At 47.4% G+C, this 1068293-nt stretch overlaps 4 protein-coding genes and 1 long non-coding RNA gene across 31 annotated transcripts; 3 read left to right on the forward strand and 2 right to left on the reverse strand.

The window, feature by feature from the left end:
• Positions 1–6128: 6128 nt before the first annotated feature.
• HAX1 (HCLS1 associated protein X-1) lies at positions 6129–50423 on the reverse strand. The gene is made up of 7 exons (XM_069218109.1): positions 50259–50423; positions 26991–27208; positions 25451–25635; positions 24542–24602; positions 23228–23343; positions 19712–19865; positions 6129–7201 (listed from the first exon to the last, which is right to left on the reverse strand). Exons 1-7 carry the CDS (start codon positions 50306–50308, stop codon positions 7086–7088), a joined length of 900 nt encoding a protein of 299 aa, XP_069074210.1. The 5' UTR covers positions 50309–50423; the 3' UTR covers positions 6129–7085.
• Positions 50424–128269: 77846 nt separating this feature from the next.
• Positions 128270–884527, reverse strand: UBAP2L (ubiquitin associated protein 2 like). Of its 27 annotated transcripts, none has more exons than XM_069218117.1 (31): positions 883995–884083; positions 875038–875167; positions 873138–873215; positions 871020–871130; positions 852670–852838; positions 824756–824851; positions 822711–822756; positions 817738–817844; positions 816115–816189; positions 814383–814435; positions 792123–792208; positions 791609–791780; positions 773711–773912; positions 772554–772828; positions 756662–756834; positions 725069–725258; positions 724898–724952; positions 674432–674603; positions 654981–655050; positions 632343–632544; positions 581325–581413; positions 543242–543295; positions 486592–486673; positions 426821–427038; positions 320816–320921; positions 267794–267904; positions 240106–240173; positions 190975–191166; positions 190659–190709; positions 157793–157921; positions 129155–129288 (listed from the first exon to the last, which is right to left on the reverse strand). In XM_069218117.1, exons 2-30 carry the CDS (start codon positions 875125–875127, stop codon positions 157826–157828), a joined length of 3489 nt encoding a protein of 1162 aa, XP_069074218.1. In that variant the 5' UTR covers positions 875128–875167; positions 883995–884083; the 3' UTR covers positions 129155–129288; positions 157793–157825. The 27 variants fall into 27 exon arrangements, 22 of the variants coding, with proteins under 22 accessions (XP_069074225.1, XP_069074232.1, XP_069074230.1 ...); XM_069218118.1 differs by having other exon boundaries at positions 129176–129288; positions 157812–157921; XM_069218121.1 differs by lacking the exons at positions 157793–157921; positions 883995–884083 and adding an exon at positions 884406–884527 and having other exon boundaries at positions 129053–129288.
• Positions 884528–884589: 62 nt separating this feature from the next.
• On the forward strand, positions 884590–921852 carry C12H1orf43 (chromosome 12 C1orf43 homolog). The gene is made up of 7 exons (XM_069218140.1): positions 884590–884745; positions 907035–907136; positions 910567–910684; positions 911203–911256; positions 918602–918768; positions 919566–919624; positions 920323–921852. Exons 1-7 carry the CDS (start codon positions 884677–884679, stop codon positions 920510–920512), a joined length of 759 nt encoding a protein of 252 aa, XP_069074241.1. The 5' UTR covers positions 884590–884676; the 3' UTR covers positions 920513–921852.
• Positions 921853–937916: 16064 nt separating this feature from the next.
• Positions 937917–954387, forward strand: CFAP141 (cilia and flagella associated protein 141). Its single transcript, XM_069218141.1, has 4 exons — positions 937917–938456; positions 941683–941723; positions 952965–953094; positions 954145–954387. The coding sequence occupies exons 1-4, from the start codon at positions 938397–938399 to the stop codon at positions 954244–954246; spliced, it is 333 nt and encodes a 110-aa protein (XP_069074242.1). The 5' UTR covers positions 937917–938396; the 3' UTR covers positions 954247–954387.
• A 71404-nt stretch (positions 954388–1025791) lies between these two features.
• On the forward strand, positions 1025792–1031660 carry LOC138267662 (uncharacterized). The gene is made up of 3 exons (XR_011199842.1): positions 1025792–1026248; positions 1028257–1028344; positions 1031605–1031660. It is a non-coding gene; the product is annotated as an uncharacterized lncRNA (long non-coding RNA).
• The last annotated feature ends 36633 nt before the right edge of the window (positions 1031661–1068293 follow it).

The raw sequence follows: 1068293 nt of genomic DNA on the forward strand, positions 1-1068293 counted from the left end.
GGGAGTGGTTCCCAGTCTCTGAAACCATGCTCTGAAAACATTGCTTTCTTCTAATATGCCTTTATAAAACGATACATCTTGTAATTTTGTAGGTTGGTACCTGTTTAGTCAGGAGTTACGATTCCCTATATCACTGCTACTTATTTTATCCACCTAGGATGTCAGACTGAGCACTGTAAAAGAGCCAGCTTATGTAATCAGCTACCAGACGGGTTGCATGCACACATATCAGCAAATACATTAGCAAACTGAGCTTTTTTTCATACTTGTGGTACATGCATGTGCCATTTCCAGAAGCCAAATGGAGCCCAAACACAAAGTTTATAATTCTGCCCAGGGAAGTTTAATTCTTGCCATGGCTTGTAGGCCATCATATTTGGCCCAAACATGAAGGCAGGAAGGGAGCGCCTGCTTTGTGAAATTGTCATGCAGATGAAGCTGGTAAAGATTGATGTGTAAGAGGGTGTATTGCACCATTGCACGCTGCTATCAGCCATAATGACTTGCGACACATCCCTTGATCTAAGCCACCACCAAGTGTATTGCTCAATACCTATTGCTCGGAAAGGCAAAACTGGTCAAACTTTGGCTCAACTAGTCTTTCAGAAATTTTTGATTTAGGTGTGTTCGAAATTGTGAAAGTACACTTTCATGTCATATGTCGTTTGCCCGTATGTTCCATTACTTTTGTCATACAGTACTTTGATTTTAAAAGTGACCAGTGTCACGAGAAGAAGGCAGTTTCAAGCGGAACATGTCTCTTGGCGAGAGATTTTCTATGTAAATTCATGTCCTGCAGGAGAAAAGTACATGAAATCCCATAATGGATATTTTGAAAATTTTCCTGTGGCCCAAAATTCTTGAATTTCGTGATTTCTTTGGGATAATTTACATTTCGCTCAGGACTATATTTTTCCTGTTATGCAGGGTTTCTGATAATCTGGATGGTCCAGGGAGGGACTGCGCTGCATTTTACATAGTGCGATTGCGTTGCGTTTATTTTGCTTTACAACGCTAATAGCTCTAACTCGAACAAATGCGAGACCCGTTGCATTGAAAATGCTTGTTGTAATTGAGTGATCACTTGCAATGTTGTCATCTTGAATTTTTGTGTTTTTATAAACTTGTTTATGAAGGAGAGGTCTAAAATTGGTTGTAGTGAGTCATCTACTTTAGTCATTAGGAAACAGATTGACTAGTTTCCTTTGTTGAACTTGTTTGGAACCCTTTCTATTTCTCCATCAGTTCCTCCACCTCCTTGAGGAGGCATGTTGTTTCTTCTTTAGAGTGAATCTTTTTGTTTGGTCCTCTTGCCAAAAAGAATGAGAGATTCCATGAAATATCCGGATTTGATTAAATGTAATATTCATTTGTTTGATATTTTTCACCCATCATTTGGTGGCTTCATATATCAGCCGCATCCAAAGCTGACTTTAAACATGTGTTGGCAATGTTCTTGCCACTATCCACCAAGTGTGCTGCCCTTTTTCTGATTTGTTCTGGGAGGTGTTTCATCAGTTCTTCAAATTCAGTGTGCATTTGAATTTGTGATGCGCCACTGGATGACTGCAATGCACTACAATCTTCTCCCCATGAGCTCAATCCTCTTGTTCTCTTTTTCTGGGGCCAGCCCTACAGTTGATGGTACACTGGCCCTTTTCCTCGCAGTTGGCACAATGACAGAGCCTGTTGGAACTTATATATATATATATATACCGAATCTTTTGACGAATGCTTGTACTTTTCCTCTGCCCTTGGAGTCACAACTCAACAAGCTGCAGGCTCTTTGAATGCTTCTTTCCCTTGGTCCAGGACATTAGGTAGCTTGAATAGTGTAGGAAGCTGGCTCTGTATCTACTATATCAGAATGAGATATAGTGTGCACAGAGCCCTGGGGTTCCCCAGAGGCAATAATAGATCATATTAATGCTCTATTTGTAGTAGTGTGGTCGAGCAGTTAGGCTTATCAGAGGGAAGTGCCAAGCAGAAGAAACACACACACTCAATGACGTAACTCCAGACCAATATGATTTTATATAGAAAAATGTTTTCTTAATTTATTTCTAGAACCACAAGATTCAATTTGCACGTAAGTACATTAAATGAAAGCTACTTTGCATGGGCATAATCAGGACTTGGAATGGAATCAACAGTGTACACAGTTTTTCTGAAAGTGGCAAAAAGCTATTTTAAAAGTGGACACACTGCAATTTTCAACAGTTCCTGGGGGAAGAAAGTACAGTACAGTTTTGGAGGTATGTAACCCACTTACAGATCCAGTCTCCGGGGCATAGGTAGCCCACCGCTGAGGGCTCAAGATAACCCAAACACCCAGCACCAGCGACCCAGGTCCAGTTAGGTGCAGAGGTCAAACACGAGCCAAAATAACATGGGCCCCTATGGAGACAGGGGGTACTCCGGTCTGCCTGCAGTTAAGTACCCATGTTGTTGGAGGGCAGACCGGGCGGGCTTCAAGGCCTTTTTTTTTTTTTTTTTTAAAGTTTTTATGCAGGATTTAGATCTGAAAATGAATTTTGCTAAATGCTATGTAATGACAAGTGGCCAACTGAACACAAAGAGGAGCACTGGGGAGGGCCCAAGTAGGCACCAAACATGCACCCTTAGCGGCCAGGTGCAAACAGGGTGTCTGGTTCCCAATGGAACTCTATGGCGGGACCACGGGGTCACTTAGGTGCTGCAGGGGGGCACCTCGGGCAAGCCACCGACTGGATAGGGAGGAGGGTCGCCTGCTGGTCACTGCTGCACCGGTGGTTGGTTTCTCTCAAATCTGGAGGCTGCAGGTGAAGTGCTTCTCCAGGCGTCCAATATCTTCGTCCCGGGCAGTCGCGGCCAGGGGGGGTCCTCGGGATTCCCTCTGCAGGCGTCGTCGTGGAGGGGTGGGGAGGTCAGCCCAAGGTAGACACTGTCAGAATTGCCTGGGGATCCTCTCTGGATAGTTGGGCCACCTGGACACGGGCCTTGGGTGTCGGGTGCAGAATGGTTTTGGACTCACCCTTCTGGGGTGAGGTGGGAGTACCTTGGAAGTAGTTTCTTCTTCTTGTTGGACAGGTCCACTGTCCAAGGGAGTTTCTTGGTCCTCGGTATTGCAGGCAGTCCCCTGGAGGCTTTTCAGGTGTCGCTGGTCCTGCAGAACGCATCACTTTTCTTTTGCAGGGTCTTTGAAGCAGGAGACGGGTCAGTAGGGCTGGGGCCGAGTCAGTTGTTGTCTTATTTTCTTCTCTCTGGGGTTTTCAGCTCAGCAGTCCTTCTTTTCTTGAGGTCATCAGGAATCTCCCTAGCTTGGTTCAGGGAGCCCCTAAATACATGATTTAGGGGTCAGAGGGCAGTAGCCAAAGGCTACTGTCCCTGAGGGTGGCTACACCCCTCCTTGTGTCAGTATTTTGTGGGCATGGCACCCTGATGGGAATGCCATGTCTACTTTGCAGATTGTGTGTGTTGGTGGGGAGAAAAAGGCAATGGCAGTGTCCATGTGTTTGGTGAGGGGTCCCATAGGGTGGCACAACACATGCTGCAGCTCTTAGGGACCTTACCTGGTCACAGGGCCCTTGGTATCTTTTAGAAGGGAGCTATCTGTGTACCAGACGTGTGACAATTGTTTTAGGGAAAGAATACTGGGCCTAGTTAGAAGGATCCCAGCACACTCAGTAAAGTCAGTATCAGGCAAAACGTGGGGGGTAACTACAAGTGCCAGTTTTCTACAGGTAGGAACTGGTTCCTGGTTTGTGTTGGCATTAGGGTTTCTAGAAGAAAACATGATTGGAGTTTTTCTTGCTCAAGCTGAACCCCATACTTCTGTTTAATCACCGGGCTATGCGTGTCAATATCGTCGGGAGATGGTCTAGAGGGATAACTGTCTGCCCCTTCCTTTGTGGAGTCAGTATTTAGGTCCTGCCACTGCTCCACGTACTCAGCTTCTGATCCCCGCTATGTTTCAGCCAGCTCTTCTTCCTCGTCTTGGGATTCTGGAGTAAGGGGAGGCTCCATTTCCCTAACCTCTTTCTTCCTGTGATATTTCGACAATAAAGTCTTTGTGCCATATGTGGAAATACCCTCTCTTCTTCTGAAAGATGGCGGCCTTTTCAGCCTCGAGGCACCTGCTTTCTCTGTATCTCTGTCACTTTTTCTTCAGTGACTAGGTTTTTTTCTCAAGCCCTCCTGTGGCGTCTCCTTCGAGGGATCCGAGAGTCTCGTTTGGTCGAGGTATGCCTGCGGTTGGTGAGCTCTTCAACGCTGAGGCTCCCTTTGATGCCTTGGAGTCCGATTTACATGACTTGGGCAATTTTTCAAAGCTAATGACTTCTACCTCCAGTTTCTTTGTTGTCTGACCTTTGACGTTGATGATGTTCCATTCGAAGTCCGAAATCCCTCCTTCTGCCTCCCCAACGACATTGTCCTCCTCTTCATTGGAAAGGCCCATATCTGTTAAGGATGGTGGTATCTGCTGTCCCTGCATGCTGTGATGGGCAAGCCTCTGTTTCTCCCTCAGTGTCTTTGATGTGAAAACCAAGCAGGTGTTGCAGTCCTCGTTTTTTGTGGTTGATAGGCAGGCAGAGAATGTGGACTGGGTGTTATCCTTCTGAGAGAACTATGGTGGTAGTCGTCGCAAAACTGGAAGGGTGTCTTCTCCATTTAGGCCCTTCAGGAAGCCCCCTGAATAAGCATCCACAAAAAGTCTTACAAAACTCTTCTTCTCTGAAATGATTCCTCCTGTACCTTTTTATCGGTGATGGTAGGTAGATTGGAATTTGGCAATTTTCTGTAATCTTTTCCACAAATTTCTTCCTTGTGTTGGAGCTCTTTCAGCAAGCTTCCAGATCCAGAAAAAAATAAAAACTTAAGATGGCGACAAAAGGTGAGAGCTTCTGAAGGAGAAGATACAGCGTCACAGGAAGCACCAACTGGGCAGATCCATCAACGCCCAACAACAACAAAAAATAAATAAAGAAAGGACTAAGGAAACAGTAAGAAGTTTTAAAATTCCACGCTCACCCACTAAATAGCGGCATAATGCACAGCTTGTGAATCCAGAAACAATTCATGCTGCAAAATCCTACTGCTGTAAAATAGGGTTTGGTGAGAGTGGAGGACTCGCATGTTGAAAATCATGAAATCCCTCCCACTCCCTCGGTTGCATGCAGCATCCACATTAGCAGTAGACTAAATAAACACATTTATCATATTTATGGAAAGGGAATCTGTACATTACCTGTACAGAAATAAAAATCATCTGTGTCCGGTGGACTGCATTATCATTCCCCTTTAAAAAAGTGTATTGCTTGACTTTTTTTTTTTTGCTTATGAAACAAACTAATAGTATACAGTGAGGCTTTAAGAATGAGTTGGCAAATATATATATTTTTTTTAACACACCTGCAAAGTATCTCAAAATTCTCTATATCTACTATTTGTGTTGTTGTGAAGATTCCTGGTCAAAGTGTGGTAAGTATTTTTGCGGACTGAAAGATCATTTTCACTCTAGCCAAACATTGGGAAATATAAACAGAATTTTGTCTGCATGCTTTTGCAACATAAATTGTTGAAAACATCGCTATTTTCAGGCAATTTTAACAAAGGGCATGACTTCACAACCTTGTGAAGGTGCTGTGTTTTCCATATTTTGTTCTGAAGAAAAACAAATCGCCCACCAGTAGTTTTAAGGATATCCACAATGATTATCTATGAAAAAACTTAGTTATGTAACTTCGCAGAAGGATATGTGGATTTTATCAGCCATTCTGAAAACCTAATCCCAAAATGACTACAGCAGACATATTTCGAACACCTGCCCTTCTCATAAATCACTGGGTAATAAAACAGTATAACATATAGAGTGCACTAATGATAGAACAGACAATATGTGACATCCCCAAAGTACGTAGCATGGATTTTGTTTATGCAGTACCCGTTTTGTTTATGATGCATTTATCTACGAACATTTATGCTGGAACTAAACATTCTGTACAGATGTATGTTGAATATATTTCAGCTTATTTATCTCTAAAAAGATGAGAACTTTTCAACATGGCTAATGAAACGCACAAACACTTAAATGTTTAGGCTGTCACATGTAAATCTACAAACAAGGGTGCAACACAAACCAAGGGTCCAAACACAACTGTGATTAAAGCTTTAATGAAAACGTTTTCTACTGAAGTCTGTCATTCATTCATTCAAAATGTCAAACAAAGTTCTGCCGCTGGGCACAAGACACAGCTTCTCTTCACAGAGCGAATGCTCAAGACTTAATAAATAAATACTAAGCCAAAGGTTTGTGCCCGTTGTATCACAGAGGTAAAGTCGTTTTTATGAAGAAAATGGAAGTAAATGATTCCCATATGATGAGTAAGGATAGTTCAAAGTAGTTGTCTTTGTTCTGAACAATGGTGGTTGTGATTCAGCCATGTCTTGCTTGTTAGGCGGATGGGTGAGAGGCTGGACAGAATGCACGTTCCCCAAGTGTCACATAAAAGGCCTTCTATTTTGAGTACACTTTGATTCTTGAATCAGTTTTAGAATCCTGTCTGGTTTAGGGGCTAATCTAGAGTTTTGGTAAGAAAGGGTAGTGAACTACCTTAAAAAGTCCTGCTGGCTCAGGGCACAGCCATTTTGAACATCAGCTCTTGGGGCTGGGAAAAATATCAGCAAATAGGATCGTACAGGGAAAAAGCAAACAATGTGAATTGAGTAGCAACACATAGCAAAGAGAGAAGAGCTGCTGCTTAGAAGATATGCAGTTGGTCTGGACGCAAAAAAGATGCAACATTAGCGATCAACATCCAAAGAAAAACAAAAATGGATAGCGAGTGATTACTGAACCCCCATCTGAAGGACACCAGATGGGAAGGTTTCAATATCAGGTCCTTGCTGTGCTGACAGTCTGCTGTTCAGACTATAATTTCCACTTTGCATCCATGGCTTGCTTTCTTCTTCCTTGGAATTAGTAGCAAATTCTCAAGAGTTTTGTTTGTAATGAGCACTATCCACGGCTCAATAATTTTCTAAAAACACATGATCCTCTCAATAAAATGAAAGGCCAGGTGTTCACCTGGGTCGCATTGTAAAGTCTATCGATTCGAAAACCATCCTCGGAAGAACATGCCCAGAATAGATGAGGAATCCTTCAAATCCGTGCCAATTTGATCCTTGTTCTTCAAGACATCTGTGAATTGTTCAAGGTCCCCTGGAAGCAGAAGGGAAAAAAAGTTTTGTTTCTAACTGGCCGCACAGTAAGTAAATAAAATGACAATCTAAAACCTAAGATCAATGAATTTTAGACTTCATCACATGAGGTGAACAGCAACGGCTGTAGCATTGAGCTAAACTAACAAACAAAACGTGCGTTTCTTGAATGAATGTGCTATCAGAAACAAAGATTTTCAGGTTCTGAAAAAACATTGATTTTACCTCTTAAATGGCACTTGGATTTTGTACAACTGTCCATTGTAAAAGAACGAATACACCTCAATTTGTTTTACATCAAGCTGTACCAATTCTTTTTGTGAAGCAGTTTTCTAAACAGACAAGCAATTGATGGAGGAAGTAAATGAGACCTGCAAGTGTTAGCTCTTAATTATCCCATTGTAATCTATAAGGACTTTTAGGAAAATAAAGATTTCGGTCTGAGAAAGCTAGGAGTAGGCCGCCTGTTGGTCATTTACAAGCAACACAACTACAACTGGTCTCAAGCCCCAGAATCTAATTTGCATGGTACCAACCAAGCACTAGAGCAGACAAAAGTCAGAGGCCTCACCAAGACAGCATTTCTAAGTTATAGAGCATTTTGGTGATGTGAAGGATGCCAGTTTATCATTGGAAATGACCTCTCTTTGGCAAGTAGTAGAAGGTGCAAACCCAAAGTTGGAGGTAAAAAAAAAAGCTACTGCAAGCAGCTAAAAAGAAACCAAACGAATTTTAAGTGCCTCTGAACAAAGGGTTTAACGAGTTACTATGTAAATCTGTGAATTCTCTGTCTCCTCTATCCAGCATCATTATAGCTATGTTTACATTTTGAAGCAAGATCTACGGTAATCCTGTCAGCCGGCCTAAAAGTAAGGGTGACTTCACGGTGACTGTAGTGGCAAAGATCCTGGAGTTTGGGAATAACATTTCTCCTATTAGTAGTTTGTAGGAAGTTGGCTCTGTATGTGCTATTTCAAAGTAAGGAATAGCATGCACAGAGTCCAAGGGTTCCCCTTAGAGGTAAGATAGTGGCAAAAAGAGATAATACTAATGCTCTATTTTGTGGTAGTGTGGTCGAGCAGTAGGCTTATCAAAGGAGTAGTGTTAAGCATTTGTTGTACATACACACAGGCAATAAATGAGGAACACACACTCAGAGACAAATCCAGGCCAATAGGTTTTGTTATAGAAAAATATATTTTCTTAGTTTATTTTAAGAACCACAGGTTCAAATTCTACATGTAATATCTCATTTGAAAGGTATTGCAGGTAAGTACTTTAGGAACTTTGAATAATTACAGTAGCATATATACTTTTCACATAAAACACAAATAGCTGTTTTAAAAGTGGACACATTGCAATTTTCACAGTTCCTGGGGGAGGTAAAGTATTGTTAGTTTTAGCAGGTAAGTAAATTACCTACAGGGTTCAGTTTTGGGTCCAAGGTAGCCCACCGTTGGGGGTTCAGAGCAACCCCAAAGTTACCACACCAGCAGCTCAGGGCCGGTCAGGTGCTGAGGTCAAACAGGCTTCAATGGAGAGAAGGGGGCGCCCCGGTTCCAGTCTGCCAGCAGGTAAGTACCCGCGTCTTCGGAGGGCAGACCAGGGGGGTTTTGTAGGGCACCGGGGGGGACACAAGTCCACACAGAAAGTACACCCTCAGCAGCGCGGGGCGGCCGGGTGCAGTGTGCAAACAAGTGTCGGGTTCTCTGTAGATTTCAATGGGAGACCAAGGGGTCTCTTCAGCGGTGCAGGCAGGCAAGGGGGGGGGGGGGCTCCTCGGGGTAGCCACCACCTAGGCAAGGGAGAGGGCCTCCTGGGGGTCACTCCTGCACTGAAGTTCCGTTCCTTCAGGTGCTGGGGGCTGCGGGTGCAGGGTCTTTTCCAGCCGTCAGGACTTTAGGATCAGGCAGTCGCGGTCAGGGGGAGCCTCGGGATTCCCTCTGCAGGCGTCGCTGTGGGGGCTCAGGGGGGACAACTTTGGTTACTCACGGTCTCGGAGTCGCCGGAGGGTCCTCCCTGAGGTGTTGGTTCTCCACCAGTCGAGTCGGGGTCGCCGGGTGCAGTGTTGCAAGTCTCACGCTTCTTGCGGGGAGTTGCAGGGGTCTTTAAATCTGCTCCTCTGTAACAAAGTTGCAGTTCTTTTGGAGCAGTGCCGCTGTCCTCGGGAGTTTCTGGTCTTTCTTGAAGCAGGGCAGTCCTCTGAGGATTCAGAGGTCGCTGGTCCTTGGGAAAGCGTCGCTGGAGCAGGTTTCTTCGGAAGGCAGGAGACAGGCCGGTAGGACTGGGGCCAAAGCAGTTGGTGTCTTCTTTCTTCTTCTGCAGTGGTTTTCAGCTCAGCAGTCCTCTTCTTCTTGTAAGTTGCAGGAATCTAAATTCTTAGGTTCAGGGAAGCCCTTAAATACTAAATTTAAGGGCGTGTTTAGGACTGGGGGGTTAGTAGCCAATGGCTACTAGCCCTGAGGGTGGGTACACCCTCTTTGTGCCTCCTCCCAAGGGGAGGGGGTCACAATCCTATCCCTATTGGGGGAATCCTCCATCTGCAAGATGGAGGATTTCTAAAAGTTAGTCACTTCAGCTCAGGACACCTTAGGGGCTGTCCTGACTGGCCAGTGACTCTTCCTTGTTATTCTCATTATTTCCCCCGGCCTTGCCGCCAAAAGTGGGGCCGTGGCCGGAGGGGGCGGGCAACTCCACTAGGTGGAGTGCCCTGTGGTGCTGGAACAAAGGGGGTGAGCCTTTGAGGCTCACCGCCAGGTGTTACAGCTCCTGCCTGGGGGAGGTGTTAGCATCTCCACCCAGTGCAGGCTTTGTTACTGGCCTCAGAGTGACAAAGGCACTCTCCCCATGGGGCCAGCAACATGTCTCGGTTGTGGCAGGCTGCTGGAACCAGTCAGCCTACACAGATAGTCGGTTAAGGTTTCAGGGGGCACCTCTAAGGTGCCCTCTGGGGTGTATTTTACAATAAAATGTACACTGGCATCAGTGTGCATTTATTGTGCTGAGAAGTTTGATACCAAACTTCCCAGTTTTCAGTGTAGTCATTATGGTGCTGTGGAGTTCGTGTTTGACAAACTCCCAGACCATATACTCTTATGGCTACCCTGCACTTACAATGTCTAAGGTTTGGCTTAGACACTGTAGGGGCACAGTGCTCATGCACTGGTGCCCTCACCTATGGTATAGTGCACCCTGCCTTAGGGCTGTAAGGCCTGCTAGAGGGGTGACTTATCTATACTTGCATAGGCAGTGAGAGGCTGGCATGGCACCCTGAGGGGAGTGCCATGTCGACTTACTCATTTTGTTCTCACCAGCACACACAAGCTGGCAAGCAGTGTGTCTGTGCTGAGTGAGGGGTCCCCAGGGTGGCATAAGACATGCTGCAGCCCTTAGAGACCTTCCCTGGCATCAGGGCCCTTGGTACCAGTTACAAGGGACTTACCTGGATGCCAGGGTGTGCCAATTGTGGATACAAAAGTACAGGTTAGGGGAAGAACACTGGTGCTGGGGCCTGGTTAGCAGGCCTCAGCACACTTTCAATTCAAAACATAGCATCAGCAAAGGCAAAAAGTCAGGGGGTAACCATGCCAAGGAGGCATTTCCTTACATAGTTGACACCTACTTCTTTTCTGTAACCAGGAAGTATAATTCAGAGAAAAAGGAAATTACTACATCCTGCATGACCGCCAAAAATAAAATCTATTATTGTACACAAAAACGGTATGAAGTGGTGTAGATCACATTACATAGAAAAACGCCTTTTAGAGAAAAAACACACACATCTGGTTGAGCTTGTATTTACCAAATTAGCTACTTATGGTAGCTTACAACACGTACACCCTGTATTAAGTTTTTTTGCACAGGTTACTATGAGGTGATCTCAGCAGTCGTTTACAACCCTTTTCGACAAATGTGCATTTAAAGCTTTGTTAATTTTACTGGGAAAAAACATAAATCAAGCAATCGGACCCTTATGTTGGAATGTCAAACTCATTTCTTTAACCTGCTGTTTGTTGCACTTACTTGCAGGACATTTTTTTTATTTTAAAATGATGTTCAACTAACCAAGCAATTGCACAGAAACACACTCCTGTGTACTGACTGCCTGAATGGGCCAAAATGCTGAGTCTGCAGTGAAACTTCAAAAGATGATCCATCAGATTAGCAAACAGTGTTAAGAGCACAGAGATGAAGAACTACGACTAAGAGTAAGTTCAGAATGTTCACTCCACCAGGAACGGTGTTCAGTTTCACTGACTGGAGACAACTGGCTCAAATCGGGAAGTGGTTAAACTATCTTTTAAGCCCTTACACATTTAGTCAATATGTTGTGGTTGGTCTCTAATCCTAAAGTTCAGTCCCTACTGGTAACTGCAGAAGCACTGGGGTCGAATGAGTGTCTCCAGTCCCATGTTTGTTCCTACCCATTAAAATTTAAAAAGTGGTCTGCTGGTTGCTAGAACAGGTCCTATAAGTAACTATCCCGAGGCATGCCAGAGTGGGTTGCAATCCACGGCTACAAATGTTACCTTTTGAAAACATTACAACAGGTTAGGTTGTTTGCGGTCTTTGTCCAATACTGTTGCATACTGAATCTTGGTTAACTGAACCTGGTGACCACAGGAGATCCACAAGACAACTGTTCGCTTCTTGACACCATCATTATTTTCATCCTGGTGGGGTCCTTGTTTAAGAGGTTGGATATTGTTTTTTAGTAAGATTTTTGATTTTGAATCTACACAAATTTAATATCAACAAATGAGGCTTCAGCCCACTTAGTTTTCCAATTGAACCCAGAGTGCTAGACATAGTGCAAGATTGTTACCTCTCATCATTTTATCTGCTACACTTGAGCCATTAACTGGATGTCCAAAGACTATTTGTAAACACTATTCACTATAAGATCAAACAAATTTGCACATTCCAGTATGATCCGAGCACTTCACCATAACATAATACCAGCTATTGGCCTAATACTATAGAAGAGTGGTTCTTAACCTTTTGGAGAAGTGTGGCTCAATAGTGGAGAAGTGTGGCTCAATGGTTAGAGCGGCAGACCCTGATGCAGAAATCTGGCCCGGGACCAGGGTTCAATTCCCGCCTCGGCGGGTCTTGGGCTCAATTTCCTCGGACCTGATAATTCTCGCATCGGTGCCTAATCTAATTCATGGGTCCCACTCTGTAACTCTGGGCAATAGCTTGCTTAATCTCCACAACGGCCCCAACAGCGCTGGGATGCCTGGCTTCACCTTGGAGGTTGCCCAGGAGTGGGCACCTCACAGGGAAAAGCCAGGAGAGGGTCCACAGCGGTATGCGTACAGCGCCTTGAGACCCTAACGGGTGTACAAGTAAGAAATTTACAGTTTTACTTCTGTGTATCCCCACCTAATCATTACTGGAACCTGGGGACTCCAAGCAAATTATTATTGGAATCTGGGGTCCCTTATTGAGTCATTACTGGAAGCTGTGGACCAGACTTACATTTTCAATGATTTCAATTGCAAAACAATACACACAAAAAAATACAGAAACAAGCGTTTATCAAACAATATTTTATTAATAAAATGTAAACATTCAGAGAATGTTTTTTAAAATTTATGATTTTATATTTTGCTTCTTTATTCATAAATACTTTATTAATCTGTTAATATTTAATTTAAGCAGCAGCGGATCCCCAGAGTATGCTTTGCAGACCGCCAGGGTTCCCTGGACCACCAGTTAAGAATACTGCTACAGAAACAAGTTTCCTACAAGTAAACACTGTAAAAACATTCAAGGCCACATTTTGGCCTCAGTAGACTATAGCACCTTCTGCTTTTCTATAGCTTTTCATTAACTGCTCTTTAGCTTACCTATAAATAAAAGCCTATCGTTTCTAAAGATTGAGCACTGACTGCACAGTGTGTTTATAGGATGTCAGTCAATGTGTTGTGCTATAGCTGAGTTTCTAACCACTACCAGACTGTTTGACTTTAAAGCCCCCAGAGAGAAAGTGCACAAAATGGAGTAACTTGGATATCAAACTGGAGTACAGTGTTATAGGTGACCCATAGTGCAGTAGCATTGGTGGTTGGTGACTCATGGTCAATATTTGTGTGCTGTTTTGGAGCACTATTTGAAATGAGGGGGGTGGGGTATTTAAGTAACTATTTTCAGGTCTGGCATTAGCCAAGACCTTTTGATTTTACTGTAGAATATACTCCTTTATAATCTATTCCTCCACCGTCTGTTATTGTCTCATTCACATTTTTCTTCTACGGCATAGAGCATGGGGCAATAGGTCTGCCCACTTAAGCCACTTAATTTGTGAATGACAGTATTCTTCCTTTTCAAAAGGAGCACATCCACATAAAAAGTAGTTCCTTTAAAACTTAGTTACTGCTACAGCCATATGTGCGTTTTAATAATAAGTGTTTTTGAGACAACAACAAAAAAAAAAAAAAGAAGTTTTGCTTTTAGCCAAAGCGCTGCTCCTCGTTTATTTCGCCCTCTAAATTAGCAGCCGGTTCAACCCATTTTATTGTCTCATTTTTGTTTTTCCAATGTAGCTCTCAAACTAGAAGTATGCTCTTTTTGCACCCATAATAGCTGAACACACTACGCTTCTTTCACCAGTGGCCCTTTTTAAGCATTTCTGCACTGGGCCATTCCATTTTGGTCTCTGCGGTTCTTTCACTGTGTTCTACTAATCATGAACCCAGGTAAGCACTCGAACACCAAAGCTTTCACAATGCTTCTGGTGTTAGTTTTGGTGCATGTACACAGGCACTCTATTCTTGTCCAATCCAGTTGAACACGGTTAGGTGACGACTGTGCAGTGGTTGGGTTACATGCATCTTCCTTTTCATCAAACACCATTTGGTGTAATTTCTCTGTGTGGCAGCATTTTTAAGCATATCCTGTGACTGAGCAGCTTACCTCTGTTTTGTGATCTTAAAGAATCCTTACCATGCACTTGGGTATACTTAGGCATGGTCTTTAGTATCAGCCTTTACTGTCACATCTAACAACACTGTTTTACATTTCTTTGGCACAGTCGTATATTAGTTGCTCTGGATCACGCCATGTTTATATTTTGTCTTTGTAGCTTCTGGCTGCACAGTAGAAATCATTTTCATGGTCTACCCTCTTTTCTTTAGGTTATAGGCAACTTTTATCTAGTACTTCTACGCCACTAGGTAACTAAGGCTGGAAGATGGTTCTAGAGAAATTCCTATGTTCCCCTAATCCTAAGAATTCATGATGTCCTTCTCCTGGCTAGTCTTCTCCGGATTGGTTCTTACTAGTCTAATATATGTTGTGTATTGAGCTTGGCCATAGCCCTTTGATACTGAAGATAGGCTCACCATAGGCTAAAACGGTCTGGTCGAGTTTTACCCATGAAATGGGAAGCTAATCTGGACAAAAGGTATGGCCTATAGAATTCCACCCCCCACTCCCCCCCCAAAACACACACTAACACACACACACACACACACCTGATACAAAGATATCAGGAAAATAAACTAGAGTTTGGAAAGGCAGGCAAGTCCGAAATTAACCGAACCTTCAAAAAGGTTAAAAGGTCTCAAACACCTGGGTTCTAAATTGATCAACACCATTTAATGTGCTACTTAAGAACCACACAGCTCACCAACATTTACAAATATTCATACCTCATACAACTCCCAGACACGATGAGTACAAGAGACTCCTGAGATGAGGACAGAACAAACCTTTCATCCCAGGAGAGCTAGCGGGCAGCTCCCCCTACAGGGATAATGTTAAAAAGGACCATGCCACTGGATTAGAATCATGCTTGCACCAAAGCCAGTCATCTCATAACATGGGTTCAAGAGGTAATAGCTATATCCTCGGTCACAAAGGGAGTACACTGAGTGCCTCACCCTTTTGTTTTTAAAGCTTTTCTCTTACAAAGACAAAATACCTCCAACAGTGGGTTAGCATGACTGTAGAGCTCAGTGGAGGAGGACAGTGATGTTCAGAAAACATTACAGAGCAGGATGGCATTACTGAGGCTATCTCATAATAGTACCATTTTCCAATACCCTCCATTGATGTATAAATATCCCTGCAAGCAAAAAGGTGTAATTCATTTTTTTGAGGATCAATTATATTTTTGGAGGTAGAGTGTAAATTTTTTAGATACCCACCTTTGCATAAAATGCCTGTTATCTTGCTACTTGTATATTTCGCTGGAAGATTGTAAAAACACACATCCTAACATGACCTAGAAAAGCCATCCCTCTGTCCTTTCAGGCTTTTCAGACCTGCCTTGTTTTTATCCACAAGAAACATGAGGGGAGTCCACAGAATGTGCTCTTTCATTTCATTTTGCAACAGATACAAGGCTCAAATGCTTAGTAGCTTCACCAAAGCGCACATATCATTCCAAAATATGGGCAAAGGGCAATCCGCAACAGCATTCCAAAAAAAGAAATAAATAAAATAATCAGCAGCACAGGGTACAGCACTCTGTAGGGAAGATAAACTAATCTCTCATCTGTAAAATCACACCAGTGCCCCATGATTAGGTTCTTGTCTTCTTTATATTGTGGAACGTAAAGTATAAAGCCATAGGGGCTCAGTGTTTGTAGAACTAGGCAGTTATTTGCAGAATGAGTGGTGAACAGTGAAGACAGGCTTTAAGTCTGCAAACGATGGGTGTATCTGCAGGCTGTATCCCTCCAGTGTGGACATGTAAAATTATTGCCCTTTATTCCCTTGGGATACAACCTAATACTGTAGCTGTCTGGAGGCAACAGAAGAATAACAATATAGGTCCCTTTAAGCTGTCTTGCTCATGTGTTGCCCTCTCCACCGCATGGCTCTGTGTTCCTCTCTTACTCATGTGCTTCTCCCTTAGTCCGCCTGTGTTGCCTTCTTGCCCAAGTGCTTACTCCGCACCAGCTCCATGTTCCTCTCTTTCACTTCCATATCCTGTGCTGCTTTCGCCTGTCCACTTTAAAGACCAACCAACCCACTCGCTCCCCTGCGTTACTTCTGTCCATCAACCCGTGTTGCTTCCACCTCCTAGTCATGTTTCTTCCAACCCTCCACTTTAAAATAAAAGTATAAACAACTGGTACAGTGGGCAACCCACCCACTGTAGAGACTTGAGAGACACTGGCTTTGCACTCCCCAGGATACATCAATGGGCATGGAGCCCCCTCGTGGATCTGGCGTGGTGCACTCTCCGGCTGAGGTGCCCCCCCCTTTCCTTCCCCCTGAGGTGCCTGTTGTATTTCTATCTGATGCCCCTGCAGTGTTCTCTCCGTTTTGATCAGGTATCTAGTGTGGGCCTCGCCCATGCATTTTGGGCCCAGTGGTCCACGGACAATGAATGGTGCATTACCTGCACTACTAATCATGGTGTATATTTTGTTTAATGTGTGTATATATATATATATATATATATATATATATATATATATATATTTGATTACTGTATTTTGATATATTACAATGGTTCCACTCATTTCCTTTTGTCTTTGCATTCTTCCGGGGGGGGTTGGGGGTTGTTACTGTAATGTTTGGATATGCATTGGTGTGTGTGTTGTAGTGGGTGAGGGTCGGGGTGGGGGTTGGGATGTTGGTTGTGTGTGTCCCTGTGTTTTGCCTCCCCTATGTCGTAGGTGCAGTACTCACCGTGGTCTTCGCCGCTGGCGTTGATGATCCTTGTATAGGAGCAGGAAGACTATCGCTGGCAGAATATGGAGTTCCGGCTAAATGGTCTCGTCGTTCCTCTTGGAGTGTGTAGAGGTGAGCGTTTTCCCTTTGAAATGGCTGTTTCCGCCGTGTTTTTATCCGCGGTGAATCCGCCCCGGAAAAAATGGCGGATTGGTAGATTGTGATACTGTGGGCGGTACATTGTCCTCCGCCTGTCTGTTGGCGGTGACCGCCGCGCTGTTTGTCTGTACCGCTGTGGCGGTCAGAGTGGTAAAGTGGCTGTCTTTGTTGGCGGTTTCCGCCACGGTCATAATTCCAATTTTTTTACCGCCGGCCTGTTGGCGGTTTTACCGCCGCTTTAACACCATCCGCCAGGGTTGTAATGACCACCATAATATTTACTCTATGGGTGTGATATGGTATTATAACTCTGGATCAAAAAACATTGTGAAAAGTGTATATATTTTGGGGATTCAGATCAGATATCCAACAGCCATTGGGCTAAAAGCGATTCAGTCTTTGCCTAACCTCGTTGTGTAGCTTCTGCAACTTCCAGGACATACACAGTTCTTTAGCTGATGTGTGCTTGGCCACACCAGAAATGTGGCCCCAACCACAGCCTCGTACCAAGGATTTTGCAGTGCATCCACTCCCGATGTCTGTGTGTGTGTGTGTGTGTGTGTGTGTGTAACCAATCACAGAATTGAATTTTGGTTGGTGAAGCGATCAGGCTGCAGAAATGCACACTAGACACCAGGAATTTTGTTTTTTGTGTGTTTATTATTACATAAGGGGAGCGGCCCTTTTGGCAAGGGGCACTCCCCAGGGGGTCAATCTATTGTTAGGCCTTTTCTGCCCCCCTTGGGGCGGATCAGCCTATTTTAATTAGGCCGATCTGCCCCCAGGGGGTGCAGAAGCCACTAGACGCCAGGGATTTTTTTTTGTTATGAATGAACAGGAGCGACCCTGGGGGGCAATTTATTATTTGAATTAGGCCTATCTGCAGCCACTAGACGCCAGGGATTTTTTTCTTATGTTATGAATGAAGGGGAGCGACCCCTTGATCAAGGGTCGCTCCCCTGGGGGGCAGTTTATTATTAGGCCTTTTCTGCCCACCCCCGGGGGCAGATTGTCCTATTTTAATCAGGCCAATCTGTCCCCGGGGGAGGGGGAGCGGTGATGGCAGAACACACTAAACACAAGGGATCATTTTGTTGTTGTTTTTTTTTTTCTTTTGTTTTACAGGTGGGGAGCAACCCCTTAGGCAAGGCAGAAAGCACTAGACACCAGGGATTTTTTTTGTTTGTTAGTAAGTTTCACACAAGGGGAGTGGTGAACAGTGAAGACAGGCTTCAAGTCTGCAAACGATGGGTGTATCTGCAGGCTGTATCCCTCCAGTGTGGACATGTAAACTTCTTGCCCTTTATTCCCTTGGGATACAACCTAATACTGTAGCTGTCTGGAGGCAACAGAAGAATCACAATATAGGTCCCTTTGAGCTGTCTTGCTCATCTGTTGCCCCCTCCACAGCATGGCTCTGTGTTCCTCTCTTACTCATGTGCTTCTCCCCTAGTCTGCCTGTGTTGCCTTCTTGCCCAAGAGCTTACTCCAACAGCTCCATGTTCCTCTCTTTCACTTCCACATCCCGTGCTGCTTTCGCCTGTCCACTTTAAAGACCAACCAACCCAAACGCTCCCCTGCGTTACTTCTGTCCATCAACCAGTGTTGCTTCCACCTCCTAGTCATGTTGCTTCCAGCCCTCCACTTTAAAATAAAAGTGTAAACAACTTTTTTTATGTTTCTTTATTCTTTTTAGTTACCAATCCAAATTAGATTGGTAAAATTAAAAAGAAAAGTGGCTGCATCACTTTGTAGGCATGCACATGTGTGGTGCAATGCCTACAAAAGTACAAGACCAGCCTCATCAAATGCTTTATTTTTTTAATTCTTTAGCAATAAGGAACACGCATAGGGTTACGGTGCTCCATGGCCAAAACCATTGGCAAGGCCAAGAGGTTCTAAAGGCGAGACCTACTGGCAATGCCATTGTGCATTTGAATGATTTTGGCTTCCCACCAGTACAACCTAGGGTCCAAAATTACTGTCAACAGTTTGGTATTTGTTTGGCCACAAATAGACACCAGGGACAGAGACCTCCTACTGCTCTTTCCTCGAAGTCTTAGGACAATTCTTTAATTCGGGGAAACATTGTCAATGTTGGAGGAGTTGTAAGAAAAAGAAGCGTACTGAGTCAACAGCTGTACTAGTATAAGTGCAGCAACAGAAGGAAAGTTTATATATAATACTTTTCACAATATCAAGATCTGTTTTTATTAGCTTCATAGGAACCAAAACAAATAAAAGAAACGTAATGTTCGATTATTCAGCCCCCGATTAAGGGATTGCCAAATAATTCATTGGTGAATGGGACATAGAAGATTAAAAAAAAATATTCTCAGCAAGATATAAAAATTAACAATTAATTCTTCTTGAACAAAGAATTTGAGTATTTTAAAGTTCAGGTTATTTTTAAAATACTCAATAAAGAATACAACATTGACAAATGAATTTAGAGCCATCTCTACTGTAATTCACTGATTAAATTGGGGAATGCTATTGAGTACATCACTGCTAAATTGTGGGCTCTTAGATGGTTGTAATTTGAGGTCAGTCTAATTCAATCAGTCACTCTGCTCTTTTGACCACTACTTAAGGAGGACTGCAGTATTCTTTCAATTTAATAATAGCAAAGTATTGAACTTGAGACTAACTAGGCATACATCTCAATAAGTAAATTAAAAATGGAAATCTATGTTAGTTCCTATTCCGTAAAGACACTCACGATCGTCTATATTGATCATCTTCTCTGAGACTTTCTCTTTCCCTTCCTCATCTGTGATCGAGGTTCTTTCAAACACCTTTTCTCCTTTCCTTCGGGTCACAGTGGTCTCTACTGTTCCATGGCTGTCTTTGACAGTGCGATGTTCTTCGATTGTCTAAGGAAGCAATATGAGATGGCACAATGAGATAATCCCAAATTTGGTTTATGCAGGAGATTATCATGAGTGAAGCAGAAACAAGATTTATTTTTACATATACAATTTAAGGCACATACCAAAATAATATACAGTCTTTGAACAATCAGGTGTTTTCTTTTCGAGAGTGTATTCCTGGCCAATTTGGCCCCTTCTTGTGACCAACAGTCCCAGCCAATTCTGAGCTCACACATGTTTCGTCATCTGGGGGTATCCTTATGATTTCATCAGGGCTGGAAATAATACAAAACAACTACTATTGTAATACAACAAACAATCTCTCTAATGCCTTCACCAATTTTCTCTATCCATGTACAATGTCATGGCACCATAGATTATGCATGTGGAAACCCGTACACAGTTACAACAGAAACATTTAGTACCCAATTATTCTAAAATTAACAAAAAATTTACTTAAATCCCCCTATTTTCCATTTTATATATATATATATATATATATACACACACACACACACGTACATATACAGAGTGAAACTGTGCAGTCCACCTGTGTAATATTCATTGCAACATGCGCCATTCAAAATGAAAAGGTGTAATTATTATACTATCATTAGACCAAAATAAATTGGTCTAGTCCCACACAAACATGTGAAGTCCACAAGAACCCTAAATAAAACATTGTGCTAAGTCCATGCAAGAGTGCTCCCAATGTTAAACTTATACAGGATACCTGACAAATCAGTCTACCATGTAAACAAATCCTCAGTGCGCAGATTACATCTCCATCCAGACTGGCCCCCTGCCAAACAGTGTATCTCCAATCTTTATATAAAACATAGTAGAAGTGTGTTATTGAATTATATACCACATCCAGCTGATTATTACTGCTATAAGAAAATGGTGACCGGCCACTCACCAAGTGCTTGTCAATGCCATACAAACTAGCAAAATCTCCTAAATTATGTATGGATGTACTGTCCTCCCACTTGTATCGGGGCTCAAGTGTCTATGGCGGCATAACAATAATATAAGAGAAGTCAAAAGCATACCCGTTACACGCACCCCATATTCTCCTTGTATGCAAATTGCCAATAAAAATGCTGAATCTGACATACTGTATAAATCCCAGATCCACAAGAGCGAGTACGCTCAAGTTTGGCATGCAAGTCGAGTGCCATTATTAGCAGATATTTAATGGGGGCAAAAAGTAAAAAGCATTTGCAATGCAATGGGTCTCGCGTTTGCTCGAGTTAAAGCTATTAGCATTGTAAACTCCTAACCGTACTTTTCTTGCCACAAACTGAGAATGAAAAGTAAAGTAAAACAGTGTCACAAAAGCGAGCCGATGGCTGCCATGAGCAGAAAGCAGACACACAAAAGGAAACAAAAATTTACCTGGAGTGAAACGCATTGGCAAAAGTGCAATTATCCTTTTAGCTGGCAAAAGTGCATTTATCCATGTAACTGGCAAAAGTGCATTTATCCATGTAACAAGGTCGATGTAATGCAAAGCGCTCAAGTACTGCCGAGCGAGATCGTGTTGCCTACGAATTAAAGACGAAAAAGTAGTCCAGAAACCATACCGAAAACATGAAGTCTCTTATGTTTTCAGTAGTTGGCCGGTGCGCTTGAGGCAGGCTGACCACTGGAAAAGGCATGACATACGCATGTTTTTCACTAATTAAATCAAGCAAACTTTCAAAGGCAAGCCCACGATCCAACCAAACTGATGGGCATGGTTAATAGCCCATAGAGAGATTACACCAGGGACAGAGCTCTTTGCACTCAACTCTAAAAACGGACTACGCCCCAACGACCAGTTCGATGTGTCTCCATCTCTGACTAACTATAATGGCTGCCATCTTAAAATACACTGAATCATGCATACAAGACCCCTCGTTTTGGAGCTTAGGGGAGTTATATGGTCCCTTTCAAACAAAATGTAGTTGTTAGAAATCTTACATCATGCTCAAAAAATGGTTTAAGTGTGACGATAATCCAAATTAGACATAAATGGGGCCCACTCATGTCAAAAATTAAATCATCTGGTAAAGCCAGACACGCCTTTGTGTACCTGCATCTATCCGATATCTTTTGAATTGAATTCAAATGCGCAAAAATAAACTAGTCTGATATTCTACAGACGTAATTCTGTTACTATAATGGCAACCATATAATGCGTTGTTGCAAACAAATAGAATACAAGCTGACCTGATTTATCCCCAATATTTAATACTATTGATGTTCCAAAACCATTAACGTCCAAAGCCAAAGAAAACACCACACTTGTGTGGGACCAGAGTAAGTGGGATGGCCTCATAATAATATATACAATATCCATATAAACAGAATAAGTGAAAGCAAACATTTGATGATAAAGTAATCATAGTCATACCGAGTAGTCATTGCAATTGAATAGATCTGCCATGGGCTTCTTAATATATAAAATTCAGAATAGAAATATTAATTAAGTAATCCGCACTCAAAATGGAAAATAGTTGCAATTGTTACATTGTCTAATAGTGGATCCACAATAATCTCCCAAAAAAATACTATAACTAGAGATGTTAGTTTTGGAATAATTGGGTACTAAATGTTTTGGTTATAACTACATACAGGTTTCCACGCGCATGATCTATGGTACCATGAGACTGTACATGGATAGAGAAAATTGTTGGTGGTATTGCAGAGATACCTTTTTATGCTGTATTACAAAAGTAGTTGTTTTGTATTATTTCCAGGCCTGATGAAGTCATAGGGATAGTCCCAGATGACGAAACATGTGTTGGCAGAGAATTGGCTGGGACTGTTGGTCACAAGAAGAGGGCAGGAATAAACTATTGAAAATAAAACACATGATTGCTTAAAGACTGTATATTATTTTGACATGTGCCTTAAATTGTATTTGTTTGCTTGTCAATCTTCAGATTGCAGTTGGGGGAGTTGGGTGTATCTTCCCTTTTAAGAGCACTGCATTCTGAGATACAAATTTGTTAGGATTGGTTGCTGTGTTTTCTGTGAGCGCCTTTTTTTCTATCAAATCACAGGATTTACTTTTAACTTCTTTAACATCTATAAAATTATTGCACACAAAATTTGAATACATAGGAATAATCCTTACCATGGGCAACATGTAACATTATCTTATCGTTTTATAGCGTTCCAAATGAGCTTTTTACATATGAAATTTATCCATCTTACTATTATGTAATGAGTAAAGATTTTCTATAGAAGCCAACCCTGATGGATGCTGTAAATGTGAAAGGTAATTGTTTTTTATGGCTGAGACATATCTAAGCACTGAAAGAGGTCACTATTGTTCAGTCGAAGATGCATGCATATTGTTCACGAATAATACGTACCCCATCTGGTCCCATTACTTTGGTGACTGACACACTCTTGAAATAGGATTTTGTTTCCGGTTTTGATGGTCTTAGGACTGTGTCAAGGCCCTCAGATGACACTTGAGAATCTAGATCTACAAAATGAAACAAGATGTCTTACAAGCTTCATCAGGCTCAACACAGCATTATCTTCTTCTGTCTTACAAAAAATTTGTGTTTTTGACTTCATATCCTTCCAACACCAGAGATAACATGCGCTTAACAGCAGCTCTATCTCACAACCATGCTCAGAGCACAACACACCACATTCCTCTAACAATACCATGATTGCTATAGAGAGCTGCAGAAATCATCTCATTTTCTTCCTAGTGGTTTTTACAAATTCTCAACTCCACACTGAGAACCCTAAAACTCACTCCACCCCCCCTCCCATTACAAGGAGCCCTTTGATCTCCCCTTACATAAAGAATATCCACTTTCTTCTTACACTGTGTTTCATGTTTGTCACAAATCCTCCTAAACAGCTTTACAACTCGCCTTCTTCTTTACCTAGTGCTACAGTTCCCTTCTTTCTACTGGGAATTCTGCAACTCACACTTTCTCCATATACAGGGCTCTACAAATAGTCTTTCTTTACAACAAATATGTGAAGAGCTATGCTACCTACCACTCTCCTAGACTGACACTCTCTTACCTGCCCACCACTACTAGGTTCTACTGTTCATCAATCCCTAGAAAGCTTTGCATCTTGAATCCCATCTGCATCCCATTTGGATCCCATGTCAAGTAGCTTGCTTGACAGAGTGAGCTTTGCAAGTCACCGCCTGGCCATGAATGACAGCCGGCCTAACAACCGATTCTATAACTCACTTCTCCATACACATACCTCTACAGTCAACACCCTCCTAAACAGAGGGCACAAAAACTGAACAGTCTCTACGGCATGCTCTGCAACGCTATCTGTAAGGTTCAACTAGATGTTCTTTTTCCTGCCTTTAAGGCTTTATAAGTAACAAATCCCTCCTGGCCCTCTGGGCAGTCGCTCCAATTTTTTGAGACCCACAACTTTGTCACACACCTGTAAAGGTCCCTGTATCCTACTTCCTAGCTCTCACTGCCTGCATAAAGATGATACAACCATGTGCCTTACTCTTTTTTTTTCTTTCAGCCACTTCTTTCTACTATGGCCTGCTCTCCTTTCGAAGCTGGGTACTCTCACTCTCAAACAAGTCTCATTTCCAACTGGGACCAAACACCCAAGCTGCTTAATCATTAGATGGAAAATATCATGCCTCATCTCTACCATACCAAAAAAAGTAAAAAGGTTCTGACCTTGGTCTTCTAGAGCAACATCCTTTCCTGTAAGTGGCGGAGCCTTCCAGAAGTCTTCAATCTAAACATAAATAAAGGCATTAAGAGCATCACGACTTGTAAAGAACAATCACAGAATATTCCATATTACACACTCTACATTACTACCATTGCACACCTGTTGACGCACATTATTTTAGCACTTATCTTCTAAGACCAACCTTTTCTCAACACACTCATTGACCACGCGAGCCTTGCCAGCCTCCACTAGCAAAGGACTTCAAAAGCTCTCCTGATTACTCAGTTTATCCCTCCTAATCACAGTACACATGTAAACCCCACCACCTTCTGCCCTGAAAAGCAATGTGCTTCTGCAGCCTGTCTTGTGCACACATTTGGTTCTTTCAAAAAGTAAGTATTTTCCTGTTTCGTGTTCATTCACTCCCACCTTTACTTGTTCAATGTTCTACTCCTATCCCAAAGCACTTAAATCACCTTCCCTGCACACCTATGATGGTGCAGCATTCCTTGTATTGAAGCACACCAAAACCCCCCTATCTATACAATTAAAGTACACACCTTGAATACTCCTCGTGCCATCCTCCCCACCTACAATCTCTCACTCAGAATATGTAAAGGTACTCTTAAGGCCAAATTACCAAATGTCATCTATCTGAAACACTATAGTGTTTCTTTTATTTATACATTTACCTGCTGCCAGCTACAAAACAATATGCCACCATTTTCCAAAATGAAGTTCACTCCTAGGCCTAGTCTATCTAAATTCATCCACTCAATACACTTTTAGGATATCCTTGCATCCTCATGAGGTTCTACTCCTATTGCACTTATAAGTCCACCTTTCTTCAATGGATCCTACTCAACACCAATAAACTTTAGTAGGTCCTTCTATGCACAGCCCCCACATACCCTGCCAAAAGGCCTCCAAGGGGTTCTTCTCTCTGGAGACCTGAAACCAGGTATGTCCTTTGCTTCTGGACATAGGAAGCCTTCGCTGCTCTTAGGGGGGTCACTGTCAGGTTCCTTCAGCATGGAGTCTCGCAGAGACCGGCCTTTTCCTTTGTCTACCTGGTTCTCGCCAGCAGTAGGGAGCTCTGCATGAGATAACAGCATCAAGCAATGAGACAACCTCTAACAGTTGGAGAAATAAAGAGAGGAAGCAGAGAAGAATGAACAAGTAAAACTTAATCCAGTATGGAGATAATCTTCTCTCTCACATTGCTGCGTACTTTTGACAAGGGTGAAGAAATGAATATGTAAGAGTACCATTTTTCAGATATATATCTTATCTGCCTACAAGTCACTCTTTTATTTAAAAAAAAAAAAAAAAACAACAAAAAAGCATGCAATACACTGGATCGTGATAACTTTACAATATTGTAATGCAGATATTAGGCGACATAAAGAGCAGCTTTGCCTGAGGAGTAGATATCACTGACAAAAATAAATAAATGAATCAGCTCCATAACGGTGCATTTTAACCCATTGTGTCACTTCTGCCTTATTTGCCTGGGCAACACAGAAAACAAAACAAAAAATCAATCTCTGAAAGTGCCTAGAATAGAAGTATAAATACCCGTCTCTAGCGTATGTCTAGTGATATCAATAGTAATCCTTAATAAGAAAGTGACATCGCTGCTATAACATAAAAACTTACTAGAGGCGAGATGTGAGGTCACAATGCCAGCTGTCAAAACCAGCAGACTTTGTGAAATGCAGGTCACAAAGCAGAATTGCAACTGCTATTTAAATTACGAAAGGGAAAATAAGGGGTTTACTTCTTCTGAAATAATTTCTCTGAAATTAATCAGTTTCTAACTAAAAGGAGACATTTATGCCTGTAAGATTTTTTTTTGACTGGCTGGAGTTCATTAAATGGAAGCAGGAAACTCTCTGCAAATAAGACCCTCTGAACTGCAATTGTTACAAACAATAGGCTGCTTACGTGTTTGCAACACGTTACAAGCTTCATATTTAGTGTGTTTAATTTTACATTACAAATTCCGTCTTCATTAAATGTATTTTGAACTATACTATCTGCTTTTTGCAGAAATGGAGGTGGTGTGAGCATGAGTTACAATGAATAAAATATATTCCTCTATACAGTCTAAGGATATTGCAAGTCATCTTGGAGATCCATGACATTATAAAAGGAACTTTGCATTCAATATTGCTTCTCTGTATGGTCATGGCACATCTTTGGGACTTGCTGTAATGTATGATCGATGATATTTTATCTCATATGTTTGCCACTTACTTTTCTCCTGTTTCTCTATGTTCTGTCCTACTTAATTACATACAGAGGTCCTCATCCTATGGCTCTGTGTGTTCTATTGAAAATATCTCTTCATAAATACTCAACAAGTTTGAAGGCGTGGTATTGTCTGGCCTATTTAACAGAATACCATCTAAACTGAAGAACAACATGGTGTAAGCTGTGGCAAGATACCTATTGGGCTGGCTATCCATTTGTCAATATCGGTAAAGAGTTTGTTGAAGTCCTGGAAAACTTCCTCGAAGCCCAAACTGCCATGAAAAAAGGATCTGTCTGGGCCAAAACTGAATCCGAAACCTTCGGGTGTTCTACTACCAAAAGGGTATACACTGCCTTCTTCCTCGTCCTCTTCTTCATCCTCATCATGAGCGATGCCCCCAAAGAAAGGATCTCTGTGTTAAATAGAAAAGAAAAGGGAGATGGTTCGTATAGTGGGACACTGCAAAATAAGGCACAGACGCTTTCATTAAATATATTCTCCTTTAAATCCGAGTAGCAAGTGACCCAACTTTCCACCTTACTGTCTGCCAATCAATCTCTGTACTCGAGCACAGGAAGACAATCTTTTAGATGTTTTAAGTGATTCCAATCCAACACTAACTACTGCTTTCACTACATTATACAGCACAAAAGTGTACAAAGAAAGTTTATTATCTGAGACTGGTAAACCTCAGAGAAAGGTGCAAAGAATCATAAGCGATGGAGGTAAAAACAAAATCTTTTTAGCTGTGGCACAATGATTTATAACACCTCCCCTTTCCACGTGGAAATCCCACAGTAAAAGGAAACAGTTAATAAATGAACAGAAATTAAAAATGAACACATGGCAGAGAACAGATGGCATAGGGGTGGTGTATCTAAAGATTCTTTTAGAAAGACGGCGAGGGAGAATAGTGAGGATGTGGAATTAACATTAACAGTGTATGAGACATTTAGCTTAAACTTGTGTGAATAAGTAATGGCGGATGCTGTTTGACCCAGAGCAGCAGAGAGAAAAAAAAACACAAAAGGTGGAAAGAAAGAGGAGGACAAAGACGGACAAACAGTGACAAAGAACGTAAGGATGAAGATTACCTGAAAGAGTGAGATTAAAGGGCAGGGAGCGTCTGGTGTTGCATTAAAGAGGCATGAGGTGGTATCAAATTACATAGCTTTGTTATTTGGAACCCTCATCATTCAGCAGTGCCTGCCTTAGGCTTCTGGGGATAACTTTGGGCACTTGCACTTATGCATTCACTAAGCAGGACCAATTGGTGGTCGGTTACTTCCTATCTCCAAAAAGACTTCCAGAAATCTGAGTGTAAAGTACGATGTATGCTGCATAGATATTATCACATTTGACTTGGACATTTCCTCGGAGGGGGCTAATTTACGAGGGATAGATATGAGTTGCAAACCCAGTTGCCAAGTGCAGGATGCGTCTGATGACTTCCACTTTAGTAGACATGCCAGCACTTGCAGCACAGACAAGGAAGCCACATTACTGGAGCATATTATAACTGTGTGCTAAGTATGACCTCAGATTGCTTAAAATTCTTTATTTGGACTATATGTTGGCTGGACCTACTGAGTGCAGCCATTGAGGCTCCGTTCTATCTGTACCTACAAAGATGCTTGGGTGTGTATGAATTCTGCAATAACAAGTTTCCTATGAAAGAGCCTTTCAAGAGCCAAGCGATGTCAGTTGGAATATTTGACAGAATATGAGCACAGGCCATAACTAATGGTGATAGTCTACTCCAAGATTGAAGCACTAGTGGAATCAAACAGCAGCTTAGATGCAGCTGCCTCTATCACCAAAATAAAGAGGCCACAAGTGAGTGAGAAGGAGGAGAGTATCTAGAATTTACTAAAGTAAACATCAATACACACAGTGGCTCTTCGATGGGATACATGAGTTATGAGAACGATACAGCTTCAATCCAATCCTCCCAGCGCACAATAAACTTTTCTTAAAAAAAAAAAAGTAAAGCACCAACCTCAAAGATAAATTCAATGAAAAGTTGTGAACTGATTGGCGAGACACGGGTATCATTGTTCCTGTGGTCAAATATATGACAGAGGGCAAGTTGGGGAGGGCCCAAAACAACCCACTGTCATGAAACAATTTAGACAGATGATTCCTTATCAGTCTCCAAGTGTATCATCGGGTTCCTCTGGCTGACTAGGAAAGTCGGAACATTACACCAAAAGGCTTCCTTGGAGCAAGGAGTGGGGAATCCATACAAGACAGATGTGGAGCTCGAAATAAGTTTGCAAACTTGTGCAGACTTTCTTTTTCCTCGACACTACTTCTCTTTCCATATTAAACAACTGCCTCAAAGTCCATTCTATCAGTGGCAGAAAGGCTACTTATCATGAACGGGGAGCCAAGTTTCTATCAGATATTTCAGCTCTAACTGGACTTCCTGAGACACCAGATTTCGATCTTGGTGAAAGGCTCAGAAATGTCAACTGATGCTTGTTTGGTTAGATCCTCTACCTTTCTAATTAAGCCAGATCGTAGGACCACAATGTCTAATGACCACTGATAGAATTCCTTGCCAAATTAATACATTTCAGTTTTTATTTCCTGATCTTGATCTACATGCCCCTAAAAACTATACTCCTTTCCCTGGCCAAACAACCAGCTAAAACCTGTAGAACTGTATGGACAAACTGCAGAGCACTGGAAAGCTGCAGCCCGTAAGCAGTGTTTTGAATATCAGTTTGGTAACCTGAGCCCAGAGAGTTTGCACATTAACGGGGCTTTAACCATCAAACCTGAGAAACCTTAATAATCAGGGATATGAGTTTTAACACATTAAGCCATGCACTTAATACCAATCCACGAATTGCAGCCATTATGGTAAAACATTGTAAAAAAAATACTATACACAACAAAAACTGTCTCTCTTTTTGACCAAACATTCCTTGTCAGATATGTCAAATAAGTCAGACAAAAAACTATGAGAGGGTAGATGCAAGCAATCCAGCCCTCACACCTGGATCTAAAGATGCAGAGGAAAGGGCAGAAAGGTGGAATGTGCATGAGCCTTTCTACTGGGACCTTCCACCAATGCCGTATGCCCAAGGAAGAATCAAATGTATCAAGTCTGCACTTGAACGAATACTCTCTTAAGCATATAACCTCTAAAGGTTTCACAGAAAAGAGACATGCTAGGTTCTACGATTCTAAAAAACACAAGACCACGCCAATATTGGATACTCATGTCATACAGTAACACAGGGAATGAGGATACATATCACTGAATAATCAAGGGCCAAAATGAACATGATGTTACTTAACTCAGTGAGCAGTTGGTGAGCTTCATAAGAACTGGAATCATCCAATATCCTTGGCCAGAAAGGAGTAGAAGAGAGAGATCTTAAACAACAGATGATTTGTAGTTCAGTGAAAAAATGATTTAAAATTGACAGCTTGCTTTTTCTGGCTCCACAGCAGTCATATTACAGCCAGCTTGAGGAGTTTGGGATATCAGACTGAAACTGACAATACCCAGACTCTAGTAAAGTTTGAATAATTGGCAACTCGTTATGTCAGTCTCCAAGTCTTCCTTAAGGAGACGTATGCCTTGATCAACAGAAAGTGACTGATTCAACCTGACTAAAACAGAAATCATCGTATTTAGTTCCTGTTCACAGACAGTTAACAAAAAGTTGCTTTGTAATCATCTGCAGTATTAGGCAGATCATTATTCAAGTAGACAAGGTAAGGAATGTACACTTCTTTCTGCATATGGAGCTGCCCAAGAAGGAATGTTATTTTATGTGTAAAGTTTACTATTACCTGCCAGGGTATCCTGGTGAAGAGTGGGTGTGTGCACCTAGCCTTGCTTATGTTAGAGTGGTTCATTAAAAATCCAGGTCTTTATATTCTTGCTGAATTCAAGAAGAAAGGACGAGACCCTGATGTGAAGTGGGTGGGCATTCCACGTTTTAGGAGAGAGGTAAGACAATGCCCATCCTCCTGATCAGGTTCTATTTATGTGTGGACTGTTTGCAAATAGGAGTCCTGCGGCTTGTATCTTGAACGCAAGGTGTTCCATGTAGCTCATGAAGGTTTCCATGTAGGTGGTGCAGCTGATGGTGTCTTCGAATACGATGGTGACTCCACATTCGAGCTTCTGCTGACGGTCTTGTCTGGTAATATTGTAGCAAGCAGGGATGGCTGCAGCGAGGTCCAGTGCAGAGGTAGCGTGATAGTCATGTTTCCGTGAGGAAGAACGGGCCCTGAGCATGATCATGCATCAGCAGGGCCTACACTTCTGGGACATGTTTGGTGAGCGAGCAGGTGCTGAGGAGTATGAGTGTGCTGTGCTGTGTGGGTGATGTTTGGTCTGAGTGAGTGGGTGGCTGGTCTAAATGAGCGATACGGTTGTTGTTGGTACAGGAGTGGTGGGTGTACGGTGTGGAAGAATGCATATAAACTTGCAGAAGGGGCATGTGAACGCTTCTTCAGTGTTGTGTGGCAGCAATGCAGCGAGCGACAGCCTGTGTTGAGAGCACAGAGAAGCGAAGCAGGGTAGAGTTGGGGGGGGGGGGCCTAGGCCCATATATATATCAACCAATCCACCAGATAATCGGAATGGGTAAAACACTTTGATATATCAGGCCCGTAAATTATCCTTTCCGATCTTGACAGAAAGAATATCCAACTCATCCAAGCTGACTCTTACTTTTAAATTAGCAAGATATCTTAGCAGTAAGCGATAATCCCCCTGGCAGTAAATCATACAGGGGCTATTGCTGGTGGATAATATTGTCTTCTTTAATACAGTCCTTATTAAATGAGATGTTGAGTCTTTGAAAAGTTAAGTAAGCCCCCTATTTCACATCATTCACTTCCACTAGCACACAACCCACACACAGCTTCCCTACATTCATTTTTGGACACCAAGCAGCCTCACACACTTTAGATGTATCCAACATCTCCATCAAGCTTAAACACAGACTTTTACCTACACACCGAGGCTGCCCCAAAAAATATATATATATCACATCACACTAACCACACAATTGCATCTAACAGGCCACAGATACACCTAGGGAATATGTCATAACTGCCTAATGCAATAACTACAACTCATCCCCATACCCTCAGAATACATCTTCCCTCTGGGTGCCACCAAAAACAAAATCCCATAAACAGACACACCAAGGTCAAACCATACATCACTCCCAATTCTGCACTGCCCAGTACACTTAAAAAGAGGCACTAGCAGGACTACACTCTCCCAATCCCAACAAGCACATCTCCTCGTCTTACCTCCTCAGGGAAACCCTGCCCAATGCAAAGATCCCCTCTAGTATCTCCCAAGTACATTTTACAACACTCTCTTCCACTCTAAGCACAGTTGCCTTCTCTCATCCACACTTAAATGTCCAAGCTACTCCACTAACATATTCCAACCAATACTCACACTACTGAAACCCTGACAACCTCACTAAAACACACCACTGAAGAACCACTTTGATATCAGCCTTCTTTCAACCATCACTGCACCACTACACTCAATCACTGAAGGAAATAGCAGAATACCCCAACTATATTGGAAATGATCAATGACAAAAGGACCTTAACATTAAGGAATCTATTCTGAAATCACAAAATGAATCCAGCATAACTTATGCAACCATAACTGCAGGGAGAAGTAAAGAAGAAATGCAAGCTAGATAAGTTCACATTTCCTTCAGTCCCTTCATTTTAAATGGACAGTAGGCCATTAGAAACTGCCCATAAATTCAGAACCAGATGGTCCAGTATGATCGAATGCCAGCAGATGAAAATACTATGCGCGGCTTCCACAGAATCCAGTTTTCCCACTTACAAACTCTACTGATGTTAATGACTCCAAGTTAAAACAGTTTGGTAGGGAAACTAACAAGCTGAAAAGAATAAATCACCCTGAACCTCCGCCACCAAAACCTGTACCACTAGAGAAAATACTAGAACATGGCACACAGGCACTAAGGCCCGCGTTACGAACCTGGTGGTCCCATGAGTGCCAGGTTCGCTGATGGTGGTCGGACCACCGTCAATGCAGCAGTCTGAGCGCCATATTACGACTCCGGCAGTCCTGCAGTGGTCAGACCACCAGCACCGCCAGTTTTAGTCTGCCCGGAAGTCTTAATCCACCACTTGGCATGGGAAATACAGGGCCCCCCCCTTGCCAGCACCCTTGCAGTGTTCACTGTCTGCTTTGCAAACAGTGAAGATTGCGAGGGTACTGGTGCACCCTGCACTCTACAGCATTGCCGCTGTCTCGATTACAAGCCGGAGACAATGCTGTAAAGTGTTTCCCGATAAGCCGGCGGGCAGAAATTCAGGTTTCCACCCACCAACCTAGTGGGAAACTCGTAATGGGCCCGGCGGAGAGGTAGCCACATTGGTGGCAACCTCCCCGTCGTAATTTCGTCAGACGGCTTAAACTGTCTGCCAAAATCATAAAGAGGCCCACAATGTGAGGCAAAGCTCTTGTAACAAGTTGATGACTGAAGAAAGGTAATTAATGACTCTCCAAATTCCAGACAGTCATGTAGCTCACTAGAGACGCTAGCAAACTTGGAGCATACCCATCCCATCGTACTACTAACATCACAATATACTTCCAAAAACCTCATGAATTTTTTTTGTAATCAAGGTAATATTTTTAAACTCTAAAAGCATTACCCCAACTTCATACCTTTTCCAACTCATCTATAGTTAACATGGCATTTTTACTACCATAGGCCAGTGAGTACATTAAACAAGTTAACTGTTTGTAATCAAGAACAGCTTAAATAAACGTTAGCCTTCATGAATGTATTTGCCTGTTTTTAAAAGGTTTGGGAATGCCAGCATATTTAAATATACATTTATATAGTACCCTTTAAAATTAGATGCACAACACATCAGAAATGAGGCACTCATTAGCTGATTGGGGCATCACAGTGCCCACCCAAAAACCTGGACAATATCCAATTATCATCAAGTATCTTGAGAAACTAATACACTAGAGCCCACATATGGGACACTCACTCATCAAAATATAATTAGGCACAATATTGACATGGAAACAAAAAGTTCATTTTCTAAAACCATTCAATCTTCCTCTCCCAGCGTGCAAAACAAAATGGCAGCAGGTTCTTAAAATGGCAGTAGACCCTACATCAAACTACGAAAATATAGACACCTTGACCCTGGAGCCACTTACTCCAGTATTGGAACTTTCATAGATTCACATGCTTGAATCCTTCCCCGTCGTCGAGATGGGAGCCCCTGGTACATTAAAACAGCTATACACATAAGCTACTGCATGAGAAAAGGCCTAAAGGCTTTCACGTTAGCAGCCTATCCTTATCACTATGAGTAAAAGGACCAAAGCAAGGTCCAGCCCATCAGACTCCCCCACCCTCAGATTCTTTTACCGCAAATCGTGCTAGGGAGTCTCCATTGAGCTCTGCTCAGTCAACTCTTCAGAGAAGTTCATCTCTACTATTTTCTTCTCCAGAAAAGAGGATTTCCTACAGCAAATAAGGTGTCATATTCTTACTTTACTTAAAGGAGCTCTATTTTAAGAGAATTCATCATGTCTGATAAAGAAAAGAAAAGTATTTTCAGAGCCTGTAAGACCTGTGGGGGAAAAAAGACTTCACTTTGAAGACCCACACAAGGACTCCATTTATTGCCTCTATCCTGACCATGTAGCCAAAGACTGCAAGGTTTGCAGGACCTTTTCCGACAAAACCCTCAAAGACAGAGCGGGTAGGCTGCTAATTTGGCACCAGAAGTTGAAGTCCAGATCTAACCCAGTGTCTGGTTCTGACAGTGAGGACTCTTCAACTTCCTCCAGAAAACTACAGAAAAGAGGTAGATCTCCTCAAGCCCACCAATCTGAGGATCTACCTAAAAAGGCTCATAAAAAGACCAAACGGGTGTCTTCTAAACCTGGCAGTCCTTCCAGTTCTCCTCACAGGAGTTCTGTTTCATCTAAAAGACACTCTAAAGAACTATCTGTCTCCTCAGAGAACAGCAAAAGAGCCTTTTCTGAGCCTCCAACGCCACCTTCTGTGGTAAAACATGTCTTTACGAGGCCATTTGAAAAATCTGCGACGACAGTCGACGAGAGCACCATCGACGGCAGTGTCTAAAGGTGTCTTTACAGCCTCGTCATTGACTGCGACAACATCTACAGTCTCTACAGCGGCGTCTTCCTCATCGATTATCATCTCAACGACATCCTCGTCGACGGCTTTTGTGGTTACTTCGCCCATTGCCTCTCCTTCATTGATGCTACCGCCGGTGAGACCATCTACGTTCTACCGTCGTCAGCTTCCTCGTCGATGAGATTTTCTCCATAGTCAGTGATGTCTCCGTCAACGACCTCGTTGGCGCTGCCGTTAACGATACCGTTGACGATGCTGATACCGTCGACAATGCAGTCGGTGATGCCGACGACGATGCCATCCACGAACCCTTTGATGAGGGTTAAAGCACATAGGAAGTCTGATTTCCTTTCGCCATTGGTGACATCTCCAAGTAGGGTATCAGTCTTGGTACCTACACATTTATTGGAACAAGAGGATTCAGATGAAGAGCCTTTTGGGGTTGCACATAGCTCATCAGAACTGCATGTCAAGTGCCAGGATCTAGAGGAGGACACACAGGATGATCCGCACTCATATTATCCACAATCACACCAGTATCCCTATCAGGAGCACATGGTTTCTTTGCCAGGGTCACTCATAGTTGATTTGCAGCGGATGTTGGATGACTATAGGAGGCGGTTTCCACCAGCTGACTTGGAAGTTCAGTTGCCTTCTGTCATGCCCTCTGTGCCACTTCCTTCTACTCCGGTTCATCCAGGGGTCCAGCCATTACATGTGCCACCACAGACACCAATTTCGATCCCTACACAGGATTTGTCCTCTTCTGATGATGATGATGATGATGATGATGGAGAGGAGGGAGAATTGCCAGATGCCATAACAGAGTGGGACGACTATCAAATTCCTACTCCATCCTCACCCTCTCCGGTTCATGTGGATTACCCTCCTGGTGACATCAGCGGTTTCCACAACTTGCTTCAAAGAGCTGCGAAGAGGTTTGAGTTGCCCATGCCCACGAAGCAGATGAACTGCTTCTTGTATGATTTCAAGGAACCATTTCAAAAAAGTGTAAAATCCATGCCGATTGTGGACTATATCTGGGATGAGGGCATCATAGTAACGAAGAACCCGGCTACAGTCACCCCGGTTCTACCTCGCCTTGACAAAAAGTATAAGGCACTTGAAGACTCTCCGGCCTGTCTCACGGGCCATCCTAGACCGGACTCAGTTATTGCCCAGGCGGCACAGCGCAGATCTAGGAACCCTTCAGCACCAATCTCTGCCCCACCGGACAAGGAGGGTAGGAGGCTAGATAATATAGGAAAACGCTTTTCTTTGATGGCTTTGCTTATTATAAGGGTTTCTAATTCTTTGGCTATCATGGGCAGATATGATAGACAGCTATGGGCGGACACATTGCGCCCTATCTGGATCAACTGCCAGAGGATTCTAAATTAGAAGCCAATAAAGTCTTGCAAGAAGGGGAAAGGTCTTCTGCCGAAGTCATAGACTGTGCTATGGATATCGCCACCATGGCTTTCCGTCAGATGGTAGGTGCCGCGGTTCTCAGGAGGCAGGGTTGGCTCCGGGTGACTTTTTTTTTAGACCCGAAGTCCAGAACAAAATTCTAGACCTTCCTTTGATGGCGACGCCCTATTCAGGAAGCACATTGATGATGCGCTTCAGTCAATAAAGACGGACACTGACACGGCCAGGTCCCTTGGCACCCTGCTGTTTAAAAGGCAGTCTTTTCGAGGAGCTTGAGACCGGGGGTATTTATCGTATAGACCAGGCTTTCAACAGTATAGATACCCATCTGCGCCATCTCATTCCTTTCGCCCTCAGTTCCAATAAAGAATGCCTCCGCAGGCGGCTTATTCGAGAGCTTCACAGAGAGGAAAGGCCGGAAGACAACCGAAAGATACAGGCCGTAGACAATGATTTGCTACCGTCTCTGGCTACGAACCTTCCCTTGGACACAAGACTAGGGGGAAGGATTTCCCTCTACTTTCACAACTGGCAAAAGATCAGACCAATGGATCCTAAATCTCATTCAATTTGGCCATACTTTGGAGTTCCTGCAGTAGCCTCCTACAAAACCTCCTCTCCCTCGAAAGGTGAAGCACTTGCATCTGCTTAAGCAGGAGGTTGAGTCCATGCTTCTCAAGGGAGCTATAGAAAGGGTTCCACATCAGGACAGAGGAAAGGGTTACTACTCCTGATTCTTCCTAGTTCGAAAGAAGCAGAAAAGTTGGCTTCCAATCTTAGACCTCAGGGATCTCAACACTTATCTAAAAAAAAAACAATCATTCCGTATGATCACCTTATCAGACATTCTGTCCCTTTTAAATCCGGGGGATTACATGGCCACCCTCGATTTGCAGGACACATATTTTGATATCCCTATTCACCCTTCCCACAGAAAGTACCTCAGATTTGCAGTAGCCGGAGACCATTTCCAGTTCAAAGTCTTACCCTTTGGCCTGAAATCGGCCCCCAGGATCTTCACCAAATGCTTGGCTCCAGTGGCAGCTTTCCTCAGAAGGCAGAACCATCAAGTCTTCTCGTATCTAGACGATTGGCTGGTCAAAGCCAGATCTCAGGCGCAGAAGTCCACTAGCGCTTGTATCGAGCTATTCACGAGCCTGGGCCTAACGGTCAATAGTGAAAAGTCAGCATTCCACCCCTTAAAGAGGAGACATTTTTTAGGGGCAATACTGGACACCTCCACCAACAATGCAGCCCCTACAGAGGACAGACAGATAAAGCTCATATCCCTCGTGAGGCGTTTACAAAAAAAGAAAGTGCGTTTCAGTTTGCTTCTTCAAGTCCCTGTTAGGGATGATGTCCTGCATTCCTCTGGTACCTTTCTGTTGTCTAAAAATGAGGCCCCTAGAGGAGCAGTTAGATCTTCAGTGGACGCAATCCATGGGGTCTTTCGACGATATCATCAGAATAACGAAGCCCATGATATCATCTCTACCTCAGTGGACTCAGGAGTCTCACTTAGCGAGGAGGCTTTCTTTCTTCCCCATCAAGCACCTTGGTTGATAACTACGGACGCTTCTCTCGAGGGATGAGGTGCCTTCCTCCAGCACCTACGAGTCAGGGGCAAATGGAAGCCACATCAGAAGATCTTCCACATCAATTACCTCAAATTGAAAGCTGTTCGACTTGCGCTTTTCTCCCAAAAATAAGAGGTTCATCAGTTTTCATCCGGACGGACAACGCAACGACAATGCATTATATCAACAAGCAGGGAGGAACCAGGGGAACCAGGCCTCTGCTCTTATCGAGAGGATCTCAGCGCATTTGGGAATGGTCTATCAGCCACAAGGTAAACCTTCGAGCGGAACATGTCCCAGGCGTACAGAACATCATTGCGGATTCCCTGAGCAGATCCCGGTAGTCCAACCACAAATGGGATTTGGACCAATGAGTCTTGATTCAAGTCTTCTTCCGAGGGGGGAAACCGAACGTGGATCTCTTTGCTACCCTGCAGAATGCGAAATGCCGTTTCTTTGCAAGTCGGGATCAACATCGGGGCTCTGGGGGAATGTGTTTTCCATGGCATGGTCAGGAATTTATGCTTACGCTTTTCTTCCCATTCCCCTGATACCAAGAGTTCTGGCGAAGATCAAGATCTAACGCTGCAAGCTCCTTTGGATTGCTCCGGCATGGCCTCGTCAGTTTTGGTATATGGAACTCCTTCACCTATCGCAGAGCCGCAGCATCCCTCTACCAGTGATGCCCTCCCTGCTAACGATGAACGAGGGCCAAGTTCTCCACCTGGATCCACTTCACTTGACAGCCTGGGTCCTGAACACCATGAGTCTGCGCATCTAGATATACCTTCGGATTGCAGAGCCATCCTCGCCAAAGCTGCAGCTGAGAGTACCAACAAATGTTATCGTCTGAAGTGGAGGAGATTTTGCTCATGGTGTGCACAAGTTCAGGTGCATCCTTTTTCTTCATCACCGCAGCAGATACTAACTTATCTTCTACTCCTGGCCATAACGGGTTTGGCTATTTCCTTGATTAAGGTCCACCTGGCAGGGATTTCCCTTTATAGGCGTACAGAGAACGTGCCTCCTCTGTGGTCGGCAAGGGTCATAAAACTGTTTAAGGGTCTGTTCAGGTCCTTTCCCCCAGTTCGGCCTCCTCCTCCATCATGGCACCTTAATTTGGTCTTGTCTCAATTAACGAAACTACCGTTTGAGCCAATTCACAAAGCGGATTTGAAGTTTCTATCCTGGAAAGTCTCTCTTCTTCTCGCTCTTACCTCAGCCAGAAGAGTGAGCGAGATATAGGCATTCACTATCCAGGATCTTTTTTTACAATTCAAAAGGGATAAGGTAATTTTGTGAACAAATCCAAAATTCATACCTAAGGTCCCGTCGGATTTTCATATAAACCAGCCGGTGATACTGAACCCATACTTTCCTAATCCATTGACACCAGCAGAGCAAGCTCTGCATTCTTTGGACATTCAGAGGTGCCTGAAGTTATATCTTGATAGAACTAAACAATTTAGACAATCAAACCCACTTTTCGTGGCTTTCAGTGCTCCGCGTAAGGGATGAGCATTAGCTAAACAGGGAATTGCGTGGTGGATAGCCTCTGCGATTAACTATTGTCATACCGCGGCAGGAAAAAACTTACAGAATTCAGCGTGTGCACATTCAACAAGAAAAATGGCTGCATCCATGGCACTTTTTGCAGGAGTGCCCATTCAGGATATCTGCAGGGCAGCCACGTGGAAGTCAGCGCATACTTTTGCAAGGCATTACTGTTAAAGAGGAAACTCAGCAAGGTGATATGGCGGAAGGACAAGCGGTGTTACAACATCTTTTCCAGCAACGGTGAGCTGTTTTATTTCTTTATTCCTTTTTCCCCACCAGCCCAGTTTAATTTGCACACATTGTATAGGTTTGTTTCTTCCTTTTAAGGCTGTGATATTTCTTGTTTTACCTACTCAGAGTAACGTTCTTTTGTCATATTTTGTTGCTTATCTCATATGGTATATTTCCTACATAATCTTTTTCTTTAAGGATTTGGCTGATATATGTATGTTCCTGGATTATATACATACATATATATATATATATATATATATATATATATATATATATATATATAGATATATATATACACACACAACAGGTATACATATGGATTGATGCTATACAATGTGCTTCAGTACTGCTTGCTATTTTGATTCAAGCATGTGAATCTATGAAAGTTCCAATACTGGAGTAAGAAAATAAGTTACTTACCTGGAACTGTAGTTCTCTAGTATTGGAATCTTTCATAGATTCACATGTGACCCTCCCTCCTCCCCTGGGAAGCTCACCTTTTCCTGTCTTCTTCAGATACTCTAACACTCGTGCTTGAGAAAATCTGAGGGAAGGGAGCTCCTCTCAGGAGGGTTCTAGATGGAGGGGGAAGCCTGATTGGCTGGACCTTGCTTTGGTCCTTTTACTCATAGTGATAAGGATAGGCTACTAAAGTGAAAGCGTTTAGGCCTTTTCTCATTGCAGTAGCTTATGTGTATAGCTGTTTTGATGTACCAGGGGCTCCCATCTCGACGACGGGGAAGGATTTAAGCATGTGAATCTATGAAAGATCCCAAAACTGGAGAACTACAGTTACAGGTAAGTAACTTATTTTCTTACTGTAGAATCAAACAAACAGCTCTGTGCAATCAACATTGGACTTGGCTACCATCAATACTGCAGAAAAATTATAACTCCTACTAATGCAGGTCAAAATGGCTACACTATTCCTAACTACAAGCAACTGCAACCCCAGCCAGAAAATTTCCAACTTAAAAAAACTGACCAACTAAAAATTTGTTTCTACAGCGTAGCAGGATGGAACAAACTTCAAGATCACGAAGATGCTAGAAAGTTCTTCTTAAGTTTTTATATTATATGCTATGCCTCCATCAAACATGGGAAAGGATACGGTAAAGTGGATTATTTTTTAGGGTGGGTGGTCACCTACCTCAAGGAAGAATACTACTAAATTGTCAGGGTGAACTTTAAAGTCACTAAATTAACCTGTGCTCAACCCCCTGGTAGCTGTGGTACAGAGTACGCATGCCAAATTTAGGGCAATATGTAATCATTCAATCAATATAGGCAGAGCACGGCACTCTCACACTGGGGGCATCTGGGCACTGGGGTGTGAGGCCTCTGTCGAAAAGCCAGGTTTTGATTTGCTTTCTGAAGTCTGCAAGGGAGGGTTCTGTTCGAAGGTGAAGGAGAAAGTCGTTCCAGGTCTTGGTAGCGATGTAAGAGGAGTAGCCACTGCTGCGGCGGGTGAGCACGAGGGCCAGTGTGGAGCAGCAAAGGTATCTGGTGGCCTGATGGAAATTCAGTTGGTGCTTGATGTAAGGTCCTTGATCATGTAAGGCCTAGTAGGCGTGGGTGAGGATCTTGAATTGGCATCTCTTGTGGATGGGGAGCCAGTGGAGGTTTCTGAGGTAGGGGGTTATGTGGGTCCTTTTGGTGCGGTCCAAGATGAGTCTGGCTGCAGTGTTCTTTATGGTCTAAACATGTAAAGTAAAAAAGTCAAAACACCAAACAATAAAAATCCAAAACTGATTTAGACAAAATAAGTTTTAATAAACAAAACCATATAAAAATAAAAATTCCTTAAGGTTACCTGGAGATATGAATTTTTTAAGTTTTAAATTAAAACAGCACACTAAGCAACAGTGACAGTCCAAGGAAGCAATAGGCAGGATCTAGGCATGATTTCAGGCCAACTTTGAGAAAGTGAACGTCAGATACACCAAGAGGGTCCGTTCATTCTGGTCAAAGATTTTGCCTTCTGACTTAATCTTCTTTATGGAGCTCAAAATCCTCCAGCGGGTCAAGCCTGAAGCTGTATCTGAGGAAATATGTCTCTGTATTTGTATCTGTTCTCATGACGGCATCAGATGTTTTCAAAGTCCAAAACATTTTCTAAGTCTCCGCTTTTAAAGGTTTCTCGAGCAGCTTCTTTGGGTGCCGTCTAATGCTTCCAGTACCTCAGGGACAGCACTTAGGGTGCAGAACTAACTCCAGCAGATGCCACCATCAAGGTCCAGTCCAGGTGGTACTGATTACTGAAGACTTCAGTAAAAAGGTCTTTTGAGGTTTGTTATGTTCCTCTAGCCACACAGATGGTTGGAAAACTGAGTCTTGGAGTTCAGTTTGTTTATCCTGGTACAAGAGGTAGCAGGTCCGGTCCAGTCTTTCAGGGCTCCTCTCAGGTTGCAACAAACTGAGTCCAGTCATCTTCTGATCTTCCACACATTCCGAAAGAGGTAATACACAGTGGTAGCTATCTATAAATGTGCTTTATTGATTATGTTTTTTATTTTAAACTTCAAAACAATAAATAGAGGTCTTTTATGGGCAAACTATCTAAATGGGGAACCCCAGAAAAACTTTCAAAGGCCTTTTATATAAACCTTAGTCCCCACTTCAGTGTCTAGGTCTCCGCCACAATACTTCCCTCCTGGTACACTTCCACAGCCAGAGAAAACAACTTTATCCCCATCTTGGGCACAGGAACATACTGAGGGCTTTTGAAGTGGAATAGACGTCCCTTTATTACCGAGCATCATGTATACATATATCATCACACTGGCCACATGCACAACATAAACTTAGGATGTTAGTGCTAGGTGCCTTTCGTATCAGCGGTTTCTCTACTGTGCCATGTAAACAACATAGAATGGGATTAGGTAACAAAACATGGTATGAATCTGACTGCACATTAATTCACCTTTAGTGAGTGAGTGAAACAACCTATAATGCAGAATAGCGAGATAAGACCATTAAACAAGACTAAGAAGGTGTCTACGCCACCTATCCTGAGAAATGACAGATCCTGTACCAAGCTTGAGATACTCTGGACTATGTTTTAAAGGGCTGACCTGGGCTTGGCACACAGCTGCAGGCTAGCCTAGTCACGGCACACAGCATGCTGGGCCCTTAATGTTTAAATGATGTGTGCACTCGGGCATGAATGTTTAAGCTCTCTGCCCTGAACACGGAACACACACACACATATATATCTTTTGAGGAGTTAACCACTGTTTTACCTTGATCGTACATTTTATCCTTTAACAGTTTCTATCCTCAAATTACGTGTCATTTTAGAAAGCTTTCTTCCACAATACTCCCAAAGCCCTGCATGAAAAGTTGACTCACATCCTTCTGCTGGATTTTCTCTTTTCTTTCCTCCGAGAGACACGTCTTACAGTCCATACTCTGGGTGACTTCTATTTCAGAGTATAGCTTTCTCTCATTCTCATGCCTGTCTCCTTAATCTCTCTTGTAATTCTTCAAATGGCTGTCACCTAATTTCAAAAATCATAATTTCACCCTAATTTAAAACGTTGCCCCTTCAATCTAACACAACCTTATCCCTGCTAGCTCATTTCCTCATCCTTTTACCTAGAACCACTAAAGATCCCGCCTAAATGAAATTAACATAATCTATCACAAAGTAATTGGGGTACGTACATGAATGAATGAAAATCTTTATTTCGATTATAAAAAATAATCATAAAACCACAAGATCATGTCATACAATAACGATTCATATAATAGAATAAAAACTGCATGCTTAAAATCCATAAATCTCATCAGTACAAAAGGCACATTGGCATTAAAATTTTAGAACAAGCATCATGCTAATTAAAATAAATAAATAAATCCTCAGACAATTACAATAAAAAAAAAAAACACATTCATAATCTTATTACAGAAAGTGCAATCTTAAAAAAAAAAAAAAAAAAAAAAAAAAAAAAAGGAGGGGGGGCCCCGTGGCAACAATAGGTTTGTTCATCATTTGTAAGTATATAAAAGCAGGGCGATAATGGTAGAAACCCATGGCTTTAAAAACAGGCAGCAAAAACCTCCTTCTAGGTGGATCATAGTGACTGCAAAACAGGACCAGATGTTCTAAGGTCTGGGGCGAAACACTGAACAAGGACAAACCTTGATCAAGGACGGCTCATGCCTGGGAGGGTAACATAGGCTATATCGGACACAGCCTAATCTAAACCTGGTAAGGAGTCGTTTCTCCCATGGATTTTTAACAAAAGAAAGCTAGGGTCCCTAGCCAGGACTAGTGTTTAAAAGCAACAAAGCCCTGGCAGAGAGACTATCCAATGCCAGATTTTCTTTACCCTCTCTGGCTTGCTGAAGAAAAAACTCCTTCACAACCTTTCTGTCTGACCGTTTTAGCAATTACGGATTATAAAATCCTTCAGGACGTCCCAGTGACAAAGCCATAGATCTAAAATAACTAAGCCATTGGATTTTATGGCCTTGCTCGCACCCAAGGCAGTCCTCCATGACCTCCCTGTTAAATGTAGTGAACTCCTTACTCCAATCCACAGCATCATAGGGGCAATTTTAGCATAATCTTCTGCAAATTCCAGGCCAAGCTCCTCATGCATAAACAAACTTGGGCTGGCAGGACCCACCCCCAATAATTTCCTACAGAAGAGGTTTTCTTCTCAGGGTACATGCATTTCTTTACTGAGAGCACATTGCTAATTGCATTAACCAACAATAACCACTGAATTAACCATGTATTGCTGAGTAGCATGCTACTCACTCTAAAGTGCTTCAACGCCTCATCAGGGGTAGTATGCACTATATAAATGCAAAATTACAAACAGCTGAATCCAGTTAAAAATAGATGACAACACAACATTGACAGATAAAATCTATATAAAACAAAGGTGATCCGTTCTATCCACGCTTCTGTTTAACTTGTACCTACCCAACATTGAAGGAACACAAAAATAAAAAAAAGCTGGTCCCCCGAGCTAAAAGGGTGTCCTTTATGTATAATTCAGTTTGCAGACAATATAATCCTGCTAGAATTTACCTGACTTTGTTGACAACATATTCTAAACAAATTACGTTTGTACTACGTAAGAAATAAACTCAAGGTAAACTATGAAAAGACAAAAGTCCTAAGATACGCACTGAGAAAAAAATAAAATAATCCAGGCTACATTTGGAATCTAGGTAGCAAAACCATCTCAGGTGGTCAAACCTGCACATAACTGTGAGTTGAATTCCATGAAAGAGGACAATTAAAACCACAGCTGCAAGTCATGGAAAACAAAACGGCTGTACTAAGGTTCACTTTTAAAGTTATCTAGGAAACAAGATGTACCTGAAGAACTTCTCTATTTAACCCCTTTGCTGCTAAGCCTTTTACCCCCAGTGCCAAGGCTTTTTTTTGGCTATTCTGGGTAGTTCCCCCTTAGGGCTCAATAACTTTTTGTCCACATAGGCAATCCAAGCCTAATTTGTGTCCTTTTTTCCCCAACATCCTGCGGATTCTAAAGGTGCCCAGGGTTTGTGGATTCCCCTGGAGGGGACCAAGACAATAGGCAAATATAGCAAATTTTTGAGTTTAAAAAAAAAAGGGAAAAAATGCTTCAGATAAAAGTGTCTGTTTTTCCCCTAAAAATAGCATCCACGAACAGTTTGCTGTACTGAAGTCACCATCTTCCCAGCTTTCGGAAAATGCAGAGCTGAATCAAAAAGAAGCCTGAGCCTATATTCTGTCCCAGTCCGACCCTCCTTGCAATGATTTAATTTTGACATGTTGTAAAAGTACATAGGGTATTTTAATAAATAGATGTGTAATATATGACCTAACTCAAGAATCCTGGACAGGATGAAAATACTATCTTCTTTTATCTAATTATTATATCACTTACAGTGTTTTTATGCTGTTAGGATGGAAAGGCCCTCTGCATGGCAAGAGATGTGTACCCTGCCCTGATTACCTACCTGTATTATTGTCCAGATCACTAATGCTGATTTTTTTGTTGTAGGGGATTATGTATTGTGCATGTGCATCATGACATAGGCATGTCCCACAGAGTGCAGTCTTGTTAGACTGGAAGGGGCACCCAAAGTGCTAACTTCATAGTGCTGGAAGGCTTCCGCCTTCACCAGGAGTTAAGCAGCACAAGTGCGGTGGTGGTAGCATACCCAGTAGTGATCAGTAGGAATGAACAGGACCTTTTTACCCTCTCTCACTCATCTTTTTTAAAAGTTCAGCTTCTGTGGCTTAACTCACCTTCGGCCTACACAATGTAGATGTGAAATGCTGCATAGTGCAGGAGTAGTGACTGTGTGGTTGTACGTGTGCCCGGGAAGGGTACAATACAGGGATGGAACAGTTCTATGTAATAAATATGAGATTGATACATGTACTGAGTGTATGTATGCCTGAGAGTAATATACTACGAGAAATGTAGTGCAAGCATGTACCGGGTGTATGTATGCTTGCGTGAAGTACAATACACGAAGGGTGAAAAGTTGAACAGCACACACATGGTGCATTGGTGTGCTGGCAGTGCTTCTGTTTTAAAATAAGAACACTCGGTTGAAAATAAGAAAGGCTACGATGCTCAACAGTGCGCACAGATTGAATGTGTGTGCTGAATGTATTTGTACCTGTAATGGTACAATGCATGGAAGTGACAAAACTGTGCAGTAAGTGTGCTGTGAATGCACACGGAGTGCCAATGTGCCTGCATAGATATATTACAAAGAGGACCCTTGATTCCTATGTGGGAAGCCCAGGCATGCTAGGTGAAAACATGGGGAGGAGAGGAATCCCCCACAACAGATTTGTGAATTGCTGCTCTTCTGTGAGCTGACAGAGACACAAACTGTAAGGAATTGGGAGGCTCCCTCTGCATTTCAAAAGATTGTGCGTTGAGCCAGTGACAGATTACATAGAAGGGGGCTGGACACTTCAGACAGGAAGATGGGGCTGATGAGGGAGTCATAAAAAGGAGGGCTGGGAACCTGGGATTAAACTTTTGATGTCCAAATATCACTGTGGCTGACATTCAGGTTTAAACACTGGTCACCTGCATGAATTGTGTTGTGGATCGCTCAGCTTCTGAGTTGTGACTTCTGAGACAGACATCTTTCAAAAGGAAAGAAGAAAGATGTGTCAAAAGAAGCAGAATCCCAACATGAAACTTCATAGGCTAAGACTCTAAATCAATTTGGTTTCTGAAAAAGGACTATAAGAAGGGGGAGGTTGAGTCCCTAAACATTTTTTGTCTGTCAGGCAGCTAGACGGGCTGTGTGAGAAAGGGAAGCTCTGCAAGACTTCTGCCTATGACCAGGATTGAGGGCAAAGGCTTGTTAGTCTCCGCACTGGGTGAGGGGACTTCACCCAGGACACCAAAATTAACTGTCCTGGAACACCAGCACCTGCCTGCTTGCCAAAACAGTATGCCCTGTGAGGGAGTAGAGTGTGTTAAAGGAGCAAGGTCCAGTGGGGAGTTCTGCATGAGAATTCCCTGAGCGAGGTGTAAGGCTGTGCACTGACTAGGCCATTGCTTATGTACAATGTCAGCTCCAGGACCCTCAAATGCCAGGAGAGGGGCGTGCTGTTCTGAACTGTATCAGAAGCACTGGTGGGAAGCACCAAGCTACATCGCCACGCTGTTGTGATCCTGCATGGCAGAGTGGGTCACCGGTAAACTAAGTTAGGCCAGGTGCACAGGACCTGTAATGGCCAAAGTTGGCGACTCTGCATACCAGAAGGGGCCCCAGTACTGAGGGCGATCGCATAAGGAGAGACTGTGCCGAGATCAGGAGTACCGCACCAACCCCAAATGCCAGGAGGGACTGCCATTACCACTTTGGCCTAGGATTTGGGTTGTCGCCTAGACTGAAGGAGAACTGCTATGAGCTGTGTCGAACCTGCACACTGATCTGCATCTGATGAAGTCCCAGAGGCTCATCAAGACACCACTGAGGACGTTGTATCCATGTTGGAGCTACAGTTGGGACCTGGAGGATGACACCAGCACCCCATTCCTCTCTGCTAGGGGGAAGAGCAATTTACCTTCTTGTGTGTGCAAAGCGGAAGCAGCTCCATTCACTGGAAACCAACTGGCAGCTCACTTCAAGAGGAAGAGCATGCAACGCAGAGTGCTGCTGTGTTCATCTAGGGTAATTTGACTTCCTCACTCAGGATCCAGACTTGGGAGCACCCAAGGAGAGGGCATTTGCTGCACTGCCATAGCACAGGAGCGGTTTAGACTGAAACCAGGCCTTTGGGCTTTAGACTAGTGAGTATGGATTTAGACATTGATTTATTATGTGCACAGTTTGTATTTCGAGTCCTGTTCACTGACCTCTATCTACACCCCTCCAGCCCTTCATTGAGGGAGCCTTAACTGCTCGACAATGGCTAGCACTGAGTCAAGTGCAGAAGGGTTAGTAGGCCCAGTTGTTTAGAACCCATAGTAGGCCAGGCCACAAGACAGCAGGAGTAAAAGGCCCCAACCACCACGGTAGGTAAGTAGCCCCTGCATTCCCCCATGACCATCTGAAAGGGGTGCTGACCAGAGTTCCCTGTAGAATGTGCCCGTGCGTCATACCTCCTCTGAGCGCGCAATCTTAATTTCGAAGAGCGCACGCTTCACATATCACACTTGAAACCTTTGCAGCTGCTGTTTTTAAAAAGAAGCAGCGCAAAAAAACGGCCACCTACATGTAAGAAAGGTACAAGGAACAGCAGCGGTTTTCTCACCTGGAAGAGCAGACCACCGTGGAAGAGGAGAAAAGCAGTTTTGTATTCCTCTTCCAAGGCACTGTGTGTGGGCTGCAGAGGGTCAGAAGTATGCAGCAAGTGGCTCTCGCACAGGCTACTTTTCACTAGTTTTAGAAATAGCGGGCGGTGGCTATAGGAGCGGTGTCTCCCATTAATATATTTTTAGGGCTATATACACTAATTAGTATTGCTGTGCATCAAAAGGCATGACCTTGCTGTTTGCTGCATTCTATTGTTTGACCGAGGATGACTTTAACTAATACTTCCTTCAAACTCTGTGTTCTGGGCATTGTAAACTTTTACCAACAGACAGTTGATGCTGCAGGGATGTCTTTTGTCGGTTTTGGCCCACCCATTCCACTCCTGAGGGTGATGATTAATAAGATAAAGATGCCGGTAAATCATGCAATAAAAAGCATGTACAATGTGATAAAGTCTCTTAAAAATTCACAAAAGTACCTTTCTTTAGTACGCAGAAGCTTTGACATGAATACCTCACATTAAAGCACTTCACAGAGAAGCACTTATTAAAAGTGAGAGTTTTTAAACATGAACTTAGCAGCCCCACCTCTCCTTTGCCCTGGCAACATTTTTGTGAACAGGGAGGCAAGTAAGTTCTCATATGCATCCTGTATGTTGCCCAAAAGTATAGAGTATTAAATCAAACATCATGTTTGTCACCGCATACTCGGAACTAACCTATTTGAAGGTACTTTCATATGAGATAATAAAGAAAGCTCAGGACTTCTGAAATACAATATTTGCCTAACGTCACACTGTTTGACTAAGCGGGGAAGCCGGAATTAACTCTGGGTTTTTGGTCTCACTTTAAATAATCAGCCACTAAATGAGTATCCTTTTGTCTCCCCTTTGACCTCAAATGTTAATGCTAAGTTCTTAAATCTTTGTACATAATTTCTACATTACTTATCAAGCACTAGAGAGATAGGCGAGCTGCACAGCTTTATAAACCCATTTAATGCAATGAATGCTAATAAGGAAACAAATGAGCCTATATGCATAAACTGGAACCTAGGTAACTATCGCATTCATGGTCGGTTTCTTGGCTCACATAGCCTTGGCTGCACTGCACAAACACCCTACAGCCGCACACAGAGGAAAGAAATTAGAAGAGACATTGGTTCTGACATATACTAGGTAACTTTTTATACGCTTTAATTTAAACCAATAATCAAATGTGATTTGATTATAAAAGTATGTATTGTCTAAAAACACCTATCTTTGTAGTTTGCGAGAAATCGCAGTGGCTGAGTTACGTTTGGTCTTGGTGCAGGCAAGTCAGACCTTTCATTAGTTGCCGCCAGGACCACCGGTAGAGGGGTGGTCTACAGCGCTTCCCTCTATGCCAGGAGAGTAGGTAGTTCCGCCTATCCCAGGTGGGTGAACAGTGGCCTTTCCCACCAGAGGGTGTAGTAGCTCCCCCTCATTTCGAAAGTCATCCCATGCTAGCTCCCACCTTTGAGTCGATGCACTATGTGCGCGAGACTCTGCGTCAGCTGTTACCCCCCGCTCTTGGTGTGTCGGGGGGCTGGGGGCTACGTGTGGCCAACAGGGCTCCTTCAAAACCCTGTAGTTGGTCAGAAGGTAACCACATACCTTTGTATGTGGGTGGGTAGGCAAGCCGGCCAGGTGTGAGAGTTAAAAGCAGGAGCACTGGACCAGTGCGCGTCGCTCGTCCTTAGCAGGGTTGTGGGGGTCGATACAGCCTCTTACCTCCTTCCCGGGACTCCGAAGAAGCCCCTAAACAGGTCATAGACACTCATGATGAAAGCAGAGACCCTCGGGAAATGGCGTAGGTACGTCCCGAGGACACTGGAAGTACAGAAACCAACAGTGCGTCAGCGGAGACGGCTGGGACTGCCACACTGCCGGCAGACAGGCGGAGGCCGACGAATGTCGTAAAACCGCCACACTGCCGGAAAACGAGATGAGGTAATGAATGTCGCAAAGCAGCCCCATTGCCGTTGCTCGAGACAAGCGTAAGCAAGCAGCCGAGGTCAGACATCACTACATCGCTGTAAACGTATCGCTTGAGTTGGATGATTTTCAAATAATTTTTCTCCCGCTGTAATTTGAGCCTCTAATCAAAATGTTTCTTATTGGTTATTTAGGTCGAGGCTCGTGGGAGACTTGGGAGTTTCGGCCGATTTACTTCACCCTGTTTCTTGCGCTTCTTGTATTTCCTCTTTTTTGCTGGGGAATGTACGGAAGGAAACCTTGAACGTGGCCTCCAGTGATGAACAATCCACCTGTCTGCAGGCCTGGGCCATGAACAATTTAGTCTGTTACTCCAGGATAACTTTGGGGTGTATACTAAGATGGAACTCACAGGATTGAGTATCCTGATCCTATACTCCCAGCAGCATAGGCAGATGGAATGATGGACCATTATAAATGTCTGTCTGTCTCCCAATCCCTACGGGGCTTGCCGACCAAACGTTCGGGAGGAGACATCATACTGCACTAGAAATAATTTGTGTGAGGAAAACAACTCTCTGGGTAGAGCAAGGGTCGGATCAGTGTCAAAGGAGTGGAAAAAGGGAGGTGACAGTTGTGCCAGTAGGGGGCTATATGGCTTTGGTGATCGAGATACGAACCCAGCGACCCCCTAAACTGACTTTTGAGCTTTGAAGTTCCCAGATCCAGGCTGATATCTAGGATTACTTTATAGGCGAGGAATCTGCAGGTACAATTATCCATTAGAAGTTGCAAGTTGTTTTGGTTCAAAGTGAGGTTTCATTTTCAAGGCGACTTGTGATTTGTCCCTGAAACAAACCATAATGCTCCAGTACATAGACTCTGAATAGGTTTGCAGAGGGCAAGAACTATGGACCAAGAGAGACTGAAGTCCCACCCAGTGCAGATGCCACTTGTGATCAACTAAATGTAGACTGTTGAGTTAGTTTGTCCTGATGTTAAGGGACCCTGAAAGGTGACTGAAACCCTATGAAGGACCAGCGAATGTCTCAGAGCCCCTGACAATACTATATGATGCTCACATTATTCATCTGCACCTGAAATGATCTACCCCTTGTTGGAAAGCAAAAAGGCATTTATAGTCAGATACGTGGTCCACACCTTCAGAAAAATGTGATGGTGCTGGTTCATCCGAGACCGCTGATGCTCACTTCATCCAGGTGACCTACCCATTATGGAGATGATGCATCGTCACTACCATGAGCTTCGGAAAAGAAAGAAAAATGTCCTGACATACATCAGACTGGAATCAGTCATTCACCACCGAAAGCCACAGATGGTGTAGGAAGTTGGCTCTGTATGTGCTATTTCAAAGTAAGGAATAGCATGCACAGAGTCCAAGGGTTCCCCTTAGAGGTAAAATAGTGGTAAAAATAGATAATACTAATGCTCTATTTTGTGGTAGTGTGGTCGAGCAGTAGGCTTATCCAAGGAGTAGTGTTAAGCATTTGTTGTACATACACATAGACAATAAATGAGGTACACACACTCAGAGACAAATCCAGCCAATAGGTTTTTATATAGAAAAATATCTTTTCTTAGTTTATTTTAAGAACCACAGGTTCAAATTCTACATGTAATATCTCATTCGAAAGGTATTGCAGGTAAGTACTTTAGGAACTTTAAAGCATAAAAATTGCATGTATACTTTACAAGTTATTGACAAATAGCTGTTTTAAAAGTGGACACTTAGTGCAATTTTCACAGTTCCTAGGGGAGGTAAGTTTTGGTTAGTTTTACCAGGTAAGTAAGACACTTACAGGGTTCAGTTCTTGGTCCAAGGTAGCCCACCGTTGGGGGTTCAGAGCAACCCCAAAGTCACCACACCAGCAGCTCAGGGCCGGTCAGGTGCAGAGTTCAAAGTGGTGCCCAAAACACATAGGCTAGAATGGAGAGAAGGGGGTGCCCCGGTTCCGGTCTGCTTGCAGGTAAGTACCCGCGTCTTCGGAGGGCAGACCAGAGGGGTTTTGTAGGGCACCGGGGGGGACACAAGTCCACACAGAGATTTCACCCTCAGCAGCGCGGGGGCGGCCGGGTGCAGTGTAGAAACAAGCGTCGGGTTTTCAATGTTAGTCTATGAGAGATCTCGGGATCTCTTCAGCGCTGCAGGCAGGCAAGGGGGGGATTCCTCGGGGAAACCTCCACTTGGGCGAGGGAGAGGGACTCCTGGGGGTCACTCCTCCAGTGAAAGTCCGGTCCTTCAGGTCCTGGGGGCTGCGGGTGCAGGGTCTCTCCCAGGCGTCGGGACTTTAGGTTCAAAGAGTCGCGGTCAGGGGAAGCCTCGGGATTCCCTCTGCAGGCGGCGCTGTGGGGGCTCAGGGGGGACAGGTTTTGGTACTCACAGTATCAGAGTAGTCCTGGGGTCCCTCCTGAGGTGTTGGATCGCCACCAGCCGAGTCGGGGTCGCCGGGTGCAGTGTGGCAAGTCTCACGCTTCTTGCGGGGAGCTTGCAGGGTTCTTTAAAGCTGCTGGAAACAAAGTTGCAGCTTTTCTTGGAGCAGGTCCGCTGTCCTCGGGAGTTTCTTGTCTTTTCGAAGCAGGGGCAGTCCTCAGAGGATGTCGAGGTCGCTGGTCCCTTTGGAAGGCGTCGCTGGAGCAGGATCTTTGGAAGGCAGGAGACAGGCCGGTGAGTTTCTGGAGCCAAGGCAGTTGTCGTCTTCTGGTCTTCCGCTGCAGGGGTTTTCAGCTGGGCAGTCCTTCTTCTTGTAGTTGCAGGAATCTAATTTTCTAGGGTTCAGGGTAGCCCTTAAATACTAAATTTAAGGGTGTGTTTAGGTCTGGGGGGTTAGTAGCCAATGGCTACTAGCCCTGAGGGTGGGTACACCCTCTTTGTGCCTCCTCCCAAGGGGAGGGGGTCACAATCCTAACCCTATTGGGGGAATCCTCCATCTGCAAGATGGAGGATTTCTAAAAGTTAGAGTCACTTCAGCTCAGGACACCTTAGGGGCTGTCCTGACTGGCCAGTGACTCCTCCTTGTTATTCTCATTATTTTCTCCGGCCTTGCCGCCAAAAGTGGGGCCTGGCCGGAGGGGGCGGGCAACTCCACTAGCTGGAGTGTCCTGCTGGGTTGGCACAAAGGAGGTGAGCCTTTGAGGCTCACCGCCAGGTGTGACAATTCCTGCCTGGGAGAGGTGTTAGCATCTCCACCCAGTGCAGGCTTTGTTACTGGCCTCAGAGTGACAAAGGCACTCTCCCCATGGGGCCAGCAACATGTCTCGGTTTGTGGCAGGCTGCTAAAACTAGTCAGCCTACACAGATAGTCGGTTAAGTTTCAGGGGGCACCTCTAAGGTGCCCTCTGTGGTGTATTTTACAATAAAATGTACACTGGCATCAGTGTGCATTTATTGTGCTGAGAAGTTTGATACCAAACTTCCCAGTTTTCAGTGTAGCCATTATGGTGCTGTGGAGTTCGTGTTTGACAGACTCCCAGACCATATACTCTTATGGCTACCCTGCACTTACAATGTCTAAGGTTTTATTTAGACACTGTAGGGGTACCATGCTCATGCACTGGTACCCTCACCTATGGTATAGTGCACCCTGCCTTAGGGCTGTAAGGCCTGCTAGAGGGGTGTCTTACCTATACTGTATAGGCAGTGAGAGGCTGGCATGGCACCCTGAGGGGAGTGCCATGTCGACTTACTCGTTTTGTCCTCACTAGCACACACAAGCTGGCAAGCAGTGTGTCTGTGCTGAGTGAGAGGTCTCCAGGGTGGCATAAGACATGCTGCAGCCCTTAGAGACCTTCCTTGGCATCAGGGCCCTTGGTACTAGAAGTACCAGTTACAAGGGACTTATCTGGATGCCAGGGTCTGCCAATTGTGGATACAAAAGTACAGGTTAGGGAAAGAACACTGGTGCTGGGGCCTGGTTAGCAGGCCTCAGCACACTTTCAATTGTAAACATAGCATCAGCAAAGGCAAAAAGTCAGGGGGCAACCATGCCAAGGAGGCATTTCCTTACAGATGGGGATTTCTGTCCTTAAGACATTGAAGGGCCAGTATATGTCAAAGGGTATGAGGTATCAGTAAGCATTTATATGTCAAAGGGTATGAGGTGTCAGTAAGCATAATGCCAAGAACCCAAGCAACCTCAGAACCATCAAGGCTGTAACAGCGACTCTAACTTAAGTCATTAGAATCACAACTTGAATATCCACAACTCATCGTGGGGCAGGACGGCCTCAGGCAACAGTGTTAAAATAAGCTCAGACATATAGGCTGAGATGGCTGCTGCTCAAAATGCAAGACCCCGCTGTAGGAGGCTGGCCTGGCTTGTAGTGGGCACCAAAGGTACTTACACCTTGTGCCAGGTCCAGTTATCCCTTATTAGTGTAGAAGAGGTGTTTCTAGCAGCTTAGACTGATAGAAGGTAGCTATGGCAAAGCAGCTTAGGCTGAACTAGGAGACATGCAAAGCTCCTACTATACCACTTATATCATATACAGTATATCATAAGAAAACACAATACACAGAGTTACTAAAAATAAAGGTACTTTATTTTTATGACAATATGCCAAAAGTATCTCAGTGAGTACCCTCAGTAAGAAGGTAAGTAATAGACACAAGTTATATGCACACAAACAAAAATTAGGTAAGTAAGAGCAAGAAAAGTAATGCAAACAGTGTAGAATTACAATAGGTTGCACTAAGCAAGCATAGGTATAGGGGCAACACTAACCATATACTCCAAAAGTGGAATGCGAACCACAAATGGACTCCAGACCTATGTGAGCTTGTAGAGGGTCGCTGGGACTGTAAGAAATCAGTGAGGGTTAGAAAAATACCCCACCCCAAGTCCCTGAAAAGTAGGAGTAAAGTACACCTACTACCCCCAGAGAGCACAATAGTTGTGATAGGGGAATTCTGCAGGAAGAACAAACACCAGCAATGCAACAACAGTGGATTTCCGGACCGGAGTACCTGTAAGACAAGGGGACCAAGTCCAATAGTTGCAACAGTGTCGAGAGTGGGCAGGAGCCCAGGAAATGCCAGCTGAGGGTGCAAGGAAGCTGCCACCGGTTGGAAGAAGCTTGGAGTTCTGCAAGAAAGAAGAGGACTAGGAACTTCTCCTTTGGAAGACGGATGTCCCACGTCGCAATGAAGCTTGCAGAGGTGTTCCCACGCAGAAATACCGCAAACAAGCCTTGCTAGATGCAAGGGTCGCGGTAGAGGTTTTTGGGTGCTGCTGAGGACCAGGATGTCGGAGTAGGAGACAGAGGGGGTGTTCAGCAACTCAGAGAGCCCTCACAGAAATAGGCTGCACCCGCAGAAGTACCCCAACAGGCACTTGGAAGAAGAGTGAACCAGAGTCCACGCGAAGTTACAAAAGGGGGTCCCACGACACCAGAGGACAACTCAGAAGGTTGTGCACTGAAGGACGGAGTGCTGGGGACCCAGGCTAGGCTGTGCACGGAGGAAATCCTGGAAGAGTGCACAGGAGCCGGAGCAGCTGCAAATCATGCGGTACACAGCTTTGCAGTCTAGCGTTGGGAGGCAAGGACGTACCTCCACCAAACTTGGACTGAACAGTCACTGGACTGTGGGAGTCACTTGGACAGAGTTGCTGTGTTCCAGGGACCACCCTCGTCAGGATGAGAGGGGACCCAGAGGACCAGTGTTGCAGTCTTTTGGTGCCTGCGTTAGCAGGGGGAAGATTCCATCGACCCACAGGACATTTATTCGGAGCTTCTGGTGCAGGGTGAAGGAAGGCTACCCCCGGAGCATGCACCACCTGGAAACAGTCGAGAAAGCCGTCAGGATTAGGCGCTACAATGTTGCTGGTAGTCGTCTTGCTACTTTGTTGCGGTTTTTTAGGCGTCCTGGAGCAGTCAGCGGTTGATCCTTTGGTAGAAGGTGACGAGGGAGATGCAGAGGAACTCTGGTGAGCTCTTGCATTCGTTATCTGAAGAATTCCCCAAAGCAGAGACTCTAATTAGCCAGAAAAGGAGGTTTGGCTACCAAGTTAGGAGGATTGGCTACCAAGAGAGGTAGGAACCTATCAGAAGGAGCCTCTGATGTCACCTGCTGGCATTGGCCACTCAGAGCAGTCCAGTGTGCCCCCAACACCTCTGTTTCCAAGATGGCAGAGGTCTGGGACACCATGAAGGAGCTCTGGGCACCTCCCCTGGGAGGTACTGGTCAGGGGAGTGGTCACTCCCCTTTCCTTTGTCCAGTTTCACGCCAGAGCAGGGCTGGGGGATCCCTGAACCGGTGTAGACTGGCTTATGCAAAGATGGGCACCATCTGTGCCCATCAAAGCATTTCCAGAGGCTGGGGAGGCTACTCCTCCCCAGCCCTTCACACCTATTTCCAAAGGGAGAGGGTGTAACACCCTCTCTCAGAGGAAATCCTTTGTTCTGCCTTCCTGGGCCAGGGCTGCCTGGACCCCAGGAGGGCAGAAACCTGTTGAGGGGTTGGCAGCAGCTGCAGTGGAGACCCCGGAAAGGCAGTTTGGCAGTACCCGGGTTCTGTGCTAGAGACCCGGGGGATCATGGAATTGTCCCCCCAATACCAGAATGGTATTGGGGGGACAATTCCATGATCTTAGACATGTTACATGACCATGTTCGGAGTTACCATTGTGACGCTATACATAGGTAGTGACCTATGTATAGTGCACACGTGTGATGGTGTCCCCGCACTCAAAAAGTCCGGGGAATTTGCCCTGAATGATGTGGGGGCACCTTGGCTAGTGCCAGGGTGCCCACACACTAAGTAACTTGGCACCCAACCTCCATCAGGTGAAGGTTAGACATATAGGTGACTTATAAGTTACTTATGTGCAGTGTAGGTTATTTCACGCAGGCTGCAGTGGCAGGCCTGTGTAAGAATTGTCTGAGCTCCCTATGGGTGACAAAAGAAATGATGCAGCCCATAGGGATCTCCTGGAACCCCAATACCCTGGTGGGTACCTCAGTACCATATACAAGGGAATTATATGGGTGTACCAGTGTGCCAATGAGAATTCGTACATGTAGTCACTAGCCTGCAGTGACAAATTTAGAAAGCAGAGAGAGCATAAACACTGAGGTTCTGGTTAGCAGAGCCTCAGTGATACAGTTAGGCACCACACAGGAAACACATATAGGCCACAAACATATGAGCACTGGAGTCCTGGCTAGCAGGATCCCAGTGACACAAACACACTGACAACATAGGGTTTTCACTATGAGCACTGGGCCATGGCTAGCAGGATCCCAGTGAGACAGTGAAAACACCCTGACATATACTCACAAACAGGCCAAAAGTGGGGGTAACAAGGCTAGAAAGAGGCTACCTTCCTACACCTGCCCCCTCCCCCCCCAAGTATCTTTCAAACTGCCTTTATCCGTGATTGAACTGGCAAGGAGACACTAAAACATCAAATGAGTAGGTCACAGCTCCACTGTTTTTGATCTTCTCAAAGGCCACATCAGCCTTCTCACCAAAGAGCCATCAAATGGCATCTGCATTCCTCTCAGCACCTTTGTTTCATGTCATGCTTCAAGAGGCCTAGGTTATGCTTAAGCAGTTGGCAGTGGTTTAGAATATTTACATTAATTCCATTATCACCTTTGGTGTTTGATGTCCGAAGCAGGGACAGCCATACATTCAGGCATAGGGTACAGATTCACAGTGACCAGTCCAGAATTTAACATGCTTTCCTGCATTCTGTCAACCATTTACTGTCTGAGCCAAGCCTAGCAACAGCTGCCATATGCAAGCATAATAATGCAGGAGACAAAATGCATTCAGGGAGTGTAATGCCAAACTCAGATTAAAACACCTTATAGACCACAATGCCAATTCTGTCCAGTGGAGAAGTGGGAAAGGTATTTGGGTACGTTTTGCTCATGCAGGCCTGCATTACAATGTTCTCCAGGTTTAGATGTTTCTTCAAAGAGCAAGTTACTTACCGTCGGTATCAGCTTTTCTGGTAGAAACTAACCGTAGATTCCTTACCTTAGAATATTCTTCCAGGCATCAAACTCAATCTGGAATATCTTGAGCAGTACCTATGTAAACTGGTAAGTGGAATCAACCTGATCAGAGTCTGACACGTTGGACATGACATTGTGGTGCCCAAATAAGTGCCACACTGGCATCTGTTTCTTTTGTGACTATTTCTGCATAAAAAGAAGAGCCACGTAAAAAACACTGTTTTGATCAGTGTGCAGATTCTAATGGGATCTACATGGTGTAGAACAGCTTCACAAAGCAGGCAGGACGGAAGGGTTGTTGAGAAATTTGTGGTTAGTCTCTACCAAACGCATTAATGAACATAAAGTAACTTGTTCTTCTGATAGAGTTTTCTAACCACAGATTCATCTTAGGATTGATACCCAAGAAGTACTTCTCCGAAGGAAGGTCTGAGTACTGGCCCAAATCAGAAGGTCCTGGAAGACCGAATGGGCAAAATGCCCATCATGATAGACCGGACTATCCAAGCAGTAGTACTTCACAAATGTCTGGTATGATGCCCACATAGCAGCTTGGCAGATGTCCAGGACAAATACCCCACATGCTAACACAGTATTAGCAGGCTGCACCCTGGTGCACTGGGCCTGTAAGCCCTCAGGAGGCTGCTTCTTGGCTAGTGCTTAAATCTTAATACAGAGTACAATCTATCGAGGGCATGGTCCTCCCCTTTTACGCTCCAGTGAACCAGATGAAGAGCTGATTTTCTACCTGACAATCTTTGGTGCAATCAATGTGGAACAAAAGCACTCTAAGGGATCAGAGGCTGGGGTCCCTCCTACTTGGAAGAATGAGGAGAGCCAAACATTGAGGCAGATTATGGTCCAGCTGACATGGAAAGGGGTGACAGCAGGAAAGAGGCATGTGCCCTAAGAACCAGTTTCTCAGAGAATACACTGGTAGAAGGAGGATGGACAGATAAAGCTTGCAGTTCACTGACCCTCCTGGCTTCTGTAATGGCCACCAAGAAAATAATATTTAAAGTCAAGAGCCACAGAGGACAAGTGTGTAGTGGGTCGAAGGGAGAACACATTAGAAATGCAAAGACCGGATTGAGGTCCCACTGGGCTGTCACAAAGGGGGTAGGAGGAAATAAGTGCTGTAAACCTTTCAGAAAACCAATCACAACTGTTGATTTGCACAATGAAGGTTGATCTGGCAACCGCAGGAAAGCCGAAATGCCAGATAAGTAACCTTTAATAGTGCAGGGCAAGGGCATGCCGGGCCAAAGACAAAGCAGACATCAACACCTTAGACAGTGGTGCAGAAACAGGGGTCACATGACAAAAGCAGCACCACAAACAAATCCTAATGGCAGGTGCATACAGTTTTGGTGGAGGGAGACCTGTCAAGATGACATCACAGACCACAGGAGGGAGATTAAAGACTGAAATGCCGCTGGTCAATCTCCATAACATGAAGGATGAGCGTACTCCGATTCGGGTGCATGACCTCCGCCCAGCTGCTGTGACAGGAGGTCCTGCTGAGGGAGGACAGATGCTAATGCTCAGCAGTTTGGGATACCATACTTTGTGTCCAATTTGTAGCCACTAGGATGATTTATGGTCTGTCTTTAATGATCTTGAGAATGCGGGCAAGAGTGGTATAGGCAGAAAGGAGTACAGAAGTCCAAAGTTCCATTCTAAATGGAATGAGTGATTGAAAGCCACTTAGAGAACTACAATGCGCAGAAGAGGCAACACTGCACGTTCTCAGCAGTGGTGAGCGGATCAAGCTAAGGTTCTCCCCATTTTCGGTAAGACCTTGCGCCATCTCTGAATGTAGTTGCCGTTCGCGATCTGCAAGGCATGGACAGCTGAGTTTGTCTGCCCTGGCATTCGAATAGCCTGCCAGGTGTTGTTACACCAGGAAAACGTACTGGTGCTCCAGCCAAGGCCAGAGGCATAGAGCATCCTGGCATAGAGCCCAATACCCCAACCCGCAATGCTTCTTGCAATGCCACATGACAGTGGTGTTGTCCGTGAACGGAACTAGCCTCCCTTTGATGGATGGAAGGCTTTAAAAGCCAAGCAAATCACTAATTTTCAGAAGATTGATCTCCAATGGAATCTCAGCTTCCTATCTGAGTCTTCTGAACTCCACCATTCCCAGATGAACATTTCTCCAGCCATAGCTGACCATGGCCATCAGCAACCACTGTAGATCTTTCCCAATCTCCTTCAAAATCTGTACCAGGTCCGATAGGCTCCCCTGGTGCTGTGCCCACTAGAACTTAGGATCCCACTACAGAACCCACATGTGCCATCTGGGGTGCTTTACCAGCAGAATGCAGGAGGCCATCAGACTCAGCATCTTCAGTCAGTCTCACTGCAATCCACTATTGAGGTCGAAACATCGAGATTACAGTTCAAATATGCTGGACACAATACTCCAGAGGATATATGCGGAACTGCAATGAATCCAGAATAGCTCAGATGAAAGGGAGCATCTGAGAAGATGGGGGTGCCTTTGGCATGTTGACAGTGAACCCCAATGGGTGCCAAAGGTTCCCTGTAGTCTGGAGGTGGGCGATGACGGTCTGAAGCTAGCCTGCCTTCAGCAGGCAGTCATTAAGGTTGAGCAAGACTGGAACCCTCAACCTCTGCAGATGTGCCGCAACCACTGCCATTACCTTGGTGAAAACCCGAGGGGTGCTGGTAAGGCCAAAGGGGAGCAAGACAAACTGAAAGTGCTCTTGGCCTATCGTAAACCGCAGGTTATATCTGTGGGCTTGCAGCACAGTGATGTGAAAATGATGAGTCCTGCAAGTCCAAAGCCACCATCCAAACTACAGGGCAGACCATACAGGAGGCAAGGTAAGCTTTTTGAACATCTTTCCATAGAAAGGTGTTGCGAGGGCAAATATCTAGAACAGGACAATGTCCTCCATCCTTTTTCAGTCTGAGAATGTAGCAGGAATAGCAACCACAACATACTTCTGGCACAGACACCCTCTCAATGGCTTTTTGGGCCAAAAGTGCCTGCACTCCCCAACAGAACAAGCAGAAGTGGTCCTCAGTGTGCAGTTCTTGGAAATGTGGCAAATGTGGGAGGGGCGACCGGGCGGGGATGAGGGGCGGCAGCAGGGAGGGTTTTGCGCAAATAGGAGGGTGTACCCCTTCTGCATAATCTGAAGCACCCATTGTTCGAAAGTAATGGTAGGCCATTAGGGCAGGTGGTGCCTGATCCTGTCTGCCACCAATGGGATGGCTGTGTTGGACATAGGGTATACGGGGGCTTAGAGGTCGTGGCTGCCAGAGAGGTGGGGACATGACAGCTTGCTGGATCTTGCTTCCTCGTCCTTTATGGGATCTGCATTCCCGTCCATGAAAGGATTGGGTAGGTTTTTGTACCTATGGGTATAGCTGGTAGAGTGGAGGCCGAGGCCACAGCAGGGATGAAAGGACTTCTGCTGAGACAAGGCAGATAAGAAAAGCCCGAGCAATCTGGCAGCGACTCTGGTCTCTTGAAAGTGCATGAGCACCATGTCAGACCTATTGTTAAATAGACAGGAGCCATCAAAGAGCATTTCAATGATTGAAGCCAGGACATCCCCCAAAAACACAGTGAACCACAACCAAGCATGGTGATACCGCCACTGTGGAGGCCATGTCCCTTTCTAGGGAGTCAGTTTTGTCCAACCCTCACCAAATGGCAAACTTTGCTGAATCTCAACCATTCATTTACCTGGTGTCAATATGTTTTGGACTGTAGTACCCTGGGATCCTGCCAATCAGGACCCAAGTCCCAGTGCTCTCTCCCCTAAAATTGGTTTCTGGTAAACTCATTACACCCACAATTGGCATACTGGTCCACCTATGTAAGTCCCTGGTATATGGTACTTAGGGACCCAGAGCATTGGTATGCCAAGGGACCCCCATGTCCTGCAGCATGTATTATGCCACCCATGGAAGCCCATGCAAACTGTACCTGCAGGTCTGCCATTGCGGCCTGTGTTAACTGGTACATGCACCTTTCACTTAAGATATAAGACTTGCCTTATATCCAGGTCACTGCACTAAGACACTGTAAGTCATCCCTGTGGTAGGCCCTTCAGCCCAATGACAGGGTGCATGTCCCTAAGTGTGAGGGTACCCTTGCATGAGCAGGGTACCCCTACAAATCCAAGACTCCATTCCCTGGGCTTTGTAAGTGCGGGGACGCCATCTTAAGATATGTAGTGGACACTGGTCAACACGAATGGTCCAACTACATAATGGCTTCTCCAAACCTAGGCATGTTTGGTATCAAACATGTTGGAATCATGGAACTATACCCATTTCAGCTCTAGTTGCAGAATCCCCTGTACGCTGTAGGTTCCTTAGAGGATCCCCTAGTTCTGCCTCTGCAGCCTTATGGGGTCTGGCTGCTAATCCAAGCTGCTGCAGACCCCAGACACTGTTCTGCTCTCCTAGTGGTGGGCCGGACTCAAGCAGCCCAAGGCAGAACAAAGGATTTCCTGTAAGGGAAAGGTTTGACCACCTCCCCCTGTTTTTTGTGTCTAAGGGCTGGCCTCTGCGTACCACCAGACTGCTTTGAAGGGCACATTTGGGGCCCTCCTTGCATAATCCAGTTTGCACCAGTTCAGGAACCCCCGGATCCCGCTCTGGCACAAAAATGCACGAAGGACAGGGGAGTGACCATCCCCTTGTCCAGCTCCGCCTCTAGGGATGTGCACAGAGCTCTGGCAGGTGGCCGCTTGATTTTGCCATCTTGGAAACAAGATGTTCAAAGATCCATGGGAGCATTTGATTGGTTAGGCCAGGTAGATGACACCCTTGACCCCCTCTGATAGGTGAGAGGTCAACCCCCTTCAAGGGTAACTTAAGTGCTCCCTGCAGGTATGTAGGAAGTTGGCTCTGTATGTGCTATTTCAAAGTAAGGAATAGCATGCACAGAGTCCAAGGGTTCCCCTTAGAGGTAAAATAGTGGTAAAAAGAGATAATACTAATGCTCTATTTTGTGGTAGTGTGGTCGAGCAGTAGGCTTATCCAAGGAGTAGTGTTAAGCACTTGTTGTACATACACATAGACAATAAATGAGGTACACACACTCAGAGACAAATCCAGCCAATAGGTTTTTATATAGAAAAATATCTTTTCTTAGTTTATTTTAAGAACCACAGGTTCAAATTCTACATGTAATATCTCATTCGAAAGGTATTGCAGGTAAGTACTTTAGGAACTTCAAATCATCAAAATTGCATGTATACTTTTCAAGTTATTCGCAAATAGCTGTTTTAAAAGTGGACACTTAGTGCAATTTTCACAGTTCCTAGGGGAGGTAAGTATTTGTTAGGTTAACCAGGTAAGTAAGACACTTACAGGGCTTAGTTCTTGGTCCAAGGTAGCCCACCGTTGGGGGTTCAGAGCAACCCCAAAGTCACCACACCAGCAGCTCAGGGCCGGTCAGGTGCAGAGTTCAAAGTGGTGCCCAAAACACATAGGCTAGAATGGAGAGAAGGGGGGTGCCCCGGTTCCGGTCTGCTTGCAGGTAAGTACCCGCGTCTTCGGAGGGCAGACCAGAGGGGTTTTGTAGGGCACCGGGGGGGACACAAGTCCACACAGAAATTTCACCCTCAGCAGCGCGGGGGCGGCCGGGTGCAGTGTAGAAACAAGCGTCGGGTTTTCAATGTTAGTCTATGAGAGATCTCGGGATCTCTTCAGCGCTGCAGGCAGGCAAGGGGGGGGGTTCCTCGGGGAAACCTCCACTTGGGCAAGGGAGAGGGACTCCTGGGGGTCACTTCTCCAGTGAAAGTCCGGTCCTTCAGGTCCTGGGGGCTGCGGGTGCAGGGTCTCTCCCAGGCGTCGGGACTTTAGGTTCAAAGAGTCGCGGTCAGGGGAAGCCTCGGGATTCCCTCTGCAGGCGGCGCTGTGGGGGCTCAGGGGGGACAGGTTTTGGTACTCACAGTATCAGAGTAGTCCTGGGGTCCCTCCTGAGGTGTCGGGTCTCCACCAGCCGAGTCAGGGTCGCCGGGTGCAGTGTTGCAAGTCTCACGCTTCTTGCGGGGAGCTTGCAGGGTTCTTTAAAGCTGCTGGAAACAAAGTTGCAGCCTTTCTTGGAGCAGGTCCGCTGTCCTCGGGAGTTTCTTGTCTTTTCGAAGCAGGGGCAGTCCTCAGAGGATGTCGAGGTCGCTGGTCCCTTTGGAAGGCGTCGCTGGAGCAGGATCTTTGGAAGGCAGGAGACAGGCCGGTGAGTTTCTGGAGCCAAGGCAGTTGTCGTCTTCTGGTCTTCCGCTGCAGGGGTCTTCAGCTGGGCAGTCCTTCTTCTTGTAGTTGCAGGAATCTAATTTTCTAGGGTTCAGGGTAGCCCTTAAATACTAAATTTAAGGGCGTGTTTAGGTCTGGGGGGTTAGTAGCCAATGGCTACTAGCCCTGAGGGTGGGTACACCCTCTTTGTGCCTCCTCCCAAGGGGAGGGGGTCACAATCCTAACCCTATTGGGGGAATCCTCCATCTGCAAGATGGAGGATTTCTAAAAGTTAGAGTCACCTCAGCTCAGGACACCTTAGGGGCTGTCCTGACTGGCCAGTGACTCCGCCTTGTTATTCTCATTATTTTCTCCGGCCTTGCCGCCAAAAGTGGGGCCTGGCCGGAGGGGGCGGGCAACTCCACTAGCTGGAGTGTCCTGCTGGGTTGGCACAAAGGAGGTGAGCCTTTGAGGCTCACCGCCAGGTGTGACAATTCCTGCCTGGGAGAGGTGTTAGCATCTCCACCCAGTGCAGGCTTTGTTACTGGCCTCAGAGTGACAAAGGCACTCTCCCCATGGGGCCAGCAACATGTCTCGGTTTGTGGCAGGCTGCTAAAACTAGTCAGCCTACACAGATAGTCGGTTAAGTTTCAGGGGGCACCTCTAAGGTGCCCTCTGTGGTGTATTTTACAATAAAATGTACACTGGCATCAGTGTGCATTTATTGTGCTGAGAAGTTTGATACCAAACTTCCCAGTTTTCAGTGTAGCCATTATGGTGCTGTGGAGTTCGTGTTTGACAGACTCCCAGACCATATACTCTTATGGCTACCCTGCACTTACAATGTCTAAGGTTTTATTTAGACACTGTAGGGGTACCATGCTCATGCACTGGTACCCTCACCTATGGTATAGTGCACCCTGCCTTAGGGCTGTAAGGCCTGCTAGAGGGGTGTCTTACCTATACTGCATAGGCAGTGAGAGGCTGGCATGGCACCCTGAGGGGAGTGCCATGTCGACTTACTCGTTTTGTCCTCACTAGCACACACAAGCTGGCAAGCAGTGTGTCTGTGCTGAGTGAGAGGTCTCCAGGGTGGCATAAGACATGCTGCAGCCCTTAGAGACCTTCCTTGGCATCAGGGCCCTTGGTACTAGAAGTACCAGTTACAAGGGACTTATCTGGATGCCAGGGTCTGCCAATTGTGGATACAAAAGTACAGGTTAGGGAAAGAACACTGGTGCTGGGGCCTGGTTAGCAGGCCTCAGCACACTTTCAATTGTAAACATAGCATCAGCAAAGGCAAAAAGTCAGGGGGCAACCATGCCAAGGAGGCATTTCCTTACACAACCCCCCCCCCCAAACGAAAGAGGATGAGACTAACCTTTCCCAAGAGAGTCTTCATTTTCTAAGTGGAAGAACCTGGAAAGGCCATCTGCATTGGCATGGGCAGTCCCAGGTCTGTGTTCCACTATAAAGTCCATTCCCTGTAGGGAGATGGACCACCTCAACAGTTTAGGATTTTCACCTTTCATTTGCATCAGCCATTTGAGAGGTCTGTGGTCAGTTTGAACTAGGAAGTGAGTCCCAAAGAGGTATGGTCTCAGCTTCTTCAGGGACCAAACCACAGCAAAGGCCTCCCTCTCAATGGCACTCCAACGCTGCTCCCTGGGGAGTAACCTCCTGCTAATGAAAGCAACAGGCTGGTCAAGGCCATCATCATTTGTTTGGGACAAAACTGCCCCTATCCCATGTTCAGAGGCATCAGTCTGCACAATGAACTGCTTAGAATAATCTGGAGCTTTTAGAACTGGTGCTGAGCACATTGCCTGTTTCAGGGTGTCAAAGGCCTGTTGGCATTCCACAGTCCAGTTTACTTTCTTGGGCATTTTCTTGGAGGTGAGTTCAGTGAGGGCTGTCACAATGGATCCATATCCCTTCACAAACCTCCTGTAATACCCAGTCAAGCCAAGGAATGCCCTGACTTGAGTCTGGGTTTTTGGAGCTACCCAGTCCAGAATAGTCTGGATCTTGGGTTGGAGTGGCTGAACTTGGCCTCCACCTACAAGGTGGCCCAAGTAAACCACAGTTCCCTGCCCTATCTGGCATTTGGATGCCTTGATAGAGAGGCCTGCAGATTGCAGAGCCTTCAAAACCTTCTTCAGGTGGACCAGGTGATCCTGCCAGGTGGAGCTAAAGACAGCAATATCATCAAGATAAGCTGTGCTAAAGGACTCCAAGCCAGCAAGGACTTGATTCACCAACCTTTGGAAGGTGGCAGGGGCATTCTTTAAACCAAAGGGCATAACAGTAAACTGATAATGCCCATCAGGTGTGGAGAATGCGGTTTTCTCTTTTGCTCCAGGTGCCATTTTTATTTGCCAGTACCCTGCTGTCAAGTCAAAGGTACTTAAGAATTTGGCAGCACCTAATTTGTCTATGAGCTCATCAGCTCTTGGAATTGGATGAGCATCTGTCTTGGTGACAGAATTGAGCCCTCTGTAGTCCACACAAAACCTCATCTCTTTCTTTCCATCTTTGGTGTGAGGTTTGGGGACTAAGACCACTGGGCTAGCCCAGGGGCTGTCAGAGCGCTCAATTACTCCCAATTCCAGCATCTTGTGGACTTCTACCTTGATGCTTTCCTTAACATGGTCAGACTGCCTAAAGATTTTGTTCTTGACAGGCATGCTGTCTCCTGTGTCCACATCATGGGTACACAGGTGTGTCTGACCAGGGATTAAGGAGAAGAGTTCAGGAAACTGTTGTAGGACTCTCCTACAATCAGCTTGCTGTTGGCCAGAGAGGGTGTCTGAGTAGATCACTCCATCTACTGTGCCATCTTTTGGGTCTGATGACAGAAGATCAGGGAGAGGTTCACTCTCTGCCTCCTGATCCTCATCTGTTACCATCAACAGATTGACATCAGCCCTGTCATGGAAGAGCTTAAGGCGGTTCACATGGATCACCCTCTTGGGGCTCCTGCTTGTGCCCAGGTCCACCAGGTAGGTGACCTGACTCTTCCTTTCTAGTACTGGGTAAGGGCCACTCCACTTGTCCTGGAGTGCCCTGGGAGCCACAGGCTCCAGAACCCAGACTTTCTGCCCTGGTTGGAACTCAACCAGTGCAGCCTTTTGGTCATACCAAAACTTCTGGAGCTGTTGGCTAGCCTCAAGGTTTTTGGTTGCCTTTTCCATGTACTCTGCCATTCTAGAGCGAAGGCCAAGTACATAGTCCACTATGTCTTGTTTAGGCTCATGGAGAGGTCTCTCCCAGCCTTCTTTAACAAGAGCAAGTGGTCCCCTTACAGGATGACCAAACAGAAGTTCAAAGGGTGAGAATCCTACTCCCTTCTGTGGCACCTCTCTGTAAGCGAAAAGCAGACATGGCAAGAGGACATCCCATCTCCTTTTGAGTTTTTCTGGGAGCCCCATGATCATGCCTTTTAATGTCTTGTTGAATCTCTCAACCAAGCCATTAGTTTGTGGATGGTATGGTGTAGTGAATTTATAAGTCACTCCACACTCATTCCACATGTGCTTTAGGTATGCTGACATGAAGTTGGTACCTCTGTCAGACACCACCTCCTTAGGGAAACCCACTCTGGTAAAGATACCAATGAGGGCCTTGGCTACTGCAGGGGCAGTAGTCGACCTAAGGGGAATAGCTTCAGGATACCTGGTAGCATGATCCACTACTACCAGGATATACATATTTCCTGAGGCTGTGGGAGGTTCTAGTGGACCAACTATGTCCACACCCACTCTTTCAAAGGGAACCCCCACCACTGGAAGTGGAATGAGGGGGGCCTTTGGATGCCCACCTGTCTTACCACTGGCTTGACAGGTGGGGCAGGAGAGGCAAAACTCCTTAACCATGTTGGACATATTGGGCCAGTAGAAGTGGTTGACTAACCTCTCCCACGTCTTGGTTTGTCCCAAATGTCCAGCAAGGGGAATGTCATGGGCCAATGTTAGGATGAACTTCCTGAACAGCTGAGGCACTACCACTCTCCTAGTGGCACCAGGTTTGGGGTCTCTGGCCTCAGTGTACAGGAGTCCATCTTCCCAATAGACCCTATGCGTTCCATTTTTCTTGCCTTTGGACTCTTCAGCAGCTTGCTGCCTAAGGCCTTCAAGAGAGGGACAGGTTTCTTGTCCCTTACACAGCTCCTCCCTTGAGGGTCCCCCTGGGCCTAAGAGCTCAACCTGGTAAGGTTCAAGCTCCAAAGGCTCAGTTCCCTCAGAGGGCAGAACTTCTTCCTGAGAAGAGAGGTTCCCTTTCTTTTGCTGTGTTGCAGTTGGTTTCCCAACTGACTTTCCTGTTCTCTTGGTAGGCTGGGCCATTCTTCCAGACTCCAGCTCTACTTGTTCACCCTGTGCCTTGCATTGTGCTCTTGTTTTCACACACACCAGTTCAGGGATACCCAGCATTGCTGCATGGGTTTTTAGTTCTACCTCAGCCCATGCTGAGGACTCCAGGTCATTTCCAAGGAGACAGTCCACTGGGATATTTGAGGAGACCACCACCTGTTTCAGGCCATTGACCCCTCCCCATTCTAAAGTAACCATTGCCATGGGATGTACTTTTCTCTGATTGTCAGCGTTGGTGACTGTGTAAGTTTTTCCAGTCAGGTATTGGCCAGGGGAAACCAGTTTCTCTGTCACCATGGTGACACTGGCACCTGTATCCCTCAGGCCCTCTATTCTAGTCCCATTAATTAAGAGTTGCTGTCTGTATTTTTGCATGCTAGGCGGCCAGACAGCTAGTGTGGCTAAATCCACCCCACCCTCAGAAACTAGAGTAGCTTCAGTGTGGACCCTGATTTGCTCTGGGCACACTGTTGATCCCACTTGGAGACTAGCCATACCAGTGTTACCTGGATGGGAGTTTGGAGTGGAACCTTTCTTGGGACAGGCCTTGTCTCCAGTTTGGTGTCCATGCTGTTTACAGCTATGACACCAGGCCTTTTTGGGATCAAAGTTTTTACCCTTGTACCCATTGTTTTGTGAAGAGGCTCTGGGCCCACCCTCCTGTGCAGGTTTTTGGGGGCCTGTAGAAGACTCTTTACTATTTTTAGTTTTGGTTGTCTCATCACCCTTCCCCTGGGGAGTCTTTGTGACCCCTTTCTTTTGGTCACCCCCTGTTGAAGTCTTGGACACCCTTGTCTTGACCCAATGGTCCGCCTTCTTTCCCAATTCTTGGGGAGAAATTGGTCCTAGGTCTACCAGATGCTGATGCAGTTTATCATTGAAACAATTACTTAACAGGTGTTCTTTCACAAATAAATTGTACAGCCCATCATAATTACTTACACCACTGCCTTGAATCCAACCATCTAGTGTTTTCACTGAGTAGTCAACAAAGTCAACCCAGGTCTGGCTCGAGGATTTTTGAGCCCCCCTGAACCTAATCCTGTACTCCTCAGTGGAGAATCCAAAGCCCTCAATCAGGGTACCCTTCATGAGGTCATAAGATTCTGCATCTTGTCCAGAGAGTGTGAGGAGTCTATCCCTACACTTTCCTGTGAACATTTCCCAAAGGAGAGCACCCCAGTGAGATCTGTTCACTTTTCTGGTTACACAAGCCCTCTCAAAAGCTGTGAACCATTTGGTGATGTCATCACCATCTTCATATTTAGTTACAATCCCTTTAGGGATTTTCAACATGTCAGGAGAATCTCTGACCCTATTTATGTTGCTGCCACCATTGATGGGTCCTAGGCCCATCTCTTGTCTTTCCCTCTCTATGGCTAGGATCTGTCTTTCCAAAGCCAATCTTTTGGCCATCCTGGCTAACTGGATGTCCTCTTCACTGGGGCTATCCTCAGTGATTTCAGAGGTGTTGGTCTCTCCTGTGAGGGAACCAGCATCTCTGACTATTATTTTTGGAGTCAGGGTTTGAGGGACCCTGTTCTCCCTAGATAGGACTGGTAGGGGGGAATTTTCCTCCAAGTCACTATCCTCTTCCTCTGAGTTGCCACCCTCAGAGGGGTTGGCCTTTTCAAACTCTGCCAAAAGCTCCTGGAGCTGTATTTTGGTAGGTTTGGGGCCCATTGTTATTTTCTTTATTTTACAGAGTGACCTTAGCTCCCTCATCTTAAGATGGAGGTAAGGTGTGGTGTCGAGTTCCACCACAGTCACATCTGTGCTAGACATTTTGCTTCTAAAAGTTGGAATACTTTTTAAGAATCTACAACTGGTTCTAGAATCTAATTCAAACTTTTACAAACTTTTAAACTCTAAAAGAAATGCTAAACAGGATCTAACACAAGGCCCTAGCAGGTCTTTTAAGAATTTAGAAAACTTTTCAAATTGCAAAAATCAATTTCTAATGACAATTTTGGAATTTGTCGTGTGATCAGGTATTGGCTGAGTAGTCCAGCAAATGCAAAGTCTTGTACCCCACCGCTGATCCACCAATGTAGGAAGTTGGCTCTGTATGTGCTATTTCAAAGTAAGGAATAGCATGCACAGAGTCCAAGGGTTCCCCTTAGAGGTAAAATAGTGGTAAAAAGAGATAATACTAATGCTCTATTTTGTGGTAGTGTGGTCGAGCAGTAGGCTTATCCAAGGAGTAGTGTTAAGCACTTGTTGTACATACACATAGACAATAAATGAGGTACACACACTCAGAGACAAATCCAGCCAATAGGTTTTTATATAGAAAAATATCTTTTCTTAGTTTATTTTAAGAACCACAGGTTCAAATTCTACATGTAATATCTCATTCGAAAGGTATTGCAGGTAAGTACTTTAGGAACTTCAAATCATCAAAATTGCATGTATACTTTTCAAGTTATTCGCAAATAGCTGTTTTAAAAGTGGACACTTAGTGCAATTTTCACAGTTCCTAGGGGAGGTAAGTATTTGTTAGGTTAACCAGGTAAGTAAGACACTTACAGGGCTTAGTTCTTGGTCCAAGGTAGCCCACCGTTGGGGGTTCAGAGCAACCCCAAAGTCACCACACCAGCAGCTCAGGGCCGGTCAGGTGCAGAGTTCAAAGTGGTGCCCAAAACACATAGGCTAGAATGGAGAGAAGGGGGGTGCCCCGGTTCCGGTCTGCTTGCAGGTAAGTACCCGCGTCTTCGGAGGGCAGACCAGAGGGGTTTTGTAGGGCACCGGGGGGGACACAAGTCCACACAGAAATTTCACCCTCAGCAGCGCGGGGGCGGCCGGGTGCAGTGTAGAAACAAGCGTCGGGTTTTCAATGTTAGTCTATGAGAGATCTCGGGATCTCTTCAGCGCTGCAGGCAGGCAAGGGGGGGGTTCCTCGGGGAAACCTCCACTTGGGCAAGGGAGAGGGACTCCTGGGGGTCACTTCTCCAGTGAAAGTCCGGTCCTTCAGGTCCTGGGGGCTGCGGGTGCAGGGTCTCTCCCAGGCGTCGGGACTTTAGGTTCAAAGAGTCGCGGTCAGGGGAAGCCTCGGGATTCCCTCTGCAGGCGGCGCTGTGGGGGCTCAGGGGGGACAGGTTTTGGTACTCACAGTATCAGAGTAGTCCTGGGGTCCCTCCTGAGGTGTCGGGTCTCCACCAGCCGAGTCAGGGTCGCCGGGTGCAGTGTTGCAAGTCTCACGCTTCTTGCGGGGAGCTTGCAGGGTTCTTTAAAGCTGCTGGAAACAAAGTTGCAGCCTTTCTTGGAGCAGGTCCGCTGTCCTCGGGAGTTTCTTGTCTTTTCGAAGCAGGGGCAGTCCTCAGAGGATGTCGAGGTCGCTGGTCCCTTTGGAAGGCGTCGCTGGAGCAGGATCTTTGGAAGGCAGGAGACAGGCCGGTGAGTTTCTGGAGCCAAGGCAGTTGTCGTCTTCTGGTCTTCCGCTGCAGGGGTCTTCAGCTGGGCAGTCCTTCTTCTTGTAGTTGCAGGAATCTAATTTTCTAGGGTTCAGGGTAGCCCTTAAATACTAAATTTAAGGGCGTGTTTAGGTCTGGGGGGTTAGTAGCCAATGGCTACTAGCCCTGAGGGTGGGTACACCCTCTTTGTGCCTCCTCCCAAGGGGAGGGGGTCACAATCCTAACCCTATTGGGGGAATCCTCCATCTGCAAGATGGAGGATTTCTAAAAGTTAGAGTCACCTCAGCTCAGGACACCTTAGGGGCTGTCCTGACTGGCCAGTGACTCCGCCTTGTTATTCTCATTATTTTCTCCGGCCTTGCCGCCAAAAGTGGGGCCTGGCCGGAGGGGGCGGGCAACTCCACTAGCTGGAGTGTCCTGCTGGGTTGGCACAAAGGAGGTGAGCCTTTGAGGCTCACCGCCAGGTGTGACAATTCCTGCCTGGGAGAGGTGTTAGCATCTCCACCCAGTGCAGGCTTTGTTACTGGCCTCAGAGTGACAAAGGCACTCTCCCCATGGGGCCAGCAACATGTCTCGGTTTGTGGCAGGCTGCTAAAACTAGTCAGCCTACACAGATAGTCGGTTAAGTTTCAGGGGGCACCTCTAAGGTGCCCTCTGTGGTGTATTTTACAATAAAATGTACACTGGCATCAGTGTGCATTTATTGTGCTGAGAAGTTTGATACCAAACTTCCCAGTTTTCAGTGTAGCCATTATGGTGCTGTGGAGTTCGTGTTTGACAGACTCCCAGACCATATACTCTTATGGCTACCCTGCACTTACAATGTCTAAGGTTTTATTTAGACACTGTAGGGGTACCATGCTCATGCACTGGTACCCTCACCTATGGTATAGTGCACCCTGCCTTAGGGCTGTAAGGCCTGCTAGAGGGGTGTCTTACCTATACTGCATAGGCAGTGAGAGGCTGGCATGGCACCCTGAGGGGAGTGCCATGTCGACTTACTCGTTTTGTCCTCACTAGCACACACAAGCTGGCAAGCAGTGTGTCTGTGCTGAGTGAGAGGTCTCCAGGGTGGCATAAGACATGCTGCAGCCCTTAGAGACCTTCCTTGGCATCAGGGCCCTTGGTACTAGAAGTACCAGTTACAAGGGACTTATCTGGATGCCAGGGTCTGCCAATTGTGGATACAAAAGTACAGGTTAGGGAAAGAACACTGGTGCTGGGGCCTGGTTAGCAGGCCTCAGCACACTTTCAATTGTAAACATAGCATCAGCAAAGGCAAAAAGTCAGGGGGCAACCATGCCAAGGAGGCATTTCCTTACACAACCCCCCCCCCAAACGAAAGAGGATGAGACTAACCTTTCCCAAGAGAGTCTTCATTTTCTAAGTGGAAGAACCTGGAAAGGCCATCTGCATTGGCATGGGCAGTCCCAGGTCTGTGTTCCACTATAAAGTCCATTCCCTGTAGGGAGATGGACCACCTCAACAGTTTAGGATTTTCACCTTTCATTTGCATCAGCCATTTGAGAGGTCTGTGGTCAGTTTGAACTAGGAAGTGAGTCCCAAAGAGGTATGGTCTCAGCTTCTTCAGGGACCAAACCACAGCAAAGGCCTCCCTCTCAATGGCACTCCAACGCTGCTCCCTGGGGAGTAACCTCCTGCTAATGAAAGCAACAGGCTGGTCAAGGCCATCATCATTTGTTTGGGACAAAACTGCCCCTATCCCATGTTCAGAGGCATCAGTCTGCACAATGAACTGCTTAGAATAATCTGGAGCTTTTAGAACTGGTGCTGAGCACATTGCCTGTTTCAGGGTGTCAAAGGCCTGTTGGCATTCCACAGTCCAGTTTACTTTCTTGGGCATTTTCTTGGAGGTGAGTTCAGTGAGGGCTGTCACAATGGATCCATATCCCTTCACAAACCTCCTGTAATACCCAGTCAAGCCAAGGAATGCCCTGACTTGAGTCTGGGTTTTTGGAGCTACCCAGTCCAGAATAGTCTGGATCTTGGGTTGGAGTGGCTGAACTTGGCCTCCACCTACAAGGTGGCCCAAGTAAACCACAGTTCCCTGCCCTATCTGGCATTTGGATGCCTTGATAGAGAGGCCTGCAGATTGCAGAGCCTTCAAAACCTTCTTCAGGTGGACCAGGTGATCCTGCCAGGTGGAGCTAAAGACAGCAATATCATCAAGATAAGCTGTGCTAAAGGACTCCAAGCCAGCAAGGACTTGATTCACCAACCTTTGGAAGGTGGCAGGGGCATTCTTTAAACCAAAGGGCATAACAGTAAACTGATAATGCCCATCAGGTGTGGAGAATGCGGTTTTCTCTTTTGCTCCAGGTGCCATTTTTATTTGCCAGTACCCTGCTGTCAAGTCAAAGGTACTTAAGAATTTGGCAGCACCTAATTTGTCTATGAGCTCATCAGCTCTTGGAATTGGATGAGCATCTGTCTTGGTGACAGAATTGAGCCCTCTGTAGTCCACACAAAACCTCATCTCTTTCTTTCCATCTTTGGTGTGAGGTTTGGGGACTAAGACCACTGGGCTAGCCCAGGGGCTGTCAGAGCGCTCAATTACTCCCAATTCCAGCATCTTGTGGACTTCTACCTTGATGCTTTCCTTAACATGGTCAGACTGCCTAAAGATTTTGTTCTTGACAGGCATGCTGTCTCCTGTGTCCACATCATGGGTACACAGGTGTGTCTGACCAGGGATTAAGGAGAAGAGTTCAGGAAACTGTTGTAGGACTCTCCTACAATCAGCTTGCTGTTGGCCAGAGAGGGTGTCTGAGTAGATCACTCCATCTACTGTGCCATCTTTTGGGTCTGATGACAGAAGATCAGGGAGAGGTTCACTCTCTGCCTCCTGATCCTCATCTGTTACCATCAACAGATTGACATCAGCCCTGTCATGGAAGAGCTTAAGGCGGTTCACATGGATCACCCTCTTGGGGCTCCTGCTTGTGCCCAGGTCCACCAGGTAGGTGACCTGACTCTTCCTTTTTAGTACTGGGTAAGGGCCACTCCACTTGTCCTGGAGTGCCCTGGGAGCCACAGGCTCCAGAACCCAGACTTTCTGCCCTGGTTGGAACTCAACCAGTGCAGCCTTTTGGTCATACCAAAACTTCTGGAGCTGTTGGCTAGCCTCAAGGTTTTTGGTTGCCTTTTCCATGTACTCTGCCATTCTAGAGCGAAGGCCAAGTACATAGTCCACTATGTCTTGTTTAGGCTCATGGAGAGGTCTCTCCCAGCCTTCTTTAACAAGAGCAAGTGGTCCCCTTACAGGATGACCAAACAGAAGTTCAAAGGGTGAGAATCCTACTCCCTTCTGTGGCACCTCTCTGTAAGCGAAAAGCAGACATGGCAAGAGGACATCCCATCTCCTTTTGAGTTTTTCTGGGAGCCCCATGATCATGCCTTTTAATGTCTTGTTGAATCTCTCAACCAAGCCATTAGTTTGTGGATGGTATGGTGTAGTGAATTTATAAGTCACTCCACACTCATTCCACATGTGCTTTAGGTATGCTGACATGAAGTTGGTACCTCTGTCAGACACCACCTCCTTAGGGAAACCCACTCTGGTAAAGATACCAATGAGGGCCTTGGCTACTGCAGGGGCAGTAGTCGACCTAAGGGGAATAGCTTCAGGATACCTGGTAGCATGATCCACTACTACCAGGATATACATATTTCCTGAGGCTGTGGGAGGTTCTAGTGGACCAACTATGTCCACACCCACTCTTTCAAAGGGAACCCCCACCACTGGAAGTGGAATGAGGGGGGCCTTTGGATGCCCACCTGTCTTACCACTGGCTTGACAGGTGGGGCAGGAGAGGCAAAACTCCTTAACCATGTTGGACATATTGGGCCAGTAGAAGTGGTTGACTAACCTCTCCCACGTCTTGGTTTGTCCCAAATGTCCAGCAAGGGGAATGTCATGGGCCAATGTTAGGATGAACTTCCTGAACAGCTGAGGCACTACCACTCTCCTAGTGGCACCAGGTTTGGGGTCTCTGGCCTCAGTGTACAGGAGTCCATCTTCCCAATAGACCCTATGCGTTCCATTTTTCTTGCCTTTGGACTCTTCAGCAGCTTGCTGCCTAAGGCCTTCAAGAGAGGGACAGGTTTCTTGTCCCTTACACAGCTCCTCCCTTGAGGGTCCCCCTGGGCCTAAGAGCTCAACCTGGTAAGGTTCAAGCTCCAAAGGCTCAGTTCCCTCAGAGGGCAGAACTTCTTCCTGAGAAGAGAGGTTCCCTTTCTTTTGCTGTGTTGCAGTTGGTTTCCCAACTGACTTTCCTGTTCTCTTGGTAGGCTGGGCCATTCTTCCAGACTCCAGCTCTACTTGTTCACCCTGTGCCTTGCATTGTGCTCTTGTTTTCACACACACCAGTTCAGGGATACCCAGCATTGCTGCATGGGTTTTTAGTTCTACCTCAGCCCATGCTGAGGACTCCAGGTCATTTCCAAGGAGACAGTCCACTGGGATATTTGAGGAGACCACCACCTGTTTCAGGCCATTGACCCCTCCCCATTCTAAAGTAACCATTGCCATGGGATGTACTTTTCTCTGATTGTCAGCGTTGGTGACTGTGTAAGTTTTTCCAGTCAGGTATTGGCCAGGGGAAACCAGTTTCTCTGTCACCATGGTGACACTGGCACCTGTATCCCTCAGGCCCTCTATTCTAGTCCCATTAATTAAGAGTTGCTGTCTGTATTTTTGCATGCTAGGCGGCCAGACAGCTAGTGTGGCTAAATCCACCCCACCCTCAGAAACTAGAGTAGCTTCAGTGTGGACCCTGATTTGCTCTGGGCACACTGTTGATCCCACTTGGAGACTAGCCATACCAGTGTTACCTGGATGGGAGTTTGGAGTGGAACCTTTCTTGGGACAGGCCTTGTCTCCAGTTTGGTGTCCATGCTGTTTACAGCTATGACACCAGGCCTTTTTGGGATCAAAGTTTTTACCCTTGTACCCATTGTTTTGTGAAGAGGCTCTGGGCCCACCCTCCTGTGCAGGTTTTTGGGGGCCTGTAGAAGACTCTTTACTATTTTTAGTTTTGGTTGTCTCATCACCCTTCCCCTGGGGAGTCTTTGTGACCCCTTTCTTTTGGTCACCCCCTGTTGAAGTCTTGGACACCCTTGTCTTGACCCAATGGTCCGCCTTCTTTCCCAATTCTTGGGGAGAAATTGGTCCTAGGTCTACCAGATGCTGATGCAGTTTATCATTGAAACAATTACTTAACAGGTGTTCTTTCACAAATAAATTGTACAGCCCATCATAATTACTTACACCACTGCCTTGAATCCAACCATCTAGTGTTTTCACTGAGTAGTCAACAAAGTCAACCCAGGTCTGGCTCGAGGATTTTTGAGCCCCCCTGAACCTAATCCTGTACTCCTCAGTGGAGAATCCAAAGCCCTCAATCAGGGTACCCTTCATGAGGTCATAAGATTCTGCATCTTGTCCAGAGAGTGTGAGGAGTCTATCCCTACACTTTCCTGTGAACATTTCCCAAAGGAGAGCACCCCAGTGAGATCTGTTCACTTTTCTGGTTACACAAGCCCTCTCAAAAGCTGTGAACCATTTGGTGATGTCATCACCATCTTCATATTTAGTTACAATCCCTTTAGGGATTTTCAACATGTCAGGAGAATCTCTGACCCTATTTATGTTGCTGCCACCATTGATGGGTCCTAGGCCCATCTCTTGTCTTTCCCTCTCTATGGCTAGGATCTGTCTTTCCAAAGCCAATCTTTTGGCCATCCTGGCTAACTGGATGTCCTCTTCACTGGGGCTATCCTCAGTGATTTCAGAGGTGTTGGTCTCTCCTGTGAGGGAACCAGCATCTCTGACTATTATTTTTGGAGTCAGGGTTTGAGGGACCCTGTTCTCCCTAGATAGGACTGGTAGGGGGGAATTTTCCTCCAAGTCACTATCCTCTTCCTCTGAGTTGCCACCCTCAGAGGGGTTGGCCTTTTCAAACTCTGCCAAAAGCTCCTGGAGCTGTATTTTGGTAGGTTTGGGGCCCATTGTTATTTTCTTTATTTTACAGAGTGACCTTAGCTCCCTCATCTTAAGATGGAGGTAAGGTGTGGTGTCGAGTTCCACCACAGTCACATCTGTGCTAGACATTTTGCTTCTAAAAGTTGGAATACTTTTTAAGAATCTACAACTGGTTCTAGAATCTAATTCAAACTTTTACAAACTTTTAAACTCTAAAAGAAATGCTAAACAGGATCTAACACAAGGCCCTAGCAGGTCTTTTAAGAATTTAGAAAACTTTTCAAATTGCAAAAATCAATTTCTAATGACAATTTTGGAATTTGTCGTGTGATCAGGTATTGGCTGAGTAGTCCAGCAAATGCAAAGTCTTGTACCCCACCGCTGATCCACCAATGTAGGAAGTTGGCTCTGTATGTGCTATTTCAAAGTAAGGAATAGCATGCACAGAGTCCAAGGGTTCCCCTTAGAGGTAAAATAGTGGTAAAAAGAGATAATACTAATGCTCTATTTTGTGGTAGTGTGGTCGAGCAGTAGGCTTATCCAAGGAGTAGTGTTAAGCACTTGTTGTACATACACATAGACAATAAATGAGGTACACACACTCAGAGACAAATCCAGCCAATAGGTTTTTATATAGAAAAATATCTTTTCTTAGTTTATTTTAAGAACCACAGGTTCAAATTCTACATGTAATATCTCATTCGAAAGGTATTGCAGGTAAGTACTTTAGGAACTTCAAATCATCAAAATTGCATGTATACTTTTCAAGTTATTCGCAAATAGCTGTTTTAAAAGTGGACACTTAGTGCAATTTTCACAGTTCCTAGGGGAGGTAAGTATTTGTTAGGTTAACCAGGTAAGTAAGACACTTACAGGGCTTAGTTCTTGGTCCAAGGTAGCCCACCGTTGGGGGTTCAGAGCAACCCCAAAGTCACCACACCAGCAGCTCAGGGCCGGTCAGGTGCAGAGTTCAAAGTGGTGCCCAAAACACATAGGCTAGAATGGAGAGAAGGGGGGTGCCCCGGTTCCGGTCTGCTTGCAGGTAAGTACCCGCGTCTTCGGAGGGCAGACCAGAGGGGTTTTGTAGGGCACCGGGGGGGACACAAGTCCACACAGAAATTTCACCCTCAGCAGCGCGGGGGCGGCCGGGTGCAGTGTAGAAACAAGCGTCGGGTTTTCAATGTTAGTCTATGAGAGATCTCGGGATCTCTTCAGCGCTGCAGGCAGGCAAGGGGGGGGTTCCTCGGGGAAACCTCCACTTGGGCAAGGGAGAGGGACTCCTGGGGGTCACTTCTCCAGTGAAAGTCCGGTCCTTCAGGTCCTGGGGGCTGCGGGTGCAGGGTCTCTCCCAGGCGTCGGGACTTTAGGTTCAAAGAGTCGCGGTCAGGGGAAGCCTCGGGATTCCCTCTGCAGGCGGCGCTGTGGGGGCTCAGGGGGGACAGGTTTTGGTACTCACAGTATCAGAGTAGTCCTGGGGTCCCTCCTGAGGTGTCGGGTCTCCACCAGCCGAGTCAGGGTCGCCGGGTGCAGTGTTGCAAGTCTCACGCTTCTTGCGGGGAGCTTGCAGGGTTCTTTAAAGCTGCTGGAAACAAAGTTGCAGCCTTTCTTGGAGCAGGTCCGCTGTCCTCGGGAGTTTCTTGTCTTTTCGAAGCAGGGGCAGTCCTCAGAGGATGTCGAGGTCGCTGGTCCCTTTGGAAGGCGTCGCTGGAGCAGGATCTTTGGAAGGCAGGAGACAGGCCGGTGAGTTTCTGGAGCCAAGGCAGTTGTCGTCTTCTGGTCTTCCGCTGCAGGGGTCTTCAGCTGGGCAGTCCTTCTTCTTGTAGTTGCAGGAATCTAATTTTCTAGGGTTCAGGGTAGCCCTTAAATACTAAATTTAAGGGCGTGTTTAGGTCTGGGGGGTTAGTAGCCAATGGCTACTAGCCCTGAGGGTGGGTACACCCTCTTTGTGCCTCCTCCCAAGGGGAGGGGGTCACAATCCTAACCCTATTGGGGGAATCCTCCATCTGCAAGATGGAGGATTTCTAAAAGTTAGAGTCACCTCAGCTCAGGACACCTTAGGGGCTGTCCTGACTGGCCAGTGACTCCGCCTTGTTATTCTCATTATTTTCTCCGGCCTTGCCGCCAAAAGTGGGGCCTGGCCGGAGGGGGCGGGCAACTCCACTAGCTGGAGTGTCCTGCTGGGTTGGCACAAAGGAGGTGAGCCTTTGAGGCTCACCGCCAGGTGTGACAATTCCTGCCTGGGAGAGGTGTTAGCATCTCCACCCAGTGCAGGCTTTGTTACTGGCCTCAGAGTGACAAAGGCACTCTCCCCATGGGGCCAGCAACATGTCTCGGTTTGTGGCAGGCTGCTAAAACTAGTCAGCCTACACAGATAGTCGGTTAAGTTTCAGGGGGCACCTCTAAGGTGCCCTCTGTGGTGTATTTTACAATAAAATGTACACTGGCATCAGTGTGCATTTATTGTGCTGAGAAGTTTGATACCAAACTTCCCAGTTTTCAGTGTAGCCATTATGGTGCTGTGGAGTTCGTGTTTGACAGACTCCCAGACCATATACTCTTATGGCTACCCTGCACTTACAATGTCTAAGGTTTTATTTAGACACTGTAGGGGTACCATGCTCATGCACTGGTACCCTCACCTATGGTATAGTGCACCCTGCCTTAGGGCTGTAAGGCCTGCTAGAGGGGTGTCCTACCTATACTGCATAGGCAGTGAGAGGCTGGCATGGCACCCTGAGGGGAGTGCCATGTCGACTTACTCGTTTTGTCCTCACTAGCACACACAAGCTGGCAAGCAGTGTGTCTGTGCTGAGTGAGAGGTCTCCAGGGTGGCATAAGACATGCTGCAGCCCTTAGAGACCTTCCTTGGCATCAGGGCCCTTGGTACTAGAAGTACCAGTTACAAGGGACTTATCTGGATGCCAGGGTCTGCCAATTGTGGATACAAAAGTACAGGTTAGGGAAAGAACACTGGTGCTGGGGCCTGGTTAGCAGGCCTCAGCACACTTTCAATTGTAAACATAGCATCAGCAAAGGCAAAAAGTCAGGGGGCAACCATGCCAAGGAGGCATTTCCTTACAAGGTAGGTCCTCAGATTCGTAGAACAAGACTATACAAGGAACTCTAAGACACATCTTCCGCTCCTGGCCTCTGGAACTGCTGCTGGTCTGCTTTGGAACTGAAACAAGACTACTCCTGGTAGGAAGGCTCCCACTGCAACATTGTTTCTCCAGATCCTGCAAGAATTCTGCAACATCGAAGGCTGTGCATCCTCCAGGGTCACAAGGACGCTGCACCTGGAGGCACAAAGGAATCTCCCTTGGAGTGAAGGAGTCACTCCCCTGCATCCACATTGACCGGCTGGTGGGACCTGCTGTCCAATGGACATCGAAAGGCTCTGAATCACAGGTGGTGGGTCTGTGGCCTTCTCTGGGTCCTGCTTGTCTTCTGACCAACTTGGGAGACAGTAGTCTCCTGCTCCTTGCACTGTATTGGAACCCCTGAGCATTGTGGCTCTTGCTCTTTCCAAGGCTTTTTGACACTTCCTCCAGGAGATCTTCAGGCGCCAAGAAGCCCCAGCCTCCAGCACTCTGCAACTCTGAGATCAACTCCTGCCCGCAGCTCCCACGACATGGAGCTTCTGTTTTGTTGTCTGGCTGAGGTCTCCCTGTGTCCATCGCCTGAGGGTCACTTGTGGGGGCTCCAATGACTTCTGCTTGCTTTCCTGCGTGCTGAGGGCCAGCCCTGACTAATGGCCGAGCCCCCTGGACCTTGTTGGTCCCCAAAACTTTGCAAATCCATCTTCAGAGTCGGCTTGCATTTGCCAGTGCCTGTTGGGGACCTGGCTGGTCACTGACCCTCCTGTAATCCGGCAACTGTCAAGGGACTGCTCATAGGCTCTTCTGCAGCTCCTTGACGCTGCAGCTGGACTTCTCCTCTCTCCAGCCAGCAGGAACTCCATCTCGAAGAGGGTGGGCATTGCCACCTGCACCACATGGGCACCTGTGAGGGTACTTGACTCCGATGTTGAGTGGTATTGGCTCTAAGTCAAAGAGCAGGATCTGCTTTTTTTGCCCCAGGATGGAAAGAGCCAGTGTGGAAGAAGGCACCCATTGTCAGCATCAGGTCCAGAAGGACCAAATGGCATCTGGGGCAGACCCGCCAGCATAACCCAGCTGGGACATCTCATAGCTTTGTAGGGCCTAAAGGCAATGCAGAGGTAGTCGGTGGCCCAGAAATGGCATGCATGGCATTGGAGAACTCAGCTGGGTGGGCATCACTCCGGCTCTGGGAAAATAAGGGATCACAGAGTGGGCCCAGACACCAGTTTGGCAAGTGGAGTGCGGGAGCGGGACCTACAAGCACGACATTTGGAGGGTGAAGTTGAAGAACAGTTTAACTTATTTTTTGCGTTTCTTCGACTTAACCAACTTGGAGGAAGAGGTCTTAAAACGCAAAGACAGTGGTTCACAGGAATGGCTCCGAGAACAGGCACAGGAGCAGCACCAAGAGCGGCACAGTTATGTTTCTTTTGCCAGGAGTTTCATTGCCTGCTCGTAATCGGCTTGGTGTGCATGGACTTCCACTCTGCACAGGCCTTGGAGTTGTGACTCGACCTCAGAGACAGACCAAATTTGGATCAGGAACCAACATCTGTTGGTCACATTCCTCACAAGGCTTAAACCCAGTAGGTTTAGAATGGGACATTCCCTAGCATACTGAGAACTGCTCACCAAAGAGCAGGCAAGTCTCAAGCAATTGTTCAAAAAATGACAGAAGTAGCTCTCCAGACCTGCGTTGTTGGCATGGAAACGAACTGATGTCAGCGCATGGGGTGGTGCTTACTTGGGCACAGCAACATCACTTGTGATGTGGACTCAACTGATGCAGAGCCGATTGATGCCACCTACCGGCATGTAGACGTACTGCTCAAGATTTTCTGAATCCAGTTTGATGCCTGAGGAACATTCTAAGGTAAGGAATCTGCATTCCTCCATATGAGGCCACAAAGGCAAACTGCAGGGAAGATTTTGAAGTACATAACAAACCGTTGACATTCTGCAAATCCAGCTACAGGTCGTCTACATGATTAGGTAGATTCAATTGATCTGCCCCATCCTGTATGTTGGAAGCCTGGAATAGTATCTCGATCTGGACCAAAAAAAAAAAAAGAAAAAAACGTTATCCTACTGAAGAGCTATTGCCAAGGTAGGGGACTAGAGCTCACATGATTCCTAATGTTTGGTATGTGGTTCCAGCTCTCCCTGGTAGATTTGTAGGCAGTGCTGGGAGACTAGAAGGTGGCCCTGTGCACAGGAGCAGAGGCACGTCCAAATGCTGTCCACAGGCTAACTTCAGTCGTAATCGGTGCAAGAAAGGCCCACGGGCAGAAGTATGATCTTGTTGTCAGAAAGTACACCAGATGGAGCAGGAAGGACCTTAAATACCTGCAGCATGGCTCCTTGATGGCCATCACCTGCTTCGGAGCACACAATCAGCAGGGGAACTCTGGCACATAGGCTCCAAAGTCAGTACAAAAAGGACCACTCCAATAAACAGGATGATTTTGAGGCTGTGCATCTGTCTTAAGTAATGTCAATTTGACCATGCCAAATCTGATTATCGTCAAATCAGCTGAATCAATGGCTGTGGTTGGTTGGTACCAACGGACTTTCTAGTATTACCTCCAAGAAATCTTGACAGATGTTCCACAAATGAGGCCAAAGGTTCCCAGGAAGCCCTGTCCCATCATTGTAATATAGCAGAGGCATTTGCAGTTTTAAAAGCAGTTACTGAGACACACCTTTCTTCCAGCAGCATCCATTTGTTTAATCTTAAGTGTTACAGGGGTCACTGGAGTACAGAACAAGTTACTTACCTTCAGTAACGCCGTATCTGGTAGCCGGAAAAGCAACCATGACCTACTTCTGATGGAGGGATCCTTTTGATGGCTCCATTAGCCAGAAGAGCCTGTACTGCCTATCAAAAAAGCGAAAGGTGGTCTTCCATCAGCCAATCTGAGGATGGGGGAAAGGTGGCAGGATTTGTTGAAAAGGAAGAGCATAACCCCGCTGGAAAGTCTGAAGCCCTCATTTGTCAGAGATTATCTTCTGCCACTGGGGCAGGTGGAGCCATATTCTGCCGCCAACTGGTTGCCCATGGTTTTCGGAAGGCATATTAAAGAGGCTTTGAACTGTGACTGATGTTGGGGGTCCACGAAATGACTGAGATGCCTGTTAGCTGTGATGGCTAGGAATGAAAGGACGCCGCTGATAGCCCCTACCGTAGCAGCATAAGGAGCAGAAGGTGGATTGTGGGACCATGGTTAGCCCCAGCATCCTAGCTGTGGCCCTGCTATGCATAAAATGCTCAAGTGCCGAATCTGCCTTATCACCAAGGAGGTCAGTGCCTTCAAAGATGCCCGGACATCCCTCCAAAACCCAGTTGTCCTAAGCCAGGATTCACTGCTCTGGAGTATAAGCCTGAAACTGTGCTGTGTCCAGAACAGCGCCTATGAATGGGAGCATCTGAGAGGAGTTGGTGTGACTTTGGCACCTTTATAGTGAACCCCAGCGAATGCAGGAAGTTCACCGTAGTCTGGAGGTAGGGGAGAGCCTCGGGCGAGCTCATCTTCAAAATCCAGTCATCAAGAAAGGGGAAGACTGACACTCCCCCCGATCTCTGCAAATGAGCAGCAACCACTGCCATCACCTTGAACACTTGAGGGGTGCTGGTAAGGCCAAAGGGAAGCACAGTGAACTGAAAGTGCTCGTGGTCTACCATGAACCGCAAGTAACGTCTGTGGGAAGGCAAGAGGGGGGATATGGAAATAAATAGTCCTGCACGTCTAATGCTACCATCCTGTCTCCTGGGTCCAGGGCAGACAAGACCTGAGCCAATGTGAGCTTTTTGAACAACTTCTTGAGGAAGTGATGGAGGGTTCATAGGTAAAGGATAGGGTGAAGACTTTTCCTTTTTGGGAACCAGAAAGTTGCTAGAACAACAACCAGAGCCGCATTGTGGTACCAGAACCCTCTCTATGGCTCCTTTGGCTAAGGGAGCTGCAACCACCTTGCAGAGAAAGGACAGATGATCCTCCGTCATCTGCTCGTAAGACAGTGACATGGATGGAGGGGTAGTCTCGAAGTGGAGGTAGTTGCCCATTTGGACAATCTGCAAAACCCACCTGTCTAAGGTAACGGACTGCCAGCAGGGCAGATGATGGTGAATCCTGCTGCCAACTGTGTGCCCATGGTGGTAGAGAGGCAGACTAGGAGGGCTTAGAGGCTGCTGCCGATTTTGAACTTTGCTGTGTCTCTTCTGTCAGCAACAGCCTGAGAGAGTACAGCCCGGGTCTTCTCTGGGACATGTGGCAGCACTTGCACAATCATGTCCCACAGAGTGTGGGAATAACGGCCCAAAAGGCATGCAGTGTTCACAGGTCGTAATGCCAGGCCTATGAACTCAGCCGCCCTCCTCAACACCATTGTGTAAGAGGCTCACTCCTCCATAGCCAAGGAACGGGGAGACAGCGTACCAGTATCTGGAGATGTGCCAAGTCCACTGGCTTCACCCAAATCCTCACGCCAGTCCATTGATATTCTAAAGGGTCCGCTGACCCCTCCCAGTCCTCCCTGAGGCCTAGCCCAGCAGAATATGGCTCAGGATCTGATCTCGGAGGCAAATCTCCTGCTGGAGTCAGGTGACGCACATCCAGCTCCATGTCGGAGTCAGGGATGGCATCACTGGGAGCATCGGGACCGGCACTGGGGAAGGTCGAGGTGGTATAATTGGTGCCAGTCCAGATCCAGGGCTGGATCGCTGGGAGCCCATCTGTGCAGACGCTGAAGGTGTGGAACCCGATAGGGTCCCCTTCGACCCCGCAGGGCCCGAAGATGCGGCAACAGGGTCAGATTGCCCAAAATTGGAAACTCAGGCATGGAGTCGGCCTAGGTGCAGGTTCCAAAGAACAAGGCATAGATCGACGACACTCCCTTGTCGTGTCAGCTGATGGACAAAGAGAAGTCGAAGACCGCTTCGACTTCTTCCTCTTCTTCTTGTGGCTCGACTTACCCGATTGTCCCAAGGACTTTGAGTGAGATGAGTTGGGACTCTGTGAGTGGTCCCGGAGCCTTCCGCTTGACTGTCATTTGGACCTTCGTAGAGTTGTGTGCTGGGTCACTATCAGCTTTAGGGACCGCTCCGTCAAAGCCTTTGAATACATGGCCCATCGCCCGGAGCACGCCTTCGGGTCGTGGTCATGCTCCAAACACCACAAGCAGACTAGGTGCGGATCACTCACCGACATCGCTCGGTGTCAGGATCCGCATAGCTTAAAACCTGTCTTACGTGATAACATCGACACAGCAGGAGGAATAAACCTCAACAAGCATTTGCAATACAATGAGTCTTGCGCTTGCTAGACTTAGAACTATTACCGTTGTAAATTCCTAACTGGACATTTCTTGCTACATAAATTGAAAATTAAAAGTAAAACAGTTGACATAAGTGAGCCAATTAAAAACCCTACAGCCACCATAAGCGAGAAGGAGGGACACAAAAGGAAAAAAGTTTACTCGCAGTCAAACGTATTGTCAATCATGCAATTATCCATGTACTAGGGTCGATGTCCGAGGCAGTAAAAATCTGCCCACAAACGTAAAGCATTTATCAAGGATAAAGAATTTTTGAAAAGCAATCCCATGAACGAGTGATAGTGATGGGTGTGTGGTGGGCGTGCTTAAACACCTAAAGATAGATTTCAACAGTTCAGGGCTGTTGCGCGCACAACCTAAAAACGGATTGGCTTCTGCAGTACCATTCCTGAAGTCTTGGACATTTATTTCAAGGTGCTTTTTAGGAAGAATGTTTCCTATGGGGTGTGATAAATGCTGCTGCAAATAAGCATTATTTTTTTCATTTTAAATACATCTTTACTTTAAAAAGAAAAAAGAAAAAACCTAAAAGGGCTCATTGTGTCCTTACAATGCCAAAATAATATGCAGTGTTTCTCATGGCAGTTTTGAGCAGTGGTCGAGCAAGTGTACCTGAGGCTTATTACAAGCAATGAAAGCACCTATGTCTGTTTGGGCATTAAACACCAGCTACAATTGTATTGTATTGTAATTGTATTTATATAGCGCTTACTAACCCTGACGAGGCGTCAAAGCGCTTTTCGGTGAGTAGCACGCTACTCTGGAACCCAACAAGAATTAGTGATTGATTAGTATCAGGGAATAATGAGTACAGTTTTAATATTATGAGTTAATTTGAGCCACGGATATGAGAGTTTGTTAGTTAGATTGACTGAAGTAATGGAGGGGTGGAGGAGGAAAGAAATCCAGAAGTGTTAATTGGGATTATATCCTTAATTTACTCAACCACGAACATGCCAAGCACAGAAACATATATACATACATACATATATATACATACACAAACACATGAATACACACACATATGCACATACAATACATAATTAGAACCATGGGTAAAATATACTTAGTCAAACAGGTTTAAAGCGTGTGTGTGTATTTTATTGTTATGACATAGTAGCAATACATTGTTATGACATAGTAGCAATACATAATTTCTAAAGAAACTATACATAATTAGAAATATACACATAATCTGAAAAAAATATTTATCAACATAGGCATATGCAGTTCATAGTTGTTTGACTATGGTTGTTATCAGTCTCATGTGGCAGATACAAAAACTTCCATCATCCAAAAGGCCTCCCACTGTACCTCTATCATAAGTCCAAAATGTCAAGTTTGCCTTTAATGTGAGCAGCCGGAAGGTGAGTGAGCATAGGTATAAGAGACACTACTACAGGGCAACCTATGACTGCAGAGAGTGGAAGATTTTTTTAAAATCATTACCAAGAAATCAAGTCTCCTCTCTTACAAGTGACTAACCGTCAATCTGTGTTCCCTGTAGGTTGCACACACATGCACACCATCCTTTCCCCTAGCGCCCAAAATAATTTTGTAAGCGCACAGGCTGATCTAGGCACCAGAGAAGAAACTGCCATTAAAGCTAGTGTTCCTCTTGGTGAGCCGTACTGCTCGGAAAAGCACCAATCTCAGCGAGGAAAGGAGACAGACTTCTGATCAGATCCACTCAAGGAGATTTGCGAGGGCTGGAGCAGGGGGCTTCTTCCAAGCCCCATCTGCACCACGCTTGGGACCTTATTCGGGACTCGGCAGGCGGGCCACTCCGTCACAAGGGCGACGCATATCCTGTCCACTGACATCCAAATCCCATTATGACCTATGGGATTTAGATTTCAGCAGACGGGACATCCGTCACTTTTAGGACGGAGCAACCAATCTGCAGAGTCCTAAATCAGGCCCTTGGCCTCAGACGTGTGGTGCTAATCAGGAAAGTGTGCAAGGACTGGAACAGCCAGCACATGTCAATGTTGCCTGCTCTGCAGTTTATTTGTAGGGAAAACTGTGTTATTTTGCAGCTGGGAACAGGCAAGAGCCATGATGATCAGCTAGCGAGTCCAGCTGCTTCAAGGAAAAGAGAGAAATTAATTGTTGGACACTTTGCAGGCCAGAATATCAACAAGGGGTGACTGTCACCTATATTTTCTACCCAAATGGTAGGTGATGAGGCCAGCAGGGCACATGGATCCAGGCCAGGGCTTCTGATGACATCCTCTGCACGGCATAAATAGGCTCATGCACTGCAGCTATTGTATCTTTCAAGACTTCCATTACTAAAGTGGTACTGAGCGTGGGCATAGTGAACTCTCCCTGCCCACTCTGCTTCAGCAGCTACAGTGGGGAGGGACAGAGAAAAGCTCATAATTAAGGTCAAGAGGAATGGAGGATTGATAGAAAACCAAAAGAAGGACTGCAAAGTTGAAAATAAGGCGGGGTGATAGGAAGTAAGGATTGAGGAGAAGATAGATCGATGTGGGGGGATGAATGGCTATTTACTTTTTTCTCTTAACATACAGCTAACAGGACCTGCCAGCCAAAGTACATAGTCCCCAGGAAAAAAACATTGTTTGAAATGGTTATTCCTCGTTACCTGGGTCCTGTCACTGGACGGGGTTACAATAATTATAGAAGCCTTCAACTACAATGGAAAGTAAAGGACATAGGCCCTCATTCTAACTCTGGCGGGCGGCGGTTGCCGCCTGCCAGGCGGGAAGCGCCATTTGGCCGCCACGCGGCCAAAATACCGCTTCCCGCATTCTGACATTCCCGCTGGGCCGGCGGGCTCTAAGCAAGTTAGCGCCCGCCGGCCCAGCGGGAATGTCGGCCGCAACACAGGAGCCGGCTCCGAATGGAGCTGACGGTGTTGCGGCGGTGCGACGGGTGCAGTTGCACCCGTCGCGCTTTTCACTGTCTGCTAAGCAGACAGTGAAAAGCCGCCCTGGGCCCTGTTAGGGGACCCCTGCACTGCCCATGCCAGTGGCATGGGCAGTGCAGGGGCCCCCAGGGGCCCCAGGACACCCGTTCCCGCCAGCCTCTTCCTGGCGGTGAAAACCGCCAGAAACAGGCTGGCGGTAAGGGGGTCAGAATCCCCAAGGCAGCGCTGCTTGCAGCGCTGCCCTGGCGGATTCGCCCAGCCGGGGGTAAACCGGCGGGAAACCGCCGGCCCCCGTTTTCTGACCGCGGCTTTACCGCCGCGGTCAGAATGGGCTAGGAAGCACCGCCAGCCTGTTGGCGGTGCTCCCGTCATTCGCGGCTCTGGTGGTCTTTGACCGCCAGGGTCGGAATGACCCCCATAATCTGAATGTCAGAAAACAAAATTTTACACAAACGTGTGCACATCCATTATTCCTCTACAAAAGCAGGAAGTTTGTGTAAAATTTTCCTGTCAACCTCGACCATATTATGAAGGTGATTTTCAGCCATTCTTGCTTTTTAAGCCAAAAGCACTAAGCATCCTACAACTTGTAGGTAAATATTATAATTGGAAAATTCAAATTACAAATTGTATCATACTTAAGACTGTTTGATGAAAAATCAGACCTGGTTAAGACAACCAGGCAAGTTGGGTGTTAAGCATGTCACTTTATTCTTTATATTTCCCTGCTTCCCCAAATCAGTCTACCCTGCTAAAACACACGAGTATTAGAGAAGTGAGTTGCTCAGTGGTGCGTATTTGCAGTCCAACTTGAATAGAAAAAAAAGACAGCCTGTCAGAAAAGTACCCTAAACAAGGCAAAGGTAATCTGCAGAACATTTAGAGGAAGAATTGACATGGGCTGTTGTAAGGAAATGCCTCCTTGGCATGGCTACCCCCTGACTTTTTCCCTTTGCTGAGGATAACGTTTGATTGAAAGTGTGCTGGGCCCCTGCTAACCAGGCCCCAGCACCAGTGTTCTTTCCCTAAACTGTACCTTTGTTTCCACAATTGGCACAGCCCTGGCACTCAGATAAGTCACTTGTAACTGGTACCCCTGGAACCAAGGGCCCTGATGCCAGGGAAGGTCTCTAAGGGCTGCAGCATGTCTTATGCCACCCTGGGGATCCCTCACTCAGCACATGCACACTGCCTCACAGCTTGTGTGTGCTGGTGGGGAGAAAATAACTAAGTCGACATGGCACTCCACTCAGAGTGCCATGCCAACCTCACACTGCCTGTGGCATAGGTAAGTCACCCGTGTAGTAGGCCTTACAACCCTAAGGCTGGGTGCACTATACCACAGGTGAGGGTATATGTGCATGAGCACTATGCCCCTACAGTGTCTAAGCAAAACCTTAGACATTGTAAGTGCAGGGTAGCCATAAGAGTAGATGGTCAAACACGAACTCCACAGTTCCATAATGGCTACACTGAAATCTGGGAAGTTTGGTATCAAACTTCTCAGCACAATAAATGAACACTAATGCCAGTGTGCAATTTATTGTAACATGCACCCCTGAAACCTTAACCAACTACCCGTGTAGGCTGACTGGTTTTAACAGCCTGCCACACTCGCGACATGTTGCTGGCCACATGGGGAGAGTGCCTTTGTCACTCTGTGGCTAGTAACAAAGCCGGCACTGGGGGGAGATGCTCATCAGCTCCCCCTTGCAGGAACTGTAACACCTGGCGGTGAGCCTCAAAGGCTCACCCCCTTTGTTACAGCACCCCAGGGCACTCCAGCTAGTGAAGTTGCCCACCCCCTCCGGCCACGGCCCCACTTTTGGCGGCAAGGCTGGAGGAGATAGTGAGAAAAACAAGGAGTCACTGGCCAGTCAGGACAGCCCCTAAGGCAACCTGAGCTGACTCTGACTTTGACTTTTAGAAATCCTCCATCTTGCAGATGGAGGATTCCCCCAATAGGGATAGGAATGTGACCCCCCTCCCCTTGGGAGGAGGCACAAAGAGGGTGTAGGCACCCTCAGGGCTAGTAGCCATTGGCTACTGCCCTCCTAGACCTAAACACACCCCTAAATTCTGTATTTAGGGGCTCCCCTGAACCTAGGAACTCAGATTCCTGCAACCTAAGAAGAAGAGGACTGCTAAGACGGAGACACCAACTGCTTTGGCCCCAGCTCTACCGGCCTGTCTCCCCACTTCTAAAGACACTGCTCCAGCAACGCTTTCCCCAGGACCAGCGACCTCTGAATCCTCAGAGGACTGCCCTGCTCTAGAAGGACCAAGAAACTCCCAAGGACAGCGGCCCTGTTCACCCAAGACTGCAACTTTGTTTCAAAGGAGCAACTTTAAAACAACTGCGTTTCCCGCCGGAAGCGTGAGACTTGCTACTCTGCACCCGACGCCCCCGGCTCGACTTGTGGAGAAACAACACTTCAGGGACGACTCCCCGGCAACTGCGAGACCGTGAGTAGCCAGAGTTGCCCCCCCTGAGCCCTCACAGCAACACCTGCAGAGGGAATCCCGAGGCTCCCCCTGACCGCGACTGCCCGACTCCCAGATCCCAACGCCTGGTAAAGACTCTGCACCCGCAGCCCCCAGGACCTGAAAGATCGGAACTCCAGTGCAGGAGTGACCCCCAGGAGGCCCTCTCCCTTGCCCAGGTAGTAGCTACCCCGAGGAGCCCACCCCCTGGCCTGCATCGCTGAAGAGATCCCTTGGTCTCCCATTGATTTCCATTGGAAACCCGACGCGTGTTTGCACACTGCACCCGGCCGCCCTGTGCTGCTGAGGGTGTACTTTCTGTGCTAACTTGTGTCCCCCCCGGTGCCCTACAAAACCCCCCTGGTCTGCTCTCCGAAGACGCGGGTACTTACCTCCTGGCAGACTGGAACCAGGGCACCCCCTTCTCCATTGAAGCCTATGCGTTTTGGGCACCACTTTGACCTCTGCACCTGACCGGCCCTGAGCTGCTGGCGTGGTAACTTTGGGGTTGCTCTGAACTCCCAACGGTGGGCTACTTTGGACCCAAACTTGAACCCCGTAGGTGGTTTACTTACCTGCAAGAACTAACAAACTCTTACTCCCCCTAGGAACTGTGAAAATTGCACTGTCTAGTTTTAAAATAGCTATATGCGATTTGTGTGAAAAGTGTATTTGCTATTGTGATTATTCAAAGTTCCTAAAGTACTTACCTGCAATACCTTTCATTTGAAGTATTACATGTAAAATCTGAACCTGTGGTTCTTAAAATAAACTAAGAAAATATATTTTTTCTATACAAAAACCTATTGGCCTGGAATTGTCTTTGAGTGTGTGTTCCTCATTTATTGCCTGTGTGTGTACAACAAATGCTTAACACTACTCCTTTGATAAGCCTACTGCTCGACCACACTACCACAAAATAGAGCATTAGTATTATCTCTTTTTGCCACTATCTTACCTTTAAGGGGAACCCTTGGACTCTGTGCATACTATTCCTTACTTTGAAATAGTGCATACAGAGCCAACTTCCTACAATGTTTTTATGAAATCCTTATTTTTGCTGAGGTCATGCCCCATATTAGGTAATACAATCTGCTTTCTGCAGTTAGCACAACAAATTATTTAGATTTAATTTCTGACTCAGCTTTCGAACCTGATGGTCTTTAACCAGGATGGAACAACTTGCTATTTTGCAACAATGCTTCATTTTGAGCTGCTACCACATTCGTACAGCCTCAAAGCACTTTAGTGAAAGCTATTATTAATGATAATAATCCCAATAACAACTCACACGTACTTAGTGCAAATTCAATAATACAATTAAAGCCTGGCTGTTTGCTTTTTTTAACACTAGTTTTCATTTATTCACCATGTACATTTTCATTTTAATTATATCTTTTTTATATAAATATAAGCCATATATGAACCATAACACCAAGACTTTTTAAAGTCTGGCAGGTTTTATTTTTAAAGGACTTTCAAAGTCGACAAAGTCACAGATCTTGCACTTCGGGACTATGCACTTTTAGTCAGAGCGCTATACAATACAATTCACATACATTGAAAGTTAGATTTCTAAGCAACTGTTACAAAAACAAAACATCTTTTTCGTAGTTACTGGATTTTCCATAAAGTTCCTCCTCCGAAGGAAAGTGCTTTTGACAACAGCGCCCACATACAAAAAACAAACAAAATAGTATTTTTTACTCGCATTTTAACAAAGCTCTAATGAAGCTAGCAGAGCAACCTGAGAATATTTATGGCCCCATAAAGGTAGTACGCCCTGCCTTGTGTGCCATGTCGTGGGTGCTGGCAGGGAGAGGCCCTGGAGAGAGAGACACTCTGCAATGCAATTTGTTTAGTGAAATATGCTTTTTTTTTTTAGGAGAATAAGCTTATTTTAGGTGCAGGGTAGAGGACAGCACTGGAATAAAGCCAAAAGAAATGTCAGCGACATAGTGGGAGGAACGGAATGCTGCAATAAAACGCAGGCAGCTTCCATCCTAAAACACTGCACAGTGTAAGGGGAGCACCAAAGAAATGTCAAAAATAATCTGGCACAGCAACAAATAAAGAAACCAAAGTGGAATAATGCAGTACTTGGTCACTGCTCTGAAACAGAAAAAGGAGGGAGAAAAAGGTAGAACTGACTACTAGCAAGCAAGAATTTTTAAAGGACACAGCAACTAAAATTCAATTGCTTTAACCCACAGTATAAGAATACTTAAGTATAAATCAGATTGTATGCTAACGCTCAACCTAAAAAAAGTTCGACAACAGTTGAAAAAAGGCCAGTCAGAAAATGACTGAGGGAGTACTCTCTTGGATCAGCGCTGGCTGGTGCATAAAGAAAAGAACAGATGTTGGCGTGCCAGGGTTGCGCCTATATTGAAACCGCAGTGGTATTTCCGGCGTGGACAACACCAACGACAGACGGGGAGCCTATCTACACCTACCAGTAGTGCAGGGGTACTGCTCACGAAAAATCTTCCAGATCCAGTCTGACACCTGGGGAGAACGCAAAGGTAAGGAATCTGCAGCTAGAAGTGTCCATCAGATGTCGGTGACTAAGTTTGTGGTGGCACAAAAATCATCTTCCTTACAGGTAACAGTCAACTGCACCATGGATGGCCTTGGAGGCAAGATTAATGGGGCGAGCAGCATTTGAAGTAGGTCTTCAGCTGGGATCATCGTTCTGGGCACTCAGGATAATGGACCCTTTAGGAAGCTGGCTTCCTATACAGCGCACTAAAGAACAAGTTACTTACCTTCGGTAACAAATTATCTGGTAGAGACTCTGGCTGCAGATTCCTTACCTTAGAATTCCCTGGTGTCAGCTTCTAATCCGGAATTTTTCTGCTGAGCAGCAACCTGTGCACACCACCTAGTGGCGTCGTTCAGATCTGCTTGTGTCTTCTGGCTCCGTGTGGCATCGTCAGAGCCATCTGTGACGTCACAGTCTTCTATATAGGCACCACCCCGTCACGCGTACATCAGTTCTATTCCACAACTTCCCACGCCAGAAGCGCAGTCATGGAAGAACCAACAATTATTTACTTTTCTTTTTGATTGTTTGAGTCTAAAAACATGCCCTTGAGGAAGGGAAAAATCATGAAACACATAAGGCCTGGGTGGGTGTAAGTAATCTGCAGCTAGATAGAGTCTCTCCTAGATAATTCGTTACCGAAGGTAAGTAACTTCTTCATCTGATAGAGACTTCTAGCTGCAGATTCCTTACCTTAGAATAGATACTGTAAGGAAATGCCTCCTTTGGCATGGTCACCCCCTGACGTTTTGCCTTTGCTGATGCTAAGTTATGATTTGAAAGTGTGCTGGGACCCTTCTAACCAGGCATCAGCACTAGCACCAGTGTTCTTTCCCTAAACTGTACCTTTGTCTCCACAATTGGCACAACCCTGGCACCCAGGTACGTCCCTTGTAACTGGTACCCCTGGTACCAAGGGCCCTAATGCCAGGGAAGGTCACTAAGGGCTGCAGCATGTCTTATGCCACCCTGGGGACCCCTCACTCAGCACAGACACACTGCTTGCCAGCTTGTGTGTGCTGGTGGGGAGAAAATGACTTAAGTCGACATGGCACTCCCCACAGAGTGCCATGCCAACCTCACACTGCCTGTGGCTTAGGAAAGTCACCGCTCTAGCAGGCCTTACAGCCCTAAGGCAGGATGCACTATACCACAGGTGAAGGCATATGTGCATGAGCACAACGCCCCTGCAGTGTCTAGGCAAAACCTTAGACATTGTAAGTGCAGGGTAGCCATAAGAGTAAATGGTCTGGGAGTTTGTCAAACACGAACTCCACACTTCCATAATGGCTACACTGAAAACTGGGAAGTTTGGTATCAAACTTCTCAGCACAATAAATGCACACTGATGCCAGTGTACATTTTATTGTAAAATACACCCAGAGGGCATCTTAGAGATGCCCCCCCGAAAACATACCTGACTTCCAGTGTAGGCTGACTCAATTCTGCCAGCCTGCCACACACCAGACATGTTGCTGGCCACATGCGGAGAGTGCCTTTGTTACTCTGGCCAGGAACAAAGCCTGTACTGGGTGGAGGTGCTTCTCACCTCTCCCTGCAGGAACTGTAACACCTGGCGGTGAGCCTCAAAGACTCACCCCTTTTGTTACAGCAACACAGGACATCCCAGCTAGTGGAGATGCCTGCCCTTCCGGACACTGCCCCCACTTTTGGCGGCAAGGCTTGAGGAGATAATTAGAAAAACAAGGAGGAGCCACCCACCAGCCAGGACAGCCCCTATTAAGGTGTCTTGAGCTGAGGTGACTCCTGCTTTTAGAAATCCTCCATCTTGAGAGTGGAGGATTCCCCCAATAGGATTAAGGATGTGCCCCTTCCCCACTGGGAGGAGGCACAAAGAGGGTGTTGCCACCCTCGAGGACAGAAGCCATTGGCTACTGCCCTGCCAGGCCTAAACACACCCTTAAATCTAGTATTTAGGGGCTCCCCAGAACCTAGGAAACGAGATTCCTGCAGCCTAAAGAAGAAGGACTGCTGACCTGAAGCCCTGCAGAGAAGACGGAGACGACAACTGCCTTGGCCCCAGCCCTACCGGCCTGTCTCCCAACTTCGAAGAAAAGTGTAACAGCGATGCATCCAACAGGGACCTATTACCTCTGAAGCCTCAGAGGACTGCCTTGCACCCAAGGACCAAGAAACTCCAGTGAACAGTGGCCCTGTTCAAGAACCTGCAACTTCCATGAAACAAAGAAACAACATTAAAGACTTTGTTTCCCGACGGAAGCGTGAGACTTTCCACTCTGCACCCGACGCCCCCGGCTCGACCTGCAGAAAACCAACACTTCAGGGAGGACTCCCCGGCGACTGCGAGCCTGTGTGTAACCAGAGACGACCTCCCTGAGCCCCCACAGCAACACCTGCAGAGGAAATCCAGAGGCTCCCCCTGACCGCGACTGCCTGTAACAAGGGACCCGACGCATGGAACCAACACTGCACCCGCAGCTCCCAGGACCTGAAGGAACCGAACCTCAGCACAGGAGTGATCCCCCAGGCGACCCTCTGCCTAGCCCAGGTGGTGGCTTTCCCGAGAAGCAGCCCCCCGTGCCTTCCTGCACCACTAGAGTGACCCCCGGGTCCCTCCATTGAAACTAATACAAAACCAGACGCTTGCTTTGCATTCTGCACCCGGCCGCCCCTGTGTCGCTGAGGGTGTACTTTCTGTGCCTTCTTGTGTCCCCCCCGTTGCCCTACAAAACCCCCCTGGTCTGCACCCCGAGGACGCGGGTACTTATCTGCTGGTAGACTGGAACCGGGGCACCCCGGTTCTCCATAGAAGCCTGTGTGTTTTGGGCACCTCTTTGACCTCTGCACCTGACCGGCCCTGAGCTGCTGATGTGGTAACTTTGGAGTTGCCTTGAACCCCCAACGGTGGGCTTCCTATGCCCCAACTTTGAGACTTGTGTTATAATTACCTTCAAAACTAACCTCTACTTACCTCACACAGGAACTGTTGATTTTTGCACTGTGTCCACTTTTGAAATAGCTTATTGACATTTTTACAAAGACTGTACATGATAGTGTTCATTCAAAGTTCCTAAAGTATTTAAGTATTTAAGTATTACTTGTAAATCTTGAACCTGTGGTTCTTAAAATAAACTAAGAAAATATATTTTTCAATATAAAAACCTATTGGCCCGGAGTAAGTCTTTGAATGTGTGTTCCTCATTTATTGCCTGTGTGTGTACAACAAATGCTTAACACTACCCTCTGATAAGCCTACTGCTCGACCACACTACCACAAAATAGAGCATTAGAATTATCTATTTTTGCCACTATCTTACCTCTAAGAGGAACCCTTAGACTCTGTGCATGCTATTTCTTACTTTGAAATAGTATATACAGAGCCAACTTCCTACATTGGTGGCAGCAGTGGGATCTAAGACTTTGCATTTGCTGGACTACTCAGCCAATACCTGATCACACAACTAAATTCCCAAAATTGTCATTACAAACTGATTTTTGAAATTTTAGCTATTTTTCTAATGTTTTAAAAGTCCTGCTAGGGCCTTGTGTAAGTCCCTGTTAGCATTTCTTCTAGAGTGTAAAAGTTTAGTAAAAGTTTGGATTATAACTCCTGGTGGTGGACTGCGAGAATATACTTCACACCAAGAAGTCCTGTAGGACCGAGCGGGCAAAATGCCCCCTCTCCTCACCTGGCTATCCAGGCAGTAGTGTCTTGCAAACGTGTGCAAGGAAGCCCACGTTGCTGCTTGGCAAATATCAAGTACCGGCACGCTTCGAGCCAACTCAGTGGTAGCAGCTTTCCCTCTGGTAGAGTGAGCCCTCAAGCCCTCTGGAGGCTGCTTCTTAGCCAAAGCGTAGCAAATTTTTATACAGAGAATGACCCAGTGTAGAATGGTTAGTTTCTGGGCTGCCCGACCCTTCTTTGCACCAATGTACCCCACAAAGAGTTGGTTGTCCACCCGGAACTTTTTTGTGCGGTCAGGGTAGAATGGTAACGCTCTTTTTGGGTTAAGCCAATGGAGACGCTCCTCTTCCTTAGAGGGATGCGGTGGAGCTAAGAAGGTGGGCAGGGTGATATTTTGACCCAGATGGAAAGGGGTCACCACCTTGGGGAGGAAAGAGGCATGTGTTCTGAGGACTACTTTATCAGGGTATATCGTGAGATAGGACTGTTTCAGTGATGAGGACTGAATCTCACTCACTCTCCTGGCAGATGTGATCGCCACTAAGAAGGTTGTTTTGATAATGAACAGCCGGAGAGGACGGTTATGTAAAGGCTCAGAAGGAGCACACATGTAAAACTTTGCACTTGTATAGCGCACTACTCACCCGTTAGGGTCTCAAGGCTCTGTACGCATACTGCTGTGGAACCCCTCCTGGCTTTTCCCTGTGAAGCACCCACTCCTGGGCACCCCCAGGGTGAAGCCAGGCATCCAAGCGCTGTGAGGGCCATTGTGGAGATTAAGCAAGCTATTGCCCAGACTTAAAGAGTGGGACCCATTAATTAGATTAGGCACAGAGGCGAGAATTATCTGGTCCAAGGGAATTGAGCCCAAGACCCGCTGAGGCAGGAATTGAACCCTGGTCCCGGGCCAGATCTCTGCATCAGGGTCTGCCGCTCTAACCACTGTGCCACACTTCTCCACCCCCACATGAGAATTGTGAGTACTAGATTACGGTCCAACTGGGGCATAACAAAAGGCGTAGGTAGAAACATATGTACAGGCCCTTTTAAGAATCTCAGTACAATGGAAGGTTAAACAAAGATGGTTTTTCAGGCAAGCGTAGAAAAGCCGATAAAGCAGAAAGATAGCCCTTAAGAGTCCTTAAGGAGGAACCCTGTTGGGCGAGTGATAGAATGAACAAAAAGACATTAGACAGAGAAGAACAAAGAATATCAATAGACCTCTCTGTACAATATGAGACAAATCGTTTTTAACTGCAGGCGTAAATCGACTTAGTAGAGGGATGCCTGGCTGCCAGAATGACATCACAGACTTCGGGGGGGAGGTCATAAACCATCAACTGTCGCCGCTTAACCTCCACGCACGAAGCCGCAAAGTTGAGAGGTTTGGGTGGAGAACCTTCCCCTGCTGCTGAGACAGAAGAGCCTCCCGAAGAGGCAACCTGATTGGAGGACTGATGCTCATTTTGAGAAGCTCTGGATACCAGACTCTTCGAGCCCCATCCGGAGCCACTAGGATTACTTGGGCCCGGTTGTTCTTGATTTTCTTGAGAACCCTGGGCAGAAGTGGTATGGGTGGAAAAGCATACAAGAGGCCTGAACTCTGCTCGCGACAAAAAGCGTTTCCTAGTGATAGCCCCCTTGGAAACTCCAACACACAAAACTGCTGACATTGCACATTCTCTGCGGACAGATCTAACCAAGGCTCTCCCCACTGCTGAAAGAGATCTTGCGCCACCTCCGGTTGGAGATACCATTCGTTATCCGCTAAGCATCGTCGGCTGAGTTCGTCCACCCTGGCATTCAGAGTACCTGCCAGGTGTTGAACCCCCAGGGTTATGCCCAGTTGTTCCAGCCATGTCCAGAGACGCAGAGCCTCTTGACAAAGGGTTCACGACCCCACACCGCCCTGCTTGTTGCAGTACCACATCTTGGTAGTGTTGTCAGTGAACACCTGCACTACCTTCTCTTTCACAGCAGGAAGAAATGCTTTTAATGCTAGTTGGATCGCCCGAAGCTCCAACAAGTTGATATGGAGCCCGAATTCCACCAGAGACCTCTGAGCTCCACCTCTCCCAATTGGCTGCCCCATCACAGAAGTGATGCATCAATCACTACTGTGAGATCTGGTTGGGGAAGGGAGAGGAGTCTGCCTTTGACCCAATCGCAGTTCCCTCCCAGATCTGAACCCCGTCGGTAAGATTTCCCTGATGCTGTGCCCATTGGAACTTCAGGTCCCACTGCAGAACCCTCATATGCCATCTGGCATGCTTGACCAAAAGTAAGCAGGAAGCCATGAGTCCCAACAGCCTCAGAGTCTGTCTCGCCAAAATCCAGGACAGAGGCCGAAACATCAGTATCATAACCTGAATATTCTGGACTCGCTGCTCGGGAGGATAGGCCCGATACTGCACTGTGTCCAGAAAAGCTCAGATGAAAGTGAGCTTCTGAGAGGGAGTCAGGTGTGACTTCTGCACATTTATAGTGAACTCCTGCGAATGCAGGAGATTCGCTGTCGTCTGGAGGTGGGTGACAAGAGCCTGGGGCATCGGAGCCTTCAACAGCCAATCGTCGAGGTAGGGGAAGAATGAAATCCCTAACCTGCACAGATGAGCTGCCAAAACCCCCATCACCTTTGTGAACACCCGAGGGACGCTGGTGAGACCGAAAGGCAGCACGGTAAACTGAAAATGCTCGTGGCCCACCTAGGACCGCAAGTGACGCCTGTGGGCGGGGAGGATGGGGATGTGAAAATCCGCATCCTGCAAGTCCAACGCTACCATCCAGTCTCCTTGGTCTAGGGCAGACAAGACCTAAGCAAGAGTGAGCATCTTAAATTTCTCCTTCTTGAGGAAGAGATTGACGTCCCTTAAATCCAGTGTAGGAAGTTGGCTCTGTATGCACTATTTCAAAGTAAGGAATAGTATGCACAGAGTCCAAGGGTTCCCCTTAGAGGTAAGATAGTGGCAAAAAGAGATAATACTAATGCTCTATTTTGTGGTAGTGTGGTCGAGCAGTAGGCTTATCAAAGGAGTAGTGTTAAGCATTTGTTGTACATACACACAGGCAATAAATGAGGAACACACTCAGAGACAATTCCAGGCCAATAGGTTTTTGTATAGAAAATTATCTTTTCTTAGTTTATTTTAAGAACCACAGGTTCAAATTCTACATGTAATACTTTGCATGAAAGGTATTGCAGGTAAGTACTTTAGGAACTTTGAATAATCACAATAGCATATATACTTTTCAAATAAAACACATATAGCTATTTTAAAACTAGACAGTGCAATTTTCAACAGTTCCTGGGGGAGGTAAGTATTTGTTAGTTTTTGTAGGTAAGTAAACCACCTACGGGGTTCAAGTTTGGGTCCAAGGTAGCCCACCGTTGGGGGTTCAGAGCAACCCCAAAGTTAGCACACCAGCAGCTCAGGGCCGGTCAGGTGCAGAGTTCAAAGCGGTGCCCAAAACGCATAGGCTTCAATGGAGAAGGGGGTGCCCCGGTTCCAGTCTGCCAGCAGGTAAGTACCCGCGTCTTCGGAGGGCAGACCAGGGGGGTTTTGTAGGGCACCGGGGGGGACACAAGTTAGCACAGGAAGTACACCCTCAGCAGCACAGGGGCGGCCGGGTGCAGTGTGCAAACACACGTCAGGTTTGTAATAGGAATCAATGGGAGACCAAGGGGTCTCTTCAGCGATGCAGGCAGGCAAGGGGGGGCTCCTCGGGGTAGCCACCACCTGGGCAAGGGAGAGGGCCTCCTGGGGGTCACTCCTGCACTGGAGTTCCGATCCTTCAGGTCCTGGGGGCTGCAGGTGCAGGGTCTGTTCCAGGCGTCAGGATCTTAGAGTCAGGCAGTCGCGGTCAGGGGGAGCCTCGGGATTCCCTCTGCAGGCGTCACTGTGGGGCTCAGGGGGGACAACTTTGGTTACTCACAGTCTCTGAGTCGCCAGAGGGTCCTCCCTGAAGTGTTTTTCCACCAGTCGAGTCGGGGTCACCGGGTGCAGGGTTGCAAGTCTCACGCTTCTGGCGGGAAACGCTGTTGCCTTTAAGTTGCTCCTTTGGAAACAAAGTTGCAGTCTTGGGTGAACAGGGCCGCTGTTCTCGGGAGTTTCTTGGTCCTTTTAGAGCAGGGCAGTCCTCTGAGGATTCAGAGGTCGCTGGTCCTGGGGAAAGCGTCGCTGGAGCAGTTTTCTTCCGAAGGGGGGAGACAGGCCGGTAGAGCTGGGGCCAAAGCAGTTGGTGTCTCCGTCTTCTCTGCAGGGTTTTTCAGCTCAGCAGTCCTCTTCTTCTTAGGTTGCAGGAATCTGAGTTCCTAGGTTCTGGGGAGCCCTTAAATACTAAATTTAAGGGCGTGTTTAGGTCTGGGGAGTTAGTAGCCAATGGCTACTAGCCCTGAGGGTGGGTACACCCTCTTTGTGCCTCCTCCCAAGGGGAGGGGGTCACATTCCTATCCCTATTGGGGGAATCCTCCATCTGCAAGATGAGGATTTCTAAAAGTTAGTCACCTCAGCTCAGGACACCTTAGGGGCTGTCCTGACTGGCCAGTGACTCCTCCTTGTTATTCTCATTATTTCCTCCAGCCTTGCCGCCAAAAGTGGGGCCGTGGCCGGAGGGGGCGGGCAACTCCACTAGCTGGAATGCCCTGTGGTGCTGAAACAAAGGGGGTGAGCCTTTGAGGCTCACCGCCAGGTGTTACAGCTCCTGCCTGGGGGAGGTGATAGCATCTCCACCCAGTGCAGGCTTTGTTACTAGCCACAGAGTGACAAAGGCACTCTCCCCATGTGGCCAGCAACATGTCTCGAGTGTGGCAGGCTGCTAAAACCAGTCAGCCTACACGGGTAGTTGGTTAAGGTTTCAGGGGGCACCTCTAAGGTGCCCTCTGGGGTGTATTTTACAATAAAATGTACACTGGCATCAGTGTGCATTTATTGTGCTGAGAAGTTTGATACCAAACTTCCCAGTTTTCAGTGTAGCCATTATGGTGCTGTGGAGTCCGTGTTTGACAGACTCCCAGACCATATACTCTCATGGCTACCCTGCACTTACAATGTCTAAGGTTTTGCTTAGACACTGTAGGGGCACAGTGCTCATGCACTGGTGCCCTCACCTATGGTATAGTGCACCCTGCCTTAGGGCTGTAAGGCCTGCTAGAGGGGTGACTTATCTATACTGCATAGGCAGTGTGAGGTTGGCATGGCACCCTGAGGGGAGTGCCATGTCGACTTACTCTTTTTGTCCTCACCAGCACACACAAGCTGGCAAGCAGTGTGTCTGTGCTGAGTGAGGGGTCCCCAGGGTGGCATAAGATATGCTGCAGCCCTTAGAGACCTTCCATGGCATCAGGGCCCTTGGTACCAGGGGTACCAGTTACAAGGGACTTACCTGGATGCCAGGGTGTGCCAATTGTGAAAACAAAAGTACAGGTTAGGGAAAGAACACTGGTGCTGGGGCCTGGTTAGCAGGCCTCAGCACACTTTCAAAACATAGCATCAGCAAAGGCAAAAAGTCAGGGGGTAACCATTTGTCCTGCTTTCCTACATCTCGTAATCAGAGCTTACAGAACATATCAAGAATGCACTTCGGAGTTCAAAGAAGACTTATTGTTGTTAATTCTTCTAAAACCACAAGTTCGTAAGAGACGAATTAATAGATTTCAAGCACAAAACATATTGCAGCAATGAAAACAAAATATATCACAGTACTTTTCAGTTGCAATGTCTACAGCAGGTTATATTTATAAGATATTGAATGCAAAGCAAAACAAATACTTCACTGTGTGAGAAACTATTTACAGCTTCATCTTTCTGGGGTCTGCAAGTTGATGACTCAGGTCAACTGCGAGAAAGAGATTATCTACCCACACGGGAGACTGGCAACTGGTGCCAAGTTCCAGTCCGAAGTCAGGCAGAAAAGAATCTAATGCTCTGAAGCCAGAGTCATCCGTTACAAAAGTGTGCCCCCTCCTCTCAGACTCGGGAAAACAACGCAAGCCTTTGGAGACTGGCCAGATCTCCTAGACTGCTCCTCTTCCCAAGCTTGAGCAGGAAGGAAAAACACCAAATGTACCCTCTCTTATCAGTTCTAGTCTGGTGTGAGAAAAACAGTTTGGTTCATCTTGTGGAAAAAACATAGCTTGGAAAAATACAGCTTGGATTCTCAACTGCAATGTCTAACTCCACGTTAAAGGCAATAGGCAGCTAACCTAAATATCAAATGTAATGTCTAATGTCATGTCAAAGCCAATAGGCAGCTAAACTGAATACAGCATGTCAAAGCCAATAGGCAGAATACAGAATGTAATGCCTGATGCCATGTCAAAGCCAATAGGCGGCTAGGCTGAACAAAACATACAATGTGCTACTGATGAACATTGAGCAACTAATATGCGCAGTGGTGAAACACAAAGTCATTGGTCAAACATAATTATTATCATCACACCATGCCAAGGAGGCATTTCCTTACACAACCCCCCCCCCCCCAAACGAAAGAGGATGAGACTAACCTTTCCCAAGAGAGTCTTCATTTTCTAAGTGGAAGAACCTGGAAAGGCCATCTGCATTGGCATGGGCAGTCCCAGGTCTGTGTTCCATAATAAAGTCCATTCCCTGTAAGGAGATGGACCACCTCAACAGTTTTGGATTTTCACCTTTCATTTGCATCAGCCATCAGAGAGGTCTGTGGTCAGTTTGAACTACAAAGTGAGTACCAAAGAGGTATGGTCTCAGCTTCTTCAGGGACCAAACCACAGCAAAGGCCTCCCTCTCAATGGCACTCCAACGCTGCTCCCTGGGGAATAACCTCCTGCTAATGAAAGCAACAGGCTGGTCAAGGCCATCTTCATTTGTTTGGGACAAAACTGCCCCTATCCCATGTTCAGAGGCATCTGTCTGCACAATGAACTGCTTGGAGTAATCTGGAGCTTTTAGAACTGGTGCTGTGCACATTGCTTGTTTCAGGGTGTCAAAGGCCTGTTGGCATTCTACAGTCCAGTTTACCTTCTTGGGCATTTTCTTGGAGGTGAGTTCAGTGAGGGCTGTCACTATGGATCCATATCCCTTCACAAACCTCCTGTAATACCCAGTCAAGCCAAGGAATGCCCTGACTTGATTCTGGGTTTTTGGAGCTGCCCAGTCCAGAATAGTCTGGATCTTAGGCTGGAGTGGCTGAACTTGGCCTCCACCTACAAGGTGGCCCAAGTAAACCACAGTTCCCTGCCCTATCTGGCATTTGGATGCCTTGATAGAGAGGCCTTCTGATTGCAGAGCCTTCAAAACCTTCCTCAGGTGGACCAGGTGATCCTGCCAGCTGGAGCTAAAGACAGCAATATCATCAAGATAAGCTGCACTAAAGGACTCCAAACCAGCAAGGACTTGATTCACCAACCTTTGGAAGGTGGCAGGGGCATTCTTTAAACCAAAGGGCATAACAGTAAACTGATAATGCCCATCAGGTGTGGAGAATGCGGGCTTTTCTTTTGCTCCAGGTGCCATTTTGATTTGCCAGTACCCTGCTGTTAAGTCAAAGGTACTTAAGAATTTGGCAGCACCTAATTGATCAATCAGTTCATCAGCCCTAGGAATGGGATGGGCATCTGTCTTGGTGACAGAATTAAGCCCTCTGTAGTCCACACAAAACCTCATCTCTCTCTTTCCATCTTTGGTGTGAGGTTTGGGGACTAAGACCACTGGGCTAGCCCAGGGGCTGTCAGAGTGCTCAATTACTCCCAATTCCAGCATCTTGTGGACTTCCACCTTGATGCTTTCCTTAACTTGGTCAGACTGTCTGAATATTTTGTTTTTGACAGGCATGCTGTCTCCTGTGTCCACATCATGGGTACACAGGTGTGTCCGACCAGGGGTTAGGGAAAAGAGCTCAGCAAACTGTTGCAGGACCTTCCTGCAGTCAGATTGCTGTTGGCCAGAGAGGGTGTCTGAATAGATCACTCCATCTACTGAACCATCTTTAGGGTTTGATGAGAGGAGATCAGGGAGAGGTTCACTCTCAGCTTCCTGATCCTCATCTGTTACCATCAACAGATTCACATCAGCCCTGTCATGGAAGAGCTTAAGGCGGTTCACATGGATCACCCTCTTGGGGCTCCTGCTAGTGCCCAGGTCCACCAGGTAGGTGACCTGACTCTTCTTCTCTAGCACTGGGTAAGGGCCACTCAATCTGTCCTGGAGAGCACTGGGAGCCACAGGCTCCAGAACCCAGACTTTCTGCCCTGGTTGAAATTCAACCAGTGCAGCCTTTTGGTCATACCAAAACTTCTGGAGCTGTTGGCTGGCCTCAATGTTTTTACTTGCCTTTTCCATGTACTCTGCCATCCTTGAACGAAGGCCAAGTACATAGTCCACTATGTCTTGTTTAGGCTCATGAAGAGGTCTCTCCCAGCCTTCTTTCACAAGAGCTAGTGGTCCCCTTACAGGGTGGCCAAACAGAAGTTCAAAGGGTGAGAACCCTACTCCCTTCTGAGGCACCTCTCTAAGCGAAAAGCAGACATGGCAAGAGGACATCCCATCTCCTTTTGAGTTTTTCTGGGAGCCCCATGATCATGCCTTTTAATGTCTTGTTGAATCTCTCAACAAGGCCATTAGTTTGTGGATGATAGGGTGTAGTGACTTTATAAGTCACTCCACACTCATTCCACATGTTTCAGGTATGCTGACATGAAGTTGGTACCTCTGTCAGACACCACCTCCTTAGGGAAGCCCACTCTAGTAAAGATACCAATGAGGGCCTTGGCTACTGCAGGGGCAGTAGTCGACCTAAGGGGAATAGCTTCAGGATACCTAGTAGCATGATCCACTACTACTAGTATGTACATATTTCCTGAGGCTGTGGGAGGTTCAAGTGGACCCACTATGTCCACACCCACTCTTTCAAAGGGGACCCCCACCACTGGAAGTGGAATGAGGGGGGCCTTTTGATGTCCACCTTTCTTACCACTGGCTTGACAGGTGGTACAGGAGACACAAAACTCCTTAACTTTCTGGGACATGTTGGGCCAATAGAAGTGGTTGACTAGTCTCTCCCACGTCTTGGTTTGTCCCAAATGCCCAGCAAGGGGAATATCATGGGCTAAGGTCAGTATGAACTCTCTGAACTCTTGAGGCACTACCAATCTCCTAGTGGCACCAGGTGTGGGATCTCTTGCCTCAAGTGTAGAGGAGCCCATCTTCCCAATAGACCCTATGTGTTCCAGATTTTTTGCCATTGGACTCTTCAGCAGCTTGCTGCCTAAGGCCTTCAAGAGAGGGACAGGTTTCTTGCCCCTTACACAACTGCTCCCTTGAGGGTCCCCCTGGGCCTAAGAGCTCAACCTGATAAGGTTCTAACTCCATAGGCTCAGTTCCCTCAGAGGGCAGAACTTCTTCCTGAGAAGAGAGGTTCTCTTTTTGTTGTTGTGTTGCAGCTGGTTTCCCAGTTGTCTTTCCTTTCGGTAGGCTGGGCCCTTTTTCCAGACTCCAGCTCTACTTTTTCACCCTGAGCCTTGCACTGTGCCCTTGTCTTGACACACACCAGTTCAGGGATACCCAGCATGGCTGCATGGGTTTTCAGTTCTACCTCAGCCCATGCTGAGGACTCCAGGTCATTTCCAAGCAAACAGTCTACTGGGATATTTGAGGAGACCACCACCTGTTTCAGGCCATTGACCCCTCCCCACTCTAAAGTTACCATAGCCATGGAATGTACTTTAGTTTGATTGTCAGCATTGGTGACTGGATAAGTTTGTCCAGCCAGGTATTGACCAGGGGAAACCAGTTTCTGTCACCATGGTGACACTGGCACCTGTATCCCTCAGGCCTTCTACACTTCTCCCATTAATTAAGAGCTGCTGCCTGTATTTTTGCATATTAGGAGGCCAGGCAGCCAGTGTGGCTAAATCCACCCCACCCTCAGAGACTAATGTAGCTTCAGTGTGACACCTGATTTGCTCTGGGCACACTGTTGATCCCACTTGGAGACTAGCCATTCCAGTGTTAGCTGGAGTGGAGTTAGAAGTGGTACTTTTCTTGGGACAGGCCTTGTCTCCAGTTTGGTGTCCAGGCTGATTACAGCTACGACACCAGGCCTTTTTGGGATCAAAGTTTTTACCCTTGTACCCAAAATTGTTTTGTGAAGAGGCTCTGGGCCTACCCTCCTGTGCAGGTTTTTGGGGGCCTGAAGAAGACTTTACTATTTTTGTTTTTGGATGTCTCAACACCTTTCCCCTGGGGAGGCTTTGTGACCCCTTTCTTTTGGTCACCCCCTGTGGAAGTCTTGGTCACCCTAGTCTTGACCCAATGGTCCGCCTTCTTTCCCAATTCTTGGGGAGAAATTGGTCCTAGGTCTACCAGATGCTGATGCAGTTTATCATTTTAACAATTACTTAATAGGTGTTCTTTCACAAATAAATTGTACAGCCCATCATAATTATTAACACCACTGCCTTGAATCCAACCATCCAGTGTTTTCACTGAGTAGTCCACAAAATCAACCCAGGTCTGGCTCGAGGTTTTTTTTAGCCCCCCCCTAATCTAATTCTATACTCCTCAGTGGAGAATCCAAAGCCCTCAATCAGGGTTCCCTTCACGAGGTCATAAGATTCTGCATCTTTTCCAGAGAGTGTGAGGAGTCTATCCCTAAACTTTCCAGTGAACATTTCCCAAAGGAGAGCACCCCAGTGAGATTTGTTTAATTTTCTGGTTACACAAGCCCTCTCAAAAGCTGTGAACCATTTGGTGATGTCATCACCATCTTCATATTTAGTTACAATCCCTTTAGGGATTTTCAACATATCAGGAGAATCTCTGACCCTATTTATGTTGCTGCCACCATTGATGGGACGTAGGCCCATCTCGTCTTTCCCTTTCTATGGCTAGGATCTGTCTTTCCAAAGCCAATCTTTTGGCCATCCTGGCTAGCAGGAGGTCATCTTCACTGAGGCTCTCCTCAGTGATAACAGAGGTGCTGGCCCCTCCTGTGAGGGAAGCAGCATCTCTGACTATTATGTTTGGAGTCAGGGATTGAGGGTCCCTGATCTCCCTAATTAGGACTGGAAGGTGGGAATTCTCCTCCAAGTTACTATCTTCTCCCTCTGTGAGGTCATCCTCAGAGGGGTTGGCTTTTTCAAACTCTGCCAAAAGCTCCTGGAGCTGTTGTTTGGAGGGTCTTAAGCCAACTGGGATTTTCTTTATTTTGCAGAGACACATTAGCTCCCTCATCTTAAGATGGAGGTAAGGTGTGAGGTCGAGTTCCATCACATTCTCTTCTGCACCAGACATTATGTTTCTAAAAGTTGGAATACTTTTTAAGAATCTAAAACTAGTTCTAGAATCTAATTCAAACTTTCACAAAACTTTTTAAACTCTAAAAGAAATGCTAACAGGGACTAACACAAGGCCCTAGCAGGACTTAAGAATTTAGAAAAATAGCTCAAATTGCAAAAATCAATTTCGAATGACAATTTTTGGACTTTGTCGTGTGATCAGGTATTGGCTGAGTAGTCCAGCAAATGCAAATTCTTGTACCCCACCGCTGATCCACCAATGTAGGAAGTTGGCTCTGTATGCACTATTTCAAAGTAAGGAATAGTATGCACAGAGTCCAAGGGTTCCCCTTAGAGGTAAGAGAGTGGCAAAAAGAGATAATACTAATGCTCTATTTTGTGGTAGTGTGGTCGAGCAGTAGGCTTATCAAAGGAGTAGTGTTAAGCATTTGTTGTACATACACACAGGCAATAAATGAGGAACACACTCAGACAATTCCAGGCCAATAGGTTTTTGTATAGAAAATTATCTTTTCTTAGTTTATTTTAAGAACCACAGGTTCAAATTCTACATGTAATACTTTGCATGAAAGGTATTGCAGATAAGTACTTTAGGAACTTTGAATAATCACAATAGCATATATACTTTTCAAATAAAACACATTTAGCTATTTTAAAACTAGACAGTGCAATTTTCAACAGTTCCTGGGGGAGGTAAGTATGTGTTAGGTTTTGTAGGTAAGTAAACCACCTACGGGGTTCAAGTTTGGGTCCAAGGTAGCCCACCGTTGGGGGTTCAGAGCAACCCCAAAGTTACCACACCAGCAGCTCAGGGCCGGTCAGGTGCAGAGTTCAAAGTGGTGCTCAAAACGCATAGGCTTCAATGGAGAAGGGGGTGCCCCGGTTCCAGTCTGCCAGCAGGTAAATACCCGCGTCTTCGGAGGGCAGACCAGGGGGGTTTTGTAGGGCACAGGGGGGGACACAAGTTAGCACAGGAAGTACACCCTCAGCAGCACAGGGGCGGCCGGGTGCAGTGTGCAAACACACGTCGGGTTTGTAATAGGAATCAATGGGAGACCAAGGGGTCTCTTCAGCGATGCAGGCAGGCAAGGGGGGGGGCTCCTCGGGGTAGCCACCACCTGGGCAAGGGAGAGGGCCCCCTGGGGGTCACTCCTGCACTGGAGTTCCGATCCTTCAGGTCCTGGGGGCTGCGGGTGCAGGGTCTGTTCCAGGTGTCGGGATCTATAGAGTCAGGCAGTCGCGGTCAGGGGGGGCCTCGGGATTCCCTCTGCAGGCGTCGCTGTGGGGGACAACTTTGGTTACTCACAGTCTCGGAGTCGCCGGAGGGTCCTCCCTGAAGTGTTGTCTCTCCACCAGTCGAGTCGGGGTCGCCGGGTGCAGGGTTGCAAGTCTCACGCTTCTGGCGGGAAACGCAGTTGTCTTTAAGTTGCTTCTTTGGAAACAAAGTTGCAGTCTTGGGTGAACAGGGCCGCTGTTCTCTGGAGTTTCTTGGTCCTTTTAGAGCAGGGCAGTCCTCTGAGGATTCAGAGGTCGCTGGTCCTGGGGAAAGCGTCGCTGGAGCAATTTTCTTCCGAAGGGGGGAGACAGGCCGGTAGAGCTGGGGCCAAAGCAGTTGGTGTCTCCGTCTTCTCTGCAGGGTTTTTCAGCTCAGCAGTCCTTCTTCTTAGGTTGCAGGAATCTGAGTTCCTAGGTTCTGGGGAGCCCTTAAATACTAAATTTAAGGGCGTGTTTAGGTCTGAGGGGTTAGTAGCCAATGGCTACTAGCCCTGAGGGTGGGTACACCCTCTTTGTGCCTCCTCCCAAGGGGAGGGGGTCACATTCCTATCCCTATTGGGGGGATCCTCCATCTGCAGGATGGAGGATTTCTAAAAGTTAGAGTCACCTCAGCTCAGGACACCTTAGGGGCTGTCCTGACTGGCCAGTGACGACTCCTTGTTATTCTCATTATTTCCTCCGGCCTTGCCGTCAAAAGTGGGGCCGTGGCCGGAGGGGGCGGGCAACTCCACTAGCTGGAATGCCCTGTGGTGCTGGAACAAAGGGGGTGAGCCTTTGAGGCTCACCGCCAGGTGTTACAGCTCCTGCCTGGGGGAGGTGATAGCATCTCCACCCAGTGCAGGCTTTGTTACTAGCCACAGAGTGACAAAGGCACTCTCCCCATGTGGCCAGCAACAGGTCTCGAGTGTGGCAGGCTGCTAAAACCAGTCAGTCTACACAGGTAGTTGGTTAAGGTTTCAGGGGGAACCTCTAAGGTGCCCTCTGGGGTGTATTTTACAATAAAATGTACACTGGCATCAGTGTTCATTTATTGTGCTGAGAAGTTTGATACCAAGGGGGACAGCCCTAATCCAATTGGGGGAATCCTCCAAATTCAAGATGGAGGATTTCTAAAGGTAGGGGTCACCCCAGCTCAGGACACCTTAGTGGCTGTCCTGACTGGCCAGCGACTCCTCCTTGTTATTCTCATTATTTCCTCCAGCCTTGCTGCCAAAAGTGGGGGCAGTGGGGGGAGGGGTGGGCATCTCCACTAGCTGGGATGACATGGGGCTCTGTAACAAAAGGGGTAAGACGTTGAGGCTCACCACTAGGTGTCACAGTTCCTGCAGGGGGAAGTGAGAAGCACCTCCACCCAGTACAGGCTTTGTTCCTGGCTATAGCGTGACAAAGGCACTCTCCCCATGTTGTCAGCAACATGTCTGGTGTGTGGCAGGCTGGCAGAAACTGGTCAGCCTACACTAGAAGGCGGATTGGTATTCAGGGGGCATCTCTAAGATGCCCTCTGGGTGTATGTTACAATAAATTGCACACTGGCATTTATTGTGCTGAGAAGTTTGATACCAAACTTCCCAGTATTCAGTGTAGCCATTATGGAACTGTGGAGTTTGTGTCTGACAAACTCCCAGACCATATACTCTTATGGCTACCCTGCACTTACAATGCCTAAGGTTTTGCTTAGGCACTGTAGGGGCATAGTGCTCATGCACGTATGCCCTCACCTGTGGTATAGTGCACCCTGCCTTAGGGTTGTAAGGCCTGCTAGAGGGGTGATTTACCTATGCCACAGGCAGTGTGAGGTTGGCATGGCACTCTGAGGGAATGCCATGTCGACTTAGTCATTTTCTCCCCACCAGCACACACAAGCTGTGCAGCAGTGTGCATGTGCTGAGTGAGGGGTCCCCAGGGTGGCATAAGACATGCTGCCTCCCTTAGAGACCTTCCCTGGCACCAGAGGTACCAGTTACAAGGGACTTACCTGAGTGCCAGGGTTGTGCCAGTTGTGGAGACAAAGGTACAGTTTAGTGAAAGAACACTGGTGCTGGGGCCTGGTAAGCAGGGTCCGAGCACACTTTCAAATCATAACTTAGCATCAACAAAGGCAAAAAGTTAGGGGGTAACCATGCCAAGGAGGCATTTCCTTACAGGAGGGATAGAAGGAGGGAAAGACTGGAAGGGGGGGTGCGGGGGTGAGAGAAATAGCCCTTCCGTAAGATCTGCAAGACCTATTTGTCCGATGTGATGGATTGCCAGTGAGGGAGATGAAACTGAATCCTCCCTCCAACTGGACGGACATGGTCTTGCAGAACCACACTAGGAGGGCTTGGGCCCAGTGGAGCGGGCTGTGTGGTGGCTGACCTCTGGCCAGATCCTCTGGGGCATGTTGTGAAGCCGGAGGACGGTGACTAAGTTGTGGCTGGCTTGGTACCGTGCCCTTTCCAAAGCCTCGAAAGGGACGGAAGACAGACTGCTGGCGAGCTGACGCAGAGAGGCTCAAGGATCTGGCCGTAGTTCGAGAATCCTGGAACCTCAAGCGCAGAGTCTGCCTTCTCACCAAAAAGGCAAGAGCCATCAAAAGGCATAACCATCAAACTCGACTGGACATCCCCTGAAAAGCTAGAACAACAAAGCCAGGTGTGGCGACGTAGGGCCACTGTAGACGCAATCGCTTTACCCAGCGAGTCGGTCGTATCCAATCCATACTTGATAGTAAATTTGGCTGCATCTCTCCCATCGCTGACAGTCTGGGTGAGTGTCCCGTACGCCCCCTGGGACCTGGGGCAGCACCTCTGCTACCGTATCCCATAAGTATGGAAAAAACAGCCCAATAGGCAAGAGGTGTTTACTGACCTCAATGCCAGGCTGGAGTAAGAAAACAACTTTTTTCCAAGTTGGTCTATCCGGAGGAGCGGAGGGGAATGCACCATGGGAAGTGGAGGCTTGGACCACCAGGCTCTCCGGGGTGGGGTGTTGGGTGAGGAAACTAGGGTCATTTGGAGCAGGTCTATGGCGACGGGTGACTGTCCTATTCACAGGAACCCCTGTGCTGGGTTTGGACCATGTTCCCAGAAGGACGTCCGTAAGGGCTTCATTGAAGGGCAACATCGGCTCCGATGGAGTCACCCCCGGCTGAAGCACCTCTGTCAGGAGATTTGTCCCGACTGGCACTGTGGGCAAGTCTAGGTCCAAGACCTCCGCTGCCCTATGCACCACCATGGCATAAGAAGCCCCTCTTCCATAGCCACATTGGGAAAAGAGAGCATGCTAGTATCTGGAGAAGTATCCAGTTCACTGGCTTCTCCTAGATCCTCATACCAGTCCTGTTCTTGCTCCAGTTCACACTTTAAAGGGTCCTCAGACTCCTCCCACTCCTCTCCTGTGCCTGGCTGTTCAAAATAAGGCTCAGGCAATGATCCAGGGCCTAATTGGCACCGTCAAAGTCGTACTTCGCTGCTCCAGATAATTTGGGATGAGGACAGGGCTACCACCAGTGTGCGCCGTTGGTGGAGGAAGCATCAACGTTGGACCCAGTGCTGGAGGAGGTCGATTGTGCGAGACCTGTGCCGGTCTGGATCTGCTGTCGGATCCTGGGGTCCCCAACGATGCCGAGGCCGAAGCAGCCGACGTCTAATCTGATAGGGCCCCTGCGGGGCCCAAAGATCCACCAGAGGGTGCAGCCCGCTCAAAAACAAGGCGCATAGCCTTGTCAAATTCTTTAATTTGAGTGGGAGTCGCTCCGATCCCCGGAAAAGGGGGAAGACACAGAGTCGGCCCTGGCGACGGGGCCGCGGAACCGTGCTTGGAACATCGACGTTCCCTAGACGCCTCGTCGGCTGATGGCGAAGTCGAGGTCCGCTTGGACTACTACTTCTTTTTGGGCCTCTTACCTGAGTGCCCCGATGACCTCGAATGCGAGATAGAGCACTTGGGGTTCCGGGAGCGGTAACGTGACCTCCTCCTACTGCAGGACAGTGACCACCTCAGAGTCGCGCCGACCAAAGACTGCTGTCCAGCCACCAGAAGTTTGAGGGATCTCTCCCTCAAGGCCTCTAGAGCAATGGCCCGACAGTTGGAACACGATGTCGAATCGTGGTCCTTCTCAAGACACCAGAGACACTGTGCGGATCCGTGACCGACATGGTGCGATTACATGCACCACACGGCTTGAATCCTGTCTCTCAAAGACACCTCAAACAATCGAGAAAAAGCCTTGACAAACGTCAAAGAAAAAGGGAGGCTCTTCCTGGATCTGCGCTTAACCGGCATGGAAGCAAAATTACTGACATACGCGCGCTGGGGTGGTGCCTATATAGAGGACTGTGGCGTCACAGACGCCTCCAACGATGCGGACGCCTCCACGCAGAGCCGGATGACGCCACCAGACGGCGCACCCATGGGACTGCTCAGCAGAAAAATTCCGGATTCGAAGCTGACCCCAGGGAATTTTAAGGTAAGGAATCTGCAGCTAGAAGTCTCTATCAGATAAGAAGTACACCATTCAGAGTCCAGTGGACCCACCAATTGGTTTGCAGAGGCAAAAGAAGATAGGGCTAATGCTTTATTTGGTTATAGTGTGGGCGAGCAGTTATTTATTGAAGTGTAGTGCTAAGCATTTGTTGTACTCACAGAGGCAATAAATGACACTCAATTAATACATCTGAGCCCAATTTCGTATTTTTTATTTTTTTATAGATGCTTTAAACCCAAGAGCTTCGTTACAAGCTAGGTACATTTTCAAGCATAAATTCTTTTTAGTTAAAAAAAATAGGCAGTGCAATTTCAGAGTTCTTAAATGTTAAACTTATGAGGAAAGGAAAATGTTACTTACCAGTTGACATCTGTTCATGGCATGTATTGCTGTAGATTCACTTGCTATGCATAAGCTCGCCATCTAGTGTTGGGTTCAGAGTGGTAAAACTTGTTTCTCTGAAGAAGCTTTTGGAGTCACAGGACTGAGCGAGGCGCAGGACATCAAGTCCTTTGTTAGATTGCTTCTCCGCAGGCTGGAGAGTGAAGTAGTGAAAAGAGAGTAGGATAGAAAAGGTGTCCATGCAATGTATCTACACATGTACAATATTTACATGTTAATAAACTGCAACAGCCACACGTGTCAGGGGAGGAGGGAGGGTGCATGTGAATCAGAAATGGTTTTCCCCAGATATTCTACTCCTCGCGCCCGCACCTCTGAAGTGCTCAGGAAAGTATTGAGCCTGACATGGAGGTCACAGGCTTGCAGAGTAATGAGTATTCCCTGGGAGGTAGGGTTAAGTGTTCTCCATGTGTCTATCAAATGCCATTCTGCCTGCCAGTCTGAATTTTCTAGCAAGTGCATTAATTGGGGATTCCCGCAGCGGTGGGTGGGACCTGTCTTTGTCTGGGTTAGCCACACAATTAAAGTCTCCCCCTATCAGCACTGAATGGAGCATGTGCGGCACCAGCATGTCTGTTAACTTGTTGAGTAACGCGCCCTGGTCTGTGTTAGGAGCATACACGTTAATCAGTGTTATATCCCGTCCACCCAAGTGGCCGGTGGTTAATACGTAGCGTCCATCAGGATCTATTAATGTATTAGTGACCTGGAACAGGATCCCCGCCCTGATCCAGATTAGGGTGCCCCTTGCGTATGCCGAGTAGGTAGTATGAAAATTAGTTACTTTCCTGTAACTGCAGTTCTCCAGTATTGGTATCTTTCATAGATTCACATGCTTGAATCATCCCCGTCGTCGAGGTGGGAGCCTCACTGTAAGTTTAAATAGATAAAGCAGTAAGTCAGTAAAAGTAAAACCAGTAGGCCCCAGAAGGCCTCATAAGGTATTTTACAGTCTATCCACTTTGTTTTGTGAAAAGACCCAAACTTCAGTCTCAACCAATCAGGATTCAGCCCCTCCCAAACAGTCCCAACAGAGGCTGAATTCCCTCCGATTTTCTAGTAGGAGTGTGAAGTTTAATATCTGTATAATAGGGGAGCCTCTGAGGGGAGGAGGGTGGGTCGCATGTGAATCTATGAAAGATACCAATACTGGAGAACTGCAGTTACAGGTAAGTAACTAATTTTCTTCTCCAGTATTGGATCTTTCATAGATTCACATGCTTGAATCAGAATAACGAGCAGTAATGCTTTCTTAATTAGTGAATTACATTGACTGCAATTCTATTTGTAATTTCACAAATGATGTGAATCCCATCAGTTCAGCTTTAAAAACCACATACCTATTAATATATGTACATCAATAGACATTTGAATAGAAGAGCAATAACAGGTGTGTGGCAGAAAAAACCTGTACTCTTTTCATGATGATGAAGAGTACGACAAGCTAAGACATTATAAAGAAATGAACAATCTGAAGCAGAAATGTAGAGTAAAACACACTGTAGCTATTAAGAAGACTAAGAACCAATAATGAACATACCTTGAGTGTGGTGGTGGGATGTGTTAGAGGCTCACCTTATCGAAATAAATGCCTCAGCACTGCCTGCCCCACTGCTGTATTGACGTTGTTCGTTTCTTCGAGACAGTAATGCCTCGTAAATGTGTGTTGGCTGGACCATGTTGCTGCTCTACAGATGCTATGTAGTGGTATCCCTGCAAATAATGCAGCAGAAGTGGCCACCAATCTTGTAGAGTGGGCTCTGACCTTGGTGTGGAGCGGTTTTCCTGCTTTAGAATGGCAGAATTGAATTGCCAGACCAATCCATCTTGCTATAGTCTGTTTGGACACCGCGTGTCCCTTTCTTGTTCCTCCGAAAGCTACAAACAATTGATCCGACTGGCGGAGAGCTTGAGTTTTCTGCAGATAAAACTTTAAACATCGTTTAATATCAAGGGAATGTAATGTTTTTTCCGCTACTGTTTGCGGATTTGGAAAAAAGGTTTTTAAGATAACTGGTTCATTTAGGTGAAACGTTGAAGGAACTTTCGGGATGTATTTTGGATTTGTGCGCAAGATGACACCTGAGTTTGTGAATTGGAGAAAAGGCCGTTTGATAGTGAAAGCCTGAATGTCACTGACTCTCTTTGCTGAAGTAAGAGCTAGCAGTAACGCTGTTTTCCATGAAATGAATTTTTGGTCAGCTTTGTGGATCGGTTCAAAGGGGGCTTTCATAAGCTGCATCAATACCACATTCAATGACCATAATGGTGGAGGCTTTCTAACTGGCGGGAAAACCCGAAAAAGGCCCTTCATTAATTGTTTGACGATTCTAGTGGAACACAAAGAAACTCTGTCTGGAGATCTGCGGTATCTGGAGATTGCTGCCAGATGTACCCGAATAGAAGAATATGCAAGCCCTGATTTTGCAAGGAGCAGGAGATATGGAAGTATCTGTTCCGGAGTAGAGGACAAAGGATGTATATCTTGTGTTGCACACCATATACAAAAACGTTTCCATTTAAGTTGATAGGTTTTGTTGGTAGTGTCCGCTCTAGCTTTCGCCAATATGTCTCTACATTCCAGGGAAATGTTGAGATTCAAGTATTCATTGTATTCAGGAGCCAAGCTGACAAATGAAGAGATGACGGATCTGGGTGTCTGACTTGTCCCTGGTGCATCGTTAAGAGAGTCGGGCTCTGTCTGAGTCGTAGATGTGGTCGTTCGGAGAGCATGAGGAGCTCCGTATACCAGACTTGTCTGGGCCATTTGGGAGCTATGAGCAGAAGGCGACACCCCTCCGCCTTCAGTTTGTTGATGACTCTCGGAATGAGCGGGATCAGAGCCAAAGCGTAGGCATAAACTCCGGACCATCTCATCGAAAACGCATTCCCCCACAAATCTTTTTGGGGAAGCCAACTTGCGTAGAACTGGCATTTCTTGTTCTCGAGAGTGGCAAATAGATCTAAGTTCGGTTTGCCCCATAATAGAAAAAGGCTGTTGAGAGTTTTCTGGTCTAGTTCCCACTCGTGATAAGGAATCACTGTCCTGCTCAGGGTGTCTGCTAGAATATTGGTTTGTCCTGGCACATGCTCCGCCTTGAGTGAAATATTGTGCTTTATGGCCCATGTCCAAATTTGTTGGGCTAGCTGCGAAAGTTGTAGGGATCTTGTGCCTCCTTGCTTGTTTAGATAAAACATGCTGGTTGTATTGTCTGTCCTGATTAAGACGCTTGAACTCTGTATCTTTGGTAAGAAAGCTTTCAGAGCTAAGTGTATTGCCTTGAGTTCCAGATAATTGATGTGAAGCTGACGTTCTTTCGGATTCCAGATTCCGCTGATTTGCAGGTCCTGGCAATGTGCCCCCCATCCTGCAAGAGAGGCATCCGTTGTTACTATGTAACTTGGTGTTTGGAGAAGAAAAGACAGTCCGTTTGACAAATTGGTTAGATTTGCCCACCACCTCATGATGTTCTTCATTGGAGGCGTTATGCGAATCTTGTCTTCGAAGGAACCGTTGACCTGGGTCCATTGTATGTCTAATTGTTCTTGTAGGGGTCGCATATGGAGCCTGCAATCTGGGACTAGCGGAATGCATGAAGATATCATTCCGAGTAATGATTTGTAGATGCGGACTGAAACGAACCTTCTTCTGGAGAGCCTTTGTGCCAAGGAGGTTAACTTTTGTTTCCGCTCGTGAGATGTGTAGGCTTTGTTGCGGACTGTGTCCAGAATTGCCCCCAAGAAATTCAATTCCTGTTTGGGGTAGAGTTGAGATTTCCGATAATTGACTACGAACCCTAGGTTGTGTAGCAATTGAAGGCAATGGAAAATTTGATTTTCCACTTGCGATTTTGAGGGTGCCTTTATAAGCCAGTCGTCCAGGTAAGGGAAGACCTGGATCTCTGACTGGCGGAGATGTGCTGCTACCGGAGCTAACATTTTTGTGAAGATTCTGGGGGCTGATTTGAGGCCGAATGGCAGAACTCGGAATTGAAGGTGCATACTTCCCACTCTGAACCTTAGGAATTTGCGATGGTTGTGATATATGGGGATATGAAAATAGGCATCCTGGAGGTCTAGGGTTGCCATGCGATCTCCGGGATTTAACAGACGCTGGACATCCTGTAGAGTTACCATCCTGAACGATTGCTTCTTCAGAAACTTGTTCAGGGCTCTCAAGTCCAGAATGGGGCGCCAGTCTCCTGAGGGTTTCTTTACAAGGAAAAAACGGGAGTAGAATCCCCTGTTCTTTTGAAATAAAGGGACTGGTTCCACTGCTCCTTTTCTCAACATTATTCTTACTTCCCTGAGGAGTTGGTTCAACCTCGGAGGCGGTGGGCCCGATGGAGGAACAGTTGGTGGTGTTTGAGTGAATTCCAGAGTATGACCTCTGGCCACTACATCGAGTACCCATCTGTCCGATGTTATCGCCTTCCAGTTGGGGAAATAGGAAGTGATGCGACCTCCGACCCTCGATGTTGGTTGGTGGGGAAGCGTTGAGATGATCAGCGGGTCATTGTTTCCTGCCTGTATCTCTTCCCCGGGCAGCTCCTCGTCCTCTAGCTGGGTGTTTGTAAGCTGCGGCCGGAGGCAATCGATAATGCTGCTGTTGCTGATGGTATTGCTGTCGTGATCCTGTGGAGGAAGATGGATATTGTGACCTGTATTGCTGGTATCCACCTCGAAAGGAGTAATTACCTCTACCCCTTGCTCCACGAAAAGGTTGTTTTTTATATTGCAGGGTACCGAGGGATTTTGCCGTATCGGTATCCGTCTTGATAGCCTGCAACATGTCGTCGACGTGTTTGCCAAACAAACTCTCTCCATCGAAAGGCATGTCAAGAACACGAGTCTGGACTTCTGGTCTGAAAGATGTCGCCTTTAGCCATCCTTGTCTGCGCAGGACTGCTGCGCCAGCTAATTGTCTGAAGCCAGTGAGAGAAATGTCTATTGCGCTGTCTATTATTTCTGCGGAGACCCTTTCTCCCTCCTGCAAGACCTTCTTTGCTTCCACCTTGACGTCTTCTGGCAGTAAATCTAAAAAAGCAGACATGTCTGCCCACATCTGGCGATCGTACCTTCCCAAGATGGCGAGGGAATTAGCCGCCTTAACGGTGACTGCGGCCACAGAGGAGAATTTCTTGCCAATATTGTCTAATCTCCTTCCTTCTTTATCCGGGGGAGACGCAATAGGTGTGGAGGGGTTTTTGGAACGTCGCTGAGCCGCCTGTGATATCACAGAGTCAGGTTTCGGCTGTGAGACTAGACAGGCCGGAGAATCATCTGGGGCCTTATATTTTTTCTCTAGTCTTGGCATTTGTGAAGGCACTGTTGCTGGGTTTTTCATTGCCTTCAAACCCTCCTGCCATAAGAAATCGACAATGGGTATGGCTCGTACAGATCTTTTTGATGGCTCTTTAAAGTCGTACAAAAAACATTCGGTTTCATGAGAAACAATTGCAAGGCCAAAACGTTTCGCCGCTCGCTCTATCAGATTATGGAAACCTCCTATGTCCTCTGGAGGAGAATCTACTGGACCTGCTGGCGGTGGAGATGGTGTGGGGACGAGGTAATCATCCCATTCACTATTCGCCGAATCTCTTAGCTCACCCTCTTCCCTTTCGTCATCCGATGAGGGGCAAGTTTCCTGGGGTTGGCTAATTACAGGTATAGTAGCCTGTGGCGTTAAAGGAAAGGCTAGTAATATGAGCTTGCCGAGGTGTCTGGTAGCTCTCAGGTCTAGGTGGCGTGGACTGAGTTGACGGTGGAAACCTTCTATAGTAGTCCTTCAACATAAATTGAAGATCTGTTACTAATGTGCTAGGCATAGCGAGGGGCGATGGTTGTTGTGTCTGTGGATAAGATGTTGAGGCATAACTAGGCTGATACTGTTGATCCTCTTCCTCGTCAAACTCCTGGCATTTTACATTGAGTTGTGACGGGCTACTAGCTGCCCCAAACATTCCGTCGATCTGCGAGTATGTGTCGTCGTCCTCATTCTCTAAAAGATGTTGTGGTGGGTATGGCAACACTTTACTTGGTGAGGTATGCATCGGAAGAATATCAGACGCCTTGTCCCCTATATTAATAATTGAAAGGGGTAAGAATCTGGAGGAATCGTCCTGATGGTACGAGGAATGGTGAGGCGAAGTATCCAGGTAGGTGGATGGTTTGTATATTGTTAATGCTGTAGATATGATCGTCGACGGTTCCCTCGTCGACGGCTCTCTATTGGCCCGTTCTGTCGTCGACGGTTCCTTCGTCGACGGCTCTCCCGTCGGCGTCTTTACTAACGGGTCCTTTGTCAGCGAATGCTCCGTCGACGGTCTCTTCTTCGACGGGTACTTTATCGACGACGGTCGTGTAGGTGCCGTCGTCGGCAGTGCCTTCTTGAACCTCATTGAGAGGTGTTTCGTAGACGGGAGTGCCCTGGTTGATTGGTGAACCCAGGAGGCCTCCGTCGACGATGTGGTTGCCGACGAAGCTTTCTTAAAAAATGTTGCCGTAATTATCGTCGTCAATGACAACGGCGACGACTTCAATCATCGGTGAGTCTGGCGTTGTGAACGTCGACGATACCGTAGTCGCTGTTACCGTCGACACAGTCGTCGACGGATGTTTTTTCACCGAAAAGAGTTGTTCTGGCTCTTTTTGTGGTGACAGAGACAGAGATGGCTTTTTTTAGGTACTTTTGTGGTGTAAAGGCGTAGTAGGTTCCGAATGAACCTTTTTTGGCCCATGTTTAAATGTCTCTGAATGAAAAACATCCTTTTTCGTCCCAATAGAGACTTGTCTTGTCTTCTTGAGCACCTTCCTTGGTGGTTCATCCGACCCTCTGCTTCTCTCACCTGTTCTTTTCTGAGGGCGAGAAGTTTGTGATGATGCCTCGCTGTCATCTGAGGAAGGATGCTCTAAGGCTTTCTGTTTTTGTAGCCATAAGAGAAGTCTACCCTCCCGGTCTTTGAGGGTTTTTTGACTAAAGGTGCGACAGATTTTGCAGTCTCTCACCTTGTGGTCTGGATGAAGGCAATAAATACACTTCTTGTGGGGGTCATCAACATGCAGTCTCTTCTTCCCACAGGTGTCACAATCTCTGAACAGACCCTTTTTTTGCCTTTTCAGACATAGTGGAGCTGTAGCAATGTTTCCTGAGAGAAAAAAGTAATCTTCAATCAGAAAATAGGAAAAAACTGAGCAGAGCTCAGGGAGACTTCCTTCACACGACGTGCGGTAGAAAATCTGAGGGAATTCAGCCTCTGTTGGGACTGTTTGGGAGGGGCTGAATCCTGATTGGTTGAGACTGAAGTTTGGGTCTTTTCACAAAACAAAGTGGATAGACTGTAAAATACCTTATGAGGCCTTCTGGGGCCTACTGGTTTTACTTTTACTGACTTACTGCTTTATCTATTTAAACTTACCGTGAGGCTCCCACCTCGACGACGGGGATGATTCAAGCATGTGAATCTATGAAAGATCCAATACTGGAGAAAAAATGGTTTCCCCCCTCCACCTCCTTTGCAGTGCTGTACCCTCAGCGGCCGTCAGATGGGTCTTGTAACATTGCTATATGCACCCCTAGTCTGCGTAAGTAGGAGAATACCTTCTACCACTTGGTCGTACCACTTGGTCATATTATGCATCCTTCGTATTCCAGGAGATCACCTATATCCTTGCTGGTCACCCATAACAGAGGTACTCCATCCATCACCTCCAGTGCGACTACCACCCAACCAGGCAATCCTGACCAGCATTGCATAGGGGATGTTCAGTTGCTGTAGGTGCTTATTGATTTCAGAGTACGTTGTCCTTCGCCTCTGCACCTCTCTGGAAAAGTCAGGAAAGATACGGACCAGTGAGTTTTCCAACCTTATTTCTCAAGTCTTTCTGGCCTGTGCCAGTATGTGGTCCTGGTCTTTGTAGTGTAGTAGGCAAGCGATCACTGGGCGCGGTGCAGCCTCCGGTGGAGGGGCACTCGCAGGGACCCTGTGCGCCCTCTCAAGGGCGAAAAAGCACGACAGCTCTCAGGTGCAACTGTTTCAGAGATCCAACGGTCCAAGAACTCAGGGAGGTTACACTGACCACCCTGATCGGGGAGGCCTGATGCGGATATTATTTCTTCGGGACCTGTTTTCCACATCTTTGGCACGGACCACAAGAACTTCTGTTTGCTTCTCCAGCTTGGTAATGCGGGCCTCTGCTGCTGTCAGCCCTGGACTGAGGCCCCCCATCGTCTGCTCTGTTGCCGTTACTCTCTCCGCTAAGCGACGTTGGCCCTTACGGAGCTGGTCCAGATCAACCGCTAATGAGTTTATCTTTGTCTCTAGGCCCTCCCTGGTGAATGTAATGGCCTGCATGATATCACCCAGTGAGGGGTTCCCGGGTGGGTCCCCGTCCGTGCCAATCCGCGGCCTCTCAGTAGGGAAGGACAGAGCGCGGGTCCGCTGCGCATCCGCCTTGCCCACCACTTCCTTCTTCCCAGTTTTGCCCATTATACGTAGGGGTGGGAGAGATCTCTATTTTTAGGAGACGGTGTAAGTCCCTCGCTTCCAACCAGAACCACCCGGTGATGCCGCGCTGCTCACCTCATTGCGCCAGGATGGGTCTTTATCAGAGATCCCGAGCCGGAGCTCTTCCTCGTGGCTGCTCACTCCATGAGCACCAAGCCACGCCCTCATATCTGCTATAGGTATGTTATCTAAAAATGCCATATATGCACCTTTCTTCCTAGTGGAGTGTGCTCTAGGTGGTGTAGGTAAATGTCGTTTGGCTTTATCATAGCAAGTTTGTATACACTTCACTATTAATCCAGGTATACTTCCTTTAGATATACACTCTTCTTTATGGGGCATTTAAAAAGCCAGAAAAAGTTTTTTTGTTTTTCTAAAGTCTTTGGTTCTATCTGTAAAATTCATAAGAGATCTTTTAATACCAAGTGTGTAGACCCCTTTCTGCTACAGAATCTGGTTGGGGGAAAGAAAACTGGTAATTCTATGGACTGATTGATGTGTAGGAAGTTGGCTCTGTATATACTATTTCAAAGTAAGAAATAGTGTGCACAGAGTCCAAGGGTTCCCCTTAGAGGTAAGATAGTGGCAAAAAGAGATAATTCTTATGCTCTATTTTGTGGTAGTGTGGTAAGGTACTTCACTTAGATAGGAGAGAGGAGGGCAGAGCGAGAGAGAGTGTGAGTGTGAGTGTGTGTCCATGTCAAAAAGAGGCACTTTCCTACAGACCCTGAAAAGAAAGATGCCCACAAGGAGAAACAGACTACTGCTGTGTTGAAATGCCTTGATGTTGAGCCTCTCGGTACTTACAGTACCATCAATCTTCAAGCAACCGCTGTAACAGTGATTGATGCCTTTGAAGGCGCTTGCTTCGGTTAAAATATTGTCAGTGATAGTCTCTAAGTCACTAGTGTATGTCGATAAAGTAAAACGATGACTTACCTGGCTGCACTATTGAACTGGCCTTTGACGGTGAGCATGTTGATGCTGATTCCTGCCTCAACTTCAACCTGTTCTCTCTGATGTGTCTGGAGCAGTGATGGCTTCCTTTTTTTTTTTTTCCTTACATCTCCCGCAATGGGAGTCCTGACCCCAAAAAAAGTACTCACTTGAGGGATCTCCCTCCGACTTGCATTCTTTGCTTCATCTCTTTTGCACTCTGTCTCCCAGTTTTCTTGGTGAATGCCTTTATGAGCCTTAAGGCCTCTTTTTTGTCATTTTAGATCAGAACTCGCCTTCTTTGTAGAATATGTAAATGGTTGTAAAACTAGTTACTTACCTTAGGTAAGATTTTTTCTGGTAGAGAGTCTATTTAACCACAGATTCCTCAACATGTGAATACTCCACCAGGTGTAAGACTGGAGCCATGAAATCTTCAGCAGTACCCCGGAGTTCCAGCAGGTGGCACCGGATGTGATGTGCACAAGCCTATATAGGTCCCACATATACTTACATGCTCGCTGATAGTTGCTTACTCGATGATTCCACTCCTGCAGAGTCAATCAGATTGATGGTGACCAGTGTGCAGATTCCTAAATTGGGATCTTTGAGGTTCAAAACCAGTCCCCGGACCAGGGAGTGTCAGTGAAAATTATGCGGATAAGAGTTTCTAGCAGAAAAAGCATTGTTCTTCTGATTTCTCACCTTATGAATAGACACCCAAACAATACCTCCTAAGTGGCAAATCTGTGAACCGAAAAACTAAAAGGACTTCCCAAAGGACCTGCTTGTCTCCACAACAGTGCATTGTGAACATACGTAGTCAAATCTATGTAGCAGCCAGACCACGTTGAGGCCAGTCATTTCACATACCAATGGAGCGGTAGCAGACTAGCCCTGGTATGAGGTAGCAAGCCCTCAGGAGGCAACTTTTTTGGCCAGCACAGAGGTTAATGCGGCGGAAAATCCACTGTGAGCTTGACCTATTCTGCACAGCCTTGCCTTTTTTTACTACAATAGACCTAATAATGAACTCATCATCCACCCAGTGTTCTCTGGTGTGATCACTGTAGAAGCCGAGAGCCCTAGTCGGAACGAACAGGTGACATTCTTGCCTCCTCAGAGGGGTGAGGCTGAGCAAAGAAAGCCAGAAGGGTGATGTTTTGCTCAACATGAAAGGGAATCACTACCTTTGGGATTAAAGAGGCTCAAGCCCTAAGAACACTCTTGTCCAGATAGAACGTGGTGAAGAGTGGGTTAACAGAAAGGGCCTGTTGCACCAATGTTCTAGTGACAAAATGTTTCAGGGTAAGGAGCCTGATGGAACTGGTAGGGACTCAAACTGTGCTCAGACGGTGAATGTGAGGACCAAATTAACATCACACTGGGGCATAACAAATGGAAAAGGGGATGGACGATATATGTTGTAACCCTTTGATTAAACACTTCACAACAGGTGATTTATATAGCAATGGCTGGTCTGGCGACTGTAAGAAGCCTGAAAGAGCCAACAGGTAGCCTTCAACAGTACCCAAAACAAGGCCTTGCTCGATAAGGGACAAAAGAAACAGAAGTGTTTCAGACAGTTTGGGATGGACTGTTTAGCTGAACACCAAGCCACAAATATATGCTAATGGCAGCAGTACACAGATTTGCTATGGGGACGTCTGGCTTCCAAGATGACATTATGACTGTGTGGTAGGTCAAAAGAAGTCAAAAGTTGCTGCTCAATCCCCCAAGCATGGATGTTTAGGATGCCCTACTGCTGTGACAGGAAATACTCACTAAGAGGCAACTTAATCAGAGTAGAAAATGCTCAAGCTTGGGAGTTCAGAATACTATTGTCTCTGTGCCAATCCATTGTCCCTAGGGTCAACTGGGTCCTGTCTGTCCTGGTCTTCAGAACTTGGTGGAATGTGTCCAGGAGTCCAAAGTTCCACTCTACCCGGAAGGAGTCTTCAAATTTGAGGCACCTTGGAAACTCCAACATGCAAAATAGCTGACATTGTGCATTCAGTGCAGTGGTGAAAATATCGACCCAGGGCCCTTCTCATTCTCAAAACAGTCCCTGCACTACCTCTGTAAGTAACTGCCATTTTTGAATTTCTCTTTCCAGTCTTGAAAGTCCTTGAGGTGCATCTAGACGCAATCACATCAGGCATTTGAATGATGGTCTGACCACGGGCGCCACATGTATTTCAGTCAGAAACATTTGGTGGGAACATTCCTCAAAGGATTTAAACACTAGATTTCCGAGTTGACAATTTTTTCTAAAGGTGTTCAAGTGAGACGAGGGGTAGCTTCAAATCAGTATCGGTTGAAGAAAGAAGGGAACTGATGTCCGCACACATCCGGCTCAGAACGACTTGACGTGCAGCCACCTACCAGTGCCTAGGGATACTCCTGAGGATCTTCTGGATTCAGTCTGACACCTACAAGGATATTCATAAGGTGAGAAATCTGCTGTTAGAAGTTTATCAGAAAGATCAGAGTGTGGATCAGAAACAACATTCTTTTTCTCCCAGGAGGGGCACTTCACATAAAATGAAGGCATTTTGAAGGAAAAATTACATTGGAGGGGTAAAACCGAAATAACTTCTTCAAAGATGTATAAAACAATGAAGAAATATGGAAACAGTTCCTGTAGGCAAATCCTCAAAAATATGAGTTGCAAATCCCTAAAGTCTACTATGATCCAAGATCTTGTGTACAATAGCTGTACAGATGTTGTATACAAACATAAGCTAGGAAAGGAGTGAGTGACACTACAAACCCACCACTCATGCACACATTCTGTGGACTCCATCCCGCCCAACATGTTTAGAAAAGCTGCAAGTCTTCCTTCCATCTAATTCTGGATGTCTTCTACATACTTAAACCCTCAAACACTGCACCCACACAGAAAAATACAGGAGGCTGAAGAGCAGGTTATTAAAAAAATCCAGACATCACTGGGTGACCTTTATTTTCTTTAGTAAATAAAGACTTCATTTCTCTTGAAAGTGACTGGTTGAAAAAAGACGAAGGAAAGAACAGAAAACAGACCAAATAAAATAAACACTCCAGCTCAGTCACAGGATGAGAGGGGGTTAGGGAATTATGTAATGGAGGAAGGATCCTCCATGGGAGAAAGTGAACAGCTACAAAAAGAAGGGAACAGTGAGGTAAGGGATAATGGAAAGAAAGGGACTGTCAGTCGTGGAGGAGGGGCAGGATAGATAGACTTTTAGATGATGGGGATTTTTAGATAAAATAGGGTATTTTGCAGGAAATATATATATGTATATGCGTGCTCTCTTCTGTGGAAGGATTTTTGCTGTGGAGCACCGCCGAGGTAAGAAAAGCTCACGCCAGTTCTTTGTGGTGGTTTCTTTTTTTATATATATATACAAGACACATGTATCCATTAAATTTAGAACACAGTACAAAAACACTTCCACTAAACTCATCATACAATGGATACCTAGCAGTCATATTCCTAGTAATAAAGGGAATCTGGCCAACAGGGAGTGTGCCTGCTGCCACTCCTTCAAGCCATGGAAAGGAGGAAAAAAAACAAATAAAAACCACCCCCCCAATAAAGCATTGGGCACTTCATAATTAGGATGCAGAAAACAGACTGAAAGAATACAAATTCTATATTACATAAGAGTTCTGGTGAGTGGGTTCAGACACAGATGGATCCCACAGGCTGCTGCGCTTCCCAGAAACCTGCAGACAAGTTTCCTTTAAAGAGCAGTTTTGCAGACTTTCATTTTTTAACATCCTTTGTGTGTGTAGTTTGGTTGTCTTAATGTTTCCTTGAAAAGCAGGAGAGTAGATCAGAGCTGTATTCCGTTCCCGAGCTTTTCTCAGTTGGGCCCCCAGCTGTAGCTGTTGTAAGCAGATTTGCTGGCCTGAGTTTTCTGTGGGATTGTGTTGCCCTGCGTCCGAGGTCCAGCCGCACTCTGTCAAATAAGAAAAAAGATCATATTAATCTTGCACTTCACAGCAGAATAATATAAGCTTTCCACCACATCTGAGCCTTGTGGCTGATAACCCAATCCTAGTGACTACCCAACCACCCAAGTATCATCCCGCAAAGAGGTAAAGTAACTGATGTTAGGAAAAATATTATATATATATATATATATATATATATATATATATATATATATATATATATAGTTTGGTGCTCAAAACTAGGTCACAAAACGAATAGCTAGGACAAGGATATTATTAATTTCCTGTACTGCTTTACTAATATAGCAGCAGATCATTCTATCCACAAACTGAAGTAGGCACACAACCATGACAAGGCCAGTGAAACGGAGTGTGACTTGCTGTTATCACCATCTTACCCACGTGGGAGATGGAAGTCTGTAGGACACTGGACAGAAATGTAAGAATGACTGTACCTCTTCAGTTCTACCACTAAAGCCTAAAACCTAGATCACTGCAGTGGACTTAAGGCTAAAGAGTAACTTGAAAATGATATTTCAAACTAATGTTATCTTTTGTCACATGTCAAACCATAAGATCTAACACTGCAAACATACACTGCTTCGGATCTTAATGACCTACCAGAATTTCAAATTATGCCAACCATAAACTAGTGAAATAACCACATTAACTTTGGCACTTCTTCATATTACCAAAGTATGGAGACTTGAACAGCCATTCGATTTTTTTAAATACATCCAAACCTGTTAAATTAGAGTTAAGCCAACAACACACAAACGTACATTTTTATATCTGCCACCTGGTCCATTCAACACATTCACAAAGGGTTATTGTGTGGATGTTCTTGCAAGGTAGCTGAGCTAGAGTTGGTCAAACTGTCCTCTGGACTCTGTTTCAGACCTCTGCACCATTCACTCTATACCCAAAGCATAGGGGAGAACTGCTTTACAGTCGATACAGAGCATTTTTTTATAGCCACACACTACGAATTTAAGCATTTCTTGCCAATTTAGTTTCATCCTTAGCTCTAAATACTGGACAACTACACAGCCACCCAACAGCCTAAGCATACAGAGGGACTTGAGGAAAACTGCAGAAACATTTAGAATTACGGGCTACCAAATTAGTTACATTATATAAAATGACCCATACTCCAGCAGCTTTGTATTCCAAATAAACATTCAAGTTGAGACTGCACTAAACAGCTTTGTCTAAGATTTAATCTTGCAGTAAACAATTCTTACAGTATGCAAGAGGTGAAGCCTGCATGGCTGTCCTTCACTCCACACTGATATGGATATAAATGTGAAAATCCAAAGATGCCAATTAATTGGAATCTAACGAGTCTAGATACCTCAAGGTAAAGTAGAACTTGCAAATCATAGTAGTAGGAGAATTGCATGATGAAGAGTATTGGAGGACATAAGCTAACCTGCCACAAGTACTGTCAGCACAGGTGAAAAGCTTGGGTGCTACAAAACTCAGCAGCACAGTGATGCATAGCCATGCAGCTAATTTCACTTCCTAGCTGCAAGAGGCTTCCTAAGACTACATGGAATGCGACATACAACAAAAGCAGTACCTAGTTAACACTACCTCTTGAAGGAAGGGCAATTCAGTCACAACTTATATGGTAGAGACTATCTAGCTGCACATTCCTTGCCTCTGAGTTATCCCCAGGTGTCAGACTGGATCTGAAGAACAAGTTACTTACCTTTGGTAATGCATTATCTAGTACAGACTAGATAGCTGCAGATTCCTTTCCTTAGAATTTCCTGGTGTCAGCTTGGAATCCGGAATTTTTTGCTGAGCAGTACCCTGTGCGCCATCGGGTGGCATCGCTCTGATCCGCGTGGCTTCATTGGAGCTGTCTGTGAAATCATGCCACCACCCCGGCATGGGTACGTCAGTTCTTTTACCCACAAACTTCCACGCCAGAAGCGCAGAGTCATGGATTAAACTAACAGCTCGTCTGCGCAAAAACTAGGGCCCTGAAAGGGCTAAATCCTAACTCTATTAGACATATCCACAGTGCGGGAAGTCATCGGTGGGTGTAAGAAATCTACAGCTAGATAGAGTCTCTACCAGATAATGCGTTACTGATGTAAGTAACCTGTTTATCTCATAGAGACTTCTAGCTGCAGATTCCTCGTCTTAGAATAGCTACCCAAACTATAACCTCCTGGTGGTGGGCTGCAGATAATTCTTCTCACAGTAGGAAGTCCTGTAGGATCGAACGGGTAAAGTGTCCGTTTCTCCAGACCTGATTGTCCAGGCAATAGTGTTTTGCAAACATGCAAAGACGCCCACGTTGCTGCCTGACAGATATCCAGGACTGTAACACCTTATGCTAGTGCAATTGTAGCAGCATTGCCCCTGGTGGAATGAGCCCACAAGCCCTCAGGAGACTGCTTCTTCGCCAACGAGTAGCAGATTTTAATGCAAAGAATGGCCCTGCACGAAATGGTTTGTTTCTGCACTACCCAACTCTTCTTTGCTCCCCATACACCCCCACAAGGAGTTGGTCATCCACCTGGAACTCTTTTGTGCAGTCAAGGTAGAACAACAACACTGTTTTTGGGTCCAGTTGGTAGAGTTGCTCCTCTTCCTCAGAGGGATGCAGTGGAGCAAAGAAGGTGGGCAGGTTGATGTTCTGACCCAGATGAAATGGGGTCACCACCTTGGGGAGGAAATAGGCACAAGTTCTGAGAACCACCTTGTCTGTGAACATAGTGAGATAAAAGTGGATCAGATGAAAGAGCCTGCATCTCACTCAACCTCCTGGCAGATTTTATTGCCACTAAGAAGGCTGTCTTGATGGTGAGCAGCCAGAGGGGACAGTTGGGTAAGGGGTCGAACGGCGCACACATGAGAAATGTGAGGAAAAGATTTAAATTCCACTGAAGTATAACAAAGAGCGTAGGGGGAAACATATGTACAAGCCCTTTAAGAAATATATGTACAATAGGAGAATTGAAAAGTGAAGGCTGATCAGGCAGCTGAAGAAATGCTTATATGGCGAAAGATAGCCCTTGAGAGTACCCAAGGCAGAAACCTGCTGGGCAAGGAAGTATAAAGAGAAGGATATCAGAAAGAGAAGCAGAAAGAGGATCAACAGATCTTTCGGCACAATAATGTACAAAGCGTTTCCAACGGCAGGCGTATACCGTTTTAGTGGATGGACACCTGGCTGCTAAAATAACATTACAGACTTCGGGAGGAAGGTCAAAAGCCATCAATTGCTGCCGCTTTATCTCCACGCATGAAGGAGCAGAGGTGACAGGCTGGAGTGGAGAACCTTCTCCTGCTGCAGTGACAGAAAATCCTCCCAAAGGGGCAGCCTGATCGGAGGATCAATGCTTTTTTCCCCCCAGAAACTCGGGATACCAGACTCTCCGTGCCAAGTCTGGAGCCACTAGAATTACTTGCCCCGGTTGTTCTTGATCTTCTTGAGAACTCTGGGCAGAAAGGCATACAGGAGGCCTGAACTCCACTCACAATGAAAAGCGTCGCTGAGCGGTTGCTGCCTTAGAAACTCCAACGCGCAATATTGCTGACATTGCTCGTTCTCTGTGGAGGCGAACTAATCTAACCAAGGCTCCCCCCACTGCTGAAAGAGTCCTTGCGCCACCTCTCGGTAGAGACACCATTTGTGATCCACTAGGCATAGATGGCTGAGTTTGTCCACCCTAGCGTTCAGAGAACCTTTCAGGTGTTGAACCACCAGGGTTATGCCCTGCTGTTCCAGCCATGTCCAAAGATGCAAGGCCTCTTGACAAAGGGTGTACAACCCCACACCGCCCTGCTTGTTGCAGTACCACATTGCAATAGTGTTGTCCATGAACAACTGCACCATCTTCCCTTTTACAAAAGGAAGAAATGCTTTCAATGGCAGTCAGATCGCTCGTAGCTCCAGTAAGTTGATTTGGAGACCGGATTCTGCAAGAGTCCAGAGGCCTCTGATCTCCACCTTTACTAGATGGCCATCCCATTCCACAAGCGATGCATCTGTCACTACTGTGAGATCTGATTCAGGGAAGAGAGAGGAGTCTGCCTCTGACCCAATCACAGTTCACTAACCACTAACTGCAGGTCTTTTGCAGTTCCCTCCGAGATCTGAACCGTGTCGGTGAGATTGCCCTGATGTTGTGTCCACTGGAACTTCAGGTCCCACTGCAGAGCCTCATATGCCATCTGGCATGTTTGACTTACAGGATGCAGGAGGCCATGAGGCCCAACAGCCTCAAAGTCTGTCTTACTGAAAACCAGGATAGAGGCTGAAACATCGGTATCATAACCTGAATATCCTTGCGTCGCTGCTTGGGAGGATATGCCCGAAACTGCACTGTGTCCAGAACAGCTCAGATGAAAGGGAGCTTCTGAGGGAGTCAGGTGTGACTTTGGCACATTTATAGTGAACCCCAGCGAATGCAGGAGGTTCGCCGTAGTCTGAAGGTGGGTGATGGGATCCTTAGGCATAGGAGCCTTCAACAGCCAGTCATTGAGGTAGGGAGAGACTGAAATCCCTAACCTGCGCAGATGAGCTGCTACCACTGCCATCACTTTTGTGAACACCCGAGGGGCACTGGTGAGACCGAAGGGGAGCACAGTAAACTTGAACTGCAAGTAGTGCCTGTGGGCAGGCAGGATGGGGACATGAAAATATGCGGTACCATCCAGTCTCCTTGGTCTAGGGCAGACAAGACCTGAGCAAAAGTGAGCATCTTGAATGTCTCCTTTCTGAGGAAGAGATTGACGTCCCTTAAATCCAGAACAGGGCGAAGATCCCTGTTCTTCCAGGGAATCAAAGTCGCAGGAATAACAATCACTGCCTACTTTTAACAATGGGACTCTTTCTATGGCTCCCTTGGCCAAGAGACCTGGAACTTCCTCGTGGAGGAAGACTAAGTGTTCCTCCATCAGCCGTTCTTTTAATGGAGGCATAGAGGGAGGGTGAGACTGGAAGGAGAAAGGAATACCCCTTCTGTATGATCTGCAAGACCCATTTGTATGATGTTATGGACTGCCAGTGAGGGAGATGAAATTTAAACTTCTCTCCAATTGGGCGCAACTCGTCTTGCAGAATTATATTAGGAGGACTTGGGCGCTGCAGAGGAGGGGGGCTGGGTGGTGGCCAACTTCTGGCTAGACCCTCTGGGTCTGAAGGTACCACAACCTCGTCCTTGCACTGGATGCTGAGTTGACAGGATGGTGGCGTGGTACCACATTGCTTCCGAAGCCTCGAAAGGCAGACTGCTGGCCAACTGGTGCCAAGAGGCCCAAGGATCTGGCCGTAGGCCGAGTCCCCTTGAACAGCTCAAGCGGCGAGTCTGCCTTCTGTCCAAATAGGCGTGAGCAATCGAAGGGCATGTCCATAAGGTTGGCCTGAACATCCCCCGAAAAGCCAGACGTACGGAGCCAGGTGTGGCCACGAAGGGCCACCGAAGAAATCGCCCTATCCATCTAGTCGGTTGTGTCCAAACCACACCGTATTGTAACTTTGCTGCATTTCTCTCATCTTTAACAGCTTGTAAGTGTCTCACACGCCCTCCAGGACCTAGGGCAGCAGCTGTGCCACAGTGTCCGATAAAGTATGGGAAAAATGACCCAATAGGCATGAGGTGTTTACAGACCCTCAATGCCAGGCTGGAGGAAGAAAACATTCTTACCAAGCTGATCCAGCCTCTTGGATTCCCTATCTGGGGAAGTGGAAGGCAAGGCACCATGGGAAGTGGAGGCCTGGACCACCAAGCTCTCCTGGGTGGGGTGCTGGGTGAGGAAACTAGGATCATTAGGAACTGGGCTATGGCGGCGCCGATTGTCCTATTTACAGGAGCCCCTGTGCTGGGTTTGGATCACGTCTCCAGCAGGACATCAGTGAGGGCTTAAGGGTAACATTGGTTCCCATGTGAAAATCCCCAGCTGAAGCACCTCAGTAAGGAGGTAAGTCCTGACAGGCACTGTAGGCAAATCTTGGGGCAAGACCTCAGCTGCCCTACCCACCATCATAGCATATGAAGCTCCTTCCTCCATAGCCCCAGTAGAAGGTGAGAGCATCCCTGTATCTGGAGAAGTATCCAGTCCACTGGCTTCCCCTAGTTCCTCATACCAGTCCATATGCTCCAAACAATAATCTAAATGGTCCTGAGACCCCTCCCATTCCTCAACTGTATCTGGCTGATCAAAATCAGCCTTGGGCGCTGATCTTGACCCTGTTGGCGCCGTACAATGTTACGGCTCCGGATCATCTGGAATGGGGATGGGGCTGGCACAACCGGTGGAGCGTTGCCATCAGTAACGACGCCAGAGGAGTCCCACTGTGTGCACTGTCTTGTTCCTGCTCCAGTATCGGATATTTGTGTCCCCAACAATACTGAAGCCGCCAGTGTGGAATCCGATGGGGCCCCTGCTGCCCCTTGGGGTCTGAAGGCACACTAGCAGGGGTGGCCCACAGCATCTTAAAACTCTGAGCTGAGTGGGGGTCGTTCTGGCTCCCGGAAAGGTGGGATGGGAGGCTTGAAGTCGGCCCTGGCATTGGTTCCCAGGAACCGTGATTGGAATGCCGACGTTCCCATGAAGCCTCGTCGGCCGATGGGCATGGCAAAGTCGAAGTTTGCTTGAACAGCTTCTTTTTGTGCCTCTTCCCAGAGTACCTTGAGTGCGAAGAAGAGGACTTAGGGCTTCAGAAACGGTCCAGTGACGACCTCTTCGATCGTGACATGACCTCCTAGGAGTCGCAACAACCTCTCTCTAAAGCTTTTGGGCCATGGCCCACCAGTCGGAACACGACTTCAAGTCGTGGTCTCAGTCGAGGCACCAGACATATACCGGATGGTGGTCCGTCACCGCTATGGCACAATGACATGCACCACACAGCTTGAACCCAGTCTTCCTCGATGTCCTCCTCACAAAGACTTGAAAAAGCTTTAACAAAAAGGTCAAAAAAGGCCTGACCAAAAAAAAAGCAGAGGGTAGCTCGAATCCAGACCTGCACTTAACCGGCACAGAAGGAAAAGAACTGATGTACGCGTTCCGGGGTGGTGCCTTTATAGGCGACCTTGACATCAGGCGGCTCCAACGACGCCATGCGGATCCGAACACCACCAGCCAGCGTGCACAGGGTATTGCTCAGCAAAAAATTCTGGATCCAAGCTGATGGCAGGAAATTCTAAGGTAAGAAATCTGCAGATAGAAGTCTATCAGATAGATTTTTTGTGAGCAGCACCCCTGCGTGCTGTTAGGTGGGATCAATCAGCTCTGCATCCATCAGCGTTGTCCGTGCCAGAAATAACATCACGGTACCTATACAAGTGCCACCCAGTAGCATTGACGTATGTTCCTTTTCATGCCTTTTCATGCGAAAAGCGCAGTTATGAAAAACACGAACTACTGATGTCTCAAAACTAAGGCCTGAAAGGGAAGTCCCTGTCCCTAGAGTGGGGAGGATGGATGGGTCTGCAGCTAGATATTGTCTACCAAATAATGCGTTAAAGGTAATTAACGTGTTCATCTGACCGACAAATTGTTTTTTTTTTTTAAAAGATAGCTGGGCAATACTATCCCCGGAGATGGGTCTGTGAACCAATTTCAAAGGAGAAAGTCCTCCAGGAATTAGTGGGCAAAATGTTGACCTCTAAAGACCTGGACTTTACAGGCAGTAATGTTCGGTAAACATGCAGAGAGGCCCTCGTTGCTGCCTGGCAGATGTCCAGGACAGGAACTCTGCACACTAAAGCAGTGGTTGCAGCTTTAGCTCTGGTGGAATGAGCTTGCAAGCTTTCAGGAGATTGTGTTTTGGCCAGTCCGTAGAAGATATTGATGTAGAGTATGGTCCAATGAGAGATGGTTCGCTTCTGCATCCTGACCTTTCTTTGCTCCTACATACCCCACAAAGAGTTGGTCGTCCACCCAGAACTCACAATCAGGACAGAATACCAATGCTCTTTTTGGGTCCTAGCAGTGGAGTCTTTCCTCCTCAGAAGGATGTGGTGGCGTGTATGAAGTAGGCAGGGTAAATAATTGGCCTTCATGAAGCAATTTGTCAGGCTATACAGAAAGGTAAGGAAGCTGAGATGACAAGGCATGCAGCTTACTCAATGGGCAGATATGATTGCCACAAGGAAGGCGGTTATCAATGTAAGAAGCATGAGGGAACAATTGTGGAGAGGCTCGAAAGGTTCAAAACAAATGAAGGTCCCTCTGAAATATGATTAATGGGGAAGGAGGGAAGAGATGAGTAAGAGCTACGAGGAACCTAAGTGATCAGACAAGCACAAGGAGGCAGACATGGCAGATAAACATCCCTTAAGAGTGCCCAAAGAGTCCTGCTGGGCAAGGGCAAGAACGAAAAGAACAACGTTATGTAGAGGAGCATGAAGTGGTTATGTAGAGGAGCATGAAGTGGATCAACAGACTTTTCTATGCATCATGCCACAAACTTCTTCCAACGGCAGGCGTGTACTGTTTTGGTGGAGGGACCCCTAGCTGCCAAGGTGATGTTACAGACTTGGAGAGGAAGGTCAAAAGCAGTCAACTGTCGCCACTCAATTTCCATGCAAGAATGCAGAGATTGGACAGGTTCTGATGAAGAATCCTCCCCTGCTGCTGTGATAGAAGATCCTCCTGAAGGGGCAGTCTGACTAGAAGATCAATGGCCATGCTCAGTAGATTGAGGTACCAGACTATCTGTTCCCCTATCTAGAGCCACAAGTATGACTTATGCTTGTTTATTCCTGATCTTCTTGAGAACTCTGGGCAGGATTGGTATGAGCAGAAAGGCATCCAGGAGGCCTAAACTGCTTGAGATTAAAATAGTCTGAGCAAGAGCCACCTTGGAATCTCCAGCAGACAAAACTGCTGTCATTGCGATATCCCAGCAGAGGCAAACAGATCTAACCAAGGCTTCCTCCAATGCTGAAAGAGACTTTGCGCCACCTCCGGATGGAGACGCCATTCACCTTCTGCTAGGTATCTCTGGCCGAGTTAATCTGCTCTGGTGTACAACAAGCCCGCTAAGTGTTGAACCACCAGAGATATGCCCTGCTGATCCAGACATGTGCAGAGGTGGAGTCTCCCTTGAAAAAGGATCCATAACCCCACCCTGTTTATTGCAATAACACATGGCGGCTGTGTTGTCTGAACACCTGCATCAGCCTTCCCTTGATGGAGGATAAAAAGGCTTTCAATGCCAGTCAGATCATTTAAGGCTCCAGCAGGTTGATGTGGATTCCGGATTCCACCGGAGGCCAGATTCCACTGAACTCCACCTCTCCAAGATGGTCGCACCATCCCATAAGTGACATATGTCACTACTGTGAGATCTGGATGGAGAAGGGTCTGCTTCTTACCCAACTGCGGTTTATTAGCCACCAAAGAAGGTATTTTGCAGTTCCCTCCAAGATCTTGACCATGTCAGAGAGATTACCCTGATGCTGCAACTACTGGAACTTCAGGTTCCACTGCAGAGTCAGCATATGCCAACAGACATGGGTTACTAGCAGGTCTGTCTCACCAAAATACTGGACCGAGGCTGAAACATCAGTATCACAGCCTGAATATTCTGTACGTGCCGTTCGGGAGGATATGCCCAAAATTTCACTATGTCCAGAACAGCTCCAATGAAGGGGGAGCATCTGAGAGGGAGTTGGTGTGACTTCGGCATGTTGATGGTGAACCCCAGCAAATGCAGAAGATCCGCTGTTGTCAGGAGAGGACAGCTTGGAGAGAGCTTGCCTTCAACTGCCAGTCATCGAGATAGGGAAAGACTGGCACCCATGATCTCTGCAGATGAGCTGCAACTACTGCCATCACTTTGGTGAACACCAGAGGGGCACTGGTAAGGCCAAAAGGAAGCACAGTGAACTGAAAATGCTCGTAGCCTTCCATAAACTGCAGGTAACACTTGTGGGCAGGCAGTACGAGGATGTGAAGTCCGCGTCCTGGAAGTCCAACATTACAGTCCATTCTCCTGGGTCCAGGGTAGACAAGACCGGAGTCAACAGGAGCAATTTCAATTTCTCCTCCTTGTGGAAGAGATTGAGGGCTCGTAGGTCTAAAATAGGGCAAAGGCCTTTGCCCGTTTTGGGAACCAGAAAGTAGCAGGAACAACAACTACAGTCTACTTCTGGCACTGGAACTCTATGACTCCCTTGGTCAAGATCCACGACTGGCTCGGGGAGAAGGGACCGATGATTCTCTGTCATTCAGTCATGTAAAGGTGGCACAGAAGGAGGGGAAGTTTTGAAGGGGAGGGAGTAGCCCCCTTTGGACAATCTGCAAAACCCACCTGTCCGATGTTATGGACTGCCAGTGGGGCGGGTGATGGTGAATCCTGCCAAGTGGGTGCCCATGGTGGTAAAGGAGCAGAATAGGAGGGTTTGGAGGCTGCTGCAGTTGAGGGGGGCACACTGGCCATCTGACCCACAAAGTCTGCGGGTATCATGTCCTCGTCCACACAGAGGCTGGGGAAGCATGAGCAGCATGGTGGCTGAGCAGGAAATGACACAATTGAAAGCCCTTTCTGTAACCACAAGAGGAGCAAAAGGCAGAGTGGGAAGGAGGCGCAGGGGTGGGGCTTCTACATAGCTCAAGGTCCTAGCTGTAGCCTGAGAATCTGCCAAGTCTCCGAAGAGACAGGTGCCAGTAAAGGTCATGTCCATAAGGGAAGCTTGGACATCCCCCAAAATACCAGACTTCCTCAGCCAGGTGTCTTGCTTTAGGGCCACTGTCATGAAAACCCCTCTGCCTACTGAGTTGTGTCAAGTCCGCAACAAAGTGTGAACTTTGCTGCGTCTCTCCCATTTGGCAACCGCCTGAGGGAGTATGGGCCAGCCCTCCTCCGAAAACAGTGGCAGCAATTGCACAACTGTGTCCCACAGTGTGGGAGAATAATGGCCCAAAAGGCATGCAGTACTCACGGACCACAATGCCAGGCTGGTGGAAGAAAACATCTTCCCAAATGAGTCCAGCCTCTTGAATTCCCTGTCAAGGGAAGCTGTAGGGAATGCGTGGTTGGAAGTTGAGGCTTGGACCACCAAGCTCTCAGGGGTATGGTGTTAGATGATTAAGGTTGAGTCTCCAGGTATAGGGCAATGGCAACAGGCAATCATCCTATTCACAGAAGAGCCTGTGCTGGGTTTTGACCAGGTACCCAAAAAGACGTCCGTGACCGCATCACTGAACGGAATCAGGGGTTTAGATGTGGAAGCTCTTGGTTGCAACACCTGTCAAGAGATTGTGACTGCCACCGAGGATAGCTGAAGGTGTAGGACCTCAGCTGCCCTCCTCACCACCACTGCGTAGGAAGCTCCCACCTCTGTAGCCACAATAGGGGAAGAAAGCATACCACTGTCTGGAGAGGGGTCCAGTCCACTAGCTTCACCCAAATCGTCACACCAGTCCATTTCTTCCTCTTAGGGCTGTATTCCGAAGGGTCCAGCAACCCCATAGAAAGCTGGCTCTTGATAAAGTATCAAAATGATACATGTGCCGAGTGTTCAGGGGGTCCCCTACAAGCGAACAGGGGCTTGCTTTAGCAATTCCAAGGTGCTCTTTGTGGGTAGTGTGATCAACCAGCTTCAGGCTTATCAAAGAGGAGTATTAGACATCTGCAATTCGCAAAGTCAATGAGCAGAGACAACTCAAGAAGGAGATCCACACCAATTTACAAAAACAACAAGTAAATGGAAAATGTCACTTACCCAGTGTACATCTGTTCGTGGCATGTTCCACTGCAGATTCTCCTGCTGTGCATTATACTTCTGCCACCTAGTATGGGCTCAGAGTGTTACAAGTTGTTTTTCTTCAAAGAAGTGTTTGAGTCACGAGATCGAGTGACTCCTCTTCAGTTCCATTGTGCATGGGCATCGACTCCATGTTAGGTTGTTTTCCCGCAGAGGGTAATACATATGTACAAATGTTTTAAACTTAAACTCCTACAGGCTCCCGGGGAGGTGGGAGGGTGCATGTGAATCTGCAGTGAAACATGCCACGAACACATGTACACTGGGTAAGTGACATTTTCCGTTCGGTGGCACGTGTAGCTGCAGATACACATGCTGTGCATAGACTACAAAGCAGTTTGTCCTCCCATAAAAGCGGTGCTCAGCCTGTAGGAGTTAAAGTTGTTTGAAATAATGTTCTGAGTACAGCTTGACCTACTGTGGCTTGTTGTCTTGCTAAAACATCTACACAGTAGTGTTTAGGGAATGTATGTGGTGTTGACCAAGTAGCTGCTTTGCATATTTCAGCCACTGGTATATTTCCTAAAAAAGCCATTGTAGCACCTTTTTTTCAGAATGTGCTTTAGGAGTAACTAAGTTGTCTTTTGGCTTTAACGTAGCATGTTTGGATGCATCTTACAATCCATCGTGCCAACCCTTGCTTTGATATGGGGTTACCTGCATGAGGTTTTTGGAAAGCTACAAACAGTTGTTTAGTTTTTCTGAATGGTTTTGTTCTGTCTATATAGTACATTAGAGCTCTTTTATTGTCTAATGTATTTTGAGCTCTTTCTGCCACAGAATCTGGCTATGGTAAGAAGACTGGCAGTTCCACTGCTTGATTTATATGGAAAGGCGAGACGACTTTTGGCAAAAATTTGGGGTTTGTTCTTAGTACAACTTTATGCTTGTGTACCTGGAAGAACGATTCTTCAATAGTGAAGGCTTGTAATTCGCTTACTCTTCGTAAAGACGTAATTGCAACTGGGAAGGCAAACTTCCATGTTAAGAATTGCATTTGACATGAGTGCATAGGTTCAAATGGTGGGCCCATAAGTTGTGTAAGCACTATGTTTAAATTTGAAGAGGGAACTGGAGGTGTCCTGATTGGAAAGATGGGTTTTACACCTTCCATGAAAGCTTTAATAACAGGAACTCTAAATAAGGAGCTGTGTTGTATATTTTGTAAATATGCTGAAATTGCAGTAAGATGTATTGTATGGAAGAGAATGTTAAATTAGATTTTTGTAAATGAAGTAAATAGTGTACAATATATTGTATTGATGCTGTAAGAGGAGCAATTTGTTTAGATTGACAATAATATACAAATCTTTTCCATTTGTTAGCATAGCACTGTCTAATAGTGGGTTTGCTTGCTTGCTTAATAACCTCTATACATTCTGATGGGAGTTGTAAATATCCTAATTCTATGACCTCGGGCACCAAATCGCTAGATTTAGTGTTTTGGGATTTGGGTGCCTGTTTTTTCCTTTGTTTTATGTCAAAAGATCTGTTCGGTCTGGGAGTTTGGAGTGTGGTACTACTGACAGGTCTAACAATGTTGTTTACCACAGTTAGTGGGCCCACGATGGTGCTATGAGTATCATATTGAGTGAGTTTTGACGCAACTTGTTGACTAGAAATGGAAGGAGTGGGAGAGGGGGAAAAGCGTAAGCAAATATCCCTGACCAATTGATCCATAGAGCATTGCCCTTGGATAGAGGATGTGGGTGTCTGGATGCAAAGTTTTGGCATTTTGCATTTTCGCTTGTGGCGAACAGATCTAGGTTTGGTGTTCCACATTGTTGAAAATATTTTCGAAGTACATGAGGGTGACTCTCCCATTCGTGTGTTTGTTGGTGGTTTCTGCTGAGAATATCTGCCAATTGGTTGTATCCGTGGAATGTATTGTGCTAACAGGTGAATTTGGTTGTGGACTGGCCATTTCCAAATTGTTTGGGCTAGAAGGGAGAGTTGGTACGAATGTGTCCCTCCTTGTTTGTTAAGGTAATACCTGGGTGTCATGTTGTCTGTCTGATAAGGACATTCTTCTGTGTGAGAAGAGGCTGAAAAGCTTTGAGTGCTAAGAAGACAGCTAGCAACTCTAAGTGATTTATGTGTAGCTGTTTGTGTTTGGCATCCCATTGTCCTTGAATGTTGTGATTGTTGAGGTGAGCTCCCCAACCAATCATTGATACATCTAATGTAATTATGGTCTGAGGCACAGGGTCTTGAAATGGCTGCCCTCTGTTTAGATTTGTGGAATTCCACCACTGAAGGGACATGCATGTTTGGCGGTCTAGCAACACTAGATCTTGAAGTTGACCGTGTGCCTGTGACCATTGTTGTGCAGGGCACTGTTGTAGGGGCTGCATGTTTAGTCTTGCGTGTGGAACAATTGCAATACATGATGCCATCATTCCTAAAATCTTAATGACAAATCTGACAGTGTACAGTTGATTTGTTTGTATCTGTGTGACTATTTTGAAATGCTTGTAGTCTTTGTGTATTTGGACATGCTAGCGCTTTTTCAGTATTTAGTATAGCACCCAAATACTGTTGTATTTGTGCCGGTTGTAGATGCGACTTTTGGTAATTTATTGAGAACCCTAGCGTGTGCAAGGTTTGTATTACGTAATCCGTATGGTTTTGACACTGCGTATTTTATTAGCCAATCATCTAGATATGGAAAGACATGTGTATGTTTGACTTCTTAGGTGGGCTGTGACTACCGCTAGGCACTTTGTGAATACCCTTGGAGCTCTTGTTATTCCAAAGGGTAACACTTTGAACTGATAGTGCTTTCCTTGAATGACAAAACTGAGATATTTTCTGTGTGCAGGGTGGATGGGTATATGAAAATACGCATCCTTGAGGTCTAATGTTGCCATGAAATTGTGTTTTTGGAGTAGTGGGATAATATCTTGTAAAGTTACCATGTGTTCTGACAGGATGTAAAGACTGAGGATCCTGAGATCAATTGGTCTAAGGGTGCCATCTTTTTTGGGAATCAGGAAATATAGCGAATAAACTCCTGTCCCTATTTGAGCTTGTGGTTCGGATTCTATTGCTTGTCTGAGTAATAGATTGGACTTCTTCCTGTAACAGATTGATGTGTTCTGTAGATAGTTTATGTGACTTTGGTGGAATGATTGGGGGAGTTTGTATCAATTCTAGGCAATAGCCATTGAGGATAATTGATAGTACCCAATTGTCTGTAATAATGTTTTTCCAATTTGTGTGGAATTGTTGTAATCTTCCCCCCACAGGAGAGGTGAGGAGTGGAAGGGGATGAGACAAGTCACTGCTTAGGGTGCTGTGGAGGTTGCTTAGAGGTCTGAAATTTCCCTTTATTTCTGGGATACTGCCCCCTACATGTGCCCCTAAAGCCACCTCGTTGGTATTGTGGTTGGTAGGTTGGTTTTGACTGCAATGTGGATGCTTCTGTTGTCTGTGGTCTAAAACCACGTCAAAACTGCGTTTTCCGAAAGGATCCCCTGTATTGTGTGGAGTATAGTGCACCCACTGCTTTTGCGGTGTCTGAATCTTTGCGTAATTTTCAATGGCTGTGTCAACCTCTGGGCCAAAAAGTTGTTTCTTATTGAATGGCATATTTAACACAGCTTGCTGTATTTCAGGTTTAAAACCCGAAGACCTGAGTCATGCATGCCTTCGTATTGTCACTGCAGTGTTGACACTTCTAGCAGCGGTGTCTATTTGTAATGGCTTGCCCTTCCTCCACTACTTGTTGTGCCCTCTTCTGGTGTTCTTTGGGGAGACGCTGAATTATGTCTTGCATCTCATCCCAATGGGCCCTGTCGTATCGAGCTAACAGTACTTGTGAATTAGCTATCCTCCACTGATTCGCTGCCTGGGATGCAACTCTCTTCCCTGCCGCATCAAACTTTTTGCTTTCTTTGTAGGGTGGGGTAGCATCTCCTGACGACTGGGAGTTTGCCCTTTTTCTGGAAGTGCTGACCACTACCGAATCTGGAGGTACTTGTGTTAAGTAATCAGGATCAGAGGGAGGAGGATTGTACTTTTTCTCTATCCTGGGTGTAATTATATGTGCCTTAACTGGCTCATTGAATATTTGATTGGCGTGTTTAAACATGCCTTGGAGCATGGGGAGGCACTGGTATTTTGAATGTGTGGAGGATAGGGTATTAAACTAAAAATCCTCTTCCAGTGGTTCAGTGTGCATGGTGACCCCATAGTATGCTGCAGCCCTGGCTAAAACCTGATTGTACACAGTGCTATCCTCAGGTGGTGAAGGCTTAGAGGGATAGCTGTCTGGGTCATTGCTAGAAATGGGATCTGGATCATAAAGATTCCATGGATCTACATTGTCATGTTGTGAGTCAAAAGAGTGTGTGGGTGACTGCACCGGTGTAGGACTAGTAGGAGAAGAATGAGGAGGAGAAAATTGAGGAGGTGGTGGTGGTTTCTCCTTCGGCTTTGCCACTTTAGCTGGAGGCTGCATAGTGTCCAATTCCTCCTGAAAGGCTAGCTTTCTCTTTGGCTTTAGAGGAGGTGCTGTTAAGATCCTGCCTGTCTCTATGGATATGAATCCTGGCTTGCCTTTCGTCCGTAACTTCAAGTATTGGCTGTACTTGATACTCCTCTTCAGAGGGTTTGTGGCTTTCTTTTAGTCTCTTTGAAAGTCCATGCTCCTCTGTATATGCTGGCCTTTTTGTCTCCGAAGCCAGCTTTTTCAGGATCGAAAAAGATGATGCTGTGGATGATCTCTGCTCCAAAAGGGATTTCCGAATCTTCGACTCTGAAAAATGGTGTTTGCTCGAGTCGGACACGGAACCTTTTATTGCCTCCAATGGTTTGGGAGGTGTGGCCTTTTTCAGTGCCGAACTGGTAGTTTGGTCACCGGGAGTCTTTTTTCGGGCCGAGCCATGGCATTCTGGCAGTGGCGTACCAAAGGCCTTATGTTTTTGTGAGGGTGCAGGGGCAGGCGTACTCACATGCTGTCCTGCCGTGACCGGTCTGTCCTCCTCAGATTCCTGTTCGGAGTTGGAACCTCAGAGACTGCTGTCTGCGTGATTTCTTCCTCCTCCACATCGAGATGTTTGGTGCTTCTGGACGCCATCTCGAGTATTCGTGCCCTCCTGTCTCGAAGAGTCTTTTTGGAACGGAAAGATTGACAGGCCTCACAATTTTCTTCCTGATGATCTGGGGAAAGGCAAAGATTACAGACGAGATGTATAAGGATGTTTGGCGTGGCACCGAGGACAGAATTGGAATGGAGTCCGATCCATGAGGCTTCCACACGGTCGGCCCGACTAGGCCTGAGTTGGGCACGCACGCCCCAAAGGGCGAGTAGACTTGTCTTCTCAGACAATACCGATGGGTCGATGGAAGATGTAAACCTGATCGATACAATACTGACGAAAGAGAAGCAATTTCAAAGTTTTCCGATACGAAATCTCGGAGCGAGAGGAAACGTCCAAACCTGACGGAGGAAAGAAAACAATCTAATATGGAGTCGATGCCCATGCGCAATGGAACTGAAGAGGAGGAGTCACTTGATCTTGTGACTCGAAAACACTTCTTCGAAGAAAAACAACTTGTAACACTCCGAACCCAACACTAGATGGCAGAAGTATAATGCACAGCATGTGTATCTGCAGCTACACATGCCACCAAACATATATATTTAAGCACCAGAATCAACACAATCAGGTAAGTATATTTTGCAAGAGAAATACTTTTAGGTTTCAAAAGTCAACACTAATTGCTGCATCTAAAAAAAAAAAAAAAAAAAGCAATGTTATACTATGGAGGAAATCAAGTACTGCATACAAGTATAGTACAGCAACTTACGGAAACAATCTTCTGGACTTAAGTATGAGGCAGCGGTAATGGCCACACCAACAGATCACACCGGGAAGCAGTGGGGCCGCTGGGTGCAGAGGGGTAGTACGGCGACAAGTGCCCAATGTTAGTCAATGGGGATCAGTTTGGTTGAAAAGATGCTGCAGTTGAGGACTGTGTGTGTGTGTGTGTGTGTGTGTGTGTGTGTGTGTGTGTGTGTGTGTGTGTGTGTGGGGGGGGGGGGGGGGGGGGGGGGGAGGGGGGGGTGTGGGGTGTGGGGGGCAGTAATGTTGAACCAGCAAATGGGCTCAGTTTGTGCGATGCTTGGAGACGTAGGGACACAAGTGGTCCTCTTCTCCTTAGTCCAGGGTGTTCAGGTGCAGTGGTACAGTGGACTGTCTGCTTTCCATCACCGCAGGCGGTTGCGGCCGAGGGGGCCTGCAGCAACAGGCTTCAGTCGTGGACTGAAGGACCAGTCTGGCTGAAACAGGTGGGCTCAAGTTTCACAAGCCTACAGACACCAGTGGTCCTCTTCCTGGTCTGGGGCGCCCAGGTGCAGTGGACTGTCGGGTTTCTGTCACCGAAGGCGGTCGCTGTTGAGGGGGACCTGCAGAAAGATGCTGCAGGCTACGGCTTGAAGGTCACAGTGGCTACACCTATGATGTACTGTCTCTGGAGAAGCTAGGGACCATGCTGACACGGTTGGCCCATTTTGTAGGAAAGTAGCATCTTTTTTACATAGATACCGCCACTTTTTGCCTGGTATCAGTATGTTTTGACTATAGTACACTGGGATCCTGCTAAGCAGGACCCCAAGTGTCTGTGCTCGCTCCAGATTTGGTTGCTGATAAACTTTTTACCCTATAAGTGACATACTGGTGCACCAATGTAAGTCCCTAGTATATGATACTTGGTACCCAGGGCATTGGTACTCCAGGGGACCCCCCATGAGCTGCAGCATATATTGTGCTACCCATGGAAGTCCATGCAAAATTGTGTCTGCAGAGCTGCCAATGCATGAAATGGTGCAAGTAATATAAGGCTTGCCTTATATCCTGGTCACTGCACTTACACACTATAAGTCACCCCTCTGGTAGGCCCTTCAGCCCAAGGGCAGGGTGCATGTCCCTAGGTGTGAGAATACCATTGTAAGAGCAGGGTACTCAGTTTCCATTTCCTGGACTCTCAAACAGCAGGGAGGCCATCTTAAGGTATGTAGTGGACACTGGTCAACACGAGTGGTCAAACTACATAATGGCTTCTCTGAACCTAGTCATGTTGGTACCAAACATGTTAGAATCATGCAACTACACCCATTCCAGTGCTAGTTGTACGATCCTTTGTTGTGCTGCTGAGGTCTCCTAGTGACTATGTCCATCGCCTGTGGTAACTCATGGGGGCTCTGACGACTCCTGCTGGCCTTCGTGCGTGCTGGGGGCCAGCCCTAACACTCCTTCATGGGTAGAGTTCTCCTGGACTTTGCTGACCCTTGAAACTGCAAATTCCTCTTCAGTTCCTGCTTTTGGTTGCCTTGCTGGCCACTGACACTCCTGCAATCTGGCAACCTTTGAGGGACAGCTTGTAGGAGACTCCTGGGATCCTCTGCAGCTCCTCGACCCCGCTCCTGGGCTTCTTTCTCCACTGACTTGCAGGAACGTCACCTCTAGTAGGGTGGGCATTGACACCTGCACCACCTGGGCGCCTTCAAGTGTGCAGCACTCTGTTCCCTTCCTTTACAAGTCCTCCACGTTTGGAATTTGTCCCTGGGTTCCACCAGCCTGGTCCACGGGTCGAGACAGCAGCTGGACAATCCAAGGCTTCCACTGTCTTCAGAGAGTCCCTTCTCCCCTCTGCATTTGGGTCCCCTGTGTAGACAGCAAGCTGCTGATCAGGAGAAGGGAAATATCAGTGGCTCCCACAGGACCTACTGGGTGGAAGGTCTCCTTTTCACTGAGGCCAGAGACCTCAAACATGGTGCCACTAGGAGAATGGTAGTGCCTCAGCAGTTTAGAGTTTTTCTTCTCACTTTGGCCATAATATCCCCCTAGCTGGACCCCTCAGCCAGGCTAAAACATGGAGTGGGTTGGTGAACGTCTACTGACCAGATATATCCCAGAAGGTGAAGGAGTTTTGTATTTCCTGTGCCATCTGTCAAGCCAGGTGGCCAACCAAAGGTCCCTTTAATCCCTCTTCCAGTGGTTGGGGTTCACTTTGAAAGGGTAGAGGTTGACCCAGTTTGTCCGCTTGATCCTCTCCAACTGCATCAGGACCAGATTCATACTGGATGTAGTGGATCATGTAACTAAGTATCCTGAAGCAATTCCCTGGAGGACTACTACTGCCCATGCAGTACCTAGGGCTCTCATTCGTATCTTTACCAGAGTGGGCTTTCTAAAGGAGGCAGTGTCAGAAAGGTACAAACTTCATTTCTGGCTGCATGAAACACCTGTGGGCTGAGTGTGGCGTGACCTATATGTTCACTACCCCATATCACCCACAAAACAATGGCCTTGTTGAGGGATTTAACAATACATTTAAAGGTATGATTGGTGGACTCCCTGAAAAAGTCAGGAGATAGAATGTCCTAATTCCATGCCTGCTTTTTGCTTACAAGGAAGTGCCACAGAAGGGAATAGGGTTTCTCCCTTTGAACTTCTGTTTGGGCATCCTGTGAGAGGACCATTTTGTCTGGTAAAGGAGGGACGGGAGAGACCTCTCAGAGAACCTCAACAGGATACTGCGGACTATGTGCTTGGCCTTCATTCCAGAATGGCTGAATACATAGCAAAATCATCTAAAAACCTTGAGGGCAGCCAGGAGCTCCAGAAGCTCTGTTATGACCAAAAGGCTGCACTGTTGGAGTTCCAACCGGGACAGAAGGCATGGGTTTTGAAGCCTTTGGCTCCTAGGTTCCTCGAAGACAAATGGAGTGGAGACTACCCTATCCTAGAGAGAAAAGAGGAAGTAATCTGTCTGGTGGACTTTAGCTCTTGAACAAACACAAAGGGTGACCCATGTTAATCGCCTTAAACCCTATCACAACAGAGCTGATATGACTATGCATGGTCACTGACGAGGAACAGGAAGCAGAGATTGAACCTCTCCCTGATCTCCCCAGCAACCCTAAAGATGGGTCAGTGAATGGAGTGTTTTTTTCCAGACACCCTCCCTGACCAACACCAGACTGACTGCAAGCAAGTCTTGCAGCAGTATGCTGGGCTCTTCTCTTTGACCCCTGGTCAGACTACCTGGTGTACACAAGATATGGACACTGGGGACAGATTAGCTGTCAAAAATAAAATGTATATTATGTCTGATCAAGTCAAAGAGGGCATCAAAGCTGAAGTCAGCAAGATGCTGGAATTTGCAGTCATTGAGCACTGAGGGCCCCTGGGCCGGCCTAGCTGTCTTAGTCCGCAAGCCTAATTCCCAGGGTGGAAAGAAAGAAATTAGGTTTTGTGTGGAATATTGGGGCCTCAATGCTGTGACCAAAACAGATGTACACCCAATTTTTAGGGCTGAAGAACTAATTGACAGGTTAGGGGTAGCTAAATATCTCAGTACTTTTGATCTCACATCAGGGTACTAGCAGATAGGTCTGACCCCTGGAACAAAAGAGAAATCTGCATTCTCCACATCTGATGGGCATTTTAAGTTTACTGTTATGCCCTTTGGAATAAAGAAAGCCTGCGCCACCTTCCAAAGGTTGGTTAACAGAGTCCTTGCTGGGTTAAAATAATTTAGTGCAGCTTATCTTGATACTGCTGTCGTTAGCTCTACCTTTCAGGATCACCTGATCCATCTTGGAAAGGTCCTAGAGACTCTGAAAAGTGCAGACCTCACTATCAAGGTAAGCGAGTGCTAGATAGGGCAGGGACACTTTGTATAATTTGGTCACGTTGTAGGTGGAGGCCAAGTTCAACATTTAAAACCCAATATCCAGGAAACTCTGAACTGGGTAGTTCAACAACATTCCTTGGCTTGACTGGGTACTACAGGAGGTCCGTGAATGGATATGGCACCACTGCACCACCTCTTTCAGAACTGACCTCCAAAAAGATGCCCTTAAAAGGTAAACTGGACAGTGAGCTTTCAAAAGGCTTTTGACACCCTGAAAGAAGCAATCTGCTCAGCACCTGTTCTCAAACCTCCATATTATACCAAGCAGTTCATAGTGCATACAGATGCCTCTGAACATGATAGGAGCAATCCTGTCCAAAATCAATGATGATGGCAATGACCAACCTGTTGCTTTCATTGGCATAAGGTTACTCCCCAGAGAGCAGCATTGGAGTGCCACTTGGAGGGAAGCCTTTGCTGCGGTTTGGTCCCTGAAGAAGCTGAGGCCATACTTGTGTGGCCCTCACTTTCTTATTCAAACTGACCGCAGGCCTCTCAGTTGGCTAATGCAGATGAAAGGTGAAAACTCCAAACTAGTAAGGTGGTCCATATCGCTACAGGGAATGGACTTTTCAGTGGAACTGACACCTGGGACCGACTACACCAATACAGATGGTCTTTCCAGGTTCTTCCACTTAGAAGATGAAGAGACTCTTTCTTGGGGTTAGTCTCATTCTCTCTCTTTTTTTTTTGGGTGGGGTGGGGAAGCACGGAGGGGAAGGGGGGGGTCGGGGGAACTCGTGTAGTAAAGCACCCCTTTCTGGCATGGTTAACCCCCCACTTCTTGCCTGGTGATGTAATTTTGACTCAAAGTGCACTGGGTTCCTGCTAATCAGGCCCCCAGTGCCAGATCTCTTTCCCCAAAACTACACAGTTGTTCCCCTAGCTGGAAAAACCTTTAGCACCCCCTCTAAGTCATCAGTAAATGTCACCCCTGGTACCTAGGGCCTGGGGTACTAAAGAGGGTCCCTAAGGGCTGCAGCACAAACTGTGCCACGGTAAGGGACCCCTCAACATGGACATGACAGGCTGCCTTTGCTGGGTGCGTGTCTTGGTGCAGACAAGTGAAAACATGACACGGCACACAGCCTGTGTGCCATGTGCCCTATCACTGCAGGCAATATATTAAGTCAATCCTCTAGCGGGCCTTAAAACCCTATGGCAGGGTGAATTATATTACATATAAGGGCATATCTACGTGAGCAGATATGCTCCTGCTATGCCCGTCGATTCTCAGACATATTAAGTGACAAGGGAAGCCATTTTAAATACATGTGCTGGACACTGGTCATTACGAGTCCCCAACTACATGGTGGCTTTACTGAAGAAAGGGATGTTTGGTATCAAACAACTCATATCGGTAAACCCACACCTAGGTCAGTGTTGGATTTACCAATACATGCACCCAGAGGGCACCTTAAAGGTGCCCCCCTGAAAGCCTACCAGCTACTAGTGTGTTGACTGACTGGTCTTGACCAGTTCAGAAATCTTAGCCTCTAGCCACATTTCATACCCTTCTAACGTGAGAGCCAGTGCTCACAGAGGACAGACAAAAGCCTGCACTGGGTGGGGGGTGTTGACACTTCCTCCAGGCAGTATGGACATTCCAGGACAGGAAGAGTCAAAGGCCTAGCTGACTTTTAATGTGACCCAGGTTTCTCCAAATGGCAGAGATGACCAATACCCCATCCAGTCCCCACTTCTTGGCGGCAAAACAGGCAGGAAAATTAGTCAGATTAGGTGTGCCCACTTCATTCCAGTACCAACCCTAAGGTGGACGAGTGCTGGGGGAGGAAGGCTGGTTCTCCTAGGGTGGGGTGATGGCGTCAGGCAATTATGTGGTGCTCAGGAGTCCCTGTTCAAGGTTTGCCCATCACCCCCAGAACGTTGAACGAGGGTTTGTTGCAGGGAACAAGGTTTCAGATAGACCCAGTCCTGCATGAACCACCTTTGTCAGGTCGTTGGTTTTAACCGCAACAGGTGGCAGTTATAGGTCAGGGACCTCTGTGCATCAAGGGGACAGAAGATGTGCATTCCTCCATAGCCTGGCTTCTAGAAGAAAGATGAAAGTTAGTCAAAAACTTAGAGGTAGCTCTCAGCATCAGAACGAAAGCACCAATGGTCTCCTATAGATGCACATCGATATTACTTCTGATGCAGAGCCTAAGGATGCCACCTACTGGAATGCAGAGGTAATCCTCAAAATTTTCCAGATCTAGTTGGATGCCTGAGGAACATTCTAAGGTGAGGAATCTGTGGTTACAAGTGAAACCACAGAACGAAATGGTTACATACCTGCAGTAGTTTTACAGCTTGCAGAATTATCTGGATTCACATGGTGTGCATTATTCCACCATCTAGTAATTGTCTCCGGAATATTTGTCTGTCTTTTATCCATCATGGGTGTTGGTGACCACCACTGGGTAGTATGTCACCTTGTGACGTCAAATGTGCACCCTGGAAGCCACTGTGTGTGGACAACATCTTCAGATTTTTCCTCTCCTTATTAAACATATGTCTGAGGTATCTGGGAATTTAGTGTGCTGTGAAAGGGGTTTACCCATACTTTAGTTTATAATAAAACTCATTTCTGGGGTGGTGTGAAGGGTGCATGTGAATCCAGAACCAGATTCCTCTTGTAAGCTCCCCTAGTTGGCTGCTAGAAAAGCACGGCTATAGCTTTATTGCTTGGGTTGCACTGCCATTTCTTTCTGTATCTGATGAACAATCAATAAATCCTCAAGTTCCCACTGCCTGTGACCCCTGGGTTTGTATGCATTTTTGAATTTGCGTTGTATGTAGCCCGGCATGTGGAATTAATTGGATGCATGAAGCCATTATGCCCTTTAGTTTACCAACTATCCTCCCTGTCAGAGGTTGACCCTTCTGTCAATGCCAGGACCCTCCTGGTTGTGAGGAATGATTTGATATCCACGGAGCGAAGTCTTGATCCTAGAAAAGTATTTTCCTTCTCTGTATTGTACAGGATTTGCCTACGGTTTGAGAACCCTAGTTTGTGTAGTGTATGCTTGACCGTTTTTATGCTTCTTTGACACTGTCTAAGTGGTCTCACCTTTATCAGCTAGTCATCTAGGTGGGAGTATACATTTAACCCCTGCCTTTTCAGCTGTGTTGCTACTGGATCCAAACATTTTGTAAGCTGCCTGGGCATGGACTATATCCTAAAGAGAGGTAGTTTGAACTGATGGTGTAAGTGGTTCACAATAAATTGTGGTAATCTTTTGTGCAGTGGAACAAGTAACTTACCTTCGGTAACGCATTATATGGTAGACAATAGTTGCAGATCTCTTACCTTTGAAATTCCCAGGTGTCAGACTGGTTCCGGAAACTTTTGCGTGAGCAGTACCCTTGCGTGCTGCCGGGTGGCTCTGTTTGGTTCCACGTGGCATCGATAACATTAATGGTGTCGCAAGTGACAATGCGGTCACCTGTATGGAAGCCAACCAGGTTTGCGGATGTCAGTTACTTTTCATGACTTTCCACACCTGAAGCACAAATCCATGAAGTGAACCGACGGATGTGTCTCAAAGCTAGGGCCCTGAAAAGGACTGAATGGTTGAAACACCTGTCCCTGTGGGCCTGACTGTCCAGGCATTAGTGTTTGGCAAACATGTGCAGGGACGCCCACATTGCTTCCTGGCAGATGTCCAGGACTGGGACTCTACAAGCTAACTTTGTGGTTTCACCTTTGCCTCTGGTGGAATGGGACCCTAAGCCCTCAGGAGGCTGTTTTTTAGCAAGGATGTAGCAGATCTGGATACAGAGAATAACCCAGCGTGAAATTATTCCTTTCTGTACTGCCCAAACTTTTTTCACTTTAAAATACCCTACAAAGAGATGGTTGTCCTCTTGGAACCTTTGTATGGTCAAGGTAGAACGACCACGCCCTTTTTGGGTCATGACTGTAGAGTCGCTCCTCTGCTTTAGAGGGATGTGGAGGAGCGTAAAAGGCAGGCAGGGTGTCAGACTGCCCAAGATGGAACTTTCTGAAGGAAAGAGGCTTGGGGACGTACTCAGGGAACACATTAAGATGGGGAGACTTGAATGATAAAGCCTGCAGCTCACTTACCCTCTGGGTAGATGTTATCTCTACTAAGAAGGCCGCTTTGATGGTAAGTAGTCTGAGGGGACAACTGTGTAGTGGCTCGAAAGGAGCACACATGAGATAGGTGAGAACCAGGTTCAGGTTCCACTGGGGCATGATGGAGAAAACATATGTACAAGCCCTTTCAGAAACCTATAAATAAAAAGGGGACTTAAATAAATAGGGTTAGTCAGGCAGCCTCAGGAAGGTGGACAGAGCAGAGAGATAACCCATAAAAGTGCCCAGATCAAAGCTCTGCTGGGCAAAGGTAAGAATGAAGGAAAGAATATCAGAAAGAGGGTCAATAGACTTTTCTGTACAATATTTTACAATTTTTTAGTGTTTTTGAAACATCACAGGAGGATGTGGATACATCAAAATGATGTATAACAAACCTACTTCTTTTTCTGGGGGGGGGAGAGAGAAAGTCACCTGCATTTTTGGTCCCAGGTGTGTGCGGTGGTCATCTAAGGAAACTAAGGAAACCTACCAAACACTGACCTTTTTGAAAACTAGACACCCGGAGGAGTCCATGGAGGTGTGGCTTGCGTGGATCCCCCAACATTTTCTTACCCACTTTCCATTACCAAAATGTTAAGATTTTTTTTTGTTGCCAAATTAAGGTTTGCAAAGGATTCTGGTGAGAGCCCCACAAGTCACCCATCCTGGATTCCCCTAGGTGTCTAGTTTTAAAAAATACACAGGTTTGGTAGGTTTCCCTAGGTGCCGGCTGAGCTAGAGGCCAAAATCCACAGCTAGGAACTTTCGAAAAAGCACGTCACACTTCAATGTAAGAACGTGATGTGTCCGTGCTGCGTTTCTTGATGCAAGCATTAGGCATACCCACGCAAGTGAGGTACCATTTTTATCAGGAGACTTGGGGGGGGAACACAGAATAGAAGACCACGTGTTATTACCCCTCGTCTTTCTCTACATTTTTACCTTTCAAATGTAAGACATTGTGTAAAAAAGACGTCTATTTGAGAAATGCCCTGTAATTCACATGCTAGTATGGGGACCCCGGAATTCAGAGATGTGTAAATAACCACTGCTCCTCAACACCTTATCTTGTGCCTATTTTGTCAATACAAAGGTTTCCTTGATAACTATTTTTCACTCTTTATATTTCACCAAAGGAATTGCTGTATATGCGGTATACAATGAAAACCCATTGCAAGGTGCAGCTCATTTATTGGCTCTGCGTACCTAGGGTTCTTGATGAACCTACAAACCCCATATATCCCTGAAAACAGAAGATTCCAGTAGAAGTAACGTTATATTGCTTTTGAAAATCTGACATGGTAGGAAAATGTTAGAGTAAAATATGGAGAAAACCTGCTGTTTTTTTAACCTCAATTTCAATATTTTCTTTTATTTCAGCTGTTATTTTCTGTAGGAAAACTTTGTAGGATCTACACAAATGACCCCTTGCTGAAATCAGAATTTTGTCTACCTTTTAGAAATATTTAGCTTTGCGGGATCCAGCATTGGTTTCACACCCATTTCAGCCACTAAATGGAAAGAGGCTAAAAGCACACAAAATGGTACAAAAGGGGTATGTCCCAGTAAAATGCCAAAGTGGAGTTGAAATATGTGGTTTTCTGATTGAAGTCTGCCTATTCCTGAAATCTAGGAAGATGGTGATTTTAGCACCGCAAGCCCTTGGTTGATGCCATTTTCAGGGAAAAGCCACAAGCCTTCTTCTGCAGCCCTTTTTACCCCCATTGTTTAAAAAAAAAAAAAAAAAAAAAAAAAAAAAAAAAAAACATTTGCGCTGTATTTTGGCTAATTTCTTGGCCTCCAGGGGAACCCACAAACTCTGGGTACCTCTAGAATCCCTAGAATGTTGGAAAAAAGATGCAAATTTGGCGTTGGTAGCTTAGGTGAACAGAAAGGTATGAGGGCCTAATTGCAAACTGTCCCAAATAGCCAAAAAAAACAGGCCTGACACCTGAGGGGGAAAGGCATGGCAGCGAAGGGTTTAAAGAGGAGCAGTCATTTGCAAACCCACAATCAAGAACAGAACTTTGGTTTACTTTTCTCAACAAACTTTGACGTTTCTAACAAATCGATCTGTCCAACAACTAAAGCAGTGTTTTGAAAAAACAAATAATCCCAACAGTTGCTAGATTGCACATCATGTCTGGAGAAATAGCTGCATCAGAAAAGGTTTACACAATGGCCATTATTTACACCTTGTTGACATTACAAGGCTGCCCTGGAGTGAAACCCTCAGGAACGTACTCATGTGGAACACTTCCCCCTTTAAATTTTACACACAAGCAGACAGAGAAGAAAAAAAGCGGAAACATGTGGAGCAATGAAATAATGACATTAACTCAGTCAACACTTGGCTTCATTGTTTTGAAGGCTTGCAGTTCACGAGCTTGGCCAAAAGCTAGCACTATTCTAATACTTGGGTAATATGGTGGAGGCAAATGAATCAGCAAGACTTATCTTTTTCCAAAAAGCTGGAAGGCACTTCTACCAATTTCAAATAGTTTCATGCCTGAGAGCCACAAAAATCAGTAAATGTATGCTTCAAGATCAAATTCTCAAAATATTTCACACCCTGTTTCAAACATAACATATTTGTATTCACAAAAGGGCACAGTCGTTCCTGCTGTTTTGTATGTCTTTTTAATCTTCAATAGGAGAACCAGCAGTTATATGTATTTGCTAAAAAGTGCTAATGGTAATTCACCTATACCAGCAACTTACTGCCTTCAAAGCACTATATGATTAGTTCTCTTAGAAATATCACCTGCTCTTTAGAACAATAGATTCTCCAAGGATCAACCTATAGAATCCTTCTAATGATACCATGGTTCACAGCCATTTTTAAAAGCTCTTGAGTGAAGCAGACAAAACTTCTGCTTCAATAACTATTCTAGGAATTTTCTTCCACACGTATCTTTCCACAAACGCTCTTTAGATCCCTCAGGTGAGAGGTCATACCAGCACTTGAGTTCCTTGCCTGCGATAATGCATTTAAGTAGTGTTCTTCCAATCACTCCGGCGAAAGGATCTCTGTGTACCATTCTTCAGATATCTCCTATAGTAGCTCCCATTAGTACTGTAAAAATGCTTTCCAAAAAGAAGAAAAAAAGTAAATAAAATCTGTTGAATGCTAATCCACAAATCTTCCTATATACTACACGCTCGAAGCCCCAAGAAACATATTTATGTATATAAAAAAAAATAACCAAACACTATCTTCAAGCATCATTTAATTAACTGCTTCAAGCACTTAGTTTGTTCACAAAAGCAGCCATCGGTAAGTAGCCCCCAAGTTACTTAATACTTGACTGAATGTTCCTGTAATTCTCTTTTGAAAGCAGTGGCTCACTGGAATGCCAAGCCTCAAAGCGTTGAAGATTTTGTCACATGGTGTTCGTGCAGGTAGCCAAGCCACAACTGAACTAGCATAGGACAAAGCACAATCTAGATCATTTGCCGATCCAAAGCAATTCAAAGCGTCAGAGAACTCGGAACAATTATATGAGCTACACAATTAAATAGCAGAGGAAGAATATGTATAAAGTGTGGCAGAGGAGAGAGCAGTCAACTAATGACCACCAGTGCAGGAAGGTGTTTAACTAGAAATAAAGTAAAATGCTTGCCTCTTCAAGTACACTTTATATCATTAGAATAAACTGCAACTTTTTAGTATTCGAATACACTGCTATTTAGCATGTGTAACTGAGGATTCACAGTCGGACAGAATAAGTAAAACACTTTAATCTAGCCTTAGGCTGCAAACCAAGAATATAAAAAAAGCCCAAGCACCATGGGAAGCCAAATTCTGATAACACAAGTACCAATAAAAATAAAACAGCACAATATAAGTATACTGGGCCAAGCGAGGCAAAAGGAAAAGTGGTAGTCACAGGCAAAGAAACAGGATCAGTGCCCAATCCTAAAACAGAGAGAGGGACAATCACCAGCCCAATGGGCTTGGTACAGCAATGAAAAGCTGAAAAAATTAAAAGATAGTCAACAGTCAGCTCATCACATTGATCAGGACCCACAAAGCATTGTAAGGCAACAAGCTCAGATTATGACAAACACCACCAACCAAAGCACGCAACTACATCTTGGAGCCACAAATTCCATACATACTATAGCCAACATCTTTCCAATAATACACTTCATAAGTGCTTAAAAGTCTGATGCAAATTGGAGCAGTTTACAGCTTTATTGGAGATTCGAACAGCTACACAAATTCTGCAATACAATACTTAGCATAGACCAGTCCACCAGAGACCCCCAGAAAACCAGACAAACTAGGGAGAAAAAGCTGAAGAACAAGTTACTTACCTTTGGTAATGCTCTTTCTGGTGGGTTCTCCAACTGTAGATTCCTCAACTTGTAAATAACCCCCAATTACCAGACTGGATCCTAAGCATTTTTTCAGTAATTCCCTTGTGCGTTGGTAGGGGACCGTGGGGTTTTGCTTTGACTGTTCACGCCAGGAAGTGACAGCGATAATTCAACACCACGCAAATTCGTTTCTTTCTGAGCTCTGCCCGGACCACTGGATGCTGAATCATTGGCTATTCAAATTGGACAGTTTGCAGATCCTTAAATTGGGACACTTAAGAAGTAAAGAGTCTATTCCATAAAATGCAGAGGTGGGAGGATAGGTGAGGAATCTGCAGTAAGAGTATCCACCAGAATGAAAATGTCACTTACAAAGTGTACATCTGTTCGTGGCATCAGTCGCAGTAGATTCGCATGTTTTGCAATAGCTCGCCATCTGGTGTTGGGCCGGAGTGTTACAAGTTGTTTTTCTTCGAAGAAGTCTTTCGAGTCACAGGACCGAGTGACTCCTCCTTTTGTCTCCATTGCGCATGGGCGTCGACTCCATCTTCGATTGTTTTTCCCCGCAGAGGGTGAGGTAGGAGTTGAATTGTAGTAATAGTGCCCATGCAATGGAGTGACTAAGTATGTACCTATTTAAGGTTGAGATGATACATATACAAATAGTTGAAGGTAACTTCCAAACTGCTACAGGCTCCCGGGGAGGCGGGTGGGCACATGCGAATCTACTGCGACTGATGCCACGAACAGATGTACACTGGGTAAGTGACATTTTCAGTTCGATGGCATCTGTCGCTGTAGATACGCATGTTTTGCATAGACTAGTAAGCAGTTATTTCCCCAAAAGCGGTGGATCAGCCTGTAGGAGTGGAAGTAGTTTGAAATAATGTTCTTAATACGGCTTGACCTACTGTGGCTTGTTGTGCAGATAACACGTCTATACAGTAGTGCTTGGTGAATGTGTGAGGCGTAGACCATGTGGCTGCCTTACATATTTCTTGCATTGGGATGTTTCCTAGAAAGGCCATGGTAGCACCTTTCTTTCTGGTTGAGTGTGCCCTTGGTGTAATGGGCAGCTGTCGTTTAGCTTTAAGGTAGCAGATTTGGATGCATTTAACTATCCATCTGGCTATACCTTGCTTTGATATTGGGTTTCCTGCATAAGGTTTTTGAAATGCAATAAATAGTTGTTTAGTCTTTCTGATGTTCTTTGTTCTGTCAATGTAATACATCAATGCTCTTTTGACATCTAATGTATGTAGTGCCCTTTCAGCTACGGTATCTGGCTGTGGAAAGAACACTGGAAGTTCCACTGTTTGATTTAGATGGAACGGTGAAATAACCTTTGGCAAAAATTTAGGATTGGTCCTTAGGACGACCTTATTCTTGTGTAGTTGTATAAAAGGTTCCTGTATTGTAAACGCCTGAATCTCGCTTACTCTTCTTAGGGAAGTAATGGCGATGAGAAATGCCACCTTCCAGGTTAGGAACTGTATTTCGCAGGAGTGCATGGGTTCAAAAGGTGGACCCATAAGTCTAGTTAGGACAACATTTAGGTTCCATGAAGGAACAGGTGGTGTTCTTGGTGGTATAATTCTCCTAAGGCCCTCCATGAATGCTTTAATGACTGGTATCTTATATAGGGAAGTTGAATAGGTAGTCTGCAGGTATGCAGATATTGCTGCAAGGTGTATTTTAATGGAAGAGAAAGCCAGGTTAGATTTTTGTAAGTGAAGCAAGTAACCCACTACATGTTCTGGAGTTGTGTGTAATGGTTGTATTTGATTAATATGGCAGTAGCAGACAAACCTCTTCCATTTACTTGCATAGCAGTGCCTGGTGGATGGCCTTCTGGCTTGCTTTATGACTTCCATACATTCTTGGGTAAGTTGTAAGTGCCCGAATTCTAGGATTTCAGGAGCCAGATTGCTAGATTCAGCGATGCTGGATCTGGGTGTCTGATCTTTTGGTTGTGTTGTGTCAACAGATCTGGCCTGTTGGGCAATTTGATGCAGGGTACTACTGATAGGTCTAGCAGCGTTGTGTACCAGGGTTGCCTTGCCCAAGTTGGTGCTATTAATATGAGTTTGAGTTTGTTTTGACTGAGTTTGTTTACCAGGTAAGGAAGGAGAGGGAGAGGAGGAAAAGCATAAGCAAATATCCCTGACCAGTTCATCCATAGGGCATTGCCTTGGGACTGTTTGTGTGGGTATCTGGATGCGACGTTTTGGCATTTTGCGTTCTCCTTTGTCGCAAACAAGTCTATCTGAGGTGTTCCCCAGAGTTTGAAATAAGTGTTCAGAATTTGGGGGTGAATTTCCCATTCGTGGACTTGTTGGTGATCTCGAGAGAGATTGTCTGCGAGTTGATTTTGGATGCCTGGTATAAATTGTGCTATTAGGCGAATTTGGTTGTGAATTGCCCAACGCCAAATCTTCTGTGCTAGCAGGCTTAACTGCGTAGAGTGCGTCCCCCCTTGCTTGTTTAGATAATACATTGTTGTCATGTTGTCTGTTTTGACGAGAATGTATTTGTGAACTATTATTGGTTGGAAAGCTTTTAGTGCTTGAAAAACTGCTAGAAGTTCTAGGTGATTTATATGCAGTTTTGTTTGATGTACGTTCCATTGTCCTTGTATGCTGTGTTGATCGAGGTGTGCTCCCCACCCTGTCATGGAAGCATCTGTTGTTATTACGTATTGTGGCACTGGGTCTTGGAAAGGCCGCCCTTTGTTTAAATTTATGTTGTTCCACCACAGAAGCGAGAGGTAAGTTTGGCGGTCTATTAACACCAGATCTAGAAGATGACCCTGTGCTTGAGACCACTGTGATGCTAGGCACTGTTGTAAGGGCCTCATGTGCAGTCTTGCGTTTGGGACAATGGCTATGCATGAAGACATCATGCCTAGGAGTTGTAATACCATCTTTGCTTGTATCCCTTGTGTTGGATACATGCGTTGTATGATGGTGTTGAAATTTAGAATTCTTTGGGGACTTGGAGTGGCTACTCCTTTTGATGTGTCTATTATGGCTCCTAGGTATTGTTGTACCTTGCGCGGCAGAATGTTGGATTTTGTGAAGTTGACGGTGAACCCTAGTTTGAAGAGGGTTTGTATGATATGATTTGTGTGATTTGAGCACTCTATTAACGAATGGGCCTTGATTAGCCAGTCGTCTAGATATGGGAACACATGTATTTGCTGCCTTCTTATGTGTGCAGCGACTACCGCTAGACATTTGGTAAAGACTCTTGGTGCGGTTGTTAATCCGAAAGGCAGTACCTTGAATTGGTAATGTATTCCTTTGAATACAAACCTTAGGTATTTCCTGTGCGATGGGTGTATTGGTATATGGAAATAAGCATCCTTGAGGTCTAAAGTTGCCATGTAGTCGTGTAGTTTTAGCAATGGTAATACTTCTTGTAGTGTGACCATGTGAAAGTGGTCTGATTTGATGAGTGTTCACTACTCTGAGGTCTAGGATTGGTCTCAGCGTTTTGTCTTTCTTTGGTATCAGAAAGTACAGTGAGTAAACTCCTGTGTTTATTTGTGTGTTTGGCACTAATTCGATTGCATTCTTTTGCAATAGTGCCTGCACTTCTATCTCCAGGAGATTGGAATGATGTTTTGTCAAATTTTGTGCTTTTGGTGGTATGTTTGGAGGGAATTGTAGAAATTCTATGCAATAACCATGTTGGATAATTGCTAAAACCCAAGTGTCTGTAGTGATTTCCTCCCATGCTTTGTAATAATGACTTATTCTTCCCCCCACTGGTGTTGTGTGGAGGGGGTGAGTGACATGTGAGTCACTGTTTAGTAGTAGGGGTTTTGGGGCTCTGAAATCTTCCTCTATTCCTAGGGAATTGCCCTCCTCTATATTGTCCCCGAAAACCTCCTCTATACTGTCCCTGGTAACTGGACGGTGTTGCTTGTGAGGTGCTGGCTTGTGTGCTCTGACCCCGAAACCCCCCTCTAAAGGGTGTTTTACGGAATGTGCTGTAATTCCCTCTGCTCTGCGGGGAGTAGAGTGCGCCCATGGCTTTGGCAGTGTCCGTGTCTTTTTTGAGTTTCTCAATCGCTGTGTCCACTTCTGGACCGAACAGTTCTTTTTCGTTAAAAGGCATATTGAGAACTGCTTGCTGAATCTCTGGTTTAAATCCAGACGTTCGGAGCCATGCATGCCTTCTGATAGTTACAGATGTATTAATTGTCCGTGCAGCTGTATCTGCAGCGTCCATGGAGGAGCGGATCTGGTTGTTGGAAATGGTCTGTCCCTCCTCAACCACTTGTTTTGCCCTATTTTGTAGGTCCTTGGGCAGATGTTCAATGAGATGTTGCATCTCATCCCAATGGGCCCTGTCATAGCGCGCAAGTAGTGCCTGGGAGTTCGCGATGCACCACTGGTTTGCAGCTTGTGCTGCGACTCTCTTACCAGCTGCATCGAACTTGCGGCTTTCTTTATCTGGGGGTGGTGCATCTCCAGATGTGTGGGAGTTGGCCCTTTTCCTAGCTGCTCCTACAACGACAGAGTCTGGTGGCAGCTGTGTAGTGATGAAAACCGGGTCTGTAGGAGGCGCCTTATACTTTTTTTCCACCCTTGGTGTGATTGCCCTACTTTTGACCGTCTCCTTAAAGATTTCTTTTGCGTGCCGGAGCATACCAGGGAGCATAGGCAGGCTTTGGTATGAGCTGTGGGTGGAGGAGAGTGTGTTGAATAAAAAATCATCCTCGACCTGTTCTGAGTGGAGGCTTACATTGTGAAATTGTGCTGCTCTAGCCACCACTTGAGAATACGCGGTGCTGTCCTCTGGTGGAGATGGCTTCGTAGGGTATGCCTCCGGACTGTTATCTGACACTGGGGCGTCGTATAGGTCCCATGCGTCTTGATCTTGGTCACCCTGGCTCATGGTGGTGTGAGCTGGGGAGTGTGATGGAGTTTGTGCTGGTGAGACGTTAATCACGGGCGGAGGAGAGGGTGGTGGGGTAACTCTTTTCACCACTTTCGGTTGTGGTGTCTGTTCAGTTTGGAACTCCAACCTTCTCTTTCTTCTAATAGGGGGAAGGGTGCTTATTTTTCCTGTCCCCTGCTGTATGAAAATACGCTTTTGCGTATGGTCCACATCAGTTGATTGTAGCTCTTCCTCAAACCTATGCTTTTGCATTTGGGAGGTTAGCGAGTGCTCTTCTGTATAAGAGCCTGAAGCTGGGTCGGTTGCAGTTTGTTTCGGGCCCGAAACTTTGTCTGCGTCCTTTTTCGGCTCCGAGGTGACTTTTTTCTTTTTCGGGGCCGAAACCTGTCGGCGCCGATCTTCTTCGGGGCCGCTGTCTCGGCTTCGAGCTGTGTCTACACCGGCATCTCGGTGTCGATGCTTGTCTCCAGCACTTTCTCGGTCCCGAGAAGGCTGCGTGCCGGTGTCTCGACCGGAGTCGGACGATCTCGGCACTGTTTGGGCCTTTTTCGGTGCCGACGGTCGGTCACCGAATTTATGGGTGGAGCCATGGCCTGGTGGCAGTGGCGTCCCCTGGGCCTTGTAAATCTTCCTCTGAGTGGTCTTCGACGTCTTACTCACGGTTTGTGTATCGTCGAATCCTTCGGAGTCTGAGTCTTGGATCGAGAAGGTACCTTCCTCTTCTTCTTCCTCGAACTCTCAGTGGGCTGTCGGCGCGGACGCCATCTGAAGTCTTCTGGCTCGACGGTCTCGGAGTGTTTTTCGGGACCGGAACGCACGACAGGCCTCGCAGGTGTCTTCACTGTGCTCAGGTGACAGGCACAGGTTGCAGACCAAGTGTTGGTCTGTATAGGGGTATTTATTGTGGCATTTGGGGCAGAAACGGAACGGGGTCCGTTCCATCGGCGTTCTTCAGCACGCGGTCGGGCCGACCAGGCCCCGATGGGGGATCGAAAAACTACCCCGAAGGGCACCGGAGCTCTTCGATCCTTCGACGCGGTGTTGAATCTAACTACGCCGATCCCGAACGCAACAATACCGACTGAAATCTTCCGAAATTAGCTATCTTTCCGTTCCGAAACTCGGAGCGACAGGAACACGTCCGAACCCGATGGCGGAAAAAAAAACAATCGAAGATGGAGTCGACGCCCATGCGCAATGGAGACAAAAGGAGGAGTCACTCGGTCCCGTGACTCGAAAGACTTCTTCGAAGAAAAACAACTTGTAACACTCCGGCCCAACACCAGATGGCGAGCTATTGCAAAACATGCGTATCTACAGCGACAGATGCCATCGAACAGTGTGTTACCAAAGATAACTTGTTCTTCCAATGGCAGTCTAACCAAAGATTCCTCACTTTGTGAATATATACCAAAGCAATACCTCCTTATGTGGTGGGTCTGTAGAATGGCTCAAACCAAAACGTTCTGCAGGACAACCTGGCTATGAAGGTGGTAGCGCTTTGTAAACAGACACCCACGTTGCAGCCTGACATATGTCAAAGACAGGCACTCTGACTGAAAAATCAGTGGTCGCAGCCTTGGCCCTAGCAGAATGAGTCTTCAAGCTCTCTGGGGGCTTGCTTCTTAGCCAGCGCATGGCAGATTTTGATGTAACGGACTATCCACCATGAAGAACCAGTTACCTACCTTTAGTAACACTTCCTGATAGAGACTGTAACCACAGATTCCTCACTGTAGAATATTCCCCAGACGTGAAGACTGGATCTGGAAAAACTTGCAGTACCTCTGCGCACTGGGAGGTGGCGGTCTGCTCCACAACTACACTGTCCAATTTGGAATTATGTCACAGTGCCCACATACGCACCACTCCAGTACATCAAAACCAGTTGCCTCCATGACTATTTCTGCAGAGCTGCGCAGAAATCCAGTGTTAGACAAGTAAGCAGCATCTACATGGACTTTTCAGGGGAAGCGCCAATGCCCACAATTCCGCACTAACACGTTCTGCTCCAGAAATGATGTGCAGGGCCAATATAGTCACCACTCCCACGTGCTGACAGCTGCTTTTGGGACTGTCTGTGCCCCCAGACGCAGAGCCCTAAAAGCAAATTGGTAGACAGTGTGCAGAGTCCCAGACTTAGGTTCTTATTAATAGAGTCCAATCACACAACAGGGAGGATGGAAGTGTCGGTGAGGAATCTGTGGTTATATGAAGTCACTACCAGAAAAGTCGTTACCAAAGATAAGTAACTTGTACTTCTGATAGAGACTTCTAACCGCAGATCTTCAATTCAGAACATACACCCAAGCAATACTTCCCTAGAGGTATGTCGGCGAACTGGCTTGAACCAAAACTGGCTTGAACCAAAATGTCTGAACTGGCCTTTTCTTGTGTATCAGTTATTTTATTGACAAATTAATTATCAAAAAAGAACTATCAGCAAATTCACCGGCATGCAAGTCCAGTGTGAATCTATATTAAGATACTAATGTACAAGTTACCTACCTGCGGTAACGAAATATCTGGTAGAGACATTCTAGTTGCAAATTTCTTACCTTAGAATTTTCCCCCAGGCGGCAGACTGGATCCGGGGATTTTTCTTTGAGCAACACCCTTGCACGTCGGTAGGTGGTATCAGTCAACTCCGCGGACATCGTATTCACCGTGATGACTGGAGTAGTACATAGATGCCACCTCAGGGCAGTGACGTCAGTTTCTTTTAATGAATTTCCACGCCAAAGCGCAGAGGCGCTAAGAACACGGAGATTGGTGCGCCAGAGCCAAGGACCTGAAGGGGGAATTCTGGTCCCTAGAAATCAGTTCTTGCCTGAACTTGAATAAACTTGAATATGTCTCTACTAGATATTTTGTTACTGAAGCTAAGTAACTCGTACATCTGATAGAGACTTCTAGTTGCAGATTCCTTCCTAGAATAGATATCCAAGCAATGCCATCCTCGGTGGAGGGCTGCGAACCAATATCATACTAGAAAGTCCAGAAAGACCCAACGACCAAAGTAGCTGACCTGACTGTCCAGGCAGCAGTGTTTAGCAAACATGTGCAGGGATGCCCACGTAGCTGCCTGGCAGATATCCAGGACAGGAACTCCGTGTGCTCTGTGGAAGCAGCAGTTGCTCTGGTGGAATTAGCACACAAGCCCTCAGGGGGTTGCTTCTTGGCCTAAGCGTAGCACATCTTGATGCAAAGAAGTACCCATCGAGAGATGGTATGTTTCTGCCCCGCCTTCCCTTTCTTTGCACCCACATACCCGACAAAGAGTTGATTGTCCACCTGGAAATCTTTAGTACGATTAAGATAGAATGCCAACACTCTTTTTGGGTCCAAACGGTGGAGTCTCACCTCCTCATGCGAAGGATGTGGGGGTGCATAGAAAGAAGGCAGGGTGAAGGACTGGCCTACATGAAAAGGTGTAACCACTTTTGGAAGGAAGGAAGCCTTAGTGCGCAACACCACTTTCTCAGGGTGCACAGACAAGTATGGAGGTTTGGACGAAAGGGCCTGAAGCTTACTCACCCTGCGAGCAGAAGTGATGGCAACAAGAAAGACAGTTTTGAAGGTGAGGAGCTGTAAAGGACAATTGTGCATCAGCTCAAAGGGGGTACACATTAAGTAAGGACAAGACTGAGGTCCCACTGAGGCATGATAAATGGAGTGGGAGGAAATAAATGGGTAAGACCTTTTAGGAATCTAATCACAATAGGAGATTTAAAGACTGAGGGCTGATCAGGTAACCTAAGAAAGGGCGAAATGGCAGCTAAATACCCTTTAAGGGTGCCCAAAGCAGAGCCCTGCTGGTCCAAAGAAAAGAATGAACAAAAGAACCACAGATAGAGGGGCAGAGAGGGTATCAACAGATTTGTTGGTGCACCATGCCACAAATGTATGCCAACAATAGGCGTATACCGTTTTGGTGGAGGGACACCTGGCTGCCAAGGTAACATCACAGACTTAGGGTGGAAGATCAAACGTCGTCAACTGTCGCCGCTCAATCTCCACGCATGAAGGCAGAGATTGGACAGGTTCGGGTAGAGAACCATCCCCTACTGCTGAGACAGATCTTCCCAAAGAGGCGGTCTGAGTGGAGGATCAATGGCCATATTCAATAGCTCTGGATAATATACTCTCCGTGCTCAGTCCGGAGCCACCATGATGACTTGGTCCCAGTCGTTCCTGATGTTCTTGAGAACTCTGGGCAGAAGTGGTATAGGCGGAAAGGAGGCCGGAGTTCCACTCAAGACAAAGCGTCTCCCAGCGAGTGCCGCCTTTGAAACTCCAACACATAAAACAGCTGACACAGCGTGTTCTCTGTGGAGGCGAACAGATCTAACCAAGGCTCTCCCCACTGCTGAAAGAGACCTTGCGCCACCTCCGGATGGAGACACCATTTGTGATTGGCTGTGCATCGACGGCCAAGTTTATCTGCTCTGACGTTGAGAACCTGCCAGATGTTGAACCACCAGGTAATGCCCTGATGTTTCAGCCATGTCCAGAGACGTAGTGCCTATTGACAAAGGGTCCAGGACCCCACTCCGCCCTGTTTGTTGCAGTACCACATGGTGGTAGTATTGTCTATGAACACCTGCACGACCTCTTTGAGATAGGGAAAAAATGCTTTCAACGCAAGCCTGATCGCCCAGAGATCCAGAAGATTGATAAGGAGCCCAGACTCCACAAAGACCAGAGTCCTCTGATCTCCTCCTCTCCCATGTGGTCGCCCCAACCCAGAAGCGACATCTGTCACTATAGACAGATCTGGATGGGGAAGGGAGAGGGATCTGCTGTGGACCCAATACGGATTCGAAAGCCACCACTGCAGATCTTTCGCAGCCCCCTCCGAGATCTGGACCATGTCAGAGATTCCCCTGATGCTACACCCACTGGAACTTCAAGTCCCACTGCAAAGCCCGCATTTGCCATCTGGCATGTGTCACTAGCAGGATGCAGGAGGTCATAAGTCCCAGCAGCCTCAGAGTCAGTCTCACCAAAACCCAAGACAGAGGCTGAAGGACTGGAATCATAGCCCGAATATCTTGGACTCGCTTTTTGGGAGGATAAGCCCGAAACTGCACTATGTCCAGAACAGCTCTCATGAACGGGAGCATCTGATAGGTAGTCAGGTGTGACTTCGGCACGTTTATAGTGAACCCCAGCATGTACAGGAGGTTCGCCGTAGTCTGAAGGTGAGAGATGACTTTCTGGGCAAGTCCGCCTTTAACAGCGTCATCGAGGAAAGGGAAGACTGAGACCCCTAACCTTCACAGCTGAGCTGCAACCACTGCCATCACTTTTGAGAACACCCGAGGGGCACTGGTAAGGCCGAAGGTGAGCACGGTAAACTGATCGTGCTCGTGACCTAACACGAATCATAGGTAACATCTGTGGGCAGGCAGGATGGGGATGTGGAAATAAGCATCCTGCAAGTCCAACGCTACCTAACCAGTCTTCTGGGTCTAAGGGAGACAGAACCTGAGCCAGGGTGAGCATTTTGAATTTCTCCTTCTTGCGGAAGTAATTGAAGTCCCGAAGGTCTAGGATAGGACGTAAGCCCTTGTCCTTTTTCGGCACCAGAAGGTAACTGGAATAAGAACCACAACCTACTTCTGGTACAGGGATCTTCTCTATAGCTTCAAGAGAGGTGCGCCTTCCTGGCGGAGAAGTGCCAAATAATCCTCTGGGAGTTGGCTGAGTGATGGAGGCATGCCCAGTGTGGCAGATTTGAAAGGGAAGGAGTAGCCCTTTCAAATGATCTGCAAAACCCACCTGTCCGTAGTGATGGATTCCCAGTGCGGCAGGTGATGGCAAATCCTGCCGTCAACTGGATGGGAGTGAGGGGACGGTCTAGGAGGGTTTGGAGGCTGCAAACAGGGGCAGAGGTGTACAGGCAGACCTTTGGGTCCCTCTCCCACGTTGGATTCCACGTCCCCGGCCACCCAGCGGCTGAACGGCATGGGCGGCACGGTGGCTGAGCGGGGGGAAGCGACAGGGGGCCCCTTCCGTGGCCACGAAAGGGGCAAAAAGCAGACTGCTGGAGGTGAGGGGCAGCGGAAAGACCAAGGGACTGAGCTGTAACCTGGGAATCCTTGAACCTCTTCAAGGCTGAGTCCGCTTTGCCGCCAAAGAGATGGGAGCCATCAAAGAGCATGTCCATGAGACTGTTGGACATCCCCAGAAAAACCAGAAGTATGCAACCAGGCGTGGCATCTCAAGGCCACTGTCGTAGCAACCGATCTGCCCAGAGAGTCGGTCGTGTCCAGCCCACATTGGATCGTGAACTTCACTGCATCTCTCTGATCGTTGACAGCTTGGGAGATGATACCACAGGCCTCCTCTGGTATCTGCGTCAGGACTTGCACAACCATATTCCACAGAGAGTGGGTATAGCGGCCCAAAGGGCATGCGGTGTTCATGGACCACAGCACAAGACTGGAGTAAGAAAGCAACATTTTCCTACGATGTTCAAGTCTTTTTGATTCCCTATCCGGGGGTGTGGAAGGGAATGCACCTGAGGAAGAGGAAGCCTGGATGACAAAACTCTCAGGCGTGGGGTGTTGGGACAGGAATTTAGGTTTGTTCAGAGGAGGCCGATAGCGGCGTGCGATAGTCCTATTCACAGGAGCCCCTGTGTTGGGTTTGGACCAAGTACCCAAAAGGAAATCAGTGAGGGCTTCATTGAAAGGTAAAAGGTGTTCAGATGTGGAAGCCCCTGGCTGAAGCACCTCTGTAAGGAGGTTGGAGCTGACCTCTACAGTCAATAGCTCAAGGCTAATGACCTCGGCTGCCTTACTGACCACCATACCTTAAGTCGCTTCCTCCGCCGTAGCCACGGTAGGAGAAGACAGCATGCCAGCGTCTGGAGAAGTGTCTAGTCCACTGGTGTTGCCCAATTCCTGTGCCCAGTCCAAAGATGTGTCATCCTGGTATTTATAAGAGTCCAGGGACCCCTCCAATCCTTCCCCAAATTCGTACCCATAGGAAAAAGGGTCCACATCCGTCCTGGGGTGAGTAGGCCCCATCAAAAACAGAGGCAGCGTCGGCCAATGCCGCTCCAACTCGTCGGGGATAAGGATCGGGTCGACATTGATAGTGGGCACTACTGACGTCGGGAGCGTCGACAATCGACCCGGCACCAGGGAATGTCTCAGTGGTGCAACCAGCGCGGATCCGCAGAGGACCTCGGTGGCTGGAGCCGAAACCACAGAACCCAAAGGTCCCTCAACCGATCCCCTTGGGCCCAAAGGCACCGTATCGCAGTTGGCCCACCCAAAGATGAGGCGCATGGCCTCATAGAATTCTTTGGGGGTGGGGAGGGGGGGGGGGGGGGGGGGGGGGGGGCGGCGATCCGGCTCCCGGAAACTCAGGGAAGCATGGAGCGGTCCCAGAAGCAGGCTATGAGGATGGAGGCCTTGAGCCTCGATGCTCCACCTGCGTCATGTCAGTTGAGCTACGGGCTGAAGTCGAAGTGCGATGAGACCTCTTGGACGACTTCCTTTTCTTACCTGCACCCGAAGATTTTGAGGAGGACGAGTGGTGATGGCTCCGCAAACGGTCTTGAGACCTTCCTCTTGAGCGAGACCGGGACGTACGCGGAGTCAAGCGCCAGGCTGCCATGAGCTTGAGGGACCGCTCCTTCAAGGCCTTCGGTGCATGGCGCGGCACTCGGAGCACATCTTTGGGTCATGGTCGTGCTCGAGACACCACAGACAAACTTGATGCGGATCAGTTACTGACATGCTGTAGGAAAATGGCTCCCTGTTGCAGTTACCCCCACTTTTTGCCTGATATTGATGCTGACTTGACTGAAGTGTGCTGGGACCCTGCTAACCAGGCCCCAACACCAGTGTTCTTTCACAAAAAATTTACCATTGTTTCCACAATTGGCACACCTCTGGCACACAGATAGGTCCCTTGTAAAAGGTAACAGTGGTACCAAGGGCCCTGTGACCAGGGAAGGTCTCTAAGGGCTGTAGCATGTGTTGTGCCACCCTTAGGGACCCCTCACCTAACACATGCACACTGCCATTACAGATTGTGTGTGCTGGTGGGGAGAAAAAGGCAAAGTCGACATGGCATCCCCCTCAGGATGCCATGCACACAAAATACTGCCTATGGCATAGGTAAGTCACCCCTCTAGCAGGCCTAGGCAGGGTGCACTATACCACAAGTGAGGGCATAGCTGCATGAGCAATATGCCCCTACAGTGTCAATCTATTCTTAGACATTGTAAGTACAGTGTGGCCACATTAAGTATGTGGTCTGGGAGTTTCTCAAAAACTAACTCTCCAGCTCCATAATGGCTACACTGAATACTGGGAAGTTTGGTATCAAACTTCTCAGAATAATAAACTCACACTGATGCCAGTGCTGGATTTATTAAAAAATGCACACAGAGGTTGTATTTTACCCAATCCTTCAGTGCAGGGCTGACTGGTCTGTGCCAGCCTGCTGCTGAAAGACGAGTTTCTGACCTCCTGGGGTGAGAGCCTTTGTGCTCTGAGGCCAGAAACAAAGCATGCACTGGGTGGAGATGCTTAATACCTCCTCCCTGCAGGAACTGTAACGCCTAGCAGTGAGCCTCAAAGGCTCAAGCTTCGTGTTACAATGCCCCAGGGCACTCCAGCTAGTGGAGATGCCCACCCCCTGTACACAGCCCCACATCTGGCAGCAAGTCCAGGGGAGATAATGAGAAAAAAAAGGAGGAGTCACCCACCAGTCAGAACATCCCCTAAGGTGTCCTGAGCTGAGGTGATCCCTGCCTTGAGAAATCCTCCATCTTGAGTTTGGAGGATTCCCCCAATAGGATTAGGGATGTGCCCCCCTCCCCACAGGGAGAGGAGGCACAAAGAATGTGTAGCCACCCTCAAGGGCAGTAGCCATTGGCTACTGCCCTCCCAGACCTAAACACACCCCTAAATTCAGTATTTAGGGGCTCCCCAGATCCCAGGAAATCAGATTCCTGCAACCTGAAGAAAGAAGGACTGCTGACTTACAAGCCTGCAGAGAAGGAGGAAGACGACAACTGATTTGGCCCCAGCCCCACCGGCCGTCTCCAACTTCGAAAACCTGCTCCAGCGACTCATCCGACAGGGACCAGCGACCTCTGAAGCCTCATAGGACTGCCCTGGACTACAGGACCAAGAAACTCCAGTGAACAGCGGCCCTGTTCAAAACCAGCTACTTCTTTGCAACAAAGGTGCAACTTCCAAGGACTTCACGTTTCCCACTGGAAGCGTGAGACTCTACACACTGCACCAGACACCCCCGGCTCGACCTGCAGAAAACCAACACCTCAGGGAGGACTCCCCGGCGACTGCGAGCCAGTGAGTAACCAGAGTCGACAACCTGAGCCCCCATAGCAACGCCTGCAGAGAGAATCCAGAGCCTCCCCCTGACCGCGACTGCCTGTAACAAGGAACCAGATGCCTGGAACCAACACTACACCCGCAGCCCCAGGACCTGAAGGAACCGAACTGACGCATGAGTGACCCCTAGACGACCCTCTGCCTTGCCCAGGAGGTGGCTGTCCCGAGAAGCCCCCCCTCTGCCTGCCTGCACTGCTAGAGTGACCCCCGGGTCCTCCATTGAAACCTATACAAAACCCAACGCCTGCTTTGCACACTGCACCCAGCCACCCCGGTGCCTCTGAGGGTGTGTTTTGTGTGCCTACTTGTCCCCCCCCCTCCCCAGTGCTCTACAAAACCCCCCTGGTCTGCCCCCAGAGGACGCAGGTTCTTACCTGCTGGCAGACTGGAACCAGAGCACCCCTGTTCTCCATAGGCACCTGTGTGTGTTGGGCACCTCTTTGACCTCTGCACCTGACCGGCCCTGAGCTGCTGGTGTGGTAACTGTGGGGTTGGCAGAAAGGCATATATGAGTCCAGCATAGACTTGTGTCAGATTGAGTCTACGAATGAGATGCACTTTGGAAACTGCAGTGCGCAAAAATGATGAAACTGCACATTCAACTGTAGTGAACGGATGGAGCCAAGGTTCTCACCACTGTTGGAAGAGGCCATGCGCCACCTCTGGATGTAATAATCATTCATGGTCCACAAGGTTTTGAAGGCTGAGTTTGTATGCCCCGGCGTTCAAAGATCCCACCAGGTGCTGTATGGCCAGGAAGATGTACTTGTACGAGAGCCAAGTCCAGAGGACCTCAGCGTCCTGGAAAAGGGTCCAAAACCCCACTTCACCCTGTTTGTCGCATTACCACATGGCAGTGGTTGTGTCTGTAAACACCTGAACCAGCCTTCCTTTGATGGATGGGAGGAAGGCTTTCTATGCCAAGGAAATAGCCCTAAGCTCTAGAAGACATATGGAGCTGAGCTCCTGATGGAGGCCAGAGTTCTCTGATCTCCACCTCTCCCTACTGTCCGCCTAACCCAGGAGGGATGCATCAGTCCCCAATGGAGGGAGGAAGTGGTGGGGGGGAAGTAGTCTAGTGGTTGTGGAAACTGTTGCCTATCTGTGCAATACTCTGTCAGGTAGGAAATAAACTGGGGTGGTGGGTCCCAAACCAGAACACAAAATACACCCTCAACGGCACAGGGGCGGCCGCGTGCAGTGTGTGAATAAGGTGTCTGGTTTTGTATTGAAGTCAACTGAGGAACCCAGGGGTCACTCTGGCGATGCCAGCTGGGCACCTGGGAGCTTCCCAGGTCAGATTGGGCTAGGATGAGGGCTGCCTGCAGATCACTCCTGCACCAGTGGTTGGTTCCTCTCAGTCCTGGCGGCTGCGGGTGCAGTGCTTCTTCTAGGCGTCAGGTTCCTTTGTTACCAGGCAGTCGAAGTCAGGGGGAGTCTCTGGATCCTCTCTGCAGGTGTCTGTGGGGGTGCAGGGATGTCGACTCAGGGTGTCCACGTCGCTGGAGTCACCTGGGGGTCCTCTCAGCGGTGTTGGTTCCTATGAACTCTAGTCGGGATGTCGGGTGCAGATTGGGAAGACTCAGGCTGAAGTCTTCTTTAAAGATGGTTTCTTTGTTACAGTTTTAGACGGGGTGCTGTCCTCTGGAGTTTCTTGGTCCTTTAGGTGCAGGTCGGTACTCTGAGTCCTCAGAGGTCGCTGGTCCCGCTGGATGCGTCGGTGTGTAGGTTCTCTAAGTCTGGAGACAGGCCGGCAGGGCTGGGGCCAAGTCAGTTGTTGTCTCCGTCGTCTCTGTGGGGCTTTCACTTCAGCAGTCCTTTCTTCAGGTTGCAGGAATCTGTTTTCCTGGGTTCAGGGTCGCCGCTAAATACTCAATTTAGGGGGGTGTTTAGTTCTGGGGGCAGTAGCCAATGGCTACTGTCTGGAGGGTGGCTACACCCTCTTTGTGCCTCCTTCCCTGTGGGGTGGGGGGCACATCCCTAATCCCATTGGGGGAAGGGGAGGGAGGGGGGAGTGTAGAAAGCCTCCAAAACAAGATGGAGGATTTCCTAAGACAGGGGTTACCTCAGCTCAGGACATATTAGGGGCTGTCCTGACTGGTGGGTGACTCCTCCTTGTTTTTCTCATTATGTCCTCTGGACATGCTGCCAAACGTGGGGGCTATGTCCAGGGAGGGGGCACCTCCACTAGCTGGAGTGCCCTGGGGCGCTGTAACCCCAGGCTTGAGCCTTTGAGGCTCACCGCCAGGTGTTACAGTTCCTGCAGGGGGAGGTGTGAAGCACCTCCACCCAGTACAGGCTTTGCTTCTGGCCACAGAGTGACAAAGGCACTCACCCCATGTGGCCAGAAACCCATCTGGATGTGGCAGGCTGGCAGAAACTGGTCAGCCTAACACTAGTAGTTGGACTGGTATACAAGGGGGCATCTCTAAGATGCCCTCTGTGTGCATTCCTCAATAAATCCTCACTGGCATCAGTGCAGATTTATTGTACTGAGTTTGGTACCAAACTTCCCAGAATTCAGTTTAGCCATTATGGAGCTGTGGAGTTCGTTTTTGACAAACTCCCAGACCATATACTTAATATGACCACACTGTACATAACAATGTCTAAGAATGGACTTAAACACTGTAGGGGCATATTGCTCATGAAACTATGCCCTCACCTGTGGTATAGTGCACCCTGCCTTAGGGCTGTAAGTCCTGCTAGAGGGGTGATTTACCTATGCCACAGGCAGTGGGTTGTGGGCATGGCACTCTGAGGGGAGTGCCATGTCGACTTAGTCTTTTTCTGCCAACCTGCACACACAAGCTTTGAGGCAGTGTGCAAGTGCTGATTGAGGGGTCCCCAGGGTGGCACAATACATGCTGCAGCCCGTAGAGACCTTCCCTGGCCACAGGGTCCTTGGTACCAGGGGTGCTACCTACAAGGGATGTATCTGTGTGCCAGGGCTGTGCCAATTGTGGAGACAAAGGTACAGTTTTAGGGAAAGAAAACTGGTGCTGGGGCCTAGTTAGCAGGGTCCCAGCACACTTTCTATCATAACTAGCATCAACAAAAGGCAAAATGTTAGGGGGTAACCATGCCAAGAGAGGCATTTTCCTACAGTAAACAACTTTTACACACCACAATTTGCATACCGGTGTACCCCTGTAAGTCACTAGTATATAGTACTTGGGTACCCATGGTATTGGTACACCAGGGGTCCCTCATGGGCTGCAGCATGTATTATGCCGCCCATCGGAGCCCATGCAAACTGTGACTACAGGCCTGCTATTGCAGCTTGTATGAAATGTTGCATGTCCCTTTCATCCCAGATATAAGATTCCCCTTATATCATGGTCACTGACCCTACAAGTCACACCTAAGGTAGACCCTTCAGCCCAAGGGCAGGGTGCATGGTTCGAAGTGTGAGGGTGTCCTGCATGAACAAGGGCACCCCTGCAAACCCCAGATCCCATTATCTGGGCTTTGCAAGTACCTTTATTTTATTAACACTGTGCGGTTCTTTCATGTGTTATAATGCTGTGCGACCATAGTGGTATTGCATTAGATGTGCATGTCTCCTAGATAAGTCTTGGCTGCTCATCCACAACTACCTCTAGAGAGCCCTGGCTTTGTAGACACTGCCTGCACTTCACTAATAGGGGATACCTGGACCTGGTATAAGGTGACAACACCATAGGTGCTCACCACACACCAGGCCCGCTTCCTGTAGTTATCTGTAACATTTAGGGGTTGGAGAAGGCACCTCTCGAAATAGACCTTTTAATGTGCCCTCCTAGTGGATGAGGACTATATTAACACCATCAGGAAATGGATCCCCACTTTAATGAAAGAAAATACTGGGAGTGCCCTGGTTGGGGTTGTGTGGGATGCGTTTAAAGTTGGCATGCAGGGAAAACACTCTGCAAAGTGGAGGATTTCTCAAGGCAGGGGTCACCTCAGCTCAGGGCACCTTAATAGGGGCTGTCCTGACTGGTGGGTGACTCCTCCTTGTTTTTCTCATTATCTCCTCCAGCCTTGCTGCCAAAAGTGGGAGCAGTGGCCGGAGGGGCAGGCATTTCCACTAGCTAGGATGCCCTGGGGCACTGTAACAAAAGGGGTGAGCCTTTGAGGCTCACCGCCAGGTGTTACAGTTCCTGCAGGGGGAGGTGAGAAGCACCTCCACCCAGTACAGGCTTTGTTCCTGGCCACAGAGTGACAAAGGCACTTTACCCATGTGGCCAGCAACATTTCTGGTGTGTGGCAGGCTGGCAGGAACTGGTCAGCCTACACTTGAAGTCGGGTAGGTATCCAGGGGGCATCTCTAAGATGCCCTCTGGGTGTATGTTACAATATATTGCACACTGGCATCAGTGTGCATTTATTGTGCTGAGACGTTTGATACCAAACTTCCCAGTTTTCAGTGTAGCCATTATGGAACTGTGGAGTTTGTGTATGACAAACTCCTAGACCATATACTCTTTATGGCTACCCTGCACTTACAATGACTAAGGTTTTGCTTAGACACTGCAGGGGCATAGTGCTCATGCACATATGCTCTCACCTGTGATATAGTGCACCCTGCCTTAGGTCTGTAAGGCCTGCTAGAGAGGTGACTTACCTATGCCACAGGCAGTGAGAGGTGGGCATGGCACTCAGAGGGGAGTGCCATGTCGACTTAGTCATTTTCTCCACACCAGCACACACAAGCTGTGAGGCAGTGTGTGCATGTGTTGAGTGAGGGGTCCCCAGGGTGGCATAAGACATGCTGCAGCCCTTGGAGACCTTCCCTGGCATCAGAGCCCTTGGTACCAGGGGTATCATTTACAAGAGACTTAGCTGTGGGCCAGGGCTATGCCAATTGTGGGAACAAAGGTACAGTTTAGGGAAAGAACACTGGTGCTGGGGCCTTGTTATCAGCGTCCCAGGACACTTTCAATCATAACTGGCATCAACAAAAGGCAAAACGTCAGGGGGTAACCATGCCAAGGAGGCATTTCCTTACACTTTGGTATGTGGATCTGGTCTTACTCAGATGAAGATGCCAATCCCCTGCCCCAGAACACATCTGGCACTTGTCCATGTATCTATGCAGGAGTATTGGCACATTTCTAGGCTGGGCACACCCCTATGGTGTCCAGCCTGAAGTGGACACGACTTAGGAAATTCTGCAATCTTGTCTGTAGTGGATTTTAGGGACTCTGGACAGGGTGATGCCCACTTCCCTCAGGAAGTAGTCATCTAGGGGATGTAGTGACCCCAAGGGTAAGTAGCCCATTGGCTACTACCCTTCTCTTAACGCTCTCTCAATTGAGTACTTGGGGGACTCAAAAGAAGGAGTGGACAAGAAGCCTGCTGCACCCAAGAACCGAGGTTCACAACTGACTTGGCGCCAACCCTGCTGGCCTGCCTGCTGCACCCAACCCTCGAGGAGCAACTTACCTGTAATGCCACTGCAGCCTCTAAGGAACTGGCAAAGCTGGCAAATCGCCAAGAACTCCCTTATAACAGAGGAGCTGCTGCCCTGCATCCGCAGGCACCCAAGAAAGACCTGAGAGGACCAGGACCGCCAGAGACCTGATGCTGGACATCACCACTGCACCTGAGCCACCTTACCCATTTTGAAGTGGGCTAACAGTGTCGACGTGGTCCCCGGGTCTGCTAGAGACTAAGCCCATCCTGAGTTCGCCCACTGTGGACTTCAAAAAGGCGTCTGCAGCCTGTTACTGCAGACCCTCACCCTGCAACCGCAAGTGACCAGAAGACAGAAACCTGATGGCTCAAGACACCTCTATACCCATCCTACTGGGACCAAGGAGAAGAGAACCAAGGGTGTCCCCACATTTACCAGCCTTGTGAGACCTGAGCCCACTTGCTGGCTTGTTCAGACTGGAACCCCAGTCCACACCTGCCGACTGTCTTTGAGGGCCTCTATGCAGCCTCAAGGAACTCCAGCACTGGACAAGACGCCAGAATACACCACTGCACCCGCGCCCTACAGCCTGAGGAGAGGACCAGTGGTCCATTGTGCCAGAGAACCTCAAGGGGCGAGCCCCTCGTGGGTTCCCTCGGTCTGATCTTCCAGCCCATCTATGCAGTAACTTTTTAACTGGATCGATTACCACAGACTTTAATTTGACACCCAACATAACACCTCTGCACCAGGATGCACAACAGCCTGTTGGGGTGGCCCTGGACCTTGCCCCGTACTTGCCCTATATCCAGGAGATTAGACCTGTAAGTCACTGTACTCTACCTGTATGCAGTGCGTGTTCTTCCTACATAGTAGGATAACATTACTGCATCTGAAAGTTTTGCTGTGTCGACTTTTCAAAACTCCAAAAATCCATGTCGAAAAGTATTCCCTTGATTTTGGTGACCTTGGTATTGAAAATGTCACTTACCCAGTGTACATCTGTTCGTGGCATCAGTCGCAGTAGATTCGCATGTTCTGCAATAGCTCGCCATCTGGTGTTGGGCCGGAGTGTTACAAGTTGTTTTTCTTCGAAGAAGTCTTTCGAGTCACGGGACCGAGTGACTCCTCCTTTTGTCTCCATTGCGCATGGGCGTCGACTCCATCTTCGATTGTTTTTCCCCGCAGAGGGTGAGGTAGGAGTTGAATTGTAGTAATAGTGCCCATGCAATGGAGTGACTAAGTATGCACTTATTTAAGGTTGAGATGATACATATATAAATAATTGAAGGTAACTTCCAAACTGCTACAGGCTCCCGGGGAGGCGGGTGGGCACATGCGAATCTACTGCGACTGATGCCACGAACAGATGTACACTGGGTAAGTGACATTTTCAGTTCGATGGCATCTGTCGCTGTAGATACGCATGTTCTGCAATAGACTAGTAAGCAGTTATTTCCCCAAAAGCGGTGGATCAGCCTGTAGGAGTGGAAGTAGTCTGAAATAATGTCCTTAATACAGCTTGACCTACTGTGGCTTGTTGTGCGGATAACACGTCTACACAGTAATGCTTGGTGAATGTGTGAGGCGTAGACCATGTGGCTGCCTTACATATTTCTTGCATTGGGATGTTTCCTAGAAAGGCCATGGTAGCACCTTTCTTTCTGGTTGAGTGTGCCCTTGGTGTAATGGGCAGCTGTCGTTTAGCTTTAAGGTAGCAGATTTGGATGCATTTAACTATCCATCTGGCTATACCTTGTTTTGAAATTGGGTTTCCTGCATGAGGTTTTTGAAATGCAATAAAGAGTTGTTTAGTCTTTCTGATGTTCTTTGTTCTGTCAATGTAATACATTAATGCTCTTTTGACATCTAATGTATGTAGTGCCCTTTCAGCTACGGTATCTGGCTGTGGAAAGAACACCGGAAGTTCCACTGTTTGATTTAGATGGAACGGTGAAATAACCTTTGGCAAAAATTTAGGATTGGTCCTTAGGACGACTTTATTTTTGTGTAGTTGTATAAAAGGTTCCTGTATAGTAAACGCCTGAATCTCGCTTACTCTTCTCAGGGAAGTAATGGCGATGAGAAATGCCACCTTCCAGGTTAGGAACTGTATGTCGCAGGAGTGCATGGGTTCAAAAGGTGGACCCATAAGTCTAGTTAGGACAACATTTAGGTTCCATGAAGGAACAGGTAGTGTTCTTGGTGGTATAATTCTCCTAAGGCCCTCCATGAATGCTTTAATGACTGGTATTTTATATAGGGAAGTTGAATAGGTAGTCTGCAGGTATGCAGATATTGCTGCAAGGTGAATCTTAATGGAAGAGAAAGGTAGGTTAGATTTTTGTAAGTGAAGCAAGTAACCCACTACATGTTCTGGAGTTGTGTGTAATGGTTGTATTTGATTAATATGGCAGTAGCAAACAAACCTCTTCCATTTACTTGCATAGCAGTGCCTGGTGGATGGCCTTCTTGCTTGTTTTATGACTTCCATACATTCTTGGGTAAGTTGTAAGTGCCCGAATTCTAGGATTTCAGGAGCCAGATTGCTAGATTCAGCGATGCTGGATCTGGGTGTCTGATCTTTTGGTTGTGCTGTGTCAACAGATCTGGCCTGTTGGGCAATTTGATGCAGGGTACCACTGATAGGTCTAGCAGCGTTGTGTACCAGGGTTGCCTTGCCCAAGTTGGTGCTATCAATATGAGTTTGAGTTTGCTTTGACTGAGTTTGTTTACCAGGTAAGGAAGGAGAGGGAGAGGAGGAAAAGCGTAAGCAAATATCCCTGACCAGTTCATCCATAGGGCATTGCCTTGGGATTGTTTGTGTGGGTATCTGGATGCGAAGTTTTGGCATTTTGCGTTCTCCCTTGTCGCAAACAAGTCTATCTGAGGTGTTCCCCAGAGTTTGAAATAAGTGTTCAGTATTTGGGGGTGAATTTCCCATTCGTGGACCTGTTGGTGATCTCGAGAGAGATTGTCTGCGAGTTGATTTTGTATCCCTGGTATAAACTGTGCAATTAGGCGAATTTGGTTGTGAATTGCCCAATGCCAAATTTTTTGTGCTAACAGGCTTAACTGCGTGGAGTGTGTCCCTCCCTGCTTGTTTAGATAATACATTGTTGTCATGTTGTCTGTTTTGACGAGAATGTATTTGTGAACTATTATTGGTTGGAAAGCTTTTAGTGCTTGAAAAACTGCAAGAAGTTCTAGGTGATTGATATGCAGTTTTGTTTGATGTACGTTCCATTGTCCTTGTATGCTGTGTTGATCGAGGTGTGCTCCCCACCCTGTCATGGAAGCATCTGTTATTACGTATTGTGGCACTGGGTCTTGGAAAGGCCGCCCCTTGTTTAAATTTATGTTGTTCCACCACAGAAGCGAGAGGTAAGTTTGGCGGTCTATTAACACCAGATCTAGAAGGTGACCCTGTGCTTGAGACCACTGTGATGCTAGGCATTGTTGTAAGGGCCTCATGTGCAGTCTTGCGTTTGGGACAATGGCTATGCATGATGACATCATGCCTAGGAGTTGTAATACCATCTTTGCTTGTATCTTTTGTGTTGGATACATGCGTTGTATGATGGTGTTGAAATTTTGAATTCTTTGTGGACTTGGAGTGGCTACTCCTTTTGATGTGTCTATTATGGCTCCCAGGTATTGTTGTACCTTGCGTGGCAGAATTTTGGATTTTGTGAAATTGACGGTGAACCCTAGTTTGAAGAGGGTTTGTATGATATGATTTGTGTGATTTGAGCACTCTATTAACGAATGGGCCTTGATTAGCCAGTCGTCTAGATATGGGAACACATGTATTTGCTGTCTTCTGATGTGTGCAGCGACTACCGCTAGACATTTGGTAAAGACTCTTGGTGCGGTTGTTAATCCGAAAGGCAGTACCTTGAATTGGTAATGTATTCCTTTGAATACAAACCTTAGGTATTTCCTGTGCGATGGGTGTATTGGTATATGGAAATAAGCATCCTTGAGGTCTAAAGTTGCCATGTAGTCGTGCAGCTTTAGCAATGGCAATACTTCTTGTAGTGTGACCATGTGGAAGTGGTCTGATTTGATGAAAGTGTTGACTACTCTGAGGTCTAGGATTGGTCTCAGTGTTTTGTCCTTCTTTGGTATCAGAAAGTACAGTGAGTAAACTCCTGTGTTTATTTGTGTGTTTGGCACTAATTCGATTGCATTCTTTTGCAATAGTGCCTGCACTTCTATCTCTAGGAGATTGGAATGGTGTGTTGTTAAATTTTGTGCTTTTGGTGGTATGTTTGGAGGGAACTGTAGAAATTCTATGCAGTAACCATGTTGGATAATTGCTAGAACCCAAGTGTCTGTAGTGATTTTCTCCCATGCTCTGTAATAATGACCTATTCGTCCCCCCACTGGTGTTGTGTGGAGGGGGTGAGTGACATGTGAGTCACTGTTTAGTAGTAGGGGTTTTGGGGCTTTGGAATCTTCCTCTATTTCTAGGGAATTGCCCTCCTCTATATTGTCCCCGAAAACCTCCTCTATACTGTCCTTGGTAACTGGACGGTGTGGCTTGTGAGGTGCTGGCTTGTGTGCTTTGACCCCGAAACCCCCCTCGAAAGGGCGTTTTACGGAATGAGCTGTAATTCCCTCTGATCTGCGGGGAGTAGAGTGCGCCCATGGCTTTGGCAGTGTCCGTATCTTTTTTGAGTTTCTCAATCGCTGTGTCCACTTCTGGACCGAACAGTTCTTTTTCATTAAAAGGCATATTGAGAACTGCTTGTTGAATCTCTGGTTTAAATCCAGACGTTCGGAGCCATGCATGCCTTCTGATAGTTATAGATGTATTAATTGTCCGTGCAGCTGTATCTGCAGCGTCCATGGAGGAGCGGATCTGGTTGTTGGAGATGGCCTGTCCCTCCTCAACCACTTGTTTTGCCCTATTTTGGAAGTCTTTGGGCAGATGTTCAATGAGATGTTGCATCTCGTCCCAGTGGGCTCTGTCATAGCGCGCAAGTAGTGCCTGGGAGTTCGCGATGCGCCACTGGTTTGCAGCTTGTGCTGCGACTCTCTTACCAGCTGCATCAAACTTGCGGCTTTCTTTATCTGGGGGTGGTGCATCTCCAGATGTGTGAGAGTTGGCCCTTTTTCTAGCTGCTCCTACAACAACAGAGTCTGGTGGCAGCTGTGTTGTGATGAAAGCCGGGTCCGTAGGAGGCGGCTTATACTTTTTTTCCACCCTTGGTGTGATTGCCCTACTTTTGACCGGGTCCTTAAATATGTCTTTTGCGTGCCGGAGCATACCAGGGAGCATAGGCAGGCTTTGGTAGGAGCTGTGGGTGGAGGAGAGTGTGTTGAACAAGAAATCATCCTCGACCTGTTCTGAGTGGAGGCTTACGTTGTGAAATTGTGCTGCTCTAGCCACCACCTGAGAGTACGCGGTGCTGTCTTCTGGTGGAGATGGTTTTGTAGGGTATGCCTCTGGGCTGTTATCTGACACTGGGGCGTCGTATAGGTCCCATGCGTCCTGGTCTTGGTCACCCTGGCTCATGGTGGTGTGAGCTGGGGAGTGTGATGGCGTTTGTGCTGGTGAAACGTTAATCACGGGCGGAGGAGAGGGTGGTGGTGTAACTCTTTTCACCACTTTTGGTTGTGGTGCTTGTTCCGTCTGGAACTCCAACCTTCTCTTTCTCCTAATGGGGGGAAGGGTGCTTATTTTTCCTGTCCCCTGCTGAATGAAGATACGCTTTTGCGTATGGTCCGCATCAGTTGCTTGTAGCTCTTCCTCAAACCTATGCTTCTGCATTTGGGAGGTTAGCGAGTGCTCTTCTGTATAAGAGCCTGAAGCTGGGTCGCTTGCAGTTTGTTTCGGCATCGAAACTTTGTCTGCGTGTTTTTTCGGCTCCGAGGTGACTTTTTTCCTTTTCGGGGTCGAAACCTCTCGGCGTCGATCTGTTTCGGTGCCGCTGTCTCGGCGTCGAGCCGTGTCCACACCGGCATCTCGGTGTCGAGGCTTGTCTCCAGCACTTTCTCGGTCCCGAGAAGGCTGCGTGCCGGTGTCTCGACCGGAGTCGGACGATCTCGGCACCGTTTGGGCCTTTTTCGGTGCCGACGGTCGGTCACCGATTTTATGGGTTGAGCCATGGCCTGGTGGCAGTGGCGTCCCCTGGGCCTTGTAAATGTTTCTTTGTGTGGTTTTCGACGTCTTACTCACGGTTTGTGTATCGTCGAATCCTTCGGAGTCTGAGTCTTGGATCGAGAAGGTACCTTCCTCTTCCTGTTCCTCGAACTCCCGTCGGGCTGTCGGTGCGGACGCCATTTGAAGTCTTCTGGCTCGACGGTCTCGGAGTGTTTTTCGGGACCGGAACGCACGACAGGCCTCGCAGGTGTCTTCGCTGTGCTCAGGTGACAGGCACAGGTTGCAGACCAAGTGTTGGTCTGTGTAGGGGTATTTATTGTGGCATTTGGGGCAGAAACGGAAAGGGGTCCGTTCCATCGGCGTTCCTCAGCACGCGGTCGGGCCGACCAGGCCCCGACGGAGGATCGAAAAACTACCCCGAAGGGCACCGGAGCTCTTCGATCTTCGATGCGGTGTTGAATGTAAGTACGCCGATCCCGAACGCAACAATACCGACGAAAATCTTCCGAAATTAACAATTTTTTCTGTTCCGAAACTCGGAGCGACAGGAACACGTCCGAACCCGATGGCGGAAAAAAAACAATCGAAGATGGAGTCGACGCCCATGCGCAATGGAGACAAAAGGAGGAGTCACTCGGTCCCGTGACTCGAAAGACTTCTTCGAAGAAAAACAACTTGTAACACTCCGGCCCAACACCAGATGGCGAGCTATTGCAGAACATGCGTATCTACAGCGACAGATGCCATCGAACATATGTTTATATAAAAGCATGTGTTATTTTTTATAAATTTGTGTTGGATTCCTTTATTAAGTGTGTCTCCCTGTATGAGAGCGTGCATTACATGCTTTGCACTACCCTCTTACTCAACCACACTACCCAAAGAGAGCACTTGGGATGTTTGTACCTCGGTGAAACGTGGGGATTTGGTAGACTCTTTGCACAGTGTACCTCATGTTGGTCCACTATAGAGAGCCAGCTTCCTACAAGCGAAAGATGGGGCAGTTTGTAAAGGGACAGCAGAGCACAGCCTTTTAGGATCTGAAGGGCACATTTGTCAGATGTTGTATTTTGCTACTGTAAGGAAATGCCTCCTTGGCATGGTTACCCCCTGACTTTTTGCCTTTGCTGATGCTATGTTTTGATTTGAAAGTGTGCTGAGGCCTGCTAACCAGGCCCCAGCACCAGTGTTCTTTCCCTAACCTGTACTTTTGTTTACACAATTGGCACACCCTGGCATCCAGGTAAGTCCCTTGTAACTGGTACCCCTGGTACCAAGGGCCCTGATGCCAGGGAAGGTCTCTAAGGGCTGCAGCATATCTTATGCCACCCTGGGGACCCCTCACTCAGCACAGACACACTGCTTGCCAGCTTGTGTGTGCTAGTGGGGACAAAACGAGTAAGTCGACATGGCACTCCTCTCAGGGTGCCATGCAACCTCACACTGCCTATGCAGTATAGATAAGTCACCCCTCTAGCAGGCCTTACAGCCCTAAGGCAGGGTGCACTATACCATAGGTGAGGGCAACAGTGCATGAGCACTGTGCCCCTTCAGTCTCTAAGCAAAACCTTAGACATTGTAAGTGCAGGGTAGCCGTAAGAGTAAATGGTCTGGGAGTCTGTCAAACACGAACTCCACAGCACCATAATGGCTACACTGAAAACTGGGAAGTTTGGTATCAAACTTCTCAGCACAATAAATGCACACTGATGCCAGTGTACATTTTATTGTAAAATACAACCTAGAGGGCACCTTAGAGGTGCCCCCTGAAACCTTAACCAACTACCCGTGTAGGCTGACTGGTTTTAGCAGCCTGCCACACTCGAGACCTGTTGCTGGCCACATGGGGAGAGTGCCTTTGTCACTCTGTGGCTAGTAACAAAGCCTGCACTGGGTGGAGATGCTTATCACCTCCCCCTTGTAGAAACTGTACCACCTGGCGGTGAGCCTCAAAGGCTCACCCCCTTTGTTACAGCACCACAGGGCATTCCAGCTAGTGGAGATGCCCACCCCCCCCCGGCCACGGCCCCACTTTTGGCGGCAAGGCCGGAGGAGATAATGAGAAACACAAGGAGGAGTCACTGGCCAGTCAGGACAGCCCCTAAGGCAACCTGAGCTGAAGTGACTGACTTTTAGGAATCCTCCATCTTGCAGATGGAGGATCCCCCCAATAGGGATAGGAATGTGACCCCCTCCCCTTGGGAGGAGGCACAAAGAGGGTGTAGCCACCCTCAGGGCTAGTAGCCATTGGCTACTGCCCTCCCTGACCTAAACACACCCCTAAATTCTGTATTTAGGGGCTTCCCTGAACCTAGGAACTCAGATTCCTGCAACCTAAGAAGAAGAGGACTGCTGAGCTGAAAAACCCTGCAAAGAAGACGGAGACACCAACTGCTTTGGCCCCAGCCCTACCGGCCTGTCTCTCCCCCTTCTGAAGAAACTGCTCCAGCGACGCTTCCCCAGGACCAGCGACCTCTGAATCCTCAGAGGACTGCCCTGCTCTAAAAGCACCAAGAGACTCCCGAGAACAGCGGCCCTGTTCAACAAAGACTGCAACTTTGTTTCCAAAGGACCAACTTAAAGACAACTGCATTTCCCGCCAGAAGCGTGAGACTTGCAACTCTGCACCCGACGCCCCCGGCTCGACTTGTGGAGAAAACACTTCAGGGAGGACTCCCCGGCGACTACGAGACCGTGAGTAGCCAGAGTTGCCCCCCGTGATCCCCCACAGCGACGCCTGCAGAGGGAATCCCGAGGCTCCCCCTGACCGCGACTGCCTGACTCCCAGATCCCGACGCCTGGAAAAGACTCTGCACCCGCAGCCCCCAGGACCTGAAAGATCGGAACTCCAGTGCAGGAGTGACCCCCAGGAGGCCCTCTCCCTTGCCCAGGTGGTGGCTACCCCTATGACCCCCCCCCCTTGCCTGCATCGCTGAAGAGACCCCTTGGTCTCCCATTGATTCCAATTGAAAACCCGACATGTGTTTGCACACTGCACCCGGCCGCCCCGTGCTGCTGAGGGTTTACTTTCTGTGCTAACTTGTGTCCCCCCCGGTGCCCTACAAAACCCCCCTGGTCTGCCCTCCGAAGACGCGGGTACTTACCTGCTGGCAGACTGGAACCGGGGCACCCCCTTCTCCATTGAAGCCTATGCGTTTTGGGCACCACTTTGACCTCTGCACCTGACCGGCCCTGAGCTGCTGGTGTGGTAACTTTGGGGTTGCTCTGAACCCCCAACGGTGGGCTACCTTGGACCCAAACTTGAACCCCGTAGGTGGTTTACTTACGTATAAAAACTAACAAATACTTACCTCCCCCAGGAACTGTAGAAAATTGCACTAAGTGTCTAGTTTTAAAATAGCTATATGTGATTTATTTGAAAAGTATATATGCTATTGTGATTATTCAAAGTTCCTAAAGTACTTACCTGCAATACCTTTCATTTGAAGTATTACATGTAAAATTTGAACCTGTGGTTCTTAAACTAAGAAAAGATATTTTTCTATACAAAAACCTATTGGCCTGGAATTGTCTCTGAGTGTGTGTTCCTCATTTATTGCATGTGTGTGTACAACAAATGCTTAACACTACTCCTTTGATAAGCCTACTGCTCGACCACACTACCACAAAATAGAGCATTAGTATTATCTCTTTTTGCCACTATCTTACCTCTAAGGGGAACCCTTGGACTCTGTGCATACTATTCCTTACTTTGAAATAGTGCATACACAGCCAACTTCCTACAGCTACCCTTTGAGAAAATCTTTCCTCCCACAGGGTTGTCATGTCCCCTTAAGAAGCTGGAGGCAGATGCTAGGGGTGGGAGACGGGGATGTTTGCTGCCAGTGGTAGCTTAGACGTTGTCCGCTTGATCCCAGCCAGACAGGATTGGGATGCTTGTTGCAAGGGCAGTCGATCTTGGCATTGCCGTGCTCCAAACCTTTTGTGCAGCCTCAAAAGGGGGCAGAAATGTTGAGGGTACTGCCTCACAGTAATAATAAGACCGAAGGAACACACCATGACCCTACTCTCCCTGATGTATTTCAACGCTGAAATCAGCTTTCTCAAACAAGTGAGATCTGTCGATGGCATATCCATCAAAGAGGCCACTGCATCACCAGTGAAGCCCACGGATCCTGTCCAGGTGTGACACTTCAGCACCACACTATTGGTGGCTCTGCTCAAGCCACAGGTAGTTTCCAGTCAATATATAATGCATTATGCTGCACCTTGACCATCCCAGATAGTCTGAGCCAGGTTGGCTGGAAATTCCTATGGGACTGCCTGTAAGATCTTGTCCACCATGTCCAAAATAGCGTGGGAATATCTTCTCAGCAAATAGCTTACACTGACTGACCGTATGGCTAGGCTGTCCGAAGAAACCATTTGTTTCCCAAATCTTTTTATCCAGTTTGAATTTGTCTGGGTGAAGTTGTAGGGAATTAATTGTGGTTCATCCTGCTGATGGAAGCCTGAGCCACCAAACGTTATGTTGTATGGTGCAATGACAAATTAAGAGTTGCCTGGCAACCTGCCTGTTCAATGGTTGGCAGGAAAAGTATGTAGACCAGGTGCTTGTTAGGGTGTCAGTCAGGGCTTCATTAAATGAAAATAAGGGCTCAGAGGAAGTTTGTCCAGTTTTAAAACTTTTGTCAATACATTTATTTTGACTTCCATAGTTAGCAGCTGTAAAGGTAATAAATCTGCTGCCCGTCTCATCACCATAGCAAAGGAAGCACTCTTTTCCGTTGATGGTGAGAACACAACCCGAGAATCTGTTACACATGTTACAGTCCCTATCAGGATTAAACTGTCATTTTATGAGGGGACATATCCCCTTGCACACTAGAAAAAAACACTTTTTATGAAAAAAAAACACGTTAGAGATCAAAGGTGTAGAGCTCCAGACCTGCATCTTAAGGAGCAGAAATAAACAAAAGGACGTCAGCACACACGGGTGGCGCATATATGCAGCTCCGTTCATTTCCAGAGTGGAACAGTCAGTGCAGAGCTGTAGTGTGCCACCTACTGGTGTGCAGGAGTACTATCTGAGTTTTTTCAGACATTGTCTGACCTCAGGAGAATATTCATAAGGTGAGGAATATGCATTCGAAGGATCCATCAAAAAACATACGCTCAATATTATCTGCACACTTGTAAGCCTTTTCTTTGGCTATAAATGCTTGGAAAAAAAAGCTGTTGTAGCTAAGACTGGAGCTCCAGGGGTCAGCGGATTATACCAAACTAGTAATGACAAGGCAATGAATAATGTGGTTTAACCAGCAGCGGAACTAAGTGGAAAATTCTTGCTAATGACTGACTACATTTTGCCTGTATTGTTTCTGATATATGTTGAAAAAATAGACCATTAAGGAGACAAGATTGCCATGTATGTGGTATGGAAACCCAAGATAATCGCCATGTGGGTGTTGGGTGCAGCAGTGCGCTGTAGTGGTGGGACCCTTGGGGGCTTACAGCAATTCCAAGTGCATATGGCTGTGCCCTCAGTGTGTGTGTATATACCCGTGCACAATAAAGGAAATACATTGCAAGGGGAAGAGGATAAGGGAACCTCCCAAAGTGGATACTGCCAGCAGGGGAACGCTAATCTGTGCAGTGCAGGCCATGTGCAACCAGAGAGTGGAGGGAGTGGTACTGGGAAGTGCCTTGGTGAGTAAAACGGTTCAGAAAGCTTATTACCTGGTCTTCTTGCTGCAGGTGGCAACACAGAATCATCTGCAAATATGGCAGCTGATGCAAAGTGGCAGGATATGCAAAATAAAGGTACATACTTTGACAACAGAAATCCACAGTTCTAACTGTAAGCTACTACTGAGAATGGGGCCAAACAGTAAAAAACTGTATGTTAACCCAGGCATTTGTTCTCTAATTTATCACACATGTATGTATGAATGTGATTTCAGATGATTAGGAATGGGTTGATGTGGGGACACTCCAAGCAGAAAATCACAGGCTGAAAGGTGTGCTCTAGAAGAAGGGGGAGCCTGTATCTTACCTGCCCGTCCTGTTGAAGGTGATGGTGCAGGATCTGAGAGTGTGGCTGCTGATGTGGGGTCAGGATGTGCATGAAGGGAGCAGGGGGATACCCGGCTGCAGCATTGATGGGTCCTGCACTGCCCAGAGCGGAAGGCAAATTAAAGGAGGCGGCCGGAGTTCCAGTGTGAAATCCCTGCTTCTCGAATGATTGCTGCAAAGGAAAGATATGACAAGGAAGGAAAAACAAACAATGGGCAAAGAGGGAAAGAGACAGAAAAAACAAAAAGGGGACGAGAGATTAGAGTTTTTTGATAAACAGCTGAAGTCATACATACAATTCACATGGTATTTACATTTTCTGTATGCTTAGTGATCAGACGCAAATATATGAATTTTTAAAATCACACATATGAATAAGTTACTTACCTTCTGTAAAGCCTGATCTGGTAGAGACAATATCGAGCCGTAGATTCCTTACATTTGAATTTCCCCAGGCGTCAAACTGGACCCAGAAGATTCTTCATGAGCAGTACCCGTGTGCGCCTGTACGTGGTGTCAATCAGCTCTGTGCAGCGTCGTCCTCGCCAGAAGTGGCGGCCCGTCACCTATATATCCGCTACCTTGGCATGTACACGTCAGTTACTTTTCACGATATTCCATGCCAGGAGCGCAAAGCCAGGAGGTGCACTGAGGTGCATCAGTTGTCTCCCAGTTGCCCAGTATCAGTCTCAACTAAACCCTGCCCTGGGAGATCATTGTGCTTCTTGACAATTAAACTGTACTCGATTGACTCTCCCGGGCTCAGTGAACTTGGGTGCAACTTTGCACATCAGATCCTGGTTTCTGGTGCTGCACAGCAGTGGTCTGAAGATTTTGGGTTACCAAATTGCCCTAGCAGGCTTCTAAGCTGTTGTTTCCCTATGCTGTGAACAAGAGGTCAGCCAACTGACCCTTGGGGGTTTCTGCTTTGGCTGCGCTTCAGAGATGACTTCTCCACAAGCAGAACACAGCAGGCACAGTCCCTCTTCTTTGGTATCCACCAAGTTCAGCAGGGGCAGTACACACACAGATCAAAGGCAACAAACAGATTTTTTTAAAAAAGATGCGCACTGTTAATTGCCAAATTGGGCTTAATGTAATGAGTTGTTTGATACTTTGAAGTGGCAATACTTTGAGGTAGCAATTCTGGCGCACCCTTTAAGAATTAGCACAGCTATTCTATTATATTCCTGTAGATTTCTACAACACATGCCTCCCACCCTTGAGACACATCGATTGCATTGTCCCAAGCCTGCAAGTTAGCTGACAAGACCAGTCTTCAAATTTTCTGAATCTTAGTTCTGAGACAACCTTTATGCCTGTCTGAAGAGCGTTCCAGAGTTTGGGAAAAAGGAAAGCAAATGAGCATCCCCCACCCCTGGTTTACTTGATCCTAGGGACCGCAAATAGTTGCTGGTTTGTGGAGTTAAAATTTATCATAGGGTTGTAGGGTCCTACTCTGTGTCAGCCAAGGCCCCTTCTTGGGTATTGCTCAATGAGCAAGACAGCATGCCTTGAACTGGATTATTTTTGTTTACTGGAAACCAGTGCAAGCTCACCAGGGACGCTGCAGCCAACTGCTTCTTGGGGATTTTTAAAAAAATCTGTGCTGCAGTGTTTTGGATTACCTGGAGTCTTTTCACAACAGATATGGGACTCCACAGATTTAAAGAGTTTCCATAATCTACTTACGATTTTATCAGTCCTTGCACAACCACTCTCCATGAGGGTTCCGGCAACCATTCTAACAGTTTTCTCAGCATGGGGAGTAGGCCGAAACTGTTTGATGCTAAAATCTTGGCCTGAACCTCCATAGAAAGCTTGCTGTTGATCCAAAAGCCCAGGCTCCTGACTGCTGATTTAGGGTTGGGCTGAGTGGCAAAATAATCTTGTCACCTCAATTCCATCCAGTGAGCAGGATTGTTTCCAACCTCTAGCACATCCGTCTCTTCTCCATTTAATTTTAGACCGCTCGCAGACATCTAGTCTTATATATGCTTTAAGCAGTCATCAAGGTGGTTGGACGTCTTATTTGGGGAGATGACGATTTGTGTCATCTGCCTTACACACAAGTGAAAAACCACATGACTTCACAATCTCTGCCAGCATGAGAACATAGGTTAACAGAGTGGGGCTTAGTGACAAACCCTGGGGCACCCCACAGTTTAGGAGGTGGACTTTGGACAGCGGAGTTTCTTTGCACACCAGAAAAGTTCTATTTTCAAGAAAGGAGGCAAGCTATTTTAGCACCAACCCAGAGATGCAATCCTCTTCCAGCCTTTGAATCAGGACAGGATGGGATGGGAGATAGCATCAAAGGCTGGGCACAGATCTAGAAGAATTTAAGCCGCTGAAAAGACTTGATCTAGGAATGCTCTCCATTCCTCCACAGATGCAAGCAAATCTGTTTCTGTACTACTTTCTGGTCTAAAGTCAGTCTCAAAAGGATGTAAGATACCATTTGTCTCAAGAAATAAAGAGATTTACAAACATCTCCAAGGCTTTACTTGGCTCTGGAAGGAGGGAGACCGTTCTGTAGTTTTCACACTATGGGGGATCAGTGGAGGGTTTTTTCAGCAAAGGCTTCACAACAGCATCTTTCCATGCTGGCGGGACCATCCTGGACTGTAATGAATAGTTGAACATATCTGTCAAGATACAAAACACTGCTTTTACCCCTTTCATCATCATTTCTGGGGGGGGGGCTGGGTCCTGCGGGGTGCCTGATTTCACTGACTTAAGTTTCATCTGTGACCTTCAAGTTAATTTCTGGAAAGGCAGTTTTACTTAGTTGTGCTGATATCATGTGGCATCTGGAGAGACTGGATTATGCCACAATCCCCTGGGAGTATAAGGATGATATTATTTACCTTGCCTAAGAAGCAAGCAGGTTACATCAAGCCTCTGACTGAGTAGGACCTGACTGATTTTAGGTTTGGCTCTTTAGATAAGCTTAACGCATTATTAATCTTAGTGGAAAAGTAGGTAAATCTTACTTCCCAACGTGCTTAATATCTTAACTGCTTTCTAAGAATTCTCCTTACAGATATCATAGGTTTTCTCCACACACTTTCCAATTTTTTGGGTTCTTTTTTTCCAGTCGAGTTCCACTGAAAACCATGGTTCCCAGCATTCGAAAAGTCTGGCCTTCCTTGCCTCAGAGGTGCTAGGCTGCCCCGGGCGTTCCGCATCCAAGCCTCAATCCAGGTGTACTTATCAGCATTATCCTCTACAATTTCAGGGGAAGAGCTGGTAAATACTCTCCCATGATGCTGTGTCTAGCTTTGACCAGCAATGACAGTCTGGGTTGGTGTGGCATGATAATTTTACTTCCAGTTCTGCATAGTTGAAAAAGTATTCTCTTTTAGTCTGACCAGTAAATATCAACAGGATCATCTTTAACCATATTAGATAATATATTATATTTGTAAATATAGGGTCTATTAAGTGAACTTGTTTATGAGTGGGAGCTGTGACCTGTTGTACCAATTGCACTGCCGCTAAATCAGAAAGGTTTTTGCAAATTCATAATTTAATTCTCCAGGTGTAAATTTAAGTTCCCTAGTGCTGTGAAGTTTGCTTTTAAAAGACTGTTCTGGCACTATACCATGGAGAGCCTGTCATAAGCAGAGTTGTCTGTTTTTAGCCAATTGGTTGAACAAGTCTCTCCACAGTAAAAGAAAATTAGTTACTTACCTGTAACTGTAGTTCTCCAGTATTGGAATCTTTCATAGATTCACATGCTTTAATCATTCCCCGTCATCAAGATGGGAGCCCCCGGTACAAATTACACAAGTAGTGTTGAAATATATTAACAAAAGGGCCCTAGGCCTCTTCAATTTAACAGTCTATCAGAGTTATTTTAAGAAAAGGACCAAACTTGAGCATCCACCAATCAGACGAGGTGTGTGTGTGTGTGTGTGTGTGTGTGTGTGTGTGTGTGTGTGTGTGTGTGTGTTTTCTCCGGGGAGGTGGGTGGGTCGCATGTGAATCTATGAAATATTCCAATACTGGAGAACTACAGTTAAAGGTAAGTAACTAATTTTCTTACTCCAGTATTGGAACTTTCATAGATTCACATGCTTGTATCAGAGTAGCGAGCAGTACTTATGCACATTGTAACACTGTAACCAAGTGACAAAACACCTGTATAAATAATACATATGTATATATTTATATAAAGGAATACTTCAAACAAAATACCGTCTGTCAACCCCATCTTTACTTCTCTTCACTTTTCTGTTTTTTTTCCAAAAAACATGAAGTATTGAATCTGTAGCCGAACATAAGAGACAAACAATGTGCATACTTGATCTAGGATGGAGGGATGAAAGAGATGGCCCACCTTCACCTGAAGAGGTTCCTAAGGACTGCTTGACCCACTGCTACCTCTCCTTGAGATAGTGCTTCAAGCAGTAATGTCTTGTTAATGTATGGCAGCTCTTCCTTGTTGCTGCTCTGCATATGTCTTGCAGAGAAACCCCTGCTAACAGCACTGCTGAGGAAGAAACTGCCCGCGTAGAATGAGCGCGGACTGACGAATGCAGAGGTTTACCCGCTGCCTGATGGCAGATTCAAATGGCTGAGGCGATCCATCTGGATATACTCTGTTTGGAGAGCGGTTGGCCTCGTCTGGGTGCACTGTAAGCTACGAACAATTGATTAGAGCAGCGAAAGGACTTAGTTCTGTCCAAGTAGAATGGAACACATCTCTTAACGTCTAAGGAGTGTAATGCTCTTTCCGCAGGAGTAGATGGATGTGGAAAAAAAGGTTTTAAAAACTAAGGGCTCGTTCATGTGGAAGTCCGAAGGGACCTTCAGGATGAAATGCGGGTTTATGTGCAGCAGTAGTTTGTCTTGTTTAATCTGCAAGAATGGCTCTTGTATGTAGAGGGCCTGTACCTCACTGACCCGTCTGGCTGATGTGAGAGCCACCAGTAAAGCAACTTTCCAAGAAAGGAATTTCAGAGAGGTGCGATTAATCGGTTCAAACGGATACTTCATCAACTGTGCTAAAACAATATTCAGGTTCCACGAGGGAGGAGGAGGTCTGAATGGAGGAAAGACCCTGAAAAGCCCTTTTAGAAACCGTTTGATTAAACAAGAGGAATACAGCGAAGGTGAAGAGTCTGAGCGCCTGCATGATGCTATTGCCGCCAGATGCACCTTTATGGAGGAATGCGCCAGGCCTGATTGCGCTAAATGCAAGAAATACAGCAATATTTGTTCCGGCGGTGAGGACAGTGGATCAATTTGCCGCTGGTGACACCAGAAACAAAATCTTTTCCATTTGCAAGAGTAAGCCTTATTAGTGCTATCCGCTCTAGCTCTGGACAAAATGTCCCTACATTCCTGTGGGATATTCAGATGTGCAAACTCCCTCTGCCCAGGAGCCATGCTGACAATCGCATCGACTGAGGATCCGGGCGCGATATTTGTCCTTTGTTCATCGTTAGTAACTGTGGCGACGGTTTCATTGGAATGTGAGGCTTCATTGATAGAAGAAGAAGCTCTGCAAACCAGTGTTGGCGAGGCCAGTACGGAGCTATCAATATCAAGATGCATGGCTCTGCCTTCATCTTCGTGAGGACTCTTGGGATCAATGGGATTGGAGGAAAGGCATAAGCAAAGATGTCTGACCAAACTATGGAAAACTCATTCCCCCAAGATCCCTTTGGGTGATGCCAGCTTGCGAAGTACTGACATTTGGTGTTCCACTTGTTGCCGAACAGGTCTATGGTTGGCTTTCCCCACTGGGAAAAGATGTAGTCCACTGTGTACTGGTCCAGCTACCACTCGTGGAAGCTCGATCTTTGCCTGCTGAGCAAGTCCGCTATCTTGTTCTCTATCCCCGGCAAATGCACCGCTATGAGTCTGATGCCTTGCCGCAAGGCACAATTCCAAATTCTTTGGGCTTCCTTGGAGAGGGTGAGAGATCTCGTGCCTTCTTGTTTGTTGAGGTAATGCATCGTAGTGGTAATGTCTGTTCTTACTACGTCTGATCCTGCTATTTTCAGGGGAAAGGCCTGCAAAGCGAGAAACTGCTCTGAGCTCTAGCAGATTGATGTGCATCACTCTCAACTCTAGTGGCCACTTGCCACTTACTTGAATATCTTGCAACACGGCTCCCCAGCCCTCCAGAGATGCGTCCGTAGTGATGGTCCACGGAGCTGGACGATGTAGAAAGGAAACGCCGATGGACAGATGATGCTTTTGAGACCACCATGTCAGGGCTTTGGCTATTGCTGGGGTTATGTTTATCCGATCTTCGAAGATTCCAGAAATCTGGAGCCATTGATAGTTGAGTTGCTTCTGTAGCTGTCCCATTTTTAGTCTGCAGAGAGGAACTAGAGATATGCATGAGGACATCATACCCAACAAGTATTTGAACAGGTGAACAGAAATGCAGCTTCTTCCCTGTATTGACTTTGCTAGAGTCAGTAACTTCTGTTGTCTCTCTACTGGTGGATTGCGTGTCCAGATTCGCCCCTAAAAAGGTGATACTGCGTGCCGGTAGAGGTTTGGACTTCTCCCAGTTGACGGTGAGGCCTAAACTGCTTAGCAAGGAAACGCACCTTCTTGTTGATCTGCGCACTCCTGCATAGGTGTTTGCTTTTATCAGCCAATCGTCAAGATATCGAAATATCTGGAGTTTTCTCCTGAGGAAAGCTGCGATTGGCGCTAGGCATTTGGTGAATATTCTGGGAGCTGATTTTAGGCCAAAAGGGAGGACACAAAATTGAAAATGGCTTCCGGCTACCATGAATCTCAGGTACTGTCTGTGGGTAGGGTGGATGGGAATGTGGAAATATGTGTCTTTTAGGTCTAGTGTATACATGAAATCTCCCTGGTTCAGACGCAGGAGGACATCCTGCAGGCTTATGTGGAGCGACTGCTTTTTTAAGTAGATGTTTAGTTCCCTTAGGTCGAGGATCAGCCTCCCAATCTTTCCACTTCTTGCGAATGAGAAAGAACCTGGAATAAAACCCTCTTCCTCGCTGTGACCGAGGTACCTTCTCTATAGCTCCTTTGAAGAGCATCTTGTTGATCTCCCTCTTGAGTTGTTCTGGATACCTTGAAGGAGTCCTGCGAGGAGGATTGGAGTGAGGTAGTTTGATAAACTCCGGACTGTGGCCCTGTTTCACTAATTGGAGGACCCACTTGTCTGATGTGATGCCTTGCCATTGCTTGAGGAACAGGGATATCCTTCTGCCTAGAACCAGAGGAGGAGAGTTGGGTGTAGCCGGCGCCTCGGATGTATCAGGTTCTACAAACCGAGTCTTTAGAAGGGCGAGTTGAGCGTCCCCTAGTGCCAGATCTACCATAAGCTGCTTGGGGTGGTTGTCATTGTGGGTAGTATTGACGGAACTGGTGAGAGGAGGAAGGATAGGTTGAATATCTATATTGCTGATATCCTCCTCTATATGAAGGCTGACCACGTCCTCTAGCTCGAAAGGAAGGCTTTCGAAACTGGAGAGTCCCTAATGATCTTGCTGTATCCGTGTCGGATTTGATAGATTGTAAAGCCTCGTCAATATGTTTACCAAATAATGCCTGGCCATCGAAAGGTAGGTCTAAAATCTTATTTTGTACCTCAGGCCAGAATGATGCAGCCTTTAGCCAATGCAGTCGTGGCTATGTCCACTGCACAGTCTATGAGTTCCGCTGATGTGCGCTGACCTTCCTGCAACGTCTTCTTTGCCTCCGATCTTCCGTCCTCCGGCAACTGGTCAACATGTGGGGCGATGTCTGCCCATAGCCGTCTGTCAAACCTGGCTAACACCGCTAGTGAGTTAGCAGCTCTTATCACTACGCTAACCATGGAGGAGAACCTCTTCCCAATATTGTCTAGCCGTCTACCTTCTTTGTCTGGAGGTGCAGAAATCGGAGCAGACGGATTCTTGGACGTCCTCTGTGCCACCTGAGCCACCACTGAGTCCGAATGAGGATGACCAACTAGACATGCTGAGGCATCGTCTGGTGCCTTGTATTTTTTGTCCAATCGAGGCAGCACTCCTGTGACAGTAACAGGATTGTGCATCACTTTTAGCCCTTCTTCCTATAAGTAGCTTATCAGCAGAACAGAGCGCACATATTTCTGAAACGGCTCTTTAAAATCAAAGAAAGCAATCTGTCTGTTTTGACGGCATTGGCAAAGCGAAACGCTTAGCTGCTCTCTCTGGGAGATTATGAAATCCTCAGATGTCACAACCCAGGGTGAGTGATAAGTGCTTGTAATAGTCAGTAAGCATGTGTCTCAAATTGGTGACCAAAGAGTTAGGCACTAAGATGATATCCTCCCTTGATCCATGGTGTTCCTTATAGGGCTCTTCATCAAAATACTGCTTTTGGAAATAGTTAATACTGGGACATAGCCTGATGGAAAGAAGCAAAAGAATAATCTTCTGCCAGTTAGGCTGAAGTCACTGCTAGGGTAAAGAGCTAGGAGACAGACTGAGAAGATCCTTAGTTGAGAAGGGCTGTATGCTGAACCGTAAAGTCCTTCCTCTCCTGATTCCTCTGCCAAAAACCTACGGGCAACAGGGAGACCTTAGTTGGTGATAGTTGTATCTGTCTCGTCGGTGATGGTGCAGACAAAGAGGTGATCTTTTGACCGTTATGGCTACTGATTACGTATTGATGACAGATTTAAAAACCACCATCAATGGGATGGCAGTCATCAGCAAGGTGGTCGCCGTCAACCTTGTTGGAGTGATTGTTATCACTGTGGTGACTGGAAGCGACAGGGAACGTACCGTTGATGAAGGTCTCTGCAGCTGCCGTCGAAAATGGGTCCGTCAACTATCTAATGTTCACTGACGATTACTCTTTCTGAAGAGTGACGGGCACAGAAGAATTAGATCTCTTCCGAGTGTAACCTGAAGAACAGTCCTTAGTGCCTGATTTTCCAGACTCAGAGGTTTTGTCAGTAGCTTTCAGCCTTTTTAAGTCTTTGACACATGAGGTAGAGACTTCATTTTTGTGTTTACGCTCAGGTTGAGAGCGACTTGAACCCTCAACCTTATGAGAACCAGATTCCAATAGGGACATCTTGTTGAGTCATAAAAGTAGACTGACCTCGTTGCCCTTCAATGTCTTGGCAGAAAAGGTTCTGTAGTATTTACATTCTTTATGCTTATTATGAGGATGCAAACTGTGTAGACACTCCAGGTAGCTGGCACTCTATATGGTGCATTAAAAGGAAGTACATCGTGCACAGAGTCCACTAGATCCTTGTAGGTATCTGGCTCTGTATATACTATATGAAATGAGATAGTGCGTCCAGAGTCAAGGGGTTCCTCAAGAGGCTTGACAGGGGCAATAATAGATAATACTAATGCTCTATTTGTGGTAGTGTGGTTGAGCATTTAGTCTTATCAGGGGGTAGTGTTGAGCATTTGTTGTACACACAAGTAATAAGTGAAAATAAACACAATGACAACTCCAGGCCAATAGGTTTTTATATAGAAAAATATTATTTTGTTCATTTTTTATCAGAACCACAAGGTTCGGATTGCAGGTAAGTACATTCAATGAAATGTACTTTGCATAGGTATAGTTAGAACTTTGATTCAAAACAGTAATGTACACAGTTTTTCATAAAATGGCAATAAGCTATTTTAAAAGTGGACACTGTGCAATTTTCAACAATTTCTGGGGGAGGTAAGTACAGTTTAGTTATCACAGTAAGTAAAGCACTTACAAGTTCAGTCTCCTGGGCACAGGTAGCCCACCGTTGGGGGTTCAATGCAACCCCTAACACCCAGCACCAGCAACACGGAGCCGGTCAGGTGCACAGGTCAACCAGAAGCCAAAATAACATGGGAACCCATGGAAACAGGGGGGTGCTCAGGTCCCAGTCTGCTTGCAGGTAAGTACCCGTGCTGTCAGAGGGCAGACCAGGGAGGTTTGATAGAGCACAGGAGGGGCCCCAAGTAGGCACACAACACACCTTCAGCGGCACTGGGGCAGCTGGGTGGAGTGGGCAAACAGGGCATTAGGTTGTCAATAGGATTCAATAGAGGGACCTGGGGATCACTCAGACGCTGCAGGCAGGGCACGGGGGGCTTCTCGGACAAGCCACCGACTGGGCACTGATGAGGGCCGCCTGCTGGTCACTGCTGCACCGGTAGTCGGTTTTTCACGAGCCTGGGGGCTGCGGGTGCAGTGCTTCTCCAGGCGTCAGATATCTTCATCCCGGGCAGTCGCGGTCAGGGGGTCCTCAGGATTCCCTCTGCAGGCGTGGTAGTGGGGGTGCAGGGAGGTCAGCCCAGGGTGGACACATTGTCGGAGTTACCTGGGGGTCCGCTCTGGATAGTTAGTTCCTCTGGACACGGGCCTCGGGTGCAGAGTTGGGGACTGACGCTTCTGGAGTGAGGTGGGAGTCCCATTAAAGATGGTTTCTTCTTTCTTGGTTGGACAGGTCTGCTGTCCATGGGAGTTATTGATCCTTCTTAGGTGAGTCAGCAGAGGTCGCTGGGCCTCAGGATGTGTCGCTGGTGCAGGTTCCCTGAAGTAGGAGACTGGCCGGTAGGGCTGTGGCCAAAGCAGTTGTCTTCCTTCTCTGTGGGGTTTTTCAACTAAGCAGTCCTTCTTTGTAGGTTGTCATGAATCTGAATCTCTTGGTTCAGGGTCGCCCATAAATACTAAACTTTGGGGTGTGTTTAGGTGAAGGGGCAGTAGACAATAGCTACTGTCCCTGAGGGTGGCTACACCCTCGTGTCCACTCCCACTGGGGAGGGGAGCGCATCCCTATCCCTATTGGGCCTAACCCTCCAAAGCAAGATGGAGGATTTCTCAAGGAGGGGGTCACTTCAGCTCTGGTCACCTTAGGAGTGGACCTGGTGAGGGTGTGGTGACTCCTTGTTTTTCTCATTATCTCCTCTGGACTTGCCACCAAAAGTGGGGGCTCGTCCAGGGGGCGGGCATCTCCACTGGCTGGGGTGCCCTGGGGGCTTTGTGACACCAGGCTTGAGCCTTTGAGGCTCACCGCCAGGTGTTACAGTTCCTGCAGGGGGAAGGTGTGAAGCACCTCCATCCAGTGCAGGCTTTGTTTCTGGCCCCAGAGAGCACAAAGGCTCTCATCCCAGGGGGTCAAAAACTTGTCTTTCAGTGGCAGGCGGGCACAGACCAGTCAGTCCTGCACAGAAGGAATTGGTAAAATACAGGGGGCATCTCTAAGATGCCATGTGTGTGCATTTTATAAATCCAACACTGCCATCAGTGTGGGTTTATTATTCTGAGAAGTTTGATACCAAACTTCCCAGGACTCAGTGTAGCCATTATGGAACTGGAGTTCATTTTGACAAACTCCGTAACTGCAACAAGGAGCCATTTTCCTACAAACCTGATCTTGGGGTCAGAGGTGCCACCTAAATACTCAATTATGGGGCATTACAATGAGTGCAGGGTGGCAGAAATGTGTCTATGGTGGCTGAACTATTCAGGACCAGTCAGTCAAGCCACTAGTACCTGGTAGGCTTTCAGGGGGCACCTCTGTGTGCACTTAAAAAAAAAAAAATAACAACAAGTCTGCCGCCTGTTGATCATCGCTGCACTGGGTTTCGAATTCTCCAAAGCCTGGGGGCTGCAGATGCAGTGGGTCTTTTGGCGTCAGTTATCTTCGTCCAGGGCAGCTGCGGTCAGTGGGGTCCTCGGGATTCCCTCTGCAGGTGTAGTCGTGGAGGGGTTGAGATGTCAACCCAGGGTGGGCACTTGCTCGCCATTGCCTGGGGGTTCTCTCTGGTCAATTGGGCCACCTGGACTCTGACCGTGGGCATCGGGTGCAAAGTGGTTAGGACTCAAGCTTCTGGAGTGAGGTGGGATTCCTTTAGAAGCAGTTTCTTCTTTTCTTTTGGAACGGTCTGCTGTTCATGGGAGTTTCTTGGTCCTCTGTGATGCAGACAGTCCTCTGGAGGCTTCTCAGAAGTCGCTGGACCTGCAGAGTGCGCTGCTCTTCTTTTGCAGCTTTTTGAAGCAGGAGAAGGGCCGGTATGGCTGGGGCAGAGTCAGTTGTTGTCGCCTTCTCTTCTCTGCTGGGTTGTCAGCTCAGCAGTCCTCCTTGTGAGGTCGTCAGGAATCTCACTAGCTTGGTTCAGGGAGCCCTTAAATACAAGATTTTGGGGCGTTTTAGGGGGTAAGAGGGCAGTAGCCAAAGGCTACTGTCCCTAAGGGTGGCTACACCCTCCTTGTGTCTACTCTCTTTGGGGGGGGGGGGGGGGGGCACAGTCCTATCCCTATTGGTCCCTGTCCTCCAAACCAAGATGGAGGATTGTGCAGGGAGAGGGTCACTTGAGCTCTGGAAAACTTAGGGTTGGGTCCCAGCTGAAGTGGTCGTCACTCTTTTTCTTAAGTTCCCCCCGAACTGGCCACCCAAAGTGGGGGCTTGTCCAGAGGGCGGGCATCTCCACTAGCTGGAGTGCCCTGGGGCACTGTAACCAGAGGCCTGAGCCTTTGAGGCTCACCGCTAGGTTTTACAGTTCCTGCAGGGGGGAGGTGTGAAGCACCTGTTTCTGGCCTCAGAGCACAAAGGCTCTCGCCCCAGGGGGTCAGAAACTCGTTTTTTAGTGGCAGGCTGGCACAGACCAGTCAGTTTGTGGACTGAGAAATACATGGGGCATCTCTAAGATGCCGTCTGTGTGCATTTTTAAAATAAATTCCACACTGGCATCAGTGTGTGTAGGAAGTTGGCTCTGTATGTGCTATTTCAAAGTAAGGAATAGCATGCACAGAGTCCAAGGGTTCCCCTTAGAGGTAAAATAGTGGTAAAAATAGATAATACTAATGCTCTATTTTGTGGTAGTGTGGTCGAGCAGTAGGCTTATCCAAGGAGTAGTGTTAAGCATTTGTTGTACATACACATAGACAATAAATGAGGTACACACACTCAGAGACAAATCCAGCCAATAGGTTTTTATATAGAAAAATATCTTTTCTTAGTTTATTTTAAGAACCACAGGTTCAAATTCTACATGTAATATCTCCTTCGAAAGGTATTGCAGGTAAGTACTTTAGGAACTTCAAATCATCAAAATTGCATGTATACTTTTCAAGTTATTCACAAATAGCTGTTTTAAAAGTGGACACTTAGTGCAATTTTCACAGTTCCTAGGGGAGGTAAGTATTTGTTAGTTTTACCAGGTAAGTAAGACACTTACAGGGTTCAGTTCTTGGTCCAAGGTAGCCCACCGTTGGGGGTTCAGAGCAACCCCAAAGTCACCACACCAGCAGCTCAGGGCCGGTCAGGTGCAGAGTTCAAAGTGGTGCCCAAAACACATAGGCTAGAATGGAGAGAAGGGGGTGCCCCGGTTCCGGTCTGCTTGCAGGTAAGTACCCGCGTCTTCGGAGGGCAGACCAGGGGGGTTTTGTAGGGCACCGGGGGGGACACAAGCCCACACAGAAATTTCACCCTCAGCAGCGCGGGGGCGGCCGGGTGCAGTGTAGAAACAAGCGTCGGGTTTGTAATGGAAGTCAATGGGAGATCTAGGGATCTCTTCAGCGCTGCAGGCAGGCAAGGGGGGGGTTCCTCGGGGAAACCTCCACTTGGGCAAGGGAGAGGGACTCCTGGGGGTCACTCCTCCAGTGAAAGTCCGGTCCTTCAGGTCCTGGGGGCTGCGGGTGCAGGGTCTCTCCCAGGTGTCGGGACTTTGGATTCAAAAGAGTCGCGGTCAGGGGAAGCCTCGGGATTCCCTCTGCAGGCGGCGCTGTGGGGGCTCAGGGGGGACAGGTTTTTGTACTCACAGTCTTAGAGTAGTCCTGGGGTCCCTCCTGAGGTGTTGGATCGCCACCAGCCGAGTCGGGGTCGCCGGGTGCAGTGTTGCAAGTCTCACGCCTTTTGCGGGGAGCTTGCAGGGTTCTTTAAAGCTGCTGGAAACAAAGTTGCAGCCTTTCTTGGAGCAGGTCCGCTGTCCTCGGGAGTTTCTTGTCTTTTCGAAGCAGGGGCAGTCCTCAGAGGATGTCGAGGTCGCTGGTCCCTTTGGAAGGCGTCGCTGGAGCAGGATCTTTGGAAGGCAGGAGACAGGCCGGTGAGTTTCTGGAGCCAAGGCAGTAGTCGTCTTCTGGTCTTCCTCTGCAGGGGTTTTCAGCTAGGCAGTCCTTCTTCTTGTAGTTGCAGGAATCTAATTTTCTAGGGTTCAGGGTAGCCCTTAAATACTAAATTTAAGGGCGTGTTTAGGTCTGGGGGGTTAGTAGCCAATGGCTACTAGCCCTGAGGGTGGGTACACCCTCCTTGTGCCTCCTCCCAAGGGGAGGGGGTCACAATCCTAACCCTATTGGGGGAATCCTCCATCTGCAAGATGGAGGATTTCTAAAAGTTAGAGTCACCTCAGCTCAGGACACCTTAGGGGCTGTCCTGACTGGCCAGTGACTCCTCCTTGTTATTCTCATTATTTTCTCCGGCCTTGCCGCCAAAAAGTGGGGCCTGGCCGGAGGGGGCGGGCAACTCCACTAGCTGGAGTGTCCTGCTGGGTTGGCACAAAGGAGGTGAGCCTTTGAGGCTCACCGCCAGGTGTGACAATTCCTGCCTGGGAGAGGTGTTAGCATCTCCACCCAGTGCAGGCTTTGTTACTGGCCTCAGAGTGACAAAGGCACTCTCCCCATGGGGCCAGCAACATGTCTCGGTTTGTGGCAGGCTGCTAGAACTAGTCAGCCTACACAGATAGTCGGTTAAGTTTCAGGGGGCACCTCTAAGGTGCCCTCTGTGGTGTATTTTACAATAAAATGTACACTGGCATCAGTGTGCATTTATTGTGCTGAGAAGTTTGATACCAAACTTCCCAGTTTTCAGTGTAGCCATTATGGTGCTGTGGAGTTCGTGTTTGACAGACTCCCAGACCATATACTCTTATGGCTACCCTGCACTTACAATATCTAAGGTTTTGTTTAGACACTGTAGGGGTACCATGCTCATGCACTGGTACCCTCACCTATGGTATAGTGCACCCTGCCTTAGGGCTGTAAGGCCTGCTAGAGGGGTGTCTTACCTATACTGCATAGGCAGTGAGAGGCTGGCATGGCACCCTGAGGGGAGTGCCATGTCGACTTACTCGTTTTGTCCTCACTAGCACACACAAGCTGGCAAGCGGTGTGTCTGTGCTGAGTGAGAGGTCTCCAGGGTGGCATAAGACATGCTGCATCCCTTAGAGACCTTCCTTGGCATCAGGGCCCTTGGTACTAGAAGTACCAGTTACAAGGGATTTATCTGGATGCCAGGGTCTGCCAATTGTGGACACAAAAGTACAGGTTAGGGAAAGAACACTGGTGCTGGGGCCTGGTTAGCAGGCCTCAGCACACTTTCAATTGTAAACATAGCATCAGCAAAGGCAAAAAGTCAGGGGGCAACCATGCCAAGGAGGCATTTCCTTACACAACCCCCCCCCAAACGAAAGAGGATGAGACTAACCTTTCCCAAGAGAGTCTTCATTTTCTAAGTGGAAGAACCTGGAAAGGCCATCTGCATTGGCATGGGCAGTCCCAGGTCTGTGTTCCACTATAAAGTCCATTCCCTGTAGGGAGATGGACCACCTCAACAGTTTAGGATTTTCACCTTTCATTTGCATCAGCCATTTGAGAGGTCTGTGGTCGGTTTGAACTAGGAAGTGAGTCCCAAAGAGGTATGGTCTCAGCTTCTTCAGGGACCAAACCACAGCAAAGGCCTCCCTCTCAATGGCACTCCAACGCTGCTCCCTGGGGAGTAACCTCCTGCTAATGAAAGCAACAGGCTGGTCAAGGCCATCATCATTTGTTTGGGACAAAACTGCCCCTATCCCATGTTCAGAGGCATCAGTCTGCACAATGAACTGCTTAGAATAATCTGGAGCTTTGAGAACTGGTGCTGAGCACATTGCCTGTTTCAGGGTGTCAAAGGCCTGTTGGCAGTCCACAGTCCAGTTTACTTTCTTGGGCATTTTCTTGGAGGTGAGTTCAGTGAGGGCTGTCACAATGGATCCATATCCCTTCACAAACCTCCTGTAATACCCAGTCAAGCCAAGGAATGCCCTGACTTGAGTCTGGGTTTTTGGAGCTACCCAGTCCAGAATAGTCTGGATCTTGGGTTGGAGTGGCTGAACTTGGCCTCCACCTACAAGGTGTCCCAAGTAAACCACAGTTCCCTGCCCTATCTGGCATTTGGATGCCTTGATAGAGAGGCCTGCAGATTGCAGAGCCTTCAAAACCTTCCTCAGGTGGACCAGGTGATCCTGCCAGGTGGAGCTAAAGACAGCAATATCATCAAGATAAGCTGTGCTAAAGGACTCCAAGCCAGCAAGGACTTGATTCACCAACCTTTGGAAGGTGGCAGGGGCATTCTTTAAACCAAAGGGCATAACAGTAAACTGATAATGCCCATCAGGTGTGGAGAATGCTGTCTTTTCTTTTGCTCCCGGTGCCATTTTTATTTGCCAGTACCCTGCTGTCAAGTCAAAGGTACTTAGAAATTTGGCAGCACCTAATTTATCAATGAGCTCATCAGCTCTTGGAATTGGATGGGCATCTGTCTTGGTGACAGAATTGAGCCCTCTGTAGTCCACACAAAACCTCATCTCTTTCTTTCCATCTTTGGTGTGAGGTTTGGGGACTAAGACCACTGGGCTAGCCCAGGGGCTGTCAGAGCGCTCAATGACTCCCAATTCCAGCATCTTGTGGACTTCCACCTTGATGCTTTCTTTAACATGGTCAGATTGTCTAAAGATTTTGTTCTTGACAGGCATGCTGTCTCCTGTGTCCACATCATGGGTACACAGGTGTGTCTGACCAGGGGTTAAGGAGAAGAGTTCAGGAAACTGTTGTAGGACTCTCCTACAATCAGCTTGCTGTTGGCCAGAGAGGGTGTCTGAGTAGATCACTCCATCTACTGTACCATCTTTTGGGTCTGATGACAGAAGATCAGGGAGAGGTTCACTCTCTGCCTCCTGATCCTCATCTGTTACCATCAACAGATTGACATCAGCCCTGTCGTGGAAGAGCTTAAGGCGGTTTACATGGATCACCCTTTTGGGGCTCCTGCTTGTGCCCAGGTCCACCAAGTAGGTGACCTGACTCTTCCTCTCTAGTACTGGGTAAGGGCCACTCCATTTGTCCTGGAGTGCCCTGGGAGCCACAGGCTCTAGAACCCAGACCTTCTGCCCTGGTTGGAACTCAACCAGTGCAGCCTTTTGGTCATACCAAAACTTCTGGAGCTGTTGGCTGGCCTCAAGGTTTTTGGTTGCCTTTTCCATGTACTCTGCCATTCTAGAGCGAAGGCCAAGTACATAGTCCACTATGTCCTGTTTAGGCTCATGGAGAGGTCTCTCCCAGCCTTCTTTAACAAGGGCAAGTGGTCCCCTTACAGGATGACCAAACAGAAGTTCAAAGGGTGAGAACCCTACTCCCTTCTGTGGTACCTCCCTGTAAGCGAAAAGCAGACATGGCAGGAGGACATCCCATCTCCTTTTGAGTTTTTCTGGGAGCCCCATGATCATGCCCTTTAATGTCTTGTTGAATCTCTCAACTAAGCCATTAGTTTGTGGATGGTAAGGTGTAGTGAATTTATAAGTCACTCCACACTCATTCCACATGTGCTTTAGGTATGCTGACATGAAGTTGGTACCTCTGTCAGATACCACCTCCTTAGGGAAACCCACTCTGGTAAAGATACCAATGAGGGCCTTGGCTACTGCCGGGGCAGTAGTCGACCTAAGGGGAATAGCTTCAGGATACCTGGTAGCATGATCCACTACTACCAGGATATACATATTTCCTGAGGCTGTGGGAGGTTCCAGTGGACCAACTATGTCCACACCCACTCTTTCAAAGGGCACCCCCACCACTGGAAGTGGAATGAGGGGGGCCTTTGGATGCCCACCTGTCTTACCACTGGCTTGACAGGTGGGGCAGGAGAGGCAAAACTCCTTAACCATGTTGGACATATTGGGCCAGTAGAAGTGGTTGACTAACCTCTCCCACGTCTTGGTTTGTCCCAAATGTCCAGCAAGGGGAATGTCATGGGCCAATGTTAGGATGAACTCTCTGAACAGCTGAGGCACTACCACTCTCCTAGTGGCACCAGGTTTGGGGTCTCTGGCCTCAGTGTACAGGAGTCCATCCTCCCAATAGACCCTATGCGTTCCATTTTTCTTGCCTTTGGACTCTTCAGCAGCTTGCTGCCTAAGGCCTTCAAGAGAGGGACAGGTTTCTTGTCCCTTACACAGCTCCTCCCTGGAGGGTCCCCCTGGGCCTAAGAGCTCAACCTGGTAAGGTTCAAGCTCCAAAGGCTCAGTTCCCTCAGAGGGCAGAACTTCTTCCTGAGAAGAGAGGTTCCCTTTCTTTTGCTGTGTTGCAGTTGGTTTCCCAACTGACTTTCCGGTTCTCTTGGTAGGCTGGGCCATTTTTCCAGACTCCAGCTCTACTTTTTCACCCTGTGCCTTGCATTGTGCTCTTGTTTTCACACACACCAGTTCAGGGATACCCAGCATTGCTGCATGGGTTTTTAGTTCTACCTCAGCCCATGCTGAGGACTCCAGGTCATTTCCAAGCAGACAGTCCACTGGGATATTTGAGGAGACCACCACCTGTTTCAGGCCATTGACCCCTCCCCATTCTAAAGTAACCATTGCCATGGGATGTACTTTTCTCTGATTGTCAGCGTTGGTGACTGTGTAAGTTTTTCCAGTCAGGTATTGGCCAGGGGAAACCAGTTTCTCTGTCACCATGGTGACACTGGCACCTGTATCCCTCAGGCCCTCTATTCTAGTCCCATTAATTAAGAGTTGCTGTCTGTATTTTTGCATGTTAGGCGGCCAGACAGCTAGTGTGGCTAAATCCACCCCACCCTCAGAAACTAGAGTAGCTTCAGTGTGGACCCTGATTTGCTCTGGGCACACTGTTGATCCCACTTGGAGACTAGCCATACCAGTGTTACCTGGATGGGAGTTTGGAGTGGAACCTTTCTTGGGACAGGCCTTGTCTCCAGTTTGGTGTCCATGCTGTTTACAGCTATGACACCAGGCCTTTTTGGGATCAAAGTTTTTACCCTTGTACCCATTGTTTTGTGAAGAGGCTCTGGGCCCACCCTCCTGTGCAGGTCTTTGGGGGCCTGTAGAAGACTCTTTACTATTTTTAGTTTTGGTTGTCTCATCACCCTTCCCCTGGGGAGTCTTTGTGACCCCTTTCTTTTGGTCACCCCCTGTTGAAGTCTTGGACACCCTTGTCTTGACCCAATGGTCCGCCTTCTTTCCCAATTCTTGGGGAGAAATTGGTCCTAGGTCTACCAGATGCTGATGCAGTTTATCATTGAAACAATTACTTAACAGGTGTTCTTTCACAAATAAATTGTACAGCCCATCATAATTACTTACACCACTGCCTTGAATCCAACCATCTAGTGTTTTCACTGAGTAGTCAACAAAGTCAACCCAGGTCTGGCTCGAGGATTTTTGAGCCCCCCTGAACCTAATCCTGTACTCCTCAGTGGAGAATCCAAAGCCCTCAATCAGGGTACCCTTCATGAGGTCATAAGATTCTGCATCTTGTCCAGAGAGTGTGAGGAGTCTATCCCTACACTTTCCTGTGAACATTTCCCAAAGGAGAGCACCCCAGTGAGATCTGTTCACTTTTCTGGTTACACAAGCCCTCTCAAAAGCTGTGAACCATTTGGTGATGTCATCACCATCTTCATATTTAGTTACAATCCCTTTAGGGATTTTCAACATGTCAGGAGAATCTCTGACCCTATTTATGTTGCTGCCACCATTGATGGGTCCTAGGCCCATCTCTTGTCTTTCCCTCTCTATGGCTAGGATCTGTCTTTCCAAAGCCAATCTTTTGGCCATCCTGGCTAACTGGATGTCCTCTTCACTGGGGCTATCCTCAGTGATTTCAGAGGTGTTGGTCTCTCCTGTGAGGGAACCAGCATCTCTGACTATTATTTTAGGAGTCAGGGTTTGAGGGACCCTGTTCTCCCTAGATAGGACTGGTAGGGGGGAATTGTCCTCCAAGTCACTATCCTCTTCCTCTGAGTTGCCACCCTCAGAGGGGTTGGCCTTTTCAAACTCTGCCAAAAGCTCCTGGAGCTGTATTTTGGTAGGTTTGGGGCCCATTGTTATTTTCTTTAGTTTACAGAGTGACCTTAGCTCTCTCATCTGTAGATGGAGGTAAGGTGTGGTGTCGAGTTCCACCACATTCACATCTGTGCTAGACATTATGCTTCTAAAAGTTGGAATACTTTTTAAGAGACTAAAACTGATTCTAGAATCTAATTCAAACTTTTAACAAACTTTTAAACTCTAAAAGAAATGCTAAACAGGATCTAACACAAGGCCCTAGCAGGTCTTTTAAGAATTTAGAAAACTTTTCAAATTGCAAAAATCAATTTCTAATGACAATTTTGGAATTTGTCGTGTGATCAGGTATTGGCTGAGTAGTCCAGCAAATGCAAAGTCTTGTACCCCACCGCTGATCCACCAATGTAGGAAGTTGGCTCTGTATGTGCTATTTCAAAGTAAGGAATAGCATGCACAGAGTCCAAGGGTTCCCCTTAGAGGTAAAATAGTGGTAAAAATAGATAATACTAATGCTCTATTTTGTGGTAGTGTGGTCGAGCAGTAGGCTTATCCAAGGAGTAGTGTTAAGCATTTGTTGTACATACACATAGACAATAAATGAGGTACACACACTCAGAGACAAATCCAGCCAATAGGTTTTTATATAGAAAAATATCTTTTCTTAGTTTATTTTAAGAACCACAGGTTCAAATTCTACATGTAATATCTCCTTCGAAAGGTATTGCAGGTAAGTACTTTAGGAACTTCAAATCATCAAAATTGCATGTATACTTTTCAAGTTATTCACAAATAGCTGTTTTAAAAGTGGACACTTAGTGCAATTTTCACAGTTCCTAGGGGAGGTAAGTATTTGTTAGTTTTACCAGGTAAGTAAGACACTTACAGGGTTCAGTTCTTGGTCCAAGGTAGCCCACCGTTGGGGGTTCAGAGCAACCCCAAAGTCACCACACCAGCAGCTCAGGGCCGGTCAGGTGCAGAGTTCAAAGTGGTGCCCAAAACACATAGGCTAGAATGGAGAGAAGGGGGTGCCCCGGTTCCGGTCTGCTTGCAGGTAAGTACCCGCGTCTTCGGAGGGCAGACCAGGGGGGTTTTGTAGGGCACCGGGGGGGACACAAGCCCACACAGAAATTTCACCCTCAGCAGCGCGGGGGCGGCCGGGTGCAGTGTAGAAACAAGCGTCGGGTTTGTAATGGAAGTCAATGGGAGATCTAGGGATCTCTTCAGCGCTGCAGGCAGGCAAGGGGGGGGTTCCTCGGGGAAACCTCCACTTGGGCAAGGGAGAGGGACTCCTGGGGGTCACTCCTCCAGTGAAAGTCCGGTCCTTCAGGTCCTGGGGGCTGCGGGTGCAGGGTCTCTCCCAGGTGTCGGGACTTTGGATTCAAAAGAGTCGCGGTCAGGGGAAGCCTCGGGATTCCCTCTGCAGGCGGCGCTGTGGGGGCTCAGGGGGGACAGGTTTTTGTACTCACAGTCTTAGAGTAGTCCTGGGGTCCCTCCTGAGGTGTTGGATCGCCACCAGCCGAGTCGGGGTCGCCGGGTGCAGTGTTGCAAGTCTCACGCCTTTTGCGGGGAGCTTGCAGGGTTCTTTAAAGCTGCTGGAAACAAAGTTGCAGCCTTTCTTGGAGCAGGTCCGCTGTCCTCGGGAGTTTCTTGTCTTTTCGAAGCAGGGGCAGTCCTCAGAGGATGTCGAGGTCGCTGGTCCCTTTGGAAGGCGTCGCTGGAGCAGGATCTTTGGAAGGCAGGAGACAGGCCGGTGAGTTTCTGGAGCCAAGGCAGTAGTCGTCTTCTGGTCTTCCTCTGCAGGGGTTTTCAGCTAGGCAGTCCTTCTTCTTGTAGTTGCAGGAATCTAATTTTCTAGGGTTCAGGGTAGCCCTTAAATACTAAATTTAAGGGCGTGTTTAGGTCTGGGGGGTTAGTAGCCAATGGCTACTAGCCCTGAGGGTGGGTACACCCTCCTTGTGCCTCCTCCCAAGGGGAGGGGGTCACAATCCTAACCCTATTGGGGGAATCCTCCATCTGCAAGATGGAGGATTTCTAAAAGTTAGAGTCACCTCAGCTCAGGACACCTTAGGGGCTGTCCTGACTGGCCAGTGACTCCTCCTTGTTATTCTCATTATTTTCTCCGGCCTTGCCGCCAAAAAGTGGGGCCTGGCCGGAGGGGGCGGGCAACTCCACTAGCTGGAGTGTCCTGCTGGGTTGGCACAAAGGAGGTGAGCCTTTGAGGCTCACCGCCAGGTGTGACAATTCCTGCCTGGGAGAGGTGTTAGCATCTCCACCCAGTGCAGGCTTTGTTACTGGCCTCAGAGTGACAAAGGCACTCTCCCCATGGGGCCAGCAACATGTCTCGGTTTGTGGCAGGCTGCTAGAACTAGTCAGCCTACACAGATAGTCGGTTAAGTTTCAGGGGGCACCTCTAAGGTGCCCTCTGTGGTGTATTTTACAATAAAATGTACACTGGCATCAGTGTGCATTTATTGTGCTGAGAAGTTTGATACCAAACTTCCCAGTTTTCAGTGTAGCCATTATGGTGCTGTGGAGTTCGTGTTTGACAGACTCCCAGACCATATACTCTTATGGCTACCCTGCACTTACAATATCTAAGGTTTTGTTTAGACACTGTAGGGGTACCATGCTCATGCACTGGTACCCTCACCTATGGTATAGTGCACCCTGCCTTAGGGCTGTAAGGCCTGCTAGAGGGGTGTCTTACCTATACTGCATAGGCAGTGAGAGGCTGGCATGGCACCCTGAGGGGAGTGCCATGTCGACTTACTCGTTTTGTCCTCACTAGCACACACAAGCTGGCAAGCGGTGTGTCTGTGCTGAGTGAGAGGTCTCCAGGGTGGCATAAGACATGCTGCATCCCTTAGAGACCTTCCTTGGCATCAGGGCCCTTGGTACTAGAAGTACCAGTTACAAGGGATTTATCTGGATGCCAGGGTCTGCCAATTGTGGACACAAAAGTACAGGTTAGGGAAAGAACACTGGTGCTGGGGCCTGGTTAGCAGGCCTCAGCACACTTTCAATTGTAAACATAGCATCAGCAAAGGCAAAAAGTCAGGGGGCAACCATGCCAAGGAGGCATTTCCTTACAGTGTGGGTTTATTGTGCTGAGAAGTTTGACAAAGTTCACAGTATTCAGTGTAGCCATTATGGAACTGTGGAGTTCGTTTTGACAAGCTTCCAGACCATATACTTAATATGGCCACACTGTACATAACAATGTCTAAGAATGGACTTAGACACTGTAGGGGCATATTGCTCATGCAGCTATGGCCTCACATGTGGTATAGTGCACCCTGCTTTGGGCTTTAAGGCCTGCTAGAGGGGTGGCTTCCACAAGCAGTGTTTTGTGGGCATGGCACCCTGAGGGGGATGCCATGTTGACTGTCTTTTCTCCCCACCAACACACAGAATCTGCAATGGCAGTGTGCATGTGTTAGGTGAGGGGTCCCTTAGGGTGGCACAACACATGCTTCAGCCCTTAGGGACGTTCCCTGGTCACAGGGCCCTTGGTACCACTGGTACCTTTAACAAGGAATTTATCTGTGTGTCGGAGATGTGATTGGAAACAATGGTAAATTTTTAGGGAAAGAACACTGCTGCTGGGGCCTGGTTAGCAGGATCCAAGCACACACTGTCAAGTCAGCATCAATATCAGGCATAAAGTGTGTGAGTAAGTGTGTTTAAGTGTGTGAGTGAGTGGGAGTGAGTGAGTGTGGAAGGTGGGCAGGCTGATAGTCTGACCCAAGTTAAATGGGTCACTACCTTAGGGAGGAAAGAGCAACAAGGGTGAAGCACTACCCTGTCAAATCGCTAGATTGAGCATTGCTGGATTTGGATGCTTGATCAGTTGTTTGTTTTGTGTCAACAGATCCGGCATGTTTGGCAGCTTGATGTGTGGTGCTAGTTACAGGTCTAACAATGTTGTGTACCATGGTTGACGTGCCCACGTTGGCGCTATAAGTATGAGTTTGTTTTGACGCAGTTTGTTGACCATAAATGGAATGAGCTGGAGAGGGGGGGGACGGGGGACCTAAGCAAATATCCCTGACCAGTTGATCCGTAGAGCATTGCCCTTGGATAGAGGGTGAGGGAACCTGGATGCGAAGTTTTGGCATTTTGCGTTCAGGCTGGTGGCGAATAGATCTATGTCTGGTGTTCCCCATTGGCGAAAGTACCTGTGAAGTACCTCGGGGTGAATTTCCCACTTGTGTGTTTGTTGATGATCCCGGCTCAGAACATCTGCTAATTGACTGTGAATCCCTGGAATGTACTGTGCTACAGGGTGAATGTTGTTGTGAAATGTCCAATGCCAAATGTTTTGTGCTAGAAGACAAAGTTGTGATGAGTGGGTTCCTCCCTTTTTGTTTAGGTAGTACATTGTAGTCATATTGTCTGTTTTGATGAGAATGTGTTTGTGAACGAGAAGAGATTGAAAGGCTTTGAGTGCTAGGAATACAGCTAGCAATTCTAAGTGGTTTATGTGAAGTTGTTTGTGTTTATTGTCCCATTGTCCCTGAATGTTGTGACTGTTAAGGTGTGCTCCCATCCAATCATTGATGCATCTGTTGTAAGTGTGGCTTGAGGCACAGGGTCTTGAAATGGCCACCCTTCGTTTAAATCTGTGGAATTCCACCACTGAAGCGAGATGTGTGTTTGGTGGTCTATCAACACTAGATCTTGAAGTTGACCATATGCCTGTGACCATTGTTTTGCAAGGCACTGTTCCAAGGGCCGCATGTTTAGTCTTGCATTGGGGATAATGGTGATGCATGATGCCATCATGCCCAACAGTTTCATGACAAATTTGACTGTGTACTGTTGGTTTGGCTGGATTCGTGGTAATATATTGTGGAATGATTGTACCCTTTGTGGACTTGTGCTTGCAAGTGCTGTTTGGGTATTTAATGTGGCTCCTAAATACTGTTGAACCTGCGCTGGTTGTAAGTGAGATTTTTGGTAGTTTATTGAGAACCCTAGTGTGTGTAAGGTCTGTATTACATAAAGTGTATGGTGTTGACACTGTTTTAGTGTTGGATTTTATTAGTCAGTCGTCGGGATATGGGAAGACATGGATATGTTGCCTTCTTATGTAGGCTGCGACTACGGCAAGGCATTTTGTAAATACTCTGGGAGCTGTTGTTATCCCGAAGGGTAACACTTTGAATTGGTAATGTTTTCATTGTATTACAAAGCTGAGATATTTTCTGTGGGCTGGATGGATGGATTTGTGAAAATATGCATCTTTAAGATCCAGTGTTGCCATAAAATCTTGTTGTAACAGTGGGACTACATCCTGTAGTGTTACCATGTGAAAGTGTTCTGATAGGATGTAAAGATTGAGAGTTTTGAGATGTAGTATTGGTCTCAATGTTCCGTCTTTTTTGGGAATGAGGAAATACAGGGAGTAAACACCTGTTCCTATTTGATGATGCGGCACAAGCTCTATGGCTTGTTTGAGTAATAATGATTGTACCTCTGCTTGCAACATTGAAATGTGTTGGGAGGAGAGTTTGTGTGGTTTTGGAGGTATATCTGGAGGAATTTGTGCGAATTCTATGCAGAAACCATGTTGGATAATGGATAAGACCCAACTGTCTGTTGTGATGGGTAACGAGTGTGTGTGGAACTTTTGCAGTCTTCCTCCCACAGGGGAAGTATGGTGAGGGACGATGTGGAGCAAGTCACTGCTTTGTGTGTGTGTGGTTTGCTTTGAGGGCTGATATGTTCCCCTAGTTCTGGGAAATTGTCCCCTGTGGGTTCCTCAAAACCCCCCTCTTTGGTACTGTGGCTGGTAAGACGGTTTGGATTGGGAGGTAGATGCCTCAGATGTTTAGGCTCTAAAACCTCCCCTATATTGAGGCTTTCGAAATGAGCTTCTGTACTGTGTTGAGTAAAGCGCTCCCATAGCTTTAGCAGTGTTGGCGCCCTTTCATTTTTTCAATGGCTGTATCAACCTGTGTGCCAAACAGATGTTTTTCATTAAATGGCATTTTAAGGACAGCTTGCTGGATTTCAGGTTTAAAGCCGGACGACCGAAGCCATGCGTGTTGTCTAATGGTGACCGCTGTATTGATAGTTCTTGCAGCTGTGTCTGCGGAGTCTAACGCCGACCTGATTTGATTAATCGTAATGGCCTGCCCTTCCTCGACTATTTGCTGGGCTCTTTTCTGTTGATCCTTGGGGAGATGGTGGATGGTGTCTCATCTCATCCCAGTGGGTCCTATCGTATCTAGCCATTAGCGCTTGGGAATTGGCTATTCTCCATTGATTAGCATCTTGTGATGCTACTCTTACCAGCAGCATCACATTTTTTGCTTTCGTTATCTGGTGGTGGTGCGTCACGAGACTGGGAATTAGCCCTTTTTCTTGCTGCGCTGACCACTACGGAATCTGGGGGTAGCTGTTGGGTGATAAAAGCTGGGCCAGAAGGAGGCTGCTTATATTTCTGTTCTACCCTAGGAGTGATTGCTCTTGCCTTAACTGGTTCCTGAAAGATTTGATGTGCATGTTTGTGCATGTTTTAGCATGCCAGGAAGCATGGGTAGAGACTGGTACGTGGTGTGAGTGGAGGACAACGTATTCAATAGAAAATCAGCCTCAAGAGGTTCTGTGTGCATGGCTACGTTATGGTATGACGCTGCCCTAGCTAGAACCTAAGTGTATGAGGTGCTATCATCTCAGGGTGATGGCTTTGACGGATAGCACTCTGGACTATTGTCAGAAATGGGATCATCATATAAGGTCCCATGGGTCGACATCATCTTGGTGTGACTCTGCATTGTGTACTGGAGACTGTGCAGTGGGGGGTAATAGATGGAGAGAGAGTTGAGGAGAATGAGGAGAAGACCGGTGAGGTAAGAACTGAGGAGGTGGAGATTTTTGTCTGGGTTTTGGCACCTTAGCCAGTGGCTGGTCAGCTTCCTCTGTTTTTAGAAGAGGTGCAGTGAGGATCTTGCCAGTGTCTTTATGAATTTGAATTCTGGCCTGTTTTTCATCATATTCCTCTATTTGCATAAGTTCCTCCGCAAATCCATGGCTTTCTTTCAATTGTTTGGATAGTCCATGCTCCTCTGTATATATGGGTCTTTTCGGGATCGAAAGGCCTGGAGTAGACATTGGCCCTGGCTCTGAGAGGGATTTTCGAGGCTTCGACTCGATGGGTGGGTGCTTGACTATTTCGGAGCCCGTGCTTCGGCTCGAGTCCGAAGGCTTCGGTGGCGTGGCCTTTCTCGGTGCCGAAGTTGTTGCTTGGTCACCGGCAGTCTTTACGGGTGGAGCCATGGCCTTCCGGCAGTGGCGTCCCCGAGGCCTTGTGTTTGGGTTTGGACGGGGCAGGCGTACTCACATGCAGTCCTGACGTGATTGGTCTGTCATTGTCAGACTCGTGCTCGGAGTCGGACCCCCGAACGGAGACTGCGGTGTGCATCATCTCCTCTTCTTCTATGTTGAGACGTTCAGTGCTTCTCAACGCCTCTTCTTCGAGCGGAAGGATCTGCAGGCCTCGCAAGTATCCTCTCAGTGGTCTGGAGATAGACACAGGTTACAGATAGGATGTTGGTCCGTATACGAGAAGTTGGCGTGGCACCGAGGGCAGAATCAAAATGGGGTCCGGTCCATGAGGCTTTGGTCGGGCTGACCAGACCAGAGTTGGGCGCGGATGCCCTGAAAGGCAAGTATAGAGCTGTATCTGCTGGTACTGAAGTGTCGGTGATAGATGGTACGCGATTGAAAACAATACCGACGAATTTAGAGAATTTGTGGTACTTTTCAGACTCGAACTACCGGAGCGAAAAGAAACACGTCCGAACCTGATGGTGGAAAGAAAACAATCTAAGATGGAGTTGATGCCCATGCGCAATGGAGCCAATGCCGTGACTCGAAAAGACATCTTCGAAGAAAAACAACTTGTAACACTCTGAGCCCAACACTAGATGGCAGGACCTGAGCATGTGTATCTGCAGCTACACATGCCAACGAACATATATATATTATATTTCAACCCAGGTGAATAATTAATAACATGTAAAGAAACGTATTCAGAATTGATAATCAAATCACAAGAGTCAAGAAGCAGACAACTCTTCGTGTTAATGAACTTCTTGAAATAGTTCACAAATTATATCAATAATAAACATTTACACAGACAAGAGAGGCTAATCCTCCGGGAGCTCAGGGTGAGTATAACATTGGATGTCATAGAAAATTGTTTGTTAATAAAGTATAGTAACATATAATAGTGTCTCCCTAGTAATTGTGAATATGATTTTTCAGGTGCCGATATCCAGTCAAAACAAGACGATGGGGCAGACTGAGTATTTGACGAAAATCTCCCATTCCCCTTTCACCTTCGAGGGTGCTCAATACGGAGATTCTATTTCGTTGCTAGTAGTCTGGGTTGGGACTGAGAATTTATCTTCTGCTCCTGAGGGAATCAAATCAAGGTACCCAACAGCGAGTGCTGCCTTGGAAACTCCAACGTGCAATGCTGCTGACACTGCACGTTCTTTTCGGAGGCGAACAGATTTAACCCACGGCTCTCCACTGCTGAAAGAGTCCTTGTGCCACCTCCGGATGGGGGCTCCACTCATGATCTGCTAGGCATCGAGGGCTGAGTTAGTCTGCCCTGGCGTTTAGAGAACCTGCCAGGTGTTGAATGACCAGGATTATGCCATGCTGTTCCAACCATGTCCAGAGGTGGAAGGCCTCTTGACAAAGGGTCCACAATCTCATACCACCCCAGTTGTTGCAGTACCACTTTGCAGAGGTGTTGTCTGTGAATACCTGCATTACCTTCCCTTTGACAACTGTAAGAAATGCCTTCAGTGCTTGCTGGATCGCCTGGAGCTCCAGTAAATTGATATGGAGTCCGGATTCCACCAGGGACCTCTGATCTCCACCTCTCCCAGATGGCCGCCCCATCAGTGACACATCTGTCACTACTGTAAAATCTTATAGGGGAAGGGTGAGCAGTCGACCACTGACCCAATTGCGGTTCATTAACCACCACTGCAGAACTTTTGCACTTCTCCAAGATCTGAACCATGTCAGAGAGATTTCCCTGATGCTGCGCCCACTGGAACTTCACGTCTCACCACAGAGCCCTCATATGCCATCTAGCATGTTTTACTAACAGGATGTAGAAGGAGACCCAGCAGCCTCAGAGTCAGTCTCACCGAAATCCAGGATAAAGACCAAAACATCAGAATCATAACCTGAATATCCTGGACTTGATGCTCAGGTGATAGGCCCGAAACTGCACTGCCTCCCGAACAGCTCCGATGACAAGGAGCATCTGGGAGGGAGTCAGGTGTGACTTTGGCACATTTATAGTGAACCCCTTGCGCATGCAGGAGGTTTGCCGTAGTCTGAAGGTGAGTGACAACAGCCTAGGGCGAAGGAGCCTTCAAAAGCCAGTCGTTGATTTAGGGAAAGACTGAAACCACTTGTAGGAAAGTACCCTCTTCTAACCATGACCGCAGTGATTGTGCTCTCGCCCTCTAAATTTGGATGATTATGACTTTGCACACCCAGCAATTGGCATACTGGTGCCCCCATATAAGTCCCTAGTGTATGGTACTTCCGTACCCAGGGCACTGGGACACCCGGGGTTCCCCATGGGCTGCAGCATATATTGTGCCACCCATGGGAGCCCATGCAAAATGTGTCTGCAGGCCTGCATTGCAGCCTGTGTGAAAAGGTGCATGCACCCTTTTACCGCAGGTCGCTGCACAAGGCCACTGTAAGTCACCCCTATGGTAGGCCCTCCTAGCCCAGAGGTGCCCCTCTAAACTTCAGTCCTATTGCACTGCGCACAATAAGTGCAGGGAAACCCTTTTACCCATGTACGGGACACAGGTCATTCACTCCCCGTGTCCAGCTACATAATCCTAACTCCGAACCTTGGCATGTCAGTAGCAAACATGTCAGAATCATACCCCAATACTGTGGCCAGTATTGGATGTATGATTCAATGCACTCTAGGGGCTCCTTAGAGGACCCTCCCAGTATTGCTCGTATCAGTCTTCTAGGGTTTTCCAGGCAGCCTGCGCTGCTGAGACCCCTTCAACAGGTTTCTACCCACCTGCTGCTTGACTAGTTCAAGCAGGGGAAGGCAGAACAAAGGATTTCCTTGGAAATAGGTGTTACAAGGCTTGGGAGGGTTAGCCTTCATGAGCCACCAGTATGCTTTGAAGGGCACATTTGGTGCTGTCCTTGCATAAACCGGTTTGCACTGGCCCAGGGACCCCTGATCCCTCTTCTGGCACGAAACTGGACCAAGGAAACAGGAGTGGCCACTCCCCTGTCCATCACCACCCCAGGGGTGGTGCCCAGAGCTCCTCCAGGTGGCCACTCGATTCTGCCACCTTGAATCTAAGATGTACAGAGGCCACTGGGAGCATCTGAGTAGCCAGGTCAGTCAGGGAACATCACAGTCCCCTCCTGATAGGTGGTCCCCTTGTTAGGTGACCAATCTCTTCTAGGCTATTTAGGGACTCCTTTGCAGGTGGGTCCTCAGATTCAATGTGGAAGACTCCACCAGGACTCCTCTCCATCGTTTACTTCATCTTCTGGGCACTAGAACCCCAACTGGACTCTTGAGGAACCAATAAGCTGCAACTCCGGCAACCACTTAGCTTTCCAACATTGTTTTTCCTGTTCCTTCCAGCAACTGCAACACTTTCCAGGCTGTGCATCCTATGAGGTCAGCGAGACTTCAGCCTGCACCAAGAAGGAATCTCCCTTGCAGTGAAGGAGTCACTCCTCTGCATCTGCAGGCACCAGCTGCTACGACAACTGACTGCGTGGATCAGCTCTCCTTTGGAACCATGTGGATCCTACATCACAGGTGATGGTCTGGAGTGGTCTGCTTAGTCCTCTCTGCCAGCTGTCCAACTTGGGAGACAGTAAGCCCTTGCCTCTTCTGGCACGACGGTACCCCTGCGCACCGCAATTCTTGCCGCTACCAGGGCTTGTTTTCTCCTGCTCCAAGGGATTTTCAGGCTTCATGTAGGCTCGACCCCCAGCACTTCACCCTGCCAAGCAGAGTCTCCTCTGTGCTGCTCCCACAACATGGGACTCTCCAGATGTGCTGACTGGCCCTCACTGCAACTGCTGCCAGTGGGCTGCCTCTAGGGGGCTTCAACTGCTTCTGTTGGCTCTCCTGACTGCTGAGGGTCACCTCAGACTCCCCTCCCTGGAAGAGTACCCTGGGCCTTGCTGCTCCTCTTCAGCCCTGCAACTCTTATTTTGCTTCTCTTGCATTTGCCAAGGCTTGATGGTGGCTCTCCAACACCACTGACCATCTGCAAACTGACAACCAACGTGGCATATTATCTGCACTGCTCCAAGGACTCCTCTGCAGCTCCTTGGCTTCACATATGCTCTTCAACCTCCGTCGATCTGGTTCTTCATCCACAGAAGGGTGGGTAGTAGCTCCTGCAAGCACTGGACACCATTGTGGATTCGATTGTCCCCTTCTTTTGCAGGTCCTCTTCTTCCAGAATCCATCACTGGTTTCATTAAGACTGGTCCTGTTATTTTATAATCCGTTTTCTAGTTCCTCCTGTCAGTCCTTGGGAAAACCAGGGACGTACCTCTGGTCTCCTGGTCGCTGGTGGTCACTCTGGTACTCACCTCTTGGGAATCCTTGTTCCTCCAGCTCCCTTCTAACAACTCCACATCCTTGGGTGGGGGACTGTATCTTGCAATCCACTTTTAGTATGTGGATTGGCCCTCTCCTAGGGCCCTCACTATTTTCACTAATTATTACCAATGCGTGTTGTTTCTGTGCTAATTTCTGATTGCTATTGTGTATATTGGAAGGAAATGCCTCCTTAGCATGTTTACCCCCTGACTTTTTGCCTTTTGTTGATGCCAGTTATGATTGAAAGTGTGCTGGGACCCTGCTAACCCGGCCCCAGCACCAGTGTTCTTTCTGTAAACTGTATCTTTGTTCCCAACAATTGGCACAGTCCTGGCACCCAGATAAGTCCCTTGTAAATGGCACCCCTGGTACCAAGGGCCCTGATGCCAGGGAAGGTCTCTAAGGGCTGCAGCATGTCTTAAGCCACCCTGGGGACCCCTCACTCAGCACAAGCAAACTGTCTCACAGCCTGTGTGTGCTGGTGGGGAGAAAATGACTAAGTTGACATTGCATTCCTGTAAGGAAATGCCTCCTTGGCATGGTTGCCCCCTGACTTTTTGCCTTTGCTGATGCTATGTTTACAATTGAAAGTGTGCTGAGGCCTGCTAACCAGGCCCCAGCACCAGTGTTCTTTCCCTAACCTGTACTTTTGTATCCACAATTGGCAGACCCTGGCATCCAGATAAGTCCCTTGTAACTGGTACTCCTAGTACCAAGGGCCCTGATGCCAAGGAAGGTCTCTAAGGGCTGCAGCATGTCTTATGCCACCCTGGAGACCTCTCACTCAGCACAGACAAAACGAGTAAGTCGACATGGCACTCCCCTCAGGGTGCCATGCCAGCCTCTCACTGCCTATGCAGTATAGGTAAGACACCCCTCTAGCAGGCCTTACAGCCCTAAGGCAGGGTGCACTATACCATAGGTGAGGGTACCAGTGCATGAGCATGGTACCCCTACAGTGTCTAAACAAAACCTTAGACATTGTAAGTGCAGGGTAGCCATAAGAGTATATGGTCTGGGAGTCTGTCAAACACGAACTCCACAGCACCATAATGGCTACACTGAAAACTGGGAAGTTTGGTATCAAACTTCTCAGCACAATAAATGCACACTGATGCCAGTGTACAGTTTATTGCAAAATACACCCCAGAGGGCACCTTAGAGGTGCCCCCTGAAACTTAACCGACTGTCTGTGTAGGCTGACTAGTTCCAGCAGCCTGCCACACTAGAGACATGTTGCTGGCCCCATGGGGAGAGTGCCTTTGTCACTCTGAGGCCAGTAACAAAGCCTGCACTGGGTGGAGATGCTAACACCTCCCCCAGGCAGGAGCTGTAACACCTGGCGGTGAGCCTCAAAGGCTCACCCCTTTGTCACAGCCCAGCAGGGCACTCCAGCTTAGTGGAGTTGCCCGCCCCCTCCGGCCACGGCCCCCACTTTTGGCGGCAAGGCTGGAGGGAACAAAGAAAGCAACAAGGAGGAGTCACTGGCCAGTCAGGACAGCCCCTAAGGTGTCCTGAGCTGAGGTGACTTTGACTTTTAGAAATCCTCCATCTTGCAGATGGAGGATTCCCCCAATAGGGTTAGGATTGTGACCCCCTCCCCTTGGGAGGAGGCACAAAGAGGGTGTACCCACCCTCAGGGCTAGTAGCCATTGGCTACTAACCCCCCAGACCTAAACACGCCCTTAAATTTAGTATTTAAGGGCTACCCTGAACCCTAGAAAATTAGATTCCTGCAAACTACAAGAAGAAGGACTGCCTAGCTGAAAACCCCTGCAGAGGAAGACCAGAAGACGACAACTGCCTTGGCTCCAGAAACTCACCGGCCTGTCTCCTGCCTTCCAAAGAACTCTGCTCCAGCGACGCCTTCCAAGGGACCAGCGACCTCTGAATCATCTGAGGACTGCCCTGCTTCGAAAAAGACAAGAAACTCCTGAGGACAGCGGACCTGCTCCAAAAAGACTGCAACTTTGTTTCAAGGAGCAGCTTTAAAGACCCCTGCAACTCCCCGCAAGAAGCGTGAGACTTGCAACACTGCACCCGGCGACCCCGACTCGGCTGGTGGAGAACCAACACCTCAGGGAGGACCCCCGGACTACTCTCCGACTGTGAGTACCAAAACCTGTCCCCCCTGAGCCCCCACAGCGCCGCCTGCAGAGGGAATCCCGAGGCTTCCCCTGACCGCGACTCTCTGAAACCCAAGTCCCGACGCCTGGAAAAGACCCTGCACTCGCAGCCCCCAGGACCTGAAGGACCGGACTTTCACTGGAGAAGTGACCCCCAGGAGTCCCTCTCCCTTGCCCAAGTGGAGGTTTCCCCGAGGAAGCACCCCCTTGCCTGCCTGCAGCGCTGAAGAGATCCGTTGATCTCTCATAGACTAACATTGCGAACCCGACGCTTGTTTCTACACTGCACCCGGCCGCCCCCGCGCTGCTGAGGGTGAAATTTCTGTGTGGGCTTGTGTCCCCCCCGGTGCCCTACAAAACCCCCCTGGTCTGCCCTCCGAAGACGCGGGTACTTACCTGCAAGCAGACCGGAACCGGGGCACCCCCTTCTCTCCATTCTAGCCTATGTGTTTTGGGCACCACTTTGAACTCTGCACCTGACCGGCCCTGAGCTGCTGCTGTGGTGACTTTGGGGTTGCTCTGAACCCCCAACGGTGGGCTACCTTGGACCAAGAACTGAACCCTGTAAGTGTCTTACTTACCTGGTAAAACTAACAAAAACTTACCTCCCCCAGGAACTGTGAAAATTGCACTAAGTGTCCACTTTTAAAATAGCTATTTGTCAATAACTTGAAAAGTATACATGCAATTGAAATGATTCAAAGTTCCTAATGTACTTACCTGCAATACCTTTCAAACAAGATATTACATGTTAAATTTGAACCTGTGGTTCTTAAAATAAACTAAGAAAAGATATTTTTCTATAACAAAACCTATTGGCTGGATTTGTCTCTGAGTGTGTGTACCTCATTTATTGTCTATGTGTATGTACAACAAATGCTTAACACTACTCCTTGGATAAGCCTACTGCTCGACCACACTACCACAAAATAGAGCATTAGTATTATCTATTTTTACCACTATTTTACCTCTAAGGGGAACCCTTGGACTCTGTGCATGCTATTCCTTACTTTGAAATAGCACATACAGAGCCAACTTCCTACTTTGGTGGATCAGCGGTGGGGTACAAGACTTTGCATTTGCTGGACTACTCAGCCAATACCTGATCACACGACAAATTCCAAAATTGTCATTAGAAATTGATTTTTGCAATTTGAAAAGTTTTCTAAATTCTTAAAAGACCTGCTAGGGCCTTGTGTTAGATCCTGTTTAGCATTTCTTTTAGAGTTTAAAAGTTTGTAAAAGTTTGAATTAGATTCTAGAACCAGTTGTAGATTCTTAAAAAGTATTCCAACTTTTAGAAGCAAAATGTCTAGCACAGATGTGACTGTGGTGGAACTCGACACCACACCTTACCTCCATCTTAAGATGAGGGAGCTAAGGTCACTCTGTAAAATAAAGAAAATAACCATGGGCCCCAAACCTACCAAAATACAGCTCCAGGAGCTTTTGGCAGAGTTTGAAAAGGCCAACCCCTCTGAGGGTGGCAACTCAGAGGAAGAGGATAGTGACTTGGAGGAAAATTCCCCCCTACTAGTCCTATCTAGGGAGAACAGGGTCTCTCAAACCCTGACTCCAAAAATAATAGTCAGAGATGCTGGTTCCCTCACAGGAGAGACCAACACCTCTGAAATCACTGAGGATAACTCCAGTGAAGAGGACATCCAGTTAGCCAGGATGGCCAAAAGATTGGCTTTGGAAAGACAGATCCTAGCCATAGAGAGGGAAAGACAAGAGATGGGCCTAGGACCCATCAATGGTGGCAGCAACATAAATAGGGTCAGAGATTCTCCTGACATGTTGAAAATCCCTAAAGGGATTGTAACTAAATATGAAGATGGTGATGACATCACCAAATGGTTCACAGCTTTTGAGAGGGCTTGTGTAACCAGAAAAGTGAACAGATCTCACTGGGGTGCTCTCCTTTGGGAAATGTTCACTGGAAAGTGTAGGGATAGACTCCTCACACTCTCTGGACAAGATGCAGAATCTTATGACCTCATGAAGGGTACCCTGATTGAGGGCTTTGGATTCTCCACTGAGGAGTATAGGATTAAATTCAGGGGGGCTCAAAAATCCTCGAGCCAGACCTGGGTTGACTTTGTAGACTACTCAGTAAAAACACTAGATGGTTGGATTCAAGGCAGTGGTGTAAGTAATTATGATGGGCTGTACAATTTATTTGTGAAAGAACACCTGTTAAGTAATTGTTTCAATGATAAACTGCATCAGCATCTGGTAGACCTAGGACCAATTTCTCCCCAAGAATTGGGAAAGAAGGCGGACCATTGGGTCAAGACAAGGGTGTCCAAAACTTCCACAGGGGGTGACCAAAAGAAAGGGGTCACAAAACCTCCCCAGGGGAAAGGTGGTGAGACAGCCAAAAATAAAAATAGTCAAGAGTCTTCTAAAGGCCCCCAAAAACCTGCACAGGAGGGTGGGCCCAGAGCCTCTTCACAAAACAATCCTGGGTACAAGGGTAAAAACTTTGATCCCAAAAAGGCCTGGTGTCGAAACTGTAGTCAGTCTGGACACCAAACTGGAGACAAGGCCTGTCCCAAGAAAAGTTCCACTCCAAACTCCAATCCAGGTAACACTGGAATGGCTAGTCTCCAAGTGGGATCAACAGTGTGCCCAGAGCAAATCAGGGTCCATACTGAAGCTACTCTAGTCTCTGAGGGTGGGGTGGATTTAGCCACACTAGCTGCCTGGCCCCCTAACATGCAAAAATACAGGCAGCAGCTCTTTATTAATGGGACAAGTGTAGAGGGCCTGAGGGATACAGGTGCCAGTGTCACCATGGTGACAGAAAAACTGGTTTCCCCTGGCCAATACCTGACTGGAAAAACTTATACAGTCACCAATGCTGACAATCAAACTAAAGCACATCCCATGGCAATGGTAACTTTAGAATGGGGAGGGGTCAATGGCCTGAAACAGGTGGTGGTCTCCTCAAACATCCCAGTAGACTGTCTGCTTGGAAATGACCTGGAGTCCTCAGCATGGGCTGAGGTAGAACTAAAAACCCATGCAGCCATGCTGGGTATCCCTGAACTGGTGTGTGTAAAAACAAGAGCACAATGCAAGGCACAGGGTGAAAAAGTAGAGCTGGAGTCTGGAAAAATGGCCCAGCCTACCAAGAGAAAAGGAAAGTCAGTTGGGAAACCAACTGCAACACAGTCAGAAAAAGAGAACCTCTCTTCTCAGGAAGAAGTTCTGCCCTCTGAGGGAACTGAGCCTTTGGAGCTTGAACCTTATCAGGTTGAGCTCTTAGGCCCAGGGGGACCCTCAAGGGAGGAGCTGTGTAAGGGACAAGAAACCTGTCCCTCTCTTGAAGGCCTTAGGCAGCAAGCTGCTGAAGAGTCCAAGGGCAAGAAAAATGGAACACATAGGGTCTATTGGGAAGATGGACTTCTGTACACTGAGGCCAGAGACCCCAAACCTGGTGCCACTAGGAGAGTGGTAGTGCCTCAGTCGTTCAGAGAGTTAATTCTGACCTTAGCCCATGATATTCCCCTTGCTGGGCATTTGGGACAAACCAAGACGTGGGAGAGGTTAGTCAACCACTTCTACTGGCCCAATATGTCCCAGAAGGTTAAGGAGTTTTGCCTCTCCTGCCCCACCTGTCAATCCAGTGGTAAGACAGGTGGGCACCCAAAGGCCCCCCTCATTCCACTTCCAGTGGTGGGGGTCCCCTTTGAAAGAGTAGGTGTGGACATAGTTGGTCCACTGGAACCTCCCACAGCCTCAGGAAATATGTACATCCTAGTAGTAGTGGATCATGCTACTAGGTATCCTGAAGCTATTCCCCTTAGGTCGACTACTGCCCCTGCAGTAGCCAAGGCCCTCATTGGTATCTTTACCAGAGTGGGTTTCCCTAAGGAGGTGGTGTCTGACAGAGGTACCAACTTCATGTCAGCATACCTAAAACACATGTGGAATGAGTGTGGAGTGACTTACAAATTCACTACACCATACCATCCACAAACTAATGGCTTAGTGGAGGGATTCAACAAGACATTAAAAGGCATGATCATGGGGCTCCCAGAAAAACTCAAAAGGAGATGGGATGTCCTCTTGCCATGTCTGCTTTTTGCTTACAGAGAGGTGCCACAGAAGGGAGTAGGATTCTCACCCTTTGAACTTCTGTTTGGCCACCCTGTAAGGGGACCACTTGCTCTTGTTAAAGAAGGCTGGGAGAGACCTCTTCATGAGCCTAAACAAGACATAGTGGACTATGTACTTGGCCTTTGCTCTAGAATGGCAGAGTACATGGAAAAGGCAACCAAAAACCTTGAGGCCAGCCAACAGCTCCAGAAGTTTTGGTATGACCAAAAGGCTGCACTGGTTGAGTTCCAACCAGGGCAGAACGTCTGGGTTCTGGAGCCTGTGGCTCCCAGGGCACTCCAGGACAAATGGAGTGGCCCTTACCCAGTGCTAGAAAGGAAGAGTCAGGTCACCTACCTGGTGGACCTGGGCACAAGCAGGAGCCCCAAGAGGGTGATCCATGTGAACCGCCTTAAGCTCTTCCATGACAGGGCTGATGTAAATCTGTTGATGGTAACAGATGAGGATCAGGAGGCAGAGAGTGAACCTCTCCCTGATCTTCTGTCATCAGACCCAAAAGATGGCACAGTAGACGGAGTGATCTACTCAGACACCCTCTCTGGCCAACAGCAAGCTGATTGTAGGAGAGTCCTACAACAGTTTCCTGAACTCTTCTCCTTAACCCCTGGTCAGACACACCTGTGTACCCATGATGTGGACACAGGAGACAGCATGCCTGTCAAAAACAAAATCTTTAGACAGTCTGACCATGTTAAGGAAAGCATCAAGGTGGAAGTCCACAAGATGCTGGAATTGGGAGTAATTGAGCGCTCTGACAGCCCCTAGGCTAGCCCAGTGGTCTTAGTCCCCAAACCTCACACCAAAGATGGAAAGAAAGAGATGAGGTTTTGTGTGGACTACAGAGGGCTCAATTCTGTCACCAAGACAGATGCTCATCCAATTCCAAGAGCTGATGAGCTCATAGATAAATTAGGTGCTGCCAAATTCTTAAGTACCTTTGACTTGACAGCAGGGTACTGGCAAATAAAAATGGCACCTGGAGCAAAAGAGAAAACAGCATTCTCCACACCTGATGGGCATTATCAGTTTACTGTTATGCCCTTTGGTTTAAAGAATGCCCCTGCCACCTTCCAAAGGTTGGTGAATCAAGTCCTTGCTGGCTTGGAGTCCTTTAGCACAGCTTATCTTGATGATATTGCTGTCTTTAGCTCCACCTGGCAGGATCACCTGGTCCACCTGAAGAAGGTTTTGAAGGCTCTGCAATCTGCAGGCCTCTCTATCAAGGCATCCAAATGCCAGATAGGGCAGGGAACTGTGGTTTACTTAGGCCACCTTGTAGGTGGAGGCCAAGTTCAGCCACTCCAACCCAAGATCCAGACTATTCTGGACTGGGTAGCTCCAAAAACCCAGACTCAAGTCAGGGCATTCCTTGGCTTGACTGGGTAGTGAAGGGATATGGATCCATTGTGACAGCCCTCACTGAACTCACCTCCAAGAAAATGCCCAAGAAAGTGAACTGGACTGTAGAATGCCAACAGGCCTTTGACACCCTGAAACAAGCAATGTGCTCAGCACCAGTTCTAAAAGCTCCAGATTATTCTAAGCAGTTCATTGTGCAGACTGATGCCTCTGAACATGGGATAGGGGCAGTTTTGTCCCAAACAAATGATGATGGCCTTGACCAGCCTGTTGCTTTCATTAGCAGGAGGTTACTCCCCAGGGAGCAGCGTTGGAGTGCCATTGAGAGGGAGGCCTTTGCTGTGGTTTGGTCCCTGAAGAAGCTGAGACCATACCTCTTTGGGACTCACTTCCTAGTTCAAACTGACCACAGACCTCTCAAATGGCTGATGCAAATGAAAGGTGAAAATCCCAAACTGTTGAGGTGGTCCATCTCCCTACAGGGAATGGACTTTATAGTGGAACACAGACCTGGGACTGCCCATGCCAATGCAGATGGCCTTTCCAGGTTCTTCCACTTAGAAAATGAAGACTCTCTTGGGAAAGGTTAGTCTCATCTTCTTTCGTTTGGGGGGGGGGGGGGTTGTGTAAGGAAATGCCTCCTTGGCATGGTTGCCCCCTGACTTTTTGCCTTTGCTGATGCTATGTTTACAATTGAAAGTGTGCTGAGGCCTGCTAACCAGGCCCCAGCACCAGTGTTCTTTCCCTAACCTGTACTTTTGTATCCACAATTGGCAGACCCTGGCATCCAGATAAGTCCCTTGTAACTGGTACTCCTAGTACCAAGGGCCCTGATGCCAAGGAAGGTCTCTAAGGGCTGCAGCATGTCTTATGCCACCCTGGAGACCTCTCACTCAGCACAGACACCCTGCTTGCCAGCTTGTGTGTGCTAGTGAGGACAAAACGAGTAAGTCGACATGGCACTCCCCTCAGGGTGCCATGCCAGCCTCTCACTGCCTATGCAGTATAGGTAAGACACCCCTCTAGCAGGCCTTACAGCCCTAAGGCAGGGTGCACTATACCATAGGTGAGGGTACCAGTGCATGAGCATGGTACCCCTACAGTGTCTAAACAAAACCTTAGACATTGTAAGTGCAGGGTAGCCATAAGAGTATATGGTCTGGGAGTCTGTCAAACACGAACTCCACAGCACCATAATGGCTACACTGAAAACTGGGAAGTTTGGTATCAAACTTCTCAGCACAATAAATGCACACTGATGCCAGTGTACAGTTTATTGCAAAATACACCCCAGAGGGCACCTTAGAGGTGCCCCCTGAAACTTAACCGACTGTCTGTGTAGGCTGACTAGTTCCAGCAGCCTGCCACACTAGAGACATGTTGCTGGCCCCATGGGGAGAGTGCCTTTGTCACTCTGAGGCCAGTAACAAAGCCTGCACTGGGTGGAGATGCTAACACCTCCCCCAGGCAGGAGCTGTAACACCTGTAACGCCTCAAAGGCTCACCCCTTTGTCACAGCCCAGCAGGGCACTCCAGCTTAGTGGAGTTGCCCGCCCCCTCCGGCCACGGCCCCCACTTTTGGCGGCAAGGCTGGAGGGAACAAAGAAAGCAACAAGGAGGAGTCACTGGCCAGTCAGGACAGCCCCTAAGGTGTCCTGAGCTGAGGTGACTAACTTTTAGAAATCCTCCATCTTGCAGATGGAGGATTCCCCCAATAGGGTTAGGATTGTGACCCCCCTCCCCTTGGGAGGAGGCACAAAGAGGGTGTACCCACCCTCAGGGCTAGTAGCCATTGGCTACTAACCCCCCAGACCTAAACACGCCCTTAAATTTAGTATTTAAGGGCTACCCTGAACCCTAGAAAATTAGATTCCTGCAAACTACAAGAAGAAGGACTGCCTAGCTGAAAACCCCTGCAGAGGAAGACCAGAAGACGACAACTGCCTTGGCTCCAGAAACTCACCGGCCTGTCTCCTGCCTTCCAAAGAACTCTGCTCCAGCGACGCCTTCCAAGGGACCAGCGACCTCTGAATCCTCTGAGGACTGCCCTGCTTCGAAAAAGACAAGAAACTCCCGAGGACAGCGGACCTGCTCCAAAAAGACTGCAACTTTGTTTCAAGGAGCAGTTTTAAAGACCCCTGCAACTCCCCGCAAGAAGCGTGAGACTTGCAACACTGCACCCGGCGACCCCGACTCGGCTGGTGGAGAACCAACACCTCAGGGAGGACCCCCGGACTACTCTCCGACTGTGAGTACCAAAACCTGTCCCCCCTGAGCCCCCACAGCGCCGCCTGCAGAGGGAATCCCGAGGCTTCCCCTGACCGCGACTCTCTGAAACCTAAGTCCCGACGCCTGGAAAAGACCCTGCACCCGCAGCCCCCAGGACCTGAAGGACCGGACTTTCACTGGAGAAGTGACCCCCAGGAGTCCCTCTCCCTTGCCCAAGTGGAGGTTTCCCCGAGGAAGCCCCCCCTTGCCTGCCTGCAGCGCTGAAGAGATCCGTTGATCTCTCATAGACTAACATTGCGAACCCGACGCTTGTTTCTACACTGCACCCGGCCGCCCCCGCGCTGCTGAGGGTGAAATTTCTGTGTGGGCTTGTGTCCCCCCCGGTGCCCTACAAAACCCCCCTGGTCTGCCCTCCGAAGACGCGGGTACTTACCTGCAAGCAGACCGGAACCGGGGCACCCCCTTCTCTCCATTCTAGCCTATGTGTTTTGGGCACCACTTTGAACTCTGCACCTGACCGGCCCTGAGCTGCTGGTGTGGTGACTTTGGGGTTGCTCTGAACCCCCAACGGTGGGCTACCTTGGACCAAGAACTGAACCCTGTAAGTGTCTTACTTACCTGGTAAAACTAACAAAAACTTACCTCCCCCAGGAACTGTGAAAATTGCACTAAGTGTCCACTTTTAAAATAGCTATTTGTCAATAACTTGAAAAGTATACATGCAATTGAAATGATTCAAAGTTCCTAATGTACTTACCTGCAATACCTTTCAAACAAGATATTACATGTTAAATTTGAACCTGTGGTTCTTAAAATAAACTAAGAAAAGATATTTTTCTATAACAAAACCTATTGGCTGGATTTGTCTCCGAGTGTGTGTACCTCATTTATTGTCTATGTGTATGTGTATGTACAACAAATGCTTAACACTACTCCTTGGATAAGCCTACTGCTCGACCACACTACCACAAAATAGAGCATTAGTATTCTCTATTTTTACCACTATTTTACCTCTAAGGGGAACCCTTGGACTCTGTGCATGCTATTCCTTACTTTGAAATAGCACATACAGAGCCAACTTCCTACAATTCCCCTCAGAGTGCCACGCCCACCTCACACTGCCTGTGGCATAGGTAAGTCACCCCTCTAGCAGGGTGCACTATACCACAGGTGAGGGCATATGTGCATGAGCACTATGCCCCTACAGTGTCTAAGCAAAACCTTAGACATTGTAAGTGCAGGGTAGCCATAAAGAGTATATGGTCTGGGAGTTTGTCAAACACAAACTCCACAGCACCATAATGGCTACACTGAAATCTGGTAAGTTTGGTATCAAACTTACCCGCACAATAAATGCACAATGATGCCAGTGTGGAATTTATTGTAAAATGCATCCAGAGGGCATCTTAGAGATGCCCCTGAATACCAGTCCGACTCCTAGTGCTAGGCTGACCAGTTTCTGCCAGCCTGCCACAACCAGACGAGTTTCTGGCCACATGGGGAGAGTGCCTTTGTCACTCTGTGGCCAGGAACAAAGCCTGTACTGGGTAGAGGTGCTTCTCACCTCCCCTTGCAGGAACTATAACACCTGGCGGTGAGCCTCAAAGGCTCATGCCTTTTGTTACAGCACCCCCGGGCATCCTAGCTAGTGGAGATGCCCACCCCTCCAGCCACTGTCACCACTTTTGGCAGCAAGGCTTGAGGAGATAATTAGAAAAACAAGGAGTCATCCACCAGTCAGGACTGCCCCTAAGGTGCCCTGAGCTGAGGTCACCCCTGCCTTTAGAAATCCTCCATCTTGACATTGGAAGATTCCCCCAATAGGATTAGGGATGTGCCCCCTCCCCTCAGGGAGGAGGCACAAAGAGGGTGTTGCCACCCTCCAGGACAGTAGCCATTGGCTACTGCCCTCCTAACCTAAACACACCCATAAATCTAGTATCTAGGGGCACCCCAGAACCCAAGAAATCAGATTACTGCAACCTACACAAAGGACTGCTGACCTGAAAGCCCTGCAGAGACGATGGAGACGACAACTGACTTGGCCCCAGCCCTACTGGCCTGTCTCCAGACTCAAAGAACCTGCACAGCGACGCTTCTGACACGGACCAGCGACCTCTGAAGCCTCAGAGGACTGCCCTGAACCCAAAGGACCAAGAAACTCCTGAGAACAGCGGCACTGTTCAAAAACAGCAGCAACTTTCTTGCAACTTTCAAAGACTTCACTCTTCCTGCCAGAAGCGTGAGACTTCACACTCTGCACCCGATGGCCCCGGCTCAAGCTCCAGAGAACCAACACTGCAGGGAGGATTCCCAGGCGTCTGCGACCTCGCGAGTAACCTGAGACGATCCCCCTGGATCCCCACAGCAACATATGCAGAGAGGATCCAGAGTCTCCCCCTGACCGTGACTGCCTGGAACAAAGAACCAGACGCCTGGACCAAGCACTGCACCCCCCAGAACCAGAATGAACCGAACTTCAGTGCAGGAGTGACCATCAGGCGACCCTCTGCCTAACGCAATCGGTGGCTGGCACGAGAAACCCCATGTGCCCTGCCTGCACCGCTAGAGTGACCCCTGGGTCCCTCCATTGATTCCTATTGACAACCAGACGCCTGCTAAGCACACCGTGTGTTGCTGGTGTTGTGACTTTGGGGTTGCCTTGAACCCACAACAGTGAGCTGCCTATGCCCAGAAGCTTGAACTTGTAAGTGTCTTACTTACCTGAAAAACTAACCAATACTTACCTCCCCCACGAACTGTTGATTTTTGCACTGTGTCCAATTAACACCTGGCGGTGAGCCTCAAAGGTTCATGCCTTTTTTTACAGCCCCCAGGGTATACCAAAATAGCTTATTGACATTTTAACTAAAACTGTGTATGTTACTGCTCTAATTCAAAGTTTCTTACTTACCTGTGTAGAGTACCTTGCAATTTATGTATTTACTTCAAATCTTGTGGTTCTAAGATAAATTAAGAAAATATATTTTTCTATATAAAAACTATTGGCGTGGAGTTAAGTCTGAGTGTGTGTTCCTCATTTATTGCCTGTGTGTGTACAACAAATGCTTAGCACTACCCTATGATAAGCCTACTGCTCTACCACACTACCACAAAATAGAGCATTTGAATTATCTAATATTGCCACTATCAACCTCTAAGGGGAACCTTTGGACTCTGTGCACACCATCTCTCACATTGAGATAGTATATACAGAGCCAACTTCCTACATATATCTTTAGTGTTACTTAGTTCAAGTTGTGGGGATTGCCTATAAGTATGCTATTATTTGTGTTACCATACTAAAGTGCCTTTACTTTTGTAACACTGTGTGATTCTTTCATTTAAGTGGAAGTGCTGTGTGACCGTAGTGGTATTGCTTACGCTCTGCATGTCTCCTATCTAAGTCTTGGCTGCTCATCCACAGCTACCCCTAGAGAGCCCTGGCTTCCTAGACACTGCCTTCTCACTAATAGGGGATACCGGGACCTGAATAAGGTGATAACACCATAGGTCTTCACCACACACCAGGCCAGCTTTCTACATCCACCACAAACCAGGCCAGCTTCCTACACCCCTAACCTGTGCAGATGAGCTGTGACCACCGCCATCACTTTAGTGAACAACCAAGGGGTGCTGGTGAGGCCAAAGAAGAGCACGATAAATTTAAAGGGCTCTTGGCCCACCCTGAACTGCAAGTAACGTCTGTGGGCAGGCAGGATGGGGATATGGAAATACGCAACCTACAAGTCCAAGGCTACAATCCAGTCTCCTTGGTCTAGGGAAGGCAAGACCTTAGCTACAGTAACCATTTTGTATTTCTCCTTTTTGAGGAAGAGATTGACATCCCATAAATTCAGAATGGGACAAAGTCCCTCGCTCTTTTTGGGTATAAGAAAGTAGCAGGAATAACTGCCTACTTCTGATATTGAGACCCTTTCTATGGCTCCCTTTGCCAATAGTGCAGCAATCTCCTTGCAGAGCAAAAGTAAGTGATCCTTTCTCAGCTGTTCTTTTGAGGGAGGCACTGGGGGAGGGAAAGACCGAAAGGGGAGGGAATAGCCCATCTGTATGAAATTTAAGACCCATTTGTTCAATGTTATGGACCACCAGTGAGGGAGATGAACTTGAATCCTCCCTCCAACTGGACATACATGGTCTTGTAGAATTACACTAGGAGGGCTTGCATGCTGTAGATGTGAGGGGCTGGGTGGTGGACCACTGCTGGCCAGACCCTCTGGGTCTGAAGGCACAAAGACTATGTACCTGCACAAGCTGCTGGCCTTGCGCAGAACGGTGGCTGGCGTGGTGCCATGCCCCTTTCACAGCCACAAAAGGGGCGGTCGACTGCTGGTGAGGGTTCGCTGAGAGGCCCAAGGACTTGTCCATAGCCCAGGAGTCCTTAAAGCACTCCAGCGCAGAGTAAATAGATGGGACCCATCAAAGGGCATGCCCATGAGGTTTGTCCGGACATCCCCTGAAAAGCCAGACGTACATAGCCTAACGTGGCGTTGAAGGGCCACAGAGACAAATTTTTTTTTTTTTTTTTTAAAAAACGCTCTACCCAACAAGTCAGTCAGGTCCAAACCACACCTTATGGTACACTTTGCCGCATCTCTGCCGTCCTTAAATGCTTGGGAGAGGTTGGCCCGGGCATTCGCCGGGGCCTGAGGCAGCACCCGCGCCACCATATCCCACAAAGTGTGGGAAAAATGGCCCAATAGGCATGAAGTGTTTACCGACCTCAATGCCAGGCAAATAAAACACCTCCTTCCCAAGCTGATCCAGCCTCTTCGGTTCCCTATCCAGAGGTGCAGAAGGGAAGGTGCCATGGGAAGTAGATGCTTGGACTACCAAGCTCTCTGGGGTGGGGTTTTCTGTGAGGAAACTAGGGTCGCCGGGTGATGGCGGCAGCCAATTGTTCTGTTTACAGGAGCCCCTGTGCTGGGTTTTCGCCACGAACCCAACAGGACATCAGTGAGGGCTTCATTGAAGGGCAACATCGATTCTGATGTGTAAGTCCCTGGCTGAAGCACCTCTGTCAGGAGGTTAGTCCTGACCGGCACTGTAGGCAGATAAAGGACCTCCGCTGCTCTAGCACCACCATTGCATATGATGCAGCCTCCTTTGTAACCACCATAGGAGAGGAGAGCAAGCCAGTATCTGGAGAGGTGTCCAGTCCACTGGCGTTCTCCTAGTTCCTCATACCAGTCCAATGGCCACATGTGGGTACCTAGAGGGTCCAATGACCCCTCCTATTCCTCACCAGAGCCTGGCTGTTCAAATAAATGCTCAGACATTGACCTTGCACCTGTGGGCACCGCCAGCGGCATGCAACGCTGTTCGGTGTCATCAGCGATAAGGGAGGGGGGCTTGCGCCACAGGTGGGTGCAGAGAGCGGCGAAGTTGGGAGAGGCACCGAAGAAGGTCAACTGTGTGGTGCAGATCAGTCACCGACATAGCACGATGAAAGGCACCACACGGCTTGAAACCAGTCTCTCAAGGTCCTCATCGCACAGACAAAAAAAAAAAAAAAAAGTCGACTAAAAGTTTGAAAAAGGCCTGTCAAAAAAGACCAAGGGTAGCTCTGTTCCAAATCTGCGCTTAAGCAGCCCGTAAGGAAAAGAACTGAGGTACATGCATCTAGTGGTGCCTTTATAGGTGACTGTGATGTCAAAGACAACTCCAACAATGCAGACACGGATCCGAACTACACCACCTGACAGCGCATGCAAGGGTATTGCTCAGCAAAAGTTCTGGATTCCAAACGGACGCCTGGAAATTCTAAAGGTAAGTAATCTGCAGCTAGAAGTCTTTATCAGATCAATACTTTTCTGGTAACAGGCGGACCTTGTGGCATTCTGACTTCTTATATAGTGCTGGGTTTTGGATTTAGTTGTTTCCATAGTATACTACTTTACTGACAGTGCCTGCCCCAAACAGATCAAGGGCTGTTTCTTCACATGTGGTGTGGAGGCCAGAGCAGCTTCAGAGGTGATCTTACTAAGATGCTACTTACTAGGAACAGTGTCGACATGGGCAGTGTGTTAGAAAAGACCTTGGTGAATATATACAGCACTTCCTACTTGAAGACTTACTATAGACTTGCTTAATTTTAAAACATTCTGTGCAAGAGGAGGACCTTCTACAGGATGTAATGTCTGGACAATACTCAGATTTACAAAGCACGCAGTTATATGAACAGCAATTCTAGATGGCTTGGAATTTCTCACTTAACAGGGATTTGCACAACACCATACTTTTGAATCACCTGATTCCTCTCAATCGCCTTTCGGGCGATTAAGCAAAATGCTACTTCAGTAGCTAAGCAAGGATGCCACTTGCAGAAATGAGAGCGTGAGAAGTTCTTCAAAATGTGAAGTTGAAAGAAGCAACATGTAAATGACGAAAGAGTACTATATCTTCTATTAGTCCAAGATTCCACATTGGTCATAAAGATGGAAAAAGGACACAAAGAAGCAATTCCAGTTGTGCTCTTGTCAATAGGACAAGAATATTGGTGTCCGCTACATATAAATTACAAAGAAACTTGCCAATGGCCACCAGGAAGTGGTGTTTTGGCTCATCTCTCAACAGTCAAAGGCCCCAAACAACGTGGCGAGGCAACATTGGCTAATATACTAAGATCACGTCTCAAATTGCTTTATGTAAGGGACATTAGACAAAGGAGCAATAATTCAAGCACTTGAATCTCATAAAAGGAAGTGCTGGCTAAAGCAGCATACCATGTACCATTAACTAAGGAGTGTGCCAAAGGGAGTCTTGGTTTTTCTTTTTCAGCAAGCAACTTTCCCATCACAGCTCACCCCATTGGTCCTTCTACAGTTACAATGTCAAACTAACCCTTTGAACAAAAAAAAAAAACAATTTCTGATACCCAACTGTAAAAAGCCTCATCGCCCAACAACAAACCCGAAATTGGAGCCAACCTGACGGCTCCTTTACATGGACACCTTTATGATTACCCCAAAACTGGTTGCCTTTACTGGTTTGTTTAGGAGTTTAAGAAAACTTGCATGTACCCATATGTGTAACTGTGACATGTTCAAGCAAATGGATAAAGCAGTTGGCTGCCTACCTATATTACCACCACCGCAAGGTTGTTATCCACCTATTAAATCTCATCTGGGTGAGAAACCTCTGCAGAGCAACATGGGAGATGGCATCATGAAGCTTCAAAGTTGTTGAATAGACTACACCACAGATCTTCGAGCTTTTCAAGGTGGGTGGGATATGTTCCGACTGGGATGAAATTCTGATCTACTTTAAACAAACACCATCCTCCTCAACCTGCACTGTCCATCTTCTAATGCCTGGTTGAGAATACACTGCCTCTACATCTCTAAGTTAAACATCAAGCGCTTAATTACTGTCTCTTACATGCAAGACCACTCAACCTACTTTATGTGCTTCAATCGCAGTTCTGATCAGACATGCACTGTACATTTGTTGGTCTACTACACTAGGAACTCACTTGCAAACAGTTAGAAATACCACAGTATATCCTGTTACCTCATCAATCATACACACCCACACAAAAAACATTGGGATGCTGAAAAACATACCTGAGTTTTGGAGTAAACTGAGCCAGAGATGTCTGGCACTCCGGTGTTACTGGAAGTGACCGACACACCTGGGGGGCGAGACAAAAGAGAAGTTACTTACCAGTAACGATGATTTTATTTGGGTACTTTATCTCCTTACAGATTACCAACATCTTGACTATTCCCCTGTCATATTAAAAGACTATGACTTTAGCCTTGCACCAGCGAGCCACTGTATCCTAGTGCACAGGTTGAACAAATGTAAATTGCCAAAATATTTGATGCTACCTCCTTCAGTTCCCCATCATAGATGACTATCATGCAGTTTCAATGATACAGTAAGGAGGCTGGAGAGTTGGTAATCAGTGAAGATGGGAGTACCGTAGAGAACCAACGTTACTGGCAAGTAAATTCTCTCTTGTATATGGTCTACTCTCAGATTCACACCATCATGAATCAACAGCAATAATTAACAAATTAATAGTGAAACAATGAAATGTTCTAACCAGAGAGAATTTACAAAATATATTGTGGAACACTATTTTTAGAAGGATCTAGGGTTTTGCTACTCTAAAAAATTTCAAAATAAAAAAAAAGAATTTAAGAAATATCGAAGTTGCTCTTTATTCTGAAATGACACTCACTGGCCCTGAAAGATTCACATAATCCCTACTTCAAGCACTACAAACACATTTAACAAAAAGGGATGCTTCTAGTTAAATAGGAATACAAGAGCAGGTATGTTCATGAATTCATTTGGATTACTGTATATTATTGTTCACTTAAGGGTGAACTGCAGCTGGTGCCTCCATTTGATTTGCCTTTATAAGAAGTGGTATTTCTTTACTGGGAATGAAATTAGTTTATAAAGGCTAACAGCAGAGCTAGAGGTTGCCACAGTTAAAATAATCAAAACAAAACTGATGGGTAAATACCTACAATTTAGCCACGAGTAAATACAATGGCCCACATTATAGGCCATCATTGTTTCAGGACTTACCTCAGAGACCAGCCAAATGCAAAAAAAAAAAAAAAGTATTTGACCTGCTCCAAGAGGAACTTCCCACCACAAGGAAGGAAAAGCAAACCCCAGACTTGTTTTTGCCTCATCACTATAGTGCAGCTTGTTTCCATACTGGACATAGAACCAACATTAGGGCATCTCTGTTGCACCTGTATTGGGTGAATACGAGCATGGACACTTAGAGCTTTCACTTATATTAGAAATATATATTTCAAATATAGAATGCACTAGAGTGAAGTGCAGTACAATTAATAATGAATTCTTCTCTCTCAACCATCTGTACAGGATATATATTTCTTGAGAAATTCTTAAGTCTTGAGAAAGTCCTGGGCCAACTGGCCTTTTACTGGCCATCTGGTGCAGGCCTTTCTCAAGGCTTCTGTATATGCATGTTAGTCAAAAGTCTCATGTTCTCTGTATTTTCGGCTGCACTGTGTATTTTTAGGTTGTAATCTGGCTAATAATGGGCGAAATGAGTTCGCTGAACAGTTTCTCAAGTAAATGAACTATTGAACAGAAGACAGAAAATAAATTAATTTGCTGAAGCTAAAATATTTATGACCTCCATTCTGCTGAAATCTTAGTTAATTTTTACATTATCATGAACTTATAGATGTTCATAGTCAAACTAGCCAACTACTGAAGGGACATAGACCATTAACCTATGTTTTATGACAGATGCACATATAAAACAAAAATCTATAGAAAACAATTTAACAGAGGAATCCTAGACCCAAGGTGCTTACCCACAAAGCGTACCACAACAGTTACACCTTGCCTTGCAGTTCATGTTGGATTGTTCACAAGGGAGCTGAACAAAAACTGATTTGCATGCAGCTAGTCTGAAGTGGCATACTGGGCAAACAGATAGAAGGCTGGAGTAAAAGGCCAAGCAAGTTATTACCAGAGTCTGAGGTTACTTCAAGCATTTCATAAATACTATTTTGTTTTTCATACTTGGAAGTGTACACTTCTGAGGCTCCTGGTCTCTGCAATGAAACCTCCAACCTTTACTTATTTAGCTGGAGCCACGCCTTTGGGAAATTCTTATTGCCTCATTTTTTTTTCCAGCCATGGAGTCGAGATAATGGCCACCATTGCTACATTTACCTGTGTACTGACTGTGTACTACGAATACCTAAAGTGAAGATTCTGAATGCCTAAATCAAAGAAACAGAAAAAATTATCCTGGTTGTAAGACATTACCTAGAACTTTCACAACTTAGCTACATTAGTTAATACGTTTAAGCCAAACCTGGGTGCGACAATGAAAGTCTGCATCAACCACCCAATCTAGCATAGGTTCTAATTAAAAGTCACCTCCTATTGCTAGAGAAGCAGGCAGAAACCAAATTATACCTGAAAGAATATCTATCCAAAAGCAGTCAATATGTTCACAAAATCCATACCTCATAATCAATCTACACATCAAAATGTCATACCATTGTACACCAGTCAAATGTGTGTCCATTAAGCAAAGCTAAATAATAACAGCAGACTTGTAGGATTAAATGGGAAGAAATTCATAAGATGGAACTGGCACTTCATTTAGGATCCAAACACAAACAGTGAGACAACATATTTCACAAAATAAAACTCCGAAGCATTAAGAGAATCCAATCAGATATGTAGTTTTCAGACACTGGATATGCTAGTAAACCTCAAAGACAACACGAAGGACATAAAGCTTTCCTATTAGGTTTCACCACAAACAGGTTTTTGGTCATGTGTGAATGGATGGCTTTGCCTGAGGTACTGACAAAATAATTTAAGTAACACGATGTAGGAAGTTGGCTCTGTATGCACAAGTTAGCACAGAAAGTACACCCTCAGCAGCACGGGGGCGGCCGGGTGCTGAGTGCAAACACACGTCGGGTTTGTCGTTGAAATCAATGGGAGACCAAGGGGTCTCTTCAGCGATGCAGGCAGGCAAGGGGGGGGGGGGGCTCCTCAGGGTAGCCACCACCTGGGCAAGGGAGAGGGCCTCCTGGGGGTCACTCCTGCACTGGAGTTCCGATCTTTCAGGTCCTGCGGGCTGCGGTGCAGAGTCTTTTCCAGGCGTCGGGATCTGGGAGTCAGGCAGTCACGGTCAGGGGGAGCCTCGGGATTCCCTCTGCAGGCGTCGCTGTGGGGGCTCAGGGGGGGGCAACTCTGGTTACTCACAGTCTCGTAGTCGCCGGGGAGTCCTCCCTGAAGTGTTGTTTCTCCACAAGTCGAGCCGGGGGCGTCGGGTGCAGAATAGCAAGTCTCACGCTTCCGGCGGGAAACGCAGTTGTCTTGAAGTTGCTTCTTTGGAAACAAAGTTGCAGTCTTTGGTGAACAGGGCCGCTGTTCTCAGGAGTTTCTTGGTCCTTCTAGAGCAGGGCAGTCCTCTGAGGATTCAGAGGTCGCTGGTCCCTGGGTAGAGCGTCGCTGGAGCAGTTTCTTCAGAAGGGGGGAGACAGGCCGGTAGAGCTGGGGCCAAAGCAGTTGTTGTCTCCGTCTTCTCTGCAGGGTTTTTCAGCTTAGCAGTCCTCTTCTTCTTAGGTTGCAGGAATCTGAGTTCCTAGGTTCAGGGGAGCCCCTAAATACAGAATTTAGGGGTGTGTTTAGGTCAGGGAGGGCAGTAGCCAATGGCTACTGTCCTTGAGGGTGGCTACACCCTCTTTGTGCCTCCTCCCAAGGGGAGGGGGTCACATTCCTATCCCTATTGGGGGGGATCCTCCATCTGCAAGATGGAGGATTCCTAAAAGTCAGAGTCACTTCAGCTCAGGTTGCCTTAGGGGCTGTCCTGACTGGGCCAGTGACTCCTTGTTTTTCTCATTATCTCCTCCGGCCTTGCCGCCAAAAATGGGGCCGTGGCCGGAGGGGGCGGGCAACTCCACTAGCTGGAATGCCCTGTGGTGCTGTAACAAAGGGGGTGAGCCTTTGAGGCTCACCGCCAGGTGTTACAGCTCCTGCAAGGGGGAGGTGATAAGTATCTCCACCCAGTGCAGGCTTTGTTACTAGCCACAGAGTGACAAAGGCACTCTCCCTATGTGGCCAGCAACATGTCTCGAGTGTGGCAGGCTGCTAAAACCAGTCAGCCTACACGGGTAGTTGGTTAAGGTTTCAGGGGGCACCTCTAAGGTGCCCTCTGGGGTGTATGTTACAATAAAATGTACACTGGCATCAGTGTGCATTTATTGTGCTGAGAAGTTTGATACCAAACTTCCCAGTTTTCAGTGTAGCCATTATGGTGCTGTGGAGTTCGTGTTTGACAGACTCCCAGACCATATACTCTTATGGCTACCCTGCACTTACAATGTCTAAGGTTTTGCTTAGACACTGTAGGGGCACAGTGCTCATGCACTGGTGCCCTCACCTATGGTATAGTGCACCCTGCCTTAGGGCTGTAAGGCCTGCTAGAGGGGTGACTTATCTATACTGCATAGGCAGTGTGAGGTTGGCATGGCACCCTGAGGTGATTGCCATGTCGACTTACTCGTTTTGTCCTCACCAGCACACACAAGCTGGCAAGCAGTGTGTCTGCTGAGTGAGGGGTCCCCAGGGTGGCATAAGATATGCTGCAGCCCTTAGAGACCTTCCCTGGCATCAGGGCCCTTGGTACCAGGGGTACCAGTTACAAGGGACTTACCTGGGTGCCAGGGTGTGCCAATTGTGAAAACAAAGGTACAGGTTAGGGAAAGAACACTGGTTAGCAGGCCTCAGCATACTTTCAAATCAAAACATAGCATCAGCAAAGGCAAAAAGTCAGGGGGTAACCATGCCAAGGAGGCATTTCCTTACACGATTTCCCAGGTAAGAAAAGTTTGGTGTTAAGATTAAAGTGTCAATCACTATGACAAACGGTTTCACAATTTGGCCTTGTTGCTAGTGTCTTATATTTGGGTATTTGAAGCAGAGTATGAAATCCACAGAGTGTTAATACAGAGGACCAAGGTAAAATATCAGTGACAATTTTAAGCAATTAATACTGAAACATCAGCCTTGCAAGTTAGATTTATCTAGTAGCTGCTCTTATTAAAAAAAATGCCTAGATTAAAAAGGACATTAGATAAACACGTGGAAACCCTACACTACTTTCCACCTCCAGCGAAAGATTAAAAGAAATTAAATCCAAAGAAGAACAATCTACTTACCTTTGGTAACACTTCTGGTAAATACTCTAACTGCAGATTCCTCTACTTTGAATACTTCCGAGACTGTAACTAGAATAATTTTCTAGCACTGCTTCTGTATACTGCTTGGAGAATGTATTTATCCGCGCTGGCTCTATACTGCCTCAGAACTGATCAAGTGAAGAAGGGTAGAAGCACCACCAGTGCGCACTGACGTCAATTGCTTGTTTACCCTTTCTGCACCCTCTTTCAGGGTCACAAAGAACGTAGACAAGGTGAAAGATTGCATAATCTGGAAATGATTCTTAATTTTAAGCAAGAAGGCTGCCCAAGTTCCCAAAACCAATTTACCTGGGGAGAAAAGTACTTTCACCGACAGTGCCTGCAGCACAGTCATTCGAGGAGCTGAAATAATAGCAATGCCAAAGATAGTCTTGAAAGTCAAGAGACAAAGCAAACAGCTATGCATCAGGTCTAAGAGCATGCATATGAGAAACGCCAAGAACAAATTAAAGTCCCACTGTGGCATTCCAAATTGGTTTAGGAGGAAATGTGTCAAACCTTTAGAAGCATCAAAACAGGTTATTTAAAACAATGTTTGGTCCAGGAAACTTAGAAAGTCCCGACACATTTTTCACAGGGGCAAATGTAAGGCAGGTCTTGCTGGGCCAAAGACAAAACAAAAGAACACCCAGAAGCTTGACTTGTAAAGGGTCAATCTTGCAGAGATCACGCAATGCCACAAATATCTGTCCCAGTGGCTGGCATAAATGGAATCTTTTAGAAAGGTGTCTGGCAGGGAGATTGTCATCAGTGCAGGCAGCAGTTCAAACACAGTTAACTGCCACTGGTTAATCTCCATGCATAAAAGGTGTAGACTGTGCAAGTTCAGGTGGTGGACCCTGCTGCGCTGCTGCAGTGGTGATTGGATGGCAGATGCTCAAGCGTGGAAGGTCCATGTACCACAGCCTCTTTGACCACACCAGAGCCAATAGGATGACTTGGGCTTGGTCGTTCTTTATCTTCAAACATCAGGGAAGGAGAGGCAGGGACAGCAAGGCACACAATAGTCTCTTTCTCCAATCAAGCCACCATACAACTCATTGAGTTGAAACATTAGCACGCATAACTTGTGACACAATTCACTTTCAAAGGTGGGGAAAATATCCAGCCAGTGGTCTCCCCCTGACTGAAGGTGCCCTATGCCATTTCAAGACTGAGGGGCCATTCCTGATGAGGCAGATGCCACCTACTTAGTTTGAACGCTCTAGCATTCAAAATACCTCAAGGGGTTTTGAGATCAGGAAAATGCTGAAATTCTACAACTTTAGAGGGACAGAATTCGGGCAAAGGACCTAGGGCTGTCTTGTGCCCTGCTTGTTGCAGTATCACATGGTGGTGTTGTGCATGAGAACTTGCACTAGCCTCCCGTTGATAGGTGGCAAGCAAGCCTTCAGCACCAAATGAATGGTCCGCAACCCCAACAGACTGATAATGAGACAGATTTCCGCTGGAGACCAGAGTCCAATAAACCCCACCTCCCCAGATGACCTTCTTAGGCCAGTTGTGACCTGTCAATCACCACACACTGCTCTGGGTGGAGAACGAAAATTGGTCAGTCACTGGACCAATTGTGATCAAGCAGCCACCACTGCAAATTGTGAACCATCTCTTACAAAATCAGGATTCAGATTCTATTGTAGAGCCCCCATGTTCCACCTGGTATATTTGACCAGGAAGATACAGGAGGCTAAGAAGCATCAGAGCTGCTCTTAACGAGATCCAGGTCAGAGGCTGAAACATCGGAATCATAACCTGAATATCATGACCCTGCTGCAGCAAAGAACAAGTTACTTATCTTTAATCACATTCTTTCTGCGGGATACTCTGTTACCAGAGTCAGCAACTTTATATTAATCCCCAGGCACCAGACTGGATCTGGACATTTTCACTGCAGTGCTCTAGTGCGCTGCTAGGTGCTGTTGTGAGGCTCTGCACTAGTCTTGTTCCACCCCAGAAGTGACAGAACACAGTCTCACATAGATGCAAGCCCCACATCTCAACGTCAGGTTCTGAATGACTATTGAATGACTTTTCATGCTCTTTGGCTTGAAGCACACACAAGAGGTACAAGAGAGCAGATCTCTATTTTGGGACCGTAGTAAATGATGAGACCACTGCACAGAACGGACAGGTGGGAGGGCAGTGCAGAATCTTCTGATTGAGCATTATCAAAAGTAATTTGTTCTTGGATGGATAATTCTAACTGCAGATTCCTCTCCTTTAGGACAGATATCAAAGCAGAACTTCCTAATGTGGCAGGTCTGTGGAGGGGTCTCTGAGCACAAAGAACACATCACAAAAATGGACAACAAAATGCTCTTCCCCCAGACAAGGTAGCAATGCCTTTTGAGCATGGGCACCAAAGACCATGTTGTGGCATGGCAGATAACTGGCACTCCACTTGCCTATGGAGAGGTAGCCTTGGACCAGGGGGAACAAGCACTCAGTAGTTCCAGAGGCTATCTCTCCACTAATATGTAGCAGATCTCAAATCAGAGGACTATACACATTGGCTGAGTCCTTTGCTGCATTGCTTTACCTTTCTTAGCCCTAGAGAAACCCACAGCCACAAAAGTACTAGTGTGGCAGGGCCAGCACTCTGGTGTAGCCTCAGAAAGAGCAAGACTTGTAGGGAAACTGATAAACTGGGGAAAAGCCCAAGGAACTCACCAAGGTTCTGTTTTTGCTAAAGTGTTTGAGGGCTACCGTCTCACCAAATCGGTATGACCAACTGAAAGGCATATCCCATAAGTGATGTCAGCACATCTCCAAACATCCAGGGTATTGCTTCCAGGCATGATGGCAAAGCAGGTTAGTGGCCACTGCTGGCTCCAAGCAATAGGTAGCATCAAATATTTGGTGGCATCCAGGCAATCTTGGATGGTTTGAGCCATTGAGGGCCAAAACAACTGGGACTGCTGGTAATACCTCCCTGGCCATCTCCCAAAAGGAAGAAGAAAACATTTACTTACTGAATGTCTCAATCCTTTTCGACTTGCTATCTGGAGGAACTGTGGGAAACAAAATAGGAATTACTTTATGGTAGTGGCCTGGGCCACCAAACTCTCAGGAATAGGGTGATGTGTAAGAAAACTCAGGTCACCAGGTGCCAGTCTGTGGCATGTGGCCACTTGCCTTATCACTGGTGGTCATGAGCAAGGCTTAGCCCAAGTGCCTATATGGATGTCAGTTACAGCTTCAGAAAACACAAGTAAGCACTAGGCTGGGGCTTGCTGAGTGTACAAAATCCTAGTAAGGACATTTATCTTTACTTCAGCTGAAGGTAGCTAATGACAATGACATATGAAGCACACTGCTCTGTTTTAGGAGGGGTGGGGGTGTTATCATCCCAGTATAAGAGGCAGTATTAAGCCAACTGCCTTCCTGCAAATCCATGTATACACAGCAGTCATCAGAGCATGGGTGGTAAACCATCCACATCATTGTTGTGTAATGGAAAAGTCTGGTCATAATCTGAGCCAATAAAATGCTGGAGCCTCTGAGAAAGGCACTGTGGAAGTATTCAGTTTGAGTTAGAACTTCTAGGAGACAGGTGCACTGGAGTGGAGACACAGTGTGACCTTGGTCCGGGTTGAGACAGATTTGGTTCTTGGTCAAACATCAGTCAGTGAGGACTCAACCTCTGATGTCAGTGGGACCAGCATTGATGAGGAAGGAACTGTCATAGGGCAAGAATGGAAGAACGCACCAAAGTCAGTGCTCTACCAGAGGCAGGCTTGAGGGGCTAAAATGGCAGACAGGGTAGAACAGTCTCAGACCCCCTGAGGAGACTTCACGACTACCAGGGGTCCCCGGACTACATGTTGGGAACCAATGTAGTAGAGACTATCTAGCTGCAAATTCCTTACTGGGTCTGGAAATTTTGCTCTAGCAACACCCTTGCATGTGCCATCGGGTGGCTCCATGTGGCGCTGACACCGGAAGTGACGTCACAGTCACCTATATAGGCACAACCCAGGTACGCGGGCATCAGTTACTTTAATCATGACTTTCTATGCCAGAAGTGCAGAGACATAACAAGAACTGGAGCATGTGTGTGTCCAAACTAGGGCCCTGAAAAAGATCATCTTGACCCTAGTTAATAAGTCCGCAGAGCGAGGAGGCACGGGTGGGTGTAAGGAATCTGTAGGTAGAAAAAGTCTCTACCAGAGGTGTTACCGAAGATAAGTAAATTGTCCATCTGATAGAAACTTCTAGCTGCAGATTCCTTACCTTTGATTAGATACGCAATCATATCCTTCTGGCGGTGGGCTGCGGAAAAATGTTTTCAGACTAGGAAGTCCTGCAGGACCGAATAGGTGAAATGCCAATCCCAGCGGACCTGACTGTGCAGGCAGTAGTGTTTGGCTAAGGTGTGCAGTGACTCCCACACTGCTGTCTGACAGATGTCCAGGAATGGGTTCCAAAAGCTAACACGATGGTTGCAGCTTTCCCCCTGGTGGAATGGGCTCGTAAGCCCTCAGGAGGCAGCTTCCTACCCAGAGCTTAGCAGATCTTGAAACAGAACGACGAGCACAAAATAGTCTGTTTCTGTACTGCCTGACCCTTCTTTGTACCCACATACCCCACGAAGAGTTGGTCATCCACCCGGGACACACTGTGTGGTCAAGGTAGAACAAAAATGCTCTTTTTGGGTCCAGCCAGTGGAGTCACTCCTCTTCCTTAGAGTGATGTGGGGAAGCGAAGAAGGTGGGCAGTTTGACCCATATGAAATGGGGTCACCACCTTTGGAAGGAAAGAGGCATGGTTTGCATCACTACCGTGTCTGGGAACATTGTGAGATATGGTGGGGCATGGATGACCAGGCCTGTATCTCATTAACCCTCTGGGAAGATTTTATTGCCACTAAGAAGGCTGTCTTGATGGTAAGCAGCCACAGGGGACAACTGTGCAGAGGCTCGCAGGGAGCACACGAGGTCAATGAGAACTAGGTTAAGATCCCACTGAGGCATGATAAAAGTCGTGGGTGGAAACATATGCACAAGCCCTTTTAAAAAAACTATTTACAATAGGGGACTTAAACAGTGAGGTTTGGTCAGGTAGCCGCAGAAAGGTGGACAGAGCAGAAAGATGGCCCTTATGAGTCCCCAGAGCAGAGCCCTGTTTGGCAAGAGAAAACATGAAAACAGCATAACAGGCAGAGAAGCAGAAAGAAGATCTATATACTTCTCTGTACAATACTTTACAAATCCTTGCCAACGGCAGGCATATACGTTTTTGTGGAGGAATGCCTAGTTGCCAAGATAATGTTAGAGATTTCAGGAGGAAGGTCAAAAGCTGTCAACTGTTGTCACTGAATTTCGATGCATGAAGGCACAGAGTTGTCAGGTTGGGATGGAGAACCCTCCCCTGCTGCTGCAACAGAAGATCCTCTCAATGAGGCAGCCTGATCTGAGGATCAATGCTCATTTTCAGAAGCTCGAAATACCAGACTCTCTATGCCCAGTCCGGAGCCACAAGGACAACTTGGGCTGGGTCGTTCTTGATCTTCTTGAGAACTCTGGGCAGGAGTGGTACGGGTGGAAAGGCGTACAAGAGGCCTGAACTCCACTTGCCAGTTGAAGCGTCGCCTAGCGATTGCCACCTTGGAAACGCCAACACCTAATACTGCTGACATTGCTCGTTCTCTTCGGATGCAAATAGATCTAACCAAGGCTCTCCCCACTGCTGAAAGGCCTTGCACCACCTTCAAATGGAGATCCCACTCATGATCCGCTAGGCATCGCCAGCTGAGTTTGTCCACCCTGGCGCTCAGAGAACTTGCCAAGTGTTGAATCACCAGGGTTATACCCTGCTGTTCCTGCCTTGTCTGGAGATACAGGGTCTTTTGACAAAGGGTCCACTACCCCACACTGCCCTGCTTGTTGCAGTACCACATAGTGGTATTGTCTGAACACATGCACCAACTTCCCCTTGACAGAGGGAAGAAATGCCTTCAAGGCTAGTCTTATCACACAGAGCTCCAACATGTTGATGTGGAGTCTGGATTCCACTGGAGACCAGGGTTCTGTGATCTCCACCTCTCCCAGATGGCCACCCCATCCCAGAAGTGATGCATCTGTCATTACTGTGAGGTCTGGTTTTGGGAAGGGTGAGGAGTCTGCCTCTGACCCAATTGCAGTTCATAGTCCACCACTGCAGGTCCGTTGCAGCTCCCTGCGAGATCTGGACCATGTCAGAGAGACTTCCCCGATGCTGCGCCCATTGGAACTTCAGGTCCCACTGCAGAGCCTGCATATGCCATCTGGCATGTTTTACCAGCAGGGTCCATGAGGACACTAGGCCCAGCAGTCTCAGTCAGAGTCTCCGAAACCTAGGATAGAGGCCGAAACATCTGCATCATAGCCTGAATATCCTGGACTCGCTGCTCAGGGGGATAATCCCAAAACTTCACTGTGTTCAGAACAGCTCTTATGAAAGAGTGTAGGAAGCTGGCTCTCTATATAGTGCACTAACAAAGTACACTGTAGAGAGTCCAGTGGATCCCCAATTGGTATTGGATAAGCATAAGTAGATAGGACTCATGCTCTATTTGTGTTAGTGTGGGCGAGCTGTTAGACTTAGAGGGTAGTGCTAAGCAACTATAGTACTCACTGAAGCAATAAATGAGAACTCTGGGAGTTAAGGTAAGTACTGGGCAGTGGTCGGCACCACACCAACACATTACACCGGGTGGCCGAGTGCAGAGGTGCATTAAGGTGTTGGCTGCCCAATGGTTTCCTATGGGAGTTTGACCCTGGGACAAACAGGCTGCAGGCTCTGGCTGGTAAGCCAGTTAGGGACAACACACAAGCAGGTAGTAGACTTGAGATGATCGGGAATGTAGGTGCACTTTTGGTCCTATTTTCCTGTACCCAGGGGCGACAGATGCAGGGGTGTCTAAGCATCATGTTTTCACGTCTGGGAGCACGTGAGGTCAGGCGGTCCTATGTGTTGAGGCTGCAGGTGTTGTGGGGGGGAAGTCCAGCAGGGGTGGACTCAAGCTCTTAGGAGGTAGGGGATGCTTTTGGCCCCGATGACCTGCCTCATCTGGGGTCAGGGGTTACAGGCGCAGTGGTTGCTGTAGCTGTCTGATTTTCTCTCTCCACAAGCCTGTGGGAGAGGGGGGCTGTGTCTAGAGGCCGCAGGCATCTCAGGAGAGTCCAAGATGGGTGAGACTACACTGGACTCGGTATTTGGGCAGCTGGGGACCCAGGCTGGCACGTTGGTTGGCTTCACCTCAGGTAGTTGACATTAGGTGCCATGGTCCCTTCTGGTATCAGGTTTCCGGTGTCCAGCAGCTGCAGTCTTTTCTTTGGAGTTTTCTTCTTGCAGGGCCAGTCCTCTGCCCACAGGAGACTCGAGTCTTTATTGAAGGCTGGGTGAGTTGGCTTCTTGTGCAGGATCCTTCGAGGTCAGCAGGCAGGCCAGTGGGGCGGATTCCAGGTCAGCTGCTGCTTCTTTTCCTCTTCTACAAGCGCAACTCTTCTTTGTCTGGGCATTCTTAGGCTGTCGAACCCTAGTGGCCTAATTTCGTCTGAGCAAGATGGAGGAACATGAAAAGTAGTGTCCACTTCCACTTGTCCTCCTTAGGGGTGGGACTGACATGAAGTGGGCACTCCTAATTTAACTAATTTTTCCACCTGTGCTGCTGCCAAAAGTGTGGTCAGGACATGGGGGGCTGGTCATCTCCATTTGGAGAGATCCGGGTCACATTATACAGGTGGCAAGGCCTGAGAAGCACCCTGCCCTGGAAGGACCAGGCCCTCGAAAGCGCTGGCTCGTACCGTGGGGGGCGAGAACCGCGTCTGTGGTGGTTGAACTGGTCAGGACCAGTCAGTCAGAACACTAGTTGCTAGAACGATTTTAGAGGGCACACCTAAGATGGCCCCTTAGCATTTCTTAATAAATCCATCACTGCAATTAGTGAAGGGTTACCAAACATACCAGGGTTCAGGGAAATCACCATATGGCTGGGGAACTCGTAGTGACCGGTGTAGGAAGTTGGCTCTAAATATACTATTTCAAAGTAAGAGACAGTGTGCACAGAGTCCAAGGGTTCCCCTTAGAGGTAAGATAGTGGCAAAATTAGATAATTCTAATGCTCTATTTTGTGGTAGTGTGGTCGAGCAGAGGGTAGTGTTAATCATTTGTTGTACACACAGGGAATAAACGAGGAACAAACACTCAGACTTAACTCCAGGCCAATAGTTTTTATATAGAAAAATCTCTTTTCTTAATTTATTTTTGGAACCACAAGTTCAATATTTGAAGTAAATACATAAAATGCAAGGTACTCCACACAGGTAAGTTAGGAACCTTGAATTAGAGCAACATATACAGTTTTTGTTAAAATTGCAATAAGCTATTTTAAAAGTAGACAGTGCAATCAACAACAGTTCCTGGGGGAGGTCAGTATTGGTTAGACTGAGGTAAGTAAGACAAAAGTCTCAGTTCTTAGGCAGCCCACTTTTGGGAGTTCAGGGCAACCCCAAATTTACCACACCAGCAGCTCAGGTCAGGTGCAGTGGTCAAAGAGGAGCCCAAAACACATAGGTGCCTATGGAGAACAGGGGTGCTCCAGGTCCAGTCTGCCAGCAGGTAAGTACCCGCGTCATGGTGTCGTTGGGGGGAGGGGTGGGGGCGGCAGACCAGGGTTTTTTTGTAGAGCACGGGGGGTGGATTGAGGGCACAAGTAGGCACACAAAACACACCCTCAGTGGCACGGAGCTGCCAGGTGCAGTGTGCAAAGCAGCTGTTGGGTTTTGTACTGCTTTCAATGGAGGGACCCGGGGGTCACTAGCTGTGCAGGCATGGTACAGGGGGGCTTTTCGGGCCAGCCACCACCTGGGCTAGGCAGAGGGTTGCCTGGGGGTCACTCCTGCACTGAAGTTCGGTTCCTTCTTGGCCTGGGGGCTGCGGATGCAGTGCCTGGTCCAGGCGTCAGGTCCCTTGTTACAGGCAGTCGCGGTCAGGGGGAGCCTCTGGATTCTCTCTGCAGGTGTCACTGTGGTGGTCCAGGGGGGTCGTCTTGGGCTTCTCACAGGGTCGCAGTCGCCAGGGAGTCCTCCCTGTGGTGTTTGTCCTCTAGATCTCGAGCTGGGGGCAGAGTGTGAAGCCTCACTCTTCCGGCTGGAAAAGAGAGGCCTTTGAAGTTGAAGAAAAGTTGCAAGTTTGTTGCTGGTTGTTGAGCAGAGCCACTGCTCACGAGAGTTTCTTGATCATGGGATTCAGGGCAGTCCTCTGAGGCTTCAGAGGTCGCTGGTCCCTGTTGGATGCGTCGCTGGTTGCAGGTTTTCGAGTCAGGAGACAGGCCGGTAAGGCTGGGGCCAAAGCAGCAGTTGTCTTCCGTCGTCTCTGCTGGGCTTGTAGGTCAGCAGTCCTTAGTTCAGGTTGCAGGAATCGGATTTCCTGGGTTCTGGGGTGCCCCTAAATACTGAATTTAGGGGGGTGTTTTGGTCAGGAGGGCAGTAGCCAATGGCTACTGTCCTGGAGGGTGGCTGCACCCTCTTTGTGCCTCCTCGAGGGGAGGGGGCACATCCCTAATCCTATTGAGGGGAATCCTCCAATCTCAAGATGGAGGATTTCTAAAGGCAGGGGTCAGCTCAGGACACCTTAAGGGCGGTCCTGACTGGTGGGTGACTCCTTGTTTTTCTCATTATCTCCTCCAGCCTTGTCGCCAAAAGTGGGGCCAGTGGCCGGAGGGGCGGGCATCTCCACTAGCTGGGATGCCCTGTGGTGCTGTAACAAAAGGCATGAGCCTTTGAGGCTCACCACCAGGTGTTACAGTTCCTGCAGGGGAGGTGAGAAGCACCTCCACCCAGTGCAGGCTTTGTTTCTGCCCTCAGAGAGCACAAAGGCTCTCACCCCAGGGGGGCAGAAACTCATCTCAGTGGCAGGCTGGCACAGACCAGTCAGTCCTGCACTGAAGGACTGGGTTAAATACAGGGGGCATCTTCTAAGATGCCCTCTGTGTGCATTTTTTAAAATAAATTCAACACTGGCATCAGTGTGGGTTTATTATTCTGACAAATTTGATACCAAACTTCCCAGTATTCAGTGCCACCATTATGGAACTGTGGAGTTCGTTTTTGACTAACTCCCAGACCATATACTTAATATGGCCACACTGTTCTTACAATGTCTAAGAATAGACTTAGACACTGTAGGTGCATATTGCTCATGCAGCTATGCCCTCACCTGTGGTATAGTGCACCCTGCCTTAGGGCTGTAAGGCCTGCTAGAGGGGTGACTTACCTATGCCACAGGCAGTATTTTGTGGGCATGGCATCCTGAGGGGGATGCCATGTCTACTTTGCCCTTTTCTCCCCACCAACACACAATCTGTAATGGCAGTGTGCCTGTGTTAGGTGAGGGGTCTCTTAGGGTGGCACAACACATGCTGCAGCCCTTAGGGAAATTCCCTGGTCACGGGAGCCATTTTCCTACAACTGGTGTGTAGCACCTGCATTTAAAATAGCTACCCTGTACACTTAATATGTCTAGGAATCGACAGACATAGTAGGGGCATATTTGCTCATGCATATATGCCCTCACATGTAATTATGCACCCTGCCTGTAAGGTCTGCTAGAGGGATGGCTTACATATATTGCATGCAGTGTTAGGGGACATGGCACAGAGGCTGGGTGCCATGTCGTGTTTTCAAATTTGGGAGCACCTTGTCATGCAGCATGCAATGGCATTCTGCATAAGGTTGGTGCTGGGTCCTTCAGAGTGTCACAAGTTGTGCTGCAGCTCTGAGGAGCCCTCCTTAGTACCGAAACCCTAGGTAATAGGCATTCCATTTACTAGGGACTTACAGGGGGCTGAATGGCCAGGTCACCTGGGGATTAAATGACCAGTTGTCTTGTTTTAGGGAAGGAACACTGGCACTGGGAACCTGTTTAGCAGGAACCCAGTGCACTTCAGTCTAAGTTGCATCTAAAACCCAGGCAAAAAATGGGGGGCACTGCAGCCAGAAGCCAGCTCCCTACAGAGAGTCTTAGAGGGAGTCAGGTGTGACTTCTGCACTTTAGTGGATCCCAGCAAATGCAGAAGATTAGCCATAGTCTGGAGGTGGGAGACAACAGCCTGGGCTGACCTCGCTTTCAACAGCCAGTCATCGAGGTAGGGGAAGACAAACACCTGCCCTACGCAGATGAGCTGTGCTCACTGCCATCACCTTGGTGAACACCCGAGCGGAGCTGGTGAGGCCATATGGCAGCACAGTGAACTGAAAGTCTTCGTGGTCTACCTTGAACCGCAGGTAATGCCTGTGGGCAGGCAGAATGGAAATATGAAAATACGCATCCTGTAAACCCAGCACTACCAACCAGTGTTCTAGGTCTAGGGCAGAGAAGACCAGAGCCAAAATGAATATCTTGAACTTCTTTCTGAGGAAGAGATTTACGGTCTGTAGGTCTAGAACAGGGCGAAGACACTTGTTCTTTCTGGGTATTAGACAGTACCAGGAATAACCACTGCCTAATTCTGATATTGGGACCCTTTCTATGGCTCTCTTGGCCAAGAGAGCTGTAACTTCCTCTCGGAGCACTGACAAATGATCCTCCGCTAGCAGCTTGAATGTTGACAGAATGGGGAAAGGAAAGGATTAGAAAGGCAGGGCATTGCCCCTCCTGATGTTCTGCAATATCCATGCGTCCAATGTTATGGTCTGCCAGAGGAGGAAATGATGATGTAGTCTCTCCACACCTGGGTCAGCCTGTTCCTGCAGAGCCTAATTAGAAGGGCTTTTGAGGTTGAAGCTGCCGGGGGCTGGGTGGCAGACAAATTCTGGCCTGCAGCCCTTCTAGGTCTGAAGGAACCGTGTGCCATCATATAGCCTGGGTTGGTTGTGTAGGGCAGCCAACCGGCTGGCAAAGGGCTGGCACTGTACTACTTCTCTTCTGTTGAATCGAAAGAGGGAAAAGGCAGATGGTGGACAGGGGTTCCCAGAGGCCCAAAGACTTGGCCGTAACCAAGTGCTTAAAGCGCTTAAGCACCGAGTCTGTCTTCTCACCAAACAAGTGAGTGCCATCGAAGGGCACGGTTATCAGGTTTGCCTGGCCATCCCCTAAAAAACATGATGCTCTCAGCCAGGCATGGAAAGCCACTGTTGACAACCTGTCTGCCTAGCAGGTTAGTCATATCTAAGCCACACCGAATGGTGAACTTCACTGTGTCCCTCGTCTTTTGCTGCTTGGGAGAGTATGCCCCGGGCCTGTACCGGGACCTGATGCAGCACTTGCGCTACCATATCCCAAATGGTGTGTGAGAAACAGCCCAATAAGCACCAACCTCGGGGCTAGGCTGGTAGAAGAAAACATCTTCCCAAGATGGTACAGCCTCATGGATTCTCTGTCCAGGGAAGCGGAGGCGACTATGCCATGTGAAGTTAAGACTTGGACTACTAAGCTCTGAGGGGTGGAGTGTTGACTGAGGATGTTAGGGTCACCTGCTGCAGGGCGATGGCGGCCAAGGATCGTCCTATTTACAGGAGCTCCTGTGCTGCGCTAGGGGCAAGTTCCCAGCACGATGTCTAAGTGCTATGTTAACAGGCAGAAGGGGTTTGGATATAGAAGCCCCAGGCTGAAGCACTTCTGTAAGTTGTTCGTCTTGACAGCCGCTGAGGGTTCGAGGTTGAGAACCACCATTGCATAGGACGCTCCTTACTCTGTAGCCACAGGAGGGGGAAGAGAGCAAGCCAGTATCTGTAGACCACTGAGGTCTCCTAGCTCCTCATATCAGTCCAACCTACTCTCTAAATGGTATTATAAAGGGTCCAGTGACCTCCTCCCAATCTTATCCCATGCCTGGCTGTGTGAAAATAAGGCTCAGGCAACAATCTGGCAACTGTGGGCGCCAGAGAAGGTCACACAGGTATGTTAGGCGCTGGTCCTGATCCATGAAACCCCCATTGGAGTATAAGCCGATCCTGCTAGCGTGGAACCGGATGAGCTGCCTCAGACCTCACGGGGCCTAAAGGCATCCCAGAAGGGTCAGTCCACATGAATATGCGACGGATGGTCTCTAATATAAGCAGGTGTCTATCCGGCTCCCAGAAATCGGTTGAGGTGCAGAGTCAAACTGGGAAACGAGTCCGCAGAACCACGCCGGTAACGCCAATGTTTCCCTCTCATCTCGTCGGCTGATGGATGCGGTGAAGTCGAAGCCTTCTTGCACTACTATTATTTTATGTGCCTCTTCCCAAAGTGTCCTGAGGACCTCAAATGGGATGAAGAGGACTTGGGACTCCTGGAGTGTGTCCATTGACCTTCTCAACAAGGACCAAGGCCTCTGAGGAGTCAGGCGTGTCAGTGTCGTTGAATGCAGGGCAGCAAGCAACTTTAGGGACCCCTCCCTCAAAGCCTTCAACACCATGGCCCAGCAGTCCAAGCACAACTTGGAGTCTTGGTTGGGATCGAAGCATTAGAGGCAAATGAGATGGGGGTCCGTAACTGACATGGTGTGGTGACAGGCACCACACTGTTTGAACCCAGCCTTCCTCGACGACCTCCTCGACATACAAAGACAAACTCAGCAAAACGCTGACCAAAGGCCTGTCAAAAAGCGACAGAGGGGTAGCTCTCTCCGGATCTGTGCTAACTGGTGTGGAACGAAAAGAACTGATGCCCGCGCAACTCGGTGGTGCCTATATAGGGGACCGCAACATCACTTTCGGTGCAAACAATGCCACAGAGCCAAATGGAGCCACCCAACAGCGCCCGCAGGCATACTGCTCGGACAAAAGTTTCCAGATCTAGCCTGACGCCTGGGGAAAATCAAAGGTAAGGAATCTGCAGCTAGAAGTCTCTATCAGATATTCAGGGTGCAGTGGGACAAGTTGTGAAACTGGCTTCAAACTAGGGGTCGGGAGCAAGGCAGATTGGCACCAGACGGTGTACTGATTTCTCTTTGGTCAGAGCAGCAGAGCCATGCCTTGACTAATGTTTTTTAGATTCAGACTTCAAATCTCTGGAAGGCTTCGACACTGAAGCACACCTGTCATGGAAGCAGCATTAAAAGAAGAAAAGGCCCCCACAGCCGATTAGGAGCGGGGCTTGCAGGAAGTCTGCAACTTTTCAGTGTTCGCCAATATAAAGCTTCCTCTCACGGTCCTGGATCACTCTCAGGAGCATAATGCACATGATTTACACATCTAAGTCAAGCCGTTAGCCCAAGCACTAGATTGAGACATTGTGTGGGTCACTGACATGTTTTCGACATTTGTGGCACTGTTTGAACCCTGTGTATTATTTAGCTCTGGATATTATTCCCATGCACCTTTTAACAAAGACTTAAGAAGGGATTCATATACCAATGGAAAACAAATTGAGCAAATGCCAGATCATGCTTTCAAAGGCGTGGAAGGAGAGGAAAGAACATCAGCGTGCAGATGTGGCACCTATTTGTGGCTCTGCTCCACTACTTCCAGGGTGGAATAAGGCCAAAGCTGCATTACGTCACCTAGAAGCATGTGGGAACACTGCTGTGAAAACTTCCGGCTTCAGTCTGGAAAGTATTCTAAACGGGAGTAATCTTCAGTTAGAAGTAACCATCAGAATAAAAGATGTACTTCGTGAATCAGGCTTCAAATATTCCTCCAAAATGCTTTCTGGTGAGGAAGGTAGATAGGGAAGAGGAAAGAAAAGGTATGGTAGGGTGTAGCTCCTCTGAGCTATTTGCAAGACCTATTTGTTAGACATAATGGATGTCAGGTTGGGGAGTTAATGTTCAACCATGTGTCCAATCACTCTGGCATAAGCTGCTGTAGAGAAGAAAATTCAGTTTGTTAAGTGCTGCAGAAAGGAAGGCAAAATAGAAGATTGTAGTCCCTGACTCGCTGTGTAGAGTATTCCAGTGTCACATCAGTAGCCCTAAAACAACCCAAATGTCTGCTATACCACTGGTTGGGACATCTGCAGTTACCTATAAGCTAGCACCCTGTAACTGCCTCTCAATTTTCTGAACTGGAATTGTTTCACTGGTGTCAGTAAACCTAAAGAGCGTATAATGGTTTGTTTGCCTTTACATCTGTCTATTGCAGAGTCTGCTTTATACTACAAACCGACTAGATTAATGTTCATCTTGACAACCTTTAGGCTTCCCTTTCGAGCTTGAATGGCATTAAGTCGTCTTTGTCCTTCAACTTCCCATAAATACAACGGAAGTGGGACTGAGACCTATGCTTAGATTGCAACCTCTTCTTGTGTTCAGCAATGTAGAGCTTCATCTCCCATCACAGATTGCCATTGGGTGAATGAAGAAACAGGTCCCACAATTTAGAGTCATGAATGGTGTATGTGCACCTTAGAGATAGTCTGTGGTGGTCTGGAGCAGACATCTGCTTCTTAAAGTCTTGGAACAGTTTTAAGCCTGTAATTTTCTGGACGGGATATAGTAAGTCAGGTACCATATACATTAGTTTTTTAAATTGTCAGATAAACAAAGTTGGAAGCCGTGCCCTGGATATGCATCTGAAGGTGCAAAAATAAAGAACCTGAGGTAAACGCACAAAGGTGGCACTTATTTGACTCTAAAATTGTGCAGAGCCAATGAAGGACTGATCCGACACCTACAAGAGATCAGGAGCACTGCGGTTGAAGTTCTCCTCCGGAATATAAATTGTCACTAACCCGTGCATTTGGTGATTGTGAAAGTGTCGGAAAGAAAAAAAGTTGTTTGTATTGCCCGATAAATGGCTGGAATCACAAAATGGCGTAGAGCCCGTCTTTTTTTACTCAACCTTCCTTATTCTAGGAGTTTACTAATGCTACTCCTTCCTGTTCCCGAGTTAAATAATAGGCGAATCCTAAAGATATGGACGAGGTGGGCTCACTCACGTAATGTGACATGCTTCATCATCTGCCACCTCGTCCCACCCTGGTGAGACACTACCAGGGAAGTCTCAGCCTCAAGTGGGGATGTATGTTTGTGTGTCTCCCACAACACACATGCCACCATAACTTGTAAAATAATGCTTACATTTTTTAACCCCTTATAGAAACGGTAGGGGTGAGATGAATAACCACCAGAATGTAGGGTTACAATGGCGCTATTAAATCAGCCATGTTTCTGTTCCTTTTTGCTTATGTTTATCTCGACTTTACAGGGGACCTAACAGTATAAATAGAAAAACAGATCAGTGTAAGGAAATGCCTCCTTGGCATGGTTACCCTCTAACGTTTTGCCTTTGCTGATGCTAAGTTTTGATTGAAAGTGTGCTGGGACCCTGCTAACCATGCCCCAGCACCAGTGTTCTTTCCCTAAACTGTACCTTTGCTTCCACAACTGGCACTCCCCTGGCACTCAGATAAGTCCCTTGTAACTGGTAGCCCTGGTACCAAGGGCCCTGATGCCAGGGAAGGTCCCTAAGGGCTGCAGCATGTCTTATGCCACCCTGGGGACCCCTCACGTAGCACATGCACACTGCCTCTCAACTTGTATTTGCTGGTGGGGAGAAAATTACTAAGTCGACATGGCATTCCCCTCAGAGTGCCATGCCAACCTCACATTGCCTGTGGCATAGGTAAGTCACCCCTCTAGCAGGCCTTACAGCCCTAAGGCAGGGTGCACTATACCACAGGTGAGGGTATATGTGCAAGAGCATTAATGCCCCTACAGTGTCTAAGCAAAACCTTAGACATTGTAAGTGCAGGGTAGCCATAAGAGTATATGGTCTGGGAATCTGTCATACACGAACTCCACAGTTCCATAATGGCTACACTAAAAACGGGGAGGTTTGGTATCAAACTTCTTAGCACAATAAATGCACACTGATGCCAGTGTGCAATTTATTTTAACATACACCCAGAGGGCATCTTGGAGATGCCCTATGAATACCAATCCAACTTCTAGTGTAGGCTGACCAGTTTCTGCCAGCCTGCCACACCAGACATGTTGCTGGCCACATGGGGAGAGTGCCTTTGTCACTCTGTGGCCAGGAACAAAGCCTGTACTGGGTGGAGGTGCTTCCCACCTCGCCCTGCAGGAACTGTAACACCTGCGGTGAGCCTCAAAGGCTCAACCCTTTTGTTACAGCACCCCAGGGCATCCCAGCTAGTGGAGATGCCCACCCCTCCGGCCACTGCCCCCACTTTTGGCGGCAAGGCTGGAGGAGATAATGAGAAAAACAAGGAGTCACCACCCACCAGTCAGGACGGCCCCTAAGGTGTCCTGAGCTGAGGTGACCCCTGCCTTTAGAAATCCTCCATCTTAGTTTTGAAGGATTCCCCTAATAGGATTAGGGATGTGCCCCCCTCCCCACAGGGAGGAGGCACAAAGAGGGTGTAGCCACCTTCAAGGACAGTAGCCATTGGCTACTGCTCTCCCAGGCCTAAACACCCCCCTAAATTCAGTATTTAGGGGCACCCCAGATCCCAGGAAATCAGATTCCTGCAACCTAAAGAAACAAGAAGGACTGCTGACCTACAAGCCTGCAGAGAAGGAGGAAGACGACAACTGCTTTGGCCCCAGCCCTCCCGGCCTGCCTCCAACTTCGAAAACCTGCAACCAGCGATGCATTCGACAGGGACCAGCGACCTCTGAAGCCTCAGATGACTGCCTTGGACTAAAGGACCAAGAAACTCCTGTGAACAGCGGCACTGTTCAAAACCAGCTACTTCTTTGCAACAAAGAAGCAACTTTCCAACACTACACGTTTCCTGCTGTAAGCGTGAGACTTCACACACTGCACCCGACGCTCCCGGCTTGAGATTCCGAGAACAAACACCTCAAGGAGGACTCCCCGGTGACTGCAAGCCCGTGAGAAACCAGAGACGACCCCCGAGACCCACAGCGACGCCTGCAGAGAGAATCCAGAGGCTCCCCCTGACCGCGACTGCCAGTAACAAGAGAACCGACACCTGGAACCAACACTGCAACCGCAGCCCCCAGGACCTGAAGGAACCGAACTTCAACGCAGGAGTGACTCCCTGGTGACCCTCTGTCTAGCCCAGGTGGTGGCTGTCCCGAGAAGCCCCCGTGCCTGCCTGCACTGCTAGAGTGACCCCCGGATCCCTCCATTGTTTTCTACCTGAAACCCGACACCTGCTTTGCACACTGCACCCGGCCGCCCCTGTGCCGCTGAGGGCGTGTTTTGCGTCTACTTGTCCCCCCCACCCCCCGCTCTACAAAACCCCCCTGGTCCCCCCCCCCTCCCAGGACACAGCTACTTACTTGCAGACTGGAACCGGAGCACCCCTGTTCACCATAGGCACCTATATGTTTTGGGCACCTCAGCTGGGCACCTCAGCTCTGCACCTGACTGGCCCTGAGCTGCTGTTGTGGTAACTTTGGGGTTGCCTTGAACCCCCAACGGTGGGCTGCCTATGCCCCAGAACAGAGACTTGTGTTTTACTTACCTCCTAATCTAACCTTTACCTACCTCCCCAGGAACTGTTGATTTTTGCACTGTGTCCACTTTGAAAAAAGCTTATTGCCATTTTTACAAAGACTGTACATGATATTTCTTTTATTCAAGGTTCCTAAAGTATCTAAGTGAAGTACCCTACATTTAAAGTGTTTACTGTAAATCTTGAACCTGGGGTTCTTAAAATAAACTAAGAAAATATATAAAAACCTATTGGCCTGGAGTAAGTCTGAGTGTGTGCCTCATTTATTGCCCGTGTGTACAACAAATGCTTAACACTACCCTCTGATTAGCCTACTGCTCGACCACACTACCACAAAATAGAGTATTAGAATTATCTAATTTTGCCACTATCTTACCTCTAAGGGGAACCCTTGGACTCTGTGCACACTATTTCTTACTTTGAAATAGTATATATAGAGCCAACTTCCTACACAGGCCTTTAGATTTGAAATGTTTTATACTTTTTTGTGGGAAAGCTAGTCAATAAGCTGAAACCCACAAAGCTGTCACACCTTGCAGTGAGTCTTGCTACCCAACAAATGCAGACAAAATAGCTACAGCTAGATAAATTACTTCTGTGTCTAGGAAGTTGGTGCCAATGCCTGTGGGGGAGTAAATTATTAAATAAACAATGGACCCTAATTAAGAGATGGAGAAAATGTGTATATACGCATATGGGAGATCATACCGATATGCACAGTCCAATCAACACAAGATCTTTTTTATTAGCATCTAAATTACACAAAGAAATTTAAGTGGGAAAACATGTTCAATAAGAACAAACTCGGTCAAATTTGTGACAAAAATAAATACATCTCATTAAGTCACAATTCAACAAAGACAACACAGCACTTATACATGTAATTAGCAGTTCAGATGGGGTCAAGGTGTCAGTCAAGATTTCGGTCCTTCTAGCAATACAAAGACTAAAATAAAATTAAGCCAGAGAGTACTGAACATGGAAGGTAAACTACATTAATACAGACTGACTATGAGCAGGAAAAAAAGTTCAAAAAACACTGCCATAATAGTAGGACAACCAATAAACTTAATAGAAGGACAGCAGTGAAATTAACACGTCATGTCAACCCACGAGGAGAATCGGGCGGCAGTGGGAGTAAACAATGGTAAATCTGAGGTCTTTTGATGCTTACCAACTGAAGCACCCCATATACAAAAGTATCAACCCTAGGACCACCTGTTGTAAAAATAAATCACCTAGCACAGAAATTCAATTTATTCTACCACCTTATATTTTTGAATACATCATTTAACTGGTGAATAACAAACTTACTTGTTTAGAATTGTAGCTCTGACTGGGCAATCAATTATGTTTACTGTGCGACGCTGTATTCATTTAAAACTTACTACCACCCCCCAAGGTATGCCACAACTCAACTTCCCAATCCTGAAGAGTTAAGGTCTAAAAAGAAAACAACTATGTAGTTTGAAATCCATGATGGAGGGCAAGAATTTGCACCTTTTGAGGACTGCACGATTTTGGGTCCATCAGAAAACATATGGAAATGCATGACTTTGGATAATGGCTATCATGGTCTGCATGACCTTGACCTTCATTGAGGAGCATAAAGAACAAAAAGGGTGCATAAAAATACAACAATATCACAATATCTGCTGTTAGCATCTTCCTACAACCATTCTGCATTTTACAAGAGTGATTTGGTATTTTTTTTTTCTCTTTAAAAGGACAATCAGCCAAATAGCTATGTTAACCAAATAGCCACACTAAATACATTTTGAGCCTGGACACAAACTAGTAATAGGCTAGCTGAACTGTGGAAACATTTTGTAGGTTTAGCTTAGAAAGCTGAAACTGACTGGCAAATCAGAATCCACACTAAAAACAAGTCAAAAGATGAGAACAGTGCCCAAGAAGGTTGAAAAAGTGAAAGCACCCTCAGCAAAGTATTTTAGTTAACTGCTTTTCGCCTTAGTGAATGACTATTTAAAAACTTGCCTTTCCCAGCTCAGACAGATCTGTTGAATGCTCTACTTTCAGACATCATCCTTTCAATTAACCATGTTTGCTCAATGTGGTAATGTAAATTTATTTTAAAAAGTGCCCCCAATACCCACTGATATGCAGGTGTAATATATAAATCTGTTAAATAAACATGTTATGAACTACAGAGACAAACAGGTTGTGAATATCCAATTGTTATACAGAGCACAAATTACATTTATCTGTATTTAAAGAACGTGATAATTAGTTTATCTATTATGACCACGGGAGTTTGAAGACTTTCCAGCCTCTAAAGAAGACATCGATTTGTAACCTCCAAGAAACAGCCTTTACTGAAGATAAGACTAATTGTTACTTCAACTTCAGTCTGATAGGGTCATTCCTCACCAGTGCTTGATCATGTGACCTCAAGCGATGCAAACTGCACAACTACAGGAGAATCCTCTAACTAGGTGTCCACGCGAGCGAGTCTCCAGCACAGGCAGCATGACCATGTGAGAAGCATCAGTACAGGTAGCTTGTCCTGTGGAACACCTCCAAGCACAAGTAAACAGCTGTGTAAGGGCTGAAGAACCAGATATATGGACTAAAATCAATCAACTGCATATCCCACTTGCCTTCCCAATGCAATAACCCAGCTCATGGACCACATAGCTTCATTGCCAACTCTGCTACTTTAAGAGGCCCACAACAATATGCTACTTTAACAGCAAGGGAACTCAGAACAGATACTTTTCTCAGATGTGCAAATGTAGAGGAGCCACTTTACTAAATTAGGAATTAAGAGAGATATTTGACCTAGGAAGAGTAATATCCCATCTGAGGACAGGCTGCATGCCTAGTTTGTTAAGTCAGACTAGACATTTCAGCAGACCAACAGAAGTTTAACAAAAAAGAAAGTTGGGACAACAGTGGAAAAGGCATGAAGACATTCTTAAAAATATTAAAATCACTGCGAAATTCAAATCAAGCCAGCCTAAAGGAGAAAGCATTGTTGCAGACTCATTTCCACTGGTAGTCGTAAACAAGGAGAGTTGAATAATAATTTCAAACTGTCAATTCTTTAAAGGCTTAGCCGTCAACAGTCATCCTTCATGCCAAGACTCGAGACCGAAAAAGCTCAAGAAATACGGTAATTAGGAGTGGTCAAGGGGTGAACTCCCAACTGTTCGCAGTGTAACCACTTGGTTTTGTTGTCCATTACTGTTACCCTAACAACAAATTACCCATCAATCCTCAGAAATACAATCCTGAACTTAAGATAAAAAGTAGCCCCATATCATATCGGCACATAATGGATACTGTTCACAATGCCCAGAAGAATGCAACACTATAAGACACCCTGTGTGGTCCAAAAAGTTCACAAGTGGCTCTCAGTCACTTGGATGTCATTTTTTATACCAATATTTATAAGCAGTTTTGTCTCCGAATCCTTTCTCCGCTCCAAATTCCCAGTTACTCTTAGCAACAGATGGAAAAACGTGGACCCTCTTTAGAAATATTTCAGTTTTTGGCAAAACAGCTTATTATTGTTTTAATTGGCATGCTACTGTAGATTAGTTTAGGACGCTGGAATCCTTAGCAATCATGCATAAGAAAAATATCAGTTACTATTGAGCAAAACTGTTTCACCTCAGCACTTACTATATAATGTATTAACTTCACATGCTTTTTATAAGGGTCCTGTGACCCGTCACTACAATGAGGATCTGAAAGGTATGCACTTTATTTGGTTGTGACTAACCAGAGTAGGAAGGTAGAACACATCTTTATCTGATGCAGAGGGATATTCAAGAACTATCAAGGAGATAAAGTACTTAACAGAAGTACCTTTAAATAAGAAACGCCTCACCGATTGGCAGCTGCTCAAAAACCAGATGTGGTACATGTACTTTCTAGATGCATGACACAGGCATTCACTCTTCTCCATCCCTGGCGCTAAGCATTAGTTTAATTTATTACTTCTGGAATGCAACAATCCAAAAAGGCTATCAGCTTAAAGGCGCATTACAATACACTTTCAGACAACGCGCAGACCTTCAGTCATTCCACATCTGCTGCACAAAAGGAGGAAGGAAGTTTTAGTGGTGCAGACACACAAGCAAGAGACAACAGGGATGAGAGGCAGATAGGAAGAAAAACGCTAGAAGCAGAGTGCACTTACCGGCGCCTGGTCCGGTGGCAGCAGCAGGTTTGCTTTGAGCGGAAGCAGCCCCACTATATCCACCCTTACAGAAATCCCCTGTGTTGGGTACCTGGCTCAAGTCCTCATAGCCTGCGAACAGACAGACAGCCATAGCCCTGAGCTTCGGAAAAACCGCAGACATACACAACACAAAAGCAGTTGTACCAAGATTCCCACCTATCCCAGCTTACTTCCCAAATCATTAGTAAAAAGGCACTGGAATGAGCCATTTCAAAGCAGCGCGGGTGACTACACATTTGTGAAGTGGTGCAAACCCTGTGTTTACCTCACCTCGACCTACTAATGAAATCCAGTAGAGTTTAAGAGATCACTCTTGACAGAGCATGCTTAGGACTACTAAAGGGTTAGTAATGTTCAATTCATGAACATTCGCAGCCTGAGAGTTACAACATTTAGAAAACTAAACAGATTCAGTTTTCAGCAGCTTGTAACGTTTCACCCTCAGCTCTGAACTTCTATGCTCCCTTTTATCCACATAAAAAGCGAGAAAACAGCAAATGTTGCTAATTTCAAACACTGCAATTGTTCTTGGGCTTCACGTTCTTTCAGCCAAAAATCACGCTCATTCTACAGGGAGTGCAGAATTATTAGGTAAGTTGTATTTTTGAGGATTAATTTTATTATTGAACAACAACCATGTTCTCAATGAACCCAAAAAACTCATTAATATCAAAGCTGAATATTTTTGGAAGTAGTTTTTAGTTTGTTTTTAGTTTTAGCTATGTTAGGGGGATATCTGTGTGTGCAGGTGACTATTACTGTGCATAATTATTAGGCAACTTAACCAAAAACAAATATATACCCATTTCAATTATTTATTATTACCAGTGAAACCAATATAACATCTCAACATTCACAAATATACATTTCTGACATTCAGAAACAAAACAAAAACAAATCAGTGACCAATATAGCCACCTTTCTTTGCAAGGACACTCAAAAGCCTGCCATCCATGGATTCTGTCAGTGTTTTGATCTGTTCACCATCAACATTGCGTGCAGCAGCAACCACAGCCTCCCAGACACTGTTCAGAGAGGTGTACTGTTTTCCCTCCTTGTAAATCTCACATTTGATGATGGACCACAGGTTCTCAATGGGGTTCAGATCAGGTGAACAAGGAGGCCATGTCATTAGATTTCCTTCTTTTATACCCTTTCTTGCCAGCCACGCTGTGGAGTACTTGGACGCGTGTGATGGAGCATTGTCCTGCATGAAAATCATGTTTTTCTTGAAGGATGCAGACTTCTTCCTGTACCACTGCTTGAAGAAGGTGTCTTCCAGGAACTGGCAGTAGGACTGGGAGTTGAGCTTGACTCCATCCTCAACCCGAAAAGGCCCCACAAGCTCATCTTTGATGATACCAGCCCAAACCAGTACTCCACCTCCACCTTGCTGGCGTCTGAGTCGGACTGGAGCTCTCTGCCCTTTACCAATCCAGCCACGGGCCCATCCATCTGGCCCATCAAGACTCACTCTCATTTCATCAGTCCATAAAACCTTAGAAAAATCAGTCTTGAGATATTTCTTGGCCCAGTCTTGACGTTTCAGCTTGTGTGTCTTGTTCAGTGGTGGTCGTCTTTCAGCCTTTCTTACCTTGGCCATGTCTCTGAGTATTGCACACCTTGTGCTTTTGGGCACTCCAGTGATGTTGCAGCTCTGAAATATGGCCAAACTGGTGGCAAGTGGCATCGTGGCAGCTGCACGCTTGACTTTTCTCAGTTCATGGGCAGTTATTTTGCGCCTTGGTTTTTCCACACGCTTCTTGCGACCCTGTTGACTATTTTGAATGAAACGCTTGATTGTTCGATGATCACGCTTCAGAAGCTTTGCAATTTTAAGAGTGCTGCATCCCTCTGCAAGATATCTCACTATTTTTGACTTTTCGGAGCCTGTCAAGTCCTTCTTTTGACCCATTTTGCCAAAGGAAAGGAAGTTGCCTAATAATTATGCACACCTGATATAGGGTGTTGATGTCATTAGACCACACCCCTTCTCATTACAGAGATGCACATCACCTAATATGCTTAATTGGTAGTAGGCTTTCGAGCCTATACAGCTTGGAGTAAGACAACATGCATAAAGAGGATGATGTTGTCAAAATACTCATTTGCCTAATAATTCTGCACTCCCTGTATGGAGATAAACACTATCATTACAATAACTATCAGGTCACGGTAAAAGTGTTATTAAAGGACTGTACTCTAATGCATGCACTGGAAATATTTATGCAACCTGCCAAACCACCCTGCTTAGATTTTGATGAACAGAAAATATTAGAGAGTGAAGACTGACCAAAGTCTAATGGTGGAAATAGAGCTAGTACTATTAGTACAGTCTGTCTTTCCACATTGATGCTGGACAAAATGGAAAGTTGACCAAGTTTGACAGATAAGTGTTTCACGTTTTTTTTCTTCGAATAAGCTTTTTCAAGTCATGAGTATGAGTGACAACTCCTCCTGTGATAGTGCGCATGGGCATCGAGTCCTCTGTTAGATAGTTTTCCAGCAGGAGGGTGAAGTAAGGAGTGAAGAATATTATATGTACACCTATATCTATCTAGTAAGTAAAGAAGATGTCCATGCAATGTATATACACGTTAACACAACAGTACCACAGCAGCTACAGGATTCCGGGGAGGATGCATGTGAATCTGCAGCACTACATGCCATGAACAGATGTACAATAGGAAAGTGACATTTTCCATTCGATGGCATGTGTAGCTGCAGATACACATGCTTTGCATAGACTGAAAAGCAGTCCCCTCCTAAACTAAGCTGTGGCTAGCCTTTAGGAGTAGTTTGAACTAGTGTTTTAAGCACTGCTTGACCAACACTTGCTTGTTGGCGAGACAACATGTCCACACAATAGTGTTTTGTAAATGTGTGTGGTGTAGACCATGTGGCTGCTTTGCATATGTCTGCCAGTGGTATATTTCCTAAGAATGCCATTGAAGCTACTTTCTTCCAAGTAGAATGTGCTTTAGGAGTTACTAATAGTTGTCTTTTAGCTTTAAGATAACAAGTTTGAATACACTTTACTATCCATCTGGCTAATCCTAGTTTGGAAATGGGATTGCCTTTATGAGGCTGTTGAAAAGCCACAAAAAGTTATTTAGATTTTCTAAAATATTTTGTTCTGTCTATATAATACATAAGAGCACTTTTGAGATCAAGAGTGTGGAGAGGTCTTTCAGCAACTGAATCTGGCTGTGGAAAGAAGACTGGCAATTCCACTGACTGATGTGAAATGGTGAGACCACATTGGGTAGGAATTTTGGATTTGTCGTAAGTACTATTTTGTGTTTGTGAATTTGGACGAAGGGCTCTTCTGAAATGAATGCTTGAATTTCATGTACTCTCCTTAAGGAAGTAATTGCTACCAGAAAAGCAACTTTCCATGAGAGAAACTGCAGTGCGCAAGAATGCATGGGTTCAAATTGTAGACCCAGAGGCCTTGTGAGCACAATGTTAAGATTCCAGGCTGGAGCTGGTGGAGATCTAGGTGGAATAACTCTTAAGGCCTTCCATAAAAGCTTTTATAACAGAAATCTAAACAGAGAGAGAATATACTGATTGAGAAGTCGGAGATCGAGGACTGGTCAGAGTGCCATCCTTTTTTGGTATGAGGAAGTATAGGGAATATACACCTGTTCCTTGTTGATTGATGGGTACTACCTCTATTGCACCTTTGAGTAGAAGAGATTCTACCTCTTGTTTTAACAGAAAAAAGTGTTTGGGAGAAAGCCTGTGTGAACAAGGGGGAAAGTTTGGTGAAGTGGAGATGAGTTCTAGACAATAACCATTGTGGATAATTGACAGTATCCATTGAACTGATGTAATTTGTTGCCAATGACGGTGGAAATATTGCAGTCTTTCTCCACAGATGAGTGCTATGTGGGGATGGAGAGAAAGTCACTGCTTTGATGAGATGGAGGCACATCTTGTGGTAGTAGATTTGCCCCAACTTCTAAAATTGTGTCCTCTACAGGAGCCCCTGAAAGATCCCCTGGAATAATATTGTTGTCCCTGTTTTTGTTGGGCCATAGAGGTCTCTGATGTTTGGGGTTTAAAACTTCCTCTGAATTGAGGATTACAAAAAGTGCCCCGAAAAGGTGTTGTGTAAAGCGCAACCAAGGCCTTTGCTGTATCTGAGTCCTTTTTACATTTTTCAGTGGAGGTATCCAGCTCAGTGCCAGATAGTCACTGTTTATTAAATCGCATATTAAGGACCGCTTGCTGTATCTCGGGTTCGAATCCTGAGGACCGCAACCAAGCATGCCTTCTTATCATAACACTAGTATTAATTCCCCTAGCTGCGGTGTCAGCTACGTCTAGTACGGATCTAATCTGATTGTTGGCAAAAGCGTGTCCTTCTGCCACTACCTGCTGAGTCCTTTTTTGGTGTTCTGTAGGGAGATATTGAAGGAACTCCTGCATTTTGTCCCAATGGGCTCTGTCATACCTAGCTGAGAGCGCTTGGGAGCTGGCAATCCTACACTGGTTTGAAGCTTGAGTGGACGCTTTTGCGTGCTGCATCGAATTTGCAGTTTTATCAGGGGGAGGGGCATCCCCTGTGGACTGACTATTCACCCTTTTCCTAGTTGCACTGACCACGATGGAATCAGGTGACAATTGTTGTGATATAAAAATTTGATCTGATGATGCAGCTTTATATTTCTTATCCACCCTAGGTATTAGTACCCTAGCCTTTGCCAGCTCTTTAAAAATGTAATCAGCATGTTTTAACATGTCTGGTAACATCGGCAAACATTGGTAATGCTTATGTGTAGAGGAAAGGGTGTTGAATAGGAATCATCCTCTATAGGCTCAGAGTGCAGCTACACATTATGGTATGTGGCTGCTCTGGCAATGACCTGATTATACGCTGTGGTGTCTTCAGGTGGAGATGGCCTTGTGGGATACAGATCAGGGTCTTTAGATGGAACTGGATCAGAAATGTACATATCCTACAGGTCCATATTTTAAGGATTGTCACCCATATAAGCCCTGTGTGAGGAGACAGGAGATTGTGCCAAAGCTGTGCAGGTGGTGGTGGAATGTGAGGTGGAGGAGAAGTGGAAAGGAAAGATTAATGTGGTGGAGAAGGTTAATGCACTGTCTTTGGCTTCTTCTTGTGCTTTAACGTTTTTGCTGGTGAAGGGCCAGGTTCCAAACTTTCTTGGAATGACAGTTTCTTCTTGTATATAGGAGGAGGAGAGACAATTTTCCCCGTATCATTTTGGATCTGCATTTTCCTCTGCTTATGATAAATGACCTCAAGAACGGATTTATTATCTGCTAACTCCTCTGAGGATGGAACCTGTTTACTTCCCACAAATGAATGCTCCAAAATCTTGATCGACTGCTTTGAATGGGCTGAAAATGTGGTTTCTGAAGCAGATGGACGTTTTTTCGGCTCCGAAGAGGAGCTTGGATGTTTTGGCTCAGAGGTTGTATGTAGCCATTTCGGTTCTGACGTGGAAAGCTTCCATCTTACGACTTGATCCCGAGACAGGCGTGGCAGTCTGTTACAGGGGAGTGTGTTCTGGCCTTTTGACCCCAAACCAGAGGGTCGGTTGACGAGATGTAGTTTCAGGGTCCGACCATGGCCAACAAACAGTGGTGGACCCAAGGCTTTCTGTGGCTTTTTAAACTGTTTTTGGTGATGGGAAGGGGCTGGTGTACTCACGCACTGCCTCGCAGGAAAAACCTGGCTGTCCCCCTCTGACTCACAGTCAAGAGTCTGCGATGGAAACTGCAGTTTGCACCTGTTCCTCACCAAAAATGTCGGGTGTTTGTTCTGTCGACTTTGATGCCACCACTAGCAGTCTTGCTCTTCGATCCTGTAAATATTTCATGGAATGGAAGGATCGGCACACCTTGCAGGTTCCTTTCTTATGAACTGAAGAGAGGCAGAGGTTACACACTGAGTATTGGTCGGTGTAGGGGAACTTGGCGAGGCACTGAGGGCAGAAGTGAAATGGAGTCCGATCCATGAGCCTGTGCCACAGTAGGCCTGAGAAGGGCACAGGTGCCCGATAGGGCATTTAATCAATTCAGACACTCCAATCGGATTGAGTGTAGTCAGAAAACACATTCGAAAACAATACAGACATTGAAGGAAAAGAGAGAAGTTCATATAGTACCGAACCGAGATCTACCGGAGCGAGAGGGAACACATCCGTACTAAACAGCGGAAAGAAAATCTAACAAAGGACTCTATGCCCATGCACACTATCACAGAGAGGCGGAGTCACTCGATCTCGTGACTCGAAAAAGCTTCTTCGAAGAAAAACTTGTAACACTCAGAGCTCAACACTAGATGGCGGACTATGCAAAGCATGTGTATCTTCAGCTACACATGCCATCAAACACAAAAAAATGCTTTGAAGTAAGGCAACAGTTAATGTTTTAACCATCTGTGGAGCTGTACATCAGCACTTCATGCACCCCAAGAGCTCAAAGCCTCACTGTCAACAACAGCCACCTTCCAGAGTTCAGGAAATGAAGTTTTGTGCTTCACCATTAAACTACGAAGTAAATTCCAAGCTAACAAAATGCCTAAGGATTATGCTCAACCAAAGTAAACAAACCTAAATACCTCACTGCTGAAGTTGCCCTCTCTGACTCCAGGCACTTTAGCAAGAAAAGATGGCTGCTAAAACTGCACTGTGATTTCATAACATGGCACCTTGCTGAAGGGTACACTGCACATACCCTTCTAAATGCCTCCATAATTGGTTTAAGAAACAATATTTGCTTTTCATCAGAGCATTTAGCTTGAATTAGTTGGAGGACAAGCTTCATAAAACGCACCTAACACTTATTTAACTGTTTACTATTGTCCATCTGGCACCTAGCGGCATTAGCACAGTTTAAAAAAAGCAAACACCACAATAAGCATTCACGTGCTGAACATAATCAGGCAAGGACTGGGCAACACAAAACTATGGAATAATGCACAGAAGTTAAATCCACCAGTCTTAAAAACTTCGTGGTGTGGGAAGTGAAGTGATCTCATTGGACATCTAGTTCAATTCCACAGAACAGAAAATTTGGTTGCTTGGACCCCACACCCCACATTTGGCATACTGGTGCCCCCATATAAATCCCTAGTATATGGTACCCAGGGCACTGGGGCACCAGGGATTCTCCATGGGCTGCAGCATGTATTAAGCCACCCACGGGGAGCCCATGCAAAATATATCTGCAGGCCTGCCTTTGGAGCCTGCGTGAAAGTGTGCATGTACCCTTGTCACTACCTATGTCCAGCCACATAATGGTAACTCCAAACCTAGACATGTTTGGTATCAAACATGTCTAAATCATACCCCAATAATGTTGCCAGTATTGGTTGTATGATTCCATGCACTCTGGGGGCTCCTTAGAGAACCCACAGCATTGCTCCTACCAGCCTTCTGGCTTTTGCGGGCAGCCTAAGCTGCAGCCACCCCTCAGATAGGTTTCTGCCCTCCTGCTGCTTTAACAGCTCAAGCCCAGGAAGGCAGAACGGAATTCCTTTGGAAGAGAGGGGGTAACACCCTCTACCTTTGGAAATAGGTTTTGCATGGCTTTGGAAGGGTAGCCGCCACAAGCCACTGGTATGCTTTTAAGGGCACATTTGATGCCCTCCTTACATATACCAGTCTGCACTGGCTCAAGGACCTCTAGTCCCTGCTCGGGCATGAAACTGGTTAATGGAAAGGGGAGTTACCACTCCCATGCCCATCACCAACCCATGAGTGGTGCCCAAAGCTCGCCCAGAGAATCCCTTAATTCTGCCATCTTGAATCCAAGGTGGGAAGAGGTCAGGCAGGTGACGTCAGGGCCCCACTCCTGATAGGTGGCCACCTGCCTAGGTGACCAATCCCCATTTCCGGGGTATTTCGAGTCTCCCTCTTGGGTGGGTGTAGGAAGTTGGCTCTGTATATACTAGCTCAAAGTGAGAGAGTGTGCAGAGTCCAAGGGTTCCCCTTAGAGATCAGATAGTTGCAAAAGTAGATAATTCTTGTAAAGAAATGGCTCCCTGTTGCAGTTACCCCTCACTTTTTGCCTGATACTGATGCTGACTTGACTGAGAAGTGTGCTGGGACCCTGCTAACCAGGCCCCACCACCAGTGTTCTTTCACCTAAAATGTACCATTGTCTCCACAATTGGCACAACCCTGGCACCCAGGTAAGTCCCTTGTAACTGGTACCCCTGGTACCAAGGGCCCTGATGCCAGGGAAGGTCTCTAAGGGCTGCAGCATGTCTTATGCCACCCTAGGGACCCCTCACTCAGCACAAACACACTGCTTGCCAGCTTGTGTGTGCTGGTGGGGAGAAAACGAGTAAGTCGACATGGCACTCACCTCAGGGTGCCATGCCAACCTCACACTGCCTGTGGCATAGGTAAGTCACCCCTCTAGCAGGCCTCACAGCCCTAAGGCAGGGTGCACTATACCACAGGTGAGGGCATAGGTGCATGAGCACTATGCCCCTACAGTGTCTAAGCAAAACCTTGGACATTGTAAGTGCCGGGTAGCCTTAAGAGTATGTGGTCTGGGAGTCTGTCAAACACGGACTCCACAGCTCCATAATGGCTACACTGAAAACTGGGAAGTTTGGTATCAAACTTCTCAGCACAATAAATGCACACTGATGCCAGTGTACATTGTATTGTAACATACACCCCAGAGGGCACCTTAGAGGTGCCCCCTGAAACCTTAACCAACTACCCGTGTAGGCTGACTGGTTTTAGCAGCCTGCCACACTCCAGACATGTTGCTGGCCACATGGGGAGAGTGCCTTTGTCACTGGTAGTGTGGACGAGCAGTAGGCTTATCAGAGGATAGTGTTAAACATTTGTTGTACACACACAGGCAATAAATGAACACACTCAAAGACTTAACTCCAGGCTAATAGGTTTTAATATAGAAAAATATGCTTTTCTTTATTTTAGAACCACAAGATTCAAAATTCAATTAAGTACATAGATTGTAAGGTACTTGGCATAGGTAAATATGGAACTTTGAAGTAAAACAGTAATGTACACAGTTTTATCAAAAATGGCAATAAGCTATTTTAAAAGTGGACACTGAAAAAAAATCAACAGTTCCTGGGGGAGGTAAGTACAAGTTAGTTTAGCAGGTAAGTAAAGCACTTACAAGTTCAGTCTCCGGGGTATAAGCAGCCCACCGTTGCGGGTTCAAGTCAACCTCAAACACCCAGCACCAGTAACACACGGCTAGTCAGATGCAGAGGTCAAAGTAGGGCCCAAATAACAGGTGCCTATGGAGGCTGGGGGTGCTCCAGTTCCAGTCTGATAGCAGGTAAGTACCTGCGTCCTCTGGGAGCAGACCAGGCACACAAAATACACCCTTAGCAGCACAGGGGGCAGTGTGCAAAGTAGGTGTCGGGTTTTGCGTTGAAAGCAATGGAGGGTCCCGAGGGTCACTCTGGCGAAGTAGGCAGGGCACAGGGGGGCTTCTAGGGCCAGCAACCAACTGGGCAATGATGAGGGCCGCCTGCGTCACTCCTGCAAGGGTAGTTGGTTTCTCTCTGGCCTGGGGGCAGCAGGTGGTGTTTTACAGGCGCCGGGTTCTTTGTTACCAGGCAGTCGCGGTCAGGGGGAGCCTCTGGATTCTCTCTGCAGGCGTCGCCGTGGGGTTCAGGGAGGTCGTCTCAGGTTACTCACGAGGTCGCAGTCGCCAGGGGTCCTCCCTGTAGTGTTGATTCTCTGGATCTCGAGCTGGGGGCATCAGGTGCAGAGTGTGAAGTCTCACGCTTCTGGCGGGAATAGGGAGGTATTTAAAAGTTGCAAAGTTGTTGCTGTTTTTGAACAGTGCCGCTGTTCACAGGAGTTTCTTGGTCCTTCGGGTTCAGGGCAGTCCTCTGAGGCTTCAGAGGTCGCTGGTCCCTGTTGGATGCGTCGCTGTGCAGGTTCTTTGAGTCTGCAGACAGGCTGGTACAGCTGGGGCCAAGTCAGTTGTCTCCGTCATCGCTGCAGAGCTTTCAGGTCAGCAGTCCTCCTTTGTGCAGGTTGCAGGAATCTAATTTCCTGGGTTCTGGGTCACCCCTAAATAATAAATTTAGGGATGTGTTTAGGTCTGGGGGGCAAGTAGCCAATGGCGACTGTACTGGAGTGTGGCTACATCCTCTGTCTCCTACCTGAGGGGAGGGGGCACATCCCTAATCCTATTGGGGGAATCCTCCAATCTCAAGGTGGAGGATTTCTAAAGGCAGGGGTCACCTCAGCTCAGGACACCTTAGAGGCTGTCCTGACTGGTGGGAGGAGACTCCTTGTTTTTTTTTTTTAATTATCTCCTCCAGCCTTGCCGCCAGAAGTGGGGGCAGTGGCCTGAGGGGCAGGCATCTCCACTAGCTGGGATGCCCTGGGGTGCTGTGACAAAAGGCATGAGCCACTGGCTAATGCACTCCAGCCCTAAATACACTCCTAAATTTAATATTTACGGGCGACCCTGAACCCAGGAAAACAGATTTCCTGATGACCTGAACAAAAAGGACTGCTGACCTGAAAGACCCGCAGAGACGACGGAGACGACAACTGACTTGGCCCCAGGCCTACCGGCCCGTCTCCAGCCACAGAGAACCTGCAACAGTGAAGCATCCAGCGGGTCCAGTGACCTCTGCTGACTCAGAGGACTACCCTGCAACCCAAAGGACCAATAAACTCCAGAGGACAGCGGCTCTGTCTAATCTACAAAGAAGAAACTATCTTTAAAGGGACTCCAGCCTCACTCCTGAAGAACTAGTCCTCAACACTATGCACCTGACGCCCCAGCTCGTGTCCAGAAGAACCAACACTGCAGCGAGGACCCCCAGGCGACTCCCACAGCGTGTCCACACTGAGACAACCTCCCTGCACCCCCATGGCGACGCCTGCAGAGAGAATCCAGAGGATCCCCCTGACCACGACAGCCCAGTAACAAAGAACCCCACGCCTGGAAGAAGCACTGCACCAGCAGCCCCCAGGCCTGAGAGGAACCAACTACCGGTGAGGGAGTGACCAGCAGGCGGCCCTCATCTTTGCCCAGTCAGTGGCTGGCCCGAGACGCCTCCCCTGTGCCCTGCCTGCATCGCCAGAGTGACCCCCGGGTCCCTCCATTGCTTTCAAAGCAAAACCAGACACCTACTTTGCACACTGCACCCAGCCACCCATGGCCACTGGGGGTGTATTTTGTGTGCCTACTTGTGCTCCCCCGTGCTCTATAAAACCTGCTGGTCTGCTTTCTGAGGACGCAGGTACTTAACTGATAGACTAGAACCAGAGCCCCCCTGGTCTCCATAGGCGCAGATGTTATTTGGGCCCCTCTTTTAACTCTGCACCTGACCGACTCTGTGTTGATGGTGCTGCGTCTTTGGTGTTGACTTGATCCCCCCAATGGTGGGCTGCCTATGCCCCGGAGACTGAACTTGTAAGTGCTTTACTTACCTGTTAAACTAACTTGTACTTACCTCCCCCAGGACCTGTTGAATTTTGCACTGTGTCCACTTTTAAAGTAGATTATTAAAATTTTTGACAAAACTGTGTACCTTACTGTATTACTTCAAAGTTGCATATTTACCTATGCCTATGAGTTAAGTCTAAGAGTGTGTTATCTTTTATTACCTGTGTGTGTACAACAAATGCTTCACACTACCACAAACAGAGCATTAGTATTATCTATTTTTGCCACTATCAACCTCTAAGGGGAACCCTAAGACTCTGTGCACACTATCTCTCATTTTGATATTGTATATACAGAGTCAACTTCCTACAGGTGCCAACACCATGGGCATCCACCACACACCGGGCTAGCTTCCTACAGTGAGGAGCTGCAATGGACAATTATGGAGTGGCTCATCAAAAGGGGCACACAAGGTAGTTAAGGACCAGGTTCAAACCCCCCAGGGGCATTATGAATGGGGTATATCAGTACAAATGGGTGAGTCCTTTAAGGAACCTTCCACCAATGGGAGACTTGAATAGAGAAGGTAGATCTGACAATCTGAGAAAAGCTGAGATGGCAGGTAAGGATAAGTTTCTTACCTGTAAATCCTAGTTCTCTTCCAGGGGTATCCTCAAAGTCATAAACATTGAATATTCCCGCCCTCGTGCAGGGATCCCGGAGCATATATAAAAACACACATGTATAAGTATGAAATATATATGAAAAAATAACATTTTTAGTAGATCATTTCCATACCTGGGCAGAGGCAAATTCGCGGTTAGTGGAAAAGTGGAGCTGCCGGGGACTAGCGTGGCCCGGGAGGACTCAACCCAAGAGGGAGAATCAGGGGGGACCCTCAGCAACAGAGTCCACAGAAGCAAAGGCAGCACCCACAGGATGGAGCCACAGAAGTCGCAGAAGGAGCCCATGCAGCACTACAGAAAAGGATGCCACACTGCAGGAGAACCACGCAGAGGGCTGTGCATCGCAGGAAGTAGTGCTGGTGACTGGAGCTACATGTCGCCTGAAGATCCCTTGGTGGAGATGCAAACAAGCCTTGGCAGCTGAAAGACGTGGTGCACGGGGGTACTGTTCTGTGTGGGAAGACAAGGGCTTACCTCCACCAACGTTGGACAGCTGGCAGAGAGGACCAAGAGAATTACTCCAGACCACCACTCGTGATGCAGGATCCAGGCAGCTCAGGATGAGAGGAGATCCATGCAGTCGGTTGTCGTTGCAGCAGGTACCTGCGGATGCAGGGGAGTGACTCCTTCATCCCATGGGAGATTCTGTCCTCCTTCTAGTGCAGACTGAAGACTGGCCACCCTCAGAGTATGCAAAGCCAGGGAAATGTTGCAGAGGTTGCAAGGAGCCGTGGAAACAATGTTGCAATAAATGTCTTCTTCATGGATGCAGATTGTCAGTTCCTGGAGGGTCCAGTTGCGGTTCCAGTGGCTAAAAGACAAAGCAAGGTTGCAGAGGAGTCCTGCTGGAATCTTGTAAGCCGAATCTGAGGAACCACCCAAGAGAGAGACCATAAATAGCCCTGAAAGGGGGATTGATCATCTAGCTAGGAGTACACCTATCAGAAGTGGGTTCTGATGTCACCTGCCTGGCCACTCAGATGCACCCAGAGGTCCCTGCCAACCATGGATTCAAGATGGCAGAACCCAGGGACCCTCTGGAGGAGCTCTGAGCACCACCCCTGGGGTAGTGATGGACAGGGGAGTGGTCACTCCATCCTCCAGTGCCCAGTTTCGCACCAGAGCTGGGACTGGGGGTTCCTGCACCGCTGTGGAGTGGTTTATGCAAAGAGGGCACCAAATGTGCCCTTCTAAGAATACCAGTGGCTTTGGGAGGCTACCCCTCCCAAGCCCATCACACCTATTTCCAAAAGGAAAGGGTGTTACTTCCCTCTACCAAAGGAAATCCTTTGTTCTGCCTTCCTGGGCTTTATCAGATCAAGCAGCAGGAGGTCAGAAACCTGTCTGAGGGGTGGCAGCAGTTTGGGCTGCCCAGAAAACTCTAGAAGACTGGTGGTAGCAATGCTGAAGGTCCTCTAAGGAGCCCTCAGAGTGCATAGAATCACACTTCAAATACTGGCAACAGTATTGGGGTATGATTCAGACATGATCTCAGTAAACAGAGTCAATCACACTGATAACAGGCAGAGAATGGGGGTAACCATGCCAAGAAAGAGGGTACTTTCCTACAGAAGGGAGCTCTAGATTTACATTGAAGGAACAGAAAAACAAGAACTTATGTCGGTGGCCCTACTAGCACCCTGGTGTCCAACTGTGGTAAACCCTGGAGGTGAAGTATCCAGTGGTCATGTATAGGTGACAACGGTGGAAGAGACTGAGGGCGGGGGGAGGCGGGGTTGGTGGAGATGAAGGTGGCGGTTATGGTGGTGTAGGAGGAGGAGGATGGTAGTCAGGGCTGGTAGGCCTGTGCTTAGTTTTCTTCCTGGGAGGAAGGGGGAGATTTCAAGGCATCCTCAAAAGTCAGCTTCCTTTTTAAAGGTGGAGGAGAGAAAGGGGAATAAATTGTACAACCAGTCCCCACATGTACCTTCCTCTAAAGAATGTCCTTATCTAAAATGGGCTCGACAATGGGTGTGGAAGCCGAAGATGGACTCCAGTCTTTTGGGCCTGACATTTAGGTACCAAGTGTTTGTTTCGAGGGCTGAGGCTTCATCAGCACCGAGGGAGATGAGTCGGCTGCCAGGTCGAAACCAAGGATCGGGTCTATGCCGAAACACGCTCTCGGTCCGAGGAGGTAGAGGTCAGTACTGAAGTCTGGGCCTTTGTGGCAATCTTCAGGACCGGGCCAGACAGCAAAGCGGCCCAACCAGTCTTTTGGTTCCAACCATGGCCAGAAGGCAGTGGTGGTCCAGCATCACCAATAGTGGGGGTGGGGAAGCCACAGATTTCTTGGAGGGCTTGGGTCTTGGAGCAGGGGTCACAGGACTCGTGCTGGGCAGATGGTATTTCCTGCAGTTCCAGCTTCACATTGACATCAGAGCTATCCTATTGAGGAGGCCTTCTCTTCCTTAGCGGTAGGTTCTTCATGTGTGCGTTCCTCAATAAAGAGGTTGGGAGTGTTGTATGAGGCCTTTTGTGACATTGAGCCAGCGAGCTCTGTGGTCCAGAGGGTTCTTCTTTGAACAGAACAACTTACAGGCATCGCCATCAATCTTTGTGGTCAGGTGAAAGGCACAGAGTGCACACGAGGTGTTTTGATCAGTGTGTGGACATTTCGAGTGGCAATGCAGGCAGATTCTGAAGGGTGTGTATACCATCACCAGCAGTGCATTTTCTTAGGAACTGGTGACATGTAAAAAGGTAGCCCAGAACAGGCTGTGACCCACAGGGCGGTGGGTCGAAGGAGTCCAAACCATTGAATTTTGTGAGAAGCGCAGAAGTTGAAAAGCGCGATCAAAAACAATACCGTTGAAGACAGTAAAGAACCGAAGAAGTGCTCAGAACAATGTAGAAGCATGGAGCAGATGCACACACATTCAAACTTGGCAGCAGAGAGAAAGGAAAATGTTACTCACCCAGTTGACATCGGTTTGTGCCATGCAGTGCTGTAGATTCACATGCTTTGCATAAGTCCGCCATTTGGTGTTGGTCTTGAAGAAGGTTTGAGTCACGAGATCGAGTGAATCCTCTCGGTAATACTGCGCATGGGCATCGAGTCCTTTGTTGGATTGTTTTTCAGCAGGCAGGTGAAGTAAAGAGTGTGTACTTGTGTATACAAATAGATATAAGAAATTAGATGTCCATGCAATGTATATAAATATTTACAATATATGGAACTGCAAAGGTTACAGACTCCTGGGGAGGAGGGAGGGCACATGTGAATCTACATCACTATATGCCACGAACAGACATCTACCGGTTAAGTAACATTTTCCGTTCAATGGCATGTGTAGCTGTATACACACATGCTTTGCATAGACTGTAAGGCAGTTCCCTCCAAAATAAGTGGCGGTCAGCCTGTAGGAGTTGGAGTAGCCTGAAATAATGTTTCAAGTACACCTGTCAAACAATTACTACTTGGCGAGCTAACATCTACACAATAGTATTTAGTACATGTGTGTGGTGTAGACCATGTAGCAGCTTTACATATGCCTGCTATTGGTATATTGCCTAGAAATGCCATTGAAGCTCCTTTCTTTCTGTTGGAATGAGCATTAGGAGCTAGCGGTAACTCTTTTGGCTTTAATATAACAAGTGTCAACATTTTTGACCATCTATCTAGCTAATCATGTTTTGAAATAGGATTACCCTTGTGAGGTTCTGAAAATGCAACACAAAGTTGTTTTGACTTTCTAAAGTCTTTTGTTCTATTTCGTACATAAGAGCTCTTAACATCAAGACTGTGTAGGGCTCTTTCAGCAACTGAGTCTGGCTGTGGAAAGAAGCCTGTCAAAGCCACAGACTGGTTCATATGAAAAGGTGAAACTACTTTTGGTAGGAATTTTGGATTTGTTCTGAGGACTAGTTTGTCTATATGAATTTTAAAGAATGGTTCTTCCAAAGTGAAAGTTTGAATTTCACTAACTTCTTAGAGAAGTTATTGCTGCTAAGAAAACAACCTTCACAACAAGAATTGTAGAGAACAAGAATGCATGGGTTCAACTGGTAGGACCATAAGTCTTGTGAGTACAATGTATAAGTTCCATGCAGGAGCTGGAGGAACTCTACGTGGAATTACTCTCGAGTCCTTCCATGAATGCTTTTATAACAGGAACTCTGGTTGGCAATACTACACAGAACGTTACCATTTGGCTGCATAACATTGTCTAGTTGTGGGTTTGCGTGCCTCTTAAAATATCCATGCATTCAGATGGACGTTTAAGGTAATCAATCTCTGACTTCAGGAGCCATATCGCAAGATTGAGTGTCCTGGGATTGGGGTGTCTGATATGACCACTGTTTTGGGTCAAGAGATCTGATCTGTTTGGTAGCTTGTGATGAGGTATCACAGATAGATCCAGCAGTGTTGTGTATCAATGTTGACAAGCCCATGTGGGGACTATGAGAATCAAGGTGATTGAGGTTTGTCTCATCTTTCTTACCAGTAACAGAATTAGTGGGAGAGGCGGAAAAGTGTATCCCTGGCCAGTTCATCCATAGAGCATTGCCCTTGGATTGTGGGTGTTAATACCTGGGTGCGCAGCTTAGGCATTTTGAGTTTTCTTTGTGGCAAATAGATTTATGACTGGTGTTCCTCACATTTGAAAGTATTTTTGAATTACTTGGGGTGAATTTCCCATTCGTGGACTTGTTGCTGCATCCTGCTTAACAGGTCAACAAGCTGATTGTTCATCCCTGGGAGATGGTCTGCGATTATTTGAATGTGGTTGTGAATCGCCCATCTCCAAATTGACCGTGCTAGGCTGGATAATTGGGATGAGTGACTCTCTACCCCACCCCTTTGTTTTTGCAGATAATATATTGTCGTATTGTCTGGGCATATTAACACTACTTTGGGTGAAATTTGTGTCAGAAAAGCTTTGAGTGCTAGCAATACTGCTACTAATTCCAATTAATTTATGTGGTAAGTTTGTTGCATGGAGTCCCATTGTGCCTGTATAGTGAGGTTGTTGAGATGAGCTCCCTAACCTGTATGTGATGCATCTGTTGTGAACGTGGTCTGAGGCACAGGGTCCTGAAAGGTCGCCCTTTTGATAGGTTGGTATGATTCCACCATTGCAGAGAGTTGTAAGTCTGGTGGTCCAACACTAGATCCTGAAGTTGACCTAGTGTCAGACCACTGTTGAGATGCACTGCTGTAATCGTCACACCTGCAGTCTTGCATTTGGAACTATGGCTATGCATGAGGTCATCATTCCTAATAGTTTCAGCACTAATTTCACTATGTAAGTGTCGTCGTCATGCAGCTGAGTTACTAGATCATGAAATGCTTACATCCTTATGTTAATCCAGTGTTGAGAATTGCTCCCAAATATGGCTGTATTTGTAATTGTTTTAGAAGGGATTTGAGATAACTGTTGGTGAATCCCAACATCTGAAAAAGATCTTTTGTGTATTTAGTACGCTGTTGACATACTTGGCTTGTACTGGCTTTTATTAGCCAGTCGTCCAGGTATGGAAAGACATGTATGTGTTGTCTTCTGAGGAATGCAGTAACTACCCCTAAACATTTGGTGAACACCCTCGGTGCTGTTACTCCGAATGGTAGTACCTTGAATTGGTAGTGCTTTCCTGCAATAACAAATCTTAGGTACTTGCGATGTGCTGATGTATGGGAATGTGGAAATATGCATTCTTGAGATCTTATTCTGTCATGTAATCTCCTTTTTACAGTAATGGTATGACATCTTGTAGAGTGACCATGTAAAAGCTTTCTGAAAGAATGTACAGAGTGAGATGCCTGATATAGGAATCTGGCTCTGTATATACTATCTCAAAGTGAGAGATAGTGTGCACAGAGTCCAGGGTTTCCCCAAGAGGCTTGACAAGGGCAATAATAGATAATACTAATGCTCTATTTGTGGCAGTGTGGTCGAGCAGTTAGGCTTAATAGAGGGTAGTGATAGGCATTTGTTGTACACACACAAGCAATAAGTGAAAACACATACTCAATGACAACTTCAGGCCAATAGGTTTTTATATAGAAAAATATTATTTTGTTTATTTTTAGAACCACTAAATTAATTTAGCAGGTATGTACATTAAATGAAAGGTAGTTTGCATAGTAACAGTTGAGACTTTGAATAGATTTAATATTGTACACAGTTTTCATTAAAATGGCAAGAAGCTTTTTTAAAAGTGGACAAAGTGCAATTTTGAACAGTTCCTGGTGGAGGCAAGTACAGTACAGTCTCAGTGGTAAGTACCACACTTACGGGTTCAATCTCTGGGGTATAGATAGTCCACCGTTGTGGGTTCAAGGCAACCCCAAACACCCAGAAACACCGGGCCGGTCAGGTGCAGAAGTCAAACAGGAGCCAAAATAACATGGGTGCCTATGAAGACAGGGGGTACTCCAGTTCGTCTGCTTCCAGGTAAGTACCTGCGTTGTCAGAGGGCAGACCAGTGGGGGGGTTGGAGTACGGGAGGGGACCCAAGTAGGCACAAAAACCACACCCTCAGCGGCATGGGGGCAGACGGGTGCAGTGGGCAAACAGGGTGTCGAGTTCTCAATAGAACTCTATGGGGTGGAACTGGGGGACACAGACACTGCAGGCAGGGCACAGGGGGGCCTCTCAGGCAAGCCACCGACTGGGCAAGGGTGAGGGCTGCCTGCTGGTCGTTGCTGCACAGGTGGCTGGTTTCTTAGGGGCCTGGGGTCTGCAGGTGCAGTGCTCCTCCAGGCATCGGATATCTTCGTCCCGGGCAGTTGCGGTCAAGTGGGGTCCTCAGGAATCCCTCTGCAGGCGTTGTCATGGGGTGCAGAGAGGTCAGCCCAGGGTGGACAGGTCAGAGTCGCCTGGGGGTTCTCTCTGGATAGTTGGTTTCTCTGGACCCAGGCTAGAGGCTTCTGGTGCAGAGTAGTGGGGATTCACACTTTTAGAGTGACTTGGGAATCCCTTTAAAGTTGGTTGTCTTTTCTTCTGGTTGGGCAGAGCAGCTGCCCACTGTGTTCTTGGTCCTCAGTGTTGCAGGCAGTCCCCTGAAGGCTTCTCAGGGGTCGCTGGTCCTGTTGCAGAGTCTTTCAAGCAGGAGACAGGCCTGTAGGGCTGGGGCCAAGTCAGTTGTCTCCTCCTCTTCTCTGCAGGGTTTTCAGCTCAGCAGTCCTTCTTGTGAGGTTGTCAGGAATCTGATGATCTGGGTTCAGGGTCACCCCTAAATACTAAATGTAGGCGTGTGTTAGGGTCAGGGGGCAGTAGCCAATGGCTACTGTCTCTTAGGGTGGCTACACACTCCTTGTGCCTACTCCATCTGGGTTGGGGATTTCTCGGGGGGGCGGCACTTCAGCTCTGGACACCTTAGGGGTGGTCCTGGCTGAGGTGGTTACTCCTCCTTGTTTGGGCTCGTTCTGGGGCGGCCATCTCCACTGGCTGGAGTGCCCTGGGTCATTGTAACACCAGGCCTGAGCCTTTGAGGCTCATTGCCAGGTGTTACAGTTCCTGCATGGGTGAGGTGTGAAGCACCTCCACCCAGTGCAGGCTTTGTTTCTGGCCTGAGGAAGCACAAAGGCTCTACCCCCAGGGGGTCAGAAACTAGTCTCTCAGTGGCAGGCTGTCACAGACCAGTCAGTCCTGCCCTGAAGGATTGGGTAAAATACAGGGGGGCATCTCTAAGATGCCCTCAGTGTGCATTTTGTAATAAATCCAACACTGGCATCAGTGTGGGTTTTTTATTCTGAGAAGTTTGATACCAATTATGGAGCTGCGGAGTTTGTTTTGACAAATTCCCAGACCATATATTTAATATGGCCACACTGTACTTACAATGTCTAAGAATGGCTGACACTGTAGAGGCATATTGCTCATGCAGCCATGTCCTCACCTGTGGTATAGTGCACTCTTAGCGCTGCAAGCCCTGCTAGAGGGGTGACTTACATATGCCACAGGCAGTAGTGTGTGTGCATGGCACCCTGAGGGGGATCTAAGATGACCTCTGGGTGTATGTTACAATACATTGCACACTGTTATCAGTGTGCATTTATTGTGCTGGGAAGTTTGATACTAAACTTCCCAGATTTCAGTGTAGCCATTACGGAACTGTGGAGTTCATGTTTGACAAACATACACTCTTTATGGCTAGCCTGCACTTACAATGTCTAAGGTTTGGCTTAGATACTGTAGGGGCATATTGCTCATGCAGCTATGCTCTCACCTGTGGTATAGTGCACCCTGCCTTAGGGCTGTAAGGCCTGCTAGAGGGGTGATGGCCACAGGCAGTATTTTGTGTGCATGGCACCCTGAGGGGGGTGCCATGTCGATTTAGCCTTTTTCTCCTCACCAACACACACAATCTGCAATGGCAGTGTGCATATGTTAGGTGAGGGATGTAGCCATACAAGCTAGTGGAGCTGTCCACCCACTAGACAAGGCCCCACTTTTGGCAGCAAGTCCGGTGGGAAAATTAGGGAAACAGGGAGGAGTGACCACCTCAGCTCGAACCACCCCTAAGGTTTCCAGAGCAGAGGTGACTCCCTCCGTGCAAAATCCTCCATCTTAGTTTGGAGGACAGAGACCAATAGGGTTAGACCTGTGTCCCCCTCCCCAAAGGGAGTGGGCACAAGAACGGTGTAGCCACCCTCAAGAACAGTAGGCATTGGCTACTGCCCTCTGACCCCTGTAACACCCCTAAATCCAGGATTTAAGGGCTCCCCTGAACCCAAGTCATCAGATTCCTGGCAACCTCACAAGAAGAAAGTAGAAAGAAGGCCTGCTAAGCTGAAACCCCAGAAAAGAAGAATAAGAACAACTGACTTGGTCCCAGCCCTACTCCCCTGTCTCCTGCTTAAAAAACACCCTGTAAAGCAACCTCTACCAAGCTTCCAGAGGGCTGCCTGCATCAGAGGACCAAAAACTCCCGAGAACAGCAGCCCTGTCCAAGAAGAAAACACCCAAGGACTCCAGAGCCTCCCCAGATCCATAAGTCCTGCCCACTCTGCACCAGACCCCCACGGCCCATGTCTAGATGGCCCGACTAGAGAGGATTCCCCAAGCGATTCAGAGCAAGTGCCTACCCTAGGTTGACATCTCCTGTCCTCCACAACAATGCCTGCAGTGTGAGTCAAGAGCAGCCCCATGACCGCGACAGCACCGGACGAAGATACCAGATGCCAAAAGGTACACTCCCACCCGCAGCCCCCTGGCCTTGGGGAACCCGACCTTCGGTGCAGCAATTTTCAGCAGGCGGCCCTCCTACTTGTCCAGCCTGTGGTTTTCCAGAATCGACCTCCCTGAACCCAGCCTGCAGCATTTAAGTGACCCCCGGGGTACCTTCACAGGAAAGCATTGGGAGCCCAATGCTGTGTTTGCACCCGGCCGCCCCTGCACCACTGAGGATGTGTGTTTGGTGCGGACGTGCATTTCCCCCGGTACTCCTCTAAACCCCCCCCATATGTCTGCTCTCCGAAGACAAGGGTACTTACCTGCAAGAAGGCCTGGTTCAGAGTTCCTTCAGTCTCCATAGGAACCCATGTTAAATTTGCCTCACCTTTTTCCTCTGCACCTGGCTGGCTCCATGTTGCTGGTGGTGGGTGTCTGGGAGCAACTTGAACCCCAACCTGTGGACTTCCTAACCCCCGGAGACTGGAACTCTACTTATCAGTATAATAGATTAGCTTTTCTTCCACCCCCAGAACTGTTTCTGAAAATTGCACTGTCAACTTAAAACTACTGCCATTTATTCAAATCTGTACAACTTACCAATTCCAATTCCAATCAAAATGGTATTGTTAGATATGTGAACTGTATTTATGTACTTACCTGCAACTTGAATCTTGTAGTTCTAGAAATAAATTAACTAGATAAAGATATTTTTGCTATATAAAAACAACTGGTCTGGAGTTAAGTCAATGAGGGTGTGCTTCTGCTATTATCTGTGTGGGTACAACAAATGTGTTGCACTACATTCTGATAAGCCTAACTGCTCAGCCACACTACCACAAAAGAGAGCATTAGTATTATCTACTTTACCCTCTGTCAAGCCTCTGGGGAACCCCTGGAGACTGTATATATACTATATCAAAATGAGATATAGTGTGCAGAGTCAGCTTCCTACAGACGGTATTATCGAAAGGTAGAAAAAGTTCACAAGGCCCAAACCGAGATCCACCAGAGCGAGAGGAAACGCATCCAAACCAGACCGTGGAATAGAAAAAATAACAAAGGACTTGATGCGCAGTATTACCGAGAGGAGGAGTCACTTGATCTCGTGACTCAAAAACATTCTTAGAAGAAAAACAACTTTTAACACTCCGAGCACTCCGCACTAGATGGCGGACTTATGCAAAGCATGTGCAACTACTGCTACACATGCTATAGAACACAATGTAACATTGGAGTCTATGCCCCTACACAATATCACAGCCTCATGACACAAAAGACTTCAAGGAAAAACTTGCACTACTCCATACCCAACACTAGATGGCAGTAATATGCAGGGCATGTTTATCTACAGCCAAATAGGTCATCGAACAATGTTAATGGGAATGAAAGGTGGTCAATTGGGACAGGATACCTGCGTTATAACAGTCAAGTGGCCAGTTTACCCACATGTGAAGTCCCAGCCGTTCCTACTATTAAAGAGTGGAAAATTCCCAATATGTAAATCACTTTTTGGTGTAAATGGGGCAGATCTTTCAAATGAAGACAACATTCATCCTAACTAAAAAATACTCTTTAATATGGGAAATATCGAAATTTAGGTACAAAGCATTTCATCAGATTAGTCAGTTTTTGGGATATGAATTTTGTTTCTCACTGGTGCACATTTAGGCTTGGCAAACAGGCCTCAGCTACATTTACTCAACACAATCAATGGTATATGGTATTCTCTTCACTCAAAGCAGCCCCTACTATAATGAAAATAAGCTAGCCGGCCATTAAAGATCACACTAAGGTAGGTGAAGGAATCATCCCCAAATTACATGTCAAATGCAGCACTTATGCACTAGCTATGGAAATCCATATACAAGTTTATTGGGGGAGTGGTACAGGATATAGACCTGCTAACTTACAAATAAATTACAAAGAACCACACAAGAAAGAACCACACAAGAAAGAACCACACAAGAAAGAACCACACAAGAAAGAACCACACAAGAAAGAACCACACAAGTGTTGCAAAAATAAAGGAATCTTTATTACAGCACTAACTACTAGAACAGCATTGGTCTATCTCCAATTGGAGATTTCTACACACAATATATAAACAAAATAACAAGCAGAAATAGCATAAAATGTACAGGGCCCTATTGGGTGGCCAAATCATATACTAAGTAGAATACAAAATAGTGAACCCAACCAATGTTAGTGTGGTAGCTGGCTGGGGAAGGATGAAAACACCAAAGATAACTACAGTAAGTGTCTCCAGCGACCGGGTGCTTACCTACCCGGTCAGCCCATAGGCTAACAGGGAATTTGTGGTTGTAATTCGTGAGTTTCAGGACCCTTCTGAGTGGACCCAGAGAAAACTCAGACAAGAGAAATGTTGGAGAGATTCCCCACCCAAGGATATGCAGAAGACAGGAGTACCTACACCAGGGAAACCGGAAGCACAGGGGTGAAAGAACATCAGATACCATAGCTGAAGTCAATAGAGGCCTTGGTTGTCCAGCTGCTGTCATGGTCTAGGCCGATGGAACCCAGGGACGGATTCCGGACGTGGAAGACCTGAAAAAGAAGGGGACAGAGTCGACTAATCTGAGGACTCACCCACAGGGGATCCTTTAAGTAAACTTAAAAGGGGGTTTGTCACTCTCTGGGGTGACCCACCTATCAGGAGGGAGGGGGGAGGGAGGGGGTAGACAGTGACGTCATCTACCTGGCCTAACCAGTCAGATGCTCACAGGGGCCTCTATCTTGTTTCTGCTATGGCAGAATCACCCAGCCACCTGGCAGAGCTCTGAGCACCTCCCTAGGGGGACCCGGCGACTCCCCTGTCCCCTATGCAGTTTCACACCAGAGCAGGAACCTGGGGTTCCTGAAATGGTGCAAAGTGGGTTATGTAAGGAGGGCTCCAAATGTGCCCTTCTAAGTAGTCTGGTGGTGCTCTGTGAACACCCCAGTCCACAGACATCTAATACAAAGGGGGAGGTGATCACACCTCCCCCTTGCAGGAAATCCTTTGTTCTGCCTTCTGCTGCTTGAGTTCGGCTCACCAACAGGAGGGCAGAACAGTGTCTGGGGTTGGCAGCAGCATGGGCTGGCATGCAGACCCCGTAAGGCTGCACACGCCCTACTGGGGGAATCCTCTAAGGAACTTCCAGAGTACAGAGGATCATGCAACTTGCAATGGAATCGGTGTACTTGCATGATTCCAACATGTTTGATACCAAACATGCCTAGGTTCGGAGAAGCCATTATGTAGTGGGACCAACCATGTTGACCAGTGTCCACTACATACCTTAAGATGGCTTCCCCACACTTACAAAGCCCAGGGAATGAAGTCTGAGGTTTGTAGGGGACCCTGCTCATGCATGGGCATCCTCACACTTAGGAACATGCAACCTGCCCTTGGGCTGAAGGGCCTACCAGAGGGGTGACTTACACTAAGTGCAGTGACCAGGCTATAATGCAAGCCTAATTTCAGTGAAAGGTGCTTCCACCATATTTCCCAGGCTGCAAAGACATGCCCGCAGACACAGGATGCATGGGTTCCCCATGAGTGGTACAATACATGCTGCAGCCCATGGGGGTCCCCTGGTGTACCAATGCCCCCGGTACTCAAGTACCATATACAAGAGATTAACATAGGTGCACCAGTATGCCAATTGTGGGTGTAAAATGTTTACCAACAACCAAATTTAGAGGACAGAGCACAGGCACTGGTGTCCTGGTTAGCAAGATCCATCCACAGACTAAACACTGACATCAGGCAAAAAGTGCGGGTAACTATGCTAGAAAGATGGTACTCTCCTACACTCACTGCTCAGTGACATATTAGTAGACTGTCCACAAACAGCTGTCAGGAATGATACAAAGTATACAGCAGGTCTGTCCCAACCCTACTCTAATTTAGTAAAGATCTTAAGACTTGCCTCTTTAAATACTACCTCATACTACAGTAACTGTTCACAAACCAGGTACCCAACCTTTAACACAAACTGTGTTTTCACTTTTGACCCTATACAGCACAACAAACTAATTACTTAACACTCTTTCTGATGGAGAATGTTTAGCACCACGTTTTGCATCTTTTAAATGTACCCAAGGCGTCAGACTGCATCTGGAAACCGTTCACTAGTACCTCTACGCACTGTAAGATTGCTCCTGAAATGGTGAGCAGAGCCTATATAACAAACACTCCCACGTGCTGATGTCAGTTGAGCCATCAAGACTGTCAACGCACCTAGACACAGAGCCCTGAAATCAAATTGGTAGACAGTCTGCAGATTACTAGACTTGGATCTTATTAATGGATACAGTCCAACCACAGAACAGGAAGGGTGGGTAAGCAACCTTAGACTAGAGTCTCTACCAGGAAGTGTCCAAAGGTAAGTATCATGTTTTTCCAAGAGACTTATAGGCTCAGACTCCTCACCGTTTGAATAGGTATCAAAGCAAACACCTAATCGGATGTGGGTCTGTGAATGGAATCCAGCCAGAACTCCAGGACTCAGTGAGCAAAACACTCCACTTGGTCAACCTGACTGTCCAGGCAATAATGCTTAGTGAACATAAGAAGGAATGTCCTCGTAGCTGCCAAGGAAGTGTCTTGAAGAGGGACTCCATGTGCTAATACTGTGATAGCAGCTTTTGCCCTGTCAGAATGAGCATGCATTCCTTCCAAAGACTGCGTTTTGGCCAATGCGTACCGGATCCTCATGATCCAGCGGGAGATTTTTTCTCTTCTGCACTGCCTTATTTCGCTCTAGAGAATCCAACAAAACTGATCGTCCACCAAGTGGTCTTTGGAACAATCTATTTAGAAGCTCAGCACTCTTGGGGTTCAAGTAATAGTGTCTCCTCCTCAGAGGGGTGATGCACAGAACATAACACTGGCAGGGTAATTGACGTGGAATGGCGTTGCAACTTTCAGCAGGAAGGACGTCCACAGAATAGTTTGTCTCGGAAGTAGCGAATGGTTGATTAAAACAAAGCTATGAAGCTCAGTCACTCGCCCTGCCAAGGAGATGGGGATGAGAAACAGTCTTGATAGTTAGGCATAGTAAATAACTGAAGCAGCTTGAATAGAAGGCATTTCATGCAAATTGCACCAGATTAAGGTCACGACGAAGAAGGAGGAAGTGTGTTTTGCAGCCCTTCCAAAAATCTCATCCAACTCGTTACTTAGACAAGGGCTGATCTGGCACCCTTAAGTAGGCCAAAAAATAACCCCTAACTGTGCACAAAGCCTTGCTTGGCAAGTTAACAAATAACCGATCACACCAACAGAACAACGTGCCAAGTTGATCCCTGGAGGGGCCAATTTGAATGTTGCACCAAGTAACAAATTTGTCCCAACGTCAGACACAGTTTTTGTTAATGACACGTGACTGCCAGATGACAACTACCTCTAGAGGAGGAAGGTCAAAGGTCAATCACCTAGCATCAAGGTGGAGAGTGCTAAGGCTCGGGTACAGATCCCTGCTATGTTGCTGTGACAGTACGTCCTCCAAGAGTTGTAGCCTCAGAAGACATAGGTTCAAGCCTAGTAATTCTGGATATCATTCGCTCTGTGCCCAATCTAGAGTAACTATGATGACTTGAGCCCAGTCTGTCCTGATGCTCTTGAGAATGCTGGGCAGGAGTGGTATCACTGGAAAGGCATACACGAATATAGAGGTCCATTCAAGGCGGAGCAAGTGAGTGAGACACGCCTTAGAAACTCCAATGTGCAGAAGTATTGACATTGAGCGTTCTAAGTGGTGCAAAAAGATCGATCCAATATTCTCCCCACTCTCAGAAAAAACCTTGCACGACTTCAGGGTGTAAATGCCATTGGTAAAAAAGCAAGGCTTCGACAGGTGAGCTCATTTACCTCCGCATTCAATGATCCTGCTAGCTGGTCACTGTAGGAAGCTGGCTTGGCGTGTGTTGAGCACCCATGGTGTTATCAACTTATACCAGGTGTAAGAAAATGGCTCCCTGTTGCAGTTACCCCCCACTTTTTGCCTGATGCTGACTTGACTGAGAAGTGTGCTGGGACCCTGCTAACCAGGCCCCAGCACCAGTGTTCTTGCACCTAAAATTTACCATTGTCTCCACAATTGGCACAACCCTGGCACACAGATAAGTCCCTTGGAAAAGGTACCAGTGGTACCAAGGACCCTGTGACCAGGGAAGGTCCCTAAGGGCTGCAGCACATGTGGTGCCACCCCAAGGGACCCCTCACCTAACACATGCACACTGCCATTGTAGATTGTGTGTGCTGGTGGGGAGAAAAAGGCAAAGTCGACATGGCATCCCCCTCAGGATGCCATGCCCACAAAATACTGCATGCGGCATAGGTAAGTCACCCCTCTAGCAGGCCTTATAGCCCTAAGCAGGGTGCACTATACCACAAATGAGGGCATGGCTGCATGAGCAATATGCCCCTACAGTGTCTAAGTCTATTCTTAGACATGGTAAGTACAGTGTGGCCATATTAAGTATATGGTCTGGGAGTTTGTCAAAAACGAACTCCACAGCTCCATAATGGCTATACTGAATACTGGGAAGTTTGGTATCAAACTTCTCAGAATAATAAACCCACACTGATGCCAGTGTTGGATTTATTAAAACATGCACACAGAGGGCATCTTAGAGATGCCCCTTGTATTTTACCCAATCCTTCAGTGCAGGATTGACTGGTCTGTGCCAGCCTGCTGCTGAGAGATGAGTTTCTGACCCCCTGGGGTGAGAGCCTTTGTGCTCTCTGAGGCCCGAAACAAAGCCTGCACTGGGTGGAGATGCTTAACACCTCTAACCTGCAGGAACTGCAACACCTAGCAGTGAGCCTCAAAGGCTCAGGCTTCGTGTTACAATGCACCAGGGCACTCCAGCTAGTGGAGATGCCCGCCCCTGTAAACAGCTCCCACATTTGGCAGCAAGTCAAAGGGAAATAATGAGAAAAACAAGGAGTCACCCACCAGTTAGGACAGCCCCTAAGGTGTCCTGAGCAGAGGTGACCCATGCCTTGAGAAATCCTCCAACTTGAGTTTGGAGGATTCCCCCAATAGGATTAGGGATGTGCCACCCTCCCCACAGGGAGGAGGCACAAAGAGGGTGTAGCCACCCTCAAGGACAGTAGCCAATGGTTACTACCCTCCCAGACCTAAACACACCCCTAAATTCAGTATTTAGGGGCACCCCAGAACCCAGGAAATCAGATTCCTGCAACCTGAAGAAACAAGAAGGACTGCTGACCTACAAGCCTGCTGAGAAGGAGGAAGACAACTGCTTTGGCCCCAGCCCTACCTGCCTCCAACTTCGGAAACCTGCACTCAGCTACGCATCCGACAGGGACCAGCGACCTCTGAAGCCTCAGAGGACTGGCCTGGACTAAAGGACCAAGAAACTCCAGTGAATAGTGGCACTGTTCAAAACCTGCAACTTCTTTGCAACAAAGAATCAACTTCCTAAGACTTCACGTTTCCCGCTGCAAGCGTGAGACTTCACACACTGCACCCGACGCCCCCGGCTCAAGATCCAGAGAACAAACACCTCAGGGATGACTCCACAGTGACTGCGAGCAACCAGAGATGACCCCCCCCCGAACCCCCACAGCGACGCCTGCAGAGAGAATCCCGAGGCTCCCCCTGACCGCGACTGCCGGTAACAAGGAACGCAATGCCTGGAACCAACACTGCACCCGCAGCCCCCAGGACCTGAAGGAACCGAACTTCAGTGCAAGAGCGACCCCCAGGCGACCCTCTGCCTAGCCCAGTTGGTGGCTGTCCCGAGAACCCCCACTCATGCCTGCCTGCAACGCTAGAGTGACCCCCAGGTCCCTCCATTCTTTTCAATCTAAAACCCAACATCTGCTTTGCTCACTGCACCCGGCCGCCCCTGTACCACTGATGGTGTACTTTGTGTGCCTTCTCGTGTCCCCCCTGGTCCTCTACAAAACCCCCCTGGTCTGCCCCCTGAGGACCCAAGTACTTACCTGCTGGCAGACTGGAACCAGAGCACCCCTGTTCCGCATAGGCGCCTATGTGTTTTGGGCACCTCTTTGACCCCTGCACCTGACCGGCCCGGAGCTGCTGGTGTGGTAACTTTGGGGTTGCCTTGAACCACCAACGGTGGGCTGCCTATGCCCCAAAACTGAGACTTGGAAGTGTTTTACTTGCCTCCTAATCCAACCTTTACTTACCTTCCCCAGGAACTGTTGATTTTTGTACTGTGTCCACTTTGAAAATAGCTTATTGCCATTTTTACAAAGACTGCACATGATCTTGTTTTCATTCAAAGTTCCTAAAGTATCTAAGTGAAGTACCTTACATTTAAAGTATTACCTGTATATCTTGAACCTGTGGTTCTTAAAATAAACTAAGAAAATATATTTTCCAATATAAAAACCTATTGGCTTGGAGTAAGTCTGAGTGTGTGTTCCTCATTTATTGCCTGCCTGTGTGTGTACAACAAATGCTTAACACTACCCTCTGATAAGCCTACTGCTCGACCACACTACCACAAAATAGAAAATTAGAATTATCTACTTTTGCCACTATCTTACCTCTAAGGGGAACCCTTGGACTCTGTGCACACTATTTCTTACTTTGAAGTAGCATATACAGAGCCAACTTCCTACACCAGGTATCCCCTATTAGTGAAGTGAAGGCAGTGTTTAGAAAGCCAGGGATCTCTAGAGGTAGCTGTGGATGAGCAGCCAAGACTTATCTAGGAGACGTGCAAAGCTTATGTAATATCACTATAGTCACGTGGCACTATCACACATGAAAGGACCACACACTTACAAAAAATAAAGGTACTTTATTACTGAAGGAAGTTGGCTCTGTATGTGCTATTTCAAAGTAAGGAATAGCATGCACAGAGTCCAAGGGTTCCCCTTAGAGGTAAAATAGTGGTAAAAGAGATAATACTAATGCTCTATTTTGTGGTAGTGTGGTCGAGCAGTAGGCTTATCCAAGGAGTAGTGTTAAGCATTTGTTGTACATACACAGACAATAAATGAGGTACACACACTCAGAGACAAATCCAGCCAATAGGTTTTGTTATAGAAAAATATATTTTCTTAGTTTATTTTAAGAACCACAGGTTCAAATTTAACATGTAATATCTTGTTTGAAAGGTATTGCAGGTAAGTACATTAGGAACTTTGAATCATTTCAATTGCATGTATACTTTTCAAGTTATTCACAAATAGCTATTTCAAAAGTGGACACAGTGCAATTTTCACAGTTCCTGGGGGAGGTAAGTTTTTGTTAGTTTTACCAGGTAAGTAAGACACTTACAGGGTTCAGTTCTTGGTCCAAGGTAGCCCACCGTTGGGGGTTCAGAGCAACCCCAAAGTTACCACACCAGCAGCTCAGGGCCGGTCAGGTGCAGATTTCAAAGTGGTGCCCAAAACGCATAGGCTTCAATGGAGAGAAGGGGGTGCCCCGGTTCCAGTCTGCCAGCAGGTAAGTACCCGCGTCTTCGGAGGGCAGACCAGGGGGGTTTTGTAGGGCACCGGGGGGGACACAAGCCCACACAGAAATTTCACCCTCAGCGGCGCAGGGGCGGCCGGGTGCAGTGTTAGAACAAGCGTCGGGTTCGCAATGGAAGTCAATGAGAGATCAAGGGATCTCTTCAGCGCTGCAGGCAGGCAAGGGGGGGCTTCCTCGGGGAAACCTCCACTTGGGCAAGGGAGAGGGACTCCTGGGGGTCACTTCTGCAGTGAAAGTCCGGTCCTTCAGGTCCTGGGGGCTGCGGGTGCAGGGTCTTTTCCAGGCGTCGGGACTTAGGTTTCAGAGAGTCGCGGTCAGGGGAAGCCTCGGGATTCCCTCTGCAGGCGGCGCTGTGGGGGCTCAGGGGGGACAGGTTTTGGTACTCACAGTCGTAGAGTAGTCCGGGGGTCCTCCCTGAGGTGTTGGTTCTCCACCAGCCGAGTCGGGGTCGCCGGGTGCAGTGTTGCAAGTCTCACGCTTCTTGCGGGGAGATTGCAGGGTTCTTTAAAGCTGCTCCTTTGGATAAAGTTGCAGTCTTTTTGGAGCAGGTCCGCTGTCCTCGGGAGTTTCTTGTCGTCGTCGAAGCAGGGCAGAGGATTCAGAGGTCGCTGGTCCCTTTGGAAGGCGTCGCTGGAGCAGAGTTCTTTGGAAGGCAGGAGACAGGCCGGTGAGTTTCTGGAGCCAAGGCAGTTGTTGTCTTCTGGTCTTCCTCTGCAGGGGTTTTCAGCTAGGCAGTCCTTCTTCTTGTTGTTGCAGGAATCTAATTTTCTAGGGTTCAGGGTAGCCCTTAAATACAAAATTTAAGGGCGTGTTTAGGTCTGGGGGGGTTAGTAGCCAATGGCTACTAGCCCTGAGGGTGGGTACACCCTCTTTGTGCCTCCTCCCAAGGGGAGGGGGTCACAATCCTAACCCTATTGGGGGAATCCTCCATCTGCAAGATGGAGGATTTCTAAAAGTTAGAGTCACCTCAGCTCAGGACACCTTAGGGGCTGTCCTGACTGGCCAGTGACTCCTCCTTGTTGCTTTCTTTGTTCCCTCCAGCCTTGCCGCCAAAAGTGGGGGCCGTGGCCGGAGGGGGCGGGCAACTCCACTAAGCTGGAGTGCCCTGCTGGGCTGTGACAAAGGGGTGAGCCTTGGAGGCTCACCGCCAGGTGTCACAGCTCCTGCCTGGGGGAGGTGTTAGCATCTCCACCCAGTGCAGGCTTTGCTACTGGCCTCAGAGTGACAAAGGCACTCTCCCCATGGGGCCAGCAACATGTCTCTAGTGTGGCAGGCTGCTGGAACTAGTCAGCCTACACAGACAGTCGGTTAAGTTTCAGGGGCACCTCTAAGGTGCCCTCTGGGGTGTATTTTGCAATAAAATGTACACTGGCATCAGTGTGCATTTATTGTGCTGAGAAGTTTGATACCAAACTTCCCAGTTTTCAGTGTAGCCATTATGGTGCTGTGGAGTTCGTGTTTGACAAACTCCCAGACCATATACTCTTATGGCTACCCTGCACTTACAATGTCTAAGGTTTTGTTTAGACACTGTAGGGGTACCATGCTCATGCACTGGTACCCTCACCTATGGTATAGTGCACCCTGCCTTAGGGCTGTAAGGCCTGCTAGAGGGGTGACTGACCTATACTTGCATAGGCAGTGAGAGGCTGGGATGGCACCCTGAGGGGAGTGCCATGTCGACTTACTCGTTTTGTTCTCACTAGCACACACAAGCTGGCAAGCAGTGTGTCTGTGCTGAGTGAGAGGTCTCCAGGGTGGCATAAGACATGCTGCAGCCCTTAGAGACCTTCCTTGGCATCAGGGCCCTTGGTACTAGAAGTACCAGCTACAAGGGACTTATCTGGATGCCAGGGTCTGCCAATTGTGGATACAAAAGTACAGGTTAGGGAAAGAACACTGGTGCTGGGGCCTGGTTAGCAGGCCTCAGCACACTTTCAATTGTAAACATAGCATCAGCAAAGGCAAAAAGTCAGGGGGCAACCATGCCAAGGAGGCATTTCCTTACAATTACGGTAACACAAATACTAGAATACTAATAGGCAGTCTCCTAACTGGAGGTAAGCAATCACACTAATATATACACATTAGCAATTAGTAAAGAGCATAAAAATCAATAAGCATTGGCAAACGTATAGGTAAACAGTGAGTCCTATGGGAGGGCCAAACCATATCCTAAAAAAGTGAAATGTGAAAGATAGCGCGCCGCCGCCGCGCCCCCCCCCCCCCCCCCACCCAAAGTATGTGGAATCAGTAGAAGGGAGCTGGAGGACCTAGGAACCACAAAAGGTGAGTACCAGAGTGAACCCCCACGACCAGGGGAGCAGAGGTAAGTACCTGTTTTTTCCCAAAAACAACAGAATGACTTTGGAAAAGGATTATGCAAGACCCAACCAAGACTGGAAGAACCCAAAGACGGATTCTGGCAGAAGAGGACCTGCAAAGGAAGGAGACTAAATCCAGTTCATGATGGAGTGTCTGGTCATGGCAGGAGCCACAACCCACCCTTCTGTGGAGGCAGGACCAGGTCGACATGGGATGAAGCCCAGCTGCACAGCACAGGAGATGAAGAGGAGTTCCTAAAGTGATGCAGCTCGTGTCCCACGTCGTCTGTTGGGTTGTAGTTGGTCAGCGGTTCTGGAGAACCAGCAACAAGCCTTGGCAAATGCAAAAGAAGTCGAGTTGCAAAGCTGGAGAGGAACAGCAAGGTCCAGGGGACTCGACCCATGGAGGGGAGTCCAGGCCGACCCTCAGTCGGGAGAGTCACCAGGACAGCAGGCAGCCCACACAGGTAAGCCACTGGCAAGAGAGAGCAGACAAAGTGAAGCCCACTCAGCACACCTGAAGGGAAGTCCCAAGTCACTGGAGCAGCAGAGAGGAGACTGTGCTTGGCAGGAAGTAGTGCTGGGGGCCGGGGCTACACAAAGCCTGAAGATCCCTTGGAGGAGGAGCAAACAAGCCTTGGTAGCTGCAAACGTCGCAGTGCACAGGGGTACTGTCCTGCATGGAGAGGCAAGGGCTCACCGTCTTTCAAGTTGGACAGCTGGCAGAGAGGACCAAGGGGACCACTTTAAACCACCACCTGTGATGCAGGATTCACGCAGCCGATCGTCGTTTCAATTGGTGCCTGCAGATGCAGGAGAGTGACTCCTTCACTCCAAGGGAGATTCCTTCTTACTTCTTGGTGCAAGCTGGAGTCTCGTCGACCTCAGAGGATGCATAGCTGGGGAAATGTTGCACCTGCTGGAATGAGCTGGAGAAACAATGTTGCAAAGCGGATTAGTTGCTGGAGTTGCAGATTGTTGGTTCCTTAAGAGTCCAGTTGCTGTTCCGGTGGCCAGAAGATGAAGTAAATGTTGCAGAGGAGTCTTGCTGGAATCATGAATGTCGAATTGGAGGACCCACCCAAGAGGGAGGCCCTATATAGCCCAGAGAGCGGGATTGGTCACCGACAAGGGTGACCAACTATCAGGAGGGGGCTGTGATATCACCCGCCTGACCTGGCCACTCAGAAGCTCTCAGTGGCTTCTGCACATCTTGAATTCAAGATGGCAGAATCATGTGGCCACCTGGAAGAGCTCTGGGCACCACCCCATGGGTGGTGATTGACAGGGGAGTGGTCACTCATTTCCTTAGTCCAGTTTTGCACCAGAGCAGGAACCGGGGTCCCTGGACTGTGCAAAACGGTTTATACAAGGAGGACACCAAATGTGCCCTTCAGAGCATACTGGTGGCTTGGGGAGGCTACCCCTCCCAAGCCATGTAGCACCTATTTCCGAGGGAGAAGATGTTACCTCTCTCTCCCCCACAGGAAATCCTTTGTTCTGCCTTCCTCTGCCTGAGCTGGTCAAGCAGGAGAGCACAAATCTGTCTGAGAAGCAGCAGCAGCACGGGCTGCCCAGAAAACCCCAGAAGACCAGTAGGAGCAATGCTGGGGGTCCTCTAACGAGCCTCCATAGTGCATTCAATCATACAACCAATACTGGCAATAGTATTGGGGTATGATTCCAACATGTTTGAAATCAAACATACCCAGGTTCGGAATTACCATTATGTAGCTGGACACAGGTAGTGACCGGGGTCCAGTACATGGGTAAAATGGCTTCCCCGCAATTATGAAGTCCAGTGCAATGGAGCTGGAATTCGTAGAAGCAGGGGTACCCTCACACACAGGGACATGCACTCTGCCATCTGGGCTAGGAGGGCCTACCAGAGGGATGACTTACAGTGACCTGGTTAAGTGACTTGTAGTGAAAAGGGTGCATGCACCTATTCATGTGGCTGCAATGGCAGGCCTGCAGACATCTTGCATGGGCTCCCATGAGTGGCACAGTACATGCTGCAGCCTATGGGGAACCCCTGGTGCTCCAATGTCCTGGGTACCCAAGTACCATATACTAGGGACTTATATGGGGGCACCAGTATGCCAACTTTGGAGTGTGCAAAGTCCTAGGCAACCAAATTTAGAGGGAGAGCGCATAATCACTGGGGTCCTGGTTAGCTGGATCCCAGTGAAATCAGTCAAGGCATACTGATAGTAGGCAAAAAGTGGGGGTAACCATGCCAAAAAGAAAGTACTTTCCGACAGTCATCACCAGGAAGATTCCTTGGTGGTACAGACATTTCTGAGGCACAAGGCCTCCTGGCACAGGGTCCATGACCCCATAACCTCCCAGTCTGTTGCAGCACCATATGACAGTGATGCTATCTGCCAGCACATGTACCAACCTCCCCATGATGGACACTCCAACCCAGAAGCGACCATTGCTCACCACTGTCAGCTCTGGGTGAGGAATGGAGAGGCCTACTGATGACCCAATTGCAGTCAAGCAACCATCACCCCAAATATTTTACAGTTTCCTCTGAAACTGGAGTGTAGTTGGCGAGGACCCGTTGAGATCAGGGCCACTGGGAGTTCAGATTACAATGGTGTGCTTGAATAGCAGCCTGCGGGAAGTCATCAGCCCCAGCAGCCTCAGTGAATTCTAGGACAAGGGTGAAAGATGGGAATCATTGCCTGAATGTCCTGGACTCTTGCCTGAAGAAAAGGTATGTAACCTTACACCGTTCAGAATGGCTCTGATGAAGGGAAGCATCGGAGGAGAAAGGTGTGGCTTTTGCACACTGATATTAACTGTAAAGATGACGGGGTTGCCGCAGTAAGCAAGTAGTGTCAACAGCCTTGGGGCAACACTGCCTTCAACTTTCGTGAATACCCGAAGGGTGCAGGTGACAAAGGGAAGCACAGTGACGGGTATTTGGAAATAGGATTACTGCATGTCAAATGTCACCATCCATTGGGGAAGGAGGAGGGGGGTATTGGGACGGCAGGCTGGGCAGCATGCTTACCTTGCCTGCACGGGTGGTAGGCACGTCTGCCTCTACCACAAAACTGCTGGGTTCCCTGATGGGGCTGGACATGCTGGCAGTAAGGGTTGCCTCCGAGAAAGTCACAAAAGAAGCGATGGAACTGTTGTGGTTTGCAAGGGTGGGGCTAAAAGGGCCAGATAGCAAGTAGTCCTGCTCGCCTTAAAATGCTTTATTAGGAAGGACTGGACAACCCTGGGGAACCCAGTCAATCATAGCCATGCATGATATAGTTGGGGAATCCAGTCAATAATAGCCATGCAAGATGGAGAATGGCAAAGCTAGTGCCATTGGGCCACCCAATAGAATATGTGGTATCCAAGCCAAAATGGATCGTGAACTTGACACCATACGGAATTTCCTGAGATAGCACTGTCCTAAGGTTTTCGTGCACACCAGAGAGGATAAGGTATACATTAAGAATTTGCTGAAAGGAAGAAGGTGCTCCAGAAATGTCTGCCATGGTTTAAGGACCTCAGTCAAAACGTTCTTAACCTCCAAGGTAGGGAGCTGGAGGTCAACAACTTCAACTGCCCTGTGCTCACCCTGAGTCTGAGAAGTATACAAGGCTACTAGTCTCCTGTAAGGCTGTGCACTAATTGCCAATGTGGCAGGGTGAACTTATCCCCCAGGAGAGACATTATCCGAATCAGTCCCAAAAAGGCAAGGCAGTGTGTGTTGCCAACCTTGTGGTCAAACAAGTGGGGAAGCAGTGGTTCGGGTGGATTTAGGGGCGACGTCTGTCAAAGTCAGCTTCCGAACCTCCTCAGGCAGCGAAGTCAGCACTGGAGCTTAAGTGTCTGGGGCAGGTTTGGGTCATGATGTGGGAATCGGGATTGTATCAACAGCCAGAAGGAGGATAGGCTTGGGATGTTAAACTGGCACAGACGGCAAACCCGCAAGTGCTATCTTAAGTGGAAGGTCTCTCAAACCCTTGGGGCCCAAAAGCCTGCCAGAGGAAGTTGGGTAGGGAACCAAAGAGAAAGCACATCGCTCAGCAGAACTCTTTGATCTGGCATGTTGTGGCTGAAGGTCACGGAAACTCAAGATGTGATGCTCAAGCTGTGATGTAACCAGATGCGTAATGAGTTTATAAGTCGGCATACTTTTTTTTTTTTACCGAAAAATCAAGTGACTTAGAGCAACAAGACAGGAGCTCCAGACCCGGCTAGTGGGGCACCTATATTGGCTGCACTTGGCATCGCCTTCTGGCATGCAGCAATACAGCTGAAAAGTTACTTTTAAAAAAGTTTGAAGTCTCTGTCAGAAACTGCCTTTTGGTAGGTTTGCTATATACGCCACACAAACACACAAGGCTATCAGCAGGACAGTTCAGAAGAATGGAAGACACGAGGAGCAGATGCACATGACAAACTGGGCCACAAACTCCACACCAAATTGATTTCATAGACATTCAGTTTTGGTGGAAAAAACCTGGTCTGCTCTTTCAAATATAAAGGGCACAATAGGAATAAAGAGTGATGGTGGTCAATCATTACTAGGAAGGCTTGAGCTACCACCAAATGCTATTAACAATCTGTGTTCAAACCTTCCTAAGCATGAGAAACTGATTTGAACACTAATGCTTTGAACACCAAACTACAAAATATTTCCGAACGTACTCTTTGTGGATATTGCCTTGCTGTTTAAACGAGGATTTACATGTGTCATTTAAGCAGCAAGGCTTCCTGCTTGGTGAACACAGATTCTGATTAAGGCTTTTGCTAATTTAAGACCCCTCACTGTGTTTAATATGGTGTATCAATAGATCAATGCACGGCATCCATCTTGGCCATTCTGAGGCGGTGATTGAAAATCAGTCTTGACCCGGGTAACAAGGTCGAAACTGGTCCTAAGTGGCTTGTGTTCCAGTTCAGGAAGGACTTGGCCTGGCAGTTTGGGCTGGACTTTTCCCTTTGGAGCTGGGTCAGGACTGATTTGCATATAGCTGGGACCTTAATGAGGTGGCATGATGTGCAAAAAAAGGATGGTTGGATGCGGCCTAGAGCAATGGCCAGTGGCTGAGATTAATTCAAACATTCTATCCATCACTTTTTGTATAATTTAGCTGGTCTCCATGTCAGTCAGCCTCACATTACACGTAGGTTACAGCCTACCGTTTCCATAGACAATCCTTGGTGCTATTTAAACTTAAATCTTTTAAAGTTCTTATCTCTGATCCCTTAAAGGATTTTTCTCATTTTGGTCTCATTTTACTCCGTTTTCTTTATTCCATACTGGTTGTGAATGTGTTACGTTTTCTACTTTGTAAGCATTGCCTAAATCTTCACATATTGCCTTTGATTTAACCCAGACTACTTTGCGTCGCGTTACCAGGGATTGAGCACAAGCTCAGTTTGTTTAATTTGTGTGACATGCATCAGTTGGTGGCCTTATCATTAGAGGTGGACACTTGTCCACTCCAAATAACCTACTTTGACAGTACATAAGCAAGTTGGACTGCTACACCATTGTAACCTTCTAGTGGCTGGCAATGCAGAGCATCTATGCCTCTTCCAGCACTTAGTGATATGTGGTATAATGATGTGTGGGTAATTCAGCTCATGACTGCAGAAAAAAAATAAGCAAATCAGAAGTGGTGCGTTTCCTAACCTGCAATGTTAACTTTTTGGGAGGGATACTACTTAATCCACTGTGGCCCCAACCACCTAGTCACTTCCTTGAAGATACTTCTATAAAAACTATTCTAGACCCAGTCTATAGGCTAGGGAACTTTCAAAGAAGAGGATCTGTGGGAATTATGTTAGCGTGCGTTCAACAAGAACTCGGGATAGTTCAAAGACAGGTGATGGCAATCAAGGAACTGAGTACTGAAGGGCTGTGCCAAATAATAAAACCAATCTAAAAAATGGGATAGATTAAGATTCAATTAACATCATAGATGTGTCCACAATGACACTAGTTTGGTGAATATTTTCAGTACCCAATTAAGTTGAGGTGCTCCAATTAATAAACATCACACATTTTGGGGAGAAATCACAGATGTGGTGGCAAACAAATCTTGAAGATCTATGCTAAAGAGCAAATATTCATCAGGATTAAGTTTCAAGACCCTGGTCAACATGACATGTAGGTTTCTCAATCTGGACAGTCCCAACAAACGACCAAAAAGCATTTAGACATCCAGATTTAGCTAACTACTAGAATAAATCTTATCCTTACATATAGAGGTGCTTTACTTCAATTTATCTGAAGATAAGATCACACCTTCTTAAAAGCAGCATTCTGAATCTTTAACACTACTGAAGAGCCAGGGACTGTATGGATTATCTTTCCCATTTGTTCTCAAAAGTGGATGTTGGCTCCCTACCACCACAGGTTTTCTGGATGGTGATGGGAACATTGGTAGATGAAATAGTTAAAGCATGAGAATCACAAACATCAATGTTCTGGAGCCACTGCAGTATAGTCCTGGCTTTGATCCCCTGTGTGAAACTCTGGAAGTACTGCTTGGGCCAGATAGTGTAACAGACTTCAGTAGCTGGAGAATAAAGTACTTGCCATCAGTGCTAGCATGGCTTCTTTTAAAGAGTCGAGAGATCTAAATTTGCCCAATGCAGCTTTCAAACAGGCTACTGGCATTGTTTTTCCTCTTAAATGGGCTTGTGCCAACAAAAGAAGCTATAGTTGTGATCGTCCATTCATATAATGGAGAATTTGATAAAGTATAAAATGTAGTTATATGCTCACTAAACATAAGGACAGTGTGTTCTCCACATCCACTTATAAGTCAGTAAGCATTTTTCCATTCATTGGTATAATCCTGTAACATGTCTGCAGAGGTAATAGCACAGGTCATTGACCCCGCTCTAAAAGAAGATTAACAAAACGTCTATTTTCTCTTTCCATGGATCTTCAACGACAGTTGTATGAAATGGACAGTCTAGATGACTCACTGCACGATTAAGATTCTGGCTGACCCGTTAGTGGGTGGGTTTAGCGACAGAGGCTGAGAAGAAATAGGGTAAAAGACATCTGGGTCATCTAAAAAAACGAGGGCAGCTCAGGACTGCTTCCTGACGAGAAAGAATGGCCTGCTGCAAAGCACCTATAACAACACTTCCCTGACCTCACAGGTATCCATAAAAGCCTTAGGAAGAATGTGTTGTGTGGGCTCAACCTGGTGAAAACTCAGGCTTACTTACTTTTGCTTAGTAAAATGCCTTGAACTTGCTCACTATCTTTCTAATGACTTACATTAAGTCTTCGTCAAAAGGGAGAAAATGCTGCAAGCCTACTGTAATGATACCCTAAGCACCAAAACTGACTGACATTACAATACTTGTTAACTGTAACTGATAGACCATCGAAGGCAGCTTTTGTGGCAGCAGAGAGGCCTCATGGAATGCAGAGTGAGAACAAGGCAGGTATGGGAAAATCTAAAAAGAAATCTGCCTAAAGGCAGTCAACCCTGTGCAGGAGACCCTGTAACAAAAGCAGGGAGGCAGTGTGGTTGGGAAAGCATGAGGGTTAAACTTATTGTAAATCAGCTGTGGTTTTCTTTTTCCAATGGTTCATGTTGAGCTACAATCGACCTAAAAGATATCCTTTTTACAATAGATGTTCATGGATTACCTAAAATATGGGCTGCTTACATTCCTTTTTTAGTTTTAATATGCCTCTTCAACATGCAGGTACATTAATGCTTAATCTTATCAGACCCTCAATTCATACTGCTTATGGTCATGGGGATTCATTTATCAGTTCTTTCTAAAGCTGCACATTTAAATGTGGAACACTGTTTTGAATTTAAATGTTCATAATGAGTCACAATGGTGGTTGTGCTTCTTATATTGATAACAGTGTACGCAGTGACCTTAAGTGTGGGTTGTTTCAACACTCGGACAAAGGGCCATTGCTCTTTCCATAATCCGAAAACATACAGATCAGTCCCTGAAGTGTGTCCATGTCTCAGTCACAACAGATTCTTCTAGTCCTCAGGGCATGTTTTGTAGCTTAATTACTTTATCATCTTTTACTCCTGTGATGGTCCTACCAGGAGTGGGTTTCACTGACTGCCCTATACCTCACGGCCCCAAATGCTACTGGATTGTGAACTATACAAGCATGCAAATCTCGAGTTGATGACTAATGAAAATCTGGTAGTGTACAAAACAATGACTTTCCATAAAATATGTAGGATAGAGAAATTACTGCTCTCAAAATTACATGGTAGGCATCCATCACTTTGATTTCCTTAATATTTAAAGAGGGATTTTGGTAGTGTAGGAAGTTGGCTCTGTATATACTATCTCAAGGTAAGAGTTAGTGTGCAGAGTCCAAGGGTTCCCCTTACAGGTAAGATAGTGGCACAACTAGATAATTCCAATGCTCTATTTTGTGGTAGTGTGGTCGAGCAGTAGGCTTATCAGAGGGTAGTGTTAAGCATTTGTTTTACACACACAGGCAATAAATGAGGAACACACAGTCAAAGACTTAACTCCAGGCCAAAGGTTTTTATACAGAAAAATATATTTTCTTTATTTTAGAACCACAAGTTGAAGCTTTGAAGTAAGTACATAAAATGGAAGGTACTCCACATAGGTAAGTTAGGAACTTTAAATTAAAGCAGTGACATACACAGTTTTAGTTAAAATGGCAATAAGCTATTTTAAAAGTGGACACTGCAAAAATCAACAGATCCTGGGGGAGGTAGGTAAAGGTTATTTTTCAGGTAAGTAAGGCACTTACAAGTTCAAGTTCCTGGGCATAGGCAGCCCACCGTTGGGGGTTCAAGGCAACCCCAAAGTTACCGCACCAGCAACACAGGACCGGTCAGGTGCAGAGGTCAAAGGACGGCCCAAAACACATAGGTGCTTATGAAAACAGGGGTGCTCCAGTTCCAGTCTGCCTACAGGTAAGTATGTGCGTCTTCGGAGGGCAGACCAGGGGGGTTTTGTAGAGCACTGGAAGGGGGGATACAAGTAGGCACAGGGGCGGCCGTGTGCAGTGTGCAAAGCAGGCGTCGGGTTTTGTATTAGAATCAATGGAGGGGACCCGGGGGTCACTTCTTGTGGTGCAGGCCGGGCACAGGGGGCTTCTCAGGCCAGCAACCGACTGGGCTAGGCAGAGGGTCGCCTGATGGTCACTCCTGCATTAAAGTTCGGTTCCTTCTGGCCCCTGGGGGCTGCAGTGCAGTGCTAGGTCCAGGCGTAGGGTTCCTTTTTACAGGCAGTCGCAGTCAAAGGGAGCCTCAGGATACTCTCTGCATGCATCGCTGTGGGGGTCAAAGGGGGTCGTCTCGGGTTACTCACGAGGTCGCAGTCACCTGGGAGTACTCCCTGTAGTGCTGGTTCTGTGGAGCTTGAGCCAGAGGCGTCAGGTGCAGAAGGTGAAGTCTCACAGTTACGGCGTGAGTTCTTTAAAAGTTGTTAGAAAGTTGCAAAAATGTTGCTGTAGGTGAACAGTGCTGCTGTTCTCAGGAGTTTCTTGGATTTCAGGGCAGTCCTCAGATGTAGGAAGTTGGCTCTGTATGCACTATTTCAAAATAAGGAATAGTATGCACAGAGTCCAAGGGTTCCCCTTAGAGGTAAGATAGTGGCAAAAAGAGAGAATACTAATGCTCTATTTTGTGGTAGTGTGGTCGAGCAGTAGGCTTATCAAAGGAGTAGTGTTAAGCATTTGTTGTACACAGACAGGCAATAAATGAGGAACACGCACTCAGAAACAATTCCAGGCCAATAGGTTTTTGTATAGAAAAATATCTTTTCTTAGTTTATTTTAAGAACCACAGGTTCAAGATTTACATGCAATACTTCAAATGAAAGGAAGGTATTGCAGGTAGGTACTTTAGGAACTTTGAATTAGCAAAATAGCATATACAGTTTTCACATAAATCACATATAGCTATTTTAAAACTAGACAGTGCAATTTTCAACAGTTCCTGGGGGGAGTAAGAGTTTGTTAGTTTTTGCAGGTAAGTAAACTACCTACGGGGTTCAAGTTTGGGTCCAAGGTAGCCCACCGTTGGGGGTTCAGAGCAACCCCAAAGTTACCACAACACCAGCTCAGGGCCAGTCAGGTGCAGAGGTCAAAGTGGTGCCCAAAACGCATAGGCTTCAATGGAGAAGGGGGTGCCCCGGTTCCAGTCTGCAAACAGGTAAGTACCCGCGTCTTCGGAGGGCAGACCAGGGGGGTTTTGTAGGGCATTGGGGGGGGGGGGACACAAGTCCACACAAAAAGTACACCCTCAGCAGCACAGGGGCGGCCTGGTGCAGTGTGCAAACACGCTTTTTAATTGAAATCAATGGGAGACCAAGAGGTCTCTTCAGCGATGCAGGCAGGCAAGGGGGGGGGGGGGGGGGGGTCCTCGGGGTAGCCACCACCTGGGCAAGGGAGAGGGCCTCCTGGGGGTCACTCCTGCACTGGAGTATGGATCCTTCCGGCCCTGGGGGCTGCGGGTGCAGAGTCTTTACCAGGCGTCGGATCTTAGAAGCAGGCAGTCGCGGTCAGGGGGAGCCTCGGGATTCCCTCTGCAGGTGTCGCTGTGGGGGCTCAGGTGGGGGGGGGGGGGGGGGGGGGGGGGGCGCAACTCTGGCTACTCAGTCTCGCAGTCGCCGGGGAGTCCTCCCTGAAGTGACTGTTCTCCACAAGTCAAGCCGGGGGCGTCGGGTGCAGAGTGTCAAGTCTCACGCTTCCGGCGGGAAACGCAAGTTGTTTCAAAGTTGCTTCTTTGTTTCAAAGTTGCAGTCTTTGGTGAACAGGGCCGCTGTCCTCGGGAGTTCTTGGTCCTTCTAGAGCAGGGCAGTCCTCTGAGGATTCAGAGGTCGCTGGTCCCTGGGGAAAGCGTCGCTGGAGCAGTGTCTTTAGAAGTGGGGAGACAGGCCGGTAGAGCTGGGGCCAAAGCAGTTGGTGTCTCAGTCTTCTCTGCAGGGTTTTTCAGCTTAGCAGTCCTCTTCTTCTTAGGTTGTAGGAATCTGAGTTCCTAGGTTCTGGGGAGCCCTTAAATACTAAATTTAAGGGTGTGCTTAGGTCTGGGGGCTTAGTAGCCAATGGCTACTAGCCCTGAGGGTGGGTACACCCTCATTGTGCCTCCTCCCAAGGGGAGGGGGGCACATTCCTATCCCTATTGGGGGAATCCTCCATCTGCAAGATGGGGGATTTCTAAAAGTCAGAGTCACCTCAGGACACCTTAGGGCTGTCCTGACTGGCCAGTGAGTCCTCCTTGTTTTTCTCATTATCTCCTCCAGCCTTGCCGCCAAAAGTGGGGCCGTGGCCGGAGGGGGCGGGTAACTCCACTAGCTGGAGTGCCCTGTGGTGCTGTAACAAAGGCGGTGAGCCTTTGAGGCTCACTGCCAGGTGTTACAGTTTCTGCAGGGGGAGGTGTGAAGCACCTCCACCCAGTACAGGCTTTGTTACTAGCCACAGAGTGACAAAGGCACTCTCCCCATGTGGCCAGCAACATGTCTGGTGTGTGGCAGGCTGCTAGAACTAGTCAGCCTACACGGATAGTCGGTTAAGGTTTCAGGGGCACCTCTAAGGTGCCCTCTGGGGTGTATGTTACAATAAAATGTACACTGGCATCAGTGTGCATTTATTGTGCTGAGAAGTTTGATACCAAACTTCTCAGTTTTCAGTGTAGCCATTATGGTGCTGTGGAGTTCGTGCATGACAGACTCCCAGACCATATATTCTTATGGCTACCCTGCACTTACAATGTCTACGGTTTTGCATAGACACTGTAGGGGCACAGTGCTCATCACTTGTCCCCTCACCTATAGTATAGTGCACCCTGCCTTAGGGCTGTAAGGCCTGCTAGAGGGGTGACTTATCTATACTGCATAGGCAGTGTGAGGTTGGCATGGCACCCTGAGCGGAGTGCCATGTCGACTTACTCATTTTGTCCTCACTAGTACACAAAAGCTGGCAAGCAGTGTGTCTGTGCTGAGTGAGGGGTCCCCAGGGTGGCATAAGACATGCTGCATCCCTTAGAGACCTTCCCTGGCATCAGGGCCCTTGGTACCAGGGGTACCAGTTACAAGGGACTTACCTGGATGCCAGGGTGTGCCAATTGTGGAAACAAAAGTACAGGTTAGGGAAAGAACACTGGTGCTGGGGCCTAGTTAGCAGGCCTCAGCACACTTTCAAATCAAAACGTAGCATCAGCAAAGGCAAAAAGTCAGGGGGTAACCATGCCAAGGCGGCATTTCCTTACATCAGACTTCAGAGGTTGCTGGTCCCTGTCGGATGAGTCACTGCTGCAGTTTTGTTTGAGTCATGAGACAGGCCGGTAGGGCTGGGGCCAAAGCAGTTGTCTCAGTCATCTCTGCAGGGCTTTCAAGTCAGCAGTCCTCCTTGTTTCAGGTTGCAGGAATCTTATTTCATGGGTTCTGGGGTGCCCGTAAATACTGAATTTAGTGGTGTGTTTAGGTCAGGGGGGGGCAGTAGCCAATGGCTACTGTCCTGCAGGGTGACTACACCCTCTTTGTGCCTCCTGTCTGGGGGTGGGGGGGAGAGGGCGGGTAGGGGTGGGGGTGGGGGGGGGGGGGGGGGGGGGGGGGAGGAGGGCAAATTGGGCACATTGCTAATCGTATTGGGGGAATCCTCCAATCTCAAGATGGAGGATTTCTAAAGGCAGAGGTCACCTCAGGACACCTTAGGGGCTGTCCTGACTGGTGGGTGACTCCTTGTTTTTCTCATTATCTTCTCCAGCCTTGCCACCAAAAGCGGGGGGCAGTGGCCGGAGGGCAGGGCATCTCCACTAGCTGGGATGCCCTGGGGTACTGTAACAAAAAGGCATGAGCCTTTGAGGCTCACCGCCAGGTGTTACAGTTCCTGCAGGGGGAGGTGAGAAGCTCCTCCACCCAGTACAGGCTTCGTTCCTGGCCACAGAGTGGACAAAGGCACTCTTCCCCATGTGGTCAGCAACTCGTCTGGTTGTGGCAGGCTGGCAGAAACTGGTCAGCCTAGCACTAGGGAGACGGACTGGTATTCAGGGGGCATCTCTAAGATGTCCTCTGGGTGCATCTTACAATAAATTCCACCCTGGCATCAGTGTGCATTTATTGTGCTGAGAAGTTTGATACCTAAGTTCCCAGATTTCAGTGTAGCCATCATGGAACTGTGGCCTTCGTGTTTGACGAACTCCCAGACCATATACTCTTTATGGCTAGCCTGCACATACGATGTGTAAGGTTTTACTGAGACACTGTATGGGCATAGTGCTCATGCACATATGCCCTCACCTGTGGTATAGTGCACCCTGCTTTAAGGCTGTAAGGCCTGCTAGAGGGGTGACTTACCTATGCCACAGGCAGTGTGAGGTTGTCCTGGCACTCTGAGGGGAGTGCCCTGTCGACTTAGTCTTTTTCTCCCCACCAGCACACACAAGCTGTGAGGCAGTGTGCATGTACTGAGTGAGGGGTCCCCAAGGTGGCATAAGACATGCTGCAGCCCTCAGAGACCTTCCCTGGCATCAGGGCCCTTGGTACCGGGGGTACCATTTACAAGGGACTTATCTGGGTGGCAGGGATGTGCCAATTGTGGAAGCAAAGGTACAGTTTAGGGTAACACTGCTGGTGCTGGGACCTGTGTAGCAGGGTCCCATCACACATTCAATCATAACTGGCATCAGAAAAAGGCAAAAGGTCAGGCATTTACGTACAGGTAGAAATTTACTAAGTGTCCTTAATACTAGCATAATTGTATAATGATCCTAGTCTTGGACAGAGTACCTGTAAACGCCTTATTCGTCATTCTGTTGCACACCCATATTTCTGCAGTGGTCCTCTTGATTGTGATACACTAACCTGTAGAGACGGGTGCCTAAAATGTCTGTCCATTTTTCAGACAAAACATATCTACAATGCTGAAGACTCCCATTTTAGTATTGTTTGCTCCGCTTGTTTTGATATATCCAAGAACACAATTCTGGCAGTGGACAAGTTTTGTCTGCCCCATGTTCATATGTAATCAGCCTAACTTATTTATCAACATTACACAGAATACAGAGTGCAGAATGTACAAGTTACTTACCTTCGGTAACGTATTAACTGGTAGGGACATATTCTAGATGCATATACCTTACCTTAGATTTTTCCCCCAGGCGTCAGACTGGATTAGGATTTTTTTTCCTTCAAGCAATATCCTTGGGCGCCGGTCGACTCTGCTGGCGTCGTTGGCGTCTTAGTCGCTATGACGACGTCCGGAGTAGTACATTGACGCCACCTCAGCGCAGTGATGTCATTTTCTTTTAACGACTTTCCACGCCAAAGTGCAGAGCTGCTAAAAGCACTTTGATTGGTGTGCCAGAGCTAAGGACCTGAATGGGGAACCCCTGTCCCTAAAAATCAGTTCGCAAGCGGGGAGGATGGGTGGGCGGGTAAGGAATCTGCAACTAGAACATGTCTACCAGATATTTTGTTACCTAAGGTAAGTAACTTGTACATCTGATAGAGACTTCTAGTTGCAGAAACCTTACCTTAGAATAGATACCCAAGCAATGCCTTTCTCTGAGGTGGGCTGCGAACCAAGATCATACTAGGAAATCTAGGAAGTCCTGCAGGACCAAACGACCAAAGTAGCCGTCCCGACGGACCTGACTGTCCAGGCACTAATATTTAGCAAACGTGTGCAGGGATGCCCATGTAGCTGCCTGGCAGATATCAGGACAGTAACTCCGCATGCTAATGCAGTGTAAGCAGCAGTTCGGTGGAATGTGCGCGCAAGCCCTCAGGGGGTTGCTTCTTGGCCAAAGTGTAGCATATCTTGATGCAAAGAAGTACCCATCGAGAGATGGTACGTTTTTGCACCACCTTCCCTTTTTTCGCACCCACATATCCAACAAAGAGTCGATCGTCCACCCAGAAATCGTTAGTATGATCGAGATAGAACTCCAACGCTCTTTTTGGGTCCAGATGGAGTCTCTCCTCCTCATGAGAAGGATGTGTGGGTGCGTACAAAGTAAGCAACGTGAATAATTGGCCTACATGAAAAGGCATAACCTTGGGAAGGAAGGAAGGGAGGGAGGCCTTTGTGTGCAACACCACAGACAAGCATGGGGGCTTTGAAGAAAGAACTTGAAGCTCACTTACTCTGCGAGCAGAAGTGATGGCAACAAGAAAGTCTTGAAAGTGAGGAGCCGCAAAGGGCAATTGTGCATCGGCTCAAAGGGAGTAAATGGGTGAGACATTTCAGGAATCGTTGACAATAGGAGACAAAGAGTGAGGGCTGATCAGGTAACCTAAGAAAGGCCGAAATAGCTGATAAATAACCCTTAAGGGTGCCCATAGCAGAGCCCTGATGAGCTAAAGAAAGAATGAACAAAAGAACCTCTGAAAGAGGAGTAGAGAGAGGATCAACAGATTTGTTGGTACACCATGCCACAAATTTATACCAATCACAGGCGTATACCATTTAGATGGAGGAACGTCTGGCTGCCAAGATAACACCTCAGACTTCGGGTGGAAGGTCAAAAGCCGTCAACTGCTGCTGCTCAATCTCCACGCATGAAGGCGGAGATTAGACAGCTTCGGGTGGAGAACCATCCCCGGCTGCTGCGACAGAAGACCCTCTTGAAGAGGCAGTCTGAGTGGAGGATCTGTGGCCAAGCTCAAGAGCTCTGGATACCATACTCTCCATGCCCAGTCCGGAGCCACAAGGTAACTTGGGCCCAGTCGTTCCTGATCTTCTTGAGAACTCTGAGCAGAAGTGTCTCCGAGCAAGTGCCGTCTTCGAAACTCAAAAGCGCAAAACAGCTGACATTGAGCGTTCTGTGTGAAGGCGAACAAATCTAACCAAGGCTCTCCAGACTGTTGAAATTTACCTTGCGCCACCTTCAGATGGATACGCCATTTGTGATCAGCTGTGCATCGATGGCTGAGTTTGTCTGCTCTGCTGTTCAGAGAGCCCAACAGATGCTGAACCACCAGTGTAATACTCTGATGTTCCAGCCATGTCCAGAGGCTAAGTGCTTCCTGACAAAGGTTCCAGGAGCATACTCTGCCCTGTTTGTTGCAGTACCACATGGCAGTAGTGTTGTCCATGAACACTTGCACTACTTTCCCTTTGAGAGAGGGAAGAAATGCTTTCAACACAAACCTGATCGCACAGAGCTCCAGAAGATTGATATGGAGGCCTATGAACTCCGCCTCTCCTATGTGGCCGCCCCAATCCAGAAGTGTCCCATCTGTCACTATGGATAGATTTGACTGGGGAAGGGAGAGGGATCTGCCATGGACCCAATGCGGATTCAAAAGCAGCCACTGCAGGTCTTTCGCAGTCCCCTTCAAGACCTGGACCATGTCAGAGAGACTTCTCTGATGCTGCACCCACTGGATCTTCAAGTCCCACTGCAGAGCCCGCATATGCCATCCGACATGGGTTACTAGCAGGATGCAGGAGGCCAAGAGGCCAGTAGCCTCAGAGTCCGTTTCACCAAAACCCAAGACAGAGGCTGAAAGACCGGAATCATAGCCTGAATATCTTGGTCTTGCTTTTTGGGAGGATAAGCCAGAAACTGCACTGTGTCCAGAACAGCTCAGATGAAAGGGCGCATCAGAGGGAGCCAGGTGTGACTTTGGCACGTTTATAATGAACCCCAGCATGTGCAGTAGGCTCGCTGTAGTCTGAAGGTGGGAGACTACTTTCTGGGGCGAGTCTGCCTTCAGCAGCCAGACGTCGAGGTAAGGGAAGACTGAAACCCCTAACCTGCTCAGATGAGCTGAAGCCATCACTTTCATGAACACCCGAGGGACCCTTGTAAGGCCGAAGTGGAGCACAGTAAAGTGAAGGTGCTCATGATCTACCTCGAATTGTAGGTAATGTCTGTGGGAAGGCATGTTGGGAATGTGGAACTAAACGTCCTGTAAGGCCAACGCTACCATCAAGTCTCCTGGGTCCAAGTCAGCAAAGACCTGAGCCAGGGTGAGCATTTTGAATTTCTCCTTCTTGAGGAAGTAATTGAGGTCCTGAAGGTGTAGGATAGGACGCAAGCCCTTGCATTTTTTCTGCACCAGAAAGTAGCGGGAACAATAACCACAACATACTTCTGGCGCAGGAACCTTCTCTACGACTTGGCCAAGAGAGCTGCGACTTCCTGGTGGAGAAGTGCCAAATGATCCTCTGAAAGATGTGTGACTGATGGAGGCTTGGCTGCTGGGGCAGATTCGCACAGAGGGAGTAGCCCCTTCAAATTGTCTGCAAAACCCATCTGTCCGTAGTGATGGATTCCGAGTGGGACAGGTGATGGCAAATCCTTCTGCCAAGTGGAGTGAGGGGACGCACTAGATGAGTTTGGAGGCTGCAGCGGGGGCAGGGGTGGACTAGGCAGACCCCTGGTTCCCTGCCCCATGCTGGATTACGCGCCCAAGGCCACACAGCAGCTGAACTGCATGGGTGGCATGGTGGCTTGGATGGGGACGTGACAGGGAGCCCCATCCTTGGCCATAAAAGCGTCGAAAGGCAGACTGTTGGAGGCGAGGGGCAGTGGAAAGGTGAAGGGACCGGAGCCATAGCCCGGGAGTCCTTGAACTTCTCCAAAGCTGAGTCTGCATTATCTCCAAAGAGATGGGAGCCATCACAGGGCATGTCCTTAAAAGACTGTTGGACACCCCCTCCCGAAAAACTAGAATTACACAACCAGGCGTGGCGCCACAAAACCACTGTTGTCGCAACTGATATAGAGAGTCAGTCGTGTTCACCCCACATCTGATTGTGAACTTTGCCGTTGTCCCATCGGTGACAGCTTGGGAGGCAGTAACACGGGCCTGCTCCAATATCTGCAGCAGAAGTTGCAGAACTATCCTAGATAGTGGGTATAGCAGCCCAAAAGGCATGAGGTGTTCACAGACTGCAGCGCGAAGCTGGAGAAAGAAAACATCTTCCCAAAATTGTTCCAGCCTTTTTGATTCTCTATCCGGAGGTGCGGAAGGAAATGCGTCCTAGGAAGAGGAAACTTGAATGACAAGACTCAGGTGTGGGGTGTTGGGACAGGAATTTAGGGTCGTTCTGGGCGGGCCTATGGCAGCGTGCGATAGTCCTGTTCACAGGAGCCCCTCTGCTGGTCTGGACCAAGTACCCAAGAGGACATCGGTGAGGGCTTCATTGAATGGTAGAAGGGGGTCAGAAGTGGAAGCCCCTGGCTGAAGTACCCATCAGGATATCTGACCTGAACAGTAGGCAACTCAAGGCCAAGGACCTCAGCCGCCCAAATGAACACCATAGAATATGTTGCTCCCTCCGCCGTAGCCACAGTAGGAGGAGACTGCATGCCAGCATCTGGAAAAGTGTCCAGTCCACTGGCCTCGCCCAACTCCTGTGCCCAGTCCAAATTAGGGTCCATCCTGGTATTCATATCCTTCCCAGTATTCGTACCAATAAGAAAAAGAGTCTGAATCCGACCTGGGGTGAGTAGGCCCCATTGAAGACAGATGGCGTCAGCCGATGCTGTTTCAACTCTGTCGGTGGGGATGAGGATCGGGTCAACGTCAATGGTGAGTATCACAGAAGTCGGGGTGTCGACAAGCACCGGGGAAGGTCTCAGTGGTACGACCAGTGTCAGTGCTGATCCTCAAGCGGATCCGGAGGGGACCTCAGTGGCCGTAGCAGCAGAACCTTAAAGTCCCCCCCACCGAACCCCTTGGGCCGGAAGACGCCGTATCGGGGTCGGCGTACCCAAAAATGAGGCACATGGCCTCATAAGACTCAGTTGGGCAGGGGTTGCTCCGGCTCCCGGAAATTCGGGGGACGCGTGGAGCAGACCCAGAAGCAGGCTCAGAAGACAGACCTTCTGCGTCGACATTCCTCATGCATCACATCAGTCGAGCGACGAGCTGAAGTTGAAGGGTGACTGGACCGCTTCGACTTCTTACCTTGGCCCAAGGATTTAGAGGACGAAGAATGGTGGTGGCTCTGCGATGGGTCTCAACACCTTCCCCTTGAGCGAGACTGGGACCTACGTGGAGTCGAGCACCAGGCCACCATGAGCTTGAGGGACTGCTCCCTCAAGGCCTTCAGGTGCATGGCCCAGCACTCCGAGCACAACTTCGGGTCATGGTGACTGCTCCAGGCATCAAACAGACACAGTGCGGATCTGTCACCGACAATGCAGTGAGTCTTCACACAGCTTGAAACCGGTCTTCGGGGACATCGATGCACCACAAAACTCACCAAGAAACTCAATAAAAGATTTGAAATCGGTCAAAAAGAGACCAGGATAGCTCTCTCCGGATCAGCGTGTGGCGTGTAAAGACAAGAACTGACATCACTGCGTTGAGGCAGTATCTATCCACTACTCCCGACGACATCACTGCGACTAAGGTGCAAACGACTCCCACGGAGTTGACCGCAACCACCTACCGATGCCCAAGGGTACTGCTCTAAGAAAACATTTCCAGATCCAGTCTGACGCCTGGGGGAAAATTCTAAGGTAAGGAATCTGCAACTATAAGTCTATCAGATAATCCCATTGCTGCTTCTTACTTAATACTTGAGCACGCATCTAGTTCAACACCCCCCTCCCATTAAGTGGTCCAACCTAGACTCAACCAAGAAGTAAAGCCGCATTTATCCACAATAAAACCTGGACTGTACATTTACTACTGCAGACAAAATGTGTGAAAAAAGGTGTAGCAGTCACTACCTTACAAATAAGCTGTATTCCACTAAACGTTCCACAGCATGGACTACTAAAAGCGTAAGTTTAGATGGCAAACAGAACGGCCTGTAACAAATGATAAATAGAATCCTTTCCTCAACACGACGTTGAAAAGGAACTTATTAGGGGCAGTGCGCTACATACATCTAGTCAGTCAATAAACATGACAATATACAAGCTTATATGTGTCCTATAAAGGGAGGGACGACTTAATAGGCAACAGCCTGAATTGATAAAGCAGTGAGATCAGTCTCCTTGTGACCTCAAACCTACGATGTAATCCTGAAAGATAAATGTGATCCAAGATTTCCTCTTACCAGTGTTGTACGCGTGGGAGCCGTAGGCGCCGGCCTGCTGGAAAGCGGCTGCGGATGCATTTACACCGACGTTCACACCATGCTGCTTGGAAGAGGTAGGAGGGACCTGGATAAGAGAGGGACAGACAGACTGAGCCTCTGCACAGCTTCCAGAGCCCTGCAGGCACGTCCCAAACTCCCCCACATCTAATTTTAAATGTCAGGACAGACAACACGAATACACTATTTTGGGGGCAACCTGCTCCCGATAACGGCGACAAAGAAGTGGGTCATCCAAAGTAAATGCTGATCAATGAGAGGTGAAACAATGCCACAATATTAGGACAACCACTAAATATGTAAATGTTCACAGTTCAGATTATCTGGATGTTTATCTTGTGTGCTACCCAAGAAAATCTGGCAAAGCTACAGATTAACACTGAACACTTCTTAACTGAAAGAAGGATAAACACATTATCCAATTGTTCAAGTTGGCTGGCTGACGTAGCCAAAGTATCTGACTAATCAAAAATTCAGCACATACTAGGCAATCAAAGAAAGGGAGCAGTATTAGGGATTTGTTAGCTGGGACAGCACACACTTTTAAACAAGGCAGGACAACTAGCCCACGACTGCTTCAGATAATGTCTTATTAATCGAGTCTTACTCACTAATGACAATACTCATACCAAAATAACATCACCAACTTAATCCACTCACACCCACACTTTGTTCATGTTAATCACCCTGAAAGCATAAACTAAAGGATTCCAATTTCATACATATTTATTAATTTACTTTTAAAAGTTATTTTTCGTTACTCAGAGATGGTATGCATGAAGGAAATACCGAATTTCCTTTATGAAAAAAAAAGCATAGTATTCAGGTTGTGTCAGAAAAAACCCCAATAGGCATTGTCTACATACCAATTCCACAACATTGTAAGTTTTCTTATAATAGTCTCTGCCTGGTACAATAAATAAATGAATTCCTGTGTTAAAGAAAGTTCATGTAAATAATCTTAAAAGACAAATGTGTCACTCTGGGAGCAATTCAGCCTAAACACCTTCATGCACAGCTCAATATCTTACACAGAGTGAAGGGATTATAAGGCCAGAGGCCATATTGACGATGACTAGTGAAATAAGAGTGTAGTGGCTAGCAAGTGGCCACAGCAACCGGGGGCCGATCAGGGCTGAATTTGTGTCAGGCTCTACTGTATATGTGCTACGAGCCTCAATGGTGGGATCTACGTAATTTCTGATTTTATTTGTGACAATGTGTAAAGTCTTGAGTAGTGTATTTAGAGGAGTTACGGCTGCGTAGATCACCATAACTGGCAAATGTCCATGTCTTTGTTTGGGATGACCATGATGTCCCTTAAAAGTTTCAATGTTTCCATAAAGTCTCCTTGGATAAAAACAACACACTACTTCCCTTTTATAATGTTTTTAAAAAGTGAATTTATTGAACAAGTTACTTACCTTCAGTAATGCATTACCTGTTAGAGACAGGATCTAGCCGCAGATTCCTTATTTTAGAATCTTCCCTCAGGCATGAGACTATCTGGAAATTTTTTCTCCAGCACATCTGCAAGTTAGAAGAGGGCATCACAAATCCACGTTGACGACGTGCACCGGATGCGATGTCAGAGTGAAAATAACTCTCTTGCCGACGTCAAATTTTTCAGTTACTTTTTTGTGCCAAAAACATGGTACCATACAGAAAAACTGCCTATTTAAGCACAGTGCTAAAACAAGAGACTCCTTTGTATAAAAAAAATAATTAAATTTCCAAATAATGATGCTAAATTCCAACATGGAATGTTTGAGACTAAGCGGAACATGCCACAAACAGATGTACACTGGGTAAGTGACATTTTCCGTTCAATGGCATGTGTAGCTGCAGATACACATGCTGTGCATGGAATAAAAAACAGTTCCTCCCATAAAAGCGGTGGTTAGCCTGTAGGAGTTGAAGTTGTTTGAAATAATGTTCTTAATATAACTTGGCTTGCTGTGCTGCTAAAACATCTACACAGTACTGTTTAGTAAATGTATGTGGTGTTGACCAAGTAGTTGCTTTACATATTTCAGCCATTGGTCTATTTCCCAAGAATGCTATTGTAGCCCCTTTTTTACTTGCGGAATGTGCTTTAGGTACAACTAAGAGTTGTCTTTTACCTTTAAGGTAACATGTTTGGATGCATTTTACTATCCATCTTGCTAAACCTGGTTTAGAAATGGGGTCACCAGTATGTGGTTTTTGGAAGGCCACAAATAACTTTAGTTTTCTGAATGATTGTTATTGTAATAGATTAGGGCTCTTTTAATATCTAATGTATGTAGGGCTCTTTCTGCCACAGAATCTGGCTGTGGGAAGACGACTGGTAGTTCCACTGTTTGATTTTTGCAAATGAAGCAAATAGCATACAATGTCTTGTATTGATGCTGAAAGAGGGGTAATTTGTATAGATTGACAGTAATACACAAATCTTTTCCATTTGTTGCATAGTACTACCTGGTAGTGGGTTTTCTTGCTTGCTTAATTACTTCCATACATTCAGTTGGTAGTTGTAGATACCCAAATTCTATGATCTCAGGAGCCAAATCGCTAGAATGAGTATGTTGGGATTTGGATGCCTGATCTGCTGTTTGTTTTGTGTCAACAGATCTGGTCTGTTTGGTAGTTTGGAGTGTGGTACTACCGACAGGTCTAATAGTGTTGTGTACCACGGTTGGCGTGCCCACGTTGGCGCTATGAGTATTAACATGAGCGTGTTTTGACGCAGTTTGTTGACTAGAAATGGAATGAGTGGGAGAGGAGGAAAAGCGTAAGCAAATGTCCCTGACCAATAGATCCATAGAGCATTGCCCTTGGATAGGGGATGTGGGTATCTGGATGCTAAGTTTTGGCACTTTGTGTTTTTGCTGGTGGCGAACAGATCTATGTCTGGTGTTCCACATTGTTGAAAGTATTGGTGAAGTACTTGAGAGTGAATCTCCCACATGTGTGTTTGTTGATGATTTCTGCTTAGAAAATCTGCCAATTGGTTGTGTATTCCTGGAATGTATTGTGCTAACAGGTGAATCTTGTTGTGGATTGCCCATTGCCAATTATTTTGGGCTAGGAGGTAGAGTTGGGACGAATGTGTCCCTCCTTGTTTGTTTAGGTACTACATTGTTGTCATGTTGTCTGTTTTGATAAGGATATTGTTCCGCGTGAGAAGAGGCTGAAAAGCTTTGAGTGCTAGAAATACAGCTAACAACTCTAAGTGATTTATGTTTAACTGTTTGTGTTTGGTTTCCCTTTGTCCTTGAATGTTATGATTGTTGAGGTGAGCTCCCCAGCCAATCATTGATGCATCTGTTGGAAGTATGGACTGAGGCACGGGGTCTTGAAATGGCCACCCTTTGTTTAGGTTTGTGGAATTCCACCACGGAAGGGACATGTATGTTTGGCGGTCTATCAACACTAGATCTTGAAGATGACCATGTGCCTGTGACCATTGTTTTGCAAGGCACTGTTGTAAGGGCCGGATGTTTAGTCTTGCATTTGAGACAATGGCGATGCATGATGCCATCATGTCCAACTGTTTCATGACAAATTTGACTGTGTACTGTTGGTTTGGCTGGATTTTTGGTAATATGTTCTTTGGGTGTTTAATGTGGCTCCTAAATACTGTTGAACTTGCGCTAGTTGTAGGTGTGATTTTTGGTAGTTTATTGAGAACCCTAGTGTGTGTAGGGTGTTTATAACATAACGTGTATGATATTGGCACTGTGTTTGACTGTTGACTTTTATTAGCCAGTCGTCGAGATATGTTGTCTTCTTATGTATGCTGTGACTACGGCAAGGCATTTTGTAAAATACTCTGGGAGCTGTCATCCCAAATGGTAACACCTTGAACTGGTAATGTTTTCCTTGTATTACAAATGAGATATTTTTTGTACGCTGGATGGATGGGTATGTTGAAAGACGCATCTTTTAGTTCCAGTGTTGCCATAAAATCTTATTGTTGTAACAGTGGGACTACATCCTGTAGTATTACCTTGTGAAAGTTTTCTGATAGGATGTAAAGATTGAGAGTTCTGAGATCTAGTATTGGTCTCAATGTTCCATCCTTTTTGGGAATGAGGAAATACAGGGAGAAAACCCCTGTTCCGCTTTGATGATGTGGCACAAGCTCTAAGGCTTGTTTGAGTAATGCCTGTACCTCTGTTTGCAACATTGAAATGTGTTGAGATGAGTTTGTGTGGTTTTGGGGGTATATCTGGAGGAATTTGTTTGAACTCTATGCAGTAATCATGTTGGATAATGGATAAGACCCAATTGTCTGTTGTGATGGGTAACCAGTGGGTGTGGAACTTTTGCAGTCTTCTTCCAACAGGGGAAGTGTGGTGAGGGAAGATGTGGATGAAGTCACTGTTTGGTATGCGTGGGTTGCTTTGAGGGCTGATATTTTCCTCTAGATCTGGGAAATTGTCCTCTGAAACCCCCCTTTCTGGTATTGTGTCTGGTAAGAGGGTTTGGATTGGGAGGTAGATGGCTCAGATGTTTGGGGTCTAAAGCCTCCCCTATATTGAGGCTTTCGAAATAAGCCTCTGTATTGAGTTGAGTAAAGCGCCCCCATAGCTTTGGCAGTGTCAGCGTCTTTTTTTCATTTTCTCAATGGCTGTATCAACCTGTGTGCCAAATGGTTGGTGTTCGTTAAAAGGCATGATCAGAACAGCCTGCTGGATTTCAGATTTAAAGCCGGACGACCTAAGCCATGCGTGTCACCTAATGATGACAGCCGTATTATTAGTTCTTGCGGCTGTGTCTGCAGAGTCGAACGCTGACCTGATCTGATTGTTGTTGACTGCCTGTCCCTCCTCTACTACTTGCTGGGCTCTCTTCTGTTGGTCTTTGGGGGGGATGCTGGATAATGTCTCATCTCGTCCCAGTGGGCCCTGTCGTATCTGGCCATTAGCACTGGGGAATTGGCTATATGCCATTGATTAGCTGCCTGTGATGCCACCCTTTTACCCTCAGCATCAATTTTTTTGCTTTCTTTATCTGGTGGGGGTGCGTCCCCAGACGACTTGGAGTTAACCCTCTTCATTGCTGCGCTAAGGTAGCTGTTGGGTAATAAAAGCTGGGTCTGAAGGAGGCGGCTTATATTTCTTTTCTACCCTTGGAGTAATTGCTCTTGCCTTAACTGGTTCCTGGAAGATTTGATGTGCATGTTTTAACATGCCAGGAAGCATGGGTAGATTCTGGTAGGTGGCATGAGTTGAGGACAACGTGTTAAATAAAAAAATCATCCTCAAGAGGTTGTGTGTGCATGGTTACGTTATGATATGCCGCTGCCCTAGCTAGAACCTGTGTATATGAGGTGCTATTCTCTGGAGGTGATGGCTTTGATGGATAGCACTCTGGACTATTGTCTGAAATGGGATCATCATAAAGGTCCCATGGGTCAGTGTCATCCTGGTGTGACTGTGCAGAGTGTGTGGGAGACTGCAGTGGGGGTAACAGGCGGTGAGACAGTTAGGTGAGGAGAATGAGGAGACTGGTGAGGTGAAAAATGAGGAGGAGGCTGAGGTTTTTGTCTCGGTTTTGGCACTTTAGCAGGAGGCTGGTCAGTTTCCAAATGTCCTTGAAAGTCCAGTTTCCTCTTTGTTTTTAGAGGCGGTGCAGTGAGGATATTGCCAGTGTCTTTATGAATTTGGATTCTGGGCTGTTTTTCATCAAAATCCTCCATTTGCGTAAGTTCTTCCGCAAATCTATGGCTTTCTTTCAATTGCTTGGAAAGTCTATGCACCTCTGTATGTGTGTGTTTTTTTCAGCTCCTTAGCTGGTTTTCTTCGGGATCGAAAGGCCTGAAGTAGTTGTTGGCCTCAGCTCCGAGAGGGATTTTCAGGGCTTCGATTCAATGGGCCGGTGCTTGAGGATTTCGGAGCCTGTGCCTAAGCAAGAGTCCAAAGGCTGCATTGGTGTGGCCTTTCTCGGTGCCGAAGATATTGCTTGGTCACTGGTAGTTTTCTTACAGGTGGAGCCATGGCCTCCTGGCAGTGGAGTCCCCGAAGCTTTGTATTTGTGCTTGGATTGGGTCGAGGCAAGCGTACTCACGTGCTGGCCCACTTATCGGTCTGTTGTTGTCGGACTTGTGCTCCAAGTTGGACCCCGAACGGAGACTGCGGTGTGGATCATCTCTTCTGCGTCGAGGCATTCGGTGCTTCTGGACGCCATCTCTAACCTTCGCGCTCTTCGGTCTCGCAGAGTCTTTTTCTAGCGGAAGGATCGGCAGGCCTCGCAAGTATCTCTCGGTGGAGATAGACAGGTTACAGACTAGATGTTGGTCCGTGTAAGGATACTTGGCATGGCACCGAGGGCAGAATCTAAACGGGATGCGGTCGATGAGGCTTCAACAAGACTTTTGGTCGGGGCGACCAAGCCCAAGTTGGGCTAGGGTGCCCCGAAGGGCAAGTGGAGATCTGTGTCCGCCGGTACTGAGGTGTCGATGATAGATGGTACTCGATCAAAAACAATACAGACCAATTTAGAGAGTTTGTAATACTTTTCCGACTCGAACAACCAGAGTGAAAAGAAACACGTCCGAAGCCGATGGCGGAAAGAAAATCTAAGATGGAGTCGATGCCCATGCGCAATGGAGCCGAAAAGGAGGAGTCACTAGGTCCCGTAACTCGAAAAGACTTCTTTGAAGAAAAATAACTTGTAACACTCCGAGCCCAACACTAGATGGCAGGACCTGTGCATAGCATGTGTATCTGCAGCTACACATGCCATCAAATATATATGTATGTATACACGCACATATATCTCCAAACTGTCAGAGTAATGCAAATTGCCTGTGACACCACCATCAGAGCAATAGTAGCATAATGTTGAATAAGATAGTAAGTATGGAAAAGAAACCTAGTTAGCACAGCTAAAAAAGGTTAGCACTCGGACCTATAATAAGAGTACAGACCCCTCTACAGAAGATCCAGAAAAAGTAGTGTACACTTAAACGGAAAACTTAAACGATTCTATATCAAAGAGAACCCACTGATCTATAAAATAAAATTGTATATTCTGTCTCGGGACAAAATGTGAACCCAAACCACTAACAACTAGAGGCAGTTGAAAAATGAAACTAGCTGTCACCTAAGAGCAACAACCATTAAATATAGTATTTAAAATGGTTTACAACACATAGGAGACAGTACAAATCTAGGTTATGAGGCAAAAACCTATTCCCCTCATGTACAAACATATGAGCATCTTCTCTAGAAAAAGTAGACCATTAGAGAGTTAATTCCTTCAGAAAAGATGGCAATCTTGAGAACGCAAAAGCGTCATACCCGCTAAAGGGAAACAATTTTCAAAGAACATGTATAAACAAACAAATGTCCACATGAAGGTGTAGAATAGCCAACCAAACTATAATGGCTCTTGTAGGAAAGTAGCATATTTTTAACACGGTTACCCTCACTTTGCGTGGTGTCAGTGTCTTTAGACTATAGTGCACTGGGATAATGCTATTCAGGACCCCAGTGTCTGTGCTCCCTCCTCTAAATTTGGTTGCTGGTAAATTTATACCCGAAAATTGGCAGACTGGTGCACCCATGTAAGTCCCTAGAACATGGTACTTAGGTGCCCAGAGCACTGGTACACCAAGGGTCTCCCCCATGGGCTGCAGCATGTATTATGCCACCCATGGGAGCATATGCAAACTGTCTGCAGGCCTGCCATTGAAGCCTGCGTGAAATGGTGCATGCACCTTTCACTTTAGATATAAGGCTTGCCTTATATCACAGTCACTGGACTTGGACACTAAGTCACTCATCTGGTAGGCCCCTCAGCCCATTTGCACGTCTCTAAGTGTGAGGGTACCCTTGAATGAGTGGGGTCCCCTACAAACTCCAGACTCCATTCCCTGGGATTTGTAAGTGTGGGGAAGCCATCTTAAGGTATGCAGTGGACACTGGTCAACAAGAGTGGTACAACTTCATAATGGCTTCTCCCAACCTAGGCATGTTTGGTATCAAACATGTTGGAATCATGCCACTACACCCATCCCAGTGCAAGTTGTATGATCCCATGTACTCTGGGGGTTCCTTAGAGGATCCCACAGTTGTGCCTGTGCAGAATTACAGGATCGGTCTGCCAGCCCACGCTGCTGCCGACCCCAGACACTTATGCCCTCCTGCTAACTCAAGCCGGGTAAGGCAGAACAAAGGATTTCTGGCAAGAGGTGTGCCCACCTCTCCCTTTGAAATAGGTGTCTATGGGCTGGGGTAGTCTCTGAGCGCCACTACACTGCTTTGAAGGGCACATAAGGTGACGACCTTGCATAATCTGGTTTGCACCAATTCAGGAACACCCGGTTCACTCTCTGGGAGGGCTCCCACTGCAACATTGTTTGTACAGCTTCTGCAAGATTTCAACAACATCCATGGCTGTGCATCCTCCAGGGTGACAAGGACGCTGCCTGCATCCAAGAAGCAAGGAGGAATCTCCCTTGGAGTGAACAAGTCACTCCCCTGCATCCGCAGGCACCTCAAGACAACTGGCTGGTGGATCCTGCTGACACACAGAAAACGAAAAGGCTCTGCTCACAGGTGGTGGTCCTGTGGTCCTCTCCGGGTCCAACTTGCCTTCTGACCAGCTTGGGAGACGGCAGACCCTCGCAGCAGCCACTGCAATGACCCCCCCCCCATGCACACACAACTCTTGCTCTTGCCAAGGCTTGTTGGCTCTTCCACCAAAGAGTATCTTTGAGCTCCAAGATGCCTCAGCACTCTGCAACTCCAGCTTCCATTCTGCAGCCTATGCGACGTAGAACTCCTGTTTTGTTGTGCTGCTGAGGCCTCTCTAACTTCCTGTGCCTGCTGCCAGTGGGTCACTTGTGGGGGCTCCTCTGACTCCAGCTGGCTTTCCTTCCTGCTGAAGGCCTGCCCTTACTTCCCTTCAAGGGAAGAGTCACTAGGACCTTGCAGGTCCTTAAAAACCTGCTGTCTACCTTTCATCAGCTATTTCCATTTGCCAAGGCTTGTTGGTGGTCCTAAAAGCCACTAACCGTCCTGCAATCCAGCAACTGCTCGTGGGCAACCGTTCTTCTGCATTCCCCTGGACTCCACAGCTAGACTTCTACCTTCACCGGCCTGCAGGAACGTCCCATCGAAGAGGGTGAGCATTGCCTACCTGCACCTCCTGGATATCCAGAGTGGTCTGGACACTGTTGTAGGAAGCTGGTCTTGTGGACACCTATGGTGTTGTCACCCTATATCAGATACAGGTATCCCCCATTAGTGAAGTGTAGGCATTGTCTAGGAAGCCAGGGCTCTGTAGAGGTAGCTGTGGATGAGCAGCCAAGACTTATCTAGGAGACATGCAAAGCGTATGCAATACCACTATAGTCACACTTGTGTACTTTATTATGGTAACACAAATACCAGAATACTAATAGGCAGTCCCCTCAACTGGAGGTAAGTAAATACACTGTTATATACACATTAGAAGTCAGTAAAGAGCATAAAAAGTAATAAGCATTGGCAAAAGTATGGGAAAACATTGAGGGCCCTAGGGGAGGGCCAAACCATATACTAAAAAGTTGAATGTGAAAGGCAGTCCCCCACCCAAGTAAGTGGAATCAGTAGAAGGGAGCTGGAGGAACTAGGACCCCCAAGAGGTGAGTACCAGAGTAACTCCCCTCAGGGACTAGGAGAGCAGAGGTAAGTACTTGGCTTTCCCCAAAACCAACAGGAGGTCTTTGGAAAATAATTATGCAAGACCCAACCAAAACTGGAAGAACCCAAAGGTGGATCCTGATGGAAGAGGACCTGCAAAGGAAGAGTACAAGGTCAAGTTCCAGCTGGAGTGTCCGGCTGTGGCAGGAGCCATAACCCACGCCTCCATGGAGGCAGGACCAGTTCGACGAAGAAAGTCAGCAGTGCAGGAAACTAAGTCCCAGAAGTGATGCAAGTGATGTCCCAAATTAGCGGTCGAGGTGCAGTCGGTTAGTGGTGCTGGAAAACCACCAGCAAGCTTTGGCAAATGCAAAAAGCCAAGAAGGTTTGCAAGGCTGACGAGGACCAGCAAGGTCCAGGGGGCTCGACCCAAGAAGGGGAGTCTGGGGTGAACCTCAGAAGTCAGGAGAGTCACAAGAAGAGGCAGCCCCCACAGGTAACCCACTGGCAGTAGGCACAGGAGTCGCAGTGAGGCCCACGCAGCACACCTGAATAAGAGTCCCTCATCGCTGAAGCAGCAGGCAGGAGATTTAGGTGGCACCCATGAACCCTAGAACTCAGATCCTGATTACCTATGAAGACGGACAAGAAGGACAAAGAAGAGTCACCCCCACAAAAGATGAAGCAACTGTCCCTGTACCATCCCTTCCACCCTGCCTGCTGACCTCTAGAGACTCTGCACAAAGACCCATCCGGCAGCTGCAAGAAACCCAGGAAGCCTGTCACGCTTCAAAAAAAAAAAAAAAAAAAAAAAGAAGACACAGACTCCAAAACAGCAAACCTGCTCAGCAACAGTGTCCAACAAGGACTATGCAGTGTGGAGACCTGGCACCTGAAGTGAACTCTGCACTGGACAACCTCAACCCAGTGAGAAATACACCAACAATGCCAGCAGGGCTCCCCAGCTGTCCTAAACCTGAGTCTCACCCCTCCTGGACTCATCCAAGTTGCCTGAAGCCCCTGGACACAGGCCCCATCTCCCACAGCCTGGGGTGAGAGAAAACCCGACACCTACAGCAACCACTGCCAACTGAGGAGGGCTACAGGTGACAATGGCTATCTCCTGGCTCACCTGAGCTCAAGTCAACCTTGGTTTACCACCTGCTGGACTCCCCAACACCTGCAGCCTCAACGCGCATATCCCCCCCTGACCGCAAGTACTCCAGGATGGTGAAACCCATCACCAAATGACATCCCTGCATCCATAGCCCCTGGGCCCTAGATACTAGGACCAACAGTGCACCTACCTTCCTGGACACTTCAAGACTTTGACCCATCTGCTTGTCATCCCTGACTGGCTTCCTAGCCAGAACCTGCAGCCCGTCTTTGCAAGCACCAAACTCCCATAGGAAACCACCTTACTGCACCCGGCCGACCCAGTGCAGCCCGGAGGGACCTGTTGGTGCAGTTCTGATCAGTGCCCAGTACTTACCCTAACTCCATGAGATTGGCATCTTAGGACATTAACCCTGTGTTTGCTGAACATGGTTTTTCCTGCATAGGTAACATCAAGAGAACTCTGAAACTTGCACTGTATTTTCGAAACTGCAAAGTATTTAGGCTTGAAAGCCTATTTACCTGATAAGTTATTTGGATTTGAAATATATGTAAAAATAACTATTATTCAAAATTGGTGTCAGATTTATTCTTGGAGTGTCGTATTAATTGCCTCTGAGTACAACAAATGCTTAGCACTACCCTCTGATAAGCCTAACTGCTCGTCCACACTACCACTAATAGAGCATTAGTCCTATCCACTTTTGCCTCTCCAATACCAACCTGGGATCTACTGGACTATCTGCAGTGTAGTTCGTTTTAGTGCACTATGTAGAGCCAGCTGCAGGGAGCTGGCCTGGTGTGTGGTGGGTACCTAAGATACTTACACCTTATACCAGGTCTCCCCTATTAGTGTAGGCAGTGTCCAGAAACCATGCTCTTTAGAGGTAGTTGTGGACAAGCAACCAAGGCTTATTTAGGAGACATGCAAAGCTCATGTAATACCACTGTAATCACAGCACTTACACACATGAAAGAAAACTGACAAAAATAAAGGTACTTCATTTTATCCATTATTGGATCTTTCATAAATTCACATGCTTGAATCATCCCTGAAGTGGGAGTCCCACGGTATACTATAAAAGCAGTAAGCAAAAAAATTCCATAGGCTACAATGCTAGCAAAATCACACATATAGCCTATCCATGTCCTTTTGTAAAAAAAGAACCAAACTTGACTCATGACCAATCAGGCTCCAGCACCCTGTAGAATATTCCCCAAAGAGGCTCATTCCCTCAGATTTTCTACCGCATGTCGTGTGAAGGGAGTCTCCCTGAGCTCTGCTCAGTTTTTTCCTCTCAAGAAAGATTTTTCTTCAGAAATGTCTGGTTCTTACAGAAAAGGCTTTTTCCACCCTTGTAAGACATGTGGCAAGAAAAGGCTGCATGTGGATGATCCACATAAGGGCTGTTTATATTGCTTACATCCTGTACATCAGGTAAAAGATTGTAAGATGCTGCACCTTCTCTGCGAAGACCCTTAGAGACAGACGGAAGACTGTTAATCTGGTTACAGCCTAAATCCTGCACTTCTGGTTAGGAGAGTGATTCAGAAAGGCCTCATAAAAGGGCCAGATCTGCAGACCTGGGGCAGACTGAAAAATCCCGAAAATAAGCAGCACCATAAGGAGGCTGCCAAGGACATACAAAGCTCAATTTCATCTGAGCCATCCTTTCCTCGTCGCAAAAAGGAGTCCTGTCACCATTCTCCATCAGAGCCTTCCACTTCTAGAAAGGTTTCTCTTAAATTCAAGTCGACGACGACACTACTGTTGGCGACTGAGACTATCGTCGACAACAAGTTTCCACAGCTACCGTCTCATCGACAAGACCGGCATCGACTGCAACCACATCAGCGTCTGTTATAAAGGCTCAGACTCCTTCTGTTAGAGTCACGGATAAGTCGCATCCGCCAGGAAAATCGCATCCACTTAATCTTCACTTGCTACAGCAAGAGGTTTTCCTAATGCTTTCCAAAGGGGCGATACAGGAGGTCCCTGTGCACCACAGGGGACTCATTCTATTCCTGGCTCTTCCTAATAAGGAAAGAGCCGGGGGAATGGAGAGCAATCCTAGATCTCAAAAAATGTAACAAGTTTCTAAAGAAACAATCCTTTCGTATGATCACATTGATATCCTGCACCTGCTGAACACTGGAGATTACATGACATCGTTAGATCTCCAGGATGCCTATTTCCACATAACAATACATGTAAAGCATCGCAAATATCTCCGCTGTAGCCGGTACCCATTATCAATTCAAAGTCCTCCTATTCGGCTTAAAGTCAGCACCAAGAATCTTCATGAAATGTCTCGCTCTGATAGCAGCTTTCCTCCACAAGGGTTTTCAAGTCTTTCCATATCTGGACGACTGGCTGATAAAAGCTCCCACATCACAGCTGGTGTCCGAAGCTACTATCGCCTGCCTAGTACTATTTCACAATCTAGGTCTAACAGTAAACTTTCAACAATCATTCACTCTCCCAACACGCAAGATAGTCTTTTTAGGTGCGAAACTCAACACCATCAAGAGCAAAGCTTCTCTCTCAAGGGCGCGACAACAGAGTCTGTCCAACATGGCTATCAAGGTCTTAAAAAGAAGGTCCGTTTCAGTTTGGACGTTCAAGTCACTCCTAGGCATGATTTCCTCATTGATCACCTTAGTCCACTTTAGGAAGTTGGCTCTGTATGCACTATTTCAAAGTAAGGAATAGTATGCACAGAGTCCAAGGGTTCCCCTTAGAGGTAAGATAGTGGCAAAAAGAGAATACTAATGCTCTATTTTTTAGTAGTGTGGTCGAGCAGTAGGCTTATCAAAGGAGTAGTGTTAAGCATTTGTTGTACATACACACAAGCAATAAATGAGAAACACACTCAGACAATTCCAGGCCAATAGCTTTTTGTATAGAAAAATATATTTTCTTAGTTTATTTTAAGAACCACAGGTTCAAATTTTACATGTAATATCTCAACTGAAAGGTATTGCAGGTAAGTACTTTAGGAACTTTGAATAATCACAATAGCATATATACTTTTCAAATAAAACACATATAGCTATTTTAAAACTAGACAGTGCAATTTTCACAGTTCCTAGGGGAGGTAAGTAATTGTTAGTTCTTGCAGGTAAGTAAACCACCTACGGGGTTAAAGTTTGGGTCCAAGGTAGCCCACCGTTGGGGGTTCAGAGCAACCCCAAAGTTACCACACCAGCAGCTCATGGCCGGTCAGGTGCAGAGTTCCAAGTGGTGCCCAAAACACCTAGGCTTCAATGGAGAAGGGGCTGCCCCGGGTCCAGTCTGCCAGCAGGTAAGTACCCGCGTCTTCGGAGGGCAGACCAGGGGGGTTTTGTAGGGCACCGGGGGGGACCCAAGTTAGCACAGAAAGTACACCCTCAGCGGCACGGGGGCGGCCGGGTGCAGTGTGCCAACACACGTCGGGTTTTCAATTGGAATCAATGGGAGACCAAGGGGTCTCTTCAGCGATGCAGGAAGGCAAGGGGGGGGGGGGCGCTCTCCTCGGGGTAGCCACCACCTGGGCAAGGGAGAGGGCCTCCTGGGGGTCACTCCTGCACTGGAGTTCCGATCTTTCAGGTCCTGGGGGCTGCGGGTGCAGGGTCTTTTCCAGGCGTCGGGATCTGGGAGTCAGGCAGTCGTGGTCAGGGGGAGCCTCGGGATTCCCTCTGCAGGCGTCGCTGTGGGGGCTCGGGGGGCAACTCTGGCTACTCACGGTCTCGTAGTCGCCGGGGAGTCCTCCCTGAAGTGTTATTTCTCCACAAGTTGAGCCGGGGGCGTCGGGTGTAGAGTTGCAAGTCTCACACTTCTGGCGGGAAACGCAGTTTTTCTTTAAGTTGCTCCTTTGGAAACAAAGTTGCAGTCTTGGGTGAACAGGGCCGCTGTTCTCTGGAGTTTCTTGGTCCTTTTAGAGCAGGGCAGTCCTCTGAGGATTCAGAGGTCGCTGGTCCTGGGGAAAGCGTTGCTGAAGCAGTTTCTGCAGAAGGGGGGGAGACAGGCCGGTAGGGCTGGGGCCAAAGCAGTTGGTGTCTCCGTCTTCTCTGCAGGGTTTTTCAGCTCAGCAGTCCTCTTCTTCTTAGGTTGCAGGAATCTGAGTTCCTAGGTTCAGGGGAGCCCCTAAATACAGAATTTAGGGGTGTGTTTAGGTCATGGAGGGCAGTAGCCAATGGCTACTGTCATTGAGGGTGGCTACACCCTCTTTGTGCCTCCTCCCAAGGGGAGGGAGTCACATTCCTATCCCTATTGGGGGGATCCTCCATCTGCAAGATGGAGGATTCCTAAAAGTCAGTCACTTCAGCTCAGGTTGCCTTAGGGGCTGTCCTGACTGGTCAGTGACTCCTCCTTGTTTTTCTCATTATCTCCTCCGGCCTTGCCGCCAAAAGTGGGGCCGTGGCCGGAGGGGGCAGGCAACTCCACTAGCTGGAGTGCCCTGTGGTGCTGTAACAAAGGGGGTGAGCCTTTGAGGCTCACCGCCAGGTGTTACAGCTCCTGCAAGGGGGAGGTGATAAGCATCTCCACCCAGTGCAGGCTTTGTTACTAGCCACAGAGTGACAAAGGCACTCTCCCCATGGGGCCAGCAACATGTCTCTAGTGTGGCAGGCTGCTAAAACCAGTCAGCCTACACAGGTAGTTGGTTAAGGTTTCAGGGGACACCTCTAAGGTGCCCTCTGGGTTGTATTTTACAATAAAATGTACACTGGCATCAGTGTGCATTTATTGTGCTGAGAAGTTTGATACCAAACTTCCCAGTTTTCAGTGTAGCCATTATGGTGCTGTGGAGTTTGTGTATGACAGACTCCCAGACCATATCCTCTTATGGCTACCCTAAACTTACAATGTCTAAGGTTTGGCTTAGACACTGTAGGGGCACAGTGCTCATGCACTGGTGCCCTCACCTATGGTATAGTGCACCCTGCCTTAGGGCTGTAAGGCCTGCTAGAGGGGTGACTTATCTATACTGCATAGGCAGTGTGAGGTTGGCATGGCACCCTGAGGGGAGTGCCATGTCGACTTACTCGTTTTGTCCTCACCAGCACACACAAGCTGGCAAGCAGTGTGTCTGTGCTGAGTGAGGGGTCCCCAGGGTGGCATAAGATATGCTGCAGCCCTTAGAGACCTTCCCTGGCATCAGGGCCCTTGGTACCAGGGGTACCAGTTACAAGGGACTTACCTGGATGCCAGGGTGTGCCAATTGTGTAAACAAAAGTACAGGTTAGGGAAAGAACACTGGTGCTGGGGCCTGGTTAGCAGGCCTCAGCACACTTTCAAATCAAAACATAGCATCAGCAAAGGCAAAAAGTCAGGGGGTAACCATGCCAAGGAGGCATTTCCTTACATCCACCTAGTAAGGTTGAAAATGAGACCATTATAGGAGGAACTGCAGCTACAATGGACTCTATCTCAAGGATCCTTTGAGGATTCAATCAATATTACACCAAGGATGGCGGAGACACTGCTGTGGCGGTCCCAGACCGACCATCTCTCTCAGGGATTGACCTTTCTGACTCCAATGACAGATTTCATTATCACAACGGACGCTTCATTGGAGGGCTGGTGAGGTCATCCGCAAGATGTGCATTCAAGGGAAATGGTCGATTGTGCAGAGAAAACTGCATATAAATCTGCTAGAATTAAAAGCAATTTTTCTTACACTCAAAGCGTTCCTTCTGCGGATTGCAGGATCCTCTGTGTTGGTCCACACAGACAACACTACAAGCATGTTCTACATCAACAAACAGGGAGGAACAAGATCTCTTTCCCTCTCACAGAAGCTCAATCTGTGGGAATGGCACAAGCTTCACAAGATTTGTCTGAGAGTGGAATACTTTCCAGGTGTCAACAACGCCCTAGTGGACTCTCGGCAGGACGGCAGACAACTGCCACGAATGGGAACTCGATCAGAGCGAGCTAGACAACATCTTTCTGTGCTGGGGACCCTGGATCTCTTTGCCACCAATTAGAACACCAAATGCCAATTTTATGCCAGTCGGTACCCGTTCCCTGCGTCTTGGGGGAATGCCCTTTCGATGCGATGGTCCGGGATCTTTGCATACGCTCCCCCCCCTTCCCATTGATTCCCAGGCTCCTGAAGAAGATGAAATCAGAGCGTTGCAAGCTCATACTCATAACACCTAAGTGGCACCTAAGTGGCCCAGACAGTATTGGTACACAGAACTCGTATCAGTGGCCAATCCCTTACCTCTGCCCAGCAAGCACAACCTTCTAACGAAGAGTCAAGGTCAGATATTCCATCTAGACCCAGCATCTCTCCAATTGCACGCATGGCTCCTGAATTCCATGAATTTCAGAGCATTAGCATCGATGAAGAATGCAAAGTAATTTTCTCTAGGGCACGAGCTGTCAGTACAAACAGGATTTACAGGCTCAAATGGAAGAGGTTTTGTATCTGGTGCCATCAAAACAATTTGCATCCGTTAAAAGTCTTGCCATAGCAAATTATATCATACCTTTTCACTCTGTCAAAGGCTGGGCTTGGTCATGCATCTGTTAAAGTCCATTTGGCTGCTATATCATCTTATAAATGCTCTGCGAACTTTGGCTTTCTTAGAACAAACCAGAGATACATCCCTACGGTGCCTTCATCTTTTCATTTGAATGAACCAGTGACATCAAGAACCTTCTTCCTGAATCCATCAACAGTGGCATAAAGGACTCTCCACGCACTGGATATCAAAAGATGCTTGAAGTTCTACCTTCAGCATACTAAACAGCTCCTGGAGACAGACAAGTTCTTAGTCTCATATGCCCAAGGCCGTCAGGGTACAGGAGTCACTAAGGCTACGATAGCTCGTTGGACTGCATCCACCATCCAGTTTTGCCACACAAGGTGGGAAAACCAATAACTAACCGCCCGAAAACACATTCTACAGGGGCAATTTCCACAGCGGCTGCTCTATTTCAAGGGATCACCTTAGACAAGATATGTCAGGCTGCAATGTGGAAGACTATGCACTCTTACATTACTGTTTGGAATCAACACAAAGAGCTGAGTCTCTTGTTGGACAGGTGGTCCTACCTCATCTTTTTCACTGAGGTGAGATTTTTCCTTGAATGAGTATACCTAATTCTATATTCAATAAGTTTATAATTCCTATGCAACTATTGTTTGACATGTTTCACTTTATAGACGTAGATATAAATAAATATATATATATATATATATATATAATATATCTAGCTTGATATAGATATGTTATATAGTTCAATATTCAGAAGGATTACAATGCTCACACGGTTATTATGAGTACTGCTGGCTTTTCAGATTCAAGCATGTGGAATTTATGAAAGATCCAAAACTGGATAAGAAAACAAGTTACTTACCTGTAACTACAGTTATCCAGTATTGATATCTTTCATAAATTCACATGTGTCCCACCCTCCTCCCCTTTGAGGCTCACATTTCCTTTCCATTTCATACTCTTCACTCTAGTGCTAGAAAATCTGAGGGGATGAGCCTCTTTGGGGAATATTCTAGAGGGTGCTGGAGCCTGATTGGTCATGAGTCAAGGTTTATTTTTTTAAACAAAGGACATGGATAGGCCATATGTGTGATTTTGCTAACATTATAGCCTATGGAAATATTTTGCTTATTGCTTTTTATAGTGTACCGTGGGATTCCCACTTGGACGACTGGGATGATTCAAGCATGTGAATTCATTAAAGATACCAATACTGGATAACTGTAGTTACAGGTAAGTAACTTGTTTTCTTAGTGACAATTACCAAAAAGTACTAGAGATGCAACCCTCCAATAGGAGGTAACACACTAGATATGTACACTAATAATCAGAAATAGACATAAAAAGCAGTAGAAAATAGTGCGATAGCAATAGACAATAGTGACCCAAGGAGAAGCCCAAACCATATGCCAATAAAATGGAATGCGAATGTAGGACACCCACCTAGATAAGTGGTATGTGTAGAGGGGAGCTGGAGGAACTAGGAAACCCCAAAGTAAAGTAGCACAGTGCCCCCCGCGACCAGGAAGAAAGGAGTAAGTTACTGGATTTTCCCAAAAGGACTAAAAAGATGATAATGCAACACCCAGACAAGAAAACAAGAAACCAGCGATGGATTCCTGAAGAGAAAGACCTGTGGAAGAAGGGGACCAGGTCCAGAAGTCACAGAAGTGTCTGGTGGGGGCAGGAGCCACTACCCATCTGTCTGTGGTTGCAGGAGTTGGTCAACATTAGGACGAAGACGGTCAGCAATGCAGCCCTGGAGTCGGTGGAGAGTTCCTGGAGGATGCAGTAGACATCCCACGCCGGATGGGAGATTGCAGTCAGTCAATAACGTGGAAAAGCCACCAACAAGCCTTGGCAAAGCTCAAGTTGCAATGAAGCTGAAGTGGAGCTGCCGAGGACCAGCAAGATCCAGGAGGACTCAACCCAAGGGGGCAGTCCTGGGGGAACCGTCAGCAAGGCAGAGAGCCCACAGAAGAAAAGGGACTCACTAGGCAGATAGGTTGCTTCAAAGGTGGCCTTAAGGCACCATGCATGGTTTAGAATGTCTGGCTTTTCGGGGAGATGTCCACTCTACCCTTACAGACAAGCCTTTTGGCAACCATCTCTTTGGAGACAAAGTTGACTTTAAGGAGTCTGGGCTACAATTATGCCTTGCAGCTTCCCCTTGCCAACCTGTCTGCTTCTCACAGAAGAGGCTCCCAACCACGTCCATTCCCCTCCAGCCACTGAGCCGAGCATGCCGCCCAGCCTCTGAGACCAGGACGTGGTTTCCAACATCCTCACCATCACCTACCCTGCTGGCAGTCCATGTAATCACAGTAAATACAGTAACTACACCTTCAAGAGGAGAACAGATCCTATTTTAACTTTGACTGGGTGGGACGAGGGGGGGTGGGGGGAGAACCCACAAACAAATATTGGGCTCTCTGGAACTGCTTACAATTTTTTCTCCACCTTAGGTCTCTGCAGTATTTTACCACCTGGTCTTGGAAATTCTCAGATGAGCCATTAAACATTGCTGTAAGCGATAGGACGAGTAGTGTAGTATGCGTTTTATTTTTTATTTTATTTTTTATGAGTATAAATGTAAGAATTTTCTTACTCTTTCTCAGCATACAATTATACTTTATGATTTCTGGCGGCCTGAGTAATAACTGCAGGTAAAGCTAGAGGTGTCATCTAGCAGAGAACTCCTTACAGGATAAGGTTCCAAAGAATCTTGAACACCCACTCTATAACCCTGCCATGCATCTGGTCTAATTGATCTAGAAAGCAGTAGCCCTTTCTCATAATCTGAGGGAACAATGTCACTGCCACATCACAGCCCACCTGAGACCTGCATCGGCTCCCAGTCAACAAGAGAATCACCTTCAAACTCCTCACCCATGCTCACAAGGCACTGCACAACAATCAACTAGAATACCTCAACAGATGGCTCTCCTACACCCAGACAGCTTCGCTCCGCGACATTGCGCTCACCACCGTCCCATGCATCAGCAGAACCACCACCAGCGGCAGATCATTCTTGCACCTCACTGCCAAGACGTAGAACACTCTTCCCACTCACCTGCGTGAGACCAAGGACCTCCTTACCTTCAGGAGACTTCTCAAGACTTGGCTGTTCGAGCAGTAGTAGCCCCCCCTTCCCCCTCGCCTTGAGACCCTCACAGGTGAGTAGCACACTTTACAAATTCCCTCACTGTTTGATACAAAGGGTGGTTAAGAGGGCTGAAGTGATGTTACTGGTGTAATATCAATGCTCTATTTTTAAGTAAAGGGATGGTCTGATATCTTCCTAGTAAGATTTTTCAAAATCAAGTCTACAAACTTAGTGGTGGCCTAGAAACAATGCACACTATGTCTCATGGGTTTCAGTGGAGGAACAAGGCATATTGAACCCAAAAAAACCTTAGAAAATAAAATAAGCTGAACTGTATTAAGCGCTACAATAGGCTGGATTGCGTAAAGCTTATCTACAGCTACACCTAGCACAAACTAATTTTTCAATGGCAAACGAATCACAATCCATAGAGGGTAGGTAGAGGCTCCACATTGGCAACCCGTAAGGGAATTCTAGCAGCTCAACAAAGTCTCATCCAGGGCCTGAAAAAAATATGAGTACATCACATCTACCCTGATGTAACTCCACTGGGTCTCCTTGCCAGCCCACATCTTCACAACTAGCAGCATCATTTACAAAGCCATCACAACCATCACATCCACTTTTCTTGCAGACAAGCTCACCATCTCTGGTGGTCTCAGCACATCAATCACCAGGACACAGACTAGAAGTGTAAAAAAAAGAAAGAAAAAAAAACTGGCATGCCTTTATCCACTATGCACCCAGGATCTGGAACATCCCCGTATCCATCAGGTCCACCTGATTAACCATACTGAGCCGATCTTTTTTGTGAATTAATCTCAAGGAGTACCCATTCTGAACAGCTTTAAGAACAAACCTGCCTCCTGTTATCCTTTGCCACTCTTTACTTCATCTGACCTGTATAGCAGATCATTAAAGACAGACATCTTTACTGTGTCATGATTTTAATTTGCTACATATAGAAACAAATTAATCACACTAGCTCAAGAATTAATTCTTCCTCCAAAGAATGGAAGACTTCTAATCAACACAGTAGGAAGTGATGGGCAGTTTTGCACTGGAGCTTGTTTTGAGCACATATGTTAGCTAACTGCTCTGAAGCTGAAAGATGTGACAGTAGCTGTTCATTATGCCACCATTTCTGACAGTGTTGTGAGGTACAATACCTGAAAATTGATTGTGTATGGGAGTTGCAGAGGGCTCACTTCCATGAGAGTTGAGTGGGGTTCATTTTCAACTGTTAATGGATGTAAAAGATTGTGTTTATGAGGCTAAAATAGAATAGAATGAAGGGTTAGCTTAACTGCACTCACATTCATGAACTGATACTGTGTTTTCACCACAACCAATGCCTTATCAATTCGAAATCCTGTTGACGCGCTTTGGTCTTGAAAAGAAGGCATGTGCCACAACTACCCTAAACTGCAGGATAAAGAAAGAAAAGACACCACACGGCTGGAAACATGTTACCAAAAGAGACTCTTTAAAGAAAGCAGATGCCCAAAGGTAGTGCTGGTAGATTGTTTATCAAACTTTTCTTGCAGTTAAGGCATGCATAGGTGGGCAAAAACCTTTTAGCCAAAGAAATTCCTCAAGCACAGGGCTGAGTTTAAGACAGAACGGAAATTGCTCGTCTTTAAAGAGAAATTAAATTTCTGAGCTCATATTGAAGTCTCGCTGAAACAAAGGTTTGGCTTATGAAGAAAAAGTTACTTATCTTAATTAACACCCTTTCCGGTGGATACTATATCTACCTTCACATTCTTTGTCTTTTGAATACATTTCTCAACTTCAAGTATCCCAGGTGCCAATCTGTATTCAAAAACTCTTAACTCTCCAACGCCACTAGGGAGTGCCAGCTCCATCTCTGCACCGGCTTGAGAAGTCAGTGGAGTCAAAGCACCCCATCTGGTGTGAGATCAGTAAGGCAGATTACTTTTTTCATAAAAAGTTAAAGCTACATCAAGAGAACATGTAGTAAAATCAGGCATGCAATGGGAAAGTGGGTGGGTCGGTGAGGAAGCTGCAGGTAGTAATAGCATCTACCAGAAAAAGCGTTACCAAAGGAAAGTATTTTCTCTTCTGATGGATATTTCTACCTGTAGCTTCGTCACCTTCTGACTAGATTGGCCAAGCAGTACCCACACCAAAATGTGGGTGCATGGTCAGATAAACCAAGAAATTTTAAAACAGACAAAAGTGACCTTCCCTTTTCACTTCAGAGTCCAAACAATGTTTTACAAAGGTGTGGAGGGATGCCCAGGTCGATGCTTTGCAAATGTCTAACACTGGCACTCCTCTTAGAAGAGCTGATGGGGAGGAGATGGCTCTGGTGGGATGAGTGCAACTGCCTTTTGGTGGGTGTGTGTGCGCCACAGAGTAGCAGATCTTAAAGCACAGAATTATCCATTTCGATAATGCCCTGTTGGGCAGTGGATTGCCGTTCATCTTTCCAACGATAGGCTGGTTATCCAGTCTGAATTCATGTGTGCTATTCACAAAAAAGCGGACTGCTATTAGGTTCTCCTTCGTTGAGTGTGGAGGAGTGTAGAATGTTGGAATAAATTGACTGGGCAACGTGAAAGGGTGTAACCACCTTTGTCAGGAAGACAGCCCAGGTTCTTAACACAAGCTTGTCTAGAAAGAAATATGTAAATGGAGGTTTTACAGGTAAGGCATACAATGTATTAAACACATCTAGCTGACATGTTAGCAACCAGAAAGACAGTCTTTAAAGTAAGGAGTATAGAAGGGCAACTTTGCAACAGTTCGAACAAAAAAAACAAATAAGTCAGAACATGTTTGAGGTCCCATTACAGCATAATAAAAGGAGTAGGAGGAAACTCTGATAATGGGTGAACTAAAGGACTGCTTACCAGGCAAACAAATACCAATAAGGCTTATGAGTAACCTTTAATACTTCCTACCGTGCAACCCTGTCAACCCGCCGACACAGTGAATTCTAGGATGTCAAATAAACAGACCTGAAGAGGAATCTACAGTTTTGAGTATACATTGTGACAAATTGTCCCCACCTACTTGAACAGACAGTTTTGGTGGCCTGTCTTTGTAAGCATAGTATAACATACACAACCTTCAGGGGCAAGGAACAAAAAACTCTGGTTGCCCTACTCAATATCCAGGCATGCCAGTGCAGGCTCTGTAGGCTGGGATGAAGAACCTGCAACTGTAAGAGGAAGTCTACCCTGTGACGAAGAAGGAGCAGAGGTCATAAGAGAAGGTGAATTAGGCCTGCATACCACAAACCTTTGTGCCCAGTCTGGGAAACTAGGATTAATTGGGCCTGGTTGATATGAACCTTCCTAAAAATGTGAGGAATGAAGGTTTTGGGAGGAAATTCTTAAGGAAGCGCAAAGTTCCCCTTCAAACAAAACGTGTCACCCTAGATGCTCCCTGTATTGAACACTGGAGGGCTAAGAATTTCAGGCACTGAGTTCTCGTAAGTGGCCTATCTGATGAGTCTGTTTCTCTGCCAACCCCCCCCCCCTCCAAAAAGAAACAGCAGGAAATGTTCCTGACTCTCTCGGTATAAAGTTCCCACTCGTCTGCAAGATGACAATGACAAACTGCCCACTCGCACATTGAGCACTCTAGCTGGGAGATTTGCTATTAAACAAATCAGATAATCCTGATCTCAGAACCAGCACATTAGATGTGCAATGTCTTCTGGAAACCAGAGGCCTCTGATCTCCAGTGGCTCCAGGTGAGCTCCCCAACATAGTGAGGGGGAATGTGATCACTTGTCACCGGAGGGAAAGGGTAAAACCACTTCTCTTGTCCATACTCCACCAGCGTACGTCCACTGCAGTCTCTCTGGAGCTTGATACAGCTTTTGAGAACTTTGCTGTGTTGGAACCACTGTGAGAAGGTACCACTAGGAAGCCCTCCTGTTCAAACATTCATGGGTGACTAACATAAGGAAGCAGGTTAGCAGGCGTAGGACTGTCAGCACTTAATTTTCCCTCCACTCTGAAACATCATAATCTTAATATCGTGAACTCTGAGGAAAGGAAAAGGCTCAACTCAATGTAATGTCCAGTCCTGCCCCTATGAACTAGATGCACTGAGAGAGCATCAGGTGTAATTTGGGCTTGCTGATCGAAAAGCCCAGACTGAACAGCAATCTGGTTGTTGCCTGTAAGTGGAGAGACAACAACTATACTGTGCCCTGAGGGGGCAAGGTGAGAATTTTGAGTTGGGGGGCCTGCAGATAGTCTGAAAGGAGTATATCTGGACATGGCAGAAAACAAAGGGTGCTTATGGTGAGGAAGGGCATATCCCTGTCCTCAATTTGCAAGACCCAAAAGTCCAAAGTAATTACCCTGCAGGCCTTGTTGAAAGGAGGCTAGTGGTTCGGTAAGCTAGAACTAGGGGAGTTTCCCTGAGGTGGCTGAGGAAGACGAGGAGGGGGCATCTAGTCGAGATACAGCCAATGGGAGAGCCATCAGTGTTGTTTGTATGTCTTGAGAAAACCCGTTATTTCATAAGTAGGCATGTTGTGAGGAGATGCATGCCCCCAAGGCTCTTGCTATTGAATACACAGTATCCAGGCCAGGCTATGACCTGCACTGTGGCAACCTAACATTCCACACACAGTGCTGGAAAGTGTGCTTTTAGGATGTCCAATAGAGTGGGAATGACTGCTTGCTTTGAATACAACAGGTAAGTACATATCTGCCAAGACGACAGGTGGCATTAATAAACTAGAGAGTCATGTTCCTCATTGAAAGTTTCCTCTTTGCATACTATTCCATTTACTTTGATTCCCTGTCAGATGGTGTAGAGGTAAAGGAAACCAATGTTCACGTGGAAGCTGGTTTATATCGCCCAACAAATGGTCTTGAAATTGCAGTACAAGTCATTTACTTCACCCATATTGCTAATAAGGGCTCTTCTACAGCTTCACTTAACGCAAGAACCTACCGCCGCATAGAAGGTGGAATTCAGGACCTCTGGCAGACTGTTCCATTTGATGTCCGTGGATGACAGTTGAGGATGTAACATGAACCCAGCCGTCCAGATAAACATATGATGGGTCACCTTCTGTGGTGCAAGAACCATCTGACAGTTCCCCACTGTGGCAAGGTATCAAGCCAGGTTCCATCTTTCAATCCTCTAAAGTCCAGGTCCAATGAGCTGTTCTCATCTCTGCACTGGGATCATTTTAAGGGTCTATGCCCCCCACAATTATCTGGCTCCATCTATTAGTCTATTAGTCTCTTGGCCTCTCTTCCGGAGCAGAAGGATATCAGTCTCCAGAGTCGGATGTGGCATCATCATGTGCAGCGTTGGAGATGTAGAGAGTTTTGCTCTGAGGGAAAGGAACACGGAACAACTAATGGGGGTGGCATCACTGCACTGATACCCTGTGGAAGCACCGGGGTCAAAACTGCCCAGGATACAGGAGACAACAGCAGAATCTGAGGAGTGGTAGGGCTTTGGTAAACCTAAGGAGTAGGTCATCGGGACCTATGGGGCCAGCCAGTAACCATGAGGATCATGACTTTGCTGAATATTGTATTAAAAAATAATGATGTCTCCGTCCCAAGTGCTGGAGCTCATAACAGCTGAAAAGGCTGGGGTCCCCCCAATAGATGTTTTATCATCTCTACCTTCTTCCAGTGGTTCTTAATTAGACGTCAAATGAGGTGAAACCTAAGTTCATAAAAACTTGCTTCTACACACAACAGCTTAATTTGAAGGTGGAGACTCTGGAAACTTTGACTTCTGTTGAGATTTACAGAGTTCCCTGTCGTTCTTCCCACACTCTTCCCTTAAATAACTTGGCCTACCATTCTCTGAGCAACTTAGGGGTGCGTCTTCCTGCACTGCGCACAGGCACCAAGGTCATGGTTGGATCCTAAGCACCAAAGACAGATGCCATAAGGGTCTGTAGTGGAAGTTTGCTCAGTCTCAACAGCGTTGATCTGGATTGCTTGGGTGGCAACAATGTGAAGGAAAATGGCACCTAAATAGGATATTTTGGAGAAATCCCGAGGAATCTGTCAATAGAAGCAGCCATAAAAAACTGGTCACACTGATTTTATGTAGCAATAAACTGGCTGAATACAAATGCACTGTAATGCTTTCTCCTTGTCGACAATAAGGGACATTACCACTGGAAATTGTTTTCATAAAGCTGCAGAAACCTGCAATGATGGCTTTATATCATATCTGGCTGAGTGTAGTGTTTGAAGTAATATTTCATCTAATAGGCAACTTATTCCAAAACTGCTATGTGCATGTGCTCCAAATGAATGTTGAACTCATGCTTGTGTACAAAATGTATGCAAAATGAAGATTTGGCCACTAATACGAACAAAAATATATAGTATGAAGTCTTGATAAGGATAATATGATTTGGGAAGGTGTGCTTTCACCAAATTGAATAGAAACATTGCTGTATTTTTGTGAATGAAAGACTACTTTTGATTTGGGAAGATCAAAAAACCTAAGATGCTTTAGGGGTCTACGCAGAGAAAATACCTTTGTGCTGGTATCCATCCAAGAGCTAGTGGTTCTAGTAGCGGCCCTTCAGAGATTCTTAAAGATCATCAATTATTTTGGCACTAATACAGAAATGTGCAACTCTAAACTGAAAACATTTTTCCCACTGTGAACATTAGGCAATGTTTTGGGTTTAGTGTGAGAATATGAAAATGAGAAGGTTTGATTCAATGTACTGATTCATACAAGGCTGTGTAGGAATCTGGCTCTTTATATGGTTTATCAAAATGAGATATACTGTGCAAAGACTCCAGGGGTTGACTTACTAGTGGACAGGGGCTTGCTCCAGCAATCCCAATGTGTTCTCTTTAGGGGGCAGTGTGGTCAAGCAGCCTTAGGTATATCAGAGAGGAGTGTTAGACATTTGCAAATACACAGTGCAAGGAAGGTACCCTCTTTTTGGCATGGTTACCCCCACTTTTTGCCTGCTGTCAGTGTGTTGACTGTTCACGGGGATCCTGCTAACCAGGACCCCAGTGACTGTGCACTCTCCCTCTAAATTTGGTTGTCCCAGACTTAGTGCACCCCAAAATTGGCATACTGGTGCCACTATGTAAGTCCCTAGTACATGATCTGATACCTAGGTATCTAGGGCATTGGAGCACCTGAGCTCGTCATAGGCCGCAGCATGTCGTATGCCACCAATGGGAGTCCATGCAAAATGTGTCTGCAGGCTGGCCACTGCAGCCTACGTGAAAAGGTGCATGCACCCTTTCACTACAGGTCACTGCAAGTCACCCCTATGACAAGCCTCCTACCCAGAGGGCAGAGTGCAGGCCCCTGTGTGTGAGGGCACCCCTGCATGAGCAGAGGTGTCCCTACGAACTCCAGCTCCAATTTCCAGGACTTTGTAAGTGCGGTGAAGCCATTTTAACTGTGTACTGGACACAGGTCACTACCTATGTCCAGCTACATAATATTAACTCCAAACCTGGGCATGTTTGGTATCACATGTTGGCATCATACCCTAATACTGTTGGCAGTATTGGTTGTATGATTCAAATGCACTCTTGGGGCTCCTTAGAGAACCATACAGCTTTCCTACTACCAGTTTTCAGGGATTTCCCAGGCAGCCCTTGCTGCAGCCATCCTAAGGACAAGTTTCTGCCCTCCTGCTGATTGACCAACTAAAGCCCAGGAAGGCAGAAGAGGCAAAACCCTCTCCCGTTGGAAATAGGCGTTACATTGGCTTGGGAGGGGTAGCTTCCCCAAGCCACTGGTATGCTTTGAAGAGCACATTTGGTGCCCCTCCTTGCATAAACCTGTTTGCACCAGTCCAGGGACCCCCAGTCCCTGCTCTGGTGCGAAAATGGGCAAAGCAAAGGGGAGTGACCACTCCCCTGTCCATCACCACCCCAGCAGTGGTGCCCACAGCCCCTACAGGTGGCCACTTGATTTTGCCATCTTTAATCCAAGGTGGGCAGAGGCCTCTGGGAGCATCTGGGTGGCCAGGTCAGGCAGGTGAGGTCACAGACCCTCCTAATAGGTGGTCACCCTACTAGGTGAACAATCCCTCTTCCTGAGCTATTTAGGGTCTATCTCTTGGATGTGTTGTCACATCGAACATGCAAGATTCCAGCAGGACTCCTCTACATCATTTACTTCATCTTCTGGCCACAGGGACTGCAACTGGACCCTCCAGGAACCGACAATCTGCAACTCCAGCGACGACTCTGGTTTGAAACATCGTTTCTCTGGCTCCTTCCAGCAACTGCAACATTTCCCTGGTTGTGCCTCCTCTGAGAGTAACAAGTCTTCAGCCTGCACAAGAATGAAACTCCCTTGGAGTGAAAGTCACTCACCTGCATCCGCAGGCACCAACTGCAACGACAACCGGCTGCGTGGATCCTCTCTCCTCCGGAACTGCATAGATCCAGCATAACAGGTGGTGGTCTGGAGTGGTACCCTAGGCCCTCTATATCAGCTGTCCAACTAGGGAGACGGTAAGCCCTTGTCTCTCCTTGCAGGACAGTACCCCTGTGCACTGCAACTCTTCCAGTTACCAAGGCTTGTGGACTCTTCTTTAAAGTGAACTTCAGGCTCCGTGTAGCCCCAGCCTCCAGCACTCCTCCTTTCAAAGCGTAGACTCCTGCCTGCTGCTCCAGTGACATGGGACTAATATCCAGGTGTGCTGAGTGGGCCTCACTGCAACTCCTGTGCTTGCTGCCTGTGATTTGCCTGCGGGGGCTGCATCATCAACTTCAGACTCTCCTCACTGCGGAGGGTTGCCTGGAATAACCCTCACTGGGTTGAGCCCCCCCCCCCACCCGCAACCTTCCTAGTCTAAAAGCTATTCAACTCTTCATTTGCGACTCTTGCCTTTATCAAGGCTTGTTAGTGGTTCCTTCACACCACTGACGGACAGCAACTCTTCTTCTGATGTGGGACATCGACTGCATCACTCCTGGAACTCTTCTCCTGCCCTGAACAGCCGATGTAAGGAAATGCCTCCTTGGCCTGGTTACCCCCTAACTTTTTTGCCATTGATGATCCTAAGTTACGATTTGAAAGTGTGCTGGGACCCTGCTAACCAGGCCCCAGCACCAGTGTTCTTTCCCTAAACTGTCCTTTGTCTCCCCATTGGCACACCCTGGCACTCAGGTAAGTCCCTTGTAACTGGTACCCCTTGTAGCAAGGGCCCTGCTGCCAGGGAAGGTTTCTAAGGGCTGAAGCAAGTCTTATGCCAACCTGGGGACCCCTCACTCAGCACATGCACACTGCCTCACAGCTTGTGTGTGCTTGTGGGGAGAAAATGACTAAGTCGACATGGCATTCCCCTCAGAGTGCCATCCCAACCTCACACTGCCTGTGGCATAGGTAAGTCACCCCTCTAGCAGGCCTTACAGCCCTAAGGCAGGGTGCACTATACCACAGGTGAGGGCATATGTGCATGAGCACTGTGCCCCTACAGTGTCTAAGCCAAACCTTAGACATTGTAAGTGCAGGGTAGCCATAAGAGTATATGGTCTGGGAGTCTGTCAAACACGAACTCCACAGCACCATAATGGCTACACTGAAAACTGGGAAGTTTGGTATCAAGCTTCTCAGCACAATAAATGCACACTGATGCCAGTGTGCAATTTATCTTAACATACACCCAGAGGGCATCTTAGAGATGCCCCCTGAATACCAATTTGACTCCTAGTGTAGGCTGACTAGTTTCTGCCAGCCTGCCACCCACCAGACATGTTGCTGGCCACATGAGGAGAGTGCCTTTGTCACTCTGTGGCCAGGAACAAAGCCTGTACTTGGTGGAGGTGCTTCTCACCTCCCCCTGCAGGAAATGTAACACCTGGCGGTGAGCCTCAAAGGCTCACCCCTTTTGTTACAGTGCCCCAGGGCATCCAAGCTAGTGGAGATGCCCGCCCCTCCGGCCACTGCCCCCACTTCTGGCGGCAAGGCTGGAGGAGATAATGAGAAAAACAAGGAGAAGTCACCCACCAGTCAGGACAGCTCCTAAGGTGTCCTGAGTTGAGGTAACCCCTGCCTTGAGAAATCCTCCATCTTGAGTTTGGAGGATTCCCCCAATAGGATTAGGGATGTGCCCCCCTCCCCTCAGAGAGGAGGCACAGAGGGTGTAGCCATCCTCAAGGACAGTAGCCATTGGCTACTGCCCTCCCAGACCTAAACACACCTCTAAATTCAGTATTTAGGAGCTCCCCAGATTCCAGGAAATCAGATTCCTGCAACCTGAAGAAACAAGGACTGCTGACCTACAAGCCTGCAGAGAAGGAGGAAGACGGCAACTGCTTTGACCCCAGCCCTACCAGCCTGTCTCCAACTTCGAAAACCTGCTCCAGCGACACATCCAACGGGGACCAGCGACCTCTGAAGCCTCAAAGGACTGCCCTGGACTAAAGGACCAAGAAACTCCTGTGAACAGCGGCCCTGTTCAAAACCAGTTATTTCTTTGCAACAAAGAAGTAACTTTCAAAGACTGCACGTTTCCCGCGGAAGTGTGAGACTCCACACACTGCACCCGATGCCCCCAGGTCAAGATCCAGAGAACAAACACCTCAGGGAGGACTCCACGGCGACTGCGAGCCTGTGAGTAACCAGAGACGACCCCCCTGACCCACCCATAGCGACGCCTGCAGAGAGAATCCAGAGGCTCCCCCCCTGACCTCGACTGCCTGTAACAAGGGACCCGACGCCTGGAACCAACACTGCACCCGCAGCCCCCAGGACCTGAAGGAACCAAACTTCAATGCAGGAGTGACCCAGGGTGAACCTCTGCCTAGCCCAGGTGGTGGCTGTCCCGAGAAGCCCCCCCTGTGCCTGCCTGAACCGCTAGAGTGACACCCCAGGCCCCTCCATTGTTTCCTACCCGAAACCCGATGCCTGCTTTGCACATTGCACCCAGCTGCCCCTGTGCGGCTGAGGGTGTGTTGTGTACCTACTTGTGTCTCTCCCCCCCCCCCCCCCCCAGTGCTCTACAAAACCCCCTGGCTGCCCCCTGAGGACGCAGGTACTTACCTACTGGCAGACTAGAACCAGCGCACCCCTGCTCCCCATAGGCGTCTATGTGTTTTGGGCACCTCTTTGACCTCTGCACCTGACTGGCCCTGAGCTGCTGGTGTGGTAACTAAGGGGTTGCCTTGAACCCCCAACGGTGGGCTGCCTATGCCCCAGAACTGAGTAAGTGTGTTACTTACCTCCTAATCTAACCTTTACCTACCTCCCCCAGGAACTGTTGAAGAAAATAGTTTATTGCCATTTTTACAAAGACTGTATATGTTATTGCTTTCATTCAAAGTTCCTAAAGTATCTAAGTGAAGTACCTTACATTTGAAGTGTTTAATGTAAATCTTGAACCTGTGGTTTTTAAAATAAACTAAGAAATGAAAATGTCACTTACCCAGTGTACATCTGTTCGTGGCATCAGTCGCTGAAGATTCACATGTTGTGCATAGCCCGCCATCTGGTGTTGGGTCGGAGTGTTACAAGTTGTTTTTCTTCGAAGAAGTCTTTCGAGTCACGGGACCGAGGGACTCCTCCTCGTCTCCATTGCGCATGGGCGTCCACTCCATCTTCGATTGTTTTCCCCGCAGAGGGTGAGGTAGGAGTTGTGTTGTAGTAATAGTGCCCATGCAATGGAGTGAATAAGTATGTACCTATTTCAGGTTTAAATAATATATTTACAAATGAACAAAGCTTAAGCTAACTTCCGAACGGCTACAGGCTCCCGGGGAGGCGGGTGGGCACATGTGAATCTTCAGCGACTGATGCCACGAACAGATGTACACTGGGTAAGTGACATTTTCAGTTCAATGGCATCTGTCGCTGTAGATACACATGTTGTGCATAGACTAGTAAGCAGTTATCTCCCCAAAAGCGGTGGCTCAGCCTGTAGGAGTGGAAGTATTTTGAAATGAGGTTCTTAACACGGCTTGACCTACTGTGGCTTGTTGTGCGGATAGCACGTCTACACAGTAGTGCTTGGTGAACGTGTGAGGCGTAGACCATGTGGCTGCCTTACATATTTTGTGCATCGGAATATTTCCTAGAAAGGCCATGGTAGCGCCTTTCTTTCTGGTTGAGTGTGCCCTTGGTGTAATGGGCAGCTGTCTTTTTGCTTTAAAGTAGCAGATTTGGATGCACTTAACTATCCATCTGGCTATACCTTGTTTTGATATTGGGTTTCCTGCATGAGGTTTTTGGAATGCAATAAATAGTTGTTTAGTTTTTCTGATGTTTTTTGTTCTGTCAATGTAGTACATTAGTGCTCTTTTGACATCTAATGTATGTAGTGCCCTCTCAGCTACGGAATCTGGCTGTGGGAAGAACACTGGTAGTTCTACAGTTTGATTTAGGTGGAACGGTGAAATAACCTTTGGTAAAAATTTAGGATTGGTCCTTAGGACTACCTTATTTTTGTGTATTTGGATAAAAGGTTCTTGTATTGTAAACGCTTGAATTTCGCTTACTCTCCGTAGAGATGTGATGGCGATGAGAAATGCAACTTTCCAGGTTAGGAACTGTATTGCGCAAGAGTGCATGGGTTCAAAAGGTGGAACCATGAGTCTTGTTAAGACGATGTTGAGGTTCCATGAAGGAACGGGTGGTGTCCTTGGTGGTATAATTCTTTTGAGGCCTTCCATAAACGCTTTAATGACAGGTATCCTAAATAGTGAAGTTGAATGGGTAATCTGCAGGTATGCAGATATTGCTGCTAGGTGTATTTTAATGGCAGAGAAGGCCAGGTTCGATTTTTGTAAGTGTAGTAAGTAACCCACTACATCTTTTGGAGATGCGTGTAATGGTTGAATTTGATTATGATGGCAGTAGCAAACAAACCTTTTCCATTTGCTTGCATAGCAGTGTCTAGTGGATGGTCTTCTAGCTTGCTTTATGACTTCCATACATTCTTGTGTAAGGTTTAAGTGTCCGAATTCTAGGATTTCAGGAGCCAGATTGCTAGATTCAGCGATGCTGGGTCGGGATGCCTGATCTGTTGTTTGTGTTGTGTTAACAGATCTGGCCAGTTGGGCAATTTGATGTGGGGTCCTACTGATAGGTCTAGCAGTGTTGTGTACCAGGGTTGCCTTGCCCATGTTGGTGCTATCAGTATGAGTTTGAGTTTGTTTTGACTCAATTTGTTTACTAGATATGGAAGGAGAGGGAGAGGGGGAAAAGCGTATGCAAATATCCCTGACCAGTTTATCCATAGGGCATTGCCTTGGGACTGCCTGTGTGGGTATCTGGATGCGAAGTTTTGGCATTTTGCGTTCTCTTTTGTTGCAAATAAGTCTATTTGAGGTGTTCCCCAGAGTTTGAAGTAAGTGTTTAGAATTTGGGGGTGAATTTCCCATTCGTGGACTTGTTGGTGATCTCGAGAGAGATTGTCTGCAAGTTGATTCTGGATCCCTGGAATAAACTGTGCTATTAGGCGAATGTGGTTGTGAATTGCCCATCGCCATATCTTTTGTGCTAGAAGGCTCAGCTGCGTTGAGTGTGTCCCCCCCTGTTTGTTTAGATAATACATTGTTGTCATGTTGTCTGTTTTGACAAGAATGTATTTGTGAGTTATGATTGGTTGGAACACTTTTAGTGCTTGAAAAACTGCTAGCAGTTCTAGGTGATTTATGTGCAGTTTTGTTTGATGTACGTCCCATTGTCCTTGTATGCTGTGTTGATCGAGGTGTGCTCCCCACCCCGTCATGGAAGCATCTGTTGTTATTACGTATTGTGGCACTGGGTCTTGGAAAGGCCGCCCTTTGTTTAAATTTATACTGTTCCACCATAGAAGCGAGAGGTATGTTTGGTGGTCTATCAACACCAGATCTAGAAGGTGACCCTGTGCTTGTGACCATTGTGATGCTAGGCACTGTTGTAAGGGCCTCATGTGCAGTCTTGCGTTCGGGACAATGGCTATGCATGAGGACATCATGCCTAGGAGTTGTAATATCATTTTTGCCTGTATTCTTTGTGTTGGATACATGAGTTGTACGATTTTGTTGAAATTTTGAATTCTTTGTGGACTTGGAGTGGCTAACCCTTTTGTTGTGTCTATTATGGCTCCTAGGTATTGTTGTACTTTGCACGGCAGAATGTGTGATTTTGCATAGTTGATGGTGAAACCGAGTTTGTAGAGGTTTTGTATGACCTGATTTGTGTGGTGTGAGCACCTTGTCAGTGAGTTGGTCTTGATTAGCCAGTCGTCTAGATACGGGAATACGTGTATTTGCTGCCTTCTGATGTGTGAAGCCACTACTGCTAGACATTTTGTAAAGACTCTTGGTGCGGTTGTTAAACCAAACGGCAATACTTTGAATTGGTAATGTATTCCTTTGAATACAAACCTGAGGTATTTCCTGTGCGACTGATGTATTGGTATGTGGAAATACGCGTCTTTGAAATCTAAGGTTGTCATGTAGTCCTGTTGCTTTAGCAATGGTAACACTTCTTGTAGCGTGACCATGTGAAAGTGTTCTGATTTGATGTAGGTGTTTAGTGTTCTGAGGTCTAGGATTGGTCTCAGTGTTTTGTCCTTTTTTGGTATTAGGAAGTACAGTGAATAAACTCCTGTGTTTATTTGTGTCTTTGGTACTAGTTCTATTGCGTTCTTTTGCAATAATGCTTGATCTTCTATTTCCAGAAGGTCTGAATGTTGTTTTGATAAATTCTGTGCTTTTGGTGGTATGTTTGGAGGGATTTGTAGAAATTCTATGCAATAACCATGTTGGATAATTGCTAAGACCCAAGTGTCTGTAGTTATTTCCTCCCATGCTTGGTAATACTGACCTATTCTTCCCCCCACTGGTGTTGTGTGGAGGGGATGAGTGACATGTGAGTCACTGTTTGGTTGTAGGGGTTTTGGGGCTTTGAAGTTTTCCCCTATTCCTAGGGAATTGTCCTCTGTATTGGCCCCGAAAGCCTCCCCTTTGGTACTGTCCCTGGTAGCTGGACGGTGTTGCCTGTGAGGTGCTGGCTTGTGTGGCCTGACCCCGAAACCCCCCTCTAAAGGTTGTTTTGCAGAAGGTGCTGTAAGTGCCTCTGCTCTGGGGGAGTAGAGTGCGCCCATGGCTTTAGCAGTGTCAGTGTCCTTTTTGAGTTTCTCAATTGCCGTGTCCACTTCTGGTCCGAACAGTTGTTTCTCATTGAATGGCATATTGAGCACTGCCTGCTGTATCTCTGGTTTAAAACCAGACGTTCGTAGCCATGCGTGCCTTCTTATAGTCACAGATGTGTTAATTGTTCTTGCAGCTGTGTCTGCTGCATCCATAGAGGAGCGTATCTGATTATTAGATATGTTCTGTCCTTCCTCAACCACCTGTTTCGCCCTTTTTTGTAGCTCTTTGGTTAGATGCTCAATGAGGTGTTGCATCTCGTCCCAATGGGCTCTGTCATAGCGCGCAAGTAGTGCTTGAGAGTTAGCGATGCGCCACTGGTTTGCAGCTTGTACTGCGACTCTCTTTCCGGCTGCATCGAACTTGCGGCTCTCTTTATCTGGGGGTGGTGCATCCCCAGATGTGTGGGAGTTGGCTCTCTTGCGTGCTGCTCCTACTACGACGGAATCTGGTGGCAGCTGTGAGGTGATGAAAACGGTCTGTGGGAGGTGCTTTATATTTCTTTTCCACTCTTGGTGTTATTGCTCTACTCTTGACCGGCTCCTTGAAGATTTCCTTTGCGTGCCGAAGCATTCCTGGGAGCATAGGCAGGCTTTGGTAGGAGCTATGGGTGGAGGAGAGGGTGTTGAATAAGAAGTCATCCTCGACTGGTTCCGAGTGTAGGGACACGTTGTGGAACTCTGCTGCTCTAGCCACCACTTGTGAATATGCTGTGCTATCTTCCGGTGGTGAGGGCTTTGTAGGATACGCCTCTGGACTGTTGTCCGACACTGGGGCGTCGTATAAGTCCCAAGCGTCTTGGTCCTGGTCACCTTGTCTCATGGTAGTGTGAGCCGGGGAATGTGATGGAGTTTGTGCCTGTGAAACGTTAGTTACAGGTGGAGGAGAGGGTGGCGGAGTTACCTTTTTCACCATTTTTGTTTGTGGTGCTTGGTCTGACTGAAACTCCAGTCTCCTTTTTCTCCTAATAGGGGGAAGGGTGCTTATTTTCCCTGTTCCTTCCTGTATAAAAATACGTTTGAGTGTGGTCCACTTCGGTGGATTGCAACTCTTCCTCAAATCTATGCTTTCGCATCTGAGAGGACAGTGATTGCTCCTCTGAATAGGAACCGGTAGTTGGGTCGGTTGCGGGTCGTTTTGGCACCGAAACCCTGTCTGTACTCTTTTTCGGCTCCGAGGTGACCTTCTTCTTTTTCGGAGTCGAACCCTCTCGGCGTCGATCTTCCTCGGTGCCGCTGTCTCTGCGTCGAGCAGTTTCGGCTCCGCTATCTCGGCGTCGATCTTTTTCAGCAGCACTTTCTCGGTCCCGAGAAGGCTGCGTGCCGGTGTCTCGACCGGAGTCGGACGATCTCGGCACTATTTCGGCCTTTTTTGGTGCCGACGGTCGGTCACTGAATTTATGGGTCGAGCCATGGCCTGGTGGCAGTGGCGTCCCCTGGGCCTTGTCACTTTTCTTGTGTGTTGGCTTCGACGTCTTACTCACAGTTTTTTGGTCGTCTAATTCCTCAGAGTCCGATTCATGGATCGAGAATGTTTCTTCTTCCTCTTGTTCCTCGAACTCTCGGTGAGCTGTCGGCGTGGACGCCATCTGCAGTCTTCTGGCTCGACGGTCACGGAGTGTTTTTCGGGACCGGATCGCACGACAGGCCTCGCAAGTCTCTTCACTGTGCTCAGGCGACAGGCACAGGTTACAGACCAAATGTTGGTCTGTATACGGGTATTTGTTGTGGCATTTAGGACAGAAACGGAACGGGGTCCATTCCATCAGTGTTGTTTTACACGCGGTCGGGCAGACCAGGCCCCGACGGGGATCGAAAACTACCCCGAAGGGTACCGGAGCTCTTCACTCTTCGATTCGGTGTCGATTCTATTTAAGCCGATCCCGAACGCAACAATACCGACGTAATCTTTCCGATATTTAGCTAACTTTACGTTCCGAAACCCGGAGCGAAAGGAACACGTCCGAACCCGATGGCGGAAAGAAAACAATCGAAGATGGAGTCGATGCCCATGCGCAATGGAGACAAGGAGGAGTCGTCCCTCGGTCCCGTGACTCTAAAGACTTCTTCGAAGAAAAACAACTTGTAACACTCCGACCCAACACCAGATGGCGGGCTATGCACAACATGTGTATCTACAGCGACAGATGCCATCGAACATATATTTTTCAATATAAAAACCTATTGGCCTGGAGTAAGTGAGTGTGTGTTCCTCATTTACTGCCTGTGTGTACAACAAATGCTTAACACTACCCTCTGATAAGCCTACTGCTCGACCACACTACCACAAAATATAGCATTAGAATTATGTACTTTTGCCACTATCTTACCTCTCAGGGGAACCCTTAGACTCTGTGCACACTATTTACCTTGAAATAGTATATACAGAGCCAACTTCCTACAGCCAACTCCTAGTCTTCACCGTCAAACTGGACCTGCATCTCCAGAAGGGTGCGTAGTGGCTCCTGCCCCAACCGGGCACTCCAGCTCCAACTGGATTTGGTCCCCTTCCTTTGCAGGTCTTCTTCTGCCAGGATCCATCTTCTGTTTCTTCCAGTCTTGCTGGGGTCTTTCACAGTCTTTACAAAGTTTACCTGTGGGTTTGGGGAAAAAACAAGGTACTTACCTCTTCTCTCCAGGTCGCTTGGGGGTGGGGGTGAGGGGCACTCTGGTACTTACCTTTTGGGGTTCCTAGATCCTCCAAATCCCTTCTACAGATTCCACTTCCTTGGGTGGGGGACCGACTCTCGTTTTCCATTTACTTAGTATGTGGTGTGGTCTCCCCCTAGGGACTCTATTATTTTCTGTTATTTTACTGTTTTCTATTGCTTTCTATGCCAATTCCTTACTTCTAATGTGTATAAAACAGGGTGTTCACTCACCTGCTAGTGGAGTATTGCTATACAGTAATTTAGTATTTGTTTTACCATAATAAAGTACCTTTAATTTTGTAGCGGTATTGCAGCAGCTTTGCAGGTCTCTTAGATAGGTCTTGGCTGCTCATCCAAGGCTACCTCTAGAGAGCCCTGGCTTCCTAGACACTGCCTACACCTCACTAACAGGGGATACCTGGACAGCTTCCTACACAGTCAATAAATTAGACATGATTCCAACACCAATTTACAAAAATAACAAGTATCCCAAAATATATTTTGGCACCAGAATCATTATGATCAGGTCAGTAATTTCGCAAGAAAAAAATCTTGCTACAGTATAGGAAAGTCTACACTTAGTTAAATTCTTGAAAGCTTCAATGTTGTCTTATGGAGCAAAAACTAATACTGAATACAGGTAGAGTACAGCGACTTACGGGACCCATCTCCTGGACTAAAGGAAGGTACAGGGCAAGGTCCAAGGCCACACCAACAGGTCACAACGCAGCACTGGATGCCCAATGTTAGTCAATAGGGATCTGTTTGGTTGTGAAGAGGCTGCTAGTTAGGACAGGGATTCCAATCTGGGAGCACCACCAATTGGGCTCAGTTATGGTGATGTTTGGGTGGGGGGGTGGGGGGGGGGGGGGGGGGGGGGATAGACTTAGGGACCACAGAGGTCCTCCTTGCCTCAGTCTGTGCTTTTGGGGTCAGAGGATTCTTGGACCGTCAGGTTTCTGTGACCAGTGGAGGGGACAAACGGGCTGAAGATGTGGGCTGGGGGATTCCATCAGGGAGAACCAGTGAGTGGGCCCAAGTCTCACGAGCCTGGGGGATGCAGGGATTTGACACGGTTGGAGTATGAGCTTGGACATCAGATGCTGGAGCTTGGAGCTCTGGTGCAGTGTTTTCTCCCCTCCGCCTCCTCGCTCTGATACCAGGGCCCTCTCGGGCCTTCTCCCCAGTCCCCCCCCCCACACCCCGCAGGCCTCCATTGGACATAACCCGGCCTGGGATTTGCTGACTGCCGCGGCTCAGAGCAGCTGTGGAGCAGAGTGTGGCATGAGCAGTGAGGCAGGGCACCACTAGGAAGACCAGAACGTTGGAACTATCGAAGTGGCCAGGTGCTTGATTAGTGTCCTGTGGTGCCCTGGCTCCAGCTCCTCCATGTGTTTGAAGTGGCAGCATAGAGCCTCAAGACAAGATTCAGGCAAGCGGGAGCTGTGGGGCTGGCACAAAGCTTAGGTTGCAGGCCACTCGCATTGGGTGGAGGCTGCTGGCATTAAGCCAGTGCGGCTTGCACAGGCTGAGCTGTCCTGCCCCTACTTGCTCCCCATAACTCTTTAGAACTTTTTTATTTCCCCTCATTCGCAGGCAGTGTTGGGGATATCCTTTGGAGAGATCTGCAGGGTGTGCGAGTCTCCCCCTTGTAGCTCTTTGCCTAAGCCCTTAAGGAGATTGAAGGGGTTGTAAGTTATTTGAGGACCATGAGGTCTGGCAAAGCAGGAAGAGAACCTCCAGTTATTCAAAAGCGCAAGAAGTGCCAATGGAGTGGCAGTGTACAATGCCATAGACCAGCCGTTGCTGAATCAAGGAGACAAACTTCATACTTCAATCTCAAGCCCCATTGCGCCAGTGCTCACCTGGATTTCTGCACTAGATGATGAGCTGTTAAACACAGTAGCCTTGAAGCTTTGAACCCCGTTGTAATTAACACCCGATTGTCTGGCACTGCGCAGAGTTAGTCTGTCTCGTGAGTTACCCTTTTTGGCATATTTTTTAAAAACTCCTGTTGCTAAAAAGGTGGACAGCGGTGGCATTCAGCACTCAGTCTGAGTGCATGTCTGACAACTGGTGCCACAGATGCCATAGCAAAGGGGCCAGGTCATTTGAAACAAGCACAAGTGCATTCCTCTGTATTACAAACTAATTTTGTGGGTCCCCCTTGACCTAGAAAGTAGCCCAGAAGTCGAGGTGCTAGCTATTGATACATCAGCTTCTATAGAAAAATATAACCTCATTGGTGTCACAAGTGGTCAGCTTGGCCTCAGATTCGCTGAAGCATGAGGTTTCACCAATAGTTATCTCAAGTGACCTTTCCTTTGATGTCTTGGAGGTGGTTTCTTTGCCACTTGTTCCTTTGCAGCAGAATGTTCAAATTTGTCAAAGTCTTGTTTGCAGCAGGATAATAGTATGGACCTTATTACCAGCCACACAATGGACTGGTAGCATGTCATCCTTGCTTTCAACGAAATCACCAAGTGTGGCTGGTATAGGCAATTCTTGAATTGAATTTAATGGAAAACAGACAAATAATCAATCGCTTTTGGATTTCTCTTTCTTTCGGTCAGAATCTGCAGTGTGTTTAGATAGTAAGTCTAAGTGTAAGGAAATGCCTCCTTGGCATGGTTGCCCCCTGACTTTTTGCCTTTGCTGATGCTATGTTTACAATTGAAAGTGTGCTGAGGCCTGCTAACCAGGCCCCAGCACCAGTGTTCTTTCCCTAACCTGTACTTTTGTATCCACAATTGGCAGACCCTGGCATCCAGATAAGTCCCTTGTAACTGGTACTTCTGGTACCAAGGGCCCTGATGCCAAGGAAGGTCTCTAAGGGCTGCAGCATGTCTTATGCCACCCTGGAGACCTCTCACCCAGCACAGACACACTGCTTACCAGCTTGTGTGTGCTGGTGAGAACAAAACGAGTAAGTCGACATGGCACTCCCCTCAGGGTGCCATGCCAGCCTCTCACTGCCTATGCAGTATAGGTAAGACACCCCTCTAGCAGGCCTTACAGCCCTAAGGCAGGGTGCACTATACCATAGGTGAGGGTACCAGTGCATGAGCATGGTACCCCTACAGTGTCTAAACAAAACCTTAGACATTGTAAGTGCAGGGTAGCCATAAGAGTATATGGTCTGGGAGTTTGTCAAACACGAACTCCACAGCACCATAATGGCTACACTGAAAACTGGGAAGTTTGGTATCAAACTTCTCAGCACAATAAATGCACACTGATGCCAGTGTACATTTTATTGCAAAATACACCCCAGAGGGAACCTTAGAGGTGCCCCTTGAAACTTAACCGACTGTCTGTGTAGGCTGACTAGTTCCAGCAGCCTGCCACACTAGAGACATGTTGCTGGCCCCATGGGGAGAGTGCCTTTGTCACTCTGAGGCCAGTAACAAAGCCTGCACTGGGTGGAGATGCTAACACCTCCCCCAGGCAGGAGCTGTGACACCTGGCGGTGAGCCTCAAAGGCTCACCCCTTTGTCACAGCCCAGCAGGGCACTCCAGCTTAGTGGAGTTGCCCACCCCCTCCGGCCACGGCCCCCACTTTTGGCGGCAAGGCTGGAGGGAACAAAGAAAATAACAAGGAGGAGTCACTGGCCAGTCAGGACAGCCCCTAAGGTGCCCTGAGCTGAGGTGACTAACTTTTAGAAATCCTCCATCTTGCAGATGGAGGATTCCCCCAATAGGGGTTAGGATTGTGACCCCCTCCCCTTGGGAGGAGGCACCAAGAGGGTGTACCCACCCTCAGGGCTAGTAGCCATTGGCTACTAACCCCCCAGACCTAAACACGCCCTTAAATTTAGTATTTAAGGGCTACCCTGAACCCTAGAAAATTAGATTCCTGCAACAACAAGAAGAAGGACTGCCTAGCTGAAAACCCCTGCAGAGGAAGACCAGAAGGACAACAACTGCCTTGGCTCCAGAAACTCACCGGCCTGTCTCCTGCCTTCCAAAGAACTCTGCTCCAGCGACGCCTTCCAAAGGGACCAGCGACCTCTGCATCCTCTGAGGACTGCCCTGCTTCGACGACGACAAGAAACTCCCGAGGACAGCGGACCTGCTCCAAAAAGACTGCAACTTTGTTTCAAGAAGCAGCTTTAAAGAACCCTGCAACTCCCCGCAAGAAGCGTGAGACTTGCAACACTGCACCCGGCGACCCCGACTCGGCTGGTGGAGAACCAACACCTCAGGGAGGGACCCCCGGACTACTCTACGACTGAGTACCAAAACTGTCCCCCCTGAGCCCCCACAGCGCCGCCTGCAGAGGGAATCCAGAGGCTTCCCCTGACCGCGACTCTCTGAAACCTAAGTCCGACGCCTGGAAAAGACCCTGCACCCGCAGCCCCCAGGACCTGAAGGACCTGACTTTCACTGCAGAAGTGACCCCCAGGAGTCCCTCTCCCTTGCCCAAGTGGAGGTTTCCCCCGAGGGAAGCCCCCCCCTTGCCTGCCTGCAGCGCTGAAGAGATCCCTTGATCTCTAATTGACTAACATTGCGAACCCGACGCTTGTTCTAACACTGCACCCGGCCTCCCCCGCGCCGCTGAGGGTGAAATTTCTGTGTGGGCTTGTGTCCCCCCCGGTGCCCTACAAAACCCCCCTGGTCTGCCCTCCGAAGACGCGGGTACTTACCTGCAAGCAGACCGGAACCGGGGCACCCCCTTCTCTCCATTATAGCCTATGCTTTTTGGGCACCACTTTGAACTCTGCACCTGACCGCCCTGAGCTGCTGGTGTGGTAACTTTGGGGTTGCTCTGAACCCCCAACGGTGGGCTACCTTGGACCAAGAACTGAACCCTGTAAGTGTCTTACTTACCTGGTAAAACTAACAAAAAACTTACCTCCCCCAGGAACTGTGAAAATTGCACTGTGTCCACTTTTTAAATAGCTATTTGTGAATAACTTGAAAAGTATACATGCAATTGAAATGATTCAAAGTTCCTAATGTACTTACCTGCAATACCTTTCAAACAAGATATTACATGTTAAATTTGAACCTGTGGTTCTTAAAATAAACTAAGAAAAGATATTTTTTTATAACAAAACCTATTGGCTGGATTTGTCTCTGAGTGTGTGTACCTCATTTATTGTCTATGTGTATGTACAACAAATGCTTAACACTACTCCTTGGATAAGCCTACTGCTCGACCACACTACCACAAAATAGAGCATTAGTATTATCTATTTTTACCACTATTTTACCTCTAAGGGGAACCCTTGGACTGTGCATGCTATTCCTTACTTTGAAATAGCACATACAGAGCCAACTTCCTACACTAAGCATGTGACCAATGCTTAGCTAATCCTTGTTGCCCTGTTTGGTCTCAATTTTCGCAAACTTCACATTCCAATATTTTGGCTTTTAAACTATCACTCCTTCAAACTGGATGTGCAAGTTGACTTGCTAAATACATTTGCAACATATGTGGCAGGGTTTGATTGAAATTAGATAATTTAAACCAGGTAATCAGAGCTCAAGCTAGCGCTAATTTAGTCCAAGCAGTTTGTTGTTCCATGATTATAGAAAGTTTTTCATCCTTTCTATCTTTTGTAAGCTTAGTCTTGCCTTAAATCAAGTTTCCATCTCGTTCAGAGCCATTAGACAAGTCGGTGAATTTGGGGCACCATTATGAATTGGGCAGGAAAAAAATTAAAAACACTGGACAATTACTTCCTTCCGGTTAGGAGCTTAATAAATAACAAAATCGAGCCAACATGAAGTTGTTGGCGTTCCTGAGCAGCAAAGTACTAGGGTCACCTCACACTGCCAAAAGAGTCATTCTTCCGGAGTTGAGCCTATAGAACCAGTTTGGTCTCCTCATCACTGGGTTCCTTAAGCTGACTCATTAAAATCATCTCCATCAGTGCCTGAATCAGAGGCGCAGTGCACATTAAATAAGAGAAAAAGGAATAGGCTCCGTCAAAAGCAGAATAAAAGGCAGTGTCTCTCTTTAGCTGGAAATGTAAATAAATGTCAACAATTGATCCATTCTGACTTGCAACAGCATCAGTCAATGAATATGATTGTGCCAGTTGGTTAGTTTCTTGCTAATCGGGGTGATCTGCAACCATCAAGCGAGTCTGTGCAAAGCTTACCGGCCAATACCCTAATCAGGGGAGCAGGAATCACATTTGAAAAAGCATTGCCCCCCCCCAAAGTAAATTTGATGGCTCTACAGAATCAATTGCTAGAAGTCTTTTTTTTTTTGGGGGGGGGGGGGGGAGATTTGGGGTCATACTTATGTAATTACTCCAGAAACATCAACAAGCCACATAACGGCTAGCGGACTAATTAGTTGTGACATAGCAAGAACGAGAGTTAACATTTCTTCTGTGATGCTCCCTAAGATTCAAAGCAGCTTGCCTCCACCAGTAGATCCAATTTATCAAGATACTACCTCTCTTGTTGATCGCTTGAAATTGAGGCGAGAGGGCTCTAGAGGTGATTCTAGGCTGGCAGGCCGGATTAATCCAAGGCCACCAACCTGTCAGCTATCACCTCTTCCTGAGTACTTAATGTAGGAAGGTGGCTCTGTATGCACTATTTCAAAGTAAGGAATAGTATGCACAGAGTCCAAGGGTTCCCCTTAGAGGTAAGATAGTGGCATAAAGAGAATACTAATGCTCTATTTTGTGGTAGTATGGTCGAGCAGTAGGCTTATCAAAGGAGTAGTGTTAAGCATTTGTTGTACACACACAGGCAATAAATGAGGAAGACAGACAATTCCAGGCCAATAGGTTTTTGTATAGAAAAATATCTTTTCTTAGTTTATTTTAAGAACCACAGGTTCAAGATTTACATGTAATACTTCAAATGAAAGGTATTGCAGGTAGGTACTTTAGGAACTTTGAATTAGCAAAACAGCATATACAGTTTTCACATAAATCACATATAGCTATTTTAAAACTAGACAGTGCAATTTTCAACAGTTCTGGGGGGAGTAAGAGTTTGTTAGTTTTTGCAGGTAAGTAAACCACCTACGGGGTTCAAGTTTGGGACCAAGGTAGCCCACCGTTGGGGGTTCAGAGCAACCCCAAAGTTACCACACCAGCAGCTCAGGGCTGGTCAGGTGCAGAGGTCAAAGTGGTGCCCAAAACGCATAGGCTTCAGTGGAGAAGGGGGTGCCCCGGTTGCAGTCTGCCAGCAGGTAAGTACCCGCGACTTCGGAGGGCAGACCAGGGGGGTTTTGTAGGGCACCGGGGGGGGGGGGGGGGGGGGGGGGGGGAAACACAAGTCCACACAGAAAGTACACCCTCAGCAGCACCGGGGCGGCCGGGGGCAGTGTGCAAATTTTCAATAGGTTTCAATGGGAGACCAAGGGGTCTCTTCAGCAATGCAGGCAGGCAAGGGGGGGGGCTCCTCGGGGTAGCCACCACCTAGGCAAGGGAGAGGGCTTCCTGGGCGTCACTCCTGCACTGGAGTTCGGATCCTTCAGGTCCTGGGGGCTGCGGGTGAAGGGTCTTTACCAGGCGTCGGGATCTGAGGAGCAGGCAGTCACGGTCAGGGGGAGCCTAGGGATTCCCTCTGCAGGCGTCGCTGTGGGGGCGGGGGGCAACTCTGGCTACTCACGGTCTCGGCAGTTGCCGGGGAGTCCTCCCTGAAGTGATTGTTTTCCACAAGTCGAGCCGGGGGCGTCGGGTGCAGAGTGTCAAGTCTCACGCTTCCGGCGGGAAACGCAAGTTGTTTCAAAGTTTCTTCTTTGTTTCAAAGTTGCAGTCTTTGGTGAACAGGGCCGCTGTACTCTGGAGTTCTTGGTCCTTGTAGAGCAGGGCAGTCCTCTGAGGATTCAGAGGTCGCTGGTCCCTGGGGAAAGCGTCGCTGGAGCAGTGTCTTTAGAAAGGGGGGGGGGGGGGTGGAGACAGGCCGGTAGAGCTGGGGCCAAAGCAGTTGGTGTCTCCGTCTTCTCTGCAGGGTTTTTCAGCTTAGCAGTCCTCTTCTTAGGTTGCAGAAATCTGAGTTCCTAGGTTCTGGGGAGCCCTTAAATACTAAATGTAAGGGCGTGTTTAGGTCTGAGGGTTAGTAGCCACTGGCTACTAGCCCTGAGGGTGGGTACACCCTCTTGGTGCCTCCTCCCTGAGGGGAGGGGGGCACATCCCTAATCCTATTGGGGGAATCCTCCATCTGCAAGATGGAGGATTTCTAAAAGTTAGAGTCAGCTCAGGACACCTTAGGGGCTGTCCTGACTGGCCAGTGACGACTCCTTGTTTTTCTCATTATTTCCTCCGGCCTTGCAGCCAAAAGTGGGGTCGTGGCCGTAGGGGGCGGGCAACTCCACTAGCTGGAATGCCCTGGGGTGCTGTAACAAAGGGGGTGAGCCTTTGAGGCTCACCGCCAGGTGTTACAGTTCCTGCAGGGGGAGGTGTGAAGCACCTCCACCCAGTACAGGCTTTGTTACTAGCCACAGAGTGACAAAGGCACTCTCCCCATGTGGCCAGCAACATGTCTGGTGTGTGGCAGGCTGCTAAAACCAGTAAGCCTACACGGGTAGTCGGTTAAGGTTTCAGGGGGCACCTCTAAGGTGCCCTCTGGGGTTTATGTTACAATAAAATGTACACTGGCATCAGTGTGCATTTATTGTGCTGAGAAGTTTGATACCAAACTTCCCAGTTTTCAGTGTAGCCATTATGGTGCTGTGGAGTTTGTGTATGACAGACTCCCAGACCATATCCTCTTATGGCTACCCTAAACTTACAATGTCTAAGGTTTGGCTTAGACACTGTAGGGGCACAGTGCTCATGCACTGGTGCCCTCACCTATGGTATAGTGCACCCTGCCTTAGGGCTGTAAGGCCTGCTAGAGGGGTGACTTATCTATACTGCATAGGCAGTGTGAGGTTGGCATGGCACCCTGAGGGGAGTGCCATGTCGACTTGTTTTGTCCTCACCAGCACACACAAGCTGGCAAGCAGTGTGTCTGTGCTGAGTGAGGGATCCCCAGGGTGGCATAAGATATGCTGCAGCCCTTAGAGACCTTCCCTGGCATCAGGGCCCTTGGTACCAGGGGTACCAGTTACAAGGGACTTACCTGGATGCCAGGGTGTGCCAATTGTGGAAACAAAAGTACAGGTTAGGGAAAAAACACTGGTGCTGGGGCCTGGTTAGCAGGCCTCAGCACACTTTCACATCAAAACTTGGCATCAGCAAAGGCAAAAAGTCAGGGGGTAACCATGCCAAGGAGGCATTTCCTTACACTTAACGACAGTTGAGATGCTTGTGACATTTTGAACGGGGGGAACATTTTAAGACTATTCAAGGCTATTTTGGATTTTTGGAGGCACTGGATATGGTGATCCCCGACAGGGGAAGCCACTGTGCTGATACTAGTGTCTGTTGCCCTAGTGCAGTCAATTACCATTAGAGAAGATATATTTCATTCTTGGGGAATTACGATCTACCCCTTTAAGAATCCTGGCTACCCTGTATTGCTGTCTGAATCATTAAGTTGAAAGGACCTCCTTAAGTCAAAGCCATTCTCAACCTTGAAAGGTGCTCAGGATAGTTCCATTACACACAGCTGCATAAGAAGGAGTAAAGTTGGTAACCCGTTGGACAAACTGGGACTGGTTGCCCACAGCATTATTTCACTGGCAGCCCAAATGAATTTCGTTGGCGGCCACTTTTAAGCCAAAGTGCAAATCTTTGACATTATGCTCTTGGAACATTAAAGCGTTGCTCAGAAGATTCAATCTGTGGACTTATTGTCGTTTCTAAACTGCTATGAAATAATTTTGCTGCAGGAAACCTGGCGGGAGGCAAGTTGTCTGCTGTCAGGGTTTTCCGAATTCTGGAAAGGTGCATGCAGAGAGTATAAAAATGGTCGTGCTAAGGGTGGGCTATCCATCTATGTTGCTGTGAAATTAAAATGTTGTATCACACCACTTATGCTTGAGGAGAACTGGGTACAGGACATAAAAATCAGGAATTTGAAACTGCATCAAACCCTTTTTGATAAATGTCAATATTAGTCCTGAAGCAAAGGAAAGAAAGGGGGGGGTGTTAAATCGCCTGATACAGATTTTGGGTGACCAGCCCCATGCTGTTTGTTAACTGGGGACTTTAATACAAATTTGTTTCAAGATACCTCTCAACTTTGAGGGTTCCGATCTTTGAAATAATTTGTTGGTACGCGAACAGTCAAAGCCAAGGGAATGCTTGGGTGAACATGTGGTACTGCATTTAAACAGAAGGGGATTGTAGGAAGTTGGCTCTGTATGTGCTATTTCAAAGTAAGGAATAGCATGCACAGAGTCCAAGGGTTCCCCTTAGAGGTAAAATAGTGGTAAAAAATAGATAATACTAATGCTCTATTTTGTGGTAGTGTGGTCGAGCAGTAGGCTTATCCAAGGAGTAGTGTTAAGCATTTGTTGTACATACACATAGACAATAAATGAGGTACACACACTCAGAGACAAATCCAGCCAATAGGTTTTTATATAGAAAAATATCTTTTCTTAGTTTATTTTAAGAACCACAGGTTCAAATTCTACATGTAATATCTCATTCGAAAGGTATTGCAGGTAAGTACTTTAGGAACTTCAAATCATCAAAATTGCATGTATACTTTTCAAGTTATTCGCAAATAGCTGTTTTAAAAGTGGACACAGTGCAATTTTCACAGTTCCTAGGGGAGGTAAGTATTTGTTAGGTTAACCAGGTAAGTAAGACACTTACAGGGCTTAGTTCTTGGTCCAAGGTAGCCCACCGTTGGGGGTTCAGGGCAACCCCAAAGTCACCACACCAGCAGCTCAGGGCCGGTCAGGTGCAGAGTTCCAAGTGGTGCCCAAAACACATAGGCTAGAATGGAGAGAAGGGGTGCCCCGGTTCCGGTCTGCTTGCAGGTAAGTACCCGCGTCTTCGGAGGGCAGACCAGGGGGGTTTTGTAGGGCACCGGGGGGGACACAAGTCCACACAGAAATTTCACCCTCAGCGGCGCGGGGGCGGCCGGGTGCAGTGTAGAAACAAGCGTCGGGTTCGCAATGTTAGTCTATGAGAGATCTCGGGATCTCTTCAGCGCTGCAGGCAGGCAAGGGGGGGATTCCTCGGGGAAACCTCCACTTGGGCAAGGGAGAGGGACTCCTGGGGGTCACTTCTCCGGTGAAAGTCCGGTCCTTCAGGTCCTGGGGGCTGCGGGGTCTCTCCCAGGCGTCGGGACTTTAGGTTCAAAGAGTCGCGGTCAGGGGAAGCCTCGGGATTCCCTCTGCAGGCGGCGCTGTGGGGGCTCAGGGGGGACAGGTTTTGGTACTCACAGTATCAGAGTAGTCCTGGGGTCCCTCCTGAGGTGTTGGATCGCCACCAGCCGAGTCGGGGTCGCCGGGTGCAGTGTTGCAAGTCTCACGCTTCTTGCGGGGAGCTTGCAGGGTTCTTTCAAGGCTGCTGGAAACAAAGTTGCAGCCTTTCTTGGAGCAGGTCCGCTGTCCTCGGGAGTTTCTTGTCGTTTCGAAGCAGGGGCAGTCCTCAGAGGATGTCGAGGTCGCTGGTCCCTTTGGAAGGCGTCGCTGGAGCAGGATCTTTGGAAGGCAGGAGACAGGCCGGTGAGTTTCTGGAGCCAAGGCAGTTGTCGTCTTCTGGTCTTCCTCTGCAGGGGTTTTCAGCTAGGCAGTCCTTCTTCTTGTAGTTGCAGGAATCTAATTTTCTAGGGTTCAGGGTAGCCCTTAAATACTAAATTTAAGGGCCTGTTTAGGTCTGGGGGGTTAGTAGCCAATGGCTACTAGCCCTGAGGGTGGGTACACCCTCTTTGTGCCTCCTCCCAAGGGGAGGGGGTCACAATCCTAACCCTATTGGGGGAATCCTCCATCTGCAAGATGGAGGATTTCTAAAAGTCAGAGTCACCTCAGCTCAGGACACCTTAGGGGCTGTCCTGACTGGCCAGTGACTCCTCCTTGTTGCTTTCTTTGTTCCCTCCAGCCTTGCCGCCAAAAGTGGGGGCCGTGGCCGGAGGGGGCGGGCAACTCCACTAAGCTGGAGTGCCCTGCTGGGCTGTGACAAAGGGGTGAGCCTTTGAGGCTCACCGCCAGGTGTTACAGCTCCTGCCTGGGGGAGGTGTTAGCATCTCCACCCAGTGCAGGCTTTGTTCCTGGCCTCAGAGTGACAAAGGCACTCTCCCCATGGGGCCAGCAACATGTCTCTGGTGTGGCAGGCTGCTGGAACTAGTCAGCCTACACAGACAGTCGGTTAAGTTTCAGGGGGCACCTCTAAGGTGCCCTCTGGGGTGTATTTTACAATAAAATGTACACTGGCATCAGTGTGCATTTATTGTGCTGAGAAGTTTGATACCAAACTTCCCAGTTTTCAGTGTAGCCATTATGGTGCTGTGGAGTTCGTGTTTGACAAACTCCCAGACCATATACTCTTATGGCTACCCTGCACTTACAATGTCTAAGGTTTTGTTTAGACACTGTAGGGGTACCATGCTCATGCACTGGTACCCTCACCTATGGTATAGTGCACCCTGCCTTAGGGCTGTAAGGCCTGCTAGAGGGGTGTCTTACCTATACTGCATAGGCAGTGAGAGGCTGGCATGGCACCCTGAGGGGAGTGCCATGTCGACTTACTCGTTTTGTCCTCACTAGCACACACAAGCTGGCAAGCAGTGTGTCTGTGCTGAGTGAGAGGTCTCCAGGGTGGCATAAGACATGCTGCAGCCCTTAGAGACCTTCCTTGGCATCAGGGCCCTTGGTACTAGAAGTACCAGTTACAAGGGACTTATCTGAATGCCAGGGTGTGCCAATTGTGGATACAATGGTACATTTTAGGTGAAGGAACACTGGTGCTGGGGCCTGGTTAGCAGGGTCCCAGCACACTTCTCAGTCAAGTCAGCATCAGTATCAGGCAAAAAGTGGGGGGTAACTGCAACAGGGAGCCATTTCTTTACACAAGCCCCCCCCAGCCCACAGGCCAGGAGACTCAGCCCAAGCTGGGAGAGTCTTCCTAGTCTGTCAGGCGAGGAAGAGTAGGAGAAATAGGCTGGTTAGTTGCAGGGCCTACTCTGCCTTACATCCTTCTGTTCAGGTCATTCCCTTTGGGGAACTGACCTACTTCCACAGTGATAGGACCTAGTCTGAATTGCCTCTTGTCTGCCTCTTCAATGTCTCCACCCCTTCTTTCTATTTTGGTCTTAGAGGTATCCACCTCTGCTGACCTTATCTTGGCCAGGGTTACCCCTAGCTTACCCAGAGAGGTTACCCAGAGCTGGAGTAACCCCACCATGACCAATAGGGTCAGGGGGCCTAACTTGCTATTTGGCATGGGGTCAGACCACCATGCTAAGGATAGTGCAGCCATAAAGGCTAACACCCAGCAGAGGCCACTGACAGCTGTCAGTGCCCAGAACCACACCTTTAGCTCTTCACCTAAAAGGGAAGGGGCTAAGTTACAGGCCTCTTTGGGTTCAGGTTGCCTGTCTGCTGTATTAGAGTGGGGGGTTACCACATCTTGTAGTAAACACCCTTCTTCCACTCTTTCTTCTGTTAGCTGAGGAGCCACCCACTCAGGTTTAACAGTTGCCTGTCTAGCCAGGACTTCTTGTGGGTCAGGTTGGACTTTATCAGGGCCATTTTTGGAGTTCTCCCCTACTGGAGCAGAATCTCCTTGGCTTGCTGTAACCTTGGCTAAAGGTTGTCCACCCTTCCTACTCTGTTTTCTTTTCTTCTTCTTCTGGGGCCTGCTTGCATTTACTGCAGAGGCAGGACTTCCAGAATCCTTGGGAGAGGACTGGCACTGGACCAGTTCCTCTCTTGGGCTCTGACTAACCTCTGGGTAGTCATTTCCAAGGAGACAATCAAGGGGGAGGTCTGTACTGACTACTACCCTTCTCCAGCTAAGAGTGCCACCCACTTCTATGGGCACTAAAGCCACAGGCCTCTTAGTGACCCTGTCTAGGCTAACTCTTACCCTGGCAGTCTCACCTGGGATGTACTGGTTTGAGAGCACCAGCCTGTCATGCACAATTGTGTGACTGGCACAAGTGTCTCTCAGGGCAGTGGTTGGGATTCCATTCACCAGTAGGTGGTGGAAGTGTCTACTTCCCTCTGGAATCTCCAACTCACCTGTTGGGCCCTGTTTCCAGTTGAAGGCTAGGAAGACCTCCTCATCTGAGGAGTCATCTCCCATGGCTACACTGGTTACCCCTGGAATTTTGTTCTGGGGTTTGTTTTTGGGACAAGAAGTGTCCTTGGTGTGGTGCCCAGACTGTTTACAGTTGTGGCACCATGCCTTAGTGGCATCCCAGTTCTTACCCTGGTACCCACCTTTGTTTTGGGTTGTGTCTTGGGGCCCACCCACCTGTTCTGGTTTTTGGGGGCCTACAGAGGACTCTTTTTCTTTGTTTCTAGTGTCACCCACTTTCTCCTGGGGAGTTTTTGTAACCCCTTTCTTTTGGTCACCCCCAGTGGAAGTTTTGGTTACCCTAGTCTTGACCCAGTGGTCTGCCTTCTTTCCCAATTCTTGGGGAGAAATTGGACCTAGGTCTACCAGATACTGATGCAACTTTTCATTGAAGCAGTTACTTAAAATGTGTTCTTTCATAAACAAATTATAAAGCCCAACATAGTCACACACTTCATTTCCAGTTAACCAACCATCTAGTGTTTTTACTGAGTAGTCTACAAAATCAACCCAGGTCTGGCTCGAGGATTTTTGAGCCCCCCTGAATCTAATTCTATACTCCTCAGTGGAGAATCCAAAGCCCTCAATCAGGGTACCCTTCATGAGGTCATAAGATTCTGCATCTTTTCCAGAGAGTGTGAGGAGTCTATCCCTACACTTTCCAGTGAACATTTCCCAAAGGAGAGCACCCCAGTGAGATCTGTTCACTTTTCTGGTTACACAAGCCCTCTCAAAAGCTGTGAACCATTTGGTGATGTCATCACCATCTTCATATTTTGTTACAATCCCTTTGGGGATTTTTAGGATGTCAGGAGAATCTCTGACCCTATTTAAGTTGCTGCCACCATTGATGGGACCTAGGCCCATCTCTTTTCTTTCCCTTTCTATGGCTAGGAGCTGCTTTTCCAAAGCCAATCTTTTGACCATACTGGCTAACAGGGGGTCATCTTCACTGGAGTTATCCTCAGTGATTTCAGAGGTGTTGGTCTCTCCTGTGAGGGAACCAGCATCTCTGACTATTATTTTTGGAGTCAGGGTTTGAGGGACCCTGTTCTCCCTAGATAGGACTGGTAGGGGGGAATTTTCCTCCAAGTCACTATCCTCTTCTTCTGAGTTGCCACCCTCAGAGGGGTTGGCCTTTTCAAACTCTGCCAAAAGCTCCTGGAGCTGTATTTTGGTAGGTTTGGGGCCCAATGTTATTTTCTTTATTTTACAGAGTGACCTTAGCTCCCTCATCTTAAGATGGAGGTAAGGTGTGGTGTCGAGTTCCACCACAGTCACATCTGTGCTAGACATTTTGCTTCTAAAAGTTGGAATACTTTTTAAGAATCTACAACTGGTTCTAGAATCTAATTCAAACTTTTACAAACTTTTAAACTCTAAAAGAAATGCTAAACAGGATCTAACACAAGGCCCTAGCAGGTCTTTTAAGAATTTAGAAAACTTTTCAAATTGCAAAAATCAATTTCTAATGACGATTTTGGAATTTGTCGTGTGATCAGGTATTGGCTGAGTAGTCCAGCAAATGCAAAGTCTTGTACCCCACCGCTGATCCACCAATGTAGGAAGTTGGCTCTGTATGTGCTATTTCAAAGTAAGGAATAGCATGCACAGAGTCCAAGGGTTCCCCTTAGAGGTAAAATAGTGGTAAAAAATAGATAATACTAATGCTCTATTTTGTGGTAGTGTGGTCGAGCAGTAGGCTTATCCAAGGAGTAGTGTTAAGCATTTGTTGTACATACACATAGACAATAAATGAGGTACACACACTCAGAGACAAATCCAGCCAATAGGTTTTTATATAGAAAAATATCTTTTCTTAGTTTATTTTAAGAACCACAGGTTCAAATTCTACATGTAATATCTCATTCGAAAGGTATTGCAGGTAAGTACTTTAGGAACTTCAAATCATCAAAATTGCATGTATACTTTTCAAGTTATTCGCAAATAGCTGTTTTAAAAGTGGACACAGTGCAATTTTCACAGTTCCTAGGGGAGGTAAGTATTTGTTAGGTTAACCAGGTAAGTAAGACACTTACAGGGCTTAGTTCTTGGTCCAAGGTAGCCCACCGTTGGGGGTTCAGGGCAACCCCAAAGTCACCACACCAGCAGCTCAGGGCCGGTCAGGTGCAGAGTTCCAAGTGGTGCCCAAAACACATAGGCTAGAATGGAGAGAAGGGGGTGCCCCGGTTCCGGTCTGCTTGCAGGTAAGTACCCGCGTCTTCGGAGGGCAGACCAGGGGGGTTTTGTAGGGCACCGGGGGGGACACAAGTCCACACAGAAATTTCACCCTCAGCGGCGCGGGGGCGGCCGGGTGCAGTGTAGAAACAAGCGTCGGGTTCGCAATGTTAGTCTATGAGAGATCTCGGGATCTCTTCAGCGCTGCAGGCAGGCAAGGGGGGGATTCCTCGGGGAAACCTCCACTTGGGCAAGGGAGAGGGACTCCTGGGGGTCACTTCTCCGGTGAAAGTCCGGTCCTTCAGGTCCTGGGGGCTGCGGGTGCAGGGTCTCTCCCAGGCGTCGGGACTTTAGGTTCAAAGAGTCGCGGTCAGGGGAAGCCTCGGGATTCCCTCTGCAGGCGGCGCTGTGGGGGCTCAGGGGGGACAGGTTTTGGTACTCACAGTATCAGAGTAGTCCTGGGGTCCCTCCTGAGGTGTTGGATCGCCACCAGCCGAGTCGGGGTCGCCGGGTGCAGTGTTGCAAGTCTCACGCTTCTTGCGGGGAGCTTGCAGGGTTCTTTCAAGGCTGCTGGAAACAAAGTTGCAGCCTTTCTTGGAGCAGGTCCGCTGTCCTCGGGAGTTTCTTGTCGTTTCGAAGCAGGGGCAGTCCTCAGAGGATGTCGAGGTCGCTGGTCCCTTTGGAAGGCGTCGCTGGAGCAGGATCTTTGGAAGGCAGGAGACAGGCCGGTGAGTTTCTGGAGCCAAGGCAGTTGTCGTCTTCTGGTCTTCCTCTGCAGGGGTTTTCAGCTAGGCAGTCCTTCTTGTAGTTGCAGGAATCTAATTTTCTAGGGTTCAGGGTAGCCCTTAAATACTAAATTTAAGGGCCTGTTTAGGTCTGGGGGGTTAGTAGCCAATGGCTACTAGCCCTGAGGGTGGGTACACCCTCTTTGTGCCTCCTCCCAAGGGGAGGGGGTCACAATCCTAACCCTATTGGGGGAATCCTCCATCTGCAAGATGGAGGATTTCTAAAAGTCAGAGTCACCTCAGCTCAGGACACCTTAGGGGCTGTCCTGACTGGCCAGTGACTCCTCCTTGTTGCTTTCTTTGTTCCCTCCAGCCTTGCCGCCAAAAGTGGGGGCCGTGGCCGGAGGGGGCGGGCAACTCCACTAAGCTGGAGTGCCCTGCTGGGCTGTGACAAAGGGGTGAGCCTTTGAGGCTCACCGCCAGGTGTTACAGCTCCTGCCTGGGGGAGGTGTTAGCATCTCCACCCAGTGCAGGCTTTGTTACTGGCCTCAGAGTGACAAAGGCACTCTCCCCATGGGGCCAGCAACATGTCTCTGGTGTGGCAGGCTGCTGGAACTAGTCAGCCTACACAGACAGTCGGTTAAGTTTCAGGGGGCACCTCTAAGGTGCCCTCTGGGGTGTATTTTACAATAAAATGTACACTGGCATCAGTGTGCATTTATTGTGCTGAGAAGTTTGATACCAAACTTCCCAGTTTTCAGTGTAGCCATTATGGTGCTGTGGAGTTCGTGTTTGACAAACTCCCAGACCATATACTCTTATGTTTCCTTACAGCTACCCTGCACTTACAATGTCTAAGGTTTTGTTTAGACACTGTAGGGGTACCATGCTCATGCACTGGTACCCTCACCTATGGTATAGTGCACCCTGCCTTAGGGCTGTAAGGCCTGCTAGAGGGGTGTCTTACCTATACTGCATAGGCAGTGAGAGGCTGGCATGGCACCCTGAGGGGAGTGCCATGTCGACTTACTCGTTTTGTCCTCACTAGCACACACAAGCTGGCAAGCAGTGTGTCTGTGCTGAGTGAGAGGTCTCCAGGGTGGCATAAGACATGCTGCAGCCCTTAGAGACCTTCCTTGGCATCAGGGCCCTTGGTACTAGAAGTACCAGTTACAAGGGACTTATCTGAATGCCAGGGTGTGCCAATTGTGGATACAATGGTACATTTTAGGTGAAGGAACACTGGTGCTGGGGCCTGGTTAGCAGGGTCCCAGCACACTTCTCAGTCAAGTCAGCATCAGTATCAGGCAAAAAGTGGGGGGTAACTGCAACAGGGAGCCATTTCTTTACAGGGATTAAAAAGTACTGAAGGGTCATGTGCTGCAAGACACTCCCCAGAGTTGGATGAGATATGATGGGCTGACATGCTCCTTCATGGATTATACCATCTGCAATGTGGAAATATTCCCTTTCAAATAAGTTTTGATATCCACTCAGGTGGAGTGACCATTGCCCCCAGACCATGGTTATAAAATCCACCCTTCATCATCATGCTGTAGCTCGGGTTGTAGGTGGAGGAGCACATATTGAGACTTTAAAGCATATAAAACAGAGCTCCACCATTAGTTGCGTAGTAATGGCTAAATGTGTCAACTAACTAGAATCTGAAGCGGCTGTCAGTGTGTCTCCAACCAGCTTAACGACCAATTTTGTCTCCTCCTTATAGTTAAGATTTCAACAACCTACAAATAACTTTCAGTTATGCAGCCTGCCATTTTGAGGGAGTCTCTGCAGTTAAAGAAAGCCTCTAATAAAGCTGCTAGGGTCAAAGGTCTTACTGTCTATACTCAAGGAAATGCATAAGGGATATAGTAAGGCCATTTATGAGGAGAAACTGATGTTCTGACCTCTTTTGGGTTAAGCTTGTAAGTATCAGTAAGGACTAACTCAAGAAGATGATGGTCCCTTATTAATAAATCGACAAACGGTCAAAAGGGGTTTGGCAGCATTAACATCTCAGAGGGTGAATGGGCATCCTTCCTGGCCAACCACTTTTCTGCAAGAGTGCTTGATGAAGATCTACTGGGGAAGGGGATGCAGAGTCTCATTGTAGCACCGTTCAAATTCTCACATTTACCCTTGGAGCCCCTGCATTCTCAATCAGAATCTAGGACTTTACTCACATCGACTGTCGTATCATCTTCCAGGCAAAACGAGATGGGCCCCACGCCCCCAATGGCCTTCTGCAGGTATTGTGTGATGACCTCTAGAATTCCTGAGTCATAGTGTGGCGCTACAATTCATCCATTATATAAAGGTGGCTCAAGGTCAGATCCAGATAATTACAGGTTAATAGCACTGCTTGATAATGAGGTTAAGTATTAAGCTAGTCACCCATTAGAAGAGCTTAAATCAGGGGCAGTGTTGAAGGGGTTAATTCCAGCATGTCATACAGGATTTACTGCTGCATCTGGTACTTCAAACACTATTAGATCTATCTGTTTTGAAGGATAAAGTAAGGTTATCATGCGCTGTGCTGCAGTGCTGTTCTGTGGATTTTAAGGCAGTGTTTGATCTGGGGGATATAACTGAGTTACATTGGGTCTGCATTAAACATGGAGATGGTCACTCCTTCTAAAGGAATATCCCCACATCTCGTGGTGTGAAGCCGCAGTATGTGTTTGCCCCTTGCTTTTTAATCTTTTTATTGCGGACCTGTCAATTCTCCTTGATGCTGTCAATTGTCATCCCCCCCAAAGACTGGCGGTCTCTGGGTCAGTCATCTGCTTTATGCTGATTATTTGGCAAAGTTCAGCTACTCTAGGGTAGGCTTACAGAAGCTGCTTAACCAACTATTACTCTATACAACTTTGAATAATTTGGAAGTGAATCTGTTAAAAACAAAGGTAGCTTCCTTTGGTAGGAAAAGGGTTTTGGGAAGCAGCTGGTAATATGAGGGCAACATACTGACTGCAGGTGTGCCTTGAATTTTGCCTCTCAGACCAGCAGGCCGTAGGTGCTGGTGCCATTTTAAAATTATGTCAAGCTACGGAGGGCAAAAGTGGGCAGTCTGAATTCATTTTATGGCTCAAAATTAGTGCTACTGGGACAAAAAGGTCATACGCTCACTTTTTTCAGACCGTTGAGAGTAGAAGATCTTTGGGCTGATAATCCATCACAGTTGCTATTTAAAATTGGTATTAAAAAGAGAGTTCAGCTATGTTCTTTCCAAATAGAGCCCTTCTTGCTAAAGTAAACATGCTTGGGCAGTAATTAATAGGTATCGGCCAACTGCCCCAGTTGGCTATCTCTCTTGCACTTATAGTATTCATATGAAAGAGAAATGTATGGCCCTTAGGGAGACTGAACTTTTTTTGAAGCATTTACCTAACCGGCTGCTTCTCCCAGGGGAGAGTGTAATGTGTAGGGGTTGTGGCAGTTGGGAGGAATCTCTTGAACATGTGGTATGTTTGTGCCCAGCTTTGTTGAAGCAGTGCAGATCCTTGTTGCGGAATAAATGGAATTAACTGGGGGTCTGCTCCTGCAGAGAGGCAGTATTTGCATCTTTCGATCCAGAAAATAGGATAGTGAATGTTTCACTGACAAATTGTATTAATGTTGCTCAAATCAATTTCACTAGGGACACTGCGAGCAGTAACTAATGGCGCACAAAAACAATTTTCTGCTCTTGCTCCTTGGCTCCTTTGAATTCTGCACAATTCCTGACTTTTAGATTTTTATGGTTATTATCTTACTGATGGATAAATTAAAGCAAGCACTTTAAGGATTCATGTCGTTGCCCACACTGCGTACATGCACTTGAATGTGAATGTGTTTATCTCCTTTGAAGAGGGTATATGGCAGACACGTAAGCCCTTTAAGGACTTATTTAGTTGCTCTAGTAATTAATATGTGCAATGTCATTTTTCTACTGAAAATTGTAGTTTGGACTTTATTATTTAAATATATCTTTATGATGCAAATTTGTTTTGCTATCTTTTTGCTTCTCTTACATGTGTGTGTAATTAATGCAATTGAGTATTTGATTGTGATCACATTGTTTGGTATTAATATTACATCTTAATGGTAATAAGGTTTTTTTAAATCTGTGTATATGTCATGAAATAGATTTTTTTTATACTTAGTGACGAATCATTACTGGTTTTGAACTTAATCTACAGTGGTACTCTTCTCAGTCTGTGGCATCCGGGTGCAGTGGACAGTCTGGTTGCGGTCACCAGAGGCGGTTGCAGTTGATGAGTGGGGCTTGCACAAAGAGGCTGCAGATGTCTGTGTGAAGGTCGCAGTGAGAAAACCCACAATGTACTGCCTCTGCAGAGGCTGGGGACCATGCTTGTACCTTTGGCCCACTTCACCTCGGGTTCGTACGACATCAGGTTTTGGCAGGCTGAAGTTCTCTTCAGTGTTACTTGGGTGCCTGCAAAGGAGCACAGAAGCACCTCCTCTGCTTCACAGGAGTTTCTTGTACTGAGTTGACGGCTGTCAGTCTTCCTGGGCTTTCGGAAATCTCAGCACCTGGAGGACTAGGCGGCTTTCTCAGCTGTCGAAGTCAGAAGGCAGGGTGACAAGGTTGGCACCAAATCCTTCACTAGTCTTCAGTTCTTTCCTTTTGCATCTCTGGAGTGTCCTTCAGGTCAGCAGGATTTGATTTTACTTGTGCCAGGGGATCCCCTAAATACTGAATTTAGGGGTGTTTCGGGAAGTGTAGGGTAGTAGCCAATGGGATACTTAACCATGGGGTCATCACACCCCCTATATGATCACTTCCTGTGGGAAGTGGTCACAACCCTGTCCCAGAGATCCTAGCTCTGCCAACACCAAGACAGCAGATTTCTAAATGTTGAGTCTGTTAATAAATAATACTCCTATACTAGGGACTTACAGGGGTACACCTGTATGCCAATTGTGGGGTGTAAGTAGTACCTAACCACATTTAAGGGAGAGAACCCATACTCTGTGTCCCTGGTTAGCAGAATCCAAGTGTACTACAATTAAAACACATGGACACCAGGCAGAACGTGGGGGCAGCCATGTCAAAAATCCAACTTTCCTACATAACCCCCTCCCAAACGAAGGAGGATAAGACTAACCTTGCCCAGTTTAGTCTTAAATTTCTATGCGCAAATATCTGGAAAGTCCATCCCCTGTAGGGACAAGGACCACCACAAAAAGTTTTGGCTTTTCACCCATCATCTGTTTGAGCCATAAGAGAGGGTTGTGGCCTGTCTGAAGAATGATGCGAGTGCCAGACAGGTATGGCCTCAACGTCTTCCCGGCCCAGACCACATCAAAGTCCTCCCTCTCTACAGCTGACAAATGCTTCTCTTTAGGGGGGAGAGGGGGTAGGGTGTCAAACACTTGCAGATCAAAGCTACTGGTTGACCCTGCCTCTCTTCAGTAAGTTGGGATACCACTGCTCCTATTTCTGAAACGCGGGTCTGAACAATTAATTCTTTTGAGTTGTCCGGGCTTGTTAGGATGGGAGCTGAGCACATGGCCTTCTTCAGGGGATGCCACTGGCTTGACAGGTGACACTGGAGCAACAAACTCCTTTGTGTCTTGAGACATATGGGGACAATGAAAGTGAGTAACAAGTCTGACTCAAGTCTTGCTTTGCCCAAGATGTCTTGTGAGGGTAAAGTCATGTGCAGGGGTCAATAGAAAAAGCCTAAACCTCGGAGGTAAAACCAAACTCCTTGTGGCAGCAGGCTTGAGGTCCCTAGCCTCAATATTCAAGACCATCTTCCCAGTAAATCCCATGGAATACACTGACATCCTCCGCCTCTTCTGCGGCAGCTTGATGCCTGAGACATTCAAGAGAAGTACAGGATTTCTGTGCCAGACTCAAGTCGTCCCTGGAGACACCACCTGGTCCCAAAAGCTCTGCCATGTCAGGCCCCAGCTCCTGTGGGACAGTTCCCTCCCAAGGGGCAAGATCATCTCCCTGAGGGGGACTGACCCTCACTTGGACTTGCATAATAACCTTCTACCCTTCCTAGTTTTCATCTTGGGAGTTACCTGGGCCATTGCACCAAGCTGCACTGCTCTTTGTTCTCCCTGCTTCTTGGCCTGTGCTCTTGTTGCCACATGCACTCATGGATGCCCAGCATGGCTACATGGACCTGCAAGCAACTCCACTTCAGCCCATGCTGAAGTTTACAAATAATTGCTCATAAGGCACTACAGGAATAAATGAGGAAGAATACCACAAACTTTCTTAGGGCCAGTAACACCCCTCTCCCTCCAGCTGAAATTAACCACAGCCATGGGGTGGCATTTATTGATATTATCTGCGTTGGTTACTTGATTTGCATGACCAGGTACAAATTACTCAGAAGACATCAGTTTTTCAGCCACCATAGTAACACTTGCACCTTTGTCCCTGTAGACCTCTGCCTCAATGCCATTAATACAAGGGCGCTGCCTGTACATCATATTAGGAGGCCAAGCAGCCAAAGCATCAAGGCCAGTGCCACCCTGTGATACTAGGAAAGCCTCGGTGGTTTCTCTGACGAAGCCAGAGTCTACTGCAGTTCCCTAGGTGAACCCAGCTACACCTCTGAAGGTACCACTACTGGTGCTACTGCTAGGGACACTAGGGGAAGTAGTAGTACTAGTGCTTTTCGTAGGGCAACTGGATTCAGCTGTCATATGGTCTTCTGCCTTACAAGCAAAGCACCAGGGTTTCTTACAAAAGGAAGAGGAGGATTTGGACCCACCCTCAGAGAAACAGGTTTGTTGACCTGAAGAAGACTTCTTTTTATTCTTAGGTTTCTCACCATCTTTCCCTTGGGATCTGGAAGTTTTCCCTTTCTTATGGCCCAAGAGTGTTCTTACTCACCCTGGTGCGGACCCACTTGTCTGCCTTCTTTCCCAATTCTTGGGGAGAGGTCAGCTTAGGTGCCATCGGGTATTGGTGCAGTTTGGCAGACAGTTAAGAATGTGCTCTCATGATTAGATTGTACAGCCCTTCATAGTCATGCACATTACTACCATGTAACCAGCCTTCCAAAGCCTTAACTGCAGTCCACAAAATCAACCCACTCTTGAGAATACTCCAGAGTTTCTCTGAACTTAATCCTGTATTCCTCAGTAGTAAGCCCACACGCAATCTGTGCCTTCCTCAAAACCTGGTAGCTGTCTGCATCCTCTTTCCTGACTGCTAAAAGTTAGCCCCCACCTTTGTCAGCAAAGGAGAGCCACAGGATAACTGCCCACTCTCTCTGGTGAACCTATTGGACTCTACAGGCTCTCTCCAGAGTGATTGTAAGAAGGGGCTATCCTGCTGGGATTCCTAGAGTCAAAATGTTCCTACCTGACATTGGATTCTCTAGTGCTGCCACCATGGGGTTCTAACCCCAGATGTTTTCTCTTTTGCCACCCCTAGAGCTTTCCCTTTAAGGGCCAGCTGCTTAGCCTTCTCAAGTTTCAGCAAACCGTACCCTCCACCTAAAGCTGCCTCCTCTAAGTTAAAGTGGGTGGACCCAGCAGAAGATCCTATTTCTCTTTGGAGACCTTGTCTTTTTTGTTTCCCTGTGTATGTGAGCCCCCGTGCAAGAGCAGAGGTGCCCCTAGGAACTCCAGTTCCAGTTCCCTGGAATTTGTAAGTGTGGGAAAGCCATTTCAGCTATTTACTGGCCATAGGTCACTACCTATGGACTAGCTACATAATGTTAACTCCAAACCTGTGCATGCTTGGTATGAAAAATGTCGGTATCATATCACAATACTGATGCCAGTATTGGTGGCATGATTCCATGCACTCTGGGGGCTCCTTAAAGGATCCACCAATATTGCCCCTCCCAGTGTCTGTGAGGAACCCATGCTGCTGCAGCCACCCAGACAAGGTTCTGCCCTCCTGCTGCTTGACCAGCTCAAGCAAGGGAAGGCAGAACAAAGCATTTCCAGTGGGAGAAGGGTGCAACCGCCACTCCCCTGGATATAGGTGTTACAATGCTGAGGAGGGGTAGTCTCCCCAAACCACAGGCTTGCTTTGAAGGGCGCATTTGGTGCCCTCTTTGCAAAACCTGGTTTGCACCAGTACAGGGACCCTTGGTCCTACTCTGGGGCAAAACTGCACAAAGAAAAAAAGACTGATCACTCCGCTGTGTCACCACCCCAAGGGTGATGCCCAGAGCTCCTCCAGATGGCCATTTGATTCTTCCATCTTGAACTCGAGATGAGCAGAGGCCCCTGGGAGCATCTGACTGGTCAGGTTAGGCAGATGAAGTCAGTGACTCCCTCTGATAAGCGGTCAATGACCAAACTTTTTTTAGGCTATTTAGGGACTGTTGCGAGTGGGCCCCACAGATTCGGCGTGCAAGACTCCACCAGGGATCCTCTGCAATGACCTCTTCTGCTCCTGGCGCCACCGGAACCGCTGCTGGTCTCCACAAGAACCACACAAGACTGCAACACCAAGACGACCTCTCCTTGCAACATTGTTTCTGTGGCTTCTGTCAGCACTTTGCAACATTTCCACAGCTGCGCATCCTCTGGAGTCAGTAAAACTTGAGCTGCACCAAAGAAGCAAGAAGGAATCTCCCTTGGAGTGGAGTCACTCCCATACATCTGCTGGCACCTAAGGCAACGATGTCTGGCTGATGAAATCTGCTGTCTGCCGGACCAGCAAAGATTCTCCAACACAGGTGGCGTTTGAGGATTCCTTTGGGTCCTCTTTGCCTTCCGTCCAACTTGAGACTGAACTCTTCCTCCAGGACAGAATCCTTGTGCATTGCGACTGTTGCAGCCACTGAAGGCTTGTGGACTACTGCTCCAAGGGATCTTCAGGCTCCAAATAGCCCCTGCTCTCAGCACCCTAACTCTGCAAGGATGGTGTGTCTGCTGCTTCAGCGACGTGGGACTCTACAGGTGGTGCCTGGGCCTCACTGTGCCTGCTGCCAGAGGGTTGCTTGTGGGGGCTAAGACTGCTGACTCTCCTGTCTTAAGGCCAGCCTGGACTCCACTCCAAGGGTCAAGTCCACAAGACCTTGCTGGTCCCTCATCAGCCCCACAAATCTTCAGCTCCAATTTGCATTTGCTGGTTTATGGTCCTCCTGACAACTGACCGGTCTGCAATACAGTGACAGTCGAGGGACAGCTCATACACAACTTCAGGGCCCCCTCTACAGCTACTGGACTCCACAGACAGACTTCCTCCACCACTGTCAACCAAGATCTTGACCCACAGAAAGGTGGGCATTGCCTCCTGCCCCATCTGGACACTCCAGGGTGGATTGGACTCAGTCATCTTTTACAAAAAACTACCGTTCATCCGGAATCCACTGTTTTGTTTCACCAGCCTGATTCTGTCCTTGCATTATTCAATTATTCAAGTACCCATGTTAGATTATGGGATGACCATGTAACTTACCTTTGCTCTCCTGGTTTTTTGGGGTCCTCCACTCACCTGTTGGGGTTCCATACTCTCCCAGCCCTTGGATAACTACTCCATATCCTCTCATGAGGGACCCATTATCGCATTCCATTATTTTTTAGTATATGGTTTGGCCTCCCTATAGGGCCCTTCCTATTTTTTTTGCTATTAATGTATTTATGCTAATTCCTAGTACTTACCTGTGCTTAATTTGTATATACTGACCCCTAGAAAAGGGAGGGGGTTACCTAAAGAAATCTAGTTCAGTGTTCCAATAATTAAGCACTCTTATTTTTGCAACACTGTGTGGTTCCTTTCATGTCCGTTTCAAGTTACTGTGTGACTACTGTGGTATTGGAAGTGCTCCTAGATAAATCTTGGCTGCTCACCACAGCTACCATCAGAAAGCCCTGGCTTCCTGGACACTAACCAATAAGGGTTGACTCGACCTGGTATAAGGTGCCAACATCACAGGTGTCCACCACGCACCAGCCTAGCCTCCTACAACTAGGCACTTTCTTCTCCAACTCTGGATGTTCACCCCACTCATCACCATCTACCTGCCCTACAGAATTCTGGAGGTCATCCTGGATGAGCGTCTAGGAGAAGAATTTGCTAGGGTGACTACCTGTTGTCAGTTTTCTAGCTCTACAAGGGGACCTAAGTTCCTAAAACCTAAGGACACTATATCCAGACTCCTGAGTTTGTCTAGATTCCCCCACAGAAGACATGGAGCTAGTATGTTGTAAGTATATCTACAGCTCTCCTAGTGTTCTAAACTTAAGTGATTGGAAAAACGGCTATGCTAGACCCTTGACAAATACAACTTTTTATTATTTATTTTAGAAAATACCAATTTGTTACAAGTACAGTATGTACCCAAATAACTAGTGGGTTTCTTGTGGAAACTCAGTTATGACCAAGTGGTAAAGCAATGCAAGTCTTTATCCCAACCACTGCACCACCAGTGTAGGAGGCTGGCTCAACATATGGTGTACACCCTTAGGCAAGGCACCCTGCACTGAGTCTAAGCAACCCTTAGTGATAGTCTGAGTGGTTTCTAAAAAACAAAGCTCTCAAAGGGTAGCTGTGGAGAACAGGTGGGGCTTATCAGAAAGGGTGTAAAGCAATTGCAATATCATCAGTCAATGATTTACACACAAAGAACCCCAGGAAGTGTTAGAAAAATAGAGTATTATTTATTAACACAGGCATTAACTAACTTTGGTATATCTCCTAACCAAAGAGAGAGAGACAAAATATATTTAAAAAACAGGTAGGTAAAAGCATAAAATGACAGGAGCCCCAATTGTGGCGGGGGTGGAAGGGTCAAAGCATATACTAAACAAATGGGTTAAGTACAGTCCAGACATGACCTACTCAAGCATCCTAAGGGCTGGGGAAGTCTGAGAATACCAAAGTTAAGTAGCAGAGTTTCCACAGAAGCCCGTATTCAGAGGTGTTACTTCTCATTGAGTCCATAAGGTAACATAGGATAGTTGTAGTTGGAAAAAGGTTGCAGAAGGACACTAACCAGAGGCCCCGGAGGCAACCCGCTGGAGCAAGGAAGGTTCAAGAGTACCCTCACCCGTGGATACCCAGAGAAGTGGAGTATCTACACCAGGGAGCCCAGTTGCACAGGGGAGAAGTTGTGTTGGAACCTCCCTTTGAAGTCAATGGGGACCTTGGCTGACCAGCTGCTGTAGTGACCTGTGGACCAGGTCAGTGGAACCCAGGCATGGATTCTGGGCAAGGAGTACCTGAGGAAAGAGGACAGAGTACAAACTGCCCGGAGTTGCCCAGGGGGTGCCAGGAGGGCAATGTCTACCCTTTTTGGGGTACTTCTCTGTAGGATGGGTGTTGTGGAGAAGCAGCTGTGGTGTCCAGGAGATGTAGAAGGATCACAGGAGTCATCCACGAGCTGTCCCATGCCGGTCGTCGAATTGCAAAGGGGTCAGTGACTGGCAGGGCCACCAACAAACATTGGATAATGCAAGAGAAAGGATGCACTAACAGTTGCAATAGATGAAAACAGCACGGCCCAAGAGACTTAACCTTCAAAGGTAAGTCGCTACCATCCCTCAGCAGTGAGGCGAACCAGCAGGAATCGATGCAAGACCGAAGGAGGACCCTCTGGCAGCAGGCACAGGGAGTCACAAGGAGGCCTCAGCAGCAGACAGAAGATTGAGTCTGGAGGTGCCTGCACTTTAAGAAACAGTCCCTTCAAAGCTGTCTGGGGGCACTCAGGTGTCTCTGGGCTAGGTTGGGGGTGCTCCTATTTCTGAAGGAGAGGTGGTAACACCTCTCCTCTACAGGAACTCCTTTGATTTGCCTTCCCTTGCCCGAGTTAAGCTCAGCAGCAGGAGGACAGAACAGTGTCTGTGGTCAGCAGCAGCACAGTCTCGCAAGCAGACACTGCAAGGCGGCACAGGCAGACATGGGGAATCCTCTCAGGAATCCCCTGTAGCAAGCTGGCCTGGTGTGTGGTGGATACCTATGGTGTTTGCACTTCATACCATGTCCAGGTAACCCCTTTTAGTGATTGAGACAGTGTAAGCAGCCAGGGCTCTTGAGTGGTAGCTGTGGTGAGCAGCCAAGACTTATCTAGGAGGAGTGTAAAGCACTTGCAATACCACAGCAACTTCACACCTGAAGGGAACCACAGTGTTACAGAAATAAAGGTACTTTATTACAGTAGCACTGAACTAGATTAGAGAGTCTCCGAACTGGAGTGTGTGTGTGTGTGTATATATATATATATATATATATATATACACACACACACACACACACAGGTATATATGCATATACATACATATATATTTATATACAATATAGGTCACCCAGTGCACATCTGTTCGTGGCATGTAGTGGTGCAGATTAATATGCTGTGCAGATATCGCCATCTAGTGTTGGGCTTAGTGTTACAAGTTGTTTTTCTTCGAAGAAGCTTTTCGAGTCACAAGATGGAGTGACGCCACCTCTCGGTGATAGTACGCATGGGCATCGACTCCTTTGTTAGATTGTTTTCCTGCAGGGATGTGCACAGCATGTGTATCTGCAGCTACACATGCCATTGAACATATATATCTACATAAGTACAATGGCTATAGGCTTCCAGGGAGGATGCATGTGAATCTGCAGCACTACCTGCCACAAACAGATGTACAATAGGTAAGTGATAGTTCCCGTTTGATGGAATGTATAGCTGCAGATACATATGCTGTGCATAGATTGAAAGGCAGTCCCTCTCCTGAATAAGCAGTGGTTAGCCTGCAGGAGTTCAAGTAGTTTGAAATAGTGCTTTAAGCACTGCTTGACCAATATTTGCTTGTTGTCGAGATAACACAGCCACACAGTAGTGTTTAGTAAATGAGTGTGGTGTGGACCATGTGGCTACTTTGCATATGTCTGCCATTGGTGTATTTCCCAAAAATGTCATTGTAGCTCCTTTCTTTCTAATAGAATGTGCTTTAGAAGTTACTAATATTTGCCTTTTAGCTTTAAGATAGCAAGTTTGAATACACTTTACTATCCATCTGGCCAATCCTTGTTTGGAAATAGGATTACCTTTATGAGGTTGTTGGTATGCGACAAAAAGTTGTTTAGATTTTCTAAAGTCTTTCGTTCTGTCTACATAATACATTAGAGCTCTTTTGAGTTCAGGAGTGTGGAGAGCTCTTTCGGCAACTGAATCTGGCTGTGGAATGAAGACTGGTAATTCCACTGACTGATTAATGTGAAATGGTGAAACCATTTTGGGTAAACATTTTAGATTTGTCCTAAGTACTATTTTGTGTGTGTGTGTGTACTTGGAAGAAGGGTTCTTCTAAAGTGAATGCTTGAATTTCACTTACTCCTAAGGAAGTAATTGCTACCAGGAAAGCAACATTCCATGAGATAAATTGAAGAGCGCAAGAATGCATGGGTTCAAATGGTTGTCCCATAAGTCTTGTGAGCATAATGTTAAGGTTCCAGGCAGGAGCTGGTGGAGCTGTAGGTGGAATAACTCTTAAGCCCTTCCATAAGGACAGGAATTCTCAAAAGAGTTATGTCTGTTTTGGAGGTAGGCTGATAGATATTGCTGTTAAACAAATTTTAATAGATGAATATGCATACAGTATCCTATACTGATGCCTTAAGTGGATCAATGTTTTTAGGTTAGCAGTAATATACAAAACGTTTCCATTTATTTGCTTAGCACTGCCTCGTAGGTTTATGTGCTTGTTTTAGAATGTTTATACAATCTTAAGGTAGCTCTGGTTATCCAAATTCTATGACCTCAGGAGCCAAATGGCCTGGTTGAGCATACTGGGATTGGGCTGCCTGATCTGACCCTTGTTTTGAGTCAATAAGTCTGCTCTGTTTGGGAGCTTTTGATGTGGTACTAATGAGAAATATAATAGTGTTGTGTACCAGTGTTGACGTGACCACGTGGGAGCTATGAGTATCAGTGAGGGAAGTGTGACATCTTGTTGACAAGAAACTGAGTTAATTTGGAAGGGAGGAGGGGGGGGGGGGTGTTTGGGGTGAAGCCTAAGCAAACATCCCTGACCAATTGATCTATAGCGCATTGCCGTTGGCTTGAGAGTGTCGGTATCTGGACGCAAAGTTTTAGCATTTTGCGTTTGCTTGTTGCGAAAAGGTCTATGTTTGGTGTTCCCCACATTTGAAAATAATATTGAATTACATGTGGGTGAATCTCCTATTCAAATATTTGTTGTTGCGTCCTGCTTAAGAGGTCCGCTACCTGGTTGTGTATCTGTAGGAAGTTGGCTCTGTATGTGCTATTTCAAAGTAAGGAATAGCATGCACAGAGTCCAAGGGTTCCCCTTAGAGGTAAAATAGTGGTAACAATAGATAATACTAATGCTCTATTTTGTGGTAGTGTGGTCGAGCAGTAGGCTTATCCAAGGAGTAGTGTTAAGCATTTGTTGTACATACACATAGACAATAAATGAGGTACACACACTCAGAGACAAATCCAGCCAATAGGTTTTTATATAGAAAAATATCTTTTCTTAGTTTATTTTAGGAACCACAGGTTCAAATTCTACATGTAATATCTCATTCGAAAGGTATTGCAGGTAAGTACTTTAGGAACTTCAAATCATCAAAATTGCATGTATACTTTTCAAGTTATTCGCAAATAGCTGTTTTAAAAGTGGACACTTAGTGCAATTTTCACAGTTCCTAGGGGAGGTAAGTATTTGTTAGATTAACCAGGTAAGTAAGACACTTACAGGGCTTAGTTCTTGGTCCAAGGTAGCCCACCGTTGGGGGTTCAGAGCAGCCCCAAAGTCACCACACCAGCAGCTCAGGGCCGGTCAGGTGCAGAGTTCAAAGTGGTGCCCAAAACACATAGGCTAGAATGGAGAGAAGGGGGTGCCCCGGTTCCGGTCTGCTTGCAGGTAAGTACCCGCGTCTTCGGAGGGCAGACCAGGGGGGTTTTGTAGGGCACCGGGGGGGACACAAGCCCACACAGAAATTTCACCCTCAGCAGCGCGGGGGCGGCCGGGTGCAGTGTAGAAACAAGCGTCGGGTTTGTAATGGAAGTCAATGGGAGATCTAGGGATCTCTTCAGCGCTGCAGGCAGGCAAGGGGGGGGTTCCTCGGGGAAACCTCCACTTGGTCAAGGGAGAGGGACTCCTGGGGGTCACTTCTCCAGTGAAAGTCCGGTCCTTCAGGTCCTGGGGGCTGCGGGTGCAGGGTCTCTCCCAGGTGTCGGGACTTAGGATTCAAAGAGTCGCGGTCAGGGGAAGCCTCGGGATTCCCTCTGCAGGCGGCGCTGTGGGGGCTCAGGGGGGACAGGTTTTGGTACTCACAGTATCAGAGTAGTCCTGGGGTCCCTCCTGAGGTGTCGGTTCTCCACCAGCCGAGTCGGGGTCGCCGGGTGCAGTGTTGCAAGTCTCACGCTTCTTGCGGGGAGCTTGCAGGGTTCTTTAAAGCTGCTGGAAACAAAGTTGCAGCTTTTCTTGGAGCAGGTCCGCTGTCCTCTGGAGTTTCTTGTCTTTTCGAAGCAGGGGCAGTCCTCAGAGGATGTCGAGGTCGCTGGTCCCTTTGGAAGGCGTCGCTGGAGCAGGATCTTTGGAAGGCAGGAGACAGGCCGGTGAGTTTCTGGAGCCAAGGCAGTTGTCGTCTTCTGGTCTTCCGCTGCAGGGGTTTTCAGCTAGGCAGTCCTTCTTCTTGTAGTTGCAGGAATCTAATTTTCTAGGGTTCAGGGCAGCCCTTAAATACTAAATTTAAGGGCGTGTTTAGGTCTGGGGGGTTAGTAGCCAATGGCTACTAGCCCTGAGGGTGGGTACACCCTTTTTGTGCCTCCTCCCAAGGGGAGGGGGTCACAATCCTAACCCTATTGGGGGAATGCTCCATCTGCAAGATGGAGGATTTCTAAAAGTTAGAGTCACCTCAGCTCAGGACACCTTAGGGGCTGTCCTGACTGGCCAGTGACTCCTCCTTGTTATTCTCATTATTTTCTCCGGCCTTGCCGCCAAAAGTGGGGCCTGGCCGGAGGGGGCGGGCAACTCCACTAGCTGGAGTGTCCTGCTGGGTTGGCACAAAGGAGGTGAGCCTTTGAGGCTCACCGCCAGGTGTGACAATTCCTGCCTGGGAGAGGTGTTAGCATCTCCACCCAGTGCAGGCTTTGTTACTGGCCTCAGAGTGACAAAGGCACTCTCCCCATGGGGCCAGCAACATGTCTCGGTTTGTGGCAGGCTGCTAAAACTAGTCAGCCTACACAGATAGTCGGTTAAGTTTCAGGGGGCACCTCTAAGGTGCCCTCTGTGGTGTATTTTACAATAAAATGTACACTGGCATCAGTGTGCATTTATTGTGCTGAGAAGTTTGATACCAAACTTCCTAGTTTTCAGTGTAGCCATTATGGGGCTGTGGAGTTCGTGTTTGACAAACTCCCAGACCATATACTCTTATGGCTACCCTGCACTTACAATGTCTAAGATTTTATTTAGACACTGTAGGGGTACCATGCTCATGCACTGGTACCCTCACCTATGGTATAGTGCACCCTGCCTTAGGGCTGTAAGGCCTGCTAGAGGGGTGTCTTACCTATACTGCATAGGCAGTGAGAGTCTGGCATGGCACCCTGAGGGGAGTGCCATGTCGACTTACTCGTTTTGTCCTCACTAGCACACACAAGCTGGCAAGCAGTGTGTCTGTGCTGAGTGAGAGGTCTCCAGGGTGGCATAAGACATGCTGCAGCCCTTAGAGACCTTCCTTGGCATCAGGGCCCTTGGTACTAGAAGTACCAGTTACAAGGGACTTATCTGGATGCCAGGGTCTGCCAATTGTGGATACAAAAGTACAGGTTAGGGAAAGAACACTGGTGCTGGGGCCTGGTTAGCAGGCCTCAGCACACTTTCAATTGTAAACATAGCATCAGCAAAGGCAAAAAGTCAGGGGGCAACCATGCCAAGGAGGCATTTCCTTACACAACCCCCCCCCAAACGAAAGAGGATGAGACTAACCTTTCCCAAGAGAGTCTTCATTTTCTAAGTGGAAGAACCTGGAAAGGCCATCTGCATTGGCATGGGCAGTCCCAGGTCTGTGTTCCACTATAAAGTCCATTCCCTGTAGGGAGATGGACCACCTCAACAGTTTAGGATTTTCACCTTTCATTTGCATCAGCCATTTGAGAGGTCTGTGGTCAGTTTGAACTAGGAAGTGAGTCCCAAAGAGGTATGGTCTCAGCTTCTTCAGGGACCAAACCACAGCAAAGGCCTCCCTCTCAATGGCACTCCAACGCTGCTCCCTGGGGAGTAACCTCCTGCTAATGAAAGCAACAGGCTGGTCAAGGCCATCATCATTTGTTTGGGACAAAACTGCCCCTATCCCATGTTCAGAGGCATCAGTCTGCACAATGAACTGCCTAGAATAATCTGGAGCTTTGAGAACTGGTGCTGAGCACATTGCCTGTTTCAGGGTGTCAAAGGCCTGTTGGCATTCCACAGTCCAGTTTACTTTCTTGGGCATTTTCTTGGAGGTGAGTTCAGTGAGGGCTGTCACAATGGATCCATATCCCTTCACAAACCTCCTGTAATACCCAGTCAAGCCAAGGAATGCCCTGACTTGAGTCTGGGTTTTTGGAGCTACCCAGTCCAGAATAGTCTGGATCTTGGGTTGGAGTGGCTGAACTTGGCCTCCACCTACAAGGTGGCCCAAGTAAACCACAGTTCCCTGCCCTATCTGGCATTTGGATGCCTTGATAGAGAGGCCTGCAGATTGCAGAGCCTTCAAAACCTTCCTCAGGTGGACCAGGTGATCCTGCCAGGTGGAGCTAAAGACAGCAATATCATCAAGATAAGCTGTGCTAAAGGACTCCAAGCCAGCAAGGACTTGATTCACCAACCTTTGGAAGGTGGCAGGGGCATTCTTTAAACCAAAGGGCATAACAGTAAACTGATAATGCCCATCAGGTGTGGAGAATGCTGTCTTTTCTTTTGCTCCAGGTGCCATTTTTATTTGCCAGTACCCTGCTGTCAAGTCAAAGGTACTTAGAAATTTGGCAGCACCTAATTTATCAATGAGCTCATCAGCTCTTGGAATTGGATGAGCATCTGTCTTGGTGACAGAATTGAGCCCTCTGTAGTCCACACAAAACCTCATCTCTTTCTTTCCATCTTTGGTGTGAGGTTTGGGGACTAAGACCACTGGGCTAGCCCAGGGGCTGTCAGAGCGCTCAATTACTCCCAATTCCAGCATCTTGTGGACTTCCACCTTGATGCTTTCCTTAACATGGTCAGATTGTCTAAAGATTTTGTTCTTGACAGGCATGCTGTCTCCTGTGTCCACATCATGGGTACACAGGTGTGTCTGACCAGGGGTTAAGGAGAAGAGTTCAGGAAACTGTTGTAGGACTCTCCTACAATCAGCTTGCTGTTGGCCAGAGAGGGTGTCTGAGTAGATCACTCCATCTACTGTGCCATCTTTTGGGTCTGATGACAGAAGATCAGGGAGAGGTTCACTCTCTGCCTCCTGATCCTCATCTGTTACCATCAACAGATTGACATCAGCCCTGTCGTGGAAGAGCTTAAGGCGGTTTACATGGATCACCCTCTTGGGGCTCCTGCTTGTGCCCAGGTCCACCAGGTAGGTGACCTGACTCTTCCTTTCTAGTACTGGGTAAGGGCCACTCCATTTGTCCTGGAGTGCCCTGGGAGCCACAGGCTCCAGAACCCAGACTTTCTGCCCTGGTTGGAACTCAACCAGTGCAGCCTTTTGGTCATACCAAAACTTCTGGAGCTGTTGGCTGGCCTCAAGGTTTTTGGTTGCCTTTTCCATGTACTCTGCCATTCTAGAGCGAAGGCCAAGTACATAGTCCACTATGTCCTGTTTAGGCTCATGGAGAGGTCTCTCCCAGCCTTCTTTAACAAGGGCAAGTGGTCCCCTTACAGGATGACCAAACAGAAGTTCAAAGGGTGAGAATCCTACTCCCTTCTGTGGCACCTCTCTGTAAGCGAAAAGCAGACATGGCAAGAGGACATCCCATCTCCTTTTGAGTTTTTCTGGGAGCCCCATGATCATGCCCTTTAATGTCTTGTTGAATCTCTCAACTAAGCCATTAGTTTGTGGATGGTATGGTGTAGTGAATTTATAAGTCACCCCACACTCATTCCACATGTGCTTTAGGTATGCTGACATGAAGTTGGTACCTCTGTCAGACACCACCTCCTTAGGGAAACCCACTCTGGTAAAGATACCAATGAGGGCCTTGGCTACTGCAGGGGCAGTAGTCGACCTAAGGGGAATAGCTTCAGGATACCTGGTAGCATGATCCACTACTACCAGGATATACATATTTCCTGAGGCTGTGGGAGGTTCTAGTGGACCAACTATGTCCACACCCACTCTTTCAAAGGGAACCCCCACCACTGGAAGTGGAATGAGGGGGGCCTTTGGATGCCCACCTGTCTTACCACTGGCTTGACAGGTGGGGCAGGAGAGGCAAAACTCCTTAACCATGTTGGACATATTGGGCCAGTAGAAGTGGTTGACTAACCTCTCCCACGTCTTGGTTTGTCCCAAATGTCCAGCAAGGGGAATGTCATGGGCCAATGTTAGGATGAACTTCCTGAACAGCTGAGGCACTACCACTCTCCTAGTGGCACCAGGTTTGGGGTCTCTGGCCTCAGTGTACAGGAGTCCATCTTCCCAATAGACCCTATGCGTTCCATTTTTCTTGCCTTTGGACTCTTCAGCAGCTTGCTGCCTAAGGCCTTCAAGAGAGGGACAGGTTTCTTGTCCCTTACACAGCTCCTCCCTTGAGGGTCCCCCTGGGCCTAAGAGCTCAACCTGATAAGGTTCAAGCTCCAAAGGCTCAGTTCCCTCAGAGGGCAGAACTTCTTCCTGAGAAGAGAGGTTCCCTTTCTTTTGCTGTGTTGTAGTTGGTTTCCCAACTGACTTTCCTGTTCTCTTGGTAGGCTGGGCCATTCTTCCAGACTCCAGCTCTACTTGTTCACCCTGTGCCTTGCATTGTGCTCTTGTTTTCACACACACCAGTTCAGGGATACCCAGCATTGCTGCATGGGTTTTTAGCTCTACCTCAGCCCATGCTGAGGACTCCAGGTCATTTCCAAGCAGACAGTCCACTGGGATATTTGAGGAGACCACCACCTGTTTCAGGCCATTGACCCCTCCCCATTCTAAAGTAACCATTGCCATGGGATGTACTTTTCTCTGATTGTCAGCGTTGGTGACTGTGTAAGTTTTTCCAGTCAGGTATTGGCCAGGGGAAACCAGTTTCTCTGTCACCATGGTGACACTGGCACCTGTATCCCTCAGGCCCTCTATTCTAGTCCCATTAATTAAGAGTTGCTGTCTGTATTTTTGCATGTTAGGCGGCCAGACAGCTAGTGTGGCTAAATCCACCCCACCCTCAGAAACTAGAATAGCTTCAGTGTGGACCCTGATTTGCTCTGGGCACACTGTTGATCCCACTTGGAGACTAGCCATACCAGTGTTACCTGGATGGGAGTTTGGAGTGGAACCTTTCTTGGGACAGGCCTTGTCTCCAGTTTGGTGTCCATGCTGTTTACAGCTATGACACCAGGCCTTTTTGGGATCAAAGTTTTTACCCTTGTACCCATTGTTTTGTGAAGAGGCTCTGGGCCCACCCTCCTGTGCAGGATTTTGGGGGCCTGTAGAAGACTCTTTACTATTTTTAGTTTTGGTTGTCTCATCACCCTTCCCCTGGGGAGTCTTTGTGACCCCTTTCTTTTGGTCACCCCCTGTTGAAGTCTTGGACACCCTTGTCTTGACCCAATGGTCCGCCTTCTTTCCCAATTCTTGGGGAGAAATTGGTCCTAGGTCTACCAGATGCTGATGCAGTTTATCATTGAAACAATTACTCAATAGGTGTTCTTTCACAAATAAATTGTACAGCCCATCATAATTACTTACACCACTGCCTTGAATCCAACCATCTAGTGTTTTCACTGAGTAGTCAACAAAGTCAACCCAGGTCTGGCTCGAGGATTTTTGAGCCCCCCTGAACCTAATCCTGTACTCCTCAGTGGAGAATCCAAAGCCCTCAATCAGGGTACCCTTCATGAGGTCATAAGATTCTGCATCTTGTCCAGAGAGTGTGAGGAGTCTATCCCTACACTTTCCTGTGAACATTTCCCAAAGGAGAGCACCCCAGTGAGATCTGTTCACTTTTCTGGTTACACAAGCCCTCTCAAAAGCTGTGAACCATTTGGTGATGTCATCACCATCTTCATATTTAGTTACAATCCCTTTGGGGATTTTCAACATGTCAGGAGAATCTCTGACCCTATTTATGTTGCTGCCACCATTGATGGGTCCTAGGCCCATCTCTTGTCTTTCCCTCTCTATGGCTAGGATCTGTCTTTCCAAAGCCAATCTTTTGGCCATCCTGGCTAACTGGATGTCCTCTTCACTGGGGTTATCCTCAGTGATTTCAGAGGTGTTGGTCTCTCCTGTGAGGGAACCAGCATCTCTGACTATTATTTTTGGAGTCAGGGTTTGAGGGACCCTGTTCTCCCTAGATAGGACTGGTAGGGGGGAATTGTCCTCCAAGTCACTATCCTCTTCCTCTGAGTTGCCACCCTCAGAGGGGTTGGCCTTTTCAAACTCTGCCAAAAGCTCCTGGAGCTGTATTTTGGTAGGTTTGGGGCCCATTGTTATTTTCTTTATTTTACAGAGTGACCTTAGCTCCCTCATCTTAAGATGGAGGTAAGGTGTGGTGTCGAGTTCCACCACAGTCACATCTGTGCTAGACATTTTGCTTCTAAAAGTTGGAATACTTTTTAAGAATCTACAACTAGTTCTAGGTTCTAATTCAAACTTTTATAAACTTTTAAACTCTAAAAGAAATGCTAAACAGGATCTAACACAAGGCCCTAGCAGGTCTTTTAAGAATTTAGAAAACTTTTCAAATTGCAAAAATCAATTTCTAATGACAATTTTGGAATTTGTCGTGTGATCAGGTATTGGCTGAGTAGTCCAGCAAATGCAAAGTCTTGTATCCCACCGCTGCCACCAATGTAGGAAGTTGGCTCTGTATGTGCTATTTCAAAGTAAGGAATAGCATGCACAGAGTCCAAGGGTTCCCCTTAGAGGTAAAATAGTGGTAACAATAGATAACACTAATGCTCTATTTTGTGGTAGTGTGGTCGAGCAGTAGGCTTATCCAAGGAGTAGTGTTAAGCATTTGTTGTACATACACATAGACAATAAATGAGGTACACACACTCAGAGACAAATCCAGCCAATAGGTTTTTATATAGAAAAATATCTTTTCTTAGTTTATTTTAGGAACCACAGGTTCAAATTCTACATGTAATATCTCATTCGAAAGGTATTGCAGGTAAGTACTTTAGGAACTTCAAATCATCAAAATTGCATGTATACTTTTCAAGTTATTCGCAAATAGCTGTTTTAAAAGTGGACACTTAGTGCAATTTTCACAGTTCCTAGGGGAGGTAAGTATTTGTTAGATTAACCAGGTAAGTAAGACACTTACAGGGCTTAGTTCTTGGTCCAAGGTAGCCCACCGTTGGGGGTTCAGAGCAGCCCCAAAGTCACCACACCAGCAGCTCAGGGCCGGTCAGGTGCAGAGTTCAAAGTGGTGCCCAAAACACATAGGCTAGAATGGAGAGAAGGGGGTGCCCCGGTTCCGGTCTGCTTGCAGGTAAGTACCCGCGTCTTCGGAGGGCAGACCAGGGGGGTTTTGTAGGGCACCGGGGGGGACACAAGCCCACACAGAAATTTCACCCTCAGCAGCGCGGGGGCGGCCGGGTGCAGTGTAGAAACAAGCGTCGGGTTTGTAATGGAAGTCAATGGGAGATCTAGGGATCTCTTCAGCGCTGCAGGCAGGCAAGGGGGGGGGGGTTCCTCGGGGAAACCTCCACTTGGTCAAGGGAGAGGGACTCCTGGGGGTCACTTCTCCAGTGAAAGTCCGGTCCTTCAGGTCCTGGGGGCTGCGGGTGCAGGGTCTCTCCCAGGTGTCGGGACTTAGGATTCAAAGAGTCGCGGTCAGGGGAAGCCTCGGGATTCCCTCTGCAGGCGGCGCTGTGGGGGCTCAGGGGGGACAGGTTTTGGTACTCACAGTATCAGAGTAGTCCTGGGGTCCCTCCTGAGGTGTCGGTTCTCCACCAGCCGAGTCGGGGTCGCCGGGTGCAGTGTTGCAAGTCTCACGCTTCTTGCGGGGAGCTTGCAGGGTTCTTTAAAGCTGCTGGAAACAAAGTTGCAGCTTTTCTTGGAGCAGGTCCGCTGTCCTCGGGAGTTTCTTGTCTTTTCGAAGCAGGGGCAGTCCTCAGAGGATGTCGAGGTCGCTGGTCCCTTTGGAAGGCGTCGCTGGAGCAGGATCTTTGGAAGGCAGGAGACAGGCCGGTGAGTTTCTGGAGCCAAGGCAGTTGTCGTCTTCTGGTCTTCCGCTGCAGGGGTTTTCAGCTAGGCAGTCCTTCTTCTTGTAGTTGCAGGAATCTAATTTTCTAGGGTTCAGGGCAGCCCTTAAATACTAAATTTAAGGGCGTGTTTAGGTCTGGGGGGTTAGTAGCCAATGGCTACTAGCCCTGAGGGTGGGTACACCCTTTTTGTGCCTCCTCCCAAGGGGAGGGGGTCACAATCCTAACCCTATTGGGGGAATCCTCCATCTGCAAGATGGAGGATTTCTAAAAGTTAGAGTCACCTCAGCTCAGGACACCTTAGGGGCTGTCCTGACTGGCCAGTGACTCCTCCTTGTTATTCTCATTATTTTCTCCGGCCTTGCCGCCAAAAGTGGGGCCTGGCCGGAGGGGGCGGGCAACTCCACTAGCTGGAGTGTCCTGCTGGGTTGGCACAAAGGAGGTGAGCCTTTGAGGCTCACCGCCAGGTGTGACAATTCCTGCCTGGGAGAGGTGTTAGCATCTCCACCCAGTGCAGGCTTTGTTACTGGCCTCAGAGTGACAAAGGCACTCTCCCCATGGGGCCAGCAACATGTCTCGGTTTGTGGCAGGCTGCTAAAACTAGTCAGCCTACACAGATAGTCGGTTAAGTTTCAGGGGGCACCTCTAAGGTGCCCTCTGTGGTGTATTTTACAATAAAATGTACACTGGCATCAGTGTGCATTTATTGTGCTGAGAAGTTTGATACCAAACTTCCCAGTTTTCAGTGTAGCCATTATGGGGCTGTGGAGTTCGTGTTTGACAAACTCCCAGACCATATACTCTTATGGCTACCCTGCACTTACAATGTCTAAGATTTTATTTAGACACTGTAGGGGTACCATGCTCATGCACTGGTACCCTCACCTATGGTATAGTGCACCCTGCCTTAGGGCTGTAAGGCCTGCTAGAGGGGTGTCTTACCTATACTGCATAGGCAGTGAGAGTCTGGCATGGCACCCTGAGGGGAGTGCCATGTCGACTTACTCGTTTTGTCCTCACTAGCACACACAAGCTGGCAAGCAGTGTGTCTGTGCTGAGTGAGAGGTCTCCAGGGTGGCATAAGACATGCTGCAGCCCTTAGAGACCTTCCTTGGCATCAGGGCCCTTGGTACTAGAAGTACCAGTTACAAGGGACTTATCTGGATGCCAGGGTCTGCCAATTGTGGATACAAAAGTACAGGTTAGGGAAAGAACACTGGTGCTGGGGCCTGGTTAGCAGGCCTCAGCACACTTTCAATTGTAAACATAGCATCAGCAAAGGCAAAAAGTCAGGGGGCAACCATGCCAAGGAGGCATTTCCTTACAGTATCCCTGGGATGTATTCTGCTAGCAGGTGAACGTAATTGTAAACTGCCCATTTCCAAATTGTTTGTGCTAGAAGGGGCAATTGAGATGAGTGTTTTCCTCCCCCCTTTTTTTCGTTGTTGCAGATAATACATTGTTGTCATGTTGTCAGTCCTTATTAAGGATGTTTTGTGTATGATCTGTGGTAAGTTTGCTGGATTGAGTACCATTCCCCCGTACTGCAAGCTTGTGGAGATGGGCTCACCAACCCATCATGGATGCATCTCTTGTGATAATGGTCTGTGGCTCAGGGTCCAGAAATAGTCACCCTTTTGATAAGTTGGTGTGATTCCACCATTGCAGAGATTTGTAAGTTTGGCAGACTAACACCACTAGATCCTGTAAGTCACCATGTGCCCGAGACCACTGTTGCGAGAGACACTGTTGCAGTGGTCTCATGTTAAGACAAGCATTGGGCACTATTGCTATGCATGATGCCATCATTCTCAATAGCTTAATGACAAGCTTTACTGTGTAAGCTCGATTGACCTGCAATTGGGATTGAAGTGTGAAACGCTTGGATTTGTTGTGGATTCGGGTAGGCTAATGCGGACTGGGTGTTCAGAACTGGTCCTAGATAAGGTTGAATTTGTACTGGCTGAGGGTGAGATTTCTGATGATTGTGAACCCTAATTTGTGTAGGGTATCTTATACCCTGCATGTGCTGTTGACAGTTTCGAATGGTGCTGGCTTTTATTAACCAGTCAAGATAAGGGAAGACATGTATGTACTGTATTCTGAGGTATGCCGCAACTATTGCTAGACATTTTGTGAATACCCTTAGTGCTGCTACTCCAAATGGTAGTACTTTGAATTTGATAGTGCTTGCCTGCTATCACAAACCTTAAAAACTTGTGGTGTGTTGGATGTATAGGAATGTGGAAGTAAGAGTCCTTTAGATCCAATGCTGTCATGTAGTCTTGTTTTTGTAACAAGGGAATGACATCCTGTAGAGTGACCATGTGGAAATGCTCTGACAGGATATTTTTGTTTTTTAGAGGTCTGAGATCGAGAATAGGTCTTAGCGCACCATAGTTTTTCGGTATGAGGAAGTATAAAGAATATACCCCTGTCCCTTGCTGACTGATGGGAACCATTTATATTGCACCTTTGAGTAGAAGAGATTCTACCTCTTGTTTTAACAGAGCAATGTGTTCAAGAGAAAGCCAGTGTGAATGGAGTGGAATGTTTGGTGGAGTGGAGATGAGTTCTAGTGTAATTGGCAGTACCCATTGATCTGTTGTAATTAGTTGCCAGTGAAGATGGAAATATTGCAGTCTTCCTCCCACAGGAAATGTATGCTGTTTGGGGAAGCAGGAAAAGTCACTGCTTTGATGAGGAGAAGGCACCTCCGCAGGGGATTTTGCTTTAGATCTGAAAGTATGATCTCTATAGAAGCCCCTGAAAGATTCTCTGCAAAAATATTGTTGTCACTGTCTTTTTTGGGACATAGAGGCCTCTGACGTTTGTGGCTTAAACCCTCCTCTAAATTGAGGTTTACAAAATTAGCCCAGAAAAGGTGTTGTATAAAGGGCTCCCATGGCCTTTGCTGTCTTTTTTTATTTTATTTGTCAAAGGTTGTATCCACCTCTGATTCAAAGAGTTAATTCTTATTAAAAGTCATGTTAAGGGCCGCTTGTAGTATTTTAGGCTTAAAGTCTGAGGACCTCAACTAGGCAGGTCTAATTGTGACGCTAGTGTTTATTCCCGTAGCTGCAGTATCAGCTGCGTCTAGTGCTGATGGGATTATTAGCAATGGCTTGTCCCTCTTCCACTACCTGTTGTGCTCTTCTGATTTTCCTTTGGGAGGTATTGCAGGAACTCTTGCATCTCGTTGCAATGTGCCCCATCATACTTGGCTAAAAAAGCTTGGGAGTTAAAAATTTGCCACGGATTTGCAGCCTGAGTGGCTACTCTTTTGCCTGCTGCATTGAATTTGCGGCTTTATCAGGGGGAGGAGCATCCCCTGTGGACTGGCTATTTGCTCGTTTTCTGGCTGCACTAACTACGATCGAATTTCCTGTTAACTGCTGTGAAATAAAAACTGGATCAGTTGGTGGTGCTTTACATTTTTTATCTATTCTAGGTGTTAATACCCTGGCCTTCACTAGTTCTTTGAAAATGTCACTGACCTGTATTTACATACCCAGTAAAGTTAGCAAACAATGATTGTTTGTAAGATGAGGAAAGAATGTTGAATTGAAAATCCTCTTCTATTGGCTCAGAGTGCATCTATACACTGTGATAGGTGGCTGCTCTGGAGATGACCTATCCTCAGGTGGAGGCGGTCTTGTGGGATACAAATCAGGATCATTGGGTGGGATGGGGTCAGAGTCATACATGTCCTATGTATACATGTTGTAAATAGTACCACCCATATAGTCCCCATGTGAAGAAGCATGAGATTGTGTGGGTGAAGTTGGTGGTGGTGGAGCATGAGGCGGTGGAGAAGAACTAGTTAAAGCGAATGAGGTGGAGAAAGCTTTACAGTCTTTGGCTTCTCTTTATGTTTAAAGTTGTTTGCCAGTAAAGGGCCAGTATCCAAACTCTTGGAATGCTAGTTTCCTCTTTGTAATTGGAGGAGAGACAATGATCTTTCCAATCGGTAAGAAAATGCCTCCGATGGTATGGTTACCCCCTAAATTATTGCCTTTTGTTGATGCTAGTTATGATTTAAAGTGTGCTGGGACCCTGCTAACCATGTCCCAACACCAATGTTCTTTCCCTAAACTGAACCTTTGACTCCACAATTGGCACACATAAGTCCCTTGGAAATGGTACCCCTGGTATCGAGGGCCCTGTGACCAGGGAAGGTCCCTAGGGGCTGCAGCATGTATTAGGCTACCCTGGGGACCCCACACAGCACATGCACACTGCCTCACAGTTTGTGTGCTGTTGGGAAGAAAAAGACTAAGTCAACATGGCACTCCCCTCAAAGTGCCATGCCTACAACCCGCTGCCTGTGGCATAGCAAGTCACCCCTCTAGCAGGCGTTTAACAGCCCTAAGGCAGGGTGCACTATACCACAGGTGAGGGCATAGTTGCATGAGCACTATGCCCCTACAGTGTCTAAGCCAAACCTTAAACCTTGTAAGTGCAGGGTAGCCATTAAGAGTATATGGTCTGGGAGTTTGTCAAACACGAACTACACGGTTCCATAATGGCTACACTGAATACTGAGAAGTTTGGTATCAAACTTCTCAGCACAGTAAATCCACACTGATGCCAGTGTGGATTTAATGAGGAATGCACAGAGGGCATCTTAGAGATGCCCCTGTATACCAGTCTACCTAGTAGTGCTAGGCTAACCAGTTTCTGCCACTCTGCCACATCCAGACAGGTTTCCGGACACATGGGGTGAGTGCTTTTGTCACTCTGTGGCCAGGAACAAAGCATGTACTGGATGGAGGTGCTTCTCACCTCCCCCTGCAGGAACTAACACCTGGCTGTGAGCCTCAAAGGCTCAAGCCGTGTGTTACAGCGCCCCAGGGCACTCCAGCTAGTGGAGATGCCTGCCCCTCCGGACACAGCCCCCACTTTTGGTGGCAAGTCCAGAGGAGATAATGAGAAAAATAAGGAGGAGTCACCCTACACTCAGGACAGCCCCCAAGGTGTCCTGAGCTGAGGGGACCCCTGCCTTAGGAAATCCTCCATCTTGTTTTGGAGGATTCCCCCCATTAAGATTAGGGATGTGCCCCCTCCCCTCAGGGAGGAGGAACAAAGAGGGTGTAGCCTCCCTCAATGACCGCAGCCATTGGCTTTTGCCCCCCAGACCTAAACACACCCCTAAATTGAGTATTTGGGGGCAACCCTTTACCTAGGAAACCAGATTCCTGGAACCTGAAACAAGGACTGCTGACCTGAAAGCCCTGCAGAGACGACTGAGACAACTGACTTGGCCCCAGCCCTACCGGCCTGTCTCCAGACTCAAAGAACCTGCACAGCGACGCATTCAGTGGGATCAGCGAGGACTCAGAGGGCTGCCCTGCACCCAAAGGACCAAGAAACTCCTGTGGACAGCGGCTCTGTCCAAGAACCCAAGAAACAGCCATCTTTAAAGGGACTCCAGCCTCACTCCTGAAGTAGAAGTCCTCAGCACTCTCCACCCAACGCCCCTAGCTCGTGTCTAGAAGAACCAACACTGCTGAGAGGACCCCCCAGGCGACTCCCACGACGTGGACACCCTGAGACAGCCTTCCCTGCACCCCCACAGCGATGCCTGCACAGATGATCCAAAGGTTCCCCCTGACCGCAACTGCCTGGTAACAAAGGAACCAGACGCCTGGAAGTAGCACTGCACTCGCAGCCCCCAGGCTCAAGAAAAACCAACTACCGGTGCAGGAGTGACCAGCAGGCACCCCTCATCCTTGCCCAGTCGGGGGCTGGCCTGAGAAGCACCCCCTGTGCCCTGCCTGCATCGCCAGAGTGACCCCAGGGCCTCTCCACTGATTCCTATCTACAACCCAACACCTACTTTGCACACTGCACTTGGCCGCCTCTGTGCCATTGAGGGTGTATTTTGTGTGTCTGATTGTGAACATCCCCCCCCCACCCCCCAAGTGCTCTACAACACCCCCCCAGTCTGCTCCCCAAGGACAAAGGCAGTCCCCTGCTAGTACTGGAACCGGAGCACCCATAATCTCCATAGGTGCCTATGCTATTTGGGCACTCCTTTGACCTCTGCACCTGACCAGCCCTGTGTTGCTGGTGCTGGGTGTTTGGAGTTAACTTGAACCACCAAGGGTGGGCTACCTATGCCCCTGAGACTGAACTTTTAAGTGCTTTACTTACCTGAAAAACTAACCAATACTTTCCTCCCCCAAGAACTATTGATTTTTGCAGTGTCCACTTTTAAAATAGCTATTAGCCATTTTTGCCCAAACTGTGTACATTACTGTTTTAATTCAAAGTTCCATACTTACCTGTGTGAAGTACCTTACAATTTATGTACTTACTTGAATTCTGAATCTTGTGGTTCTAAAATAAAGAATATAATATTGTTCTAAATAAAAACCAAATGGCTTGGAGTTAAGTCTGAGTGTGTTCTCTCATTTACTGCCTATGTGTGTACAACAAATGCTTAACACTACCCTCTTATTAGCCTACTGGACGACCACACTACCACAAAATAGAGCATTAGTATTATCTAATTTTGCCACTATCAACCTCTAAGGGGAACCCTTAGACACTGCACACTATCTCTCACTTTGAGATAGTATATACAGAGCCAACTTCCTACAGTTACGTACTTGTGAAGCCTAGTTCTCTTCCAGCGGTGTCCTCATCTAAGTCAAACACTGAATATTCCCGCCCACGTGCAGGGACCCCGGAGTATATATAAACACACATGTATATGTATCAAATGTGTATGAAAAGTAATATTCTAGTAGAGAATTTTAATACGTATATATAAGAAATAATGCAGTCTATGCTGAAAAACAGGCTAAAATGCTTTATTTTTGTTAAAAAATTTTTGTTTTAATTAAACTCTTCAATTAAAGGTAAAACCTTTCTGCAATCAAGGGAGAGAGCACAGAAAGTATAAACAATTGAAAGTGATTCAACTACGAAGCAAAGGAATTTGTGGTGTTTTGCTGTCACCGGGATGTGACAATATGCATCTTGTAGATCTATGGAACACATCCAGTCCCCTTGATGGAGCTGAGGAAAAATCTGATTAAGGGCCAGCATTCTGCATTTCTTTCTTTTTTTATGTCTCAGATCCAAAATAGGTCTGAAAACACTGTCTGGACCTTTCTTTGGTACCAAGAAATAGCGGGAATACACTCCTCATCTCTGCGAAGGTGGAACTTTTTCGATAGGTCGTTTTTGCAGTAAAATGAGAACCTCTTTCTGCAGGAAAGACTGGTGATAATTAGTTTTTGTTGGTTACACCGGAGGAGGAGGTGACTTGAAATGTAGAGAATACCCATTCTCGACACTATTTAGCACCCATTTGTCATGGAGTGCCACTCGTTTACATAGTTCGCAATACTTCCCCCTCACTGGAGTGGTTGATCGGGGAAGTGAATCTTCTGTTTACCAGATGTTTTGGATGCAGACTGATTTTGTCTACTCGACCCACGCTCCCTTGTCTTTCTGGACTGGTAGAACGGTCGTCCTTGTCTTTGCTGCTGCCTTTGGGACCAATAAGGGGTTTGAACTCTGCTGGAATGGACGCCTATCATATAGCCTATACCTTCTACAGTATTCCTTCCTTTTGTCTAGTTCTACAGCTTACAGTGTGTCCAAATCAGACTTCATTTTGGCAATTTCGTCATCTGTGTAGGTCCCAAACAAAGTGTTTCCAGTGAATGGGAGGTTCAGGATGCGATGTGAAGCCTCCGGCTTTAGTCCTGTGAGACGAAGCCAAGATGACCTTGCACATATGCCATGTGCATACCCATGAGACGCTAGGCCGGAATCATCTGCAGCCGCACTGATCACCTGATTGACTACTAGGCCTCCTTCCTGTAGGATTTCTTGGAAATCCTGTGTCCTCTCTCAGCAGTTTGTCAACGAACCTCTTTAGAGAGTCCCACAAAGAACGGTTGTACTTTCCTAAAAGTGCAGAGGCACTAGATACCTTCATAAAGGATGCTGAGGTACCACACATCTTTCTAGCCAACGAATCCAGATGCTTGCAGCCAGAATGACAGAATCCGGTGAAGGATCACCTCTAAGAAGTAAAGGATCCTGGTCTGGGGCCATATATTTCTTTAGGATTTGAGCAGGAGCTGCACGCAGGCTTGCTGGTGTCAGGAAGGTATCCATGGCGGGCAGCAGAACCCCAGGAACAAACGGTAAAAGCTGTTGCGAAGAGGAGCAATGGTGCACGGTTTAAAAAATTACAGACGATGACGCTATAGGGTCTGGAAGGTCTATATTGAGTTTTTGGGCTCCTCTAACCAACACCTCATTAAAAGTGTCTGTTGTCCACTGGAGACACTTACCAGAGGAGTATTTGTTAGTGTGGGTGAATAGTCTGATGGAAGACGTAGAAGCCATGGACCATGAAGGAGATCTGCACCTCTGGTGACAGGATCTAGAGGCCCGGGATCTTGACCATCGTCTGGATGCCTGTGGCGACCTACTTCTTGCGTACGATCGAGAAGGACTGCGCCGTCGTCATGGATCGGGCCTTTCTAAAGATGGTACTGTCACCCGCTTGGCTGGAGATGTTGGGGATGGGGTTCCTTAAAAAGATGTCGAGAGAATATAATCGAGAATATTGCGAGTCCAGAGACTGATGAGCAAAGTCTTGTTAAGGCTTTCTAACCACCTTGCTGACAGATTTATGGGAGAGAGCTGTCCATGTGATGAGGCCCTCTAGGACGCTACAGCTGACCTACTTGGTATAGTTTCAACCGGGTCATAAGGCTGCACCACCGTCTCAGCAAGCAAAGTTTGACCTATTGCGGTCTTTGGACAAATTTGAGGAGAGCTGAAACGGTGGGAAGCTCGTTTTGACATTACTGGCAAAGGTGAGGAGTGTCTCGACGTCATACGACAATGTGATGTCAACAGAGACTGTTCAAACCTTGACGCCAAATGTGATCATTTTGACGTCACGAGTCTCGACATCGAATGCCCCGATGGCGAATGATGGTCCAACGTGGGGGGGGGGGGGTTTGTAGTGTCTCTCGACGTCGAACAGCACCTTGTCATCAGCAGAGACCTCGATCTTGTTCTTGAGGTGGTCTTCGACATTGAGTGTTTCGTTGTCAAAGGGTCTGGAAGCGCCCTTGACGGATTATCAGCATGCCTGTGCTTGCTCAACGTCGAGCGGTGGGTGGCCGCCGACAGATCTATCCCCCTGAGGTGGTTGCTTCTTCGACGTCATGCCCCTTGACGTCACCTGTGTCGCCGCTGACGCAGGTGTACTCCTTGACATTGGTCGAAGACAGTGATACAACAACAGGAGTGATGGCGTTGACTGAACAAACAGGAATCTTCCTACATGCTGAGGTTGATCTTGCTTGCTGCTTGTCAGAGGACAATTTCTCTGGAGATCTTATGAGGTGAAGATGAAGTTTTCTCCCTTTCATATAAGCCATGGAGACAAATTCTTTCTCGGTCTTTAAAAGTTCTTTTTGACAGGTTCTGGCAGTGTTTGCAGGTCTCAGGATAGTGGCTTTGTGGCAAACGCTATGCAGACTGCATGTGGGTCAGTCTGGGATTTCTTTTTTCCACATGTAGGGCATTTTACAAAAAGGGAAGGCATTTTCACAGAGAAAAATCTTACTTTACTCAGGAAATGAGAAAAGACTGAGTAAAGTAAAGAAAGTGCGTTTTTAGGAGGTTTTTGTTCTGGTAAAAAACTCAGAAAAATGACCGCTCAATGCTCCGGGATCCCAACAGAAGGAGCTGGAAAAAAAGAACTGACCTAACTGAAAAAACTGTCACCTCACTCCCACCTCTGAGCCATGGTGGGATACTGGAGGTGCTCAGGTCCTTAAAGGCACGGTGCCAGTTTTTTGGTTCTGTTATGTTAACTTGCATGCAGCCTATTGGCTAATAATGCTCTTTTATTTTCAATGTAGTTTTTTCTTATACAGTGAATTGTTTTTTTTATTTTCTATGCTCTCTCCCTTGATTGCAGAAAGGTTTTTCCTTTAATTGAAGAGTTCAATTAAAAAAAAAAAACTTCACAAAAAATAAAGCATTTTTAGCCTGTTTCTCAACAACCTGCATTATTGCTTACACATGTATATAATATATATATATATATATATATATATATATATATATATATATATATATATATATAAATATATATATATATATATATGTATTAAAATTCTCTACTAGAATATTACTTTTCATATACATTTGATAAATATACATGTGTGTTTAAATAAGCTCCAGGGTCCCCGCACATGGACAGGAATATTCAGTGTTTATGACTAATGACGAGGATCCCCTGGAAGATAATGTACCCCCTTCCTTAGTGCTGTAACGGTGACTTACATATTTTGCATTCAGTGTTCAGGCACATGGCACAAAGGCTGTGTGCCATGTCAGGTTTTCACTTTAAACTGCACCCAGACATGTAGCCTGCAGTGGCAAGGTGCATGTTCTAGGCGAGGAGCCCCTGAGGGTGGAACAATACATCCAGCAGTTATTGGGGAGACCCTCTTTGGTACCCATGCCGTAAATACCAGGGGAACCATTTGCTACATACTTACAGGGGTACAAAAGTTATGGTCAAATGGGGAACAACTGCACAGTTGTAAGGAAAGTCATCTGGCACTGGAAACCTGGTTAGCAGGAACCCAGTGCACTTTGTCATAATTGAATCAATTACCAGGCAAAAAGTGGGGGGGACCATGTCAAAAAGGGGCACTTGCCTCCAGGGTGGTGCTATCACCAAAAGCATAGCTAGCTCTGAGGTGTGTCCAATATGATCTCCAACTCCCCGAACTATCACTTTCAGATAAGTACGTGGAATATATGCCCCAATTCTGCTTCCGTCTCACTACCTACTCTCACTGTCCAAATCAGAAAGGGTTACATTGCTTGTATGTTAAATATAAACTAACATATCTGGGGAGCACCTTTCTGGAGGATATTTGTCACCCCTATGTGCATTATCATCGCTTTATGGTTGGATTATACTTAGTGAATGGGCAAGCTGCACAAATGGTTTAAAACACTTTACATTGTAATGGTGTTGGGCCCCCTCACTCCAGGATGAAGTTTGGCACTGGGAGCATTATACTGTTGGTACATACGTATGTATCTATGAGTGCCAGGCCAACACTGCAGACAATAACCGGATAAAAGCATTGTCTTCCCTGTCTGAAACAATCACTCCAGCTTAAACCAGTGATAAGTAGCACAGAGGCCAAATAAAACTGTTGCCCTTACCAAGCTCTAATAAGAAAGGGCGGCTCCGTTGGATATTTGTAAAAATTCAGGTACCTATTGATTGCCAGGTCAGTTTGAGTCTTATAAATTATCAAAAAAGTAGGTTAGCAGAGCAGTTATACTTTCAGTTGAACGATAAACAATTAACCAGAATAAGTGGTGCCTAATGACAGTTGTGATTTTCTTTCTGTAATCGAACTTCAGTGTGCTAACTGATCTCCACATTTATCTAAGAAAGGAAGTTACTTCAAGGATGCTGAATTTAATAAGATATCTACTTGTCCATGGGACAGGTTGCTTCTTAAATCTACTTGTCCGGTGAAAAAATCTACTTGTCCCTTTGATGCCATGTAGTGCAGCGACAAATTATAGCAGCAATCTCATTATTTAAGAGCATTGATAATAGCCTTTCTGATTATGCCAGGGCTATTACTATAGTAGGGTCTTGAATACTTGCAATTTTAATCCCTACTATAGTAATTTCATTATTTTTCCACTTTTCTGCAGATATACATACTGGAGGAAGCAGTAAGCAACAGTTCCAGGGCTGGAATGCTTTTGAGATGGCAAACCTACTAACCCGCATGTTTTAAGGATTTTCACCAGCTCTTCTCCAATCTTTTCCCATAATGATCAAGGTTGGAAATGTACTCCTGACAATGGCAGAAGTAGAAGTTCTTCCAGGGTTGGGAAAAGAGTGGTTGGAGGGAAAGTGAACTTGTAAACACTCAAGCGATTCTCACATGAGAGAATCTACACATGCATATTTGCTTGTGCTAAAATACAGTTCAAAAAATATTTTCTACGAGAATGATTTCCTGGTCTACTTCTGTAAGTTCTTGTAAATTCATTAAAGCCACTAATTCAAAGACAAATACCACGGGTGCAATTTTGTGACTAAGACTTGGGTCCCTAATTAAGTCTGGGGTTAAGGGCATTTTGTTTTTATTAAACTTCAATTTTTCTCTCTACCGGCTAGCTTTATGGTGAGTGATCGCATTCTGTTCTTCCACAAGGAAGATGTTGGAACACAAGGCAGTTATGTTCAGTTCCAGGAACTACTGGGGTAATCAACAGTTTAACAAAACTGGAGGTGCCCCCCCTGCAAAGAATATGGAAGGCTCCCCCACTCCAGACTCACTCAGGGCAGGTGCTGTGCTGAGGGGGCCCCCTGGAAGGGGGCTGTGGGGCCTTTGTTATGCCACTGGTGGCAATGTGTGCTTTTTGAAACCACATTTTATTTTCTGTTTGCCAGAGTTTGTTACAATGATAAAGGCCTGGCAGCTCCCACACCAATAAAGTCTTGCAAAAGCCATGTCAAAACAAGACGCGCATTGATGAAACCAAAAGACTCACAAAAAATGTCAGATCGGTTGGCTTTGTCAGTGCTTGTTTATTTTCATGCTTGCCATAATCTTGTTGAAAATGGTTACACTGATTTTCCATTAAAAATATTTTTTGAAAATACTAGCATGCTTCAACACATTTTACTAAATGACGCTTCAAAGAAATAGCACCTAAAATGTCATAGTAGCTAAACCTTTTCCTACTTGCATTATTTTCTGAACATTTTATTTTGAAATCAAAAAATCCCTCTTGATTACAAGCTTCTGTAAACATTAGCATATAATAAGAGAGCATTCTGGAAGCATTATATTTAGTCTCATATTGTTAAACTTTTCAAACGTGTGTACTTTTTTTTTGCTGGAACCAGTTACAGTAGTGCAGTGTGACAAACATTTATTTACAGCGCTCACTCTAATAATGAAGGCTTTTCATTAATGAACCATAAATACAAGTTCAAACAGCATTAACCTATGGACAAACATTACCTCAATGGCAGGCAGTTACCTTCTCTGTAAAGTGGCAGCCAAACGGTTTGTGCTGCAGGGGGTTGGGCCTACTTGTCCCAAGGACAAAATAAACATGAAAACTTGTTGCCTTTGGCCCCAAACAATATGTCCCAGGCGTTGGGCAATAGGAATTCCACATCCCTGTTACCTACCTTTAACCATAGTACTCCAGTTCTGGAATCTTTCATAGAGTCACATGCTTGAATCCTTCCCAGTCGTCAAGATGGGAATCCCCAGTAGTTTATAAAAGATAATGTCTCTGTAGACATAACCATAGAGGCTGAATGCCTTACTCTTAAGTAATCTATCCAAGTCATTATGTAAAAAAAGGGTCAAACTTTAGATTCCACCAATCAGAAGACCCCACCCTCTAGAACCCTCCTGAGAGACGACGCAGTCCCTCAAATTTTCTACTGCATGTCGTGCTAGGGAGTCTCCACTGAGCTCTGAACACTTTCTCCTGTTTGGAATAGATTTTACCACTACAGATCATACATACTTATTTGTCCTAGAGTGTTTTCACACTCAGAACACTTCTGGACTGACCTTATCTCTATAATGTCTGACAAAGAAAGAAAACATCTCTTCGGAGCCTGCAGTACATGTGGAAAGAAAAGACTTCACAATAAAGATCCACAGAGACTGCTTATACTGCCTCTATCCTGATTATTCTGCTAAAGAATGTAAGGTGTGTCGTACTTTCTCTTCCAAAGCACTGAAGGATAGAGAGGGAAGGGTACTAATATGGCTGCTGAAGCTTAAAACTAGAAAAAACCCTGTCTCAGATTCGGACAGCAAAGGTCTCAAAAAGGGAAAGATCACCTCATTCTCATAAGGATTCAGAACATCCCTTTAAAACTTTTTAAAAGACCGCTCAGGAGTCTGGTAAAGGCCGCATCTTTTCAGCATCACCTCATGAAGGGAATCTTCCTCTTCAAGATCAGAAAGAAAACACCAGCCTTCTATTTCAAAAAACGTTTCTAAGTCTTCTTCAGAACCATCGACACCTCCACCAAAGGTAATTCATATGTTTAAAAAACCTTCTTCAGCTCCTGCAGCTGACAGACCATCGGCAATTCCACCGCCGACAAGGTCGTCGTAGACCCCATCGTCAACGGAGAAGTATACAGCAGCTTCAGCAGCGACTAAACCCACTGTTTGCAGCCTCTCAACTATTGCCTCTTGCTCGTCTACGTTGACTGTATCCAAAACTAGACTGTCACTGTTGATGAGACAGTCACCTGAAGACGGCTCTGTCAACACGATCGTCAACACTCATTACTGTGACAACATTGTCGACAACATTGTCAACACCACCACCGACGATAACCAATGTCGACCCCTTACATACAGAGATGACTAGCTCCAATACTGGAGTTACTGCCGTTATTCTAAAGTCAGGCCTGACTTCTAAAGCATAAGGAAGGAGTCTTTTGGGGCTTTGAAATTTCCGCTTTATCCAAACAAGAAACCTAGAAGGTGAAAGGGCCTTCAGTGAACTCTCTGCCAATTGGCGCGTGATGTCAAGCACCTATAGTACATGTTTTCCAAGACAATTCCTCCATTAAACAAAATAACACAAACCAAATTGTATGTACGTTATGCCTGTGCACAGTTAGCCATACATAACGCTCTGCAGGTCCAGCAGGAACACAATTATGATTAGCATCTTAAAAGTGTGAGGGGATTTTTAGAAAAGGGAGGCAACCATGTAATTCTAGGCATGGTATACTAGGTTGAAGAGAAAGTGTGACGTGTGCGAGTAAAAGGACTTGGCTTTAGCCATGTATGCATCAAATCTTTAGAGGTAGGTAGAGGAACAACTTACACAGTTGTAAGTATTGTTGGTAGAATAGATGTATGCAGGGGATAACGTCTAAGTCATGTGACTGACGGGAAACCAGGATGAAGGTATCTTCTGCGGAAGGACAAGGTCTATCAGTATTGACTGACAATGGTGCACCGACACCACTGTAGACAGAATAGCTTTCAATAATCTGGTAACGGTAGCAACAGGATAACAAGGCACCAGTGGTGAAGCAATGAGGCGGCAAACATGACTTGCTACGGTAAAGATGGACATTGAGGGCTACAGAGCTGTTAACCGATCCTGAGCTGGCTTTTGAGAGGATTTGCAGCCCAGACCTTGCTAGAGTCCTTGAACTTGTCCCTTTTGACTGATAATGAAAATGTCACTTACCCAGTGTACATCTGTTCGTGGCATCAGTCGCAGTAGATTCGCATGTTCTGCAATAGCTCGCCATCTGGTGTTGGGCCGGAGTGTTACAAGTTGTTTTTCTTCAAAGAAGTCTTTCGAGTCACGGGACCGAGTGACTCCTCCTTTTGTCTCCATTGCGCATGGGCGTCGACTCCATCTTCGATTGTTTTTCCCCGCAGAGGGTGAGGTAGGAGTTGAATTGTAGTAATAGTGCCCATGCAATGGAGTGACTAAGTATGCACTTATTTAAGGTTGAGATGATACATATATAAATAATTGAAGGTAACTTCCAAACTGCTACAGGCTCCCGGGGAGGCGGGTGGGCACATGCGAATCTACTGCGACTGATGCCACGAACAGATGTACACTGGGTAAGTGACATTTTCAGTTCGATGGCATCTGTCGCTGTAGATACGCATGTTCTGCAATAGACTAGTAAGCAGTTATTTCCCCAAAAGCGGTGGATCAGCCTGTAGGAGTGGAAGTAGTCTGAAATAATGTCCTTAATACAGCTTGACCTACTGTGGCTTGTTGTGCGGATAACACGTCTACACAGTAATGCTTGGTGAATGTGTGAGGCGTAGACCATGTGGCTGCCTTACATATTTCTTGCATTGGGATGTTTCCTAGAAAGGCCATGGTAGCACCTTTCTTTCTGGTTGAGTGTGCCCTTGGTGTAATGGGCAGCTGTCGTTTAGCTTTAAGGTAGCAGATTTGGATGCATTTAACTATCCATCTGGCTATACCTTGTTTTGAAATTGGGTTTCCTGCATGAGGTTTTTGAAATGCAATAAAGAGTTGTTTAGTCTTTCTGATGTTCTTTGTTCTGTCAATGTAATACATTAATGCTCTTTTGACATCTAATGTATGTAGTGCCCTTTCAGCTACGGTATCTGGCTGTGGAAAGAACACCGGAAGTTCCACTGTTTGATTTAGATGGAACGGTGAAATAACCTTTGGCAAAAATTTAGGATTGGTCCTTAGGACGACTTTATTTTTGTGTAGTTGTATAAAAGGTTCCTGTATAGTAAACGCCTGAATCTCGCTTACTCTTCTCAGGGAAGTAATGGCGATGAGAAATGCCACCTTCCAGGTTAGGAACTGTATGTCGCAGGAGTGCATGGGTTCAAAAGGTGGACCCATAAGTCTAGTTAGGACAACATTTAGGTTCCATGAAGGAACAGGTAGTGTTCTTGGTGGTATAATTCTCCTAAGGCCCTCCATGAATGCTTTAATGACTGGTATTTTATATAGGGAAGTTGAATAGGTAGTCTGCAGGTATGCAGATATTGCTGCAAGGTGAATCTTAATGGAAGAGAAAGCTAGGTTAGATTTTTGTAAGTGAAGCAAGTAACCCACTACATGTTCTGGAGTTGTGTGTAATGGTTGTATTTGATTAATATGGCAGTAGCAAACAAACCTCTTCCATTTACTTGCATAGCAGTGCCTGGTGGATGGCCTTCTTGCTTGTTTTATGACTTCCATACATTCTTGGGTAAGTTGTAAGTGCCCGAATTCTAGGATTTCAGGAGCCAGATTGCTAGATTCAGCGATGCTGGATCTGGGTGTCTGATCTTTTGGTTGTGCTGTGTCAACAGATCTGGCCTGTTGGGCAATTTGATGCAGGGTACCACTGATAGGTCTAGCAGCGTTGTGTACCAGGGTTGCCTTGCCCAAGTTGGTGCTATCAATATGAGTTTGAGTTTGCTTTGACTGAGTTTGTTTACCAGGTAAGGAAGGAGAGGGAGAGGAGGAAAAGCGTAAGCAAATATCCCTGACCAGTTCATCCATAGGGCATTGCCTTGGGATTGTTTGTGTGGGTATCTGGATGCGAAGTTTTGGCATTTTGCGTTCTCCCTTGTCGCAAACAAGTCTATCTGAGGTGTTCCCCAGAGTTTGAAATAAGTGTTCAGTATTTGGGGGTGAATTTCCCATTCGTGGACCTGTTGGTGATCTCGAGAGAGATTGTCTGCGAGTTGGTTTTGTATCCCTGGTATAAACTGTGCAATTAGGCGAATTTGGTTGTGAATTGCCCAATGCCAAATTTTTTGTGCTAACAGGCTTAACTGCGTGGAGTGCGTCCCTCCCTGCTTGTTTAGATAATACATTGTTGTCATGTTGTCTGTTTTGACGAGAATGTATTTGTGAACTATTATTGGTTGGAAAGCTTTTAGTGCTTGAAAAACTGCAAGAAGTTCTAGGTGATTGATATGCAGTTTTGTTTGATGTACGTTCCATTGTCCTTGTATGCTGTGTTGATCGAGGTGTGCTCCCCACCCTGTCATGGAAGCATCTGTTGTTATTACGTATTGTGGCACTGGGTCTTGGAAAGGCCGCCCCTTGTTTAAATTTATGTTGTTCCACCACAGAAGCGAGAGGTAAGTTTGGCGGTCTATTAACACCAGATCTAGAAGGTGACCCTGTGCTTGAGACCACTGTGATGCTAGGCATTGTTGTAAGGGCCTCATGTGCAGTCTTGCGTTTGGGACAATGGCTATGCATGATGACATCATGCCTAGGAGTTGTAATACCATCTTTGCTTGTATCTTTTGTGTTGGATACATGCGTTGTATGATGGTGTTGAAATTTTGAATTCTTTGTGGACTTGGAGTGGCTACTCCTTTTGATGTGTCTATTATGGCTCCCAGGTATTGTTGTACCTTGCGTGGCAGAATTTTGGATTTTGTGAAATTGACGGTGAACCCTAGTTTGAAGAGGGTTTGTATGATATGATTTGTGTGATTTGAGCACTCTATTAACGAATGGGCCTTGATTAGCCAGTCGTCTAGATATGGGAACACATGTATTTGCTGTCTTCTGATGTGTGCAGCGACTACCGCTAGACATTTGGTAAAGACTCTTGGTGCGGTTGTTAATCCGAAAGGCAGTACCTTGAATTGGTAATGTATTCCTTTGAATACAAACCTTAGGTATTTCCTGTGCGATGGGTGTATTGGTATATGGAAATAAGCATCCTTGAGGTCTAAAGTTGCCATGTAGTCGTGCAGCTTTAGCAATGGCAATACTTCTTGTAGTGTGACCATGTGGAAGTGGTCTGATTTGATGAAAGTGTTCACTACTCTGAGGTCTAGGATTGGTCTCAGTGTTTTGTCCTTCTTTGGTATCAGAAAGTACAGTGAGTAAACTCCTGTGTTTATTTGTGTGTTTGGCACTAATTCGATTGCATTCTTTTGCAATAGTGCCTGCACTTCTATCTCCAGGAGATTGGAATGGTGTGTTGTTAAATTTTGTGCTTTTGGTGGTATGTTTGGAGGGAACTGTAGAAATTCTATGCAGTAACCATGTTGGATAATTGCTAGAACCCAAGTGTCTGTAGTGATTTTCTCCCATGCTCTGTAATAATGACCTATTCGTCCCCCCACTGGTGTTGTGTGGAGGGGGTGAGTGACATGTGAGTCACTGTTTAGTAGTAGGGGTTTTGGGGCTTTGGAATCTTCCTCTATTTCTAGGGAATTGCCCTCCTCTATATTGTCCCCGAAAACCTCCTCTATACTGTCCTTGGTAACTGGACGGTGTGGCTTGTGAGGTGCTGGCTTGTGTGCTTTGACCCCGAAACCCCCCTCGAAAGGGCGTTTTACGGAATGAGCTGTAATTCCCTCTGCTCTGCGGGGAGTAGAGTGCGCCCATGGCTTTGGCAGTGTCCGTATCTTTTTTGAGTTTCTCAATCGCTGTGTCCACTTCTGGACCGAACAGTTCTTTTTCATTAAAAGGCATATTGAGAACTGCTTGTTGAATCTCTGGTTTAAATCCAGACGTTCGGAGCCATGCATGCCTTCTGATAGTTATAGATGTATTAATTGTCCGTGCAGCTGTATCTGCAGCGTCCATGGAGGAGCGGATCTGGTTGTTGGAGATGGCCTGTCCCTCCTCAACCACTTGTTTTGCCCTATTTTGGAAGTCTTTGGGCAGATGTTCAATGAGATGTTGCATCTCGTCCCAGTGGGCTCTGTCATAGCGCGCAAGTAGTGCCTGGGAGTTCGCGATGCGCCACTGGTTTGCAGCTTGTGCTGCGACTCTCTTACCAGCTGCATCAAACTTGCGGCTTTCTTTATCTGGGGGTGGTGCATCTCCAGATGTGTGAGAGTTGGCCCTTTTTCTAGCTGCTCCTACAACAACAGAGTCTGGTGGCAGCTGTGTTGTGATGAAAGCCGGGTCCGTAGGAGGCGGCTTATACTTTTTTTCCACCCTTGGTGTGATTGCCCTACTTTTGACCGGGTCCTTAAATATGTCTTTTGCGTGCCGGAGCATACCAGGGAGCATAGGCAGGCTTTGGTAGGAGCTGTGGGTGGAGGAGAGTGTGTTGAACAAGAAATCATCCTCGACCTGTTCTGAGTGGAGGCTTACGTTGTGAAATTGTGCTGCTCTAGCCACCACCTGAGAGTACGCGGTGCTGTCTTCTGGTGGAGATGGTTTTGTAGGGTATGCCTCTGGGCTGTTATCTGACACTGGGGCGTCGTATAGGTCCCATGCGTCCTGGTCTTGGTCACCCTGGCTCATGGTGGTGTGAGCTGGGGAGTGTGATGGCGTTTGTGCTGGTGAAACGTTAATCACGGGCGGAGGAGAGGGTGGTGGTGTAACTCTTTTCACCACTTTTGGTTGTGGTGCTTGTTCCGTCTGGAACTCCAACCTTCTCTTTCTCCTAATGGGGGGAAGGGTGCTTATTTTTCCTGTCCCCTGCTGAATGAAGATACGCTTTTGCGTATGGTCCGCATCAGTTGCTTGTAGCTCTTCCTCAAACCTATGCTTCTGCATTTGGGAGGTTAGCGAGTGCTCTTCTGTATAAGAGCCTGAAGCTGGGTCGCTTGCAGTTTGTTTCGGCATTGAAACTTTGTCTGCGTGTTTTTTCGGCTCCGAGGTGACTTTTTTCCTTTTCGGGGCCGAAACCTCTCGGCGTCGATCTGTTTCGGTGCCGCTGTCTCGGCGTCGAGCCGTGTCCACACCGGCATCTCGGTGTCGAGGCTTGTCTCCAGCACTTTCTCGGTCCCGAGAAGGCTGCGTGCCGGTGTCTCGACCGGAGTCGGACGATCTCGGCACCGTTTGGGCCTTTTTCGGTGCCGACGGTCGGTCACCGATTTTATGGGTTGAGCCATGGCCTGGTGGCAGTGGCGTCCCCTGGGCCTTGTAAATGTTTCTTTGTGTGGTTTTCGACGTCTTACTCACGGTTTGTGTATCGTCGAATCCTTCGGAGTCTGAGTCTTGGATCGAGAAGGTACCTTCCTCTTCCTGTTCCTCGAACTCCCGTCGGGCTGTCGGTGCGGACGCCATTTGAAGTCTTCTGGCTCGACGGTCTCGGAGTGTTTTTCGGGACCGGAACGCACGACAGGCCTCGCAGGTGTCTTCGCTGTGCTCAGGTGACAGGCACAGGTTGCAGACCAAGTGTTGGTCTGTGTAGGGGTATTTATTGTGGCATTTGGGGCAGAAACGGAAAGGGGTCCGTTCCATCGGCGTTCCTCAGCACGCGGTCGGGCCGACCAGGCCCCGACGGAGGATCGAAAAACTACCCCGAAGGGCACCGGAGCTCTTCGATCTTCGATGCGGTGTTGAATGTAAGTACGCCGATCCCGAACGCAACAATACCGACGAAAATCTTCCGAAATTAACTATTTTTTCTGTTCCGAAACTCGGAGCGACAGGAACACGTCCGAACCCGATGGCGGAAAAAAAACAATCGAAGATGGAGTCGACGCCCATGCGCAATGGAGACAAAAGGAGGAGTCACTCGGTCCCGTGACTCGAAAGACTTCTTCGAAGAAAAACAACTTGTAACACTCCGGCCCAACACCAGATGGCGAGCTATTGCAGAACATGCGTATCTACAGCGACAGATGCCATCGAACCTGCTGTTCTGTCGATCCTTACAGTGAGGTGTGAGCAATCTGAACATCTAGTCAGTGGGAGACTTCAATCTGGATAAAGGAGGAACGAGAAACCTATGTTTTATTCCGATATAATGCAGTGATTAGTTAAATAAAAAACGTACTAATTTAAAAATATTTTATTAGGTGGCAGAGATGTCAATTCGGGTTAATACTGGAACATCCTCCATTGGTGATAAGTTTTTTTTTTTTTTTTGGGGCGGGGGTGGGTGTCGGGGTGGGGGGGAATAATTTCTTTAAGAATGATATAATGTAGGAAGGCCAGAAGTGTAATGTTTTGCTGGCGATTGATTACATATGTAATACACAAAATGAGCTCAAGACCATAGACTAACATACTCCAAATGCGCCTTTTGCCATAAAAGAAAGTTCCTTAAGTGAATTATTTACACAGCAATACTGGCATGGAATATTCAGCTGACAAAGGAAATGAATGAAAAGCAGACACTGATGGGGCACATGTTAAACATTGAGCCATGGCAATGGAGTGGGCATCACATAAGCAGATCTACAAACGTCCATTTTTTTTCAGCAATCTACAAAGATGTATAGATCTCTACACTGGCTCCGGCATGACACTGGGTGTGAAGTGATGGGTGTAGGAGTAAAATTAGTAATATCACATTTATACTTTAACACTGGTATTGTGCTGCACATTTTACTTTTTGCTTCCAACGTCCAGATTTCAAACACTCAAGTAACTTTCACAACAATATTTCTATGCAAACATCGCTGTCCATGCCCCTTAGACTTAACACAATGTGGCCTTCAATTTACTATCTTAATATCACATCAGCCAGTCTCTTGTACAACATTCCTTGCCTGAAAACACTGTTACTGAAAACATGATAATTAACAATGGAACAGGAAGGCATAAACCAACGACAAACTTGCAGAATGTAAGTCTAAGGCAGTTTAAGAAATTTACACCCAGTTACACCTGAACAGAACTCATTTACATAGACTGATTATGTAGACACCAATCCTGGATTGAAACTGGACATGGTTTAAGCATTGCATTTTCTTTCCATAATCCCTTCTATTGTATACAAAATGGCACGGTTACTTCCTCTAGGCGCTATATCAACTTTATATCTTTCAAGCCACAACTTTCCCCTAGACTCCTGCTCATCCTCCTAAATTCACAATTTAGATACTTTGAAAATCGGTCAAGTTGCTAGGGAATAAACCTTGAAATTCTCTAACCACTAACAGATAATATCCATCTACCCTGACAAAGCAAGTTGGATGTTTCAATATATTCGTGCATGACTGTAGCAATGTGTGATGACAACTGTCCAAATGAGTACACTGTGAGCAACTGAAATCTTAAAAGGACAATCACCGGGACAATCACCCCATGACAGCAATGGCTTCTGACAGCTTAGACACATTTTGAATTTCAATCATTTACTGGCATCAGAGGGTCTATTCAACTACCACACTACTGAAGCTTACGAGTGAAGGACTGTTCCAAAGAAAGTAAAAAGCAAAGGAAAAGCAAGAGTAAACATATTGGGACAGCTTTACGGCACAAAAACACTGCTTGCCAAAAACGCCAGACACAAACAGCGTGAAGGTTTTGAGAAGCATCAGATGCTGGGCAGTGCACAATTAGCAAGATGCCTAGGAACATAACACCCATGCACATTGCTTTGCATGTATAGAGATTAGGCCAAGGCCAATTATTAAATAAGGGGAAAAACCTGCAAAATTATCGGTAAGACATCTTATGGAAAACGGACAGTGGTTTGCATTTTACAATGAAATAAATTAAGTTAGAGACCTAAGACACCAACAAAATGTAATGGATCTCTAACACTTGGCAAATTCCAGTGAAACAGGTGTAGGAAATAAGATCTTACGGGGGTATTTCTCAGGAATGGGAAAAAAATGCTTTTAAATGTACGAGGTTTGCTGGTGTCAAGTGTATTCACTATAAGGATCGCTATAGCTATATTTTGGTTAAAAATGAAATGGGAAAAAAAACGTCTCTTTTATAAAACTAAATGTATACACAAACACCACCATGGATTCATCCTAGTGCACAAACTAAAAATCAATTAAGAAATTGAAAGTTGGTTCACTAGGTTTAGGTGCTGGTACTTCTGTGAAGAGATGGAAAAAGGCAGAACACAATCAAATCAAACTATGCAACTGTTCTTCACATTACTGGAGAACACCAAAGGAAATAAATACGCAAAATTCATAAAGAAAATTGAACATAAAAATATAACATTCAGCAATAAATACTTAAACGCAAAGGCTCTCTATTTGTCTAGTCGAAAAAAAAAAAAGTGTACTGCAGCATAATGAGTTGCTTAGCTAGACAGTGCACTAAACTTTAATTTCTCTAGTGAAAATTCAAGGACTGAAGAGACCCGAAAAAGTAGCAAGAAAATTTGAACTTAATTTCATCATGCAGCCTATATACAGTGCTGTCAATCAGAACTGAAAACATTTTGTGACTGTTTCGTCACTATTTTCAGATCAATCTATGACCTGCAGAATAAATATGTAATAATCAAAGAGTGCAGCACCCAGCAAGGTCTTCCAAATAAGTACAGTAAATGGAGAGAACCATATGCATGTGTATGTTTGGGTGTAAAACATACCAAAGTACATGTGCTGAACAATAAACAGCCTAAGTTGCACACTTTTCACCAGAATCTTTTCTGAAATGGCAGTATTTTCCAAGGTTCAAAAGAGAAAAGGAATTCCACTCACATTTGAAGCGCTGCATTATCAGGACCAATGGATGCCAAACGTGTTCATAGATTACTGAATTCAAATCTTTCAATCAAACTGAAAGCGCTGGAGCCTGATGAAACAAGTCCACGGTAGCAAAAGGCATGAAGGTATGATTAAGTGTTCACAGGTTCATCTTTACAAACTGCATTTGGTCAGAAGTGGTCCCATATGCCATATCCAAGTCAAAATATGAAGAAAAATCTGAACAGGTCTGCAAAGGTCAACTGAATGTACAGTTGTATGGCAAGAGAAATGTCCAGATTGAATGTGCAAGGCTCGGGTCCAACACGGGCGACAGAAAACCAGTTACTTCCTTCCCAATCCAATGATTTGTCACACTTTTAATCGTGCTCAGGCTCCAAAATGTTGACCTTGAGGTGATGAAACGGGGCGTACCATGTGATTAAACTGCTGACTGCTTCCAATTTAGGAAAACCTCAAACCACCTTGAAGGATTTCATGCAAATATGTGGTACAGCCCTCCAATTATGGTACCACCATGATCAATAATACAAAAGAGGCCACACCATGAAAGACAGCTCCACAGGTAGCAATCGCTGACGTAAGTCAGGCTTGGGTTATCCGTTTATTTATCTCAAACATGGAAGTACATTTTCAAACCTGTGTAACTGATATCTGGATATTTTGAAACAGGGAATTAAGAACAAACTGACTTGAGAAAACTATACTATTACAAGATCAGCCTTGCAAGGAACAAAATAGGATTCAGATCTAAAAATATTTTACGCTAGTGAGGTTTCCAACACTGCAGAAGTGGGGGTGTGGCTGGTCAAGAAAACATTGCTTTCAATGCTTAAGTGTAGCTGACAAGTAATATTTGCTAGACCGCTTTGGTTCATACATCTCCAGCAGCAACTCCGTGTTGGGAAACCCCCAAAAAGAGATGTCTGAAAATGGCAAGAAGCTAAAACAAGTAGGACAATCACTAGTGTTCAGAGCAGATTCAAAATAGGCAACAAAAAGTGGTAGATTTTCTTTCAAACAAGTAGCATTAGCGCAACAACCTGGGTCCTAAATGAGGCAAATGTTTGACAATTTAGCATTTGTAATTCGCCTAGGATGCGTGATTGCTTGTTCTAAACAGGTGGGTTGGGCTAACTAGTAACCAAACAATTAAATATATCTAAACTAAGGGGAATTCTAGATGTTTAATGAGTATTACAAAGAACTCTGTTCTGATTGATTTAAAAAAAAAAAAAAAAAAAAAAAAAATAGAACTCAAAAAGCAGCCAAATTCTATGCTAGGGATGCGTAGAGGGTAGTAGGAATACATTCCATCAAAAAGACTATATAAGTGATGCACAAAGTTTACAGAGTTCAAAAGTGATTTTTAAAATCCATGAAATGGCAAGTTATTTAGCTGTCATTTCCTAATAATTCTATGTTTTTAATGAAAATAAAAAATAAAAAAGGGGGGCGAGAGATAACCACTACCCTTTTCTGCGGCCTCAGCAATGTGATAACTATTAAGGGGCAACTAGAAAACTGGGTGAATCAGACAAATACCCTATTCTCTATTAACCCATACACTCAATTTTAATACCCAACAACCCCATTCTGCCCTCGGCCCAACAAATATAGTCCCAGCAAAGTTATTAACGGAGTTGAGCAAGTAGAGACACTTCACTTAGCACAATGGTAGGTATTGGTATCCACTTGCACAGACACCAGTTGAGTCTTGTCTAGTTTTATAGGCAAAGAACCATGTTTGAACACCCCTCTACACTATTACCACCTCCCCGAAACAGGTTTTGCAAATCACTGTTAAAAAATTATAGGTGGGTTCACAAGCTCTTTCTGGTAAGAGCTCCCAGAATCACACACCACAAATTACTGCTTTTACAAGGCAATCAACACCTCACTATGAGAGTCGCAAATGGTAATGTAATGGTGAACAGCTGACATCCCAAGAGTTCCCAGCCCCTGTTACGAATTTAGAACTCCTAAAATATGGTTAAATCACTCAGCACTCAATGCTAAATGCAAACAATGTTCTTCTGGTCTACAATCTTTATGTTGTGAAAGAAAGACCTCAAGAATCTATAACACAGTCACCGTGGCAGCAGGAAAAAGGAATCACTGTGTAAATGGAACACTAATGGCAGATGCCCGAGTTAGGAAAACTAACATCTACTTCCCATACCCAGCACATATCTCCAGTAAGAGCAATCCTTGAATATCTTGGGCAGTTTGATTCATAATCCTTTTATTGTTTCTTTACATATTTACAATCATAAAACAAAGTAAAATACATTAACAACAAATTACGCTCTTGAGAACAAGGGGCGCAGCTGGAAAATCTTTAATGAGGCTTGAAGCACAGGGAAAAAATATCCCCTACACTAAACCCTGCAAAATTGGCAGCCAGTGTGTTTGTGAAGTACAACCCATCCCAAGACAACCTGAAGCACAGATCTCCTATACTGAAGGGGGATGGGGAGCAACTCCCCGTTCCCAGAAAGGAGCAATTGTAGCAGCAGTGAACAGGTTCAGTTTCTTCTTGGGCTGGGCACGGGGCAGACAGCAAAACCCATTTAGAACGGAGCATCTGTCTAATGGCAGAGCTGCACAGCCCAAGCAGTTTGAAGGTGTGTATTTATGAGAGTGTGCAAAACATTTTTCTGGAAATCCATGGATCATGCCAGAAGCCTCTAAGCTGCATTTTGAAGTTTATTTCATGTAGCACTATATTAAAGAATTAAAAAGCATACTGTGCTTTTATGTCCCAGGAAGGCACTTAAATGGGATTGGAGAGGAGGACAAAAGAAAGTGAAGGGGCGAGTTCATTGAAAACTAACATCTCATTTTTGGAGAATTACTGATAACAGAATTTAGAAGTTTAGCCAAATCACAGCTGTTTACCTAAAGTGGCTATTTATATCACACTACATGATAAGATCAGCCCCCATGAGAAAACACAAGGCGGTTTGGGACTATTGCATTGCGAAGACCAGAGGAACTTGGCATCTATTGAAAGGCATGTGAGCTGCATCTAAGGCCCTTTGTCACCTACTAAGCCAAAGTGAATGAGAGGGTATCACAAGAGCCAGCCAACAGCCATTTCAGTGCTTATGTGAAAAGAGCAACCTAGAATTCCTGCAGGTTACTGACTGGATTACCTTGGCACCTACGTGAGATCACTGTATGCTTCCACATGTCAGCAGCCAAGTCCTACCGCCGCTGACTTCCCCTCAACACAACTATGCAACTGGAGTCTAACCAGTGTCAAAGTAGTAATTTGTGGGAAATTATTAGAGTGTGATAGGACCTTTCAATCATCTAGTCCAATATACAGACAGATGCACTCAGACAATTAAAAACTGATAGAGAACCCTGAATCTACAGGACCAGTAAGGTGCTCTTTGCTGGGGCTTTCTGGTGGATCAAAAACACACTGGTTCATTAACACATGGTGAGAAAAACAATTAGGCACGTGACCTTTATAAAGATACTGTTACAGAGTCCACTAAAAATTTCAGTCCAGGCCATCTCCACAGTAAGCCTCCCACATTTTCACAACAACCTGCTTGAAGGAGTTACCCCGACTTATTTCCACCCTGACCATTTCACAATTCTGGACAATCTTCGAAACTATTGGAAATGCAGACTCACAGGGAACATGGCGGGCCCGTACTGGAAGGTGCTGGGCAGCCCTGGTACCCCTGTGTAGTATGGCATGCTGGCGTAACTGTAGCCGGGTGGCAGAGCTGGGTTCAGGAATGTCTGTTGCGTTGTGTGGTGTGCCTGGCTGGGGCTCTGCTGGGGCTGGGCTAGAGTTGTAGCTGGAGCCGGAGAAGAAGCATCACCACGCCCAAACTTTGAGAGGTCACCTGGAGAACCATAAAGATAGAAATGCAATAAGAACACCAACTTTTTACCATACTCAATTTTAATGTACATATTGATATTATGCATGTTTGCATTATTTTATTGCACATAATTGTATGAAGCAGAATCCTTACATGATATATCAAAATGAGATATCGTGCAAAGAGTCCAGGTGTTCTCTTACTAGTGGACAGAGGCTTGCTCTAGCAATCCATGTGTGCTTGGGGAAGGGGGTGGGGGAGTCAAGCAGCTTTAGGCGTATTAGAGAAGTGTTAGACATCTGCAAATGAGACACGATTCAAGGCGATCCAACAATGTTCACAAATAAGTATCCTTACACATGTTTAGGCACCAGAATCAATACGAATTAGGTAAATACGTTTTGCAACAAAAGTCAGCAGTGTAATTTTTAGAAGCTGCAATGTTATCCTATTTGAGAAAAACAAGTACTGCATTTAAGTATAGTACAGCAACTTAAGGACCAATCTCCTGGTCTTAAGTATTGGGCAAGGGCCAGGACCACACAAACAGGTCACACCAGAAGGTTGGTAGGATTTCAGGGGGCACCTCTAAGTTGCCCTCAGGGTGAATGCATTAATAAATACATCAAATAGGGTTTATTAATACAAGATGTTTGATACCAAACAACTATTTTCACTGAAGCCATCATGTAGATGGGGAACTTGTACTGACCAGTGTAGGGGAGCAGAGGTCTGGTTTGTAGTACCCCCCACTTTTCGCCAGTTTTTTTAGACTCAACTTTGACTGAAGTGCACTCGAACTCTGCTAATCAGGTCCCCAGTGCCAGTCTTCCTTCCCTCATACATGACACCTGGTCACTTGATCCCCAAGTAACCAGACCCTTCAGCCCCCTGCAAGTCCCTAGTAATTGGTACCCCTGGTACCTAGGGTATAGACACTGGAGAGGGTCCCTCAGACCTGCAGCACTACTCGTGCAACCCTAAGGGGCCCAGCACCAATCTAATGTAGACTGCCACTGCAGGCTATGTGACAAGGTGCTACCAAAGGTGAAAACGCGACATGGCACACAGACTGTGCACCATGTAACCTAAACACTGCATGTAGTATTTGTAAGTCACCTCTACAGCAGGCCTAACAGCCCTCAGACAGGGTGCATTATATTACATCTGTGGACATATCTGCAAGAACAGATATGCTCCAATGTCTGACGATTCTCAGACAGTAAGTGAACAGGGAAGGCATTTTAACTACGTGTTCCCATCTACACGATGGCTTCATTGAAAAGAGGGATGTCTGCTATCAAACATCTCACTTTAATAAACCTTCATTGATACCAGTGATAGATTTAATAACACCTTAGAGGTGCCCCCTGAAAACCTACCAGCTGCTGGTGAGCTCACTGACTAGGTCTATCCAGTGTACCACCAACAGATGGGAATATGATTTCTCCCCCCCCCCCCCCCCCACCCCTCACCACACACAAAGGGTAAGAGCCTTTGCTCTCTGAAGGTCAGAAACCAAGTCTGCTCAGGCAGTGTTGATGCACACTCCTCCCCACAGGAGGGCCTGCAAAAAGCCCACTGCCTTCAGTATGTAGATCTGTGTAGGAAGCTGGCTCTGATTTTACTATATCAAAATGATATATAGTGTGCACAGAGTCCAGGAGTTCTGCAGAGGCTTAACAGAGGCCAAATTAGTACTAATGCTCTCTTTTGTGGTATTGTGGTCAAGCAGTTAGGCTTATGAGAGGGTGGTGCAAAGCATTTGTTGCAAACACAGAACAGAAGAAGCACACATTCAATGACTTAACTCCAGACCAATGGTTTTTATATCCCAAAATGAAAATGTCACTTACCCAGTGTACATCTGTTCGTGGCATCAGTCGCAGTAGATTCGCATGTTCTGCAATAGCTCGCCATCTGGTGTTGGGCCGGAGTGTTACAAGTTGTTTTTCTTCGAAGAAGTCTTTCGAGTCACGGGACCGAGTGACTCCTCCCTTTGTCTCCATTGCGCATGGGCGTCGACTCCGTCCTCGATTGTTTTTCCCCGCAGAGGGTGAGGTAGGAGTTGAATTGTAGTAATAGTGCCCATGCAATGGAGTGACTAAGTATGCACCTATTTAAGGTTGAGATGATACATATATAAATAATTGAAGGTAACTTCCAAACTGCTACAGGCTCCCGGGGAGGCGGGTGGGCACATGCGAATCTACTGCGACTGATGCCACGAACAGATGTAAGTGACATTTTCAGTTCGATGACATCTGTCGCTGTAGATACGCATGTTCTGCATAGACTAGTAAGCAGTTATTTCCCCAAAAGCGGTGGATCAGCCTGTAGGAGTGGAAGTAGTCTGAAATAATGTTCTTAATACAGCTTGACCTAATGTGGCTTGTTGTGCGGATAACACGTCTACACAGTAGTGCTTGGTGAATGTGTGAGGCGTAGACCATGTGGCTGCCTTACATATTTCTTGCATTGGGATGTTTCCTAGAAAGGCCATGGTAGCACCTTTCTTTCTGGTTGAGTGTGCCCTTGGTGTAATGGGCAGCTGTCGTTTAGCTTTAAGGTAGCAGATTTGGATGCATTTAACTATCCATCTGGCTATACCTTGTTTTGAAATTGGGTTTCCTGCATGAGGTTTTTGAAATGCAATAAAGAGTTGTTTAGTCTTTCTGATGTTTTTTGTTCTGTCAATGTAATACATCAATGCTCTTTTGACATCTAATGTATGTAGCGCCCTTTCAGCTACGGTATCTGGCTGTGGAAAGAACACTGGAAGTTCCACTGTTTGATTTAGATGGAACGGTGAAATAACCTTTGGCAAAAATTTAGGATTGGTCCTTAACACGACTTTATTTTTGTGTAGTTGTATAAAAGGTTCCTGTATTGTAAACGCCTGAATCTCGCTTACTCTTCTTAGGGAAGTAATGGCGATGAGAAATGCCACCTTCCAGGTTAGGAACTGTATGTCGCAGGAGTGCATGGGTTCAAAAGGTGGACCCATAAGTCTAGTTAGGACAACATTTAGGTTCCATGAAGGGACAGGTAGTGTTCTTGGTGGTATAATTCTCCTAAGGCCCTCCATGAATGCTTTAATGACTGGTATCTTATATAGGGAAGTTGAATAGGTAGTCTGCAGGTATGCAGAAATTGCTGCAAGGTGTATTTTAATGGAAGAGAAAGCTAGGTTAGATTTTTGTAAGTGAAGCAAGTAACCCACTACATGTTCTGGAGTTGTGTGTAATGGTTGTATTTGATTAATATGGCAGTAGCAAACAAACCTCTTCCATTTACTTGCATAACAGTGCCTGGTGGATGGCCTTCTGGCCTGTTTTATGACTTCCATACATTCTTGGGTAAGTTGTAAGTGCCCGAATTCTAGGATTTCAGGAGCCAGATTGCTAGATTCAGCGATGCTGGATCTGGGTGTCTGATCTTTTGGTTGTGTTGTGTCAACAGATCTGGCCTGTTGGGCAATTTGATGCAGGGTACCACTGATAGGTCTAGCAGCGTTGTGTACCAGGGTTGCCTTGCCCAAGTTGGTGCTATTAATATGAGTTTGAGTTTGCTTTGACTGAGTTTGTTTACCAGGTAAGGAAGGAGAGGGAGAGGAGGAAAAGCGTAAGCAAATATCCCTGACCAGTTCATCCATAGGGCATTGCCTTGGGATTGTTTGTGTGGGTATCTGGATGCGAAGTTTTGGCATTTTGCGTTCTCCCTTGTCGCAAACAAGTCTATCTGAGGTGTTCCCCAGAGTTTGAAATAAGTGTTCAGAATTTGGGGGTGAATTTCCCATTCGTGGACCTGTTGATGATCTCGAGAGAGATTGTCTGCGAGTTGATTTTGGATCCCTGGTATAAACTGTGCTATTAGGCGAATTTGGTTGTGAATTGCCCAATGCCAAATTTTTTGTGCTAGCAGGCTTAACTGCGTGGAGTGCGTCCCCCCCTGCTTGTTTAGATAATACATTGTTGTCATGTTGTCTGTTTTGACGAGAATGTATTTGTGAACTATTATTGGTTGGAAGGCTTTTAGTGCTTGAAAAACTGCTAGAAGTTCTAGGTGATTGATATGCAGTTTTGTTTGATGTACGTTCCATTGTCCTTGTATGCTGTGTTGATCGAGGTGTGCTCCCCACCCTGTCATGGAAGCATCTGTTGTTATTACGTATTGTGGCACTGGGTCTTGGAAAGGCCGCCCCTTGTTTAAATTTATGTTGTTCCACCACAGAAGCGAGAGGTAAGTTTGGCGGTCTATTAACACCAGATCTAGAAGGTGACCCTGTGCTTGAGACCACTGTGATGCTAGGCATTGTTGTAAGGGCCTCATGTGCAGTCTTGCGTTTGGGACAATGGCTATGCATGAAGACATCATGCCTAGGAGTTGTAATACCATCTTTGCTTGTATCTTTTGTGTTGGATACATGCGTTGTATGATGGTGTTGAAATTTAGAATTCTTTGTGGACTTGGAGTGGCTACTCCCTTTGATGTGTCTATTATTGCTCCTAGGTATTGTTGTACCTTGCGCGGCAGAATGTTGGATTTTGTAAAGTTGACGGTGAACCCGAGTTTGAAGAGGGTTTGTATGATCTGATTTGTGTGATTTGAGCACTGTATGAACGAATGGGCATTGATTAGCCAGTCGTCCAAATATGGGAACACATGTATTTGCTGCCTTCTTATGTGTGCAGCGACTACCGCTAGACATTTGGTAAAGACTCTTGGTGCGGTTGTTAATCCGAAAGGCAGTACTTTGAATTGGTAATGTATTCCTTTGAATACAAACCTTAGGTATTTCCTGTGCGATGGGTGTATTGGTATATGGAAATAAGCATCCTTGAGGTCTAAAGTTGCCATGTAGTCGTGTAGTTTTAGCAATGGCAATACTTCTTGTAGTGTGACCATGTGGAAGTGGTCTGATTTGATGAAAGTGTTCACTACTCTGAGGTCTAGGATTGGTCTCAGTGTTTTGTCCTTCTTTGGTATCAGAAAGTACAGTGAGTAAACTCCTGTGTTTATTTGTGTGTTTGGCACTAATTCGATTGCATTCTTTTGCAATAGTGCCTGCACTTCTATCTCCAGGAGATTGGAATGGTGTGTTGTTAGATTTTGTGCTTTTGGTGGTATGTTTGGAGGGAATTGTAGAAATTCTATGCAATAACCATGTTGGATAATTGCTAGAACCCAAGTGTCTGTAGTGATTTTCTCCCATGCTTTGTAATAATGACCTATTCTTCCCCCCACTGGTGTTGTGTGGAGGGGGTGAGTGACATGTGAGTCACTGTTTAGTAGTAGGGGTTTTGGGGCTTTGAAATCTCCCTCTATTTCTAGGGAATTGCCCTCCTCTATATTGTCCCCGAAAACCTCCTCTATACTGTCCCTGGTAACTGGACGGTGTGGCTTGTGAGGTGCTGGCTTGTGTGCTTTGACCCCGAAACCCCCCTCGAAAGGGCGTTTTACGGAATGTACTGTAATTCCCTCTGCTCTGCGGGGAGTAGAGTGCGCCCATGGCTTTGGCAGTGTCTATCTTTTTTGAGTTTCTCAATCGCTGTGTCCACTTCTGGACCGAACAGTTCTTTTTCATTAAAAGGCATATTGAGAACTGCTTGTTGAATCTCTGGTTTAAATCCAGACGTTCGGAGCCATGCATGCCTTCTGATCGTTACAGATGTATTAATTGTCCGTGCAGCTGTATCTGCAGCGTCCATGGAGGAGCGTATCTGGTTGTTGGAGATGGTCTGTCCCTCTTCAACCACTTGTTTTGCCCTATTTTGTAAGTCCTTGGGCAGATGTTCAATAAGATGTTGCATCTCGTCCCAGTGGGCTCTGTCATAGCGCGCAAGTAGTGCCTGGGAGTTCGCGATGCGCCACTGGTTTGCAGCTTGTGCTGCGACTCTTTTACCAGCTGCATCGAACTTGCGGCTTTCTTTATCTGGGGGTGGTGCATCTCCAGATGTGTGAGAGTTGGCCCTTTTCCTAGCTGCTCCTACAACGACAGAGTCTGGTGGCAGCTGTGTAGTGATGAAAACCGGGTCCGTAGGAGGCGGCTTATACTTTTTTTCCACCCTTGGTGTGATTGCCCTACTTTTGACCGGCTCCTTAAAGATGTCTTTTGCGTGCCGGAGCATACCAGGGAGCATAGGCAGGCTTTGGTATGAGCTGTGGGTGGAGGAGAGTGTGTTGAATAAGAAATCATCCTCGACCTGTTCTGAGTGGAGGCTTACGTGGTGAAATTGTGCTGCTCTAGCCACCACTTGAGAGTATGCGGTGCTGTCTTCTGGTGGAGATGGCTTCGTAGGGTATGCCTCCGGACTGTTATCTGACACTGGGGCGTCATATAGGTCCCATGCGTCCTGATCTTGATCACCCTGGCTCATGGTGGTGTGAGCTGGGGAGTGTGATGGAGTTTGTGCTGGTGAAACGTTAATCACGGGCGGAGGAGAGGGTGGTGGTGTAACTCTTTTCACCACTTTTGGTTGTGGTGTTTGTTCCGTCTGGAACTCCAACCTTCTCTTTCTCCTAATGGGGGGAAGGGTGCTTATTTTTCCTGTCCCCTGCTGAATGAAGATACGCTTTTGCGTATGGTCTACATCAGTTGCTTGTAGCTCTTCCTCAAACCTATGCTTCTGCATTTGGGAGGTTAGCGAGTGCTCTTCTGTATAAGAGCCTGAAGCTGGGTCGCTTGCAGTCTGTTTCGGCATCGAAACTTTGTCTGCGTGTTTTTTCGGCTCCGAGGTGACTTTTTTCCTTTTCGGGGCCGAAACCTCTCGGCGTCGATCTGTTTCGGTGCCGCTGTCTCGGCGTCGAGCCGTGTCCACACCGGCATCTCGGTGTCGAGGCTTGTCTCCAGCACTTTCTCGGTCCCGAGAAGGCTGCGTGCCGGTGTCTCGACCGGAGTCGGACGATCTCGGCACTGTTTGGGCCTTTTTCGGTGCCGACGGTCGGTCACCGATTTTATGGGTCGAGCCATGGCCTGGTGGCAGTGGCGTCCCCTGGGCCTTGTAAATGTTCCTTTGAGTGGATTTCGACGTCTTACTCACGGTTTGTGTATCGTCGAATCCTTCGGAGTCTGAGTCTTGGATCGAGAAGGTACCTTCCTCTTCTTGTTCCTCGAACTCTCGTTGGGCTGTCGGAGCGGACACCATCTGAAGTCTTCTGGCTCGACGGTCTCGGAGTGTTTTTCGGGACCGGAACGCACGACAGGCCTCGCAGGTGTCTTCGCTGTGCTCAGGTGACAGGCACAGGTTGCAGACCAAGTGTTGGTCTGTGTAGGGGTATTTATTGTGGCATTTGGGGCAGAAACGGAACGGGGTCCGTTCCATCGGCGTTCTTCAGCACGCGGTCGGGCCGACCAGGCCCCGACGGAGGATCGAAAAAACTACCCCGAAGGGCACCGGAGCTCTTCGATCTTCGATGCGGTGTGGAATCTAAGTACGCCGATCCCGAACGCAACAATACCGACGAAAATCTTCCGAAATTAGCTAATTGTCCGTTCCGAAACTCGGAGCGACAGGAACACGTCCGAACCCGATGGCGGAAAAAAAACAATCGAGGACGGAGTCGACGCCCATGCGCAATGGAGACAAAGGGAGGAGTCACTCGGTCCCGTGACTCGAAAGACTTCTTCGAAGAAAAACAACTTGTAACACTCCGGCCCAACACCAGATGGCGAGCTATTGCAGAACATGCGTATCTACAGCGACAGATGCCATCGAACATATATTTCCTTTATTTTTAGAACAAGATTCAAGTTGCAGGTAAGTACTTCAATAGATCTGTATTTCACAAAGGTATCAACAGTACTTTGTTTGAAATCGATAAGTTATACAATAATCTGTTTTAAAAATGAACAGTGCAATTTTCAGAACAGTTCTTGGGGGGGAGGGGGGGGGGAATGTTAGTTTTGATCTGCAGGTAAGTACAACAATTAGTCTCAGTCTCCAGTTTTTAGGAAGTCCACCGGTTGGGGTTCAAGTTAACCCCAAACACCTACTGTAGGAAGCTGGCTCTGTATCTCAAAATGAGAGTGTGCACAGAGTCCATGAAATCCCCAGAGGCAAAAATAAATACTAATGCTCCGAAGACAAACAACTTGTAACACTCCGAGCCTTAGGGTGGCACAACACATGCTGCAGCCCTTACGAACCTTCCCTGGTCACAGGACCCTTGGGACCACTGGTACCTTTTACAAGGGACTTATCTGTGCGCCAGGGGTGCCAACTGTGGAAAAAGTGGTACATTTCTAGTGAAAGAACACTGGTTCTGGGGCCAGGTTTGCAGGGTCCCAGCACACTGTCAAGTCAGCATCAATATCAAGCAAAACTTGGGTGGTAACTGCAACAAGGAGCCATTTTCCTACAAACCCCAACTCCGGAAGATCATCAACAGCTCCTTCGAGTCCACCATCTTCCCGGAGAGGTGGAAACACGCCAAGGTCAACGCCCTCCTCAAAAAACCCAAGGCGGACCCAAAGGACCTCAAGAACTTCAGGCCTATCTCCCTGCTCCCCTTCCTGGCAAAAGTGATCGAGAAGGCTGTCAGACAACTGACCCGCTTCCTGGAGGAGAGCAACACTCTGGATCCTTCCAATCCAGATTTCGCAGCAACCACAGCACTGAAACTGCCCTCATCTCCGCCACAGACTACATCAGAACCATACTGGACAATGGCGAAACTGCGGCCCTCATTCTCCTGGACCTCTAAGCCGACTTAGACACCGTCTGCCACCACACCCTACGCACACACCTTATCAATTCAGGAATCAGAGACAGATCCCTGGACTGGGTCACCTCCTTTCTCAGTGGCAGTACGCAGAAGCAGCCTCCCTCCATTCTGCTCTGAAGCCAGCAAAATCTGTGGCATACTCCAGGGATCGTCACTCAGCATGACCCTCTTCAATATCTAATGGCTCCTCTTGCTAACACTGACCGATCTCTCAACCTCCACATCATCTCATACACCGACCAAGCTGATCCTCTCCCTAACCAAGGACTCCGCCAAGACCAACCTCCACGAAGGAATGAAGGTCATCGCCGAATGGATGAATAACAGCTGCCTCAAACTCAGTTCTGACAAGACTGAGGTCCTCATCTTCGTCTCCACCCCCTCCGCATAGGATTACTCCTGGTGGCCTGCCACTCTCGGATCCACTCCTGGCCTCCCCACTATCCATGACCCAGCAAGTCAATGCTATCCCCTCCTCCTGCTTCAAGAACCTCCACAATCTCCGAAAGATCTACAAATGGATCCCCACAGAACCAGAAGAACAGGCACCCAAGCCCTTGTAAGCAGCAAACTGGACTACGGCATTGCCCTCTATGCAGGAACCACGGCCAAACTCCAGAAAAGGCTGCAACGCCTCCGCACTCCTCATCCTGGACGTCCCTGTCCATTGCCACATCACAGGCCACCTGAGACCTGCACTGGCTCCCTGTCAACATGAGAATCACCTTCAAACTCCTCACCCATGCTCACAAAGCACTGCACAACACTGGCCAGAATACCTCGGACACCTCTCCTACACCCTGACACGACAGCTCCGCCGACCTCTGCCTCGCAACCGTCCCACACATCCACAGAACTACAACCTGTGGCAAATAATTCCTGCACCTCGCTGCCAAGACGTGAAATACTCTTCCCACTCACCTGGGTCAGACCAAGGACCTCCTTACCTTCAGGAGACTTCTCAAGACCTGGCTGTTCAAGCAGTAGTGCCTTGAGACCCTCTTGGGTGAGTAGTGCGCTTTACAAATTCCTTGATTGAAAGGAAGATGTTACCACCTCCCCCCTCCTTCTCCCAAACGGAATCCTTTTCCTTTGTTCTACCTTCCTGGGCTTGCGCTGCTCAAGTAGCAGGAGGGCAGAAACCTATTTGAGGAGTGGCAGCAGCGTGGGCTGCCTGGAAAACCGCAGAAGGCTGGTAAGAGCAATTCTGGGAGTCTTCTAAGGAGCCCCCAGAGTGCATGGAATCATACAGCCAATACTGCCAACAGTATTGGGGTATGATTCGGACATGTTTGATACCAAGCATGCCTATGTTGGGAGTTACCATTATGTAGCTGGACATAGGTAGTGACGTATGTCCAGTACATGCGTAAAATGGTGTCCCTGCACTCAAAGCCCAGGGAAAAATGGAGCTGGAGTTTGTGGGGGACCCTCTGCTCATGCAGGGGTGCCCTCATACGCAGGTAAACGAACCCTGCCCTCTGGGCTTGGAGGGCTTACAATAGGGCTGACTTACAGTGACTGGTGCAGTGACCTAAAGTGAAAAGGTGCATGCACCTTTGCACGCAGACTGCAATGGCAGGCCTGCGGACACATTTTACATTGGCTCCCATGGGGAACCCCTGGTGCCCTAGTGCCCCTGGGTATTGTAAGGAAATGCCTCCTTGGCATGGTTGCCCCCTGACTTTTTTGTTCTCTTGGTAGGCTGGGCCATTCTTCCAGACTCCAGCTCTACTTGTTCACCCTGTGCCTTGCATTGTGCTCTTGTTTTCACACACACCAGTTCAGGGATACCCAGCATTGCTGCATGGGTTTTTAGTTCTACCTCAGCCCATGCTGAGGACTCCAGGTCATTTCCAAGCAGACAGTCCACTGGGATATTTGAGGAGACCACCACCTGTTTCAGGCCATTGACCCCTCCCCATTCTAAAGTAACCATTGCCATGGGATGTACTTTTCTCTGATTGTCAGCGTTGGTGACTGTGTAAGTTTTTCCAGTCAGGTATTGGCCAGGGGAAACCAGTTTCTCTGTCACCATGGTGACACTGGCACCTGTATCCCTCAGGCCCTCTATTCTAGTCCCATTAATTAAGAGTTGCTGTCTGTATTTTTGCATGTTAGGCGGCCAGACAGCTAGTGTGGCTAAATCCACCCCACCCTCAGAAACTAGAGTAGCTTCAGTGTGGACCCTGATTTGCTCTGGGCACACTGTTGATCCCACTTGGAGACTAGCCATACCAGTGTTACCTGGATGGGAGTTTGGAGTGGAACCTTTCTTGGGACAGGCCTTGTCTCCAGTTTGGTGTCCATGCTGTTTACAGCTATGACACCAGGCCTTTTTGGGATCAAAGTTTTTACCCTTGTACCCATTGTTTTGTGAAGAGGCTCTGGGCCCACCCTCCTGTGCAGGTTTTTGGGGGCCTGTAGAAGACTCTTTACTATTTTTAGTTTTGGTTGTCTCATCACCCTTCCCCTGGGGAGTCTTTGTGACCCCTTTCTTTTGGCCACACCCTGTTGAAGTCTTGGACACCCTTGTCTTGACCCAATGGTCCGCCTTCTTTCCCAATTCTTGGGGAGAAATTGGTCCTAGGTCTACCAGATGCTGATGCAGTTTATCATTGAAACAATTACTTAACAGGTGTTCTTTCACAAATAAATTGTACAGCCCATCATAATTACTTACACCACTGCCTTGAATCCAACCATCTAGTGTTTTCACTGAGTAGTCAACAAAGTCAACCCAGGTCTGGCTCGAGGATTTTTGAGCCCCCCTGAACCTAATCCTGTACTCCTCAGTGGATAATCCAAAGCCCTCAATCAGGGTACCCTTCATGAGGTCATAAGATTCTGCATCTTTTCCAGAGAGTGTGAGGAGTCTATCCCTACACTTTCCAGTGAACATTTCCCAAAGGAGAGCACCCCAGTGAGATCTGTTCACTTTTCTGGTTACACAAGCCCTCTCAAAACCTGTGAACCACTTGGTGATGTCATCACCATCTTCAAATTTTGTCACAATCCCTTTGGGGATTTTTAACATGTCAGGAGAATCTCTGACCCTATTTATATTGCTGCCACCATTGATGGGTCCTAGGCCCATCTCTTGTCTTTCCCTTTCTATGGCTAGGAGCTGTCTCTCTAAAGCCAATCTTTTGGCCATCCTGGCTAACAGGAGGTCATCTTCACTGAGAGCATCCTCAGTGATTTCAGAAATGTGGGACCCCTCCTGTGAGGGACTCACTATTTCTGACTAACACAGTTGGAGACAGGACTTGAGGGGTCCTGTTCTCCCTATTTAGGACTGGAGGAGGGACATTGGCCTCCAAGTCACTAATCTCTTCCTCTGTGAGGTCATCATCAGAGGGGTTGGCTTTTTCAAACTCTGCCAACAGCTCCTGGAGCTGAATTTTGGTAGGTCTGGAGCCAATGGTTATTTTTTTGATATTACAGAGAGACCTTAGCTCCCTCATCTTAAGATGGAGGTAAGGTGTGGTGTCGAGTTCCACCACATTCATCTCTGTATCAGACATTATTTTGCTAAGAGTTGGAAGACTTTTTAAAGAATCTAAAACTGTTTCTAGAATCTAATTTCAAACTTTTAACAAACTTTTAAACTCTAAAAGACAATGCTAAACAGGGACTTAACACACAAGGCCCTAGCAGGACTTTTAAGAATTTAGAGAAATTTCAAATTGCAAAAATGAATTTCTAATGACAATTTTGGAATTTGTCGTGTGATCAGGTATTGGCTGAGTAGTCCAGCAAATGCAAAGTCTTGTACCCCACCGCTGATCCACCAATGTAGGAAGTTGGCTCTGTATGTGCTATTTCAAAGTAAGGAATAGCATGCACAGAGTCCAAGGGTTCCCCTTAGAGGTAAGATAGTGGCAAAAAGAGATACTAATGCTCTATGTAAAGAAATGGCTCCCTGTTGCAGTTACCCCCCACTTTTTGCCTGATACTGATGCTGACTTGACTGAGAAGTGTGCTGGGACCCTGCTAACCAGGCCCCAGCACCAGTGTTCCTTCACCTAAAAGGTACCATTGTATCCACAATTGGCACACCCTGGCATTCAGATAAGTCCCTTGTATCTGGTACTTCTAGTACCAAGGGCCCTGATGCCAAGAAAGGTCTCTAAGGGCTGCAGCATGTCTTATGCCACCCTAGAGACCCCTCACTCAGCACAGACACACTGCTTACAAGCCTGTGTGTGCTAGTGAGAACAAAATGAGTAAGACGACATGGCACTCCCCTCAGGGTGCCATGCCAGCCTCTCACTGCCTATGCAGTATAGGTAAGACACCCCTCTAGCAGGCCTTACAGCCCTAAGGCAGGGTGCACTATACCATAGGTGAGGGTACCAGTGCATGAGCACTGTGCCCCTACAGTGTCTAAACAAAACCTTAGACATTGTAAGTGCAGGGTAGCCATAAGAGTATATGGTCTGGGAGTCTGTTTTACACGAACTCCACAGCACCATAATGGCTACACTGAAAACTGGGAAGTTTGGTATCAAACTTCTCAGCACAATAAATGCACACTGATGCCAGTGTACATTTTATTGTAAAATACACCCCAGAGGGCACCTTAGAGGTGCCCCCTGAAACTTAACCGACTATCTGTGTAGGCTGACTAGTTTTAGCAGCCTGCCACAAACTGAGACATGTTGCTGGCCCCATGGGGAGAGTGCCTTTGTCACTCTGAGGCCAGTAACAAAGCCTGCACTGGGTGGAGATGCTAACACCTCCCCCAGGCAGGAATTGTCACACCTGGCGGTGAGCCTCAAAGGCTCACCTCCTTTGTGCCAACCCAGCAGGACACTCCAGCTAGTGGAGTTGCCCGCCCCCTCCGGCCAGGCCCCACTTTTGGCGGCAAGGCCGGAGAAAATAATGAGAAAAACAAGGAGGAGTCACTGGCCAGTCAGGACAGCCCCTAAGGTGTCCTGAGCTGAAGTGACTCTAACTTTTAGAAATCCTCCATCTTGCAGATGGAGGATTCCCCCAATAGGGTTAGGATTGTGACCCCCTCCCCTTGGGAGGAGGCACAAAGAGGGTGTACCCACCCTCAGGGCTAGTAGCCATTGGCTACTAACCCCCCAGACCTAAACACGCCCTTAAATTTAGTATTTAAGGGCTACCCTGAACCCTAGAAAATTAGATTCCTGCAACTACAAGAAGAAGGACTGCCTAGCTGAAAACCCCTGCAGAGGAAGACCAGAAGACGACAACTGCCTTGGCTCCAGAAACTCACCGGCCTGTCTCCTGCCTTCCAAAGATCCTGCTCCAGCGACGCCTTCCAAAGGGACCAGCGACCTCGACATCCTCTGAGGACTGCCCCTGCTTCGAAAAGACAAGAAACTCCCGAGGACAGCGGACCTGCTCCAAGAAAAGCTGCAACTTTGTTTCCAGCAGCTTTAAAGAACCCTGCAAGCTCCCCGCAAGAAGCGTGAGACTTGCAACACTGCACCCGGCGACCCCGACTCGGCTGGTGCGATCCAACACCTCAGGAGGGACCCCAGGACTACTCTGATACTGTGAGTACCAAAACCTGTCCCCCCTGAGCCCCCACAGCGCCGCCTGCAGAGGGAATCCCGAGGCTTCCCCTGACCGCGACTCTTTGAACCTAAAGTCCCGACGCCTGGGAGAGACCCTGCACCCGCAGCCCCCAGGACCTGAAGGACCGGACTTTCACTGGAGGAGTGACCCCCAGGAGTCCCTCTCCCTTGACCAAGTGGAGGTTTCCCCGAGGAATCCCCCCCTTGCCTGCCTGCAGCGCTGAAGAGATCCTGAGATCTCTCATAGACTAACATTGCGAACCCGACGCCTGTTCCTACACTGCACCCGGCCGCCCCCGCGCTGCTGAGGGTGAAATTTCTGTGTGGACTTGTGTCCCCCCCGGTGCCCTACAAAACCCCCCTGGTCTGCCCTCCGAAGACGCGGGTACTTACCTGCAAGCAGACCGGAACCGGGGCACCCCCTACTCTCCATTCTAGCCTATGTGTTTTGGGCACCACTTTGAACTCTGCACCTGACCGGCCCTGAGCTGCTGGTGTGGTGACTTTGGGGTTGCTCTGAACCCCCAACGGTGGGCTACCTTGGACCAAGAACTGAACCCTGTAAGTGTCTTACTTACCTGGTAAAACTAACAAAAACTTACCTCCCCCAGGAACTGTGAAAATTGCACTAAGTGTCCACTTTTAAAGTAGCTATTTGTCAATAACTTGTAAAGTATACATGCAATTTTTATGATTTGAAGTTCCTAAAGTACTTACCTGCAATACCTTTCGAATGAGATATTACATGTAGAATTTGAACCTGTGGTTCTTAAAATAAACTAAGAAAAGATATTTTTCTATATAAAAACCTATTGGCTGGATTTGTCTCTGAGTGTGTGTACCTCATTTATTGTCTATGTGTATGTACAACAAATGCTTAACACTACTCCTTGGATAAGCCTACTGCTCGACCACACTACCACAAAATAGAGCATTAGTATTATCTCTTTTTGCCACTATCTTACCTCTAAGGGGAACCCTTGGACTCTGTGCATGCTATTCCTTACTTTGAAATAGCACATACAGAGCCAACTTCCTACATTTGGTATCAAACTTCTCAGCACAATAAATGCACACTGATGCCAGTGTACATTTTATTGTAAAATACACCACAGAGGGCACCTTAGAGGTGCCCCCTGAAACTTAACCGACTATCTGTGTAGGCTGACTGGTTCCAGCAGCCTGCCACACTAGAGACATGTTGCTGGCCCCATGGGGAGAGTGCCTTTGTCACTCTGAGGCCAGTAACAAAGCCTGCACTGGGTGGAGATGCTAACACCTCCCCCAGGCAGGAGCTGTAACACCTGGCGGTGAGCCTCAAAGGCTCACCCCTTTGTCACAGCCCAGCAGGGCACTCCAGCTTAGTGGAGTTGCCCGCCCCCTCCGGCCACGGCCCCCACTTTTGGCGGCAAGGCTGGAGGGAACAAAGAAAGCAACAAGGAGGAATCACTGGCCAGTCAGGACAGCCCCTAAGGTGTCCTGAGCTGAGGTGACTCTAACTTTTAGAAATCCTCCATCTTGCAGATGGAGGATTCCCCCAATAGGATTAGGGATGTGACCCCCTCCCCTTGGGAGGAGGCACAAAGAGGGTGTACTCACCCTCAGGGCTAGTAGCCATTGGCTACTAACCCCCCAGACCTAAACACGCCCTTAAATTTAGTATTTAAGGGCTCTCCCTGAACCTAGAAACTAGATTCCTGCAACAACAAGAAGAAGGACTGCCTAGCTGAAAACCCCTGCAGAGGAAGACCAGAAGACAACAACTGCCTTGGCTCCAGAAACTCACCGGCCTGTCTCCTGCATTCCTAAGAACTCTGCTCCAGCGACGCCTTCCAAAGGGACCAGCGACCTCTGAATCCTCTGAGGACTGCCCTGCTTCGACGACAAGAAACTCCCGAGGACAGCGGACCTGCTCCAAAAAAACTGCAACTTTGTTTCAAGAAGCAGCTTTAAAGAACCCTGCAACTCCCCGCAAGAAGCGTGAGACTTGCAACACTGCACCCGGCGACTCCGACTCGGCTGGTGGAGAACCAACACCTCAGGGAGGACCCCCGGACTACTCTACGACTGTGAGTACCAAAACCTGTCCCCCCTGAGCCCCCATAGCGCCGCCTGCAGAGGGAATCCCGAGGCTTCCCCTGACCGCGACTCTCTGAAACCTAAGTCCAGACGCCTGGAAAAGACCCTGCACCCGCAGCCCCCAGGACCTGAAGGACCGGACTTTCACTGGAGAAGTGACCCCCAGGAGTCCCTCTCCCTTGCCCAAGTGGAGGTTTCCCCGAGGAAGCCCCCCCTTGCCTGCCTGCAGCGCTGAAGAGATCCCTAGATCTCCCATTGACTTCCATTACAAACCCGACGCTTGTTTCGACACTGCACCCGGCCGCCCCCGCGCTGCTGAGGGTGAAATTTCTGTGTGGGCTTGTGTCCCCCCCGGTGCTCTACAAAACCCCCCTGGTCTGCCCTCCGAAGACGCGGGTACTTACCTGCAAGCAGACCGGAACCGGGGCACCCCCTTCTCTCCATTCTAGCCTATGCGTTTTGGGCACCACTTTGAACTCTGCACCTGACCGGCCCTGAGCTGCTGGTGTGGTGACTTTGGGGTTGCTCTGAACCCCCAACGGTGGGCTACCTTGGACCAAGAACTGAACCCTGTAAGTGTCTTACTTACCTGGTAAAACTAACAAAAACTTACCTCCCCCAGGAACTGTGAAAATTGCACTAAGTGTCCACTTTTGAAATAGCTATTTGTGAATAACTTGAAAAGTATACATGCAATTGAAATTATTCAAAGTTCCTAATGTACTTACCTGCAATACCTTTCAAACAAGATATTACATGTTAAATTTGAACCTGTGGTTCTTAAAATAAACTAAGAAAATATATTTTTCTATAACAAAACCTATTGGCTGGATTTGTCTCTGAGTGTGTGTACCTCATTTATTGTCTATGTGTATGTACAACAAATGCTTAACACTACTCCTTGGATAAGCCTACTGCTCGACCACACTACCACAAAATAGAGCATTAGTATTATCTCTTTTTACCACTATTTTACCTCTAAGGGGAACCCTTGGACTCTGTGCATGCTATTCCTTACTTTGAAATAGCACATACAGAGCCAACTTCCTACATTGGTGGATCAGCGGTGGGGTACAAGACTGCATTTGCTGGACTACTCAGCCAATACCTGATCACACGACAAATTCCAAAATTGTCATTAGAAATTGATTTTTGCAATTTGAAAAGTTTTCTAAATTCTTAAAAGACCTGCTAGGGCCTTGTGTTAGATCCTGTTTAGCATTTCTTTTAGAGTTTAAAAGTTTGTAAAAGTTTGAATTAGATTCTAGAACCAGTTGTAGATTCTTAAAAAGTATTCCAACTTTTAGAAGCAAAATGTCTAGCACAGATGTGACTGTGGTGGAACTCGACACCACACCTTACCTCCATCTTAAGATGAGGGAGCTAAGGTCACTCTGTAAAATAAAGAAAATAACAATGGGCCCCAAACCTACCAAAATACAGCTCCAGGAGCTTTTGGCAGAGTTTGAAAAGGCCAACCCCTCTGAGGGTGGCAACTCAGAGGAAGAGGATAGTGACTTGGAGGAAAATTCCCCCCTACCAGTCCTATCTAGGGAGAACAGGGTCTCTCAAACCCTGACTCCAAAAATAATAGTCAGAGATGCTGGTTCCCTCACAGGAGAGACCAACACCTCTGAAATCACTGAGGATAACTCCAGTGAAGAGGACATCCAGTTAGCCAGGATGGCCAAAAGATTGGCTTTGGAAAGACAGATCCTAGCCATAGAGAGGGAAAGACAAGAGATGGGCCTAGGACCCATCAATGGTGGCAGCAACATAAATCGGGTCAGAGATTCTCCTGACATGTTGAAAATCCCCAAAGGGATTGTAACAAAATATGAAGATGGTGATGACATCACCAAATGGTTCACAGCTTTTGAGAGGGCTTGTGTAACCAGAAAAGTGAACAAATCTCACTGGGGTGCTCTCCTTTGGGAAATGTTCACAGGAAAGTGTAGGGATAGACTCCTCACACTCTCTGGAAAAGATGCAGAATCTTATGACCTCATGAAGGGTACCCTGATTGAGGGCTTTGGATTCTCCACTGAGGAGTATAGAATTAGATTCAGGGGGGCTCAAAAATCCTCGAGCCAGACCTGGGTTGATTATGTTGAATACTCAGTGAAAACACTGGATGGTTGGGTAACTGGAAATGAAGTGTATGACTATGTTGGTGTAGGAAGTTGGCTCTGTATGTGCTATTTCAAAGTAAGGAATAGCATGCACAGAGTCCAAGGGTTCCCCTTAGAGGTAAAATAGTGGTAAAAATAGATAATACTAATGCTCTATTTTGTGGTAGTGTGGTCGAGCAGTAGGCTTATCCAAGGAGTAGTGTTAAGCATTTGTTGTACATACGCATAGACAATAAATGAGGTACACACACTCAGAGACAAATCCAGCCAATAGGTTTTTAAATAGAAAAATATCTTTTCTTAGTTTATTTTAAGAACCACAGGTTCAAATTCTACATGTAATATCTCATTCGAAAGGTATTGCAGGTAAGTACTTTAGGAACTTCAAATCATCAAAATTGCATGTATACTTTTCAAGTTATTCACAAATAGCTGTTTTAAAAGTGGACACTTAGTGCAATTTTCACAGTTCCTGGGGGAGGTAAGTTTTTGTTAATTTTACCAGGTAAGTAAGACACTTACAGGGTTCAGTTCTTGGTCCAAGGTAGCCCACCGTTGGGGGTTCAGAGCAACCCCAAAGTCACCACACCAGCAGCTCAGGGCCGGTCAGGTGCAGAGTTCAAAGTGGTGCCCAAAACACATAGGCTAGAATGGAGAGAAGGGGGTGCCCCGATTCCGGTCTGCTTGCAGGTAAGTACCCGCGTCTTCGGAGGGCAGACCAGGGGGGGTTTTGTAGGGCACCGGGGGGGGACACAAGCCCACACAGAAATTTCACCCTCAGCGGCGCGGGGGGCGGCCGGGTGCAGTGTAGAAACAAGCGTCGGGTTCGCAATGTTAGTCTATGAGAGATCTCGGGATCTCTTCAGCGCTGCAGGCAGGCAAGGGGGGGGGTTCCTCGGGGAAACCTCCACTTGATCAAGGGAGAGGGACTCCTGGGGGTCACTCCTCCGGTGAAAGCCCGGTCCTTCAGGTCCTGGGGGCTGCGGGTGCAGGGTCTCTCCCAGGTGTCGGGACTTAGGATTCAAAGAGTCGCGGTCAGGGGAAGCCTCGGGATTCCCTCTGCAGGCGGCGCTGTGGGGGCTCAGGGGGGACAGGTTTTTGTACTCACAGTCTTAGAGTAGTCCTGGGGTCCCTCCTGAGGTGTTGGATCTCCACCAGCCGAGTCGGGGTCGCCGGGTGCAGTGTTGCAAGTCTCACGCTTCTTGCGGGGAGCTTGCAGGGTTCTTTAAAGCTGCTGGAAACAAAGTTGCAGCTTTTCTTGGAGCAGGTCCGCTGTCCTCGGGAGTTTCTTGTCTTTTCGAAGCAGGGGCAGTCCTCAGAGGATGTCGAGGTCGCTGGTCCCTTTGGAAGGCGTCGCTGGAGCAGGATCTTTGGAAGGCAGGAGACAGGCCGGTGAGTTTCTGGAGCCAAGGCAGTTGTCGTCTTCTGGTCTTCCTCTGCAGGGGTTTTCAGCTAGGCAGTCCTTCTTCTTGTAGTTGCAGGAATCTAATTTTCTAGGGTTCAGGGTAGCCCTTAAATACTAAATTTAAGGGCCTGTTTAGGTCTGGGGGGTTAGTAGCCAATGGCTACTAGCCCTGAGGGTGGGTACACCCTCTTTGTGCCTCCTCCCAAGGGGAGGGGGTCACAATCCTAACCCTATTGGGGGAATCCTCCATCTGCAAGATGGAGGATTTCTAAAAGTTAGAGTCACTTCAGCTCAGGACACCTTAGGGGCTGTCCTGACTGGCCAGTGACTCCTCCTTGTTTTTCTCATTATTTTCTCCGGCCTTGCCGCCAAAAGTGGAGCCTGGCCGGAGGGGGCGGGCAACTCCACTAGCTGGAGTGTCCTGCTGGGTTGGCACAAAGGAGGTGAGCCTTTGAGGCTCACCGCCAGGTGTGACAATTCCTGCCTGGGGGAGGTGTTAGCATCTCCACCCAGTGCAGGCTTTGTTACTGGCCTCAGAGTGACAAAGGCACTCTCCCCATGGGGCCAGCAACATGTCTCGGTTTGTGGCAGGCTGCTAAAACTAGTCAGCCTACACAGATAGTCGGTTAAGTTTCAGGGGGCACCTCTAAGGTGCCCTCTGGGGTGTATTTTACAATAAAATGTACACTGGCATCAGTGTGCATTTATTGTGCTGAGAAGTTTGATACCAAACTTCCCAGTTTTCAGTGTAGCCATTATGGTGCTGTGGAGTTCGTGTTTGACAAACTCCCAGACCATATACTCTTATGGCTACCCTGCACTTACAATGTCTAAGGTTTTGTTTAGACACTGCAGGGGTACCATGCTCATGCACTGGTACCCTCACCTATGGTATAGTGCACCCTGCCTTAGGGCTGTAAGGCCTGCTAGAGGGGTGTCTTACCTATACTGCATAGGCAGTGAGAGGCTGGCATGGCACCCTGAGGGGAGTGCCATGTCGACTTACTCGTTTTGTCCTCACTAGCACACACAAGCTGGCAAGCAGTGTGTCTGTGCTGAGTGAGAGGTCTCCAGGGTGGCATAAGACATGCTGCAGCCCTTAGAGACCTTCCTTGGCATCAGGGCCCTTGGTACTAGAAGTACCAGTTACAAGGGACTTATCTGGATGCCAGGGTCTGCCAATTGTGGATACAAAAGTACAGGTTAGGGAAAGAACACTGGTGCTGGGGCCTGGTTAGCAGGCCTCAGCACACTTTCAATTGTAAACATAGCATCAGCAAAGGCAAAAAGTCAGGGGGCAACCATGCCAAGGAGGCATTTCCTTACACAACCCCCCCCCAAACGAAAGAGGATGAGACTAACCTTTCCCAAGAGAGTCTTCATTTTCTAAGTGGAAGAACCTGGAAAGGCCATCTGCATTGGCATGGGCAGTCCCAGGTCTGTGTTCCACTATAAAGTCCATTCCCTGTAGGGAGATGGACCACCTCAGCTGTTCAGGAAGTTCATCCTAACATTGGCCCATGACATTCCCCTTGCTGGACATTTGGGACAAACCAAGACGTGGGAGAGGTTAGTCAACCACTTCTACTGGCCCAATATGTCCAACATGGTTAAGGAGTTTTGCCTCTCCTGCCCCACCTGTCAAGCCAGTGGTAAGACAGGTGGGCATCCAAAGGCCCCCCTCATTCCACTTCCAGTGGTGGGGGTTCCCTTTGAAAGAGTGGGTGTGGACATAGTTGGTCCACTAGAACCTCCCACAGCCTCAGGAAATATGTATATCCTGGTAGTGGTGGATCATGCTACCAGGTATCCTGAAGCTATTCCCCTTAGGTCGACTACTGCCCCTGCAGTAGCCAAGGCCCTCATTGGTATCTTTACCAGAGTGGGTTTCCCTAAGGAGGTGGTGTCTGACAGAGGTACCAACTTCATGTCAGCATACCTAAAGCACATGTGGAATGAGTGTGGAGTGACTTATAAATTCACTACACCATACCATCCACAAACTAATGGCTTGGTTGAGAGATTCAACAAGACATTAAAAGGCATGATCATGGGGCTCCCAGAAAAACTCAAAAGGAGATGGGATGTCCTCTTGCCATGTCTGCTTTTCGCTTACAGAGAGGTGCCACAGAAGGGAGTAGGATTCTCACCCTTTGAACTTCTGTTTGGTCATCCTGTAAGAGGACCACTTGCTCTTGTTAAAGAAGGCTGGGAGAGACCTCTCCATGAGCCTAAGCAAGACATAGTGGACTATGTACTTGGCCTTCGCTCTAGAATGGCAGAGTACATGGAAAAGGCAACCAAAAACCTTGAGGCTAGCCAACAACTCCAGAAGTTTTGGTATGACCAAAAGGCTGCACTGGTTGAGTTCCAACCAGGGCAGAAAGTCTGGGTTCTGGAGCCTGTGGCTCCCAGGGCACTCCAGGACAAATGGAGTGGCCCTTACCCAGTACTAGAAAGGAAGAGTCAGGTCACCTACCTGGTGGACCTGGGCACAAGCAGGAGCCCCAAGAGGGTGATCCATGTGAACCACCTTAAGCTCTTCCATGACAGGGCTGATGTCAATCTGTTGATGGTAACAGATGAGGATCAGGAGGCAGAGAGTGAACCTCTCCCTGATCTTCTGTCATCAGACCCAAAAGATGGCACAGTAGATGGAGTGATCTACTCAGACACCCTCTCTGGCCAACAGCAAGCTGATTGTAGGAGAGTCCTACAACAGTTTCCTGAACTCTTCTCCTTAACCCCTGGTCAGACACACCTGTGTACCCATGATGTGGACACAGGAGACAGCATGCCTGTCAAGAACAAAATCTTTAGACAGTCTGACCATGTTAAGGAAAGCATCAAGGTGGAAGTCCACAAGATGCTGGAATTGGGAGTAATTGAGCGCTCTGACAGCCCCTGGGCTAGCCCAGTGGTCTTAGTCCCCAAACCTCACACCAAAGATGGAAAGAAAGAGATGAGGTTTTGTGTGGACTACAGAGGGCTCAATTCTGTCACCAAGACAGATGCTCATCCAATTCCAAGAGCTGATGAGCTCATAGACAAATTAGGTGCTGCCAAATTCTTAAGTACCTTTGACTTGACAGCAGGGTACTGGCAAATAAAAATGGCACCTGGAGCAAAAGAGAAAACAGCATTCTCCACACCTGATGGGCATTATCAGTTTACTGTTATGCCCTTTGGTTTAAAGAATGCCCCTGCCACCTTCCAAAGGTTGGTGAATCAAGTCCTTGCTGGCTCGGAGTCCTTTAGCACAGCTTATCTTGATGATATTGCTGTCTTTAGCTCCACCTGGCAGGATCACCTGGTCCACCTGAAGAAGGTTTTGAAGGCTCTGCAATCTGCAGGCCTCTCTATCAAGGCATCCAAATGCCAGATAGGGCAGGGAACTGTGGTTTACTTGGGCCACCTTGTAGGTGGAGGCCAAGTTCAGCCACTCCAACCCAAGATCCAGACTATTCTGGACTGGGTAGCTCCAAAAACCCAGACTCAAGTCAGGGCATTCCTTGGCTTGACTGGGTATTACAGGAGGTTTGTGAAGGGATATGGATCCATTGTGACAGCCCTCACTGAACTCACCTCCAAGAAAATGCCCAAGAAAGTGAACTGGACTGTGGAATGCCAACAGGCCTTTGACACCCTGAAACAAGCAATGTGCTCAGCACCAGTTCTCAAAGCTCCAGATTATTCTAAGCAGTTCATTGTGCAGACTGATGCCTCTGAACATGGGATAGGGGCAGTTTTGTCCCAAACAAATGATGATGGCCTTGACCAGCCTGTTGCTTTCATTAGCAGGAGGTTACTCCCCAGGGAGCAGCGTTGGAGTGCCATTGAGAGGGAGGCCTTTGCTGTGGTTTGGTCCCTGAAGAAGCTGAGACCATACCTCTTTGGGACTCACTTCCTAGTTCAAACTGACCACAGACCTCTCAAATGGCTGATGCAAATGAAAGGTGAAAATCCTAAACTGTTGAGGTGGTCCATCTCCCTACAGGGAATGGACTTTATAGTGGAACACAGACCTGGGACTGCCCATGCCAATGCAGATGGCCTTTCCAGGTTCTTCCACTTAGAAAATGAAGACTCTCTTGGGAAAGGTTAGTCTCATCCTCTTTCGTTTGGGGGGGGGGGTTGTGTAAGGAAATGCCTCCTTGGCATGGTTGCCCCCTGACTTTTTTGCCTTTGCTGATGCTATGTTTACAATTGAAAGTGTGCTGAGGCCTGCTAACCAGGCCCCAGCACCAGTGTTCTTTCCCTAACCTGTACTTTTGTATCCACAATTGGCAGACCCTGGCATCCAGATAAGTCCCTTGTAACTGGTGCTTCTAGTACCAAGGGCCCTGATGCCAAGGAAGGTCTCTAAGGGCTGCAGCATGTCTTATGCCACCCTGGAGACCTCTCACTCAGCACAGACACACTGCTTGCCAGCTTGTGTGTGCTAGTGAGGACAAAACGAGTAAGTCGACATGGCACTCCCCTCAGGGTGCCATGCCAGCCTCTCACTGCCTATGCAGTATAGGTAAGACACCCCTCTAGCAGGCCTTACAGCCCTAAGGCAGGGTGCACTATACCATAGGTGAGGGTACCAGTGCATGAGCATGGTACCCCTACAGTGTCTAAACAAAACCTTAGACATTGTAAGTGCAGGGTAGCCATAAGAGTATATGGTCTGGGAGTTTGTCAAACACGAACTCCACAGCACCATAATGGCTACACTGAAAACTGGGAAGTTTGGTATCAAACTTCTCAGCACAATAAATGCACACTGATGCCAGTGTACATTTTATTGTAAAATACACCCCAGAGGGCACCTTAGAGGTGCCCCCTGAAACTTAACCGACTATCTGTGTAGGCTGACTAGTTTTAGCAGCCTGCCACAAACCGAGACATGTTGCTGGCCCCATGGGGAGAGTGCCTTTGTCACTCTGAGGCCAGTAACAAAGCCTGCACTGGGTGGAGATGCTAACACCTCCCCCAGGCAGGAATTGTCACACCTGGCGGTGAGCCTCAAAGGCTCACCTCCTTTGTGCCAACCCAGCAGGACACTCCAGCTAGTGGAGTTGCCCGCCCCCTCCGGCCAGGCCCCACTTTTGGCGGCAAGGCCGGAGAAAATAATGAGAAAAACAAGGAGGAGTCACTGGCCAGTCAGGACAGCCCCTAAGGTGTCCTGAGCTGAGGTGACTAACTTTTAGAAATCCTCCATCTTGCAGATGGAGGATTCCCCCAATAGGGTTAGGATTGTGACCCGCTCCCCTTGGGAGGAGGCACAAAGAGGGTGTACCCACCCTCAGGGCTAGTAGCCATTGGCTACTAACCCCCCAGACCTAAACACGCCCTTAAATTTAGTATTTAAGGGCTACCCTGAACCCTAGAAAATTAGATTCCTGCAACTACAAGAAGAAGGACTGCCTAGCTGAAAACCCCTGCAGAGGAAGACCAGAAGACGACAACTGCCTTGGCTCCAGAAACTCACCGGCCTGTCTCCTGCCTTCCAAAGATCCTGCTCCAGCGACGCCTTCCAAAGGGACCAGCGACCTCGACATCCTCTGAGGACTGCCCCTGCTTCGAAAAGACAAGAAACTCCCGAGGACAGCGGACCTGCTCCAAGAAAAGCTGCAACTTTGTTTCCAGCAGCTTTAAAGAACCCTGCAAGCTCCCCGCAAGAAGCGTGAGACTTGCAACACTGCACCCGGCGACCCCGACTCGGCTGGTGGCGATCCAACACCTCAGGAGGGACCCCAGGACTACTCTAAGACTGTGAGTACAAAAACCTGTCCCCCCTGAGCCCCCACAGCGCCGCCTGCAGAGGGAATCCCGAGGCTTCCCCTGACCGCGACTCTTTGAATCCTAAGTCCCGACACCTGGGAGAGACCCTGCACCCGCAGCCCCCAGGACCTGAAGGACCGGGCTTTCACCGGAGGAGTGACCCCCAGGAGTCCCTCTCCCTTGATCAAGTGGAGGTTTCCCCGAGAAACCCCCCCCTTGCCTGCCTGCAGCGCTGAAGAGATCCCGAGATCTCTCATAGACTAACATTGCGAACCCGACGCTTGTTTCTACACTGCACCCGGCCGCCCCCGCGCCGCTGAGGGTGAAATTTCTGTGTGGGCTTGTGTCCCCCCCGGTGCCCTACAAAACCCCCCTGGTCTGCCCTCCGAAGACGCGGGTACTTACCTGCAAGCAGACCGGAATCGGGGCACCCCCTTCTCTCCATTCTAGCCTATGTGTTTTGGGCACCACTTTGAACTCTGCACCTGACCGGCCCTGAGCTGCTGGTGTGGTGACTTTGGGGTTGCTCTGAACCCCCAACGGTGGGCTACCTTGGACCAAGAACTAAGCCCTGTAAGTGTCTTACTTACCTGGTTAACCTAACAAATACTTACCTCCCCTAGGAACTGTGAAAATTGCACTAAGTGTCCACTTTTAAAACAGCTATTTGTGAATAACTTGAAAAGTATACATGCAATTTTGATGATTTGAAGTTCCTAAAGTACTTACCTGCAATACCTTTCGAATGAGATATTACATGTAGAATTTGAACCTGTGGTTCTTAAAATAAACTAAGAAAAGATATTTTTCTATATAAAAACCTATTGGCTGGATTTGTCTCTGAGTGTGTGTACCTCATTTATTGTCTATGTGTATGTACAACAAATGCTTAACACTACTCCTTGGATAAGCCTACTGCTCGACCACACTACCACAAAATAGAGCATTAGTATTATCTCTTTTTGCCACTATCTTACCTCTAAGGGGAACCCTTGGACTCTGTGCATGCTATTCCTTACTTTGAAATAGCACATACAGAGCCAACTTCCTACAGGTATCTTATATTAGGGACTTATAAGGGGGCACCAGTATGCAAAATGTGGGGTGAATGGTCCAAGCAAACAAATTTAAAGGGAGAGCGCACATCCACTGGGGTCCTGGTTAGCAGGATCCTAGTGAACACAGTCAAAACATACTGACAACAGGCAAAAAGTGGGGGTAACTGTGCCAAAAAGAGGGTACTTTGCTACAGGCATCACCCTGTCCCAGATTACCTAATTCCACCACACACAAGATGGCAGAATTTCTAAGGCTGTGTACATTTCAGTCTGGTCACCCTAGGGGTGTGTCCAGCCTGAAAAGGTAGCATGCCTCCTACATAGCTAATATTCTCAGTGGGCCCTGGGAAGGATGTCAGTATCTTCCTCCCTCTCCACCGTTTCAGACTCCATTAAAAGACCCATTCCTCGGAGTCCAAAATTTAGCAATCAGCTTCAGAGCCGAGACCTCCAACTACTTTTTCGGGACCGAAAAAACTACACACCTCTGAGCCGAAAACATAATCATACAAAGGAACAAGGACTCTCCAAAAAATTAAGAGAGATTACAAGGCCAATCATGAAATCTCATAAGACTTCTAAGGAATAGCCTGCGATTGAACGAATATTACAGTTTATGAATGAAAGACTGTCCAGAAGCCATATTCATAAGGAGACAGGAAGAATCATCACTGCACCTCCTTTAAAAACCAAAAGAAAACTGGCTTTCCAAGAGGAACTAGACTCTGTGCAACCACCAGCAGAGGTGCAAAAACAAAAGAAGCCACTACCTCTCCATACTTATTTTCCACAGCTCTTTCTCACCTCAAAAGAGCCAACCACCACTGCCTTCTCCAACACATTCTTTATACTCACATGGCGATACAGCAGGCCCATGGGATCTCTGTGATTGATCCCATCCCGGGCAATGATCAAGACATTTATCCATCAAAACCTTCTCCTCCAGAAAACACCACTGCATACACCCAAGTACTACCTAAGGCAGCAGTTTATCATGGAGTAACCATGTATTCTGAGCCATTAGAAGACTTTATTCAATACACTGCCTTCTACTCCTCCAGGTACCAGCGTCTCCCAATGTTACCAGGAATGGTTAAACATACAGAACAAATTTTTAATGAACAGATAAAAGCTAGGATTATCACCTCTAGAATTATTAAGTATAAGCCTGCCCCTACTGACCCAGATTACATCACTCATCAGGTCCCTCCAGAGTCAGTAGTAGTCAGTGAGGCAAGAAAGAGGGCAAACAGCCAATCAGGAGATGCACCGCCTCCTGATAAGGAAAGTAGAAAATTTGATGCAGTGGAAAAGGGTTTAAGGTATATACTATCTCAAAGCGAGAGAGTGCCCAGAGTCCAAGGGGTCCCCTTAAAGGTTGATAGTGGCAAAAGTAGATAATACTTGTAAAGAAATGGCTCCCTGTTGCAGTTACCCCCCACTTTTTGCCTGATACTGATGCTGACTTGACTGAGAAGTGTGCTGGGACCCTGCTAACCAGGCCCCAGCACCAGTGTTCTTTCACCTAAAATGTACCATTGTTTCCACAATTGGCACAACCCTGGCACCTAGGTAAGTCCCTTGTAACTGGTACCCCTGGTACCAAGGGCCCTGATGCCAGGGAAGGTCTCTAAGGGCTGCAGCATGTCTTATGCCACCCTAGGGACCCCTCACTCAGGACAGACACACTGCTTGCCAGCTTGTGTGTGCTGATGGGGAGAGAATGACTAAGTCGACATGGCACTCCCCTCAGGGTGCCATGCCAACCTCCCACTGCCTGTGCCATAGGTAAGTCACCCCTCTAGTAGGCCTTACAGCCCTAAGGCAGGGTGCACTATACCACAGGTGAGGGCATATGTGCATGAGCACTATGCCCCTACAGTGTCTAAGCAAAACCTTAGACATTGTAAGTGCAGGGTAGCCATGAGAGTATATGGGCTGGGAGTCTGTCAAAAACGAACTCCACAGCTCCATAATGGCTACACTGAATACTGGGAAGTTTAGTATCAAACTTCTCAGAATAATAAACCCACACGGATGCCAGTGTTGGATTTATTAAAAAATGCACACAGAGGGCATCTTAGAGATACCCCCTGTATTTTACCCAATTGTTCAGTGCAGGACTGACTGGTCTGTGCCAGCCTGCTGCTGAGAGACGAGTGTCTGACCTCATGCGGTGAGAGCCTTTGTGCTCTCTGAAGACAGAAACAAAGCCTGCTCTGGGTGGAGGTGCTTCACACCTCCCCCCTGCAGGAACTGTAACACCTAGCAGTGAGCTTCAAAGGCTCAAGCTTCGTGTTACAATGCCCCAGGGCACTCCAGCTAGTGGAGATGCCCGCCTCCTGGACCCAGCCCCCACTTTTGGCGGCAAGTCCAGGAGAGATAATGAGAAAAACAAGGAGTCACTGGCCAGTCAGGACAGCCCCTAAGGTGTCCTGAGCGGAGGTGCCTCTGACTTTTAGAAATCCTCCATCTTGAAGAAGGAGGATTCCCCCAATAGGGATAGGAATGTGACCCCCTCCCCTTGGGAGGAGGCACAAAGAGGGTGTACCCACCCTCAGGGCTAGTAGCCATTGGCTACTAACCCCCCAGACCTAAACACGCCCTTAAATTTAGTATTTAAGGGCCTCCCTGAACCTAAGAATTTAGATTCCTGCAACAACAAGAAGGACTGCCTAGCTGAAAACCCCTGCAGAGGAAGACCAGAAGACAACAACTGCCTTGGCTCCAGAAACTCACCGGCCTGTCTCCTGCCTTCCAAAGAACTCTGCTCCAGCGACGCCTTCCAAAGGGACCAGCGACCTCTGAATCCTCTGAGGACTGCCCTGCTTCGACGACGACAAGAAACTCCCGAGGACAGCGGACCTGCTCCAAAAAGACTGCAACTTTATCCAAAGGAGCAGCTTGAAAGAACCCTGCAATCTCCCCGCAAGAAGCGTGAGACTTGCAACACTGCACCCGGCGACCCCGACTCGGCTGGTGGAGAACCAACACCTCAGGGAGGACCCCCGGACTACTCTACGACTGAGTACCAAAAACCTGTCCCCCCTGACCCCCCACAGCGCCGCCTGCAGAGGGAATTCCGAGGCTTCCCCTGACCGCGACTCTCTGAAACCTAAGTCCCGACGCCTGGAAAAGACCCTGCACCCGCAGCCCCCAGGACCTGAAGGACCGGACTTTCACTGCAGAAGTGACCCCCAGGAGTCCCTCTCCCTTGCCCAAGTGGAGGTTTCCCCGAGGAAGCCCCCCCTTGCCTGCCTGCAGCGCTGAAGAGATCCCTTGATCTCTCATTGACTTCCATTGCGAACCCGACGCTTGTTCTAACACTGCACCCGGCCGCCCCCGCGCCGCTGAGGGTGAAATTTCTGTGTGGGCTTGTGTCCCCCCCGGTGCCCTACAAAACCCCCCTGGTCTGCCCTCCGAAGACGCAGGTACTTACCTGCTGGCAGACTGGAACCGGGGCACCCCCTTCTCTCCATTGAAGCCTATGCGTTTTGGGCACCACTTTGAACTCTGCACCTGACCGGCCCTGAGCTGCTGGTGTGGTAACTTTGGGGTTGCTCTGAACCCCCAACGGTGGGCTACCTTGGACCAAGAACTGAACCCTGTAAGTGTCTTACTTACCTGGTAAAACTAACAAACTTACCTCCCCCAGGAACTGTGAAAATTGCACTAAGTGTCCACTTTTTAAATAGCTATTTGTGAATAACTTGAAAAGTATACATGCAATTGAAATGATTCAAAGTTCCTAATGTACTTACCTGCAATACCTTTCAAACAAGATATTACATGTTAAATTTGAACCTGTGGTTCTTAAAATAAACTAAGAAAAGATATTTTTCTATACAAAACCTATTGGCTGGATTTGTCTCCGAGTGTGTGTACCTCATTTATTGTCTATGTGTATGTACAACAAATGCTTAACACTACTCCTTGGATAAGCCTACTGCTCGACCACACTACCACAAAATAGAGCATTAGTATTATCTCTTTTTACCACTTTTACCTCTAAGGGGAACCCTTGGACTCTGTGCATGCTATTCCTTACTTTGAAATAGCACATACAGAGCCAACTTCCTACAATACTAATGCTCGATTGTGGTACTGTGGTTGAGCAGTAGGCTTATCAGAGGGTAGTGTTAAGCATTTGCTGTACACACAGGCAATACATGAGAACACAGACAGGTGCAGGGTGGTCGACTCAGGTTGTCCACGTCGCTAGAGTTGCCTGGGGGTCCTCTCTGCAGTATTGGTTCTTCTGGACACGAGCTGGGGCATCGGGTGCAGAGTGTTGGGGACTCATGCTTCCGGAGTGGGGCTGTATTACCTTTAAAGTTGGTTTCTTCTTTCTTGTTTGTACAGAGCCACTGTCCTGTGGAGTTTCTTGGTCGTTTGCGCTGCAGGTCAGTCCTATGAGTCAGCAACAGTCACTGTTCACGCCAGATGCGACCCTGTTGCAGGTTCGAGTCTGGAGACAGGCCAGTAGGGCTGGGGCCAAGTCAGTATTTGTCTCCATCGCCTCTACAGGGCTTTCAGGTAAGAAGTCCTTGTTGCAGGAATCTGATTTCCTGAGTTCAGGGTCGCCCCCAAATACTCAATTTAGGGGGGTGTTTAGGGCTGGAGGACAGTAGCCAATGGCTACTGTCCCTGAGGGTAGCTACACCCTCCTTGTGCTCCCTCCCTTTGGGGAAGGGAGCACATCCCTAACCATATAGGGCTAAATCCTACAAAACAAGGAAGATTTTCCAAGAAGGGAGTCAATCAGCTCTGGTCACCCTAGGGGTGGACCTGGCAGAGGGGGTGGTGACTCCTTTTGCTCAATATCTCCCCAGACTTGCCGCCAAAAGTGTGGGCTGTTTCAGGGGACAGGAGTCTCCACTAGCTGGAGTGCCCTGGGGCGCTGTAACACCAGGCTCACAGCCAGGAATGAAAATGTCACTTACCCAGTGTACATCTGTTCGTGGCATCAGTCGCAGTAGATTCGCATGTTCTGCAATAGCTCGCCATCTGGTGTTGGGCCGGAGTGTTACAAGTTGTTTTTCTTCGAAGAAGTCTTTCGAGTCACGGGACCGAGTGACTCCTCCTTTTGTCTCCATTGCGCATGGGCGTCGACTCCATCTTCGATTGTTTTTCCCCGCAGAGGGTGAGGTAGGAGTTGAATTGTAGTAATAGTGCCCATGCAATGGAGTGACTAAGTATGCACTTATTTAAGGTTGAGATGATACATATATAAATAATTGAAGGTAACTTCCAAACTGCTACAGGCTCCCGGGGAGGCGGGTGGGCACATGCGAATCTACTGCGACTGATGCCACGAACAGATGTACACTGGGTAAGTGACATTTTCAGTTCGATGGCATCTGTCGCTGTAGATACGCATGTTCTGCAATAGACTAGTAAGCAGTTATTTCCCCAAAAGCGGTGGATCAGCCTGTAGGAGTGGAAGTAGTCTGAAATAATGTCCTTAATACAGCTTGACCTACTGTGGCTTGTTGTGCGGATAACACGTCTACACAGTAATGCTTGGTGAATGTGTGAGGCGTAGACCATGTGGCTGCCTTACATATTTCTTGCATTGGGATGTTTCCTAGAAAGGCCATGGTAGCACCTTTCTTTCTGGTTGAGTGTGCCCTTGGTGTAATGGGCAGCTGTCGTTTAGCTTTAAGGTAGCAGATTTGGATGCATTTAACTATCCATCTGGCTATACCTTGTTTTGAAATTGGGTTTCCTGCATGAGGTTTTTGAAATGCAATAAAGAGTTGTTTAGTCTTTCTGATGTTCTTTGTTCTGTCAATGTAATACATTAATGCTCTTTTGACATCTAATGTATGTAGTGCCCTTTCAGCTACGGTATCTGGCTGTGGAAAGAACACCGGAAGTTCCACTGTTTGATTTAGATGGAACGGTGAAATAACCTTTGGCAAAAATTTAGGATTGGTCCTTAGGACGACTTTATTTTTGTGTAGTTGTATAAAAGGTTCCTGTATAGTAAACGCCTGAATCTCGCTTACTCTTCTCAGGGAAGTAATGGCGATGAGAAATGCCACCTTCCAGGTTAGGAACTGTATGTCGCAGGAGTGCATGGGTTCAAAAGGTGGACCCATAAGTCTAGTTAGGACAACATTTAGGTTCCATGAAGGAACAGGTAGTGTTCTTGGTGGTATAATTCTCCTAAGGCCCTCCATGAATGCTTTAATGACTGGTATTTTATATAGGGAAGTTGAATAGGTAGTCTGCAGGTATGCAGATATTGCTGCAAGGTGAATCTTAATGGAAGAGAAAGCTAGGTTAGATTTTTGTAAGTGAAGCAAGTAACCCACTACATGTTCTGGAGTTGTGTGTAATGGTTGTATTTGATTAATATGGCAGTAGCAAACAAACCTCTTCCATTTACTTGCATAGCAGTGCCTGGTGGATGGCCTTCTTGCTTGTTTTATGACTTCCATACATTCTTGGGTAAGTTGTAAGTGCCCGAATTCTAGGATTTCAGGAGCCAGATTGCTAGATTCAGCGATGCTGGATCTGGGTGTCTGATCTTTTGGTTGTGCTGTGTCAACAGATCTGGCCTGTTGGGCAATTTGATGCAGGGTACCACTGATAGGTCTAGCAGCGTTGTGTACCAGGGTTGCCTTGCCCAAGTTGGTGCTATCAATATGAGTTTGAGTTTGCTTTGACTGAGTTTGTTTACCAGGTAAGGAAGGAGAGGGAGAGGAGGAAAAGCGTAAGCAAATATCCCTGACCAGTTCATCCATAGGGCATTGCCTTGGGATTGTTTGTGTGGGTATCTGGATGCGAAGTTTTGGCATTTTGCGTTCTCCCTTGTCGCAAACAAGTCTATCTGAGGTGTTCCCCAGAGTTTGAAATAAGTGTTCAGTATTTGGGGGTGAATTTCCCATTCGTGGACCTGTTGGTGATCTCGAGAGAGATTGTCTGCGAGTTGGTTTTGTATCCCTGGTATAAACTGTGCAATTAGGCGAATTTGGTTGTGAATTGCCCAATGCCAAATTTTTTGTGCTAACAGGCTTAACTGCGTGGAGTGCGTCCCTCCCTGCTTGTTTAGATAATACATTGTTGTCATGTTGTCTGTTTTGACGAGAATGTATTTGTGAACTATTATTGGTTGGAAAGCTTTTAGTGCTTGAAAAACTGCAAGAAGTTCTAGGTGATTGATATGCAGTTTTGTTTGATGTACGTTCCATTGTCCTTGTATGCTGTGTTGATCGAGGTGTGCTCCCCACCCTGTCATGGAAGCATCTGTTGTTATTACGTATTGTGGCACTGGGTCTTGGAAAGGCCGCCCCTTGTTTAAATTTATGTTGTTCCACCACAGAAGCGAGAGGTAAGTTTGGCGGTCTATTAACACCAGATCTAGAAGGTGACCTTGTGCTTGAGACCACTGTGATGCTAGGCATTGTTGTAAGGGCCTCATGTGCAGTCTTGCGTTTGGGACAATGGCTATGCATGATGACATCATGCCTAGGAGTTGTAATACCATCTTTGCTTGTATCTTTTGTGTTGGATACATGCGTTGTATGATGGTGTTGAAATTTTGAATTCTTTGTGGACTTGGAGTGGCTACTCCTTTTGATGTGTCTATTATGGCTCCCAGGTATTGTTGTACCTTGCGTGGCAGAATTTTGGATTTTGTGAAATTGACGGTGAACCCTAGTTTGAAGAGGGTTTGTATGATATGATTTGTGTGATTTGAGCACTCTATTAACGAATGGGCCTTGATTAGCCAGTCGTCTAGATATGGGAACACATGTATTTGCTGTCTTCTGATGTGTGCAGCGACTACCGCTAGACATTTGGTAAAGACTCTTGGTGCGGTTGTTAATCCGAAAGGCAGTACCTTGAATTGGTAATGTATTCCTTTGAATACAAACCTTAGGTATTTCCTGTGCGATGGGTGTATTGGTATATGGAAATAAGCATCCTTGAGGTCTAAAGTTGCCATGTAGTCGTGCAGCTTTAGCAATGGCAATACTTCTTGTAGTGTGACCATGTGGAAGTGGTCTGATTTGATGAAAGTGTTGACTACTCTGAGGTCTAGGATTGGTCTCAGTGTTTTGTCCTTCTTTGGTATCAGAAAGTACAGTGAGTAAACTCCTGTGTTTATTTGTGTGTTTGGCACTAATTCGATTGCATTCTTTTGCAATAGTGCCTGCACTTCTATCTCTAGGAGATTGGAATGGTGTGTTGTTAAATTTTGTGCTTTTGGTGGTATGTTTGGAGGGAACTGTAGAAATTCTATGCAGTAACCATGTTGGATAATTGCTAGAACCCAAGTGTCTGTAGTGATTTTCTCCCATGCTCTGTAATAATGACCTATTCGTCCCCCCACTGGTGTTGTGTGGAGGGGGTGAGTGACATGTGAGTCACTGTTTAGTAGTAGGGGTTTTGGGGCTTTGGAATCTTCCTCTATTTCTAGGGAATTGCCCTCCTCTATATTGTCCCCGAAAACCTCCTCTATACTGTCCTTGGTAACTGGACGGTGTGGCTTGTGAGGTGCTGGCTTGTGTGCTTTGACCCCGAAACCCCCCTCGAAAGGGCGTTTTACGGAATGAGCTGTAATTCCCTCTGCTCTGCGGGGAGTAGAGTGCGCCCATGGCTTTGGCAGTGTCCGTATCTTTTTTGAGTTTCTCAATCGCTGTGTCCACTTCTGGACCGAACAGTTCTTTTTCATTAAAAGGCATATTGAGAACTGCTTGTTGAATCTCTGGTTTAAATCCAGACGTTCGGAGCCATGCATGCCTTCTGATAGTTATAGATGTATTAATTGTCCGTGCAGCTGTATCTGCAGCGTCCATGGAGGAGCGGATCTGGTTGTTGGAGATGGCCTGTCCCTCCTCAACCACTTGTTTTGCCCTATTTTGGAAGTCTTTGGGCAGATGTTCAATGAGATGTTGCATCTCGTCCCAGTGGGCTCTGTCATAGCGCGCAAGTAGTGCCTGGGAGTTCGCGATGCGCCACTGGTTTGCAGCTTGTGCTGCGACTCTCTTACCAGCTGCATCAAACTTGCGGCTTTCTTTATCTGGGGGTGGTGCATCTCCAGATGTGTGAGAGTTGGCCCTTTTTCTAGCTGCTCCTACAACAACAGAGTCTGGTGGCAGCTGTGTTGTGATGAAAGCCGGGTCCGTAGGAGGCGGCTTATACTTTTTTTCCACCCTTGGTGTGATTGCCCTACTTTTGACCGGGTCCTTAAATATGTCTTTTGCGTGCCGGAGCATACCAGGGAGCATAGGCAGGCTTTGGTAGGAGCTGTGGGTGGAGGAGAGTGTGTTGAACAAGAAATCATCCTCGACCTGTTCTGAGTGGAGGCTTACGTTGTGAAATTGTGCTGCTCTAGCCACCACCTGAGAGTACGCGGTGCTGTCTTCTGGTGGAGATGGTTTTGTAGGGTATGCCTCTGGGCTGTTATCTGACACTGGGGCGTCGTATAGGTCCCATGCGTCCTGGTCTTGGTCACCCTGGCTCATGGTGGTGTGAGCTGGGGAGTGTGATGGCGTTTGTGCTGGTGAAACGTTAATCACGGGCGGAGGAGAGGGTGGTGGTGTAACTCTTTTCACCACTTTTGGTTGTGGTGCTTGTTCCGTCTGGAACTCCAACCTTCTCTTTCTCCTAATGGGGGGGAAGGGTGCTTATTTTTCCTGTCCCCTGCTGAATGAAGATACGCTTTTGCGTATGGTCCGCATCAGTTGCTTGTAGCTCTTCCTCAAACCTATGCTTCTGCATTTGGGAGGTTAGCGAGTGCTCTTCTGTATAAGAGCCTGAAGCTGGGTCGCTTGCAGTTTGTTTCGGCATCGAAACTTTGTCTGCGTGTTTTTTCGGCTCCGAGGTGACTTTTTTCCTTTTCGGGGCCGAAACCTCTCGGCGTCGATCTGTTTCGGTGCCGCTGTCTCGGCGTCGAGCCGTGTCCACACCGGCATCTCGGTGTCGAGGCTTGTCTCCAGCACTTTCTCGGTCCCGAGAAGGCTGCGTGCCGGTGTCTCGACCGGAGTCGGACGATCTCGGCACCGTTTGGGCCTTTTTCGGTGCCGACGGTCGGTCACCGATTTTATGGGTTGAGCCATGGCCTGGTGGCAGTGGCGTCCCCTGGGCCTTGTAAATGTTTCTTTGTGTGGTTTTCGACGTCTTACTCACGGTTTGTGTATCGTCGAATCCTTCGGAGTCTGAGTCTTGGATCGAGAAGGTACCTTCCTCTTCCTGTTCCTCGAACTCCCGTCGGGCTGTCGGTGCGGACGCCATTTGAAGTCTTCTGGCTCGACGGTCTCGGAGTGTTTTTCGGGACCGGAACGCACGACAGGCCTCGCAGGTGTCTTCGCTGTGCTCAGGTGACAGGCACAGGTTGCAGACCAAGTGTTGGTCTGTGTAGGGGTATTTATTGTGGCATTTGGGGCAGAAACGGAAAGGGGTCCGTTCCATCGGCGTTCCTCAGCACGCGGTCGGGCCGACCAGGCCCCGACGGAGGATCGAAAAACTACCCCGAAGGGCACCGGAGCTCTTCGATCTTCGATGCGGTGTTGAATGTAAGTACGCCGATCCCGAACGCAACAATACCGACGAAAATCTTCCGAAATTAACTATTTTTTCTGTTCCGAAACTCGGAGCGACAGGAACACGTCCGAACCCGATGGCGGAAAAAAAACAATCGAAGATGGAGTCGACGCCCATGCGCAATGGAGACAAAAGGAGGAGTCACTCGGTCCCGTGACTCGAAAGACTTCTTCGAAGAAAAACAACTTGTAACACTCCGGCCCAACACCAGATGGCGAGCTATTGCAGAACATGCGTATCTACAGCGACAGATGCCATCGAACTTACAGTTCCTGCAGGGGGAGGTGTGAAGTAACTCCACTCAGTAAAGGCTTTGCTCCTGGTCACAGGGTGCACAAAGGCACTCACCACCCCCCCCCCCCCCGCCCCGCCCCAAGTGGCCAGAAACCCATCTGGATGTGGCAGACTGGAATAAATTGGTCAGCGTAGTACTACTAGTTGGGCTGGTATACAGGGGGCATCACTAAGATGCTCTTTGTGTGCATTTCTCAATAAATTCCACACTGGCATCAGTGTGGATTTATTGTGCTGAGAAGATTGATACCAAACTTCCCAGTATTCAGTGGAGCCATTATGGACATGTGGAGTTCGTGTTTGACAAACTCCCAGGCCATATGCTTTTTATGGCTACCCTGGACTTCCGTCTAAGAATGGGCTTAGACACTGTAGGGGCACAGTGCTCATGCAGCTATGCACTCACCTGTGGTATAATGCACCCTGCCTTAGGGCTGTAAGGCCTGCTAGAGGGGTGACTTACCTATGCCACAGGCAGTGGGTTGTGGTCATGGCACTCTGAGGGGAGTGCCATGTCGACTTAGTCTCTCTCTCCCCAACAGCACACAAAAGCTGTGAGGCAGTGTGCATGTGCTGAGTGACTGGTCTCCAAGGTGGCATAATACATGCCTCGGCCCTTTGAGACCTTCCCTGGCCACAGGGCCCTTGTTACCAGGGGTACCTTTTACAAGGGACTTATCTGTGTGACAATTGTGGAGACAAAGGTACAGTTTAGGGAAAGAACACTGGTGTTGGGGCCTGGTTAGCAGTGTTTTGACTGTTCACTGGGATACTGCTAACCAGGACCCCAGTGACAGTGCTCTCTTCCTCTAAATTCGGTTGTCCCTGACTTAGTACACCCAACAACTGGCATACTGGTGCCCCCATGAAAGTCCCTAGAATATGGTACCTAGACAGTCAAGGCATAGACGCACCAGGGATTAGCCATGGGCTGCAGCATGTATTGCCACCCATGGGAGCCCATGCAAAATAAGTCTGCAGGATTGCCATTGCAGACTGCGTGAAAAGGTGTGTGCATTTTTTTTTTACTACAGGTCAATGCACGAGGTCACTGTAAATTACCCCTATGGCAGGCCCTCCTAACCCAGAGGGCAGGGTGCTAGTACCTGTGTGTGAGGGCATGCCTGCATGAGCAAAGGTGCCCCTACGAACTCCAACTCCATTTTCCTGGGCTTCGTAAGTGCGGGGAAGCCATTTTAGCTGATCACTGGACCCAGGTCACTACGTGTGTCCAGCTACATAATGTTAACTATGAACCTGGGCATGTTTGGTATCAAACATGCCTGAACCATACCCCAATACTGAATCAAGTGTTGGCTGTATGATTCCATGCAATATGGGGGCTCCTTAGAGGATCCCCAGCTTTGCTCCTTCCAGTTTGAAGGGTTTTCCTTGGCAGCCCACCCTGCTGCCATCCTACAGACAGGTTTCAGCCCCCCTGCTCCTCAACCAGCTCAAGCCCAGGAAGGTAGAACAAAGGATTTCCTTTGATAGTGGAAGGCAACACCCTCTTCCCTTTGAAATAGATGTTACATGGCATGAAAGGGGTGTCCTTCCAAAGCCACCAGAATGCTTTTAAGGGCACATTTGGCGCAATGCTTGCATAAACCGCTTTGCACCAGGTCCAGGGATGGCAGGTCCCTGCTCTGATGGGAAACTGGACAATGGAAAGGAGAGTGACCACTCCCTGTCTGATCACCACTGTAAGGAAATGCCTCCTTGGCATGGTTGCCCCCTGACTTTTTGCCTTTGCTGATGCTAGGTTTACAATTGAAAGTGTGCTGAGGCCTGCTAACCAGGCCCCAGCACCAGTGTTCTTTCCCTAACCTGTACTTTTGTATCCACAATTGGCAGACCCTGGCATCCAGATAAGTCCCTTGTAACTGGTACTTCTAGTACCAAGGGCCCTGATGCCAAGGAAGGTCTCTAAGGGCTGCAGCATGTCTTATGCCACCCTGGAGACCTCTCACTCAGCACAGACACCCTGCTTGCCAGCTTGTGTGTGCTAGTGAGGACAAAACGAGTAAGTCGACATGGCACTTCCCTCAGGGTGCCATGCCAGCCTCTCACTGCCTATGCAGTATAGGTAAGACACCCCTCTAGCAGGCCTTACAGCCCTAAGGCAGGGTGCACTATACCATAGGTGAGGGTACCAGTGCATGAGCATGGTACCCCTACAGTGTCTAAACAAAACCTTAGACATTGTAAGTGCAGGGTAGCCATAAGAGTATATGGTCTGGGAGTTTGTCAAACACGAACTCCACAGCACCATAATGGCTACACTGAAAACTGGGAAGTTTGGTATCAAACTTCTCAGCACAATAAATGCACACTGATGCCAGTGTACATTTTATTGTCAAATACACCCCAGAGGGCACCTTAGAGGTGCCCCCTGAAACTTAACCGACTATCTGTGTAGGCTGACTAGTTTTAGCAGCCTGCCACAAACCGAGACATGTTGCTGGCCCCATGGGGAGAGTGCCTTTGTCACTCTGAGGCCAGTAACAAAGCCTGCACTGGGTGGAGATGCTAACACCTCCCCCAGGCAGGAATTGTCACACCTGGCGGTGAGCCTCAAAGGCTCACCTCCTTTGTGCCAACCCAGCAGGACACTCCAGCTAGTGGAGTTGCCCGCCCCCTCCGGCCAGGCCCCACTTTTGGCGGCAAGGCCGGAGAAAATAATGAGAAAAACAAGGAGGAGTCACTGGCCAGTCAGGACAGCCCCTAAGGTGTCCTGAGCTGAAGTGACTCTAACTTTTAGAAATCCTCCATCTTGCAGATGGAGGATTCCCCCAATAGGGTTAGGATCGTGACCCCCTCCCCTTGGGAGGAGGCACAAAGAGGGTGTACCCACCCTCAGGGCTAGTAGCCATTGGCTAGTAACCCCCCAGACCTAAACACGCCCTTAAATTTAGTATTTAAGGGCTACCCTGAACCCTAGAAAATTAGATTCCTGCAACTACAAGAAGAAGGACTGCCTAGCTGAAAACCCCTGCAGCGGAAGACCAGAAGACGACAACTGCCTTGGCTCCAGAAACTCACCGGCCTGTCTCCTGCCTTCCAAAGATCCTGCTCCAGCGACGCCTTCCAAAGGGACCAGCGACCTCGACATCCTCTGAGGACTGCCCCTGCTTCGAAAAGACAAGAAACTCCCGAGGACAGCGGACCTGCTCCAAGAAAAGCTGCAACTTTGTTTCCAGCAGCTCCAAAGAACCCTGCAAGCTCCCCGCAAGAAGCGTGAGACTTGCAACACTGCACCCGGCGACCCCGACTCGGCTGGTGGCGATCCAACACCTCAGGAGGGACCCCAGGACTACTCTAAGACTGTGAGTACAAAAACCTGTCCCCCCTGAGCCCCCACAGCGCCGCCTGCAGAGGGAATCCCGAGGCTTCCCCTGACCGCGACTCTTTGAACCTAAAGTCCCGACACCTGGGAGAGACCCTGCACCCGCAGCCCCCAGGACCTGAAGGACCGGACTTTCACTGGAGGAGTGACCCCCAGGAGTCCCTCTCCCTTGACCAAGTGGAGGTTTCCCCGAGGAACCCCCCCCTTGCCTGCCTGCAGCGCTAAAGAGATTCCGAGATCTCTCATAGACTAACATTGAAAACCCGACGCTTGTTTCTACACTGCACCCGGCCGCCCCGCGCTGCTGAGGGTGAAATTTCTGTGTGGACTTGTGTCCCCCCCGGTGCCCTACAAAACCCCCCTGGTCTGCCCTCCGAAGACGCGGGTACTTACCTGCAAGCAGACCGGAACCGGGGCACCCCCTTCTCTCCATTCTAGCCTATGTGTTTTGGGCACCACTTTGAACTCTGCACCTGACCGGCCCTGAGCTGCTGGTGTGGTGACTTTGGGGTTGCTCTGAACCCCCAACGGTGGGCTACCGTGGACCAAGAACTGAACCCTGTAAGTGTCTTACTTACCTGGTAAAACTAACAAAAACTTACCTCCCCCAGGAACTGTGAAAATTGCACTAAGTGTCCACTTTTAAAACAGCTATTTGTCAATAACTTGTAAAGTATACATGCAATTTTTATGATTTGAAGTTCCTAAAGTACTTACCTGCAATACCTTTCGAATGAGATATTACATGTAGAATTTGAACCTGTGGTTCTTAAAATAAACTAAGAAAAGATATTTTTCTATATAAAAACCTATTGGCTGGATTTGTCTCTGAGTGTGTGTACCTCATTTATTGTCTTGTGTATGTACAACAAATGCTTAACACTACTCCTTGGATAAGCCTACTGCTCGACCACACTACCACAAAATAGAGCATTAGTATTATCTATTTTTACCACTATTTTACCTCTAAGGGGAACCCTTGGACTCTGTGCATGCTATTCCTTACTTTGAAATAGCACATACAGAGCCAACTTCCTACAACCACCCCATGGGTGGTGCCCAGCACTCCTCAGATTTGATGTGCTAGATTCCAGCAGGACTCCTCTGCATCGTTTACTTCAACTTCTGGCCACAGGGATTGCAACTGGACCCTCCAGGAACCAACAATCCGCAACTCCAGCAGCAATTTCTGGTTTGCAGCATTGTTTCTCCGGCTCCTTCCAGCAACTGCAACATTTGCCTGGCTCTGCATCCTCGGAGGGTGACTAGTCTTCAGCCCGCACAAGAAGCAAGAAGGAATCTCCCTTGGAATGAAGGAGTCACTCCTCTGTATCCGCAGGCACCAACTGCAACGGCTACCGGCTGCATTGATCCCCTCCTCCGGAACGACATGGATCCTGCTTCACAGATGGTGGTCTGGAGTGGTCCTCTCTACCAGCTGGCCACCTTGGGAGGCAGTAAGCCCTTGCCTCTCCTTGCAGGGCAGTACCCCTGTGCACTGCAACTCTTGCAGCTACCACTGCTTTAAACTCTTCTTCCAAGGGATATTCAGGCTCTGTGTAAGGAAATGCCTCCTTGGCATGGTTACCCCCTAACTTTTTGCCTTTGCTGATGCTAAGTTATGATTTGAAAGTGTGCTGGGACCCTGCTAACCAGGCCCCAGCACCACTGTTCTTTTCCAAACTGTACCTTTGCCTGCTAGAGTGGTGACTTACCTATGCCGTAGGCAGTGTGACGTGGGCATGGCGCTCTGAGAGGAGTACCATGTCGACTTAGTGAAGCAGTGTGCATTTGCTGAGTGAGGGGTCCCCACGATGGCACAACCCATGCTGCAGCCCTTCGAGACCTTCCCTGGCATCAGGACTGGGTGCCAGGACTGTGCCAATTGTGGGAACAAAGGTACAGTTTAGGGAAAGAACACTGGTGCTGGGGCGTGGTTAGCAGGGCCCCAGCACACTTTCAAATCATAACAGGCATCAGCAAAGGCAAAAAGTCAGGGGGTAACCGTGCCGAGGAGGCATTTCCTTACACCCCTACAGCAGGCCTTACTGCACTAAGATAGGGTGCATTATAGTACATATGAGGGCACATCTGTGAGGGAATATCTGTAAGAGCAGGTATGTCCCTGCTGTGTCTGTCAAGTCTCAGACATAGTAAGCAGCCAGGTAAGCCATATTAAATGCATGTACTGGAAAGTGATCGATACATGTTCCCATGATGGCTTCACGGAGGATAGGGATGTTTGGTATAGAACATCTCAGTGTTAAGCCCCCCCCCCCCACTGATTCCAGTGATGGATTTATCAATCAATACATGCATCTAGAGGACACCTTAGAGGTGCCCCCCGAAAACATACCAGCCTCTGGGGTACTTGCTGGGTGATTTCTGCCAGTCTGCCACCGCAACACAGGTCTAGCCCCCTAGGGTGAGCCTTCTGCTCTCAGAAGGCCACAAACAAAAGCCTGTCCGGAAAGCGGGTGTAGCACCACCCACAGGACGACCTGCTGATTAGCCAAACTAAGGCAGCAAGCCTCAAAGGACTGCCACCCTTGAAATACAAATATGGTTACCCTCACAGTAAAAGGAAGCCACCCCGCATCCAGAGCCCATTTGGTACCTGGAAAGGCGGGAAAATTAGCTAGTCAGGTAGGCATGCCAACTCCAGGCTAGTACCACCCCTAAGGTGGGCTAAGCCGCGGTGAACACGATTTTTCAGAGATAACCGTATTTTAGATGGCATTCCCAGGAATTCAGGGACAGGATTATGCCCACTTCCCATGGGAGGTCGTCATATAGGGGGTGGAGTGACCCCAAGGGTCCTTAGCCCATTGACTACTGCCCTACACACCCTTAACACCCCAAAATTCAGTACTTAGAGGAGCCCCTGGCACAAGATAAGCAAATCCTGACTTAAGATGACCAAGGACACTGATGAGCTGGGAAAGCAGAAGAGGAGATAAAAAAGCTGCTGACCTGGTACCATCCCCGTAGACCTGTCTGCATTCCTTGTTGATATCTGCACCAAAGTGGACTCGTCCTACAGCTATGACACCAGAAATCCCGGAAGACTGCCTGCCTTTGAAAAAGACTACACCTCACGTGAAAAGCAGACCTGTTCTCCAGTGGAGCCAACAAGGTTCGTCATCCCCTCCAGATTCAGAGTCCATTGTGGTGTCACCACTCCTGGGCTCGGATGCCACCTGCAGCCTCTGCACCCATACCCCTGTACCGCGACCACTCCAATCCGAAAAACCCAACACCTATGCACCCGTCGCATCCAAGCCGTGGAGACGATGACCAAAGGTGTCTACCTGTGCCTGAGCATTTTGAGGCCTGAGCCCCGCTGTTGGTTCAGCCCAATTTGCCTCCTGCTCAGACCCTGTAGCCTTTTCACAGTGACTAATTGTAGGAAGTTGGCTCTGTATGTGCTATTTCAAAGTAAGGAATAGCATGCACAGAGTCCAAGGGTTCCCCTTAGAGGTAAAATAGTGGTAAAAATAGATAATACTAATGCTCTATTTTGTGGTAGTGTGGTCGAGCAGTAGGCTTATCCAAGGAGTAGTGTTAAGCATTTGTTGTACATACACATAGACAATAAATGAGGTACACACACTCAGAGACAAATCCAGCCAATAGGTTTTGTATAGAAAAATATATTTTCTTAGTTTATTTTAAGAACCACAGGTTCAAATTCTACATGTAATATCTCATTCGAAAGGTATTGCAGGTAAGTACTTTAGGAACTTCAAATCATCAAAATTGCATGTATACTTTTCAAGTTATTCACAAATAGCTGTTTTAAAAGTGGACACTTAGTGCAATTTTCACAGTTCCTAGGGGAGGTAAGTATTTGTTAGGTTAACCAGGTAAGTAAGACACTTACAGGGCTTAGTTCTTGGTCCAAGGTAGCCCACCGTTGGGGGTTCAGAGCAACCCCAAAGTCACCACACCAGCAGCTCAGGGCCGGTCAGGTGCAGAGTTCAAAGTGGTGCCCAAAACACATAGGCTAGAATGGAGAGAAGGGGGTGCCCCGGTTCCGGTCTGCTTGCAGGTAAGTACCCGCGTCTTCGGAGGGCAGACCAGGGGGGTTTTGTAGGGCACCGGGGGGGACACAAGTCCACACAGAAATTTCACCCTCAGCGGCGCGGGGGCGGCCGGGTGCAGTGTAGAAACAAGCGTCGGGTTCGCAATGTTAGTCTATGAGAGATCTCGGGATCTCTTCAGCGCTGCAGGCAGGCAAGGGGGGGATTCCTCGGGGAAACCTCCACTTGGGCAAGGGAGAGGGACTCCTGGGGGTCACTTCTCCAGTGAAAGTCCGGTCCTTCAGGTCCTGGGGGCTGCGGGTGCAGGGTCTCTCCCAGGCGTCGGGACTTTAGGTTCAAAGAGTCGCGGTCAGGGGAAGCCTCGGGATTCCCTCTGCAGGCGGCGCTGTGGGGGCTCAGGGGGGACAGGTTTTGGTACTCACAGTATCAGAGTAGTCCTGGGGTCCCTCCTGAGGTGTCGGATCTCCACCAGCCGAGTCGGGGTCGCCGGGTGCAGTGTTGCAAGTCTCACGCTTCTTGCGGGGAGCTTGCAGGGTTCTTTAAAGTTGCTGGAAACAAAGTTGCAGCTTTTCTTGGAGCAGGTCCGCTGTCCTCGGGAGTTTCTTGTCTTTTCGAAGCAGGGGCAGTCCTCAGAGGATGTCGAGGTCGCTGGTCCCTTTGGAAGGCGTCGCTGGAGCAGGATCTTTGGAAGGCAGGAGACAGGCCGGTGAGTTTCTGGAGCCAAGGCAGTTGTCGTCTTCTGGTCTTCCGCTGCAGGGGTTTTCAGCTGGGCAGTCCTTCTTCTTGTAGTTGCAGGAATCTCATTTTCTAGGGTTCAGGGTAGCCCTTAAATACTAAATTTAAGGGCGTGTTTAGGTCTGGGGGGTTAGTAGCCAATGGCTACTAGCCCTGAGGGTGGGTACACCCTCTTTGTGCCTCCTCCCAAGGGGAGGGGGTCACAATCCTAACCCTATTGGGGGAATCCTCCATCTGCAAGATGGAGGATTTCTAAAAGTCAGAGTCACCTCAGCTCAGGACACCTTAGGGGCTGTCCTCACTGGCCAGTGACTCCTCCTTGTTTTTCTCATTATCTTCTCCGGCCTTGCCGCCAAAAGTGGGGCCTGGCCGGAGGGGGCGGGCAACTCCACTAGCTGGAGTGTCCTGCTGGGTTGGCACAAAGGAGGTGAGCCTTTGAGGCTCACCGCCAGGTGTGACAATTCCTGCCTGGGAGAGGTGTTAGCATCTCCACCCAGTGCAGGCTTTGTTACTGGCCTCAGAGTGACAAAGGCACTCTCCCCATGGGGCCAGCAACATGTCTCGGTTTGTGGCAGGCTGCTAAAACTAGTCAGCCTACACAGATAGTCGGTTAAGTTTCAGGGGGCACCTCTAAGGTGCCCTCTGTGGTGTATTTTACAATAAAATGTACACTGGCATCAGTGTGCATTTATTGTGCTGAGAAGTTTGATACCAAACTTCCCAGTTTTCAGTGTAGCCATTATGGTGCTGTGGAGTTCGTGTTTGACGGACTCCCAGACCATATACTCTTATGGCTACCCTGCACTTACAATGTCTAAGGTTTTGTTTAGACACTGTAGGGGTACCATGCTCATGCACCGGTACCCTCACCTATGGTATAGTGCACCCTGCCTTAGGGCTGTAAGGCCTGCTAGAGGGGTGTCTTACCTATACTGCATAGGCAGTGAGAGGCTGGCATGGCACCCTGAGGGGAGTGCCATGTCGACTTACTCGTTTTGTCCTCACTAGCACACACAAGCTGGCAAGCAGGGTGTCTGTGCTGAGTGAGAGGTCTCCAGGGTGGCATAAGACATGCTGCAGCCCTTAGAGACCTTCCTTGGCATCAGGGCCCTTGGTACTAGAAGTACCAGTTACAAGGGACTTATCTGGATGCCAGGGTCTGCCAATTGTGGATACAAAAGTACAGGTTAGGGAAAGAACACTGGTGCTGGGGCCTGGTTAGCAGGCCTCAGCACACTTTCAATTGTAAACATAGCATCAGCAAAGGCAAAAAGTCAGGGGGCAACCATGCCAAGGAGGCATTTCCTTACACAACCCCCCCCCAAACGAAAGAGGATGAGACTAACCTTTCCCAAGAGAGTCTTCATTTTCTAAGTGGAAGAACCTGGAAAGGCCATCTGCATTGGCATGGGCAGTCCCAGGTCTGTGTTCCACTATAAAGTCCATTCCCTGTAGGGAGATGGACCACCTCAACAGTTTAGGATTTTCACCTTTCATTTGCATCAGCCATTTGAGAGGTCTGTGGTCAGTTTGAACTAGGAAGTGAGTCCCAAAGAGGTATGGTCTCAGCTTCTTCAGGGACCAAACCACAGCAAAGGCCTCCCTCTCAATGGCACTCCAACGCTGCTCCCTGGGGAGTAACCTCCTGCTAATGAAAGCAACAGGCTGGTCAAGGCCATCATCATTTGTTTGGGACAAAACTGCCCCGATCCCATGTTCAGAGGCATCAGTCTGCACAATGAACTGCTTAGAATAATCTGGAGCTTTTAGAACTGGTGCTGAGCACATTGCCTGTTTCAGGGTGTCAAAGGCCTGTTGGCATTCCACAGTCCAGTTCACTTTCTTGGGCATTTTCTTGGAGGTGAGTTCAGTGAGGGCTGTCACAATGGATCCATATCCCTTCACAAACCTCCTGTAATACCCAGTCAAGCCAAGGAATGCCCTGACTGGAGTCTGGGTTTTTGGAGCTACCCAGTCCAGAATAGTCTGGATCTTGGGTTGGAGTGGCTGAACTTGGCCTCCACCTACAAGGTGTCCCAAGTAAACCACAGTTCCCTGCCCTATCTGGCATTTGGATGCCTTGATAGAGAGGCCTGCAGATTGCAGAGCCTTCAAAACCTTCCTCAGGTGGACCAGGTGATCCTGCCAGGTGGAGCTAAAGACAGCAATATCATCAAGATAAGCTGTGCTAAAGGACTCCAAGCCAGCAAGGACTTGATTCACCAACCTTTGGAAGGTGGCAGGGGCATTCTTTAAACCAAAGGGCATAACAGTAAACTGATAATGCCCATCAGGTGTGGAGAATGCTGTCTTTTCTTTTGCTCCAGGTGCCATTTTTATTTGCCAGTACCCTGCTGTCAAGTCAAAGGTACTTAGGAATTTGGCAGCACCTAATTTGTCTATGAGCTCATCAGCCCTTGGAATTGGATGGGCATCTGTCTTGGTGACAGAATTGAGCCCTCTGTAGTCCACACAAAACCTCATCTCTTTCTTTCCATCTTTGGTGTGAGGTTTGGGGACTAAGACCACTGGGCTAGCCCAGGGGCTGTCAGAGCGCTCAATTACTCCCAATTCCAGCATCTTGTGGACTTCCACCTTGATGCTTTCCTTAACATGGTCAGACTGTCTAAAGATTTTGTTTTTGACAGGCATGCTGTCTCCTGTGTCCACATCATGGGTACACAGGTGTGTCTGACCAGGGGTTAAGGAGAAGAGTTCAGGAAACTGTTGTAGGACTCTCCTACAATCAGCTTGCTGTTGGCCAGAGAGGGTGTCTGAGTAGATCACTCCATCTACTGTGCCATCTTTTGGGTCTGATGACAGAAGATCAGGGAGAGGTTCACTCTCTGCCTCCTGATCCTCATCTGTTACCATCAACAGATTGACATCAGCCCTGTCATGGAAGAGCTTAAGGCGGTTCACATGGATCACCCTCTTGGGGCTCCTGCTTGTGCCCAGGTCCACCAGGTAGGTGACCTGACTCTTCCTTTCTAGTACTGGGTAAGGGCCACTCCATTTGTCCTGGAGTGCCCTGGGAGCCACAGGCTCCAGAACCCAGACTTTCTGCCCTGGTTGGAACTCAACCAGTGCAGCCTTTTGGTCATACCAAAACTTCTGGAGCTGTTGGCTGGCCTCAAGGTTTTTGGTTGCCTTTTCCATGTACTCTGCCATTCTAGAGCGAAGGCCAAGTACATAGTCCACTATGTCCTGTTTAGGCTCATGGAGAGGTCTCTCCCAGCCTTCTTTAACAAGGGCAAGTGGTCCCCTTACAGGATGACCAAACAGAAGTTCAAAGGGTGAGAATCCTACTCCCTTCTGTGGCACCTCTCTGTAAGCGAAAAGCAGACATGGCAAGAGGACATCCCATCTCCTTTTGAGCTTTTCTGGGAGCCCCATGATCATGCCTTTTAATGTCTTGTTGAATCTCTCAACCAAGCCATTAGTTTGTGGATGGTATGGTGTAGTGAATTTATAAGTCACTCCACACTCATTCCACATGTGCTTTAGGTATGCTGACATGAAGTTGGTACCTCTGTCAGACACCACCTCCTTAGGGAAACCCACTCTGGTAAAGATACCAATGAGGGCCTTGGCTACTGCAGGGGCAGTAGTCGACCTAAGGGGAATAGCTTCAGGATACCTGGTAGCATGATCCACTACTACCAGGATATACATATTTCCTGAGACTGTGGGAGGTTCTAGGGGACCAACTATGTCCACACCCACTCTTTCAAAGGGCACCCCCACCACTGGAAGTGGAATGAGGGGGGCCTTTGGATGCCCACCTGTCTTACCACTGGCTTGACAGGTGGGGCAGGAGAGGCAAAACTCCTTAACCATGTTGGACATATTGGGCCAGTAGAAGTGGTTGACTAACCTCTCCCACGTCTTGGTTTGTCCCAAATGTCCAGCAAGGGGAATGTCATGGGCCAATGTTAGGATGAACTTCCTGAACAGCTGAGGCACTACCACTCTCCTAGTGGCACCAGGTTTGGGGTCTCTGGCCTCAGTGTACAGGAGTCCATCCTCCCAATAGACCCTATGCGTTCCATTTTTCTTGCCTTTGGACTCTTCAGCAGCTTGCTGCCTAAGGCCTTCAAGAGAGGGACAGGTTTCTTGTCCCTTACACAGCTCCTCCCTTGAGGGTCCCCCTGGGCCTAAGAGCTCAACCTGATAAGGTTCAAGCTCCAAAGGCTCAGTTCCCTCAGAGGGCAGAACTTCTTCCTGAGAAGAGAGGTTCCCTTTCTTTTGCTGTGTTGCAGTTGGTTTCCCAACTGACTTTCCTTTCCTCTTGGTAGGCTGGGCCATTCTTCCAGACTCCAGCTCTACTTGTTCACCCTGTGCCTTGCACTGTGCTCTTGTTTTCACACACACCAGTTCAGGGATACCCAGCATTGCTGCATGGGTTTTCAGTTCTACCTCAGCCCATGCTGAGGACTCCAGGTCATTTCCAAGCAGACAGTCCACTGGGATATTTGAGGAGACCACCACCTGTTTCAGGCCATTGACCCCTCCCCATTCTAAAGTAACCATTGCCATGGGATGTACTTTTCTCTGATTGTCAGTGTTGGTGACTGTGTAAGTTTTTCCAGTCAGGTATTGGCCAGGGGAAACCAGTTTCTCTGTCACCATGGTGACACTGGCACCTGTATCCCTCAGGCCCTCTATTCTAGTCCCATTAATTAAGAGTTGCTGTCTGTATTTTTGCATGTTAGGCGGCCAGACAGCTAGTGTGGCTAAATCCACCCCACCCTCAGAAACTAGAGTAGCTTCAGTGTGGACCCTGATTTGCTCTGGGCACACTGTTGATCCCACTTGGAGACTAGCCATACCAGTGTTACCTGGATGGGAGTTTGGAGTGGAATCTTTCTTGGGACAGGCCTTGTCTCCAGTTTGGTGTCCATGCTGTTTACAGCTATGACACCAGGCCTTTTTGGGATCAAAGTTTTTACCCTTGTACCCATTGTTTTGTGAAGAGGCTCTGGGCCCACCCTCCTGTGCAGGTTTTTGGGGGCCTGTAGAAGACTCTTTACTATTTTTAGTTTTGGTTGTCTCATCACCCTTCCCCTGGGGAGTCTTTGTGACCCCTTTCTTTTGGTCACCCCCTGTTGAAGTCTTGGACACCCTTGTCTTGACCCAATGGTCCGCCTTCTTTCCCAATTCTTGGGGAGAAATTGGTCCTAGGTCTACCAGATGCTGATGCAGTTTATCATTGAAACAATTACTTAACAGGTGTTCTTTCACAAATAAATTGTACAGCCCATCATAATTACTTACACCACTGCCTTGAATCCAACCATCTAGTGTTTTCACTGAGTAGTCAACAAAGTCAACCCAGGTCTGGCTCGAGGATTTTTGAGCCCCCCTGAATCTAATCCTATACTCCTCAGTGGAGAATCCAAAGCCCTCAATCAGGGTACCCTTCATGAGGTCATAAGATTCTGCATCTTGTCCAGAGAGTGTGAGGAGTCTATCCCTACACTTTCCTGTGAACATTTCCCAAAGGAGAGCACCCCAGTGAGATCTGTTCACTTTTCTGGTTACACAAGCCCTCTCAAAAGCTGTGAACCATTTGGTGATGTCATCACCATCTTCATATTTAGTTACAATCCCTTTAGGGATTTTCAACATGTCAGGAGAATCTCTGACCCTATTTATGTTGCTGCCACCATTGATGGGTCCTAGGCCCATCTCTTGTCTTTCCCTCTCTATGGCTAGGATCTGTCTTTCCAAAGCCAATCTTTTGGCCATCCTGGCTAACTGGATGTCCTCTTCACTGGGGCTATCCTCAGTGATTTCAGAGGTGTTGGTCTCTCCTGTGAGGGAACCAGCATCTCTGACTATTATTTTTGGAGTCAGGGTTTGAGGGACCCTGTTCTCCTTAGATAGGACTGGTAGGGGGGAATTGTCCTCCAAGTCACTATCCTCTTCCTCTGAGTTGCCACCCTCAGAGGGGTTGGCCTTTTCAAACTCTGCCAAAAGCTCCTGGAGCTGTATTTTTGTAGGTTTGGGGCCCATTGTTATTTTCTTTATTTTACAGAGTGACCTTAGCTCCCTCATCTTAAGATGGAGGTAAGGTGTGGTGTCGAGTTCCACCACAGTCACATCTGTGCTAGACATTTTGCTTCTAAAAGTTGGAATACTTTTTAAGAATCTACAACTGGTTCTAGAATCTAATTCAAACTTTTACAAACTTTTAAACTCTAAAAGAAATGCTAAACAGGATCTAACACAAGGCCCTAGCAGGTCTTTTAAGAATTTAGAAAACTTTTCAAATTGCAAAAATCAATTTCTAATGACAATTTTGGAATTTGTCGTGTGATCAGGTATTGGCTGAGTAGTCCAGCAAATGCAAAGTCTTGTACCCCACCGCTGATCCACCAATGTAGGAAGTTGGCTCTGTATGTGCTATTTCAAAGTAAGGAATAGCATGCACAGAGTCCAAGGGTTCCCCTTAGAGGTAAAATAGTGGTAAAAATAGATAATACTAATGCTCTATTTTGTGGTAGTGTGGTCGAGCAGTAGGCTTATCCAAGGAGTAGTGTTAAGCATTTGTTGTACATACACATAGACAATAAATGAGGTACACACACTCAGAGACAAATCCAGCCAATAGGTTTTGTACAGAAAAATATCTTTTCTTAGTTTATTTTAAGAACCACAGGTTCAAATTCTACATGTAATATCTCATTCGAAAGGTATTGCAGGTAAGTACTTTAGGAACTTCAAATCATCAAAATTGCATGTATACTTTTCAAGTTATTCACAAATAGCTGTTTTAAAAGTGGACACTTAGTGCAATTTTCACAGTTCCTAGGGGAGGTAAGTATTTGTTAGGTTAACCAGGTAAGTAAGACACTTACAGGGCTTAGTTCTTGGTCCAAGGTAGCCCACCGTTGGGGGTTCAGAGCAACCCCAAAGTCACCACACCAGCAGCTCAGGGCCGGTCAGGTGCAGAGTTCAAAGTGGTGCCCAAAACACATAGGCTAGAATGGAGAGAAGGGGGTGCCCCGGTTCCGGTCTGCTTGCAGGTAAGTACCCGCGTCTTCGGAGGGCAGACCAGGGGGGTTTTGTAGGGCACCGGGGGGGACACAAGTCCACACAGAAATTTCACCCTCAGCGGCGCGGGGGCGGCCGGGTGCAGTGTAGAAACAAGCGTCGGGTTCGCAATGTTAGTCTATGAGAGATCTCGGGATCTCTTCAGCGCTGCAGGCAGGCAAGGGGGGGATTCCTCGGGGAAACCTCCACTTGGGCAAGGGAGAGGGACTCCTGGGGGTCACTTCTCCAGTGAAAGTCCGGTCCTTCAGGTCCTGGGGGCTGCGGGTGCAGGGTCTCTCCCAGGCGTCGGGACTTTAGGTTCAAAGAGTCGCGGTCAGGGGAAGCCTCGGGATTCCCTCTGCAGGCGGCGCTGTGGGGGCTCAGGGGGGACAGGTTTTGGTACTCACAGTATCAGAGTAGTCCTGGGGTCCCTCCTGAGGTGTCGGATCTCCACCAGCCGAGTCGGGGTCGCCGGGTGCAGTGTTGCAAGTCTCACGCTTCTTGCGGGGAGCTTGCAGGGTTCTTTAAAGTTGCTGGAAACAAAGTTGCAGCTTTTCTTGGAGCAGGTCCGCTGTCCTCGGGAGTTTCTTGTCTTTTCGAAGCAGGGGCAGTCCTCAGAGGATGTCGAGGTCGCTGGTCCCTTTGGAAGGCGTCGCTGGAGCAGGATCTTTGGAAGGCAGGAGACAGGCCGGTGAGTTTCTGGAGCCAAGGCAGTTGTCGTCTTCTGGTCTTCCGCTGCAGGGGTTTTCAGCTGGGCAGTCCTTCTTGTAGTTGCAGGAATCTCATTTTCTAGGGTTCAGGGTAGCCCTTAAATACTAAATTTAAGGGCGTGTTTAGGTCTGGGGGGTTAGTAGCCAATGGCTACTAGCCCTGAGGGTGGGTACACCCTCTTTGTGCCTCCTCCCAAGGGGAGGGGGTCACAATCCTAACCCTATTGGGGGAATCCTCCATCTGCAAGATGGAGGATTTCTAAAAGTCAGAGTCACCTCAGCTCAGGACACCTTAGGGGCTGTCCTGACTGGCCAGTGACTCCTCCTTGTTTTTCTCATTATCTTCTCCGGCCTTGCCGCCAAAAGTGGGGCCTGGCCGGAGGGGGCGGGCAACTCCACTAGCTGGAGTGTCCTGCTGGGTTGGCACAAAGGAGGTGAGCCTTTGAGGCTCACCGCCAGGTGTGACAATTCCTGCCTGGGAGAGGTGTTAGCATCTCCACCCAGTGCAGGCTTTGTTACTGGCCTCAGAGTGACAAAGGCACTCTCCCCATGGGGCCAGCAACATGTCTCGGTTTGTGGCAGGCTGCTAAAACTAGTCAGCCTACACAGATAGTCGGTTAAGTTTCAGGGGGCACCTCTAAGGTGCCCTCTGTGGTGTATTTTACAATAAAATGTACACTGGCATCAGTGTGCATTTATTGTGCTGAGAAGTTTGATACCAAACTTCCCAGTTTTCAGTGTAGCCATTATGGTGCTGTGGAGTTCGTGTTTGACAGACTCCCAGACCATATACTCTTATGGCTACCCTGCACTTACAATGTCTAAGGTTTTGTTTAGACACTGTAGGGGTACCATGCTCATGCACCGGTACCCTCACCTATGGTATAGTGCACCCTGCCTTAGGGCTGTAAGGCCTGCTAGAGGGGTGTCTTACCTATACTGCATAGGCAGTGAGAGGCTGGCATGGCACCCTGAGGGGAGTGCCATGTCGACTTACTCGTTTTGTCCTCACTAGCACACACAAGCTGGCAAGCAGGGTGTCTGTGCTGAGTGAGAGGTCTCCAGGGTGGCATAAGACATGCTGCAGCCCTTAGAGACCTTCCTTGGCATCAGGGCCCTTGGTACTAGAAGTACCAGTTACAAGGGACTTATCTGGATGCCAGGGTCTGCCAATTGTGGATACAAAAGTACAGGTTAGGGAAAGAACACTGGTGCTGGGGCCTGGTTAGCAGGCCTCAGCACACTTTCAATTGTAAACATAGCATCAGCAAAGGCAAAAAGTCAGGGGGCAACCATGCCAAGGAGGCATTTCCTTACACTAATCCCTACAGGAATCCATTGGGTAACCAACACTGTTTTGCACTCTGCATCCGGCCGCCCCATGCTGCTGGGGGTGTACTGTGGGTGCTGCCTTGGACATTGCCCACTACTCACCTTAACTCCTGGAGACTGGTCCTTTAAGTCACTGTGCTCTACCTGTTTGCAGAACATGTTTCTCCTCTTATAAGATAAGATTGCAGAACTCAAATTGCACGGTGTCCACTTTTTACAGTGAAAAGAATTCCTAAATAAAGCGTTTTTACCTGAACGATTTTTCTCTACTGCCTAAACATAGTTAAAGATACTTGCTATTTTCATAATTTGGTGTGGATTTCCTTTTTCAATCGGGTGTCATTTATTTGACATCTGTCTATCTGTACATGTCTTGCACTCCTCTGTTTTAATCCTAAAGCTGCTTGACCACACTACCTCTAAATAGAGCACTTTGGGATTGCATAGCAAGTCCTGTCCCTGGACCTGTTACACAGTATTCACATACCACATGAAGGGCCAACTTCCTTCAACAGTTTAATGCTCAACCCCTTTCTTCGGCACCTCCAAACTTGGACGCTCAAACTTCAACGTCTATCAACTTTGAACGTTGTTGTCTCTTGGGGGTGAAGCCCCCTGTGGTGTTCTTGCTTTGGGGCCCAAAAAGTTATTTTGATTGCCTTAGGTCGACAAGGTTTGACACGCTAAGGCAGCCCTCTGTTTTAGAGTATGGTGTTCTACACTTACCCCCTGAATGGTTTTTGGGTTTTACCTCTGCTCTTTTTGCTTATGCTTTTCTCTCTCGACATGGATGATTCTCATTTAGATGTCCAAGACATCTTCTGCAATGTTATCCTACAACCCCAGGCCTTTAACTCATGGGGTCTGCTTCTGCCGCTGCCTAGCTTAGTGTGCGATCCTCTGCTGGTCCCTTGCCTTAAGAGACTTCGGTTTGAAACCCATGCAGGCCTCAGTCACTCTTGTGGTCGAGCAGACAAAGGTGACACCTGATTGTCCTTCTGGGCGAACTTGTGGTGGCACTTCAGGCATAATTGGAATGTAGTGTTCTCCATATTGAACAGAAAAGGGGGGTCTGCCTGGTACGCACTGAACATTTACAATCAAATTAAATGTCAATTCAGTATCTTTTTTCAGTGGCCTTCTTTTCTTTATGACAAAAAGTTGACTTATTTTCGTAGAGAAAATAATCTGAAGATAGTGACCACATGTGTAAGCTTTGTAATATGAGTTTTGACCACTGACTCCACGTTGCACTTAGCCTAGCAGTACACTGTCACATTAGTGACTACCAACTTCATTTTGCCTATTGACTCTATTTTAGCATTAGTCACTGCCACTTTAAAAGCTGCAAGTAGCTTTCCACATTGTACAATGTGCACGTATTTTTATTCTTTGTGTTTTTTCTCACCAGGGGCTTAGGCTGATAAGAATGTACTAAGACGGCAGGGACCAAGGGTCCCTTAGAGGTAAGATAGTGGCAAAAAGAGAATACTAATGCTCTATTTTGTAGTAGTGTGGTCGAGCAGTAGGCTTATCAAAGGAGTAGTGTTAAGCATTTGTTGTACACACACAGGCAATAAATGAGGAACACACACTCGGAGACAATTCCAGGCCAATAGGTTTTTGTATAGAAAAATATATTTTCTTGGTTTATTTTAAGAACCACAGGTTCAAGTTTTACATGCAATACTTCAAATGAAAGGTATTGCAGGTAGGTACTTTAGGAACTTTGAATAATCAAAATAGCAAACACAGTTTTCATATGAATCACATATAGCTATTTTAAAACTAGACACTTAGTGCAATTTTCACAGTTCCTAGGGGGAGTAAGAGTTTGTTAGTTTTTGCAGGTAAGTAAACCACCTACAGGGTTCAAGTTTGGATCCAAGGTAGCCCACCGTTGGGGGTTCAGAGCAACCCCAAAGTTGCCACACCAGCAGCTCAGGTCAGGTACAGAGGTCAAAATGGTGCCCAAAACACATAGGCTTCAATGGATAAGGGGGGTGCCCCGGTTCCAGTCTGCCAGCAGGTAAGTACCCACGTCTTCGGAGGGCAGACCAGGGGGGGTTTTGTAGGGCACCCGGGGGGGGGGGGGGGGGGGGGCACAAGTCAGCACAGAAAGTACACCCTCAGCAGCATGGGGGCAGCCGGGTGCAGTGTGCAAACACGTTGGGTTTTCAATTGAAATCAATGGGAGACCAAGGAGTCTCTTCAGCGATGCAGGCAGGCAAGGGGGGGGCTCCTCAGGGTAGCCACCACCTGGGCAAGGGAGAGGGCCTCCTGGGGGTTACTCCTGCACTGAAGTTCGGATCCTGCAGGTCCTTGGGGCTGCGGGTGCAGAGTCTTTACCAGGCGTCGGGATCTGAGGAGCAGGCAGTCGCAGTCAGGCGTCGCTGTGGGGGCTCGGGGGGGGGGGGGGCCAACTCTGGCTACTCACCGTCTCAGTCGCCGGGGAGTCCTCCCTGAAGTGATTGTTCTCCACAAGTCGAGCTGGGGGCGTCGGGTGCAGAGTAGCAAGCCTCACGCTTCTGGCGGGAAACACAAGTTGTTTTAAAGTTGCTCCTTTGTAACAAAGTGGCAGTCTTGGATGAACAGAGCCTCTGTCCTCAGGAGTTTCTTGGTCCTTCTAGAGCAGGGCAGTCCTCTGAGGATTCAGAGGTCGCTGGTCCCTGGGGAAAGCGTAGCTGGAGCAGTGTCTTTAGAAGTGGGGCGAAAGGCCGGTAGAGCTGGGGTCAAAGCAGTTGGTGTCTCAGTCTTCTCTGCAGGGTTTTTCAGCTTAGCAGTCCTCTTCTTAGGTTGCAGGAATCCGAGTTCCCAGGTTCTGGGGAGCCCTTAAATACTAAATTTAAGGGCGTGTTTAGGCCCGGGGGGGTTAGTAGCCAATGGCTACTAGCCCTGAGGATGGGTACACCATCTTTGTGCCTCCTCCCAAGGGGAGGGGGGCACATTCCTATCCCTATTGGGGGAATCCTCCATCTGCAAGATGGAGGATTTCTAAAAGTCAGAGTCACCTCAGCTCAGGACACCTTAGGGGCTGTCCTGACTGGCCAGTGACGACTCCTTGTTTTTCTCATTATCTCCTCCGGCCTTACCGCCAAAAGTGGGGCCGTGGCCGGAGGGGGCGGGCAACTCCACTAGCTGGAGTGCCCTGTGGTGCTGTAACAAAGGGGGTGAGCCTTTGAGGCTCACCACCAGGTGTTACAGTTCCTGCAGGGGGAGGTGTGAAGCACCTCCACCCAGTACAGGCTTTGTTACTAGCCACAGAGTGACAAAGACACTCTCCCCATGTGGCCAGCAACATGTCTAGTGTGGCAGGCTGCTAAAACCAGTCAGCCTACACGGATAGTCGGTTAAGGTTTCAGGGGGCACCTCTAAGGTGCCCTCTGGGGTGTATGTAACAATAAAATGTACACTGGCATCAGTGTGCATTTATTGTGCTGAGAAGTTTGGTACCAAACTTCCCAGTTTTCAGTGTAGCCATTATGGAGCTGTGGAGTTCGTTTTTGACAGACTCCCAGACCATATACTCTTATGGCTACCCTGCACTTACAATGTCTAAGGTTTTGCTTAGACACTGTAGGGGCACAGTGCTCATGCACTGGTGCCCTCACCTATGGTATAGTGCACCCTGCCTTAGGGCTGTAAGGCCTGCTAGAGGGGTGACTTATCTATACTGCATAGGTAGTGTGAGGTTGGCATGGCACCCTGAGGGGTGTGCCATGTCGACTTACTCGTTTTGTCCTCACTAGCACACACAAGCTGGCAAGCAGTGTGTCTGTGCTGAGTGAGGGGTCCCCAGGGTGGCATAAGATATGCTGCAGCCCTTAGAGACCTTCCCTGGCATCAGGGCCCTTGGTACCAGTTACAAGGGACTTACCTGGATGCCAGGGTGTGCCAATTGTGAAAACAAAAGTACAGGTTAGGGAAAGAACACTGGTGCTGGGGCCTAGTTAGCAGGCCTCAGGACACTTTCAAATCAAAACTTCGCATCAGCAAAGGCAAAAAGTCAGGGGTAACCCTGCCAAGGAGGCATTTCCTTACAGTCTTGTTTTGAATTGGCACCTTAGGATGGTGGCCAAGTCCTGATGTGTTATTTTCAAAGCAGGCCTAAAGCAATCCTCATTTTCTGAATAAACTTCTGCAGTGAAAGGGATGTTCCAGACTTTTCCTTTCTTGTTTGACCAAAGTATAAGAGGCCGAAACCAGATGGACCAAGGACAGAGTATTTGAAGATGTCAGGCATATCCAAGACGTTGGGGTGTGCAATCCTTCCCGTGAGGATAACTCCTCTCTCGCTCTCTCCTCAATCGATTCTGGGATCTGGCGATCTGATGCTGAACAGGAAGGAGTTGAAGCAGTGACATGCATTTCCATGAGAAAAGGGTATTTTTTGTTTAATTCATTATTTGCTTTGCATTATAATATAGATACATATATTTGCTGTGTATATTGCAGTGCAGAATCATTTGTACATTTTCATTTCATTGCTGTGACCATTTCTGAACTTGTGCTTTCAGCATGCTAATCTCCTTTTACGAACCCTGCGTATAGAAATAATAAATGTCTTCTTTGGACTAAGAAGCGCATTCCAGAGATTTTTGTCAGTGTACGAGTGTTTCAGCCTGGTCATTAGTGAAGCAAAACAAGCTTGCAGGGAGATGGTGTATTTCATCAGGAGAGGCTGGATTAGACATTAAATAGTTGTAAAGCCAATACCCCCCACCCCCAAATTAAGCCTTTCTTTTGGTTCAAATTCTCAAGCGTGCAATAGTGGACAGCACTTATCATTGCTCCTACCAGAATAGGGATTGTTTGTGAGCGATCCATCCCTCCCACTCATCTGTGTATTTGGTGTTGGAAATGGGATGCTGTAATAGTCCTGAAACAAAAACAACATTGTTAGGGTATTAATTCAGCGTGAAAACAAGAATAAAGGGTAAGCAGAATAGGTGCAAGTCTACAAGGTCTAAAAATATATACAGCACATCTCCACTTACAGCCACAGCCAAGCAGTCAATGATTATTTTGCGACTCACTCATTTATTTGACGTAATGTAGTCATGACAGTGGACAAACCATAATTACTGAAAATGTCTGCTTAAGGCACAGAATTGCCCTTCACCTCTCACTGCCCCACATATACTTGTATGCATCAATTACAATCTTAGTAAATGCTATACCGCCTCTCCAAGAAAGCATTTTCCCATGTTACTTATTCAAAAGGTGTAGGAAGTTGGCTCTGTATGTGCTATTTCAAAGTAAGGAATAGCATGCACAGAGTCCAAGGGTTCCCCTTAGAGGTAAAATAGTGGTAAAAAGAGATAATACTAATGCTCTATTTTGTGGTAGTGTGGTCGAGCAGTAGGCTTATCCAAGGAGTAGTGTTAAGCATTTGTTGTACATACACATAGACAATAAATGAGGTACACACACTCAGAGACAAATCCAGCCAATAGGTTTTGTTATAGAAAAATATCTTTTCTTAGTTTATTTTAAGAACCACAGGTTCAAATTTAACATGTAATATCTTGTTTGAAAGGTATTGCAGGTAAGTACATTAGGAACTTTGAATCATTTCAATTGCATGTATACTTTTCAAGTTATTCACAAATAGCTATTTCAAAAGTGGCCACTTAGTGCAATTTTCACAGTTCCTGGGGGAGGTAAGTTTTTGTTAGTTTTACCAGGTAAGTAAGACACTTACAGGGTTCAGTTCTTGGTCCAAGGTAGCCCACCGTTGGGGGTTCAGAGCAACCCCAAAGTCACCACACCAGCAGCTCAGGGCCGGTCAGGTGCTGAGTTCAAAGTGGTGCCCAAAACGCATAGGCTAGAATGGAGAGAAGGGGGTGCCCCGGTTCCGGTCTGCTTGCAGGTAAGTACCCGCGTCTTCGGAGGGCAGACCAGGGGGGTTTTGTAGAGCACCGGGGGGGACACAAGCCCACACAGAAATTTCACCCTCAGCAGCGCGGGGGCGGCCGGGTGCAGTGTAGAAACAAGCGTCGGGTTTGCAATGTTAGTCTATGAGAGATCAACGGATCTCTTCAGCGCTGCAGGCAGGCAAGGGGGGGCTTCCTCGGGGAAACCTCCACTTGGGCAAGGGAGAGGGACTCCTGGGGGTCACTTCTCCAGTGAAAGTCCGGTCCTTCAGGTCCTGGGGGCTGCGGGTGCAGGGTCTTTTCAGGCGTCGGGACTTAGGTTTCAGAGAGTCGCGGTCAGGGGAAGCCTCGGGATTCCCTCTGCAGGCGGCGCTGTGGGGGCTCAGGGGGGACAGGTTTTGGTACTCACAGTCGTAGAGTAGTCCGGGGGTCCTCCCTGAGGTGTTGGTTCTCCACCAGCCGAGTCGGGGTCGCCGGGTGCAGTGTTGCAAGTCTCACGCTTCTTGCGGGGAGTTGCAGGGTTCTTTAAAGCTGCTTCTTGAAACAAAGTTGCAGTCTTTTTGGAGCAGGTCCGCTGTCTTTTTGGAGCAGGTCCGCTGAGTTTCTTGTCGTCGTCGAAGCAGGGCAGTCCTCAGAGGATTCAGAGGTCGCTGGTCCCTTTGGAAGGCGTCACTGGAGCAGAGTTCTTTGGAAGGCAGGAGACAGGCCGGTGAGTTTCTGGAGCCAAGGCAGTTGTTGTCTTCTGGTCTTCCTCTGCAGGGGTTTTCAGCTGGGCAGTCCTTCTTGTTGTTGCAGGAATCTAATTTTCTAGGGTTCAGGGTAGCCCTTAAATACTAAATTTAAGGGCGTGTTTAGGTCTGGGGGGTTAGTAGCCAATGGCTACTAGCCCTGAGGGTGGGTACACCCTCTTTGTGCCTCCTCCCAAGGGGAGGGGGACACAATCCTAACCCTATTGGGGGAATCCTCCATCTGCAAGATGGAGGATTTCTAAAAGTTAGAGTCACCTCAGCTCAGGACACCTTAGGGGCTGTCCTGACTGGCCAGTGACTCCTCCTTGTTGCTTTCTTTGTTCCCTCCAGCCTTGCCGCCAAAAGTGGGGGCCGTGGCCGGAGGGGGCGGGCAACTCCACTAAGCTGGAGTGCCCTGCTGGGCTGTGACAAAGGGGTGAGCCTTTGAGGCTCACCGCCAGGTGTCACAGCTCCTGCCTGGGGGAGGTGTTAGCATCTCCACCCAGTGCAGGCTTTGTTACTGGCCTCAGAGTGACAAAGGCACTCTCCCCATGGGGCCAGCAACATGTCTCTGGTGTGGCAGGCTGCTGGAACTAGTCAGCCTACACAGACAGTCAGTTAAGTTTCAGGGGGCACCTCTAAGGTGCCCTCTGGGGTGTATTTTGCAATAAAATGTACACTGGCATCAGTGTGCATTTATTGTGCTGAGAAGTTTGATACCAAACTTCCCAGTTTTCAGTGTAGCCATTATGGTGCTGTGGAGTTCGTGTTTGACAGACTCCCAGACCATATACTCTTATGGCTACCCTGCACTTACAATGTCTAAGGTTTGGTTTAGACACTGTAGGGGTACCATGCTCATGCACTGGTACCCTCACCTATGGTATAGTGCACCCTGCCTTAGGGCTGTAAGGCCTGCTAGAGGGGTGTCTTACCTATACTGCATAGGCAGTGAGAGGCTGGCATGGCACCCTGAGGGGAGTGCCATGTCGACTTACTCGTTTTGTTCTCACTAGCACACACAAGCTGGCAAGCAGTGTGTCTGTGCTGAGTGAGAGGTCTCCAGGGTGGCATAAGACATGCTGCAGCCCTTAGAGACCTTCCTTGGCATCAGGGCCCTTGGTACTAGAAGTACCAGTTACAAGGGACTTATCTGGATGCCAGGGTCTGCCAATTGTGGGATCAATGGTACATTTTAGGTGAAAGAACACTGGTGCTGGGGCCTGGTTAGCAGGGTCCCAGCACACTTCTCAGTCAAGTCAGCATCAGTATCAGGCAAAAAGTGGGGGGTAACTGCAACAGGGAGCCATTTCTTTACACAAGCCCCCCCCAGCCCACAGGCCAGGAGACTCAGCCAACGCTGGAAGAGTCTTCCTAGTCTGTCAGGCGAGGAAGAGTAGAGGAAATGGCTGGTTTGTTGCAGGGCCTACTCTGCCTTACATCCTCCTGTTCAGGTCATTCCCTCTGGGGAACTGACCCACTTCCACAGTGATAGGACCTAGTCTGAACTGCCTCTTGTCTGTGCTTTTTATGTCTTTACCCATTCTCTCTATTTTGAGGTCGGAGGTATCCACCTCTGCTAATCTTATCTTAGCCAGGGTCACCCCTAGCTTACCCAAAGAGGTTACCCAGAGCTGGAGTAACCCCACCATGACCAACAGGGTCAGGGGGCCTAACTTGTTATTTGGCATGGGGTCAGACCACCATGCCAAGGATAGTGCAGCCATAAAGGCTAACACCCAGCAGAGGCCACTGACAGCTGTCAGTGCCCAGAACCACACCTTTAGCTCTTCACCTACAAGGGAAGGGGCTAAGTTACAGGCTTCTTTGGGTTCAGGGTGCCTGTCTGCTGCATTAGAGTGGGGGTTACCACATCTTGTAGTAAACACCCTTCTTCCACTCTTTCTTCTGTTAGCTGAGGAGCCACCCACTCAGGCTTAACAGTTGCCTGACTAGTCAGGACTTCTTGTGGGTCAGGTTGGACTTTATCAGAGCCACTTTTGGGGTTCTCCCCTACTGGAGCAGAATCTCCTTGGCTTGCTGGAACCTTGGCTAAAGGTTGTCCACCTTTCCTACTCTGTTTCCTTTTCTTTTTCTTCTGGGGCCTACTTGCATTTACTGCAGAGGCAGGCACTCCAGAATCCTTGGGAGAGGACTGGCCCTGGACCAGTTCTTCTCTTAGGCTCTGACTAACCTCTGGGTAGTCATTTCCAAGGAGACAATCAAGGGGGAGGTCTGTACTGACTACCACCCTTCTCCAGCTAAACGTCCCACCCACTTCTATGGGCACAAAAGCCACAGGCCTATCAGTGACCCTGTCTGGGCTAACTCTTACTCTGGCCATCTCACCTGGGATGTACTGGTTTGAGAGCACCAGCCTGTCATGCACAATAGTGTGACTGGCACAAGTGTGTCTCAGGGCAGTGGCTGGGATTCCATTCACCTGTAGGTGGTGGAAGTGTCTACTTCCCTCTGGAATCTCCAACTCACCTGTTGGGCCCTTTTTCCAGTTGAAGGCTATGAAGACCTCCTCATCTGAGGAGTCATCCCCCATGGCTACACTGGTCACCCCTGGGATTTTGCTAGGGGGTTTGTTTTTGGGACAAGAAGTGTCCTTGGTGTGGTGCCCTGTCTGTTTACAGTTATGGCACCATGCCTTAGTGGCATCCCAGCTCTTACCCTGGTACCCACCTTTGTTTTGGGTTGTGTCTCTGGGCCCACACACCTGGTCTGGTTTTTGGGGGCCTACAGGGGACTCTTTTTCTTTGTTTCTAGTGTCACCCACTTTCTCCTGGGGAGGCTTTGTAACCCCTTTCTTTTGGTCACCCCCAGTGGAAGTTTTGGTTACCCTAGTCTTGACCCAGTGGTCTGCCTTCTTTCCCAATTCTTGGGGAGAAATTGGACCTAGGTCTACCAGATACTGATGCAACTTTTCATTAAAGCAGTTACTTAAAATGTGTTCTTTCATAAACAAATTATAAAGCCCAACTGTAAGGAAATGCCTCCTTGGCATGGTTGCCCCCTGACTTTTTTGCCTTTGCTGATGCTATGTTTACAATTGAAAGTGTGCTGAGGCCTGCTAACCAGGCCCCAGCACCAGTGTTCTTTCCCTAACCTGTACTTTTGTATCCACAATTGGCAGACCCTGGCATCCAGATAAGTCCCTTGTAACTGGTACTTCTAGTACCAAGGGCCCTGATGCCAAGGAAGGTCTCTAAGGGCTGCAGCATGTCTTATGCCACCCTGGAGACCTCTCCCTCAGCACAGACACACTGCTTGCCAGCTTGTGTGTGCTAGTGAGAACAAAACGAGTAAGTCGACATGGCACTCCCCTCAGGGTGCCATGCCAGCCTCTCACTGCCTATGCAAGTATAGGTCAGTCACCCCTCTAGCAGGCCTTACAGCCCTAAGGCAGGGTGCACTATACCATAGGTGAGGGTACCAGTGCATGAGCATGGTACCCCTACAGTGTCTAAACAAAACCTTAGACATTGTAAGTGCAGGGTAGCCATAAGAGTATATGGTCTGGGAGTTTGTCAAACACGAACTCCACAGCACCATAATGGCTACACTGAAAACTGGGAAGTTTGGTATCAAACTTCTCAGCACAATAAATGCACACGGATGCCAGTGTACATTTTATTGCAAAATACACCACAGAGGGCACCTTAGAGGTGCCCCCTGAAACTTAACCGACTATCTGTGTAGGCTGACTAGTTCCAGCAGCCTGCCACACTAGAGACATGTTGCTGGCCCCATGGGGAGAGTGCCTTTGTCACTCTGAGGCCAGTAACAAAGCCTGCACTGGGTGGAGATGCTAACACCTCCCCCAGGCAGGAGCTGTGACACCTGGCGGTGAGCCTCAAAGGCTCATCCCTTTGTCACAGCCCAGCAGGGCACTCCAGCTTAGTGGAGTTGCCCGCCCCCTCCGGCCACGGCCCCCACTTTTGGCGGCAAGGCTGGAGGGAACAAAGAAAGCAACAAGGAGGAGTCACTGGCCAGTCAGGACAGCCCCTAAGGTGTCCTGAGCTGAGGTGACTAACTTTTAGAAATCCTCCATCTTGCAGATGGAGGATTCCCCCAATAGGGTTAGGATTGTGACCCCCTCCCCCTTGGGAGGAGGCACAAAGAGGGTGTACCCACCCTCAGGGCTAGTAGCCATTGGCTACTAACCCCCCAGACCTAAACACGCCCTTAAATTTAGTATTTAAGGGCTACCCTGAACCCTAGAAAATTAGATTCCTGCAACTACAAGAAGAAGGACTGCCCAGCTGAAAACCCCTGCAGAGGAAGACCAGAAGACAACAACTGCCTTGGCTCCAGAAACTCACCGGCCTGTCTCCTGCCTTCCAAAGAACTCTGCTCCAGCGACGCCTTCCAAGGGACCAGCGACCTCTGAGGACTGCCCTGCTTCGAAAAAGACAAGAAACTCCCGAGGACAGCGGACCTGCTCCAAAAAGACTGCATCTTTGTTTCAAGGAGCAGCTTTAAAGACCCTGCAACTCCCCGCAAGAAGCGTGAGACTTGCAACACTGCACCCGGCGACCCCGACTCGGCTGGTGGAGAACCAACACCTCAGGGAGGACCCCCGGACTACTCCACGACTGTGAGTACCAAAACCCGTCCCCCCTGAGCCCCCACAGCGCCGCCTGCAGAGGGAATCTCGAGGCTTCCTCTGACTGCGACCCTCTGAAACCTAAGTCCCGACGCCTGGAAAAGACCCTGCACCCGCAGCCCCCAGGACCTGAAGGACCGGACTTTCACTGGAGAAGTGACCCCCAGGAGTCCCTCTCCCTTGCCCAAGTGGAGGTTTCCCCGAGGAAGCGCCCCCTTGCCTGCCTGCAGCGCTGAAGAGATCCGTTGATCTCTCATAGACTAACATTGCAAACCCAACGCTTGTTTCTACACTGCACCCGGCCGCCCCCGCGCTGCTGAGGGTGAAATTTCTGTGTGGGCTTGTGTCCCCCCCGGTGCCCTACAAAACCCCCCTGGTCTGCCCTCCGAAGACGCGGGTACTTACCTGCAAGCAGACCGGAACCGGGGCACCCCCTTCTCTCCATTCTAGCCTATGCGTTTTGGGCACCACTTTGGACTCTGCACCTGTCCGGCCCTGAGCTGCTGGTGTGGTAACTTTGGGGTTGCTCTGAACCCCCAACGGTGGGCTACCTTGGACCAAGAACTGAACCCTGTAAGTGTCTTACTTACCTGGTAAAACTAACAAAAACTTACCTCCCCCAGGAACTGTGAAAATTGCACTAAGTGTCCACTTTTAAAGTAGCTATTTGTCAATAACTTGAAAAGTATACATGCAATTGAAATGATTCAAAGTTCCTAATGTACTTACCTGCAATACCTTTCAAACAAGATATTACATGTTAAATTTGAGCCTGTGGTTCTTAAAATAAACTAAGAAAAGATATTTTTCTATAACAAAACCTATTGGCTGGATTTGTCTCTGAGTGTGTGTACCTCATTTATTGTCTATGTGTATGTACAACAAATGCTTAACACTACTCCTTGGATAAGCCTACTGCTCGACCACACTACCACAAAATAGAGCATTAGTATTATCTATTTTTACCACTATTTTACCTCTAAGGGGAACCCTTGGACTCTGTGCATGCTATTCCTTACTTTGAAATAGCACATACAGAGCCAACTTCCTACACCAACATAGTCATACACTTCATTTCCAGTTACCCAACCATCCAGTGTTTTCACTGAGTATTCAACATAATCAACCCAGGTCTGGCTCGAGGATTTTTGAGCCCCCCTGAATCTAATTCTATACTCCTCAGTGGAGAATCCAAAGCCCTCAATCAGGGTACCCTTCATGAGGTCATAAGATTCTGCATCTTTTCCAGAGAGTGTGAGGAGTCTATCCCTACACTTTCCTGTGAACATTTCCCAAAGGAGAGCACCCCAGTGAGATTTGTTCACTTTTCTGGTTACACAAGCCCTCTCAAAAGCTGTGAACCATTTGGTGATGTCATCACCATCTTCATATTTTGTTACAATCCCTTTGGGGATTTTCAACATGTCAGGAGAATCTCTGACCCGATTTATGTTGCTGCCACCATTGATGGGTCCTAGGCCCATCTCTTGTCTTTCCCTCTCTATGGCTAGGATCTGTCTTTCCAAAGCCAATCTTTTGGCCATCCTGGCTAACTGGATGTCCTCTTCACTGGAGTTATCCTCAGTGATTTCAGAGGTGTTGGTCTCTCCTGTGAGGGAACCAGCATCTCTGACTATTATTTTTGGAGTCAGGGTTTGAGAGACCCTGTTCTCCCTAGATAGGACTGGTAGGGGGGAATTGTCCTCCAAGTCACTATCCTCTTCCTCTGAGTTGCCACCCTCAGAGGGGTTGGCCTTTTCAAACTCTGCCAAAAGCTCCTGGAGCTGTATTTTGGTAGGTTTGGGGCCCATTGTTATTTTCTTTATTTTACAGAGTGACCTTAGCTCCCTCATCTTAAGATGGAGGTAAGGTGTGGTGTCGAGTTCCACCACAGTCACATCTGTGCTAGACATTTTGCTTCTAAAAGTTGGAATACTTTTTAAGAATCTACAACTGGTTCTAGAATCTAATTCAAACTTTTACAAACTTTTAAACTCTAAAAGAAATGCTAAACAGGATCTAACACAAGGCCCTAGCAGGTCTTTTAAGAATTTAGAAAACTTTTCAAATTGCAAAAATCAATTTCTAATGACAATTTTGGAATTTGTCGTGTGATCAGGTATTGGCTGAGTAGTCCAGCAAATGCAAAGTCTTGTACCCCACCGCTGATCCACCAATGTAGGAAGTTGGGGCTCTGTATGTGCTATTTCAAAGTAAGGAATAGCATGCACAGAGTCCAAGGGTTCCCCTTAGAGGTAAAATAGTGGTAAAAAGAGATAATACTAATGCTCTATTTTGTGGTAGTGTGGTCGAGCAGTAGGCTTATCCAAGGAGTAGTGTTAAGCATTTGTTGTACATACACATAGACAATAAATGAGGTACACACACTCAGAGACAAATCCAGCCAATAGGTTTTGTTATAGAAAAATATCTTTTCTTAGTTTATTTTAAGAACCACAGGTTCAAATTTAACATGTAATATCTTGTTTGAAAGGTATTGCAGGTAAGTACATTAGGAACTTTGAATAATTTCAATTGCATGTATACTTTTCAAGTTATTCACAAATAGCTATTTCAAAAGTGGACACTTAGTGCAATTTTCACAGTTCCTGGGGGAGGTAAGTTTTTGTTAGTTTTACCAGGTAAGTAAGACACTTACAGGGTTCAGTTCTTGGTCCAAGGTAGCCCACCGTTGGGGGTTCAGAGCAACCCCAAAGTCACCACACCAGCAGCTCAGGGCCGGTCAGGTGCAGAGTTCAAAGTGGTGCCCAAAACGCATAGGCTAGAATAGAGAGAAGGGGGTGCCCCGGTTCCGGTCTGCTTGCAGGTAAGTACCCGCGTCTTCGGAGGGCAGACCAGGGGGGTTTTGTAGAGCACCGGGGGGGACACAAGCCCACACAGAAATTTCACCCTCAGCAGCGCGGGGGCGGCCGGGTGCAGTGTAGAAACAAGCGTTGGGTTTGCAATGTTAGTCTATGAGAGATCAACGGATCTCTTCAGCGCTGCAGGCAGGCAAGGGGGGGCTTCCTCTGGGAAACCTCCACTTGGGCAAGGGAGAGGGACTCCTGGGGGTCACTTCTCCAGTGAAAGTCCGGTCCTTCAGGTCCTGGGGGCTGCGGGTGCAGGGTCTTTTCCAGGCGTCGGGACTTAGGTTTCAGAGAGTCGCGGTCAGGGGAAGCCTCGGGATTCCCTCTGCAGGCGGCGCTATGGGGGCTCAGGGGGGACAGGTTTTGGTACTCACAGTCGTAGAGTAGTCCGGGGGTCCTCCCTGAGGTGTTGGTTCTCCACCAGCCGAGTCGGGGTCGCCGGGTGCAGTGTTGCAAGTCTCACGCTTCTTGCAGGGAGTTGCAGGGTTCTTTAAAGCTGCTTCTTGAAACAAAGTTGCAGTCTTTTTGGAGCAGGTCCGCTGTCCTCAGGAGTTTCTTGTCGTCGAAGCAGGGCAGTCCTCAGAGGATTCAGAGGTCGCTGGTCCCTTTGGAAGGCGTCGCTGGAGCAGAGTTCTTTGGAAGGCAGGAGACAGGCCGGTGAGTTTCTGGAGCCAAGGCAGTTGTTGTCTTCTGGTCTTCCTCTGCAGGGGTTTTCAGCTAGGCAGTCCTTCTTCTTGTTGTTGCAGGAATCTAGTTTCTAGGTTCAGGGAGAGCCCTTAAATACTAAATTTAAGGGCGTGTTTAGGTCTGGGGGGTTAGTAGCCAATGGCTACTAGCCCTGAGGGTGAGTACACCCTCTTTGTGCCTCCTCCCAAGGGGAGGGGGTCACATCCCTAATCCTATTGGGGGAATCCTCCATCTGCAAGATGGAGGATTTCTAAAAGTTAGAGTCACCTCAGCTCAGGACACCTTAGGGGCTGTCCTGACTGGCCAGTGACTCCTCCTTGTTGCTTTCTTTGTTCCCTCCAGCCTTGCCGCCAAAAGTGGGGGCCGTGGCCGGAGGGGGCGGGCAACTCCACTAAGCTGGAGTGCCCTGCTGGGCTGTGACAAAGGGGTGAGCCTTTGAGGCTCACCGCCAGGTGTTACAGCTCCTGCCTGGGGGAGGTGTTAGCATCTCCACCCAGTGCAGGCTTTGTTACTGGCCTCAGAGTGACAAAGGCACTCTCCCCATGGGGCCAGCAACATGTCTCTAGTGTGGCAGGCTGCTGGAACCAGTCAGCCTACACAGATAGTCGGTTAAGTTTCAGGGGGCACCTCTAAGGTGCCCTCTGTGGTGTATTTTACAATAAAATGTACACTGGCATCAGTGTGCATTTATTGTGCTGAGAAGTTTGATACCAAATGTAGGAAGTTGGCTCTGTATGTGCTATTTCAAAGTAAGGAATAGTGTAGGAAGTTGGCTCTGTATGTGCTATTTCAAAGTAAGGAATAGCATGCACAGAGTCCAAGGGTTCCCCTTAGAGGTAAAATAGTGGTAAAAATAGATAATACTAATGCTCTATTTTGTGGTAGTGTGGTCGAGCAGTAGGCTTATCCAAGGAGTAGTGTTAAGCATTTGTTGTACATACACATAGACAATAAATGAGGTACACACACTCAGAGACAAATCCAGCCAATAGGTTTTTATATAGAAAAATATCTTTTCTTAGTTTATTTTAAGAACCACAGGTTCAAATTCTACATGTAATAGCTCATTCGAAAGGTATTGCAGGTAAGTACTTTAGGAACTTCAAATCATCAAAATTGCATGTATACTTTTCAAGTTATTCACAAATAGCTGTTTTAAAAGTGGACACTTAGTGCAATTTTCACAGTTCCTAGGGGAGGTAAGTATTTGTTAGTTTTACCAGGTAAGTAAGTCACTTACAGGGTTCAGTTCTTGGTCCAAGGTAGCCCACCGTTGGGGGTTCAGAGCAACCCCAAAGTCACCACACCAGCAGCTCAGGGCCGGTCAGGTGCAGAGTTCAAAGTGGTGCCCAAAACGCATAGGCTAGAATGGAGAGAAGGGGGTGCCCCGGTTCCGGTCTGCTTGCAGGTAAGTACCCGCGTCTTCGGAGGGCAGACCAGGGGGGTTTTGTAGGGCACCGGGGGGGACACAAGTCCACACAGAAATTTCACCCTCAGCAGCGCGGGGGCGGCCGGGTGCAGTGTGGGAACAGGCGTCGGGTTTGCAATGTTAGTCTATGAGAGATCTCGGGATCTCTTCAGCGCTGCAGGCAGGCAAGGGGGGGATTCCTCGGGGAAACCTCCACTTGGGCGAGGGAGAGGGACTCCTGGGGGTCACTCCTCCAGTGAAAGTCCGGTCCTTCGGGTACTGGGGGCTGCGGGTGCAGGGTCTCTCCCAGGCGTCGGGACTTTAGGTTCAAAGAGTCGCGGTCAGGGGAAGCCTCGGGATTCCCTCTGCAGGCGGCGCTGTGGGGGCTCAGGGGGGACAGGTTTTGGTACTCACAGTATCAGAGTAGTCCTGGGGTCCCTCCTGAGGTGTTGGATCGCCACCAGCCGAGTCGGGGTCGCCGGGTGCAGTGTTGCAAGTCTCACGCTTCTTGCGGGGAGCTTGCAGGGTTCTTTAAAGCTGCTGGAAACAAAGTTGCAGCTTTTCTTGGAGCAGGTCCGCTGTCCTCGGGAGTTTCTTGTCTTTTCGAAGCAGGGGCAGTCCTCAGAGGATGTCGAGGTCGCTGGTCCCTTTGGAAGGCGTCGCTGGAGCAGGATCTTTGGAAGGCAGGAGACAGGCCGGTGAGTTTCTGGAGCCAAGGCAGTTGTCGTCTTCTGGTCTTCCTCTGCAGGGGTTTTTCAGCTAGGCAGTCCTTCTTCTTGTAGTTGCAGGAATCTAATTTTCTAGGGTTCAGGGTAGCCCTTAAATACTGAATTTAAGGGCGTGTTTAGGTCTGGGGGGTTAGTAGCCAATGGCTACTAGCCCTAAGGGTGGGTACACCCTCTTTGTGCCTCCTCCCAAGGGGAGGGGGTCACAATCCTAACCCTATTGGGGGAATCCTCCATCTGCAAGATGGAGGATTTCTAAAAGTCAGAGTCACCTCAGCTCAGGACACCTTAGGGGCTGTCCTGACTGGCCAGTGACTCCTCCTTGTTGCTTTCTTTGTTCCCTCCAGCCTTGCCGCCAAAAGTGGGGGCCGTGGCCGGAGGGGGCGGGCAACTCCACTAAGCTGGAGTGCCCTGCTGGGCTGTGACAAAGGGGTGAGCCTTTGAGGCTCACCGCCAGGTGTCACAGCTCCTGCCTGGGGGAGGTGTTAGCATCTCCACCCAGTGCAGGCTTTGTTACTGGCCTCAGAGTGACAAAGGCACTCTCCCCATGGGGCCAGCAACATGTCTCTGGTGTGGCAGGCTGCTGGAACTAGTCAGCCTACACAGACAGTCGGTTAAGTTTCAGGGGGCACCTCTAAGGTGCCCTCTGTGGTGTATTTTACAATAAAATGTACACTGGCATCAGTGTGCATTTATTGTGCTGAGAAGTTTGATACCAAACTTCCCAGTTTTCAGTGTAGCCATTATGGTGCTGTGGAGTTCGTGTTTGACAGACTCCCAGACCATATACTCTTATGGCTACCCTGCACTTACAATGTCTAAGGTTTTGTTTAGACACTGTAGGGGTACCATGCTCATGCACTGGTACCCTCACCTATGGTATAGTGCACCCTGCCTTAGGGCTGTAAGGCCTGCTAGAGGGGTGTCTTACCTATACTGCATAGGCAGTGAGAGGCTGGCATGGCACCCTGAGGGGAGTGCCATGTCGACTTACTCGTTTTGTCCTCACTAGCACACACAAGCTGGCAAGCAGTGTGTCTGTGCTGAGTGAGAGGTCTCCAGGGTGGCATAAGACATGCTGCAGCCCTTAGAGACCTTCCTTGGCATCAGGGCCCTTGGTACTAGAAGTACCAGTTACAAGGGACTTATCTGGATGCCAGGGTCTGCCAATTGTGGATACAAAAGTACAGGTTAGGGAAAGAACACTGGTGCTGGGGCCTGGTTAGCAGGCCTCAGCACACTTTCAATTGTAAACATAGCATCAGCAAAGGCAAAAAGTCAGGGGGCAACCATGCCAAGGAGGCATTTCCTTACAAATAGCATGCACAGAGTCCAAGGGTTCCCCTTAGAGGTAAAATAGTGGTAAAAATAGATAATACTAATGCTCTATTTTGTGGTAGTGTGGTCGAGCAGTAGGCTTATCCAAGGAGTAGTGTTAAGCATTTGTTGTACATACGCATAGACAATAAATGAGGTACACACACTCAGAGACAAATCCAGCCAATAGGTTTTGTTATAGAAAAATATCTTTTCTTAGTTTATTTTAAGAACCACAGGTTCAAATTCTACATGTAATATCTCATTCGAAAGGTATTGCAGGTAAGTACTTTAGGAACTTTAAATCATAAAAATTGCATGTATACTTTTCAAGTTATTGACAAATAGCTGTTTTAAAAGTGGACACTTAGTGCAATTTTCACAGTTCCTAGGGGAGGTAAGTTTTTGTTAGGTTTACCAAGTAAGTAAGACACTTACAGGGTTCAGTTCTTGGTCCAAGGTAGCCCACCGTTGGGGGTTCAGAGCAACCCCAAAGTCACCACACCAGCAGCTCAGGGCCGGTCAGGTGCAGAGTTCAAAGTGGTGCCCCAAAACACACAGGCTAGAATGGAGAGAAGGGGGTGCCCCGGTTCCGGTCTGCTTGCAGGTAAGTACCCGCGTCTTCGGAGGGCAGACCAAGGGGGTTTTGTAGGGCACCGGGGGGGACACAAGCCCACACAGGAATTTCACCCTCAGCGGCGCGGGGGCGGCCGGGTGCAGTGTAGAAACAGGCGTCGGGTTCGCAATGTTAGTCTATGAGAGATCTCGGGATCTCTTCAGCGCTGCAGGCAGGCAAGGGGGGGGTTCCTCGGAGAAACCTCCACTTGGGCAAGGGAGAGGGACTCCTGGGGGTCACTTCTCCAGTGAAAGTCCGGTCCTTCAGGTCCTGGGGGCTGCGGGTGCAGGGTCTCTCCCAGGCGTCGGGACTTTGGATTCAAAGAGTTGCGGTCAGGGGAAGCCTCGGGATTCCCTCTGCAGGCGGCGCTGTGGGGGCTCAGGGGGGACAGGTTTTGGTACTCACAGTATCAGAGTAGTCCTGGGGTCCCTCCTGAGGTGTTGGATCTCCACCAGCCGAGTCGGGGTCGCCGGGTGCAGTGTTGCAAGTCTCACGCTTCTTGCGGGGAGCTTGCAGGGTTCTTTCCAGGCTGCTGGAAACAAAGTTGCAGCCTTTCTTGGAGCAGGTCCGCTGTCCTCGGGAGTTTCTTGTCTTTTCGAAGCAGGGGCAGTCCTCAGAGGATGTCGAGGTCGCTGGTCCCTTTGGAAGGCGTCGCTGGAGCAGGATCTTTGGAAGGCAGGAGACAGGCCGGTGAGTTTCTGGAGCCAAGGCAGTAGTCGTCTTCTGGTCTTCCTCTGCAGGGGTTTTCAGCTAGGCAGTCCTTCTTCTTGTAGTTGCAGGAATCTAATTTTCTAGGTTTCAGGGTAGCCCTTAAATACTAAATTTAAGGGCGTGTTTAGGTCTGGGGGTTTAGTAGCCAATGGCTACTAGCCCTGAGGGTGGGTACACCCTCTTTGTGCCTCCTCCCAAGGGGAGGGGGTGACCATCCTAACCCGATTGGGGGAAATCCTCCATCTGCAAGATGGAGGATTTCTAAAAGTTAGAGTCACCTCAGCTCAGGACACCTTAGGGCTGTCCTGACTGGCCAGTGACTCCTCCTTGTTGCTTTCTTTGTTCCCTCCAGCCTTGCCGCCAAAAGTGGGGGCCGTGGCCGGAGGGGGCGGGCAACTCCACTAAGCTGGAGTGCCCTGCTGGGCTGTGACAAAGGGGTGAGCCTTTGAGGCTCACCGCCAGGTGTCACAGCTCCTGCCTGGGGGAGGTGTTAGCATCTCCACCCAGTGCAGGCTTTGTTACTGGCCTCAGAGTGACAAAGGCACTCTCCCCATGGGGCCAGCAACCTGTCTCTGGTGTGGCAGGCTGCTGGAACTAGTCAGCCTACACAGACAGTCGGTTAAGTTTCAGGGGGCACCTCTAAGGTGCCCTCTGGGGTGTGTTTTGCAATAAAATGTACACTGGCATCAGTGTGCATTTATTGTGCTGAGAAGTTTGATACCAAACTTCCCAGTTTTCAGTGTAGCCATTATGGTGCTGTGGAGTTCGTGTAAAACAGACTCCCAGACCATATACTCTTATGGCTACCCTGCACTTACAATGTCTAAGGTTTTTCTTAGACACTGTAGGGGCCCAGTGCTCATGCACTGGTACCCTCACCTATGGTATAGTGCACCCTGCCTTAGGGCTGTAAGGCCTGCTAGAGGGGTGTCTTACCTAAACTGCATAGGCAGTGTAAGGAAATGCCTCCTTGGCATGGTTGCCCCCTGACTTTTTGCCTTTGCTGATGCTATGTTTACAATTGAAAGTGTGCTGAGGCCTGCTAACCAGGCCCCAGCACCAGTGTTCTTTCCCTAACCTGTACTTTTGTATCCACAATTGGCAGACCCTGGCATCCAGATAAGTCCCTTGTAACTGGTACTTCTAGTACCAAGGGCCCTGATGCCAAGGAAGGTCTCTAAGGGCTGCAGCATGTCTTATGCCACCCTGGAGACCTCTCACTCAGCACAGACACACTGCTTGCCAGCTTGTGTGTGCTAGTGAGGACAAAACGAGTAAGTCGACATGGCACTCCCCTCAGGGTGCCATGCCAGCCTCTCACTGCCTATGCAGTATAGGTAAGACACCCCTCTAGCAGGCCTTACAGCCCTAAGGCAGGGTGCACTATACCATAGGTGAGGGTACCAGTGCATGAGCATGGTACCCCTACAGTGTCTAAACAAAATCTTAGACATTGTAAGTGCAGGGTAGCCATAAGAGTATATGGTCTGGGAGTTTGTCAAACACGAACCCCACAGCCCCATAATGGCTACACTGAAAACTGGGAAGTTTGGTATCAAACTTCTCAGCACAATAAATGCACACTGATGCCAGTGTACATTTTATTGTAAAATACACCACAGAGGGCACCTTAGAGGTGCCCCCTGAAACTTAACCGACTATCTGTGTAGGCTGACTAGTTTTAGCAGCCTGCCACAAACCGAGACATGTTGCTGGCCCCATGGGGAGAGTGCCTTTGTCACTCTGAGGCCAGTAACAAAGCCTGCACTGGGTGGAGATGCTAACACCTCTCCCAGGCAGGAATTGTCACACCTGGCGGTGAGCCTCAAAGGCTCACCTCCTTTGTGCCAACCCAGCAGGACACTCCAGCTAGTGGAGTTGCCCGCCCCCTCCGGCCAGGCCCCACTTTTGGCGGCAAGGCCGGAGAAAATAATGAGAATAACAAGGAGGAGTCACTGGCCAGTCAGGACAGCCCCTAAGGTGTCCTGAGCTGAGGTGACTAACTTTTAGAAATCCTCCATCTTGCAGATGGAGGATTCCCCCAATAGGGTTAGGATTGTGACCCCCTCCCCTTGGGAGGAGGCACAAAGAGGGTGTACCCACCCTCAGGGCTAGTAGCCATTGGCTACTAACCCCCCAGACCTAAACACGCCCTTAAATTTAGTATTTAAGGGCTGCCCTGAACCCTAGAAAATTAGATTCCTGCAACTACAAGAAGAAGGACTGCCCAGCTGAAAACCCCTGCAGCGGAAGACCAGAAGACGACAACTGCCTTGGCTCCAGAAACTCACCGGCCTGTCTCCTGCCTTCCAAAGATCCTGCTCCAGCGACGCCTTCCAAAGGGACCAGCGACCTCGACATCCTCTGAGGACTGCCCCTGCTTCGAAAAGACAAGAAACTCCCGAGGACAGCGGACCTGCTCCAAGAAAAGCTGCAACTTTGTTTCCAGCAGCTTTAAAGAACCCTGCAAGCTCCCCGCAAGAAGCGTGAGACTTGCAACACTGCACCCGGCGACCCCGACTCGGCTGGTGGCGATCCAACACCTCAGGAGGGACCCCAGGACTACTCTGATACTGTGAGTACCAAAACCTGTCCCCCCTGAGCCCCCACAGCGCCGCCTGCAGAGGGAATCCCGAGGCTTCCCCTGACCGCGACTCTTTGAACCTAAAGTCCCGACGCCTGGGAGAGACCCTGCACCCGCAGCCCCCAGGACCTGAAGGACCGGACTTTCACTGGAGAAGTGACCCCCAGGAGTCCCTCTCCCTTGCCCAAGTGGAGGTTTCCCCGAGGAATCCCCCCCTTGCCTGCCTGCAGCGCTGAAGAGATCCCGAGATCTCTCATAGACTAACATTGCGAACCCGACGCTTGTTTCTACACTGCACCCGGCAGCCCCCGCGCCGCTGAGGGTGAAATTTCTGTGTGGACTTGTGTCCCCCCCGGTGCCCTACAAAACCCCCCTGGTCTGCCCTCCGAAGACGCGGGTACTTACCTGCAAGCAGACCGGAACCGGGGCACCCCCTCCTCTCCATTCTAGCCTATGCGTTTTGGGCACCACTTTGAACTCTGCACCTGACCGGCCCTGAGCTGCTGGTGTGGTGACTTTGGGGTTGCTCTGAACCCCCAACGGTGGGCTACCTTGGACCAAGAACTAAGCCCTGTAAGTGCCTTACTTACCTGGTTAACCTAACAAATACTTACCTCCCCTAGGAACTGTGAAAATTGCACTAAGTGTCCACTTTTAAAACAGCTATTTGCGAATAACTTGAAAAGTATACATGCAATTTTGATGATTTGAAGTTCCTAAAGTACTTACCTGCAATACCTTTCGAATGAGATATTACATGTAGAATTTGAACCTGTGGTTCCTAAAATAAACTAAGAAAAGATATTTTTCTATATAAAAACCTATTGGCTGGATTTGTCTCTGAGTGTGTGTACCTCATTTATTGTCTTGTGTATGTACAACAAATGCTTAACACTACTCCTTGGATAAGCCTACTGCTCGACCACACTACCACAAAATAGAGCATTAGTATTATCTATTTTTACCACTATTTTACCTCTAAGGGGAACCCTTGGACTCTGTGCATGCTATTCCTTACTTTGAAATAGCACATACAGAGCCAACTTCCTACATTGGTGGATCAGCGGTGGGGTAAAAGACTTTGCATTTGCTGGACTACTCAGCCAATACCTGATCACACGACAAATTCCAAAATTGTCATTAGAAATTGATTTTTGCAATTTGAAAAGTTTTCTAAATTCTTAAAAGACCTGCTAGGGCCTTGTGTTAGATCCTGTTTAGCATTTCTTTTAGAGTTTAAAAGTTTGTAAAAGTTTGAATTAGATTCTAGAACCAGTTGTAGATTCTTAAAAAGTATTCCAACTTTTAGAAGCAAAATGTCTAGCACAGATGTGACTGTGGTGGAACTCGACACCACACCTTACCTCCATCTTAAGATGAGGGAGCTAAGGTCACTCTGTAAAATAAAGAAAATAACAATGGGCCCCAAACCTACCAAAATACAGCTCCAGGAGCTTTTGGCAGAGTTTGAAAAGGCCAACCCCTCTGAGGGTGGCAACTCAGAGGAAGAGGATAGTGACTTGGAGGAAAATTCCCCCCTACCAATCCTATCTAGGGAGAACAGGGTCCCTCAAACCCTGACTCCAAAAATAATAGTCAGAGATGCTGGTTCCCTCACAGGAGAGACCAACACCTCTGAAATCACTGAGGATAGCCCCAGTGAAGAGGACATCCAGTTAGCCAGGATGGCCAAAAGATTGGCTTTGGAAAGACAGATCCTAGCCATAGAGAGGGAAAGACAAGAGATGGGCCTAGGACCCATCAATGGTGGCAGCAACATAAATAGGGTCAGAGATTCTCCTGACATGTTGAAAATCCCTAAAGGGATTGTAACTAAATATGAAGATGGTGATGACATCACCAAATGGTTCACAGCTTTTGAGAGGGCTTGTGTAACCAGAAAAGTGAACAGATCTCACTGGGGTGCTCTCCTTTGGGAAATGTTCACAGGAAAGTGTAGGGATAGACTCCTCACACTCTCTGGACAAGATGCAGAATCTTATGACCTCATGAAGGGTACCCTGATTGAGGGCTTTGGATTCTCCACTGAGGAGTACAGGATTAGGTTCAGGGGGGCTCAAAAATCCTCGAGCCAGACCTGGGTTGACTTTGTAGACTACTCAGTGAAAACACTAGATGGTTGGATTCAAGGCAGTGGTGTAAATAATTATGATGGGCTGTACAATTTATTTGTGAAAGAACACCTGTTAAGTAATTGTTTCAATGATAAACTGCATCAGCATCTGGTAGACCTAGGACCAATTTCTCCCCAAGAATTGGGAAAGAAGGCGGACCATTGGGTCAAGACAAGGGTGTCCAAGACTTCAACAGGGGGTGACCAAAAGAAAGGGGTCACAAAGACTCCCCAGGGGAAGGGTGATGAGACAACCAAAACTAAAAATAGTAAAGAGTCTTCTACAGGCCCCCAAAAACCTGCACAGGAGGGTGGGCCCAGAGCCTCTTCACAAAACAATGGGTACAAGGGTAAAAACTTTGATCCCAAAAAGGCCTGGTGTCATAGCTGTAAACAGCATGGACACCAAACTGGAGACAAGGCCTGTCCCAAGAAAGGTTCCACTCCAAACTCCCATCCAGGTAACACTGGTATGGCTAGTCTCCAAGTGGGATCAACAGTGTGCCCAGAGCAAATCAGGGTCCACACTGAAGCTACTCTAGTTTCTGAGGGTGGGGTGGATTTAGCCACACTAGCTGTCTGGCCGCCTAACATGCAAAAATACAGACAGCAACTCTTAATTAATGGGACTAGAATAGAGGGCCTGAGGGATACAGGTGCCAGTGTCACCATGGTGACAGAGAAACTGGTTTCCCCTGGCCAATACCTGACTGGAAAAACTTACACAGTCACCAACGCTGACAATCAGAGAAAAGTACATCCCATGGCAATGGTTACTTTAGAATGGGGAGGGGTCAATGGCCTGAAACAGGTGGTGGTCTCCTCAAATATCCCAGTGGACTGTCTGCTTGGAAATGACCTGGAGTCCTCAGCATGGGCTGAGGTAGAACTAAAAACCCATGCAGCAATGCTGGGTATCCCTGAACTGGTGTGTGTGAAAACAAGAGCACAGTGCAAGGCACAGGGTGAAAAAGTAGAGCTGGAGTCTGGAAAAATGGCCCAGCCTACCAAGAGAACAGGAAAGTCAGTTGGGAAACCAACTGCAACACAGCAAAAGAAAGGGAACCTCTCTTCTCAGGAAGTAGTTCTGCCCTCTGAGGGAACTGAGCCTTTGGAGCTTGAACCTTATCAGGTTGAGCTCTTGGGCCCAGGGGGACCCTCAAGGGAGGAGCTGTGTAAGGGACAAGAAACCTGTCCCTCTCTTGAAGGCCTTAGGCAGCAAGCTGCTGAAGAGTCCAAGGGCAAGAAAACTGGAACCCATAGGGTCTATTGGGAAGATGGACTCCTGTACACTGAGGCCAGAGACCCCAAACCTGGTGCCACTAGGAGAGTGGTAGTGCCTCAGCTGTTCAGAGAGTTCATCCTAACATTGGCCCATGACATTCCCCTTGCTGGACATTTGGGACAAACCAAGACGTGGGAGAGGTTAGTCAACCACTTCTACTGGCCCAATATGTCCAACATGGTTAAGGAGTTTTGCCTCTCCTGCCCCACCTGTCAAGCCAGTGGTAAGACAGGTGGACATCCAAAGGCCCCCCTCATTCCACTTCCAGTGGTGGGGGTTCCCTTTGAAAGAGTGGGTGTGGACATAGTTGGTCCACTAGAACCTCCCACAGCCTCAGGAAATATGTATATCCTGGTAGTAGTGGATCATGCTACCAGGTATCCTGAAGCTATTCCCCTTAGGTCGACTACTGCCCCTGCAGTAGCCAAGGCCCTCATTGGTATCTTTACCAGAGTGGGTTTCCCTAAGGAGGTGGTGTCTGACAGAGGTACCAACTTCATGTCAGCATACCTAAAGCACATGTGGAATGAGTGTGGGGTGACTTATAAATTCACTACACCATACCATCCACAAACTAATGGCTTAGTTGAGAGATTCAACAAGACATTAAAAGGCATGATCATGGGGCTCCCAGAAAAACTCAAAAGGAGATGGGATGTCCTCTTGCCATGTCTGCTTTTCGCTTACAGAGAGGTGCCACAGAAGGGAGTAGGATTCTCACCCTTTGAACTTCTGTTTGGTCATCCTGTAAGGGGACCACTTGCCCTTGTTAAAGAAGGCTGGGAGAGACCTCTCCATGAGCCTAAACAGGACATAGTGGACTATGTACTTGGCCTTCGCTCTAGAATGGCAGAGTACATGGAAAAGGCAACCAAAAACCTTGAGGCCAGCCAACAGCTCCAGAAGTTTTGGTATGACCAAAAGGCTGCACTGGTTGAGTTCCAACCAGGGCAGAAAGTCTGGGTTCTGGAGCCTGTGGCTCCCAGGGCACTCCAGGACAAATGGAGTGGCCCTTACTGTAGGAAGTTGGCTCTGTATGTGCTATTTCAAAGTAAGGAATAGCATGCACAGAGTCCAAGGGTTCCCCTTAGAGGTAAAATAGTGGTAAAAATAGATAATACTAATGCTCTATTTTGTGGTAGTGTGGTCGAGCAGTAGGCTTATCCAAGGAGTAGTGTTAAGCATTTGTTGTACATACACATAGACAATAAATGAGGTACACACACTCAGAGACAAATCCAGCCAATAGGTTTTTGTATAGAAAAATATCTTTTCTTAGTTTATTTTAAGAACCACAGGTTCAAATTCTACATGTAATAGCTCATTCGAAAGGTATTGCAGGTAAGTACTTTAGGAACTTCAAATCATCAAAATTGCATGTATACTTTTCAAGTTATTGACAAATAGCTGTTTTAAAAGTGGACACTTAGTGCAATTTTCACAGTTCCTGGGGGAGGTAAGTTTTTGTTAGTTTTACCAGGTAAGTAGGACACTTACAGGGTTCAGTTCTTGGTCCAAGGTAGCCCACCGTTGGGGGTTCAGAGCAACCCCAAAGTCACCACACCAGCAGCTCAGGGCCGGTCAGGTGCAGAGTTCCAAGTGGTGCCCAAAACACATAGGCTAGAATGGAGAGAAGGGGGTGCCCCGGTTCCGGTCTGCTTGCAGGTAAGTACCCGCGTCTTCGGAGGGCAGACCAGGGGGGTTTTGTAGGGCACCGGGGGGGACACAAGTCCACACAGAAATTTCACCCTCAGCAGCGCGGGGGCGGCCGGGTGCAGTGTCGAAACAAGCGTCGGGTTTGTAATGGAAGTCAATGGGAGATCTAGGGATCTCTTCAGCGCTGCAGGCAGGCAAGGGGGGGGTTCCTCGGGGAAACCTCCACTTGGGCAAGGGAGAGGGACTCCTGGGGGTCACTCCTCCAGTGAAAGTCCGGTCCTTCAGGTCCTGGGGGCTGCGGGTGCAGGGTCTCTCCCAGGTGTCGGGACTTTAGGTTCAAAGAGTCGCGGTCAGGGGAAGCCTCGGGATTCCCTCTGCAGGCGGCGCTGTGGGGGCTCAGGGGGGACAGGTTTTGGTACTCACAGTATCAGAGTAGTCCTGGGGTCCCTCCTGAGGTGTTGGATCTCCACCAGCCGAGTCGGGGTCGCCGGGTGCAGTGTTGCAAGTCTCACGCTTCTTGCGGGGAGCTTGCAGGGTTCTTTAAAGCTGCTGGAAACAAAGTTGCAGCTTTTCTTGGAGCAGGTCCGCTGTCCTCGGGAGTTTCTTGTCTTTTTGAAGCAGGGGCAGTCCTCAGAGGATGTCGAGGTCGCTGGTCCCTTTGGAAGGCGTCGCTGGAGCAGGATCTTTGGAAGGCAGGAGACAGGCCGGTGAGTTTCTGGAGCCAAGGCAGTTGTCGTCTTCTGGTCTTCCGCTGCAGGGGTTTTCAGCTAGGCAGTCCTTCTTCTTGTAGTTGCAGGAATCTAAAATCTTAGGTTCAGGGTAGCCCTTAAATACTGAATTTAAGGGCGTGTTTAGGTCTGGGGGGTTAGTAGCCAATGGCCACTAGCCCTGAGGGTGGGTACACCCTCTTTGTGCCTCCTCCCAAGGGGAGGGGGTCACAATCCTAACCCTATTGGGGGAATCCTCCATCTGCAAGATGGAGGATTTCTAAAAGTTAGAGTCACCTCAGCTCAGGACACCTTAGGGGCTGTCCTGACTGGCCAGTGACTCCTCCTTGTTTTTCTCATTATTTTCTCCGGCCTTGCCGCCAAAAGTGGGGCCTGGCCGGAGGGGGCGGGCAACTCCACTAGCTGGAGTGTCCTGCTGGGTTGGCACAAAGGAGGTGAGCCTTTGAGGCTCACCGCCAGGTGTGACAATTCCTGCCTGGGAGAGGTGTTAGCATCTCCACCCAGTGCAGGCTTTGTTACTGGCCTCAGAGTGACAAAGGCACTCTCCCCATGGGGCCAGCAACATGTCTCGGTTTGTGGCAGGCTGCTACAACTAGTCAGCCTACACAGATAGTCGGTTAAGTTTCAGGGGGCACCTCTAAGGTGCCCTCTGTGGTGTATTTTACAATAAAATGTACACTGGCATCAGTGTGCATTTATTGTGCTGAGAAGTTTGATACCAAACTTCCCAGTTTTCAGTGTAGCCATTATGGTGCTGTGGAGTTCGTGTTTGACAGACTCCCAGACCATATACTCTTATGGCTACCCTGCACTTACAATGTCTAAGGTTTTGTTTAGACACTGTAGGGGTACCATGCTCATGCACTGGTACCCTCACCTATGGTATAGTGCACCCTGCCTTAGGGCTGTAAGGCCTGCTAGAGGGGTGTCTTACCTATACTGCATAGGCAGTGAGAGGCTGGCATGGCACCCTGAGGGGAGTGCCATGTCGACTTACTCGTTTTGTCCTCGCTAGCACACACAAGCTGGCAAGCAGTGTGTCTGTGCTGAGTGAGGGGTCTCCAGGGTGGCATAAGACATGCTGCAGCCCTTAGAGACCTTCCTTGGCATCAGGGCCCTTGGTACTAGAAGTACCAGTTACAAGGGACTTATCTGGATGCCAGGGTCTGCCAATTGTGGATACAAAAGTACAGGTTAGGGAAAGAACACTGGTGCTGGGGCCTGGTTAGCAGGCCTCAGCACACTTTCAATTGTAAACATAGCATCAGCAAAGGCAAAAAGTCAGGGGGCAACCATGCCAAGGAGGCATTTCCTTACACAACCCCCCCCCAAACGAAAGAGGATGAGACTAACCTTTCCCAAGAGAGTCTTCATTTTCTAAGTGGAAGAACCTGGAAAGGCCATCTGCATTGGCATGGGCAGTCCCAGGTCTGTGTTCCACTATAAAGTCCATTCCCTGTAGGGAGATGGACCACCTCAACAGTTTAGGATTTTCACCTTTCATTTGCATCAGCCATTTGAGAGGTCTGTGGTCAGTTTGAACTAGGAAGTGAGTCCCAAAGAGGTATGGTCTCAGCTTCTTCAGGGACCAAACCACAGCAAAGGCCTCCCTCTCAATGGCACTCCAACGCTGCTCCCTGGGGAGTAACCTCCTGCTAATGAAAGCAACAGGCTGGTCAAGGCCATCATCATTTGTTTGGGACAAAACTGCCCCTATCCCATGTTCAGAGGCATCAGTCTGCACAATGAACTGCTTAGAATAATCTGGAGCTTTGAGAACTGGTGCTGAGCACATTGCTTGTTTCAGGGTGTCAAAGGCCTGTTGGCAGTCCACAGTCCAGTTCACTTTCTTGGGCATTTTCTTGGAGGTGAGCTCAGTGAGGGCTGTCACAATGGATCCATATCCCTTCACAAACCTCCTGTAATACCCAGTCAAGCCAAGGAATGCCCTGACTTGAGTCTGGGTTTTTGGAGCTACCCAGTCCAGAATGGTCTGGATCTTGGGTTGGAGTGGCTGAACTTGGCCTCCACCTACAAGGTGGCCCAAGTAAACCACAGTTCCCTGCCCTATCTGGCATTTGGATGCCTTGATAGAGAGGCCTGCAGATTGCAGAGCCTTCAAAACCTTCCTCAGGTGGACCAGGTGATCCTGCCAGGTGGAGCTAAAGACAGCAATATCATCAAGATAAGCTGTGCTAAAGGACTCCAAGCCAGCAAGGACTTGATTCACCAACCTTTGGAAGGTGGCAGGGGCATTCTTTAAACCAAAGGGCATAACAGTAAACTGATAATGCCCATCAGGTGTGGAGAATGCTGTCTTTTCTTTTGCTCCAGGTGCCATTTTTATTTGCCAGTACCCTGCTGTCAAGTCAAAGGTACTTAGAAATTTGGCAGCACCTAATTTATCAATGAGCTCATCAGCTCTTGGAATTGGATGGGCATCTGTCTTGGTGACAGAATTGAGCCCTCTGTAGTCCACACAAAACCTCATCTCTTTCTTTCCATCTTTGGTGTGAGGTTTGGGGACTAAGACCACTGGGCTAGCCCAGGGGCTGTCAGAGCGCTCAATGACTCCCAATTCCAGCATCTTGTGGACTTCCACCTTGATGCTTTCCTTAACATGGTCAGACTGTCTAAAGATTTTGTTCTTGACAGGCATGCTGTCTCCTGTGTCCACATCATGGGTACACAGGTGTGTCTGACCAGGGGTTAAGGAGAAGAGTTCAGGAAACTGTTGTAGGACTCTCCTACAATCAGCTTGCTGTTGGCCAGAGAGGGTGTCTGAGTAGATCACTCCATCTACTGTACCATCTTTTGGGTCTGATGACAGAAGATCAGGGAGAGGTTCACTCTCTGCCTCCTGATCCTCATCTGTTACCATCAACAGATTGACATCAGCCCTGTCGTGGAAGAGCTTAAGGCGGTTTACATGGATCACCCTTTTGGGGCTCCTGCTTGTGCCCAGGTCCACCAAGTAGGTGACCTGACTCTTCCTCTCTAGTACTGGGTAAGGGCCACTCCATTTGTCCTGGAGTGCCCTGGGAGCCACAGGCTCCAGAACCCAGACTTTCTGCCCTGGTTGGAACTCAACCAGTGCAGCCTTTTGGTCATACCAAAACTTCTGGAGCTGTTGGCTGGCCTCAAGGTTTTTGGTTGCCTTTTCCATGTACTCTGCCATTCTAGAGCGAAGGCCAAGTACATAGTCCACTATGTCCTGTTTAGGCTCATGGAGAGGTCTCTCCCAGCCTTCTTTAACAAGGGCAAGTGGTCCCCTTACAGGATGACCAAACAGAAGTTCAAAGGGTGAGAACCCTACTCCCTTCTGTGGTACCTCCCTGTAAGCGAAAAGCAGACATGGCAGGAGGACATCCCATCTCCTTTTGAGTTTTTCTGGGAGCCCCATGATCATGCCTTTTAATGTCTTGTTGAATCTCTCAACTAAGCCATTAGTTTGTGGATGGTAAGGTGTAGTGAATTTATAAGTCACTCCACACTCATTCCACATGTGCTTTAGGTATGCTGACATGAAGTTGGTACCTCTGTCAGACACCACCTCCTTAGGGAAACCCACTCTGGTAAAGATACCAATGAGGGCCTTGGCTACTGCAGGGGCAGTAGTCGACCTAAGGGGAATAGCTTCAGGATACCTGGTAGCATGATCCACTACTACCAGGATATACATATTTCCTGAGGCTGTGGGAGGTTCCAGTGGACCAACTATGTCCACACCCACTCTTTCAAAGGGCACCCCCACCACTGGAAGTGGAATGAGGGGGGCCTTTGGATGCCCACCTGTCTTACCACTGGCTTGACAGGTGGGGCAGGAGAGGCAAAACTCCTTAACCATGTTGGACATATTGGGCCAGTAGAAGTGGTTGACTAACCTCTCCCACGTCTTGGTTTGTCCCAAATGTCCAGCAAGGGGAATGTCATGGGCCAATGTTAGGATGAACTCTCTGAACAGCTGAGGCACTACCACTCTCCTAGTGGCACCAGGTTTGGGGTCTCTGGCCTCAGTGTACAGGAGCCCATCTTCCCAATAGACCCTATGTGTTCCATTTTTCTTGCCTTTGGACTCTTCAGCAGCTTGCTGCCTAAGGCCTTCAAGAGAGGGACAGGTTTCTTGTCCCTTACACAGCTCTTCCCTGGAGGGTCCCCCTGGGCCTAAGAGCTCAACCTGATAAGGTTCAAGCTCCAAAGGCTCAGTTCCCTCAGAGGGCAGAACTTCTTCCTGAGAAGAGAGGTTCCCTTTCTTTTGCTGTGTTGCAGTTGGTTTCCCAACTGACTTTCCTGTTCTCTTGGTAGGCTGGGCCATTTTTCCAGACTCCAGCTCTACTTTTTCACCCTGTGCCTTGCATTGTGCTCTTGTTTTCACACACACCAGTTCAGGGATACCCAGCATTGCTGCATGGGTTTTTAGCTCTACCTCAGCCCAGGCTGAGGACTCCAGGTCATTTCCAAGCAGACAGTCCACTGGGATATTTGAGGAGACCACCACCTGCTTCAGGCCATTGACCCCTCCCCATTCTAAAGTAACCATTGCCATGGGATGTACTTTTCTCTGATTGTCAGCGTTGGTGACTGTGTAAGTTTTTCCAGTCAGGTATTGGCCAGGGGAAACCAGTTTCTCTGTCACCATGGTGACACTGGCACCTGTATCCCTCAGGCCCTCTATTCTAGTCCCATTAATTAAGAGTTGCTGTCTGTATTTTTGCATGTTAGGCGGCCAGACAGCTAGTGTGGCTAAATCCACCCCACCCTCAGAAACTAGAGTAGCTTCAGTGTGGACCCTGATTTGCTCTGGGCACACTGTTGATCCCACTTGGAGACTAGCCATACCAGTGTTACCTGGATGGGAGTTTGGAGTGGAACTTTTCTTGGGACAGGCCTTGTCTCCAGTTTGGTGTCCATGCTGTTTACAGCTATGACACCAGGCCTTTTTGGGATCAAAGTTTTTACCCTTGTACCCATTGTTTTGTGAAGAGGCTCTGGGCCCACCCTCCTGTGCAGGTTTTTGGGGGCCTGTAGAAGACTCTTTACTATTTTTAGTTTTGGTTGTCTCATCACCCTTCTGCTGGGGAGTCTTTGTGACCCCTTTCTTTTGGTCACCCCCTGTTGAAGTCTTGGACACCCTTGTCTTGACCCAATGGTCCGCCTTCTTTCCCAATTCTTGGGGAGAAATTGGTCCTAGGTCTACCAGATGCTGATGCAGTTTATCATTGAAACAATTACTTAACAGGTGTTCTTTCACAAATAAATTGTACAGCCCATCATAATTACTTACACCACTGCCTTGAATCCAACCATCTAGTGTTTTCACTGAGTAGTCAACAAAGTCAACCCAGGTCTGGCTCGAGGATTTTTGAGCCCCCCTGAACCTAATCCTGTACTCCTCAGTGGAGAATCCAAAGCCCTCAATCAGGGTACCCTTCATGAGGTCATAAGATTCTGCATCTTGTCCAGAGAGTGTGAGGAGTCTATCCCTACACTTTCCTGTGAACATTTCCCAAAGGAGAGCACCCCAGTGAGATCTGTTCACTTTTCTGGTTACACAAGCCCTCTCAAAAGCTGTGAACCATTTGGTGATGTCATCACCATCTTCATATTTAGTTACAATCCCTTTGGGGATTTTCAACATGTCAGGAGAATCTCTGACCCTATTTATGTTGCTGCCACCATTGATGGGTCCTAGGCCCATCTCTTGTCTTTCCCTCTCTATGGCTAGGATCTGTCTTTCCAAAGCCAATCTTTTGGCCATCCTGGCTAACTGGATGTCCTCTTCACTGGAGTTATCCTCAGTGATTTCAGAGTTGTTGGTCCCTCCTGTGAGGGAACCAGCATCTCTGACTATTATTTGTGGAGTCAGGGCTTGAGAAGCCCTGCTCTCCCTAAGTAGGACTGGAGGGGGGGAATTTCCCTCCAAGTCACTATCTTCATCCTCTGAGTTGCCATCCTCAGAGGGGTTGGCCTTTTCAAACTCTGCCAAAAGCTCCTGGAGCTGTACTTTGGTAGGTTTGGGGCCCATTGCTATTTTCTTTAGTTTACAGAGTGACCTTAGCTCTCTCATCTGTAGATGGAGGTAAGGTGTGGTGTCGAGTTCCACCACATTCACATCTGTGCTAGACATTATGCTTCTAAAAGTTGGAATACTTTTTAAGAAACTAAAACTGGTTCTAGAATCTAATTCAAACTTTTACAAACTTTTAAACTCTAAAAGAAATGCTAAACAGGATCTAACACAAGGCCCTAGCAGGTCTTTTAAGAATTTAGAAAACTTTTCAAATTGCAAAAATCAATTTCTAATGACAATTTTGGAATTTGTCGTGTGATCAGGTATTGGCTGAGTAGTCCAGCAAATGCAAAGTCTTGTACCCCACCGCTGATCCACCAATGTAGGAAGTTGGCTCTGTATGTGCTATTTCAAAGTAAGGAATAGCATGCACAGAGTCCAAGGGTTCCCCTTAGAGGTAAAATAGTGGTAAAAATAGATAATACTAATGCTCTATTTTGTGGTAGTGTGGTCGAGCAGTAGGCTTATCCAAGGAGTAGTGTTAAGCATTTGTTGTACATACACATAGACAATAAATGAGGTACACACACTCAGAGACAAATCCAGCCAATAGGTTTTTGTATAGAAAAATATCTTTTCTTAGTTTATTTTAAGAACCACAGGTTCAAATTCTACATGTAATAGCTCATTCGAAAGGTATTGCAGGTAAGTACTTTAGGAACTTCAAATCATCAAAATTGCATGTATACTTTTCAAGTTATTGACAAATAGCTGTTTTAAAAGTGGACACTTAGTGCAATTTTCACAGTTCCTGGGGGAGGTAAGTTTTTGTTAGTTTTACCAGGTAAGTAGGACACTTACAGGGTTCAGTTCTTGGTCCAAGGTAGCCCACCGTTGGGGGTTCAGAGCAACCCCAAAGTCACCACACCAGCAGCTCAGGGCCGGTCAGGTGCAGAGTTCCAAGTGGTGCCCAAAACACATAGGCTAGAATGGAGAGAAGGGGGTGCCCCGGTTCCGGTCTGCTTGCAGGTAAGTACCCGCGTCTTCGGAGGGCAGACCAGGGGGGTTTTGTAGGGCACCGGGGGGGACACAAGTCCACACAGAAATTTCACCCTCAGCAGCGCGGGGGCGGCCGGGTGCAGTGTCGAAACAAGCGTCGGGTTTGTAATGGAAGTCAATGGGAGATCTAGGGATCTCTTCAGCGCTGCAGGCAGGCAAGGGGGGGGTTCCTCGGGGAAACCTCCACTTGGGCAAGGGAGAGGGACTCCTGGGGGTCACTCCTCCAGTGAAAGTCCGGTCCTTCAGGTCCTGGGGGCTGCGGGTGCAGGGTCTCTCCCAGGTGTCGGGACTTTAGGTTCAAAGAGTCGCGGTCAGGGGAAGCCTCGGGATTCCCTCTGCAGGCGGCGCTGTGGGGGCTCAGGGGGGACAGGTTTTGGTACTCACAGTATCAGAGTAGTCCTGGGGTCCCTCCTGAGGTGTTGGATCTCCACCAGCCGAGTCGGGGTCGCCGGGTGCAGTGTTGCAAGTCTCACGCTTCTTGCGGGGAGCTTGCAGGGTTCTTTAAAGCTGCTGGAAACAAAGTTGCAGCTTTTCTTGGAGCAGGTCCGCTGTCCTCGGGAGTTTCTTGTCTTTTTGAAGCAGGGGCAGTCCTCAGAGGATGTCGAGGTCGCTGGTCCCTTTGGAAGGCGTCGCTGGAGCAGGATCTTTGGAAGGCAGGAGACAGGCCGGTGAGTTTCTGGAGCCAAGGCAGTTGTCGTCTTCTGGTCTTCCGCTGCAGGGGTTTTCAGCTAGGCAGTCCTTCTTCTTGTAGTTGCAGGAATCTAAAATCTTAGGTTCAGGGTAGCCCTTAAATACTGAATTTAAGGGCGTGTTTAGGTCTGGGGGGTTAGTAGCCAATGGCCACTAGCCCTGAGGGTGGGTACACCCTCTTTGTGCCTCCTCCCAAGGGGAGGGGGTCACAATCCTAACCCTATTGGGGGAATCCTCCATCTGCAAGATGGAGGATGTAGGAAGTTGGCTCTGTATGTGCTATTTCAAAGTAAGGAATAGCATGCACAGAGTCCAAGGGTTCCCCTTAGAGGTAAAATAGTGGTAAAAATAGATAATACTAATGCTCTATTTTGTGGTAGTGTGGTCGAGCAGTAGGCTTATCCAAGGAGTAGTGTTAAGCATTTGTTGTACATACACATAGACAATAAATGAGGTACACACACTCAGAGACAAATCCAGCCAATAGGTTTTTGTATAGAAAAATATCTTTTCTTAGTTTATTTTAAGAACCACAGGTTCAAATTCTACATGTAATAGCTCATTCGAAAGGTATTGCAGGTAAGTACTTTAGGAACTTCAAATCATCAAAATTGCATGTATACTTTTCAAGTTATTCACAAATAGCTGTTTTAAAAGTGGACACTTAGTGCAATTTTCACAGTTCCTAGGGGAGGTAAGTATTTGTTAGTTTTACCAGGTAAGTAAGACACTTACAGGGTTCAGTTCTTGGTCCAAGGTAGCCCACCGTTGGGGGTTCAGAGCAACCCCAAAGTCACCACACCAGCAGCTCAGGGCCGGTCAGGTGCAGAGTTCAAAGTGGTGCCCAAAACACATAGGCTAGAATGGAGAGAAGGGGGGTGCCCCGGTTCCGGTCTGCTTGCAGGTAAGTACCCGCGTCTTCGGAGGGCAGACCAGGGGGGTTTTGTAGGGCACCGGGGGGGACACAAGTCCACACAGAAATTTCACCCTCAGCAGCGCGGGGGCGGCCGGGTGCAGTGTAGAAACAAGCGTCGGGTTTGTAATGGAAGTCAATGGGAGATCTAGGGATCTCTTCAGCGCTGCAGGCAGGCAAGGGGGGGGTTCCTCGGGGAAACCTCCACTTGGGCAAGGGAGAGGGACTCCTGGGGGTCACTCCTCCAGTGAAAGTCCGGTCCTTCAGGTCCTGGGGGCTGCGGGTGCAGGGTCTCTCCCAGGTGTCGGGACTTAGGATTCAAAGAGTCGCGGTCAGGGGAAGCCTCGGGATTCCCTCTGCAGGCGGCGCTGTGGGGGCTCAGGGGGGACAGGTTTTTGTACTCACAGTCTTAGAGTAGTCCTGGGGTCCCTCCTGAGGTGTTGGATCGCCACCAGCCGAGTCGGGGTCGCCGGGTGCAGTGTTGCAAGTCTCACGCCTTTTGCGGGGAGCTTGCAGGGTTCTTTAAAGCTGCTGGAAACAAAGTTGCAGCCTTTCTTGGAGCAGGTCCGCTGTCCTCGGGAGTTTCTTGTCTTTTCGAAGCAGGGGCAGTCCTCAGAGGATGTCGAGGTCGCTGGTCCCTTTGGAAGGCGTCGCTGGAGCAGGATCTTTGGAAGGCAGGAGACAGGCCGGTGAGTTTCTGGAGCCAAGGCAGTTGTCGTCTTCTGGTCTTCCTCTGCAGGGGTTTTTCAGCTAGGCAGTCCTTCTTCTTGTAGTTGCAGGAATCTAAACTTCTAGGGTTCAGGGTAGCCCTTAAATACTAAATTTAAGGGCGTGTTTAGGTCTGGGGGGTTAGTAGCCAATGGCTACTAGCCCTGAGGGTGGGTACACCCTCTTTGTGCCTCCTCCCAAGGGGAGGGGGTCACAATCCTAACCCTATTGGGGGAATCCTCCATCTGCAAGATGGAGGATTTCTAAAAGTCAGAGTCACCTCAGCTCAGGACACCTTAGGGGCTGTCCTGACTGGCCAGTGACTCCTCCTTGTTGCTTTCTTTGTTCCCTCCAGCCTTGCCGCCAAAAGTGGGGGCCGTGGCCGGAGGGGGCGGGCAACTCCACTAAGCTGGAGTGCCCTGCTGGGCTGTGACAAAGGGGTGAGCCTTTGAGGCTCACCGCCAGGTGTCACAGCTCCTGCCTGGGGGAGGTGTTAGCATCTCCACCCAGTGCAGGCTTTGTTACTGGCCTCAGAGTGACAAAGGCACTCTCCCCATGGGGCCAGCAACATGTCTCTGGTGTGGCAGGCTGCTGGAACTAGTCAGCCTACACAGACAGTCGGTTAAGTTTCAGGGGGCACCTCTAAGGTGCCCTCTGTGGTGGATTTTACAATAAAATGTACACTGGCATCAGTGTGCATTTATTGTGCTGAGAAGTTTGATACCAAACTTCCCAGTTTTCAGTGTAGCCATTATGGTGCTGTGGAGTTCGTGTTTGACAGACTCCCAGACCATATACTCTTATGGCTACCCTGCACTTACAATGTCTAAGGTTTTGTTTAGACACTGTAGGGGTACCATGCTCATGCACTGGTACCCTCACCTATGGTATAGTGCACCCTGCCTTAGGGCTGTAAGGCCTGCTAGAGGGGTGTCTTACCTATACTGCATAGGCAGTGAGAGGCTGGCATGGCACCCTGAGGGGAGTGCCATGTCGACTTACTCGTTTGGTCCTCACTAGCACACACAAGCTGGCAAGCAGTGTGTCTGTGCTGAGTGAGAGGTCTCCAGGGTGGCATAAGACATGCTGCATCCCTTAGAGACCTTCCTTGGCATCAGGGCCCTTGGTACTAGAAGTACCAGTTACAAGGGACTTATCTGGATGCCAGGGTCTGCCAATTGTGGATACAAAAGTACAGGTTAGGGAAAGAACACTGGTGCTGGGGCCTGGTTAGCAGGCCTCAGCACACTTTCAATTGTAAACATAGCATCAGCAAAGGCAAAAAGTCAGGGGGCAACCATGCCAAGGAGGCATTTCCTTACACAACCCCCCCCCAAACGAAAGAGGATGAGACTAACCTTTCCCAAGAGAGTCTTCATTTTCTAAGTGGAAGAACCTGGAAAGGCCATCTGCATTGGCATGGGCAGTCCCAGGTCTGTGTTCCACTATAAAGTCCATTCCCTGTAGGGAGATGGACCACCTCAACAGTTTAGGATTTTCACCTTTCATTTGCATCAGCCATTTGAGAGGTCTGTGGTCAGTTTGAACTAGGAAGTGAGTCCCAAAGAGGTATGGTCTCAGCTTCTTCAGGGACCAAACCACAGCAAAGGCCTCCCTCTCAATGGCACTCCAACGCTGCTCCCTGGGGAGTAACCTCCTGCTAATGAAAGCAACAGGCTGGTCAAGGCCATCATCATTTGTTTGGGACAAAACTGCCCCTATCCCATGTTCAGAGGCATCAGTCTGCACAATGAACTGCTTAGAATAATCTGGAGCTTTGAGAACTGGTGCTGAGCACATTGCTTGTTTCAGGGTGTCAAAGGCCTGTTGGCAGTCCACAGTCCAGTTCACTTTCTTGGGCATTTTCTTGGAGGTGAGCTCAGTGAGGGCTGTCACAATGGATCCATATCCCTTCACAAACCTCCTGTAGTACCCAGTCAAGCCAAGGAATGCCCTGACTTGAGTCTGGGTTTTTGGAGCTACCCAGTCCAGAATGGTCTGGATCTTGGGTTGGAGTGGCTGAACTTGGCCTCCACCTACAAGGTGGCCCAAGTAAACCACAGTTCCCTGCCCTATCTGGCATTTGGATGCCTTGATAGAGAGGCCTGCAGATTGCAGAGCCTTCAAAACCTTCTTCAGGTGGACCAGGTGATCCTGCCAGGTGGAGCTAAAGACAGCAATATCATCAAGATAAGCTGTGCTAAAGGACTCCAAGCCAGCAAGGACTTGATTCACCAACCTTTGGAAGGTGGCAGGGGCATTCTTTAAACCAAAGGGCATAACAGTAAACTGATAATGCCCATCAGGTGTGGAGAATGCTGTCTTTTCTTTTGCTCCAGGCGCCATTTTTATTTGCCAGTACCCTGCTGTCAAGTCAAAGGTACTTAGAAATTTGGCAGCACCTAACTTATCAATGAGCTCATCAGCTCTTGGAATTGGATGGGCATCTGTCTTGGTGACAGAGTTGAGCCCTCTGTAGTCCACACAAAACCTCATCTCTTTCTTTCCATCTTTGGTGTGAGGTTTGGGGACTAAGACCACTGGGCTAGCCCAGGGGCTGTCAGAGCGCTCAATCACTCCCAATTCCAGCATCTTGTGGACTTCCATCTTGATGCTTTCCTTAACATGGTCAGACTGTCTGAAGATTTTGTTCTTGACAGGCATGCTGTCTCCTGTGTCCACATCATGGGTACACAGGTGTGTCTGACCAGGGGTTAGGGAGAAAAGCTCAGGAAACTGTTGTAGGACTCTCCTACAATCAGCCTGCTGTTGGCCAGAGAGGGTGTCTGAGTAGATCACTCCATCTACTGTGCCATCTTTTGGGTCTGATGACAGAAGATCAGGGAGAGGTTCACTCTCTGCCTCCTGATCCTCATCTGTTACCATTAACAGATTCACATCAGCCCTGTCATGGAAGAGCTTAAGGCGGTTCACATGGATCACCCTCTTGGGGCTCCTGCTTGTGCCCAGGTCCACCAGGTAGGTGACCTGACTCTTCCTCTCTAGCACTGGGTAAGGGCCACTCCATTTGTCCTGGAGTGCCCTGGGAGCCACAGGCTCCAGAACCCAGACTTTCTGCCCTGGTTGGAACTCAACCAGTGCAGCCTTTTGGTCATACCAAAACTTCTGGAGTTGTTGGCTGGCCTCAAGGTTTTTGGTTGCCTTTTCCATGTACTCTGCCATTCTAGAGCGAAGGCCAAGTACATAGTCCACTATGTCCTGTTTAGGCTCATGGAGAGGTCTCTCCCAGCCTTCTTTAACAAGGGCAAGTGGTCCCCTTACAGGATGACCAAACAGAAGTTCAAAGGGTGAGAACCCTACTCCCTTCTGTGGTACCTCCCTGTAAGCGAAAAGCAGACATGGCAGGAGGACACCCCATCTCCTTTTGAGTTTTTCTGGGAGCCCCATGATCATGCCCTTTAATGTCTTGTTGAATCTCTCAACTAAGCCATTAGTTTGTGGATGGTAAGGTGTAGTGAATTTATAAGTCACTCCACACTCATTCCACATGTGCTTTAGGTATGCTGACATGAAGTTGGTACCTCTGTCAGACACCACCTCCTTAGGGAAACCCACTCTGGTAAAGATACCAATGAGGGCCTTGGCTACTGCAGGGGCAGTAGTCGACCTAAGGGGAATAGCTTCAGGATACCTGGTAGCATGATCCACTACTACCAGGATATACATATTTCCTGAGGCTGTGGGAGGTTCCAGTGGACCAACTATGTCCACACCCACTCTTTCAAAGGGCACCCCCACCACAGGAAGTGGAATGAGGGGGGCCTTTGGATGCCCACCTGTCTTACCACTGGCTTGACAGGTGGGGCAGGAGAGGCAAAACTCCTTAACCATGTTGGACATATTGGGCCAGTAGAAGTGGTTGACTAACCTCTCCCACGTCTTGGTTTGTCCCAAATGTCCAGCAAGGGGAATGTCATGGGCCAATGTTAGGATGAACTCTCTGAACAGCTGAGGCACTACCACTCTCCTAGTGGCACCAGGTTTGGGGTCTCTGGCCTCAGTGTACAGGAGCCCATCTTCCCAATAGACCCTATGTGTTCCATTTTTCTTGCCTTTGGACTCTTCAGCAGCTTGCTGCCTAAGGCCTTCAAGAGAGGGACAGGTTTCTTGTCCCTTACACAGCTCCTCCCTTGAGGGTCCCCCTGGGCCTAAGAGCTCAACCTGATAAGGTTCAAGCTCCAAAGGCTCAGTTCCCTCAGAGGGCAGAACTTCTTCCTGAGAAGAGAGGTTCCCTTTCTTTTGCTGTGTTGCAGTTGGTTTCCCAACTGACTTTCCTGTTCTCTTGGTAGGCTGGGCCATTTTTCCAGACTCCAGCTCTACTTTTTCACCCTGTGCCTTGCATTGTGCTCTTGTTTTCACACACACCAGTTCAGGGATACCCAGCATTGCTGCATGGGTTTTTAGCTCTACCTCAGCCCATGCTGAGGACTCCAGGTCATTTCCAAGCAGACAGTCCACTGGGATATTTGAGGAGACCACCACCTGCTTCAGGCCATTGACCCCTCCCCATTCTAAAGTAACCATTGCCATGGGATGTACTTTTCTCTGATTGTCAGCGTTGGTGACTGTGTAAGTTTTTCCAGTCAGGTATTGGCCAGGGGAAACCAGTTTCTCTGTCACCATGGTGACACTGGCACCTGTATCCCTCAGGCCCTCTATTCTAGTCCCATTAATTAAGAGTTGCTGTCTGTATTTTTGCATGTTAGGCGGCCAGACAGCTAGTGTGGCTAAATCCACCCCACCCTCAGAAACTAGAGTAGCTTCAGTGTGGACCCTGATTTGCTCTGGGCACACTGTTGATCCCACTTGGAGACTAGCCATACCAGTGTTACCTGGATGGGAGTTTGGAGTGGAACCTTTCTTGGGACAGGCCTTGTCTCCAGTTTGGTGTCCATGCTGTTTACAGCTATGACACCAGGCCTTTTTGGGATCAAAGTTTTTACCCTTGTACCCATTGTTTTGTGAAGAGGCTCTGGGCCCACCCTCCTGTGCAGGTTTTTGGGGGCCTGTGGAAGACTCTTTACTATTTTTAGTTTTGGTTGTCTCATCACCCTTCTGCTGGGGAGTCTTCGTGACCCCTTTCTTTTGGTCACCCCCTGTTGAAGTCTTGGACACCCTTGTCTTGACCCAATGGTCCGCCTTCTTTCCCAATTCTTGGGGAGAAATTGGTCCTAGGTCTACCAGATGCTGATGCAGTTTATCATTGAAACAATTACTTAACAGGTGTTCTTTCACAAATAAATTGTACAGCCCATCATAATTACTTACACCACTGCCTTGAATCCAACCATCTAGTGTTTTCACTGAGTAGTCAACAAAGTCAACCCAGGTCTGGCTCGAGGATTTTTGAGCCCCCCTGAACCTAATCCTGTACTCCTCAGTGGAGAATCCAAAGCCCTCAATCAGGGTACCCTTCATGAGGTCATAAGATTCTGCATCTTGTCCAGAGAGTGTGAGGAGTCTATCCCTACACTTTCCTGTGAACATTTCCCAAAGGAGAGCACCCCAGTGAGATCTGTTCACTTTTCTGGTTACACAAGCCCTCTCAAAAGCTGTGAACCATTTGGTGATGTCATCACCATCTTCATATTTAGTTACAATCCCTTTGGGGATTTTCAACATGTCAGGAGAATCTCTGACCCTATTTATGTTGCTGCCACCATTGATGGGTCCTAGGCCCATCTCTTGTCTTTCCCTCTCTATGGCTAGGATCTGTCTTTCCAAAGCCAATCTTTTGGCCATCCTGGCTAACTGGATGTCCTCTTCACTGGAGTTATCCTCAGTGATTTCAGAGTTGTTGGTCCCTCCTGTGAGGGAACCAGCATCTCTGACTATTATTTGTGGAGTCAGGGCTTGAGAAGCCCTGCTCTCCCTAAGTAGGACTGGAGGGGGGGAATTTCCCTCCAAGTCACTATCTTCATCCTCTGAGTTGCCATCTTCAGAGGGGTTGGCCTTTTCAAACTCTGCCAAAAGCTCCTGGAGCTGTACTTTGGTAGGTTTGGGGCCCATTGCTATTTTCTTTAGTTTACAGAGTGACCTTAGCTCTCTCATCTGTAGATGGAGGTAAGGTGTGGTGTCGAGTTCCACCACATTCACATCTGTGCTAGACATTATGCTTCTAAAAGTTGGAATACTTTTTAAGAAACTAAAACTGGTTCTAGAATCTAATTCAAACTTTTAACAAACTTTTAAACTCTAAAAGAAATGCTAAACAGGATCTAACACAAGGCCCTAGCAGGTCTTTTAAGAATTTAGAAAATTTTTCAAATTGCAAAAATCAATTTCTAATGACAATTTTGGAATTTGTCGTGTGATCAGGTATTGGCTGAGTAGTCCAGCAAATGCAAAGTCTTGTACCCCACCGCTGATCCACCAATGTAGGAAGTTGGCTCTGTATGTGCTATTTCAAAGTAAGGAATAGCATGCACAGAGTCCAAGGGTTCCCCTTAGAGGTAAAATAGTGGTAAAAATAGATAATACTAATGCTCTATTTTGTGGTAGTGTGGTCGAGCAGTAGGCTTATCCAAGGAGTAGTGTTAAGCATTTGTTGTACATACACATAGACAATAAATGAGGTACACACACTCAGAGACAAATCCAGCCAATAGGTTTTTGTATAGAAAAATATCTTTTCTTAGTTTATTTTAAGAACCACAGGTTCAAATTCTACATGTAATAGCTCATTCGAAAGGTATTGCAGGTAAGTACTTTAGGAACTTCAAATCATCAAAATTGCATGTATACTTTTCAAGTTATTCACAAATAGCTGTTTTAAAAGTGGACACTTAGTGCAATTTTCACAGTTCCTAGGGGAGGTAAGTATTTGTTAGTTTTACCAGGTAAGTAAGACACTTACAGGGTTCAGTTCTTGGTCCAAGGTAGCCCACCGTTGGGGGTTCAGAGCAACCCCAAAGTCACCACACCAGCAGCTCAGGGCCGGTCAGGTGCAGAGTTCAAAGTGGTGCCCAAAACACATAGGCTAGAATGGAGAGAAGGGGGGTGCCCCGGTTCCGGTCTGCTTGCAGGTAAGTACCCGCGTCTTCGGAGGGCAGACCAGGGGGGTTTTGTAGGGCACCGGGGGGGACACAAGTCCACACAGAAATTTCACCCTCAGCAGCGCGGGGGCGGCCGGGTGCAGTGTAGAAACAAGCGTCGGGTTTGTAATGGAAGTCAATGGGAGATCTAGGGATCTCTTCAGCGCTGCAGGCAGGCAAGGGGGGGGTTCCTCGGGGAAACCTCCACTTGGGCAAGGGAGAGGGACTCCTGGGGGTCACTCCTCCAGTGAAAGTCCGGTCCTTCAGGTCCTGGGGGCTGCGGGTGCAGGGTCTCTCCCAGGTGTCGGGACTTAGGATTCAAAGAGTCGCGGTCAGGGGAAGCCTCGGGATTCCCTCTGCAGGCGGCGCTGTGGGGGCTCAGGGGGGACAGGTTTTTGTACTCACAGTCTTAGAGTAGTCCTGGGGTCCCTCCTGAGGTGTTGGATCGCCACCAGCCGAGTCGGGGTCGCCGGGTGCAGTGTTGCAAGTCTCACGCCTTTTGCGGGGAGCTTGCAGGGTTCTTTAAAGCTGCTGGAAACAAAGTTGCAGCCTTTCTTGGAGCAGGTCCGCTGTCCTCGGGAGTTTCTTGTCTTTTCGAAGCAGGGGCAGTCCTCAGAGGATGTCGAGGTCGCTGGTCCCTTTGGAAGGCGTCGCTGGAGCAGGATCTTTGGAAGGCAGGAGACAGGCCGGTGAGTTTCTGGAGCCAAGGCAGTTGTCGTCTTCTGGTCTTCCTCTGCAGGGGTTTTTCAGCTAGGCAGTCCTTCTTCTTGTAGTTGCAGGAATCTAAACTTCTAGGGTTCAGGGTAGCCCTTAAATACTAAATTTAAGGGCGTGTTTAGGTCTGGGGGGTTAGTAGCCAATGGCTACTAGCCCTGAGGGTGGGTACACCCTCTTTGTGCCTCCTCCCAAGGGGAGGGGGTCACAATCCTAACCCTATTGGGGGAATCCTCCATCTGCAAGATGGAGGATTTCTAAAAGTCAGAGTCACCTCAGCTCAGGACACCTTAGGGGCTGTCCTGACTGGCCAGTGACTCCTCCTTGTTGCTTTCTTTGTTCCCTCCAGCCTTGCCGCCAAAAGTGGGGGCCGTGGCCGGAGGGGGCGGGCAACTCCACTAAGCTGGAGTGCCCTGCTGGGCTGTGACAAAGGGGTGAGCCTTTGAGGCTCACCGCCAGGTGTCACAGCTCCTGCCTGGGGGAGGTGTTAGCATCTCCACCCAGTGCAGGCTTTGTTACTGGCCTCAGAGTGACAAAGGCACTCTCCCCATGGGGCCAGCAACATGTCTCTGGTGTGGCAGGCTGCTGGAACTAGTCAGCCTACACAGACAGTCGGTTAAGTTTCAGGGGGCACCTCTAAGGTGCCCTCTGTGGTGGATTTTACAATAAAATGTACACTGGCATCAGTGTGCATTTATTGTGCTGAGAAGTTTGATACCAAACTTCCCAGTTTTCAGTGTAGCCATTATGGTGCTGTGGAGTTCGTGTTTGACAGACTCCCAGACCATATACTCTTATGGCTACCCTGCACTTACAATGTCTAAGGTTTTGTTTAGACACTGTAGGGGTACCATGCTCATGCACTGGTACCCTCACCTATGGTATAGTGCACCCTGCCTTAGGGCTGTAAGGCCTGCTAGAGGGGTGTCTTACCTATACTGCATAGGCAGTGAGAGGCTGGCATGGCACCCTGAGGGGAGTGCCATGTCGACTTACTCGTTTGGTCCTCACTAGCACACACAAGCTGGCAAGCAGTGTGTCTGTGCTGAGTGAGAGGTCTCCAGGGTGGCATAAGACATGCTGCATCCCTTAGAGACCTTCCTTGGCATCAGGGCCCTTGGTACTAGAAGTACCAGTTACAAGGGACTTATCTGGATGCCAGGGTCTGCCAATTGTGGATACAAAAGTACAGGTTAGGGAAAGAACACTGGTGCTGGGGCCTGGTTAGCAGGCCTCAGCACACTTTCAATTGTAAACATAGCATCAGCAAAGGCAAAAAGTCAGGGGGCAACCATGCCAAGGAGGCATTTCCTTACAGAGGATTTCTAAAAGTTAGAGTCACCTCAGCTCAGGACACCTTAGGGGCTGTCCTGACTGGCCAGTGACTCCTCCTTGTTTTTCTCATTATTTTCTCCGGCCTTGCCGCCAAAAGTGGGGCCTGGCCGGAGGGGGCGGGCAACTCCACTAGCTGGAGTGTCCTGCTGGGTTGGCACAAAGGAGGTGAGCCTTTGAGGCTCACCGCCAGGTGTGACAATTCCTGCCTGGGAGAGGTGTTAGCATCTCCACCCAGTGCAGGCTTTGTTACTGGCCTCAGAGTGACAAAGGCACTCTCCCCATGGGGCCAGCAACATGTCTCGGTTTGTGGCAGGCTGCTACAACTAGTCAGCCTACACAGATAGTCGGTTAAGTTTCAGGGGGCACCTCTAAGGTGCCCTCTGTGGTGTATTTTACAATAAAATGTACACTGGCATCAGTGTGCATTTATTGTGCTGAGAAGTTTGATACCAAACTTCCCAGTTTTCAGTGTAGCCATTATGGTGCTGTGGAGTTCGTGTTTGACAGACTCCCAGACCATATACTCTTATGGCTACCCTGCACTTACAATGTCTAAGGTTTTGTTTAGACACTGTAGGGGTACCATGCTCATGCACTGGTACCCTCACCTATGGTATAGTGCACCCTGCCTTAGGGCTGTAAGGCCTGCTAGAGGGGTGTCTTACCTATACTGCATAGGCAGTGAGAGGCTGGCATGGCACCCTGAGGGGAGTGCCATGTCGACTTACTCGTTTTGTCCTCGCTAGCACACACAAGCTGGCAAGCAGTGTGTCTGTGCTGAGTGAGGGGTCTCCAGGGTGGCATAAGACATGCTGCAGCCCTTAGAGACCTTCCTTGGCATCAGGGCCCTTGGTACTAGAAGTACCAGTTACAAGGGACTTATCTGGATGCCAGGGTCTGCCAATTGTGGATACAAAAGTACAGGTTAGGGAAAGAACACTGGTGCTGGGGCCTGGTTAGCAGGCCTCAGCACACTTTCAATTGTAAACATAGCATCAGCAAAGGCAAAAAGTCAGGGGGCAACCATGCCAAGGAGGCATTTCCTTACACTTACCCAGTACTAGAAAGGAAGAGTCAGGTCACCTACTTGGTGGACCTGGGCACAAGCAGGAGCCCCAAGAGGGTGATCCATGTAAACCGCCTTAAGCTCTTCCACGACAGGGCTGATGTCAATCTGTTGATGGTAACAGATGAGGATCAGGAGGCAGAGAGTGAACCTCTCCCTGATCTTCTGTCATCAGACCCAAAAGATGGGACAGTAGATGGAGTGATCTACTCAGACACCCTCTCTGGCCAACAGCAAGCTGATTGTAGGAGAGTCCTACAACAGTTTCCTGCACTCTTCTCCTTAACCCCTGGTCAGACACACCTGTGTACCCATGATGTGGACACAGGAGACAGCATGCCTGTCAAGAACAAAATCTTTAGACAATCTGACCATGTTAAAGAAAGCATCAAGGTGGAAGTCCACAAGATGCTGGAATTGGGAGTAATTGAGCGCTCTGACAGCCCCTGGGCTAGCCCAGTGGTCTTAGTCCCCAAACCTCACACCAAAGATGGAAAGAAAGAGATGAGGTTTTGTGTGGACTACAGAGGGCTCAATTCTGTCACCAAGACAGATGCCCATCCAATTCCAAGAGCTGATGAGCTCATTGATAAATTAGGTGCTGCCAAATTTCTAAGTACCTTTGACTTGACAGCAGGGTACTGGCAAATAAAAATGGCACCTGGAGCAAAAGAAAAGACAGCATTCTCCACACCTGATGGGCATTATCAGTTTACTGTTATGCCCTTTGGTTTAAAGAATGCCCCTGCCACCTTCCAAAGGTTGGTGAATCAAGTCCTTGCTGGCTTGGAGTCCTTTAGCACAGCTTATCTTGATGATATTGCTGTGTAGGAAGTTGGCTCTGTATGTGCTATTTCAAAGTAAGGAATAGCATGCACAGAGTCCAAGGGTTCCCCTTAGAGGTAAAATAGTGGTAAAAATAGATAATACTAATGCTCTATTTTGTGGTAGTGTGGTCGAGCAGTAGGCTTATCCAAGGAGTAGTGTTAAGCATTTGTTGTACATACACATAGACAATAAATGAGGTACACACACTCAGAGACAAATCCAGCCAATAGGTTTTTATATAGAAAAATATCTTTTCTTAGTTTATTTTAAGAACCACAGGTTCAAATTCTACATGTAATATCTCATTCGAAAGGTATTGCAGGTAAGTACTTTAGGAACTTCAAATCATCAAAATTGCATGTATACTTTTCAAGTTATTCACAAATAGCTGTTTTAAAAGTGGACACTTAGTGCAATTTTCACAGTTCCTAGGGGAGGTAAGTATTTGTTAGGTTAACCAGGTAAGTAAGACACTTACAGGGCTTAGTTCTTGGTCCAAGGTAGCCCACCGTTGGGGGTTCAGAGCAACCCCAAAGTCACCACACCAGCAGTTCAGGGCAGGTCAGGTGCAGAGTTCAAAGTGGTGCCCAAAACACATAGGCTAGAATGGAGAGAAGGGGGTGCCCCGGTTCCGGTCTGCTTGCAGGTAAGTACCCGCGTCTTCGGAGGGCAGACCAGGGGGGTTTTGTAGGGCACCGGGGGGGACACAAGTCCACACAGAAATTTCACCCTCAGCGGCGCGGGGGCGGCCGGGTGCAGTGTAGAAACAAGCGTCGGGTTTTCAATGTTAGTCTATGAGAGATCTCGGGATCTCTTCAGCGCTGCAGGCAGGCAAGGGGGGGATTCCTCGGGGAAACCTCCACTTGGGCAAGGGAGAGGGACTCCTGGGGGTCACTTCTCCAGTGAAAGTCCGGTCCTTCAGGTCCTGGGGGCTGCGGGTGCAGGGTCTCTCCCAGGCGTCGGGACTTGGGATTCCAAGAGTCGCGGTCAGGGGAAGCCTCGGGATTCCCTCTGCAGGCGGCGCTGTGGGGGCTCAGGGGGGACAGGTTTTGGTACTCACAGTATCAGAGTAGTCCTGGGGTCCCTCCTGAGGTGTTGGCTCGCCACCAGCCGAGTCGGGGTCGCCGGGTGCAGTGTTGCAAGTCTCACGCTTCTTGCGGGGAGCTTGCAGGGTTCTTTAAAGCTGCTGGAAACAAAGTTGCAGCTTTTCTTGGAGCAGGTCCGCTGTCCTCGGGAGTTTCTTGTCTTTTCGAAGCAGGGGCAGTCCTCAGAGGATGTCGAGGTCGCTGGTCCCTTCGGAAGGCGTCGCTGGAGCAGGATCTTTGGAAGGCAGGAGACAGGCCGGTGAGTTTCTGGAGCCAAGGCAGTTGTCGTCTTCTGGTCTTCCGCTGCAGGGGTTTTCAGCTGGGCAGTCCTTCTTCTTGTTGCAGGAATCTAATTTTCTAGGGTTCAGGGTAGCCCTTAAATACTAAATTTAAGGGCGTGTTTAGGTCTGGGGGGTTAGTAGCCAATGGCTACTAGCCCTGAGGGTGGGTACACCCTCTTTGTGCCTCCTCCCAAGGGGAGGGGGTCACAATCCTAACCCTATTGGGGGAATCCTCCATCTGCAAGATGGAGGATTTCTAAAAGTTAGAGTCACCTCAGCTCAGGACACCTTAGGGGCTGTCCTGACTGGCCAGTGACTCCTCCTTGTTGCTTTCTTTGTTCCCTCCAGCCTTGCCGCCAAAAGTGGGGGCCGTGGCCGGAGGGGGCGGGCAACTCCACTAAGCTGGAGTGCCCTGCTGGGCTGTGACAAAGGGGTGAGCCTTTGAGGCTCACCGCCAGGTGTTACAGTTCCTGCCTGGGGGAGGTGTTAGCATCTCCACCCAGTGCAGGCTTTGTTACTGGCCTCAGAGTGACAAAGGCACTCTCCCCATGGGGCCAGCAACATGTCTCTGGTGTGGCAGGCTGCTGGAACTAGTCAGCCTACCCAGACAGTCGGTTAAGTTTCAGGGGGCACCTCTAAGGTGCCCTCTGTGGTGTATTTTACAATAAAATGTACACTGGCATCAGTGTGCATTTATTGTGCTGAGAAGTTTGATACCAAACTTCCCAGTTTTCAGTGTAGCCATTATGGTGCTGTGGAGTTCGTGTTTGACAGACTCCCAGACCATATACTCTTATGGCTACCCTGCACTTACAATGTCTAAGGTTTTGTTTAGACACTGTAGGGGTACCATGCTCATGCACTGGTACCCTCACCTATGGTATAGTGCACCCTGCCTTAGGGCTGTAAGGCCTGCTAGAGGGGTGTCTTACCTATACTGCATAGGCAGTGAGAGGCTGGCATGGCACCCTGAGGGGAGTGCCATGTCGACTTACTCGTTTTGTCCTCACTAGCACACACAAGCTGGCAAGCAGTGTGTCTGTGCTGAGTGAGAGGTCTCCAGGGTGGCATAAGACATGCTGCAGCCCTTAGAGACCTTCCTTGGCATCAGGGCCCTTGGTACTAGAAGTACCAGTTACAAGGGACTTATCTGGATGCCAGGGTCTGCCAATTGTGGATACAAAAGTACAGGTTAGGGAAAGAACACTGGTGCTGGGGCCTGGTTAGCAGGCCTCAGCACACTTTCAATTGTAAACATAGCATCAGCAAAGGCAAAAAGTCAGGGGGCAACCATGCCAAGGAGGCATTTCCTTACATGCTGTCTTTAGCTCCACCTGGCAGGATCACCTGGTCCACCTGAGGAAGGTTTTGAAGGCTCTGCAATCTGCAGGCCTCTCTATCAAGGCATCCAAATGCCAGATAGGGCAGGGAACTGTGGTTTACTTGGGACACCTTGTAGGTGGAGGCCAAGTTCAGCCACTCCAACCCAAGATCCAGACTATTCTGGACTGGGTAGCTCCAAAAACCCAGACTCAAGTCAGGGCATTCCTTGGCTTGACTGGGTATTACAGGAGGTTTGTGAAGGGATATGGATCCATTGTGACAGCCCTCACTGAACTCACTTCCAAGAAAATGCCCAAGAAAGTAAACTGGACTGTGGAATGCCAACAGGCCTTTGACACCCTGAAACAGGCAATGTGCTCAGCACCAGTTCTCAAAGCTCCAGATTATTCTAGGCAGTTCATTGTGCAGACTGATGCCTCTGAACATGGGATAGGGGCAGTTTTGTCCCAAACAAATGATGATGGCCTTGACCAGCCTGTTGCTTTCATTAGCAGGAGGTTACTCCCCAGGGAGCAGCGTTGGAGTGCCATTGAGAGGGAGGCCTTTGCTGTGGTTTGGTCCCTGAAGAAGCTGAGACCATACCTCTTTGGGACTCACTTCCTAGTTCAAACTGACCACAGACCTCTCAAATGGCTGATGCAAATGAAAGGTGAAAATCCTAAACTGTTGAGGTGGTCCATCTCCCTACAGGGAATGGACTTTATAGTGGAACACAGACCTGGGACTGCCCATGCCAATGCAGATGGCCTTTCCAGGTTCTTCCACTTAGAAAATGAAGACTCTCTTGGGAAAGGTTAGTCTCATCCTCTTTCGTTTGGGGGGGGGGGGGGTTGTGTAAGGAAATGCCTCCTTGGCATGGTTGCCCCCTGACTTTTTGCCTTTGCTGATGCTATGTTTACAATTGAAAGTGTGCTGAGGCCTGCTAACCAGGCCCCAGCACCAGTGTTCTTTCCCTAACCTGTACTTTTGTATCCACAATTGGCAGACCCTGGCATCCAGATAAGTCCCTTGTAACTGGTACTTCTAGTACCAAGGGCCCTGATGCCAAGGAAGGTCTCTAAGGGCTGCAGCATGTCTTATGCCACCCTGGAGACCTCTCACTCAGCACAGACACACTGCTTGCCAGCTTGTGTGTGCTAGTGAGGACAAAACGAGTAAGTCGACATGGCACTCCCCTCAGGGTGCCATGCCAGCCTCTCACTGCCTATGCAGTATAGGTAAGACACCCCTCTAGCAGGCCTTACAGCCCTAAGGCAGGGTGCACTATACCATAGGTGAGGGTACCAGTGCATGAGCATGGTACCCCTACAGTGTCTAAACAAAATCTTAGACATTGTAAGTGCAGGGTAGCCATAAGAGTATATGGTCTGGGAGTTTGTCAAACACGAACCCCACAGCCCCATAATGGCTACACTGAAAACTGGGAAGTTTGGTATCAAACTTCTCAGCACAATAAATGCACACTGATGCCAGTGTACATTTTATTGTAAAATACACCACAGAGGGCACCTTAGAGGTGCCCCCTGAAACTTAACCGACTATCTGTGTAGGCTGACTAGTTTTAGCAGCCTGCCACAAACCGAGACATGTTGCTGGCCCCATGGGGAGAGTGCCTTTGTCACTCTGAGGCCAGTAACAAAGCCTGCACTGGGTGGAGATGCTAACACCTCTCCCAGGCAGGAATTGTCACACCTGGCGGTGAGCCTCAAAGGCTCACCTCCTTTGTGCCAACCCAGCAGGACACTCCAGCTAGTGGAGTTGCCCGCCCCCTCCGGCCAGGCCCCACTTTTGGCGGCAAGGCCGGAGAAAATAATGAGAATAACAAGGAGGAGTCACTGGCCAGTCAGGACAGCCCCTAAGGTGTCCTGAGCTGAGGTGACTAACTTTTAGAAATCCTCCATCTTGCAGATGGAGGATTCCCCCAATAGGGTTAGGATTGTGACCCCCTCCCCTTGGGAGGAGGCACAAAAAGGGTGTACCCACCCTCAGGGCTAGTAGCCATTGGCTACTAACCCCCCAGACCTAAACACACCCTTAAATTTAATATTTAAGGGCTGCCCTGAACCCTAGAAATGAAAATGTCACTTACCCAGTGTACATCTGTTCGTGGCATCAGTCGCAGTAGATTCGCATGTTCTGCAATAGCTCGCCATCTGGTGTTGGGCCGGAGTGTTACAAGTTGTTTTTCTTCGAAGAAGTCTTTCGAGTCACGGGACCGAGTGACTCCTCCTTTTGTCTCCATTGCGCATGGGCGTCGACTCCATCCTCGATTGTTTTTCCCCGCAGAGGGTGAGGTAGGAGTTGAATTGTAGTAATAGTGCCCATGCAATGGAGTGACTAAGTATGCACTTATTTAAGGTTGAGATGATACATATATAAATAATTGAAGGTAACTTCCAAACTGCTACAGGCTCCCGGGGAGGCGGGTGGGCACATGCGAATCTACTGCGACTGATGCCACGAACAGATGTACACTGGGTAAGTGACATTTTCAGTTCGATGGCATCTGTCGCTGTAGATACGCATGTTCTGCAATAGACTAGTAAGCAGTTATTTCCCCAAAAGCGGTGGATCAGCCTGTAGGAGTGGAAGTAGTCTGAAATAATGTCCTTAATACAGCTTGACCTACTGTGGCTTGTTGTGCGGATAACACGTCTACACAGTAGTGCTTGGTGAATGTGTGAGGCGTAGACCATGTGGCTGCCTTACATATTTCTTGCATTGGGATGTTTCCTAGAAAGGCCATGGTAGCACCTTTCTTTCTGGTTGAGTGTGCCCTTGGTGTAATGGGCAGCTGTCGTTTAGCTTTAAGGTAGCAGATTTGGATGCATTTAACTATCCATCTGGCTATACCTTGTTTTGAAATTGGGTTTCCTGCATGAGGTTTTTGAAATGCAATAAAGAGTTGTTTAGTCTTTCTGATGTTCTTTGTTCTGTCAATGTAATACATTAATGCTCTTTTGACATCTAATGTATGTAGTGCCCTTTCAGCTACGGTATCTGGCTGTGGAAAGAACACCGGAAGTTACACTGTTTGATTTAGATGGAACGGTGAAATAACCTTTGGCAAAAATTTCGGATTGGTCCTTAGGACGACTTTATTTTTGTGTAGTTGTATAAAAGGTTCCTGTATAGTAAACGCCTGAATCTCGCTTACTCTTCTCAGGGAAGTAATGGCGATGAGAAATGCCACCTTCCAGGTTAGGAACTGTATGTCGCAGGAGTGCATGGGTTCAAAAGGTGGACCCATAAGTCTAGTTAGGACAACATTTAGGTTCCATGAAGGAACAGGTAGTGTTCTTGGTGGTATAATTCTCCTAAGGCCCTCCATGAATGCTTTAATGACTGGTATTTTATATAGGGAAGTTGAATAGGTAGTCTGCAGGTATGCAGATATTGCTGCAAGGTGAATCTTAATGGAAGAGAAAGCTAGGTTAGATTTTTGTAAGTGAAGCAAGTAACCCACTACATGTTCTGGAGTTGTGTGTAATGGTTGTATTTGATTAATATGGCAGTAGCAAACAAACCTCTTCCATTTACTTGCATAGCAGTGCCTGGTGGATGGCCTTCTTGCTTGTTTTATGACTTCCATACATTCTTGGGTAAGTTGTAAGTGCCCGAATTCTAGGATTTCAGGAGCCAGATTGCTAGATTCAGCGATGCTGGATCTGGGTGTCTGATCCTTTGGTTGTGCTGTGTCAACAGATCTGGCCTGTTGGGCAATTTGATGCAGGGTACCACTGATAGGTCTAGAAGCGTTGTGTACCAGGGTTGCCTTGCCCAAGTTGGTGCTATCAATATGAGTTTGAGTTTGCTTTGAGTGAGTTTGTTTACCAGGTAAGGAAGGAGAGGGAGAGGAGGAAAAGCGTAAGCAAATATCCCTGACCAGTTCATCCATAGGGCATTGCCTTGGGATTGTTTGTGTGGGTATCTGGATGCGAAGTTTTGGCATTTTGCGTTCTCCCTTGTCGCAAACAAGTCTATCTGAGGTGTTCCCCAGAGTTTGAAATAAGTGTTCAGTATTTGGGGGTGAATTTCCTATTCGTGGACCTGTTGGTGATCTCGAGAGAGATTGTCTGCGAGTTGATTTTGTATCCCTGGTATAAACTGTGCAATTAGGCGAATTTGGTTGTGAATTGCCCAATGCCAAATTTTTTGTGCTAACATGCTTAACTGCGTGGAGTGCGTCCCTCCCTGCTTGTTTAGATAATACATTGTTGTCATGTTGTCTGTTTTGACGAGGATGTATTTGTGAACTATTATTGGTTGGAAAGCTTTTAGTGCTTGAAAAACTGCAAGAAGTTCTAGGTGATTGATATGCAGTTTTGTTTGATGTACGTTCCATTGTCCTTGTATGCTGTGTTGATCGAGGTGTGCTCCCCACCCTGTCATGGAAGCATCTGTTGTTATTACGTATTGTGGCACTGGGTCTTGGAAAGGCCGCCCCTTGTTTAAATTTATGTTGTTCCACCACAGAAGCGAGAGGTAAGTTTGGCGGTCTATTAACACCAGATGTAGAAGGTGACCCTGTGCTTGAGACCACGGTGATGCTAGGCATTGTTGTAAGGGCCTCATGTGCAGTCTTGCGTTTGGGACAATGGCTATGCATGATGACATCATGCCTAGGAGTTGTAATACCATCTTTGCTTGTATCTTTTGTGTTGGATACATGCGTTGTATGATGGTGTTGAAATTTTGAATTCTTTGTGGACTTGGAGTGGCTACTCCTTTTGATGTGTCTATTATGGCTCCCAGGTATTGTTGTACCTTGCGTGGCCGAATTTTGGATTTTGTGAAATTGACGGTGAACCCTAGTTTGAAGAGGGTTTGTATGATATGATTTGTGTGATTTGAGCACTCTATTAACGAATGGGCCTTGATTAGCCAGTCGTCTAGATATGGGAACACATGTATTTGCTGCCTTCTGATGTGTGCAGCGACTACCGCTAGACATTTGGTAAAGACTCTTGGTGCGGTTGTTAATCCGAAAGGCAGTACCTTGAATTGGTAATGTATTCCTTTGAATACAAACCTTAGGTATTTCCTGTGCGATGGGTGAATTGGTATATGGAAATAAGCATCCTTGAGGTCTAAAGTTGCCATGTAGTCGTGCAGCTTTAGCAATGGCAATACTTCTTGTAGTGTGACCATGTGGAAGTGGTCTGATTTGATGAAAGTGTTGACTACTCTGAGGTCTAGGATTGGTCTCAGTGTTTTGTCCTTCTTTGGTATCAGAAAGTACAGTGAGTAAACTCCTGTGTTTATTTGTGTGTTTGGCACTAATTCGATTGCATTCTTTTGCAATAGTGCCTGCACTTCTATCTCTAGGAGATTGGAATGGTGTGTTGTTAAATTTTGTGCTTTTGGTGGTATGTTTGGAGGGAACTGTAGAAATTCTATGCAGTAACCATGTTGGATAATTGCTAGAACCCAAGTGTCTGTAGTGATTTTCTCCCATGCTCTGTAATAATGACCTATTCGTCCCCCCACTGGTGTTGTGTGGAGGGGGTGAGTGACATGTGAGTCACTGTTTAGTAGTAGGGGTTTTGGGGCTTTGGAATCTTCCTCTATTTCTAGGGAATTGCCCTCCTCTATATTGTCCCCGAAAACCTCCTCTATACTGTCCTTGGTAACTGGACGGTGTGGCTTGTGAGGTGCTGGCTTGTGTGCTTTGACCCCGAAACCCCCCTCGAAAGGGCGTTTTACGGAATGAGCTGTAATTCCCTCTGCTCTGCGGGGAGTAGAGTGCGCCCATGGCTTTGGCAGTGTCCGTATCTTTTTTGAGTTTCTCAATCGCTGTGTCCACTTCTGGACCGAACAGTTCTTTTTCATTAAAAGGCATATTGAGAACTGCTTGTTGAATCTCTGGTTTAAATCCAGACGTTCGGAGCCATGCATGCCTTCTGATAGTTACAGATGTATTAATTGTCCGTGCAGCTGTATCTGCAGCGTCCATGGAGGAGCGGATCTGGTTGTTGGAGATGGCCTGTCCCTCCTCAACCACTTGTTTTGCCCTATTTTGGAAGTCTTTGGGCAGATGTTCAATGAGATGTTGCATCTCGTCCCAGTGGGCTCTGTCATAGCGCGCAAGTAGTGCCTGGGAGTTCGCGATGCGCCACTGGTTTGCAGCTTGTGCTGCGACTCTTTTACCAGCTGCATCAAACTTGCGGCTTTCTTTATCTGGGGGTGGTGCATCTCCAGATGTGTGAGAGTTGGCCCTTTTCCTAGCTGCTCCTACAACAACAGAGTCTGGTGGCAGCTGTGTTGTGATGAAAGCCGGGTCTGTAGGAGGCGGCTTATACTTTTTTTCCACCCTTGGTGTGATTGCCCTACTTTTGACCGGGTCCTTAAATATGTCTTTTGCGTGCCGGAGCATACCAGGGAGCATAGGCAGGCTTTGGTAGGAGCTGTGGGTGGAGGAGAGTGTGTTGAACAAGAAATCATCCTCGACCTGTTCTGAGTGGAGGCTTACGTTGTGAAATTGTGCTGCTCTAGCCACCACCTGAGAGTACGCGGTGCTGTCTTCTGGTGGAGATGGTTTTGTAGGGTATGCCTCTGGGCTGTTATCTGACACTGGGGCGTCGTATAGGTCCCATGCGTCCTGGTCTTGGTCACCCTGGCTCATGGTGGTGTGAGCTGGGGAGTGTGATGGCGTTTGTGCTGGTGAAACGTTAATCACGGGCGGAGGAGAGGGTGGTGGTGTAACTCTTTTCACCACTTTTGGTTGTGGTGCTTGTTCCGTCTGGAACTCCAACCTTCTCTTTCTCCTAATGGGGGGAAGGGTGCTTATTTTTCCTGTCCCCTGCTGAATGAAGATACGCTTTTGCGTATGGTCCGCATCAGTTGCTTGTAGCTCTTCCTCAAACCTATGCTTCTGCATTTGGGAGGTTAGCGAGTGCTCTTCTGTATAAGAGCCTGAAGCTGGGTCGCTTGCAGTTTGTTTCGGCGTCGAAACTTTGTCTGCGTGTTTTTTCGGCTCCGAGGTGACTTTTTTCCTTTTCGGGGCCGAAACCTCTCGGCGTCGATCTGTTTCGGTGCCGCTGTCTCGGCGTCGAGCCGTGTGCACACCGGCATCTCGGTGTCGAGGCTTGTCTCCAGCACTTTCTCGGTCCCGAGAAGGCTGCGTGCCGGTGTCTCGACCGGAGTCGGACGATCTCGGCACCGTTTGGGCCTTTTTCGGTGCCGACGGTCGGTCACCGATTTTATGGGTTGAGCCATGGCCTGGTGGCAGTGGCGTCCCCTGGGCCTTGTAAATGTTTCTTTGTGTGGTTTTCGACGTCTTACTCACGGTTTGTGTATCGTCGAATCCTTCGGAGTCTGAGTCTTGGATCGAGAAGGTACCTTCCTCTTCCTGTTCCTCGAACTCCCGTCGGGCTGTCGGTGCGGACGCCATTTGAAGTCTTCTGGCTCGACGGTCTCGGAGTGTTTTTCGGGACCGGAACGCACGACAGGCCTCGCAGGTGTCTTCGCTGTGCTCAGGTGACAGGCACAGGTTGCAGACCAAGTGTTGGTCTGTGTAGGGGTATTTATTGTGGCATTTGGGGCAGAAACGGAACGGGGTCCGTTCCATCGGCGTTCTTCAGCACGCGGTCGGGCCGACCAGGCCCCGACGGAGGATCGAAAAATTACCCCGAAGGGCACCGGAGCTCTTCGATCTTCGATGCGGTGTTGAATGTAAGTATGCCGATCCCGAACGCAACAATACCGACGAAAATCTTCCGAAATTAACTATTTTTTCTGTTCCGAAACTCGGAGCGACAGGAACACGTCCGAACCCGATGGCGGAAAAAAAACAATCGAGGATGGAGTCGACGCCCATGCGCAATGGAGACAAAAGGAGGAGTCACTCGGTCCCGTGACTCGAAAGACTTCTTCGAAGAAAAACAACTTGTAACACTCCGGCCCAACACCAGATGGCGAGCTATTGCAGAACATGCGTATCTACAGCGACAGATGCCATCGAACATTAGATTCCTGCAACTACAAGAAGAAGGACTGCCCAGCTGAAAACCCCTGCAGCGGAAGACCAGAAGACGACAACTGCCTTGGCTCCAGAAACTCACCGGCCTGTCTCCTGCCTTCCAAAGATCCTGCTCCAGCGACGCCTTCCAAAGGGACCAGCGACCTCGACATCCTCTGAGGACTGCCCCTGCTTCGAAAAGACAAGAAACTCCCGAGGACAGCGGACCTGCTCCAAGAAAAGCTGCAACTTTGTTTCCAGCAGCTTTAAAGAACCCTGCAAGCTCCCCGCAAGAAGCGTGAGACTTGCAACACTGCACCCGGCGACCCCGACTCGGCTGGTGGCGATCCAACACCTCAGGAGGGACCCCAGGACTACTCTGATACTGTGAGTACCAAAACCTGTCCCCCCTGAGCCCCCACAGCGCCGCCTGCAGAGGGAATCCCGAGGCTTCCCCTGACCGCGACTCTTTGAACCTAAAGTCCCGACGCCTGGGAGAGACCCTGCACCCGCAGCCCCCAGGACCTGAAGGACCGGACTTTCACTGGAGAAGTGACCCCCAGGAGTCCCTCTCCCTTGCCCAAGTGGAGGTTTCCCCGAGGAATCCCCCCCTTGCCTGCCTGCAGCGCTGAAGAGATCCCGAGATCTCTCATAGACTAACATTGCGAACCCGACGCTTGTTTCTACACTGCACCCGGCAGCCCCCGCGCCGCTGAGGGTGAAATTTCTGTGTGGACTTGTGTCCCCCCCGGTGCCCTACAAAACCCCCCTGGTCTGCCCTCCGAAGACGCGGGTACTTACCTGCAAGCAGACCGGAACCGGGGCACCCCCTCCTCTCCATTCTAGCCTATGCGTTTTGGGCACCACTTTGAACTCTGCACCTGACCGGCCCTGAGCTGCTGGTGTGGTGACTTTGGGGTTGCTCTGAACCCCCAACGGTGGGCTACCTTGGACCAAGAACTAAGCCCTGTAAGTGCCTTACTTACCTGGTTAACCTAACAAATACTTACCTCCCCTAGGAACTGTGAAAATTGCACTAAGTGTCCACTTTTAAAACAGCTATTTGCGAATAACTTGAAGTATACATGCAATTTTGATGATTTGAAGTTCCTAAAGTACTTACCTGCAATACCTTTCGAATGAGATATTACATGTAGAATTTGAACCTGTGGTTCCTAAAATAAACTAAGAAAAGATATTTTTCTATATAAAAACCTATTGGCTGGATTTGTGTCTGAGTGTGTGTACCTCATTTATTGTCTATGTGTATGTACAACAAATGCTTAACACTACTCCTTGGATAAGCCTACTGCTCGACCACACTACCACAAAATAGAGCATTAGTATTATCTCTTTTTACCACTATTTTACCTCTAAGGGGAACCCTTGGACTCTGTGCATGCTATTCCTTACTTTGAAATAGCACATACATAGCCAACTTCCTACAGGCAGTGAGAGGCTGGCATGGCACCCTGAGGGGAGTGCCATGTCGACTTACTCATTTTGTTCTTACTAGCACACACAAGCTGGTAAGCAGTGTGTCTGTGCTGAGTGAGGGGTCTCTAGGGTGGCATAATACATGCTGCAGCCCTTAGAGACCTTCCCTGGCATCAGGGCCCTTGGTAGCAGAGGTACAAGTTACAAGGGACTTATCTGGATGCCAGGGTGTGCCAATTGTGGAATCAAAAAGTACAGGTTAGGGAAAGAACACTGGTGCTGGGGCCTGGTTAGCAGGCCTCAGCACACTTTCAATTCAAAACATAGCATCAGCAAAGGCAAAAAGTCAGGGGGTAACCATGCCAAGGAGGCATTTCCTTACAGCATATATATGTGTCCAAGAATCAAGAGGAAGTGGTTTGCACACCCGGCTTCCCTAGGATGGTTGATGAGTTGTATTCTAGTGGGTAAATGGTGTAGACTCCACAAGAGAGGTGGGTTCTGTTTTTCCAGCTCTCAGTCAGGTAGGGAAAAAAATATTCTCAAAAGTGATTGTGAAGCTGGAAAACCTTCAACTGATGTTCAATAAACCCTGCTATTAAGTGGCTTAAAGTGGAAAATAGGCATGGCTGTGATCTCAAAGTCGCAATCATGGGACAGCAACAATTAAACAGTGGTAATAGTAATAGTGCCCTATGGGATAACCGAGCAAATCGTGATCCTTAAATGAGCAAAGCAGTCTTATCTATATGTAAAGTAATAAAGCTCATGTGCCCCTCTCTTTAAAATCAGCAGTGGTGAATGTCGATCTGGAGCCTCTGACAAATCTGAATAAATTAGCTTACTTAAAATTAAAGTTGGGCATTCAAGCGGACATAAAGAGTAAAGAAAAACTTGCCTAGTTAAAAAGTTCACTAATAGCAGTGAGAATCAGATGACAACCTACTTCTATTAAACCTTTACTAATTCACCCAAATGCCAGGCTTCAGTCTGCCTTTACACACTTGTTAGCCACATGCACTCACCAAAGGAAACCTTGTCTGGAGCATTTGCAGATCCTCATAGCCATAGACCTGTGGCTAAGAAAAAAAAGACAAGAAACATTGGAAAATAAATTATAATAAAAATACCAGAACAATTGAAACTGAGGAAAGCTATTGTGCAGACTAAATAAAATCCAGGTTAATAAATGAGATTTAAAAAAAAAAAAAAAAAAAAAAAAAAAACACTGAGCTATCCCAATTGTCTATCACCATTTACTTCGCTATTCTAGGTCACACAAAGAATTACATGGGCAACACTGATTGTGCCCTTTCAAAGCATGCAAATTTTTTTCAACCCTCTAAAGTTTTCACTAGTACACCTAATTCACTTTGCCCATTCCTTCATTACACAAAAAAAGAAAATTAGTTACTTACCTGTAACTGCAGTTCTCCAGTATTGGTATCTTTCATAGATTCACATGCTTGAATCATCCCCGTTGTCGAGGTGGGAGCCCCACGGTAAATTTAAATACATAAAGCAGTAAGTCAGTAAAAGTAAAACCAGTAGACCTCATTGGGTCTTTTTCACAAAACAAAGTGGATAGACTGTAAAATACCCTAACTTCGACATCAACCAATCAGGATTCAGCCCCTCCCAAACACTCCCAACAGAGGCTGAATTACCTCAGATTTTCTATGAGTGTGAAGTTTAATATCTGTATAATGGGGGAGCCTCTGAGGGGAGGAGGGTGGGTCGCATGTGAATCTATGAAAGATACCAATACTGGAGAACTGCAGTTACAGGTAAGTAACTAATTTTCTTCTCCAGCATTGGATCTTTCATAGATTCACATGCTTGAATCAGAATAACGAGCAGTAATGTCTTCATAATTAGTGAATTACCTTGACTGTAATTTTATCGTAATTTTATAAGTGATGTGAGTCACATTAGTTCAACTTTATACCTCCACGTATATATCTATACATATATACCTATATATAACTATATATACATGCATACACACATCCATACACATATATATATTCACAGACATCTCAACAGAAGAGCAATAGAAAAGCTGCGTGGCAGAAAGTTTTGACACAATCTGTTTGACAAGTAAATAATCTGAAGCACATGGTTAGAGTAAGACACACTGTGAGATAAAATTAGATATGAACTAGGGTAAGAACCAGTATTGAACATACCTTGAGTGTGGTGGTGGGATGTGTAAGAGGCTCACCTTAACGAAATAGATGCCTCAACACTGCCTGTCCCACTGCTGTATCGACGTTGTTAGTTTCCTCGAGGCAGTAATGCTTCGTAAATGTATGTTGGCTCGACCATGTTGCTGCTCTACAGATGGTATGTAGTGGTACACCTGCAAAGAGTGCAGCCGAAGTAGCTACCGATCTTGTAGAGTAGGCTCTCACCTTGGTGTGGAGCGGTTTTCCTGCTTTTGAATGGCAGAATTGAATTGCCAGGCCAATCCATCTTGCTATAGTCTGTTTGGACACCGCGTGTCCCTTTCTTGTTCCGCCAAATGCTATAAATAATTGATCAGACTGGCGGATGGCTTGAGTTTTCTGTAGATAAAATTTTAAACATCTTTTAATATCAAGGGAATGTAGCGTCTTTTCGGCTACTGTTTGTGGAATTGGAAAAAAGGTTTTTAGGATGACTGGTTCATTCAAGTGAAACGTTGAGGGAACTTTCGGGATGAACTTAGGATTTGTTCGCAGGATCACACCTGAGTTTGTGAATTGGAGGAAAGGCTGTTTGACAGTGAAAGCTTGAATGTCGCTGACTCTTTTGGCTGAAGTAAGAGCCAGTAGTAACGCTGTTTTCCAGGAAATGAATTTGAGATCAGCTTTGTGGATCGGCTCAAAAGGAGCTTTCATGAGTTGCATCAACACAACATTCAGGGACCATAATGGCGGAGGTTTTCTAATTGGCGGAAAAACCCGAAAAAGGCCCTTCATGAATTGCTTGACAATTCTTGTGGAACACAATGAGACTGTGTGGTTGTGGTGATCTGCGGTATCTGGAGATTGCTGCCAGATGTACTCGAATGGAGGAGTATGCAAGTCCTGATTTTGCTAGGAGCAGGAGATATGGAAGTACCTGTTCTGGAGGAGAGGATAAAGGATGTATATCTTCTGCTGCACACCATATACAAAAACGTTTCCATTTAAGTTTATAGGTTTTGTTGGTAGTGTCAGCTCTACCTTTTGCTAAAATGTCTCTACACTCCGGGGAAATGTTGAGATTCAAGTATTCATTATATTCAGGAGCCAAGCCGACAAATGAAGAGACGGATCTGGGTGTCTGACTTGTCCCTGGTGCATCGTTAAGAGTCTGACTCTGTCTGAGTCGTAGATGTGGTCGTTCGGAGAGCATGAGGAGCTCAGTGTACCACACTTGCCTGGGCCATCTGGGAGCTATTAGCAGAAGGCGACACCCCTCTGACTTCAATTTGTTGATGACTCTCGGGATGAGCGGGATCGGAGGAAAAGTGTAGGCATAAACTCCGGACCATCTCATCGAAAACGCATTCCCCCACAAATCTTTTTGGGGAAGCCAACTTGCGTAGAACTGGCATTTCTTGTTCGAGAGTGGCGTATAGGTCTAGGTTCGGTTTGCCCCACAATAGAAAAAGGCTGTTGAGAGTTTTTGGTCTAGTTCCCACTCGTGATAAGGAATCACTGTCCTGCTCAGGGTGTCTGCTAGAAGATTGGTTTGTCCTGGCACATGCTCCGCTCTGAGTGAAATATTGTGCTTGATGGCCCATGTCCAGATTTGCTGTGCTAGCTGCGAGAGTTGTAGGGATCTCGTGCCTCCTTGCTTGTTTAGATAAAACATGCTGGTTGTGTTGTCTGTCCTGATTAAGACGCTTGAATTTTGTATTTTTGGCAAGAAAGCTTTTAGAGCTAAATGTATTGCCTTGAGTTCTAGGTAACTGATGTGGAGTAGACACTTTCGCATTCCAGGTACCGCTGATTTACAGGTCCTGGCAGTGTGCACCCCATCCTTCGAGAGAGGCATCCGTTGTTACTACGTAACTTGGTGTTTGAAGAAGGAATGATAGTCCGTTTGATAAATTGGCTAGAGTCGCCCACCACCTAATGATGTTCTTCATTAGAGGCGTTATGCGAATCTTGTCTTCGAAGGAACCGTTGATCTGGGTCCATTGTATGTCTAATTGCTCTTGCAGGGGTCGCATATGGAGCCTGCAATCTGGGACTAGCGGAATGCATGATGATATCATCCCAAGCAAAGATTTGTAGATGCGGACTGAAACAATTTTTTTTCTGGAGAGCCTGTCTGCCAAGGAGGTTAACTTTTGTATCCTCTCGTGAGATGGGTACGGTTTGTTGCGGACTGTGTCTAGTATTGCTCCTAAGAAACCTAATACCAGTTTGGGATGGAGCTGCGATTTCTGGTAGTTGACTACAAACCCCAGGCTGTGTAACAATTGAAGGCAACAGGAAATATGACTTGTTACTTGCGACTTTGAGGGTGCTTTTATAAGCCAGTCGTCCAGGTAAGGGAAGACCTGGATACCTGACTGGCGGAGATGTGCTGCCACCGGAGCCAACATCTTTGTGAAGATTCTGGGGGCTGATTTGAGACCGAATGGGAGAACCCGGAATTGGAGGTGCATACTTCCCACTCTGAACCTTAGGAGTTTGCGATGGCTGCAATATATGGGAAAATGAAAATAAGCATCCTGGAGGTATAGGGATGCCATCCGATCTCCAGCATTTAACAGACGCAGGACATCTTGCAGTGTTACCATCCTGAACAACTGTTTCTTTAGAAACTTGTTTAGTGCCCTCAAGTCCAAGATGGGGCACCAGTCTCCTGAGGGTTTCTTTACAAGGAAAAAACGGGAGTAGAATCCTCTGTTCTTTTGAGATAAAGGGACTGGTTCTATTGCTCCTTTTCTCAGCATCACTCTTACTTCCAAGAGGAGTTGGTTTATCCTCGGAGGCAGTGGGCCCGATGGAGGAACAATTGGTGGTGTTTGTGTGAATTCCAGAGTATGACCTCTGGCCACTACATCGAGTACCCATCTGTCCGATGTTATAGCCTTCCACTGGGGGAAATAGGAAGTGATGCGACCTCCAACCCTCGATGTAGGTGGGTGGGGAAACATTGAGATGATGTAAAGAAATGGCTCCCTGTTGCAGTTACCCCCCACTTTTTGCCTGATACTGATGCTGACTTGACTGAGAAGTGTGCTGGGACCCTGCTAACCAGGCCCCAGCACCAGTGTTCCTTCACCTAAAATGTACCATTGTATCCACAATTGGCACACCCTGGCATTCAGATAAGTCCCTTGTAACTGGTACTTCTAGTACCAAGGGCCCTGATGCCAAGGAAGGTCTCTAAGGGCTGCAGCATGTCTTATGCCACCCTGGAGACCTCTCACTCAGCACAGACACCCTGCTTGCCAGCTTGTGTGTGCTAGTGAGGACAAAACGAGTAAGTCGACATGGCACTCCCCTCAGGGTGCCATGCCAGCCTCTCACTGCCTATGCAGTATAGGTAAGACACCCCTCTAGCAGGCCTTACAGCCCTAAGGCAGGGTGCACTATACCATAGGTGAGGGTACCAGTGCATGAGCATGGTACCCCTACAGTGTCTAAACAAAACCTTAGACATTGTAAGTGCAGGGTAGCCATAAGAGTATATGGTCTGGGAGTTTGTCAAGCACGAACTCCACAGCACCATAATGGCTACACTGAAAACTGGGAAGTTTGGTATCAAACTTCTCAGCACAATAAATGCACACTGATGCCAGTGTACATTTTATTGTAAAATACACCACAGAGGGCACCTTAGAGGTGCCCCCTGAAACTTAACCGACTATCTGTGTAGGCTGACTAGTTTTAGCAGCCTGCCACAAACCGAGACATGTTGCTGGCCCCATGGGGAGAGTGCCTTTGTCACTCTGAGGCCAGTAACAAAGCCTGCACTGGGTGGAGATGCTAACACCTCCCCCAGGCAGGAATTGTCACACCTGGCGGTGAGCCTCAAAGGCTCACCTCCTTTGTGCCAACCCAGCAGGACACTCCAGCTAGTGGAGTTGCCCGCCCCCTCCGGCCAGGCCCCACTTTTGGCGGCAAGGCCGGAGAAGATAATGAGAAAAACAAGGAGGAGTCACTGACCAGTCAGGACAGCCCCTAAGGTGTCCTGAGCTGAAGTGACTCTAACTTTTAGAAATCCTCCATCTTGCAGATGGAGGATTCCCCCAATAGGGTTAGGATTGTGACCCCCTCCCCTTGGGAGGAGGCACAAAGAGGGTGTACCCACCCTCAGGGCTAGTAGCCATTGGCTACTAACCCCCCAGACCTAAAACCGCCCTTAAATTTAGTATTTAAGGGCTACCCTGGACCCTAGAAAATTAGATTTCTGCAACTACAAGAAGAAGGACTGCCTAGCTGAAAACCCCTGCAGAGGAAGACCAGAAGACGACAACTGCCTTGGCTCCAGAAACTCACCGGCCTGTCTCCTGCCTTCCAAAGATCCTGCTCCAGCGACGCCTTCCAAAGGGACCAGCGACCTCGACATCCTCTGAGGACTGCCCCTGCTTCGAAAAGACAAGAAACTCCCGAGGACAGCGGACCTGCTCCAAGAAAAGCTGCAACTTTGTTTCCAGCAGCTTTAAAGAACCCTGCAAGCTCCCCGCAAGAAGCGTGAGACTTGCAACACTGCACCCGGCGACCCCGACTCGGCTGGTGGCGATCCAACACCTCAGGAGGGACCCCAGGACTACTCTGATACTGTGAGTACCAAAACCTGTCCCCCCTGAGCCCCCACAGCGCCGCCTGCAGAGGGAATCCCGAGGCCTCCCCTGACCGCGACTCTTTGAATCCAAAGTCCCGACGCCTGGGAGAGACCCTGCACCCGCAGCCCCCAGGACCTGAAGGACCGGACTTTCACTGGAGAAGTGACCCCCAGGAGTCCCTCGCCCTTGCCCAAGTGGAGGTTTCCCCGAGGAATCCCCCCCTTGCCTGCCTGCAGCGCTGAAGAGATCCCGAGATCTCTCATAGACTAACATTGCGAACCCGACGCTTGTTTCTACACTGCACCCGGCCGCCCCCGCGCCGCTGAGGGTGAAATTTCTGTGTGGGCTTGTGTCCCCCCCGGTGCCCTACAAAACCCCCCTGGTCTGCCCTCCGAAGACGCGGGTACTTACCTGCAAGCAGACCGGAACCGGGGCACCCCCTTCTCTCCATTCTAGCCTATGTGTTTTGGGCACCACTTTGAACTCTGCACCTGACCGGCCCTGAGCTGCTGGTGTGGTGACTTTGGGGTTGCTCTGAACCCCCAACGGTGGGCTACCTTGGACCAAGAACTGAACCCTGTAAGTGTCCTACTTACCTGGTAAAACTAACAAAAACTTACCTCCCCCAGGAACTGTGAAAATTGCACTAAGTGTCCACTTTTAAAACAGCTATTTGTCAATAACTTGAAAAGTATACATGCAATTTTGATGATTTGAAGTTCCTAAAGTACTTACCTGCAATACCTTTCGAATGAGATATTACATGTAGAATTTGAACCTGTGGTTCTTAAAATAAACTAAGAAAAGATATTTTTCTATATAAAAACCTATTGGCTGGATTTGTCTCTGAGTGTGTGTACCTCATTTATTGTCTTGTGTATGTACAACAAATGCTTAACACTACTCCTTGGATAAGCCTACTGCTCGACCACACTACCACAAAATAGAGCATTAGTATTATCTATTTTTACCACTATTTTACCTCTAAGGGGAACCCTTGGACTCTGTGCATGCTATTCCTTACTTTGAAATAGCACATACAGAGCCAACTTCCTACATTGGTGGATCAGCGGTGGGGTACAAGACTTTGCATTTGCTGGACTACTCAGCCAATACCTGATCACACGACAAATTCCAAAATTGTCATTAGAAATTGATTTTTGCAATTTGAAAAGTTTTCTAAATTCTTAAAAGACCTGCTAGGGCCTTGTGTTAGATCCTGTTTAGCATTTCTTTTAGAGCTTAAAAGTTTGTAAAAGTTTGAATTAGATTCTAGAACCAGTTGTAGATTCTTAAAAAGTATTCCAACTTTTAGAAGCAAAATGTCTAGCACAGATGTGACTGTGGTGGAACTCGACACCACACCTTACCTCCATCTTAAGATGAGGGAGCTAAGGTCACTCTGTAAAATAAAGAAAATAACAATGGGCCCCAAACCTACCAAAATACAGCTCCAGGAGCTTTTGGCAGAGTTTGAAAAGGCCAACCCCTCTGAGGGTGGCAACTCAGAGGAAGAGGATAGTGACTTGGAGGAAAATTCCCCCCTACCAGTCCTATCTAGGGAGAACAGGGTCCCTCAAACCCTGACTCCAAAAATAATAGTCAGAGATGCTGGTTCCCTCACAGGAGAGACCAACACCTCTGAAATCACTGAGGATAACTCCAGTGAAGATGACCCCCTGTTAGCCAGGATGGTCAAAAGATTGGCTTTGGAAAAGCAGCTCCTAGCCATAGAAAGGGAAAGAAAAGAGATGGGCCTAGGTCCCATCGATGGTGGCAGCAACTTAAATAGGGTCAGAGATTCTCCTGATATCCTAAAAATCCCCAAAGGGATTGTAACAAAATATGAAGATGGTGATGACATCACCAAATGGTTCACAGCTTTTGAGAGGGCTTGTGTAACCAGAAAAGTAAACAGATCTCACTGGGGTGCTCTCCTTTGGGAAATGTTCACTGGAAAGTGTAGGGATAGACTCCTCACACTCTCTGGAAAAGATGCAGAATCTTATGACCTCATGAAGGGTACCCTGATTGAGGGCTTTGGATTCTCCACTGAGGAGTATAGAATTAGATTCAGGGGGGCTCAAAAATCCTCGAGCCAGACCTGGGTTGATTTTGTAGACTACTCAGTAAAAACACTAGATGGTTGGTTAACTGGAAATGAAGTGTGTGACTATGTTGGGCTTTATAATTTGTTTATGAAAGAACACATTTTAAGTAACTGCTTCAATGAAAAGTTGCATCAGTATCTGGTAGACCTAGGTCCAATTTCTCCCCAAGAATTGGGAAAGAAGGCAGACCACTGGGTCAAGACTAGGGTAACCAAAACTTCCACTGGGGGTGACCAAAAGAAAGGGGTTACAAAAACTCCCCAGGAGAAAGTGGGTGACACTAGAAACAAAGAAAAAGAGTCCTCTGTAGGCCCCCAAAAACCAGAACAGGTGGGTGGGCCCCAAGACACAACCCAAAACAAAGGTGGGTACCAGGGTAAGAACTGGGATGCCACTAAGGCATGGTGCCACAACTGTAAACAGTCTGGGCACCACACCAAGGACACTTCTTGTCCCAAAAACAAACCCCAGAACAAGATTCCAGGGGTAACCAGTGTAGCCATGGGAGATGACTCCTCAGATGAGGAGGTCTTCATAGCCTTCAACTGGAAACAGGGCCCAACAGGTGAGTTGGAGATTCCAGAGGGAAGTAGACACTTCCACCACCTACTGGTGAATGGAATCCCAACCACTGCCCTGAGAGACACTTGTGCCAGTCACACTATTGTGCATGACAGGCTGGTACTCTCAAACCAGTACATCCCAGGTGAGACTGCCAGGGTAAGAGTTAGCCTAGACAGGGTCACTAAGAGGCCTGTGGCTTTAGTGCCCATAGAAGTGGGTGGCACTCTTAGCTGGAGAAGGGTAGTAGTCAGTACAGACCTCCCCCTTGATTGTCTCCTTGGAAATGACTACCCAGAGGTTAGTCAGAGCCCAAGAGAGGAACTGGTCCAGTGCCAGTCCTCTCCCAAGGATTCTGGAAGTCCTGCCTCTGCAGTAAATGCAAGCAGACCCCAGAAGAAGAAGAAAAGAAAACAGAGTAGGAAGGGTGGACAACCTTTAGCCAAGGTTACAGCAAGCCAAGGAGATTCTGCTCCAGTAGGGGAGAACTCCAAAAATGGCCCTGATAAAGTCCAACCTGACCCACAAGAAGTCCTGGCTAGTCAGGCAACTGTTAAACCTGAGTGGGTGGCTCCTCAGCTAACAGAAGAAAGAGTGGAAGAAGGGTGTTTACTACAAGATGTGGTAACCCCCCACTCTAATACAGCAGACAGGCAACCTGAACCCAAAGAAGCCTGTAACTTAGCCCCTTCCCTTTTAGGTGAAGAGCTAAAGGTGTGGTTCTGGGCACTGACAGCTGTCAGTGGCCTCTGCTGGGTGTTAGCCTTTATGGCTGCACTATCCTTGGCATGGTGGTCTGACCCCATGCCAAATAACAAGTTAGGCCCCCTGACCCTGTTGGTCATGGTGGGGTTACTCCAGCTCTGGGTAACCTCTTTGGGTAAGTTAGGGGTGACCCTGGCTAAGATAAGATTAGCAGAGGTGGATACCTCTGACCTCAAAATAGAGAGAATGGGTGAAGACATAAAAAGCACAGACAAGAGGCAGTTCAGACTAGGTCCTATCACTGTGGAAGTGGGTCAGTTCCCCAGAGGGAATGACCTGAACAGGAGGATGTAAGGCAGAGTAGGCCCTGCAACAAACCAGCCATTTCCTCTACTCTTCCTCGCCTGACAGACTAGGAAGACTCTTCCAGCGTTGGCTGAGTCTCCTGGCCTGTGGGCTGGGGGGGGCTTGTGTAAAGAAATGGCTCCCTGTTGCAGTTACCCCCCACTTTTTGCCTGATACTGATGCTGACTTGACTGAGAAGTGTGCTGGGACCCTGCTAACCAGGCCCCAGCACCAGTGTTCCTTCACCTAAAATGTACCATTGTATCCACAATTGGCACACCCTGGCATTCAGATAAGTCCCTTGTAACTGGTACTTCTAGTACCAAGGGCCCTGATGCCAAGGAAGGTCTCTAAGGGCTGCAGCATGTCTTATGCCACCCTGGAGACCTCTCACTCAGCACAGACACCCTGCTTGCCAGCTTGTGTGTGCTAGTGAGGACAAAACGAGTAAGTCGACATGGCACTCCCCTCAGGGTGCCATGCCAGCCTCTCACTGCCTATGCAGTATAGGTAAGACACCCCTCTAGCAGGCCTTACAGCCCTAAGGCAGGGTGCACTATACCATAGGTGAGGGTACCAGTGCATGAGCATGGTACCCCTACAGTGTCTAAACAAAACCTTAGACATTGTAAGTGCAGGGTAGCCATAAGAGTATATGGTCTGGGAGTTTGTCAAGCACGAACTCCACAGCACCATAATGGCTACACTGAAAACTGGGAAGTTTGGTATCAAACTTCTCAGCACAATAAATGCACACTGATGCCAGTGTACATTTTATTGTAAAATACACCACAGAGGGCACCTTAGAGGTGCCCCCTGAAACTTAACCGACTATCTGTGTAGGCTGACTAGTTTTAGCAGCCTGCCACAAACCGAGACATGTTGCTGGCCCCATGGGGAGAGTGCCTTTGTCACTCTGAGGCCAGTAACAAAGCCTGCACTGGGTGGAGATGCTAACACCTCCCCCAGGCAGGAATTGTCACACCTGGCGGTGAGCCTCAAAGGCTCACCTCCTTTGTGCCAACCCAGCAGGACACTCCAGCTAGTGGAGTTGCCCGCCCCCTCCGGCCAGGCCCCACTTTTGGCGGCAAGGCCGGAGAAGATAATGAGAAAAACAAGGAGGAGTCACTGACCAGTCAGGACAGCCCCTAAGGTGTCCTGAGCTGAAGTGACTAACTTTTAGAAATCCTCCATCTTGCAGATGGAGGATTCCCCCAATAGGGTTAGGATTGTGACCCCCTCCCCTTGGGAGGAGGCACAAAGAGGGTGTACCCACCCTCAGGGCTAGTAGCCATTGGCTACTAACCCCCCAGACCTAAAACCGCCCTTAAATTTAGTATTTAAGGGCTACCCTGGACCCTAGAAAATTAGATTTCTGCAACTACAAGAAGAAGGACTGCCTAGCTGAAAACCCCTGCAGAGGAAGACCAGAAGACGACAACTGCCTTGGCTCCAGAAACTCACCGGCCTGTCTCCTGCCTTCCAAAGATCCTGCTCCAGCGACGCCTTCCAAAGGGACCAGCGACCTCGACATCCTCTGAGGACTGCCCCTGCTTCGAAAAGACAAGAAACTCCCGAGGACAGCGGACCTGCTCCAAGAAAAGCTGCAACTTTGTTTCCAGCAGCTTTAAAGAACCCTGCAAGCTCCCCGCAAGAAGCGTGAGACTTGCAACACTGCACCCGGCGACCCCGACTCGGCTGGTGGCGATCCAACACCTCAGGAGGGACCCCAGGACTACTCTGATACTGTGAGTACCAAAACCTGTCCCCCCTGAGCCCCCACAGCGCCGCCTGCAGAGGGAATCCCGAGGCCTCCCCTGACCGCGACTCTTTGAATCCAAAGTCCCGACGCCTGGGAGAGACCCTGCACCCGCAGCCCCCAGGACCTGAAGGACCGGACTTTCACTGGAGAAGTGACCCCCAGGAGTCCCTCGCCCTTGCCCAAGTGGAGGTTTCCCCGAGGAATCCCCCCCTTGCCTGCCTGCAGCGCTGAAGAGATCCCGAGATCTCTCATAGACTAACATTGCGAACCCGACGCTTGTTTCTACACTGCACCCGGCCGCCCCCGCGCCGCTGAGGGTGAAATTTCTGTGTGGGCTTGTGTCCCCCCCGGTGCCCTACAAAACCCCCCTGGTCTGCCCTCCGAAGACGCGGGTACTTACCTGCAAGCAGACCGGAACCGGGGCACCCCCTTCTCTCCATTCTAGCCTATGTGTTTTGGGCACCACTTTGAACTCTGCACCTGACCGGCCCTGAGCTGCTGGTGTGGTGACTTTGGGGTTGCTCTGAACCCCCAACGGTGGGCTACCTTGGACCAAGAACTGAACCCTGTAAGTGTCCTACTTACCTGGTAAAACTAACAAAAACTTACCTCCCCCAGGAACTGTGAAAATTGCACTAAGTGTCCACTTTTAAAACAGCTATTTGTCAATAACTTGAAAAGTATACATGCAATTTTGATGATTTGAAGTTCCTAAAGTACTTACCTGCAATACCTTTCGAATGAGATATTACATGTAGAATTTGAACCTGTGGTTCTTAAAATAAACTAAGAAAAGATATTTTTCTATATAAAAACCTATTGGCTGGATTTGTCTCTGAGTGTGTGTACCTCATTTATTGTCTTGTGTATGTACAACAAATGCTTAACACTACTCCTTGGATAAGCCTACTGCTCGACCACACTACCACAAAATAGAGCATTAGTATTATCTATTTTTACCACTATTTTACCTCTAAGGGGAACCCTTGGACTCTGTGCATGCTATTCCTTACTTTGAAATAGCACATACAGAGCCAACTTCCTACAGATGACCAGCGGGTCATTGTTTTCTGCCCGTATCTCTTCCTCGGGTAGCTCCTCTTCCTCTAGCTGGATGTTTGTAAGCTGCAGCTGGTGGTAGTCTATAATGCTGCTGTTGCTGGTGGTACTGATGTTGTGATCCTGTGGAGGAAGACTGATATTGGGATCTGTATTGTTGGTATCCACCTCGAAAGGAGTAATTTCCTCTACCTCTTGCTCCACGAAAAGGTTGTTTCTTATATTGCAAGGTACCTAGGGATTTTGCCGTGTCGGTATCCGTTTTGATAGCCTGCAACATGTCGTCGACATGTTTAACAAACAAACTTTCTCAATCGAAAGGCATGTCAAGAACACGACTCTGGACTTCCGGTCTGAATGAAGTAGCCTTAAGCCATCCTTGCCTGCGCAGGACTGCTGCGCCCGCTAATTGTCTGAAGCCGGTGAGAGAAATGTCTATTGCGCTGTCTATAATCTCCACTGAGACTCTTTCTCCCTCCTGCAAGATCTTTTTTGCTTCCACCTTCACGTCTTCTGGCAGTAGATCTAAAAAAGCAGACATGTCTGCCCACATCTGGCGATCGTACCTTCCCAGAATGGCGAGGGAGTTAGCCGCCTTAACTGTGACCGCTGCAACAGAGGAGAGTTTCTTGCCGATATGGACTAATCTCCTCCCTTCCTTGTCTGGGTGAGACGCTATAGGTGCGGAGGGGTTTTTGGAACGTCGCTGAGCCGCCTGTGATATAACAGAATCAGGTTTTGGCTGCGAGACTAGACAGGCCGGAGAATCATCTGAGGCCTTGTACTTTTTCTCCAGTCTTGGCATTTGTGAAGGCACTGTTGCTGGATTTTTCATTGCCTTCAAACCCTCCTGCCATAAGAAATCTACAATGGGTATAGCTCTTACCGATCTCTTAGATGGCTCTTTGAAGTCGTACAAAAAACATTTGGTTTCATGAGAAACAATTGCCAGGTGTAAGGAAATGCCTCCTTGGCATGGTTGCCCCCTGACTTTTTGCCTTTGCTGATGCTATGTTTACAATTGAAAGTGTGCTGAGGCCTGCTAACCAGGCCCCAGCACCAGTGTTCTTTCCCTAACCTGTACTTTTGTATCCACAATTGGCAGACCCTGGCATCCAGATAAGTCACTTGTAACTGGTACTTCTAGTACCAAGGGCCCTGATGCCAAGGAAGGTCTCTAAGGGCTGCAGCATGTCTTATGCCACCCTGGAGACCTCTCACTCAGCACAGACACACTGCTTGCCAGCTTGTGTGTGCTAGTGAGGACAAAACGAGTAAGTCGACATGGCACTCCCCTCAGGGTGCCATGCCAGCCTCTCACTGCCTATGCAGTATAGGTAAGACACCCCTCTAGCAGGCCTTACAGCCCTAAGGCAGGGTGCACTATACCATAGGTGAGGGTACCAGTGCATGAGCATGGTACCCCTACAGTGTCTAAACAAAACCTTAGACATTGTAAGTGCAGGGTAGCCATAAGAGTATATGGTCTGGGAGTCTGTCAAACAGGAACTCCACAGCACCATAATGGTTACACTGAAAACTGGGAAGTTTGGTATCAAACTTCTCAGCACAATAAATGCACACTGATGCCAGTGTACATTTTATTGTAAAATACACCACAGAGGGCACCTTAGAGGTGCCCCCTGAAACTTAACCGACTGTCTGTGTAGGCTGACTAGTTCCAGCAGCCTGCCACACTAGAGACATGTTGCTGGCCCCATGGGGAGAGTGCCTTTGTCACTCTGAGGCCAGTAACAAAGCCTGCACTGGGTGGAGATGCTAACACCTCCCCCAGGCAGGAGCTGTGACACCTGGCGGTGAGCCTCAAAGGCTCACCCCTTTGTCACAGCCCAGCAGGGCACTCCAGCTTAGTGGAGTTGCCCGCCACGGCCCCCACTTTTGGCGGCAAGGCTGGAGGGAACAAAGAAAGCAACAAGGAGGAGTCACTGGCCAGTCAGGACAGCCCCTAAGGTGTCCTGAGCTGAGGTGACTGACTTTTAGAAATCCTCCCCCAATAGGGTTAGGATTGTGACCCCCTCCCCTTGGGAGGAGGCACAAAGAGGGTGTACCCACCCTCAGGGCTAGTAGCCATTGGCTACTAACCCCCCAGACCTAAACACGCCCTTAAATTTAGTATTTAAGGGCTACCCTGAACCCTAGAAAATTAGATTCCTGCAACTACAAGAAGAAGGACTGCCTAGCTGAAAACCCCTGCAGAGGAAGACCAGAAGACGACAACTGCCTTGGCTCCAGAAACTCACCGGCCTGTCTCCTGCCTTCCAAAGATCCTGCTCCAGCGACGCCTTCCAAAGGGACCAGCGACCTCGACATCCTCTGAGGACTGCCCCTGCTTCGAAAAGACAAGAAACTCCCGAGGACAGCGGACCTGCTCCAAGAAAGGCTGCAACTTTGTTTCCAGCAGCCTTGAAAGAACCCTGCAAGCCCCCCGCAAGAAGCGTGAGACTTGCAACACTGCACCCGGCGACCCCGACTCGGCTGGTGGAGATCCAACACCTCAGGAGGGACCCCAGGACTACTCTGATACTGTGAGTACCAAAACCTGTCCCCCCTGAGCCCCCACAGCGCCGCCTGCAGAGGGAATCCCGAGGCTTCCCCTGACCGCGACTCTTTGAATCCTAAGTCCCGACGCCTGGGAGAGACCCTGCACCCGCAGCCCCCAGGACCTGAAGGACCGAACTTTCAGTGGAGAAGTGACCCCCAGGAGTCCCTCTCCCTTGCCCAAGTGGAGGTTTCCCCGAGGAACCCCCCCCTTGCCTGCCTGCAGCGCTGAAGAGATCCCGAGATCTCTCATAGACTAACATTGCGAACCCGACGCTTGTTTCTACACTGCACCCGGCCGCCCCCGCGCCGCTGAGGGTGAAATTTCTGTGTGGGCTTGTGTCCCCCCCGGTGCCCTACAAAACCCCTCTGGTCTGCCCTCCGAAGACGCGGGTACTTACCTGCAAGCAGATCGGAACCGGGGCACCCCCTTCTCTCCATTCTAGCCTATGTGTTTTGGGCACCACTTTGAACTCTGCACCTGACCGGCCCTGAGCTGCTGGTGTGGTGACTTTGGGGTTGCTCTGAACCCCCAACGGTGGGCTACCTTGGACCAAGAACTGAACCCTGTAAGTGTCTTACTTACCTGGTAAAATTAACAAAAACTTACCTCCCCCAGGAACTGTGAAAATTGCACTAAGTGTCCACTTTTAAAACAGCTATTTGTCAATAACTTGAAAAGTATACATGCAATTTTTATGATTTAAAGTTCCTAAAGTACTTACCTGCAATACCTTTCGAATGAGATATTACATGTAGAATTTGAACCTGTGGTTCTTAAAATAAACTAAGAAAATATATTTTTCTATACAAAAACCTATTGGCTGGATTTGTCTCTGAGTGTGTGTACCTCATTTATTGTCTATGTGTATGTACAACAAATGCTTAACACTACTCCTTGGATAAGCCTACTGCTCGACCACACTACCACAAAATAGAGCATTAGTATTATCTCTTTTTACCACTATTTTACCTCTAAGGGGAACCCTTGGACTCTGTGCATGCTATTCCTTACTTTGAAATAGCACATACAGAGCCAACTTCCTACACCAGGCCAAAACGTTTTGCCGCCCTCTCTATTAAATTATGGAAACCTCCTATGTCCTCTGGAGGAGAATCTACCAGGCCTGCTGGCGGTGGAGATGGTGTGGGGACGAGATAATCATCCCATTCACTAGCCGCCGAATCTCTTAGCTCACCCTCTTCCCTTTCGTTGTCTGACAAGGGGTGGGCTTCCTGAGTTTGGCTAGTTACCGGTATGCTAGCCTGCGGCGTTTCCAAAAGAGTAGTAGCCTGAGTTTGCCGAGGTGTCTGGTAGCTCTCAGGACTAGGTGGCGTGGACTGAGTTGATGGTGGAAACCATCTATAGTAGTCATTCAACATATATTGTAGATCTGCTACTAGTGTGCTAGGCATAGCGAGGGGCGATGGTTGTTCTGCCTGTGGCTAGGATGTTGAGGCATAACTAGGCTGGTAATTCTGATCCTCCTCCTCCTCAAACTCTTGGCATTGAGTTGGGAAGGGCTACTAGCTGGCCCAAACATTCTGTCGTTTTGAGAGTATGCATCATCGTCATCATCATCTAAAAGATGCTGTGGTGGGTATGGCAATACTTTACTTGGTGAGGTATGCATTGGCAGAATTTTAGACGCCTTGTCCCCCATGTTAATAAGTGAAAGGGGCAAGAATCTGGTGGAGTCGTCCTGATGATATGAGGAATGGTACGGCGAAGTATCCAGGTAGGTGGATGGTTTATACACAGTCAGTGCTGTCGACGATATGAATGACGACGGTTCCCTCGTCGACGGGTGTAGGAAGTTAGCTCTGTATGCACTATTTCAAAGTAAGAAATAGTATGCACAGAGTCCAAGGGTTCCCCTTAGAGGTAAGATAGGGGCAAAAAGAGATAATACTAATGCTCTATTTTGTGGTAGTGTGGTCGAGCAGTAGGCTTATCAAAGGAGTAGTGTTAAGCATTTGTTGTACACACACAGGCAATAAATGAGGAACACACACTCAGAGACAAATCCAGCCAATAGGTTTTGTTATAGAAAATGAAAATGTCACTTACCCAGTGTACATCTGTTCGTGGCATCAGTCGCTGAGATTCACATGGTATGCATGAGCTCGCCATCTGGTGTTGGGTCGGAGTGTTACAAGTTGTTTTTCTTCGAAGAAGTGTTTTCGAGTCACGGGACCGAGTGACTCCTTCTGTGCTCATTGCGCATGGGCGTCGACTCCATCTTCGATTGTTTTCCCCGCAGAGGGTGAGGTAGGAGTTGTACTATAGTAATAGTGCCCGCGCAATGAAAAATGTAAGTATGTACCTATTAAAGGATTAAGTAATATATATACAAATGTACAAAATTGAAGGTAACTTCTGAACTGCTACAGGCTTCCGGGGAGGTGGGTGGGTCCATGTGAATCTCAGCGACTGATGCCACGAACAGATGTACACTGGGTAAGTGACATTTTCAGTTCGATGGCATCTGTCGCTGTAGATACACATGGTATGCATAGACTAGTAAGCAGTTAGTTCCCCATAAGCGGTGGTTTAGCCTGTAGGAGTAGAAGTTGTCTGAAATAGAGTTCTTAATACAGCTTGACCTACTGTAGCTTGTTGTGCGGATAGCACATCTATACAGTAGTGTTTGGTGAATGTGTGAGGCGTAGACCAAGTGGCTGCCTTACATATTTCCTGCATTGGGATGTTTCCTAAAAAGGCCATTGAAGCACCTTTTTTCCTTGTTGAATGTGCCCTGGGAGTAATGGGCAGTTGTCTTTTTGCTTTAAGGTAGCAGATTTGGAAGCATTTAACTATCCATCTGGCTATACCTTGTTTTGATATTGGGTTACCTGCATGAGGTTTTTGGAATGCAATAAATAGCTGTTTAGTTTTTCTGATGTTCTTTGTTCTGTCAATGTAGTACATTAATGCTCTTTTGACATCTAATGTATGTAGTGCTCTTTCAGCCACAGAATCTGGCTGTGGGAAAAAAACTGGTAGTTCTACCGTTTGATTTAGATGGAATGGTGAAATAACTTTTGGTAGAAATTTTGGATTAGGTCGTAGGACGACCTTATTTTTATGTATTTGTATAAAAGGCTCTTGTGTTGTGAACGCTTGAATTTCACTTACTCTTCTTAGAGATGTAATGGCGATGAGAAAGGCAACTTTCCAGGTTAGGAATTGTATTCCGCAAGAGTGCATGGGTTCGAAAGGTGGGCCCATGAGTCTTGTTAGAACCACGTTTAGGTTCCATGAAGGAACAGGTGGTGTTCTTGGTGGTATAATTCTTTTAAGCCCTTCTATGAATGCTTTGATAACTGGTATCCTATACAAGGAAGTTGAATAGGTAGTTTGCAGGTATGCAGATATTGCTGCAAGGTGTATTTTAATAGAAGAGAAGGCTAGCTTTGCTTTTTGTAAATGGAGCAAGTAATTTACTATATGTTTTGGAGTTGCGTCTAGTGGTTGTATCTGATTATGATAGCAGTACCAAACAAATCTTTTCCACTTACTTGCGTAGCAGTGTCTAGTGGATGGCCTTCTGGCCTGCTTTATGACTTCCATACACTCTTGGCTAAGTTGTAAGTGTCCGAATTCTAGGATTTCAGGAGCCAGATTGCTAGATTCAGCGATGCTGGGTCCGGGTGTCTGATCTGTTGGTTGTGTTGCGTTAACAGATCTGGTTTGTTGGGCAGTTTGATGTGTGGTACTACAGACAGATCTAGCAGTGTTGTGTACCAGGGTTGTCTTGCCCACGTTGGTGCTATTAAAATGAGTTTGAGTTTGTTTTGACTCAATTTGTTTACTAGGTAAGGAAGGAGAGGAGGAAAAGCGTAAGCAAATATTCCTGACCAGTTCATCCATAGGGCATTGCCTTGGGATTGCTTGTGTGGGTATCTGGACGCAAAGTTTTGGCATTTTGCGTTCTCTTTTGTTGCAAATAAGTCTATTTGTGGTGTTCCCCAGAGTGTGAAGTAGGTGTTCAGAATCTGTGGGTGGATTTCCCATTCGTGGACTTGCTGGTGATCTCGAGAGAGATTGTCTGCCAGCTGATTCTGGATCCCCGGAATAAACTGTGCTATTAGACCAATTTGATGATGGATTGCCCACTTCCATATTTTTTGAGCTAACAAGCTTAACTGCGTTGAATGTGTTCCTCCTTGTTTGTTTAGATAATACATCGTTGTCATGTTGTCTGTTTTGACAAGGATGTATTTGTGGGTTATGATTGGTTGGAAAGCTTTTAGTGCTTGAAAAACTGCTAATAATTCTAGATGATTTATATGCAGTTTTGTTTGATGTATGTTCCATTGTCCTCTTATGTTGTGTTGATTGAGATGTGCTCCCCACCCTGTCATGGAAGCATCTGTTATTACGTACTGTGGCACTGGGTCTTGGAAAGGCTGCCCTATGTTTAAATTTATACTGTTCCACCATAGAAGCGAGAGGTAAGTTTGGCGGTCTAGCAACACCAGATCTAGAAGGTGACCCTGTGCTTGAGACCACTGTGAGGCTAGGCACAGTTGTAAGGGCCTCATGTGCAGTCTTGCGTTTGGGACAATGGCTATGCATGAGGACATCATGCCTAGGAGCTGTAGTATTGTTCTTGCTTGTATTGTTTGGTTTGGAGACATGTGTTGAATGACTCTTGTAGGAAGTTGGCTCTGTATGTGCTATTTCAAAGTAAGGAATAGCATGCACAGAGTCCAAGGGTTCCCCTTAGAGGTAAAATAGTGGTAAAAATAGATAATACTAATGCTCTATTTTGTGGTAGTGTGGTCGAGCAGTAGGCTTATCCAAGGAGTAGTGTTAAGCATCTGTTGTACATACACATAGACAATAAATGAGGTACACACACTCAGAGACAAATCCAGCCAATAGGTTTTTATATAGAAAAATATCTTTTCTTAGTTTATTTTAAGAACCACAGGTTCAAATTCTACATGTAATAGCTCATTCGAAAGGTATTGCAGGTAAGTACTTTAGGAACTTCAAATCATCAAAATTGCATGTATACTTTTCAAGTTATTCACAAATAGCTGTTTTAAAAGTGGACACTTAGTGCAATTTTCACAGTTCCTAGGGGAGGTAAGTATTTGTTAGTTTTACCAGGTAAGTAAGACACTTACAGGGTTCAGTTCTTGGTCCAAGGTAGCCCACCGTTGGGGGTTCAGAGCAACCCCAAAGTCACCACACCAGCAGCTCCGGGCCGGTCAGGTGCAGAGTTCAAAGTGGTGCCCAAAACACATAGGCTAGAATGGAGAGAAGGGGGGTGCCCCGGTTCCGGTCTGCTTGCAGGTAAGTACCCGCGTCTTCGGAGGGCAGACCAGGGGGGTTTTGTAGGGCACCGGGGGGGACACAAGCCCCCACAGAAATTTCACCCTCAGCAGCGCGGGGGCGGCCGGGTGCAGTGTAGAAACAAGCGTCGGGTTTGTAATGGAAGTCAATGGGAGATCTAGGGATCTCTTCAGCGCTGCAGGCAGGCAAGGGGGGGGTTCCTCGGGGAAACCTCCACTTGGGCAAGGGAGAGGGACTCCTGGGGGTCACTCCTCCAGTGAAAGTCCGGTCCTTCAGGTCCTGGGGGCTGCGGGTGCAGGGTCTCTCCCAGGTGTCGGGACTTTGGATTCAAAAGAGTCGCGGTCAGGGGAAGCCTCGGGATTCCCTCTGCAGGCGGCGCTGTGGGGGCTCAGGGGGGACAGGTTTTTGTACTCACAGTCTTAGAGTAGTCCTGGGGTCCCTCCTGAGGTGTTGGATCGCCACCAGCCGAGTCGGGGTCGCCGGGTGCAGTGTTGCAAGTCTCACGCCTTTTGCGGGGAGCTTGCAGGGTTCTTTAAAGCTGCTGGAAACAAAGTTGCAGCCTTTCTTGGAGCAGGTCCGCTGTCCTCGGGAGTTTCTTGTCTTTTCGAAGCAGGGGCAGTCCTCAGAGGATGTCGAGGTCGCTGGTCCCTTTGGAAGGCGTCGCTGGAGCAGGATCTTTGGAAGGCAGGAGACAGGCCGGTGAGTTTCTGGAGCCAAGGCAGTAGTCGTCTTCTGGTCTTCCTCTGCAGGGGTTTTCAGCTAGGCAGTCCTTCTTCTTGTAGTTGCAGGAATCTAATTTTCTAGGGTTCAGGGTAGCCCTTAAATACTAAATTTAAGGGCGTGTTTAGGTCTGGGGGGTTAGTAGCCAATGGCTACTAGCCCTGAGGGTGGGTACACCCTCTTTGTGCCTCCTCCCAAGGGGAGGGGGTCACATCCCTAATCCTATTGGGGGAATCCTCCATCTGCAAGATGGAGGATTTCTAAAAGTTAGAGTCACCTCAGCTCAGGACACCTTAGGGGCTGTCCTGACTGGCCAGTGACTCCTCCTTGTTATTCTCATTATTTTCTCCGGCCTTGCCGCCAAAAGTGGGGCCTGGCCGGAGGGGGCGGGCAACTCCACTAGCTGGAGTGTCCTGCTGGGTTGGCACAAAGGAGGTGAGCCTTTGAGGCTCACCGCCAGGTGTGACAATTCCTGCCTGGGAGAGGTGTTAGCATCTCCACCCAGTGCAGGCTTTGTTACTGGCCTCAGAGTGACAAAGGCACTCTCCCCATGGGGCCAGCAACATGTCTCGGTTTGTGGCAGGCTGCTAAAACTAGTCAGCCTACACAGATAGTCGGTTAAGTTTCAGGGGGCACCTCTAAGGTGCCCTCTGTGGTGTATTTTACAATAAAATGTGCACTGGCATCAGTGTGCATTTATTGTGCTGAGAAGTTTGATACCAAACTTCCCAGTTTTCAGTGTAGCCATTATGGTGCTGTGGAGTTCGTGTTTGACAGACTCCCAGACCATATACTCTTATGGCTACCCTGCACTTACAATGTCTAAGGTTTTGTTTAGACACTGTAGGGGTACCATGCTCATGCACTGGTACCCTCACCTATGGTATAGTGCACCCTGCCTTAGGGCTGTAAGGCCTGCTAGAGGGGTGTCTTACCTATACTGCATAGGCAGTGAGAGGCTGGCATGGCACCCTGAGGGGAGTGCCATGTCGACTTACTCGTTTTGTCCTCACTAGCACACACAAGCTGGCAAGCAGGGTGTCTGTGCTGAGTGAGGGGTCTCCAGGGTGGCATAAGACATGCTGCAGCCCTTAGAGACCTTCCTTGGCATCAGGGCCCTTGGTACTAGAAGTACCAGTTACAAGGGACTTATCTGGATGCCAGGGTCTGCCAATTGTGGATACAAAAGTACAGGTTAGGGAAAGAACACTGGTGCTGGGGCCTGGTTAGCAGGCCTCAGCACACTTTCAATTGTAAACATAGCATCAGCAAAGGCAAAAAGTCAGGGGGCAACCATGCCAAGGAGGCATTTCCTTACACAACCCCCCCCCAAACGAAAGAGGATGAGACTAACCTTTCCCAAGAGAGTCTTCATTTTCTAAGTGGAAGAACCTGGAAAGGCCATCTGCATTGGCATGGGCAGTCCCAGGTCTGTGTTCCACTATAAAGTCCATTCCCTGTAGGGAGATGGACCACCTCAACAGTTTAGGATTTTCACCTTTCATTTGCATCAGCCATTTGAGAGGTCTGTGGTCAGTTTGAACTAGGAAGTGAGTCCCAAAGAGGTATGGTCTCAGCTTCTTCAGGGACCAAACCACAGCAAAGGCCTCCCTCTCAATGGCACTCCAACGCTGCTCCCTGGGGAGTAACCTCCTGCTAATGAAAGCAACAGGCTGGTCAAGGCCATCATCATTTGTTTGGGACAAAACTGCCCCTATCCCATGTTCAGAGGCATCAGTCTGCACAATGAACTGCCTAGAATAATCTGGAGCTTTTAGAACTGGTGCTGAGCACATTGCCTGTTTCAGGGTGTCAAAGGCCTGTTGGCATTCCACAGTCCAGTTTACTTTCTTGGGCATTTTCTTGGAGGTGAGTTCAGTGAGGGCTGTCACAATGGATCCATATCCCTTCACAAACCTCCTGTAATACCCAGTCAAGCCAAGGAATGCCCTGACTTGAGTCTGGGTTTTTGGAGCTACCCAGTCCAGAATAGTCTGGATCTTGGGTTGGAGTGGCTGAACTTGGCCTCCACCTACAAGGTGTCCCAAGTAAACCACAGTTCCCTGCCCTATCTGGCATTTGGATGCCTTGATAGAGAGGCCTGCAGATTGCAGAGCCTTCAAAACCTTCCTCAGGTGGACCAGGTGATCCTGCCAGGTGGAGCTAAAGACAGCAATATCATCAAGATAAGCTGTGCTAAAGGACTCCAAGCCAGCAAGGACTTGATTCACCAACCTTTGGAAGGTGGCAGGGGCATTCTTTAAACCAAAGGGCATAACAGTAAACTGATAATGCCCATCAGGTGTGGAGAATGCTGTCTTTTCTTTTGCTCCAGGTGCCATTTTTATTTGCCAGTACCCTGCTGTCAAGTCAAAGGTACTTAGAAATTTGGCAGCACCTAATTTATCAATGAGCTCATCAGCTCTTGGAATTGGATGGGCATCTGTCTTGGTGACAGAATTGAGCCCTCTGTAGTCCACACAAAACCTCATCTCTTTCTTTCCATCTTTGGTGTGAGGTTTGGGGACTAAGACCACTGGGCTAGCCCAGGGGCTGTCAGAGCGCTCAATGACTCCCAATTCCAGCATCTTGTGGACTTCCACCTTGATGCTTTCTTTAACATGGTCAGATTGTCTAAAGATTTTGTTCTTGACAGGCATGCTGTCTCCTGTGTCCACATCATGGGTACACAGGTGTGTCTGACCAGGGGTTAAGGAGAAGAGTTCAGGAAACTGTTGTAGGACTCTCCTACAATCAGCTTGCTGTTGGCCAGAGAGGGTGTCTGAGTAGATCACTCCATCTACTGTACCATCTTTTGGGTCTGATGACAGAAGATCAGGGAGAGGTTCACTCTCTGCCTCCTGATCCTCATCTGTTACCATCAACAGATTGACATCAGCCCTGTCGTGGAAGAGCTTAAGGCGGTTTACATGGATCACCCTTTTGGGGCTCCTGCTTGTGCCCAGGTCCACCAAGTAGGTGACCTGACTCTTCCTCTCTAGTACTGGGTAAGGGCCACTCCATTTGTCCTGGAGTGCCCTGGGAGCCACAGGCTCCAGAACCCAGACCTTCTGCCCTGGTTGGAACTCAACCAGTGCAGCCTTTTGGTCATACCAAAACTTCTGGAGCTGTTGGCTGGCCTCAAGGTTTTTGGTTGCCTTTTCCATGTACTCTGCCATTCTAGAGCGAAGGCCAAGTACATAGTCCACTATGTCCTGTTTAGGCTCATGGAGAGGTCTCTCCCAGCCTTCTTTAACAAGGGCAAGTGGTCCCCTTACAGGATGACCAAACAGAAGTTCAAAGGGTGAGAACCCTACTCCCTTCTGTGGTACCTCCCTGTAAGCGAAAAGCAGACATGGCAGGAGGACATCCCATCTCCTTTTGAGTTTTTCTGGGAGCCCCATGATCATGCCCTTTAATGTCTTGTTGAATCTCTCAACCAAGCCATTAGTTTGTGGATGGTATGGTGTAGTGAATTTATAAGTCACTCCACACTCATTCCACATGTGCTTTAGGTATGCTGACATGAAGTTGGTACCTCGGTCAGACACCACCTCCTTAGGGAACCCCACTCTGGTAAAGATACCAATGAGGGCCTTGGCTACTGCAGGGGCAGTAGTTGACCTAAGGGGAATAGCTTCAGGATACCTGGTAGCATGATCCACTACTACCAGGATATACATATTTCCTGAGGCTGTGGGAGGTTCCAGTGGACCAACTATGTCCACACCCACTCTTTCAAAGGGCACCCCCACCACTGGAAGTGGAATGAGGGGGGCCTTTGGATGCCCACCTGTCTTACCACTGGCTTGACAGGTGGGGCAGGAGAGGCAAAACTCCTTAACCGTGCTGGACATATTGGGCCAGTAGAAGTGGTTGACTAACCTCTCCCACGTCTTGGTTTGTCCCAAATGTCCAGCAAGGGGAATGTCATGGGCCAATGTTAGGATGAACTCTCTGAACAGCTGAGGCACTACCACTCTCCTAGTGGCACCAGGTTTGGGGTCTCTGGCCTCAGTGTACAGGAGCCCATCTTCCCAATAGACCCTATGTGTTCCATTTTTCTTGCCTTTGGACTCTTCAGCAGCTTGCTGCCTAAGGCCTTCAAGAGAGGGACAGGTTTCTTGTCCCTTACACAGCTCTTCCCTTGAGGGTCCCCCTGGGCCTAAGAGCTCAACCTGATAAGGTTCAAGCTCCAAAGGCTCAGTTCCCTCAGAGGGCAGAACTTCTTCCTGAGAAGAGAGGTTCCCTTTCTTTTGCTGTGTTGCAGTTGGTTTCTCAACTGACTTTCCTGTTCTCTTGGTAGGCTGGGCCATTTTTCCAGACTCCAGCTCTACTTTTTCACCCTGTGCCTTGCATTGTGCTCTTGTTTTCACACACACCAGTTCAGGGATACCCAGCATTGCTGCATGGGTTTTTAGCTCTACCTCAGCCCATGCTGAGGACTCCAGGTCATTTCCAAGCAGACAGTCCACTGGGATATTTGAGGAGACCACCACCTGTTTCAGGCCATTGACCCCTCCCCATTCTAAAGTAACCATTGCCATGGGATGTACTTTTCTCTGATTGTCAGCGTTGGTGACTGTGTAAGTTTTTCCAGTCAGGTATTGGCCAGGGGAAACCAGTTTCTCTGTCACCATGGTGACACTGGCACCTGTATCCCTCAGGCCCTCTATTCTAGTCCCATTAATTAAGAGTTGCTGTCTGTATTTTTGCATGTTAGGCGGCCAGACAGCTAGTGTGGCTAAATCCACCCCACCCTCAGAAACTAGAGTAGCTTCAGTGTGGACCCTGATTTGCTCTGGGCACACTGTTGATCCCACTTGGAGACTAGCCATACCAGTGTTACCTGGATGGGAGTTTGGAGTGGAACCTTTCTTGGGACAGGCCTTGTCTCCAGTTTGGTGTCCATGCTGTTTACAGCTATGACACCAGGCCTTTTTGGGATCAAAGTTTTTACCCTTGTACCCATTGTTCTGTGAAGAGGCTCTGGGCCCACCCTCCTGTGCAGGTTTTTGGGGGCCTGTAGAAGACTCTTTACTATTTTTAGTTTTGGTTGTCTCATCACCCTTCCCCTGGGGAGTCTTTGTGACCCCTTTCTTTTGGTCACCCCCTGTTGAAGTTTTGGACACCCTTGTCTTGACCCAATGGTCCGCCTTCTTTCCCAATTCTTGGGGAGAAATTGGTCCTAGGTCTACCAGATGCTGATGCAGTTTATCATTGAAACAATTACTTAACAGGTGTTCTTTCACAAATAAATTGTACAGCCCATCATAATTACTTACACCACTGCCTTGAATCCAACCATCTAGTGTTTTCACTGAGTAGTCAACAAAGTCAACCCAGGTCTGGCTCGAGGATTTTTGAGCCCCCCTGAACCTAATCCTGTACTCCTCAGTGGAGAATCCAAAGCCCTCAATCAGGGTACCCTTCATGAGGTCATAAGATTCTGCATCTTGTCCAGAGAGTGTGAGGAGTCTATCCCTACACTTTCCTGTGAACATTTCCCAAAGGAGAGCACCCCAGTGAGATCTGTTCACTTTTCTGGTTACACAAGCCCTCTCAAAAGCTGTGAACCATTTGGTGATGTCATCACCATCTTCATATTTAGTTACAATCCCTTTAGGGATTTTCAACATGTCAGGAGAATCTCTGACCCTATTTATGTTGCTGCCACCATTGATGGGTCCTAGGCCCATCTCTTGTCTTTCCCTCTCTATGGCTAGGATCTGTCTTTCCAAAGCCAATCTTTTGGCCATCCTGGCTAACTGGATGTCCTCTTCACTGGAGTTATCCTCAGTGATTTCAGAGTTGTTGGTCCCTCCTGTGAGGGAACTAGCATCTCTGACTATTATTTGTGGAGTCAGGGCTTGAGAAGCCCTGCTCTCCCTAAGTAGGACTGGAGGGGGGGAATTTCCCTCCAAGTCACTATCTTCATCCTCTGAGTTGCCATCCTCAGAGGGGTTGGCCTTTTCAAACTCTGCCAAAAGCTCCTGGAGCTGTACTTTGGTAGGTTTGGGGCCCATTGCTATTTTCTTTAGTTTACAGAGTGACCTTAGCTCTCTCATCTGTAGATGGAGGTAAGGTGTGGTGTCGAGTTCCACCACATTCACATCTGTGCTAGACATTTTGCTTCTAAAAGTTGGAATACTTTTTAAGAATCTACAACTGGTTCTAGAATCTAATTCAAACTTTTACAAACTTTTAAACTCTAAAAGAAATGCTAAACAGGATCTAACACAAGGCCCTAGCAGGTCTTTTAAGAATTTAGAAAACTTTTCAAATTGCAAAAATCAATTTCTAATGACAATTTTGGAATTTGTCGTGTGATCAGGTATTGGCTGAGTAGTCCAGCAAATGCAAAGTCTTGTACCCCACCGCTGATCCACCAATGTAGGAAGTTGGCTCTGTATGTGCTATTTCAAAGTAAGGAATAGCATGCACAGAGTCCAAGGGTTCCCCTTAGAGGTAAAATAGTGGTAAAAATAGATAATACTAATGCTCTATTTTGTGGTAGTGTGGTCGAGCAGTAGGCTTATCCAAGGAGTAGTGTTAAGCATCTGTTGTACATACACATAGACAATAAATGAGGTACACACACTCAGAGACAAATCCAGCCAATAGGTTTTTATATAGAAAAATATCTTTTCTTAGTTTATTTTAAGAACCACAGGTTCAAATTCTACATGTAATAGCTCATTCGAAAGGTATTGCAGGTAAGTACTTTAGGAACTTCAAATCATCAAAATTGCATGTATACTTTTCAAGTTATTCACAAATAGCTGTTTTAAAAGTGGACACTTAGTGCAATTTTCACAGTTCCTAGGGGAGGTAAGTATTTGTTAGTTTTACCAGGTAAGTAAGACACTTACAGGGTTCAGTTCTTGGTCCAAGGTAGCCCACCGTTGGGGGTTCAGAGCAACCCCAAAGTCACCACACCAGCAGCTCCGGGCCGGTCAGGTGCAGAGTTCAAAGTGGTGCCCAAAACACATAGGCTAGAATGGAGAGAAGGGGGGTGCCCCGGTTCCGGTCTGCTTGCAGGTAAGTACCCGCGTCTTCGGAGGGCAGACCAGGGGGGTTTTGTAGGGCACCGGGGGGGACACAAGCCCCCACAGAAATTTCACCCTCAGCAGCGCGGGGGCGGCCGGGTGCAGTGTAGAAACAAGCGTCGGGTTTGTAATGGAAGTCAATGGGAGATCTAGGGATCTCTTCAGCGCTGCAGGCAGGCAAGGGGGGGGTTCCTCGGGGAAACCTCCACTTGGGCAAGGGAGAGGGACTCCTGGGGGTCACTCCTCCAGTGAAAGTCCGGTCCTTCAGGTCCTGGGGGCTGCGGGTGCAGGGTCTCTCCCAGGTGTCGGGACTTTGGATTCAAAAGAGTCGCGGTCAGGGGAAGCCTCGGGATTCCCTCTGCAGGCGGCGCTGTGGGGGCTCAGGGGGGACAGGTTTTTGTACTCACAGTCTTAGAGTAGTCCTGGGGTCCCTCCTGAGGTGTTGGATCGCCACCAGCCGAGTCGGGGTCGCCGGGTGCAGTGTTGCAAGTCTCACGCCTTTTGCGGGGAGCTTGCAGGGTTCTTTAAAGCTGCTGGAAACAAAGTTGCAGCCTTTCTTGGAGCAGGTCCGCTGTCCTCGGGAGTTTCTTGTCTTTTCGAAGCAGGGGCAGTCCTCAGAGGATGTCGAGGTCGCTGGTCCCTTTGGAAGGCGTCGCTGGAGCAGGATCTTTGGAAGGCAGGAGACAGGCCGGTGAGTTTCTGGAGCCAAGGCAGTAGTCGTCTTCTGGTCTTCCTCTGCAGGGGTTTTCAGCTAGGCAGTCCTTCTTCTTGTAGTTGCAGGAATCTAATTTTCTAGGGTTCAGGGTAGCCCTTAAATACTAAATTTAAGGGCGTGTTTAGGTCTGGGGGGTTAGTAGCCAATGGCTACTAGCCCTGAGGGTGGGTACACCCTCTTTGTGCCTCCTCCCAAGGGGAGGGGGTCACATCCCTAATCCTATTGGGGGAATCCTCCATCTGCAAGATGGAGGATTTCTAAAAGTTAGAGTCACCTCAGCTCAGGACACCTTAGGGGCTGTCCTGACTGGCCAGTGACTCCTCCTTGTTATTCTCATTATTTTCTCCGGCCTTGCCGCCAAAAGTGGGGCCTGGCCGGAGGGGGCGGGCAACTCCACTAGCTGGAGTGTCCTGCTGGGTTGGCACAAAGGAGGTGAGCCTTTGAGGCTCACCGCCAGGTGTGACAATTCCTGCCTGGGAGAGGTGTTAGCATCTCCACCCAGTGCAGGCTTTGTTACTGGCCTCAGAGTGACAAAGGCACTCTCCCCATGGGGCCAGCAACATGTCTCGGTTTGTGGCAGGCTGCTAAAACTAGTCAGCCTACACAGATAGTCGGTTAAGTTTCAGGGGGCACCTCTAAGGTGCCCTCTGTGGTGTATTTTACAATAAAATGTGCACTGGCATCAGTGTGCATTTATTGTGCTGAGAAGTTTGATACCAAACTTCCCAGTTTTCAGTGTAGCCATTATGGTGCTGTGGAGTTCGTGTTTGACAGACTCCCAGACCATATACTCTTATGGCTACCCTGCACTTACAATGTCTAAGGTTTTGTTTAGACACTGTAGGGGTACCATGCTCATGCACTGGTACCCTCACCTATGGTATAGTGCACCCTGCCTTAGGGCTGTAAGGCCTGCTAGAGGGGTGTCTTACCTATACTGCATAGGCAGTGAGAGGCTGGCATGGCACCCTGAGGGGAGTGCCATGTCGACTTACTCGTTTTGTCCTCACTAGCACACACAAGCTGGCAAGCAGGGTGTCTGTGCTGAGTGAGGGGTCTCCAGGGTGGCATAAGACATGCTGCAGCCCTTAGAGACCTTCCTTGGCATCAGGGCCCTTGGTACTAGAAGTACCAGTTACAAGGGACTTATCTGGATGCCAGGGTCTGCCAATTGTGGATACAAAAGTACAGGTTAGGGAAAGAACACTGGTGCTGGGGCCTGGTTAGCAGGCCTCAGCACACTTTCAATTGTAAACATAGCATCAGCAAAGGCAAAAAGTCAGGGGGCAACCATGCCAAGGAGGCATTTCCTTACAACTCTGTTGAAATTGTGGATCCTTTGTGGAGTTGGCGTTGCTACTCGTTTTGTCGTGTCTATTATGGCTCCTAGATATTGCTGTACTTTGCTTGGCAGAATGTTTGATTTTGCAAAGTTGACGGTGAACCCTAGTTTGTAGAGGGTTTGTATGACTTGATTTGTGTGGTTTGAGCATTGTGTGAGCGAACTGGTTTTGATTAGCCAGTCGTCTAGATACGGGAACACATGTATTTGCTGCCTTCTGATGTGTGCAGCGACTACTGCTAGGCATTTTGTGAATACTCTTGGAGCGGTTGTTAAACCAAAAGGCAATACTTTGAATTGGTAATGTATTCCTTTGAATACAAACCTTAGATATTTCCTGTGTGATTGATGTATTGGTATATGGAAATATGCGTCCTTGAGGTCTAGGGTTGTCATGTAGTTGTGTTTTTTGAGCAATGGTAACACTTCTTGTAGTGTGACCATGTGAAAGTGGTCTGATTTGATGAATGTGTTTACTACTCTGAGGTCTAGAATTGGTCTCAGTGTTTCGTCCTTTTTTGGTATCAAGAAGTACAGTGAATAAACTCCTGTGTTTATTTGTGTGCTGGGTACTAATTCTATTGCATTTTTTTGCAGTAGTGCTTGAACTTCTATCTCTAGAAGCTGTGAATGGTATTTTGATAAATTTTGTGATTTTGGTGGTATGTCTTGGGGGGAATTGCAGGAATTCTATGCAATAACCATGTTGGATAATTGCTAGGACCCATGTGTCTGTAGTTATTTTGTCCCATGCTTCGTAATATTGACGTATCCTCCCCCCCACTGGTGTTGTGTGGGAGGGGTGAGTGACGTGTGAGTCACTGCTTGTTGGTAGTGGTTTTGGGGCTTTGAAATCTTCCTCTATTCCTAGGGAATTGCCCCCCTCTATACTGGCCCCGAAAACCTCCCCTGTACTGTCCCTGGTAGGTGGGCGGTGCGGACTGTGAGGTGCTAGCTTGTGTGGCCTGACCCCGAAACCCTCCTCTAAAAGGTGTTTTGCGGAAGGTGTTATAAGATCCTCTGCTCTGCGGGGAGTAGAGTGCGTCCATGGCCTTGGAAGTGTCAGTGTCCTTCTTGAGCTTTTCTATGGCTGTGTCGACCTCCGGACCGAACAGAAGTTTTTCGTTGACTGGCATGTTAAGCACTGCCTGCTGAATTTCTGGCTTGAATCCAGACGTTCTGAGCCATGCGTGCCTACGGATGGTAACCGACGTATTAATGGTCCTTGCGGCTGTGTCTGCTGCATCCATTGAGGAGCGTATTTGATTGTTGGAAATGTTTTGACCCTTCTCAACAACCTGTTTTGCTCTTTTTTGCAGATCTTTTGGGAGATGTTCAATGAGATGCTGCATCTCATCCCAGTGGGCTCTGTCGTATCGCGCAAGCAGCGCTTGTGAATTTGCGATGCGCCACTGGTTTGCTGCTTGGACAGCAACCCTCTTCCCGGCTGCATCGAACTTCCTGCTTTCTTTATCTGGGGGAGGTGCATCCCCAGAAGTGTGTGAATTTGCCCGTTTTCTGGCAGCCCCTACCACCACAGAATCTGGTGGCAGCTGAGAGGTGATGAATACAGGGTCCGTAGGAGGCGCCTTATACTTTTTGTCCACCCTAGGCGTCACTGCCCTACTTTTAACTGGCTCCTTGAAAATGTCCTTTGCATGGCGTAGCATGCCTGGGAGCATCGGCAGGCTTTGGTAGGAGCTGTGGGTTGAAGAGAGGGTGTTAAATAAAAAATCATCCTCTACTTGTTCCGAGTGTAGTTCCACATTATGGAATAGTGCTGCTCTAGCCACCACTTGTGAGTAGGCTGTGCTGTCTTCCGGTGGTGATGGCCTAGTTGGGTATGTGTCTGGGCTGTTATCAGACACTGGTGCGTCGTACAAGTCCCACGCATCCTGATCTTGGTCATCGTGGCTCATGGCGGTGTGAGCTGGCGAATGTGACGGGGTGTAAGTTGGCGAAGCCGGAGTTACAGGTGGAGGCGAGGGAGGAGGTGTTACCTTTTGTGCTGTTTGTTGCTGAGGAGTAAACTGAAGCGTTCTCTTTCGTTTGACAGGTGGAAGGGTACTGATCTTCCCAGTCCCCTGCTGAATAAAGATACGCTTTTGCGTGTGATCCACTTCAGTGGATTGCAGTTCTTGTTCAAACTTATGTTTCTTCATTTGTGAAGACATAGAATGCTCTTCAGTATAGGAGCCTGAAACAGGGTCTGATGTCGCTTTTTTCGGCTCCGAAAACCCTGTTGATTGTTTTTTCGGCTCCGAGGTAACCTTCCTCTTTTTCTGTGCCGAAAATTCTTGGCCTCTATGGGCTTCGGCGCCACTGTCTCGGCGTAGATCCGTGTCAACACCGAACTCTCGGTGTCGATGCTTCTGTTTAGCACTCTCTCGGTCCCGAGGAGGCTGCGTGCCGGTGTCTCGACCGAAGTCGGACGATCTCGACACTGAATGGGCCTTTTTCGGTGCCGATTGTTGGTCACCGAGAATTTGGGTGGAGCCATGGCCGGTTGGCAGTGGCGTCCCCTGGGCCTTCTTTCCTTTTTTAAGTTCTGATCTCGACGTCTTACTCACAGTTTTTGTAGAGTCTAGCTCGTCGGAGTCTGAATCCTGGATGGAAAAGGATTCCTCCTGTTCCTCTTCTGTCTCGAACTGTCGACGCTCCTTTGGCGTGGACGCCATCTGCAGTCTTCTCGCTCGACGGTCGCGCAGAGTTTTTCGGGACCGGAACGCCCGACAGGCCTCACAGGATTCTTCGCTGTGCTCGGGTGACAGGCACAGGTTACAGACCGAGTGTAGGTCCGTATAAGGATATTTGTTGTGGCATTCGGGGCAGAATCGAAACTGGGTCCGTTCCATCGGCGTTGTTCTCCACGCGGTTGGGCCGACTAGGCCCCGACGGGGTGCCGAAATCTACCCCGAAGGGCACCGAAGCGCTTCGATGTTCAACGCGTCGTCGTATGTGTCTATCTCGAACCGGATCGCAACGATACCGTCGAAAATCTTCCGTTTTCAGCTATCTTTCCGTTCTGAAACTCGGAGCGACAGGAACACGTCCGAACCCGATGGCGGAAAGAAAACAATCGAAGATGGAGTCGACGCCCATGCGCAATGAGCACAGAAGGAGGAGTCACTCGGTCCCGTGACTCGAAAACACTTCTTCGAAGAAAAACAACTTGTAACACTCCGACCCAACACCAGATGGCGAGCTCATGCATACCATGTGTATCTACAGCGACAGATGCCATCGAACATATATTTTCTTAGTTTATTTTAAGAACCACAGGTTCAAATTCTACATGTAATATCTCATTTGAAAGGTATTGCAGGTAAGTACTTTAGGAACTTTGAATAATTACAGTAGCATTTATACTTTTTACATAAAACGCAATTAGCTGTTTTAAAAGTGGACACAGTGCAATTTTCACAGTTCCTGGGGGGAGGTAAAGTATTGTTATTTTTAACAGGTAAGTAAGTCACTTACAGGTCTCAGTTTTGGGTCCAAGGTAGCCCACCGTTGGGGGTTCAGAGCAACCCCAAAGTTACCACACCAGCAGCTCAGGGCCGGTCAGGTGCAGAGGTCAAAGAGGTGCCCAAAACACACAGGCTTCAATGGAGAGAAGGGGGTGCCCCGGTTCCATTCTGCCAGCAGGTAAGTACCCGCGTCTTCGGAGGGCAGACCAGGGGGGTTTTGTAGGGCACCGGGGGGGGACACAAGTCCACACAGAAAGTAAACCCTCAGCAGCGCGGGGGTGGCCGGGTGCAGTGTGCAAACAAGCGTCGGGTTCTCTGTAGGTTTCAATGGGAGACCAAGGGGTCTCTTCAGCGAAGCAGGCAGGCAGGCAAGGGGGGGGGGGGGGGCTCCTCGGGGTAGCCACCACCTGGGCAAGGGAGAGGGCCTCCTGGGGGTCACTCCTGCACAGAAGTTCCGATCCTTCAGGTGCTGGGGGCTGCGGGTGCAGGGTCTTTTCCAGCCGTCGGGAAATTAGAGTTCAGGCAGTCGCGGTCAGGGGGAGCCTCGGGATTCCCTCTGCAGGCGTCGCTGTGGGGGCTCAGGGGGGACAACTTTGGTTACTCACGGTCTCGGAGTCGCCGGAGGGTCCTCCCTGAGGTGTTGGTTCTCCACCAGTCGAGTCGGGGTCGCCGGGTGCAGTGTTGCAAGTCTCACGCTTCTTGCGGGGATTTGCAGGGGTCTTTAAATCTGCTCCTCTGTAACAAAGTTGCAGTTCTTTTGGAGCAGGGCCGCTGTCCTCAGGAGTTTCTGGTCTTTCTTGAAGCAGGGCAGTCCTGAGGATTCAGAGGTCGCTGGTCCTTTGGAAAGCGTCGCTGGAGCAGGTTTCTTTGGAAGGCAGGAGACAGGCCGGTAAGACTGGGGCCAAAGCAGTTGGTGTCTTCAGTTCTTCTTCTGCAGGGGTTTTTCAGCTCAGCAGTCCTCTTCTTGTAGTTTCAGGAATCTAAATTCTTAGGTTCAGGGGAGCCCTTAAATACTAAATTTAAGGGCGTGTTTAGGTCTGGGAGGGCAGTAGCTAATGGCTACTGTCCTTTAGGGTGGCTACACCCTCTTTGTGCCTCCTCCCTGAGGGGAGGGGGGCACATCCCTATTCCTATTGGGGGAATCCTCCATCTGCAAGATGGAGGATGTAGGAAGTTGGCTCTGTATGTGCTATTTCAAAGTACGGAATAGCATGCACAGAGTCCAAGGGTTCCCCTTAGAGGTAAAATAGTGGTAAAAAGAGATAATACTAATGCTCTATTTTGTGGTAGTGTGGTCGAGCAGTAGGCTTATCCAAGGAGTAGTGTTAAGCATTTGTTGTACATACACAGACAATAAATGAGGTACACACACTCAGAGACAAATCCAGCCAATAGGTTTTGTATAGAAAAATATATTTTCTTAGTTTATTTTAAGAACCACAGGTTCAAATTTAACATGTAATATCTTGTTTGAAAGGTATTGCAGGTAAGTACATTAGGAACTTTGAATCATTTCAATTGCATGTATACTTTTCAAGTTATTCACAAATAGCTATTTTAAAAGTGGACACTTAGTGCAATTTTCACAGTTCCTGGGGGAGGTAAGTTTTTGTTAGTTTTACCAGGTAAGTACGACACTTACAGGGTTCAGTTCTTGGTCCAAGGTAGCCCACCGTTGGGGGTTCAGAGCAACCCCAAAGTTACCACACCAGCAGCTCAGGGCCGGTCAGGTGCAGAGTTCAAAGTGGTGCCCAAAACGCATAGGCTTCAATGGAGAGAAGGGGGTGCCCCGGTTCCAGTCTGCCAGCAGGTAAGTACCCGCGTCTTCGGAGGGCAGACCAGGGGGGTTTTGTAGGGCACCGGGGGGGGACACAAGCCCACACAGAAATTTCACCCTCAGCGGCGCGGGGGCGGCCGGGTGCAGTGTTAGAACAAGCGTCGGGTTCACAATGGAAGTCAATGAGAGATCAAGGGATCTCTTCAGCGCTGCAGGCAGGCAAGGGGGGGCTTCCTCGGGGAAACCTCCACTTGGGCAAGGGAGAGGGACTCCTGGGGGTCACTTCTGCAGTGAAAGTCCGGTCCTTCAGGTCCTGGGGACTGCGGCTGCAGGGTCTTTTCCAGGCGTCGGGACTTAGGTTTCAGAGAGTCGCGGTCAGGGGAAGCCTCGGGATTCCCTCTGCAGGCGGCGCTGTGGGGGCTCAGGGGGGACAGGTTTTGGTACTCACAGTCGTAGAGTAGTCCGGGGGTCCTCCCTGAGGTGTTGGTTCTCCACCAGCCGAGTCGGGGTCGCCGGGTGCAGTGTTGCAAGTCTCCCGCTTCTTGCGGGGAGATTGCAGGGTTCTTTAAAGCTGCTTCTTTGGATAAAGTTGAAGTCTTTTTGGAGCAGGTCCGCTGTCCTCGGGAGTTTCTTGTCGTCGTCGAAGCAGGGCAGTCCTCAGAGGATTCAGAGGTCGCTGGTCCCTTTGGAAGGCGTCGCTGGAGCAGAGTTCTTTGGAAGGCAGGAGACAGGCCGGTGAGTTTCTGGAGCCAAGGCAGTTGTTGTCTTCTGGTCTTCCTCTGCAGGGGTTTTCAGCTAGGCAGTCCTTGTTGTTGCAGGAATCTAAAATCTTAGGTTCAGGGAAGCCCTTAAATACTAAATTTAAGGGCGTGTTTAGGTCTGGGGGGTTAGTAGCCAATGGCTACTAGCCCTGAGGGTGGGTACACCCTCTTTGTGCCTCCTCCCAAGGGGAGGGGGTCACATCCCTAATCCTATTGGGGGAATCCTCCATCTGCAAGATGGAGGATTTCTAAAAGTTAGAGTCACCTCAGCTCAGGACACCTTAGGGGCTGCCCTGACTGGCCAGTGACTCCTCCTTGTTTTTCTCATTATCTCTCCTGGACTTGCCGCCAAAAGTGGGGGCTGGGTCCAGGAGGCGGGCATCTCCACTAGCTGGAGTGCCCTGGGGCATTGTAACACGAAGCTTGAGCCTTTGAAGCTCACTGCTAGGTGTTACAGTTCCTGCAGGGGGGAGGTGTGAAGCACCTCCACCCAGGGCAGGCTTTGTTTCTGTCCTCAGAGAGCACAAAGGCTCTCACCGCATGAGGTCAGACACTCGTCTCTCAGCAGCAGGCTGGCACAGACCAGTCAGTCCTGCACTGAACAATTGGGTAAAATACAGGGGGTATCTCTAAGATGCCCTCTGTGTGCATTTTTTAATAAATCCAACACTGGCATCAGTGTGGGTTTATTATTCTGAGAAGTTTGATACTAAACTTCCCAGTATTCAGTGTAGCCATTATGGAGCTGTGGAGTTCGTTTTTGACAGACTCCCAGCCCATATACTCTTATAGCTACCCTGCACTTACAATGTCTAAGGTTTTGCTTAGACACTGTAGGGGCATAGTGCTCATGCACATATGCCCTCACCTGTGGTATAGTGCACCCTGCCTTAGGGCTGTAAGGCCTACTAGAGGGGTTACTTACCTATGCCACAGGCAGTGGGAGGTTGGCATGGCACCCGGAGGGGAGTGCCATGTCGACTTAGTCATTTTCTCCCCATCAGCACACACAAGCTGGCAAGCAGTGTGTCTGTGCTGAGTGAGGGGTCCCTAGGGTGGCATAAGACATGCTGCAGCCCTTAGAGACCTTCCCTGGCATCAGGGCCCTTGGTACCAGGGGTACCAGTTACAAGGGACTTACCTGGGTGCCAGGGTTGTGCCAATTGTGGAGACAATGGTACATTTTAGGTGAAAGAACACTGGTGCTGGGTCCTGGTTAGCAGGGTCCCAGCACACTTCTCAGTCAAGTCAGCATCAGTATCAGGCAAAAAGTGGGGGGTAACTGCAACAGGGAGCCATTTCTTTACATAAGGCAAAAACTGAGCAGAGCTCAGGGAGACTCCCTTCACACGACGTGCGGTAGAAAATCTGAGGGAATTCAGCCTCTGTTGGGAAGGGGCTGAATCCTGATTGGTTGATGTTGAAGTTTGGGTCTTTTTCACAAAACAAAGTGGATAGACTGTAAAATACCCTATGAGGCCTACTGGTTTTACTTTTACTGACTTACTGCTTTATGTATTTAAATTTACCGTGGGGCTCCCACCTCGACGACGGGGATGATTCAAGCATGTGAATCTATGAAAGATACAATGCTGGAGAAATGCCAATTTTCAAAAGAGCAATAGACAGAAGATTCTCATTCAGGACATTGCTCATATATGAAAGGACTCCCATGACCACACTTACAACCAGAAAGTAATGCATGTTACATTTCCACAATTCATAGTATAACCAAGGACTTGTCCACACTCTTGACCTCCTTACTCTACTCCTACAATATTCTACACTAACAAACCAGGACTTACCACAGTATAAGAATATACTTTAGAAAAACCTCCAACTGCATACAGATTAAATGTAATTGATAAAAAGACTAGTAGCAACCACTTTGCATATTTATAAGAAACTGGAGGCTTGAGTTGTAACCCACGCAGGAAGAGACTGACTGCACCTAGAACCACTTCCCATTTATTTTTCATGCTCTGTCCCCTCCCCCTTCATAGCGATGGTATTAGCTATTAAGGGTCTACTGGCATGCTGATGTCTTAATCTACACCTTACTAATCAGTCTTCAGGCAGAAAGACTCACCGGATATGGGTGAAGGAGACCCGGTGCCATGATGTATGGGTTTGGAAGAAGCGGTGGTACTCCAGGAGGAAGGTTGGGGGGTGCTTTGCCTAAAGTAAAAGCAACAATTAGAAAGTTGTAAAAAAAAAAAAAAAGGGTCACATAAGCTATAAAGGAAATCAGAAACGGCTTGAACAATATATACATTCGCAATGACTTTCCCAACAGAAGTTGCTTCTTCTTCAGTCATTCTTCAAAAGATACTCTATCTACATAAACTTCAATCCTCCTCTTGGCCCTCACTGCTAGGTATGAGTGGATGAGAGAAAACTAAGGAATTAAAGAATTAACTACATAACTTGACTGTCGGAAGTTGGCTCTGTATATACTATCTCAAAGTAAGATAGTGTGCACAGAGTCAAAAGGTTCCCCCTTGGAGGTAAGTGTAGGAAAATGGCTCCCTGTTACAGATACCCCTCACTTTTTGCCTGATATTGATGCTGACTTGACTGAGAAGAGTGCTGGGATGCTGCTAACCAGGACCCAGCACCAGTGTTCTTTCACTAAACATTTACCATTTGTAGGAAGTTGGCTCTGTATGTGCTATTTCAAAGTAAGGAATAGCATGCACAGAGTCCAAGGGTTCCCCTTAGAGGTAAAATAGTGGTAAAAATAGATAATACTAATGCTCTATTTTGTGGTAGTGTGGTCGAGCAGTAGGCTTATCCAAGGAGTAGTGTTAAGCATTTGTTGTACATACACATAGACAATAAATGAGGTACACACACTCAGAGACAAATCCAGCCAATAGGTTTTTATATAGAAAAATATCTTTTCTTAGTTTATTTTAAGAACCACAGGTTCAAATTCTACATGTAATAGCTCCTTCGAAAGGTATTGCAGGTAAGTACTTTAGGAACTTCAAATCATAAAAATTGCATGTATACTTTTCAAGTTATTGACAAATAGCTGTTTTAAAAGTGGACACTTAGTGCAATTTTTACAGTTCCTAGGGGAGGTAAGTATTTGTTAGGTTAACCAGGTAAGTAAGACACTTACAGGGCTTAGTTCTTGGTCCAAGGTAGCCCACCGTTGGGGGTTCAGAGCAACCCCAAAGTCACCACACCAGCAGCTCAGGGCCGGTCAGGTGCAGAGTTCAAAGTGGTGCCCAAAACACATAGGCTAGAATGGAGAGAAGGGGGTGCCCCGGTTCCGGTCTGCTTGCAGGTAAGTACCCGCGTCTTCGGAGGGCAGACCAGGGGGGGTTTTGTAGGGCACCGGGGGGGACACAAGTCCACACAGAAATTTCACCCTCAGCAGCGCGGGGGCGGCCGGGTGCAGTGTAGAAGCAAGCGTCGGGTTTTCAATGTTAGTCTATGAGAGATCTCGGGATCTCTTCAGCGCTGCAGGCAGGCAAGGGGGGGATTCCTCGGGGAACCCTCCACTTGGGCAAGGGAGAGGGACTCCTGGGGGTCACTTCTCCAGTGAAAGTCCGGTCCTTCAGGTCCTGGGGGCTGCGGGTGCAGGGTCTCTCCCAGGCGTCGGGACTTTAGGTTCAAAGAGTCGCGGTCAGGGGAAGCCTCGGGATTCCCTCTGCAGGCGGCGCTGTGGGGGCTCAGGGGGGACAGGTTTTGGTACTCACAGTATCAGAGTAGTCCTGGGGTCCCTCCTGAGGTGTTGGATCGCCACCAGCCGAGTCGGGGTCGCCGGGTGCAGTGTTGCAAGTCTCACGCTTCTTGCGGGGAGCTTGCAGGGTTCTTTAAAAGCCGCTGGAAACAAAGTTGCAGCTTTTCTTGGAGCAGGTCCGCTGTCCTCGGGAGTTTCTTGTCTTTTCGAAGCAGGGGCAGTCCTCAGAGGATGTCGAGGTCGCTGGTCCCTTCGGAAGGCGTCGCTGGAGCAGGATCTTTGGAAGGCAGGAGACAGGCCGGTGAGTTTCTGGAGCCAAGGCAGTTGTCGTCTTCTGGTCTTCCGCTGCAGGGGTTTTTCAGCTGGGCAGTCCTTCTTCTTGTTGCAGGAATCTGATTTTCTAGGGTTCAGGGTAGCCCTTAAATACTAAATTTAAGGGTGTGTTTAGGTCTGGGGGGTTAGTAGCCAATGGCTACTAGCCCTGAGGGTGGGTACACCCTCTTTGTGCCTCCTCCCAAGGGGAGGGGGTCACAATCCTAACCCTATTGGGGGAATCCTCCATCTGCAAGATGGAGGATTTCTAAAAGTTAGAGTCACCTCAGCTCAGGACACCTTAGGGGTTGTCCTGACTGGCCAGTGACTCCTCCTTGTTATTCTCATTATTTTCTCCGGCCTTGCCGCCAAAAGTGGGGCCTGGCCGGAGGGGGCGGGCAACTCCACTAGCTGGAGAGTCCTGCTGGGTTGGCACAAAGGAGGTGAGCCTTTGAGGCTCACCGCCAGGTGTGACAATTCCTGCCTGGGAGAGGTGTTAGCATCTCCACCCAGTGCAGGCTTTGTTACTGGCCTCAGAGTGACAAAGACACTCTCCCCATGGGGCCAGCAACATGTCTCGGTTTGTGGCAGGCTGCTAAAACTAGTCAGCCTACACAGATAGTCGGTTAAGTTTCAGGGGGCACCTCTAAGGTGCCCTCTGTGGTGTTTTTTACAATAAAATGTACACTGGCATCAGTGTGCATTTATTGTGCTGAGAAGTTTGATACCAAACTTCCCAGTTTTCAGTGTAGCCATTATGGTGCTGTGGAGTTCGTGTTTGACAGACTCCCAGACCATATACTCTTATGGCTACCCGGCACTTACAATGTCTAAGGTTTTATTTAGACACTGTAGGGGTACCATGCTCATGCACTGGTACCCTCACCTATGGTATAGTGCACCCTGCCTTAGGGCTGTAAGGCCTGCTAGAGGGGTGTCTTACCTATACTGCATAGGCAGTGAGAGGCTGGCATGGCACCCTGAGGGGAGTGCCATGTCGACTTACTCGTTTTGTCCTCACTAGCACACACAAGCTGGCAAGCAGTGTGTCTGTGCTGAGTGAGAGGTCTCCAGGGTGGCATAAGACATGCTGCAGCCCTTAGAGACCTTCCTTGGCATCAGGGCCCTTGGTACTAGAAGTACCAGTTACAAGGGACTTATCTGGATGCCAGGGTCTGCCAATTGTGGATACAAAAGTACAGGTTAGGGAAAGAACACTGGTGCTGGGGCCTGGTTAGCAGGCCTCAGCACACTTTCAATTGTAAACATAGCATCAGCAAAGGCAAAAAGTCAGGGGGCAACCATGCCAAGGAGGCATTTCCTTACACCATTGTTTCCAAAATTGGCACATCCCTGGCACACAGATAAGTCCCTTGTAAGTTACCAGTGGTACCAAGGGCCCTGTGACCACAGAAGGTCTCCAAGGGCTGCAGCATGTGTTGTGCCACCCTTAGGGACCCCTCACATAACACATGCACACTGCCATTGTAGATTGTGTGTGTTGGTGGGGAAAAAAAATGCAAAGTCGACATGGCATCCCCCTCAGGACGCCATGCCCACAAAATACTGCCTGTGGCACAGGTAATTCACACCTCTAGCAGGCCTTACAGCCCTAAAGCAGGGTGCACTATACCACAGGTGAGGGCATAGCTGCAGGAGCACTATGCCCCTGCAGTGTCTAAGCAAAACCTTAGACATTGTAAGTGCAGGGTAGCCATAAGAGTATATGGTCTGGGAGTCTGTCAAACACGAACTCCACAGCACCATAATGGCTACACTGAAAACTGTGAAGTTTGGTATCAAACTTCTCAGCACAATAAATGCACACTGATGCCAGTGTGCAATTTATTGTAAAAATACACCCAGAGGGTATCTTAGAGATGCCCCCTGAAAACATACCTGACTTCCAGTGTGGGCTGACTTTTTTTGCCAGCCTGCCACACACCAGACATGTTGCTGGCCACATGGGGAGAGTGAACTTGGTCACGCTGTGGCCAGGAACAAAGCCTGTACTGGGTGGAGGTGCTTCTCACCTCCCCCTGCAGGAACTGTAACACCTGGCGGTGAGCCTCAAAAGGCCTGGCCTCAAATGCTCACCCCCTTTGTTACAGGGCCACAGGGCATCCCAGCTAGTGAAGATGCCCGCCCCTCCGGCCACTGCCCCCACTTTTGGCGGCAAGGCTGGAGGAGATAATGAGAAAAACAAGGAGGAGTCACTCCCCAGTCAGGACAGCCCCTAAGGTGTCCTGAGCTGAGGAGACACTTACTTTTAGGAATCCTCCATCTTGCAGATGGAGGATTCCCTCAATGGGATTAGGGATGTGCCTCCCTTCCCACAGGGAGGAAGCACAAAGTGTAGCCACCTTCAGGGCTAGTAGCCATTGGCTACTAACCTCCCAGACCTAAACACACCCCTAAAATGAGTATTTAGGGGCTCCCAGAACCGAGGAAGATAGATACCTGCAACCTGAAGACGAAGGACTGCTGACCTGAAGCCCTGCAGAGAAGACTGAGACAACTGCTTTGGCCCCAGCCCTACCGGCCTCTCTCCCCACTTCAAGAAAAACTGCAACAGCGATGCATCCCCCCCAGGATCCAGTGTCCTCTGAAGCCACAGAAGACTACCCTGCATCTAAAAGGACCAAGAAGCTCCCGAGAACAGCGGCCCTGTTCAACAAACCTGCAACTTTGCAACAAAGAAGCAACTTTTAAAGACCACGCATTTCCCGCCGGAAGCGTGAGTCTTTCCACTCTGCACCCGACGCCCCCAGCTCAACCTGCGGAAAACGAACTCTACAGGGAGGACTCCCCGGCGACTGCGAGCCCGTGAGTAGCCAGAGTTGACCACCCCCCCCCCCGAGCCCCCACAGCGACGCCTGCAGAGGAAATCCAGAGGCTCCCCTGACCGCGACTGCCTGCTTCTAAGAAGCAGACGCCTGGTAAAGACACTGCACCCAAAGCCCCCAGGACCTGAGGGATCCAACCTCCAGTGCAGGAGCGACCCCCAGGTGGCCCTCTCCCTCGCCCAGGTAGTGGCTACGTCGAGGAGCCCCCCCCCCCTCCCCCCCTTTGCCTGCTTCGCTGAAGAGACCCCTGGATCTCCCATTGAACTCCATTGCAAACCCGACGCCTGTTTGCACTCCGCACCTAGCCGCCCCTGTGCCGCTGAGGGTGTACTTTTTGTGCTGACTCTTGTTGGGCACATGCAAATCTACAGCGACTGATGCCACGAACAGATGTACACTGGGTAAGTGACATTTTCAGTTCGATGGCATCTGTCGCTGTAGATACGCATGTTTTGCATAGACTAGTAAGCAGTTATCTCCCCAAAGCGGTGGCTCAGCCTGTAGGAGTGGGAGTAGTTTGAAACAATGTTCTTAATACGGCTTGACCTACTGTGGCTTGTTGTGCGGATAACACGTCTACACAGTAGTGCTTGGTGAATGTGTGAGGCGTAGACCATGTGGCTGCCTTACATATTTCTTGCATTGGGATGTTTCCTAGAAAGGCCATGGTAGCACCTTTCTTTCTGGTTGAGTGTGCCCTTGGTGTAATGGGCAGTTGTCGTTTAGCTTTAAGGTAGCAGATTTGGATGCATTTAACTATCCATCTGGCTATACCTTGTTTTGATATTGGGTTTCCTGCATGAGGTTTTTGGAATGCAATAAATAGCGGTTTAGTTTTCCTGATGCTCTTTGTTCTGTCAATGTAATACATTAATGCTCTTTTGACATCTAAAGTATGTAGTGCCCTCTCAGCTACGGAATCTGGCTGTGGGAAGAACACTGGAAGTTCCACTGTTTGATTTAGATGGAACGGTGAAATAACTTTTGGTAGAAATTTAGGATTAGTCCTTAGGACGACCTTATTTTTGTGTAGTTGTATAAAAGGTTCTTGTATTGTAAACGCCTGAATCTCGCTTACTCTTCTTAGAGAGGTAATGGCGATGAGAAATGCAACCTTCCATGTTAGGAACTGTATTTCGCAGGAGTGCATGGGTTCAAAAGGTGGACCCATAAGTCTAGTTAAGACAACATTTAGGTTCCATGAAGGAACAGGTGGTGTTCTTGGTGGAATAATTCTTTTAAGGCCCTCCATGAATGCTTTAATGACTGGTATCCTATATAGGGAAGTTGAATAGGTAGGCTGCAGGTATGCAGATATTGCTGCAAGGTGTATTTTAATGGAAGAGAAAGCTAGGTTAGATTTTTGTAAGTGAAGCAAGTAACCCACTACATGTTTTGGGGTTGCGTGTAATGGTTGGATTTGATTAATATGGCAGTAGCAAACAAACCTCTTCCATTTACTGGCATAGCAGTGCCTGGTGGATGGCCTTCTGGCTTGCTTTATGACTTCCATACATTCTTGGGTAAGTTGTAAGTGTCCGAATTCTAGGATTTCAGGAGCCAGATTGCTAGATTCAGCGATGCTGGATCTGGGTGTCTGATCGTTTGGTTGTGTTAACAGATCCGGCCTGTTGGGCAGTTTGATGTGGGGTACTACTGATAGGTCTAGCAGCGTTGTGTACCAGGGTTGCCTTGCCCAAGTTGGTGCTATTAATATGAGTTTGAGTTTGTTTTGACTGAGTTTGTTTACCAGATAAGGAAGGAGAGGGAGAGGAGGAAAAGCGTAGGCAAATATCCCCGACCAGTTGATCCATAGGGCATTGCCGTGGGACTGCCTGTGTGGGTATCTGGATGCGAAGTTTTGGCATTTTGCGTTCTCTTTTGTCGCAAACAAGTCTATTTGAGGTGTTCCCCAGAGCGTGAAGTAAGTGTTCAGAATTTGGGGGTGAATTTCCCATTCGTGGACCTGTTGGTGATCTCGAGAGAGATTGTCTGCGAGTTGATTCTGAATTCCTGGGATAAATTGCGCTATTAGGCGAATTTGGTTGTGAATTGCCCAACGCCATATCTTTTGTGCCAGCAGGCTCAATTGCGTTGAGTGCGTCCCCCCTTGTTTGTTTAGATAATACATTATTGTCATGTTGTCTGTTTTGACGAGAATGTATTTGTGAACTATTATTGGTTGAAAAGCCTTTAGTGCTTGAAAAACTGCTAGCAGTTCTAGGTGATTTATATGCAGTTTTGTTTGATGTACGTTCCATTGTCCTTGTATGCTGTGTTGATCGAGGTGTGCTCCCCACCCTGCAATGGAAGCATCTGTTATTACGTATTGTGGCACTGGGTCTTGGAAAGGCCGCCCTTTGTTTAAATTTATATTGTTCCACCATAGAAGCGAGAGGTAAGTTTGGCGGTCTATTAACACCAGATCTGTAAGGTGACCCTGTGCTTGTGACCACTGTGATGCTAGGCACTGTTGTAAGGGCCTCATGTGCAGTCTTGCGTTTGGGACAATGGCTATGCATGAAGACATCATGCCTAGGAGTTGTAATATCATCTTTGCTTGTATTTCTTGTGTTGGATACATGCGTTGTATGATCTTGTTGAAATTTTGAATTCTTAGTGGACTTGGAGTGGCTACTCCTATTGTTGTGTTTATTATGGCTCCTAGGTATTGTTGTACCTTGCGCGGCAGAATGTTGGATTTTGCGAAGTTGACTGTGAACCCTAGTTTGTAGAGGGTTTGTATGATTTGATTTGTGTGGTGTGAGCACGTTATTAACGAATGGGTCTTGATTAGCCAGTCGTCTAGATACGGGAATACATGTATTTGCTGCCTTCTGATGTGTGCAGCGACTACTGCTAGACATTTGGTAAAGACTCTTGGTGCGGTTGTTAAACCGAAAGGCTGTACCTTGAATTGGTAGTGTATTCCTTTGAATACAAACCTTAGGTATTTCCTGTGCGATGGATGTATTGGTATATGGAAATACGCGTCTTTGAGGTCTAATGTTGTCATGTAGTCGTGTAGTTTCAGCAATGGTAACACTTCTTGTAGTGTGACCATGTGAAAGTGGTCTGATTTGATTTGTGTGTTTAGTATTCTTAGGACTGGGATTGGTCTTAGCGTTTTGTCCTTCTTTGGTATTAAGAAGTACAGTGAATAAACTCCTGTGTTTATTTGTGTGTTTGGTACTAACTCAATTGCGTTCTTTTGCAATAGTGCTTGAACTTCTATCTCCAGCAGCTCGGAATGATGTTTTGATAAATTTTGTGCTCTTGGTGGTATGTTTGGAGGGAATTGTAGAAATTCTATTGTAAGGAAATGCCTCCTTGGCATGGTTGCCCCCTGACTTTTTGCCTTTGCTGATGCTATGTTTACAATTGAAAGTGTGCTGAGGCCTGCTAACCAGGCCCCAGCACCAGTGTTCTTTCCCTAACCTGTACTTTTGTATCCACAATTGGCAGACCCTGGCATCCAGATAAGTCCCTTGTAACTGGTACTTCTAGTACCAAGGGCCCTGATGCCAAGGAAGGTCTCTAAGGGCTGCAGCATGTCTTATGCCACCCTGGAGACCTCTCACTCTGCACAGACACACTGCTTGCCAGCTTGTGTGTGCTAGTGAGGACAAAACGAGTAAGTCGACATGGCACTCCCCTCAGGGTGCCATGCCAGCCTCTCACTGCCTATGCAGTATAGGTAAGACACCCCTCTAGCAGGCCTTACAGCCCTAAGGCAGGGTGCACTATACCATAGGTGAGGGTACCAGTGCATGAGCATGGTACCCCTACAGTGTCTAAATAAAACCTTAGACATTGTAAGTGCAGGGTAGCCATAAGAGTATATGGTCTGGGAGTCTGTCAAACACGAACTCCACAGCACCATAATGGCTACACTGAAAACTGGGAAGTTTGGTATCAAACTTCTCAGCACAATAAATGCACACTGATGCCAGTGTACATTTTATTGTAAAATACACCACAGAGGGCACCTTAGAGGTGCCCCCTGAAACTTAACCGACTATCTGTGTAGGCTGACTAGTTTTAGCAGCCTGCCACAAACCGAGACATGTTGCTGGCCCCATGGGGAGAGTGCCTTTGTCACTCTGAGGCCAGTAACAAAGCCTGCACTGGGTGGAGATGCTAACACCTCTCCCAGGCAGGAATTGTCACACCTGGCGGTGAGCCTCAAAGGCTCACCTCCTTTGTGCCAACCCAGCAGGACACTCCAGCTAGTGGAGTTGCCCGCCCCCTCCGGCCAGGCCCCACTTTTGGCGGCAAGGCCGGAGAAAATAATGAGAATAACAAGGAGGAGTCACTGGCCAGTCAGGACAGCCCCTAAGGTGTCCTGAGCTGAGGTGACTCTAACTTTTAGAAATCCTCCATCTTGCAGATGGAGGATTCCCCCAATAGGGTTAGGATTGTGACCCCCTCCCCTTGGGAGGAGGCACAAAGAGGGTGTACCCACCCTCAGGGCTAGTAGCCATTGGCTACTAACCCCCCAGACCTAAACACGCCCTTAAATTTAGTATTTAAGGGCTACCCTGAACCCTAGAAAATTAGATTCCTGCAACAAGAAGAAGGACTGCCCAGCTGAAAACCCCTGCAGCGGAAGACCAGAAGACGACAACTGCCTTGGCTCCAGAAACTCACCGGCCTGTCTCCTGCCTTCCAAAGATCCTGCTCCAGCGACGCCTTCCGAAGGGACCAGCGACCTCGACATCCTCTGAGGACTGCCCCTGCTTCGAAAAGACAAGAAACTCCCGAGGACAGCGGACCTGCTCCAAGAAAAGCTGCAACTTTGTTTCCAGCGGCTTTAAAGAACCCTGCAAGCTCCCCGCAAAAGGCGTGAGACTTGCAACACTGCACCCGGCGACCCCGACTCGGCTGGTGGCGATCCAACACCTCAGGAGGGACCCCAGGACTACTCTAAGACTGTGAGTACAAAAACCTGTCCCCCCTGAGCCCCCACAGCGCCGCCTGCAGAGGGAATCCCGAGGCTTCCCCTGACCGCGACTCTTTGAACCTAAAGTCCCGACACCTGGGAGAGACCCTGCACCCGCAGCCCCCAGGACCTGAAGGACCGGACTTTCACTGGAGGAGTGACCCCCAGGAGTCCCTCTCCCTTGCCCAAGTGGAGGTTTCCCCGAGGAACCCCCCCCTTGCCTGCCTGCAGCGCTGAAGAGATCCCTAGATCTCCCATTGACTTCCATTACAAACCCGACGCTTGTTTCGACACTGCACCCGGCCGCCCCCGCGCTGCTGAGAGTGAAATTTCTGTGTGGACTTGTGTCCCCCCCGGTGCCCTACAAAACCCCCCTGGTCTGCCCTCCGAAGACGCGGGTACTTACCGGCAAGCAGACCGGAACCGGGGCACCCCCTTCTCTCCATTCTAGCCTATGTGTTTTGGGCACCACTTTGAACTCTGCACCTGACCGGCCCTGAGCTGCTGGTGTGGTGACTTTGGGGTTGCTCTGAACCCCCAACGGTGGGCTACCTTGGACCAAGAACTGAACCCTGTAAGTGTCTTACTTACCTGGTAAAACTAACAAATACTTACCTCCCCTAGGAACTGTGAAAATTGCACTAAGTGTCCACTTTTAAAACAGCTATTTGTCAAATACTTGAAAAGTATACATGCAATTTTGATGATTTGAAGTTCCTAAAGTACTTACCTGCAATACCTTTCGAATGAGCTATTACATGTAGAATTTGAACCTGTGGTTCTTAAAATAAACTAAGAAAAGATATTTTTCTATACAAAAACCTATTGGCTGGATTTGTCTCTGAGTGTGTGTACCTCATTTATTGTCTATGTGTATGTACAACAAATGCTTAACACTACTCCTTGGATAAGCCTACTGCTCGACCACACTACCACAAAATAGAGCATTAGTATTATCTATTTTTACCACTATTTTACCTCTAAGGGGAACCCTTGGACTCTGTGCATGCTATTCCTTACTTTGAAATAGCACATACAGAGCCAACTTCCTACATTGGTGGATCAGCGGTGGGGTACAAGACTTTGCATTTGCTGGACTACTCAGCCAATACCTGATCACACGACAAATTCCAAAATTGTCATTAGAAGTTGATTTTTGCAATTTGAAAAGTTTTCTAAATTCTTAAAAGACCTGCTAGGGCCTTGTGTTAGATCCTGATTAGCATTTCTTTTAGAGTTTAAAAGTTTGTTAAAAGTTTGAATTAGATTCTAGAACCAGTTTTAGTTTCTTAAAAAGTATTCCAACTTTTAGAAGCATAATGTCTAGCACAGATGTGAATGTGGTGGAACTCGACACCACACCTTACCTCCATCTACAGATGAGAGAGCTAAGGTCACTCTGTAAACTAAAGAAAATAGCAATGGGCCCCAAACCTACCAAAGTACAGCTCCAGGAGCTTTTGGCAGAGTTCGAAAAGGCCAACCCCTCTGAGGATGGCAACTCAGAGGATGAAGATAGTGACTTGGAGGGAAATTCCCCCCCTCCAGTCCTACTTAGGGAGAGCAGGGCTTCTCAAGCCCTGACTCCACAAATAATAGTCAGAGATGCTGGTTCCCTCACAGGAGGGACCAACAACTCTGAAATCACTGAGGATAACTCCAGTGAAGAGGACATCCAGTTAGCCAGGATGGCCAAAAGATTGGCTTTGGAAAGACAGATCCTGGCCATAGAGAGGGAAAGACAAGAGATGGGCCTAGGACCCATCAATGGTGGCAGCAACATAAATAGGGTCAGAGATTCTCCTGACATGTTGAAAATCCCCAAAGGGATTGTAACTAAATATGAAGATGGTGATGACATCACCAAATGGTTCACAGCTTTTGAGAGGGCTTGTGTAACCAGAAAAGTGAACAGATCTCACTGGGGTGCTCTCCTTTGGGAAATGTTCACAGGAAAGTGTAGGGATAGACTCCTCACACTCTCTGGACAAGATGCAGAATCTTATGACCTCATGAAGGGTACCCTGATTGAGGGCTTTGGATTCTCCACTGAGGAGTACAGGATTAGGTTCAGGGGGGCTCAAAAATCCTCGAGCCAGACCTGGGTTGACTTTGTTGACTACTCAGTGAAAACACTAGATGGTTGGATTCAAGGCAGTGGTGTAAGTAATTATGATGGGCTGTACAATTTATTTGTGAAAGAACACCTGTTAAGTAATTGTTTCAATGATAAACTGCATCAGCATCTGGTAGACCTAGGACCAATTTCTCCCCAAGAATTGGGAAAGAAGGCGGACCATTGGGTCAAGACAAGGGTGTCCAAGACTTCAACAGGGGGTGACCAAAAGAAAGGGGTCACAAAGACTCCCCAGCAGAAGGGTGATGAGACAACCAAAACTAAAAATAGTAAAGAGTCTTCTACAGGCCCCCAAAAACCTGCACAGGAGGGTGGGCCCAGAGCCTCTTCACAAAACAATGGGTACAAGGGTAAAAACTTTGATCCCAAAAAGGCCTGGTGTCATAGCTGTAAACAGCATGGACACCAAACTGGAGACAAGGCCTGTCCCAAGAAAGGTTCCACTCCAAACTCCCATCCAGGTAACACTGGTATGGCTAGTCTCCAAGTGGGATCAACAGTGTGCCCAGAGCAAATCAGGGTCCACACTGAAGCTACTCTAGTTTCTGAGGGTGGGGTGGATTTAGCCACACTAGCTGTCTGGCCGCCTAACATGCAAAAATACAGACAGCAACTCTTAATTAATGGGACTAGAATAGAGGGCCTGAGGGATACAGGTGCCAGTGTCACCATGGTGACAGAGAAACTGGTTTCCCCTGGCCAATACCTGACTGGAAAAACTTACACAGTCACCAACGCTGACAATCAGAGAAAAGTACATCCCATGGCAATGGTTACTTTAGAATGGGGAGGGGTCAATGGCCTGAAACAGGTGGTGGTCTCCTCAAATATCCCAGTGGACTGTCTGCTTGGAAATGACCTGGAGTCCTCAGCATGGGCTGAGGTAGAACTAAAAACCCATGCAGCAATGCTGGGTATCCCTGAACTGGTGTGTGTGAAAACAAGAGCACAATGCAAGGCACAGGGTGAAAAAGTAGAGCTGGAGTCTGGAAAAATGGCCCAACCTACCAAGAGAACAGGAAAGTCAGTTGGGAAACCAACTGCAACACAGCAAAAGAAAGGGAACCTCTCTTCTCAGGAAGAAGTTCTGCCCTCTGAGGGAACTGAGCCTTTGGAACTTGAACCTTATCAGGTTGAGCTCTTAGGCCCAGGGGGACCCTCAAGGGAAGAGCTGTGTAAGGGACAAGAAACCTGTCCCTCTCTTGAAGGCCTTAGGCAGCAAGCTGCTGAAGAGTCCAAAGGCAAGAAAAATGGAACACATAGGGTCTATTGGGAAGATGGGCTCCTGTACACTGAGGCCAGAGACCCCAAACCTGGTGCCACTAGGAGAGTGGTAGTGCCTCAGCTGTTCAGAGAGTTCATCCTAACATTGGCCCATGACATTCCCCTTGCTGGACATTTGGGACAAACCAAGACGTGGGAGAGGTTAGTCAACCACTTCTACTGGCCCAATATGTCCAACATGGTTAAGGAGTTTTGCCTCTCCTGCCCCACCTGTCAAGCCAGTGGTAAGACAGGTGGGCATCCAAAGGCCCCCCTCATTCCACTTCCTGTGGTGGGGGTGCCCTTTGAAAGAGTGGGTGTGGACATAGTTGGTCCACTGGAACCTCCCACAGCCTCAGGAAATATGTATATCCTGGTAGTAGTGGATCATGCTACCAGGTATCCTGAAGCTATTCCCCTTAGGTCGACTACTGCCCCTGCAGTAGCCAAGGCCCTCATTGGTATCTTTACCAGAGTGGGTTTCCCTAAGGAGGTGGTGTCTGACAGAGGTACCAACTTCATGTCAGCATACCTAAAGCACATGTGGAATGAGTGTGGAGTGACTTATAAATTCACTACACCTTACCATCCACAAACTAATGGCTTAGTTGAGAGATTCAACAAGACATTAAAGGGCATGATCATGGGGCTCCCAGAAAAACTCAAAAGGAGATGGGATGTCCTCCTGCCATGTCTGCTTTTCGCTTACAGGGAGGTACCACAGAAGGGAGTAGGGTTCTCACCCTTTGAACTTCTGTTTGGTCATCCTGTAAGGGGACCACTTGCCCTTGTTAAAGAAGGCTGGGAGAGACCTCTCCATGAGCCTAAACAGGACATAGTGGACTATGTACTTGGCCTTCGCTCTAGAATGGCAGAGTACATGGAAAAGGCAACCAAAAACCTTGAGGCCAGCCAACAACTCCAGAAGTTTTGGTATGACCAAAAGGCTGCACTGGTTGAGTTCCAACCAGGGCAGAAAGTCTGGGTTCTGGAGCCTGTGGCTCCCAGGGCACTCCAGGACAAATGGAGTGGCCCTTACCCAGTACTAGAGAGGAAGAGTCAGGTCACCTACTTGGTGGACCTGGGCACAAGCAGGAGCCCCAAAAGGGTGATCCATGTAAACCGCCTTAAGCTCTTCCACGACAGGGCTGATGTCAATCTGTTGATGGTAACAGATGAGGATCAGGAGGCAGAGAGTGAACCTCTCCCTGATCTTCTGTCATCAGACCCAAAAGATGGTACAGTAGATGGAGTGATCTACTCAGACACCCTCTCTGGCCAACAGCAAGCTGATTGTAGGAGAGTCCTACAACAGTTTCCTGAACTCTTCTCCTTAACCCCTGGTCAGACACACCTGTGTACCCATGATGTGGACACAGGAGACAGCATGCCTGTCAAGAACAAAATCTTTAGACAGTCTGACCATGTTAAGGAAAGCATCAAGGTGGAAGTCCACAAGATGCTGGAATTGGGAGTCATTGAGCGCTCTGACAGCCCCTGGGCTAGCCCAGTGGTCTTAGTCCCCAAACCTCACACCACAGATGGAAAGAAAGAGATGAGGTTTTGTGTGGACTACAGAGGGCTCAATTCTGTCACCAAGACAGATGCTCATCCAATTCCAAGAGCTGATGAGCTCCTTGATAAATTAGGTGCTGCCAAATTTCTAAGTACCTTTGACTTAACAGCAGGGTACTGGCAAATAAAAATGGCACCTGGAGCAAAAGAAAAGACAGCATTCTCCACACCTGATGGGCATTATCAGTTTACTGTTATGCCCTTTGGTTTAAAGAATGCCCCTGCCACCTTCCAAAGGTTGGTGAATCAAGTCCTTGCTGGCTTGGAGTCCTTTAGCACAGCTTATCTTGATGATATTGCTGTCTTTAGCTCCACCTGGCAGGATCACCTGGTCCACCTGAGGAAGGTTTTGAAGGCTCTGCAATCTGCAGGCCTCTCTATCAAGGCATCCAAATGCCAGATAGGGCAGGGAACTGTGGTTTACTTGGGACACCTTGTAGGTGGAGGCCAAGTTCAACCACTCCAACCCAAGATCCAGACTATTCTGGACTGGGTAGCTCCAAAAACCCAGACTCAAGTCAGGGCATTCCTTGGCTTGACTGGGTACTACAGGAGGTTTGTGAAGGGGTATGGATCCATTGTGACAGCCCTCACTGAGCTCACCTCCAAGAAAATGCCCAAGAAAGTGAACTGGACTGTGGACTGCCAACAGGCCTTTGACACCCTGAAACAGGCAATGTGCTCAGCACCAGTTCTCAAAGCTCCAGATTATTCTAAGCAGTTCATTGTGCAGACTGATGCCTCTGAACATGGGATAGGGGCAGTTTTGTCCCAAACCAATGATGATGGCCTTGACCAACCTGTTGCTTTCATTAGCAGGAGGTTACTCCCCAGGGAGCAGCGTTGGAGTGCCATTGAGAGGGAGGCCTTTGCTGTGGTTTGGTCCCTGAAGAAGCTGAGACCATACCTCTTTGGGACTCACTTCCTAGTTCAAACTGACCACAGACCTCTCAAATGGCTGATGCAAATGAAAGGTGAAAATCCTAAACTGTTGAGGTGGTCCATCTCCCTACAGGGAATGGACTTTATAGTGGAACACAGACCTGGGACTGCCCATGCCAATGCAGATGGCCTTTCCAGGTTCTTCCACTTAGAAAATGAAGACTCTCTTGGGAAAGGTTAGTCTCATCCTCTTTCGTTTGGGGGGGGGTTGTGTAAGGAAATGCCTCCTTGGCATGGTTGCCCCCTGACTTTTTGCCTTTGCTGATGCTATGTTTACAATTGAAAGTGTGCTGAGGCCTGCTAACCAGGCCCCAGCACCAGTGTTCTTTCCCTAACCTGTACTTTTGTATCCACAATTGGCAGACCCTGGCATCCAGATAAGTCCCTTGTAACTGGTACTTCTAGTACCAAGGGCCCTGATGCCAAGGAAGGTCTCTAAGGGCTGCAGCATGTCTTATGCCACCCTGGAGACCTCTCACTCTGCACAGACACACTGCTTGCCAGCTTGTGTGTGCTAGTGAGGACAAAACGAGTAAGTCGACATGGCACTCCCCTCAGGGTGCCATGCCAGCCTCTCACTGCCTATGCAGTATAGGTAAGACACCCCTCTAGCAGGCCTTACAGCCCTAAGGCAGGGTGCACTATACCATAGGTGAGGGTACCAGTGCATGAGCATGGTACCCCTACAGTGTCTAAATAAAACCTTAGACATTGTAAGTGCAGGGTAGCCATAAGAGTATATGGTCTGGGAGTCTGTCAAACACGAACTCCACAGCACCATAATGGCTACACTGAAAACTGGGAAGTTTGGTATCAAACTTCTCAGCACAATAAATGCACACTGATGCCAGTGTACATTTTATTGTAAAATACACCACAGAGGGCACCTTAGAGGTGCCCCCTGAAACTTAACCGACTATCTGTGTAGGCTGACTAGTTTTAGCAGCCTGCCACAAACCGAGACATGTTGCTGGCCCCATGGGGAGAGTGCCTTTGTCACTCTGAGGCCAGTAACAAAGCCTGCACTGGGTGGAGATGCTAACACCTCTCCCAGGCAGGAATTGTCACACCTGGCGGTGAGCCTCAAAGGCTCACCTCCTTTGTGCCAACCCAGCAGGACACTCCAGCTAGTGGAGTTGCCCGCCCCCTCCGGCCAGGCCCCACTTTTGGCGGCAAGGCCGGAGAAAATAATGAGAATAACAAGGAGGAGTCACTGGCCAGTCAGGACAGCCCCTAAGGTGTCCTGAGCTGAGGTGACTCTAACTTTTAGAAATCCTCCATCTTGCAGATGGAGGATTCCCCCAATAGGGTTAGGATTGTGACCCCCTCCCCTTGGGAGGAGGCACAAAGAGGGTGTACCCACCCTCAGGGCTAGTAGCCATTGGCTACTAACCCCCCAGACCTAAACACGCCCTTAAATTTAGTATTTAAGGGCTACCCTGAACCCTAGAAAATTAGATTCCTGCAACAAGAAGAAGGACTGCCCAGCTGAAAACCCCTGCAGCGGAAGACCAGAAGACGACAACTGCCTTGGCTCCAGAAACTCACCGGCCTGTCTCCTGCCTTCCAAAGATCCTGCTCCAGCGACGCCTTCCGAAGGGACCAGCGACCTCGACATCCTCTGAGGACTGCCCCTGCTTCGAAAAGACAAGAAACTCCCGAGGACAGCGGACCTGCTCCAAGAAAAGCTGCAACTTTGTTTCCAGCGGCTTTAAAGAACCCTGCAAGCTCCCCGCAAAAGGCGTGAGACTTGCAACACTGCACCCGGCGACCCCGACTCGGCTGGTGGCGATCCAACACCTCAGGAGGGACCCCAGGACTACTCTAAGACTGTGAGTACAAAAACCTGTCCCCCCTGAGCCCCCACAGCGCCGCCTGCAGAGGGAATCCCGAGGCTTCCCCTGACCGCGACTCTTTGAACCTAAAGTCCCGACACCTGGGAGAGACCCTGCACCCGCAGCCCCCAGGACCTGAAGGACCGGACTTTCACTGGAGGAGTGACCCCCAGGAGTCCCTCTCCCTTGCCCAAGTGGAGGTTTCCCCGAGGAACCCCCCCCTTGCCTGCCTGCAGCGCTGAAGAGATCCCTAGATCTCCCATTGACTTCCATTACAAACCCGACGCTTGTTTCGACACTGCACCCGGCCGCCCCCGCGCTGCTGAGAGTGAAATTTCTGTGTGGACTTGTGTCCCCCCCGGTGCCCTACAAAACCCCCCTGGTCTGCCCTCCGAAGACGCGGGTACTTACCGGCAAGCAGACCGGAACCGGGGCACCCCCTTCTCTCCATTCTAGCCTATGTGTTTTGGGCACCACTTTGAACTCTGCACCTGACCGGCCCTGAGCTGCTGGTGTGGTGACTTTGGGGTTGCTCTGAACCCCCAACGGTGGGCTACCTTGGACCAAGAACTGAACCCTGTAAGTGTCTTACTTACCTGGTAAAACTAACAAATACTTACCTCCCCTAGGAACTGTGAAAATTGCACTAAGTGTCCACTTTTAAAACAGCTATTTGTCAAATACTTGAAAAGTATACATGCAATTTTGATGATTTGAAGTTCCTAAAGTACTTACCTGCAATACCTTTCGAATGAGCTATTACATGTAGAATTTGAACCTGTGGTTCTTAAAATAAACTAAGAAAAGATATTTTTCTATACAAAAACCTATTGGCTGGATTTGTCTCTGAGTGTGTGTACCTCATTTATTGTCTATGTGTATGTACAACAAATGCTTAACACTACTCCTTGGATAAGCCTACTGCTCGACCACACTACCACAAAATAGAGCATTAGTATTATCTATTTTTACCACTATTTTACCTCTAAGGGGAACCCTTGGACTCTGTGCATGCTATTCCTTACTTTGAAATAGCACATACAGAGCCAACTTCCTACATCTATGCAATAACCATTTTGGATAATTGCTAGAACCCAAGTGTCTGTAGTGATTTCCTCCCATGCTTTGTAATAATGACCTATTCTTCCCCCCACTGGTGTTGTGTGGAGGGGGTGAGTGACATGTGAGTCACTGCTTAGTTGTAGGGGTTTTGGGGCTTTGAAATTTTCCCCTATTCCTAGGGAATTGCCCTCCTCTATATTGGCCCCGAAAGCCTCCCCTGTACTGTCCCTGGTAACTGGATGGTGTTGCCTGTGAGGTGCTGGCTTGTGTGGCCTGACCCCGAAACCCCCCTCTAAAGGGTGTTTTGCGGAAGGTGCTGTAATTTCCTCTGCTCTGCGGGGAGTAGAGTGCGCCCATGGCTTTAGCAGTGTCCGTGTCCTTTTTAAGTTTCTCAATCGCCGTGTCCACTTCTGGACCGAACAGTTCTTTTTCGTTGAATGGCATATTGAGAACTGCCTGCTGAATCTCTGGTTTAAACCCAGACGTTCGTAGCCATGCATGCCTTCTGATGGTCACAGATGTATTTATTGTTCTTGCAGCTGTGTCTGCTGCGTCCATGGAGGAGCGTATCTGGTTGTTTGAAATGTTCTGTCCTTCTTCAACCACTTGCTTTGCCCTCTTTTGTAGGTCTTTGGGTAGATGGTCAATGAGATGTTGCATCTCATCCCAATGGGCTCTGTCATAGCGCGCAAGAAGTGCCTGTGAGTTAGCGATGCGCCACTGGTTTGCAGCTTGTGCTGCGACTCTCTTTCCAGCTGCATCGAACTTGCGGCTTTCCTTATCTGGGGGTGGTGCGTCCCCAGATGTGTGGGAGTTGGCCCTTTTCCTAGCTGCTCCTACAACGACAGAATCTGGTGGCAGCTGTGAAGAACGAGTTACTTACCTTCGGTAACGACTTTTCTGGTGGATACATTAGCTACCTGTGGATTCCTCACCTCATGAATACTCCCATGGCGCCAGCATTCGACGGAAATCTTCTTACTAGTCTCTGCACGTCGACGAGGACGTCACTGTCTCGCACGCGACGCCGTCTGACGTCATACAGGCAATAAGAGGTCCTCGACGACGTGCAGACGTCAGTACCAATCATTTTTTACGTGCATGAGAACAACCAGGCAATGCAATGAAAGAGCAAGGCAACATCCATTATATTGTAAAATACACCACATTGTATGAATAACTGTAAATCTTTTTATGTACATATATATATATATATATATATATATAAAACTCTCTCTTTTAAAATATATACACACACCAAGTATATACATAAAGATATATACACATATACATATATATATATATAAATATATTATATATACATCTATTGCACCCTCAAAGACCAAGAGGAGCGCACTCAAGGATTACTTGGCAAGACCATAAAGGCAACGGGGAGGCGGGTGGGACCGTGAGGAATCCACAGGTAGCTAATGTATCCACCAAAAAAGTCGTTACCGAAGGTAAGTAACTCGTTCTTCTGATGGATACAACTACCTGTGGATTCCTCACCTCATGAATAGAGTCCCAAAGCAGTACCACGCCCGGCGGTGGGTGCCTAAATGGTCAAACCAAGAAATCCTGCAGCACTGACCGTGCAAAATGGCCGTCCCTTCTAACCTCAGAATCTAAACAGTAATGTTTTGCAAAAGTGTGAAGGGACGACCAAGTTGCGGCCTTGCAGATGTCGACCACAGGAACACCTCTGGCTAAGGCCGAAGTGGCCGACTTAGCTCTGGTGGAATGAGCTCTAATACCCTCAGGAGGATCCTTCTTTGCCAAAGAGTAACATATTTTAATGCAAAGAACAACCCACCTGGATAGTGTTCTCTTGTGGACTGCCTTTCCTCTCCTCTTGCCCACGTATCCAATAAACAGCTGATCCTCCAGCCTGAAATCCCTTGTTCTATCGATAAAGAAGCTCAACGCTCTCTTTGGTTCCAGACGGTGCAGTCTTTCTTCCTCTTTGGAAGGATGAGGCGGAGGATAGAACGTGGACAAAGTAATTGCCTGAGCCAAATGGAAGGGTGAAACAACCTTCGGAAGGAAAGCAGCCTTGGTCCTCAACACCACCTTATCCCCATAAAAAGTTGTATAAGGGGGTTTTACTGATAAGGCCTGCAACTCACTCACTCTCCTTGCTGATGTTATAGCTATCAGGAAGACTGTTTTTAAAACCAAATACCTCAAGGGGCAAGAATGCATAGGTTCAAAAGGGGACCCCATAAGGAAAGTCAGGACTAAGGACAAATCCCATTGCGGCATAACGAATGGCTTTGGAGGATATTGATTTAGAAGACCTTTCAAGAATCTGATAACAATAGGGGATTTAAATAAAGATGGTTGGTCTGGAAGACATATGAAGGCTGACAAGGCCGATAAATAACCTTTAATGGTAGCCACTGCACAACCTTTCTGCGCCAGAGATAGAGCAAAAGACAAAACGTCCGATAGATGAGCATGTAAGGGATCAATCTGCCTCTCTCCACACCACGCAACAAATTTAGACCACCTATTAGCGTAGATAGATTTAGTGGAGTGTCGCCTGGCCGCTAATATAACATCCACTACCTCAGGCGGGAGAGAGAAGGAACTCAGGTTGCCCCGTTCAATCTCCAGGCATGTAGGTGCAGACTCTGGAGGTTGGGGTGTAGAACCTGCCCCTGCGACTGTGAGAGGAGGTCTGCCCTGAAAGGGAGATGGAGCGGCGGGCACGTTGAGAGTTGGAGAAGGTCGGAGTACCACACCCTCCTTGGCCAACCCGGAGCTATTAAGATTACTAGAGCCCGGTCTTGGCGAATCTTCCTCAATACTCGAGGAATCAAGGGTATGGGAGGAAACGCGTAAAGCAACTGGCCGCACCAGGTCATTTGAAACGCGTCCCCCAACGCTTCCTGCATCGGATACTGAAGGCTGCAGAACAACGGACAATGCGCGTTCTCTCGAGTGGCGAACAGATCTACCCGAGGAAACCCCCACTTCTGGAAGATTAAACGGACTTGATCTGGATGGAGACGCCACTCGTGGTCTGCCGAGAAGTGGCGACTGAGACTGTCCGCACGCACGTTCAAAACTCCGGCCAGATGGTTTGCTATCAAGCAAATCCGATGGTCCTTTGCCCAGGACCATAGTCGAAGAGCTTCTCTGCAGAGAAGGTACGACCCCACTCCTCCCTGCTTGTTTATGTACCACATCATGGTAGTATTGTCCGTTAGGACCTGTACCGACTGACCACGAAGGGAAGGGAGGGAGGAAGGCCTTGAGAGCCAGACGTACAGCCCGTAACTCTAACAGATTGATGTGAAAAATCTGTTCCTCTGGAGACCAAAGACCTTTGATCTCCAGATCCCCCAGATGAGCTCCCCACCCTAGAGTGGAAGCATCCGTTATGACTGTGGCCACTGGTGGCGACTGCTGGAACGGCTTTCCTCTGAAAGATTGTTGCTTGCAATCCACCACTTCAAATCCACAGCAGCATCTCTGGAGATCTTGACAGTACCCTCGAGATCCCCTCTGTGTTGAGACCACTGCCTTCGGAGGCACCACTGAAGAGCCCTCATGTGCCAGCGAGCATGCGTGACCAACAGAATGCAGGAGGCAAAAAGACCGAGCAGACGAAGGACCTTGAGGACTGGAACTACCGCTCCATTTCGAAACATTGGAACCAAATCCTGAAAATCTTGAATCCGCTGAGGCGGAGGAAAGGCCCGACCCAATGTTGTATCCAGTACTGCCCCTATGAACAGGAGGCGCTGAGAGGGCTCTAGGTGAGATTTGGGCTCGTTCACCGAAAAGCCCAGGTCGAACAACAACTGGGTTGTTGACTGCAGATGACGCAACACAAGCTCCGGGGACTTGGCTTTGATCAACCAATCGTCCAAGTAAGGGAATACTGCTATCCCCTTCCTTCTGAGCTCTGCCGCAACCACCGACATCACCTTCGTGAAGACTCGAGGTGCTGAAGTAAGACCAAACGGAAGGACCGCAAACTGGTAGTGTTGCGATCCCACCACAAACCGGAGATACTTCCTGTGTGACTTGAGTATCGGGATATGAAAGTAAGCATCCTGCAAGTCGACAGACACCATCCAGTCTTCCATATTCAACGCCAAAAGCACCTGTGCTAGGGTCAGCATCTTGAACTTTTCCTGCTTGAGGAACCAATTCAAGATCCTCAGGTCCAGAATTGGTCTCAAACGACCATCCTTCTTGGGAATCAGGAAATACCTTGAGTAAACTCCTTGACCCCTTTCCTGCTCCGGGACCAACTCCACCGCGCCCTTTAAAAGGAGGACTTCTACCTCCTGTTCTAGCAACAGGAGGTGTTCTTGTGAACAATACGAAGGGCGGGGCGGGATGAGGGGCGGAAACTCCCGAAAGGGAAGGGTGTAGCCTTTTCCCACAACACTGAGAACCCAAATGTCCGACGTAACAGTCTCCCATTTGGTGAGAAAATGCTGTAATCTTCCCCCTACAGGAGAGGAGTGAGTGGGAAATGGTGGAAGCCTAAGGCTGCTTCCCCTGCTGCACCCCGCCAGAGGATGAGGAAGAGGCAGAGTGCTGCTGAGAAGCTCCCCTGGTGCGGACCCTACCCCTCCCCCTAAAAGATCTATAGGGATGGGAAGAGGCAGGTTGCTGATATCTTCCCCGAAAGGAAGAGGAGGAAGAGCCACGCCCAAATCCACGAAACCTCCTGAAGAATCTGGAAGAGGCCGTGGAAGAAGGAGCTTGGAGTCCCAACGACTTAGCCGTGGCCCTGCTCTCCTTAAACCGTTCCAAGGCCGAATCAGCCTTAGCCCCAAACAGTTTGTCCCCATCAAACGGGAGATCCAACAATGTGGACTGTACATCTGCCGAAAAGCCCGAGTTACGGAGCCAGGCCTGTCTCCTTTCCACCACAGTTGTGCCCATTGCTCTGGCTACCGAGTCGGTGGTATCCAGTCCCGTCTGGATAATTTGGGTCGCAGCAGCCTGGGCATCAGAGACAAGATCCAAAAGACCCTGGGGAAGCTCTGTAAACGAAGAGGAGATGTCATCCATCAGAGCATGAATATACCTCCCCAGGATACAGGTTGCATTGGTGGCTTTTAATGCCAGACTGCAGGACGAAAAAATCTTCTTCGACTGCGCCTCCAGCTTTTTTGAGTCTCTGTCCCCAGGCACCGTCGGAAAAGAACCAGGCGCTGACTTGGACGAACAGGAGGCCTGCACAACCAAGCTCTCCGGCGTAGGGTGCCTAGATAGGAAACCAGGATCAGTTGGAGCCGTCCGATACCTCCTGGCCACGGCTCTGTGAACTGCTGGGGAAGATGCCGGCTTCTTCCACACCTCTAAAACCGGATCCAGCAGAGCGTCATTAAAAGGTAATAGAGGCTCCGCCGCGGCTGAGGCCGGATGCAACACCTCTGTCAAAAGGTTTTGTTTCGCCTCCACCACCGGCAAAGGCAGGTCCAAAAAACTAGCTGCCTTCCGTACCACTGTATGAAAGGAAGCAGCTTCCTCGGTATATTCCCCCGGGGACGAAAGGTCCCACTCAGGGGAAGTGTCCAGCCCACTGGCCGACTCCAGTCCACGCAGCCCATCACCCGAGTCCTCTAGCTCTCCTTCCTCTAGGGCTCGTTGGTACTCCTGCTCTTCTAGTACCCGGAGAGCACGCCTCCTTGAATGCAGTCGTTGCTCAATCCGCGGAGTCGACAATACCTCCGCCGAAGTCTGAGATCGGCGCCGATCTTCCGAAGCCACCGACGCCGCATCCGGCGTGTAGGAAGTTGGTTCTGTATGTGCTATTTCAAAGTAAGGAATAGCATGCACAGAGTCCAAGGGTTCCCCTTAGAGGTAAAATAGTGGTAAAAATAGATAATACTAATGCTCTATTTTGTGGTAGTGTGGTCGAGCAGTAGGCTTATCCAAGGAGTAGTGTTAAGCATTTGTTGCACATACACATAGACAATAAATGAGGTACACACACTCAGAGACAAATCCAGCCAATAGGTTTTTATATAGAAAAATATCTTTTCTTAGTTTATTTTAAGAACCACAGGTTCAAATTCTACATGTAATATCTCATTCGAAAGGTATTGCAGGTAAGTACTTTAGGAACTTCCAATCATCAAAATTGCATGTATACTTTTCAAGTTATTGACAAATAGCTGTTTTAAAAGTGGACACTTAGTGCAATTTTCACAGTTCCTGGGGGAGGTAAGTTTTGGTTAGTTTTACCAGGTAAGTAAGACACTTACAGGGTTCAGTTCTTGGTCCCAGGTAGCCCACCGTTGGGGGTTCAGAGCAACCCCAAAGTCACCACACCAGCAGCTCAGGGCCGGTCAGGTGCAGAGTTCAAAGTGGTGCCCAAAACACATAGGCTAGAATGGAGAGAAGGGGGTGCCCCGGTTCCGGTCTGCTTGCAGGTAAGTACCCGCGTCTTCGGAGGGCAGACCAGGGGGGTTTTGTAGGGCACCGGGGGGGACACAAGTCCACACAGAAATTTCACCCTCAGCAGCGCGGGGGCGGCCGGGTGCAGTGTAGAAACAAGCGTCGGGTTTTCAATGTTAGTCTATGAGAGATCTCGGGATCTCTTCAGCGCTGCAGGCAGGCAAGGGGGGGATTCCTCGGGGAAACCTCCACTTGGGCAAGGGAGAGGGACTCCTGGGGGTCACTTCTCCAGTGAAAGTCCGGTCCTTCAGGTCCTGGGGGCTGCGGGTGCAGGGTCTCTCCCAGGCGTCGGGACTTTAGGTTCAAAGAGTCGCGGTCAGGGGAAGCCTCGAGATTCCCTCTGCAGGCGGCGCTGTGGGGGCTCAGGGGGGACAGGTTTTGGTACTCACAGTATCAGAGTAGTCCTGGGGTCCCTCCTGAGGTGTTGGATCGCCACCAGCCGAGTCGGGGTCGCCGGGTGCAGTGTTGCAAGTCTCACGCTTCTTGCGGGGAGCTTGCAGGGTTCTTTAAAGCTGCTGGAAACAAAGTTGCAGCTTTTCTTGGAGCAGGTCCGCTGTCCTCGGGAGTTTCTTGTCTTTTCGAAGCAGGGGCAGTCCTCAGAGGATGTCGAGGTCGCTGGTCCCTTTGGAAGGCGTCGCTGGAGCAGGATCTTTGGAAGGCAGGAGACAGGCCGGTGAGTTTCTGGAGCCAAGGCAGTTGTCGTCTTCTGGTCTTCCGCTGCAGGGGTTTTCAGCTGGGCAGTCCTTCTTCTTGTAGTTGCAGGAATCTAATTTTCTAGGGTTCAGGGTAGCCCTTAAATACTAAATTTAAGGGCGTGTTTAGGTCTGGGGGGTTAGTAGCCAATGGCTACTAGCCCTGAGGGTGGGTACACCCTTTTTGTGCCTCCTCCCAAGGGGAGGGGGTCACAATCCTAACCCTATTGGGGGAATCCTCCATCTGCAAGATGGAGGATTTCTAAAAGTTAGAGTCACTTCAGCTCAGGACACCTTAGGGGCTGTCCTGACTGGCCAGTGACTCCTCCTTGTTTTTCTCATTATTTTCTCCGGCCTTGCCGCCAAAAGTGGGGCCTGGCCGGAGGGGGCGGGCAACTCCACTAGCTGGAGTGTCCTGCTGGGTTGGCACAAAGGAGGTGAGCCTTTGAGGCTCACCGCCAGGTGTGACAATTCCTGCCTGGGAGAGGTGTTAGCATCTCCACCCAGTGCAGGCTTTGTTACTGGCCTCAGAGTGACAAAGGCACTCTCCCCATGGGGCCAGCAACATGTCTCGGTTTGTGGCAGGCTGCTAAAACTAGTCAGCCTACACAGATAGTCGGTTAAGTTTCAGGGGGCACCTCTAAGGTGCCCTCTGTGGTGTATTTTACAATAAAATGTACACTGGCATCAGTGTGCATTTATTGTGCTGAGAAGTTTGATACCAAACTTCCCAGTTTTCAGTGTAGCCATTATGGTGCTGTGGAGTTCGTGTTTGACAAACTCCCAGACCATATACTCTTATGGCTACCCTGCACTTACAATGTCTAAGGTTTTGTCTAGACACTGTAGGGGTACCATGCTCATGCACTGGTACCCTCACCTATGGTATAGTGCACCCTGCCTTAGGGCTGTAAGGCCTGCTAGAGGGGTGGCTTACCTATACTGCATAGGCAGTGAGAGGCTGGCATGGCACCCTGAGGGGAGTGCCATGTCGACTTACTCGTTTTGTCCTCACTAGCACACACAAGCTGGCAAGCAGTGTGTCTGTGCTGAGTGAGAGGTCTCCAGGGTGGCATAAGACATGCTGCAGCCCTTAGAGACCTTCCTTGGCATCAGGGCCCTTGGTACTAGTAGTACCAGTTACAAGGGACTTATCTGGATGCCAGGGTCTGCCAATTGTGGATACAAAAGTACAGGTTAGGGAAAGAACACTGGTGCTGGGGCCTGGTTAGCAGGCCTCAGCACACTTTCAATTGTAAACATAGCATCAGCAAAGGCAAAAAGTCAGGGGGCAACCATGCCAAGGAGGCATTTCCTTACACGGCGCCACAGGTAACTTCGGCGCCGACTGAAGAGCAGTTGAAACGGATGGACCCACCGGAGTCACAGGCCGAAATCTCGACGTCGACGGGATGGAAATCCCTGGGGCCAATCCCTCCGAAGCCACCGGAGCGGCCACCGGCGCCGACACTGGCGCCGAGCCCACGTTCCCAAACGGGAGAAAGGGCATAAAGGGTGCCGGCCGAAGAGGCGCAGGATCACCCAAAGAAAAGGCCAAAGGCCCAGCCGGAGCACCCCCTGGAGCCATCTGTTGGAAGATGGCATACATCGCATTCAAGAATGCGGAACTATCTGCTCCAGGGGTGGGAAAAGCCGGATACTGGGGTGCCTGACTCGGAGGCGACCCCGACGCCGGCCTCGGCGTCTGCGCCGGAGAAAACACTTGAGGCTCCAATACCTCAATCACCGACGCCTGTCCAGGCGAAGTTGGAGACGCCGGAGAGGGCAACGGCGTCGAAGGGTGCGGCGTCACCGTGGGGCTGACCTCCCATGTCCTTCGGCGCCGATCCGGAGACCTGGAACGAGCCTCCCTTGAATGACGCCGAGATTCTCTACGGCGCCGGGAGTCTCGATGACGCCGATGTCTTGGAGAAGACTTTTTCTTGTGATGCTTCTCCTTTGACTTGGCCATAAACAGCTTCGCCTCGCGTTCTTTAAGGGCCTTCGGATTCATGTGCTGACATGAATCACAAGTCGAGACGTCGTGGTCAGAGCTCAAACACCAAAGGCAATCGGAATGAGGATCCGTCACCGACATCTTGCCTCCACACTCACGACAAGGCTTAAATCCAGACTTTCTCTGCGACATTATTTCCACAGAGAAAGAGTACGCAGCAAGATATACACTGTAACCGCAAGAGTAACAGTTGCTCCCTCGAAGATAACAGTTTCGAATGCACGGAAAAAAGGGAACTGACGTCTGCACGTCGTCGAGGACCTCTTATTGCCTGTATGACGTCAGACGGCGTCGCGTGCGAGACAGTGACGTCCTCGTCGACGTGCAGAGACTAGTAAGAAGATTTCCGTCGAATGCTGGCGCCATGGGAGTATTCATGAGGTGAGGAATCCACAGGTAGTTGTATCCATCAGAAGTTATGAAAATAGGGTCTGTAGGAGGCGCTTTATACTTTTTTTCCACCCTTGGTGTGATTGCCCTACTTTTGACCGGCTCCTTAAAGATGTCTTTTGCGTGCCGAAGCATACCAGGGAGCATAGGCAGGCTTTGGTAGGAGCTGTGGGTGGCAGAGAGGGTGTTGAATAGAAAGTCATCCTCGACTTGTTCTGAGTGGAGGCTTACATTGTGGAATTGTGCTGCTCTAGCCACCACCTGAGAATATGCAGTACTGTCTTCTGGTGGTGATGGCTTTGTAGGGTATGCCTCCGGACTGTTATCTGACACAGGGGCGTCGTATAAGTCCCATGCGTCCTGATCCTGGTCACCTTGGCTCATGGTGGTGTGAGCCGGGGAATGTGATGGAGTTTGTGCTGGTGAGACGTGAATTATAGGTGGAGGAGAGGGTGGCGGAGTAACCCTTTTCACCATTTTTGTTTGTGGTGTTTGGTCAGTTTGAAATTCCAGTCTTCTTTCTCCTAATAGGGGGAAGGGTGCTTATCTTTCCTGTCCCCTGCTGTATAAAAATACGTTTTTGCGTATGGTCTACATCGGTGGATTGCAGGTCTTCCTCAAACCTATGCTTTCGCATTTGGGAGGTCATTGATTGCTCTTCGGTATAAGAGCCTGAAACTGGGTCGGTTGCAGGTTGTTTTGGCACCGAAACCCTGTCTGCATCTTTTTTCGGCTCCGAGGTGACTTTTTTCTTTTTCGGAGTCGAAACATCTCGGCGTCGATCTTCATCGGTGCCGCTGTCTCGGCGTCGAGCCGTGTCTACACCGCTATCTCGGTGTCGATGTATGTCTTCAGCACTTTCTCGGTCCCGAGAAGGCTGCGTGCCGGTGTCTCGACCGGAGTCGGACGGTCTCGGCACTGATTGGGCCTTTTTCGGTGCCAACGGTCGGTCACCGAATTTATGGGTGGAGCCATGGCCTGGTGGCAGTGGCGTCCCCTGGGCCTTGACAATCTTCTTATGAGTGGTTTTTGACGTCTTACTCACGGGTTCGTGGATCGTCGAATTCCTCGGAGTCCGATTTGTGTATCGAAAAGGTTTCTTCCTCTTCCTGTACCTCGAACTCTCGGTGGGCTGTCGGCGTGGACGCCATTTGAAGTCTTCTGGCTCAACGGTCTCGGAGTGTTTTTCGGGACCGGAACGCACGACAGGCCTCGCAAGTGTCTTCACTGTGCTCAGGTGACAGGCACAGGTTACAGACCAAGTGTTGGTCTGAATAGGGGTATTTTTTGTGGCATTTGGGACAGAAACGGAACGGGGTCCGTTCCATCGGCGTTCTTCTACACGCGGTCGGGCCGAGCAGGCCCCGACAGGGGATCGAAAACTACCCCGAAGGGCTCCGGAGCTCTTCGATCTTCGATGCGGTGTTGATTCTAACTACGCCGATCCCGAACGCAACAATACCGACGAAAATCTTCCGAAATTTAGCTGTTTTCCGTTCCGAAACTCGGAGCGACAGGAACACGTCCGAACCCGATGGCGGAAAAAAAACAATCGAAGATGGAGTCGACGCCCATGCGCAATGGAGACAAAAGGAGGAGTCACTCGGTCCCGTGACTCGAAAGACTTCTTCGAAGAAAAACAACTTGTAACACTCCGACCCAACACCAGATGGCGAGTGTAAGGAAATGCCTCCTTGGCATGGTTGCCCCCTGACTTTTTGCCTTTGCTGATGCTATGTTTACAATTGAAAGTGTGCTGAGGCCTGCTAACCAGGCCCCAGCACCAGTGTTCTTTCCCTAACCTGTACTTTTGTATCCACAATTGGCAGACCCTGGCATCCAGATAAGTCCCTTGTAACTGGTACTTCTAGTACCAAGGGCCCTGATGCCAAAGAAGGTCTCTAAGGGCTGCAGCATGTCTTATGCCACCCTGGAGACCTCTCACTCAGCACAGACACACTGCTTGCCAGCTTGTGTGTGCTAGTGAGGACAAAACGAGTAAGTCGACATGGCACTCCCCTCAGGGTGCCATGCCAGCCTCTCACTGCCTATGCAGTATAGGTAAGACACCCCTCTAGCAGGCCTTACAGCCCTAAGGCAGGGTGCACTATACCATAGGTGAGGGTACCAGTGCATGAGCATGGTACCCCTACAGTGTCTAAACAAAACCTTAGACATTGTAAGTGCAGGGTAGCCATAAGAGTATATGGTCTGGGAGTTTGTCAAACACGAACTCCACAGCACCATAATGGCTACACTGAAAACTGGGAAGTTTGGTATCAAACTTCTCAGCACAATAAATGCACACTGATGCCAGTGTACATTTTATTGTAAAATACACCCCAGAGGGCACCTTAGAGGTGCCCCCTGAAACTTAACCGACTATCTGTGTAGGCTGACTAGTTTTAGCAGCCTGCCACAAACCGAGACATGTTGCTGGCCCCATGGGGAGAGTGCCTTTGTCACTCTGAGGCCAGTAACAAAGCCTGCACTGGGTGGAGATGCTAACACCTCCCCCAGGCAGGAATTGTCACACCTGGCGGTGAGCCTCAAAGGCTCACCTCCTTTGTGCCAACCCAGCAGGACACTCCAGCTAGTGGAGTTGCCCGCCCCCTCCGGCCAGGCCCCACTTTTGGCGGCAAGGCCGGAGAAAATAATGAGAAAAACAAGGAGGAGTCACTGGCCAGTCAGGACAGCCCCTAAGGTGTCCTGAGCTGAGGTGACTCTGACTTTTAGAAATCCTCCATCTTGCAGATGGAGGATTCCCCCAATAGGGTTAGGATTGTGACCCCCTCCCCTTGGGAGGAGGCACAAAGAGGGTGTACCCACCCTCAGGGCTAGTAGCCATTGGCTACTAACCCCCCAGACCTAAACACGCCCTTAAATTTAGTATTTAAGGGCTACCCTGAACCCTAGAAAATTAGATTCCTGCAACTACAAGAAGAAGGACTGCCCAGCTGAAAACCCCTGCAGCGGAAGACCAGAAGACGACAACTGCCTTGGCTCCAGAAACTCACCGGCCTGTCTCCTGCCTTCCAAAGATCCTGCTCCAGCGACGCCTTCCAAAGGGACCAGCGACCTCGACATCCTCTGAGGACTGCCCCTGCTTCGAAAAGACAAGAAACTCCCGAGGACAGCGGACCTGCTCCAAGAAAAGCTGCAACTTTGTTTCCAGCAGCTTTAAAGAACCCTGCAAGCCCCCCGCAAGAAGCGTGAGACTTGCCACACTGCACCCGGCGACCCCGACTCGGCTGGTGGCGATCCAACACCTCAGGAGGGACCCCAGGACTACTCTGATACTGTGAGTACCAAAACCTGTCCCCCCTGAGCCCCCACAGCGCCGCCTGCAGAGGGAATCCCGAGGCTTCCCCTGACCGCGACTCTTTGAACCTAAAGTCCCGACGCCTGGGAGAGACCCTGCACCCGCAGCCCCCAGGACCTGAAGGACCGGACTTTCACTGGAGGAGTGACCCCCAGGAGTCCCTCTCCCTCGCCCAAGTGGAGGTTTCCCCGAGGAATCCCCCCCTTGCCTGCCTGCAGCGCTGAAGAGATCCCGAGATCTCTCATAGACTAACATTGCGAACCCGACGCTTGTCTCTACACTGCACCCGGCCGCCCCCGCGCCGCTGAGGGTGAAATCTCTGTGTGGGCTTGTGTCCCCCCCCGGTGCCCTACAAAACCCCCCTGGTCTGCCCTCCGAAGACGCGGGTACTTACCTGCAAGCAGACCGGAACCGGGGCACCCCCTTCTCTCCATTCTAGCCTATGTGTTTTGGGCACCACTTTGAACTCTGCACCTGACCGGCCCTGAGCTGCTGGTGTGGTGACTTTGGGGTTGCTCTGAACCCCCAACGGTGGGCTACCTTGGACCAAGAACTGAACCCTGTAAGTGTCCTACTTACCTGGTAAAACTAACAAAAACTTACCTCCCCCAGGAACTGTGAAAATTGCACTAAGTGTCCACTTTTAAAACAGCTATTTGTCAATAACTTGAAAAGTATACATGCAATTTTGATGATTTGAAGTTCCTAAAGTACTTACCTGCAATACCTTTCGAATGAGATATTACATGTAGAATTTGAACCTGTGGTTCTTAAAATAAACTAAGAAAAGATATTTTTCTATATAAAAACCTATTGGCTGGATTTGTCTCTGAGTGTGTGTACCTCATTTATTGTCTTGTGTATGTGCAACAAATGCTTAACACTACTCCTTGGATAAGCCTACTGCTCGACCACACTACCACAAAATAGAGCATTAGTATTATCTATTTTTACCACTATTTTACCTCTAAGGGGAACCCTTGGACTCTGTGCATGCTATTCCTTACTTTGAAATAGCACATACAGAGCCAACTTCCTACATTGGTGGATCAGCGGTGGGATACAAGACTTTGCATTTGCTGGACTACTCAGCCAATACCTGATCACACGACAAATTCCAAAATTGTCATTAGAAATTGATTTTTGCAATTTGAAAAGTTTTCTAAATTCTTAAAAGACCTGCTAGGGCCTTGTGTTAGATCCTGTTTAGCATTTCTTTTAGAGTTTAAAAGTTTGTAAAAGTTTGAATTAGATTCTAGAACCAGTTGTAGATTCTTAAAAAGTATTCCAACTTTTAGAAGCAAAATGTCTAGCACAGATGTGACTGTGGTGGAACTCGACACCACACCTTACCTCCATCTTAAGATGAGGGAGCTAAGGTCACTCTGTAAAATAAAGAAAATAACAATGGGCCCCAAACCTACCAAAATACAGCTCCAGGAGCTTTTGGCAGAGTTTGAAAAGGCCAACCCCTCTGAGGGTGGCAACTCAGAGGAAGAGGATAGTGACTTGGAGGAAAATTCCCCCCTACCAGTCCTATCTAGGGAGAACAGGGTCCCTCAAACCCTGACTCCAAAAATAATAGTCAGAGATGCTGGTTCCCTCACAGGAGAGACCAACACCTCTGAAATCACTGAGGATAGCCCCAGTGAAGAGGACATCCAGTTAGCCAGGATGGCCAAAAGATTGGCTTTGGAAAGACAGATCCTAGCCATAGAGAGGGAAAGACAAGAGATGGGCCTAGGACCCATCAATGGTGGCAGCAACATAAATAGGGTCAGAGATTCTCCTGACATGTTGAAAATCCCTAAAGGGATTGTAACTAAATATGAAGATGGTGATGACATCACCAAATGGTTCACAGCTTTTGAGAGGGCTTGTGTAACCAGAAAAGTGAACAGATCTCACTGGGGTGCTCTCCTTTGGGAAATGTTCACAGGAAAGTGTAGGGATAGACTCCTCACACTCTCTGGACAAGATGCAGAATCTTATGACCTCATGAAGGGTACCCTGATTGAGGGCTTTGGATTCTCCACTGAGGAGTACAGGATTAGGTTCAGGGGGGCTCAAAAATCCTCGAGCCAGACCTGGGTTGACTTTGTTGACTACTCAGTGAAAACACTAGATGGTTGGATTCAAGGCAGTGGTGTAAGTAATTATGATGGGCTGTACAATTTATTTGTGAAAGAACACCTGTTAAGTAATTGTTTCAATGATAAACTGCATCAGCATCTGGTAGACCTAGGACCAATTTCTCCCCAAGAATTGGGAAAGAAGGCGGACCATTGGGTCAAGACAAGGGTGTCCAAGACTTCAACAGGGGGTGACCAAAAGAAAGGGGTCACAAAGACTCCCCAGGGGAAGGGTGATGAGACAACCAAAACTAAAAATAGCAAAGAGTCTTCTACAGGCCCCCAAAAACCTGCACAGGAGGGTGGGCCCAGAGCCTCTTCACAAAACAATGGGTACAAGGGTAAAAACTTTGATCCCAAAAAGGCCTGGTGTCATAGCTGTAAACAGCATGGACACCAAACTGGAGACAAGGCCTGTCCCAAGAAAGGTTCCACTCCAAACTCCCATCCAGGTAACACTGGTATGGCTAGTCTCCAAGTGGGATCAACAGTGTGCCCAGAGCAAATCAGGGTCCACACTGAAGCTATTCTAGTTTCTGAGGGTGGGGTGGATTTAGCCACACTAGCTGTCTGGCCGCCTAACATGCAAAAATACAGACAGCAACTCTTAATTAATGGGACTAGAATAGAGGGCCTGAGGGATACAGGTGCCAGTGTCACCATGGTGACAGAGAAACTGGTTTCCCCTGGCCAATACCTGACTGGAAACACTTACACAGTCACCAACGCTGACAATCAGAGAAAAGTACATCCCATGGCAATGGTTGCTTTAGAATGGGGAGGGGTCAATGGCCTGAAACAGGTGGTGGTCTCCTCAAATATCCCAGTGGACTGTCTGCTTGGAAATGACCTGGAGTCCTCAGCATGGGCTGAGGTAGAACTAAAAACCCATGCAGCAATGCTGGGTATCCCTGAACTAGTGTGTGTGAAAACAAGAGCACAGTGCAAGGCACAGGGTGAACAAGTAGAGCTGGAGTCTGGAAGAATGGCCCAGCCTACCAAGAGAACAGGAAAGTCAGTTGGGAAACCAACTGCAACACAGCAAAAGAAAGGGAACCTCTCTTCTCAGGAAGAAGTTCTGCCCTCTGAGGGAACTGAGCCTTTGGAGCTTGAACCTTATCAGGTTGAGCTCTTAGGCCCAGGGGGACCCTCAAGGGAGGAGCTGTGTAAGGGACAAGAAACCTGTCCCTCTCTTGAAGGCCTTAGGCAGCAAGCTGCTGAAGAGTCCAAAGGCAAGAAAAATGGAACGCATAGGGTCTATTGGGAAGATGGACTCCTGTACACTGAGGCCAGAGACCCCAAACCTGGTGCCACTAGGAGAGTGGTAGTGCCTCAGCTGTTCAGAGAGTTCATCCTAACATTGGCCCATGACATTCCCCTTGCTGGACATTTGGGACAAACCAAGACGTGGGAGAGGTTAGTCAACCACTTCTACTGGCCCAATATGTCCAACATGGTTAAGGAGTTTTGCCTCTCCTGCCCCACCTGTCAAGCCAGTGGTAAGACAGGTGGACATCCAAAGGCCCCCCTCATTCCACTTCCAGTGGTGGGGGTTCCCTTTGAAAGAGTGGGTGTGGACATAGTTGGTCCACTAGAACCTCCCACAGCCTCAGGAAATATGTATATCCTGGTAGTAGTGGATCATGCTACCAGGTATCCTGAAGCTATTCCCCTTAGGTCGACTACTGCCCCTGCAGTAGCCAAGGCCCTCATTGGTATCTTTACCAGAGTGGGTTTCCCTAAGGAGGTGGTGTCTGACAGAGGTACCAACTTCATGTCAGCATACCTAAAGCACATGTGGAATGAGTGTGGAGTGACTTATAAATTCACTACACCTTACCATCCACAAACTAATGGCTTAGTTGAGAGATTCAACAAGACATTAAAGGGCATGATCATGGGGCTCCCAGAAAAACTCAAAAGGAGATGGGATGTCCTCCTGCCATGTCTGCTTTTCGCTTACAGGGAGGTGCCACAGAAGGGAGTAGGATTCTCACCCTTTGAACTTCTGTTTGGTCATCCTGTAAGGGGACCACTTGCCCTTGTTAAAGAAGGCTGGGAGAGACCTCTCCATGAGCCTAAACAGGACATAGTGGACTATGTACTTGGCCTTCGCTCTAGAATGGCAGAGTACATGGAAAAGGCAACCAAAAACCTTGAGGCCAGCCAACAGCTCCAGAAGTTTTGGTATGACCAAAAGGCTGCACTGGTTGAGTTCCAACCAGGGCAGAAAGTCTGGGTTCTGGAGCCTGTGGCTCCCAGGGCACTCCAGGACAAATGGAGTGGCCCTTACCCAGTACTGGAGAGGAAGAGTCAGGTCACCTACTTGGTGGACCTGGGCACAAGCAGGAGCCCCAAGAGGGTGATCCATGTAAACCGCCTTAAGCTCTTCCACGACAGGGCTGATGTCAATCTGTTGATGGTAACAGATGAGGATCAGGAGGCAGAGAGTGAACCTCTCCCTGATCTTCTGTCATCAGACCCAAAAGATGGCACAGTAGATGGAGTGATCTACTCAGACACCCTCTCTGGCCAACAGCAAGCTGATTGTAGGAGAGTCCTACAACAGTTTCCTGAACTCTTCTCCTTAACCCCTGGTCAGACACACCTGTGTACCCATGATGTGGACACAGGAGACAGCATGCCTGTCAAGAACAAAATCTTTAGACAGTCTGACCATGTTAAGGAAAGCATCAAGGTGGAAGTCCACAAGATGCTGGAATTGGGAGTAATTGAGCGCTCTGACAGCCCCTGGGCTAGCCCAGTGGTCTTAGTCCCCAAACCTCACACCAAAGATGGAAAGAAAGAGATGAGGTTTTGTGTGGACTACAGAGGGCTCAATTCTGTCACCAAGACAGATGCCCATCCAATTCCAAGAGCTGATGAGCTCATTGATAAATTAGGTGCTGCCAAATTTCTAAGTACCTTTGACTTGACAGCAGGGTACTGGCAAATAAAAATGGCACCTGGAGCAAAAGAAAAGACAGCATTCTCCACACCTGATGGGCATTATCAGTTTACTGTTATGCCCTTTGGTTTAAAGAATGCCCCTGCCACCTTCCAAAGGTTGGTGAATCAAGTCCTTGCTGGCTTGGAGTCCTTTAGCACAGCTTATCTTGATGATATTGCTGTCTTTAGCTCCACCTGGCAGGATCACCTGGTCCACCTGAGGAAGGTTTTGAAGGCTCTGCAATCTGCAGGCCTCTCTATCAAGGCATCCAAATGCCAGATAGGGCAGGGAACTGTGGTTTACTTGGGACACCTTGTAGGTGGAGGCCAAGTTCAGCCACTCCAACCCAAGATCCAGACTATTCTGGACTGGGTAGCTCCAAAAACCCAGACTCAAGTCAGGGCATTCCTTGGCTTGACTGGGTACTACAGGAGGTTTGTGAAGGGATATGGATCCATTGTGACAGCCCTCACTGAACTCACCTCCAAGAAAATGCCCAAGAAAGTGAACTGGACTGTGGAATGCCAACAGGCCTTTGACACCCTGAAACAGGCAATGTGCTCAGCACCAGTTCTAAAAGCTCCAGATTATTCTAAGCAGTTCATTGTGCAGACTGATGCCTCTGAACATGGGATAGGGGCAGTTTTGTCCCAAACAAATGATGATGGCCTTGACCAGCCTGTTGCTTTCATTAGCAGGAGGTTACTCCCCAGGGAGCAGCGTTGGAGTGCCATTGAGAGGGAGGCCTTTGCTGTGGTTTGGTCCCTGAAGAAGCTGAGACCATACCTCTTTGGGACTCACTTCCTAGTTCAAACTGACCACAGACCTCTCAAATGGCTGATGCAAATGAAAGGTGAAAATCCTAAACTGTTGAGGTGGTCCATCTCCCTACAGGGAATGGACTTTATAGTGGAACACAGACCTGGGACTGCCCATGCCAATGCAGATGGCCTTTCCAGGTTCTTCCACTTAGAAAATGAAGACTCTCTTGGGAAAGGTTAGTCTCATCCTCTTTCGTTTGGGGGGGGGGGTTGTGTAAGGAAATGCCTCCTTGGCATGGTTGCCCCCTGACTTTTTGCCTTTGCTGATGCTATGTTTACAATTGAAAGTGTGCTGAGGCCTGCTAACCAGGCCCCAGCACCAGTGTTCTTTCCCTAACCTGTACTTTTGTATCCACAATTGGCAGACCCTGGCATCCAGATAAGTCCCTTGTAACTGGTACTTCTAGTACCAAGGGCCCTGATGCCAAGGAAGGTCTCTAAGGGCTGCAGCATGTCTTATGCCACCCTGGAGACCTCTCACTCAGCACAGACACACTGCTTGCCAGCTTGTGTGTGCTAGTGAGGACAAAACGAGTAAGTCGACATGGCACTCCCCTCAGGGTGCCATGCCAGCCTCTCACTGCCTATGCAGTATAGGTAAGACACCCCTCTAGCAGGCCTTACAGCCCTAAGGCAGGGTGCACTATACCATAGGTGAGGGTACCAGTGCATGAGCATGGTACCCCTACAGTGTCTAAACAAAACCTTAGACATTGTAAGTGCAGGGTAGCCATAAGAGTATATGGTCTGGGAGTTTGTCAAACACGAACTCCACTGCACCATAATGGCTACACTGAAAACTGGGAAGTTTGGTATCAAACTTCTCAGCACAATAAATGCACACTGATGCCAGTGTACATTTTATTGTAAAATACACCCCAGAGGGCACCTTAGAGGTGCCCCCTGAAACTTAACCGACTATCTGTGTAGGCTGACTAGTTTTAGCAGCCTGCCACAAACCGAGACATGTTGCTGGCCCCATGGGGAGAGTGCCTTTGTCACTCTGAGGCCAGTAACAAAGCCTGCACTGGGTGGAGATGCTAACACCTCCCCCAGGCAGGAATTGTCACACCTGGCGGTGAGCCTCAAAGGCTCACCTCCTTTGTGCCAACCCAGCAGGACACTCCAGCTAGTGGAGTTGCCCGCCCCCTCCGGCCAGGCCCCACTTTTGGCGGCAAGGCCGGAGAAAATAATGAGAAAAACAAGGAGGAGTCACTGGCCAGTCAGGACAGCCCCTAAGGTGTCCTGAGCTGAGGTGACTCTGACTTTTAGAAATCCTCCATCTTGCAGATGGAGGATTCCCCCAATAGGGTTAGGATTGTGACCCCCTCCCCTTGGGAGGAGGCACAAAGAGGGTGTACCCACCCTCAGGGCTAGTAGCCATTGGCTACTAACCCCCCAGACCTAAACACGCCCTTAAATTTAGTATTTAAGGGCTACCCTGAACCCTAGAAAATTAGATTCCTGCAACAACAAGAAGAAGGACTGCCCAGCTGAAAACCCCTGCAGCGGAAGACCAGAAGACGACAACTGCCTTGGCTCCAGAAACTCACCGGCGTGTCTCCTGCCTTCCAAAGATCCTGCTCCAGCGACGCCTTCCAAAGGGACCAGCGACCTCGACATCCTCTGAGGACTGCCCCTGCTTCGAAAAGACAAGAAACTCCCGAGGACAGCGGACCTGCTCCAAGAAAAGCTGCAACTTTGTTTCCAGCAGCTTTAAAGAACCCTGCAAGCCCCCCGCAAGAAGCGTGAGACTTGCCACACTGCACCCGGCGACCCCGACTCGGCTGGTGGCGATCCAACACCTCAGGAGGGACCCCAGGACTACTCTGATACTGTGAGTACCAAAACCTGTCCCCCCTGAGCCCCCACAGCGCCGCCTGCAGAGGGAATCCCGAGGCTTCCCCTGACCGCGACTCTTTGAACCTAAAGTCCCGACGCCTGGGAGAGACCCTGCACCCGCAGCCCCCAGGACCTGAAGGACCGGACTTTCACTGGAGGAGTGACCCCCAGGAGTCCCTCTCCCTCGCCCAAGTGAAGGTTTCCCCGAGGAATCCCCCCCTTGCCTGCCTGCAGCGCTGAAGAGATCCCGAGATCTCTCATAGACTAACATTGCGAACCCGACGCTTGTCTCTACACTGCACCCGGCCGCCCCCGCGCCGCTGAGGGTGAAATCTCTGTGTGGGCTTGTGTCCCCCCCGGTGCCCTACAAAACCCCCCTGGTCTGCCCTCCGAAGACGCGGGTACTTACCTGCAAGCAGACCGGAACCGGGGCACCCCCTTCTCTCCATTCTAGCCTATGTGTTTTGGGCACCACTTTGAACTCTGCACCTGACCGGCCCTGAGCTGCTGGTGTGGTGACTTTGGGGTTGCTCTGAACCCCCAACGGTGGGCTACCTTGGACCAAGAACTGAACCCTGTAAGTGTCCTACTTACCTGGTAAAACTAACAAAAACTTACCTCCCCCAGGAACTGTGAAAATTGCACTAAGTGTCCACTTTTAAAACAGCTATTTGTCAATAACTTGAAAAGTATACATGCAATTTTGATGATTTGAAGTTCCTAAAGTACTTACCTGCAATACCTTTCGAATGAGATATTACATGTAGAATTTGAACCTGTGGTTCTTAAAATAAACTAAGAAAAGATATTTTTCTATATAAAAACCTATTGGCTGGATTTGTCTCTGAGTGTGTGTACCTCATTTATTGTCTTGTGTATGTGCAACAAATGCTTAACACTACTCCTTGGATAAGCCTACTGCTCGACCACACTACCACAAAATAGAGCATTAGTATTATCTATTTTTACCACTATTTTACCTCTAAGGGGAACCCTTGGACTCTGTGCATGCTATTCCTTACTTTGAAATAGCACATACAGAGCCAACTTCCTACAGCGAGCTATGCAAAACATGCGTATCTACAGCGACAGATGCCATCGAACACTTAAGTACCTTTGACTTGACAGCGGGGTACTGGCAAATCAAAATGGCACGAGGAGCAAAAGAAATGACAGCATTCTCCACACCTGATGGGCATTATCAGTTTACTGTTATGCCCTTTGGCTTAAAGAATGCCCCTGCCACCTTCCAAAGGTTGGTGAATCAAGTCCTTGCTGGTTTGGAGTCCTTTAGTGCAGCTTATCTTGACGATATTGCTGTCTTTAGCTGTGCTGAGTGAGGGGTCCCCAGGGTGGCTTAAGACATGCTGCAGCCCTTAGAGACCTTCCCTGGCATCACGGCCCTTGGTACCAGGGGTACCAGTTACAAGGGACTTACCTGGATGCCAGGGTGTGCCAATTGTGGAATCAAAAGTACAGGTTAGGGAAAGAACACTGGTGCTGGGGCCTGGTTTGCAGGCCTCAGAACACTTTCAATTCAAAACATAGCATCAGCAAAGGTAAAAAGTCAGGGGTTAACCATGCCAAGGAGGCATTTCCTTACACAACCCCCCCCAAACAAAAGAGGATGAGACTAACCTTTCCCAAGAGAGTCTTCATTTTCTAAGTGGAAGAACCTGGAAAGGCCATCTGCATTGGCATGGGCAGTCCCAGGTCTGTGTTCCACTATAAAGTCCATTCCCTGTAGGGAGATGGACCACCTCAACAGTTTTGGATCTTCACCTTTCATTTGCATCAGCCATCTGAGAGGTCTGTGGTCAGTTTGAACTACAAAGTGAGTACCAAAGAGGTATGGTCTCAGCTTCTTCAGGGACCAAACCACAGCAAAGGCCTCCCTCTCAATGGCACGCCAATGCTGCTCCCTGGGGAGTAACCTCCTGCTAATGAAAGCAACAGGCTGGTCAAGGCCATCATCATTTGTTTGGGACAAAACTGCCCCTATCCCATGTTCAGAGGCATCTGTCTGCACAATGAACTGCTTGGAGTAATCTGGAGCTTTTAGAACTGGTGCTGTGCACATTGCTTGTTTCAGGGTGTCAAAGGCCTGTTGGCATTCTACAGTCCACTTTACCTTCTTGGGCATTTTCTTGGAGGTGAGTTCTGTGAGGGCTGTCACAATGGATCCATATCCCTTCACAAACCTCCTATAGTACCCGGTCAAGCCAAGGAATGCCCTGACTTGAGTCTGGGTTTTTGGAGCTGCCCAGTCCAGAATAGTCTGGATCTTAGGCTGGAGTGGCTGAACTTGGCCCCCACCTACAACATGTCCCAAGTAAACCACAGTTCCCTGCCCTATCTGGCATTTGGATGCCTTGATAGAGAGGCCTGCAGATTGCAGAGCCTTCAAAACCTTCTTCAGGTGGACCAGGTGATTCTGCCAGTTGGAGCTAAAGACAGCAATATCGTCAAGATAAGCTGCACTAAAGGACTCCAAGCCAGCAAGGACTTGATTCACCAACCTTTGGAAGGTGGCAGGGGCATTCTTTAAACCAAAGGGCATAACAGTGAACTGATAATGCCCATCAGGTGTGGAGAATGCGGTCTTTTCTTTTGCTCCAGGTACCATTTTGATTTGCCAGTACCCTGCTGTTAAGTCAAAGGTACTTAGGAATTTGGCTGCACCTAATTTGTCTATCAGTTCACCAGCTCTAGGAATGGGATGGGCATCTGTCTTGGTGACAGAATTAAGTCCTCTGTAGTCCACACAAAACCTCATCTCTCTCTTTCCATCTTTGGTGTGAGGTTTGGGGACTAAGACCACTGGGCTAGCCCTGGGGCTGTCAGAGGGCTCAATTACTCCCAATTCCAGCATCTTGTGGACTTCCGCCTTGATGCTTTCCTTAACTTGATCAGACTGTCTGAATATTTTGTTTTTGACAGGCATGCCGTCTCCTGTGTCCACATCAAGGGTACACAGGTGGGTCTGACCAGGGGTTAGGGAAAAGAGCTCAGCAAAATGCTGCAGGACTTTCCTACAGTCAGATTGCTGTTGGCCAGAGAGGGTGTCTGAATAGATCACTCCATCTACTGAGCCATCATTAGGGTTTGATGACAGAAGATCAGGGAGAGGCTCACTCTCAGCTTCCTGATCCTCATCTGTTACCATTAACAGATTCACATCAGCCCTGTCATGGAAGAGCTTAAGGCGGTTCACATGGATCACCCTCTTGGGGCTCCTGCTTGTGCCCAGGTCCACCAGGTAGGTGACCTGACTCTTCCTTTCTAGTACTGGGTAAGGGCCACTCCACTTGTCCTGAAGTGCCCTGGGAGCCACAGGCTCCTGAACCCAGACTTTCTGCCCTGGTTGAAATTCAACCAGTGCAGCTTTTTGGTCATACCAAAACTTCTGGAGCTGTTGGCTGGCCTCAAGGTTTTTACTTGCCTTTTCCATGTACTCTGCCATCCTTGAGCGAAGGCCAAGTACATAGTCCACTATGTCTTGTTTAGGCTCATGAAGAGGTCTCTCCCAGCCTTCTTTCACAAGAGCTAGTGGTCCCCTTACAGGGTGGCCAACAGAAGTTCAAAGGGTGAGAATCCTACTCCCTTCTGAGGCACCTCTCTGTAAGCGAAGAGCAGACATGGCAGGAGGACATCCCATCTCCTTTTGAGTTTTTCTGGGAGCCCATTGATCATGCCCTTTAATGTCTTGTTGAATCTCTCAACAAGGCCATTAGTTTGTGGATGATAGGGTGTAGTGAATTTATAAGTCACTCCGCACTCATTCCACATGTGTTTCAGGTATGCTGACATGAAGTTGGTACCTCTGTCAGACACCACCTCCTTAGGGAAGCCCACTCTGGTAAAGATACCAATGAGGGCCTTGGCTACTGCAGGGGCAGTAGTCGACCTAAGGGGAATAGCTTCAGGATACCTAGTAGCATGATCCACTACTACTAGGATGTACATATTTCCTGAGGCTGTGGGAGGTTCAAGTGGACCCACTATGTCCACACCCACTCTTTCAAAGGGGACCCCCCACCACTGGAAGTGGAATAAGGGGGGCCTTTGGATGTCCACCTGTCTTACCACTGGCTTGACAGGTGGTACAGGAGACACAAAACTCCTTAACTTTCTGGGACATATTGGGCCAGTAGAAGTGGTTGACTAGTCTCTCCCACGTCTTGGTTTGTTCCAAATGCCCAGCAAGGGGAATATCATGGGCTAAGGTCAGTATGAACTCTCTGAACTCCTGAGGCACTACCACTCCTAGTGGCACCAGGTTTGGGATCTCTTGCCTCAGTGTACAGGAGCCCATCTTCCCAATAGACCCTATGTGTTCCAGTTTTCTTGCCATTGGACTCCTCAGCAGCTTGCTGCCTAAGGCCTTCAAGAGAGGGACAGGTTTCTTGCCCCTTACACAACTGCTCCCTTGAGGGTCCCCCTGGGCATAAGAGCTCAACCTGATAAGGTTCTAACTCCATAGGCTCAGTTCCCTCAGAGGGCAGAACTTCTTCCTGAGAAGAGAGGTTCTCTTTTTGTTGTTGTGTTGCAGCTGGTTTCCCAGCTGACTTTCCTTTTCTCTTGGTAGGCTGGGCCCTTTTTCCAGACTCCAGCTCTACTTTTTCACCCTGTGCCTTGCATTGTGCCCTTGTCTTGACACACACCAGTTCAGGGATACCCAGCATGGCTTTTCAGTTCTACCTCAGCCCATGCTGAGGACTCCAGGTCATTTCCAAGCAAACAGTCTACTGGGATATTTGAGGAGACCACCACCTGTTTCAGGCCATTGACCCCTCCCCATTCTAAAGTTACCATAGCCATGGGAAGTACTTTAGTCTGATTGTCAGCGTTGGTGACTGGATAAGTTTGTCCAGCCAGGTATTGGCCAGGGGAAACCAGTTTCTCTGTCACCATGGTGACACTGGCACCTGTATCCCTCAGGCCTTCTACACTTGTCCCATTAAGAGCTGCTGCCTGTATTTTTGCATGTTAGGAGGCCAGGCAGCCAGTGTGGCTAAATCCACCCCACCCTCAGAGACTAATGTAGCTTCAGTGTGACACCTGATTTGCTCTGGGCACACTGTTGATCCCACTTGGAGACTGGCCATTCCAGTTTTAGCTGGAGTGGAGTTAGAAGTGGTACTGTTCTTGGGACAGGCCTTGTCTCCAGTTTGGTATACAAGCTGATTACAGCTACGACACCAGGCCTTTTTGGGATCAAAGCTTTTACCCTTGTACCCAAAATTGGTTTGTGAAGAGGCTCTGGGCCCACTCTCCTGTGTAGGTTTTTGGGGGCCTGTAGAAGACTCTTCACTATTTTTGTTTTTGGATGTCTCAACACTCTTCCCCTGGGGAGGCTTTGTGACCCCTTTCTTTTGGTCACCCCCTGTGGAAGTCTTGGTCACCCTAGTCTTGACCCAATGGTCCGCCTTCTTTCCCAATTCTTGGGGAGAAATTGGTCCTACGTCTACCAGATGCTGATGCAGTTTATCATTGAAACAATTACTTAACAGGTGTTCTTTCACAAATAAATTGTACAGCCCATCATAATTATTTACACCACTGCCTTGAATCCAACCATCCAGTGTTTTCACTGAGTAGTCTAAAAAAATCAACCCAGGTCTGGCTCGAGGATTTTTGAGCCCCCCTGAATCTAATCCTATACTCCTCAGTGGAGAATCCAAAGCCCTCAATCAGGGTTCCCTTCATGAGGTCATAAGATTCTGCATCTTTTCCAGAGAGTGTGAGGAGTCAATCCCTACACTTTCCAGTGAACATTTCCCAAAGGAGAGCACCCCAGTGAGATTTGTTCACTTTTCTGGTTACACAAGCCCTCTCAAAAGCTATGAACCATTTGGTGATGTCATCACCATCTTCATATTTAGTTACAATCCCTTTAGGGATTTTCAACATGTCAGGAGAATCTCTGACCCTAGTTATGTTGCTGCCACCATTGATGGGTCCTAGGCCCATCTCTTGTCTTTCCCTTTCTATGGCTAGGATCTGTGTTTCCAAAGCCAATCTTTTGGCCATCCTGGCTAGCTGGATGTCCTCTTCACTGGAGTTATCCTCAGTGATTTCAGAGATGTTGGTCCCTCCTGTGAGGGAAGCAGCATCTCTGACTACTATATTTGGAGACAGGGCTTGAGAGGCCCTGTTCTCCCTAGTTAGGACTGGTAGGGGGGAATTTCCCTCCAAGTCACTATCTTCATCCTCTGTGTTGCCATCCACAGAGGGGTTGGCCTTTTCAAACTCTGCCAAAAGCTCCTGGAGCTGTAGTTTGGAAGGTCTGGGGCCCATTGTTATTTTCTTTATTTTACAGAGTGACCTTATTTATGTAGGAAGTTTGCTCTGTATGTGCTATTTCAAAGTAAGGAATAGCATGCACAGAGTCCAAGGGTTCCCCTTAGCGGTAAAATAGTGGTAAAAAGAGATAATACTAATGCTCTATTTTGTGGTAGTGTGGTCGAGCAGTAGGCTTATCCAAGGAGTAGTGTTAAGCATTTGTTGTACATACACATAGACAATAAATGAGGTACACACACTCCGAGACAAATCCAACCAATAGGTTTTGTTATAGAAAAATATCTTTTCTTAGTTTATTTTAAGAACCACAGGTTCAAATTTTACATGTAATAGCTCTTTTGAAAGGTATTGCAGGTAAGTACTCTAGGAACTTTGAATCATTACTTTAGCATGTATACTTTTTACATAAAACACAATAAGCTGTTTTAAAAGTGGACACAGTGCAATTTTCACAGTTCCTGGGGGAGGTAAGTTATTGTTAGTTTTCACAGGTAAGTAAGTCACTTACAGGTTTGAGTTTTTGGTCCAAGGTAGCCCACCGTTGGGGGTTCAGAGCAACCCCAAAGTTATCACACCAGCAGTTCAGGGCCGGTCAGGTGCAAAGGTCAAAGAGGTGCCCAAAACACATAGGCTATAATGGAGAGAAGGGGGTGCCCCGGTTCCAGTCTGCCAGCAGGTAAGTACCCGCGTCTTCGGAGGGCAGACCAGGGGGGTTTTGTAGGGCACCGGGGGGGACACAAAGTAGCACAGAAAGTACACCCTCAGCAGCGCGGGGGCGGCCGGGTGGAGTGTTTAAACACGCGTCGGGTTTCCTTCAGGTTTCAATGGGAGACCAAGGGGTCTCTTCAGCGATGCAGGCAGGCAAGGGGGGGGCTCCTCGGGGTAGCCACCACCTGGGCAAGGGAGAGGGCCTCCTGGGGGTCACTCCTGCACAGAAGTTCCGTTTCTTTAGGGGCTGGGGGCTGCGGGTGCAGGGTCTTTTCCAGCCATCGGGAAATGGAATTCAGACAGTCGCGGTCAGGGTGAGCCTGGGGATTCCCTCTGCAGGCGTCGCTGTGGGGGCTCAGGGGGGACAACTTTGGTTACTCACAGTCGTAGAGTCGCCGGAGGGTCCTCCCTGAGTTGGTTGTTCTCCACCAGTCGAGTCGGGGTCGCCGGGTGCAGTGTTGCAAGTCTCACGCTTCTTGCGGGGAATTGCAGGGGTCTTTAAATCTGCTCCTTGTAACAAAGTTGCAGTTCTTTTGGAGCAGTGCCGCTGTCCTCGGGAGTTTCTGGTCTTTTTCAAAGCAGGGCAGTCCTCCGAGGATTCAGAGGTCGCTGGTCCCTTGGAAAGCGTCGCTGGAGCAGGTTTCTTTGGAAGGCAGGAGACAGGCCGGTAAGTCTGGGGCCAAGGCAGTTGGTGTCTTCTGTTCTTCCTCTGCAGGGGTTTGTCAGCTCGGCAGTCCTTCTTGTAGTTGCAGGAATCTAATTTCTAGGTTCAGGGAGAGCCCTTAAATACTAAATTTAAGGGCGTGTTTAGGTCTGGGGGGTTAGTAGCCAATGGCTACTAGCCCTGAGGGTGGGTACACCCTCTTTGTGCCTCCTCCCAAGGGGAGGGGGTCACATCCCTAATCCTATTGGGGGAATCCTCCATCTGCAAGATGGAGGATTTCTAAAAGAGAGTCACCTCAGCTCAGGACACCTTAGGGGCTGTCCTGACTGGCCAGTGACGACTCCTTGTTATTCTAATTATTTTCTCCGGCCTTGCCGCCAAAAGTGGGGGCCGGGGCCGGAGGGGGCGGGCAACTCCACTAGCTGGAGTGTCCTGCGGTGCTGTGACAAAGGGGTGAGCCTTTGAGGCTCACCGCCAGGTGTTACAGCTCCTGCCTGGGGGAGGTGTTAGCATCTCCACCCAGTGCAGGCTTTGTTACTGGCCTCAGAGTGACAAAGGCACTCCCCCCCCCATGGGGCCAGCAACATGTCTCTAGTGTGGCAGGCTGCTGGAACCAGTCAGCCTACACAGATAGTCGGTTAAGTTTTAGGGGGCACCTCTAAGGTGCCCTCTGTGGTGTATTTTACAATAAAATGTACACTGGCATCAGTGTGCATTTATTGTGCTGAGAAGTTTGATACCAAACTTCCCAGTTTTCAGTGTAGCCATTATGGTGCTGTGGAGTTCGTGTAAAACAGACTCCCAGACCATATACTCTTATGGCTACCCTGCACTTACAATGTCTAAGGTTTTGCTTAAACACTGTAGGGGCACAGTGCTCATGCACTGGTACCCTCACCTATGGTATAGTGCACCCTGCCTTAGGGCTGTAAGGCCTGCTAGAGGGGTGTCTTACCTATACTGCATAGGCAGTGAGAGGCTGGCATGGCACCCTGAGGGGAGTGCCATGTCGACTTACTCATTTTGTTCTCACTAGCACACACAAGCTGGTAAGCAGTGGGTCTGTGCTGAGTGAGGGGTCTCTTAGGGTGGCATAATACATGCTGCAGCCCTTAGAGACCTCCCCTGGCATCAGGGCCCTTGGTACCAGAGGTACCAGTTACAAGGGACTTATCTGGATGCCAGGGTGTGCCAATTGTGGAATCAAAAGTACAGGTTAGGGAAAGAACACTGGTGCTGGGGCCTGGTTAGCAGACCTCAGCACACTTTCAATTCAAAACATAGCATCAGCAAAGGCAAAAAGTCAGGGGGTAACCATGCCAAGGAGGCATTTTCTTACACCTTAGCTCCCTCATCTTAAGATGGAGGTAAGGGGTGGTGTCGAGTTCCACCACATTCATCTCTGTACTAGACATTTTGCTTCTAAAAGTAGGAATACTTTTTAAGAATCTAAAACTAGTTCTAGGTTCTAATTCAAACTTTCACAAAACTTTTAAACTCTAAAAGGAAATGCTAAACAGGGACTAACACAAGGCCCTAGCAGGACTTTTAAGAATTTAGAAAAATAGTTCAATTTGCAAAAATCAATTTCTAATGACAATTTTTGGAATTTGTCGTGTGATCAGGTATTGGCTGAGTAGTCCAGCAAATGCAAAGTCTTGTACCCCACCGCTGATCCACCAATGTAGGAAGTTGGCTCTGTATGCACTATTTCAAAGTAAGGAATAGTATGCACAGAGTCCAAGGGTTCCCCTTAGAGGTAAGATAGTGGCAAAAAGAGATAATACTAATGCTCTATTTTGTGGTAGTGTGGTTGAGCAGTAGGCTTATCAAAGGAGTAGTGTTAAGCATTTGTTGTACATACACACAGGCAATAAATGAGGAACACACACTCAGAAACAATTCCAGGCCAATAGGTTTTTGTTATAGAAAAATATATTTTCTTAGTTTATTTTAAGAACCACAGGTTCAAATTCTACATGTAATATCTCATTTGAAAGGTATTGCAGGTAAGTACTTTAGGAACTTTGAATAATTACAGTAGCATATATACTTTTTACATAAAACACATTTAGCTGTTTTAAAAGTGGACACAGTGCAATTTTCACAGTTCCTGGGGGAGGTAAAGTAATGTTAGTTTTTGCAGGTAAGTAAACTACCTACGGGGTTACGACTGGGGTCCAAGGTAGCCCACCGTTGGGGGTTCAGAGCAACCCCAAAGTCACCACACCAGCAGCTCAGGGCCGGTCAGGTGTAGAGTTCAAAGTGGTGCCCAAAACGCTCAGGCTTCAATGGAGAGAAGGGGGGTGCCCCGGTTCCGGTCTGCCAGCAGGTAAGTACCCGCGTCTTCGGAGGGCAGACCAGGGGGGTTTTGTAGGGCACTTGGGGGGGGGGCTCAAGTTAGCACAGAAAGTACACCCTCAGCAGCACGGGGCGGACGGGTGCAGTGTGCAAACACACGTCGGGTTCCCAATGGAAATCAATGGGAGACCAAGGGTTCTCTTCAGCGAGGCAGGCACGGGGGGGCTCCTTGGGGTAGCCATCATCTGGGCAACAGAGAGGGCCTCCTGGGGGTCACTCCTGCACTGGAGTTCCGATCCTTCAGGAGCTGGGGGCTGCGGGTGCAGGGTCTTTTCCAGGCGTCGGGATTTTAGAGTCAGGCAGTCGCGGTCAGGGGGAGCCTCGGGATTCCCTCTGCAGGCGTCGCTGTCAGTCACCTCAGCTCAGGACACCTTAGGGGCTGTCCTGACTGGCCAGTGATGACTCCTTGTTATTCTCATTATCTCCTCCGGCCTTGCCGCCGAAAGTGGGGCTGTGGCCGGAGGGGGCGGGCAACTCCACTAGCTGGAGTGCCCTGGGGTGCTGTATCAAAGGGGGTGAGCCTTTGAGGCTCACCGCCAGGTGTTACAGTTCCTGCAGGGGGAGGTGTGAAGCACCTCCACCCAGTACAGGCTTTGTTACAGGCCACAGAGTGACAAAGGCACTCTCCCCATGTGGCCAGCAACATGTCTCGAGTGTGGCAGGCTGCTAAAACCAGTCAGCCTACACGGGTAGTCGGTTAAGGTTTCAGGGGGAACCTCTAAGGTGCCCTCTGGGGTGTATGTTACAATAAAATGTACCCTGGCATCAGTGGGCATTTATTGTGCTGAGAAGTTTGATACCAAACTTCCCAGTTTTCAGTGTAGCCATTATGGTGCTGTGGAGTTCGTGTTTGACAGACTCCCAGACCATATACTCTTATGGCTACCCTGCACTTACAATGTCTAAGGTTTTGCTTAGACACTGTAGGGGCATAGTACTCATGCACTTATGCCCCCACCTATGGTATAGTCACCCTGCCTTAGGGCTGTAAGGCCTGCTAGAGGGGTGAATTATCTCTACCTGTAGGCAGTGTGAGGTTGGCATGGCACCCTGAGGGGAGTGCCATGTCGACTTAGTCATTTTCTCCCCACCAGCACACACAAGCTGGCAAGCAGTGTGTTTGTGCTGAGTGAGGGGTCCCCAGGGTGGCATAAGATATGCTGCAGCCCTTAGAGACCTTCCCTGGCATCAGGGCCCTTGGTACCAGAGGTACCAGTTACAAGGGACTTACCTGAATGCCAGGGTGTGCCAATTGTGGAATCAAAAGTACAGGTTAGGGAAAGAACACTGGTGCCGGGGCCTGGTTAGCAGGCCTCAGCACACTTTCAAATCAAAACTTAGCATCAGCAAAGGCAAAATGTCAGGGGGTAACCATGCCAAGGAGGCATTTCCTTACAATATGATATGCCAAAAATCAGATAATGAGCAGAGTCAGCTTCATACAGATGCCACCTCCCACCATGCAGGGGTACTGCTCAAGAAAAAATTTCGGATCCAGTCTGACACTTGTGATAATTCTAAAGAAAGGGATATGCAGCTAGAAGTCCATCAGATTTACTCAACTTGAGAGACCATGGCGAATGGTACTGGAAAATATACACACAAAATCATTGGTAAGTGTTATGTTAAATCTTGATCAGAAGTCTAGGAACATGACAAACATTTTCAAGAACTAGGAACCAAACATTCGCATCAACACTAGCAGACACTGCACAATTTTTAGGATTAGCTGACAGCATCGGAATGCCAATGCCCATTGTGTTCTTCAGAAGTACCAGAATTAGATTTTTCGGAATTGGGGACACAGACCACAATTGCAAGATTAGGACACCCTAGTGTAATCTTTACATTCCAGAGGCACTTACCTGAAGTTGTTGCTCCTGTACTACGAGCAGAGGCCGTCACTGTGGAATTACTGTTCAGTCCGAGACCCATGCTACTGACACTGCTGAGACTGACAGACACGCTGGATGCTGGAGGAGGGACAGGTACTGGGACTGTGCTGGATGCAGTGGAGAAAGTATTTGCAGGAGAATGGAGACCTACGTCACTCTCCACTGCAGTGTGCTGAATAGCAAAAGGAAATGAATGAAGTTAACTTAATTTACTTTAACTCCATACAAGTTACGCCACTATTGAGATATTGGTACCCCAATTTGTTTAATCAGTTTAGAACGAAATATTGTAAATACATTTGTCTGTTAACTTGGTACATCCATTTCTACCCCAAAATCCAACCTTACACACACCATGGCCAGTGCCCTTTAAATTGAAAAAGTAGCCAACCTTAATATTTTCTGAAATATGGCAGAGTTATCATCAGTAAAGTACTGATGATTGCAAAAGCCCTAAGTACTAACAGTACCCATGAACGCAGGTTTAATGTATTCAAGTGATGGTTCTTGCGCACCCTCAAATTTTTAAAAAAATTGACGGCAAGTGAGCATGAGAAAATGAGGAAGGTAGTAGCATCATGCAGCATATTAGCAAGGTAGGTGGCAGCAGATAAACTACTTGCCTAATGTCAAACTGCCCTGGAAAGAAACCTATAAAGACATGTTGCAGAAGGTTTAGGTATAGCACAACACCTGCTGGGCCCATCAATAGCACCCCACACCTGGACTGGCTCTAAGATCCCACAACCTCAGTTCATTAGAATATATTCATGAAATAATTGAGGACCACAGTTAATTTAGCAAATTTACAGCTTACAAGCAATGCTTTCACCATAATTTCCTTCCTTTTTCACTGAGCCTGTGCCCTTCTTAATATACCCACAGACTCTGCCCCCTGCATTTAGTACCCTTATACTCATGAGCACTGTGCCCTACATTCAATGCTCTGTAATCCCTTGCCCTTTCTGCCACAGTTAAGCCTTGAGTCTGCTTCAAGTCCACCCGGGTGACCCTCAATGAAGAATGGAGAGAAAGGACCTCAGGCACGCATCCCAGATTAAATAGGCACCCGCACCTGTAGGAAAGTTCCTCGATTTGACATAGTAACCCCACACCTTTTGCCTCGTATTTGATTTTGACTAAAAGTGCACAGAGTTCCTGCTAACCAGGTGTCCAGTGCCAGATTTCTTGCACAGTTGTTTCTACTAATTGACAAAACCTTAAGCACCCACTGTAAGTCCCTAGTAAATGGTACCCAAGATAACTAGGGCCTGGTGTACTAAACAGTCCCCCTAAGGGCAGCAGCACGAATTCTGCCACCCTAAGGGACCCCTCAAGCACGAGAGGCTGCCATGGCAGGCTGCATGTCTTGGTGCAGACACAAGTGAAAATATGTTGTGGCACAGAGCCTGTGTGCCATGTCTCCTATCACTGCATGAAGTATATGCAAGTCACCCCTCTAGCAGGCCTTATAGCCCTAAGGCAGGGAGAATTATGTTACATGGAAGGGCATATTTGCACGAGCAGATATGCTCCAATCTCATCGACTCTTAGAAATACTGATTGAACTGGGAAACCATTTTAAGTATATGTGATGGACACTCATCACTATGGGTCCACCAGCTACAGGACAGCTTCACTAAAGCTAGGAATGTCTGGTATCAAATATCTCATACTGGTGAACCCACACTGATGTCAGCATTAGATTTACTAATACATGCACCCAGAGGGCACCTCAGAGGTGCCTCATTAAATTCTATCAGCCCCCGGTGTGCTCGCTGACCAGTTTCTGCCAGCCTGCCATCCGAGATACTGTTCTGGACCCCTAGGGTTAGAACTTTCTGCTCTCAGAAGGTCCAGAACAAAAGCCTGTTCCACAAGGTTGTGACATCAGCTGAAAGAAGAAAGAGCCACACAAATGTTGCAAACATAAAGGAACTCCAACCAAGGTAAGTGTGGCAGTTAGCAAGGGGCTGGGGCCAGTGAGAAACACCAGAGGTAAGTACAGTAGGTGACCCCAGCAACCAGGACTAAGTCAGTTACCCACCCAGTTGTCCCATGTGCTAACACAGAAAGCAATGGTTGGAGTTTGTGGAATTCAGGATCCTTGCCAGCAGACCCATTGCTTCCACAATTGGCAGAGCCCTGGTACGCAGCTAAGTCCCTTGTAAATGGTACCCCTAGTACCAAGGGACCTGTGGTCAGGGAAGGTCTCTAAGGGCTGCAGCATGTATTATGCCACCTTCGGGATCCCTCACTCAGCACATGCACACTGCCTCACAGCTTGTGTGTGCTGGTGGGGAGACATACCACTGCCTGTGACATAGGTAAGTCACCCCTCTAACAGGCCTTACAGCCCTAAGGCAGGGTGCACTATACCACAGGGGAGGGCATTGTTGCATGAGCAATATGCTCCACAGTGTCTAAGCAAAACTTTCAACATCTTAAGTGCAGGGTAGCCATAAAGAGTATATGGTCTGGGAGTCTGCCAATTACAAACTCCACAGTTCCACAATGGCTACACTGAAATCTCAAACTTCTCAGCACAATAAATCTGCCTGCCTATGGAGAACAGGGGTGCATTGGTTCCAGTCTTCCAGCAGGTAAGTACCAGAGTCCTCGGGGGCAGACCAGGGTTTTTTTGTAGAGAGCTTTTCGGGGGGGGGGGGGGGGGGGGGGGGGGGGGGGGGGGGGGACTGCACAAGTAGGCACACAAAACACACCCTCAGGGGCGGCCAGGTGCAGTGCGCAAAGCAGGCATCGGGTTTTGTATAGGAAACAATGGAGGGACCCGGGGGTCACTAGCAGTGCAGGCTGGGCACAGGGGGGGATTCTCGGGCCAGCCACCGGCTAGGCAGAGGGTCACCTGGGGGGGGGGGGGGGGGGGGGGGTCTCTCCTGCACTGAAGTTTGGTCCCTTCTTGTCCTGCGGGCTGCAGGTGCCGTGGTTGGTCCAGGCATCAGGTCTCTTGTTACAGGCAGTCACGGTCAGGGGGAGCCTCTGGATTCTCTCTGCAGGCATCGCTGTGAGGGTCCAGGGGGGTCATCTTGGGCTACTCCCGGAGTCGCAGTCGCCTGGGAGTCCTCCCTGTAGTATTGATTCTCTGGAGCTCGAGCCGGGGGCATCGGGTACAGATGGTGCAGTCTCACGCTTCCGGCGGGAAGTGTGAGTTCTTTAAAAGTTGCTTCTTTCTTGCAAAGATGTTGCTGTGGGTTGTTGTCTGCTGTTGTTCTCTGGAGTTTCTTGATCCTTCGAGTTTCAGGGCAGTCCTGTGAGGCCCCAGAGGTCACTGGTCCCTGACGGATGTGTCGCTGTGCAATTTTCTTTGAGTCAGGAGACAGACTAGTAGGGCTGGGGCCAAAGCAGTTGTCTCCGTCATCTCTGCAGTGCTTTCGGGTCAGCAGTTCATCTTGTTTCAGGTTGCAGGAATCTTATTTCCTGGGTTCTGGGGTGCACCTAAATACTGAATTTACGGGTGTGTTTAGGTCAGGAGGGCAGCAGCCAATGGCGGATTTCTAAAGGCAGGGGTCACCTCAGCTCTGGACACCTTAGGGGCTGCCCTGAATGGGAGGTGACTCCTCCTGGTTTTTCTCATTATCTCCTCCAGCCTTGCCGCCAAAAGTGGGGCAGTGGTCGTAAGGGGGTGGCATCTCCACTAGCTGGGATGCCCTGAGGTGCTGTAACAAAAAGGCATGAGTCTTTGAGGCTCACCACCAGGTGTTACAGTTCCTGCAGGGGGAGGTGAGAAGCACCTCCACCCAGTACAGGCTTTGTTCCTGGCCACAGAGTTACAAAGGCCCTCTCGCCAAACTGGTCAGCCTAGCACTAAGAGTCAGACAAATCCTTCCCTTAGGATTGGAAGGGCCTACCATGGAGGGGACAGTGACCTGGTGTAGTGACCAGCAGTGAAAGGGTGCATGCACCTTTTCATGCAGGCTGCAAATGGCAGGCCTGCAGACAGTTTGCATGGGCTCCCATGGGTGGCACAATACATGCTGCAGCCCATAGAGACCCCTTGTAGGAAGTTGGCTCTGTATGTGCTATTTCAAAGTAAGGAATAGCATGCACAGAGTCCAAGGGTTCCCCTTAGAGGTAAAATAGTGGTAAAAATAGATAATACTAATGCTCTATTTTGTGGTAGTGTGGTCGAGCAGTAGGCTTATCCAAGGAGTAGTGTTAAGCACTTGTTGTACATACACATAGACAATAAATGAGGTACACACACTCAGAGACAAATCCAGCCAATAGGTTTTTATATAGAAAAATATCTTTTCTTAGTTTATTTTAAGAACCACAGGTTCAAATTCTACATGTAATAGCTCATTCGAAAGGTATTGCAGGTAAGTACTTTAGGAACTTCAAATCATCAAAATTGCATGTATACTTTTCAAGTTATTCACAAATAGCTGTTTTAAAAGTGGACACTTAGTGCAATTTTCACAGTTCCTAGGGGAGGTAAGTATTTGTTAGTTTTACCAGGTAAGTAAGACACTTACAGGGTTCAGTTCTTGGTCCAAGGTAGCCCACCGTTGGGGGTTCAGAGCAACCCCAAAGTCACCACACCAGCAGCTCCGGGCCGGTCAGGTGCAGAGTTCAAAGTGGTGCCCAAAACACATAGGCTAGAATGGAGAGAAGGGGGGTGCCCCGGTTCCGGTCTGCTTGCAGGTAAGTACCCGCGTCTTCGGAGGGCAGACCAGGGGGGTTTTGTAGGGCACCGGGGGGGACACAAGCCCCCACAGAAATTTCACCCTCAGCAGCGCGGGGGCGGCCGGGTGCAGTGTAGAAACAAGCGTCGGGTTTGTAATGGAAGTCAATGGGAGATCTAGGGATCTCTTCAGCGCTGCAGGCAGGCAAGGGGGGGGTTCCTCGGGGAAACCTCCACTTGGGCAAGGGAGAGGGACTCCTGGGGGTCACTCCTCCAGTGAAAGTCCGGTCCTTCAGGTCCTGGGGGCTGCGGGTGCAGGGTCTCTCCCAGGTGTCGGGACTTTGGATTCAAAAGAGTCGCGGTCAGGGGAAGCCTCGGGATTCCCTCTGCAGGCGGCGCTGTGGGGGCTCAGGGGGGACAGGTTTTTGTACTCACAGTCTTAGAGTAGTCCTGGGGTCCCTCCTGAGGTGTTGGATCGCCACCAGCCGAGTCGGGGTCGCCGGGTGCAGTGTTGCAAGTCTCACGCCTTTTGCGGGGAGCTTGCAGGGTTCTTTAAAGCTGCTGGAAACAAAGTTGCAGCCTTTCTTGGAGCAGGTCCGCTGTCCTCGGGAGTTTCTTGTCTTTTCGAAGCAGGGGCAGTCCTCAGAGGATGTCGAGGTCGCTGGTCCCTTTGGAAGGCGTCGCTGGAGCAGGATCTTTGGAAGGCAGGAGACAGGCCGGTGAGTTTCTGGAGCCAAGGCAGTAGTCGTCTTCTGGTCTTCCTCTGCAGGGGTTTTCAGCTAGGCAGTCCTTCTTCTTGTAGTTGCAGGAATCTAATTTTCTAGGGTTCAGGGTAGCCCTTAAATACTAAATTTAAGGGCGTGTTTAGGTCTGGGGGGTTAGTAGCCAATGGCTACTAGCCCTGAGGGTGGGTACACCCTCTTTGTGCCTCCTCCCAAGGGGAGGGGGTCACATCCCTAATCCTATTGGGGGAATCCTCCATCTGCAAGATGGAGGATTTCTAAAAGTTAGAGTCACCTCAGCTCAGGACACCTTAGGGGCTGTCCTGACTGGCCAGTGACTCCTCCTTGTTATTCTCATTATTTTCTCCGGCCTTGCCGCCAAAAGTGGGGCCTGGCCGGAGGGGGCGGGCAACTCCACTAGCTGGAGTGTCCTGCTGGGTTGGCACAAAGGAGGTGAGCCTTTGAGGCTCACCGCCAGGTGTGACAATTCCTGCCTGGGAGAGGTGTTAGCATCTCCACCCAGTGCAGGCTTTGTTACTGGCCTCAGAGTGACAAAGGCACTCTCCCCATGGGGCCAGCAACATGTCTCGGTTTGTGGCAGGCTGCTAAAACTAGTCAGCCTACACAGATAGTCGGTTAAGTTTCAGGGGGCACCTCTAAGGTGCCCTCTGTGGTGTATTTTACAATAAAATGTGCACTGGCATCAGTGTGCATTTATTGTGCTGAGAAGTTTGATACCAAACTTCCCAGTTTTCAGTGTAGCCATTATGGTGCTGTGGAGTTCGTGTTTGACAGACTCCCAGACCATATACTCTTATGGCTACCCTGCACTTACAATGTCTAAGGTTTTGTTTAGACACTGTAGGGGTACCATGCTCATGCACTGGTACCCTCACCTATGGTATAGTGCACCCTGCCTTAGGGCTGTAAGGCCTGCTAGAGGGGTGTCTTACCTATACTGCATAGGCAGTGAGAGGCTGGCATGGCACCCTGAGGGGAGTGCCATGTCGACTTACTCGTTTTGTCCTCACTAGCACACACAAGCTGGCAAGCAGGGTGTCTGTGCTGAGTGAGGGGTCTCCAGGGTGGCATAAGACATGCTGCAGCCCTTAGAGACCTTCCTTGGCATCAGGGCCCTTGGTACTAGAAGTACCAGTTACAAGGGACTTATCTGGATGCCAGGGTCTGCCAATTGTGGATACAAAAGTACAGGTTAGGGAAAGAACACTGGTGCTGGGGCCTGGTTAGCAGGCCTCAGCACACTTTCAATTGTAAACATAGCATCAGCAAAGGCAAAAAGTCAGGGGGCAACCATGCCAAGGAGGCATTTCCTTACACAACCCCCCCCCAAACGAAAGAGGATGAGACTAACCTTTCCCAAGAGAGTCTTCATTTTCTAAGTGGAAGAACCTGGAAAGGCCATCTGCATTGGCATGGGCAGTCCCAGGTCTGTGTTCCACTATAAAGTCCATTCCCTGTAGGGAGATGGACCACCTCAACAGTTTAGGATTTTCACCTTTCATTTGCATCAGCCATTTGAGAGGTCTGTGGTCAGTTTGAACTAGGAAGTGAGTCCCAAAGAGGTATGGTCTCAGCTTCTTCAGGGACCAAACCACAGCAAAGGCCTCCCTCTCAATGGCACTCCAACGCTGCTCCCTGGGGAGTAACCTCCTGCTAATGAAAGCAACAGGCTGGTCAAGGCCATCATCATTTGTTTGGGACAAAACTGCCCCTATCCCATGTTCAGAGGCATCAGTCTGCACAATGAACTGCCTAGAATAATCTGGAGCTTTTAGAACTGGTGCTGAGCACATTGCCTGTTTCAGGGTGTCAAAGGCCTGTTGGCATTCCACAGTCCAGTTTACTTTCTTGGGCATTTTCTTGGAGGTGAGTTCAGTGAGGGCTGTCACAATGGATCCATATCCCTTCACAAACCTCCTGTAATACCCAGTCAAGCCAAGGAATGCCCTGACTTGAGTCTGGGTTTTTGGAGCTACCCAGTCCAGAATAGTCTGGATCTTGGGTTGGAGTGGCTGAACTTGGCCTCCACCTACAAGGTGTCCCAAGTAAACCACAGTTCCCTGCCCTATCTGGCATTTGGATGCCTTGATAGAGAGGCCTGCAGATTGCAGAGCCTTCAAAACCTTCCTCAGGTGGACCAGGTGATCCTGCCAGGTGGAGCTAAAGACAGCAATATCATCAAGATAAGCTGTGCTAAAGGACTCCAAGCCAGCAAGGACTTGATTCACCAACCTTTGGAAGGTGGCAGGGGCATTCTTTAAACCAAAGGGCATAACAGTAAACTGATAATGCCCATCAGGTGTGGAGAATGCTGTCTTTTCTTTTGCTCCAGGTGCCATTTTTATTTGCCAGTACCCTGCTGTCAAGTCAAAGGTACTTAGAAATTTGGCAGCACCTAATTTATCAATGAGCTCATCAGCTCTTGGAATTGGATGGGCATCTGTCTTGGTGACAGAATTGAGCCCTCTGTAGTCCACACAAAACCTCATCTCTTTCTTTCCATCTTTGGTGTGAGGTTTGGGGACTAAGACCACTGGGCTAGCCCAGGGGCTGTCAGAGCGCTCAATGACTCCCAATTCCAGCATCTTGTGGACTTCCACCTTGATGCTTTCTTTAACATGGTCAGATTGTCTAAAGATTTTGTTCTTGACAGGCATGCTGTCTCCTGTGTCCACATCATGGGTACACAGGTGTGTCTGACCAGGGGTTAAGGAGAAGAGTTCAGGAAACTGTTGTAGGACTCTCCTACAATCAGCTTGCTGTTGGCCAGAGAGGGTGTCTGAGTAGATCACTCCATCTACTGTACCATCTTTTGGGTCTGATGACAGAAGATCAGGGAGAGGTTCACTCTCTGCCTCCTGATCCTCATCTGTTACCATCAACAGATTGACATCAGCCCTGTCGTGGAAGAGCTTAAGGCGGTTTACATGGATCACCCTTTTGGGGCTCCTGCTTGTGCCCAGGTCCACCAAGTAGGTGACCTGACTCTTCCTCTCTAGTACTGGGTAAGGGCCACTCCATTTGTCCTGGAGTGCCCTGGGAGCCACAGGCTCCAGAACCCAGACCTTCTGCCCTGGTTGGAACTCAACCAGTGCAGCCTTTTGGTCATACCAAAACTTCTGGAGCTGTTGGCTGGCCTCAAGGTTTTTGGTTGCCTTTTCCATGTACTCTGCCATTCTAGAGCGAAGGCCAAGTACATAGTCCACTATGTCCTGTTTAGGCTCATGGAGAGGTCTCTCCCAGCCTTCTTTAACAAGGGCAAGTGGTCCCCTTACAGGATGACCAAACAGAAGTTCAAAGGGTGAGAACCCTACTCCCTTCTGTGGTACCTCCCTGTAAGCGAAAAGCAGACATGGCAGGAGGACATCCCATCTCCTTTTGAGTTTTTCTGGGAGCCCCATGATCATGCCCTTTAATGTCTTGTTGAATCTCTCAACCAAGCCATTAGTTTGTGGATGGTATGGTGTAGTGAATTTATAAGTCACTCCACACTCATTCCACATGTGCTTTAGGTATGCTGACATGAAGTTGGTACCTCGGTCAGACACCACCTCCTTAGGGAACCCCACTCTGGTAAAGATACCAATGAGGGCCTTGGCTACTGCAGGGGCAGTAGTTGACCTAAGGGGAATAGCTTCAGGATACCTGGTAGCATGATCCACTACTACCAGGATATACATATTTCCTGAGGCTGTGGGAGGTTCCAGTGGACCAACTATGTCCACACCCACTCTTTCAAAGGGCACCCCCACCACTGGAAGTGGAATGAGGGGGGCCTTTGGATGCCCACCTGTCTTACCACTGGCTTGACAGGTGGGGCAGGAGAGGCAAAACTCCTTAACCGTGCTGGACATATTGGGCCAGTAGAAGTGGTTGACTAACCTCTCCCACGTCTTGGTTTGTCCCAAATGTCCAGCAAGGGGAATGTCATGGGCCAATGTTAGGATGAACTCTCTGAACAGCTGAGGCACTACCACTCTCCTAGTGGCACCAGGTTTGGGGTCTCTGGCCTCAGTGTACAGGAGCCCATCTTCCCAATAGACCCTATGTGTTCCATTTTTCTTGCCTTTGGACTCTTCAGCAGCTTGCTGCCTAAGGCCTTCAAGAGAGGGACAGGTTTCTTGTCCCTTACACAGCTCTTCCCTTGAGGGTCCCCCTGGGCCTAAGAGCTCAACCTGATAAGGTTCAAGCTCCAAAGGCTCAGTTCCCTCAGAGGGCAGAACTTCTTCCTGAGAAGAGAGGTTCCCTTTCTTTTGCTGTGTTGCAGTTGGTTTCTCAACTGACTTTCCTGTTCTCTTGGTAGGCTGGGCCATTTTTCCAGACTCCAGCTCTACTTTTTCACCCTGTGCCTTGCATTGTGCTCTTGTTTTCACACACACCAGTTCAGGGATACCCAGCATTGCTGCATGGGTTTTTAGCTCTACCTCAGCCCATGCTGAGGACTCCAGGTCATTTCCAAGCAGACAGTCCACTGGGATATTTGAGGAGACCACCACCTGTTTCAGGCCATTGACCCCTCCCCATTCTAAAGTAACCATTGCCATGGGATGTACTTTTCTCTGATTGTCAGCGTTGGTGACTGTGTAAGTTTTTCCAGTCAGGTATTGGCCAGGGGAAACCAGTTTCTCTGTCACCATGGTGACACTGGCACCTGTATCCCTCAGGCCCTCTATTCTAGTCCCATTAATTAAGAGTTGCTGTCTGTATTTTTGCATGTTAGGCGGCCAGACAGCTAGTGTGGCTAAATCCACCCCACCCTCAGAAACTAGAGTAGCTTCAGTGTGGACCCTGATTTGCTCTGGGCACACTGTTGATCCCACTTGGAGACTAGCCATACCAGTGTTACCTGGATGGGAGTTTGGAGTGGAACCTTTCTTGGGACAGGCCTTGTCTCCAGTTTGGTGTCCATGCTGTTTACAGCTATGACACCAGGCCTTTTTGGGATCAAAGTTTTTACCCTTGTACCCATTGTTCTGTGAAGAGGCTCTGGGCCCACCCTCCTGTGCAGGTTTTTGGGGGCCTGTAGAAGACTCTTTACTATTTTTAGTTTTGGTTGTCTCATCACCCTTCCCCTGGGGAGTCTTTGTGACCCCTTTCTTTTGGTCACCCCCTGTTGAAGTTTTGGACACCCTTGTCTTGACCCAATGGTCCGCCTTCTTTCCCAATTCTTGGGGAGAAATTGGTCCTAGGTCTACCAGATGCTGATGCAGTTTATCATTGAAACAATTACTTAACAGGTGTTCTTTCACAAATAAATTGTACAGCCCATCATAATTACTTACACCACTGCCTTGAATCCAACCATCTAGTGTTTTCACTGAGTAGTCAACAAAGTCAACCCAGGTCTGGCTCGAGGATTTTTGAGCCCCCCTGAACCTAATCCTGTACTCCTCAGTGGAGAATCCAAAGCCCTCAATCAGGGTACCCTTCATGAGGTCATAAGATTCTGCATCTTGTCCAGAGAGTGTGAGGAGTCTATCCCTACACTTTCCTGTGAACATTTCCCAAAGGAGAGCACCCCAGTGAGATCTGTTCACTTTTCTGGTTACACAAGCCCTCTCAAAAGCTGTGAACCATTTGGTGATGTCATCACCATCTTCATATTTAGTTACAATCCCTTTAGGGATTTTCAACATGTCAGGAGAATCTCTGACCCTATTTATGTTGCTGCCACCATTGATGGGTCCTAGGCCCATCTCTTGTCTTTCCCTCTCTATGGCTAGGATCTGTCTTTCCAAAGCCAATCTTTTGGCCATCCTGGCTAACTGGATGTCCTCTTCACTGGAGTTATCCTCAGTGATTTCAGAGTTGTTGGTCCCTCCTGTGAGGGAACTAGCATCTCTGACTATTATTTGTGGAGTCAGGGCTTGAGAAGCCCTGCTCTCCCTAAGTAGGACTGGAGGGGGGGAATTTCCCTCCAAGTCACTATCTTCATCCTCTGAGTTGCCATCCTCAGAGGGGTTGGCCTTTTCAAACTCTGCCAAAAGCTCCTGGAGCTGTACTTTGGTAGGTTTGGGGCCCATTGCTATTTTCTTTAGTTTACAGAGTGACCTTAGCTCTCTCATCTGTAGATGGAGGTAAGGTGTGGTGTCGAGTTCCACCACATTCACATCTGTGCTAGACATTTTGCTTCTAAAAGTTGGAATACTTTTTAAGAATCTACAACTGGTTCTAGAATCTAATTCAAACTTTTACAAACTTTTAAACTCTAAAAGAAATGCTAAACAGGATCTAACACAAGGCCCTAGCAGGTCTTTTAAGAATTTAGAAAACTTTTCAAATTGCAAAAATCAATTTCTAATGACAATTTTGGAATTTGTCGTGTGATCAGGTATTGGCTGAGTAGTCCAGCAAATGCAAAGTCTTGTACCCCACCGCTGATCCACCAATGTAGGAAGTTGGCTCTGTATGTGCTATTTCAAAGTAAGGAATAGCATGCACAGAGTCCAAGGGTTCCCCTTAGAGGAAAAATAGTGGTAAAAATAGATAATACTAATGCTCTATTTTGTGGTAGTGTGGTCGAGCAGTAGGCTTATCCAAGGAGTAGTGTTAAGCACTTGTTGTACATACACATAGACAATAAATGAGGTACACACACTCAGAGACAAATCCAGCCAATAGGTTTTTATATAGAAAAATATCTTTTCTTAGTTTATTTTAAGAACCACAGGTTCAAATTCTACATGTAATAGCTCATTCGAAAGGTATTGCAGGTAAGTACTTTAGGAACTTCAAATCATCAAAATTACATGTATACTTTTCAAGCTATTCACAAATAGCTGTTTTAAAAGTGGACACTTAGTGCAATTTTCACAGTTCCTAGGGGAGGTAAGTATTTGTTAGTTTTACCAGGTAAGTAAGACACTTACAGGGTTCAGTTCTTGGTCCAAGGTAGCCCACCGTTGGGGGTTCAGAGCAACCCCAAAGTCACCACACCAGCAGCTCCGGGCCGGTCAGGTGCAGAGTTCAAAGTGGTGCCCAAAACACATAGGCTAGAATGGAGAGAAGGGGGGTGCCCCGGTTCCGGTCTGCTTGCAGGTAAGTACCCGCGTCTTCGGAGGGCAGACCAGGGGGGTTTTGTAGGGCACCGGGGGGGACACAAGCCCACACAGAAATTTCACCCTCAGCAGCGCGGGGGCGGCCGGGTGCAGTGTAGAAACAAGCGTCGGGTTTGTAATGGAAGTCAATGGGAGATCTAGGGATCTCTTCAGCGCTGCAGGCAGGCAAGGGGGGGGTTCCTCGGGGAAACCTCCACTTGGGCAAGGGAGAGGGACTCCTGGGGGTCACTCCTCCAGTGAAAGTCCGGTCCTTCAGGTCCTGGGGGCTGCGGGTGCAGGGTCTCTCCCAGGTGTCGGGACTTTGGATTCAAAAGAGTCGCGGTCAGGGGAAGCCTCGGGATTCCCTCTGCAGGCGGCGCTGTGGGGGCTCAGGGGGGACAGGTTTTTGTACTCACAGTCTTAGAGTAGTCCTGGGGTCCCTCCTGAGGTGTTGGATCGCCACCAGCCGAGTCGGGGTCGCCGGGTGCAGTGTTGCAAGTCTCACGCCTTTTGCGGGGAGCTTGCAGGGTTCTTTAAAGCTGCTGGAAACAAAGTTGCAGCCTTTCTTGGAGCAGGTCCGCTGTCCTCGGGAGTTTCTTGTCTTTTCGAAGCAGGGGCAGTCCTCAGAGGATGTCGAGGTCGCTGGTCCCTTTGGAAGGCGTCGCTGGAGCAGGATCTTTGGAAGGCAGGAGACAGGCCGGTGAGTTTCTGGAGCCAAGGCAGTAGTCGTCTTCTGGTCTTCCTCTGCAGGGGTTTTCAGCTAGGCAGTCCTTCTTCTTGTAGTTGCAGGAATCTAATTTTCTAGGGTTCAGGGTAGCCCTTAAATACTAAATTTAAGGGCGTGTTTAGGTCTGGGGGGTTAGTAGCCAATGGCTACTAGCCCTGAGGGTGGGTACACCCTCTTTGTGCCTCCTCCCAAGGGGAGGGGGTCACATCCCTAATCCTATTGGGGGAATCCTCCATCTGCAAGATGGAGGATTTCTAAAAGTTAGAGTCACCTCAGCTCAGGACACCTTAGGGGCTGTCCTGACTGGCCAGTGACTCCTCCTTGTTATTCTCATTATTTTCTCCGGCCTTGCCGCCAAAAGTGGGGCCTGGCCGGAGGGGGCGGGCAACTCCACTAGCTGGAGTGTCCTGCTGGGTTGGCACAAAGGAGGTGAGCCTTTGAGGCTCACCGCCAGGTGTGACAATTCCTGCCTGGGAGAGGTGTTAGCATCTCCACCCAGTGCAGGCTTTGTTACTGGCCTCAGAGTGACAAAGGCACTCTCCCCATGGGGCCAGCAACATGTCTCGGTTTGTGGCAGGCTGCTAAAACTAGTCAGCCTACACAGATAGTCGGTTAAGTTTCAGGGGGCACCTCTAAGGTGCCCTCTGTGGTGTATTTTACAATAAAATGTGCACTGGCATCAGTGTGCATTTATTGTGCTGAGAAGTTTGATACCAAACTTCCCAGTTTTCAGTGTAGCCATTATGGTGCTGTGGAGTTCGTGTTTGACAGACTCCCAGACCATATACTCTTATGGCTACCCTGCACTTACAATGTCTAAGGTTTTGTTTAGACACTGTAGGGGTACCATGCTCATGCACTGGTACCCTCACCTATGGTATAGTGCACCCTGCCTTAGGGCTGTAAGGCCTGCTAGAGGGGTGTCTTACCTATACTGCATAGGCAGTGAGAGGCTGGCATGGCACCCTGAGGGGAGTGCCATGTCGACTTACTCGTTTTGTCCTCACTAGCACACACAAGCTGGCAAGCAGGGTGTCTGTGCTGAGTGAGGGGTCTCCAGGGTGGCATAAGACATGCTGCAGCCCTTAGAGACCTTCCTTGGCATCAGGGCCCTTGGTACTAGAAGTACCAGTTACAAGGGACTTATCTGGATGCCAGGGTCTGCCAATTGTGGATACAAAAGTACAGGTTAGGGAAAGAACACTGGTGCTGGGGCCTGGTTAGCAGGCCTCAGCACACTTTCAATTGTAAACATAGCATCAGCAAAGGCAAAAAGTCAGGGGGCAACCATGCCAAGGAGGCATTTCCTTACACCCCTGGTTTACCAAGGCCCTGGGTACCTAAGTACCATATACTAGGGACTTACAGGGGTACACCAGTATGGCAATTGTGGGGTGTAAAGTGTACCAAGAGAACCTAATTTACACTAGAGAGCACAATCCCTGGGGTCCTGGATAGCAGGATTCCCAGTGAAAACAGACTAAGCACAGTGGCAGGCACCAAGTGGGGGTAGCCATGCCAAAAAGAGGGACTTTCCTACACCCTATATGAACACTTCCAGTGGGAAGTGGTCATAATTCTGTCCCAGAATTCCTAAATCTGCCAACACCAAGATGGCAGATTCTGAAATGTGGTGTCCACATCAGGCAACTCCCCTTAGGGGTGGGACTGACCCGAGGGGGGTACACCTTTCTGAATACTAAATTTCCAGCCTGACCAGTTGCCAAATGGGCCCTTGGGCAGGGGGCGGTAGAGGTGAGCATCTCCCTTGTAAGGGAAGCCAGATCTGAATACCAAGGGCAGTGGGCTTTTTTGAAGCTCCCGCCTTGGAATTAAGATTTTATGGCTATCCTATTAGGCAGCGGTCTTCAACACCCCTCCCAGAGGAGGCTTTGTAGCTGACCACCCAAGAGCAAATGCCCTCACCTTAGGGGTCAGGCCCTTGTCTGGTGGTGCAAGGCTGGCTCAAACTAGTCTGCAAGCACACCAGAGGCTGGAAGGTTTTCTGGGGGCACCTCCAAGGTGCCCTCTGGGGAGCATGTATTGATAAATCCAGGACTGGCATCAGTGAGGGTTTCTAAATACACGATGTTTCAAGGCAAACATTCTTATCTTCAGTGAGGCCACCAAGTAGCTGGGTACTTGTATTGGCCAGTGTCCAGCACATGCATTTAAATGCACTTACCATGCCTAGGAATCGACAAAGACAGAAGGGGCATATCTGCTCTTGCAGATATGCCCTCGCATGTAATATAATGCACCCTGCCTTAGTGATGCAAGGCCTGCTGTAGGAAGTTGGCTCTGTATGCACTATTTCAAAGTAAGGAATAGTATGCACAGAGTCCAAGGGTTCAAACTGGTTTCCCCGGGACAGTACCTGGCTGGACAGACATATCCACTCACTAATGCTGACAACCAGATTAAAATCCATCCCATGGCTATGGTAACTTTAGAATGGGGAGGGGTCACTGGCCTGAAACAGGTGGTAGTCTCCTCTGCAATTCCAGTATAAGGTCTTCTAGGGAATGATCTGGAGTCCTCAGCATGGGCTCAGGTACAGCTCAAGAACCATGCAGCCATGCTGGGAATCCCTGAACTGCTATGTGTCAAGACTAGGGCACAGAGCAGGGCTCAGGGTGAAAAAGAAGTGTTGGAGTCTGGAATAATGGCCCAACCTTCCAAAAGAAAAAGGACTGGGGAACCAGCTTCAACACAGCAAAAGAAACAGAATCTCCCTTCCCAGGAAGATGTTCTATCCCCTGAGGGAACGGAGTCCATGGAGCTAGAGCCTTATCAGGTTGAGCTCTTGGGCCAGGGGAGCCCTCAAGGGAACAGCTGTGTAAGGGACAAAAGAGTTGTCCCTCTCTTGAAGGCTTAAGACAGCAAGCAGCTGAGCAAGAAAAGGGAACTGTCAGTGGGACCCACAGGGTCTATTGGGAAGATGGGCTTCTTTAAATGCGAGGGCTAAAGTAGTATCAACCGAGCCAGGGCTTAGCAACCAAAAGCACAAGACTAGCCCAGATGGGTAGAACAGCACAAAAGTGAGGAGCGCCAACAAATGGAAAAAAAGAAAAGTAATTCCCTGAATGTAAATTATGAAAGGATACGGGTCATCCAATCAACGGGATGGTAAGGAAGCTATACTCTAGGGGTGACAAAAGGAAGGAGAGTAAGGAAAACCATCTAAGAAGGAAGCCAAGAACACCAAATGCCACCCAATAGTATGCAAGGGACAGATACTGCCAACAACTCAGCTTTTAGCTGCTTATGATTCTCCTTGTCAACTAAAAACAAGTTACTGTAGCCAGAATACACTTAGCAGTGCTAGTGGGCTCCATAATAACTTTGGGTAGCAAGCATGATACCCATATTATAAGAAGCAGAAATGGTGGACGAGAACAAAGTGAGTTTATCTTTCTGATGAACAAATCACAAGGGGAGAGAGGCAAGAATGAATAATGAAAATGTCACTTACCCAGTGTACATCTGTTCGTGGCATCAGTCGCTGGAGATTCACATGTTCTGCATAGCTCGCCATCTGGTGTTGGGTCGGAGTGTTACAAGTTGTTTTTCTTCGAAGAAGTCTTTTGAGTCACGGGACCGAGTGACTCCTCCTTTTGTCTCCATTGCGCATGGGCGTCGACTCCATCTTCGATTGTTTTCCCCGCAGAGGGTGAGGTAGGAGTTGTGTTGTAGTAATAGTGCCCATGCAATGGAGTGACTAAGTATGTACCTATTTAAGGCTAAAATAATATATATACAAATATACAAAGTTGAAGCTAACTTCCGAATTGCTACAGGCTCCCGGGGAGGTGGGTGGGCACATGTGAATCTCCAGCGACTGATGCCACGAACAGATGTACACTGGGTAAGTGACATTTTCAGTTCGATGGCATCTGTCGCTGTAGATACACATGTTCTGCATAGACTAGTAAGCAGTTATCTCCCCAAAAGCGGTGGTTCAGCCTGTAGGAATGGAAGTGGTTTGAAATAACGTTCTTAACACGGCTTGACCTACTGTGGCTTGCTGTGCGGATAGCACGTCTACACAGTAGTGCTTGGTGAACGTGTGTGGCGTAGACCATGTGGCTGCCTTACATATTTCTTGCATTGGGATGTTTCCTAGAAAGGCCATGGTAGCACCTTTTTTTCTGGTGGAGTGTGCCCTTGGTGTAATGGGCAGTTGTCGTTTTGCTTTAAGGTAGCAGATTTGGATGCATTTAACTATCCATCTGGCTATACCTTGTTTTGATATTGGGTTTCCTGCATGAGGTTTTTGGAATGCAATAAATAGTTGTTTAGTCTTTCTGATGTTTTTCGTTCTGTCAATGTAGTACATTAATGCTCTTTTGACATCTAATGTATGTAGTGCCCTCTCAGCTACGGAATCTGGCTGTGGGAAGAACACTGGTAGTTCCACTGTTTGATTTAGGTGGAACGGTGAAATAACCTTTGGTAAAAATTTAGGATTAGTCCTTAGGACAACTTTATTTTTGTGTAGTTGTATAAAAGGTTCTTGTATTGTAAACGCCTGAATTTCGCTTACTCTTCTTAGAGATGTAATGGCGATGAGAAATGCAACCTTCCAGGTGAGGAACTGTATTTCGCAAGAGTGCATGGGTTCAAAAGGTGGACCCATGAGTCTTGTTAAGACAACATTTAAGTTCCATGAAGGAACAGGTGGTGTTCTTGGTGGTATAATTCTTTTAAGCCCTTCCATGAATGCTTTAATGACTGGTATCCTATATAGGGAAGTTGAATAGGTAGTCTGCAGGTATGCAGATATTGCCGCAAGGTGTATTTTAATGGAAGAGAAGGCTAGGCTAGATTTCTGTAAGTGAAGCAAGTAACCCACTACATCCTTTGGAGTTGCGTGTATAGGTTGGATCTGATTATGATGGCAGTAACAGACAAACCTCTTCCATTTACTTGCATAGCAGTGCCTAGTGGACGGCCTTCTGGCTTGCTTTATGACTTCCATACATTCTTAGGTAAGTTGTAAGTGTCCGATTTCTAGGATTTCAGGAGCCAGATTGCTAGATTCAGCGATGCTGGATCTGGATGTCTGATCTGTCGGTTGTGTTGACAGATCCGGCCTGTTGGGCAATTTGATGTGGGGTACTACTGATAGGTCTAGCAGTGTTGTGTACCAGGGTTGCCTTGCCCAAGTTGGTGCTATTAAAATGAGTTTGAGTTTGTTTTGACTCAATTTGTTTACCAGATAAGGAAGGAGAGGGAGAGGAGGAAAAGCGTAGGCAAATATCCCTGACCAGTTCATCCATAGGGCATTGCCTTGGGACTGCCTGTGTGGGTATCTGGATGCGAAGTTTTGGCATTTTGCGTTCTCTCTTGTTGCAAACAAGTCTATTTGAGGTGTTCCCCAGAGTCTGAAGTAAGTGTTTAGAACTTGGGGGTGAATTTCCCATTCGTGGACTTGTTGGTGATCTCGAGAGAGATTGTCTGCAAGTTGATTCTGGATCCCTGGAATAAACTGCGCTATTAGGGGAATGTGGTTGTGAATTGCCCATCGCCATATTTTCTGTGCTAGAAGACTCAACTGCGTTGAGTGTGTCCCCCCCTGTTTGTTTAGATAATACATAGTTGTCATGTTGTCTGTTTTGACAAGAATGTATTTGTGAGTTATAATTGGTTGGAAAGCCCGCAATGCGTGAAAAACTGCTAGCATTTCTAGGTGATTTATATGCAGTTTTGTTTGATGTACGTTCCATTGTCCTTGCATGCTGTGTTGATCGAGGTGTGCTCCCCACCCTGTCATGGAAGCATCTGTTATTACGTATTGTGGCACTGGGTCTTGGAATGGCCGCCCTTTGTTTAAATTTATACTGTTCCACCATAGAAGCGAGAGGTAAGTTTGGCGGTCTATCAACACCAGATCTAGAAGGTGACCCTGTGCTTGTGACCACTGTGATGCTAGGCACTGTTGTAAGGGCCTCATGTGTAGTCTTGCGTTCGGGACAATGGGTATGCATGAAGACATCATGCCTAGGAGTTGTAATATCTTTGCTTGTATTGTTTGTGTTGGATACATGCGTTGTATGATCTTGTTGAAATTTTGAATTCTTTGTGGACTTGGAGTGGCTACTCCTTTTGTTGTGTCTATTATGGCTCCCAGGTATTGTTGTACTTTGCACTGCAAAATGTTGGATTTTGCAAAGTTGACAGTGAAACCTAGTTTGTAGAGGGTTTGTATGATTTGATTTGTGTGTTGTAAGCACTTTGTTAGTGAATTGGTTTTGATTATCCAATCGTCTAGATACGGGAATGCATGTATTTGCTGCCTTCTGATGTGTGCAGCCACTACTGCTAGACATTTTGTAAAGACTCTTGGTGCGGTTGTTAAACCAAAAGGCAATACTTTGAATTGGTAATGTATTCCTTTGAATACGAACCGTAGGTATTTTCTGTGAGATGGATGTATTGGTATATGGAAATACGCGTCTTTGAGGTCCAAGGTTGTCATGTAGTCCTGTAGTTTTAGCAATGGTAACACCTCTTGTAGCGTGACCATGTGAAAGTGGTCTGATTTGATGTAGGTGTTTAGTATTCTGAGGTCTAGGATTGGTCTCAGTGTTTTGTCCTTTTTTGGTATTAAGAAGTACAGTGAATAGACTCCTGTGTTTGTTTGTGTGATTGGTACTAATTCGATTGCATTCTTTTGCAATAGTGCTTGAACTTCTATTTCCAGAAGGTTGGAATGTTGTTTTGACAATTTCTGTGCTTTTGGTGGTATGTTTGGAGGGAATTGTAGGAATTCTATGCAATAACCATGTTGGATAATTGCTAAGACCCAAGTGTCTGTAGTTATTTCCTCCCATGCTTTGTAATAATGACCTATTCTTCCCCCCACTGGTGTTGTGTGGAGGGGGTGAGTGACATCTGAGTCACTGCTTGGTTGTAGGGGTTTTGGGGCTTTGAAATTTTCCTCTATTCCTAGGGAATTGCCCTCCTCTGTATTGGCCCCGAAAGCCTCCCCTGTACTGTCCCTGGTAGCTGGACGGTGTTGCCTGCGAGGTGCTGGCTTGTGTGGCCTGACCCCGAAACCCCCCTCTAAAGGGTGTCTTGCGGAAGGTGCTGTAGGTTCCTCTGCTCTGCGGGGAGTAGAGTGCGCCCATGGCTTTAGCAGTGTCAGTGTCTTTTTTAAGTTTTTCGATTGCCGTGTCCACTTCTGGTCCGAACAGTTGTTTTTCGTTGAATGGCATATTGAGCACTGCCTGCTGTATCTCTGGTTTGAACCCAGACGTTCTTAGCCATGCGTGCCTTCTAATGGTCACAGATGTATTAATTGTTCTTGCAGCTGTGTCTGCTGCGTCCATAGAAGATCGTATCTGGTTATTTGATATGTTCTGTCCTTCCTCAACCACCTGCTTTGCCCTTTTTTGAAGTTCCTTGGGTAGATGCTCGATGAGGTGTTGCATCTCATCCCAATGGGCTCTGTCATAGAGCGCAAGTAGTGCTTGAGAGTTAGCGATGCGCCACTGGTTTGCAGCTTGTACTGCGACTCTTTTCCCAGCTGCATCGAACTTGCGGCTCTCTTTATCTGGGGGTGGTGCGTCCCCAGATGTGTGGGAGTTGGCTCTCTTCCGAGCTGCTCCCACTACGACGGAATCTGGGGGCAGCTGTGTGGTGATGAAAACAGGGTCTGTAGGAGGTGCTTTATATTTCTTGTCCACCCTTGGCGTTATTGCCCTACTTTTGACCGGCTCCTTGAAGATTTCCTTTGCGTGCAGAAGCATACATGGCAGCATAGGCAGGCTTTGGTAGGAGCTGTGGGTGGAGGAGAGGGTGTTGAATAAAAAGTCATCCTCGACTTGTTCTGAGTGGAGGTTTACGTTGTGGAATTGTGCTGCTCTAGCCACCACTTGAGAATATGCTGTGCTGTCTTCAGGTGGTGAGGGCTTTGTTGGATATGCCTCCGGACTGTTGTCTGACACTGGGGCGTCATATAAGTCCCAAGCGTCTTGATCCTGGTCACCTTGGCTCATGGTGGTGTGAGCCGGGGAATGTGACGGAGTTTGCGCTGGTGAGACGTTAAGTACAGGTGGAGGAGAGGGTGGCGGAGTCACCTTTTTCACCATTTTTGTTTGTGGCGCCTGGTCTGTTTGAAACTCCAGTCTCCTTTTTCTCCTAATAGGGGGAAGGGTGCTTATTCTTCCTGTTCCCTGCTGTATGAAAATACGTTTTTGCGTATGGTCCACTTCGGTGGATTGCAGCTCTTCCTCAAACCTATGCTTTCGCATCTGAGAGGACAGTGATTGCTCCTCTGTATAAGAGCCTGGACCTGGGTCGGTTACGGGTTGTTTCGGCACCGAAACCCTGCCTGTATCTTTTTTCGGCTCCGAGGTGGCTTTTTTCTTTTTTGTAGTCGAAACCTCTCGGCGTCGATCTTCGTCGGTGCCGCTGTCTCGGCGTCGAGCCGTTTCTACACCGCTATCTCGGTGTCGTTGCTTCTCTCCAGCACTTTCTCGATCCCGAGAAGGCTGCATGCCAGTGTCTCGACCGGAGTCGGACGATCTCGGCACTGTTTTGGCCTTTTTCGGTGCCGATGGTCGGTCACCGAACTTATGGGTGAAGCCATGGCCTGGTGGCAGTGGCGTCCCCTGGGCCTTGTCACTTTTCTTATGTGTTGTTTGACGTCTTACTCAGGGTTCTTTGATCGTCGAATTCCTCGGAGTCAGATTCGTGGATCGAAAAGGTTTCTTCTTCCTCTTGTTCCTCGAACTCTCGGTGCGCTGTCGGCGTGGACGCCATCTGAAGTCTCCTGGCTCGACGGTCACGGAGTGTCTTTCGGGACCGGAACGCGCGACAGGCTTTGCAAGTCTCCTCACTGTGCTCAGGTGACAGGCACAGGTTACAGACCCAATGTTGGTCTGTATACGGGTATTTGTTGTGGCATTTGGGACAAAAACGGAACGGGGTCCGTTCCATCGGCGGTGTTGGACACGCGGTCGGGCCGACCAGGCCCCGACGGGGGCTCGCAAACTACCCCGAAGGGCACCGGAGCGCGTCGATCTTCGATGCGGTGTTGAATCTAACTACGCCGATCCCGAACGCAACAATACCGACAAAAATCTTCCGAAATCTACTAACTTTCCGTTCCGAAACTCGGAGCGACAGGAACACGTCCGAACCCGATGGCGGAAAGAAAACAATCGAAGATGGAGTCGACGCCCATGCGCAATGGAGACAAAAGGAGGAGTCACTCGGTCCCGTGACTCGAAAGACTTCTTCGAAGAAAAACAACTTGTAACACTCCGACCCAACACCAGATGGCGAGCTATGCAGAACATGTGTATCTACAGCGACAGATGCCATCGAACTTCTTATACCAACATTACATTACAGGTTAGTGTCAAGTGGAAAAACCTACTTTCCATAATCCTATGAGATGCCACTAAAAAAATATGTATTTATGTTTGACTACAATGGCACACTTACCAAAAGTCCTGCTGTTGACGTCCGGACAGAGGATGAGGCGGATATGCTGTTCTGCTGTGTCACTGTAGAACTAAAAGAGGCAATAAAGCAATTACACACCACCAAAAAAAAACAAACAAAAAAAAAAACACAAATGACACCAAACAAGATTCATCACTGACCACCGTAATACTTGAAGGTATTGACATGCTGTAGGAAGTTGGCTCTCTATGTACTATTTCCAAGTCAGAAACAGCATGCACAGAGTAAAAGGGTTCCCCTTAGAGGTAAGATAGTGGCAAAAAGAGATAATTCTAATTCTCTATCGAGCAATAGGCTTATCAGAGGGTAGTGTTAAGCATTTGTTGTACACACACAGGCAATAAATGAGGAACACACACTCAGACTTACTCCAGGCCAATAGGTTTTTGTATAGAAAAATATATTTTCTTAGTTTATTTTAAGAACCACAGGTTCAAGATTTACAAGTAATACTTCAAATGAAAGGTATTTCAGGTAGGTACTTTAGGAACTTTGAATTAGAAAAATAGCATATACAGTTTTCATCTAAATGACATATAGCTATTTTAAAACTAGACAGTGCAATTTTCAACAGTTCCTGGGGGAGGTAAGTGTTTGCTAGTTTTTGCAGGTAAGTAAACCACCTACGGGGTTCAAGTTTGGGTCCAAGTAGCCCACCGTTGGGGGTTCAGGGAAACCCCAAAGTTACCACACCAGCAACTCAGGGCCGGTCAGGTGCAGAGGTCAAAGTGGTGCCCAAAACGCATAGGCTTCAATGGAGAAGGGGGTGCCCCGGTTCCAGTCTGCCAGCAGGTAAGTACCTGCGTCTTCGGAGGGCAGACCAGGGGGGTTTTGTAGGGCACGAAGGGGGGGGGGGGGGGGGGGGGAGGGGGGGGGGGGGGGGGGGAGAGACACACAAGTCCACACAGAAAGTACACCCTCAGCGGCACGGGGGCGGCTGGGTGCAGTGTGCAAACAAGAGTCGGGTTTTCAATACAAAGCAATAGGAGACCAAGGGGTCTCTTCAGCGATGCAGGAAGGCAAGGGGGGGCTCCTCAGGGTAGCCACCACCTGGGCAAGGGAGAGGGCCTCCTGGGGGTCACTCCTGCACTGGAGTTCCGATCTTTCAGGTCCTGGGGGCTGCGGGTGCAGAGTCTTTTCCAGGCGTCAGGATGTGGGAGTCAGGCAGTCGCGGTCAGGGGGAGCCTGGGGATTCCCTCTGCAGGCGTCGCTGTGGGGGCTCAGGGGGGACAACTTTGGTTACTCACAGTCACGGAGTCGCCGGAGGGTCCTCCCCGAGGTGTTGGTTCTCCACCAGTCGAGTCGGGGTCGCCGGGAGCAGTGTTGCAAGTCTCACGCTTCATGCGGGGATTGCCGGGGTCTTTAAATCTGCTCCTCTGAAACAAAGTTGCAGTCTTTTTGGAACAGGGCCGCTGTCCTCGGGAGTTTCTTGTTCCTCTTGAAGCAGGGCAGTCCTCTGAGGATTCAGAGGTCGCTGGTCCTGGTGAAAGCGTCGCTGGAGCAGGTTTCTTTAGAAGGCAGGAGACAGGCCGGTAGGACTGGGGCCAAAGCAGTTGGTGTCTTCTTTTCTTCTTCTGCAGGGGTTTTTCAGCTCAGCAGTCCTCTTCTTCTGTAAGTTGCAGGAATCTAAATTCTTAGGTTCAGGGGAGCCCTTAAATACTAAATTTAAGGGCGTGTTTAGGTCTGGGGGGTTAGTAGCCAATGGCTACTAGCCCTGAGGGTGGGTACACCCTCTTTGTGCCTCCTCCCAAGGGGAGGGGGTCACATTCCTATCCCTATTGGGGGAATCCTCCATCTGCAAGATGGAGGATTTCTAAAAGTTGGAGTCACTTTAGCTCACGACACCTTAGGGGCTGTCCTGACTGGCCAGTGGCTCCTCCTTGTTATTCTCATTATCTCCTCCGGCCTTGCCGCCAAAAGTGGGGCCGTGGCCGGAGGGGGCGGGCAACTCCACTAGCTGGAGTGCCCTGCGGTGCTGGAACAAAGAGGGTAAGTGTAGGAAGTTGGCTCTGTATGTGCTATTTCAAAGTAAGGAATAGCATGCACAGAGTCCAAGGGTTCCCCTTAGAGGTAAAATAGTGGTAAAAATAGATAATACTAATGCTCTATTTTGTGGTAGTGTGGTCGAGCAGTAGGCTTATCCAAGGAGTAGTGTTAAGCATTTGTTGTACATACACATAGACAATAAATGAGGTACACACACTCAGAGACAAATCCAGCCAATAGGTTTTGTTATAGAAAAATATCTTTTCTTAGTTTATTTTAAGAACCACAGGTTCAAATTTAACATGTAATATCTTGTTTGAAAGGTATTGCAGGTAAGTACATTAGGAACTTTGAATCATTTCAATTGCATGTATACTTTTCAAGTTATTCACAAATAGCTATTTTAAAAGTGGACACTTAGTGCAATTTTCACAGTTCCTGGGGGAGGTAAGTTTTTGTTAGTTTTACCAGGTAAGTAAGACACTTACAGGGTTCAGTTCTTGGTCCAAGGTAGCCCACCGTTGGGGGTTCAGAGCAACCCCAAAGTCACCACACCAGCAGCTCAGGGCCGGTCAGGTGCAGAGTTCAAAGTGGTGCCCAAAACGCATAGGCTATAATGGAGAGAAGGGGGTGCCCCGGTTCCGGTCTGCTTGCAGGTAAGTACCCGTGTCTTCGGAGGGCAGACCAGGGGGGTTTTGTAGGGCACCGGGGGGACACAAGCCCACACAGAAATTTCACCCTCAGCGGCGCGGGGGCGGCCAGGTGCAGTGTTAGAACAGGCGTCGGGTTCGCAATGTTAGTCAATGAGAGATCAAGGGATCTCTTCAGCGCTGCAGGCAGGCAAGGGGGGGCTTCCTCGGGGAAACCTCCACTTGGGCAAGGGAGAGGGACTCCTGGGGGTCACTTCTGCAGTGAAAGTCCGGTCCTTCAGGTCCTGGGGGCTGCGGGTGCAGGGTCTTTTCCAGGCGTCGGGACTTAGGTTTCAGAGGGTCGCAGTCAGGGGAAGCCTCGAGATTCCCTCTGCAGGCGGCGCTGTGGGGGCTCAGGGGGGACGGGTTTTGGTACTCACAGTCGTGGAGTAGTCCGGGGGTCCTCCCTGAGGTGTTGGTTCTCCACCAGCCGAGTCGGGGTCGCCGGGTGCAGTGTTGCAAGTCTCATGCTTCTTGCGGGGAGTTGCAGGGGTCTTTAAATCTGCTCCTTTGGATAAAGTTGCAGTCTTTTTGGAGCAGGTCCGCTGTCCTCGGGAGTTTCTTGTCGTCGTCGAAGCAGGGCAGTCCTCAGAGGATTCAGAGGTCGCTGGTCCCTTTGGAAAGCGTCGCTGGAGCAGAGTTCTTTGGAAGGCAGGAGACAGGCCGGTGAGTTTCTGGAGCCAAGGCAGTTGTTGTCTTCTGGTCTTCCTCTGCAGGGGTTTTCAGCTAGGCAGTCCTTCTTGTTGCAGGAATCTAATTTTCTAGGGTTCAGGGTAGCCCTTAAATACTAAATTTAAGGGCGTGTTTAGGTCTGGGGGGTTAGTAGCCAATGGCTACTAGCCCTGAGGGTGGGTACACCCTCTTTGTGCCTCCTCCCAAGGGGAGGGGGTCACAATCCTAACCCTATTGGGGGAATCCTCCATCTGCAAGATGGAGGATTTCTAAAAGTTAGAGTCACTTCAGCTCAGGACACCTTAGGGGCTGTCCTGACTGGCCAGTGACTCCTCCTTGTTGCTTTCTTTGTTCCCTCCAGCCTTGCCGCCAAAAGTGGGGGCCGTGGCCGGAGGGGGCGGGCAACTCCACTAAGCTGGAGTGCCCTGCTGGGCTGTGACAAAGGGGTGAGCCTTTGAGGCTCACCGCCAGGTGTTACAGCTCCTGCCTGGGGGAGGTGTTAGCATCTCCACCCAGTGCAGGCTTTGTTACTGGCCTCAGAGTGACAAAGGCACTCTCCCCATGGGGCCAGCAACATGTCTCTAGTGTGGCAGGCTGCGGGAACTAGTCAGCCTACACAGACAGTCGGTTAAGTTTCAGGGGGCACCTCTAAGGTGCCCTCTGGGGTGTATTTTGCAATAAAATGTACACTGGCATCAGTGTGCATTTATTGTGCTGAGAAGTTTGATACCAAACTTCCCAGTTTTCAGTGTAGCCATTATGGTGCTGTGGAGTTCGTGTTTGACAGACTCCCAGACCATATACTCTTATGGCTACCCTGCACTTACAATGTCTAAGGTTTTGCTTAGACACTGTAGGGGTACCATGCTCATGCACTGGTACCCTCACCTATGGTATAGTGCACCCTGCCTTAGGGCTGTAAGGCCTGCTAGAGGGGTGACTGACCTATACTTGCATAGGCAGTGAGAGGCTGGCATGGCACCCTGAGGGGAGTGCCATGTCGACTTACTCGTTTTGTTCTCACTAGCACACACAAGCTGGCAAGCAGTGTGTCTGTGCTGAGTGAGAGGTCTCCAGGGTGGCATAAGACATGCTGCAGCCCTTAGAGACCTTCCTTGGCATCAGGGCCCTTGGTACTAGAAGTACCAGTTACAAGGGACTTATCTGGATGCCAGGGTCTGCCAATTGTGGATACAAAAGTACATTTTAGGTGAAAGAACACTGGTGCTGGGGCCTGGTTAGCAGGGTCCCAGCACACTTCTCAGTCAAGTCAGCATCAGTATCAGGCAAAAAGTGGGGGGTAACTGCAACAGGGAGCCATTTCTTTACAGTAAGCCTTAGAGGCTCACCGCCAGGTGTTACAGCTCCTGCCTGGGGGAGGTGATAGCATCTCCACCCAGTGCAGGCTTTGTTACAGGCCACAGAGTGACAAAGGCACTCTCCCCATGTGGGCAGCAACATGTCTCGAGTGTGGCAGGCTGCTAGAACCAGTCAGCCTACACGGGTAGTTGGTTTAAGTTTCAGGGGGCATTTCTAAGATGCACTCTGGGCGCATTTTACAATAAAATGTACACTGGCATCAGTGTGCATTTATTGTGCTGAGAAGTTTGATACCAAACTTCCCAGTTTTCAGTGTAGCCATTATGGTGCTGTGGAGTCCGTGTTTGACAGACTCCCAGACCATATACTCTTATGGCTACCCTGCACTTACAATGTCTAAGGTTTGGCTTAGACACTGTAGGGGCACAGTGCTCATGCACTGGTGCCCTCACCTATGGTATAGTGCACCCTGCCTTAGGGCTGTAAGGCCTACTAGAGGGGTGACTTATCTATACTGCATAGGCAGTGTGAAGTTGGCATGGCACCCTGAGGGGAGTGCCATGTCGACTTACTCGTTTTGTTCTCATCAGCACACACAAACTGGCAAGCAGTGTGTCTGTGCTGAGTGAGGGGTCTCCAGGGTGGCATAAGACATGCTGCAATGCAGCAGCCCTTAGAGACCTTACCTGGCATCAGGGCCCTTGGTACCAGGGGTACCATTTACAAGGGACTTATCTGGATGTCAGGGTGTGCCAATTGTGGATACAAAAGTACAGGTTAGGGAAAGAACACTGGTGCTGGGGCCTGGTTTGCAGGCCTCAGCACACTTTCAATTCAAAACATAGCATCAGCAAAGGCAAAAAGTCAGGGGGTAACTATGCCAAGGAGGCATTTCCTTACACAACACCCCCCCTCCCCCCCCCCCCCAAACGAAAGAGGATGAGACTAACCTTTCCCAAGAGAGTCTTCATTTTCTAAGTGGAAGAACCTGGAAAGGCCATCTGCATTGGCATGGGCAGTCCCAGGTCTGTGTTCCACTATAAAGTCCATTCCCTGTAGGGAGATGGACCACCTCAACAGTTTTGGATTTTCACCTTTCATTTGCATCAGCCATCTGAGAGGTCTGTGGTCAGTTTGAACTAGGAAGTGAGTACCAAAGAGGTATGGTCTCAGCTTCTTCAGGGACCAAACCACAGCAAAGGCCTCCCTCTCAATGGCACTCCAACGCTGCTCCCTGGGGAGTAACCTCCTGCTAATGAAAGCAACAGGCTGGTCAAGGCCATCATCATTTGTTTGGGACAAAACTGCCCCTATCCCATGTTCAGAGGCATCTGTCTGCACAATGAACTGCTTGGAGTAATCTGGAGCTTTTAGAACTGGTGCTGTGCACATTGCTTGTTTCAGGGTGTCAAATGCCTGTTGGCATTCTACAGTACAGTTTACCTTCTTGGGAGGTGAGTTCTGTGACGGCTGTCACAATGGATCCATATCCCTTCACAAACATATAGTACCCAGTCAAGCTAAGGAATGCCCTGACTTGAGTCTGGGTTTTTGGAGCTTCCCAGTCCAGAATAGTCTGGATCTTGGGCTGGAGTGGCTGAACTTGGCCTCCACCTACAAGGTGTCCCCAAGTAAACCACAGTTCCCTGCCCTATCTGGCATTTGGATGCCTTGATAGAGAGGCCTGCAGATTGCAGAGCCTTCAAAACCTTCTTCAGGTGGACCAGGTGATTCTGCCAGTTGGAGCTAAAGACAGCAATATTGTCAAGATAAGCTGCACTAAAGGACTCCAAGCCAGCAAGGACTTGATTCACCAACCTTTGGAAGGTGGCAGGGGCATTCTTTAAACCAAAGGGCATAACAGTGAACTGATAATGCTCATCAGGTGCGGAGAATGCTGTCTTTTCTTTTGCTGCAGGTGCCATTTTGATTTGCCAGTACCCTGCGGTTTAGTCAAAGGTACTTAAGAATTTGGCAGCACCTAATTTGTCTATCAGTTCATCAGCTCTAGGAATGGGATGGGCATCTGTCTTGGTGACAGAATTAAGTCCTCTGTAGTCCACACAAAACCTCATCTCTCTCTTTCCATCTTTGGTGTGAGGTTTGGGGACTTAGACCACTGGGCTAGCCCAGGGGCTTTCAGAGTGCTCAATTACTCCCAATTCCAGCATCTTGTGGACTTCCACCTTGATGCTTTCCTTAACTTGATCAGACGGTCTGAATATTTTGTTTTTGACAGGGATGCTGTCTCCTGTGTCCACATCATGGGTACACAGGTGGGTCTGACCAGGGGTTAGGGAAAAGAGCTCAGCAAACTGCTGCAGGACTTTCCTACAGTCAGATTGCTGTTGGCCAGTGAGGGTGTCTGAATAGATCACTCCATCTACTGAGCCATCATTAGGGTTTGATGACAGAAGATCAGGGAGAGGCTCACTCTCAGCTTCCTGATCCTCATCTGTTACCATTAACAGATTCACAACAGCCCTGTCATGGAAGAGCTTAAGGCGGTTGTAAGGAAATGCCTCCTTGGCATGGTTGCCCCCTGACTTTTTGCCTTTGCTGATGCTATGTTTACAATTGAAAGCGTGCTGAGGCCTGCTAACCAGGCCCCAGCACCAGTGTTCTTTCCCTAACCTGTACTTTTGTATCCACAATTGGCAGACCCTGGCATCCAGATAAGTCCCTTGTAACTGGTACTTCTAGTACCAAGGGCCCTGATGCCAAGGAAGGTCTCTAAGGGCTGCAGCATGTCTTTTGCCACCCTGGAGACCTCTCACTCAGCACAGACACACTGCTTGCCAGCTTGTGTGTGCTAGTGAGGACAAAACGAGTAAGTCGACATGGCACTCCCCTCAGGGTGCCATGCCAGCCTCTCACTGCCTATGCAGTATAGGTAAGCCACCCCTCTAGCAGGCCTTACAGCCCTAAGGCAGGGTGCACTATACCATAGGTGAGGGTACCAGTGCATGAGCATGGTACCCCTACAGTGTCTAAACAAAACCTTAGACATTGTAAGTGCAGGGTAGCCATAAGAGTATATGGTCTGGGAGTTTGTCAAACACGAACTCCACAGCACCATAATGGCTACACTGAAAACTGGGAAGTTTGGTATCAAACTTCTCAGCACAATAAATGCACACTGATGCCAGTGTACATTTTATTGTAAAATACACCCCAGAGGGCACCTTAGAGGTGCCCCCTGAAACTTAACCAACTATCTGTGTAGGCTGACTAGTTTTAGCAGCCTGCCACAAACCGAGACATGTTGCTGGCCCCATGGGGAGAGTGCCTTTGTCACTCTGAGGCCAGTAACAAAGCCTGCACTGGGTGGAGATGCTAACACCTCCCCCAGGCAGGAATTGTCACACCTGGCGGTGAGCCTCAAAGGCTCACCTCCTTTGTGCCAACCCAGCAGGACACTCCAGCTAGTGGAGTTGCCCGCCCCCTCCGGCCAGGCCCCACTTTTGGCGGCAAGGCCGGAGAAAATAATGAGAAAAACAAGGAGGAGTCACTGGCCAGTCAGGACAGCCCCTAAGGTGTCCTGAGCTGAAGTGACTAACTTTTAGAAATCCTCCATCTTGCAGATGGAGGATTCCCCCAATAGGGTTAGGATTGTGACCCCCTCCCCTTGGGAGGAGGCACAAAGAGGGTGTACCCACCCTCAGGGCTAGTAGCCATTGGCTACTAACCCCCCAGACCTAAACACGCCCTTAAATTTAGTATTTAAGGGCTACCCTGAACCCTAGAAAATTAGATTCCTGCAACTACAAGAAGAAGGACTGCCTAGCTGAAAACCCCTGCAGCGGAAGACCAGAAGACGACAACTGCCTTGGCTCCAGAAACTCACCGGCCTGTCTCCTGCCTTCCAAAGATCCTGCTCCAGCGACGCCTTCCAAAGGGACCAGCGACCTCGACATCCTCTGAGGACTGCCCCTGCTTCGAAAAGACAAGAAACTCCCGAGGACAGCGGACCTGCTCCAAGAAAGGCTGCAACTTTGTTTCCAGCAGCCTTGAAAGAACCCTGCAAGCTCCCCGCAAGAAGCGTGAGACTTGCAACACTGCACCCGGCGACCCCGACTCGGCTGGTGGAGATCCAACACCTCAGGAGGGACCCCAGGACTACTCTGATACTGTGAGTACCAAAACCTGTCCCCCCTGAGCCCCCACAGCGCCGCCTGCAGAGGGAATCCCGAGGCTTCCCCTGACCGCGACTCTTTGAACCTAAAGTCCCGACGCCTGGGAGAGACCCTGCACCCGCAGCCCCCAGGACCTGAAGGACCGGACTTTCACTGGAGAAGTGACCCCCAGGAGTCCCTCTCCCTTGCCCAAGTGGAGGTTTCCCCGAGGAACCCCCCCCTTGCCTGCCTGCAGCGCTGAAGAGATCCCGAGATCTCTCATTGACTTCCATTACAAACCCGACGCTTGTTTCTACACTGCACCCGGCCGCCCCCGCGCTGCTGAGGGTGAAATTTCTGTGTGGGCTTGTGTCCCCCCCGGTGCCCTACAAGACCCCCCTGGTCTGCCCTCCGAAGACGCGGGTACTTACCTGCAAGCAGACCGGAACCGGGGCACCCCCTTCTCTCCATTCTAGCCTATGTGTTTTGGGCACCACTTTGAACTCTGCACCTGACCGGCCCTGAGCTGCTGGTGTGGTGACTTTGGGGTTGCTCTGAACCCCCAACGGTAGGCTACCTTGGACCAAGAACTAAGCCCTGTAAGAGTCTTACTTACCTGGTTAATCTAACAAATACTTACCTCCCCTAGGAACTGTGAAAATTGCACTAAGTGTCCACTTTTAAAACAGCTATTTGTGAATAACTTGAAAAGTATACATGCAATTTTGATGATTTGAAGTTCCTAAAGTACTTACCTGCAATACCTTTCGAATGAGATATTACATGTAGAATTTGAACCTGTGGTTCTTAAAATAAACTAAGAAAATATATTTTTCTATATAAAAACCTATTGGCTGGATTTGTCTCTGAGTGTGTGTACCTCATTTATTGTCTATGTGTATGTACAACAAATGCTTAACACTACTCCTTGGATAAGCCTACTGCTCGACCACACTACCACAAAATAGAGCATTAGTATTATCTCTTTTTGCCACTATCTTACCTCTAAGGGGAACCCTTGGACTCTGTGCATGCTATTCCTTACTTTGAAATAGCACATACAGAGCCAACTTCCTACAGCGGTTCACATGGATCACCCTCTTGGGGCTCCTGCTTGTGCCCAGGTCCACCAGGTAGGTGACCTGACTCTTCCTTTCTAGCACTGGGTAAGGGCCACTCCATTTGTCCTGAAGTGCCCTGGGAGCCACAGGCTCCAAAACCCAGACTTTCTGCCCTGGTTGAAATTCAACCAGTGCAGCTTTTTGGTCATACCAAAACTTCTGGAGCTGTTGGCTGACCTCAAGGTTTTTACTTGCCTTTTCCATGTACTCTGCCATCCTTGAGCGAAGGCCAAGTACATAGTCCACTATGTCTTGTTTAGGTTCATGAAGAGGTCCCTCCCAGCCTTCTTTCACAAGAGCTACTGGTCCCCTTACAGGGTGGCCAAACAGAAGTTCAAAGGGTGAGAAATCCTACTCCCTTCCGAGGCACCTCTCTGTAATCAAAAAGCAGACATGGCAAGAGGACATCCCATCTCCTTTTGAGTTTTTCTGGGAGCCCCATGATCATGCCCTTTAATGTCTTGTTGAATCTCTCAACAAGGCCATTAGTTTGTGAATGGTAGGGTGTAGTGAATTTATAAGTCACTCCACACTCATTCCACATGTGTTTCAGGTATGCTGACATGAAGTTGGTACCTCTGTCAGACACCACCTCCTTAGGGAAGCCCACTCTGGTAAAGATACCAATGAGGGCCTTGGCTACTGCAGGGGCAGTAGTCGACCTAAGGGGAATAGCTTCAGGATACCTAGTAGCATGATCCACTACTACTAGGATGTACATATTTCCTGAGGCTGTGGGAGGTTCAAGTGGACCCACTATATCCACTCACACCCTTTCAAAGGGGACCCCCACCACTGGAAGTGGAATGAGGGGGGCCTTTGGATGTCCACCTGTCTTACCACTGGCTTGACGGGTGGTACAGGAGACACAAAACTCCTTAACTTTCTGGGACATATTGGGCCAGTAGAAGTGGTTGACTAGTCTCTCCCACGTCTTGGTTTGTCCCAAATGCCCAGCAAGGGGAATATCATGGGCTAAGGTCAGTATGAACTCTCTGAACTCCTGAGGCACTACCACTCTCCTAGTGGCACCAGGTTTGGGATCTCTTGCCTCAGTGTACAGGAGCCCATCTTCCCAATAGACCCTATGTGTTCCAGTTTTCTTGCCCTTGGACTCTTCAGCAGCTTGCTGTCTAAGGCCTTCAAGAGGGACAGGTTTCTTGCCCCTTACACAACTGCTCCCTTGAGGGTCCCCCTGGGCCTAAGAGCTCAACCTGATAAGGTTCTAACTCCATAGGCTCAGTTCCCTCAGAGGGCAGAACTTCCTGAGGAGAGAGGTTCTCTTTTTGTTGTTGTGTTGCAGCTGGTTTCCCAGCTGGCTTTCCTTTTCTCTTGGTAGGCTGGGCCCTTTTTCCAGACTCCAGCTCTACTTTTTCACCCTGAGCCTTGCACTGTGCCCTTGTCTTGACACACACCAGTTCAGGGATACCCAGCATGGCTGCATGGGTTTTCAGTTCTACCTCAGCCCATGCTGAGGACTCCAGGATATTTCCAAGCAAACAGTCTACTGGGATATTTGAGGAGACCACCACCTGTTTCAGGCCATTGACCCCTCCCCATTCTAAAGTTACCATAGCCATGGGATGTACTTTAGTCTGATTGTCAGCGTTGGTGACTGGTTAAGTTTGTCCAGCCAGGTATTGGCCAGGGAAAACCAGTTTCTCTGTCACCATGGTGACACTGGCACCTGTATCCCTCAGGCCTTCTACACTTGTCCCATTAATTAAGAGCTGCTGCCTGTATTTTTGCATGTTAGGAGGCCAGGCAGCCAGTGTGGCTAAATCCACCCCACCCTCAGAGACTAATGTAGCTTCAGTGTGACACCTGATTTGCTCTGGGCACACTGTTGATCCCACTTGGAGACTGGCCATTCCAGTTTTAGCTGGAGTGGAGTTAGAAGTGGTACTGTTCTTGGGACAGGCCTTGTCTCCAGTCTGGTGTCCAAGCTGATTACAGCTACGACACCAGGCCTTTTTGGGATCAAAGTTTTTACCCTTGTACCCAAAATTGGTTTGTGAAGAGGCTCTGGGCCCACCCTCCTGTGCAGGTTTTTGGGGGCCTGTAGAAGACTCTTTACTATTTTTGTTTTTGGATGTCTCAACACACTTCCCCTGGGGAGGCTTTGTGACCCCTTTCTTTTGGTCACCCCCTGTGGAAGTCTTGGTCACCCTAGTCTTGACCCAATGGTCCACCTTCTTTCCCAATTCTTGGGGAGAAAATGGTCCTAGGTCTACCAGATGCTGATGCAGTTTATCATTGAAACAATTACTTAACAGGTGTTCTTTCACAAATAAATTGTACAGCCCATCATAATTACTTACACCACTGCCTTGAATCCAACCATCCAGTGTTTTCACTGAGTAGTCTAAAAAAATCAACCCAGGTCTGGCTCGAGGATTTTTGAGCCCCCCGAATCTAATCCTATACTCCTCAGTGGAGAATCCAAAGCCCTCAATCAGGGTTCCCTTCATGAGGTCATAAGATTCTGCATCTTTTCCAGAGAGTGTGAGGAGTCAATCCCTACACTTTCCAGTGAACATTTCCCAAAGGAGAGCACCCCAGTGAGATTTGTTCACTTTTCTGGTTACACAAGCCCTCTCAAAAGCTATGAACCATTTGGTGATGTCATCACCATCTTCATATTTAGTTACAATCCCTTTAGGGATTTTCAACATGTCAGGAGAATCTCTGACCCTAGTTATGTTGCTGCCACCATTGATGGGTCCTAGGCCCATCTCTTGTCTTTCCCTTTCTATGGCTAGGATCTGTCTTTCCAAAGCCAATCTTTTGGCCATCCTGGCTAGCTGGATGTACTCTTCACTGGAGTTATCCTCAGTAATTTCATCGATGTTGGTCCCTCCTGTGAGGGAAGCAGCATCTCTGACTACTATATTTGGAGACAGGGCTTGAGAGGCCCTGTTCTCCCTAGTTAGGACTGGTAGGGGGGAATTTCCCTCTAAGTCACTATCTTCATCCTCTGTGTTGCCATCCTCAGAGGGGTTGGCCTTTTCAAACTCTGCCAAAAGCTCCTGGAGCTGTAGTTTGGAAGGTCTGGGGCCCATTGTTATTTTCTTTATTTTACAGAGTGACCTTAGCTCCCTCATCTTAAGATGGAGGTAAGGGGTGGTGTCGAGTTCCACCACATTCATCTTTGTACTAGACATTATGCTTCTAAAAGTTGGAATACTTTTTAAGAATCTAAAACTAGTTCTAGGTCCTAATTCAAACTTTCACAAAACTTTTAAACTCTAAAAGGAAATGCTAAACAGGGACTAACACAAGGCCCTAGCAGGACTTTTAAGAATTTAGAAAAATAGTTCAAATTGCAAAAATCAATTTCTAATGACAATTTTTGGAATTTGTCGTGTGATCAGGTATTGGCTGAGTAGTCCAGCAAATGCAAAGTCTTGTACCCCACCGCTGATCCACCAACGTAGGAAGTTGGCTCTGTATGCACTATTTCAAAGTAAGGAATAGTATGCACAGAGTCCAAGGGTTCCCCTTAGAGGTAAGATAGTGGCAAAAAGAGATAATACTAATGCTCTATTTTGTGGTAGTGTGGTCGAGCAGTAGGCTTATCAAAGGAGTAGTGTTAAGCATTTGTTGTACATACACACAGGCAATAAATGAGGAACACACACTCAGAGAATTCCAGGCCAATAGGTTTTGTTATAGAAAAAAATATTTTCTTAGTTTATTTTAAGAACCACAGGTTCAAATTCTACCTGTAATATCTCATTTGAAAGGTATTGCAGGTAAGTACTTTAGGAACTTTGAATAATTACAGTAGCATATATACTTTTTACATAAAACACATTTAGCGGTTTTAAAAGTGGACACTTAGTGCAATTTTCACAGTTCCTGGGGGAGGTAAAGTAATGTTAGTTCTTGCAGGTAAGTAAACCACCTACGGGGTTCCAATTGGGGTCCAAGGTAGCCCACCGTTGGGGGTTCAGAGCAACCCCAAAGTCACCACACCAGCAGCTCAGGGCCGGTCAGGTGCAGAGTTCAAAGTGGTGCCCAAAACACATAGGCTTCAATGGAGGGAAGGGGGTGCCCCGGTTCCAGTCTGCCAGCAGTTAAGTACCCGCGTCGTCGGAGGGCAGACCAGGGGGGTTTTGTAGGGCACCGGGGGGGACACAAGTCCACACAGAAAGTACACCCTCAGCAGCGCGGGGGCGGCCAGTGCAGTGTGCCAACAAGCTTCGGGTTTGCAATGTAAATCAATGGGAGACCAAGGGTGTAAGGAAATGCCTCCTTGGCATGGTTGCCCCCTGACTTTTTGCCTTTGCTGATGCTATGTTTACAATTGAAAGTGTGCTGAGGCCTGCTAACCAGGCCCCAGCACCAGTGTTCTTTCCCTAACCTGTACTTTTGTATCCACAATTGGCAGACCCTGGCATCCAGATAAGTCCCTTGTAACTGGTACTTCTAGTACCAAGGGCCCTGATGCCAAGGAAGGTCTCTAAGGGCTGCAGCATGTCTTATGCCACCCTGGAGACCTCTCACTCAGCACAGACACACTGCTTGCCAGCTTGTGTGTGCTAGTGAGGACAAAACGAGTAAGTCGACATGGCACTCCCCTCAGGGTGCCATGCCAGCCTCTCACTGCCTATGCAGTATAGGTAAGACACCCCTCTAGCAGGCCTTACAGCCCTAAGGCAGGGTGCACTATACCATAGGTGAGGGTACCAGTGCATGAGCATGGTACCCCTACAGTGTCTAAATAAAACCTTAGACATTGTAAGTGCAGGGTAGCCATAAGAGTATATGGTCTGGGAGTCTGTCAAACACGAACTCCACAGCACCATAATGGCTACACTGAAAACTGGGAAGTTTGGTATCAAACTTCTCAGCACAATAAATGCACACTGATGCCAGTGTACATTTTATTGTAAAATACACCACAGAGGGCACCTTAGAGGTGCCCCCTGAAACTTAACCGACTATCTGTGTAGGCTGACTAGTTTTAGCAGCCTGCCACAAACCGAGACATGTTGCTGGCCCCATGGGGAGAGTGCCTTTGTCACTCTGAGGCCAGTAACAAAGCCTGCACTGGGTGGAGATGCTAACACCTCTCCCAGGCAGGAATTGTCACACCTGGCGGTGAGCCTCAAAGGCTCACCTCCTTTGTGCCAACCCAGCAGGACACTCCAGCTAGTGGAGTTGCCCGCCCCCTCCGGCCAGGCCCCACTTTTGGCAGCAAGGCCGGAGAAAATAATGAGAATAACAAGGAGGAGTCACTGGCCAGTCAGGACAGCCCCTAAGGTGTCCTGAGCTGAGGTGACTCTAACTTTTAGAAATCCTCCATCTTGCAGATGGAGGATTCCCCCAATAGGGTTAGGATTGTGACCCCCTCCCCTTGGGAGGAGGCACAAAGAGGGTGTACCCACCCTCAGGGCTAGTAGCCATTGGCTACTAACCCCCCAGACCTAAACACGCCCTTAAATTTAGTATTTAAGGGCTACCCTGAACCCTAGAAAATTAGATTCCTGCAACAACAAGAAGAAGGACTGCCTAGCTGAAAACCCCTGCAGAGGAAGACCAGAAGACAACTACTGCCTTGGCTCCAGAAACTCACCGGCCTGTCTCCTGCCTTCCAAAGATCCTGCTCCAGCGACGCCTTCCAAAGGGACCAGCGACCTCGACATCCTCTGAGGACTGCCCCTGCTTCGAAAAGACAAGAAACTCCCGAGGACAGCGGACCTGCTCCAAGAAAAGCTGCAACTTTGTTTCCAGCAGCTTTAAAGAACCCTGCAAGCTCCCCGCAAGAAGCGTGAGACTTGCAACACTGCACCCGGCGACCCCGACTCGGCTGGTGGCGATCCAACACCTCAGGAGGGACCCCAGGACTACTCTGTTACTGTGAGTACCAAAACCTGTCCCCCCTGAGCCCCCACAGCGCCGCCTGCAGAGGGAATCCCGAGGCTTCCCCTGACCGCGACTCTTTGAACCTAAAGTCCCGACGCCTGGGAGAGACCCTGCACCCGCAGCCCCCAGGACCTGAAGGACCGGACTTTCACTGGAGAAGTGACCCCCAGGAGTCCCTCTCCCTTGCCCAAGTGGAGGTTTCCCCGAGGAATCCCCCCCTTGCCTGCCTGCAGCGCTGAAGAGATCCTGAGATCTCTCATAGACTAACATTGCGAACCCGACGCTTGTTTCTACACTGCACCCGGCCGCCCCCGCGCCGCTGAGGGTGAAATTTCTGTGTGGACTTGTGTCCCCCCCGGTGCCCTACAAAACCCCCCTGGTCTGCCCTCCGAAGACGCGGGTACTTACCTGCAAGCAGACCGGAACCGGGGCACCCCCTTCTCTCCATTCTAGCCTATGTGTTTTGGGCACCACTTTGAACTCTGCACCTGACCGGCCCTGAGCTGCTGGTGTGGTGACTTTGGGGTTGCTCTGAACCCCCAACGGTGGGCTACCTTGGACCAAGAACTGAACCCTGTAAGTGTCTTACTTACCTGGTAAAACTAACCAAAACTTACCTCCCCTAGGAACTGTGAAAAATTGCACTAAGTGTCCACTTTTAAAACAGCTATTTGTCAACAACTTGAAAAGTATACATGCAATTTTGATGATTTGAAGTTCCTAAAGTACTTACCTGCAATACCTTTCGAATGAGATATTACATGTAGAATTTGAACCTGTGGTTCTTAAAATAAACTAAGAAAAGATATTTTTCTATATAAAAACCTATTGGCTGGATTTGTCTCTGAGTGTGTGTACCTCATTTATTGTCTATGTGTATGTACAACAAATGCTTAACACTACTCCTTGGATAAGCCTACTGCTCGACCACACTACCACAAAATAGAGCATTAGTATTATCTCTTTTTACCACTATTTTACCTCTAAGGGGAACCCTTGGACTCTGTGTATGCTATTCCTTACTTTGAAATAGCACATACAGAGCCAACTTCCTACAAAGGGGTCTCTTCAGCGGTGCAGGCAGGGACGGGGGTGGGGGGCTCCTCGGGGTAGCCACCACCTGGGCAAGGGAGAGGGCCTCCTGGGGGTCACTCCTGCACTGAAGTTCCAATCCTTCAGGTGCTGAGGGCTGCGGGTGCAGGGTCTTTTCCAGCCGTCGGGATTTTAGAGTCCGGCAGTCGCGGTCAGGGGGAGCCTGGGGATTCCCTCTGCAGGCGTCGCTGTGGGGGCTCAGGGGGGACAACTTTGGTTACTCACAGTCTCGGAGTCGCCGGAGGGTCCTCCCTGAGGTGTTGGTTCTCCACCACTCGAGTCGGGGTCGCCGGGTGCAGTGTGGCAAGTCTCACGCTTCTTGCAGGGATTTGCAGGGGTCTTTAAATCTGCTCCTCTGAAACAAAGTTGCAGTCTTTTTTGGAACAGGGCCGCTGTCCTCTGGAGTTTCTTGTTCCTCTTGAAGCAGGGCAGTCCTCTGAGGATTCAGAGGTCGCTGGTCCTGGGGAAAGCGTCGCTGGAGCAGGTTTCTTTAGAAGGCAGGAGACAGGCCGGTAGGACTGGGGCCAAAGCAGTTGGTGTCTTCTTTTCTTCTTCTGCAGGGGTCTTTCAGCTCAGCAGTCCTCTTCTTGTAGTTGCAGGAATCTAAATTCTTAGGTTCAGGGAAGCCCTTAAATACTAAATTTAAGGGCGAGTTTAGGTCTGGGGGGTTAGTAGCCAATGGCTTCTAGCCCTGAGGGTGGGTACACCCTCTTTGTGCCTCCTCCCAAGGGGAGGGGGTCACATTCCTATCCCTATTGGGGGAATCCTCCATCTGCAAGATGGAGGATTTCTAAAAGTTAGAGACACTTCAGCTCAGGACACCTTAGGGGCTGTCCTGACTGGCCAGTGACTCCTCCTCGTTATTCTCATTATCTCCTCCGGCCTTGCCGCCAAAAGTGGGGCCGTGGCCGGAGGGGGCGGGCAACTCCACTAGCTGGAGTGCCCTGCGGTGCTGGAACAAAGGGGGTAAGCCTTTGAGGCTCGCCGCCAGGTGTTACAGCTCCTGCCTGGGGGAGGTGATAGCATCTCCACCCAGTGCAGGCTTTGTTACAGGCCACAGAGTGACAAAGGCACTCTCCTCATGTGGCCAGCAACATGTCTCGAGTGTGGCAGGCTACTAGAACCAGTCAGCCTACACGGGTAGTTGGATTAGGTTTCAGGGGGCACCTCTAAGGTGCCCTCTGGGGTGTATTTTTCAATAAAATGTACACTGGCATCAGTGTGCATTTATTGTGCTGAGAAGTTTGATACCAAACTTCCCAGTTTTCAGTGTAGCCATTATGGTGCTGTGGAGTCCGTGTTTGACAGACTCCCAGACCATATACTCTCATGGCTACCCTGCACTTACAATGTCTAAGGTTTGGCTTAGACACTGTAGGGGCACAGTGCTCATGCACTGGTGCCCTCACCTATGGTATAGTGCACCCTGCCTTAGGGCTGTAAGGCCTACTAGAGGGGTGACTTATCTATACTGCAGAGGCAGTGTGAGGTTGGCATGGCACCCTGAGGGGAGTGCCATGTCGACTTACTCGTTTTGTCCTCACCAGCACACACAAGCTGGCAAGCAGTGTGTCTGTGCTGAGTGAGGGATCCCTAGGGTGGCCTAAGATATGCTGCAGCCCTTAGAAACCTTCCCTGGCATCAGGGCCCTTGGTACCAGAGGTACCAGTTACAAGGGACTTACCTGGATGCAAGGGGTGTGGCAATTGTGGAATCAAAAGTACAGGTTAGGGAAAGAACACTGGTGCTGGGGCCTGGTTAGCAGGCCTCAGCACACTTTCAATTCAAAACATAGCATCAGCAAAGGCAAAAAGTCAGGGGGTAACCATGCCAAGGAGGCATTTCCTTACACCTGCCATAGAGGTGACTTACATATATTGCATGCAGCGTTAGGGGACATGGCACACATGCTGTGTGCCATCTCATGTTTTCACTTTGGTCTACAACAAAACAAGCAGCCTGCATTTGCAGCCAGTCATGTGCTTGGTGAGGGGTCCCTTAAGGTAGCACAATTTGTGCTGCAGCCATAAGGGACCCTCTTTAGTACCTCAGGACCCAGGTACCATTTACTAGGCTCTTACAGATGGTGCCCAAGGGTTTACGGAATGTGGAAACTGCAGTTTTGGGGAAAATCTGGCACTGGGAACCTGGTTGGCAGAAACCTAGTGCATTTTCAGTCGAAATCACATCAGGTACCAGGCAAAAAATGGGGGTAACCATGTCAAAAAGAGGGACCTTCCTACAATATGCTACTAAATATACAAGGTTCAAGCCTATGGCCGCTTTACACTGTATTCTTTATGTTATGTACACTCTATCTTGCATACTGCTGTTTTAATATTCCTGGGATTCCCAACCTGGTGGGGAATAATTCAAGCATGCAAATATTTAAATGATCCAGTTTAGAACAATTGAAGCATATGAATATATGAAACCTCTAATGCAGAAATAGTACTAAATGGGCCCGAAGTCAAGGAACTTACATCAACCCACTCCATGCAGGATCCCTCAAAACCAAATTATTCGCAGATAATTTAGAACAATTATTTTCAGTGCAGGCTTACCTGGTATGCTGTGGAGCGGTGGGGAGTTCTTCGTTGTGACCTAGGCTACCATGGGCTGCAGAGTGCTGACTGGCAGCTGTCAGCAACGTGGACACTGGAACAGTGTCGTTCACAGGTGTGAGGCTCAGAGTGGCTGGGGATTCAGATATCACTGTTGAAGGTGCTGTGATACCTACAAATATTTGAATAGATTAGATATTTAGCTAAGCAATGTGACCTAACAAAATGTATTAAATAATATCAAAATAGAGTGTCATTAGATTCAAAACTACATCATTAACTAAATACACCTACATAGAGGTGAAACCTTGGAAATACCTTTAACAAGGAACAGTACAGTTATTTTAGAGCATGTAAGAAGGTTTTAGAAGGACTGATAGGAAATGGGGACAAGGAAGACAAGTCCAGTTCCACATAAAGTTTGGCACAATTGTAGCATGCTAGCAGGAAAGGCTGATCGCAAAATATTAAAGAGAATAGCAGCAATAAATATTTGCAAAAAGATATCGTCCCAATACTAGGACTAGTTAAAGTTTTATAGCTGCTGCTAAGGCAAACCTTATAACTATCCAACATATTGTCTAATCAAAACTAAAAGGAAAGCACAAGAGAAGACTATTCAGACCAAGGTGTGAAATGTGGCGTGTATGATTGCCACTCCAGGGATTTACCAACTGTATGAGGCTAGCTCAGTTTATGGTGTACACCTATTGTAAGGCACCCTATGCTGAGTCCAGGCAACCCTCCGTGATCGGGAATAGGTGTCCAGATAGCAGAAGCTCTCTAGGAGTAGCTGAGGCAAACACCTAAGCTTATGTGGGAGTAATTTAAAGTAATTGCAATACACAGTAGTCAGACAATAACTTAGTCACAAGAAAGACCCAAGTGATGGTAAAATAAAGGACACTTTACTACAGCACTACTACTAAACTGACATTGGTATATCTCCTTTGGAGATATACCATACAACTATACAGATAAAATAATCAGCAAAAATAGCATACAAATATGTATGGCCCTGGGGGAGGGCCAAACCATATACTAAGAACGTGGATTGTGAAAGTGGAAGTGGAATTCCAACCAAGGTAAGAGTGGTGGTTAGCTAGGGGCCCGGCCGGTTAGAAACACAAGTAGTAAGAAAAGTAGACAAGCCCAGTCAATTAGCAACCCGCCCCCAAACCAGGTTGTCCCATACACCAAAGCAGAAAGCAGTGGCTGGAGTTTGTGGAATTCAGGACCCTTAAAAGCAGACCCTGAGGAACCCAGCATGCAAGAGGATGGCTGGAGAGTGCCCTTACCCTAGGGTACCCAGTAGACAGGAGTACCTATTCCAGGGACCCAGATGCAGAGGTTAGAAGGAACTCCTCGGATTGTCCAGCTGCTGCCACGACCAGTGTACCAGGCCGTTGGAACCCAGGGACAGATTACAGATGTGGAGGACCTGCAAAAGGAAGGGGACAGAATCCAGCACCCAAGGAGATGTCCAGGTGGTGCAGGCATCAGTACCCACCCTCCTGAAGATCCTATAAGTCGTTGGTAGTCCAGCTGGGAGGTCCAGGAGTCTAAGATCGCAGGAGTCACCTACAAGCGGCCTCTCGTGGATCACCAAATTGAGCCCTAGAGACTCAGAGCTGGCCCTCAGCACACACTAAGGCCTACAGAAGTCGATGGAGCCCCCACAAATGACCCACAGGCGATGGACACAGTCACAAAGAGGGCTTACCAGCCCAGTGAAACAGAAGTCCCATGATGAAGCAGTTGCAGGTTTAGGTTGACCAATTAAACAGGCTGATGAATTTTCTGGTGTTTTGTATTTTTTGTCCAACCTACGAACCTCCGCTGGAATGGAAGATGGGGTCTGCATTAATTTAAGGACCTCTTCCCAGATGAAGTCTACAATTAGTATTGCACTAACTGATTTCCTGGTTTATTCCTTAACGTCGTAAAGGAAACAATCAGACTGTCCAGATATAATGGCGCTGGAACCTTTTAGCTGCTCTTTCCATTACACTATGGAATCTACCTGTGGTGGAAAATCTACTGGTTGCGGTGTACAGGGGGGATGGTGTTTGCGTTTAGTAATCATCCCATTCAGTGAGGATCGAGTCAGTGTCCTGTATCTCACCTTCTTCCTGTTAGTCTTCCGAAGGAGGATCGTTTACGGGAAGTGCCAATGGAGTTCGTATCGGTACCGTAGATACTAGGGAGTCTGAGGGTTGGACTCCGGGAGGAGGACTCAACAGCATTTGTGTATGCTGCAGAGGAGTGGTGGATCCTGGTGGCGGGAATCTAGTATAATAATCTTACATCATATGCTGCAAATTGGAAATTAATGACATTGGCATTTGCACTGTTGGCTTGTGTTACTATGGGCGTGTGAGTGTTGCTGTTCTTGAAATGAGTGCTGAATGTCTACTTGTTCACTCTTTTCTTCCTCCTCTTGCCATTATATTCATAGGTCTGTAGGACTACTTCCCACCAGACACAAACTATCATCAGAGTAATCATCTCCATATTCCTCATCAAGATGTTGTGGAGGTACGGGTGACACCTTACTAGGTGAGGTATGTGAAGGTAGTAACGTTTGTAATGTGGGTTTACGCTTGATTGCTATAATTCTTAAGGGCAAGAAGGAAGATCCTCCAGAATCCACTGCTGTTGACTGTGAGAAATGGACAGCCGATTAATCTGTTGTCAACTGTGAGCTCGTTCTTGTAGTTGTCAACAGAGCCGGTGCCAACTTGGTTTTCGTCAAATGGGGTTTAATCTGTGGCTCTCATGTGGATGTTGACAGAGCCGTCGACGGTGCGCGCGTTGACAGTGTAGATATTAACTTACCTGTCGACGGCGATAACTCCACCGAACAGAAGAGATATACTTCAAGCTCACCAATGTTATTGTCGTCAGTGACAACCGTGACGACGTTACTATCATGGGCGACGATGGAGCGGTGAAAGTCGCTGTGGTAACTGAGGATGTGAAACCGGTCGACGACGACACAGCTTCCGGACGTCGATGGTGGCAAAGAGCTAGATGGCTTCTTAAGTTACACTGAAATGGCAGCTATAGAGGAAGCCTCAGAGCAAACTTTTTCGCTATTTTTCTTTGAAGTAGAAGGAAGTTCTTTAGCTTTTTCCTTCAGAGTGCACTTGAAAGAAAATGCCTCCTTGGCATGGTTACCCCCTAACTTTTTGCCTTTGCTGATGCTAAGTTTTGATTGAAAGTGTGCTGGGACCCTGCTAACCAGGCCCCAGCACCAGTGTTATTTCCCTAAACTGTACCTAGGTCTCCAAAATTGGTACCACCCCAACACTCAGATAAGTCCCTTGTAACTGGTACGCCTGGTACCAAGGGACCTGATGCCAGGAAAGGTCTCTAAGGGCTGCAGAATGTCTTATGCCACCCTGGGGACCCCTGTAGGAAGTTGGCTCTGTATGTGCTATTTCAAAGTAAGGAATAGCATGCACAGAGTCCAAGGGTTCCCCTTAGAGGTAAAATAGTGGTAAAAAGAGATAATACTAATGCTCTATTTTGTGGTAGTGTGGTCGAGCAGTAGGCTTATCCAAGGAGTAGTGTTAAGCATTTGTTGTACATACACATAGACAATAAATGAGGTACACACACTCAGAGACAAATCCAGCCAATAGGTTTTGTTATAGAAAAATATCTTTTCTTAGTTTATTTTAAGAACCACAGGTTCAAATTTAACATGTAATATCTTGTTTGAAAGGTATTGCAGGTAAGTACATTAGGAACTTTGAATCATTTCAATTGCATGTATACTTTTCAAGTTATTGACAAATAGCTACTTTAAAAGTGGACACTTAGTGCAATTTTCACAGTTCCTGGGGGAGGTAAGTTTTTGTTAGTTTTACCAGGTAAGTAAGACACTTACAGGGTTCAGTTCTTGGTCCAAGGTAGCCCACCGTTGGGGGTTCAGAGCAACCCCAAAGTTACCACACCAGCAGCTCAGGGCCGGTCAGGTGCAGAGTTCAAAGTGGTGCCCAAAACGCATAGGCTTCAATGGAGAGAAGGGGGTGCCCCGGTTCCAGTCTGCCAGCAGGTAAGTACCCGCGTCTTCGGAGGGCAGACCAGGGGGGTTTTGTAGGGCACCGGGGGGGACACAAGCCCACACAGAAATTTCACCCTCAGCGGCGCGGGGGGCGGCCGGGTGCAGTGTAGAAACAAGCGTCGGGTTCGCAATGTAAGTCAATGAGAGATCAAGGGATCTCTTCAGCGCTGCAGGCAGGCAAGGGGGGCTTCCTCGGGGAAACCTCCACTTGGGCAAGGGAGAGGGACTCCTGGGGGTCACTTCTGCAGTGAAAGTCCGGTCCTTCAGGTCCTGGGGGCTGCGGGTGCAGGGTCTTTTCCAGGCGTCGGGACTTAGGTTTCAGAGAGACGCGGTCAGGGGAAGCCTCGGGATTCCCTCTGCAGGCGGCGCTGTGGGGGCTCAGGGGGGACAGGTTTTGGTACTCACAGTCGTAGAGTAGTCCGGGGGTCCTCCCTGAGGTGTTGGTTCTCCACCAGCCGAGTCGGGGTCGCCGGGTGCAGTGTTGCAAGTCTCACGCTTCTTGCGGGGAGTTGCAGGGTTCTTTAAAGCTGCTTCTTGAAACAAAGTTGCAGTCTTTTTGGAGCAGGTCCGCTGGAGTTTCTTGTCGTCGTCGAAGCAGGGCAGTCCTCAGAGGATTCAGAGGTCGCTGGTCCCTTTGGAAGGCGTCGCTGGAGCAGAGTTCTTTGGAAGGCAGGAGACAGGCCGGTGAGTTTCTGGAGCCAAGGCAGTTGTTGTCTTCTGGTCTTCCTCTGCAGGGGTTTTCAGCTAGGCAGTCCTTCTTGTTGTTGCAGGAATCTAATTTTCTAGAGTTCAGGGTAGCCCTTAAATACTAAATTTAAGGGCGTGTTTAGGTCTGGGGGGTTAGTAGCCAATGGCTACTAGCCCTGAGGGTGGGTACACCCTCTTTGGGCCTCCTCCCAAGGGGAGGGGGTCACAATCCTAACCCTATTGGGGGAATCCTCCATCTGCAAGATGGAGGATTTCTAAAAGTTAGAGTCACCTCAGCTCAGGACACCTTAGGGGCTGTCCTGACTGGCCAGTGACTCCTACTTGTTGCTTTCTTTGTTCCCTCCAGCCTTGCCGCCAAAAGTGGGGGCCGTGGCCGGAGGGGGCGGGCAACTCCACTAAGCTGGAGTGCCCTGCTGGGCAGTGACAAAGGGGTGAGCCTTTGAGGCTCACCGCCAGGTGTTACAGCTCCTGCCTGGGGGAGGTGTTAGCATCTCCACCCAGTGCAGGCTTTGTTACTGGCCTCAGAGTGACAAAGGCACTCTCCCCATGGGGCCAGCAACATGTCTCTAGTGTGGCAGGCTGCTGGAACTAGTCAGCCTACACAGACAGTCGGTTAAGTTTCAGGGGGCACCTCTAAGGTGCCCTCTGGGGTGTATTTTGCAATAAAATGTACACTGGCATCAGTGTGCATTTATTGTGCTGAGAAGTTTGATACCAAATGTAAGGAAATGCCTCCTTGGCATGGTTGCCCCCTGACTTTTTGCCTTTGCTGATGCTATGTTTACAATTGAAAGTGTGCTGAGGCCTGCTAACCAGGCCCCAGCACCAGTGTTCTTTCCCTAACCTGTACTTTTGTATCCACAATTGGCAGACCCTGGCATCCAGATAAGTCCCTTGTAACTGGTACTTCTAGTACCAAGGGCCCTGATGCCAAGAAAGGTCTCTAAGGGCTGCAGCATGTCTTATGCCACCCTGGAGACCTCTCACTCAGCACAGACACACTGCTTGCCAGCTTGTGTGTGCTAGTGAGAACAAAACGAGTAAGTCGACATGGCACTCCCCTCAGGGTGCCATGCCAGCCTCTCACTGCCTATGCAAGTATAGGTCAGTCACCCCTCTAGCAGGCCTTACAGCCCTAAGGCAGGGTGCACTATACCATAGGTGAGGGTACCAGTGCATGAGCATGGTACCCCTACAGTGTCTAAACAAAACCTTAGACATTGTAAGTGCAGGGTAGCCATAAGAGTATATGGTCTGGGAGTCTGTCAAACACGAACTCCACAGCACCATAATGGCTACACTGAAAACTGGGAAGTTTGGTATCAAACTTCTCAGCACAATAAATGCACACTGATGCCAGTGTACATTTTATTGCAAAATACACCCCAGAGGGCACCTTAGAGGTGCCCCCTGAAACTTAACCGACTGTCTGTGTAGGCTGACTAGTTCCAGCAGCCTGCCACACCAGAGACATGTTGCTGGCCCCATGGGGAGAGTGCCTTTGTCACTCTGAGGCCAGTAACAAAGCCTGCACTGGGTGGAGATGCTAACACCTCCCCCAGGCAGGAGCTGTGACACCTGGCGGTGAGCCTCAAAGGCTCACCCCTTTGTCACAGCCCAGCAGGGCACTCCAGCTTAGTGGAGTTGCCCGCCCCCTCCGGCCACGGCCCCCACTTTTGGCGGCAAGGCTGGAGGGAACAAAGAAAGCAACAAGGAGGAGTCACTGGCCAGTCAGGACAGCCCCTAAGGTGTCCTGAGCTGAGGTGACTAACTTTTAGAAATCCTCCATCTTGCAGATGGAGGATTCCCCCAATAGGGTTAGGATTGTGACCCCCTCCCCTTGGGAGGAGGCACAAAGAGGGTGTACCCACCCTCAGGGCTAGTAGCCATTGGCTACTAACCCCCCAGACCTAAACACGCCCTTAAATTTAGTATTTAAGGGCTACCCTGAACCCTAGAAAATTAGATTCCTGCAACAACAAGAAGGACTGCCCAGCTGAAAACCCCTGCAGAGGAAGACCAGAAGACAACAACTGCCTTGGCTCCAGAAACTCACCGGCCTGTCTCCTGCCTTCCAAAGAACTCTGCTCCAGCGACGCCTTCCAAAGGGACCAGCGACCTCTGCATCCTCTGAGGACTGCCCTGCTTCGACGACAAGAAACTCCCGAGGACAGCGGACCTGCTCCAAAAAGACTGCAACTTTGTTTCCAGAAGCAGCTTTAAAGAACCCTGCAACTCCCCGCAAGAAGCGTGAGAGTTGCAACACTGCACCCGGCGACCCCGACTCGGCTGGTGGAGAACCAACACCTCAGGGAGGACTTCCGGACTACTCTACGACTGTGAGTACCAAAACCTGTCCCCCCTGAGCCCCCACAGCGCCGCCTGCAGAGGGAATCCCGAGGCTTCCCCTGACCGCGACTCTCTGAAACCTAAGTCCCGACGCCTGGAAAAGACCCTGCACCCGCAGCCCCCAGGACCTGAAGGACCGAACTTTCACTGCAGAAGTGACCCCCAGGAGTCCCTCTCCCTTGCCCAAGTGGAGGTTTCCCCGAGGAAGCCCCCCCTTGCCTGCCTGCAGCGCTAAAGAGATCCCTTGACCTCTCATAGACTAACATTGAAAACCCGACGCTTGTTTCAACACTGCACCCGGCCGCCCCCACACCGCTGAGGGTGAAATTTCTGTGTGGGCTTGTGTCCCCCCCGGTGCCCTACAAAACCCCCCTGGTCTGCCCTCCGAAGACGCAGGTACTTACCTGCAAGCAGACCGGAACCGGGGCACCCCTTTCTCTCCATTCTAGCCTATGCGTTTTGGGCACCACTTTGAACTCTGCACCTGACCGGCCCTGAGCTGCTGGTGTGGTGACTTTGGGGTGGCTCTGAACCCCCAACGGTGGGCTACCTTGGACCAAGAACTGAACCCTGTAGGTGTCTTACTTACCTGGTAAAACTAACAAAAACTTACCTCCCCCAGGAACTGTGAAAATTGCACTGTGTCCACTTTTAAAGTAGCTATTTGTCAATAACTTGAAAAGTATACATGCAATTGAAATGATTCAAAGTTCCTAATGTACTTACCTGCAATACCTTTCAAACAAGATATTACATGTTAAATTTGAACCTGTGGTTCTTAAAATAAACTAAGAAAAGATATTTTTCTATAACAAAACCTATTGGCTGGATTTGTCTCTGAGTGTGTGTACCTCATTTATTGTCTATGTGTATGTACAACAAATGCTTAACACTACTCCTTGGATAAGCCTACTGCTCGACCACACTACCACAAAATAGAGCATTAGTATTATCTCTTTTTACCACTATTTTACCTCTAAGGGGAACCCTTGGACTCTGTGCATGCTATTCCTTACTTTGAAATAGCACATACAGAGCCAACTTCCTACACCAAACTTCCCAGTTTTCAGTGTAGCCATTATGGTGCTGTGGAGTTCGTGTTTGACAAACTCCCAGACCATATACTCTTATGGCTACCCTGCACTTACAATGTCTAAGGTTTTGTTTAGACACTGTAGGGGTACCATGCTCATGCACTGGTACCCTCACCTATGGTATAGTGCACCCTGCCTTAGGGCTGTAAGGCCTGCTAGAGGGGTGACTGACCTATACTTGCATAGGCAGTGAGAGGCTGGCATGGCACCCTGAGGGGAGTGCCATGTCGACTTACTCGTTTTGTTCTCACCAGCACACACAAGCTGGCAAGCAGTGTGTCTGTGCTGAGTGAGAGGTCTCCAGGGTGGCATAAGACATGCTGCAGCCCTTAGAGACCTTCCTTGGCATCAGGGCCCTTGGTACTAGGAGTACCAGTTACAAGGGACTTATCTGGATGCCAGGGTCTGCCAATTGTGGATACAAAAGTACAGGTTAGGGAAAGAACACTGGTGCTGGGGCCTGGTTAGCAGGCCTCAGCACACTTTCAATTGTAAACATAGCATCAGCAAAGGCGAAAAGTCAGGGGGCAACCATGCCAAGGAGGCATTTCCTTACAACCCCTCACTCAGCACATGCACACTGCCTCACAGCTTGTGTGTGCTGGTGGGGAAAAAGTGACAGTCAACATGGCACTCACCACCTTCCATTCCTGACTGGTGGGTGACTCCTCCTTGTTTTTCTCATTATCACCTCCAGCCTTGCTGCCAAAAGAGGGGGCATTAGCCGGTGGGGTGGTGTAAACAAAACCCCCCTGGTCTGCCCTCCGAAGACGCGGGTACTTACCTGCTGGCAGACCGGAACCGGGGCACCCCCTTCTCTCCATTGAAGCCTATGCGTTTTGGGCACCTCTTTGACCTCTGCACTTGACCGGCGCTGAGCTGCTGGTGTGGTAACTTTGGGGTTGCCCTGAACCCCCAACGGTGGGCTACTTTGGACCCAAACCTGAGACTTGTAAGTGATTTACTTACCTGACAAAAACTAACAAAAACTTACCTCCCCAGGAACTGTGAAAATTGCACTTTTAAAACAGCTTATTGTGTTTTATGTAAAAAGTATACATGCTAATGTAATGATTCAAAGTTCCTAAAGTACTTACCTGCAATACCTTTCAAATGAGAATACATGTAGAAATTGAACCTGTGGTTCTTAAAATAAACTAAGAAAATATATTTTTCTATAACAAAACCTATTGGCTTGGATTTGTCTCGGAGTGTGTGTTCCTCATTTATTGCCTGTGTGTATGTACAACAAATGCTTAACACTACTCCTTTGATAAGCCTACTGCTCGACCACACTACCACAAAATAGAGCATTAGTATTATCTCTTTTTGCCACTATCTTACCTCTAAGGGGAACCCTTGGACTCTGTGCATACTATTCCTTACTTTGAAATAGTGCATACAGAGCCAACTTCCTACATTGGTGGATCAGCGGTGGGGTACAAGACTTTGCATTTGCTGGACTACTCAGCCAATACCTGATCACACGACAAATTCCAAAAATTGTCATTAGAAATTGATTTTTGCAATTTGAAATATTTCTAAATTCTTAAAAGTCCTGCTAGGGCCTTGTGTTAGTCCCGGTTAGCATTTCCCTTTAGAGTTTAAAAGTTTGGTAAAAGTTTGAATTAGATCCTAGAACTAGTTTTAGTTTCTTAAAAAGTATTCCAACTTTTAGAAGCATAATGTCTAATACAGATGTGAATGTGGTGGAACTCGACACCACACCTTACCTCCATCTACAGATGAGAGAGCTAAGGTCACTCTGTAAACTAAAGAAAATAGCAATGGGCTCCAGACCTTCCAAACTACAGCTCCAGGAGCTGTTGGCAGAGTTTGAAAGAGCCAACCCCTCTGAGGATGGCAACACAGAGGATGAGTATAGTGACTTGGAGGGTGATTTCCCCCCCACCAGTCCTATCTAGGGAGGACAGGGCCTCTCAAGCCCTGACTCCACAAATCATAGTCAGAGATGCTGGTTCCCTCACAGGAGGGACCAACCTCTCTGAAATCACTGAGGATAACTCCAGTGAAGAGGACATCCAGTTAGCCAGGAAGGCCAAAAGATTGGTTTTGGAAAGACAGATCCTAGCCATAGAAAGGGAAAGACAAGAGATGGGCCTAGGACCCATCAATGGTGGCAGCAACATAAATAGGGTCAGAGATTCTCCTGACATGTTGAAAATCCCTAAAGGGATTGTAACAAAATATGAAGATGGTGATGACATCACCAAATGGTTCACAGCTTTTGAGAGGGCTTGTGTAACCAGAAAAGTGAACAAATCTCACTGGGGTGCTCTCCTTTGGGAAATGTTCACAGGAAAGTGTAGGGATAGACTCCTCACACTCTCTGGAAAAGATGTAGAATCCTATGACCTCATGAAGGGTACCCCGATTGAGGGCTTGGGATTCTCCACTGAGGAGTATAGAATTAGATTCAGGGGGGCTCAAAAATCCTCGAGCCAGACCTGGGTTGATTTTGTAGACTACTCAGTGAAAACACTGGATGGTTGGGTAACTGGAAATGAAGTGCATGACTATGTTGGGCTTTATAATTTGTTTATGAAAGAACACATTTTAAGTAACTGCTTCAATGAAAAGTTGCATCAGTATCTGGTAGACCTAGGTCCAATTTCTCCCCAAGAATTGGGAAAGAAGGCAGACCACTGGGTCAAGACTAGGGTAACCAAAACTTCCACTGGGGGTGACCAAAAGAAAGGGGTTACAAAACCTCCTCAGGAGCAAGTGGGTGACACTAGAATCAAAGAAAAAGAGTCCTCTGTAGGCCCCCAAAAACCAGACCAGGTAGGTGGGCCCCGAGACACAACTCAAAACAAAGGTGGGTACCAGAGTAAGAACTGGGATGCCACTAAGGCATGGTGCCATAACTGTAGACAGACAGGGCACCACACCAAGGACACTTGTCCCAAAAACAAACCCCCTAGCAAAATCCCAGGGGTGACCAGTGTAGCCATTGGGGATGACTCCTCAGATGAGGAGGTCTTCATAGCCTTCAACTGGAAAAAGGGCCCAACAGGTGAGTTGGAGATTCCAGAGGGAAGTAGACACTTCCACCACCTACTGGTGAATGGAATCCCAGCCACTGCCCTGAGAGACACTTGTGCCAGTCACACTATTGTGCATGACAGGCTGGTGTTCTCAAACCAGTACATCCCAGGTGAGACTGCCAGAGTAAGAGTTAGCCCAGACAGGGTCACTGATAGGCCTGTGGCTTTTGTGCCCATAGAAGTGGGTGGGACTTTTAGCTGGAGAAGGGTGGTAGTCAGTACAGACCTCCCCCTTGATTGTCTCCTTGGAAATGACTACCCAGAGGTTAGTCAGAGCCCAAGAGAGGAACTTGTCCAGTGCCAGTCCTCTCCCAAGGATTCTGGAGTTCCTGCCTCTGCAGTAAATGCAAGTAGGCCCCAGAAGAAAAAGAAAAGGAAACAGAGTAGGAAAGGTGGACAACCTTTAACCAAGGTTCCAGCAAGCCAAGGAGATTCTGCTCCAGTAGGGGAGAACTCCAAAAGTGGCTCTGATCAAGTCCAACCTGACCCACAAGAAGTCCTGGCTAGTCAGGCAACTGTTAAGTCTGAGTGGGTGGCTCCTCAGCTAACAGAAGAAAGAGTGGAAGAAGGGTGTTTACTACAAGATGTGGTAACTGTAAAGAAATGGCTCCCTGTTGCAGTTACCCCCCACTTTTTGCCTGATACTGATGCTGACTTGACTGAGAAGTGTGCTGGGACCCTGCTAACCAGGCCCCAGCACCAGTGTTCTTTCACCTAAAATGTACCATTGTTTCCACAATTGGCACACCCTGGCATCCAGATAAGTCCCTTGTAACTGGTACCTCTGGTACCAAGGGCCCTGATGCCAGGGAAGGTTTCTAAGGGCTGTAGCATGTATTATGCCACCCTAGAGACCCCTCACTCAGCACAGACACACTGCTTACAAGCCTGTGTGTGCTGGTGAGAACAAAATGAGTAAGTCGACATGGCACTCCCCTCAGGGTGCCATGCCAGCCTCTCACTGCCTATGCAGTATAGGTAAGACACCCCTCTAGCAGGCCTTACAGCCCTAAGGCAGGGTGCACTATACCATAGGTGAGGGTACCAGTGCATGAGCACTGTGCCCCTACAGTGTCTAAGCAAAACCTTAGACATTGTAAGTGCAGGGTAGCCATAAGAGTATATGGTCTGGGAGTCTGTTTTACACGAACTCCACAGCACCATAATGGCTACACTGAAAACTGGGAAGTTTGGTATCAAACTTCTCAGCACAATAAATGCACACTGATGCCAGTGTACATTTTATTGTAAAATACACCACAGAGGGCACCTTAGAGGTGCCCCCTGAAACTTAACCGACTGTCTGTGTAGGCTGACTAGTTCCAGCAGCCTGCCACACCAGAGACATGTTGCTGGCCCCATGGGGAGAGTGCCTTTGTCACTCTGAGGCCAGTAACAAAGCCTGCACTGGGTGGAGATGCTAACACCTCCCCCAGGCAGGAGCTGTGACACCTGGCGGTGAGCCTCAAAGGCTCACCCCTTTGTCACAGCCCAGCAGGGCACTCCAGCTTAGTGGAGTTGCCCGCCCCCTCCGGCCACGGCCCCCACTTTTGGCGGCAAGGCTGGAGGGAACAAAGAAAGCAACAAGGAGGAGTCACTGGCCAGTCAGGACAGCCCCTAAGGTGTCCTGAGCTGAGGTGACTCTGACTTTTAGAAATCCTCCATCTTGCAGATGGAGGATTCCCCCAATAGGGTTAGGATTGTGACCCCCTCCCCTTGGGAGGAGGCACAAAGAGGGTGTACCCACCCTCAGGGCTAGTAGCCATTGGCTACTAACCCCCCAGACCTAAACACGCCCTTAAATTTAGTATTTAAGGGCTACCCTGAACCCTAGAAAATTAGATTCCTGCAACTACAAGAAGAAGGACTGCCTAGCTGAAAACCCCTGCAGAGGAAGACCAGAAGACGACAACTGCCTTGGCTCCAGAAACTCACCGGCCTGTCTCCTGCCTTCCAAAGATCCTGCTCCAGCGACGCCTTCCAAAGGGACCAGCGACCTCGACATCCTCTGAGGACTGCCCCTGCTTCGAAAAGACAAGAAACTCCCGAGGACAGCGGACCTGCTCCAAGAAAAGCTGCAACTTTGTTTCCAGCAGCTTTAAAGAACCCTGCAAGCTCCCCGCAAGAAGCGTGAGACTTGCAACACTGCACCCGGCGACCCCGACTCGGCTGGTGGAGATCCAACACCTCAGGAGGGACCCCAGGACTACTCTGATACTGTGAGTACCAAAACCTGTCCCCCCTGAGCCCCCACAGCGCCGCCTGCAGAGGGAATCCCGAGGCTTCCCCTGACCGCGACTCTTTGAACCTAAAGTCCCGACGCCTGGGAGAGACCCTGCACCCGCAGCCCCCAGGACCTGAAGGACCGGACTTTCACTGGAGAAGTGACCCCCAGGAGTCCCTCTCCCTTGCCCAAGTGGAGGTTTCCCCGAGGAATCCCCCCCTTGCCTGCCTGCAGCGCTGAAGAGATCCCGAGATCTCTCATAGACTAACATTGAAAACCCGACGCTTGTTTCTACACTGCACCCGGCCGCCCCCGCGCTGCTGAGGGTGAAATTTCTGTGTGGACTTGTGTCCCCCCCCGGTGCCCTACAAAACCCCCCTGGTCTGCCCTCCGAAGACGCGGGTACTTACCTGCAAGCAGACCGGAACCGGGGCACCCCCTTCTCTCCATTCTAGCCTATGTGTTTTGGGCACCACTTTGAACTCTGCACCTGACCGGCCCTGAGCTGCTGGTGTGGTGACTTTGGGGTTGCTCTGAACCCCCAACGGTGGGCTACCTTGGACCAAGAACTGAACCCTGTAAGTGTCTTACTTACCTGGTAAAACTAACAAATACTTACCTCCCCTAGGAACTGTGAAAATTGCACTAAGTGTCCACTTTTAAAACAGCTATTTGTGAATAACTTGAAAAGTATACATGCAATTTTCATGATTTGAAGTTCCTAAAGTACTTACCTGCAATACCTTTCGAATGAGCTATTACATGTAGAATTTGAACCTGTGGTTCTTAAAATAAACTAAGAAAAGATATTTTTCTATATAAAAACCTATTGGCTGGATTTGTCTCTGAGTGTGTGTACCTCATTTATTGTCTATGTGTATGTACAACAAATGCTTAACACTACTCCTTGGATAAGCCTACTGCTCGACCACACTACCACAAAATAGAGCATTAGTATTATCTATTTTTACCACTATTTTACCTCTAAGGGGAACCCTTGGACTCTGTGCATGCTATTCCTTACTTTGAAATAGCACATACAGAGCCAACTTCCTACATTGGTGGATCAGCGGTGGGGTACAAGACTTTGCATTTGCTGGACTACTCAGCCAATACCTGATCACACGACAAATTCAAAAATTGTCATTAGAAATTGATTTTTGCAATTTGAAAAGTTTTCTAAATTCTTAAAAGACCTGCTAGGGCCTTGTGTTAGATCCTGTTTAGCATTTCTTTTAGAGTTTAAAAGTTTGTAAAAGTTTGAATTAGATTCTAGAACCAGTTGTAGATTCTTAAAAAGTATTCCAACTTTTAGAAGCAAAATGTCTAGCACAGATGTGACTGTGGTGGAACTCGACACCACACCTTACCTCCATCTTAAGATGAGGGAGCTAAGGTCACTCTGTAAAATAAAGAAAATAACAATGGGCCCCAAACCTACCAAAATACAGCTCCAGGAGCTTTTGGCAGAGTTTGAAAAGGCCAACCCCTCTGAGGGTGGCAACTCAGAGGAAGAGGATAGTGACTTGGAGGACAATTCCCCCCTACCAGTCCTATCTAGGGAGAACAGGGTCCCTCAAACCCTGACTCCAAAAATAATAGTCAGAGATGCTGGTTCCCTCACAGGAGAGACCAACACCTCTGAAATCACTGAGGATAACTCCAGTGAAGATGACCCCCTGTTAGCCAGGATGGTCAAAAGATTGGCTTTGGAAAAACAGCTCCTAGCCATAGAAAGGGAAAGAAAAGAGATGGGCCTAGGTCCCATCGATGGTGGCAGCAACTTAAATAGGGTCAGAGATTCTCCTGACATCCTAAAAATCCCCAAAGGGATTGTAACAAAATATGAAGATGGTGATGACATCACCAAATGGTTCACAGCTTTTGAGAGGGCTTGTGTAACCAGAGAAGTAAACAGATCTCACTGGGGTGCTCTCCTTTGGGAAATGTTCACTGGAAAGTGTAGGGATAGACTCCTCACACTCTCTGGAAAAGATGCAGAATCTTATGACCTCATGAAGGGTACCCTGATTGAGGGCTTTGGATTCTCCACTGAGGAGTATAGAATTAGATTCAGGGGGGCTCAAAAATCCTCGAGCCAGACCTGGGTTGATTTTGTAGACTACTCAGTAAAAACACTAGATGGTTGGTTAACTGGAAATGAAGTGTGTGACTATGTTGGGCTTTATAATTTGTTTATGAAAGAACACATTTTAAGTAACTGCTTCAATGAAAAGTTGCATCAGTATCTGGTAGACCTAGGTCCAATTTCTCCCCAAGAATTGGGAAAGAAGGCAGACCACTGGGTCAAGACTAGGGTAACCAAAACTTCCACTGGGGGTGACCAAAAGAAAGGGGTTACAAAAACTCCCCCGGAGAAAGTGGGTAACACTAGGAACCAAGAAAAAGAGTCCTCTGTAGGCCCCCAAAAACCAGAACAGGTGGGTGGGCCCCAGGACACAACCCAAAACAAAGGTGGGTACCAGGGTAAGAACTGGGATGCCACTAAGGCATGGTGCCACAACTGTAAACAGTCTGGGCACCACACCAAGGACACTTCTTGTCCCAAAAACAAACCCCAGAACAAAATTCCTGGGGTAACCAGTGTAGCCCTGGGAGATGACTCCTCAGATGAGGAGGTCTTCCTAGCCTTCAACTGGAAACAGGGCCCAACAGGTGAGTTGGAGATTCCAGAGGGAAGCCGACACTTCCACCACCTACTGGTGAATGGAATCCCAACCACTGCCCTGAGAGACACTTGTGCCAGTCACACTATTGTGCATGACAGGCTGGTGCTCTCAAACCAGTACATCCCAGGTGAGACTGCCAGGGTAAGAGTTAGCCTAGACAGGGTCACTAAGAGGCCTGTGGCTTTAGTGCCCATAGAAGTGGGTGGCACTCTTAGCTGGAGAAGGGTAGTAGTCAGTACAGACCTCCCCCTTGATTGTCTCCTTGGAAATGACTACCCAGAGGTTAGTCAGAGCTCAAGAGAGGAACTGGTCCAGTGCCAGTCCTCTCCCAAGGATTCTGGAAGTCCTGCCTCTGCAGTAAATGCAAGCAGGCCCCAGAAGAAGAAGAAAAGAAAACAGAGTAGGAAGGGTGGACAACCTTTAGCCAAGGTTACAGCAAGCCAAGGAGATTCTGCTCCAGTAGGGGAGAACTCCAAAAATGGCCCTGATAAAGTCCAACCTGACCCACAAGAAGTCCTGGCTAGTCAGGCAACTGTTAAACCTGAGTGGGTGGCTCCTCAGCTAACAGAAGAAAGAGTGGAAGAAGGGTGTTTACTACAAGATGTGGTAACCCCCCACTCCAATACAGCAGACAGGCAACCTGAACCCAAAGAAGCCTGTAACTTAGCCCCTTCCCTTTTAGGTGAAGAGCTAAAGGTGTGGTTCTGGGCACTGACAGCTGTCCGTGGCCTCTGCTGGGTGTTAGCCTTTGTGGCTGCACTATCCTTGGCATGGTGGTCAGACCCCATGCCAAATAGCAAGTTAGGCCCCCTGACCCTGTTGGTCATGGTGGGGTTACTCCAGCTCTGGGTAACCTCTTTGGGTAAGCTAGGGATGACCCTGGCTAAGATAAGATTAGCAGAGGTGGATACCTCTAAACCCAAAATAAAAAGAATGGGTGGAGACATTGAAGAAGCAGACAAGAGGCAATTCAGACTAGGTCCTATCACTGTGGAAGTGGGTCAGTTCCCCAAAGGGAATGACCTGAACAGAAGGATGTAAGGCAGAGTAGGCCCTGCAACTAACCAGCCTATTTCTCCTACTCTTCCTCGCCTGACAGACTAGGAAGACTCTCCCAGCTTGGGCTGAGTCTCCTGGCCTGTGGGCTGGGGGGGGCTTGTGTAAAGAAATGGCTCCCTGTTGCAGTTACCCCCCACTTTTTGCCTGATACTGATGCTGACTTGACTGAGAAGTGTGCTGGGACCCTGCTAACCAGGCCCCAGCACCAGTGTTCTTTCACCTAAAATGTACCATTGTTTCCACAATTGGCACACCCTGGCATCCAGATAAGTCCCTTGTAACTGGTACCTCTGGTACCAAGGGCCCTGATGCCAGGGAAGGTTTCTAAGGGCTGTAGCATGTATTATGCCACCCTAGAGACCCCTCACTCAGCACAGACACACTGCTTACAAGCCTGTGTGTGCTGGTGAGAACAAAATGAGTAAGTCGACATGGCACTCCCCTCAGGGTGCCATGCCAGCCTCTCACTGCCTATGCAGTATAGGTAAGACACCCCTCTAGCAGGCCTTACAGCCCTAAGGCAGGGTGCACTATACCATAGGTGAGGGTACCAGTGCATGAGCACTGTGCCCCTACAGTGTCTAAGCAAAACCTTAGACATTGTAAGTGCAGGGTAGCCATAAGAGTATATGGTCTGGGAGTCTGTTTTACACGAACTCCACAGCACCATAATGGCTACACTGAAAACTGGGAAGTTTGGTATCAAACTTCTCAGCACAATAAATGCACACTGATGCCAGTGTACATTTTATTGTAAAATACACCACAGAGGGCACCTTAGAGGTGCCCCCTGAAACTTAACCGACTGTCTGTGTAGGCTGACTAGTTCCAGCAGCCTGCCACACCAGAGACATGTTGCTGGCCCCATGGGGAGAGTGCCTTTGTCACTCTGAGGCCAGTAACAAAGCCTGCACTGGGTGGAGATGCTAACACCTCCCCCAGGCAGGAGCTGTGACACCTGGCGGTGAGCCTCAAAGGCTCACCCCTTTGTCACAGCCCAGCAGGGCACTCCAGCTTAGTGGAGTTGCCCGCCCCCTCCGGCCACGGCCCCCACTTTTGGCGGCAAGGCTGGAGGGAACAAAGAAAGCAACAAGGAGGAGTCACTGGCCAGTCAGGACAGCCCCTAAGGTGTCCTGAGCTGAGGTGACTCTGACTTTTAGAAATCCTCCATCTTGCAGATGGAGGATTCCCCCAATAGGGTTAGGATTGTGACCCCCTCCCCTTGGGAGGAGGCACAAAGAGGGTGTACCCACCCTCAGGGCTAGTAGCCATTGGCTACTAACCCCCCAGACCTAAACACGCCCTTAAATTTAGTATTTAAGGGCTACCCTGAACCCTAGAAAATTAGATTCCTGCAACTACAAGAAGAAGGACTGCCTAGCTGAAAACCCCTGCAGAGGAAGACCAGAAGACGACAACTGCCTTGGCTCCAGAAACTCACCGGCCTGTCTCCTGCCTTCCAAAGATCCTGCTCCAGCGACGCCTTCCAAAGGGACCAGCGACCTCGACATCCTCTGAGGACTGCCCCTGCTTCGAAAAGACAAGAAACTCCCGAGGACAGCGGACCTGCTCCAAGAAAAGCTGCAACTTTGTTTCCAGCAGCTTTAAAGAACCCTGCAAGCTCCCCGCAAGAAGCGTGAGACTTGCAACACTGCACCCGGCGACCCCGACTCGGCTGGTGGAGATCCAACACCTCAGGAGGGACCCCAGGACTACTCTGATACTGTGAGTACCAAAACCTGTCCCCCCTGAGCCCCCACAGCGCCGCCTGCAGAGGGAATCCCGAGGCTTCCCCTGACCGCGACTCTTTGAACCTAAAGTCCCGACGCCTGGGAGAGACCCTGCACCCGCAGCCCCCAGGACCTGAAGGACCGGACTTTCACTGGAGAAGTGACCCCCAGGAGTCCCTCTCCCTTGCCCAAGTGGAGGTTTCCCCGAGGAATCCCCCCCTTGCCTGCCTGCAGCGCTGAAGAGATCCCGAGATCTCTCATAGACTAACATTGAAAACCCGACGCTTGTTTCTACACTGCACCCGGCCGCCCCCGCGCTGCTGAGGGTGAAATTTCTGTGTGGACTTGTGTCCCCCCCCGGTGCCCTACAAAACCCCCCTGGTCTGCCCTCCGAAGACGCGGGTACTTACCTGCAAGCAGACCGGAACCGGGGCACCCCCTTCTCTCCATTCTAGCCTATGTGTTTTGGGCACCACTTTGAACTCTGCACCTGACCGGCCCTGAGCTGCTGGTGTGGTGACTTTGGGGTTGCTCTGAACCCCCAACGGTGGGCTACCTTGGACCAAGAACTGAACCCTGTAAGTGTCTTACTTACCTGGTAAAACTAACAAATACTTACCTCCCCTAGGAACTGTGAAAATTGCACTAAGTGTCCACTTTTAAAACAGCTATTTGTGAATAACTTGAAAAGTATACATGCAATTTTCATGATTTGAAGTTCCTAAAGTACTTACCTGCAATACCTTTCGAATGAGCTATTACATGTAGAATTTGAACCTGTGGTTCTTAAAATAAACTAAGAAAAGATATTTTTCTATATAAAAACCTATTGGCTGGATTTGTCTCTGAGTGTGTGTACCTCATTTATTGTCTATGTGTATGTACAACAAATGCTTAACACTACTCCTTGGATAAGCCTACTGCTCGACCACACTACCACAAAATAGAGCATTAGTATTATCTATTTTTACCACTATTTTACCTCTAAGGGGAACCCTTGGACTCTGTGCATGCTATTCCTTACTTTGAAATAGCACATACAGAGCCAACTTCCTACAGTAACCCCCCACTCTAATACAGCAGACAGGCACCCTGAACCCAAAGAAGCCTGTAACTTAGCCCCTTCCCTTGTAGGTGAAGAGCTAAAGGTGTGGTTCTGGGCACTCACAGCTGTCAGTGGCCTCTGCTGGGTGTTAGCCTTTATGGCTGCCCTATCCTTGGCATGGTGGTCAGACCCCATGCCAAATAGCAAGTTAGGCCCCCTGACCCTGTTGGTCATGGTGGGGTTACTCCAGCTCTGGGTAACCTCTTTGGGTAAGCTAGGGGTGACCCTGGCTAAGATAAGATTAGCAGAGGTGGATACCTCTAACCCCAAAATAGAGAGAATGAGTGAAGACATTAAAAGCACAGACAAGAGGCAGTTCAGATTAGGTCCTATCACTGTGGAAGTGGGTCAGTTCCCCAGAGGGAATGACCTGGACAGGAGGATGTAAGGCAGAGTAGGCCCTGCAACAAACCAGCCTATTTCCTCTACTCTTCCTCGCCTGACAGACTAGGAAGACTCTCCCAGCTTTGGCTGAGTCTCCTGGCCTGTGGGGGGCTTGTGTAAAGAAATGGCTCCCTGTTGCAGTTACCCCCCACTTTTTGCCTGATACTGATGCTGACTTGACTGAGAAGTGTGCTGGGACCCTGCTAACCAGGCCCCAGCACCAGTGTTCTTTCACCTAAAATGTGCTTTTGATTCCACAATTGGCACACCCTGGCATCCAGGTAAGTCCCTTGTAACTGGTACCCCTGGTACCAAGGGCCCTCATGACAGGGAAGGTCTCTAAGGGCTGCAGCATATCTTATGCCACCCTGGGGATCCCTCACTCAGCACAGACACTGCTTGCCAGCTTGTGTGTGCTAGTGGGGATAAAAAGACTACGTCGACATGGCACTCCCCTCAGGGTGCCATGCCAACCTCACACTGCCTATGCAGTATAGATAAGTCACCCCTCTAGCAGGCCTTACAGCCCTAAGGCAGGGTGCACTATACCATAGGTGAGGGCATAAGTGCATGAGCACTATGCCCCTACAATGTCTAAGCAAAACCTTAGCCATTGTAAGTGCAGGGTAGCCATAAGAGTATATGGTCTGGGAGTCTGTCATGCACGAACTCCACAGCACCATAATGGCTACACTGAAAACTGGGAAGTTTGTTCTCAAACTTCTCAGCACAATAAATGCATGCTGATGGCAGTGTACATTTTATTGTAACATACACCCCAGAGGGCACCTTAGAGGTGCCCCCTGAAACCTTAACCAACTATCCGTGTAGGCTGACTAGTTCTAGCAGCCTGCCACACACCAGACATGTTGCTGGCCACATGGGGAGAGTCCCTTTGTCACTCTGCGGCTAGTAACAAAACCTGTACTGGGTGGAGGTGCTTCACACCTCCCTCTGCAGAAACTAACACCTGGCGGTGAGCCTCAAAGGCTCACCCCTTTTGTTACAACACCACAGGGCACTCCAGCTAGTGGAGTTACCCGCCCCCTCTGGCCACGGCCCCACTTTTGGCGGCAAGGCCGGAGGAGATGATGAGAAAAACAAGGAGGAGTCACTGGCCAGTCAGGACAGCCCCTAAGGTGTCCTGAGCTGAGGTGACTGACTTTTAGAAATCCTCCATCTTGCAGATGGAGGATTCCCCCAATAGGATTAGGGATGTGCCCCCCTTCCCTCAGGGAGGAGGCACAAAGAGGGTGTACCCACCCTCAGGGCTAGTACCATTGGCCACTAACCCCCCCCAGACCTAAACACACTTAAATTTTGTATTTAAGGGCTCCCCAGAACCTAGGAACTCAGATTCCTGCAACCTAAGAAGAGGACTGCTAAGCTGAAAAACCCTGCAGAGAAGACGGAGACACCAACTGCTTTGGCCCCAGCTCTACCGGCCTGTCTCCCCCCCTTCTAAAGACACTGCTCCAGCGACGCTTTCCCCAGGGACCAGCGACCTCTGAATCCTCAGAGGACTGCCCTGCTCTAGAAGGACCAAGAACTCCAGAGGACAGCGGGCCTGTTCACCAAAGACTGCAACTTTGAAACAAAGAAGCAACTTTGAAACAACTTGCATTTCCCGCTGGAAGCGTGAGACTTGGCACTCTGCACCCGACGCCCCTGGCTCGACTTGTGGAGAACAATCACTTCAGGGAGGACTCCACGGCGACTGCGAGACCGTGAGTAGCCAGAGTTGCCCCCCCTGAGCCCCCACAGCGACGCCTGCAGAGGGAATCCCGAGGCTCCCCCTGACCGCGGCTGCCTGCTCCTCAGATCCCGACGCCTGGTAAAGACTCTGCACCCACAGCCCCCAGGACAAGAAAGATCAGAACTCCAGTGCAGGAGTGACCCCCAGGAGGCCCTCTCCCTTGCCCAGGTGGTGGCTACCCCGAGGAGCCCCCCCTTGCCTGCCTGCATTGCTGACGAGACCCCTTGGTCTTCCATTGAAACCTATTGAAAACCTGACGCGTGTTTGCACACTGCACCCGGCTGCCCCCATGCTGCTGAGGGTATACTTCTGGTGTGGACTTGTGACCCCCCCCCCCCCCCCCCGGTGCCCTACAAAACCCCCCTGGTCTGCCCTCCGAAGACGCGGGTACTTACCTGCTGGCAGACTGGAACCGGGGCACCCCCTTCTCCGTTGAAGCCTATGTGTTTTGGGCACCACTTTGACCTCTGCACCTGACCGGCCCTGAGCTGCTGGTGTGGTAACTTTGGGGTTGATCCGCGCTGCTAAAAAGACCTTTTTCACCGACAGACTGGACAAAAACAGCCACAACAGCAAAGAACTCTTCAGCATCGTCAAGGAGTTCTCCAACCCCAACGCCGTCACGCCCTCACTGGATTTGTGCGAATCCCTCGCCACTTTCTTCCATCACAAGATCAGCGACCTCCACAACAGCTTCGGACACCAGACCCAACATAACACCACCGAACCCGCACCCCCGGCCATTACCCTCAACAACTGGACCCACATCAACACTGAAGAAACCAAATCCATCATGAACTCTATCCACTCCGGTGCCCCTTCGGACCCCTGCCCTCACTTCATCTTTAACAAAGCCGACGACATCATCGCCCCGCACCTCCAGACAGTCATCAACTCTTCTTTTTCTTCTGCTACCTTCCCCGAATGCTGGAAACACGCCGAAGTCAACGCCCTACTAAAGAAACCTACGGCTGACCCGAGCGACCAGAAAAACTTCCGCCCCATCTCTCTTCTGCCTTTCCCAGCCAACGTAATAGAGAAGACCGTCAACAAACAGCTGACCACCTTCCTGGAAAACAACAACCTGCTCGACCCTTCACAAACCGGATTCCGAACCAACCACAGCACGGAAACCACCCTCATCTCAGTCACTGACAACATCAGAACCCTGATGGACAACGGTGAAACAGTCGCCTCATTCTCCTCGACCTCTCGGCTGCCTTCGACACCGTCTGTCACCGCACCCTAATCACCCGCCTCCGCTCCACCGGGATCCAAGGCCAGGCCCTGGACTGGATCGCCTCCTTCCTCTCAAAACCGTTCCCAAAGAGTTTACCTCCCTCCGTTTCGCTCAGAACCCACCGAGATCATCTGCGGCGTACCTCAAGGCTCATCGCTCAGCCCGACACTCTTCAATGTCTACATGAGCCCCCTCGCCAACATCGTTCGCAAGCACATCATCATCACCTCCTACGCCGACGACACCCAACTTATACTCTCCCTCACCAAGGACCCCGCCAGCGCCAAGACCAACCTACAAGAGGGTATGAAGGACGTCGCAGATTGGATGAGGCTCAGCCGCCTAAAGCTGAACACTGAAAAAACGGAAGTCCTCATCCTCGGCAACACCCCGTCCGCCTGGGACGACTCCTGGTGGCCCACGGCCCTCGGCACCACACCGACCCCCACAGACCACGCCCGCAACCTCTGCTTCATCTTGGACCCTCTTCTCCCCATGACCAAGCAAGTCAACGCTGTGTCCTCCGCCTGCTTCCTCACCCTCCGCATGCTCCGCAAGATCTTCCGCTGGATCCCCGCCAACACTAGAAAAACCGTGACCCCACACCCTCGTCACGAGCCGCCTGGTCTACGGCAACACCCTCTACGCCGGGACCACAGCCAAACTCCAAAATCGCCTGCAACGCATTCAAAACACATCGGCACGCCTCATCCTCGACGTACCCCGCAACAGCCACATCTCCGCACACCTGAGACACCTGCATTGGCTCCCAGTCAGCAAAAGGATCACCTTTCGACTTCTTACCCACGCACACAAAGCCCTCCACAACAAGGGACCGGAATACCTCAACCGACGCCTCAGCTTCTACGTCCCCACCCGCCTCCTCCGTTCCGCTGGTCTCTCACTCGCTGCCGTCCCTCGCATCTGCCGCTCCACGGCGGGTGGGAGATCTTTCTCCTTCCTGGCGGCCAAGACCTGGAACTCCCTCCCCACCAGCCTCAGGACCACCCAAGACCACTCCGCTTTCCGGAGACTCCTAAAAACCTGGCTATTCGAGCAGCAGTCACCCCCCCTTTCCCCTAGCGCCTTGAGACCCGCACGGGTGAGTAGCGTGCTTTATAAATGTTATTGATTTGATTTGCTCTGAACCCCCAACGGTGGGCTACCTTGGACCCAAACTTGAACCCCGTAGGTGGTTTACTTACCTGCAAAAACTAAAACTTACTCCCCCAGGAACTGTTGAAAATTGCACTAAGTGTCTAGTTTTAAAATAGCTATGTGATTTATGTGAAAACTGTATATGCTATTTTGCTAATTCAAAGTTCCTAAAGTACCTACCTGCAATACCTTTCATTTGAAGTATTGCATGTAAATCATGAAGCTGTGGTTCTTAAAATCAACTAAGAAAAGAGATTTTTCTATACAAAAACCTATTGGCCTGGAATTGAATCGAGTGTGTGTTCCTCATTTATTGCCTGTGTATGTACAACAAATGCTTAACCCTACTCCTTTGATAAGCCTACTGCTCGACCACACTACCACAAAATAGAGCATTAGCATTATCTCTTTTTGCCACTATCTTACCTCTAAGGGGAACCCTTGGACTCTGTGCATACTATTCCTTACATTGAAATAGTGCAGAGAGCCAACTTCCTACAACATGTGTTTCAGGTATCCTGACATTAAGTTGGTACCCCTGTCAGACACCACCTTCTTAGGAAATCCCACTCTGGTAAAGATACCAATGAGTGTTTTAGCTACTGCAGCGGCAGTAGTGGACCTAAGGGGAATTGCTTCAGGGTACCTAGTGGCATGATCCACTACCACTTGGATATACTGGTTCCCTGAGGCTGTGAGGTTCAAGTGGACCCACTATGCCCACATCCACTCTTTCAAAAGGGACCCACACCACTGGAAGTGGAATGAGGGGGGCCTTTGGGTGTCCACCTGTCTTACCATTGGCTTGACAGGTGGCACAGGAGACACAAAAACGCCTTTACTTTCTGGGACATGTTGGGCCAATAGAAATGGTTGACTAACCTCTCCCAAGTCTTGGTTTGTCCCAAATGCCCAGCAAGTGGACTATCATGGGCTAAGGTCAGAATGAACTTCCTAAACTCCTGAGGCACTACCACTCTCCTAGTGGCACCAGGTTTGGGATCTCTTCCCTCTGTGTAGAGGAGTCCATCTTCCAAATAGCTTGCTGCCTAAGGCCTTCAAGAGAGGGACAGGTTTCTTGCCCCTTCCACAACTGTTCCCTTGTGGGTCTCCCTGGGCCTAAGAGTTCAACCTGATAAGGTTCCAACTCCATGGGCTCAGTTCCCTCAGAGGGCAGAACTTCTTCCTGGGAAGAAAGGTTCTTTTTCTTTTGTTGTGTTGAAGCTGGTTCCCCAGTCTTCTTTCCTTTCCTCTTGGAGGGTTGGGCCATTATTCCAGGCTCCAACACCACTTTTTCACCCTGAGCGTGGCACTGTGCCCTTATCTTGACACACCAGTTCAGGGATACCCAGCATGGCTGCATGGGTTTTGAGTTTTACCTCAGCCCATGCTGAGGACTCCAGGTCATTTCCAAGCAAACAGTCTACTGGGATATTTGAGGAGACTACCACCTGCTTCAGGCCATTAACCCCTCCCCATTCCAAAGCTACCATAGCCATGGGATGTACTTTAGTCTGATTGTCAGCGTTGGTGACTGGATAAGTTTGTCGTCAGGTATTGTCATGGGAAAACCAGTTTGTGTGTCACCATGGTGTAGGAAGTTGGCTCTGTATGTGCTATTTCAAAGTAAGGAATAGCATGCACAGAGTCCAAGGGTTCCCCTTAGAGGTAAAATAGTGGTAAAAAGAGATAATACTAATGCTCTATTTTGTGGTAGTGTGGTCGAGCAGTAGGCTTATCCAAGGAGTAGTGTTAAGCATTTGTTGCACATACACAAGACAATAAATGAGGTACACACACTCAGAGACAAATCCAGCCAATAGGTTTTTATATAGAAAAATATCTTTTCTTAGTTTATTTTAAGAACCACAGGTTCAAATTTAACATGTAATATCTTGTTCGAAAGGTATTGCAGGTAAGTACTTTAGGAACTTCAAATCATAAAAATTGCATGTATACTTTACAAGTTATTGACAAATAGCTGTTTTAAAAGTGGACACTTAGTGCAATTTTTCACAGTTCCTAGGGGAGGTAAGTATTTGTTAGGTTAACCAGGTAAGTAAGACACTTACAGGGCTTAGTTCTTGGTCCAAGGTAGCCCACCGTTGGGGGTTCAGAGCAACCCCAAAGTCACCACACCAGCAGCTCAGGGCCGGTCAGGTGCAGAGTTCAAAGTGGTGCCCAAAACACATAGGCTAGAATGGAGAGAAGGGGGTGCCCCGGTTCCGGTCTGCTTGCAGATAAGTACCCGCGTCTTCGGAGGGCAGACCAGGGGGGTTTTGTAGGGCACCGGGGGGGACACAAGTCCACACCGAGATTTCACCCTCAGCAGCGCGGGGGCGGCCGGGTGCAGTGTAGAAACAAGCGTCGGGTTTTCAATGTTAGTCTATGAGAGATCTCGGGATCTCTTCAGCGCTGCAGGCAGGCAAGGGGGGGATTCCTCGGGGAACCCTCCACTTGGGCGAGGGAGAGGGACTCCTGGGGGTCACTCCTCCAGTGAAAGTCCGGTCCTTCAGGTCCTGGGGGCTGCGGGTGCAGGGTCTCTCCCAGGCGTCGGGACTTTAGGTTCAAAGAGTCGCGGTCAGGGGAAGCCTCGGGATTCCCTCTGCAGGCGGCGCTGTGGGGGCTCAGGGGGGACAGGTTTTGGTACTCACAGTATCAGAGTAGTCCTGGGGTCCCTCCTGAGGTGTTGGATCGCCACCAGCCGAGTCGGGGTCGCCGGGTGCAGTGTGGCAAGTCTCACGCTTCTTGCGGGGAGCTTGCAGGGTTCTTTAAAGCTGCTGGAAACAAAGTTGCAGCTTTTCTTGGAGCAGGTCCGCTGTCCTCGGGAGTTTCTTGTCTTTTCGAAGCAGGGGCAGTCCTCAGAGGATGTCGAGGTCGCTGGTCCCTTTGGAAGGCGTCGCTGGAGCAGGATCTTTGGAAGGCAGGAGACAGGCCGGTGAGTTTCTGGAGCCAAGGCAGTTGTCGTCTTCTGGTCTTCCGCTGCAGGGGTTTTCAGCTGGGCAGTCCTTCTTGTAGTTGCAGGAATCTAATTTTCTAGGGTTCAGGGTAGCCCTTAAATACTAAATTTAAGGGTGTGTTTAGGTCTGGGGGGTTAGTAGCCAATGGCTACTAGCCCTGAGGGTGGGTACACCCTCTTTGTGCCTCCTCCCAAGGGGAGGGGGTCACAATCCTAACCCTATTGGGGGAATCCTCCATCTGCAAGATGGAGGATTTCTAAAAGTTAGAGTTACTTCAGCTCAGGACACCTTAGGGGCTGTCCTGACTGGCCAGTGACTCCTCCTTGTTTTTCTCATTATTTTCTCCGGCCTTGCCGCCAAAAGTGGGGCCTGGCCGGAGGGGGCGGGCAACTCCACTAGCTGGAGTGTCCTGCTGGGTTGGCACAAAGGAGGTGAGCCTTTGAGGCTCACCGCCAGGTGTGACAATTCCTGCCTGGGAGAGGTGTTAGCATCTCCACCCAGTGCAGGCTTTGTTACTGGCCTCAGAGTGACAAAGGCACTCTCCCCATGGGGCCAGCAACATGTCTCGGTTTGTGGCAGGCTGCTAAAACTAGTCAGCCTACACAGATAGTCGGTTAAGTTTCAGGGGGCACCTCTAAGGTGCCCTCTGTGGTGTATTTTACAATAAAATGTACACTGGCATCAGTGTGCATTTATTGTGCTGAGAAGTTTGATACCAAACTTCCCAGTTTTCAGTGTAGCCATTATGGTGCTGTGGAGTTCGTGTTTGACAGACTCCCAGACCATATACTCTTATGGCTACCCTGCACTTACAATGTCTAAGGTTTTATTTAGACACTGTAGGGGTACCATGCTCATGCACTGGTACCCTCACCTATGGTATAGTGCACCCTGCCTTAGGGCTGTAAGGCCTGCTAGAGGGGTGTCTTACCTATACTGCATAGGCAGTGAGAGGCTGGCATGGCACCCTGAGGGGAGTGCCATGTCGACTTACTCGTTTTGTCCTCACTAGCACACACAAGCTGGCAAGCAGTGTGTCTGTGCTGAGTGAGAGGTCTCCAGGGTGGCATAAGACATGCTGCAGCCCTTAGAGACCTTCCTTGGCATCAGGGCCCTTGGTACTAGAAGTACCAGTTACAAGGGACTTATCTGGATGCCAGGGTCTGCCAATTGTGGATACAAAAGTACAGGTTAGGGAAAGAACACTGGTGCTGGGGCCTGGTTAGCAGGCCTCAGCACACTTTCAATTGTAAACATAGCATCAGCAAAGGCAAAAAGTCAGGGGGCAACCATGCCAAGGAGGCATTTCCTTACACATGGTGACACTGGCACCTGTATTCCTTAGGCCTTCTACACTAGTCCCATTAAGAGTTGCTGCCTGTATTTTTGCATATTAGCGGGCCAGGCAGCCAGTGTGGGTAAGTCCAGCCCACCCTGAGAAACTAATGTAGCTTCAGTGTGAACCCTGATTTGCTCTGGGCACACTGTTGATCCCACCTGGAGACTGGCTATTCCAGTGCCAACTGGAGTAGAGCTTGAAGTGGAACCTTTCTTGGGACAGGCCTTGTTTCCAGTTTGGTGTCCCTGCTGATTACAGCTACGACACCAGGCCTTTTTGGGATCAAAGTTTTTACCCTTGTACCCAAAATTGGTTGTGAAGAGGCTTTGGACCCTCCCTCCTGAGCAGGTTTTTGGGGCCCTGTAGAAGATTCTTTACTTTTACCCTTGGATGTCTCAACACTCGTCCCCTGGGGAGTCTGTGACCCCTTTCTTTTGGTCAACCCCTGTGGAAGTCTTGGTCACCCTAGTCTTGACCCAACGGTCCGCCTTCTTTCCCAATACTTGGGGAGAAAATGGTCCTAGGTCTACCAGATGCTGATGCAGTTTATCATTGAAACAATTACTTAACAGGTGTTTTCACAAATAAATTGTACAGCCCATCATAATCAATTACACCACTGCCATTAATCCAACCATCTAGTGTTTTGTCTGACAAGTCAACAAAATCAACCCAGGTCTGGCTCGAGGATTTTTGAGCCCCCTTGAACCTAATCCTGTACTCCTCAGTTGAGAATCCAAAGCCCTCAATCAGGGCAGCCTTCATGAGCTCATAGGATTCTGCATCTTTTCCAAAGTGAGGAGTCTATCCCTACACTTTCGAGTGAACATTTCCCAAAGGACAGCACCCCAGTGAGATCGGTTTACTTTTCTGGTTGCACAAGCCCTCTCAAAATCTGTGAACCATTTGGTGATGTCATTCGCAATCTTCATATTTAGTTACAATCCCTTTGGGGATTTTTAGCATGTCAGGAGAATTTCTGACCCTATTTAAGTTGCTGCCACCATGGATGGGACCAAAAACCATCTCTTGTCTTTCCCTTTCTATGGCTAGGAACGGTCTCTCCAAAGCCAATCTTTTGCCCATCTTGGCTAACAGGAGGTCATCTTCACTGAGGCTATCCTCAGTGATTTCAGAGGACTAACAGTTGGAATCAGGGATTGAGGGTCCCTGATCTCCCTAGTTAGGACTGGAAGGGGGGAAATTCTCCTCCAAGTCACTAACATCATCCTCTGGGTTGTCATCCTCAGAGGGGTTGGCTTTTTCAAACTCTGCCAAAAGCTCCTGGAGCTGTTGTTTGGAGGGTCTTAAGCCAATTGGGATTTTCTTTATTTTGCAGAGAGACCTTAACTACCTCATCTTAAGATGGAGGTAAGGTGTGAGGTCGAGTTCCACCACATTCTCATCTGCACCAGGCATTATGTTTCTAAAAGTTGGAATACTTTTTAAGAATCTAAAACTATTTCTAGAACCTAATTCAAACTTTCACAAAACTTTTAAACTCTAAAAGAAATGCTAACAGGGACTAACACAAGGCCCTTAGCAGGACTTTTAAAAATTTAGAAAAATAGCACAAATTGTAAAAATCTATTTCTAATGACAATTTTTTGAATTTGTGTGATCAGGTATTGGCTGAGTAGTCCAGCAAATGCAAAGTCTTGTACCCCACCGCTGATCCACCAATGTAGGAAGTTGGCTCTGTATGCACTATTTCAAATTAAGGAATAGTATGCACAGAGTCCAAGGGTTCCCCTTAGAGGTAAGATAGTGGCAAAAAAGAGAATACTAATGCTCTATTTTGTGGTAGTGTGGTCGAGCAGTAGGCTTATCAAAGGAGTAGTGTTAAGCATTTGTTGTACATACACACAGGCAATAAATGAGGAACACACACTCAGACAATTCCAGGCCAATAGGTTTTGTATAGAAAATGAAAATGTCACTTACCCAGTGTACATCTGATCGTGGCATCAGTCGCAGTAGATTCGCATGTTCTGCAATAGCTCGCCATCTGGTGTTGGGCCGGAGTGTTACAAGTTGTTTTTCTTCGAAGAAGTCTTTCGAGTCACGGGACCGAGTGACTCCTCCTTTTGTCTCCATTGCGCATGGGCGTCGACTCCATCTTCGATTGTTTTTCCCCGCAGAGGGTGAGGTAGGAGTTGAATTGTAGTAATAGTGCCCATGCAATGGAGTGACTAAGTATGCACCTATTTAAGGTTGAGATGATACATATATGTAAGGAAATGCCTCCTTGGCATGGTTGCCCCCTGACTTTTTGCCTTTGCTGATGCTATGTTTACAATTGAAAGTGTGCTGAGGCCTGCTAACCAGGCCCCAGCACCAGTGTTCTTTCCCTAACCTGTACTTTTGTATCCACAATTGGCAGACCCTGGCATCCAGATAAGTCCCTTGTAACTGGTACTTCTAGTACCAAGGGCCCTGATGCCAAGGAAGGTCTCTAAGGGCTGCAGCATGTCTTATGCCACCCTGGAGACCTCTCACTCAGCACAGACACACTGCTTGCCAGCTTGTGTGTGCTAGTGAGGACAAAACGAGTAAGTCGACATGGCACTCCCCTCAGGGTGCCATGCCAGCCTCTCACTGCCTATGCAGTATAGGTAAGCCACCCCTCTAGCAGGCCTTACAGCCCTAAGGCAGGGTGCACTATACCATAGGTGAGGGTACCAGTGCATGAGCATGGTACCCCTACAGTGTCTAAACAAAACCTTAGACATTGTAAGTGCAGGGTAGCCATAAGAGTATATGGTCTGGGAGTTTGTCAAACACGAACTCCACAGCACCATAATGGCTACACTGAAAACTGGGAAGTTTGGTATCAAACTTCTCAGCACAATAAATGCACACTGATGCCAGTGTACATTTTATTGTAAAATACACCACAGAGGGCACCTTAGAGGTGCCCCCTGAAACTTAACCGACTATCTGTGTAGGCTGACTAGTTTTAGCAGCCTGCCACAAACCGAGACATGTTGCTGGCCCCATGGGGAGAGTGCCTTTGTGTAGGAAGTTGGCTCTGTATGTGCTATTTCAAAGTAAGGAATAGCATGCACAGAGTCCAAGGGTTCCCCTTAGAGGTAAAATAGTGGTAAAAATAGATAATACTAATGCTCTATTTTGTGGTAGTGTGGTCGAGCAGTAGGCTTATCCAAGGAGTAGTGTTAAGCATTTGTTGTACATACACATAGACAATAAATGAGGTACACACACTCAGAGACAAATCCAGCCAATAGGTTTTTATATAGAAAAATATCTTTTCTTAGTTTATTTTAAGAACCACAGGTCCAAATTCTACATGTAATAGCTCATTCGAAAGGTATTGCAGGTAAGTACTTTAGGAACTTCAAATCATCAAAATTGCATGTATACTTTTCAAGTTATTCACAAATAGCTGTTTTAAAAGTGGACACTTAGTGCAATTTTCACAGTTCCTAGGGGAGGTAAGTATTTGTTAGTTTTACCAGGTAAGTAAGACACTTACAGGGTTCAGTTCTTGGTCCAAGGTAGCCCACCGTTGGGGGTTCAGAGCAACCCCAAAGTCACCACACCAGCAGCTCAGGGCCGGTCAGGTGCAGAGTTCAAAGTGGTGCCCAAAACACCTAGGCTAGAATGGAGAGAAGGGGGTGCCCCGGTTCCGGTCTGCTTGCAGGTAAGTACCCGCGTCTTCGGAGGGCAGACCAGGGGGGTTTTGTAGGGCACCGGGGGGGACACAAGTCCACACAGAAATTTCACCCTCAGCGGCGCGGGGGCGGCCGGGTGCAGTGTAGAAACAAGCGTCGGGTTCGCAATGTTAGTCTATGAGAGATCTCGGGATCTCTTCAGCGCTGCAGGCAGGCAAGGGGGGGATTCCTCGGGGAAACCTCCACTTGGGTAAGGGAGAGGGACTCCTGGGGGTCACTTCTTCAGTGAAAGTCCGGTCCTTCAGGTCCTGGGGGCTGCGGGTGCAGGGTCTCTCCCAGGCGTCGGGACTTTAGGTTCAAAGAGTCGCGGTCAGGGGAAGCCTCGGGATTCCCTCTGCAGGCGGCGCTGTGGGAGCTCAGGGGGGACAGGTTTTGGTACTCACAGTATCAGAGTAGTCCTGGGGTCCCTCCTGAGGTGTTGGATCGCCACCAGCCGAGTCGGGGTCGCCGGGTGCAGTGTTGCAAGTCTCACGCTTCTTGCGGGGAGCTTGCAGAGTTCTTTAAAGCTGCTGGAAACAAAGTTGCAGCTTTTCTTGGAGCAGGTCCGCTGTCCTCGGGAGTTTCTTGTCTTTTCGAAGCAGGGGCAGTCCTCAGAGGATGTCGAGGTCGCTGGTCCCTTTGGAAGGCGTCGCTGGAGCAGGATCTTTGGAAGGCAGGAGACAGGCCGGTGAGTTTCTGGAGCCAAGGCAGTTGTCGTCTTCTGGTCTTCCGCTGCAGGGGTTTCAGCTAGGCAGTCCTTCTTCTTGTAGTTGCAGGAATCTAATTTTCTAGGGTTCAGGGTAGCCCTTAAATACTAAATTTAAGGGCGTGTTTAGGTCTGGGGGGTTAGTAGCCAATGGCTACTAGCCCTGAGGGTGGGTACACCCTCTTTGTGCCTCCTCCCAAGGGGAGGGGGTCACAATCCTAACCCTATTGGGGGAATCCTCCATCTGCAAGATGGAGGATTTCTAAAAGTTAGAGTCACTTCAGCTCAGGACACCTTAGGGGCTGTCCTGACTGGCCAGTGACTCCTCCTTGTTGCTTTCTTTGTTCCCTCCAGCCTTGCCGCCAAAAGTGGGGGCCGTGGCCGGAGGGGGCGGGCAACTCCACTAAGCTGGAGTGCCCTGCTGGGCTGTGACAAAGGGGTGAGCCTTTGAGGCTCACCGCCAGGTGTCACAGCTCCTGCCTGGGGGAGGTGTTAGCATCTCCACCCAGTGCAGGCTTTGTTACTGGCCTCAGAGTGACAAAGGCACTCTCCCCATGGGGCCAGCAACATGTCTCTAGTGTGGCAGGCTGCTGGAACCAGTCAGCCTACACAGATAGTTGGTTAAGTTTCAGGGGGCACCTCTAAGGTGCCCTCTGTGGTGTATTTTACAATAAAATGTACACTGGTTTCAGTGTGCATTTATTGTGCTGAGAAGTTTGATACCAAACTTCCCAGTTTTCAGTGTAGCCATTATGGTGCTGTGGAGTTCGAGTAAAACAGACTCCCAGACCATATACTCTTATGGCTACCCTGCACTTACAATGTCTAAGGTTTTGTTTAGACACTGTAGGGGCACAGTGCTCATGCACTGGTACCCTCACCTATGGTATAGTGCACCCTGCCTTAGGGCTGTAAGGCCTGCTAGAGGGGTGTCTTACCTATACTGCATAGGCAGTGAGAGGCTGGCATGGCACCCTGAGGGGAGTGCCATGTCGACTTACTCATTTTGTTCTCACTAGCACACACAGGCTTGTAAGCAGTGTGTCTGTGCTGAGTGAGGGGTCTCTAGGGTGGCATAAGACATGCTGCAGCCCTTAGAGACCTTTCTTGGCGTCAGGGCCCTTGGTACTAGAAGTACCAGTTACAAGGGACTTATCTGAATGCCAGGGTGTGCCAATTGTGGATACAATGGTACATTTTAGGTGAAGGAACACTGGTGCTGGGGCCTGGTTAGCAGGGTCCCAGCACACTTCTCAGTCAAGTCAGCATCAGTATCAGGCAAAAAGTGGGGGGTAACTGCAACAGGGAGCCATTTCTTTACACAAGCCCCCCCCAGCCCACAGGCCAGGAGACTCAGCCCAAGCTGGGAGAGTCTTCCTAGTCTGTCAGGCGAGGAAGAGTAGGAGAAATAGGCTGGTTAGTTGCAGGGCCTACTCTGCCTTACATCCTTCTGTTCAGGTCATTCCCTTTGGGGAACTGACCCACTTCCACAGTGATAGGACCTAGTCTGAATTGCCTCTTGTCTGCCTCTTCAATGTCTCCACCCATTCTTTTTATTTTGGGTTTAGAGGTATCCACCTCTGCTAATCTTATCTTAGCCAGGGTCATCCCTAGCTTACCCAAAGAGGTTACCCAGAGCTGGAGTAACCCCACCATGACCAACAGGGTCAGGGGGCCTAACTTGCTATTTGGCATGGGGTCTGACCACCATGCCAAGGATAGTGCAGCCATAAAGGCTAACACCCAGCAGAGGCCACTGACAGCTGTCAGTGCCCAGAACCACACCTTTAGCTCTTCACCTAAAAGGGAAGGGGCTAAGTTACAGGCCTCTTTGGGTTCAGGCTGCCTGTCTGCTGTATTAGAGTGGGGGGTTACCACATCTTGTAGTAAACACCCTTCTTCCACTCTTTCTTCTGTTAGCTGAGGAGCCACCCACTCAGGTTTAACAGTTGCCTGACTAGCCAGGACTTCTTGTGGGTCAGGTTGGACTTTATCAGGGCCATTTTTGGAGTTCTCCCCTACTGGAGCAGAATCTCCTTGGCTTGCTGTAACCTTGGCTAAAGGTTGTCCACCCTTCCTACTCTGTTTTCTTTTCTTCTTCTTCTGGGGCCTGCTTGCATTTACTGCAGAGGCAGGACTTCCAGAATCCTTGGGAGAGGACTGGCACTGGACCAGTTCCTCTCTTGGGCTCTGACTAACCTCTGGGTAGTCATTTCCAAGGAGACAATCAAGGGGGAGGTCTGTACTGACTACTACCCTTCTCCAGCTAAGAGTGCCACCCACTTCTATGGGTACTAAAGCCACAGGCCTCTTAGTGACCCTGTCTAGGCTAACTCTTACCCTGGCAGTCTCACCTGGGATGTACTGGTTTGAGAGCACCAGCCTGTCATGCACAATAGTGTGACTGGCACAAGTGTCTCTCAGGGCAGTGGTTGGGATTCCATTCACCAGTAGGTGGTGGAAGTGTCTACTTCCCTCTGGAATCTCCAACTCACCTGTTGGGCCCTGTTTCCAGTTGAAGGCTATGAAGACCTCCTCATCTGAGGAGTCATCTCCCATGGCTACACTGGTTACCCCTGGAATTTTGTTCTGGGGTTTGTTTTTGGGACAAGAAGTGTCCTTGGTGTGGTGCCCAGACTGTTTACAGTTGTGGCACCATGCCTTAGTGGCATCCCAGTTCTTACCCTGGTACCCACCTTTGTTTTGGGTTGTGTCTTGGGGCCCACCCACCTGTTCTGGTTTTTGGGGGCCTACAGAGGACTCTTTTTCTTTGTTTCTAGTGTCACCCACTTTCTCCTGGGGAGTTTTTGTAACCCCTTTCTTTCGGTCACCCCCAGTGGAAGTTTTGGTTACCCTAGTCTTGACCCAGTGGTCTGCCTTCTTTCCCAATTCTTGGGGAGAAATTGGACCTAGGTCTACCAGATACTGATGCAACTTTTCATTGAAGCAGTTACTTAAAATGTGTTCTTTCATAAACAAATTATAAAGCCCAACATAGTCACACACTTCATTTCCAGTTAACCAACCATCTAGTGTTTTTACTGAGTAGTCTACAAAATCAACCCAGGTCTGGCTCGAGGATTTTTGAGCCCCCCTGAATCTAATTCTATACTCCTCAGTGGAGAATCCAAAGCCCTCAATCAGGGTACCCTTCATGAGGTCATAAGATTCTGCATCTTTTCCAGAGAGTGTGAGGAGTCTATCCCTACACTTTCCAGTGAACATTTCCCAAAGGAGAGCACCCCAGTGAGATCTGTTTACTTTTCTGGTTACACAAGCCCTCTCAAAAGCTGTGAACCATTTGGTGATGTCATCACCATCTTCATATTTTGTTACAATCCCTTTGGGGATTTTTAGGATGTCAGGAGAATCTCTGACCCTATTTAAGTTGCTGCCACCATCGATGGGACCTAGGCCCATCTCTTTTCTTTCCCTTTCTATGGCTAGGAGCTGCTTTTCCAAAGCCAATCTTTTGACCATCCTGGCTAACAGGGGGTCATCTTCACTGGAGTTATCCTCAGTGATTTCAGAGGTGTTGGTCTCTCCTGTGAGGGAACCAGCATCTCTGACTATTATTTTTGGAGTCAGGGTTTGAGGGACCCTGTTCTCCCTAGATAGGACTGGTAGGGGGGAATTTTCCTCCAAGTCACTATCCTCTTCCTCTGAGTTGCCACCCTCAGAGGGGTTGGCCTTTTCAAACTCTGCCAAAAGCTCCTGGAGCTGTATTTTGGTAGGTTTGGGGCCCATTGTTATTTTCTTTATTTTACAGAGTGACCTTAGCTCCCTCATCTTAAGATGGAGGTAAGGTGTGGTGTCGAGTTCCACCACAGTCACATCTGTGCTAGACATTTTGCTTCTAAAAGTTGGAATACTTTTTAAGAATCTACAACTGGTTCTAGAATCTAATTCAAACTTTTAAAAACTTTTAAACTCTAAAAGAAATGCTAAACAGGGACTTAACACACAAGGCCCTAGCAGGACTTTTAAGAATTTAGAAAACTTTTCAAATTGCAAAAATCAATTTCTAATGACAATTTTGGAATTTGTCGTGTGATCAGGTATTGGCTGAGTAGTCCAGCAAATGCAAAGTCTTGTACCCCACCGCTGATCCACCAATGTAGGAAGTTGGCTCTGTATGTGCTATTTCAAAGTAAGGAATAGCATGCACAGAGTCCAAGGGTTCCCCTTAGAGGTAAAATAGTGGTAAAAATAGATAATACTAATGCTCTATTTTGTGGTAGTGTGGTCGAGCAGTAGGCTTATCCAAGGAGTAGTGTTAAGCATTTGTTGTACATACACATAGACAATAAATGAGGTACACACACTCAGAGACAAATCCAGCCAATAGGTTTTTATATAGAAAAATATCTTTTCTTAGTTTATTTTAAGAACCACAGGTCCAAATTCTACATGTAATAGCTCATTCGAAAGGTATTGCAGGTAAGTACTTTAGGAACTTCAAATCATCAAAATTGCATGTATACTTTTCAAGTTATTCACAAATAGCTGTTTTAAAAGTGGACACTTAGTGCAATTTTCACAGTTCCTAGGGGAGGTAAGTATTTGTTAGTTTTACCAGGTAAGTAAGACACTTACAGGGTTCAGTTCTTGGTCCAAGGTAGCCCACCGTTGGGGGTTCAGAGCAACCCCAAAGTCACCACACCAGCAGCTCAGGGCCGGTCAGGTGCAGAGTTCAAAGTGGTGCCCAAAACACCTAGGCTAGAATGGAGAGAAGGGGGTGCCCCGGTTCCGGTCTGCTTGCAGGTAAGTACCCGCGTCTTCGGAGGGCAGACCAGGGGGGTTTTGTAGGGCACCGGGGGGGACACAAGTCCACACAGAAATTTCACCCTCAGCGGCGCGGGGGCGGCCGGGTGCAGTGTAGAAACAAGCGTCGGGTTCGCAATGTTAGTCTATGAGAGATCTCGGGATCTCTTCAGCGCTGCAGGCAGGCAAGGGGGGGATTCCTCGGGGAAACCTCCACTTGGGTAAGGGAGAGGGACTCCTGGGGGTCACTTCTTCAGTGAAAGTCCGGTCCTTCAGGTCCTGGGGGCTGCGGGTGCAGGGTCTCTCCCAGGCGTCGGGACTTTAGGTTCAAAGAGTCGCGGTCAGGGGAAGCCTCGGGATTCCCTCTGCAGGCGGCGCTGTGGGAGCTCAGGGGGGACAGGTTTTGGTACTCACAGTATCAGAGTAGTCCTGGGGTCCCTCCTGAGGTGTTGGATCGCCACCAGCCGAGTCGGGGTCGCCGGGTGCAGTGTTGCAAGTCTCACGCTTCTTGCGGGGAGCTTGCAGAGTTCTTTAAAGCTGCTGGAAACAAAGTTGCAGCTTTTCTTGGAGCAGGTCCGCTGTCCTCGGGAGTTTCTTGTCTTTTCGAAGCAGGGGCAGTCCTCAGAGGATGTCGAGGTCGCTGGTCCCTTTGGAAGGCGTCGCTGGAGCAGGATCTTTGGAAGGCAGGAGACAGGCCGGTGAGTTTCTGGAGCCAAGGCAGTTGTCGTCTTCTGGTCTTCCGCTGCAGGGGTTTCAGCTAGGCAGTCCTTCTTCTTGTAGTTGCAGGAATCTAATTTTCTAGGGTTCAGGGTAGCCCTTAAATACTAAATTTAAGGGCGTGTTTAGGTCTGGGGGGTTAGTAGCCAATGGCTACTAGCCCTGAGGGTGGGTACACCCTCTTTGTGCCTCCTCCCAAGGGGAGGGGGTCACAATCCTAACCCTATTGGGGGAATCCTCCATCTGCAAGATGGAGGATTTCTAAAAGTTAGAGTCACTTCAGCTCAGGACACCTTAGGGGCTGTCCTGACTGGCCAGTGACTCCTCCTTGTTGCTTTCTTTGTTCCCTCCAGCCTTGCCGCCAAAAGTGGGGGCCGTGGCCGGAGGGGGCGGGCAACTCCACTAAGCTGGAGTGCCCTGCTGGGCTGTGACAAAGGGGTGAGCCTTTGAGGCTCACCGCCAGGTGTCACAGCTCCTGCCTGGGGGAGGTGTTAGCATCTCCACCCAGTGCAGGCTTTGTTACTGGCCTCAGAGTGACAAAGGCACTCTCCCCATGGGGCCAGCAACATGTCTCTAGTGTGGCAGGCTGCTGGAACCAGTCAGCCTACACAGATAGTTGGTTAAGTTTCAGGGGGCACCTCTAAGGTGCCCTCTGTGGTGTATTTTACAATAAAATGTACACTGGTTTCAGTGTGCATTTATTGTGCTGAGAAGTTTGATACCAAACTTCCCAGTTTTCAGCGTAGCCATTATGGTGCTGTGGAGTTCGAGTAAAACAGACTCCCAGACCATATACTCTTATGGCTACCCTGCACTTACAATGTCTAAGGTTTTGTTTAGACACTGTAGGGGCACAGTGCTCATGCACTGGTACCCTCACCTATGGTATAGTGCACCCTGCCTTAGGGCTGTAAGGCCTGCTAGAGGGGTGTCTTACCTATACTGCATAGGCAGTGAGAGGCTGGCATGGCACCCTGAGGGGAGTGCCATGTCGACTTACTCATTTTGTTCTCACTAGCACACACAGGCTTGTAAGCAGTGTGTCTGTGCTGAGTGAGGGGTCTCTAGGGTGGCATAAGACATGCTGCAGCCCTTAGAGACCTTTCTTGGCGTCAGGGCCCTTGGTACTAGAAGTACCAGTTACAAGGGACTTATCTGAATGCCAGGGTGTGCCAATTGTGGATACAATGGTACATTTTAGGTGAAGGAACACTGGTGCTGGGGCCTGGTTAGCAGGGTCCCAGCACACTTCTCAGTCAAGTCAGCATCAGTATCAGGCAAAAAGTGGGGGGTAACTGCAACAGGGAGCCATTTCTTTACACTTTGTCACTCTGAGGCCAGTAACAAAGCCTGCACTGGGTGGAGATGCTAACACCTCCCCCAGGCAGGAATTGTCACACCTGGCGGTGAGCCTCAAAGGCTCACCTCCTTTGTGCCAACCCAGCAGGACACTCCAGCTAGTGGAGTTGCCCGCCCCCTCCGGCCAGGCCCCACTTTTGGCGGCAAGGCCGGAGAAAATAATGAGAAAAACAAGGAGGAGTCACTGGCCAGTCAGGACAGCCCCTAAGGTGTCCTGAGCTGAAGTGACTCTAACTTTTAGAAATCCTCCATCTTGCAGATGGAGGGTTCCCCCAATAGGGTTAGGATTGTGACCCCCTCCCCTTGGGAGGAGGCACAAAGAGGGTGTACCCACCCTCAGGGCTAGTAGCCATTGGCTACTAACCCCCCAGACCTAAACACGCCCTTAAATTTAGTATTTAAGGGCTACCCTGAACCCTAGAAAATTAGATTCCTGCAACTACAAGAAGAAGGACTGCCTAGCTGAAAACCCCTGCAGAGGAAGACCAGAAGACGACAACTGCCTTGGCTCCAGAAACTCACCGGCCTGTCTCCTGCCTTCCAAAGACCCTGCTCCAGCGACGCCTTCCAAAGGGACCAGCGACCTCGACATCCTCTGAGGACTGCCCCTGCTTCGAAAAGACAAGAAACTCCCGAGGACAGCGGACCTGCTCCAAGAAAAGCTGCAACTTTGTTTCCAGCAGCTTTAAAAGAACCCTGCAAGCTCCCCGCAAGAAGCGTGAGACTTGCAACACTGCACCCGGCGACCCCGACTCGGCTGGTGGAGATCCAACACCTCAGGAGGGACCCCAGGACGACTCTGATACTGTGAGTACCAAAACCTGTCCCCCCTGAGCCCCCACAGCGCCGCCTGCAGAGGGAATCCCGAGGCTTCCCCTGACCGCGACTCTTTGAACCTAAAGTCCCGACGCCTGGGAGAGACCCTGCACCCGCAGCCCCCAGGACCTGAAGGACCGGACTTTCACTGGAGAAGTGACCCCCAGGAGTCCCTCTCCCTTGCCCAAGTGGAGGTTTCCCCGAGGAATCCCCCCCTTGCCTGCCTGCAGCGCTGAAGAGATCCCGAGATCTCTCGTAGACTAACATTGAAAACCCGACGCTTGTTTCTACACTGCACCCGGCCGCCCCCGCGCCGCTGAGGGTGAAATTTCTGTGTGGGCTTGTGTCCCCCCCGGTGCCCTACAAAACCCCCCTGGTCTGCCCTCCGAAGACGCGGGTACTTACCTGCAAGCAGAACGGAACCGGGGCACCCCCTTCTCTCCATTCTAGCCTATGTGTTTTGGGCACCACTTTGAACTCTGCACCTGACCGGCCCGGAGCTGCTGGTGTGGTGACTTTGGGGTTGCTCTGAACCCCCAACGGTGGGCTACCTTGGACCAAGAACTGAACCCTGTAAGTGTCTTACTTACCTGGTAAAACTAACAAAAACTTACCTCCCCTAGGAACTGTGAAAATTGCACTAAGTGTCCACTTTTAAAACAGCTATTTGTCAATAACTTGTAAAGTATACATGCAATTTTTATGATTTAAAGTTCCTAAAGTACTTACCTGCAATACCTTTCAAATGAGATATTACATGTAGAATTTGAACCTGTGGTTCTTAAAATAAACTAAGAAAAGATATTTTTCTATAACAAAACCTATTGGCTGGATTTGTCTCTGAGTGTGTGTACCTCATTTATTGTCTATGTGTATGTACAACAAATGCTTAACACTACTCCTTGGATAAGCCTACTGCTCGACCACACTACCACAAAATAGAGCATTAGTATTATCTCTTTTTGCCACTATCTTACCTCTAAGGGGAACCCTTGGACTCTGTGCATGCTATTCCTTACTTTGAAATAGCACATACAGAGCCAACTTCCTACAATATATAAATAATTGAAGGTAACTTCCAAACTGCTACAGGCTCCCGGGGAGGCGGGTGGGCACATGCGAATCTACTGCGACTGATGCCACGAACAGATGTACACTGGGTAAGTGACATTTTCAGTTCGATGGCATCTGTCGCTGTAGATACGCATGTTCTGCATAGACTAGTAAGCAGTTATTTCCCCAAAAGCGGTGGATCAGCCTGTAGGAGTGGAAGTAGTGTGAAATAATGTTCTTAATACAGCTTGACCTACTGTGGCTTGTTGTGCGGATAACACGTCTACACAGTAGTGCTTGGTGAATGTGTGAGGCGTAGACCATGTGGCTGCCTTACATATTTCTTGCATTGGGATGTTTCCTAGAAAGGCCATGGTAGCACCTTTCTTTCTGGTTGAGTGTGCCCTTGGTGTAATGGGCAGCTGTCGTTTAGCTTTAAGGTAGCAGATTTGGATGCATTTAACTATCCATCTGGCTATACCTTGTTTTGAAATTGGGTTTCCTGCATGAGGTTTTTGAAATGCAATAAAGAGTTGTTTAGTCTTTCTGATGTTTTTTGTTCTGTCAATGTAATACATCAATGCTCTTTTGACATCTAATGTATGTAGCGCCCTTTCAGCTACGGTATCTGGCTGTGGAAAGAACACTGGAAGTTCCACTGTTTGATTTAGATGGAACGGTGAAATAACCTTTGGCAAAAATTTAGGATTGGTCCTTAAGACGACTTTATTTTTGTGTAGTTGTATAAAAGGTTCCTGTATTGTAAACGCCTGAATCTCGCTTACTCTTCTTAGGGAAGTAATGGCGATGAGAAATGCCACCTTCCAGGTTAGGAACTGTATGTCGCAGGAGTGCATGGGTTCAAAAGGTGGACCCATAAGTCTAGTTAGGACAACATTTAGGTTCCATGAAGGAACAGGTAGTGTTCTTGGTGGTATAATTCTCCTAAGGCCCTCCATGAATGCTTTAATGACTGGTATCTTATATAGGGAAGTTGAATAGGTAGTCTGCAGGTATGCAGAAATTGCTGCAAGGTGTATTTTAATGGAAGAGAAAGCTAGGTTAGATTTTTGTAAGTGAAGCAAGTAACCCACTACATGTTCTGGAGTTGTGTGTAATGGTTGTATTTGATTAATATGGCAGTAGTAAACAAACCTTTTCCATTTACTTGCATAACAGTGCCTGGTGGATGGCCTTCTGGCCTGTTTTATGACTTCCATACATTCTTGGGTAAGTTGTAAGTGCCCGAATTCTAGGATTTCAGGAGCCAGATTGCTAGATTCAGCGATGCTGGATCTGGGTGTCTGATCTTTTGGTTGTGCTGTGTCAACAGATCTGGCCTGTTGGGCAATTTGATGCACGGTACCACTGATAGGTCTAGCAGCGTTGTGTACCAGGGTTGCCTTGCCCAAGTTGGTGCTATCAATATGAGTTTGAGTTTGCTTTGACTGAGTTTGTTTACCAGGTAAGGAAGGAGAGGGAGAGGAGGAAAAGCGTAAGCAAATATCCCTGACCAGTTCATCCATAGGGCATTGCCTTGGGATTGTTTGTGTGGGTATCTGGATGCGAAGTTTTGGCATTTTGCGTTCTCCCTTGTCGCAAACAAGTCTATCTGAGGTGTTCCCCAGAGTTTGAAATAAGTGTTCAGAATTTGGGGGTGAATTTCCCATTCGTGGACCTGTTGATGATCTCGAGAGAGATTGTCTGCGAGTTGATTTTGGATCCCTGGTATAAACTGTGCTATTAGGCGAATTTGGTTGTGAATTGCCCAATGCCAAATTTTTTGTGCTAGCAGGCTTAACTGCGTGGAGTGCGTCCCCCCCTGCTTGTTTAGATAATACATTGTTGTCATGTTGTCTGTTTTGACGAGAATGTATTTGTGAACTATTATTGGTTGGAAGGCTTTTAGTGCTTGAAAAACTGCTAGAAGTTCTAGGTGATTGATATGCAGTTTTGTTTGATGTACGTTCCATTGTCCTTGTATGCTGTGTTGATCGAGGTGTGCTCCCCACCCTGTCATGGAAGCATCTGTTATTACGTATTGTGGCACTGGGTCTTGGAAAGGCCGCCCTTTGTTTAAATTTATGTTGTTCCACCACAGAAGCGAGAGGTAAGTTTGGCGGTCTATTAACACCAGATCTAGAAGGTGACCCTGTGCTTGAGACCACTGTGATGCTAGGCATTGTTGTAAGGGCCTCATGTGCAGTCTTGCGTTTGGGACAATGGCTATGCATGAAGACATCATGCCTAGGAGTTGTAATACCATCTTTGCCTGTATCTTTTGTGTTGGATACATGCGTTGTATGATGGTGTTGAAATTTAGAATTCTTTGTGGACTTGGAGTGGCTACTCCCTTTGATGTGTCTATTATGGCTCCTAGGTATTGTTGTACCTTGCGCGGCAGAATGTTGGATTTTGTAAAGTTGACGGTGAACCCGAGTTTGAAGAGGGTTTGTATGACCTGATTTGTGTGATTTGAGCACTGTATGAACGAATGGGCCTTGATTAGCCAGTCGTCCAAATATGGGAACACATGTATTTGCTGCCTTCTTATGTGTGCAGCGACTACCGCTAGACATTTGGTAAAGACTCTTGGTGCGGTTGTTAATCCGAAAGGCAGTACCTTGAATTGGTAATGTATTCCTTTGAATACAAACCTTAGGTATTTCCTGTGCGATGGGTGTATTGGTATATGGAAATAAGCATCCTTGAGGTCTAAAGTTGCCATGTAGTCGTGTAGTTTTAGCAATGGCAATACTTCTTGTAGTGTGACCATGTGGAAGTGGTCTGATTTGATGAAAGTGTTCACTACTCTGAGGTCTAGGATTGGTCTCAGTGTTTTGTCCTTCTTTGGTATCAGAAAGTACAGTGAGTAAACTCCTGTGTTTATTTGTGAGTTTGGCACTAATTCGATTGCATTCTTTTGCAATAGTGCCTGCACTTCTATCTCCAGGAGATTGGAATGGTGCGTTGTTAGATTTTGTGCTTTTGGTGGTATGTTTGGAGGGAATTGTAGAAATTCTATGCAATAACCATGTTGGATAATTGCTAGAACCCAAGTGTCTGTAGTGATTTTCTCCCATGCTTTGTAATAATGACCTATTCTTCCCCCCACTGGTGTTGTGTGGAGGGGGTGAGTGACATGTGAGTCACTGTTTAGTAGTAGGGGTTTTGGGGCTTTGAAATCTCCCTCTATTTCTAGGGAATTGCCCTCCTCTATATTGTCCCCGAAAACCTCCTCTATACTGTCCCTGGTAACTGGACGGTGTGGCTTGTGAGGTGCTGGCTTGTGTGCTTTGACCCCGAAACCCCCCTCGAAAGGGCGTTTTACGGAATGTGCTGTAATTCCCTCTGCTCTGCGGGGAGTAGAGTGTGCCCATGGCTTTGGCAGTGTCTATCTTTTTTGAGTTTCTCAATCGCTGTGTCCACTTCTGGACCGAACAGTTCTTTTTCATTAAAAGGCATATTGAGAACTGCTTGTTGAATCTCTGGTTTAAATCCAGACGTTCGGAGCCATGCATGCCTTCTGATAGTTACAGATGTATTAATTGTCCGTGCAGCTGTATCTGCAGCGTCCATGGAGGAGCGTATCTGGTTGTTGGAGATGGTCTGTCCCTCTTCAACCACTTGTTTTGCCCTATTTTGTAAGTCCTTGGGCAGATGTTCAATAAGATGTTGCATCTCGTCCCAGTGGGCTCTGTCATAGCGCGCAAGTAGTGCCTGGGAGTTCGCGATGCGCCACTGGTTTGCAGCTTGTGCTGCGACTCTTTTACCAGCTGCATCGAACTTGCGGCTTTCTTTATCTGGGGGTGGTGCATCTCCAGATGTGTGAGAGTTGGCCCTTTTCCTAGCTGCTCCTACAACGACAGTCTGGTGGCAGCTGTGTAGTGATGAAAACCGGGTCCGTAGGAGGCGGCTTATACTTTTTTTCCACCCTTGGTGTGATTGCCCTACTTTTGACCGGCTCCTTAAAGATGTCTTTTGCGTGCCGGAGCATACCAGGGAGCATAGGCAGGCTTTGGTATGAGCTGTGGGTGGAGGAGAGTGTGTTGAATAAGAAATCATCCTCGACCTGTTCTGAGTGGAGGCTTACGTGGTGAAATTGTGCTGCTCTAGCCACCACTTGAGAGTACGCGGTGCTGTCTTCTGGTGGAGATGGCTTCGTAGGGTATGCCTCCGGACTGTTATCTGACACTGGGGCGTCATATAGGTCCCATGCGTCCTGATCTTGGTCACCCTGGCTCATGGTGGTGTGAGCTGGGGAGTGTGATGGAGTTTGTGCTGGTGAAACGTTAATCACGGGCGGAGGAGAGGGTGGTGGTCTAACTCTTTTCACCACTTTTGGTTGTGGTGTTTGTTCCGTCTGGAACTCCAACCTTCTCTTTCTCCTAATGGGGGGAAGGGTGCTTATTTTTCCTGTCCCCTGCTGAATGAAGATACGCTTTTGCGTATGGTCTACATCAGTTGCTTGTAGCTCTTCCTCAAACCTATGCTTCTGCATTTGGGAGGTTAGCGAGTGCTCTTCTGTATAAGAGCCTGAAGCTGGGTCGCTTGCAGTCTGTTTCGGCATCGAAACTTTGTCTGCGTGTTTTTTCGGCTCCGAGGTGACTTTTTTCCTTTTCGGGGCCGAAACCTCTCGGCGTCGATCTGTTTCGGTGCCGCTGTCTCGGCGTCGAGCCGTGTCCACACCGGCATCTCGGTGTCGAGGCTTGTCTCCAGCACTTTCTCGGTCCCGAGAAGGCTGCGTGCCGGTGTCTCGACCGGAGTCGGACGATCTCGGCACTGTTTGGGCCTTTTTCGGTGCCGACGGTTGGTCACCGATTTTATGGGTCGAGCCATGGCCTGGTGGCAGTGGCGTCCCCTGGGCCTTGTAAATGTTCCTTTGAGTGGATTTCGACGTCTTACTCACGGTTTGTGTATCGTCGAATCCTTCGGAGTCTGAGTCTTGGATCGAGAAAGTACCTTCCTCTTCTTGTTCCTCGAACTCCCGTTGGGCTGTCGGAGCGGACGCCATCTGAAGTCTTCTGGCTCGACGGTCTCGGAGTGTTTTTCGGGACCGGAACGCACGACCGGCCTCGCAGGTGTCTTCGCTGTGCTCAGGTGACAGGCACAGGTTGCAGACCAAGTGTTGGTCTGTGTATGGGTATTTATTGTGGCATTTGGGGCAGAAACGGAACGGGGTCCGTTCCATCGGCGTTCTTCAGCACGCGGTCGGGCCGACCAGGCCCCGACGGAGGATCGAAAAAACTACCCCGAAGGGCACCGGAGCTCTCCGATCTTCGATGCGGTGTGGAATCTAAGTACGCCGATCCCGAACGCAACAATACCGACGAAAATCTTCCGAAATTAGCAAATTTTCCGTTCCGAAACTCGGAGCGACAGGAACACGTCCGAACCCGATTGCGGAAAAAAAACAATCGAAGATGGAGTCGACGCCCATGCGCAATGGAGACAAAAGGAGGAGTCACTCGGTCCCGTGACTCGAAAGACTTCTTCGAAGAAAAACAACTTGTAACACTCCGGCCCAACACCAGATGGCGAGCTATTGCAGAACATGCGTATCTACAGCGACAGATGCCATCGAACATATCTTTTCTTAGTTTATTTTTAAGAACCATAGGTTAAAATTTTACATGTAATACTTCAAATGAAAGGTATTGCAGGTAAGTACTTTAGGAACTTTGAATAATCACAATAGCATATATACTTTTCAAACAAATCACATATAGCTATTTTAAAACTAGACACTTAGTGCAATTTTCACAGTTCCTAGGGGGGGGAGTAAGAGTTTGTTAGTTCTTGCAGGTAAGTAAACCAACAACGGGGTTCAAGTTTGGGTTCAAAGTTGCCCACCGTTGTGGGTTCAGAGCAACCCCAAAGTTACCACACCAGCAGCGGTTCCAGTCTGCCAGCAGATAAGTACCAGCGTCTTCGGAGGGCAGACCAGGGGGGTTTTGTAGGGCACCGGGGGGACACAAGTTAGCACAGAAAGTACACCATCAGCAGCATAGGGCGGCCGGGTGCAGTGTGCCAACACGCGTCGGGTTTTCAATAGAAAGCAATGGGAGACCAAAGGGTCTCTTCAGCGATGCAGGCAGGCAAGGGGGGGGCTCCTCGGGGTAGCCACCACCTGGGCAAGGGAGAGGGCCTCCTGGGGGTCACTCCTGCACTGGAGTTCCGATCCTTCAGGTCATGGGGGCTGCGGGTGCAGGGTCTTTACCAGGCGTCGGGATCTGAGGAGCAGGCAGTCGTGGTCAGGGGGAGCCTCGGGATTCCCTCTGCAGGCGTCGCTGTGGGGGCTCAGGGGGGGGCAACCCTGGCTACTCACGGTCTCGCAGTCGCCGGGGAGTCCTCCCTGAAAGGATTGTTCTCCACAAGTCGAGCCGGGGTTGTCGGGTGCAGAGTGTCAAGTCTCACGCTTCCGGCGGGAAACGTAAGTTGTTTTAACGTTGCTTCTTTGTTACAAAGTTGCAGTCTTGGGTGAACAGGGCCGCTGTCCCCGGGAGTTCTTGGTCCTTCTAGAGCAGGGCAGTCCTCTGAGGATTCAGAGGTCGCTGGTCCCTGGGGAAAGCGTCGCTGGAGCAGTGTCTTTAGAAGTGGGGAGACAGGCCAGTAGAGCTGGGGCCAAAGCAGTTGGTGTCTTCGTCTTCTCTGCAGGGTTTTTCAGCTCAGCAGTCCTCTTCTTAGGTTGCAGGAATCTGAGCTCCTAGGTTCAGGGGAGCCCCTAAATACAGAATTTATGGGTGTGTTTAGGTCAGGGAGGGCAGTAGCCAATGGCTACTAGCCCCGAGGGTGGCTACACCCTCTTTGTGCCTCCTCCCAAGGGGAGGGGGGCACATTCCGATCCCTATTGGGGGAATCCTCCATCTGCAAGATGGAGGATTTCTAAAAGTTAGAGTCAGCTCAGGACACCTTAGGGGCTGTCCTGACTGGCCAGTGACTACTCCTTTTTCTCATTATCTCCATCGGCCTTGCCGCCAAAAGTGGGGCTGTGGTCGGAGGAGGCAGGCAACTCCACTAGCTGGAGTGCCCTGTGGAGCTGTAACAAAGGGGGTGAGCCTTTGAGGCTCACCGCCAGGTGTTACAGTTCCTGCAGGGGGAGGTGTGAAGCACCTCCACCCAGTACAGGCTTTGTTACTAGCCACAAAGTGACAAAGGCACTCTCCCCATGTGGCCAGCAACATGTCTGGTGTGCGGCAGGCTGCTAAAACTAGTCAGCCTACACGGATAGTCGGTTAAGGTTTCAGGGGGCACCTCTAAGGTGTCTTCTGGGGTGTATGTTACAATAAAATGTACACTGGCATCAGTGTGCATTTATTGTGCTGAGAAGTTTGATACCAAACTTCACAGTTTTCAGTGTAGCCATTATGGTGCTGTGGAGTTCGTGCATGACAGACTCCCAGACCATATACTCTTATGGCTACCCTGCACTTACAATGTCTAAGGTTTTGCTTAGACACTGTAGGGGCATAGTGCTCATGCACTGATGCCCTCACCTATGGTATAGTGCAACCTGCCTTAGGGCTGTAAGGCCTGCTAGAGGGGTGAATTATATATACTGCATAGGCAGTGTGAGGTTGGCATGGCACCCTGAGGGGAGTGCCATGTCGTCTTACTCGTTTTGTCCTCACTAGCACACACAAGCTGGCAAGCAGTGTGTGCTGAGTGAGGGGTCCCCAGGGTGGCATAAGACATGCTGCATCCCTTAGAGACCTTCCCTGGCATCAGGGCCCTTGGTACCAGGGGTACCAGACAAGGGACTTACCTGGATGCCAGGGTGTGCCAATTGTGGAAACAAAAGTACACGTTAGGGAAAGAACACTGGTGCTGGGGCCTGGTTAGCAGGCCTCAGTACACTTTCAAATCAAAACTTAGCATCAGCAAAGGCAAAAAGTCAGGGGGTAACCATGCCAAGGAGGCATTTCCTTACACAGTTGGCTTAATTTCATGAAGATAGAGGTGAACCCTGAGGCAGTTCCTGTATTTTTTGATGCAAAGTGGCAGATGAATCAGCAGCAGGTTATTTCAGCAGCAAGACTGAGACCTAATTCCAATAGGTGGACAGTGTCAGAGAAGATTTAAGAATACAAAGGTTTTTAAAGGAAGAGAGAAGAAGTTGTGGAAAACACGGGCTGGGCAAGGGTGTAGTGGAGAGTTTTTTTTTACTGGATTGCTATTGAGTTGTACATGAGAAGGGAAGTCAGAAAAGCAGTTAGAGGGAGGACAAGAGATGCAGGAAGCATGCATAAAAAGAGCAATAGAGGTTTGAGGGACTGTTGCAGATTGTGATAAACGTCAAGAGGAGAAAGTCTTCATTGTCATGGAAGGACAAGAGTTTTACAACACAGAGCACCCCTTTAACCCCCATTAAAAAAAAGAAAAAAGAAAACCCACCTTCCAACCTTACCCAAATAAGACATAAAAATGCCAAACAAACTCACTTTCCATTGCTGGAGGGGACTGCATCTGGGAGGATGGTACAGAACTGAAGCCATTCTGTAGAGGTTGTGTGAGAGGAGATGAAAGAGTAATATCAATTAATGTAAACCAATCCAGAGCACTTTCTGTGTACTGCATAAGAAGAATCTATGGGACAACAAAAGACTGCATACCTTAGACTGCACTGAGTCCTTTTGTGGAGATGAGGATATGGAGTTAGGGAACCGCCGGGTCTGTGTGGATCGCTGCTCATATAATGGACCCTGAGCACTGCTCTGAGAGGTATATGTTGCTGTCTGGTGTGCACTGCTCTGGTAACCAGTCTCCTGACTCTGACCGGATGAAATCAAGGACGATGTTTCACTAAACAAGAGGAAATATGTTTGTTTTGGAGATTGTTGTTGTTACCAGTTCTAAAACATTGATCAAACCTAGAAACAAGACACTACGTATGTAAATACACCTACATAGAAACTTAAAAGCAGAGTGTAGGAAGTTGGCTCTGTATGCACTATTTCAAAGTAAGGAATAGTATGCACAGAGTCCAAGGGTTCCCCTTAGAGGTAAGATAGTGGCAAAAAGAGATAATACTAATGCTCTATTTTGTGGTAGTGTGGTCGAGCAGTAGGCTTATCAAAGGAGTAGTGTTAAGCATTTGTTGTACATACACAGGCAATAAATGAACACACACTCAGACAATTCCAGGCCAATAGGTTTTTGTATAGAAAAATATATTTTCTTAGTTTATTTTAAGAACCACAGGTTCAAATTTTACATGTAATACTTTGAATGAAAGGTATTGCAGGTAAGTACTTTAGGAACTTTGAATAATCACAATAGCATATATACTTTTCAAATAAATCACATATAGCTATTTTAAAACTAGACACTTAGTGCAATTAGGGAGGTAAGTAATTGTTATTTCTTGCAGGTAAGTAAACCACCTACAGGGTTCAAATTTGGGTCCAAGGTAGCCCACTGTTGGGGGTTCAGAGCAACCCCAAAGCTACCACACCAGCAGCTCAGGGCTGGTCAGGTGCAGAGTTCAAAGTGGTGCCCAAAACGCATAGGCTTCAATGGAGAAGGGGGTGCCCCGGTTCCAGTCTGCCAGCAGGCAAGTACCCGCGTCTTCAGAGGGCAAACCAGAGGTTTTTTGTAGGGCACCGGGGGGGGGGGGGGGACACAAGTTAGCACAGAAAGTCCACCCTCAGCAGCATGGGGCGGCCGGGTGCAGTGTGCAAACACGTCGGGTTTTCAATTGGAATCAATGGGAGACCAAGGGGTCTATTTAGCGCTGCAGGCAGGCAAAGGGGGGGGGGGGGGGGGGGGCTCCTCGGGGTAGCCACCACCTGGGCAAGGGAGAGGGACTCCTGGGGGTCACTCCTGCACTGAAGTTCCGATCTTTCAGGTCCTGGGGGCTGCGGGTGCAGAGTCTTTTCCAGGCGTCAGGATCTGGGAGTCAGGCAGTCTGGGTCAGGGGGAGCCTCGGGATTCCCTCTGCAGGCGTCGCTGTGGGGGCTCAGGGGGGATGTAGGAAGTTGGCTCTGTATGTGCTATTTCAAAGTAAGGAATAGCATGCACAGAGTCCAAGGGTTCCCCTTAGAGGTAAAATAGTGGTAAAAATAGATAATACTAATGCTCTATTTTGTGGTAGTGTGGTCGAGCAGTAGGCTTATCCAAGGAGTAGTGTTAAGCATTTGTTGTACATACACATAGACAATAAATGAGGTACACACACTCAGAGACAAATCCAGCCAATAGGTTTTGTTATAGAAAAATATCTTTTCTTAGTTTATTTTAAGAACCACAGGTTCAAATTTAACATGTAATAGCTTGTTTGAAAGGTATTGCAGGTAAGTACATTAGGAACTTTGAATCATTTCAATTGCATGTATACTTTTCAAGTTATTCACAAATAGCTACTTTAAAAGTGGACACAGTGAAATTTTCACAGTTCCTGGGGGAGGTAAGTTTTTGTTAGTTTTACCAGGTAAGTAAGACACTTACAGGGTTCAGTTCTTGGTCCAAGGTAGCCCACCGTTGGGGGTTCAGAGCAACCCCAAAGTCACCACACCAGCAGCTCAGGGACGGTCAGGTGCAGAGTTCAAAGTGGTGCCCAAAACGCATAGGCTAGAATGGAGAGAAGGGGGTGCCCCGGTTCCGGTCTGCTTGCAGGTAAGTACCCGCGTCTTCGGAGGGCAGACCAGGGGGGTTTTGTAGGGCACCGGGGGGGACACAAGCCCACACAGAAATTTCACCCTCAGCAGCGCGGGGGCGGCCGGGTGCAGTGTAGAAACAAGCGTCGGGTTCGCAATGTTAGTCAATGAGAGATCAAGGGATCTCTTTAGCGCTGCAGGCAGGCAAGGGGGGGCTTCCTCGGGGAAACCTCCACTTGGGCAAGGGAGAGGGACTCCTGGGGGTCACTTCTGCAGTGAAAGTCCGGTCCTTCAGGTCCTGGGGGCTGCGGGTGCAGGGTCTTTTCCAGGCGTCGGGACTTAGGTTTGAGAGTCGCGGTCAGGGGAAGCCTCGGGATTCCCTCTGCAGGCGGCGCTGTGGGGGTTCAGGGGGGACAGGTTTTGGTACTCACAGTCGTAGAGTAGTCCGGGGGTCCTCCCTGAGGTGTTGGTTCTCCACCAGCCGAGTCGGGGTCGCCGGGTGCAGTGTTGCAAGTCTCACGCTTCTTGCGGGGAGTTGCAGGGTTTTTAAAGCTGCTCCTTGAAACAAAGTTGCAGTCTTTTTGGAGCAGGTCCGCTGTCCTCGGGAGTTTCTTGTCTTTTTCGAAGCAGGGCAGTCCTCAGAGGATTCAGAGGTCGCTGGTCCCTTGGAAGGCGTCGCTGGAGCAGAGTTCTTTGGAAGGCAGGAGACAGGCCGGTGAGTTTCTGGAGCCAAGGCAGTTGTTGTCTTCTTGTCTTCCTCTGCAGGGGTTTTCAGCTAGGCAGTCCTTCTTCTTGTAGTTTGCAGGAATCTGATTTTCTAGGCTTCAGGATAGCCCTTAAATACTAAATTTAAGGGCGTGTTTAGGTCTGGGGGGTTAGTAGCCAATGGCTACTAGCCTTGAGGGTGGGTACACCCTCTTTGCGCCTCCTCCCAAGGGGAGGGGGTCACAATCCTAACCCTATTGGGGGAATCCTCCATCTGCAAGATGGAGGATTTCTAAAAGTTAGAGTCACCTCAGCTCAGGACACCTTAGGGGCTGTCCTGACTGGTCAGTGACTCCTCCTTGTTGCTTTCTTTGTTCCCTCCAGCCTTGCCGCCAAAAGTGGGGGCCGTGGCCGGAGGGGGCGGGCAACTCCACTAAGCTGGAGTGCCCTGCTGGGCTGTGACAAAGGGGTGAGCCTTTGAGGCTCACCGCCAGGTGTCACAGCTCCTGCCTGGGGGAGGTGTTAGCATCTCCACCCAGTGCAGGCTTTGTTACTGGCCTCAGAGTGACAACGGCACTCTCCCCATGGGGCCAGCAACATGTCTCTAGTGTGGCAGGCTGCTGGAACTAGTCAGCCTACACAGACAGTCGGTTAAGTTTCAGGGGGCACCTCAAAGGTGCCCTCTGTGGTGTATTTTACAATAAAATGTACACTGGCATCAGTGTGCATTTATTGTGCTGAGAAGTTTGATACCAAACTTCCCAGTTTTCAGTGTAGCCATTATGGTGCTGTGGAGTTCGTGTTTGACAAACTCCCAGACCATATACTCTTATGGCTACCCTGCACTTACAATGTCTAAGGTTTTGTTTAGACACTGTAGGGGTACCATGCTCATGCACTGGTACCCTCACCTATGGTATAGTGCACCCTGCCTTAGGGCTGTAAGGCCTGCTAGAGGGGTGGCTTACCTATACTGCATAGGCAGTGAGAGGCTGGCATGGCACCCTGAGGGGAGTGCCATGTCGACTTACTCGTTTTGTCCTCACTAGCACACACAAGCTGGCAAGCAGTGTGTCTGTGCTGAGTGAGAGGTCTCCAGGGTGGCATAAGACATGCTGCAGCCCTTAGAGACCTTCCTTGGCATCAGGGCCCTTGGTACTAGAAGTACCAGTTACAAGGGACTTATCTGGATGCCAGGGTCTGCCAATTGTGGATACAAAAGTACAGGTTATGGAAAGAACACTGGTGCTGGGGCCTGGTTAGCAGGCCTCAGCACACTTTCAATTGTAAACATAGCATCAGCAAAGGCAAAAAGTCAGGGGGCAACCATGCCAAGGAGGCATTTCCTTACAGGGGACAACTCTGGCTACTCATGGTCTCGCAGTCGCCGGGGAGTCCTCCCTGCAGTATTTGTTCTCCACAAGTCAAGCCGGGGGCGTCGGGTGCAGAGTTGCAAGTCTCACTCTTCTGGCGGGAAACGTAGTTGTCTTTAAGTTGCTTCTTTGGAAACAAAGTTGCAGTCTTGGGTGAACAGGGCCGCCGTTCTCTGGAGTTTCTTGGTCCTTTTAAAGCAGGGCAGTCCTCTGAGGATTCAGAGGTCGCTGGTCCTGGGGAAAGCGTCGCTGGAGCAGTTTCTTCAGAAGGGGGGGGGGGAATAGGCGGGTAGAGCTGGGGCCAAAGCAGTTGGTGTCTCCGTCTTCTCTGCAGGGTTTTTCAGCTCAGCAGTCCTCTTCTTAGGTTGCAGGAATCTGAGCTCCTAGGTTCAGGGGAGCCCCTAAATACAGAATTTAGGGGTGTGTTTAGGTCAGGGAGGGCAGTAGCCAATGGCTACTAGCCCCGAGGGTGGCTACACCCTCTTTGTGCCTCCTCCCAAGGGGAGGGGGTCACATTCCTATCCCTATTGGGGGGGGATCCTCCATCTGCAAGATGGAGGATTCCTAAAAGTCAGTCACTTCAGCTCAGGTTGCCTTAGGGGCTGTCCTGACTGGCCAGTGGCTCCTCCATGTTTTTCTCATTATCTCCTCCGGCCTTGCCGCCAAAAGTGGGGCCGTGGCCGGAGGGGGCGGGCAACTCCACTAGCTGGAATGCCCTGTGGTGCAGTAACAAAGGGGGTGAGCCTTTGAGGCTCACCGCCAGGTGTTACAGCTCCTGCAAGGGAGAGGTTATAAGCATCTCCACCCAGTGCAGGCTTTGTTACTAGCCACAGAGTGACAAAGGCACTCTCCCCATGTGGCCAGCAACATGTCTCGAGTGTGGCAGGCTGCTAAAACCAGTCAGCCTACACGGGTAGTTGGTTAAGGTTTCAGGGGGCACCTCTAAGGTGCCCTCTGGGGTGTATTTTACAATAAAATGTACACTGGCATCAGTGTGCATTTATTGTTCTGAGAAGTTTGATACCAAACTTCCCAGTTTTCAGTGTAGCCATTATGGTGCTGTGGAGTTCGTGCATGACAGACTCCCAGACCATATACTCTTATGGCTACCCTGCACTTACAATGTATAAGGTTTTGCTTAGACACTGTAGGGGCATAGTGCTCATGCATTGATGCCCTCACCTATGGTATAGTGCAACCTGCCTTAGGGCTGTAAGGCCTGCTAGAGGGGTGAATTATATATACTGCATAGGCAGTGTGAGGTTGGCATGGCACCCTGAGGGGAGTGCCATGTCGTCTTACTCGTTTTGTCCTCACTAGCACACACAAGCTGGCAAGCAGTGTGTCTGTGCTGAGTGAGGGGTCCCCAGGGTGGCATAAGTTATGCTGCAGCCCTTAGAGACCTTCCCTGGCATCAGGGCCCTTGGTACCAGTTACAAGGGACTTACCTGGATGCCAGGGTGTGCCAATTGTGTAAACAAAAGTACAGGTTAGGGAAAGAACACTGGTGCTGGGGCCTGGTTAGCAGGCCTCAGCACACTTTCAAATCAAAACATAGCATCAGCAAAGGCAAAAAGTCAGGGGGTAACCATGCCAAGGAGGCATTTCCTTACACAGAGCATTACCTGCACTTCCACACTGATAAAGTATAAACGAATGTAACAAGCTAGCGGAATACTGAATAGATTACTGCAGACAAACTAACCTAATAAATCTCTACAATCCGCATTACACGCATTATGCAGATGTAGGTCTTGTGCACATGCGGCATCGAACCCTTGCCTTAGAAGTGGCATGGGGTCTAGCTGGCAGAACTACATTTCTGTTGCATACACTGTCCCCCCTTCCAGACTACGGCAAGAATCAGGAAGGGTCTACTGGCATGCCTCAATCACTGCTGCTTACTCAGGGGGAAAAAGCAACTCATCTCACACCCCTGTAGATTTAGTCCGCTCCGTATTCCTTGGTAAAAACGATATTCCAATCTTGCCCTGCTCGTATTGTGAAGATTGGCAACTATTTACCTTTAACATTTTTAGCAGCCTGTCCACCGCACTACTTGTAGGGACTGTCTCATGTCAGTAGAGGCACACCCAATAAACATCAACCTCTTCTGAAAGTTGGGACAAGTTAGGGACTCACCTGGTCTCTAAAGTGGAACAAGCTATTAGATAATTGAGTGGCCACAGAGTTAAACACCAAGTACATTCACCATTGACTTTAATGGCTTGGGGCTATATTGTTTGATCATTTTAGTTAAACTCAGAATTTGGGTATGCAGCTATCCAAGTTCTACAATGTCGCACCAGAAGCGAGAGACAAGTAATGAGCTATGAAAAGCATGAAGTCTGACCTCTGCCCTAGATGGCACTATCAGCACCTTATATTCACTTTAACTTAATTTTCTTTTATTTTCCCTTAAAGAATTCTTATTCTCGAGCATGTAGCCTTGTCTATTCAGTACCATTAACTATACCATAATGTACAAAAGACACTAACCAGCAACATCGCCTAGAATGAGCCTTGACTTTGATTAAACCACACTGGTAGCAAAATTAGAGTTCAATAGCTTGGGTGGCCCTAGGACTTTAGTAGTGAACACAAGGCTTCCAGGAAGAGTTGACATCGAATCTACTACCAAATGCAGTAGAATGAAAATGTCACTTACCCAGTGTACATCTGTTCGTGGCATCAGTCGCAGTAGATTCGCATGTTTTGCAATAGCTCGCCATCTGGTGTTGGGCCGGAGTGTTACAAGTTGTTTTTCTTCGAAGAAGTCTTTCGAGTCACGGGACCGAGTGACTCCTCCTTTTGTCTCCATTGCGCATGGGCGTCGACTCCATCTTCGATTGTTTTTCCCCGCAGAGGGTGAGGTAGGAGTTGAATTGTAGTAATAGTGCCCATGCAATGGAGTGACAAAGTATGCACCTATTTAAGGTTGAGATGATACATATATAAATAATTGAAGGTAACTTCCAAACTGCTACAGGCTCCCGGGGAGGCGGGTGGGCACATGCAAATCTACTGCGACTGATGCCACGAACAGATGTACACTGGGTAAGTGACATTTTCAGTTCGATGGCATCTGTCGCTGTAGATACGCATGTTTTGCATAGACTAGTAAGCAGTTATCTCCCCAAAAGCAGTGGATCAGCCTGTAGGAGTGGAAGTAGTCTGAAATAATGTTCTTAATACGGCTTGACCTACTGTGGCTTGTTGTGCGGATAACACGTCTACACAGTAGTGCTTGGTGAATGTGTGAGGCGTAGACCATGTGGCTGCCTTACATATTTCTTGCATTGGGATGTTTCCTAGAAAGGCCATGGTAGCACCCTTCTTTCTGGTTGAGTGTGCCCTTGGTGTAATGGGCAGCTGTCGTTTAGCTTTAAGGTAGCAGATTTGGATGCATTTAACTATCCATCTGGCTATACCTTGCTTTGATATTGGGTTTCCTGCATGAGGTTTTTGAAATGCAATAAATAGTTGTTTAGTCTTTCTGATGTTTTTTGTACTGTCAATGTAATACATCAATGCTCTTTTGACATCAAATGTATGTAGTGCCCTTTCAGCTACGGTATCTGGCTGTGGAAAGAACACTGGAAGTTCCACTGTTTGATTTAGATGGAACGGTGAAATAACCTTTGGCAAAAATTTAGGATTGGTCCTTAGGACGACCTTATTCTTGTGTAGTTGTATAAAAGGTTCCTGTATTGTAAACGCCTGAATCTCGCTTACTCTTCTTAGGGAAGTAATGGCGATGAGAAATGCCACCTTCCAGGTTAGGAACTGTATGTCGCAGGAGTGCATGGGTTCAAAAGGTGGACCCATAAGTCTAGTTAGGACAACATTTAGGTTCCATGAAGGAACAGGTGGTGTTCTTGGTGGTATAATTCTCCTAAGGCCCTCCATGAATGCTTTAATGACTGGTATCTTATGTAGGGAAGTTGAATAGGTAGTCTGCAGGTATGCAGATATTGCTGCAAGGTGTATTTTAATGGAAGAGAAAGCCAGGTTAGATTTTTGTAAGTGAAGCAAGTAACCCACTACATGTTCTGGAGTTGTGTGTAATGGTTGTATTTGATTAATATGGCAGTAGCAAACAAACCTCTTCCATTTACTTGCATAGCAGTGCCTGGTGGATGGCCTTCTGGCTTGTTTTATGACTTCCATACATTCTTGGGTAAGTTGTAAGTGCCCGAATTCTAGGATTTCAGGAGCCAGATTGCTAGATTCAGCGACGCTGGATCTGGGTGTCTGATCTTTTGGTTGTGCTGTGTCAACAGATCTGGCCTGTTGGGCAATTTGATGCAGGGTACTACTGATAGGTCTAGCAGCGTTGTGTACCAGGGTTGCCTTGCCCAAGTTGGTGCTATCAATATGAGTTTGAGTTTGTTTTGACTGAGTTTGTTTACCAGGTAAGGAAGTAGAGGGAGAGGAGGAAAAGCGTAAGCAAATATCCCTGACCAGTTCATCCATAGGGCATTGCCTTGGGACTGTTTGTGTGGGTATCTGGATGCGACGTTTTGGCATTTTGCGTTCTCCCTTGTCGCAAACAAGTCTATCTGAGGTTTTCCCCAGAGTTTGAAATAAGTGTTCAGAATTTTGGGGTGAATTTCCCATTCGTGGACCTGTTGGTGATCTCGAGAGAGATTGTCTGCGAGTTGATTCTGAATCCTTGGTATAAATTGTGCTATTAGGCGAATTTGGTTGTGAATTGCACAACGCCAAATCTTTTGTGCTAGCAGGCTTAACTGCGTGGAGTGCGTCCCCCCTTGCTTGTTTAGATAATACATTGTTGTCATGTTGTCTGTTTTGACGAGAATGTATTTGTGAACTATTATTGGTTGGAAAGCTTTTAGTGCTTGAAAAACTGCTAGAAGTTCTAGGTGATTTATATGCAGTTTTGTTTGATGTATGTTCCATTGTCCTTGTATGCTGTGTTGATCGAGGTGTGCTCCCCACCCTGTCATGGAAGCATCTGTTGTTATTACGTATTGTGGCACTGGGTCTTGGAAAGGCCGCCCTTTGTTTAAATTTATGTTGTTCCACCACAGAAGCGAGAGGTAAGTTTGGCGGTCTATTAACACCAGATCTAGAAGGTGACCCTGTGCTTGTGACCATTGTGATGCTAGGCACTGTTGTAAGGGCCTCATGTGCAGTCTTGCGTTTGGGACAATGGCTATGCATGAAGACATCATGCCTAGGAGTTGTAGTACCATCTTTGCGTGTATCCTTTGTGTTGGATACATGCTTTGTATGATGGTGTTGAAATTTCGAATTCTTTGTGGACTTGGAGTGGCTACTCCTTTTGATGTGTCTATTATGGCTCCCAGGTATTGTTGTACCTTGCGCGGCAGAATTTTGGATTTTGTGAAATTGACGGTGAACCCTAGTTTGAAGAGGGTTTGTATGATATGATTTGTGTGATTTGAGCACTGTATTAACGAATGGGCCTTGATTAGCCAGTCGTCTAGATATGGGAACACATGTATTTGCTGCCTTCTTATGTGTGCAGCGACTACCGCTAGACATTTGGTAAAGACTCTTGGTGCGGTTGTTAATCCGAAAGGCAGTACCTTGAATTGGTAATGTATTCCCTTGAATACAAACCTTACGTACTTCCTGTGCGATGGGTGTATTGGTATATGGAAATAAGCATCCTTGAGGTCTAAAGTTGCCATGTAGTCGTGTAGTTTTAGCAATGGCAATACTTCTTGTAGTGTGACCATGTGAAAGTGGTCTGATTTGATGAAAGTGTTCACTACTCTGAGGTCTAGGATTGGTCTCAGCGTTTTGTCCTTCTTTGGTATCAGAAAGTACAGTGAGTAAACTCCTGTGTTTATTTGTGTGTTTGGCACTAATTCGATTGCATTCTTTTGCAATAGTGCCTGCACTTCTATCTCCAGGAGATTGGAATGGTGTGTTGTCAAATTTTGTGCTTTTGGTGGTATGTTTGGAGGGAATTGTAGAAATTCTATGCAATAACCATGTTGGATAATTGCTCGAACCCAAGTGTCTGTAGTGATTTCCTCCCATGCTTTGTAATAATGACTTATTCTTCCCCCCACTGGTGTTGTGTGGAGGGGGTGAGTGACATGTGAGTCACTGTTTAGTAGTAGGGGTTTTGGGGCTCTGAAATCTTCCTCTATTTCTAGGGAATTGCCCTCCTCTATATTGTCCCCTAAAACCTCCTCTATACTGTCCCTGGTAACTGGACGGTGTTGCTTGTGAGGTGCTGGCTTGTGTGCTCTGACCCCGAAACCCCCCTCGAAAGGGTGTTTTACGGAATGTGCTGTAATTCCCTCTGCTCTGCGGGGAGTAGAGTGCGCCCATGGCTTTGGCAGTGTCCGTATCTTTTTTGAGTTTCTCAATCGCTGTGTCCACTTCTGGACCGAACAGTTCTTTTTCATTAAAAGGCATATTGAGAACTGCTTGTTGAATCTCTGGTTTAAATCCAGACGTTCGGAGCCATGCATGCCTTCTGATAGTTACAGATGTATTAATTGTTCGTGCAGCTGTATCTGCAGCGTCCCTGGAGGAGCGGATCTGGTTGTTGGAAATGGTCTGTCCCTCCTCAACCACTTGTTTTGCCCTATTTTGTAAGTCCTTGGGCAGATGTTCAATGAGATGTTGCATCTCGTCCCAGTGGGCTCTGTCATAGCGCGCGAGTAGTGCCTGGGAGTTCGCGATGCGCCACTGGTTTGCAGCTTGTGCTGCGACTCTTACCAGCTGCATCGAACTTGCGGCTTTCTTTATCTGGGGGTGGTGCATCTCCAGATGTGTGAGAGTTGGCCCTTTTCCTAGCTGCTCCTACAACGACAGAGTCTGGTGGAAGCCGTGTAGTGATGAAAACCGGGTCTGTAGGAGGCGCCTTGTACTTTTTTTCCACCCTTGGTGTGATTGCCCTACTTTTGACCGGCTCCTTAAAGATTTCTTTCGCGTGCCGGAGCATACCAGGGAGCATAGGCAGGCTTTGGTATGAGCTGTGGGTGGAGGAGAGTGTGTTGAATAAAAAATCATCCTCGACCTGTTCTGAGTGGAGGCTTACGTTGTGAAATTGTGCTGCTCTAGCCACCACTTGAGAATACGCGGTGCTGTCTTCTGGTGGAGATGGCTTCGTAGGGTATGCCTCCGGACTGTTATCTGACACTGGGGCGTCGTATAGGTCCCATGCGTCTTGATCTTGGTCACCCTGGCTTATGGTGGTGTGAGCTGGGGAGTGTGATGGAGTTCGTGCTGGTGAGACGTTAATCACGGGCGGAGGAGAGGGTGGTGGGGTAACTCTTTACACCACTTTTGGTTGTGGTGTCTGTTCAGTTTGGAACTCCAACCTTCTCTTTCTTCTAATGGGGGGGAAGGGTGCTTATTTTTCCTGTCCCCTGCTGTATGAAGATACGCTTTTGCGTATGGTCCACCTCAGTTGATTGTAGCTCTTCCTCAAACCTATGTGTAGGAAGTTGGCTCTGTATGTGCTATTTCAAAGTAAGGAATAGCATGCACAGAGTCCAAGGGTTCCCCTTAGAGGTAAGATAGTGGCAAAAAGAGATAATACTAATGCTCTATTTTGTGGTAGTGTGGTCGAGCAGTAGGCTTATCCAAGGAGTAGTGTTAAGCATTTGTTGTACATACACATAGACAATAAATGAGGTACACACACTCAGAGACAAATCCAGCCAATAGGTTTTTGTATAGAAAAATATCTTTTCTTAGTTTATTTTAAGAACCACAGGTTCAAATTTAACATGTAATATCTTGTTCGAAAGGTATTGCAGGTAAGTACTTTAGGAACTTCAAATCATAAAAATTGCATGTATACTTTTCAAGTTATTGACAAATAGCTGTTTTAAAAGTGGACACAGTGCAATTTTCACAGTTCCTGGGGGAGGTAAGTTTTTGTTAGGTTAACCAGGTAAGTAAGACACTTACAGGGCTTAGTTCTTGGTCCAAGGTAGCCCACCGTTGGGGGTTCAGAGCAACCCCAAAGTCACCACACCAGCAGCTCAGGGCCGGTCAGGTGCAGAGTTCAAAGTGGAGCCCAAAACACATAGGCTAGAATGGAGAGAAGGGGGTGCCCCGGTTCCGGTCTGCTTGCAGGTAAGTACCCGCGTCTTCGGAGGGCAGACCAGGGGGGTTTTGTAGGGCACCGGGGGGGGACAAGCCCACACAGAAATTTCACCCTCAGCGGCGCGGGGGCGGCCGGGTGCAGTGTAGAAACAAGCGTCGGGTTCGCAGTGTTAGTCTATGAGAGATCTCGGGATCTCTTCAGCGCTGCAGGCAGGCAAGGGGGGGGTTCCTCGGGGAAACCTCCACTTGATCAAGGAAGAGGGACTCCTGGGGGTCACTCCTCCAGTGAAAGTCCGGTCCTTCAGGTCCTGGGGGCTGCGGGTGCAGGGTCTCTCCCAGGTGTCGGGACTTTAGGTTCAAAGAGTCGCGGTCAGGGGAAGCCTCGGGATTCCCTCTGCAGGCGGCGCTGTGGGGGCTCAGGGGGGACAGGTTTTGGTACTCACAGTATCAGAGTAGTCCTGGGGTCCCTCCTGAGGTGTCGGATCTCCACCAGCCGAGTCGGGGTCGCCGGGTGCAGTGTTGCAAGTCTCACGCTTCTTGCGGGGAGCTTGCAGGGTTCTTTAAAGCTGCTGGAAACAAAGTTGCAGCTTTTCTTGGAGCAGGTCCGCTGTCCTCGGGAGTTTCTTGTCTTTTCGAAGCAGGGGCAGTCCTCAGAGGATGTCGAGGCCGCTGGTCCCTTTGGAAGGCGTCGCTGGAGCAGGATCTTTGGAAGGCAGGAGACAGGCCGGTGAGTTTCTGGGGCCAAGGCAGTTGTCGTCTTCTGGTCTTCCGCTGCAGGGGTTTTCAGCTGGGCAGTCCTTCTTCTTGTAGTTGCAGGAATCTAATTTTCTAGGGTTCAGGGTAGCCCTTAAATACTAAATTTAAGGGCGTGTTTAGGTCTGGGGGGTTAGTAGCCAATGGCTACTAGCCCTGAGGGTGGGTACACCCTCTTTGTGCCTCCTCCCAAGGGGAGGGGGTCACAATCCTAACCCTATTGGGGGAATCCTCCATCTGCAAGATGGAGGATGTCTAAAAGTCAGAGTCACCTCAGCTCAGGACACCTTAGGGGCTGTCCTGACTGGCCAGTGACTCCTTGTTTTTCTCATTATTTTCTCCGGCCTTGCCGCCAAAAGTGGGGCCTGGCCGGAGGGGGCGGGCAACTCCACTAGCTGGAGTGTCCTGCTGGGTTGGCACAAAGGAGGTGAGCCTTTGAGGCTCACCGCCAGGTGTGACAATTCCTGCCTGGGGGAGGTGTTAGCATCTCCACCCAGTGCAGGCTTTGTTACTGGCCTCGGAGTGACAAAGGCACTCTCCCCATGGGGCCAGCAACATGTCTCGGTTTGTGGCAGGCTGCTAAAACTAGTCAGCCTACACAGATAGTCGGTTAAGTTTCAGGGGGCACCTCTAAGGTGCCCTCTGGGGTGTATTTTACAATAAAATGTACACTGGCATCAGTGTGCATTTATTGTGCTGAGAAGTTTGATACCAAACTTCCCAGTTTTCAGTGTAGCCATTATGGTGCTGTGGAGTTTGTGTTTGACAGACTCCCAGACCATATACTCTTATGGCTACCCTGCACTTACAATGTCTAAGGTTTTGTTTAGACACTGTAGGGGTACCATGCTCATGCACTGGTACCCTCACCTAGGGTATAGTGCACCCTGCCTTAGGGCTGTAAGGCCTGCTAGAGGGGTGTCTTACCTATACTGCATAGGCAGTGAGAGGCTGGCATGGCACCCTGAGGGGAGTGCCATGTCGACTTACTCGTTTTGTCTTCACTAGCACACACAAGCTGGCAAGCAGTGTGTCTGTGCTGAGTGAGAGGTCTCCAGGGTGGCATAAGACATGCTGCAGCCCTTAGAGACCTTCCTTGGCATCAGGGCCCTTGGTACTAGAAGTACCAGTTACAAGGGACTTATCTGGATGCCAGGGTCTGTAAGGAAATGCCTCCTTGGCATGGTTGCCCCCTGACTTTTTGCCTTTGCTAATGCTATGTTTACAATTGAAAGTGTGCTGAGGCCTGCTAACCAGGCCCCAGCACCAGTGTTCTTTCCCTAACCTGTACTTTTGTATCCACAATTGGCAGACCCTGGCATCCAGATAAGTCCCTTGTAACTGGTACTTCTAGTACCAAGGGCCCTGATGCCAAGGAAGGTCTCTAAGGGCTGCAGCATGTCTTATGCCACCCTGGAGACCTCTCACTCAGCACAGACACACTGCTTGCCAGCTTGTGTGTGCTAGTGAGGACAAACCGAGTAAGTCGACATGGCACTCCCCTCAGGGTGCCATGCCAGCCTCTCACTGCCTATGCAGTATAGGTAAGACACCCCTCTAGCAGGCCTTACAGCCCTAAGGCAGGGTGCACTATACCATAGGTGAGGGTACCAGTGCATGAGCATGGTACCCCTACAGTGTCTAAACAAAACCTTAGACATTGTAAGTGCAGGGTAGCCATAAGAGTATATGGTCTGGGAGTTTGTCAAACACGAACTCCACAGCACCATAATGGCTACACTGAAAACTGGGAAGTTTGGTATCAAACTTCTCAGCACAATAAATGCACACTGATGCCAGTGTACATTTTATGGTAAAATACACCACAGAGGGCACCTTAGAGGTGCCCCCTGAAACTTAACCGACTATCTGTGTAGGCTGACTAGTTTTAGCAGCCTGCCACAAACCGAGACATGTTGCTGGCCCCATGGGGAGAGTGCCTTTGTCACTCTGAGGCCAGTAACAAAGCCTGCACTGGGTGGAGATGCTAACACCTCTCCCAGGCAGGAATTGTCACACCTGGCGGTGAGCCTCAAAGGCTCACCTCCTTTGTGCCAGCCCAGCAGGACACTCCAGCTAGTGGAGTTGCCCGCCCCCCTCCGGCCAGGCCCCACTTTTGGCGGCAAGGCCGGAGAAAATAATGAGAAAAACAAGGAGGAGTCACTGGCCAGTCAGGACAGCCCCTAAGCTGAGGTGACTCTGACTTTTAGAAATCCTCCATCTTGCAGATGGAGGATTCCCCCAATAGGGTTAGGATTGTGACCCCCTCCCCTTGGGAGGAGGCACAAAGAGGGTGTACCCACCCTCAGGGCTAGTAGCCATTGGCTACTAACCCCCCAGACCTAAACACGCCCTTAAATTTAGTATTTAAGGGCTACCCTGAACCCTAGAAAATTAGATTCCTGCAACTACAAGAAGAAGGACTGCCCAGCTGAAAACCCCTGCAGCGGAAGACCAGAAGACGACAACTGCCTTGGCTCCAGAAACTCACCGGCCTGTCTCCTGCCTTCCAAAGATCCTGCTCCAGCGACGCCTTCCAAAGGGACCAGCGACCTCGACATCCTCTGAGGACTGCCCCCGCTTCGAAAAGACAAGAAACTCCCGAGGACAGCGGACCTGCTCCAAGAAAAGCTGCAACTTTGTTCCCAGCAGCTTTAAAGAACCCTGCAAGCTCCCCGCAAGAAGCGTGAGACTTGCAACACTGCACCCGGCGACCCCGACTCGGCTGGTGGCGATCCAACACCTCAGGAGGGACCCCAGGACTGTTCTGATACTGTGAGTACCAAAACCTGTCCCCCCTGAGCCCCCACAGCGCCGCCTGCAGAGGGAATCCCGAGGCTTCCCCTGACCGCGACTCTTTGAACCTAAAGTCCCGACGCCTGGGAGAGACCCTGCACCCGCAGCCCCCAGGACCTGAAGGACCGGACTTTCACTGGAGGAGTGACCCCCAGGAGTCCCTCTCCCTTGCCCAAGTGGAGGTTTCCCCGAGGAATCCCCCCCTTGCCTGCCTGCAGCGCTGAAGAGATCCCGAGATCTCTCATAGACTAACATTGCAAACCCGACGCCTGTTTCTACACTGCACCCGGCCGCCCCCGCGCTGCTGATGGTGAAATTTCTGTGTGGACTTGTGTCCCCCCCGGGGCCCTACAAAACCCCCCTGGTCTGCCCTCCGAAGACGCGGGTACTTACCTGCAAGCAGACCGGAACCGGGGCACCCCCTTCTCTCCATTCTAGCCTATGTGTTTTGGGCACCACTTTGAACTCTGCACCTGACCGGCCCTGAGCTGCTGGTGTGGTGACTTTGGGGTTGCTCTGAACCCCCAACGGTGGGCTACCTTGGACCAAGAACTAAGCCCTGTAAGTGTCTTACTTACCTGGTTAACCTAACAAATACTTACCTCCCCCTAGGAACTGTGAAAATTGCACTAAGTGTCCACTTTTAAAACAGCTATTTGTCAATAACTTGAAAAGTATACATGCAATTTTGATGATTTGAAGTTCCTAAAGTACTTACCTGCAATACCTTTCGAATGAGATATTACATGTAGAATTCGAACCTGTGGTTCTTAAAATAAACTAAGAAAAGATATTTTTCTATACAAAAACCTATTGGCTGGATTTGTCTCTGAGTGTGTGTACCTCATTTATTGTCTATGTGTATGTACAACAAATGCTTAACACTACTCCTTGGATAAGCCTACTGCTCGACCACACTACCACAAAATAGAGCATTAGTATTATCTATTTTTACCACTATTTTACCTCTAAGGGGAACCCTTGGACTCTGTGCATGCTATTCCTTACTTTGAAATAGCACATACAGAGCCAACTTCCTACAGGGTCTGCCAATTGTGGATACAAAAGTACAGGTTAGGGAAAGAACACTGGTGCTGGGGCCTGGTTAGCAGGCCTCAGCACACTTTCAATTGTAAACATAGCATCAGCAAAGGCAAAAAGTCAGGGGGCAACCATGCCAAGGAGGCATTTCCTTACACTATGCTTTTGCATTTGGGAGGTTAGCGAGTGCTCTTCTGTATAAGAGCCTGAAGCTGGGTCGCTTGCAGTTTGTTTCGGCACCGAAACCCTGTCTGCGTGTTTTTTCGGCTCCGAGGTGACTTTCTTTTTCGGGGCCGAAACCTCTCGGCGTCGATCTTCGGTGCCGCTATCTCGGCGTCGATCCGTGTCCACACCGGCATCTCGTGTCGAGGCTTGTCTCCAGCACTTTCTCGGTCCCGAGAAGGCTGCGTGCCGGTGTCTCGACCGGAGTCGGACGATCTCGGCACTGTTTGGGCCTTTTTCGGTGCCGACGGTCGGTCACCGAATTTATGGGTGGAGCCATGGCCTGATGGCAGTGGCGTCCCCTGGGCCTTGTAAATCTTCCTCTGTGTGGTTTTCAACGTCTTACTCACGGTTTGTGTATCGTCGAATCCTTCGGAGTCCGATTCTTGGATCGAGAAGGTACCTTCCTCTTCCTGCTCCTCGAACTCTCGGTGGGCTGTCGGCGCGGACGCCATCTGAAGTCTTCTGGCTCGACGGTCTCGGAGTGTCTTTCGGGACCGGAACGCACGACAGGCCTCACAGGTGTCTTCACTGTGCTCAGGTGACAGGCACAGGTTACAGACAAAATGTTGGTCTGTATAGGGGTATTTATTGTGGCATTTGGGGCAGAAACGGAACGGGGTCCGTTCCATCGGCGTTCTTCAGCACGCGGTCGGGCCGACCAGGCCCCGACGGGGGATCGAAAAACTACCCCGAAGGGCACCGGAGCTCTTCGATCTTCGATGCGGTGTTGAATCTAAGTACGCCGATCCCGAACGCAACAATACCGTCGAAAATCTTCCGAAATTAGCTAATTTTCCGTTCCGAAACTCGGAGCGACAGGAACACGTCCGAACCCGATGGCGGAAAAAAAACAATCGAAGATGGAGTCGACGCCCATGCGCAATGGAGACAAAGGGAGGAGTCACTCGGTCCCGTGACTCGAAAGACTTCTTCGAAGAAAAACAACTTGTAACACTCCGGCCCAACACCAGATGGCGAGCTATTGCAAAACATGCGTATCTACAGCGACAGATGCCATTGAACATAAAGCTTCACTGCATATAAAAGAGGATGACTAGAAGAGTCAAGGCAATCTGCATTATGGAACTTGAAGTAGGACCGGAGAAAAGCAAGACGTTTGCTGTGGATCACACTCTTGCCAACCCATGGTGCCCTGATATACTTACTATCCGTAAGCAAATGTAGCTTCTTCACACAAGCATGCGTTGAGATGTTAAACCCTTGGACCAATATGTGGCACTGCCATAATTGTAGTCACTTCCTTTTTTATTTATTTTTTAAAGAATTTATTTTCTCCCTTCATGACTGCCAGGGAAAATTGGGTCACTTTCTACTTAAGGAAAGCTGTAAACCATCTTAAATATTTTTCATTTCTTTCAGGCAGGGAAACTAAGGACAAACAAAGGTTTACTTCTGTAAATGCCTCCAGTCTCACATTTTTCTACAAAGACAGTTGGGCATTCTTCAATGTAGTTTCTGCACATTCACATAGTCACAGCTAAAGTAGCACTTTTTGCTGGAGTTCCTCGTTTAGACATCTGCTACAGTGCACCTTTACAGCGCTCTATTACTTAGAAGTACAAGATACAGTCAGATGTGGAGTAAACAGTGGAGCATCGTTTATTTTCATAAAGTGAGTCTAACTCCCACTTTCCAGGATATTGTTGGGTATTGCTTGCTTCCTGAACTAAAATAGTTTTGATTTATAAAGAGTATAGGGAATTTCCTCTAAACGTGAGAAGACGTGTACTTGCTCGTAAACTGTAGCATCAGCAACGGTATTTTTCACAGATTAACATGCGGTCCACAAGAACCTCATTTTGGCTTGACCTGGGGCACAGAAGCCCTACCACGAACTGTACATTGTGGAAAACAAAACGCTCGAATGATGGGTCAAACTGTACTGGAATAGTGATGTATGGCAGCAGCCACTTGAATAGGCCACAGAAGATACAGCAATCCAATGTGTACATCTGTGAAACTGAAAGGCTGGCCCAGTGTATTCTAGACACCTATGGTGTTACACCTTATACTGGGTCCAGGTTAACCCTATGTAGATAGTGTTACAGTGCCTAGGTAGCTAGGGCTCTATAGTGGTAGCTGTGGGGAGCAGCCAAGACTTAACTAGGAGGAGTGTGAAGCACTTGCAATACTACAGTAGTCACACAGTAACTTATCACACATGAAAGGAACCAAACGGTTGCAAAAATAAAGGTAGGTTATTACAGGAACACCAAACTAGATTACGATAGGCAAACCCCTTTCCAGGGGAAAGTACACACCAAAAATGCATTGGTATTATGAAATTACAAAATAGCAAGGTCCCTTATAGGGGGCCAAACCGCACTCTAAAATAATAGAATGTGAAAATGGGTCCCCCACCAGAGGATATGGAGTAGTTAGCCAAGGGCTGGGAGAGACTGGAACCCCAAGGGGGGAGTATCTAGAAGACCCCCAGAGAAAAGGAGATCCGAGATAAGTCACCTTGTCGTCACATAGGCTAACATGGGATTAGTAAATGGAATATTACAAGACGAACCAGGCCGGTGGAATCCAGCGGTGGATTCTGGATGAAGAGGAGCAGCAAAAGAAGGGGACAGATTCCACTCCATGCAGGAGTGTTCAGGTGGGGCAGGAGGCAATGTCAACCGTGTGGGTGAAGTTGTGAGTTGATGGTACTGGATGAAGTCCAGCTGAGGTGTCCAGGAGCTGCAGAGGAGTCCCCGAAGTCACCTGAGAGCTGTCCCTTGATAGTTGCCAGATTGCAAACGGGTCAGTGGTCAGGAGGACAACAAGCAAAAACAAATGCAACTAGAGCTGTTGGAGATTTGCAGCGCTGATGAGGACCAGCATGAACCTGGGGACTCAGCCCTTGGAGGGGAGTCCGGACCAGCCCTAAGAAGACAGGAGAGCCAGCAGAATCAGTCGGCGCCCAATGAGAAACCCACTGGCAGCAGGCACAGGAAGTCACAGTTAGTTCCAGGCAACACAACTGAAAAGGAGTCCCACGTTGCTAAAGCAGCAGAGAGAAACCTCTCCTTGCAGAGGTAGAGTGCTGAGGGACGGGGCTACTTGAAGCTTAAAGACCCCATAAACTAAGAGTCAACAAGCCTTGGTTGCTGCAAAGTGCAAAGGGATTCTGTCCTGGAGGGTGTGAAAAAGTAGCTCTTTCTAGCATGGTCCCCCCACCCCCCCCCCCCCAAAAACACACACACGTACACCACCGGTTTGTGAGTGTCTGTTTTCACTGTCTCACTGGGATCCTGTTAGCCAGGACCCCAGTGCTCATAGTTTGTGGCCTAAGTGTGTGTTGTCAGTAGTGCTTAACTGTCACTGAAGTTCTGCTAAACAGAACTCCAGTGCTCATGCTCTCTCTGCTTCCAAATTAGTTACTATAGTTTAGTGACTTCATCTTCCCAATTACAATTGACACACTGGACCCCACCTTATAAAGTTCCTAGGATATGGTACCTAGGTATCCAGGGCATTCGGGTTCCAGGAGATCCTTATGGGCTGCAGCATTTCTTTTGCCACCCATAAGGAGCTCAGACAAACCTTTCTTTATGACTGCCACTGCAGACTGAGTGAAATAGTGCACACTATTTCACAGCCATTTTCACTGCACTTAAGTAATTTATACGTCACCTGTATGTCTAACCTCCATTTACTGAAGGGTAGGTGCAGTCACTAGCAAAGGTGTCCCCACGTTGTCCAGGGCCAATTCCCCGGACTTTGTAAGTGCGGAATACCATTACACATGTGCAGTACATATAGGTCAATACCTATATGTAGCTTCACAATGGTAACTCCAAATATTGCCACGTGAGGTGTAAGATCATGTGTCGGAAGTTGGCTCGGTATGCACTATTTCAAAGTAAGGAATAGTATGCACAGAGTCCAAGGGTTCCCCTTAGAGGTAAGATAGTAGGAAAAAGAGATAATACTAATGCTCTATTTTGTGGTAGTGTGGTCGAGCAGTAGGCTTATCAAAGGAGTAGTGTTAAGCATTTGTTGTACATACACACAGGCAATAAATGAGAAACACACACTCAAAGACAAACCCAGGCCAATAGGTTTTGTTATAGAAAAATATATTTTCTTAGTTCATTTTAAGAACCACAGGTTCAAATTCTACATGTAATACTTTGCATGAAAGGTATTGCAGGTAAGTACTTTAGGAACTTTGAATAATCACAATAGCATATATACTTTTCAAATAAAACACATACAGCTATTTTAAAACTAAACAGTGCAATTTTCACAGTTCCTAGGGGAGGTAAGTAATTGTTAGTTCTTGCAGGTAAGTAAACCACCTACGGGGTTCAAGTTTGGGTCCAAGGTAGCCCACCGTTGGGGGTTCAGAGCAACCCCAAAGTTACCACACCAGCAGCTTAGGGCCGGTCAGGTGCAGAGTTCCAAGTGGTGCCCAAAACACATAGGCTTCAATGGAGAAGGGGGTGCCCCGGTTCCAGTCTGCCAGCAGGTAAGTACCCACGTCTTCGGAGGGCAGGCCAGGGAGGTTTGTAGGGCACTGGGGGGGGGGGGGCACAAATTAGCACAGAAAGTACAACCTCAGCAGCACGGGGTGGCCGGGTGCAGTGTGCAAACACACGTCGGGTTTTCAATTGGAATCAAAGGGAGACCAAGGGGTCTCTTCAGCGATGCAGGCAGGCAAGGGGGGGTGGGGCTCCTCGGGGTAGCCACCACCTGGGCAAGGGAGAGGGCCTCCTGGGGGTCACTCCTGCACTAGAATTCTGAACCTTCAGGTCCTGGGGGCTGCGGGTGCAGGGTCTTTTCCAGGCGTCGAGATCTGAGAGTCAGGCAGTCGCAGTCAGGGGGAGTGTAGGAAGTTGGCTCTGTATTCACTATTTCAAAGTAAGGAATAGTATGCACAGAGTCCAAGGGTTCCCCTTAGAGGTAAGATAGTGGTAAAAATAGATAATACTAATGCTCTATTTTGTGGTAGTGTGGTCGAGCAGTAGGCTTATCCAAGGAGTAGTGTTAAGCATTTGTTGTACATACACAGACAATAAATGAGGTACACACACTCAGAGACAAATCCAGCCAATAGGTTTTTATATAGAAAAATATCTTTTCTTAGTTTATTTTAAGAACCACAGGTTCAAATTCTACATGTAATATCTCATTCGAAAGGTATTGCAGGTAAGTACTTTAGGAACTTCAAATCATCAAAATTGCATGTATACTTTTCAAGTTATTCACAAATAGCTGTTTTAAAAGTGGACACTTAGTGCAATTTTCACAGTTCCTAGGGGAGGTAAGTATGTGTTAGGTTAACCAGGTAAGTAAGACACTTACAGGGCTTAGTTCTTGGTCCAAGGTAGCCCACCGTTGGGGGTTCAGAGCAACCCCAAAGTCACCACACCAGCAGCTCAGGGCCGGTCAGGTGCAGAGTTCAAAGTGGTGCCCAAAACACATAGGCTAGAATGGAGAGAAGGGGGGTGCCCCGGTTCCGGTCTGCTTGCAGGTAAGTACCCGCGTCTTCGGAGGGCAGACCAGAGGGGTTTTGTAGGGCACCGGGGGGGGACACAAGCCCACACAGAAATTTCACCCTCAGCGGCGCGGGGGCGGCCGGGTGCAGTGTAGAAACAGGCGTCGGGTTCGCAATGTTAGTCTATGAGAGATCTCGGGATCTCTTCAGCGCTGCAGGCAGGCAAGGGGGGGGTTCCTCGGGGAAACCTCCACTTGGACAAGGGAGAGGGACTCCTGGGGGTCACTTCTCCAGTGAAAGTCCGGTCCTTCAGGTCCTGGGGGCTGCGGGTGCAGGGTCTCTCCCAGGCGTCGGGACTTTGGGTTCAAAGAGTCGCGGTCAGGGGAAGCCTCGGGATTCCCTCTGCAGGCGGCGCTGTGGGGACTCAGGGGGGACAGGTTTTGGTACTCACAGTATCAGAGTAGTCCTGGGGTCCCTCCTGAGGTGTCGGATCTCCACCAGCCGAGTCGGGGTCGCCGGGTGTAGTGTTGCAAGTCTCACGCTTCTTGCGGGGAGCTTGCAGGGATCTTTAAAGCTGCTGGAAACAAAGTTGCAGCTTTTCTTGGAGCAGGTCCGCTGTCCTCGGGAGTTTCTTGTCTTTTCGAACCAGGGGCAGTCCTCAGAGGATGTCGAGGTCGCTGGTCCCTTCGGAAGGCGTCGCTGGAGCAGGATCTTTGGAAGGCAGGAGACAGGCCGGTGAGTTTCTGGAGCCAAGGCAGTTGTCGTCTTCTGGTCTTCCGCTGCAGGGGTTTTCAGCTGGGCAGTCCTTCTTGTAGTTGCAGGAATCTAATTTTCTAGGGTTCAGGGTAGCCCTTAAATACTAAATTTAAGGGCGTGTTTAGGTCTGGGGGGTTAGTAGCCAATGGCTACTAGCCCTGAGGGTGGGTACACCCTCTTTGTGCCTCCTCCCAAGGGGAGGGGGTCACAATCCTAACCCTATTGGGGGAATCCTCCATCTGCAAGATGGAGGATTTCTAAAAGTTAGAGTCACTTCAGCTCAGGACACCTTAGGGGCTGTCCTGACTGGCCAGTGACTCCTCCTTGTTTTTCTCATTATTTTCTCCGGCCTTGCCGCCAAAAGTGGGGCCTGGCCGGAGGGGGCGGGCAACTCCACTAGCTGGAGTGTCCTGCTGGGTTGGCACAAAGGGGGTGAGCCTTTGAGGCTCACGGCCAGGTGTGACAATTCCTGCCTGGGGGAGGTGTTAGCATCTCCACCCAGTGCAGGCTTTGTTACTGGCCTCAGAGTGACAAAGGCACTCTCCCCATGGGGCCAGCAACATGTCTCGGTTTGTGGCAGGCTGCTAAAACTAGTCAGCCTACACAGATAGTCGGTTAAGTTTCAGGGGGCACCTCTAAGGTGCCCTCTGGGGTGTATTTTACAATAAAATGTACACTGGCATCAGTGTGCATTTATTGTGCTGAGAAGTTTGATACCAAACTTCCCAGTTTTCAGTGTAGCCATTATGGTGCTGTGGAGTTCATGTTTGACAAACTCCCAGACCATATACTCTTATGGCTACCCTGCACTTACAATGTCTAAGGTTTTGTTTAGACACTGCAGGGGTACCATGCTCATGCACTGGTACCCTCACCTATGGTATAGTGCACCCTGCCTTAGGGCTGTAAGGCCTGCTAGAGGGGTGTCTTACCTATACTGCATAGGCAGTGAGAGGCTGGCATGGCACCCTGAGGGGAGTGCCATGTCGACTTACTCGTTTTGTCCTCACTAGCACACACAAGCTGGCAAGCAGGGTGTCTGTGCTGAGTGAGGGGTCTCCAGGGTGGCATAAGACATGCTGCAGCCCTTAGAGACCTTCCTTGGCATCAGGGCCCTTGGTACTAGGGTACCAGTTACAAGGGACTTATCTGGATGCCAGGGTCTGCCAATTGTGGATACAAAAGTACAGGTTAGGGAAAGAACACTGGTGCTGGGGCCTGGTTAGCAGGCCTCAGCACACTTTCAATTGTAAACATAGCATCAGCAAAGGCAAAAAGTCAGGGGGCAACCATGCCAAGGAGGCATTTCCTTACAGGGGGGGTGACTTATCTATACTGCAGAGGCAGTGTGAGGTTGGCATGGCACCCTGAGGGGAGTGCCATGTCGACTTACTCGTTTTGTCCTCACCTGCACACACAAGCTGGCAAGCAGTGTGTCTGTGCTGAGTGAGGGGTCCCCAGGGCGGCATAAGATATGCTACAGCCCTTAGAGACCTTCCCTAGCATCCGGGCCCTTGGTACCAGGGGTACCAGTTACAAGGGACTTACCTGGATGCCAGGGTGTGCCAATTGTGTAAACAAAAGTACACGTTAGGGAAAGAACACGTGCTGGGGCCTGGTTAGCAGGCCTCAGCACACTTTCAATTCAAAACAGCATCAGCAAAGGCAAAAAGTGAGGGGGTAACCATGTCAAGGAGGCATTTCCTTACAAGGGAGGACTACCCGGCGACTACGAGACCGTGAGTAGCCAGAGTTGCCCCCTCCCCCCCCCCCCCCCCCCCCCCGAGCCCCCACAGCGACGCCAGCAGAGGGAATCCCGAGGCTCCCCTGACCGCGACTGCCTGACTCCCAGATCCCGACGCCTGGAAAAGACTCTGCACCCGCAGCCCCCAGGACCTGAAAGATCGGAACTCCAGTGCAGGAGTGACCCCCAGGAGGCCCTCTCCCTTGCCGAGGTGGTGGCTACCCCGAGGAGCCCCCCCCCCCCCCGCATCGCTGAAGAGACCCCTTGGTCTCCTATTGATTCCTATTACAAACCCAACGCTTGTTTGCACACTGTACCCGGCTGCCCCCGTGCTGCTGACGGTGTACTTTCTGTGCTAACTTGTGTCCCCCCCCCGGTGCCCTACAAAACCCCCCTGGACTGCCCTCCGAAGACGCAGGTACTTGCCTGCTGGCAGACTGGAACCAGGGCACCCCCTTCTCCATTGAAGCCTATGCGTTTTGGGCACCACTTTGACCTCTGCACCCGACCGGCCCTGAGCTGCTGGTGTGGTAACTTTGGGGTTGCTCTGAACCCCCAACGGTGGGCTACCTTGGACCCAAACTTTAACCCCGTAGGTGGTTTACTTACCTGCAAAAACTAACTAACTCTTACTCCACCCAGGAACAGTTGAAAATTGCACTGTCTAGTTTTAAAATAGCTATATGTGCTTTATTTGAAAACTGTGTATGCTATTTTGATTATTCAAAGTTCCTAAAGTACTTACTTGCAATACCTTTCATTTGAAGTATTACGTGTAAAATTTGAACCTGTAGTTCTTTAAATAAACTAAGAAAATATATTTTTCTATACAAAAACCTATTGGCCTGGAATTGTCTGAGTGTGTGTTCCTCATTTATTGCTTGTGTATGTACAACAAATGCTTAACACTACTCCTTTGATAAGCCTACTGCTCGATCACACTACCACAAAATAGAGCATTAGTATTATCTCTTTTTGCCACTACCTTATCTCTAAGGGGAACCCTTGGACTCTATGCTCTATTTCAAAGTAAGGAATAGTATGCACACAGAGCCAACTTACTACACCTGCGTACTGGACACAGGGCACTATCTGTGTTCAGCTACATAATGGTAACGGCAAACCTGGGCATGTTTGGTATCAATCATGTTGGAATCAAACCCAAACACTGTTGCCAGTACTGGTTGTATGATTCCATGTGCTCAGGGAGCTCCTTAAAAGTACCCCCAGCTTTGCTCCTACCAGTTAACATGGACTCCTGGTCCCTGCTCTGGCACGAAACTGGACAGTGGAAAGAGGAGTGAACACTCCCCTATTCACTACCCGAGGGGTGATGCCCATAGCTCCTACAGGTGGCCACTTGTTTCTGCCATCTTGAACCCAAGGTGGGCAGAGGCCCCTGGGAGCATCTGAATAGCCAGGTCAGGCAGGTGACGTCACAGCCCTTTCCTGATCGGTTATCACCCTGCTAGGTGACCAATCCCTCTTCCTGGGCTATTTAGGGTCTTCCTCCAGGGTGGGTCTTCAGATTCGACGTGCAAGATTCTAACAGGGCTCCTCTGCATCGTTTGCTTCACCTTCTGCCCACAGAGACTGCAACTGGACCCTCCAACCGAAAAGCAGCAACTGCAGTGACAACTCCACTTTGTAACCTTGTTTCTCCGGGTCCATCCAGCAACTGCAACATTTCCCTGACTGTACATCCTCTGAGGGCGACTGGTTTTCAGCCTGTACAAGAAACCAGAAAGAATCTCCCTTGGAGTGAAGGAGTCACTCCCCTGCATCCACAGGTACAAACTGCGACGACCAGCTGCGTGGATCTTCTCTCCTGCACAACTACATGGATCCTGCATCAAGGTGGAGGTCTGGAGTCCCCTTGGTACTATCAGGTGTCCAACTTGGGAGACAGTAAGCCCTTGCTCTCCTTGCAGGAGAAGTCCCCAGCAGGACAGGTCCCCTGTGCACCGCGACTCTTGCAGCTACCAAGGCTTGTTTGCTCTTCTTCCAAGGGATCATCAGGCTCCATTTAGCCCAGGCCTCCAGCACTGCTCCCCGCAAAGCAAGGTCTCCAGTTCACTGCTCCAACGACATGAGATAGTACCCTTCTTCTGCCCCCATCCTGACACCAGACAACTCGAACCGGAATTTGTCCCCATCATTTGGAGGTCCTCTTCTGTCAGGATCCATCTTCTGTTTCTTCCAGACTTACTGGAGTCTTGCACAGTCCTTTTACAAAGTTTATCTGTGGGTTTGGGGGAAAGAAAAAAAAGTTACTTACCTCTTCTCTCCTGGCCGCTGGGAGCACCCTAATACTTACCTTTTGGGGTTTCTAGTTCCTCCAGCTCCCTTCTACAGAATCCAATTTCTTGGGTGGGGGACTGGTTTTGCATTCCACTTACTTAGTATATGGTTTGGACACCCCAAGGTACCCATTATTTCCTGTTATTTCACGGTTTTCTATTGCTTTCAATGCCAATTCCGGACTTCTGTGCATATAATAGTGTGTTTACTCACCTTCTAGAGGAGTGCTGCCTATACAATATTTTAATATTTGTGTTAATAGTACCTTTACTTTTGTAATACTGTGTGATTCTTTCCTGTGTGACTACAGTGGTATTGCCTAAGCTTTCCAGGTCTCCTAGATAGGTCTTGGCTGCTCATTCACAGCTACCTCGAGAGCCCTGGCTCCCTAGACACTGTCTACACCTCACTAAAAGGGAATACCTGGTATAAGGTGATAACACCACAGGTGCTCACCACACACCATGCCAACCTCCTACACCGGGTCCCTGGACTGGTGCAAACCGGATTATGCAAGAAGGGCACCAAATATGCCACTCAACAAAAAAAAAAAAGTGCAGTGGGGAGTTTACCCCTTCCAAGCCTTGTAAAACCTATTTCCAAAGGAGAGAGTGCTGCCTCCCTCTCCCACAGGAAAATCTTTGTTCTGCCTTCCCCTGCCTGAGCTGGTCAAGCAGCAAGAGAGCAGAAATCTATCTGAGATGCTGCAGCAGCACACACTGCTCGCAGTCCCTGGAAGACTGGTAAGAGCAATACTGGGGGTAGGAGGGTCCTCTAAGGAGCACCCAGAATGCATGGAATCATGCCACCAATACAGACATCAGTATTGGGTATGATTCGGACATGTTGACCAATTACCAGTACATAGCTAAAATGGCTTCCCCGCACATATGAGGTCCAGGAAATTGGAACTGAGTTTGTAGGGGCACCTCTGCTCTTGCAGGGGTACCCACACACACAGGGACCTGCCCCCAGCCCTTAGTGCCGGAAGGGCCTGCAACACGATTAACTTAAAGTAACCTGGTGAGGTGCCCAGCAGTGAAAGAATGCATGTGCCTTTTCACACAGGCTGCAAATGGTAGGCCTGCAGACAGTTTGGATGGACTCCCATTGGTGGCATAATACATGCTGCAGACCATGGGTGACCCCTGGTATACCAATGTCCTGTGTACTTAAGTACCATATACTAGGGACTTACAGGGGTGCACCAGTATGCCAACTGTGGGTGTAAATAGTGTACCAGCAACCAAATTTAGAAGCGAGAGCAGAGACAACGGGGTCCTCATTAGCAGGATCCCAGTAACCTACAGTCTTAACACTCACATCAGGCAACAAGTGAGGGTGACCATGCTACAAGGATGGTACTTTCCTACTGTAAGGAAATGCCTCCTTGGCATGGTTGCCCCCTGACTTTTTGCCTTTGCTGATGCTATGTTTACAATTGAAAGTGTGCTGAGGCCTGCTAACCAGGCCCCAGCACCAGTGTTCTTTCCCTAACCTGTACTTTTGTATCCACAATTGGCAGACCCTGGCACCCAGATAAGTCCCTTGTAACTGGTACTTCTAGTACCAAGGGCCCTGATGCCAAGGAAGGTCTCTAAGGGCTGCAGCATGTCTTATGCCACCCTGGAGACCTCTCACTCAGCACAGACACACTGCTTGCCAGCTTGTGTGTGCTAGTGAGAACAAAACGAGTAAGTCGACATGGCACTCCCCTCAGGGTGCCATGCCAGCCTCTCACTGCCTATGCAAGTATAGGTCAGTCACCCCTCTAGCAGGCCTTACAGCCCTAAGGCAGGGTGCACTATACCATAGGTGAGGGTACCAGTGCATGAGCATGGTACCCCTACAGTGTCTAAACAAAACCTTAGACATTGTAAGTGCAGGGTAGCCATAAGAGTATATGGTCTGGGAGTTTGTCAAACACGAACTCCACAGCACCATAATGGCTACACTGAAAACTGGGAAGTTTGGTATCAAACTTCTCAGCACAATAAATGCACACTGATGCCAGTGTACATTTTATTGCAAAATACACCCCAGAGGGCACCTTAGAGGTGCCCCCTGAAACTTAACCGACTGTCTGTGTAGGCTGACTAGTTCCAGCAGCCTGCCACACTAGAGACATGTTGCTGGCCTCATGGGGAGAGTGCCTTTGTCACTCTGAGGCCAGTAACAAAGCCTGCACTGGGTGGAGATGCTAACACCTCCCCCAGGCAGGAGCTGTAACACCTGGCGGTGAGCCTCAAAGGCTCACCCCTTTGTCACAGCCCAGCAGGGCACTCCAGCTTAGTGGAGTTGCCCGCCCCCTCCGGCCACGGCCCCCACTTTTGGCGGCAAGGCTGGAGGGAACAAAGAAAGCAACAAGGAGGAGTCACTAGCCAGTCAGGACAGCCCCTAAGGTGTCCTGAGCTGAGGTGACTAACTTTTAGGAATCCTCCATCTTGCAGATGGAGGATTCCCCCAATAGGGTTAGGATTGTGACCCCCTCCCCTTGGGAGGAGGCACAAAGAGGGTGTACCCACCCTCAGGGCTAGTAGCCATTGGCTACTAACCCCCCAGACCTAAACACGCCCTTAAATTTAGTATTTAAGGGCTACCCTGAACCCTAGAAAATGAGATTCCTGCAACAACAAGAAGAAGGACTGCCTAGCTGAAAATCCCTGCAGAGGAAGACCAGAAGACAACAACTGCCTTGGCTCCAGAAACTCACCGGCCTGTCTCCTGCCTTCCAAAGAACTCTGCTCCAGCGACGCCTTCCAAAGGGACCAGCGACCTCTGACTCCTCTGAGGACTGCCCTGCTTCGACGACAAGAAACTCCCGAGGACAGCGGACCCGCTCCAAAAAGACTGCAACTTTGTTTCAAGAAGCAGCTTTAAAAAACCCTGCAACTCCCCGCAAGAAGCGTGAGACTTGCAACACTGCACCCGGCGACCCCGACTCGGCTGGTGGAGAACCAACACCTCAGGGAGGACCCCCGGACTACTCTACGACTGTGAGTACCAAAACCTGTCCCCCCTGAGCCCCCACAGCGCCGCCTGCAGAGGGAATCCCGAGGCTTCCCCTGACCGCGACTCTCTGAAACCTAAGTCCCGATGCCTGGAAAAGACCCCGCACCCGCAGCCCCCAGGACCTGAAGGACCGGACTTTCACTGCAGAAGTGACCCCCAGGAGTCCCTCTCCCTTGCCCAAGTGGAGGTTTCCCCGAGGAAGCCCCCACTTGCCTGCCTGCAGCGCTGAAGAGATCCCTTGATCTCTCATTGACTTCCATTGCGAACCAGACGCTTGTTCTAACACTGCACCCGGCCGCCCCCGCGCCGCTGAGGGTGAAATCTCTGTGTGGGCTTGTGTCCCCCCCGGTGCCCTACAAAACCCCCCTGGTCTGCCCTCCGAAGACGCGGGTACTTACCTGCAAGCAGACCGGAACCGGGGCACCCCCTTCTCTCCATTGAAGCCTATGCGTTTTGGGCACCACTTTGAACTCTGCACCTGACCGGCCCTGACCTGCTGGTGTGGTAACTTTGGGGTTGCTCTGAACCCCCAACGGTGGGCTACCTTGGACCAAGAACTGAACCCTGTAAGTGTCTTACTTACCTGGTAAAACTAACAAAAACTTACCTCCCCCAGGAACGGTGAAAATTGCACTGTGTCCACTTTTTAAATAGCTATTTGTGAATAACTTGAAAAGTATACATGCAATTGAAATGATTCAAAGTTCCTAATGTACTTACCTGCAATACCTTTCAAACAAGATATTACATGTTAAATTTGAACCTGTGGTTCTTAAAATAAACTAAGAAAAGATATTTTTCTATAACAAAACCTATTGGCTGGATTTGTGTCCGAGTGTGTGTACCTCATTTATTGTCTAGGTGTATGTACAACAAATGCTTAACACTACTCCTTGGATAAGCCTACTGCTCGACCACACTACCACAAAATAGAGCATTAGTATTATCTCTTTTTACCACTATTTTACCTCTAAGGGGAACCCTTGGACTCTGTGCATGCTATTCCTTACTTTGAAATAGCACATACAGAGCCAACTTCCTACACCTACATACTAAAAAAAAAAAAAAAATGCCTAAAGTAGATTTAACTTCCATTTTCCTAGCTAGAAACTTATGACATCAAGAGGATTAGGACTGCACATAATGGACCGCCCTGCCTGTGAGCAAATGTACACATTATTTAAAAAAAAATTGCAAACCATATTGTGGACAGTGCAACCTGGACAGATAGAGAAATTTGAACATACAGTAACAGCTTATTCATCTATACAGATACCAGGGACAATCTTTAAACTAAGCATTCATAGAATCCTTTATAACAAAGACTTGCATTTGATTGTGAAGTATTTTGTCAGAAAATTATGACTGCACCCTACTCCATACTTTACCTGGCAGTACTACTGTAGAGGTTGTTCTGCGATAAGCTCATCGGGGAACTTGCTGCAGGCAACGGTTCATACTCCTGAAGAACCGGCTCAGAACCAAACTGCAGTGCCCCAAACTGTAGGTTCAACCCTGAGATATCTGTTGAGCCAGGCATTTCCACAGCAAGAGCCGGTATCTGAAAGTAAATAAAGAATAATTATAGGTGGCTTGCACATTCCCTGTCAGGAAACCAAAGTACGGCAAACTATCATAAAATGCTTAACTGATCTTTTGTTTTGAGCATTTCAGGTTTATCAGCTCTCACCAATTCCTAATGCATGAACGCTGCCGGCTCAGCCTTGGAGACGCATCCTGCTATCAGCAAAGATATTTTCAAAGTTATGAATCTAAGACAGATGCGAGGATTATGAACTAAAGCCAAAAAAACTTCAGTCTACACTAACTTCTTAGATATTGTACACATTGTTTTGCTGTAACATAACTTGGCATAAAACAGACGTTTCATGCCCATTTTGCTAAGAAATTCAGCAAGGGTGTTAGACTCATCAACTGGTGGCGACAACCAGATTCTCAGAGTCTACCAGAGCTCAGTCCCACTTTGGCAAGGGTATAATCTAAACAAAGGAGACACGGAAAGGAGGAAAATCCAAGGAAATAATACAGCCCTTTACTTGCAGGATTGGACAAGGAGTAGTCTTTTTGACCTTGTCCCTCCCATTCCTGAGAAATTTGTTTAGAAAGCTCAGACCCAGGATAGTCACTGAGCCACACACCTTCCCAGGCAAATTAGTTATATGAAGTAACAAATCTCGACATCTTAGAACTCCCTTCACATGCAAGAATGGAAACATAACAAAAACAAAAAAAAAGTATTTGTGTGGAAAGGAGCGTGTTGAAGAAAAATTGAACTTGAGGGGGAAGATGAGCACTGGATGTCTGGTGGCTGAAGCGTTCCAGTCTACTACAGCTCTGGTGAAATTTCTCAATAGGAGAAACAAAGACCCTTTGATATAGCATAGCTTGCCATTAAGCACTCTAAGGACCTATTTGGTTATTTGCCAGAGATGCTGTAGGAAGCTTCCCTCTTTCTGGCATGGTTACCCCCACTTTTTGCCTGATGCCAGTGTGTTTAGACTGTTTTCAATGGGATCCTGCTAATCTGGACCCCAGTGATTGTGCTTTCTTCCCCCAGATTTGGTTGCTTTGGAACTCTATACCCCAAAATTGGCATACTGCTGTATCCCTGTAAGTCCCAGGTGACTCCCTTGGGCTGAAGCATATTATGCCACCAAAGGAAGCCCATGCAAACTATGTCTGCAAGCCTGCTGTTTGCAGCCTGCGTGAAATGGTGCATGCACCCTTTCACTACTGGTCACTACACCAGGTCACTTTACATCACCCCTATGGTAGGCCCTTTCACCCCAAAAGGCAGGGTGCAGGTCCCTGTGTGGGGACCCCCGCATGAACAGCGATGCCCCTGTAAACTCCAGTTCCAATTCCCTGGACTTCTTAAATGCAGAAGAAGCCATATTATCTATGAACTGCCCACTGGTCCAGCTACATAATGGTAACTCCGAACCTGGGCATGTTTGGTATCAAACATGTCAGAATCATCATGTTATCCCTGAACCCAGGGCATTGGGTATCCAGGGGATTCCCCCACGGGCTGCAGTATGTATTATGCCACCCAAGGGGAACCCATGCAAAGTGTTCTGCAGGCCTGCAATCATTGCAGCCTACATTAAAGGGTGCATGCACCCTTTTTCACCATAGGTCACTGCACTACGTCATTGTAAGTCACCCCTAGTGCAGTTCCTCCTAGCCCAGAAAGCAGGATGCAAGTATCTCTGTCTGAGGGCACACCTGCACTAGCAGAGGTTCGCCCACAAAATCCAGTCCCATTTTACACATGTACTGGACAGGGGTCACTATGTCCAGCTACATAATGGTAACTCCGAACCCAGGCATGTTTAGTATCAAACATATCAGAATCATACCCCAATACTCTTCCAGTATGATTCCATACACTCTGGGGGTCCCTTCAAGGACCCCCCAGCATTGCTCCTACCAGCCTTCTATGGTTTTCTGGGCAGCCCAAGCTGCTGCCACCCCTCAAAGGTTTCTTCTGTCCTGTTGCTTAAACAGCTCAAGCCCAGGAAGGTAGAACAAAGGACTTCCTTGTGGTGGGTGGGGGAGGGGGGGGGGGGGGGGGGGGTAGAGGTGGAGGGTAACGCCCTCTCCCTTTGGAAATAGGTGTTACATGGCTAGGCAGCGGTAGCCTCCCCAAGCCCCTAGTATGCTTTGAAGGGCACATTTGGTGCCCTCTATGCATAAACCAGTCTACACCACTTCAGGGACCCACAATCCCTGCACTGCCACGAAACTTGACAATGGAAAGGGGAGTGACATCTCCCCTGTCCATTACCACCCCAAGTGCCCAGAGCTCCTCCAGAGGGTCCCTGGGTTCTGCCATCTTGAATCCAATGTTGGCAGGGGCCTCTGGGAGCATCGGACTGGCCAGGTCAGTCAGGTGACGTCAGCCACCTCCTGCTAGGTGGTCACCGGGATAGGTGACCAGATCCCCTCATTTCGGGGATAGTTTCTCTCCTTTGTGGGTCCTCAGATTAGGCTTGCAGCATTCCAGCAGGACTCCTCTGCAACCTTAATGCGACTTTCAGCCACTGGAACCACGCGTCTGGACCATCAATGAACCGACAATCTGTATCAAGGAGGAAGACTGCTTGCAAAATTGTATCCACTGTGTAGGAAGTTGGCTCTGTATGCACTATTTCAAAGTAAGGAATAGTATGCACAGAGTCCAAGGGTTCCCCTTAGAGGTAAGAGAGTGGCAAAAAGAGATAATACTAATGCTCTATTTTGTGGTAGTGTGGTCGAGCAGTAGGCTTATCAAAGGAGTAGTGTTAAGCATTTGTTGTACATACACAGGCAATAAATGAGGAACACACACTCAAAGACAAATTCTAGGCCAATTGGTTTTTCTATAGAAAAGGAAAATGTCACTTACCCAGTGTACATCTGTTCGTGGCATTAGTCGCTGCAGATTCACATGCTGTGCATAGTCCGCCGTCTGGTGTTGGGTCGGAGTGTTACAAGTTGTTTTTCTTCGAAGAAGTCTTTTCGAGTCACAAGACAGAGGGACTCCTCCTACTTTGGTTCCATTGCTCATGGGCGTCGACTCCATGTTAGATTGTTTTCCCCGCAGAGGGTGAGGTAGGAGTTGTGTATGTTAGTAATAGTGCCCATGCAATGGAATGACTAAGTATGTACAATCTTTTTCGGGGCCGAAACCTCTCGGCGTCGATCTTCTTCGGTGCCGCTGTCTCGGCGTCGAGCCGTGTCCACACCGGCATCTCGGTGTCGAGGCTTGTCTCCAGCACTTTCTCGGTCCCGAGAAGGCTGCGTGCCGGTGTCTCGACCGGAGTCGGACGATCTCGGCACTGTTTGGGCCTTTTTCGGTGCCGACGGTCGGTCACCGAATTTATGGGTGGAGCCATGGCCTGATGGCAGTGGCGTCCCCTGGGCCTTGTAAATTTTCCTCTGTGTGGTTTTCGACGTCCTACTCACGGGTTGTGTATCGTCGAATCCTTCGGAGTCCGATTCTTGGATCGAGAAGGTACCTTCCTCTTCCTGCTCCTCGAACTCTCGGTGGGCTGTCGGCGCGGACGCCATCTGAAGTCTTCTGGCTCGACGGTCTCGGAGTGTCTTTCGGGACCGGAACGCACGACAGGCCTCACAGGTGTCTTCACTGTGCTCAGGTGACAGGCACAGGTTACAGACCAAGTGTTGGTCTGTATAGGGGTATTTATTGTGGCATTTGGGGCAGAAACGGAACGGGGTCCGTTCCATCGGCGTTCTTCAGCACGCGGTCGGGCCGACCAGGCCCCGACGGGGGATCGAAAAACTACCCCGAAGGGCACCGGAGCTCTTCGATCTTCGATGCGGTGTTGAATCTAAGTACGCCGAACGCAACAATACCGACGAAAATCTTCCGAAATTAGCTAATTTTCCGTTCTGAAACTCGGAGCGACAGGAACACGTCCGAACCCGATGGCGGAAAAAAAACAATCGAAGATGGAGTCGACGCCCATGCGCAATGGAGACAAAAGGAGGAGTCACTCGGTCCCGTGACTCGAAAGACTTCTTCGAAGAAAAACAACTTGTAACACTCCGGCCCAACACCAGATGGCGAGCTATTGCAAAACATGCGTATCTACAGCGACAGATGCCATCTAACATATTTACAAATGTACAAATGTTGAAGATTACTTCCAAACGGCTACAGGCTCCCGGGGAGGCGGGTGGGCGCATGTGAATCTGCAGCGACTAATGCCACGAACAGATGTACACTGGGTAAGAGACATTTTCCGTTTGGTGGCATGTGTAGCTGCAGATACACATGCTGTGCATAGACTAGTAAGCAGTTATCTCCCCAAAAGCGGTGGTTCAGCCTGTAGGAGTGGAAGTAGTTTGAAATAAAGTTCTTAGTACAGCTTGACCTACTGTGGCTTGTTGTGCAGATAACACGTCTACACAGTAGTGGTTAGTAAATGTGTGAGGCGTAGACCATGTTGCTGCCTTACATATTTCGTTCATCGGAATATTTCCTAGAAAGGCCATGGTAGCACCTTTCTTTCTGGCTGAGTGTGCCTTTGGTGTAATAGGCAGCTGTCTCTTTGCTTTAAGATAGCAGGTTTGGATGCACCTAACTATCCATCTAGCTATACCTTGTTTTGATATTGGATTTCCTGTATGAGGTTTTTGAAATGCAATAAATAGTTGTTTTGTTTTCCTAATTAGTTTTGTTCTGTCAATGTAGTACATTAGTGCTCTTTTGATGTCTAATGTATGTAGTGCTCTTTCAGCTATTGAGTCTGGCTGTGGAAAGAACACTGGCAATTCTACTGTTTGATTTAAGTGGAACGGTGAGATGACCTTTGGTAAGAATTTTGGGTTGGTTCTTAGAACTACCTTATTTTTGTGTATTTGAATAAATGGTTCTTGTATAGTAAATGCCTGAATTTCACTTACTCTTCTTAGAGATGTAATGGCAATGAGAAATGCAACTTTCCACGTTAAGTATTGCATTTCACAAGAATGCATGGGTTCGAAAGGTGGACCCATGAGCCTTGTCAAGACAATGTTGAGGTTCCATGAAGGAACAGGTGGTGTCCTTGGTGGTATTATTCTCTTTAGGCCCTCCATAAACGCTTTAATGACCGGTATTCTAAATAGGGAAGTTGAATGAGTAATCTGCAGGTAAGCAGATATTGCTGCGAGATGTATTTTTATGGAATTGAAAGCTAGATTTGATTTTTGTAGATTTAGTAAATATCCTACTACATCTTTTGGAGATGCATGCAATGGTTGGACTTGATTATTATGGCAGTAACAAACAAATCTTTTCCATTTACTTGCATAGCAGTGTCTAGTGGATGGCCTTCTAGCTTGTCTTATGACCTCCATACATTCTTGTGTGAGGTTCAAGTGTCCAAATTCTAGGATTTCAGGAGCCAAATTGCTAGATTCAGCGATGCTGGGTTTGGATGCCTGATCTGTTGTTTGTGTTGTGTTAACAGATCTGGCCTGTTGGGTAGTTTGACATGAGGTACTACTGACAGGTCTAGTAGTGTGGTATACCAAGGTTGTCTTGCCCATGTTGGTGCTATTAGTATGAGTTTGAGTTTGTTTTGACTCAATCTGTTTACTAGATATGGAAGGAGAGGGAGAGGGGGAAAAGCGTACGCAAATATCCCTGACCAATTCATCCATAGAGCATTGCCTTGAGATTGCCGGTGTGGGTACCTGGATGCGAAGTTTTGGCATTTTGCGTTTTCTTTTGTTGCAAATAGATCTATTTGAGGTGTTCCCCAAATTTGGAAGTAAGTGTTCAGGATTTGGGGGTGAATTTCCCATTCGTGGACCGGTTGGTGATCCCGAGAGAGATTGTCTGCTAGCTGGTTCTGGATCCCTGGAATAAACTGTGCTATTAGGCGAATGTGGTTGTGAATTGCCCAATGCCATATTTTTTGTGTGAGGAGAAACAACTGTGTCGAGTGTGTTCCCCCCTGTTTGTTTAAATAATACATTGTCATCATGTTGTCTGTTTTGACAAGAATGTATTTGTGGGTTATCATTGGTTGGAATGCTTTCAACGCTAGAAATACTGCTAACAATTCTAGGTGATTTATATGAAACTTTCTTTGATGTACGTCCCATTGGCCTTGGATGCTGTGTTGATTGAGGTGTGCTCCCCACCCTGTCATGGAAGCATCTGTTGTTATCACGTATTGTGGCACTGGGTCTTGGAAAGGCCGCCCTTTGTTTAAATTTATACTGTTCCACCATAGAAGCGAGATGTATGTTTGGCGGTCTATCAGCACCAGATCTAGAAGGTGACCCTGTGCATGTGACCATTGTGATGCTAGGCACTGTTGTAAGGGCCGCATGTGCAATCTTGCGTTTGGGACAATGGCTATGCATGAGGACATCATGCCTAGGAGTTTTAATATCATTTTTGCGTGTATCTTTTGTGTTGGATACATAGCTTGTATCACCTTGTGAAAATTTTGAACCCTTTGTGGACTTGGAGTGGCTATCCCTTTTGTTGTGTTGATTGTCGCTCCTAAGTATTACTGTGTTTGACACGGCAAAAGGTGTGACTTTGCATAGTTGATGGAGAAACCCAGTTTGAAAAGGGTTTGTATAACATAATCTGTGTGGTGTAAACACTTTGTTAGCGAGTTGGCTTTGATTAACCAATCGTCTAGGTACGGGAACACGTGTATTTGCTGCCTCCTGATATGTGCAGCTACTACTGCTAGACATTTTGTAAAGACTCTTGGTGCTGTCGTTATTCCGAACGGCAACACTTTGAATTGGTAATGTATTCCTTCGAATATGAACCTTAGGTATTTCCTGTGCGAGGGATGTATCGGTATATGGAAATACGCGTCTTTTAGATCTAACGTTGTCATGTAGTCTTGCTGTTTCAGTAGTGGTATTACGTCTTGTAACGTGACCATGTGAAAGTGGTCTGATTTGATGTAGGTGTTTAGTGTTCTGAGATCCAATATTGGTCTCAGACTTTTGTCCTTTTTCAGTATTAGAAAGTACAGTGAGTAAACTCCTGTGTTCTTTTGTGTTTTTGGTACTAATTCTATTGCGTCTTTTTGCAGTAATGCTTGAACTTCTAGTCCTAGAAGGTCTAGATGCTGTTTGGACATCTTGTGTTTTTTCGGTGGAATGTTTGGAGGGAGTTGGAGAAATTCTATGCAATAACCATGTTGGATAATTGCTAAGACCCAAGTGTCTGTTGTTATCTCCTCCCAAGATTTGTAGAACTGGCTTAGTCTTCCCCCCACTGGTGTTGTGTGAAGGGGTTGAGTGACTTGTGAGTCACTGCTTGTTTTGAGGGGTTTTGGGCCCTTGAAATTTTCCCCGGTTTATTGGGAATTGGCCCCCTCTGTATTGGCCCCGAAAGCCTCCCCTTTGATACTGTCCCTGGTAGGTAGACGGTGTTGTTTGTGAGGTGCTGGTTTGTGTGGCTTGACCTCGAAACCCTCCTCTGAAAGTAGTTTTGCGAAATGTGCCAAATGTGCCTCTGCCCTGCGGGGAATAGAGTGCGCACATGGCTTTAGCTGTGTCAGTGTCTTTCTTTAATTTTTCAATTGCAGTGTCCACTTCTGGTCCAAACAATTGTTGTTCATTGAACGGCATATTGAGCACTGCCTGCTGTATCTCAGGTTTGAAGCCGGATGTGCGCAGCCATGCGTGCCTCCTTATCGTTACAGCAGTATTTATACAGGGAGTGCAGAATTATTAGGCAAGTTGTATTTTTGAGGATTCATTTTATTATTGAACAACCATGTTCTCAATGAACCCAAAAAACTCATTAATATCAAAGCTGAATATTTTTGGAAGTAGTTTTTAGTTTGTTTTTAGTTTTAGCTATGTTAGGGGGATATCTGTGTGTGCAGGTGACTATTACTGTGCATAATTATTAGGCAACTTAACAAAAAAAATATATATACCCATTTCAATTATTTATTATTACCAGTGAAACCAATATAACATCTCAACATTCACAAATATACATTTCTGACATTCAAAAACAAAACAAAAACAAATCAGTGACCAATATAGCCACCTTTCTTTGCAAGGACACTCAAAAGCCTGCCATCCATGGATTCTGTCAGCGTTTTGATCTGTTCACCATCAACATTGCGTGCAGCAGCAACCACAGCCTCCCAGACACTGTTCAGAGAGGTGTACTGTTTTCCCTCCTTGTAAATCTCACATTTGATGATGGACCACAGGCTCTCAATGGGGTTCAGATCAGGTGAACAAGGAGGCCATGTCATTAGATTTCCTTCTTTTATACCCTTTCTTGCCAGCCACGCTGTGGAGTACTTGGACGCGTGTGATGGAGCATTGTCCTGCATGAAAACCATGTTTTTCTTGAAGGATGCAGACTTCTTCCTGTACCACTGCTTGAAGAAGGTGTCTTCCAGGAACTGGCAGTAGGACTGGGAGTTGAGCTTGACTCCATCCTCAACCCGAAAAGGCCCCACAAGCTCATCTTTGATGATACCAGCCCAAACCAGTACTCCACCTCCACCTTGCTGGCGTCTGAGTCGGACTGGAGCTCTATGCCCTTTACCAATCCAGCCATGGGCCGATCCATCTGGCCCATCAAGACTCACTCTCATTTCATCAGTCCATAAAACCTTAGAAAAATCAGTCTTGAGATATTTCTTGGCCCAGTCTTGACGTTTCAGCTGGTGTGTCTTGTTCAGTGGTGGTCGTCTTTCAGCCTTTCTTACCTTGGCCATGTCTCTGAGTATTGCACACCTTGAGCTTTTGGGCACTCCAGTGGTGTTGCAGCTCTGAAATATGGCCAAACTGGTGGCAAGTGGCATCGTGGCAGCTGCACGCTTGACTTTTCTCAGTTCATGGGCAGTTATTTTGCGCCTTGGTTTTTCCACACGCTTCTTGCGACCCTGTTGACTATTTTGAATGAAACGCTTGATTGTTCGATGATCACGCTTCAGAAGCTTTGCAATTTTAAGAGTGCTGCATCCCTCTGCAAGATCTCACTATTTTTGACTTTTCTGAGCCTGTCAAGTCCTTCTTTTGACCCATTTTGCCAAAGGAAAGGAAGTTGCCTAATAATTATGCACACCTGATATAGGGTGTTGATGTCATTAGACCACACCCCTTCTCATTACAGAGATGCACATCACCTAATATGCTTAATTGGTAGTAGGCTTTCGAGCCTATACAGCTTGGAGTAAGACAACATGCATAAAGAGGATGATGTGGTCAAAATACTCATTTGCCTAATAATTCTGCACTCCCTGTAGTTCTTGCAGCTGTATCTGCTGCATCCATAGAAGAACGGATTTGGTTGTTGGATATGTTTTGTCCCTCTTCAACCACTTGTTTTGCCCGTTTTTGGAATTCTTTGGGGAGGTGCTCGATGAGATGCTGCATCTCGTCCCAATGGGCTCTGTCATATCGCGCTAGGAGTGCCTGCGAGTTGGCGATGCGCCACTGATTTGCAGCTTGTACTGCAACCCTTTTCCCGGCTGCATCAAACTTTCGGCTCTCCTTGTCTGGAGGTGGTGCGTCGCCTGATGTGTGCGAGTTGGCTCTTTTACGAGCTGCTCCTACGACAACTGAATCTGGTGTCAGTTGTGATGTAATAAAAGCAGGGTCTGTGGGTGGTGCCTTGTATTTCTTCTCCACCCTTGGGGTTATTGGCTCTGCTTTTAACTGGCTCCTTAAAGATTTGTTTAGCGTGCCTTAGCATTCCAGGGAGCATAGGAAGGCTTTGATAATTGCTATGGGTGGAGGACAGGGTGTTAAAAAGGAAGTCATCCTCGATAGGCTCTGAATGTAGCGATACGTAATGAAACTCTGCTGTCCTAGCTACCACCTGAGCATATGCTGTACTGTCCTCAGGTGGTGAGGGCTTAGTAGGGTACGACTCAGGGCTATTGTCCGATACTGGGGCGTCATAGAGATCCCATGCATCCTGGTCATCTTGGCTCATGGTGGTATGAGCTGGTGATTGAGACAGAGTCTGTGCCGGTGATATAGGAGTTGCCGGTGGAGTTACCTTCTTCACCACTTTTGCTTGTGGTGTTTTTTCTTGTTGGTGGAAATCTAGTTTCCTTTTTCTTCTGATTGGGGGAAGGGTGCTGATCTTCCCTGTACCACTTTGTATAAAGATCCGCTTTTGCGTGTGATCTACAGCTGTTTGTAATTCCTCCTCAAACCTGTGTTTTTGAAGTTGGGAGGACAGTGATTGTTCCTCCGAGTAGGAACTGGCTTTCAGTTCGGTTGCTGGGCGTTTTGGCACCGAAACCGTGTCTTTTGTTGTTTTCGGCTCCGAAGAGATTTTCCTCTTTTTCGGTGTCGTACCTTCTTGGCGTCGACCATCTTCGGTGCCGCTATCCCTGTGCCAAGCAACTTTGGTGCCGCTGTCTCGGTGTCGACCCTTTTCTGCAGCAGTATCTCGGTCCAGAGATTGCTGCGTGCCTGTGTCTCGACCTGAGTCGGACGATCTCGGCACCAGCTCGCCCTTTTTCGGTGCCGATGGGCGGTCACCTACTTTATGGGTTGAGCCATGGCCTGTCGGCAGTGGCGTCCCCTGGGCTTTGTCTGTTTTTCTGTGTGATGCTTGTTTCGACGTCTTACTCACGGTTTCTTCGACGTCGAATTCTTCGGAATCGGATTCGTGGATGGAGAATGTTTCTTCTTCTCCCTCTTCCTCGAACCGTTGTTGTCCTGTTGGCGTGGATGCCATCTGCAACCTTCTGGCTCTTCGATCTCGGAGCGTTTTTCTCGACCGAAACGCTCGACAGGCCTCACACGTTTCTTCTTTGTGCTCGGGTGACAGGCACAAGTTACAGACCAAATGTTGGTCTGTATAGGGATATTTACTGTGGCATTTAGGACAGAATCGGAACGGGGTCCGTTCCATCAGTCTCGATGTTGCACGCGGTCGGGCCGACCAGGCCCCGACGGGGGATCGAAATTACCCCGAAGGGCTACCGGAGCTCTTCAACATTCGGTGTCGATTCCTATCTAACCCGATACCGAACGAAACAATACCGACTAATTTTCCGTTGATTCTGACTAACTTTCCGACCCGAAACACAGAGCGAAAAGGAACACGTCCGAACCCGATGGCGGAAAAAAACCAATCTAACATGGAGTCGACGCCCATGCGCAATGGAACCAAAGTAGGAGGAGTCCCTCGGTCTCGTGACTCGAAAAGTCTTCTTCGAAGAAAAACAACTTGTAACACTCCGACCCAACACCAGACGGCGGACTATGCACAGCATGTGTATCTGCAGCTACACATGCCACCGAACATATATTTTCTTACTTTATTTTAAGAACCACAGGTTCAAATTTTATATGTAATATCTCAATTAAAAGGTATTGCAGGTAAGTACTTTAGGAACTTTGAATAATCACAATAGCATATATACTTTTCAAATAAAACACATATAGCTATTTTAAAACTAGACAGTGCAATTTTCACAGTTCCTAGGGGAGGTAAGTAATTGTTAGTTCTTGAAGGTAAGTAAATCACCCACGGGGTTCAAGTTTGGGTCCAAGGTAGCCCACCGTTGGGGGTTCAGAGCAACCCCAAAGTTACCACACCAGCAGCTCAGGTGCAGAGTTCAAAGTGGTGCCCAAAACGCATAGGCTTCAATGGAGAAGGGGGTGCCCCGGTTCCAGTCTGCCAGCAGGTAAGTACCTGCGTCTTCGGAGGGCAGACCAGGGGGGTTTTGTAGGGCACCGGGGGGGGACACAAGTTAACACAGAAAGTGCACCCTCAGCAGCACGGGGGCAGCCGGGTGCAGTGTGCAAACACACGTCGGGTTTTCAATTGGAATCAATGGGAGACCAAGGGGTCTCTTCAGCGATGCAGGCAGGCAAGGGGGGGGCTCCTCGGGGTAGCCACCACCTCAGCAAGGGAGAGGGCCTCCTGGGGGTCACTCCTGCACTGGAGTTCCAATCTTTCAGATTCTGGGGGCTGCGGTGCAGTCTTTTCCAGGCGTCGGGATCTGGGAGTCAGGCAGTCGCGGTCAGGGGGAGCCTCGGGATTCCCTCTGCAGGCGTGGCTGTGGGGGCTCAGGGGGGGGCAACTCTGGCTACTCACGGTCTCGTAGTTGCCGGGGAGTCCTCCCTGAAGTGTTTGTTCTCCACAAGTCGAGCAGGGGGCGTCTGGAGCAGAGTAGCAAGTCTCACGCTTCCGGCGGGAAACGCAGTTGTTTTAGAGTTGCTCCTTTGAAACAAAGTTGCAGTCTTGGGTGAACAGGGCCGTTGTCCTCAGGAGTTTCTTGGTCTTTCTAAAGCAGGGCAGTCCTCTGAGGATTCAGAGGTCGCTGGTCCTGGGGAAAGCGTCGCTGGAGCAGTGTCTTTAGAAGTGGGGAGACAGGCTGGTAGAGCTGGGGCCAAAGCAGTTGGTGTCTCCGTCTTCTCTGCAGGGTTTTTCAGCTTAGCAGTCCTCTCCTTAGGTTGCAGGAATCTGAGTTCCTAGGTTCAGGGGAGCCCCTAAATACAGAATTTAGGGGTGTGTTTAGGTCTGGGAGGGCAGTAGCCAATGGCTACTAGCCCTGAGGGTGGCTACACCCTCTTTGTGCCTCCTACCAAGAGAGGGGGTCACATTCCTATCCCTATTGGGGGAATCCTCCATCTGCAAGATGGAGGATTTCTAAAAGTCAGAGTCACCTCAGCTCAGGTTGCCTTAGGGGCTGTCCTGACTGGCCAGTGACTCCTCCTGGTTTTTCTCATTATCACCTCCCACCTTGCCGCCAAAAGTGGGGCCGTGGCCGGATGGGGCGGGCAACTCCACTAGCTGGAATGCCCTGTGGTGCTGTAACAAAGGGGGTGAGCCTTTGAGGCTCACCGCCAGGTGTTACAGTTCCTGCAAGGGGGAGGTGATAGCATCTCCACCCAGTGCAGGCTTTGTTACTAGCCACAGAGTGACAAAGGCACTCTCCCCATATGGCCAGCAACATGTCTCGAGTGTGGCAGGCTGCTAAAACCAGTCAGCCTACACGGGTAGTTGGTTAAGGTTTCAGGGGGCACCTCTAAGGTGCCCTCTGGGGTGTATGTTACAATAAAATGTACACTGGCATCAGTGTGCATTTATTGTGCTGAGAAGTTTGATACCAAACTTCCCAGTTTTCAGTGTAGCCATTATGGTGCTGTGGAGTTTGTGTAGGGCAGACTCCCAGACCATATACTCTTATGGCTACGCTGCACTTACAATGTCTAAGGTTTGGCTTAGACACTGTAGGGGCACAGTGCTCATGCACTTGTGCCCTCACCTATGGTATAGTGCACCCTGCCTTAGGGCTGTAAGGCCTGCTAGAGGGGTGACTTATCTATACTGCATAGGCAGTGTGAGGTTGGCATGGCACCCTGAGGGGAGTGCCATGTCGACTTACTCGTTTTGTCCTCACCAGCACACACAAGCTGGCAAGCAGTGTGTCTGTGCTGAGTGAGGGGTCCCCAGGGTGGCATAAGATATGCTGCAGCCCTTAGAGACCTTCCCTGGCATCAGGGCCCTTGGTACCAGGGACTTACCTGGATGCCAGGGTGTGCCAATTGTGAAAACAAAAGTACAGGTTAGGGAAAGAACACTGGTGCTGGGGCCTGGTTAGCAGGCCTCAGCACACTTTCACATCAAAACTTAGCATCAGCAAAGGCAAAAAGTCAGGGGGTAACCATGCCAAGGAGGCATTTCCTTACATTTGTGCTCCCCCCCTATTGTCACTATTGTCTATTTGCTTGCTTTCACACTGTTTTCTATCACTTTCTATGCCTAATGATGATTAACAGTGTACATATTTAGTATTACCTCCTATTGGAGGGTTGCCTCTAGTACTTTTTGGTGTTGTGTCACTAAAATAAAGTACCTTTATTTTTGTAACACAACCTTTTCTTTCTTGAGTGTAAGTGATGTGTGACTATAGTGGTATTGCATGCGCTTTCCAAGTCTCCTAGATAAGCCTATGGCTGCTCATCCACAGCTACTTCTAGAGAGCCTGGCTTCTAGACACTGCCTACACTTCACTTAGAGGGGATACCTGGACCTGGTATAAGGTGTAAGTACCTTGGGTACCCACCACACACAAGGCCAACTTCCTACAAGAAGCAACCTCCTCCTTGGCTTCCAAACATTGACTCTTTAGGAGGAAGGCTGACAGACATGAAGTACTAGCATTGTGCGCAAATGATGCTACTAGGCTTCAAGATGAAGGATGCCTGGAAAGATAAATTGGGTCAGATGAGTACAGTTACGTTTTTGGATACAGCCCACAGTCCCGTAGAGCTAGGAAATTAGGGGTTAACTGTTTGGTAGCAAGAGATTTTACCTACTGGATTGGATAAAGGACTGGAACAGGTACTTATTTTTTCACCTTCTGCATGACCTCGATGCGGTTTGAGGTTGACGAATACACCTTTTGTTGTGTAGTGGGTGTGAGGTCTTCTTTCGAACACTTGGGATGGTTACATCGTAAGTATACTTCAGAAAGGGCAAACATTATTTTATGCTTAGCCTTCAGCTCGTGAGGCCCAGGAATTGTTGAGTCATGGAAGAAACCATGTACAGACATTAGTGGGGTCGATTACATTTATTCGCAACAGAGCTTATTAGGACTTTAAGGTTAAAGATTTCGCCCAAAACAGACAACAGCAAAACATCTAAATCTAAAACAGATTATCCATTGGAAAAAAAAAAACGAAAAAAAAAAAAACACAAAGAGTGAAGCTTCACGGGGTCTGGATCCGGATACTTCAAGGGGTGATGAAGTGATGTCATCAGGACAAGCGCTGCCATTTATGGACTGCTTAATGTCACTTTCAGACTTGAGGCTTCACTGGAGACACTTACGGGCCAGCCAAGGGAGACCAATACATTTCTCTGGATTCTGGACATCTGGGGTATGTTTTGTAAAAGGATGAATTTGCAGGACCCAACATCTACCACAATATAATTATCAGAGAAGTACGTCAGGCAACAGCTCCATCATCAAAAACCATGAGGCATGTATTTTCATGTAAATGAAAACTATCAAAAGCCAAAATACAAGCTGCAGCGCCCCTTATTTGTGGCAGATGTGAACTATATTCTGATGGAAGCAGTCCTGTCTGTGCGCAACAGTGTAGAATTCCCAAATAAAGCAGCTAATGCCCCGAAAAGAGATGGATTCCATTTTTTCAAAAAAGTAGGGTTACCAAACAGAGCACAGCACAATAAAAACTGAGTACAGGTTCTGTGACCAAGCAGCATTAGGCTACAGCCCAGCAGATGACTGAGAGCCCCCAGCTAATGTTCCATTTTCTTTTGCATACACTGTCCCCCTTTCCAGATTATGGAGAGAATCAGGAATGGTCTACTGGTATGCCAGAAAATTGCCCGAATCTCGATTTTTAACTGTGTGACTTTTGACTGATTTAGACAGTGCCTATAACACAGGAAATGCAGAGGCAACATGTAACCCTCATTTGATTGGGGTCATGACCCCCCCCCCCACCCCCAAACACCCCATATGCAAATGTAGCAACATTGGCTCTATCTATATTGCAGAAGGAGCCGCCCAAGCATCTATGCCCCCTCTAACACTACAGTGCTCTGGAAGTGCAAACAAGAAGCATTTAACTGTTGCACCCCAGAGCACTGTACACAATATGGACCAAAGGGCCTCCCTCACCCAGCATAATAATATTCATTGCCGGTTTGAGGGAATGGGGATTACTAAAGTCCCTTAAAGGATAGGTTTTGATTACTCTACAGATATTGTCTGCTGGTCTTGAGAGGAGTAGGACATGCATATTCTGTACCTTTGAAGTTAAGGATGCTTTCTTCTTCTGTTGCTTTAATTTTTGCAAAGCTGGCTGAGGACTAGATGACTGATTGTCCGAAGACCCAGGAGACATCTGTGGCACCATACTGGATTTAGTTTGCAGAGGTGAAGCAGGCGGTGCAGGCACATTGGATGCTGAAGACACCACAGACTGCTTGTCCTGAAGGAAAACCTCCATCATCGATGTGGGAGTGAAAGCCTGACGCTTGGTGAATGGACCTTGTATTGTTGATTCAGTCGGGCTCTTCAAATCTGGGAGATAAGCCAGAACATTTAATGCAATGGGGCTAATACTATTCCCGTAATCTCCCCAGAATGAAGGCATATGGTTTAAAACTGGCAATTTAGACTTGGTTGCTTCCCAGTCTTACTGAAGTGGTGTCCCCCTAAAATCCCTCAGCCACCTCTAGGTTAAGACCAGAATGAATCTCAACTTGAAATGTCATCTTCCACATCTTTAGCCTTAAAACATTTGTTTAAGATTGAAACTAACGTGCTACATAAAAAGGGTGAAGCTTAAATAAATGGGGAACTATACATGCCCGTGTTATGTGCATGGTTATTGGATTCTGTGACATGCCTTTAGTTAACAAGTTCACATTTATTTGAAAGAAATGAATATGCTATCTAATCCTTCCAAAATTAACCCAGAGTACTCCTGGGACACTTGTCTATACCCACGAAAACAAACCAAGGTTATCAAGTGTTTGGTGAAGGGGGTTGAGGGGTTGTTTCTGAACATTATCCAATACAACTCCACACCAAAACCCATCGAGAAGTACTGCTTTATGGCTTGCTTCCAAAAGACCATTAATTTGAAAAACGTAGGCTCAATTCACGTGGATATAGGCAGCAGGAGGAGCAACAAACATTGGACCTGGTAACTACTTGCTATCGCCGAGGTTAGATGGCTGCTTCTAATGGCATGTGCCCAAATCAAAGAAATGAAAAAACCCACTGCTGAGAGCAGTTGAAGAGTCTGAATTTTTCGAGTTAAAGATGTTTTCAGGACACTTGGGGAGGTAAACCTGGCAGTCTCAAAGCCATACATGAAGATGGCTAACTGCAGACGCACAAAGAAACAAGGGAACTCTACACCATCAAACGATAATCCCAAAAAGACTGCTTGCTTACTGTACTGCACCAGCGAAGAAGATTGAGGGGCAGGGGCCAGATCCCAGGACGATCCAGTGTTTCCACCTCCAGCCTGTGAGTGCTGAGCTGCTAGCTGAGCAAAGGCCTGTGCTGTCTTGAACTGTTCCAGGAACTGGGACCCAGTTGTGCTTCCACCCTTGGCTTCCCCGACGTCACCAAATCCTTTCCCAAGAAGGCTTACCTAAAAGGTGTTATAAAAAGTGTATTTTTTATTTTTAAAACAAAGTAAAGAGTTGCTAGGAGGTTAGGCACTGAAAAACAAAGGTAAATGATTTGTTTTGATGTGGGGTCCTGGGACACTCACGGTTACATGACAGTACTACATGTGGCTTTTGTGTTGTACCACTGGTGTCAAGGCAGATTACTAGCACACTGCAACTGGACGGCCAAATTACCCCTTTAAACTACAAAACCAGCACCTTCATCAACGATTCTTTGCTACAATGCAATACAAAAATGCACCAAAAGACATGCAGACATTTCATTGTACGCTTTTATTTGTATACATTAAATCAGGAAATCACAGAAGAAATACACAAACAAGTACACACCAAATAAATACTTGCATTACATAAGATTTTGAAAATGTATATTGAAAAAAATGCACACAAAAAAAATTGCAGCATGTACATTTCTATTACATCTTGGCAACTTACTTTTCAATGTTTGGTTTTATTTCATAAAGTTTAATCCTCAGGTCAGATTCTACATTTCCCAAGCGATTTTGATACTTACTTTTAGGTACCTAAGATCGGAGTACGCTTTTTCAAATAAATATGTTGTGGGGAAATATAGAAAGCTGGCGTGGTGTTTGGTGAGCACCTATGATTTTCACAGTTCCTAGGGGGGAGTAAGAGTTTGTTAGTTCTTGCAGGTAAGTAAACCACCTACGGGGTTCAAGTTTGGGTCCAAAGTAGCCCACCGTTGGGGGTTCAAGGCAACCCCAAAGTTACCACACCAGCAGCTCAGGGCCGGTCAGGTTCCGAGGTCAAAGTGGTGGCCAAAACGCATAGGCTTCAACGGAGAAGGGGGTGCCCCGGTTCCAGTCTGCCAGCAGGTAAGTACCCGCGTCTTCGGAGGGCAGACCAGGGGGGTTTTGTAGGGCACCGGGGGGGGACACAAGTTAGCACAGAAAGTACACCCTCAGCAGCACGTAGGCGGCCAGGTGCAGTGTGTAAAAACGCGTCGGGTTTCCAATAGAAATCAATGGGAGACCAAGGGGTCTCTTCAGCGATGCAGGCAGGGGGGGGGCTCCTCGGGGTAGCCACCACCAGGGCAAGGGAGAGGGGCTCCTGGGGGTCACTCCTGCACTGGAGTTCTGATCTTTCAGGTCCTGGGGGCGCAGAGTCTTTACCAGGCGTCGGGATCTGGGAAGCAGGCAGTCGCGGTCAGGGGGAGCCTCGGGATTCCCTCTGCAGGCGTCGCTGTGGGGGCAACTCTGGCTACTCACGGTCTCACAGTCGCAGGGGAGTCATCCCTGAAGTGTTGTTTCTCCACAAGTCGAGCCGGGGGCGTCGGGTGCAGAGTAGCAAGTCTCACGCTTCCGGCAGGAAACGCAGTTGTTTTAAAGTTGCTCCTTTGGAAACAAAGTTGCAGTCTTGGGTGAACAGGGCCGCTGTTCTCGGGAGTTTCTTGGTCCTTCTAGAGCAGGGCAGTCCTCTGAGGATTCAGAGGTCGCTGGTCCTGGGGAAAGCGTAGCTGGAGCAGTGTCTTTTAGAAGTGGGGAGACAGGCCGGTAGAGCTGGGGCCAAAGCAGTTGGTGTCTCAGTCTTCTCTGCAGGGTTTTTCAGCTTAGCAGTCTTATTAGGTTGCAGGTATCTAGTTTCCTAGGTTCTGGGGAGCCCCTAAATACAGAATTTAGGGGGGTGTTTAGGTCTGGGAGGGCAGTAGCCAATGGCTACTAGCCCTGAGGGTGGCTACACCCTCTTTGTGCCTCCTCCCTGAGGGGAGGGGGGCACATCCCTAATCCTATTGGGGGAATCCTCCATCTGCAAGATGGAGGATTTCTAAAAGTCAGAGTCACCTCAGCTCAGGACACCTTAGGTGCTGTCCTGACTGGCCAGTGACGACTCCTTGTTTTTCTCATTATCTCTCCTGGACTTGCCACCAAAAGTGGGGGCTGTGTCCAGGGGGCGGGCATCTCCACTAGCTGGAGTGCCATGGGGCATTGTAACACGAAGCCTGAGCCTTTCAGGCTCACTGCTAGGTGTTACAGTTCCTGCAGGGGGGAGGTGTGAAGCACCTCCACCCAGAGCAGGCTATTGTTTGTCCTCAGAGAGCACAAAGGCCCTCACCACATGGGGTCAGAAACTCGTCTCTCAGCAGCAGGCTGGCACAGACCAGTCAGTCCTGCACTGAACAATTGGGTAAAATACAGGGGGCATCTCTAAAATGCCCTCTGTGTGCACTTTTTAATGAATCCAACACTGGCATCAGTGTGGGTTTATTATTCTGAGAAGTTTGATCCCAAACTTCCCAGTTTTCAGTGTAGCCATTATTGAGCTGTGGAGTTCGTGCATGACAGACTCCCAGACCATATACTCTTATGGCTACTGTAAAGAAATGGCTCCCTGTTGCAGTTACCCCCCACTTTTTGCCTGATACTGATGCTGACTTGACTGAGAAGAGTGCTGGGACCCTGCTAACCAGGCCCCAGCACCAGTGTTCCTTCACCTAAAATGTACCATTGTATCCACAATTGGCACACCCTGGCATTCAGATAAGTCCCTTGTAACTGGTACTTCTAGTACCAAGGGCCCTGATGCCAAGGAAGGTCTCTAAGGGCTGCAGCATGTCTTATGCCACCCTGGAGACCTCTCACTCAGCACAGACACACTGCTTACAAGCCTGTGTGTGCTAGTGAGAACAAAATGAGTAAGTCGACATGGCACTCCCCTCAGGGTGCCATGCCAGCCTCTCACTGCCTATGCAGTATAGGTAAGACACCCCTCTAGCAGGCCTTACAGCCCTAAGGCAGGGTGCACTATACCATAGGTGAGGGTACCAGTGCATGAGCATGGTACCCCTACAGTGTCTAAACAAAACCTTAGACATTGTAAGTGCAGGGTAGCCATAAGAGTATATGGTCTGGGAGTCTGTCAAACACGAACTCCACAGCACCATAATGGCTACACTGAAAACTGGGAAGTTTGGTATCAAACTTCTCAGCACAATAAATGCACACTGATGCCAGTGTACATTTTATGGTAAAATACACCCCAGAGGGCACCTTAGAGGTGCCCCCTGAAACTTAACCGACTATCTGTGTAGGCTGACTAGTTCTAGCAGCCTGCCACAAACCGAGACATGTTGCTGGCCCCATGGGGAGAGTGCCTTTGTCACTCTGAGGCCAGTAACAAAGCCTGCACTGGGTGGAGATGCTAACACCTCCCCCAGGCAGGAATTGTCACACCTGGCGGTGAGCCTCAAAGGCTCACCTCCTTTGTGCCAACCCAGCAGGACACTCCAGCTAGTGGAGTTGCCCGCCCCCTCCGGCCAGGCCCCACTTTTGGCGGCAAGGCCGGAGAAAATAATGAGAAAAACAGGAGGAGTCACTGGCCAGTCAGGACAGCCCCTAAGGTGTCCTGAGCTGAAGTGACTAACTTTTAGAAATCCTCCATCTTGCAGATGGAGGATTCCCCCAATAGGGTTAGGATTGTGACCCTCTCCCCTTGGGAGGAGGCACAAAGAGGGTGTACCCACCCTCAGGGCTAGTAGCCATTGGCTACTAACCCCCCAGACCTAAACACGCCCTTAAATTTAGTATTTAAGGGCTACCCTGAACCCTAGAAAATTAGATTCCTGCAACTACAAGAAGGACTGCCCAGCTGAAAACCCCTGCAGCGGAAGACCAGAAGACGACAACTGCCTTGGCTCCAGAAACTCACCGGCCTGTCTCCTGCCTTCCAAAGATCCTGCTCCAGCGACGCCTTCCAAAGGGACCAGCGACCTCGACATCCTCTGAGGACTGCCCCTGCTTCGAAAAGACAAGAAACTCCAGAGGACAGCGGACCTGCTCCAAGAAAAGCTGCAACTTTGTTTCCAGCAGCTTTAAAGAACCCTGCAAGCTCCCCGCAAGAAGCGTGAGACTTGCAACACTGCACCCGGCGACCCCGACTCGGCTGGTGGCGATCCAACACCTCAGGAGGGACCCCAAGACTACTCTAAGACTGAGTACAAAAACCTGTCCCCCCTGAGCCCCCACAGCGCCGCCTGCAGAGGGAATCCCGAGGCTTCCCCTGACCGCAACTCTTTGAACCTAAAGTCCCGACGCCTGGGAGAGACCCTGCACCCGCAGCCCCCAGGACCTGAAGGACCGGACTTTCACTGGAGAAGTGACCCCCAGGAGTCCCTCTCCCTTGCCCAAGTGGAGGTTTCCCCGAGGAATCCCCCCCTTGCCCGCCTGCAGCGCTGAAGAGATCCCGAGATCTCTCATAGACTAACATTGCGAACCCGACGCTTGTTTCTACACTGCACCCGGCCGCCCCCGCGCCGCTGAGGGTGAAATTTCTGTGTGGACTTGCGTCCCCCCCCGGTGCCCTACAAAACCCCCCTGGTCTGCCCTCCGAAGACGCGGGTACTTACCTGCAAGCAGACCGGAACCGGGGCACCCCCTTCTCTCCATTCTAGCCTATGTGTTTTGGGCACCACTTTGAACTCTGCACCTGACCGGCCCTGAGCTGCTGGTGTGGTGACTTTGGGGTTGCTCTGAACCCCCAACGGTGGGCTACCTTGGACCAAGAACTAAGCCCTGTAAGTGTCTTACTTACCTGGTTACCCTAACAAATACTTACCTCCCCTAGGAACTGTGAAAATTGCACTAAGTGTCCACCTTTAAAACAGCTATTTGTGAATAACTTGAAAAGTATACATGCAATTTTGATGATTTGAAGTTCCTAAAGTACTTACCTGCAATACCTTTCGAATGAGATATTACATGTAGAATTTGAACCTGTGGTTCTTAAAATAAACTAAGAAAAGATATTTTTCTATACAAAAACCTATTGGCTGGATTTGTCTCTGAGTGTGTGTACCTCATTTATTGTCTATGTGTATGTACAACAAATGCTTAACACTACTCCTTGGATAAGCCTACTGCTCGACCACACTACCACAAAATAGAGCATTAGTATTATCTCTTTTTGCCACTATCTTACCTCTAAGGGGAACCCTTGGACTCTGTGCATGCTATTCCTTACTTTGAAATAGCACATACAGAGCCAACTTCCTACATTGGTGGATCAGCGGTGGGGTACAAGACTTTGCATTTGCTGGACTACTCAGCCAATACCTGATCACACGACAAATTCCAAAATTGTCATTAGAAATTCATTTTTGCAATTTGAAATTTTTCTAAATTCTTAAAAGTCCTGCTAGGGCCTTGTGTGTTAAGTCCCTGTTTAGCATTGTCTTTTAGAGTTAAAAGTTTGTTAAAGGTTTGAAATTAGATTCTAGAAACAGTTTTAGATTCTTTAAAAAGTCTTCCAACTTTTAGCAAAATAATGTCCGATACAGAGATAAATGTGGTGGAACTCGACACCACACCTTACCTCCATCTTAAGATGAGGGAGCTAAGGTCTCTCTGTAATATAAAGAAAATAACCATTGGCTCCAGACCTACCAAAATTCAGCTCCAGGAGCTGTTGGCAGAGTTTGAAAAAGCCAACCCCTCTGAGGATGACTTCACAGAGGAAGAAATTAGTGACTTGGAGGGCAATTCCCCCCTTCCAGTCCTAAATAGGGAGACCAGGGCCTCTCAAGCCCTGTCTCCAAAAATGATAGTCAGAAATGTTGCTTCCCTCACAGGAGGGTCCAGCATTTCTGAAATCACTGAGGATGCTCTCAGTGAGGATGACCCCCTGTTAGCCAGGATGGTCAAAAGATTGGCTTTGGAAAAGCAGCTCCTAGCCATAGAAAGGGAAAGAAAAGAGATGGGCCTAGGTCCCATCAATGGTGGCAGCAACTTAAATAGGGTCAGAGATTCTCCTGACATCCTAAAAATCCCCAAAGGGATTGTAACAAAATATGAAGATGGTGATGACATCACCAAATGGTTCACAGCTTTTGAGAGGGCTTGTGTAACCAGAAAAGTGAACAGATCTCACTGGGGTGCTCTCCTTTGGGAAATGTTCACTGGAAAGTGTAGGGATAGACTCCTCACACTCTCTGGAAAAGATGCAGAATCTTATGACCTCATGAAGGGTACCCTGATTGAGGGCTTTGGATTCTCCACTGAGGAGTATAGAATTAGATTCAGGGGGGCTCAAAAATCCTCGAGCCAGACCTGGGTTGATTTTGTAGACTACTCAGTAAAAACATTAGATGGTTGGTTAACTGGAAATGAAGTGTGTGACTATGTTGGGCTTTATAATTTGTTTATGAAAGAACACATTTTAAGTAACTGCTTCAATGAAAAGTTGCATCAGTATCTGGTAGACCTAGGTCCAATTTCTCCCCAAGAATTGGGAAAGAAGGCAGACCACTGGGTCAAGACTAGGGTAACCAAAACTTCCACTGGGGGTGACCAAAAGAAAGGGGTTACAAAAACTCCCCAGGAGAAAGTGGGTAACACTAGAAACAAAGAAAAAGAGTCCTCTGTAGGCCCCCAAAAACCAGAACAGGTGGGTGGGCCCCAGGACACAACCCAAAACAAAGGTGGGTACCAGGGTAAGAACTGGGATGCCACTAAGGCATGGTGCCACAACTGTAAACAGTCTGGGCACCACACCAAGGACACTTCTTGTCCCAAAAACAAACCCCAGAACAAAATTCCTGGGGTAACCAGTGTAGCCATGGGAGATGACTCCTCAGATGAGGAGGTCTTCCTAGCCTTCAACTGGAAACAGGGCCCAACAGGTGAGTTGGAGATTCCAGAGGGAAGTAGACACTTCCACCACCTACTGGTGAATGGAATCCCAACCACTGCCCTGAGAGACACTTGTGCCAGTCACACTATTGTGCATGACAGGCTGGTGCTCTCAAACCAGTACATCCCAGGTGAGACTGCCAGGGTAAGAGTTAGCCTAGACAGGGTCACTAAGAGGCCTGTGGCTTTAGTGCCCATAGAAGTGGGTGGCACTCTTAGCTGGAGAAGGGTAGTAGTCAGTACAGACCTCCCCCTTGATTGTCTCCTTGGAAATGACTACCCAGAGGTTAGTCAGAGCTCAAGAGAGGAACTGGTCCAGTGCCAGTCCTCTCCCAAGGATTCTGGAAGTCCTGCCTCTGCAGTAAATGCAAGCAGGCCCCAGAAGAAGAAGAAAAGAAAACAGAGTAGGAAGGGTGGACAACCTTTAGCCAAGGTTACAGCAAGCCAAGGAGATTCTGCTCCAGTAGGGGAGAACTCCAAAAATGGCCCTGATAAAGTCCAACCTGACCCACAAGAAGTCCTGGCTAGTCAGGCAACTGTTAAGTCTGAGTGGGTGGCTCCTCAGCTAACAGAAGAAAGAGTGGAAGAAGGGTGTTTACTACAAGATGTGGTAACCCCCCACTCCAATACAGCAGACAGGCAACCTGAACCCAAAGAAGCCTGTAACTTAGCCCCTTCCCTTTTAGGTGAAGAGCTAAAGGTGTGGTTCTGGGCACTGACAGCTGTCAGTGGCCTCTGCTGGGTGTTAGCCTTTATGGCTGCACTATCCTTAGCATGGTGGTCTGACCCCATGCCAAATAGCAAGTTAGGCCCCCTGACCCTATTGGTCATGGTGGGGTTACTCCAGCTCTGGGTAACCTCTCTGGGTAAGCTAGGGGTAACCCTGGCCAAGATAAGGTTAGCAGAGGTGGATACCTCTAAGACCAAGATAGAAAGAATGGGTGGAGACATTGAAGAGGCAGACAAGAGGCAATTCAGACTAGGTCCTATCACTGTGGAAGTAGGTCAGTTCCCCAAAGGGAATGACCTGAACAGAAGGATGTAAGGCAGAGTAGGCCCTGCAACTAACCAGCCTATTTCTCCTACTCTTCCTCGCCTGACAGACTAGGAAGACTCTCCCAGCTTGGGCTGAGTCTCCTGGCCTGTGGGCTGGGGGGGGCTTGTGTAAAGAAATGGCTCCCTGTTGCAGTTACCCCCCACTTTTTGCCTGATACTGATGCTGACTTGACTGAGAAGAGTGCTGGGACCCTGCTAACCAGGCCCCAGCACCAGTGTTCCTTCACCTAAAATGTACCATTGTATCCACAATTGGCACACCCTGGCATTCAGATAAGTCCCTTGTAACTGGTACTTCTAGTACCAAGGGCCCTGATGCCAAGGAAGGTCTCTAAGGGCTGCAGCATGTCTTATGCCACCCTAGAGACCCCTCACTCAGCACAGACACACTGCTTACAAGCCTGTGTGTGCTAGTGAGAACAAAATGAGTAAGTCGACATGGCACTCCCCTCAGGGTGCCATGCCAGCCTCTCACTGCCTATGCAGTATAGGTAAGACACCCCTCTAGCAGGCCTTACAGCCCTAAGGCAGGGTGCACTATACCATAGGTGAGGGTACCAGTGCATGAGCATGGTACCCCTACAGTGTCTAAACAAAACCTTAGACATTGTAAGTGCAGGGTGTAAAGAAATGGCTCCCTGTTGCAGTTACCCCCCACTTTTTGCCTGATACTGATGCTGACTTGACTGAGAAGTGTGCTGGGACCCTGCTAACCAGGCCCCAGCACCAGTGTTCTTTCACCTAAAATGTACCATTGTTTCCACAATTGGCACACCCTGGCATCCAGATAAGTCCCTTGTAACTGGTACCTCTGGTACCAAGGGCCCTGATGCCAGGGAAGGTCTCTAAGGGCTGTAGCATGTATTATGCCACCCTAGAGACCCCTCACTCAGCACAGACACACTGCTTACAAGCCTGTGTGTGCTGGTGAGAACAAAATGAGTAAGTCGACATGGCACTCCCCTCAGGGTGCCATGCCAGCCTCTCACTGCCTATGCAGTATAGGTAAGACACCCCTCTAGCAGGCCTTACAGCCCTAAGGCAGGGTGCACTATACCATAGGTGAGGGTACCAGTGCATGAGCACTGTGCCCCTACAGTGTCTAAGCAAAACCTTAGACATTGTAAGTGCAGGGTAGCCATAAGAGTATATGGTCTGGGAGTCTGTCAAACACGAACTCCACAGCACCATAATGGCTACACTGAAAACTGGGAAGTTTGATATCAAACTTCTCAACACAATAAATGCACACTGATGCCAGTGTACATTTTATTGTAAAATACACCACAGAGGGCACCTTAGAGGTGCCCCCTGAAACTTAACCGACTATCTGTGTAGGCTGACTAGTTTTAGCAGCCTGCCACAAACCGAGACATGTTGCTGGCCCCATGGGGAGAGTGCCTTTGTCACTCTGAGGGCAGTAACAAAGCCTGCACTGGGTGGAGATGCTAACACCTCCCCCAGGCAGGAATTGTCACACCTGGTGGTGAGCCTCAAAGGCTCACCTCCTTTGTGCCAACCCAGCAGGACACTCCAGCTAGTGGAGTTGCCCGCCCCCTCCGGCCAGGCCCCACTTTTGGCGGCAAGGCCGGAGAAAATAATGAGAAAAACAAGGAGGAGTCACTGGCCAGTCAGGACAGCCCCTAAGGTGTCCTGAGCTGAGGGGACTAACTTTTAGAAATCCTCCATCTTGCAGATGGAGGATTCCCCCAATAGGGTTAGGATTGTGACCCCCTCCCCTTGGGAGGAGACACAAAGAGGGTGTACCCACCCTCAGGGCTAGTAGCCATTGGCTACTAACCCCCCAGACCTAAACACGCCCTTAAATTTAGTATTTAAGGGCTACCCTGAACCCTAGAAAATGAGATTCCTGCAACTACAAGAAGAAGGACTGCCCAGCTGAAAACCCCTGCAGCGGAAGACCAGAAGACGACAACTGCCTTGGCTCCAGAAACTCACCGGCCTGTCTCCTGCCTTCCAAAGATCCTGCTCCAGCGACGCCTTCCAAAGGGACCAGCGACCTCGACAACCTCTGAGGACTGCCCCTGCTTCGAAAAGACAAGAAACTCCCGAGGACAGCGGACCTGCTCCAAGAAAAGCTGCAACTTTGTTTCCAGCAGCTTTAAAGAACCCTGCAAGCTCCCCGCAAGAAGCGTGAGACTTGCAACACTGCACCCGGCGACCCCCGACTCGGCTGGTGGCGATCCAACACCTCAGGAGGGACCCCAGGACTACTCTGATACTGTGAGTACCAAAACCTGTCCCCCCTGAGCCCCCACAGCGCCGCCTGCAGAGGGAATCCCGAGGCTTCCCCTGACCGCGACTCTTTGAACCTAAAGTCCCGACGCCTGGGAGAGACCCTGCACCCGCAGCCCCCAGGACCTGAAGGACCGGACTTTCACTGGAGAAGTGACCCCCAGGAGTCCCTCTCCCTTGCCCAAGTGGAGGTTTCCCCGAGGAATCCCCCCCTTGCCTGCCTGCAGCGCTGAAGAGATCCCGAGATCTCTCATAGACTAACATTGCGAACCCGACGCTTGTTTCTACACTGCACCCGGCCGCCCCCGTGCCGCTGAGGGTGAAATTTCTGTGTGGGCTTGTGTCCCCCCCGGTGCCCTACAAAACCCCCCTGGTCTGCCCTCCGAAGACGCGGGTACTTACCGGCAAGCAGACCGGAACCGGGGCACCCCCTTCTTCCATTCTAGCCTATGTGTTTTGGGCACCACTTTGAACTCTGCACCTGACCGGCCCTGAGCTGCTGGTGTGGTGACTTTGGGGTTGCTCTGAACCCCCAACGGTGGGCTACCTTGGACCAAGAACTGAGCCCTGTAAGTGTCTTACTTACCTGGTTAACCTAACAAATACTTACCTCCCCTAGGAACTGTGAAAATTGCACTAAGTGTCCACTTTTAAAACAGCTATTTGTGAATAACTTGAAAAGTAAACATGCAATTTTGATGATTTGAAGTTCCTAAAGTACTTACCTGCAATACCTTTCGAATGAGATATTACATGTAGAATTTGAACCTGTGGTTCTTAAAATAAACTAAGAAAAGATATTTTTCTATAACAAAACCTATTGGCTGGATTTGTCTCTGAGTGTGTGTACCTCATTTATTGTCTATGTGTATGTACAACAAATGCTTAACACTACTCCTTGGATAAGCCTACTGCTCGACCACACTACCACAAAATAGAGCATTAGTATTATCTCTTTTTGCCACTATCTTACCTCTAAGGGGAACCCTTGGACTCTGTGCATGCTATTCCTTACTTTGAAATAGCACATACAGAGCCAACTTCCTACACAGGGTAGCCATAAGAGTATATGGTCTGGGAGTCTGTCAAACACGAACTCCACAGCACCATAATGGCTACACTGAAAAGTGGGAAGTTTGGTATCAAACTTCTCAGCACAATAAATGCACACTGATGCCAGTGTACATTTTATTGTAAAATACACCCCAGAGGGCACCTTAGAGGTGCCCCCTGAAACTTAACCGACTATCTGTGTAGGCTGACTAGTTCTAGCAGCCTGCCACAAACCGAGACATGTTGCTGGCCCCATGGGGAGAGTGCCTTTGTCACTCTGAGGCCAGTAACAAAGCCTGCACTGGGTGGAGATGCTAACACCTCCCCCAGGCAGGAATTGTCACACCTGGCGGTGAGCCTCAAAGGCTCACCTCCTTTGTGCCAACCCAGCAGGACACTCCAGCTAGTGGAGTTGCCCGCCCCCTCCGGCCAGGCCCCACTTTTGGCGGCAAGGCCGGAGAAAATAATGAGAAAAACAAGGAGGAGTCACTGGCCAGTCAGGACAGCCCCTAAGGTGTCCTGAGCTGAAGTGACTAACTTTTAGAAATCCTCCATCTTGCAGATGGAGGATTCCCCCAATAGGGTTAGGATTGTGACCCCCTCCCCTTGGGAGGAGGCACAAAGAGGGTGTACCCACCCTCAGGGCTAGTAGCCATTGGCTACTAACCCCCCAGACCTAAACACGCCCTTAAATTTAGTATTTAAGGGCTACCCTGAACCCTAGAAAATTAGATTCCTGCAACTACAAGAAGAAGGACTGCCCAGCTGAAAACCCCTGCAGCGGAAGACCAGAAGACGACAACTGCCTTGGCTCCAGAAACTCACCGGCCTGTCTCCTGCCTTCCAAAGATCCTGCTCCAGCGACGCCTTCCAAAGGGACCAGCGACCTCGACATCCTCTGAGGACTGCCCCTGCTTCGAAAAGACAAGAAACTCCCGAGGACAGCGGACCTGCTCCAAGAAAAGCTGCAACTTTGTTTCCAGCAGCTTTAAAGAACCCTGCAAGCTCCCCGCAAGAAGCGTGAGACTTGCAACACTGCACCCGGCGACCCCGACTCGGCTGGTGGCGATCCAACACCTCAGGAGGGACCCCAAGACTACTCTAAGACTGTGAGTACAAAAACCTGTCCCCCCTGAGCCCCCACAGCGCCGCCTGCAGAGGGAATCCCGAGGCTTCCCCTGACCGCAACTCTTTGAACCTAAAGTCCCGACGCCTGGGAGAGACCCTGCACCCGCAGCCCCCAGGACCTGAAGGACCGGACTTTCACTGGAGAAGTGACCCCCAGGAGTCCCTCTCCCTTGCCCAAGTGGAGGTTTCCCCGAGGAATCCCCCCCTTGCCCGCCTGCAGCGCTGAAGAGATCCCGAGATCTCTCATAGACTAACATTGCGAACCCGACGCTTGTTTCTACACTGCACCCGGCCGCCCCCGCGCCGCTGAGGGTGAAATTTCTGTGTGGACTTGCGTCCCCCCCGGTGCCCTACAAAACCCCCCTGGTCTGCCCTCCGAAGACGCAGGTACTTACCTGCAAGCAGACCGGAACCGGGGTACCCCCTTCTCTCCATTCTAGCCTATGTGTTTTGGGCACCACTTTGAACTCTGCACCTGACCGGCCCTGAGCTGCTGGTGTGGTGACTTTGGGGTTGCTCTGAACCCCCAACGGTGGGCTACCTTGGACCAAGAACTAAGCCCTGTAAGTGTCTTACTTACCTGGTTACCCTAACAAATACTTACCTCCCCTAGGAACTGTGAAAATTGCACTAAGTGTCCACCTTTAAAACAGCTATTTGTGAATAACTTGAAAAGTATACATGCAATTTTGATGATTTGAAGTTCCTAAAGTACTTACCTGCAATACCTTTCGAATGAGATATTACATGTAGAATTTGAACCTGTGGTTCTTAAAATAAACTAAGAAAAGATATTTTTCTATACAAAAACCTATTGGCTGGATTTGTCTCTGAGTGTGTGTACCTCATTTATTGTCTATGTGTATGTACAACAAATGCTTAACACTACTCCTTGGATAAGCCTACTGCTCGACCACACTACCACAAAATAGAGCATTAGTATTATCTCTTTTTGCCACTATCTTACCTCTAAGGGGAACCCTTGGACTCTGTGCATGCTATTCCTTACTTTGAAATAGCACATACAGAGCCAACTTCCTACAGCTACCCTGCACTTACAATGTCTAAGGTTTTGCTTAGACACTGTAGGGGCATAGTGCTCATGCACCTATGCCCTCACCTGTGGTATAGTGCACCCTGCCTTAGGGCTGTAAGGCCTACTAGAGGGGTGACTTACCTATGCCACAGGCAGTGTGAGGTTGGCATGGCACCCTGAGGGGAGTGCCTTGTCGACTTAGTCATTTTCTCCCCACCAGCACACACAAGCTGGCAAGCAGTGTGTCTGTGCTGAGTGAGGGGTCCCTAGGGTGGCATAAGACATGCTGCAGCCCTTAGAGACCTTCCCTGGCATCAGGGAACTTGGTACCAGGGGTACCAGTTACAAGGGACTTACCTGGATGCCAGGGTTTCCCAATTGTGGAGACAATGGTACATTTTAGGTGAAAGAACACTGGTGCTGGGGCCTGGTAAGCAGGGTCCCAGCACACTTCTCAGTCAAGTCAGCATCAGTATCAGGCAAAAAGTGGGGGGTAACTGCAACAGGGAGCCATTTCATTACAATAGGTAAAAGGGGACTACAAAGTGAGATTCACGTCATTCAAACTGGTAAGTATTTTCTAAGTGCTTGATCTGGAGAAGTGCAAACTCAGGATTCAGAACATAAAACAGTAATCAGCATTAATAAATAATTTATTTCTACAGCAGCATTAGCATAACGAAAGACATGGGAAAAAGCATACCTTTTCAACTTGTACCATCCAGTTGGCATGCAACTCTGGATGATAAGTTAATTGCTCACTGTGCTAGATTACGATTGTAACTTAGGAACTGCATAGTAACAAAAGAATCTGTGATAAAAGCAGTAACCCACTGTGCTATGCACATAAAATACTCTTCTTTGATAGGCATGATACATGTTCTGTGCAGCAGTCAAATTAACCATCTGCGCTACCTTAAAGGAGTCAAAACTGCCCCTAGCAAAATTCCCATCTCTCTCCAGTAGGTACATTAATCACCATTTATCTTGACCCTTTTGCCTGAAAGCTCCTGAATATGCAAATAACTTTGCAGTGCTTTTGAAACTGCTCACAAAGTAACAAATATAAAAACAGAGGCCCCAGCTGGAGAAGTGGCAACCTGCCGGGTCAGGGCTTGAGATTCCTGCGGACCCCCTGTCAATGTGTCACAGACCCATGGAGGGTCTGCAGACCACAGGTTAGGGAACTGCTGTAGTTATAAATTCAATACAAGTCCATATTGTGCCTAAACATTAAAGACCTAAAACTGAACCTAATCAAACATGCAGTGCTTCTAAAACAAAAAGATTGTGTTCCTTACACATTTTTTGGCATACATTTGGAATACAAACTACACCTAATCAAAAAGGACCTTAAAAAAAACAGAACCTAAACAGTTCAGACACTCTCACCCAGATGTTAGAAACCACACATTCCTTTAAAGAGTGTTCCCTTGCATGGGTGTTAAGTGTCCATCAGTCCAATATCAAGGGCTCAATCCCTTGTCATAAGTACATCCAGACACTCCACTGCTAATGTCTGTTTCGATTTCAATTCATGCACGATCTGTGTAGGAAAGTACCCTGTTTCGTGGTATGGTTACCCCCTTTTTCTGCCTGTTGTCAGTATGTTTGACTAGGTCTACTGGTTTCCTGCTAACCAGGACCCCAGTAGTTTTGCTCTCTCCTCTAAACAGTACCTTTTTCCTCCCACAACTGGCATATTGTCCCCCCCCCATGTAAATCCCTAGTGTATGGTACCTAGGTAACCAGGGCACTGGGGTTCCAGGGGATCCCTATGGGCTGCAGCAGTTAATCTTCCACCCATAGGGAGCCCACTTAAAGAGTGCTGCAGGCCTGCCATTGCAGCCTGCGTCAAACGGGTGCATGCACCCGTTTTCACTACAGGTCACTACATCAGGTCACTGTAAGCAACCCTGCGTGACCTAGAGGGTTGCTAGAGGAGGAGTCTGGAGTCAAGATAGGTAGTTAGTGCAATTCTGAGCACATTATGGGTCAGACAAAGTTTTAAAGAATTAACAGTTTTTGTTTAAAAAAACAAAAAACTTTTATCTGTAACTTCTGTTCTCTTAGTATCCCATCATGCACAGCTGGTACCAGTTGCTTCAGTTCTTTTTTAATGCAAAATGGGACAGATTGCAAGGAAAACTCTTTCCATTCCACCAGGGAGGAGAGAGGGTTGTTTATGAATTATGGAAATTCCCCTACAAGAGAAAAGGAGTAACAGTTAAACTATTCCTTGGGTCCTAGGGGATTTCCATGTATGGTCATAGGCACTGACTAGAGTACCAAGCCAATCCCCTCATATTACAGTGAAGACGACAGAGGGTCACTTAGACAGCTTAAGCAAACCGATTTCAGAGGAGGCTTACTCTACTGGAGCATCAGCTCTAGCGTCAGAATCTAGGTAGCAGTGCTTGGGGAAAGTTTGTACTGATTTCCAGGTAGCTGCCTTGCACATGTCTTTAATCCGGACGTTACACAATAAAGCAGCTGTAGACGTTTTATCTCTGGTAGAATGTGCTTTAGGTTTAGCTTTTGAGGCTTATTTGCTTTTTGTAACACAAACTACAAGAAACTATCAATCTAGAGGTGGATTGTTTGGAAGAAGCCAGACAAGTGCGTATTGGACCGCAGTTAATTACCAATTGGTTAGTTCGGTGGATCTTTTGTTTTGTTAAAGTAAAACTTCAGAACCCTCCTAACAAAGAATCAAGGGAGCTTTCTGTTGAAGTATAGGATTTCTGAAAAAAATTTAGACAATGAAATCGTCTGGTGTACATGGTATTCCGACACTACGTAGGAAGGAATTTCAGGCGAGTTCTCATAACCATATTGTTAGAATGAAAAGCAGTGTATGGTTCATGAAAACAGGGCTTGTATCTTGCTGACCTGGCATGTTGAAGTTATCACAATCACAAAACCTGCCTTCCAGATGATATGGTGTAGGGAAGCCTTGTGGATAAGTACAAAGGGATCTTGCATAAGGCGAGAAAGCACAATATTGAGTTCCCTAGGAGGTGAGGGAAAGCCTTCTCCAAACCGAAGAAATCTTTTATGACTGGAGGTTTGTCACTGATATTTCCTGTAGGCAGTAAGAGCCATCAGATGAACCTTTATGTAAGAGAATTGCAAGCCAGATTTAGCCAACTATACAAGGCATGGTAGAAACATCTTTGCAAGAAGTGGGGCCCATTTTGTCAGCAGAACACCAGATGCAAAATCTCTTCCATTTGAAAGCATAAGCCGGGCGAATGGAAGGCTGCTCAGCTTCCTTGTGAATATCCATGCAGTTTTGTTGCAAGTTCACGTGTCCAAACTGTCAATTGCAGACTACTGCTTTTAAATGTTCATATTGTCAAAGCACATGAAATCAAAAAAAGTAAAGGAGGACAGACTTATCGCTCAAGACAAAAGTTCTAACGTGGTGAAAGGGAAGTGGCTTGAGACCTCAAACGCCCACCAGGTGCACAGGTTTCAGAGAGTCTAAGTAATTCTAAACGTCTGAGATGGACATCACCAGTTCAAACCCAAAAGAAGCTATACATTCAAATGAATCATACCACTCAATTGACAACTCATTAACCATTCATGCCACAAATAAAACCTAAATTGGTCAAACGTTCACATAAAAGCAAGTGGGACTGAATTATGAACCGTGTGGATTTTTTTTTTGGGGGGAAAGTTTCAACAGATTTGCTTAAGGGCTACAGACAAGACATTTGCCTCGGATCAATAAACATGTTGGTAGTAGCCCCCTCAATCAAAGTAGTACAACACATCCGATGTCAACAAAACCTCAAACATAAAGAACCTCTAGCAGCTCATACAGTTCTCAAACTCATGGAAGACAAAACTGAGTGCAACAGAGAAGGGATAGGGTAGAAAGGACTTTGCAAGTCATGGAGAAAACTTTCAATCATAGGTAAGCCTTACAGCCCAAACACTCACCTCACCACACAATGTGGTCTCTCACAATCCTTATTGCAGTTTTTGACGCAACTTCTCATCCACCCGAAATGAGAATTATTTAATTTGCCCTTTGTGAGAAGCCCACATCCACTTTTGCTTACACTTTACGCTTCAAAGGGTGGAAACTATTGTGAAAGGCAATCTACAAAATTTCCGTCATCTATTTAAACAAACCATGTTTTACTTCAAAGCACATTTGTAACATCCTTCTCCCCATACTGATAATGGATTACGGCTGCACTGATGTATGTTAGCATTTATTTCTGGGAAGCACGTTTACGCATCACCAGCAGCTTTCATCCCTCAAGGCCACGCTTCATCTCAAAAGCCTTAACTGTACAAAGTAAATTTGCATTTCATTGTCCCAGGAGAACCTGCTAATATGTCCCTTTATGAAACCCCAAATTGATGAGCCTGTATTCTTGATCAATGCGACAGTCTGCTGTAATAACAAGAGCACCATGACACTTAACTTAAACTGCAGTCCATAAGGTATTACACCAATCCTTACCATACTATGGTGAGAGAAACTGCTTGGAGAAGTCTGCTGTGTGATAGTACTCTGCTTGGAATTGTTGAACACCAGTGGCTGGGAGATGGAAGTGTTCTGGGAGGATTCTGTGTTTGTAGGGTCATTTTCCAGAGAAGATGGTGGCTTCCCCAACAACACCGCAAGGTCAATTCTGGAATGAAATGTGAAAACTCAATGTACAGGACTGAAAATTAGGACCGTGCAGGAACATCTGCCTTCAAAACAAGGCTCTAAAGCCTTATTAAGTGTACCAGTCCACTGTACCTGCATAAGACATTTCCTCAATCTTGTCAGCACTGCATACAAATCTGTACATGGGAACAAGGTAATGTTCGAACTTACCACACTGCATGCTCACAAGAACCACCAACTGAGCTAACTACCAGTGAAGTATTGACTATGTACAGCAGTGAGCTACCTCATTGCTGCTTATGGCACATAGAAACCACTGTTTTCAGGTATATTTAGTATTTTGATATTTTCTGATGCTCACCTCTGTCCTGCCGTGATTGTCACATTCTCAGCAGGCAGTGGAACTGAGGAAACACTGGAAGCTGTAAATATCTTTGTCTCTGAAAGCTTTAAGAAAGAAAGGAAGGAAGGAATTGTAAGTCATAAAAAAGCAGGGATTCTTAATGCAGCAGATGGACCATGTTACTCACTCCAGACACAAACATTGATGGCTAACGCGGTCAAGCAGTTAAGGCTCTTACCTAGGAACAAGTAGTGATTCGAAACACACTTAAAGCATGCAAATAACACTCAAAAGTCTATATCGAGCCGAACTCTAAAGTGCAAAGTAAGAGGTTTTATTTATGTTAGGACCAAGCAGATTTGAAGACAAACAAAATGATCCTTTCCAATCTTGAATATCAGACAGCACCTGTGACTCGTGTAGGAAGCTGGCCTGGTGTGTGGGAAGCATTTATAGTGTTATCACCTTATATCAGGTCCACGTATCCCCTATTAGTGAAGAGGAGGCAGTGTCTAGGAAGCCAGGGCTCTCTAAAGGTAGCTGTGAATGAGCAGCCAAGACTTATCTAGGAAACGTGCAAAGCTTATGCAATACCACAATAGACACATAGTAACTTATCACACACGAAAAAAACCAGTGTTTTAAAAATAAAGGTACTTTATTGGAGTAACACAAATGATAGACTAATAGGAAGCCCCGTAACTGGAGGTAAGTAAACACACTATTATAAACACATTAGCAAACAGTAAAGAGCATAGAAAGCAATATGCATTGGTAAAAGCAATATAAAAAGTGTAGGCCCTAGGGAGGGCCAAACCATATTCTAAGTGGAATGCGAGATACAGTCCCTCACCCAAGGATGTGGAATCGGTAGAGGGGAGCTGGAGGGACCAGGAACCACAAGAGTTGAGTACCAGAGTGACCCCCAGTGACAAGGAGAGCAGAGTTAAGTACGTGTTTTTGTCCCCCCAAAACTAAAAGGAGTTTGGAAAATGATTTATGCAAGACCCTACGAAGACTGGTAGTGCCCAAAGGTAGATACAGGACCAGGTCGACAGCAGACGAAGATGGCCAGCAGTGATGAACAGGAGTCCCAGAAGTGAAGCAAGTGATGTCCCATGTCACCAGTCGAGATGCAATCAGTTAGTGGTGCTAGAAAACCACAAACAAGCCTTGGCAAATGCAAGAGACGGAGAAGGTTTGCAAGGTTGAAGAGGACAGGCAAGATCCAGGGGACTTGACCCAAAGAGAGCAGTCCAGGGTGACCCTCAGCTGCTGGGAAAGTGACACGAGGAGGAGGCAGGCCCAACAGGCAACCCACTGGCAGCAGGCAAAGGAGTCAGTGAGGTCCACTCAGCACACCTGAAGAGGAGTCGCTTGAGCAGCAGGCAAGAGACTGCTTTCCATGAAGGAGTATTGGGGACCAGGGCTACACAGAGCCTGAAGATTCCTTGGAGGAGGAATAATTAAGCTTTGGTAGCTGCAAGAGTAACAGTGTACATGGGTACTGTCCTGCAAGGAGAGGTAAGGGTTTACACTCTCCCAAGTTGGACAGCTGGTAGACAGGACCAAGGGGACCACTCCAGACCACCACCTGTTATGCAGGATCCACGCAGTTCTGGAGGAGAGAGGATCCACACAGCCTGTCGTCACTGCAGTTGGTGCCTGCGGATGCAGGGGAGTGACTCCTTCATTCCAAGGGAGATTCCTTCTTACTTCTTGTGCAGGCTGAAGACTCACCCCCTCAGACGGTGCTTAGCCAGGGGAATGCTGCAGTTGCTGGAAGGAGCCGGATAAACAATGTTGCAGAGCAGAGATGGTGCTGAAGTTGTAGACTGTTGGTTCCTGGAGGGTCCAGTTGTAGTCCCAGTGACCAGAATATGAAGTAAATAATGCAGAGGAGTCCTGCTGGAATCTTGAACATCGAATCTGAGGAACCACCCAAGAGGGAGACCCTAGATAGCCCAGGAAGGGGGATTGGTTACCTTGCAATAGGCTGTGACTTCACTTACCTGACCACTCAGATGCTCCCATGGACCTCTGCCCAGCTTTGATTCAAAATGGCAGTATTAAGTCGCCACCTGGAGCAGCTCTGGGCACCACCCTTAGGGGGCTGATGGACAGGGGAGTGGTCACTCCCATTTCCATTGACCAGTTACGTACCAGAACAGGGACCCGGGGTCTCTGGACTGGTGCAAACCTGTTTATGCAAGGAGTGCATCAAATGTGCCCTTCAAAGCATATCAGTGGCTTGAGGAGGCTCCCCTCCAAAGCCATTTAAACACCTATTTTCAAGGGAGAAGGTGTTAACTCTCTCTCCCCCACAGGAAATCCTTTGTTCTGCCTTTCTCTGCCTGAGCTAGTCAAGCAGCAGGAGGGCACAAACCAGTGAGGGGTGGAAGCAGTGCGGGCTGCCCAGAAAACCCCAGTAGGAACAATGTTGGCGGGCCTTTAAGGAGCCCCTAGAGTGCATGGAATCATACAACCAATACTGGCAACAATATTGGGGTAGGATTCCAACATGTTTAAAACCAAACATGCCCAGGTTCAGAGTTACCATCATGTAGCAGAACACACCCTGCCATGTGAGCTAGGAGGGCCTACCATAGGGGTGACGTGCAGTGACCTGCAATGAAAGGGTGCATGCACCTTTTCACACAGGCTGCAATGGCAGGCTTGCCGACATTCTGACATCATGGGTGGGCAAATACATGCTGCAGTCCATGGGGAACCCTTGGTGCCCAAATGCCCTGGGTACTTAGGTACCATATACTAGGGACTTATATGGGGGCAGGCAAAAAGTGGGGGGGTAACCATGACAAAGAGGGTACTTTCCTACAATGTATAGGTTCAGACTGAGGTTTCATCAATTGGGGCAATCCGAATTTGAGTTGCCAAGATGAAGGTGGTGGTCTGACTGGCAGGTAAAGTTTGCAAGAGTCCTGTTTGACTATCCTCGAGGACCACAAAAACAGTAGGTTTTCTGACCGTCTGTAACAGAATATTGCAGTAAGGTAACTTTAATTGAAGCATGACCCAAACCAGTTCTTGCCAAATGGAGTAGGTATGGAACAATCTGTTCAGGTAGTGAAAATTGATGTATCGGCGCTTCTGTGCAACATAAGCAAAATCTTTTCCTTTTAAAACATTACATCTTGCTTGTACTCTCTGCTCTGGCAAGAATGTCTCTGCAGTCAGGAGAGATGTCTTAGTAAGCAAACTCACTGTGCCCAGGAGCCAGGCTATCAAAGGAAGAGATGCTGGATCCGGGTGCAGCACTCGACCCTTGCTCATTGTTAACAGCCATGGTGTTATAGGCAGAGGGATGCTGGAACTGACGGTATACAGAACTGCTTCATCTAACGCTGGCAAGGCCATGCCGGGGCTATCAGTAGTATTTTGCAGTGTTCAGCCTTGGTTTTGGCTAGTACTCTCAGAATTAGGGGAATGGGAAGAAAGGCGTATGCATATACTCCTGACCATGCTATCAAAAATGCATTCCCCTATGAAACCGGATGGAGATCCAGACTTGCAAAGGTTTGGAATGAAAATGTCACTTACCCAGTGTACATCTGTTCGTGGCATCAGTCGCTGAGATTCACATGGTCTGCTTAGCTCGCCATCTGGTGTTGGGTCGGAGTGTTACAAGTTGTTTTTCTTCGAAGAAGTGTTTGAGTCACTGGACCGAGTGGCTCCTCCTTCTGTGCTCATTGCGCATGTGCGTCGACTCCATCTTCGATTGTTTTCCCCGCAGAGGGTGAGGTAGGAGTTGTACTATAGTAATAGTGCTCGCGCAATGAAATGTGTAAGTATGTACCTATTAAAGGTTTAAATAATATATATACAAATGTACAAAATTGAAGGTAACTTCTGAACTGCTACAGGCTTCCGGGGAGGTGGGTGGGCCCATGTGAATCTCAGCGACTGATGCCACGAACAGATGTACACTGGGTAAGTGACATTTTCAGTTCGATGGCATCTGTCGCTGTAGATACACATGGTCTGCATAGACTAGTAAGCAGTTATTTCCCCATAAGCGGTGGTTTAGCCTGTAGGAGTAGAAGTTGTCTGAAATAGAGTTCTTAATACAGCTTGACCTACTGCAGCTTGTTGTGCGGATAGCACATCTATACAGTAGTGTTTGGTGAATGTGTGAGGCGTAGACCATGTGGCTGCCTTACATATTTCATGCATTGGGATGTTTCCTAAAAAGGCCATTGAAGCACCTTTTTTCCTTGTTGAATGTGCCCTGGGAGTAATGGGCAGTTGTCTTTTTGCTTTAAGGTAGCAGATTTGGATGCATTTAACAATCCATCTGGCTATACCTTGTTTTGATATTGGGTTACCTGCATGAGGTTTTTGGAATGCAATAAATAGCTGTTTAGTTTTTCTGATGTTCTTTGTTCTGTCAATGTAGTACATTAATGCTCTTTTGACATCTAATGTATGTAGTGCTCTTTCAGCCACAGAATCTGGCTGTGGGAAAAAAACTGGTAGTTCTACTGTTTGATTTAGATGGAACGGTGAAATAACTTTTGGTAAAAATTTTGGATTAGGTCGTAGGACGACCTTATTTTTATGTATTTGTATAAAAGGTTCCTGTGTTGTGAACGCTTGAATTTCACTTACTCTTCTCAGAGATGTAATGGCGATGAGAAAGGCAACTTTCCAGGTTAGGAATTGTATTCCGCAAGAGTGCATGGGTTCGAAAGGTGGGCCCATGAGTCTTGTTAGGACCACGTTTAGGTTCCATGAAGGAACAGGTGGTGTTCTTGGTGGTATAATTCTTTTAAGACCTTCTATGAATGCTTTGATGACTGGTATCCTATACAAGGAAGTTGAATAGGTAGTCTGCAAGTATGCAGATATTGCTGCAAGGTGTATTTTAATAGAAGAGAAGGCTAGCTTTGCTTTTTGTAAATGGAGCAAGTAATTTACTATATGTTTTGGAGTTGCGTCTAGTGGTTGTATCTGATTATGATGGCAGTAACAAACAAATCTTTTCCACTTACTTGCGTAGCAGTGTCTAGTGGATGGCCTTCTGGCCTGCTTTATGACCTCCATACACTCTTGGCTAAGTTGTAAGTGTCCGAATTCTAGGATTTCAGGAGCCAGATTGCTAGATTCAGCGATGCTGGATCTGGGTGTCTGATCTGTTGGTTGTGTTGCGTTAACAGATCTGGTTTGTTCGGCAGTTTGATGTGGGGTACTACAGAAAGATCTAGCAGTGTTGTGTACCAGGGTTGTCTTGCCCACGTTGGTGCTATTAAAATGAGTTTGAGTTTGTTTTGACTCAATTTGTTTACTAGATAAGGGAGGAGAGGGAGAGGAGGAAAAGCGTAAGCAAATATTCCTGACCAGTTCATCCATAGGGCATTGCCTTGGGATTGCTTGTGTGGGTATCTGGACGCTAAGTTTTGGCATTTTGCGTTCTCTTTTGTTGCAAACAAGTCTATTTGAGGTGTTCCCCAGAGTGTGAAGTAGGTGTTCAGAATTTGTGGGTGGATTTCCCATTCGTGGACTTGCTGGTGATCTCGAGAGAGATTGTCTGCCAGTTGATTCTGGATCCCTGGAATAAATTGTGCTATGAGGCGAATTTGATGGTGGATTGCCCACTTCCATATGTCTTGAGCTAATAAGCTTAACTGCGTTGAATGTGTTCCTCCTTGTTTGTTTAGATAATACATCGTTGTCATGTTGTCTGTTTTGACAAGGATGTATTTGTGGGTTATGATTGGTTGGAAAGCTTTTAGTGCTTGAAAAACTGCTAATAATTCTAGATGATTTATATGCAGTTTTGTTTGATGTATGTTCCATTGTCCTCTTATGTTGTGTTGATTGAGATGTGCTCCCCACCCTGTCATGGAAGCATCTGTTATTACGTACTGTGGCACTGGGTCTTGGAAAGGCCGCCCTTTGTTTAAATTTATACTGTTCCACCATAGAAGCGAGAGGTAAGTTTGGCGGTCTATTAACACCAGATCTAGAAGGTGACCCTGTGCTTGAGACCACTGTGAGGCTAGGCACTGTTGTAAGGGCCTCATGTGCAGTCTTGCGTTTGGGACAATGGCTATGCATGAGGACATCATGCCTAGGATCTGTAGTATTGTTCTTGCTTGTATTGTTTGATTTGGAGACATGTGTTGAATGACTGTTGAAATTGTGAATTCTTTGTGGAGTTGGCGTTGCAACTCCTTTTGTCGTGTCTATTATGGCTCCTAGATATTGCTGTACTTTGCTTGGCTGAACGTTGGATTTTGCAAAGTTGACGGTGAACCCTAGTTTGTAGAGGGTTTGTATGACTTGATTTGTGTGGTTTGAGCATTGTGTGAGCGAACTGGTTTTGATTAGCCAGTCGTCTAGATACGGGAATACATGTATTTGCTGCCTTCTGATGTGTGCAGCGACTACTGCTAGGCATTTTGTGAATACCCTTGGAGCGGTTGTTAAACCGAAAGGCAATACTTTGAATTGGTAATGTATTCCTTTGAATACAAACCTTAGATATTTTCTCTGTGATTGATGTATTGGTATATGGAAATATGCGTCTTTGAGGTCTAGGGTTGTCATGTAGTTGTGTTTTTTGAGCAATGGTAACACTTCTTGTAGTGTGACCATGTGAAAGTGGTCTGATTTGATGAATGTGTTTACTACTCTGAGGTCTAGAATTGGTCTCAGTGTTTTGTCCTTTTTTGGTATCAAGAAGTACAGTGAATAAACTCCTGTGTTTATTTGTGTACTTGGTACTAATTCTATTGCATTTTTTTGCAGTAGTGCTTGAACTTCTATCTCTAGAAGCTGTGAATGGTGTTTTGATAAATTTTGTGATTTTGGTGGTATGTTTGGAGGGAATTGCAGGAATTCTATGCAATAACCATGTTGGATAATTGCTCGAACCCAAGTGTCTGTAGTTATTTCCTCCCATGCTTTGTAATATTGACCTATCCTTCCCCCCACTGGTGTTGTGTGGGGGGGGTGAGTGACGTGTGAGTCACTGCTTGTTGGTAGTGGTTTTGGGGCTTTGAAATCTTCCTCTATTCCTAGGGAATTGCCCTCCTCTATACTGGCCCCGAAAACCTCCCCTGTACTGTCCCTGGTAGGTGGACGGTGCGGACTGTGAGGTACTGGCTTGTGTGGCCTGACCCCGAAACCCTCCTCTAAAAGGTGTTTTGCGGAAGGTGGTATAAGATCCTCTGCTCTGCGGGGAGTAGAGTGCGCCCATGGCCTTGGCAGTGTCAGTGTCCTTTTTGAGCTTTTCTATGGCTGTGTCGACCTCCGGACCGAACAGAAGTTTTTCGTTTACTGGCATGTTAAGTACTGCCTGCTGAATTTCTGGCTTGAATCCAGACGTTCTGAGCCATGCGTGCCTACGGATGGTAACCGACGTATTAATGGTCCTTGCGGCTGTGTCTGCTGCATCCATAGAGGAGCGTATTTGATTGTTGGAAATGTTTTGACCCTCTTCAACAACCTGTTTTGCTCTTTTTTGTAGATCCTTTGGGAGATGTTCAATGAGATGCTGCATCTCATCCCAGTGGGCTCTGTCGTATCGCGCAAGCAGCGCTTGCGAGTTTGCGATGCGCCACTGGTTTGCTGCCTGGACAGCGACCCTCTTCCCGGCTGCATCGAACTTTCTGCTTTCTTTATCTGGGGGAGGTGCATCCCCAGAAGTGTGTGAATTTGCCCGTTTTCTGGCAGCCCCTACCACCACAGAATCTGGTGGCAGCTGAGAGGTGATGAATACAGGGTCCGTAGGAGGCGCCTTATACTTTTTGTCCACTCTAGGCGTTACTGCCCTACTTTTAACTGGCTCCTTGAAGATCTCTTTTGCATGGCGTAGCATGCCTGGGAGCATAGGCAGGCTTTGGTAGGAGCTGTGGGTGGAGGAGAGGGTGTTAAATAAAAAGTCATCCTCTACTTGTTCAGAGTGTAGTTCCACATTATGGAACTGAGCTGCTCTAGCCACCACTTGTGAATAGGCTGTGCTGTCCTCAGGTGGTGATGGCCTAGTTGGGTATGTGTCTGGGCTGTTATCAGACACTGGTGCATCGTACAAGTCCCACGCGTCATGATCTTGGTCGTCGTGGCTCATGGCGGTGTGAGCTGGCGAATGTGACGGGGTGTAAGTTGGCGAAGCCGGAGTTACAGGTGGAGGCGAGGGAGGAGGTGTTACAGTCTTTGCTGTTTGTTGCTGAGGAGCCTCTCGTGCTACAAACTGAAGCGTTCTCTTTCTTTTGACAGGTGGAAGGGTACTGATCTTCCCTGTCCCCTGCTGAATAAAGATACGCTTTTGCGTGTGATCCACTTCAGTGGATTGCAGTTCCTGTTCGAATCTGTGTCTTTTCATTTGTGAAGACATAGAAAGTTCTTCAGTATAGGAGCCTGAAACTGGGTCTGTTGGTGCTTTTTTCGGCTCCGAAAACCCTGTTGTTTGTTTTTTTCGGCTCCGAGGTAACCTTCCTCTTCTTTTGTGCCGAAAAATCTTGGCCTCTATGGTCTTCGGCGCCACTGTCTCGGCGTCGATCCGTGTCGACACCGAACTCTCGGTGTCGATGCTTCTGTTTAGCACTCTCTCGGTCCCGAGGAGGCTGCGTGCCGGTGTCTCGACCGGAGTCGGACGATCTCGACACGGAATGGGCCTTTTTCGGTACCGATTGTTGGTCACCGTGAAGTTGGGTGGAGCCATGGCCGGTTGGCAGTGGCGTCCCCTGGGCCTTTTTGCCTTTTTTAATTTCTGATCTCGACGTCTTACTCACAGTTTTTGTATTGTCGAGTTCGTCGGAGTCTGAATCCTGGATGGAAAAGGATTCTTCCTGTTCCTCTTCTGTCTCGAACTGTCGATGCTCCTTTGGCGTGGACGCCATCTGCAGTCTTCTCGCTCGACGGTCGCGTAGAGTTTTTCGGGACCGGAACGCCCGACAGGCCTCACAGGATTCTTCGCTGTGCTCGGGTGACAGGCACAGGTTACAGACCGAGTGTTGGTCCGTATAGGGATATTTGTTGTGGCATTCAGGGCAGAATCGAAACGGGGTCCGTTCCATCGGCGTTGTTCTCCACGCGGTCGGGCCGACTAGGCCCCGACGGTGTGCCGAAATCTACCCCGAAGGGCACCGAAGCGCTTCGATGTTCAATGCGTTGTCGTCTGTGTTTATCTCGAACCGGATCGCAACGATACAGTCGAAAATCTTCAGTTTTCAGCTATCTCTCCGTTCCGAAACTCGGAGCGACAGGAACACGTCCGAACCCGATGGCGGAAAGAAAACAATCGAAGATGGAGTCGACGCCCATGCGCAATGAGCACAGAAGGAGGAGCCACTCGGTCCAGTGACTCGAAAACACTTCTTCGAAGAAAAACAACTTGTAACACTCCGACCCAACACCAGATGGCGAGCTATGCAGACCATGTGTATCTACAGCGACAGATGCCATCGAACATATGCATCATAGAGAGTGGCGAACAGGTCCAAGTGCAGCTTTTCCCATTGAGCGAAGACGTGGTTAAGTACCTTCTGATCTAATTCCCATTTGTGGCTGGATGATGTCAACCTGCTAAGAGAGTTTGATAGCACTTTCTGGTTTCCTGGCACATGCTCTGCTCATAGATGCACTCCTTAGAGGATAGACCAATTCCAGATATGCTGTGAGTCCTGAGTTGAGAGCAGAGATTTGGGGCCAGATGTAGCAAGCCGTTTTGCCCATTCTGTGTCTATGGGAAAATGTGTTTGTACATATGGTCCCTGGTCTCTCCCAGTTTGTTGCTATAGAGCATTGTTGTCCATATGTATGAGGACTGGAGAATAGTTTATCTTTGACAGAAAAGCTTGAAGGGCTAGGCGAACCGCTTTGAACTCCAGAAGATTTAAGCGGAAGCTTTTGTGATGCATTTTCCACTGACTTGCAAGTCCTGAAGGTAGGCGCTCCCCACTCTTCCAGTGAATCGTCGGTTGCGATTACCCAGGGTGATGGTGGAGTGAGAAATGAGACACCGAATGACAGATGGGAGCTCTGGGTCCACCAGGACAGTGCTGTGATCATAGTCTTTAAAAACACCAATTGTATAGTCACAGGAGCCAGTGGACTGCAAAATGGAATGAGAGGTATACAGGAAGACATCATCCGTAACAGGGGCTTGAAGAGGCAAAACAGAAAGACTTTTCTGTGTACAGATTAGGCCAAGGTGATTAGTTTAAGGGGGTCTTTCCATTGTAGGAGCAGCTTTGAGTGACATTTCTAGAATTGTCCTTAAAAAGGTGATATTTGAGGATAGAAAGTCTGACTTCTTGTCGACTGTGAGACCCAATTATCTGAATAGTTGTTTACAAGCTGCTGTCTACCTCTGCGCCTTGGACGAGACTTTAACCAGTGATCCAAATATGGGAATACCTGATGCTTTTGTTCTCACGAACGATGCGACCGGAGTCAAACGTGGTGAATATCCTGGGGGCTGATTTCAGGCAGAAAGGCAGTACTTTGAATTGGAAGTGATTTCAGTCTACCGTAAACCTGAGAAACTTTCTGTGGGATGGATGGATCCAGATGTGGAAGTGTGTGTGTCCTGGAGATCCAGAAAGGACATAATTCCCTTCTTGAGATGTGTTGATTTGAGGTCCATAATTGGACGCCTCTCCTTCCATTTCTTCTTGACTAGAAAGAAACAGAAAAATCCGCTCTTTCTGTCTAAAACTTGATCTTTTTCCATTTCCCCTTTCCTGAGCACTGCCAAAACTTCCTTTTTTAGGAGATGCAGGTCTTTGAGTGTGTGGAAAAGGAGGACTTGCTGGTGGAATGTGCAGGAACGCCTGGGTATGGCAGAAATGGATAAGGCTTAGTAACCACTGGTCTGAGGAGATGTCTTGCCAACAGTGAAAATAATGTGAAATTCAGAATCTTACTATTTTTGGAAGGAAGGATGGATCAGTAGCCGGTGCCAATGCAGAGTCAGTCTACAGCCTGCGTATCCACCTTTTCTGGGCTAGAAGGGACAGTTGGAATGAATGTGTCCCTCCCTGTTGAGATAATATATGATTGTCATGTTGTCTGTTTTGATAACATTCTTCTGTGTGCCAAGAGGTTGAAAAGCTTGGAGTACTAGAAAAACAGCTAATAACTGAGTGGTTTCTGTGTAGCTGTTTGTGTTTGACATCCCATTGCCCTTGAATGTTGTGATTGTTTAGGTGAGCTCCCCATCCAATCATTGATGCATTTGTTGTAATTATGGTATGAGGCACAGCATCTTGAAGTGGCTGCCCTTTGCTTAGATTTGTGGAATTCCACCACTGAAGGGACATGTATGTTTAGCGGTCTATCAACAATAGATCTTGGAGTTGACTGTGTGCCTGTGACCATTGTCATGCAAGGCACTGTTGTAAGGGCCGCATGTTTAGTCTTGCATGTGGAACAATTGCAATACATGATGCCATCATTCCTAAAAGTTTAATTACAAACCTGACAGTGTATGGTCGATTTGTTTGTATTTGTGTGATTATATTTTAGAAAGCTTGTATCCTTTGTGTATTTGGATATGCTAGAGCTTGTTGAGTATTTAGTATTGCACCCAAATACTGTTGTATTTGTGCTGGTTGAAGGTGTGAATTTTGGTAGTTTGAGAAGCCAAGTGTGTGTAAGGTTCGTATTCCATAATGCGTATGATTTTGCCATTGTGTATGACTGCTTTATTTTATTAGCCAATCATCTAGATATGGAAAGACATGTATATGTTGTCTTCTTAGGTAGGCTGCCACTACTGCCAAGCACTTTGTGAATACCCTTGGCACTGTTACTCCAAAACACTGAATTGGTAGGGTTTTCCCTGAATGACAAATTTGAGATATTGTTTTTGTAGTAGTGGGATGACATCCTGTAAAGTTACCATGTGAAAATGTTCTGACAGGATGTAAGGACTGAGGGGCCTGAGGTCTAATATTGGCCCGAGGGTGCCATCTTTTTGGGGAATTAGAAAGTATAGTGAATAAACTCCTGTTCCTGTTTGAGACTGTGGAACCAATTCTATTGCTTGTTTTAGTAGAGATTGGACCTCTTCTTGTAACAGAACTGTGTGTTGTGTGGATAGTTTGTGTAACCTTGGGGGAATATTTGGAGGAGTGTTTATCAATTCTACGCAATAGCCATTGCAGATAATTGACAGCACCCAGTTGTCTGTGGTAATATTTTGCCAATTTGTGTGGAACTATTGTAGTCTTCACCCCTCAGGAGAGGTGTGGAGTGGAAGGGAATGAGGGAAGTCACTGTTTTGGGTGCTGTGGAGACTTCTTAGAGCCCTGAAATTTCCCACTATTTTTGGGGTATTGTCCTCTATATGTGTCCCTAAAACTACCACGTTGGTATTGTGGTTGGTAAGATGGCTTTGTCTGAGGTTGATGCCTCTGAGGTTGATGCCTCTGAGGGCTGTGGTCTGAAACCACCTCGAAACTGAGGTTTACTAAATGACCCCCCCCCCCATATGGTGCAGAGTACAGTGCACCCATTGCCTTTGCTGTGTCAGAGTCTTTTCAAAATTTTCCGATGGCTGTGTCTACTTCTGGGCCAAAGATGTTTTTTGTCGAACGGCATGTTCAACACTGCCTGCTGTATTTCTGCCTTGAATCCAGAAGATCAGAGCCATGCATGTCTGCTTTTAGTGACTGCAGTGTTGACACTCCAAGCAGCGCTATGTGCTGCATCTAGGGCAGATCTTATCTGGTTGTTTGTAATGGCTTGCCCTTCCTCAACTATCTGTTGCGTCCTTTTCTGGTGTTCTTTGGGGAGATGCTGTATTATGTCCTGCATCTCGTCCCAAAGGGCTCTGTCATAGCGAGCTATTAGCGCTTGCGAGTTGGCTATCCTCCACTGATTTGTTGCCTGGGATGCAACTAATTTTCCTGCAGCATCGAATTTCCTGCTTTATCAGGAGGTGGTGCATCTCCTGATGACTGACTATTTGCCATCTTCCTGGCAGCACTAACTACAACAGAATCAGGAGGTACCTGATGGGTGATATAATCAGGATCAGAGGGTGCAGGTTTATATCTCTTCTCTATCCTAGGTGTTATGATGCGTGCCTTTACCGGTTCATTAAAGATTTGATCTGCATGTTTTTACATGCCTGGGAGCATCAGGAGGCATTGGTACCTAGAATGTGTTGAGGATAGAGTGTTAAATAAAAAATCCTCTTCTAGTGGCTCTGTATGCATGGTAACACCATGATATGCTGGAGCCCTAGCTATGACTTGATTATAGATAGTACTATCCTCAGGTAGTGATGGTTTAGAGGAATCTGGATCATTACTTGGAATGGGATCAGGGTCATAAAGATCCCATGGATCAACACTGTCCTGTTGTGAATCGTATGAATGAGTGGGTGACTGCATTAGTGTGGGGCTGGTAGGAGGAGAGGTTAGGTAGGTGGAGAGAATGAGGAGGAGAGTGACGAGGAGGAACTGAGGAGGTGGTGGTTTCTCCTTCTGCTTTGGCATTTAGCTGGAGGCTGCATAGTGTCCAATTCCTCCTGAAAAGCTAGCTTCCTCTGTTTTTAAAGGAGGTGCTGTAATAATTCCTCCTGTATCCTTATGGATGTGGATCCTGGAATGTCTTTCATCCATAATTTCCAAAATTGGTTCTACGTCTAACTCCTCTTCAGAGGTTTTGTGGCTTTCTTTAAGTCTCTTTGAAAGTCCATGCTCCTCTGTGTAGGTTGGCATTTTCGGCTCCGAAGCGTGCTTTTTCGGGATTGAAAAAGATGAAGAGGACGAAGGTTTCGGCTCCGAAACAGACTTTCAACTCTGAAAATTGGTGTTTACTGGAGTCTGAAATGGAGCATTTTGTTGTCTCCAATGTTTTCGGAGGAGTGGCCTTTTTCGGTGCCAAAATGGGAGTTCGGTCACAGACAGTCTTTTTTGTGGCCGAGCCATGGCCTTCCGGCAGTGGCGTACCCAAGGCTTTGTGTTTTTTTCTTTTGTGAGGGTGCAGGGGCAGATGTACTCACATGTTGTCCTGCTGTGACTGGTCTGTCTTCGTCCGATTCCTGCTCGGACTCGGAATCGTGAACGGAGACTGCACTCTGCATCAATTCTTCCTCTTCTACGTTGATGATCCTCGCTTGTCGACGCCATTTCGAACCTTCGTGCTCTACAGTCTTTAAGAGTCTTTTTCAATCTGAAGGATCGACAGGCCTTGCAGTTTTCTTCGCGATGGTCTGGGAAAAGGCAGAGGTAGCAAACTAGATGCTGGTCTGTGTACGGGTACTTCGCGTGGCACAGAGGAACAGACTGGAGTCCGATCCATGAGGCTTCCACACGGTCGGCCGAATAGGCCCAAGTTGGGCACGCGTGCCGCGAAGGGCCAACAAAGTTGTTTTCCCGACGGTAGTGCTGTGTCCATGGAAGAATATGATCCCGATCAATACAATACCGACGAAAAGAGTTTTACAAGGTTTTCCGAATCAAAATCTCCGAACGAGAGGAAACACGTCCGAACCCGACGGCGCAATAAAAACAATCTAACAATGGAGTCGATGCCCATGGGCAATGGAACCGAATTGGAGGAGTCACTCGATCCCGTGACTCTAAAGCCCTTCTTAGACGAAAAACTTCTTGTAACACTCCGAGCCCAACACTAGATGGTGGACTAATGCACAGCATATGTATCTGCAGCTACACATGCCATTGAACATATTTTATATATATATATATATATATATATACACATACACACACACCCACTAATAAACAGTAATAAGCATAAAAGGTTAGAAACAGTGTAAAATAGAAATAAGCAACAGTAGCTCGGGGGGGGGGGGCAAACCATATACAAAGAAAGTGGAATTCGAACATAGGGCACCCACCTAGGAAAGCAAATCGTGTAGAGGGAGCTGAGAGTACTAGGAAATCACACAGCTAATACAGTACCCTAGTGACCAGGAATGCAGGAGTAAAACACTGGATTTCCCCAAAACCACCCCAAAGGATGAAAAGAAAAAAAAAATCCCCAGAACAGCCTGCAAGAAATCAGCAGTGGATTACCCCAGATGGAGATCTATGGAGAGAGGGGACCAAGTCCAGAAGGGCCTGTGGAGTCCAGGGGGAGTAGGAGATACTACCCACCCAGAGGTACCTTTTGGAGTTGGTCGACGAAGAAGGAAGACCGGTCAGCACTGCAGCAAAGAAGCTGGAGAAGGGTTCCTGATGCATGCAAAAGGTGTCCCACGCAGGAAGCTGGATAGCAAATGGGTGTCTGTGAAGGATTTCCACCAACAAACCTTCGCAAAGGCAAAACTGTGATTGGAGTAAGAGGCAATCCCAGGGACCAGCAGGATCCAGGAAGACTCTACCCAGGATTCCAGGATTGGGTGGGAGGTCACAGGGGGCGTCACAGAAGGACAGAGGCAGCACCCACAGGTGTCACACAGGACAGGGACAAAGAAGTCGCAGAAGCAGCACCACAGAAGTTTCTCCCTTGTCACTGGAGAACACACAGAGGCCCAGTAGTTCCCGCGGGGGGGGGTTTGCTGGAGCTACACGTTGCCTGAAGTTCCCCTTGGAGGTGAAGAAAAACAAGCCTTGACAGCTGAAAAGGACAGTGCACAGGGCTGCTGCCCTGCATGGAGTGGGAAGGCCTTACACCACCACCAAAGTGCGACAGCTGGTGGAGAGGACCAAGGAAGACTCTCCGGACCACCATCCGTGATGCAGGACCTAAGCCACTCAGGACAAGAGGAGATCTACGCAGACGGTCGTCGTTGCAGCCAGGTACCTGTGGTTACAGGGGAGTGGAGCCTTCACCCCAAGGGAGATTCCTCCTTCTTGTGCAGACTGAAGAGTTGCAGTCTTCTGAGAATGCATGGCTGGGAAAATCTTGCAAAGCTGGCAATAATTCTGGATGCAATGTTGCAGAATACTCTTCCTCATGGGTCTGCAGCTTGTAGGTTCGTTAAGGGTCCAGAAGTCAATGCAGAGGAGTCCTGCTGGAATCTTGCAAGCCGAACCTGAGGACCCACACCAGAGGAAGACCCTATATATCCCAAAGAGAGGGCTTGGTCACCTAACCAGGTAATTACCTATCGGAGGGTGCCTCTGACATCACCTGCCTGGCCACTCATGCTCCCAGAGTTCCCTGCCAACCTCAGAATCATGATGGCAGAACCCAGGGACCCTCTGGAGGAGCTCTGAGCACCACCCCTGTGGTAGTGATTGACAGGGGAGTGGTCACTCCCCTTTTCATTGTCCAGTTTTGCTGCGGTCCCTGAACCGGTGTGGATTAGTTTATGCGGAAAGGGCACCAAATGTGCCCTTCAAAGCAAGCCACCTTGGCTACCCCTCCCAAGCCAGTCACACCTAGTTCCAAAGGGAGAGGGTGTTACAACTCCCTAACCCATGGGAAATCCTTTTTTATGCCTTCCTGGGCTTGATTAAGCAGCAGGAGGGCAAAAACCTGTCTGAGGGGTGGCAGCAGCCGGGCTGCCTAGAAAACTCGGTAAGACAGGTGGTAGCAATGTTGGTGGTCCTCTAAGGAGCCCCCAGAGTGCATCTGGTTCACACAGACTGCACTGGCAGGCCTGGAGAACCCTTTACAAGGGCTCCCTATGGGAGGAAGGTTAACTGGTGCAGCACACAGAGATCCCCTGGAACCCCAATGCTATATTAGGGACTTATATGGGAGGACCAGTATGCCAATTGTGGGAAGAAAAGGTTACTAGCAACCAAATTTGGAGGAGAGCCCCTAATCACTGGGGCCCTGGATAGCAGGATCCCAGTGAACACAAACACAATGGCAACAGGCAGAAAATGGGGGTAACCAAGCCACAAAAGAGGGCACTTCCCTTCAATACTGTACTCATATTTCCCTATACTTGTGCTTCGAAAAGGCGGTTTATTAAATTGAAGGGTTACAAGAGATTTGACTGTGTGTCGGATTTAATAGATCTCCCCCATGTTTTGCCAGACATTGATGCAGACTAGAGTATGCAGGGATCCTGCTAACCAGGCCCCAGAACCAGTGTTCTTTCCCTAAAACTATCATTGTTTCCACAATTGGCACAACCCTGGCATACAGATAAGACCCTTGTAAAAAGGTACCAGTGGTACTAAGGGCTCTGTGACTGGGGAGGGCCCCCAAGGGCTGCAGCACGCATTGTGCCACCCTAAGGGAATCCTCCCCAAACACATGCACATTGAGGCTTGTGTATGCTGGTGGGAAGAAAAAGGGTGCCATGCCCACCAACCACTGACTGCCTGTGACACAGTTAATTAACCTCTCTAGCAGGCCTTACAGCCCTAAAGCACGGTGCACTATACAAGAGGTGAGGACATAGCTGCATGAGCAACATGTCCCTACAGTGTCTAAGTCCATTCTTAGACATTTGAAGTGCGGTGAGGCCATATTAAGTACATGGGCTGGAAATCTCATCACAAACTCCATAGCTCCATCATGGCTTCACTGAAGGCTGAGAAGTTTAGTATCAAACGTCTCAGCACAATAAACCCATACTCATGCCAGTGTTTTATTTATTGAAAAATGCACCCAGAGAGCATCTTAGAGATGCCCCTGTATTTTAACCAACCTTTTAGTGTAAGGCTGATCAGTCTGTGCCAGCCTGCCACTAAAAGACAGGTTTCTGACCTCATGGGTGTGTGCCTTCGTGCTCTGAGGCCAGAAACAAAGCCTGCTCTGGGTGGAGGTGTTTTGCACCTTCCCCCTGCAGGAACTGAAACACTTGGGAGTGAGACTCAAAGGCTCAGGCCTCCTGTTAGTGTCCTAGTGACTCCAGCCAGTGGAGAAGCCTACCCCCGTACAAAGCCCCACTTGTGGCAGCAAGTCCGGCGGAGTAATTAGGGAAAACAAGGAGTGACTACTCCAGCTAGGACCACCCCTAAGGTGTCCAGTGCTGCAGTGAGCCCCATCCAATTCCCCCCTGCCTGCCTACCAGAAGACCAAGAACTCCCTAAGACAGCAGTCCTCTCCACAAAAATCTCCAACAGAGACTCCAAAACCACCCTGGATCCTTGAGTTCTGCCAACTCAGCACCTGACATGCACAGCCTGTGTCCAAGTGGTCCACCTGTCCAGAGCAGGTCCCCAGGCTATTCTGACCTTGTGTCCACCCTGGGTTGACCCCTACTGGCCAACACAACACCACCTGGAGCCTAAATCCAGAGGACTCCCCCCCCCCCCCCCCCCACCACCACCAGAGAAACTGACAAAAAAGTCCGATGCCTAAAGGGCATACTTGCACACGCAGCCCCCTGGCCTTGGGGAATTCCAACCACTGGTCTAGCAACGTCCAGCAGGCAGCCCCCCTGTGTGTCCTGCCTCTTATCTCAGAACCGAACCTCTGGACCCAGCCGGCAGCATCTTTGTGAACCTTGTGGTCCCCCTATTGAAAAGCATTGAGAGCCCTACACAGTTTGCACCCTGCACCCCTGAGGCCGCTGGGGGTGTTTGGTGCTAACAGGTGGACCAGCCCCCAGATGCTCACCTCAACCCTCCAGGTCACCCCTCTGAAGTTGCTGGCACTTACATGTCAGCACATCTGTTTCTGAGTGCCCCCAGTCTCCATAGGATCCCATTGTAAATTCAGCACTAATTTTTACCTCTGCACCAGACGGCCCCATGTTGCTGTATGTTTGGGGTCATCTTGAGCCTTGACCAGTGGACATCCTAACCCCAAGAGACTGGAATTGTAAGTCAAATACTTACCTCAAACTGCAGTAACACTCTTTCCGCCTAACTGCTCGACCATACTCCCACAAAAGAGAGCATTAGTGTTATCTACTTTAGCCTATTAAGGCTCAGGGGAACCCCTGAACTCTGCACAGTATATCTCATTTTGATATAGTATATACAGAGCCAGCTTCCTACATTGGTGGGGTGTACGATTTAGCATTTGCTGGGCTACTCAGCTAATATTTGACCACACAACTAAATTTGAGAACTGCCTTTAGAGTCATCTGATTTGTGAATTTTGCTATTTTTCTAATTTTTTTATAAGTCCTGCTAGGGCCTTGGTTAAGTCCCCTTTAGCATTTCTTTTTAGATGTTAAAGTTATAAGTTAGGGGTAAGAAACTAGAAGTCGTTTTTAGTTCCTAAAAGTAATCTCCAACTTTAGTAACAAAATTAGAAGCTCAGAAGACATGGTTGTGGAACTCAACCTCACCCCTTACCTCCATCTTGGGATGAGAGAGTTAAGGTCCCTCTGCAGAGTGAAAAACATCAAAACAGGTTCCATACCTACCAAGGTGAAGCTCTAAGAGCTCTTGGCAGAGTATACAAAGTAATCCCCCCCTGAGGAGGAAGACCTCCCCTTGGATGGGTAAGAGGTTAGGGTTCAGGAGGATGAACTTGCCACTCCTAACCTAACTAGGCACGACAGGGTACAATTGCCCCAGACTCCAAGGATAGTGCTCACTGGATCTGGGCCTCCCACATGGGAGTCCTGCTTCTGTGGGAACACTGAAGGCAGCCTCAATGAAGAGGACCTCCTTTTAGCAAGGAAGGCCAAAAGATAAGCCTTAGACAGCCCCTGGTTATAGAAAGGGAGAGCGCTGAAATTCAGTTAGGAACCATTAATGATTGCAGCAATACAACAGATCGGGACACAGAGCATTCAGATACCCCTAAAATCCCCAAAAAGATTGTCCCCCAAGTATGAGGAAGGTGATGACATCAAGGGGGTCACAGCCTGTGAGAGGGTTTCTGGAACTAGACGATTAAAGTATTCTCATTAGGGAGCTTTCCTTTAGGAACTGTTCACTGGCAAGTGTAGAGATAGGCTCCTCACACTCACTGGTGCAGATGCTGAATCCTATGACCACATGAAGACTACCCTGATTGAGGGCTTTGGATTCACCACTGAGTGGTCTAAAATTAGGTTAAGGGGGTGGGGGGCTTACAAACCCTCGAGCCAGTCCTGGGTTGATTTTGTGTCAACTTTTGAAAGCGAGAAGTGTTACTTGCCTGTAAACAGTTTTATTTGCCAAATCTAAACAAAGTGCTTTTGATACAAATGTTTGATACTTACCTGCAAATGTAATACCTGCAACACGATCTTTTTGGTTCTAGAAAGAATTGACAAAATATATATTTTTTCCAATATAAATACATTGGCCTGGAGTTAGTCATTGAGTGTGTGCCTTATTTGACTGTGTGTGTACAACAAAAGCTTTGCACTACACTCTAAGCATAACTGCTTGTTACCACAAATAGAACATTAGTATTGTCTACTTTAGTCTCTGTTAAACATCTGGGGTACCCCTGGATTCTGTGCACACTCATTTTGATATGATATATACAGAGCCAACTGACTACAGCTTACTGAAGGCATCAACAACGTCATGTGAATGGTTGAAGCACTGCACACTGTCTAGACCGTGATTGCAGTATTGGCTGCTGACGTTGCCGTAGACACTTTCATCGATGGTGTCAACGAGGGTCTCGTTGACAATGTTTTTTCCAGAAGGTTTTTCTGAAAGAACGTTGAACCAATGAAGGTCGAGTAGGGGGATTCCGAAAAAGCCTTTTGCAACCCTTGTAAAGCAGCAGAATGCCCCTTTCCTCTCCTTGTGCGGAGTTAGATTTTCTGTGAGGAGAACACAAAGGACTGCTACCGTTATAAGTCCCTTGAATAGTCTTTTTTGAGGACTTTTGGGGGTGCTCACTAGAGGCACAAGAGTGAAGTGATCGGTCCCTTTTGCGTGCCTTCCTTCCTCACCACCAGACTCGAAACAGGCTCCTTTCTTGATTTTAATTTCTGGAGCCAAATGTGCAGCCTGGCCCCTCTGTCCTTGAGAGTTTTGTTAGAAAATATTCTGCATACCGTGCAGACTGTCGCTGAATGGTCTGGGTAAAGGCAATATATACAATCCTTGTTTGGATCTTCAAAATGAAGTCTTTTCTTGCCACAGGTCTTGCAGGCTCTAAAAAGACTTTCTCCTTATTGGACATGGTTGGTGAAGTAGAAATCAGATACCCACCAGACAATAGTGAGGTGTAGGAGATATAAGCTGTCAGAAGCAGAATTTGATAAACAATATCATCAGAAATGAAACTGAAAAGGTGTGACTGAGCAGAGCTCAGTGGAGACTCCCTCGCACGTGGTGCAGTAGATAATGAGGGACTGGAGCTTCACACAGGCGTGGTCTGAAGGGAGGTACAGCCTGATTGGCTGAGGTCTATCTTTTTTTTGTTTGTTTTTTTAACAGACTTTTATATGCTACAAAAGAGAAGGCCTAAGGGCCTTAATGTATTATATTTTACATTACATTGCTATAATAAGGGATGACAGAGAAGGATTCAATCAGGTGAATCTATGAACGTGCCAATACTGGAGTAATAAACAGGTGAAAACAGCGCTGATTCTGGTAAAATTAAAGTATCTGTGTTGGGCTGCAAGAACCACTGCTTGCTGTGTACTGCTATAGCAGAAAAATGGTTCATACTGACCCTTGCAGCTGACCCTGCTCTGAGCTACAGCTAGCGGGTTAAAATTCTGGCACAGTTCAGATTGGCAAACCGCCAGTCAGTAAATATGGTACCTCTAAGTTTATTAACAGCACCACAAGCTACATTTGGACATTATTAACTAGTCATCCTTTCATCACTAGCAGGTGGCAGGCAGTTGATGCACTTGAAGTGGGCAACAGATAGAGCCATCAAGTCCCAAAGTAGAAGAACTTTAAGCTTAAGAAACAAAGCAGCATCCCACTGTCCAGAAGTTTCAATTTATTAACAAACCGGTTTGCACTACTGAACTGTATGGGCGTGGGGAGAAATCTGAGTCACAGGCAAACAGTTCCATCAATGGACATTTAAGGATACCCAGTTTACATGCTTGAGATCCAATTTACACTAGTTAAGGAGCCACACAAGGCTTAGAAGGTTCAGATTATATTGCTGAAGGTGGACAATCAGACTGTAAGTGAGAGATCAGTTCTGAGGTTAAAACAGTGCTACCACATCCCCATTCACTTTTTACTACCCAAGGACATACGCAGGAACACCACCTTCAATGTATCCACTTTTCTGTCATGACTTCACAGCCTGCACTAATAACCTAACATACTTCTACTCACCCGTAGTTCTATAATGCAGCACACCACTAGCCTTAGATTCGGGCTAAAGCAAAAATCACTGCTTTAACTATTAGCCTCTTTACAGAGAAAACATCTTTGTTGCAAAGCGGCTAACTTAAAACAATGTACTAACAAGTGTCACAGCAGTACACCCACTAACTCCTCTAAGTCATGCTATGCCAGGATGCTGCTGCAGTTCCACCAGCTGAATACCTACATCTTCATTCCAGTCCTCTGTACCCCATTCCTCTGTAGCTGTCCTCCATGCACCTGCAAAAAGGAAGCATACATGAAAAGGAATTAAACTTGGTAGAGGGTACCATTTTCAGCAAAGCACCTCAGTCATTCACACCTCTTACTGCATTCTCAAATGGAAGAATCGAACTGTGTTAATTCTAGTTCACTTTCCTCTAAGAAGCAAGCATTTGAAGCAGTCTCTTCCCTGCCTGTAAGAAGAGATACGATTGCAGTCAGGAAGTGGAAGTTCTTTGCTTTATAGGAAGTGAATACAAATCAAGCTTCCACTCCTTGATGCTGCTGTGTAAACTGCCCCCACTGGTGCAGAACATCAACTACAGCAAGCTACTCTACCTTGCTCCATTTGTAATGCAAACAAGATAAAGCAGAAGACATGTCAGAGCCCAATCCTGATTTAGGTAAACACTAAAAGCTCTGCTAAATCCCCTAATTCCTGCTGTCAACCATTAGGAGAGATTATGGGCATAGCCAAACAAAATGTTTTCCCCCGCCCTGAAAAATCCAAAAATCAAACATACATGTGGCACAACTCTAGAAACATCCTCTGTTCCCCAGATGGAAAGAGTAAAGTACATTTTACATAGCACCACTGTCTGATCAGACAACATTCCCTACCATAAATGGGGCAAACCAATTTACACCAATGCCTATCAATTGCTTTCATAATCAAAAACGATGGCCGGACCAAAAGTATTTTCTAGATAAAACTTTTATTTTTAAGTTTAGTTTTTTCCACCAGGTGAGGTTTTAAGGTGATTGAAAGTTATAGGAAACATGTCCATCGGTGCATCAATGCTCAAGACCAAAAAGGTAAGCTAGCATCTACAGAAACATGGTGTCACCTGGCATGCTTTCAAAGGGCAGGTATTCTCGGTAAAAGGCTGAAACACCAGGCTTCTAAGTTACCTAGTGATAGTCACCAACCCCAATGAACCCACATAAGCGTCGTCAAAACTATAAGGTCCATGTTCTCAAGATGGCACAATGAGAGTATAAAAAATGCAATGGCCCAGATCACAACGATGATCAAGATCCGCAACTGCCAGGATCCTCTTTATTATGCTGCCCAATAGCCAGGGTTTGAAAAACACAAACTTAACTGAATGTTAAAAAGCATGAGATGACTGAAGGCTCAGCAGATGAGTAAGCTATCAGGACTCAAAAAGAATTAAAACCCAGTGCTGCATACAACTCAAGGGGCAGCAGGACAATTGTACAGACAAAGAAAAAAGGCTACGTTGGGGACAACATGTGTTTGAGCAGAACATAATTGGAACAGTTCGCTCAAAAGCAGTAAATTCAGAGCAATACATTGCAAATGGTGCACACTGATCTTTAGAACAAGACAAAGAAAAGAATGATAAGCAGGACAAATAATTAGTTGGGGATGACAAAAAAAAAGACCAGGCAACTGTAGGAGGAAAAAACTGCGATACACAGTATGGTTTAGGATAAACAAGGAAGGTAGTGTGAAGAAGGGACTGAAAAAAAAGAAAGCAGAGGAAGAATATGAGCGTAGTGACCAGATAGAATTGGAGAGAAATGTAGGAGTCCTGCAGACATAGCTTAACAGTTAACTGAATCAAAACCAAACACAAAATTAGGATAACGTAAACAGTATGCAAACCTAAAAGAAAAAAAAAAAAAAGTATAAACTATAATTAGTAAAGAGATCCGGGCAGATTGTGCACCTGGATGTGTCATACCAGGAGCAGTGTCAAAGTTTCGGGGATAATTTGACCCCTGACCCCCAATGTAATCAAGTCCTGAAACAAAAAAAAGAAAAGAAAAATAACGGATCAAATGGAACTTTCACATTAGATGCAGAGCTGGTGAGCACAAAAAATAAAAACAGTCCCTCTCCCGACCCCAGGAGAACAGCAACTGTGCACATTCCCACTCCAGAAATTCATATACATGTGTTTATGTATGTGTATACCCCCCTCTAACCCCAGGTAATGCCTTCCTCCTTCACCACTGCAACAATGAGTCAGTTACATCGAAAGCTATTATAGCAACTTCACTGGTAAATCATTACCACTTCCACTCTCAATACACACAAACATTTATATTTGCTAACACCGCCCCGTTTTTCCACCAACGTCAAATCATAGAGGTCAATCAGTTCTTGAACATTACAGAAACCTCTAAACAGAAATTTATCAATTTCATCATTTTATCCTTTCCAGTTCACCTCACCATCCAGCCCTTTCCCAGTAACTCAAACAGATTTGTTAGTCCTCTCAAATCAGACTAATCGGTCTCATATCAGTATGACTATACAAGTATCCCTAGCTTACACTGCCTCTATGACACTAAACCATAGACACAACCCAAACCTTTAAAACAGAACCGTTTTTCGGGTTCTGCTTTAACCTTTCATTTTTCTAGAATAGGGCAAACAAGCCTTTTGAGAGCAGTGTAGATAGTTTTAAGCATCATTGATAAAACAGGATACTATTAAAGTACCCAAAAAAGAAATTAATTTGCATCTGTCTAAACTGTAGCTTCATAATTATTCAGTACTGAAGATAACTTGCTGCATTCTACCAAGGACTATTCAATTAGACAGCTCTATTAATTTCCAAAATATTTCAGCTATTCTGGGCAAATAGCACCACAGCCTTTTATACTCCCACCAGAATGGAAAGACCAAGTCTATTTTACCACCACACCAGATATGTGGACTCCCATGGGTCAGTGAGGACACTCCTTTCAAAGAAGCTTCTGGTGGAGAGGTTCAACCCGAACGTTCATGCATTTTACAGATAATCATTTAGTCTGAGACAAGTACAATACCATCACTTCACAAGCAACTCAGTTTAGTGCACTTTGTGCAAATGATACAAAAATATAAGGACATTATAGGAACATACAGTACATAATAGCAAGTGTACTACACTTGCAGACCCAGTTCACCAGTCACATTCCTGCAACTGAATTCTGGTGAAGATCCATAGTATGATATTGGCAGAATTTAGTTTGCACGTAAATGTGGGAGGAAATTAATCTGCAGAATTAGAAATAGAACAGTATAGTAATAGAACAAAGGATCTTTGACAGAGTCTGAAACTGTGCGCCTTCAGGAAAGGCAAAGCATAAATGAATGCATGCAATCTTTGACTACACATTAGTGTAAACTATAGTGCTGCACTAGAAGTGCTACATATGGACTACAAACCCACATTAAGGTACAGAAATTAAATTAGTGCATGGGAAAATGCAAAAACTTGCTGAGGCCCCCATTACAGAAGCAGGTATACACTAATGAAAGGACACTAATTATTAGGCAGAAAGCCGGCACACAAGCTTACTTGTCCCATCATCTGGTTCCATGCTCCCAGTACTGTTCCAATTACTACTGGAACCATAATGGTCATCCATGTTGGAGGGCTCTGCATAATCAGCAGGGTTAAACGTTCTGTAACAGAAACAAGGTATTAGTGTTGCCTACGACCAAATTAAATGACCGAGAAACTTAAAAGGCAACCACCACTGAAAACAATGCAGAATATCCTACAGTGAAAAACACTTCCAATCTGAAGCAGCTCATTCACTAGACTATGCTGAATAACCGGGCCCAAAATGAACTTCCTAAGCTATATTGAAGATCACAAGAAACACCATAGCTCTTAACATGTGTAGGAAGTTGGCTCTGTATGTGCTATTTCAAAGTAAGGAATAGCATGCACAGAGTCCAAGGGTTCCCCTTAGAGGTAAAATAGTGGTAAAAAGAGATAATACTAATGCTCTATTTTGTGGTAGTGTGGTCGAGCAGTAGGCTTATCCAAGGAGTAGTGTTAAGCATTTGTTGTACATACACATAGACAATAAATGAGGTACACACACTCAGAGACAAATCCAGCCAATAGGTTTGGTTATAGAAAAATATCTTTTCTTAGTTTATTTTTAGAACCACAGGTTCAAATTTAACATGTAATATCTTGTTTGAAAGGTATTGCAGGTAAGTACATTAGGAACTTTGAATCATTTCAATTGCATGTATACTTTTCAAGTTATTCACAAATAGCTATTTTAAAAGTGGACACTTAGTGCAATTTTCACAGTTCCTGGGGGAGGTAAGTTTTTTGTTAGTTTTACCAGGTAAGTAAGACACTTACAGGGTTCAGTTCTTGGTCCAAGGTAGCCCACCGTTGGGGGTTCAGAGCAACCCCAAAGTTACCACACCAGCAGCTCAGGGCCGGTCAGGTGCAGAGTTCAAAGTGGTGCCCAAAACGCATAGGCTCCAATGGAGAGAAGGGGGTGCCCCGGTTCCGGTCTGCTTGCAGGTAAGTACCCGCGTCTTCGGAGGGCAGACCAGGGGGGTTTTGTAGGGCACCGGGGGGGACACAAGCCCACACAGAAATTTCACCCTCAGCGGCGCGGGGGCGGCCGGGTGCAGTGTTAGAACAAGCGTCGGGTTCGCAATGTAAGTCAATGAGAGATCAAGGGATCTCTTCAGCGCTGCAGGCAGGCAAGGGGGGGCTTCCTCTGGGAAACCTCCACTTGGGCAAGGGAGAGGGACTCCTGGGGGTCACTTCTGCAGTGAAAGTCCGGTCCTTCAGGTCCTGGGGGCTGCGGGTGCAGGGTCTTTTCCAGGCGTCGGGACTTAGGTTTCAGAGAGTCGCGGTCAGGGGAAGCCTCGGGGTTCCCTCTGCAGGCGGCGCTGTGGGGGCTCAGGGGGGACAGGTTTTGGTACTCACAGTCGTAGAGTAGTCCGGGGGTCCTCCCTGAGGTGTTGGTTCTCCACCAGCCGAGTCGGGGTCGCCGGGTGCAGTGTTGCAAGTCTCACGCTTCTTGCGGGGAGTTGCAGGGTTCTTTAAAGCTGCTTCTTGAAACAAAGTTGCAGTCTTTTTGGAGCAGGTCCGCTGTCCTCGGGAGTTTCTTGTCGTCGAAGCAGGGCAGTCCTCAGAGGATTCAGAGGTCGCTGGTCCCTTTGGAAGGCGTCGCTGGAGCAGAGTTCTTTGGAAGGCAGGAGACAGGCCGGTGAGTTTCTGGAGCCAAGGCAGTTGTTGTCTTCTGGTCTTTCTCTGCAGGGGTTTTCAGCTAGGCAGTCCTTCTTGTTGTTGCAGGAATCTAATTTTTCTAGGGTTCAGGGTAGCCCTTAAATACTAAATTTAAGGGCGTGTTTAGGTCTGGGGGGTTAGTAGCCAATGGCTACTAGCCCTGAGGGTGAGTACACCCTCTTTGTGCCTCCTCCCAAGGGGAGGGGGTCACATCCCTAATCCTATTGGGGGAATCCTCCATCTGCAAGATGGAGGATTTCTAAAAGTCAGAGTCACCTCAGGACACCTTAGGGGCTGTCCTGACTGGCCAGTGACTCCTCCTTGTTTTTCTCATTATCTCTCCTGGACTTGCCGCCAAAAGTGGGGGATGGGTCCAGGAGGCGGGCATCTCCACTAGCTGGAGTGCCCTGGGGCATTGTAACACGAAGCTTGAGCCTTTGAAGCTTACTGCTAGGTGTTACAGTTCCTGCAGGGGGGAGGTGTGAAGCACCTCCACCCAGAGCAGGCTTTGTTTCTGTCCTCAGAGAGCACAAAGGCTCTCACCGCATGAGGTCAGACACTCGTCTCTCAGCAGCAGGCTGGCACAGACCAGTCAGTCCTGCACTGAACAATTGGGTAAAATACAGGGGGTATCTCTAAGATGCCCTCTGTGTGCATTTTTTAATAAATCTAACACTGGCATCAGTGTGGGTTTATTATTCTGAGAAGTTTGATACTAAACTTCCCAGTATTCAGTGTAGCCATTATGGAGCTGTGGAGTTCGTTTTTGACAGACTCCCAGCCCATATACTCTTATGGCTACCCTGCACTTACAATGTCTAAGGTTTTGCTTAGACACTGTAGGGGCATAGTGCTCATGCACATATGCCCTCACCTGTGGTATAGTGCACCCTGCCTTAGGGCTGTAAGGCCTACTAGAGGGGTGACTTACCTATGCCACAGGCAGTGGGAGGTTGGCATGGCATCCTGAGGGGAGTGCCATGTCAACTTAGTCATTTTCTCCCCATCAGCACACACAAGCTGGCAAGCAGTGTGTCTGTGCTGAGTGAGGGGTCCCTAGGGTGGCATAAGACATGCTGCAGCCCTTAGAGACCTTCCCTGGCATCAGGGCCCTTGGTACCAGGGGTACCAGTTACAAGGGACTTACCTAGGTGCCAGGGTTGTGCCAATTGTGGAAACAATGGTACATTTTAGGTGAAAGAACACTGGTGCTGGGGCCTGGTTAGCAGGGTCCCAGCACACTTCTCCGTCAAGTCAGCATCAGTATCAGGCAAAAAGTGGGGGGTAACTGCAACAGGGAGCCATTTCTTTACAACATGGATAAAGGGGAAGGTGCAAATGGAGTGTATGAAAGTGCCACAGTTGGCATGGTTATTCCCCCCTTTTTGCCCGATGCTGATGCCAACTTTAATTGAAAGTGTGCTGGGATCCTGCTAACCAGGCCTCAGCACCAGTGTTCTTTCCCCAAAACTGTACCTTTGTTTCTACAATTGGCACACCAATGGCACACAGATAAGTCCCTTATAAAAGGTACCAAGGGCCCTGTGGCCAGGGAAGGTCCCCAAGGGCTGCAGCATGTGTTATGTCACCCTGAGGTGACCCCTCAAAGCACATACACAGCCTTTGCCTTTTCCTCCCCACCAGCACATATAAGCTGCAAAGTCGACATGGTACCCCTCTCAGGGTGCCATGCCCACAAACCACTGCCTGTGGCATAGGTAAGTCACCCCTCTAGCAGGCCATACAGCTCTAAGGAAGGATGCACTATACCACAGGTGAGGGCATAGCTGCATGAACACTATGCCCCTACAGTGTCCAAGCCAATTTTTAGACATTGTAAGTGCAGGGTAACCATAAACAGTATGTGGTCTGGGGGTATGTCATTACGAACTCCATAGCTCCGTAATGGTTTCACTGAATACTGGGAAGTTTGGTATCAAGCTTCTCAGCACAATAAACACACACTGATGTCGGTGTGGGATTTATTGGAAAATGCACACAGAGGGCATCTTAGAAACGCCCCCTGGATGTTAGCCAAACTGCTAGTGTAGGACTGACCGGTGTGTGCCAGCCTGACCCTTTCAGACAAGTTTCTGACCAGACATGGTGAGTGCCTTTGTGCTTTCTGTGGCCAGAAACAAAGCCTGTCCTGGGTGGAGGTGCTTTCCACCTCCCCCTGCAGGAACTTTAACACCTGGGACGGAGCTTCAAATGCTCAACCCTCAGATAACAGTACCTCAGGGCACTCCAGCTAGTGGAGTTGCCCACCCCCTGGACAAAGCCCCACTTTTGGCAGCAAGTCCGGCGGGAAAATTAGGGAAAATAGGGAGGAGTGACCACCACAGCTAGGATCACCCCTAGGGTGTCTAGAGCAGACGTGACCTACCCCCCGTGTAGAATCCTCCATCTTGGAACTTCAAATTGAGTACTTACCTGTAAATCAAACTAATTCCCCCCCACCTCCAAAATGCTTTTCACTACCCATTGCATTTCACTACAAATGAGCATTAGTACTACCTACTTTGGCATCTGTTAAGCCTCTGGGAAACCCCTGGACTCTATGCACACTATCATTTTGATATAGTATATACAGAGCAAGATAGTTCATAAAGCAGGCAAAGTAACACAAAATTGTCCTACAAATGGATGTCATGAGAAATTATCTTTCAAATGCAATCCATGGTTTTATATTTGCTCTGCTGAACGTGTGAGAAGTTTGAATTCTCAAGGTTAGGGATTTTGAAATGCTAGAGGCTTTGCACTGTAAGCGGTGACTATCTGGTTTACTAGCCTGAAGAAGAGTGCAATGAATGTGGGTTTTTTTTTGTTGTAATTTAGTGCTTTGATGGTCAAATGACCAAGGATCAAATTAAACTTAGGGTCTCTGGAAGGGTAGAGAACCACGACATCCTGGTGAAAAACATTGCAAGATATAAAGTATTTTAGTTAAAACAACTCTTCAGGCAAAAGGCAATGACAACCAAAAAAAGCCCCTTCTAAACATTTGCCACTGGAGGCCCATTGCTCAAAAGGTGAACGCATCTAAAACAAGAAGGCAGGTAGTGGGTGAAGACAGTCTAAAGTGCACTTTACTCCTTAAACAGTGTTATGGCAAGAACAGTAATGAACCCATTTGAGAACTCATTTAACTTGTGCATAGCACGCAAGTCCAAATTATTCTTAAAAATGGAAGGTGCCCCTATTGGGTTCCTACCCCTATCCAACTACTTCAACCTACTATTGTAAATTGTTGCTAAACAATACTGATTTCAAACACTTACCCCATTCCTTGCGCAGAGAAACGGCCTCCTCTCCTTCCAGAACCCCCTGCAGGAAAGGAAGAGTTTAACAAACCGATACACACAAAACCTTAAATTATCTACAACGCCGCTTCAGAGTTTCTCTGCACATCACTTAACTCTGTAACAATGCATTAAATCATATTTCCGGAGTCACTTAATGTTTTCTGTAGAAAATAACCGTTTTCAATTTGTCGCCCAATATTTGATTTATACAATATTTACCCCCATTCTAACGCCAAACTACGACTGATATCAGCAGAACTCTTGATAACTGTGCCTAGTATCCAAGGGCCAGCAGATGCCAAAGCCCTATTGTTCCACTGAAAAGATCATGCTTCTCTGCCCCCCCCCCAAAAAAAAAAAAAATCAGAACCACACCATACTAACAAAATCCCTAAAAAAAAAAACTAGTAAACCGTCGGGCACATGAATCAGTGGTGCAGTCCTGTGTAAGTAAAACATCAGTTTATGCAGATGCACAAGCATAACCCAAATCATACCACCTATGAGGTCCTCTTGTAATCACAGTGAAAGGTCAGTAATATTAATGCATGTCAGCTGGTTAAACTACTTAATTTAGGGCAGAGAGAAAACAGCAGCCATGGTTTACTTTAGGCGATGTTGGCTGTTAAGTAATAAACCAGAAGATACTGACAATATCTGAAAATGGAAAACCACCCCACAATATTTCAAGCCAGTCACACATTTTCTTTTACATGGGATTGGGGTGGTGGGGGACCAAAGAGACCACAGGATCCATCAGTTCACACTTTGAATTGTAACAAAGTATTAGAGATCAAGCAAAACTACACTCACTCAAGAACCATGGATAGTTCAAATTGCTCTGTTTTTATAAAGCCCCCTCCAAATTAAACAGACCTACACGGTGTTGAGACAAGTCAACCTGCAGAACCCAGCAAAATGCATACCAGCAAACAGGAAAACTGTCATGATCCCAAGAGGGAGAAACCTAGCTGTTCTAAGGTCCCAGAAAATCAGATGTCTCCAGACTATGTAGAAGAACTGCCATACAGCAGATGTAATGTGACTAACGTGACTGCTGTAGGCAAGTGTAGAAATAACCCTAAATGTCTAACACAAGTACAATGTACCGACTCAAGGGAATAAGTACACAAATCTTTGTGGCTCAAGTTAGAGCACAGCTTCTGTTTTGTCTTTAGAACTTCAGAAACAACTAGCTCAGGAGCAAGCACAAACAAACTCTGACTAGGAGAGAATTTGTCAGACAGCGGCCACTGCTAGGTGGCAGCCAGCAACACAGGAGTAAGAGTTATACTTTAATGTGCCTTGGAGGGAGGAGGGGGGTAATAAAGGTGTATGTGATGTTACCTTAACACCAATCCTTGTAGTGAACTGACAGCCATGTGAAGGGGAATAGAAACATCACTTCATCCAATAAGTAGAAGTCCTCCCCAACATGTAAGTAATGCCATTCCTGCGCAAGGCAGCAAGCAGGAGAACTAAGAATCTATGCATCACGTGTTGTAAGTGGACATAACCATCCACGTTTACCTCGTGAAACAGACTGATGCTGGCCACTTCCGCAAATGAAACCAGTCAAGTGACCCCACATTCTCCCCTCAGGGGTGCAGTTCTGTGGCACTCATCTAGAATCACTCAGCCACTAAACCAAGCTTCTTTAAAGCCAGGAATTACGGCACCTTAACTACCCTCATACAGGTTTAATGTTTACTTTTGGGGATCACTCATTAGAATGTGGCTGTGATGATGAACCTCCCCCAAAAAACCGACTCTCCTGTGTAGTCACAGAATGTCAGGAGAAAAACAAGTCAAGTAAGAACAACAACAAAAAAACAAATGTAGATTGACACTGCTTTTCCAAGCCATGTAGAGTAATTTAGCTCCAATACCAACCACATAAAAAGCAGTTATTGTTCAATCACAACAGCTGTGGCACACAGCCGCACTATTAAGAGGTCTTATAGCAATCCGACGAAATGGTCACCGAAGGAACACCACAAGAAGAAAAGTTGGGATATTACCTCGTCCTCTTCCACGTCCTCTTCTCCCTCTCTCTGTGCCTCTCCCAGAAAGACCACTGCTCTTCCCATAATCTAAGCCATTCTCTTGCCCCCGAACTGAAAGATGAAAAGCCATATTTTAGAAACACATCAGATTTAAACACACATTGCTTCAGGCAAGAACAAGGTTGTTCACTTCTGTTCACAGGAATAGCTCACATCTTTCAAAAACTACAGTCACCCCAAAAAAATACAATAATCTGACGCATCAAATAAACTGAAGAGTAATCACACCATCATACTGCTATTCCTGAATACTTGAATATACTTTACTGGGATCACCTTGTAACATCCTGTTAAATAGGTCCTCAGGCGTTGCTTAGCCCAGCTTCTAGCCAGTTATTTTGTCAGTTATGACAGCCCGGCACTGGGAGACTAGAGCCTTGTCCACGATCACACATTTAATTTTTCAGGTTCCACGGGCAAATTAGGGGTCACAAGAAGCTGTGCACAATTTGGTGGCAGCAGTGTAATGGTACACAAGAAAACAGCACAGTTACCAGCAGCAGACAAGTACTGTGGACCGATGGGAAAGGATACGTTATCCAAGCACATGAATTCTTAAAAACACAATCCTAATTAACTATGCTTAAGGATAAAACTATTATATGATGTTGTTCTTAACAGTGTCAGAATTTAACACTAAAGGACTGGGGCCAGCAGCACCTGCAAGTGAAACGGCTAAGCCGAATGCTCACTGAAGAGCAGGGCCAGGAGCCTAGTGTTGCAGGTTGACAGGAGCCATTCCACCCCTTAAATGAAGCTATGTAATGAGAATAGAGCCTCAACTCTTCAGGCAAACTGGTTGACTCTGGCCCACAAGCGGGTGGTGAACTCTGTTTTAACAGGATGGATATGCAAAATGAATGTGGCCAGAGGGGGAAGTGCAAGAAATATGCAGCATGGACTGCAAAAGAAAGAATGCCCTCCACACCCAAAAAATAAACAAAATATAAGGAGCACTATAGTTCCCACAGAAGATAAGTTTTCCTTACCTTTTTAGCCATATCTCTCTGACACAAGACCACATAGGTTTTGTGGGTTGGAATTAACATGCCAAAGCCTTAGAGCAAACACAGATGGAGCAATATGCTAGCACAGGGAAGGCAAGCACCCGGTAAACTGATGTGCTCACTATTAATGGAAAAGAAGGTGCAAAGATTCACAAAAGGTAGTGAAGGAGTTATGCTCCATTCTGACTATGCTAACAAGACAAACCAATTTGAAAACTAGCAGGAAGATGCAAAGGTCAGATCCAAGTGGTGCATTCTACGTTTTGTTAGGTTCCCAGAACAATCAGAAGCGAATGCACCAGAATTACTCCTGGAGAAGTGGCTCAGAAACATTGTGGGCCTAGAGGTACGGTCAACATTCTTTATAGTTTGAAGAGCTAATTGTGCAGGGCATCACCGAGCGCAATGATAACCAAAACACTTAGCAAAAAGAACACAACAAACTTCAATGGACTCTGAGACCAGGAGATTCTCAGTTCGAAGGACATATGTAGGAAGTTGGCTCTGTATGTGCTATTTCAAAGTAAGGAATAGCATGCACAGAGTCCAAGAGTTCCCCTTAGAGGTAAGATAGTGGCAAAAAGAGATAATACTAATGCTCTATTTTGTGGTAGTGTGGTCGAGCAGTAGGCTTATCCAAGGAGTAGTGTTAAGCATTTGTTGTACATACACATAGACAATAAATGAGGTACACACACTCAGAGACAAATCCAGCCAATAGGTTTTTGTATAGAAAAATCTCTTTTCTTAGTTTATTTTAAGAACCACAGGTTCAAATTCTACATGTAATATCTCATTCGAAAGGTATTGGAGGTAAGTACTTTAGGAACTTCAAATCATCAAAATTGCATGTATACTTTTCAAGTTATTCACAAATAGCTGTTTTAAAAGTGGACACAGTGCAATTTTCACAGTTCCTAGGGGAGGTAAGTATTTGTTAGGTTAACCCGGTAAGTAAGACACTTACAGGGCTTAGTTCTTGGTCCAAGGTAGCCCACCGTTGGGGGTTCAGAGCAACCCCAAAGTCACCACACCAGCAGCTCAGGGCCGGTCAGGTGCAGAGTTCAAAGTGGTGCCCAAAACACATAGGCTAGAATGGAGAGAAGGGGGTGCCCCGGTTCCGGTCTGCTTGCAGGTAAGTACCCGCGTCTTCGGAGGGCAGACCAGGGGGGCTTTGTAGGGCACCGGGGGGGACACAAGCCCACACAGAAATTTCACCCTCAGCAGCGCGGGGGCGGCCGGGTGCAGTGTAGAAACAAGCGTCGGGTTTGTAATGGAAGTCAATGGGAGATCTAGGGATCTCTTCAGCGCTGCAGGCAGGCAAGGGGGGGGGTTCCTCGGGGAAACCTCCACTTGGTCAAGGGAGAGGGACTCCTGGGGGTCACTCCTCCAGTGAAAGTCCGGTCCTTCAGGTCCTGGGGGCTGCGGGTGCAGGGTCTCTCCCAGGCGTCGGGACTTTAGGTTCAAAGAGTCGCGGTCAGGGGAAGCCTCGGGATTCCCTCTGCAGGCGGCGCTGTGGGGGCTCAGGGGGGACAGGTTTTTGTACTCACAGTCTTAGAGTAGTCCTGGGGTCCCTCCTGAGGTGTTGGATCGCCACCAGCCGAGTCGGGGTCGCCGGGTGCAGTGTTGCAAGTCTCACGCTTCTTGCGGGGAGCTTGCAGGGTTCTTTAAAGCTGCTGGAAACAAAGTTGCAGCTTTTCTTGGAGCAGGTCCGCTGTCCTCAGGAGTTTCTTGTCTTTTCGAAGCAGGGGCAGTCCTCAGAGGATGTCGAGGTCGCTGGTCCCTTTGGAAGGCGTCGCTGGAGCAGGATCTTTGGAAGGCAGGAGACAGGCCGGTGAGTTTCTGGAGCCAAGGCAGTTGTCGTCTTCTGGTCTTCCTCTGCAGGGGTTTTTCAGCTAGGCAGTCCTTCTTCTTGTAGTTGCAGGAATCTAATTTTCTAGGGTTCAGGGTAGCCCTTAAATACTAAATTTAAGGGCGTGTTTAGGTCTGGGGGGTTAGTAGCCAATGGCTGCTAGCCCTGAGGGTGGGTACACCCTCTTTGTGCCTCCTCCCAAGGGGAGGGGGTCACAATCCTAACCCTATTGGGGGAATCCTCCATCTGCAAGATGGAGGATTTCTAAAAGTTAGAGTTACTTCAGCTCAGGACACCTTAGGGGCTGTCCTGACTGGCCAGTGACTCCTCCTTGTTTTTCTCATTATTTTCTCCGGCCTTGCCGCCAAAAGTGGGGCCTGGCCGGAGGGGGCGGGCAACTCCACTAGCTGGAGTGTCCTGCTGGGTTGGCACAAAGGAGGTGAGCCTTTGAGGCTCACCGCCAGGTGTGACAATTCCTGCCTGGGGGAGGTGTTAGCATCTCCACCCAGTGCAGGCTTTGTTACTGGCCTCAGAGTGACAAAGGCACTCTCCCCATGGGGCCAGCAACATGCCTCGGTTTGTGGCAGGCTGCTAAAACTAGTCAGCCTACACAGATAGTCGTTTAAGTTTCAGGGGGCACCTCTAAGGTGCCCTCTGGGGTGTATTTTGCAATAAAAAGTACACTGGCATCAGTGTGCATTTATTGTGCTGAGAAGTCTGATACCAAACTTCCCAGTTTTCAGTGTAGCCATTATGGTGCTGTGGAGTTCGTGTTTGACAAACTCCCAGACCATATACTCTTATGGCTACCCTGCACTTACAATGTCTAAGGTTTTGTTTAGACACTGTAAGGGTACCATGCTCATGCACTGGTACCCTCACCTATGGTATAGTGCACCCTGCCTTAGGGCTGTAAGGCCTGCTAGAGGGGTGTCTTACCTATACTGCATAGGCAGTGAGAGGCTGGCATGGCACCCTGAGGGGAGTGCCATGTCGACTTACTCGTTTTGTCCTCACTAGCACACACAAGCTGGTAAGCAGTGTGTCTGTGCTGAGTGAGAGGTCTCCAGGGTGGCATAAGACATGCTGCAGCCCTTAGAGACCTTCCTTGGCATCAGGGCCCTTGGTACTAGAAGTACCAGTTACAAGGGACTTATCTGGATGCCAGGGTCTGCCAATTGTGGATACAAAAGTACAGGTTAGGGAAAGAACACTGGTGCTGGGGCCTGGTTAGCAGGCCTCAGCACACTTTCAATTGTAAACATAGCATCAGCAAACGCAAAAAGTCAGGGGGCAACCATGCCAAGGAGGCATTTCCTTACAACATACCATCTGCAGTTTTCATAATTATACTTGAAGGCCCAAAGAAAATCTCTTTTTTTTTTTTTTAACTGGTAAGCATAGGTTATATGCACTGCACTTAAAATACATGTGTAGGAAGTTGGTTCAGTATGCACTATTTCAAAGTAAGGAATAGTATGCACAGAGTCCAAGGGTTTCCCTTAGAGATAAGATCGTGGTAAAAAGAGATAATACTAATGCTCTATTTTGTGGTAGTGTGGTCGAGCAGTAGGCTTATCAAAGGAGTAGTGTTAAGCATTTGCTGTACATACACAAGCAATAAATGAGGAACACACACTCGGAGACAATTCCAGGCCAATAGGTTTTTGTATAGAAAAATCTCTTTTCTTAGTTTATTTTAAGAACCATAGAACCCCAAAGTTACCACACCAGCAGCTCAGGGCCGGTCAGGTGCAGAGGTCAAAGTGGTGCCCAAAACGCATAGGCTTCAATGGAGAAGGGGGTGCCCCGGTTCCAGTCTGCCAGCAGGTAAGTACCCGCGTCGTCGGAGGGCAGACCAGGGGGTTTTGTCCCTACCAGGCGTCGGGTTCTTGGAAGCAGGCAGTCGCGGTCAGGGGGTGTAAGGAAATGCCTCCTTGGCATGGTTGCCCCCTGACTTTTTGCCTTTGCTGATGCTATGTTTACAATTGAAAGTGTGCTGAGGCCTGCTAACCAGGCCCCAGCACCAGTGTTCTTTCCCTAACCTGTACTTTTGTATCCACAATTGGCAGACCCTGGCATCCAGATAAGTCCCTTGTAACTGGTACTTCTAGTACCAAGGGCCCTGATGCCAAGGAAGGTCTCTAAGGGCTGCAGCATGTCTTATGCCACCCTGGAGACCTCTCACTCAGCACAGACACACTGCTTGCCAGCTTGTGTGTGCTAGTGAGGACAAAACGAGTAAGTCGACATGGCACTCCCCTCAGGGTGCCATGCCAGCCTCTCACTGCCTATGCAGTATAGGTAAGACACCCCTCTAGCAGGCCTTACAGCCCTAAGGCAGGGTGCACTATACCATAGGTGAGGGTACCAGTGCATGAGCATGGTACCCCTACAGTGTCTAAACAAAACCTTAGACATTGTAAGTGCAGGGTAGCCATAAGAGTATATGGTCTGGGAGTCTGTCAAACACGAACTCCACAGCACCATAATGGCTACACTGAAAACTGGGAAGTTTGGTATCAAACTTCTCAGCACAATAAATGCACACTGATGCCAGTGTACATTTTATTGTAAAATACACCACAGAGGGCACCTTAGAGGTGCCCCCTGAAACTTAACCGACTGTCTGTGTAGGCTGACTAGTTCCAGCAGCCTGCCACACCAGAGACATGTTGCTGGCCCCATGGGGAGAGTGCCTTTGTCACTCTGAGGCCAGTAACAAAGCCTGCACTGGGTGGAGATGCTAACACCTCCCCCAGGCAGGAGCTGTGACACCTGGCGGTGAGCCTCAAAGGCTCACCCCTTTGTCACAGCCCAGCAGGGCACTCCAGCTTAGTGGAGTTGCCCGCCCCCCTCCGGCCACGGCCCCCACTTTTGGCGGCAAGGCTGGAGGGAACAAAGAAAGCAACAAGGAGGAGTCACTGGCCAGTCAGGACAGCCCCTAAGGTGTCCTGAGCTGAGGTGACTCTGACTTTTAGAAATCCTCCATCTTGCAGATGGAGGATTCCCCCAATAGGGTTAGGATTGTGACCCCCTCCCCTTGGGAGGAGGCACAAAGAGGGTGTACCCACCCTCAGGGCTAGTAGCCATTGGCTACTAACCCCCCAGACCTAAACACGCCCTTAAATTTAGTATTTAAGGGCTACCCTGAACCCTAGAAAATTAGATTCCTGCAACTACAAGAAGAAGGACTGCCTAGCTGAAAACCCCTGCAGAGGAAGACCAGAAGACGACTACTGCCTTGGCTCCAGAAACTCACCGGCCTGTCTCCTGCCTTCCAAAGATCCTGCTCCAGCGACGCCTTCCAAAGGGACCAGCGACCTCGACATCCTCTGAGGACTGCCCCTGCTTCGAAAAGACAAGAAACTCCCGAGGACAGCGGACCTGCTCCAAGAAAGGCTGCAACTTTGTTTCCAGCAGCTTTGAAAGAACCCTGCAAGCTCCCCGCAAGAAGCGTGAGACTTGCAACACTGCACCCGGCGACCCCGACTCGGCTGGTGGAGATCCAACACCTCAGGAGGGACCCCAGGACTACTCTGATACTGTGAGTACCAAAACCTGTCCCCCCTGAGCCCCCACAGCGCCGCCTGCAGAGGGAATCCCGAGGCTTCCCCTGACCGCGACTCTTTGAATCCAAAGTCCCGACGCCTGGGAGAGACCCTGCACCCGCAGCCCCCAGGACCTGAAGGACCGGACTTTCACTGGAGAAGTGACCCCCAGGAGTCCCTCTCCCTTGCCCAAGTGGAGGTTTCCCCGAGGAATCCCCCCCTTGCCTGCCTGCAGCGCTGAAGAGATCCCGAGATCTCTCATAGACTAACATTGCGAACCCGACGCTTGTTTCTACACTGCACCCGGCCGCCCCGTGCTGCTGAGGGTGAACTTTCTGTGTGGGCTTGTGTCCCCCCCGGTGCCCTACAAAACCCCCCTGGTCTGCCCTCCGAAGACGCGGGTACTTACCTGCAAGCAGACCGGAACCGGGGCACCCCCTTCTCTCCATTCTAGCCTATGTGTTTTGGGCACCACTTTGAACTCTGCACCTGACCGGCCCGAGCTGCTGGTGTGGTGACTTTGGGGTTGCTCTGAACCCCCAACGGTGGGCTACCTTGGACCAAGAACTGAACCCTGTAAGTGTCTTACTTACCTGGTAAACCTAACAAAAACTTACCTCCCCTAGGAACTGTGAAAATTGCACTAAGTGTCCACTTTTAAAACAGCTATTTGTCAATAACTTGAAAAGTATACATGCAATTTTTATGATTTAAAGTTCCTAAAGTACTTACCTGCAATACCTCTCGAAGGAGATATTACATGTAGAATTTGAACCTGTGGTTCTTAAAATAAACTAAGAAAAGATATTTTTCTATACAAAAACCTATTGGCTGGATTTGTCTCTGAGTGTGTGTACCTCATTTATTGTCTATGTGTATGTACAACAAATGCTTAACACTACTCCTTGGATAAGCCTACTGCTCGACCACACTACCACAAAATAGAGCATTAGTATTATCTATTTTTACCACTATTTTACCTCTAAGGGGAACCCTTGGACTCTGTGCATGCTATTCCTTACTTTGAAATAGCACATACAGAGCCAACTTCCTACATTGGTGGATCAGCGGTGGGGTACAAGACTTTGCATTTGCTGGACTACTCAGCCAATACCTGATCACACGACAAATTCCAAAATTGTCATTAGAAATTGATTTTTGCAATTTGAAAAGTTTTCTAAATTCTTAAAAGACCTGCTAGGGCCTTGTGTTAGATCCTGTTTAGCATTTCTTTTAGAGTTTAAAAGTTTGTAAAAGTTTGAATTAGATTCTAGAACCAGTTTTAGTTTCTTAAAAAGTATTCCAACTTTTAGAAACATAATGTCTAGCACAGATGTGAATGTGGTGGAACTCGACACCACACCTTACCTCCATCTACAGATGAGAGAGCTAAGGTCACTCTGTAAACTAAAGAAAATAGCAATGGGCCCCAAACCTACCAAAGTACAGCTCCAGGAGCTTTTGGCAGAGTTTGAAAAGGCCAACCCCTCTGAGGATGGCAACTCAGAGGATGAAGATAGTGACTTGGAGGGAAATTCCCCCCCTCCAGTCCTACTTAGGGAGAGCAGGGCTTCTCAAGCCCTGACTCCACAAATAATAGTCAGAGATGCTGGTTCCCTCACAGGAGGGACCAACAACTCTGAAATCACTGAGGATAACTCCAGTGAAGAGGACATCCAGTTAGCCAGGATGGCCAAAAGATTGGCTTTGGAAAGACAGATCCTAGCCATAGAGAGGGAAAGACAAGAGATGGGCCTAGGACCCATCAATGGTGGCAGCAACATAAATAGGGTCAGAGATTCTCCTGACATGTTGAAAATCCCCAAAGGGATTGTAACTAAATATGAAGATGGTGATGACATCACCAAATGGTTCACAGCTTTTGAGAGGGCTTGTGTAACCAGAAAAGTGAACAGATCTCACTGGGGTGCTCTCCTTTGGGAAATGTTCACAGGAAAGTGTAGGGATAGACTCCTCACACTCTCTGGACAAGATGCAGAATCTTATGACCTCATGAAGGGTACCCTGATTGAGGGCTTTGGATTCTCCACTGAGGAGTACAGGATTAGGTTCAGGGGGGCTCAAAAATCCTCGAGCCAGACCTGGGTTGACTTTGTTGACTACTCAGTGAAAACACTAGATGGTTGGATTCAAGGCAGTGGTGTAAGTAATTATGATGGGCTGTACAATTTATTTGTGAAAGAACACCTGTTAAGTAATTGTTTCAATGATAAACTGCATCAGCATCTGGTAGACCTAGGACCAATTTCTCCCCAAGAATTGGGAAAGAAGGCGGACCATTGGGTCAAGACAAGGGTGTCCAAGACTTCAACAGGGGGTGACCAAAAGAAAGGGGTCACAAAGACTCCCCAGCAGAAGGGTGATGAGACAACCAAAACTAAAAATAGTAAAGAGTCTTCTACAGGCCCCCAAAAACCTGCACAGGAGGGTGGGCCCAGAGCCTCTTCACAAAACAATGGGTACAAGGGTAAAAACTTTGATCCCAAAAAGGCCTGGTGTCATAGCTGTAAACAGCATGGACACCAAACTGGAGACAAGGCCTGTCCCAAGAAAAGTTCCACTCCAAACTCCCATCCAGGTAACACTGGTATGGCTAGTCTCCAAGTGGGATCAACAGTGTGCCCAGAGCAAATCAGGGTCCACACTGAAGCTACTCTAGTTTCTGAGGGTGGGGTGGATTTAGCCACACTAGCTGTCTGGCCGCCTAACATGCAAAAATACAGACAGCAACTCTTAATTAATGGGACTAGAATAGAGGGCCTGAGGGATACAGGTGCCAGTGTCACCATGGTGACAGAGAAACTGGTTTCCCCTGGCCAATACCTGACTGGAAAAACTTACACAGTCACCAACGCTGACAATCAGAGAAAAGTACATCCCATGGCAATGGTTACTTTAGAATGGGGAGGGGTCAATGGCCTGAAGCAGGTGGTGGTCTCCTCAAATATCCCAGTGGACTGTCTGCTTGGAAATGACCTGGAGTCCTCAGCCTGGGCTGAGGTAGAGCTAAAAACCCATGCAGCAATGCTGGGTATCCCTGAACTGGTGTGTGTGAAAACAAGAGCACAATGCAAGGCACAGGGTGAAAAAGTAGAGCTGGAGTCTGGAAAAATGGCCCAGCCTACCAAGAGAACAGGAAAGTCAGTTGGGAAACCAACTGCAACACAGCAAAAGAAAGGGAACCTCTCTTCTCAGGAAGAAGTTCTGCCCTCTGAGGGAACTGAGCCTTTGGAGCTTGAACCTTATCAGGTTGAGCTCTTAGGCCCAGGGGGACCCTCCAGGGAAGAGCTGTGTAAGGGACAAGAAACCTGTCCCTCTCTTGAAGGCCTTAGGCAGCAAGCTGCTGAAGAGTCCAAAGGCAAGAAAAATGGAACACATAGGGTCTATTGGGAAGATGGGCTCCTGTACACTGAGGCCAGAGACCCCAAACCTGGTGCCACTAGGAGAGTGGTAGTGCCTCAGCTGTTCAGAGAGTTCATCCTAACATTGGCCCATGACATTCCCCTTGCTGGACATTTGGGACAAACCAAGACGTGGGAGAGGTTAGTCAACCACTTCTACTGGCCCAATATGTCCAACATGGTTAAGGAGTTTTGCCTCTCCTGCCCCACCTGTCAAGCCAGTGGTAAGACAGGTGGGCATCCAAAGGCCCCCCTCATTCCACTTCCAGTGGTGGGGGTGCCCTTTGAAAGAGTGGGTGTGGACATAGTTGGTCCACTGGAACCTCCCACAGCCTCAGGAAATATGTATATCCTGGTAGTAGTGGATCATGCTACCAGGTATCCTGAAGCTATTCCCCTTAGGTCGACTACTGCCCCTGCAGTAGCCAAGGCCCTCATTGGTATCTTTACCAGAGTGGGTTTCCCTAAGGAGGTGGTGTCTGACAGAGGTACCAACTTCATGTCAGCATACCTAAAGCACATGTGGAATGAGTGTGGAGTGACTTATAAATTCACTACACCTTACCATCCACAAACTAATGGCTTAGTTGAGAGATTCAACAAGACATTAAAAGGCATGATCATGGGGCTCCCAGAAAAACTCAAAAGGAGATGGGATGTCCTCCTGCCATGTCTGCTTTTCGCTTACAGGGAGGTACCACAGAAGGGAGTAGGGTTCTCACCCTTTGAACTTCTGTTTGGTCATCCTGTAAGGGGACCACTTGCCCTTGTTAAAGAAGGCTGGGAGAGACCTCTCCATGAGCCTAAACAGGACATAGTGGACTATGTACTTGGCCTTCGCTCTAGAATGGCAGAGTACATGGAAAAGGCAACCAAAAACCTTGAGGCCAGCCAACAGCTCCAGAAGTTTTGGTATGACCAAAAGGCTGCACTGGTTGAGTTCCAACCAGGGCAGAAAGTCTGGGTTCTGGAGCCTGTGGCTCCCAGGGCACTCCAGGACAAATGGAGTGGCCCTTACCCAGTACTAGAGAGGAAGAGTCAGGTCACCTACTTGGTGGACCTGGGCACAAGCAGGAGCCCCAAAAGGGTGATCCATGTAAACCGCCTTAAGCTCTTCCACGACAGGGCTGATGTCAATCTGTTGATGGTAACAGATGAGGATCAGGAGGCAGAGAGTGAACCTCTCCCTGATCTTCTGTCATCAGACCCAAAAGATGGTACAGTAGATGGAGTGATCTACTCAGACACCCTCTCTGGCCAACAGCAAGCTGATTGTAGGAGAGTCCTACAACAGTTTCCTGAACTCTTCTCCTTAACCCCTGGTCAGACACACCTGTGTACCCATGATGTGGACACAGGAGACAGCATGCCTGTCAAGAACAAAATCTTTAGACAGTCTGACCATGTTAAGGAAAGCATCAAGGTGGAAGTCCACAAGATGCTGGAATTGGGAGTCATTGAGCGCTCTGACAGCCCCTGGGCTAGCCCAGTGGTCTTAGTCCCCAAACCTCACACCACAGATGGAAAGAAAGAGATGAGGTTTTGTGTGGACTACAGAGGGCTCAATTCTGTCACCAAGACAGATGCTCATCCAATTCCAAGAGCTGATGAGCTCATTGATAAATTAGGTGCTGCCAAATTTCTAAGTACCTTTGACTTGACAGCAGGGTACTGGCAAATAAAAATGGCACCTGGAGCAAAAGAAAAGACAGCATTCTCCACACCTGATGGGCATTATCAGTTTACTGTTATGCCCTTTGGTTTAAAGAATGCCCCTGCCACCTTCCAAAGGTTGGTGAATCAAGTCCTTGCTGGCTTGGAGTCTGTAAGGAAATGCCTCCTTGGCATGGTTGCCCCCTGACTTTTTGCCTTTGCTGATGCTATGTTTACAATTGAAAGTGTGCTGAGGCCTGCTAACCAGGCCCCAGCACCAGTGTTCTTTCCCTAACCTGTACTTTTGTATCCACAATTGGCAGACCCTGGCATCCAGATAAGTCCCTTGTAACTGGTACTTCTAGTACCAAGGGCCCTGATGCCAAGGAAGGTCTCTAAGGGCTGCAGCATGTCTTATGCCACCCTGGAGACCTCTCACTCAGCACAGACACACTGCTTACCAGCTTGTGTGTGCTAGTGAGGACAAAACGAGTAAGTCGACATGGCACTCCCCTCAGGGTGCCATGCCAGCCTCTCACTGCCTATGCAGTATAGGTAAGACACCCCTCTAGCAGGCCTTACAGCCCTAAGGCAGGGTGCACTATACCATAGGTGAGGGTACCAGTGCATGAGCATGGTACCCCTACAGTGTCTAAACAAAACCTTAGACATTGTAAGTGCAGGGTAGCCATAAGAGTATATGGTCTGGGAGTCTGTCAAACACGAACTCCACAGCACCATAATGGCTACACTGAAAACTGGGAAGTTTGGTATCAAACTTCTCAGCACAATAAATGCACACTGATGCCAGTGTACATTTTATTGTAAAATACACCACAGAGGGCACCTTAGAGGTGCCCCCTGAAACTTAACCGACTATCTGTGTAGGCTGACTAGTTTTAGCAGCCTGCCACAAACCGAGACATGTTGCTGGCCCCATGGGGAGAGTGCCTTTGTCACTCGAAGGCCAGTAACAAAGCCTGCACTGGGTGGAGATGCTAACACCTCTCCCAGGCAGGAATTGTCACACCTGGCGGTGAGCCTCAAAGGCTCACCTCCTTTGTGCCAACCCAGCAGGACACTCCAGCTAGTGGAGTTGCCCGCCCCCTCCGGCCAGGCCCCACTTTTGGCGGCAAGGCCGGAGAAAATAATGAGAATAACAAGGAGGAGTCACTGGCCAGTCAGGACAGCCCCTAAGGTGTCCTGAGCTGAGGTGACTCTAACTTTTAGAAATCCTCCATCTTGCAGATGGAGGATTCCCCCAATAGGGTTAGGATTGTGACCCCCTCCCCTTGGGAGGAGGCACAAAGAGGGTGTACCCACCCTCAGGGCTAGTAGCCATTGGCTACTAACCCCCCAGACCTAAACACGCCCTTAAATTTAGTATTTAAGGGCTACCCTGAACCCTAGAAAATTAGATTCCTGCAACTACAAGAAGAAGGACTGCCTAGCTGAAAACCCCTGCAGCGGAAGACCAGAAGACGACAACTGCCTTGGCTCCAGAAACTCACCGGCCTGTCTCCTGCCTTCCAAAGATCCTGCTCCAGCGACGCCTTCCAAAGGGACCAGCGACCTCGACATCCTCTGAGGACTGCCCCTGCTTCGAAAAGACAAGAAACTCCCGAGGACAGCGGACCTGCTCCAAGAAAAGCTGCAACTTCGTTTCCAGCAGCTTTAAAGAACCCTGCAAGCTCCCCGCAAGAAGCGTGAGACTTGCAACACTGCACCCGGCGACCCCGACTCGGCTGGTGGAGATCCAACACCTCAGGAGGGACCCCAGGACTACTCTGATACTGTGAGTACCAAAACCTGTCCCCCCTGAGCCCCCACAGCGCCGCCTGCAGAGGGAATCCCGAGGCTTCCCCTGACCGCGACTCTTTGAACCTAAAGTCCCGACGCCTGGGAGAGACCCTGCACCCGCAGCCCCCAGGACCTGAAGGACCGGACTTTCACTGGAGAAGTGACCCCCAGGAGTCCCTCTCCCTTGCCCAAGTGGAGGTTTCCCCGAGGAATCCCCCCCTTGCCTGCCTGCAGCGCTGAAGAGATCCCGAGATCTCTCATAGACTAACATTGCGAACCCGACGCTTGTTTCTACACTGCACCCGGCCGCCCCCGCGCCGCTGAGGGTGAAATTTCTGTGTGGACCTGTGTCCCCCCCGGGGCCCTACAAAACCCCCCTGGTCTGCCCTCCGAAGACGCGGGTACTTACCTGCAAGCAGACCGGAACCGGGGCACCCCCTTCTCTCCATTCTAGCCTATGTGTTTTGGGCACCACTTTGAACTCTGCACCTGACCGGCCCTGAGCTGCTGGTGTGGTGACTTTGGGGTTGCTCTGAACCCCCAACGGTGGGCTACCTTGGACCAAGAACTAAGCCCTGTAAGTGTCTTACTTACCTGGTTAACCTAACAAATACTTACCTCCCCTAGGAACTGTGAAAATTGCACTAAGTGTCCACTTTTAAAACAGCTATTTGTCAATAACTTGAAAAGTATACATGCAATTTTTATGATTTGAAGTTCCTAAAGTACTTACCTGCAATACCTTTCGAAGGAGCTATTACATGTAGAATTTGAACCTGTGGTTCTTAAAATAAACTAAGAAAAGATATTTTTCTATATAAAAACCTATTGGCTGGATTTGTCTCTGAGTGTGTGTACCTCATTTATTGTCTATGTGTATGTACAACAAATGCTTAACACTACTCCTTGGATAAGCCTACTGCTCGACCACACTACCACAAAATAGAGCATTAGTATTATCTATTTTTACCACTATTTTACCTCTAAGGGGAACCCTTGGACTCTGTGCATGCTATTCCTTACTTTGAAATAGCACATACAGAGCCAACTTCCTACAGAGTCCTTTAGCACAGCTTATCTTGATGATATTGCTGTCTTTAGCTCCACCTGGCAGGATCACCTGGTCCACCTGAGGAAGGTTTTGAAGGCTCTGCAATCTGCAGGCCTCTCTATCAAGGCATCCAAATGCCAGATAGGGCAGGGAACTGTGGTTTACTTGGGACACCTTGTAGGTCGAGGCCAAGTTCAGCCACTCCAACCCAAGATCCAGACTATTCTGGACTGGGTAGCTCCAAAAACCCAGACTCAAGTCAGGGCATTCCTTGGCTTGACTGGGTACTACAGGAGGTTTGTGAAGGGATATGGATCCATTGTGACAGCCCTCACTGAGCTCACCTCCAAGAAAATGCCCAAGAAAGTGAACTGGACTGTGGACTGCCAACAGGCCTTTGACACCCTGAAACAGGCAATGTGCTCAGCACCAGTTCTCAAAGCTCCAGATTATTCTAAGCAGTTCATTGTGCAGACTGATGCCTCTGAACATGGGATAGGGGCAGTTTTGTCCCAAACAAATGATGATGGCCTTGACCAGCCTGTTGCTTTCATTAGCAGGAGGTTACTCCCCAGGGAGCAGCGTTGGAGTGCCATTGAGAGGGAGGCCTTTGCTGTGGTTTGGTCCCTGAAGAAGCTGAGACCATACCTCTTTGGGACTCACTTCCTAGTTCAAACTGACCACAGACCTCTCAAATGGCTGATGCAAATGAAAGGTGAAAATCCTAAACTGTTGAGGTGGTCCATCTCCCTACAGGGAATGGACTTTATAGTGGAACACAGACCTGGGACTGCCCATGCCAATGCAGATGGCCTTTCCAGGTTCTTCCACTTAGAAAATGAAGACTCTCTTGGGAAAGGTTAGTCTCATCCTCTTTCGTTTGGGGGGGGGTTGTGTAAGGAAATGCCTCCTTGGCATGGTTGCCCCCTGACTTTTTGCCTTTGCTGATGCTATGTTTACAATTGAAAGTGTGCTGAGGCCTGCTAACCAGGCCCCAGCACCAGTGTTCTTTCCCTAACCTGTACTTTTGTATCCACAATTGGCAGACCCTGGCATCCAGATAAGTCCCTTGTAACTGGTACTTCTAGTACCAAGGGCCCTGATGCCAAGGAAGGTCTCTAAGGGCTGCAGCATGTCTTATGCCACCCTGGAGACCTCTCACTCAGCACAGACACACTGCTTGCCAGCTTGTGTGTGCTAGTGAGGACAAAACGAGTAAGTCGACATGGCACTCCCCTCAGGGTGCCATGCCAGCCTCTCACTGCCTATGCAGTATAGGTAAGACACCCCTCTAGCAGGCCTTACAGCCCTAAGGCAGGGTGCACTATACCATAGGTGAGGGTACCAGTGCATGAGCATGGTACCCCTACAGTGTCTAAACAAAACCTTAGACATTGTAAGTGCAGGGTAGCCATAAGAGTATATGGTCTGGGAGTCTGTCAAACACGAACTCCACAGCACCATAATGGCTACACTGAAAACTGGGAAGTTTGGTATCAAACTTCTCAGCACAATAAATGCACACTGATGCCAGTGTACATTTTATTGTAAAATACACCACAGAGGGCACCTTAGAGGTGCCCCCTGAAACTTAACCGACTGTCTGTGTAGGCTGACTAGTTCCAGCAGCCTGCCACACCAGAGACATGTTGCTGGCCCCATGGGGAGAGTGCCTTTGTCACTCTGAGGCCAGTAACAAAGCCTGCACTGGGTGGAGATGCTAACACCTCCCCCAGGCAGGAGCTGTGACACCTGGCGGTGAGCCTCAAAGGCTCACCCCTTTGTCACAGCCCAGCAGGGCACTCCAGCTTAGTGGAGTTGCCCGCCCCCTCCGGCCACGGCCCCCACTTTTGGCGGCAAGGCTGGAGGGAACAAAGAAAGCAACAAGGAGGAGTCACTGGCCAGTCAGGACAGCCCCTAAGGTGTCCTGAGCTGAGGTGACTCTGACTTTTAGAAATCCTCCATCTTGCAGATGGAGGATTCCCCCAATAGGGTTAGGATTGTGACCCCCTCCCCTTGGGAGGAGGCACAAAGAGGGTGTACCCACCCTCAGGGCTAGTAGCCATTGGCTACTAACCCCCCAGACCTAAACACGCCCTTAAATTTAGTATTTAAGGGCTACCCTGAACCCTAGAAAATTAGATTCCTGCAACTACAAGAAGAAGGACTGCCTAGCTGAAAACCCCTGCAGAGGAAGACCAGAAGACGACTACTGCCTTGGCTCCAGAAACTCACCGGCCTGTCTCCTGCCTTCCAAAGATCCTGCTCCAGCGACGCCTTCCAAAGGGACCAGCGACCTCGACATCCTCTGAGGACTGCCCCTGCTTCGAAAAGACAAGAAACTCCCGAGGACAGCGGACCTGCTCCAAGAAAGGCTGCAACTTTGTTTCCAGCAGCTTTGAAAGAACCCTGCAAGCTCCCCGCAAGAAGCGTGAGACTTGCAACACTGCACCCGGCGACCCCGACTCGGCTGGTGGAGATCCAACACCTCAGGAGGGACCCCAGGACTACTCTGATACTGTGAGTACCAAAACCTGTCCCCCCTGAGCCCCCACAGCGCCGCCTGCAGAGGGAATCCCGAGGCTTCCCCTGACCGCGACTCTTTGAATCCAAAGTCCCGACGCCTGGGAGAGACCCTGCACCCGCAGCCCCCAGGACCTGAAGGACCGGACTTTCACTGGAGAAGTGACCCCCAGGAGTCCCTCTCCCTTGCCCAAGTGGAGGTTTCCCCGAGGAATCCCCCCCTTGCCTGCCTGCAGCGCTGAAGAGATCCCGAGATCTCTCATAGACTAACATTGCGAACCCGACGCTTGTTTCTACACTGCACCCGGCCGCCCCGTGCTGCTGAGGGTGAACTTTCTGTGTGGGCTTGTGTCCCCCCCGGTGCCCTACAAAACCCCCCTGGTCTGCCCTCCGAAGACGCGGGTACTTACCTGCAAGCAGACCGGAACCGGGGCACCCCCTTCTCTCCATTCTAGCCTATGTGTTTTGGGCACCACTTTGAACTCTGCACCTGACCGGCCCCGAGCTGCTGGTGTGGTGACTTTGGGGTTGCTCTGAACCCCCAACGGTGGGCTACCTTGGACCAAGAACTGAACCCTGTAAGTGTCTTACTTACCTGGTAAACCTAACAAAAACTTACCTCCCCTAGGAACTGTGAAAATTGCACTAAGTGTCCACTTTTAAAACAGCTATTTGTCAATAACTTGAAAAGTATACATGCAATTTTTATGATTTAAAGTTCCTAAAGTACTTACCTGCAATACCTCTCGAAGGAGATATTACATGTAGAATTTGAACCTGTGGTTCTTAAAATAAACTAAGAAAAGATATTTTTCTATAACAAAACCTATTGGCTGGATTTGTCTCTGAGTGTGTGTACCTCATTTATTGTCTATGTGTATGTACAACAAATGCTTAACACTACTCCTTGGATAAGCCTACTGCTCGACCACACTACCACAAAATAGAGCATTAGTATTATCTATTTTTACCACTATTTTACCTCTAAGGGGAACCCTTGGACTCTGTGCATGCTATTCCTTACTTTGAAATAGCACATACAGAGCCAACTTCCTACAGGGGGAGCCTCAGGATTCCCTCTGCAGGCGTCGCTGTGGGGGCTCAAGGGGGGGGGGTCAACTCTGGCTACTCAGTCTCGCAGTTGCCGGGGAGTCCTCCCTGAAGTGTTTGTTCTCCACAAGTCGAGCCGGGGGCGTCGGGTGCAGAGTAGCAAGTCTCACGCTTCCGGCGGGAAACGCAAGTTGTTTTAAAGTTGCTCCTTTGTAACAAAGTTGCAGTCTTGGGTGAACAGAGCCGCTATCCTCAGGAGTTCTTGGTCCTTCTAGAGCAGGGCAGTCCTCTGAGAATTCAGAGGTCGCTGGTCCCTGGGGAAAGCATCGCTGGAGCAGTGTCTTTAGAAGTGGAGAGACAGGCAGGTAGAGCTGGGGCCAAAGCAGCTGGTGTCTCCGTCTTCTCTGCGGGGTTTTTCAGCTTAGCAGTCCTCTTCTTAGGTTGCAGGAATGAAAATGTCACTTACCCAGTGTACATCTGTTCGTGGCATTAGTCGCTGCAGATTCACATGTTTGGCACAGTCCGCTGCCTGGTGTTGGGCTCGGAGTATTACAAGTTGTTTTTCTTCGAAGAAGTCTTTTTGGTCACGGGACCGAAGGACTCCTCCCTCCTCGGCTCCATTGCGCATGGGCGTCGACTCCATCTTAGATTGTTTTCCCCGCAGAGGGTGAGGATGGAGTTGTTTGGTATAAATAGTGCCCATGCAATGGAGTGAATATGTATGTACGTTAAGAGTTTCTAATAATTATTTACAAATGTTCAGATGTTTAAGATTTATGATCTACTTCTAAACGGCTACAGGCTTCCCGGGGAGGTGGGAGGGTACATGTGAATCTGCAGCGACTAATGCCACGAACAGATGTACACTGGGTAAGTGACATTTTCAGTTCGATGGCATATGTTGCTGCAGATACACATGTTTGGCATAGACTATAAAGCAGTTACCTCCCCTAAAAGCGGTGGTTTAGCCTGTAGGAGTTGAAGTAGTTTGGAATAATGTTCTTAGTACAGCTTGGCCCACTGTAGCTTGTTGTGCATTTAGTACGTCTACACAGTAGTGTTTAGTAAACGTATGAGGCGTAGACCAGGTTGCAGCCTTACATATTTCGCTCATAGGAATGTTTCCTAGAAAGGCCATTGTAGCACCTTTCTTTCTGGTTGAGTGTGCCTTTGGTGTAATAGGCAATTCTCTTTTGGCTTTAAGATAGCATGTTTGAATGCATCCGACTATCCATCTAGCAATGCCTTGTTTAGAGATTGGATTTCCTATGTGTGGTTTTTGAAAAGCTATGAACAGTTGTTTTGTTTTCCTGATTAGCTTTGTTCTGTCAATGTAATACATTAGTGCTCTTTTGATGTCTAATGTATGTAGTGCCCTTTCAGCCACAGAATTTGGTTGTGGGAAGAACACTGGCAATTCTACTGTTTGATTTAAATGGAATGGTGAGATTACTTTTGGCAGAAATTTTGGATTTGTTCTTAGAACTATTTTATTGTTGTGTATTTGAATAAATGGTTCTTGTATGGTAAATGCCTGTATTTCACTTACTCTTCTGAGGGATGTGATTGCAATGAGAAATGCGACCTTCCAGGTTAGATATTGCATTTCACAGGAATGCATGGGTTCGAAAGGTGGACTCATGAGTCTTGTTAAGACGATGTTAAGATTCCATGAAGGAACTGGTGGTGTTCTTGGTGGTATAATTCTTTTTAGCCCTTCCATGAATGCTTTAATAACTGGTATTCTAAATAGAGACGATGAATGAGTAGTTTGTAGGTAAGCAGATATTGCTGCGAGGTATTTTTATAGATGAAAAAGCGAGATTTGCTTTTTGCAAATGTAGTAAGTATCCTACTATGTCTTTAGTAGAGGCATGTAATGGTTGTATTTGATTGGCATGGCAGTAGTAAACAAATCTTTTCCACTTAGATGCATAGCAGTGTCTAGTGGAAGGTTTTCTAGCTTGTTTTATGACCTCCATGCATTCTTGTGTGAGGTCTAAGTGTCCGAATTCTAGGATTTCAGGAGCCAAATTGCCAGATTCAATGATGCTGGGTTTGGATGCCTGATCTGTTGTTTGTGTTGTGTTAACAGATCTGGCCTGTTGGGTAGTTTGACATGCGGTACTAGTGAAAGGTCTAGTAGAGTTGTATACCAAGGTTGTCTTGCCCATGTGGGTGCTATCAGTATGAGTTTGAGTTGGTTTTGACTCAACTTGTTTACTAGATATGGAAGGAGAGGGAGAGGGGGAAAAGCGTACGCAAATATCCCTGACCAACTCATCCATAGAGCATTGCCTTGTGATTCGCGGTGTGGGTACCTGGATGCGAAGTTTTGGCATTTTGAGTTTTCTTTTGTTGCGAACAAATCTATCTGGGGTGTTCCCCAAATTTGAAAGTACTTGTTCAGAACTTGGGGGTGAATTTCCCATTCGTGGACTTGTTGGTGGTCTCGCGAAAGGTTGTCTGCTAGTTGGTTTTGTATTCCTGGAATAAATTGTGCTATTAGGCGAATGTTGTGAATCGCCCACTGCCAAATTTTTTGTGTTAGGAGGCACAATTGTGTTGAGTGTGTTCCTCCATTGTTGTCATGTTGTCTGTTTTGACAAGAATGTATTTGTGTGTTATTATGGGTTGGAAGGCTTTTAACGCTAGAAATACTGCTAACAGTTCTAGGTAATTGATATGAAATTTTGTTTCGTGTATATCCCATTGTCCTTGAATGCTGTGGTGATTGAGGTGTGCTCCCCACCCTGTCATGGAAGCATCTGTTGTTATAACGTATTGAGGCACTGGGTCCTGAAATGTCCGCCCTTTGTTTAAATTTTTGCTGTTCCACCATAGAAGCGAGAGGTATGTTTGGCGGTCTACCAACACCAGATTTTGAAGTTGACCCTGTGCCTGTGACCATTGTGATGCTAGACACTGTTGTAAGGGTCGCATGTGTAGTCTTGCGTTTGGGACAATGGCTATGCATGATGACATCATGCCTAGAAGTTTTAGCACAAATTTTGCTTGTATCTTTTGGTTTGGAAACATAGCACTTATTACCTTGTGGAATGCCTGCACTCTTTGTGGACTTGGAGTGGCAATTCCTTTTGATGTGTTGATGGTTGCTCCTAGATATTGTTGTGTTTGACACGGTTCTAGGTGTGATTTTGTATAGTTGATGGAAAACCCCAGTTTGTGAAGGGTTTGTATGACAAATGTGGTGTCGTTTGCGCATTTTTTTACTGTGTTGGTCTTGATTAGCCAATCGTCTAGGTAAGGGAACACATGTATCTGTTGTCTCCTGATGTGTGCTGCTACTACTGCTAGACATTTTGTGAACACTCTTGGTGCAGTTGTTATTCCGAATGGCAACACCTTGAATTGGTAATGTATTCCTTTGAATACGAACCGTAGGTACTTTCTGTGAGAAGGGTGTATTGGTATATGAAAGTACGCATCCTTTAGGTCTAATGTGGTCATGTAATCTTGCTGTTTGAGCAGTGGAATGATGTCTTGTAGTGTGACCATGTGAAAATGGTCCGATATGATGTAGGTATTTAGTGTCCTGAGATCTAATATTGGTCTTAATGTTTTGTCTTTTTTTGGAATTAGAAAGTACAGGGAGTAAACTCCTGTGTTTTTTTGTTGTACTGGTACTAACTATTGCATCCTTTTGCAGTAGTGCTTGAACTTCTAGTCCTAAAAGTTCTAAATGTTGTGGTGACATTTTGCGTGTTTTGGGGGGGATGTTTGGTGGGAAGTTGTGGAATTCTATGCAATAGCCATGTTGGATTATTGCTAATACCCAATTGTCTGTTGTAATCTGTTGCCAAGATTGGTAGAATTGGCTTAGTCTTCCCCCCACTGGTGTTGAGTGAAGGGGTTGCGTGACTTGAAAGTCACTGTTTAGGTGGAGGTGTTTTTGGAGTCTGGAATCTTCCCCTACTCCTTGGGAATTGACCCCCCCGATATCCCCTGAAACCTCCCCTTTGGAAGGAACCCTGATATGGTGTGGTTCTTGTTTGTTGGCTGGTGGTGTCTGTGGGTTGGCCACGAAACCCCCCTCTAAATGGAGTTTTTCTGAAAGAGCCTCTGCTCTGCGGGGAGTAGAGTGCGCCCATGGCCTTGGCCGTGTCTGTGTCCTTTTTAAGTTTTTCAATGGCTGTATCCACTTCAGAGCCAAAAAGTTGTTTCTCGTTGAAGGGCATATTAAGGACAGCCTGCTGGATTTCAGGTTTGAAGCCTGAAGTGCGTAGCCAAGCGTGTCTCCTTATGGTGACAGCAGTGTTGACTGTTCTTGCTGCAGTATCGGCTGCGTCTAGTGAAGAGCGGATTTGATTGTTTGAGATCGTTTGTCCCTCTTCAACTATTTGCTGCGCCCTTTTTTGGTATTCCTGGGGAAGATGGTCTACGAGAAGTTGCATCTCGTCCCAGTGTGCGCGGTCATATCTGGCCAGCAGCGCTTGTGAATTTGCGATGCGCCACTGGTTGGCTGCCTGTGATGCTACTCTTTTTCCTGCCGCATCAAATTTTCGGCTTTCTTTGTCCGGAGGTGGGGCGTCGCCAGATGTATGTGAATTTGCTCTCTTGCGAGCTGCCCCTACTACCACGGAGTCAGGTGGTAACTGCGAAGTAATAAACACTGGGTCTGTGGGTGGTGGTTTGTATTTTTTTATCCACCCTTGGGGTGATGGCTCTTGATTTTACGGGCTCTTCAAAAATTTGTTTTGCGTGTCGTAACATCCCTGGTAGCATTGGGAGACATTGATATTGGCTGTGTGTAGCCGAGCGGGTGTTAAATAAAAAATCATCCTCTATAGGATCGGAATGCAGTTGGACATTGTGGAATTCTGCTGCCCTAGCCACCAGTTGCGAGTATGAGGTACTGTCCTCTGGCGGTGACGGCTTTGTGGGGTATGACTCGGGATCATTGTCCGGCACTGGGGTGTCATACAGGTCCCAAGCGTCTTGATCCTGATCGTCATGACTTATGGTAGTTTGCGCTGGTGAGTGCATTTGTGGCGGTGTTTGTGCCGGCGATGCCTGTGGTGGAGAGGGCGGAGGCGTGACTTTTTTAACCACTTTGGCTTGTGGTTGTGCGTCATCCTTTGGAAGTCCGATCCTTCTTTTCCTCATGATTGGCGGAAGGGTTGATATCTTCCCTGTGTCTTGCTGGATGTACAGTCTCTTTTGTGTGTAGTCCGATTCTACACTTTGGAGCTCTTGTCCAAATCTGTGCATTTGGCCACTTATTCCTTGTTCCTCTGAGTAGGATGAAGGTGTGGTATTTTTCGGCACCGAGAGAGAATCTTTTTTCGGTTTCGGCACCGACAGAATTTTTGTTCCTTTCGGCATGGATTCTCGGTGCCGATGTTTTTCGGTGCCGGTATCTTGTTTTTGTCTCTCGGAGCCGCTTTCTCGGCTCCGAGGTTGCTCCATGGCGGTCCCTCGACCGGAGTCGGGTGTCTTCGCTATGGGCGTGCCCTTTTTCGGCGCCTTCGACGGGTCGCCTGTTTTATGGGTCGAGCCATGGCCTGTTGGCAGTGGCGACCCCTGGGCTTTCGGTTTGTCGATGGATTTACTTTGACGTCTTACTCACAGTTTGTTGCTGTTGTTCGACGTCGGAGTCTCCGGATTCTGATTCCGGAACCGAGAATGTTTCCTCTTCCTCGTCGAAACGTTGTTTTGTCGACGTGGACGCCATTTGTTGACGCCTGGCTCTTCGGTCCCGGAGTGTTTTTCTGGACCGGAAGGCTCGACAGGCTTCACAGGTATCCTCCTTGTGCTCGGGGGACAAGCACAAGTTACAGACCAAGTGCTGATCTGTATAAGGATACTTACTGTGACATTTTGGGCAGAAACGAAACGGGGTCCGTTCCATCGGCTTCGATGTCGCACGCGGTCGGGCCGACCAGGCCCCGATGGGGGATCGAAACTACCTCAAAGTCTTCCGATGATCGGTGTCGATGTACCTAACTATCCCGATACCGAACGGAACAATACAGACGCTTTCTTCCGAGATTCTGACTAACTTTCCGAACCGAAACACGGAGCGAAAAGGAATACGTCCGAACCCGACAGCGGAAAAAAACAATCTAAGATGGAGTCGACGCCCATGCGCAATGGAGCCGAGGAGGGAGGAGTCCTTCGGTCCCGTGACCAAAAAGACTTCTTCGAAGAAAAACAACTTGTAATACTCCGAGCCCAACACCAGGCAGCGGACTGTGCCAAACATGTGTATCTGCAGCAACATATGCCATCGAACTCTAGTTTCCTAGGTACTGGGGAGCCCTTAAATACTAAATTTAAGAGGCGTGTTTAGGTCTGGGGGGTTAGTAGCCAATGGCTACTAGCCCTGAGGGTGGGTACACCCTCTTTGTGCCTCCTCCCAAGGGGAGGGGGGCACATTCCTAACCCTATTGGGGGAATCCTCCATCTGCAAGATGGAGGATTTCTAAAAGTCAGAGTCACCTCAGCTCAGGACACCTTAGGGACTGTCCTGACTGGCCAGTGACGACTCCTTGTTTTTCTCATTATCTCCTCCAGCCTTGCCGCCAAAAGTGGGGCTGTGGCCAGAGGGGGCGGGCAACTCCACTAGCTGGAGTGCCCTGTGGTGCTGTAACAAAGGGGGTGAGCCTTTGAGGCTCACCGCCAGATGTTACAGTTCCTGCAGGGGGAGGTGAGAAGCACCTCCACCCAGTACAGGCTTTGTTACTAGTCACAGAGTGACAAAGGCACTCTCCCCATGTGGCCAGCAACATGTCTGGTGTGTGGCAGGCTGCGAGAACTAGTCAGCCTACACGGATAGTCGGTTAAGGTTTCAGGGGGCACCTCTAAGGTGCCCTCTGGGGTGTATGTTACAATAAAATGTACACTGGCATCAGTGTGCATTTATTGTGCTGAGAAGTTTGTTACCAAACTTCAGTTTTCAGTGTAGCCATTATGGTGCAGTGGAGTTCGTGCATGACAGACTCCCAGACCATATACTCTTATGGCTACCCTGCACTTACAATGTCTAAGGTTTTGCTTAGACACTGTAGGGGCACAGTGCTCATGCACTGGTGCCCTCACCTATAGTATAGTGCACCCTGCCTTAGGGCTGTAAGGCCTGCTAGAGGGGTGACTTATCTATACTGCATAGGCAGTGTGACGTTGGCATGGCACCCTGAGGGGAGTGCCATGTCGACTTACTCGTTTTGTCCTCACTAGCACACACAAGCTGGCAAGCAGTGTGTCTGTGCTGAGTGAGGGTCCCCAGGGTGGCATAAGATATGCTGCAGCCCTTAGAGACCTTCCCTGGCATCCGGGCCCTTGGTACCAGGGATACCAGTTACAAGGGACTTACCTGGATGCCAGGGTGTGCCAATTGTGAAAACAAAAGTACAGGTTAGGGAAAAAACACTGGTGCTGGGGCCTGGTTAGCAGGCCTCAGCACACTTTCAAATCAAAACTTAGCATCAGCAAAGGCAAAAAGTCAGGGGGTAACCATGCCAAGGAGGCATTTCCTTACAACATGCTTCTGCTCCCTACACAGCGAAAAGTGGTACAAATGGGAAAGACACTTATGCACCCAAATGATTCCTGGTGCACAAAGGGACTCCTATAACAATACAGGATGGAGGATCGACAGAAAGATGACAGAGCACGTGGCGCGCCACAGTCCTTGAAGTGCAGCAGGATGGCATGGTCCGTGTTGCCAAGGAGTAGATGCAGACTCTCACAGGGGCTACTCGAGACCTAGCTCCAGGAAGAACATTTACTAAGGCTGGAATATGATTATGAGTTTATGTCGGACTATACAAATGTTTGAGCACTTACAAAGATCCATGGAAGGTGCAGTGTATTGTGATAATACAGGCCTTGGGCCCGTAACAGAATTACTTTAGAAGCCATAGATTAAGTTAAGGTACTACAAAGTGGCCTGCCCACACTTCATATAGAGGCAGCATAGTCTTCGAATATAGCAGAAATACAATGCAGTGGGAATTGTATGTTATTATATATATTGTGTTAGGTTTAGTAGTGGTAGAGAACCTACATTTTCGTCATGCATCACGGACCACTGAGTGATATTTGTACACAGACACTACCATCCCAGTGTGAATCAAGGGAAGCAGATAGCTCTCTCTGGTCGATGGTGGGCCCACTCGGTTCACGGAATGTGGAGACCGACCCTACTGCGATTATGTTTAAAGCAGAAGTAGTGCTTTAATTGCACACTATCACAGTTGATAACTTGTTCTAGTGAGAGGCAGTAAGAAAGGGTTTAGATACAGTTACATTGGAAAACATCTCATTCACATGGATCAGGGTGTTTACCAGGTGGGGGTTGCAGTTAAGTCACTTGGTTGATTTCTCTAGAAAACCACGGTTGTATGGCTACACAGGACAAAGGCACGCTATATCAAGTGGATGGATTTGGGGCCTGTACAGAGAGATAAAGGCCCACGGCAACAATGGCTATACAAGTTTGCCAGATTGTCAGTTAAAATGGAGCATGTTAAAAACTTGTCCTGGAATTTCGAGGGAGTGCCTGATTATACTGAGACAGCATACAAGCATACCGCCAACAGTATGATGGGAACAGCTCTTCTACGAGGCCAATTTGGTGGACACAGAAGCAGATAAACTGAAAAAGAACCAGAAACCTATACTTTTTCCACTTATGACAGAGGGGGTACCCATCTTGGTGGCAGTAGGGGATACCCTGTAAGTTCCAAAATGCACATGCATAAGTATCTGTTAATATATGGCTGCGTACAAGGAAGCTTGTTTTCTGAATGTGTACACACCCAATAAGAATGACCGTTCAGTTCTTGGACAGTGTTGGATGTGCTGATGATGCCATATTTAGGAGTCTAAATTATTTTGCGTGTGTCATTTTAACTGTGTTCGCAGGTTCACACATACTGCACACCGTGTATGATTCAGATGTGGAAGAAATACTGATTGCCTTAGGTACTGAAAAGCATTTGATACCACAGGCTGGAAATATATATGTGGATTGGGTTCTCCCATGAGTTTCGGCCCCAAGTTACGTAGTTGGGTATCTGTTGTATTTAAGCCCTGTAACCAGAGTTCAATCTGGCAGTCATGTCTCAGGTAGAAGGGAGGTTGGAAAGGATGTTGGAAAGGGACCAGACAGGGATGCCTCCTCATCACTCCTCTTCGGCAATGGAGCACTTGGCTATACACTTGCTAACAGTGATGAGGCAGTGGGTGATCCAGCTGGGGACACAGTAGATGTACTCTCTAAGCAGATCATGCTCTACTGTACTGCGCTAGCCAGAGACACCAAGTGCTGTTGACTCAGTTGCTAAAGTCTGGTAATGCTTTTAGTTTACATATAAATGTAGAGACAACACTGGTGTTTCCACTGGCACGACTGGCAGGCATAACCCTAGACCAGTGGTCTCCGAACTTTTTAATGCCGCACCCTCCCAGTTGAAAAATAAAAATTATTGCCCCCCCCCCCCACCCTCAGAATTGTTCACATTTATTTTATAAAGAGGTCAATGTTTAAACATGTCTAGACCTACTTGAACACTGCAGTTAAGTGCTCTTACCTTTTAAAAAATGCAATAACATACTTCTGCTTAAAACAAAGCCCTGTTATCTGTATAATGCTTCTTTTGGCCAGAGCCTGGAGCCCCCTTTGGGATCACTTGAGCGCCCCCCCCCCCCTCCCAGTTTGGAGACCTCTGCCCTAGACACTGCCAAATGTGGAATTGCGATGGAAGCTGGACAGGTTCAGATATTGGAAAATAGCAGCAATTTGAGAGATTCTTCAAAGTATAATTAAAAACCAACATCGGACAGGAATCTGCCCCACCCTCAGTTTTGAATAAATACAGACAATGCAAAATACATGCTGTACTGTTGGTTTGCAGTAATCATCTAATAGTACACTTTTCAACGCATATTTAAAAAGGGCAATAAAGGAAAAGATGTGATAGAGCGTCACCGTACATTCTCTACCACGACTGCCACCTCGACCCCTTCTCGGTGGTCCCCCACGCCGTCGGCTATAATCCCGATCCCTCTCACGGTTTTCTTTAGCCTCCTCAGTGGCTTCTGTCTGTCCTCCATCCTTCTGTCCAGAGACTGCCTTCTTCTTGCCAACCATCTCCCAGGAATGCTAGAAAGTACAACAAATCAGTGCCTTAACTACAAACATCCATAAACATTACCCCAAGATCAAAGACTAAATGGAGAGGAGCAGGTAAAAATGGGACCAAAAAGCGAATTATTACGCCTCAATCATAGCTGCTTCATTACATTTTTCACAATTAAATTTGAAACCCAAAGTATAAAAAGTGCCTGTTTTGGAAATGGTCACTTTTTTTGCTCACTGGTGCTGAGGTTTTGCGAGTGATGTGCCCTGGGACCTGCCAAACAGGTCTCCAGTGCCAGTGCTCTTTCCTTAAAGAAAGGAACACACTGTACAACTGGCACACCACTCCAAGTCCCTAGTATGCAGTACCTCTGGACCCTAGGGCCTGGGTACTGGAGAGGGTCCCTAAGGGCTGCAGCATGCATTGTGCTATCCTCAGGGAATCCCCCTAAAACAAGTTGCACACAGCCGCCATTGCAGACCGTGCCCTGTTGCAAGCCAGGGGAAAACAAGACACGGCACACCCCTTGTTTATGATGCCCTGGAAGGCAGAACAAATTATTTCCTTTGGGAGAGGGAGGAAACACCCTCTCTTTGGAAATAGGTGTTACATGTCTTGGGAGGGGTAGCCTCCCCAAGCCATAGGTATGCTTTGAAGGGCACATTTGGTACCCTCCTTGCATAAACCAGTCTGCACCAGTTTAGGGAGCCCCAGTCCCTGCTCTGGCACTAAACTATACAATTGAAAGGGGAGTGACCTCTCCCCTGTCCATCACTACCTCAGAGGAGATGCCCAGAGGTCCTCTAAAGGGTCCCTTGATTCTGCCCTCTTGAATCCAAGGAGGACAGAGGCCTATGGGAGCATCCGAGTGGCCAGGTCAGGCAGGTGACGTCAGAGCCCCCACCTCATAGGTGGTATCTTGGCTAGGTGATCAATCCCCCTTCCCCTATTTAGGGTCTCCCTGTTAGGTGGGTCCTCAGATTTGGTTTACAAGATTCCAGCAGGACGATTCTGCAACCTCTACTTCAACCTCTGTTCACTGGAACGAAGACTGGGCCTACGGGAACCGAAAACCAGCATTCACGACAAACACACTGCTTGCAACATTTTCATGGCTCCTTCCAGCTTCTGCAACATTTCCTCAGCTGTGCATCCTCTGAGGGTGGCTAATCTTCAGCCTGCACGAGAAGGAAGGAATCTCTCCCTTGGAGTAAAGGAGCCACTCCCCTGTATCTGCAAGCACCATATGCAACAACAATCGACTGTGGGGATCTCATTCCTGAGCTGCGTGGATTCTGCATTATGGATGGTGGTCTGAAGTGATCCCGTTGGTCCTCTCTACCAGCTGTCCAATTTTGGTGGAGGTCAGCCCTTGCCTTCCCACGCAGGGCAGTACCCAGCTCCACTTTTCCTCTACCGAGACTCTTGCCTTTACCAAGGCTTGTTGGTGGCTTTTCCACACCACAGACTGCAATCTTCCATCTGGCGTAGGACATCGACTGTATCCTCCAGGAACTACTCACTAATTCCAGGGCTGCATTGCTGACCTTTGCCATACTGTCGACCAACTCCTGCAACCACAGATGGGTGGGTAGTGGCTCCTGCCACCACCGGACACTCCTGTGACTTCTGGACTTGGTCCCCTTCTTCCACAGGACTTCCCCTTCAGGAATCTACCGCTGGTTTCTTGCAGTCTTGTCTAGGTGTTGCATTATCTTCTTTTTAGTCCTTGTGGGTGGTTTCGGGGGAAATCCAGTAACTTACTCCTTTCTTCCTGGTCACTGGGGGGCATTGTGGTACTTACCTTTTGGGTTTCCTAGTTCCCCCAGCTCCTCTCTTTACACTCCATGTACCTAGGTGGGGACCCTGCATTCACATACCTTTTTTTTTTTTTTTGTCTATGGTTTGGGCTCCCCATAGGGTCACCACTGTCTTGAGATTTGCACTGTTTTCTATTGCTTTCTATGCCTGTTTCTGTTTACTAGTGTACGTATCTAGTGTGTTATTTACCTCCTATTGGAGGGTTGCCTCTAGTACTTTTTGGTACTTGTGCGACTACAATAAAGTACCTTTATTTTTGTACGACAGTGTTTTCTTTCATTTGTGTCAGTGCTGTTTGACTACTGGTATTGCATGAGCTTTGCATGCCTTCTAGGAAAGCCTTGGCTGATCATCCACAGCTACCTCTAGAAAGCCTGCCTTCTAGACACTGCCTACACTTCACTTAGAGGGGATACCTGGACCTGGTATAAGGTGTAAGTACCTTGGGTACCCACCACACACAAGGCCATCTTCCTACAAGAAGCAACCTCCCCCTTGGCTTCCAAACATTGACTCTTTAGGAGGAAGGCTGACAGACATGAAGTACTAGCATTGTGTGCAAATGATGCTACTAGGCTTCAAGACGAAGGATGCCTGGAAAGATAAACTGGGTCAGATGAGTACAGTTAAATTTTTGGATACAGCCCACGGTACCATACAGCTAGGAAATTAGGGGTTAACTGTTTGGTAGCAAGAGATTTTACCTACTGGATTGGATAAAGGATTGGGACAGGTTCTTATTTTTTCACCTTCTGCATGACCTCGATGCTGTTTGAGGTTGACGACTACACCTTTTGTTGTGTAGTGGGTGTGAGGTCTTCTTTCGAACACTTGGGATGGTTACATCGTAAGTATACTTCAGAAAGGGCAAGCGTTCTTTTATGCTTAGCCTTCAGCTCGTGAGGCCCAGGAATTGTTGAGTCATGGAAGAAACCATGTACAGACATTAGTGGGGTCGATGACATTTATTCGCAACAGAGCTCATTAGGACTTTAAGGTTAAAGATTTCGTCCAAAACAGACAACAGCAAAACATCTAAATCTAAAACAGATTATCCATGGGAGGAAAAAAAAAAAAACACAAACAGTGAAGCTTCACGGGGTCTGGATCCGGATACTTCAAGGGGTGATGAAGTGATGTCATGAGGACAAGCGCTGCCATTTATGGACTGCTCAATGTCACTTTCAGACTTGAGGCTTCACTGGAGACACTTACGGGCCAGCCAAGGGAGACAAATACATTTCTCTGGATTCTGGACACCTGGGGTATGTTTTGTAAAAGGATGAATTTGCAGGAGCCAACATCTACCACAATATAATTTTTATCAGAGAAGTACGTCAGGCAACAGCTCCATCATCAAAAACCATGAGGCATGTATTTTCATGTAAATGAAAACTATCAAAAGCCAAAATACAAGCTGCAGCACCCCTTAATTGTGGCAGATGTGAACTATATTCTGATGGAAGCAGTCCTGTCTGTGCGCAGCAGTGTAGAAATCCCAAATAAAGTAACTAATGCCCCGAAAAGAGATTGATTACATTTTTTCAAAAAAGTAGGGTTACCAAACAGAGCACAGCACAATAAAAACGGAGTACAGGTTCTGTGACCAAGCAGCATTAGGCTACAGCCCAGCATATGACAGAGCCCCAGCTAATGTTCCATTTTCTTTTGCATACACTGTCCCCCTTTCCAGATTATGGAGAGAATCAGGAATGGTCTACTGGTATGCCAGAAAATTGCCCTAACCTCGATTTTTAACTGTGTGACTTTTGACTGATTTAGACAGTGCCTATAACATGGGAAATGCAGAGGCCACATGTAACCCTCATTTGATTGGGGACATGACCCCCCCCAAAACACCCCATATGCAAATGTAGCAACACTGGCTCTATCTATATTGCAGAAGGAGCCGCCCAAGCACCTATGCCCCCTCTAACACTACAGTGCTCTGGAAGTGCAAACAAGAAGCATTTAACTGTTGCACCCCAGAGCACTGCACACAATATGGACCAAAGGGCCTCCCTCACCCAGCATAATAATATTCATTGCCGGTTTGAGGGAATGGGGATTGCTAAAGTCCCTTAAAGGATAGGTTTGGATTACTCTTCAGATATTGTCTGCTGGTCTTGAGGAGTAGGACATGCATGTTCTGTACCTTTGAAGTTAAGGATGCTTTCTTCTTCTGTTGCTTTAATTTTTGCAAAGCTGGCTGAGGACTAGATGACGGATTGTCCGAAGACCCAGGAGACATCTGTGGCACCATACTGGATTTACTTTGCACTAATAGGGGATACCTGGATTAAAGGTGAAAGTACCTTAGGTACCCACCACACACCAGGCCTATTCTTTCAATGACCACCTCTCCCTGTGTATTAGGTGTCTAAGGGCTGGGGTGGCCTCTGAGCACCACCAGACTGTTTTGAAAGACATTTGGTGCACCAGTTCAGGAACCCCCAGTTTCCGCACTGGCATGAAACTTCACAGAAGACAGGGGAGGTGCACAGAGCTCAGCCAGGTGATCAATTGATTCTGCCACCTTGGAAATAAGATGTGTAGCAGCCCCTGGAAGCATCAGACTGGCTAGGCAGATTACGTCCATGATCCTCTCAGATAGGTGGCTCACAATAGAGAGTGAGAACCCCCTTTTTAGAGTTACTTAAGAATTTTTCTGATGAGGGCTAGCCCTGACTCCCTCTTAAAGGTAGAGTCCTATGGACCTTGCTGGTTCCCAAAACGTTGCTAACTTCTCCTTCAGCTCCTGTTTGCATTTGCCAGTGCTTGTTGGTGACCTGGCTGATCACGGACCCTCCTGCAATCCAGCATCCATCGAGGGACACCTCCGTAGGACGAGGCTCCCAGGATCTTCTACAGTTCCTGGACTTTTCACCAACCTGCAACATCACCTCTAGGAGAGTGGTCATTGCCTCCTGTACCACCTGGGCAGCTCCAAGGGCGCTGGACTTTGGCCTCTTCCTTTTCAGGTCTTCCAAGTCTGGAATCCGCCCGGTTTCACCGGCCTGGTCCACAGGTCACAACAGCAGCTGGACATCCGAGGCCGTCACTGACTTCAGCAGGGGTCCTTTCACTCCTATGCATCCAGGTACCTTGGGGTAGGTACTCCCGTCTTCTGGGTATCCTTAGGTGGGGACACTCTCCAACCTTTCTCTTGGTCTGTTGGTTTCCTCAAAGTCCACTGGGAAGGGTCCTGAAACACATGAACTCCAACCACTACACTTCCCTGTGTTCGCCTATGGGGCAACTGGGTAGGTAACCCCTTTGCGCGTGGTCGCTGGGAACACTTACTGTACAGCCTTGGATTTATTATGACATGCACCTAGAGGGCAGCACCTTAGAGGGCTGCCCAAAATCTACTAGTCCCTTAGTGTGCAGGCTGACTGGTACAACCAGCCTGCCACCACAGACATGTTTCTGACCTATGCTCGGAGGGGAGAAATAATGTCCGCTCCGGAGGAATATGTGATCACCTACTCCAGAAGGATGGCTATTGAATCTGCATACCAAGACCAGGTACTTCTAGTACCCTGCAGCCTTTGGGATGCAACCCCAAGCTTCCCCAGACCTGGGAGTTGCCACCCCCTTTCCTGAGGCACATTTGGCACCAGGACAGGTGAGAAAATTAGTTATGTAGTAGGCATGTTCCACTGTTAGGCTAGAAACATCCATATGGTGGGCTCCCGATGCAACATTTTAGGAAGGGTTCCACCATCTTGATTTTGGTAGAAAAGAAATACTGTGACAGGGTTATGCCCATTTCCTGCACAAAGTAATCATTATGGGGTGTAGTCAGCCCAAGGGTAAGCAGCCCATTCGTTACCACTCTACACTCCCCTACACTCCCTTAAATTAATTAAAGTGGTCCCCTGACACCAGAAGAACAGATTCAGGTGAGCTAAGGACACAAAGAGAGGGTCGCGGGTTACGACTCCAAAAGTCAGAGGTTCTCCTGCTCTTCACCAACCAATCAGCATCTCCCTTTGAGTGGAGGAGCCACTTCCCTTGTTCCTGAATACACCAACCGCAACATCCAGTTCACTGTTCTGCTGACCATGGGCCCACCAACTCAGGGGCTGTGCAGGAGGGGGTGGGGTCACCATTCTCCAAGAGGCCAGTCCCATCTCCCAACCAAATGAGAAGACATCAAGACCAAATGGAGATGCTCTGCACCAATAGCTGGGGTACCAGACCACTTGCAACAGCAAAGACTAAGTTCAATCAGTATACTGAAGTTGCATCCAAAGACCAGCTGTCGAGGGACATTCGCATACAAGTGGACATCAAATTTCTAAATCTGAACTGTTGAGGCCATATGTTAAGTCCAACTATGTAAGAAAGTTAAAATGTTTTAGCTAATTAGGCCTGCCAAACGGATTAGAATCGTTTTGTAAATTCCTAACAATGCCCCAACGTGGCACAGAGGAGTGAGTCCAAGAACTCAACCTGTCCCCTTTTCCTGCAGCTCATTATGTAGCAGCTAAGAAACCTGTGTAAGATCATCAAAATTAAGAGTGTCTCAAACCCTACAAAATGAAGATTTGTATAGCGCGGCTTATCACCCTTGGGGGTCTCAATGCGCTGTCCATGGGCACAGGGAGATTAAGTGATTTGCCCAGAATCACAGGATGTAGCGCCGGAGGATTGAACCCCGATCTCTAGCTCCCGAGGCGGTCGCTCTGACCGCTGTGCTACATCTCCCTTAAAAAACAGCTACAGGAGCTACTTGCAGAGTTTGAAGCCACCCATATCAAAGAGGATCTTGACACCACCCCAGAGGATGAGGTGGACAGTGACCATGAAAGTGGAGGTAGCCCCCCAACAACTTAATAGGGAAGGTGATGAGGTGCCCCCTCACATCTACCCTAATAATGTACCTAGAGTGCCTCCTCCAACTGAGGGTAGGACAGGCTACTCACAGCACAGAGAACAGCTAGAGAATGAAAAAATAATTTTTGAGGGACTAGCTGGAAGGGCAGCCCTTGAAGCCAAAATATGACTAGAAGCAAGAAAAGTGCTGAAATAGGGTTAGAACTCCAGAGTGGTGGCGGCAGACTAAATAGGGAGTGGGAGGAAACTTTTGATCCGACAATTCGCAAAGGGTGATATCACAAAATGCTTCACAGCCTTTGAGAGAGTTTGTAAGATGAGGAAGATTCCCCAGAGGCGCTGGTACTCGCTACATTGGGAGTTTCTCAGACAAGTTCAGGGATAGACTCCCGACACAGAGAAGGGTGAGTTGTGTGACCACATGAAGGATACCCTGATTGAGGGACTTCGGCTCACTAATGAGGAGTACAGATTTAAGTTCAGGGAGACTCACAAAAGGAGTGAGTCCTGGGTAGATGTTGTAGACTTTTCACTCAAAACACTACAAGGCTGGTTGAAAGGAAGTAAGGTGCATGATTACGAAGGGCTCTATAATTTGATTATGAAGGATCATCTGTTGATTAAGTATCTCAGAAGAACTGCATCAGTACCTAGTGGACTTAGGGCTGCTCTCCCCTCAAGAGTTGGATGAAGAAGGCAGACCACTGGGTCAAAACAAGTGTGTTCAAAAAGACCCATCATGGGGGTGACCAAAAGAAAGTGGTTACTAATCAACCCAAAGGGAAAGACAGTGGTCACAAAGGGTCAAAGTCTTTATAAAGGGTCCTAAAATCTACACTGGAGAGTGCCCGAGACTCTTCCCAATCTAAATATGGGTACTAAGGTAAAAACTGGGATCCAAAAGAGGCTTGGCGTTTCAATTACAAGGCCAAAGTAAACTAACTGGGGACTCTTTCTGTCCAAAAAAGCTCCCTCTAGTGCATCCTCAGCTACTGCTGGGGTGGGGAATCTCCAGATGGAATCCTTGGCAGACTATGACCAGGTCAGAGTACACCCTGAAGCCACTTTATTCTCAGAGGGTGGGGTAGGTGTAGCTACCCTGGCTGTCTGGCCCAGTTACCTGGGGAAATACGGACAAAAGCCACATATCAGTGGTGCGGAAGCACTGAGGGATACAGATGCACGTTTCACCATGGTGACTGAAGAACTGATATCCCAGACCAATACAAAACTGGACAGTCTTATCCAGTTATCAGTGCTGGTAACATTGTCGAGGTTCATCCCACAGTTATGGTGACCTTAGGATGGAGAGGGGCTACTAGCTAAAGGAAGGTGGTCATATCCTCTGCAATTTCAGTAGAAGGTCTTCTAGGGAATTGTCTGGAGAACTCAGCATGGGCTGAGGTAGAGATGAAACCCTATGCACCTGTGCTGGAAGACCGGAATGGGTGTGAGTAAAAACCAGAGCAAAGCCCATGATGAAACCTAGAATAATGGCCCAATCTTCCAAGAGAAAAGGCAAGGAGTCTTGGAAACCAACTTATGTGGAGAGACAAGCTCAGGTCCTCTCTCCTCTGGTAGAAGACTTCTCAGATCTTTAGGGAAGAGTCTCCCAGGATCTTGAGCATTACACAGCAGAGATCAATTACCCCAGTGCTCAGTTTGTGGCCTAATATGTATGCCTGTGTAGTGCCTAACTGTGTCACTGAGGCACCGCTAATCAGAACCTCAGTGCTTAAGCTCTCTATGCTTTTAAATGAATTATTCACTGTAGGCCAGTGTAGGAAGTTGGCTCTGTATGTGCTATTTCAAAGTAAGGAATAGCATGCACAGAGTCCAAGGGTTCCCCTTAGAGGTAAAATAGTGGTAAAAAGAGATAATACTAATGCTCTATTTTGTGGTAGTGTGGTCGAGCAGTAGGCTTATCCAAGGAGTAGTGTTAAGCATTTGTTGTACATACACATAGACAATAAATGAGGTACACACACTCAGAGACAAATCCAGTCAATAGGTTTTGTTATAGAAAAATATATTTTCTTAGTTTATTTTAAGAACCACAGGTTCAAATTTAACATGTAATATCTTGTTTGAAAGGTATTGCAGGTAAGTACATTAGGAACTTTGAATCATTTCAATTGCATGTATACTTTTCAAGCTATTCACAAATAGCTACTTTAAAAGTGGACACTTAGTGCAATTTTCACAGTTCCTGGGGGAGGTAAGTTTTTGTTAGTTTTACCAGGTAAGTAAGACACTTACAGGGTTCAGTTCTTGGTCCAAGGTAGCCCACCGTTGGGGGTTCAGAGCAACCCCAAAGTCACCACACCAGCAGCTCAGGGCCGGTCAGGTGCAGAGTTCAAAGTGGTGCCCAAAACGCATAGGCTTCAATGGAGAGAAGGGGGTGCCCCGGTTCCGGTCTGCTTGCAGGTAAGTACCCGCGTCTTCGGAGGGCAGATCAGGGGGGTTTTGTAGGGCACCGGGGGGGACACAAGCCCACACAGAAATTTCACCCTCAGCGGCGCGGGGGCGGCCGGGTGCAGTGTTAGAACAAGCGTCTGGTTCGCAATGTTAGTCAATGAGAGATCAAGGGATCTCTTTAGCGCTGCAGGCAGGCAAGGGGGGGCTTCCTCGGGGAAACCTCCACTTGGGCAAGGGAGAGGGACTCCTGGGGGTCACTTCTGCAGTGAAAGTCCGGTCCTTCAGGTCCTGGGGGCTGCGGGTGCAGGGTCTTTTCCAGGAGTCGGGACTTAGGTTTCAGAGAGTCGCGGTCAGGGGAAGCCTCGGGATTCCCTCTGCAGGCGGCGCTGTGGGGGCTCAGGGGGGACAGGTTTTGGTACTCACAGTCGTAGAGTAGTCCGGGGGTCCTCCCTGAGGTGTTGGTTCTCCACCAGCCGAGTCGGGGTCGCCGGGTGCAGTGTTGCAAGTCTCACGCTTCTTGCGGGGAGTTGCAGGGGTCTTTAAAGCTGCTTCTTGAAACAAAGTTGCAGTCTTTTTGGAGCAGGTCCGCTGTCCTCGGGAGTTTCTTGTCGTCGTCGAAGCAGGGCAGTCCTCAGAGGATTCAGAGGTCGCTGGTCCCTTTGGAAGGCGTCGCTGGAGCAGAGTTCTTTGGAAGGCAGGAGACAGGCCGGTGAGTTTCTGGAGCCAAGGCAGTTGTTGTCTTCTGGTCTTCCTCTGCAGGGGTTTTCAGCTGGGCAGTCCGTCTTCTTGTTGTTGCAGGAATCTAATTTTCTAGGGTTCAGGGTAGCCCTTAAATACTAAATTTAAGGGCGTGTTTAGGTCTGGGGGGTTAGTAGCCAATGGCTACTAGCCCTGAGGGTGGGTACACCCTCTTTGTGCCTCCTCCCAAGGGGAGGGGGTCACAATCCTAACCCTATTGGGGGAATCCTCCATCTGCAAGATGGAGGATTTCTAAAAGTTAGAGTCACCTCAGCTCAGGACACCTTAGGGGCTGTCCTGACTGGCCAGTGACTCCTCCTTGTTGCTTTCTTTGTTCCCTCCAGCCTTGCCGCCAAAAGTGGGGGCCGTGGCCGGAGGGGGCGGGCAACTCCACTAAGCTGGAGTGCCCTGCTGGGCTGTGACAAAGGGGTGAGCCTTTGAGGCTCACCGCCAGGTGTTACAGCTCCTGCCTGGGGGAGGTGTTAGCATCTCCACCCAGTGCAGGCTTTGTTACTGGCCTCAGAGTGACAAAGGCACTCTCCCCATGGGGCCAGCAACATGTCTCTAGTGTGGCAGGCTGCTGGAACTAGTCAGCCTACACAGACAGTCGGTTAAGTTTCAGGGGGCACCTCTAAGGTGCCCTCTGGGGTGTATTTTGCAATAAAATGTACACTGGCATCAGTGTGCATTTATTGTGCTGAGAAGTTTGATACCAAACTTCCCAGTTTTCAGTGTAGCCATTATGGTGCTGTGGAGTTCGTGTTTGACAAACTCCCAGACCATATACTCTTATGGCTACCCTGCACTTACAATGTCTAAGGTTTTGTTTAGACACTGCAGGGGTACCATGCTCTTGCACTGGTACCCTCACCTATGGTATAGTGCACCCTGCCTTAGGGCTGTAAGGCCTGCTAGAGGGGTGACTGACCTATACTTGCATAGGCAGTGAGAGGCTGGCATGGCACCCTGAGGGGAGTGCCATGTCGACTTACTCGTTTTGTTCTCACTAGCACACACAAGCTGGCAAGCAGTGTGTCTGTGCTGAGTGAGAGGTCTCCAGGGTGGCATAAGACATGCTGCAGCCCCTAGAGACCTTCCTTGGCATCAGGGCCCTTGGTACTAGAAGTACCAGTTACAAGGGACTTCTCTAGATGCCAGGGTCTGCCAATTGTGGATACAAAAGTACAGGTTAGGGAAAGAACACTGGTGCTGGGGCCTGGTTAGCAGGCCTCAGCACACTTTCAATTGTAAACATAGCATCAGCAAAGGCAAAAAGTCAGGGGGCAACCATGCCAAGGAGGCATTTCCTTACAGCCAGTGACTTCATTTACCAATTTCAATTGGCATACTGGACCCCCCTTACAAGTCGCTGGTATACGGTACTGGGGTACCCAGGGCATTAGGGTTCCAGGAGATCCATATGGACTGCAGCATTTCTTTTGCCACCCATAGGGAGCTTAGACAAACCCTTGCCATTGCAGCCTCCTTGAAATAGCCCACACACTATTTCACAGCCATTTTCACTGCACTGAAGTAACTTATAAGTCACCTATGTGTCTAACTTTCACTTGCTGAAGGTTAGGTGCAAAGTTACTAAGTGTGAGGGCACCCTTGCACTAGCAAAGGTGCCCCCACATAGTTCAGGGCCATTTCCCCAGACTTTGTGAGTGCGGGGAAGCCATTACACAAATGCACTACATATAGGTCAATACCTATATGTAGCTTCACAATGGTAACTCCAAATATGGCCATGTAAAATGTATAAGATCATGGAATTGTCCCCCATTCCAAATCTGGTATTGGGGAGCCAATTCCAGGCATCCTGGGGGCTCCACCTTGGACACTCAATACTGCCAAACCAGCTCTCTGAGGCTGGCACTGCAGCTACAGCTGCTGCCACCTCACAGACCACTGACCTCACAGACAGGGTTCTGCCCTTCTGGGCAGCCCAGTCCGAGGAAGGCAGAACAAAACATTTCCTCTGAGAGCAGGGTGTTACACCCTCTCCCTTTGGAAAATAGTTGCTACAGGCTGGGGAGGGGTAGCCTTCCCCAGCCTCTGAAAATGCTTTGAAGGGCACAGATGGTGCCCTCCTTGCATAAACCAGTCTACACCGGTTCAGGGACTCCGTCTCCCCTGCTCTGGAGGGAAGCTTGACAAAGGAAAGGAGTGACCACTCCCCTGTCCATCAGCACCTCAGGAGTGGTGCCTAGAGCTCCTCCGGTGTGTCCCAGACTTCAGCCATCTTGCTTTGCAAGGTGTGGGGGCACTCTGGAGGCCTCTGAGTGACCAGTGCCAGCAGGTAACGTTAGAGACCCCTCCTGATAGGTCCATACCTTATAAGGAAGCCAAGCCCCCTCTTAGGGCCATTTAGGGTCTCTATTGTGGGTTCTCTTCAGATTCTGTTTGGAAGTTTCCTTCAGGAATACTCTGCAACAACTTCAGACTCTTCTGCCCTCTGATCAACCGCAGCCTGCTCCAAGAAACACCGTCACTGAAACAAACTGTCTACAAGAGACTTTTCTTCAGCAACCTCAGCTCCAAGATAGCAACTGTAACCGTTTCAATGGTGTGCACGCTCTGGGGACTCCCTGTCTTCATCCTGCACCAGAAGTACCGAAGAAATCTCCTGTGGGGTGACTGAGTCACTTCCCTGCTCCAAGCAGGCACCTCCAAAAGGTGACGACCAGTACCCTGGGACACCTCTCACGGCAACGAGCGTGCTCCTAAGGACACAGAGGGTGGACATCATTGACAGATGGTCCTGCTGATGCAATTTGGAGGTAAAACCTTGCCTTCCGAGACAGGTGGTACTCCTGTTTATTGTCTTCTTCGCCTCCTTAGGCCTCTGTGCACTCTTTGCAAAATATCTTTGGGCACAGCCTGGCGCGGGGGTCTCCAGCACTCCACCCTGCGACGCTCAACTCGTTGAGCTGTTCTACAGCAGCATGGGACCTTCTTTTGTTGTGCTGCATCAACCTCGTTTTGCACCTCCATTGAACCCGGATCCTGCGGCTTCTGGGGGTGCTGGCTGGCATCCTGTGGGCTCTCTAAAGTGCTGAGAGCCTCCTCTTCCTACTCACACAGAATTGAGGCCCCCAGGTCCCTCCTGGGTCCATCCAGCTCCATTTTGATGACACACTTTTGTCGTAGCCAAGGCTTGCTGGCACCTTCCAACACGAAATCTCATTCTGCAACAATCTTCACGCCATGGGACATCTTTTGCATCACACATGAACCTGCTGGCATCTTTCTAGGGTGCATTTCTGCAGTCTTCTACTAATAGGGGACTCTTATTTTGCACCCTCTTCTGGGCTGGCAGGGGCTCCTGTCCTTCTTGGAACTTCGACTTCTGGACGTGGTCCCCTTCCTTTGCAGGTCTTCAGCTCCAATATTCCAGCAGTTTTTCTTTGCAGACGTGGTTGGCTGCTGCACAATCCCAAAAACGAGGTGTAGTGTGTCCTAAGGAAACTTGCTGTACTTTACTCCTGCTTTTCTGGGCTCGGGTAATTTACTTACCTGTACTGTAGTCTTACTTTCCCAGCGATTCTGCACACACTACACTTGTCTAGGGGGGAATTAGTGATTCACATTCCACTTTTTTAGTATATGGTTTGTGTTGCCCCTACACCTGTTTTATCCCATTGCATTCTATAGGATTTCCTACTGTTTGCATTGTTCTACGACTATTTACTTGGCAAATTTTGGTGTCTAGTGTATATATTGTGTATAATACTTACCTCCAGAAGGAGTATTGTCTAAGATATTGTTGGTACTGTGTCACCCAAATAAATACCTTTGTTTTTGGTAACACTGAGTATTGTCTTTACCTGTATAAGTACTATGTAACTATAAGTGGTTTTGCATGAGCTTTGCATGTCTCCTAGTTCAGCCTAAGCTGCTCTGCTATAGCTACCTCTATCAGCCTAAGCTGCTAGAACACTACTACACATCACTAATAACGGATAACTGGGCCTGGTATAAGGTGTAAGTACCCAAGGTGCCCACTACAAACCAGGCCAGCCTCCTACAGTCCCTTATTGGTTTACAGGAGTAAAAATATTAATCTTAAAAGCTCTTGTGGTAGTGAAGGGACACCTGTACTACCTGCACAGTATACCCATACATTTGGTACACCACAACTAGCCAACTCAGGTTTTTAAAATGGCGTTACAGGGCAAGTAACTGGTCCTCCTGTATAACTGGATCTTTATCAATACAACACTAAACACAGCAGGCTCATAAATACTTGGGGGGGGGGGGGGTTTACAATTAAAAAAATGAAGGAGGAGGGGGCAACAAAAACACATTTCTAACCAATTTAGCATTATCTCACACGTTTAAACATTTGTGACATATTAAGGTGCCTTGTCACAGCAAGGACTTAAGTCAATCCTTCATCAATGCATGAAAGCCACTGGTAGGCGTTTAACAGTAAACAACAAACTATTTTTGCCCAGCTAACTCTTAACGCAACAGCACATCACATATTCGGAGTGCAAGCAGTCATTCTTGCGGTCATAAGCGGGCCAGGAAGAACCCTAGCTTAAGAGAAATCATGCTCCATAAAAGAAGAACATTGAAATGGAAAGGTCGCACTGGCAATCCTTTAACAATTTGTGGGATTTTTTGACCAAATGGTAGTATGCCAGGAGACCACTACACCAATATGTTAAATTAAAGCAATACAAACATCGTGTTCCAGCCTTGCACAACTTGTCATACCAATTTACTACAAGGAATCTGTAGGAGGCACTGCTTCCTCAGTACAATCCGCTCATCTCTGGAACTCACTACCAGCCAACATTAAAAGCACAGAGGAGCATACACACATCTGAAGACAAATTAAAACATGCCTATTTCCTACATAACAAAACCATCCATATCCTGGCAACAGAGCACAGAAAACAGTCACAGCCTCAACCCATAAAGTGCAAACTCAATCACAAACTGCTTTCGATATGCAGGCAAGCTAAGACATGGTTCGCCAGGGAACTATATTATGTTAATGCATAATCCGGTGGTCCCAAATATATCTATCCAATGTCCACCCCAACTGATTTCCCCACCTCGATCTTCATCCAACACTGGAAGATCAGGATTGCAACTATACAAAAATCTCACAGCGACAACCCACTGCAGTAACCAGCCAAGCTGAATCTATCATATGAAATACCATAAAGGGGCTCTGCAGATCTAAACAAAGCTTCCAGTTTAACAAAAAAAAAAAAAAACTGCATAGCCCTCTACAACACTTATCATACAACACACTACTATGCGCTGCATCCTATAAAACGATAATCAAAACTCAGCGTTCAGGCATTACAAAGAATCATTTCCCACATTAAATCAAAACAAAGACAACATCCTTTCGACCACACACACTACACAGTGTAGCATTCTCCTCATGCAAGCGGGTGTTTCATCATCCCATATAGACGTTGTAAGCAATAAAACTTGCAATACAATCCAAAGAGTTTCTTCCAAAAAGTGCTGCAGTACATCTGAAAACTCTTGGGTCTGTAAAACAGAACACGGTCATGTTGGAAGTACACTTATATTTCTGACATTAAACCTTTTCTCTGGGTTCCTGAGACAGACAATAGTTACTATGTGGTATTCCATGTGAGCATTGTTTACCACTGGCGTACAAGGGCTAGCAATACTGCAGCACTCCAAAAGCATTAACAGGTTACTTTCCTTATTAACCCCAACGAGAAGGAGGTTAAGCAGCCAAAAGCATATTCCAGAAGGCTATCAAAGTTAGAATCTCAAATGCAATAGAATCCACTATCAATTTCATGTCTGCCAAGACCTGTAAGAAGCATAAGACACTCAAAGGAAATTAAAACAAAAAACAAAGCTACAATAGAAAACACTAAAGGTTACAGCATTGTGCAGGGAATGGGATAGGAGCCAAACATGTTTTGCTCTAACCACTACACTTTCCAGAAAGTGAAACCCATGGTCATCCTCAGGGCAGAGCTCAGGTAGATCAAGGTCTCTGGGACAATTCTGGCTGTGTCTAGCCAGACTTTCAAGAGAAATACATTTTTGTGGCACAAAAACAGAATGCAATCACTGACCTACTCAAGGAAAGAATCCCAGCTACTTCAAAGCTAAACCTTGCAAGGGATTCAGATGCAAAGGTTAGGGTCAAAGTCAAAATACTTCTAAAAAAAAAAAAAAAAGAGTTCAGTTTAAGCCGAAACCTGAACAAGGTGTAACACATGGTATGGTAAATGGAGGGTGTTAGCGACAAATGGTCCAAGTCCCTTGTACAGTGAACTTAAGAAAACCACCTGTCTCTCGGCACAGAGGAGAATGTAGCTAGTCAGCAAGCATTAATCCATCCCAGAGATCAACTGACCCAGTCAAATCTTACAGTTGGCTCCAATGGACTGAGCAATAAGCATGTCATACATACACTGACGGTATGACTCACCATGCTATTTTTATTTTTACTTTAGAAGTATTTTAAGTGTTTGCGAAAGTGCATCACAAAAAAGTCGTCTTGGTATGTGTGGAATAATGTAGCATTCCTGTTATTTGCCAGGAACAAACAAGAACCAGGGCAAACATGGTTAAATGACAATGAAACATGGTGGTTTTGAACCAACTATCACCTGAATGACAATTCAATTTGATTCATCATGGATACCAACATCACCCTCAAGGAAACATTGGGTGGAGGAGGGAGTTTTTTTTTGGGTTGGGGAGGTGGCTTTTATTACCAGTTCTCTTCTAAAGAAAGTTTCTTCCAGAAAATGACATCAAAACTGCTGTTCGAGTTCTCATCCTCTTGCATTTGGATGACACAATACTTCACAGCCTTCAAAACTCCACACTGGCACCATGTACTCTCATTCTAGACCCAAAAGCAGGTTCCATCCAGGACCTGAAGAAAAAGGATCACCCCCTTCCCCTCTCAATCGCGATAGAGCTCCACTAGTTCTCTTTTTCAATCTGCATAATTAATAAAATCAACTGCACCATTTACAAAGCCAAGCGAACCCACAAAGATACTTATCTAGCAGACAAGCTCATCTCATCGTTCCTGGCACACCCACAGCCAGGACATCAGACTGCAGCTCTTTTTCATATATGCACCCAGGACCGGGAACAGCCCAGTATCCAGCAGGACACCACATGAGTTGTTTTAGTTTTGATAAGCGTTGAAGAAGATGAACCTCTTTAACAAATAAACACATTAACAGTAAAAAACAGTCTGTCATATCTCTCGTTGACTATGCCAGACCATGTACCGCATACATACAAAGATAGCTGAGAGCTTACAAAAATCTTTTGAACCATAAACTGAAATCTTGTTGAATGGTGTAAATGTGCCTAGAATGGCAATTGCCTTTGACACCTGAAAGATTAGGTTTTCACACATTTTCACATTCTACATGCAAGACTGGAGTCTTAAAATGTTTGTGGATTTTCTTATCTAAATATAATTCCAGACCAATCACTGAATGAGGTCTCTCAACAGCCAAATGAGTTACATATGCTTCACTTCATAATAAAAAAGATAAAAATTAAAATAGATCCTTTATACACAATCACAAGGCCTTCAAGCAAAAGACCTTCCTAAAGGTTTAGGCATTAATTTTAAAGCACAAAATACAGCCTGAGGGAAATGGCAAAAATGAAAAAGGCAGAACATGCCTCTCAGTGGTGTATCTTCACAATCCCGGTCTTGCAGTATGCCTCTATGGGCTCATGGTTTAAATTACTAGACAAATAGGTAGCCACTCATTTTCAGCACTTTCACCGGAGACAAAGGATACATTTCTAGCTAGCATGTGTCAAAAACAAAGACGGTATATCCAAATTAAGAGCTAGGTCTTGCTGCAATTAATCCTGTTTTAATTGTGGGACCTAAGTTACAGGAGTCTGTAACTGCAGTGAAAAGTAACTATTAAAATATGGGGCCAGGCATGTCAACATTAAAAAAAAAAAATGCTCCGAATATTAAAAACAGATTAAGTCTTAACTGTAAAGCGTGCCTGCAATTAGATTTCAGATATGCTCAATCAATTCCAGATGTCAAAAGAAACAATTAGCATAGTTAAAGTGTGTATTACAACTCATTAAAATGAGACCATTTTCATAACAATATTTTCTCAAGTGTCAAATTCTGAAGCTCAGACACAACTTTAGTCAAGAACAGATCCGCTGGCTATCATAGAATCATCATAACATTATTATTTTCTTAATGCAGATAGGAGTGTAGAACGTGTTGGCTTTCAGCATGTCTGAAGTACATCTTCGATTTTAACAGGTAATTAACAGATACTACATAGAGCTCTCAATAGAAGAGAGTGAGACTTCAAAGCATACTACTTATAAGCAAGAGGGAGAACAAACAAGAGTCCCTACTGTGTCAGGGTTTCCCTCAAGCAGCACGTTGATGGCCCTGTTGACATCACCATTGCAGTCATGTAGAGCGATCACACACTCATCCTGATTCTTTCCAGTGATATCGATGAGCTGCAAAAGAAAAGAAAAAACGTCAACCTTCCAACAGCTAAAACCCTATAAAGCAAGATGAAACAGATGCACACTAGGCTCAAGCCATCGAAATGCACAAATGGGCAACAGAGCAAGACAAAACCGAAGATCTGAGCAGAAAAACTACGTGGCTTATATAGGAGCTAGTAATCCAATACAAAATACCACCCCCAACAAGACAGTGCCAAAAAGTAATCTAACATACAAGTTAAAAAGAACAGCAAAAAGAAAATGAACAGTGAAAAAAGCTAAACAGTGAACAAAGTAAACATTTAATTGTAAAAGAATTAACTGTTGGACATTACAGCTCAGTCTTCAAGTTTTAAACACTTTACCACTAAGCCACATATTGCCTAAGGCTTTGAAAGACTGCACCAGAACGTCTACCTAATAAAGCTCAAACACGGATAACGCTGCACTTCCAATACCCTTTACCCCACAAAAAAACTGCATACCAAAGAAAAACTCAAACAGCGTTTCAAGGCACGGGAAATAAGGACTTCAGTGAGGTAGTCAAAGTTTAATGTAGGTAGATTTCAAATTAATTTTCACATTAATATATTTACTTAAGTAAAACAGAGAATAGCTGAGAAGGAAAGATTCAGCTAAGAAAGCCAATTTGGAACTGTGGTGCGAAAAGGAAATATGTTGTAGTGTCAAAAAGTAGCACACTGCCTGTGTAAAAAGCCTATTACAAAAATGTTTCCTGGTAAACAAACCGCACACCCATACAAAGACACTGTGCAAAGCACCTCACTCAACAGAAAAACGCTAGGGCAGACTAACATTATATGAAATAATAAGCTTGATTTTAGCAGTTGGGTTGCTAATGGTAACTGCATGTAAACAGATAAAGTACTTTGGCATAGCCAGGAATGCCAACTGCTCACTGAAATAAAGGCCATTTGAGTTAAGTTAAACAAATTATCTTTTAGCAAGTCTTCACACACTGGAACACAGAACCAGAGTTGGAACATAATTTTTAAAAATAAAGCTTACCACCATTATATGCTACAAAGAAAGTTAGTTTCACTAATGATGCCAAATAAACTGAGAATTAAAGTGAACCCTCAAAATAAACTACGCAAAAAAATAATTTACAAAGGGGTAACAAATGAAAAGCGCTAAAGATTTATGATTACACAATCATTTGTTCTGTAAATTAAACTGAACTCAAACTAAGTGGCACTCTGCTGGTAGACAAGTGACACCACAGATATGACTAATCTCTTCTGCAGATGGAAACAGAGTGTGAGAAATATTTTTTTTTTCCCCAGCACATGATTTATCAAGCAATTTATTGGTTATTTTGAATAATGCGACACTACAGTTTCATTCTGGGAAAGCCCTGCCTTCAGTCTGTACAAATTGAGTAGCAGGCACATACCAAGGAAACATATTTTCAACATGTCAGATGCAGAAGATCAAGTTGTGCAGATACAAGATTAACAGTTTCTCCATTAAAAACTAAAAAGACAAAAATCAGACTAATTGTGAATTGTTTGGATGCTAGCTTAAGTAGATTCAAAGCCAAAATATAACCACAGCTAAAACAAATAATAATTTCAGGCTAGACAACTAATATATTTTCCAAATTATCATGTAATCACAAAACCACTTAAGATGATTAAACGTCTCCTAAGAAACACAATGCTAACAAGACCTGGACCGCCATCTAGTGTCTTTCATGACTAGCAGAACAGCTCAGACACCATATTCTGAGCGCGACATGTCAAAGCATACACTACACTCACTATACCATTACACAAATGTTCCACTCTGAGGAATGAACTGGCTTGGGTCTCCACTGAAGCTTAATCGCACTAGCAGGTTTTAGCCTTAGATCTTCAAAGGAATCCAGGTGGAGTGAGCATCAAGCAGGGCCACAAACTCGTTGTATAGCTTTATTGGTTCACTATTGAGCTGTGCTCTGATATGCATAACACACCTCACATAACAAATCATGCAAAATCATATAATACTCACTTGCTTCACCTTTTCTTCAAAGTCTGTGTCGTTGTGATCAGAAATCATCTGTGCAAGTCTAATCTGTTCTGCAGTTGCCTAAAATGAAATTTTGCACGAGGAATCAATATGGACAATTATTTCTGCATTTGCAATGCCATTTGGTTTTGCTTAGTCCCATTAAGCCACCACCTCTGTTAGGGAATTCAGTGGTTTGGAGTAACTAACCCTCCTGCAACAGGTTTAGCCCTTCAACATTAAGTAGGCACTTTCTAAGTTCATCATTGCAGTCCTATGAGCCATTCGCATTTCAAAGCTCTACCATGCTTACCCGTCTCCTGTACTTTTTTGGAGGCGACTAAATGTTTTAGTCCTGTCCTACAGCCACTGTACATATGTATTAATCTAAATGCCCAAGAGGTGGAAGGGGTAGAAAGGTACTATTGGGTGCATGGTAGGTTAGAGGGGGACAAAAAAGTATCCTCCACTCACCTCTCATAATAGCCTTAATTCTTATACTGGATAGTAGACAAGAAGGAAACTAGAGAAACTCCTCATGAACGGCAATGACAAAGGCTGGTTAGTCACTGCTGATTCCGTGATTGGAAGCACTGGCTAGTTCCAACTGTGCCCCAATTAAGCTAAGTGAAAGCCAGAAAGTCTAGTCTGTCAAGAATTCCAAAACATCTTGGGTTAACAGCAATGTGCGGATGACTAGTCATGCCCAAAGTTCGCAAAACCAAATTTAAAAAAATGATTATGTTCAATGCGATCTAGGAATCCTGACACCAATTAGTATTGGGTGCATTTTCCTCACTTTTTTCCAGACCATCATCAAAATGAATGGCGTTGTCCTGTGTCTCTCAGAACCTTACCAACTACAATGTGCTCTGTCATCTATCGCAATTTCTTCACAAGCAAAATATGTGTAAAATTATCACACCTACATACAAACACTTCCCAAAAAAACATCACCCAAATAAACAACACACAACATCAACTATAAATGCTTGGTAAATTCAAAGTCACATATCCAAATAATATGCATAACTTTTCTCTTTTCCATGTAAGGCTGTCAGACAAATGACAACTTGGTGGTACGGTAACAGTGGAAAAATAAATCTGAGATTACATAATACAGACAAAGACTTGCGCAAATCCTGGCTGGCGAGCAGCCCTCTCTCAGTTGTGCAGTGGAGGAGGGGAGAGGAGAGGACTGATGCGCCCAGGTGGAGAAGCCTGTGTACGAGGCAAGGGGATGTCTCCAGGAATAGGATAAAGTTTGGTCTAAATGCATTGGTGGTCAAGGAACTCATGTGGTGGATTAACTGTAAAAGAAACTGTGGGAGTTAAATATATGCTACATGAGCCTGACATACAAGGAAGGAGTGGGGGGGGGGGGGGGCGGAGGTTGGGTATATAGGTAATGAAGCAACATGTAAAGTTATTATTCTGCTTTTAAAACTAATAAAAATTGATTGTAAAAAAAAAAAAAAAATACAGACGAAGACAAATTTTAACAGGATATAAAAAGAATACAATTTAGATGTCTATTCATTCTCCTATCAAAAGTTCAACAAAAACCCTCTATCGTTTTTCACACTTTCGTAGGTGGCTGACAAGGAACATGAAACAATAGGTCTGCCATCGACCTTTCGACCCTAAGTGTATGTAATAATAATAATATTTAGATGACATGGTGGGGCTTCACCAGGCCTAGAAGGATGTAAACAGACAAAATGATTTATGGTTCAAGCAAAAATGGTCTCCTCCAGGTCCAGATGGTGTATACAACACGGATCCACAAATATATGTAACCATGTATCCAAAGCTCAATATGGGTAGACCCCCCCCCCCACTGTCTCAAACTTCTCGGGCTCAGTATACAACTTTAACCACAAACTGACATATATGTCTTTACCTGTGGCCGCTGTTTGTGCTGTGTCTGGCTCTGTGTCTGTGTCTGTTCCCAGCTTCCCCGGGCTCGGTTTGCCCCCACCGAGGTCATCATTTACAGTATATACAAAGAATAGTATTTACAAAGTAGAATTCTGCAAAGGAGAGAAAAGTAGCATTACCAAATTCTGCCTAAAGTGACATTCTCAAAAGGATGCATAACATCTCAGCAACGCTATCAAGGAAAGCTAAAATCTCAAGGACGGGAAAGAGGAAAACAACCCCATAGATACCCGCAACAATAGGTATTCAGTACACGTATATACAGATGCTAAATATTAAGCTGCACACCAAATATGTTTAGGTGGTGCTCAAGTGACAATTCCACCTTGGGCCACTGGTGTTACAGCAGCAGTTAGAAACCTCTTGCAGGAACAAATAAATAGTTACAGACTGGCACACTACCTATATTCCACTAAAACAAATCGGTGGCTGTGTTTACCCTTTAATTCAGAGGCAATCTAAACAACCCTGAAGAGACGGGGTGGGTCCAGATAAATTATGTAGCTCCTATTATGTAATAAGAGGATTTTTCCACAGTTTGTAGCCTAATCAGAGTAATAAATAAGCTGAGCTTGAATCACATAGGTACAAGCTCTGGGACACGCAAGTACTTGTAGACATGAACAGGGAATGGAATCTCCGTTTTCATTATTGACTGATCGCGTGTGCATACTGCAGCCAACTGATGGATAATTTCACCTCTACAGATCTACACCCAAAGAAGCCAGTCTGACGCTGCTGTCCACTCCTCAAAAAGTAAGGAAATAAAGGTCTGGTTGTACCTCCATGCATGTGACATTTATGCAGCCTATAAGCAAATCAACATACAGTTCAATCCTTCTATAAAGCAGTTTCTGGAAGCAACCAATCTTTGTCAATTAACAGGAATTCAGTCTCTAAAGCATGCAAACACCATCCTAGGCTCTTCCAAATAAACAAGCACTGGTAAAGAACCTATTTCATCCAGCATTACTTTAATATTTATTTAAATATGGATAGAGACCAGTAGACAGCTACTTTTCCATGAAGTATTAAACGCACGAAACAAAATACAGGATAGTCAGTATAGTGCAGGGAAAATATTTTAATGATCAAGGAGTTCTGTTGTAGAACAGATTATGCCTGATCATAAAAAAGCATGCTTTCCACGTGAAAAACGCAAAGATGACATGCAGTACTTCACAAAACTCAAGATTATATATATTACACTGTGTAAAACAGACAGAAAGCCACCTACCTCTCTGTACCGAGAAAACTAAATTATATTGCTCAATGTGATTTTTATTGTTAATTTGTTGAGATTACGAATTAAGCCAAAATGCAACTAAGGAAATAAATGGAATGTTTGTGCACCTACATCTGCTAACTTTCTGACAAGGATCGGCCAGCCACAATCAGTGTGAAAACAGCCTCGGTGCAAATGGCTACTTTTAGCAAGGCATTTTTGTACATTGTGCTGTTAATAAATCAATTACAATGATAAAAGTACTTTCTATGTAGGTGTAGAAGGGATGCAACAAGGGTCTGTATAGAAAAGGACGGCTATCTCTTTCATTGTTAAATTCATCATTTTGGGGTTCAGTCATGGGTGTAATATTCTAAAGGGTATTGTATGGGATAAGTGGTAATGTGCATGATACTGTACAAGTCTTAAAACCTTAAGCCTAGTGTCCAATAATAGGCCCCAACAAACACTGACCTATTTAATGCTTACTTTGACTTAGAATGGCTATGTATGAAAACTTGACACAGAGCAAGCTCAGTAGCAGTGTTGTGTGCTGCCTGGCCCACGTCCAGGCTACACTAGCAATGTCTAAAAGACATATTTAAAAAAGCATGTATAAGCATACTTCACCAATAGTCCCTGGCAGAGTAGACAACTGCTTACTGTACAAACGTGCGTACAGTCAGATAAATAGCTAAACTGGGCTGACCCAGTGTTCTATGCTTCAGTAGGCAGAATGAGACAGACTACTGCAGAGCAATGGATGAAGAGGGCAGAGTGATAGTCCCTTTGTAAGTAGTTTTGGTAGATTCATGTCTAGGCTCATGCCAGAACTAGATAGTCTTTCGTACAGCTAACAGGCTGGTGTTTGCCATCAGCCTTCTTGCTTTGACAATGCTTGTTTTGATTTGTCATGGTTTTTGTAAAAAATTATTGTTGGAGAAACAGCAGAGCTATTGTCAATCGTAAAAAAAAAAAAACAATGGCTAGAAGCTCGCTGCTAGGGGCTTTTTGGTCTCAAAAAGCCCCTAGCACTGAGAGGAACTAATTTGTTGGGAGGTGCTCCTTGTCGAAGGGCAGGATTGTGGCACCCACAGTGAAATTAGCGAGGGACTCAAGTGGGCTGACCCATTTACCCATGCTGAATTCCTTAGTAGGTGGAAGGAAACAGGTCAGTGAATGAATAGGTCTGGATGAAAGTCCCTCAAAATATATCATATTATTTTATTAAAATCCAAAAAGGTATTGGCCAAAACCAAACCTTCAAAAACAATCTTGAGAGTAAAACATGTCTTAGTCTCAAAACACAGACCTAGCAGTACCTCGCACGAAAGCGAACCAAGTTGTGTGTGACAGTGTTCTGAAACAGCTGAATGCCATCACTCACAGTGAAGTAAGCCAACAGATGAAGTGGGCTCAGCTACTGCCCCATGGCATGCTCTATGCTATAGTGGGTAACAATACCACACCAACAAGACAATACGGTTCACTGTTTTTCCAGTATATAAGATTTTAGTAAAACCAACGTTCTTAGCTAATGACAGACTCAAAAATTGATAGCTGTAATCGAGACAAATCTGTAGTTTCCTTCACAAGGTACTTCTTAATTTAGTCCATATAAAAGGAAATAGATCATTGGTAGTGCAGAGAAATACACATGGCCAGGTCAAAGCCAGGGTGATCAATCTTCTTTCTAATGACCGTTATGGAAACATAAGTATGGAAATCCCCATTTCTACAGCATCTGGATGGCTTAAGACAAACGAGTTAAACTAGATGTGTCTCAACAAGTATGTGTTACATATTTCAATCTTTCTCCCTCTAAACTCTCACCACACTATCAACTTTTATAGTAAAACTGCTTTTGACCTTAAATTAAAAGAGGGTGCATATTTAAAGACAGTTCTATGAAATCATTAATAGCCATATCATGGCTGTGAAAACCACATTCAGTAAATAACACGTTCATCACGAGGCCACTGTTTGCATTATGCTCATAACGGACCTCAACTGCTTAGAACTGGTGAAGGCAATTTAAAATGTTTAAAGTTCCAGTTGTCTGCGGGGGTTCTACTACATAGACTGAACTTTCTGCAAGAAAAAGAAAAAATTGCAGTTTAGCAGGCGTCGAGACTATGCATGCAGGAGACCCAGTTAAAGCTTCTCTTAAGCAAAGTGATAGGGCTCCCAAAGTGCTGCTTGCTAATGTTACCAGATGTCTCATGGATAGAACCAAAGATGGGGAAATAGAAGAGCAAATGCCGGAGTATCTGGATGAACTTCTTGTAAATGGTGCTGCTACTACATACATAATTTCACTTTTTTGTACAGAAAAAAAATGTCAGTCCATAAAGGAGAGGATAGGTAACCAACTCAAAAACAAACAAAATGACTAAAGAAAGGATTTAAACGTCTACAGACAATCTGATGTGGAGATAAATAGTGACTACGAGACACCTGGATTGAAGGGGTCTTCTTAAAGATCACCGATTGTTTTAACCACACCCCTGTACATACTGTATATAACACTCCAGCACTTTATCACATTATTCACTTTCACTTCGCTGTCGCTATAGGAGCACCTAAATTGTTTTTTAAATTGACAATTATGTAAAATTGTTGAATAAATAAAAGACGTGAATTAATTTAAGAAAATTACATTTAGGCAAAAAGGTATTTTTCAATAATTGCTTGAATTAATACAGTGGCAGTCAAGGTACACACTTCCACCATGGGGGCAACTGTTTTTGGTTCACAATTAATCATCAAGCCATCTGGAAATCTGGAATACTTGGACATTTTGAATGGTCAATATAAAGGTCTAAGGTCTGGAAATCAAACAGACTGATTTGACAGTTACAGTCAATGCAGGATTTTGGAATTGTATTTGGGTGCCATTCTTTTGGACCGAATCCAAGTACAGGAAACTCAATTCTCCAATTTTGATTTACTATATGGCTGCAACCAGAATTTCGGGGAATGCAGTTATGATTATTTTTTGTGAGATTTAAAACATTTCCCTCACACCACTACCGTGTTATCTACACCAACACTTCTCTCTCATTTACCTATATAAAACTGCTATTTATAATGCGTCTAGACAGGAATACAAGCATTTGTTCATTTAGATTACACTTAGTGCAAGTTCTTTACTTTTCTCAATCATAAATCAATCAGGAACCATACTTTAGTCATAGCTAGCAAAATGAAGGAGGTAATATTTTATCTTTCATTCTTTTACTGTAAACAAAGACATTTCAGATTCCAGTAATGTCAACCAATTTACTTGTGTTTTTTCCTCGGTTACGGATGTTCATGAAAAGATTCGATTTTTTGCACTTTGAACAAAATGCCTGTCTTGACTAGGTCAGATTACGGAAACATGCCACAGCTGGAACCTCCATGATTTGACATAGGAAAACTACAGACTTTGCAGCAAATGTTGCCATATCAATGCCAACCATAGAACTCTCCACTAGCTTCCACACGCAAACATATCCTGGTCACGATAGGTGAAAGTAGCCACCATGCCTTCTTTAACACTGATCCTCGTTTTAATGGGCACAAAAACACTTCCCATCAACTCAAAAGTGATGCTTTCAAAATATGAACTGCTCAAAGCTTAAACCAACAAATCTGCCTGCTAGGGTGGCTTGGCAATTTAGGCACTTGTTGACCCCGCATTAGACTTTTTCCTCGCTAACATTTGTGCTGCATAGCCAGAGGGATATAAGCAGTGAAATATCAGTTATAAGCATTGATACAACGATAGTGTAAGGCATGCTGGTGAAATACATCAGACTCCAAGTAAATGCAAGCTCAAGAAAATGTACAGACTATTAACGGTTTTATTTAAAATAAATACTAAAGCACAGCCTGCTGTAAAACACATCACCCATGGCTAATAACCTGTTGTGAAAAACATTGTATAGCTTCGTCACTGAGCATTTAATGTTGATAATCAGCCTCCTACGGCCCAAATAATTTATCAAGTGAGAAAAACAAATACTGTACGACAGAAATAGCCACAGCAGCAGCACCACAGTAAAAAGACATTGAGTCCTAGATGCAAACTAGTTTAAACCCTAACCCACAGTTGAACAGTAAGTATGAAGACACCAATTACAGTATAAAGATACTGTGAAAACCACCACAAGGACCTAGCAGCCTAATGTTAAAGATGAAGCAAAGTAGAGCATGAGTGGGGGGGGGGCATCAAAGATATAACAGAAATACTCAAATTCCAAAGAGCCTACACATGTATTTGAACCTACAAATGCTATTGCCTACTGATGAGAAAAAAGCAGTGACTTTACTACCAAAGATTCTGAAAAACAAATCTTCCCAGTTGTTATGAATGCATTTGTTGGAGGGTTCTTAAAAAAAAAGGACAAAAAAACAAAAAAAACAATGCCTGAATACTACATGGCAGCACATCCTTCACCTTCAAAGAAACGGACACATTCAAACCAATCACCGTTTCACTTGCAGGCATAGTTATCAGCGTTTGAGGGCTATGGTAACCAGCTTCCAGGAAATAACTGAGTGGAACTAGCACCAACTGTGAGGCTACCGTCAGCAGATCGCTCGGGAAGGAACTAGTTTGGTGAGGCAGCACAACACATCGAAGCGCACGTGCTCCTCGATTACAGATCCTCTACAAATTAAACCATTCTATGATAGACAGCTATGGAAATGGTAAATCAACCAGGAGAGTCATCGAGGACTCATTTGAAAAAAATATATGATAATCAACAATGAGAGCCAAAACTCGATCCAGGAGCAGGACATGATAGTGTTTAAAATGAAGAAACTATTTGTACGGGGCCGGTCTCAAGATATCAAATACAAACATAAATATGGAAATGAGTGTGTCCCTTACCAAACACTGATCTATAAATAGGAAATACTATCTCTAACCATTCCTACAGATAAGGAATGCCGTCTCTGAACACGCACACACTCAATGATCTATAAATAATGATAGAGGACTAAAGGATTCACATACCTCCTCAGTTCCATAAATAAATGTGGGCAGCCTATGTGTATGGCAGAACAAATCTCAACGTACATCTAACCAGTGTGGTTAATATCCGCTTATTTACAGTGTGTAAAACTGGCACTTTGAGCTTTTTAAAGGCATTCAAAGTTGTCAAACTGCTATATTTGAAGGACACGGTGCAAACTAAGTCAAATTCCACCTGCTAACTAGCCAAGAAATGGCAGAGGGAAACTTTCCTTCCTGGAAGTTGAACTAATTAACTCTTTCAGAATCCTTGAACGAAAGATAAACACCCCGTTGAGAAGACATTTCATTCAACGTTCTTTGTGTATCACCATTCCCTGAAATAATTGTGCCTAACCATAATTGAAAATGTATGGCCAGAAATTGACTAAGGGGCAACAATGGACTACCATAAAACGGATGCTTTCTGCGATTAAAGTGTTGGACCTGCCCAGTAAATAAGAGGAGAAAGAACACGTGACGAAAAGACAGGTCTAATAGTAAAATCAACTCCCATCACTTACTAGCCTCAGCCTACACATACCAAAGGACGAGTCTAGCTGAAGCAGAGGATAAACCCAGTAGGCTACCCGGAAACTTCTTACAGCTGGAAGCGTGAGTATTGTGTGATGAGGGGTTCTGCTTGAAATGTAACTCCGAGTTTTAGGCGCTACCAAGAAAATGTTCAGCCTTTGGAGATTGCCCAAGTGCTTCTTGCTTCTGCATCCCTAAACTAACTGCCAGCCCTTATTTTGTGAAATGGGACAGTGCCTTTCTTAACATTTGTCTACCATTTCGATCCTGTTTATCTTAAATGTAGGTCGCAATCACTTTTAAGTTAACCACTGACGAGAAAGGAACTGGACTAGGGTCAACAACGTGACGAGCTTTCTGCATTCCCTTAAAGTGAAGGCAGCCTTTGGGTGTAGTGGGTTGATCCGCTGCCCCGTGCTGTATTCTAAGGTGGACCACAGCAAAACGGGAATCATAATTAAACTGTCCAATTAATGAAGTTTGCTGGCCAGAAGCATCCCTAAAAATGTAAAGTAAAAGGTTTTGGAAAATACAAGTCTTAAAAAATGGCTAACCCCCATCTCAAAGGTCATACATACAAAGAAACAATCTTCATGGTGCTCAAGATTATCTGGTGGCGAATTCCAGAGCAAGTTAAGAGATTGCTAGTGATGTACTGCGTTCTGATTAAGTCGCATTCGTTCTATACAATGTCATCCCACGAAGATTCCGAAATACGAAGGAAGCGCTCACTTAGTGGATGAGCTCACGGAAGAGAGAGGAAGCACGCTTTAATAGAAAAATATGCAAACAAAAGATTAAATCAAAAGGTTCCTCTGAGGCGACAGCACTTTTTATTACGAAAACTCAAGTTAATTAAAACTTTCGATCTTAAAATCCTGAACAATAACAGTTTCTCAGACATTACTAATGAAACCATCCGCCCGAAAGCCAGCCATCAAATCAAGGTCAGAAGATCAGACCGTCACAAAGTGTCACTGCCTTCAACCAACCAAGTCCCATTTTTTTTTTTAGATCACTTCCCAAACCCCAAAAAAAAAAAAAACTGGCCCCGTTTACCAAACATATTTACATTCAAGGAAGAGACGAGTCACATCTACCAATCACAGCAGCTAAGCCGGCTCGATGGCTGGACCCTCTGAATGCTATTAAATTGACTTCAGTTGCTGCTCTCAAAATAAAAACTACATCTATGCAATTTGCAACCAACTACAACAGAATATAATCCTATAAACAAAGCCTTTCTACAAAGGTCAAGGTAGCAGAAGCAGTCCTTAGCTAGCCATAAACGCAAAAATTACCACTTTAAGTCGAAACATTCAGCATCTAATGGGGACATTCTCTACCTGAGAATTGAGTACAATCCATTCAATGCTCTACTACGCCCCCAAAAGGCTTTAGTCTTAGGTACAAAACGTTTTCCATCATACCAGTAATTCAATAAAACCCCACGACTTCCTTCCGGTCTAATAGCATTAGCCACTCAAAGAGTACAGGACACGTTGGAGTTTCCGTTTCAAATGGCGAGTATGAGTTATTAATATCCTAACAGCATCCCGCCAACCCCAAGCTCTTCTGCTGCCCCTCCAAAAGGCCACGCTGGTCCCCTAATTTTCACAACACACCTGTCCTGAAAGGCCAACAGACTTTCCACAAAAATTAACAAAGCCATTTAGGGAACCGTGGTTTTGTTTTTCCTAAACGGCATGCCATGCTTCCACCCATCCAGTTGTTCTAAAGGACAGATTCAGTCGCTAAGGGATCTCAAGTTTCCACTCAGCGAACAGTTACAGCTCAGATCAGACCTTGCCTCTTCATCCGCTGCGCACTTCCCCGCTCCTGAGCTTTCAGTCACCTCCCCCCGTTGCGTACAACCTACTCCCATATAAACCCATAACACAATTCGACCAACTTGAGGGATCAGCGAGTATGCACCCGGCCTGTGCGCCAATCGAGACCGTGGCTTCGACGAGGCCCGCTAGGCCCAAAGCCAGAGGCTCCTCAGGAGTGGCAGATAAAAGCCGCAGATTGTCACAGGAGCCCGCTGGAAATGTCCTCGAACCATACAGTGGCGCAGCCGAGCCATTCGAGGCCCCCCTGTCCACGCGCTCGCACCCCCGCGAACAATAGAAACCGCCGGCGCTCCCGACGTTACCTGAGCCTCTTCCACACTGACACCCGCCACCCCCGGCACGTGATACAGGAGGGGGCAAGACAGAGAGGCTCGCACCACGTGACCAGACAAGATGGCCGCCAAGCTTGCCGCGTTCAACATAGGTGGCGCCATTTTAGTCTGTTTTCTATGTCGCCTCTAAGTAATATTACGGCCATTTTGCAAGTGATTATTATTATTAAACTTTGGAGCAATGAGAGCATCAACACAAGGAATTGAAGAACCATTCTGCAATGGTAAAGCACAAAAGTAAGAAATATCGTCTATCGGGTTAGTCACTATTGCTGCCCATACAATTTCTATTTATCCTGAAAGTGTTAAACTCCCAAGCAAATCAATGTGTGATCTAGAATATGTTTATCAAGCACTTTTACGTTTTGGTTATTGACTTACAAAATGTGTGTTCTATGGCGGTTGATGTTTTTTCGTTTTCAGACGTGTAGACCGTCGTTTCCCTGAGTACCCTTTCAGCGTCATTCAGCTTGTGGTTCCGTAATTTGACATGTGGGCTGCCGCGCTTCCTTCTCTCTCTCACGCCCACACACCGACACAGGCTTTTTAGTCACGTGATGGGGGTCACGAGGGCTTCTTCCGGGCGGTAGTGTGAGTTGGGGAGCCAGGAAGTGCTGGGGTTGTGAAAGGTTTGGGGTCCCAACACAGAGTCATGGCGGCGGGCAGCAGCAACTGGCTGTCGGGTGTGAACGTGGTGCTGATCATGGCGTATGGCAGTTTGGTGAGGAGACAACAGACCCTGGCAGTGGGTGCATGCAATGCATGAAAGTTCGTTGCAGGGGATGAGTGGGTTCTGTAGTCGGATGCACACCCTTGAAAAGGGGACACTGTGTGAGGACGGTTTCTATTTTTTTTAAACGAGAGTGTCCTTAAAACGCGAAAAAGTGGTATGAGGCGGGTGACCGGCCCAGGAGGTAGTAATAAAACCAAGTGTGTGTGTGTTTTGAGAAATGTGACTGTAGGGGAAAGGAGGATTTGGTTGGCACTGGGTAAGAACATGTTTTTGAAGGGATCATTTAACATGTTAACTGTTCATATGAGAAGGAGCAGTGCGGTGTCAGGAAGTTGTACTTTTTGTAGTGGAATGAATATTGTGAGAATACTATTCAAGGCTGTTGCCATGTAAGCTCGTATCACATGTAACCACGCCTTTTAGTTCTTGCTTTTTAGCCTACAATACCTAGAATGATACTAGCGAAACTGCAAGCCTCATGAATAACTGTATGCCGGGACACCTACGGAAAATTCTGTCGTTAGGGGCTGAATTGTGTGGCCGATTAATGCGGCCAGATGTCCATGTAGGTGAAAGTCTGTCATATGTGTGAATGAGAGGGCTAGAGGCGTACAGGTGCTAAACAAATTACGAGCCCATTGTGCTTTGGAGGTGATAACTCGCCTGCCTATTAGAGTTTTAAAATCGTGGTCCCCCCCCCACCCCCCCCAACAAAAAACTCCCAAACCGCGGGTTATGTACTAATTAGTATTTGCTTTGCCGGTATACTCCTACTGGTGTCTTCAGTAGTTCTTTCTACAAGTAGGTCTACTGTTGCCCCTGCTTTATCTGTAGTATGTTGATAGCATGCAATGTATCATTCATGTAAATTAGGCTGTATTACGATAACATTGGTAATTATTAGTCCCCATTATTAGGCCTTTTCCACCACCAGTAAATTGCAGCATGTTTTCACAGGTATGTGGGCAATAACTGCACCCAAAAACTTCTGGATCTTTAAAACCTGTTCACATGGCTTAAAATGTCAAGTTTATCTGAGTTTTAAAGATCCAGAAGTTTTTGGGTGCAGTTATTAACCACATCCCTGTGAAAACATGCTGCAATTTACTGGTGGTGGAAAAGGCCTGGTAAAGAGAGACGCGGGTTTTTGGTGTGGAAAGCACCAACATCCTCAGATTATGGCACATTTTAGGTATAAACTCATAATGGGTGCTACTTATCACACCTGTTAAATTCTGAGCACTGGGACAGTGGGCACACTTTTTAATACGGAAACATTGTTTTAATTGCCTCAAAAATAATTCTCCTAGGAGGAAACAGGAGAATAAAAATAACCAATTTTCAAACCGAAAATGGGCTTGCACAGTTCTTAGACGGCACGGTGTATTTTTGTGCAGAAGTAGCTCAGGCTTTGCATTGATTTCGGAGGAGCTACGGCTCCCTCAGTAACTTGGCGGGGCCATCGTAGAAGCGGCTATTTTGTAGTTAGAGCTTTTGTTTCACCTAGTTGTTATACATCGCGCCTCAGTTCGTTTTAGGCCATGTCCCTACTTTCATGGCTTTCATAAACACCGTAGCTGTGCGGCACTAATCGTAGCAGTCCGCCCAATCTGTATTTTTTGGTGACACATCGTTTACTTTATACTAGGTGTGGGAAATCTGTTTTTGTTTTCGTAGCATACACTAACGTTTAAATTAACTAAGTATTTTAGAATATATCCGAATTAGGAGCACACATGAAGCATTGTTTTTGGTATTTCTGAAGTGTGTTAGAAACAAATAAATTATTATGATCAAACAAATTATTACACAAGTTGATGCAATTTGCACGCATTTCCGTGAATGAACTGTAAAGTTACGTTAGTAAAACTGTATGTCTGTGCAAATGTAATGGGTATTTCTATTGAAAATGTGTTGTCTGTAATGAGTGTGCTACCACATCATGAATACTCTACTCCGCGCCACTCTACTCCGCGCCACTCTACTCCGCGCCACTCTACTCCGCGCCACTCTACTCCGCGCCACTCCATGCCAATGCATTCAGCACCACTCCACTCTATGCTGCTTCACGCTACGCCTTTTTACTTTACCTATTGCCGCTCTGCTCCATGCCAATGCACTCTTTGCCTCTCTATACCACTGCATTCTTCTTCACTGCACTCCAAACCACTCCATTCTAGGTCACACTAATCTGCTCAGCACATTTCCACTCTGTGCCAGTTCACTTTACGCCAATGCACTTTACTCTGTAACATTCAACTCTATGCCCCTAGCACTTATCACCAATCCACTGTATGCTACTCTAATCTACTCTGGGCCACTGTGCTCTACGCCAGTGGTTCCCAACCTGTGGTCCGGGGACCCCTGGGGGAAGCCTCCTCAGGGGGTCCGCGACTACTTACAAAATTTTATTATTTCAACAGATTAGGTCCCCTGCTTTGCATAATGACTTAGTGGGGGGTCTCCGCATTCCAATAATGATTCAGTGGGGGGTCCTCGGGTTCCAGTATTGATAAAGTGGGGGTCCACGGAAGTCAAAAGGTTGGGAACCACTGCTCTACGCCATTACACTCCTTTTCCACTCTATGCAACTATACTCTACCCAGCTCCACTCTACGTCATTTCACTCTACACTGAAACAACCTACCCTACACCATGGTAATTCACTCGGCACTACTTCACTCTATGCCACTGCCCTTTGCGCCACTCCCACTCTACTCTTAATAACTGCACTCTAAGCAACAGCCACACTGGTGTGCAACATGGCTAAAACACACTTCCAAAGCCATTAGTTCTTGCACAGGCAAGACGTATTGGCTTTGCCAGTGCTTGTCAATATAACACCCAGAATACTAGGTGGACCTGTGGCTCTGTCGTTTTTTCGAAGGAAATATTATTAGGCTAGTTTTGTCCACTGAGATGCCTTGAACAAAACAATTGTTCACATTGAAAGCAATATTGAATTCTTCAGAGTTCTTCAGTTGCTTAGATGGTGATGGTGGCTGATTAATTTAAATGCCAAATTTGACTTTTAAAGCTTGAACCTTTTTGGGAAACCAAGGTGCCATTTGCAACCTGTCGAGAGATTGTACACTTTCCCAGTCATTATGAAGGAAAGTTTCAATTCTATTAAGGGCACAGGGACTCCGATTATGCATAACTATTTCCATTTTTATTGCTCATCAGCACCAAAAAGACCAATATTTATAACATTATCACTACATATTCCTTGAGACTTATAAATAAGAACAATGATCCTCTAATTAATCTTCCTGTAAAACAGTTGACAAGGAAAAGCACTTCCTTTTTAGGTCAAGTGCGCAAGCGTTTGGACCTGTTAAGTATTGTTGGCTTTTAACAATGCTCTTCTCATGCCCATCACTTTCATTAATTCCTGGGCTTGGCTATCAAAAATTACTTTATGTTATTGGTAAATGCTTTACGTTTGTCCCACCTTAAGACTGGGTTTTTGTCCACCTCGCAGACTGCTCCTGTTACATGGATTATTGCATGATTGCCGATATACTTCATTGTGGGTGAACAATTTTTAGGGGCGAGCGCAAAGTGCTCAGTCCCTCTTCTAATCTCTCTTTAGGGGGATTTTAACCATGCCCATGTTACGTCAGTCATTTTCATTGGCTCATGGGCTTGCCTTTTAAAATCTGCTTGTTTTCGTTCATGAAAGGCATGCATATGTCATGCCTTTCCCAGTGTTTAGCTCCTCAAGAGCACTGGTAAACTATTGGAAGCCTACGAGGTTCCATGTTTTCCGTATGGTTTTTGGACTACTTTTCCTCTTTATTTCGCAGCCCGATGGCGCTGTGTTTTACGTAGTGCGATCGCTCTAGTTTTTTTTTTCATTTAATGTGACAAGAAAAGTCAGTTTAGGAGTTTACAACGCTAATGGCTGTAACGCAACATAATACGAGACCCGTTGCATTGCAAATGTTTGTTTTCTTTTGTGTCTCCTCTTCATGCTGCATGACAGCCATGGCGTTCACAGTGCGAACAGGCACAACAGCGTGAACTTGATCGGCGGTATTGGAGCACTGGTCACCTTGTTCATAGTTAACTACTCAGAATAATTTCTTGTGGCTCTTCCCCTTAAAACATTTGTAAATGCTTTATGTAAAATATATGGTTATAGGGTATTACTTTCTGCTGTTTTCTTTTGGTGTGGTTAAGACCTCTAGGGGCTAACTACACAGTTACATGATCATGTTTTTAACAAATGCTATTCGCATTTTGGCGTCCCGTAGGGACTGTTGTAAGCATTGCAGTCAAATCAACACACTAAAATATTCTTGCCCCTTAATACTTTGCAGGGTATTACTTGCACAACATTTTTTGCTCATAACTCAGCATGTGGTGGTCCTAGGAGAATGGGGTCTCCTTTTAAAAAAAATAAAAAATAAAAATTGACCACAATGTGCTCTTTCGGTCTAAATCATCTCAGGGTCCACACAGTATGTTAGTGAGGACTGCAAAATAATAATAACCTCCACTGCGATTCATTATCTCTTTTAAAGTTCTCTCGTGGCTGGAACTTTTGTTTTACAGCTGGGAGAGGGTATGTTTTTTATGGGCCTTGTTTGTAATATCATTGAAATAGGCCTACTAGGTTTTAAAATGTGTAAAGCACTATGCTTTCTAGGGTCTACATATATGGTTACACTGCATTACTTTCTCCCAATATTTTTTCATGTGGTTATGTTCTCCAAGGGTTTACTTCATGAGTACATGACCATGTTTCTTCCAAATGCTATTTTTTATTGTGGTGCCCTCTAGGGGCTGTTCGGATTATTACAGTCAACATACCATAATATTCCAGAGACAAAAACTAGCTCAATAATTCTTTGCAGCGCATTACTTGTACAAAACATTTCAGCTCATAACTTTGGTTGTGTTGGTCCTAGGGCAATGGGTCCACCTTCAAAACGCTCTTTCTGTCTATATCATCTCTGATTCACCACACTAGGTGAGTGGGGACCCCAAAATAATAACCCCTCCCACCATTCAGTGTCTTAAGCTTTCTCTTGGCTATAACTTTTGTTTTGCAGCTTGGAGAAATATTGTTTTAAAGGCCTTGTTTGTAATATCATTGCTGTATTCCTGGTATCACAAAAAATGGTCTCTGTGTTAGAATATGGTTAAACTGCATTACTTTCTCCTGTTTTTTTTTTCCAAGGGGTTATGCCATTTTGGGGCTAACAATATGGTTACATGACCATGTTTCTTAGAGAGATTTTTTTGTTATGGTGCCCTCTAGGGTCTGCTTTGAGCATTACAGTCTAATGCCAACATTTTGTCTTTTAAAGGTTTATATGATAATTGTATGTGTTTTTAATAATCTTTCCTTCTTACAATTATGACCATGAGTCATGCTAACTTAACATCCTTATTAGACTATGACTGGACACTCTTGATATGTTTGGGTGACCCTTCTACTTTATTTCTCCTCTGTGGCTGTCTTGTCTTTTTTGGGGGGGAAATTGTGTTAGCCAATCAGCAGCTCAGATATGGTGAGGTGCGGAAAGTGGTATTCTATTGGAATTAGCATGGCAGATTTAAAGTGGGATGCTAAATGGCAACAATTTCGTTTGTTGCTGGGGATAGAGGAAGAAGGTAAACTGAGGTGCTTTAGTTATATGTAGGGCTACTGGAATTATATGGCAGGAAAAGACAAAATTATGAGCAAGGGTTGACCAATTTATGTGGCAAGAAATGCTTGTTCTTCTTGCGTACATAGTAAGCTCTGAATTTCTTGCCATTAGTATTCCTGTTTTTGCTCTGCCCCTGTTGGAGAGAACAATAATTTAAGTGTTTATGTATGTTATGTTATTGTACAGTACTGTGAACAGTATAATCCAATCACCAGCAATTGCTTCATAAATATATATATACATTAGAAAAATACACGGTCATCAAGTCCAAATAACCGGCTGAGTGAACAAAGGTTCTGCCCCTCCCAGGGTGGAATAAGTCACGCCTCCATATCATAAATAGAACTGAAACATTCATTTATGGGAGCTAGAACATTTTATTTTCTATCTAAGGACTGAAGGCTCAGATTATGCTGGTTTAAAGTTATTGAATACAATTGATGTTTCCCCCCTATCACTGGTATAAAGTAAAACTTTTCAAATGTTGAATCTGAAATCAGCCACGTTTAGGATGTCCTCCAGATGGCCCTCTAAGAAAAGGGCTTTAGAGATCCCTCTGACCAAATGAGCCTAAAAAGGCATTAGAGATCATGGTCCTTGGGGGGCGTGGTCACGAAGCCAAAGATGGCGCACGCTTGATCCGTCTGCTCCGGAGGGGCGTAAACTTCTCCTGTTATCCTGGGCCTCCCCCCGGGGCAAATTGACGGGGAGCGAGTGCGGGGACCCGTGTGGGCGACCCGAGCACCGGTGGAGCCCAGAACGAGCCCGTCGGAGGCGGCCGGCGGGCCCCTCGGCCTTGGGTCTGTCGCCGCGTTAATGTCGGAAGCCGGACTGAGCGAGTGAGCGGACACGCGGCTGGGCGTGGGACCGCGTGCCATTTGAGGGGGAGCCAGCCGACCGCGGCTGGGGAGACGGGGCGGCCCCCCTCCTGCCTGGGGGTTGCTGCAGGGCTGTTCGTGGAAAGCCTTGTGCTCCCGAGACCGCGGAGGACGGTGTGACGGCGACCGGAGGTGCGTGCGGGCCCTCCGGCCCCACCCTTGCAAGTAAGGAGAAACGACCGGAGCCCCTGGGCCTGACGGGGGGGCCCGGCTGCCGGGAGCCTTGCTGTGGCGCCGCCCCTGCATGCGGCACGCTGTGTCTGGCGGAAGGGGCCTCTGGTGTAGCGGACACCCACTTTGAGCACCGGCACACTCCTGCGGAACGTGCCGGGCCCCGGGAGGGCGCCCTTGAGGAAAATACCGGACCCTCGGCCGAGCGAGACAATCGGCGGATAGGGGGACCCCCTGTTGGATGGTCGTGCCCGTGGTGGCCTACTGCGCGTATGGGGCGCTGGCCCCTGAACTTAGAACTAGCATGGAGGGCCCCGGGCCACAGAGCATGAAGGATCGCCCAGCTGCATCTGGGGAGATGAGAATCCCGGGGTGACCCCGACTGGAGCATGCCAATCGAGGAACTGAGTAACGGCGGACGGCCGATGGCCCGGGGGTAAGGCACAGCGAAGCTGCGCTTTTCAGCACCTCCTTAAGAGTGGATGAACTGCCTGGCAGGGCTCGCCTGCCGAAACGGGTTGGGAGCGGTCCGCGGTACTCCGCGCGGTGGCCCACCGCGGGGGATGGTCGATAGTGGGCGTCCTGCCTGACCGGACCGGCCCGGCCCCTGAAGTGGCGACTACTGTGATCGAACTGGTGTGGCGCCTCGTGTCCTGGCGCAACGCGCCCCAAGTCCACGGGGATCCAGAGCGAGAAAGTTCGGGTCTCTGGTGCTGATGAGATTCTACCTGGCGGCCCCTGCAGGCCTTGAACTGCGCTTGAGACGGAAGTCCTAGATGGGGGATCCCCTGAGCTAACGCACTGTGGTCGGATTCGCCACAGGGGGGGGGACGATCTCCTACGTAATCGATGTCCCCTAAGAACCGCCACAGGGCTAAAGTCATGGACGGCACAGCGGCCCCCGGGCGCGGGGACGTGCGGGGTCCATCGCAGGTCGATGTACAGGACACCCTGGACAAAATATTGGGTGCGATAGAAGACACTAAGTTAACACTGCAACACGACATCAATCAGGTCGCGGTTGAACTGGGCCTCTTGAGGGGTGACCATCACAAATTATCGGACAGAGTCAAAGAGACAGCAACCACACTGGCCGACATCGCACCAAAACAAAAAGACCTGCAGGCCGAAATGTCGCATCTCAGAGAGAGAGTGATGCGACTAGAACGAAGAGCTGAGGACGCAGAGGGGAGAATCTGGCGGAATAACGTGCGAGTGGTGGGCCTCCCGGAGGGGGCAGAAGGATCAAATATGGTAGAATTCCTGGAAAAATGGTTGAGCACAGTAGTGGCACCGGGCCGGCTGACTTCATTCTACACTCTGGAGAGAGCGCACCGCATGCCTGCGAGGCCCCTGGCGCCGGGCAGGCCCCCGAGTGGTGATCGCAAGATTACTGCACTATAGAGACAGGGACATCTTGCTACAAAGGGCGCGTGAAGAGGGCCCATTTAAGGTAGCAAATGGCGAAGTCACGCTGTTCCCGGACTTTACAGTAGAGGTACAGAGTAAGCGTGCCTCATACATGGCAGTCAAAAGGGCCCTAAGGGACGAAGGTATACAATATTCGTTGCTGTACCCGGCTAAGCTGAAAGTAATGCTTGACAGTAAAACAACATTTCTTCAATCCCCGGAGGAGGCATGGGAATGGCTGGAAACTCATGGGACCCAGACAGAGCGGCTCAGGAGGGGGGGCCCGACCGGGGGTGGACCGCGCCGGCCCCCCAGGGGAAGACGGACCCGAAGTCTCCCACGCTTGGCGCCATCCCGGAACCAAAAAGAAAGTGGCAGAAGAGCAGCTCTGGAGGCAGCGGCCCGTGTGAACGGAGAGGGAACCCCCCGGGAGGACTCAGGCGGTGAATCTGACGAGACTGTGATGTCATCGGCGGGGGGCTCGAGCAGCTCGGTGCAGGCCCCGGTAGTGACCCCACAGACTGCGGATGACCTCTGAGGCCCAGAGGCTTACCGGATACCCCGGGGCGGGCGCAAATGGTGCTCTAATGGCCCCTCCGTGCAGGGCCACCCCCCTACTGGAATCTCGCCTGTACAGGTGGACTGGCGAGAACTGCAACTAAAAGATGAAACATGCTGCACTGTTGCACGGGTGTTTTTTCTGTTTTTGGGCAGCCTACTGTTTGAGAGGTGCCCTGGGGAGGGGGAGTTGGGATAAGCAGTTACAAGTTAGGATGGCAAGGGGTGGTGAATGGTTGCGTAACAACAGTGCTTCACTAAGGATCAGGGGACAGCAGACGGTAAAAGTAGCAAAGAGTAGCCAATGTAAATTTAAAAATCACCAACATGGCAGAATACAATTTCTTAACGTGGAACGTTAGAGGGATGGGGTCACCGGCCAAGCGACACAAAATACTGGCTTATTTAAAAAGGAGGAATATACAGGTAGCAATGCTACAGGAGACCCACCTGGCGGCTGGTGAACCTGAGAGATTGAGACGTAGGTGGAGGGGGCGGGTGTTCGCAACAGAGTACTCAGCGTACGCAAGGGGAGTAATGATCTGGATCCGTGCAGGGGTTCCCCTAGAGATAGAAGCTTCCAACATAGATCGTTAGGGGAGGTTCGGGATTCTGGAGGGGCGGCTATCCGGCACACCGATTGTCCTGTGCTGCATGTATGCCCCAAATCAAGACCAGATCCCCTTTTTGACGAAATTATCGAGCCACCTCACCCGCCAGAGGAGAGGAGAGCTTTTGGTTGGAGGGGACTTCAATAGTATATTAGATGTAGACTTGGATAGATCCTCCCCCCCACTACAGGGTGCAATATCAAGTAAGATAGCTGGGAAACTTAGTGAATGGATGAGCTACTGGGGGCTAGTGGATATATGGCGGGAACAACACTTACACGACAGGGATTACTCATATTATTCGGGCCTTCATCGACTCCACACCAGAATCGACAGGGTGGGGTGTACGGCTGACCTTGCACGTGGGATGGTTCACTCAGAATATCTGGGCCGTACACTGTCCGACCACAGCCCCCTATTGGTAACATGGAGGGCAGCAGAGATTAGGCCCCCCATTCCGGCCTGGAGATTATCCCCTACAGCACTTGAGGACCCAGCATATAGAGACGCCCTGAGACAGCACCTGACTGACCATATTCAATTTAACAGTGGATCCACCACCTCTAGATCTACGGAATGGGAGGCCCTCAAGGTGGTGACAAGGGGTTTTTGTCTTGGACAATCGGCCGGAGTGAGACGCACACTTGAAAGGGAGCTGACTACTCTAGAGAAGATAATACATGAGGGAGAACTTACTCAGGGGACTGGCACACTAGTAAATGAGAAATATACTCAGGCAAAGAGGGACCATTCCCAGATTGAAGAACAACTTAGATGTCACAACACACAAAAATACTTTGCCTCCCTACAATCTGAAGAGGGTAGGTCTGGGAAAATGTTAGCCTGGTTGGTGAGGCCGGGTGGAGAGGCTGAGCCCATCACGAATGTGCTGGATAAGGAAGGGTCATGCAGAAGTAGACCAGGCCCTGTAAATGATGCATTCAAGGAATATTACACCTTTTTATATGGAAAACCGGCTGAAATCAGTACGGATGTGTTTGATAATTACCTACAACATATACCTATAACGAGCCTGATGGCCGGAGACAGGGATAGGCTGGGGGGCCCAGTGACGGTGGCGGAGGTCGGTGAAGCTATAGCTCAATTAGCCTCAGGGAAGACCCCGGGAACAGACGGCCTCCCCATGGACTTTTTTATAAAAAATTCGAGAAGCAACTGACCCCCCAGTTGGTAGAGATGTATACAGAATCGCTACAGAATGGGATAATGCCGTGCACCATGAGAGAGGCAATGGTAGTCCCACTCCCTAAGACAAAATCTAGGCAACCTTCGGTGACTGACTTCCGCCCCCTGTCAATGCTAAACAGTGATTTTAAAATACTAAGCAAGATCTTGGCCAACCGTCTACTCCCTCTTGTACCAACTCTGGTACATGTAGACCAGAATGGTTTCGTCCCGAATCGCAGCACCTCCTTAAACCTGAGACGTCTCTTTGCGGTCCTGAATATGCCTAGCGACATGAAACCTGCAGCAGGGGTGTTGCTTGCGGTGGATTTTGAGAAGGCATTTGACTCGATCAGATGGGACTACTTGAGAGCAGTGATGCTCCGTATGGGAATGGGTGAAGATTGGGTCAAATGGGTGGACTTGTTGTACACGTCACCGCTGGCAAGAGTGAGAACAGGTAAAACAGTATCTGGAACTTACCCAATTCACAGGGGAACCAGACAAGGTTGCCCATTGTCCCCACTTTTATTCGCCCTGGCCATCGAGCCGCTGGCGTCCCAGATGCGGCGGGAGGGCGTGGGTAGAGGAGTGGAATGGGGACACCAAGAACATATCATCTCGCTATATGCTGATGATATACTTGTCTACCTTAGGGACGGAGAGAAGGATCTCCCATGGGCGCTGGGAGTGCTGGAGAACTATGGGAACATATCTGGACTTTGCCTCAACCGTAGCAAGACTTGCGTGTTCCCTATGGCTCCGGGCGGCGAACGCCCGACGACATGCCCTGGGGATATGATTTGGGCCCCTCGAACCTTTAAGTATTTGGGCATACAGGTGTTTCACGACAGGGCAGACTTGCGCGAGGGTAACCTGGGCAGAGCTCTACGATCTCTAAGGTCCTCAGTGGGGTTCTGGCGGTCGCTGAAATTAACGATAATGGCCAGAGTAGCATTGTCCAAAATGGTCATGCTGCCCCGGCTTCTATACTACTTCGCTAACCTGCCCCTTCTGATTCCAACAGCGTGGTTTCGTGAACTAAACACCCTACTCAGGGAACTTATATGGGATGATGGCCGTAGACGCACCTCGCTCCAGATACTATGCAGGCCAACTAACAAGGGGGGTCTAGGAGCACCAGATTTTGAAGCCTACTACCTGGCATCCCAGCTGCAATGGGTTGCCGGGTGGCTCACAGGTAAGGGTCACCTGGAGAGATACGCCGACCAAGTAGTGGAGGACATAAATCAGTTCATTGCTCGAATGACAAATAGGAAGCTTAATCCCCACATGCACAGCCTGATGACAAAAGTGGCGTCAGCATGTTGGAAGAGGTGCGTGAAAAGGGATGGCACTGTCCCCCCGTACTCTCCGGCCCTACCCCTGGCGGTACTTCCGATCGAGGCTGGTGAGAGGAACCTGGGAGGCATGAGCCTCGGAACCTGGAGAAGAGCAGGAATAGAAACGGTGGGAGACCTGTTTCAGGAGGGAGTGTTGAGGTCTTTCACTAATCTTGTTGACAGTGGAGTCTCCCCGGGTCAGTTCCTTATGTATCATAAACTGATACATGTGCTGAAAACGCACTGGATCACGGTCAATGCGGAACCAGCTACCCACAGGGTGCTGCATCTCCTATTGACGTCAGGAGACGAGTCCCATCTGATATCTAAATTATACAGAGTTCAAGTTGAGGATGCACTAGATTCCCTGCGGCCACTGAGAGAGAGATGGGGGAGGACAGTCGGTAGGGAACCGTCAGATGCGGAATGGAACAGAGCTTTGGCTTACCCCCGGACCGTAGCTCGCAGCACGCGCCTGAGATATATACAATATAATTACCTCCACAGAACGTACCTCACCCCACATCGGCTAACAGTAATCTATGGGGGAGTTCCTAGGGTGTGCCCCAGATGTAAAAATGTAGACGCAAATTTTGACCACATGGTATGGACCTGTCCAGAAATCCAACTGGGGTGGGAAGAGGTGATGTCCGACCTATCGAGACTCCTTAATATGAACCTGACTCCGACCCCTGACAGATGTTTGATGGGCTTTGGGAATGGGTTGCCGCGGGGAAGAGTGGAGACCCGATTTCTGAGTCTGGCACTGGTATTATATAGGAGACAGATCACAAAGAACTGGAAGGCACAGTTTCGGCCCCCCCCGGGTTGGGTGGAGACAAGATGTTACAACATGGGCTAGAGCCGAACTCCAGGTCCTGAAGAGCGAGGAGGGGAGGGGACTGCGTCGCCACCCTATAGCACAGAAATGGGAAGTAGCAATGACAAGCTGGGACAATATATTGAGAACAGCGGACGCAGACACTCCAACAGGAGTGGAGACTGGATAAACATAGGAAGGGAGGAAATGTTGCCTCGCCCTCTAGGACATGATAAGGGAAGACACGATAAGGCCGAGATTGAACAAAAGGTGGACAACAGGGGACCGAGCCCATGACATTGGTTAACAGACAGACTGAACCCGGTAGACGCCCCACCCACCTGAAACCAAACAAGTCTATGAGTAATGACACCATACATACTGGAAAAGCCAAGAAATGGCATCCCCCTGCATTAGCAGCCTCCACCCCCTACTTTGCCATCGTGTTTAAGTTTAAGTTAATTAATGTTTGAAACGAGTTATAGGTGTTGTATAATAGCTAGCAAAACATGACTCTGCTACACTAGGCCAACTGGGCAACCCATACGAGAAGAAGCGCCACTGTTGTTCCATTCTTGCATACGTTTAAAGTATAAAGGTTATCGAATAATTAATGAAGTAGAACATTCAAACAATGTAGACAGTAGTGATATTAACACTGTTATGCACTAACACGAAGCAAACAAGATGGTGCTGTAAACATAATACTGTTTATTGAATGATAAAATGTTAATAAAAAAATATTTTTTTTAAAAAAAGATCATGGTCCTTCTGACAAAACGAGCTGAAAAATGGAAGTGTCTATCCTAGCATCTTCCATTATCCAACCAACCCATCTCACAGTGGTAAAGACAAGACTGGTTTGTAAGGTGTCTCTTGATCAGGCAAGAGTTGTCTTCTACCTGGATGTCTCTTCTACTCCGTCATGGCTTCATAAGTTCTAACTTACCTTCCCACACACCATTCAGGGTTCTTGGGTAAAGCTGGATGTTGAACATTCTGCATTGAGAATTGATGTTTCCAGAACTGTAAAATGCATTTCTCTCGGAGTGAACATCCTAGAAGACCCATCTAATGGTCTCACCTCCTACACTTGTTGACAAGAAGTGAGACATATATTACATTTTCAATCTTGCTTGATAAATCCTTCTTTGACGGAAACTGGTTCTCCTTTCCTGATTCCTGAAGTTGAGACTAGACTCGTGTCCCACAGGCATGAATATTTGAGTTCTGGAAACAGTAACTCAGGACTCTAAACACCAGTGGACAATCTCCCTTTATCACACATTTAAGGGGAAAGTGGCTGACCTGAACGCATTAACTGTGCAATATGCTAATCCGGTGCACACTAATCTGATGAAAAATTCAGTGTATATATGAAACAACTGCACCCACAGGATCCAACTTGCGTCCCAGGCACCAGGGAGACCATCTATGCCAAGATGAGCTATAGCATTTGGCAGTAGTCTGCCCATGTCTTCCTGGCGAGGTTCCGGTAGCCCTGGGCCATCGCAGCATCTCCTGTAATCTTCCATACCATCATTCTGAGAGTTCCTGCCTGCACCAATTGATGTGAGTTGCAGTGAACTTCTTTCAGAAGATTCTAAGTCTGGGGAGGTAAGATTGGAGAAGCTGAAGAAAGTACCAGAAGAACTGGAAACCTTTTTTGCTTTTTAAATGGTGTATTTAACTTTTTGATAGCAGCAAGGTCTTTCAAGGCATGTGACCAGTGATAAATATATATGACATTACCAAGCTGTCACTATTTGATTATTATGCAAATTATATGAACTAATAAGCTACATCGGTGATTGAAACTGAAAAGAGTGCACAAGAACAGTGAAAAAAAATTATCAATATATTTTTAAGTGCTTAGAGGTTAGTTTCCATGCCTACATTATTTAAAGTGGTTGTAAAACCTGTGACTTGTTATCTAAATTCTTTGTGGTATTTTCCTCTAAAATTTGTTGTTTAGTCTTATTTTTAGGTTTCACCTAACTCTCAGTGGACTTACAGCTCACCGATTTCTTGCTTCTTGTTAGTTGCTCGTCTTCCTCGTCTAGTGCTTGTCCCTCTCCTGAAGCATATGTTCTGCACAATCCTTTTATTTATTTTACTTATTTTTGGTTGAGCCCAGGCAGCACGCAAGCACAGTCTCTTGACGTGTTGTAAGCTACATCTGTGGGCTTTAACCATGCCTTGATTTAGTAGGTAAATGCTCTACATTTGTCTTGCCTTGAGGCTGCTTTATTACTTTGTAGACTGACCCATCACATGGATTATTGCACAATCGGCCATATACTTTGGCGCACTACTTTTTTCTTTTGCTTCACAATGCATTGCTGTATGTTGTTTCTTAATCTTCCTTCTTTTGGGCATGTTGCTGTTTCTTTGTGGTGTCTGCGCACAAAGGCTGCAGGTGGGGGGGATCGGGGTTATTTTATTTATTTTTATTTATTTTTTCATTAAAAAAAATCATAGCACACACTTGATTGGAGGAGCGCTTTACACGAGTATCACGTACACGTGTAGCAGTTGAAAAATATACAACCTGGAGCATTTAAAAGATAAAAAATATATTAAAAAAAAAAAACGAAATGGGCAAAGCGGCTCTTTATATTCGATGCCCTGGGAAGTCCAGAGAGGGTGTGCTTGCCACAGAGCAGATTACAGCTTCCAAACTACTTCAAGATCTAGTCTCATCAGCTCTTGTTGCGTAAGCTTCTGCGAGTTCAGTCAAAATCACTGCAAACTCTAACGGAACAGAAGCGGGAGTTGCACTGAGACCAATGTGAGCGCGGCGGAAGGAAGGGTTGGTGGCGGACTCTGCAGACCTTGCGGTGAGGAGCAGACACCTTCTGTCAACAGAGCAGCGGTGCACGGCACAGGAGAGAGGGCGGCAAATATCCTGGACACTCCGGAGTTCAGAAGTCGCACTGAAACTCAGCTGGACTAAGCTGCATACAGGGCATTTGAGGGCTGCAGGCAGCGAGTGGTGAGTTGATGCTGCAATAGCAGTTTCCGACCTCCGCTTCTCCCGCTCAGCAGCGTTGCCCTGTATTTGCCCTGCTGCCCTCCTTATAGTACAGCTCCTTGCCATTCAGTATCAATTGTCTTGCTGTCCTCACTTCCCCATCTGCTGCCTTCGCCTCACCACCTACCTACCCGCCATACAGACTTTGCCGCTACAGCCATTTTCCGCCCTTGTACCTGTTCCGGCGGTTGGTGGCTAGCGGTTATTTCAACTACGTGGTCAGCTGCATAATCAGCACAAACCACATCAAATACATCAACATTGGCCTGGCTGCCGTTTCAAGATCCAGCCTCATTAAGAACCAGCCATTTCCAGGAAATACAGGGCCACGAGAATTTAAAGGCAATATGGCCAAAAGGGCGCTAGGGTAGCACCTGGAAGGAGTCCAATCTACAGCAAGTGTAGTGGACATAGTGGCCCACTGCTGAGAGTGAGCCCAGGCTCACTGCAGAAGCGGCCCAACCAGGTTTGGGTACAACTTGCTGTGAGGCCTGTGAGCCCCACTTGCGACAGTAGCTGAGGGCTATCAGAAGCCCACAAGAGGCAACACTTGTCCCTGTGTATTTAGCTTGGAAGTGGTGGGAGTTCCTTGAAAAAATTGCAGATGGAAATTGGGGGAATTTTGGAAGCAGTGGTTTGCAGGAACTGCCTCAGCTTAAGGGTGAAGCTTGCAACCAGGAAGTGGTAATAAGCCACAACAAACTACGATATACTGTAATCCTTTCCTCTCATCCCTCTGTCCCCCGCAATTAATGGTTTCCTGCATGCTCGTTTCCCTTGATTGTCGAGGTGTGGCGACGCGTCCCAGTCCATTCTAGTACTCCTCACCATTTGAGTATTCCTCCAAGTCTGTAAAGCAGCAAAGCCAACACAAGTGGATATCCCAGTCCAAAGGTAATATTTATTCTTCGCAAGGGAGAAGGCTTTCAGGGAAAGAGAGGGCATCTCTTGCTCAAGCAAAAAGAAACAAGAGGAAACAAAAATTTGCCTACCGTGCAATCTGTGAAGTCAAAGCGACAAAAAAAAAAAAAACTCTCAGAGGAAGAGTTTGACCCTGATTTCCCCCATTGCGCGTATGTTTCAGTAGGGAGCAAAACCGCTGCCTACATTTTGACCTTTTGGGTGACCCCTTGGAAGCGTCACCCATTTCTCCAACAAAAAGCGAAAGCAGCATCGGAATTGGAAAAGGGGATAATGGGGGGCTACATGCTGGTCAAATGGTTTCAACAAATGCCCAGGTTGATTTTTGCCTCTCTTCAAGCTCTCCTCACGATTATATTTTGACCAGTCTTTGGATGATCTGGGTGCCCGTTCGTTATGGGATCAGAGTTTGCCAGTGGACCTTAAAAACAAAATAATAATAATTATAAATCGTATGGTAAAGAAAGTCCCTGGTTGTGGATAAGAGTCTCCTTGCTGGTAGATCTCATTTGTGGTTTATAATCAAGGAATATAAAATGCTAAAATGACAGTTGTATCTGGACCGGGGTTGGTCAAAAAAAGAAATATCTATCTATTAAATATAGATTTGGTCAACTTCCAAGAGGTCAATATTTTGCACAAAGGGACAACTCAGGATTAACATAATCTTGCTCTCTGTTTGGGAGTGGAGTAGGGGGTCTGTTACACCTGATTTGCATATGCCAAAACTTAGGGCAAGAACGAAGAAGGTACCTCAAGGTCTTGGTCAGTAAGAGACTCATACGTACTTGTAGGTAGGCTGTGCTCGCTAGTTTTAATTCCTCAGATTCTTCATTGAATATTAAGTTAGTAAAGTTTCTAAGTCAGGCCTCAAAAACTGGAAGCTGAGTATTCTAAAATCAGTAGTGGGTGTGGAACGAGTTTGAGTTATGGTCATTAGATTTTTAACTGACAAGATGCCAGCCGGCATACAGAGATTGCTAGTCAATAAGGTCTTAGCCAATGAGATATTGGTATTGTAGGACTTATATAGTATTAATCAAATTAACAGTGGACTGTTTTAAGGAGAATAACGTTTGACTATTTTTTTTTTATCTGTATTAATAAAAATGTAATGGAATTTTATTTAGGGTCTTGAAAATTGTATAAATGATAAGATTTTGTATTTAAAAAAAATAATAATGTTATTGGGTAAGGTTTGAAAATGAAATTGTACTGTAAATAATGAATAATATGGCCTGTGTAAAGGTTTCAATTAACTAAGTATGTGTTTTGCACAAGCACCTTAGGCCCTTGCTTCAAAAGGTTGTAGTTGGGTAGTTTTTTTTTTTTTTTTTTAGTTTTTTTAATGACGTACTTTATATTCTCTTTAATAACGTGGAAATTCACATTTGTCTTTCAAAGTATAGGTTCTTACCAATAACTTTATTTTAGACAATTTTTACAATGTTATGGTTTTCAATGTTATGGTTTTAATTAACTAAACAATAAAGTTTGACTTGTCACTACACTCTGGAAACTTGCCCCATAATGCTTTGTGCGGCATTTCGTTTTTAGAACATTTTGGCCCTTAACTCGGCATGTGGTGGTCCTACAACAATGGGACCACCACAAAACCATTTAGCAGGATGCAATCTTTCTCCTGTCTGCCCATCCTGTCTAGGACATCTCTGGGTCCCCACACTAGGTTGGGGGGGGGGGGGCGGGACCCAAAATAGTAAACTCTCCCACCATTCAATTTCTTTTTAAGTCTCTCATGACTGGTTTTTTTGTTTTAAAGCTGGGAGTAGTTTGTGTTTTAAGGGCCTTGTTTGTAATAGTATTTCAGTAGGCCTGCTAGGCCTGAAAATGTGTAAGGCACTACGCCCTCTAGGGGCTACATTTATGTTTACACAGCATTACTTTCTATCATTCAGTTTTCATGTCATTATGCCCTCTAGGTGTTGACTATATGATAACATGACCATGTTTCTTACTAATGATATTTTTATTATGGTATCCTGTAGGGGCTGTTCTGAGCAACACAGTCAAGATACTATATTCGCTGCACTAAGAAACTCACCCCATAATGCTTTGCGGGGCATTCCTTTTACAAATTCTTTTTTACCCATAACTCACCGCAGGGCCACTGCAGTAGTGCGGCAGAGAGGACCAAATTATTGGCATCGTTGACCAATTAATGTGGCAAGAAATGTCCAGTTATGCATTTACAATGCTAATAGCTCTAACTCAAGCAAATGCAGGACCTATTGCATTGCAAATGTTTGTTTGAATAGATGTCTTCCAGTGCTCCACCACACGTGCCTTATGGTTGTTCCCTTCTCCACTCCACCACAATCTGTCCATTGTGCTTTTAAAAAATATTTTTATTCCTAAGGACGCCTCAATTGCTTAGGCTTCTGTGTTTCTCCCCCTACCATTTGCCTTTGCCCACTCAGCCAGTCTGTCCCACTTTCTCCTCTTATTCCCTGTGTTAAATAACAACTTCCCGCCACAACTGAAATATCACATGACCTCCTCACTTCATCATATCCCTGGCAAATCTGAACAAAATGTTCTGTCAATTCAGTGTACTTTGGGATAGTGAATAATGTGATTTAAATAATTCTACAGTAAAGTGCAATTGGTAATGAAGAAATGTGACAATGTAGTCCATAATGAGAAGAAAAATGTATGCAAATTGAATTTGGAGATAATATTCTGTCTTGTTACTATTTGGCCTTCCTACAGTTATTTCCCAGCCGAGCAGGGCAAAACACCTTTTTTTGCAGGAGGTCCTTTCTTGTGAGATTGTTTCACAGAGGCACCACCAAAAAGACAGTTTGAAGAAGCAATATTAGACAGCAGAATGTTTGGCTTTCTGTAGATGGGCCTGTATGCTATGGTCAGGGCTCGAAAAATCACCTTGAGCACTCGCTGTGGCGAGTCTTATTTGATCAGGTCGAGCTATTTTTAGGACTTACTTGCCCTTTCTGGTGAGTTGACAAAGAACAGGTTCTGTTCATTTGAAAAGTGGAGGCGCAATAAAAGATGCCTGTAAATCATATTCTTATGTTGCATTTGCTTTGTGCTCACACAGCGTTCAAAGGTCAGTTTTTCTTAAGGTTAATTTTCCTTCTGACTGCAGAGTTCCAAGACTTTGTAAGGTGAATTGTGTGACCTTCTGTTTAGAATATAAAAAAAGGATATAGGGTATCGGGTATTTCCTAACACAACATTTAAGTGACTAGGTCATCTGTGCAAACATTTCAAAATATATTTCAGTAGTTGTGAAAGCCCTTTTTAAATATTCTGTGTGATGAAAAAAATATTTTAATAGGATGAAAACAAATCAGAATACTTTTACGTGTTGATGTGCAAAGGATATGTTTTCTGAAACCCAATTTTCACAGATTAATAATACACTATATAGTCTTATCAGTAAAGCTGCAGGTTTGTAGAGAGGTTTTTGGATGTTTCTTGGAAATGTTCTGTGTGTAGATGACAATATGCCACTACATAATGGTGAAGTAATATATTTATTAAAATTGAGTGTTTCAACAAACTGAGAAACACTAGTGCCCTGATGGCAATGGTGTTAGTAAACTAAAAGAAATCGTGGGTAATGCGACCCCTATATGGGGGCTAGATTCTTGTGATGCATGCAGCAAACTTTAGTCTAATTAAACAAGAGTGTTTTGTACTGCAGAAACACTGAGCTCACATATTTGAAGGTGCAATCATATGTGAGAATGAAGAAAAAGGTGACTGTAAACTATTTGTCTAGGATCACACAATTTGAGACCCGTTTACGGGTCAAGTACATTACAGTTAGGTCGAGTAGATTATTTAAGTTACTCAACCCGCAGGTCTAGTAATATTTCTATGACTTTTAGAGGCCTGATGGTGCATTCAAATTTTTGGCTCACCACCTTTACAGTTTACTAAGCCTTCCGCTGAAAAACAAAGGATCAGTTTTAATCAAAGTCTGACATAACATTTGTTCTACCATGGGCTTTCTGATGTAATGTTTGCTAATTCAGAAACAAGTCTATGAAAAAAATCTATTTGACATCCATAACTAGCATAAAAAACCCTTGAAATGCATTTTAAATATCTAGAAATCTTGAATATAGTAAACATGAGTATATGCTGTGGTCTGGAACAAATGATTTCACCTCAGACTTAATATTTTTGTGAAATAAGTAACTCAACAAAAAAAGAGATTTGAAAATTTCAACCATTCCTTAAATGTTGAGTGGCAGTGGGGTATGTCATCTATTTCTATAATAAATCCATGTCTACATAAAGAAGGTTGTCTGTTAGATGTGTTTGGTATTTCTGGATACAAAAATCTAGCACTATACTCAAGTGAAAAAAAGTGCTAGATTTAGATATCCATATAGCTAGTCCTTATTGAGGTAATACCCTGGTATATGTGTACACAAAAGGAGAGACGGAGAAACGGGTATATATACACACACATGTTTTTCAGCAAACCGACATGCCCACTCAGTACCTGGTTTCAAGGGTGTTTAATATCAATCGAGACAAGCAAGATGCAATGTGTTTTGACCCTCCTGGCCTTGATCATGCATCGGGATCATGTAAAAACACGCCAATATAAGTGCTCCTAGGCATGGACAAGGAAGGACTCATTTAGGTTAAGGAGCCTACTCCAATGTTTATGGCGGCCATCTTAAAATGTATACAGCATCAAGTTTAAACATGGTGAACTGATAACATGAGGAATAAATCAATGTTGGATAACTAAATAATGCATACTGTACATTCAAAAGAACACTGTGGATCTAATCATGATGTCCACTTACAGTTAATACCTGCATCTTAAATCAAGAAAAATGCATACACCTGTGCCCTGCTCCAGAAATCCAGAGGGGGGGCTGATCTGAGGTAAAACAGGCCGGTGGCCCTACTTGCAGAGAATCTCCCTAGTGGGCTCACCACAGGGTACTTATTAATCTGAGTATATATTTGTGTGTGTGTGTGTGCAGGAACCTGATGACTGATCAAGGCCTGGAGGGCTTAAACACATTGCATCTTGCTGGTGTACCCCTGATATTGAACACCCTTGAAAATCGTCACTGCTGCTGATGTACTCGGGTCCACTCTGTCAACACATGCCACCCTTTTTAGGAGTAACGGCCCTTAGCAGAGACTTTGATACATATACAATATGTAAAACTTAATCTATATTAAACCCCAAGATTATGGCGGACTGTATATTACTGGTCAGAACAGGGTGGCTATCCTCTGTCACACTTTGGTCAAGGAGCTGTACCAGCGATCACACATGTATTTATTTTTTCCCGCCCAGCTATTGGGTGGCACACTCCCCATATTCATGATTTCAGGGTAATTTGGGCAGAGTCCAAAACCTGTACCAGTGCATTATGAGTGGTATGGGTGTGAAAAGACCAATTTAAGGCACCATGGATGAAGGTTGCCTATTCTGAGGCATTGTGGTTCATGAGAATCTGATTTGAGTAGTTGCAATTTGAGGACATACCTAGTGCAACTAGAATGTAAGGACCTGTGATAGCTATTCCTAGAACGGTGCCATTCCTTTATCTTAGGGAGTCACCACATTTTTGTGCTTGGAAACCTCCTTTAGAGGGGTCTATATTATTCTGTAGCTCATTTTCCACCTTCAGTTTCAGAAAATGTTTTTCTTTTTTATTAGGTCTTTGTTTTGCTGTTTATTTTTGTGAAAAGGCAAATTATGCGTTTTGCTATGAAGTCACGAAGAGGTCCTCATGTTCCAGTAGGGCACAATGCACCCAAGGTGAGTGATACATGACCATCTTTTGTTATTAATTTGTGCCTGTATGTTTGTTACATGTTTTGTATGTATATGTATTGATCTTGTTGACTTGTTACAGGCAAACAGATTGTCAAAAGAAACACAAAGATGCTTTAGGAAACATAATTCTTAAATGTATTAGAGCTGTGTGTGTGTGTGCGCGCGCGCGCTTGATACAGCATATCCATTCATAACGCAATACATAGTAAACTTCCCAGGAACTTCATTCATAGAGTACATTAGCAACAACAGTGCAATTGCTCAGCTATTAAAGAGCTGGTCAAGGTCATCTCTGTGATATAAGGTTCCTGTCTTCTAGCATCTCACATTAGACTATAGCTTCTGTTGATCAGAGACCCAGGACTTATTCCAAAAGTAGGCTGCGGACTGTCAGTTTATTTTTTCTCATTCACATTTCTTAGTTTACAGCATCTAATTTTGAATAAAGAGTTAATGAAAGGCCACACTCGTTTCCTGGTTCATGATGCCTGGAGTCATAGGCATTATCTGATAACTGTGAATCTACAGTCCAGTTAACCACTTCTGCTCAAAAATATTATGTTCCCAATGTACGGAACTCTGTATCCCAAAAACAAGTTCTCCTAATCTCTCGTCATTTGTTAAGATTCTCCCACTGAAATGTTTTAACTACAGAGCATTTATTTAATCTGCTAAGAAGAAACTTATATATATTTGAAGTAAGCAGTGTACGTATGGTCATGTTCTTCCTGAAGAAAGAAATGAGTACTAATGGTTTAGCTACGAAGCAAAAATGGAAGCTAGAAAAGAAAGTAACCAAAAACACATGAGGTCTATGATGGTTATTCACTTTTTTGGAATCGTTTTGTATAATTTTTAGAGCATTTAAGAGAGCCGTGGGTGTTATTTGTTTTTTAGCACAGACTAAGATAGTTGTGATCTTAAGCCAGGATATCTAGAACTTATTCTCCCAGATTTCGAATCTGTAAAAATGTTTGCAGCTGAAGGAAAATAGAAATGGACATGTCATCATCATGGTAAATTAAGTGGAAAATTCTAACCATCTCATCTTATTTGGTTTATTTTGCATATATAAGTCTTTGGATGAAAAGCAGCACATGATAATAGGAAAGATTCCAAATGTGTATGAACTTTCTCAGTATTATACAATTGTAGCACCTGTTTTACTCTCTTCATACTAATCATTTTTAGTAATTTTATGACCATCTATTGGTAGTTGAGATGTCCTCATTACAGAGTTCAGCAGACTATAATTTTCTTCTCAAACCTATCAATATCCTTGGGACAAAAGTAACACCGCATGTGCCCATAGGACAATAGTCTAACTCCTTGCAGCAGACTAATACATTTTGAGTGCTATCACTTTTACTGCTTTGTTACCCAGTTTTAATCCCAACACGTGTTTAGGTGCCAAGGTGCGCATTTCCATTAGTTCTTTCACCTTATGAAAATTGTATGTATGTTGGTTGGCCATGAAAGATTCCTCACAGATATGAATAGGTGCAAACCTTGGCCAAAATAATCAGATGTTTTGATGGTCTTCTATATACTCTGTTAAATTGCACCAGTATTTTATGTGTAGATATAACTCTCAATATCATATTAGCAAAGACTATAATCAACCAATAATAGAATATTTCTCAATATCTTTATTTCTTGTAATCAAGAGGCACAGAGTTCTCTTCTTCCTGAAAGGATAAAGTATTACACTGTGTTTTGCTTACATTAATTAACTGAACAATAGCTACTTGGGGATAGCAGGCTCTGCTGCAATCTAGCATGCATACGTGACATAGGTACTAGGTCTTCCGCATTATATGTAGCTAATGGAACATATTTGCGGTTTGGGCAATGCGCTTTTTAATTTTTACATAAATCTGAATATAGTTATGTCAGATATAAATTAGCGGATAAAGGTGCCAATATGCAACCTTCCTTGACTCCTCTATAAACTAGAAATATAGATGTATTGTACTTTACAGCTCTTAGTGCATACTCTGGTTGGCCATTGTTTTACTTTAATAATACTTTTTTCCATTTTTATACTTTTTTTTTTTAGTCAATCATGTGTGTTTTAAGTGGCTGCATGTCACACTGGTTTAAATGAAGTAATCCATCTTTTTTTTTTACTTTGAAGAAGCATATGTTTCTGTGATGTGTATGAATTCTAAAAAGGATTTCTATACTTAACTTTTCCAAGCGCATCTCCCTACTAGTAAGGCCCCGCATTATTCTATTATTAAAATGTATAAGTGATGCGCTTTTTTTAACATTTTACTGCAAAGGAATGGCTGCAACATGTTTTCTTACTTTATTTTTAAAACATAGACTTAGAAGAAAAAAAATGATCAATCACACTGCCATGCTGAGGCAAGACTTATTGTCTTTGCTAATGTTTGTTAAATATAGTTATTGATAATGCCTTCCTCATGAATTGGACACAGTACCTGTGTTACTGGTTCCAAACCTATGTTACTGGTTCCAAACCTATGGTCCAGCAGTTCATTATAGTTAACATTGGACTAACGATCAGCACCTATTGACTTTGAAGATTTCATTATCTGGATTATTTTTAGCCAGCCATTTTCTCCATCTCAAGTATTAGTAGTCTTTAATGAAAGGATACTAATATTCCTCTTCTACCAAGGACCACCCGCTGCTGACCAACATTCAAAATTCTGTATTTATATTTGTCTAAGATAGCTGAAATACTACAGTCTTTACTATCCACCCTTGGACTATAGCTTGTAAAACTTCATAATCTTTGTTGAAGGAAGTAATTTCCTCCTAGTTGTTAATAAAGAGGCAGATTTAAAAAAAAAATTTTTTTTTTTAAGGTTGGCTTGGCTTAAAGTTAGCAGGTATTGTTGTTGACATTTGTACAGATAACTGCCAAAATATACAGATTATCCTTCTAGACATGTGAGGAAACAAGGCTGACTATGGGTTCCTCGAGATTTAGTTTTGGTTGGTGCCTCAAGATGTACGAAAAACTCATGAGGTAAACTTTAAATCTGCACTGCACCCACTAATAAATGAAGAGGCACCAAAGGTTTTGCTGTCTGACTTCTGGCTTCATGAGGCCTCCTTGGTTGAATGTTGATTAGATGTATGTAATTAAAATACTGCATGTTATTTTTGTGAGCTATTCCCAGCAGAATTTATCTGGCCCACTTGAAGCACTGTTTTTGCAGCATCAGCACTTGATTCATATTTTTCCCCACAAAGTTTTGCAGAGTTTCTTTGTCTGCTGTTTTTTTTTTTTTTTTTTTTACATCCTCTCAAAATGAACTTTATACAGTATTAATTATGTTCCCTCTGTAGTTCTGTGTAGATACTGCACTGTGACTTTTGACAGTATCTTGTGTCTCTCTTCCCTTTCCCCCCCCCCTCCCCAAAATCCCAATATTAGGACCTAAAGGAAGAGATCGATGTGCGACTGTCTAAAGTCCAAGAGGTGAAGTATGAACCTCAGCTTTTGGCAGAGGATGACAGCAGATTGCAAGAGTTGGAGGAACAGGGACATGAAGGTATCCCAGTTTTACACCTCTTATTGATTCAGTAATTTTATTCAGAAATGGGGCAGTAATCTGGGCACACTTTTTCCCTAAACATCCCCCCTCCCCCCTCCGGAATATCTACCGGGACATGAGGAGGTGGATTACCTCACTAATTCAGGCAGTCAGTTTTAAAGGGATGTGCTTTTATCCTCATCCACTAAGGAGACACTGCAGTCTCTGGCAGGCTTTCTTTTAACTGGTGTATATGGGATATGTTATTCCTTAATCTGCATGGGACCTTTAGAAGTAAGCTATCTGTAGTTGGCTGTAAAAAAAAAAGTCTAACCTGGAACCTTCAATGGTTATTCTGTAGCGGCTCGTAAAGATGTACTTGCTGAAGATTGTACTGAACATATATTGGTACTTTTGAATATCTGCCCCCCCCCCCCCCCCCCCACCTTGTTGTCAGTGAGTGATAACCCACACAAACCCCCCCCCCCCCCCTGACATTTCTTTTCTGTAAGCTTCTTGTATCTCTTTCTCTTTAGGTTGCTATAACTATTTATACAGAATGAGGACACTGGATGCCATTAGAGCTTCAGGTATGTACTCTTGTATGAGTATGTTCAGTGTTAGTTGCATGAGGCAAAGTGGACAGGGTTCTTTCATCTTGAGGACCAAGATCTGTAGAATCTCTGGGATGTGTTAATTTTTTTAAGCCTTTCCTATCACCCCAGTTATTTCACTCATTGTACTATTAGTTTAGGTGCAATCAAAATGTTTAGCTTCAGGCCACTTCTGTATGGTTTGGTATTTCATCTTAGAGCTTTCTAGATCCAGTCTGGTTAATTAGACCTTCTTGCTTTTACTTTACTCAAATCACACGGGTAAGCCAGTGATTTGTTTTAATTATTTGTCCTCCTACATACAAGAAAAGTTCAATTTATTCTGATAACCGGCAACATCAACAATGCATTATCAAGTATTTCCTCCCTTGAATCCATGTACAAGGAGACACTGTGGATAAGCAAGTTATCTCTTGAGGAATAGCTTTGTTGTTTTACCTTCAAAATTCCATAAGTGCATACATCTAAGGCAATGTAACTGCATTTGACTTTTCTGGCCCAGCACTGGCCTCCCTTGAATATGTTCTGCAGTTGTGAAAACTGCAGTTAGCCACAGGCAAGGAAAGGGCCATGGGCCTATTTCAAGCTGGAGGGCAACCCAAAATACAAATGTAATCGCAATATCTTGATTCTAGATAAAGCTACTTATTTTATTTTAAGCTACATTGATGGAATAGAGAAGAAGATTGTGGAGTGAACATTATGTATTGGGCAACATAGGAAAGAGAGCGTTATGGGTACAGTAGCTGGTCGAAAGGGCTATTGTCCTGGTGGTGGATGCTGGCAGAACAAGGGGTTGAGAGTCTAGTGATCTATTTGCCTTAAAAGGCAAAATTAGCATATGCTTGTTTGTCTCTAAATGTGTCCATTGCATTACTATTAAAATAGCTTATTAAAACAATCACTTATAATTTCCTAATGTTTTAAGTGTAGAAGTGCTCCCTAATTGTTTAGTTTCTGTAGCTTTTTGATCAATTGTGATTTTTAGTACTCTTTTCCTGTGTCATGAAGTTATTATTATTAATAATAATGTTGATCGGGGCCTGGTGGCCTAACACAGCCTCAGTACACCCACCCCCGCAAGCCCCCTCTCCACCCAACCCCTGATCAATGTAGGAGAGGTTCTCCTGGAAAGGGGATTACATCTCTCCCTTGTGGATTATTGCTTTCTGCAGGAAGGCGATCTCCAAGCAGGGAGCCACCCAAAAAGTACCATGTATTACCTTTGTGGGAAAGCAGCCCTAGCCACGGGCAACTGCTCTCACCCTGGCCCACCAAAAAGTATTTTGGCCACCCTAGGATGTATGATTGGGAAGATACACACAAAATCTGCATCAACCTTTTGGGGGGCTTTCTTGATTGGGCATCAGAACCTTACTCTGGTTTTCATCTCCATGGCAAGGTAGAGAAAACTTGAATACTTTGCCTTTCCTGATGCTGTGTAGAATGGCTAAAAAGGAGTGAAAAACTAAGCTTATATCGTGGCCTGCAGCAGATGTGTATGCCTACAAAATAACACTGGGTGGCTTCTTTTTTAAAAAAATATTTGTAAATATGGGTGGAAGCAACACAGAGTAAGGGATGGGTGGAAGGAAATGGCTCCCTGTTGCAGTTAACCCCCACTTTTTGCCTGATACTGATGCTGACTTGACTGAGAAGTGTGCTGGGACCCTGCTAACCAGGCCCCAGCACCAGTGTTCTTTCACCTAAAATGTACCATTGTTTCCACAATGGGCACAACCCTGGCACCCAGGTAAGTCCCTTGTACCTGGTACCCCAGGTACCAAGGGCCCTGATGCCAGGGAAGGTCTCTAAGGGCTGCAGCATGTCTTATGCCACCCTAGGGACCCCTCACCCAGCACAGACACACTGCTTTCCAGCTTGTGTGTGCAGGTGGGGAGAAAATGACTAAGCCGACATGGCACTCTCCTCAGGGTGCCATGCCAACCTCACACTGCCTATGGCATAGGTAAGTCACCCCTCTAACAGGCCTTACAGCCGTAAGGCAGGGTGCACTATACCACAGGTGAGGGCATAGGTGCATGAGCACTATGCCCCTACAGTGTCTAAACAAAACCTTAGACATTGTAAGTGCAGGGTAGCCATAAGAGTATATGGTCTGGGAGTCTGTCAAAAACGAACTCCACAGGTCCATAATGGCTACACTGAATACCGGGAAGTTTAGTATCAAACTTCTCAGAATAATAAACCCACACTGATGCCACTGTTGGATTTATTAAAAAATGCACACAGAGGGCATCTTAGAGATGCCCCCTGTATTTTACCAAATTGTTCAGTGCAGGACTGACTGGTCTGTGCCAGCCTGCTGCTGAGAGAAGAGTTTCTGACCCCATGTGGTGAGGGCCTTTGTGCTCTCTGAGGACAGAAATAAAAGCCTTCTCTGGGTGGAGGTGCTTCACACCTCCCCCCCCCCCTCTGCAGGAACTGTAACACCTAGCAGTGAGCCTCAAAGGCTCAGGCTTCGTGTTACAATGCCCCAGGGCACTCCAGCTAGTGGAGATGCCCGCCCCCTGGACACAGCCCCCACTTTTGGCGGCAAGTCCAGGAGAGATAATGAGAAAAACGAGGAGTCACTGGCCAGTCAGGACAGCCCCTAAGGTGTCCTGAGCTGAGATGACTGACTTTTAGAAATCCTCCATCTTGCAGATGGAGGATTCGCCCAATAGGATTAGGGATGTGCCCCCTCAGGTAGGAGGCACAAAGAGGGTGTCGCCACCCTCAGGGCCAGTGGCCATTGGCTACTAACCCCCAAGACCTAAACACCCCCCTAAATTGAGTATTTAGGGGCTCCCAGAACACAGCAAGATAGATTCCTGCAACCTAAGAAGAAGAGGACTGCTAAGCTGAAAAACCCTGCAGAGAAGACGGAGACACCAACTGCTTTGGCCCCAGCTCTACCGGCCTGTCTCCCCACTTCTAAAGACACTGCTCCAGCAACGCTTTCCCCAGGGACCAGTGACCTCTGAAGCCTCAGAGGACTGCCCTGCATCTAGAAGGACCAAGAACTCCAGAGGACAGCGGCTCTGTTCACCAAAGACTGCAACTTTGAAACAACTTGTGTTTCCTGCCGGAAGCGTGAGACTTGGCACTCTGCACCCGACGTCCCCAGCTCGACTTGTGGAGAACAAACACTTCAGGGAGGACTCCCCGGCGACTGCGAGACCGTGAGTAGCCAGAGTTGCCCCCCCTGAGCCCCCACAGCAACGCCTGCAGAGGGAATCCCGAGGCTCCCCCTGACCGCGACTGCCTGCTTCTAAGAACCCGACGCCTGGTAGGGACACTGCACCCGCAGCCCCCAGGACCTGAAGGATCCGACCTCCAGTGCAGGAGTGACCCCCCCAGGTGGCCCTCTCCCTTGCCCACGTGGTGGCTACCCCGAGGAGCCCCTCCCCCCCCCCCCCCCCCCCTTGCCTGCCTGCATCGCTGAAGAGACCCCTTGGTCTCCCATTGCTTTCTATTGAAAACCCGATGCTTGTTTGCACACTGCACCCGGCCGCCCCCGTGCTGCTGAGGGTGTACTTTCTGTGCTAACTTGTGTCCCCCCCGGTGCCCTACAAAACCCCCCTGGTCTGCCCTCCGAAGACGCGGGTACTTACCTGCTGGCAGACTGGAACCGGGGCACCCCCTTCTCCATTGAAGCCTATGCGTTTTGGGCACCACTTTGACCTCTGCACCTGACCGGCCCTGAGCTGCTGGTGTGGTAACTTTGGGGTTGCTCTGAACCCCCAACGGTGGGCTACCTTGGACCCAAACTTGAACCCCGTAGGTGGTTTACTTACCTGCAAAAACTAACAAACACTTACCTCCCCCAGGAACTGTTGAAAATTGCAGTGTCTAGTTTTAAAATAGCTATATGTGATTTATGTGAAAACTGTATATGCTATTTTGCTAATTCAAAGTTCCTAAAGTACCTACCTGCAATGCCTTTCATTTGAAGTATTACATGTAAATCTTGAACCTGTGGTTCTTAAAAAAAAAACTAAGAAAATAGATTTTTCTATACAAAAACCTATTGGCCTGGAATTGTCTTTGAGTGTGTGTTCCTCATTTATTGCCTGTGTGTGTACAACAAATGCTTAACACTACTCCTTTGATAAGCCTACTGCTCGACCACACTACCACAAAATAGAGCATTAGAATGATCTCTTTTTGCCACTATCTTACCTCTAAGGGGAACCCTTGGACTCTGTGCATACTATTCCTTCCTTTGAAATAGTGCATACAGAGCCAACTTCCTACAATGGGGACTACAAAACTGCGTAGTTTTGGGGAAGTAAAATGGAAGACTGGGTGGAGCAAAACCAATATAGGGCGTGGGTGGGGGCAAGCAACATAGTAGGCAGAGGCAGACCACAGAGAGAAACCAATGTGAAGGTCAATGTGACAGAAGATAAGTAAAGTGGCAAGACGGAGAGCAGCTTGGAGCGGAGTATAAAATCATACAGGGGAGATGCACTCAAGGGGACGAGGGAGAGAAGCACATGAGGGAAAGAGCAACATAAAGCATGGATGGGAGAGCAGTACACAACGGAGGCTGCTAGAAAACATGCATACTCTTGTCGAGTGCTTCACCAAAAAGAAAAATGTATTGCTTAAAGTATGCAGCGGAGGCACACAAATAATGAGGCAATGCTCCAGGTGAGCGGTCAAACACAAGATGAAGAAAAGCACATATAAGCGCGTAAAAGGCAAGTAAATGAGTTACACTAAAGTCAGACAATGGTAAGCAATGGGCGGGCTCTAAGCCCACTGTAAGCTGACAGTGTCTTTTAAAAAAACATACAGCTTGCCATATGCTTGCAGATGTACATTTTCATGTTCACCCCACGTCCCCCCCAAAAAAATAGCTGTAAATTTTGGCTGTTTTCTCTGATCCATCTAGCAGAATCCACAACCCTGGGTACTTTTAGATTCCCTAATGGGGGTGGGAGGCGAGTGGAGTCGGGGACAAATTTGGCCTGGATATCTTTGTGAAAAAAACTGGTTATGAATGCTTAATCATTAAATGTCCCACATACAATAAACAATGTCTGCATCTGGGGCAAAGAGCATGAAGCCTAAGGGACTAAGCTCTCCTAACTAACCTGCCTTTGCACTGCATGTTTTTTTTTTTTTTCCCCATCAGTGATCTCCTGAATGCAGGTTAAGATGCCTTCGAACCTTGCAGCTCTGTCCGGAGTCTATATGTTTGTTGATTTTTGAACAAAATCTCTTTAACTTGTTTCCGCGGTTTTTTCTCAGGGTTCCACTGCCATCTGTGGAAATGTGTTGTTTCCTGTGTGGGTTCTGTCATTTACTATTTATAGCTGCCAATTTAATTTCATTTCATTGTAACTGGATAACCAAGTAGGTACTTTTAGGTACAAACCTTTTTAGGATTAGGTGAGAGTAGTCAAGACTTACTGTGGGGGGGTGGCTAGAAATCCAGCTACAGTGCAAAACAGCAATAAATAGCCAACCAACTGCTGTAGTTTTGTAGAAAAGTAGAACGTTTATATTTCCAGTCTAGAAACTCGAACTGCAACTTACTTTTAATGTTTCTACTCCATGCTCTAGATGTAATAATTTTGACCCTACATGGAGTTCACTCATATGGAACAGCACTTATAAGAACTTTGAAACTCAGTGGCTTTAATATTATGTTTATTAAAAAAACGTATACCTAAGGGCCATAGTGACTAATTAGATAAATACAAAATAGCATCTTTACTGTGATATGTCTAGGACCATGGTTCCATAGTATGTGGCTTTACTTGAAATTCTGGCCAACACAGAGGTCTGAACCCTAGCTATTGACTTTCCAGCCTAAGTAATCAAACCCATTCCTCCCAAACCATAAAGAGTACTGTCCTATTGGTGGAAACTGCTGCTTCTCCACTATTATTTATCCATGAACTTTGGTCACTAGTTTTTACAAGTCACCTTGGCTGCCAAGACCTGATGGCATCTGGACAGTCATGGTTCTTTGAGGTGTTCTCCACACAAGTCTTCAGTCAGCTGGGCCTTGTGCAGTCATGTCTTATTCTGCATTGGCCCTTTCATCACATGGCAATCCAGCTCCTCACCAGCTATAGACCTCTCTAAGGAGATGCTGAAAGCACTGTGCTTGCCCTCACACTTGGGGACAGTTTCTAAAAAGCTTTTTGTCCCTCCCTGTGGATCTCCCCAACACAGATGTGTAGGATCTCCTCAATTGTGACATTATGTAAACAATAATGGCTCCAGAGTGGGCAGTATTTATCCAGCCTTGGAGACTCCGACAGGAAGCTTCAGACACGTATCCCTTTCAGCAGCACTGGAAGTTATTTTGTAGTATACAAATGAGTACTGATCTGTTACTTTCAATGTCCAAGCCAGGTGACCTTGGGAAATAAAGAACTGTTTCAGTCGGGCTGACTCCAAATATGCAACATTATAGGCTGGTACTGGAAAAGAAATTCTGCATCATTCGATTATGTAAAAAGCAGATTATGCTCTGCATTCTCTCGTATTTTGTAGTTATGTTGACAACGGTAGCTATTGGCACAAACATGCCCTAGAAAAGAAGTTTCTTGTGAAAGAAAAACTATATTAATTTATTAGATGTAGTCATAAAGTTATCCACAAACAATGATTGTCTTGGTTCGAAGAATAATAATGATATTATAAGAACAAGCTTCTTTAAATTCCAGAATAAACGTCTGCTTGGCATCCCAGCTGTTTTAAAACCTGACTTTATGTTGCTGCTTAGAGTCCCCGGAGTTTTAGTTTGAATTGCATGAAGAGTGAAACACACCCTTTCCTTAACCATTGAATCTTCTTTTCCACTTTTGAATCCCATTTAAATGAATAAGGGTTTTGTCTCCCCCCTTTTAACCACAGTCCATTAATTATGGACATTGATGCCAGATGGAAAACATTTCCCATAGTACCTCAGTTTTATTATTCAGTGCATCAAAGTGTGTTGGGTAACTTTTGCAGTGTGTCAGGTGCTACATTACATCCTATGAGCTAAATAGTTGTTGTGTTTGAGATTGAATTATGCATCACATGCATATAATTCATAATTATTGCAAGATCTGCCTTTGGCTATTGCAGTGTGTCCCTGATAAGGGTATATGTAAGGTCAGCAAGACATTCCTTATGCTTCATGCTTTACATTTCTAATGAATGATCCAAAAATAGTACACTTATAACTTGAACAAAGCCGTGGTTTATGAATCACAAAGATGAAACTGGCCTGAAGTGTATCCACTGTACAGTGACAAAATAGATTGCTTGTATTGTTTCCCATTATTCAACCTGCACTCTTATTTTACAGAACTGCCTTTCCTGGATGCTGGGAAGCACCCCCGCTCTTTAATTGGGAAGAATTTCCGCTCGTATCTGGTAGAACTGCGAAATTCTACTACTCCGTTCAAAGGAGTCCGTAAATCTTTGATAGATACGCTGCTTGATGGGTATGAAGCAGCCCGCTATGGTACAGGGGTAAGTTGCTTCTTCTTGAACTATCTCCCACTTTGGGCTCCTACACCTTGTGAGGTTTACTATCTTGGTTCCTCAGTGTCCTAGCCTAGTTCTCGAGCTAGAACTGTTAGCACTATGGGTCACAATTCGATCACCTGAAGAGGTTATTATGTTTATTGCTTTTTAGAGCTTATTCTGTCCCAATGGTACTTCAATGTACAAAGATGATGCAGAAGATAGGAGAATGATGGTCGGTCCTGTTTGCTTTTATAGGTCATGGGACAAGGAGAGCTAAATTATAGAGCATAGGATCCAATACTTTAAGTTGATGTTATAGGGGCGTATGGAGGCCACTTCCATATTAAAGCATTGAGAGGGAACGTAACACTGGAGCATGCAAGAAAGTTTGTAAATGATGGGAACTAGCAAGTACTGAAATTGGTCATTTTTTCCAGGCCATCACCTCCGCCTCAAGACACTGAATTCTGTGCTTTTTTAAAATAAAAATTTGGCAACGGTTATCCTTTTTTAATTTTGGTGATTTTAGATGTTTTTGGTGCTTACGACTTAACCTTGAAGCTTCTTAAAGCAGTTTTGTTTTATTAACTTTCCCCTGTACCTTATCTAGCGTTTGTACAGAATACAGTTGATTTAGTGTAATTGAAGGGAGTGATTAAAGGTGGCCATTTTTGGCTGTCGTATCCTGTGTGGGAAGTGTTTGGTGCATGTGGTGCTTGAGATCTTATAACATGCTCTGGTCATGTTGTGGCAAATCAGGCTATAATACCAGTATTTTCCCTTTGATTTTTATTATGCAGGTCTTCAGCAAGAAGGAGTTTACAAAATATCAAGAGGCTCTTCAAGAGCTGGTGGCAATGTAAGTTATTAATTATTCAGCATTGACTATTACTTGTGTGACATCTGTGGTGAAAAGTAGATACATACGCTTAGTTGTGAGTGTGTAGCTGTAATATGTCTTTTGTGGGAAGAGCTAAGTGGTATGTGGCAGGTCCTAGCATTTTGCCTGATCAAACTTGCTATATTTGGTAGGAATGCCAATGTAGTAGAGGTCTATGCGTGGGAATAGAACGCACTTCAAGGAGCATTTATTACACAAACCTAAGTGATAAATCCTTGTGTGTTGGGTGTGCTGTTCAGTTGTATCAATTACAGGTCTTGGTATTGAGTATTAATCACTTGTTAGGTTTTATGGGGGCGTCTTTGGGAGCTTTTGTTTGTGTCGGGCTAGGATTAGCTAGAGCGGCATAAATGTGATGTGAAGGCTAAACAGGCCTTAAGCAGTGCATGTCGGGCTTTAAATTTAAGATTGTTGCAACACATGCCAGTGTTGACTGTTTCTTCCCTGCCATTTCGTATGTTTGTTTAAAAGACAAATGACTGGTCCTAGTCTATGCTGAATATAAAAGGGAGGCGATTCCTAGTTGCAAACGGTGGCATTGGGGCATCCTGTACATTGGTTTGTCCTTTCACCCTCTCCTGCCATAAAATTGGGTGACGCTGTCATACTCTGCAGCTCTTCATTAATTTAAGTTCTTATTTTCATTCTTGTTGCAGTATTAAAGCCAGAGGCGTCAGTAATCAGAGGCAACACCAATCTGCAGCCAAAGATCTCACAATAGCTCCAGAGCCATCCACCATTCAAGTGACTTACCTGCCCTCCAGCCAGAAGAGCAAACGGACCAAGCACTTTTTGGAGCTCAAGAGCTTCAAAGACAAGTACAACACACTGGAAAGCACTCTCTGATTCCTGGGGGCAAGAGCTGGGCTTAGGAATCATTCCTTTGGGTCAGATATCGACTGGATAGGTATCTTTAGGACCAAAAGCCAGAGCTAGTCGTTGGGGAATTAACCTGCTCCGCAAATACTGGAGGTGAAGCTTCTGGGAATCAATCAAAATATGGCAAGGATAAAAGATTAACTGTTGGTCAGTTGTGCTTTGTCGTTGCACACTTGAGTGTATGTTGTTGAATTGATGAAGAAAAGCGGATTGTTTTCCCTAGCTGAGATGAATTGGCGTTCTTGAAACCAATTACATCAGGTCTGCCTCTGCATGGGCTGTGTGCCTGCTCCTAATGAAGCAAGATGTGTCTATGAACTACTTGGCACAAAAGCAGACCGAGCCCTGTGGCTGCCTTTACAAAAAGTACCTAAGGTCTGTTTTGGTGATGTGCCTCTGACTTGAAGGTGACTGCAGAGTCATAAAGCTGTTCTTAAATCTTAAGGATGGTGTGAGAGGAGACGTCTTTGTTAAGCTTTACGTGCATGTGTCCACTGCTCACCCTACAACTCCTCCTTTTGCGGATTCTGTTATCCGTTTTCATTTGTTTCCTGGAGATTTTTCATTTTTGTGTCTGCACTAAATGTGGAAAATGGATTGGTCCGTGCTCAGTACGTTTGGTCAGCGACCAGAAATGATTAGTTCTTGTAGATGGACAAAAACCGAGGTATGTAATTAATTGTGGACAATCTGTGAAGTCTCAAACAGCGTAGCTGAGATGCCATTGTTCCAAAATCTCGTCTGCTGCACCCATCTGATTCTGACTGCAACCAAAACAGTTTCAACAACTTTGTACAAAATACAGTTAAAACGAAGGAAAGCAAAACAATGGACAATGCTTCTTTCTTTTTATTTTTTTATATCTCCCTAACAAATGCTTTTTCTTAATGTAAACTGTTCTGTGACTGAAAGGTGACCACTTCATCTTTGGCACACCAGCAAATCCCTAAGTGTTTAAACGTGATTGGATGCTTCTGTTCAAATGGCAATGATGTATTTGGACATTTTATCTATTGGGCACTATGTGCCCAAAGGAAATGGCCCTTATGCTCTGTAGTATCTAAATCTGGGGTTGTCAGAGGTGCTAATATTTGTGGGTGATATTAATGTGGGTAGACATTATAGCTGGCATGGTTACTTTGGAAGAGAGTTAACAATGGTTAACCCCTTGCATCTCTTTTGGATGATTTAGGGCTCTGGTGAGACACGGTGCGTGACAGTGTCTGTTTTGTCACTTAATGTTTTGACAAAATACAATATATATTTATATATGAGTGTATATATGTATAAAGAGCATATTTGGTTGACTGCAGACTTTTTTTTTTTTTTTTTTTTTGAGTTTTAAACAAACAATGAAACTAAGGAATTGTGATAATAAAATTGACAGCATAGCAAAGTTCCGAATGCAGTAAAAATATGGAAATTGTGCTATAAAACAAATCGAGTTGTACAATTTTTTCCTTGGGGTGGGCTAACTTGGTTCTGGTAGTGGAGTAGAACTTCTTCTTCATTTTAAAGTAAAGTTCTTTAAATAAGTGTTCTCACAATGTTTCTTATGTTGAAGCTGGGTTTAACAATCCGTATTGAGAGGCATACCATTGCTCTGTCCACACCTTGCTCCTTCTCCTCCACATTTAGTGATTATTTTTTTTTTCTTTTTTCTTTTTTTTCTTTTTTTAAGAAAGCAAATTTCTAAAAAAACATTTAGAAAAATGATGATGACATTCTTACTTCTGATGGTACAAGATGTAGGTAACTTAAGTAGCTAACCTGCTATCCTAGTATTAGAATTTAGCCTTACTGAGCTCAGCTACATGGAGAACTTCATTTTTGTAAAACTTCCGTAAAAAGGAATATCCTTTATTTTCATGTCTCGCTGAGATAGTGCATGTGATGTCTCTTCAAGACATTTTATTTAGAAGACACTGGGCTTCCAGTCTGCCATTGTTTTTCAATTATTGTGTTCAATGGCACACTTACATGCTTGCTTTAATGTGGTCAGAGCGTGCTAGATTGCCTTATTTTTCATCTTTTTAACCCTCCCATGGAGCCTCTCCCAGTTACTTGTCTTTTTATAGCTTTGTTTGTGGGAGCTACTTTCTTCTTTTGTTTCCGCAACTGAGTAAACGTTGGCTACATTTGTTTGTGCGGGCAACGTGTGATTGCTTTGTTTCTTGGTATACTGCATTTAATTGTTTACCTTTTATTTAGTGTTTCATACTGCACCTTGATCACGTTTGTATTTTGTTGTTGTGTGTATATATATATATATATATATATATTTTTATTTTTATTTTATTTCCTTGAACTCGAAATAAAGACGGCTTGGGTAGGAAAAGACTGGGATTCTATTTGTAATCTCTAAATCAGCATAGAGGTGACTGTAAAATAGATATTTATATTTTTTTTCATTCATGCATGCAGTGTGTGTGTATGTATGTATAGTGGCTTGCCCTGAATCACAGGGACTAGAACCTAGTTCCCTAGTTCCAAAGGCATTTTTTAACATATATATATATATATATATATATATATGTTCGATGGCATGTGTAGCTGCAGATACACATGCTGTGCACCTCCAGCCATCTGGTGTTGGGCTCGGAGTGTTACAAGTTGTTTTTCTTCGAAGAAGTCTTTTCGAGTCACGAGATCGAGGGACTCCTCCCATTTCGGCTCCATTGCGCATGGGCGTCGACTCCATCTTAGATTGTTTTTTTTTCCGCCATCGGGTTCGGACGTGTTCCTTTTCGCTCAGTGTTTCGGGTCGGAAAGTTAGTTAGAATCTCGGAAAAATCGTCGGTATTGTTTGCGTTCGGTATCGGGTTAGTTACAACAGATCGACACCGACTTTTGAAGAGCCCCGGTGGCCCTTCGGGTTTTTTTTCGATCCCCTGTCGGGGCCTGGTCGGCCCGGCCACGTGTCTCTTCAAGGCTGATGGAATGGACCCCATTCCGCTTCTGCCCAAAATGTCATAACAAGTATCCATATACAGATCAGCATCTGGTCTGTAACTTGTGTCTGTCTCCAGAGCACAAGGAGGATACCTGTGAAGCCTGTAGAGCGTTTCGGTTGAGGAAGACATTAAGAGACCGAAGAGCGAGAAGACTGCAGATGGCGTCGGCGCCGTCAGGACAAGGGCGTTTCGAGGAGGAAGAAGAAACCTTCTCCATCCAGGAATCGGACTCTGACGAGCTCGATCCCGAAGAAACGCCAAAAACCGCGAGTAAGACGTCGAAACATAAAACTCACAAGAAGACAACAAAAGCCATGGGGACGCCACTGCCAACAGGCCATGGCTTAACCCAAAAAATAGGTGACCGATCATAGTCACCAAAAAAGGGCATGCATGTGGCGAAGTCATCCGACTCCGGTCGAGATACCGCCACACAACAATCTCGGGCCAGACAGTGGCACCGAAATGGTTCGGCACTGAGACACCACGAAGCTGAAAATAAAGAAGGTTTCCTCGGAGCCCAAAAAGGCAACCGAAAAGATTTCGATTCCGATACATCCAGCCTCGGAACCGAAAACAGGTTCCTACACAGAGGAACAGGGATTGTCCTCCCAGATGCAAGGACATAAGTTCAGAGAGGAACTTGAATCAGTTGAGCCAGACTACACTCAAAGAAGGCTCCACATTCAAAAAGACACAGGGAAGATAAGCACTCTTCCCCCAATTAAGATGAAAAGAAGACTTGCCTTTCAAGAAAAGGACAAGCAGCCACAGGTAAAGGTGGCAAGACAAACAACTCCACCACCATCTCCACCACCATCAATGCACACATCACCGGTAGCCACTCCACCACTGATGCAAACCCCGACTCGTACTGCAATGAGTCAAGATGCTCCCGACGCATGGGACCTTTATGATGCTCCTGTATCAGACAACAGCCCAGACTGTTACCCTACGAGGCCGTCGCCACCTGAAGACAGTACATCCTACACGCAGGTGGTCTCAAGGGCAGCTGCTTTTCATAACGTCACCTTGCATTCAGAACCAATTGAGGATGACTTTTTGTTTAATACACTCTCCTCCACTCATAGCCAATACCAAAGCTTACCTATGCTCCCGGGAATGCTAAAACATTCCAAACAAATATTTCAGGATCCTGTAAAAGGCAGAGCCATAACTCCAAGGGTGGAGAAGAAGTACAAGCCACCGCCAACAGACCCTGTTTATATTACGCAGCAATTAACACCAGACTCTGTGGTTGTTGGGGTAGCTCGCAAGAGAGCAAATTCTCCTGCATTCATCTCACCCTGCTACTATGCTCTCCCTAACCCTTCCACATACTCTTCCCCCCTCCGCCCCCCTTTATTCATCCCAAGCCTTTGGATTGAGTAAATGAAGAAATATACTCCCAATTAACACTTCTGGATTTCTTTCCTCCTCCACCCCTCCATTACTCCAGTCAATCTAACTAACAAACTCTCATATCCGCGGCTCAAATTAACTCATAATAATACTAAAACTGTACTCATTATTAAATTATACTAATCCATCACTAATTCTTGTTGGGTTCCGGAGTAGCGTGCTACTCATCGAAAAGCGCTTTGACGCCTCGTCAGGGGTAGTAAGCGCTATATAAATACGATTACAATACCTCGGGAGATGCACCACCTCCAGACAAGGAGTGTCGCAAATTCGATGCTGCGGGTAAAAGGGTTGCAGCACAAGCAGCTAACCAATGGCGTATTGCCAATTCACAAGCACTTTTGGCAGGATACGATAGAGCTCATTGGGACGAAATGCAGCATTTCATAGAACACTTAGCCAAAGAGTTCCAGAAAAGGGCACAACAAGTGGTAGAAGAAGGACAAAGTATCTCCAATAATCAGATACGGTCAGCAATGGATGCAGCAGATACGGCTGCAAGGACAGTAAATACTGCAATAACGATAAGGAGACACGCATGGTTGCGTACGTCAGGATTCAAGCCGGAAATACAACAAGCTGTGCTGAATATGCCCTTTAATGAACAGCAGTTGTTTGGGCCGGAAGTCGACACTGCTATTGAAAAACTCAAAGATACTGATACAGCAAAAGCCATGGGCGCACTCTACTCCCCACAAAGCAGAGGCACATTTCGCAAAACACAATTTAGGGGAGGGTTTCGAGGTCAACCTACAGAGGCCACAACCTCACAAGCAAGGCCCACTTATCAAAGCCAATATCAGCGGGGGCAATATAGAGGGGGACAATTCCAAAAAAATAGAGGGAAGTTCCAAAGCCCCAAAACCCCTCACAACAAGCAGTGACTTCCAAGTCACACATCCCCAACACATAACACCTGTGGGGGGGAAACTAAGCCAATTTTACAAACATTGGGAGGAGATAACAGACAATTGGGTACTGGCAATTATCCAGCATGGTTATTGCATAGAATTTCTCAAATCACCTCCAAACATCCCACCGAAAACACACAATATGTCAAAACAACATATAGATCTTCTAGGGCTAGAAGTTCAGGCATTGCTACTGAAAGAAGCAATAGAATTAGTACCAAAACACCAGAAAGGAACAGGAGTTTACTCTCTGTACTTTCTCATACCCAAAAAAGACAAGAGTCTGAGACCTAGATTAGATCTCAGAACATTAAATACCTACATCAAATCAGATCACTTTCACATGGTGACATTACAAGACGTAATCCCACTGCTCAAACAACAAGACTACATGACAACACTAGACCTAAAGGATGCATATTTCCATATACCGATACATCCTTCACACAGAAAGTACTTAAGGTTTGTATTCCAAGGGATACATTACCAATTCAAGGTGTTGCCATTCGGAATAACAACAGCTCCAAGAGTTTTTACAAAGTGCCTGGCAGTCGTAGCTGCACATATCATAAGGCAGCAAATACATGTGTTCCCGTACCTAGACGATTGGTTAATCAAAACCAACACGCTAGAAAGGTGTTCACAACACACAAAGTATGTCATAGAAACACTCCACAAACTAGGTTTCTCAATCAACTACACAAAGTCACACCTTCTGTTGTGTCAAACACAGCAATACTTAGGGGCGACAATCAACACAGCAAAAGGGATTGCCACTCCAAGTCCACAAAGGGGTCAGGCATTTCACAATGTAATACAGGCCATGTATCCAAAACAAAAAATACAAGTCAAAATGGTGATGAAACTCCTAGGCATGATGTCCTCATGCATAGCCATTGTCCCAAACGCAAGGTTGCACATGCGGCCCTTACAACAGTGCCTAGCATCACAGTGGTCACAGGGTCAACTTCTAGATCTGGTGTTGGTAAACCGCCAAACATACACCTCGCTTCAATGGTGGAACAGTATAAATTTAAACCAAGAGCGGCCTTTCCAAGACCCAGTGCCACAATATGTAATAACGACAGATGCCTCCATGATAGGGTGGGGAGCACACCTCAATCAATACGGCATCCAAGGACAATGGGACACTCACCAAAAACAGTTTCACATAAATCACTTAGAACTATTGGCAGTATTTCTAGCGCTGAAAGCATTTCAACCCATAATAAGCCACAAACACATTCTTGTCAAAACAGACAATATGACAACGATGTATTACCTAAACAAACAGGGAGGGACACACTCAACACAGTTGTGTCTCCCGGCACAGAGAATATGGCATTGGGCGATTCACAACCACATTCGCCTAATAGCACAATTTATTCCAGGAATTCAGAATCAGTTAGCAGACAAGCTCTCTCGGGATCACCAACAGATCCACGAATGGGAGATTCACCCCCGAATACTGAATACTTACTTCTAGAGTTTGGGAACACCACAAATAGATCTATTTGCAACAAAGGAAAACGCAAAATGCCAAAACTTCGCATTCAGGTACCCACAAGATCAGTCTCAGGGCAATGCGTTATGGATGAGTTGGTCAGGGATATTTGCTTACGCTTTTCCCCCTCTCCCACTCCTTCCATATCTGGTAAACAAGTTGAGTCAAAACAAACTCAGACTCATACTAATAGCGCCAACATGGGCAAGACAACCTTGGTACACAACACTACTAGACCTCTCAGTAGTGCCTCATGTCAAACTACCAAACATACCAGATCTGTTAACGCAACACAAACAACAGATCAGACACCCAAATCCAGCATCGCTGAATCTAGCAATTTGGCTCCTGAAGTCCTAGAGTTCGGATACTTAGACCTTACACAGGAATGTATGGAGGTCATAAAACAAGCTAGGAAACCTACCACTAGACATTGCTATGCAAATAAGTGGAAAAGATTTGTTTATTACTGCCATAATAATCAAATTCAACCCTTACACGCATCTGCCAAAGACATCGTAGGATACTTACTACATTTGCAAAAGTCAAAGCTAGCTTTTTCTTCCATTAAGATACATCTTACAGCAATTTCAGCTTACCTGCAAATTACGCACTCAACTTCTCTATTTAGGATACCAGTCATAAAAGCATTTATGGAAAGCCTAAAGAGAAATATACCACCAAGAACACCACCAGTTCCTTCATGGAACCTCAACATTGTCTTAACACGACTCATGGGTCCACCTTTTGAGCCCATGCACTCTTGTGAAATGCAATACTTAACATGGAAAGTTGCATTTTTAATTGCCATCACATCTTTACGAAGAGTAAGTGAGATTCAAGCATTTACCCTACAAGAACCATTTATTCAAATACACAAGCATAAAGTAGTTCTACGGACAAATCCTAAATTTTTACCAAAAGTCATATCACCGTTCCACTTAAATCAAACAGTAGAATTACCAGTGTTCTTCCCACAGCCAGATTCTGTAGCTGAAAGAGCACTACATACATTAGACATCAAAAGAGCGTTCATGTACTACATTGACAGAACAAAACTAATTCGAAAAACAAAACAATTATTTATTGCTTTCCAAAAACCTCATACAGGAAATCCAATTTCTAAACAAGGCATTGCTAGATGGATAGTTAAGTGCATTCAAACCTGTTATCTTAAAGCAAAAAGAGAACTGCCTATTACACCAAAGGCACACTCCACTAGAAAGAAAGGTGCTACCATGGCCTTTCTGGGAAATATTCCAATGACCGAAATATGTAAGGCAGCTACATGGTCTACGCCTCATACATTTACCAAACACTACTGTGTAGATGTGCTAACAGCACAACAAGCAACAGTAGGCCAAGCAGTACTACGAACATTGTTTCAAACAACTTCAACTCCTACAGGCTGAACCACCGCTTTTGGGGAGATAACTGCTTAATAGTCTATGCACAGCATGTGTATCTGCAGCTACACATGCCATCGAACGGAAAATGTCACTTACCCAGTGTACATCTGTTCGTGGCATTAGTCGCTGCAGATTCACATGCGCCCACCCGCCTCCCCGGGAGCCTGTAGCCGTTTAGAAGTTGATCTTGAACATTTGTAAATTTGTAAATATATTACTTTAAACTACATTATGTACATACGTATTCACTCCATTGCATGGGCACTATTACTAACATACACAACTCCTACCTCACCCTCTGCGGGGAAAACAATCTAAGATGGAGTCGACGCCCATGCGCAATGGAGCCGAAATGGGAGGAGTCCCTCGATCTCGTGACTTGAAAAGACTTCTTCGAAGAAAAACAACTTATAACACTCCGAGCCCAACACCAGATGGCGGGATGTGCACAGCATGTGAATCTGCAGCGACTAATGCCACGAACAGATGTACACTGGGTAAGTGACATTTTCCATATATATATATATATATATATATATATATATATATATATATAGGTGCAATCCAGTGCAGTGAAACTATAACCTGGGACAGATATGTGGGGCTCTTGCCTGTTAGCAGAAGTACCTTGAGGTAGGACAGTACACTTTGGGTGTTCTTTATTTCATGCTGTTAGAACCGGAGATTATTTATTCCACACATGTCTTTGTTCTATATTGCAGGCTGTACAGTAGATTGAAAGGGGTGCTAGTAGCTCTGGCATAAGCTAGAGCTATTGCTTTGCCAATTCTTGTTATTTACTAGGTGTTTGTTTTCGATGTGGGGGCTATTAGAAAAAGCAAGCTCTGAACTCTATTCCAGACTATCTACATTTTTTCCGTGAAGATGACCACCTGTGTTTCAGCAACCTACAGATTCTCGCCTTTGAAAGATGTTAGCTGGCCTTTTAGGTTTACTAATACTTGTTGCAGGTGTTGAACAGCATCTAACAAAACAAGCATTTGCAATGCAATGGGTCTCGTGTTTGCTAAAGTTAGAGTTATTGGTGTTGTAAATTCCCAACTGGACTTTGCTTGCCACATAAATTGAAAATGAAAAGTAAAACAGTTGACATAAGCAAGTCAGTTCAAAGCGCCACCATGAGTGCGAGAGTTATTGGCTCTCTGCATGAATGTCTAGAAAGGATCGTGGCTGAGATGAAAGGCAAGGACCATCACACGCTATAACAGGAGGAAGTGTCACTTAGTGTGATGGCCAACAAAAATGTTCACTTAGGGGAAATCGCCTGGGAGGGAACGCAGCACACAAAGGATGGACATTTCACAAAATGCACCAATATAAAATTTAAAACCAGCACCACAAAGAATGAATAGAAGGAGTGGGCATGGTTAAAAGCCCACACAGAGATTACAACAGGCTACAGAGCTTGCGCACTTGACCCTAACAAAAAAGGTCAGCCCCAGTGTGAGGACATAAGCATGTAGGCATCACCAAACATACGTATAATCGTGATGCAGTGTTTATTTTTAAGTTGAACCTAGCTGGCAGTGTAGTCTGCAAGCTTGAGAAAAGTTGTAGGCTTACTTGGAGCTCACAGGGGTAGACCCTGCCCATTGCTTACCATTAGTCTGCTTTGTTACTGTCATTTGCCCCCCCTCTACACCACCTTCCCCCGCCGGAGTATAGCTTTTTTACTGTCCTTCCACTGCACTACATTTGTTTTTCAACTCTCTGCCACTTGTTTCTCTCCTCACTCCACCAAATATAAAGCCCCCATGCTTTTATTTTTTCTTCTTCTCGCTGTTGCAGCTGCTTGCTCTTTTTCCTTGTACTTAACCACCCCCCTACATCTGTAGAATCCACTTTGCTGTGTCCATTGTTTGCCTTGTCGCTTAGTCCCTATTGCTTGTCCCAACCTGCTCCCCACACCGTTTTGTTTCACAATATATTTATTAAAAAAATTTATGATGATGCTATTAAAATAGACAGAACATCCGCCCCCAGATTTTTGGGGTTTATTGTAAATGTGCACCCGACTTATTTCAATGTAACAGGCATGGCTAGTGTGAAAAGTAGCAAGTACACAGGTGATGCAGTTTGGTGATAGCATGGAAGGAGAGCTATGTAACTGTACAAGTTATGTTTTATCATTTTAATCTTGCAACCACAGTGTAAACTGTTAGGAAAAACACACAGATCTGCTGCTTGGAGCTACGTTCCATAAAGAGTGGTGCACTATGTCTGGGGGAAACTAGGTGAGACCCCACCCCCATGGTAATGTCTGGGCAGCAGCTAGACATGCAGCCAGGAGGCCCAGGTCCAAGTGTCTCACCCATGTGGCAGCAGGCTACACAGTAAAAAATATGCCCAGTTTGTGATCATGCTTTTGAGCACGACATGCTGTGTAGGCCAGACTCTAGACAGTAGCTTCACCAAAACAAATTGTAGTTAGAAAGTTGTTTGTTTTTTGTTGCCACTAACCACCCTGTGTTCAGAATCGGCCACTCACAAATTGAAAAACTTGACTTTCAGTGCTTGTATAGTATTCGTTTTAAGAGTGCACAATGTTCCTTCTCCCTTAAAACCTCAATGAAAATCATATTTCAAGCACAAAGTAGCAACACTGTAATGTCTGTTGCATCATCCTCGGCCCAGGGACATTTTAACACTAGGTTGTAATATGGCATGTGATATCCTTTTTGCATGGCAGTGTTGGCAGTGGAACCGCTGTAGGAAGCTGGCCTGGTTTGTAGTGTGTTCCTTGGGTACTTACACCTTATACCAGGTCCAGTTATCCCTTATTAATGAAATGTAGCACTGTTCTAGCAGCTTACGCTAAACTAGGAGACATTTAAAGCTCATGCAACACCGCTTATAGTTACACAGTACTTATACCTAAGTGAAGACAATACTCAATGTTACCAAAAATAAAGGTATTTATTTGGGTGACTGTAAAGAAATGGCTCCCTGTTGCAGTTACCCCCCACTTTTATGCCTGATAATGATGCTGACATGACTGAGAAGTGTGTTGGGACCCTGCTAACCAGGCCCCAGCACCAGTGTTCTTTCACCTAAAATGTACCGTTGTCTCCACAATTGGCACAACTCTGGCACCCAGGTAAGTCCCTTGTAACTGGTACCAAGGGCCCTGATGCCAGGGAAGGTCTCTAAGGGCTGCAGCATGTCTTGTCCCACCCTAGGGACCCCTCACTCAGCACAGACACACTGCTTTCCAGCTTGTGTGTGCTGGTGGGGAGAAAATGACTAAGTCGACATGGCACTCCCCTCAGGGTGCCATGCCAACCTCACACTGCCTGTGGCATAGGTAAGTCACCCCTCTAGCAGGCCTTACAGACCCAAGGCAGGGTGCACTATACCACAGGTGAGGGCATGGGTGCATGAGCACTATGCCCCTACAATGTCTAAGCAAAACCTTAGACATTGTAAGTGCAGGGTAGCCATAAGAGTATATGGTCTGGGAGTCTGTCAAAAACGAACTCCACAGCTCCATAATGGCTACACTGAATACTGGGAAGTTTAGTATCAAACTTCTCAGAATAATAAACCCACACTGATGCCAGTGTTGGATTTATTAAAAAATGCACAAAGAGGGCATCTTAGAGATGCCCCCTGTATTTTAGCCAATTGTTCAGTGCAGGACTGACTGGTCTGTGCCAGCCTGCTGCTGAGAGAAGAGTTTCTGACCCCATGCGGTGAGAGCCTTTGTGCTCTCTGAGGACAGAAACAAAGCCTGCTCTGGGTGGAGGTGCTTCACACCTCCCCCCTGCAGGAACTGTAACACCTAGCAGTGAGCTTCAAAGGCTCAAGCTTCGTGTTACAATGCCCCAGGGCACTCCAGCTAGTGGAGATGCCCGGCCCCTGGACACAGCCCCCACTTTTGGCGGCAAGTCCAGGAGAGATAATGAGAAAAACAAGGAGGAGTCACTGGCCAGTCAGGACAGCCCCTAAGGTGTCCTGAGCTGAGGTGACTCTGACTTTTAGAAATCCTCCATCTTGCAGATGGAGGATTCCCCCAATGGGATTAGGGATACGCCCCCCTCCCCTCAGGGAGGAGGCACAAAGAGGGTGTAGCCACCCTCAAGGACAGTAGCCACCCTCAAGGACAGTAGCCATTGGCTACTGCCCTCCCAGACCTAAACACACCCCTAAATCGAGTATTTAGGGGCTCCCAGAACCAAGCAAGATAGATTCCTGCAACCTAAGAAGAAGAGGACTGCTAAGCTGAAAAACCCTGCAGAGAAGACGGAGACACCAACTGCTTTGGCCCCAGCTCTACCGGCCTGTCGCCCCATTTCTAAAAGACACTGCTCCAGCGACGCTTTCCCCAGGACCAGCGACCTCTGAATCCTCAGAGGACTGCCCTGCTCTAGAAGGACCAAGAAACTCCCGAGGACAGCGGCTCTGTTCACCCAAGACTGCAACTTTGTTTCAAAGAAGCAACTTTAAAACAACTTGCGTTTCCCGCCGGAAGCATAAGACTTGCTACTCTGCACCCGACGCCCCTGGCTCGACTTGTGGCGAAACAACACTTCAGGGAGGACTCCCCGGCGACTACGAGACCGTGAGTAGCCAGAGTTGTCCCCCCCCTGAGCCCCCACAGCGACGCCTGCAGAGGGAATCCCGAGGCCCCCAGGACCTGAAAGATCGGCACTCCAGTGCAGGAGTGACCCCCAGGAGGCCCTCTCCCTTGCCCAGGTGGTGGCTACCCTGAGGAGCCCCCCCCCCCCCCCCCCCCCTTGCCTGCCTGCATTGTTGAAGAGACCCCTTGGTCTCCCATTGATTTACATTGGAAACCCGACGTGTGTTTGCACACTGCACCCGGCCGCCCCCGTGCTGCTGAGGGTGTACTTTCTGTGCTAACTTGTGTCCCTCCCCCGGTGCCCTACAAAACCCCCCTTGTCTGCCCTCCGAAGACGCGGGTACTTACCTGCTGGCAGACTGGAACCGGGGCACCCCCTTCTCCATTGAAGCCTATGTGTTTTGGGCACCACTTTGACCTATGCACCTGATTGGCCCTGAGCTGCTGGTGTGGTAACTTTGGGGTTGCTCTGAACCCCCAATGGTGGGCTACCTTGGACCCAAACTTGAATCCCGTAGGTGGTTTACTTACCTGCAAAAACTAACTAACTCTTACTCCCCACAGGAACTGTTGAAAATTGCACTGTCTAGTTTTAAAATAGCTATATGTGATTTATTTGAAAACTGTGTATGCTATTTTGATTATTCAAAGTTCCTAAAGTACCTACCTGCAATACCTTTCATTTGAAGTATTACATGTAAAATTTGAACCTGAGGTTCTTAAAATAAACTAAGAAAATATATCTTTCTATATAAAAACCTATTTGTCTCTGAGTGTGTGTTCCTCATTTATTGCTTGTGTGTGTACAACAAATGCTTAACACTACTCCTTTGATAAGCCTACTGCTCGACCACACTACCACAAAATAGTACATTAGTATTATCTCTTTTTGCCACTATCTTACCTCTAAGGGGAACCCTTGGACTCTGTGCATACTATTCCTTACTTTGAAATAGTGCATACAGAGCCAACTTCCTACAGCATCTTAGAGATGCCCCTGTATTTTAACCAACCTTTTAGTGTAAGGCTGATCAGTCTGTGCCAGCATGCCACTAAAAGACAGGTTTCTGACCTCATGGGTGAGTGCCTTCGTGCTCTGAGGCCAGAAACAAAGCCTGCTCTGGGTGGAGGTGTTTTGCACCTCCCCCCTGCAGGAACTGAAACACTTGGAGTGAAAAACAACTTCCTACAGTTACACAGTACCAAAAATATCTTAGAGGCAATACTCCTTCTGGAGGTAAGTATTATACACAATATATACACTAGACACCAAAATTAGACAAATAGTCATAGAACAATGCAAAAAGTAGAAAATCCCATAGAATGCAATGGGAGAAAATAGGTCTAGGGGCAACACAAACCATATACTAAAAAAGTGGAATGTGAATCACGAATTCCCCCCCCCCCCCGACAAGTGTAGTGTGTGCAGAATTGCTGGGAGAGTAACAATACAGTAAAGGTAAGTAAATTACCCCAGCCCAGAAAAGCAGGAGTAAAGAACTGCAAGTTTCCTTAGGACACACTACACCTCGTTTTTGGGATTGTGCAGCAGCCAACCAAGTCTGCAGAGAACAACTGCTGGATTATTGGAGCTGAATACCTGCAAAGGAAGGGGACCAAGTCCAGAAATCGAAAGAAGTTTCAGGAAGGACAGGTGCCCCTGCCAACCCAGAAGAGGGTGCAAAAGAAGAGTCCCTGGTTAGTCGAAGACTGCAGAAATGCACCCTAGGAAGATGCCAGCGGGTTCCTGCATGATGCACAAGATGCCCCACGGCGTGAAGATCGTTGCAAATGAGATTTTGTGTTGGAAGGCGCCAACAATCCTTGGCTACGGCAAAAGTGTGTTTTTCGTCAAAATTGTGCTCGATAGACCCAGGAGGGACATGCGGGCCTCAACTCTGTGTGAGGAGGAAGAGGGGGCTCTCAGCACTTTAGAGAGCCTTCAGGAGGCCAGCCAGGCACCCCCCCAGAAGCTGCAGGTTCTGGGTTCAAAGGAGGTGCAAAACGCAGTTGATGCAGCACAACAAAGGAAGGTCCAGTGTGCCAGTTGACATTAGTAAATGAAATCATTGGCCTACAGTGACAAATTTAAAAGCAGAGAGAGCATAAACGTTGAGGTTCTGATTAGCAGAGCCTCAGTGACACAGGTAGTCCCTACACAGGCATACACATTAGGCCACAAACTATGAGCACTGGGGTCCTGGCTAGCAGGATCCCAGTGACACAGTAAAAACACTGACACACTCACAAACAGGCCAAATGTGGTGGTAACCATGCTAGAAAGAGGCTACTTTCTCACACCCGCCTCCTCACCGCTGATTGCCAGCACGACTGGTGTCCGAATTCCGTCTGATTTGGGGCAGAATTCAGAAATCAGTCAATAGGGCAGTCTTAAGACTGCCCATACTGGAGGTCTTACAAAAAAGACGACTGAAGTCGTAATGAGAACTATAATCTGTGATTTACAAGTGGAGATGAGTCGAAAATCTGAGACTTACACCCTGAATGTCATTGACTAAGATACATCCTGATTGTGTGTGTGTGTATGTATATATTTATATATATATATATACACACACACATTTGTAATGACTTTTCTTTCTTTGTTTACTTTGCTTATTAGTGAGTAATAATTACAAGAGCTCTAAAAGTGCTATTTATTTTTTGCCTTTTTATGTATGTGGATATTGTAGTGTTTTGTGAGTTTCATTATGGAACCATTTTTGCCCCAAACAGACTAGAAGCACCACATAAGTATAAGAGCAGAATGCAATGAAAGCTTGGTTTAGAATGCTGAGTTTGCAGTTACATTACACGCAGAAGAATAAAGACGTGTAATAATCAGCTCCATGTGTGGCATAGCCATTGACAGGTACCCAGGCTGTGGAGGATGCTACAGCTAGTGACCAGATAGGGGATAAGTAACACGAAGAAAGATCATGCTCTCTAAGAGAGTTTGCCATGGTCCAAGCAAACTGCTTGTGAGTGCCATGTGTGTTGCTGTATGAAATCGGCACTTCATGCGTGTAGAGTCAAAGCGCAACTTCAGCGAAAGCATTGCAAATCTAAACCTCATTGGCCAAGAACCTGCTGGTCAGGCCATACATAAAGGTACTGCACTGCTATGCAAGAAAATCATAACTTGCCAAAGAACACTGCAAACAGACTCACTGCAAGGCAGAGGTGTCAAGAAGTACAAAATGACGTTTAGAAAAGAAGAAATAAATAACTTACGGAATCCACTAAAGAAAGTCATCATATTGCAGCACTCTGTGGTGTGGTTAAAGGAGGATTGCCCAGGGTTGTTCTTACAGAGCTGTCCATACCTGAAGCGGTTGTCCTACAAAGTTGCTGAGTGGGGCTCAGAATAACTTCATAGGTCTTAAAAGAATAAAGAGCTGAAAGTGACATTTGGAATGGTGAAATTTTTAAGATGGCAGCTAAGAAAGAAGCTATAATCCAAAGTAATGCTAACGATGATTTTGAGGCCATCAACTCAGAGGACCTTGAATGTTGGCATAACTATGATCACCAGTGTCAGAGAGCATGCTACCCTCAACGTCAGTACATTCCACACTGGTCTACTAGGCTGCCATTTTCCTGAAACCACCACCTTTTGATAATGCCAAAAAGCAAAATATTGGCACTAGATGGACTACTTAGATAGAGACATATAAAGATTTAATTGTTGCACTTGAAGAGACTGATAACAGAATGATTGTCAGGTATCTCAAAAGTCTTGCTGGTAAAGGTGTGAAAGAAGTCATAAAGAAAATGTAGAGAACTGATGAAGTCACATAGATTAAATACATTTTGAATCTCTAATTCAATTCAAATGTTGGTGAACCTATCGCATTTGAGGAGCGACTTGATACATTCATCAAACAAGTTCAATAAATTTAATGATGAAGTAATGTGTCTTTGAGTTACTGATTGATGCTTTCCCCCCCCCCCACACACAATGTATTTTCTGTTAAATATTTGGGTACAAGTGCTTTCAGTCTGGTATGGTGAGACGTCTGTTGGATTTCACTGGGAATATCTGTGTACACATATACAAAAATGCACACACGCACTCTCTACCCTTCATTTTTTAAAGTCCTCAAAGAATTGTTATGTTACCAAATAAAAATCTCTTAGTACTCCTGCCATTTCCTCTCCTTCTTCATTGCCCATTGGTCCCCTCTCATGCACCCTGCTTGTCGTAGAATGTGTGTAAAACACTGTGCTAGCCTGATTGTCGGAAAATCCGAAGCTCACCCTGCCCACCGCAATTTTACTGACCAAGCGACGCCTCTGTTGGTTGTAAACAAAATGTTGGTGCAACAGTAATTTTCACTCGCACACGATTCTTAGGATATTCTGCAGCCCCTGTTGACATCAGCGAAATAAAACAGCTGGAACGTCCCAGTGCGCTTGGCTTGGGTATTGCTGTTTTAAAATGGCCGCCGCCATGACGTAATTAGGAGGCGGAGTTCCACGTGGGCGGGAGTAACTAAAACGGACAGCCGCCACAGCCAATTGTGTAAAAATTAGGCGCCGCTGGTCGGTGACCATGGTGACGAGCGAAACTCTGATGATTTACAAATCACTGCTTATTACTGATCTTGGGTGGGAGCGCAGGAAAGGGAGTTTTGAGTCGGTCAGAGGCAAGAGAAGCGCAGCAAGGCAGAGGCAGAGGGACGAGTAAAAGTGAAGTGTGGAGTGGAGGATAAAGGGCAGAGGAGAAAATGATTGCACGGGGACAGCAAGAGTGAAAGAGGAGGAATAGAACAAGCAGCGTAAGAGGAGGAAGACGAGTGACAGCGGAAGGGGCGAGAATCAGATGAGGAAACGGAGATAAGTGTCTGGAGCAAAGGGACATGGACCTGCATAACTGAACGCGGTCGCAGGTAAGGTCTCAGAGGTGTGGGGGGAGAAGAAAGACGAGAAAGGTCTGTAGACTTCGAAACAACGGCACACCGAGGATAGAGAAGAGAGGGGCAGACATTTTAATTCCCAGACCCACCCGGAACCTCTCCAACCAGACACGTGCCACCGACCTTTCCACCATGTCTGCTGACAAGTCCGGCCACTCCAAAGTCCAGCAGGCCCAGAAGAACTTTAACAAGGTGAGAGGGAGAGCTGGGATGTGCCGCGGTGCCCACACGTAATTGCCAGTTTTCTGTGACTGAAAGGCGTGGAGAGGTTCGGGTTTCTAAACCACTGGTTTGCATACTGATAGCATCACAGGCACTTTGGGCCGGTTAAAACATGGCAGGAAATAACGTCGCATGTCACGGAAACCGGATCAGAGCAAATTACTTTGGGGCTTCAATTATTTTTTTTTGTAATAAGAAATGAGTGGCCGTGGTCACGACCGCCTTAACAAATCTTTTAATCGACAAAAACCACATACGTTCACATCATCAAACACCAGATACATATATATCGTTTGATATGGTGTTGCAGTGTCATGTTTTCCAGGTCCACTGGTGAGTAGGTCACCCATCCATTTTTTCCGTTTGCATGCTAGTAGTCCTGTTTATAGCATTTCCCAGTCCCCTGCATTACGTCCTTGTTTATTTCAAATGCTCCAGTTAGGCTTACAGACAGTGATTAGTAAAAGGAACGATTTGGTTTGCAACCGCGTGATCCCTGAAGATATAAAGTCAGAAGATAAGCTTACACGTAAATCCCAGCGTATCCCTTAAGTCGGTGGGCACTTATTTAGGTAAACAAAAGCACCCTATTATTTAGAATGCAAGACGTTCTCTGCATTTGCAGTTGATAAATATAAAGCCAACATTTTTGCACCAAGTAAAAGAAACAGACTCCAGGGGCGTGATAAGTTAACCAACATGTTAAGTGTGCAAAATTAAATGCGTGAAATTCAAAATTAAATGAGTGTAAACTATCTGGCATTAAGTGTGTCTAAACTACATAACACTGTACATCCAACAACTGCAATAAATTAAAACCCACAGAGCATAAGTAACTGTATAATCATTTGGTGTACAAAAACTAAACTAGTATTTAGCTTGCATAGGTAAGTAAACAACTCAACCTTTTTTTCAATGTGGCATTATATTTGAATGCTTGCACAAGCGCACATTTTAAGTGCAAAAAACGTTTTTATTAAAAGTAGTTTTAATATTCTCGGTGGAATTGTGAAAGCAGGTATTCCACTTTTGGAGTTCAGTAAAGGAGACTGAAGCAGAGTGGGGATAGCTGTTAAACAATCTGAAAAGTACTTGGAATGTGGAGAGTGCAACAATAGGAGTAAGACAAATGTAAAGAACTATTTGGAATTTGCATATAAATGATAGGAAAAGGCAAATAGAGAAAGTATATCATTAACTGAGGTAGCAACAGTGAAATTTACTGCACTGTACAGACATCTTTCCCACGCATTCATTACTTTCCCTTGAATAACCCTGTCTTTTTCCTCCGTGGCTTCAACATTTTAGATCAACTAAAGGGGTTTCATGTTATCGTAGATGTTTTGCCTGCGGAGCACAAGGCTCAGCTGGGTAAGAGGTACATTCAGTGTGCACCACTGTTAGCAGGAAGGAGGTATTCCATTCTCCTTTATCACGCTATGGGGAAACCTACATATTGCAGCTGAGAATTACGATTCTTCAATTACCATGCACAGAAAATCTTGATTTCATTAAAGACAACCAAGGCTATCATTATGCATAAATCCTTTATTGCTGCCCCAACATGCAGCCCTTGAAGGAATACAAATGCATCACAAAGTAAAACATTCCACTCCAGAACCAAACTACAGTATATACTCCCTTATCAACAGCACTCTTCCTCTTTTAGGCTGATAAAATGACAAGAAACGAACTTGAACTTGAAACAAGAAGTGAACATCCAAAACAACATAATCCAGTTTCAGAATTTTGCCAAGATCTGATACAAGCACAAATTGTTACATGAGAAATAAACTACATTCATAGCTCTATCTTAATGTTCTAATAATATAACATTCTGCTTTAAATATCTTTTATTTTTATAAGTTGTTTTTTAAACTTCTGAAATGGAACCCTGGGTGAGGAGGGTGGGATAATTACCCCCCACCCAAGACCGGCTCCAGTTCCGATTTCCCGATGCCTAAAGGTACCCCTGCAGCCCCCTGGCCTTGGGGAACCCAACTGACAGTCCAGCAGCGTCTGGTGGGCTCTCTACTTACCTGTCCAGCAGTTGGTTTTCTTCAGTCGACTCCCTGGACCATGCATGCAGCATCTTTGTGACCCCCGGGGTTCCCTTATTAAAGAGCATTGGACGCCCGATGCTGTGTTTGCACCCTGCACCCAGTCGCACCTGTGCCGCAGAGGGTGTGTTTGATGCTGACCTGTGCCCCCCCCCCTTCCCTGTGCTGATCTAACCCCCCCTAGGTTTGTGCCCTGAAGGCACAGGTACTTACTTACCTATAAGTAGTTTCTTTTTGAGCGCCCCTATCACCATCAGCACCCGGCCGGCCACGTCTTGGTGGTGCACCCTTAGTGTCTTCCTGAACTTTGCCCTGTGGACACCTTAACCCTTGAAGACTGGGATCATAAGTTAAGTACTTACCTGCAAATTGTGTTGTTCCTTTTCCTCCCCTAGGTTTGCATTGCTTTCTGTGAGACATTGCACTGTGTCCACTTTTGAAACTGAAAAGTATTACCTGTAAATTGTTTTATCTGTGAATTCTAAAAAAAACTGCATTTGATACTCAAAAGTGATAATTCTTGAAAGTGTATTTACCTGCAACAAAGATCCTTTTGGTTCTAGAGATAAAGTAACAAAGTTTATTTTTGATACATAAAACATTGGCCTGAAGTTAGTCATTGAGTGTTTGCCTAATTTCTTTACTGTGTGTGTGCAACAAATGCTTCACACTACCCTCTGATAAGCCTAACTGCTTGACCACACTACCACTAATAGAGCATTAGTACTATCTACTTCAGCCTCTCTCTGTAAAGCCTCTAGGGGTCCATTGGACACTGTGCACACTATACCTTACTTTGCTTTAGTATGTACAGAGCCTGCTTCCTACAAAAGGGTCACACATTTATTTGCTGCAATGGCTAGCACCACTCACTAGTTTTGCTATAAAAAGTGGGCACATCGATTTTGGTGTTTACATTATGGATGAGTAATTACCAAGCTTTTTTCCTTACATTTTTTTCACTTATAATCAGAAGTATCTGGATTGTAGAAAATATACAGGGTCAGAAACGTTTTTCAAAGTATCAGTCTCTTTTTTTCCTTCCTCCAGTTAAAAGCACAGTCAAACAACTTTTAATTATATTTATTTAATTGCTAAGCCGTTCTTTAATTGGCTTCCTCTTTCTTCCCCTTTAGAGAACCCAACAAATTTTTGTCGCTGAGAGAGACATCAACAGGTAACTTGAGTTTTGCTGAGATATTTATCTGCAGTTAGTTGTTGATTACACATCTAAAGGGGGAGGGAGTAATGATGTGTGTGTGTATTTTTCCTAGGCTCTGGTGTCCTCAAATATCAGCCCAGGTGAAAGTTAAAGTATAAGATGTGCCCATACTACATTTTCCATTAGTCGTGTGCATGCTGATTGGGTACACTGACTTCGTAGGAGGAGGCAGCTTTACATAAAAGACTGTCGTTCTTTCAGGACCGGGCTGGATGTAAAATAGCATTGCCCTAATATCTTAAAGGAGGATAAATAGTGCTTCTAAATACATTTCTCTGAAAGGCGTTTTATGTAACGCATCTATTCATAGTAATCTGCCCATATCAAAAAACCTCATTTAAATTCTATATAAAATCACGCTATGTTTAAATGTTGTATTTGCATATTTACATTTTGGAAATTCATAGACGTGCAATGCCCAAATGTAAAGGAGAATAAGCTTACTTTTTCCATATGGTCTGCTGCTTCGGGGTGATAGTTGAATACTGCACTATCCTCAGCCCTGCCAAGTACCACGCACCAGGGGTGAGACTAATGCAATTTAGTGCTGGTGGCCACATCACTGCACTAAAATGCATTAGTCACGCATTTACATGGCTACCCGACACTCTGGGGGATAATGAGAGATGCTCCCTGGCTGAATGAAAGCAGCCTTCGTGGGCAATTCCTGTGCTATATACAGCTTAATATACTGCAACTGAGGCACTCACTGGTTGCCATGGTGATCTATGAAAAGTCTAAGACTTCAGTCAGGAACTTTGTTTCAGGACTGAGCTGCAAAAACAAATTGTGCTCTCCGGCCCGACCCTCAAAGAGACACATGTGCCACTGTATCATTTATCTGGCTGCGGATAACTTATTGTGCCAGAGGGGCCTTCGTAGAAAATAAACTATTACACGTTGACCCCACCCACCTTCACATGATTGAACTGACGCCACTACAGTTTATTTATCCAACCTGGTCTGTGACATGAGTGGGGTCTGGTGCCCCCTCCGCGCCCACTGGATTTCGGAGAGTCAGCAGGTCAAAGACTTTGACCGCCATGTTTGCAACCTGCTCCTGAATGAAACTGAATCCACCAGCAGCAACCTGCCTCTAGGTAACCTAATTCAGCAATAATGTCACTCTTACCTTATCTTGCATTCCATAATTTGCATTTGTCAAATGGTGTTGTTTGAATTCCATAATGTTTTTCGTGCTGCTCATGCTGACATCACTGCGCAGTCCTGTAGGCTGTTGTGTACGTGTGTGCCAGGGTACGCGGCGCTATCTCCGGGACAGATCTCGGACAGATCACCTCTGCTGGGACCTGCCACCCTGCACTAAAGCTGGTGTGCAAACCTCTCAGCAGGAAAAGACAAGAGACCTGCGCTGACGTGAGGTAATAGAACCATAACTGAGCACTCCTGCATTGGGATTGGTGTGAAAGAGAAGTGAACATGCATCATTTCACTCCTAGCAACTTTGGTGCCCCAGAGTGACGAATTATCAAGAAATCCAAACCCTTAAAACATATTTGACTTTATCTTGCATTTCCTAAAAGTATTCACATTTTCCATATCATGGTGTTTCTGTAGTGCTTTCATGAAACAGATATGACTGCAGTGCACTCAGATGTCTGGGTTAGTTAAAGCTTCCGGGGGAGTGCTTAAGATAGGGCATGATAGAGAGCTGTGCGGCTTGGGATGAAGGCATAGAGAACTTTCCTCGGTGGGTCAAATCAAGGTGTGTAGACTATCCAACCCTTGGCCTCTCTGCGGAGAGATGCTCACATATCTGCCAATGATGATTTCTATTTGATAGGAAAGTGTGTGAAGGAGTAATACACAGATGTCAAAATATTGATTGCATGAAAAGAAACTTGTGTGTTTACAGGTGAGGAAAGAGAAAGTGTTTGGGTGATGGTGACGGGAGCCATACAAGCAGTGCATGCAGCAGCAGGGCGCTTTGCAAAGCAGGTGAGGATGAGGAGGGAGATGACAAAAGATGTGCAGATACAGGATTTCTGAAAGATGCGGAGAGGGATCAAGTGGCTAAAGGGGAAAGACCGCAAGCGGTGTGCGTGTTGCTCAAATGGATATCATTTCTGATATTTGTTTCCCTCGTCTACATTGCTTGATTTTGCTCACGAGAAAGTGTCACTCGTATTAGATGAAATATCACTCATTATAACGCTGAAATTGTGAAAATGTCACACATAGCAATCTGAAACATTGGCTTCTATGTACTCTTGTGTCCTAACTGTAAACATTGGCAGGTTGCACTGGTGATGTTAGATCTAAAAACGATGTTTGTCTGGCGTCCTCCCACTGGATTCTGCCTTCTACTGGCATTGCAGTAAGTTTTCTAAAGCCAGATGGCATTAAACTGGACTTAGAATTCAGAAATATTAAAGAATAGACCCTGGCTGGGTAGCTGCGTAAGGCCAGAAAGAGGACAAACTATAAAGTTGCAGAACATCACTACAACTGACTTGACCTGGAGAAGACATTCCTCTTTATGCCAGGTATCTGCCAGGTGTGAGTTGCAATATATGGTAAGGCATTTATTTGTTCTCTTATTGATCTTGCATCTTTCATGTCTCTTGTTTGTGACCCCAAAAAATAATGCATATCTTGTGCCTGTCTCAGTTGTGACCCTTTGAGGTGTCTGCTTATCACAAAAGCCTGCTCTACAAGAAAGTAGTTTTGGTTGGAACTATCAAAAGTGACTCTATGCGTTGCCAATAAAGTGGGAAAGGCTTGTGTACTTCATGAGTTATTGTTTATTGAAATGTTTACATCAGATTCCCTTTTATTCTATAGGCTGAGCGGCACAAGTGTACGTTCTCCATGCATCATAACTGCTGTGCAGCACCAACTTACTGATTTGTGGGCTTTATTTTTCAATACAAATGGATTCTATGAGTCATGTTTTGTTTCCACTGACTTCTGAGGTGCCATTAAGATTGGTGGCAAAACTGTTGAAACCACTAACCTAATGAAGACCTCATCCATTTTTAGGACAGTTAAGGTTGAAATGTCAAAAATATATTCAAACGGTCTGGCTCTTTCAACATGCGGAAAGATTTTGAAGTGTTGAATACATTAAGAACAACATGTTTATTGCATATATGATAATTGTGCTTTATAAAATTGTTTATGTATTTAAGCATCTAAGTGACTAGTCATTGCACCATTTAAAAAAAAAGTTTTATTGAATTTTCTTAGGATGCAATCTGTTAGTATAACAACCAGTTGATGCATAAATGAACAGCACAATGCCGTTGTTCATGTTATCAGATCAATAAATCCCGAACAGTAACTACTCCCCACCTGGTGCTCTTATGATGGGTCTCCTAGTAAGAAGAAGAGCGTAATCTTCTGTTGATGGACTGCGAAGCAGTGTTCGGGACCGTTTCTTGTACAACTGGGTCTTTTTTTTAATGAGAAGCGGAGGGGATCAGACCATACAGTATCCGGTTCATTGTAAGCTGAATAGTCCGCCCGTGGCTCTTTTAATGCCCTTCAACACCATTTGCCAGTAGAATATCAATATCGTACAGGACCATACCATGTGGATGAAAGTCCTCTGTCCCTCAATATCGTGAACAACAATCACGATGGGTACTGTGTATAATATGTAGTGACTTGGGAGAAAGGTAAGTTTGGTGCACATAGCTGTATTGTAATAATTTAAATCTGGCGTTAGAGCTAACCAGCTTCACTCCCTCGTGGACCAGTGTCCAGTCTTTCAGGGACATTGGATCCCCCAGCACACCCTCCCATATGGCCTGACCTTAGAGCGTCCCAATTGGAATGTCGGCTTTGTAGATATTAGAAACCATCCTACATCCTTCTGCCATGTTCAGTAGCATCACCAGTGTATCGGAGGGCTGCGGTGCGTCTGGGAAAGTCGGCCAAAAGTCCCGGGCTGTTGCCGAGATCTTCGCATAGACAGGCAAATACTGGCCCATTCCCATTTTTCACCATATGCACCATTTGTCACTATTCTTATTTATAGAACCTGATGGAAAGACTTGGATCACATACTTACAAAGTACAGATGCCTTTCCCAACATTTATTCGCACTCTCTACAGCTATCTATCTTTACCTGTTGAAAGAAAAACTACTCCCATATAGAGCATTCTTTTACAGTAGACCTATACCCCATTCCCGGTGAGTAACTGTGTTGCCCTGAATAACTGACACTTTGAAGTATCTGAACACAGGTGCTGTGGTTAAGAACCGATTCATTGATTAATTTTGTGCTTGAATATTAACAACATGAATGTAAAAAAAAGAAAGAAATTCATATACTTTGATATTGGCTTCAAATGTTTGCACAGCTTCTTCTTTGTATATTGTGCATATTGGCTGTGTGTTAGGGCTTACCCTAATTTGCGTGTATTCCATGCCTGATCTGGAATTTATGTAGATTTAAGTTTTCTTCACATGTTTTCCTTGTCATCATCAAGCCCTTTGCCCATTTTTTAGAATATATTTTGTTTTGCAGAAGTTTTCCTCTTTATCAGGTTCCATCATCTTTACTGAACCCATCACTGTTGTCATTTGTGTATCCTGAACTATTGACTGGAATATGAGCTCTTGGGCCAGATGTACCAAAGGATTTTACCCATTCTGTGTCTATGGGAAAACGCTTTAGTACATATGGCCCCTTGTTTGGACTTACAAGACTTTACTATTGACTTTGTATCTTTTTGTACTCATTGTCTTTTCCTTAGGAATATTATTATATGCAGTCAATTATCTGCCCTACCTTGCTCTAGTGTATAACCATTTCTTTCTAAATCTTTCTTTCTAATTGTCTGGGTGCATTCTATGTCCTTTTTTCTTGCAGTGTCAAGTCATCTTCATTCACACTTGTCCCTCCTTTTGCTTGACATTTCAGCCCTACACAAGTTGTGCATCTGTGTTCCTAACAAACTGGAGCATAGAGAGCAAATGGTGGGGAAGTCCTAAACAAAGGAAATTACAGTGGTCCAAGCAGGACACTATTACTGTGCGCATGTTAGCCTTGCAAGAGTCTGAAAGAAGCTCAATCGTATGCTACTCTAGCTAGGAAAATAAAAAAAATCCAGTTAAAGTTAAAACCGCAGTCATTCAGGCTTATACCATGTACAGCATGCGTCTTCACATTGGTAGTATCCCGACCTTCGTTGTTCCTTTACCCTCTAGTACTCAGATTCCTATGGCACTTCCTGAAATTCTTTTTGGGAGTGCGTTGAGAACAAGTTTCAGATCACTGTAACTGACAATTCTCTGCTGTTTGTCATTATATCTGGATGCAATCTCAATTATGTTTTTAAATGTAAGTTGTGACCCTGCTCTGTTGGCCAGTTCATCATTTGAAAATAATATGCTTTGTGTTATCGTTTGACAATCTCACTGCAGACATTTTATACACCTGTTACTACAGTCTTCTGTTATTAGAGTTCAGGTCTTCTGTATAAGGGATCAGTTTCAATCAGTTAGCCAGCCGATACATTGTGGCCCCAAACTAAGATGGCTTCAGTAGTTTACAGGTTGCTCATGAAGGGCTTTGTTAACGCCCTCCAGATTTAAGACGTATCCGAGCCACATGGTTTTGGTTCTTTACATTGATCAGTATCTTTGTGAGAGATGTTAGATGAAAAAGTAAAAGGAGCTTTCTTCCTCTCCTCCAATCAAGTTTATCAGATATGGTGTGATCTTGTCACCATGGCTCTTCCTTAGAGCCAGTGGGAATTGAGGCACGAGGTCCTTCGTCTACAGAAGAGAAAGAACAATGGTGCATAGATACCGACCATAATTATAAGAGAGATTAAGGGCATTATATGAAGGACTGCCCCTACAAGCCTGAGTATCCTCAGGGAATCAAGAAAGCTGATTTTTTCCAAACTTTATCTTTGCTGACACCATACATGGTGTTGTGCCATTAAATTTCTAACCTTGTTCTGAATGGCATGATGTTGTTACCATAAATGTTATTTTTAGTTATTAAGACACGGATAGCTTTATTGATGCCAGGTTTAAATATTCAAATTAAGGAATGAAACCACAAGATGAGAGACTCTGGCACAAGAGAAAGAAATAACCATCCTGTATGCATAAAAATCCCACGAATCACAAATGACATACATCCACCATTTTTTGATTTATCAAGAAGCATACTCCTGTTCCAAAGGAGGAAAATTGCAGTAGTTCAAATAGATCCCAAAGGAGGAAGAACCATTTTTAAGATAGATGTATAATTTCTTTTTTTAAACAGAAAAAACATTAAACACAATTTGTGGATTTCAAATACCCCTGTAAAATGCACATGCCAATGCTGCAGAAAGCTCATTCTAAACCTATAAGCGCCGTGGATGGGTATGGACTGAGAACTAGTTCATTTCAACCAAAGACTATCCCCTTACACTTTATCTGACTTAATAAACATTTAGAAATGACATCCTTCTATTTGATTGATGCTGCCCTTCATCTTCTCTCAAGGCATGCCTTTTTTGGTTGGTGACTCCTGTGCCAGTTAATGATGGAGAGGCTCATAAAGTCACCCTATCCTCCAAGATTTGGTAAGACATTTTCTGAAAGAGACTTCTAACTGCAGGTTTCTCACCTTTTGAATACCTCCAGGCATCAGACTGGATCCAGAAACTTTTGCACACTAATATCCTCCAGCATCGACAGGTGGCATTGTTCGACGTCATAGTTTCTCGTGTGGCTCTATGTGTAACATCACTATCTGTATATACATGTCACCTGCTCGCTTGCATCAGTTCCCTTCTTTCTGAGCTAACTGACGTGGATTGGGAGCTTCAACTGTTACTGGTCTATTGTTTGCTAACTTTCTACTTGAAATTACTTTCTGAGTGCAGATTGTCACCTAAACCATCGGGGTTTAAACCTGTGTATGACTTGTAACCAACAGATGTCGTTACAGATCCACACGATGACTGTTTGTGGTGTCTTGGTTCAGGCAACGACTCGAAGTCGTGTTTGTCATGCGCCAAAATAAACAAGAAAGCAATCCGAGTTCGGGAAACAAAACTTGCGGTAGCAGAGATGAGGAGGTTGTATTCCTGAAGTATGCCACAAGTTTTCAGATTTTTAAAAAATCCAAACAACTTTCAAATTGATTCTGTACCAAGTGCCAAAATACTATGTAGAAGGGTCTATGCAGAAAACAAGCATTTGAAGAGCGTCTCAAGCACTGCAAATGACTTTGGGAGAGACTGCTTTCTATTTTTGTTTGGAGGAAGGGAGCAAAGCTGTGTACGTACATTGAATATCCGACTAGAAACAATATAGAATTAAAACTTTTTTTTCCTTTGACTGTGACACCAAACTCAGGGGCTCATATAATCTCAGCTGTAAGAGACTGCGATGAGTGGGCGGCTTTCATCACTAGATTGGTTACCCGAGTACCTAGTAATGGTGTATGTAATAAACCAGTGACTTTCTAACAATTAATTAATGTCCTTTTCTGAGATATCATTGATCAATTTCCTTTATTTATCTGTACTATATCCTCATCTATTCACCTACAATGGACAGAAAGCGGCTACATCAGCAGTTTTTTTAAAGTTGCAGTGAGAGATTGCATCACCAGTTCAAAATCCTAACATTCAGCCTAAATTCAGCAACTTCGTCCTTCGTCAATATTTTGGAGCTGCCTGTAATGCAGCATACTTCATTCTATCGGAAGTAGCTAGTTGTGCCTTTAGGATATTTTATTTCAGAGCCTTTGCTCTTATTTGTGCCTAAGATGGTGCCTGATTTTCATCTCAATCAGTACATGGTTATCCTTACTCAATGTTTTTTGGATGTCGAGAGGAAAGTTCTCATTGTCCTGGGCAGACCCGATTAATTGTGTTCTTCCTATTCTCTGCTTTATTTGGTGCAGTGCTAAGGAGCACGAAACTACTGTTTTTTAAAAACGGATGGGTACATCAGACCATTGTGTTGGCTTAAGGGCAGGCAATGACTCCATTACCAAATGCCGTCCCTGGGTATTTGATCAGAAGGATGGGTGAGTAATGGATATAGCGCAAAAGAGTGGCCATGCACGGCATGTAGGTCAGAATGCTCTGCAGCTTCTGGTCCTGCAAGACGAAGAAGCATTTCTTTAGGTTTTGTCCAGGCCATTGTACATGCAGTTGCTATAAAATCTGTTAGTACGTTAATATAGATTGATCTCTTGCAGTATTTCATCCGGCGGCGTTTCTAAGTTCAAAGTCTCTGTGTACTGCTGGGTGAACCACGACAGATGGAGTGGTGGTGCTCTGATTTACCTCCTGGTACTGTTTATCACACAGAGGCCTACTTTCCCTCATCTTAATTGAGCTTCTCAGCAAGGCTGGACTTGCCTTTTATTCCACCAGGCATTTCCCTGGTGGGCTGCAGCTGAAGGAGAGGGAAGCCCCTTGGCACTGCTGGTGCTTCTGACACTTTCCCCATCTCCGTAAACTTAACGGCAGCAGGAATCTTCAAGACAGAGAGAAAGAGGAGAAGAGAGGGATGGATCGAGAGAGAAAGCGATCAGAGAGATGGGAGAAGGAGAGGGAGAGTGAATGGATGGTAGCGAGAGAGCGCATGAGGAACGGAAGGGAGGACCCTGGTTTGAGCATTTTTGACAGAGTTGCTTTTGGTTCCCAAGTGCGACCCTGCTTCTCAGACTTAAGCGCCAGCTATTTATTTGGGTTTGGCTTATAGGGAACTGTGGGAGAAGGGATGTCCCAATATGTACCCCCTTGGGGAGAAATTGAACTCTATGTTTGTGTTGTAAATAAGGAAGCTGCCACACTCAGGCGCTGTGTCACCCTCAAGTTTTGAACAAAGGTATTGAGGAAAAGTTGCAGTGGTATAATCCGTGCTTAAGTTTTTTTTTAAAACACACACACTTGCAGGAGCTCCATTTTTTTCCCTTAGGAGTCAAGCCACCACTGCTGAAAGATAGGACTGTTGAATACTAAGACTGCATAATCTTGATTTAACTTATTGCTTCTTTCTTCTACCGCCCTACACTTCCTGTTTCTTAATCTCACTTTTGTGGGTTTATTTTCACCCCTTCTTTCTCCTGTTGGCACTAGTTTTCGAGCTTGGTATGGGTCAAAGTTGGTTGTTGAAAAATAAGTCCAGGTCTCAAAAAATGAGTGTCGTCGCCCACTACGCGCAACCAACAGCACAAATTATGCAGCTGTAATGAAGGTAACCAGAAGATAATCAGATGAGATTTGGTGGACATTGGATGAGCTAGTGGCAAACTAACCATCTGCCACTTTCATAATCCTCAAGTCTCAGTGATGACAAGGGAGTCAGTCGCTGATTGATTAACATTGCTTCGATCATGGACTAGTAATATTAAAATTCCAATGCATTTTTCAGTCAAATGTACCTCTAGATTATTTAAAACGAAATGTCGGCAAGCAAGAGTTTTCTTGGTTGAATGGGTTGATGCTTGCCCTTCTCTACAACGTGCTTTCCAAATTCATTATTTGGAAATTCATCTCTCTCTGCTTTGTGTCTATCAGAAGGTGTTCTGAAATATATGGTCTGTCTGAGGCTATTCAAAAAGTGCATATACGCCAAACATCTTGGCTTTACTCCAAGAGAAATTGCACATTGACTCACAGAGGAACTGTTAATAAATAAGCTTTCAAACGTTTTCTGAACTGAACTAGGTCAGATTGCAAACAAAGAAGTAGAGTCGGGGAATTCCAGGTCTTTGTGGCCGCCACAGAGAAGTTTTGAAATCCAGGCATTGTTAACAAGTACTGATGAGAAGACCGGAGAGCACGACTGGGGGCACACCAAGAACCTTTAGACTCTCTGGCTGTAAAAAATCGTGTGATATTTAGTGGATAGCTCTGTGGACAGTTCTTATTTCTTTAAATATGATCCCCTTGTTTGATTGGTAGTCAGTGCAACTGCTGCAATGCAGGGGGAATATGTGAATAATTTGCTAGATACGTGATGATTTTGCACCAACTGCAGTTGGGACAGAAGCATTTCTGGGGCAGTTATGTATATGGAATTGCCGAAATCTAGTTTAATTTCAATCAGTGAGTTAATGGCAGGTACATGGAACTGATTATCGTTGAAGGGCAGTAATGTTCTCGAGGTCCTTAATAGCCACTTGAATAGTTATTCAAAGAAAATTCGGCATCATATTGAATGCCCAAATTTCGGGCTCAAGTAGCTGAGATGATTAAAGGACTCTTGACAGATGGCCGATTGAGAGGATCAAGTTCCAAGCCGTCAATTTCAGTCAGGAAAAGTTTGGTTTTCGACAGATTAAGTTTTGACAAATTATTGGCCATCTGCCAGTCGAGTATAGACCAGTGGGTAGAACTGGACTGGCTGACTTGGCACAACCAAATATTGGTTGGGTATCATCTGTACACATAAAAATGGGTGACCGCGTGATGGAGCAGTTTGGTCAGAGAATGCAAATAGATGTTAACTAGGAGTAGGGACAGAGTGAAACCTTGAGTACACCACAACTGAGAGCCTTAGACTTCAATTGATGTGGCAGGGGAGTCACAGTCTGCTGGTGATCCTCTAAAAGGCATGTTATACATTTCAAGGCTGTTCCTGTGAAAGCTGGTCAGTTATTGGTGTTGAAGACAGCAGAGAGATTGAATAACTTATATGTTCCTCCACCACCATTCATTCTTTCAATTGAGCTTTTGAAGCATTTTTCTCAACCACATGTTTTCCCTTCTTTCACTTCTTTAAACAGTATACGAGTTCATAAAGGATGGTAGCATAGCTTGAAGGACTGCACGACTGCCCCATGGGAAGATAGTGTGAGTAACACACAGACAGTAGAGATTTCGGTGCCCAGATAGGGGTGAATCCAGACAGGGATGCCCAGGGTTCTAATCCTCATTAATAGGACAAACTTTGAGTTTGTTAATATCAACCACTTCTAATGAGGTGCCAAGAGACAATTTTGTTACTGTTGTGCCTTATACAAATTTCTATAATAACAAGGAAAAAGGAAGTTTTAAAAATGGGTATTTGCATTAAGAATCTATATTGCAATGGCTTGAACTCAGAATAATATCCTGGTTGATAGCAAGGTACTTTGCAGTGTATTCCGAGGAAGTAAGGTCCCCAGCCCAAGATCTAAGGCCGGATGGAGAGTCATTGGTGGCACTGATTTGGAATGTGAAGTGTATGCCCTGTGACATGGTTGTCCTTTCTTTCAGGAACCAGGAACTCACCAAACTCATGACCTGGAGGGAGGACGACGAGGCTCGAGTGGACGCTAGAGTGCAGAAGAGACACCGAACGGATATGAAGAAAGAGGTCGGACTGGTCAACAAGGAGTTATTAATGGTCAGTAGTGTTGTCAGAGTAGCACAGGCCAGAGGGGATTCTGTTGCTGGTTGGGTATTGGGTGTTCAGCAGCTGACAGGGATATGAGTCTCGCTGTGGCCAAGAAGGGGGGCTGCTGAGATGTGGATCCATGGTTGAGAGCAGAGAAGATCCTTGGGATGCTGTGTCTTAAATGATACAGAAGTTGGAGGGGGCTTGTGGGGGCGAGGAGGGGGTATAGAAGCCGCAACACAGCTTTGACCAAAAGAGGACAGTCTCTCAGAGGGCCCAGCCAGAGAAGCCTGAGATTCCGTTGTGACGGAGCATCAGTGAGTTAAGAGATCTGTCCCGCCCACCCCATTACTATGTCACAGCAGTGAATTATCAGAATTAGAGTCTGACATTCATTCACATTAATGGTTCTCAGTGAGAGCCATTCATACCTATAGTGATAAAATCAGACGCAAGTTCTACAGGCTCCACCTCCCAGTGATCAAATTTGTAAATTACAAACAGATCTTGACATGGCTCCATAATGGCAGGTCCATATCTTGGCTCCATTGTGCGTGGATCTGTTATGACTGCACATAGTATAAACCCTTGCACAGCTTCAATTCAAAATAGGCAGAGCAGCATAGTGGGCTGATGCCAGTGTAGCAGGATAGGAAGTGGACTAATAGACAAAGTAATTGCTGCATTTTGTGAAGATGTTAACATGAAAGAGTAGTAAGATGGCACACAGATTGTTGCATAATGGGCAGCCGCAAGCATGGCTACAAAGAGGAAAGGTTGTGCACTACACCTGGCATGGCTACATTTTGGTAGACCAAGGCATGACTACATAGTAGGTTGACCCAGTTATGTCCGTATAGTCTCTATGCTTGTCCAGAGCAGGCAGATCATAGAAAGAACTTGTAGACTGGACCGGCCCCAACAAGGTCTAGCTCATCCGTGCATGGATATTGAGCTATGGAAGTCTCTGCATAATGGTCAGCACCTGGTTTGTCTCTTAACCCGACTACACCATGGCATGCCCCTGTATCCATACTTGTTTGTTTTTCTTTCCCTCAGGTGCGGCAAGCCGCTCTTCAGAACTTGCTGCAGTGCGAGTATCTTCAATACCAGGAGGAGCTGAACCGCATGGGGAAAACTTTTTATGTGCAAAGAATATAAATGTGAGAAGACAGATATTACTAAGACGCCCGGGATCCGTCAAGCTTACAGAAAGATTGTATGCCAATGCAGCATGATCATCCTATTAAACGCACAGGACATTCAAATCTCAAATTGTGCCAATGAACTGTGCAAAGCCAACTGAGTTTCCATTGTACATGATTTCTGGGCTACATTCAATCAACGTAATTGGGATTTTGGCAGATATCACAGACAATTCAGTCATTCCAACATTCCTGATCACCTAAGAACCTAGAGCCTTTCAACAAATGTTCTGCAACATTGTAGAGCAGTGAAGATTGTGATGAGATTAGTACAAACCCAGTGGCTATGGTGAGATATTTGGATGGCAGATGGGTAGAGATTGTGATGAAAAGAGTAAAGAGGTAGTGGCAGGGATGGGATCTTTGTTTGGCAGAGGTGCTGGTTATGATGAGATGAGAAGAGAGCTATGTGGCAGAGATGCGATCTTTTGTTGGCAGACAGGTGTTGGTTATGATGAGATGAGGAGTCGAGAGCTATTTGTCAGGGATCATATCTTTCGTTGGCAGAGAGGTGCTGCTTATGATGAGATGGGTAGGAACTAGTAGTTGGAATGAGATCTTTGGTAGGCAGGTTCTGGTTATGATGAGATGAGTAGAGAACTAGTGGTGGGGATGAGATCTTTGGTTGGCAGACAGGTGCTGGTTATGATGAGATGAGTAGAGAGCAAGTTGTGAGGGTGAGATCTTTGGTTGGCCGAATGGTGCTAGTTATGATGAGATGAGTAGAGAACTAGTGGCAGGGAGGAGATCTTTGGTTGGCTGAAGGATGCTAATTATGATGAGATGAGTAGAGAGCTAGTGATGGGGATGAGATCATTGGTTGGCAGACAAGTGTTGGTTATAATGAGATGAGTATAGAGATAGGGGTGGGGATGAAATTTTTGGTTCGCAGACAAGTGCTGGTGATGATGAGATGAGTAGAGAGCTAGTGGCGGTGATAAGATCTCTGGTGGCAGACAAGTGCTGGTTATGATGAGATGAGTAGTGTTAGTGGCGGTGATAAGATCTCTGGTTGGCAGACAAGTGCTGGTTATGATGAGATGAGTAGTGTTAGTGGCGGTGATAAGATCTCTGGTTGGCAGACAAGTGCTGGTTATGATGAGATGGGTAGCACTAGTGATGAGGATAAGATCTTTGGTTGGCAGACAGATGCTGCTTATCATGAGATGAGGTAGAGAGCTAGTTGCATGAACAAGATCTTTGGTTGGCAGGTCCTGGTTATAAGCTAAGATATTTGCTTTGGTAGATAGATGCAGATTGTGATGAGTATGGAGCTACTGGAAGAGATATTTGGTTGGCAGAGAAGTACAGGTAGTGATGATTTTTGTGGACAACTAGTGAAAGGGATGAGCTATTTGGTTGGCAGACAGGTACAGGTTGTGGTGAGCTGAGAAGAATGCTAAGGGCCAGGATCAGGTGAATAGCTGGGAGATAGATACTATTGCGATTAAATCAACATGGAGCTGGTGACATGGATCAGAATTCTGGCACGGTGCAAAGAGTGAAGATGTGAATAAAACGTTTGAGCAGCGATCTGATCTATGGTGGTTGGTAGGATGAATTAACACAGCGCGAGCGACAGAGATACATCTGTTCTGCTGATCAAGATCAGGGTACTGTGTGCTGGGCAAAGGGCTTATTGGAGTGCGCGTGGGCCACTGATCCAATTTTCTGAACATTGGTGTTTGCGAAAAATTAATAGTTCGACTCTGTATTCTTTAGCACAAATAATACATCAGAAAAAGGTCCAATCGCACTGGCAAAACAATCTCCACAGACACAAATGTAGAAGCAAACTTAATTTTCAATGTTTAATTAGAAAGTACGCACAACATCAGCAGACCTGCCTGTACCCTCCTGTTATGCAAAGACAGGCATGGTTTTTCAGTGATAGATCTGCTACGGCCAAGGGCTTGCTTGGGCGATGATGGCCTGCGATGCCTGGCACCATGCCTGTGAGTCTTGCAAAGCAAATCTGATTATTCAAGCCAGATTTACACGGAAGTGGTATACATGAGAACTCTAGGTGCACCCTTGTGGAATTTGATACGCCCATATCTAAAAAATCAATCAAATGTTCTGTCTTTGAAAAGATATCTGAGGACGAGCCTCTAGGGAGATGTTTCCTACTTGGCAGACGTCTCGGTGGGCGCTGGGCACTGTCTCTTTATTCAGAGGACACGACTGCCCCCTGTAGGTAGGATATTTCTCCTAGGAAGCTGGCACCGTATGCATAGGAAACAATCACAGGAACTTGTCGCCTCGGTTTTTGCTGACCCAGTATAAGAAGGGCTATGCTCAAGCTTGACTCTGAAAGATCTAGCGCTGTGAAGTAACTCTAAGACACATACCGACGCTTTACAAATCAATTCAACAGTTAAAAAAATAGACTGCAGTCCATAATGGTGCCCACCACTCGACATGGCTTCCTCAGAACTCCTATGACTGTTTGTGCAGAAATACCAAAGTGGGCATTTCTGCCCCCACTGCTATACGGCACATTACTCCATCCCCCATGGCACTGACCGAGGCTGCACTTCCTTTCGGCCTTTCCTGCAGGAAAGGCGTGCCCCTGCCAACTGGATCTGACCTTAGCAAGAATGCCCCGACATCATTCCCTCAGTGCAACCTGTTTCCACTCATGACAAAGAAATCCAGCCATCAGCACTTTTTCAGACGCGGTTAAGTGCAATATGCCTTTGAAAAAGGATCGCAAATCTGTGACCAGGGATCTGCTGCTATTCGTGGGAGCAGATCACACTTTATTCGTATACCCAAGTGTGCAAAAGTTTTTAAATCTGAGATCCTTTTAAACTCCAGTGCATATTAATATTAAGGCAAATCGGTCACCAGTGTTACTTCATACGGTGGGTGCACACTGCCCCAATACTCAATTGCCTCCTCTGGAACATAACCCTCAGGTAACTTTTTCGCCAACACAGGAGGTCCTCAGATTGCCTGCAGCTTCCTTTGAGAGGACCGGTGTAGACTGATCAGATTGCCAAGTGGGTTGTGTACCTGATGTGGGGATCAGTGTTTAATATGCAGTTTGCATGTCGAAATACTCTCGGGACAATTCAGCCTTTCATCCTTCTGATGCAGATAAAACGAGTACCGCTGGGATGAGTTATAGAAGTATAAAAATGCCCATTATGATTGAAGATCACGTTCGGAATCCCCGGATGCTGCAGTTTTGTCAGTATTTTGTCCATCGGGGATGAAGCCTCGGCTACTGGGGTTTCAAACCTTGAATCAGATGTTTGCTGTGGCTGCTGCCTGCCTGTAAACAAACCCGTCTCTGCTATGTCACCATTTTCACCTAGAGAAAGAAGGAAACGTGTTTGTGTAAATACATGACCAGGTAGAAAATAAACGCGCAGTGTCATTTTAAAAAATGGAGACACTGATTAGACAGTGGAATTAGGCAGCCAGGAGTTTCATTCCTGTCACCATATCTAGGCAAAATCATACCCAACTTGGATACATCAAATGCTGGACAGACACAGGAACCTCCATGCATTTCCAATAACACTTATTCACCAGAAATAAACAACCATACTCCTGATGTCACTTCGGATACCCCATGGTAGATCCGAGGGGCACCTCACTCTGCATGGGTTTAGAAGATGGACATTGTGCAAGCGACATGATGGGTTGGGATGGAGAACGCTGAACCTATAATGGAATCTTTGAACGTGTATCAGGTCCACTGCTACCCAATCCACCTTACTCCAATCCACCTTACTCCAATCCAACCCACCCACACCACCCCAAACCATCACACTGCAATACAATCCACTTTAATCTGCCCCATTTAATTCCAATCCAGTCCACATTAATCCACCCTACTCCAGTTCAATCCACCCCACTCCAAACCACCTTAACCTATCCCACTCCAATACAGTGCACCCTTCTCCAATTAATCCACCCCAAACCAATCCACTCCAGCCCAATCAACTCCATTTCAATTCATCCCACCCCAATCCAGACCACCCCTCACCCCAGTCCAGTCCACTCCTATCACGTCCACCCCAGTCCAATCTACCACACTCAATCCAATCCACCCCACCCTAATCCATCCCCTCAATCTAATCCACCTCACTTCAATCCACCCCATCCCAGTCCACCCCAATGTGATCCACCCCACTGCAGTCTACCCCACTCTAATCAAATTCACCCCACGCCACCCCAAACCAATCCACCAGCCTCCAATCCAGTTCACCCCAACCAAATCTACCCCTCCTCATTTAAATCCACTCCACTCCACCACACCCCACTCCAGTCCAACCCACTCTACTCTAAACCACCCCACTCTACCCCAGTCCAAATCATCCGACCCCAGTTCTATCCACTGCTCTCCAATCCAATCCAGCCAGCCCACCCCACCCCACTCCAATACCATTCAATCCACCCCACCCCACGCCAATCTAATCCACCCCACTGCAATCCAATCCATCGATAGATCCACCCCTCCCCAGTTCAGTCTACTGCACTCCAGTCAAATCCAACCAGCCCCACTCCAATCCAGTCCACCCCAAACTAATCCACCCCACCTCAAAACAGTCTACCCCATTCCATCCCATCCCAGTTCAGTCCATCCCACTCCAATCCAATTCATCCACCCCACCCAACTCCAATCCACCCCACCGCAATGCAATCCACCGAACTCCATCCACCCAATCCAATACACCCCCACTCCAATACCCCACTGCAATTCAATCCAGCCCACTACAGCCCACCAACCCCAATCCAATCCATCCCGCCCCATTTTGATCCACCCCACTCCAATCCATTCCACCCAACTCCAATCCACCCCCTCACTTCAATTCACTAAACTCTACTCCAGTCCACCCAACCCTGTTCAGACAACCCCACTCCAATCCAGTCCACTTCACCTCAATCCACCCCAATCTGACTCCCTCTACTGCAGTCTACCCCAATACAGTCCACCCCAGTCTAATCTAATCCACCCCACTCCTATTCAGTGAATCCAATCCACCCCAGTCCAAGCCAATCCAATCCACCCCGCTCCAGTCCAATATGATCCACTCCACTCCACTCCCCCCCCAACACTCTGAAACTCCATGCCACTAACTTGTAGCAATGCTGGACAGCAGCCACACTGGTGTACAATGTGGCAAAACACATTGCCAATAGCTCTTGTGTTGGCATGACCTTTTGGCTTTGCCAACGCTTGTTTACTTTTGATTCCTCTGATAATACCACAAACATTACCTTCAGCAAGCACAATGCACTTATTTGCCCTAACCTGGTAAACCACCTCTACACAGGGTATCTTTACAACTTAAAAGAAAAAAACGATTCACAAACACAGGCCACTTTTTTTTGCAATCTAAGTAACTAATGGGGGCCACTTTTAAATTGGTGCGCGGTCCTATTGTCTTTCACAGTCCGACCCCCCATACGCTACACTGCAAATGTGAGGGCACGTGGACTAGGGGCTAGAGCTGCCGGCGTTGGATTCGGGGCACCAGATTCGAATCCCGATCTCCGCTCCTCGCTCAATATCCCGTGATTCTGGGCACATCACCTGATCTCCCTGTGCCTATGTAAACAAATATGTAAAGTAATCTGGTTTCTTTGACCTAGGCCAAGTCTGCGCTAAATAAAACTGCAAAAAATATCCACGGCAGGCTTAAAGTGGGTATATTCGCAACATGGCGCGTCTTGGCAAAACAGCACTGTAATTAGGATGCAGAAGATGCGGCCTAGTGGCTGGAACAAGGAAGTCCTAAATTTGAATCATCGTGGCTTTCCCTAGAGACCAAGCCCTTTGATCCCGGGATAAAGCACGTGAAACAAGCGACCCACTTTGATGCCTGTAAACGACTGAATTGCCCCGGCCACAAAGCAAGGACAGTAGGTTTCACTTCTGGCCGCAGGGAGGCAGCATTTCCACACTGCAACCCCAAATCCACATTAATAATCAGCTTTTGCTTGCAGAGGCAGCTTCCTGGGCGGCTCTGACAATGAATAGCCTCGCCAGAGGCATGTGTACGGGGGACGGGTTACACACCACCTTAATAAACGTATTTCCTGCTAAATACTTGGGTACAGATGCTGTGTCTGTCGGACTTCACCAGGATTTTTGACCTGCACACAGACAAAAACGCGCACACAGTTTTTAAAGTCATAAAAAATGTTGGTTCGTTATACAAAATATTGTTTTTTCCCTTCCCCTACCAATACGCACCTCCTCTTACATTCCACTGCTCCTTAAGCCCCTCTCATGTGCCCTGCTTGTCACGTGATGTATTTTAACAATATATACCTGCGTGATTGTTGGGAAACCTGAAGCTCACACCCCACCAATGCTACTGCCCGAGCTGCGCCCCTGCTTGTGGAGATTGCTGGCCTAGCCTAGAATTCAGAGGCGGGGCAGATATATGCGGCGAAGTATGGAAGACGAACTGCGTCACGCTGCCAAGTCAAACGACAACAAGACAAATATAAAATAAGCATTGGCTAAGGCAATAGGTCTTGGCTTTGGTCACCAGCCTTTTTGGCTTTGTCAATTCTTTATGTGTTTTACCATGTTTTTTTTTTAAAAATAAAACTGTATTGTCGGGTAGCCGCCAGCCGTTCCTCAGTTCGTCAATATAAAAAATAAATATTGGCTAAAAGCAAAAAAAGAAGGAAAAACATTTATATATACATATTCCAAAAAGCGCACATCTCCACAGCAATCCTTGGCACTGAAGGGAACCACTATATATGCTATGCAGATGGGCTCTTTGTGAAAGGAAAGAGTAGAATGCCCTCGCTCGCACTGAAAATAGCCAGGGACAGAAGAGAACTGGCCCTTGTTATATACTATAGTAGGCACAAGACAAATGTGAATGACACAACAACAGGGATGGCTTAAAACCAATAAGTAAGTATATTATAAACATAATTTTACTACAATCCGAAGGTCTTGGCTACTGCCAGGCCTAAACAATTCAAGGGTTGATTAAAGAGATATTGGGATGTGAGAGAGATACCTTGGCCCACTTAAAGGCACAAAGGACAAAGCACAGACGCACAGTGGATGAAAATATTTAGAAACATTCAAGGAAAGTTATAGTGGCCCACTGGGACTTGTGGATACAGGGGTGACGGTTATAGACACATGGACAGTTACAGAAGCACTTAGGAGTATACGATCTCCTAAGAGAGGAAACATAGGGTGAGGGAGTAGAGAAACACTGAGGAGTTGAAGTGACCGACCTGGGGGTTGTAACAGATCTGATGTTACAAAGGGTGACACCACCAACTGATGGTGAGGTGAGAGGTATGCATGTGCGGACTTACTCCAACAACACACTGCAACAAACCCCTCGCAATGGCAGCCTCTTGCTTGGCTCAGGTGTCAATTGCAAATTGTGGCTCAGTTATAAATAGAGGCATCAGACCTTCAAAATCCTTCATTGGTAAAAAAAAAAAAAAGCTTGCTGAATATCTCAAATGCTTTTATTAGGCCCTCTAGAGTCAAAATGCATTTGTGCCTGAAGCTATGAAAATCCCTGCCTTATTTTTGGGGCCCCAGTGTGTCGAAAAGACACAGGGGTAGGGTGTAGCACAGAGACATAAGGAGTTTGAAACACAGCACAGATGCATGAGGGGCTCAGCGTTTGAGCACAGGCACGGTTTAAGGTACAGATCATGGGTCTACGCCGGGGGCTCATGGTGTAGAACGAGAGATTAGAAATAAAACACAAAGGTACAGAACATGGACACCAGGGGTCAGGGTTTAAATTCAGACATGGATTAGGCTACAGATTATGGGTACTAATGGGGTAGAACCGAGAGATGGGGAGCTTTGAGTTTAGAAATAAGACACAAAGGGAATCTGGGTACAGGACATGGACATCGGGGGTCAGGGTTTAAACTCGGACCGAGATTACGGTATAGAACATGGGTATACACAGTGGGCTAAAGGTGTATTCTGAACACAAGCACGGGACAAACTGAGGTATGGAACACAGACTCACATGTCTGGTTTAGCCGGGAGCAGAGCAGACTCCAACTCAACCAAGATTTACCTCAAAATGTAGGTTCCACCAATGAGCTGAGACAGAAAACACTGGATAAGGTTAAGTGGTGACACGCACGGGTCACTTCCGCATCACTACTTCGCTTAAACCTGGCACACAGCTGCAGCAACATGCCAGGAGCACCCCCTGGCCTATCAAGCATGACCCTCTAGCACCTCTCACCTGGGCACACCACACATATATGTTGTCTCTCAGACATGCCTACCTCAAATTTGACCCGAACGGGATAGCACTCTGGCCACCCCAGTAGTATGAACACTATGTATAAATTATTAAATATTCTGCAGTACAGTACAACAGCGACAAAGAGCTTACAGTTTCGATTTCAGATGCATGGGTGGGTCAGAGGGTATATAAGGGATACTCAGTGGATTGAAGTTGGACAGAAACCCAGGCCAGGAGTGCAGGGTATAGAAAAGACACTGTGCACTGGGTATCATTTATGAGGACTCCCAGAAGCCAGCATTGCCATCAGTAATGGCTTACCTGTTCCCGCTTGGCAGTCCTCTTTCTGCTTCCACTAGGCTCAGTGACCTTGCATAGACACCCCTGCCTCCACAATGGCTTCTGTTGGGCACAGCTTCCTGCAAACATGGGGACAACAAGAGACACAGCTGTCAGATCCACATGTTTCCCACTCATCTCTTTGATGGATCCCTGGCAAGATAGGCACACCAGACTCTACGCCCACTGGTATCTCGTCCATTTCCCATGGTACAGGTCTCTTAGCCTTTTAGTGGTTAATGCATGCAGCACACTATACACCTCTTTATAGAAAATAAAAAGATAAGAACCAGACTGGCAATATAATCGCACACTCCTATAATATTCCTGGCAGCTAAATGAGGTATCGGTGTTAGCTGGCGATCAAGGTCTTTAGGTGTGACTTGACGTTGGAGCCTTCGCCAGACATAACGTGATCAACCTTAAAGAGCTTTCAAGTGTACTATAGAGAGGGGTTGTGGCTCTGCCCACATGTTAGTAGTCAGGAGAATGAGCTTCGATTGGCGGGAAAATGGCGTGCTTCCGAAGGAAAAAAGTACTTCCCCTCAACGCAGATGTGATTATTTTATTTATCCAGCTGCCTGAGCCAGCAGCGGTATGGCTGCCTGAGCTTGAACTTTCAGACACACACACACATTGCATTGTCATGCTGATAAAGTGACTTAGATGACTTGATCATTTTTAGTGTTTGTTTTTCTCTGGCAGCAGCACAGATGGGATGAGGACAGCCATAGTGAAATTATTCCAACACCTCCCGCTTTCAGCATTAACTTTAGACTTCAGAGTGCAGTTTTCTTTTTCTGAGAACAGTATGGGATGCCAAAGGCTACACTTAGCTACATCAATAGTTATTCGTAGCTTGATAGTACAACTGCCTGACCTGATGTTATGAACAAAAAGAGCTTTCAGAGTACTACCAAGAGGGGCTTATGCTCCACCTACATGGCCCCTGGGTGCAGAATTTAATTGGGCCAGATTTGTCTGCTTTCACATAGAATGCTTGTATTGCACTTTTTTGGTTTGTGGAAAAGCGTAGACTTGATACAGCAGAACTGAGTTCGCTATGGTGGCAACCCAATCATCACAGTGATATACCTGGTGTGTTTATTATGAAATGTTATGATAAAGACAGTTTGCCCAACATATTTATTGTCAAAAGCATATGTTAAACTCAAAAGGTATTTAACTGTGACGTGGTTTAACTCTCTATTAAAGCCTACAGATACGTATTTTGCTACATGGAATCAAACAGATTGCCATAACAGGCAATAGTTTTGGAGTTGCTTACCCCATGTGACAAACCGAGGACATGGAAGTTTGGTCTGTAAGAATCCTTGTTAGGTCCTCCTACACGAGACAGTATTTTGCTTAGCTGGCTGTAATTTTATATACCTATATAATTTTATGACTGTGTGTGCTGGTTACACTCAAAACTGTAGGTCTGAGTTGGCGATGGGACAAGCTGTAGGCCTGATCGGTGCGCTGCAAAACGTTATGTCTGATACCATAGGTCTGGTCTGCTTACTAAGAAAGTTATAACAAAGGCAGTTGGTCTAGCTTAATAAATGTGAAAGCATTTGTTAAAGCCAGTAGGCCTTTAACAGCTTGTTGTTATCACATTGTTTTGAAGGCTACAGACAGCTATTTTGTTACATGTAATGTCACAGATTACCATAGTAGGCAAGGGTTTTGGCTTTGACCACCCACTCTGACAAAGCCTGGAGGTTTTCAGTGTGATGATTCTTGTTAGGCTTTGTTGATAGGGGTTATATATTGTTTATATAATGTTTTGCAAGCTATATTTTTCTACATATTTGTAATTTTATAACTGTATCAATAATTGTTGCCAGATTATGTGCACTTAAGTAGGCCTGTCTTTTATATAGTGGCCTTATTGGTTCACTGGTGGAGAGGATGTACCGCAGCGGTCAGAGCGACCGCCTCGGGAGCTGGACATATGGGTTCAAGCCTTGGCGTCAGCACAACGTCCTGTCATTCTGGGCAAATCATATAATCTCCCTGTGCCCAGAGACAGCGCTTGAGACCCTCACGGGTGATAAGCCACGCTATATAAATCTACATTTCAACTTTCATTTCAACTGGCAAAAGGTATGACTGAGTTCATAAGTTTGATAGGTTTATTATGAAAAAGTATGACACAGCCAATAGGCCTAGTCTACTTATTGTGAAAAGAATGTGTCAAAGACAATAGGATTTTAAGGATGAATTGCTATTACACTGTGCTAAAGCCTATCTGTAGATATTTTGTTCCATAGAATCTCGCAGATCACCATAGTAAGCAAAGCTTCTGGTGTTGGTGACCCATCTGAGGAAACCTTGAGGATGGACAATTTGCACTGTAGTAATCCTAATTAAGCTCTATTAGTAGGGAGTTTATATTGTTTTGACAACTGCATTTTGTACATATATGTAATGTTATGGTATGCCTGATGATTGACTTGTGGGAAGGTTTGTGACCAACACTGTAGGTCTGAGCTGGTTATGGTGGCAAGCCAGTGAGTACAGACAGAGGCCTGACTGGTTCACTAGGAAAATATTTCCAAAGCTATAGATCTGATCTGTTCATTATGAAAAGTTAAAATAAATACAGTAGGCCTGCCATATTGGTTGGGAAAAGCATCTGATAACAATAAGCATTTAAGGGTGGGTTGGTATTTCTTTGTATTAAAGCCTACATATAGATATTTTATTACACACTTCACACATTACCTTTGTAGGGAAGGATTATAGTGTTGGTTATAGCCTCTCAGAAAACCTAGGGGGAATTGCACTGCAATCATCCTTGCGAGACTCTCTTCTTAGCTGTCTGCCGGGATCTTGCAATAAAAAAATCATTACATTTTGTATATATATATATATATATATATATATATATATATATATATATATATATATATATATATATATATATATATATATATATCCAGCAACTCTGTGCTGACCTTGGTCTATCTGAGTGTCACTTACACTCTGCTCCCATCCATGACAGCATACTGTATGGGGTAGTCAACATCAGTTACTGGAACTCTAGTCCGGTGAATGACGGCATTTCCTGTTCACATATGGACATTTATCTAAAACTGAATGCGCTTAAGTGTCAGGTCCGGTTTGGTCAGTCATTTAGTTTTCAGTTGTCTCTTTTTATAGTTCCCCTTTCACTGCTTTACTTCCCCTGCTTTTATTTTAAAGATTCTTAAGAGGATGCTACAGCTCTCCAGGCAGTGCTAAGGGGTTGCTTGTTTGCCGCTCATATCATCTGCAATGTCACATCCACATAGCCACTTCTACTAAACCGGGAGACTATTATGGACTGCAGTTGTCCAAAGTGTATCTTTGTTTTACCATTCCAGCATGGGCAACATGTTGGTTCTAAATACGCGGGGCCATCCTGGAATTTTAAAACATCAATAGATTATGTACAATACCTTTACAACATGGACCCCTTCTGCTATATTTGGTTTCATTACTGCAAACATATGCCTGTCATGTTCAGGCGGCAGCATGTTTTCCTTTTTTTGGCTTGTATTCTTTAAACTTGTCTTTCAAATGCTGTTGAGTTTGTGTGGTGGTTTTTGCAGTTGCAGTAGAGGGTGAAGGCAAGCATGAGTCAGCATATGAATGAATGAATGACAGCATGGGTGGAAAGATCAGAGTCCAGGTGCATGTATGATGACTTAAATCCATCAATGACACAAAAGGCACTTTCATTCATATGCCACACTTATTGGTGTTGCCAACTATAGTCATGTTGCACTTATCACATAAATCGAAGAATGGAATTGAAGTAAAGTGTTCTGATCTTGTTTGAAATATAGTTGGATATTTGTAAAAGATTACTTAGCAAATGACAATAAATGGAGATATGCTTGTTCCACTGATAAACGTTAGTGCACAAAGATTTTTATGTACACAAATTGAGCATATTTTGTTTCCGTTTTATTTGATTTGTTTTTGTTCCATTTCGGTCTCCTTCCTCTACTTGGACATTCAGCTTCTTGGGTGTTTTGTTAACATGATAATGTAGTCCAGTAAGACATTACACTCACCACGTACCATGTAAAAATCAATAAAAGATTCATGAAAAAAGTGATGGCAGCAATGCTTGAATTAATCTTAGCAACTGGTAATTTCTCTGGACCACATTCCAGTCCATTTATTTTTCCCCGGCTGTGCCACTGCAGGCAGAATAGTACCAGAATATTGTGGCCTAAACATAATCTGTCAAAAAAACTTTGTCCTAAGTATTGTTTCCAAATATTGCTTAATTTGAGTTAATAATAGCTAATCTACACCTATAGGAGCAATGCTTTAGCGGACGATATTTGGTAGTGTTTAATTTGAGCTGGACTCATTTTGGGGGACGGCACTTAGTTTTTCTCATCCGACTTTGACCCAGAGCAAGAGAAAGGAAAAAAACAAAAGGAGGGGGAAGGGGCAAAAGAAAAACAGTGATAAAGGGGGAACGCAGAGATGGAAAAGAACCTGGAAGAGTGAAATAAAGGGGAAAGGAATGTGGGGTGATGGGAAAAAGAAGCATAAGGTGGAATCCAGGTTATGTAGACTTGGTATTCAGCAGTCTTGCCTTTCACCAGCGCTAGGCGTGGGCTTGTGAGAAAAAATGTGGGCACAGGCATTCATTAGTTTACAAATTAAGCACTGTATTTAGGCCACAATATTTACGTCAGACGATATTATTGTTATCAATATAGTCTGACATTAAAGACCACAGGCAGAGGCCAGTCATATACAAATCGGCCTTGATTTGGCTGCAAGAGCAGTCTAGCCTGAGCCGCCAGCCCAGCTCTGCTTAACGCAGGAACACAAGCAACCACAGAATGGTGTAGGCCCTGTCAGTGACCACAAGACCCACGCCTGCGCCTACTACTAGGGGTTGCCTGTGGCTGACACTTTACAACCATTGCACATTCACCCATTTGTTTCACAGCAGTAGCCCTGTGAAGTCACTCTTAACCATCCAATTCTGAAGACCCAGGGCCTAGCTAAAGTCCCAGCTGAGATGCTGTCTGTGTTTCCTTAGTCATTTCGAAATCTGTCACAGAGTTCAGTCACCTTTGCGGGCAACTCCATTGAAGCTATCAACCATGCTTCCAGCCCAGTAACTTCATTTAACAAATCAATGGATTCTGGGAGTTGTATTTTTTGTTTCAATTTACTCAAACTAAAACATCTGATAACTCAGGGTTCTGAAAAGGAGGCCCATTGCGGCATTGCAAGTGTTCGGCATCCACGGAATGCGTTGGCAACCGGAGAAAAAGCTCCTTTCTCGTCCCTGCTACTCAGACGTTACTGGTACCATATCTGGTAACCTGTCCAATATCATGGGGTGCGTTTTGTACCATCCACACCAAGCATACCTTGCTTTGAACTTTCCTATCTACAAACATAAGTACTGGTCTGCAGGTCCCAGCTAAGTTATTGCTATTGGCTGAAAACCCAGGACTGGCCAAAAGTCACCACCACTAGTGAAGGCCACACAACAACTACGGTGGCTCAAGTAAAGGAACTGACTCAACCATTAAAAACTGTTTAGGCCCTTGCATGTTCCACAGGGACATGCTGTTTGTACCTGTTCAGGATCCTGTGTTGGAACTGTTGTTTACCACTGTGTCCAAGCGACATCAATACTGGGGCATTACAATTGGTTAACCAAGTTACTCCCTTTGGGCATTTGGGTCTCTCTAGGGTGCACAGGTGTGCAGTCAAAGTTTAATCTAGGAGGAGATAGGCTGACCCATGACTCAATAACTCCAATGGCCAGTCAGTGCTGTAACTTCAAAGAAGAAAAGTATTTTAACATTTAGGTAAAAACTGGATAGAAATGATACATACAACCAATCTGATGGTGCTGCCATGATAAACACACTGCAGAGGAGAACACTCAAAAAATATTCGGAACGCCTAGGAAATCAAAATAATAGGTGCTCAGAGAAAGTCCAATAAATGGCCAAATATATGCCCATTCTCCATTCAGTCCATTGAAATCACTTGAGCCGATGTATGTTAAATAGAATTTTATTCTTCAAAAGTTATTTCTCAGGCAAACTAGCCAATGCAATTCGTAAAACCAAAAAGACTTCATCCTGTTTGAGTGATTTCAATGGACTGCAGATAACCCCCGTGTCCCGACTGGGCCTGGCTAGAGGCAGGAGCTCAGGTGGATTGGAAACCTCCTTGTAGACACATAGAGCACCTTCAGTTGGCTATCATGGCTTTTCCAAACCCAGTAAAGAATTTTGTCTACAACTGCTATTTGTGTGGACCTACGTTAAACAAATTAAATACATTAACAGAAATTAGGTGAATTGTCTGGTTATGAAGTAAACATTCATACTGAGACCTGGATGTTAGGAGTGGGATCCCTGTTGAAAATGGTGTCTACAAAGTTGGGATAGACCAGACATTGTCTTTCCTTGCTTTGTTGGGTTACGTCTGTCCGTTACAGGAGCTCCATACGCCCACAGAAGGTGTGTTGCAGACCGTCTGGGTGCAGTTTGGTTTGTGTGACTTCTCAGAATCTTGGTTTGCCGGGAAATGGTCACTACCGTTTAAATTGGATAGCTTTCTACGTGAGGCAGTGCTGGTGGCGAGGTTTCCTTAAGTGCTCCCTGTAGTGGTGGCTGTTCGCGCCAGCGCCACCGGTAATATCCTTTATATTGGGATTAAATCTGTCAATTACATGCATTTGTACATGCGCAGGGAGAGCAGTTCCACGCAGTGTGGCATGGACACAAAAAAGGGCAGTGAGTGCGCATGCTTCTACTTTAAATTTCTTGCAGCGCTCTTTTCAAGTATTTAAATAAGCACTGGGTACAGGTAGTCTGTCTTTATGACTCAGTGGTGGTAATTCTTTTCCATTCTTATCTTTTGAGAATTTTACATTCTCTGTAAGTGTCGAAGTGTTGGATGGCATTATGGGGAACACCACAAAAAATCCAGGCAACTAGACTCTTCTGGTGATTCGAGATCTAGATCCAGACCTCCGTCCAGGAAAAGATCCAATAAATCCTCTCATACAGAAGAGAATTCCTTTGCGGTGCGAGTCAAGAAAATGATACTGGATACTTTAGTAGGGATGCAGGAAGTCCCAGAAAACTGGATAAGAAACACATGGATGTTTCCTCTTCTGGAAGTGATGATAATGAGGAGGATGAATTGTCCCAGATACTGGATTTGAAAGACAAATATGATAGACACATTTTGCCTGAAATCCACTCCAGAATATGAGCAAATATGGGGTTCCCTCCATTTGATCTGCCTTCAACTTCCATGGAACCTTTTCTAGGATACTGTTTAAATTCACAATGTCTAGTGTGGCCCTTCATCAACTTCTCGCAGATGTGGTTCTGAGAAAATTTAAAGAACCAGCAGAATTACAATGGCTCGCTTCATGTGTTATCTTTACACGCTGCAAGATGTTGACAAGAAGTTTCCTGAATCAGTGTAATTTGATTAATTTGGGGCCAGTTTAGTTGGGCACACGTCTATGGCAGAGGGGAATATGATCAAAGATCCTACATATACAGAGACCGACTCAGCACTAAAGAAAGATTATGTGGGTGCCAATTCAGACATGAGTGCAGGAGTATATGGAGCATACACAAGTCAGTCTATGCTTGTTGATTTCAAAAACGATTTAAATCTGACCAAGAAGGGGCAGGGGGAGGTGTTAGTTTATGATGGACAGTCAAGAAAATCAAATTGATTTTTTTATCTGACATCTTTTTTGATGTTGTGAGGGCAGCAGCACTGTTAGGAGGGGCAACAATAGCTGCAAGAAGTAATGTTTTTCTCAAAGGCAGACACACTGATTATGCACTGAAAAATGTTGCCCTTAAGATGCAGTTTGAGGGTATTAACATTTTTGGTCCTGAATTGGATGAGAAATTGCCTCTAATAAAAAAAAATACATCGTCATTCAGACAATCTCAATCTTCACCTACGGGATCTCAATCAAATAAATCTTTTAGACAAACTTCTCGGCATCAATATAACCAAAGTATAACAAGATAGAAGGGAAATCCTTCGCGCCTCAAGTTATTAACAAGTGCTGGTTTCCTTCACAAAGTAAGAATCAGTGGTCATGACTAGGAAAGAAATGGCTTAGACTTACCAGTAGGATGAAGTAATGTTCATTTTTGGAAAGCGCAAAAATAATTCACTTTAGACTCATGGGTACTTCAAATAGTGGACAGAATTCCTTTGTACTCCACCACTCGGTGTCCATCAAACATGGACAACTTGGAATCACTAAAAATGTCAAATCAAACTCTACTCAACAAGAATGCCATAATTCAGGGTCAACATCATCAACAATGGAAGGGGACCTATTCAAGAGTATTTCTGGTTCTGAAGGTGATGGGGGGCTATCGCCTCTTGACAGATCTCAATGGACAAAGAACATTCACTTCAAGATGGAAACAGTCTAAATGATACTTACTATGCTTTCATCGAAACGCTACATGGTAATTATAGACTTAATGGCAGCACATGTTCACATTCCTGTAGCAGTCAAGTGCCCTTCATTTTTAAGGTTCTGTGTTTTTGGAATCCACCATCCGTTCCAGGTGTTGCCCTCTGGAATCAAATCTGCCACCAGGGCATTCATGAAAATGATGGCTCCCCTGGTAGCCTATGTCCATCTTCAAGGTCTGCTAAATTTTCCACATCTAGACAATGTGTTCTTGGTGGCCAGATCACAACAGGAGACTCTAAAGGGAGTCAAATCCATAGAAAACTGTCTAAAATCTCATGGTCTCATCTTGAATTATGAAAATGGCAATTAATTCCCTCCCTAAAGAGGATTTCCATAGGAACTCTATTCTATACTCCTAAGGGTATGGTGGATCTTCCTCAGGGCAGAGAGGAGAGATACCTTTTCCCAGCTGCTCAAACAGGAAGAACCCTCAGTAAGATTTTGGCTGCAGGTTTAATGGCACACAGCTTCATTTGTCTTCCTAGTTTCCTGGGCGAGGTTGCATATTAGACCTCCAGTGGCACACCTGCTCAAATTCTGGAGACCGGCATCACTGAATTTTGAGAAGAAGATTACTGTTATAAGACACGTCTCAATGCAGCTCCTCTCTTTTTTATTTAAAAAAATTCTATTTTATTGTGATTTTTACAACATAGTCAACATTTGCTATAGTAGAGCATTCAAATCAACTGCATTAAGTTCATAAATTTTCCCCTTTCAGAACCTTCTATGCGCCCGTTTCTGGGATCTCCTCCCTTCCTGCCTCCCTCCCAATCCCGCCCAATCTCTCTCTCCCTAATCAGGAAACCTCCCACTGGGAATGGCCAGTTCTATCTTCATCATCCAAGAGCTTCTCTTTGAACAAGGGGTTTCCGCTGAACCCCAGCCCTCCTCTCATTCTAACGATGGATACCAGTTCAGCAGGATGGGGAGCAACACTGAGAACTCACACAGAGGAAGAAAGATGGTCATGGAAACAGAAACAATATTCCTTGAATTGGAGAACTTTCGAAAATTTGGTAAGCCATGAAAAATTTCCACAGCATTCTCAAACAGAACCATGTACTGGTTCAAACAGACAAATGGTGCTGATGCTGTACATTAACATGCAAAGGGGTTCAAAATCTTCCTTGGATCTGATAGCGGTGAAAATAAGAAATTTGAAAGAAAAATAACTTCTATCCCTGACAGCCAGATAAATCAAAGGTGTAGAAAATGTTCAAACATACTGAATTGACAGTTTGTATCCTACCAGGACTTGTGCCTCTCACAACACATATTCAAGGTGGTATGTAGTAGATTCGGAGAACCATTCTTGGACCTCTTTGTGTCCCCCAACAACACAGCTGAAGAGGTTCTGCACACAGACTCCAATCAGAGTGGATATTCGAATGACATATGGGCCCCACAAACGTCTTTATGTTTTACCCCTTTTTACCTTAATTCCCAAGCTGTTACTGAGAGTGAGAACTCAGAGAGAAAGGTCAGATGTAGTGGTTCTTTTCTGGCCAGGAAGGTCCTAGTTCCCTCTTCTTCTCTCAATATCTCTAGTTCATCAATGGTAAATTGCATTGTCTCCTTCTCTACCGAACCAGGGATCCTTTCTACCAACTCACTTATCTGTTTCAGTTTGGCTGCTGAAAGGACAGGCTAAAGAACAGCCTTGGTAATTCAGCAGTCTAAATGTCTTTCTGCATTGTCATCATATTCTAGACATTAGAAGAATTTACAAAACTGGCGTTTTAGAGAAACAGAGCTCTTCGATTGATTGTGAGACATGCACAGTACTTTAGTTCCTGTTTCATGGTTATAATAGGGGCTTATCAGTGCCAACAATGACAGCACAATGGGCAGCTAGCAAAACCTTGAGAAAACAGGGATGGGTTTTCTGACAAAGGAGACTTTGGGGGTCATTCTGACCCTGGCGGTCTTTGACCGCCAGGGTCGCGAATGACGTAAGCACCGCCAACAGGCTGGCGGTGCTTCCAAGCCCATTCTGACCGCAGCGGTAAAGCCGCGGTCAGAAAACCGGGACCGGCGGTTTCCCGCCAGTTTTCCCCCGGCTGGGCGAATCCGCCAGGGCAGCGCTGCAAGCAGCGCTGCCATGGGGATTCTGACCCCCTTCCCGCCAGCCTGTTTCTGGCGGTTGTCACCGCCAGGAAGAGGCTGGCGGGAACGGGTGTCTTGGGGCCCCTGGGGGCTCCTGCACTGCCCATGCCACCGGCATGGGCAGTGCAGGGGCCCCCTAACAGGGCCCCATGAAGCTTTTCACTGTCTGCCTAGCAGACAGTGAAAAGCGCGACAGGTGCAACTGCACCCGTCGCACCGCCGCAACACCGCCGGCTCCATTCGGAGCCGGCTCCTGTGTTGCGGACCCCATTCCCGCTGGGCCGGCCGGCGCTAACTTGGTTAGCGCCTGCCGGCCCAGCGGGAATGTCCGAATGCGGGAAGCGGTATTTTGGCTGCATGGCGGCCAAATGCCGGTTCCCGCCTGGCGGGCGGCTACCGCCGCCCGCCAGAGTCAGAATGAGGGCCTTAGACTTTTGACTTCAGAGAGGTTTATCCATCTCTAGATCTGTGATTCGCCCATTTTTTCCTCCTTGGGATTTGCCTTTGGTCCTTAACGCTTTGCAGAGCTTCCCTTTCAAACCTTTACCTATTTTAGGGATTAAATGGCTTACATAAAAAATTGTATTTCTGGTGGCAGTCTCATCAGGCAGCTGGACTGGTGAATTACGCGGCTTGTTGGGTAAACCTCTAGGTTTGAAGGTTTTGGAAGATGGAATAATTTTGAGAACTGACCCAGGTTTCCTAACAATGGAGCCTTTTGTTGGGCCATACTGAGCAGGAAATGTTTCTTCCTTCTGTTTTTTCCTAATCTCTCTTCTCACAATGAAACTCTTCTTTATTCTCTGGACTTGAAGAGGGTTGATGTACTTACACCGTACCAATAGCTTCAGGAAAACAGATAGGCGTTTTGTTACCTTTGGAAGCATCATTCAGGAATGTAAAGAGTCTGGTATTACTGTAAGAAGATGGAGTAGGGAAGTTATTTCATTAGCTTGAGTCTTCCAATGTTACTTCACCAGTGAGTATCAAGGGCAGGTCCACAAGGGGTAAAGCGGCCTCCTGGGCTGACTTCAAAGCAGTTTCCTTATCAGAGATCTGTTGAGCAGGAACTTGGGCAACTCCACACACCTTCCTCATACATTACACAACTCAGGGAGTGGGACTGGGGGAAGACAGTTTTGGTCACAAAGTTTTGGAATAAGTATTATCCATAGACCGCAGTCCTCGTCACAGTCGTTACGCCTGCCCACCCTCCCTTGAGCTGCTGGTCTTGGTAGTATAGAGAAGAGCCATGTGACTGGCTGTAACTTATACCACCCTCACGGGATGGGATTATGCTATGTCCACTCCTACTTTCAGGTTTTAGACCTGTAAATGAGGTGGGAGCATTTCATAACTAAATGACTGTGTCGAGGACTAAGGACCAAGCATCATGAAGATTTCTGAAAGACACTGGTGCATTATTTGTGATCCTGAGCACAACGTTGCAGTCGTTCTGCTCCGCGGGAAATGGGATAACTGTAAAACCTGGTGACCACCTGTACTTACAGGAGCATAGGTATCAACCCTGCAAAATGTGCAGTAGATTTCGCACTGTAACTGGCCCTCTGCACCCCAATTACAGGCGTGGACATCGAGGCCAGCAGATCTCAGCATGCAGACACGTTGTTAATTAGTAATTCCTTTTATAGGTGGCCGCTAAATCCAGGTTAGGGTCGGTGCTTCCAAGAAGTATACAGAATACAGAAAAAGGACATATAGGGTCTACATAGAAAAAAACACAAAAGTAGTGTTTTGACAAATGTAGGTCTCTTGGAATGAATTCCTTTAAGGACAAAAGCTCTTGCCTATCCTGAGGTGGCATGCTTCATCATCAGGTTCCTCCTGTGACCATTGGCAAAGAGGCAAGTGGAGTGGGCTACAACTCTTCCAAAACAACAGAAGAGGAGTCACTTTGCTTACTTCTAGCATAGGTGACCTAATGGCGTGGGAAGACAAGAAGTATGCCAGGATCATTTTTCACTCAGGGGAACTTTAAAGTCAGACACTTGCCTTACCGAGCTTCCACCAAGCTTCCTGCCACCACGTGCACACACAGATTTTGTACCAGGGTCTTCAGCTGATGTGTGGTCTTCTCCAGCGCTTGGATCTTCAATTCTAGTCATGCAAAAAAGGGAACATAAATTGAGATTTGTTGTCTTTCTTATTTCATTTGTAACGCACATGCATGCGCACAAAACACACACACACGGTACAGCAGCGCAAGCCTCCATTACACAGCCACACCCTGGTATGGTAAGGATAGCAACACTGCTAGCATACCTCACAGAGAGGAGCAATAATATCGAGGTGCCAGAGTGCATGCTTCACAAACATGAAGAAGAGTGTAAGCTTCTTTCATACACAGAACAAGGCCCGACACACTAGCAGCACTGCAAGTGTCCATCTCTCTCCCTCTCCTTGTCTCTCGCACTCTCTCCTCCTCCCTTTCCCACTCACATATGCTCAGGTATATTACTGGCAGCAAAAAGCCAAGCTTCACTTACTCACAGAACAAAGTGCACCAGCAGCAACAGTGCAAATGCCCCTCACAGAAACAAAACATGGGCAGCCACTGTGCAACATTGTCGAACACAGAAATAATACCACGAAGGCTGCAGGCAGATGTGTTTGGTCCTTGTACACATACAGGCGAGGCACAGCCATTCATTCATGCCAACATTTTGAAGCTGGTAAGAGGGAGATTTTGAGAAAAAGAATCGTGGCAACTGATTTTCCTCATTGACTTACATTGAAGTGGAAGAGATTTTAGACAGGACAAACCTAAAAGAAACCAGTTTTGGGGTTAAGAAAAGCGTGGGTCTCCTGCCCGAATCCGGTTTGTTGGAATGTATGGGCACAGAAGTTTGCAGCTCAGTCGTCCCTCGCATTCACAGCACAGTAACAGTGCTTGTGGCAGCATTGCAAGCTACATGCGCAGTCAGCTAATGAGTTAACAGTGCAAGTTTCCTTGTATTCAGGTACAGCAAAGGCAGCATAAGTGCACACTTTCCACACACACAGCAGTGAAGACATCAAACAGTAGTCCTGCAAGCTTCTCCCACACACAGCAGTTACAGCAAACAACCGATGAGCAAGTGTCTCTCAGACTCTCAGGGAACTAGCACAGTATAGACAAATGTAGTTCAACTGTTTCTTGCACATAAAGCCGCTACAGTATACTCAGAACCTGAGCAAGCTTCCTCCACACACAGAACACTTATAACAGTGGCAGCTGCAGAAGAATCGTCCCTGACACACACAGTCAATATAGTGATGAGTATAGCAATGCAAGCTTCACTCACAGAACAGGCACGGCCTGAGCAGCAGCAGCAGCAATGCAAGCTTCACTCACAGAACAGGCACAGCCTAAGCTGCAGCAGCAATACAAGCTTCACTCACAGAACAGGTACAGTCCAAGCTTCAATCACATACGCATAAGAGATGCAGTACAGGCATCAGCTCTGCAAGGTCTCCACACACACATACAGCAGTTACAGCAAACAGTAGAACTGCAAGCTTCTCTCACACACAGCAGCTACACCAAACAGAAGAACTGCAAGCTTCTCTCACATTTACAGGTTACAACGAATAGGAGAAATGCAAGTTTCTCTCATATACAGCAGTTACAGCAAACAGGAGAATTGCAAGCTTCTCTCACATACAGCAGTTACAGCAAACAGCCTTGTGCAAGGGTCTCTCAGACTCTCAGGGAACTAGCACAGCATAGGCAAATGCAGTGCACGTGTTTCTTGCACATAAAGCAACTACAGTATGGTCAGAACCTGTGCAAACTTCCTCCACACACAGAACAATTATAATAGTGGCAGCTGCAGAAGAATTGTCCCTGCCACTGTCAATATAGTGCTGAGTGTAACAGTGAAAGCTTCACCCACAGAACAGATTCAGCCCAGGCTTCTATCACATACACGTAAGAGGTGCACTATAGGCATCAGCTGTGCAAAGACTCCACACACACACAGCAGTTACAGCAAACAGCAGAACAGCAAGCTTCTCTCACACACAGCAGTTACAGCAAACAGCAGAAATGTAAGCTTCTCTCACACAGCAGTTACGGCAAACAGCAGAATAGGAAGCTTCTCTCACACACACCAGTTACAGCTCCAGGAAACTGCAAGCTTCTCTCACACACAGCAGTTATGGCAAACAGTAGAACAGCAAGCTTCTCTTGCACACTGCAGTTACAGCAAACAGGGGAACTGCAAGCTTCTCACACACACAGCAGTTACGGCAAACAGGAAAACTGCAAGCTTCTCTCACACATGAGTTACACTAAACAGGAAAACTGCAAGCTTCTCTCACACATGAGTTACACTAAACAGGAAAACTGCAAGCTTCTCTCACATATAGCAGTTACAACAAACAGCAGAACTGCAAGCTTCTCTCACACACAGCATTTACAAAAACAGCTACTGGGCAAGATGCTCAACCACACATTCATAACAAGTACAGTATAATTAACAGTAGTATTAGGTTTTGTAGGAAGTTGGCTCTGTATGTGCTATTTCAAAGTAAGGAATAGCATGCACAGAGTCCAAGGGTTCCCCTTAGAGGTAAAATAGTGGTAAAAAGAGATAATACTAATGCTCTATTTTGTGGTAGTGTGGTCGAGCAGTAGGCTTATCCAAGGAGTAGTGTTAAGCATTTGTTGTACATACACATAGACAATAAATGAGGTACACACACTCAGAGACAAATCCAGCCAATAGGTTTTTATATAGAAAAATATCTTTTCTTAGTTTATTTTAAGAACCACAGGTTCAAATTCTACATGTAATATCTCATTTGAAAGGTATTGCAGGTAAGTACTTTAGGAACTTTAAATCATAAAAATTGCATGTATACTTTTCAAGTTATTGACAAATAGCTGTTTTAAAAGTGGACACAGTGCAATTTTCACAGTTCCTAGGGGAGGTAAGTTTTGGTTAGTTTTACCAGGTAAGTAAGACACTTACAGGGTTCAGTTCTTGGTCCAAGGTAGTCCACCGTTGGGGGTTCAGAGCAACCCCAAAGTCACCACACCAGCAGCTCAGGGCCGGTCAGGTGCGGAGTTCAAAGTGGTGCCCAAAACACATAGGCTAGAATGGAGAGAAGGGGGTGCCCCGGTTCCGGTCTGCTTGCAGGTAAGTACCCGCGTCTTCGGAGGGCAGACCAGGGGGGTTTTGTAGGGCACCGGGGGGGACACAAGTCCACACAGAAATTTCACCCTCAGCGGCGCGGGGGCGGCCGGGTGCAGTGTAGAAACAAGCGTCGGGTTCGCAATGTTAGTCTATGAGGGATCTCGGGATCTCTTCAGCGCTGCAGGCAGGCAAGGGGGGGGTTCCTCGGGGAAACCTCCACTTGGGCAAGGGAGAGGGACTCCTGGGGGTCACTTCTCCAGTGAAAGTCCGGTCCTTCAGGTCCTGGGGGCTGCGGGTGCAGGGTCTCTCCCAGGCGTCGGGACTTTAGGTTCAAAGAGTCGCGGTCAGGGGAAGCCTCGGGATTCCCTCTGCAGGCGGCGCTGTGGGGGCTCAGGGGGGACAGGTTTTGGTACTCACAGTATCAGAGTAGTCCTGGGGTCCCTCCTGAGGTGTTGGATCGCCACCAGCCGAGTCGGGGTCGCCGGGTGCAGGGTTGCAAGTCTCACGCTTCTTGCGGGGAGCTTGCAGGGTTCTTTTAAAGCTGCTGGAAACAAAGTTGCAGCCTTTCTTGGAGCAGGTCCGCTGTCCTCGGGAGTTTCTTGTCTTTTCGAAGCAGGGGCAGTCCTCAGAGGATGTCGAGGTCGCTGGTCCCTTTGGAAGGCGTCGCTGGAGCAGGATCTTTGGAAGGCAGGAGACAGGCCGGTGAGTTTCTGGAGCCAAGGCAGTTGTCGTCTTCTGGTCTTCCTCTGCAGGGGTTTTCAGCTAGGCAGTCCTTCTTCTTGTAGTTGCAGGAATCTAATTTTCTAGGGTTCAGGGTAGCCCTTAAATACTAAATTTAAGGGCGTGTTTAGGTCTGGGGGGTTAGTAGCCAATGGCTACTAGCCCTGAGGGTGGGTACACCCTCTTTGTGCCTCCTCCCAAGGGGAGGGGGTCACAATCCTAACCCTATTGGGGGAATCCTCCATCTGCAAGATGGAGGATTTCTAAAAGTTAGAGTCACTTCAGCTCAGGACACCTTAGGGGCTGTCCTGACTGGCCAGTGACTCCTCCTTGTTTTTCTCATTATTTTCTCCGGCCTTGCCGCCAAAAGTGGGGCCTGGCCGGAGGGGGCGGGCAACTCCACTAGCTGGAGTGTCCTGCTGGGTTGGCACAAAGGAGGTGAGCCTTTGAGGCTCACCGCCAGGTGTGACAATTCCTGCCTGGGAGAGGTGTTAGCATCTCCACCCAGTGCAGGCTTTGTTACTGGCCTCAGAGTGACAAAGGCACTCTCCCCATGGGGCCAGCAACATGTCTCGGTTTGTGGCAGGCTGCTAAAACTAGTCAGCCTACACAGATAGTCGGTTAAGTTTCAGGGGGCACCTCTAAGGTGCCCTCTGTGGTGTATTTTTCAATAAAATGTACACTGGCATCAGTGTGCATTTATTGTGCTGAGAAGTTTGATACCAAACTTCCCAGTTTTCAGTGTAGCCATTATGGTGCTGTGGAGTTCGTGTTTGACAGACTCCCAGACCATATACTCTTATGGCTACCCTGCACTTACAATGTCTAAGGTTTTGTTTAGACACTGTAGGGGTACCATGCTCATGCACTGGTACCCTCACCTATGGTATAGTGCACCCTGCCTTAGGGCTGTAAGGCCTGCTAGAGGGGTGTCTTACCTATACTGCATAGGCAGTGAGAGGCTGGCATGGCACCCTGAGGGGAGTGCCATGTCGACTTACTCGTTTTGTCCTCACTAGCACACACAAGCTGGCAAGCAGGGTGTCTGTGCTGAGTGAGAGGTCTCCAGGGTGGCATAAGACATGCTGCAGCCCTTAGAGACCTTCCTTGGCATCAGGGCCCTTGGTACTAGAAGTACCAGTTACAAGGGACTTATCTGGATGCCAGGGTCTGCCAATTGTGGATACAAAAGTACAGGTTAGGGAAAGAACACTGGTGCTGGGGCCTGGTTAGCAGGCCTCAGCACACTTTCAATTGTAAACATAGCATCAGCAAAGGCAAAAAGTCAGGGGGCAACCATGCCAAGGAGGCATTTCCTTACACAACCCCCCCCCCAAACGAAAGAGGATGAGACTAACCTTTCCCAAGAGAGTCTTCATTTTCTAAGTGGAAGAACCTGGAAAGGCCATCTGCATTGGCATGGGCAGTCCCAGGTCTGTGTTCCACTATAAAGTCCATTCCCTGTAGGGAGATGGACCACCTCAACAGTTTAGGATTTTCACCTTTCATTTGCATCAGCCATTTGAGAGGTCTGTGGTCAGTTTGAACTAGGAAGTGAGTCCCAAAGAGGTATGGTCTCAGCTTCTTCAGGGACCAAACCACAGCAAAGGCCTCCCTCTCAATGGCACTCCAACGCTGCTCCCTGGGGAGTAACCTCCTGCTAATGAAAGCAACAGGCTGGTCAAGGCCATCATCATTTGTTTGGGACAAAACTGCCCCTATCCCATGTTCAGAGGCATCAGTCTGCACAATGAACTGCTTAGAATAATCTGGAGCTTTGAGAACTGGTGCTGAGCACATTGCCTGTTTCAGGGTGTCAAAGGCCTGTTGGCATTCCACAGTCCAGTTTACTTTCTTGGGCATTTTCTTGGAGGTGAGTTCAGTGAGGGCTGTCACAATGGATCCATATCCCTTCACAAACCTCCTGTAGTACCCAGTCAAGCCAAGGAATGCCCTGACTTGAGTCTGGGTTTTTGGAGCTACCCAGTCCAGAATAGTCTGGATCTTGGGTTGGAGTGGCTGAACTTGGCCTCCACCTACAAGGTGTCCCAAGTAAACCACAGTTCCCTGCCCTATCTGGCATTTGGATGCCTTGATAGAGAGGCCTGCAGATTGCAGAGCCTTCAAAACCTTCCTCAGGTGGACCAGGTGATCCTGCCAGGTGGAGCTAAAGACAGCAATATCATCAAGATAAGCTGTGCTAAAGGACTCCAGGCCAGCAAGGACTTGATTCACCAACCTTTGGAAGGTGGCAGGGGCATTCTTTAAACCAAAGGGCATAACAGTAAACTGATAATGCCCATCAGGTGTGGAGAATGCTGTCTTTTCTTTTGCTCCAGGTGCCATTTTTATTTGCCAGTACCCTGCTGTCAAGTCAAAGGTACTTAGAAATTTGGCAGCACCTAATTTATCAATGAGCTCATCAGCTCTTGGAATTGGATGGGCATCTGTCTTGGTGACAGAATTGAGCCCTCTGTAGTCCACACAAAACCTCATCTCTTTCTTTCCATCTTTGGTGTGAGGTTTGGGGACTAAGACCACTGGGCTAGCCCAGGGGCTGTCAGAGCGCTCAATTACTCCCAATTCCAGCATCTTGTGGACTTCCACCTTGATGCTTTCCTTAACATGGTCAGATTGTCTAAAGATTTTGTTCTTGACAGGCATGCTGTCTCCTGTGTCCACATCATGGGTACACAGGTGTGTCTGACCAGGGGTTAAGGAGAAGAGTTCAGGAAACTGTTGTAGGACTCTCCTACAATCAGCTTGCTGTTGGCCAGAGAGGGTGTCTGAGTAGATCACTCCATCTACTGTACCATCTTTTGGGTCTGATGACAGAAGATCAGGGAGAGGTTCACTCTCTGCCTCCTGATCCTCATCTGTTACCATCAACAGATTGACATCAGCCCTGTCGTGGAAGAGCTTAAGGCGGTTTACATGGATCACCCTCTTGGGGCTCCTGCTTGTGCCCAGGTCCACCAGGTAGGTGACCTGACTCTTCCTCTCTAGTACTGGGTAAGGGCCACTCCATTTGTCCTGGAGTGCCCTGGGAGCCACAGGCTCCAGAACCCAGACTTTCTGCCCTGGTTGGAACTCAACCAGTGCAGCCTTTTGGTCATACCAAAACTTCTGGAGTTGTTGGCTGGCCTCAAGGTTTTTGGTTGCCTTTTCCATGTACTCTGCCATTCTAGAGCGAAGGCCAAGTACATAGTCCACTATGTCCTGTTTAGGCTCATGGAGAGGTCTCTCCCAGCCTTCTTTAACAAGGGCAAGTGGTCCCCTTACAGGATGACCAAACAGAAGTTCAAAGGGTGAGAATCCTACTCCCTTCTGTGGCACCTCTCTGTAAGCGAAAAGCAGACATGGCAAGAGGACATCCCATCTCCTTTTGAGCTTTTCTGGGAGCCCCATGATCATGCCTTTTAATGTCTTGTTGAATCTCTCAACCAAGCCATTAGTTTGTGGATGGTATGGTGTAGTGAATTTATAAGTCACTCCACACTCATTCCACATGTGCTTTAGGTATGCTGACATGAAGTTGGTACCTCTGTCAGACACCACCTCCTTAGGGAAACCCACTCTGGTAAAGATACCAATGAGGGCCTTGGCTACTGCAGGGGCAGTAGTCGACCTAAGGGGAATAGCTTCAGGATACCTGGTAGCATGATCCACTACTACCAGGATATACATATTTCCTGAGGCTGTGGGAGGTTCTAGTGGACCAACTATGTCCACACCCACTCTTTCAAAGGGAACCCCCACCACTGGAAGTGGAATGAGGGGGGCCTTTGGATGCCCACCTGTCTTACCACTGGCTTGACAGGTGGGGCAGGAGAGGCAAAACTCCTTAACCATGTTGGACATATTGGGCCAGTAGAAGTGGTTGACTAACCTCTCCCACGTCTTGGTTTGTCCCAAATGTCCAGCAAGGGGAATGTCATGGGCCAATGTTAGGATGAACTCTCTGAACAGCTGAGGCACTACCACTCTCCTAGTGGCACCAGGTTTGGGGTCTCTGGCCTCAGTGTACAGGAGTCCATCTTCCCAATAGACCCTATGCGTTCCATTTTTCTTGCCTTTGGACTCTTCAGCAGCTTGCTGCCTAAGGCCTTCAAGAGAGGGACAGGTTTCTTGTCCCTTACACAGCTCCTCCCTTGAGGGTCCCCCTGGGCCCAAGAGCTCAACCTGATAAGGTTCAAGCTCCAAAGGCTCAGTTCCCTCAGAGGGCAGAACTTCTTCCTGAGAAGAGAGGTTCCCTTTCTTTTGCTGTGTTGCAGTTGGTTTCCCAGCTGACTTTCCTGTTCTCTTGGTAGGCTGGGCCATTCTTCCAGACTCCAGCTCTACTTGTTCACCCCGTGCCTTGCATTGTGCTCTTGTTTTCACACACACCAGTTCAGGGATACCCAGCATTGCTGCATGGGTTTTTAGTTCTACCTCAGCCCATGCTGAGGACTCCAGGTCATTTCCAAGCAGACAGTCCACTGGGATATTTGAGGAGACCACCACCTGTTTCAGGCCATTGACCCCTCCCCATTCTAAAGTAACCATTGCCATGGGATGTACTTTTTTCTGATTGTCAGCGTTGGTGACTGTGTAAGTTTTTCCAGTCAGGTATTGGCCAGGGGAAACCAGTTTCTCTGTCACCATGGTGACACTGGCACCTGTATCCCTCAGGCCCTCTATTCTAGTCCCATTAATTAAGAGTTGCTGTCTGTATTTTTGCATGTTAGGCGGCCAGACAGCTAGTGTGGCTAAATCCACCCCACCCTCAGAAACTAGAGTAGCTTCAGTGTGGACCCTGATTTGCTCTGGGCACACTGTTGATCCCACTTGGAGACTAGCCATACCAGTGTTACCTGGATGGGAGTTTGGAGTGGAACCTTTCTTGGGACAGGCCTTGTCTCCAGTTTGGTGTCCATGCTGTTTACAGCTATGACACCAGGCCTTTTTGGGATCAAAGTTTTTACCCTTGTACCCATTGTTTTGTGAAGAGGCTCTGGGCCCACCCTCCTGTGCAGGTTTTTGGGGGCCTGTAGAAGACTCTTTACTATTTTTAGTTTTGGTTGTCTCATCACCCTTCCCCTGGGGAGTCTTTGTGACCCCTTTCTTTTGGTCACCCCCTGTTGAAGTCTTGGACACCCTTGTCTTGACCCAATGGTCCGCCTTCTTTCCCAATTCTTGGGGAGAAATTGGTCCTAGGTCTACCAGATGCTGATGCAGTTTATCATTGAAACAATTACTTAACAGGTGTTCTTTCACAAATAAATTGTACAGCCCATCATAATTACTTACACCACTGCCTTGAATCCAACCATCTAGTGTTTTCACTGAGTAGTCAACAAAGTCAACCCAGGTCTGGCTCGAGGATTTTTGAGCCCCCCTGAACCTAATCCTGTACTCCTCAGTGGAGAATCCAAAGCCCTCAATCAGGGTACCCTTCATGAGGTCGTAAGATTCTGCATCTTTTCCAGAGAGTGTGAGGAGTCTATCCCTACACTTTCCAGTGAACATTTCCCAAAGGAGAGCACCCCAGTGAGATCTGTTCACTTTTCTGGTTACACAAGCCCTCTCAAAAGCTGTGAACCACTTGGTGATGTCATCACCATCTTCAAATTTTGTCACAATCCCTTTGGGGATTTTTAACATGTCAGGAGAATCTCTGACCCTATTTATATTGCTGCCACCATTGATGGGTCCTAGGCCCATCTCTTGTCTTTCCCTTTCTATGGCTAGGATCTGTCTTTCCAAAGCCAATCTTTTGGCCATCCTGGCTAACTGGATGTCCTCTTCACTGGGGCTATCCTCAGTGATTTCAGAGGTGTTGGTCTCTCCTGTGAGGGAACCAGCATCTCTGACTATTATTTTTGGAGTCAGGGTTTGAGGGACCCTGTTCTCCCTAGATAGGATTGGTAGGGGGGAATTTTCCTCCAAGTCACTATCCTCTTCCTCTGAGTTGCCACCCTCAGAGGGGTTGGCCTTTTCAAACTCTGCCAAAAGCTCCTGGAGCTGTATTTTGGTAGGTTTGGGGCCCATTGTTATTTTCTTTATTTTACAGAGTGACCTTAGCTCCCTCATCTTAAGATGGAGGTAAGGTGTGGTGTCGAGTTCCACCACAGTCACATCTGTGCTAGACATTTTGCTTCTAAAAGTTGGAATACTTTTTAAGAATCTACAACTGGTTCTAGAATCTAATTCAAACTTTTACAAACTTTTAAACTCTAAAAGAAATGCTAAACAGGATCTAACACAAGGCCCTAGCAGGTCTTTTAAGAATTTAGAAAACTTTTCAAATTGCAAAAATCAATTTCTAATGACAATTTTGGAATTTGTCGTGTGATCAGGTATTGGCTGAGTAGTCCAGCAAATGCAAAGTCTTGTACCCCACCGCTGATCCACCAATGTAGGAAGTTGGCTCTGTATGTGCTATTTCAAAGTAAGGAATAGCATGCACAGAGTCCAAGGGTTCCCCTTAGAGGTAAAATAGTGGTAAAAAGAGATAATACTAATGCTCTATTTTGTGGTAGTGTGGTCGAGCAGTAGGCTTATCCAAGGAGTAGTGTTAAGCATTTGTTGTACATACACATAGACAATAAATGAGGTACACACACTCAGAGACAAATCCAGCCAATAGGTTTTTATATAGAAAAATATCTTTTCTTAGTTTATTTTAAGAACCACAGGTTCAAATTCTACATGTAATATCTCATTTGAAAGGTATTGCAGGTAAGTACTTTAGGAACTTTAAATCATAAAAATTGCATGTATACTTTTCAAGTTATTGACAAATAGCTGTTTTAAAAGTGGACACTTAGTGCAATTTTCACAGTTCCTAGGGGAGGTAAGTTTTGGTTAGTTTTACCAGGTAAGTAAGACACTTACAGGGTTCAGTTCTTGGTCCAAGGTAGTCCACCGTTGGGGGTTCAGAGCAACCCCAAAGTCACCACACCAGCAGCTCAGGGCCGGTCAGGTGCGGAGTTCAAAGTGGTGCCCAAAACACATAGGCTAGAATGGAGAGAAGGGGGTGCCCCGGTTCCGGTCTGCTTGCAGGTAAGTACCCGCGTCTTCGGAGGGCAGACCAGGGGGGTTTTGTAGGGCACCGGGGGGGACACAAGTCCACACAGAAATTTCACCCTCAGCGGCGCGGGGGCGGCCGGGTGCAGTGTAGAAACAAGCGTCGGGTTCGCAATGTTAGTCTATGAGGGATCTCGGGATCTCTTCAGCGCTGCAGGCAGGCAAGGGGGGGGTTCCTCGGGGAAACCTCCACTTGGGCAAGGGAGAGGGACTCCTGGGGGTCACTTCTCCAGTGAAAGTCCGGTCCTTCAGGTCCTGGGGGCTGCGGGTGCAGGGTCTCTCCCAGGCGTCGGGACTTTAGGTTCAAAGAGTCGCGGTCAGGGGAAGCCTCGGGATTCCCTCTGCAGGCGGCGCTGTGGGGGCTCAGGGGGGACAGGTTTTGGTACTCACAGTATCAGAGTAGTCCTGGGGTCCCTCCTGAGGTGTTGGATCGCCACCAGCCGAGTCGGGGTCGCCGGGTGCAGGGTTGCAAGTCTCACGCTTCTTGCGGGGAGCTTGCAGGGTTCTTTTAAAGCTGCTGGAAACAAAGTTGCAGCCTTTCTTGGAGCAGGTCCGCTGTCCTCGGGAGTTTCTTGTCTTTTCGAAGCAGGGGCAGTCCTCAGAGGATGTCGAGGTCGCTGGTCCCTTTGGAAGGCGTCGCTGGAGCAGGATCTTTGGAAGGCAGGAGACAGGCCGGTGAGTTTCTGGAGCCAAGGCAGTTGTCGTCTTCTGGTCTTCCTCTGCAGGGGTTTTCAGCTAGGCAGTCCTTCTTCTTGTAGTTGCAGGAATCTAATTTTCTAGGGTTCAGGGTAGCCCTTAAATACTAAATTTAAGGGCGTGTTTAGGTCTGGGGGGTTAGTAGCCAATGGCTACTAGCCCTGAGGGTGGGTACACCCTCTTTGTGCCTCCTCCCAAGGGGAGGGGGTCACAATCCTAACCCTATTGGGGGAATCCTCCATCTGCAAGATGGAGGATTTCTAAAAGTTAGAGTCACTTCAGCTCAGGACACCTTAGGGGCTGTCCTGACTGGCCAGTGACTCCTCCTTGTTTTTCTCATTATTTTCTCCGGCCTTGCCGCCAAAAGTGGGGCCTGGCCGGAGGGGGCGGGCAACTCCACTAGCTGGAGTGTCCTGCTGGGTTGGCACAAAGGAGGTGAGCCTTTGAGGCTCACCGCCAGGTGTGACAATTCCTGCCTGGGAGAGGTGTTAGCATCTCCACCCAGTGCAGGCTTTGTTACTGGCCTCAGAGTGACAAAGGCACTCTCCCCATGGGGCCAGCAACATGTCTCGGTTTGTGGCAGGCTGCTAAAACTAGTCAGCCTACACAGATAGTCGGTTAAGTTTCAGGGGGCACCTCTAAGGTGCCCTCTGTGGTGTATTTTTCAATAAAATGTACACTGGCATCAGTGTGCATTTATTGTGCTGAGAAGTTTGATACCAAACTTCCCAGTTTTCAGTGTAGCCATTATGGTGCTGTGGAGTTCGTGTTTGACAGACTCCCAGACCATATACTCTTATGGCTACCCTGCACTTACAATGTCTAAGGTTTTGTTTAGACACTGTAGGGGTACCATGCTCATGCACTGGTACCCTCACCTATGGTATAGTGCACCCTGCCTTAGGGCTGTAAGGCCTGCTAGAGGGGTGTCTTACCTATACTGCATAGGCAGTGAGAGGCTGGCATGGCACCCTGAGGGGAGTGCCATGTCGACTTACTCGTTTTGTCCTCACTAGCACACACAAGCTGGCAAGCAGGGTGTCTGTGCTGAGTGAGAGGTCTCCAGGGTGGCATAAGACATGCTGCAGCCCTTAGAGACCTTCCTTGGCATCAGGGCCCTTGGTACTAGAAGTACCAGTTACAAGGGACTTATCTGGATGCCAGGGTCTGCCAATTGTGGATACAAAAGTACAGGTTAGGGAAAGAACACTGGTGCTGGGGCCTGGTTAGCAGGCCTCAGCACACTTTCAATTGTAAACATAGCATCAGCAAAGGCAAAAAGTCAGGGGGCAACCATGCCAAGGAGGCATTTCCTTACAGGTTTCCTTCTACACTAAATATGTAAGGTATAGACAGTAGCAGGCAACAGGTACAGTGCAGGCAGCAGATGTACACGCGTTCATCACACATAATGCGGTCGGCAGCAGTGCAGGCTTCCTTGTATGCTCAGAAAACTTACAGTAAAGCATTGGTAGGCTAGCTTCCCTCTCACGCAATCCACGTTAAGGCTAACATTATCATCTCACCTTTTACGTTGTCGATTGGATTTATCTCTTGCTTTTTCTGTTGCTTAAGTTTAATCTAAGAAAAAAACCACAATGTGTTAGAAAACTGTACTACGCAGTGCTGACAGTCAACTGTACTGAGGCGTTCCATTAAGCAGCAGTGCTAAATCCAGAAACAAAAAACTGTGTGGTTCAATTGACCAGGCCAGGAGTTTTCTGAGTTTACATCAAAAACACAAAAGTTGGTGGGTGCAATGCTTTCAAATCTAAACAGCTGGCAGTCACTCAGGACAGCATGCCTACCCATTGTTTTATTGCTCGTTGTGTCACTCTAGACGGAGGCCAGCCTTATGCAAAGCCGTATAGACCCTTCTCCCCATGGGAACCGCCCATTCCGAACTGCCAGGTGCCCATAAGAAGAGGGCACAAGTAATCACAGACAGTTTTCGGCCTTTTTAGGGTTCTTCAAAAACAGACGTTTAAAAAAAATACACTCAGTTTTTGGCAATGCGCCCAGCCATGTACCCCCCACCCCCCCTTTTTCTCTAGTAATCGCAAATTACTTTCTCTCCCTTGTCAGTAACTTGTAAACCATCTGACCCTTTAGGAGAAACTGCATGCACATCTGTGATGGGCAGACGTAATGGAAACATCTCAATCTTTGCTGCTTTGTTTCTCTCTCAGGGATGGGCAAACCTGGGTTTCAGGAATCCAGTGCTGCTGTGAAATGTAGGAGACACGCAGCTGAACTGCAGTACTGGACAGGAACTGCATTTGATGCATGGTTGACCCGCACAAGTCCTAGCTGATTGAAGATCTGCATGGAGAATGACTCAAGGATCTAAGCTCACCCTGGAGCCATGAGATCCCTGCATCCCGAGCAGCCAAGAAGCAAGGAAAGTACCAAAGGAAACCACGCCTATCTGGGTCCTGGAGATCTAGTAAGACCTTCTTGCACTATCAACCATGAGCCTTTAAATCCCAGGTTGTCAAACCTTCACACCCCTATATGCGGTATGGTACCATCAGCTGAAGCTGGCAATCCTCATTCCAGTATAGCTTAGATAATTGTTCCCTCCAATATTGTTCCTGGGATTTCTCCATGGTTAGTCCATAAGCTATCAACCCAGGTCCCATTTGGAACGGGTGAGTTCTTCATTCCAAGTGTGTTCCCTAGTCATGTGGGTGGCCCACGCCTCTGAGAAATATTGACATTATCAGAGCACTGGCTACTTCTGAATTACAGGCCCCTAAGGTGTGGTCTCTCTGGATGAATTTGTAGATTGTGCAGGCCCACAACTGCATTTGTCCCCTTCAAAGATACCGAGGCCAGTTGGGTCTTCAAGTGGTCTCAAGAACAGGCTGGGAGTTGAATAGTGCATTTAATCTGATCTGCGTTAATTACAGCCATTCGACCAACCAGTTGGTTTCTCTGTCATTACACAGTATTTAATAACTTAATGGGACCAAAAGATCCGTAGCGGCTTTGCTGAGTGGAATAGGCTGTTTTGTTTTAGGACAGTGATGTCTAGATCATATTCTTGTAATACATCAGCAATTGGGGGAACATTAGCTGAAGCCGACTTGCATTTCAGTAGGACACATTTCAATGGGTTGACAGTGTGCTTTATGAGAAATGACATTTAAATGACTTCTGTGTGACACCTCATCGCTGTAGAAAAAAACAGTTGCATCCATTTGATGAACGAAATGTGCAAATAATCCTAATTTGTTACTATTGTGATGTTAAAACATCCTCATCCTAAAAACAGCTGCAACTCCCCTTGCGATGCACAGGCTAGGTCCTAACCTGCTTCCAATTTCTGACAATTGTCCTAGAAATGCTGTACCAACAGAATGAGGGTTGTACAAGTAATGGAAAAGGAAAAGGAAAACTTAAGTTTAATCTGGAGAAACTCATTCTCCAGGTTTGAATGTAACGTTTTAGTGAGAATACATTTAACTTACAATCAGCAAAATTTTGGTCTTAGAAAATTGATAGGAATGCACAAACATGACAATTCGGTCAACAGTTGACAGGTTAAGTAGGGAAAGACCAATGGGATTGTTCTTTTTTTTTGTTGCTATCTAGTATAATAACATTAGTAACCTGTTTGTTATGTAGTGTTTCATACCATATATGTGCCATTTCTAAGTGCAGAAAATAATAGCAGTAACTATTTAAAAATGTAATGGTATTCAATTTACCAACCTTGTTAGGATAGAAATTGGCCTTGATCCTGAGAACTTCTGATCACTGTGTGCATCGGCAGAAACATTCAACTCAAGGAGCCATCTTGGCGTTCAATTAAAGTCATGTTTCTTTATAGAGTAAGTGAATAAAATACGCAGCTATACAAAGCTCTGTCACCTTTTTGGCTGGGTTCACTCCATTGAAATATCACACACATACATTAGAGGGAAATAAGAAGCAAACAACTTGAGCGTCCATTCATATGTGTGAGTAGGTCACCCAATCCTGTTTTTACGTTGATGCTTGTAGTCCTGGGTTTATAATAGGATAACTAGGACTTCAAGTACTAAAATGTAAAGATGAAACCTGGATCGGATGTAGTGCCACGGTGATGTTTGGCAGCCGCTTGCCATGTGCTGGTTATAAGGCCAGGAATCAGCACAACAAGCGGTTTAGGCATCGAAAAGGGAATGAAAAGCCCTGTATAAATATCAATACCGAGACACTATAGTAGGACACGGTATAATGTGGCCCCTTGGGTGACACACTAGTCAAAACATTATTGTGAGCCATTTTTGTGAGTCACATAAACACATTAGGAACTGAAGAGCATTTTAAAGCCAACCAAGAAAGCAAATTTGAACTGGACCCATATGGAGTACCTCCAGGCTGACCTGTGGACAGGATGTTTTTAATGGCCATAATGGCTCTGCAGCTGAACTCCTGATGGCTTGTTAGCTATCTTCCATTGAGAGCATGTGAAGACCCTAACAACTGGCATCAAACTTTCTCATCTACATGTTTTTGCACTTGTGCCGCAGGCATCCCCACATAGCCAGCCTGGGCAGGGAGCAAAGCACAGTTTTACTGCTGCGGCTGCTATGCACCTCACAGTTCAGATGGCCTCTCATCCCATGGTCACTCTTGACAAGTAGACCTGATACCTGCAAGGGGTTCATTTCTTGGAGGCCTTTGATGAAGTGTGAATGGAACAGAAGGTCACAGGCTGTCTTTGGACCAGGTGTGGTGGAAAGTGATGTGTACAGTGGGCTCATCAGCATTGATACAGAAGATTGGTGGAATCTAACTGCAATCTAGCCCCAATGCAAGCAGTACTTGGTGGAAGTGGCAAACAGATAAATAAACAAGTTGTAGAGTTTCATAGTTTATATCCGCTAGGTCACATCACTGTAACTCTGCACAGTTATGGATGAAAGAGACAGTGATTCCCTTGCAAGAAAATAACTGCGCAATAGGGAGTATGTGATGACTGCACTAGCTGAACTCCTTTGCCCCCTTAAAGCCTAAATACAAAAGAGTGTTATGCTGATTTTCGTGACAAATGCCAGATGCTGCAGAACTGCTGGTACTTATAGAAAATGTGTTAGTGTAACCCGAGATGCGTTGTACTTGACAGGGTTGTATTTGTCCCAGGTGTTCAACTGTCAAACATTACAAGCAAACAGAAGTGATAAATATGGCTCTGTCATTCCACTGGCACCACCTTGTGGCGGGAGTATAAACTGCACCTATTAGTGACAATGATGAAGTATTTTAGCATTCACAGGAAATGAAAACTTTCCTAGCTAACGAGAAGGGAAGTTTCAATTCTATTAAGGACACCGAGGCAAGGATTATGCATTTCTTTCTTCACTTTAGTGTCACAGCACCTTCAAAGAACATATAAGTAAAAAGAGAGAACATTAAGACTACATATCCCATGAACCATAAGGGGATGAGTCTCCGTAACAACCATGGTCCAATCAAGTAACAGTCAGATGTATATATGAGTGTGATGTCCCTTCCTGTTCCTCTTCTTCACTGGAGGAAGTTAATCACAAATGTCCACTCTAATCGTACTTTTGATCATTACATGCAATATATAAAGGTGGGACTCATTACCCAATTCCCATTAACAACCTTTGTCTAAACTTAATAGTCCATTGTCAGAAATTTTGCGATCATAGGTAATTCATTTTGTGAGGGAAAATAACATATCAACATATACGATTACAGTAGAAGTTCTCCTAGTAGAGAAAACATTCTATGTTCATAAAACTCCAATTAAGCATCAGGTTGGACATTTTAACATAACCCATTTCCAATAATTATACTTACTATAACGTAGTCCTCCGGGAGTGTTGTAATGTCATTCTCTGATGTCTCTGGGAGGGATAATCCTTGCCTGTGCGTCCTTAATAGAACTGAAACTTTCCTTCTTGTTAGCTAGGAAATGTTTCACTCTTTATCAGGACCAGAGGAGAGGATTATGCATGTTCAAAGCTTACTTACTATCAGGGCTGCAGCATCCAAGATAGGTTTGAACGTTTAATTTCTTAAAAGTCAATTTGGATGACCAATCCGCAGCATTCATAATGCCCTCCTGTCTTCCACCTACCCGACAGCTTCAGACACCATAGCGCCTCTTGTGGAATGATCCCCAAACTTTAGAATATCAATCCCTGCCTCTGCCATGACCCAGTGTACACAGCTAGTGAGGGAAGGTGAAGAAGTTGCCTTAAAAGGTTTCTTAAGTGCAATCAACAAGTGTCTCTCACCTGCTGGTCTGATATCACTTGCTATATCTTCAATAATACATCGTACCACACAGTTTAGGGTTTTCTGTAAAAGCAGGATATGATACTGAACTGATGTTTGTCTTTGACCTCCTGAAGATTGTGAATGTAACTCCATCTGGGGTAAATACCTTTGCAGTGATATCTAGAGCTCTAACATCGGATACTCTTTTGCAGAATATGAGGCATAAAAGGGTGGCCCACTTTGCTGAAAGTTCTTTTCTGGAAAGATATTGATTATCCTGCCAGCTCACACGCCCAGATTAACATCCCACAATCAGGAATATCTAGGTTCTGGTGGTTTGCTGAGCCCAATACCTTTCATAAGTTTACATACCCAAGGTGCTCTCCACCGGGTACGTTGTTGATGGTGTTGTGCCTGGCCGAGATGGCTGACCTGAAGGAGTTGATTGTGTGATATGCCAGTCCGATTGTACTAATTCCACCAGGAAGTTTAAGACCTGAGTAACTTCCGCTCTCAAGGGATCCAGATGTCTCTCCTGATACCAACAAAACTATCCTCCCTTAGCCGAATAATATCCCTTGGTGGTGCTTGTGGCCCATGCCTGCTGCATGAATTCAGTAGCCCCTTTTGAAAGGTGGTCATCCTTCCAATGTCACCAGAAATCTTCGGTGCCATAACGGTTAGATGACCTTGTAAGACCAGAGAGTGAAGCTCTCCTTAAGGATCCCACAGGATCGAAGGGAATGAGGGCAGTGTTATTGGACGGTCCCAGGACAGTCCCATCAGAATTGGAAACCATGCCTGGGACCTCCAGATCAGCGTCACTAGGACCAATGATGCATTCTGTTCCGTACCTGAGCCACTACTCTGGGAATCATCATAAATGGTGGAAAGGCATAGGGTAGGGTCTTTGACCAATCTTGGAGGAAGGCGTCCACCACCTCGGCTTCCGGATCCGATGCCAGCTCACAAAGTGTGGTAACTGGTGATTCAGTCTGGATGTGAAGAGATCCAGATCGCATGGACCCCATCTGGTCATGAGGGCCAGGAAGGTCCTGGGGTCCAGCTGCCAGTCGCTGCTGTCCATGAAGCTCCTAGAGTTCCAGTCTGCAATCGTGTTGCGTATGCTCAGTAGGTATTCCGCTGTTGCTGAGATCTGTTTCTGCAGGCAATCATGCCACAAATCCTTTGCAAGATCTGGCAGGATCTGGCAGGATCTTCAACTGTGTAACACCTCAGCAGAACACAGTAGGACACCTTTTATTTGCTGAAGGACTTGATTGCGAATGATCCTCCTGGAGCTCCAGACAGTTGATATCGAGGTTCAGCTCCTCCTCTGACCACCTGCCCCCATGGATACTTCGCCACATCTGGCTTCCCAGCCCAGTCGGCTGGCATCTGACTCTATGATCATGCCCTGCGTCGCCCTGAAGATCACTCTGATGTTCCAGGCTTCCATGTGGTCGATCTACCACCAGAGTTCCATTCTGGTGACAGTGATATCAGTTCTGAGCACATTAGTCCTCCTTGAAGGTGACTAGCCTTCTACTTCTGAAAGGCCTGATAGTGTTTTGGCCCTGAGAAAATGACTTGTATGAAGGACAAGAGAAGTCCCACTCTCCTGGCTAGTTGTTGCAGTGAAATTCTGTCTCTTCTCAGTACATTTCTGAGTTCCTTCTTTATTTTGGACACTTTGGAGGCTGGGAGACTCAGGGATGCTTTGACTGAGCTGATGAGAAATCCTAAGAATGTCATCTGTTGGTTTGGGTTCAGTTCGGACTTGCTTTCATTTATAATGAAGTCCCGGTCCTGTAGGTGCGCAATAGACATGTTCAGATTGCGGATGAGTTGAGATTGAGACTGGTCCATCACCAGGATGTCATCTAGGTATATGATCATCCGTACCCCGTGGAGTGAAGGATTTCCACCACCTGTCATAATTGCTTGGTAAAGCACCACGGAGCTGATGAGAGACCGAAGGGGAGAGCCTGGAATTCATAGATTTGATAATATTGATGAGGAGAGCTCTCTTTCTCTCGGCAGCCAATGCACAGTTTGCGTTGCCAAGGAGGCAGACGGACCTCTGAGCCCATCCAGCTACTATGTCCATGACAGAGGGACTCCTGATTGTCTAAACTGTTCCTCTATTTCAGTAATCTTTGTGAGGGGTACCAGCACGTCCAGATGTTTGTCCTAGCATGCTGTACAGGAACTGTTGATGCCCTTCTTAGGGTCACGCATGTACTTGTTAAAGAATGTAGACCTTTTAGCATCGGTCTCTGGCGTGGCCTCAACCTTTCCATTTAGTGATGGCCTAGGGCACTCTGCTCTGAGGCATGGTCTAACCTCTTTCTCCAAGGGTTGGTGGGTCTTACTTGCCACGTATTTGGCCACTTTAGGGTCTGGTGCCCTTTATGAGGACCCAGAGTGGTATATCCCCTCCCGATCAAACATGTCGGATGCCCTGCCTCTCCGTCCTGGGACATAGAGGCTTTGGAACCTGGGCACCTTGGTCTGCCCGAGTTCCTGTCTTCGTCTGAGGATAGGTCTCCCTCAGATTCACTGTCTCCTCTAAAGGGAACCCTGGGGTCAGGGTCTGAGTTTGGTAGGACAAGGTCACAATTTTCTCCAAGTTCATCTTCCTGCCAGGAGCGTGCGTGCTTTAACATTTGTTCCAGGTGCCTTGCGTCACGCTTAACAGCCTTCTTTCCCCCAGAAGACAGGCCGCTAGGTCCAGTGCCTAAGGAGGTAGGATCGCTAAAGAACCCTGGAATACTTTTAGCCAATTTAGCAACCTTGTCCTGGAGGAGAGCTACGGCTCTAGATATTGCATGGGATAGCGCTTTATTGACCTCAGCAGACAGACATTGTGGAGGCCATACTTCTACTGCCTCCTGCAAGGAGGAACGTTCGTGGTCCCTAGGGAATTCCATTTATGATGAGGGCGGGAGCCCAATATCAACAGCCTATACACTCCAAATAATTCTGGGCAGCCCCCCCAGCCCCAGTTCGCTGATGTTTGAACAATTCATAAACAGAGGAAGCGCCACCTGGTGGCCAAACCTGTCCTTACCGAGGAGACCGGTACAGAAAAGCAGACTGCGTTGCGGTGTCTGAGCGGGGGTTGGCAGGAAAGCCCTGAGGGAATCCCAGAAGGGAGACCCTCTAGCGTGCGTAGACCGGTAAGAGCGCTAACTAGCTGCTCTGACAGGTCGCAACACACCTGACAGATCCAAAATCGGCACGAAAGACCACCACCTGGAGGACCCATGCGGTACAGTGAATGCGCTTGGGCTGAAGCATCCTGGCAGTATAATCAGTGCACACAGAATGACAGCGCAAATGAAGCACAGAGCAGTAAAAGCAAGGCAGAAATGCACATGACAAGAAATCTTTAGCCGAGAATACGTATCACAATAAATAAGCAAGATAGAGAAGGCAGTGACTTAACTGACGAGCAGTAAAGAAAGAGAAACAGGACAGGATGTAACTCACATATACATCGGACTGTTACTTGATTGGACAAGTATGGGTCATGGGATATCTAGTTTTAATGTTTCCTCTTTTTACTTATACGTTCTTTGGAGGTGCTGTGACAATGATGTGAAGAAATAAAATGCATAATCCTCGCCTCCAGTGCTGACACAGAACCTCAAATAATTTGACTAAAATGGTTTTGTGTCTGTTTTAAGCACCCTGACATTATTCACAACTAAAGTACTGCTTCGGTCACTATATTTGGAGGTTACTATGAAATATCCTGCGCTTGGGAGTAGAAGTAGGCCACACCAGTGGTGAAAATGAGCCCGGAGCCCCCTAAAAAAAATTGCACACCTGCACTTTTTTTTAAAACAAATTAAGCACTGTACTGATCTGATAACTGGGTTATCGGTTAAACAAGCAGTGAGAGTAGCCTCCAGCCCGCATATTCTCAGGTAAATAATAGTGCGGTCCCCACGCTGACACAGTCACCCACCTTCTCGGCGGTGCAGGCACTGAGTGAAGTTCGGGCCCTGTCAAGCCGTCCCTCGACATCAACAAGCTGAGCTCCCTCGTTCGACAGGCGCCTCTGCATGTCATCCGCGCGAACCGTTTCTTCGGCCACGCGGCGCTCCAGCTTCTTCAGTTGCTGCCGAGAGGCGCTCAGCTGCTTCTCCAGCTCTCCCGCCTTCGCAAGACACTGCTGTGCTGTTGATTTCCAGTGCTGCCAGAAGATCACGGAGAGCCCGGCTGCCCCAAGAAGTACCAGGAGCTTTAGGTACTGAACCAGCATGACTCACTATAAGATTAGAGGGTTCTAGGAGGAGAGAGAGGATTTAGTGGCTATTGGGAAACTGGGATTTTGTGTGGAACATACCATGGACGTCAATTCACCGAAATGCCAGGGGTAACAGAAATAACATTGCATGCATTTTGACCTTCACTTTCATTTACAGACACACATACTTACACAAACACGTTTACATACACTCTCTGTCACATAAACACACTCTCACCCGCAAGCATGCATACATCATACATTTAAAAGCATTTTTGTACTTACCTCAGCTGCCATGCAAGGGGAGATTTCAGCTGATTGTAGTCTATGTTTAGTACACTAATAGCAATTAGTATATTATTATTCACTATTAATGTGTTTAAACATTGCCGGAAAACAAAGAAAGTGGAGCAACAACTGAGTTACAAGACCTTTCTTTTAAACAAACATACCAGTATTGAATTGGTCTACAATCAGGAGATTAATCATATTCATAAGTCAGGAATAACAGTGCAATAGAACCAACTTATTTAAAGTCATCCATTGATAGTTCGTTTATTTCTGCATGGTCAAGTTTAACTCAGATCAATACGATAGGATATCCTAATGTTATCCAAATGCATGAATGCCAATAAAACCCTAGTTATAGAAATCAGTCTGTTACATCCACTTAAATAGCCAAACTAATGTTTGATTCAAGAGTTAATAGTTTAGCGTATTGGCAGTAGGCAAGGAAAGACTGACTTACCCACCTTATGTAAATAGGCAGTTATCTCCTTATTCAGCCCACCAGCATATTCATTTACTAAAATATGAAAGCATCAAATTTAGGTTCTAACAATGTTGAAACATGTCAGTCTAAATGGACTGTGAAAAATAATAAACTAGCCACATTAGTTTATCCTGAATTCACAATAGAGTATAAATGTAAAAATCCCAGCCCAGGAACATTATTTCTTACTGACCAAACACTCTGGTTAGTTCCATGATAATGAATCCAAAAAGACAGAATAAAACAATTTATATTATTTTTAATGGCAAAGATCCGACCAATTAGACTAAGAATAGAACCAGAAATCACCTTTTACCTTCGTAGTTAGCAATTGCACATCCTGATTCTTAAACATGCCAAAAGAAAGCAGCCGTATATAAGCCTACTTATGCTCTTCTAAAATCTTCGCGCCAATTTTATTCCCATGTGGTCAGACTCAGAAGAAAAAATACCCTTGACTTGTAGGAAATGTAGTTTAAAACTGAGCAGTCAGTCCCGGAAGGGGTAATACCTTTGATTCTTGGGAAATGTAATTTGAAACTGAGTTTTTTGCACTATTCCAGTAAAAAAGATTCACTTGTTTTACTAAATCTTTCAAAAGGATTTTCTAAAATATTGTATTTGTAAAAAATAAATGACATTAAAATTGTTTCATTTTTTCTAGCGCACTATAGAGCCTGTCATTTGTAGCACTGTAGGTCAGTGGAGTGTTGGTAATTCTACACAGATTTCTAATAAGATGCATATTCAATTTAATATGTAAAAACTGCAGATAAAAAGGGCCAAAATATTCTTCAGAACGAGAAATCTTGTTTTATTAATTACTACACCAAGTATAAACTTTATTAATAAAACTAATAGGTTTCCTTGTGTCAAATCAATTTTTGAATTAAATAAAGTGTGGAATGTTATCCAACAAATAAATTGCAGACTGCTCCCCAGTACAAAATGTTCTATGTTACGAATCCTTGTCCCTCAGTCTTTAGGGTAGATAAATACACTGCGACTCTAGCTAACCATTCGGTTATGCTAAGCATAAAATGAATAGATCGCTGGCTTCTAGTGAGTTAAATTAAGTCAGTGGTTCTTTGTTCCTTTTTATTCCCTTAGTTATCTTAGGTTATAGCAGACTATAACACTACCTATTCATGCACTTGTACCAAAATTAGGCTATTTAACGGTTAATAATTTTTATTAACCATTCAGTAGACATATATTGTGCCTTCTGTACGCTGATGACCTCTCAGTTCTTAACCAAACAGAGTTGGGGCTTCATAGAAAGCTTAAGCTATTCAGTCAACATTGTATCTGTAATGATTTTACCATAAATATGGAGAAAATTTAAATTGTAAAATTTGGCAACAAATCCAAACCTTACATGTGGGTCTTGGGGGATAAGCCTGTAGAAGTGGCTACCTTATATAAGTACTTAGGGATGACATTTCCTGAGAAATTGAATTGGGTATTGCATCATGAAATGGAGAATGCCAAGATTGTTTCTACGTTCGAGGGGCTATCCAAATTTAGGAAAGCTTTAGGTGTCCCCTTGCGTTCGCCAGTGTTTTTTTTTTTTTTAAGGAACAATAGATCGTAGACAACGACAGTGCATGCTCCTTGGTTGCAGGCAACATCTAAAAACGGCTGAAGAAAGAAAAGCAACATTTAATTTTTCTTAAAGCAGCTGCTTTAATTATGCTCTGTGATGTGGCCTGCCTTTCCCTCTGTTGCTAGCTCTGGCCTAGACATTGAGATTTCAAAACTCAACTGTAATAAGTTATAACAGCTGAGTTCTGACCTCAATTCTATGTAATATGCAACTGGGCCCGTCACAAGTCGCCTAGTATGAAGAAATTAGAGACTGTTTTTTATGCAGGGTTTGCAGAATTTCATGTATTTTAGTCAACTGTCCTACAGATTCTAATAGATTCTCGCATTTTTAGAAGACGTGTTTTCTTAGCGTGATGTCTTGGAAGGTTGTTTCACTTCTGCACTGAGTGGCTGCACATTTTTCAATGGATTCTCACATTACTGTCACACACAGTGGTCCTATATAGTCTAATAGATTCCCACATCTTTGGAGACCTGTTGTCGTAAGGTTTCACTTCTGCCTGACTCAGCGGGTATATACGCTTTAACAGCGTCTCACACCAAGGAACAAAGTCTCACTCCAGGCCAAGCTGGTGACAAGAGGGTTAACTAGGCGCCTTACTACTTCCAGTGTCACAAGAGCGGATCCTTGGACATTGAGATTGTAGAGTGAAACCCGCCCTCTCCTTCCACAACCTTGGCTCGCCCTGTGCAATTATAGCCAACTGACACGCCCAACTACAATACGCACTCATCGTCCAAGGTAAGACACCGGGTAAGAAAGGCGTGATCAAGATGGCTGCCTCAGCACAAACACAGGAGGGCAGAGTCTGCATAGGACAAAGAGGCGTGGAGCAAAGAGTGACAAAAAGAGTTACACATTGCACACACTCTATTATGACACTTGGGAGGGGTAGGGTGTTCACCTTTCCAAGGGAAAAATACCAGCCATTTGTTTTTAAGTGTCTGCAAAGGCCCAGACCTGATACTTAATAGAACATTAAACAAAATCTTATCTATTCATTTGTAACATTACTTTCTCTGTTTGTTTGCTTTAGTTATTAGTCATGGATCGTTAACGCAGCTGTAGAACATATCTAAAAGTGCTTCCATTTTTATTCTCTGTCTGTAGTATGAAATGATTATGGTTACAAATATCAACTTTAGGTCATTTTGCTTATTTTTGTACCGGTGGGCCATCAAAATACCTATGGTGCCGATAGAAAACCGGTCAGGTGGCAAATGTATTGCGGGGTGGAGGGGTACAGGCTGACAGACCCTTTGTCGGAAGGCATTTTCTGATGGGTGAGGGACAGGCATACATGGGGCAGCCAGAAATGGGGATAGACTGACATATGGACAGGCAAACAGACGCAAGTTCAGAGAGACGCAGCAACAAACATGCGCAGACGCCCCGGCGATTTATATAGTACTAGATTGTTTGAAGAGGGGGGACAAGTTCGGGAAGAGAGACAGCCAGACAGGCACGGGGACATAAGACACAAGATCGAGCAGGCAAAGTGAAACATAGTCAGGTGCAGACAGATGCAAGAGAAGACAGATACAGGCAAGGCGCTGGAAGCAGGGGAACCATACTAGAGTCCAGACAGTGAAGGAGCAGTAAAGCTACCTTTAAGTTTTGTCTTAATCTTGTCAAATTTGCTGTTTATTCAGACAGAGGTGAAATGTGAGGCTTTGTTTTCTGACAAATAGCTGCGTATTCACTTAACATGGAGATTGGTGTTTACTTTCTCTGACTACAATGTGAGAGCATTTTGTTAAATGAACTATGTGACAATCTTGCTGGGGTATGGGAGCATGACAAGAAAGACTGTTGGATGTCAATTTTTTTCAAATACCACAAAATCTAAATTTCTGTAATCGGACTGTACAAATATTTCAAAATATATCAGCAGCTAAGAAAGAATACATTAAGCACTTTTTAATAATTCTGAAGGGCTATTTCAGTGAAAAATGTGCTGTTTATAAATGATAGTGACCTACCACCACCCCATGCTTTAGTAACATATTTGAGACAGTATGCTCCAAAATGCACATCCGCTGGTAACATTTAGTAACCCTCACCACTTTCCTGCTGAATGAACGTGGCTCATTTTTCTATAGTTTAAACACTTAGAAACACTTTCAGTGATTGGTGCGTCATACAAATTGACATTGCATAACATACTTTTTAGTCTAACACTTGGATGTACCATAATCCCTATGACATGGGTGATGTAGCATTGATGGCAGCACCCCCACTCTAAATGTGGTTCCAGCATAACTGAACACAGGAGCAGATAGACATTAAGGCAGTATTGAAGCAGGCAACGTGAAACACTGACAGGGCAGACAGACAGACGCAAGAGGAGACCGATACAGGAATGGAAGCGGGCAGACATTAAGACAGAGATGAGGCAGCTAAAGTGAAACTTAAACAGGCCTGGAGGCAGGGCCGGCTTTAGGAATGGAGGCGCCCTGTGCGAGGTTATTTTGGCGCCCCCCACCCCATGACCTCCTCCTCGGTTTCACTCACTACCACCCAGCAAATGTGCTCCTCATCTCTCTATCACTCCACTTTCACAGACATTCATGTGTTTTAAAGCACTTGTAAAGGCTAGCTTTACTAATCCACTCAGCTATCCACATAAAATATAGGGGCATATTTAAGAGCCTCTAGCGTGAGTCTAACGCCACATTAGCGTCATTTCTTTACGCTAATGTGGCGTTAGAAGGCCTGCAAACCGCCGGACTAGCATAAAAAACTCTGACGCTAGTCCCCTAACTACTGCCATGGTGCGCCATATTTTAAATATGACGCACACATGGTGGCGTTAGGGGGGGCGCTTAGGGGAGCAAGAAAAGTGGCGCAGCCCTTGTGCAACGCCACTTTTTTAAAATATGCCCCATAGGGGCATATTTAAGAGGCCCTAGTGCCATTCTAACGTCACATTAGTGTCATTGTTTTTACGCTAATGTGGCGTTAGAAGGCCAAAAACGTTGCACCATATTTACAAAGTGGGGCAATGCATGCATTGTGCCACTTCATAACCCTTTGCGCTACATTATGCCTGCACTAGGCAAAATGTATGCAAAGGGGGCATCCCCCATTAGGGAGGCCATAAAAAAAAGACGCAAAGAAATCTGTCAGATTTCTTTGCGTCATTTTTTTCCAGCCCTTTTAGCGCTTGCTCAGAGCAGGCATTAAAAGGAGGCTTCCATTGGTTACAATGGGCCTTTGGGTGCTTTGCAAGATTAGCATCAACATTTTTTACGCTAATCCTGCAAAGCGCTGGACTAGCAAAAAAATTCTGACGCTAGTCTCCTAACTACCGCCATGGTGCGCCGTATTTAAATATGATGCACACATGGTGGTGTTAGGTGGGCACTAAGGGGTGCAACAAAAGTGGCACTGCACTGTGTGCAGCACCACTTTTCTTAAATATGCCCCATAGTTCAGATTTTTTGCAGCAGGCATATTAACCCTCTATGCTACTTTATGTTGAGTCAAAGCTGCCACTAGCAAAACTCCCATCTCTCCCAAGCAGGAACATTTATCACAAGAGGTATCTTGACATTTTAATTGTTTCCTGAAGTCTGGACGCACAAGGAACTTTTCAGCAGGCGCTTTTAAATCGCAAGTTTCGGAAGTTATTGCTAAACACAGCGCCCCCCTGAGGTCAGCGCCCGGCGCGGCCGCACCACTTGCACCCCCCAAAAGCTGGCAAATAGATACAGGCCAGTCCAAAATGGGTGACAAGAGACAATCGAGTCACTCTCAAGAAGCATTTCCACACAGGCAGGGTCACTCACGCAGGTTTACCCGCAACACGTGTGCCCACAACACAGACCTGCGCCACGTGCAGCACCTCTCCTCCAGTGCGCCGTGCCGGGGGCATCACGACAGCTCGACTTCAGCCATGTGCGGTGCTGCAGCTGGCGGGAGCCCCCTGAGCTGATGGCACCGCGTCTGCTGGCAGCCCGCGGGCGGACCGTGAGCTGTGGCAGACTTTGCCCGCATGCCCCGACCTCCGGGGCCTATCTTAAGCCTGACACGACGTTATTGCCTAATTGCTCCTTCAAAAGCCCCGAGATAAAAATGCTCCAGGGAGAGAGGCCAGTGACGGCGCTTTCTAGTCCAAGGAGATGCAAAAAAATGATACCGCTCTCCAAAACACCAAAAGACGCTAAATAAACCCACAGATAGTCTGATGAAAAGAGACCCATTCAGGATGCCAGACTCATGTATATCGCACACAAACCTCAAGCAGAGCAATGTGCAGACCACTCACCCAAGATGGCGCGCAACTTACTTCCGAAACAGCGCTAGATACTTACACCCAGACTAATTATAACAATCAAACTTCTACATAAAAGTAGCTTTCTAACAGTACCCACGTTCTGAGTGATCCATTCAAACTGAAAAAAGGCTGCGGTCGGGACCAGGGTGTGAAGGTATTGTGTGCTATTGATAAAGGGCTTCCCAAACCCCATATAAGGTCTAAGGCGCTTCCTGGGTGGTCTGGTTAATTATGTGGTTCTTTGTGCCTCTGGTCATGAAGCGCTGCGATTTGCATCAGGTTCCGGACCCCCTTTAGAAAGCATGGTTGAAAAGATGTTGTTTTTAGTTTGAACTATCTTGGTCATGTTTATAAGGTTCGTAACCTTTGAGACATCCTGGTCGAAGCAGGGTGGGCCACATATGTACACGGTGTAGTGGAGAGAGTGAGATTAGATGCAGTTGTGCATTCAGGCTTTTTCCAGCACAGCATGACAGCATGAAGTATAGAAGCTTGGAGTTGATGTGCATCAGTTGGGTTCCCTAGGCTGCAAGGAGTCCAGTCAGTAGTGCCAAAGATCCAGCCCATAGCAGCCACTTGTAAACCACAAAAAGAGTACTATGTGGAGTCCATCTGGACCCAGAGGGGACCAACTGGTTGGAGGCACTGCTGTGCCATTCTGGATCAGCAGGGGAACAACCCATCAGAGCCACTGTCTACCAACTAACGGAGCCGTATATTCCATCTACTCATAAGGGACAGGTGGGCCAGTCTTCAGAGGTGCTGTTAATCCATCAACAGAGTACTAAGTAGAGTCCATTCAGGAGCGACAGTGGACCAACCCATTGGAGGCACGGTTAAAGCCACCAGGATATTGCTATGTGGAGTCTATCTAGGAGCAACTGAGGTCTACCCATTGGAGGTGCTGTTAAGCCACTAATGGAGAACAAAGTAAAGTCAATTCAGGAGCAGTAGTTGGACCAACCACTGGAGACGCTGTTATACCAGAGCAGAAGCAACAGCAGCAGAGACGAGTATACAGACATTCTGAGGCTCTTTTAAACCCCAATAGGAGTACAATATGGAGTCTACCAAGAGCGACAGGGACCAATACGAAGAAGGCCCCTCTTTATAGGTAATGGTAAGGCACCAACGGAGTATTATAAGGGATCTTCACAGCAGCAGCAGTGGGCTCACCTATTTGAAGCACTATTAAATCAATATAGAGTCCATTCAGACACACAGGCACTTTAATCCACAAAGAGATTGCTATTTGGAGTCTACCCAGGAGTGAAAGAGTACCATCCCATTATATGTGATGTTAAACCACCAATGAAATACTAAATGGAGCCCATCCACGACAATGGGACAATGAAAAACAACTCCGCCCCAAGGAGCACAGTGGTTATATAGCTCTATTAACATACAACTCTGTCCACTGCTGTTTATGGAATTGTTCTTCATAAAGATATGGCCGAACACGAGTGTGAGGTAAACCACTGGAAAAAGTGAAGCAAACCAATGCAAAGTCTTCATAAACAATTACTTTCCAACACAAAACTTGTTTTCCACTGGAAAGTTGTGAACAAATAATGCAAATAGCACTTTGCGCTTCTTTGCATTATTTTGTATCGTGGTCATTCCCCGGGTGGTACATGGAGAGTTATCATGCAGACACCTATTTGTGTAGACAAAAAGCCCTTTGTACTAAACAATGGTTGACAAAACTGCTCCAAAAAAATAATGCCTCCCTGTGACAGGCATTAAAAAGAATACATCTTTTTTTTTATTTATCCTAACTTTTCCAACGTTCCATGTGCGCAGTACTGTACAGCGGACAGCCAATGTTGGAAATGTTCACTCTACTTCTTCTGCTTGATAATGAGTCTGGCAATGCATAACATGGAAATATAAAAGTGCCAGTACTCATTACCCCAGAGTACCTTTTTGTTCCTATTGAGAAGTGTAGGTTGTTTCTCATTATTAGTGCCACTCTTCCGCTGAGGAGTGCTGCTGCTATGTTTTAAATGAAATAACTTTTAATACTTGTAGGAAAATGACACTGCTGGTATGGTTACCCCCTAACTTTTTGCCTTTTGTTGATGCCAGCTTTGATTGAAAGTATGCTGGGACCGTGCTAAGCAGCCCCCAGCACCAGTGTTCTTTCCCTAAAACTGTACCTTTGTCTCCACAATTGGCACAGTCCTGGCACACAGATAAGTCCCTTGTAAAAGGTACCCCTGCTCCCCTCAGAGTGCCATGCCCACAATCCACAACCCACTGCCTGTGGCATAGGTAAGTCACCCCCCAGCAGGCCTTACAGCCCTAAGGCAGGGTGCACTATAACAAAGGTGAGGTTATAGGTGCATGAGCACTATGCCCCTACAGTGTCTAAGCCAATTCAGTAAATTTGTGAACCTGCACCAGCGACGCATCCTGCGGGCCCAGCGACCTCTGCCGACTCACAGGACTGCCCTGCAACTACAAAGGACCAAATACTCCTGAGGACAGCGGAACTGTCTACCTCAAGCAAGAAGAAACCATCCGTAAAGGGACTCTCACCTCACTCCAGAAGCGTGAGTCCCCACCACTCTGCACCCGACACCCCTGGCCCGTGTCCAGATAGTATATACAAAACCCGCTTCCTACAATACTTAGATTCTGATAACACCTGCACATATAATAAATACCGTGGGGACTGGTGATGGCATTGTTATTACTGTTATGCATCAGAGAGGTACAGAGAAGGTAAATTAGGACAGACTAGGACTTTATATTTTGCTAACCAAGTGAGCAACTCTCACTGACTCTATCCCACACTGTGACGGGTAGGGGACTGTCACCTCATCTCAATGGCTGACCGAAGGAGTGGAGGCAGCAGTCCCAGTGCTCCAGAAACCTTAAAGGCTTCCCTCCTGCCAGCTGAGGTCACTGCTGCAGTCGGGTATGTTTGTCTTTTTTTAACATTTAGTGCGTGCTTGCTTGCATATGTGTGTCTGTAGGTATGAATGTATGCATGTAAATTGGTGTGTGCTTTCTGTGAATGGGTGTGTGCATGTTTATGTGCTAGTCAATGGTCTGTGTATGTTATACACCAGGTGTTATTAGTTAATGGTAAAATAGCCTAGGGTGTTATGTACCACCAGCTCAACGTCTAGAAAAAAAACACAAAACGCACGTCACCTCTAATGAATACGTCATTTGTGGTTAACTTGGTCAATGAGGATTAAAGTCACAGTGCCTTAAGGTCCTGCGGGTGATAATGTTACAAGAATATTTGTAGCCAAATCTCACTTCAAAAACGGGCAAGGTTGTTCTAGCTTAGATCCTTGTAGCTTTTGTTGGAGTTGGGGTGGGGACGGGTGGGACTAGAGAGCAGAGAGTGGCTGCTGGACCACAACCGTGGTGGTTTAGGTCATTTATCATATGTGTTCTTTGGCTGAGTGTACTATGGCTATGCAAACTGGGCCTGATAGTTAACCCTTCCTGCAATTGAAACTTAGGGAAGCGAAGGCGAGGAGTCAAAGGCCTCTCAGGAAGATACTGTGGTCGGCAGAGACTCAGAACTCAAATGGGCATACAACAGGAACAATAATTCACTGTTCAGCTGAATGCTTAGCTTTTAATATAACAGCAGAACAAACTACTACACAATTAGATAAGGGCTACAAGAAGACATTTACCAATATCACTCATGACCTCTTAGTTAAGCACTACATCCTCTATGATACCCTTCACCAAACCCTATAGAGCCTCCAGGGGCTATGGTGACTACTACCATCTCAGGAAAGATTAGGTACAGGTGCAGGTTTGCTAATCCATTGCTTCATCGACAGGTTGTAAGCCATTTCACACAGTTCTTAATCCCAAAGGGTTCTTCCTGGCATGGGCAATGCCTTAAGGAAGCATTACCTTTTGTGATGGTAGTAAAGCCCTTCACACTTTTGAGGCCAGCAATACCTGCCCAGCTGAGATGGGGATTGGCTGGCACAGGGTCATGCACTTGTCAGGCTCGCACCATTCCTGTCTTCTTCGGCCATGGTGCTAGGGTTGCGCCACATTTAGGCAACTGAGGGCATCAGTGCAGAAGACCAAACTAAGTTAGAGCCTCTGAGCCGGGGATCGGTCTTAAACTTAAGCAGCCATAATGGCTCCTTGTGGAATACAGCACACATCAGCAGTGCAGGGAATAGCCCTTCAGGCACACTGCAGAGGTGTCTTCTCACCTCCAGGAGACTGGCTGTCATGCAGATACCAGCCCTGACCTCACAGCAGATATTTAAGTACTGTCTGCAGCACTGCCTTCCTCAGTCTAGAAAAACTTAGAACTGGAACGAGTTTGAGGTCCGTTTTTATAAAATCTTTCCAGACAGTGAATGTGGATCCACTGACTGAGGCTCTGGGACTGGTTTAGGGTGTTTCCCTTTCAAATCCACTCTATGTACTGCAGACACCGCTCCTGTGCACGGTGATCGGTATCACATGGACTGTGATGATACTGTCTCCAAGCTGGAGAATCCATAACACAAGCACGATGGAGTGGGACATGTCTGTTCTTGGCTGTTATAAGCTTTCCCGAAATGAAAATCAGAGTCACACAAAGTTGCAGGACCCTACATAGAAACTCCCTCACTTTTAAAAACAGAACTCCTGGCTCACCCCCTTGCCCCTCCCATCCACCACATGGCAGTGCTCTGGAAAGTCTAGTCAGTAATACCTTGTTAAAAGGACCCCATAGGGTAACAGTGTCTTCATCCTTACCCACTTCAATGTCTGGGGTTCCACACCCCCAACTACAGGAATGAAAGCTCTGCACCTACACTGTCTGAGGAAGCTGTAAGCACCGCACCCCTTCTTGTGCGGGCCACTCCAGGGACCATCCAAAATGGATCCGACTCGTCCCAGCAAACACAGTACGCAGAGTCTTGCTGTAACTTATGTGACACTCATACAAACTGTACACGTGCACTAGTAACGCACACAGAATGTCACCACAAGAGTCTGGTTTTTCACACTGAAGCGAAACATTTACCTGAGCGAGGCCAAGAAGCCACACTCCTCTCTGACACAGGAAAAAGGTCTGATCAAGACTATTAATATACAGAACCGGTAGGCTGCCACCACTGCTTCGGGTCAGTAATCCAGGACATATTCAGTAATCCCATTTCGACCACAGATTTATGAGTGTTAATGGATGTACGTGCGTGAGTGTGTGAAAGAATGAGTGTGTGTGAACTTTTAAAATGAATGTTTGGTGCGTGCGTGCATGTTTGAATGTTATGAGTGTTGTTAATAGATGTGCGTGCGTGCGTGTCTGTGTGTGAAAGAATGAGTGTGTGTGTGTGTGCTTCCCGCCCCCTTCCATCCTAAAGCTGCCGGCCGCCACTGGAAAGGGTGTAGTTACCCTAAAGGTGGGCAACCCATTGGCTGCCACCTGGCACTCCCTGTAATGCCCCTAAACTGAGCATGAAGGTGGAACCCTTGAACCCTAGAACACAGATTCTGATGGCCTAAAAAGACAAAGGACAAAGAAGACATACACTCGCAGAAGAGGAGAAGAAGAAGCAGCTGAGCTGGTACCAACCCCGCCGGCCTGTCTGCACTCCTCGACTGACTCTGCACCAGAATATGGCTCATCCTGCAGCTGAGCTTCCAGGAAACCCAGGAGGACTGTCTGCCTTCCAAAAAGACTCAAGACTCCAGCGAACAGCAGACCAGCTCCCCAACAAACTCTAAAGAAAGAATGCTGTAGCCCCTGAAGCCCAGGGACCCAACACCTGAAGTCACCTCTGCACTTGCCATCCATGACCCGCTGTACAGAATGAGAGTCGATCGTGGTTTCAAACTTCCTGGGCTCCCTAAAGTCACCTGTAGCCTCTGCACGCGGGTCCCCTCTCCCGCGGCTTCTGTGGTGAGAGAAACCCGACACCTAAAGCAACCACTGCACCCGTCACCTGCAGCCTAAGTGGACCCCTGGTGTCAATGACGTCCCCCAGCTCTCCTGAGCTCGAGTCCACTGAGGTTTCACCCCTCCTAGACTCCCCGACAACGCCTGCAGCCTCAAAACACAGGACCCCCTAACCGTGAGTGCTCCTGGACAAGGAAACCTGACGCCAAAGGACACCCCTGCATCTTGTCCCGAGCACCCCACGTTTGCGACCTACCTTTTAGTTGTTCCCGACTGGCCCCCCCAGCTACAGCCTGCAGCCTAAATCCATGGAGACTAATCTCCATTGAAATACATTGGGCACCCAACGCCATACTAGACCTCTGCACCTGGCTGCCCCAGTGCTGCCTGGAGTGACCGGTTGGTGTGGTCCTGACCCTTGCCCAGTGCTCATCTTAAGTCTACAAGATTGGTCTTGTGAGTCGTCATAATGGTTTTGTTTGTTGAATGTGTTTTACTTCCATAGGTTAACATTGAAGAACTCTGAAAATTGCACTGTGTTGAATTTTGCAATTGAAAAGTATTTTTGCTTGAAAATGTACCTATCTGATAATGAAGTTCATGGGTTCAAAATATATATAAAAAGAAGTGTTAATTTTTCTAAATTGGTCTTTGAGTGTGTCTCTTATTGCCTCTGTGAGTACAATAAATGCTTACCTCTGATAAGCCCACCTGCTCGCCCACACTGCCACAAAATAGAGCATTAGTCCCACCTACTTTTGCCTCTGCAAACCAATTGGGGATCCACTGGGCTCTCTGCACAGTATACCTCTTTTTAGTGCACCATATAGAGAGCCAGCTTCCTACCCTGCTTGATAGTAGCACAGACTGAGGTCTCTATACACTGACTGGCACAAGTACAGACTGAGTGCTTCTTCTACTGCTTGACACTCCCAAAGACTGAGAGCTCCTCCCATCATCTGGCACAAGCATGGACGAGGGGGGTCTCTGTTACTGCCTGACACTAGTACAGACTAAGGGCTCCTTACACTGACAGACACTACCACAGACTGGGGGTTCCTTCCACAGCCTGGCACTAGTATAGACTGAGAGCTTCTTCCACTGCTTGACATTAGTAGAGACTAAGGCCTCCTTCAAATGACTAGCTCAGGTACCGACTGAGGGCTCCTTACAGTGTCTGACACTATTGCAGGCTGAGATCTTCTTCCACTGCTTGGCAGTAGTACAGAATAAAAGCTCCGTACACTGACTGACTCAGGAACAGACTGAGGGCTCTTTGCTCTGTCTGACACAAGCATAGACTGCTTCTTTCATCATCTGGAACACATATAGACTGAGGATCTCTGTCACTGCCTGACACTACGGTGGGTCCTCCTTACTGCCTGATGCCGCAAGGACTGGGGGTGCTTCTCTCTTGCTGAGACCAGCACAGAGTGAGGTCCCTCTCACTTCCTGACTGAGATAAGGTCCGGACTACCAATCCAAAGCAGCCCTGCCAAATTTTGTCAGACCAGCCCCCGTAGGGTGCATAGCAAGCGAGCCTGACCACTACAATGGGGCTTGGGGTCTCCCCCCAACCCCCCAAGAAATGTATTTAAAAAATGGCGCCTTCTATTATATAATTGAATTTATAATGAAAAATGTTTTTAGTTTTAAAATCATAGTAAGTGATGCCCTTACAGTCACCAGGATTTAGCAGTCTTCACTGAGGCTCTTAAATGATTCCCTCACAATCACCTTCTAACAGTTCCGCTCATCTCTCCATAGCCCCTCTCTTACATATATGTCATTTGTTTTATAGCGCCTCTCTTACCAGCATGGGGTGTTGGAGCACTTTATGTCAAACACACATACAGAGACAATAAATCATACACATGCAAGTCAGTGTATAGAAAATGTTTACATAAGACAAAGGGGGATACAAGGTGTAGGATTCACGTCCTCCACACTGGGAAGCATTTATTCAGAGTGCTTGGTCTGCAGAAGCATAAACTTGGGATGCAGAACATAACATAGTGGTTTGGGTTGACTTTTCTACCCAAACAACCCCTTTTTAGTAAAATTAGAATAATCAAAGGCTGGGCAAAAACATAACGTACCATGCAGTTTGTGTGTAGCTCTTTGGTGGCAGTTCATAGCTCACTGTGCTAGATTATGATTGTAATTTATGATTGTAATTTATGTAACAAAAGGATCTCGATCACAAAAGCAGTATCCCACTGAGCTATGCACATAAAATACTGCTCTGTGATTGGCATAGTACAAGTTCTTTGCAGTGGGCATAATAACTCTCTGTACTACCCTAGATGGGTCAAAACTACCACTAGATCTCTCTCAGCAGGTAATTACCAGTTATCTTGGCATTTTTATTGTTGCTTGAAAACTGTTGGATATACAAGGAACTCTGCAGTGCTTTTAAAACTGCTCCACTGCTACAAAATCGACCCTCAGTAACAAAAGCGGTCTCCCACCCTTTCAAGGAAATTCCCGATGTCTGGTACGGACAGTCCACCCTAGACTGAGATGCCCTCTCACTGCCTGACACGAGCACACATTGAACGTGTCCCTTACTGCCTCACACTAATACCGACTGAGATTCATGCTCACAGCCTGGCACAGACTGGGGTTTGTTACTGCACTATGCTAGCAGAGACTGAGGGTCCCACTCCCGCCTGAGTCTCGCAGAGACTAAGGGTCCCTCTCCCTGGCTGACACCAGCAAAGATTGAGGGTCCCACTCCCTGCCTGACACGAGCAGGGACTGAGGATGCCTCTCCCTCCTTTACACCAGCAGAGACTGAGGGTCCCTCAAACTGCCTGACATGAGCAGAGACTGAGGGCCCTTCTCCCTGCCTGACACCAGCAAAGACTGAGGGGCCAACTCCCTGCCTGACTCTAGCAGAGACTGAGGGTCCCTCTCCTTACTTGACACCAGCAGAGACGGAAGGTCCATCTCCCGGCCAGAATAGTAGAGACTGAGGGTTTCTCTCACTGTTTAATATTAATACCGACTGATTCCCCTTAGTGCCCGGCGCTAGCCCAAGCACTGACTGAGGTGCCCTATTACAGCTTGACAGTGACACCAGCACGGTCTGAGGGTGCGTCTTATGGTATTACACTGACAGAACTGAGGATCCACCTCACTGTCTGACCACAGCAGAGAATGAGGTACCTTTCCTCTCACTGCTTGACATAAGTCCGGACAGAGGGTGCTTTTTACTAGCAGTGGCGTAACGAAACGTGAGCCCGCTCCGTGCAAAGTAATTGGAGACTCGCTCCCCCCCAAACTCATTTAGGCGCTCTGATGCCCGGGTACTGTGCTGAGGCCCCGCCTGGAGCTCGTTCCCCCAACCCCTCACGCACCGCGGGGGCTGTGGAGGTCTTTGTTACGGCATTACACCTAGCATCCTCTTCCAGAATGACACTTTGACCCCCCTGCATCCCTGTCACTGCCCACCGCTCACCACTCTCTCCCACCCTCACATGTACAGCGTCTCCGAGCGCAATTGATGCTCGGACCTCTGTTTCTGGGGGGCAGATTTAGGGCCTGGGAGTTTGCGGGGCGCCGGCCGAGTCGTGATGCCAGCTGCGGGCCTCATCAATGGCCGGCCCTGGCTCTGCCCTTGAACGCCCCTGCCTCGGGGGTCAGTCGGTACACAGCTCTCCTACACTTATTGACAGGGTCTGAGGGACCCCGAGGAGAAGATCCTGACATTGGGAATGTGTCAAACCCAATCACGTCCTCTGGTGCCTAATGGAGCAGACGAGGCAGAAGGCCAGAGCGGAGTGCAGAGCAGGCCTGAGGAAGGGAACCATAGAGCCAGGCCTGTGATTGAAACGGAGCTGAAAAACAGGACTGGGCCCCAGAGCCCGGCCTGCAAAACACGGATACAGAGTCTGGCCTGGAGAATAGGAATACAGAGTCTGGCCTGGAGAATAGGAATACAGAGTCAGGCCTGGAGAGTACGACCTAGGCCTCAGAGCCTGGTCCAGAGAACAGGGTTACGTGGTCAGGCCTGAAGAGAGCGACCTAGGACCCGGATCCCGGGCCTCGAGAACAGTATCACAGAGTCAGGCCTGGAGAATACGGCCTAGGCCTCAGACCCTGCCTCAGAGAACAGGGCCATAGAGCGGTCTTTGAGAACAAGGCCATAGAGCACAGCATGACCTGGAGAGCAGAACCTAGGCCCCAGAGAACATGGCCACAGAGAAAGCTTAGAGAACAGGGCCAGAGAGCCGTCCTGGAGAACAGGGTCTTCGAGAAGGCTTAGAGCGCAGGGCCTAAGCTGCAGAGCGGAGCGATCCTGAAGAGCAGAGCCTGAGACCCAGAGCCCCAGAGCCCAGTCTGGAGAACATGGCCACAGATCTAGCTCAGAGAACATGGACACAGAGCCAAGCATGGGGACACGACCTGGGCCCCAGAGCCTGGCCAGAGAGTAGGCCTGCAGAACACAACCTAGGCCTCTGGACCTGGCCCATGAAATAGGGCCAGAGAACAGTCCTGGAGAATAGGGTCTCTGAGCAGGTCTAGAGAGCAGGGCTAAGCCATAAAGCAGAGCCTGATTTGGAGAGCACAGTCTGGGCCCAAGTGTGCAGCCTAGAGAACAGAGCCACATAGCTAGCTCAGAGAACATGGCCAGAGTCAAGCAAGGAAAACACAACCTGGGTCCCAAAGCCTGGCCAATGAGTAGGCCTGGAGAACACAGCCTAGACCTCAGACCCTGGCCCAGAAAACAGGGACTAGAAAGCAGTCCTGGAGAACAGGGCCACTGAGCAGGGTCTAAGCCACAGAGCAGAACCTGACCTGGAGAGGAGAGCCTGGGCCCCAGCGCACAGCCTGGGGAACAAGGCCACAGAGCTAGCTCAGAGAACATGGCCACAGAGCCTAAGCATGGAAAACACGTGTTAGGTCCCTAGCCTGGCCAGAGAATAGCCCCAGACCGCAGCCCTGGAGAACACAATCTGGGCCTCAGAGCCTGGCCCAGATAATACGGCCAGAGAGCAGTCATGGAGAACAAGGTCACAGAGCTGGCTCTCAGAGCAGGGCAATGGAACAGACCTGGATAAAAGATCCACAGTGTCTGGACTGGAGAACCGGTGTGGGCCCCTGAGCCAGGCATGCTGAAAAAAGGCTATAGAGCCAGGCCTGGAGAGCACGACCTTCGTACCAGAGACCAGTCTGGATAACAGGGCCACAGAGCTGGCCTGGAGAACAATTATACAGCCAAGCCTGAAGGACACGGCGAGGGTCCCAGAGACTCTCCCGCAGACAAGAGCCACTGATCCAAACGGGACCTGGGCCAGGCCAGGGGACACAACCTGTGCTGCGGGCCGCCCCGGAGAACAGGGCCACAGAGCCAAGTCTGGTGAATTCAACATGGTACTCACAGAGGCTGGCCTGGAGAACAGGGCCACCAAGTTAGGCCTTGAGGGCACAGTTAGCGCCACCAAGCTTGTCTTGGAGAACAGGGTCTGGGTGAAAGAGTCAGTCCTGAAGAGCACAGCCTGGACCACAGATCCAGATATGAAGAAGAGGGCCAGAAAGCAGGAACATACCTGTCAATACGTCACTCTCTTTTACTCCTATTCGCCCTCCTAATAAACAAAAGGCCTGCATAGACTTCCGTGTGGTCACAGAGTATTCAGACCTATATTACCCTCCAAAACACCGTCCATTCTCCATTCATCTTAATGGGACCACTCGCTTAAACATCTGAATACACCCTCATTTTAGAGTTAGCAGGTTGACAGGTATGTGGGCCTGGAGAACAGACCCACTTAGATTTCCTGGTGAAGAGTGTCACCGAGCCGGGTTTGGGGAGCAGGACCAAAGAGCCAGTCCTGTGAGAACAGGACCCCCAAGGAGGCCTGGGCAAATGGTTTGGAGGGCGAGGTCAGAGGCGCACAGAGCAGGCCCAGTGAACATGAGTACAAAGCTTGGCCTAGAGTAGAGAGGAAGGCCCACAGGAGGACTTGAGGAACATGATTACAGAGGCAGTCCAGCGGAACGTAGCCACAAAGCAGGCTTGATGAATGTGCCTAGAGAGCCAAGCCTAGGGGACGCGTGGGTACACAGGGCTGGAGAACATGTCTAGAAATGTCGGCCAGGGGACTAACAGGAGCACAGAGCTAGGTCCATTATCAGTGTTGGCAGAACCAGGCCTGGAAAGCAGAATCACAGAGCCAGGCCCGGCCAAAATGCGGCCGAGCTAGGATTGGGTAGAAGGGTCATAAAACTCAATTTGTACACTCACCATGCACAGTGATGTCATTAATGATATTGTTATCAATATCATAGAACATGTCATGAGTGATGTAGTAGGACATGGTGAGTACTCAAACTATTACATTTTAACTTCTGTTTCACCTAATTATATCATCACTTTAACCTTTGTTTTTTCTAGTGAATTTCTAGTTTTCTTTTTTTAATGTAAAGTAAGACATTTTTACCATTCCCACAGCTGTGTGTGGCATAGGGTTGACCACAGGGCCTGCATTTAACTACCTGTGGACAGCCAACCCCCCCACTGTGCACAGACCTGGGCCGTGCATGGGGTAAGGCTGACTGCAGGGCCTGGCCTGCGACCAGGCCCTGCACTCAACCTCCACGGCACCCACCTCTCCAGCTGGCATGGCATGGGGTTGGCTGCAGGACCTTTCCTGCCCCAAGGGACACCCCCCCCCTCTTGTTTCTCTTTATTGTTTCCAGCTCCTTCGGTACTCTCCTAGGATTAAGGGTGGGGGATTGTACTGGCTCTGGTGAAAGTTTTTACATTTGGTCCATCAGGGACCCTCCCCACCCAAAAGGTCTACCCCTACCCTGCCCTGTATGCTGCATTGTTTTTCATTGCCATGTCTTGGGGACCGAGTTACTGTGTCTTGTAATGACGACCGTGACATTTTTCTTTGTGAGAGCGAGCCATATACCAGACCCCCAGCCCGGTCCATCAGATTGCTCTATCATTTGAAGTTGCATTCCCGTGGGACTCCAGGGAGACTCCCATGTACCGAACCATCTAGCTATGTATACATTTTTAACCTTAATTGCTCAAAAACATCCTCTCTCAATAAAGATCTAATGGTGGCCACTTTGTCTCTGTCTCACACACACACAAAAAAGACAATACCCTTTCAGAGTTATAGTGGTGAATAAATCATGCAACAAAAAAAATCAGGGAACTCTGGATAGTTCCCAAGTTTAGGCAGAAAGTAGCTCCTTTATATGGAGCACCAAGCCCCCTACAACACCACTGACTCTGAATCTGCTCACCTCAAATGTCTGATTTCCTAGCAGAGTTTTTAAGTGTTGGATTAGCCCAGTGGCATTTTTACAATTTTTTGTTGTAAAATTATATGTATATATTCAAAAAACAAAGGTGAAAGGGACATTATAGTGTCATTTCAGATATGACATTGATGTTATGAATGATGTCATAGTCATGAGTGATGTAATATGTTAGGTACCTAGCAGTACATGTAGAGGGCACAGAGGGTGTAGGGTAGAGGGCCCAGCCCCTGCCCTATCTGCTGGTGACCAACCCCTGCTATGCATGATTGGCAGTGCACAGTGTGGGGTTGGGTGCAGGGCCTGGCCACGGATGTCGATGTCTGACTATGTTATGTTACAATATAAAGTGTCATTTTAAGTACGACAGACCCACTGGTTTTGTCAAAGGATCAGAACACAAAAAAAACATTAAAACTGTGCCTATTGACTTTATCAAGAAGTCAGCATATTACCATACATAAAGCTTGCCTTTTGTCTTTGTTAAATGGCCACCAATAATTATCATCAAATTTATAGTATATAAATTAACACATTCCGATGTTTAATAAAAGTGATTGACATAATTGTTTTAATAAAACCTCATTAATAAAAAAAAAACATCATGTCAGTATTTCTTTCAGCATTTTTCAGGCCACAAAGTACAGCCATAGAAGCCGCCACAAGGGATCCCTGTACTCCAGCTGAAGAACATGCTGCTTCAGCTGGGAGTGCTTTAAAAATATGGTAAACTCTCCTGGGCTCATGAAGCTAATAATCCAGGAGATTTACTGTGTTTCTTTTTAATGTTGCTGGGGAGCTGCTGCACTCTGTGCAGCTTCCTGCAACATTAAAAAAGTTCTTGGTGGTGCTCCTAGCCTTTCTAGCGGCACCACGCTGGTCCAAAAATATAAACAGAATGCCCTTGCAGGGCATTTTGGGGGCACTCTTGTCTGGAGCAGTGAAAAATACATGAGTTGCTCCTCTTTTTTCTGTATAAAGTCCATCGCCGTGTGTGGTGTAGGCCTGTCCTGTAGCCATGTGCAGTAAGAGGTTGGGAACACTGCCTGGCCTATGGCCAGCACCTGCACACAACCCCTTGCTGGCAGGCAAACCTCCACAGCGCATGGCCTTGGGCTGGGCACAGTAGCTCCCCTAATTATAGAAACGGCCCTAGGAATTGGGTCCCCTGGGCCTCATTGAGGCTTGGGGAGGGGGAAGCACCTTCCCACCCAAAAAACTAAACTGTGCTGAACCCACCACCTCTCCCTGGGTCCTTGCCCAAGCCCTGGCCCACTACAGGGGGCTTATTTTAGAATGGACAGGAGCCCATCCTTTTTTTTATTGGAGCTGCAGATCCGTGGACCTTTACTAAAAAAAATGATTTTGGCTCCAGGTGCCCCCACTCCCCCAATCAGGCTTGGAGGTGCAGGATATTCCTTCCCTGCCCCTATATACTTTTTACATCCCAGGTTGGCTTGAATGGGATTTTACCAATCCAAAGCTGTAATACTGTGCCAAGAGTGGTAAAAGTCTTTTGTCATCTTTCAGCTTGGCATAGATGGCACAAGTAATCATTTGTCTAAAGACTTTGCTGTAAAAATGGCAAAAGACTTAGGGCCCAAATTAGATCACGGTGGAGGGGATACTACATCTCAGTGGTGGTAGATATCTCGCCCCCTGAAATCTAAATCCCATTGAAAACCATGGGATTTAGATTTCGGAGGACAGGATATCTTTAACCGCTGTGATGGAGTACCCCCTCCACGAGATCTAAATTAGACCCTTTGTCACTTTCTAGCTCGGCGTGCTTGTCACTGTGCTAATCCTATGCCCTAAAACCTTTGCTAGAAAAACAGTCATTTGAGGTGAGCAGATTCAGAGTGTTGTTGCTGTTGTATGTATACAAAAAAGAAAGCAGGGAACCCTTGGTGGTTCCCACGTTTTAGGTGGAGAACAGTCCCCTTGGACGGAACATTTTACAACACCATCAACTCTTTTAAACGCAGGATTAACACAGTGTGCCTTTTACGTTGACCCAAAACGTGCCAAAGCCTTTCACCATTTTTACAGCAAAGTCTTTAAGCATAGGATGAGCAAGGCCCATCTGAGCCGAGCTGAGAAATGACAAAAGCCTTTTACCATTAGTATTACAGCTTTGAATTGGGAAAATGCAATCTATGACAACTTGAGGTGAATAAAAGCAGTCCCTGACACATGTTTTTTGCTCTTACTAGAGCCCGTCAGAGGGATATATATTTGTCCAGACAGGAGGGAGTAATCTGTATAAGTCAAAGCAATGCCGCTACAAGCTTTAGTGTTGCATTAAATTGTGCAAGAAGGGAAGCCTACAACCCTGGGTAGTTCCCAAGTTTTAGGTGGAGAGCAGTTCTTTTGTATGGAACACTCTACAACACCACAGACACTCCAAATCTGCTCACCTCAAGGTCTGTTTTTCTAGCAGAGTTTTTTAACATATGATTATCACAGTGCCATCCAGGCCAAGTTAGAAAGTGACAAAGCCTTCTGCCATGTTTACTGCAAAGTCTGTTATTACAGGATTAGCAGGTGCATCCACGCCGAGCTCTTGCTAATCCTCAACGGAAGCAGTACTCAGTCCATTCTCCAGGAGTGGAAGAAACACAAGAATAGAAAGTAAAGTCGGCACACACTGACCAAACGGTAGCCAGCAAGCATGAGTGACCACGAAGTCAACCAATGGTGAGCAATTGGTGAGCTCTAAGCCCAATTAGAAAATGTCTTGCAAGCGACAGCACAGGTGCTTTCTCAGGTGTGATCTAAAAATGATAAGCTAAAAGAAGAAGAAACATGATTGGTTGACAGTCTCTGAAACACATATGAAGGCAGCTATCTTGTTTCTGTCGCATTTCAACAGAACCATTGAATTATTTATAATCAAAGGACAAATAAGTGGAATTGAAATGTTTTTTCCACAAAACACCATTTGACGATGTTTGAAGTGTAATAGGTTCTTTCTGGGGGCATTTCCTTTAAAAAATAAACTCTTCTAATGTTCTCGACCATTGGAAGGAGTTTTAAAAAAATGCCTAAGTGGGACATTTGCAGCTGTATAATGCAGAAGTTGGCAGGCTGCAGGCCCATTCTTTTTTGTTCATTCTCATTCACCCATGCAGAAACAAGGATGGAATCAAGAAAACATCCAGAAAATTGTCTGGTAAGTCCGGTACCTATGTGCAGTTCCCATGCCTGCCTGAAACGCTCAGTAGCACGTGCAGGCGAGCACTTGACAGCTAGAATGGATAATGGTTATTCACGTCTCAATAAGTGTTCCACCTATGCATCATGGTCCTACAACCAGGGCCATTATGTGAGATTCCATCCACGTTTTAATAGTAGCAATAACATTAATGATAAAAAAAGAAGGTAATATGGTGTTAAATATGTGAAACAATGTGTGAGGTTATGAATAAAGTTTAGTAGAGGTTTAAGCGTGAATGTTATTGTCTTATCTCCTACATTCCCATCTTTTGGCTGTTAGGTTGTCCCCTAGCACCCCTTAACTTTATCTAAAGTGTTTTGGCAATGAATGCAGAGGGTTTTGATTAATATCACTATCATGATTAAAATAGTTAACATTTTTCAAGGTAAGACACAAAATATGGTGGACAAAAGGTGGTGGAGGCAGAAAAATAAAGGTACCGAGGCATAAGGGGCAGTATAATGAGGGACATTGTCATGGAAAGACAGTGTCATGTTGAGCACAATTAATAACATTGTGTTCAACCATTGTCAGTGGTGTAGGGTGCAGTGGTGCAGAGTAGAGTGGCAGAGAATGCATTGCATAGAGTGGTGCAGTGGCACAGAGTAAAGTGTCAGAGAGTGCATAGCGTTGAGCGGTGCAAAGTGCAGTGGCATACAGCACAGTCGCATAGAGTGGAGTACTGCAGATTGCAGTGGCTTCGAGTGGAGAGATGCTGAGTAGAGTGGCGTGGTGTTCATTGGCACAAAATGCAGCAGAGTTCAGTGGAATAGACTGCAGTGTTGCAAAGTAGAGGTTTACATTATGCAGTGGTACAGAGTGGTGTAATGTGCAGTGGTATACAGTGGCATAGAGTGCACTGACGTAAAGTGCAGTGGGGTAAAGTGGCAGAGAGCAGTGTTGTGCTTTGTTGCCATTACCACACTGCCTTAATCAATCGTTATCACAAACTGTGAATTTCCACAAATGCCCTTTTGAACTGGTTGGAATGTAATTAGACATTAATTTCCTTTACAGTTAATAGAACTATCAAAACTTTTTCTTCTTGATTGACACTACTAGTTTACAAGCAAACATACTTGCTGTGTGCCCTAAATCCTCAAAGAATTATTGCCTTCAACAACCAGAACCCATTTCCCAACTACCCCAATTTATGTTTGTCCCCAGAGACCCCAATCCATGCTTGTCCCCACGATTGTCTCCCAAGACCTCCATCCTTGTGTGCCCCTCAAAAGACTAAGCCATGTTGTGTGCGTGCTCCAAAAGGACCTCGCAGGCGCCCTCTGTGCCAGGCTGAGCACGGGCAATGCAATGGGTGGATGGGCGCGCGTGCGGTGCCTGCGATGGCGGGAAGCGGTGGCTTCAGAGGCGCTGCCAGGCCGGGGGGCACCACATCTGAGCAGGACACACAATCCCACTTATCGATCCGCTCCCAGGGCGCGGGGGAATATTTCACACATCAACGAATATTAATTAATGTGAATAATGACACATGTGAGGCACTGGGGGGGGGGCTACCACACTGCCTCCTACCCAGGCCCCCCCGCCTTACCGCGGCGGGGGCAGAGATGCTTTATAAGGCAGCGCCTCGCAGGCAGCAGGCACAGGGAGGCCCCTCCGGACCCCGGAAGTCTGGACACGAGGTAAGGCCCGAGAGGCGCCTGCACAGACCCCCTCTCTGTGGGCACCCCTGCTGTTCCCACCGCGCAGTCTCTGCTTCCCGTTCCCTCGCCTGTCTCCTCTGCCTCGCTCTCTCAGCAGTTCTCAAATGTCCCTCTACTACTCCGTGTTATTCCAAGCTCCCTCTTCCCCTCCATTCAAAAGTTCCTGGTCTTCCTGTCTCGCCTGCTCATGTCTCTTTACAGGTCCTGCCACCCCCTCGTGCCCCCCCCTCTCCTGGTGTCTCCCTTCTCCTGCCCCTCTAGTGCCATTCCCCTTTATTGTACCATGCCCCCCCCCCCCGATATCAGTGCACCCCCACCTGTCGCCTTCAGTCAACACCTGCCCTCCCCCCCTTCTCTGACCTGCCCCTCTCTCTTCGGCGCCCCCTTCTTCTCTCTCCCTTCAGCACCGCTGCTTTCTTCCTCGTTATCATACTTTCCACCCTCTCGGTCACTTCTTACTATTCTCTGCTTTCCCTCATCTCATTCCTCTTCTCCCCCCCCCTACTTTTCTAGTTCTCCGTCCCTCTCGCTCCCTTCGCTGGCTCGCTCTCATCCTCCCTTGCTTCCCTCTGGTTCCTGCATCCCCTCTCCATCTCTCTTCCACCCACCCCTCTTTAGCAGTCCCTGCTCTCACTTCTCCCTGCCTCAGGCCCCTGCAACTCATCCTCCACTTGCTGCCCTCGCCTGCTCCTTTCCACCCCAACCCTGTGCCTCCTGCCTACCAGGCGCCCCTGACCCCGCCCCACCCACTGATTTTATAGTGAAAAAGAGAGCTATCATATGGGTGCAGTGGGCGCCTCGGACTCCCGTGTCTCGGTGCCACTGCACCTGCTGCACCCCTGACAGCTACGCCTCTGCTGCCCATTTCAGCGCCTCTTCCCTCGCCCTCTGCGAGGTGGGCCGTGCTTTCTCAGCCTCTGAGGGGAAAGGACCCGCAGCTGGAAGGGCTGGGGCAGGGGCCTGACATCTCCGGGCAGAGCCTCGGGGGCAGGGCCGGTCACGGGAAGGGCAGGCCACGCTGGAGCTGAGTTTCACGGGGGCGCGGCGGATGCGGCCACTTCTGGTGGGGGTGGACGAGCGGGCGGGGGCTGCAGAGGCCGGAGGAAGCAGGAACCTCCCCGAGCGGGGTTGGGCTCGCCTTCGGGACACAGGAACTACTGAGGGAGCTCAAGGCGGAAGCACAGGAACTGCCGGGAGTGGGGGAGGAGGACATCGGGTATCACGCGGAGGGCAGGAAATGCCTAGGGGAGAGAGAGGGTGGACAGGGAAAAGCAGCAAGTGCTGCGGGGAGAAGGGTGCTGACCAAAAAAGGATGCGGGGGAACTGCGGATGGGTAGAGGGGCTGTGAGGGACAGCGCAGAGAGAAAAGAAACTCTTAGCAAGTGGGGAGTAACTAGCGCCGGTGAGGGGGCAGGTGGCCGTAATCCAAGAAGTGTGGGGGCAGTGGGTGTGAGAATAAGTGAGCAGCAGATGATGTGTGAACATAGAGAGGAAGTTGTGAATAGCAGAGACTAGTGGGGTGAGACCTGAGAGCAAAGAGAGGAGCTGTGTGCGTAGCACGTCTTACTTCTAATATTGGCTCTGCTCTTCCCTTTGAGAAGGCTGTGTGTGCTTAGCTCTCCAGCTGGCCTCCTTGTGCTGCCCTGTGAGGCACCGGGCCCCGGGAACTGGCAAGACGTTGGTACACTGGGCCCTTCACCTGAAACATCATCAGTGTGCCTTGCAGCATCCCTGAAGTTCTCTTGTGTGAATCCTATCTCTTACTCTCTCACACTCAATTCCTCTTCTCGCCGCTTCTTCCCCTCTGACTCTCTTTCTGTCATCTTACTTGTCTCTTTCTCTCTCATATACATCTTTGCCTCTATCCCTCTCCTGTTCCTCCCTCTGTCTCTCTACACATATATTTTACTCTCTCACACACACCCACTCCCTCACACCAATCTTTCTCTCTATATGTCCCTATTTTTTTTTCTTTATATCAGGATAACTATCCCCCTTCACCTACCTCTTTCTCTCACACAAACATACATATATACACACACACACACACACACACACAGCACCCCCCAGAGCAGGACCCAGCTATAGACAGCCAAGGCTGGAAGTGCACAGCAGACAGGTGCTTGTGTGACACTCTGTGTGACTGTGGAGGGTGTACTTCTGTTAGTGACTCACGGCGTGGGACTGTAAGAGTGGTACAGGGCTAACTTTCATCACATGGTAATGCGACATGTATGGTTATATGCTTTCTGTCATGTGAGGCACTGTATGAAGTGCAACTCTGTTGGGTTTGCACTGTGTACCAGTGAAACATGTTCCCTCACTCAGACATGCCGTAGAGCCTGTAATTAACACACCTGCTTCTCCACTCGAGGACATCGGATTACAGTTGACGTCGGATTACAGTTGCCAGCCGGACCAACAGATTGGAACCTTCCTTGCCTCTGTCTGATATGTTTGATATTAGGTTGTTTTATTAAAAACCAACTAAATATCAAGCATATTCCTACAGCGGCAGGTCAATTCTACACTCCTTGGGGATGCGGAGAGTCATGGATGGGGGTGTCGCAGGTGTTGGAGGACTGCCTCCTTATGATAAGTTAAGCAGGGCCAGCCATGTAAGGCCAGTGGATGAACTGGACAATGGGACTGTGTTAAGACACCGATTTCCACAATTTATCATCACAGTAACAAAGGACAATTTTCTCAGGTAAGACACTTCAGTGGGTCAATGTACAAGGTGCAGACATCACTGTTTAAGAGTGAGACAAAAAAGTTCTAACTTCAGCAGGCTGGCGCAGCCTTTTGTCCTTTCTGATGTGTAGAATAATTACATTGAGTTGAGTATTGGTGACAGCTGTTCATTGTAGCGCAGAAGGCCGGTGCTACTGTTACACGAAGAAGCAAATCAAACATTTTAATCCTTTTTTAACCCCCTCTTTCTCAGTGTCTTCAGTTAATCTCTGCATCTGCTGGATATAATGTATTTAACGTCTTCAAAGCTACTACACAAGGGAAGGTGAGTTTTCATCCAACAAAAAAATAGCTATAAGTTAATGAAAATGGGTAAGGGTTAAATTTACAATCGGAAATATTGATATACAACAATATCTGCTAAATCCATAAAACGTGTAGCAAGTCAAAGAATGGTAAATAACGACTGGTTGATTGCTATGGTAAGGAAATAAACATTGATGTCTATAGTCGGAGGTTACCCATGCCAAATAAAGCGCAGAGAAGACACATGTGGTAACATGCAGTGTGTGACAGCTGGGGAAAACTGCTGCTCAGTTTGTCCCCGACATCCCTTCAAGGCACAGGGCACTAATAATAGTGCATGTAGTTTCACTGGTTCAGTGGAGGTTGCCACTTCATCCTTGTACTTAGACCCATATTTATACTTTATTTGTGCTGCATTTGCGTCACTTTTTTACACAAAATGGCGCAAACTTACAAAATACAATTATAATTTGGAAGTTTGTGCCGCTTTTGCAGCAAAAAATGATGCAAATGTGGTGCAAAAAAAGTATAAATATGGACCTTAGTTTGTTAAAAAGAAAGATACAGGACTCCACGTTTATGGTTGAGGGCCCACCGGGTGCTGTTGGATGCTGAGGTTGTCAAACACCAAGGCTGACTAGTCTTGATTCCGCCTCAAGCTTCTTTTTTCCACCACCCTACACTTCTCTCCAGTTTACGCACAAAGATTCTTTAATCACTGTTTTTCTCCTCTTGTGCCCGTTTTCCTATCTTTCTCTTCCTTCTTCCTTCTCAATTTTCTGCCTATTCTGCTTTAGTTCAAAAGTGAGCATTGGCGGGTCCTACCTGCAACCACCAGCACAAGTTAAGCTCTGCCCCACTACCCACCTCCTCCACTCTGATGAAAAGAACCAACTCCTCAATGGCGAAGGCATCAAGCTCCGAGCGCCTTAAATGTGAGTAAGAGATAATTTTAAGTATCACTTGAAAAATATGAAATGCAAAATAAGTCGATGTTCTGAAAAGGATATTGTGAACTTTTCAACGTTAGACAGTGTTGTTGCCCTTCATTTATACAACTGATTTATAACAATATAATGCATTCAATGATTTTTAAATTTCAATATTTTTGCAAATGAAATGGTAACCCTGAATCGGAAAAAATCACCCAGTAATAGGTCAAATTATCTCACAGAAATGAAACAAGGGAAATACAAGGAAAGCCAAGCGTTTCCAAATGAAGCTGTCCAGCTACATATGATGTATTCTGGGAGGAATTTATTGTGTGCATGTGTGAACTCTCTTTCTGAAAGTGAGATTACAGTAACCAGGTAGATAGATCCCTGTACCCTAGGCCACCGTGTTTGCCATACGGCGATGTTATTATTTATTTGACAGCATTATGCATTCTGATCGCTATAATCTTGGTTCACATCACTTTAACCCACTGTCTAGAAAAATAAAAATATTGCACTGGTTTGCAACATTTAAGCCTTCACCTTAAAACGGGGGCTCCCCAGTGACATGGAGTGACATGGTAAGTGTATGTGGTGACCTGTTTCCTTTTGCAAACACATCAACACAGAGTTGCAGTTCTGATGTTAATAATCTATCTTTTCATTAATATGTTATCTGCATTGCCAAATCCTCATGAATCCAGCCGACACGTGTTTCGCCAGGCTAGCTTTTCAAGGCTCACAGCATTTTATGAAAATTCTTAGTGTTTTTAGGTGAATCCTTACCTGAAGAGTTTGTTGTTTAATACTCTGAGTACAGAGTACGTGTACTTTCCTCAGCAACTCCTCTTCTCATATAGCATAGAAGTACTGAAACATCGGAATTGTATCCATGTGCAGGTGCTTTTTAGGTGTGGCTTGAAAGCACAGCTTTTTGCACGACCTATAGTTGCTAACGATATGAAATATACATAATGTGGACTTCAGTTCTCACAGAAGTATTTGTCTCTCTTACCTTGTATTATTGGCTGTTTGGTGTATCTATCTGCCTTCTAGGGCGTGCTTGCATTGTAATGCATGGGGGACTCTTTTACATATCCACAATACCATGAGTCGTCACACATCATATTCTTTATCTAAAAAAACACGCTGCATACAGAAGACAATCATTTTTTGTTTTTCGATTCCGGAGGCTTTTTTAAACGTTTTAATCACACTCAATATGCAAGCCAGGCCTATTGAAATTTCCAATAGCTGTTTCATTAGAATCCAGCCCATTTCTGACCATATTCCTTATATGGATTGCTTGTAGAGCCAAGAAGGTAGTTCTGAGCTTTCCCAGAATTCTAGGCCCTTGTGTAACATTCAGGGAGCTGATACCAGGGTGTGCCAGTATTACTGTGCTTTCTACCTTACTGCAGGACATTATTGCTGTAGGGAAATCAAATTCCTTCACCCCATGCTTAATGTAGAATAAAACTTTCAAATTCAGTCTGGTAGTCCGCCCCCTGTTCCTACAAAATGGTAGGTAAGGTATCATAACACATCTACGAGCTGAACAAAACATGGACTAGTCATGAAGTATGTACACGATTACATCGTCTGTTAAAAGGAAGCCTCGATAACAACATTTAGCTTTCACAAAAGGGTGGTAGCAAACCAGTCCTTGGCCTATGAAGTAATTGTCGAATCTGCAGTGGAATATTAAATGGTAACGGGAACAATCAGTTAAAATACATTTCAAATGAGTAGACTTCCCTCGGTACATTAATGGCAATAACTTTTGTATCGTGAACACTCAAGCACTTTTGGTCATCTGTTGTTAACGTCTCAAATGGGTCAGAGATTTCCTTTGCAGTGTGGAGTCTGACTTGGGTTCTGAAAATATGCTATTGATATATTGTTTTACAGTTTTATGTTGCACAAACTTCACCCAAGGTTATTGGGGTGCTTGCATGGGCACCAGTTACGTGACACAAGGATACTTACATTCATTTTTGTTTTTTAGGTACAAAGAGATTGTAATTTGCCCAGAATCACAGGATGCAGAGCCGACGCCGAGACTCGAACTCGTTTCCTGGTTCCATAGTTTCAAAGTAAGCAGCTCTGTCCGTTAGGCCACATCCTCTACCTCGTGACTCATTCTCCTCCCGTCTTACGTGACCGCGCCATTTATAATACGCAGCAAGTGAACAGCTCTGGTGTTAGATGGATGAGCACAGACTGTACCGAATCTATGGATGCTGTGCCTGTTTCCCAGAAGTCTTTGTGCGGAAGGCAGTCGGTGGCAGCAATGAGTGACATTTGGGCTGTGTTTGTTGTATGTTAGCGTCTGACTGCATATTCAGAGTTCTGTCTTAATGTGTTCTGGTGTAAGACAGTGCATGGTTGGTCCTGGTGGAAAGTGCCGTGACATTGCAGGGTAGCCAGATCTAGGGTGCATTTGTGCTGAATGTGGGAGCTGTCTTCCATCTGAAGTCGCCTGATGACAGATTGTGTTGTCCATGATACACACCACCCCCTTACCCCCACTTCAGTGGGCTAACACGTTCCCTTGAAAACACTGCCCCTCTGTGCCTTCAAAGGCCTATCGTCTGTCTCCCCCTGTCACTCTTGTGCCTCTGATGCTTCTGTTTCTCAGCAGACAAGTTTTCACGGTGTCACCACAGAAGGCCACTTGCTGAGGGGAAGCCCTGATGTTAAACAGGCCACCTAAAGAGGAAGAGCGCACCTGGCCTTGTCACTGTGTGTATGACTGGGAGTTCAAGAGTAATCTTCCTAACGTTTTGCAGCCACTAGAGGCTCTCTTGTCTCTTACCAAGCTGTGTAGTGATAGAAGCCATGCTTGAAACCCACAGGCAAATACTGCCTCTTCCCTAAGAAAAGATAATCCAGAAGCCTCAGGGCACCACCTAGTGGTTTTTCCAAATACCAGCAAAAGAGCTGAAATTGGCTTGGCTAGTGTGTATGGGGAGTGCTCCAGGGGCAAAGTTGCAGTTTACTCGAAGTTCTTAAAATTCTCTTAGTATTTCTGCTCCTGTGAGAGCTGCCAGATGCTGCCTCACATCAGGAAAGATGGGACAAGGGTTGCGCTTGCTGGGACACTGCGTTGAATTTACTCAATTACTTTTTCATCTGTGGAGCTGTTGGCTTTAGGACGCATTTATGACAGACAGATGTTGACCTTTCTGCACATTGCTTTCCCATTAAAATGCCATCTCCTGGGTCGTAGGGCTCCCTTGCTGAGGACTCGAACCTTTACTTGTGCTGGTCATATATAGGTAACATTCTGCATTTGGTTATCAAAGACAGGCACTATGGGAGTCCAATCTACTTTGCTTTGATTGGTAAGTCAAAACACAACTCCTGTCTCAGTAAAACTGAATCAACTCTTCATCCCTTTTTTAGGAAGGGAAGACATAAGGGTTTTCAGCAGCCCAAGCAAAATAGCATTTTGCTTCCTGGAGCACTTCCCATATACTAAAAGATCTGTGTTTCTCGTCATGCACAGTATTTCTTCACCACCACCAGGCGACACCCTCAGGCTGCTGTGTTAAATTGCTTTCCGGGAGCACCGGACCCGTTTGTCCACTAATAGAAGGAGACCCATAAAGTTCATATATAACACCCAATATTTCAATATGGAGACAGTTCTATTTGTGGTGTGTGTCTGTCAGTGGGTCAAATTAGGGCGAAAATGACTGCCCCATGGACTTCAGAAGTGCTTTCACTGTCGAGGCATTATGGCATAACATCATATTCCCCTAAATCTTCCTTTTAATGTGCCATGTGCTCCCCATCTCTCTTCCATCCCACTACCTTCATCCTTTTCTCGCCTCTTTTCTGTTCCCCTGATACTCCTACAAGATGCTGAATGCTATACAAGGTGACTGCAGGACACAGCATCACACCTACATATTTGTTTCTCCGTATGGGTGCCGTTTGAGTCCATGTCCTTTGCTTCCATCCTGTGTTTCCATGTATAGTCTTGGTTTTAGTTCAACTGAATTTATCACACATGAAAACTGTACTTAGTAAATAGAAAGTCTTGGACTGGAAAAGTTGTTTCCCTGGTATTGCAACGTATATTAACTTTATTTTTACCCAGCCAAATACCTCATCTAGTCTTTCTTTTTTTGCCCCTCTCTCCCTCTCGTGCTCATCCTCCTCATCCCTCCCTCCCTCCTTGCTTTTTCTGGTGAACTACTTTGCTTTGAAACATATCGAGGACTTTGTTAAGGGCTAAACAAGCAACTGAGTGACATGAATCCTGATCGAGGAGGGATGAGTGGGTGGTTCAAAGTTTCTTTCCTTCCACTTATCCAGCTCTCCTCTTACATTTCCAAGGTGGATAGCATCTTCTGGTTAGATTTAGTGAATATGTCCTGAGATATTAACGCCAAATCTTATGGAGATGTAAAAAAAAAGTGTGTTGTTTGTTAATTGGGGATTTGTAAGTGGAACACCAAAGGGGGCATGCCGGTGTCATGTAAGATGTATGGAGTTTAGACATTGCTTCATGCAAATAGGCCATCTGCCGTTTTGTTGGCTGTGATAACAAAAACGTTTGTTGTCATAGAAACCATTTTGGTCCAGGCATCTGGTGTAATGGTCTGGGTGTACATCACTGTATTGCCCGACTAAAACATGTAATCAACTTCATATTGATTCTTTAGGTCTTACCTCTTTGTATCCCGTTATAATTATTTATGCATTAAACACTTCGAGTCTACAGAGAAATGTGAAAATAGGCTAATGAAAAAGTTTAAATCAAACGGAATAATTGTATTTGTGTATAACGTTTGCATTTTTTCATCTATGAGATTGCAAAAGGAAACAAATATAATTCGCTTCAGCATATTTTAATGAGCATAGGTGAAATTGTCAAGGTGGTAAATAACAATGTATTTTGTGTGATAAGTAAACCCTGTAGTATTAAGAGACGTAGACTGTATTTTAATAAGGGCTCTCAGACCATGCTTGAACCCCAAGCACTGTGTTTTTAGTCCCGGATTTCAGTTAACAACTTGGCACATTCTCTTAATTGTAGTCTTCAACTGAACTAGTTAGACTAACACAACTAAGAACAATGGTTTGTAAAAGAAAAGCTGAAACTTTGAGTTCAATGTACATGATGAGATATACAAACCTATATGTGATATTTCTTAGTTCTACAGGGAATATAGTAAGGGATTCCACTGCTGTCTGTTTATGAATATACCAAAAAGGCCAAGGATGCAATGAGTACGTAAACTGCACTGCCAGGTGGAAAAATTGCCAAAATAGTGATGTAAAACCATTTCAGAATATGCCACGTTATGCCACATAATTTGCCTTTTCTTGCTGCATATTTTAGTCAACCCTTCTGCATATTTTGGTCCTCCTCTGCTGCATAACTCCAGTGGCCCAGGTAAATATATTCCTCTATGTGGGTGCCTGCTACATATGCATTAATTTTCATTGTAGTCTTTATATATTGCATGCAATGGATGTGTACTTTTATTTTGGTTATTGTGCATGCATAGGTACCTAAATGTCTGTGTTTGAACATGAGTATCTGTACATCTTTGTTGCATGCTTGATAGCCTATATGCCTTTTGATATGTGTACATGAGTGCCTGCATGTCTGGTGGTCCGTGTGCAGGGGTCCTTGTATATGTTTTGGTCTGTGTGCTCACGTTCCTATAATTGTAATTGCATCTGTATAGTGGTTCCTCCCCGTGAGAACGAGCCGAAGGACTCTAGTCTCTACGCGACTGCTTGGAAGGGTACTGCATGTGCAGTGAGGTCCATGTGGGAAGTGTTTAGTGCTGTGTGTGAGTGACAAGAGTGCTACTCTTATCCTGCCTTGGGTTGCACCTCCTAGCAGAAATAATGCAAGAGATGGCGCAGGCACAGCTTACATTCATCGTTGCTGTGTGTTACTCTGCGGGTCTTCTTCGGCAGGTCCCTTACCTAATGTTCGAGTCCCTGGCCCATATCATGCCACCAGACCAGATTCAGGCGAGAGACTCCTGATTTTTTAAGCCAAAAATGATTTTATTTCGCCTGTCTCCCACTTGAAATTGCCTCTTATTCAATGGGGGCGGTTCGTTACCACCTTCCAGACTGACCCTGTTACATGGATTATTGCACGCCTGCCAATATGTTTCATAGTGGGCGAACTACTTTTTTGTTTTGTCTCTCTCCTTTGCGCTCATGCTTATGGCAGCCATGGCGCTTAAAAGTTTCATACAGCGCAAACTCCAACAGTGGTTTTGGAGTGCTTTTCCTGACTACCAGGTATGTCACATTGTTTATTTTGTCTCATCTTCGTGCTCTGTGGCGGCCATGCCGATTTGAAGTTTCATAAGAGTGCAAACTTGTTTTTCTATGAAACTTTTGGTTTATCCCTATGTTCCTATTATTTCTCATCCTCGACCCTGAGAAAGTGGATTTGTTTTACTATTACCATGAGTTATGATTCAAAAGGTCTTCTTTTACCATGTTTAGTCCAGTGGTGCTTGTCTTCTTTCTTGTTCTTTTTTGGAAATTCATCTGTCGTCAGCGTATTGGCCTCCCAATAGTCCTTCTTCAGTGTCACTGAATCTACCTCTCCTTTCCCCCTCACTGTCATGTTACACGTGTGCGGGTTGGTGCCCGGCGAGATTGCCGGCTCTGCGCGAGTGCTAGAGGCTTTCAGTGGCCTGATACAATGGAAGCGGCTTTGGGCTTCTTTCCCAGGTGTATTGCAGGATGCCCAGGACACCAGAGGATTTTTAGGGTCACAGGTGAGTGGCTCAGTAAAAGCAGAATGCATACTCGTTGCCGAGCCGGCATAAACTTGGAAGTGTGGAGGCAGTGGTGAGTTTGGGCTATGTGTCACTCCACTGAGGTGGAAGATTAGACATGGGCTGCAGTGCTCCGGGCATCTAAACTGTGTTATTATAGTGGGAGATGACAATTCTATTCCGTACAGGAAGAGGTCTTGTTGACATAATCTAAGCTTGGGTCCATTCTTATTTTTAGTTAAGGTGTTGGTCGTCAGGTTATATTTTTGAGTCTTTGTTATCCCAAATTGCTTGGCGAGGGTACTTTGTTATTCAAGTTGAGGAAATGTTTTGAGGATGGAGGCTAGCGATGCCCAGTCAGCTCTCATTTCTTTCATAATTTTTAACCAAGCGTGGTTCCACATCAAAAGTAGTAATATCTTTTTGGGAGTACTCATAGCAGCGTTACAGAGTTATTTGCAAAATTACGGCTGCATAAAGAGTAGTAACACAGTTTGATTCCCTACGGTAGCAGAGCCTTTTGGGAGGAAAGCTCTGTTTGGGATCAAGGAGTCTTCAATGAGTGGCGCACAACACCACATCCGTATGGTGATTTGATAACCCCACCTAGCAGCAGGTAACAAGCAACTGTGATGGTGGGGTGGTTAAAGTAGTATTCTATTGGAATTAGCATGGCATATTTAAATTAGGATGCAAAATTGCAACATTTTCATTTTTGGCTGCAGATAGAGGAAGAAGGTCAGTGGAAGTGCTTTAGTTATATACAGGGCCACTGGAATTATGTGGCAGGAAAAGACCAAATTTTGAGGCAGGGTTGACCAATTTATGCGTCAATAAAAGTCCAGTTATGAATTTAGAGTGCCAATAGCTCTAACTCAAGCAAATACGAGACCCGTTGCATTGCAAATGCTTGTTCTGATTCTTGTACCTCCTGGGATGTTAAAATAGAAAACTGGTCAAGTGGCGACCCTACCTGCCCCACCAGCTTCTAAGGCTACCTTTTCCCCTCACTCTCCCCAGGCCTGCTCCCACCAGCTCCACGCTAGGCCCCAGCTCCGTCCGCCTCCCTCTTGCACTTCCTGTCCTCGCCCAGCGTAGTCAATTCTCAAAACATCCAGTGAAGAAGGAAGCACCACCACTGTGTGGCTGGTATTTTAGTTTATTCTCACAAAGAGGACAAGGAGTGATGTCTGGTGTCAAAACTCCAAAGGGGATTTATATCTCGGAGTGTGTTAGCAGGGCCCTATGATGAAGCATGCCACAAATTGTGGGTGAGGGAAGTTTTTTCAAAATATTGATGTTTGAACTAGTCTGGTTTTGACACCAGACATCATTCCTTGTCCTCTTGTGAGAATATTATTGGTTTAGGGCGGTCCAACAGGAATTCCCTCTCACCTCTTTATAGTGTTTTGATGGTATTTTAGTTTCCCGCCTGGGACAGGTGTGTACCGGTCTCCAAGCAGCGCTGGGAAGCCCCTCAGACACCACCGAGAGTTTAGTGCCGCCAAAAGCCGCCTTCGGATCTGAAGGGTTCATGCGTGTACATCGCTGTGTGTGCTGAAAGTCCCTCGGTTCGAATCTGGGCCGCGCCCCTTAAGCCATCCTCTCAAGAGTGCTAACAAGCATTACTGAATTTGGTAATAACTGCACCCGTTCCTTGATACCTACATAATGTTTGTTATTATAACCCACACAGGCAGTGGAGAGACCGCAAAACTAGCACAATGTGTCATCTGCGGCATGTGCTATAAATCAACAGAGCGGTCGCCGAGAGACAGCACGAGGCAGGGTCCTCCACGCCGCGCTCAGGGCCGGAATAAGCATGGGCACGAAAGCCTGGGAAACAATGGCACTCCCGCCCCTCTCCCTCTGCCCACCTGCCCGCCCCGTCCTGTAACGAGAGGACACATGTGCTCCCTGGCCCTCCACCTAATCCCCATATTGTAATCGAGATGATCCCTGGGCTGGAGGGTGACACGCGCATTATCCAAACCATCCGAAGCAAATATTCCACCCTCCCTCCCTCCCCGAGAAGAGGGGGTCTTATGAGGAGGGGGGGCGGGGTGGACCGACAAGTGGGACCTCGGAGATAGACCAACAACTGCTAGTAACAAGAGGCCAGCGGCCTTCGGACCCACTTTTCGGCCTCAGAGGTGGTCGGTGATTTTAACAATGTGCACCCACAGCCCGTGAGAGGACACCGCATACCACTTTGTCTCTTGGCCTTCAAATACCAATGGGCCAACATAAGGGGATGGAAAAATAGTGTACGCGTCGCAAATACACCTTTGGCAACAACTGCAGCTGACAAACATTGTATCATTGTTACCATAGACACTGTACCCGGAGGCGGGCCCTTGTCAGTGTACAACACCACAGCATCTGACCCAGCAAAACCCAACCAAATGATATCACTGCAAACGTGTTCGCAATTGCTACAACATCGCCTCAGGCAATTCAACCAACCAACCCTAACACAATGCCAGGGCACATACACTATTTCATCATACTCTCAAACCAACGACAAATATGCACACTGAACAAGCATACATTGGCAAAGCCAACAGGTCTGGGCATAATGTATGAAGGTAAGCCAAGTTAGCACACTAGATGGAGATTGGCAGGGGCAAGCGCTGGAATGGACATGGAAGGATACATCCAAACAGCCAATAGCCTCACATGAAAAATGAAGACTCTGTTGGGCTGAAAAAAATAAGTGATTGGCTGTGTCTCAAGCCAATGGCTTAAGAAAGCTGGTTGAAGGAGCCAATGGGTGAAAGGGGCGAATTAAAAGCACACTCTTTGGATATTATACAGCTCTGTTGTCTACACCAGCCCTTAAAAAGTACAACACAGGCAAACCTCACCCGACTATCAACATTCCCTGAAACAAGAACACCCACAGCATGTCACAAATCAAGTATCAGGTGACCTCAGATGTGCAACCTAAGCCTCCACCCAGTATAACCCAAGAGCACAGAGCAAGCCTTTCTTCATCAATACCGTATGGGAAAGAGAAGTGGTAGGGAGGGAATATGAGATGAAGCTTGCTGTATTAGGCGTATGGGATGCTCTCACAATGTCCCAGCCCACGGAGGAAGGTCTCCGCAAGAGGGTATGGAACCAAGGTAAATGAAGGAACTCTGATAGAATATAAATAAGTCATATGAACCTCAAAGGCGACCGTAAAAACAATGCAATATATCACTGAGTGCTTATCCACTTCTCTATAACAACTGCACGGATGAGCCCCGCAGTAACTAGGAAATACCGTAAAACTTGAGAGACCCAAGAAATGCCTGGTGGGGAGCGTACACAGTTTAGAACAGCAACCCCGACTGCAGGAGTGTGTAGGGAACCCTAACACAAGGGTACTGAGAAAGTAAAAACAAAATAAATGTGCACAACACCAAAGACCGAGTGCCACAAAATGTTGCAAAGCAATGTGCCTCAAAGTCAAGTAGCCCAACGTGTGCGTCTTGCACCACACGGCAATGTCCGAATACAGCAGAAAATATTTTCATAAAGTTATTGTAGTGATTAAGTAATAGATCTTAATTACCTATTAGTGGCATAGTCCCAGTTAAAGCTTCTGTAACTAAACATGGAAGGATGAAGACACCCTGGATTGATTCATTGAGAATGAGATGGGACAATACAAAAATATACTTTGCACTGTGCAGTAAAGGCTTTAAAACATGCTGAGTCTCCTGCTAACTTTTCAGGAGGTGCCAACAGTAGTATTACTGAAACTGAGAGACTTTGTACACCTTGCCTTGATTGAATTGCTACTAGGATCCTGGGATTCTCTTGGCGAGGTATTCTCAGAGGGAACTGAGAAGAACCTGAGGCCATTAACTCATCAAGTTTAGTCAACAGGAAGACCCTTCCCTCCCTTGCTATATTCATGTCATGTTGCATCTTACCGATGGACCGAGGAAACTGAGGAGAACCCAAGGCCATTAACTAATTGAGTTTAGTCAGCAGGAAGACCCCTCCCTGCCTTGCTATATTCATGTTTTATTGCATCTTACCGATGGACGGAGGCAGCTGAGGAGAACCCGAGGCCAGTAACTCATTGAGTTTACTCAACAGGAAGACCCTTTTCTGCCTTGCTGGATTCATACCATCTTGCATCTTACCAGTGGCTGGTGCCATACCTTATAAGGCATTCACATATCAACGTGCTTATTTCCATGACAATGTCTTTTGGAATTAAGGAATTCACTTCTGAGTCCCCGCCGGTGAGATTGCCTAGCAAACTCTGAAGAATCAAGTGGTTATCAGGTGAATTTAGAGGCCTGTCTCAAATCTCCACATCTGTACAACACAAGAGCACAGAGCTGGAGTTGCTGGTACCCTAGCCCATAGGGAAATGGGGTAGGATGAAGAAAGGAGACACAGGATTACGATTCAGATATACAAGAAGGTCCAAACAACATCAAATATCACTTTGAAATAAATTGTGGAATGTCAATGATATTATCCCCAAACAGCAGCTTGTCAGGCTCTAACACCGTAATGCCATGGCCACTCTTTTGTTGGGGGTACTTACCATAAAGCCATGCATAGCTATGTGGCCACAAGTATGTCAGTGGATGCCACAGCCATTGACTGCCCCGAAAATGCCAGTGATTCCATTATGCCAAAATGTATACCGTAATCCAAGGAGGTCCCTATATATCAAAGCTGGCTTTGGCAGCTATTATTCCCAGAATGACTGCAATATACCATCCATGGGCGATATGATACCAGGGCCACCACTAAACATGGAAATGAACCTCTAATACACAATAATATATAATATATACCAATGATGCCAGGGTTATGCCATGATGGCCCACAATATTCTAACAATGGCCCACATTATACCAGGGCCCTTGTCATGCCAGGAATGAGCATCACCGTGCCTGTCAAAGGTGGCGGGTGTATGCCATGAGATGGCATAGTTGGCCACATATATCAAGGGAGAGACAGCCGTCCACCATGCAGGATACAGTCTGCCAAAGATTTAAGTGGGACTTAGACACCATACAAGACAGGCAAATGCTTCCACCTGCATACACACACATATACAGACACACAGATAAAAACAAATATGTCCGTAGGTGTACACAACTGCACATGGGTGCACATGCCGCACGCACACACACACACACATGCTCAAATTTCATTTACCGGTTCCTCTGCTAATTTTAAGCTCTGCTCATCTCCCGTTCTAATGGCCACCTATAATAATGAAGAGTCTTCACAGCAAATGGCCAACCAGGAGATAAGCTGAGTTTATTCTACAGAAAGTGCCTCATCCACCAAAGGTGCAGTTAGCCCAGCAGCCTCCTGGGCTTCATGACTCCAACTGTCCCACCTGTGACGCTCACAGGTTGTAGGTGGATCTCATCACTTACAAGACACTTCAATACCACAGTATCTCCTGCACCTCCACTCCAGCTGTATCCATTATTTTCTGTCCAGGCTTCAGGGCACGCACACAGTGTGTCTGAGAGCAGGGTTGACACTGGTTGAACTTTGGATGTAATTGTACAGCGCTCTGAAAACAGGGGGATGGGGCTACATGCCCTATCCTTCAACAGACCCTGCAACCGCAACCGATCCAGAGCAACTGAACTTGCACATGTGCTATAGGACACTTTGCCCACCACATGTGTGCAGTTTTATAAAAGGTGTTTGCGATCATCCAGATGGCCTTGGGTGTGTTAGACTGTGTAGGACAATGTGAAGTGGACTATTGTTTCGCACAAGTGCGGCATTAGATTGTGTGGGATACAGGCTGTGGTTTGTGAGCTTGGATGTTATTTGTCACTGGTTGGTTTACTGTTGTACACTACTTAAATGGTGACATATATGGAATAGGGGTTGTGGACGGTATTTTGTTCTGTGGAAGAGCGCTTTGTTGAATAAACCATGGCAAGGTTCAATATTATCTTGTGGTGAAGTCTAGTGTGATTTCTTTTTTTTTTTTTGATGCCAGGAGTCAGATTCCTCAGAAGCGGCATGTGCTGGAGAAGCCCACCTCTTGGTGGCACTGGCTCGATATTGAAACCGAGGTGGCACAGCCTGGATAGGGGTTTTGGACAGGTGTTGCCGGGCAGGGATCTGATCTAACCAAAAAGAAGGATTGAAATGATATGGAAACCACCAGTGATTCTTAACGCAGGGCCTGATTTAGAGTATGGGGGAGGGGTTACCCCATCACCAAAGTGACGGATATCCCGTCCGCTGTATGACAATCCCACTATATCCTAAGGGAATCATAATATTGCGGATGGGATATTCAGCACGTTTGTGACGGAGTAACCTGTCCACCAACCTCTAAATTAGGCACTTAGGGGGTTACTACAACTTTGGAGGAGGTGGTAATCGGTCCCAAAAGTGACGGTAAAGTGACGGATATACCACCAGCCGTATTAAGAGTCCATTATATCCTAGGGAACTCGTAATACGGCTGGTGGTATATCCGTCACTACCTTCACTTTTGGGACGGATTAACACCTCCTCCAAAGTTGTAATAACTCCCTTAGTGTTTGATCCCCTGCTTTCCCCCTCCCTTCCTTTCTAGTGTTTTCACCATCCTGTGTCCGGTTCCTGCCTCTTTCTATGGGACAAGGCAGTTTTGTCTTTTTTTAGCTAGGTTTTCTTGGTCTGGCCAGCTTGTGCCTGCAGCTTTCCTTATCCTCATATTTCTTTGATTTCCTCATCCTATCTCTGTGTTCCGTTGACATCATGTTCATGTATCCAGTCGCCATGTTTGCTTTCCAGGTCTATACGTCATCGCCCCCTGTCCCTCTAGTCCACTTTTTTTGTGTTACACAACAGAACCACAAACTTTCAATGACAACCACAGGCAACCACAAAACATGTATCATCAACATTCAAGAACCACGCATCTCACTAGTAACCACCATTAGCTAATTTGCATGTGCCCATCAACCACATCGGTCCTCCTGCCTAACAAAGAGCAATGACTGCAAATAAAGGAGCCCTCGAGAGGTACAGGACACATAGACTCATTGCTCACCTGTAGGCACACTGAACAAGAATACTATGCACGCAGCACACCCTCATGGCACCGCCCACCCATCCCACAGCAATGCGTATTTCAGCTACCCCAGGACACGCAGTAATGCACACGTTGTGGTTCTGCAAAACTGCATTGTAGGTACATGCAATAGTGCACATTATGGGCAGCTAACAGCTTTTAGCAACTGCTGTAAAAATAAACTGCGGTAAACCACAAATTTGTTGTTGGGGTGGCAGTGACAGAAAGGGGGCGGAAGCAGGAAGGGCTGAGCCCTTAAGGATAGAGCTACAAGGTGCGGAGTCAATAGCAGTGCAGTGAGGGCAAAACCAGAGACACCTTTCAAAGTCTTCAACCAGTGGCCGCTGAGCTAGCACCAGGACCCAATTCAGAATTACCTGTGGTGTGGTCCTTCACTGTCCTGGTACCATGATTAATACAGGGTGCCAATTCTTTGGTGATCAGTACATCTTAAAGCACCCCGGCCCTTTAAATTTGGTTGCACTATAACATAACACAATCATTTTTACAGTGGGTTTAGGTTTCTTCCTCAAGAATATTCAGTATAATGAAATACAAGTGTTGCCTTAATGGTATACATTGGAGCAGCAGACCTGAGCGAATATGAAGTTTCAAGTTCAAGTTTCTTGGATGAGCAGTGGCAAATTGTGGATTCTAAAAAAACACTGGGACATTTGCATTCTTCTCACCATATAGGACTTACAGTGTTTAGTACAAGCTATTCAGGCACTCTTCCCCCCAACACAAGATTTAAAAAAATGGAGGCAAATAGTGCATTTATTGACATTGCGATTGCTAATTAGTGCTTGTATAGCACACGATCTACCAGTAGCATGGCATTGCTGTGGCTTTCTGGTAGTACAGGGCATGATTTTCCAAATGTTTCCATCACAGAACAGATTCTGAATCTGTTTTGGGAAAATTGATTGGTTCATAGGCGTTTTGTGTCAGTTTAATGGGTTGTGAAGGTTTTTTTTTTTTTTAACTATCTCTCACCGCCTTTACGTTATTTGCAAGATAGAGTGTCAATACTTGAGCAAAACAACTCTTGCAGTCTAGGAGAAGAATGCCTCTTATCCAAGCTTTTTAATACAAGGCACATTGAATCTGCACACCGTTGTTTTACGTGTTAACCCAAGTATCATCTGTCTTTAAATATTCATGACTGTGATCTGGTTGGGTTGAAATGCATGTACATTTGCTGCAGAAATGCAAACGAAACACAGAAACTGAACACAAAGTGTGAGTACACAAGGTGCCCCAACAAACCAAATCCATACCTATAGTGTTTTAGAACTGTAAGCATTAGGACCACGTGACTAGGGGCTTCCTTACAAAGGACATTACATAAGTAATCTGGGAGGTGTCAGGATGTGGTCTTTAACGGTTATTGGGATATTGAGAGTTGAGTTACATGTTGTATGCTGATGAGAAAAGACGTTGACTCTGTGTGTGGTTTGTTCTTGTGCCTGTTACTGTGCAGGGGAGGGCATGACAAATGGTGACAAATAGGGGATACATGCACTGAAGGAGCAAAGGTGCTCTCCCTGAGAGTTTGCAAGAAATAGCAAACTGCTTGTGCACATTAAGTGCACCCAAACTGAAACGAAGAATTCTCCAGTTGGCGTATGTGAAGTGCAAGCACCACTCCAGCCCATGAGGGCAACGTGGAGAAGATGAAGGCCCAACAAGGGAGCACCATTGGAAAAGCCCGCAAAGATTTGCCAGCAAGGCTAAGGAGACAAAAGAAAGTGATGCGCCACAACACCGAGCCATCAGTCATACAAAGAATATGCTAAAGGCAGTGACAGCCATGTACAACACTAACAGCGACAACCAGCTTTAACGCTAGACGGCAGTGACAACCAGGTTTGATAAATAAATAAATATTTACGCACCAATGAGACAACGTTCACAAGTGAAGCATCATACATACCGGTTGAGATCTGCTGGAGAGGCTCATATGTGCAAAGAAGCAAATAGCATCCACTACATCAGGGTTTCAAAAATCCACTTGACCACTCACATTGGCGAGTCTTATTTGATCAGGTCTGATCAGGTCGAGCTAGCTATTTTTAATACTTACTGGACCCTTCTAGCAAGTTGACACTGAACAGGTGTTCTGTTCAGTTGAAAAGTGGAGGGGCAATAAAAGATGCCTTTAAATCTTGTTCTTATGTCACATTTGCTTTGTGTTCACAGACAGAGGTCAAAAGTCAGTTTTTCTTACAATTAATTTTCCTTCTGACTGCAGAGTTCCAGGACTTTGTAAGGTGACCTGTGTGACCTGCTGCTCAGAACATTTCTTGGAAAGTTAATGTGTGTAGATGACAATATGTTACCACATCATGGTTTAGTAATCTATTTATTAAAATTGAGTGTTTAAACAAACTGAGAAATGCTCCTGCCCTGATGCCAATGTTGTTAGTAAACTAAAAGAAGTCCTAGGTTATGTGGGCTAGTCCTCATGGGTATGTGGGCTAGATTCTTGTAATGCACGCAGCAAACTTTAGTCTACTTAATCAAACAAAAGGTTTTTTTGTACTGCAGAAATGCTGTGCTCACATATTTGAAGGTGCAATCATATGTGAGAATTTAAGTTACTCGACCTGCAGGTCTAGTAACATTTTTATGATTTTTCGAGCCCTGTACATTCAGAAGCTCGATTTTAGCAAGACGGCTAGAAAACACGGCCCACCGTTATCAAAGTCACGATGGGGGCCCGAAAGAGAAAGCTGCTGAAATAGTATGAAGCAATGACTTAAACAAAACAAAAAGACAAAAGCAAAGATCAGAGTATGCAAGAAGCAGAAAATTTACTCACCATCAAAAGTGAAGAAAGTGCAGCATTTGGCTCTGGCAACTCAAGTACAGAGCTGGTACTTTCAGGAGGGACGGATATAGGTGCACAATGAATGCTGCCTGAACAGCATATATACTCAATCCCAGAAGAAAGAAAGGTGAGTACACAGCAGCTGTTTTCCTGAAACTTCTGCCACCATATGATACCGCAAAAAAACAGAGTACTGGGGCCCTAATGGACCACGTGGAAGAAGACTTTTAATGATTTCATAGATACTTTGGAAGGAGTAAGTGAGGAGATAATCATTAAATACTTAAAGCATCTTGCTGGCGACAGAGTAAAAGAAGTGATAAAGAATCTTATAAATACTAAAACTATGTCTTACCATCAAATTAAAAAAAGGCTTTAAGAGCAAAGTTCAGCCCAATGCCAAATGTTGACAATGAAAGGTATATTTTCAATAATTCAAGACAACAAGTTCGCTGAAACGATGAATTGAGTTTGTTGAAAGACTTGATGTGCTCAGCAAGCATTGCAAATGCAGTGAATTTAATGATGAAGAAGCTATGCACCTAAGAGTCATTGATGGTTATTTGTAGGACTAGTTCAGAAGTTGTATGTTGGGAGAAACACTGTCTAGAAAACGTGTTTATGGTTGATTGAGCTGAGGAACGAGCTAATCTGCATGCTGCCGACATGGAAGGTGGAACAGCAAAAGGTGAATCAGCATTAGTCATGAAGAATAGATTCCAGAGCCAAGCAGATACCCATAAGTCGAAATCCTTAGGAAAAGAAAGACTGTGTTTCTGATGTGGATTTTCATTTCTTCATGAGAATTAATGTCTAGCCATTGGTCAAACATGTAAAGGGTGCAGACAGGGGAGCCACTTTTTACTGATTTGTAAAGTGAAAAAAAAATGTGTGTCACGGCAGGAGGAGAAGATGGATGCTAGAAGGTCCCAGAAACAGTCTTGCCACACCTTCAAAGACAAAAAACGACGTTGACTGCCATAGGTTGAAACTAAACCAAGTCGATCACCATCAAATTCATCCTGCAAGAGTTTCTTGATGTCTCATCTATCGAAAGTGAAGAGGGTGAATGTGCGAGGATCGTAGGTAAAAGGGAACAACATGCACAAGTGGGCCTTGCCACTTGCACAAAAGACAGAAAAAGGACATGAACAAGTGAGCTGAGGAAGCAAAAGAGCTCATATGGACATTGCCCCAAGATCAAACTGAAAATCAACAGTTGCCCAGTAACTTTTGTAATTGACAGTGGTGCATCGATCAACATCATGCCAGTTGAACAATTTCACAGTCTTTCACCTATGCCATGACTCAAAGCGTCAAGCACAAAGGTGTACACATGGACATCTTTAAAGCCATTGATTAGTTTATAGGAAGTTGACCCTTTATGTAGTGGACCAAAAAGAGGTACACTGTGTAAAGAGTCCAGGCAAACCCCAAAGGAATTACAGAGGCACAAATGACACCCCAAATGCTTTCTTTTGTGGTAGTGTTGGGGAGAAGCTAGGCATATCAGAGGGTAGTACTATGCATGTAATGCACACATATAGGCGTAAGTGATACATACACACAATAAAAAATCCAACACCAATTTATAAAAATAACACATACTTTTATATTAATCTTGATACCAAGATCGTCGGAAACAGGTAAGTACTTCTCGAGTCATGAAATTTTGCAGTTTTCAAAAGTTGACAGTGCAATTTTTGTACCAGTAATGTTATCCTGTGGGGGAAAACCGTATACTGCATATGGGTACTTAGCAACAACGTCCGGGCCACTCTTCTGGAGTTAAGGTAAGTATGGAGCAAAGTCCAAGGTAGCACCAACAGTTCACTCCAGGAGGCACTGGGGCGTCCGGTTGCAGAAGTGCTTTTCAGAGTCGGGTGGCCTAATGTTATCCTATAGGAAAGAAACAGACACTGCATCTGGGCACTTAGCAAAGACTTACAGGACTGCTTTTCTAGACTTGAGGTGAGTATGCGGCAAGTTCCAGGTCCACACCAACAGTCCACCTCTGGGGCATCTGGGTGCAGAGGTCTGTTACGGCATTGGGTGTCCCATTCACTTCAATGGCGATCATTCCAGTCAGAAAAGGGCAGCAAGCAGGGACTGGGGGACCAGTCCAGGGTAGTCCACGGGGGGGGCTCAAACCTTGAAATCCTCAGGCACATATGGACATCGTTGGCCCACTTCTCCTCAAGTTTTGGGTGCAGTAGTGTCCTTTGGCATCGGGTTCTGGTGTGGCGTATACTTGCAGTTGGACGGGGGCCTGCAGAAGGAGGCTGCAGGTAGAGTCAGCAAGTCCATAGAGGGAAAACTCAAGGTGGGCTTCTTCTCTGGGTCGCTTGGGAACCACGCTGACACAGTTGGCCCTCTTCTACTCAGGCTAGGAGGCTCGTGTGCAGTGGTGATGTCTGGCGTTGGGTTTTGGTGGTCCTGGGTCCTCACTGTTCTTCTTTGGTTGCCTGCAGATGCAGGGAAGCATCTCCTCTGCTCTGAGGTAGTTCTTGGCGTTTTGCAAAGCACTGGCAGCTCTCCCGGTTTCTTGGAGGCTGCAGCAGCAGGATAGGTCAGTTGCTCCCGAGGGTCGGGTGCAGCAGGCAGGCTAGCAGGGTTGGCGCCAAATCAGTTATGCTCCTTGGTTCTCGGATCAGCAGGCTTCTTTTCAACTCCTCCTTCTGTGATCAGTGAAGATCTTAGGTCATGGTATCAGGGGATCACCTAAATACTCAATTTAGGGGCGTTAAGGGGACTGAAGGGTAGTAGCCAATGAGCTACTTACCCTTGGGGTCACAACGCCCGAGATGACCACTTCCTCTGGGGAGTGGGCATCACTCTGTCCCAGAATTCCTAATTCTACCACACACAACTTGGCAGAATTTCTGAGACTGTGTTAATTTCAAGCTGGTCACCCTAGAGGTGTGTCCAGTCTGCAAATGCAGCACACCTCCTGCATAGCTAATTTTTCCACCTGTCCAGGTGCCAAATGGGCCCCGAGGCAGTGGGGTTGGCATTTCCCTTCTGAGGAAAGCGAGATCTGCATACCAAAAATAGTGGGCTCCTGCCTTGGAATGCAGGTTTGTAGATCATCCTGTTGGGATGGGTGTGTATCACCCCTGCCAGAGCAATCATTGTTCCTGACCACCGAGAGCAAAGGCTTTTCCCCTTGTTGGTCAGAACCCTGTCTTTTGGTGGCAGGATGGCTAGAACTAGTCATTTAGCCCACCAGCAGCTGGTAGGTTTTCAGGGGGCTCCTCCAGGGTGCCCTCTGGGTGCATGTATTCGATAAATCATCTCACTAGATTTAGTGAGGATTTATTAATAATACCAGATGTTTGATACCAAACAACCCTGTTTTCAGTGAAGCCATCATGTAGCTGGGGAGCTCATATTGACTAGTGTCCAGCACACATATTAAAAATCGCTTCCCTGTTCACTTACTATGTCTAAGAATCGACAAAGACATAGTAGGGGCATATTTGCAAATGCATATATGTAGTCACCTGAGTATAATGTACCCTTCCCTAAGGCTGCAAGGCCTACCGTAGAAGTAAATTACAAATATTACAGGTAGTGTTAGGGGGCATGGCACACAAGCATGTGCCATGACATGTTTTCACTTTTTGGAGCATCTTCTCACACAGCCTGCAGTGGCAATCTATATGTGTTTGGTGCTGAGTCCCTTAGAGTGGCACAAGTTATGCTACAGCTGTTAGAGACCCTCTTTAGTACCCCTGCTCTAGGTACCAGAGGCACCATTTACTAGGGACTTACAGAGGTGCTAAATGACCTGGCCACTTAGGGATCAAGTGACCAGGTGTCTTGTTTTGGGGAAGGACCACTGGCACCAGGGACCTGGTTAGCAGGAGCACAGTGTACGTCAGTCAATGCCGCATCCAAAACCATGCAAAATGCGGGGGATTCTGCAACCAGAACCCAGTTTCCTACAGAGTCAAGGATCATTCATAGCAACCCTGCAGCACAAGAAGTCATCTATGCAGGCCCCTATTCATGTTCTTCAAGGTAGTCTATCTAGTGCATGCCTACTTAGCTTTACAACTGATGCTGGCACGGGGCTGATATCCATCAATTACAACCTAAAACCACAACATTATTGAGCTCTCTACTGGTCCTACACCATTGTGGTAGTGCCAAAAAAGGACAGTAGAGGTGCATCTGCATGGACATGTGCCAAGCCAACAAAGCGAGAGATATATATATATATATATATATATATATATATATATATATATATATATATATATATATATATATATATATATATAGATAGATAGATAGATCCTGGTCCGCACATTGCAGATATGATCATGCCGTTTAATGGAGCCAATGGTTTTTCCCGTCTTGACCTGAACAAGGGCTACCATCAGCTTGAACTGGAAGAGAACTGCAGGTACATTACTACTTTTTCAACTCATGTTGGTTTATTTAGTTACAAAAGATTAAGCTTTGGAGTGTCCTTTGCTGCAGAAATGTTCCAAGATGCCATACGTCAGATTATTCAGCCTGACACACATGCCTTCAGCTACAGTGATAATATACTGGTATTTGGTGCAACACGAAAGAGCATGACAAAGCCCTCAAGCAAGTATGTCAATTGCTTGCAGATGCATGCCTCACCTTAAATGCAGAAAAGTGTGAATTTCATAAAACAAAGCTCAGGTTGTATGGACATGTATTTTTTGATTGAGGCATGGCTTCTGATCCTGACAATGCATGGGCACTATCAGTCACCAGTCGTCCACAAGATGGCACCATGTTACGGTCTTTCTTGGGCATGGCCAGCTATTGTTAGCGGTACATTTGTGACTTTGCCACAGTGAGTGCCCCTTTGCGAGACCTGAAAAAATGAAATGTGCTTTTCCAATGGTCCACTGATTGTGACCGCAGTTTCAAAAACATAAAACATGCAATTGAAAAAGTGATTGAAATGGCTCACTTTGATCCTAAATTCCACACTGAGATCACTGTTGATGTAAGCCGAGTGGGATTGGTTGTGATCCTTGCTCAGCATAGTGGACATCCAAATGCTCAGAGACACATCATAGTGTATGCCAGTCGAAGTTTGTCTGATACTGAATGTGCTTATTCCTATCCAGAAAAGGAGAGGCTTGTAGTGGCATGGGCTTCTGAACATTTTCATGTGTTTCTGTATTGAAAGCATTTCATGATCGTCACTGACCAGCAGGCATTACTCACCATTTTCAGCAATCCGAAAGCCAAGATGCTCCCTTGCATCAAGACATGGGGGTTGCATCTACAAGAATACAACTATATAATTGTGCACAAGCCAGGGAAGAATCAAAACCCAGCCAATTATATTTCTCACATGAGTACCCTTATGGTCGCACAGTTCAATGTTGAAAACTGCTTTGGAGTACATCAACTTCATTGTGAAGTCCAGCTTGCCTGCAGCTATGTCCATTGAGAAAATCATTACCGCTGACAATGCTGATAAGAACATGTGTGCCTTTAGAGACATTATTGCAGGCAAGTCTGAAAATAGAGTCTTCATCCTTCAAGTGACAACGTCAAATTTAAAAAATATTGCAATGTCCAAGATGAACTGTCCGTCACTAAAGAAGGGATTGTGTTAAGAGGGTCCCAGTTTGTCATACCTGCAAGTTTGAGGCAGCAAGTTATTGAACTCGCCTATGATGGCCATCAAGAAGGCATTGAGGGATCACGTGTGGTTCTCTCATTTGGACGAGCCACCAAGAGAGAACTAAAAGATTCTCATTTATGCAATTGCCTATCTCCCAAGATGACCCAGTATCCCCTGACAATGTCTGATCTCCCTGCGCATGCGTGGGAAAGAACAGCTGTTGATTTCTTTGGGCCTCTGGACAATGGACAATACTTTATGGTGATCATTGACAAGCATTCCCGGTTTCCTGTGGTAGAAGATATCATCCACAACCCATGACAAAGTTATTGAGCTGCTAGATAATATCTTTGCATTGGGGATCATACTAGACATTCTCAAGTCTGACAATGGTCCACTGTTCAACAGCAAGGAGTTCAAGGAGTTTCTAGCCGGTCTCAACATCAAGCATCAGAAAGGTGCACCTTTGTGGCCTCAAGCGAACAGTGTCATGGAACAATTTATGGGGACGCTGAAACAGGTGATTCAATGTGCATCAATAGAGGGACTTTATCTTAGTCAGGAGCAGTGTTCCCTGTAAGATGCGCATGTGTGCACGCGCACCTGCACAGTGTCTCGTGGGAAGCTCACACACAGTTTCACTGCAGACCACTCGAGAGACATTTTGCGCCACAGCTTTATAAAATGGGAGCGGTGCGAAAAAAAAAGTCATTATCTTGTTGCTGTATTCCTTGAAAGCAGTGGTAGCAAATTCAGGCAGAGGAGGAGAACACCGTTGACGAGGAGAGCACGAGTGTCATGTAAGTATTCCTCTTCCACGGCAGCCTGAGGGGTTAAAGAGGTCACAAGTTGAGCAGATAGCGGCTCCTGCACATGCCACTTGTTGCATTCATTTAAAAAATAGGAGGCAGGCTGCAGGACTTGTGAAGAAGATTGTGTAACTTTTTACATTTGTGATCATGAAAGCGCGTGGCATGCTTTGAGACAGCACTGCTATCTGTTAGATAAATACAATTTAAAACGTTCAAGAGTGTTTTATATTTAATGGTACTCTCTACCAAGGCTGGAAAGGTCAAAAGGTGGGGGCCGCTTTTGTTACTGGAAGCCGCTTTTGTAGCAGTGCAGCAGTTCTGAAAGCACCTGGTACAGAGTTCCTTGTATACCCCATAGTTTTCAGGCAGCAATAAAAGTTTCAAGATGACCCTGGTCATTAACGCACCTGCTGGAGAGAGATCAGAATTTTGTCTAGTGGCAGTTTTGACTCATCTAAGGTAGCATCGCACATTGGAATCTAATGGGCTCACTCAGACTTTCAGCCGGCCAAGGTTGATAAAACGAGTCCCATTGAGATGGGTAGCAGTACAGCCTCTCATCAGTGCCTTAAAGTTTAGATTATAGAGCGTTGTTATAATTACTACTGATTGGCAGAGGAAGTCTTGAAAACTCTGCACAGATGGTGGAACTTCATCGTCCTAAGCTAGTGAAACACAGGAATTTTATCAGCACATCCCTACCGAAAACAGATTTCTGAATGCCCCCCCTCAGAAGACTGTACTTTAAAAATATCACACAAGAGACACTTCAAAAATACTGAATGTCTCAGAACACCGACAAAGTTTTGCTTATACTTAAATACTGCCACTGTGAAATTTGTGACCATGAAGGCCTTGTTGGGACATTCACCACAGAAAGAAGGGGCAATGGCGGGCATGCAAAATGTGCATACATGTACTTGTATACATTTGCATAAGTTGTGTCTCTGTGTGCACTTTAATGTGCATTTGTACATAAGTGACGTGTGTTTGTATACTTGAGTATGTAGTTTGACTACGCACGTATGTGCGGCTTGTTTGCATGTATGCACCTGTATTTTTGCATTTGTCAACGTGTGTGCATCTGCAAGATAATTCTGGTGATTAATGTACCTGCTGGAGAGCGACTGGAGTTTTGTCTAGTGGCAGCTTTAACTCATATAAGGTAGCGCAGAGGGTTGAAGTGCCTGCAGCAAAGAACATGTACCATGCAGATCACAGAACATTATTGTATGTGTATAGCTTAGTGGGATACTGCTTTTGTCACAGAGACCCTTTTGTTAGTGTGCAGTTCATAAGTTGCAATCATTTAAAAAAAATATGTTTATTGATTATTTGTTTTTTCCAGTACATCACAGTTCATAAGAAATAATTGTACATTCTCTTAGAAACAGCAGTGTGAACATTGACATTAGGCATCAGTTAAACAGTACAAATCACTCACTCAACTTTGTTCCAATTAGTAAACTTCATTAGGTTTCACCTGGTTCAGATGTTTTTGCAGGGTTGGTTGCGTAGTCTGGTGTTGTGTTTACATGGTATGTTTAAGTAATTATGTGATACAATTTAACCAGTAGGGTCTCCACCTATAAACCATTGGGTTCCCCGGATCAGATCAATCCCCACATGTAAGTGCAGCGTGCTCATGTCCCGAAGGAAGAGAAGGTAACATGAAAAGTGATAATAAAGTGAAGAAGAAAAAAAAGAAAAAGAAAACTTATCAGTAACTGGTCTCAGAGGGGGTCTTGCAGGAGATTTCCTAAGGGATGGCATGATTGAGGAGGGATATAGGTGTGCCAGGTCTCAAGGTATTCCAGAGCTTCAATCCTGGCGTCCATGAATGTGCTTGTCATTTTCTTTATGTTTGTGTGTGTTCGCATGGGGTTTGTCCTTCACAGCAGGGCCAAAGCACGGGGTACAGCAATCGCCGGAGAGAAGAGGGCACTCTTAGAAGTGATAGTGAGGGAATCATTGAAGGGTTCAACAAAGATTGCCCTGTCCTGGTACACAGTAAGGTCATCATTTACTATGCTTTAAAAGCTAATACAGTTGAATGTGTAATGAAATATGTGTTGTAGATGGCATCATTTTTGCCCAGATTTTCTTGGGCGGAGAACCCCTAAGCCCTCCTTATAGTGGCCAGGCTCGAATGCATCGTCAGGTTCTTGGCGCACATAGCCTACACTGCAGCGCACAGAGACCTTTTACTGCCGCACACGGAGGAAAATAAATTAGAGGGAACATTGGTCAAGAGTTATGCCGAACCCTCTGTGCTTACTGGTCAACCTTCATTCGCTACAGGCAAGAGTACTGCCATTATGATGTTTGCAAGAACCATGAGAACCAAATTTGCACAGTGGACCGCTGAGCGAACATTACATGATGATGTGGTTCATGCTAATGACACTGCTCAGAAGCAGCAGATGAAGTTGTATGCTGATTGACGTCGAGATGTTGAGTTCGAGGAAGGTGATTTGGTTCTTGTCAAACAAAACAAAAGCGAAATACAGATCCTCCATTTGATTTTGAACCTTTAAAGGTTGTGACGTGAAAGGGAAATTTGATAATGGTGCATCGTCCTGGCAAGACCATCACAAGGGACTCATCCTACTTCAGACATCTGTTGCGTCGATCATCAGTCCCTGCGGATTCAGAGGAAACTGTCCCACTTGAGGACTCTAGTCAAACATTAGACCCTGTACCCTTGGGGTCCACCCGGGTACTGCTCAACTACCGCATACCACATGGTCTGGACAAACCGTATGAGCTCCTAGACAGCTGATCGAATTTCACCTATTTCTCATTTGTTCAAAAGCCCATGATACCCAGAGCCAGCAGTCGTGCCATGGGTTACATTATTTTTCACTGTATACCAAATATGCATCACGTAATAACAAAGGTGAAGGGTTGAAATGCAATATATTTTTTTAATGTTTCCAAGAAAATGAGTTTAGGACCAGGGGACAATTGTACCATTCTGGATTCAAATTACCTATACTGCCAGATGACTGTAAAAACGTTAGTATTTTTTTTTTTTTTTGTGGATGCTGACTTATGATAGCTAATATATTCCCCAGAATAGGAAAGGTAAAGAACCCAACCTTAGAAAGCTCAAGAAAGAAGCTTGGAATTAGGTTGATTTGGGGATGTGGGATGCTGTGGTATTGGGGCCTTTTTGTCACCTAAAGGTTTGTGGTCTTTACCTATATTGCCAAGGGCTGAAACTTGTGACCAAAACATAGGAAGCCTGTACTCGCACTTCACTTTCAGTTGCTCTTTTAATTTTGCAGGTGCACAGCACTCAGTTTATGACCTGGGACACCTGTGACCTACAGAAAACATATACATGTGTGGTGCCTCCATACTCAGTAGACCAAATGGAGCAAAGCTGGGCGTGAAGTCTTGGAAGGCATATATTGCTGGTGAGTATAGGAGGCTGGCCTGGTTTGTAGCGGGTATCAAAGATACTTACACCTTAAACCAGGTCCAGTTATCCCTTATTAGTGAAATGCAGTCATTGTCTAGAAGGCAGGCTGTCTAGAGGTAGCTGTAGGCAGAGCAGCCAAGGCTGAACTAGGAGACATGCAAAGCTCTTGCAATACCACAGTAGTCACACAGTACTTGCACACATGAAAGACATAACTCAATGTTACAAAAATAAAGGTACTTTATTTTAGACACACAATGCCAAAAATACTTCGGAAACTATACTCCCTTAGGAGGTAAGTAAATTAAATAATATATACACTAGTAACCAGAAAAAGGTAAGTAGACAGTAGGAAAGCAGTGCAAATAGTGAAAATCACAATAGGTTGCAATGAGCCTAGGGGGGACACAAACCATATACTAAAATAGTGGAATGCGAAATTCGGTTTCCCATCTAGGCAAGTGTAGTGTGTAGAGGGGCGCTGGGAGTGTAAGTAAACACCAAAGGTAAGTAAAATACCCCACCCCAGAGCCCAAAAAAGCAGGAGTAAAACACAGCAAGTTTCCTAAAACACTGCAAAAGTCGTGATAGAAGATAATGCAAGAACCAGAAGAGACTGCAAGACACCAACTGGATTCCTGGACCTGAAGACCTGTGGAAGAAGGGGACCAAGTCCAAGAAGCACTGAAGAGTTCAGGGAGAACAGGAGCCCCTGCTAACCCAGATGAAGGTGCAAAAGAAGAACCACCGGTGAGAAGACAGTCAGTATTGCACCAAAGAAGACAGATGGGGATTCCTGATTGGTGCAGATGATGTCCCACGCCGGGTGGGTGAATGCAGTCAGGTTTGCGTCGCTGGATTCCGCCAACAAGCCTTGGCACACGCAAAGCTCGCGGTTAGCGGATAATGGCGCTGACTGGGACCAGGAGGGACCTGGTGGCCTCTACCCAGCAGGTGGAGACAGAGGGGGCTCTCATCAACTCAGAGAGCCCTCAGAAGACCAGGCAGAGCGCACAGGAGTGTCACAACACAGGAACAAAGAAGGTGCAAATGGAGGCTCACGCACCATGACACAAAGGATTCCTACGCCGCTGGAGAACCACTCAGGAAGCTGTGAGTCGCAGGATGGAGTGCTGAGGGCCTAAGCTGTGCTGTGCATGAAGAACTTTTTGGAAGGTCGCACACAAGCCTTCGCAACTGCAAGTCACGCGGTGCACGGGGGTAATGTCTTGCATGGGGAGCCAAGCTCTTACCGCCACCAAATCTGGACAGTTGGACGTTGAGACTGCCGGAATCACTTTAGTCCACCACCTGTGTTGCTGGATCCATGCTTGTCAGCTGGAGAGGGGACCCAAGCCACCGGTCGTTGCTGCAGAGATTTCCCTGCTAAAGCAGGGAAGTGACTTCGTCACTCCAGAGGAGATTCCTTCAGTTCTTCTAGTGCAGGCTAAAGACAGGCAGTCCTTGGGGGATGCACAACCTGTAAACTGTTGCAGTTGCTGGCAAGAGCTGAAGATACAATGCTGCAGAAGTCATCTTAGCTTCTTAGTTGCAGTTTTGTAGAGTTCCTTGAGCAGTAAGTGGTTGATCCGTTGGTAGAAGATGAAGTAAAGGATGCAGAGGATTCCTGCTGGAGTCTTGCAATCTGAATCTGAAGAAACACCCAGAGGAGAGACCCTAAATAGCCCTGAGAGAGGGATTGGTCACCTAACCAGGTAAGCACCTATCAGGAGGGGTCTCTGGCGTCACCTGCTGGCACTGGCCACTCAGATGATCCCAGAGCGCCCAGCCAACTTGGAATCCAAGATGGCAAAACCCAGGGACACTCTGGAGGAGCTTGGGGCACTACCCCTGGGGTGGTGATGGATAGGGGAGTGGTCACTCCCCTTTCTTTTGTCCAGTTTCATGCCAGAGCAGGGACTGGGGGTCCCTGAACTGGTGTAGACTGGATTATGCAAGGAGGGCACCATCTGCGCCCTTCAAAGCATTTCCAGAGGCTCCGGGAGGATACCCCTCCCATGCATGTAACACCTATTTCCAAAGGGAGAGGGTGTAACACCCCTCTCCTAAAGGAAATGCATTGTTCTGCCTTCCTGGGATTGAGCTGCTCAAGCCCCAGGAAGGCAAAAGTCTATCTGAGAGGTGGCAGTGGCTGGGGCTGCAGAGGAAACCTCGGAAGGCTGGTATGGCAGTACTGGGGGTCCATGGTAGAGCCCCAGGGCATCTGGAATTGTAAAACCAATACTGGAATCAGTATTGGGGTACAATTCCCAGTTGTTAGACACCTTACATGGCCATATTCGGAGTTACCATTGTGAAGCTGTACATAGGTATTGACCTATGTGCAGTGCACACTTAAAATGGCGTCCTTGCACTCACTCAAGTCCGGGAAAATGGGCCTGGACGATGTGGGGGCACCTCTGATAGTGCAGGGGTGCCCTCATAACACATGTACTTTGCATCCAGCCTTCAGGGTCTGAAAGCCTGACATATAGGTGACTTATAAGTGACCTGGTGCAGTGAAAATGGCTGTGAAAAAGTGCATGCACTACTTCACACAGACTGCAATGGCAGTCCTGTAGAAGCTTTTGAATGGGCTCCTTATGGGTGGCAAAAGAAATGCTGTAGCCCATAAATATCCCCTGGAACCCCAATGCCCGGGGTACCTATGTACCATATACTAGGGACTTATAATGGGGTGCCAGTATGGCAATTTGGAGTAAAATACTGGGTAACCAATATGTAAGTACAAATTTTGAACCAGAGAGAGCATAAGCACTGGATTTCTGGGTAGCAGGACACAGTTAAGCATACTGACAAAAACAGTGAAACAGAGTGACAAGTAGGCCACAAACCATGGGCACTGGCGTCCTGGCTAGCAGGATCCCAGTGACACAGTTAAAACACACTGACAAACAGGCCAAAAATGGGGGTAACCATACTAGAAAGAGGCTACTTTCTCACAGCAAGGAAGCTACAAGGAAGGTAATTTGTACTGCAAAAACATTATAACAATCTAACAGCGTTCATGTTCCGTGCAATTTGCTGGTTAGCCTGTCATGGTGAGAAAGATCTAGAACCCATTGATAGATACATTAGGATGTGTAGATGTTAAATTTATATGTATGGCTGTGGTATGTTTTCTCACAACCTATGGGTGATGCATGTGATCAAAATACAAGTAGAAAAAGCCGGCATTTCACTTCTGGTTGATTTCCAAATTTCCAAAATGCACTGCTCCCGGTTTATTGCCTCTGCACACCCTGACACCTTTTGTGGTACCTCCACACTCAGAAGACAAAGAGGAACAATGTTGAGACTAAACCTTAACAGAGATATGTTGCTGCAAGAGGGAGACTGAATGTAATTACCATGTTTTGGGGTAAATGCTAACATGCTGACATACATTAATTGATAACAAACCTTGCTAAAAATCTGATAAATGACAAAGTGGGCTACACCAGTCATCCACTGAGGGCAGCAGAGGTCTGGCTTGCACCAAAGGATCACATGGTATGAACAGTATTAGAAAATATTAGGGGCCTGATTTATACTTTTTTAGCACCGCATTTGTGTAATTTTTTGACGCAAAAGCGTCAAAACGTACAAAATACAATTGTAGTTTGTAAGTTTGTGCAGCTTTTGCATCAAAAAGTGGTGCAAATGCCGTGCTAAGAAGGTATAAATCAGACCCTAAGTTTGTTATATTCCTTAGTTTGATGTCTACGATTAAGCGTATAGTACACCATAAAACTGACTCTGCCAGCAACTATTGTTCCGAAATTTTGGGGAATTATGTGCAGGTTTTGGGGCTTAACGAACCAATATCTGCATGCTATTGTAAATAATGTAAAATGTTTCCCTTTTAAATTCCAGCAGGTTTGACCTGCTGAAGTGTAACAAGGGGTGAGGTATTTAACACACCTTGTCAATATTGGGTGCGTTAAATACCACTCAACTCCTAACCAGGGCCGCAACTGAGCTATACACAGATGTGTAGAACTTTTCCAGATGGCAAAATAAGTTTTTTTCTGTGCACTTCCTGTGTGAGGTGAAGAATTAATAGGATACAGTTGTTGGAGAATCCTTAGTAGTAGCATGACATAGGTTTTCCAGGAAAGAGTGAGACACCGCCCCCCCCCCAACACACACATATCTCTTGCACGCCCTCTCTCCCTATACGCACAGACACACACTACTGACTGCTAGCAGGAAAGGGGTGGACGAAATCAGATACCGAATTACTGCGTTTTATGGATTTTGGAACTGAGCAGAATAGATTTGGAACTCATAACCCCAATCTCTGTTGATTTTCAGAAGTTGAGTCTACATTTTTGTGAGCATGACGTTCTTACTCGAATACGGTAATTTCCTGCATGTAGTATTTTCCATTTAAAGTACTGCTTTTCCTGCTGGCTAAACCTTTTTTCCCCACAGCCTTAAGCCTTGGTTACATTCTGATATCTCAAACCTTGAAGGTCTCACTGCTCCCAGACTCTCTTCTTCTCCCGCTCTCAAGCTGCGGACATCCATTAGGGAGGGTTTCACATGAAATTTCTGGTAGTAGACACTCTGGAGGAGATGGGCAGCCCCTTCCTCCTAGGGTCTCTCTCAGGCCTTCCCTTGTATCCACTGAACCGTGGACCCTTATTTCTGACTATTGCCTTTCATTGTAAAACCTCAACTTCTAACTCTCTCCCTCCACTGCTCCCTCTTTGCTTCTCTTACTTCCTGTCGTATGTTCTATTTGTTTAGCCCTAGGTATTGGCCAGACGCCTAAGGACAGCTACTCATAAAAATGTCCATTCATTCTTTTATTCATTAATCACTGTTTCCCCGTCCGGTGAGATGTCAATTGGTTGCAGTGGGGTGAAACCATTCCACTGAAAATGTTCCATCCTCATGCCTTCTATGTTGTCTCCTCCTTTCCATCCATCACATCTTCCCCATCCTCACTGTCTTCTAGTGGTTTAAGGAGCTACATATAACCAGTATAACATCTTAGGATAATATTTTATTTAATGTTTAAGTACTACTGGATTTCTCTCAATCTCTCTTGCCTTGTTGACTCTCGTTCTCGGTCTTGCAGTGTCTCTTTGGATCTGTTTTTCTCTGGATTGTTCTAGCCTTTCTCTCTATCAACTTCATATTGGCATGTGCCAAGTAGCAGGATCAGAAAATAAAGGAGTCATTCATGGGAGAATTTAAGCATAAATATGTCATCTTTTTCGCCCTTCCCCTCATCACCTCCCACCAAATTATCCTTCCTCTTTCTTTATCTTCTGTCAAACAGACCTTCCCCACTTCCTCTTTTGCAAAAGTTGTGTCTTTTTGCCTTCTTACTCAATGATTTGTAGATCTTCTGAGTCGTTGGCAATGAATTTGTCATGTTAGCTGTTAGAGTTCTTCCACTGACGTTGGAGGGCTGACAACAGATTCTGGACAGCGCATCAGATTGTGTGTGGCATCTGTCAGTGTCGCAACTTTACAGACACGCTATCCATTCTCCACAGGTTACACTTCGTTGGTTCCATTTGAGAACTTGGAACACAGAAGTTAAAAAATCCTTGTGTCCTGAAGGATTCTAACTGGAGAATTGAGGCTGCATTTTTAGGGACTCATTTGTTCTGATTGGCTGAAGTTTGAATGAAGGACACACATTTACAGGTGCTATCTTAACCTGAGAGATGCATTGAACAAGTAGGTAAGGATAACCACTGTGCTTAACAGAGAGACATCCACCTAGAAGTCCTGTAAAAAACATGAGGTTTCTCTGAGATGACTAATGTGAAACAGAATTTGAAAATAGACGTTCTTTAACACTATGATGTCTGCAGGAAATCTACACATTAGGCAATTTATTTACAAAAAACATATGCAAGATGCACCAATGCTAAAAGAACATATATCAGAAAGATGCTGTTGGGGGTGTGGCCTAAACGCCAAAGATGACGGATGCTTACAAGAAGGCGGGCAGGCGGTGTAATTCACCTCAATCCTGTCAACTAATGTGGCATTGATTAGTCACGTACAGCCAGAGGGTCACTACAGTGCCACAGTGATTTGGAAGGCTGGTGGACTTCACTGAGAGGGTCAACGACAGCCTTCCTCCCCGTCGCCATGCTGTATGCCCACTAGCCTATACCGTCCACCTGCAGCGATTGGCTTCGGGGTGCGATCGGCACACAGGCCTTGGTGTTCCTATGGCACGGGTGCGAGCGTGATGGGGACCAGGCAGGCGCTGCTAAGTTCACTCTGCGCTGACAGGAGGGGAGCGCGACCCTGTCCCTCTGCTTCTCTCAAGACTGACAAGACATGTGGGACATGTGGCCCATGCTGCGGGGCTACCAGATGGCACACCTACGCCCTGAGGAGGGGTGCTGACCAGGGTGACTAGGCCCCACAGAATTCCATGCTCCCGGTGGGCCTGTGCTTCTACCGCCGGGCCAGCCGCCATTGTAGCTGTGCTGGTCAACTTCTCCAGAAACCACGGTGGGCCTGTTTCGGTGTGCAGCCAGCACATGGCAAGGACACCTGCATCCATCTACGTAGGAGGATCACTGGACGCGGCAATCTGCGAAAGCAACTCTCCCCCAGTCTGTCGGGCTGCTCCCAATTTGCCTCAACCATGCATCATCGAGGGGGGGGCCCGCTCCTTAGGCCTCCGGCTATGGCCCACCTAGGCGTCCAAGTCGGCACATGGATTGCCTGAACTTTTGAAGTGAGCTGGCGATCACGACAGGCGCGTGCCTCAACATCCAGGCCCCCCCCTGCGCAGCCAAGCTGATTGACCGCTTCGGTGGCATCAGTGGGTCCATCTCGGTATGTGGCTGGCACACCATGAGAAGATACCTGCACCCGTTCAGCTGTGGGGCGTGACTATCCACCTGAGCCTCCTTGGATTGCCTGGTCCCACACTTTCTTACCTCCAACACATTGATTGTGGCCCACATCAGCGTGCATTCGGCACGTGGGGCTGGGTCCCTCCTGGTAACACCAAGTGAGTAGCTAGACCCAGAGTAGTCCTGCAGGGCTCACTGGTCAATGCCACTGGGAGGGGGCGGACAATCCCCCTTGCTCCTCCTTGCCCCGGATGAACTTCCGCAGCCTATGTGGGTGGGAGTGTGGCCTGATTGGAGATGGTGGGCCGGTTGGTCGGGAACCACTGAATAAGTCAGTGAACACAGTGAGCTTGTGTCACTGCAATTGAGCCAGCTGCTAGCACAGTTTCCCAGCTGGCCTGCTCCATGGGCCACACAGGGCCGGACACAGCATGCAACAAGCATGCAGAGAGTACACTCCTGTGCCTCCATGCTGAAGGGAACCAAATTGCACAGTGCCTAGCTTGGAGCCCTGGTGGCCCACTAGGCCTATCTCCATTCACACCCATTGCCCAACATCAAGAGGGCCCCACTGTCTGGATCTCATTGATCTTGCGGCGAAGCCTCACCAGTGTGCAACCGGCATGCTGGTCCGAGTTACTGATTTTCCTGCTTACGGTGATGAGGAGGTGAGGAGCACGCACCCCACAGCATTCAATAGGCCCTCCAGAGCAAGCTCCTCTTGCACCTGTCACTGCGTGCCGCGCCCGTTACCCCACCTGGAGTGACAACCCCCAGAGCTGGGCTGTTCTCGGTGGCCTTAGCCCCTAAGCCCTGAAAGTGCTAGTGGATGCCCTCATTGACAAGTGACAGCACCTCTGAGACCCACTCTAGCGGGCTGCCTGTGCTGACCTTCCCCGATATCCCATTAGAACATCTACCTTCGGGGAGGGTGACAATCAACACCTGGCCCAGCTCTGAGTGGCATTTCTATGTCCATGCAGTCAGTAGACATGGGCAGACAGAAATCAACCAAGGGCCAGTTCCCACCACCCTCGCCAGCGCCTCATTACCAGTACCACCACGGGCGTGGAAGCTTGCCACCCCCAAAGCCCCAGGACTCTGCCACTAAACTGGATGCCATTCTACAAGCAATCGAGACATTGCAACCACAGTTAGCTGAGCAAGAAAAGAACATGTGGAACCTACTGGACAGGGTGCAGTGGCTGGAGGACCGAGCAGAGGATGCTGAGGGAAGGGCCCGACAGAACAAAATATGAGTTGCTTGTCTGGGCAGAAGGCTCAGAATGGCCCGACCATTGATCTAGTTCTTGCAGGATTGGGTGAATTCCTCTCCTCCCACTTCTCCATGGAGAAGGTGCACTTGGTGCTGGCCCGTTGGCGCCCGCTGATGGTGCCCCTGCGTCCTGTGGTTGCTAAATTGCTCCACTACAAAGATAGAGATGCTAATCTGCAGGTGGTTAGATGAGCCACCCCACCCAAATATGACAACTGCCGGATTTCAATCTTTCCCGACTACATAATGCTGACCATTGCCAGCGCTCTTCCTTTCTGGCTGTGAAACGCCACCCATTTTGGGACCTAAACATCCAACACTCCCTACTGTACCCAGCGAAGTTGAAGGTCATACACGACCAACAGACTCACTTTTTCACAGAGCCAGACTCTGCCTGGTACAGGGTGGTAATTCACTTCGAAGGGAGCCATTGTCCCCTGGTGGCCTGCAACAACGCATCTCACCCTAGAAGACAGAGGTTAGTGGGGCCAGCAATGCGGCAGGGTTAGGGGAGCTGCCGGAACACCCTCGCCACACAAACTTAATGAAAGCCAACTATCGCCCATTGAGGCAGCGTTTGCGCTTTGTCAATCCTCCCCCCCGCACACTAACTCCAGCAAGGCAGTGAGGGAGGATGCTATAGTGTCAGGCAGCTCGGGACCTGCAGAGCAGTTGTCTGGCTCCACGGTTACACGGCAATCAGTGGACAACCTACTCTAGCACCCCAGTCCCCTGCCAATGCAGTGAATTGTTGGGAGGGTGGGCCTTGGTGGCCCTCCGGCTAGCCTATTTGGACTCCCAGTTCAGGGTCACGACCCTCCTTCGTATGAAGGACCACTGCCCCTTACTCCCCCCTCCCCGTCCACCCCCCACCACCCGTCTGTTAAACATCTCATCTTTGTCACCCTACCCTCTGGTGAACAGCAGATGGACTGTTCACCCACATACACCATGACCTGGAATGTACACCTGCAGGCCCTCATCCCGCCACTCTTGGACACTTGGCTGCAGTCTGTCCCACTCCCTATCCATGTACTGGTAATTGGTTTGGCATGCAGGCTCCAGATGCAGACTCGCGTTCTTCTTTGTGTTCTATTGTTTATTGCCCAGTGCTTTTTTTGTCCTGCAACACAAGCGATGCATTATCTTCCGCTCACTGACGGAAATGGACACTAGGGGCGGGAGGTTACTCCATGCACTTCCCTCCTTTACCACACGCACCCAACACCCTTGCGTGGCTACCAGATGGACCACCAGATTCCTCAATCTAATCGTGTGGCGGATGCATTCAGTACGCCACCGTTATTCTGTATACACTTACATCAAACGGGAAAAGGCACACATCAGTTTCCAGAGGAGACTAACCTCACCATTAGTGAACTCCAGCGACTTAGAAGGTGCTGGAGAGGCGTATGCTGAGTATGTTGTGTCATAAAGGACGCCTCTCCAGTGCCTTTATGGCACAACAGCCTCCACATATGCCCGGTGTAGGAAGTTGGCTCTGTATGTGCTATTTCAAAGTAAGGAATAGCATGCACAGAGTCCAAGGGTTCCCCTTAGAGGTAAGATAGTGGCAAAAAGAGATAATACCAATGCTCTATTTTGTGGTAGTGTGGTCGAGCAGTAGGCTTATCCAAGGAGTAGTGTTAAGCATTTGTTGTACATACACATAGACAATAAATGAGGTACACACACTCAGAGACAAATCCAGCCAATAGGTTTTGTTATAGAAAAATATATTTTCTTAGTTTATCTTAAGAACCACAGGTTCAAATTTTACATGTAATAGCTCTTTTGAAAGGCATTGCAGGTAAGTACTCTAGGAACTTTGAATCATTACTTTAGCATGTATACTTTTTACATAAAACACAATAAGCTGTTTTAAAAGTGGACACAGTGCAATTTTCACAGTTCCTGGGGGAGGTAAGTTATTGTTAGTTTCAACAGGTAAGTAAGGCACTTACAGGTTTCAGTTTTTGGTCCAAGGTAGCCCACCGTTGGGGGTTCAGAGCAACCCCAAAGTTATCACACCAGCAGCTCAGGGCCGGTCAGGTGCAAAGGTCAAAGAGGTGCCCAAAACACATAGGCTATAATGGAGAGAAGGGGGTGCCCCGGTTCCAGTCTGCCAGCAGGTAAGTACCCGCGTCTTCGGAGGGCAGACCAGGGGGGTTTTGTAGGGCACCGGGGGGGACACAAAGTAGCACAGAAAGTACACCCTCAGCAGCGCGGGGGCGGCCGGGTGCAGTGTGCAAACACGCGTCGGGTTTCCTTCAGTTTTCAATGGGAGACCAAGGGGTCTCTTCAGCGATGCAGGCAGGCAAGGGGGGGACTCCTCGGGGTAGCCACCACCTGGGCAAGGGAGAGGGCCTCCTGGGGGTCACTCCTGCACAGAAGTTCCGTTTCTTTGGGGGCTGGGGGCTGCGGGTGCAGGGTCTTTTCCAGCCGTCGGGAAATGGAGTTCAGACAGTCGCGGTCAGGGGGAGCCTGGGGATTCCCTCTGCAGGCGTCGCTGTGGGGGCTCAGGGGGGACAACTTTGGTTACTCACAGTCGTAGAGTCGCCGGAGGGTCCTCCCTGAGTTGGTTGTTCTCCACCAGTCGAGTCGGGGTCGCCGGGTGCAGTGTTGCAAGTCTCACGCTTCTTGCGGGGAGTTGCAGGGGTCTTTAAATCTGCTCCTTGTAACAAAGTTGCAGTTCTTTTGGAGCAGTGCCGCTGTCCTCGGGAGTTTCTTGTCTTTTTCGAAGCAGGGCAGTCCTCAGAGGATTCAGAGGTCGCTGGTCCCTTGGAAAGCGTCGCTGGAGCAGGTTTCTTTGGAAGGCAGGAGACAGGCCGGTAAGTCTGGGGCCAAGGCAGTTGGTGTCTTCTGTTCTTCCTCTGCAGGGGTTTGTCAGCTCGGCAGTCCTTCTTCTTGTAGTTGCAGGAATCTAAATTCTTAGGTTCAGGGGAGCCCTTAAATACTAAATTTAAGGGCGTGTTTAGGTCTGGGGGGTTAGTAGCCAATGGCTACTAGCCCTGAGGGTGAGTACACCCTCTTTGTGCCTCCTCCCAAGGGGAGGGGGTCACATCCCTAATCCTATTGGGGGGAATCCTCCATCTGCAAGATGGAGGATTTCTAAAAGTAAGAGTCACTTCAGCTCAGGACACCTTAGGGGCTGTCCTGACTGGCCAGTGACTCCTCCTTGTTGCTTTCTTTGTTTCCTCCAGCCTTGCCGCCAAAAGTGGGGGCCGTGGCCGGAGGGGGCGGGCAACTCCACTAAGCTGGAGTGCCCTGCTGTGCTGTGACAAAGGGGTGAGCCTTTGAGGCTCACCGCCAGGTGTTACAGCTCCTGCCTGGGGGAGGTGTTAGCATCTCCACCCAGTGCAGGCTTTGTTTACTGGCCTCAGAGTGACAAAGGCACTCTCCCCATGGGGCCAGCAACATGTCTCTAGTGTGGCTGGCTGCTGGAACCAGTCAGCCTACACAGATAGTCGGTTAGGTTTCAGGGGGCACCTCTAAGGTGCCCTCTGTGGTGTATTTTACAATAAAATGTACACTGGCATCAGTGTGCATTTACTGTGCTGAGAAGTTTGATACCAAACTTCCCAGTTTTCAGTGTAGCCATTATGGTGCTGTGGAGTTCGTGTAAAACAGACTCCCAGACCATATACTCTTATGGCTACCCTGCACTTACAATGTCTAAGGTTTTGCTTAGACACTGTAGGGGCACAGTGCTCATGCACTGGTACCCTCACCTATGGTACAGTGCACCCTGCCTTAGGGCTGTAAGGCCTGCTAGAGGGGTGTCTTACCTATACTGCATAGGCAGTGAGAGGCTGGCATGGCACCCTGAGGGGAGTGCCATGTCGACTTACTCATTTTGTTCTCACTAGCACACACAAGCTGGTAAGCAGTGTGTCTGTGCTGAGTGAGGGGCCTCCAGGGTGGCATAATACATGCTGCAGCCCTTAGAGACCTTCCCTGGCATCAGGGCCCTTGGTACCAGAGGTACCAGTTACAAGGGACTTATCTGGATGCCAGGGTGTGCCAATTGTGGAATCAAAAGTACAGGTTAGGGAAAGAACACTGGTGCTGGGGCCTGGTTAGCAGGCCTCAGCACACTTTCAATTCAAAACATAGCATCAGCAAAGGCAAAAAGTCAGGGGGTAACCATGCCAAGGAGGCATTTCCTTAAACCCGGGTACTATACTCTAGATCTGCCCAGGCACTCCCTTCCAAACACAACCCACAATCATTGACAAGGAAGGGAGATATGAATTCCTAGAGGGCCGACTAGATGTTGACCCCATCCTTCTAGGCTGTATATGTACTCTCCAGACAAGGAGCAAGCAGCGATCTGGGCCACCTTATCTGGAGTCCTAGCCAAATGGGTTGATATCCCATGGATATTAGGAGGGGATTATAGAAAGGTCTTAGACCTCTCTCTTGACCCACTCCCCACTACTTCACACCCCCACCCACCAACACTTGCAGCAGTGTTCCTGCTGGACCCACCAGTGGTCCCTCCTTGATGCCTGGAGAGCCCATAACCTGCACCCATGCCTATACTCCCACTACTCAGTTCCTCATGGCTTGTATGTCCACCTGGACTTTATGTGTTCCCCAGACTTGTTACAGCGGCTTATACACTCAGACTATCAGAGCCTTGTGCTATCTGAACAGGTTGCTTACGTGATGGACATAGAAAGGGACATGCCTCATTTCCCGGTCCCCACCTGGAGGTTGCCTAAAGACACAGTAGATGACCCGGTGTTTTGCGATACTCAACTGACCCTCATTGTTCAGTATGTTAAAGGTAATCACGCCACAGCCACGACCTGCGCCACTGAGTGGGGCTCATTTAATGTAGTCACCAGGGGTTTCTGTATTCAGAACATAGCTGGGGTTTGCAGAGAAATCACCAGAGCTCTTCAGAGGGCTGAGGAGACAGTGACTGCCCTGGATAATCGCCCCCTCCTGGATAAAACCACGCACCGTGCCCTGTCTGATGCCAAGGTGACCCACGCTACCATCATAGAGCACCTACGCTGTTATAATTTTGCAGAGTACACAGCCTGGCTTCCCGCCACAGGTGACAAACCCGGCTGCTTACTCCCATGGTTAGCCCATCAGGAAACACATATCCCCCCCCCAATTATGGAAATAATTTTAGATGCAGGCCCAACCGTGCGCTCCAAATCAGCCATACTACAGGCCTTTAGCTCCTACTACACTGTGTTGTATATGGCACCCCTCACTCCACTTCCTGACACCATCAGGCGTTTCTTAGCACCTCTCCGTTTGCCTTCAATTAACACCCGAAAATGCAAGGAACATGGTGGGTCAATAACAATAGCCGAAGTGAAGAAAGCAATACATGATTTGGCAAGGAACAAGATCCCTGGGTTGGATAGTCTTCCAGTAGAATACTACGACCAATTTTTGACTCACTTCACACCTAGATTAGTTGAGGTCACCACCTGCTTACCTTCAGGAGTCTCTCCTCATTTCCCTGTTGAAACCTAATATGAACCCCATTCATCTCTCTTCCTATTGGCCCACAGACATACTGGGTGCTGACTATAAGATACTCAGCAAGGTCCTTGAGGAGCGATATCTACAGGTGCTACCTGCTTTAGTCCATCCAGATCAGGATGGATTTCGTCTCGTGCTGTAGCATATCTAAAAATATCAGGCAGCTCTTCCACGTTATGGATCAGGCGTCCTTACGCTGCCCGCAGGCGGTAGGCCTTAAATTGGATCTCCAAAAGGCCTTTGACTCCTTATTCTGGGATTACCTCTTCGATGTTCTATTGGCAGTGGGTCTCAGCCGGCACCTAATATCGTACATGAAGTTGTTATACACAAACCCATCTTCCTGGGCATGCTTGTGCAACCGGCTTTCAACCCCTTGCCTATTGGTCACGGAACATGTCTGGGCTGCCCCCTCTTCCCAGTCCTATTCGCCATCACCATGGAGCCACTGGCCCATTACTTTTGATTACAACAATGAAAATGGGGTTTCCCCTAGAAGGGACCACACATGCTGTCCTCTATGCAGACGACTTGTTATTCTATCTCCAAGAGGCGTCAGCGGATGTGGCCTCAATTCCAGCAACCTTCTGGGATGAGGTGGCAGGCCTCCAGGTGAACTGGGGTAGGTCATGCGCCTTCCAGTTACAAGATGATGCACCACAACAAGCCATTCGCCTGGGTGGTGAACATTAACATGGCCGATGGCACTGGTCCATTACCTAGGGGTCAGACTATACCACTCTCAATGGGATCTGTTTGCAGGCAACCTGCAGCGGGCATTCACAGCCCTCATATCACAAATACGATTCAGACAACGGTTGCCACTCGCATTAATGGGTACGGTTGCACTATGCAAAACGATCGTCCTCCCTCAACTGTTGTATTATTTCGTCAATGTGCTGGTGTTCCCCCACTGCCAGTTCTTCCGGATCTGGACCAGGTGCTGGGGGACCTGCTGTGGGATGGTGGGAGACGACGAATGGCCCTTAATAAATTTCAGCTGCCTGCTAGTCAGGTACAGCTAAGAGCACCATCCTCGAGACCTATTACCTTGCGGCAAAACTCCAGTGGGGGTCCTGGTGGCTGGGTGGTGCAAATCTATAAGAGACAAGCACGGGGACCACCCCTTTCCCTACACATAATCTGCCAACTTCTTTACCCTACCATCAAGATGCATCAGTCCTGGTCCCTTCATGTTTGGGTTGACCAAAAGTCCCTCAACAGGATCACTCAGTTGACGAAACAGCTACCTCCTACTCCCCCAATATCCCTCTTCAGTATGTTATTATTCACTATGTGTGTAATAAAAAATTTACGAAACACAAAGGGAGTGGCGCCCCAACTAGGGTCATAAGGGTGAGCTGCCACTGTATTCCTGACACTTAATTTTCCACATCTGAAGACAGGGGTTGCAAAGGCAACGCCAGTGGTAGCAAAAGGAAGCAAACCCATACCCTGGGTGACCAGGCATTGCAGATTTGTGGGCACCCTCCCAGTCTTTATCATCTATCACAGTTAACTGCAGACAATTTAGCCTGAGTAACAGTTTTTGCATGGACCAAATTAAATGAACACAAAGGGGGCAGGTTTTCATGTATTCCAGTGCAGAATTATTTAACAGTCCTGAGCAGAGAGTCATTTGGTTAGCACAGATGATGCTGTGTGTAAAACTTGCAATTCGTTTCTCTTGGTGCCTCACTAGCAGTGTTTTCTACTGTTGGCGAGCACTGTCAATTAAGTAATTTCTTGGCCTCCTCGGTCTGGAAAGATTGCAGTCCTACTTCTATGTTTGTGGAATGTTCTAGTTTTTGGTTTTGATAATCTGGTCACCCTGCCCATACCTTCTTCACCTTCGCACCAAACCTATGGTGGTGACATGGTCAGTTGTGTCATT

The sequence above is a fragment of the Pleurodeles waltl genome, chromosome 12, assembly GCF_031143425.1.
Source record: "Pleurodeles waltl isolate 20211129_DDA chromosome 12, aPleWal1.hap1.20221129, whole genome shotgun sequence".
NCBI lineage: Eukaryota > Metazoa > Chordata > Amphibia > Caudata > Salamandridae > Pleurodeles > Pleurodeles waltl.

What these genes read in the sequence shown, in the direction of transcription:
- CFAP141 (XM_069218141.1), top strand. Translation starts at nt 938,397, where the DNA reads ATGTCTGCTGACAAGTCCGGCCACTCCAAAGTCCAGCAGGCCCAGAAG. An exon ending in GCTGAGAGAGACATCAACAG is followed by an intron (nt 941,724 to 952,964) that starts GTAACTTGAGTT and finishes CCTTTCTTTCAG; the next exon opens with GAACCAGGAACTCACCAAAC. An exon ending in TCAACAAGGAGTTATTAATG is followed by an intron (nt 953,095 to 954,144) that starts GTCAGTAGTGTT and finishes TCTTTCCCTCAG; the next exon opens with GTGCGGCAAGCCGCTCTTCA.
- C12H1orf43 (XM_069218140.1), top strand. Translation starts at nt 884,677, where the DNA reads ATGGCGGCGGGCAGCAGCAACTGGCTGTCGGGTGTGAACGTGGTGCTG. An exon ending in GGATGCCATTAGAGCTTCAG is followed by an intron (nt 911,257 to 918,601) that starts GTATGTACTCTT and finishes CTTATTTTACAG; the next exon opens with AACTGCCTTTCCTGGATGCT. An exon ending in CTTCAAGAGCTGGTGGCAAT is followed by an intron (nt 919,625 to 920,322) that starts GTAAGTTATTAA and finishes TTCTTGTTGCAG; the next exon opens with TATTAAAGCCAGAGGCGTCA.
- HAX1 (XM_069218109.1), bottom strand. Translation starts at nt 50,308, where the DNA reads ATGAGTGTCTATGACCTGTTTAGGGGCTTCTTCGGAGTCCCGGGAAGG. An exon ending in TTCGGAGTCCCGGGAAGGAG is followed by an intron (nt 27,209 to 50,258) that starts GTAAGAGGCTGT and finishes TATTTAACACAG; the next exon opens with AGATCCTTTCTTTGGGGGCA. An exon ending in ATGGATAGCCAGCCCAATAG is followed by an intron (nt 25,636 to 26,990) that starts GTATCTTGCCAC and finishes TATCTCATGCAG; the next exon opens with AGCTCCCTACTGCTGGCGAG.
- UBAP2L (XM_069218121.1), bottom strand. Translation starts at nt 875,127, where the DNA reads ATGATGACCTCGGTGGGGGCAAACCGAGCCCGGGGAAGCTGGGAACAG. An exon ending in CAGAGGACTGGAATGAAGAT is followed by an intron (nt 792,209 to 814,382) that starts GTAGGTATTCAG and finishes TCTTTCTTAAAG; the next exon opens with CTTTCAGAGACAAAGATATT. An exon ending in TACAGGAGCAACAACTTCAG is followed by an intron (nt 581,414 to 632,342) that starts GTAAGTGCCTCT and finishes CTTTTACTTTAG; the next exon opens with GCAAAGCACCCCCCAACCTT.